This window comes from Daphnia magna, linkage group LG2 (assembly GCF_020631705.1).
Source record: "Daphnia magna isolate NIES linkage group LG2, ASM2063170v1.1, whole genome shotgun sequence".
In the NCBI taxonomy this organism is placed as follows: Eukaryota; Metazoa; Arthropoda; class Branchiopoda; order Diplostraca; family Daphniidae; genus Daphnia; species Daphnia magna.
This window is the reverse complement of record NC_059183.1, coordinates 4990410-6086656: the sequence shown is the minus strand read 5'-3', so window position 1 is coordinate 6086656 and position 1096247 is coordinate 4990410. Positions and strand designations below refer to the sequence as shown.

The 1096247-nt window shown below is 40.4% G+C and overlaps 129 protein-coding genes, 25 long non-coding RNA genes and 1 pseudogene across 300 annotated transcripts; 79 read left to right on the top strand and 76 right to left on the bottom strand.

Annotated features, from left to right (window-relative positions):
- Positions 1–212: 212 nt before the first annotated feature.
- On the bottom strand, positions 213–1315 carry LOC123469844 (60S ribosomal protein L22-like; the record flags this gene model as incomplete). Its single annotated transcript, XM_045169191.1, is given in 5 exon segments — positions 213–308; positions 365–470; positions 634–755; positions 928–1101; positions 1103–1315. Coding segments are annotated over 5 exon segments (657 nt in total), but the record flags the coding sequence as incomplete, so codon positions are not given.
- A 393-nt stretch (positions 1316–1708) lies between these two features.
- On the bottom strand, positions 1709–2246 carry LOC123469749. Its single transcript, XR_006643093.1, has 2 exons — positions 2110–2246; positions 1709–1794 (listed from the first exon to the last, which is right to left on the bottom strand). It is a non-coding gene; the product is annotated as an uncharacterized LOC123469749 (long non-coding RNA).
- A 14411-nt stretch (positions 2247–16657) lies between these two features.
- On the top strand, positions 16658–37053 carry LOC123469617 (transcription factor hamlet-like). 2 transcript variants are annotated; one of them, XM_045168707.1, is made up of 8 exons: positions 16658–16841; positions 31653–31710; positions 33272–33443; positions 33566–33866; positions 33965–34863; positions 34935–35312; positions 35396–35851; positions 36000–37053. In XM_045168707.1, the coding sequence occupies exons 2-8, from the start codon at positions 31671–31673 to the stop codon at positions 36442–36444; spliced, it is 2691 nt and encodes an 896-aa protein (XP_045024642.1). In that variant the 5' UTR covers positions 16658–16841; positions 31653–31670; the 3' UTR covers positions 36445–37053. The 2 variants fall into 2 exon arrangements, with proteins under 2 accessions (XP_045024642.1, XP_045024643.1); XM_045168708.1 differs by having other exon boundaries at positions 35967–36105.
- A 424-nt stretch (positions 37054–37477) lies between these two features.
- Positions 37478–39661, top strand: LOC116915396 (testis-expressed protein 10). Its single transcript, XM_045168709.1, has 6 exons — positions 37478–37821; positions 37881–38243; positions 38309–38708; positions 38779–39099; positions 39177–39302; positions 39492–39661. The coding sequence occupies exons 1-6, from the start codon at positions 37588–37590 to the stop codon at positions 39524–39526; spliced, it is 1479 nt and encodes a 492-aa protein (XP_045024644.1). The 5' UTR covers positions 37478–37587; the 3' UTR covers positions 39527–39661.
- A 717-nt stretch (positions 39662–40378) lies between these two features.
- On the top strand, positions 40379–44495 carry LOC116915360 (ubiquitin conjugation factor E4 B). The gene is given in 11 exon segments (XM_032920459.2): positions 40379–40538; positions 40601–41437; positions 41439–41565; positions 41568–41797; positions 41887–42426; positions 42491–42687; positions 42840–43029; positions 43093–43257; positions 43334–43742; positions 43825–44012; positions 44076–44495. Coding segments are annotated over 11 exon segments (3204 nt in total). The 5' UTR covers positions 40379–40514; the 3' UTR covers positions 44373–44495.
- A 733-nt stretch (positions 44496–45228) lies between these two features.
- Positions 45229–52222, bottom strand: LOC123469609 (calcitonin gene-related peptide type 1 receptor-like). Its single transcript, XM_045168676.1, has 13 exons — positions 51682–52222; positions 50965–51426; positions 48696–49047; positions 47367–47562; positions 47150–47294; positions 47009–47076; positions 46843–46931; positions 46733–46781; positions 46573–46651; positions 46409–46494; positions 46296–46332; positions 46050–46193; positions 45229–45467 (listed from the first exon to the last, which is right to left on the bottom strand). The coding sequence occupies exons 1-13, from the start codon at positions 51685–51687 to the stop codon at positions 45369–45371; spliced, it is 1812 nt and encodes a 603-aa protein (XP_045024611.1). The 5' UTR covers positions 51688–52222; the 3' UTR covers positions 45229–45368.
- Positions 52223–53187: 965 nt separating this feature from the next.
- Positions 53188–97490, top strand: LOC116915356 (rap1 GTPase-activating protein 1). Of its 5 annotated transcripts, XM_045169310.1 has the most exons (13): positions 53188–53343; positions 53978–54185; positions 55183–55547; positions 55886–56092; positions 75876–75978; positions 76628–76720; positions 84349–84576; positions 85184–85327; positions 90801–90983; positions 93539–93777; positions 94566–94717; positions 94871–95985; positions 96079–97490. In XM_045169310.1, the coding sequence occupies exons 2-13, from the start codon at positions 53991–53993 to the stop codon at positions 96232–96234; spliced, it is 3180 nt and encodes a 1059-aa protein (XP_045025245.1). In that variant the 5' UTR covers positions 53188–53343; positions 53978–53990; the 3' UTR covers positions 96235–97490. The 5 variants fall into 5 exon arrangements, with proteins under 5 accessions (XP_045025245.1, XP_045025246.1, XP_045025248.1 ...); XM_045169311.1 differs by lacking the exon at positions 76628–76720; XM_045169313.1 differs by lacking the exons at positions 53188–53343; positions 53978–54185; positions 55183–55547; positions 55886–56092 and adding an exon at positions 60681–60951.
- LOC123469949 lies at positions 54192–55130 on the top strand. The gene is made up of 2 exons (XR_006643235.1): positions 54192–54387; positions 54478–55130. It is a non-coding gene; the product is annotated as an uncharacterized LOC123469949 (long non-coding RNA).
- A 1786-nt stretch (positions 97491–99276) lies between the features above and the next one.
- LOC116915551 lies at positions 99277–100362 on the top strand. 2 transcript variants are annotated; one of them, XR_006643234.1, is made up of 3 exons: positions 99277–99420; positions 99869–99979; positions 100042–100362. It is a non-coding gene; the product is annotated as an uncharacterized LOC116915551 (long non-coding RNA). The 2 variants fall into 2 exon arrangements; XR_004390075.2 differs by having other exon boundaries at positions 99328–99556.
- Positions 100363–101164: 802 nt separating this feature from the next.
- On the bottom strand, positions 101165–102307 carry LOC116915548. 5 transcript variants are annotated; one of them, XR_006643230.1, is made up of 6 exons: positions 102177–102307; positions 101827–102086; positions 101629–101758; positions 101430–101554; positions 101284–101369; positions 101165–101214 (listed from the first exon to the last, which is right to left on the bottom strand). It is a non-coding gene; the product is annotated as an uncharacterized LOC116915548 (long non-coding RNA). The 5 variants fall into 5 exon arrangements; XR_006643228.1 differs by having other exon boundaries at positions 101430–101526; XR_006643232.1 differs by having other exon boundaries at positions 101850–102086.
- A 1128-nt stretch (positions 102308–103435) lies between these two features.
- Positions 103436–111101, bottom strand: LOC116915545 (annotated as a pseudogene).
- Positions 111102–116517: 5416 nt separating this feature from the next.
- On the top strand, positions 116518–118795 carry LOC116915441 (retinaldehyde-binding protein 1). Of its 3 annotated transcripts, none has more exons than XM_032920585.2 (7): positions 116518–116911; positions 117372–117499; positions 117570–117658; positions 117747–117897; positions 117962–118155; positions 118338–118448; positions 118516–118795. In XM_032920585.2, exons 1-7 carry the CDS (start codon positions 116895–116897, stop codon positions 118672–118674), a joined length of 849 nt encoding a protein of 282 aa, XP_032776476.1. In that variant the 5' UTR covers positions 116518–116894; the 3' UTR covers positions 118675–118795. The 3 variants fall into 3 exon arrangements, with proteins under 3 accessions (XP_032776476.1, XP_045025243.1, XP_032776477.1); XM_032920586.2 differs by having other exon boundaries at positions 116529–116911; positions 117404–117499; XM_045169308.1 differs by lacking the exon at positions 117372–117499 and having other exon boundaries at positions 116520–116911; positions 117547–117658.
- A 159-nt stretch (positions 118796–118954) lies between these two features.
- LOC116915445 (alpha-tocopherol transfer protein-like) lies at positions 118955–120989 on the top strand. Of its 2 annotated transcripts, none has more exons than XM_032920592.2 (7): positions 118955–119155; positions 119589–119699; positions 119773–119861; positions 119924–120074; positions 120137–120330; positions 120397–120507; positions 120595–120989. In XM_032920592.2, the coding sequence occupies exons 2-7, from the start codon at positions 119627–119629 to the stop codon at positions 120754–120756; spliced, it is 780 nt and encodes a 259-aa protein (XP_032776483.2). In that variant the 5' UTR covers positions 118955–119155; positions 119589–119626; the 3' UTR covers positions 120757–120989. The 2 variants fall into 2 exon arrangements, with proteins under 2 accessions (XP_032776483.2, XP_045025244.1); XM_045169309.1 differs by having other exon boundaries at positions 119467–119699.
- Positions 120990–121203: 214 nt separating this feature from the next.
- Positions 121204–122905, bottom strand: LOC116915469 (cdc42 homolog). The gene is made up of 6 exons (XM_032920625.2): positions 122745–122905; positions 122423–122543; positions 122286–122358; positions 122092–122201; positions 121836–122033; positions 121204–121760 (listed from the first exon to the last, which is right to left on the bottom strand). Exons 2-6 carry the CDS (start codon positions 122525–122527, stop codon positions 121671–121673), a joined length of 576 nt encoding a protein of 191 aa, XP_032776516.1. The 5' UTR covers positions 122528–122543; positions 122745–122905; the 3' UTR covers positions 121204–121670.
- A 395-nt stretch (positions 122906–123300) lies between these two features.
- LOC116917400 (histone-lysine N-methyltransferase PRDM16) lies at positions 123301–145980 on the bottom strand. 2 transcript variants are annotated; one of them, XM_045169307.1, is made up of 4 exons: positions 145860–145980; positions 129036–129471; positions 127167–128215; positions 123301–124828 (listed from the first exon to the last, which is right to left on the bottom strand). In XM_045169307.1, exons 2-4 carry the CDS (start codon positions 129378–129380, stop codon positions 124102–124104), a joined length of 2121 nt encoding a protein of 706 aa, XP_045025242.1. In that variant the 5' UTR covers positions 129381–129471; positions 145860–145980; the 3' UTR covers positions 123301–124101. The 2 variants fall into 2 exon arrangements, with proteins under 2 accessions (XP_045025242.1, XP_045025241.1); XM_045169306.1 differs by lacking the exon at positions 145860–145980 and adding an exon at positions 138101–138645.
- A 13092-nt stretch (positions 145981–159072) lies between these two features.
- On the bottom strand, positions 159073–159732 carry LOC123469948. Its single transcript, XR_006643226.1, has 2 exons — positions 159575–159732; positions 159073–159509 (listed from the first exon to the last, which is right to left on the bottom strand). It is a non-coding gene; the product is annotated as an uncharacterized LOC123469948 (long non-coding RNA).
- Positions 159733–160367: 635 nt separating this feature from the next.
- LOC116915413 (endoplasmic reticulum resident protein 44) lies at positions 160368–162500 on the top strand. Its single transcript, XM_032920537.2, has 6 exons — positions 160368–160654; positions 160721–160796; positions 160865–161017; positions 161084–161686; positions 161751–161884; positions 161956–162500. The coding sequence occupies exons 1-6, from the start codon at positions 160604–160606 to the stop codon at positions 162202–162204; spliced, it is 1266 nt and encodes a 421-aa protein (XP_032776428.1). The 5' UTR covers positions 160368–160603; the 3' UTR covers positions 162205–162500.
- Positions 162501–164099: 1599 nt separating this feature from the next.
- Positions 164100–172849, bottom strand: LOC116915341 (collagen alpha-5(IV) chain). Its single transcript, XM_032920433.2, has 25 exons — positions 172472–172849; positions 171998–172192; positions 171833–171877; positions 171399–171620; positions 170670–170957; positions 170435–170596; positions 170230–170359; positions 169991–170140; positions 169742–169918; positions 169509–169673; positions 169281–169442; positions 169013–169194; positions 168823–168953; positions 168649–168758; positions 168378–168571; positions 168083–168289; positions 167335–167976; positions 166470–167275; positions 166220–166397; positions 166072–166153; positions 165825–165995; positions 165574–165759; positions 165329–165506; positions 165149–165263; positions 164100–165065 (listed from the first exon to the last, which is right to left on the bottom strand). The coding sequence occupies exons 1-25, from the start codon at positions 172553–172555 to the stop codon at positions 164727–164729; spliced, it is 5301 nt and encodes a 1766-aa protein (XP_032776324.2). The 5' UTR covers positions 172556–172849; the 3' UTR covers positions 164100–164726.
- Positions 172850–173148: 299 nt separating this feature from the next.
- On the top strand, positions 173149–194206 carry LOC116915340 (collagen alpha-2(IV) chain). Its single transcript, XM_045169305.1, has 24 exons — positions 173149–173588; positions 173704–173755; positions 184748–184888; positions 186018–186260; positions 186350–186574; positions 186670–186852; positions 186920–187036; positions 187113–187277; positions 187358–187565; positions 187645–187739; positions 187840–188220; positions 188288–188663; positions 188728–188849; positions 188929–189091; positions 189163–189438; positions 189510–189635; positions 189733–189947; positions 190013–190703; positions 190766–191347; positions 191415–191584; positions 191683–191884; positions 191958–192129; positions 192191–192305; positions 192391–194206. Exons 1-24 carry the CDS (start codon positions 173518–173520, stop codon positions 192646–192648), a joined length of 5349 nt encoding a protein of 1782 aa, XP_045025240.1. The 5' UTR covers positions 173149–173517; the 3' UTR covers positions 192649–194206.
- On the top strand, positions 173784–179638 carry LOC116915589. The gene is made up of 2 exons (XR_004390164.2): positions 173784–176250; positions 176351–179638. It is a non-coding gene; the product is annotated as an uncharacterized LOC116915589 (long non-coding RNA).
- A 706-nt stretch (positions 194207–194912) lies between the features above and the next one.
- LOC116915394 (synaptic vesicular amine transporter) lies at positions 194913–202556 on the bottom strand. The gene is made up of 17 exons (XM_032920511.2): positions 202303–202556; positions 202116–202167; positions 199841–199995; positions 199081–199275; positions 198794–198932; positions 197492–197550; positions 197328–197411; positions 197156–197251; positions 197002–197088; positions 196831–196932; positions 196668–196756; positions 196522–196607; positions 196387–196438; positions 196222–196327; positions 196065–196142; positions 195861–195994; positions 194913–195595 (listed from the first exon to the last, which is right to left on the bottom strand). Exons 3-17 carry the CDS (start codon positions 199959–199961, stop codon positions 195524–195526), a joined length of 1500 nt encoding a protein of 499 aa, XP_032776402.2. The 5' UTR covers positions 199962–199995; positions 202116–202167; positions 202303–202556; the 3' UTR covers positions 194913–195523.
- A 5874-nt stretch (positions 202557–208430) lies between these two features.
- On the bottom strand, positions 208431–210129 carry LOC116915429 (electron transfer flavoprotein subunit alpha, mitochondrial). The gene is made up of 7 exons (XM_032920566.2): positions 209961–210129; positions 209715–209867; positions 209368–209632; positions 209069–209302; positions 208902–209005; positions 208696–208837; positions 208431–208618 (listed from the first exon to the last, which is right to left on the bottom strand). The coding sequence occupies exons 1-7, from the start codon at positions 210000–210002 to the stop codon at positions 208545–208547; spliced, it is 1014 nt and encodes a 337-aa protein (XP_032776457.2). The 5' UTR covers positions 210003–210129; the 3' UTR covers positions 208431–208544.
- Positions 210130–210185: 56 nt separating this feature from the next.
- LOC116915332 (calcineurin-binding protein cabin-1) lies at positions 210186–219212 on the top strand. Its single transcript, XM_045170164.1, has 19 exons — positions 210186–210504; positions 210615–210728; positions 210790–210939; positions 211033–211134; positions 211192–211403; positions 211480–211696; positions 211768–212204; positions 212280–212546; positions 212625–212919; positions 212978–213219; positions 213303–213933; positions 214000–214344; positions 214408–214694; positions 214754–215421; positions 215516–215618; positions 215727–216012; positions 216075–216361; positions 216434–216770; positions 216839–219212. Exons 1-19 carry the CDS (start codon positions 210418–210420, stop codon positions 219101–219103), a joined length of 7332 nt encoding a protein of 2443 aa, XP_045026099.1. The 5' UTR covers positions 210186–210417; the 3' UTR covers positions 219104–219212.
- A 3724-nt stretch (positions 219213–222936) lies between these two features.
- On the top strand, positions 222937–226927 carry LOC116915381 (putative leucine-rich repeat-containing protein DDB_G0290503). Its single transcript, XM_032920490.2, has 9 exons — positions 222937–223010; positions 223323–223469; positions 224313–224544; positions 224607–224837; positions 224903–225127; positions 225194–225538; positions 225607–225930; positions 225996–226133; positions 226194–226927. The coding sequence occupies exons 1-9, from the start codon at positions 222952–222954 to the stop codon at positions 226467–226469; spliced, it is 1977 nt and encodes a 658-aa protein (XP_032776381.2). The 5' UTR covers positions 222937–222951; the 3' UTR covers positions 226470–226927.
- A 993-nt stretch (positions 226928–227920) lies between these two features.
- On the top strand, positions 227921–228833 carry LOC116915513 (small ubiquitin-related modifier). The gene is made up of 4 exons (XM_032920672.2): positions 227921–228052; positions 228274–228414; positions 228479–228550; positions 228622–228833. Exons 1-4 carry the CDS (start codon positions 227936–227938, stop codon positions 228679–228681), a joined length of 390 nt encoding a protein of 129 aa, XP_032776563.1. The 5' UTR covers positions 227921–227935; the 3' UTR covers positions 228682–228833.
- An 11-nt stretch (positions 228834–228844) lies between these two features.
- LOC116915508 (serine protease inhibitor dipetalogastin) lies at positions 228845–229728 on the top strand. Its single transcript, XM_032920666.2, has 4 exons — positions 228845–228999; positions 229053–229181; positions 229248–229400; positions 229459–229728. The coding sequence occupies exons 1-4, from the start codon at positions 228975–228977 to the stop codon at positions 229560–229562; spliced, it is 411 nt and encodes a 136-aa protein (XP_032776557.1). The 5' UTR covers positions 228845–228974; the 3' UTR covers positions 229563–229728.
- Positions 229729–230360: 632 nt separating this feature from the next.
- On the top strand, positions 230361–232252 carry LOC116915477 (ADP-ribosylation factor 1). The gene is made up of 5 exons (XM_032920635.2): positions 230361–230522; positions 230785–230966; positions 231034–231143; positions 231200–231325; positions 231389–232252. Exons 2-5 carry the CDS (start codon positions 230819–230821, stop codon positions 231551–231553), a joined length of 549 nt encoding a protein of 182 aa, XP_032776526.1. The 5' UTR covers positions 230361–230522; positions 230785–230818; the 3' UTR covers positions 231554–232252.
- A 4174-nt stretch (positions 232253–236426) lies between these two features.
- On the bottom strand, positions 236427–236896 carry LOC116915593. Its single transcript, XR_004390168.2, has 2 exons — positions 236742–236896; positions 236427–236664 (listed from the first exon to the last, which is right to left on the bottom strand). It is a non-coding gene; the product is annotated as an uncharacterized LOC116915593 (long non-coding RNA).
- Positions 236897–237152: 256 nt separating this feature from the next.
- LOC116915369 (protein O-mannosyl-transferase Tmtc3) lies at positions 237153–281983 on the bottom strand. Of its 3 annotated transcripts, none has more exons than XM_032920475.2 (19): positions 281752–281983; positions 281426–281573; positions 271889–272043; positions 271534–271786; positions 260758–260894; positions 243232–243313; positions 241836–241935; positions 241529–241644; positions 240630–240865; positions 240297–240540; positions 240052–240209; positions 239762–239980; positions 239577–239670; positions 239255–239472; positions 239104–239176; positions 238869–239021; positions 238587–238772; positions 238319–238516; positions 237153–238255 (listed from the first exon to the last, which is right to left on the bottom strand). In XM_032920475.2, exons 4-19 carry the CDS (start codon positions 271732–271734, stop codon positions 238004–238006), a joined length of 2667 nt encoding a protein of 888 aa, XP_032776366.2. In that variant the 5' UTR covers positions 271735–271786; positions 271889–272043; positions 281426–281573; positions 281752–281983; the 3' UTR covers positions 237153–238003. The 3 variants fall into 3 exon arrangements, with proteins under 3 accessions (XP_032776366.2, XP_032776367.2, XP_032776368.2); XM_032920476.2 differs by having other exon boundaries at positions 271534–271783; XM_032920477.2 differs by lacking the exons at positions 281426–281573; positions 281752–281983 and adding an exon at positions 276643–276765.
- An 88-nt stretch (positions 281984–282071) lies between these two features.
- LOC116915348 (WD repeat-containing protein 19) lies at positions 282072–288480 on the top strand. Its single transcript, XM_045168932.1, is given in 25 exon segments — positions 282072–282242; positions 282300–282454; positions 282526–282961; positions 283027–283313; positions 283398–283516; positions 283676–283776; positions 283846–284085; positions 284149–284283; positions 284352–284501; positions 284575–284722; positions 284796–285006; positions 285074–285171; positions 285243–285373; positions 285438–285589; positions 285644–285857; positions 285909–286055; positions 286121–286287; positions 286353–286587; positions 286648–286800; positions 286864–286960; positions 287025–287231; positions 287303–287583; positions 287657–287666; positions 287669–287732; positions 287793–288480. Coding segments are annotated over 25 exon segments (4062 nt in total). The 5' UTR covers positions 282072–282221; the 3' UTR covers positions 287896–288480.
- A 685-nt stretch (positions 288481–289165) lies between these two features.
- On the top strand, positions 289166–291806 carry LOC116915398 (lysosome membrane protein 2). The gene is made up of 12 exons (XM_032920515.2): positions 289166–289406; positions 289469–289638; positions 289703–289841; positions 289924–290130; positions 290198–290233; positions 290305–290440; positions 290516–290591; positions 290682–290866; positions 290955–291073; positions 291170–291295; positions 291373–291519; positions 291634–291806. Exons 1-12 carry the CDS (start codon positions 289299–289301, stop codon positions 291637–291639), a joined length of 1455 nt encoding a protein of 484 aa, XP_032776406.2. The 5' UTR covers positions 289166–289298; the 3' UTR covers positions 291640–291806.
- A 341-nt stretch (positions 291807–292147) lies between these two features.
- On the top strand, positions 292148–294551 carry LOC116915399 (lysosome membrane protein 2). The gene is given in 12 exon segments (XM_032920516.2): positions 292148–292374; positions 292480–292643; positions 292716–292765; positions 292768–292853; positions 292944–293186; positions 293251–293386; positions 293441–293516; positions 293587–293771; positions 293835–293953; positions 294021–294146; positions 294213–294359; positions 294426–294551. Coding segments are annotated over 12 exon segments (1446 nt in total). The 5' UTR covers positions 292148–292266; the 3' UTR covers positions 294432–294551.
- Positions 294552–294763: 212 nt separating this feature from the next.
- LOC116915436 (retinol dehydrogenase 12) lies at positions 294764–297143 on the top strand. 2 transcript variants are annotated; one of them, XM_032920576.2, is made up of 9 exons: positions 294764–294929; positions 295008–295196; positions 295260–295418; positions 295490–295609; positions 295702–295909; positions 295968–296393; positions 296459–296513; positions 296585–296598; positions 296672–297143. In XM_032920576.2, exons 1-6 carry the CDS (start codon positions 294806–294808, stop codon positions 296083–296085), a joined length of 918 nt encoding a protein of 305 aa, XP_032776467.1. In that variant the 5' UTR covers positions 294764–294805; the 3' UTR covers positions 296086–296393; positions 296459–296513; positions 296585–296598; positions 296672–297143. The 2 variants fall into 2 exon arrangements, with proteins under 2 accessions (XP_032776467.1, XP_032776465.1); XM_032920574.2 differs by having other exon boundaries at positions 296585–297143.
- Positions 297144–300678: 3535 nt separating this feature from the next.
- LOC116915531 (serine protease filzig) lies at positions 300679–301445 on the bottom strand. The gene is made up of 2 exons (XM_032920692.2): positions 301285–301445; positions 300679–301165 (listed from the first exon to the last, which is right to left on the bottom strand). The coding sequence occupies exons 1-2, from the start codon at positions 301352–301354 to the stop codon at positions 300861–300863; spliced, it is 375 nt and encodes a 124-aa protein (XP_032776583.1). The 5' UTR covers positions 301355–301445; the 3' UTR covers positions 300679–300860.
- Positions 301446–302191: 746 nt separating this feature from the next.
- Positions 302192–305338, bottom strand: LOC116915423 (beta-1,3-galactosyltransferase 1). Of its 3 annotated transcripts, none has more exons than XM_032920554.2 (6): positions 305099–305338; positions 304149–304305; positions 303919–303936; positions 303447–303804; positions 303177–303383; positions 302192–303102 (listed from the first exon to the last, which is right to left on the bottom strand). In XM_032920554.2, exons 2-6 carry the CDS (start codon positions 304240–304242, stop codon positions 302682–302684), a joined length of 1098 nt encoding a protein of 365 aa, XP_032776445.2. In that variant the 5' UTR covers positions 304243–304305; positions 305099–305338; the 3' UTR covers positions 302192–302681. The 3 variants fall into 3 exon arrangements, with proteins under 3 accessions (XP_032776445.2, XP_032776444.2, XP_032776447.2); XM_032920553.2 differs by lacking the exon at positions 305099–305338 and adding an exon at positions 304479–304812; XM_032920556.2 differs by lacking the exons at positions 303919–303936; positions 305099–305338 and adding an exon at positions 304479–304813.
- Positions 305339–305570: 232 nt separating this feature from the next.
- LOC116915386 (nicotinate phosphoribosyltransferase) lies at positions 305571–309559 on the bottom strand. Its single transcript, XM_032920500.2, has 12 exons — positions 309403–309559; positions 309009–309072; positions 308630–308927; positions 308485–308568; positions 308302–308429; positions 308099–308217; positions 307816–308024; positions 307575–307631; positions 307039–307251; positions 306784–306836; positions 306570–306713; positions 305571–306478 (listed from the first exon to the last, which is right to left on the bottom strand). The coding sequence occupies exons 2-12, from the start codon at positions 309064–309066 to the stop codon at positions 306135–306137; spliced, it is 1707 nt and encodes a 568-aa protein (XP_032776391.1). The 5' UTR covers positions 309067–309072; positions 309403–309559; the 3' UTR covers positions 305571–306134.
- A 1532-nt stretch (positions 309560–311091) lies between these two features.
- On the bottom strand, positions 311092–311644 carry LOC116915543 (RNA guanine-N7 methyltransferase activating subunit-like; the record flags this gene model as incomplete). The annotated part of the gene is made up of 1 exon (XM_032920703.2): positions 311092–311644. A coding segment is annotated over one exon (531 nt), but the record flags the coding sequence as incomplete, so codon positions are not given.
- LOC116915468 lies at positions 311573–312587 on the bottom strand. The gene is made up of 4 exons (XM_032920624.2): positions 312102–312587; positions 311938–312017; positions 311772–311872; positions 311573–311691 (listed from the first exon to the last, which is right to left on the bottom strand). The coding sequence occupies exons 1-4, from the start codon at positions 312339–312341 to the stop codon at positions 311648–311650; spliced, it is 465 nt and encodes a 154-aa protein (XP_032776515.2). The 5' UTR covers positions 312342–312587; the 3' UTR covers positions 311573–311647.
- A 1494-nt stretch (positions 312588–314081) lies between these two features.
- LOC116915383 (zinc finger protein 395) lies at positions 314082–320833 on the top strand. 3 transcript variants are annotated; one of them, XM_032920495.2, is made up of 9 exons: positions 314082–314752; positions 314815–315113; positions 317033–317283; positions 318438–318589; positions 318653–318996; positions 319068–319401; positions 319478–319575; positions 319642–319882; positions 320054–320833. In XM_032920495.2, exons 1-8 carry the CDS (start codon positions 314668–314670, stop codon positions 319861–319863), a joined length of 1785 nt encoding a protein of 594 aa, XP_032776386.2. In that variant the 5' UTR covers positions 314082–314667; the 3' UTR covers positions 319864–319882; positions 320054–320833. The 3 variants fall into 3 exon arrangements, with proteins under 3 accessions (XP_032776386.2, XP_032776387.2, XP_032776385.2); XM_032920496.2 differs by having other exon boundaries at positions 319642–319886; XM_032920494.2 differs by having other exon boundaries at positions 319642–320833.
- A 72-nt stretch (positions 320834–320905) lies between these two features.
- Positions 320906–327819, top strand: LOC116915334 (U5 small nuclear ribonucleoprotein 200 kDa helicase). The gene is given in 6 exon segments (XM_032920414.2): positions 320906–322173; positions 322175–322244; positions 322310–323463; positions 323531–324020; positions 324095–326334; positions 326394–327819. Coding segments are annotated over 6 exon segments (6468 nt in total). The 5' UTR covers positions 320906–320940; the 3' UTR covers positions 327675–327819.
- On the bottom strand, positions 327815–329572 carry LOC116915425 (palmitoyltransferase ZDHHC16B). 2 transcript variants are annotated; one of them, XM_032920558.2, is made up of 8 exons: positions 329441–329572; positions 329238–329382; positions 328973–329164; positions 328794–328904; positions 328612–328728; positions 328473–328553; positions 328140–328414; positions 327815–328083 (listed from the first exon to the last, which is right to left on the bottom strand). In XM_032920558.2, exons 1-8 carry the CDS (start codon positions 329488–329490, stop codon positions 328008–328010), a joined length of 1047 nt encoding a protein of 348 aa, XP_032776449.2. In that variant the 5' UTR covers positions 329491–329572; the 3' UTR covers positions 327815–328007. The 2 variants fall into 2 exon arrangements, with proteins under 2 accessions (XP_032776449.2, XP_032776450.2); XM_032920559.2 differs by having other exon boundaries at positions 328140–328411.
- LOC116915428 (retinol dehydrogenase 12) lies at positions 329569–331845 on the top strand. Its single transcript, XM_032920563.2, has 6 exons — positions 329569–329879; positions 329993–330229; positions 330488–330733; positions 331071–331180; positions 331249–331338; positions 331426–331845. The coding sequence occupies exons 1-6, from the start codon at positions 329633–329635 to the stop codon at positions 331528–331530; spliced, it is 1035 nt and encodes a 344-aa protein (XP_032776454.2). The 5' UTR covers positions 329569–329632; the 3' UTR covers positions 331531–331845.
- Positions 331846–331925: 80 nt separating this feature from the next.
- Positions 331926–333938, top strand: LOC116933764 (retinol dehydrogenase 11). 2 transcript variants are annotated; one of them, XR_006643034.1, is made up of 7 exons: positions 331926–332201; positions 332321–332557; positions 332827–333048; positions 333183–333292; positions 333375–333464; positions 333573–333763; positions 333845–333938. XR_006643034.1 is itself a non-coding variant. In XM_045168929.1 (6 exons), exons 1-6 carry the CDS (start codon positions 331955–331957, stop codon positions 333675–333677), a joined length of 1011 nt encoding a protein of 336 aa, XP_045024864.1. In that variant the 5' UTR covers positions 331926–331954; the 3' UTR covers positions 333678–333870. The 2 variants fall into 2 exon arrangements, 1 of the variants encoding a protein (XP_045024864.1); XM_045168929.1 differs by having other exon boundaries at positions 333573–333870.
- A 5-nt stretch (positions 333939–333943) lies between these two features.
- LOC116915384 (sphingomyelin phosphodiesterase) lies at positions 333944–336885 on the bottom strand. The gene is made up of 9 exons (XM_032920497.2): positions 336490–336885; positions 336194–336402; positions 335968–336135; positions 335669–335896; positions 335428–335600; positions 335060–335345; positions 334690–334965; positions 334427–334620; positions 333944–334357 (listed from the first exon to the last, which is right to left on the bottom strand). Exons 1-9 carry the CDS (start codon positions 336545–336547, stop codon positions 334186–334188), a joined length of 1764 nt encoding a protein of 587 aa, XP_032776388.2. The 5' UTR covers positions 336548–336885; the 3' UTR covers positions 333944–334185.
- Positions 336886–338244: 1359 nt separating this feature from the next.
- LOC116915359 (structural maintenance of chromosomes protein 5) lies at positions 338245–343010 on the top strand. Its single transcript, XM_032920458.2, has 20 exons — positions 338245–338487; positions 338550–338691; positions 338771–338923; positions 338983–339112; positions 339180–339211; positions 339281–339619; positions 339708–339906; positions 339965–340096; positions 340180–340337; positions 340415–340508; positions 340572–340698; positions 340765–340940; positions 341031–341407; positions 341481–341657; positions 341719–341940; positions 342004–342101; positions 342177–342312; positions 342381–342560; positions 342630–342725; positions 342787–343010. Exons 1-20 carry the CDS (start codon positions 338399–338401, stop codon positions 342907–342909), a joined length of 3180 nt encoding a protein of 1059 aa, XP_032776349.2. The 5' UTR covers positions 338245–338398; the 3' UTR covers positions 342910–343010.
- A 3397-nt stretch (positions 343011–346407) lies between these two features.
- LOC116915380 (matrix metalloproteinase-2) lies at positions 346408–357816 on the top strand. Of its 2 annotated transcripts, XM_032920488.2 has the most exons (14): positions 346408–346541; positions 346695–347012; positions 347232–347576; positions 351935–352036; positions 352565–352674; positions 352916–353044; positions 355910–356059; positions 356139–356187; positions 356251–356338; positions 356413–356577; positions 356646–356896; positions 356969–357273; positions 357340–357443; positions 357514–357816. In XM_032920488.2, the coding sequence occupies exons 3-14, from the start codon at positions 347412–347414 to the stop codon at positions 357795–357797; spliced, it is 1902 nt and encodes a 633-aa protein (XP_032776379.2). In that variant the 5' UTR covers positions 346408–346541; positions 346695–347012; positions 347232–347411; the 3' UTR covers positions 357798–357816. The 2 variants fall into 2 exon arrangements, with proteins under 2 accessions (XP_032776379.2, XP_032776380.2); XM_032920489.2 differs by lacking the exon at positions 347232–347576.
- Positions 357817–357910: 94 nt separating this feature from the next.
- On the bottom strand, positions 357911–361307 carry LOC116915377 (peroxisomal acyl-coenzyme A oxidase 3). Its single transcript, XM_032920484.2, has 12 exons — positions 360780–361307; positions 360567–360725; positions 360354–360500; positions 360128–360275; positions 359877–360051; positions 359706–359821; positions 359462–359631; positions 359367–359390; positions 359203–359301; positions 359001–359121; positions 358703–358942; positions 357911–358644 (listed from the first exon to the last, which is right to left on the bottom strand). Exons 1-12 carry the CDS (start codon positions 360909–360911, stop codon positions 358100–358102), a joined length of 2076 nt encoding a protein of 691 aa, XP_032776375.2. The 5' UTR covers positions 360912–361307; the 3' UTR covers positions 357911–358099.
- Positions 361308–361460: 153 nt separating this feature from the next.
- On the top strand, positions 361461–378201 carry LOC116915338 (microtubule-associated serine/threonine-protein kinase 3). Of its 7 annotated transcripts, XM_045168923.1 has the most exons (19): positions 361461–361943; positions 362000–362467; positions 362613–362821; positions 363006–363146; positions 367151–367529; positions 367946–368034; positions 371064–371187; positions 371260–371326; positions 371396–371474; positions 371896–372080; positions 372161–372236; positions 372304–372723; positions 372785–373261; positions 373551–373851; positions 373922–375201; positions 375278–375556; positions 375671–375736; positions 376375–377211; positions 377283–378201. In XM_045168923.1, exons 2-19 carry the CDS (start codon positions 362446–362448, stop codon positions 377634–377636), a joined length of 5385 nt encoding a protein of 1794 aa, XP_045024858.1. In that variant the 5' UTR covers positions 361461–361943; positions 362000–362445; the 3' UTR covers positions 377637–378201. The 7 variants fall into 7 exon arrangements, with proteins under 7 accessions (XP_045024858.1, XP_032776319.2, XP_032776318.2 ...); XM_032920428.2 differs by having other exon boundaries at positions 361461–362467; positions 371902–372080; XM_032920427.2 differs by having other exon boundaries at positions 361461–362467.
- Positions 363003–365301, bottom strand: LOC116915588. The gene is made up of 2 exons (XR_006643035.1): positions 364219–365301; positions 363003–364160 (listed from the first exon to the last, which is right to left on the bottom strand). It is a non-coding gene; the product is annotated as an uncharacterized LOC116915588 (long non-coding RNA).
- LOC116915439 (RWD domain-containing protein 3) lies at positions 377919–379546 on the bottom strand. Of its 4 annotated transcripts, none has more exons than XM_032920582.2 (5): positions 379354–379546; positions 379192–379297; positions 378851–379106; positions 378446–378784; positions 377919–378385 (listed from the first exon to the last, which is right to left on the bottom strand). In XM_032920582.2, exons 3-5 carry the CDS (start codon positions 379079–379081, stop codon positions 378146–378148), a joined length of 810 nt encoding a protein of 269 aa, XP_032776473.2. In that variant the 5' UTR covers positions 379082–379106; positions 379192–379297; positions 379354–379546; the 3' UTR covers positions 377919–378145. The 4 variants fall into 4 exon arrangements, with proteins under 4 accessions (XP_032776473.2, XP_032776474.2, XP_032776471.2 ...); XM_032920583.2 differs by having other exon boundaries at positions 377919–378784; positions 378851–378884; positions 378959–379102; XM_032920580.2 differs by having other exon boundaries at positions 377919–378784.
- A 200-nt stretch (positions 379547–379746) lies between these two features.
- Positions 379747–383586, top strand: LOC116915390 (mediator of RNA polymerase II transcription subunit 26). 3 transcript variants are annotated; one of them, XM_045168927.1, is made up of 8 exons: positions 379747–379884; positions 380720–380794; positions 380861–381020; positions 381102–381577; positions 381660–381929; positions 381993–382379; positions 382447–382646; positions 382704–383586. In XM_045168927.1, the coding sequence occupies exons 1-7, from the start codon at positions 379804–379806 to the stop codon at positions 382606–382608; spliced, it is 1611 nt and encodes a 536-aa protein (XP_045024862.1). In that variant the 5' UTR covers positions 379747–379803; the 3' UTR covers positions 382609–382646; positions 382704–383586. The 3 variants fall into 3 exon arrangements, with proteins under 3 accessions (XP_045024862.1, XP_032776397.2, XP_032776398.2); XM_032920506.2 differs by having other exon boundaries at positions 382447–383586; XM_032920507.2 differs by lacking the exon at positions 379747–379884 and adding an exon at positions 380440–380577 and having other exon boundaries at positions 382447–383586.
- A 1206-nt stretch (positions 383587–384792) lies between these two features.
- Positions 384793–388265, top strand: LOC116915395 (A-kinase anchor protein 1, mitochondrial). The gene is made up of 6 exons (XM_032920512.2): positions 384793–384952; positions 385553–385931; positions 386005–386287; positions 386347–386489; positions 386551–387064; positions 387131–388265. The coding sequence occupies exons 2-6, from the start codon at positions 385593–385595 to the stop codon at positions 387340–387342; spliced, it is 1491 nt and encodes a 496-aa protein (XP_032776403.2). The 5' UTR covers positions 384793–384952; positions 385553–385592; the 3' UTR covers positions 387343–388265.
- An 18-nt stretch (positions 388266–388283) lies between these two features.
- Positions 388284–389159, bottom strand: LOC116915502 (zinc finger SWIM domain-containing protein 7). Of its 2 annotated transcripts, none has more exons than XM_045169789.1 (3): positions 388934–389159; positions 388788–388877; positions 388284–388731 (listed from the first exon to the last, which is right to left on the bottom strand). In XM_045169789.1, exons 1-3 carry the CDS (start codon positions 389070–389072, stop codon positions 388499–388501), a joined length of 462 nt encoding a protein of 153 aa, XP_045025724.1. In that variant the 5' UTR covers positions 389073–389159; the 3' UTR covers positions 388284–388498. The 2 variants fall into 2 exon arrangements, with proteins under 2 accessions (XP_045025724.1, XP_032776550.2); XM_032920659.2 differs by having other exon boundaries at positions 388788–388895; positions 388979–389148.
- Positions 389160–389199: 40 nt separating this feature from the next.
- Positions 389200–399313, top strand: LOC116915350. Of its 4 annotated transcripts, XM_045169785.1 has the most exons (12): positions 389200–389695; positions 389757–389944; positions 390028–390176; positions 393121–393301; positions 393376–393540; positions 394244–394354; positions 394520–394689; positions 394771–394906; positions 395603–395940; positions 396132–396359; positions 396427–399102; positions 399191–399313. In XM_045169785.1, exons 4-11 carry the CDS (start codon positions 393190–393192, stop codon positions 398980–398982), a joined length of 3816 nt encoding a protein of 1271 aa, XP_045025720.1. In that variant the 5' UTR covers positions 389200–389695; positions 389757–389944; positions 390028–390176; positions 393121–393189; the 3' UTR covers positions 398983–399102; positions 399191–399313. The 4 variants fall into 4 exon arrangements, with proteins under 4 accessions (XP_045025720.1, XP_045025721.1, XP_045025719.1 ...); XM_045169786.1 differs by lacking the exons at positions 389200–389695; positions 389757–389944; positions 390028–390176 and adding an exon at positions 392037–392213 and having other exon boundaries at positions 393150–393301; XM_045169784.1 differs by lacking the exons at positions 389200–389695; positions 389757–389944; positions 390028–390176 and adding an exon at positions 392038–392213.
- A 1709-nt stretch (positions 399314–401022) lies between these two features.
- On the top strand, positions 401023–407132 carry LOC116915366 (very low-density lipoprotein receptor). Of its 4 annotated transcripts, XM_032920468.2 has the most exons (15): positions 401023–401169; positions 401293–401469; positions 401548–401667; positions 402979–403045; positions 403125–403183; positions 403286–403408; positions 403770–403999; positions 404068–404156; positions 404221–404396; positions 404462–404713; positions 404809–405695; positions 405755–405950; positions 406015–406071; positions 406133–406260; positions 406331–407132. In XM_032920468.2, the coding sequence occupies exons 2-15, from the start codon at positions 401391–401393 to the stop codon at positions 406517–406519; spliced, it is 2652 nt and encodes an 883-aa protein (XP_032776359.2). In that variant the 5' UTR covers positions 401023–401169; positions 401293–401390; the 3' UTR covers positions 406520–407132. The 4 variants fall into 4 exon arrangements, with proteins under 4 accessions (XP_032776359.2, XP_032776361.2, XP_032776360.2 ...); XM_032920470.2 differs by having other exon boundaries at positions 401044–401469; positions 405761–405950; XM_032920469.2 differs by having other exon boundaries at positions 401045–401469; positions 406136–406260.
- A 544-nt stretch (positions 407133–407676) lies between these two features.
- LOC116915584 lies at positions 407677–408046 on the top strand. Its single transcript, XR_004390160.2, has 2 exons — positions 407677–407845; positions 407918–408046. It is a non-coding gene; the product is annotated as an uncharacterized LOC116915584 (long non-coding RNA).
- A 7294-nt stretch (positions 408047–415340) lies between these two features.
- On the bottom strand, positions 415341–416943 carry LOC116915447. The gene is made up of 8 exons (XM_032920595.2): positions 416783–416943; positions 416561–416664; positions 416363–416459; positions 416088–416262; positions 415906–416011; positions 415719–415804; positions 415570–415649; positions 415341–415495 (listed from the first exon to the last, which is right to left on the bottom strand). Exons 1-8 carry the CDS (start codon positions 416829–416831, stop codon positions 415464–415466), a joined length of 729 nt encoding a protein of 242 aa, XP_032776486.1. The 5' UTR covers positions 416832–416943; the 3' UTR covers positions 415341–415463.
- A 1013-nt stretch (positions 416944–417956) lies between these two features.
- LOC116915378 (merlin) lies at positions 417957–421051 on the bottom strand. Its single transcript, XM_032920486.2, has 13 exons — positions 420776–421051; positions 420583–420712; positions 420311–420516; positions 420131–420255; positions 419969–420071; positions 419698–419907; positions 419518–419624; positions 419326–419455; positions 419139–419270; positions 418825–419076; positions 418446–418762; positions 418228–418387; positions 417957–418168 (listed from the first exon to the last, which is right to left on the bottom strand). Exons 1-13 carry the CDS (start codon positions 420860–420862, stop codon positions 418118–418120), a joined length of 2010 nt encoding a protein of 669 aa, XP_032776377.1. The 5' UTR covers positions 420863–421051; the 3' UTR covers positions 417957–418117.
- Positions 421052–421232: 181 nt separating this feature from the next.
- On the bottom strand, positions 421233–423113 carry LOC116915433 (probable N-acetylglucosaminyl-phosphatidylinositol de-N-acetylase). The gene is made up of 7 exons (XM_032920571.2): positions 422850–423113; positions 422652–422761; positions 422413–422506; positions 422247–422346; positions 422087–422183; positions 421871–422001; positions 421233–421806 (listed from the first exon to the last, which is right to left on the bottom strand). Exons 1-7 carry the CDS (start codon positions 423110–423112, stop codon positions 421699–421701), a joined length of 903 nt encoding a protein of 300 aa, XP_032776462.2. The 5' UTR covers position 423113; the 3' UTR covers positions 421233–421698.
- A 247-nt stretch (positions 423114–423360) lies between these two features.
- On the top strand, positions 423361–427414 carry LOC116915352 (ATP-dependent RNA helicase DHX8). The gene is made up of 3 exons (XM_032920450.2): positions 423361–426484; positions 426567–426832; positions 426907–427414. The coding sequence occupies exons 1-3, from the start codon at positions 423479–423481 to the stop codon at positions 427310–427312; spliced, it is 3678 nt and encodes a 1225-aa protein (XP_032776341.2). The 5' UTR covers positions 423361–423478; the 3' UTR covers positions 427313–427414.
- A 49-nt stretch (positions 427415–427463) lies between these two features.
- Positions 427464–429840, top strand: LOC116915406 (dynein regulatory complex subunit 2). Its single transcript, XM_032920523.2, has 5 exons — positions 427464–427799; positions 427871–427984; positions 428055–428193; positions 428274–428497; positions 428591–429840. The coding sequence occupies exons 1-5, from the start codon at positions 427581–427583 to the stop codon at positions 429278–429280; spliced, it is 1386 nt and encodes a 461-aa protein (XP_032776414.2). The 5' UTR covers positions 427464–427580; the 3' UTR covers positions 429281–429840.
- A 1999-nt stretch (positions 429841–431839) lies between these two features.
- On the top strand, positions 431840–449809 carry LOC116915336. Its single transcript, XM_032920422.2, is given in 21 exon segments — positions 431840–432163; positions 435525–435835; positions 435931–435978; positions 436854–437112; positions 438459–439051; positions 439589–439843; positions 440239–440472; positions 441612–441670; positions 441733–441794; positions 441871–441959; positions 443535–443640; positions 444345–444499; positions 444846–444929; positions 445033–445129; positions 445213–445484; positions 446055–446307; positions 446377–447379; positions 447473–448098; positions 448100–448282; positions 448392–448625; positions 448721–449809. Coding segments are annotated over 21 exon segments (5673 nt in total). The 5' UTR covers positions 431840–432160; the 3' UTR covers positions 449468–449809.
- Positions 449810–451281: 1472 nt separating this feature from the next.
- Positions 451282–456378, top strand: LOC116915367. Of its 3 annotated transcripts, none has more exons than XM_032920471.2 (5): positions 451282–451444; positions 453324–454616; positions 454677–455549; positions 455608–455816; positions 455890–456378. In XM_032920471.2, exons 2-5 carry the CDS (start codon positions 453330–453332, stop codon positions 456212–456214), a joined length of 2694 nt encoding a protein of 897 aa, XP_032776362.2. In that variant the 5' UTR covers positions 451282–451444; positions 453324–453329; the 3' UTR covers positions 456215–456378. The 3 variants fall into 3 exon arrangements, with proteins under 3 accessions (XP_032776362.2, XP_045025717.1, XP_032776363.2); XM_045169782.1 differs by lacking the exon at positions 451282–451444 and adding an exon at positions 453077–453244; XM_032920472.2 differs by lacking the exon at positions 451282–451444 and adding an exon at positions 453078–453254.
- LOC116915440 (neuferricin) lies at positions 456312–457727 on the bottom strand. The gene is made up of 4 exons (XM_032920584.2): positions 457215–457727; positions 457008–457148; positions 456762–456948; positions 456312–456690 (listed from the first exon to the last, which is right to left on the bottom strand). Exons 1-4 carry the CDS (start codon positions 457588–457590, stop codon positions 456525–456527), a joined length of 870 nt encoding a protein of 289 aa, XP_032776475.2. The 5' UTR covers positions 457591–457727; the 3' UTR covers positions 456312–456524.
- A 245-nt stretch (positions 457728–457972) lies between these two features.
- LOC116915349 (inhibitor of Bruton tyrosine kinase) lies at positions 457973–463338 on the top strand. Its single transcript, XM_045168601.1, is given in 16 exon segments — positions 457973–458099; positions 458194–458688; positions 458753–459063; positions 459173–459205; positions 459267–459476; positions 459558–459688; positions 459752–459839; positions 459908–459972; positions 460045–460333; positions 460394–460924; positions 460999–461196; positions 461259–461575; positions 461636–461975; positions 462038–462700; positions 462766–462786; positions 462788–463338. Coding segments are annotated over 15 exon segments (3825 nt in total). The 5' UTR covers positions 457973–458099; positions 458194–458231; the 3' UTR covers positions 462959–463338.
- Positions 463339–464843: 1505 nt separating this feature from the next.
- On the top strand, positions 464844–467863 carry LOC116915403 (collagen alpha-1(I) chain). 2 transcript variants are annotated; one of them, XM_032920520.2, is made up of 5 exons: positions 465709–465760; positions 465890–465964; positions 466177–466244; positions 466305–467304; positions 467375–467863. In XM_032920520.2, the coding sequence occupies exons 1-5, from the start codon at positions 465724–465726 to the stop codon at positions 467767–467769; spliced, it is 1575 nt and encodes a 524-aa protein (XP_032776411.2). In that variant the 5' UTR covers positions 465709–465723; the 3' UTR covers positions 467770–467863. The 2 variants fall into 2 exon arrangements, with proteins under 2 accessions (XP_032776412.2, XP_032776411.2); XM_032920521.2 differs by lacking the exons at positions 465709–465760; positions 465890–465964 and adding an exon at positions 464844–464990.
- A 1107-nt stretch (positions 467864–468970) lies between these two features.
- On the top strand, positions 468971–470071 carry LOC116915564. 2 transcript variants are annotated; one of them, XR_004390125.2, is made up of 4 exons: positions 468971–469313; positions 469382–469487; positions 469567–469633; positions 469697–470071. It is a non-coding gene; the product is annotated as an uncharacterized LOC116915564 (long non-coding RNA). The 2 variants fall into 2 exon arrangements; XR_004390124.2 differs by having other exon boundaries at positions 468972–469313; positions 469567–470071.
- A 1047-nt stretch (positions 470072–471118) lies between these two features.
- On the bottom strand, positions 471119–491556 carry LOC116915329 (tetratricopeptide repeat protein 28). Its single transcript, XM_032920408.2, is given in 11 exon segments — positions 471119–472043; positions 472045–473350; positions 473422–473832; positions 473909–474656; positions 474715–477470; positions 477548–479098; positions 479200–479404; positions 479483–479749; positions 479751–479858; positions 481493–481750; positions 490911–491556. Coding segments are annotated over 11 exon segments (8067 nt in total). The 5' UTR covers positions 490935–491556; the 3' UTR covers positions 471119–471610.
- A 2489-nt stretch (positions 491557–494045) lies between these two features.
- LOC116915330 (eIF-2-alpha kinase activator GCN1) lies at positions 494046–503632 on the bottom strand. Its single transcript, XM_045170361.1, has 9 exons — positions 503565–503632; positions 503381–503489; positions 502930–503125; positions 502673–502858; positions 501598–502609; positions 498174–501538; positions 497775–498108; positions 496702–497385; positions 494046–496616 (listed from the first exon to the last, which is right to left on the bottom strand). Exons 1-9 carry the CDS (start codon positions 503577–503579, stop codon positions 494538–494540), a joined length of 7980 nt encoding a protein of 2659 aa, XP_045026296.1. The 5' UTR covers positions 503580–503632; the 3' UTR covers positions 494046–494537.
- An 82-nt stretch (positions 503633–503714) lies between these two features.
- On the bottom strand, positions 503715–506240 carry LOC116915392 (RING-type E3 ubiquitin-protein ligase PPIL2). The gene is made up of 10 exons (XM_032920509.2): positions 506014–506240; positions 505729–505948; positions 505326–505635; positions 505105–505250; positions 504856–504979; positions 504631–504779; positions 504427–504578; positions 504165–504354; positions 503962–504101; positions 503715–503894 (listed from the first exon to the last, which is right to left on the bottom strand). The coding sequence occupies exons 1-10, from the start codon at positions 506043–506045 to the stop codon at positions 503795–503797; spliced, it is 1563 nt and encodes a 520-aa protein (XP_032776400.2). The 5' UTR covers positions 506046–506240; the 3' UTR covers positions 503715–503794.
- Positions 506241–507185: 945 nt separating this feature from the next.
- Positions 507186–513404, bottom strand: LOC116915434 (somatomedin-B and thrombospondin type-1 domain-containing protein). The gene is made up of 6 exons (XM_032920572.2): positions 513055–513404; positions 510862–510972; positions 510678–510773; positions 507981–508110; positions 507773–507849; positions 507186–507683 (listed from the first exon to the last, which is right to left on the bottom strand). Exons 1-6 carry the CDS (start codon positions 513347–513349, stop codon positions 507469–507471), a joined length of 924 nt encoding a protein of 307 aa, XP_032776463.1. The 5' UTR covers positions 513350–513404; the 3' UTR covers positions 507186–507468.
- A 356-nt stretch (positions 513405–513760) lies between these two features.
- Positions 513761–514791, bottom strand: LOC116915594. The gene is made up of 3 exons (XR_006643886.1): positions 514499–514791; positions 514262–514428; positions 513761–514192 (listed from the first exon to the last, which is right to left on the bottom strand). It is a non-coding gene; the product is annotated as an uncharacterized LOC116915594 (long non-coding RNA).
- Positions 514792–517354: 2563 nt separating this feature from the next.
- LOC116915408 (lysosomal aspartic protease) lies at positions 517355–519888 on the top strand. Of its 2 annotated transcripts, XM_032920527.2 has the most exons (12): positions 517355–517424; positions 517482–517574; positions 517932–518007; positions 518138–518267; positions 518337–518460; positions 518528–518598; positions 518659–518906; positions 518969–519094; positions 519175–519229; positions 519290–519391; positions 519457–519549; positions 519629–519888. In XM_032920527.2, the coding sequence occupies exons 1-12, from the start codon at positions 517373–517375 to the stop codon at positions 519800–519802; spliced, it is 1344 nt and encodes a 447-aa protein (XP_032776418.2). In that variant the 5' UTR covers positions 517355–517372; the 3' UTR covers positions 519803–519888. The 2 variants fall into 2 exon arrangements, with proteins under 2 accessions (XP_032776418.2, XP_045026295.1); XM_045170360.1 differs by having other exon boundaries at positions 517358–517574.
- A 409-nt stretch (positions 519889–520297) lies between these two features.
- Positions 520298–522298, top strand: LOC116915419 (lysosomal aspartic protease). Its single transcript, XM_032920549.2, has 10 exons — positions 520298–520431; positions 520525–520651; positions 520710–520833; positions 520920–520990; positions 521050–521297; positions 521360–521485; positions 521554–521608; positions 521678–521779; positions 521846–521938; positions 522027–522298. Exons 1-10 carry the CDS (start codon positions 520373–520375, stop codon positions 522192–522194), a joined length of 1173 nt encoding a protein of 390 aa, XP_032776440.2. The 5' UTR covers positions 520298–520372; the 3' UTR covers positions 522195–522298.
- Positions 522299–522555: 257 nt separating this feature from the next.
- LOC116915351 (plasma membrane calcium-transporting ATPase 2) lies at positions 522556–530829 on the top strand. Its single transcript, XM_045170359.1, has 18 exons — positions 522556–522762; positions 522833–523053; positions 523945–524133; positions 524564–524793; positions 524855–524990; positions 525079–525495; positions 525555–525757; positions 525825–526067; positions 526128–526369; positions 526444–526708; positions 526793–526972; positions 527099–527293; positions 527357–527762; positions 527839–528047; positions 528130–528281; positions 529152–529293; positions 529391–529574; positions 529934–530829. Exons 2-18 carry the CDS (start codon positions 522897–522899, stop codon positions 529945–529947), a joined length of 3564 nt encoding a protein of 1187 aa, XP_045026294.1. The 5' UTR covers positions 522556–522762; positions 522833–522896; the 3' UTR covers positions 529948–530829.
- A 1671-nt stretch (positions 530830–532500) lies between these two features.
- LOC116915362 (cholinesterase) lies at positions 532501–537402 on the top strand. Its single transcript, XM_032920461.2, has 14 exons — positions 532501–533943; positions 534015–534277; positions 534360–534506; positions 534583–534733; positions 534801–534935; positions 535009–535085; positions 535149–535316; positions 535391–535592; positions 535670–535857; positions 535926–536112; positions 536172–536277; positions 536354–536549; positions 536619–536734; positions 536806–537402. Exons 1-14 carry the CDS (start codon positions 533190–533192, stop codon positions 536942–536944), a joined length of 2829 nt encoding a protein of 942 aa, XP_032776352.1. The 5' UTR covers positions 532501–533189; the 3' UTR covers positions 536945–537402.
- A 546-nt stretch (positions 537403–537948) lies between these two features.
- Positions 537949–541657, top strand: LOC116915371 (transitional endoplasmic reticulum ATPase). Its single transcript, XM_032920478.2, has 12 exons — positions 537949–538137; positions 538432–538537; positions 538605–538968; positions 539030–539112; positions 539172–539406; positions 539461–539594; positions 539679–540092; positions 540161–540431; positions 540495–540743; positions 540832–540956; positions 541021–541337; positions 541398–541657. The coding sequence occupies exons 1-12, from the start codon at positions 538121–538123 to the stop codon at positions 541489–541491; spliced, it is 2409 nt and encodes an 802-aa protein (XP_032776369.2). The 5' UTR covers positions 537949–538120; the 3' UTR covers positions 541492–541657.
- Positions 541658–543991: 2334 nt separating this feature from the next.
- LOC116915333 (activating signal cointegrator 1 complex subunit 3) lies at positions 543992–557009 on the top strand. Its single transcript, XM_032920413.2, has 19 exons — positions 543992–544494; positions 544553–544705; positions 544778–545030; positions 545091–545339; positions 545402–545545; positions 545612–545711; positions 545764–545950; positions 546020–546132; positions 546195–546544; positions 546611–546803; positions 546889–547298; positions 547357–547490; positions 547553–548560; positions 548632–550243; positions 550312–550405; positions 550471–552806; positions 553852–554152; positions 555660–556134; positions 556209–557009. The coding sequence occupies exons 2-16, from the start codon at positions 544569–544571 to the stop codon at positions 552051–552053; spliced, it is 6567 nt and encodes a 2188-aa protein (XP_032776304.2). The 5' UTR covers positions 543992–544494; positions 544553–544568; the 3' UTR covers positions 552054–552806; positions 553852–554152; positions 555660–556134; positions 556209–557009.
- On the bottom strand, positions 554333–555315 carry LOC116915590. Its single transcript, XR_004390165.2, has 2 exons — positions 554794–555315; positions 554333–554692 (listed from the first exon to the last, which is right to left on the bottom strand). It is a non-coding gene; the product is annotated as an uncharacterized LOC116915590 (long non-coding RNA).
- Positions 556914–559100, bottom strand: LOC116915411 (CAAX prenyl protease 1 homolog). The gene is made up of 5 exons (XM_032920532.2): positions 558891–559100; positions 558557–558703; positions 558287–558490; positions 557929–558223; positions 556914–557863 (listed from the first exon to the last, which is right to left on the bottom strand). Exons 1-5 carry the CDS (start codon positions 558981–558983, stop codon positions 557265–557267), a joined length of 1338 nt encoding a protein of 445 aa, XP_032776423.1. The 5' UTR covers positions 558984–559100; the 3' UTR covers positions 556914–557264.
- A 7126-nt stretch (positions 559101–566226) lies between these two features.
- Positions 566227–567907, top strand: LOC116915558. Its single transcript, XR_006643884.1, has 3 exons — positions 566227–566422; positions 566507–567122; positions 567199–567907. It is a non-coding gene; the product is annotated as an uncharacterized LOC116915558 (long non-coding RNA).
- Positions 567275–568060, bottom strand: LOC116915544. The gene is made up of 2 exons (XR_006643885.1): positions 567900–568060; positions 567275–567828 (listed from the first exon to the last, which is right to left on the bottom strand). It is a non-coding gene; the product is annotated as an uncharacterized LOC116915544 (long non-coding RNA).
- Positions 568061–568647: 587 nt separating this feature from the next.
- LOC116915644 (glycoprotein endo-alpha-1,2-mannosidase) lies at positions 568648–570743 on the top strand. The gene is made up of 8 exons (XM_032920783.2): positions 568648–569020; positions 569080–569159; positions 569233–569361; positions 569455–569556; positions 569627–569680; positions 569766–569958; positions 570027–570330; positions 570404–570743. The coding sequence occupies exons 1-8, from the start codon at positions 568710–568712 to the stop codon at positions 570539–570541; spliced, it is 1311 nt and encodes a 436-aa protein (XP_032776674.2). The 5' UTR covers positions 568648–568709; the 3' UTR covers positions 570542–570743.
- Positions 570744–571355: 612 nt separating this feature from the next.
- Positions 571356–573617, top strand: LOC116915627 (collagen alpha-1(I) chain). 2 transcript variants are annotated; one of them, XM_045170350.1, is made up of 4 exons: positions 571356–571478; positions 571541–571673; positions 571753–572845; positions 572942–573617. In XM_045170350.1, exons 2-4 carry the CDS (start codon positions 571662–571664, stop codon positions 573424–573426), a joined length of 1590 nt encoding a protein of 529 aa, XP_045026285.1. In that variant the 5' UTR covers positions 571356–571478; positions 571541–571661; the 3' UTR covers positions 573427–573617. The 2 variants fall into 2 exon arrangements, with proteins under 2 accessions (XP_045026285.1, XP_032776646.2); XM_032920755.2 differs by having other exon boundaries at positions 571394–571478; positions 571599–571673.
- Positions 573618–574664: 1047 nt separating this feature from the next.
- Positions 574665–576799, bottom strand: LOC116915703. Of its 2 annotated transcripts, XR_006643880.1 has the most exons (3): positions 576696–576799; positions 576544–576632; positions 574665–575341 (listed from the first exon to the last, which is right to left on the bottom strand). It is a non-coding gene; the product is annotated as an uncharacterized LOC116915703 (long non-coding RNA). The 2 variants fall into 2 exon arrangements; XR_004390227.2 differs by lacking the exon at positions 576696–576799 and having other exon boundaries at positions 576544–576682.
- Positions 575927–579872, top strand: LOC116915624 (suppressor protein SRP40). 4 transcript variants are annotated; one of them, XM_032920746.2, is made up of 14 exons: positions 575960–576045; positions 576176–576232; positions 576876–576916; positions 576972–577240; positions 577336–577502; positions 577560–577677; positions 577741–577827; positions 577886–577978; positions 578042–578161; positions 578228–578314; positions 578371–578790; positions 578995–579084; positions 579161–579441; positions 579509–579872. In XM_032920746.2, exons 3-14 carry the CDS (start codon positions 576906–576908, stop codon positions 579677–579679), a joined length of 1914 nt encoding a protein of 637 aa, XP_032776637.2. In that variant the 5' UTR covers positions 575960–576045; positions 576176–576232; positions 576876–576905; the 3' UTR covers positions 579680–579872. The 4 variants fall into 4 exon arrangements, with proteins under 4 accessions (XP_032776636.2, XP_032776637.2, XP_045026275.1 ...); XM_032920745.2 differs by lacking the exon at positions 576176–576232 and having other exon boundaries at positions 575927–576045; XM_045170340.1 differs by lacking the exons at positions 575960–576045; positions 576176–576232 and having other exon boundaries at positions 576774–576916; positions 579164–579441.
- Positions 579873–579906: 34 nt separating this feature from the next.
- Positions 579907–580715, top strand: LOC116915675 (protein NDUFAF4 homolog). The gene is made up of 3 exons (XM_032920826.2): positions 579907–580071; positions 580133–580438; positions 580495–580715. The coding sequence occupies exons 1-3, from the start codon at positions 579915–579917 to the stop codon at positions 580647–580649; spliced, it is 618 nt and encodes a 205-aa protein (XP_032776717.2). The 5' UTR covers positions 579907–579914; the 3' UTR covers positions 580650–580715.
- A 71-nt stretch (positions 580716–580786) lies between these two features.
- On the top strand, positions 580787–587693 carry LOC116915618 (wiskott-Aldrich syndrome protein family member 3). 5 transcript variants are annotated; one of them, XM_045170339.1, is made up of 10 exons: positions 580787–580942; positions 581241–581683; positions 584090–584204; positions 584794–584817; positions 584912–585082; positions 585164–585318; positions 585529–585780; positions 586000–586619; positions 586701–586872; positions 586943–587693. In XM_045170339.1, the coding sequence occupies exons 2-10, from the start codon at positions 581256–581258 to the stop codon at positions 586947–586949; spliced, it is 1944 nt and encodes a 647-aa protein (XP_045026274.1). In that variant the 5' UTR covers positions 580787–580942; positions 581241–581255; the 3' UTR covers positions 586950–587693. The 5 variants fall into 5 exon arrangements, with proteins under 5 accessions (XP_045026274.1, XP_032776624.2, XP_045026273.1 ...); XM_032920733.2 differs by lacking the exon at positions 584794–584817 and having other exon boundaries at positions 580788–580942; XM_045170337.1 differs by lacking the exons at positions 580787–580942; positions 581241–581683 and adding an exon at positions 582854–584001.
- A 275-nt stretch (positions 587694–587968) lies between these two features.
- On the top strand, positions 587969–591051 carry LOC116915654 (beta-1,4-N-acetylgalactosaminyltransferase bre-4). Its single transcript, XM_032920794.2, has 5 exons — positions 587969–588128; positions 588875–589560; positions 589696–589935; positions 589990–590173; positions 590247–591051. Exons 2-5 carry the CDS (start codon positions 589227–589229, stop codon positions 590593–590595), a joined length of 1107 nt encoding a protein of 368 aa, XP_032776685.2. The 5' UTR covers positions 587969–588128; positions 588875–589226; the 3' UTR covers positions 590596–591051.
- Positions 591052–591245: 194 nt separating this feature from the next.
- On the bottom strand, positions 591246–593976 carry LOC123466466 (collagen alpha-1(I) chain-like). Of its 3 annotated transcripts, none has more exons than XM_045170342.1 (4): positions 593826–593976; positions 593496–593620; positions 592428–593427; positions 591246–592366 (listed from the first exon to the last, which is right to left on the bottom strand). In XM_045170342.1, the coding sequence occupies exons 2-4, from the start codon at positions 593505–593507 to the stop codon at positions 591474–591476; spliced, it is 1905 nt and encodes a 634-aa protein (XP_045026277.1). In that variant the 5' UTR covers positions 593508–593620; positions 593826–593976; the 3' UTR covers positions 591246–591473. The 3 variants fall into 3 exon arrangements, with proteins under 3 accessions (XP_045026277.1, XP_045026279.1, XP_045026278.1); XM_045170344.1 differs by having other exon boundaries at positions 593496–593588; positions 593826–593875; XM_045170343.1 differs by lacking the exon at positions 593826–593976 and adding an exon at positions 593682–593821.
- A 1167-nt stretch (positions 593977–595143) lies between these two features.
- On the bottom strand, positions 595144–597398 carry LOC116915621 (collagen alpha-1(X) chain). The gene is made up of 4 exons (XM_045170353.1): positions 597305–597398; positions 596878–596944; positions 595798–596803; positions 595144–595733 (listed from the first exon to the last, which is right to left on the bottom strand). The coding sequence occupies exons 2-4, from the start codon at positions 596887–596889 to the stop codon at positions 595315–595317; spliced, it is 1437 nt and encodes a 478-aa protein (XP_045026288.1). The 5' UTR covers positions 596890–596944; positions 597305–597398; the 3' UTR covers positions 595144–595314.
- Positions 597399–599162: 1764 nt separating this feature from the next.
- Positions 599163–601411, bottom strand: LOC116933853 (collagen alpha-1(X) chain). Its single transcript, XM_045170352.1, has 4 exons — positions 601319–601411; positions 600901–600967; positions 599814–600819; positions 599163–599749 (listed from the first exon to the last, which is right to left on the bottom strand). The coding sequence occupies exons 2-4, from the start codon at positions 600910–600912 to the stop codon at positions 599331–599333; spliced, it is 1437 nt and encodes a 478-aa protein (XP_045026287.1). The 5' UTR covers positions 600913–600967; positions 601319–601411; the 3' UTR covers positions 599163–599330.
- Positions 601412–602842: 1431 nt separating this feature from the next.
- Positions 602843–603483, bottom strand: LOC116933854. Its single transcript, XM_032941536.2, has 2 exons — positions 603330–603483; positions 602843–603256 (listed from the first exon to the last, which is right to left on the bottom strand). Exons 1-2 carry the CDS (start codon positions 603432–603434, stop codon positions 602906–602908), a joined length of 456 nt encoding a protein of 151 aa, XP_032797427.2. The 5' UTR covers positions 603435–603483; the 3' UTR covers positions 602843–602905.
- Positions 603484–604197: 714 nt separating this feature from the next.
- On the top strand, positions 604198–605542 carry LOC123470259. Of its 3 annotated transcripts, none has more exons than XR_006643882.1 (3): positions 604221–604457; positions 604530–604917; positions 604980–605542. It is a non-coding gene; the product is annotated as an uncharacterized LOC123470259 (long non-coding RNA). The 3 variants fall into 3 exon arrangements; XR_006643883.1 differs by having other exon boundaries at positions 604232–604457; positions 604530–604739; positions 604810–605542; XR_006643881.1 differs by having other exon boundaries at positions 604198–604457; positions 604530–605542.
- LOC116915634 (collagen alpha-1(III) chain) lies at positions 605405–607810 on the bottom strand. Its single transcript, XM_045170351.1, has 4 exons — positions 607676–607810; positions 607255–607327; positions 606113–607139; positions 605405–606050 (listed from the first exon to the last, which is right to left on the bottom strand). Exons 2-4 carry the CDS (start codon positions 607264–607266, stop codon positions 605575–605577), a joined length of 1515 nt encoding a protein of 504 aa, XP_045026286.1. The 5' UTR covers positions 607267–607327; positions 607676–607810; the 3' UTR covers positions 605405–605574.
- Positions 607811–619735: 11925 nt separating this feature from the next.
- Positions 619736–622977, bottom strand: LOC116915630 (collagen alpha-1(III) chain). 4 transcript variants are annotated; one of them, XM_045170347.1, is made up of 7 exons: positions 622729–622977; positions 621969–622054; positions 621600–621882; positions 621224–621538; positions 621035–621151; positions 620571–620942; positions 619736–620511 (listed from the first exon to the last, which is right to left on the bottom strand). In XM_045170347.1, the coding sequence occupies exons 2-7, from the start codon at positions 621987–621989 to the stop codon at positions 620003–620005; spliced, it is 1617 nt and encodes a 538-aa protein (XP_045026282.1). In that variant the 5' UTR covers positions 621990–622054; positions 622729–622977; the 3' UTR covers positions 619736–620002. The 4 variants fall into 4 exon arrangements, with proteins under 4 accessions (XP_045026282.1, XP_032776648.2, XP_045026284.1 ...); XM_032920757.2 differs by having other exon boundaries at positions 621969–622050; positions 622729–622969; XM_045170349.1 differs by lacking the exon at positions 622729–622977 and adding an exon at positions 622195–622695.
- Positions 622978–627043: 4066 nt separating this feature from the next.
- Positions 627044–629408, bottom strand: LOC116935346 (collagen alpha-1(III) chain). The gene is made up of 5 exons (XM_045170345.1): positions 629310–629408; positions 629073–629134; positions 628721–628995; positions 627819–628639; positions 627044–627752 (listed from the first exon to the last, which is right to left on the bottom strand). The coding sequence occupies exons 2-5, from the start codon at positions 629082–629084 to the stop codon at positions 627229–627231; spliced, it is 1632 nt and encodes a 543-aa protein (XP_045026280.1). The 5' UTR covers positions 629085–629134; positions 629310–629408; the 3' UTR covers positions 627044–627228.
- A 2499-nt stretch (positions 629409–631907) lies between these two features.
- Positions 631908–633996, bottom strand: LOC116917149 (collagen alpha-1(I) chain). The gene is given in 6 exon segments (XM_032922519.2): positions 631908–632488; positions 632555–633239; positions 633241–633358; positions 633420–633544; positions 633620–633682; positions 633897–633996. Coding segments are annotated over 5 exon segments (1311 nt in total). The 5' UTR covers positions 633629–633682; positions 633897–633996; the 3' UTR covers positions 631908–632114.
- Positions 633997–635764: 1768 nt separating this feature from the next.
- On the bottom strand, positions 635765–638356 carry LOC116915631 (collagen alpha-1(I) chain). Of its 2 annotated transcripts, XM_045170346.1 has the most exons (6): positions 638318–638356; positions 637770–637835; positions 637497–637696; positions 636598–637427; positions 636124–636533; positions 635765–636069 (listed from the first exon to the last, which is right to left on the bottom strand). In XM_045170346.1, the coding sequence occupies exons 2-6, from the start codon at positions 637779–637781 to the stop codon at positions 635956–635958; spliced, it is 1566 nt and encodes a 521-aa protein (XP_045026281.1). In that variant the 5' UTR covers positions 637782–637835; positions 638318–638356; the 3' UTR covers positions 635765–635955. The 2 variants fall into 2 exon arrangements, with proteins under 2 accessions (XP_045026281.1, XP_032776649.2); XM_032920758.2 differs by having other exon boundaries at positions 635765–636533.
- A 980-nt stretch (positions 638357–639336) lies between these two features.
- Positions 639337–641032, bottom strand: LOC116915650 (tryptophan--tRNA ligase, mitochondrial). The gene is made up of 6 exons (XM_032920791.2): positions 640835–641032; positions 640566–640742; positions 640404–640502; positions 640163–640326; positions 639922–640043; positions 639337–639846 (listed from the first exon to the last, which is right to left on the bottom strand). Exons 1-6 carry the CDS (start codon positions 641015–641017, stop codon positions 639386–639388), a joined length of 1206 nt encoding a protein of 401 aa, XP_032776682.1. The 5' UTR covers positions 641018–641032; the 3' UTR covers positions 639337–639385.
- On the top strand, positions 640916–643546 carry LOC116915653. Of its 5 annotated transcripts, XR_004390179.2 has the most exons (5): positions 641116–641515; positions 641608–641716; positions 641808–642635; positions 642858–642971; positions 643075–643546. XR_004390179.2 is itself a non-coding variant. In XM_045170355.1 (4 exons), the coding sequence occupies exons 2-4, from the start codon at positions 641354–641356 to the stop codon at positions 642599–642601; spliced, it is 1065 nt and encodes a 354-aa protein (XP_045026290.1). In that variant the 5' UTR covers positions 640916–641052; positions 641166–641353; the 3' UTR covers positions 642602–643546. The 5 variants fall into 5 exon arrangements, 3 of the variants coding, with proteins under 3 accessions (XP_045026290.1, XP_045026293.1, XP_045026291.1); XM_045170355.1 differs by adding an exon at positions 640916–641052 and having other exon boundaries at positions 641166–641515; positions 641808–643546; XM_045170356.1 differs by having other exon boundaries at positions 642858–643546.
- Positions 642945–667609, bottom strand: LOC116915606 (glutamate receptor ionotropic, kainate 2). Its single transcript, XM_045170336.1, has 19 exons — positions 666710–667609; positions 661970–662131; positions 655164–655424; positions 653143–653318; positions 651896–651949; positions 651644–651808; positions 651370–651522; positions 650823–651026; positions 649883–649976; positions 649640–649749; positions 649429–649533; positions 648347–648604; positions 645851–646048; positions 644967–645192; positions 644713–644792; positions 644411–644495; positions 644047–644147; positions 643609–643764; positions 642945–643355 (listed from the first exon to the last, which is right to left on the bottom strand). Exons 1-19 carry the CDS (start codon positions 666951–666953, stop codon positions 643281–643283), a joined length of 2907 nt encoding a protein of 968 aa, XP_045026271.1. The 5' UTR covers positions 666954–667609; the 3' UTR covers positions 642945–643280.
- Positions 657938–658830, top strand: LOC116915726. The gene is made up of 2 exons (XR_004390252.2): positions 657938–658074; positions 658161–658830. It is a non-coding gene; the product is annotated as an uncharacterized LOC116915726 (long non-coding RNA).
- An 11356-nt stretch (positions 667610–678965) lies between the features above and the next one.
- Positions 678966–683309, top strand: LOC123469776. Of its 2 annotated transcripts, XM_045169067.1 has the most exons (7): positions 678966–679176; positions 679266–680809; positions 680873–681212; positions 681283–681390; positions 681467–681694; positions 681791–682387; positions 682449–683309. In XM_045169067.1, exons 5-7 carry the CDS (start codon positions 681625–681627, stop codon positions 683030–683032), a joined length of 1251 nt encoding a protein of 416 aa, XP_045025002.1. In that variant the 5' UTR covers positions 678966–679176; positions 679266–680809; positions 680873–681212; positions 681283–681390; positions 681467–681624; the 3' UTR covers positions 683033–683309. The 2 variants fall into 2 exon arrangements, with proteins under 2 accessions (XP_045025002.1, XP_045025001.1); XM_045169066.1 differs by having other exon boundaries at positions 678966–680809.
- Positions 683310–685183: 1874 nt separating this feature from the next.
- Positions 685184–695757, top strand: LOC116915694 (glutamate receptor ionotropic, kainate 2). 3 transcript variants are annotated; one of them, XM_045168710.1, is made up of 19 exons: positions 685184–685549; positions 688265–688426; positions 689492–689601; positions 689702–689843; positions 690988–691163; positions 691566–691619; positions 691710–691880; positions 691942–692094; positions 692504–692707; positions 693390–693593; positions 693732–693836; positions 693990–694213; positions 694280–694313; positions 694378–694575; positions 694640–694865; positions 694935–695096; positions 695178–695278; positions 695341–695521; positions 695620–695757. In XM_045168710.1, exons 1-19 carry the CDS (start codon positions 685417–685419, stop codon positions 695679–695681), a joined length of 2802 nt encoding a protein of 933 aa, XP_045024645.1. In that variant the 5' UTR covers positions 685184–685416; the 3' UTR covers positions 695682–695757. The 3 variants fall into 3 exon arrangements, with proteins under 3 accessions (XP_045024645.1, XP_045024646.1, XP_045024647.1); XM_045168711.1 differs by lacking the exon at positions 693390–693593 and adding an exon at positions 692967–693170; XM_045168712.1 differs by lacking the exons at positions 685184–685549; positions 688265–688426; positions 689492–689601; positions 689702–689843; positions 693390–693593 and adding exons at positions 689987–690117; positions 692967–693170.
- A 676-nt stretch (positions 695758–696433) lies between these two features.
- LOC116916495 lies at positions 696434–698182 on the top strand. Its single transcript, XR_006642876.1, has 4 exons — positions 696434–696645; positions 696713–696932; positions 696984–697333; positions 697397–698182. It is a non-coding gene; the product is annotated as an uncharacterized LOC116916495 (long non-coding RNA).
- Positions 698183–698801: 619 nt separating this feature from the next.
- LOC123469781 lies at positions 698802–700807 on the top strand. 9 transcript variants are annotated; one of them, XR_006643139.1, is made up of 7 exons: positions 698802–698889; positions 698950–699106; positions 699183–699354; positions 699410–699800; positions 699941–700186; positions 700251–700385; positions 700458–700807. It is a non-coding gene; the product is annotated as an uncharacterized LOC123469781 (long non-coding RNA). The 9 variants fall into 9 exon arrangements; XR_006643137.1 differs by lacking the exon at positions 698802–698889 and having other exon boundaries at positions 698896–699106; positions 699410–699514; positions 699680–699800; XR_006643140.1 differs by lacking the exon at positions 698802–698889 and having other exon boundaries at positions 698896–699106; positions 700458–700602; positions 700653–700807.
- An 8320-nt stretch (positions 700808–709127) lies between these two features.
- On the top strand, positions 709128–712417 carry LOC116921940. 8 transcript variants are annotated; one of them, XR_006643246.1, is made up of 12 exons: positions 709128–709829; positions 709894–710130; positions 710186–710303; positions 710400–710484; positions 710547–710741; positions 710804–710928; positions 711018–711149; positions 711248–711353; positions 711404–711540; positions 711610–711755; positions 711834–711927; positions 711991–712417. It is a non-coding gene; the product is annotated as an uncharacterized LOC116921940 (long non-coding RNA). The 8 variants fall into 8 exon arrangements; XR_006643241.1 differs by having other exon boundaries at positions 709547–709829; positions 711610–711927; positions 711991–712148; positions 712201–712417; XR_006643243.1 differs by having other exon boundaries at positions 710807–710928; positions 711610–711927.
- A 382-nt stretch (positions 712418–712799) lies between these two features.
- LOC116921944 lies at positions 712800–714370 on the bottom strand. The gene is made up of 5 exons (XR_004393763.2): positions 714226–714370; positions 714055–714172; positions 713693–713988; positions 713472–713634; positions 712800–713411 (listed from the first exon to the last, which is right to left on the bottom strand). It is a non-coding gene; the product is annotated as an uncharacterized LOC116921944 (long non-coding RNA).
- Positions 714371–715563: 1193 nt separating this feature from the next.
- LOC116927851 lies at positions 715564–720627 on the bottom strand. 5 transcript variants are annotated; one of them, XR_006643584.1, is made up of 16 exons: positions 719860–720399; positions 719718–719795; positions 719559–719647; positions 719386–719503; positions 719205–719289; positions 718948–719142; positions 718761–718885; positions 718540–718671; positions 718336–718441; positions 718149–718285; positions 717762–718079; positions 717492–717698; positions 717291–717409; positions 717050–717213; positions 716370–716992; positions 715564–716313 (listed from the first exon to the last, which is right to left on the bottom strand). It is a non-coding gene; the product is annotated as an uncharacterized LOC116927851 (long non-coding RNA). The 5 variants fall into 5 exon arrangements; XR_006643587.1 differs by lacking the exons at positions 719718–719795; positions 719860–720399 and adding an exon at positions 720408–720627; XR_006643586.1 differs by lacking the exon at positions 719718–719795 and having other exon boundaries at positions 719796–720399.
- A 248-nt stretch (positions 720628–720875) lies between these two features.
- LOC116917920 (transforming growth factor-beta-induced protein ig-h3) lies at positions 720876–726629 on the bottom strand. The gene is made up of 10 exons (XM_032923538.2): positions 726485–726629; positions 726102–726395; positions 724159–724588; positions 723925–724022; positions 722385–722709; positions 722074–722237; positions 721753–721976; positions 721496–721682; positions 721336–721422; positions 720876–721254 (listed from the first exon to the last, which is right to left on the bottom strand). Exons 2-10 carry the CDS (start codon positions 726202–726204, stop codon positions 721034–721036), a joined length of 1839 nt encoding a protein of 612 aa, XP_032779429.1. The 5' UTR covers positions 726205–726395; positions 726485–726629; the 3' UTR covers positions 720876–721033.
- A 4955-nt stretch (positions 726630–731584) lies between these two features.
- On the top strand, positions 731585–743588 carry LOC116917940 (actin-associated protein FAM107A). 3 transcript variants are annotated; one of them, XM_045169753.1, is made up of 4 exons: positions 731585–731908; positions 742061–742286; positions 742507–742660; positions 742923–743588. In XM_045169753.1, the coding sequence occupies exons 2-4, from the start codon at positions 742078–742080 to the stop codon at positions 743046–743048; spliced, it is 489 nt and encodes a 162-aa protein (XP_045025688.1). In that variant the 5' UTR covers positions 731585–731908; positions 742061–742077; the 3' UTR covers positions 743049–743588. The 3 variants fall into 3 exon arrangements, with proteins under 3 accessions (XP_045025688.1, XP_032779459.1, XP_045025687.1); XM_032923568.2 differs by lacking the exon at positions 731585–731908 and adding an exon at positions 739107–739354; XM_045169752.1 differs by lacking the exon at positions 731585–731908 and adding an exon at positions 740988–741877.
- On the bottom strand, positions 742651–748166 carry LOC116917932 (S-adenosylmethionine mitochondrial carrier protein). Of its 5 annotated transcripts, none has more exons than XR_004391314.2 (8): positions 748021–748166; positions 747314–747432; positions 747082–747238; positions 746903–747015; positions 746579–746846; positions 746383–746521; positions 746155–746315; positions 742651–746056 (listed from the first exon to the last, which is right to left on the bottom strand). XR_004391314.2 is itself a non-coding variant. In XM_032923553.2 (7 exons), exons 2-7 carry the CDS (start codon positions 747359–747361, stop codon positions 746216–746218), a joined length of 825 nt encoding a protein of 274 aa, XP_032779444.2. In that variant the 5' UTR covers positions 747362–747432; positions 748021–748166; the 3' UTR covers positions 746061–746215. The 5 variants fall into 5 exon arrangements, 3 of the variants coding, with proteins under 3 accessions (XP_032779444.2, XP_045025685.1, XP_045025686.1); XR_004391315.2 differs by lacking the exon at positions 742651–746056 and adding an exon at positions 746061–746096; XM_032923553.2 differs by lacking the exon at positions 742651–746056 and having other exon boundaries at positions 746061–746315.
- Positions 748167–748296: 130 nt separating this feature from the next.
- On the top strand, positions 748297–749599 carry LOC116917938. The gene is made up of 4 exons (XM_032923567.2): positions 748297–748556; positions 748618–748828; positions 748912–749054; positions 749114–749599. The coding sequence occupies exons 1-4, from the start codon at positions 748496–748498 to the stop codon at positions 749224–749226; spliced, it is 528 nt and encodes a 175-aa protein (XP_032779458.2). The 5' UTR covers positions 748297–748495; the 3' UTR covers positions 749227–749599.
- On the bottom strand, positions 749538–754048 carry LOC116917909 (telomerase reverse transcriptase). Of its 6 annotated transcripts, none has more exons than XM_032923519.2 (4): positions 753185–753499; positions 752962–753086; positions 750147–752884; positions 749538–750074 (listed from the first exon to the last, which is right to left on the bottom strand). In XM_032923519.2, the coding sequence occupies exons 3-4, from the start codon at positions 752874–752876 to the stop codon at positions 749604–749606; spliced, it is 3201 nt and encodes a 1066-aa protein (XP_032779410.2). In that variant the 5' UTR covers positions 752877–752884; positions 752962–753086; positions 753185–753499; the 3' UTR covers positions 749538–749603. The 6 variants fall into 6 exon arrangements, with proteins under 6 accessions (XP_032779410.2, XP_045025682.1, XP_032779412.2 ...); XM_045169747.1 differs by having other exon boundaries at positions 752975–753086; XM_032923521.2 differs by lacking the exons at positions 752962–753086; positions 753185–753499 and adding an exon at positions 753972–754048.
- A 238-nt stretch (positions 754049–754286) lies between these two features.
- LOC116917907 (plasma membrane calcium-transporting ATPase 3) lies at positions 754287–807315 on the top strand. Of its 17 annotated transcripts, none has more exons than XR_006643582.1 (23): positions 754290–754587; positions 756138–756369; positions 771923–772052; positions 772197–772541; positions 774522–774710; positions 775404–775412; positions 776054–776283; positions 776383–776518; positions 776624–776758; positions 778012–778041; positions 778911–779114; positions 779185–779387; positions 779503–779745; positions 779813–780054; positions 780136–780400; positions 780498–780677; positions 780821–781015; positions 781080–781485; positions 781572–781780; positions 781860–782011; positions 783092–783230; positions 806247–807064; positions 807125–807315. XR_006643582.1 is itself a non-coding variant. In XM_045169739.1 (23 exons), the coding sequence occupies exons 4-23, from the start codon at positions 772385–772387 to the stop codon at positions 793700–793702; spliced, it is 3645 nt and encodes a 1214-aa protein (XP_045025674.1). In that variant the 5' UTR covers positions 754290–754587; positions 756138–756369; positions 771923–772052; positions 772197–772384; the 3' UTR covers positions 793703–797932. The 17 variants fall into 17 exon arrangements, 16 of the variants coding, with proteins under 16 accessions (XP_045025669.1, XP_045025664.1, XP_045025670.1 ...); XM_045169739.1 differs by lacking the exons at positions 806247–807064; positions 807125–807315 and adding exons at positions 790274–790342; positions 793451–797932; XM_045169741.1 differs by lacking the exons at positions 806247–807064; positions 807125–807315 and adding exons at positions 785910–786090; positions 793451–793704.
- On the bottom strand, positions 798910–809328 carry LOC116917925 (arrestin domain-containing protein 2). 2 transcript variants are annotated; one of them, XR_004391313.2, is made up of 10 exons: positions 808999–809328; positions 803030–803213; positions 802044–802166; positions 801796–801926; positions 801115–801210; positions 800863–801042; positions 800545–800742; positions 800356–800470; positions 799869–800262; positions 798910–799807 (listed from the first exon to the last, which is right to left on the bottom strand). XR_004391313.2 is itself a non-coding variant. In XM_032923545.2 (9 exons), exons 2-9 carry the CDS (start codon positions 803139–803141, stop codon positions 799919–799921), a joined length of 1299 nt encoding a protein of 432 aa, XP_032779436.2. In that variant the 5' UTR covers positions 803142–803213; positions 808999–809328; the 3' UTR covers positions 798910–799918. The 2 variants fall into 2 exon arrangements, 1 of the variants encoding a protein (XP_032779436.2); XM_032923545.2 differs by having other exon boundaries at positions 798910–800262.
- An 18348-nt stretch (positions 809329–827676) lies between these two features.
- LOC116917929 (mediator of RNA polymerase II transcription subunit 15) lies at positions 827677–829261 on the top strand. Its single transcript, XM_032923549.2, has 3 exons — positions 827677–827820; positions 827913–828293; positions 828403–829261. Exons 1-3 carry the CDS (start codon positions 827682–827684, stop codon positions 829047–829049), a joined length of 1167 nt encoding a protein of 388 aa, XP_032779440.2. The 5' UTR covers positions 827677–827681; the 3' UTR covers positions 829050–829261.
- A 6205-nt stretch (positions 829262–835466) lies between these two features.
- Positions 835467–838185, bottom strand: LOC116917916 (mucin-2). The gene is made up of 5 exons (XM_045168824.1): positions 838021–838185; positions 836863–837825; positions 836378–836776; positions 836146–836281; positions 835467–836078 (listed from the first exon to the last, which is right to left on the bottom strand). The coding sequence occupies exons 1-5, from the start codon at positions 838181–838183 to the stop codon at positions 835808–835810; spliced, it is 1932 nt and encodes a 643-aa protein (XP_045024759.1). The 5' UTR covers positions 838184–838185; the 3' UTR covers positions 835467–835807.
- Positions 838186–843070: 4885 nt separating this feature from the next.
- LOC116917922 (pollen-specific leucine-rich repeat extensin-like protein 2) lies at positions 843071–846767 on the bottom strand. Its single transcript, XM_032923542.2, is given in 7 exon segments — positions 843071–843869; positions 843939–844431; positions 844502–844637; positions 844744–845193; positions 845196–845489; positions 845573–845737; positions 846481–846767. Coding segments are annotated over 7 exon segments (1653 nt in total). The 5' UTR covers positions 846509–846767; the 3' UTR covers positions 843071–843782.
- An 8668-nt stretch (positions 846768–855435) lies between these two features.
- Positions 855436–857279, top strand: LOC116917951. Its single transcript, XR_006643813.1, has 2 exons — positions 855436–855999; positions 856071–857279. It is a non-coding gene; the product is annotated as an uncharacterized LOC116917951 (long non-coding RNA).
- Positions 857280–874724: 17445 nt separating this feature from the next.
- LOC116917906 (3'-5' RNA helicase YTHDC2) lies at positions 874725–880778 on the bottom strand. 2 transcript variants are annotated; one of them, XM_045170159.1, is made up of 16 exons: positions 880622–880778; positions 880253–880421; positions 880105–880195; positions 879847–880034; positions 879639–879784; positions 878735–879575; positions 878320–878675; positions 878030–878248; positions 877870–877964; positions 877668–877815; positions 877290–877599; positions 876852–877203; positions 876622–876785; positions 876306–876550; positions 875373–876211; positions 874725–875283 (listed from the first exon to the last, which is right to left on the bottom strand). In XM_045170159.1, exons 2-16 carry the CDS (start codon positions 880368–880370, stop codon positions 875154–875156), a joined length of 4242 nt encoding a protein of 1413 aa, XP_045026094.1. In that variant the 5' UTR covers positions 880371–880421; positions 880622–880778; the 3' UTR covers positions 874725–875153. The 2 variants fall into 2 exon arrangements, with proteins under 2 accessions (XP_045026094.1, XP_045026095.1); XM_045170160.1 differs by lacking the exon at positions 880622–880778 and adding an exon at positions 880597–880618.
- Positions 880779–881360: 582 nt separating this feature from the next.
- On the top strand, positions 881361–883416 carry LOC116917926 (acid ceramidase). The gene is made up of 7 exons (XM_032923546.2): positions 881361–881658; positions 881740–881783; positions 881856–881940; positions 882010–882293; positions 882366–882732; positions 882824–883060; positions 883134–883416. The coding sequence occupies exons 1-7, from the start codon at positions 881524–881526 to the stop codon at positions 883221–883223; spliced, it is 1242 nt and encodes a 413-aa protein (XP_032779437.2). The 5' UTR covers positions 881361–881523; the 3' UTR covers positions 883224–883416.
- Positions 883417–883631: 215 nt separating this feature from the next.
- LOC116917931 (poly(U)-specific endoribonuclease homolog) lies at positions 883632–885064 on the top strand. The gene is made up of 5 exons (XM_032923552.2): positions 883632–883818; positions 883881–884019; positions 884102–884207; positions 884265–884591; positions 884659–885064. Exons 1-5 carry the CDS (start codon positions 883740–883742, stop codon positions 884908–884910), a joined length of 903 nt encoding a protein of 300 aa, XP_032779443.2. The 5' UTR covers positions 883632–883739; the 3' UTR covers positions 884911–885064.
- On the bottom strand, positions 885063–886122 carry LOC116933555. Its single transcript, XR_004400163.2, has 3 exons — positions 885974–886122; positions 885560–885710; positions 885063–885302 (listed from the first exon to the last, which is right to left on the bottom strand). It is a non-coding gene; the product is annotated as an uncharacterized LOC116933555 (long non-coding RNA).
- Positions 886123–886560: 438 nt separating this feature from the next.
- Positions 886561–887978, bottom strand: LOC116936747. 2 transcript variants are annotated; one of them, XM_032943912.2, is made up of 3 exons: positions 887736–887978; positions 886979–887662; positions 886561–886888 (listed from the first exon to the last, which is right to left on the bottom strand). In XM_032943912.2, the coding sequence occupies exons 1-3, from the start codon at positions 887940–887942 to the stop codon at positions 886640–886642; spliced, it is 1140 nt and encodes a 379-aa protein (XP_032799803.2). In that variant the 5' UTR covers positions 887943–887978; the 3' UTR covers positions 886561–886639. The 2 variants fall into 2 exon arrangements, with proteins under 2 accessions (XP_032799803.2, XP_045026096.1); XM_045170161.1 differs by having other exon boundaries at positions 886979–887626.
- A 2128-nt stretch (positions 887979–890106) lies between these two features.
- Positions 890107–898319, top strand: LOC116917904 (histone-lysine N-methyltransferase, H3 lysine-79 specific). The gene is made up of 19 exons (XM_032923510.2): positions 890107–890541; positions 890695–890735; positions 891065–891133; positions 891195–891258; positions 891491–891628; positions 891699–891884; positions 891958–892132; positions 892194–892286; positions 892349–892455; positions 892513–892569; positions 892635–892896; positions 892957–893285; positions 893348–893497; positions 893549–893707; positions 893770–893856; positions 893988–896973; positions 897050–897274; positions 897339–897512; positions 897581–898319. Exons 1-19 carry the CDS (start codon positions 890452–890454, stop codon positions 897604–897606), a joined length of 5418 nt encoding a protein of 1805 aa, XP_032779401.2. The 5' UTR covers positions 890107–890451; the 3' UTR covers positions 897607–898319.
- Positions 898320–900171: 1852 nt separating this feature from the next.
- Positions 900172–907836, bottom strand: LOC116917901 (vitellogenin). Its single transcript, XM_045169126.1, has 17 exons — positions 907677–907836; positions 907277–907575; positions 906764–907193; positions 906558–906703; positions 906335–906472; positions 906114–906278; positions 905815–906054; positions 905194–905720; positions 904964–905132; positions 903123–904889; positions 902813–903032; positions 902252–902733; positions 902003–902176; positions 901666–901939; positions 901446–901594; positions 900708–901364; positions 900172–900602 (listed from the first exon to the last, which is right to left on the bottom strand). Exons 1-17 carry the CDS (start codon positions 907699–907701, stop codon positions 900459–900461), a joined length of 6006 nt encoding a protein of 2001 aa, XP_045025061.1. The 5' UTR covers positions 907702–907836; the 3' UTR covers positions 900172–900458.
- Positions 907837–910256: 2420 nt separating this feature from the next.
- On the top strand, positions 910257–917897 carry LOC116917902 (vitellogenin-2). Its single transcript, XM_045169122.1, has 17 exons — positions 910257–910399; positions 910530–910819; positions 911016–911457; positions 911518–911663; positions 911749–911886; positions 911943–912107; positions 912167–912406; positions 912500–913026; positions 913087–913255; positions 913329–915095; positions 915185–915404; positions 915484–915965; positions 916038–916211; positions 916275–916548; positions 916610–916758; positions 916842–917498; positions 917612–917897. The coding sequence occupies exons 1-17, from the start codon at positions 910336–910338 to the stop codon at positions 917753–917755; spliced, it is 6048 nt and encodes a 2015-aa protein (XP_045025057.1). The 5' UTR covers positions 910257–910335; the 3' UTR covers positions 917756–917897.
- Positions 917898–919191: 1294 nt separating this feature from the next.
- Positions 919192–922059, top strand: LOC116917919 (probable serine/threonine-protein kinase nek3). 3 transcript variants are annotated; one of them, XM_032923537.2, is made up of 4 exons: positions 919192–919492; positions 919930–919987; positions 920066–921604; positions 921678–922059. In XM_032923537.2, the coding sequence occupies exons 3-4, from the start codon at positions 920069–920071 to the stop codon at positions 921915–921917; spliced, it is 1776 nt and encodes a 591-aa protein (XP_032779428.2). In that variant the 5' UTR covers positions 919192–919492; positions 919930–919987; positions 920066–920068; the 3' UTR covers positions 921918–922059. The 3 variants fall into 3 exon arrangements, with proteins under 3 accessions (XP_032779428.2, XP_032779427.2, XP_032779426.2); XM_032923536.2 differs by having other exon boundaries at positions 919930–920001; positions 920065–921604; XM_032923535.2 differs by lacking the exon at positions 919192–919492 and adding an exon at positions 919530–919604 and having other exon boundaries at positions 919930–920001.
- A 1992-nt stretch (positions 922060–924051) lies between these two features.
- LOC116917915 (nucleoporin GLE1) lies at positions 924052–926728 on the bottom strand. The gene is made up of 4 exons (XM_032923533.2): positions 926139–926728; positions 925777–926081; positions 925534–925655; positions 924052–925482 (listed from the first exon to the last, which is right to left on the bottom strand). Exons 1-4 carry the CDS (start codon positions 926655–926657, stop codon positions 924227–924229), a joined length of 2202 nt encoding a protein of 733 aa, XP_032779424.2. The 5' UTR covers positions 926658–926728; the 3' UTR covers positions 924052–924226.
- Positions 926729–927238: 510 nt separating this feature from the next.
- Positions 927239–929374, top strand: LOC123469842 (neurofilament medium polypeptide-like). The gene has a single exon (XM_045169190.1). The coding sequence runs from the start codon at positions 927239–927241 to the stop codon at positions 929372–929374; it is 2136 nt and encodes a 711-aa protein (XP_045025125.1).
- A 2021-nt stretch (positions 929375–931395) lies between these two features.
- Positions 931396–932674, top strand: LOC116916596 (rRNA N6-adenosine-methyltransferase METTL5). Its single transcript, XM_032921854.2, has 3 exons — positions 931396–931584; positions 931649–931755; positions 931818–932674. The coding sequence occupies exon 3, from the start codon at positions 931963–931965 to the stop codon at positions 932611–932613; it is 651 nt and encodes a 216-aa protein (XP_032777745.2). The 5' UTR covers positions 931396–931584; positions 931649–931755; positions 931818–931962; the 3' UTR covers positions 932614–932674.
- On the bottom strand, positions 932596–935013 carry LOC116916595 (DNA methyltransferase 1-associated protein 1). 2 transcript variants are annotated; one of them, XM_032921853.2, is made up of 8 exons: positions 934874–935013; positions 934286–934549; positions 934039–934202; positions 933770–933985; positions 933358–933708; positions 933120–933270; positions 932785–933065; positions 932596–932727 (listed from the first exon to the last, which is right to left on the bottom strand). In XM_032921853.2, exons 2-8 carry the CDS (start codon positions 934497–934499, stop codon positions 932665–932667), a joined length of 1440 nt encoding a protein of 479 aa, XP_032777744.1. In that variant the 5' UTR covers positions 934500–934549; positions 934874–935013; the 3' UTR covers positions 932596–932664. The 2 variants fall into 2 exon arrangements, with proteins under 2 accessions (XP_032777744.1, XP_045025059.1); XM_045169124.1 differs by lacking the exon at positions 934874–935013 and having other exon boundaries at positions 934286–934867.
- Positions 935014–935089: 76 nt separating this feature from the next.
- Positions 935090–940877, top strand: LOC116916593 (DDB1- and CUL4-associated factor 1). 3 transcript variants are annotated; one of them, XM_045169123.1, is made up of 12 exons: positions 935090–935238; positions 935424–935545; positions 935643–935790; positions 935855–936530; positions 936646–937574; positions 937651–937899; positions 937964–938185; positions 938243–938398; positions 938458–938771; positions 938836–939722; positions 939785–940508; positions 940596–940877. In XM_045169123.1, the coding sequence occupies exons 2-11, from the start codon at positions 935427–935429 to the stop codon at positions 940501–940503; spliced, it is 4419 nt and encodes a 1472-aa protein (XP_045025058.1). In that variant the 5' UTR covers positions 935090–935238; positions 935424–935426; the 3' UTR covers positions 940504–940508; positions 940596–940877. The 3 variants fall into 3 exon arrangements, with proteins under 3 accessions (XP_045025058.1, XP_032777740.1, XP_032777741.1); XM_032921849.2 differs by having other exon boundaries at positions 939785–940522; XM_032921850.2 differs by having other exon boundaries at positions 935103–935238; positions 935371–935545; positions 939785–940522.
- LOC116916597 lies at positions 940543–942734 on the bottom strand. The gene is made up of 4 exons (XM_032921857.2): positions 942401–942734; positions 940985–941228; positions 940772–940921; positions 940543–940712 (listed from the first exon to the last, which is right to left on the bottom strand). The coding sequence occupies exons 2-4, from the start codon at positions 941168–941170 to the stop codon at positions 940659–940661; spliced, it is 390 nt and encodes a 129-aa protein (XP_032777748.2). The 5' UTR covers positions 941171–941228; positions 942401–942734; the 3' UTR covers positions 940543–940658.
- Positions 942735–944163: 1429 nt separating this feature from the next.
- On the top strand, positions 944164–952191 carry LOC116916592 (vitellogenin). Its single transcript, XM_032921847.2, has 16 exons — positions 944164–944323; positions 944407–944708; positions 944907–945330; positions 945428–945573; positions 945648–945785; positions 945851–946015; positions 946078–946317; positions 946394–946926; positions 946988–947156; positions 947224–949461; positions 949526–949745; positions 949818–950290; positions 950364–950537; positions 950606–951034; positions 951105–951764; positions 951849–952191. The coding sequence occupies exons 1-16, from the start codon at positions 944287–944289 to the stop codon at positions 952035–952037; spliced, it is 6537 nt and encodes a 2178-aa protein (XP_032777738.2). The 5' UTR covers positions 944164–944286; the 3' UTR covers positions 952038–952191.
- A 351-nt stretch (positions 952192–952542) lies between these two features.
- LOC116916594 (vacuolar protein sorting-associated protein 33A) lies at positions 952543–955516 on the top strand. Its single transcript, XM_032921852.2, has 12 exons — positions 952543–952735; positions 952807–952845; positions 952923–953116; positions 953176–953263; positions 953351–953455; positions 953537–953831; positions 953907–954033; positions 954095–954255; positions 954318–954472; positions 954536–954920; positions 954981–955103; positions 955175–955516. The coding sequence occupies exons 1-12, from the start codon at positions 952676–952678 to the stop codon at positions 955267–955269; spliced, it is 1827 nt and encodes a 608-aa protein (XP_032777743.2). The 5' UTR covers positions 952543–952675; the 3' UTR covers positions 955270–955516.
- Positions 954909–956315, bottom strand: LOC116916599 (centromere protein V). Of its 2 annotated transcripts, none has more exons than XM_032921858.2 (5): positions 956083–956315; positions 955887–956010; positions 955597–955657; positions 955381–955512; positions 954909–955088 (listed from the first exon to the last, which is right to left on the bottom strand). In XM_032921858.2, the coding sequence occupies exons 1-5, from the start codon at positions 956178–956180 to the stop codon at positions 955057–955059; spliced, it is 447 nt and encodes a 148-aa protein (XP_032777749.1). In that variant the 5' UTR covers positions 956181–956315; the 3' UTR covers positions 954909–955056. The 2 variants fall into 2 exon arrangements, with proteins under 2 accessions (XP_032777749.1, XP_045025060.1); XM_045169125.1 differs by having other exon boundaries at positions 956121–956314.
- A 16476-nt stretch (positions 956316–972791) lies between these two features.
- LOC116917094 (exportin-4) lies at positions 972792–977233 on the bottom strand. The gene is made up of 13 exons (XM_032922461.2): positions 977019–977233; positions 976843–976948; positions 976165–976782; positions 975636–976091; positions 975094–975566; positions 974911–975037; positions 974279–974854; positions 974041–974216; positions 973761–973973; positions 973478–973708; positions 973345–973416; positions 973189–973281; positions 972792–973108 (listed from the first exon to the last, which is right to left on the bottom strand). The coding sequence occupies exons 1-13, from the start codon at positions 977064–977066 to the stop codon at positions 972914–972916; spliced, it is 3384 nt and encodes a 1127-aa protein (XP_032778352.1). The 5' UTR covers positions 977067–977233; the 3' UTR covers positions 972792–972913.
- Positions 977234–977330: 97 nt separating this feature from the next.
- Positions 977331–978630, top strand: LOC116917096 (zinc finger protein 672). The gene is made up of 3 exons (XM_032922464.2): positions 977331–977980; positions 978040–978169; positions 978245–978630. Exons 1-3 carry the CDS (start codon positions 977407–977409, stop codon positions 978375–978377), a joined length of 837 nt encoding a protein of 278 aa, XP_032778355.1. The 5' UTR covers positions 977331–977406; the 3' UTR covers positions 978378–978630.
- On the bottom strand, positions 978121–980035 carry LOC116917095 (folliculin). 2 transcript variants are annotated; one of them, XM_032922463.2, is made up of 6 exons: positions 979804–980035; positions 979579–979725; positions 979106–979507; positions 978923–979042; positions 978656–978863; positions 978121–978592 (listed from the first exon to the last, which is right to left on the bottom strand). In XM_032922463.2, exons 1-6 carry the CDS (start codon positions 979948–979950, stop codon positions 978366–978368), a joined length of 1251 nt encoding a protein of 416 aa, XP_032778354.2. In that variant the 5' UTR covers positions 979951–980035; the 3' UTR covers positions 978121–978365. The 2 variants fall into 2 exon arrangements, with proteins under 2 accessions (XP_032778354.2, XP_032778353.2); XM_032922462.2 differs by having other exon boundaries at positions 979792–980034.
- A 1775-nt stretch (positions 980036–981810) lies between these two features.
- On the top strand, positions 981811–983871 carry LOC116917097. Its single transcript, XM_032922465.2, has 3 exons — positions 981811–982561; positions 982630–982825; positions 983100–983871. The coding sequence occupies exons 2-3, from the start codon at positions 982631–982633 to the stop codon at positions 983394–983396; spliced, it is 492 nt and encodes a 163-aa protein (XP_032778356.2). The 5' UTR covers positions 981811–982561; position 982630; the 3' UTR covers positions 983397–983871.
- A 1077-nt stretch (positions 983872–984948) lies between these two features.
- On the bottom strand, positions 984949–985964 carry LOC116917098. Its single transcript, XM_032922467.2, has 3 exons — positions 985805–985964; positions 985467–985645; positions 984949–985117 (listed from the first exon to the last, which is right to left on the bottom strand). Exons 1-3 carry the CDS (start codon positions 985836–985838, stop codon positions 985058–985060), a joined length of 273 nt encoding a protein of 90 aa, XP_032778358.2. The 5' UTR covers positions 985839–985964; the 3' UTR covers positions 984949–985057.
- Positions 985965–987363: 1399 nt separating this feature from the next.
- LOC116917093 (polycomb protein Sfmbt) lies at positions 987364–991821 on the bottom strand. Of its 4 annotated transcripts, none has more exons than XM_045168672.1 (11): positions 991669–991800; positions 990951–991103; positions 990802–990888; positions 990520–990743; positions 990300–990435; positions 990112–990232; positions 989803–990033; positions 989584–989739; positions 988699–989521; positions 988001–988629; positions 987364–987907 (listed from the first exon to the last, which is right to left on the bottom strand). In XM_045168672.1, the coding sequence occupies exons 2-11, from the start codon at positions 991007–991009 to the stop codon at positions 987746–987748; spliced, it is 2628 nt and encodes an 875-aa protein (XP_045024607.1). In that variant the 5' UTR covers positions 991010–991103; positions 991669–991800; the 3' UTR covers positions 987364–987745. The 4 variants fall into 4 exon arrangements, with proteins under 4 accessions (XP_045024607.1, XP_032778350.2, XP_032778351.2 ...); XM_032922459.2 differs by lacking the exon at positions 991669–991800 and having other exon boundaries at positions 987364–987710; positions 987791–987907; positions 990951–991662; XM_032922460.2 differs by lacking the exon at positions 990951–991103 and having other exon boundaries at positions 991669–991821.
- A 1452-nt stretch (positions 991822–993273) lies between these two features.
- On the bottom strand, positions 993274–1007887 carry LOC116917092 (ecdysone-induced protein 78C). 3 transcript variants are annotated; one of them, XM_032922456.2, is made up of 9 exons: positions 1007355–1007887; positions 999794–1000624; positions 996887–997017; positions 996478–996619; positions 995746–996131; positions 995131–995278; positions 994896–995059; positions 994626–994805; positions 993274–994520 (listed from the first exon to the last, which is right to left on the bottom strand). In XM_032922456.2, the coding sequence occupies exons 2-9, from the start codon at positions 1000350–1000352 to the stop codon at positions 994326–994328; spliced, it is 1905 nt and encodes a 634-aa protein (XP_032778347.1). In that variant the 5' UTR covers positions 1000353–1000624; positions 1007355–1007887; the 3' UTR covers positions 993274–994325. The 3 variants fall into 3 exon arrangements, with proteins under 3 accessions (XP_032778347.1, XP_032778345.1, XP_032778346.1); XM_032922454.2 differs by lacking the exon at positions 1007355–1007887 and adding an exon at positions 1002235–1002912; XM_032922455.2 differs by lacking the exon at positions 1007355–1007887 and adding an exon at positions 1002656–1002912.
- Positions 1007888–1012184: 4297 nt separating this feature from the next.
- On the top strand, positions 1012185–1012990 carry LOC116934263. The gene is made up of 3 exons (XR_006643256.1): positions 1012185–1012354; positions 1012629–1012723; positions 1012787–1012990. It is a non-coding gene; the product is annotated as an uncharacterized LOC116934263 (long non-coding RNA).
- A 36569-nt stretch (positions 1012991–1049559) lies between these two features.
- On the bottom strand, positions 1049560–1059829 carry LOC116917062 (serine proteinase stubble). Of its 2 annotated transcripts, XM_032922423.2 has the most exons (11): positions 1059144–1059829; positions 1058820–1059073; positions 1057008–1057219; positions 1055669–1055953; positions 1052156–1052341; positions 1051213–1051289; positions 1051029–1051129; positions 1050853–1050952; positions 1050596–1050764; positions 1050337–1050494; positions 1049560–1050245 (listed from the first exon to the last, which is right to left on the bottom strand). In XM_032922423.2, the coding sequence occupies exons 2-11, from the start codon at positions 1058822–1058824 to the stop codon at positions 1050090–1050092; spliced, it is 1449 nt and encodes a 482-aa protein (XP_032778314.1). In that variant the 5' UTR covers positions 1058825–1059073; positions 1059144–1059829; the 3' UTR covers positions 1049560–1050089. The 2 variants fall into 2 exon arrangements, with proteins under 2 accessions (XP_032778314.1, XP_032778315.1); XM_032922424.2 differs by lacking the exon at positions 1059144–1059829 and having other exon boundaries at positions 1058820–1059114.
- A 1287-nt stretch (positions 1059830–1061116) lies between these two features.
- LOC116917063 (mitochondrial folate transporter/carrier) lies at positions 1061117–1063943 on the bottom strand. 3 transcript variants are annotated; one of them, XM_032922426.2, is made up of 7 exons: positions 1063734–1063941; positions 1062777–1062997; positions 1062568–1062721; positions 1062312–1062506; positions 1062078–1062252; positions 1061858–1062003; positions 1061117–1061472 (listed from the first exon to the last, which is right to left on the bottom strand). In XM_032922426.2, exons 2-7 carry the CDS (start codon positions 1062937–1062939, stop codon positions 1061430–1061432), a joined length of 876 nt encoding a protein of 291 aa, XP_032778317.2. In that variant the 5' UTR covers positions 1062940–1062997; positions 1063734–1063941; the 3' UTR covers positions 1061117–1061429. The 3 variants fall into 3 exon arrangements, with proteins under 3 accessions (XP_032778317.2, XP_045026156.1, XP_045026157.1); XM_045170221.1 differs by lacking the exon at positions 1061117–1061472 and having other exon boundaries at positions 1061588–1062003; positions 1063734–1063943; XM_045170222.1 differs by lacking the exons at positions 1061117–1061472; positions 1063734–1063941 and adding an exon at positions 1063441–1063693 and having other exon boundaries at positions 1061588–1062003.
- Positions 1063944–1065081: 1138 nt separating this feature from the next.
- Positions 1065082–1070410, bottom strand: LOC116917061 (polyamine-transporting ATPase 13A3). Of its 5 annotated transcripts, none has more exons than XM_032922417.2 (14): positions 1070277–1070410; positions 1069683–1069962; positions 1069317–1069615; positions 1069053–1069257; positions 1068919–1068991; positions 1068754–1068858; positions 1068656–1068682; positions 1068279–1068592; positions 1068021–1068209; positions 1067772–1067937; positions 1067518–1067696; positions 1067060–1067459; positions 1066550–1066989; positions 1065082–1066475 (listed from the first exon to the last, which is right to left on the bottom strand). In XM_032922417.2, exons 2-14 carry the CDS (start codon positions 1069932–1069934, stop codon positions 1065417–1065419), a joined length of 3708 nt encoding a protein of 1235 aa, XP_032778308.2. In that variant the 5' UTR covers positions 1069935–1069962; positions 1070277–1070410; the 3' UTR covers positions 1065082–1065416. The 5 variants fall into 5 exon arrangements, with proteins under 5 accessions (XP_032778308.2, XP_032778310.2, XP_032778309.2 ...); XM_032922419.2 differs by having other exon boundaries at positions 1070217–1070336; XM_032922418.2 differs by lacking the exon at positions 1070277–1070410 and adding an exon at positions 1070056–1070209.
- A 583-nt stretch (positions 1070411–1070993) lies between these two features.
- On the bottom strand, positions 1070994–1072153 carry LOC116917057 (invertebrate-type lysozyme 6). Its single transcript, XM_032922415.2, has 4 exons — positions 1071994–1072153; positions 1071543–1071740; positions 1071408–1071481; positions 1070994–1071339 (listed from the first exon to the last, which is right to left on the bottom strand). Exons 1-4 carry the CDS (start codon positions 1072088–1072090, stop codon positions 1071193–1071195), a joined length of 516 nt encoding a protein of 171 aa, XP_032778306.2. The 5' UTR covers positions 1072091–1072153; the 3' UTR covers positions 1070994–1071192.
- Positions 1072154–1073076: 923 nt separating this feature from the next.
- Positions 1073077–1074304, bottom strand: LOC116917058 (lysozyme). Its single transcript, XM_045170375.1, has 4 exons — positions 1074167–1074304; positions 1073597–1073785; positions 1073452–1073525; positions 1073077–1073376 (listed from the first exon to the last, which is right to left on the bottom strand). Exons 1-4 carry the CDS (start codon positions 1074231–1074233, stop codon positions 1073227–1073229), a joined length of 480 nt encoding a protein of 159 aa, XP_045026310.1. The 5' UTR covers positions 1074234–1074304; the 3' UTR covers positions 1073077–1073226.
- A 119-nt stretch (positions 1074305–1074423) lies between these two features.
- On the top strand, positions 1074424–1076071 carry LOC116917056 (protein LZIC). 4 transcript variants are annotated; one of them, XM_045170372.1, is made up of 6 exons: positions 1074424–1074564; positions 1074999–1075092; positions 1075153–1075288; positions 1075364–1075519; positions 1075590–1075710; positions 1075785–1076071. In XM_045170372.1, exons 2-6 carry the CDS (start codon positions 1075001–1075003, stop codon positions 1075835–1075837), a joined length of 558 nt encoding a protein of 185 aa, XP_045026307.1. In that variant the 5' UTR covers positions 1074424–1074564; positions 1074999–1075000; the 3' UTR covers positions 1075838–1076071. The 4 variants fall into 4 exon arrangements, with proteins under 4 accessions (XP_045026307.1, XP_045026309.1, XP_045026308.1 ...); XM_045170374.1 differs by lacking the exon at positions 1074424–1074564 and adding an exon at positions 1074658–1074676; XM_045170373.1 differs by lacking the exon at positions 1074424–1074564 and adding an exon at positions 1074700–1074942.
- A 5531-nt stretch (positions 1076072–1081602) lies between these two features.
- Positions 1081603–1087981, bottom strand: LOC116917055. Of its 3 annotated transcripts, XM_032922412.2 has the most exons (4): positions 1087810–1087981; positions 1087596–1087742; positions 1085169–1085288; positions 1081603–1082838 (listed from the first exon to the last, which is right to left on the bottom strand). In XM_032922412.2, the coding sequence occupies exon 4, from the start codon at positions 1082816–1082818 to the stop codon at positions 1082030–1082032; it is 789 nt and encodes a 262-aa protein (XP_032778303.1). In that variant the 5' UTR covers positions 1082819–1082838; positions 1085169–1085288; positions 1087596–1087742; positions 1087810–1087981; the 3' UTR covers positions 1081603–1082029. The 3 variants fall into 3 exon arrangements, with proteins under 3 accessions (XP_032778303.1, XP_032778302.1, XP_032778304.1); XM_032922411.2 differs by lacking the exon at positions 1087596–1087742; XM_032922413.2 differs by lacking the exons at positions 1085169–1085288; positions 1087596–1087742; positions 1087810–1087981 and adding an exon at positions 1082913–1083146.
- Positions 1087982–1088511: 530 nt separating this feature from the next.
- On the bottom strand, positions 1088512–1094938 carry LOC116917054. 3 transcript variants are annotated; one of them, XM_032922407.2, is made up of 4 exons: positions 1094795–1094938; positions 1090105–1090425; positions 1089052–1089732; positions 1088512–1088978 (listed from the first exon to the last, which is right to left on the bottom strand). In XM_032922407.2, exons 3-4 carry the CDS (start codon positions 1089701–1089703, stop codon positions 1088632–1088634), a joined length of 999 nt encoding a protein of 332 aa, XP_032778298.1. In that variant the 5' UTR covers positions 1089704–1089732; positions 1090105–1090425; positions 1094795–1094938; the 3' UTR covers positions 1088512–1088631. The 3 variants fall into 3 exon arrangements, with proteins under 3 accessions (XP_032778298.1, XP_032778300.1, XP_032778301.1); XM_032922409.2 differs by lacking the exon at positions 1094795–1094938 and adding an exon at positions 1090520–1090535; XM_032922410.2 differs by lacking the exon at positions 1094795–1094938 and having other exon boundaries at positions 1088512–1089732; positions 1090105–1090813.
- Positions 1094939–1096247: the final 1309 nt, after the last annotated feature.

Below are 1096247 nucleotides of genomic sequence, written 5' to 3'. Positions count from 1 at the left end.
AATGGATCCGACATCTCACTAGCAAATGCTTAGACCAAGTTCCTTCATAGCCTAGAATCTTCTTAATGCAAAATTATAACTCCCTAGAACACACCCTACTTAAGTTTCATACGAATAATCTTAATACTGAAAATTTTTAAATGTAAAAATAACCCTGAAAGTATGCGTCAAGGAATGGTGTCAAGTTTAATGCAGTAACAATTGTACAAATATAATGGTCATCGTTTATTACTTTACAGCAAAAACGAAACAACGGAGAGACGAACTTATTCCTTGTCATCATCATCATCCTCTTCCTCATTGTTGATCTAAAAGGTTCATAATTAGTAATGAAGCGAACATTAAAAACAGTATTGTTACTTACATTGAAGTATCTGAGTTCATAAGAGGTCTTTCCGTTGGCAACAACTCGCAGCCAATCGCGAAGATTGTTCTTCTTCAAGTAACGTTTCGTCAGGTACTTCAAATACCTAGCAAAAAAAAATAATTTAACACAAGGAACACATGATCTCTATCCAGAATTATTTTGAACTTCAGAGTAATCCACACATCAGTAGTCAGAGACTCTAGTTCGTTATTTTTCCGGATAGGTCATCATAGACGAAGAAATGTACTTCTAGGAAATAATAATACCTCTTGGAGAAGGGAACATCTGAAGAAACAATGATTTTGCTCTTTGCCAGCTCAGTTTGGATGTGTGTTCCCAAATTGCCAACTTTCTTATTCAGCTTGATGTGCTGCTTCAAGTATGTTTCCTGAAATAAAATCAAAGATCTTGGTTTTCACTGACTCTTCTAGGGGAAGATGACCCTAATTGATACCAATTAAGGAATCACGAGTCAAACCTGTTAGGGAAGATGACCCTAACCTGGACATCATTAGTATCTTGGAACACAAGTCCAAGAAGAAGAAGGAAAAAATACTTACAAAATCAGCTGCATTCATAATTCCATCTTCAACAGGGTGAGTGCAGTCAATGGTGAACTTGAGGTTAAGTTTCTTGCCCTTGTAACCCTTTCCTTTAATCTTGACACCCTCAAGTTTCTTTGGGGTCTCTTTCTTTGCCTTGACAGCTGCCTTCAATGGAGCAACTTTTTCTCACTAGGTTTCTTGACTGCAGCTTCTGGTTCTTAGCAGCAGCAGCAGCCTCTGGTTTCTTGGCTGCAGCTTCAGGCTTCTTAGGAGCAGCAACTACAGCAGGCTTTTTCTCAACGGCTGCTTTCTTCTCAGCAACAGGAGCTTTCTTTTCAGCAGGGGCATCAGCCTTCGCTTGGCTGGGGATGCAGCAGGAACTGCAGCTGGAGCAGCCTTTTTGTCAGCAGCACCCTTCTTTGCAGAGGAAGCAACCTCTTTCTTGGCTGCATCAGCAGGTGCAGCACCTTTCTTGGTTGTTGCAGCAGCAGGGCTAGCCACTGGTTTGGCTCCAGCTTTTGTTGTTGCGGGAGAAGCAGCAGGGGCAGCCTTAGTAGTTGCCGCAGCCTTAACTGTAGCTGCAGCAGCTTTATTAGTTGGGGTAGCAGCAGCCTTAGCTGGAGCTGGAGAAGCCTTAGCTGGTGCTGCAGCCACCTTTGGGGTTCCTTTAGTAGCAGCAGCGGCTACAGGTGCAGCTTTGGCAGCAACTGGAGTTGAGGCCTTCACATACTGGAGCTGGGGCAGGGGGCTTTAGCAGTTCCCGCAGCAGGAGCTTTACAGGGGCCTTCTCAGCTGGCTTGGCAGCAGCAGCAGCCAGTGCGGCAGCTGGAGCAGCCTTGGGGTTGCTTTCTTGGGTTCAGCAGATGCTGGAGCTTTCTTTGCCTATTACAAAAACTGAAATTTTATTTTATTCTTATAAAGAACAATTTAAACTAATAATGAACTCCAGTTAATTCATTTGTGAAATCAATCAGTTATCCCTCGTATATTTCAAAAGGATTTCTGATCAGACAAGAAGAAATGCTTCCTCCTTTAAGCGACAACGTGGTTGGTACGATAGTTATTTGATACCCACAAACGAAAAACTGTAAACTACCTATGATAGCTGCTTTTCTAGTCTGTGATTAAACACGTAATTACATAAAATGCATATGACTTAATTATCACCTAATTAGATAACTTTTGAAAAGTTCTTACCGGAGACATGATGTTCCTGATGATGAGGAAGCGTGATAAGTGAACGAGCAAAGAGGAAAAGACTAATGTCGTAAAAAAATGCTGCCAACTAAGGACGGGTGGTTTATCCCTAAAGACACATAAGTGTTGCCATTTTTCCTTTTCTTTAACACAGTGGCCACAGAGAGGGTAAAAACAAACTAAACATGGTTTTATACGAATGATTAAATAGCTACCAAACAAGGACAGCTTAGATTTTAAGAAAATCTGTACTTCGAAATGTAAATTTCTAAATTATTGGTACCTATGCAAGGCAAGTGATGTTGCCGCACAATCAAGTTGGATATTTAGGACCAAATGTGTTTGGTGAATTTTTATACAGAATTGATATAGCTCGAACACGATGGGGAAACAAACAACTATTCAGTACCATGGATAGTGTTTGCTACATCCGGAGCAATGCGTCTTTGATTTCTCGCAGCTCGCTGAAAAAGGGTTCCGACTAAGCACCAAGGCAACGGAAACAATGTTTTCCTTTTGCACGGCTAATGGCCACTGATCCCGTGAAGTATTATCACAATGTTCACTGCTTTATTTTAATTTTCATATTTTGAAGTTTACAGTAAGCTTTCCCCTAGTTTCTACCTGAATCACGTCTTGACAGAGCAGAGGCTGACCGCGGTTAATAATATGTTTATATTAGCTGCAGGCATTAGATGCACTATGCAGTAGCCATACCGTACTCGGACGCGAAATGATAAAGAGAATGGCTCATAGAGGACGTATAGCAACGAGGATAGTCTTGGGGAGTCCCGCTAGATGGTGTGGTATTGTAATGCGTAGAAATTGAAACAAGTGAAAATACTGCGCGTTTAGATGCCCACATTTTGCTCAATCGTTGAGTGTTCCACGAAATGAAAGTTTTTAGAATTCCAAGTTAAGATATCAAGAAAAATATACCAAAAAATGTGTGTGTTCTTTGGATGAAAGGCCGGAAACATTCAAAACAACTTTTACTTCTACGTCATGCATTTGGGATTTTTCTGTTTGGCGTAAAGTACAGTGACATAAAGAATTGCTTACTTAAACAGAGTCGTTCGGGAACTACATTATTAAAACCACAGTCAAATAAAAATTCAATCATTAATAGAATATATATCAACGGATTATTACATCCATTTAGATGATCCTAGTCTCACCATTGAACATGCGTTTGGATGAAGACGGTAGAACCTGCGCGATGGATCGTGCAGACAAGATACTTATCGAACTGAGAACGAGGATGCGCGCGCATCTTGGGAAACCACTGGGAGTTGTCAAATAAAAAGAAAAGTCACCATTGGTCCATCTTCGGGATTGGTTACATCAGACACGGATAGCCAACAAACAACACCCAAAAGATGGTCCATCCCAGTAGCTCTGGTCTCTAACGGTTCTTATAGATAGCGCATCTCATTGCCTCGCATTTACGGTGTTCACATTGATGTGTGCTTATCCATCAGATTAATCCCTGTATTGAAATCATTATTTCGTTTCATTATAATCATAAAGTAGGGTGGGACTCGATAGCCTGCGGATACAGTGTCAACCACCGTGCATGTATTTAGGGCAGTATGACGTACGGTGTGATAACGAAAATGCGTCTTGAAATTTGCCAAGGTGGTCAAACGGCATTTTCTTCAATGAAAACGGGCAGGAAACGGTCAATGTCTTTTTCATGACGAATCGGCGTTTCCCAATGAATTCATAATGAGCGACGTAAAGAGAAAGGGTTGGACCGGAAATGTGCGTCGGGCACCTCGTATACGTGTTGGAAACACGGTGTGGGCTGAGCCATGCGACCGTGACAAATGAGTGACAAATGGCCCGACTGGCGTCATTGCCAAAATCATTACGAGTCAGTTTCTCAAAGAAACAACCGGCCAGCAGCAGGAATTATGTTAATCAGCCGAAACGTAAAAAGAAGAAGAAGAAGAAGAAAACAAAAAAGAGAGTAACTTATACTATATACCAAAACCTATTGGAAACAGGAAGTTTAAAAAACGAGTCACGGTCCCATATATTCTCTCTAATATGCGGCGGTCTTTCTCCATATTTTTCAAGACATCATTTCCGCAGGGAAATGTGATTGACTTTGACAATTTTCCGCCGCTATATGGACAAACGCTAACAATCAATAATATGGTAGTCTAACACCATCGGGAACGACGTGTCCTCTAAATAATGCTTAACGGTTACTCTACGCCATTTCGTTTTGGTCAACTCTTTCTCTATGTATATATAACATTTGACTTTATACGAGTAGCTTATTGTTACAATTTTAGAAAGCAGCCGGGGAAAAATCAGGAACAACTTCATCGAAAGAGTCGATCATTATGATTATGATTGAACAAAAAAAAAAAAAAAGAAGTGAGATTTATAGTTGCGAGGGAGGGCGTGACTTTTCCCAATGCTTTCAAAGAGTCAATCTCGAATGAAGAAAGAAGAGATTTAACGGTTGGCGTGGCAGAATCGCTTATAACCGCAGTGGGTGGGCTATCAAGCGCCGCGCAATAGGATTGCATCATCATCCGTTGCGACAGAGGGGTCGGTAGGGTTGAGTGTGAGGCAGCACACAACCCTTTCATGATCCCCTACTTCTTCATTGCCCCCCGTTAGCCCCAATCTATGAGGGCAGGCCTATATGTGTGTACCACCTCTAAATATACGGAAACCATCTATATGTAATACAGCTGCATGGATTATCATATCTGGTCTATATGTGTGTGATTATGATACGAGAACATAAAGAGGGGGTTGAAAAATATGTATCGGTAGCAGATGGAGTGGGTAAAAAAAAAATGGACTGAACAAAACAACAAAAGAGAAGCCATCGCCACCATTGAACCATTGCATGAGTAACAAGAAGCTGCCGCAAACTGATACATGTATGTATATATAAAAGGAATACATAGAAATGTCTATATATATTGAGAGGTGGGGGGAATTTATTATTATTATTATTATATTCCAGGCGATCGTACGTTCTTTTCAGTCGAGAAATAAAAGGATCGTATGTATTGAAGTGAGGCTCTTTATTTTGAAGGGATTGTGTGGTGGGCCGGTGGCTGTGTCACTGACTAGTGAACTGATGATTTCATCACGCCCTCAAAAAACTATACCCTGTCAAGGAAATGCGTCAGAACCTCAAAAGTTTCATTTTTATGTATAGTACGTTAAAGTAAAAGAACAGACTTAAATACTTCCATCTTTTTCTTAGATGTATCACCATAATACCGGAATGGGAGACGACATTCACGGTCTCAATAATTAAATCCATTATCGTGAATCTTCATCGAGTTCGAATCTACGATTACGCAGCCATTGAGAGCAGGTTTAAATGAATACACTTCACGATCGTGAAATACAGGCCAGGTCCAAGTGTAACATTAACCAGTTCCGAGGTTCTAATGACGAACGATGCTGATGGGAAATGTATATCCAGTTTCGAATTCTATATTTTTACTTGATAATATCAAATGAAAGCAAAAGGTGCGGACAGAATATTTAAATAGGCAAATATAAATATTAGATCCCTCTATAAGAAAACGCACTGCTGTACGTGTAATACATATACTTGTGTATACGTCTATATCTGGTGGTTTCCCATATCCTAAAGAGTGACACCTGGTCAATTCTGACGGCGTGGGGAGGAGTTGAAAAAGGAGTAAGACGAGTATATAGCACGGCAAAAACGCGAGTGTAAAGGAAGACGAAGGAAGAAGAAAAATCAAGAGTTGGCGGCATGCGCATATATACTCAATGGCTATATATGTTGCATAGCGGTGTAGCCTATAACCGCGAGGCCGTGGGATAATGATGGCGTTGTTTGCGGCAGCACGTTCGTGCTTGGTCCTCACGGGTCGTTCGCTGCAACCGCGAGTCCTGAGGGGAGGAAATGCGCACTTACTCTTATATAGCTCTCTCTCTCTCTCTCTTAAATTCTCATTTTTTTCCCCCTTGTCGTTTGTAAGTGAATTTTATTTTAATGTAATGCTGCGGTCTATCAGCCATATAAAAAAACATTAGGATGCTGCAAGCGTCTTGCCAAATAGAGGACAAAGCGTTGATTATTTTCCTATCGCCCAACCGCGTGGACTTGTTTCAATAGGAAACCTGATGAACGTTGAACGACGAGAGAGGGGTAGAGGAAACGGCAGAAGCAGCAATCATGTGTGTTAAGGCTATAGTAACATATACTTATAAAGCTGTTGATAATTAACGTGCTAGGGCACTGAATAGAGAAGCCATTTCCTTTAGATTTCTTTTGGCCTTCTTCTACATCATCTTCACCGGGCTCCTCTTCCATGCCGAATCTGATCATATAGTTTGCGGTGAAAGTGTGCCGCTCTATAGAATCACCGGTTGCCAACGGTAACGAGTTTGCTGGATGCTGACGTCAACTGTGCGGGGCTTCGATCTTCTATATCCTCGTCGACCACAGAGCACGAGGCTATATGGTCGCTATTCTTATATGAAAAGTTTACACATCCGCATATCGCTTTATATTTATGAAACAGCAGGAGCTAAATGGCCAGACTCTGTAATTATGTCGTTATGTATATATATACGTATAGAAGTGAATGTATTTGACTGGACTAGTGTGTGTAGTCTTTTGTTAACGTGGCAAATCGTCAATCATTATTTGGATTTTTGATCTGTCTGTTTGGAAATGCGTTGTGGCTTTTAATGAATGGCTTTTCGTTTAATATTTGCCGTGTTGGCGCAACACGAAGAAGAGCTGCAGGCCAAATTATTAGTGCGCATTTAAGACAGAGAAAAGAGAAGACTTCCAACATTGAATCATGCTGTCATCAGCTGTCAGACGATGACTGGAATGTTGCGCGATCATCATTAGATGGAACGATCATCACTCGTTAGAAGAACATCAGCGAACATAGTCCCCGAATTTCTATGGATGATGCGATGATGAGGGCACGTCGTGTGGGATGTCGCTGACTCGACAGCGATTTCCATCAAGCGCAGCGATGATGATACGCCCGCGTGCTGGCATCGCCATCTCAACGACACACGAGCTGCCTGTCCATCCCGCCGCCGACCTCGGGATTTATCCGAACGCGCCAATCGAAACATAAAAAAGGCGGCGATATGCCACCCACGAACGTAACAGGACAGTCCATGGAACGTCGGGAGCGGCTTTTCCTCCAATCGAGGATTGGGACGCTGTTCTGTTTGAGGGAGCCACAACGACATTCGAGCATGTGAACTCGATGAGCTCTTTACCCTTTCTCGTCTTTCAAGTTCATTTTTCCATGTTTTCAGTATTCAAATAATAATCGTTGCATTATTGAAAAGGAATGTGAACGAATGGAACGTGATGAACCGCAGTCGAGACAGTGGCCGTCATTCGAAACAACTGCTCTATTCAAGCCCACATTCGACACTAGCGATGATGACGAGACATAACCGATATTTCCTATTCAATTAAATATCGCATGCAACTCTGTAAATTCGTATAACTCTGTGTATCGTTCATTTTTTTTGTGTTCAATCTCGATCGCCTTGTTTTACGACGTCTGCATTTCAATTAATGGCATCACAAATAATGTGATTGCTGTCAATAGTGAACGAGGCCCGTTGTTAAAATAAAACAAAACAAAACAAACGTTGAGCAATACGTTAGGGTATATACAGACATAGGAGAAGCAAACGTATAAAAGCCAGAGAGTACATTACAATCGGAAGTAAATTGAAACGGATGAAACTGCTGGTGTAGCGCATTATTCTTTTGCCGGGAAAGAAAGAGCGTTCGGGAAAACATTTCAAACGCTAAAGTCCTACACAATAAGGTTACGACAGCGCTCATAACCCGTTTGCAGTTGGATAGTCTAATAGTTTTTCTCGGAATATTCACAGTCGTTATGATTTTATGATTTTCCTTTGGCTTCAAACATCAACATGGGCGACCGGCTTTTCACGAACCTCTGGCTGCATTATATCAGTTCATCCGATACTCATGCATGTATACGAAGCTGGCGTGATGCGTGCAGTGACTCATCATCAACGAGTCGCTGTTGCACGGCTACGTTCTCAAATTGCCCGGCTAGTTCATTGATCCATTTCGTAACGGCGAGACGCGCCTCAAAATTAGCGACCACGCTGGTATGCAAAAATGGAGTTTTTAAAGAATAATAATAGTTACTGTTACCCTATGATTTGGCAGAATACGAATATACGAAGAAGAAAGAACAAATCTGATTTGTTTGCAATGTGAACTGCATGAACAATCACCGGCTAAAAAGGGAAGAGCACTGCACCTGATGTTTCCAAAGTTCCTCATTGCAATCGTCGCGTCCTCTTTCTTCCCCCCCTTCTTGCCATTTCTCGCTTGTATGCTGGCACATTAAACGAAGAGAAAAGGAAAGTCAGTCGAGGAAAGATCAGAAGACCCTGTGACCTCTAATTAGAACGTGTCAACAATTTTGACAGAGCGTGTTATTAGACGATGCGAGAGGGGCGTGTGTGTTGCCTGCTACGCTCGCGGTTCAAGTACCTCTAAAGCACAGACTGCATGAGAAAATGGGATGTATCCGATGAACAAGAGTACGATACCGAACTGCGTGTATAGAGAGAGGGGAACAGCATTCAATGGGGGCCTCTGAAAAGGCTATATTGAGCCGTGCACCAAGTTTCTGCAGATGTGATGCTGCTGTGAGCGTCGGCCTTTGCAATACAAGATGTGGTTCGGTTTGATGGCTGCTCACAACTGTCGCAAGAACTCATCGTCGCTTTCGTTCGGGGGTTGAAGCGTTTAACAAAAGGCCAAAAAGGTCAAAAGGTTCTCATATCATACGAGTTGGATTTTTTCATTTTTTTTTTTTTTTTTTTGTAAGGGTCAAAACACCAGCTCGTGTGGTCCGCCTCATACAGCCGCTTCTATATGCGATTCATTATCAATCATTAATTTTTTGTTGAATCTGTGTAATGAAAACAGGTTATATAGCACTTTTTTTTCAATAAATCTTGCAGTGAAATGAATGTGTATATCGGAAACTATTAAATAATATACCAATTTAGCGCATGCGCATTTCATCAACGTAATTTTTCGGAGAATTCAGTAGACGCAAACGTTGTTTCTATATCGCTTTAAACAACAACAAAAAAAACTATTACAGCATGACGTATATATATAGCGAAGAAACAGAAAATCTGTGTTCGGACATCTGCTGGTGTAACGAGGTATATATAACCAGTGTATAACGACAGGCAGTAATTGGTTGAAACTCACGGAAAGTGCGAGGCAGATAGTTAAAAAAAAAAAAAGGAACGTTTTCAATTTTTGAAATATCTATTGTATATGTTTTGCTTTTTTTTTTAGGAAGCTATAACACCATAAAGAGAATGACTTCCACCATATAGAAAAGAAGCTGATGGGCCAACCGAAAAAAAAAGGCAAAAGGAAAAGCTAATAGCCAAAGAGATAGGGCTCAAAAAAAAAAGGGGCATTAAGCTAATTTATCATTACGCCCTCCCCTCCGAAAAAGTGGTCGCTAGAAAATATACACACTATAGAGTTATATAGTATAAGTGGAGAGAGAGGAAGAAGAAATGAAAGTTGGGAGAGGGCACCAGTGAACGAAGAGAATGGGGCGGGAGGGCGGCTGTCAAACGGTAATAGGAGCTATATATGCTCAGCAGAAAGAAGGGAAACAAGAAAGAAAGAAAAAGGTTACAACATTTTCACTTGTATTTCGGAAAGAGGATGACGAAGGAAAAGAAATGTTTCTTTGACTCTCTTTTGGCCTGTTGGTGCCGCAAATTTGTCTTCAAATGGAGGGTATAGCAAATGCTAACGAGAGAGAGGGCACAGAAAAAAAAAAAGAAGAAGAGACTCCCAAAAACCGTGAAACATCACACGTTTTTCTTTTACCCACCCACTGCCATCACTGAGCCGTTTTTTGTTTTTTTTTTTAAACGCGTTTCAAATATCATATCACCACACGCAGAAATTTCTCGCGCCTCCCTCTCACTTTGTGTCCCTCTCCTATTTATTTATTTATCTTTGGTGGTTTTGACTTTTCTATTCACTACACAAAATTTACGGGGACCAGAAAAAACATTGAAAAACCCGCGCAATAACTTCTGTCCATATCAATCTTGCGCTTGTATTTGTTTTCACTTGTCGCGTGATTTTCTGATCTATTCAATTATGCAGAGTGGCTCTGGCCTATGCAACTGTTTATTGTGCTAAACGGAAAGGGCTACCCTTTCAATGACAAACTATCACAGAAACTATATATAGCTTTATACACATACATAAATGAACAGCATATATAATTTACGAGTTCATTGTTTTAGCGTTGAAGATGGCGGATGACCGCTGGCGCCGAAGAGTTTTTTTTTTTTTTTTTCGGTAAACAACATCAACGTCAAGTCTATGATTTCTATGAGAGAGTTGGTGTGTCATGTAACGATGAACGCAAAAACAATAAAAATAATAGCTCCTCTGTTAAACCGTGACTTTAAAAGAAAAGCTTGGTGGTGAGAACAACAACAAACGCCAAGTTCAATAGTAGCAAGCGCAGCAGCATCGTAAAAAAATCATGTTTTGAATAATAATCGTCAAAAATAAAAGTTTTAATGTAAACCAAACACGGTATATATATAATAGATATCCGATTGCACATGATGCCGGGCTTCCATAATAAGCCCCATTGGGAGCAAGAGTCGGGGGGAAGAAAAAAAAAAATAAAGGCCAGATATGTCCAGCACCAATGGCAAACTCCCGTTCATTGTTATTCGTGCAAATGATAATAGAATATGGCTTTATCGAATAAGGATAAAGTCATTTTACAAATAAGTGCTGGATGTTGACGGATAGATGCGTCTTACGCTCGGCCATCCGGATAAATGCGAATATTGGCAGAAGAAAAAAGAGAACAGGCAGATGCAGAATATATGCACACGTTTTGAAAGGCATTCTTCTTCTTTTTGGAAATTCGAGTCCAGAAACACGGGTCGGTTTCTTTGAAAAGTTCAACGAGGCCTGTCCGACAGTTGGAAAAATGAAGCTGTCCATCTTAATGCAGAGATACGAGGTCAAATGGCAAACTGTGTGCATATTATGCGACAGAAGGCACCTTGTGTGCACGGCCAACACAACCCTATAACTGCCACGTATTCGCATTTCGCTTACGGTCTCATAACTCATATGTGTGTGATACCCACCCGAAGCCGGCACATGATTTTGCACAGACAAAAAAAAATTTTTAAAAATCCCTTTTGATGTAGAGCGGGGCCCAATCAGCGACTAGTTAACTGGGCAGCCACAGAAAAATATAAAAAAATGGGAAGCCGGATAAACAATCAGCAACATGATCAATAAATATTATCATATTGGAACTGGACGCAGAAGAAGAAGAAAAAAATAATTTCTTATTCGTTTAAAAAGTAGAAAGTAAAGATAAAACATATAATAATATTATTTAAAAAGGAAAACGAGAGATGTAAAAAAAAAAAAAAAAGAGAGGCAAAACGAGAAATGGAGACGCGGTCGATTACCAGTTAGGAATCCGCCCACGGAGTCACGTCCGTACATTTCCTTGAAGAATAAAAAAAAAAAAAATCTGAGAGAGAACACTAGAACTTCAATCCCCCCTCAAACTAAAGAAATAGAATAGGCCAGTATAGTTGCAGTCAGTTCCTCATTTTCCCAACTGTTCTATTAACTAAACCATGCCATCCAGTAAATAGACATCACATTATGCTTTGGATTTTGTTTGTTTTGTATTTTGCATCCTGCTATACCGCCCATATTATACGTGATATGCGGAGCGCCACAACAAGTTTTTCTTTATCAACCACACGGCCTCATAATTTAAATGCTCCATTACACGTCTACCTTCGATTTTGTATCAGAAAATTTGTTTTTCGAGCCAAAATGATTTCTGAGCGTGTGTCATTTTGTTCACTCGTTGTTCAAAAAAATCAACCGACCAATGGAAATTATTATTTGGCCAAACGCGCAAACGGTAAACGATGGCTTTGCAATCGCGATCACGTGATCTTTTCTACCCTGTAGGTAAAACAATAAAAAAAAATAGGAAATTTTTATTTTGTCCACTTTCTTTATACAGCCACTGCCATGCGTGTGGGAATTCATAAAATTGTTTTATCACAGGCAACCGTCTTTCGTGCGAACGAATGCTGCTGCTGGCCAACAATGATTTCGCTTCTTTAGAGTTAACCTATCGTCTGCGGAGAAGTTGTAATCTACCCAAAAAAATCAGAGGGAAGTGAAGACATTTCAAAAGTAAAAAAGAAAGCGCGTCATTTAAACCGTTTCCTGCTTCCGTCGCGGAGTGCTGCTGCTGGAACCTAAAGATTATAACCCCACACTTTTTCGGTCAGCTGTTCGATGCCATTTTTTCCCCACAAAAGAATCAAACGGATCTGCTGATTTCTACAACAAACGGTGGTCTGTTTTTTTTTTTCTCCGTATTTTTATCAGCACATGCGACGGCTGTACATGGACATTTTGCATAAATCAAATACACCGTTTCATGATGTCTTCATCGATATACGTGGCTTTACGTGGCCTATACACATGCCCTCCCTCCTACGACAAGCGGACGAACTGATGATGATGATACAGACGAGTGTGATGGAAAGAGAGTGCGTGATGGTGCGACCCGGTGCTGCTCATGATGGATGATGGACGCTCAACGCGCGGATACGCCTCCATTGGTGCAGTGGGAGGATACGCCCGAGACTCTCCTTCCATTGCAATAGAAGCAGACGTCATAGCCTTTTTTTTCTAGATCATTGTCCTTTTTTTTTAAATGTTTTTGACGTGCAAAGATCTGATTTATACATCAAACAGCCGTAACAGCACACACGCGCATTATACGAGATATTTTTTTTTGAGGCAACAACAAAAGTATTGTATAACGCGCGTTTTTAAAAGTCTATTGGATTGCGGTAGATATAGAACGTTGCGTGGACGGTGTAGGGAAAAGGGGGACCTCGGCAGAGAGTGTAGGGGGCAGATGTTAGTTGTCCTCGGCGAGTAAAACCAATAACCCTCTGCTGTTTATGGCGATCTCTTTCTCTTTTTCCCTGCACCGTGCCCTACACTCTATCGCATATATCCGTAGAAGTGCTGCTGGTTTGGCTGATACGCAACGAGATGAATGACGTGAAATTGTAATCTGTTGGCCAAACATCAGTCATCATTCGAGGGTAGATTAGGTAACCCACTGTGACCAGAAAAAAGCCCTACATGTACGAACGTATACAGCGAACAATTACACGGGTGCTGCATATTTGCCCACCCTATATATATCGATTGTTGTGTATATATGATTCAAAAATGTATCATTGATCCGGCTCATCTGTATATGTAGATCTATGCATATACAAGCAAATACACTGATCGTCTATATATCCAAGTGTGCTGCTGTGGTTTGGTCCTATATAGACGGCAGACTAATAAATTCATATGTTTTATAGGATATACATGTATAGAGTTAAAAGGTTAAGCTGTTATAGAATAAATCCACGAAAGCGGATTGGATCTCATCGTTTTATACAAATTTCAAAGGGGTGCGGAGCGAAGAATCAAAAAATCTATAGGCAGGATGTCCACGGCGTCATGGATGTAGCTGTCGGTTGTCTATACGTTAAACAGCACAGGCTGGAAATATAGGTGGAGGATCGATAATGAAGTGTTGGGATCACTATACAGTATATAGGGAGGGCTGATACTGTTGAAACTGATGCTGCATAATGATGAGGGAAGATTAGCCCGTAAATCTTGATGATATGAAAGTGCGCCACCTTGCATCGCTAAAGCTGTCGGCTATAAATTTTCATTTTTAATTAAAAAAACTGAGGCGCCGCATAAAAGGGGGCCACGCATTGAAAAGTCTATGACACAAGCAGTTGTTCTTTCTAAATATAGATTATAGTTTGGCCTATTTAGCCGCCGCGTGTGACGTTCAAAGTGTCGGCCGATTATACGGACATTTCCCTAAATGAAATCAAAAGAGAATAAAGGGGGTGAAAACAAAAGTTTCTAATTTCATCTAATCGAATCTTTCCAACTCTTTTTTTTCTCGGTTATATTAGTTTGATATATTGTGTGTGTTTTGACACATTCTGTTGCGCCTACAGGTTCTATAATCCCCTAAAAATGTTTGATGAACAAGTGCTGAACAATCAATTTTTACGAGCCGTGAATATGTATACACGCAAAACACTTCAAATGAATCGATGTTCAACAAAGATTTACGTGATATACTATATACCTTTATAATGGAGGTTGTATATATAGTAGACTATATAGCCTATATATATATATATAAACTGCGTTGTTGCATAGTTGCTCTGGTTGTTGATATCGATAGTTATTAATGACTTGGTGATACGCTTGCTCGTCTCGATGGCCGCCCCGCTATACATCGCAGCCGTCGCTATACACACTCGTGTCCTGATGGATGTAATAGAAGGCGAAAAACTCTGACCGAGAAAGAAAGAACTAATAACAGTGGGAAGGTCAAACGATGTTACTGGCGCTAAATGATGATGAGCACGCCATGGTCTCGTCAACATATATACACACGGATCGCTTGTATATATAGGTCTACATATATGCTATATACTCTATGTATGTTATATAGCCCTTGTAGATTGGTGTATATACGATATAAACACACAGCAAGCATTTAACCCTATTTTCGGTGATCGAGTATATCGTGACCGAGAGGGAGGCGTCTTTCTCACTCTCGTTCTTCCAATGTCACCAATTAGAAACATCCCCCCTCAAACTCTTATGGGATTAAGAGTAAAAATATATTCGTGCAAGTATTACGCGGTGTGTATACGCTCATAGTGAACATGCCTATATTAGCAGTAAAAACATATTTGTACAACACAACACAATGTAGAGTTTATATTACGCACTCGACAATGCATTTGTATGTACACATAGGCCTACCGGTGATGTGTCTTTGAGAAGAAAATGCACGTAGACTGGCCAACAACGTAGAGGAATATATAAAGCAAACGAGAGTCGCCCTTCCTTTGTTATATTGTCCTTGTGCTGCCGTTCTGCTTATATATATTATAAAGCAGTGTGTATAGAACGATGACACTGTTGCCGGTCAGGCGAAGAATCCATCTAGGACATCCTATAGATGAAAGGTGAACACGGAAAGGTCGTTCGGGAAAAGAAAAACCTACCCCTTTGTTTCCCTGACGATGATGGGAATATATACACAAGGCTATATAGCGTGAGCGAGCTGTTCAAATATCGTATCTCATCGCTCTCTCCCTTTCGTTTCAGGGGTATTATAGCCTATATCTTTTTTTTTTCTCTCTCTCTCTCTTTATACATGTGTATAGACCCAACCGACACAGGGGAGGCACCTCCCATCGAAGGGTCCAGATTGACCGTCAGTCCTATTTAAGGTCTATACATGTGGTAGGTGTTTACCTTTTGCATTTTCTTGTTTTTTTTTTTTTTTGTTTTTTTTGTTCAAACATTTTTTGTTTTTTATTGTTATCGTTATTGCGGGGGGATCTCCTGCCAGTCGCAACACAGGAATCAAAAAGTGTCCTGGTATAATATAGAAACAGGACACCAGAAGGGACAACTGATTGTTAAAATATAGAGCGGGATATTTAAAAGATATTGCGTTAATTTTTTGGAATTCAGTTTCTTAATATATATCTACTCTGAAAGGGATCGATGTGGTTTTTGTGGGTTTTTTTTTCATCAGCCTGGCGCAAAATGCGATCACGGAAGTGGTGCGTGTACGCAGAAAATTTATTAGGATAGATATTTGACAATTTGCATATGGGAACGAACAAAGCCCTGTCTTTATTAGATGGTATACGGTGCTGCGCTGCATGTGACGTCTGATATTAAAAGTGACAGTATATATGTCCCAATATTTTGAGGTTTTGCTCCTTTTCACTTGGCAATCATCGTATATTTTTAAGAGAGAAAGCAGACGATTGTGTGCCGGACTTAATGAGCCAATTATAGACGAGGGAACTGTGTGGCGGGCGTAACGAAGTTATCCGCGCAAAATCCCAGCGCCAGTGATGAGATATTTTTTAATGAGATCATCTGAAAACTGTGTTTGTTTTGTTTTTTTCGGGATCGTGAAGATGATGCGAAGAGAGCCGGGACGATATGAAAGGGTGGGGTCTGTCATCATCTGTTAAGGGTCGGAGGCGTATTGGTCCTAGACGGGTAAGGAGAGGTGGAGCCTCAATCACGGCCGGCCAATGCTAGTCGGAATATCCCAGTATCCTTGTTCTCTTTCACTATCCTTCTCTCTCTCTCTCTCTCTCTATCGCCCCTCTTTTTACTCGCCCATCTTTCTGCTTGTCCCGGCCAGAAGAGGGAGGTCGAGGAAGAACCCCCCGTTCACTTTTGTGTGAACTCGTCTGCGACCATCTTCGCAGTGACACTTTGGCCAGCTGGTCGCGTCTCTCATCAGCTCTTCGCTCTCTCCTCTCTTGATCAACGTACATACATAATAAGATCCCGTTGCTACTTTTGGGCGTAAGAAAGCAGGAAGACAGAAGAAGAGTCGCAACATTTCGTCGTGTGGTCTCTCCTAGTTCAGAACAAGAAATTGTTGTTGTTCGAAACGATCCGAAAATTAACAACTGCCAACTGTGGTGATTTGAAGACAGTCGATTGTGTCGGTTCGTTATCTCGTCCATTCGTCCATCATTTGGTAAGTCGTCGACATCGTTTATCTTATGTTTTTATTGGGATCCAATTATATTTGATCTGCGCTTCTATATGCAAGCAAATTGATGTGAAAAGCAAACGCGTTGCTCTTACAGTTTGTTCATTTCAAAATGAAAAAGTGTTGGCGCATTTCTTTCTTTGCCTTCACATGAGAGCAGCAGGTTTTCCATTTTTGAGGGACGACTTTACGGTGTTCAACCCCGTTGGATTTTTTTAAATTGTTTTCGTGCGATATTCTTGTACCCTATATTACCGTATATCTTCTCGTCGGTGTATATAGTAAGCGAATAGCACCTTTTCTTTAAGACACAGCACAGCGGCGTTATAGTTTTGTTATTTCCCCTTGGTTTGCATCGACGCCGAGCCGGTTTGTCATGAGGCCATAAAAGATCGTCAAGATTAGTTTTCTTTATTCATCGTCTCCTCCTTTCTTTTTATATATATTTATATATTTTTTTTGTTTTCTTTCTTGTTTTTAAATATTTTTACTACGAAAAACGGCGGAGCCGAGCGGGAAAAGTGTTTTACGATATAGCCATTTTTATAATATGCATTTTGTCGACATATAGCAAATATGTATAGTGTGTATAGATTTATATTGCCACACGTCCCGTCTATATATGCGCCCGGCTCGGTTGTTTTTTTTTCTTCTTTCTTTTCCCTGATGTAATTTACGGAGAGGGAGGGCCACTGATGGGGCGGGTTGCGAAGAACAAACCGTCCCTCATAACACGGGAAGAAGGCGCATGTCTTCAGCCCGTTGTCATGTTTAAAAAATCGAACTCGTCGCCAACAGTTTGAGTCACGCTTAATATACCTTATATATATTCAATATTTGCGTGTTTTTCTCCCCCCTTTTTTTTTTTTCGTTTTTATGTTTTTTTATTCCTGTTGTTTCGGCGTGCCAAAGAGGGAGGAGTTGAACTATAAGTACAGGAGGCCATACCTGGTCATTTAGCACCATACTCTGCCACGCATGTTTTTTATTTTATTTATTTTTTTTACGTGCACTGCACATCTTTTATGCAGGCACTTTAGGGCTGCATGATACGGTAGGAATAAATAAAAGCAATGACGGATATATACGTATATGATTTTTACTTTGATGTAGCGTTAGCTTTCGCTAGCAGCTTCAGCGATTCGACTGGTATATACATACGATCCATCATGTCCAGTTTTAATGTATCGCGCCTACGCCCAGTTCTATTTTGCTGACTCTATATTATGTACAATAGGCTTGACTTTTTAAGGGAATTATGTAAAAATAGGATGTGTAAATATAGCATCACGATGTTGTAAGTGTTTAGCGCACATTGCGTCGATATATACCCTTTCGATGATGAATGACTTGTCCGCTTTTGTATCAAACGCTGACACCTTGATCGATCCCGATTTCCATTGAGCATTGGCGAATCGATCACGCCCCAATTCAGGATAGATTCAGAAAGATCAAAGAAAAAAAAATCTAATGTTTGTGTAGTGGCCAAAAATCAAATCAAATAACCGCGTTCACTGTTTCTCTCGACAAACGCATATTCGGCTTTCGACAAATAAATAATTTTTTTGTGTTTTCAAAAGATGTGCATACGTGATAAGATAAGCTACAAAAATATGGATGACAAAAATTTCTTATTACGCACATCCTATGCATAACATAACACGGGTAAAGCCTATAGCGCATAGCTTCTTTGAACTGCGGTTTCGTCTGGTTCCGGATGATGTTGATGATGCCGAAGGAAGACGAGGCTAAGATATAGGGAGCGATGGGAAACAAGGACTATATATCCTGAACGAGGATGAAAGCGGTCAACCACAGAGAATATTATCCTACTTGTCGAGGATGTGCCCGTTTGATTGCGCTCGTCTTCCTTAAAGGAAACAGCGCAAAGATAAAAACATCATGTCATCCGCTCGTTGGTTTTGTTTGTTTTTTTTCCGATTGCATTCCCAAAAAACGCGCAGCCCATTTGTTTGTGTCACATACAGATGTCACAATAAGGCGGCGATAGAATTAATTTGGTGGGATGTGCTGTGATTTACACGCTCCATAATGACCCCGGTAAATCGCGCTGGCACGCAAGGAAAAATACATCAGTTTATTAACTGTTTTCATTTTATTGGTGGATTGTTTTGGTGATGATTGTCCAGAAAAATGCGGTTAAAATTGAGCTCCATGTCGAATAAATGGCACTTCTAAATCATAGTGGAGCGGCTCAGTGTGTTTCGAATTCAACCTTCTTTTTTTTTCTGCTGGCAGCCCGTTAAGTTGCTGATATTCGTTCACTCTTTTTTTTTTCGTTCTGTATTCTTTTATTTATTTATTTTTTTCTATGCACTTCTTTTCCCTTGTCTTTTTGCCCTGTTATCTTATCTGCTATATAGTTTTGTGTTCCTCGCGCGCGGTGCCGTCCAGTGGTTGCACAAAGGATTCTATATAGCCGAGAAAAGCCAAGTTGAGTCCAAAAGCGTAGATGAAATAAGGCCAATAGATCTGTCAAGACCCCAGCGCTATTCCTATATGTCTCTCTCTACATATAGTCCCTTTCTTCTGGACGTATACATGCCTTTTCTCTGTCTTCCACCGTGCCTGTCCACCCATCACTTGAAAGCCCCCCATGTCGTAAAAACTTCGAACGTAGACAAGTTGAACACAAAAAAAAAAAAAAGAGATAGCTTCATCCCCAACTATGGTGCAAGGCGTTGACATTGGTGCCGTCTGCCGTTGTAATATTTGCTGCTTGTTGACGTCGCTATACTATGTCCGCGCGACTAATATACACGGCAAACTTGTTGAACCGGTGTCGCTGATAGCGCAAACAAAACAACGCGCGGCTGCCGCATCTCCACACAAAACACGGAGCGCCCCTCTCTTATCGTCCTATAATATACAATCGCATGTCTCTGTCCAGATAATAAAAAGAGATGTGTGGGCACTACATAGAGCCAGGTCGACGGATGATACTGACACGTCCGCCGCGGTTTTTATTGATGATCTTACTTACGTCCTATTTTTCTAAGCAGCAACGTATTTTTTTTTGACACCATGTTCATTTCGAAATCAAGTGAGATCATCAACGTTATGGAGGATTAGTTTATCACGAGTGCATTCCGTCACATTTTCATCGACTAAACTAATAAAAAAAGTGCAGTCTACATCAACGCACTCGTCAATTTTCAATTCCTTCAATTAAAACCGAAATTTTCGGTTAATGTTGCAAACTCGGCCGAGTGGAAAATAATCGCTATACAATGCTGATGCTATTTTCAGAAATAGGTTTTTTGCATTGGAATTTTTTTGTGTCACTCCGCCGATATGAAAGAAAACGTTCCTTTTTTTGGTGAGAGCTACTGATATAAGTCCATCGGGGCTATATATATATATATACTTCATATTACAATATGTATTTCCCATCAACTATAGCTCCCTTTCATGGACCCTCTTATGATGTACTTGGTGGAGTATCTTTGAACAGAGTCTATATATCCTCCATACAAAATAGCGAGGGGATATATGCACTGGTTGATGAGAGTCTTCAAAAATGTTTCGAGTAGATACATTGCCGGTTTTCTCAATATCCTGCTGTTACATTTCGAATTGAAACATTTTGAAAAAAAAAAAAAAAATTGTGTGACAAAAACAGAATTGAAATTTCACCAAATGAAAATGAAAATGCCGAAAGCTTTTGTGTTCATTTTTACAGCCGTATTTAGTCTTTTTTCCTGACGTGTTGATGAATAAAAAAAAAAAGGAATGAAAAAAGAAAAGCTCCTGTTTGGCGGGGCACAGGCCAATATGCAGAGATTGAGTGTAGGGGTGTTGGCAAGTAGCTATAGCACATTATTGAGCCTATTTCGGCTGATTGAACTCATCCTTTTGTGGTGGAATGCCAACGACAGGGGGTCTCCTCTGACGCTTGAACGCGGACCCAGCGCATACATGTACGAGCAGCAACAGTCGCTACTGTAGGAGATTTTGATCCTCTTATTTCCACTCCAACACCTCGTCTCCCCACACATCGCGGCCAATGTACACATCAGAGTGGACGATATTCTTTTCTGTATTCATTCCCTTGTCTATGTAGTTGGGAAAGAGTGTGGAAAAAGCACACCAGGGGGCTCAAGGGTGCGGCTAACAGAGCGCACATCAATAAATCTATATTCACAACGCCACCTGTGTTTTGGGGTCGAACCAACGATCGCAATCTATCCCTTGCTGTGTACATACTTGTAGAGGCTAGCGATTATGGTGACACGATGCATTTCTTCTTCTTCTCTCGTTCTTCTCATGGCCTGTGATAATATGCAGCAATCAGGTCAACGCGGATAAGCCGAGTAACAATGTAGAAAGAGAAAAACAGAGACCATTTCTGTTGATTTTCATTTGTTCTCCGACACATTGCCAGTTAGGTGGAAAGAGATAAAGAAAACACAACTGGTAGGCTATATAAGGTGCGACAGGATTTTGCGCTTGACTGAACGTTCAACGCACCGTCTGTTTGACAAGAGAAAAAGCGATGCTCCTGAAGAAGCGCTCAACCGCATCCCTCCTCGTTCAATGTAAACACGGGTAGCCGCATCCCAATCGGATTGATCAAGTCTCTTTTGTACCTTTGCAATTTCGGCATGAAAACAAAAGCGCATTTCATGTTTTACTTGACTATAATCAGCCGAGAGACTGACCACCTTTTTTTTTATAAAATCGAACGAAAAGGAGAAATAGATCCGTTTGATTCGAAACTGATTCAATTTTTCGGTAGACGCGTGATCAGTTGAGGACGTTGAACGATGGCAGTGCGACTGGGTTCGTTTGTATAACCGTGTCGAACACGATAAAATGAATGGCTGTCCTGCACTTTGGTCGAACGATGCTACACAGTTTGATGTCCTGTCATTGATTTTATCTTTGTAAAAACAAGACGGCTCGTCATTCCAACAAATCAATCGTCTCTTTCCACGTTAGACGCAGTAGCTCCTCTGTTTTCCTATTATATACTGTGCATATTTCAAGAGAAACCGTTGCGACAGTTTTTGACACCCGCTTCGTATACTCTGATTGTTATTGTGATCATCGCCTCCTCTTTTTTTCTTTACTCAACTGGTATGTGTACCTTTTTTGGGTATGTGACGGGTCGGCATGGGAATCTTGTCTACTGCCAATCAGATGCGCTCATGCGAGAATGAGAATCGAGCAAAGAAAGAGAGAAAAAAAAAGGTCTCTCTGCATTTATTTATTTTTCTCCTTTTTTCTTTTTTATTTCGCTATTTATTTTCATCCTATTTTTTTTTTTTTGGCGTTCCAGCAATAACCAGCAGGGAATATATATAGGGACAAGCTGCAAAACATAAAAGTCCAGCACACACAATTTTTTTTTCCCAATGTCTTTCTTCTCTTTTGCAGTGTTTGATCTGATTGTATATATACGTCCTCTGACACATTGACAGTTGCATATCAGAGGCTTTCCTCCCCTTCAGTCATAGCTCTTCACTCTCCAATTGATATCCATGCCAATCACCTTCAGAGTATATTTTTTTCTCGTCCTTTTTGCCTCCCCTTCAGTTGTTGGGCACCACTTTAGAGCAGAGCCGTTTTCTCGTTGTTGTTCCATCAGCTGCATCGCTTAAAAAAAAAAAAGTCAATCATCGATATAGAAATAAATTCAGACGAAAAATTCGCCAACTGGAACAAGATTCCAACCCACAAATTATTTGTATTTTTAAGGAGAAAGGATTCGCATCCATTTTTATTGAGCTAGTAAAGTCCTGGTTTTGCTGTTGCGGATTTGTGCTGGAGAGATTTAGGTATCAGCTGTGCAGGACAGTTGAGCAGCGCGTCCAGACTAATGGTCGACGCTGTTGAGCGTATAATGCCAATAACATTTGCACTAACCCGACACGCTGGACAGCAGCCGTTATACGTCCGCTGTGACTCCACCATCCTTCATCAAATGTCGTTGGTGATGTGAAAACGAAAAGAACATGCACGTGAGGCCACACGTTCCCTTTCAAATATTGAGTTTACAGGGCACGCGATCACCCGCCTGCGCTTTCAATACGTTCTTTATCATATATATATCAGAAATATCGAAGCTGAATTTCGTTAAAGGCCACATTCGTTAGTTGTTTTGAAGATTCGAAAATCCTTTGGTCAGAGTTTCGATTGACACGCGTGCACGGGTTCATTAACTATCGAACGTCCGTTGGACGCACGTCGTAAACTTATATGCTAAAGCGAAGAAGAATTCGGGGAGTCAAAATGAGCCAGGTGTCACATATCGATCCTATATAACACGTAGATTGGATTCATTTGAATCGGTTAACGAATCATCGTCCATGCTAAGAGAATAAGAGGAATAGTTTATCAAATGCAATTGCTATTTCAACATGTTCCAACATGGTTCTGACGAGTCAAATCCAAAGCGATTTTCGGAAGGTACACGACAGAAAATCGTTTGTGGGGAGGGGGAAAGAAGTGACAAGATTGATACAAAACCAGCTGTTTCGGCCGAGACACTGACGTCTATAGCTTCTGCAACCGACAAGTCTGTAATAATCACTAGGGCATCTGATGTTGACAAAAGATGCACGCTGATGTCTTTTGCTTGCACACGTTCATGCCAAGCTTCCTTTCCTTTTCATTTGTCCATCTCACAGACAGCCAAACAGATTGCACGCATGAATAGGCCGCTCTACTATAAGCGAATTTTCGCTATGATTTTATTTTTCATTTTTTTTTTTCTGGAATGTTGTTGCCATCCCATCAGGTGGCAAGGTGTCGGGGGCAGTCGATCAGCAGGAGAAAACGGGAAAAAAAATAAGAGGATGTCGAGTTTGTCGACTGTCAACCGAAAGTCTCTTTTTTTGTTGTTGTTTGTTTGAATTTCCAATAGAAAATGGGAGGACGAGGGGGGTAGGTGACGGGGATAGAGCAGAACTCCCCCGTTGTGAAGAAGATTGGCTATGGTCCCATGTCATCATCATCACGTATAAAAAGAACCCCGCTTGCCCTCTCTTTCTATTCCTGCGCTGTTCCATCCGTTTTCCCTTTTGATACATACGGGCCATGTCAAGTGCCCACTATACCGTATATCTCTGTGTAACCTTTTCGGCCATCTTCTTCGTTTCCAATTCGATTGGTTCGCCATCGACGTACATTTCAATAGTCATTAAAACATGGGAAAACTATATGCATTCTGTTTAGACGATGATCAGTGTTTATGCGTCTCCGCAAAGCTCGATATTAGAACTGAAAACACGCGTTACAGAGAGGAAACAAGAGGAGGGGATGATCGGGAAACACAGCACACGCAACCGATGGCTGAGGGGGGCACCAACGCACAAACATACGCATACACGGCAATATTTGTGAAACATCGAGGAACAGTAGCTATATACCCTCCCTTGTATATATATATAGTCTCTCTATTTATATATATATTAGACGATTTGATAGAGTGAACGTGCCAGCCGAGCCACTGGCGTCTGCTGTTGCGATAGTCAACGCTGCGGGATGGTCGTGTCACACTGCATGTGTCTTTTCATTCCGCGCGTGTGTGTCTATGTTTTCATTTTTTTCTTTCGTGTATCATAAAAATGAAAGAAAGAGAAAGGCCTATAAGGGGGTGGATATGAAGAGGGCGTTACATTACGGATCCATAGATCATGGCCCTTTTTGAACCCGCGCGTATACTCCACGTATATACACTGCCGGCGTGTATGGCGCCTGTTGTGTTGTACGTTGTGTTTCTCTGGCGTTCCAGCTGCACATGATGGCTGGCTAAATTGCCTCGATCTTTAGCTTTCAGTGACACATCCTTTTGGCGAGTTTCCATTAACCCCCACGTCTCCACCGAAAGTGTCTATATTCACTTTTTCTTTATGTTTCATGTCTCACATTGGCCGCCGCCTTGATGATGATGGAACATCGTGAAGCCACTCGTTCTATCCCGCACTTTCAGTCTGTTTTTTTTTTTCTGAAAGTACTCTATTCAGGTTCTTTAATGACGCACAGCTTGGCGGCTAGGCCAATGAGCCTACGATGTTAAAGCTTCAAAACAAAACAAAAGCAAAGAAGTCGTGATATTTGCGTGCGTTTTATAGACCGCCTGCGCTCTCTGGCATCTCCTTTTGATTGACGTTTAACGCCCGACTCTGTCGACACATTTGTAACACAATATCCGTAGCTGTATATATAAACTTACACGCTGATGGGCGAACAGGATAAAAACAGAATGTTTCGTTCTCGCCTTGTTTTGCCTTTTGTTTTGTTTTTCTGTAAACTTTGCACGTTACAAAAGGGCCGGGAAATGGTAACGAAAATCGAGTCGAGTCAAATGAGAACGAGATGTAAATAAAAATAATAAGGCAGCCGGTGGGAAATGTAAGTTTTCGGCTGTTATGACTGTTTTCAATTCTCATTTAGAGGCTCTCGTTTGCCTCTCTCCGTTTCGGGAGATAAATCAGGGGATAATCGACACTCAACGTCGACCGTGAATAACGCAACCTCTTGACGTTTGTTTTGGATCCCCATCGGGCCATCAGCGGTCTACTCTGTTGTGAAGACCCAGAAGAATTATGGCCCCCTTTTTTTTCTATTGCTGGCCAGCTCATTGGTTGATGGCCTTTTTTGTGTGTGTGTGTGTGTGTTTCATTTCTCATTTGTTTTTGTTCCCGACTTTCGCCAAGTTGTTCCCGCTGCCTCACACAAACTCCCACTTTTCTTTCTCACTCATTCACCCACTCACCACGTAGAAGAAAATAGTGTTAGCACAAGAAGAGAGAAAGAAGCTATTAAATTTAATTGAAGAAAGAAAAACTATATGGCTGATGTTTCTCGACCCCCTTCTTCTCAATGAACGTCAAGAAAAGAAAATGAGTTGAGTCTCTCCTTTATTTTTTTTGAAGAGAAAGAAGAACGACAGGCAAAAAAAAAAAACGGTGGTTGATGGGAAAATGACCTCATCTCTCTCAACGCGCTGATTTTTTTTTTTTTTGTCTTTTTTCGGCCCCATCATAACATCAGGAGGGGTGAAATGACGGGGGTGGCGGTTGTGAGGGGCCGGAAACGGCCGTTGTGCTGTACGTATTAATGTCTCCTCTGTTCTGTGTGTGTGTCTTTTGATTCTTTTTCTCACCAGTTTATCTTTTACTTTTAAATAAACAGAGGGTATACATTTTACTGGTATAGGGTCATCTGACTCTTGTCCAGTGTCTCGTTGTTTTTTTTTTTGCGTGACAACTCCAACTGGCCGAAAACCGGGGGAAGTCTTTGCGGTTAAGGAAAGAGGCAGCATTCAAATCACTTTGGGACAGTTGGAGTAAGTTGTTGCGTCGTGTCGACAGTTCTATTTTTCTCTCTCTCACCAATTCATCTATTGCTGCAGCCCGGAATGGGAATATTTTTTTAAAAGGCTTAATTCTAAAGATTTCACACCGAGCTTTTTAATGATATGATCGTCATCATCACACAATACGCTGGCATTGTGTACAACAACAAAATAAATTGAGCCTTAATTGAAAACTTGAGAGAGAATAATAGGCTATATAGATTGCTTTGTATTGTATATCCGGACGATCGTGGCAACGTAACAATGAAAATTAGTCAATAGAATGAGCAGGCCATCTTGTCCCCTTCTATTAAAAAATATTATCACACTAGCCCCACGGAAAAAAGAAAATATGAAAGAAGAGAATTTGAAATTGAATAGAAATGTCAGCCGGCGAGCAGCGGCTTCTGTGCGCGATTGTTTGTCTCCTCATCCACAAGGTTCTTCTTCGTTTTTACTTTATTTCATCTTCAATGAAGGGAGCAAACTGTGAAATCTATATCCCACTCTCTTCTATACATATACGCGCATTATACAGACACCTCTGGTGTAGGAAGAAGAAGAAGAAAAAGGGGATCTAGGGTTTCTATTTCCCCATGTTCACCACCAACTTTGAATGTATAGACCTTCTATATTTTTCAGCCTGACAAGGGGCATGAACAGGAGGAGCCACATCCGTGGTAAAAGCGGTCGACGGAACAATTTCGTTATCAATGAAAAAAGAAAAGAAAAAGGAAGGTCGAAAGAAAGGAATCAAACACGTCAAATGTTGAGGGGCGAAAACCGCCAAAGAGATAACACATTTCAAACTATAGACATTTTTATTGGCCATATGGGAAACGTATGGGCTATGTATAGGATGAAGATATCTTTTGTAAATAGATGTATATATAGGCGAAGAGGTCAGTTAAGTTGTTTCCTTATATACCAGCTATAAATAGAAGAGCGAGCCTCTTGTTATCAGTTTGATATTGTCGAAATCATCGTGCTGTCGCTTTTCTATTTGTGACATACAAACGTAGAGGGTTAATTTTTCACACCTGTGGTCAGAGCCATCGCTTGTTTATGTCATCAGTCTATCCTGTTATTCTTGCTAAGGTTGAGCGAGGTTAGATGAGAATCAGTTCTTTTCTAATTATATGTAGATGCGTATAGCATTTAATATTGAAGAACAAACGGAAAGATTTGAATTTTTTTGCTGAACGAGGGCGTGAAAAAGAAGGATCGTCCTACGAGAGAAATAGACATACTACGCAAATTCATAAAAATACGCCCTAAACACATCAGATGTATCGGACAAAAGGAAATAAAAAGCCTCTATTTTATTTTTTTTTTCCAATGGCCCAGCAGATTGTGTCAAGACTTATAACACGCTGGATCAAAAAGGGGAGGTGTCGGAGGTTTCTACTGTGCCATCACGGCTCTATACTACGCAGCAATGCGGCCATTTCGTCCCTCCTCCTTCGTATTCTTGTTCCCATCATTGACGTCTCTATACATACACACACAGTCGGGCATAGTGTGCTGGAAACGATCCTTTTCATCCGGTTTGCCTCTCTCCCTCCCCATTTTTTTTTCATCCCCCACGACAAACCCAAATCGAAATAAGAAGGGAATTCCTTTCGCCGTTTTTCTTTTCAATTTCTTCTTCCTCTTCTTTCTTCGGTCTCCTCCTCCAATGCATGATCCTATTGAGAATCGTGTGTTCGCTTCTAATTTCTATAGCCTGTACATGTGCCAGCAGGGGCATACACACACTGCAGCTGATAATAAAAGGTGACATCTTCTTCACCGCTGCTGCTGTTGAATGCCATCAAATAGTCTTTTATATATCATTGCTTTATAGCGTGCCTATCTAGAGCCTCGCTTGTTGCCGGTACGCTCTATTAGACCCTCTTCTCTATTTTTTTCAATTTTTTTCCCCCTTTGGCCGAGGCAATATATCCATGATGCCGAGGGTTGATGTTTCTTTCCCCTCTCGTTTTTTTTTCAAAAGAGAGTCTCGATTTTATCGATGCCCTGCCGAACACCATCAACTATATAGCGGCTTATACATTGGCCCATTCATTGACAATTGCCTATTGACGCGCGTTTTTGCGGCCTTAATGCGTAATGTGTCTATTCCGGTCGACTGATCCCGCCAAACTCCACCCATTCCGGATATCTCTACCTACAATTTGACCTCGCATAGTAATACTGTATATATATCTTTCTCTTTTTCGTGTGTGTACACAGGAGGCTAATATGTTTTTCTTAGTGGCATTGCTATATATATATATACAGGGATTTGGAAGAAGATTGCGCTAAACCATGTCAGATCTTGCCCCCATCTTATATACCTCGTTTCTATTGTTGTCATTTGAGATAAGGACATTTTCAATCGCTTGTACTTGCTGTGAGCCTATAAAGCAACTTGCGAAAGTAGTGGAGATAATCAAGGACGAGTTGATGTGTGTGTGTGTACCCTTTGAGTTATGATCCGCTCTTAATGGATTCAACATAATCAATACTTCACCCCTCTCCCTCGACGCCATTTAAACAGTAGATCGTATATATAGCGTCCTGCAACAAATGTTAATTGTTCTCTGTACGTCCTAGTCTTTATCTACCGGCGTTCGGTTTTGTTTACACTATTTAAAGGTTACCTTTGTAAAATTAAAATGAGAAAATTACAAGGGCCAGAATTCCTCACTGTCAGTGAAACACCTCCAATTTCACTATAATCTACAGACATTCGTTGAGGTCTCTGTACATACAGGATTAGAATTCAAGTTCAATTGCGAATAAGAAAATATAAGCAATAAATGAAAGCTATATTGTTAGAATACATTTTACGAAAGTATTTATTGTGATGGTGCTGCGCGTTCCATACAGCCTTTCACGGCAAGTGGCAGCTCTTTTTTGTTGTTGTTATCTCGGCCACAATCTCAATACACATCGCTAGTTGCTTTCCATCAAAGCAGCACACGCTATAGATTCTCCTTTTTCCCCGCTCATTCTATATGAGCTTGGCTGTCATTAGGAAGCACTTAGAGATCAGACGGCACTCTATATACCGTAAGTGACAATCGCTGTCGTGTACAGCGTGAATAGCTGCTGCTCTTGTGGCAGCACAACAGCATGAACACATTTTTCTTTTTATTCTTCATTCTCTCCCCACATACAGAGCGTGTGCGCCCTTTATTTCAACGTGAATAGGGCATAAGTAAAAACCACCATCGTTCCAGTTTCCCCCCTTTTTTTCACTACCCTGCGTATAGACTATATACGTAGTACGTATATAGATTATATTGATATACAGTGCACATATTTAAAGGTTGATAGTATTTCTTTCTCTGATTTTCTTTTTATGGATAACCGACATCTACACTTTCTGCTTTTTTTATCCACGATTTCATCGCGTCCTTTTTTTTTTTTCGTCTTTTATTATGTCGAGTTGTGGACGTATTTATAGACTTATAGGTAGATTGCATACATGTATTCTATACACACTGAGGTTTACTAGCTGCAGATTTAAGGATTCCAATGCGAGGGTCTACTGGCCAACGAGGCACAATCGATGGAAATTGATCCATCATAGTTATGGAGTCGTGGGGATTGTTGATTTTTCGTTTTTATTTGATATAAAAATGTCTATACTATTCGTATAGGATCTCTCTCGACTATATGCAACGCAAACTCGGATTGAATTTTCTTTATCAGCTACCGTGCAGAATTATTATTGATTGAAGTAACGATAATAAATGGCACCTTGGCTGACAGCGCCCAAAGGGACTGCATTGAAAGTCGATGGATATTTGAGTCTTGACTACCGTTTGTCTATGAAAGAAAAAACCACTGGTTTCATGTTGGAGACAAGGTCCAGCAAATTGGTTGTGCCATTAGATATCGTCAACGATCATCCTCTTCATTGTATATCGTAGCAGACAGATCTATTTGGAAAGAAGGGAACCGTCGAATGTCACATTGGGAAAAGCGTCTGAAATCTTCTATATGAGTTACAATGTATGGGGCGCAGGCATTCGACGACAATAGGGCCAATCAGTATAGCCTATATACCTTTTTTTTTCTATTGTTGACCCCCGAAGATAAATCGGAGGTGTTTGATATATATATATACCATATGGAGAAGGTGCTGTTGCGGTAGAGCGATCATGAGGAACGGACGAGCTCCCCATGTATAATTGTATGTGTGTGTGTATGGAAGGCTGTGCATCCATATCAGAGACTAGCAATTTTTCAATAGATCTACTGTTGTCACCGTGTACACACATCGGCTGTTTGTGCCCCGCTATTTATTTCTTGTCATTTGTAAGAACCTATACAGCCTTGCTTTTCTCTTGTTTATTGACATTTGCAGGGTCAGTCTTTCTCTGATTTTTAACCATTGCCATCGATGCTCTTACTTCGTCGAAGAAGTCGCCAATAGAAAAATCAAACAAGCCGCAGCCTTCAAAGTAAAATCAGCTGTTATTTGGCGATGGGTTTTAGGTGCATTTCTCAGCATTCACAGAATCATTAGCCAACGGTTTCTTTTTTTCCGTTGTAATATTCAAGTCACGTAGTTTGAATTCGAGTGAGAGCTATTAACACGGCGCGGGTGGCCGAACAGACCATCAACTTCAATTCCGCACACTCCTCGGTCTTTCATTCAATAAGGCTAATCTCTTTCTTTTATACCCTCTAGCGGTCCAGCAGTTTTCTTTTCTTTTTGTTTGTCCTATTTTTGGTTTATTCTTTTTATTTCCTTCGTGGCTTTTCCCTTTTTCTTTACTTCTTTCTAACGTTTTCTTCTCCTTTTTCTTCCCCCGTTCAAATTAGCCGATTGAATGCAGTGCTGGATGCTGGCCAAGCACACGCAGTTACTGTGTACATACAGTTTCCGACTGGACTCGTTGGTTAATGGTCGAATCGAACGAGGGGTGAATTGGAACTGGAGTGTGACGTGTAAGCGAGAAAGAGATGCCAAGTAAGAAGGAAAAAGAAAGATGGGAGGGGGGGTTCGTATATGACACGTAATAATATAGGGAACACAGAAAGAGAATCAAAGCATCTCAAATGGACTGGTAATGATCCTATAGACACATGCCCACCTCTTATTGTATTGCTCGATTCTTTTCTTCAGCCAATGAAATTGGCTTCATTTTTATGCCCACGCTCTTTTTCGCCCTCCTTCTTTTCGATGGATACATCCAGGCCACTATCGTTTTATGGACGCTATGGATTGAGCCTTCCGTTGGTTTAGTGTTCAACCGCTATCCTCCTCCCCCCTTCCGGAAAAAAGGCACTTTTGCAGTTCCTTTTGTGAAAAATTCTGTCATCGCGTCGTCAGGGCTCTTGGCACTATTTACCAATGGCGGACGAAACTATTTTTGATGCCCCTATATAAATATATGATGGTTGCTATGACGACTCTACGTAATTATGGAGTATATATATTCTTATATTGAAACCGATTTTTGGTGATGCAGGTGCTTCTGACCTCTTATATGGAGAGCTCTGCCGATCGATCAACCGACAGCGACTCCGGTAAGTCTTATTTGAATCATATCTCTATTTTTAAACAAAAGACTCTGTGTGTAAGCCTTCCGCGGTGTTTATAATTAAGATGAGGATAACTCTGGAGAGAGAGAGGCCTCATCTATATAACGAACGCTCAAAGATTTCTACGGTTTTATACTTGTAGTCGTTGTTCAGGATGACGTTAGGCTTCAAATAATGAAAAATAAAGAACAAAAGTCACGTCTTTTTTTTTCAGGAGTTGTCGTAAATCAGTGTTTTTTTTAACGGAATGGGGAGAGCGAGTGACATTTTCACGGTTGGGGCTGATAGTTAGGGCAGGTGGGAGGAAGAACAAGGAACACACGTGACTTTCTCTCTTTCTCTCATTAACTGGGGCCTCTACCACGTTCTCTCCATTTGGGTTACAATGTTTCACGGTGTTCCGGTGACTTGATTCATTTCAGGATATGTTCGTTGGCTTTAAAATGCGACTCGTATATGTACAGTTGCGATGACGGCAGCCAGGTGAAGCGCACCTGACCTTTGACATCCACCAATTCCCTTTTTTTCATCCCCCGTGCGGTCAACCGACCACTGTGACTAATTCATTATAAATATGAGTCAACAGATTGAACAGATGCACATTTTGTCTATTACATTTTATTACACTATTATTCACTTTCGCACTTGAATTGCAAACTTGATTCCTCAAAGTCCATCGTTTTACATTTTTTTTTCATGGTTCTTGCGTATATTGCTCAACATTTCATCGTTTTAGATAAACAAAATACGTGAACACAATCGTTCAGGATGTAATGCGGAAAGGTGAGGGTATGAAAGGAAGTGAATTCGAGGGCAATACGGATGGTCACTTTGATTTCAAAAGCCAAAAAAAAAAAAAGGGGGACAGATGTTTGAACGTACATAGACGTGCGGGAAGTTAACGAGACCATCACATGCTTCATACACGCATATATACAAGAGACTACAAAAACCGAACCGAATCTGACCACCCCTCCCCTACATCAGACGTTGCTTTTGCTTTGTCATTTTTTTCTCTTTTTACCCTTCGAATTTGATCAAAAAATTTCTCACGCCCCCTCTGCTGTCCGCAGTTGGGCATAGACTAATATCTTCGATGGCAAACAAACCGCATGCAGCACGGTCCCTAAGAACCGGTAGTGTTTTGTTTATGAGTGACCATAGCTCGATGAATAGATGGGGGGGAGGCCTATGTTTCCCCTTTTTCTTTTTCCGGGATAAAGCAAACTTGTTTTTTTTTTTTATATTGTGATTGTTATTATTATTATTTTTTTTTACCTGTGTCATCGCGCGTGGTTGTGATTTGTCCAAATTTGTTTCACTGGTCGCTGTTTCATCTCGCTTTATTATGCGTTTCCAGCGTAACGATTATCACGATAGTATAAGGGGAGTGAGTTACCGGTAAAACTAGAGTCAGTCGCTTCCGTTCTCAAGTTGAGATCAGTCCAGTTCTCTTGTACAGTTCAATCCCTCCTGTAATTTGAAATAAAAAAAAAAATAGCTCAATACTGATTTCGTGTGTAACTTTATTGTTGAAACGTTGAAGGGTCCGAGCGCTACTTCAATCATAGCGCTGGCGGAGTTGGTGGAGGTGGTGGTGGAGGATCTGCAGTTATCGGCAACAGTCTGAACGGAAACGGAAGACTCGCCGATTGTGACGATATCGACCTGCCCGTACGCTGTGAAGTCTGCGACAAACCTTTCCACGACGTCGACCAGTAGGTTCATTATCGAATTGATTTCAGTGTTTTAAATAGAAATGAACAAAGACCAATATCGACGCAATGAAATAAAAAACGATGTTCATTTCTTCTTTTTGAAATGAATTTACAAAAAATAGGGTCGACTCTCATTTGGTGAGCGTTCATCAATTCCCGCTTGGCCGCTATCCTTGCACGTTCTGTTCGCGTGCTTTTAGCTGTCGACCGCTTTTATCGCGTCACGCCGTCGTTCAACACGGTTTAGGCCGGCGCTACCCGTGCGAACACTGTGCCAAAGTCTTCTCCGACCCGTCAAATCTGCAGCGTCACATCCGATCGTCTCACGTCGGTGCCCGCGCTCACGCTTGTCCCGAGTGCGGCAAGACATTCGCCACGTCTTCGGGACTCAAACAGCATACTCACATTCACTCGTCTGTCAAAGTATTAATTATCAAAATTTCTGTTTTGCACTTCTGACTACTAAATGTTGCCAATGGGCCATAAACTAATGATGCAATATACGCTCTTGATTGTTACAGCCATTCCAGTGCGAGGTCTGTTTGAAAGCCTACACCCAATTCTCTAACCTGTGTCGGCACAAGCGCATGCACGCTGACTGCCGTTTGCAGATCCGTTGCCAACGGTGCGGCCAACCTTTCAGCACCGTCACTTCATTAGCCAAACATCGGCGATTCTGCGACACGGCAACGGTGGCAGTAACTGCCTCTTCTTCTACCGCTGGTACCTCCATCAATCACACGACCTACACCAGCATCCACAACAACAATAACAACAATAACAACAATAGCAACAGCAGCAGTAACGGAAGCGGTATGGTGCCTCCTCCGCCTCCTCCGCCGCTTCCCCTACAGCCGCCTCATCAATTGGCGTTGGGTCAGCAACCGATGAACTTGATGCACTTGTACAGGCCAACGCCATCCATGGGACTGTCGCAATTTAATTCGTCTCTACTGTCCACCTACGCCGCTGGATTGAGCCATCATTTCTCTCCGGCAGCAGCGGCCGCTGCCGTTGCGGCTGCGGCCAATGAGCCCTACCCCGTGATGTCGGGATGCTTGACCACGCCAGCCGCAACGTCTACGCCTCGTCATCGTCACGCGTCCGAACAAGACGGTTCGGATGAGTCGGATATCGATGTGACGGACGATCGGAGCTCAGTGGCCTCGTCCAGTTTTGCCTCAGAATTAGGGCGCAGTCGGCGTAAACGATTTCGATCATCAGGCGATGATGGAGCAGATGGAAATGAAACTGATTCTGATCGACACTCACGTCGGAGTGACAGTAGCTGCAGTACTAATGTCGGAAGCTGTCAGAGCGATAGAGAATTGAACAGTGATGAGAAGAAAACAAAAGAATCCGTTGAACAACCACTGGATTTATCTAAATCGACGAAAGAAAACGAACGAGATAACTCCAAGTGAGTGACGAGCGCTCATTCATTTGAATGGCAATCAACTAATGAATGATTCTAATTATTTATTCTTATAGGGACAGCGATCAACATTCTCCCCTTGTCGACGTCGATGAACATGACGAAGATCCAGCGCCATCACGACCGCCTTCATCGACCAAAGCGGCACAGTGTAGCAGCAATAGCAGTGCGGAAGAGGTCAAATCCGATCCGGCACCGCCTCAGATACAAGCCTATCCTCCTCCTCCATCACCATCTCTTTTAGCCTCCATCGGCAACAGCTTGAATCAACAGCAATCGGGCGTGACCCAACCTAGTGGATTAGCTTACCCGCGTCCAATACATCCGGCCTTAATGTTAGAAGCAATGAACTTTCATCACAGAATGATGCCTGATGGAAGACTACCTTACGCATCGTTTCTATCGGGCCATCATCACCATATGATGCCAACTAGGTACGTAAATCATTGCCATCAGTGAATGAATTTTTCCTGCATCTTTCCCTTATTATTAATGGCATTTATCTTTTTATTTACAGGTGCCCTCCTATTTTCACACCGTTGCTCAATGGTCTTGGTGCCCTTTCAGCTCTCAACGGCTCTCTAAGGAACAATTTGGATATGATCCGGCGCTCTGGCGGGCATCAACATCCAGTGAGTCCTCATCTCTCGTTACCGAAGCCCTTTCATCACCACGATCATCACCATCACCAACACGGTGAACATATGGCAACGGTGAACGGTAGCGGGACGTCACCCGGGTCAAGTTCATCCGTTATGGGTGTGGCAAGTACTGGGATGAGCAAATCACGTGATCGCTATTCGTGCAAATTCTGCGGCAAGGTCTTCCCTCGTTCGGCTAATCTGACCCGCCATCTGAGGACGCACACGGGCGAACAGCCTTACAAATGCAAATATTGCGATCGCTCCTTTTCCATATCGTCTAACCTGCAGAGACACGTACGCAACATCCACAACAAAGAGAAACCGTTCAGGTAGGCTTAACATCCAATATAAGACGCAACTTGATTTGAGATTTAGAATAGATTTTAGTTCAACGTTGTACTTTGTACAATCAAAACAATTAACTTTACGTTGAATTAATTGAAGTGGTTGATTGGTTGATGTGATGCGGCTGCTTAGGTGCCCGCTGTGCGAGCGCTGTTTCGGCCAGCAGACCAACCTGGACCGTCATTTGAAGAAACACGAAATGGATGGGAACGCAGGTGGAGCTGACGGTGGACCAAACTGCAGTAGCGTCCTGTCCGTTAGCCCGGAAGTGACAGTGAGCAGCCCGGAAGGCTCGGCCACAGTAGCAGATTTGATGATGATGCACCAAGTTGCATCCGGAACGCAACTTGGAAGCTCTGCAACTGGGAGGCCGGAAACGGCTGTAGCTTCATCTTACTTTGCTGACATTCGAAAATTCATGGGTCAGGTGACGGCCGATAGTCTTCTAGTGGCGCAGTTTCAACACCAACATCATCAACATGGACATTCGGATGACGAACTCAGCAGCCAGGATTCCAATGGCGGTGATCGCAATACTTCCAGCGCTGGCCCCGTCCGGTTGGAGATCGCGAGTTAAAAATATTTCAAAACAAAAAAATCAGTGGCAAAACAATCAATCAAACAGTTAGGATGACCATCTACCAGAACTGCCTGTATAGTTTTTTTTTTTTCTTTCCCTTTCAAACTTGCGTGCGATCTCATTTGTTGTTATTTCTATTTTCGCTTCGCAAAGCGCAGTGGCATCCTAAAGATTCAGCTGACGCAGCCAATTCTTTTATTTGTAACACTGTACCCTGCTTTTAAAAATTTTCTCCATTGCTAATTTGTTTTTTATGTTTAAACTTCTTTACTGATCCCCGTAATGTTTCTGTTATGAGAGGATTGTCTGGAAAAAGAAAAAAGAAAAAAAAATAATAATAATCTTTCGCACTTCTTTTAAATTTGCCCTCAACACACAAGGTTTTTTCTTAATGAAAAATGATCGCATGCTCATAAATTGTCTTTTTAATATTAAGGATCGATCCGGCGTCTTCTCTGCCAATGTGTTGCATAGATTCATAAAGAATCCTGATTTCTGTTTTGTGCAGTATCAATGTGTCTACCTCGCTACGATATGTAAATAATTTAGACTTTTCCTTATGCATGTTGTAGTTCAAATATTATAGTACACTTTTGAAACACGAAATACTTTTTAATTCGTTAGTTTATAAACGACGGCCTAGACACGAGAAAGTTTATAGTTATAATTTGTAGCAATGAAGAAAAAGGCAATATTTTTAGACCTTTGCTTTCCTCAACACTCAAATTCAATAGGTAATAGTTTGAGATAAGAGTGAAAGGTAGGCAGCAATAGAAAGGTATACTGTACGAGTGTACGACAGCTTGGAACTCCTTGGCAACTAGCCAACTACAAAACTTACACTGTTGAAAATATTAGAGAATCTGTATACGAATTAGCCCTAAAACCTTACTATTATGCCATTTTAAAATTCATAAATCATAGATAGCAATTTCATATCGCTAATTTGTAGCTTTTTGGCTATTTGCTAATTCGATTTCGATACGGGACGCGCGATGCGCAACTAACGTTATTCAACGAGGCAACGTTGTCTGGGTAGCAGAAGAACCGAAAGTCCGTAACCAACAACCAACAAACCAACGTGTTTGTAATTTAATTGAGCTACGAATTAAAAAAATCACGTGTTAACATTTTTCTAAAATGACCAAAAGCACTAAACATAAGAAAGAGTTCCGTAAGGAAAAAAATAAAATAAAATTGAAGCTCACGTTTAAAGCCGAGAAGAGTGGGAAAAGAAAAAAAGGACAGTTGCTACCCAAAGGCTTAAATGTGACAGATACAAGCTTTAAAAGTAAGAAAATAGTTTTGCCTGACCATTTACGACCCAGCGAAGATAGCGGAGTACCATTAAATCACAGAAAGCAAACATTTAAGGTAATAGATCATGTAATTTAATCAAACCTTCACATAAATAAGCACAGTTTGATTAACAGGAGCTTTTAGCCCACATGGGTCATTTCAATGCCACTGTTCAACAAGATGGTATAAAGGGGATGAAGGAGCTGCTTGTTAAGTTTCCAGCTGTACTTGATGTTTCTCTGTCATCCCTCTTGGGCAAAGTGTCAGAATTAATGTCTGTGCGTGATGCCCCAGTTCGAAAGTGCTCACTGAAATTGCTGGAGCACATTATTCAGTCTACATCAGCTGAAAATATTGCTCCTTTTTTCCCTCTTCTTAATGCCCGATTAATATGCTGCATGAATCATATTGCGTTAGATATTCAAAAGGACTCTCATTTACTTCTGGACATCCTTCTCAATCATGTTCCTGGTCTGGTTTCTACAGTCACCATGCAGGTCCAATGTTTCATATTAATAACTTTGAAACTTATCTGCTAACATAATAAGCTTTTTTGTAACAGATTCTTCCTAACTTTCTGGAACAGATCTCTTCTCGAGATGTTTCGAAAGGTGATAGACGCGTCCTGACGATTAATCCTACTCAACGGCTTACGTCATTGAAATGGAGGCAAGAAGTACTTACCCGTGTCAATCAACTTCTTATTCTACTTCTTGAGAAAAACCAAACAGAGTATCAGTGGAACACCGTAGACATTGTGTTTGATCAGGGAAAATCTTGTCCCCTGTACATGAAAAGAAACTTTGATGTTAGACTAAATATTCAGAAGCCAGGCCATTTGTCAGTTAATGATAGCAATTCACCTAGCCTCCATATTCAAGGATTCGCTTCTCAGATTCTTCCTCTCCTAATTGAAACGTGGGTTGAAGCCATGGCTAGCGAGCAGCTGAATAAAGATCAAAGTACGTCCCTAACTGCTTTTCAAGATTTGTTATTTATCGTGTTAGTAATGAGCTTCTCTTTTGATTTTAGGTTGCTCACTTATTGGAATAGAGAGTATCGCATTATTCACGTGCATCTCCAATGTGATGTTCACGTTGTTGAGTATCATAAAGCAGTCAGAAAATCATTTGGAGTTGTTGAATTGGTTCCAACTTGAATACGGGGAGTCGCTCATTCGTAATTTCATTCGTCCATTCCCATTCTCAGCTCGGTTAGAATCTAGCCGTAGCAAGAAGCAGGCAATAGATCCCCAATGCCGTGACCAGAACCTCATACTTTGTTTTCTATGGGCTCAGCTGGAAACGAAAAGCGCAGCAAAGTGTGCTGAACTTGTCTTTCAGTATCTCAGTGGTAATAGTTTTGCAACAAAATCTTGATGAGAAAAAAACATTATTAATTTCACATTATCTTTTCTCCTGAACATCCAGGTCTACTTCAAGCCCCTGATGTTCAATTCGGTACTGCGGCTATTGAGCTCGATAAGTTGAAGGAAATATTTTTTGATAAAAAAATCAAACCTGCAAAGAGGAAGCTTCAGATCAGTAGCATAATAGGTATGTTTGTTTTTCTAAATTACATGATTCACCCGTGAGAGAGTGCATTGGTTTATTTATTCATTTCCAATTCGCTCCCTCACGTGTTCAGCTCTATGTTTGCAAATGTACACAAATAGGAACATAATTGATTTTCATGCATTCTAAACGAAAACTGAGCTCATTTTATTAAATTTACTTATTTTTCAGATGCGATGAGGAAGAAGTTACCAAAAGGAAGATGAAGTACAGTATGCAACTCCCAAGACTTTTTGGCAGCGCAAACATGCAGCAAATATTACTATGTATGAACCTGCGCGTTTGGCACGTAGTTGCCGAGTAATGCAATCCTTCTGCTAATAAAGATAAATGGTTCAAGAGCTGCGGCTGAGTTCGAGGTTTTCTATTTAATACTGCAAGTTCCTTGCAGTATTCTTTTGGGACGTTCAGCTCATGTACGGAAATTCTTGCAGTTTCTCAAGCGTTCCCTGTAAACAACACTCGAAAGCGGAGCCAAGCGATCTTCTATGTATAAGTCACCCTATGATAAAGGGAAATATATTGAATTCTTTCTAGTTTTTTCTGTGGTACCATTTAACCGCAAGGAGCCAGAACACTACAAGGTACATTTTTTTCAGAAATGATTCTGTTAAAAGTTGCCTCTCTACAACTAATAAAGCATGTGAATTTTATGCTTCTATCGTAAGATGGTCGTGTCTTTTCAAAGTATAAGTGACCGTAAGACTTGCTTTGCACTCATGGTGCTCCTGTGTGTTTGTAACGTAGCAAAATGAGGCTGATGTTACACCTTTTTTATTATTTTTTTATTTTTTATTACTGTATGCGCGGAACCTCGTCCACATAGATAAAGGTGTGCAAAATCCACCTATACATGGCTCAAGGTAAAACCGTGCGGCTCATTATTTTTCCGTGGGTTCATATGCTTATTGACTTGGGCGTAATAATTTACCGATAGCATTTATGTAAATCATAAATCTTGTTTAATTCTTTGACTTTTTACTGTTTACGTATCATCGAAAAATAATGCAAACGTTTTTAAGTAATCGAAGTGCTAAGAATCGATAAGTGACGTATACCACTGTATCGGTTTATTCACCACCCCTAACAGCCAACTCTGGTGCTTTCTTTATTCTTGTTCGAATCAGCTGGTTTGGTGATACAAATGACTAGGCAAGATTGTTGATAATTTAAACATTTGGTTTGTGCGTAAACATGAGTGAACTTACTCAGGAAGAGGTAAAAATAGCCCCATTTTCCAAACATTTTCGTTTCTATTATCTTTACTTTCATTTATGCAGATACGTCAGCGTAGATTGGCCCGCCTTGCAGTCATGTCCGCTGGAGTGGGTCCACTGAGCAGTCCCAGTTTATCTCCAGCCACGACTTCAGCAGAACCGAGCAATGCTCTTTTTATGGAAAATGGGTCCATGTTGTACACTCCCTCCACACCTGTTAAAAACTATCCAATGGACATTGATGGATCTACTCCACGTAAGATCGAAGCAGTGGACATGGATACTACAACACCACGAAAAATTGAAGCCATGGACACTGATGAATGTGCAATCACTCCATCCAAAATCCAGTCTACTGCTGACAACTTTTATACAGAAAATTTCCTTTACTCAACTGTTACAAGAATTCTGCGTATTTCCTTCCAATCAGAGAAGAGCTGCATAATTTTATCTTCAATTTGGCCAACTCACCCTGTTTTGACAAGCATAAGCTACATGGATAGCAACTGTGTTACCCTAACAGTGAGCAACTTGATTATGGAAGCATTAGACCTAATAATGTATTCTGTGGACAAGCCAACCCAGTTATTTCAAGAAGGTTCTCAAATCAACTGTCTCCAGTACTTGATTGATTGCTATTCAAGAATGGAAGAACATGAGAAAAAATATTCCAAAAAATGCAGTATCTCCACAGTAAAGGAGCTACTTGTGAACATCAAAACTGAGCTCTGTTCTGCCCTTGCCCTTTTGTTGGAAGGCTTCCTCACAGAGCCTGTCAAGAAGAATTACTATAATATGCTTTATGAACATCTTAAGAGGCACACTTTACCTTCTGAATTTTTCTTTGAGCTGGTTCATCATCTGGAAGCAGATACTGTACGCTTTCAGAAAATATTCTCACCCCTTGCTCCTAGTTATAAGGAAAGAATCTCAGAAAGGCTCAGTGTCTGATAGTTCTCATACAGCTGCCCTGCAAGTCCTCTGTGATCTGTGCGAGTGCCGGACTGGCGCCAGTTCCTCTATACGACCTTTTGCAATCTCATGATAAAGCTGGGTAATTGGCTTGTGGAACCACTTACTGAAGCAACTGGTCGTGAGTTTGCAAAGTTTACTTTCCTTGGTCCGTTCTTGTGTACTTCACTTTTCGCGGAAGATGACTCTCGAATCGCCGAAAAATTACAGACTTCAACAAGTGAATCACGCCCAATGGTTTCGAGCCTTCAGCAAGAATTGGAGCTGACGCGCAACCTGCTTCACAAGGTAATTATTAGTACTAGGATCGTGTGGTCTGTGGTTGCTTTGTTTTTGTTTTTTTATTTCTTTAAAATTGACTATTTCTTATATTTCAGGTTTTTTATGCGCTCTTGGCCAACAGCGGATCTCGCGAATCTACACTGCAATGGATCGCAATTGCACTTAAACGCAACGAGAAACGCTCTATGATTAATGTTGAATCTCGGCTTGTCGCCGGTGACGGATTCTTTCTCAACCTTGCTGCCGTCATGCATCAACTATCACTCAAAATTAAACTTGACAAGGTGGATAAATTTTATCCATTTCATCCCCAGAGTCGTATTTGCAGTAGTGTGGCAAACGAAACCAAAATCAGAGTCAATTCGCAAGAGAGCCAGCAATGGGTGGAACAGCTTAACCAGCCAGAATCTGGCCACGTTTGGCAGGAATGCAAGTTTCCTACCGAGTGTTGGTTTATGACGTTACATGCCCAACATTTAGCTTATTTGCCGGCTGCTCGGCGTCATCAGCGAAGGATGCGCGCTCTTAAAGACTACCAGAAGCTGGTTGATGAGATGCAGAATACCGAAACGGAGTGGAGCCAAACACCAGCCGCCCGTCGAAACAGGGAACTTATTGCCATGTGGCAAGAACAGGTGGGTCTACGGTTAAAACTTGGTTATTCCTAACTTATTTTCGATTTCATTTTGTTTTTCTTAGGTGAAGAAACTTTTATTAAGCAAACCATGCGCTGAGGCCGGCCTGATGGACGAAAAACTCATCAGCAACTACATGCATTTTAATAGTATGGCTGCAGAATTGGAAATGCAAACCCTTTGTCCCGAGATTATCTTCGCCACAAGCAGCTCAACTCTTCCATCGAAAGCTACAGCTCTATTTGCGAACTACCCGGAATGGTAATGAATAGCTTTAATGCTGTAAGATTTAATCGAACAGTTAATGACGATGGCCCGTAGGTTCTTTGCTTAGAGAGAGCACACAAATAATTGCAATTTCGCACGAGGTATTGTACGCGGTGTCCGTTAACAAAATTTTCTTGTCCGTTTAGGTATGTGGAAGATATTGCCGAATTCCTTCTGTTGGCCCTGCAACATATGCCCCAAATTGTTGCACGAACGATGGATCAAATGGTCATGACGTGGTTGCTTACCCTGGTTTGTTCAGCCAATTGTTTCAACAACCCCTATCTGGTAGCCAAGCTGGTTGAAGTGCTCTTTATGATGAATCCCGCAGTCCAGGTATATTGCCTTTCCCCTTATTTATTGTATTAGAGTACGCTAATGTTACCACTGTTGACATAGCCTCGAACGGAGACGTTACACGAGCGATTGTTGACTCATCCAATTAGTCAATCCTCTTTGCCTCCGGCTCTGATGAAATTCTATGCAGATGTAGAATCCACTGGAGCAGCATCAGAATTTTATGACAAGTTTACAATTCGATTTCACATCAGCATCATATTGAAGGTTTTTATAAATTTCCTTAAAAGAAATAATTGTTTTTTAATGGAGTTTTTATGTCATTTTTTCAACCTGTCTCCAGAGTTTATGGCAAAGTCCAGTCCACCGGGAAACGGTTATTCAGGAACTTAAATCAGGCAAACAGTTTGTCAAATTTATCAACATGTTGATGAACGATACCACTTTCCTTCTGGACGAAAGCCTCGAGTCACTACGAAGGATTCACGAAGTTCAAGAAGCGATGGAAAACCGCGCTAGCTGGGAACAACAACCCGAGGAGCAGAAAGAGACGCGATTGCGGCAGCTTGCCACCGATGAGCGTATGTGTAAATCCTACTTAACACTTGCTCGTGAGACGGTTGACATGCTTCATTATTTGACGCAACATGTACCCGATCCATTCTTGCGTCCCGAGCTGATTGATCGGTTAGCAGCGATGCTTAACTTCAATTTGCAACAGCTCTGTGGGCCGAAATGTAAACATTTTAAAGGTATGAATTAATCACAATTTTAATTTCAAATAGATTTTGATATTTTCTACGGCGTGACTAAATCCACATTGTATGGTTGTAGTGAAAAACGCCGATAATTACGGATGGGAACCTCGGCGCGTGTTGGACCAACTAACTGATATCTATCTTCATTTGGACTCTGATGTGTTCGCTCAAGCGCTAGCAGCGGATGAGCGATCGTTCCGTTTTGAACTCTTTGAAGAAGCAGCCGTACGCTTAGAGCGAGCTCTAATCAAAGCTCCCCTCCAAGTACGTGGCGCGTTCGATACTTTTAAAAGTTAAAAACATCATTACGTAATCAATTCTCCTCAGATTGCACACTGGAGAGAACTTTCTGCGAAAGCGCAGCGGATCGTCCTTCAAAATCAAAAGCGCGAGCTTGATTTCAGTGATGCACCGGAAGAATTCCGTGATCCACTGATGGATACGCTAATGGACGACCCCGTCTTGCTCCCAAGCGGAAAGGTTATGGATAGAGCCGTTATCCTCCGTCACTTGCTCAATTCGTCCACTGATCCATTTAATCGGCAACCCCTTACTGAAGACATGCTGATGCCTGTTGAAGATTTGAAGCTCCGTATTGTGGCTTGGAAACAGAAAAAGGAATGAAAGGTAGATTCTGTTTCGAAAAATTTCGATTGTTCGGCCAATATTTAGTTAAAAGGTTTTTCATATTGTTTTCGAATGTAATAAATCTTGTTTATTGCGGGCAAAATACAAAAGTCTTAGGTTGCTGCTCGGATGAAGGTTAAAATTCTGAAAGCGTAATGCATATGCAGTAATGTGTTTCCGAACTGTACTTTTTATTTAAAAAAGTTCAGAACAAAACTTACATATTTTATTGAATATTATAGAGTGTAGTGAAAACATCAGTAATAAAGGTTAATGAGACAAACACATACATACAATTTCACTGTAACAAATTAGATAGTCAAAACTTTTGTTATAAGAGATATTTACATTGGAAAAATTGATCCGCTACAGGTTTGGTGTGTTTTGACAAGGTATTTTATTATTACTAATGCATCAATTATTATTCAACAACAAAATCTTAAAGAATGTCATTTTAATGTATTCAAAACAGTTGGAGAGAAAAAAGAATAGCAAAAAGACATTTAAAATAGCAAAATGGTTAATGTGTACAAATATTTTCTGATGAGCATACAGTATATTTAACTTAACGAAGCCATGCAACAAAATTATTATTTTAAAACTGTCGTAAATATGCGTGATTAAAATAGACATTAGTAAATGAAATTCAGTTCGTTCCGTTACCAAAGCAAGTTTCGCCGTAGCAAGTATTGTTTTCTTAACTTTAACATTTAGTATCATTCTCATTATCATTGTTGAGATGAACAGATTCTTCATTGCCGTTGCAATGGGTTTCTGGCAATATGGTTTGAAGTTTCTGCACAGTGGAATCTTTCTCTTTCGTAAATACGCTGGCTCTTTCTTCAGAAACGTGAACAGGTCTAATGTTTATTGTTATTTGCTTTTGTCGAATATTGGGAGCGCAATCCGCAAGAGAAAAATGGGTGGAAAAGGTGCTGCGACCAAGAAAAACTGAGCATCCTATACTTCGTGTGCGTCCTCTCTCGTCCACCTTCACGCGTTGACTTCGATCCGTCCTTTTTTTGTTTTACTATTTCGAAGACATCGGTTATCTTTAAAACGTCGATAGGAACGCAGCAACAGGTAGTGAACCTGCAAAACGAAAAACCTTGGTATTGCTAAACAAATACATGATTTGCATTCATTAACGAGCATATCGAAAATTAAATTTATTTTTACTTGGAAATCATAGTTTATGAGTTATTCAAATTCAAAGGGGTTGCGATAAAAGCGCTTTGATTTTGATTTATTCAAAACCACTTGATTGAAAAGAAAACGGATGTTTTATTCGGAATCAGCGGTTTATTTTGTTTATAGTAGTCTATAAATTTCGTGGAATTCCAAGTAGAAATTTAATTCCAAACTTTTGTTGGAAAAGTCGGGCTTAAAAAGTCAGGCTTAAAAATTGATTGTTTCGACTATAGCTAAAATCTAAATATTGGAAGTTTTGCATGATTTAGATTGAAAATTGTACAAGGATCACAAAAATTGACTTCGTTTTTATTGTGAGACTTATAGTTATGGAATTATTTTAATTCAAAGTGGTCACACCGAAAAAATACCGTTCCACTTTCTGGTGTTTGATCAATCCCATTTTCCTATGGGACTCAAAGTCGGTAGAATTTTCGTCGACGGTATCAATTTTTGAACGTATATATTAAAGGATGTAATTACCTCGCTATTTCCGTAGCAGAATATAATAGCGACCAAACACCCTTGGAGCCCGTCGAGTAAAGCGTTCGCGTAGTGATAAAAATCGATCCAATCGCATCCGCCCTTAGACGGTCGATAGATTGTCACGACAAAGTGCAGACCAAACTGTGTGTATGAAAATAAACCCCGTGTTAGACTATCGTTGAATTGATCTCTTATCTAATTAATGTAAGTAATTAAATGTTCAATGGATAACGCACAAATTACCAGAGGAAACAAGACGAGGGTAGCACGGACTGCTTTTCTGGATATAGAAGTAAATAGGACATATAAGGCAAGAGTAAGACGTTGTCATTAAAATATTTATTTAATAAACCGACCTGAATTGACTGGGTTCATTAATGCTCGTCGAACGCAGTTTCATTACCAGTATTCGAATAATGTTTATCAAGAAGACCAGGTTCATCTATAAATGCAAGCGAAGGCTTTAATTCTACTAAATCTGAAATGAGCGTGTTTCATAGATGCGTATAGAAAAACCTACAACTAGCGAAAGTAGACAAGGTGTATTCAACACCCACTCCCAGGCTTCAATCGGTTCTATCCAACAGCGAACGTCATACCTTACACGATGAAAAAAAAACATCATAAAGGAATATTGAAAACCCGGCCAATCCTTCAATTAATGTGTTTTCGGGACATACCGAATAAATCGAATGAATGCGTAGATTCCTGTAGGAATGAGCGGAAGCACTGAAAAATAAAGAATAATAATTGAAGTAATTGAAAATTGTGATGGTTGCTAAGTAATTACCCCAACCGATGAAATAAAATACTGAAAAACTGCTTTCCTCAGCAAAGGCAGCAGTGATTAAACGGTGCAGGTAGAAGCCCTCACAAAACCTAATGAAATCGGTATAGGGTATAATTAAAATTTGCAATGTTCTTATTTCATTTCCTAATTCCATCGGAATACTCACATCCACATGTAATTGGTCATACGCAAATACTTTAACGTGATCAAAGCCAAGCGACAGAAAAAAGCATTCTGCATGAAAAACACCAAATAAAATCAAAATTTCACTAATTCATCGCATTTCTAAAAATGAGTGCTACAATACCTCATCCACATAGGACTCTTTGACAGAGATATTCGCCAATTTTGGTAGAATAGTGAACACTTTGAAAACGATGACGAGTATCGAGTTCAGCAAAATTGACATGAACATGTTTTTGTGTAACCGGATGCGGTAAACATTTAATTGCCTGTTGTTTTTTTATGTCATAGAAATTTCTGCAATAAATGGCTATGCAATTATTTATCAATAAAACAAATACTTGTAAGAGTAGAAAACGAGAAGGGCTGGAAGAAGCATCGCAACGGAGACAGCGTAAGCGATTAAATGAACATTCGTTCGCTGCCTCAGAGTACCAACAGGACTACATGGACTGTAGTTGGTCTTTTCTGTTGCCGAACCTACATCTCCTCGGCGATACCATGTGCCATCAGAAGTACATACCTTCTCGGCATAACCTAAAAATTTTATTGTTCATTATAGGGAAAAGGCATCCACATTCCATCGAACTGCTACTGACTAACTTTTTACTTTTCGAGCTTTTGCTGATGGAGATTGCATTGGATTTCATTTCAACTTGAAATTACTATACTATAGTATAGTCTAGCTTTGAGAAGACAACTCACTTCGACAAACAAGTTAAAATACAATTTTGTCTTTTTTAAAAAATGAACACAATGGACGAAAACACTTGAAAACTTTAGGTCGGCTACTTTCTGTTGCGAAAACAAATGTATTTCCTATTTCAGTCTTGCGCAAAGCAAAGTATGGAACTATGTCTTATTAAGGGAAACTTTGTATTCAAGAAAACTCAGCTACTCTTCTTTATTGTCTCTTCACGTTTTCCACGTAACTTTTCCAGTTTGGTTGCATCATCCTTTTCCCAAGGCATATAGGGGGTCCACCCTACTTTTGCATTATTTTTGTTCTTTTTCGTATATTTGAATACAGAGAGCATGTTTAAGGCGGAAGTGCAATAGAAATATACGCGTTGCAGTGTGCCGTGTCTTTCTTTCATCGATCAACTAAGCTACTAGAAAATTACCAGGGAGTGGTGTAGACTTAATAGCTTCTAGATTAGTGAGAAAGGGACTATTACTCGAGTGCTGTTGCAACGATCGTTTTCTTTAACAAATGGTTTTATGGAGTGCCAGTTGTCCCTTCAATGACATTGCATTCGTCGAACAGCCTTGCCCAATTCATACAAGCCTCCCAATAGAATAAACGATAATCAACTTTGATTTAAACTATAGCGAATGAGAAAATCATAGCAAATGGATCGAACAAAATATATCCATTTGCTTAACCAGTGTTGATAATGACAATTTCAAAATCAGTAGACAAAATCTCTTTAAAGTAACGGTTACAATATTTTAATAATGACGACTATAAACCTAACCAAACGTTTGTCTTATCCGACAATCGTTCATTGTGACCCATCACAAATCCTCTTCCAGAGTAATCTCAGCTCAGAGCAACTTTAGTTTCATCTTACGTTTTCATGGATCAATTAAACTAAGTTTTAGATGTAATATACTACGAGACAAGTTTTCCCTTTTTTAGTAAAATCATTTTTAGTAGATTTTCTTACGTGAACAAGCGGGTGGTTCTGTCTCGAAGTAGATGTAGCTGGGACACACGGATAGAGCAATTCGATTAGGAATGGTTCTTTCCCAACACGTCCAACCGTCCCATGTAGGAGGGCAAAATTTTGAAACTGGCGTTGACTTGATGATTGGTTGCGAGTGGAAAGCCTTTTCCTCTTCGTTGCCATAATCTGAGATGTTACTTTTGTATTCATCATCGTTTGGTTGCATGGATTCGAGCATATGTTGACAGCAATCGACCGCAGCCCTACAGCAAGATCTCCATTTCTCTTGTGATTTAAAATCAACAAAAGTCAGCAAGAGTTTGCTCCCAGTGTCTGTTTCATTAGCGGCCATCTGGAAGTTGAAAATCATTTCTCAAAATATTGCAGAACATTACAACGCAATGGGGTGGCTAATATGGAATATATCATTTGTAGCCTATATTGGGATAACGGAGAAATACAAGATATATACCCTATTTTTTACCGTAGTTAATTATACATCTATTTTACCCTCGAACAGATATTCCATGGGGTTATACAGTCTCAGCAATCAGTGTACCCATTCATACATCAGAAGCTTTGTCCAGGTGAAAGATAGATGTATGAGGCGACAGATTCAGGTTGAAATCGATACATAATCTATTTCTTATAAAAAATGTTGGTACCTTACTCGACACAATATGCCCCGATATCGTCTTTGACATACAAATTTTAGGCTCTTTGCTTTTTCTTGGCCTCCATTTCTTGGATCTCTTCTTATTCCTGTATGAGATGCGATTACTTGCCGAACTTTACACAAAGAGTAAAACACTTTTTACCGCTGTTCTTCAAAAAAGGAAAAATGCAAGCAGCACTTGCTTAAACGTAGTGGAATTTCAAGAAACGAGCGGTGAAGTTTTCGAAAAACTGAAGTGATTTACGTTACATTATTTCTGAAAGAAAACGTGCACTCTATAGATGATGCTCGTTTTAGCCTTTTCCTCAAAAACCATGTGCAAAAGTACGAAAATCCCATGTAACCTACTTTGTTTAATGGATGTGCTTCTTTTTGCTACTTCTGTGTTGGAACTCTTTCATTTTCAGCAATAGTTTCGATCGTATCTTGTTGAAAATAGCAACAATGCCGTACATGGAAGTATACTATTTCTTTTGATGCTGAGACAATTATAGACGAACGTTAGAAATGGGAAGTACCGTCGTTGGATAGTTTGAATGAGATAGATCACCATCTCTCGGGATGTTGAGGTCGTCAAGAAAAGAGACCTAGAAACTGTCGGAAGCTTTGTACAAAAGCTGTCTTATTTGCGGAACGGTTCCCCAGACTATGTCACATTAAATATTTTTTTTTGAAATTTCCCCATTTTACTCTCCTTTTTTCTGATGCCCAGCTTACAATGTAATCTTATCAACAAATTCAGAAGGCAATTTTTTTTTACCTATACGTGTGCGATCAACTTTTTGCTGCCTTTTTCAAAAAAATGCATCATTCTTTGCATGACGTAATGTGTGTGGCAATACTTATTCTTATATTGTAATAGAAGTTGTTCGTGCTCATGGGCTATCAAGCATTATCTTTAACTTTTATACCTGATATCCTGCCTTTTTGACAAGCAATAACATAGACTTATTTCTTTCGATGGAAACGGTAGCGATTCAAGAAAATATTCCTCATAAATCATAGGTGAGTAGACGTTCTTGCGTGCATTTTATATATGTAACAAGACAGTGAAACGTGTGCCATTTCTTTTTTAACCATAAACTTCAGCCAATTTTGCTAAATTCCAGACTGTGACATCCCATTTTTCACGATCCCTAACCGCCATGTTTCAGTGTTCCGAATTCCCGTTAACTTCACAGCCCAGCCTGTACAACGTCTTTTAAATGAATGTCTTCTAAACTAGAAACAAGTCAAAACTTGTTGTTTTAGTTTTAGTGTCAAACATAAACGACCCTCTTTTTCGAATGTTGGAATGAGATAAATAATTCTTTTTTCTGCAAAAACTTTGTCTTGCGTAGCATAACTCTTATCCAAAATCCGATGAAGATAAAGAAAAACAAAGAAAAGTTAGCGCATATTTTTTTAAGCTAAAGGACTTCTAGCAAAACTCTATACTCTGTGATTTATTCGATTTTTTTATCTTGCCCAGATAGGAGCTTTTATAAGCTTCCTATTTTCGAATTCGTGACAGGGCAAACAAAACATTAAAGTCATGTAACGTTAGTTATTTCCCTAAAGGATGCGGGCCAAATAGAAAGAAAAAAGACTTACCGTTTCATTAAGGACATCATGAGTCAGAAACGTAACATTAAACCATATGTCAGTTTCTATTAGCAGACTCCGCATCCTGACTACCGTGTGGTTCCACTTGCTGTTTTGGCGGAAAAAAGTTGGGTTGTCCGGGATGTATTGATAGCAACGGGTGCAAGTATCCAAAGCGAAGATATCGGTGGGCAGATAGCGTCCGTCCGGAGCACGGCAATAAATGTTATCGTCCGTTGAGTTATGACGACTCTTGATGGATTGGCTTCTTCTCCCAAACAATCTTTCGTCATTTGATATACGTGGAACAATAAATTCGCCAGGCAATTTGTTTGATTCTAATGGATTTTGTATCCGTTCAGTATCGACGTGCATCAGGTTTTCGGTTCCGTTACTTGGAGGAATCATTTCAAACTCGCCAAACGTGCCGGTGCTGATGCTCGATGACATCACCAAATGGAGCAAGACCCACTGTGTCATTTCCCACAAAAAATTTACTAAAATATATTCTAACCTTCTCACGGTATATGGGAAATTGAATGATGTAAGCTACTCCTTTACGAGCTTCTTCTTAAATTAGATTTTAAAATAAATTGTCATCGAACAAATTTCAATACATACTCAGGTGTAAAAAAACATTTGGATTACAATATAGAGATGGACTATGAATGATCAACTCGACAACAATCAGAGAAAGATGCATAATGGCTTGGATATAGAACTCACCATCATAGTAACTGATATTAGCAATGGTTGTCAAATATATGCAGTTCCAGACCTCTTGAGAGACCACCATCTACCTAGGCCTAATCTAAAACGAGACTGTTCGGATTTAGACGGAACGGACTTTCTTTTCTCAGATTCTGAGATTCTCTTGTGGACATGCGCATATTACCACTAAAGTCTTCAACAGAAAATCAGTGTCTATATAAGAATCCACGATTTTCTTGTTTGCAACTATAGGAACGGATAAGAAAGACATGCAGCACAGCGAAAGCATCTGAACGAATCACTGAATGTCTCCTCTTTGAACATTTTACTGGCATTCTTTTTTAGGATTCCGTTGCTCATTTTCAAGCCACGTAAAACACAAACAGTCTCTTTGAGCTTCAGTTGAGTAATGCCTCCGAGACAAAATTGCATTACAAAAAGCAATTTTCGCAATACGGACTGATCTTTTCTTCATTTCCAGCAATTTGTTAGAGCCGTTTTTGGACCAAGATTGGTTCTTGATATTGGAAAAATTTTTATGGTGCCTGAGGATGTTGTTTCAGTCAGATTGAAAAATTACTAGCAACTCATCGTCGCTTATCACAAAGAGATCGAAATTAAATGCAAGAACCAATTTTTACAATTGAGCAATTTTTATTTTAAAGGTGTTTTCTTTCAAATTGGGCTTTGAAATCGAAAGCTGTCTAAAGCATGCGCGGGTTTAATTTGGATTGTCAGCTGAAGGGATGTATACATTGTTAACCGGCTTCTACGAGAGATGGCAATGGATTCAAATTTCATGCGCACTATCAAGAATCACTTGAATGCCATAGAAACACAATTTCTCATTTTAAACTAATGTGAGTAAATCTGAAACAAAATTCTTGAATTTCTTGATCTATTCTGTTATAAACTGTGATAAAACTAAAAATTCAATCTCGTATTATTCTTCGGGCTATTGTCAACTATATCCCGCCCCATCTCCGGCTTTTGTGATATTAAAAGATCTCTTGGATCATTTATAATTCAGAATAAATGAAAATGGTGGATCGTATGATGTTTGGCAGCTCAGCAAATTTTTCACGTATAGGCCACTGTATGATAAAATTATTTCAAACTTTGTATGGTGCAATGCGGAAATATAGACAGCAACCGTCAAATTTCAATACATTTCTTTTTGACAAAAAATTGTGCGGTTAACCCTATCGTTGGAATGTTGTAACGGAAATCAGATGTTGACACATGCAACACGGTGATGAAAATTGGAATGAAAACCGGGTCAGCTAAAAAACTAATTTTATTCAAAAATCGAAATACAAGGATATAATACGCTCTTCATTCACGGGGTCAAAATATAACTGGGACATCAACAGGATGGGTATTATAATTACTAAACAGCAGCTAGTTTCACTATATGCTGAACGTAATACTAAGAAAACATTTTCTAGTGAATAAAATGGGGAAAAAAAAGGCGACCGCAACCGCTGATAAGATCTGTACAGAAAATGGGTTCTGTAAATTAGACGAGGATTGCACGAGCGCTTTCATATCACGCTGCCTAAGTTAATAACACGTATAAATATTTCTTGTGTCCATAATGCAGTTGTTTCCAGTTTTTCTTTCCATTAGGAATTAGCTGCACACTCTCACATTGCTGGCAGGAAAGCTATATCCAAGGTAAGATTTCAAACGATTCAATTTTCATCCGAGCATTCGGGTTAGTCTATTTAACAGTGAACCTTTCCTGAACCTCCCTTCCTGAACCTCCCGCTTTCTTGAAATATTGTGCGTGTAAATAGTTTAGTGCATGCATTGTTTATGCTTGCTATTTACATGACTCTTCAATATAAATTATTCAGCGTGAGAGAAGCGTAGAACCCGCTTCACAAAATATAGCTATTTTCCCTGTTACATATTGTTGCATGAACCCTAAAATGAAAACACTAACACATGTAGAATAAAGAACAAGAACAAAATTAAGGAATTAAATGAAAGGAAAATGTCGTCTATAGAGACAGTGTGATGGACTTTTGCTTCTTGCTGGACGACGTTTCACCAGACGTTTTCTAAAACTGATAAAGACGGGTTTAAAAAATCAGAAGGTTTGACCACAGTGTAATATGCATCAACAGTACAGTAACCTATAAGCGATTAACCAGCTGCAAAAAGGATAACGTGTGCTCATATACATAGGTAAAAAAATGGGAATATAGGCTACCTGCTTCATGATGACGATGTTACACATGTGTGCCAGGCGCACAGCCATAAAGGATTTATCGAGTAACGACAAATATACGGTTACCTATTGCAGTATTTTTACCGACATGGTGGACGATGTAACGGCTGCTCTCAAGTCTCGAAAAAGCAAATTGACGTTGAAATTAAGCGATGGCTGCATCTACGACGACTGCCGATCTAGGCCTAACTCCATTTCCCGACTGAAAAACTACGAAAAATTACATGGATCTGCGTCGTTGCCCCAGACTCCTGTCTCTCCTGAAACATCCGCTATTAACAAAGTAAGCCCAAATATTCGACGTGTTTCACTTATTAACAAGAATCCCTTTTAAGCTTCAAAGCTGTATTTATTGGGAAAGCTTCAAAGCAGTTAAAGTTTCCCTTCCAACAACAGCATATTACAGAATATGTGAAATGCTTTTAAGTCGACATCACAGAAGGTCATTATCGGTGCTCATTGATGATACAAAAACGCTTTTCAAAGTATTCCTCGTGAAATAAGTTGCCAAATGCCAATCTCTATATATATGCAAAGAAATTCAAATATTTAACAATGTAATCATTGAAATCCAGGGATTCAAGCAGGGGAAGGAAACGTTAAAAGCGAAACTTACATATACAATTGATAGATGCCACCCAAAAATCTATCTTTAAATGAATGAAAACGCGGTATACATATAATTAAAGCAACAAGCCATGTCGAATTAAGTATGTAAAAATTGTTCTGGTTTCCAAAATTGCCTTTCCTTATTCTTGTCGTCAAAAACAAGATCAATGCGGGAGTGATCTCTGAAACGAAAAAACTAGATAATTTCTTATATCTTCATCATTTAAGTCCTGTCCTGGTGTAAAGTAGAGTGTTCTATATAAGAATTTGGATTCAGAACATGTACGAATGAATTATCTGTGTAATTCGGGGTAGCCCTTTAAAGATGTTCATACATCACGAGATTTTGAGGTTTGCTTGCACGTATTCTTGTTAGGTGTCTACCAACACGTTTTCATTAATGATGGATATCTTCCTATTCGTTTAACAGGGACAAACAAGTAAAATAGCACGTCTAGACTCATATTCATTTTAAACATAATTTGGAGGATAGTCGTTTGCTTACCATGGATTTTACCATAAAATTTAATGTGAACGTTCTTATTCAGATGATATCCCACAGCAGTAGAAACAAGAAGTTCGATCTTTGTTTGAAAAGAATATATATATTAGTCTACAGCTGTTTTCCTTTGTCAAATTCTAAAAGAAAAACATTGTGTTGCTATTGATAGAAAATTGATAGAAACACGTATGGGTCGGATGCAGAGCTCTACTTTAATCAGTCGCCCGTTGATCAAGCATGTAAAAGCAAGCCGAGGGTTTTATCCGAATCGTTTCGGCAGTTAAAACGATTGAGCGAATGGACGAAATCACCTGCGGCTCCGTCAACGTCTCGTTGGAATTATGGCCGGGAAACTGTTTCATCATCCGCCCAGCATCGCCGTATGCTAATGATGACAAGTGCGCGAAATAATCTATCGCTCGACAGCCAAAAAGATTCACCCGACTCTCAAGTGTCCACCCATTTCATTTACCCTCCTCCCCAAATCAGCAAAATTACGCCGTCTGTTTTCCATCAAAGTGACCCCGGTGGTCTGTAAGTATAACATCAATCATCTTTAACTGAAATAATATAGCTTCTGAAAAGATATCTATAGGCTACTCAGCATTTAACTGTTTTTGTATAGCAATATTGTATTATATTGTTTTGGAATTGTTTGGTGCTTCTGTTTAAATTTCGTGAAACGATTGAAAGAATTTAAGTAAACTTTCACGCTGTTAGATGGCGTTTCGTGCGGATCTAGCGTGAGCGTGCAGTCGGCCTCCGTAGCTAAACATAAAAAAAAAAAAAAAACTATATGCTTTTTATTCAGAAATCCTTTATTCAATTCTTGACTGTAACATCACTTTTAACAAACATTTTATTCAATCAAGGATGAACGCTACAAGTCCAAACACTGATTATGCGACAAACGAGGTTGAAACGCCTTCTGCTCGATTTATAGAAGCCAATACTCCGTCACCTTCACAGGAAGAAACGTGGAAAACTAACGAAGCTTCAGCTCGAGTCGTCGTTCACCGTTCAGCTAATTTGAATCTTCGTCGCCAGAAGCGCTTCCATTCGTCTTCGCATCTTGAATCGTAAGTCAAAAATTACTTCATCGCATCTGCCCGTTATTCAATTATAGAGCTGCAGGTCTCCAGTGATTACCAATTATTCTACCTATGGGGTCTTCTCGCATGGGGGTCTATGGGGGTTCTTTTTCGCATTCTCTTATACCAAGCCCGTGCTTATTATATTCGCACCTCATCATCTTTAATCGGCATTATAATTGTCCCGTTGAGATCGTTGAAAGAAATCGATTGATTTTTAACTTTCACTTTAAATTCCAATAATCCCTCGATCGGAGGATGGCGTGCAAAAATGTGATTTTCGATGAAGATGTATATACGCCATCTATTTATAAATTCACCGCCTATTATGCACATATACTTTGATGATGAGAACATCACGATGAAAAAAAACCACTTGCGGAGGCATCGTTACGCTGATTTCTGGCAATGTCGAAATAGTGAAAGTCTTGCTGTGAAATTACTCCGATGAGTCTTTTGATTATCCTAGGTGATCGATGCGTATCTTTTGAAATACAGGAAAACACACGAAAGCATTTAAAACAATAGAAATATAAGAGCAAAAACAAAAATTCTTACATGAGCGGGTATGGCTGTGAGATAACGATATATAACCACACGTATATAATATGCAATAAGTTAATTAACCGTCACGCACAATCATCTCTCAATGTCTCCACGATCTCAGTTTTTATTTGGGTTGATGTTTGTTTGTTTTTTAAATTTTGCGCTCATATTCACGTCTCCGTTCCCACTTTTCCCATGCTGACACTCAATACATATAGGAGCACGCTAGTGCACTTATGGTTCGTCAATCCATTAGTGGCATCATTCATAGCGACACGTAAAGGAAAATAATGCCCACGAGTGACTTAATTTAGTAAAAGCAGCGAATACATTGTTGGCAAAATGATGTTTGCGAAACGGTTGATGCGATATTCGCTTAAAGAATATACATGTAAAAATAATTTTTAAATAATTATGTCGATGGTTAAATATTTGAGCTACCGAAGAATGTGGATAACAAATGTTTGGTTCATTAAATTCTTGGTTTAAGTTTCGCTGTTTGACATCGACATCGTGAATCTAAAGCCACTCGAGTTGGGTTCTCATTAAAACTTGATGTATAACAATGTTGCATCACGCTCCACCAATGGAAAGTTGATGCCCGGCCTGTGCACGCGGCCGAGATTGATGACAAAACTAGAGAGAATGCACAGAATTTTATAGAAATAAAAGAAACAACTACACCAAAATTTTCATTTTGAGAGGGAACACAAAAAAAAATATAAATAATTCTGTGTGGATCAATATGATATACGTATATATACCCTGCGCAGCTATATCCAGACTGCCATCTACAGTAATCGATGGTAGTGCACACTTCTTCTCCGTGATCGATATGGTTTTTATACACTGGATGGCAAAGCGTTGTGATACGTGCGCAGGTCAATCATCGCACACTTTGTGAATCAATTACAGAATGAGCCTCACATTGCATATAGCGATTATCAATGCGCGACCTATAGGCTACGAGATAAGAGTTATAGACCAAGTAGGTCAACTCAGATGTGGAACGCACGTATATTTCATCACATAACAACCAGCGGCCAAAAACAACATTTTCCTTATTATGCAATCCCTTTGCAAAATAAAACATTTACTAAAAGGGAAAGGAACAACGAACATTGATTTTTAAATGTAGTTTATTTACGAAGGGCGATAAATACACGCTTTTCAGCGCCTATGGGACTTTGTTGAATAGTGTAGCTTATTTGATTTGTTGTGGCTGGCGCTTGATGTTCTTTTCTTTCTTTTCCTAGACCCCCTGGGCCTTCTCTGCGCGTTTCCCAATAAAAATAAAAATAGCACGAGCGATCTGTCGTCGCGTGAACCGCTCAGTTTTTAAGGGCCATTCACCACCTAGCGGCGGGAATACAATACTCAGCCAAGCTCACCACGGACCTACCGATTTTATCTCTTTTCGGTTCGATGCCCCTATAGAAACAAGGCGCACCGTAGAATGTAGAGGTGAAACGGGAAAAGGCACAGAAGTGAGCCGTCCGCTCGCAAGCCTGGACGTTCATTAACAATTTTGGCTTGAATTCGATTGCCCTCAGCGTTGTAGCCTATATATCGATCAGCCGAGAGAGTATAGCTGCAGTGAGTAAAGAGTTCAATCCTTAGATCGATACTAGTGCGAACGGTTGTGTTCAGTTGTAACTAGCAGCTAAACACGTGAAACAGTGAGTGGCCCGAAGTGGTTTTTTTTGCAGACAAATCCATCCCGATTTTTACGAAGCAATGGCAGTCGACCAGTTGAAATCGCCGTCGTCGCAGCTGAAACGAAAAACGAAATCAGTTGGTGACGTAACCAGCAAACCCGTCGGTGCAAATGTTCGACCTAACGGACATCTACAGCCGGAAGGCGCCATCCAACGGCGGCGGTGGTGGCGGGAGTTCTCAACGCCCTCTCGGCTCCGCCGTTTCGTTTCTACCATCGTTTAACGAACGCGTTTATACCTTCGCCGTTCGCTTGTAGTCCTGCCAAGTAGTTAGACAAATAAGTCGCCTAACATTCGATAATTGTGGCCATATCGTCTTCGTCTAAATAATATGGACGTTGACACATTTCTATAGATAAAAAGAGACATGCAGATCTCAATGTTTTTCATTACTGTTATTGTTGACCATTTTTTACAAGTTGTTATTATCTCGTTACAAAATACATCGCTATCGAAAACTGATTTTTGGTTTGGCTTTTGAGGTCACCTTTTTCAACGAGAACGATCCGAATTGCGGACTCGTTCTCGTGCGCGCTAGAAATATACCGCAAGCTCGTTTCTTGGTGTTCCTCGACGTAACGGAGTCACACTATTCAGGTATTCGGGGGTTTGTTTTTCGGGAGAAGGGGAGATAGGGATCGTTGCGTTTCCGGATCGGACTGGATTGTCACCTTCGACTCTTTTGGAAAACCAGGGCGGTCAGGAATTCAACAATTTCATTTTTTTCTCGCTTCAAGAAAAGTTCAAAAGAGAGAGCAGATCAGATGTTTCAACAAAAAATGAAAAAAAAAGAAAGGAAAGCGAAAGACTTTTATTGTTACTGTTTTTTATTTACTTTGATTGATTTCTTAGGATTTGCGAGAGAAATGACGAGCATCATGTGAGCTGGCTAGAGAAAAGTGAGAGTTAATTCATCGAAACCAAGGAGAGTTAAGCCACAATTTGGGCGTTTCTTTTGTTTTTCCCTCCCATTGCTTGTCTGTGTTTTTTTTTTGTTTTGTTATATCACAGTGAGATCTGTGAGAGAATAAAATGATAGATGAATGCAAGCTCGAGGTGAAAGACGCCATCGAAATCATTCTGGTGCTGTACGTCAATTTTTTTTTTCCGTCTTTATCGTTATATTATTCCTATATATAGTATTTTTTTTCCCCTTTCAGCTTGACCTAGTTAACAGCCGGGCTTTACATCCAAAGCAGTTTCGCTGACTAAAGCATTATTCAAACAATTTATTTCTATTATTCAATATCTGGTCAGGGCGCCGCAAAAAGCGCATCATTTTCGTCGAATTTGCCTATATGTAAATCGTTCCGACAAATTTATTCGTAATCCTCCGAATCTAACGTTCTTTTTTCTTCACTCAGCAACACGCCCTAAAGATAAAAATTTTTCTTCGCCAAGGTAAACCATAACATCGTTTCGAGCTGGTTCTTTTTTTCGTTTTGATCTCTCTTATGTTTATTTCGTTTCCATATAGCTCTGTCGTCATTATGCTTTTCGCTTAGAGATTGGGATCACGTCGATCTGTCCTAGGGACTGATAACAGTTTTGGTATTCAACGCCTGCTAGCTCCTTTTTCGTATTTTAGGCAGTGTCGTTTCTTTCCCCCTTTTTTTTTTTTTCTCCCTTTATTTTTCAAGCGTCTTCACTTCCCCAGCTCCGTATCAAATATATATATTTGACTTCCTGAGAGCTTTTGACTTTATTTTTGGGCTACAGTCTTTTAGTTGCCTGGGTGACGTGGATTGAGATGAGGCAATAAGAGAGATAGACCATCCTCCTTCCCCCCAACAAAAAAAGAAATAGAAAAGGAGACATAGGAAAGTGACAACGAGAAGTTGATTGCAATCACATTCTATACATCAGGAGGCGGCAAGACGTCCGATCACCAGAGTGTCGTGCCATTCTGGAAAGGCGAGAAGACACCCTTTTATTTATTTTGTTTTACTTTTGCATTTGTTCGTGGCAATGTTCCAGTCGTTTCGATTCTATAGGCCGCCTGATAACCATCTCAGATGGTGAAAATGTGTTCTCATCGACCTAAATAAAAGCGACAAATATCGATCCGATGGCCAAAAAAGAATGGATCGAAGAAAGGGGCCCGATTGTTCTCTGTAAACGGCCATAGCTGTAGGAGATTTTGTGATGCAACGATACGTTTCATCACGACATTTCCATGGTAATGTTTAATACGTTTTTTGAACCTTTGATATTCGAACACTTCATTGAGATAAGGAATGGCTTTATCTTAGTGATACATCGCCATGAGGTGGACCGAATTCTCGATGTCCAGCTCTAGTGATTCAACGAGCCTTGCGGTCAGTTGATAGCCCCGTAAGGTTCTTTGCGATCATGTTCCTTAAACAAGGATCAATAAATGGTTTTTGAAAGCAGTTAACGTAGTGCTTTACACAGTGATTATTACGTTAAGTGAAACGTGATCCCTAGAAGGTCAGCTCTTTTGGCCTTTTCATATTGCTTGAAGGAAAAAAAAAAAGGCGTGAAGTATATAAGAATGGCTTTGGAAAACCGGATGCCCCGATGGAGGTGGACGGAAGTGCTTTTGTCGCCCATAACTGGCAGGTACCGCCCAAACTAAAAAAAAAAAAAATACTTTCCACTAGAAGTAAATTGCAGGTTCGAGATGAATGAAACGTCGCCTTGTCATATAATGGTATACCCATTGATGGAAAAACGATTTGATTTAGTTTGAAGGCTTCGCGCGCACAACTCGGACGGAGAGATGGGGGGGGGGGGCATTTTTTTCAACCAATTTTGGCATTTTTATTTTTATACGCGAAGCTATCGATCTTTCTTCAGCCTCTTTTCAATTTCCTGCAACTGACCACCGAACGTGACCATCCTGGACCGAAGTTGTTATTTCTTTCCGTCGATCCCCTTCCAGCCTTCCCTATACATTAGCCATTCGGTTACTCCATCATTCCCCCTGTAGTTTCTAGTTGTTTTTCTGTATATTTTTTCCCTCCCATTTTTTTTTTTCGTGTTCTTTCTCCACGTCAGCTGCGTTCTCGTTTTACGACATCCCCCCTCTCTCTTTTTTTTTTTACGTTTGAATTTTTATTTCTTTTTCCATCGGAAAAAATTCGGAATAAAGAATCCGCCCCTATGTAGTAACTTTTTAGCCTGTCGTGTGGAGAAAAATTCTATGACCGTGAGAGAGACGCATTGGCATTCCAAATATTAAGGTTACGGTGCGCTATGGTTAAATAGGAAAAAAAATATTATAAATAAACCTCGAGTGTTTGGAGGACACAAATCCGCGCTAGTGTATTCAAACAACATATGGTTTGTGCTACCGAAAAAATCTAATTGAAAGGCTGATTGGGGTGGGGGGGAAGGGCAAATCGCAAGGCTGTGCTCGTTGGTAGCAAGATGATTGTCTCTCGTCATTGAAACTATTTGGAAGTGGAGCGTTTCGGTGTGTTCTAATAATAAAGCCAAAAATCGGTGGATTTGGGTTTCGGGTATGTAACACAACATCTTTATTTGCATAGGAAATCTAACAAGCCGTGCGGTTGTACTAGGCCAATTTGCGGTTTCCTTGTATACTATTGATTTTGAGCGTATCAAGGCATTCAGATCAAATGGTGAAATAACGTCAAACATCAGTCAGAAGTTGTGTAATGTGCTGTGTGAAACATGAATCTAACCCACCAGACCGAACAACCGAACTCGTTTCGCCAGAAAGAAACCTCGTGCAATATGGATCGTTCTCCATTTTTCGTTTCAAATCGAAGCTAGTATATCAAAGTAGCATTAGAATTTCAACATCATTGATCTTCGTTTAGGATTTTTTTTTTTTTTTTACGTACACGGTTTGTTTGTACAAAAGTTAATCAAATGCCCGACAGATGGCGAAGCTGTGTTTGATCTCATTTTTTGTTTTATTATCTTTTGTCGACCGTGGGTGGAGATGTAATTCGAGAGATTTGTGAGTTCTTCGTCCTGTGAAACTGTTCAAATGTAATAAGGATTCCAGTACCCCTGCTGATGTCTCCGTTCTCCTTGTCCCCCATTTTTGGCCGTCTCTTTTCCTTTTCTAAAGCTGGCTTGAAGCTCCATTTTGGACTTGTATTTATACAAACAATTTTCATCCTTTTCCCCTAGTTTTTTATTTTTAATTCTAGCCTCCCCTCCCAAGCTGGTGCTTCATTTCGCTGACAAGTTGACGATTCAATTTTCTTTAGCCTGGAATGGGAGACCTAATTTTTCCTTCCTTTTTTTTCAACTTTGCTCAGCCCTTCCTCGAAAAAATTTAAAAAAGAGTAAAGATAAACATGTCAAAAAATGCCTTTTGCTTAGTCTGAAGAGCACTTGTTCAATTCTTTCGATTAAACAAGATGCAAGACTCATCTGGACAATCTTCAAGGGGTCGTATGAAGTCAATGTTAACGACCAAAAAGCCAACAACTGTTTAAAAAAAACAAAAGCAAATGCCAGTTATGGAAAAAAAGGGGGCTTCAATATTCAACGGTTTTGTCCGATGTGACGTATACTCTCTTATTACACGATGCGAGTTCATTAAACTTTTTCTGTACTAAAGAATTTAGAAGTCAAACGATACAGCCCCGTGAAAGGCTTCCCGTCATCTTGTTCTGCCAACAAAACAAAAATGGAGACACATCATTTGTCCTCTCTCCGTCTGTTATTCTCTTTTCTTTCTTTGATTCTGACACAAGTATTGTCTATTTGCTGTGATTCTTTTCTCTTTTTTTTTTCATTTTTTGCTTCTCGTTTTAATTACATTTCGAGCGTTGAGCTGTTAACAGCTGCCGCTCTACCGTAGACTATAAGGCAGCACCTTCATTAGGAAGATGTCGGCTCTCCTCTTTCGTTTTCTCTTTTCAACAACGAGGGGAAAAAGAAAATGATGTGCAAGCTCGACGCCTGCTGCATCCAATCAAGTAGGAATCTCGACATGAGCGTCAAGAAAACACAAGAATTCTTTTGAGACGCCGGGAGAACAAAAATGATGGAATTAGCAAATGTCGGCATGAACCGCCAGTTCTAAAAACTTTGGTGTCTCTCTGATTTTGTCTTTTTTCCACTTGTATTTTAAGTTCAAGTTTAACGGCCGTTTGTATATATACGTATTTCAAGAAAGGGTTTGAAAAGCCGACCGGATGGGTTGATATACAGAGACCAACGCCTGTCTTGCACTCGTCATTCATTAGCGCGGTTGTTTCATCGCAAAAAGTCGACCTTCTATTTTATTATTTTTTTTTTTTAACACACCGCCTTTTCCCCAGAGATGACTCTTCTTTATCCTAATGTCATTCCGACTCAATTTTTCTTTTTTTATTGCTGAACCCGACTTTGACTTTTAATTTCATCACAAGTCGATGGGTTTGCTCCGAAATGGGAAAGTGCGAATTATTCAGGCTTCAATCGTTCAAGTGGAATTGACAAAATTGAATGGTGAAGGACAAGTTAACAGAAAAAGCTGGCGAGAAGATGAATGATAAGAGAGAAAGTTCGCAGCTTTACAAGTGTCATGTCAAAATCTGAGAATGTTGCATATATTGCTGCCGTTGGGATAGGTCAAAGGTGGATGCTGCTCAATGCGCCACCAATCTCTCTGCCAGCCTTGAACTCTTATTTTGAATTTTGTTTTTTCTTCTTTTATTGTTACGTTCTTATGAAACCAAAGTTTCTTGAGAAGAAAAAAAAAAAGGCAACATCTGGAATTTGTTCCTAGAGAGTAATAAAACATAGCAGTGACGAGGGAAGCTGAACAGCCTTTACAAAAATTGGCTCCTTTCACGTCTAATGATAATTATAATGGCGACTTTTCTTCTCTCTCTCTCTCTCTCTCTCGCTTTTCACTGGTAATAATATGCACAAGGCTAACCGTGCCCGATTCTTCCTTTTCTCCTGAAGATCACTACACGGAACAAATTGAAACGGCTCCTCCCCCGTTCAAGCAACGATAATGTAGACCCATTAGATTTGGGCGAGTCTTTTCCGCTTATTATTTTTGTTTAAAAGAAATTTATTTTATTTTTTTCCTTCACCACGAGGGGGAACAAAAAATGTTGGCCATTGAAAAATTGTAATTGTCGACCGAAAAAATGGTACGAATGAGATAAGAAATAATTTGTTGTTGAGTGAAAGTTGCGAAAGTGGAAACCGGTTATCTACCCTGTTTTTCCGTGGCGTGTTGTGTATATTGTTATTGTGTATACGTGTGCGGTTCACCTATTGGCAAAGATGAAATCAAAATTCAATCAGATAATCATTCCATCAAAGGAATAATTGATCACAAAAGAAGCAAAAAAAAAAAAAACTGAGACTTGTTAAAAAGCGCTGATGGGAGCTAAACGCTCAAACTAGCAATCAGATCATGGTATTAGAGGAGGAGGAGGGAGGGCTGACGTGTCCTAAACATTCACTATAGCCGTTAAAGAACGTCCAAACAGTGTGTGGTGCACTTGTCTGCATCTCACATTGCAGCCGTTTTCTTTTTTCCTTTCTTTTTATTGTGTGCCTTTCTCGTTTTACGTTTGCGCACAATGTTCACATCGACTATTGCTGCGCTAGTCTTTTTTAGATGCTGGCTCCCATATGCCGCGATCAAATGATTTAAAAACAAAAAAACAAAACATTTAGAAATGAGAGAACAGTAGGCCCGTACATCTAACTGTGTAGGGTTGATGTTTTCCTCGTTGAAATAAATCGAACAGACAAGAAAAAATGAGTGAATATGTTCGGGTCTGAGGAGTTGTGAATTCACGAGGTAGTGGCTCAATGGACTTTGGGTTCGTTGGTAGTTCATCATGATCATGACGTGAGCGGTGAAAAGCACCCAACCAATCAGTAGGGGGTGCTAGCCGAAAGGCGAAAGCGTCACAACGTAACAACATACATACAGTAACACGGGACTGTATGTCAGTTCTGGCCGGTCGGGTGAGAGTGAAACTCGCCCTCTCTATTTACTCGACCCCGTCCAATCCATCACCGTTCCGGGCACACGTAAAGATCAAGAATACATTTCAAACAAAAGCAAAAGTAAAGAAAAGCAAAAGTAATCGGGGGAAAAAAAAAATGGAGGTCATACTTTCGTCAAAAAAGAAAAAATCTAAATGATATGTAAATGGGCGGGGTCGCATTTGAAATAGTTGGTCCGCATTTATTCGCATCGACGAAAAGGTGTGAAAAATATTCCTTACTAAGAAGGTTTCAATTCTCGTTTGTCAACAGAATTCTTCGAAGCCGAATATGTCTAATCTATACAAGAAAGAAAAACGGAGCCAAATGTTATTCAAGTCCCATGTGTATTTTCCATTCACTTTGAGCGTCAAAAAAAAAAAAGATAATCGGTTCACGAGGGTCTCTTGATGGCCGACACAGTGGTGTCATTTGGTTGGACGTAAATGCGTTAAGCTCGACTGAAATGGAAAGCCGGATTCGAACGCCAACGCGGCCGCAACTTTATTTGATTTAACTCACACACTCTTAATACTTGACGGCGATAATCCACTAAATGTCTGTGTGTGTATTATGCAGAAGTGAGAGTCAGTCTTGTTTCCAGTTTTATAATCGGTCTCAACCACACGCGGGAGCAGCCGACAAAAAAAAAAGAACGAAAAAAACAAACAAAACAAAAACACACACGTACACACACAGACACGCCATATGCACCCCAGAAGCGGATGCTGGCAGATAACCCCGAACCCAACCCATTTTTTTTTTTATATTTATTTTATTTCTTTTTTTTTTAATATAAAAATGTTGAGTTATTCGTGAAAAATGAAAACAAAACCAGTCAACCAAAAATATTCGCTAGTCAAGAAAACCGACGGAGACGTGCTGGGCTCATCGGTCTTTTTTTTTTCTTTTCCCTGTCCGTCTTTCGGTTTCTATTGCCAGCGAAGGATGAGGCTCATTGTAATAATAAAAAACCGTTCATTAATTCTACGACGTTTTGGGGCAACAACAATCGAAAGTTAGGTTGTTTTTTTCGTGTCCCTCTGGTGGCCAACGAGCAAAGTCAGGGAGTATCCATTCCCTAAGCAAAGTGCGCTGTGCAGCCGCCTCAGTTGGCAACTCGCGCCCTACCAGCGTGGATGTGTCATGTTGACGGTCTCGTCTCGGAGCTATGCGCATGCCATCTAGCGGCATTTTAAGTTGCGCCCTTGTTTACGTGTCTGTGCTTGTCTGCATGTGCTTGTGTGTGGCGGTCGAATTTTTTCTGTTCTCAGTGCGCGCGCGCGCGCGCGTTGGCCCAGCCGCGTGGTTTCTCGTAATGTATCGTTTATTATGAGTTTAGTGCATCTGAGTGTTCATCCAAAAGTGGAAGGGAAAAGAAATATACAAACAAGTCTGTATCTTCCACAAAAAAACAAAACAAAAACGGAAATACATTGACTAGAGGATTTGGCAAAAAAACAAAACTTGAAAAATACGTAGACAAGTATGCGTTTGATTGTCCCGGCGCCGCCGGACGTCGGGACGATGAGGAGGCAGGCCACGTCCTCCATCTCCAACCCGGCATCTTTAATCCAGTCTGCGGCAGCGACTTCCTCATCATCCTCGTCGTCGCCCGTCAATATCGTTAATTACCGCAGATTGTACAACGAGTGTGATGGGTAAGTCTTTTTTTTTTTTAAGAATCAAAACGAGATTAAGACAAATGAGGACGAAAGCCATAACAGAAACGTGTTCAACATGGCCGCCATCGATGTTTCATCCCTAATTAGTACTAGTTGTCCCTGATCTAGTTTGGCATTTGTCTTTTTTTTTTTCCCTCCTTTTTTTTCTCTTTTGTTTGTTCAAGAAGGTCCCCCCTCCCGCCATCCGCGATGGGATCAATTAATCTTTCCACGGTGGTCAAGTAAGCGGATCTGAAAGGTGAAAATTTCACGCTAAAACTGGTTTGATATCAATGAATTGCGAATAGGATTTGTAGACCAACCAGTGGTTCAATTTTTCATGATTTGATGAACGAGTATGAAAACAAGTCAAGAAAGATACGCGAGATTTAAAAAATGGGCCCCCCTTTTTTTTTTAAAGAAAAAGATTTCCCCATTTTCTGTTGCGACTGTCCATTGCTTTTAACAAGGAAACATTTTTATGTATTTTTTCTCGTCGGAAAAGAAAGAGACAAGCACAGAGAGATAACCGAGCGTAAGAGAGAGACAAAACAGAAAGTCGGGGGTTAAAAAAAAAAGGGAGAGAAAAGGGAGAGATGCTGATTTGATCTTGTTTATTTCTTGTGTCTGTATGTATATGTACACATAAACACAAAGCTTCATCTTTCTAAGGCGACCCGTTATTCGATGCCGCTCTTCAACACCAGATGCGCTCCAGTCGTTTCCCTTTAAACGCGAGAGAAAACAAGAATTATTGAAATGTTTTTTTTTTTTTTTTTTTTGGAAAAAAAGAGAAGCCGAAGAAATGTTGATGGTGTTTACATCTGGAGCGTTTTTTTTTTTTTTTTCGGGGAGGGTCGTAGGTCGAAGAGGTCACCAATTCAAAGATGGCGAACTTTGGAGCCGTGAAGACTCGTCCCGGCTTCCAGCAATTTAGGAGATTTTCGATTGGTGTCGGGCTTGCCGGTAAAAACAAATGACGAGCTGAGCCTAACGGGGCCGATGGGTTCCTTTTTTTTTTTTAGCAATGACGTGATCTGTAGGTTCGCCTCAACTGATTAATAAGGAAATGTCATTTTCGAACCTGGTGAGAATGTCATTTTCTATGCGGATGTCATTGGCAAGCAATTTCCTCTTAATCGAAAGGAAGCGACCGAGTAAATAAATTCCGCCATCTCATCTCAAGAAATGATGGTTTTTTTTTTTTTTCAGAGAGAGAGAGAGGGGGATTTTTCAATCCTAGAGGGTGTCCGGCCGGTTCGTGACGACAATTTGTTACAGAGGCGGCCTCGGCAATAGACGCTGCGGCATTTTGTTTGAATGTGTACGTCTTGTCTGTCTCTTTTTCTTTCTTAAAAAAAAAAAAGACGGTTCGATGTTGCGATTACGAAGGATCCACGGGTTATTATGGAGCGTCGCGGGGGGCTGAGAAATAGAGGTAAAAGAGAGAGAGAGAGACTTATCACGCACGCTCTTTCAGTAGGAATAAGAGGGCGGAGGGCAGCAGCAACCAAACACCCTAGACAAAGCTAGCGCCTTGTTCTTTAAAAAAGAAAAACACGACAGATTTTTTCTCTCTCTCTTTTATTCTTAAAATACAATTTATTTACAAGCTGTTTCCTTTTTACCTTCGTCGACCCATTGGAATGCCCGGCGCGCGCGCGCGCAGTATCGGCCAAAAAAAAAAATACCATTTGAAGGGGGGAAAAGAAAAATAGTTTTCTATTGATTTACAATATTTGAAAGAGACGAAAGAAAAAGGCGGAAGATACAACGAGTGTCGTGTATAATGGAGCGGAACCACGGAATGGACGAGGTACGAAGAATGTGATGGTACGACTGGACATTTCCCCTGCGTCGAAGGCTTGTTTTGTCTCTTGTTTCCTTCAATTCATTTAATATTCTTTATTTTGCCTATTTTTCTTTTTTATTTTCCTTTGAAAAAAAAAAAATCAATCCCATTAGAGGAGACCAACTATTGATAATCAAAAGGATGAATATCTATTACGCAGGAAGACTCGCATTGGTTGTTGCTATTTTGGGAGATACAAAAGAGAGAGTCGTGATGTCTTGTTATTTGCTTGAGCCTCTATACCTTTATTTTGTCGAACGTGATGTTACTCCATCAGCTGATTTCCGCTATCCTTGTTTGTTTTTTTTTTTTAGTGCATTTTCATAAAACCCTGGTCTATACTTGATGAAGGGATACCTGACTCTTTTTTAATAGACTTTTATTTCTTTTATTTGGAGAAGCGAGCGGGGGAAAAGACTATAACTCTGGCTATTTCCGTGTTTTATGTCTTTGCGGTTTAATATGACTATCTATCTTCTTCTTTTTTTTTTTTTTTTTTTTTTTTTTATGATGATGAAATATTTTGCCGTGCAGGGGTCAACACCTTTTGGCACCGTTTATTGGCCCAAAGAGTGGGAAGACCACCAGGTAAAAAAAAAAAGAAGGAATCAATCACGACTTGGCGATTGAAATTGAAGAAGCTTTTCATGATGGATTTCCCTCCTTTAGGTAATGAGATATCGACAACACGTCCTATCCTCCCATTTTGTTGTCGGTATGTTATCATTTGAATATCGATTACTTGGCTCCTTCAGAGCCAATCGGAACTTGCGCGCGCGTCTTCCTCCCTCCGCCTTCTGATTGAAATGGCACACGGCCCATCTTCGTGAGCGCAATCGATACACGTACGGTTAGATGTAATAGAAAAATGGATACGACTGAGTTAAATGTAAAAAAAAAAAGGAGAATTTTTTGTTTCTTTTGCTAGTTGGCAGAAAAAAAAATTTTTATTGGTCCCGATCTTAGTAAATCACGATACGGACTAGTGAACCCACTAAACTAATCTGCGCGCTTCTAATCAACCCGAGACCAAAACTTTTTTGTGTGTGATTTCTCTTTTTTTCTTATTGGATCACACGCGAGTGCGACTTTTAATTGATTCTGAACCTTTTCTCGTCTGTTTTCGTGTGGTTGGAGATTGTCATCTCGAAAACGACACATTGCCGTTTGAGTGAAAACGGCTGAAAAGCCAATCGATCAGTTGTGCGTAGATTGGACTTGGATGAAGGCAGTGAAACTGTTTGTTTGTCTTCATCTCCTATTTTTTTCCGTCTTCTATCGATATAGTACTCTTGATAACATAAAAGAATCTCGCCTGTGTCATAATCTCCTTTTTTTATACAGACACACGTTTCCCTCCATCTCTCTATCCCCGCCCATCCTTAAAAGGAGTCTTCGGGATTTATATTTAAATCCTCCTTTTCTTTTTGGAGGGCCAAACACGATCGACTTGACGGAATCAAATACCAAAACGGTTTTATACGCATAGGAAAGAAGAAGAAGAAAGAGTCCAACATTCAAGAGGATGAAAGATAGGGGCATTTTCAAGAGATGATTTGTTGGCATTTCATTTCTAAACTTTGACCTTTTATAGCGTCTTTAGTGTGTGTGCCATTCGGCCGTATTTTTCAAAGCATTCAAACTGAACCTTGTTTGGTGTTTATTTTTGTTTGCCATGTTTTTTTAACGGGCGAGAGAATATGTGTGTGTGTGTGTTCAATGCTCACAATTTGCGACATTTCAAAAAGAAAAGCGAGAAAGAAAAAGAAAAAAAGAAATGGAACGAAACAAGAATTAGACCCCCGGAACTGTCGTTAAACTGTTTTGAGGTTTCCGGCCGTTTATACATGTGTTTATCGAAATCAGGTCACCTTTTCTTAGTCATGTCAAGTCGTTGCACTTTTTATTTTCTTTAACCCTTTCAACTTTGCTTTGCCAATTTTTTAATTTTCTTTAAAAATAACAAATTCGCCCACAGGTCAAATAGGTTTTGCCAGTGTTGTATGTTTACGCAAATGAGCGTTTCGAAAAGAAAAAAAAAACTTTCTAGAAAGTGGAGCCAAGTGTCCGAGAGGCGCGTCATTATATGAATCATGACACCACCTGTTGAATGGTCCTTTTCTTTTTGCGTAAAGAAATGCTGTCTGGTTATACAATCACTTGTAGCCGATCAGCTGTGGAGATCAGGAAAAAAATAAAAAATAAAGCGAGAAATGTCTTGACGGGGCGGGAAAGTTCATTGATTCGTACATTTCTCATCGTTCGTGCTTGAGCCATTTAGCAGATAAAAGATTGCGCGACCGACAGATTATGTGGGCCAGTGCCGATCCCCTGGCAGCAATGGCGGCATACACACACCCGGGCCCCCGTTTAAATACCCATTAGACGTCTTGTATAACACGAAACGATTGTAGAAAAATATTATTTACAGGAGAGAGAGAAAGACCCGCACCTTTGCATCACGCTATTACACTACAGAACAGTTCCACCGTTTTGAATGTCTTTTCGATTCATGAAAAATGAAAAGAGGCACACGTTGTATGTCAAGTCTTTTTGGATGACGTAGAGAACAACCAATGCTCCAAGCGATTAAGGACACGGGGTCGGGCGTTGGAAGAGGTCAAGTGATTACGCTCAACAACAACAGCAAAAAAAAAAAACGAATAAAAGAAGGTGGAGGAGAATAGAAGAAAAAGACCGTAGCGTAAAAAATCGCACCTTGTCCTTTATTTTCTTGTATAGTTACCGTCAATGGTGTCAAGTAGGCAACATCATCATGTTATCACTTTTGTTTTGAATTTCCTATTTTCTTCTTCTCGACAGCCTTGGTATAGCTGTATATACCTTTTGACAAGGCACTAATTGCTCGTGTTTGACATGGTTACGTCACGCGTTTCCCTCATTTTGAAGAATTTCTTTTTTTTTTTAACCAAAAGGAAAATTCTATTGAAATCTGTTTAGCGTGACTTTGATTGTTTTTTGTTTAATGTTGCGCTTCGTGGCTTAATTTGTAAATATTTCTATAGCGACAATTGAGCGTGATTCAGTTGCTCTTCAGTTTGATAAAAACAGTCCGTGAATGATTCATTCGGACAGTAGATTGACGAGCTACTAGGTAAAAAGACTTTTAGCTACTGCCAAACTTTGTGATCATTCCTGGGCTATATACAACATTCCAAGCTTCTGAATTTCTTCTTATTTACCGATTGATGAATTCCCTTCATCTCCAACCGGACGGCTTATGATCGTCGAGCAGAAGAGGATGGTCTGACACGAGTCCAAAAGCAGAGGGGAGAAAAGAAGAATTTCAAGAAAGAAAAAAAAAAAAAGGTCTATATATGCAAATGAAGCCTCGAAGCAGGAAGAGGAGGAGAGCTGTATGAATGATGAAGTTGGTCTGAGAAACTCTACAACGCGTATACCTGTTTCGATTTAAATTCCCGCCGAATACCTATAGAAAATGCTTCCCCTGTGAGAGGAACGCGTGATGGCCTTTTAATCACTATAGAACGTTTTTTCTTTCTTTTTCCTCTCGCTTTCCAGTTTTGCCCTTCGCATTTATTCCATCTACGTGCTGGCCTTTCTTTATATACATGGCATTTTATCCCTTATGTTTTTCTTGTATATACGGCGTGTGCTGCGTTCGTGAGCTCCGCGTGCGATAGACCATTCCGAACCGGCGGATGGGGGCTGTAGGCGGCGGGAGACGGGCCAAAAAAAAACCAAAAAAAAACGGGACTGTCTGGTGTATTGATAGCTTAAGCTAATTTGGGTGGTGTCCTATATAATATTTATTTTTTTTTTTAAGGAGAGGAGTAGAGAGAATCTTTTGCGGTAGGCGAACCTCCCTTTTTTTTTTTTGAAGCTTCCACCTGGACAAATCGACAGAAACAAAATTTTTGGCATGCTTTTAAATTACATTTAAGTATATAGCTGCCATCAAAGAATTGATAAAAGTAAAAAAAAAAAAAATCATCTAATTTGGCCAATCGTCCAATTCTGTGTGATTTCTTTTGTTTTTTCTTCTCGAATGTATCAATTGAACATGGCAATGGCACCAATTAGACGAATTGGCAAAATGCGGATCTTTTTGAATCGTTACCAATGGACAGGGCATGGCTTTCCATTTTTATTGATTATAGCATTTCTTTAAAAAAGCTTTTCATTTACGCCAAGCCCTGAGCTGATTTGTAATCTTTGCCACCGTTCTCCAACGAGGGGCTTCAAGAGATTGGCATTTATTTTTCCCTGTACGTAATAAAGCAACAAATCATCAGACGGCTGTGCCCGGCTTTGCTAATCATGTTCTGCACTCAATCCCAAAGGCTACGAAAAGATCAATCTTGTAACTAACTATACCTTTACAATTTCTTCCTCATAGGCCCGGTTTTTCCCAATTTTTGTGGTTGCGTATGAGGCTGGGAAAACTGCCGAGTCGTGTACAAGAAAAACAGGTTCCCTATCGCGGCGGACATACTTTGAATTCCCCCCTCAAAATATTGTGCTTTCTTTTCGGAAAAGCAGGTAGATGATATTCAGGTCATTTCTTTTTCCAGAAGAGAAGCATGGCATTGTGATGCGACAACAAAAGCATATACGACATCGCGTTTAAAATTGTTTTATTATTTTTCTTTTTACTTGGTTGATCTCACTCTGCGTGCGGCTCTGGCCCAGAATCGGATCACTTCATTCGGATCGATGTCTAAGTTTCTCTCGTCAGCGGAAACATGCCAAAAAGAAAATCACCTTAAAAAAAAAACGAGATGGAGGAAAGAAAAAACAAAATCAATAAATTCAGGAAGATTTAAAAAGAAAAAAAGGAAAACTTGTAGCCTTCCGAGTTCGTGAATAAATGGCCGATAAATGCAAAGTAAACTGGCCGCAACAGAGGGGTCTAGTGTCGGAGCCAAAATGTAGCGTCACGCTGCTCACGCTGTTAAATTACCAGAGCCCGTTTTTCTACATGCGCGCAACGAATGCTCACGTCGATCTACAGATAAATAAATGATGTATGCATATAACTAGAAATCGTATATGATTTTAGCGCATAAACAGCGCCTTTTGTCTCCCCCGGATTGTGTTTTGTACGATCCTGGAAAAAGAAACAAAAAGAAAAACAATTCATGTGAAACTGGGTTAACTCGTTGACCTTAGCCCCCCTCCCCCCCATGTTATTTCAGTTCAGCGAGTAGTAATGAAGCGAGTGATTACGAACGAACCTCCTCCTATACGATTTGTAATTTATGCATGCGGCTCTTGGGGGCCCCCCGACGTCGTGAGTCGGGTTGACTGTTGCCCGATGATGAATGAAACTAGTAAAATAGCTTGTTTTGTTTTTTTAAATCTTCCCTTATTTTCAATATCATCCGCAAGGGGGGAGGTATGCAAAACGTGTTTTTTACCAATGCCAAAAAGAGATGATGACCGATTGACGGATGCAAAGTGATCGATATCGTTTTGAAGTCATAAAGGAGAGGAGCTGAGCTTCATTTTCGCTTGTCATTAACTGTCATACCAAGCGGATGAATTTTGACAGGATGTCAACTGATAAAGCCATCACCTGTCGGGCCGTCCAATTTTTTTTTCCCCCCTCCGCAGGTCATCAACAAACAATGGCTTGTGTGACCTGTGACCTTCTTTTTTTTTTTTCTCCTATTGACGCGTTCCAAATGGCACGAGGAAGTACCGGATGGTGGCCATCATCTGGCACATTTTTCTCTCCCTTCCCAAATCCCGCTAGAACTCTCTTTCTGGCAATTTTTTTAGTCCTACCCAGTCGTAACACGTAATGATCAGCCGATGAGCGGCTGGGTGGTGGCTGGGGCGGTAGGGGAAAGTTGCGTGCACGCACATACGCGCACACGGACCCGATCATTAGGTTTCACTAATGGATTTCTTTCTTTCCCCGAGTTTTTCTTTTCCATTTTGGTACCGTACGTAGAAGATTCTCAGGTGCTGTGGATATGATTTAAAAAAGAAAGAAAAAAAAAGAGGATTGTAATATATTCCCGCCCATTTAGATCAATGACGACTCACGGCCTTTTGGTAGTTAAGTTCCTTTTGCCTTTGTTTCGTCTGTTTCATTTCGATTCTTGCGAGTTAAAAGTAGGAAAAACAACAACAAAATAAATCAATGGGAAAACTTGGCTCGCCTCGTTTTCGCGTGTCATTTGGTCATTTTTGAGTTTTACGTGCATTTTCAGCGGGTTCCGTCTTATTGCCCCCCCGTAATGTCGTTCCGGGGCGTTTTAATCGCCATATCCTGTTAGAAAAGTTTCTGGAATTTCACATGCCTTTGGTTTTGTTTGTTTTCTTTCTTTGTTTTCTCTTTATTTTTTAGAACACAACGGGGTTCAATTCAAAAGGTGAATGTCGTATATATTGTAGGCCGGATCGATCTGACACTGTGTGATTTAGTGGCGAGTCCGTCCCCAAAGTTATACACATCAATCAGCCGTTTCCTGTGATTCGATTTTCATGTTAGGTCATAGTCAAACAATGTAATGCTATTGCGTTCTCTTGAATGCCCCCCTTTTCTTTTATTTGGGGTCGTGTATTGGACCACTGGCTATTTGATTTAGTGGTTCGATCGTCGCAAATATTCGCGTTACGCTTCCCTGAAATAGCAATCAAATTAAGCTGCTTGACTGGCGGATGCCGGGACACGAGCGCCGAAGCGGAGATCACATCATATTAGTCAAAGAAATAATAATAATAATAATAAAAAAAAAAAATAGGTCCCCCCCCACCCTTCAAAAATGTGAAAATGGAGCTCTTCACCCAGCTGCGAGCAAGGGTCTAATTGTAGATACGCGCTATTTATAGAACAAACACTTGACAGGAAATATTTAAAGACAATATTGGAATGCGTGGGGCCCTGGAGTATTCCCCTAAAAAATGTTTCTTGTACAAGAAATTAAAAATTATATTAGACCATCTTTTTTTTTTTCACATTGCATACATTCATCCGTACTAAAAAAAAATGTTGATTAATAATTCGATATGAATGTTGGTTTTTTTGTTTTGTTTTTCTGCACAACTAGGCGGAGTGGCAGTACCATGGAAGATCCACTGGTGTATGGACGCAATCACGTCACGCCCGTCTCGAAAGCGGATCCGGGCTCCACTTCACGAGACAATTCAAAGGTACGTTGTTTTCTCTTTAACGTGTTAGAACTGACACACATTTTTTTTCTGTTCTTCCTTCCTCGTTTTTTTTTTTCGTTTTTTTTTTTTTTTTTTTTTGTTATCCAGCTTTAGACTTTTCCCTATGGAATGTTGACGTTTAACGCAGAACAAAAAAAAAGGTGTCTCTTTTTCTGATGTCTTTATATCTAAAATATTTGTTTTGCCTATTACGACCGGTTCGCATTGTGAGAATGAGGTCGATGCATGTGGCAAAACATTTTTGATTCAAGCGCTTCGTTTATTTCGTACGGATTGATGATCATTCTCGTTTTATGTCTCTCTTTTTTTTTTTTTTTTCTTCTTCTTACATATTCGAAACATTTTCTTTTTGCAGCCAACGGTAACGTACTGTCTATGCAGCGTGATTTAATGAGCGCCCTCTTTTTTTTTTTTTTTTTTTTGTCCGAGCGCTTTCTTTCTTATTTTTACGTGTTTTTCAACTGTTTCTATCGCGAGTCACGATTTCTTTAATTATGATTTGGTATGGTTCTATTTGTATTTATTTGTATATACATTATTATTTATTTTTTTTTCTTTATTCCGTTTTCATGATGATGACGGCATTTGCACGCCGTTTGGTTCTTTTTTTTTTTTTTCTTTCTTAAAGACTATTTCGCACGATCTACTAGAGCTTTTGGAGAAGCTGCAGACCAGTCGGCTGGACGACCAGCGCTGTGTGTTGCCCGCCTATTTCACCCAGGTAACATTTTATTTTGATTTTTATAATTTTCTATTTTACTTTCTGTCTTCCTTTATCATCTTGAATGTTGACGCTAATGTAGCATCCACCATTTTTCCTCGTTCACGTTCCTTTTTATTTTCCCCATCTTTTTCTCTGGTAAAACTTGAGAGAACAAAAAAAAAAAAAAAATGCTCGTGCCCATCTCGGCATGTTGATTTTGTTTTTTTCTCATGCTCCTGAATCTTGTCCGATGTGTATGTTTGTATGTATTTATGTCTGTTTGTAATCGAATACGTTTTTCATTTTCCTTGCTGTCGGCCGAGACGTTTCGTGTCTGGTCCTCATCTGTTCCCTCGTTCACTTTGCTATATCTTTTTTTTTTTTTTTTTTGCTTTCGTAGGCTAGTCAGGCTCAGCGCTTTTTTTTGGGGGGGGGTGGATGGAGAGAACAGGTCGTGACAAGCTTTTTGTGGACAACGTATACAAACAAATAAGATGAACAAGGAAAGGAGGAAAACTTCTTGTAAGATGTCAGAAGAGGGGGGAACGGGCAAGATGATCTCAACATTGCCTGCCAAATAGGCTTTAATGTGTTTGTTCTTTTTTCTTCGCCTTGCCCGCTCCATTCACCGCCATCTAGCGGTCGCCGTTTAAAATGTTATCGCCATCTAGCGGTCGAAATCTTTACTAGGGACAAATTGCTTAAGGTACACTAGAAAGGTGATTTTGCGCATTCTTTCGTATTTTTTTTTTTTGCCTTGAAACCATGCCAATCCATGCCATGTCAGATGGCTGATTTAGAACGAAGGGTATAAGTCTAGTTCAACAGAGTTTTTTCTAGTTATCGAAGCACTTTTTGTAAACCTCTGCCACTACTACCAAGAAAGGTTCATGTTATGCAGTTTCTAATTCTAAAGTTACCGAACCCCCAGAACCTGTCGACCAATATCTTCAAAAACTACTGGACGACTTTCTAGGTTCATCAGAAGCATTGACTGCAATTGTTTTTTGGCCCGCTGTGAAGCAAACAAAAGTTTGAATCAAACAGTATTTTAAAAATATTATTACTACGTTAATCTTACCGCCAGTTCAGAATCTTCAATGATTCCAGCCATGACGACAAACTCGCGCGTGATAACGTCTACCAGTTCTTTCATCCGCTTCCTCTTAACCCACATTTTCAAAAAAACAAAACATAGATTCCGTTTTTTCTTTCACTGTCGCATGACGCCATCTGGCGACAGTTTTTGTAAAGATAAACGTAAATTATACGCCACCTAGTGATGACCATATAAACTAAAAACCATTTTTTTTTTTTTTATATATAAAAAAAAGAAAAGTTTTTTTAACGGATATATTATGATACCATGTGGTATGTCCTTTAAGGTTTTTTCCTTCTACAAATTTTGCCCTTTTTTTTTTGTTTTTCTTGTTTTACCGTTGAAAATGCTTGGAATTCCGGTGGTCATAAAAACATGGGGAAGGCAAAGTGAAGATATGTAGTGAAGAAGGAAGGTCAAAAAGGGATGAGAACCCTCCTCGTTCCGGTTTCCTTTTTTTTTTCTTTTTCAAACGGCTCATGGATGGTACCTTACCGTATATATTTACTGTACTCTAATTTAAAAAAAAAAAAAACTCGACCGATCAGGCTACTCTCATTTTCAAAGACTCGAGGGGAACATAAAACTCAAATGGCACACACACACACACACACACACACACAAAAATATATATTAAAAGATTAAATGCTTCGTGTGTTTATAGAACGTATTTTGATGAAGTCGACTTTTGGTCGATGCTATCACTACTATAAAATACCAGCATAAAATAAAAAAAGGAAAAAAAAAATAACAACAACAACAACAACAACCATGCGATTTCAATTGAGGGCAGTCACAACAGCTCTTCTTGCAGGGGGGTATGTTTACAACCTGACCCGAAGGGTCTCGCTGTCTCTTATTCCCCGTCTATTATGTATACACGTACGCATGCGAATGCCACTTTGAGGCCAAAAGGGAGGCACACCCTCCCCTCTTCTCCCTATGTACAATGTTTTTCAAATACCGGTTGAAGAAACAAACCAGAACAAGAAAGATGTGGTCTGTTTTGTATTTTTGCGCCAGGGGTTTCTTTCAATAAGCAACAACACGCGGACTTGATTACATCGCGCAATGGTCCGAGTTTGCCTCTCTCGGTCAAAACAACCAACGAATATCTCTGTACTGTGACCTGCCTCTGTTAACTGAAGGAACCCCATTTATGCACCGAGTGCTTAAAAACAAAATCCACCTTATTTATTTTATTTTATTTTTTATTTTCGCGGTCAACCCGCTGGTCCTGGAACGCGGACGCCTATCGTAACTTGGGGGCCGAAACACCGGACGGAAAAGATGAGGGATCGATTTCGTCTGCGTTCGCCACTTGCCCACAGCTGGCCCAAACATACCCCCACGCGAGTGTGCGCGCACACACCCCTTAAATGTATCAGAATGGCCTTTTCTTTTGGTTTGATGACTCCCTCTCGTCCCTTATTCCCTTCAACCACTACCCCATGCTGTGTTGGGTATGTGTTACATATTCATCGTCGGAGATGTTTTTTTTTTCTATTTTCCCAGAAGAGCTTATAGAAAAAAAAAGCAATGGACGACTTGTTTGTGAGGTCTTTTGCGGACCCATTCCCTGGTCATAAAAAGAGAGAGAGAGAGAGAAAAAATGGGGGTGAATAGACAATACTACAAGGGTCTATACCGATCGATTCATAATCAATGGAACGACATATGAAATGTGCGTTTCACGGCCCAATCAAAAAAAGAAAATCGGAAAGAACCAAGGCCTGAATTCTTTATTTGTTTAAGTATCTGAGAGCTTGAATTTTTCAATTTGAGAACGGCGCGATCTGTTTGCCGAGAAAATGAGAGAGAAAAAAGAAAAAAAAAAAGAACAACATCGTAGTTAAGTTCCCACTGAACGGACCAACAATATCGTGATCGAACGTACAGCTAGCGCGGATCATAACTTTCTATTTCTTATGTACCATTATCTCGATCGCACTCGGCATCAAAGTCGTGTTGTTTTTGTGTTTTTTATTGTCATTATTTTATTTGTTTTAATTTTCTGAGGGGGTTGTTGTCCTTGTCCTATCATACCACATTTGTCTCGTAATTTTTTCTTCTTTTCTTTCATTTTTCTAATGGGCAATGATATGTTGAAAAACGCCGCCAACAAGACGTGGTGTAAGAAAAACAAAACAAAATCGACCTTTTTTCTTCGTAGCATACTTTTGTCTTCAATTATTTACTTATTTATCTTTCCACTGTTGTTTTGAGAGTTGATGCTATAATATGGATATGGGTTTTGTGTTTGCGTTTGGGGACGAGGCCGCTTTCGCTCATGTCCCGCACGTCGGGGCCGGGCGTTAATGATGTCGGTTGAAGTTGGTTACGCCTCGTCAGTCGCGCCCGGCTTTTTTTTTTTATCTCTCTTTTTCTTAAAAGAAAGTTGTTGTATTACCATCTTGTGTCATCTCTTTCTTCTCTTCTCAATATATATATATATTTATTTTTCGAAAAAAAGATTTTAAAAATCTGGGTTTGGCGTCGAATAGTCGGAGACGGCATCTCCATGGATTTTCGGGCGTCGTTTGCTTTGATGGTCGAAACGCACGCGTTGCCCATACGGTGCGGTTGCGTTCACTTCCTGATGCAAATGACCGCACGCAGCCCCGAGGGCTTCCATACCAACTGTGCCGCGTGAATGTCCGTTCATACGTTCCCATCATCTTTATTTTTCGTTCGTCATCTCTCGAGAATCGTCCCCAGAAATTGGCGAGACTCGAACAAACGATAATCCCCACCGTCGTGATTTAGTGAAATAGGCCGCCACGTCTTTTCTCTTTTTTTTCACGTTTTTTTTTTTTTTTTTTTTATCGGTCAAAAACTAGAACAGTTTTTTTTTTTTTTAACACTCGACTTGTTTGTGTTGATGTTGATGACGTGACTCTTGTTGTTTGTTTTCTTTCGCTTTGGCATATTTGGCAATATTGCCCGCCATCCACGACGTCTTCAGTGCTGAAACGCTGCTCACGCTTTTACCGATACTTTGATTGTTCACGGCGTTTATTTATAGCTCGAAAATGAAAAAGAAGCTTTCAACTGATGAGAGCGCTTTTGACGTCTTGATAGGGACTGACAGGAGCCGATCAAGTCGATCGGTGAGTGATCCCCTGTCTGTTACCTTACCTTTTCTTATGGCGCTATACCCGTCGATGAGCCACCTAGTACTGCCGACGCGGATGACGTGTTCCCCCCACCCGCTTATATGGCTCAACCGGAGGAAAAGGCGAATGCGCCAAGGTTGCCGTCTATGCTCTTGATTAACTTTTCTCTATTGCAATGCTTAATTCGAAATAGAAAATGAGATGGAAATTTAAAAAAAGGGGGGGGGGCACTTTTGTTTTTTTTTTCCTTAAAGAATATTCTGGATGCGGTGCCTTAAAAAGAGACAGTCGATATGTTGGGCGGGAGTAATTAACAAGGCCATTAATGTTGAATAAGAACCAGCACGTTATAGATAAAGCCTGCCATCTCATTGTTATTTTGGTTGTTGTTGATCTATTTCTCCCCCCCCCCTGTTTTTTTTTCCGTGTGTATAAGACTATGAAACCGAGTCACGCCTCTTATGGAAGAGAATAAGAACAAGACGAAAAATGCGCACCACGCTAACTTTTAAGACGAGTTATAGTAGCAACCCCTCTCTTAAAAAAAAAATCAAGGCAAACGTTATTTTTTTTTTGGCTCTCTTTTCATCCTTGTTTTTCTAGCTTTTCCTTCTTCTTCTTTTTCTTCTAGAAGAGAGAAAAAGAAAAAATGCTCCGCCCCGCTTCTCGAGGAAGAGCGTACGGCGCAACGAATCTCTTTCTTGCTAGTTTGATGCACATTGTACACAGTTGTATTCAAATAGCCCCTCAAGCTTTTTATAACGGTCACAGCATCGTAGTGCTAGATTGCCAGGTACTTGATTCTTTATCAACGAGTACGTTCGACATTTTTCTTCCTACCACCGTGTGTCTTATAAAAGCAAGACCGTTGAGTCATCGACGAGAAAGAAAAGGCTTATCATGAAAATTGGCGTCCAACTTAGCCGCTTAAGACAACGTCAAAGTTTCGGTTCTTGTACACAATTAAAAATGGAAAAGGGCTGTCGTATCTTTCAATATTTGATTTGCGCCAGCAATGCTCATTTGATGTTCGCCCGGCTGCTTTACTTGACTGCGTGATGTTAAAAATGATGATATACACAATAGAACGCGGACGACTGTGGGAGGAGTTGGTGAGGGCAGCTGTGTGTTAAGACCAACGATGGAACCAGCAAAAGGAGGGTTCTCTCTCTCCTGTCTGTTTCTCAACAGTCACTTCCCCCCACTGCGTGTGTGTAGGTCCATACTCCGCTCGCTTTTTTGCCCTGCGTTTTTCCTTTTACGGCGCACTCTGGGAAACAACGTACAAGCAAGAAAGAGAGAGAGTCTAGCGAGTGGTCGGTTGAAGCCAGTCAGTCTCGAGTCGGACCAGGTAGGAGCCAGGTGTGTCCTCGCTACAACTCTCCTCACAGCTGTCGATTTGCGCGTGTGTGTGTCTCTTGTTTTTTGTGTTTTTTTTTTTCTACTGTGTGTCTCTTGTGGGTGTGTTGTGTGTCTGCCAACTCGGGAGGCCGGTGTCTCGTATACATTTAGACACACACATTATTTTATATTTGAAACTAGTTGTTTGTGTTGGCGTATGTTTGAAATCAAAAGACAACAGACGAAGTGTGTGTTGTGTGGGTCAACCTGGAACTCGTCGAATCGCTGACGGCGTGTGTGTGTGTGTGTGTGTGACAGTTGACATTTGTTCCGTCGAAAACAAAGTTTTGGTGGTCCTGGTTTCTGGATGACTCGGTCGTTTTAGTTTTCGGGAGAAAAGAAACCTGAAACGCGGGCCAATGATCATGGGCGTGTTACGTTTGCGATCCGAATCGCGGCTCTCAACTGCCGTAAGTTTTTTTCCTTTTTTTTTTATTCCTCGTTCATCCAACACGCCACTCCCTTTTTTCTTGCGTCACTCTTTTTCTTCTTCATATTAAACACAATGGATGGATCGTTCATCTCGCGGGCGCAAGCATCGTATTGTGCCACTCATTATTTATCATCACTAACGCTTGTGGAAACGAAATGTTAGACGTATGTGTTTCGATTTTATTGAGCGTGAGTTTGCGGAATCGATTTCAGATTTTTCTTTTTTCTTTTTTTTTTTATACCCCACTGTTTGCGGCCAGTCGCAAACATTTCTGTCTTTGCGTGTGTGTGTGTTTTGTTTCTAACGTCGGAACAACCGTTGCGACTGACGAAGCCATTTTTATTCATTTACCTTGGACTGTGGTCTCGGCAACCGTATCAGAATCGCGCGTCACCTTGACTACGCTGGCGTGTGCTTGGATTGTGATTGTTGCAAGTATCGCCGTGTCCTATAACACAGACTTAACAACCAGCCAACTCTATGACCAGACAGTGTTGAATGGCGGCCATCTCAACCGGAAATTATTAAAGGCTTTATTTATTCATTTTTTTTTTTTTGTGAAATGGACAGACACACATCGATGTCAATGTTTAAAAAAGAAAGAAACACGCGTTAGAGAGAAAAATAAGAATGGGAATAATCAAATGAATAGGAAAAAGTAGGATCTATTGTCCGTTGCTTGCTCCGGATTATGTTTTTGTTCGGTGGTGAGTTTATATCTAGAAGAAAAGAGTGGAACCAAGACAGCAGGAGGGATCATCCCATCTGTACAGTCATCTGACACGTTAGATTTTATTATTTTTACCCCACTTTTTGAAGAAAAAAAAATCGATTTTGAGAAAAAGCTCAACATCTTACGTGGGAGAATCACTCCCCCCCCCCCCAAAGAAAAAAGAGAAATTATATTTGAAATGATTTTTTTTTCTTCTTTCCCCTCATACCATCAACTTTAAATGGTACATGCCTTGATTACGTAGGTTTTTTTTCTTTTTCTTTCTTTCTGACGGGGTAGTGTGACTGATCCCGGCTGACCGTGACGATGGAGAAAACCAAGAAAGCGATCTATAAGACCAATCTCCTCCTGTCCGTCTGGCAGGGAATGATCGATCAGCCGCTGATTAGCAATTCCAGCTCAGAGAGGCATTTCCCAATCGATTTCAGTTGTTATTATCATTATTTCTAGATGCGTTTTTTTTTTCCCTTTATTTTTTTGAAGTGTTATTGTATTTGTGTAAAACCATAAAAAAAAAAAAAGAGGAGGAGTGAAAGAAAACGTGGACGCGTGTCGTTTTACCTATCGGGGGTATAGTCGCATCTTAGATAGCCATTAATGACGATGGTAGGATGGTAGCACCGTCCTCAAATTGCGGTTAACATACGAGTGGACAAAAAGAAGGAAATCAATTCAAACCTTAAAAATAAAAAACAAAAACAGTCCAGGGTTTTTAGCCAATGGCGATTATTACGTCCCCGTCCAATTTGCTGTATGTGTGGTCCCCCCCCCTTTTTTTTTAAATGTATATATTTTAAACATTGGTATTTATTTTATTTATTTTCTCTTCCTGTATTTATATGTCGTCCCTCTTCCGGTGTCCAGAGCACATCGCGGGATTTGGAATTAGCCCCCAAACCGAGTGGTAGCGGCGGAAGCGGCGGAAGCAGAGGGAGCCACAACGACCTTGGAGCGTTCACCAATGGATCAGCCGGAGGTTCGGATTCACCTACGCAATCTGGCGGGGCGGCGGCGGCCATTTCGACCCCACCTGCGCATCCATCGCGTGACATTCTCGAAGAAGTTCTTTCCAAACCTGGACCGTATCCCATGGTACGAAAACAAAATGGAATAACTTTAATTTGAAAAGAAAGAGAAAAAAAAAAAGGGGGGGGATTCATTTTATTTTATTTTAAAAGACCAGTCAGGCGAAAGAAAGCCATCTACATGATAATCAGTTGCAGGCCAAAGAGAAAAAGAAAAAAGGAAAAAAAACAAAAAAAAAAAAACAACTAAAATCTAAAATAAAATAAATAGATGCAATGTAGAAAATGTTTAGTGTTTTGAAACGATACGAAACTCGTCTTTGCACGAGAAGAACACGCTGACTTACCTGCAAGCTGCCAGCCTTTTTAAAGAAAAATATATATTTTGTTTTTTAAAAAAGAAAATGGGCTCGTTGGCTGCATTCCCACATCGTTAAAACTCGACTTAATGCAAAGAAAACGGAAGAAAAACGAGAGATGCATTTAGATGACCTAGGCATATTTTTGTTGTTGGCTTTTTCGCTCATGTTTCCCGTTCGCTTTCCAGCGGACGGGTTTGTGCTAATGAAAGCACGTAAAATGGCCTCGGTTAATAACGAGCATCCCACTTCAAAATAACTTTGAAACAAAACAAAAAAGTTCTAACGCTTTTCATATATTGTTTGGAATAACAGGTGGTGCTGCCAAGATCGGGCGGTTATTGGTGCGATGACGGCAGTGACACGGCCGCAGCCCCAGCTGATTCTTCGCAAACGGCGTCGTGCAAATTGGAGCTGGACGAAACGGCCCGCTGCTACCGTCGTTTTTTCGTCGGAAAAGTAAGTCGCAATATTTTTACAAATCGCGTTAAAAAAAAAACAAACAACAAACGAGAAAGTGAATTGTCTGGCGGGTTGCGCAATCATCGGGTTACGCATTTCACGATCGCCCATCGGCAATTTGCATGGGGGTCAAAGGTGTCAGCTGTCGCACCTTTAAAACAAAAATGCGCGACTTTCCCTTTTTTTTTTTCTTCTAAAAATCCCCGATGGCATCAAACGCGTCACGCAGATTTTGGTTTTCCTGCCGACAAAACGGCTCCTTTGTATGTGTACACGTTTAAATAGGAAAGAGAGAGAGTATCCCCCCCTAGTTCCTTAATTACTCTAGAATTGCAATGCAAAGATCACGATTACCTGCTGACATTTGAAACGAGACGTGTAACCGCAAGCGACGACAGGGGATCATTCGAAATGGCAATGCCATTCAATAGCGACCCCGCTTTTCTTTTGTTTTCAAATCCTGCCTTAAAGTTCAGTCGTCTGTTCGATCTTTTGTTCTATCCGCCCATCTCTCACTTGTTTTTATGATTAGTTTCACCTTTTTGTCTTCGTCTATTGACTTTTTGCGAGAGTTAGTGACTTAGTTATCGTATCGCTTATTTTGTTGTTGTGTTTCAACTCCGCTGTTGCCAAACTTTCTCTTTGAGTGCATCGTCTCTAGCTGTTGCTCTTTTTTTCTTTTTTGTTTGTTTGAAAATCAAATTGAATAACTAAGGAAGATCAAAAAAGACTTTTAGATCAAAGTTCGAATCAATAGTTTTAAGGCCACGCCTCTATAGCAGTTGGTGTCGCCCTCCCCCTTCTTCGTCAGGTTGTGGATCGATTGCCACGCAAAGCCGCCGCGCTATCGACCCGAGCTGTCCGTTTTCTTTTTCTTGTTTGCAAAATAAAATAAATAAAAAATTCTATTCCAGTTAATGGACAGAGCGAAATGGCCCGGAGTAGCTTTGTCATGTGTTCATATAGACACTTTGATAGGCATTACAAGTACCCACAACAAAATGCAAATAAAAAATATACCGCGGGACAAGCCCTCCAAAAAAAAAGAAGCCTCTCCCGACTCTACCAAAAACAAAAGAGAGTCATCGTTGGCCTTTTCTGTCGGATTACGACACGGGGATTTTGTGTGTGTGTGTGTGTGTGTGTGTCGTGTTTTACCTGACAAGGCCTTTTATGGTGATACAAAAATCGCAAGAAGTGAGGTGTAAATCCCATATTATTTTGTTGTCTATTTGTTTGATTCGCGGGGCGTGGGAAGCGAGTGGAGGGGTTTCTTTCCCCCCCAATGTAACAAACACGTTGGCCTTTGAATTTTGTTTATTGGCAAGAACAAATCACGACCGACGTAATCCTCTACGCAAACAACCTAACCCTTTTCCTTCCTCATGCACGACTTGTAAAGAAACAGAAAATTAATGGCAAAAACCATCGGATTGCTCTCCATTGTACGTCATTCCGCTACGCCCCTCTTATCAGTCGTCCATTACGATTTCCCGATGGCCTTTGTTTTTTGTTTTTTTTTCCTCATCCTCCTCTTGAAACTGGCTATAATAATATAATCGATCTGCTCTCATCAGAAACAATGCGTGCGTAGAATGATCAAAAGACGAGTAGGGAATTCAAGGTGAAACGGATCGTTGGCGCCGATCGAAACGGCGGGGCAAACCCCGATTCCGTTTTCAAAATGTTCTTGTACGCGCATTTTTATGAACATTTATTATTTATTATTTTTACCCTCTTACGTCTTTGTTCTCAACCCCTCGTCGTTCATCATCATCATCATCATTTTTTTTGCTTCTATTCTTCTCCATATTTTCTTCCTTTTTTTATGATAGGATGGTAATAATAATTGCTGGGTGGCCCCTATATATAAGAGAGCTGTGCACCGTAAGAATTGGAAGAGTTCTACTATGGCTCTCCTTTTATCTATGGAAGACAACAGCGTTTTTCCTTTAAAAAAAAGAAGAAGTGTTGTGGTGGTTGAGGTGAAGAAGGGAGGCACACAAACAAGGGAGTACAGCATCATGGTGGTAATCACAGTGCCAAGTTGTCGGGGGGGGGGGATAGAACAACAAAAAAAACGAGGGAATTCAACAGAGGAATCAAAAAGAGCTGAATTCCCGTGTGAACACGATGCTCTTTCGTATGTAACCTCTATAACGTGTAGCATTCGGGTCTGGCTGCAATTGTTTTTAATGCCTTCTCTCTTGTCTTTCTCTGGCGCTCGTCGACCCCGACAGAGATAAAAAGCAATGAGTTCTAAAGCCCAATGACTTAAATGCGTTTTTATCATTTTCACTTGGGTGCGATTTTCGATTGACATCTTTTTACATGTAGACGCAATCCAACCAGAAAATGGATCCCCTCTTCCCCACAAAGATTTTTATCCGTATCCCTTTTTTTGTTTTACGTAACATCCATTAGAAATCGGACAGCCAAAAAAAAAAACAAACTCGTAACGATCGTTAATCGACCTTGGTCTCGCCGCCATTTTAGGTCGGTCATTTTCTTTTTTCTTTTCCCTTTGGCCATATCGGAACGAATTTGTTTTTTAGTCTGATGGGTTTTATTGTAAACCACAATCATGCGACATGGTTGACGCATTCGTTTGTTTTTCATGAAGAAATAAGAATTTTTTTTTTTTATCCTTCCAATTGCGGTCATACTTTCCATATTAGCAAACGATCGTTTCCCTATCATAAAGTTCATCAAACTTATGAAAGTATAGACAGATAACAACAAAAAAAACCGCAATTTTTTTCTTCTTTATTTTATTGTGAGGGGCGACGATGGGAATCCAGCCGAGGAGGAAACGGATGGGCCGTTAAAAAAAAATGGCTACGAGCTTGAATGGTTGGCCATATCCGCATTTACCAGAGGCGAAAAGTCCCTTTTTTTTGTTCCCCTGTCCAAAACATTTCCTTTTATTATCAAATGTTCGTCTCTCTTTTTATCTTTTTGCTTTTAAACATTCACGGTCGATGATAGGCATCAGGCCAAAAATACGTCCAAAAAGAAACTGACTTAAATCAAACGATTCGTGACGTCATGTTCGACAAAGGTAGGCAAGTTTTTTGGACGGCAAATGCATTTCATCTGTTTAATGTATGCTGATGGAATAGAGTGAGCAAGAGATGGGCCAAACTTGCTACTGCTTACATCCGGTCAAAGACCCCCCCCCTCCCTTTTTTAAAATCATTTTTTTTTCCTTCTCAGCTGGTTCCTTTTTTTTTTTTTTTTGAGAGCAAAGAACTAAAATGATGAGGAAAAAGGTCCACACCCTTTTTCGTTTGTCTAATGTCATTAAATATAAGGGGAGGAAAAGAAAAGAGAGAGAGAGGCTACTCCCATTTTCGTGTGTTGTTTCTTTTTCAAAAGGGATTGTATCAGACACTGAGAGAGAGAGGGGAACACACACAAAAAAATGACGGGAGTTTTTCAATGTGAAATAAAAGAAGTTTCAGCTGTTTCCGCCATTTTTAAATAACCCCGCGTTTCCTCTTGGTCGGTCAAAGCGTTTAAAAACAAAAAAATGCCAAGCCAATAGGGACACGAAAACGAGGTCGACTCTCAAATGACTTGGCTCGTATTCACGTTGGTTGTTACACCCCCGTCGATATACTCGTCGAAACAAAAATGGCGTAACAGTTATATATATATATACATGCCGTTCCAGATGTGTTCCAGGGCCACCGGTTGATTTTTTTCCATACTGTTGGCCCATGACGGTGACAACACTTGTTTACGAAACGCCTTAACGAACACGTACAAAAACAAAAGCAAGTCAGATCGTGGAAGAATGGCCGACTTCTTTTTTTTTTTTTATCGTATAACCAGAAAAAATAAAAATGGTAGTTCGGTGTGTCCTATTTAAAAAAAAAAAAAGTTCCGTTCCAAATACTTTGATTTGCCAACACGAAACAGCGGTTTGGTGTTATTACGCAAAACGCCGTAGACTAAAAGAAACAGGTTTGCTACCTTACTTTCGTGATTGCAATGACTCACTCGCTAAAAATATTTGAATATACCCACTTCAAAGTAGGTGAAAAAAAAAAAAAACCTGTTCCAGCCAATTCAGCGATTGCTATTGGCCGTAACAATTGCAATCAAAAGCAATATCGATAAAATTCTTTCTTTGTTTTGTTTTGTTTTTTATTTTATTTTTTTGATTCATCGAATGTGTGCAGTACCGTCTCCCACCTCCAGGTGTTTCTTTTCAATTTTTACGATGTGGAACACGGTCGTGTAGGGAAAGTTTCTGATTGCTCGAGGGAAAAAAGACACCAGGTAGACGACGACAAGTAATGAAAAAACAAACAGAAAAGTCCCTTGTCCGTGGCACAACACGCACAATACATTTACGCCGTACATTCGCACCTGCCCCCGCCACCTGATTGGCCAATTCAAACATTCTGGTTTTGCTAGCAACTGTGAAAGAGAAATAAAGAAAATAAAAAGATTACACGATAAAAGATAGGAAAGGTGCTGGAACCCGCATATGGCGATCAAAGAGGGAACTTTGATACGTACACCTTTAAAAAAAAAAATAAAATTATCTCGCACCTGAAGTGAACAGGTGCGTTGCTGGACAATAACAAGAGGGAAACATTTTCTTTTTCAAAGGGGGGAAAAAGAAAGAAATTGAACAATACATCAATGGACAATAGCGAACAGACAGTTCCAAACTATACAATAATCGGTTCCAGAATATAAAAAAAAGAAATTGAGGATCTTTGTTTTTTTTTTTTTGTAAGATGGAGGGCGTACCATATTTCATCGAGTTTTCAATGTGTCGCGGTTTAGAAGAAGAGTAATCTTTCCTGTGCCACAATGATGGAACGCTTCCGATTTACCCGGTCTACAAAAACAAAACAAAAAGGGAAGTGTAGGAAGAGGTGGTTTGTCCCCATCGTGAAGGGTTATTTGGTGGTTTCCGGTTTTCTTCTGAACACGGACCACAGAAAAGACGTGAGATTTTCGCCTGATGTGGGGACGGCTCCGTGTTAAACACGATGGGAAATCCATCCGCATATAATCAGACGCCACCCCGTGGGAAGGGATGGCCGACGTCCTTGATGCCCTTTTATTTTTATTATTATTATATCTTTTCTTTCTATATGCGTGTGTGTGAATGTTTAATAATGACGGAGAAGCGTCGTGGGAATGCCTCGCTACCTCTCATGTCCGTCGTTAAATCCCCCCCCCTTCTACTTTACTTCCGTTCAAAGCCAAAGGGAAATAGGCGTAAGTCGAGTGTGTCGTGAAGGACAGAGTCTATAATGTATTTTAGTTGTTGAGGGGATACTGAGGAGAAAGGCTTTGATGCTATTTATTTTCGCTTGACCAATTAGAGGGACAGTAATAGTCTTGGCGAGCGTGAGTAGCAGCTCTTTTTGTTTCCCTTTTCTTAGTTGAGTTTAGTTTAGAACTAACGTGTTATTGATTTTGTTTGTTTTGCTTTTATTTACAGGAACATCAGAACTTTGTGGCTCAAGACGATGCATTGGGGCCTGTCCTCCTGTCCGTTAAACATGAAATGCTGGCCGGCCAGGACTACGTCCGCCTCATTCTTCGCCTACAGACTGGAACGCTGCACGAAGTCGTTCCAGCCACTTGCCTCAGCGACCAAGCGTCACCTCACCGCATGGCAAAAGTATGAACTATTTATTTGTTACACGACATCTATCCACCTGCTCCTTTTTTTTTTTTTCTACTCAATTTTTATTTTTTATTACGTTACACAATCCCCCCACTTTCGTGTAAAATTGTGTGTACATTTTTGTTTTTCTTCCCGTAATTTTTATGGCAAACTGAAGACTTTATAGTTCGCTAATAGGCGATTGTTACCATCTAGATTCGTTGAGTGTGTGAACGTGCGAAGGTGTGGGCGACTTGTTTGCCTGTTTTATCTCGCTCGGTTTCCATGGAACCAGCGTCCGTGCCAGATGGTTTTCTCTGTATACACACCCCGTGTCGAGTGTCGTTGAGTTCCTTGCCCATTAGTGTCGTAACATCCGCCACCTTCTTTCCTTCTTCTCTTTTTCTCCTTTTTTCTACATTTTCTACACGACAAACTTTCGAAAGGAGGAGGCAACAACGAGAGCCGGTTGGCCGGGATTCCAGTTTTGCCCGCGGACGTCCCCCACCCCAATTTTTTTGATTCCTCTTTTCTTCTTGTTTCTTTTCATTCGGCTTCTTTTTTCCCTGCTGTTCTGTCATCGCAGCGAGAAAAACAAACAGAAATAGCGTTCAGTGAGCCTTGGCATTTGGCATTGCCGAGGTAACTCACCAGGTTATAACTCGGGGTCCTAACAAACCAACGGTGACGTGTAGCACAGTCATTTCCAAAGATATGATAAATATATATATAAATATTTTCGTGTGTCCTTGGAGCTCAAAGAGAGTCTTGTTTGTAATGCAATAATGCGCATTGTCCGACACTGGGGCTATTTGACTGTCTTTCGTGATGCATATCCTGCTCGTTCTTGCACCTCATCCACCATTTCTGCGCCATTCGAAATAGTTTTTTTTTTTTTTTTTGTGGTGACGTGCTCTCTGCCGTGACGACAACAAACGAGTAAAATAACCCAACAGGGAAAAAACAAAAGAAAAAAAATGAAGAAGAAAAGGCAAGATGGATAGTAGGAGGATAGATGCATTCGTTTTGGTTGGGTCATCAGCCCAGCCCATTTAACGCGCCACTAACCACCGGTGGGCTATTTACCGTTCATTTTTGTGTGTGTGTCTGTGTGTGTAGTGTGTGTGTGCATCATCTACCTCATTCTTTTCGTGTTGCGATCGTAACGAAGCAAGACGGACACACACGAAAAACAAAAAAAAACAGAATGGGGTGCGGAACTTCTGGCCAGCAACTGTCCGCACCATCTGTTGGCAAGTTGAATGGTCCTTGACTCATGCTACGCTAATGGAAATGACGGCCCTTCTTTTTTATTATTATTTCGGTATTTGTCTTTGAAACCACCCTTTTCTTTTGCTCTTGCTACTAAGATGAACAAAGCCCGTTAACGTCATCTCACCGTCCCTTAATTTTCGGTGTGTGTGTGTGTGTGTGTGGCCAAGAAAACCAGGTAAACCACCGACCTTTGCCGCCAGAGTTCCCTTTTTCTTTCTAAATAATTTATTAGTTTTGGGTGGTTTTTTCTTTTACTTTCAATGGGGCTCTTTAGAAGATGGTGGTCCCCTCTCACGACTCATACCGACAGGAATATTCAACGCGGATCTAAAGAAGAAAGAAGAAAATACATTTGAAAATATGAAAGGAATTCAAAAAGGGACGGTTACGCGCGCACGGCTTTCATGATTTTTTTTTTTTTATTTATTATTTCTGTTCGTTGGAGAGGAGGATCGTGAAGATTTCAGAATGCGATGGGCAAAGGAACAGACAGAGATAGCTCGCTTAACGGGTTTATTTCTTCTCGATTGGCCAAGGTAAATCCACCGACTTCCTCTTAGGAACGATGCGTTTAGCTACGTCTGATGCTCTTTGAATATGATGGACGCCTCTAAAACGAGGAGCTCAGACTCCGTACAAAGGAAATGCACGAAATCGTGAGCAACGTCAAAACGAATGAAGCACACTTTGAGAAAAGGCAGCCGACAAAGCGTTGCAATGTTCGAAAACTATTCCGAAAGAGGGCGGCCAAGTCCTCGAACCAAACCCAATTAAAGAAGGAAGGAAGGCGCGCGATGGTTTAAAGCGTTAAACGACGATATCACCGGCGGGAAAGTAGAAAGTTTTTTTTTTTTTTCTTCTTCTTGAAGAGGGTAGCGTGTACCCACACGAGTGCAAATAAAGGGTTAAATGCCGGTGTGATTGGTGTCAAGGAAGCTGCACGGTTCTATCTCTCTTTCTTTACTCAAAGTGTGTTTGTGTGCGCTTGAGGTTGACGAGTAAGAAGAAATCAAAAGAAAAAAAGAAAGCCAAACCGAATAACTGCGCAACGTTTGGTCCGTGACTTGGCGATAGCTGTTTGTTTTTTTTTTGTAGGCAGCCACACCCTATTGTTGTCGACCAATAGCATCATACTTCGATTATAGCCCATTCTCTTTCTCTTGGAATTTTGTTTTTTTTTTTTTCTTCTTTCTTTTCACATATTCTTCCATCGTCATGGAAGAAATGATGTCGGAGAGTTTTCTCCATTTTATAGTCACACTCATTTTGTTTTAAATGTTTGTCTTCTTCTACAGCTGCTGTGCGAAGAACTGAGCACAGAGAAATTCGTACCTGTTTCGTGGCCCAAGTCGTCGCCGCTGATCGCCGCCTACGACGAGCACGTCTTAGTCAACCACTTCAAGTTTGGCTTGTTGCATCAGCGGTTCGGCCAGACGACCGAGGAGGACATCTTCGCCAACAATGGCACGTCTCCTGCCCTCGATGAGTTCCTCGACGTCCTCGGAAAAAGGATCCACCTGCTCGATCACAAAGGGTAAAACATTTCATGAATGAACCTTGCGGTCTCAATTGGGACGAACGAGTCGTGCGTTACGCAATTTTGCATCCGATTAAAAAAAAAAGAAATTGAGATTACACATTTGTTTTGGAAATAATGACCTGAAAAAGAAAAAAAAAAAGAGTGAAGATGCAGATAAGATAGGAGAGACCAATAGATTTTAAATTCTCGCGTGGAACAGAGGGAAAACAAAAGGGGGAGGAAAAAGGAATGGATGGGCCGCGTGATGAACGATGGCGGGTGGGTACTGAATAACCAATATGTGCCAGGCTATTTACAACGCTCGGCCGATTCTTCTTTTGCCATATTTGCATTACTCTCAACAACAACAACAAAAAACTGTTTAATTTTTTGTTTTTTGTTTTCTCCTTTGACGGGGGCCTATTTGCATTTCTCGGCGGGAAGCCAGCGGGCCAATTATGCGCTGATGAGATGGCCGTAATTGATGACGCGTTGCCGCTGCAGAGCCTCTTATTTTTGCTTTTGAATAATCGGTTTTTGGGCAGTGCAAATGACGGCAGATGTTTATGAATTAAATGAACAAAAAAAGCGCAATAACGTTCAACTGTATAGCATTTGCAGTTCAAAAAAAAAAAAGACCTCAGCTCCATTTGTCTTTGAATTATTAACGGGCACTAAAATAAATACGATAGTTAACATCTATTCGAAAATTGCACTCGACCAAAGACCAACAAATGTTTTCTTTCTTGTTTTCCCGACATTTTATTGATCCATCGCTGTTTGTTTGTTACAAAATGTTGTAGGTACCGCGGAGGTTTGGACACGCAGTTTGGTCAGACGGGCGTCGACTCGTTGTACGAGACGTTTCGCGACCGCGAGATCATGTTCCACGTGGCGCCCCTCCTCCCTTATACGGAGAACGATCCGCAGCAGCTGCAAAGGAAGCGGCATATTGGTAAGACAGATGGCTTTTGAATGAACCACCTAATCATCCGATCCTGACGTTGGCCAACAGAAAAACTCATTTATTCTTTTCACCTCGGGTATTTAATTTTTTCCCTTTATTTTTTTTTTTTCTTTCTTTCTTGTTTGATGAACAACCATCTAGGAAATGATATAGTCGCCGTAGTGTTCCAGGAAGAAAATACACCCTTCGCACCTGATATGGTCGCTTCGCATTTTCTGCACGCCTTCGTCGTTGTCCAGCCCCTCGACCCGTGCACGCCCAACGTCCGCTACCGCATCACGGTGACGGCACGTGATGGCGTCAATTTCTTCGGTCCGACGCTACCCGATCCGCCCATTATGCGCAAAGGTCCCGAATTGCGTGAATTCCTGCTCACCAAGCTGTTGAACGCCGAAAACGCTTGTTACAAAGCGCAGAAATTTGCCCGGCTTGAGTTGAGGACACGCACGGCCTTGCTGTCCAATCTGGTCGATGATCTTCATAAGAAAACATGCGATTTTCTGCACCTGTCATCGCCGCTTTTAAGCGGATCGTCTCAGGCCGAAGCGCCCGCCAAGGCTGAAGTGACTCAACAGACGGCCCCCATCGGCGGAGGTGCCCGTTTCATCGACACTGTTCGTAAAGCTCTGTCGTCTGCTAGGCGATCGCAGCAAGAGCAAGGAGCTGTCGGATTGGCTGCAGCAGCCTCTAATAAAAAGGGTTCCATGAACTGGTCGAATGCGTCATCCGATTCAACTCCGGCCAGCACGTTGCGTCTGAGCAGCAAAGGCAGCAATTTTAGCGGGCCCACTAAATCGGCCGTGGCCGATAAATCGTCTTTAGCCACACAGTTGGCCGTCCAGCAGGCCGGCATGGCTTCGCCGTCTACCAGCCCATCGTTAGACACTCCGCCATCTCGGATTGCTCGTATGACTGTGCCCGATAGCGATGAATCGTCGCTCAACAGCATTGAGATGGAGAACATCCATCAATCAGTCAGCGGGTCGAGGATGGCAGGTGTAAATACCATCCACCACCAACAGCCTCCGCGGCCGCCGACGGAAGATTCAGACACGGGAATGGAAAGCTTGTCGTCAGCTGAAACGCCGGCCACGGCTAAAAGGTTGGCGGGCAAATCGTGTTCTTGTTACGGCAGTAACAGCGAAGAACAGGGTCATCATCAGCCGGAAGAGGAGCACATCCGACAGAATGAAAATCTCCAGCAGGAAGTGAACAAGCTCAAGTTTGATAAGTTGGAACTACTCAGACAAAATGTGGTAAGTCTTTTTTCTTTTTTCTTGGATTAAGAATTGGATTAAGCAAAATGTAAAATGGCATTGATTTAACTTGTTTGTTTTTTTTTCAAACAGAGTTGCCAACGTGATATCAAACGATTAAAAGAGCGTGAATTCCAGTTGCATTCGGAGCTGATCACGGCCAGCCAGGAACTACAGCGTCTGCGTTTAATTCTTCGAGATCATCAGACTACCTCATCCATGTCTGCTTACGAAGGATCGCCCGTCTAATCGGCAAAGGGGAAACCAAAGAACCTCTAAATGACGTATCACCATATCTCACCAATTAATTCAACGACGATTGTACACCTCCTCCTGATACGTGATGGATCATTCGTTTTTTTTTTGGTTTTTTTTTTTCTTTAACCTTTTTATCGGTTTTGCTCTCTCGTCCACCCCCCGTGTGTCCCACTTGCCTCTCTAACCAAAACTTGTTATCTCTCTTTGGCGTTCCTGGGCGGGAAAGAGCTTGACGGCAAAAAGATATCGATTATATCAGAGAGAGAGAGAGAGAAAGAGAGAGAGAGAGGAGTAACAATTCCTAACTGATTCCTTTTGTTTTCATTCACTGTTGATTGTGGCTTATCGTATTCCTTGTTATATATATATACATATATATATTTACCTACCAAAGAGAACCCGTTGCTTCATATTTTTTGGGCCGTATGATGCGCGTTCGGATCATCTAGAAAGATGTGTGTGTGTTGTTTTTTTTTTTTTCCTGTTTTTTTGTAACAGTCCCAGTGAGAAGAAAATATGACGGACAGAAAGCTGGGAATAGAGATGGCGAAGAAAAAAAAAAAGAACCGTTGGGAATGCAAATATTATATTGATGTTTTCTTCTTTTTTTTTTTCTTTTAAATTAGACCTTTTTTTTGCGTTTGTGCATGGCCACGGTGCACAGTTTCTTCTAAGTCAAATGCGATTTACTTACGATGTTTTCAATGGCGTCGTTTACATTGTGAATCCCATCTCTGTGTGTCTTACACTAAATAGAAAACAACTGCTGAAGTCATTCCCGAGAAAAGTGGAAATTGTTTTGTTCGATTCACAAAGAATCTTGAAAACAAAAAATCCTTCGTTCTATATGCCGTTCGTTCTCACGAAAATTAGCAATTTTTTGCCACTGATCCCTCCCCTTCGTTCCCCATTTCCCCCCAATGTAAAAGACATACACGCACGTACAAAACACGACAAACTTACACAGTTTTCTCCCTAAGCGGACAATCAGCTTTCCCTCCTTGTGTTGATCAGTTATCCCTATAAACGCGTCCTCCCTTTATTTTTTATTTTGTTGGTTTTTTTTTTTTTTTTGGCAAAAGAGTTCTCAGTTGATTTAATTTTTGTTTTATATATCCATGTCCCCTTCCCTCCCCACCTCCTCGCTGCGCTATGCGTCATTGAAGCCGCTGTTTGATAGACACCTTGTATGTACAACATGAATGTTGATATAATACACCCGCCACAAATTGTATCGAAAACACAAACTGATGAGATAATTGTGTTTAGACCTCAAGTTTGTTTTAAATAATCTTTCGTGAAAAGCACATGTTAATATTTAAATTCTTTACGGCGCAGCACAGGTAAGTTTTAGGTCGAATGGCTAATATTTACAATTTTTTATGTAGGATATGCGCGCGTTTGCCCGGAAGATATGCGTGATCACGACTGGTTTAGTGATAGCCCACGAGCTTAATTTATTACGGGACTTTGGGGTACCCTACTCCAAGTTGCGGGACGAATTCCGTTAAAAAGCCATCGTATCGGTCTGAAGATGATTTTTTTTTTTTAAACGAAACAAAAATGCTGCTATTTGTTTAGCAAACATTTCAGTGCAACCCGTTAACTTTTTAATGGCTTATTTAATGTTTCAAAACAGGTGAAACAGGATAATAAAACTCTGGCTCGGGGCTATTGCTATCCTTTATCGACTCGGCACAAAACGGAGTATAATTTTAATCAAAGGCGAATTCGAATTTGAATTGCAGTTTGAAGGTAGTTCGTTAACCAAACCGAAGTGACTTCTCTATCCAGCAGGAAATTACTTGATTGGTTATTATAGTTGATCGCTATTACAGGTAACCGAATTTTTCAGCATGCCATTGTTTTCCTACTGTTTTTTTAAATGGTAAAATGAAGAGGAACGATCAATGTAATAGTATCTACTTCTACTTGAGGTTCTTCTGGCCAATTCATGATAGTATCTATCACTCGTCACTCACACAGATATCTTATACGTGTGTGATAAGCCTCCTCATCCTGTTGAATGCATTACTAATATATTAGCTTAATGCTGCTGAGCATCCGAAGTAGAAACACAAGCTAGATGGCGCATCAGTCACGAAGATAGGGGAAATCAGTCTGCGAACTTACTTTTTAGGGCGTGGCTTGGATAGGCTGCTAGTATTCTAAAAAGCCGTGGAATTTCTTATCATAAACGCTAACGATATATAGTTGTATTGTTTCGTTTATTTCGTCTCGTCTGGAATGGAACTCCGACTTTGACGTTATACTTGGTACTCAACGGCTCTCGGTGTTCGTGAAGTTCTTGATTACGGAACGCCGTTTGACACACTTTTTTTATAGACAACCCTTGTTCGCTAGTTGATCGTTTATTTTGCAAATAAATAGTTAACTAGCATTGCCACTTAGCGGTCAAAATTGACACTCGAAGGAAGGATTTAATTTGACCACCCCTTCAAGGTAGAAGGAATCTACTACAATGTACAAGTGAGTCTACTACGATGTTCAATTTGGATTATGCCGTGTGATTTTTGTCGAAATCCAAGAGATGTCGTTTTTTGCAGATTTTGACAAAAGTGGGAAGGCCTTCCCACTTTTTCAGTTTTGGCTAAATTCGAAATTTTGCGTATAATACATGATTTGAATTTAGAATTGAATGAAATTCAAGGACATCGAGATTATTTTTCCATTGGTCTTATAGTTTTTTAACTAAACGTAAAAAATCAAATTTAGTTTTTTGGGACATAGCGTTAGTGATTGAGAGCAAATTTAAGAAAATTCATTAAAGTCTTACACGTTTTCTTGTTTTTCTTGAAGCTGCACCATTAGGATTTACATTTTGTGAGTTTCTTAAATTAAAAGTGGGTGCAATAAAAACCGCTCTGATTCCGTTTAATAAAAAACCGCTTAATTAATGGGAAAACGAAGTTCACGAAAATCAATTTCATTCTCACGCTATGCTTGTAATTTTTTAGTTAAAACTGAACTGAAATTCTAAATTTCAAAGTTTTTGTTTTGTTTTTCGAATTCGAGGCATGATTTGGCAACGTTCTTCATTTTTCCCTGCGTTGCCACTGTCATTGTGCAAGTAGCAGTTGCCACGTAATGGCGCGTGTCAAGCTGTCATAATGTCAGGTCATTAACTAGTAAAACACGCCTGTTCATCATTTTGTGGTACTATTGCGATCCGATTCTCGTACAAACAAAGAAAAAGCCTTTTTGAAAGTTGCCATTTCAATTCTTACGTATTTATACAGCTTTGGCTTGTAGGAAACGTTGTGCAATCTGCACGAATGTCTCGCTTTCATTTGTAACTGTTGACGCCGAATATTGTATTGCGTTTGTCGCTCTTTGATGTTTTAGTCAATTTCACGGATATGCTAGTAACTTATTACCACTGGATGAAGCCTTTTAGTTGAAGTTTATGATCTTGCCATTTATGAATTAGTATCATGTAGAAGCATTCTGTCTCTCGACAGCACTGTGGTACAGAAATACCATGGCTTTACTTTGAATACTTCATCTGATCTGTACCCTTCATCTCTGAAAATGTTCAACCACAACCGAAATTAACCATTATAGTGAATCTTTATAGATATATTTTTTTTTTTCTCCTCTTTAGATGTTGGTGAGAGCAATTTAATGGAGGTAAAGCGTGAATCAGGGACTTGATTTGCCAATTTCAAATCATTGGTTTGTCAACATTCTATCCATGACAACATCCCACATTCTGGTAAAAATAGAAAAAGCATCTTTAACATGTCAATTAAATTATATGTCTGTTGTCCAATATAGGATGAACATTTATTATTCTGACGCCATTTGGAATTCTGTGGTGCTCAATGTTTTCACATAGTTAGGTGACGATTGTTATAGGACCTATCTACCTCGTTCAGATATCGAGCTTTGCAAGGTTCCCGAAGGCAGCGGTAGAAATGCAAGAAACTAATTTGAAAACTTGTTAACACAAAATGCATTGTTAATTTTTTTTTTTTTTTATCGGAACATCAGACGTTCTAAATGGAAAGTTGTTGTTTTAGACATGCGCCTAGCAGTGAGATGACAAATGTGAAAAATTTATGAAATATATGAACAGGGCGATTTGCGGAACTTAGATTGAATTCGAAAGATTTTTTTGTTTTATCCCTCAGAATCTTTGCAAGAATTAGCATAAAGCCTTAGCAGAAAAAAAATTTTGTGGTAGTTATAGAACTTTCTTTAATGTTAAGGAAAAAAGTGGTACTAAAAATGTAACTGTTGAAAACTTGTAGTTCAATTTGAAGGTAAGTTACAAGTTCTTGTTCCTTATGAATCATTATTTCCCACTTAAATTTTACAATGAAAAAGACAATAATTAATTCAATTAGTTTTGTATTTTCCCTCCACCTCCCGCAATTCCACCACTATTTTACACAACAGATACAATGAATACATACAAACATATACATAGATACACACATACAATTAGTTAACCCGTTGGCTGCCACGCCATACAACCTATAGGTTGTGTTTCTACTTACTACGCATCGCGTCTGAAGGATCCACGAACAATAGGGACTTGTCCGAAGACAAGTCCGGGCTGACACAGTGACGGAAACCTTTACAGGGAATGCACACCCTCGGGAATCCGCCACTGCATCGAACAAAGAGAAATCCCTACTGGTGCATTGCCTACACGCCTTTCGGCGAAGGCCATTGCAACTGCCCCACCCCATGGGGTAGGACAGCGCGGCCGGTCCCTAAAGCTACAAAAAAAAGGGGAGCAAAATGGGTGGCAGCCAACGGGTTAACTCACAAGCACAAAACAAAACAAACAATACCACAGAAGAATGGGACGTTCCACGTTGCTTTGAAGAAAGGGATGTTCCACGTTGCTTTGCAAAATGAGCCACAGTACGCCACCACCACGAGTTTTTCAGGGATCAGGAACCTTCCATGATGTTATCTACCAGTCGGAGTGGGCGTTACCTAAATAGCAAATACATAAATTAGAATACCGATGTAAATAATTCTTGAAACGAAGCCAGTTAAACTTACGTGGTAAATTAGGTAAGGAGGCATGACTTGATGACTTGCATTAGACGGCGATTTTTCGTCAGAGATGATGGTGAACAATTTGAAATCTACGATAAGACTCTTAACCTTAAAATCAGAATACGAGATAATGCTTCAAATTAAAGTACCTCCATTAGGCGATGAAATTCAAGTATATGCGTGAGAAAGGTTATGACTGCATACGGTGGAGACAGGATCCAATCCAATAACGAAAATTTCAAAGTTCTATGAGGGCAAATCCAACGAAGTTGTTCTAATGTCAGATAAATAGAACATTCTAATCCACAGTGAAAAGAAGCTGAAGTCTACAGACAACAGCTGGCTTACTTGAGAGGTGGTAATGACTGAACGATTGAAATACTGCTGGTTGATTGTTGCCTTAGTCGAGAAGCTGTTGAAGACTGGATCAATGGAATTACAATGGTTGACGGATGGCAGTGTGAAATAAATGAAGACTCTGTGATTCAAGGATAAGAATTTATATAATTAAACTATAACATAATACAATGAGCCAATAGAAAATACTCAAATCAGATGGTGGTGTATACTTTTAAGGAATCTTGGTCATTGCTGTTCTTTCTTCAAAATCATCCCACCTTGTGCATTTATGATTATGATTTGATATGGGCATAATTTCAGTAAAATAAATCATCCCATTTGGTAAAATCGGAGGTTAAAATCAGTTGAGACACATTCAGTGGTAAACGGCATCATAGAAAACAGAAACACAGGGTAGCTCACTATTTTCTGTATCAGCAGCCTGAATAGCTGATAACAAGGGAAACCTTGTGTGATACAAAAGGCAATCTTTTTGAAGGGTTAAACTCACAATACATACACAATAATGTATATATTGAATGGTACAGATAACATACCGTTAATTTCCAGATGAAAAATCCTTTAAAAAATAACAAATTGAAGAAACATTGGAAAAACCGAATTCACTTCTTACAAGCAGTCAGCCATTATCGAGGAACAACAGCGCCATCTAGCGTTGGTTTTATAAAAAAAAAGCCTGACTAAGCAAGGGGTCCTCACCCCGTTTGCTTCCGGACATTCTTCCTTCATGCGAAGCTTTTAAGTGCTTGAACTTTACTAACCTTAGACAGTTGATTTAAATTTTTAACATAAAAACCTAGACTATCAACTACTAGTTGCAAGACGAGGCGCTAAACATTTGTAGCTAAAACTGTCGTTGCTCGTAGGGTCAGCCTGTACTGTTGATAGCAAGAAAAACACGGAATAAAAGCTGCAACACCCAATGCATCCAAGAAAAACATTTTAAATTGTAAGAATAATACAGCTTATTTTTTACTTTTAGCAAATTGTCACGACAATTTCCCGGAAGTAACCGGAAGTAGCCAATATCTACGGAAATAGTGATCCCATAACAAAACGAGTGGGATTTTCTTGATCCTTATCAAATTTGGGGTTGGAATGACCTGTTTTTAGCCAAAAGTCGGATTTGACCAAAATCGTGATTTTTCAGGTGAGTCATAGAATATATTTTCATGTTGACATGACAAAGATTATCTTATGTGACAGTTTGGATGACAGTGACTGGGGCAGGCAAGCCTGTGAGGGGGTATTTTGAGCTGATACATGGAGTCGACCCCAAATTTGACGAGGATCACGAAAATGTGAATTTTTTTCTTATAGATCAACAAATAAGGAGTTTATTTAACATTTTAAAACCGGAAGTAAAACCAGAAGTTTAAATTCCGGAAATCTAAAAAATGAGCTTTGTTCTCCTTTAAATGGTTAACAAGATTCTGATAGTTGTAAAAGTAAACTATTGTTAATAAAAGTTATGAGGTGTTTTAAAAGTTCAAAAAGTACAATTTCATTTCTGACACCGAAATAGACTTGAATCGAAAAAATCATACATTTAACACGATTGAACCCGTGACTTACTTGGTATTTAGTGAAAACCTGCAAACGAAATATGACAGTACTCGTCAAAACAAGGTTTTGGGTTCTACTACTATCTGGCTGGATGCAGCTTTTCCTACCGGCCTTTCCTCCAGCCATACTTTATGGTACCACTCTTAATAGATCTTAACCATTTGCGAATACCACATTTTCTGAATGTTCAATTCCAGGAAATGGCATAAAGCCTCGAATGGCCTTCCGCTTATTTTTGGGCGACATCCGAACGTTCCAAATGGGGATCCAAATGACGTTCCAAAAGGATTAACAATTGGCCGAAAAAGGGTAGTTCTACAAGGGAAAGAAACAACAATCCACCTAGCTGCACATTAACAATGTTTAATTTATTCGACGAAAAACAAATGCACCCATTATTTCCACTAAGTGTGCATGAATATTTAAGGAATAGTCAACAAGTCATCACGTGAACTCCGCTTAAAAAGCGGGTTTAAGAGATTTTCACGAGACGACAAAGCTGATAGATTTTTCAATTCAAAAGTCTATACTGAATCCACTGTTCAATATATTTCCCATCTAAATCTGATGATACAACTCCGTATCTGTGTCCTAAAAAAGAGTGTGGAGATAATTTGCCCAAGCAATGTTCGTAAATCAAATCATTCCCACTCCGTTGTCCCGGGTGGTTTTGACGTCAGGTCATACAAAACCCTGAAAATTCCTGGAACAACTAAGACGACTTCAACCATCTACAACCTAATAAGCGGTATCCATGTTTACACCAAGATCGGTTTTTAAAATGTACCTCTTGGGGCTGATGAGTATCAGGAATTGCAGGAAGTCCTATCATAAAATCATGTGAAAGGAATGGTCAAAAAATGACTGATCGCTTGCAGATGGAATGCGTTGACTAGAATCGCGATCAAAGGAAAGAGCGATCAAGACGATTGGCATCTGGGCTAGCTCCTTTTTCTTTCTTCTTATTCCGAATCCCGTAATATTTTATTTGCCAAATAATCCGCTTCTCTCAAAGTCGCCAAAATGTTACTCATTAAGTAGGTAGGTGTAACGTCCGTAACCGATTCACGCACAGCCTTTCCAAATATGTAGCAAACGCGGTTGACATTATGGCACACACGCTGTATTAACCGGGCGTAGGTGGCTAGATCATTCCAGTTTGGTTGTGTCTTATCAGAGCTCAGTGCTACGCAATAGCTATAAGTTCGGTAATCTCCCTGCAAGGAAGAGAACAATCTATATAAAATTCCGCTAACAAAACGTCTAAATTACGAAGCTCTTATACCTGAACACCGACAATGCGAATAGGCAGTAACGTAGCAACACACTGGTTGCTACTGGACAGTTCTTCCAGAAGAACAGGATCTTCTTCCGACGTCACGATTTCAATCCGATTGAGCAAGGCATGTTAGCATAATTCCTTTGCTGCCATGTTAGCATAATCGACCATCAAACACTTACGTCTCACCGAAATCAGCTTCCATGAACAGTTTTTCGACGTAAATGATTCGAATCGACAAACCGGGACCAGGAAACGGGTGACGTTCCAGTAATTCTACGGGCAGACCCAGCTCACGACCTAAGGTTCTTACTTCATCTTTATGGAAGTCTGTTGGGAAAAATTGCGAAAAGAGTAAAGATCTTACTGGAATGCCATAACGCAGGAAACACCTAAAAGCAATTACCTTTAAAATGTTCTACTACACGGCCGTGAAGGCGCAGCTGACGAACCATTTCGGAATCGTTATGATGAGTCTTTATGGCATCAGCGCGTGTAGAAGCCCTATGCGAAGCGTGCTCAATTATAGCGAGTCTCAAAGTACCTGTAATATTTTCATATATGATGACATTGAATATTAGGCAATATAATACATGAAAAAAAAAAAAAACAACAAAAAAACAGAAGGTTGACTTCTTGTCCGAGAAATGGATTATCCCAAGTGAGATTTAAATCGTTAGCAGTTCTATCTGCAACTTTGACAAACGTATCGCCAATAATTCGACGTTTTTCTTCCGGATTAGCAGTCCGACACAACGACAAAGTTTGGCGACCATGCACGTTGGTGGAAGCATCGTAGAAAGTCAAACTTGCTTTAACAACCTAAAACAATTCGAAACATCAAATCTGATCGCTGGTGTGAAGAAGAAATGAGAAGCCACTGTCTGTAAAAAGAACTCTTTCATAGAACAAGAATTATAAACCGTAGAATTAGAGATGTGACAGAATGACCTATCAATTAATCTCGTATCAAATTTTGGCTAATCCTCAGATTCTGAACGGTCCAGAAAAGTATCTCAAATTACCCGCAGATCGAGCCTGAGTTGGTGTGAACTAAGGACGACCAAGGCAATGTTGCGAAAGGCGCAATTTTCAAAAAGACAGGTTTTTCTAAAAATAATTAAAAGTTCCCAGTTGGTCCTATCTTAAATCTTTTAGTCCCAAAAAATCAGGAATGAAATGACGCTTCAATTCATTCACTTTCCTAACATATTTACGAATAACTAAAAATTAAACCGGATTTCTTCCTATCTCCCTGAGAGGCCATCATTTTACTATGGAAATTGATAGTAGTAATATTAATAACTTTTTCGCTCCTTCTGATATCGTTAGAAAGATGAGAGCTTCTATTTGGGTACTTGGTAGATTTCACAGGTAATTTTGGTATTGCTTCAAATTTGGGAAAGAGATACATATGCCTAAAGCTGTCGATTGCGATAAGTGGAAGGTCTTTTTTACTCTTACCTAGGTGTTGGAGTAGATGAGCAAATGTCACCCCGTCGGCCGTCAAAAAGTTGATGTTCTCTAACAAGAGATTATGAAAAAAGTTGATTTTAGATCCTAATAATTTGTTGACAATAAAACTTACGTTTCTCGTCCAACAATTCGCGGTTAATAATTTCATTATACTTCTTAATGCTTTGATTGTCATCTGGGTTGTAGAAGAGAATGAGAAACGGCAGGCCTTCCTCCGTTAGCTCTACGGCATTTTCGAAAGTAATTTCTCGTACTAATGGCACACACTTGCCTGAACTCATCGTAACTCTTCAGATCGCCTGTGAATGACTCATCCACTTCATTTGAACGTGCTTTGGCTGGCCTGAAGGCAACAATTGATTGATCTGGGGGATGCATGGCTCGTGTTACGTCGCCAAAACCGGCATGGAAAATACAGTCGTCCTTCAGCACAGCAGCCAATTTCAGAAAGTTTTTATTCTGGTAAATCCCGCGTTTCGAAGTACCCAAGAACGTGTCGTTTCTTGACATCCAATTGATGGAGTTGGACTTCTGACAGTTGCTTAAACTCTTTCACAGGATCAATCAGTTGCTCACGAACAAAATTTGAAAACGCTTCAGCTGATCTCTGCCCCCGCTACTCCTTCTTAAACAGCTGGCCATTTCTCACAGCTTTCAGGGTTGGGTACTCTGAAATATGAAATCGTGAACCAATGGCAGCTGCAAATGCAAACATGTCATTGGTTTCAAACATCTGCAAGATTAGGGATGTCTTAAGCTTTCTTACTTTCTTTGTCACAGTCAACTTTTCCTAGGACCACTCTTGAGCTTGGAAACTCAGCTGTTACTTTGTCAGCAGCTTCATCAAAAATTGGAGCCAACATATTACTAAATCGACACCAGTCTGCATAAAAGTTTATCAGCACCAGCTCTTTATTGGCTATAAAACAAAAATAAATGGAAACATGTTAGCTATTGAACCTGTCATGTTATTGAACTGTGCTTTACCAATTATACTGTCAAAATTATCAGCTGTGAGCTGAACAGCTCCACATTCTCCATGGCTAAACAATTTGAAAAGTATCTATCAAAACAGAAAAAAGCATGTGAGATTAGCAACATGCTGACTTCTTGACAGCGAAGCACCTACCAGAAATCCGACGATAAAATTACGAGGGTTGACCAGGCGGAATATCCTCATGTTGCAAATTATGCTAGGAAAGAAGGCGATATTCTGTAGTATGACGAAGGAGACGCTGAATATTTTTAAAAACTACTGTGATGTTAGTTTCCCTTCGTATGGCCACCCATACCTAGGGAAAATAGTGGTGAACACAAGTACTGAACCTTAGGCAAAAGGCGTAACAATTATGTCGCAGTCCGTAAAAGTAGCAAACCAGTAGGAGACGACTCAACGAATGCCACGACAACTAAAAGGATAGTAATACGGGCTATGAAGCAATCTAAAGCCCTTTCTTGCCCATCTGACGCATCAAAAGTTCTATTCGATAATTCGATCAATCTTCAATCTTCAAGTAGTTTGACGAAGGAGACGCAGAATATTTTTAAAAACTACTGTGATGTTAGTTTCCCTTCGTAAGGCCACCCATACGCCATACCTAGGGAAAATAGTGGTGAACACAAGTACTGAACCTTAGGCAACAAGCGTAATAATTGTATCCCCCTAGTGGCGAAATCTGCAAGTTTTTTATCGTTATGCACGAACCACAACGCAAAATCCATAGTAAGGACGGACTACGCCGTGACCGTCCCCGAGAACATTATTGGAATATCAGCGCGTGTTTTCCCTTAATGTAGAAGTAGGTGTCCCGGACCTACTTCTATGAAGAAGGGAAGTTGGCGAAAAGCAAAGGAGGCTCCGCTGGTTTTAAGTCGACGCAATAAAGGATACGTAAAAAAGCGAATACGAAAAATTTTACGAAGAAAATAATTTTCTGATCGACCATCATTTTTCTCCCTCGCCGTAAGTGTGAACTCGGGGGTTGTGTTATTCTAGGTCCGCCTGTACGACGAAAGGACGGGTAGATGTCCGCGTTTGGCTCTTTCGCCTCCGCATACAGCAAAGGGATTGCCGAAGAGAATAGCAGAAAAAAAAAAGGAATTAGGTTTGAATCCTATTTAACCATAAGAAAATTTCAAGTCCTAAGTTCGATGTAATAGTTTAAGTGGTAGTGCTTCCTGTAGAGAAAATAGAATAAGATTCGGTAAGGATTACTACGGTGCTGGGGCAATATTGAGATGTGAAATCATCACGATATGCCTGCAAACGGTGGAGAAACAAGTAAAAGGGCCTCTCTGTGCGCTGAGATTGAGCATTGAGAACCTAACCGGATTTACATTTCTTCCATAACCGTCTTGATGAATAGTAAAGCTCGTTCAAATCATCTGATGGCCTATAGACTAGGCTTCTTTAGGATGGATCATCAAATTGATAGTATCAGCTTGTTGATTCTCCTAACAGAAGAAATCTGCCCTAGTGGTGATGAATTTCATCCACCTAAACTAAGTCACAGATCCTTTGGATGCGGAGCTTTAGTAGTTACGCAAATGTAACCTATTGAAGTCAAGAAGCACCGGAATTTCCTACCACCATGAGTGCAGGGCTGCACGTAAAAAACCGTACAAGCCGAGAGACGGGATACCCTGTACTGGGTGACGAATAGCAATGAAAGGGTTAGTATCATACCAGTGATGGTATAATACCTACCTATGCTACCAGACACCTCTAGCGTTAAGACATAGATTAATGATTAGTATAAACATACGAGTTCTAAGGGATATTTGATAAAGTTTAAGGGAAGTTATTTACTTGGAATTGAGCTAAGCTACGAACGACATGAGAGTTCAATATCAATCGTTGTTTGTTTCCTTTGCACTCACGTGCCGGTGAGTGCAAAGGCTAGGTAAGTAGCAGTGCGTAGAGGACGTCTACCTGGATGATAAAGAATTCCCGTGTGGTTGGTCTCTTCCACGTGCGGAAGAGACAAATACGAGTGGAACGGAACCACATGAAGAATTCGGGCACGACAAAACAAAAGAAGATGGCCCACACCCAACCAACACGCTCTTCCATGCTGACGGATGCTTCAATTTCTCTTCCTGCGCCTATGCGAAAGAATTGCATAGATTTATCTACCTGTCCCAGCTCATTTGATATCAAAACAGCAAATCATACGGGTGCTGCAGTAAGGATGTCGAACGTCTCGGTTCTTATCCGTTATTTTAATTTGCGACGTCATGAAGAGAAGAGTTCCTTTGGCAATAACGGCTCCCGTTAGAAAAATGCAGAAAGTCACGATGTAGGCAATAACTTTGGCGATTTGAGAAAATGCTTCCACAGTAGCTGCGTTCGCCAACGAGCCAGTCGTGTCCTTCGGCGGCATCGTCCGGAGAAAATCTTTGAGCCCCATACTAGACATCCGCCGAGGCAACAGCTGAAATTGCGATGTTAAACTGTTGCTGTTGAGCTAAGAGCGGACAAGACATCAATAACTAAGTTGTCATAAATACTCACGTCAGTGAATGGTTCAGTATGTTCATACACACGTGTTTTGGTTTAGATCTCGTTGGTTGGAATCAATGGCTCGTTTGGTCTAACCACCCGCCTGTTCCAGGAGGATCTGGTAACTCACAGTAGTTGGACCGAAGTGATGGATTGTCGCATCAGCGGGAGGACGTCCATTGCTTACCAAACAACGCAACTGCGTCTTACGAATATTTATTTGCGAATGGTGTTGATTGGGCATTGCCGACTGCCCGTCCGTCACATTAAATGGAGACGTGCAATTGGTTTTCCTGAATGAGAGTCAAATTAAAATTAGGTTTTTTGGAGTAAGAAGGCTTTCATTACCAACAAGTTTTGTTCGAACTGTTGATGGACTAAGGCTATTTAATGTAAGTCAATCTGTTGCTGGGTGAACGTCGTAACCGGATCGGTCGAATGAAAGTTTAAGCGATTCTAGAAGATTATCAACATCAGACACACCTGTAATTATTTGAATAACAATAATAACTGATTCAATAAGGAAAAAAAGGTTACACGTACATATCGAGTTGAATTTTGTTCAACGAAGTGGTAGAACTTTGCCAACAAAGATCCCAGACCAAGCGTACCTAGATGTGGTACGCCCTGTCTAACATCAATTTACCTGGGACTGCTGAATAAAATTGTTCTGAAATTAATGTTAAAATGATTAGAATTCAATTATGTGAAATTGGACTGTAATCTGCAGACCGTTTGCTTATCGAAGATGCGGATAACTTTTCAACGTATATTGTTGTATTCTGTGATTAAGGAAGCAACCTCCACCGAACCACTGATGTTCCTATCCTCCCCGGTCTTATAAATGTAATAATTCTTTTCTATAATGGAAAAAATCCATTACTGGTTTTTTTTCATGAAAACGCCTTTGGTTAAATAACAATCAAAGATCCGAAACCAGTACTGTTTGTAGGACTTACGACAACAAAACGACACGCCCACGCTTTTACAAAATAACTTAAAAATGACTGGATGTTTCATCAGTAGAAAAGTGTCGGAACTATAAAGATTTCTTTAGACCATAACAGTTTTTCCGTTACGAAGTTTGTCTTCACAAGACAAATAAAACTGATGCAACACAGCATGAAATGAAAAAGTCTTTCACATTTCAACACATTAACCGAGTTACAATGAATTAGAAATTGTCTACCATTCAATTTAAAGGAAAGTTAAAAGCTAAAGCAGATTTAAAAACAAGTTATTTAAGCTATTAGAATAAAACTCATTTTTACAAGTTTGAGCAAAATATTGCATGATTTACCGTAGGGTACACAGCTTAAGATACTATCAACACCAATTATTGCATAATTATCAAACTTGTCTATGCATTACAGATTCACCTTTCAAATGGTTAGATGCATCTTATTCCATGACGTTCAACTGCTAGCAACCCACTGAACACACTGCCACATTGGACCTGTCAAAATTTGAAAAAAATTTTAAATCCAGTTACAAAATCTAATAAATGGTCAAACTACTTACTGATTTTGAGTTGTTAGACAAGAGAGTTTGGGTAGCGAGCTAGGAAGGACATGGTAGCTGTGCTTTTTTCAAGTAATAGACTTTACACATAGCTAAAGCACATGGAATCAACTATGAAGGGAAAAAAAAACAAATAAGTATAAAAATAAATTTGTAATTAGTTTATGCCACATATTACTATTGGAAGCCTTTACCATTACCACAAAGCACTTCACTTTTCCCCAATCACATTATTTGGCCAGTCCAATTCAAAAGGGCAGGGAATTTTCTAGCAATAAAACGCGCGCTATTATGCCTAAAAATATACTATGCCTAAAAATGCGAACTGATAAACGTTTTGATTTTGTCTATGTGACGCCACATCAGGCAATGGCATATAAAAACGAAAGTGAGGTTACGGTTATAACGTGAGATTTCGGATAAAGTCTATTTTACCCGACCAAATTTACTTTATTGTTACTTTACTTTTACTAAATTCAGAGAAGCAAGTATACTGAACTGATCTGTATCTACTTGTAAACTGAATAAATGTTCTGCGTAAATTCCAATGTTGCCAACTGTTGGAATCCAATGTTGCCGTCATTAATTGGTAATATAGATTAAATACGTGTATATATATTGCAAAATATTTGTAAGTAACCATTACTCTGCTAGCTCAGTGGTATAGCATTGGATTGTTAAGAAAAAGGATCTAGGTTCAAATCTAGTTGTTGGATGTAAATTTGTTATTATATGTTTAGTATTCTGTTTATTCAATTGGTTATTAAGTTGATAAAGTGATTCTAGTATTTACTTTAGTAGTATTACGACATTTTAAAAAGTATTCTTTACTATACTATACTATACTATACTATACTATACTATACTATACTATACTATACTGTACTGTACTATACTACTATACTATACTATACTATACTATACTATACTATACTATACTATACTATACTATACTATACTATACTTGAGTTGAGTTATACTATACTCTTGTAGACACAGATGAACCTAAGCTACAAAATGAGTATATTGTCACATTGTAAAAGTGTACCTCAACTTCTTTGTTGATGACTCACTGTTAAGGGGACGGGGGACTGCGTGTGCCAAAAGCTCCCGGGGGAGAGGGGAGTGTGAAAGGGGTGTTATGTTAAATACCTTAAGATTATAACTTGATGACATCATGGATTACGCGGATTATGACTGGACTTACAGAGTCTAAGTCCAACTATAATCCTTCTTCTGTTTTTCGCCGAGCAAATCATAAGCTGAAAAGATGGAACAATGATCTCCTTTTGGGATGCCGAGTGAATCCGAAAGCTTTCTTTCTGTTCGGTACATTTTAAAAATGTGACATTATACTCATATGGAAGCTCTGGGTCGTTTCTATCTCTATCTCCCCTTGTCCTCTCCACAGTCATCACGATCTTGTCGCGGTCGTGAAGATTTACCACCGATCTTCAACTTCCATCAACTACGGAATATTTTTAACAATTTCAATTTTTCAAAAAACTAAGATTTCCTAACCGACTTGATCGAGATTCGAACCTCGGACCTTTCGCATCACCAGCTAACCGGCTAACCATTACACCACCGTTAATATGCGAGGCAAAGGGAAAACATGGGGCCGTATGATGTGGCTCAGGTAAACCCCCCTTCACTCTCCCCTCTCCCATGGGTACGCGCAATCCCCCCCCTTCCGACCCTTCTTCTGGCCGGCTTGGGCAGCGCGTCAGTTCCGTAAAACTTGAAACTTTGTACGCGTTTTACGGACACTCCCGCTCATTTGCACACCCTAAAACCTATATTAAAAATGATCAGCGTAAAAAGATCTACAACCCTGTATTAATCGTTATTGGATTAGAGAAAACTTGTCTTGCTAGGGAAGTGCGTCTATGGCACTTTTTTAATCGTTATTGGATTAGAGAAAACTTGTCTTGCTAGGGAAGTGCCATAGATTCTGTTAACTCATCATAGCTAATTGAGTAGCCACCAATACTTGAAAGGTATCTAACACCTAGAAAAGAAAATAGAATATTAATAATGTAGATTACATGTCTGTAGTTGTATTTGTATTTTTGAATTTTTGAATCTGTATCAGATGACAGTAGTAGATAGTTTTTCCAGTGTTGTGACTTTATATGTATAATTATGTAATTGCTAGTTTTTATGAATTATTCTTAATTGAATTTATTTGCTTGTTATTTATTTAAATAAATTTAGTTATAATTTAGTATTTGAAAATGAAGTTATTGTGTGTAAATTTTATATATATAGATTTTAAAATATAACATGCAACAACGAATAATTTCATATAGCAGACGACATATTGTATTCTTTGTATTTCATTCATTTTTTAAAGTTTGTAGTGTATACATCTGTGTATTGGATAACTTTTTTTTAAGGTAAGTGTTCGTTGTTAATATTTTGGTAATAGAGTAGTGGTATTAGAGTAATTTTTTTTATTTATTATTTATTTGACTAATTTAATTACTTAACTTAATTATACATTACTTTATAAAGTTATTAGTAACTTAATAGATTTACTTTACCTTACTGATTAGCAGAAATGTTACTTTTTACTTAACTTAAATGTGTTAATTTTACTTAATATTTAGAGTGTTTAACTTAATTATTTTACTTTACTTTACTATTTTACTTAATATTTGGAGTGTTTAACTTAATTATTTTACTTTACTTTACTATTTTACTTTATTACTTTACTTTACTTTACTATTTTACTTTATTACTTTACTTTACTTTACTATATTACTTTATTACTTTACTTTACTTTACTATTTTACTTTATTACTTTACTATTACATTACTTTTCCCACCCAAAACCCCTATTTTGCCTCGCATAGCTCGGGCTTGGTCCCGCTTAGTTACTTAAGTATAGTTAAGTTAAGTTATTTTAGGTTACTAGTTTACTTTATTACTTTACTATTACATTACTTTACCCACCCAAAACCCCTATTTTGCCTCGCATAGCTCGGGCTTGGTCCCGTTTAGTTACTTAAGTATAGTTAAGTTAAGTTATTTTAGTTAAGTAAATTTGGTCGGGTAAAATAGACTTTTACCGAGATTTCTTTCGCGTTAATCTTACTTTGCAATAAATACACGTAACCCTAAGATCTTTAATCATATTACGCCCTAAACACGTAGTTTTAATCTACTAAATTAAGATAAATTACGACGTAGGATGAATAAGATAAATTAAGATTTACGATGTACGACGAAATTCTCACCCACGATCGACCTGTTGCTTCAGTGCTTCCACTCCGATTTTTTTCATCTGGCCTTCTACGTTGCCAGATATGGCCAATTATAGCCAAATATAATTTTCAAAATAGCCAAAAATTTAGCCAAAATTATATACATAAAAAATCGAAATCACTCATTGCAGACTTTCTTTATTAAAAACAAGTTTTTTTTTGAAACTGTTAGACATTATTTCCAAGTTTACATTTGTAAAAATACAGGAACAAACAATCAAGCAAAACAATAAACTACGATCACAGGATTCAAAGCGTGAGATATTGCTTGCTAATCAGAATCAGAACTTACAATGGCAGCATTGGTTTTCACTGTTTTAGAAAGTTGTAACAGCGAATCAGGAATTGTAACACTACCAGCATTTGCCCTATTACTTTTTAACCAAATATTTCCCTTCATTACAGCATCGACCGATTTGTCGTGAAGGCCGTTTTTCTTAGGAGGTTTGGTGTCTTTCATATGGCTGAAAAATCTTTCAGCGGCTGCGTTACTAAACAGCAAAGTGAGGAGGAGGGATATGCATACTTTAAGATTGGGTAATCGTATTTCTCCTGAAGGTGACTTAGAAGCAAACACTCGGTTCCACTAAAATTCTGCGTCCATGTTATGGAACTCAAAATCCTCCGAAATATTGAAATAATGGCAAGACAAATTAACATGCGCTCTCCACTCGTTGTCAGCGTCATCTTCATTGACATGATCGCGTAATAGAGGGTATCGCATAAAAAGACACGAGAGAGATTGAGGAGATAGTTTGCGCGTATTCTTTGGTTTTATCATTGGGAGGATTTTATATACCTGTACATCATCTTCAAAATTGAAACGAGTTTTGAACTCATAAACGGCTTTTGCGTAAAAGTTCCGCACTGAAAGAAAAAAATAATCGATTGAGTGGAAAGACCGTTCAAATTCTTGGTTGAAAGCGGTTGGTTGGAGCAGTGCTCCACTTTACTTTACAATATATTGTAGCGAGTCGCGACATTGCCAAACCCAAACGCTTGAAAAAGATGAAACTAAATAATACGAAAAGGGTATTTTTTGTTCTTTTAAATAATCTTAAGTATTTGCAAAAATTTTAGCAAAATCTTGAAAATGGCCAGGCCATGGCCACATGGCCAGACATACTGAAAATAGCCAAAATGGCCAAAAATAGCCACTTGTGGACGCACTGAGTTGCTTATAGAAATTTGTCTCAGGCGTTGCTAAAAATCTGCTGGCAACTTGAAATCTGGATTCGATATCATCGCCATCTACTGGTAAAAATATCGTGAAAATGGAATCTACGGTGTATGTATCTGTCATATACAATGAATCCCTATCTGGAAAATAATGTTTTCTAGTGAAGTGATGATAAAATATTGATGTATCATGTGTAGATGAACTCTAAGCACTAACTGTATACCCACTGATACTTTTGGTGGACAGGGTCCAGAGCTACAGTGTTTTCTCTTCATACGGTTGTAAAAAAATTATCTTTTTTATTTCAAAAAAGTGTGTACAGCTGTTAAACAGCGGGGTTGAATTGTTTCCGAGCACGCTTATAGTTTCATCATTTTCGTATAACTAGACCTAGATTTTGTAATCATTAACCAGTCGTGATGAAAGACAGCAATTGAGTAATAATGCAATAGCCGTTGACAAACGATAATAACCCTCCGTAAAGGCGTTCGGCGGCGACACCGGTTAATGAGCTATTTCGTCTTTCATTGTGAACACACCAACTGGTATCGATACACATCAAAAGAGATTCTACGTAAGCAAAAATTTCAGGGCTACTAAATACCAAGTGTCAAAGTCGTCGTGATTACGCAATTGCTCACGCGAGTCGCAAGCTGCATTGACCATCTGATTTTGATTAGACTACACGACGCGAACATCGCTATTTTCACAGCGCCTGTCTGCCCGAACACTAGACTTTTTTGTCTAACTGCGACGTGACAGTCTCAGTTTGTGGTAATATGAAACGCTCCGGTTCGTTTAAAAGATTCGCTCGATGCGAAACAAAAATAACCTAGGAGACGTTAACATAAAATGCCTCTCGATAACGTTACAAATTTACAATACGTCCATGCCTTTTATGGTATTGAACAACGAAAGTAAAATAATAAATGATACCAGTGAATCGCTGAGTCCTCTAAAGGAATTATTCATCCCCACTTCGATGCGATAATATCCTTGCATTAAAAATTTATTTACATGAAAATTTTTGGCGAAAAAAAAACATGTTATTATGTATATCATGTAAAATTTAAAATCCTGGCCTGTCACAGTGTATTCCCACTTTTCAAGAGAAGGCTTCAATTCCCTTATGTGTTCGATAAAAAAGCGAACTTCTCCAAGGACTTAGAAAGAGCGACGTGCTGTGAAATGAGTCGAATTCGAATCTGAACAGATTAGCAGAAAACTTTATTATGATGGCGACGAAATGAGAAGCTCAAAAGAGGCGGTTCTTGTTCTTCCGTGTGTATCCACGCGACCAAGGAAGACGCTTCAAGGCTACACAACACAGGGCATCTGAAAGCCTTTTCAAGGGCGTCAAACAAGTGGCAGAAGACGAAGCTATTAGTAGTTCGCACGTTCTTGTGGTTGAACACAGTTGACAACTCAGATCCGGCTGGCCAAGTCCACGTAGCAAATTTTATGAGACATTTTTTCAAGTAAGTTTTAGCACTAGATGTTCGAGTGCATGTCCATATTTGAATGACAGAAACGATGTCTATCATTCATGCTTAGTTCACGTGCTACGTATTGGACTTTGAAATCGCCCTCTTCTTGTATTGTTTTGTTTTTGTTTCGCTGGGAAAATCATGGCTTTCAACTTTGAAACTCAATCCACAGTCCGATACATTTTACAGTATTTGCGTCAAGTAACCTAAATTTGAAGGAAGATTGAATGCGTAGGAAGGCAGTTGTTAAAAAAAAAAAAAATGTTGCCAAACACAAAACAAGAACAAGAGTTAAAATCGAGGCAATGGCTTTCCTGGTATCGTTGTTCGTTCTATCATCCCGTCAACATCCCTCTTCTATAACCTCTTTTGAACCTCACGCGTTTGATTTGTGTCACAAACTGCTCGTTTCTTCAATAAAATAACGTCGTTATCTTTTTTTGGATTAAATGATTTCATCTCGTTTTTCTTACATCTGGACAGAACTAGGCTACTTTGTGATGTCTCTGCTTATATCAAGAGAGCGAATTTTGATCGACGAAGTACACGGATTGAAGCGCCTTCGTGCACTTATCGATGGTATAAAAATATTCTTTTTAAAATTCAATCCGGTTTTGTCTAACTAGACAAGGATGTTATGAACTGACAGAATCGACTTTGGAACACCCGATAAGGGAAGAACTCTTGCTATGTTTCCTACGGGCGCGAAAATTCAACGTAGAGCGAGCCTTCAAATCGGTGAATATTAAAACATTGAATTTTTTAAAATAAATAAACCCTTAAATTAAATCTATACTGTATGTCACTAAATTTTGTTGAATGATAGCTCAAGAATTATTTGAAAATGGTGAAGAACTATCCTGAGTTATTGGCTAACTTGTCAGTATCAAAATTGCGCCCTCAACTGAAAGAACAGCTACAGATTGTTTATAAATCCAAGGATAAACTAGGTCGTCGCATTTTCATTTTCCGAGCAGGTAAAAAAAATCTATATCCTTTTTTGTGTTGTTAATAGTAATGGGACTTACTATGTGAAACTAGGACGATGGAATCCGAACAAATTATCCCTCGATGACATTTTTCGCTGCAACGTCTTTTGCCTCCAGCAGCTCGCTTCGAATTTCGATGCTCAGATAAACGGAATTGTTGCCATTGTTGATCTCCAGAATTTAAGCCTCAATCAAGCAAGGCATTTTACGCCCAGCTATGCAAAGAAAATCGCCGACCTGTTGACAGTACGAACATCTTTGCCTATTTAAGGGGTTTGCCGTCAAAACTCAGTACTGGAACTTTGAATTTAATGAATTAACGAACTTACCGACCTTGTCAAAAGCCTTACAAGTCCTACTAGCTCGTAGAATGGCAAACCTTTTTCAGACTTCTTTCAGCGGACAGTAAATGTTCGTTTATATCACAGGAAGCCTTTCCGTTAAGCTTTCAAACCATCCACATCGTAAATCAAAATTGGATCGTGGACATGCTTATGTCGATTATTTGGCCTTTCCTATCAGCAAAAATCCAAAAACGAGTAAAAACAGGATTTGAAAGTTATATCCATAGCAGAGTATTGAATTTCAATATTCGTTTCTTTAAAGGTTTTGTACCATGGATCTTGCTGGGCTTCCTTACACGAATATGTCGATGCAGCAGATTTGCCGGAGGATTATGGCGGTTTTCGGGAGCAGCTGGATTGCTTTAAACTTTTCGAAGCTGTAACGAATGAAGAAACTTGCAATTTGTTCAACTTGAACTAAACTTTTCATTGAATCACATGCTTACCATTTTGTAATTTTTTTTTTCCCCTTTTTTGGGCGAATACGTCAACTGTAAACTTTACTGGTGCACATGAATAAAACGAGCGGGGCGTGAACTGGACTAAACTAGGGCAGTACTATTTCTTACAGAGCTGAAGTTTATCTTTTTAAAATAAAATAACATTTCATCTACTTCCTTCTATCACCAACATGTGCTGTACTACTGTACTATATATAAAGGTCAAATAAGCGCTTGCTCAACAGTACTGGGTCTATATTAACCCTCCCGTAAGATATATAGTGCTGGTTGATCGCATTTATTGGAGTCATCTTGTTGCTAGAGTTCTCAGATCAGTATCACTCTGTCGTGCTGTTACTGGGAAAGATCACTTCACTCCCGACCACTTCTCAATCGACAAAAGTCGCATTGTTAGGGTCATCAACTGCAGTCCCCGTGGCTATCATTGTTCTCCAAAAGACTGTAAGTGGAGGCTGAATATTTTTCTTAAGTTTACAGATAGAGCCACGATGTTTTAGACAGATTTTTCAAATGAAACTGTAAAGAAAAACGAAAGTTAGGTTAGAATTTATAATAAGTATATGTTTTCAACGTAATGCGAAACTTGTTTCCTACATAACGTTTGCATTTTTCGCTTAATCTTCTTCATATTAACGTGAGCCGCCAAGTATCTTATTTTCAGATAGCGCGAAGTCCGTGTTGTATTGACCTAGATTTTCCTCTATCCTGTTCAATCCTAGAAAAAATGGCACAATAACGTAGTTTGTTTTCAGCCGGCCGTTATAAAAGCGCCCTGTAGTTATCGCCGCGACAGTTAAGGGATCGCCTCTTAACGGCCGTTCAACAACGCAATTGCTTATTCTTACTTGTTGCGGCTGCATTCTCGTGAAAATAGGACTGCGACACGGACATCGGCAACAAACACAATCGAAAATGAGCAACAACACGGAATTCAAAATACACAACAGCAATGAGCTTGTAACGAAATTCCGTTCGCTCATCAAAGGTAAGAAGTAAATTCAAATGATTTTAAGTTACTTTTCTACGTTTCAGCAACTTGATTCGACGATTTTTGATAGAATCCAACATCAACTTCCAGTTAAGCGACGAATTGCTCATGTGCTTCATACAAGCACGCAAATGCGACTTACACCGAGCTATGAAGCTGGTAAATTCTATTGCTGATGTGCAATTGCATGAATTCTAAACCTAGTCACACATTCTTTCCAGCTCAACAATTATTTTAAAGCAATGAAGAATTATCCGGAACTGCTTACCGATTTGCGCCTTGAGCGTGTTAAACACGTTTTAGTTTCCAATCATTTTCTGTTGTCTCCACTTCGGGACCAGCATGGACATCGCCTGGCGATATTTAACTCGCGTAATTCAGAAGATTTTTTCTATAAGCTAAACAATTGATTTAGACGAGTTCTTTTTCCTCAGTTAACTGGGATATCCGCGTTTGTAGTTTGGATGACATGCTTCGCACGGCAGTATTTTGCTTTCAAAGATTGGTCTCCGAGCAAGAAACTCGGTCTAATGGAGTAGTACTCATCATGGATTTCAAGGGCTTTACGTTTCACCATTTTACACACGTCACACCATCTTTCGCGAAGAAAGTAGCAGATTTCGTGCAGGTACTGCTCCGAAAATAACCACAGCAAGATTTGGCAGCATCTATAACAGTATTTTTCCCTTCTCAGGATGTGTTACCTATTCGTCTGAAAGGTATTCACGTTATCCACGAACCGCAAGTTGTCAAATTCCTGGTGGCAATGGTTTGGCCCTTTCTAACAAACAAAATTCGCAATCGGGTTAGTTTTTCATTTTTAGCTATTATGATAAAAATTAGAATCCGAATTTTCTTATATTACCGTGTCCAATGTCTTATTCCTTTGTAGTTGGTTTTCCATGGTTCGTGCTTCAAAACATTGCATCATCACGTTAAACCTTCTTGCCTACCTAGCAATTACGATGGCTGGTTAGGAACACTGGATTCCATGAATTTTTCTCGCGTGTTGTTTGAGAAGGAACATGCAAATATTTTTGAATGCTTCAATTAAAAATAAAATCTATTTAAGTTTCTTCAAGGATGTGTGGAATTGAAAAAATCATACTTTTACTTTCAATATTACCTGTCATGGTTTCATCGTTTCTGCAAAGCCAAACGTGACATTTATCACCACCTAGGGTCCTCGCTGTATACATTGCAATCTCCGGTTATCTTTAGATCTAAATTGTATTAATATTAGACATATTCTGTGAAATATAATAAAATAAATAACAGTTAAGTTCACCTTCTCCTTCGAATGATTTAGCCACAGACCGATAAAGGGTTTACAGGGAAACTAACTGGCTGGGACAAAAAACCTCATTTTACTAATGTAACTTATCCACGCAGGTGAAGTCGACTGGAAAAGAACAGATCATTTCTGACTTGGGTCACCATGCAATTGCTCGCCAAGAAATTACTGCAAACTTGAAAAATTGGCGTTAACAACTGCAAAGTATAAGAGAAAACCTTATTGTATATTCTCTCCTATGTCATACAGACAAGTTTTGCGATGAGGATTACAATGATGAGGCCAAAGTTCTTTTGTTATGCTTACTTCTTATATGAACAAAGAAAGAGAGGGAGAAAGGAGAATGGAAGGAGAGCAACAGAACAGGGTATGTGTTATTTCCTAGATCGAGAAGGTAGAGGATGAATGAAAAGAAGATTGGAAGAGCGCGGCAAATGGCCTGCGAATCACGCGCACGCACACACAAAATGTTCGAAACGATAATGACACGTTGAAACTGGTTAATGCAAGAACTGGCAAAAAGAACGTATCATCAGTAGTTTGCTTTTCCATCTTCTCTTTGAATAATTCCATTGGTTAGTAGCAAGGTGTCATTTAAGAATTGTTTTTTAGCTCTCCTTATTTATATAAAAGGAAATTTTGTTTTGCCTGTTTTCTGTCGAATTCCATCATGCTCACAGAATATTACATCTTCTCTTTTTGATGGGCTCTGGAGGTTCCAATGCTGCCAGGATGGCTTCGTCGAAGACGTTCTTCAACCCTTTCTGTAAAAAAATACAATACCATACCAAAATGACGCAAACAATTGTAGTATAACAATATGAGATTTATAAATTTACTTGAGTGAGAGCTGAGCACTCAACATATTTGACTGCTTTCAGTTCACGAGCTAGTTTTTCTCCCTGGTCAATAGTGATCACTCTCTGCTTGTTTTTGGCCAACTTTTCCACTGTCGCCGCATCGTCTCGCAAATCAATCTGCGTTCCAACTAACAAGAAAGGTGTTTTCTGACAGTGGTGTGTAATTTCGGGAACCCACTAGAAAAAGATTGGATTAGCTAACATGTTGGCTAAAAGTTCAAATGCTAAGATAAACCTTCTCTTTGACGTTTTCAAAAGATGATGGTGAGACTACAGAGAAACACACCAAGAACACATCAGTCTGTGGATAACTCAGTGGTCTTAATCTGTCATAATCCTCTTGACCTATGATAGAAAAAAATACAATAATAAATAGTGACCACTGTTCTCAGCAATCACATATGAGATTGAAAAATGAGAAATCCACACCTGCTGTATCAAATAACCCAAGGGTGTAAGGTTCACCTCCGATCATAACTGTAACAGCATAATTGTCGAATACCTAAAGAAATATTTCTTAGGTATTTTACAAATGTTACATGCAAAAATATGTTTAGGCAGCTTACTGTTGGAACATATTCTGACGGGAACTTGTTGGTGGTGTATGAAATGAGAAGACAAGTTTTACCCACTGCACCATCCCCCACAACAACACATTTAATGGTCTGCATGCTCTTTTCTCAAGCTCTAAAGTAATATTTAAAAAGAAAAGAAAATAAAAAATGTTAACACAAATTTTGCAGTCACAAGAGATAAGCGGTCGAAACGAAACTATTCGACAGCCATTTTGATAGATAGGACGCTGGGCGAAAACACACGTATAAACAGAGCAAAAACGCCGTTGAAACCGGTAAAAGAACAGAACCATGAATCACTTTCTTCACTTACGATAATTATATTGAAATGTAGTATCAGCACAATTTGCTGAAAAGTATTTAAGTATCCCAAAAAGCGGTTGTGGAAGTGACACTTGGAATATTATAAAGGCGTGAACGTCTCCTGTGCAGCGTTGCCAGTTGGCGGAAAATATTTCACGACGCCACCGCTTCAACCGCAAGCAGCAAGCACAAGCCACAGACAAAAAAAAATATGGGAAAAAACGAAATGTGTGTGATACCATCCGAGAACAAATAAATTTTATCAAATTGAATCGCTTATCACGATTATTATTATTGCCGATGGTTTATTTTGCGAGATATCGTTTGGTTTGTACTCGTGATGGTTTAAAGTTCGTGTTTGTTCTCGCTATATGCGTAATGTTTTTACCCTTTTAATTTCCAACGTGATTATCCTGAATTCCTGAGGCTGAATCTTAGTCATGCTCAGATGTTGCAAGTGTGACTTTACCAAAGATATTTCATTTTTATTATTGTATTTATTTCAAAAAACCAGTTTTATACACACACAAAAAAAAAAAAAAAAAGAATTGAATAGCAGTAAACCGTTTCCCAGCTGCCTGTATATTTTCTATTAAAAATACACTCTGAATTATTCAACACTATTTTGTACCTCATTTTGAAAAATTATTTTTACCGGATGGTGCAGGGAAAAGTGCTGTTTGATATAGCCAACATTCGGTACAACTATTTTAGATTATTCGTATAATCAAAACACACACAAAACCTATTATTTTTTACGTTTCATCGTAAATTTTTAGGTCGTCGATATTTTTTTTTTTTTTCAAAGCCGCGAATTAAATGAACAACATTTTTTTTAAAAACAGAGATGAGGGGTAGAGGTCATCAGGTGAACACAATGAGATGGGGGATTTTTTTTTTTTTTTTTTTCCTTTACTAAAAGTTTCAATCAGATTTCGTTCAGGCTGCGGTCGTTGCGTAATTTGGGCGATGATCCGTGCACGTGTCGCCGAATGAAGAGTCCAACTAGGACGAATAGTGCTCAAAATCAAATGGTGCACCTGTGCTTGCTATCCAAATAGGAACAAATCGTGTTTCACGTGTGTTTATGGGTGATCATCATGAACATGTCAAATACATTTTTCTGGGCGTGTACGTCCGTGATGGACGCGAAAACTGGACGAAATCGTTACTAATTCACTAGAAGAAAGAAATGAGAAAGAAGCCACGCCAACAACAAAAAAAAGAGGGGGAGGGGGGAAGTGGTGTAAAAAAAAGATGAAAGAGGCGAATGATTTGTGATCACCCTATTCAAAACTATCTATCAGTATCCTGTGACTTCTACATAAGTGAGAGAACAGTCATCATCAACAACTTAATCGGGATATTCAACTGGACGGAGTGACAACAATAATAGCAGCGGGATTGGGCGATAAAGTTGGCGACTTATTGTTGTCCGTATGAATGGTCACCTCGCACGACAAGACACCGGCGTTGCCTTGGCTGCTGGGTGCGCTGGCGTTGCTCACGCCGCTACTGCTGTGGCTTCCAGCTTCGCTTGCTGCATCCGCCTCATCTTTGCTCGAATTCTCCTGTAGTTCTTCGTCAGCAATAGTTTTCGAATTAGCGAGATCGTCGTCTTCTTCAATTTCTTCTGGGCTCGATTCAATAGCGCTTTCTTCTTCTTCGTCTTCCTCGATTTCGAGATGTCGGGCTTTCTTGTTCATCGGTGCGTCATCGTGATCCGATGAACTGCTACCCGATGGCGACTGAGCTGGCGAACGGATGGGAGACTGGCCTCCTCCCATCATGCCCAAACGGCTATTGAGGATCGGTGAAATGTTGTGATGCAATTCTGGGATGGCTGCCCGACGATGTTGTTGCTGTTGATGATGATGTTGGGCAGCGACGGCGGCCAAATCAGCATAATAGAATCCGGTTGTAGGGGGTCTCAAAAGATGAACGCCAGATGGCCTAGCTGCTGCTGCCGCCATTCCGGCCGCACGACTTCGCTTACGATCTTCGTCCAGAATGGTCGGTCCGTCCGACTCATGTTTCTTCAAATGTCGGTCCAAATTGGTTTGTTGCCCGAAACAGCGGTCGCACAGCGGACACCTGCCATAAGAACAAAGACGTTGAGCCAAGGTGAATATATAGATATTACCATCTTCGATCGAGTTTGACCTTTTCGGGATCGTGTAACAGATGAAAAACACGCGTTGAATAGTAAAAGAAGATGGTGTTATGTGTTCGTGTTTGACTGTTTTGAAGTTACTGTTGACGTACGATAGGACCCGAACGTCAGCTTCATTAGACCACGAATAAACATCCAGCAAAAGGAGTTTAGAAATAATGAAATTAAGGTCTACGAGGGGGGGAGAGGTGGATTTTGTGTTTCTCTTTCATTTGCGTTCAAACAAGTGGCAAAATGTCGCGACAGACAAGGACATGACGAGGGATGTGTCTGATGACCGTGATCGCTCACGTTCGACGGTGTCGGGCCCGGCCGCAGCCAAGAATGACGGCCAGAGAGAGCGGAACGGTCGTCCAAATAGATAGAATTGCGCGCGACGAGCACTTTCCATTCACTGTTATGCGATCTATCGATTGGCTTTTTTTTTTTTCGACTCTTGAATTTTGTTTTTTCCTTGTTTTCTTTTTTTGTTTTGTTTTTTCTTTTTCCTTTGGTTTCTCGAATTTCCCTATTTTTCTCATTCTTTTCGTTGGTTTTTCTTTATCGGCCTATCTGAGCCTTCCTTCCCTTTCTTTTTATTTCTATATTCCATCTTTCGACATTCCAAAAATTGCCACCTACCACCACCTAAAGCGATGAGAACTCTGGCGGAGCATGACCGCGCCGATTTTTCCACTTGTTTTTCTCTTTTGGTTGTATTGTTATACGTTTTGTTTTTATGTTTATCTGCTAGCTGGCGCTATTCGCTTGTACGCCGAACGCGTAGAATCCCGATCAGCAATTCAAGTAGGTCACTACACCATGATCCTATTCATATATAGAAGCAGCCGACAAAAAAAGGAAAACAACAACAGCAACAAAAAAACGATGCAACTTTTGCTTTGGTCTTCAGGGCGGTTCCTATACGCAAGAACGTGTCGTGATCACACACCCTTTTGCGCCAGCAGTCTACCTTATACATATTTTTTTATTTTTTATTATTCATTTATATATGTATATGTATATATATTTATTTATTTTTTTGCTAACCAATCTAGTTCGCTCCTCTTTTGGTCACGCTTTCAAACTACATTTCTTCTTTCATCTTCTTCTTCTTTTACGGATTTTGCCTTTTGCTCGCCTTTTCTCATATTTGAATTTCAGATTCGTCTCGATATATATATAAATTTCTTTCTGGTCGATGTGTATTCGGTCATCACGCACATCAGATTGAAGGGCAATCATCTCCCAATCAAACGGATCGTAAACAATGCAGCACAGCAAACGCCTATAGACGCTCTATGTTTACAAATGCACGACATCGTCATTCACTGTCCTAACGAGGACATCCGTCAACGCTAACAGTTTTTTCTTCTCATCCGACACTTCACATCTCCATTTCTACTACCGTGGAAGAATGAATCGGCTGCAGAACGAAACGAAATTGCAGGATATTATCAAAACAATGGAGAGCTGCTGACATATAGTCAAATGAAAGCTATGAATCTTCTCATTTATGATCCATTTACCATGGTCATCGGGCATTACTTTAACTCTGATTTGTAATGAGGAGAAAAGCGCTTCCTTTCGCTTTGTTTGTTTTCAAAAAGGGGGGTGACTCGGGAAGAAGCCAAGGCAATAGAGAAACGGCGCTAATAAAGGGATGCCATCCTTAAAGAGCGTGACGAAAAGCTGGCGACAGTAGCGCGCTTTCCGCCGATGGCGTCGTCAATGCTCTTATACGCTAATAATAGAATGAGAAAAAAGAAAAGAGGATCCGTATACTATTGGCCGCTTGTTCGGTCAGCGTTAAGTTATGGGGATGTTTTCGCTAGGGACTCTTTGCTCGTTTGTCTAATCGGTAGAGAAAGTTTCCGTCGCCCCCCGGACCATTTTCAAATAGACCAAAAATGAAAAGAGAACGCAGGAAAAAAACAAAAAAAAAAAAAGGGAAAGACAAAAGAAGTTGCCATTATTTTTTTCCCTTCCATGTTCACGTTAAAATAAAAAAATTAAAAAAAAGGAAAATCTCGAATTTCTCAAGAACGTGATGACAGACTAAACGTCCATTTTGTGGCAACGTCACAAGTATCAAATTTCACGCTTGACCCAAACTGAAAGTAAAACCAATCGAAATGCTTCAGGTAGGGTAATCGGGTACGTTTACCGCATTCTATTTCGAACAATTCAGTAAAAAAAAAAAAAAAAAGTCTTGGAAGGCTTTTCAGTTTCAAACGGAAAAGCAAAACAATGGCCTAACAAAAGATAAATCAGTTGTACCTGAAAGGTTTCTCCTTGTTGTGAATATTGCGAACGTGCCTCTGCAGATTAGACGAGATGGAGAAGGAGCGATCGCAGTATTTGCACTTGTAAGGCTGTTCGCCCGTATGCGTCCTCAGATGGCGGGTCAGGTTAGCCGAACGAGGGAAGACCTTGCCGCAGAATTTGCACGAATAGCGGTCCCGTGATTTATTAACGCCGGCACTCGATGCGCTTGTTTTATTAGATAATGTCGATTCCTGCCTGCCCAGCCGTTGATAGCTGCTGCCGCCGCTGCTCGATGGCTGATGATGGTGATGATGCGACACCAATCCAGTAGCCGGATGGATGAGCGGTGGACAAGGTCTCTGGTGATGCGGCTGAGACGGTGGATAAGGACCTCCGGGGAAGACGGTGGTCAGTCGTGGCATTTTCTCCATCGAACGATACATGGCTTCCAACATGGCCGGATGAAGCGTAGACGGACAGAGCAACGGCGACGATGTGGCGCGGCCGGACGATGAACTCGGCGGAAGCGGAGAGGCTGGAGCCGAAGAGTATGAAGCGCTGGATGAAGAGGCACGAACGGGAGACGTGGCTGGGCTTCTATTTTGAATAATCAGCGGGGGACAAGGTGAATCCTGACCAGCCGGCGAGTTATCACTGGAGCGATCCTTCTTGCCATCAATTCTCAAATCAAGCGGCGCGCCGGATTCTTCAGCTGGCGAATGTGGCCGGCGGGAAGAAAGATCAAAAGGCATTTGATCTCCTTGATCCTGTTCATTGTCGTCTTCTTCTTCGTCTTCTTCGTGATGACGACCCGGTTTGATTTGAACAGTCAACTGACGCAGCAGACGCGGAACGGCCTGGCCTCCGCTCGAATCTCCACTGTGAGGACCAGGATAGACAGACGCTTGTTTCGGCGACATTTCCCCACCGCCACTCGAATTTGAATGATGTCCAGCCGCCAATTGCTGCTGTTGTTGCTGAAGCCTGCTGAAGATGGAGGCATACATGTTGGCCATCTGAAGTTGTTGGGTAGCAGTTGCCACAGCAGCGCTATCCGCCACCTGTAAACATAAAAACATCCCACAAGCCATAAGATCAACGATTCAAACAAAAATGTTTGCCGTGCCGAACGGCATGTCAAATAGGTTTTTCCCTTTTTTTTCTTCCCCTCATTTTCTCCGAAAGTAGGTCCCGTCTATATAATTTACGGTCGCGTTAAACATCGAGGAAATAACGATCTTTAAAAAAAAAAAACAACAAAAAGAACAAGAACCACACAGCAAATAATAGTAGAGAATCGGGTGCTATTTTGTCGCTAAACGAAGTCTTTAAGGTGAAGATGGAACGCCGTAAAAATCAGGCAAAAAGGTCAATATGCTTGCCGCGATTCAACCCGATGTCGACCTCATCAGTCATCATTGACCCTTGAGCGCATCCAAAGAGCTGACAGCTTCCTGTATTCACGAAATCCTTGCCAACCACCCGCTGTCCAAGTTTCTATCTATGCCTTTTGTATATATGTATCCCGCTACTACTTTTATTTATTTCATTTTTTTTTGCGTCTTAACCCCATTTTCTGATTTTTTTTTTTTTTGCTTCTTTATCCTTGTTGTGTATTTTTTTTTTATTATTTTATCGGTTTGCGTTTTATAGATTGGTCGATCCAATTATTTAGTAACACACATAGCCTTAGAACTTGTGTCGTCAATGACAATTGAAATCTTTCCCAATTCTAGTAGCTACTGACAATGGAAAGGTCTCAATTGTTTCGTGGAATTATTTTTCGAGGAGAACCTTGATGTTTAATAACGAGTTCTTGTTTTGTTTTTGTTTCTCTATTAAAGGGAAGGGTGGTAGATTTCCATGAAATTGGCACTGTACCTGCGGAATGAAAGGCCATGGAATGGTGCTGGCGGCCATCGCGGTCATCCATGACGGCGGAGGGGGCGGCGGTGGGTGTGGCAATCGATGGTGATGACGGTGGTCCATGGCTAGTGGTGATGTCGTTGGTGATCGACCGTCCGACGGGTGATGATGATGAGGATGATGATGGAGACTATCGGCCTTCATCAAGACGTCCCAACAGTTCTGGTAGTAAGCTGCGGTGGCGGCGGCGACAGATGCGGCTATGCCGGCTGGATCTTGCGATTCAGTGGAACGAACGGATTCGGTACGACTACGGTGATGATCGGCGGTTGGCGAAGGTATCAGCGGTTGCGAGTTCATTCAGAATGGGCGGACGTGTGAAACGCAATAGGATGCGATTGAATCGAAAGTAATTCAATCCGATTGACCCAAACAGATCGTTTAAGGCAATCTATTTATAGAACACAAACACATTAGACAATTAGATCAGGTTAAGGGTGGAATAATCGATAATTACGAGGACAATGTTCAGTTATTTGATTCATATTTTCTTAAATAGCTTTATCAATGCGACCTCATCTATTCACACGAGTCGTATCCCTTTATTATCGAGGTCGATTTGTTTTAAACGTCATCGATTCGGTTGTGTTACGGACGATTAGAGAGTCACCGCAATCCAGCAGAGCAGACGGAGCACGTCTTAGGATAAACGTAAGGCATCAGAGCAAACAAACGAGCCGTGGGCTTAGATAATGGATAATGGCGTTTTTTAAGTGCACTGGCGAGGTAATGTGGTATAGTAGAAAAAAGAAAAGAAAAGTATATCAAATAAGAGAACAACAACAAGAAGAAGGCGAGCATTAGTTAGAAATGGGGTGGGGCTCCTGGGGTGGTTTTAAACTTCAAATTGGCACAGCCCATTATTTTAGTTCTGTTCCGGACGATTGTGCTAGCGTTCAACCCACTTTCCCTGTTTCTTTCCTTTTTTTTTGTGTGTCTCTTCACCTTCCTTCCTTTTTTTTTCTTTCTTTTTTCATTCATCAATGCTGTTTCGTATACACAAACAGGAGAAGCAACGGCGATGACATAACAGCTTCGCTTTCAATACCTACTTTATACTATGGGCTACCAACTCTCGTTTTTCTTTTGGCGGACAAACAAAGTCTTGCGTTAGTTGTGTATATTATCCACTATATAGCTATATACTACTCTATCTGTCTATGTGTGTATATATATATATAGCTGTGCTCTTTTCTTTCTTTGCCTTGTATTCCGCGATGAAGGGGAAACAAACAAAACAAAAAATTGGAAGTGAAAACAGCAAAGAGATAACACCGTTCGAAGCCGTGACGGAAATCGAGAGACCGTATCGCCTCCCACTCGGCGCGGTTGGCTATTATAAAGATCCGCTGCTTTTTTTCCTTTTTTTCTTTCTTTCTTTGCTGTTCACGTTTTGTTGTTGGTTGTTTGAATTTCGTTATATTCTTTGATGAGAAAGTGTCACAAACGGAGTCAAAAGAAACAGAAATTTCACTCCAATTTCTCGTTAGTCTGATGACGGCGGTTTTTATCAAAAATAATAAGAAATAATAAACTGATACACATTTACGGAATTTCATCGGGTAATCGTATCAACCTCATCTAGCCGTAAATGGCAGAATGGAAACTACAAGTTTCTATTGAGCGACGTCGGAGGTAATCACGCGACCGTTTGAACCAGCGCATTAATAGCACAAGCCTTTTCAGCTGCGAGCTCAAGTTGGGCCCGAATCACAGTGCATATATGTATGTATACAATAGAGGAGCTTATACAGCGCCTTGCGGGTGTTGTGTGGCAGCCGTGAAATTGGTTAAAGGGGTTTCTCGGATCGTCATCATCGTTCGGGCCAAAGGCAAAAAAAAAAAAGGAAGAAGACGAAAGAAAAAAAAAAACAAAACAACAACACGAAATTGCCCATTTTGTGGGGCAAATTGCTACACGTCGTCGTTTCATTTTTCTTTTTTTTTTCTTTTTCATTCTTAATACCCAAATCTCTTTTCTTTTTTCTTCTTTTTTAACGATCGAGTCTCTTCTTCTTACGACGACTTGTATGACCCCATCGACTCTTGTCTAAAGCCTCAGCCAGACACTTAAAAAATTTCTTGTTGTTGTTTTTCTTTTCTTTCTATTCTCTTTTTTTTTTCGGGGGGTTCCTTGTATTCTTTGTATAATCTGTTAGATTTCTACTCACAATGTTTCCGGCCCTCATTGCTGTAGGTATAGAGAGCGTTTTCTTTGAGAAACATGAGGAAAAGCCGTTTGGCGAGCGCGCGCGCTCGCAACGGCACCTCATCACGTATGCGCAACAGTTCCGCCCCCGCCCCTCTGATTCCCTTCGAAACCAGAAAGAAAGGAGGAAAATAAAAAAGACTAAAAACACAAACAAAACTAGTGATTGAAAATAAATCTTTACTTTTGTTTTGTTTTTCCAGGAAAAACAAACGGGGCGAGTCATTTCCTCCTCACTACCAAGAATTTATTTGTTCATATAGGTGTAAGAATGCCATGGCCAGCTATAATATTTGCTCTGCCATGTGCTAATCTTGCCGCTAGTCAACCCTTTTTTTTTTAATAGTATCCAATTAAAAGAACCAACAGAAGGTCGCTAACGACGTTAATGAGGCTGTTGAAAAATGATTGATTTGTCCTATACGCACAACGATTATCGCATAATAACAAAAATGAATAATAAGTAACTATGAAACAAGATGGTTGATCAAGGCAGAGCACACATTTTAACCCAAAAAAACAAAAACTAGAAAAACAATTTGTCTGGACAGTTGGAGATGGGGAGTGTTCGCGCAAGCGAATTGACGTTGCTCCACATTCTCTTTCTCTTTTTTTCGGGTCCCCTTCTAGAAGACATGAAAATGAATAGAGGTTTCACCCATTGTCCACATTTTTTTTTTAATGCAGCTAGCGACGAATGTTTTCCCTCCGAAAAAGAAGAATGAAAATGGAACTGAAGCGCTGCGTTTATAACCAAATAGGGCAACGCAAAAGGCAGACCACCGAGTTTGGAACAGTATATGTATACGTAAGTATATAAGACGGCTGGTATAATCGACTACTACCGAAACGTGCCGTGGCCCATTGCATCACAAAGAATGGGGTTTCCCTTCTTGGCAAGACTCATCTCTATACAGACGATGGAAATTTTCGTTGGCTTAATAAGAACATCTATAAAGACCCGGGCAGGGCGCAAAAAATTGTGTATAGGACGAACAGCCATCAACCCAAAGAAGAAGAGGTCCAGTTTTTTACTCCAGGTGGCGTGCGAGCACGACAAATACGACCAACCGACCCACCCGGTAATTAGAATAAAAGTAATGGCACAGTCCTTGGAGTAATGACGGCGAAAAAAAACAAAATGATGGCCGAGACGAGACTCTGAAAAAGAAGAAAGCGAAATTCTTTTTCATTTTCTTTTAAGGTGGGGGGGGGGGATGGTTGTTTTATATTTCTACTCTAAATAATAAACGTCGACTAATTGAGTTAATGGTGTTCTCCGCTGCTGGGCGATGATGATGCGCCTCCATAGAAATCATCACGAGAATAAGACGGCCAAAAGGGACAGTGGGCTGGAACGACCGCAAGAGACGTGAAAATAATGCCGCCAAATTAGAATTGAATTTGAATATTAACAAAAGAGAAAGAAAGAAAAACGAATCTTCTGTGATGAAGAATTTTTTTCGAGCGGATAATTGAGGTTTACATCTCGATAACCTTCTTAAGAGAAAGATGGAAAAGGAAGAAAGAAGAAGCGTGAACGAATTTTCTCTGGCATCCGATTTGGACAGCACGAATCATTTTCATAATAGAAAGGGCCAAAAAAAGAAAAACATTGAAATTCCGGTTCAACTAGATCATCGCCCGTACTGGATGGAGAGTGAAAGATGGTGAACAAGAATCAAAAAGAAAAAAGGGCACGAAAATGTGGGAAGAAGGTGAAAACGGGCAAAGAAAAAGCGTCCAGGGCACACGCGAAAGGGATCCAAACAGTTGTCGTCTCGTCCAACTCACGACTGAATTCATTTTCGAAAAAAAAAAAAAAAACAACAAAAAGTTGGGCAAGCGCAAACTCTCTTATTTCTCGTTTGAAACAAGTCAGGTAAGTAAATAAGCAAATAACAGCACAGTCCAGGGTGTAGCGACTTTCTCCCCTTTGGCGTTCAAATTCAATCCGGTTAGATCATTGGCTCTCTCTGTTTTTACTAGACATGTACGTGAATGGATCAATGTGTGAATAAAAAAAAAAATAAGAACACGCCATCACTATCGCCATCACTCATTGTGGAACATGGGAAAACAAAAGAACTGGCTCTCTTCTCTCTCAAAAGTCATCAATTGTTGGGTCTGTTTCTTTGAGACGAGGCTCCTTTTTCATGTGATCCAGATGTGCTGGCACATCACGGCATCATCTTCGCTCCGCCTAATGATGGCCCTTCGCTTATAAGATGTCTATAAGCTCGCCTTTTTATTTTAATTGCCGCTCGCTGGTTTGGCCGAAAGGCCCGTATGCAAATGTCCGCATTATGGCCATTGATGCTTAAGCTTATCATCGTGGCAATATAAAATAGAAAGATATTGAGACTATATAATATACGTTTGTTGTTTTGTCTTTTTTACGTGTTACGTATAGACATATACAGCATGGGCCCATACATAGACCGTCTTCCTGTTCTCCCGATCGGCCTCTCCAGCAGAAGAAAAGAGATGACGTGTAGGTACAAATAAATAAACGTGGATGTATACGGTCAATCGTATAAATAACAGCATACATATATAATAAGAGCGAATGGTCTTCCAAGGTTTTTCGAGCGTTCACAATCGGGATATAACCACACCTTGCCTCAAGGCTGGGATGGGCTCTCTTTTCTCTTTGTTCCCCTTTTTTTTTTTCTCATTTTCGATTTTTTGTCCTTCTTTCGCTCTTCTTCTCTATTTTTTTTCGTTTTCTATTTTTTTATTTATTTAGTTTCGTACGGTTGCCCAGGTGGCTGGCCAATCGGCATTTGCCTTCTTCCCCGATAGCAGCTCTTTTCTCTAGTCTTTTTGGTTTTTTTTTTTCCTGTTCATTCTTCTTTGACCTCCTCCCCTCTCTCTCTTTTTTTCTGCTTCTCCCACCCAAAAATAACAACATGCAACAATTTCGGTGCGTCATTTGATTGCACGGCGTTATAGCACTCGACCCTGGACAAAATCAAAAAAAAATTAGATCATTTCAAATGTTACCCAAAACACAGAAAGCGCAAATGAGACAAACTCAAAAAAGAAAAAAAAAAAAAAGAAAGGAGTCCATCCAAAAAGACAACAAAGGGAGAAGGTCCCCGAACGAAAAGGGACCGGTTCGATGACGCGATCGTCAGCGAAAGTCAAACCCGTTGAGATTGATTGGCCAGTTGATGACGGGACCGACTGTCTACTCCTTGCATTTTCTATGGCCGATTGCAAAGACGGGCCACATTTTGTCAACCACCAAGGACCTTCAAACATGCCTTCATTATCCAACGCGTCGTTGCGCAAAATCGAGTATACGTTAATAACACAAACACGTCGTGTAAATCGTGTGTCAAGCGCAGGGAGGGGGAAAAACAAAAAATGTACATAAACAAACAAACACCTAGAGAAATGGAGAGCAAAAAATAAATAAATAAATAAATAGAGAGAAGGGGACATGAAAAAAAAAAAAGAACATTTTACAATGACGTCGTTACGGCCAACTGTGGCGCGCGCGTCTATAGAAAGCCAGCCGGGAGATCGCGGGCGCGCAAAATGCACGCATTCTCCCATCAAAAGATCTCCAAAATAAGAAGGCGAAGAAGAACGAACGAACGGGAAAAAAGAATGAGGTGAAGAAGATGACCATGGTAAGAGTGTGTTGCAAAGGGACTACGCCCTTATTCTTCTTCGTTCTTCTTTTCTTCCCCCCCCCCCTTTTTTAAAAAGCTGGTCTGCCCGCTTACCTCCTCGCCAAGTTATTTTTTTTTTCAGCAATACACGAATTTTTATCCTGTTACACTTTCAATACGTGATGACGAGATGGGGGGGGGGGACAAAAAATAAATGAAACCCAAGGACTTTAAAACAAAAATGAGGTGTATATACAGGTATACGTCGATGATGGAGGAAAAAGAGAATTCTAACCCTCCCCCTTTTTTTTTACTCACGTCTTCACGCAGAAAAAAATGGACCACCATCATGCGACCAGCATGAAGATGATTCCGTGGAGAAGAAGCGACCCAATCTTATAGACATGGTCGATAAACATCTGGCCATTGAAAACAGTCAGCACTGCCAAAAAAAACGAAGTTTTCCATCACACACACACACACACAGAAGGCCATTCCGGTCATGGCTGGACTTTTCTTTCTTGGTCGTCTGAACTTTTCTATACGCTGTTGTCTTCTCTTATCGTGAGTGTGTGTGTGTGTTGCGCGTCTCAAATGCATCCCAATGTATTTTTATTTTTTCTTTCTTTCTTCTTGTACATCGCCTTGTTTTCGCCTCCTCTTCTCTGTAGACCACATACCGTCTCTCTATTTTATAACCTGCTCTTCTTTCTTCCTCTTCATGCCCAGAGCTCATCACGAAATCGCCACTGACCCCACCCAAAATTGTATATTCACGGGGGCCTTGGGAGAGGAGAGCGGCCACGGACTTATATGCGATCTTTTTCTCTCTTTTTTTTTTTTTTTAATATAGAGCAGTGCCTTTCACCTGGATCTTCCCCGAACGGGCAAGCGCCACTCCTCTCTCTTTCTCGATCTACTCCTCCCATTTTTCTTCTTGTTTTCTTGTATCTCCGTCTTTCGCTGCTCTGTCCATTTTTTTTTTTTCGATATCGATGTCATCGCGAAAGAATAAGAAAGAAAAAAAAAAAAAAAGACGACAAAAAAAAAATTGTAAAGCGGTCGAGGGATAATCAGCGTCACGAACTGGCCCCACCGCGATGTCTGTGTGAGTGCTGGCCAAGCCCTGCCCAACCAACCGACCAACCCAGCTTTCTCTTTCGCTGGACTCGTTCGCCCGCGTTTTTTTGTGTGTGTGTGTATTTTTTTTTTTTTTTGATTCGCGCCATCGTCGAAATGAGCACTCTCTTCTTCTCCAAATTCCCCTACAACTATAACGGTCCGCTCTCTTTTCTTCGTGTGTGATAAAGCTTTCGTCATCCCGACTGGATGAGCTAACTACACCTTTTTCGGACAATGTGTGTAGGCCTCCATCGATTGTTTTTTGGTTTTGTTTCCCAAAAGAAATTGTTCTGCGCAGCAATTCATTTTCTCTCACAGCCAATGGAGTCATTAAGCCAACGTTATATCGCAAATGAGCGTTTAGGGCGATGAAACAGAGGATCAATTATGTGGGTAAATAATCGATAGGTTGGATTAGAAACAGCTACCAAAGTGTGCAGACCTTCTTGCCAGCGCCCACTTTCGCATCGTCTTATTACTAATCGATAAATGGGGAGGAGAGTTGGACAGAGAAAAGAAAAAAAAAAAGGGGAAAGACTTTCCAAATTCATTCGATTCCCGGCCGACTAGTTTCTTAATGAGCTCGCGGAAAGAAAAAGTCCAAGTGCAAAACAACAAAAAAAGAACAGTATAGAAAAAGAAAAATGGGGAATAAAAGAAGAAGAATAACAACAAATAAAATAAATTTTGTACGAGAGAAAAAATAAAAAAGGACATTGAGAAAGACGGGCGACTATATGTTTATAAGACGTAGACTACGCACTAACATGAGACGAAGCGGTTCGTATATGGGGTGCGGGAATGACCATGTGTAACAACAAGTTCCGGGCCGTGATAAAGAAGAATATATCTGTTCGTGCTTGCTTCTTTTTTTTTTCTTTTGCGTTCCGTTCGGGTTGTGTACGTGGACTTAACATTTTTTTTTTCTTTTTCACACGTGCGTAAAAACTGACTGTGCGCATCGTTAACTCATGAAATGCTCACAATAAAAAGAGGCGTGGATAGTGATGGGTATAGCAGGGGGGGGGGGACTCCTTTCGCTCATCCGAAAGGTAACCATAAAGAAAGTAGGCCAGGAATAGCATTTTTTTTTGTCTGTCTGTGTTCACTTGTTTGTCTTTCTCTCTCGCTCTTGTTCTTCGCAGCTCAGAAAAAAATAGCAACCGATCCAGTTAGTCCAGTTATTTTGGAATTGGAATCGTCTGTTATTAGTTTAAGAAAAAATTCACGACAGCGATGGCCCAATAGGGCGACAAAATGAACGAGAAATCCAAAAAAAAAAAAAAAGGAAAGGACTCGAAAGTGACCAATTTAATGGTGAATCAAACAGAGCAAACATTCCAGGGGTATAAACTGGACATGCAGATGGGTTTCCAATGGGTTCCAGCTCGTCGTACGGATATGGAACAAGGTCGTTAATTGTCACTTGTGATGGAAAGAGGTTTTCATTTGAAAAAACGTCGTGACTGAGACAGCTGCGAACACGTAAAATCGGTACAAGACAAACATTCCACGCGTGACAGTAAATCCGGCCCTAACAGCAGGCCATCGTTGCGCGTTCTTTGTTTTGTTTAAACGCAAATGATTGACGGAATGACCGTGATTGGTGCAAATAAACAATGCCTCGTTTTAGTAACATAGTTAGAACGACGGAAACGCAAGACGTCTCCATTCAAATTCCGTCTCTTATTTATCATACTTGACTGCCGCCGATGATGGATTGCAATCGACATGATAGTAGGCAACGGGTGGACAGGTGGACTTTCTAGTGCGCTAATGTTTTATTTCGCCAGATTGACGATGACAAACAAAGCTCCAAAATTCGAAAGAGTTCTCAGTATTTTTTCGGTCGCTAGCTATGTTGACATTGTGTCCTACTGCCGTGTGTTGATAACGAACGGTATGCAATCTGAATCTATCCAACTAAAGGTCGTCACGACATCTTATTATACACGTCTCGTTAAGTTTCTTTGATGAAAAAGTCGTCTGTTACAGCCATCGTTTAATCAATTTGTTGGTTTTTTGTTTTTGTTTATCCCTATCATTTTGTTTTTTAAAAGCTTTACCTTGCCCTTGTAGACGGTATGTATAGGAAGTGAATTGTTAACTGGATGAACAGTCGTTCGGACGATCTTGGATGATAAAAAGCGGGTTGCTCAGGCACGAACGTCGATGGAGATAATTGAATGGCCGGGCCTTGCACTGCACAAAGGGTCAGTGATTTAAACGAACCGATCGTTGAATATCCAAATCAATCACGCAGCCAATTTGAGAACCGATGAAACGTGTCAGCTGTGCACGTTGACGATAAATCGAAGAAGAAGACAGTGCACTTTGTTCAATGTTTAATAACGAGTGGCCTGCCGGAGACGTCAGGAGTGTATATATACGTCCACCGATCAATGAGGAATCACTGAAAGTGAAAACGAATTGGCTCGGCGCACTGACCAATACCAGCCAACAATTGGGGGAGGGGGATCGACAAGTAACGGGATGAAAACGAAATAAAAAAAAAACCGAACAAAACAAACAAAACAACAAAGAAATGGAGCGGTTAAGCGACGGACACGTGCGTTCAGTTCGGGACCGGGCGCCCGAATGAAGATCAGTGGCAAGTGGTCGCCATAGTCATTACAACGCAGCCACGCCGAGCCGGTGGCACGGCGGCTGCAAAAAAAAAGGAGGGAAAGGCAGGCAGAAGGAGGAAAAGAAAGGAAGGCGGCGGGAGTTGATTCGCGCCCCCATCGCTCCTTCGCTCTTCATTCGAAAAAGAAGAAAGAAAAAAAAAAACAAAACAGAAGAGGGAGATTGGGAGGTTTAAAAAGGAGAGAGAGGAGAGGAAATGTCTTGATGTATATATATACATACCTGTACACACACAGCCACTAGAAGATTTTCACGAAACTCTCCCGCACACACTGGCGTATATACAGCACACCTTTTCGAAAGGGGGGGACTTGTAACGACCGTAATACCTATACGAGAGTCTTGTACAATTCGAACGGGTTAGCCGACGCCCTATTTTGTTCCTCCTCCAAGTCCTCCTCCACCCCACCAGCCATTACCACCTCTCGACTATGTTTTTCGTTCGCTCTTAACGTTTGGGTGCCTGTACATAACAGTGAGCAGAGAACTTTTACTCTCATTTCTAGATTTGCGAACCTCCCCCCTTCTTCTATTCATCCTCCCGGTTATAAACCACCCGATCTGCCATAGGTTTTCAAATGTCCTCCCTTGTTTTGTTTTTTTTAAACTCGGTCCAGCTGTGAAACGAAAAAGAAGAAGAACCAGAATTTTCGACAGCAAAACAAAAGCGCAGCGTTTTTTTTTTAAACACAATTCTGACGGGTACAAAAAAATTGTGTGCAAAGAAGTAGAGCATTGCCTTTAGGCTACTTAAAAAATAAAACATTTTACCATGCAGGTCTACTCTATATATATACATGAACTAGCAATGGTCTGCAGTTTTCTCTGCTGGCTTCTTTAGATGGATGATTCCGTTCGATTATAATTTCGAAACGAGTCAGACAGATTTAAAAAAAAAATGTTCAAAGTGGTTTGAAGCGCGTCTAGTATATAAATGGGGCTCGTCTTGTAATGTACGTCGATGATGTAATCACGTATACATATTATTAATTTTTTTTTTTATATAGAAAACGTGTTACAAGTCTGAGACGGGTCAAAGTTTTTGACGGCGCGGCAATATTTGAATTCCGAATCGGGCCAATCTCGTATCTGATTACAGTTATACAAGAAAAAAGATATGTTTACAGTTCATATGTTTAGAACCCATTGAAATGAATGAAACTAGGCTCTTCCAGCTTTATGATGAGGCACTCCATGACTCGGGCATGTCTACAATAACATCTCAAAAAAATAAAAATAATAAAACTGACTGGAGAGAAAGTTTAATCCGTTGGGGCTTGGCAAAGGGGAGGTGCAAAAAAAAAAAAAGCCTCAACTACATAACAGATAGACGGGCTATAATTCCAGCGTTCATGGATGCAAGTTCATCGCGACAGAATCAATTTAGTTGGGATGATTAAAAGAAGAAGGCAAACAGACGTACAGAAAAGGGGGGCGATGCTCACCTGTCTCTACTTTGTAAAGCCCTGCCACCAAATTTGAAATGATGGATATTTTTCGTTCAACTTTGGCCATAAAAAGCCAACATGTTGTATATCCATCTCATCCCGAATGCGGATCAACCAAGAGGCAAAATAGAAGGGGAAAAAAAAAAAAAGAAGACAGCGCGTTTTCACTGTGAAGGGAACAGCAGGAGGGAGCCCCAGTTCATCATCTCTCTTTTTTTGTGTTGTTGTTTTGTTTGCTCGCGTATTGCAACCCGTTCTTCTTCATCTTGTTCTTCTTGTTCTTCTCTTCTAACCAAAAAAAATTGAGACAAGCTGCAAGCCAAGAAGAAACTGATAGCCAAAGCCAACGAGAAGGAGGTTTCCCCTCGACGAGATTAGTATATAGAACTTTCTACTGTACTATAACTCTAGATACACACCTTTCATCAAAGGTATGAAAACGAAATCGTTATTCGAAAGAGAAAAGAGAAAAGAGACCACGGAACGTTGCTGATTAGAACGGGTTCTTCCGCTCCTCCATTCCGATCTTCACACAGCTCAAAGGGCTCTCGCGGATCAAACACGACAAACGAAATGTATGCGATCACCTGATTTGATGTATATACATTCATCAAGTGATATTTAGTGCAACCTGTCTGGCAACTAAGTTCAGTTTCTTTTTCAACGTATTTCTGTGTTATTTCTTTTCCATTTTTCAATTCTATATTTATTCGTACAACGGGGAATTCTTGAAATGTTTTGACTTTTCGTTGTGTTGTGCAACCAAGGTTGGTTGCATCGTTTCAAACTTGTTGATATATATAGGCTATATAGCCCTGGCAAAAGGTTGGACGTTGAGGCTGCCTTTTGGAATTCAAATCGGTATGCGAATCATAAAGCGGCGGAATGGCTAGAGAGAAAGAAAAAACAAACCAGTGAACCAGAAAAAAAAAAAGGCTGGCAAAAGTATCGGATCGTGAAGATCGGTCAGAGGTCGTCGGCGTGCGTGAAAGCGAAACAAAACCATCCGAGTTGCGGGTTTGTTTGGTGTGTGTCCGTAACGGTATTGCTCTCCACCATTAGACACAAAAGAAGCGAAGAAACAAGAAGACGAAATAAAAAGGAAAATATTTCAAAGAATGAGCCGGATATATGTAAATGGACGTTATATTACCTGTCGTTTTGTTATAGAAAAATAGAACGTCGGCTAAACAAAGATAATCATCAAGCATTTCAATAAAAAGACGATTATATTTAGACGGCAAAGAGAACGCAGGAAACGGACGTCTTCAATGAATATTATGTTGTGCATTTGTAAAACTTGCTGGTATATTTTATATATGAAAGAAAAAGGTCATCACTTTGTATATCTTCTGTATATCACGTGCCACGAATGAACGCTAATCCCGAGCTATTTGTATAGAATTTATCGGTTTTCAACGGCTCTTGTTTGTTATATCCTTTCCCAGATGATTGAGGAATGTGTTCGTTATATACCAGTTGGTATACAAGTTGTTTGTTTTGTTTTTCTTCTCAGAAATAAATCCAATACATGAAAGCAAATTGCGTTTCGCACATACTTAAGGGAGAAACAGAATTTCAGTTTTCTTTTCTTTGTTTGCTTACCATGTCTAACATACGCTTGATTGGCTTGTGCGATCGGGACGACTTATAACAACCTTCAACTACTTAGAAATGACTTCACGCTCTAATTTCATTTTTACTATTTTTTTGCCTCGATCGCCATCATCCGAATAAAAATCTCGAAATTTCAATTCCACTCGTAAAACGATTCAATTAGTTTAATTAAATAAACGCTTATAAGCACGTGGTCCGGTCACATTGTGCTTGACATTGTGAACGTGTCCGTATAAGAGCAAAGGTTTCAATCACCGATGTGTTGTTTGAATTTCTACATGTCCAAGATGCGCATAATATAAAATCAATAATAGTTTTCACTGTTTGATCAAAGCCGTAACGTATATAGTCTAGCACTAAAACAATTGAACGAGCGCAACGGGAACTTGGCGGAGCATTTCGAATTTCACCTCAGATCTTCATCGAGTTTTCAACTGCGGTTTTGCGTTATCGCGATCCTTTCTATGAATTATATAGCTCTCCATTTGAATAACCGCCGACTCTACGACTGAGTGGCGGTCGGCCTCTACACGCTGGCCGCAGAAATTGATGAATTTCGCTAATGCACGACCCATCGTAACATTTTCGCCGCAAGAACTTGTACTATGCGACATAGTACTCTATATATTGATTAATTCTTCACAAGCCCAAAATGAAATAGAGTTGTAATTCAGAAAAAAACCACTGTCGCTTCTCCGTGACTGGCTGGCGGCCCAACCGCAACCAACAAGTCGAGTCCAGCACAACATTTTTTTTTGGCCAAAAATATAAAAGGGAAAAAACAAAAAGCATATCCTGTTTTGAAGGAATCTTCCGTGACACGATAAAAGATGCCCCCCTTATCTATTGTCAGTCAGCACGTGCACTTAAAGGGACATACAGTATAGAAATAGTTTTAAAAAAAGGGGGATCACGATGATATTTCCGGCCGGTAAATTAAAAATGTCCGTTGAAAAGAAGAGGTCAAGATATTCGGTAGAGCACAAACCAAACATTCGAAAAGGATATCCTCTGACCGGTCAAATCTAAATCGAGCTCAAACTGCTTATTATTCTGCCATCATTAGCTACGAAAAAATAAGAATAAAAAGTAAAACGAAATAGAAGGCTGCCTATATTTAAATGACAATAAAGACAGTCGTGCATTCAAGTTGATCTAACAGTTCAAGAGTCTTGACCACCCCCGATTTCCCGCTAACAAAAACCCGGAACGACCACAGAAGTTTGAGTTGATATACATGTCTGTCATTTATACTTTAACGCTGTACATCATATACACGACGGCCAAATGCCGGAGAGCCAATCTTTATCTACCAACAGGATTCAAAATAATCAACAACAAAAAAAACACATTTGATTAGATGCTAATGCGCGATTTCTTTCTTTTCTAACTTTACATTCACGTCTGTCATTTATACTTTAACGCTGTACATCATACACGACGGCCAAATGCCGGAGAGCCAATCTTTATCTACCAACAGGATTCGAAATAATCAACAACAAAAAACACATTTGATTATGCGCGATGTCTTTCTTTTCTAACAATTATCGGGATAAAAATAATTGTTTAAGAAGAAAAGAGAGCGCATTGCGAGAACAAGGAGCAAGAAATAAAAAACAAATCACGCGATGATGGGAGTATATGTAGTGCGGTCGAGAAGCGTGCCCGTTTACTCAAGTCTACAGGAAAAAAAAACGGGAAATCGTCAAGGCAAAGGTGTGGTCATCTGATTCCAGCGCCATCAGTCAGTCCAAGGTCTTACGCTGTGCATTGTATGCGATTCTTTTTCTTCTCAATCTCTCTCTCTTTCTCTGTATAGCTCTCTCGTTCTCAGACTTTCCAACCCTCTTTTATCCAAACCTCCCTCAGGAGATGGCGTCTCCGTTTGATTGACCAATATTTACATCGCCACGCGTCCAATGCGACCCATTTTATTAGCTCACGTCTGTGCTGTCGGGAAACTCCTCGGCGCCGGAATGGCATTTATATATATATACTGCTTGTAAATTTTATGTTACTCTTATACGTTAACGCAAAAAAAAAAAAAGGAAAAAAGAAAAACAAAAGGAACACACCAAATGCCCGTTGCGATTACTCGACCTCTTGCGCCAGCAATGGGCGAGTAGATATTTTACCCAACTGGAGGACGGACCCTTGAATCTCTTTTTGAATCGGTTCTACAGCCCTGGACACGTCGAGTGGGCTATTTGCGGGGTTTCACAACCAGAGAAGTTTCGACGGCAAAGGTCGCTTTATAAAGTACTTGGCTTTTTTGTCCGATTGCTGCAAGATCATCACGTGCATATATACGTGCCAGTTAAATGACTGAGGCGTAAGTTCGTCGCTAATTGAAATGTTTTTTTTTGGTGTGTAGATGCAAGAAATAGCGACCGCTAGCACCTTGGCCATTCAAGAAAATGGATTTTTAAAAACAAAAAAGAGAGAGAGAGAGAGAAAGAAAGTGATAAAGAGAGAGATCACATTGACTATGTGTATGGGGTTTGGCCGTAAAGTAGGCCAAGTTACAGAGACGATGCTAATCAGCATCCGCGTTGTATTTTATTTATTCAGCGAGCGTCCAAGACTCGAAGAACTTGATGGCCATGGGCGATATACATGCGAGAAACGGCTCCCCGCTATGCGTGAAACGGGCAGCACCATCGAAGCCTTTCTACTTGCTTGTACGCAAATCCTAATCACGGTAATCAACGCGCTAATAAATCAGACACTGTGAACTCTGCAACTCGATGAGGTCGATCCTCCTTTTAGCCCATAGGCTCATATTAAACTCGCCATTCAGTATAGGTCTCGGCAGGCCATTGTAGCGTAACATATCCCGCCTAATAATTACTTACTTAACGAAAATGAACCGCAAACGTGCGCTCCGCTATAAAAGTTCTTGCCCGTGAATAGTAGATATATAGTCAGACCGATATGTATGGCAGTCCTAGTTCTTCGTGAATAGTTTTTTGTTTTTTAGGGGGGGGTGGTTGAATAAATTATTTATTTAAAAAAAAAATGATACAATAAAGAACGAAATTGCAGAGCGGTAATTTCTTTATTGTTTTAAAAAAGAGACTGAAGCTGAATAGATTCGATTTGCAGCGTTGACCCTCGACGTGATTTCTAGCTGATTATTGGTATTTTGGCTGGCAATTAGACTTTTATTCGCCGTAATAATTCTTGTGGCCTTCTAACGCGCGTATTGCGATATGGATGGAATGAGGAATAACAGCCTGTTTGCCTTGAATGTTTTAGTCTTTTACTTAAACAATCGAATTCGAGTACCACTTAGACCGACTGCTGTCGCTTTTGATTAAACTATACACAACAACATTTTGATGGTAAAAACACGACTTTAGAAAAACAATTGCTGTTGAAATATGAGGCGTATCAATGTCCCGCGTGCCGCAAATTCTACATTTAACACTCGAAAACAGACGTGGAGCAAAGTTCATCATCAACGCTGATGCCGCTGTCACGGATAATGAGGCTCTATTCAGACTCTTTCATTTAAGTCAATTGTCTCACACAATTTGCTATGACACGAGGCTGCAGGGCAGATTGCACGTGAGTCGGCGTTCAGATGAACGTTGCGCACACATAGCGGACAGCTGTGTGCCGCGCAAACACAGACGTATAGTATACACGGCTACAATTTCGTGTGTGCACGGCAAACGTGACAAGTGTACAAGCGGTTACTGGCATACAAGTTCTCGTTACGTCAGGCACTCAACGAGAAACAAACCACAACACGCAGCGCGGCAATAACAGGAAGAGAAACATCTTCTCACGCTCACTGCTCAAGAGCGGTTTTTCATGGGTGTGTAGAAAGAAATGCAATGCGATACACAGTATAATATGTATATATTACGCGTATAGAGCGGCACTATATTAAGCTGCTCGTCTTGTAGCCGTCAGGTGAAAGCCGGTGCTTTTTGTTTAAACGAAGACGCGCATCACGCAAACACACAACATTTGAAACCGACACACGTCATTTACAAACGCCTTCGTTCAATTAAACATTTTGACTGATGAAGGCTATTAACGTGTGATCATCGTTACTCACGGAACACGTAAATTTAATAATGGAATCATCAAAATGTGAATTTACCTGGAATGAGGTGACGAAGAACTGATGTGAAGATGAGGTGAATCGACAACGGTGGCAAAGAGACGAATGATCCAATAGAAGTTCAGCATCGGTCTCTGTGTCTCAAGAACGTTCGTTGACAACCAGGAAACTGGAACGTTACGAACAAGAAGCTAACCCATCGACGGGAAATGCGCAATCCCGCAGCCCCGGCCGCTTTAGTTGTATCAGGAACTATAAAGAATCGAATTCTCATCTCTTGTTTTCCTCATCCCATTGGTCATTCTTCTGACTATGCCATGGCAAGAGGAAATGCATCGACTCGTAACAGATCTTACGGAACTCTACGGTAGGATAAGAGGTGGCATGTATATGATTGGGGTCGTTGATTGTTGACGGATATCCAAACGGAGATTTTAGCCGCACGTCAACATTTTCCTCCTCTGCGCGTGCCTCGCAAAGGCGGTCTTTGAATAATAATTATAATGAAATCGGCAGCAGTAATAATGTCAGAGCTTCAGAAGGAAAAATTTTCGGTATCCGTTCGAAATGCCGCCCATTTCCTGCGCAACATTGTCTATTCAATTCTTTTTTTTTTCTTTTCTTTTTCTAATCAGCCGCTGTTAGCGCGAGCCACGCAAATGGTTTCTATATACGTTTGCCGTGACTATAGGACCTTTCCCCCCTTCCCCCGCATCATGTCATCACCATCTCATTAAATGAGAAGCAGGGCTTCGTGTGTCGGCAGGTGTTTTCCTCGTTCTGTTCGAAAGAAAGAAAGAGGCAGCAAGAGGAGGAAAAGACACCGTGAAAACTGATAGATCCGGAGAGAAAGAGAGAGAGAGAGACGGGAAAAGAGGAGGGGGATATCTATACGTGATGTCGATTCTATCGGTTTATAAACGGTCTTCACGATCGGATCCGCGATTTGCTGCACAACCGCTTCCGGATGTCGTTCATTGTTTTTTTTTCCCTTGAAAATTAAAATTGTAAATTCACAATCAATTTTTCCTCGTTTTTTTGGCTTCGTTCTTTTGTTTTCTTCATTGGTGACTAATATTCAAAACGAAAACTTTCTACATATGGATATGAAATGCAATAAATCCATGACAACATAATGAACACATTTCTTGTCGAATTATGTAGTGGACTATGTTAAAATGTGGCGCTACATCGAACGCAGATGTACTTGGAAAAAGACACGTGTTTTCGTAGGAATGATAGCAGAGAGAACTTCCGTCATTCGATCGCTAAAAAGTTCGCATTCGATTGCGACTTGAAGACATTTTTAGATTACCGTAAAACGAACGGAAGTGTTGGCAGTTAAACTTAATTTATTAAACAGGTTTTTTCTATAGATATTTGAAAGACCGAAAAAACCTCGAGAAGTTTATAAGGTAACTCAAGGAAAACCTGATTTGTAGATCTGTCTGACATGTAGAATTCATCTTAAAGTAAGACATTCGACCTTAACTGTAAACTTGCGTACAGAAAGAACATTTAAGATTTTGTAACCGTTTGAAAATAATGACTCGATTTACTGCCAGCACTTAACAGCAGCTTCTTATTGTTCTCTAATGGAAAGTCGAATTCAAATTAGGGAGACAGAAAAAAAAAGAAAACCAACTCAAACCCACTAAATAGTGTTTGTAGTATTACGCTGTGGCAATCAAGGTACAAATCACGCAATTAATGCAAATGAATACATACGTAGTATTACTCAGTTATCTCTTCATGTCGTTACAATTGATTATACTGCTGTACATATTTAATCATCAGAAAGGAAACAAAATGAAAGATAGGCGCTCGTTCATTCACAGTCCTGAATCTAATTTCACCTCTGCGCATACAACCGCAAAAACTGATTTAAACTAAATAGCTTTGATAGTTACATAAGATGTGATTTGAGATGAACGAATCGCGGATCTAGTCCCTTTTTCTTTTCCGACTATGGGCAAATAAGATAATTAGGTCGGCGGTCGAACGTCTCTTTTTCAATGGCAATCGCAAGAAAGATTTCACAAACGAAAATGATTTATAGCTGATTTCCCCTTTAGGGGATGGATAAAATGGTCGTTTCTTGATTTGCATACGCCCTCCGACAACAACTATATCGTATGTCGTGCTGTATAATAATTCATGTGCTCTATCTGTTTGTTTTTTGTTTTTTTCGCGTTCCCAGTTTACTGTCACTGCAGAGAAAACAAGCGAACGACATCAGCTGCTTAACTGGAATCGCATCACGAACGGACAATCAAAAAGAGCAACACACACGCACACACACAAATTGGGCAAAAATGACCGGTTTTCAGTTGGAAAGTTGTCGTTTTTCCAGATAAAATGCCTGCCGACTTCTTTATTTGTTGTTCGCCTCTGTGAATATGGTAGACTACATGTTTGATGGTATATACTGTGCAAGATTCCGGAGGCCACCTGAAAGGGAAATACCGAGTTTTTTTTCTGATTGATATCGAGGCCAAGGTGATTCCTCATCATCGCTCGTTATTAGGCTACCGTGGTGGCGCAGTTGTAGAGTGAATTTTTACGCAGTGATTTTCGGCAACGCTACACACAACGATCATGTAGCCAATATAAACCAATTCATTCGGCCGTCCTTAAATAGGAAAAAATATATATATATATAAATAAAATAAAAGATAATTATGAATTTCCATACACGACCTTGCATATGGAAATAGAATACAGAAATCAAGCGCGCGCGCAAAAAAAGAAACACTGGGAATTTAAAAAGAACGAGAAATTTACTTGGAAAACAAAAGCGAGTTTTCGATCTCCGCACTCGTGGAAATGGCCTAAAGCGAGATATTACACAAGCGCTGAGTGATGGCTGCGCATGTAGGCGCTGACATGCGTGCATCAGCAGTATGTCATTACATCGTGAAAATAGATTAGCGCACGGGCAAGAGGGCCCGTTCAGGTGAAAGGGGAGTCCGTTCGGCGAGGTTGAGCTGACTCAGGGATAGCGGGAATCGCTTGGCCATCTCTTTGCACTCGTCCAACTCGTTTTTTCCCTTTTTTTTGTGTGTGTGTTGTTGATCGCGTGATGGCACAACACGCAAGCGAATAGACGCACAGAGAGTCTTGAGAGCCCCGTTTGAGACCACGCCCGATGCCCCAATTTCTCGGATGACGACAAAAAAAAAAAATTTGATCTGGATCATTTTGGCTCTCTCTCTCTCTCGTCGCATTCTCCGAAACCTTTCTCACCGGTCCACTCGAAAATCCAGTTTGCCAGTCTGGCCATTCTTGTTATCGCATGGAACCTTCACCGTGCCACTTAAATAAGGAAGAGTGTTCGATCTTCGGACCTTGCAAGAGTCGCGAAAGGAAATTTCGATATCTGTATGCGTCTGGCATGCTGCATAGTTTTAGCGGCCGAAAAATCCGATCAAATGCGACAATGACAATGGCATCCACGCGTTTCTAAAAATGGAATGAAAATCACGCACTTGCATAAAATATATATACTAAATACGTGTGCGCGCACGCATAAAGATGGCAAATGTGCGATAAATGATTGCTGGTGAATTTCAAACGAGTGTCACATTCTTCTTACGCCCACAACAAACGAGAAAGAAAAAATAGCCGACCACTTTGCATTTGAAACAAAGACGTCGACAGTCAAACGTGACTGTCACCTGAATAAATAATCGCTAATTTACAAACGAAAGCGTAAGCCATTTCGACATCCCCGAAATGGCCTGTTTCACACAGGTCTTTTTTTTTAGTTGTTGTTTTGCTTTGTTATCTGCATCCTTCCATCTCTGTTCTATGCCGTCGTATCAAAGCGAGTTGCACAGAAGTCCTGACCATTCCCCGAAATCTGGAAACTAGATCAGTTAAAAAAAAAAATGAATAAATGAGACTTTCGGTTCTGGCGCTCTTGGCTCAATCAGGTTCGTTTTTTTTTTTTGCTTTTGTTCGTTGTCGTGAGTAGTTGATCCGAGAAAACTGGGCGACTGCATTGCGCTTCTTTCTTTCTTTTTTTTTCCCCTATTTTTAATGGGGAAAATGATCAAGCATTGCGGCGTAGAATGTGCAATCTGATATAAGAACTGGCTAGCGCTAACAAACAAAACAAAAAAAAGAAGTTTCGCTTACGCTTTCGGGGATCTCGGGCCTTCATTTTTATTTTTTTTTGTTTTCCCGTTTTTTTTTTTTCTTTCAATAATGGCGAAGAAAAAAACAAATTCGAAACGAAAGAGAAATTGGATTTTTTTTTAAATAGAAATGAAAAGGGTCAGGAAGAGTGTTCTGCTTGTAGGAGTCGCCAAGGCGCCAGGGTATGGTAATAATTGAATGAGATACAAAAAAGGAGACAAAATAAAATGGCCGACGTGGTACAGGGGGGTGTTTATATGTAGAGCGCGACGCGTTACTCATGAGCGCGGTCAAGCGGGGCGAGGACTCCTTTTTTTAAAAGACCAGTCGTCCTGAAGCAACCCTCCTTCTTCTCCTATTAACTTGAAATAATAATAAACAAAAAAAAAGGCAAGAGAGATTAGGGCGTTTCACTGTCGATTTCTTCGATTGTACGCTCGCCATTTTTACAATAGACGCTGTCAAAATTGCGGCCGAAAAAACAAAACAAAACAGACCCCAACAGCCGAGAGGCGTTTTAACTTCGTGACGAGCGTGCTGCGTGCATTCTTGTTGTGTCTGCTGTCTTGCGGACGATTCGCCCAAGGGGCGCGGTTGAACGACGACGCCGCCACCGCAAAAAAAAAAATGATAACTAAAAACAAAAAACAAAAAAACGTACGGAGATAGAAGCAACAACAAAAAATGGACGATAAAGCTATGTATTTAGGTGAAAGTGATCGCCAATGATGAGCGGCCAACCGCACGCAATAGGCGACTAGTAGCCGCACTAGTCAAAATATTTCGCAGCAATTGGTTCGTTAGGAAGACGCTAATGCGCAGCGAAGAAAATTGGATCGAAACATAGAAGGGAAAGAACGAAAAAAAAAAAAGGCGTGGCAGATGGGCTCATTCATCATTTGCGCTTTCCTTCCCCGTATTGGCATGCAACACTCGAAACAGTCCTTGGCTTTTCGGCCACCGAATAACCCTGGACGACATAAACATTCAACTAGTTTTCTCAAAAATTATTGTCCTTAAACTGTCCGAAAATGTCAGACGTTGTTTTTATTCGTTAAAAAAAAAGGAACAGAACGTCTCGGTTTTAGTTCACAAAAAGAAACAAAAAAATCCGCTTAGCTGAATGTCAAAAGTTCTTTTTATTCGTTAAGGTCGAAATCTGTCCCGGATATGGTATGCGCGCGTCGATTCAGGATGCAACTGAATGGAGGCAAGTCATATCGATAAAAATCGTTTTTGTGTGTATATACAAGGCAGTGCATGTTAAATATAGAATTGAACCCACACTGTGAAGGGGAAGTTTCGGCAGAAAAACAGACTTTCAAAGTGGCTGCCGCGCGCGATCATTGCAAAGAACTAACAAAAAAGTGTTTACCCTGATAGTGATGGGAGGAGTCCTTGCTGCATTTCGTGTGTACATACAACGTGGACTTCGGTAAAAAAAAATTAAAAAAAAGTGTAGATATATACGCGAGGTCACCGGTGCGACTTCAACAACGACGAAAGGCGCGTGTACATATATTTTTAGTCAATGAGTCATTGTGCGGTCGACAGTCATCCATGTGATATTGATTGGTTCGATTAAAAGTTTGCCTTTAAAAATAGGTCACTATAGATAAGAAGCCCTTCGATGACATAGCTAAGCTTGGACAACCAGACTTCACTGATTTCTATTTTAGAAAACGGCCAATGAATTTTTGATTACAGTTGATCTTGACACACGTTACGTCATCGGCAGTGCGGTTCAAGTGCTGAGTCGTTGATTGACAATGAAAACGAAAATTCCCGTTGTTTCGTTTTCATTCCTCGCTTCTTTATAAATTGTCTTTTGTTGAAGCTGTTTACTTCCGATTTGATTCGCCCTGAATTGCCATGTCGTTCGTTTATCTTTCCTTTATATATATACAGGTCTACTGTGCTGGACAGGACCCCGCGGAGTCGTGCTCTGGATGGCAAATTCAATGGATGTACTATGATATTAACGGGTTACACGACGGAGTACTTAAAGAAAAAGAGAGGAGAGAGAAAAAAAAAGGGAGAGGTGAAATAACCCGTTACGGAAATTTCGCTTTCTTCTTTTCAGATCAAACTATTAGATTTGTTCTTGCCTCTTTTTGCCCTTTCATGTAAAAGGGTTCCGCTCTGGATCCTTCCGGATTCTGAAAAAACAAAAAAAAAACAAAAAAAAACAAAAAAAGCTAAACATGGTTGATATGTTCCTACCTATTCTTCACGGGTTATATACAAAACAACGACGACTTCTGCGAAGAAAGCAAAAATCAAAGGGTTTCACCTTCCTGTGTCTAGTTTTACTATATAAGCCCATACAAACATGTTTTTCTTAACAAATGAAAACACGGAAACGGGACAGGTTGAGACTTTTAAAAGATTATTTTTTTTCAAAGACAAATCGAAGGAACGTATAATGACGATGAAAGCGCGAGAGAAAAACGAGCTCTTTCAAATTTGCAACTAGGTTGAAGCTGTTAGCGACGTATATACGATGGCATCGCCATGAAGCACGACACTGTCTCAATATACAGAGCTCGTTCGAAATCAGACAACTGCTGTTACGGTTGTTGTTAGCCTGTCTTCTTCGTGAATAAAGACACCATTGTGTTGTTGTTTCTTTTCTGTCGGCGCGCGAAATGATCGTAAACTTATAAAGAGCAGCTGGCCCACCATCGTTGCGGGTGGTTCCAATGATGTTTACCTTATTCGTCTTCTTCGTGAGCGACGAAGAAGCGCACCGGGAAAATATGGAAGATAAGAATAAGGAAGGGCAACAACAAAATGAAAAAGAGTATCCGCTATCGAGAGTCTATAGTCTATATATCTATATTGGACAAGCAATCGGTGTGTCGTGATTGCACGAAAGCAAAATTAGAGTTTAGGATTCGCTTGCGTATACATACATATACAGTTGGGAATACAATGAATATTAGTTGTCATGCCATCCAAATAGAAATCATAAAAAGAATTAGATTTTTTTATTATTTTTTTTTTTTTTTGCGACCTATAAAAAAAAAAGATAGTGGCCAGTGTATATGCTGCCCTCCCTTTTCGTATCTGGAATTTTTTTTTTTTCCTTCTTTCAATTAACCGGTTTGATTCGTTTCACGAAGGCCTGTTCGAGTAATCTTGACGAGGAAATGAACGAACGCGCAGAAGAAGCAAAAAACACGAAACAAAAAGCGCCCTACTTTCACTTTCGAGGCAACCAAGCATCGTCACCGGCGCTCTGTTTTGGCATTCAAAAACTGAATTCACAAACACTTTTTTGTATTCTACCGAGAAGAAAAGAATATACAATTATTCTACCGAGAAGAAAGAGCCAGTCGGTTCTAGTCTCAGTGATGGCCTGTCGATTCGCCGTCGGATTCAGTCGGTCATGTCCGAAGCGGCACCAATTAATTGCAAACCTTTTCTCTGTCAAGAGCAGTTTCTCTCTCTATCTCCATCCTTTTGTTCAACCGACGTTGTTTTTTTATTTCAACTGTAAAAATGCAATATGCAGTGCATTTTTGTGTACTCGTTTCTTTAATCGAACTGAAACCACACACCACTGCTCCAGTTTTTGTTTTTTTTGTCCCCTCCATTTGTTATTGCCTTTTTTTGCGCTGGATTTTTTGTTTGAACTATCGCTGAAGGCTGATTTTACGTATTCAGTTTCACCCTTTTTTTTCTTGGGAGGAGTATGGCTTTATGCTGTTCCAAAAATGTGTTGGCCCTCACGGTCGAATTTAACAAGTAAGCCACCTCTGAATCCTTTCATATATGGATATACGAATTCTACGTAAACCTTCTGCCGTTAGATCCTTACTGTCTTGATAGGTGTCGACGATCACGAGAATTGATCGCTGCTGCTGAACAAGAAATTAGACAACGTTGTTCGCCTTTATTACGGATTGATCTAATCAACACAATTCTTCGTATAGTTGCTATATATTAAACGAGTTTGGGAGTTTGCATTTTAATTAATGTACTGTTCCGTATTGGTAAAGTTGGCAAACGCATATAGTCACGCAAGCAAATTCTTGAACAAGCTCCGCTAACCGAGGTTACTCGAAAACATTTAGTCGATGGATATCTGATAAGTCGTGAAATGACCAGTGAAAAACTGAGACCGGAAGCCAACTAGTTAATCTATTTAAAGGCGAAATGTTCAAAATCAAACGAAGAGATGTAGGACGCTGATTGAAAAGCGTGCGCAGTCGGGCAGATCGTTTTATTGGCGACGTGCGAGGACCGTTTGTTCTAATCGTTAGATCCAACAAAAAAAAAAATCCTGGGACAGATACGTTAGGGAGCAGTTTGTCGTGCAAAACACTTTCTAATCTTTCATCGTCGGGCAGCGAAAAACAATCAGACCCATTTTCAAGTACCAAAGGGGGGAGGGGAGCTTATATAAATCGAAAAGACGATTTTAAAATGGTTATAAAGTATGTAGTGTACTTCTCGAATGTCCTTTTTCTTGACATAACAATGGGATCTTTAATCAGCACCGCACTTTGGAAGCAACAAAATCTTAATTTCATTTGTCGTTTTCCAGATGCATCCAATCAAATAGCAATCCATCGATACATAAAATATTTTTCAAAAGTCATTTTGAATCATCATTAAAACTTTACTAGTTTCACTTGAGGTTGTCGAGAGGGCACATAAGATGACGATCGCCTACACCAAAACTAGAAGGACTAGTGCTTTCCAGGCTGAAGATTTTTAGAATGAAGATCACTTTAGATCAAATCAGGTCACCACTAAGTTTTCTTGGAGTTGCGTGTTAAAATATCACTCACGTATAGGTATATGTTGGGTTTTAATCACATTAATGCGATACTTAAATAACCAAACTTGAAGAAGACCACTTTAAAACCTCGAATGTTGTTTTCGCTCCTCACACTATTTCTTATTTTTCTTTTTTTGTTGGAATAGGGTAACTCAAGTTCATCATGATCCATAATTGTAGCATTATTTCGCAGAAAAATGAAATCAAAATTTAACATTATGGTTTTTTTCCTTTTTAAGAAATCAGTGCCATCGAGGATTTTCCTTACTCGCAGAGGAATTTTCGGGTGTCTGGGAGTTAAGTTTCTGGAAAAATTAAAAATCCAAGGTTTTCCCTATCAAAACAGACCCTTGTTTATACCCAGTCATCCCCAAAAATACACATTACTTTTCTTCCTTCTTTTCAATGCCAAATGGCGCCAGTTTTTTTCCAGACTTCTTCAGCAACGCAAACGTAATATAAAATTTTCAAATAAACAACTTAATCCCTGTGATATAATATTTCTAAACCCCTTTTTTCAATTTTAAAAAATGAAAAGAGAGTTTGGAAGCGCAACATTTTTGTATTGAGATTTGAGAATAACAGGACATTAAAATACAAATTGCCATCTACCGTTTCGCAGCAACATTAAAATGCATCGGTAGCAACACCATTTACAGGTTGTTGGTGAACGGTGCATCCAGAACAGCGACGGGGCGTGCCGTCATGTCTATGACGTGGACGTCCCTGGTAAGCGAGCTCTATCGTCCACGTATCTGGTCAACTCCTATCTCCTCAACCTTCCTTAAGAATCAAAATTAATACCTTATTTATCCTTTCTAACTTGCGCCATCCGATCTCAAATGTGCGATCCGCTTTTCCTTTCTCATAGAAGCAGGACACCAGTTCGACAGCCAGGTGACGTCCTCTACGCACTGCTACCTACCTAGCCTTTGCACTCACCGGTACGTGAGTGCCTCCTGATCAGTGTTCATACCAAGATTTAGTGATCCATCCTACTTGATTCTTCAACGCAAAAATGAATCGAGTAATCTTTGGAATCGCTGCTGCAGGAGTGTCTGCCTTAACGGTTTACCATTGGTATTCGGCTCGAAAGCGCGAAGTTATTTCTTCTACTGATGTCGACAATTTGAACTGGAGAATTTCTGTCTATCCCCATGTTTTGTCCGTCGACATCGGTGAAGAATCTTCGACTTCGGGAAACGTCAATACTGGTGACCTTAAGGATGAGATTGCCCTGCTGAAGGAGGAAGCGTCTAGACTGGAAAAGGAAAGAGGCGAATTCGCTTTGCAGACGCAGAAATTATCTGAACAACTTTGTCAAGAGACAGCCGAACGCGAGTATCTGCAAGCGAAGAGCTCATACCTTCAGGTCGAAATCGACATTAAACAAAGACTTTTCGAAAATGATCTTGATCTTCGAGCCGCAAATCGTGACGCGATTGTTGCAATGCATGGCGATTTATCCCAACAAAATTTGGCACTAGAGTTGGATAATGCTCGTCTTCGTTGCCAGAACGATTTGGTTTCGAATGATCTGATCAACGTTACAGCTGAACGAGACCGAGCTGTCGTGGAGAATGCCGCTCCCCACATAACACAAGGCAGTCCGTCGGATGTCCGACAGATGTCGGGGTCGGATGTTGAGTACATCTTTTTGATATCCTCCGGACAGCCCGTTATCCGATTTGGATGTCCTACGGATGTATTTTTTTTTGGTTTTGACCGCCCTAAACAGCGCCGTCAGACATTCTAAGGATATCCGAACGGGCTTTCATTTGGCTATAAATATGACATGTATTGGATATCTATTCATGAAAAAACATTAGGTTATACCAGGATTCGAACTCGGGTCTCCCGCATCACAGTCGAATCTTATTCCACTGTGCCAATCTACAGATATATTATGTATCATTTTCGAACAATACAATCGAATTGTTGTAAAACACTTGAGCTTTTTCGATAACAAATCACATACAGGATTTTTAAAAAGTCAAGATGATGTCGAACTTAGGTTAAACCAGAGGTGTATAAATTGAAATTAAACAATTTATGCTAAATATTTTTGAATTTTAAACTTCAGCATGATTTATTAAGTTTAAAGTAGTTTTTTATTATTTGAAATTATAATCCTATCATAAGTATACTTGCTTTTAATATTATTAGATGCCGAATAATATTTATTTTCTGTGAGTTAATTTTCAATGGCTTGGTTCCCATAAGCTAAACGGAAAGCTTGTGCAAACAAACTCACGACTTTCATATATTTTATTCATTTTTTGTAATAAATTTTAAAATAAACCATCCGGCAAATAGATCATTACTCCTTTATTTTTTAAATTTTTCATTTTAAATGCTGGACTTCAAATAAAAATACGTTCAAGGGAAAAATTTGAACACGGTTAAGTTTTCCCCCTCTCAAGAAATTTTGACAATTAATAATGAAACTTAGTGATCGGCCCCAAATTAGTTCTAATCGAGTTAACCGCCCCGCACCGATAAAGTGCATTCGGGGTTGAAACGAGGTGCCATTTTTTTCAACCGGGGCGGTGCGGGAAAAAATTTGAGGTTAACCCGTTGCCCCGAAGCAATAAAAAAAAATGCCGTTCTTTCGGTTTCAGAGTAAAAATCGGGGCAAGCGGGTAGAACGAGCTATTATCGGGGTTGTTATCGGATAGATCGGGTCAATCGATAATGTTTTTTGCATTGATGAATCGATTGATTGCAATCCAATTGATTGCAAACCCCAATTGAATTCGGGGAGAAGAATTTTCCACCCTGAGCCACGCCTCCTTGGCCCGAAATGAGAAACCCGATTTGCAAAAAAGCGCCCCGATTGGCTCGAGGCCGATCCTTAAATGAAACAATTGAAAATCTTTTTGGCTGTTGGAAGGAGGTCCGTACAATATAATTTTCGCACATCCATTGCACTTCCAAGGTGACTAGCCGACGGACATCCCTGGAACTACCCATTGAGTACATAGATATCTAACGGATGTTCGGCCATGATTCGGACATCCGACGGCTGAAATGTGCTATATGGGTCTGGCCGAAGAAGTCGGCGACGTTCAATCCAAGTGGCAAGTAGCACTGACCAACGTGCAAGACCTGCAAACGGCAGCTGATTGCCGCGAAAGCGAGTTACTGGGAACTAGGAGGAATTAGGTTTGAATCCTATTTAACCATAAGAAAATTAAAAGTCCTAAGTTTGATGTAATAGTTTAAGTGGTAGTCCTTCCTGTAGAGAAAATAGAATAAGATTCGGTAAAGATTACTACGGTGCTGGGGCAATATTGAAATGTGAAATCATCACGATATGCATGCAAACGGTGAAGAAACAAGTAAAAGGGCCTCTCTGTGCGCTGAGATTGAGCATTGAGAACCTAACCGGATTTACACTTCTTCCATAACCGTCTTGATGAATAGTAAAGCTCGTTCAAATCATCTGATGGCCTATAGACAAGGCTTCTTTAGGATGGATCATCAAATTGATAGTATCAGCTTGTTGATTCTCCTAACAGAAGAAATCTGCCCTAGTGGTGATGAATTTCATCCACCTAAACTAAGTCACAGATCCTTTGGATGCGGAGCTTTAGTAGTTACGCAAATGTAACCTATTGAAGTCAAGAAGCACCGGAATTTCCTACCACCATGAGTGCAGGGCTGCACGTAAAAAACCGTACAAGCCGAGAGACGGGATACCCTGTACTGGGTGACGAATAGCAATGAAAGGGTTAGTATTATACCAGTGATGGTATAATACCTACCTATGCTACCAGACACCCCTAGCGTCAAGACATAGGCTAATGACTTGCTCAGTTTAGTTAGTTTAGGTTTAGTTAAATACTTGGTATTAAGCAAAACTACGAACGACAGGAGAGTTTAATAGCAATCATTTTTTTTTTCCTTTGCACTCACGTACCGGTGAGTGCAAAGGCTAGGTAGGTAGCAGTGCGTAGAGGACGTCTACCTGACTGTCGAGCTGGTGTCCTGCTTCTATGAGAAAGGAAAAGCGGATCGCACATTTGAGATCGGATGGCTCAAGTTAGAAAGGATAAATAAGGTATTAATTTTGATACTCAAGGAAGTTGGAGGAGATATGAGCTGGCCAGATACGTGGACGATGATCCGCGTTACCAGTGACATCCACTATAAAGAGAGAACGGCACGCCTTCCGCTGTTACGGATGCGTCGTTCACCACCAACCTGTCAAAGGTATTGCTACTAATTCATTTTCTCGTTGCTACCATTCACTAGATGCAATCTGTATTTCAAAGCCCTGCGAATTTTATGACTCAATACAAAAAAATTTCGCCACTAAGCTCTCTTTCATATTTTTTATTGGAAGCGTGGTTCAGAAATATGATACAATGCCACAGATTGAAACTAAAAATAGCGTATCATGTCCCTGTCTAAGGGTCGATTGTATTTGTATTATACTGTGTAACTTTGTGGGCGCTCCAGGGGGGGGCAAGGATGGTATAGGGCATTACAGGCGTACCACCACCAGCTGTGCTCTTTAAGACATTTTCCGCTTTTGCTTCAGTTGAGGTACATCCTTGCCCGCAGTGCCCATATTCAATTATCTCTGCGGTAATATTTCAGTATCGCCAACATACACCAGAATTTTTTATTCTAAGTGTATAGGATTGTAGCACACGAAACTGCAAAACATTTATGATGGGCTGTCTTTGCGGTCTCATGGGTAAGCATTTAAATTCATTGCCGTTTTTAAATAACGGTTTTTGTAGTATACATTTCTGTTTTGAATTTAATTTAGGAAGATTGAATAGATATTTGTGGATTTAAAAAAAATAAAAATTACGTTTAGGTTTGGCATGTTGTGGTGCTAAGGCCGTCGGTGCTGCAATTTGTTCTGTACTTGGATCTGTTATGTCAGGTATACGCCAGTATTTACTTAGTTATTTAAGTCCTATCAGTTTTATGATTACAGTCGTATTACTTATAGGAATAGGTGTTGGCTTTGCTGTAGTCGCTGGAGGAGTGGCTGTTGTCAACGCCTTTGCAAGCGGTGCTTTAGTTACCGTAGCCACCGCAGTTATAGCCTATATCGGGATAAGATATGTAATCCGCTGCTTACGTTAACACGTTTTTATCAGTTATCGTGGGAAAACAGCTGGAAGTTTCAAAACAAACCCATAAATTTATCTTTTTAATACACGTCCGCATTTATTTTTGACAATCGTTGTTTAGGCTTCATTGTTGTCAACAGTTAAAAAGTAAGCTGAAGCCTAGTTGAAGGAAACAAATGAGCCGTTGTGAGCAGTCTACGAATGATCCTTTCACAAGAATAACGGCCTGCATTACTAATAATGGGAAACTGAAAAAATCATTAGGCTGCTATTTAATGGCTGTAAAGTGATTTCACAGAGCCATGTAATTCGTCCTCTTTTCGTCTTGACATCTGCTCTCTTCAAAGTACGCAGGCTGGTTGTCGGCTCTGTGTCTCTCTCACTTTATCTAGTTGATTTGAACATCGAACTTAGACCTCAATTTCAATTTTAAATTGAAGATTGATCGAATTATCGAATAGAACTTTTGATGCGTCAGATGGGCAAGAAAGGGCTTTAGATTGCTTCATAGCCCGTATTACTATCCTTTTAGTTGTCGTGGCATTCGTTGAGTCGTCTCCTACTGGTTTGCTACTTTTACGGACTGCGACATAATTGTTACGCCTTTTGCCTAAGGTTCAGTACTTGTGTTCACCACTATTTTCCCTAGGTATGGGTGGCCATACGAAGGGAAACTAACATCACAGTAGTTTTTAAAAATATTCAGCGTCTCCTTCGTCATACTACAGAATATCGCCTTCTTTCCTAGCATAATTTGCAACATGAGGATATTCCGCCTGGTCAACCCTCGTAATTTTATCGTCGGATTTCTGGTAGGTGCTTCGCTGTCAAGAAGTCAGCATGTTGCTAATCTCACATGCTTTTTTCTGTTTTGATAGATACTTTTCAAATTGTTTAGCCATGGAGAATGTGGAGCTGTTCAGCTCACAGCTGATAATTTTGACAGTATAATTGGTAAAGCACAGTTCAATAGCATGACAGGTTCAATAGCTAACATGTTTCTGTTTATTTTTGTTTTATAGCCAATACGGAGCTGGTGCTGATAAACTTTTATGCAGACTGGTGTCGATTTAGTAATATGTTGGCTCCAATTTTTGATGAAGCTGCTGACAAAGTAACAGCTGAGTTTCCAAGCTCAAGAGTGGTCCTAGGAAAAGTTGACTGTGACAAAGAAAGTAAGAAAGCTTAGGCATTCCTAATCTTGCAGATATTTGAAACCAATGACATGTTTGCATTTGCAGCTTCCATTGGAACACGATTTCATATTTCTAAGTACCCAACCCTGAAAGCTGTGAGAAATGGCCAGCTGTTTAAGAAGGAGTACCGGGGGCAGAGATCAGCTGAAGCGTTTGCAAATTTTGTTCGTGAGCAACTGATTGATCCTGTGAAAGAGTTTAAGCAACTGTCAGAAGTCCAGCACCATCAGTTGGATGACAAGAAACGACACGTTCTTGGGTACTTCGAAACGCGGGATTCACCAGAATACAAAAATTTCGCGAAATTGGCTGCTGTGCTGAAGGACGACTGTATTTTCCATGCCGGTTTTGGCGACGTAACACGAGCCATGCATCCCCCAGATCAATCAATTGTTGCCTTTAGGCCAGCCAAAGCACGTTCAAATGAAGTGGATGAGTCATTCACAGGCGATCTGAAGAGTTACGATGAGTTCAGCATATGGACGACAGACAAGTGTGTGCCATTAGTACGAGAAATTACTTTCGAAAACGCCGAAGAGCTAACGGAGGAAGGCCTGCCGTTTCTCATTCTCTTCTACAACCCAGATGACAATCAAAGCATTAAAAAGTACAATGAAATCATTAACCGTGAATTGTTGGACGAGAAACGTAAGTTTTATTGTCAACAAATTATTAGGATCTAAAATCAACTTTTTTCATTATCTCTTGTTAGAGAACATCAACTTTTTGACGGCCGACGGGGTGACATTTGCCCATCCACTCCAACACCTAGGAAAGAGTAAAAAAGACCTTCCACTTATCGCGATCGACAGCTTTAGGCATATGTATCTCTTCCCCAAATTTGAAGTAATACCAAAATTACCTGTGAAATCAGCTGTACATATACTCACTGATGCCTTTGTTTTTCTTTTGAAAAGGATATCAACATTCCTGGCAAACTGAAGCAGTTTCTCACCGATCTACATTCAGGAAAGCTGCACAGAGAATTCCACTACGGCCCAGATCCAGCCACAGACCCTCCTCAGCAAATTGAACACAAAGTGGGTAATGAGATCAATAAAGACGAGGACCCAAGCAAAAAGCCGACACAACCTCCTGAATCAACATTCAAGAAGTTGGCTCCTTCTAAAAACCGCTATACGCTTCTAGACAAGGATGAGTTGTAAAATTTTAGTTTTCAAATTTTCTCTTATTGAAGTTTGATGGTTATGGAGGGGCCTTTCTCTTTTCTCTTGCATCTTTTCTTTGTCATTATTCTTTAATTTGTCACTATATTTAAAATGAAAAATGTTTCAGTCTAAAAATTCCAAGGTTACTTCAGAAAACAGTTAATAATGTAAAACCTTAAAGATAGAATGTTGCCCTTTCATTTGTTCAGTTGTTACTTTCACCTTCCGCGATTGTAGCAGTTCCCTTTGTTCAGTCCTGGCCAGCAAATGTGTAAATACAACTGTTTAACCAATTCGCATATCAGTATTTCTGTACACATTTGTAAAGCTACGAACCATCGTCGAATGTTACCTCAAATTTATGTGGTTAGTTCGGGATTAGCCGATAAAATACCGCGCTCAACACAGACTCTGGCTTTAACACAGCTATACAATTTTTAGATAAACAAGTCTATGTTCGTGGGTCGTCTTCAGACTTTAATAGAAAATAAGTAACACGTTTTCCACGTTTATTTTAAAAATTTTGCGTCTCACGTAAAAATTATGTCAATATTTGTGATTTTCGTTAAATTTTGAATGTAGAGCATCCATAGTTAGTTAATTATTTTGAGTTTTTAGGAAAAAACAAAAAAAAAGTTGAAAAAAAGCGAAGGGAATTCCCCTGGGACTCCCAAAATTTTTGCCTCAAAATCTGCAAAAATGGGCACCTCTTGGAAACGGTTGGAAATCACACAGTGTACTCAAAATTGAACGCTGATTCCGAGAAAATTATTCATTTGCTCATCAAATTAGCCGTGTTTGATTTTTGCCGAATAAATGTGCTGTATCAAGCTAGCGCTGTAGTGTGCTGGCGCGCTACTTTATTAACCTGTTTTTTACGTTTGTTAAAATAAATATGAGTCCTACGTCAAAAGCAAGCTACTTTTCAGAATCACCAATCGATAGCAAGTCTACATCATGTATTTTTCATGGCATTTAGATTTTGGCGAAAAATGAAAAAGTGGGAAGGCTATACCCTTCTCATTTTTCTCAAAATCTGCAAAACAAGACATCGCTTGGATTTGATTGAAAATCACAAAATATACTCTAAATTGAATGTTAATTCCAACTTAGTAATTTGTTTTCGCCTCAAATCAGCCGTTTTGGAAATTTTTTGAAAAACTCTTCACTAGAAATCTCAAGCCAAAACACCCTTTTTTTTTCATTTCTCGTCTTTTTAATTACGCGTTTGAATTTTGATAGTAAATTAGTAGTTTTTCGTTAGGAAATAGCAATTCAAATGATGTTCACTGTTTACTTTTTCGAATTATTGGCCGTTGTTCTTTATAATTAAACATTTGTGGGCCTGGCATCCGTACAACACAAACGCGATTCCTCCCCATAATAACACAGTATAAAAGAGAAGATCAAGCACAGAATAACTGAGGAGTGCACGCTGTGGTTGGTCTAGCGAAAAAAGTGAACTTTACTATAAGTTAACGAAAGACTGGAGAAAAGGTATAAACTACTGTATAAGATACGGGATGTTCGATGTTCTTTCGTTCCCATTGCCGGGCGCTTGACCACTTCATGGTGACATGGAAAGACGTAACGGACGGTGGTCGGTCAAGTTCGAGCTAGATAGGTGGAGCTAAAAAGTATGCCAAACAAGCACAGCCGGCAATTCCTCATTATTTATTTATTATTTATAGGATTTTGGTTCAGTTTAGAATCTAAAATGTGTAATAGGTTTCTACATTTTAGATTTTATCAAAAAACGAACTAGATCCGTTTTAGGCCTGACTATTTTATTTATTTTTAAAGTCAGAATAGACACTTTGTTTTGTAATGCTACGGATTTCTCTATTCTACCGTTTGATAAAGAATCATTTGTTTCTTCATTTTCTTCTAAGGACGGTTTTAATGTCAAAGTGTATTTGCTGGCTTGAAAAAAAAAAGAGATAATTTCGTCCAAGAAATGGGTATAACGGCGTAGCTCTTTGTCGATTAACCTCAAGAGAAGCTGGAAAATCAATTTGAAAAAATCATTTATAAATTTATGAGAAGCAGTACATAAAAATGAAGGAAAAGAAAAGCCCCGATGCAAGGAAAAGAAATTCGGAAGAGGTCGCCATAATCGACTGGAAAAATAATGTGTTATTTTTTTTAACAAACGGCAGTGATAAGTTCCGAAAATTTGAGCGCACACACGCGCTCGTGAATTTATTACAGATTTTAAAAGGAAAAAAAAAAAAGGCGGTTGAAGATCTACGGATTGAGATTGACAAAGCATAGACCGGTAGGAAAGCACTCATAGTCCCCGTCTGTACATCATAAATGAGAAAGTGTCGCTATCTACTAGTTATGTGCTACATTTGCAACGTCAAGTAATTTTGGAGAGCTTAAAAAAAAAGAAACGATGGCAGGTGCACAGGTAATTCCGTACCAACGTTTCGCGGAAAAAGGTTCTGCTGACTTTGGAAGAAGACTAAACTGAATCAAGTTTCCTTCATATTCTTAACAAATTTATATTTTCGAAGCTAGGATGACGATGCGAATCTACCGGACCGCACAGATCGTGAAGAACTAAAATTAGCTGGTGGTGCTCTCGAGTTTGGTGCTTGATTAAATTTCCGTTGGCAAACAGCGCAACGAGAAATGCGTGATGTCAAATCGCCCGCTTTCAACGTTTGGGGTACAGGCTTGGCAAATTGTCTATCCTCTTCGACGGTAGACATCCAATAAGACGTCGCTGTAGCATAGTAGTTGCAACGGCCATGTCCCTGGCACTCGATAAATGGCGTCGGACGGAAGTCCTCCAAACATGATCCCGGTGACACTAAGGATTGGCCACTTCCTTGAGCTCCAGAATCGGTGTGCTAATTTTGAAAAAAAAAAAAATATGTACTTTAATCATAAGACAGAGAGGTGAGTAAAAACGATTCATCTATGAGTTCGTTACCATGAGGAAACTGAAACCGATCCACAGTTCCTGCCATCCGGCAGGGCAATCGGGAATGTCCATACTCTGACTGTGTACTGCAATGACATGCGTAGGAGTTTCACACACCGAGCATCTACGAGAAATAAATGCAATCGGATAAAGTTTGCTACAATAAACAAAACTGTAAAGCGGTAGAACCTGGAAACAAATCGAGTCAGCTCATTTCCAGTAATAGGATTCATCATCATAGGCATGGGTTCGGGCGTTGACAGCCAGTAAGAATAATCATTGCGGCTGGCGTAGTTGCAAACGTTATTCAAATTACAGAAAAGGAATGGCATGGTGCTAAATCGCGGCATACAGCTTCCTGGTGCACCTGTTGGTGGAGCAAATAACCAATTTACGATATGAAACTACGTCTTTTAAAAATATACAAGACATACCCAAGTCCTGCCCATGTGCCTTAGAGTCGCCGGTGAGATGTAGTAAAGAGTAGCCAGTCCACATTTCTTGGGAGCCAACAGGACATCCAGGTACTCTGGTGCTCTGCGAATGGCGAGTATAGAAAAATCCTCGTGATTTAGGAGGCGGTGGAGGAGGAGCAGCCTCACCGACTAAACCTTTTTGTCCTACAAGCAAGAACAAAAGAAATCAATGTCAGTGTTGAGAATAACAGGTTTTGTTCGGTAAAAACCTTGTTGTCCCGGAAGCCCAACAGCGCCCTCCAAGCCGTCATCTCCACGGAAACCAATGGGACCTCTCAAGCCGGGCAATCCAGGAAATCCTTCCATGCCAATATCTCCCGCCATTCCCTTGAGCCCCTCTAGGCCTGGAAGACCGATTTGGCCTCTCGCTCCAGACATTCCTGTTGAAAGATCAATTTTATTCATAATTTTTACATAGCTTCTTTTTTTTTTAAACGATTTTATTTATGATTTTACCTGGAAGACCGGGAGGTCCAACGTCACCTCGCTGTCCCTTTTCTGCTGGGAATCCAGGAGGTCCAGAATCTCCAATCATGCCCTAAAGTCATTAAAATCATCAAGCAAATGTTCAGCAACACAATTTGTAATGAACGAGTAAACAAACCTTGAGTCCAGGAAATCCTGGAAGTCCAGCATATCCAGCATCACCGTCAATGCCTCTTGAACCATTTCGACCCGGTTGACCGATTTGACCGTTGCGGCCAGCATCGCCTTGCATGCCCTTAAAACCCGATAGTCCTGGTAGACCATCAAATCCAGTGTCTCCACTTGCTCCTTTGATTCTGTTCACGAAACCAATAAAAGAATAAATGAAATAAAAACCCTGATAGAATGAGAATTCCAGCAAAACTTACCTGATACCGGTTTGTCCTTGGGAGCCACGTTCGCCTTTAAAGCCTTGTCTTCCTGCAAGACCGTCGATACCTGGTAGTCCAACTTGTCCGTCACGGCCTGGGGTACCTTGGAAACCCTTGGACCCTGGTAAACCTTTTTGGCCTTTGAATGTGACTCCAGGCAAACCTTCGATTCCGACGGGACCGTTCGGGCCGTAATTGCCTGGAGCACCTTTCTGACCAGATCGCCCAGCCAGACCAGGTCGTCCCGGTATACCTGGCATGCCAGGTTCGCCTTTCATAGGATTGGGGCCAGGGATACCAGGCAGGCCGACTAAACCTGGGAATCCAACATCTCCCTTTGATCCAGGAATACCTGGATTACCAGGTAAGCCCCGTTGACCTTCGTAACCCTGTGAACCTTTAATGCCAGGAGCACCAAGCAGTCCATCTTCACCAGCTGGACCAGAAAAACCAGGTAAGCCAGGAGAGCCTCTTTCGCCGCTCTGTCCTTGTGGTCCGATGATGGCGTTGAAGCCAGGCAAACCTCGGTCGCCAATTTCTCCTTTGAGACCTTGTAAGCCGGGCAAGCCTGGTCGGCCACGTAGTCCACTGTCACCTGGGAGACCAGGTCGTCCAAATCTGCCCGGCTCTCCATCCTCACCAGCCATTCCCTTTGCTCCAGGAGGCGCAGGCTCTGCTGGACTTCCTGGTGGTCCTTTAAGTCCGTCAAGACCAGGTCTTCCCGGAATGCCAACAAAACCCGGTTCGCCAACATCTCCTTTAGATCCTCTAGAGCCTTGCGCGCCCGGTAGACCAGGTTCACCCTAATGCGAACAAAAGTGAGTTTCCAAAACTGGCCAACCATGATTGAATAACACTTTACCATGAGTCCGTCTCGGCCAGGTATGCCTGGTATTCCTTGGTCTCCTCGTAATCCTTTGTCGCCGTTTTGGCCTGGGATGTTGTCGCCAGCATTACCCTTATCGCCCTTCAACCCATGGAAACCATTCGTTCCTGGTTGGCCAGGTGGGCCATAATAACCTGCCTCTCCTTCGTCTCCTTTAGGGCCACTGAAACCCGATTCGCCAGGCATGCCAGGCAGTCCTGGTTGTCCTCTGTCACCGGTGGGACCCTTTCTTCCCGGTGATCCATTAAATCCATCCAAACCAGGGTACCCGTCATCTCCAGCCATTCCCTTGTCCCCTTCCAATCCTGAAAGTCCTGGCAAGCCAGGGCTTCCCGGGAAACCGTTAGAGCCTGCTAGGCCCACATCACCGGTCATACCCTTAACTCCTGGGTATCCATCAACTCCCGGCAACCCAGGCTTTCCTCGGTCTCCTTCCACGCCTTGACGTCCAGTAATTCCCGATTCACCTCGAAGGCCTTTCAATCCTTGCGGTCCTGGGAATCCATCAATACCAGGCAGACCGGTGTCACCGAAAATGCCAGGTAAGCCAGGCGGCCCAGGAGCTCCAGGTCGACCCATGACACCCATGACGGAGCTTCCTCTGTCGCCTTTTGAACCCTACAAAACAAAAGAGCACGTATAAACCATGTGTACTTGATGAGAATAGCAAATCTTATGATTTTTGCACTGGGAAATCAGAGGAATAAAGTTTTATGCTAGTTACCTTGGTACCCGATAGCCCAGCGATACCCGGGGCTCCTTTAGGTCCTCGAAGTCCGACGAGTCCCTGATCACCTGGTCTTCCACGAGCACCAGGTATTCCTTCATATCCAGGCTCTCCTTTAGGTCCTCTTAATCCAGATAAACCTGGCGGCCCATCATAGATGTCGAGACCAGGGTCACCGCGATCGCCTTTGCGCCCAGATATTCCCTAATTAAGCGAAACGTAAAATGAATCAATTATGAAAACAAGTTTGATAAAAGTGAAATACGGCAAAGAAATATATATATCTAATTACAAAATTTCCGTCAATGCCAGGAGGACCAGGACGTCCAGGCTTGCCACGTAGGCCTTGATCACCTGGCATTCCAGGATAGCCCTTCAGACCAGGTTCACCAGCTAAGGAAATGCCTTCCAATCCGCGATCTCCTTTGCGTCCTCTTTCTCCAGCTCGACCGAAATCACCAAACATTCCTTTGTCTCCCTGGAAACCTATAAGCCGTCGTTCCACGTAGGTTGATGATCATTTGTTAATTTTTTAACACCTTATCATTTTAGCGTTACAGTACCTTGATCTCCCCATTCTCCAATTACACCTGGTTGCCCAACCAAAGTGTGATCTCCGGCGTCACCACTTTCACCCTTTAGACCAGGCATTCCAGATTCACCACGTAAGCCACTATTACGATAGTACATTATGAACAACAAAAAATGAACATTCAGGTACTATGTAGTACACTTACGCGAAACCATCACGTCCATTATCTCCGGGAATGGCATCTTCACGACGAGCATCTTCTCCTCTTCGACCCGGTAGTCCATTTCGACCCGGTTGTCCGTCTCGGCCGGGTGGTCCGCCGTCTCCATCGGCGCCCTTCGCAGAAAAATCATTGACATGATGAATCTATAAGCGTTTTCTAGGTTTACACGTACTTTCTCGCCCTTAATCCCGATCAAACCGTCCAAGCCAGGGGGACCAGATGGACCTACGGGTCCAATAGGGCCTTCGTATCCGGGAAATCCTTTGTCTCCTACACTTCCTCGGTAGCCTTTGATGTCTGGGGGGTAGACAAGCTCACCCTTGTCACCTTGCTCGCCCTGGCGTCCAGCCAAACCTAAATTCACCAAAAAGTGCAACAAAGCAAAATATGAGAATGGTGAAATTTTCAAACCATTAGCCAAAGCGGCATGAGGATATAACCTGCTGCTCCCGGTCTTCCGTCAAGACCAGGGTAACCCGGCCCTCCCGTTCGGCCACGATCACCCTTTAACCCTCTTGGACCAGGTAGTCCTTGAGGACCGATAGATCCAACCAATCCGGGTAAACCATTTTCACCGCTATCTCCTTTTGCCCCGTTTGCGCCTGTCAATTCAAAATATTTCAAGTTTAACTGCTTCCTCACTTTCGGATAACAAAATTCTGCTTTACCAGGTGGGCACGTGCCACATGCATCACCAGACAGACCCTTAAGTCCTGGCAAGCCGTCCAGTCCATCTGTACCGGGAAAACCATGATCGCCAGGCATGCCAGGCAACCCAGGAGCTCCTTTAGGTCCTTGGAAATTTACCCCCTGCCCAGGGAAGCCCTTAAGACCTATTTAACGATAGACGTGGTCATTTAGTTATGGTGCGCGATTGGCTTTTAGTAATAAGTTCTTTTACCCTCTAGGCCGGGATCTCCTCTTTCTCCGGGTAAACCATCGTGACCATCCCTGCCGAGCAGGCCATCAGGTCCTGGAGGACCAACAACGGTAGCGCCTGGTTGACCTTTGCGGCCTGCAAATCCCGGTGAACCAGGAGTTCCAGGTAATCCAGGATATCCAGGTGTTCCAGGTGCACCTATGCATTAAAAAAACAAAAACAGATGATTATAATTTTTTAATGTAGTTGATTTACGCCAATCCAAAATACCATCGTTGCCCGGCTCTCCCTTAATCGTGATTCCTTTACGGCCGACTTCTCCCGGTCGTCCATCAACACCAGGTTCTCCTGGAGATCCTCGCATTCCATAATTGCCTTGGCGACCTGGCTGTCCGTTACGACCAGGACTTCCTTGGGGGCCTATTCAGTGGAGAGAGAAAAAAAAAGAGATTCTAAATGATTAAGAAATTACTTGATTTCCAATGTATCGAAACAAACTGGAAAATTACCTGTAGGACCCTGAATTCCTTCTGCTCCCGGGCGGCCTTCTTCGTCAAGATTGGGATCATAAACTCCAGCTGGACCGGCTGGACCTTGCAGACCAGGAATGCCGGGTATTCCTGAATCTCCAGGAATTCCCTTTCGTGTCATTACAAGATACGTTTACGAACAACTGTCAAAGGGCTATAAGGGTATTTAAGGAATAATATTTACCTTAACGCCATCTAATCCAGGTCTTGCTGCATAACCTGGTGCTCCTTTGCCACCTTTCATACCAGGAGGACCCGAGTTGCCAGGTTTGCCTTGTTTGCCACGAGGACCGTCCATTCCATAGTCGCCCTTGTAACCTTTATGGCCGAAAGGACCAGGATACCCCTGTAGATGGAGCGACGAAAATAATTCAAATAAAGAAGTATTGGATGCAAATGAAAAATGTATTATCTTTTACCTGGGGTCCTTTTGGTCCATCTGGACCGGCTGGTCCTTCATCGCCTTTCATACCGGGTTCTCCTTTGGCTCCAAGGGCACCGGCTATGATTCCAGGCGTTTCGGTGAATGACAATTCACCTGGTAAACCCTTGTCTCCCTGGTCTCCCTTCATTCCTTTGCTCAGTACCTTATCGTCACCCGGTTGACCTCGTTCACCCTTAACGCCAGCAAGCCCATAGAGACCCGGATCGCCAGCGTCACCTCTCTCACCGGCGTAGCCATTAGTGCCAGGGAGTCCATCAAATCCCTGCATCAATCACGAACACAGATTTTACACAAATCGTTCCAGTAACAGTTCGTAGCAAATTTCAAATATTAAAATCCCCAAAATGTATTGTAAACAAAAAACTAAGACCAAAAATCGTTTTGATGCAGCAAACAGTTCAACTTTAACCACAATGCTTGTTGGATGCTTTTAAGTTGCTTGAAAGTTTTGTGCCTTGAACGAAATGAAGAGGATATAACATGTTGGTTTTGCATACTGTTCAGCTGACCATATTCAGCTAAATCATTAATCAAAGTTGAAATTACTAATGCAATTTGACTGCAACTCAAAAGAAAATGAACAGATGCAACTTGGTAGGCAGCAGAAAATAGCTGTTAAAACCTGCTTTTTCCCAACGCCATCTTTGGACGAAAGTTCGTACCGCTTTGAGCGGTTTATTATTATTTGTTTTTTTATACTTACTGGTAGTCCTCCTCTGCCTGGTTCGCCGCGCTCTCCTTTAGTTCCCGGTGAATTGATTCCACCTTCGCCAGCATCTCCGCGTGGGCCAAGATCACCTGGCGGACCCATAGGTCCTCGTCCACCAGGAAATCCTTTCATGCCAAGTAGACCCGGAAGTCCATCTGTTCCATTGCAACCGTTCATGCCGGGAGTGCCGACTGGGCCTTCTAAGCCGGGTAAACCCTAAGAGAACGATATTGATGATGACCTCCTCTTCAATACTACTAGCCAATTGAAAAAAAATAAACAATGTGCGTTGTATACATTACCCGTCATCCTTTCAGAAATCCATACAAAATAAAAGCATGATCAAGAAAAGGCGCATTGATGAAGCATATGTATAACAGATGTATTCTAGCAAAATCACAGATAAGCTGAATGGACTTTGAACTTACGTTGATGCCTCCAAAACCCGTAATGCCTGGAACTCCTGGATCACCCTACACAGCAAGCCATCCGGGAAATAAAAGCATATCATTGACAAAATTAAATGAGAATAATTTAAGAAAATATAATGCAGCATTTTAGGGGGGCGATAAATATTATGGTCAATTGCTTACCCTGTGGCCTTTCTCGCCCATGCCTCCATAGGAGCCTACGTCACCATTCGGTCCAAACGGTCCGGGAGGACCTTCCGGTCCGATATCACCGGGAATACCTTGAGATCCTCGCAAACCAGGTAATCCCGTTTCGCCGGGAAATCCCTTTTCCGCCACGCATTGGCACCGTGTGTTAGCAACACAACCTTTACAAGCCTGTATGTTCCAATAGTATAATAAATGTTTTTATGCGTGAGGCATAAACCACTTTTTATCTTTAAAAAAGAAAAGCAAAAGTCGGAGTAATTAGGTATATAACTTAGATAGTGCAAGGCTGTCAAATCTACTAAAGACACTTAAGAAAATAGATCGTTTTTCTCCGTCGCTGTAGGCGGAGTCTTCGGGACATGCGTGCGTGATGTCCGAGATAATTTAATTCCCGCACTAACGGAATTAAAAATGCTAATAAAAATCAAAGACAAGAAGGGTACTTACGGCCGCGTCACTGGTAGGCAAACAGACGAGCGCTAGTAGACAAGCTGCGGCCGAAATGGCCATCAGCTTCTCGTTAGGGCGCATCGTTATTGATGAAATCGACGGCAGTCGATATTTAAAAAACGCCCAAATGTCTGAGTTTTTTGTTTTTTTTTTTTTTTTTGTTCTTTAATCACAGAACACGGTCATCGGCGGCATGATCGCCGCCACTCGTCACTTAAGAAACCACTAGCGTAAACAACCAAATTTCTTTGCTTTTTAGGTTTCAATATATTTCTTTTTTTCTTTCTGCCTTTTAACTTTTTCACGGCGTAACAGATGACGGTTGGGCAAAGCTCTACCTTGCACAAGGTTCCTACTCCGTCTGACCAGAGTTCCAGACAGAAAACCAAGAACCAGCGCTGATGGCCCCGCCTAGCGGTCGGTGTTCATCCGCCACACAATCTGGTGGATCAATTCCGGATGGAATGTTTTAGCGAAACAACAATTGTAACATTTAGGAGAATTCATTTTTTGAAGCGCAAGTCATTTTTCCAATGCAATTCTTCAAATTCAATTTCAAATCGGCTAAAATGTTTGGAACTATTTAGCTGTGGGTGTAGCCTGTATGGAGCGAAGGCGGAGCCATCCTAGGTGGCCAAAGATTCTGGAGGTTTTGGAACACTCTCATCGTTTACTCAGGAGTCTTTTGGTGGGGAAGACGCGTGTCGGAGTCTCCCTGCGCGTCCAAGAGAATTACAGCCATTACCTCATTCGGAGGATACCAACAGTTCTTAGCGGTAAAGTCGAAGTTGTGTGATCGCACTACGGCCGCCTTCCACGGTGATATCACAATTCTAGTTCATAAAAGACGGTCGCATGGCCAATTGAATCGCATCGTAGACAGAAAAAAGTGACGGTTGTTGTAAGTTGTTACAGCCACAGCGGAAGAAACCCATAGTGGTTTGGGTTTCTTCAGTTTTGTGTTTCTTTATTGTTCAAAAACAAATCTGACGTTTTCATACCGCCCCAGTTGGCCACCAAGAGCGAGCCCATCCTCAGCAGTGATGGCGGGCCGGCGAGCGGCGACCCAACACCCGATGGTTCGACCCATGGTCCGATGGAAGCGCTACCAATGGTGAGTGGTCTGTCTGTTGTCTTGCGCCATTTCTAATTTTCGCTTCGAGTGCAAATTTGCTCAAAGGGCTGATTGGCTGCGTTTGATTCAAATGGTTTATTCAAACTTGTTTCAGGGTTATTGCTATCATCTTCCTTGGTGCCATCATCGTGACCAATAATGCTCAAGTAAGAATTTCTTTTCCTATATAATATCCATCCGCATTTGATCAGATTGTTGAACCCTGTGGACATTAAAACAAGGGACGGACGTAAATCATCCACAGCGAATTTTGCTTATACACGTCAAAGTCTTTGAAACTGATATGATTAAAGGGGTGCAAGTCGATCATTTTGGTCGATGATATCGGCACTAGCAGACCAAGGTAATCACCGGAAACGGCCATTTGTTGACGTGAACGACGGCACCGCGTCCACCCATTTTTACGAGGACGTGTAAACCTGACAACAATACAAAAGAAGGAAAGAAAAAGGAAGAAAAAATCGAAAAAGATGTTGAGATGACAGACGGCAAAAAGTTGTTGGCCCAAGAGCTGATGGTGTATAGGTCAATGAGATTTGATTGCAACGTGACCTTTAAGAGCCTTGTTTCTCCTATCCAACCACTTTTTTTTTTCTTCTCTCTTAATAGTTACAAGTCGTTGGACTTGTATTTAACTATTAGATATTTCTTGCGTGTTTTGCCTCTCTCGTCCGTCTCTCTCTCTGTTTCTCGTTCTTTCTTTCTTGTCAAACTGCGATGCTATCGATCCTCCGGGAACGGTTTCGATTACACGCGCGCCTTTCACGCATCGGGAGGCCAAAGTTCAAGATGAAATGTTGGGGATGGTGCGACGATACGCCCACCACCCAACTTTCAAGCTGAATTCTATCCTGTTTGTTCCAGTATATCACGTATGGTCGTCTGGTGCAAGATTATTGACTCAAAAAAAATATTCTTCTCTCTTTCTTTCCTGGATTTGTTGTTTGAGATTCGTCAAGGGCGTCCGCGCAATCGACCGTAATGTCAGACAATCACGAGTATAGTTAATTATGTCGTGCAACTTTTCATAGAAAGCCCATCGCTGTAAAGAGCTGGACTGAAACGTAAGAGGCCGCTCCTCAGCCTACGAAATCGGCGATGAAATTCGATCGTTGTGTGGCCCACCCTCAGCGACTTTCCACGAAAGCTGTGTGGACGGGCACCCGTCACATTTCCCCCCCACTTTTTTTCGTTTCTTTTTTAGATTTTTTTATTTCTCTCTTTCCCCAGAATTTGTATGAACCGAGGGAGACGACGTCTCGTCTTTCTAAGTTATTTTCTCGATTTCCCATTTTGGCCTCTCTCGTTCTCCGTTTACGAGCGTCCGAACGTGTGTGGCCCGTAGTCGCCATTCCGCCCTCTAGAATCGGAAATAATTCGAGGAAATTTCTGTTTTCACGTAATACATAGACACGGCGAAATGAATCAGACTCAAGAACATCCTTTTATTTCGGGGTTAACCCAAAATGACCCCCCATTTCATTAGCAGCCGATGACAAATTGAGTGGTTTAAATTTTGCGGCATGGGCGCGGTTTGCGCTTTTCCCTGTCATCGGACGCGTCAGTCATAAAATCAGGGTGTAGGTGAAAGGGGTTGAAAGAGGGTTTTTAAAAATTGGCGTTTCGTTTTTCGCGAAATGATGAGTTTTAAACTGACACGCCAGACGAGAATCAAATGTCTGAATGAGCTCATCTTCTCCTTTGTACTTTGTCATCCTCGGGTGTGTGTAAGTCAATCTTTTGTGGTGGATGTTGTATTTCCTCGTGCCAATATTGACATTGCGTTTGTCTTTGGTCAAAACAATCATACAGTCAAGGAAGCAGGGTCAGATAAACTGCGAGCAAAAGGGAAGAGCAAATGAAAACGTGAAAAAAAGAACCAGAAAAAGGTGGAACATTGAAACAGGAAGAAAAAGGAGAGCCGCTTGAGTAAACATCAAGCCCTTCCTTTCAATTGCTTAAAGAAGAAAAAAAAAAATGACGTCAAAACAAGCATTGACACGTGAATAATCAGAAAGACAACTACCAAACAAACACTAACCACAACGACGTTCGCACAACCGAAAATCTTTTAAGTCTTTCTATCACGTCTCAAGTTAAGTCATCCAGTGGGGAAGTCAGAAAAAAATGCTCCAGGTACTTTTAGTTATCCCCAAACTGAATTTGTGTTAATCATCCAACCGAGAGGGTGATGCATCTGAGAGCATCTGAGAGAACTTCATCTTCTCCTCTGTTCTTCTTCTTCTTTTTTTTTTGTTCCTTTCTTGTTTACGTTCTCGATTTGATGTTGAATTTCTTCACCTGATCGTTAGAAGCGATTACAAAGCTTTTTCTAGCTGACCTTTTTTTTTTTATCTTGAAAAATCAGACACATAAGGGGGTTTGTTCATTGAATCGTTCCAGCCGATTAGTAGATTTATCTCTTAGTTTTCTTCTTAGTTCAGTGAATCTCCATATCAGAATAAAAATTGTTTTCTTCTCTGTTTCATGTAATCAGCCGAAGGCGTCCCTCATTGTTGTTAGTTTTCTCGTGTTGTTCACTCGGAGCGTGACCTCTTCACCTGTTTAGAGAAACGGGAAGAAATCAACCGATTTACAGTATATATGAAACACACACACAAAAATGAACCTCAAGGAGGCGGTGGGATATTTTTCTAGGTCTATAATCTCTTCAGAATGTTCATCTTCTTTCCTTATATACTTTCTATTCCATGTTTCAACCCGTTTCACACCGCCAACAGCCAGCGGCTATACGAAAATCGTGCCTCTTCTGGGCCTAAGCTTTCTTATAAAATCGTAAAACCCTTACGTTTTTCACCTGACGTGACACAAAACGTATAACAGCAGACATCGTTGGAGCAAGCTTGGCTGTGGCGTCACTTTGACCCGACGAAATCGCAAAGAGATCTTGAACATGGGTCTCATTTTTTTTTCTGCCTCCAGTTGATTGGGCAGCATTACGATGCTGCGGATATCTCGTTACAGCATGCGCCGCGATATGTTCCCGCTTTCTCTTTCATTCACTGCGTCCGACGAAACAAACGGCGATCGACTCCCATGTTATCTTCAAGTTGGTTAAATCAGCAGTAATGTTATATTCGAGTAGCGTGCAGGGACTTATCAACACGTCCATGTGGGAAAGAAAAGGGAGAAAATTGAAATAAGGCAAAGGGGATAGAGAAATTCCATTGGAAGCGCTGGAGAGGAATCTGAAAGGTATCGGCTGTTGGGAGGTCGTGACGACAGGTGTTCCAGCCTTCCGTGACCGACCAACCGAAGGCTGGCGGTATGTAAGCCTGAGCTTGGCTAGAATAACACAAAGACTTGACAAGTTTAACGCAAACATAAACCAAACAACAACAAAAGACGTATAGTATCATCAGAGCCTATGCCGCATCGTGCGGGTGTTGATTGCATGATACGGCAACGCCGACAGATTGTTTTACCAGAAGCTTTCCTCGAAAGCAACTGACCCTTTCGATTCCTTTGATTTTGCAAGACTTTGTGATGCCATCAGCATGTTGTCCTATATCAGCCATTTTGAACCCCATCGTGTAAGTGATTATTTAATAGGTTTATTATCACTATAGGGGTTTTTTACTGATGGTAGTCAGCAGTCACGATATTTACGTAATACGACAGGTCCCAAGTAAAAGGGACTTCAGGATACGATCTCTTATTGAATTGTTAGATCTTTATGCGCTATTGGCGTTTAGCGGGGTGCCATTTTTCACGCTGTTCGGTTTCCATTAAATTTGACATGCATTGCCTGCGTCTGGATGCGATGGACGCTATTAGCATGAATCACGGCCATTCCTTAAAAAAAAAGCAAACTGTTGAACGTTGAACGAAGCGCGAGGAAATCCATTCAGTTAAATGGAAGGCGCATTATTGATGTGCACGAGCGGTTCACGAGCATTCGAAGAGGTTGGGTTGTCGCTCTTAAAAATAGCGCAGGCGGGAGCTCCAAGACCGTCGTCGGGAAATACAAAACGAAAAAATAATCATCGAAAGTGTGGAAGCCGAATATCTCCCGGAGCTTTCTTCACCCCGTTCGGGACCGTTACTTCAGGACTGGCTGAAAACAAAAAGAAAAACAATAAGCTGCCTACAGTAGTATTTAGAGCCAAGAAATGCACAACGAGGAAGCAGCTGAGAAACGGAAAAGAGCCAAACTAAGATCACCCAGATTTTTTGTTTTTTGTTGGGTTTCCCGCGAGAGATTGCGATCGTATACAGTCAGAGGAGAAATATGCAAAGAGTCTCATCACTCGGCCGTGAGTGTCTTTCTGAACGCTATATTCTCTTTTATTTTCGTTTCAGTTGTTGTTGAATAGTTTTAAAAAGGAAGCGCAATCAACAAAAAAAAGGAGGAGAGATCCGAGCAACTTGGAAAACAAACAAGTCAAACAAATTTTTCCCATTTTCTTGCCGGCTCGGATTGTTCACTTTGCTTCCCTGGAACAGCCTTTTGGCAATTGACTCGTCTAGCCATCCATTCAGCTTGCGCTTAACAAAACAAAGCCTAAAAACATTTTTGAAAGGCGTTTACATTGAGCTCATTAGTGGGTTGGTTCACTACAATTTCGGTAGCCTTCCAACAGCCGCCAGCATCCCGAACGGTTGGACATGGCGTCTGCTTATGTGTCGGGGTTGAGGTCGGATGATCGGCGCCATCGCGTGCAATCGATGCCAGGGATGTTATAGAGAACGTTCCAAAGGTTGTTTCGTGTTGTCGTTCCAGTCAGTTGGTTTCCGCAGCAGCGCCGAGCCAGGAGACCACGTTCTTATCACGTCGATATCGGGTGTTACGTAGGGCAACTAAAAAAGAAAATGACGAAACCAAAATGCAAGACGCGGAGGACGTACAGAAAATCAAAAAAAAAAAAAGAACAACAAACATAGAGACTGTTGGGCTTATAAAGATGGCTCACAAACAGCAGGGATTTTACGTCGTCATGCGATCCGACGACCCAGTTTTCTTGCAAGAACTCTTCGGCGGCCAGTTGCTGATGGCTCCAATGTTCGGAAGCTCAGCGGTGGCCCGACCTCTGACCCCGCCGACTCGAACTGTTGATGGAGTCGTTTTTCTCCCTTTTTATTTTCGCCTTTTTCCCGCAGACGTGTAAACACCGAACAGCATCGGCACCAGCTGAAAAGCTTTTTGTTTTGTTTTGACCCCTTCTCATTTTCTCTATTCAGTCAGCCTGCCTTTCGTCCAATATCCGTCCCAATGAGTTTCATTAAACTAACGTTGCAAACAAAATCTATAACTCAGTCAGCGGAGGGTGAACGCACCGAGAAGCGCTACCGGATTCTTATGCAGATGATCCAGGAAAAGAAAAGTAAATGGTCCGCTAACTCTGCTCCTCTACTATGTATGCGGCGAGGATTGCGTATAAATTACATACTAAATCCCCGACGTGAGGTTGGCTACGAAATGCGTCTAAAATACTAACAGATGTGTAACACTCTATAGATCACGAACTGCTTCTCGTTCACCTTAGCGACCGAGGAATAAACAAACATCATCGCACCCCAAATGTGTTTTACCCAAACAATGGAGGGTGAAAACGTGAAGGGTCGGGAGCGGAAGGTGCAGGCGTGAATAGAACGCCACGCATTATAACCTTTAGTAGAATTGATTTCAAAAACCCACACGCAACGATTGTGTGTAAGATAGCGGAGGCAAAATCTACCGGATTTCGAATGAATCTCTTCGGGCCAGCATTTTGTCTGGTGTCTTGATTCGAAAATGTTCCATCACAGTCAACCGAAAAGGACGAGATTGAATGTGATCTTTGAAACTGTTGTTTGTCTGTTGTCAGCGATAGAGTTATACGTATGTGATGTATAGTATAGAGGGGGGGTTTTTAATTTGAAAAAAACAAACAAACTGGGGATTGAAACTTATGGTTGAACGCAGAACAAGAATCTCCTTCTTGTGTTTGTAAATGTTTTTCTTTGTTTTTGTGGCTTTTTTTCAAAACTCAATCAAGATTCCATGATCCAACCATGAAGAAAGAAAAGAAAAAAGACAGGGCGGGTTTGGGGTTGAGAGGGGGGGTTCTGTTCCAAGACGTAACCCGGGCAGCTCCCAGCGCTGCCAACAGCTCTCTCTACGTCTCGAGACATACGCACGTAATCAGATCCTGTCACTGATTCCTTCCCATCCTTGGCGAGACTTAAAACCCCCAGAAAAAAAAAAGAGATAAATACAAAACAAACATTTTTGGAAAAAAAAAATACATTAAACATTCTCCGATTGGTTTCGTGTAAAAATGCCATCGTCGTTCGGCGTTATTGTGTCGAAATCAACGTCATTTCTCCGAGCACACTCATCGGTTTATTATTGATTCGCTGACTCGTCCATTTACTGGAAATTTCCCAAGGCGAAAGAAGCAAATAAAAAATAGTGTGTGTAGGGTCACTGGTCACATCGCTGTCTGACAGGAAGTTTATCCTACATTAATTTTTAAGAAATCGAAAATAAATAAAAGGATAATGCGTCGAAGACGATAAATCGTCGTGAAGTTTGAAAGAGACCGACCATTTGATAAGGATTCTTCTTTCATTTTTTTTTTTTTTTAAAGGGAGGAAATAAAATTAAAAAAACAACAACTTGACATTCGACATCAATTCATGCCTTACTTTTCTTTTTTCAAATTGATAAACATGACAAGCAGCCAGCGAAATGTGAACCGGTTTTCCCACTGTTTGGTCTATGACGACAACTCAACTTCATACTTTGATTTGATGTTTGGATTTCTTAGTTATTTAAACGATTTTTTTTGTTTTTTTTTTTTGCTTAGAAATTGTACAGTGTAGCCATTAGCAAAGCGGAAAACAGCTTTTTACTCGGCAATCTATCGAGGTTAAATAGGTTATCTATACACTGGATCACCAAAACCGACCATACAAGTTTTCTATTTTTCATTCTGCTCGGCCATGTCGCCATCGGCCACTGCTGCTTTCGGGAATCGGATGTTTACATACGATTGCATAGCTCGAGCGGGAATAGAGTCGGGTAAAAAAATCGGGAGCAACTGACAAACACGCGTCTATACAAAAAGAAAAATCAACTGCCAAAGGCGCACGAGGACGGGGAGGTAGGAAAGGAGCGATGACTTGAGTTCTATTTATAAATACATCCCTTCACAGTCTTTTCTATCTCTGGTTCGTCCTCTGCTGTCTCTGGGTTTCTCTCCTAACACAATCTATATACGCGTGTGTGTGTGTGTGTGTGTGTGTATATATTCTCTGTTTGCCTTCGCTTTGGGTTCTTCGAGTTTTGCGCCGCTGGTTGCCATAGAAACCCCAAAGTCTACGCGCGTATACAAGCGACTTGCTAACAAGATAGTCAGTTTGTATGTGCACACACGTTGCTGTTGGTTGCGTGCGCAATGTCAACCTCAGCTGGTGGATCTCTTCTTTTACCAGCAGCACCCTGAAGTTGAAAAGATCCATCAGCTGAGAATTGAAAGCTGACATGCCCCTCTCTTGTATAGTGATCGGGCAGATTTACCTGGGAGCCTATATATTCTAGCTAGTCATTGAAAGGCCTGTTTCTAATCTAAACAGGGAATTGTACAGACGACGGGGAAAAAAAAATCAGAACATGTAGCGACTCCTTGGGTTCTTTTGTTTATGATAACGGACACGAAGAAGATCAAGACCCGGTAGAAAGTGAAACGTCGATGTCTGTGTTCCTATTTGAGGCAGATTTCTAAAAGAATTTAGGGGGGAACAAAATTAAACAGAGGGGGAAGTTGCAAAGAGGAAGTGACTGGGTGGAAGTCGTCCGTCGTCCGGGCGCACCAAAAACTCCAAAGAGTTGAATAAATATTTGTTTCCAAAAGTTTTTCACTCATTTTGTATTTTTGTGTCTTGTTTTTATGGTGCCCAAGATGCGCCCCGTAGGCCCTTGAGAAATAAATAAAAGACAAATGTAAAAAAAAAAAAAAATAGCCAGAAGAAGAAATATTGCGGCTGTAGACGATACGTAAACATTCGTCCACAGCTAACAACGACTATATATATTTTACATAAGGCAGAGCGTCAGTGAGGGGAGTGAGTCAAGAGTCTGAAAAAAAAAATGTACGTTTTTAAGCTTTTATTTTTCGTATAAGATATTCACCGTTACTGGGGTGTTTGCCGTACGTTAGATGTGGGATGGTCTCGACCCTTGGCTGCCTGCGAAAATTGCCACCCACCCGAACCCGCGGACTCCGTTTCTCACGGGGATGCGCTACCACACTCGTTCGTTCCTCCTTTTTCTTTATGTTTCTTCTTCTTCTCTCTTTTTTTTGTTGAAATATTTTTCCACTACATTTGACTTGTCGGGCCGTTCGTTTGAATAGAAACTTAGAACGTCGGCGCAAACACGGTCAGTCGTCACACACACGGTGCGCTCAACAAGCCCAGCTCGCAATGTCCAATGTGGGCAATAAAAAAGAAATGGACTGTTACAAAGGACGAAGAGGTTCGGCTTAGTAAAAAAGTTCAGGGAAATAAATAGAACTCGGAGCATCTTAAAGTCACGATTGAGTGAAACACTACCTGGCATTCAAAATTGAAGTTCTACATTCTTCTCTATAGTTTCTTGGCTTTTCTGTGTACTCTGGCGGTCTCTTCTGATGTAAACAGTGGCTAACTCCGCTGGAAAATATAAAAATAAATTGAAAGAAGAAGGAAGAGTAACAAGCGTAGATCTGCATTGCGAGTACATGTTGAGAGACGCAACCAAAAATAGTTTATTTTTAAAAGAAGGCATCATAAAGGTGCATTAGAGTAGCCTACAACTAAAAAGAAAGAAATAAGCAGGTAATGAAAGTTCGATGGTCGTGTTCACGCAGATCTATGCAGTAGATAGAAAGAGACAAGCAGACTGGCTGGGTCATGCAATTTACATCCCTGTATACGATTAGTTAAGAAACATCGAAACCCCACGGAAGGACAACATCGTTTTCCGGCTCGTTTACTTACACACCCACGTCAAGAGTTAAACCAAAAATTACGATGCTGTATTCATTTTTTTTTCTTTCTCCATAAGCGTAAAGATTTTGGGAAATCAGAAAGAAAAACAGCCGGGGTAAATGGGTCGAAGAGGAAAATAATAAAATAACCAGGTGCGAGTGGTAAATATAGGATTTTTACGCTGTGTATATACATGTTTTCCCTTCTGTCGTTCCACGTCTCTAGAACCTTCGCTCTTTTTTTTTTTACTATGAATGGGGGTTTACATCTATTTCTGAAGAAAAAAGGGGGAAAAGACGGATCGCCATCGAGGACTGAAAAAGAGACTAGACATAGAAACTGGTAGACTGCAGTGATGAGGGGGGAGAAAGAGGAAGAAGACGGAGGAATAAGGGAAACAAGGAAAACACGCGACACTGGCACTTCATTGACGGCCATGGCATTCTCAGGAAAACTGAGAAGGTTTTTTTCAAGAAGCGAAATGCATAATGCCAAGATAAGGCCTGTTACTTCATTTTTGTCTCTCAAAAATGATTTTTTTTTTTAATTTAAAAATCAGGTCAATGCTATTCTAGCACCTGAAAGATTCTGAAAAAAAAAACATGAAATTCTTTGGCGGATAGAATGCGATTTTTTTGTCAGCATACCAAGCAATCCCGATGCTTTTTTCATTTCGACTAGTCATAAAAATTAACCAATTAACGCATTCTTTTCCAATCCCAAACGATAATACTAATCGAATGGCCGATTCGACACGAGAATGTAGTCCGACTTATCATATGATTTATGATTATATACGCCATAAGCATTGTTGTTATTCCCCCTTCTTTTTCATTGTGTTCTTTCTCATCGTTAATCGATCGTCTTTCGTGTCGCTGCCGGAAAAAAAAAAAAACATGAAATGCAAAAAAATAAAATAAAATTCTCAGATTCATTTGAAGATCATCAATTACACTGTATGGGTGCTGGAACTGCTGGGCTTTCAAATGCCGACGAAAAGTCGGCAAAATCATCCAGCCTTTTTTTTTTTTTTTTAACTAGTCCGGCACTTTCTACCCTCATACAATCATCCGGCAAACAGAGATAAATGATAATTCTGAGCGAGTGCTTTTTGTTCACACATGTTCACACTTACAAAAGCCACTGGACTCGTACCGATTCTTCTTTTTTTCTTTCTGGTTTTCCCATTTGTCCGTCAAAGAGGTGACCACTTCGTTCGTCCCTTTTTAGAGCTCTTTAATGGTTAGATAAAGAATAGAGAGAAAATAAGAAATGGAAAGAAAAAAAGAAGAGTGAAATCGATAAAAATAAAAGGAACAGATGGATTTATGACACACGGAATCCAAATTGTTTGTCACCTTCGACTCAATAGAGGCATTAGTCAAGAAATGCTGTCTCAATCGGTTCGAACGCAGATAAAACCAGAAAGGATTGGACAAGCAAAGAACATGAACGCCTGATTTTAATGTCAAACTTTAAAATAAAAAAAAGCCGAAAATGGGAATAAAGAAATCATTTCATGAGTGAGAGTTTCCATTAAAACAAACCAGTTACCGTTGTTTAAAAAACCGATGAATATATTGAGCAACTCATTTCCCTTTTTTTTTAAAAAAACGTGTCGACACAAAATCGAATTTAAATGGACTGTATACGTCTAGCGGTCTATTGCCCTTAAAACCGTTCGCCAGAGACGGTACACGACGTCATAAGGTCGCGACAGCCGCTCGTCAATAGCCATCTTGGAAGACATCGTTTCTGCTTCTTACCAGTTTCTTTACTTTCCGGTACGGCTATACCACTTGTCCCTGGATCGCAGTGAGCCAAACTTGAGAGGCCACACACCGTAAAAGAAATTAACACAGATTCGAGAAAAAATATGACTTGCATGGCCAAGTGGAGAAATAAGAGAGTGAGCGAAAAGGGACCACCGAAAAAGGGGCTTTGTCGCATCTGTTTCAGCTGCCTCCGATGGCGTCTCTTTTCTTTGCGCTCTTATTCCCAAAGAGAAATGCCATATCATAACGACAGGAAACAGGCCATATAACTGTGATGACCTCCCCCCTCTTTCCTTTTGCCTATTTGCACAGTTGACTGATTTACCTGAATTGATTGTCTTTGCTTGTCGGCTCATCAAGTAATTAATTATTTGTTTTTGTTAACAGCAATTCAATTCCAGTTCTTACGGAGGACTGTACGGACGTACGGACGATGACAGGTCCTTCCCAATGGCGCCCAAAGCCGGAGATTGCGGCGGATGCAGTTCGCCCTGCGCGCCGAAATGCGTGGCCGAAAAAGGATCGCGGGTAAGTTATACTCAAACAAAGACACCATTAGTCCATTTTTTACACGCCAATTATGTCTCGGTAAAATTGTTAGCTTTCACGAAGGGCGCTATGTGGAACGCGGTGGTCACAAGTCCCGTTACTCAAACATTACATCTTTCCCCTTCGCTCATTAAAATCCGGTTTTTGTTTTACACACCGACGACGTGTAAAAGAGAGAAATCTTTAATTTGAGTTGTTATAAATTTGCATTTTCCACCTTTTTATTTCGACAAAAAAAAAATGTAAATTGAAAAAAACTGCTGGCAAAGTTGTTTTTGAATATTCTCGTTCCAAAATCACGTTTGGTAATTGACTTCAATCAGCTTGACATGTTAATGCTTAGAACATACTGTCGGCCATGACGAGAACGGCAAACTGCTTATTCAGTATATTAAAAACAACATAAGCAAACGCAGTCAGTTCGCAAACAAAAACTTGCGCAACGTTTTTTATCCAATGAACGCGTTCCAGTAAAAGAAAAAAGAAGCCCATCAAACAAGTGCAAGAACAGACGGGATTATGTTTTCTAACGCCTTCCGTTTTTCTTAGGGGTGCTATGGAATTCACGACAGCGCACTTGTTTCCTTCTTGCCTCTGTAAACAAATAGCGATCGTTCAACACGTCCATAACCAGTGTATATAGATTGTGACGATCCCATAGCGAAAGTGCCAGACGCGTTGTCTGATAGCTCGATGAAGCGGCCAGCAAGGCCGTGTAAATATCTCCGTCGACATTCCACAACACACCCCAGTCCCCTCACTTGTGGGTGTGTTTACATTGTTCCCTGGGAACAAGGTTTGGCCCTCTTCAGGAGCTTCTAAAAGCAGCATGTATCAAACGAATTGTACAACAAAAAGAGGAAGAACATTCAATTGAACATGTACTACACACACTGTAGGGTAGTACAAGTAAATACAAGTAACGACGTTGTAAATAGAAGTAAGAACGTAAGGCTTACGTCTTCTACACCTCGTCTGGTACGTGTCGGTCGACCTCCAAACTTGTAGATCTTAGAGATAAGAGAAAGCGAAAGAATGTCTGACAGTCATAAAAAACGGTCATCGTACACAAATGACCGTAATTGCGTTTTTTGTTGCTCATATTTAGGGGCCTCCAGGAACGCCGGGTAATCCTGGCCCTACCGGCTTACCAGGATTCCAAGGTATGGAAGGTTTAGAAGGACCTAAAGGTGACAAAGGTGAGCCTGGACCACAAGGACCTCGAGGGCCGAAAGGTGACCGCGGTAAAATGGGTATGCCCGGTTTTCCTGGCATAAACGGAATCCCTGGCATCCAGGGACCGCCCGGCCCGCCAGGCATGAACGGCATGGATGGTTGCAACGGCACAGACGTAATTCACATCCATTCGTCTCCAATCATCATGATTTAAGATTTTGATTTGTTTATGGAATTTCCTACATCATCGTTGGATGATCAAAGGGAGCCCCAGGAGGTATGGGAATGGTCGGAGATCCTGGACCTCGTGGATTACCCGGTTTACCTGGTGGCAAAGGTGAGAAAGGTGAGCCAGCTCAAGCTCCATTTCCCGGCAGCAAAGGACAAAAGGGTGAACCTGGTCTTGACGGTGTTCGCGGCCCGGCCGGATTCCCCGGCCCAGCTGGACTGACAGGCATCAAAGGCACCAAAGGCGAAAGTGGTTTACCCGTAAGACCTCATTCACAAATCAATTAATTATGATTTGATTAACGGTGCTTAAGTCAGTATGTTTTGTTTTATTCAAACTATCTACGTAAACTCAGGGGTTGACAGGTTCCGCTGGAACGAAAGGAGACAAAGGTCTGATGGGCATCTGTGTTGAAAGTGAAAAAGGCGACAAAGGTGTCCCTGGACCGAAAGGAGAGTCCTGTGGACAGGGGGAATTTTCTGGACGTAATGAAACATACATAGGTCCTAAAGGAGAGAAGGGTATGATTGGTGTAAAGGTAAACTGACTAAAGATGAACTTTATCCGGAAGCAGTTCACTTTACACCCGGTTCTATTTCAAATAGGGTGACAGAGGTGACGGAGGTCCATTAGGTAACCCAGGTCCTCAAGGTGAAGCTGGCATGAAAGGGGATTTAGGTATGAAAGGTGAAAAAGGATTGCCTGGACCAGCCGGTCCTCGAGTAAGTTATTTATGCCAGAATTTTGCGTTAAGGTTTTTCAATCAACAAAAAATCTAAATACGATTTTCGTGTGTAGGGTAAAGATGGATTCCCTGGACCACCAGGACCTACCGGACAAAAAGGTGACCGAGGAAATGACGGTTTGGATGGACTTCCTGGCCGACCTGGTCCTAAAGGTGACGGCGGATTGTCCGGTATTCCTGGTCTGCCTGGTTTGAGGGGACCGCCTGGAGCACCTGGTGTAAGTCTGGCCTTCTTTGTCATCACTAATGTGAGCAGTAACATCAATAGAATTTAACGCGTCGCCGAAATTTGTAAAAGGGAGGCAAAGGTGTACCCGGACCGCCAGGTCCAGCTGGTCCACGTGGTTTTCCAGGACCTCCTGGTGGCAATGGTATCGACGGCCTTTCCGGTGATCCTGGCCCTAGAGGTAGCCCTGGTCCACCTGGTGGTGCTGGTAGTCCTGGTTTGCCCGGACCCGAAGGCCCTGCTGGTGATAAGGGAGACAAAGGAGACGCTGGACTTGCAGGTTCATCAATAATTAATGAAGAAAATGTTTATGTTTTTGGCAAGACCACAACAACCAATGGTATGACTACCTTTTTCAGGTTATCCGGGTGAGCCTGGACTCCAAGGCCCTCCAGGGTCTCCAGGTCTTCCTGGCTTGATGGGTCCTCCTGGCGAAAAAGGCGTATCGATTGTGGTAAGTTACCGACTTATTAGCTACAAAATCCTAAACTCTTTCCATCCAAATTAAAGTTTACTGACATCGACCTTATGTTTTACTGCATGACTCACAATAGGGTCCCAAAGGTCTTGACGGTCTCCCTGGACGTGATGGATTGCCTGGTCTGAAAGGCGAACGAGGCTACCAGGGAATACGTGGACCACCGGGAGATGCCATTGATGGCATCCCTGGTACGCCAGGTTATCCAGGACCTAAAGGAGATAAGGGTCGCGATGGTATTCCAGGAACTCCAGGTCTGCCTGGATTCAACGGAGAAAAAGGTGACACCGGAGTTTGCTTCGCTTGTAGCCCAGGCATTAAAGGAGAAAGAGGAGATCGTGGTTTGGACGGCGTTAACGGCCCTCCCGGTCAACGAGGATCACCTGGCGAACGTGGATATCCTGGACAACCTGGTGACGATGGTCTTCTTGGACCACCTGGTTTACCTGGTCTTGAGGTAAGTTGAATCCTGCAGTGTCACTAAAACTGTACTCAAATCAATCTGTCTCCATTGAACTCAATAGGGTCGTGCTGGGGAGCCTGGTCAGATAGGACCTAAAGGCCAAAAGGGAGAAGTCACCGTAATCCCAGACGTCTTGGCGAGAGGACCACCCGGAGACAAAGGTGATCGTGGAGAATACGGTCGTTCCGGACCATTGGGTCCCCCAGGTCTACGTGGACCTCCCGGACAGCCTGGTCTTTCTGGTTTTCCCGGCATGAAAGGCGATAAGGGACAAATAGGTTTCCCTGGTCTAGACGGCACACCTGGCACGCCTGGTCAGCCAGGCATTCCTGGCGAGAGAGGGTCATCCATCAAGGGCGAGCCAGGGCTCGATGGACGTAACGGCGCTAAGGGAGAGCCTGGCTCTTTCGGTTCTAAAGGCGAAAAAGGAGACGCAGGTGTGCTTGAATTATAATTTTACGTTTGGTGTTCTTTGTGGTCATCTATCTGATCACTTAACAGCTAAATGCCCCGAAAACCTTGAGCTCATCAAGGGATTCCAAGGACAAAAGGGCGAAAAAGGTGGTATGGGTCTCAAAGGTGAAACAGGCGAAAAAGGTGAACCAGGACTTCAAGGACTGGAGGTTAGTTGAAAACAACCCCATCTATTGAGTGTGTCGGTACTAAACGCAGCAAAAATATGGAAACCAATTTTTAAAACAGGGCTTAAAGGGAGACGTCGGTGATATTGGTCCTCCAGGGCCTGTTGGACCGAGAGGACCACCCGGGCAACGGGGTGACAAGGGAGATTTGGGACCTATGGGTTTCCCTGGTGAAGACGGACCATCCGGCCTTCCTGGAAATTCCGGCTTACCTGGCCTTAAAGGTCCCGTCATCGGATCGAATTTGGTCGATTGAAATGATGCAGTTGCAATTAAATGTAATGTCTTTTTCTAGGTGGAAAAGGTGAATCTGGCATCCCAGGCATTGGAAGACCAGGACAGCCTGGTTTGAATGGCGAACAGGGAGAGAAGGGCTTGCCAGGATTGCCGGGCAAACCTGGATCTCAAGGACCTGCTGGTCCAGGCGGTTTCCCCGGAGAGAAAGGCGATCGTGGCGTGGCAGGTTTGGACGGCTTACCTGGACCCAGAGGAGACAAGGGAGATTCGGGACCACCTGGACCGGCTGGACCACCAGGTTTTGCTGGACCACCTGGTCGTGACGGAAGCAAAGGTATTGACACATTTTTGTTTTCTTAACTTTTAGTTCGTGTAACGTTAAAACCATCAATTACCAATTTGCAGGTGAACCTGGTCTTCAAGGAGAAGCTGGACGTCCTGGTCTTCCCGGATTCCCCGGATTCAAAGGCGATCTTGGAATTGAAGGTGGCGTTGGTGCCCAAGGTTTACCTGGTCTTCCAGGACAACCAGGTAATCTAAACTTCTTAAATAACAATTTGTTTAAGACTGTAACCCTCGTCCATGATAAATAATAATAAATTATGTTTTCTTTTTCTCCGGCGGTTAGGTTTGAACGGACTGCCAGGAACTCCAGGTGTCAAAGGTGATCGAGGACCATCTGGTCTCCCAGGACTGTCTGGAGAGGCTGGTCTTCCTGGATTGGACGGTCGTAAAGGTGATACCGGCATGAAGGGCGACCGAGGTAAACCGGGTCTAGATGGCCTTCCTGGCAATCCTGGAATAACAGGCGAAAAGGGAGACATAGGACCACCGGGTCTCTTTGTAAGTTGACATGACGACCTGAATTGCGATTTTACCATAAGTCATACTAACTAAACATTGAACAGGGCTTCAAAGGTGAACCGGGATATGCTGCTGACAAAGGACAGAAAGGTGAACCGGGTATTCCTGGCATCCGGGGAGGTCCTGGTAACAACGGATTGGACGGACGTCCTGGCGAAAAGGGTGACAAGGGCGAACGCGTTATTGGTCTGCCCGGATTACCTGGTCTCAAAGGTGACGCTGGTCCACCCGGTTTGCCAGGTTTGGACGGCCTGCGTGGTCCCAAGGGTAACGACGGTTTCTCCGGTTTCGCCGGCAGCAAAGGAGACAAAGGAGATCGTGGCCTTTCTGGCCCTCCTGGTTCCCCTGGTCTAGACGGATTGCCCGGTATGCAGGGAAATGCTTGCCTCCCTGGTGGACCCGGTCTACAGGGCATGAAGGGTGACAAGGGAGCTTCTGGTTTACCTGGTATTGACGGTCTGAAGGGCGAGCAAGGTTTGAATGGTCCGGAAGGCCAACCAGGCTACAACGGCCTTCCTGGTTCCAAAGGAGATCGAGGTTTCACTGGCGAAGCGGGTCTACCAGGTCCTCAAGGTCCAAAAGGTGATGTTGGCCTGCCTGGTTTCCCTGGCATTCAAGGTCCCAAAGGTAACCCAGGATTGGATGGACTTTCTGGTCGACCGGGTGAAAAGGGAGATCGAGGTCTTCCTGGTCCGGTTGGCACTTCTGGTCTAGACGGTTTAAAGGGCATGCAAGGTAAAAGATCGTGCGGCCGTTTCATCAAATCAGGAAAGGCTTCTAACCTTTTCTTTTTCTAGGTGAATCTGGTGTCCCTGGGCTTCAGGGTCCACCCGGTTTGACAGTCAAGGGTGAAAAGGGTTTGCCGGGACTTAACGGCAAACAAGGCCGTGACGGTATTCCCGGAATTCCCGGCGAAAAGGGTGAAATTGGTTTCCCTGGTCTGCCAGGAAATCGTGGCCCTCCCGGAGCTAACGCACCGCCTGGTCAACAGGGTGACATTGGTGAACCTGGTCCACAAGGATCACCTGGCTTGCCCGGACGTGATGGACCTCCTGGTCGTCCTGGATTGGACGGCCTTCCGGGTGTTTCTGGACCAAAGGGTGACACTGGACCACAAGGACAGCCTGGATATCCTGGTGAAAAGGGTGATCGTGGTAACAACGGCCTTCCTGGTCTACCTGGGCAAGCCGGAATGAAAGGTGAACGCGGCTTTGATGGCCTTCCTGGTTTACCTGGTCAAGCCGGTTTTACCGGTGAGAAAGGATATCCTGGACCTACTGGTCCTACCGGCCCACAAGGTCTTGTTGGTCTTAAGGGTGACCGCGGCAATCCTGGTCTTACACCTCCACCAGGACAAAAAGGAGACTCTGGTCTACCCGGTACGATTAAAGCAGACAGTAACCAATGCCATTCATAACCAACAACCAATGCCATTCTTCATTCAAGGACAACCTGGACGCCCTGGTTTGTCTGGCACCCCGGGCTTGGATGGCCAACCTGGAATCCAAGGCATGAAAGGAGACAAGGGAGCAACTGGTCGCGATGGCCAACCCGGTATTACTGGACCTATTGGACCCAAAGGAGATCGAGGTTTCGACGGACGCCAGGGTCTACCTGTAATACATTTTCATTCCTTTAAATCCAATTACAGTCAAAACAGAGCCGCACTCGTTTCTAATCTTCAACTGTTTTCTGCCCATCTTCCATTGCGCAGGGTTATCCAGGAGCTATAGGTGAAAAGGGTGATATGGGACGTCCATGCGAGCAGCCACCGGCATTCCAATCAGGTTTCTTGGTAGTGAAGCACAGCCAATCGACAACAGTGCCATTCTGCGAGTCTGGACAGGTCGAATTGTGGAAGGGCTACAGTTTGCTCTACACCGAGGGCAATGAGAAGGCTCACAATCAAGATCTTGGTATGTACTTTATTGATTTATATTCACAGCATTATACGATAGACTTATATTACATTGTTACGATGGCCATCAGGTTTTGCGGGTTCATGCGTCCAGCGATTCAGTACGATGCCGTTCTTGTTCTGCGATGCTAATAACGTCTGCAATTATGCCAGCCGAAATGATAAATCATTCTGGCTCTCCACCAACGCTCCCATTCCCATGATGCCCGTTTCGGACGCCGCCATTAGGCCTTACATCTCTCGGTATGTCATCAATATAGTTTTTAAGTTAATTTACCTGACAGTTTCTCTTTTGTTTTGCCAGGTGCGTCGTTTGCGAGGCACCAACTAACGTCATCGCTGTCCACAGTCAGTCAGTAAATATTCCCGAGTGTCCAGCAGGCTGGGGCAGTTTATGGATCGGCTACAGTTTTGTCATGGTAACTGCAATTTGCGAATTCGTTTACTTTACATTTTGAAGAGGTTTATCGCTTTTATTTAATTGTATTTTTATCTTTTCATCAGCACACGGCAGCTGGAGCGGAAGGCGGTGGTCAATCACTTTCCAGCCCTGGTTCATGTCTCGAGGATTTCCGTGCCACACCTTTCATCGAGTGTAACGGTGCCCGAGGAACGTGCCACTATTTTGCAAATAAATTCAGCTTCTGGTTGGCCACTGTTGAAGAGCAAACGCAATTCGACCGACCACAGAGCGAAACTTTGAAGGCCGGCAATTTGCGTTCGCGCGTGAGCCGCTGCCAAGTTTGCGCCAAGAATTCATAAAATTTCCGTTTATTTCTTTTTTTTTTTTTTTCAGAAAATAAAACCTTAAAGAAAAGGCAAAGAAATGTGGGGGGAGGGAAGAAGGGAACCATTCATTCAACTTCACGCTGTACTTAAAAAAAAAAATACAAAAAAAAACGTGGGTCTTCCGGTGTTGTTATACAACGCCGGACAGGTAACCACAGTGCCTTTCTTAATGCCTCTTCCTATTTGGGTTACCAGTAGTTTTTCCCACCTGAAAATTGCGCTCACTTATTGTCCGCATTTGACATTTTTTTTTATTTTCAGCAATAATGAAACTCATTTTAGAACGCGACACTACGTAATTAGTGACCATCACAATCGAAAGACCGTGTTTCTTAACATCTTTCTTTCCAGTCATTCCTATCTTTTATTGTTTTTTTTTTTTCTTTCCTACTACGGACTCTTGTTCATAGTTTCACTGGGCACTGCTGATTCTTTGTCTTTTGCTCTATGCGGTCAACAATTTTCAATGACAACAACATGTTGTTTTTATTTTTCACTTGATTTTTAACGTCGAGTCCTGCACCAATCGGATTTCCCTTATTCCGCACTTTCCCACTTGTAGCGCGTGCCAAAGCTAAGTCACCGTTTCACATCCAGGGCTTGTCGCGAGAATCACGATGCTCGAGCAACTCCAGACAGGTAACAGACAAAAAAAAAAGAAATAAATGGGCCTCTTTTTTTTTCCCCATTTTTTTTTTTTAAGACTCGCGGCGACAGTGTTCTTGTTTTCTCGTTCCCGCTTTCGTTCAAATTGGTTTATTAAACTATTCAATTTGAAGCAAGAATCACGTGCAAAAAAAAAGATACGCAAGACCGAAACGTCAAAAGAAATTTTTATTTTTTAGTTGATTGATTTTTTTTTTTTATTATTTTTTTAAAAATCCAAATCCGACGATTTCCCAGTTTTATTTTCAATTCTTCTATTAAAGCTTACAGTAGTTGTGCCTATTTCCTAGACAAGTGCAATTCAGTCACGAGCTAAATTTTCTGATTTTCTTCATTCAGGGTTTCTTAAGAGAAAAAAAAAAACAAAAAAAAATTATTTGAATCTTTTTTTTGTTGTTTTTGTATCTTTAATTTTTCTTCCAGCATCGATTCTTCTTTTAAAGCTAAAATTACGACGATTCAAATTCACTTTATATTTTCCTCTCGAAGCGCTTTCTACTGACGCAACAATGCTGTGTTCATTTCATTTTTCGTGTTCAGCAGGTGTATAATACTTTTTTTTCTCGATGAAATGGAAAATTCTAACATTTTTTGACATGACCCAATCACTTCAACTCCCCGCCCCGACATCCCATCCGCACGATCCGCACAGTGCGATGGTGAGTGACGATTCTAGTGTTGCCGATTGACGACGAGCCACCAACTCTTTATGCCTTGTTGTGTCAACATTTTTAGATTGTTTTGAAAAATATCTTTTCTGGTTTGAAAATCTGAGAATTCTTCACTGCCAGTTTTTAAAAGCTTCTGTTGAAATCCTTCCCTACTCAGTACTTTACAGCAAATAAATACATATACAATTCAAAGACCTGCCTATATCTATAATTCGTGCTTTTGTATATAGATATAGTAGAACCAGTATATGACTTTTACCGAACCGCCGCCTTTTTAACTTTCTAAGATCTTCAGAGCCAAGAAAGAAAAACATCTACCATTAAAAATAATAATAATAATAATAATATTCGACGGTAATCTCGTCTGGAGCCTTTCGGTATTATGAGACCCCTTGTGAAAAAGAACAAAACGAGGGGGAAATCCTTTAGCGCATAGCTTTTAGGATGCTCTACGTAATAATAACTCAGGCTGGCCTTGTCAGAAGGAACCGTTACTTGGGATGGAAACATGTCTTCGGTTTATTCGGGTTGCTGAGAAGTTTTGTGATCGTATATTGCTGCTTTTCTTCGGGACATCGAAGCAGATCAAGTTGATACAAGTCCTTAAAAAAAATCCCCCCATTTTAGTACGTCAAATACGATGTTTTACGCCTTCGGGTGGAGAGGCATTCGTGATTGAAAGGGGGGAGGAACATATTGTTTCTCTTCGTATATTGTTGTTAATACCTTTTGATAGAGCTTATGGTTCGTTTTGATTATGACTTTTCATGGACGACTCGTTCAGTACGTTGCATCCCCTAAATGTTATAGATACCGGATAATACAGTAGAATCGCAATAATTATTCTACTACCATCGTAAAAAAAAAAATGTAATAAAAGACTGGAGACGGAAGAGACGCTAACGGTGGTGTGTGACATTCATTTGACATCAATATCTCCATCGACAAATAGAAACAGTAAAAATATTAAATGATGATCCAAGAGTATACACACAGCACACGGTACACGGAGGAAACGCAGCACGGCAAAACACTCGGCGAAAAGCAGAAACAAATTTCAGAGAACTCAAATCAAACTGAAAAATGTTGTTTTTATTATAATGTCACCCGATTGTGCAATTTTTGAACCTATGAGAAAAAGAGGGTTCTCTCTGGGTTTGATGTGAGCCCAGTTCACCGCACATGATTAAGTCGTCCCAGCGTCATCCTTTGAAATCTGCGCGCCAACGTTAGCGAAATTGCTAAAGAAAAATCAAATCGGTATGGAACGCCCTGCCGGCAGAAACCCGCTCAGCCATAGCGGATCTTATGACAGGTGTCAACCGATATGCCATCAACCTTATTGGATTTTGGCTTTTAATTAAATTGAATGAGACGCGGTTGGACGTTGGGTCGCTTGGGTGTGGTGATCATTCTTTTCATTCTTCGTTTGGCATTTACATTTCTTTGATTTTCGTTCGTCGTAGGAGGTCCATCTTCCTCGCTTTTCCTCATTATTTGGGTTCTCTTTCTTACGGATATTCTTCTTCCATTTTCTGAAAGGCCTTGTAACTGATGGTAGCTTTCTCCGCCATGGCGAGACACTGAAATAACATCAAATGTGGAAAATAAATTCCATAGAGTCGTTTATGTCACTACGGGCACAGCCAAAAGCCTGGTCAATCGTCATAAATTAAATTGTTCGTTGTAATGAAATTGTAATCCCCTTCCATCCCCAAAAGGTTAAAAAAAAAAAAAAGAAATCATAAATTAACGTTCTCAAAGACTTTTTGTGCATTCCGACTGACGTTTCAGGCCGAGGTTTTAGGTAATCGAAATAAATTCTGTTTGGACAATCGGTTTTTATACCTGGCGTTCTTCTTTTGTGGGTGGATTGCGCAAGTAGTACAATAGCGGAGCGTACATGAAGTTGATGATGGCAATGCCGAAAAGCATCCAGCCGAATCCAACGGTCTGAACAAGAGTTCCACTCAGAGCAGGGCCTGTAATGTTTCAGCATAGCAAATTGTGACACATTGCTACCATTGTTAGTTAAATGCTTTCTTAACCCACCGATAGCAAAGCCAAGACAGAAGGCCACGTCTCCGATAGCGTAGACGGAACCGTAGACGGCTGCGTGACGGATGTCGACTATAGAAAAAACGATTTAATTTAATTATCTGCAATTTAAAAAAAAAACCAAAAAAAAGCGTGAAGACATTGCTAATACCTAGGTATCCCAATTGAGGCATCATGGATGAGTCAACCATACCAATAGCGAAACCGAGGCCGGCATTCGGCAAAACGAGATCTCCGATGTCAGTCGCGAACGGAATCTATTGCAAGTTAAAATAATGAGTTATGCAAAAGACTGACAACACAAATAGATATTCACCAGCATGAGGCATATTCCTATGACCACCAAACCGACCAAAGCCGCAAGCCATCTGATTTAATCAGCCCGTATGGTAATATTCAAAAAAATAAGCTATAAACATTTGAACTGTTTGATTGACAATAACGATTTTACCTGCCCATTTTGTGGCCGAGGGGTCCGAACAGATTAGTTCCTATCAGGTAAGCGATCGATGCTGGTAGAAAAGCCACACCTAGTTGCTGTGAAATGGCGATCGTCAGAATAGTTTGAAAAGAGGTTGCAAGACCCAAAATACTGACCCATTTTTCTGCGCACATAGTGTCCATCATCCAGATCGGTAGCGATGGCTCTAGCATGGCGATGCCCATGTTAGCGAATGTGATGGCTCCTAAAATGAATGATGATTGATTTTGTTTTATTTCAGATGGATGTGGAATAGTATAAAGGAGAATGGTCGCTAACCGGATGCGATGAGGATGTAGGGATCCATCAGCAGTTCCTTGACGGACGGTGGTTCGTCCTCTTGCTGGGCGATTGCCGGTTGAAGGACAAGCAATTGTAACACTAACAACAGTGACATTTAATTTATCTATTGGTATTTAAGAGCTAATCGATTTGATGAAATAGACTTACATCCATCGCCGAGCGCTAAACAGGCCAAGATAAGAAACGGGGCCGTTTTGCCAACGAACTGGTACATAATGCCACCAAAAGGAGGCCCTTAAATCATTGAAATGCGTAAGTCTAATCACCAGTTTTCACCTGTTATTTTTTTTAAACTACACACCGATTAAGACGCCAAGAGCTAGTCCTCCAAGTGCAATGCCCATCGCGTTGCCACGTTCCTCGTCGTTTGGGTAACAAGCAGCCAACATACCCATTCCTACGGTAGCAGGTATAAAGCATTCATGATAACGATCAGCTCAATCGAATGAATTTTTTCCATTTTTAAGACTTACCAGAAACACTGGAACAAGAAGATCCAACGCCTTGAAGCGCTCGAGCAATGAATAGGACCGTGTAATTTCTCCCGAATGCGAATACTGTCAGAAATAATTTTATGAAAAGTTAATTTTTTAATGCGTGTTGTTTTGCTTGAGAATTTTAGATCAAGTGAACGTACTGATTGTTGATACGAACATGATGACAAAGCCGGCAAACATAGGGATGCTGTAGCCAATCCTGATAATGTTACGAGAAACAAATTTTACTAAGAAAGAATCTAAATTAAATAAGACTATTGCATATCATTAACGGTTTTTAAAATTATACAATTTAATTTGTATCGTGATTGATAATTCAAGTAAAAATTTGATTTAGTAGATACACGATTTTAGGAGGCAAGAGCAAAATTCATTTCCAACTAAAGTTCATGTGTGATGTGTTGCATAAATCAAAAGGGTCTCTGTTGGCGGACACTGATACATTTTCTATGGTATTAATCATGCCAAGCGTCAAATCATTCAGGGATTTTCACCTGATACATGTGACAATAATCACTCGCGGCCTATAAGGACGATGATGAAACAACGTGAGGACATAACGAAGGGCAATGGACTCTGTGCCCCACACAGTTGCATCTACATTCATGAGTCTATACCTCCTAACAAAGAAACTGTTTGACCTTTTCAGACTCTGTGGGGATAACAAAACGAATTGTGGGACCATAAGGAGTAGGAAAGAGATTTTCTTCACAGTAATTAAAATTTTTTTAAAAGAGGGAAAACTTTTTCTTTCTATTGATTATAGTCTATACTCTACTGTTATTCACTGACGTCCTTATCGATACATGCGGTATCTAGGCGAGTCAGTCAACTGCTGGCTGGAGCGATACAGCAAGATAGTTTAGAAAGAATGAGCAAATGTCGAGGTCATCGTGCCCAGCGTCGTGGGAAAATGTCTCTTAAGGATACGCAGGAGGAATCGATTGTAGTCGATATGAAATGTCGCAAGAAAGGAAACCCACAGAAACGGCCGTATGTTTATTTATACGAATGTTGTTATCCACTTTCCGTCATCTCTTGTCTCTTACACTGAGGCACGGTGGCGAGCGATGGAGGTAGCAGAAAGAGTACATGGCTGGGTGGTAAGGATAAGTTGTTCATTATCAGTTGCTGGACATCCAAATGAGAATCAGCCGTAGGGTTAGCTCTCGTGGGATACTCTTTTACACGCACACATGTTGCACGATAGTTTTGTACACACTCCATCCCAAACAACCCGTCTCCTTTTTCCTGCCAGTTTATGGACCCATTCTTCACGAAACGCAAAGCCCTTATCGGCTACCGGCTATCGAGGACACCATGAATATGAATGCAGAATATCATTATAATGCGAGACTATAGGGGGTGATTGTTTTTCAAATGGTGGCCGGCAGCCATGGCGACATTGAGTAATTGCTTGAGTGGGATGAAAATGTGCTCACCTATTGGTCAGCGGACCGACGAACGGATTCGTTAGCAGCTGGATGAAAGCTTTCGATGCGAACATGATTCCAACTTCGACATTCTCCTGGATGAGCTCGTTGTGCTTGGCCATGTATTTGTACTCGAAGTCACGATCACCTGCATGTGAAATTGTCCATTATCTACGCTACCCAAAACAACAATTAAACATCACGTTCACTTGATTTTGAAGTTGCAAACATTTAAATATTTCTATATAAGCAAACAGATTTAATGGGATGCATTTTTATTTATGGTATATACTCACGTTTAGCTTTATCAGGGAGGCAGCGAGAAGTGACATTTGTTCCAGGATCTTCGTAGGCTCCGTTCTCAAACAAGCCGGGCACCGTGCTTGTGGTGTAGATTGAAAAAGGTTCTGTTACCTCGGTGACTACGGACACGTTGTTGACGGGATCGTGACGATGGCGGATGGCGTACAAAAATTCTGGGATGATGGGAACTAAATGGAAAGGAATATATATCACAATCTAAAACGCTGAGTTTTGTTGACAACAGCAAATGAAATTGAAATGAATGCAAAGAAAATATTCGATGACGAATGCCATTAAACTATAGACATTCTTATGGACTAAAACAAATATGCAGAAACTCGGCACTACTAAAAATGACAATATGTCCCCCCTTGGCTTCTGAAATTGGGATGTTTTCAAGATGAATAAGGAGCGCTTGTTGACTCTCGGCTATGATATATGCTACGCAAATGATGCAGAGTGCTAATGGGCCTGAAATTTGCATTTGAAGGCAGCCACTTCCCTGCTTTCAGTTGAGCTATACAATATAGGCCTATCGATCCATCATCTCTACAATGGCATCTCATTTCAGCACACGACTTCTCTGAAAGGTAAGTTTCATCTGAAAAATTATTCGATGGCAAAACAAATCGACTGCAACCAATGTAATGTTTTTAGGTCTACTGCAATTATCCACTGTCCATTCGAATTCTCATATTTCAATTCCGTTTTTGTCCTGCCAAATCCTTGATTGGTAGCTCTTGAAGTTCTTACCTACAGTGGTAAGTAGCATGTTATCCAACAGGAGGGCGATGGCAACGATGATGAGCACCAAGCGGCGCGAACGGCGGCATTGTTCCAGGAATTCCATCGATTCCTCACTGAGGAGCCCCATGTTGGACGTTAGCGGCCTCCGTGAAGATGCTGGTCTGCTTAAACACACAAAAGCCGAGAAGAGAAAAAGAAAAAAAATTATGATTGGACAAGGCCAAAGCTCAACGTGCCTTGTTGTCAGATACAAGATCCGTTGTTAGTTTTAAAATTAGGTTAGTTAGATGTCTGCGTTATCTGTCGTTGTCGATCGAAGTGTATTGCTGTCGGAATTGTATGATGCCTTCCTATATTTATTTCACCATCAGCATTTAGCAGATCGTGATTGCTGTCGAACGTGTTCAACAGATTCTTACGCCCTTCTTCGTTCACTTATAGAGTGTAAGAAAGAGCCCAATCAAAAGAGGAATAAGAAAAAAAAAGGAGGCGAAAAGTAACACGAAGGAAAAGAGGATTACAAACTGCTAGAGACTATATCTATGTTATTTGTAGGTATATGTGACTATATCTATCCGTACGCCAGAACATCCATTGCCATCCTCCCGCTCTTTCGTGTACAGAATTTCGTTTTGATTGACTTCGTCCTCTTGTGAGCACGCTTGCCGACTGATATAATGTTATCCAAGCAGCCACGACTGTTGGCTTTGCTCAGCACCCATTCAGATATGATAACAGACTTGGCATAAAGAAACCCAATCAATGTTTCATCACGTCCAAGCACGTAGTGGTCCCCCTTTTGGAATCTAATGTAGTGCAAGACTGTTGTTGCTCTACTTGGAGCATGTGCACGAAATGGAAAGGGCTGCATGTATCAATAGCGGTAGCAACGACTCTGTTTTTACAGAGTGAGGGCAAAATGGGAGCACTGAATGGGTGGGGGAGACTGTGAAATTTGAAACAATGACTCGTCAGCCTTCAGGAAGAATCGGAAGATGAAGAAATGATGGACGTCCTCATAGCCAACTTGAAGAGAAAAGATCAAATGATGATGAACAAAAAAAAATCACACGCAAAAAGAAAGACTTCAATTATTAGAATCTTTTTTTTTTGGGGGGACTCTACTGCTATACATTTTTCATTTCTCCAGAGAGTAACATACTGTTCCTGGAGCTTCAACCATCCAAATTATTTTTCCAAGTTTTAATGAAGTCTATGGCTGTCTAATGCCCCGACGTGACTGATTGGAATTGATTGTCATGGACGTCTGCCAGAGCAACAACTTAAGGCCATGGCTGGGAATTTTTCTTTTCGGGACAGACCAGCATCTTTTGGTAAACCCATTTTCCTTCCTGTCTTTCCTGTTCCCATGCCCGTCTATTAGCACATTCTTCGTAGGCCTTCCGTCAGCAATTTCATTAACAAGAGAAGGGAAGATAAGAGCGGATGAGTAAATGATTTTTATCAATAAAGAATGGAGGACGGATGGAAATTTTTGATTGAGCTGGGACAGGCTAAAGGTGAATGGTGGCCTGCTTAATGTGTATTATAAAGACAGGTTGTTAATTGGCAATCTAAAGCTGAAGTATAGAGTCATTGCACTGCCATCAAATTCGCTTACGGCATTAGGTTTTGTTTAACCTTTTCCACGGATTGCCTTTTTAAACGTGCGTTGCATTACATTTACCTCGTCCACTATATCTTACGTAAACAACGAATATTCTCAGGCAAAATGGAATCTACGCATGCAGGAAATTCTTTGAATGTGAAATGAAATTCCTGCAGTAATATTAGATAAAGTTATACAGGCCAATCCATCTTTACATATACTGACTGAATGGCGGAGAGTAACGCACTGTTTCTACCGAACTATTTTTACACTATTTTCTACGAGTTTTGAAGAACGTGAAACGACCACTTCGTGCTCGAAGGTACACGACAAAACGCGAAATTAGAGAACGTACAGTTTGTCAGCTGATTCGTAGTCAACAATCATGTTAAGCGGTTGCATTCAGGACGCGTAAAAAGGAGAAGAATAGAAACAATCAATTTCAATAGCAACCGGATCATGCTCAACTGATTACATGCAACGAATGCCTTCTTTTTCTAATTCTCTTTTCTTTCATTTTTTTCCCCCCCTTTTTCTGGGCTTCGTTGGGTCATGCGTAATGCATCTGATTGTCGGAATTATGGATCATGATGGCTTCGATTAATGTTGTCAAAAGGCAACATGTTGGGGATGTACGTACACATTGCTATTACAATCAGATGTTGCTTTTACCTTGATTTTTGTTTTCAGGATAGGCGCACCTGTCAAGTCATTGCTGGACCTACTGGAATTATCCGTTAAAAAAAAAGAAATCTGTGTTAGCTTGATTTTGCATAAAACATATTTTTCGCGTGTCAACCACCGTATAACTAAGTACGAAAGAGAAATCAGTTATATAATAGAAATGTAGTTGTATTACCTTTCGATGTTGACTGACTAGATTTAGCCCACAATTAGGATAGGCAGATGTAGATCCTTGCCGGCAAGAATGGATGTGTGAAACGAAACAGATTGTCCAGCAATCGTCTGCCGAGCTCAACTGATGACTACGCCCGTCCAAGGAGTCACCACTGGATAGAATGTCGAGGAGGGAGCAAGACGAGCTAGATTGCTATAAAGCTATGGCAAGAAAGGGCGGGAAGAGAAAGACTCTTCTAAGCTATTGACTATGCGCTGACGACTGATGCGGATGCAGGAACCTACTGCGATGGTATAAGCCGCCGAAACCCGGCACGAGTATAGCAGATATAGGCGCATCCCTTTAGCGTTTGTAAAATGTTCACACATGAGCATTAACTGCATACGGGCACTATGTTGCACACCCTATTGATTCCCGTTTATGGCGAAATTATTTTCGTTATATCGACTTGTTGTAGAATTTCAATCTTCGCTCTTGGCTTTGTGTAGATAGCTGTTTTGCTAAATTGATTGAGGGAAATCGGAACGATGGAATGCAGCACTCGTTGAAATGCAACGGCTTAGCGATTCGTTGATTTCGGTAAAAATAGATATTAATGTCACCCCAAACTGGAAAGCTTATGATTTGGCCTATTGCGTGTTCATAATTGAACAGTCAAACAACGGGAATCATATCATTCCGATATTGGTGATTGCGAATTGCTTCGAAGCAGTGGAGCTAAGGAAATACATATACGGAAATGATTGTGAGGCCGCAAAAATGTCGACTTCTCTTTGATGTGCCATCGACTCAGCCTACGGTGGCCTTATTCCCTGCATATCTACAGTTTACAACACTTGAACTCTTTGGCTTCTCATCGCTCATCGTTTCGCCTTTATTTTTCCCTCCTAGTCTTCCATCTTCTTTCTTCTTATTATTTGGACCCGGGTTTTCGTTGTCACTGGCGAACACGGAATGGCAATTAAAGAGTCAACCGTCAAGCCGTAATCCACAAAAGCCGCTCGTACATTGCGCGTACGTTGAAGACAGCGGCCGCACTACCCACACAGCCGCACGCCACACCAACATCGTCATCATGGTCCTGACTTCTGACGTCCTCGTTTTTTTTTTCTTTCTCCTTCCGATACCTCAATTCGCTTAGATTCTCAAGTCAGATGATAAAGAAAGCGATCTCTTTTTTCCTCCCCCCCTGTCATCTTGTTATGATATTTTCCCCTTTGACTCGTCACGCACGATCGTGCCTCTTGCCCTGACTTCTTAAAAATCAATTCTTAAAAACCATATCCATTGTCTATTCAACAGCATCAGATTCACCAACGCATCAGCGCAAACTCTTTCAGTTTTGCGATGCGCGATCGATACATTTCTGGATGACATTTAGGAAAATCAATCAAAAAATCGTTCTCCGTGCTCTTCAACAGGTATTGGTAGCTTCTTAAACTTGGGATCCATATACATGCCGGTATGACAGACGAAAGTCCAGCGCTTATCCAACGTTCACTCTTAATGGGGAAAAAAAATGAAATATGAAGAAGTCGGACAGCAGTCGTGCGCATAATGTATATGAAAGAATGGCTTCCGATCGCCCTTGTCATGTAACTCGGAAGCGTGGGACTTTCAATCTGTGTTTGCAAACAAAAATTGGGGTTCTAGGAGAAAGGCCTTCTTCTGTGTATGTCTTTCCGCTCTGTCACGCATTTAAAAGAAATAGAATCGATGGTGAGTAGTAAAATGGGAATCCCTCTGTTGATGGATAGTGTCATGTACAGTTGATCTCTCATCACAAGTGACATAGGGGGCAGTTGGGAAGAGGACAACAGAACAGGATCAATTGAAAACGATGAGGTGACGTAAAGTGTTGATGGGCTCATTAAAGAAATACTAGAAATTAGCTATATGCAAAAAAGTTTTTAAGCCGTATCGACTACTACTCCTAGTTATATGAAAAAGCGATTTAAAATGGCTATTTGCCCTACTTCTTGCGCAATCAATAAAAGTTGAGTCGTGTAATTCAAACTGGCCAGAGAGCTGACAGAGATAATGTTATTCTTCTATAAGAAGCTTTTAAGGGTTTTCACTCGGCGACAGCTGCTTGTCTGCTTCTGTTATCACAGATATTCTACCTATCGATATAGGCCCAGCAGACCCAGATTGAATTTTATATAGGTTTTCAGATCTTATTGTTTCTGTTTTGGGTTTTTCCCTTTTCTTCGCAGCTGTGAATGGTATTCTCATACACAATTTATCACGCCTAACGCCAAGAAATTATTAAAAATCAGCCATCAGGCAAAGTGGAAATTTAAAAAAAAATAAAACAAAATCCATTCCTGTGCTCAACTTTGGGCACAGCAGTTCCAACAAATTCGCGTGGCAAGCATCGTAGTCCTTACGGTTTGAAACGTCATTGACAAAAAGAATCCTTTCGTCTTTATAACAGCATTATCGGAGATTGTATTGGATTGATTATTTTGAATAAGAAAAATGACGGATAGACGAAGCACAGATATGGATGGAAACCTGAACGAAGGAAGGACATCATCAAGCATTCGTTAAGTGCTGTGCGCTATCAATGATGTGCTGTCCAAGTCAGCTGTGCTTTTCCCATCAGGCAGCGAACATATTGTAAAGCCCGCTAGGAAAATTAAATCTAATGATTGTAATGCAACTAAATTTGCGAAGGTAAAATACCCCCCCAAAAAAACGTTGCGTATAGGGCGGGTTTCCAAACGTTAAATTCGCTTTCAGGAGAAATACAATTAGTTTGTCGTGCGGGCATGAAGAAACCAGCCGCGGAAGAATCGACGTCATGCCAGAGCTCTTAAGTGCATTGACGTTGAACGTTTTACATCTTCAATGTGATCATACCACCGCCAGTGAAGGTTTCTTATGGCTATACCGCATAGCTTGTATTGTCAATATTTCTTGTATCAACCCCAACACGAGCACTTAGCGTAAGCGGAAAAAGGGGGGACGTATTGAAAAATCATGGATTCATGAGGCAGACGCGGTGAAGGGGCCATTTAATCGACTTGATCCATGGCGATGGACAGCCATCCGGTTCATTTCTTACAAAGTGGACCAAAATAGGAGAGGGGCCGCCAACGGACGTCACTGGACAAACGATCAAGACTTCCGAGATCATGAATAAAACAGGCGTGCACGAGAAAAGTTCACTATTCATTGACCGTAAGATCATAGGTGCCAGTTGTTTTCGTTTAGAACCCCAAAGACCGCAGACGTTTTCCTGTATATTAAGTTGAAAGGATGCTATAGTCTCTTAGACTAAAGGGAAGATAAAGCCAATGTAAAACATAAAACGAAAGGCCATATTCTATTGAAAAGTGCAGTTTAACGCATTCCTATATAGTCGATAAGGCTTGCCTTGTACCCTGTTGCGTCGCGATTCTCCGGCATTTGTTCCTTTCAAAGGTAATTGGCTTATTGGAAAATGCCATGCTCGGAGTAAAGATCCATAATACTCCATTCTATTATTTCCTTTATTGGTAGGTCGACCGTCTTTTCTTTTTTTTTTTTTGTATTTATAGAAATTCCCGGTTGCCTTTTTCCTTTGACTCTTGTTGGATGCTCGTCTTTCTGACATCGATCATCGGAATGAACTCGGTGATCAGCGACTTCCTTCCTTTACAGCCCACATTGAATACCATTCCAGTTTTAAGTACAAAATTCTTCCCTATTTCTCTATGCAGTTCTTCTTCGTTCTACCACTCTTTCAGCGAGGAAGATTGCTTTTTTATGTGAAAACTCGTTTTTTGCGAGTGCCATAAGTATATTTCAGCTTTATGTCGGGTACTCGGCCACAGAGCGTGGTAACGAGATTTTCAATGGGATGATTAAATCATTAACGCCTCGAATCTTAATTATTCTCTTTACGGATAACGTTTCGTCCCAGCGATAAGTGTTATTAGAGATGAGTAGCTACGTATAGATGCTGACGATTAAGATTGTGCAACCCACGTCGACAGATGCGTTCAAGTCTTATTCGGTTTTCAGTTGGAGAGATGTACGGCGAGATTGAACTACACTTCATTTTCAATTGTTCTGCTTTATCGTTGTAGTGAATTAAAGGACCATAAAAAGTAGATGTATTAAAGAGGCTTAGACGATGGTTATTGTACGAGGCCTTTCAGGATATCTGCCCTAGTGGCGCAATTCATTCCTCCGGTCGGAGTCAATCACTTCCGGACGGATACTAATAGGGCAGAGCTATTTGATTTTTCTTTTAAATAGTGATTCGGTGTACAATACATTTCCTGTCTTGTCTTCTTGCCCTATTATATCAAGCGTGTAAACTCGTAAAGTATACCGAAACTAGAATCGATATAGTATACCGACCACTCGCAAAAACTCTCAAAGATATAAATCATCCGCGAAACCGATGGACGTAGAACACTTGGCCCTACGGCAGAACATTGTCGGATGGGCAATTTTTCACGTAGGATTGTTCAGTGAATACATAATTTACGCGAGAAAAAAAGAAAAGGAAAATGTGTTGACGAATACGAGGACTAAATCCCTTATTTCCATTTTTTCTTCTCGAGGAGCTTTTGACTCTCGTTTCAGCTTTTCGTCGCGTTGATCCGCTGTATTGGAAACTAATCTTTTGCACCTACTTTGCCTAGTACCTTGAGTACCATGGGAACATTTTTATTCCACATAATGTCTGACTATTTATTCACAAGTAAAATATGTGTTCGTCTTCCTGTTCTCTCCATGATTCATGAGCTTCTAGATTTTTGGAGCGCAACGTTGTTGCGATTCCTTCGCGGCGAAAAAGGTTTGGGGGCTTATTTTGTTTTCTTTGATTTATTTCGGCCTGTTAATATTGCAATTTCGTCTTTCATATGAATGATGGAGGCTTGCTTTAAGGCTGTGGCAGTGGATCTGGAGCGTCTAGGCGAAGCGGCAGTGCTCTACTGCGCTCTGGCGAGTGTCTCTTTTCGTTATTGATTTTCCACAGGAGAGGGCGAGTGGTGTTTGAGAGCGCTAATTCGACGGACGGAAACGAGCAAGCGACTCGCGAAGAAGTAGGAAGAACACGGCGGCTATCCCGCATGCTGAAAAGAGCTCCATTATCCGAACCAACGAGTCATTGTCATCAACAGATGAGACACGAATGGCAGGCTCTTGATACGTCTCAAATCCGCAGGAAATAAAGAATCCCAACATACTTTCAAAAATAGAATCATAAAATGCCGAGATCTATACATATTAACTTGTTAAGTTCATGCTGTTATTTTGCTTGTGAAAAGGAGTGACGTTAGAGTTTGCTTGCCATCGGTTTTTGTGCGATCCTTAGTAAAAGAAAGGAACGGCCGCGCTGTGCGACAGCTTGATGCAACTGTATTGCGTTTCGTAAATTAGCTTGAGCTCTGCATCTCGCCAAGGGTAGCCGACCCTTGCCTGTTGTCACGTTCTTCATGGAAAGATTGGGGCCCTGACTGCTGTACAACAACCTAGCAGGGACGATCCACCTCAGCTTTGCGAGCCCGCATCGTACAGTCATTGTCAAAATGAAAGTCGTGCGATCTCGACTAAGTGAGAGACACTTGGACTTTAAGGAGCAGCAGCATGTCACACATGTGCACCAAAGAAAGGATTTAACGAAATGAAGATAGAAGAAAAAAAAAACCATGAGGGCAATGAGAGAGCGCTAAATCGTTCTCCGCCTTAATGGGTTGTGATATCTGCGACTCGTCGCGGCGCGCCTCAATTGTGATAGAACCACTGAAACCCTGTACAGACCCGTATATTAGTCTGACGGCTTTCTCTTCGGGTCTAATGAATGTCATTTTGCTGTTTATTTATCGCCTTCGTTAGTCCCAGACATCCCCCCCCCCCCCACGTTCTTTATCTTCTTATTCCAGTGAACAATACACCTCATTATTCGATACGCATCATTCATTGTATACGTTTTAAAGATCGAGGAGTTCTAATCTGATTTTCTGAATGGACAAACGGCTCGCGATGCATACATGAACAATTGTACGTAACTGTCGTCGTCTGGATATGGTTTATCTAGACGAGGGAACCTGACGAACTTGGCTGATTACATAATTGATGAGATTAGAGTCTGCTTTTTGGACAATTTGTTTCTGATCTTTAAAAAATAGAAGGACACTATCTATATATTTTTTGTTTCTTTAATCCCATATTCCATACACATTTGCATTGCTTTATTGTTGGTATTCTTTCTAACCAGCAGGAACAATCTTCGAAGCTTTTTATTTTTTGCCGATTTTCTCGGTGAGTTCCGGCACGGCAGCAAACAAATCAGCCACCAGACCGATATCAGCGACTTCGGAGAACACGAATTAAAACCAGATTTGAATAGTTAAAAAAAAAAAAAAAACGAAATAACTTATTGATCAGTACCTTGGAAAATGGGGGCTTCGGCATCTTTGTTGATGGCGACGATGGTTTTCGAGTCTTTCATGCCAGCCAAATGTTGAATGGCGCCAGAAATTCCAACGGCAATGTAAAGTTCTGGAGCAAGGATCTTGCCCGTTTGGCCAACCTGCAACATTCATATTCAGGACTAAATTAATCTCGGCTAGGAAAGATGGGCTCAGCTGTTATACCTGAAGATCGTTTGATACAAAACCTGCATCAACAGCAGCACGCGAAGCACCAACTGCAGCACCCATTTTGTCAGCAAGGTTGTAAAGAAGTTGAAAATTTTCACCTGATTTGCGTAGTGGTTAAATTTGTTGTATCTTCAAGGTAGAATACAATGTCTAAGGCTAACCTGATTTCAAACCTCGGCCACCACTCACGACGACCTTAGCAGACGAGAGCTCAGGCCGATCAGACTTTGTCAGCTCTTGTCCAACAAATTCCGAGATGGTAGAAGCATCGACAGCCTGTGTAGATGCTTCCGATGGAGCGACTGAGTCCCCTATGGCAGCGGCGGGAAAACTTGTTGGTCTAATAGTGATAACTTTGATATTGTCATTGGATTTCAGAGTTAAGACAGCATTTCCTGTGTAAAAAATATGATTGATGATTGTGATGTGACATTCCATAAAGATAAAATCAATAGCCCACCAGCATAAATTGTTCTAACAAATGTGTCAGAGCTGTGGATTACGGTTACATCAGAAATGGGTGAGACATCCAACAATGCAGCTACCCTTGGAAGTAATGTCTTTCCAAAAGCAGAAGCCCCAGCAAGAATGTGAGTGAAACCAAACTGCTTTTGAGTAGCTACAATCAATGGAGCCAATGGTTCAGGTAAGAGTCCATGAAGATTTGCATTTTCAGCAACAAGGATTTTAGATATCCCAGTAGCCTTGGACAATTGTTCTACTACCTAAAATCAATAGAATAGTAATGGATTATATAATATTCCATAATATTGCACTGTGATTCATTGCATAATTTAAATCACTTACCGATCCACATTTGGCTCCAGCCACAAGGCAAGATACAGTCCCACCAACTTTTTGAGCTGCAGTTATGGCACTCAGAGTGACAGGATTAAGTTTACCATTGTTATGTTCGGCTAATACAAGTGTACTTTGAAAACGATGAGCCAAAATAAAAACCTATAAGTGTATTTGAATGGCATGATTAAACAGAAGAACAGGTACAGTACAAAAGCTGTAGAAGGTGCTGCCATGTTAACTAGCTAAACTTACATTCCTTCCTTGAAAATTGCGTAGATGTGAAATTGAAAACATTTTCAATATAATGTCACTAAACAAAACTCCAAATTTGTATCAGAGCCGTCACCCTATTACACAACGAATTTCGATTGAGTGAATCTGAATCTAATTGAAGCTAGCAGACAGCAAAACGCAAGAAGTCTGGGGAAATGAAGGATTGCGTTGCTCATTTGTTTTTCACTGGAAAATTGCAGCTGTCGTCTGCTGTTTTCGGGCTTTGAAAATATTTGTTGGCGTCTGGTGAATGGTTCCGACTTGATGTGTCTCAAAGAAAATATTTCTAAATATATTTTTTGCACCTACTTAATCTGCATAGCAAGAAGTTTGCGCAGTACTCCTGTGTAACTGAATATATAACGGATTTATTCATTATAGAACGAATGTATGGAAACTATTCAATGGCATCCTCCTAAAAATTAACAAGCAAGGAATGTTAAGGATTTCTGCATTAAACGAAGAACTTTCGGAGGAAAGTTCTGGAGTTGATGAGCCTCTGGTACCAACGAAAGAAGTAGAAGTAAGTAAAATCTAGCACTACACTATCTGGTGCTAAACTTACATGGAGAAAACCATAAGCGTTAAAGCTCCAATTGTGTTATTAAATCTGTATGTTTATTATTTTCCTAGGAGGCTGAATCTCTGAATTTGTATAAAGAAGCACTAGATCTCAGGCAGAAAAATGAACTGGATGCTGCTCTCAAGCTTTTCCATCAAACACTGGCTTTGTCTTGCATTGAAAATGTAATTTCATTTTCAAATAATTTCTGTTTGGAATTTTTTTATCAATTGTACAAAACGTTAGGCTTCCTTGGATGAAAAGGAAGATGAAGGCAATAGAGATCTAGCTACACTGTCATCATGTCTTCAAATTAAATATGCTTGTTTAAAAAACATTGGAGCCTTGTGTGCTTCAAAGGGGAATTTTGATGAAGCCCTTGAAGCATATCTTGAGGTAAAAACCATATTGCATCTAAAATAAAGAATAGTGAATCAAAATTAAAAACTAAAATTAAGACTAACTAAACATTAAAATTTGTACTCAAAGGCTGTAGAAGTGGATCCACTTGATGTTACAGTATGGCACAATATTGGAAAAATTTCAGTGACTTTAAAAAATTTTCAGCTTGCACGACATGCCTTCCTACAGGTATTAAATCGAAAAATTTTATCAAAACGCTATTTCTAAATGTTCCACGCCTCATAGGGGTTGGCGTGCAGTCCCAACCATTGGCCATGCCTTGATGGAATTATCAGCGTTCTTTTTGGTTTAGGTGATGATATTTCTTGCCTTCATTACATCAATATAGCTCTAGGGAAAGACGCCTTCTACACCAGGGGACTTATACTCAGGGATTCTATTTTTCAAGTCTCGCCATCATTAAGAGAGGATGTTGAACGAATGTTCAAGGAAAAGTGGTATAACAATTTCTTTCACTTCTGAAATAGTTGACGTCTTAAACGTTTACGACACATTGACATCGATTTTCTTCAGGGTCCACTTGTTCGAAACTTGCCCCTATAGTGAAGAAGAAAAGAAGGAATTTATGGATGAAGCTGAAAGGCTTCGTCAAGATGTTGGCGGACTTTATACCGAAGTGGTTTTACCTGGAACCCCATTGGCGAAAAAAATTGATTCGTTAACATGGATAGCTGTTGGAGAGAGCTTGCTTGCTACTTACAAAACCATGTCAGATAACAACAAACCACTGGTAAAGAGAACTTTGGTCCCTAAGTCAACTTGGGTTTGATGTTTAACCTTGTTAACCATTTTCATTAAAAGTTAATGAGCTGCCCTATAGAACTTGAACTGCCAAAAGAAAAGGAAGAAATCGGCAAAATTTCTGTTAATCCAGCCTCATTGTCAAGCAGCGTTGAAATGATGGAGTGCAGTGATATTCAAGCAGATACTGTAGCCGAAAAAAACGCCTCTCATGTTGATGATGCACCTCATTCTAAAGAGCTTCCAAGGCAAAATTCCATTTTGGAAGAGGTCGCCAAATCTGATGTCGATGGTCCATCGGATCCACCTTTAAAAGGGGAGCCAGTAACCAAGCCAGAGAGCAGGAAAAGAAAGCGATCAGTGGAGAATGGAGTATCAGTATCCGAAAAAGAGATTCAGAGGAGATCTACCCGTTCACGCGCCTATGCTCAGCAAGTAGAAGAAGATATATACAGTCTTCGAGCTGAGCTGAGAAGTTTCTTACCCACCTGTTTACTGTAAGTCTGGTAGAACCACATGCATCTTCAGTATTGGAACTGATTTCCCTTCTTTTTTGTTGTTGTTGTTTAAAGTTTGGATGAAAACTTTGATATGTCAAAGGAAGCAAAAACTGATCACACAGGAATTCCAACCCTCAAATGTTGTGATAATTTACCTGATGCAATTCCACTTTCCGAAGAACAAAAAACCGTATCAGCATTTATTCATGAGGCTCAGGAATCCAAAATGAGAATAGTGGAAATGCTCGAACGATTTTGCACGTGTGTTACACAACTAGAAGGTTTCTTGTGGCCGAAGGAGCTTAGTAACGTATTTAAAGATGCATATCAAATTGTTAGGTAACTCCTTATATCTTATTATTCTTTAGTATTATTATCAACTTATATTTAAGAATAATAACAAATATTTTATCTAAGAAATGGCCTACCGGTCTCCGACGTATTCCATCAAGAAAATAAACCGCACGATGAATTAAGTGATTTTGAAGTACTGATCTACGCTGAAATTTTGGTTTCGTGTCAGAAAAATGATCCGAATATGCCAATTCCGTCCTGGTTTATCGAGGATTTGATGTATTTGTTTCAGTGTGCCGATCCAATAGATACCCAACCAAAACATTCAAAAAAATTTCAAGCTAGGGTTTTCTGGCTTCATTGTAATTGGCATTTTCAGAATGGCAATGTTGAAGTCGCCTTAAACTATTTACAGATGGTAATTTCCCTACGCATTTCAGTTATAGTTTATTTTATTACATTTCCCTGGTTCATAGGTGAACAACTGCTTTAAGCCACAAATCCGTGGAGTCTCTCAGCCGCACACTTTGTCATCCGTTGTTACTCATTCGGTTGATAAACCTATCATTCTGAGTGTTTCTGATTGCAATGAAATGGGAGAAGTTCTTTTTAGAACCTTACAACTTAAAGATGTCGTTAAACTATACGAAAACAAGAAGTTTAAACAGCTTGTAAATATTTTGAAGGCAACCTTTATCACTTCAGAATCAGAATTCTGGTAAGCCTAATAGTTGACTTGTTGATTTTATAGGTTGTTTTATTCATTTCAATGTAAAGTATTGTTCCTTTTGGCTCGATTAGCAACCACAAGTACCGAGTTCCGGTTGATAGACCCACTCAGATTAATATGTTGCTGGAAGGGCTATCTGCGCTGGAGGATTTCGACGATTATCTGGTTTGGAGCGAAAAGTCTTTGGATGAATCAACGTCGCAATACCTAGAAGCTTACAACCGGAAGAATGTTGAAGAAGGGGCTACGGCCGATCAGCCTGTGGGAGTTATGGCTGCATCAGACTGGTCTAAAGTTATTGAGAAAATTTCAACAGAAATTGAAGAAATCTTGCGATTTAAGCGGACATCTTTAGGTGTTCTTAGTCGTCGGGCGTTAGTTCGCTTTGCAGAAAATTTAGTCCTCATTTGTTCTCATCAGCTTGAAGCTCCAGACGCATCTTGTAAAATGCCATTGAGCTCTCCAATATTTTGGGTTCTTTTACATCGAGTCATTGAGTTTGAGGAACAACGTATTGCCTTAGTGAAGAAAGAGGAAAGAGCCGCTCAAAACGTCCAGAATGCTATGCAAAATGAATCGGAAGAAGAGGTTGATGAAGCCTTACCATGCTCAATCCTTTTCCTTCTATCGGCACATGATCTTCTTGGAAAGCACTCGTGGTGTATGCTTGAAGGTGGCGTTTTTGCCCTTTATCTTCTTGAGGTGAAATAATTTCTATCCGTTAAAAAATTATACATTTTACATTTCGAATTTATTGGACTATTATAGGTATTGATGAAGAAACGTCGGGTAACGCAAGACTATGAAGATCGAGAAGAGTTAGGAAGGGCCATTGAACAAGCCTCTTTCTGCGCGCTTGGCTATCCGACAAACAAAAAATCAAAAACTAGATCTTTGGCAGATCATTCGGTTACACCAGTTTCCTTAACATGGAACCGGGTATTGCTGCTGGCAGAATTTTTCCTTCCAGTCCGCCAAGATCTCCCGGAATTTGACACAGTTAAACCCACTTCAAACGCTGAACAAGAGATGTTGCTCCAAAAAGTCTCTAGTCTAATACCTCCTGAGCTGGATCCTCGAAATAGACTGGAAGATATTCAAAGTTTTATACAAGTAATGGAATTCTTAAATGTTATAAAACGTGCTTGTATTTAAAAAAACAATTACCTGTCATAGGGGCAACGGCCGGACATACCAAAGTATTTAAACCATAGCGGTGTGCCTCAAGAAGTAGAAAATGTATTTTACCTACTTGGAGATTATTACTTCAAAAACAAAGACTGGACAAAAGCCATTGAAAATTACATTCTTGATTTGGCTTTGGTACCTGATCGTTTCGATTCATGGGCAGCTGTCGCGCTTGCAATCGCAAGTAGATTAGAAACCAAATTAAATTCATGCGAACGACTGAAGAATCTAGCAACATTTCTCGATCGAGCTGAAGCAGCGCTACGTTGCTTTCGGTAATGTTCATACACTCCTATTCGTCAGCTCACTTCACTAAAACTTTTACTCTATACAGGCGTGCTCTCGTCCTACGCCCGTTGCAAACTACGTTGTGGATAGAGCAAGGTTCTACTGCCTACATGCTGCATTCTTTCTGTTCCCAATTGCTCCGCAACGAAACAGATTCTCTCAGTATAGAGATGTTTGAGCGTCTTGAAAAAGAGAAAGACCGCATGCTCGATATTGCACATGACTGTTTCGTTGCTGCTGACAAAGCATCCTTGTATGGTATCAAAAAGGGAAATGGAGACGATCAAGACGAACGATGGCTTCATCACTATATGCTCGGCAAAGTTGCTGAAAAACGATCGAAACCATTTAGCGAACTTATCGAACATTATCAGTATGCCGCTAAGTTATTAGAAGAATCGTCAGCTTCCTATCCTCGACGTATTCCGTACAACACGCCCCCGCAACTCAGCGTAGAAGCCCTGGAAATCCATTACCGCATTCACAGCCATTGTTTAAAGACTCTGATGAGTTTTGAAGGAAGACCTCAAGATATAGCTGCCTACTTTGGAATTTCTAAGCAATTACAAATGGCCTCCAGTGGAGCATTCGCCCACGGTGGTCGAAGAGTCTCAGTTGAGCAAAAAGAAGAGATTCTAGAAAAAGAAACGAAAAAACGGAAAGCATCGAAGCATGAAGAAGAGAAGCCGACCAAGAAAACTAATGTCGACCCAGGTATTGTCTCTCGCAGCTAGGAATGACGTTCTCATTAAAGTAAATTGCTTTAACTCTATTATTCATTATTAAAGAAATCGTTATTTACTTGTAGATCCAGAAGTTAAGCTAGAAGGTCGAGCGGCTACAATTTACGACGTTTCTATTATTCTCAACGAAATCCTTGATCAAGCTATTCGAATTGCCAAACCTAAAAGGTAAACCAGTTTGATGTCATGCACGATTCCTAATCTGTTTTTTAGAATAACGGAATATCCTAATAGCCGCAAGTATCTCCTATTAATAACTCCTTATATATTCCATAGTGATGCTGTGAAAAACGATGTGTTTTTGGAACCGCCAGCCCAATCCGAGAGAGAAAAAGACACGTTATGCATACCAATAGCTTCTGGAACGTGCGGAGATGTAGAAATGGATATCGAGCCATCCAAGCCAATCAGTGAATTGCCTCCACAATCTCAAACTAATGAAAGTTCGTCTTCCTCTTCTAGCGATGATTCTAGCGATTCTGATTCGGATAGTGACTCAAGTTCGTCATCTGATTCATCCGATGGGAAAAAAGACGAAAAAGAAATTGAAAATCAGCGCGTGGTATTTTTTCTTTTTCTTTTGTTGCAAGCCGAAATGTTAATTCTTCTCCTCGTAATGCACAGGCCAACCTACATGGAGATGAACCTGTCCCAGACTTACAAGCAATGGTTGATATGTGTCTGGCAGCCATTAAAGAATGTGTTGGACGATTTCCGCATTTCTACAAAGGTCTTTACAGACTTGCCCACTATTACTACCATTCCAAAGTGAATCGCAACATCGATGCATGTCGTGAATTACTTTTTGGTCGTCCAATCTCGGCTTCGATAGCTCAGCTCCAACAGCAACAAGGAGTCGCACAAGCCAGACATCTCCCAACAGGAGTTGCAGGGTTGTTCACAGAATGGAGGTGTGTATATTCTATCGTAAGGACCACATAATCTCGATAACAATAGTGATTGTTTCTTCCTTATTTTTACAGGTCCAACAATTTCTTTCATGGAATTTGGCGTATTCCAATCAACGAAATTGATCGTCCTGGATGCTTTGCTTCTCACATGGGACGCAGTGCAGCCTTACTGTTAGATGTTTTACGTGAAACTCGCGATCATCGATTGTTAATGGAACTTGCGTTAGCCCTTCAACCTGAACCGGAGCCAGACAAGAAATATTTATTCGATTCGGAACGGGAACAGCATGCCAGCCTTGCTCTGAGTTTGATGGGGCAGGTTTTACGTAGTCGTTTACAGGAAGTCAGAGATTCCGCAAACGTCATACTTTCCGGAAGTGATGACCCGAAGCACCCTTCGCCACAGCAGGTTGTTTCATTTTTCCATGTGTTTTCTTTTGTAGTAGCACATTTCTTAATTGCATTTGTTCTTTGTAGGGGTCGCCAAGTTCTTCGAAGAAGCTATCACTGTTGATGGACACGTTTCGCGCCTATGATCGCATCGAACGCAACCTTCCTGGTCAAGAGGTTATTTTCGGAGCTTTACTGATTGAAGGTTTCAAAATCTATCGAGGTGCCCGAGATCAGAATGAGAGTGACACCAATATGATGGAGCAAGCCTTGGCTTTCTGCCGGAATAAACAGGCGCAGTCAAGAGCTAGAGTGGGTGGAGTTCGAGGAGGCATGGCATCGTCTCTGGGTGTTGTATCATCTCGAGGAAAGCGAGCGTACACAACAAACCGAAGAGGTAGACCTCCTGGTGTAAGCAGGCCCACCGTAAAAGATCTTATCAATACAAGTACCCTACCCGTCCAGACTGCGCCTAGCTCATCATCGGGGCAAAGTAATGCAAACGTCATGCAAGAGGCTATGAAACTATTGCAATCAGCAGGAGGTTCCATCAATAACTTGCCTCAACATCTAAAAAATATCCCTGGCATTTCAAATTTACTGGCTTTGTTTTCGAATCCAACTGGAGATAAAGCATCCGCCGAGACTCCTGCCCCGGCTGCTCCCCCTCCACGACCGGTGCCGAAAAAAGAATCTTCTACTCCAAAACCTGTACCGCCAGCCGTCCCTGCTGCTGTCGCAAGTGCCTCTCAACCAGTACCGCAAACGTCTAGCATGTATAATCCGCTTTTACATTCATTAGCATCAGTGGGCGGGCCTTCATCTACACCAGCAAGTTTAGCTGGACTTGGAATGATGGATCCAGCGCTTTTATCCATGTTCTCTAATCCCTATCTGAATCCAATGAGTATGTTTGGCATCGGAGGGCCTATGGGAGCTGCGGATGCATCGTCGATGTCAAAAATGCAGCAAGACTATCAACAACAGTTGGCCAACTGGATGCAGGCCTCTCTAGCGCAATCATATGTTTTGTCTAATATGACCTCTCCGTATTTTGCAAGCCAGAGGGGGCGTGGCCGTGGAAACCGCAAATCTTCGTCCAGTCGACATTCTTCGAAAACGTATTCCGGTTCAACGGAAAGTAAGACCAATTTAAGTGGCACGGGTGAGGCTTCGGGCTCTGGTATGGCCAATACCACTCGAACCTCCACGCCCGATTCAAGTTCTCGAAACAAACCTTTGGATTTCATGAGACGGAGTGATTCAACGGAAGGAAGCAAATCCATCGGAAAAAGTACGGAAAACCGGACGAGTTCCGCCGCAAAATTCCCCAATGATTTCAAGCTTCCACCGCCGCTGTTTGATAGCTCAATGATGAGACAGCCAAATCAGCAGGATCCTAACATGCAGCACAAATCTGTACACTCAGCTGAAGCCCACAAAAAGAAACCACATTCATCATCTCATAGCAGTGGAAGGCCGCATAAAAAGGCAATAACAACTCCGACAATAGATGTTAGCAAGCTGATCGCTGGGTTTTCTCCAGCATTTGATATGGGACGTATGGGAAAAATGGAAACAAAAACAAAAGATAGTTCATCGTCCAGTCGTGGCAAAACCCCCAAAGTTAGTTCAGATTTGCACCCCCCACCTTATCCATCGAAGCCTTCGTACAGCAAGCCAATGGGGCATAAGGAGGCAACAGCTCCTCCTCCATTTCCAAACATCAGTTTAGGTCGCGATATTACCGTAACGGCAACGTCAGCGTCTTCGAAGCCCATAGTCTCTCAACCGAATTTTCTTGGTTCCTCTTCGTCAACTGGTAGAGTGAAACAGTCGCACTTTTCGCAACCTTCTCCTCATAGTTATGCTGGAGTTGCATCTACTTCTCAACAGATCGCGCACGCGTCGAGCATTGGAAGATCAGATCCGCATAATATCGCATTTTCCGTTCTTCAAAATCTTCCCTCGTCGATGTCTCTGTTGGTGAAACCGAACAGCGCGAGCCATACGAAGCACACGAGTAAAACGCAAACGGGGCCAATTGATTTAGTCGTTAACAAATCGAATCAACAATCGACTAATCCGATTGCTCCTTTGCCCAAACTTACACCAGCTCCTAAATTTCAAGGGAACAAGAAAGGAATTCCGTCACAAGCACCTCCCCTTTCGTTAAAAGCTGTATCGTCAGCGTCACCAATCCCTCCGTTTCTATCCAATGTTTCGTCTTCACAGTCAACTTCCCAGATTGGCGTTCCACGCAATTTGTCCAACCAGAAACCGTTAGAAAAAACGATTAAAGCACCTGAAAAGGATTCAGGTGACGATTCAGACGTGGTAGTCCTTGATTAATTGTATACTTATGATGTGCCCACACTTTTTGTAACAAGCCTTTCCTAATACAGTTTACGTTAAATAAAAGTTATGTTGATATTACATCGTTCAAGTTGGTAGTTGAAAATGAGTATGATTTATTTATTGCTGCATAATATCTTATATCATCCTGATCTGTTTGGTCGTGTTGTAGACATATGGGACGGGTGTGTATCGATTGTATTGGAGACACAAAGATAGGTACTTAATAAGTCCAAATATGATAAAGGAAAAAACAAACATGCGGGGCAATAAACCATGTACACCCAATAACCGCCTGAAATGGGGCATTTTCCGTAATATTACTTAATTATTGAATTTAGTTCGGTTAATGGTTCCTTCCCATTACAACTTACATAGATTCACTAAACTCTACAACGTTCATAGGAACACCAAATAATAATAAATACCGAAAAAAAAACGTTAAATAAATATTTTAAGAACTAAGCCTGGTTACTATAACGTGGTAGCATAAAACAAACAGGAATCGGTTTGTTGGAGTCGCGAAGATTCGAACCTAGGTAAACGGCATAACAGCCTGCTAGCTGTGGTACTGCGCCACGCAATCGATATATTGAGTGTAGTGGCAACCGCTATTTGAACAGGTGTCGGTCAAAGAAAAATTGTATTTGGATGTGCGGTCCTGGCACAATGGTTATAGCCCTCCACTTGTAATTCATTGTCCCGTTCGATTCCCGCTTCCTCCAAATTCCCAGCCCTCCCACCACTCCCGTCCCCCCGCCCAACGCCCTCCTCACTCCATCCATGCCTATGTTTCACATATGTATGTGTTTCTAACGCTTCGCATCATTCTTCGAGGGAATGGACATCTCTACACGTCACCCAACAACGCAACGGACTACTTTCTACACCTCAACGCTCAACATTCACCAATGGATATACTTCGATTAATCAACATTGCTTCGATATGCTTCGATTAATCACCATTGAGAATGCATCAAAACTTCGCCTAAAATAAAGGCAAAATAGCTAAATATGACATGCAGGCACTAACCAAACACACAAACAATACTACACGTATGACACCTACACAACAACTTGACACGTTTACAGACCATCCTCGATCTAGTAGTACTGTCACTACAACATAAAGCTCGAGTCCGCTAACTTGGTGGAGAACTGGTAGCTTGTAGGTTGTTGGTTAGACTTCTATCTCCAACAAGGTGGGGCAGACAGCCAATTATCGAGCAATGACCCTCTTCAATACCCGCAACTCTTTTTTCTACACTCAACACATTAATGCCACAAATAATGTACATGTTTAATGCAATGGGTGTATCCAACATTCTGGTGTAGAATACTATGTTTCAAGTTCTGTACCCGTAACTATTTACCTTTTTCTTGTAGACACATAGTGATATGTAGAAGTAAAACAATACAGTGAATAACAACTATATAGCTCAACAGGGCAAACAATTATCATGTCACGCAATACGCCAATACGGCAATAACCAAATATTGTAATAAGCATTTAAAACTTACCTGATAAGTGAGGGCTTCCTTTTTGCGATGCCTGTATTGGAAGTTTGGAACTTTGAAAGAAGACCAGCGATAGTCGTTCATAATTTGCAAACGCACGTGTTGTGGGGGACGCACAAAAACCTTGTTCAGTGCGAGCCTTGTGCAGTGCTTTATCTCTTACAATTAGTAGAATTCCCTGTGTTGAACGTGTTTGCAAATTCTTTCGTGAATAAAGCCTATATATTCACTCTGAAAAGGCAAGTTCGTAAGATTCAGGCAACGTGAGCGTTCAACTGCTTTTAGACTCATTTGTTACGGTTGGTTTAGTGCAACAAGTAGTGAGAAACTGCAAAACGTCGTCAATCATCCATCACAGCATACGTTAATCCCATAATGCACTCATGAAGTATATGATGGCAATCATGTTTGTCAACTGACGAAGTCGCCTGCGATAGTGAAACAACCTGTCAATGAAAGTGAAAAATTTTGAAAGGTACTGCCAAACCAATTGAGATATCCTCATAGCTTTAGATCATCTCTCTAAAATCAGTTTGAACAATTTGTTGATATGCATCACATGTTCGGCACACACGCATCATAGATTATACGAATAGCGGAGTAAACAACCTTAGTACCCTACTTTGCGTCATTGATATTGTGATTACAGTGGAACAGAATTAAAAACTGAAATGGTACATTCAAATCTAAAACAATCACGTCTAGGTAGGAGAGGTAATTGTTTTGCCTCTACGAAAGACGACATGAACGGCTTTTCTTTTCGAATTTTCCATGCCACAACTCTTAAATTTCCACCTGAAGATTATATGCAAGGACACAGGTAAACTTGGAGGACAGGCGATCATTTTACAGAAGGTTGAGGCGTGAAAAGTCTGATGCAATGTGTAACTTGTGTGATGGCTTTGTCCAGCTTCATTCTTAAAAAACATGATATATAGCGTCCCCCCCCCCAACTCCCACCCCAAAAAACACGGGTAATTTGAAATGAGATTTAATTTTGTGCGATAGAGTGCCTTATTTTCACTGGATGTTGTATTAGAGATTACTATTCAGTATTTACTAACGTCAAAGTACAACAGATTACTAGCCAAAACACTCAGCTGAGATTGGTATCGTGTGAACTTAACATTAGACTATCTGACATTTGCAGCTGCATTGCGATTGTACTTGATCATGCAATTGCTTATCTTACGCTCTGTTTGGATTTTTGAAACTATTTAATCGGTCGACTACAGGGGAGGATCTAGGACATAAATAACCGTACGTTTACGTTGCCCTTGCTCTTCTTGTATGCGTGATATAAAGGAAAAGACACAATCGGCAAAGGTTCCGTTTAAAAAACAGTGCCGGGTTATTATTTACAAAAAAAAAAAAAAAGGAGCAAGTATGCTTTTCAGGTGTTTACTAATCACCTTGATTACGGTTTCATTTGCTCCCCGTATGCAAGCAACGCCTGTGGATGCACGAGGTATGTTGATTTTATCTGTAGGCCTACTTGACGAAGGTGCTGTGAAGCTATACCACAACAAACGCATCGATGATTTTTGGGTTGACTCGGTAACGGAAGAGCTATGGTGCATTCTGTCTGCCTGTACACATAATAGCGTTGTCTTGTTATGCGTGTACATGAAAAAAAGAAACTGAATCGGAAAAAGATTTTTTTGTTAATTCAGCATTTCTCGACATTTACATATTTTTTGCCTTTACCTAGAAATCGTAGGAGTTGCTTACTTTTGTCCGGAAGATGGAGTCTATCCCAACTACTATGACTGCACGACTTTCATCACCTGCTCCAACGGCCTTCAGTATGTGATGTCTTGTCCGGAAGGGCTTATCTGGAACATCGACACTAACGAGTGTGACTGGCCGCATAACACTGAATGTGTCAGTTACCCACGTAAAATCAACTACGGTTAGTGCAGTTTTTGAGCGAAAAAAGGGGACTTTTTTTTATCGCCGTTTTTCTTTCCAACTACTATAGGTCAATAGACTTATGGATCGAGTTCCTTTTCGTAGTCGGCTTCCACTTCTATAAAATGCGATTTGTTTCTGGGTTTAACACATATTAGATTTCTAGTCTTATATAATGGCTCCACATTTTTATTTGTTAGCCAATCGAATATGTTAGTCGGCTGCTCGCTTGGTTGTTTCTCTTCTGATTGCAGAGCTATTCCATTCAGCAAAAATTCGTTTAACTGAATTCTAATAATATAAGAAGTTAACAATCTTTGTCGGATGTCTTACAGCCACAGTTTTTATCAGTTTCAGTAAGTTAAACTTTAGAATTTGTTTTATCGATGACGCCAAAAGGTTCCGCGAAACAGGAGATGAACGTACTAATCGTTAAAACTACAAGAAATGTTTTGGAAACGCATTTCACGAATAGGTAAACTAGTAATAATAAGCTAAATAACCGAATTACTGCATTTCCTCCTCTTTCACTTAACATTAACATAAAACAAATTATATTTTAAATAATGGTTAATTATTTGCAGTTCATAACTTACCGAGAAAAGTACGCGTAAGTATTATTCGGTACGCCATTTCAGATTTGGTATGTAGTTGGTAAATGCCATTGAGCAAGCCCACTTAAAAGTGGTTCTAGAAATATCTCCCTTGACTTGGCTTGGCGCAAAGATTGTTCACTCGAGCCTTCAAGCCCACAAGTTGTTTCCGACATTCATTCCATCTTTCCCAGAAGGTCTACGTCCGCCTCTACAGTCGGACCATTTAAAGAAAGAATGAAAGCGTTCTGGCATTTGATTGCGGCGGCGGTCGTCATCCTGTTTCATCCGGTAGCCACCCAAGCTCCTCAGACAGCGGCTACTGCGGCATCTTTAATCACGTAAGTTACGCAATTTTTTTATTGGTTTACTTACGCTCGTGAAAACATTTTTTCTTATTGTTCATTGGCCGACGAGCTACTCTGTGTTGCAATATGATCGGCTTGTATAAAACGATGTCTGATAGCTATTTGGGATTGAACTTTTCGTCAACGAAGGGGGGATCGGCAAGTTTCTTCAAGTGTACTCCTTTTTTGCGCTTAAAGACGTACACACTGTCGTATCGAATTACCTCAAGCCCGCCTCATGGGGTCTATCTAGTTGCTCAAAAACAACCTTGCCCTCTTTCTTTTTTGCGGGCTCCCTGCTACCATAGAAATAATAGTTGTCGAAACGTCTGCTGAACACATGTGTGCTAAAATAACAAAAACAAAAATATGCCATTTACTTGTCAAGGCACAGAAGAAGAAACTCTAACCCGGGGTGAAGTACATACAAGAGCAGGACAGTGGGGGAGGGGTGTCTGAAATTCAAAGACAAAGAGATAACGGAGGCTCATCGGAGAAATATTTGATTCTCGGTTTAAACACGGGGATTAGGAGCCCATTGAACGAAAGAAACAACGCCCATTTCCTGTTGTGAGAAACTAGTTGCCGGCGATACGACAAAGTCTGGCAATGTGACAGAGGTCGCTGTTTCCCTTTCGATTTCAAGCAAACTGATGATGTTGCTTCGGTCATATTTGTTTCCAAGTGAATTAAAATTCGTTGTCCAGCGAGTTTTCTGGAAACAATGCTCTGACCTTGATTCAAATTAAATGACCGATTTTAAACCGCAAGTTTTTGAATTGCTATTTTTCATATTAATTCGTGCCAATCAAATTCAATCATGCTTCCTATTTTTAGGCATGCCGACATAAGGGACGCAATTTTGACGCTTGTCGGTGCAGTCAGAGAACAGACTGGTAAGCTCGAACGTCACGAATTGCGTGAGAGACAACTAGGAGATGCCCTGACACGCGCTCTCCGAGAACACGATACAAGAACACGAGGCCAGGATAAAAATCTGGAGAATCTGGCGATCTTGATGGCACGTACCGATGAAAGGCTTCGCAAAATGGAAGAGATGGTCATTCAGGTAAAATATGGAAAACAAAATGTTATCATATCCTGAAGGAATTAATTATCAATTTCTATCAGAGAGACGAGAGAGAGAGGATTCAACTACAGAAGATTACGGATAATACTGTGGCTATCCGCAATGGAATCGAATCGGGTAAAATCAGTAGCCCTGCTAGCAGTGCCCCAGCTCCAGCAACCCATTCAGTTGGAGAATTAAACGAAGTTTTGAAACAGCTGACCCGTACTCGTAAAAAAGTCGAAAGTGTCGAAGAAGCCTTGCAGAATCGTCTGTCTGTCGTGGCTAATGAAGTAAGTTTTGTCTCATGACGGTGGCATGTAAGATTGTGAAATGATATTCATTTTTATTCATCAAGGTGAAAATTGTCGGAGAGAAATATGAAACGCGTAGCGAGAGACTAGAAAGTTTGCAATTGACCACCATGGAGAACTTGGGTAAAGCTCAAGCTGGAGATGCCGAGAAACTGCGGGCAGCTTCCGTCAATCTCGTAGCGACGGAAGGCAAATGGCGACAGTTTTTCAGCGACGCCCAGAATTTGGTTAACCAATTTGGTGTCGGTGTCAACCGCATCTCAGATCACGTGAAGCTTAACTAAATTTTCGCTTGACGTAATGAAGAGGCTTTAATGAAAGTTTCATATTTCCAGGCTAGCCGGATGAAAAACGATACTTCAGCCATCTTAGTTGGGATAGAGAAACTGGAAACCTCTTTGGAGAATGCAGTCAGCTCGGCTTCCGGATCCAGCATCAATTCTGAATCACTTATTTCCGCTATTCAAATTCATCTGAAGCCAACTCTTGATGCTGTCCATTCTTTAGTCAATGAAACACACCGTTCACAGATCAAATTAGACGATAGCTTCAGAGAAGGTTGGGAATCCCTGTCACGCGGGATTGACAAGAGTGTGGTGAACGTCACTGATGTCTTCGAAACTCGTCTCGCCACGTTTGAAAACAAGATGAGCGAAAGTCAGAAGCTCATCCAAGATCAAGTACCTTATCTACTAAATTATGTTGAGATTACGTTTAAAATCCGGGCTGTTAACTTTGTTTCTTTTAGGTGGAAGAATCAGGAAATATGGCTGAAACATTGGCTGATAGAGTGGACAAGAGTTACGCTGGCCTTGCTAAAGAGATCAACGGCCTACAGAAAGTGGAACAAGTTCTTTTAGATACGGCTGATGGAGTTCTGGATACGAAACGACGTCTCGAATTTGCTGTCCAACAAATCTTGCTCGAACTTGGTGACTCAATTCGCAGACAAACGGGCGATCTGAACTCGACTCTAGCGCGCAAGGTTGACGATGTCACTTTCTCTGTCATTAAAGATCAAAGCACTGCGCTAACCAATATGACGAGTAAACTAGAAAACGAACTGGGACAGGTACGTGGTTTATGAATCTATTAGAACTCTGCCCTAATTGTGGAATGGTTGTTCCGTACATCCAGGTGTGGCGACAGATTGGTGTATTATACCAAAGTGCCAGTCAATCGCAAGAATTGTTGCAGCGTGTCGAACAACAGACGGCCCAGCATGTTGGTGGCAGTCTTCAAGCCTTGAGCAGCATGGACAAACGAGTTGGCCAGGTATGGAAATGTTTATGGCGATATTGCGAATAATCTTTAATTTACCGTTTTTCTTTGTAGGTGACTGAACGAGTCAATGAAGTTGACGATCATTTAAACTACCTGCTCGGCCGCTTGTCACTTGTTGTCCAGGAATTCAATCAAGTTAGAGGTGGATTGGGCGAGGCTCTTGAGTCACTTCGTTCAGGACTTGCAGTCACAGGTCAACAGTCGAATTCAGCGGGCGGTAAAGCTTCTTCACCTCCATATGACGTGTCTAGCGGTGCACCCAACCCAGAAGACGTTACCATTCTCACGCGTAAAGAGAATATTAATAACGACAGTGACGAGAATTGATGTTTCAAAGTCTTGGCTGAATCATAGACTTTAGTATCGATCTTCATGACAAAATCGGAATCAGTAGAAGTGCTAGAGATTTAATTTAGTTTTATTTTGATGTAGTTATAACTTACATTTCGAAACAAACACATGCAATCAATACAGTGCCTATTGGCAGAGTTAGCCACTCTGATAGCAAAGAGTGATTCTCATCGTACGCCACCGAATAAAATTACCACCCCTTTTTTAAAATTTTTATTCCTGTCATTCAAACAATCACAGAAATGCAGTCCACATCCATTTCCAAAAGCGAATGACCGGTTGTCGAATTTTGCATCTTTTAACGCATAATTAAGTTGTTCCTGCTGTGCTTGTCGACTGGATACGTAGCCCAGTCTGCCTTTTCTATTTCCCCAATCAAATGTGAAATGTACACTCGTTGTCAAAACAAAAAATACATTAGATACACATTTGTACATTGGGTTTATGTTTTACACAGTAATATACTGTACCTCTAATGAATGATGGTACATTCAGCGTTTTCAGATTTCCTTCCCTTATTCTGTTTAGTTTCCGATTGCTGAATCGCAGTTAAGAAGAGTGAAACGAAAAGCTATCGTTAGGTTAGCAAGTGATTCGTGTGAATTGTAAATACCACCCGAGTCCCAGTTTACAAGACATGCCTTTGCGCGATCGCTTTCGCAAGATTATTCGGGAACTTGATCTGGGAATCGAACGTTAATGACCGTGAACGTAGCGTCAAGTACAAAAAAAGAAGCATTACAAGCAAATATCCGAAAAAAATACAGATCGTTATGCATTATATGACACTGGAATTCCATGTAACTTAGCATGAATCCTATTTAAAGATCAAAATGGTTACTAGATTTATTCATTACAATGAAGCACATAATGTGAGTTCAGAACATATTCAAATCAGTCAACTGATTGTCTGAGGAACATAAAAGTGTGTGAAAGGAACAGTTATTATCTCAAATGCAGTTAATCCATGGATAAGAATGGTAACTGGTGGTAAGTTTACGTGCTTGCTAAGCGCAATCGTCAAGAAGAATCATAAAAATAATGCATTCAGATGATGAAAGCTGCCGTTCGTGATTAGTTAATTGCGTTCGTGGGTTATCTGCAACGAATATCTAGCTCACGAGCACTTCAAATTGGATTCGATGTTGACTCAACTGAGTATTTATCCTCAAGCTTGAAATTAAAAAATACACGTATCTATCAACAGTATACATATCAACTTAGACGGTTATTTGGTTGCTTAACTAGTCAGAAAATTTTTATGAGTCAGCTTAGAATAATAATTGATAGTCTTTTATTATTTTACTCCGTTTTAAGCTCATTACTTTGAGAGGTAGAGTCTAGAGTGAGACTGACACCGTGAGAGATGAGACGGCACACGGGGCATACGGCACACGGGGGACAAGGCACAGGGCAAACGGGTTTATGTCCAAGTATTTGATATGGCGATCTGGCAACATTTTTTCTTTTTTGCAGCCCACGCCATTTCATCTTGTTCCGTCGTCGTCTCAAACGTGCTGTTAGTTTTAGAAAAAGAACGTGTTTTAACCATGGCTGATGTAAGCACACAACTACACAAGTAGTTTAAATTTTTCCAGAAATTTTTAGGTTTTTTTTCATGTCATCTCATCATGGTTTAAAATGTTGATTTTATGTAAAATCTCCATATTTTTTTATTTCTGGTTGTATTGTCTCATTATTTTTTGGTTTTCAAATTGCATATGTTCATGTATGCTAGTAATTCGGTATTTCATAATTTTCGCCTTATTTTATTATGTAGGATCAGAAACCTGATGCAGGTGATGCCGGATCAGAGTACATTAAATTGAAAGTTGTGGGACAAGATTCAAATGAAATTCATTTTCGAGTAAAGATGACAACACAAATGGGAAAGCTCAAAAAGTCCTACAGTGAACGAGTGGTATTATCTTCATTTCAGTGTAACCTTATTCTCTTTTCCTGCATTTTTGGTTTGTGCTTTATAGGGAGTGCCAGTTACTTCTTTGAGATTCTTATTTGATGGAAGACGAATTAATGATGATGAAACCCCAAAACAGGTATGCTATTGTAACATGGAATTTGTTAATGCATCACAGGCAAATTACTGTATGAAACACTAATGTTCTAGTTGGAAATGGAGAATGATGATGTCATTGAAGTTTACCAAGAACAAACTGGTGGCAAGTAATTTAAGAACCTCGATGCATCCATGGAAAAACCTTTCCACATTTTCTGGACAAACTGTCTTTTAATTTCCAATGTTGTCATCAAAATTATCGCCCTGCTTTCTGTTCTTTTCATTTCCAATCGAATAAATAAAACCATTTTCGTAATTGAGAATGATTCTTTCGTTAGCTCGTGAGCACTCAGCCACTTGTTCCTATCATGTTAAGCTACAAATATTGACACTAGAGGTCAAGGATCCGGCTTCGATTTCTTGGTTTTTGGTCGCAAAGTGCGTAACAACTTTCTCGAGAGAGGATGCGTTGCACAACGCTGCTGCTTGGTAAAAAAGAAAAACGTCAGTCAAAACATATGTATTCTAATTTTGTTGTTCAGTTATGTTAGTGGGTACTACAACAAGTTGTCAAATTCCCAAGAATGGCAAACCAATATGTGGAACAAACGGCGTATCGTATGTCGACATAAAGGCGCTGCAGTGCTATAATAAGGCTAACCGTTCTAATAGTATTGTCTTAATCAAATCTTTGATCGAGTTTTTCTTTTCATGTGAATTTCTTTCCGTTATCATAGTGATCAGAATAGCTTACAGGGGACGCTGTCTTCGTCCCGAGATTCCTCAATGCAATTTTTCTGCAACCGCGAAAAATGTATGCGGCAACGATGGACTTACCTACCTCAATTCCGCAATGGTGGCCTGCAAAAACAAATTACAACCTAACAAACGTATTTTAAAATAATATTGCGATTAACTCTAAAACTAATATCTTCAAAACCATCTTAGAGGTGAAAATCATTGGTAAAGGACCATGCAAAAAAAATAGTCGAAGGAGAAAGGGGCCCAAAAATTTAAGTACCACATCCAATCGCAGAATGAACGCAGAGTGAACGCAAAAGTAGGATAAAAAGTGACCTGCTAATTTCATTGACCATGTTAAGAAGAACCTTTCATTGGGAAACATATTACATTATTCTAAGAGTACAAGTTGACTTTATCAATTACTCAATTCTATGGTCGATATCTGTTTGAAATACACTACTTAGTACTGACGAACATCTGCTAGCATGCAAAAAACCTATAAACTTTTCTGTCTGCCAACACCGGTTTGTCATTGAAGTTCGAAGTTAATGCAAAAGCCGGGTCGCTGTAGTTTTTATTACTATGAAACCGAAATGTATTCTACGACTCTATAAATCACAATTATTTATTCAATGTACTATTGACTTTTTCACCTAGAACTTGAAATCCTTTTACGGCATAAACATTCCTCTACCTAGTAGAAAAATTTTAAAACGACGAATTCGTCAAATGAGGGATAATCAAACCGAAAAGTCACGTGACTTGAACGTCACGCTACCGATACATTGCGATCCAGATTTTCAATTCTAAAAAATTGCGCTGCTCTAGCTACGCCTCTAGCGTATAAAGCTATGAACTATCGGCAGAACCCTTGACGTTCATTACTTTTATTTCCATATTTATACGTGTGAAAATTAGATGGTTGCTCTTCTAGCAGCTTAATAATTGCTATCCCGTTGAGAAAGATTAAAACGTAAAATTTGTAAATTGTTAAATAATAGGGTTGCGTGCTGCTTCCTCTGACAATAGTTTCTCCTGTTACCGCAGGATGCGCACAAGACAAGACCGAAAGGTGTGGGCGAGTGCTAGATTCATACGCATGCTATACATGCAGCCTACTAACATAGCATTCTGTTCCTTTTTGACGTGGCAACGTAACGTTGAATAGCTAGTTGAATAGGTCTTCGTCCGCCATTATTAACCCTCTGCTCGTAGTCTAATTCGGGCTCGTTCATTCGTTGGTATCCGTTGTGTTCGATTCAGAGTCCGTAAGTTACTTACAATTTACTATTAAAGCTTCGAATAATGCAGCCTCTCAATACGCTAACGATTAGTTTCTAGTACGACGTACTTAACTTGAAAATTGTAAATTTGTTTCTGTCGAGTCGGTTCTCTCAATGAACATCCCAAGTCGGCGTTAAGCTAGGGTTTGACAGTTGCACAATATCGTGTTAGAATTAAGATTTTAAATGCATTGAGAGGTGTCTTTTAGATTCATAGTGTTTTAATCACTTTCCTTGGGTTTCTCAGATTATATTCCTAAGTTGTTACATCAAACTTTGAAATGGGAAACGTTTTTGCCACCCTGTTCAAAGGCCTTTTTGGCAAAAAGGAAATGAGAATATTGATGGTTGGACTTGACGCAGCTGGTAAAACCACAATCCTCTACAAACTTAAGCTGGGTGAAATTGTCACAACCATTCCCACAATTGGTAACTCCATCTTACCATCCCATTTGCCTTGCAGTTTAAGCATTTGTGTTTGGATTTTCTATTCTAGGTTTCAATGTGGAGACAGTTGAATACAAAAACATATCCTTCACCGTGTGGGATGTTGGTGGCCAGGACAAAATTCGACCTTTGTGGAGGCATTACTTCCAAAACACACAGGTAAGTTTAATAAGAAATGAAGTTATGAATAAATCTGATTTTCTAATAACGTTTAGGGCCTCATCTTTGTGGTTGATTCGAACGATCGAGAACGTATTGGTGAAGCCAGAGAAGAATTGATGAGGATGTTGGCCGAAGATGAACTCCGCGAAGCTGTGTTACTTATATTTGCCAACAAACAAGTAAGAATATATTTCTAGTTAATAATAGAATCACATCTGACTAACACGCGTTCATTCTGACAGGATTTGCCGAACGCTATGAATGCTGCTGAAATCACAGATAAACTTGGGCTTCATTCTCTACGCAACCGCAACTGGTATATTCAAGCGACTTGTGCCACTAGCGGAGACGGACTTTATGAGGGACTTGACTGGCTTTCAAATCAACTGAAGAATGCATCGCGTTAAAAACAAGACGACAAAATTTTCAATTCATATTTTTTCAGCTCTAGTAATCCTTGCCTCTTGGCCTCCTTCGCCACCTTTTTCATCTTTTTTTTGGCCCCTCGCCCTTCCATCGAGAGTAAGAAAAAAAGGAAGGCAAAACACTTCTGATCCTACTTGAGGATCCTCTCGCTGCTCTTACAAGGGACATTCCTGGTTTATTCATTTCAGATAATTTCGTTTTTTCTGTTCAAAAATGGAAGCAAGCTTTTTTCTAATGTTCGTAATCGGTTTATTAGCACTTGAGGCAAGGACTTCTGTATATTGAGAACCAAAAAGGCGATTAAAAAAAAGCAGCGGTATTGAACAAGTGTTGCCACCTTTTGTTTCTGTTTTCCGTGTGCTACAGTTAGGCCCTTATCATCTCCATCTTTTCATCCCTTCTATTTTAAATCTAAATTTGTCTTGTGCAAAAAAAGGTAAAATCCTGAGTAAGCCAGCAAACAAAATCGATACCAACGATGAAACGATCCCTTTTTATTTCTTTTTCCATTTTGTTGTTTCCTTTTTATTGGTTATCTTTTTCAGTTTATCTTGGAAAAAGTCTTGGAAAAGAAACAGATGGGACGAACATCGCGAGTTTCTCTCAGTGTGCTGGGTGATTCCAGCTGGATATGTGCTGTTTGTTGCATACTAGGCAATACACATCTGCCCAGCCGTTTACATTCTATTCAGACTAATTGTCTTGCATCTGATGGTCATGTCCTTTTCCCTTTCGATAAGAGAAATACTTGATTTCTGGTCTGTCTTAAACTGTCCGATTTCAATTTGTCTTTTCAGTGGTGCGAAACACTTGTGTTTTCATTAGTAATTTTGTTTATTTATCGTCGCGCCAGTACTTTCTGGTAGTAAGCTGGGGATGCTTCATGACTACAGAATAGGAGTTACTGGAGTTATCTATAAAAAAAGTTAGTCAAATGGCATTCCGTACCTGCTGACGATAGAAATTGTATGTGTATGTACTGTATGGTATATATAGTATAATTCGTGAAGTACATAACCAATTTTTAGGGGGATTTTTAGAAAACCTGCGACGCCAGCTTAAACAAGTAAGGCACTACTCCTAAGGGAAGAGCTACGTTATATTTTAAACATTCCTTTGGTTATTAGACTTAGGTTAAAGAACGGAATTAAAGTGCTTTTGGCTCAACCCAGAGCGCAAACACTTATTTCCATTTTCCACAAACGGTTTCCATCGTTTCCATTTTTCGTTTCGGTGACAATTACCGTTGGAGCCCTTAACGTATTGTAGCGATCATTGTAGGTGTAGTAGGTATTGTTCAGAAGCATTAAGACAGAAATGAAGTTCAAGATTTTTCTTTTCATTTTAACAATATTATTTAGTCTGTGGTGGCATTGTATACATTATTTAATATGTGCATGTTAAACCTGAACTATAGTTCATGAAAAATCACGATTTTGGTCAAATCCGACTTTTGTCTAAAAACACCAAATTTGTGCTGCTTTTGGTCATTTCAACTCAAATTTGATAAGGATCACGAAAATCCTACTCGTTTTGTTATAAGATCACTATTTCCGGAGATATTTACTACTTCCGGCTACTTCCGAAAAATTTTCGTGACAATCTGCAAAAAGTAAAACATGATGAACTGTATTGTTCTAACAATTTCAAACACTTTTCTCTTCTATGATGAAGATTCCGAGTGACAAGTTAAATGGGTGTTTGTTACGTTATCCTGTTTTGTGTTTCGAAGGATTTTTTGTCTTAAGCGAAAGTTTCCAACAAATAATTTTATTTTGCATTGTCAATATTATTTCCTCGGGAATTTTGTACCAGCGGGACGAAGAAGAATTACACTTGGTTACTACAGCTGCCAGGAACGCCACTAAGACTTGAAACGAAATGATGCAACACCTAATAGCGACGACTTTCTTTAAAATAATTTCAGGAGAGTGTTAAGTCACCTCACCCCTCCAAGTGAAGAAGTAAGGGAACAAATAGATTAATAAAATAAGAGACATTTGTCACCTCGGTTTCGTCAATAATTGATCGACTATTTACTTTTTTACAATAATCTATAACTGAACTGTATCCATAAATGAAGATTCCATACAGTTGAATAAGAAAAATGATCTTTCCTTTTTAACTTCACCAACTTGCTGTATCTTTGATCAAGTTAAAAGAAATTGGATATTGATCAAACGGGAATACAATTAACTCTAAACCTAGACATTACATAAAAGCAAAAAATTTGTAACAGGAAAGAACCTCAGGTGTTCAATCTAAGTCCTACAGCAAATAATTAACAAACATTCATCTGACAGCAAAATTATTAATGAATACTAGGATCATTCTGCTATTAAAGACTTCTGGTACAATTCAATTCAAAAAAAGAGATCTGGTTCTACTAGATAGTGCTCCAGTAATGTAAAGATATTTACTAAAACTTGTTTGAGCATCCATCGAGAGACTGAACAATTTTACCAGAAACATGTTATGTATAACAAGTTGGGAGAATTTATCCAAAAATTGAATCACCAACAAACAAGTAATTTTGACGCCAATGTTCCACATGCAAGTAGAAAGACCCCTACGACAAACGGAACTGAAAGGAAATCATGATTAGCTGTTTCTGATGTTCATCCCGTTTTGAGGATTGCGTCCGTGTCGAAGTGCGCTAACAGCACTGTTTTCGTTAATTTTAAAAACGGCTAGTTTAACGAGAAAACCAATGACTAAATCGAAATCATCCTTCAATTTCGATAATACCGTATGATTTTTGGAGAATTTCAAGAGATGTCGTTTTTGGCCAATTTTGACAAAAGTGGGAAGGCTATACCCTTCCCACTTCTTCATTTTTGGCCAAATTTCAAATTTTGCTTAAAATACGTGATTTCGATTCAGAATTGAATGAAAATCAAGGAAATCAGGGTTATTTTTTTATTGGTTTTATAGTTTTTGATTTAAACGTTAAAAACCATAAATTAAGTTGGTGCGCTAACAGCACTGTTTTCGTTAATTTAAAAAACGGCTAGTTTAACGAGAAAACCAATGACTAAATCGAAATCATCCTTCAATTTCGATAATACCGTATGATTTTTGGAGAATTTCAAGAGATGTCGTTTTGGGCCAATTTTGACAAAAGTGGGAAGGCTATACCCTTCCCACTTTTTCATTTTTGGCCAAATTTCAAATTTTCCTTAAAATACATGATTTCGATTCAGAATTGAATGAAAATCAAGGAAAACAGGGTTATTTTTTATAGATTTTATAGTTTTTGATTTAAACGTTAGAAACCAGAAATTAAGTTGGTGCGCTAACAGCACTGTTTTCGTTAATTTAAAAAACGGCTAGTTTAACAAGAAAACCAACGACTAAATTGAAATCATCCTTCAATTTCGATAATGCCGTGTGATTTTTGGAGAATTTCAGGAGATGTCGTTTTTGGCCGATTTTGACAGAAGTGGGAAGGCTATACCCTTCCCACTTTTTCATTTTTGGTCAAATTTCAAATTTTGCTTAAAATACATGATTTCGATTCAGAATTAAATGAAAATCACGGAAATCAGGGTTATTTTGCTATTGGTTTTACAGTTTTTGATTTAAATTTAAAAAACTATAAAATAAGTTGGTGCGCTAACAGAAATTTTTTCGTTAATTTTAAAAACGGCTTGTTTTACGAGAAAAACAATCACTAAATCGAAATCAGCGTTCAATTTCGATAATGCCATGTGATTTTTGGTGAATTTCAAGAGATGTCGTTTTTGGCTGATTTTGACAAAAGTGGGAAGGCTATACCCTTCCCACTTTTTCATTTTTGGCCAAATTTCAAATTTTCCTTAAAATACATGATTTCGATTCAGAATTGAATGAAAATCAAGGAAAACAGGGTTATTTTTTATTGATTTTATAGTTTTTGATTTAAACGTTAAAAACCATAAATTAAGTTGGTGCGCTAACAGCACTGTTTTCGTTAATTTAAAAAACGGCTAGTTTAACAAGAAAACCAATGACTAAATTGAAATCATCCTTCAATTTCGATAATGCCGTGTGATTTTTGGAGAATTTCAAGTGATGTCGTTTTTGGCCGATTTTGACAGAAGTGGGAAGGCTATACCCTTCCCACTTTTTCATTTTTGGTCAAATTTCAAATTTTGCTTAAAATACATGATTTCGATTCAGAATTGAATGAAAATCAAGGAAATCAGGGTTATTTTTTTATTGGTTTTATAGTTTTTATTTAAACGTTAAAAACCACAAATTAAGTTGGTGCGCTAACAGCACTGTTATCGTTAATTTAAAAAACGGCTAGTTTAACGAGAAAACCAATGACTAAATCGAAATCATCCTTCAATTTCGATAATGCCGTGTAATTTTTGGAGAATTTCAAGAGATGTCGTTTTTGGCCGATTTTGACAGAAGTGGGAAGGCAATACCCTTCCCACTTTTTCATTTTTGGCCAAATTTCAAATATTGCTTAAAATACATGATTTCGATTCAGAATTGAATAAAAATCACGGAAATCAGGGTTATTTTGCTATTGGTTTTACAGTTTTTGATTTAAAATTTAAATACCATAAAATAAGTTGGTGTGTAACAGAAATTTTTTCATTAATTTAAAAAACGGCTAGTTTAACGAGAAAACCAATGACTAAATCGAACAGCGTTCAATTTCGATAATGCCATGTGATTTTTGGAGAATTTTAAGAGATGTACTTCCCACTTTTTCATTTTTGGCCAAATTTCAAATTTTGCTTAAAATACATGATTTCAATTCAGAATTGAATGATAATCACGGAAATCAAGTTTATTCTTCAATTGGCTTTATAGTTTGTTTTTTTGTAACTTACCGTAAACAAAAAAATATAAAGTTGGTATGGTAACACTACTTTATTTTCGTTTATTTTAAAATCAGCTAATTCAACGAGGAAACCATTTACTAATCGAAATTAGCAGTCAGTTTTGATTCTACTGTGTGACATGTAGTACGACATGCAGTTTCGCAAGAGTCCCTATCGGAACAATCGAATGATATTGATGTTGGCCATTTCCTTCAATGATTGACATACTTAGTTCTGTATAAGTTGATGCGGTGTGGAATTGGCTATTTGTACTAACGATTAAGATAAAAGTGAAGGATACGTTGAGGATCACTGGATCGCTAACAAAATTGTGTGTGTAAAAACTTACCATTATTTCCGTAAAAATGGGAAAACTGACCATAATTTCCGTTAAAAAAAAATTGCTCGGCAATCTGCAATCTCTCTCCGTTCAGACTAAAATTACGGGGTACCCGACATTAACTCCAGCGTTATCTACTCTACAAGACGATACCAATGTCCGCGTTCTAGCTTGAAAGGTAAGAAAACGTATAAAAGATTAATGGAGGACCCTGGACCCTTTGCGAAAATGACGGCATCTATCGGGAAAAATCTCAGAAAAAACGTGGGTCGGTTGAGATGAAATGATGAGTCATTCCGTTTTGCAAGAATCCCTATCGAGAAATTCCGTTTTGGAAGAATCCCTTTCGGGAAATTAAAATCGCAAAAGGAGTTAATCAGTGTTTCGTTAAAGAACTCCAGAACAAAGAAGTGAAATAAATCCCGGATTCAAAAATTTGTATCCCAAATCAGTTACACATAAATATACAAATAATTATATGCGAATTTTTAGGTTTAAAGGGAAAATAGACAAACAAGTATTTGAGAAAGAAAATCAAACAGGATGAATTTGATAAAAACGGAGTGGCACTTTGAACTTACGACCAAAAAGCCAATCGTGAAATCGAGGATGAAAGGATATTATTTCATAAATGAAGCTCATATCACAGTTTTGGCCTTCTTGAGAATCACGCCAAATGCGCAAGATGATGCGATTCAACAGTGGTGTATACGAGAAAGCATCCTCTCCTCCAGTAATCTATATGGCGCTGGGTATATGCGGAGCTCGCGCGGAAAAATTGGACACTGTCAAAAGATAGTAAAGCTGCGACACTTTCACGGACATACAAAAATAATGGCGATGATTGAAATTTTTTGTTCTTTCTTCGTTCATATCTCTATCGCTCACACACGAGTCAACATTAATATATATATATATCAAGGCACCTTCACACTGAACCTGAATGCTTCATCAACTGGAAATCTGCAAATACTTTTCTGGTACTCGTAACATGATTGGACTTGATTAATAGATAATGGTTTGAAAAATCAAGAGATAAAATACACGAAAAGCGATATGAAACTTGATCGGTTATTTTCCCAACGACGATCAAGACTTGAATCCTTTTCCGCGATTAGAGCTCCGGGAATGTCAGCAGGTAATCTAGCAGTCGGTACACACACGCAGAGTTACACGCACACGCACATACTGGAGGAGCTATCAGCCAAGGGAGCTTCGTCAATCATCTGCAGTGGATGGGCGGGACAGAAGTTATGGCACTGACTCAAGGATCAGAGATGCTGGTCTTTCTTATCAACTTTCTTTTGTTGCTGCTTTTTCTGTTGGGCGGCAATCAGTTTGGCAATGCGCGACTGAACGATATTCAGGTGACGGACAATATAATCTTCGTGGGGAGCCAGTCGGTGAGCTTGTTGCAGACACTTTTCCGCAGCGCTTAAATCTCCTCGTTCTACGTAGACAACGCACAGATTATGCTGTCCTTGAACATTCATCGGATCCAGCTCTAGAATTCTGATGTAACACTGAAATGAAATCAATAGACAAATTAGATAATCGCTCGAGTTTCTGAAAGGGAATTATATTACTCCTTCAGCGGCCTCGAGATCTTTCATGCTGTTGATGTAGATGTCGCCCAATAGGATCAAGCCTTTGATGTGATCCTGATGATGATGAACAAGTTGTTTGAGAAAGGGTACCGCTTCCAATGGCCGTCCGGTGTCACTTAGAAGAAGAGCCAAATTGAAAAGAGCAGATCGAAAATTTGATTTGAGTAGCACCGATGCCTAGCACAAAAGGAAAATACGTTCAATTAAATCAATCAAAGGAAAGAAACCCACAAATATGTCGACGTACTTTAAAATAATGCTCGGCCGATGGCATGTCACCGTTATCCATGGCCAGCATTCCGAGATTGAATAAAGCTCTTTCATTGCTGGGGTCCAGTTGCAGCAAATGTTTTAAACGTTTCGTGGCTTCCCGTCGACGCCATTGGGTAACCTCGGTGTTGACTTCGTTTTGGGAAGAGTCCATATCGATGTCCTGCAAAAGAATTCATATTAGCATAAAGAAATGAGAGTTGACAGCTAAAAAAAAAAAAAACACATTAACAATGAAATTTTTAAAATGGTATTTTACGTCATGATGGACTTTGTCGTTTGCAGCCATTTCCTGGAGGACGATGGCCGAATTGAGTAGTGAAGCCTGATGATCGGGTTCTAGTTCCAAAGCCCGTTCCAGGTAAGCCAATGCTTGACTTGGTTTGCCTTGTTCCAACAGAACCACTCCTAGCTGTCAACGTAATTGAAAAGCGAACAAAACTCTTTGATGATTGCTTTTGATTTCAGCAACAAAGACGATAATTAATACTCACGTTGTAATAGATATCAGGATTATTCCTGTCATAGAATAAAGCTTTCTCGTACACTTCCTGGGCTTCTTTAGTCCTGAAAGTCCCCCATGTAAAACATAGATTTTAATAAGATGTGATGGTTGGAGTTGCGTCATCTTACACGTACACGTACCTGTTCATTTTGATGAGGATGTCTCCTCTGTTAATATATGCCTGAGTATAATCTGCTCGCATGGAAATAGCCTGGCGATAAAGAGCGTCCGCTTCGCCGAGCCGGGTCTCATTGCGGGCGATGAGATTGGCCAGATTTAAGAACACGTTCAGGTGATTAGGAGCGATGCGAGCTTGGTAACTCTCCCCGGGTTTGGCTCTCGGTAGCAAGGATTTGGCCTGTTAAAAGACAACCCCAACACCAGTTGATATCAAGTTTCTCGCAGGGGATCAATTTGAGATTTGAATTGCCCTTGTAAGGTTGCAAGCGAACACAACGTTACCTTCAGATAAGCTTCTTCTGCCTCTTTGAAGCGCCCCAGGTTATTGTAGGTACGACCGACATTGATGTGAGCTCCGATGTCGTCATCTTGAACCCTGTGAATCAATCAGAGATGCAGGATTACAGGACCGAGTGAATTGCTTGGGCTCTTCCTGGTAAAGCGCGTAGTATTACAAATCGTCTTACTTGACCGCCTGCAGAAAGTATTCGAGGGCTTCGGTGTACTGAGCCTGACTCTCTAGGGCGTGTCCGACGTTGTTGAACAATTTGGCATTACGCTGATTGACTCTTAATCCGGCGCTGAAGATAGCCTGCTCCGATTCCCAGTCAAAGTTGCGAGCGTACGTCTTCAGACAATGGAACGCAAACAGTAACAGAAAGCCGAGATGGACTACTTTTGACCAGCTGAAATACGTGGAAAATAAGTTTGTCATGTTAACTGGATATTTCGTTTCATTATCGTCATTAAATCAAACCTCGGTTTGGCGTAATTTGCTAATTTCGACCATCCGTAGGCGACCAGCAGGCAGAAGCCCATGGAGGGAATGTAGAGGACGCGTTCCGCCACGACGAAACCAACGGGAAAAAACAAGTTGGACGCCGGCAAAAACGGTAATACCATCCACGAAAATGCCTGTCCAATTAAAAAGCCGTTACACTGTTATCCTCTATCATTATCTTAAAAACAAATAAACACAACCGACGCGAATTAGGAACATACCGTGATGATGATCGGGTCTCCTTGTATCAGCGCCGCCCACACGAAACGGGCAGTGATGAAAAAGAAAAGTAGAGTAGCAAGATTCCGTGGATCGGCCAGCGATTCGACGAGGGCTACTGTGCCCATTGTCCAGTCACAGCAAAGGGACGACGGGAAGGTCAACAACCAGCCGTTAAGAACGGCCAGATAACTATAAGTCAAGTGACGGCCAGGGAAAGACGAAGCTGACGCTGGATTATCGAACCTGTAGAATGTAATGCATCGAAACATATTGAAAATCGATGTATTTTTATCTAAACAATCATCGCATTTAGTTGAGAGAATAAAACTCACCGAGTGAAGACGGGCAATTGCGATCCCATGACGTACATCCTGGCACCAAGGAGGGCCAATGTTGACATGGCCAGGACAGCGGTGCGTTGGAAAATCGAACGAGTTCGACCGCAGCTGGCGGCCGCCAGATGTAACGCTTTGCTTCCAACGTGGCTGGAACTTGTCCCGGGCATTGCCAACTGTCCACCGGCACCAAGCGAAGCCTTGACGACTTTCATTAACTGATTGCCATACAGCTGTTGTTGTTTCGTTTTTTTGGTTACACGACATTGTATGGAAATAAAGTCTTAGTTAGCAAGATAATCGGATTCATTAAAGATTGATTTGCAGTTCAAATGAAAAAAATAATTGCTTTGCTTTTAGACCGAGGGCATAAAAAGAGTAGCGCGTTCGATAGGCCGCTGTAGGGAGTTGTTGTCACGGTACATCAATTCGTGATCGTGGAAAGAGGCTTTTGACTTTGCTCTTCTATCTGACTGACAGGGTTTCTCTTAGCGCCATCATGCTTGCAAGTTTTTATTCATGTTCGCCCCCCCATCTGTCTAGCGAAGCGTTACCGTTAACAAAACTCCCAGCGAGAGCAGCAAGTGAATTCTACTACGCTCTGCTGTGTGTACATAGGTAGTGTGCATAGCCTATTGTAACGCGAGCAAATTGAACGACCCCTGGCGGCGACGGAACGATCACTCCAACGTCCATAAATACTTGATTGTATCACTTCAACAAGTTCAAACGTAAGCATACATTTGACATCTCTTATTCAAACAGTTCCTAAGAACGAACGTCAAAAGCCGAAGGGAACTGGCACATTGTCAACAGAAACTTCTCGGAAAGGGGCTGAGGTACGGATTGTAAAATTAGCAGATGTATAGTATGTAAATGGAGCGTATCAACCTCACCTTGTTGATGATGCACAGATCGTAGATGAGGCAAATGCCTACGACTGTGATTCCCTGCTCTTTGCACAGCATGCCGCAGGTGACGAGCGCAATTGTTACAGCCAGGCCGCTCCATCCTAATGTCGAATTATTCAAACAAGTAAGAATCCATTTAGACATCGTAGAGGAAACGCAAACGAAATTGATTTTTAAAAATGGAAATAGGAGATGTTTCATCTTTGATGACCAGTCCTCCAAAATGTTCTATTAGGGGGGGGAGGGATAATCGAATGGGCAACCACATTCTTAGAAAAGAGAAATACGATACCTGTTTTTCCCGATCGACTGATGCTGTTGCTATAAACAAGGAAAGCTACCAACGAAAACGCAGCCGAGAGCAGCTCGGCTCGTCCCACGACCCCGGTCACCTATACAACAAAACAAGGTCGAAACGTGAATCATCCGCGTGAATTTCATCAAGCGTTACATGCCTGGTCAGACCAGTCACAACATACAACATTTAAAGGGCGTGTCAAAACGATGAGCGTAGGCTTTGCGATCTGATAAAGCCTAAAATTCCAAGATGGACTTACAGTATATGACGTCGGCGTGATAACGTGAACCCCTAGAATGTGTTCGACACACAACGCGCGGCTGCCAAACTATGCAAACCCACGACGCATAAACGGCAATGTCACGAAGGGTCCATCCCACACGACCGACGACTTATTTTTTTCTTGCATTGTTAAACCCCTCGTACGTGGCTTCTCACTACGACTCATCCGATAAAAACTTTTTCGCGCTACCTCGTAAAAAGTTAGGAACGATATTATACGTTTAATTCAGCGCTGTTTAAACAAACAATTCGTTTTTACTACACTGGAAAGTAAACCTAGTTTTCTTGCGAGCAAGGAAAAGTGGGATTTGAACAACTTATCAAGCAATCGCTTAGTTTATGAAATCGAAAAATAGACAAAACAGAGGCAGGACAGACAGAGGCGAAATAATGACGTGCGCTTGCATTTCTAAAAAGTAGGCAATCACTAAGCGAAATAGAAATAAAGCAACTCAATCAGTTGACGACGCTCAAGCTGATCACACGGACGGATTTTCAATTGAGAAACTTTTTTCTTTCACCATCACAGCTTACGAAGACGAGAGTTCAGCTATTAAATTTAGAAGAAAAGCGTGCGTGTAGGCGGCACTGTAAACACACGATCGTCGCTATGCCTGCGCGTGCCGTGTATACAGTCCACGTGAATGATTAAACTTGCGTCCCTCGATCCCCTTCGCCACACATCCCCTTTTTTTTTCTTCCTTCCAAAATCGAGTCTTTAATGTTTTTCTGTCTAGCTGTAGTCACATCACTCCCCCCCTCTCTCCCCGTAGCGCTAGTCCTCTAGCGAGTAGCGTCTGATTGGATCAGCAAACGAAGGACGCTCGGCTACTAGGAGATAGCCGGGGCGACCCTCGTCCGTTTCTTTTATCCGCTTATGTTGATGTCGACCATTTCCAATTCTTAGGGCAAAGTATAGGCAAGGCTACACATGCTGCAGGACTTTGACAATATGGTTCTAAATTTTTCATCGCGTTAGTCGGTATCGCTCTGCTGACCAAACGCACACAGCCTCGGTGTAAGTGATTCGAGAGCGGGTGTGCTAGTCGAGGATGATGGACGCAATCTTTTTTAATATACAGTCAGAAAGAGGAGGGGAGAGACCTACCGCTTCCGTGTGTATCGGATGTACAGCGAAGAGAAGCGCCGCTACAAAGGCCGTACTCGGAACTAGGAACATGACGCATAGCCTGTTAAATCGAAATGTTGAAAACATTTATTTAATTGATTGACCAATAATTAACAGTAGAACATGTACATAAGATAGAGGAAGAGAAAGCAAATACGCAGCTATGAGGAAGATTAAAGTTTTCAGAGTTTAAGCTCGTTCTTATCTTTAATTTGATTTGCTACATTAATGTTTTACGCAGCTTAGTTTTAATTAAAATTAATCTACTTCAATTTTGCAGCTGATTGAAAATAAGGAGCCAATAAAGAACGAACCAATTACAGTGGGTGTTCGTAAAATTAGCGACAGAAAAAAAATGGAATTCATAGCGTGTACGAAATTGTGCTCATTAAATAACGTGAGAATCGCCATTCCTCATCATTTCAGAAGTTCACACATCATCGTGCAGCCAATGTCATATAATACTATTAATGTCAGATCATCGCGAACCCCAGACAAGGTAATGAGGTAATGGTAGAGACGACAGTCTACTTTTGATATATTCAACAGTCCCTGATTAATATACGCGCACATTCCAGCTGAGTCATTGGATATGGCACGGGGCATCCGCCAAAAAGTTACAACGGACGACACCATTAGTCAGAGCAGCTGCGCAGCCGACAATATGCAAACGATAACTTCCATTTGGCAATTTAGTCTGATTTAATCCGTAAGAATAGACGGATTGAGCGGATGACGAGCGCCATGAAAATTGGAATGAATTTTAGTGATACGGAGGGGGAAAAAAACGAGGAAGGTTCCGGGAAAGAGGAGAAGGGGAACATGAATTTCAAACTAATTTCGATCAATAAACACGACAAACAGCGCATTCTATTACGATTCTTTATTGCTATTTGCAAACGCCCCACATAGGAAATGACGTTTGAATTGGGCTAAACTCGCAGATGAATTTTTGAAAAATAAACAAACATTGTTGGTACATGTGCAACCGTGAATTTCCTGCAGTGCCGATCCCCCTGAAATTGCGGAAACAATTTCCCGTTCATCGAATAAAAGAAGCCACAGAGAGGTAAAAACATGCAAGTTTATTGAGAACAGATTAAACAAAAAAAAGAATTTATTTTTCGTTATTCCGACTGTTATTGGAACTTATTCCGCAGAACTTGGAATTGGGACCGGTTATGGAGCGAATTGCTTTGCTTTTCTTTCTATTTTACTTGGGTGTCTCTCTATTACTGACAGGCAAAAAATAAAATTAAAACAACAAAAAAAACCCATCACTCCACATATAATGTATGCATTGACATCGAGTTAAAAATTCACGATGTCAAAAACACTTGTGCATTACGAAACAGACCTCGGTGCATCAGCAATAAGATGTCGCTTTCTGAACAACCCACGTCCCTCTAATTTTGCCATCGAGTCTTGTACGAAAGCGAGCACCAACTCACAGAAGAAAACTTTCGTCATAAACTGGGAAACGAGGCGGCCTGATCAAGATCGCAGGCCAAACATAATTCTAATCCGGGTCGATCTATATTTTCAGTTGCTTGCGAGTTTGAGAAAAGGTTTTTCTTTTTTCTTTTTCTCCCTTAAAAAAAAACTAACGTAAATGCACGACCAACCAGTTTGCTTGCTTTATACACTAAAAAGCGCACAAAGCAGAAATAGTGGACGGCTATAAATTGTGTGTAAGACGGGCGGGGGCACGGCCTTGGTCGCTTGACGGAATCGAAAAGAAGGCCTTAGTCAGGCAGTCCATCACGCGCGTGAACGATTCAACGGAGGGTAGTCCTAAATCCATATCAGGATCCACTTTTCATTTTTCTCGTGCGTACATTATTCTCTGACATTCGCCTCTCTACCGCCATTTCTCGTCTATTTATTAGACATCGTCTCTCAGCATCCAAGCTGCTATGAATCTGTCGCTTCCTCTCAACGACTCAACTTGCCGGATGCCCCTCGCTGCGGAAAAGTTATAAGGGGCGGCGGCATGCGGCGATTCGGGATGAAAACTTCCATGGCTTAACTTAGTGACGCTTTGCTGAGAAAGATATCCAACGAAAAATATGGTGGACGACAACAACGTTCAGCTGGCGGATAATGAAAGTGCGGCACCAACAATATAGGGGACAACAAAGGCAAGGCCAGTTCATCGAACAAGTTTCATTCTATCAAAATGAGAGCATGTTTTCAAAAAGTCTGGGGAAAAAAAGAGCTTTACGAGATTATTTTTGCTTCGATCCTCTTTGCTTTCTCCCTTTTTATGTGTGGATTGCGGCATAGTAAAGTTTGGATATCCGACCACAGCCGTTGATTTCACGTTCGCTTCGTCGGCTCCTAAATCCTTTTCACATAAGAAATGGCATCGTCTTCCCTTTAAAACGAACATATTTTATTGTCCATCTTCTTCTTTTATTACATCCAATCTGCGGTGATTGTACGTCACTTGGTGGGACGGACTTTTGCACGTAGAGGCTGTCCCTTGAGTTGCCTTTTCGGAGGTCATGGAAAAGTTACGCTACGCCTCGCATTAAGCGAACACAGGGCGTGACACGGTAACAACACCCTCGGCCGCACAAAGTTATGTTGCGGTCACCGAAGAAAAACGCCCATCTTCTCAAAGTTTTGCGGCATCCCATTTGCGTTCAACTTTGGCCGCCCTGATTTGCGCATACGTGCGCAACTCCAAGATGGCAGCACAGGCTTTTGTTATCTCATTGTTTTGTTTTTTTTTGTACTCTAATAATCACTAAAGTTGAAAACCATTCAAACAGTTAGCGCTAGAATGAGCACTAAATTTGAATTTGAAATGATAAAATTCATTTGTTTTTTCTTTCTTGACAATTGCGTATACTGTACGTGATGGCATGGTATGAAATGGGGATCGAGGGGCCACGAAAAATAGAAAGAAAGCTTCGTGAATTAAAAGAAGAGAAGCAAATAAATTGTGCAAAAAGGGCGGGTGAAAGTCATTCTTCATGTATTCGCCCTTTTTTTTTCTTTCCCGGAAGCTAAAGAAGACGAAGTGGATAAAGAGAATGGGGAAGAAAGGCGATCATCACCGACACCAAGAACTGGATGAAATATGGTCCTCTTTTTTTTTCCATCAGCATTCAACATCCCATATTTTTTCCCCATTATTTTATTTCATACAGCCCCAGCAGCTACATCACGCCTGTTTTCTTATTTTAATGTAATACTATCAGATAAATAAATTGTACTGTACGTTAAGCCAGCGTATATAGACTTATTCGTTTTGTTTTTATAGTTATTCCTAACGGGATTGACTTGTAAAAAAAACACACACAAGAAAACGAACGAGGCTAAAAGTTTTGCCCATTAAAAAGGCATATCACAAACAAAAGAGAGAGAAAAAAAAAAATAATAGAACGACAGAGAGAAAATCTACTGAATTATTATTATTTCTCCATCGCTCTTACATAGTCTGTGTTGCCTGTTAGTTTCACGTTGTCTACGTTTTTAAGGTGAACTATAAAGCGTAAAAAAAAAAGAAAGAAAACAAGTGAAAACTTGGTCACGTGATCTTTTGTTTGTTTACGCTGGTGTTATGTTATTAAAACTTGTCAATTAGTCTATACAGTAATTACAGTCATTTCGAAAGCAGGTTATGTCTGACGTCGTTCCCAGTGTTTGATAGTTACCGACAAAAAATCAATTTCCATATACCACAAATTATTTCTATAGACAAAACAGACCTATTTCCTACGCTACTAATTTTACTAATATCATCGAGAACTAAAACGAAAGTTTACCAACAATATCCAAGTGAGTACACACGCATATTGAGTCGATATTAAATAAGCGATGTTGCGTTGTGCCTAATACGATCGTGTGTCTATCAAACAAGTAATCTACTCCGTCAGAGGCCTAGCAACACGCAACTCTAAAGTGAACTTCTTATTTTAATTTTAAAGTATACGAGACAGACCAGAAGAAGAAAATAGAGTGAAGCGGAACTTCGTGTACTCTGAAGGGAGTGATTGACATTTTACGAAACCATGTTTTTCAAACTTGATTGTCCTTCGTAAACAATCGAATGTTTCAAACTGTACAAGTCAAACAGACGAAAACGACAACAAAATGAAATGGGAAAGGACAGAAAAATCGATATGAATATTTCCTAAAATTCTCCCTTCTATATTATTAACTTTATCAAAGAGGCTATAGCGGGCCGTTGGGAATCTATAGACAGTCTCTCTTCTCTTTCACTGATTGAAGAAGCGCGACTGATGAGCGACTCTGTTTCAGCGCCCATTCGGATAAACAAGTTTTCGCCCGCTGGAAACTGAATGAAAAAATTAAAATGCTACATAATCATAGGAAATGAGAAAGCATGCTAACGGAAACACGACTGAAATGCCTTAGACTGCTGTGGCAAGCCGCGAAAAATAAAAAAAAAAAAATACATTTTTTTAAAATGAGAAGAGTGTTGTGATGGGACATTTAGAAAAATAAACCGCTGTAGCGACGTAATTATTTTGCCACTTGGAACGCATGGAAATCCTGCACGTATGAAAAGCTTCGAAAAACCACAGCAAAGATAAAGATAGGCATTCGATTTTGTCATCGTTATCATCACCTAAGAATCTGTTCCGTCTCTTTGAAGACACTCGAAGTGCTGTCATCAGCCATGCACGTGTTTGCATCTTTTTGATGTCAGAAAATCGTGGAATTGGACCAACGCCTTTGCCGCCGTCATAGATCGTTTCATCTTCTTTGACGATCACAAACTTTTATTCCCCCCCCCCCCACCAATCATTATTAGGTAGGCGAATTAGTAGGGGCAAGTTATTATGTTTGTTGATGATTGCATGTACATATGTTAAAGTTGAAGAAATAAATTAGCAATCCATCTTGATGCATCCAGTCAATTCTTAATTAAGGAGAGATGAGATGCTCCTAGACGCTTTCCGCCAGAGGCGTTTTTCTTTCGAATCCCTGTTTAGGAGGCATCGTTTCAGAGCAAACTAACAGTGTAATAAAGCAGTCGACCAGACATGTATTACGTGTTCCGTCTCATTTTTTTTTTCCCTCAACGTTTGCATCGTCATGGGAAATAATGCCAATGCGTTTCCCACATCAATTTCTTTTCTTTCTTTAGTCCGACATTTTTTTCCACGTTTCCCGCTTTGTCTGATGAACAACAGCTGTGTCTTCCTTTGAAAGAATTAGAATTCAGCATCCTCATTATGAAAGCGAAAAAAGGACGCTTCGTGTCCCTAAACTCTGTTCGGCCTCACACGCACGATGGAAGACCTGCTAGTTAGAAAATGATTCGACTTTGATTTAGAGATGATTCCCACAGCAAAATGGACGTAGAAATACAAGACTATCAAACTTAAAGAGATCGAGTGGGACAAATATTGCGTATACTGCGTACGAGCTGATACGGATACAGTGTTTTCATCCGATGACGGATGATTTGTGTGTGGCCACAGTTTTCGGTTTGAAGCTGCTGTCCTTTTTGCCTACTGCCTTTTTTTGTTGTTGTTGTTGTTGTTTGCTTCTACCCCCCACTCGGTTGTCGTCTTGGCCAGAATGTAGACCATTTGTCAAGCGCCAAACTGTCTTCTTCGGCACGTCATCCAGCTCGCAATGGCGAGAGAGTGGGTACTCACAGTGTGTGTAACAGTCTACAAAAGAAAATAGATGGCTTTCTTACAGAGTCATCGCTCACGCAACGTATCGGAAAACAGCAACGACTTGTTGGTGCCCTCGCATGGTTCTTCTGTAAAGGACATTTCTTTTTTTTTTGTTTCCCCTCCATCTCTTTTCTTCTTTTATTTCGTGCAAACAGGAAAAAGCGGGAGATGTGTTTAGAATTTCCCCTGCAAGATCGATCGGATTGTTGACTGCGTGATGCTGTCAGTCGAGTTGCTCAGCGACATAACGTCGCATTCGGATGCGTTCCTTCCTTATCGAGCAGACTTTGTTTCAAAGCAAAAGTCGTTGTGTGTTGTATGCATCCCAATGTAACAGCCGTATAACGATCAAACCTTTTGCCAATAAAGGAGGTTATCTAAATGCGTGTTTACATTTAACGAGATCGATTAATATAGAGTATATCGTAAAGACAGTTAATAAAAAACAAAAAAAAACAAAGAAAGGGAGCAGCAAGCGATGAGATCAAGTCTATCAAAAAGCAATTGCCGAAAGGCAAAAAAAAAAGAGGATCTAGCGATGGATTGGGTGGCACGAAGCCAAATCCGCTGGGCAAAGGATATAGCAGCTGCCAGTTGCCACCGCAATGATTGCCTAATTGAATCATCAATGGCAATTCTATTGTCATTTTTTGGCTGCATTTTTTATTTGGCTCTGCACCGTGATTGCATTCTTCAAGAGTGTCCAACTTCTTCTCTTCCTTTCTTTCTCTTATTTACACATCCAGCCCCAAAAACAAAAAAAGAAACACGAACGGCAACCGCTACTTTATAGGATTATTCCTTTATATTCAAAGTTTTTGGGGCGGAAAAGCTACGCTCAACGTAAATAAATGCCGACATCCGCCCATTTGAAGTATTCCGCGCAACAATGTCCTATATGAAGACGTCGGGCAGGGGGGAAATAAAAGAAAGGAGAGCGTAAAAACCTGTGAACCAGCGCACAGTGTGTAGCAAGCCGAAGAGGAACAAGTAAGTGGAATGTCTTGACAAATTGAAAATAAAGGAAACAAGAGGTGGAAAAGAAGAAGAAGAAGAAGAAGCGATGCTGTTGGGTTCAAAGTGCGTCGGAGCGCAAAGACGGAATCCTATCCGCTATAACAAAGAAGCGGAGTATCTAAGTACTGCAATGTCGAGTTCGTCATGGAGATGTGACGATGTCGGAGGAAGAATAAAGAATGCAATAAATACAATGTCGAAAAGAGATCACAAAATAATGTAATAGTCAGAAGGAACGAAGCGAATAAAAAGGAATGACGCACGATGGGTGGCCGTTATCATCAAATACATGAGCCTAAAGCATATAAACATGCACCATTCGAAAGCAAAAGATCTGAGCTCAAATACGAAATAGAAAAAAAGGGGGGATTGAAAAAAAAAATAAAGAAATAAAATTATTTAAAAAAAAAGACGATATTCAAATAGGGCTGTAGTCTAATACATGCAAAATGTACAGAAATAAAAAGAAACTGGAAGCAGCTCGAAAGGGAATGATCAACCGAGAGGAACAGGCGTTCTCTTTATTCTATATTCTATACATAACAGAGAGAGAGAACGACGCCACAGTTGGGCGATTTTTCTTTTCATATCGAAATATAGTTTTTCATCATCCGGCAGGCGGATGAATTAGACGCGGGGATTAAAAAAAAAAAAAAAAAAATCTGAAAGGCACCGAGCAAATTGAAATTAGAATATGCAACAAAGGGAATGTTTAAGATCTGCTTATGTCGTCTTTGTATAGGCAGTTGACGCCTACCTATCGCCGTGATAAGCCTACATTAAAAGCTGGTCACGTAACGCTCTCACGGTAAATAAGTAACTCGTCACGGTGAACTACATCATCCGGTTGAAACTACCCCCCCCCATAATTGAGAGAGTCTAGTGATGCTCCGAAATCTGTTGTGTTAAGCTCCAGTGTTTGGTTCGCTTAGAAGGTCGAATGACGGCGATAAAACGTGAGACTTCATTAATGTGACATCAAAGTTGAAGTGCCACATGCAAATGAGGAATTCTCGCCCAGAGGAGTGGGCTGTTTTTGACGCACTTTCGTTAGGCGTCCTACTTAGAAGTTACGCAATCTTATAAGCCAGTTGAAAGTGATAAACTGTTAAACGCAATGTATAAATATATCAATTGATCAAGTCAGTGGGAAAAGAAATGTTGAATTATGAATCTAGCGTCGACATCTGCTGGAACCCTCTGAAAGAAACGGTGCGTTATCGATTGAACTAGCGCTTCTATATACGCAATGCGATCTATTTTGACATCAAATGGCCTTAGATTTTTTTTTCGGGGAAAAATTTGCAAGAAGCTAGAAGCTGATTTTCATTTTCTTTATTCCATTTTTCTTTTTTTTAAATCGACTTACGAACTTGTTCTCTGATTTTCGCTTCAAAGAAAATTTACAGCTGTAATTGGGACTCGATGCTCTGAAAAGTTCCATGAAAACTAGCGGGAAAAAAAAAGGAATCACGGCATTAACGAATGCACGATGCAAGTGGAACAATCAAAGAAAGCGAGAGAAATGTGAAAGGAATTCTACAATTGGCTGCATTCAATCTGCTTTACTCATTTCGATTCGCGTTTGATGGCAAACTGTGTAGGCCCCCAGTGACATTGCCAATTGAAAGGCGTAGGCGTTTCACTGCAACCCAATGGCGGAGCGCGTTTTTTTTTTTTTCTCTCTTTAAATTTAATCATATCCCTGTCAGGTCGTTGAATGCGCAATATCGTCCTCCTTCAGCGGATTGTTGCAGCCGAGACAGCGGTTGCCAATCGTTCCCTGACGCATAATTCGTTCTTGATTTGACGCTATCGATCAAACGAGTACGATGGCTCTGTCGAACCTAACCAAACAAGGTTTTTATTTTTTCAATATTTATTCCTTCTGCATCGGCCAGTTGTTGACCAAGAGATGGCCGTCATTGTCATGCCTTTGCTAATAAAGATACATTACGCCAGCAAAGTTACATGTAGAGGACTGTCGTGAAAATCTGTCGGAAAATGAACGCTAGCAAAAGTTGACCATCGTGTTTGCCCGAAGAGCGCTACTTTACCGGTCACGTGCCACCGCGTGCCACGATACAGCCATGTACGAACGCATTGATCGGCTCCCTCTCTCCCCCCCTTCCAACAAGGAAAACTTGTGAAATTAACAGCGACTGAGTTTCACTATTATCACGTTCCATCCCGATGAAATGAGCTCTTTCTTTATTCATTAAACAAGAAAAAAAAATATTCAAACTTGGGCGGTCGTTCGGTACTCGCCTTCAAACGAGTGGCATTGTTCAATCTAAACTTATAGAGGCTATTCATTTGTTGTTAGTTTGTTGCATTTATTTAAAAAAAAAGATGATTTCAAAAGACGAGATAACGAAGCAATTACCGTTCGAAACTCGCGCATCTCCACGCCAACGAAAGTGAACTAATGTAACAAGACAATCGTCGTTGTAATGAAAAAGTGGGCCCAACGTTCAACTGGGTTTCAGAGCAAACTATAGTCATGCGTGAGCTGACTGAAGAAGTCCAACGTCTACGTCCGTGTCTGTCACTCAAGACGTAATACAGTGTCATTAACCGCGACGTGTACCCCACCACATCGTGGCACAATTGAGTCTCTACTTAGCCATCAATATTCTATACGAAGCCAACCCATACATCATTGATTTAAAAAATATAAGTAAATGTTAAGACGTTCGTAGAAGGTTGCCACCCAATCTGACCTGGTGTTTTCCGACATCAAGATGAACTTGCTACAAGAAAAGCAAGATGGCAACCAATTAATTATTTACTGAGCTTATTGTACTTACAATATATATATAATAACAATGTCTTTGTGTGTACACAAACAGTGACCTTTATTATTTATTCGTGTGTACCGAGAAAACGACGGATTCAATCAAGGTGGATCTTTATCTTGTTGAGCAAACGTCCATCTACGGATTGGAGGGCAGAGAGTAGATCTTTTTCAAGTAATTGTATATAGTAAAAAACAAAACAAAAACAAGTCGAATGTCATGTAATATTTAGGTGCTTAGAAAACAGAGTTATTATATATAGAAAGACAACTTTTGTGTATATAGCTTTGTATGTGGGATTGGGGGAATCATAATAGGCCGGAGAGCGTATTAAGGGTCGTGAGTGGTCCGTCTTGATACATATTTCACGAGGGTAAGAACAATCAACGCGGCCGCATCGGAGAGTAGCGAGTTACTCCGCCCTCACTGCAAAAGCCGAGGAAAAGTCTACTCATCTCTGCACGTCGTCCACTATGATTTGTGTGCCTCTGTTTGTACATATACATCGTGAGCACGTGACGCGAATTCGTGAATCTCTTGGTCATCCTCGGGCACATGGCAACCATAATATTAAAAAAACGCAGCCACACCATCAGCTGAATCCATGATCAAACACATTCATATATATATATAAAAAAGTACACTAACAGTATGCTCTCTTCAATGTCGTACATTGAAAGGGCGCGCGCGTGGTGCCCTAGCGTTCCACATCCACAGGCCTCACCCTCTTTATTTGGACTCTCTATTTCATTGGAATGGATCGGCATCTACTTAAAGCCTAAAGATATGTGGTATGAAAAAAAAGAGAAGGCAGCTCTCAGATTTTTATATTTCTCTATATACTATGTATGAGCAGGCCAAAGTTTGTGATGATGAAAATATACGAGGACATTTTTGTTTTTCTTTCTTTTTTTTTTGTTGTCCCTGGATCGTATTAAGGCTTATATCGCTATATAAATGCAACATGACGCATATGGAAAAAAAAATGAATACTACACTACAATCTTTACTTTTTCCCACCCCCTAGTGGTACGGCAAAGTTTTGATATTGATGCTCTTCCATCTCATCCAACGCATTTTCCTTATGTCACCGGTATATGCCCGGTTCCAGCAATTTTTTTTTATTCTGTACCCTTCAAAATATTTTTTTTCTACTTCATCTCCTCTTACACTTTCACTCTCTTTCCCCCCGTCCTGCTCTATGTGTGTAGCATTGTAAAAGCGGATTTGCCAGTTTTTATTATAAATGCATTATTGCATTCCTTGGAGAGGGGGAAAAAAAAAGAGAGATTAGAATTCTGCAATATGCAACTATGAAAAGAAAGTGAAAGTGTAGGAGTTGACGACAGCCAGGAGCGTAGAAAGTTGAAATAATGCATCGCATAAATAGACTCTGTCCTCGGCGTGTACTCAAAGTCCACACGCATTTCCATCAAATGTTAAACCGGAAGCAAAAAGTTGAACAATAAATAATCAAATGATGTCGACAGAGTGCTTTTCTTCAAAAATGGTAGGCAAGTCAGAAAATTAAGCGCTGGATTCTATGCGCAAAACACACGAGAGCGCAGTTGGTTGTATATAGTTTAACGGGTTGTTGTCATTGGCTCAACCAACTGTTTCGATGCAATGAACGCCAGTTGTGCTTCAACAAGTCACAGTTGAACTTTCTCCGACAGACAGATGAAGAGCGACGCGCTATACCAGTTAGAAAAAACGTCGAGTCATTAGCAAAGTCCTCACTGACTGGCGTCGATATAATAGTATTATTTGGGGACGACGTGTCAGCGACAGAGCGGCAACATCGGACAACCTGTTTACACTCAATGAACACGACTGCATCAATTGACACTCGAGAACGGGGTGGGCGGGGGGTATTCCGAAATTAAATTGAATAATACCCACGTTCGACTCGCACGTCGAAAATCTTTTGATCCACCAACAAGTGATTACGATGAGTGGCACGCAACACAAAAGAATCCCAGTTTGTGCCGAAACGAAAGGAAGGATCGACAAGACAGGTGATAAAGAAAAAAGAAAAAAAAAAAAAACGGATGTCTCACGCAGATGATTTCACATTCTTGACGTGATCGTGTTTCGTTCGCTAACGGTTCGAGCCACACCCAACAGGTGCAATTATCTTTTTTTTTCTATTAAGGATTTAGAATCATTCTATTGCCAGGGCTTTCAATGCTTTAACGAAGTTATTTAAACAAAACGCGGCAATTTTCAAATTACACTCTAATAGGAGTAATAGCAAGTTTCTATCCCCGACGGCCCAATCCACATGTAAATTTAAAGAGCTTAAACGCCCCCACGTTAAACATTGAAAAAGGGAAATTGACTTTGACTCTTTAAAAGGAAAAAGAAAACGAGAATAAATTCAAAAGTTGAGACGACGAAAGAAAAAGAACTTTCAACAGGTCGTCCTTTTTCTCTGGTAGTCAATTCCTGGTTATTTCATCAAGACCTCCCGTTGCTTGATAAAGTTTATCGCGCCTAGCTCCTCCCTTTTTTTTTATTTTTTATTTCCACATCAGTTCTCAGTTCTTACGGCCTGGCAACGCCTTTGTTCCTTAATTAGAAGAAGTTTCGTATCGGTGGCCAACGAAGATTTCGTAGACATTCTTTATCGGTTGCATTATACAAGTCGTTTCATCTTTTACACAATCGTTGTGTATATCGATTGCATAACGTCTCCGGACACAATCATTCGATACAGCTGTATACCCTTGGTTAGAACGTCCTTTTGTTTTTTGAAATATTTAGTTCGCGAGGAAACAAACTACATGGAAATAGAACCTAAAAAAAGAACTCGTTGCTTTAAAAAGCCGGCGGACAGCATTCGTTTTTGTGAGTGGACCACTTCATTCCACTGCCCTGCAGCAAACGGAGAAGAGGGCGAGAAAAAGAAATGGCCAACGAGGGTCTCGTTGGAATAATTGTCCAGGGAAAAAATAAAATTGGGTTTGCGACTGGCAGTGGTACCCCAATGACTCAGCAATGGTTTAACTGTAGGCAATCCGTACGTTAGGACGTAATGGAACAGATTTGTTCTCTCAAATTCTTCGAACAAAAAAGGGGAAAAAAAAAATTGCATTGACGTTGAATTACGAGCGAAGAGCGGCTGTAAAAACGCAAAGTTTCGCTCGCATATGGACATTTTAATCGGCGGGTGTGCACGCGAACGATGTTGGAAGATGCGACACGTGAAATTCAATCGTTCCCAGCAACCTGGAAAACGCGCTACATACACAAGAAGCTCGTCTGGTTTCAAACGGACCCAACAGCTGCGTAATTATGGCTACTCGAAACATAACGATATACCGATATTACGTTGCATACATCAGTGGCTGCTGACACTCGACGCGCGTATCGTCTAATGACCGCCAGTTTTGAATAATGGCTCTTCAATTTCGTTTCGTTGAAGGTGAGACGATATTTTCAAAACAGAGCCCTCCAGCTGAAACGCATTTTTTTTTCAATCACGCACGACGTGAACAAAACAACAACGTTTTTCAAGAGGCGCCTCTAATAGAATAGATGTCATAAAATAAGCAATATTTTTGTTTCTGAAAAGAAAACGTGGAGCGTACGCGATTCATCAGATTTAGAAAATGGCGTCCTCGCCTTGGACTTCCGCGTGACTGGAGGGCATCGATGTGGCGTTCGCAACTAATGGATTTCCACTGGGCACACGACTGATAAACCAACTGAAAAAATCCAGCTGGACCTAAGTCTGTCCATACTTGACGGCGACGTTCGCTGTAGAGACAGGCCAAGCGCAAACATTGGCCAATACGTGTGCGTGTAACACATGACGCCATCAAGAGGCGCGTGCCACTGCGTTTACACTCCCCTACAACTTGCGGCTCCTCGTTTAATTGACAATCAACTCGCTGACTGCATTCTCCTTTGGTCTCAGACTTCATTTTCTCTCAAAAGTGTATACAATAGCTTTTATATACTATAAATAAAAAAGGATGCAGCCGAGTGGATAATTAATTCACTCAAGTTAGATTTTTTCTTCCCTCTAGGAGCTATACAGCTTTAATGCATTACCTTTTAGTGACGCAATCTAATTTAACTAAATGGATTGAGATGCTAAAAAAGTGCTTTCAGGGGAAGTCAATTTTGTTTTATAACGAAACGAAAATGGCGAAAAAAATATATTTTTTTTTAAATATATATTGCGTAGTGCGCATAATTTAGCGGGCCGCGAACACAGTAATGCAGTGCGACGCATGTTAGATGAAGCCTATGAAATATGACGATCGACACATGATTGACACGCGAGGCTTCTCGCACAAAGACGCACGTATGGAACTGATTATGAATTTTCCCTTCATTTGAGGTCTGACAATTGGTCGATAAAAATGGGGACCAATAACAAAAAAGGATTTTTTTTTTTTTTTTTTTTTAGGTATTACATACGAACTTGAAAAGAAATCACAACACGAAAACGCGTGAGAAAGTGGCAACGCTTGCCTGTTGAAAAGAAAAAAAGACATGCGGCGAATAAAATCAATAATTGGTAGGGCAGCAGGCATGTCGTTTCAATCATGGTAATAGGTTAGACATGGAGAGAGAGAGAGAGATGTGGAAGAGAGAAAGAGAAAAAGATGGGGTGGATAGAGACGAGTAGAGAAAACGCGAGAGAAAGCAGAGAAATCAATAGAACTCATTATTCCAAACTGTGCCCGCGTTCATTCCGCGAGAAGAAAACTAGTGGCTCGGCTCACTGTTGCACGAGATTGCGTTAGTATAAGTATGGCGAGCATTTCTCTTGCTGTACACACGCGCATCTCTACTATATAGCATTCGACGAGTATAGATGACCCTCTTCTTTTTTATTTTGATTTTTTATTTGATGTGACTAAAGGGGCACACTATCAAGTGCCGTGCAATGTAAATCAGTGTTTGCTAAATGGCTAAAAAATTCAAGAATAAAAGGAGCCAGAATGAACTTCAAAGGATTGTAATACCAGCATCAAGCGGTTCTCTCTCTTTTTTTTTCTAATAATCCATTCTTCTCAAAATTCCGGTGTAAATAGATTTTTTCAAACAGCCTTCCAATTTCCTAAGGATCTTCAACGTTTTAATCGCCTACATCCGATCGGACTCTCTCCTATTATTTTCGAGCTTCATGCCAATTCCGCAGAATGGGAATTGCTCACCAAGTAAATTGGTTTCGCCTTCTCTCTCTCTCAAGAGAGTGAAACGCTAAAGATATTTTACTGAGAACTCGTAGTCCTCGACGCAATTCAAAACAGAAAAAACAACACAACATTTTCCAAGAAAAAGAAACGAATAAAGAGCAAGGCAATTCTCTGCGTATAGCTACGCTGTCGAATGATTACGAGGCCCACAAGTTCGTATATATAGGCAATGTCACTTGAATAGAGAGGCCCACTATATGTAACAGCCTATCTTTTACTGTTTTCTTTCTACACACACACACACACACGAATGTTATACGCATATTGTAGTGGGTACACTATAGAGAAGGACGTAACAACAATGTGGCCGAGTGTCGGGCACGCCCTTTCCATCGTTACGAAGGGTTACGCTGCACGCGCGCCTGGCCAGCACCGTGATGGAAAGCATGAAAAAAGCGATCAATACATTTCTTTTTAGCGAGAAAGAAAAAAAACTCTTTTTTGTGTGTCTTTCTTTTCTTTCTCAGGACGGACTAGACGACCGACCTCATTTTTCATTTCTTTGTGTCTCTTTTGTATCATTTCTTAGGCTGTTGTTTCTTCCATTTTTTTTTGGGGGTGGGAGGATTTTTTCGTTTTTAACACATAGCCATTCGTCTTGAGTGGTGGTTTTTTTTTGTTTGTTTAAATATATCGTTTCGTGTGCTGCCTACGTGAGAGTCGGTGTCACATGAGCGGGAAACAAGAAATAAAAAATGGGAGTCTACGATAAGGAGCGATAATGAGAAGGCGACGAAATAAGCGTTAAAAAAAATGGTGTAGTTAATGTAGAAGTGATTAAATTTTTATTGATTACAATAAAAAAGGCTAGTAGACGATGATAACGGTGCAAGGAAAAAAAATTTTAATACCCCCCTATGGGAAAACAAATTGAAGATGAATAATCAATGAGATGCAAATGAATTGAAACTTTTCTGATTTCAAACGCACACCTGCATCTTTCAATTTAGTTTAAATCATTGGACCAGAAATAGAATTAACTTCTTAAAAAAAAAAAAAATTTGATTTGATTTGAAATTGTTGTCCATGTCCAACGAAGGACAGATAATTTTTCTTTGTTTAAACACCCTTTTCTTTAAAAAAAAAAGAAATAAAAAAAACAAAACAAGAGACTTGACATAAAAGAATGGAGAAAATAGAAAAGAAAAACAAAATCTGGCTGGAGCGGCACAAGGAAAAAGTGGAGTAAAAAACAAAAAAAACGGTTGAGTCTGAAGAAGAAGTGGCCCGGAACGTAACCCCTGGCGTCGTTGTAACGGAAATAAAAGAAATGAAAGGAATGGCTGTGTGTGTATCCTGCTAGGCCACACACACACACACACATCTCGAGGCAGGATTCGTTATATTAAAAGACTGGTCAGCCGCAATATTCTTCCAAAGAGGCGGGCAAGAGGACGGCGTTCGGTCCCCAATGGATCATTCCTCCCCACTGTTCCAGATGTTGCCCGCAAATTACATCGCTAGCCACGCACAGCTCCCAGAAGCAACTACCCTTCCTGTTCACTGGGCCACAACACCTCCTCCTCTTTCTTTTCTCTCTCTCTCTTTTAAGAGCAAACGGCCAACTCCCTCGCATCCCACCGCCTCCGCCCTAAAAAAACAAACAAAACATCCGAATTCCCCACATCACAATAAACAAAACAAAAAGGAGAAAATAAGAAAATACACACACACAATTGCGTATATCAGAGAGTGTATCGATCACATGAGGCCAGTATCCGTTTCGACGTGACATAGATCCATCCGGCAACGGCTCCAAAATAAAAGAAATGACCCCCTTGTCGCCGTTTTCGGGTCCAGCCACTTTCTTTTACGGTTCGTGGCCAATCGACGATGCCACTACTGGATACGGGCAGAGCGGAACCAATGGGGACTTCCGTATAATACCGAGTGCCTCTATATATCTTTCCATCTTCTTCGATGTTGCATCGCGCTTGGCTTTTCTTTCTCTTTCCGGCAGGACAGTTTTGCGTTCATGTATTCCGCAGGGAGGGGGGGACAGGGCATTGACAAGTACTCGAAAAGAATTTTTCTCAAAAGGTAATCAAACGACGTAGACTGACACTAAACCCTCCAACAGTTCGTATGCAAAAAAAGGCACCAAACAACAAGGGCTCGTTATTGTTATGCGATCAAGTGAAAAGCGCCAAGGACTAACTAGTGAGTGGAAAGCCTAGTTTGTCAGCAACAAGACAGACTGTTGTAAATGCAAACAAAATGGTAATCGTTCAGTGAAAAATAAAGTGGTTGTTTTCAAAGACAAGGTAGAAGAGAAGTAAACAAAACAAAAACAAAAAAATAAATACGGTTGTCATGGCAAACGTACACAACATAATAGTACCACCATCGATCGATTTGGCCATTGATCGAAAGCGAACGCACATCTCCGGGCCGGATTTTATTTGTTTTTTTGCCCGTATTATGCAGGCAAATGTCCCGTGACGCGCATAGCGGATAAAAACCTGCATCTAGTGATGTTTAATCGCATATCGTGCCGACTGCTCAAGCCCCCCTTAATGATGGGGGGTGGGATCGTAAAACTAGTAACATATTGACGAGTAATTCTGGACGGAAATGAATAATTAGCAGATTGTCTAACATCGAGTTTTGATTAGGCGACCGTCTTTGACTGTCCCTCCTAAAACTGTCAGATTCGGGATATCCGGCGTAACATTATTTCAAAATCACGAGGAAATCGATGAACATTTTCGATAATTTAATGAAATTGGCAGTGGCCGAATGTCGAAAATGAACCGACATTCAATAATCGCATGCAAAAGTTTAAAATAAGAAAAAGGTGGGACTCACCGCAAGTAGAGGAGGCAAACGACAGCGTGAAGGAGAACGTTAGTAGCGTGATAGCCCCAGGGTTCCAGCTGGTGTAGCAGATAGTTGAGACGAAAGGTCAACACGGTTAACGGCCGGTACGACTTGTGGCTCTGCTCCTGTTAAAAAGAAAGAAGAAAAACAAACAAAAAAACGGATCGATAACGAAGAGGAAAAAGAAAAAGGAGTGCGTCTTGCATTAAGAGAAGATAAAAATAAAGGAAGACTATCAGATACAGTGTGTATGTATCTCAAAGTCACGGGCGAACCAACTGTTCCATAAGACACCCAACGCAAAGTAAGGAAGGCAGCGAGATGGTTCGAGATTGAAAGAAAAGCCGGATCACAGAGAAACCCTCCCCCACCTTTTTTCCACTCAGATTAACTTCGTCGTTGTTAAGGAGACGAAGACACAGGCAGCCTGTCTAGGTTTACAAACACGAGTTTCGCTCTACAGCAAATCCGAACATTCGGGGCTGATTCGCTGCTTAGAAATGACGCGATACAATGGACCAAATATCCCATGGCAACATTTAAGAGCTCACGTTCGTCTGCGTTACATTCGTTGAGTACATATTAACACCACAACAACAACAAAAATGAGAAAGAGCAACATCGAGCTGAAGGTGGAAAAGCTTTTAGAACTGAATTGTTTCTAAGGGACGGGGGGCGGGATAAGATGAAAGTATAACGAAGACGGTTGTTTTGGTCGTCAACCTAAAGCCTTTTTGCAGCGGTCGTGGCAACATCATAATTGAAGATTGGATGTGAATTACGCGGGCATAGAATGCGATGTATGAAAGGGAGAGAGTGTGCTAAACAGAGTCTACATTACAAGGCCCGTGTTAGGGCAAAAGGATCTTCCCGTCAGCAGCTGATTGTTGCGAAGGAAGATGAGATGGATCCTCCTGATGAGGTTTCTTCCATGTCACTTTATTCGCCTCTTCTTGTCTTTCTTTTACATCTTTGAAGGCAACTGTCATTTATTGAAGCGCGACGTGCCAATCTCCGTTAGGAAAGAACCGCCACAGAAATAAACAGCAAACCATCAAAACCAGGGAAATTAACACAATCGCGTTATGAGCACATGTTTTGCGATGGCTCTTCATAAGGTCAGATCGCAAATAAAAGCGGATACGTTTGTTGATGTCCTACTACACCAAAAAGATGAATGTCAAGCATTTAACTGATATTCTTTTAATTTATGTAGAAATTTCCCAATTTTTTTGGTTGTTGAAGTTTTGCGAAAGGGCAACAAGCGCGGGACAAAATATTGAAACAGACTTTTCAAAAGTTTTGTAGCACAAATTCTACGAATAGGACGAGACAAAAGGACGACACTGTAAAATTTTATTTGGCTCGATTTGATTATCAAAAGAAAGGAGAAACGCCTTCATATTGAATTTCCCGCGCACGAAAATAATTCAATTCGCATTGGGTGTACGACATTTTTCCAATAAAAAAAACAAACAAATCAAACAAACAAAAACATGTGGGCGACATTCCAGTTTTCCAGAATGTCACGAGAAAAAATTGCAAAATCAGTCAACCGGTGGTAGGATCGTCTCACGTGTCGCACTCTACGCATTTTCGTACCAAAGAAAAACAAAAACTGATGAGAAAACGATACGTTGGTCCAACTTCCAAGGGATGGACGCAAAGAGAGGAAATGCGGAATGTTATCGTCTTCTCATTCTCAAGCTATTCTCAAGAGTGAGGCTCCCTTTTTCTTAATATAAAAAAAAACAAAAACAAAAATACTGTTGCACAGAGCGCAGCAATTCTTCTCTCCGGCGTCTTGTGCGCGGGCGGAAGGGTACGCCGTGCTGGGAAAGTACATGCGTCAATGGCCCACACGACTTGAGATAAAGAAGACGATCCCCATTTCTAAAGGGAATAGATAAACCAAGCCCAGAAAAAAAAAAAAAGGACCGACACACGAGCTGACGCCATTTTCCCTCTCAAGTCTATACAATTTTTGATGGAAGGCGAGCGCTAACGGGCTCGGATAGCGACAGCCAACTGAAATGATGATGACGAGTTCGAGTCCCAGTTGCATCATAACTTTGTCCTTCTTCTTTTAGGCTTGCATGTAACATTATAAAACAGCGGGGAGAAAATGTGTGTAATATTAGAACGTATAGAGCTTTTCTTAATCCGTAAGAGCTTTTTGTTCCATGTTACAGTTTGCGCCCAACGGATAACGATGTGAATAATAATAAGGTTTATACACACAGTCGCGGGCCCCCCATTCAAATGCCATTACGTCGACACGACTAGCAAATAAAAAAAGAAAATGGCAATTCTATTTACATTTTTTTGGCGAAACAAGTGATGGCAACGACAATAGATTAACGTATGTATGAGAAAGAGATGAAAGATGGGGTTTCAACAGTGCATGGCCGAATAAAAAGGAATAGAACGTGAGTCGTGACAAAGACTCGCAACTGATACTCTTTTGTTTCATTCTATCATCTATCTCTTATTCTCTCTCTTCTTGATGATGTATCCACTTCTTTTTTTTTATAAACACGATGGCCATCGACTGGCCAGAATTATTGACCTACGATTTTTGTCCTTCTGCTTCCGATGATGCCTTTTTGCACGCACAAAGTCTCTTGTCTATTTACATTTTTAGAAACAATACAATTTTTAAGGTCTCATCTTGTTTTCTTCGTTTGCCATTCCGGGGTCGATGGTGGAATCGACAAAACGCTGGGCTATTTCCACCCGATGGTTTCTACAAGCGGATTGGCAAATTAGGGTATCAATAGACAAGGAAGTTGTACACGTTTTTTTGGCTTGTAACGTCCACAAAAATTGCTAAGACCTTCCTATTTTTCTGGACATTGAATGGATTCAGTTGCAACGAATGCCCTCACGTGCTGCCCTTGTCCATACTCTGCGGCAAAATAAATTGGCTCTTTTCTCCCAATTTTATTTTTATTTTTTAAGAGGGGTTTGAAATACACGAAATATTGGGGCGGAAAAAAGGCTTAACATGACTTGCCCATCGAAAGATTTACGTCTGAATTCCTTTGCCTGGGGTTTTACATTATTATCGTCCATCCTATTTTCACTGGACTCCCCCCCCCCGTCTATTGGGACTAATATGGCAGCAAACTAATATAATAGGGGCAGTCGAGCGGATCACAGTCCAGATTGTACATCGTATTATGTGCAGCCTGTTTTGACTATCTGCCATTCCAACATATCCCGGCCTCCCATATTTCCCTTTCATGCTCTTATTAATAATAAAGAAAGCACGACGAAAAGGGAGACGGCAAAAAGTTTACGACAAAGACGTCCAAACTTTTTTTTTATCATCATCATCAAATACGAATGGAAAAATCAATTTGCTTCCATTATTCGCCGCATTCTCCGGTTCAGCTTTGACCTAATACTGGCAGCCGTGTCTCATTGTTATTGGATGTGAAGGGTCTAGCTCGCGTACGTGCCATTTCGATACGAGACGCGTAGCAATCGTGATTGACAATCAACATTTGTTACAAATGAAGCCAGTTCCTCTTCTTGCTGTAGACACAAGATGGCGACCAAAGAAAGAAAGACAAAATTATGGCGTTTATTAAGCCACGGTCGATGGCATTTGGGCTTGAAGAAAATGTCGCATCGAATTATGACGTCACCATAACGATGAGCGACATCAGATGTAAAAAGAATACGAAACCCACTTTACTAGACGGGTTAAAGTGCTGCACTGAAAGCAATTGAGTGAGCCGGGTGAAAAGAAAAGATCAGAAATTTAAAAACAACAATTCAAAGGATTGGTTGAGTCAGAGCTGAGCCAAAAATATAGTTGGCCGGACTGGTTTTTTTTTTTGTGCTTTGTTTTGTTTGGTTTTTTAAAAATCTGATTGCTTGAATAAAAAGCCGAGCATTGCGCGTGGCAACAGCGAGACTGAAGAACGAGCTCGAGCAACTGAAAAGAGACGCAGGTATAGAATAGACAAGGATTGGAGGACCTCTTGAGCGTGCGTGCAAAAATAGAGAAGAAAGAAGACAATAACGTGAGAGAGTCAAAGAATTGGGACAAATCGACGAATTGTCACGAAATTGATGTAACTGGCGGGAAAACAACGGAAACAAGGAGAAGAATCGACAATTGGCTAACTTTCAAAACACGGCTTTGATTAGAACAATAGTTGCTATGGTTTTGTATATTTCGTATGTTTCCTGCCCCTACGAAAATAAGACAAAAGACAAAACATTACAAAAAAAAATGAAAAAAGAAAACGAGAAAATGGGTTACGTAACACATAAGATTATTATAACCCAGCAAACGGCACAACGAAACACTTCAAGTTTGGGGGCGGATTGGCTTCCGTATCGCATTAGGTTGCATTAACATTACACGATATTATTTCTAGCGTATTCCTCCTTGAATTTCAAACAAACAAAGAGGGGGGGGGGGAATGTTGTAAAATCATTGCGAATGAGACGTTGTGATCAAGGAGGTAAAATTGGAAAAAAAAACTTCAACTGTTCTATTTACGTTATCGATACCGTCGTAAATGATATGATTGAATGGGACAGAAATGGACACACGACACCACGGTATCGTCTGCACCAACGCGCCAAAGCAGAGTGGATGCCGAATTGCTCTGATGCACCCACGATAGTACTTTTTTAAACCCGAGCTATCGTAACTGATCTCATTTCATACGATAGCATCCAATAAAAAAAAAAAGGTGGGCGGAAGGGGAGGAAGTAGAAACTGAAACGTAAGCGGACGTCTCTCAACAGCTGCCGTCTCTTCCGATCCTGACGACAATTTCACGGCCACTGGTGGCCGAAATCCAACTTCGTATGGAACTTGCGAGATTGTGTTGATGCACTACTTTCATTTGCCACGTGTGGACAATACTTTGCAACGTACTGACTCCTGCTGCGGAAACGTGATTGCTGAACCGCCACAACAAATGGCTTAACTTCCGAGTCGCTATTCTTCTTCTTCTGAATATTTCTATTCACTTGTTCTGCGAGCGCCATTTTCTATCGGCACGTCGTCTAGGACCAATACAGCAAAATGCCTTTGCCTCTTGCGCAATCATTGATCGAAGATTGCCCATCGAAGGGGACGTCTCTGCTAAAGAATTGACTCAATAACAAGACCAGGAAAATCAAAAATCCTCATTTCCTGTCGCTTGAAAAATCGATAGCAAAAGGCCATTTATGAAAAGACTGCATTGTCCATCGTACGCAATTTTGCTTTCTTTTCTTTAAATACTTCACGATAAAAGCTATGGTATAGCATTTGATGACCAACTGCTAAGGTAAGAAACAGGGGGAATGCATCGACACAAAAGAGAAACGTCTTGGGCACGGCCTGTAATTCGTTGACAAAACTTAATTGGGACCCTATTAGCAATGGAACGTCCATTCAAGTGGAGGCTGTCGTCATTCGAGTTGCACTCTAGTTCTTGACTTTGTATAGTAGTTCGCACCGGCCCCGGCTGGGTGGGCCATCACACCAATTGTCATACAACGGATAATGATGGGCCGACGAAACTATATGCAGTTAATGACATCAGAAGTTAAGAGGTTATAGAGATCAAGCGTGCGAAGAGCATAACGCTCCAAATGTTAATTGTATATTCGCCCGTGTTTGCGTATAGGCGAGGGAATTCGTTCGGAGTATACGTTAAAAATTCGTTTTTAGCTCAACACAACTGTAATGGCTTCTTTGATGCAACTTTCAATTCACTGTCGGTCGTTTGTGCAAGATCGTCACTTCGTTAACAAGCATACATGTACCCCTGTTACGACTGTTGACAAAGCAATGCTACAAAACAAAAAGAATAGGATACCGAGAAAAGACGGTCCCTTTTTTCGAACTTTGGCCAATCCAAAACGAGCCAAACCCGAAAGTAAGAAACGCAGTTTGATTGAGTCAGTGTAACGCAAACGTAAATACATTATTTTATTTAAAAAAATAAAACTAAATAAATCGCCGCAAAGCCCTAGAATTAAAACAAAAAAAATATGAACCGCTACCGCTACTTCCTAAAGGTGGACGAACGACTGACCATTGTCCCGATATTTTAAAAGGCTTCCATTTTTTTGGGGAGCTAATTCCCTTGTTTTTCTAGAAAACGAATCCGCCCCTTTGTCCAGTTGTCCTTTCACCCGAAAATGTAAACAATGTTTTAGGGATTTAAGCTTATTTACTTCTTACGAATCGTAGAAACATACATATGAATCAAATAAAAAGGAATGTGCGCCATACTACTCATTTGCTTTTGATTCCTGGAACCCAATTGAGGGAGGAGTAAATATGCAAAACTAAAACAAGACAGCGGATACTCTCTAGCGTTCTTCACACTCCAATGCGATGGCCGCCGTGCTGAAAACGTTCATTTAAGATTCAAAGCGACTGCGTGCGAAGGTTCATATCTTTTTTTTTGCATTTTCGTGAATGGAAAAACAAATCACGACGATTCTAAATTCTCTAGTTTCTATTACTAAATTCTTCGGCCTGCTGTGGTGTCTGTATTCCGATGATTATTGATCGTTACTATGTCCGCTGTGAATGTGTGAAGGCAACACAAAAGCGACCCGACGGGAAGAACAAACGAGACCCCAACGCACTTCCTCTTTCTTCGCTAGACACAAGCGGCCAACACCACAATGTTCACGGATTCCTCATTCTTTAACATTACAAAGAGCGAAGGAAAAGAAAAAAAAATATATAATAAAAAGAACCGACCGTCAGAGAAGGCCAAGTCGGTGGCAGGCAAAGGCGATTCAGCCAAGCGGAAATTGAGGTAGAACGAAATAGACAACGAATCGACAGTACATCTACCGGAGGAGCGAGAAGAAAAGAGAAACTTTTACATCCATTCTTTTCTCAACATTAACTGTTACTCTCATAAAAGAAAATTCTTCATCTGTTAGTCATAACAAATGTAAATATCCCCATCTGAAATTCGTTTCAAAATAAAAACAAACAAAATCTCGAACGTCAGAAAGCCAAAGATGCCCGCGACTCTCAAACGTCTACAACGGGCCAAGTTCGCCAGATTGAAAAAAAAAAAAAAACAGTTTTAAAAGAAAACAAAAAAACTAAATAAAAAAAACTAAACATAAAAAATGAGACACGGTAGCCGGTCGCCATATAACTCGATTCTGGGAAACACTCACAATCAGTTACTGGCATCACACAAGGCACTACGTATAATCCAATTCATGGATACACACATCTCTTAACTTCATCTCTTTATTTACAGCAATTCCCCCCCCCTCCTATTTTATTTTTTTTTTTACTATCCTACATATTGTACAATAATCAAATTCAATCTATTTCAGTGTGTTTCCTTTTTTCTTGCCTATCGTGTCTGCCCCTCCGTCTTGATCACCAAGAACATAACGCGTTCGCACTGTACGTAATATTCAAACCAGTCTTCATTATAGGATTACATCACTCCATTTGGAATAATTGAATTATTTTCAAACGTTAGAAAGAAAAAAAAAATCCATTTTCTAACACGTTCAAAAAATTCTTATTCGACCTATTATTCCCTGTCTGAAAATGTGTCGTTAGTTTCAGTATACATCTTAACCCCCCTGGTTGCCGTTTATTGTTGCGTTCCACGTCACACGAAAGGGCGAAACAAGTCCACGTTATTGATGGTAACGAACGAGTGATGAAAAGGGGCAAGGGAGGACAGACTTCCCTCACTGACGAACCTACACGAAAACAAACGACTGGCGTGTCAGACCTCCCCATATAAATATATACAGCCTACACACACACACACACACACAAAAAGACTATTGTTGTTGCCCCTCCTATTGTACGCCACTCTCTGGTTGTGAGGCGATTTTGCATCGCTCAAACAAAAGAGAGACCCACATACAACACGAAAGGTATTTTTTTTTGAAATTGTTCTTGATAGTCCCCCCCCCTTTTTTTTATTACATGGCGGTGCAGCGAAAAAGAATGGAGGTGTCGTCATTACACGTCCGGCTATAGGAGGACAAACGACACGTTTGCATTCTGTCTAATGTGATGCGGTTGGGGGGGAAAAGAGAGGGGGCCGCCAGAAAAGAAAAAGTTGGGCACGGCGAGTTCTCTTCTCACTCTTTTTTAAATACGACGTGGGAAATAAAGAATGACGGCCAGTCTGATAACAAAGGGCACTACAGAGAACCGCACAGGCTGCGTGAGAATGCCCCTTATTTTTTTCGCCATCCGTTTTCACACAGTTACACATGTCGTCACATTCTTTGCGTTACACTGTGTATAATAATAACGCAGGCACACACACACACAATGAAAGGAATCGCAGTGTGAATACGTGTGTATACAGAAGGGGTTGCGTGCCGAAATCAATCAACAAAGTGTATAGGCCTAAATGTGTCTGTCGCATTCGTTTTCCCGGACTCGGTGTAGTAAAAAAAAAAAAACCAACTACACCCTGCCTTCCATATTTTACGACGCCGGCGGCCATTTGCAATAAGCGAAAATGATGTTGTCAATGCAAACGGTGGGTAGGGGCAGCCAGCGCAAAAAATGATTGAAAGCCAGTCGGCTATTTTCAGTATTCAGATGGGGTTAGTAGAGTGCTCTCTCGACGAATAGTATATGAGCGCGTAATCCCCCCTCGCTGACGTTAAAGTACTAAAAAGCCGTCCGTTTTTACCGGGAAAAGGAAATGGGTTTGGTCATCATCATCGAGAATAATGAGAACGCTATAAAGACGTAAAATGGGAAAGAAAAAGGGGTTAGTAGTAAACGGCGGACGCCCGCGTCTCTATACGTACTCGCCATCCTAATGATAATAACAGTAATAGACCTGCCCGTCAAAGATGGACGACCATAATGGAATCAAATGTTTCATTTCGAATAAGCACTTGAATAAGAAAGGCCGTGCAGCACTATACACGCCGAGGCCAGAATGATTGCGTCGAATATAAACAAGAAGAGGACAGAAAAAAGAAAAGCGACACAAAGTTCATCGTCCATCAAAGTCGGCTAGGTGACTAGCTCCCTCTCTTCTCTTCACATTTATTACATATAGCCTCTCATTTTGCGCGCCCCGCCCTTTCCCGATCCTACACGCATACAGGTCCCAAACTGCTCGTTGTGCCCAGCAAGCAACTGGATGATTCGAAGCACGCACTAGTGGAGTGTGCAATACTACTTAACTAAAGAAAAAATAAAGGGCGAGTCCCATCATAAAACACTGAAAATGATGAAGGGTGTGATGACTTTTTTTTTTTTTTTTTTTCTTACAAGGGCCGTATATTAATGTGGGAAGTTTTTTTGGGGGGGAATGATGGCGGCAAAAAAGGGGGTGGGGGGGTTGACTGATGTTGGGTGAGATCGGAAGAGATTAGAACAAAAGGAAGGCAGGACCCGTGAAGAAAGTTGGCGATCTATGACGATGACTTGGTAATGAAGCTCTTCCTTTGGGATCGTCTCTTCTTGAGCCTACCAGCACTTTAATACTAGGCGATGGAGGCAAACTTTATATATAGATGGCTAAAGACTTTGTTGCCAGTTTGCCGGAACTCCATCCCCTTTTGTTTTCACACTTTACACAGTTCACTTTTTAAGGTCTTTGTGTTTTTCTCCGTTATCCTCCCATTTATTTTTATTTTTTTTTTTTGGCGGACGTAAAAGTGGTGCGGATAGGAAGGAAACAACTAAGGCGAAATAGAGAAATCCAAGATCAATGCCATAGACGAGTGGGATCACCGCACAGACTATAAGTTTGCTGCTGATTGGCTGGTTAACAATGCCCACCGCACCCTTTATTTTATTCTTCTTTCTACGACCCAATGTTAGTTTTCGCAGTTCTTTGTCGTCCACCACAAAACCGGGTTGAAAAGCGATGATGACATTTTATTTTTATACGAGCAGTGCGCGCGGCGCCATTTTATCACGAGGCAAACTTTTGCGCGTTTCATATCCGCTTCATCTTTGCAATCCCGCGTTGTGTTTGTGTGTAGCCGTTGGAGAGATCAACTTGTTGTCATTTGAGGCCGGTAACAGGTACGAAAATTTCTCTTGCTCTCGAGGAAATTGATCGATGTCGTCAGGATTACGATTTTCAGCCAGTCCCACAATATCGGGAAGCTCTTTGTGAAGCCGGACAAGGTTAAGGTGAATAAGTTACACCCCCAAAACACCAACAACAACAAAAAATGCGTAGTAATTTATAGAAAATGAGACGCCCCCCCCCCCTCTTTTTCTTTTGCCTCAATGGCAAATAGATTTTTAATTAACGACGAACTGGCAAACGTCGCCTCAAATTATTAGTTATCCCGTTGACGAAGTATGTACAATCCCGTATGTTTTTTGCTTTTTTTTTTCTCTGTGGGGTTTTTGATTGCCTTCGATCGATAGACATGCCCGTCGGTTACGAAAGAGGGGGAAGAAGAAAAAAAAAAAACGTGAGGCGCCCCTCTGAGGCGATCAAAATAGTTCCGGCTAACTTCCCTCTGCCACTATATACTGCAAGCAGAGCCAACTACAAGCACTTTCGAAAGCACATATAGACGTCGACCGAAAGTAAGAAAAAGTACGTACTTCACAACCTCAAATGCGTTTCCCTCGCGTCTTACTTAACAACAACAAAAAAAAACGGATCGATGATAGACGGCGAAAAAAATATACATCGTTTCGCGTTTGTGTGCCGTTAGGTAACAGGAAATTGGATCGAAAAAAATTCAGATATTTCGCATACGTCATCAAAGATAAATGCAATGTAAAATGAAAACTTTTGATCCTACCTTGGTCATGAGCGTGCCCCAAAAATCATTGTAGAAGAGGTTGGCTACGGGCGTATGCGGCCTCAAGTCCTTGTTGTCTTTGATGGCCGAAATGTCGTCGAAGACGAAACCGCATTGCAGCGCATTCCAGTAGGTCGCGGTGGCTACAACGCACACGATCACCGACGGCAACCAAAGCGCAAAGGGCGGCCGGTTGGCCATCGTTAAGCCGAAACTCGCGCAACGTCAGCCAAACAAGTTCTATTTACGCCTACTGTTCAAACATAACGAAATTGTATTTAAAATAGTGGGCAGCTGAACGACAAACGTTCCAACTTTAAGAAGAAGAAAAGTTTAAAATTCATAACTTTGTGACCTTGTTGATCAGAAACGTCGGCACGCAGACGGTCGGTGGACCAGTTGAGCTCACGCACGCCAATAAACGCAGACCGAGTTGGAACTCGTGTAGAGCTGCACGAACCACCACTTGCTCTTGGCAGAGGACAGAAAAAAGCAGCGACTACAATTCACCTAAAAATAAAGAAAAAAAAAAAGTTAAAAATAATATCCTTATTTTCCACAGAACATCGATCGTGAATTTTGAATGTCATCCATCAAATTAAACGTAAAAAATGAGATTAATGTTCAATCAGAATTCTTTGTCGATCGGTCCAAAGGCCATTGCATCGACCTTCTTTTTTTTTTTTTTTGTTGTAAGAGGCGGCACAAACGTGGTATTGGGCAAGAGGTAGGGATACGACCGTGATTGGATTGAGTCAACCAAGCGAACGATTGAGTTACAGGGCCTGTTGCCTTTCAAATCACGGAAAGAGGACATATAGAAAAAAAAAAGAGAATGAGAAGAACGCAAATAAAAAGGAGGAGACATTCCGATGCGCGACGACCGATTCAATCAGCAGAGCTCAATCACAAACAGGAAATGAAAGGAGAAATGTTTTTAACCTCCCTCGGAAGAAGGGTAGAAAAAAGATGCCCGGTTTTCGTACCATTCTTTTCTTACTCTGTACCTTCTCATTAAATAACTAACTACTAAAACCGCGCAGCTGGAGAAAACTCGTTAACCACAACGGATGTGCGCAACCCACGACATCCGAGTTCTCCCCCCCCACCATCGCAAAAAAGAATGGAAGCAACAGATGATTAATACTTGCGATCTTCCCTCATCAGACTTAATAGAATTCTTGATTTCAAAAGAAAAACAAAAATCACTGGACTTTTATTTCGCGTCATCAAAGTCGAACAAGTTGAAGGTATGCATTTCTCGCATTCTGCACATAGCGGAGCGTGATCGAATTCTTGATGTGACACACACAGGGACGTATACATGATGGGCAATCATCACTGCCTGTGGGTCTATGGCAATTCACGAAATTCTTGGAAACCTCTGGTCGTCTGCTATCATTTTTCTTTCCTGTTTCTCTCCATTTCTACGATGTGATTTGATTTTTTTTTTTTGCTGGTTACACAGAGGATCGGTTCCGACGTGACCAGAAAGAATCAACTCGAGACCCATTGCGATTCTCCTGACTTTCTCATTCTCTTTCTATATATAGTAGAAGCGATTCTGTTCTATCACCGGCGTCTAATATTTTCATTTCTCTTTTGTAAAGACATTTTCGAGTAGGCTATCTTCTTTCTTTTCCTCAGGTTTTCCCCCTCTGTTTGTACAATCGACTTCTTGATTTCACGTGACAATTCTGCGACACTCGACTTTGAATGATCGATACGTTCGCGTTAGAAATTCAAGACCCCCAATAAAAGAAAAAGAAAACTGGAACTCTTAAAAAATAAAGAAAATTGTACACTACACAAAACTAGGTGGTTATCTTGATTAGCTAAGAAAAAGAAAAAAAAAACGTAAACCGGTGAGGATAAAATAGACAATATAGTCGATACGTATGTCTGCGCGGACGTGTAATTGAAAGGAGAGCATGGACTAGTTTCTTTTGCCATTCGAGCGCAATCAATAAATCGATGGATAAGTGGAGGACTCTTTTTACTCGCTACCAATTCCACTATTTCAAAATGAACCCAACTATATATATACTGTGCAGCAGTTTCTCTTTTCGCTTCGTTTCTCGTTATCGATTCAAGCAGCTCTTTTTTTATTTTTTGGTACGAAAAGCAAGTCTCTAATCCTTGCCTCGTACGTTCCAGACTTAGATGGCATAGCCCGAAAATTCGATGTCTATCCGCTGCCATTCGATTTTTTAAAGCCCCCCCCCCTTTTTTGTAGGCCTGTTACATCGTCGCGAGCCAAATCGGCATAGTCAAATTTAATGCGTTTCGAGCATTTTTCCTTTCCTTGTTCCTTATTGATATGCCTAGTTTAGAAGGTTCACTCATTTCTTCTAGCTATACATTAATAATTAAACTGCATCTTATTCAACACAAGAGTTCAGCTCCGTGCACCCTTTCCTTATGTTCAACGAAATGCGCACGATATATATTGATGTGAACAAATCTATATATGCCAACGCGGAATTATTTGCTTGAAAAGCCAAATAGAAATGGAAAACCAATTTCACCTGCGGATCTAATCAACGTCAGCCAAGGTAGATGACGGATATATGTTTGTTTTGTTTGTTTTTTTCAACTTTTTCATTTTCTTTGATTTTTTTTTTTAAAGGAGGGGGGGAGGGGGGTTTGTTTTGACAAGTAGATGCGGTGAAGGCTTAGCTATACATTTTCTTTGCCGCCTTTTAATGCTTTTGCATGATCAATATTTGATCATATGGAGAATAGTATCCATGTGCCTTTGATGCACTACGGTTTTCTTTTTTTTTCAGTTTCTTTTCTTCATCTCTTTCTCTAACGTGGCCCAATCGTTCCTTGTCTCTTTATGTGCACTGGCAAGACCAGCTCTGCCTCAAATCAAACAATGAAAAAAGAAAAACAAGAAAGTAACTCAAACAAGGATCGATGAATCGATCCTTGCTCGAAAGAGAGGATAAGACATTTTCAACGCCAGAACATTGACACAAAACGAAAAACAAAATGTCTTTAATGCTGCCGTATAAGTCGTAAGGGGAACGGCAGATTTTTTTTCTCCAGTCAAACGTCACATACAAAAGAAGGAGACAAATTGATTCTCGTTACGTCGCCAATCAATTGTCTGTTTCGGCTAAACGAACCCCAAGTGCATTGACATCTTCAATGGATTCGTTCGGCATCGCTTCTCGATAGACTCAGTTTGATTCGTACCTCTCTCGTTTGTGCAATAGTGACAAAGTCGAGAGTTACATCAACGTGACGATGTTGCACGCATGTACCACAAGGTAATTGACACACACACACACACATCAATTTGAAAAGAAAAATGGTCCAAGAAGAGTTTGGTACTGAAACAAACAAGTCATCCTGTCGTGCGTAAGCCGATTTGCATACCATATTTAGGTCCGAAAAGATGCAAAAAAAAAATGGGGGAAACTGAAGAGGAAGCCGAAAACTTTCAGCAGAAAGAAAAAGGGTAGACGTAAAACAAATCAACCCCCTCCCTCTGAATAAAGACTAAAAAAACGGGGCCTAGTCAATAACTTGTAAGGTTTTTCCTATTATTTAAAAATACCTTTTAGTTAAGGATGACCCATGTCTATTTCGTAGACGAACGAAAACTTCATTTCAGGCCTACAAAGACTTACGTCAACAAGATCATGTTTCACGCCGATGTACTAGACCAATCCGTTCCAAAAAAAAGGGGGAGGGGGGTATAGAAAAAGCCGTGGCAAACGAACGTAAGTGCCTTTACGGGAGCCACAAGGATGGACAAATCCATCACGTCAAAACATTCTTTTTAAACCCCCCATATTGTGCACTGGAGACTCGTTTTTGTCTACAAAGAACTGACTAACGTTCTTTTTCTCCGTTCATTGTAAAGAGGCAGGCTCATGTAGAAATGGGCTGCGACATATCGGCCAATAGTTAAGTATCATTAAATATAATACAAACTAGGCAAGTACGCAAACACACAATGGCCAAGGCAAAGAAGGAGGCAGCCCGCCGGGATTGTTAAAGCGGACGGATGGACTCGCGTGGACAGCTGGATGGATGGAAAGCTACGCGTATCTATACGTATACAATATTAGCAACTCGTAGGGCTCAACTAAAGGCTTAACAATAGCTCGTTGCAATAACAAACATAGAAAAGGTTAGGGTGCATCGCTTCTCCTATTCTGGAACTCGCTTCGCTTCCCACTTGATTCTTCCAACAAAAGATTATGGGATTCAAAACTCAGTCATGTCGACAACGTTCTTTTATCTCCGTAGAAACGAAACAAATAGAACAAGAACGTCATCGTATCATTTTTATTTTTGTTTTTTTTTTTTACAGAGCAACAATCGATTCTTAACAAACCGTTTTCCACAGTTGACTGGGCTCTCAAGCTACAAAAAAACAAAAAAACAACGTGTTCATGACAAGCATCAACAAAAGCGAATCGGATGGTGGAGCCGAACGTGAGGGAGAAAAGAAAAAAATAGTTTCAACAAGTTTCCTAGATCCGTTACCCAAACCGGATATGTGTACGCTTTTATTTAACTACTCCTGCCCTCTTTTTCGTATGTCGTTCACTCTCTCCGTATCCGCTAGCGCCTTTAACTTTAAACACAAGATTGAGATAATGACGTCGGATACCATTTTTGGCTATTGGAGAACTTTGGCCGAGTTACTTGGTTATTCCGAGCTATTCAAACGCTCGTAAAACAAAAACAAAAACCAAAAAAAAAAAACAAGAAAAAGACAACGGGCGTAAAAAACAAAAGCGGGCAGTAAAAAGTTATACTACTAGACGGTCTCGTCAACAACAACAACTCTATCTCCCTTCTCCCCCCCTTTTTTTATGTTATGTTGGACCTTCTCTTCTGTCCCATCTCACAACTCCCTCCTCAATTTTCCATTCCATTTCAAGTTGCTTATTTTCCTGCTCCGACTGACGTAGAGCCGGACAAGCTCCAAGTGCTCGTGTTATGAAAATTCGATGCGACGTATCTAAGCCCCCCCTCGCAAACAACGGCATAACTTTACAAGCGATCCACAAATAACGATTGAACTTTAAAAGAAAAATAAATAAATAAAAATAGGAAAAACAATTGCAAAGATATTGCACTTACTCGTGAGTGAACGCGGATTGGATGAACCGAACGGTTTACGTCGAAAATTTTCAAAAGAAACAAAAAAAAACGATGTCGGATCGATGGGTTTAGGCCGGAGGCGAAATGTGACCTAACCTGCTCAAACAGATGTTGTCGACTGGTCAGTAAAAAGAAAGAGGAGCAACGTCTATGTCTACGAGGGACAGCGTGAACACACGCACACACACACACACTCGATCGAGCAATAGACACACACACACACAACGCCACCGACTCACACAGGCGCGTTAAGCTATTGCCGAGAATATGCGTGCTGTTCACGGAGGAGGTTTCACGACAGTGTCGGAGAGTGGCTCTTGCATCGACCGGCGTCGTCGTCATCCACAGACTGGATCTATTGCGTTTTCTGTATCCATCCAACGAGTTCGAGCCGTGCGGGGGACTTGACGGCGCATGCGCAAGATGTGTTGCATTAGAAAACAAACGTCGTGAGAACGGCGTATAGAAGATACATATTTCGGAGCTGCTGACATTTAAACATGTCTTCAAACCAACCAGAGCTATTTCCGCAGTTCAGAACTGTTATTAGAGATTTCATTTCCTGCCTTTTCGGCATCTAACGTTTTTCATGTACACAAGTTTTCTACGACATAGAAGCGTGACAGCCATCTGTATCGATGACAGGAGGCAATTAAAATCATTTCAAAAAGTATAGATCCCCTTGTGCGGGGCAGCCCTATACAACTTGAGAGAGAGTGGGACTGGTCGTATACGTAGGGAAGTGAAAGTGTTTCCTTTCGTCCAACTTCCTCGCATTTCGCATGTAAAGGAATATACGTAGTCTGGATGCAGAACGAGGAATTCACCTTCACTTTGGTCCCAAGTTGAGATCTCTCGCTCTCTCAACTTGCAACTTGCTTCCAGACATTTCCACCCGCTGTCTATTGTTGGCCTTATTTTCTCCTATGGACGATACGCGAAGACTGGCAACCAAATCTCTCTCTCTCTCTCTCCCCCAAAAGTAAATTTAACTACGGAAAAGTGAATGAATAAATGGGGCGAAAAAAGAAAGCAATCCTACAGCAACGAATGCGACGCGTATTATAACCGTCAGCTCTCCCAACATTTTTTAAGTTAGGTCCCCAAAGTGGCAACAAGTCTCCAATATCTTCCCAGTTATCGGTTTCATTGATGATAAATTATCCACTCAAAAAAGTTGGATGGCCTATAAAAGAACTAAAGTGAAAGTTTCGCCAATTCGTGGAATGAAATGTAACAATTAGATTGAAGACAATGGCGAAAGAATCAACTGCTTCTCAATTAGAGCTTTTGCTTTCACCCGGGTCGAAATGCCGGCTGTTGAACGCTCTGCGTTCATCACAGTATCAACAGATAAACCGCGTAAACGAGTACTGTTGGAAGCCGTACAGGTATGATCCTGTTCGACCCTCCCTTCGTTTGTTTTTCTTCAGCACAAGTGCAACAAGTTATTTTGCCACGCCATTTCAAATTTCACGCTATTACCGATCGTATAATCTTCACCTGAAACCAATGAAAAACAGGAAGACACAAAAACAGGCCTGACCGATGATCCTACTCGCAGTACAAGCTGGGCGTTGTCTACTCGAAAATCGATAAATCTTTTGTTGTTGTTGTTGAAATAATCCATTTGAAGCTTCGCGAAATAAAGGCAATTCCCACGCCCACCCAGCGCTTGTACTGCAATAAACAAATGGTTGTCTATAAAAAGAAATTTCACAATTGATCCAAATGCGTGCATCTATTTGCAGTGAAAGGATGTCGAGCAGAAGCCTACCCACATACCGAACGAGCACGTGCATCCATTGAACTGATTGAAAAACAATAAGATCCGTTGGCCATCCATAGAGAAAGCAACACACACAAAAAAAAGAAACGCTAGTCATAAATAACGAGAGCAATCTGTGAGTGCTGCCTGATGGATCGATGGTAACAATATGAGAACAAACCGATCAGGCTCCCCCCCACTTTTCGTTCTTGGCCTACGAACACAGTACCTGTCAGTCTGATACCCTTATATATTTCTTCGACACAACCCGTTCGGCGAGTAATGGACTCGGTTCGCTTCCTTGCTCCAACTAATTGAATCTTTTTTTTCTTTCCTCTTTCTCTTTTTCGACCCTCGCGTTTGTGTAGGCTACATCTGTATCGTAGACTTAATGTTTCGTACACGCTGAATAGAAAACGCAAGCAGCGAATACAATGTAACCCCCCTCCCCCAGATTTCAGTCTACTTTGTGTTAGGAAGAAGAGCACAGACCAACAATCCGAATCACAGCTACAGAGGCTTAATGGTCAAACCTCAAAGCTCCGGCAATATCGACGTGATCCTTTTCCTCTTCATCTATTCGTTTTTTTGTTTTTAGCGCGTATTACCTGTTGCGTTGTGGCAAAGGGATCAAATAAAATGCTAGAGCGGGCCTTGATCAATCACACCGAAATCTAAGACCACTATATGGCGATGTTGCAATTCTACGGGAAACTCGTTTTAGTTGTGCGTTTCTTTCCTCCGTTGACCTCGGCCTGGAACTCTTGACGATGCACTGCAACTGGCGTTCATTAATGACTTCATCAGAGAGCAACGTCATGAGATGTGGTGGACGCCGGGAGGTCCAATGTTATAGTCTTTTAGAACGCCCTAACATCCGATTTTTTGTAGCGCAATGTGAGACCGTCTTTTTGGTCGAGATGACGACGTCGTCAAAGAGGTTCTTCGACACACCCGGTTTTCCTGACGCCGAATCGATAAATAAAGAGAGCGGCGGCGACTCCGTAGTGTGTGTATAAGGCCACCCGAACCAAATCAACACGACATATACAGCTTCAAAAGCGGCCATACGGGGAGATCGACCAATAATAAATTTCTTTCGCCAATTTCGGCTGTGTAGGGAGGCACTTCGTGATAGATACAGTCTTGGGTGTTGCGTAATCGAAAAGCGGAAGAAGTCATTGGTCATGAGACAAATTCTTTCTCAAATTGATCGACTTGGTTGGCTGCCAATGTGGCAAACCACGTGCACAGCAGTTTGAAATGACCAATCAAACACGAATTGAAACAAAAATCAACTGGAAGAACATTTAACGAAATCTGGATTTATTAAAGTGAATGAACCTCCAGTCAATTTGGCTCCCATTTAAGATTCAAGCGGAAGAAGCTAGTTGAATCAAGCTAAATTGTCAACGTCACCCCTGCCAAGCTTACAGCGAAAATCTCAGCAGAGCCCAATCCTCGGCATAACAAAGCCTTCGCTAATCGGCTGACTCAACTTGTTCTAACATCCTCCCTCTTGTTCTCTGGTCGTACTAACAGACACGAACAATCCCTACGCCGAAAAAACCGAAAACAAAAACCACAGTATGTTCCAGGATTCAAGGCAGACCATTATGAAAGCACAGATCCCTTAGTCAACGGGCAACACACAGTAGCCTCATTATCTCGAGATTTTGGGACTGGATGCCAAGAGGAATACCAACCCTCAACATGGCAACCGGCTAAAACGCAACGAGGCATGGCGAGATCGAGCCCGATGCCCCAAGTGGGAATGGTTTTAAAGAAAAAAACCTGTGGCTTGATTTGGGCACAGTTTCCATCGATGCAGTCTGTAAATCTACGCGGATACAAGCAGTGACGATGTATGATTGAAAAGCGATAACGACTGAAGGGATTGAGGGAAGCTTTGCGCATCACCGAACATTGCCCACCACCAACCCTCACTAGGACACGTGGTAGCGTTCGATGGATGGCATTGGACTCGACCGAAAGACTTCGACAAAAGAACTCGTAATGAGGCAATAAGCCAACCAACGTGACAATACTCAATCGGGAGGGGGGAAAAAACGATTCGACGTTTTTTAAGGGTCTAATGATGGCTCATTGTAATTAGCTGTTGACTAAGTGCAATGAAGTAAACGTTGCAGAAAAAAGGGCTGCTCAACTGCGGACAAAAGAATGGGGAAAACAAGTGAAAGGAACTTTTCTCGCAGTAACGTTCTCTCTTTGCACATAACGAATTTAAGAGAGCCAGTAAGTAATCACTAAAGCTCCTTGCCTGGTCGACAACAACGCTAAAAGCTTTTACAAAACCCCATTAACGTTCGTTTAGTGACAAGATTCTAATTCGAACAATCTCCGTTCCAAGTTCTACAACACCCTGGAAAGTTGGCACTTCAGATCTTTGTTCTAGATCTCCTAATTCGTCATGCATCGGAAATCCGCACGTTTGGTTGAAGAGGGTTTTTGGTTGGACAGGGTTATGTTAGAATGGCACAAATGAAAAGTTAGTCACACTGTGGAAGTGTTGTACAACAATGATCAAGGATAAAAAAAAAAAACAAACAAGGCCTTGATTATACACCAATTACAGATATGACGCGAAGGAAAAATAGAATTTCACTTTGCATATTAAATTTAAATCTAACCCTCCCCTCAAAACATGGGGGAGTTTTTCATTAGTTGAAATCAATCAAGTACTAAGCACATGTCTCACTTGTCACAAATTACATGTTTAAACTGACAGTATGGATATACTTGTTACTATAGTCTCCCAACACTGGAAATTTGTCGACAGACATTGTGGAAAATCAACATTCAGCTCTTTACTAGGTTTTATAGACACTTTCCCCTCAAAAATGGAGTAACACACTTCTTTCTCCTCTCTTTTACGTCTCACAACAGAATATGTTCAGATGCTTATAGATAAAGTGACTGACAATTTCCAGAAACCCAATTTAGACATGTCGAATAAAAGAAAATAAATCTTACCTTAGCAGCAACAAGTTCTAGTTCCCTTAGAATCCCGATGTGATGTAAAGAAACAGTGATATCAGAGAATCACAGGGGATACCGAAGATGCCAGGAGGAGGTAAAGTTGTGGCTTGACAAACACATTCAGACAAACCAGAGTTGTATCCTAAAGAGATTCATTAAATAATTAGAACAATAGCTTCAAGATAAACAAATAGGATGAAATCAAGTATAACTTAATATTTAAACCTTCTCGATACTGCGACATTCCATTTGTAATGATATTACATGGAAGCATAGGTTGGCAAACAAGAAGAAAAAGACCACAAGTTTTAAATTCTTACTTGAAATATCTGTTTTTGTTTTGTGGGGGATTGGATGAGAAGAGTCACACTTTACAGTTAATAATTCGTTCAAATAAAATAAAAGACGGACAGGTATGAATTATGGAGCGGAGGAGTCAACAACTACTTGTCTGCTTCCTATGTAAGTGGTCTGCTTCTTGGAAGTAAGTCTAAAAAGGTTTTTAAGAACATTTACTTTTGAAATGTTAATAAATTTAAAAGACAAAACTTTTTAAAAAAATTCTGGATCAGTTTAAGGAGAGTTAAATCATTTTTTCCCGTTAACTGACACATGATTTTAGAAAATTTGCATATAGAAAATATTCCAGTAAACGACGTTACGAGGACATCTGGCGATGGTCATGTTAAACAAATGACAATTCGTTTGTTTACAAATGATTGCTGTGGTAACGGGAGCACTTTCAAAAAACAAATAATTTTACGAATGGACAAATAACGGAGAATTCACCATGCATCTTAACACTGAAAAGGTAACTTTTCCAAGATCAAATTTTGTGTGTGGGGTCAATTTCTTAATTTTCATTCAGTTAATATTGAGTTTGAAGTCTCCCGTTGGAGTCGGTGCTGTACAGTTGGAATGGCAAACACATGACGGTTCTCTTTGGGCAGCTACAGGATCAAACCGAACAGTGCATATATTTGACCATTATGGAAATCAAAAAGCTTTAATTGCCATGCCTGGGTATACATAGTTATTTTTTCTTTAAATATGAGGTTGTGACTGTCAGTTAAATTTTGTTTGACTCTCCGCAGATCCTGTACTGGGTTTGGCTGGGACTCTGAAGGCACATCTTTTGCAGCTATCAATGATAGTAGCTCATTTATATATTTGTGGAATTCAACTAGTTCTAAAACTGAAAAGATTGAAACTGGCCTAAGAGATCCTCTAAGTTTTATGGCTTGGGGCAAAAATGGTCTTTTCATAGCAATTGGTACATCAAAGGGGAATGTTCTTTTATACAATCAAAGAGCTGGGCGAAAAATACCTATTCTAGGCAAACACAGTAAGAAAATTTTATCAGGAGCATGGAGTTCAGACAATCTCCTGGCTCTAGGGTCTGAGGACAAAACCCTATCTATTAGCACGTTGGAGGGTGACACTGTTCATTCAGCCAGCCTTAGAAGTGAACCATCCCAGATACAGTTTTCTGAGATGAAGGAGGACGAGCGTTCATCATCGGAAAGCACGGTAAACTTAAGTACTAACATGTGAGAACTATGGAAAAATAGACCTAACTGAAAAATCTTACGTAGATTAGCGCCGTGGTAGGCCGTCGAACTTTGATTCTTATCAACATCAACAATGCTGAAAACCCCTTGGAGTTAGCTTTTCAGCAAAGCTATGGTAACATCACGACGTATCGCTGGTTTGGTGATGGATACATTTTAATCGGATTCTCGGGTGGATATTGCATCGCTATCTCCACCCACGTAAAGGAGATTGGCCAGGAACTCTTTCAAATACGGAACCATCGAGACATGATTTCATCTATATCTGTATGTCCGTTATTAAACCGAGCTGCGTGCGCTGGAGATAACAAGTATTAATTTTTTTATTATTGTTCTAAATTAAAGATACGGCATCAAATTATCACTTACTTATTTTTTAACTTCCTTTATAATAGCGCAAGGATCTATGATTTACTTGATTTAAAAGAAAGCGTCTCGGTAATTTCCGTGGAACAAGAAAACCGAATAGATTGCTGTGCGTGGAGCAATGACGGCCGTCTTTTGGCCATTACAGGTAATCTAAAATATGCTCATCGAGCTAAAATTCGATAAAAAACAAATACGGTAGTTAAACAGAAACGTTCCACCATATGTTTGGTAAATCCATCTAAAAATTTCAATTGTTCAAAATGCTTTCTGGAAATTACAATTTATTAAATTAAATCTATTATAGGTAGTTCCGGCAATGTCTACATTTACCTCACCCGTTTAAATATGCTAGCATCGGTTTGGCAACCGTACGGTACCATTGCAGTACTCACCAGTCTTAAAGAAGTAGCTTTTTGAATTCGATCGTTCTCTCGTGGAACAGGGCGTTCACCCTTCTTTTATTTTCCCGTTCAGGTTACTGTGTACGACGCTGCCCTGAAGGCCATCTGTAATCTGCAGTGCGAGTTGGAGCCCGTTTTCTTGGCCTGTGGTCCCAAAGCCATTGCACTTGGTTTGAACAATCACGCCTGGCTTTACTCTGCACTTGATGGTCAGCTACAGCGGAAGTTGCAGTACATTGGCTCAGTCGAAACAGTTCGGATGAATGAAACACATATCGCGGCCTTAGTAGATGGCAAAGTTCATTTACAACTAGTGAGTTTTATTTGGTTACATTCGAAACCAATAACGTTAAACAAATTTTACATCGATTACTAGATAGAAGAAACTGCTTTCCTAGATGACGGAGCAAGTGGCTTAATGGAGAGCGGCGTTTTCCCTTTCCGTGAGTCCTCTACAGCAAAGATAACGAGCCATGCATTGGCTAAAGATTGTCTTATTTACACCACAAATGTAAGATTAATGGGGAAGCGCGATTGCCTTTTCATTTCATTTTTTCTAATTCTACTTCAAAATAATAGGTGGGCGATTTGGTTTATTTCTCGTTGAGTGAGCGAAAACCTGTCAGCGAATACCGCCATGCTGTAGGTTGGAAAAAGATTTATCATGATACATCAGGAACACTTCTCGCTGCAGTAGATATAAAAAATCACGGCTACCTTTATTCTCCGGTATCGTCTACATAGCCAAATTGGCTTATCTTTTTGTCTACATGAATATTTTGTTGTTTGACACAACACCCAGGTCAAGGAAATTTTGCTACGGATTCCCGATTTCCCAGTTCATCATCGAGGTTTACTTTGGGAGTCAGCAAGCCAGATCAATCATGTATTTGTGGCGTGGAGCGACGAGAAGCTCGACGTATATGTCTATCACGCCGAAAGACTCACTGGTAATTTTTTTAAGATTTTAAAAGGGATAATATTTGACTTCATTGATCTCGGTGAATTTCGTTTTTGGTAAAGGGAGCTGCATCATTCGACTTTGTTCCACGGCTCTCGCGAGTGGCCATACCCCTCTCCTGCTTCAAGGACCAGAACTTTTGATGCTTACTGCCTCCTCAAAGCTGACAACCCTTTTCATTCCTGAACTGGGCATTAGTTCCGGCGGAAAGTTGTCCTCCATGTCACGAAATGAACTAATCAACGCGTTACAGTTTTCTTTAGCGATGGGAAAGTAGGAATTTGGAACAGGACTATTGCGTTTTCGAATTATTTGTTAACCAGTGGTTGTTAATTGTTAGGTATGACGATGCTTGGGATATTGGAATTCTTCTGTCAGATTCCGTTCAGTGGGTCAAAGCTGCTAATGCAGCCCTTAACGATTTTCGCCTAGATTTCGGTAAGATTTGAAGATTTAGTACTCTTTGGGGTTAATCGGTGAGATTATATAGAGTTTTTCCGTTGTCGTAGCAATTAGAATATACCGTCATCTCGGAGATATATCTGCTGTATGGTCACTGGAAGAGATTCAAGATATTGAAGATCTTCAGTTGCTCTCTGGCCATATATACATGATTTTAGGCAACTTGGAAAAAGCGCAAGTATGGTTGTTTTAACGTTTATGAAATCAAATTCTCGTGATGACATTGTTTTGGTTTGGAAAAGGATTGCTACTTGAAGTCATCACAACCTGAGATCGCCATCGACATGCACACTGACGTCATGGAGTGGGAACAAGCTTTGCTGTTAGCCGAAAAACTAGCTCCACAAAGGATTGGACTAATAGCCCAAGAATATGCACAGCAACTGGAACAAACGTAGGACTATCGTTAATTATATTTCAATGTACTCAACCCAAATCTCAATTTTAGGGGAGACTTTGTTCATGCTTTATCGAACTACGAACGCGCCCTGAGTTCCGGAGTTGAAAACGTAAATCAGGTTGAACACCAACGTATATGCCATTCAGGAATTGCCAGATGTGCAGTTGGATCTGGAGATGTTAACAAAGGCGTTTCACTTGCAGTCCAGTCGGGTGATCGCACGCTAATGAAACAATGCGCCGTTATATTGGAAGACAACAAGGTGCCTATTTCACAAACTTTTGTTATGAACACAGCTGACTTGCATTTGTAGTTTTACGTGGAAGCTGCCGAGCTTTATGAAACTGCTGGCATCAAGGATCAAGCTGCTATGCTTTATACTCGTTTGAAGAATTGGACTCAAGTCAGCAAACTCATTCAGTATGTGACGCAGCCTAAAGTACACATTGCTTATGCAAAGGTAAAACGTATAGCTTTCTGGCATTATCAATTCTATAAAATTTCATAATTACCTACTTATTAAAGGCCAAAGAATCTCAAGGGCAATACAAAGAAGCGCTTAACTCATATGAGCTGGCAGGTGATTTTGAAAGTGCAATATTGCTGTGTCTGAATCAACTACATAGTCCACAAGATGCTGTACGGATTGCGCGAAGATCAAAGAGCACAGAAGGAGCTAAATTGATTGGAAAGTAAGGAATCAAGACGACAGAAAATTATTAATTGACTGTGATTTAAATCCCGTAATTGGTTTTAGGTTTTTTATGGATTTGGGCGATTATACCACAGCTTTAGAGTACCTAGTTATGTCAAAGAATTATGAAACGGCATTTGAAGTTGCTCGTCAAAACGGACAGATCAAACTTTTTGCAGACATTCTGGGTGACCAGGCATCGCAAGACGACCTTACCAAAATTGCCTTATATTACGAGCAAGAACGTAATTTTCTGTTGACAGGCAAATATTATGCTTTGGCTGGTCAGAACGAGAAGGTACTTTCAATATTTCTTCTACTGAATGAGAGGAAAAGTAACACGAAGAATATCTTTCAGGCTTTCAAATACTTCATAAAAGCAGCACAGCATAGTGGTGATGATGAGAAAGCCATCAATGCTGCTATTCACATCGTATCCACTGCAAACGACAACCACTTGGCTGTCCAGCTGATTGGATTTTTAAATGGAGAACAAGATAATATCCCCAAGGTAAAAAAAAATAAATACAGTAGTAGTAATAATATTTTAAAAAAAGAACTATTGTGTTTCTAGGATGGAAAATACCTTTTCCGCCTGTATCTCGCTCGTCATCAGTATAGAGAAGCTACGAAAACTGCTATTATAATTGCGACAGAGGAACAGAACGCTGGTAATACGTGATGTGTTCTCATGTTATTTCATTTATGTTTTGCATTTAAATGTGTATTTAACAGGAAACTACAAGGATGCTCATAATCTCCTTCAACACATGTATAAGGAACTTAGTAGTCACGACATCACCATACCGTTGGAAATGGAACACAATCTACAACTTTTGCATTCGTACGTTATCGTTCGAATGCACATTCGACGCGGACAGCATCTCAATGCAGCTCGATTGCTTATTAGAGTGGCCGAATCTATCTCAAAATTCCCATCTCGTAAGCCGCCTCGTGTCAACATGTTTACCAATGACGTTCGTATTTTATCAGTTTGAAATGCTTATCCGTAGACGTGGTGCCGATTCTCACCTCAACGGTCATCGAATGCGATCGTGCGGGATTAAAAAACGCGGCATTTCAGTACGCGGCCATTTTAATGAAACCCGAATACAGAGACCAACTTGACGCAAAATATAAGAAAAAGATAGAAAGCACCGTTCGTCGCCCACCCAAAGGTTCAACGGACGCTGAGGATGACTTAACGCCATGCCCATTTTGCAACACGGCCATACCGTCAATGCTGCTTGTGTGCGTTCAGTGCAAACAGCATCTACCCATGTGCATCATTACCGTATGAATTTCCCTTTTTCATCAATCAATCAGCATAATGTAATATTTCGAATTTTGGATCGTGATGAGTATAGGGAATGCATGTAAAAAAGAAGATTTAACGCGTTGTCCTTCGTGCCTATTCATGGCCATCCGATCAGAATTCATCAAGTAAGAATCAGAATCTCAACGAATGAGTACATTTTTTTGTTAATTGTGCTGTTTTCGCAGGATTGTGGATAGTGGCGAACCCTGTCCGATGTGTAACAACAAGATCGCTGGTGAGGGGGCGCTCGTCATATGGACCGAACCCATAAAACCAAAAAGCAATTGATCTCATTTTTTTTTTTTTCCCAGTTCCCTTGTGTTCATAATGTCAGCGGCCGTCCCACTTTTCTGTGTCCCAAGAATACCTCTGTCTTGAGTTCTTACAGCATTTCACGCGTTCTTTTCAGATTTTTTTTTTCATAGCTCTCTCCTTTGGAGATGACTGTCGGCCTTAAAATCGTTACAGTCCGTCCACGCCCGTCCGTTCAAAAAAAAATAAGTTTTTTTGATTCCCCGTGTTGTCCACTTTTTGAATCTAGTCATTGCTTCACTGCCTTTTTTATTTCGATTGTTTGTTTTTTATTTTTATCGTCTTATCGCTCTCAGTGAACTTAATCCGTCTCTTTCTGATCGACGTTTAATCATATCAAACGTGTTTGTTGACGAAATGACTAGTGAATTATACTAGGTGCGTGACGTTTGATGTCGATATCTTTACACATTGGATAAAGATTTTTTTGTTTTTTTATACTTTGATTACTCGCACGTGGAATCAAGATAGCCATCCCACAAACTTGCCAACTTGTTTTCCCATTATCTAACCAACCGTGTCTCTTTCTGATGTGAAATAAACCTCATGTTATTACTCACACATCTTAAAGCCAGGCGTTTTTCCATATCTAATGTTCGTCGTTTGGATGTAATGGTATCAAAATTTTTCTTTTTAATTACACTTCATTACCGATATGCTGAAAATAGCACATCGCTGAAGACCAATCGAGCAATGTAATATCTAAGAGGTTCCCTTTCAATCATTGTTGAGCTTAGCGAATATCATTTCCACCTCATTTGTTCCTACTTAAATTTAGCTACTCCTTTCCTGTTCCGATGCCTACCGCTGAAGGATTTCTTTCGCCGTTAGGTGCGTCTAGTTAATAATCGTTCAGACAAACATAAAAAAAATTTGCCCTTGATATAGAAATGCGTTTTTATTTGGCCTTACCTCTTCCCGTCTATGTATAGGAATTATCTATCCAGACAGCTAACAGCCAGCAGTTTTTTGTTGACATCCAGAATCTAATCCTAAAATGGAAAAAAACCAACAAGGCTAAAAAAATTCCAGATAACATTATTGTCTTTTCTTTAAGATGGCGAAGGTAAAGAGATTGTCCTTTCCCCAACAACGCGTCACAGGACGTACAACAACACAAGATAACAAAAATAAATAAAAACAACAAAAAAATGGATCCGCTTCGTAATACCGTCTTCACGCTAACGCTAGCCCCATCAATACGAAATTCTTTTTCTGCTGATAATGATATTATAAAACGATGTTGTATTTGGTAGATATTAGGCAGAACTCAGCTAGTCTAACTTGCTGTCAGCAGGTCTAGTTGGCTTTTGTTTTTTTACGGAGGAAGGTCCCAGTTGTGAACGATTTCCGAGTTGCCCAAAGTGGTAGGAGAAAAAATGGTATCGAACATGGTGAAGACTGGCATCGTAGCCGCTGTGGGTGTCACTGTCATCGTGCTCTCATCAACCTTGGGCTGGATTCTCGTTCCAGATATTGTCACTTCGGTATGTATTTTTTTGTTCCGCCTATTGCGCATTGGGTAAAGACTTTTAATCAAATCTTGTAGGAGGCAATTATAACAGAAGACAATGAAGCTATTTATGGAGCTTGGAAGAGTCCTCCAGTTCCGTTCTTCATCCAATTCTTTCTATTCAACTGTACGAATTGTGAGCTTGAAGGCCCCGAAAACAGTAGCGTCGTTCTAGATTTACAACAGCTGGGACCGTTCACCTTTAGGTATAATAACTGATTGAATATAGACCAATGGTAGCATTCAACTAACATTTTTTTCTATTTTCAGCGAAAAACGAGTGAAATTCAATATTACAGAAAAAGACGGATTGCTCACTTACTTCGAAGAAGAAAGTTATTATTACGAACCAATGGGAAATGAAACATCATTAGACGAATACATCACTACAGTCAACCCAGTCTATTTCGTACGTTACTTTTTACCTAAAAAATTCGGCCAATTAATCAAACTTTTATTTAATGACGCAATCGAATTATTTCCCATCAAAGACGCTAGCTTCGCTGATAACTGATCTCGCACCACCTGAGTCAGTAGAGACTCTTTCGATAGCAATGCATCGCTTGTTGAAAGATGTTGGAGAGCATCCGTTTATGAGGCGCACAATTAGCGAAATTCTTTTCGAAGGATGGAGCCTTCAACCTTACATTAAAATCCTCGTTATGTTGAGCGATTTAGCAGGAATCCCGCTACCGGAAGTATAAGATTTATTCTGAAATATCCTTTAAGAAAAATGATAATAAAACATTTTTATTGTTTTTCAAGTTGCCCGAAGACCCTCGTTTCGGATATTTCTACGGAGTAAGAAGAAATTTTGAAATAAGAATTTAATTAATTGATTTTGCTAATTGGTTTGATTATCGTTGCATTAGGTAAACGGTACGGATGGGGGAGAGTTTAAAATTGAATCCGGTGCCAATGGACTCGACAAGTTAGGACTCATCAGATCATGGAATGGGGAAAAAAATCTAAATTACTGGAATGATGACTTCTGCGATATGATCAATGGTATACCATCATCATATTCAGAAACGCAAAAATGTGTTTTGAAACGAAATCTTTGATTCTTAAAATTCGTTTAAGGCACTGACGGGGCAATTTACCCACCCGTTGTGGATGTCAATGAAAGGATCTACATTTTCGTTACGGATCTATGTCGGTACGCTTTAATTCTTAATTATATTAATTATAAAATGTAAATATTATTACTAGACAGCTTTGCATTAAAGTAATAACGACTTTTCTATAGGTCGATATACACCACGTACGAGAGGGATGTCGAAACTATGGGAATTACTGCCAATCGATTTACAGTCCCTCCAGAAGTTTTCGATGACAAAAATCCCGATAATTTCTGTTACTGCCGTGATCATAGCACAAATCCCGAGCTTTGTTTTAGCGCTGGACTTCTCGATTTACGGTCTTGCCAATTTGGTAAGTTTAGTAAATATTATTTGCATAAATATTAATGACCCTATAAACATTCTGTACTTGGTTACTGACTGAATGTGAATTCGTACAGGCGCACCGGTAGTGCTGTCCACACCCCATTTTTATTTAGGCGACGAGAAATACTCTAATGCTTTTACTGGACTAAAGCCAGTTAAACAATGGCATGAAACCAACATAGATCTCGAGCCGGTAAGCTGATTTGATTGCCTTAGTTTTAAATACGGTCATTTTGAAGGTGTTTAAAATATTTGTTTTGTTTTTTGACATTTTTCGTTCACGATGTAGCTGACAGCTGTTCCAGTTTTTATCTCAGAGCGTATTCAAATTAATATCGACGTACGACGATATGGAATTCCCCCCAGATTATTAGATATCAACAATACGGTTTTCCCTGTTTTTTGGATTAACGAGGTATGAAATACGCAAACCACTTCACGTTTTCCTGTATTTCAATGTAAATAATGTGTGTGGATTTCGCTATTATCAAGACTGCCATACTGGACCAACCCAGCGCTGATGACGTCACTCTGGCCGTTAACGTGATTAATGGGCTCAACATAAGTCGATGGTGCTTCCTGGCTGCTGGAATTGCTTTAGTTATAGCGGGCTTCGTCATGCTCGTTATCTTCTATCCAGTACGGGTTTACCTTTAGATATAAGCTGTCGATGCGCTCGTCGCATGAATTTGTTTAATATACTCCTGTTTATGAAACCTAATTATTATTTTTTTTTTCTATTCACACCACCAGAAATAGGATCTCTAAGACGATCAGGAGGATGTAACACACTCTGTCTTGTGACAGTAACTAAAGATGGCCGTTACCAATTACGGAAATAGCAAATTTAATTTTTTGAACATCTTGTCCACTATTTTTGGTTAAAAATTTTGAAGAAATACAAATACAATTTAATTTTTTTTTTACTTTTTACAGCTTACATTTCACACTCAGGTATTTCGTTTTACGCCTATTTTCAGCCCGTGTTTTATTATTTTGACGGCGATATGTCACTATGAAGGAAAGACATTTTTATCAAGCAAAGTCTGCAAAATATCCAATATTTATATCTTACGTGTCTGTATTGACGGCCAAGGTATAAAGAGCACAAAGGCATTTAGCATTGTACAAGGTTTCAGGGACAAATTCAAACATTATCGCTTTGCTTAGTAACATAAACTTGAGACGCATTGTTCCTTATCCACTTTTCAATTCAAATCTCCAGTCTTTCAATTCATTTTTGAATTGGCTGATATAAAGCTGACTTTGTCAGGGTTTTTTTGGACACTAGTTGGCAGAACTGTCCGAGGAGCATCTGGAGCACAGTTTTCTTTTCGAATCGCAAACGGTTTTCTATTGCCCGTTTTTACATAGGCGGGAGAGAAAATGGTGTCAGGCATAGTGAAAACGGGCATTGTAGCCGCTGTGGGTGTCGTTGTCATCGTACTGTCATCAACTTTGGGCTGGATTCTTGTCCCCGATATCGCCACTTCGGTATATTTCCACCCTGAATAGTTCGTGCTGTATGAGTGTGTCTATAAAATTCAAGGTAATGTTGTTGATTTTATTCATGCGATTCCTTTTGATTGACGCCCACAGGAAGCAATCATTACGGCAGATAATGAAGCCGTTTTCGCCGCTTGGTCGAGTCCTCCTGTTCCCGTCTACATCGATTTTTTCCTGTTTAACTGCACCAACTGCGAAGACCCAACCGACCAAGATGTCGTCCTACATCTTGCTCAATTAGGACCATTTTCTTTTACGTAATTTGGCCTGAAATCAATCAATCAATCAACTTTTGAATGCCATCTACCACAAACGTTCTATTCTTTCAGTGAAGGTCGCATAAAATACGGAGTTATCGAAAAAAATGGCCTGTTGACTTACAGGAAAACATAACTTACTTTCACACTCCTGGTGTTGGCGAGCTAGGCTTAGACGTGGAAGTCGTCACAGTTAACCCTGTCTATTTTGTACGTAGTACGACTTTAATTCAACAACAAATTAGTTTCATTAATACGCACCATTCATACCTGAATCTCACTGCTTTGATGCTTTCTTAGACATTGGCTTCGTTAATTTCCGATCTAGCACCGGAAGACCTCGCTGATGGACTTTCCATTATAATGCATAATAAGTTGGATGAGGAAGGTGAGAAACCATTTATGAAACGAAAGGTGCGCGAAATGCTTTTCGATGGATGGAGCTTGCAACCTTACATAAACATACTGGAATCATTCCAAAATGAAACTGGCATTGAACTTCCACCGCTACCGGATGATCCGAAATTCGGTTTTTTCTACGGGGTATTATTATCCGAATAAATTAATACACATTTTTAGCTTCTCTAACTGTCGCTTGAAATCGAAGCGAAACGGAACCAATTTGGGTGTGTTTAAAATTGAGTCGGGAGCGAACGGACTCGACCAATTAGGGTTTATCAGAACATGGAACGGAAAAGAAAGTGTGGATTACTGGAACGACATCTATTGCAACATGATTAACGGTATACAATTGATCCGACTACATCGACCATGTCAATAACAATTATATCCTCTAGGTACCGACGGAGCCATTTATCCGCCTTTAGTGGATACGAGCGAAAAAGTTTACATTTTCACTCCAGATCTTTGCAGGTAATTTCTTTTTAATCATCCACGAACTCTCGTTCATTCGGAAAACCGCAATTTCGGTGTAACGTTACAGATCGGTGTATGCCACATACGAGAGAGATGTTGAAACTGAGGGGATCATTGGCAATCGATTCACGGTGCCTGAGATCGTGTTCAACACTTATGATCCGGAAAACCTCTGTTACTGTCCTGATCATAAAATAGATCCTGACCTTTGCTTTAGCATCGGTATCTTAGATATGCGGCCTTGCCTTTTCGGTAAGTCACTCATTTTTCTTCTTTTATGAATTCGTTTAAAATTTATTATTTATGAATGAACAGGAGCTCCAGTTTTGCTGTCAACTCCACATTTTTACATGGGCGATGAGAAATACGTCAAAGCTTTCACTGGACTAGCGCCAAATAAGGAGTGGCACGAGACCCATTTTGATTTAGAACCGGTAACCGCTGCAAGGCTATGCAAATGAAACAAATCATTTCAGTGAACTAACTTATGGGTATATGCAGTTGTTAGGCGTGCCTATTTTCGCTTCGAAAAGGCTTCAACTCAACGTGGATGTACGAAAATACAAAGTACCTCCTCGGCTATTGAATATCAAGGATACTGTTTTCCCTATCCTTTGGATTAATGAGGTAAATAAAGACATCACATTTGAATCTAAAAATGAACCGTGTATCTACTTCAATTGTGTGGTTTAGACGGCTAAACTGGACCAACCGAGCGCCCAAGACGTCAACAAGGCAGTTAACGTGATTGACGCATTAAACATAAGTCGGTGGTGCTTCCTGGCTGCTGGAATCGCTTTAGTTATAGCTGGCTTCGTTATGCTCATTATTTATTTACCGGTAAGCTCCAGGATTAATTGTAGACTTAGGTAGATAATATCGGATTTTCTTCTTTTTTATGTATAGCGATAGGACCATAAATGCGGCAATGTGCTGGGGACGCAACACGACGAGCAGTAGTTTACATTTAAATAGCTGGGAATCGTGTAACTTGTTGGAAACGATGAAATACAACGCACAACTGAAACTCTTGCCTGACTCACAAAAATTTGTCTTACTTTTCTTAATACATAAATGTGAACTGTAAAGAAACAATCACTACAAACATGACGAAGCGCAATTGGTATACCATTGTACTTTGTGCTGTTACGACTCATCTACAGCTATCAGCCTCCAAACGGCTATCTAATATTATCAGCCTACCAAAGATAATTGCAGCCTTGTGTTATTAAGTGCTGTTTGCACTTCATTTCGTTGGGGAATTCACGAACGCTTGCTGTACCAACATGCCACGCTTCTTTCAAGGCCCTCGTTGCAAAAACACTTGCCACCTCGATGGCAAGGTAGTTGTTATTACAGGTGCAAATACTGGCATTGGCAAAGAGACTGCTCGTGAACTAAGCAAAAGAGGTAAGTAGTAGTAAATTTTGATGCACGGTGATTGTTTAGATCAATAATGATTTCAATATACGAATCAAACAAACACAGGAGCTGAAGTGGTGCTCGCTTGCCGTGACTTGAACAAGGCCGCAGAAGCCGCAGAAGAGATTTCCAAGGAAACTGGGAATGTGGTGACTACCTTGAAATTGGATTTGGCTTCTATGAAATCTATTCGGTCAGCAGCGGAAGAATTGATTGAGCGTCATCCTGAAATTCACATCCTCATCAACAATGCCGGTACATCACTTATCCTTGTAAAAATCATTCCTGTCATTGCTAAATGATTTCCCTTTATTTAAGGAATTATGACGTGCCCTCAATGGAAAACGGACGATGGTTTTGAGATGCAATTTGGAGTCAATCATTTAGGATCTTTTCTATGGACTCTTTTACTATTAAACAACATCAAACGAGCTGCACCTTCTCGAATTGTCAATCTATCATCTGTCGCGCATACACGTTCGTTGGTCTCGTCCATCACCTGAATAATTAGGCCCGTTAATTCGATTCAGATTTCCCATAAATTGCAGGAGGAAAAATGTATTTCGACGATTTAATGTTGACGAAAAATTACACTCCGATACGGTCTTATTGTCAAAGCAAGTTAGCCAATGTCCTATTTACGCAAGAACTGGCAAGACGATTAGAAGGTATAATATCTCATCAATTCAATTGCACACAAAAGTAAAGGATTGTCTATGCAGAAGACAAATAATGTCATTTCGATTTCTCTTTCAAACAGGAAGTGGAGTCTCCGTCTTTGCCGTGCATCCGGGTGCAGTCCAAACGGAATTGGCACGACACATCAACGAATCGATGAACGCTTGCGTGGATGGCACTCTCCACTTTTTCGGTCGTTACTTTTTTAAAACGCCAGAAATGGGAGCCCAAACTAGTGTTTATTGCGCCACAGAGGAATCTTTAACTGAGCTCAGCGGACATTATTTTAGGTATTGAATATTTACATGTATCCGAGACAGGTGTGCAAATATAGTCTTCCTGTTGCAGTGACTGCGCCAAAACGAAACCAGCAAGTCAAGCCAACGATAAAGAAGCAGCTGAACGCCTTTGGAAAATGAGCGAAGAACTCGTTGGTTTCACTTGGGAACAGTCTAATCAAAAATAAGAAAATTTTATTTTGTTAAGTTTCAATTATTTGAATTGTAATAGTTATATAGTATACAATCAACAGTTTAAAAATCAAAAGTCTTTCCCTTTTTTTTTTCAGGGCTCTATAGTTTATTATACTAAGCCCGGCCTACATTTTTCATCTTCGCCCGTAAATGAAACCGGTGGTTAGATTACCGCATTAACTATAGGATAATAACGTTTACCAATGGTATCCGCTATAGCTCCATTCGGTACTATGGTCACCGTTTACGCTTTGATGATTCAAAATGAAATTTTCATTTTGAATTGCAATGTGTTAACATGGTAGGGCTTCTTTTCTCAAAGTCGATGATTTCTTACACGAATTTAAAACATTTTTATTCATCCAGCTGTGGTTTTCTTCGAAATGAATTCAAAACGAGGGGCATATTTATTCCTTGAAAAGTATTTTCAATTATTCATATCATTTTCTTAATGCCTTATACTATGGTCTTATTTTTACCACTGGAGTGAAGGCCATAAATTCAGAGTAAAAACGGTCGAGTTTCTGCAGCTTTCTCGCGTGCGACATTTACACAAACAATTTGTCAAACTTTCACCAGGTCTATTGCGATAACAGTTTACGTTTTGCCGCTTTTCGCTTGGTCCATTCATCGGTCGCCCGCTGAGATATCATGACGACGAGAGAGCAAAAAGAGACACGAGTTTTTTAAAATGAGTAATGAGTACTTTTATCGCATTCTACCATATCGACCTCAAAAATTTGTGAACCGTTCCGATGATTTAATTTTACGGCAATAGCAACTCTACCACATGGACTTTTTTGTTTCAATTCTCGAGATACAACGCAGGTATAGTTAACAGGTTCAAGCGTAATTGTTTTAACTAGCGTTATTTTAGGTAATCATTTATTTTATTTGAAAATGATCAGCAGCACTCACTGATTACCACATGCTTTTTTTTTCAAGCAACATCAACTGTAACTGTGTTTTATCTTATATCTTAAAGCTCATCGTATTATCATCTTAATTATAGTTTGTCCGCATTCTTGATCATACATTTTTTCTGTTAGCAGACCCAGCTTATAAAATGTTTGAATAACTAAAGAATAAAAATAAATTGAAATTGGGTCATTGTTCGGCATTCTTAATTCGACCAAAGTATATTTCGAGTTAAATTTCGTGTTTCGTTATAATGCGGGTCTACGGTTATGAGGGGTCAATGCGAAATTTACAGAACCCGAATTTATACTATCACTCATCGTTTAGCAATCTTCTCTCATTTTATAGCAGTTGTATTAAAAATTTATCTGCCATCATCGTGAAACTGCTCCCCGGTGAAAATATCATCACCTATACAACCAGCGTCCTACATTCGCGTGCACTTTCTCGAGGATCTGCCCGTTGTGTATTTTATTCGTCAATAGTGCCATTTGCCTGCAAGAGTATGTGGGACATCGTCTTTGTCAATTAAAAGTTTTAAAACCACTTCTGCTGGTCCAATTTTCCCTGGGAGAAAACGAGCTGTTCAATCTGGAACCTATAATCGTGATTGGGTCATTCCGAATTTCTTTTGGTTATCGTGATGTCTAGCACATCAGACATTTTTCCATTTATGCTCGTCTTTACCTTCGTGACTATGCGCAATCCTGGTGGAATTGTTGTTGGATGAGAAGAAACATGGTAACCTAATTCTATCAATGCGATTATTTGAATTGCGCTACATAGGCCTGTTGACCGACATGTGAGACTTGGTGATTTTACGCTCAAATCCACACGCGTTCTTTTCTCACATTTACAACTGTCACGCAGCGTGAAAGTCTTTTTCAAATACAGCGAAACAAACATCAACACACCAATAATAGACGAAGCTGAACTAAGATAACGTAGGAGTCCTTTTTTTTTTATTTGTTCATCCGAACCAAAAATGCGGGAATTCACCAGAAAAGAACTGTGGCGAAATCTCGTGAATTTTGGCATTTTTTTTTTCGTGTGTCTGAACTTGCTGTGAAAAAAAATGAATAGCCTATAAATAGGAAAAAGAGCTTTTCTTGGCAAGAGAAGGCCGGCGACAGCAGATTGACTGTGAATCCGGAATGCACGCACCCAACGCCGTGACCGTGCCGCCTAGCCATTCAAAATGCTCTGCCGTTCGGCTAGGTTTCCTCTTGTTCGCTATCTAGCGGTTTAAATTTTTTAATCGCCAATTATCGCGCCTAACGGGGAAATTCCACACGTAAATTGTTTTTTCACCGAATTCTTTAGTTTTAAAAGATGTTGTATTTTTTTTTTTTTTAGACTCGTTAGAGAACACGTCAACAGAAAATGCGAATCGCTTGCAAATATAGAGGTTGATGGCGGAGAAAGTTGGGTCTCCGAGACGTTTAGAATTATTTAGCTGTATTTTAAGAGCACCACCACCAGATGGTATTTTATAGAGCTGTTTCTTGGCCGAAAAGAATTCTTTTATTTCACTTATCTGTCACAATTTGTCCCTTTTTCCACCTGTATTTCTTGTGGGTCTTCGACCTTCGTTTTTCTTATTTTATATTTTCTAGCCGGACAAAATTTGAGAAACGGTTATTCATGCAAGACAGGATGACAAAAGAAATCTAATTCGTATCTGCTAATGCTATAGTTTTTGACAGTTTATCAATGGCTGATTTTTCTTACGGACTCAGCGTCCGCTGCACGCAACATTCCGCTATAGTTAGAACAAGCCCTTTGAGCATTTATCTTCTACTCGCCTGTGTTCCGCTTGGATGTTTTTTGTTTTTTTTAACAATCAACCACCATGGGGCTTGGCACCCTTTGACTAAAACAAAAAAGAGAAAGAAAAACAAAAAACAGTTTTCATATTAGGCGGACACAATGACCCTTTAAACCCCATCTTGGTATCAAGCCTCTCTTTGTTTTATTAGGGCCAAAGGACTAGAAATCTGGATAAATAGATGTAATTTTCGCGGAAAAGAAGCTACGCATTCCGATTAGGATTATACGCGTTCCGCTTTTCACAAGGCAAATTATTATTTATACAGGCAATCAAATTATTAGTATATATTTGTATAGACAATGAGTGCTGATTTGCAGACATACAATTAAACTCTCAGCGGGGGTTTGAACTACTTCTCTTGTCAATCATTATATAGTATAATACGAAATAAAACAGCACGAGCCGACATTAAGTTTCTTCTTTATATATTATGGGGTATGCACCGTGGAAGAATTAGGTTTACGTGATTTCCATTCTTGTGTAACGGTTCTTCTTACCTGTCTACATAATCAGTTGCGGCGACACGTTCCTGGGAGAAATCTGTGAGAAAATAGACTACCACTATTCCACGTTCAAGAACAACAAAAATTTGACATAAACTAAGGGAAATACCTGTATATACAGTCATGCATCGTAAAAATTGGCGGAACTCTGTGATTATATCATTGCATATTATATTACTGTAATTGTTTCAAGATGAAACTGCGTTAAAGATCTTTCCGGTTGTCTTGGCAATAAGTTATAATATTAGGCCTGTAAATAAAGAAAGCGAGCGCAAAGTGTTGCGATCAATCGTCCGTCAAGCGATGGCCAAACAAATTGTGGCCGCAAGCTTTCCGCCCTACATAAGATGAAAGCAAGTCGATTCATCCTACGTTCGAGAGTTTCTCGGCAAGCCACAGAATCCTTTTGTATACCTGTTTAAACATTGTGTACAACAACACTCGGCTTCCTTTGTTTTTTTATCAACACATTGTTGTGTGGCCGAGGATGTGGTGAAAAAAAAATAGCACGCAAACAACTCACAGCTCATCTGTGTGTATATGGTCCATATGGAAGCCCTGCCATGCCAAAAACGGACTGGTCCTTAATATATGAGATACAGTGGAATTCAATGCTTTTTACGGCTAGTCATTCTTCATAGAAAAACGCAATCATGACACGTCAAATCTAGCTAGTATTATTTTTTAAAAGAAATTCACACACATCTGAAAAGACGTATACCGTCTTAACGGGGCACCCACTGTTTCCCAACAATCTGCACTAATGACTTGGAGCAAAATGGAAAAAAATTGGGTGGCTCACGAAAGGGTCGAACAGGAGGGCTCTGCGTAATACGAGGTTGGCGGCGAGACAGTACACGCCTATAATGCACACGAATGAAAAAAGGTGAATCCGTTCGTACTCTGGTCGCATTGGCGCAATTTCTCTTTCCAGGTGCGGTAGATCTAGGCCTCGTAATCAACCATTAATGCGCATACGTCTAGAGTAGCATACTTGTTTACTCGCTTTGTCATCGAAAAACCAAAGAAAATGAGGCCAGGAACTTCTCAGTTCAATGTTTCAGGAAGACAACAGCTAAAGTTCAAGTGAATAGAAGCCAAATTTGAAGTATACGGCAGTCAATTGGTTGACGAGATGTGTATGCTGCCACCGTGATTCACGTTACGTGCAATATCATTGTAAGGTATTCATATTTTCTTCTTCTTAAACATCCTATTCTTGCCATTTATTTTGCCTCGTCATTCCGACCGGTGTTCACGCCAGCATCGGTTAGCGGGAATAATAATTGAAATAGTCATAACAATGAAACGTAAAAAGAATGCGTGTCGGAAAATATTAGTAACGAGAGTATATGTATTGATTGCATAACAAAATAAAAATAGACGAACAATTGACATACGTATCTATACCAGAAGCGACCAGCGCTATATTATGACACACTCGTACAAAGAGAATTGGACCAGCATAAAAATATCCAATTCATCGTCGTCGTTTTTTTCTAGAGCTTGAATTCTTCTAGAAATCCTCTATTTGAAGTTCTTCCGATGAGGAAAGTGAACGGTCTTCCTGCTCTTTCATTTCCAATAGATAAGTGCCCGGTGTTTGCCACCGCTTGGTCGACGCACCAGCCGTCCGTTCTAGGACGTTCAACTCTTCATCCAAGGCGGGCACGACGCAGCACGAGCCAAAGTAAAAACGATCGCCGCACACGCCCAACGCCGTCCCATTAATGCGATGGCAATCCATCGTGAACATGCACACGCCTGACTGGTTGGTGATCTTGTTGAGGCAAATCAATGGCCGGATAGCAAGTGGACCGACTGGCATGTACACACCGGGGTAACATAGATTCAATTACGTTTAAATTCTCATATTTACTTGCAATTAAATAATTATTAGAAAAAAGATAGATAAACACAATGATAAAAGTAAGTAATACCGAGTGGAACGGACGAGACATGGACGTAAGCACAGGCCAACACAAGGAGAAAACTTGGTCGTGACAACATCTTATCGTAGTGGAAGCTTGAGGACAACTGATCATCGAGTGGCACCGTAGCGGCCCAATATAAGCGTCTGACGACTCGATGGCTGCCGCTGCAGGGAGAGGCAATACAAGCGGAAGAATAGAGCGAATGAGGGTGACGGAAGAGAAAAGAGGAGGAGAAAGGGAGAATAGTATAAACAAAAAATTATTGTGATGAGCGGGTGCGTCTTGTTGGTGGTTAAGACGGATCCATGCGGATTTCTTTTTTTGTGGAGCTGTAGGTGAGAGGGATGATGAATAAAGAGATAATTCTCGTAAGAGAGAATACGTAAAAGAGACGATGGAAGTATTTTAAAAAAAAAAAAAAAAAACGGTGAGTAGTGAACGATTGAGACGCTTGGATGGAATGACCATATTGTAGGTCAACTGGTTTCGGACGACCAGCAAAGCGTGCGAGTCGTAGGCGAGAAGAAGAGTTAAAAACGAGACCTTAACGTAACTACCAAGGACAGAATGGGAACCGATTATTCGCTTCTTCTTTCATTTTTTTTTAAAGAAAGAATAATAGAATTTCAAAAGAAAAAAAAACGGAATGAATCGAGCATCTTGTCAGGGCTGCTGTGTAATGTGGCTGTCTGGTGGTAAGCCCTTTGTTCGCTGGAATTCGGAACATCTCTCAAGACAATAATGTTAACTTCTGGTCCGATTCACATTGTAACAAGACCCCATCACAATCACGTCATAACAAATTTCGTGAACGTTATATGCCCCGACGAATTTTGTTACACCCTTTTGTTGTGGTTGAGGAGATAAGCATAGCTTAATCGAACCGCCATCGAAAAATAAATTGAAATCTTTATTTGTTTTTAGTAGCTAAATTGTATTTGTTCGCATTCTCATAGTGGGGTGACATCAAAAACATTATGCTGCACTGCGATTGAGGCAGTTACCGGACGTATCACACACATCGATTATCTAAGACAAAACGATGCTGTAAAAAGGCCAACAAAATATAAATTTTTTTTTGTGTGTTTAACAAAGAAAGAAAATGAAAGGGAAAGAAGAAATTATGACTCGTCGTCTTAGTAATTACGGTTCTATTGGCAAATAGTAATATACACCAATATACCATTTAATTCTTCGGACTAGGGAAAATGATTAAACTAAAAAACAATAAAAGAATCTTTGATTTTCTTTTCTTTTTTTTTTTCTTGTAAAATGAATTCCTCCGGTGCGTTTTCCATTATTCATTTCTAATTTAACTAAGACCTTTCTGAGGAGAAGGGAGGCAAAGTGGGTGAATCTATTCTAAACGAGCGTAATCACTTGCCCAATCAGCAATTCAGCCACTAAAACCTCTTTCTACCCGAACGACGGACGGTCAGACGCGCCGTCTTGTGGCATTTTTTGAATTTGGGATCGCCGATTTTCGGCAAGCGGACGGAGGTGCAATTTAGAAGAGGATCGTTTATCTGCCGCCATACAGATTTTAGTTCGCTAGGATTCAGGCCATGAGATGTGATAATTTTGCGATAGAGACAAGGATTTGTGGTAGGATGCTTCACAAAACTGAACAAATGACTGTTCTCCGGAATGACGTTAGCCCGTTTCGCTACAATCCCTGTTGTGTAAACGTCCTCCAAGTGGAAAAGCGGCACGTGTAGAGCGTTTTCAAAAAGAATGGGTACTAACGGGCCACTAATGACGTAACCCGTTCCGCTTACGTAATCAGGATATACTTTGGCATCGTACATAAAGAGGGGTGAATACCTAAAGAGTAAAAAACAGAAACCAGTTAGACGAAAAATGTTCTTGGAGACTAAAGCCCATTGATTTTTGTATACCACTTGCTACCGGCATCTTTGATTGGGCTAACGCGACAAAAAAGTGAGCCTACAATCAAGTCTTTTCGCGCTTGAACGTCGGACTGCGATAGGTACTCAGTAAGCGTGCGAACATTTATAAACATGTCATCGTCCGTTTTAAGGACAAAGGTCACTTGTGGGCAGTAAGTTTTCACCCATTTCAACATCATCACACTCTTCAAGGTCCTGAGAGATAGTAAATTGAATGTGTTAGAGGCTTCAGCTGATGTTGTAATTGAACAGACTTACAGATTTAAATAAGCGTCGATGAATCCTTCTTGAATTATATCCCTATGCGTGTTGCTTTCCAACAACACGTCACTCTGTTTGGTATCATTGATTGTCTGACCGAGAAGGAAAACTGTTCGCACGTCAAATGGAGCTGTTTCGTTAGGTCCCACGGACATCCACGTCTTGCGTATGACATCGCGAGCCTTAACGTTACCAACAGCTGAACATACAACAATGAGAAGAAGAGGTTTTTGGCGATGGTCTGCTGAATTGGAGGAACAGAGGTTTTCATTGGTAATTACGGCCGTTGTGTTTTCTGGTTCAACGTATATAGCCAGGTCACGACTAGTATTGACGTTCCATGTAAAATTGGGAGCTGAAAATAGAAGTGAAATTCATACATTCATGTGTAATATCAGCTTGTGGGTTTTTATTGAAACTAACACTATTCTAATGGTCTACAAGGAATAGGCAAGGAACTATTGCTTACCTACGTCACCTCCTGATCCTAATGAAGTAAAGATTCCAACAAAAAACAGCGATGGAGCATGCCCAAAGGAATCATTTGCAGACGGGGACAAACAAAATTATAAAAACAAAATACTAGCATGAGTACAAAAGAGGTAAAGGAAACAGGTATGCAATAGCGTAGAAAACACAAGTGGAGACAAAGCAACCTACAACTAATATCTATATTAAAAAGAGTTAAAAGTTGCTCACCCTCTCTACTTTGTGTGTTATAGCTGTATGTGAGAAGAATGGGAACCCAAACAACACCACAGAGAAGAAGAAAAATTTGCAGATGTTTCATCATATCATCACCATCAATGACTTAGTTTTCCAGCTTCAGTAGTGAAAGGGCCAATATGAACATCTCCTAGCAAATAACTTTTTATTATTCCAGGATAAATCTAGGACAACTCTTTTTGCACAAATAACATGACCCAAAAATGGCACTGCTTATTATTATGACATATCCATTATTGACTTGTCATGCTATCAGAAGTGGTTATAAAAATAAAAATAATAGTGAACGGTTATTCTACTTACACGTTTTAATGAAGGAATGAGAAAGTGACTAATTTTTACACACGCCCTACTTCTGGACTCAGATTTCTACTCGATCTACTGGCCTCTGTCACCATTTGTTTACAAGTGTTTGCTTTTAAGGCTTGTTACATGCGGCCTCAAGAGTTGAGTTTTGCGGTGATATTTAACGTGATTTTACAGCCAAGAAGGAGATCTTTATTTTTTAATGTTTGAAACTGTAATACATTCTTTAGAATTGAAAATGACTCGATGATTATCCGAGTCTGACTAGCATTGAATCTTTTCAACTAAGTTGGCTGTCGTCTGCTTCTGTGGCGCGTTTCTATAGCCAGCTTAGTACTCTACTGAATGTCTTTTTTTATCATAGCCTGTTCGATAGGTGAAGCCCGGTGAAGCCTCATCACGTTTGCACCTCAAAAATAATACAACCCCTGCCCCATTATTGAGTCATTGGAATAGAGCAAATAACCATCTGCTGACAGGAAAGAAAAATATTCTTAAATTTGATCACATCTACAATTACTGGTCACACATCAAGCTCCTTCAAAAGAATTTAGTAATACAGAAAAGCGTTGCAAAAACTTTACTACACTGATGTTTGTCACATAAAAGCTACTTACTTGCTGACTATTCCATGCCGTAGCTGGAATCCACTAGACAAATGGGATTCCAAACACACGGGTTTTCAATTACATTTTTTCTTTTTCCAATTTCGGAATAAGGAGAAACTCAAAAATGTTTCACGGAAACAGAGAAACTGATTTATTATAATTATTCGGAACGACTTTTCGCCCGCAACGTCCCTTCCAGTTAAATGGGCAGTGCACTTTTCAGACAGTGGGCTAAGTGTATGAGCTTTCGAGAAATTTTTTCTCATACGCTATAGTTTATATCACATTTCCATCTTGATGAAGACTTGCATACGAAGCTTTTAATGCAACACGAGTGATTCATCATTCTCAGGAGATTGTTTACGCACGCTTAACGGTATCTACAATTTCCTTATCTTCATGAGTAAACCAGGATAAAGTCCTAGTTGATGTGTAATCCCAATACGGACGAAAATAAGACAGATATCAACAAAAATTAGTGTGTGTTTTTAGCTTGCGTGTAATCTATTTTACTCTATGCAGACAAGGTCTTCAGATTGACGAGGGGAATGGTACACGTCAACAGCCGAATATCCATCGTACGAGCAGAAGGGGATCGGCGACATAGGGACTTTTGTCTGGGAGCCACATGCATTTCTATGGCTAGACTTGAATGGTGTTAGACAAATACTATGAAATCAAAAAAATCTGTATTAAAGTAAAACAACAAATAGATCCGTAAATTGTTGAACAGAATGGCCTCATTTGATTCGAGGCAGACTGGCTCTTGTATCAGTCCCAGACTACCAGTGGATTCTCACACCAAAAAAATAGAAGTATAATGTACTGCCACGAAAAAAAAAAATGGCAGACGCTGTGCAGGTTGTGATCTTTCGACAAAGATTCATGATAAACCCCTCAAATATGAAACCCCTACAAGACTAGAAAGAAAAACAGGAGATGCGCATTTGGCGCGCTAGGGAAAACAGTTATGCCATTCTGTAATTACTTAGCTACCAACGAATACTTTTCTTTTACTGTCTTGAAATGAAGAGAAGGATTCATTTCAGGAGAGCTCCCCGATTGGTGCGTTTTGCAACCACAGCTTGTGGAGGTAAGAGTAAAGAGAATCCGAAACGCTCACTTTATACGGCGTGGGATTCAGATTTCTTTTGTGATCTTGTCGTATAGTTCCGAGCTGGTGTTGGACACGATGCCGTAGCTGCTCCATTGATGGCAGCGGTTGACAACATCGGCCATTCTGCCAGTATATGTGCAGAAGTGGCTCCACTCGAGCCGGATTGACGTAGGCTCTCTTCGATTCTAGAAACGGATGACGGCATAGCACTCGATTGCCGGCTAGTGGTGGAGGTTCACCATGTTTTTGCATTAGATCTATCAAAGCGTGACCTGCCGAGTTTGTGAAAACAGAGGAGAACATGATTAACCAGCTCTTCTGTTAACCTAAATCTGTGCATAGAAAATTTGGTTTAAATCATACCGTCTGATCCGTATAATCGGTAAATATCTTTCCGCCCTGGAATAGTCACTTTTTCTAAATCCTCGGATAATTTTATCTTGGGCTGTTTGTTGATTTCAACAAGTTTGTATACACAGCCTAGTGCAGGTTGCTTTTGGCAAGTCACTAGAGAAGGAGAAAAAAGGTTACAGGAATTGGTTAAGCGAAATACTTTTTACAGTCGTGATTTACTCACCAAGATGAGTACCAATGCCAAAACAATCAATTTGATGGTGTTGGTCATTTAAACTAAAATATGATAATAGCGAATAATATTAGTGCGATTTCATTCATCATAAGGTTTGTAGTTGATTTCGCGAGGAAAATCGTAGAAAAATTTTGGAAATTCTGCCTTATTCAAATTATTGCCATTAATAGCCTCTTTTACGATAAGGTTCCTTCCTCTTGCTTTTGTGTTATACATAATGATAGGACCATAGTTGTTATTTACCTTAAGATGGTTTCTTCGTTTATATCATTACTAGCTACGATCGATAGCTGAGCGAACCACGGGATAGTCAGCTCCTCAGCGATCTTCCGGAAAGCGTCTCGAGCCCTGTTCGAAAGATAGGCCAAATCGCCTGAATCTAGGCGGATTCCAATGGGTCTGTAGCCAAAATCACTCAGCGCCACGGCGACAGCACAAAAGTTCAGTAGTCCACTTCTGTTTAGTGCAAGTGGTAAGAAAAAAATAATAACAAATTACATAAAAAAACAAAACCAAAAATTAAATGATTCAAGCAATCGAAACTAGCTGGAAAAAAAAAGACAAGCGGTAAATCTATGTTTCAAAATTTTCACACAATCTGCTTTCACGTTTACTAAGACTAAAAAAGCTGGAATTAGAAAAAAGAAAATACCCAATTGAAAAAGATAGAAAAACATCCAAGACCAAATAGCAACGGATACGACAAGAAATCACAAATGACGCTTATCTACGTAACGTAAGGTTTCAATCAATGCGGATGAAATTTATAAGGGAGGGACCTGTAATGGAGACGTGGCTCCGATATATAGCGCTGACTAGGGGTTTCTCCGCTCCAACTGGCAAAAAGTGAAAGAGCATCACAAAAAAGGAAAGAAAAAGAAAAAAAAAGGGAGACAAGAGAGAAATAATGCCGCATAGTTTTGTGTTCTTTTTTCAGTAGTACAGATAAGTGTTTAAACATAGACGCGCTATTCTGTTCATTCCCATATGTCATCGCTGCTAGTCGCGTACTTATAATACCTGAGAACTTCATATGTGTCAACAAGCGCGGTGAAACCATCTGGGAATGCCATGGCGTAGGAAATGAAAGCTGCAAGTTCGCCGTCGTTGGCTTCCTGCAACAGAATACCGAGCAAAGTAGCCAGTTGATCTCGTCTCTTTATACAAGTTTCCACAAAGTCGCGACTTTCTATCAAGTCTGAGCCATTCTCGTCGTACACAGCCAAATCCTATTTTCCATATAATAATAAAGAAGAGTGAGCCTATTTAGCTAAGGTAAATCACAAATTTGCGGTTAGCCTACGCGAGTTTTCAAATCAGCAAGGGTGGAAAAAGAACTTATGTATGCATGAGCATGTGTTCCTTTAACTGGTATGTGGAAAAGTTTACCAGCTAACACATTGCTGGTACCATCAAAACCACCTATCGAATAGGAAAGACAAATAATGATAACAGCTTTAAATAAGGACAGTGTTTTAAATATTTCAGTCAGGTAAAAGAAATTACCAAGATAAGCATATTTGGATGCAGAAAGACCACCATCAGGTCCTTGAGCCCTACGTAAGCCAAATTCTAGTAGTTTGATCCGCTTTCCTGCTGCCATTCGAAACCTTGCAGCATTGGTCGCAATTAAACTGCAAGCAAAATAGTGTTAAATGGCAGGAAAAATATATGCTTAATTAAATTTACCTTGAATAATTAATCAAATTCAAGAATGTTGTTTCTAATAGTTGGACCACAATAAGTGGACCTTCCACCCGTAACAAGGGAACCCTGCAAGTGAATTCATTATTATTTGTGGATATTACTATAGACAGCATTCAGACGATTATACCTGGGAAATACCACTGAACCTTCAGGAATGGCAAAGAGTGTCACATCTTCCACTGTGAGGTTTTTCAGATAACGAAAGAACTCTTCCTCAACATAAGGAGGTAGGATTTGCTTAAGATAGGTTATATCACTGTCACTATAACGGAAGTTGAATAAAAACTTTATGCATTGTTCGAGACCAGCGAATATAGTGAATTCTCCAGAGAATGGGTTTTTCCTGAAAAACAGATCGAAAACGGCAGTGTCGTCGACTTTCCCTGATTTCCAGTAAGCATAGGCCATAGTTAGCTGGTACAGATCTAAAACGAATAAAGAGGTTGAAGCAAACCATGATGGTAAGAATTATAAATTTAACTGTACAAAAATAAATTAAGAAATACCGGTAAGTAATGGTTGGATAATTTCATTTTGGCGCATTTTGACCTCCGTTGCCTCCATGTTTACCTTTTAGGACATTTGAAGGTTGAATCAGTTTACGAGTTACTCGTTAGATAGAGTGTGTGTCGTTACTACGAAAAAAATTTGAATCTTAATCCCCGTCCTAGATTGAAGGACTATACTTCCACGATATTAAAACAAAGAAGGTTACCGGTGACCCGTTTTCCAGCATTCTTAGGTTAACAAAGTCTTCAGTTACGGCCATGAATCAAATGTTAAAACAACTAAAAAATAAACCAAACATCTGCGACTTCTAAAAGGGCTTTCGACACATTTTCTGATAACTTGTTGTCCACCGACAATTAAAGTAAGTTGTAGAAACTAAGCTTAAGATACCTTTGGTAAAGATGACTCGCAGTGAGAAAGTTCCAGCGTGCAGCTACAGAAACGTCAGTTTGGCTAGTGGCTACCTTATGATATCAACCGCAAGCGTATACAAGATATTAAAGGGCGTCAACAGACAAGAGTCCAACTGGCCCAGCTCGGCTATCGATCAAACATATCGTGCCTGCCACAGCTAGGCAAATCCAGGTATGCTGCCGTGTTTGCTCGAACCCAAGGAGAAAGGTAAACATCTTTCACCCAAAAAACAGAGAGAATACTCAATCACGCTAGAATCGCGTGCGAAACAATCATTGAATTTTACCAAAGTATCCAACTTTGCAACGTCTTAGCCGTTTCTGAGAATAACAGACGTCACAGCAACTTCGGGGACTTCCTTTAGTTAGAACCTAAGTTATTTTAATGAAAATTGCGCACGTTTGATACGCCAAGCCTTGTGAATTTGCGAACGTTATGAAACGAATAAAAAAAGTTTTTCGATTACCCAACCCCCGTGACCTAAGTCATTCGTTTTTGGTGGTATTATCATCGCAAAGCACCGTGGCACTGCTATGAGGATTAACAATATTTTACTCAAATAGTAGTTGTGAAGAGGAACTGCGCTAGTACGTGCCAATGGGACAAGTATATATCGTTGCGGATGACCTAGTGTGTCTATCCAGGCAAAAAAGAGTTGGACAGTGACCTTCATTCCAGCAGCGATCCCGCTACCATGACACGAAACATGATCACGACATAAATGAAATTGTCTGTCCTCACGCCATACTCTCATGAGCTTCTAACGGAATTGGAAAAATACTTTGCGATATATTTACAGGACTTGTTATTGGCATTGTCTGGTCATCGTCTGATTGAGAAACCGTTACGTGAATTTCCTCCAATGTATCAATAATACATTTTCCTCTTAAGACATTTTTAATGAGTATTATTTTGTTGACGCTGCAACAAGAAACACTATGCAACCCGATTTTCATGTACAGAATGTAAAGCTATCCTCTTAGCTGGATGACGCTTAGGATGAATTTCCGACTTGCAGGTGAAATGAAAAAAACTCCTAAGGCACTTTTGAAAGGTGGCCAGTATGTTCATGTAATAGCAAAGAGGCTATGCTAGTATGGCTCTTTGTTCCCTCTAAATAACTGACCTTGAGTCAACCAACCCGAACGAGGAAATTGCTTATAACGTTCTTCGTGACCTTTAGAACCGTTCGGCTTTCCAACTACTGGTTACTGCTCATAAACTCCACGAAGTCCAGTTTTTCACGTAGTATACATTGAATCGCGTTGTTTTTCTCGCGCTGTATAATTAGAAAGGCTTTTTTGACCACGACTAAAGAAAGGCATGCATAACAGAGTCACGGGGTTTTCTCTCGCTACAAACACAATGTTTCTTTCTAATGCCCGACTTCAAACCAACAAACTCATTTTTATAGCAAACACCAACAGCGCCAACGGAAGATGAACAATAACCAAATTCTTCTCCCAAAATTGACTGGTTGACCAATGTTCACATTGAACTGGTTTGGGTTGTTGCTATGGAGACCCTGTCCTCATTATAAGGGAAAGGGGAAAAGAAAGTTGAACTATATAGGTATAGGACAGGAGACGTTCTTTTCCTGTCTCTTCTCTATTCGATCGTTACTTAAAAGTTGATGGCCTAAAACGGAAATAAAAACAGAGAACAGACGGAATGATGCAATGTATTGTCAATACCGTGGGGTAATTGGAAAAAAAAAATTCAGTAAAGAATGGTAACGAGGTTGATGGTGTCCGTCTTCTCTATGGTGTCTTTCTTCTCGGTGCTGGCCATGATCATCAGTGAGCGACCTTTCACGTTGGGGCCCACGATCTCCTTGATATGATCTATCCCGATTGTGGGCACGGTCATCGTATGATCTATCTCTATATTGGGGTCCACGATCTTCGTATTGTCTATCTCTCATGTGTCGATTGCCGTCATGATCACGACGGGAATACGAATCTTGAGAATTTCGGTTCCACGATTGTCCACCTCTGGAATGACGATCTCGTCCATACTGACCGTAAGGTCGATGATGACCACCTCCCCTCTGCTGGTTGCGATTGAAATTATTACCCCACGGATCTACAATGGGCGGTTTAGATAATGGTTTATTCTTCAACTCCATGAAATCGACGTCTTTTTCTGTGTAGCGCTCGCTAAACTCGTTCTCGCATTCTGACAGGAAACTTTTTTGCTGATCCGTCAACTCCATATTTAACTATTTCCGAAAGATTTTTGGCACGTACGTCAAAGTCTGTGCGACTATATATTTTAAAAATATATTAAATTCGGGTTAACTTCTTCAAGACAAAATTAATTTTCTAAGGAGAACAAAATGTTACCAGACTCCGTTAGGATTGCGTCCCGAATCAACGCGTAAAAACCAGCTTGCGAAGGTTTGCTAGGTAAAGATCCTTTAGCTGATGATTCGGCTTCAAACATCCTATTATCATAAAATTTGGTTAAATGAACATTTTTGCACATTGAGTATGTAAGATAATCACTTACCAACCCAAATGACGTCCACACTGACTACAGATGCAAGGTTTCCAGCTGAATCCAGGAAACCACGTAGAATCTGACACCCACTACAAAACAGAGTAGAAATTAATAGAAATTTGTTTATATTTTCTTAAATGGAATAACAGTAAGAACAGAAACAAAGATGCAACCTTGCCCACTCCTTTGCAAGAAGATTTTCTCAAAGTTACTACATCAAACACATTGCCAGCTGGATTTCTCAATTTTTGCACTGAAACAGTTGTCACAACCTTTGTTGCATTTTTCTCCAACACAATCGTTTCATTCCTAACATTCAAACTAAACGGACTGGCAGTTTCTAAAAAAGAACCCTCATCATCCTGAGAAAGGCCACACATCCGACACAAGAATATGCTTAGGAACTGTTTCATTTAATTCTGAAATTTGGCTATTGAAAGAAAATTTTGAATTCTCGTCGCATGTTAGACAAGGACAAAAGAGAGAACAGCAACATAGGAAAATGGACAATATTTGTGACACTGTCATTACTGGGCAGTAAAAGGTTGCACTGTATGTTACTAGGTAATCTGGCTCGACAAAATAGGGCAGGAAACGACTAAATAAATCTAATTAGGAAGAAATCCTCCCACTTTTTTTTTAAAGAAGACTCATAGAAACTTTACCTGTCAAGTTGTACTAGCAAGATGAGGCTTCTAACGTAAGTTACGGTACACAAAGTTCACTTTTTGTTTACGTTCTAGACAATTTCCTTTTGGTTTTTCCCCCCAACGAAATAGGAAATCAACACAAAAGATTGAAATGTAACAATCGAGAGCGATTTGAAAATAAATTAGTCTTATAATATTTTTGACAATGCGACTAAGAGTGTCATAACGTATACGGAAGTAGGTCAATAGGGAGCGCCCAAGCAAAGTCAGGGCAAGGCCGGTTGACCACGACCACGACGCAGTTACCTACATACAAAATGTATTTCATTCGCAAAACATGAAATTCTTCTTCCAAATTCTGTTTTCAGATCAAATGAATTTTATACACGATCATAAAGTCGCCGGATCAGTTTTTTAATAAAAAAAACAAAGCCAGCTAAACTTTGTCCATCAAAAGTAATTATCGTTGAAGATATTTTACATAAGCTTGAAAAACGGAAGAGATCGAGCTGACAAGTAAAAGAAATAAAATGGATACGAAACAAGAGAAAATGTTATGCAAGCCACGTGAAAGTCACTTGGACATTTAATCTTATGAAGACGTCCGGTTGCACACTCAAACGGAAAACAAAGAATCACAACAAAGAGGCTATGGGGATTTTACGTGACCTCAATTTTATAAATAAAATATCTGCCATGTAGGGGACTTCCTCAACAAAAGAGTTAAGAAAATGGTGACTTTTAAATCAATATTTCTAGCATAATCTTGTTGATATCATTACTACACAGAGAAATTTGCAAGAAATATGATGTGTAATTAATTCTAAGGCAACCCCAGAGCAAAGAGTCTAGGGAAAAACAAGAATTTTTGGTGCCAAATCGGCCATAGAAGAAGGCGAAAGTGTGCTGAAAGTGTGCCGGCTCTGGCGGCATGCGGTGGCAACTCTCTTTCTCGTCCTTTTTGTTTGTATACACACTGACCTCGGTATAGGAATGAGTATGAAGGCGTCGAGAGAAAGAGAGGAAGAGAAGGAGAGAAAGGAGAAAGAGATAGAAGAAGAGAGAGAGAACAAAAAAATAAATAAATCCAACCTTTCCCCGTTAACCGGCCGGTCTGCTTTGTTGTTGTGTGCCAGCAGAGAACTCTGGCGGTTGAAGTAGTGAAACCTGTAAACTTTCAAAACAAAGACTTTTATCTTGTTGGATTCAGCGCTTGCCGCGGCCGATTACTCAAGTTCTTAAATTCACTTCAAAGTTAAACTGATGTGATGTTAAACAACTGGAATGAATAAATTCGCACTTTTGTTGACAATTAGTTTGTCATGAAGCTGAAAAATCGAAATATCAGCAATGAACGCGACTTTAAAGTAAGGTCGACCGTTAGGTGGCATTGCAGAACACTTGGCAACAACTACAATTGACAAGTGTTGGCCAACTGGAAAATCCCTTTTACTGTCTTTTTCCCCCTCAACTTTCCCGTGACTCTGTCCGGGTTCCAAAACAAAGACAGCTCTCAGTTGCCGTTCGACTGCCGACTCGCTAGTTGCGCTCATCAGCAAAGTACATTTTCTTCTTAAGACTCTTTTGTTTTCATTTTCTCCCCAATCACCAAACTACTGTTTTATATAAAACTGTGTGTAGCTTATTCATTTTCCCAATTCATAAACATTTCACTCTTTTTGAGTTAAAAAAAAAAAAAAAGAACTGATCGATTACCCTGGACCTTGTGCGCCATCGTATTTTCGTCCTTTGTGATTGGGACCCACTTTTTTGAGGGAAGATTCGTAGCTCGGTGTACTATTTCTGGGAGCCATTGTTTTTTTTTTGTTATCGTCACCGAAAGCAAAACATTTTGGGTCGTGAATTTTCTATGTTGAGAACCATGTTGAAGTTGCTTCCCGATTGGACTCTTAATTCGACTGAATTTAATCCCAGATGTTTATACGAAAAACTACTGAACGATAGCACAATACTTGACAATTTCCGCTAGGTTATTTTTGGTTAATTTTTTTTTTAAAGCCCGAACCTTTCGAAAGCTTCCAAAATTACGACGAAACGAATTGCATTTGTACAAAACGCCTCTGAAAGAATGTCGACAGGAAAGCGTTTGGCCAAACGTTCAATTGTTGGTACAAAAGTGGTGGTTCTTCGTGAAGACGGCTTCTATTATCCAGGTATATTTCATTTGCTCGTGCAACCAAATAGTACCTTTATTTCAATGATTTTCGTTTTAAAGGTATAATACAAGCGGTAAAGACTGCAGAAATGGATCCGTCCAGGGGGCAGTTGTTCTCGCACACGAAATACGCCGTCCGTTCCACCATGGAAACTGCGGGTCATTCTGGCCGTCAGCAACTGCTTGAATACTCTGAAGTCGATCTGATTGGCCCCGGTTTCCAGTCAACGGCCGGCTTGACGCTCCAACCCGGCCAGAAGGTTTACATTACCTTTACCGGCCGTGAAGTAGCCGGTCACGTCACCAAACACCGGCCAGATGTAGATGAAGTTCACATCACTCTACAGGTTTCCAATTCGGTAAATAAAATGTTTCACATTTTCTAATGTGTTTCTGCGTGTGTGTATGTGTGGTCCGAAAGGGGGCGTTTCCGCTTTTCTTTTGCCCCAATCAAGTAGTGTCAACAAGCTTAGCTTTTGATATTTTCGGACGGCCTTGGAGCGGCCATCTTTTCCCCAAAAGACGAAGGAGATATCTCTTTTTTTTTTTTTTCATCCGCACGCCAAAACAACCTTGGACCAACCCACGGCGATGTTTGTGAAACTTTAGATTTGAAGTGCAAATTTTTTTAACTTGGGAAGGATTACTTTTCTTCCTCGTGATATAATGACATCAGCAAATGCAATGTACGTAGCGCGTGATGTAACTGTGACGTCACGCCAGAGCAAACCCTCTCTCTTTATTCTGGGGTTTCACTGCTAGCCGAAATAGTCATTTTGTTGTTGTCGGGTAACGTGAGCTCCTCTTTCTTTTTCGAAAGAAGAATTATTGAGAAGATGACGATTTGCGAAACCCCTCCCATTATTGACGTGATGTAGGGACGGGCGGATACAGTTGATGCTTAGGGTTTTTGTTTTTTGGTTAGAGGAAATGACGGAATAGGATTATAACCGGGTCTTGGGACATACACGAAAGGCACCAGAGGTTCTGTTTGTTGTTGTTTTGGGGAAGTTCTGACGCAATCAACAGTGGAGTCAACGGCCGCTGCTGTTGAGCCAAGGCCTTTTTCTGCTGAGTGCCAAGTGCTTGGTCTCGAAAGAGATTTTCCGATTCCTTTTTTTTTCTTTTGCCTTGCGGCTGTCCAGCTCAAGGGTGAAACCTTGGCTTTGTTAGGAAAAAAAAGAAGAACGTGAAACATCCTCTTAGTAACACAGGCCAGGGTGAGGGTTGCAATAGGCAAAAGAAAAAGAGTTGAATGACCGGTGCTACTCCTGTTCATTTTGACAGGAAGAGTGGCAGGTAATTCTCCAAATGGAAATTAGATTTTTGCCCCGACCTTGAATATTTGTGGGTGCTTTACACCGTACAGATGTGATGCTACACTTCAAGCCGGGTTGCCCATCAATGTTTTGTAAACAAAGGAAAACTCTTTCGATTGGCTCTCATGGCAATGGGTTATGGCGTGCGATGTGCGCGCGCGCGCCATGTGTGACGTCAGCGAACGTCATTGCTGTAGGGCAGCCATCTTTGTTGGCACGTCGTAGTTTATTGTTGGCTTTTGTGGATAAAAACAACTGCGTACCGGCATGTTTGTGCGAATGTAAACAACTCAACTCTCTTTCTGTGTTCTTGACGCAACCGGTTTTTCCATCTTATTCAATTTTTTTTTATTTGTTGTTGTGCCTTTTTTTTTTTTTTTCATTTTTCAATGTATTTATAAAGGTCGAGGTGGAAATATATTTTCGTAAAGCGTAGTTAGTAATGGCGTCGTGTGGTTTTTCTCTGTCGAAAGACGCCACTGCGGCGTGACGATGTTGTATAATATGGGCCTCAGGTGTGTCGTTGTTTTTGTCATCAGCTGTTCGGTTGCGACGCCACAAAAGGGGGCGTTCATTGATTTGGAAGATTCCCGTTACGTCGCTGAAACTGTTAAAAAGGAATATCAACAACAACACGTCTGCTGTACCACATACTACGTCCGTTAGGGAAAACAAAAATAATGCGTCTTGATGCAGCAGCAGTATGGTTTGGTTTTGTTTTGGTTTGGCAAACGAGAAAAGAGAACCTGGTAACCTCAATAGCCGGTCGAGATAGAAAACAAGGCCGTCATATCATTTTTTCCCGTTGCTAATCCGCCCAAGTCTCTCTCTCTTTTTTTTTTTTTTATTTGTTCGTCTTTCCCGACGGTCAAAGAGCACACCTCAAATATTTGGAGTATCTAAGAGACCATTACGTTGACATAAATAATAATAATTTCACTTGTGTCCAACTATCGTAGAATTCGGTTGATATCGTTAAACGAATGGAAGAAGTCCGCCTAATGGAATCACGAAAATCACTTCGTCTCATGGACCAACACGACGTGGATTTTGCTCGATTGGCTGACGGAGTCGTTGGTCTCACCACATCGGCCAATGGACAACTGCAGGATGTTTGGCCAAACCATCAGATCAGCGTTGGTCATCCGCCTCGTAAACGTTGCTCGTCTGCTTCAACGTCTGGAATCGACGTCCCAGGCGCTTTCTTCGGGTAAACATTTTTTTTAAATCCCGGTTTGCTTTCTAATAGTCCTGCCAGCAGAGTTCACAATAGCCAGGGGATGTGGGGCATTTTTTAAAAGGACAATTAAGAAGAATGTAGGTAAGAGTCGAAACCTTCGCCGTGAGGCCGAGTGAAAGTGGGTGAATGCCGCCAGTGACGTCACGGCACGATTTCTGCACGCGGTAAAAGAAAAGAAAGAGAGGCGTCCGTGTGTCAGTGGGTCACGGGCCGGTTATCTTCATCTGGAAAGCTGCAGCACAACTAGAAAGGGAGAAATGGACAACAAAAAGTTGTTACCCAACCGAGGAAAAAAAAAAAACAGAACAGAAATTCTGGGTGGAGTTATTGTATAAATGGCTTAGCAAAAAAAAAAACTCTTTCTCTTGTGCTGTCTGTTATTGATGCAGTCGACGTTTTTCTTGATGACCCATTTCCTATTTTTCTTCGGTGATTCACTTTCTCTTGTCAATGTTGAAGGCGTTATCCATCGGAAGTTGAGATTCGATTTCTAGTCCGGATGAAGTGTTCTCAATTTATTTGTGAAAATCTATCGGGGCGAAAATGGATACCACCGGCAGTTGCAATTGACAATATCATTTCTATTTCTTTCTTGAGGAAACGAAAGGTGGCAAGAATTTCCTTCCAACTTTTGACGGCCTAAAAAAAAAAATAATAAATGGCACAATGAAAGTTTTTCGCTCTCATAATTTTTCCTCAGCCTCTACAGTAGGTTACGTAATTTAATCTGAAAAACAAAAAATGAATACTTTGACAGGAAGTCGAAACTCCTAGTGATTTGACACTTTTTTATTGGGTCCGTTGAACTTTTCCTGATAAGATTGTATTGGATTTTGCGCAAACGTGGTAGCAAACACGTTCTGGTTTGATCAAGTCTAGATCTGCGCGTTAAAAAATAAAAAAAAAAAAAAAAAAAATACTCCCTTTAAAAAACAGATGCGGCATCTCATCCCCCCCCTTTCGCTCTCATCCGGGGTCGATGTACAGGTCTCGTCTGCTGTCCGATAATAATAATAATAAAAAAAAAGGATTTGGGTATCGTGCGATTTACGTCAGAGTCCGCACCTGGAAGATAGTTGACGTCATTTAATAAGAAACTTTTTTCCATTGTTGGCATTGCATAGGTCGCGTAAACGTCGTTCCAGTCCGAGCAGTGTCAAGGGTGCAGCCGACGTCATCATGGACGAAGATGAAGACAGCGATGTTATGGATGAATGCGCAGCCGCTATGGTACTCATGCGTCTTTCCTGCAGTCCGCATTCCCCACGTTGGGAAGGTGAGTTCATTTTCAGTTTTTGGGAGGAAAGCTTTGAAAATAATACGCCGGCTACGTCCGCAGATGTCGCTGCCTGGCAGAGCAATCACAGTAGCACTAGCAGCAGTAGCGGGGCTTTCTCTTGGCGCGGAAGCGTATCCAGTAGCAGTGATTCTCCGCCGCATGCTTCGTCAACAGGAACGGCCGGCCGGGTCCTTCCGGTCGGTCAGGGGCGTAAGCTGAAATTTCGCTCGGCAACACCATCGCCACCTCTGATGAGCGGCAGCGCTCCAGCCAATTTTTCTGGAAGTCTTTACAAGTTTCATTCGGGCCCGAGGGCTACCGCCGTTGCCAAACAGGCCCAAGATGATGGAATCGTTAGTGATGAATCAATCAGTGAATGTGATGAAGGACCTTCGCCTTCACAGGTTTGTCTCGTTTCACTTTCCTTCACGTGAATCAAGGCTAAATGGTCTCTTGTTTGATTGGATTGCAACAGGTTAGGACAATTTACCAATGTACATGGCCCGGCTGTTCGACTACGACCGACAATTGTGAGGCTATCGAATCGCACGTCCGCTTAGTTCATCTCGGGCCGCGCCAAATCGACGAAGAAATAAGCGATCATGAAGAAGAGTTTTATTATACGGAAGTAGAAGAGGAAGTTGATGAAGAGATTGCGGATCAGCTACCGACCACTCTACCTCCTAAGGCCGAGGTCATCGAATCCTCGGTCGCTCAATCGCAGAGCTTTCAGGAACAACATCCCGGATGGATGGCTAGTTCACCACCCACAATGTCTCACATGGACATGGCAAGACCTCCGCACGAAGGTTAGTTCAAAGATCATCGCTTATTTGGTTGTTGTTTAGATTTTAAACAACTGGGTTGTTTGTTTTTTTCATTAAGATCCAGAATATCAACGCGCATTAATGAAGGCGAGGCCAATCGCCATCCCAGCACGTGTCCGCAGCATTTCATGGTCTTCCGGTTACGGATATAGTTCGGTGAATTGCAGACTATATATCTGCATTTATTTGATTGTTATTATGATTATTATTATTTTTTTTTAGAATCTGCTCAAGCAGGCCAAAGTGGTTGTGTCGCCCACCAATAAAACGTCTCCTACGCCAGCGCTATCTACCGGACCTTCGGTTTTTACAGTCAAAAGCAGTCCCGTTCGTCGGCCCCGCGGCGAGGCTAAAAAATGCCGCAAGGTTTACGGAATGGAACACCGTGAGCAGTGGTGCACTCAATGCAAATGGAAGAAGGCTTGCACTCGCTTCAGCGAGTAAAGGAAACCCCTTCACCCATGTAGGTATAAAGATATTTTACCCCGAAAAAACCGGTCGAGTTTCATGGCCCACCATAGAAATTTAATCCGTTTTTCATGGATGGGAATTTTTAAAATTTAAAAATGATCCTCCACCCCCCTTTTTTTTGTGTGGAAAACTTGTTCTTGATTCTTATTATGCATTGTCATAGGGAGAAGTTGTTATTGTTTGGTGCTGGATGTTATGCGGAATAGAAGCCAAGTGTTGCGGATGACGGATCTCAAAAGATTCTAAATACTTGGCTGTGTGACGGCTGATATCATTGATAAATTTGTATTTTTTCCCTTTTCCTTTCTTTTTTTTTCTGGGGGGGGGGATGATTTTCGGTTAAAGAAGAAACATTGCAATTTTTCATAGCTTCTTTAGTATATTTGTTGAGAAGAGTTGTATTCATGCTGGACCGTATCGTGTGCATACCTTCGAATGTCGTCGTGACGAGTTTTGTTGTCTCTTGCCACTGACCAGGCTGCCGTAGCTCAGTGACGTTTCTGACTGGTGTTGTTATTACCTCCTGTACAACATCCTTGAACATTGTTTTCATCTTTTTTGTCCCACCTCATATCTACGTTACTCTCAAGAAAGCTTTGTACAGCGTTAGATGGCTTTTTCTTCGTCGATTTAGAGTTATTTTTGCGATAACGCTGCGTGAAATTTTAACGTTTAGAGATTTAATTTTAGCCTTTATATGTATATTTTTTTCATCTCTTTTGTAGTTCGCATAGCGGGGTTTTGATTCTGTTTTTTCTCATTTCTTTCTCAAGACTGATGGTTTCTGAAACATTTTGGTTTTTTCTCCTTACAAATGGTGTTTTAGTTCTTAATTTGCTTTTTTCTCCTGACTTGACTATTATAATTTTTTTTTATTCAAGCGTGTCGACCCAGAGTTTTATGACGGAATTTTAAATTTTTCAATATACAAATTTCCCCTCGATTGGATTTTGTTATTCTTATTTATTTCCATCTGACAATGCTGCAATTTGCTTGTTCGTATGCTGTTCGAAAGTCAGTGCTTCACAAGACGACAAGCAACCATTAGAAATGGCGGACGCCGCAGCACGTTCGCTCCAGTACGAGTATAAAGCCAATTCAAATTTGGTTTTGCAAGCTGACGTTCGTTTAATTGATCGCCGAGCCCGAGATGAAGCCACCGGTGAGGTTATGTCCCTTACTGGGAAGTTGGATGGAACTCGCATGGGTGATAAAGCCCAACGCATGAAACCGGCAAAACGTCAGAAGCGTGATCCCAACAAAACTGATATTGGTGGAAAATCTGGTGGCAAAGGACCCCTGCAAAGCGATAATCTAGATGAAATTTCTGGCATTATCTACAGACCAAAAACTCAAGACACTAAACAGACCTATGAAGTGCTTCTCAGTTTTATCCAGGAAGCTCTTAGCGACCAGCCCAGAGATGTGTTGTGTGGTGCCGCAGATGAAGTCCTCACAGTTCTCAAAAATGACAAACTTAAGGATAAGGAGAAGAAAAAGGAAACTGAAGCTATGCTTGGCTCCCTACCTGAAGAAAGGTTTGCCCTACTTGTCAACCTCGGTAAGAAGATCACAGATTGGGGGCAAGATGAGAAAACAGGTACAGGAGAGGAGCAGATGGACGACCAATATGGCATCAATGTGCAGTTTGAAGACACAGATGAAGAAAATGAAGAAGAAAATGTTTACGGGGAAATAGGAGATGAAGAAGATGGTGAAGATGAAGCTGACGAAGCTGAAACAGACCATGCCATCCATGCAGATGCTGCTGCTACTGGTGTCGATTTGGGAGGAAAAAAGGAGAAGAAGCTCCATCCTCTTGACATTGATGCCTACTGGCTTCAAAGGAAATTGTCAAAGTTTTACAGTGACCCTATGGTGTCTCAAGCCAGAGCTGGAGAGGTGTTGAACATCCTAAAGAACATTCAGGATGAACGAGAGTGTGAAAATCAGTTGGTAGTTTTACTAGGATTTGACTGCTTTGATTTTATCAAACTGCTCAAGCAAAACAGACACATGATTCTGTATTGCTCCTTATTGGCGTCAGCACAAAGCGAGGCAGAACGCAGAAGCATTCAAGATGAGATGAAGAGCAATCCCCATCTGAACAAGATTCTCCGTCAATTAGATACCGTGAGAGACGATACCGGGGTCGAACCCATGGAAGTTGACGCAAAAAAGAGTTCTTCGCGCCAAGGAAATTACGCTGTTAAAGAAACCGGGGGTAGCGGCAGCGGAGGGCAGGAAGGTTATAGTGGCATTCCAGGTCTACGCGAACTTCTAGGATTTGGAAGATCTTGCGTTTGCCCAGGGTTCGCACTTTATGGCCAATAAAAAATGCACTTTGCCGGAAGGTATAAATCCTGATACGTTACTGTTTTGTATAGCCAAAAATTTTAATCTAATTGGCATTTTACAGGTTCCTTCCGAAAACAACGCAAAGGCTACGAGGAAGTTCACGTACCGCCTCTAAAACCCAGGCCTTTCGATGCTGATGAAATGCTTATTCCGATTGACAAACTCCCAACCTACGCTCAGCCCGCTTTTGAGGGATTCAAAACGCTGAACAGAATTCAGTCTAAAATCTACAAAACAGCCCTAGAATCCGACGAGAACATGTTGATTTGCGCTCCAACAGGTGCTGGCAAAACCAATGTTGCTCTGCTGACGATGATGAGAGAGCTAGGTAAATACATTAATCCGGACGGAACCATCCGTGTCGACGAATTCAAGATTATCTACATCGCGCCAATGCGTTCGCTCGTGCAAGAAATGGTAGGCAGTTTTGGTAAAAGACTTGCACCCTTCAACTTAAAAGTTGGAGAATTGACGGGCGATCATCAACTCAGCCGCGAGGAAATTGCCCAAACTCAAGTGATTGTCTGCACCCCAGAAAAGTGGGACATTATCACGCGTAAATCGGGAGATCGAACCTACACGCAACTCGTCAAATTGATGATTTTCGACGAGATTCACCTGTTGCACGACGATCGTGGCCCCGTTCTGGAGGCTTTGGTAGCTCGTACCATTCGCACCGTTGAATCCACTCAGGAAGATTTGCGATTGGTTGGCCTTTCAGCCACACTTCCCAATTACGAAGATGTAGCTACGTTTTTGCGTGTCCGACCCAAGACGGGCCTTTTCTTCTTCGATAACAGCTATCGCCCTGTGCCTTTGGAACAACAATATGTGGGCATCACCGAGAAGAAGGCCGTCAAGAGGTACCAGATCATGAATGAAATCGTTTACGAAAAGGTGATGGAACATGCCGGCAAGAATCAGATTCTCGTCTTTGTTCACTCGAGAAAAGAAACGGGAAAAACAGCCCGTTCGATTCGGGATCTTTGTCTAGAGAAAGACTCTCTAGGTGCCTTCTTGCGGGAGGGTTCCGCTTCAACCGAAGTTTTGCGCAACGAGGCCGAACAAGTAAAAAATCAGGAGCTGAAAGATCTTCTCCCCTACGGTTTTGCTATCCATCATGCCGGTATGAGCCGTGTCGACCGCGCATTGGTAGAAGATTTGTTTGCTGATCGTCACATTCAATTGCTCGTTTCAACAGCTACTCTAGCTTGGGTATTGTACAACAATTTGTTTGGTTTCGTATAGAGTTCCACTAATTTATATTTTATTGTTTGATTAGGGTGTCAACTTGCCAGCCCACACCGTCATTATTAAAGGCACACAAGTTTACAATCCCGAAAAAGGTCGGTGGTGCGAATTGGGTTCACTGGACGTCCTGCAAATGTTGGGTCGGGCTGGGCGACCGCAGTATGATACTAAAGGTGAAGGCATCCTGATCACCAACCACAGCGAGTTGCAATACTACCTGTCACTTCAGAACCAGCAGTTACCTGTTGAGTCGCAAATGGTTAGCAAGTTGCCTGACATGTTGAATGCTGAAATCGTTGCTGGTACAGTACAAAATGTCAAAGATGCCGTCCATTGGTTGAGTTACACGTATCTGTACATTCGGATGCTCCGTTCACCACAACTTTATGGTATATCGGTTGACAAGCTAAAAGAAGATCCAATGCTAGAACAGCACAGAGCTGATTTAATCCATACGGCTGCCGTTTCGCTGGAAAAGAGCCAGCTCTTGAAGTACGATCGCAAATCGGGCCAATTACAAGGTATATTGAAATTTATAACGTGATTATGTTGGCTTCGTCTTACAAAATAACGTATTATTGCATTTTGAACGTAGGTACCGAGTTGGGTAGAATTGCCAGTCATTATTATTGCACCAATGTAAGCATGGCTACCTACAACCAGTTGTTGAAACCAACCCTGAGTGAAATTGAACTCTTCCGTGTCTTTTCACTATCGTCCGAGTTCCGCAACATCACTGTACGTGACGAAGAAAAACTGGAACTGCAGAAACTGATGGAACGCGTACCCATTCCCATCAAAGAAAGCATTGAGGAACCAAGCGCAAAAGTCAACGTCCTCTTGCAAGCTTACATTTCACAACTCAAGTTGGAGGGATTCGCTTTAATGGCCGATATGGTTTACGTCACCCAGTCTGCTGGTCGACTCATTCGCGCCATCTTTGAGATGGTTCTTAGCCGAGGCTGGGCTCAGTTAGCCGATAAAGCTCTTTCGCTCAGCAAGATGATAAACCGCCGCATGTGGCAATCGATGTCACCCTTACGACAGTTTAAGAAAATGCCAGAAGAAATCATTCGCAAACTGGAGAAAAAAAGCTTGCCATGGGAAAGGCTGTACGACTTGGGCCCTACCGAAATGGGAGAACTTATCCGAGCACCTAAATTGGGCAAGACTATCCATAAGTATGTCCACCAGTTTCCCAAGCTGGAGCTGTCGACTCATATCCAACCCATTACTCGGTCAACGCTCAAAGTGGAACTGACCATTACACCGGATTTCCAATGGGACGATAAAATTCATGGTAAAGCAGAAGCTTTCTGGATTTTTGTTGAGGATGTAGATTCTGAGGTAATTCTCCATCACGAGTACTTCCTGTTGAAATCAATCTACGCCCAAGATGAGCATTTGGTCAAATTCTTCGTACCAGTTTTTGAACCTTTGCCTCCTCACTACTTCATTCGTGTGGTTTCGGACCATTGGATATCTTCAGAAACGCAATTACCCGTCTCGTTCCGTCATTTGATTTTGCCTGATAAATATCCGCCACCGACGGAGCTATTGGATTTGCAGCCTTTGCCTGTCACCGCTCTTCGTAATCGATCGTACGAGGCTCTCTACGCTGAATCCTTCCAACAATTTAACCCGATCCAAACGCAAGTGTTTAATGCATTATATAACACAGATGACAATGTGTTTATCGGTGCTCCTACCGGGGCAGGCAAAACGATTTGCGCCGAGTTCGCCATTTTACGTCTTTTCAGCCAGAAAGAACAAGAAGCCGCAGCCGAAGGAGTACCTGAAGTTGAAGCACGTTGTGTTTATGTCTCTCCCAGTCAAGAACTTGCAGATAATCTGTTCATCGACTGGCAAGATAAATTTGCTTCACGGCTAGGCAAAAAAGTGGCCATGCTAACAGGAGAAACGGGAACTGACCTGAAACTTTTGGCCAAGGCCAACATTTTGATCTCAATTCCAGAACACTGGGATGTCTTGTCACGTCGTTGGAAGCAAAGGAAGAATGTTCAAAATGTCCATCTGTTTATCGTCGATGAATTACAACTCTTGGGTGGTGAAGATGGACCTACGCTTGAAGTAGTCTGCTCAAGAATGCGCTATATCGGTGCCCAACTTCAGAAGCCCATCCGGTTAGTGGCACTGAGCCACTCCTTGGCTAATGCCAAGGACGTATCGCAGTGGTTGGGTTGCCCAGCAAACGGCAGCTTCAATTTCCATCCGAACGTTAGACCAGTTCCGTTGGAGGTTCATATCCAGGGATTCAATATCACCCACAACGCTTCACGCCTCATTGCCATGTCAAAACCGTTGCATAATGCCATTTGCAAACATTCTCCGAAAAAACCGGTGCTTGTCTTCGTTCCATCACGAAAACAGTCACGTGTAACAGCCTTCGATCTCCTGACATACGCCGCAGCCGAAAATGATGCTGAACGATATCTTCATGCCGAGCTGGAGGACATCAAACCTTTTATCCAGCGACTAAGTGACAAAACGCTTCACGAGACACTTAAGCAAGGTGTTGGTTACCTGCATGAAGGTTTAACAGTCCAAGATAGAAGGATCGTGGAACAGTTGTTTGAACTGGGAGCCATTCAGATCATTGTCGTTTCACGTACCCTCTGCTGGGCAGTATCTGTCCATGCCCATCTCGTCATCATTATGGATACGCAGAGCTACAACGGTCAGCAGCATATGTACGACGATTATCCCATCACCGACTTGATTCAAATGGCAGGCAGAGCTAATAGACCACGCGAAGACGACGACGCCAAGTGCGTACTTTTGTGCCAATCTTCGAAAAAAGATTTCTACAAAAAGGTAACCACAGTCTATGACAAGTTTTTATTCATTTAAAATTAATGCCAATTTTGATTTAGTTCTTGTATGAGCCATTGCCGATCGAAAGCCATCTCGATCACTGCCTTCACGATCATTTCAATGCTGAAATCGTAACAAAGACGATCGAAAACAAGCAGGACGCGGTCGACAACTTGACCTGGACTTTCTTGTACCGACGTATGACGCAAAATCCCAATTATTACAATCTCCAGGGAGTGAGTCACAGACATTTGTCTGACCACTTGTCTGAGCTAGTAGAGAGCACGCTGAATGATTTGGAGCAATCCAAGTGTATCACCATCGAGGAAGAAATCGATGTCAGCCCGCTCAATTTAGGCATGATCGCCGCATACTATTGTATCCATTACACAACAATTGAGTTGTTCAGCTTGTCGCTCAATGCCAAGACCAAGATCCGCGGCTTGTTGGAAATCATTTCGGCAGCGGCTGAGTACAAGAGCGTGCCAGTACGTCATGGCGAAGAGGCTGTTTTACGTCAGCTAGCCACCAGACTTCCGAATAAGCCTCAGGCCAATGCCAAATATAGTGATCCTCATGTTAAAACCTTCCTCTTGCTACAAGCTCATTTGTCACGTGTTCAATTGCCTGCCGAATTGCAGCAGGACACGGAGCTCATTCTAGGCAAAGCAATTAGATTGATCCAAGCCTCTGTGGACGTCCTCAGCTCGAATGGGTGGCTTTCACCAGCTGTTGCTGCTATGGAATTATCGCAGATGGTGACGCAAGCAATGTGGTCCAAAGATTCCTACCTGAAGCAGCTACCTCATTTCACTACCGAAATCGTCAAACGGTGCACTGATAAGGGACTCGAGACCATCTTCGACGTCATGGAAATGGAAGATGAAGAGCGCAACTCCTTGCTGGGGCTGAGTGAAGCACAAATGGCGGATGTTGCCCGGTTCTGTAACCGCTATCCCAACATCGAATTAGGATTTGACGTGGTAGATCGTGACCGAGTCGTATGTGGTCAGTCGGTGGTTGTGGCCGTTAATCTGGAGCGTGAAGATGAAGTAGTCGGACCCGTCATTGCTCCCTTCTTCCCCCAGAAACGCGAAGAGGGCTGGTGGGTAGTGATTGGCGATCCTAAAACGAATGCACTCGTTTCCATCAAGCGTCAAACATTGCAGCAAAAAGCAAAGGTGAAGCTGGACTTCACAGCTCCAACAACGCCTGGCCAGCACTCGTACACCATTTATTTCATGAGCGATTCCTACACGGGATGTGATCAAGAGTACAAGTTTACCATCGACGTGAAGGAACCATCAAATTCTGAAGATTCTGATTCTGGTTCCAACTAAACATGAAGTCCAAAACTTTTCTATCTTTTTTTTGTTCTTTTTTTTGTGCTGGTTTTATAACCGGTTTTGTTTTTAAAAGATTGTGAGAAATGTCACGCCACCAAGCGTATTACTCGCTATGAATAAAATGCGTCAAATCATTTCAGTTTTTCGCTCTTCTTGGTAATTTATTCTTGAGTTGATTAGATGGAATGTCGTATGCACGAATTAATTTATCTAAGAAAAGATCAACTAGATTTCGCAGCAAAATAGCCTTCTAATGAGTTTCCTTTGTTGACTTCGGACGGTTTTTAAGCTCAGTGGAGACCTCATTTAAAAGATACATGAGTCAGATCATTCTTTGAAGCACCACGAAATACCGTCACCCCTCGGTGGATGGACAGATGGAAAGAAAACACACCACCATGTCCTGACAAAGAATATTCATTACTCACAGATAATATTTGTGATGAGAAAGTCGATTACCTTCCTTCCGAAAGACCAAGAAATATCCGCCAATTTTCATACGACCCGTAATCATAAGGATTGACGAAAGTGCTTCCTTCTAGTCGTTTAGCCTCACGGTCATCTTTATTGGTCAAATTTTCGATGCTTGTTTCCCCTCTCGATATAAGTCTAGCATGCCAACCAACTAAGGCACCCAAGGCAGCTAGAATTCCTGCACAGAGTATCGCCACCGTTACCGAGACAGCCCTTCTCAACGATCTCGACCGAGGAGAGGATACCTCCTCCACTTGCTTCTGCGGCAATAGGATTGAATATCAAATTTTTCTAGGTCCTAACAAAAAATTTCTTTACCACGGGTAGTAAATGAGATCCATTGTGGAAGACAGGGTATCCGATTGGCTCTGAAGCGTCCGAAATTGATAATTCATGAACCTAGAACTTACAATAGAAACTAATGTTTGTGCATGACTTGTTCTAGTGGTAACCTTACAATAACAGGTGCTCCAAAAATGAATAAGAAGATCATTCCCAATACAACATACACCATGAAGAGAAAAAAATATCGGTGGTTGAAGTGTCCAACACAGTTATTTAGCCAAGGACAATGCTGTGATTAAATAAGAATTAATTATGACCATGTTTGTTGTGGCTGTAGGTACCAGTTTTTATTACATGGTCCATTCTAAGTATACAAGTCCGGCAAATTGAACAATGATGTGTTCGTTCTGGTTTGACTGATTGACATTTTTTGCATCGAGCTTTAATATGAGGAATCTGTTCTGCCTAAATATAAATTTGGCAAAAGTTGACTACATAAAAAAAATCTTTGTCATAAAAACAACAGCACTTACATCAGGAGGTAGACCTGGAGGTGTTATTAAAGCCATATAGTAGTGAAATACCACATTGAGAAGAATCCAATGACCAAATATCACAAGAGCTATTGTTAGCTCTGCACTGATGTCCCAGTAGAAAGAGAGCCCAATCCAGTATGCAACACCAACAACAAACTGAATTAAAAGCCAGACTAGACTGACAAATATCTGAATGGGGTAAAATGTAGAATTTTATTGTGTTACGTCTTTCAAAAAAAATATACATGTACTTGCTGATTACCTTTCCTAAAGAATCGGCAAAATGATCAACAACCCATATAACTGGTTCAATAAAGCGATCAGTCAAAACGTCCCAGTCTATGGAAAGATGGGGAATATTCCCAATCTTCTGTCGTACTTTCTTCCATACCTGTTTCCTGGTTATCCTGAATAATAAAATACGTTGACTCAATGAGACATGCCCATACATCTTAAATTACTTACTTAGATATCACGAAATTGGACACAAAAAACAATTTTGATATGATTCTCATTTTAAGAAGACAATACTGAAGGACATCTAGCGATAGCCAACCGAAGCAGGACGGAAAAAGAAGTAACCATCGCGGGGTATTGCTTCCCAGTACAAATGTTGGTTTCTGACGTTCGTCTTACGAATCATTCCGGTCACCAAAGATGTTTGTGTTTTCGTTTGATGTCCCTAATAGTCTTATTGTTGCTTTAATCTTCACGGTGGCATTCAAAATTTACTATGAAGCTACCAAGGGAGTCTATATGAGTTCGAAGAGACTTGACGGAAAAACAATTATTGTTACGGGATCCAATACTGGGATCGGCAAAGCAACAGCACTTGATCTTGCTTGCAGAGGTGGACGCATAATTCTAGCGTGCCGAAATCTTAAAAAGGCTTTGGTAGCAAAAGGTAAGTAAAGATTTTAAGACAATTTGATCAAATTGAAGAGAATATTTGATTGTTTAAAACAGGAATGCCACTCTAAAAACTATACTCATTCAACCTCATATTTCTAATTTTAGATAAAATTGTTGAAAAATCAAGGAACCCCAATGTGTTGGTCAAAGAACTTGATTTGACATCCTTCACTTCAATTAGAAGGTTTGCAGCTGATGTACAAAAAACAGAGCCTAAACTTCACATCCTCATCAACAATGCTGGATGTGGTGACATTGAACAGAAGACGACAGAGGATGGATTAGAACACCAGATGCAAACAAATTACTTTGGTCCATTTTTGCTTACAAATTTGCTGCTAGGTATGATGTCTTCATAAGGCAATGCTAAAAGCTTATTTTCATTTCTTATTGCCTATTTGTTTTTTAACGTCTCGCTCATACGAAAAATATTCTGTAAGCATTTTCCAGTTCCTCTTTTCTAACGATTTTTGTTATTTATGTTTTATAATCATCATGCTTATTGCCATATTTATACAAATTATCCTTAATTAGAATTAGAAGATGTAGTAGGCTAGTATTGTTCAGATGTATGCATATTAATCTGTGTTTGATTATAAGGTTTGATGATTGAGACCGGCGAGAAGGAAGAAGAGAATGTTCGCATTGTCAATGTTGGTTCTGATGGTCATTTTTCCGTTGGAGACTTGAACTTAGACGACCTGAATTTTTCTTACGAGCGATCCGCAAAAACGATTTGGTCGCCTGTTCAGAACAACCTATGGTTGCCCATAAAAATCTACGGAACTTCGAAGCTGTGTGTTATTCTTTCCAGCTGTGAGTTAGCAAGGAAACTCGAAATTCTTGGTAAGTCATTTATGGCGAAAACAGTAGAAACTAAAAATTCTATAGTAAAAATTTCCAAATCCAAGGCTGATACGGAACCAGGAAAGGAACAAATTAATAAAAAAAATTTGGTTTCATAATGACCAGTGCAATTGCGAAGTGAATCTCACGTTGTAATGAGTATCTTGTTCGAACCAACAGCGGACTTAGTGGACCAGAACTGAGTAATTGTGTATGAATTCCCAATTTGCGGATAGTCTGTTTGATAGCTAATTGAAACTTCACATTGAGCTTCACATTATAGTATAACAATTTAATTTATTGTACGTTTTTATTCACGAATTTGATTTGCACACAGGAAAACCGGTCACGGTTAATTCTCTTCATCCAGGAGGAGTGTACACCGAATTCAGCCGTTTTTCCAAAATATTGTCCGTGCTTATGACACTTTGTCGCCCGTTTTTGAAGGTGAGTTTCAAAATTAAAATTGAATTTCCTCAGAAAAACATATACACAGTTTTCCCCTCTAACTCTAGAGCCCAGCAGAAGGTGCACAGACCTCAATTTATTTGGCTGTGGCCGATGAAGTTTCAAATGTTAGCGGTCAATATTTCCGCGACTGCAAGGTTAACTTATAAAGATCTCAAATGAATGGAATTTATGTGTGTAGTGATTTAAACTATATTTTTAAAAAATGTTCTTATTTGAGTCAGATTGCCCAGCCTTCTAAGCTAGCTCGCGACAAGGAATTCGCAAAAAAACTGTGGGAAGTAAGCGAAAGGCTTGTTCGTTTGGAACCGAAGGAGAAGTTTTTCTAATAGGCCTCTTACGACTGTCCTCCCACTTGCCGTCGTTGGAAGTTCGCGTAGCGTTTAAGAAATTGTCGTTACTCCTTATAATTTTAAAAAGTATACTTAACGATTAGATCTAATTCCTCTAAATGTTTCTTGTATAACAATATGTCCTTTTAAACTTAATTTTGACTCCCAACGCTTTAGATTATTTTTTTAGAAACGCGATTAAATTAGTTATAAAAAATTTGAAGAGCGTATATAATGCCGTGATATGCCACGATGACAGCAGTGTGTAATTTCCGCGTTCGACAAAATTTAATAAAGAAAAATTTAATAATGGCATCTAGCGGTCGTGGTCTCCCCTATCGGTACAAATAATAAGCAGCCGATTCAACATTGAATACTAAGACCGATGTTCATTTGTTTCCCTTTAATTTTTATGTAAGAGATGTTTCCTTTTCTATTTAGTTTCCAAAACAGTGTAATTGTTATTCTGATTTTTTTGTTAACCATTAAGCTCTACCTCGAAATTACGAAGGGAGTCTGTAAAAGCACTAAACGACTTGATGGGAAAACGATTATTATCACAGGTGCCAATACTGGTATCGGTAAAGAAACCGCGCTTGATCTTGCTTCTAGAGGTGGTCGTATCATTCTAGCCTGCCGAGATTTGAAAAAGGCATCTGTAGCCAAAGGTATTGATTTGCTTTTGTAGTTCAGTTAAACTAGTTAATAATGTTACATTTATGAAATTCCATTTATATATAAATTCAAGAGTTTAAAACTATTATTTCTTATTTTGTGCTGACATCAGATGACATTGGTCAAAAATCAGGAAACTACAATGTCTTGGTCAAGAAACTTGATTTGGCATCCTTGGCATCAGTCAGACAGTTTGCTGAAGATATATTAAAAAATGAACCTAAACTTCATATCCTTATTAACAATGCTGGATGTGGTGGAATTAAACAACAGTATACACAGGATGGACTCGAAAACCAAATGCAATCAAACCACTTTGGGCATTTTTTGCTTACAAATTTGTTACTAGGTATGATTGGTTCATCTTATTAGGGCTAACTTATTCATAATTAAGTTATTTTCTCATCGAACATTGTTTAATTTGAGTTTTATTTTCATTAAACATATATAAATGCAGTTCTTTTACCACAGCCTAAAAACAAGTTTTCAGGATGTTTCTTCATTCATTATTTTTACTGTTATTTTATTAAGTTTACTTTGCAGAACAGTTAAGCTATAGCCTATAGTAATTCCTGCTCATAACATTTTACTTTATGTGATCCAATGGTTGTTTAAAAGGTTTAATGATCAGGACTGCCGAAAAAGAACAAGAAAATGCCCGCATCATCAATGTCAGCTCCGACGCAAACCACCTTTGTAGAAGTCTGAACTTTGAAGACCTGAATTTCGTTCGAGACCGTACGGCGGGAACGTTTTTGGCGCCTTATAAAATTTATGGAACGTCAAAGCTGTGCAATATTCTTTTCAGCATTGAACTAGCTAACAAGCTCGAACTCCATGGTAAACAAACAAAAACTTCCCAACAACTTCCCTTTTTATTATTTGCGCAAAAATAGAGCTGTTGAATCCACCTTTCATGACACCATTTAAGAAAACCAGTCTAACTATCAATTTTGAATACGTTTTACGAACAGGAAGAGCTGTTACGGTGAATTCTCTTCATCCAGGTGCCGTGTACACTGAATTCGGGCGCTTTTCCAGCATAGTTTCGACGATCATGACCATTTTGGTTTCTTTTTTGAAGGTATGCGCGGTACAGTTAAAAGCCTTATTTAATCCGTGATTATATATATTTAAGTTATAAAACATTATCGTGATTATTTTAGACCCCCAAGGAAGGTGCGCAGACTACCATTTACTTGGCTGTGGCAGACGAAGTTGCAAATGTGACTGCACAGTATTTTCGCGATTGCAAGGTAAGCTACTCTCACCCCACTTATTTAACCATATGACCCATTAGGATAGCATGCCGTTTCAATCGTCATAACGATTCTGTGTATTTCCTTCGTTTTGACACAATTTAGATTGCCAAACCATCAAAGCTTGCCCAAGACAGCGGAATGGCAAAAAAATTGTGGGATGTAAGCGAAACGCTCGTTCGTCTTGAATCATATGAAAAATTCTTTTGATGGTCGAATTTTTCGTCCATCTCCTTCAAATTAGCGGGGAAAATTTAATGATCTATCATCGCCGCCATAACATCTAAATTGACTTGGTAATTTACTGATAAATAACCAATTTAGACTTTAGAAAGAAAATAACCGCTCTGTTTTAATTCTTCCTGTATGCCTGACAGTAATTCATTAGACCATTTCTTCAAGATTACCGTTCTGTTAAATGTTAAAGCAAAACCTTTTCCACATCTTCATAAAAAATATTTCCGAATACGATTTCATTGACGGTCTTTTAGTTATAGTATATTTACGAAAAGAATGGATGTCAATGCATAATTTAGAATGTCGATTAGTTGCACGCTTGCGCTTCACTTTAAATACTATAGAATTAATCCCTTTAGCTTGCTCACCATAGTAAGTACAAAAGACGACGAGACGCCGACACAGGATCAGGGCGAAAAATTCCTGTTACACGTAAAATAGTTGTTCTTCGGTATTTGTAAGACGGCAGTGGTCGTACCATTTACAGGGCAACTGCATCTGACAAATCCTTTTCTTCTAATATTTTTCGATCGATTTGGTTACAGTGTTCTCGTTCGGCGATATTACTGGTGATTAATCGACACAAAATATTTGTCCGGCACATTTCATCACAGCCTTTCGAGATGATCTTGTCAGCTGCTTTATGGTAATTCCTGAATTGGATTTAAATAGTAAGCATTTGCAAGAGATAGACATTTTTTTATTGGTTCGGATTCACTTACTTAAAGTATAACTGGAAAAGTGCGTCATCATCCAGCATTCGCGAGAAAAAGCCATCCACTGTTTTTGGACTTAAATCAGTCAGAGCATATTCTTTTTTGGCTTGGTATAATTCAAACCATTCTGGTAAATGCGTAGGGCCTTTTAGATTAGCTAATGTCAAATTCATCATCCACGTGCTGTAATCCAACACCCTCTGATAACGAAAATTATGAGCATTAATTACATTTTTAATTAGTTGTAGCGGTGTAAAATGTTTCACAACCCAACTGGAATCAGGGCGTTCGCCATCGATCGTATAGACTCTGTAACTCGGGCTCAGGTCTGTGAAACTGGTCATACTTCCAGCAATGAAGGCTACATTAATAGGTCGTGTAGCGTTTGCTTGATCATAGAATACTTTGAATTCTTCATTGTGAGTGTGTCCGTAAAACTGAGCAACCACGGTCGATTCGAATCGATTTATTATTCTCTTGAATTCTCTGCTGTAGATGGCCCAGCAATCTTCGTTACCAGGAGGAATGTGGGCTATTATGTGAACCTATTAATTATTATTATTTTTTTTTTATAATTGGTTTTCTTTTTGATTTTGATTTTTTTTTTTTTTCCCATTGAATTTGTCCGTCGATTTTTACCTTTTCGTGCGCTGCTTCTGCGTCTTCGAGGGTTTTTGTAAGCCATGTTAGAATAGACGCTGGATCTTTTATGGAAGAAAGCGTCCACCAGTTAAATGTATAACAATAGTTGGTGTTCAGGGAAACCATCCGAAGTCCTGGTCGAACTAAAGCCGTGTAATAGCCCCCATGACGGACGGTAGCGGAGACTTCGTCTGGTAGCCCAAATTTAGTCCACAGACGAGCAGCATCTTGATACAGCCACTCGGCACCCAGTTCTTGATCGGTTATCTCTGGTGGTGCGAACCTTTAATTTGCGCAATTTAAAGCGTCAAGTTATCTAAAAAAATGCGCGGCTCAATTTTACATAGCAATTATTTCAGACTTACGTATTGACAGGATGAGCATCATGATTTCCCAATGTCGGATAGATTGGTGTGTCGGGAAAATATTTTTTAACCAAATTAAGTAAGCTTTCATGTATAAGCATGTTTTCTTCTCGACTTGTTGACCAGTTGTCGTGTGGAACAAGATCGCCAGTCCATATGATATAAGCGACGTCCTAGAACAGTGAAATAGAGAGACAACTAAATTCATTAGAATCCTTGTTGACCGTATGTATTGACTTACCGAGTGGTGCTTTGACATATGTTTCACTGCGTTCTCGAGAGTTCTCCAAGGCATGTCACATTTTCTATAATCACCCCAGTAGCCAGCTTCATCTTCGGTTGTAGCTACTAGACCCGAAGATGCCCGACAGCAGAGAGGCTTGCCACAGTTCGCGTTGGAACCCTCCATATATTCTGGGTCCCAATGGGGATCAGCCAAATGAAGAACTTTGATCGTTGATGCATCTGACTTAACAGGTTAAAAAGAGAAAAATGTTTGCTTGATAAACGTTAATTTTTCTTTCTTGCTTTTAGGTTTACCGAAGGTGAATCAAGTTGAACTATTTCTGGTTTGGGTATCAAACTTGGTGCAATACTCCATTCTAACTTGTCGCGGTCGGAAAACGTGCAATTGGCTTCTTGCATAAGAATACCGCAAATGTTACCTGGATCAACTAGGGAATTGCTGTGGATGTACCTTATTGTGGGCTGCAAAGAAAGGAAAATCGGTAAAAGCCAACAAATTCCGAAAAAATAACTCCCTTACAATAGCAGCAGTGGCTACACCTCGACAAATCTCTTCATCGTACAGATTTAGACTGATACATGTCAAAGCGATGTTATCAACGATATCTTCATTCGTAAGACCAATATCAAAACTCTGGAAGACGCCACGGACCGCGAGATTGCAAAGAGAGCACGTAGGTAATATGCTTTTCTTCTCGCTTGACTTCACAACTGGTTTGAAGGGCAAACCTAACAAGTATACAAAACAGGTGATATTGGTATAGCATAAGAGTTAAAATAAATTCGTATACAACTTTTGAGAGATGTTTTTCAAACCTTGAATTGTGGAAAATACGCAACACAAAGCGACGGCGGTCAACGAGAAAAAACGCATTGTCCGTTTGTTCTTACACCACTTTTCACAGATATACGTAGATGTAGACGAGAGATGGAAGGCGGCTTAAGAACGACTGATTTCGATGAACTTTGAAGAATTCACCTGGCTTTTATTCTTGGAATATAATTCCTTGGCGTACCGCCTCTACTGCTGAATGACCTGTTTTGTGTAATGTTGTTGAATTGCCCGAGGAACATTACGTCCCACTTTCTCCGAAAGGATTTCTCTTGCGTGCTAATGTTACAGGACAAAAGGGATTCTTACCAAATGATTCAGCGTAAAAAACCGCTTGGTATGATATATTGTTCACTCTACAACGCATGTTTACAACCGACCTCAACAAAATCACAGCGGTAAGCCAATCTATACTGTAGACAATACAAGTAAATAAAATTTTCAAGGCTCGTATGAAAAAAAAGACTGAAGAAAAAGAAAAAGAAAAGAATCAGTTTTCTCGTTTGAAAACGTGCCAACGGGTTTAGCTGTTAATTTGATGTGTGTCTGTTGGATTCCTCACGTTGAAGAAAAGGAAAGTGTGTAAGCGTCCCAAAGCAAAAAGGGAAATCGGTCCTTAATTGTATAATGAAAAAGCCCAGAAACATAACCTACTATGCTACACTTGACTTTTTTAAGGTATCAAGGCCATAAGAAGGAGAAGAAAGGAAACTCAAAAGGGCTTTTAAGAAAACAGGTCTCTTTGATATTCCCCATAACTTTTTAAAAGCCTGTTTCATATATTATCGTTGTATGTTACGGACATATTGCGCAAATAGCGAAGAGACGTGAGAACAGACGTGCATGTGCGTTGAATAATAAAGAAGGGAATAGAGTTTTTCATTTACAAAGCCAGCCACTGGCACGATACCTTTACGTATTCATTTGATAAAATCTGTGGTTGAAAATACCGTTGGCGACAGAGGGTATGCTTTCGAAAAACGGGAAACGAAAAAAGTTATCAAACGGACCAAATAGATAGAGGCACCGCTTACTATCACCGATAAAACTTTTAAAAATTCAGACCAGAGCTTTCTAGCATGTTTTCGTTCAGCAGCATGAAAGTTTTGGCATAATGTGGGGGACAAGAGTGACATAAGCTTCTAGATAGTAAGGTCTTCTTACTCTCTGTGTAGAACATTCTCTTGTCTTGTTGATAAGATTTTTGCATAGTTCCTTGCAATTAACAGCAATGGCTTTCACACTTAAAAATAAAAATGTTATTAGATATTGCAGAAGTTATCATTGAAATATAGGATCCTGGACATCGATTTTCCCTTTCCACTGGAATTCAAAGAATACAAATTTTCTTTCTTTAATCATGCCATCATGCCATCGATAATGACATTAATGAAATAACAAGTAATGATCCTTTAGGTCATTAGTTCTTTGCTCTTTCTCCGAAACCAAAACCATACTTAAATTTAAATCATACTATCACCACAGATAATGAGCAATATCTGTGCTATCACCATTCACCAAATCCCCGTATCGTATGATTCGTATCAGTATCACTCACTTGATCACGTCACGATTCATGCATATTCACGCTTGCTTTGCTCTTCTCGCAAGACGCAAGCATGGTCTAAGATTAGAAATGTAATCTATGACTCTGACGCAAGCACGCAACATCAAATTCAAATCAAGTCACCATCAACCGCATCAACCTAAGAAAAAGGAAGCCTGACAACGCCGTAAACTTGACTTTCATTTTCAACGAAGAATTTGGCGGCATTCTGCTTTTTATTACAGTTAAATTTGTGTAGTTTCAACAAAATTGGAAAACCTGACGTGGAAAATGTTTTCATGCTAAATAATATTTTTCTTTGTGAATAGTTCACCGTTTCTTATAAAATGCCCCCACTAAGTCAACGGACGTCTTCGTCGGGCCATCATGGTTTCACCAAAGGGGCCATCGTGAGAATTCACTTGAAAGATTTTATGTAAGAGAACCCAAACAGGGCACTATTTGTTCTGTACTTATTTCCAAACATTACTGTCATAGGACATATAATGAAGTGGAGTTTATCCCAGGGCCAAATCTCAATTTGATCCTTGGTCCGAATGGAACAGGAAAGTCTACTATCGTTTCTGCCATATGCCTTGGAATGGCTGGGAAACCAAGTACCATAGCTAGAGCTAGTAATGTAAGCATCTGTCATAGTTGTTTGTTGATTTGAAAATCACTTGTTGCACACTAGCATGCGGTTTTTTGTGAAAATGCAGCTTGCAGGCTATGTGCGTCACGGAGCCAATAAAGCCACAATTAGCATAGAACTTCATAATCCTGATGGCCCAAATTTTTCTGTTGCAAGAGAAATAACATCAGAAAACAAGTCCACATGGAAATTCCAAGATAAGGCTGTCAGTAGTGCTCAAGTAAGAAAAAAGTAAGAAATTGTTCACTAAACAATTTTTTAGAATATTTTACTATGCAGATTGAACAAATTATTCACAAACTTCATATTCAAGTTGATAACCTTTGTCAGTTCTTACCCCAAGAGCAAGTTCAGAACTTTTCGCGTATGAAAGACAAGCAACTTTTGATTGGCACGATGAAAGCAGTTGGTACGTTTTTCTGCTTCTTTTAAATTCTAAAGCTATCCGTTTTGTCAAGTTATAACTTTGTTCACAGGAAAACCTGAATTGGAAGAACAATTTGAAGAGGTTAATAGTTTTTGCTGATACCTTATAGACATTTTGTATTTTAATATTTAACACCAATTATTGACATAGTTGACGAAGATGCAATCAGCTCTTGGAAGCGAGTCGTTAAATCAAGGAAAAGACGAATTAGAATTAAAGAAACTTCAGGAGGAAAATGAAAGATGGGAAAGTGATGTTAAAAGTTTCAAAGAAAGAGAGAAATTAAAAAACAATGTTAAGACCATGGAGAAAAAAAAAGTGTGGCTTACATACAAAGAAGAAGCGCGCCATTTTATAGAACTACAAGAACAGGCAAAGGAAATAAGTGGGAGGTATGATAGAGCTGCTGCCCATTTCCAGCCTCTGGAGAAACAAATAGCAGAGAAAGAAAAAACATTGCAAAACACAGAACATGCTCTCAGACTACAGGTACCACAGTTCCAAATTACAATTATTGGCTACTGAAGGGATTTCAAACTTGAAATCCAGTTTTCTGATCTCACTACTTGGTCTACAGCGGGAAAAATTCAACCAAAAAATGGGATCATTGAATCAAGAATTTTTCCGTGTCGATGCCTACAAGCAAAAAATGGAAACTTATGCTGCTGAACTGCAAACACAACGACTTGCTGAAAGAAAGCGTATAGAAAATGAAAATAATTTTCGTCAGCAAATTTCCAACTTAGAGAATGAAATGGAAGAGTTAAACGAACAAGGTATGTTTAATAAGGATTCCGTTTAAGAATGCATTTTTTGAAAAAGATTTTATTGTAGAACACTCTGTCGGTGATCGTTTAAGAGAAGTGGATTTTAAATTGAAAGAAATCAGCCCCCAAGAAACAGCAGTTGCACAAAGAAAGCATCAAGTGACAGAAGAAATGCGCCGGATAAGAAACGAAATAGTTGGTAATATCAACATAAAACGTTTACTACATTAAACATAGATTGAACTTAAAAAACAAAAAAATTTGCGTATTGCTTTTCTGCAGAGTATCAATCCAAAATAAAAAACATCGAAGATGTAGACAGAAATCGCTTAAATATGCTCCGAGGAGAAGGGCTCACGCCGATTTATCATGCAGTCATTTGGCTACGTGAAAATAAAAACAAATTCCGAGCTCCAATCTACGAACCACCTTTAATATCGGTAAGACAACATTTTTTATATTTGTTGTTTTGAGAGGTGTTCGCTTAACTATCCTTTCAATTTACAAATATATGCAGTTGAGCGTGAAAAACAGCGCGATGGCCATGTATGTGGAAAACAGTATTGGCTTTAACGATCTGAAGGCGTTCTTCTGTGAAAATAAAGACGACAGTAATTATACTGAAACAATTAATTACTGTTATGCCCATTAATTGTCTTTAATTATTATTACAGTGAATGACTTGATGAAGATCCTCCGAGAAGAAAAGAATCTAGCAATCAATGTGGTTCACTCACCAAGAAATGACAACGAACCTTCAACATCTGAATTTCAACCGAGAATGGCTATTTCTGATTTAAAGTAAGGGAAAAAGACCATTTTATTTAACCAATAATTACTATAATTTTGGATCAAACCTCAAAACAGGAAGTTAGGGTTTTATTCGTTTCTTCGTGAATTATTCGTTGGACCCGAGCCTGTCGTTCGTTATCTTTGCAAAATGTACAAAGTTCATAACATTCCAGTTGGTGATCACACAACTTACGAAAATTTTGGTGTTATTCGAGACCAATATGGTTCGCTGTTTCCCACTTTCTTTGGAGGTATAAATAGCAGTTTCGAAAAAGTATTCGGCATGCATACTGTAAATTTTCTTCTTTCCATGTTGTCCTTTTTATATTCATGTATTCCAGATAACAAATTAATTTCAATCAGAACTTCGAGGTATCGAAGAGATGCTATAACCCAAGTGTCAGAAGTTCGCCCATCACGATTTCTTGGCCAATCCGTAGATGTGCATGCATTGCAGCAACTCCGTGCAACAATTGCAGAATTGGAACAACGAATGGCAGAAGCAAAATCGGCTCATGATGCTATTTGCGAAGAAGAGACTGTAATCAACAGAACTCGTGAAAACTTATTGCAACAAAAAAGAAGTTGCCAAGCAATTGCGGCTAATCGGCGTGTTGTAGTATCGCGACTTGAACGAATACGGAACCAGTTAAGAATTTCTGAGAAGGATGCAATCGACCTTGATGCTGAAGAACGAAATGTTAAACAAAAGTGCGGGGTAAGAACATCTCTTTCTTTTTCCGAGATCTGTCTATCTTTTCATTGCCGTTTTCCTTTTGATCAATTTATAGGTATCTGTTCGCACCTTCTGTGGAAAAATGAAAGACTTATCTGCCATCGTAGAGCAGCTTCTAGTACTGGACAGAGAAAGGGAAGCCCTTCACATATTCATCGATATCCTTCGCCTAGAAATTCGCCTTTGGCAAACCCAGTTAGCACATAAAAAGGAGCAGATTAAGGTGCTAAAGGTAAGATTTACAATTGAAGTTAAGTTAAAATAATATATTATCCATAGAAATCTACGTTCAGGATGAGAAAGACGCAGCTGATCGTTTGGCACGAGAGGCAAAACTAAAAGCAAAGCAAGCCCAAGAAGACTGTTTTCGAGTTCTAAGAATCAGACACCGAGAAGAACTGCCGCATGACTTGCGTGAAGAATTTGACACACTCCCTGCTACCATACCCGAACTCGATGATGCAATCGGTAGTGCAAATGCAAGAATTCAGTTAATGGGAAGAGCGGATGAACAGGTTCGTACAGATGAAGGTTTCTGTTCTCATAAACTATACCCTAAATAAAATTTTTCGTTTAAGATTGTACGTGACTACGAAGAAAGAGAAATCCTTATCCAACAGTTAACCCAAAAAATTTATAACCTGAACAACCGAGCTTCAACGATGAAAGAAAAGATGTAACTTTTTTGTTTCTAGTTTATTTCAATTTTTCTTTCACGTTGGTGATTTTATTACAATCATCTATTTTCTAGGGAAAAATTGAAAGGAGAATTCCTTCCTCCTTTGCTAGACTTGGTGTCTCGCATCAACAATAGTTTTGGTCGATACTATGCCAGTATGAAATGTGCAGGTGAGGTGTGCTTGTTTACCGGCGAAGGAAATAACGGGGTATAGTTTTTATTTTGAATTTTCTTCTTAATACTTTATAATAAGACATGCATTTACTCTCTATGTAGGATGATTTTAAGAACTATGGCATCAAAATTAGAGTTAAATATCGTAGTTCCGAGCCACTGCTTGATCTTTCAGCTAATCACCATTCCGGCGGAGAAAGAGCGGTTGCCACTGCCCTCTACATGTTAGCTATGCAAGAGTTAACTCAAGTGCCGTTCCGTTGTGTTGATGAAATTAATCAGGTTTGGATTTTGACGGAACAGCCATCGGGTATAAATTGTACACTGCAATAACGAAATTTGTTCCGCTAGGGTATGGATCCAATCAATGAGCGGCGTGTTTTTGATTTGCTTGTCGAAACGGCTTGTAGGGAAACAAGCGCTCAATATTTCCTCCTTACGCCAAAAGTAATATCATTAAAGATGAAAGTTTAACATCGATTTTACAATCTTTTTTTTTACTTTACAGTTACTTCCCGGTCTTGATTACAGCCCAAACATGAAAATTCATTTTGTGCAAAATGGTGAATTTGTCTGCAACGAATGGAAAATAGACAAACATCTGCAAGCTATTCGAGCCATGAACGGCTAGTGATGTAGTTCAATAATTTTTTTAAACATTTCGTAAACGTGTATCCGATTTACTTTGAGTACTTTTCGTCTGATTCAGAAATATACGTGTTATTCTGTTTACGTTTTTGTTATCCGCGTGAGATTTAAAAAAGTTGTTTCAATGATTACCCGTACATGCCATCTAGGTATAGCCAGCACAGCAAATAAAAGTGTGCAATCTAAAAAATAGTTCGTCTGCTTCGATTTTTTTATTTTTCACAACTACACGTGCGTTACCTGATTGACAATCTTATTCGGTAGAGCACAGAAAATTCGTTGTTTGTTGTAAATTTCTTTTGTAGAAAATACGATTCAATTGCAATGACTTCGTGTCAAATATGTAATGCGCAAGATTTCAAATACAAGTGTCCTACTTGCTTTATTAAATTGTAAGTACATCCCTGTATTTAATATGAAACCATCAACATGACATATTTTTTAGATAATCCTATTTATTTCCGTGTTCTCACCATGTGCAACACTTTCATTGAAATTAATGCAGCTTATTTTTATTTCTTACTTTAGCTGCACTGTCCAGTGCTTCAATGTACATAAAGAGTTACCCTGTGAAAAACCTGCTCTTGCTCCTCCGTCTGAAAATCTCCCTGTTGAACATCCACCTTTGACTTACAGATTTCCAACCGCTGACACGGTGCCAGTTGAAAAGCTACAGGCATTGGGTATTTTATTTGTATTGCAAAATCAGGAAGTATTAACTTTTTCTTTATTTTCTCCAGCCCATAGTGATGAACTGAAAGAGTGCCTGTCTAATCCACATGTAAGAAATATTCTGAAATCTTTGGTGCAGAGCCAAACACCAGAAACATCTATCACAAATGCAATGAAGGAGCCAATATTCCTTGAATTGGCTCATGCTTGCTTAAAAATTGTTGAGCCAGAAAAATTTCAGCATGAATTAGGTAAGAGATTTTGACGACAAAAGTTCCGTAAGTTGTGGGAAAAATAACTATTGGCAAACTCCTGCGTGGAGGAAACGGAAAGTGGGTTCTTTTTCGGCACCATTAATGGTGATTTCATTCGTCGTCGTTGTAGTTTGCAGCTAAAAACAAATTCTGGAACTTATTGGGAAAAGACTGGCACTTCTCCAGCCTCAGAGAGTGCCAGAATGTCACTTAAAATTTATGAGACTCGGTCACGCAATAACGAACTTGGGTAGCTCCGAAATGTTTGAAAAATCGAAAGATTCCGATCGGGGAGCAATGTCATTTTTATGACCGAAAGAGAACAACAGTTGGCTAATAGAAAAGAAGGAAACGACACTTTTCTTTACTAACCCTCTCACACGTCACGACGTGTTATTATTCCTTTTTGTTTCCGGGTCAGACGTTTGTAATCATCTCGATTTTAAAGTTAGTTTTATGACGCCTACCACAATACCAGACGGTGCGTATCGAATCCTTGGCCAGCGGTTGGGAAAGAGAAAAAAATCTTATCCTCTGGATGTCGAGGTATAATTTCTCTCGGTGTGAACAACCTCAAACTGTTAGGTGGCTGTTGGATTGTCCTTTTGTTATCCTCATCACGTTGCTTGATAAATTTATGTGTGAGTAAACCGATCACAATGGGAAAACTTTCACAACGTTTTCGTTGTTATAAAGTTGTATTTGTCTCGTACTGCTTAGGGAAAATTTTAAAAACCATAGAGTAGATCGAGTCGCTAGTATCCCTATCAAGAACTGTCGTATTTCATTTCTGCGGCTTTTTTTGTGTGAAGAATTTCATAATTGACATGGCGCTAGGAACGTACGGAAGACTTTTCCTAATCTGAACGTGTGCCAAGCTGATACACTGCGACACAGCGAAGAAACGATAAAAAAAAATAGCGTACTGTTCATAAATTCTCGTTTTGAACGAGGCCGTCTGTGGGAAGGTATTTAGAAATAGGGCGATAAGGAAGGTAAATACTGGGAGCTCTCTGGCGGAAACGAGGAAGCACTAGTTTTTTGTTTTCCTGTTCTACATGTCCGCAAAGTAAATTGTTCCTGTTTTAAACAGCCGCTTTGTTTTGGTCGTGAACTCTTGTGTAATCGATTGGGGTATACAGGATTTGCTTATCTGACGGCACATGAAGCCTTTCGACAGTTCCTGCACGAACCGCATGTAATATACTACCACGTCGGGAAGAAACAAGAGTCCGATGAAAAAATAGAAAAATAAATGTTTTAAGTATGGGGTGGGTGATTAGGTGGATAATCGACTCCCGGGAATTGTCGGGCGCCGTTATTCGAGACACCCTCAAACCGTTGATTAAATTACATGTGTTGTACTTACTTGCCCATCAAATACCTCCTCTCCACCCTTCAACTATCAGATTTCAGTGGTTTGCTTGTCGCGACGTTTTCCCCTTGAACTTCTCATTTTTTGTTGTTGTTGAATAACTTAAAAGTTACACGAGTTCCATTGTTGGCGTGAATTCCGACCGCCAGTGCCTAGACATTGATGAATGGTCAGCTATTTAGCAATGGATAAACACAAATTCTTCTATCTGAGTGTAGAAATACTAGACACCCTTTTTTCGATTAGTTATTCATCGTGTGACCTCATAGGATTACAATTATTTCAGCCTTTTTTATTTTTTGGTTGAGGCACAAGTTCTTTCTAATTGGAGAATGTCGGACTGAGGTTTTCCAGTCCCGTCAGAAAGATCCACGTGGCTTCCGGCTTTTGGAATAACAGAAATAGCCAGCAACCTAACAGAGATCGAATCTTCTTGAGCTGTTTAGTCCTGGGGTATTTTTTTTATGTTTTTGTTTATCTTATCTTATTTAGTTTGAAGGGTAGGGGGTGGCAGAGAGTCTGCTCGGGTTTCGTTTTTGTTTATGAAAAAAATATTTTCAAGGGGAGAAAACGAGAGCCTACAATTCTTAAGTGCGTGTGTATGTTATTTTCCTGGGCGACGAAGAACACACCCCTCTTTAGACATGGTGGGCTAGGCTTCTGTATGAAAGTTTTCATTTCTTCATTACCCCGCATATTCAACCGGATTCCATAGGTTTTCGTTGAAAAAGCTGAAATTCCGATTTCGTTATTGCCTTTTAGGTAACTTTTTGTTTCGATGATTGGGAAGACAGGTTTTTGCAGCAGATGAATATTTCGGTCACGTTTCAGGGTGAAAAACAACTCTGGATCTAAAATGTGATCATATAATCAATCTACGTCTGTCCAGAAATTCGTTCTTTTTTTTATTTATGGGGCTTTTACCTCTTACTTGGGTGGTGTTACCATGGTTACGCCAATATAAATACCAGACAAAGCCATTGTCTGGGGATATCCTATATGGACCTCTTTCTGTAGCTGTCAACCAAACCATAGGCCTGAAATTCTCCCCCTTTTTTTTTCTCGAAACACCCTAAGGTCGTTACAAATGGTCTAGGGTCAACCCGTCAAAGATGAGGGCCGAAAGCCAGAAGAGGGCGTCGCTTGCTATAGTAGTAGTATGGCGTCTCCCAGTATCGATCTCCTTTGTTGAAGACGCTCCTTGAAAATACAAAAGAATCTCTCTGATTTTATCAGAAAAAAACAAACAAAAACATTCTTCCTTCCGATTCGTGCGTTGGCTTTTGGCTAGATGTCCCAGAAAATTGTTATCTGGTTCGTACAATATTTAAGTTTTGTCGTCTACAAGGAAATTCGATATCTGATCAACACGAGTGATATGCGGTTGTAATATGTGGGGAACTTGTTATTGGGGGGTCTCGTATTCGGATTTGTTAAACTTCATTGCTTTTTATTTATTTTTATTAGATGCGGATGTGGATTTGGATTGACGCCGAGTGTATTTACGAAGGGAATGTTGTTCAGGCAGTTCAGTTCTACCGGCAGGCCAGTTGGATCGCGAGTGCCGATGGGAGCAGCAGCAGCGTTGCCGTACCGACGCTGTCTGGCTTGACACCACATCGACATCCTTCAAGTCTTCAACAACAAACAATAACAATCAGCCTACACATTTGGGGCGTTGAACTGTTTCTACTGCTGAAAAATTCGACTCTATTGTATGTCTCTCTGTGAATGTGTATACTTCAAGTGCTTCAAATTCTTGGTATTTCTCTGGCTAAAACACGCGTAAGTTTCTATTTCCTTTTTAGTTCATTACATGGGAAGGATAGATTTTTGAATGGCGTTTCCTCGGCATCAAGGAGATAGCGGTTGGTTGATGCCGGAAGGATTTCATCAACTCTTGAGACGATATTTGTGGTTGTCTGGTTTCAGCCATATCAATCTTCAGGTTTTTAGATTGTTACTAAACTGTTCTTTTCATTTCACACACACACAACCACGCAGGCTTTTGAAACTTCCTCAGCCGTGGAAGTTCGTTGCCTAATTTCAATGCATCCGTCCCGGAAGTGTTGTCGCCGGATGGCAAAATTTCAAAAGTGATTGTTTTTCCAGAAAAAACAACAAAAAAAGGATATACCATAAAAACATTGAAGGTTGTTGTCCCAGACGAAAGGGGAAAAGAGGATGAAACGGCCGACTTGTTTCAATGGTCTGCTGGTGATCGCGACTCTAATAATGGTGCACGCCGAGTGGGTTCAATCCCATCCGTTACACACACGATTCGATCCGGCCCCTCCAGAGTCGAACCTACGTCCGCGCAGGAGCACGCGCGACATCAACGACAATTTGGTGAGAACCTTAAACCAATTCTCTAGCACGGATTTCACTTTTTGCTTAACGTTCGTGGCCGTCTGTCCCCTCTCGCGAAAATTTTCAATTGCATAGCTCATTTTTCAATGTGGGCTGCACTACTTGATGAATTGGTATAGACATGATTAGCCATCAGCTGGTTTCTTAGTTGATTTAGAGCCAGGCGACCCCGTGAAAGGAGGACCTTGACCAATCGCCATGTCTGGTTTCTGCAACGCGTGACTCACGAGCTTTTCGTAGAATGTTCCGACGAAACACATCACAAGAAAATAAGAAAAATACGTATACTTTCAAAGGGGAAGTACGTGAGATGAGCCACGTTTCAGGATTATGCTTGGCGCCAGCATATGTAAATGATTTAGAATTTATACCTGCGGCACAATCCGTTGTTTTAACAGCCACCCTATTGGGATTCCCATTGTAGATTGTCATTGTGCATGTAAATTTTTTTCTTTCAAGCTTGTTTTTGATATTAGTTAAATCCATTTTCAACGAAAAAATGGTGAGCTCCCGCGCATCTCATATGTTATTTTTGAAAGGGGGGGATTTTTATTTATGACGTGCCACGTTCTGGATACCTTCCTATTATCTCGATCATTTTTTTTTTTTTCCTTTCGTAGTCTCGTGTCATGGCTCACATTGTCAGAAGGCCACTCTGAAATGATTTAAATGTTGGAGAATGAGAGAAACGATGAAAAAATAGAGAGAGAGAGAGAGCGTCTATGAGAATCACGGACAATGAAATTTTGGAGGCCATAGCCACTTTCACGCGTGAAACCTTCCTTTTAATGTTCTTGTTTTTTTATTGAATCGATGACGTCATTTGGAAATCTGAAGAAGTTTTAAAAAAACCCCAATCGAGGTGATCTCGTCCTACATGATTATCGAATTTTAAAAAACGCATCGGTTCGATTCCTTTTGAAATTTTCGTGACAATCTGCGTTCGTGATAGACGTCGAGCCCCAGTTATGTCTAGCAACTTGTATTCAGACCGTCTAATTGTGACGACTTAATTTGGAAAGCCCGATTCCGGCTAAAAGTTTTTGATTGTTTTTTATATGGCGATGGGTGCGGTGCGGTTCTACTTCCATATCAGCGATTTGAAAGGGGCAACGTGAATGAAACTTGACAGGTTTTCCGGGTCGTTAACTCGTACATACAAACCCATCATTCATTCCATAATAAAATTAGTCGCTTGGTCAATTTTTTTGTTTCCAGCTTTCGCTAGGTCAGCAAGAAAAAATTACATAACTTTCCTAATTAGGTTGCATAGGATAACCGCAAAACATTAGACATTTATGCTATAGAGTAAAAGTAGGGAAAGAACGATGGCCGTAATGGATTTGCGCTGGATATAGCAGAGCCGCGTGAGTCACCATTGCGTTCGATATCGACCTGCGTTAGATCTACTGACGTAGCATACAACGCCACCATAGTTGCCGCACCCTCTAAGGAACCCATAAAACTCTTTTTTCGGAATTGTGAATCACTCTCAATGGGAGAACCTTGAACGTGTTTAAGTTGAAGGTTTTGTTAGGGGCGAAAAAAGAAAACTTTGTTCCTCATTTCCGGGCATTATGTTCAATCATAAAAGACAAGCCAGCATAAAGGGTATGTTTTTTAACGGCTGTGTTCCGGAGAGGGGTTGCAGAACATCGGTTTACCAAGGTAACATCCACCACACTCTACACACAACTTGTAGCAGAACAATAGGCGAGAAAAACAGTAAAAAAAAACTATGTAACAATAGAGTATATTTATAGAGAGGGTTTTCTACCCCACGCCGATATGTGCATTTAAATGTCGGCCATTTTGGAACAACAAAAAAACGGGCGAGTTTAAAAATGGGTAAGGGTGTCCGTGTTTTCTTCGACACCCAAACCTCTCTCTCTCTCTCGATGTGTATTTTAGGCATCACGAACTTTCATTTAGTGCTCGCCGATGTATTTAGGCCGGCTAGGGACTCAGTCGTCAATGACCCAACATCATGAATCTGCTAGACCTAAAGGAAACGATCTATCAACGGTTGTTGTTGTTTTCTTTGGCAAAAGTGTTGCTACTCCAATAGATGTTTGGCACCGATACAGAACCCTGTTGTCTCGGCAACAAGACATCAGTTGTCATCAAACGAAAAAAAAAATTTTGTTTCACTATTATTTCGGGATTTCAAAGTAAATTTGGTTTTTCGACACGCTGTATTGCCCATAAAGGTGGCCAGGTATCCGTTAGAAAAGTCAGGGGAAAGCCTGATCATTAAGTACTCTGATAAAAGAGTAGGGCGTATTCCGCGCCCGATGGCAACAAATCCTCCGCCCGTCCTGCTAAACCGCCATCCGTTCCATTTGACGATGAATTTAATGTGGTAATGATGGTGACGCTGTATGTTTTTCCCTCACGAACACATTCCCTGGAGCTTATTCAGTAGTTTTAAAAGCCTCGTGTAGCGTACCGTCGTGAACGAATGACGAACGGCTGTTTGAACAACTGCCACAGACGACCAGATGTCTGTCTCGTTCGATGCCGACACGCAAAGACTCCGCCCCACACCGTTCCGCTCATCGATTTCTCTATCACATGATAGAGGATGAACTTTGCTCCTATCTCTCTAGTGTGCGCCGATTATTTTAACGAGATGGATAGTGACATACTTGACTTTCCAGGACTAAACAGACAATTTTCCAAGAATATTTCTGAAGAACGCGGAGGAATTTTTGTTCAGTCAGAACGGAAAATTACGGAAGAGACAGTGTGGGTGGATGTGATTTTGCAATGAATAGAGTCAGAAGACTGGAACCCGGATTTTGGCCATTGCTGAGCTATTCTTGTCGGCCCACCAAAGTTTTGGGAACAGCTGGGCACGGCTGTCACAATTTTCAACAATCGTAACAGACACCAGGTGGATGAAGCAACACAGAACGTTTTTTGCGAGAACGAAACTCAATGTCGGACAAGCATTTTAATTACGTTATTTTTTTTTTTGGCCCATCAACGGTTACTCAAAAAGTCTCTTTCTATGGCCAATTAGGAGACTAAATATGAGAATGGTCGGTTAACTGTATATGGTCTGGATATATGTTCCCAATAAATTCATGTCTTAAAGCCTAACCTGATGTCGGATATGGTTGGGGTGCATTGACTTGCGGTCAGCGAGTCTACTACGTTCACCCGGCATTTCCGCCTTCAAATTAGATTTTTATATGGAAAGTTTCTGCTTGTTTGGTTCTTATTTTGCACTGTGGCTTCGAATTAGTGTTTAGAATTGACTAGAAGACGGCACACAACTGAAAATAATTCTTTCAACCGAAAACAAAAATCTACTTTAGCAGGTGCATAATACGACTTTGAACAAGTGAAGCAGAAATGAAACAAAATTTGAATGACCACGACGTGATTCGAACACGCAACCTTCTGATCTGGAGTCAGACGCGCTACCGTTGCGCCACGCAATCGATGTCTTGACTCTTCTTTCAGCTTATAAATTGGAGAAGACCGTCAAATATGAAAAGCGTCTTTCAGCGATTCTGCTTTTCGTTATGAATCTAGCAATCCAGAATCAAACATCATCAGCTTTATATATAGCTGTCAACTCAGTGATGAAGCAATCTGGTCAATAAGCAGACACCAGACTTGTTTCTTCCCAAAAATGTTTATCAGGGCATAACTGTTCCTGCCCAGTTTCTATAAAGGCGTTTATTGTAATATTTATTCGACTCTTCAGAGAAATCTGAAAACAATTCGATGAAATAGCCTTTCCAAATTTTATGCATGTGTTCATTATACGTGCAGTCGCTTGGTGTCGATTCACCGTGGAAACCATTTGGTTTAATTAAAAGAAAACTTCTATTTTCTATAAGGTTAAAATAACGAGTTTTGTTTACGTTTTCAATACTATAAATGGAACGGATATTTTCTCCACTCGTTCTGGGAGGTATCGTTAAGGCTTGGCCCGGAAACACATAATAGAGTGTGACGCATTAAATGGACAGTTTTCTTTTTCTACTGCGGTAGTCTTTTCTTTCATTGTCTGTTTCTTTTCATTTTGAGTTGAATAGCTTTTTTTGGTATGACCTTATTCGGCTAAGACATACCAAAAACATGGGAACTGCCTGAAGTGGTATGATTTCGACAGCTTTATGTTTGACGTTATAAAAGTAGACATTCTTTCAACATAACTTATGTTGAAGCTTCTCGCGAATTCCAAAGTAATAACTGAAAGCAAAACAAAAGGGTTTAAATTTATAATCGAATATGATGGAACCAAATATAGTTTTGTGCATGTATGTCTGTTTAAATTAAAAAAAAAAAAATTAATCGATCTTCTTTTCTTTTAATAACAGCTGATGTTTTTGATGAGCTTCGGCTACTTGCCACAGTCGGATTTAGAAACTGGAAATTTACGGACGGAAGACCAGGTCAGGGATGCCATCAAAACCATGCAGGTATGGCCCAATGGGTGATCCACTCTGTTGAAATTCTTTTTAAAGCAACTGTGATGGTATAAACCTAAAATTTTTTATATAAGAACATTTTTTAAAAATCAAATTACCAGGGCCAACTCTTCTCGGGTTTTTCATTTATTTGGTTTTCTTTCTAAATGCGAGGATGAACACTAGAATTTAGATAGATACATTCCGAAGCTGTTAACAGGCCCATCCATCAGATGGTATTGATGTCAAGCTGCTCAGCCTTGCATCTCAAAGCTTCACATCGTTTGCATAAAAAAAAAAGAAAAAAAGAGGAATGACGATATTTCCTTCCATTCCTAACCGATTGTTAATCTCCCGTCGATTTACGTAGTCACACATCAACGAACGCATTGTTTTTCTGATTGTCAGCTTCCTTTACAAGAGAGATGGAGGGATATACCGAGAAAAATTTAGAGTTGGATTTGTTGTTGTTCCGAATTATCTTTCAGTCAGGAGATAAGAACATGCTATGAATGACATGAATATTGATACTGTATACAGGCTTTTGCCCATATTCCCGTAACGGGAATAGTCGACGAGGCGACACGTGAGCTGATGAAAAAACCACGCTGTGGACTGCCCGACATCAACTCTGACTCTTATCGAGCAAAGTATGGCTATCACTTTTCTTTCTGTGTTTTTTCTACTCTTCGCGAAACGTGAATGGCGATCAAGCGGATCCTATTTCGTTGAAATTTCCTGCACGTCGTGTAAAAAACGACCACTAGATGGAGTTTTAAATGCACGTGCTTGCTCACTTGAATAAGTTTCTCATTCGAGTCGTGTTTCGTTTCGCTCAACGTTACCACTGGTTAATACTAAAAGGAAATTTGATTCTCTTTTTGTGTGAAGACGGTCACTGGGTAGCCGAGAAGAACGCGAGACGAGACATAAGCTGCGACATCAAGCTTCGAGGACTACGCGGAATAAACGTTACACTGTCCAAGGTCAACGATGGCACTACACCAATTTGACATGGAGGTGAGACACCTTTTTTTCCCATTTTTGCCTCCATTTTTTGTGTAGTATTTTCCGGTTAAGAAGAAAGAGAAGAAAAACTTACCCTCTTGAAAAGCCCCCAAACTGTTTTTACAATCGTTCGTTTTGGCAGACCCCTTCGTTATTTTATACTAGCTCTAGGCTTTTGTAACTGCCCGGGTCATGTGTTGAATATCAGCCCATAGACGGGGAACTCATTTAAGTTTGATGACTTTCTTTCGACCTTGACGGGCAATAATCGTAAGAAATCATTTTGAATAATAGGAAACAAATAGAGTTGAGGGTGTCACGCTATTTTAACAGTTCGGTCGTTATGGAATGTTTTATAGTCTGTAGCTAAATGAGTGTTTGGCTCAATTGACCAGCGATGGCTGAAGATATCTTTGATTTGAACGCGAAATTTTTGTTTTAGTGCTTTCTGTCTGGTGTAAGATTTACAACTGGCATGACCTCGTTTTCTTGCTCAGATGTTTTTGTTCCCACACGGTCTTTTCATCACCCCCGAATCCTGTGTTAAAACCTGAAAAAACTACGTCACATTTTACCCTCTACCACCGGGTTTCAAACTTTGGACCAACAGTTCGAAGGTTCTTTCCCTTTTTGTTTTTCTGCCACTCTCGAAAGATGGTCATACTTTTCTTCCGAGGTCATCGGCCCTTTTTTCTTTTCGCCTATTTGTCCCATACTAGATGGCTTTGAGAGAAATCAGATGCAATTAGAACTAATGTTGCCATTATCGATAAGATTTACCACATGTTGGAGATGGAAATGTGTGACATGGTTCCAGATGTCACTGCTTGACCTGTCAGTCAACACGTGAGGAATGTCTTTTGTTAAGAGGGTTTGTTGAGGGTGGATGGAAGAAAAGGGGCGGGAGACGCAACGACTAGGATTCTGATTGGTCGGGCAAAGAAATAGAGACGGGCACAGAGCGCAATTCTTCCATTCTTCTTCTTGCCCTTCGTCAGTTGCGAAGTGGTCGGCCCCTGGGATGGATGCTGTTCTCCAACCTCAAAGAGTTTATTGCAGAACTTTGAACTTTTTTTCTTTTTAAAATTTTTATCTGATGGGTTCGTATTTGCAGTTTCACTTTCAGCGACTTTCCTCGTTCAATTTGGTTGTGGTGTAGTTTGTAAACAAATCTGATCAAATCGATCACTTTCTGTTTTCGTCACAACCTCCTTGAGTGAGTGAAGTAGCGAAAGAAAATCATCGCCGTTATCACGTTTTACTTTGAAAATTGTACGCTCTTGTATGTTGACGAAGAAACATGAACGCGTTTGTTATGCGATATTTAGACCCAAGGTCCCTTTAAGCATTATGTCCCTTTTATTTCTCAGTCTTTTGTGCTTTCTGACGTGGAATTGAATAGGTCAAAGAAGCGCTTATAGAAGAAAAGAAAAAAAAAACGTGTGGAAATTTGGTTTCCCATAGGGGTGATATTTCACTCCGCTGTAAATACAATTTTCTGGCTTCAAACATAATGTAAACTTGACATTTAATAAACGGAGTTAATCAACAAGTCTGTTTCGCTCAAATGTGACCAGCGGAAGTAATCTCCATAATTGTGCGGAGAAGGGAGAGAGGGGTTCAATAGCAACCGACTGTCGAAGCGGGGGGGTTAGCAATTTTTTACAATCTTCCTCTGACCCATTTTTGACCAACCAGGGTGGGGGGCTGTATATACCCAGGTCGTTGAACCTTATTTTTATTATTATTATACATCTCCCCCCTTGAAAATAGAATCCCCCCTCTTTTTTTTCCCTCGCAAAACATCTGTGTTTTCCTTGTAAGAACACAGTTCTAAATTTTGACGGTTGTTGAACCTTTTCATGCTTTTTGATGTAACTTGAAATGAAGCAGAGGCCTACAGAGAAGCCATAAAAACAGAAAAATAAGACCCGCATTCCATTAGGTCACTGGATACTTTACGTCGAGATTCTAATAACGCTTACGATGTGGCTGTGATGCGTAACATGATCTTGGCAAAAACTTGAATTCCAAAATGTGTTTTTGAATTCTTTCACGTGATCAGAAAGCGAAACCCAGTCAAACTGTTTTGTCACTCTTCGTTCTATTGATTTCGAACAAAATTTATCAAATCGTTTTAACTAAGCCAGAGATGATATCTCCGCAGATGTCGGAGATGAATTTTGAATAAATCTTCTGAACCAAACGCTTTTCTAATAAATTTGCTCCGAATATAAACGAGTACTTAATTAGTAGGTTACTCCGAAAAACATTGATGCGGGTGTACTGTCCTGATTGCCCTTTATTTAGCTCTACTTATTTGTGAGCAACTGCTGACTGACAACATAGGGGTTGAATTGTTAATACTTCAAAAAGAATATCTTTGCGCGTGATGTGTCCATCCTCTCCCTATGCACGAGGGTCTTACTGCCTCGGTATTAGAAGGGAAAAAATTGAATTTCCCGCTAGTGTTACACATCGTTGATTGGCTAGGACTTGCTGAAGTCGTATCCGGGGAAAGGGGGCCTTATCGTGGCAGCGTTCTTTAGGCGCAGAAACACAAGAAAGGAAACGTATCTACCGAACGGATGTGGGCGTATCTGCGCAAGGAAATTACCAGGACACGCCCATGTCAGGAGACCAGCGACGAATTTGACATCTGTTGCTAATTTCTAGTTAGGATTTTTTGTTTTTGCAATGGAGTCTTAGTTTCTTCATCGCCTCTCACTAGAAACATCTGGGAAACATCAACATTATTTTTATTCACGATGAATGAGACATTTGAGACTATTTTTAGTATCTCTATAAATTTATTTTGAATTCAGCATAATGAAAATAATCTTAATCCAAACATTTTCATTTTTTTTTTTTTAACAGTTTACGGAGAGGAGCAAAATCCAGTGACATGGAGAATGGTCAAATCCGCTACCAGGTGCACCGGGCCCTCAACCTGTGGCAATCGGCTTCCCGGCTCACCTTTACTGAAGTCAACCATGACGATGCAGACATCCGTGTCTCGTTTCACTCGTCAGTATCTCGTTTCTTAATTATCAGTAAACCAGTTAAGCCTATAATTTCTGAAGGAAACCTTATTCTTTTATCATAGGGGATTCCATAACGATGGTTATCCGTTTGATGGTAAAGGAACGCTGCTGGTATAAACAATTTTAAAATTAACTTTAAATCGAAAGCGTTTTTATTTCAATCATTTTCAACAGGCCCATGCCTTTTTCCCCGGTTCTGGACTTGGTGGGGATGCCCATTTCGATGACGAAGAACCATGGGTCCCAGATGAAGCCAATCAAAGTAAGTTTTAATGTATTTCGTAAAGGAAGTACACATGATAAGATTTTTTTCTTTTCTTTTTGGCATGGAACCAGATTCGGAATTGAGCTTTTTTGCCGTAGCCGCCCACGAATTTGGACATTCCTTAGGACTTTCTCACTCGTCTGTTCAAGGCGCCATTATGTTTCCGTATTATCAGTCAGTGGATGGAAATTATTCGCTTCATTCGGATGACATTACCGGAATTCAAGCCATTTATGGTACGATAAAAGACGAGATAAATATCGTTCGCTTGTACTCATCATTGGAATTTTCCGGGTTTTAACAGGCAGTCGAAATGAAGGCCGAGTGACTAATCCGGCTTTACGGCCGACTACGACAACGACAACCACTCGTACTCCTAGACTTCCAGACAAACCAGAAATTCCTACCAAACCCACTCATCCGACAAAGAAGCCCATCCATCCGCCCAAACCCCATCCTCGTCCTCCACACGCAGGGCGTAAGCCCAGCACATGCGATACCTCATACGACGCCATCTCTATCATAAGGCGTGAACTATTTATCTTCAAAGACAAAGTAGGCTTTCATGATTTTGTTTTTACCTTAAAAATGGAAACACCAATTAAAGACCTGTTGGATAAATTATAGTATTTTTGGAGAATCGGTCCTAATGGATTGGAGGCCAATTACCCGGTGGAAATTGAGCGTTTCTGGAACAATTTGTCCTCCAATATGTCTCACATTGATGCCATCTACGAGAAACCGTCTGGTCAACGAGAAATGGTCATCTTCATCGGGAAACAGTATTGGATTTATCCAAACAATGATCAAGGACGTGGACCGTTTCCGTTGACCGATTTGGGTTTACCTGCCAACCTGGAAAAATTGGATGCAGCCTTCGTGTGGGGCCATAACGGAAAAACCTATTTCTTTAGCGGGACAATGTATTGGAGGTAAGCAAAATTCAGTAAAATACGTCGTCCTACAGCGATAAACATGCAATTTTCTGGGAAACATAGATTTGATGAAGAAACGGGTAAAGTGGAGTTAGACTATCCTCGAGATATGTCCATGTGGAAAGGTGTACCCTATAATATTGATGCTGTTTTCCAGCATACAAACGGTAAAGCCTTAAATAAAAAATATGATGAGTATTTTGCCTATAACGATGAGTATCGATTGTTTTCCGTTAGGAAAAACATATTTTTTCAAAGGCAAAGTTTTTTGGGAGTTTAACGACAGGCGGATGCGGGTGGCCAACCCTACCCCGTCTTTATCGGCTCCCTATTGGATGAGTTGTCCGACCGGGATGCAAACTCTAGAAGAGGATTTGAACGCGGCGAACAGCGAAGGCCGTTATCAAGTAGTCGATATTATTGCTTCTTCGAAAACAATTTCTGCAAGCCCTGCTGCTGGGCTTCAGTGGTGCTTATTCTCTTGCCTCTTACTCTGGTGGTTCGTTGACGATTCATGGTAATAAATATAATAAAAATCTTTTTTAAGTTTTTGAGAATCCGCAATTTTCATCTGTGATAATATACCACTTGAACTAGAGCCACCTTCTCTGAGTAAACATGTTATTATCTAAGATTTATTTGCACGTGCTTGTTTATTCCTAATCCTTATTTATTACAATGCCTTTGGTTTTTTAGTAACAACTATATTTCCTCCCTATATAAAATAAATGTGTCTTTTTTTGTAACAGGATAACTATAGACTGCCACTTTGCTTGAATATATGTTGGGCATTTGCTGAAAAATATGTAAAGCCGATTCTTCTTCACAAATGAGAAGCTTTCATCGGAGGTTTAACAACCAACTGCCACCAATCAGGACGCGCACTCATACTGGACGCCATGGATTCTTCTAAATGACGATAAACTTGACCGTCGGAATGTCCTAGTGCAGAATTAAGAGCAAAGTCTGATGGGGCGATGGCGTCGACTAGGGCGACGGCTTCAGGTTTCAGTCGTTCACATAACTGCTCTATAGCCGCTTCCAGAGCTGCACTTGTGTTAGGCTGGAAATATCCTCCTTGGGTAAGGGCTGATATGTTTTTCATCAAATTTGTTGCACCGAACAAGGCAGTTAGCAACTTCAATACAGCCCGCAACGGCTCGGGGATGTTTGGATCGTTTAGCAGCCTCAACATTCTGATCAAGAATAGAGCTTCACAATAGGCGATGCTCAAAGGGCGATAGTAATATGCTTGCGCTTGATTTTTGGCAGAAAAAGCATCGAGCTTTTGCCCCATTAGCTGCTGGACTCTGGCCGCCGTTGAACGAAGTAGATGGCATACGACGAACTGGTAGGCATCCAATAAAGCTAAACAGATGGTGAGGGTCAGATCGTGCTGAAATAATTGGATTAATCTATGGAGTACCTTGGGGTTCAAACCATTGGTGCGGAGCATCTAAATTGCATTTAGATTTAAGAATTGATTCAGCAGAGTCCAGGTAGGTAGCAGAACCAAGTGGGGTGTAAGGAGCGACACTCTGACGACGCTGGACCAGTGACCAAAGGTTTAAAAGCCAATTTGCTGTCTGTTGGAGCAACACGTTATTATCACCTTCATAGGTGCAATTGGCATCGTTGTCCTCGCGTATGTTTCCCAGTCCACTAGCTGTGAAAACCAATAACTAAACGCCTCATGTAAAATTGATCAAAATGAGATTATGTACCCGCTAGGTATCCATGACCTCCGCAGGCCTCTCGACATTCTTGAACTCCATTTTGAGCAAACCAAGCTGACAGAGGTTTGGCCGATGACGATACGGCGTGAATCTCTGCCCCGACCGCAGCCTTGTAGCAAGAAAAAAAAAAAATTTTTTTTAAATATTTGAATAAGTTGATAACGCATTTTTTTTTTCTTTTTAAAAATACCAACTGGTCTGGATCTTCTTTGTTCATCATTGCTCGCTGCATGTCAGTAAAGTCTTTGCGGAACGTCCGAGTAAATTGGAGCAAGACATAGGCAGCTCCCTGATAAATTAAGGAACGATTTAGTCAGTCAACCTTCAATAACATGATTTGATTTTCACTCTTACCAAGTAGGGAAACAAGCGCCATTGCTGTCAATGGTAAAAAGAATGGATTACAAATCCCTTTTGCCGGCAAAGCACAGCGTTTTACAAAACATTACCTGCAACTGATATTCTATTACAGGTAACTCTTCGTTGCTACCGTCTTCCGGCCCAAACTGCTGCCGAACAGCGGAGTAGCGAATCCCTACCGTAATAGCTTTGATTAGGTTGGCTGCTGCCATGCTTGCGATGCCAACGCGTCCAGCTGACAACGTACCCAACGATGCCCCTTCATTTTAGAAAAAAAAACAAAGATTAGTTAGTTGATATGCTCTAGGATTTGAGATATCACGGAAAACCCACCGAGACGCTTCTTCTTATCTTTGAAGGGCGATACATACGTGCCGGATTCATTCACGTCTCCCGTTCGATTAAGCAACGCAACGCGTGGTACACGGTACTGGTTGAAGAGCATCACCCTTTGTAAATACAGCTTAAGAAAAAGAAATGGGTCTAATTAATCAAAATAATTACCCATTGTCAACGCCATTTAAGCCAAGTTTTTCCCCCATGTCACCAATTGTTACTCCAGGAAGGTTTTCGAATGTATTTGTATCACGAATCTGGATAAAAAATGCATGTAACCCATGATTTTCACCGTCGGGTGTGGACAGCGTAGCAAAGACGACAGCATGGGTTGCAGTTTCACCTGTGTGGATGGGTTGGATGGTTGACAAATAAATTATTTATTGCATATTTTATACAAAAAAAAATAAAATGATTACCCAAATTTCCAGCCCAACATTTTGCTGCTTCAAAATCAGGGGTATGCAGCACAAACTCTTGAGTTTTCACATCAAATGTAGCTGTAGTTCTCATTGCTTTGGTATTGGTGCCATGACCTATTTCTGTTAGACAGAAACAAGCTCCAATCTAAGGGTATGTATTCATCCCCCAAAAATAATATTTGTTTCAAATTTATCATTACAATTGACAAGTTGAAGTGGCTACCTCTTTATTCATTAATCTTTGGATATCATTAAAATGTCTTTCTGAGCCCATTCCATACAATGCTGACATAGCAAAATTGTAGAGCAATTGGAGTTTCACAAGGACACTCCACTCGTATTGTCCAACAGCCATAACAAAGTTGTCAAACTATTCAATAGAAAAAAAAAGTTGTAACAAAATGTTTGCATATTTTATTGGGGTATAAATTCAAACCAGTTCTGGTCTTCCCACCATATGCCTTGTTGGCATAAAATCATACTCTGCAAGTTTCCTAGCCCTTTTAAAAGCAATATGACGAGCTTCTTTTAGAGTAGGTTTGGAAGTATGGTGGGCAAAGAGAGGGTCTTTCTTGAGGGTAGACCATATCTTATGCTATTGGTAAGATCGTTAGTTGTATGAAAAAAGGGGCATAGTTAACTTGAGTACCTTCAAAATCAAAGCATCCTTGCCTTGAATCAATAGACACATTTCCTTCCAATTAAATGAAGCCTTGCTTCTGTATCTGCAAAGAGGCCCAGGAGGGAAATCTTTCAGAATTTCTTTTAATTCTGGTTCCATTGTGAATATTATGGCACTACAGTCAATGCTACTAGACTTTACTAAAATGACTTTTCCAAAGATGATGTTACTTGGCTGGTTTTTTATCAAAACTATCTACGTGTAAATCGTCTCGATAACAAGTTTCAATCAAGTTTGCATAAACACTATTCGTTATCAAAATAAACAAACAAATAGGAGACAACAGCAGACGACACTGATGTCACTACGTTTTAGCTCGATTTCGACCTTCCAACTTCCAAGTGGAGTTCTATTTTCCAGTTAGCTGCAATTTGATACTACTGGACTACTGGTGTCAGTCACGTCTGTTGATTTTGAGTCTGACTGACATGCGATTATTAACAGCATATTGTTTAGAATTATTTCAACATTATGACTTTAAACTCCCTTTTCATCCATGCTCTGCTGTACTTTTCTATAAGTAACTACCGCTGCCATCTTTTCGCCTGTTGCTGAAATGATCTGTATTTTTTATTCCTGCCGCGAGGTGGCGCTGTTCATTCCCACTTCTGGGTTGACACCGTGACAGTGAGTTTCTGGGTGTGTGGCTAAGTCTAAGCCGCCTAAAAACTCGTTATCTTTGTTTTTGTTTTTGACTACATTATCCATATCCGGTGAATGTCAATTCGGCATGAACTTTTTCCATATTATTAATAATGAAGCATTTTGGATGTGCGATAAGTGAAATTTTAGTTTAGCATCCAAAATAAAATCTGTTACCAAGTGCCCATTAAAGATGGCTCCAGCCTGCTTAATACCATGCCAAGAATAAAGAAACCAAGTACTTTGAGAACCCTTGATGCAAACTTTCTGTGCCTGCTACCCTCTTTTTCAAATGGGGAATATTGTTTATCACTATATTTGTGTTTCACTTGTTCAGCATCCACGTTTTGTTTTCCTGTGCAAACACCATGACCTGAAACAGGCAACAGTCTACAGAAAAATCTGGAATGGGGAATGTGACTTTGAGTGAAAGAACCAATATTTGTATTACTGAAGAAATTCTCGTCCACTACCTACTCAGCCAATGAGGTGTCATTAATCTCATTACTGTTATTTGATCTGCTATAGATTCAATTAAATCATAGAATGCAAATGGGTTGCCAAGCAAGGGAACACCTCCCATATGTGCTGCCAAACTCCAACTGTCCTGTGTAGCCACACGTAGTGGTTGAAAAAAACGCAGGATTCTGCTGCCGACCGCAGCTTTGAATACAATAGCACCAATCTCGGAGATGGTGTACTTAACGCTCTGTTAAAGACAGCATTGTCGGCAACAAATTTTCAGCCAACTATAAAACAACGCATGCATCGCTTCTGACACGTTGCTGTTGGAGATATCAGCTGTGTTTATTACGGGGTGCGCTGTGTTTTCTGCGCGCCAACACATTTCGTCCACCAACATTTTGCTGGTGGTGGTTTATCATCCCGCAGTCGTCTTCCACAGTCAAGCGGATACGTCTGCCAGCTTCTGATCATTAATTTTTCCTATTGTGTGTCAACTCCTTCAATGGATCATAATTAAAGAAAAACCATGTCTCAACCAGATCGCTCAGGTATTTCATTTCTTGCAACAAATTTTCCATTTTCATGTTGTAATGTCGATTACAAGCAGCATTTTTGAAACCTTAATTTTTGCTGCATTTACCAACTATTTGCGTAATAAAATAGGATGATGTAAACCGTGTGATTACTCAATAGGTGAAAGGCGTCGCCGTTTGGCCGTGTCTTCACTGACTTCACGATGCGAGGATGACTGCGAAGATCTTAGAGGAGCAGGCGGAGTGCTTGGGGGTCATTGGAGGCGTTGGCGGAGGGCTCTGCTTGGTCGCTCCTCGTCGGCATCCTCGTCGATCGTCGATTTGGGCGACTTGGTCGCCAAATTCCCGCAGATGGAAGAAGTTTTGCAGGTAAAACGGGTTTGTCCTCGTTGTGGTTGTAACGTTATCAACGCCATTCTCAGATCGCCAGGCGGTTATAGGGACCGTTGGGTAGTCTGCGGTCTGGTCCCGTAAAGTAGGGCACTAGTAGCGCATTAAAATATATATATATATATGTATTTATATACTATTGAATTTTTTGTTGTGGTTGCAGGTGTACCCGAAGGATACTCCGCTTGCCCTTTTCACCAGTTTGCTACCAGAAGATTTGGCTAACGTACCGGATCAAAGCGGATTGCGTCAACGCATATTGAACGCGGTGGAAATGGCCCGTCAATGGATCAACCAATCCGAGGTAAAAAACAATCGTTTCCATCGTGAGCATGCCTTTATTGATCTATCAGATGACTCATGCTTCGTAGTTGTGCATATTCCTTCCACGTCGTGCCACTCCCTTTGTTTCTTTTTTGGTTTAAGCATTAACAAACGCGTCTCGTCACGTTGTTACATCCCACGGATTTTTCTCTTGTCTGATGGCGCGTGCCACGCAAGCATCGGTTCATTTTTCATGCGAAGTCTCACCGGCTGAATCCGCATTCTGCCAACTGCAGCCGGATGCATTCATTCTTTTTTAAGTTGGCGGGTGGGAAGAACGGTCGATAAAATTCATCTAAAAGATTTAGTCAGGCCAAACAAAATATGGAAATGTCATGAGAAAGAAATCTAGCCAAGTTTGACCATGGAGTATAGAACAGGTTATTTTATTTTTTGTTTGTTTTGTTTTATTTTATTTGCTCGTTTTTTTTTTTTTTTTTTTTTTTATCGAGAAAAAATAAGGCCACGTTCAATTGCTATAAATGACCCAGAGTGTTGCTGGGTAAGAGGTTCTTTCAAATGGGAATAGAATTCTGCACACAGCTTTAGAAGGACAATAAATTCCTTTTGAATGAGTTTCTTTTTAGTTGGCTATAAGAATCAAAGCTCCGCGAGGCAGGCATTGAAACTTTGAAGGCGCTTCTGGTAGGCGTCAACGTTGTGCGTCAAAGAAACGGCTGAATAATTTCTGACTCGCTTCAAACGACGGATGTAGGTTGTAAAGACGCGAATCCATCGATCGACGTTCTTGGAAACGGTCCAGCTTCCGCCAAACCAGCTCTGCCAGCCTGGGTTCTTGAGCAACAATTCTTTATATGGTCAGGCTTGGTGGTACACAGACTTTTTCCTCTCTCTCTCCACTTGTGTGAAGACTTTCTATCCCGTCGTTGTTTTTGAGAAAGAGCCTAGTAGTATACACACACGCCACTACGTTGAGGGTGGATCGAAATAGAAAGGACCTTTGGCATCCGTTGCCAAGGCTCTGGAATCTTTCCTAAAGGTGCACAGTCGAAAGATTGCTAATCGTTAATAGCCGTGCCTTTTTTTTTTACCTGGCGGCCGTGAAGGTGATCCTTTTGATCTTTTGACAGTTCACGAATTCTATTTACGTCCGCTAATCATGCCATGTCATCAGCACAAACCTGATTAACATTCCCGCCGTGAAAAAAACATATTGTTTTATGAGGATGTTTGGGTTTTTTGGCGTTGTAAAATCGAGGGAAAATAATAAAAGTAAATCAAATAAAAACCAGGCATTCAGTTGATAAGAACCAGACCCTGATCCTTAAGATCTGTTGATTCCTATTGCCTTGTAGAATTTTTGTTGTGCCCTTCGGCTCGCTATTGTGTTTGTTTGTCTTATTGGTGTATGCGTTTGCCACGCTAGGATGACGTTTTTGTCGCTGTTGACGACTTATTTTCAGTTGGATATTGTTATCCGGATGTGTTCGCTTAGCCGGGTACCCATTGCGCCCGGATCAATGCGATAAATGTCTGCGTGCCGGGGGTATTAAAAAAAAACGACACAGTCTGGATCAATACTTTGGTGCTTATCTTTATGTCCTTTTTTTATTATTCCAAACGGTTTCCTTTTATGGTGGTTTAAGGCATGCTACATGTAGAACTGGGCGTTTCGGACTGCCATCGTGTGACGCCATTTCTTCGCAGTCATCTATCCCACAGAGAAAGCCTAGAAGCAATTTCAATCAAGGGCTCGTTACGATTCGGTTCAACCTTGAAGAGAAACTGAAGAATAGGCATGCTAGTGGCGATGATTTTCAATAATGTTTTTGTACAAAGTAGCCTTTTACGAGGGGGGATCTATCAGCTTCATCTGAAAAATTATTGATCTCGAGAAAAGAATAAAGATTCAAAATGGTGGGCAATTATTCGCAGCTCATTCGCCAAATATTTAGGTCAGTCTCTCTACCTTTTCGAATGGAGCACCAGAAAATGCGGTGGTCCATTGTTTGGTCAACTAATACTAGGGAAAAAAAACTAAGACGTCCTAACTCTTTCTCTCCGGCTTTCTGCCTGTTGTTGGTTTTGTCTCTGCGGTTCATCCATGTATAAATATATACTCTGTGTATTTTTTTTGTTTTTCCTTTCCGGCGAGTGAGAAAACGTGCAGCTGCCGTGGCGGTGAGCACAGGGGATATTGTGTTATTGAACGAGTTTGAAGAAAGTGGCCGCCGTGGCGCCACTAGTCAAGACGGAGAGAGAGTTTAGCAGAAGGACTGACTTGCCGTTTACTGTATTACTTGCGAGGCGGCCCTCCGGTCAGTCGTGACACAGTCGTAGTTCTAACTGCACACGTCTTCGTTCGGTTCTTCTCTTTTTACAATCTGCCATTCTTGGAGAGAAAGAAAAAAAAAAGAAACTCCCACGTGTGGGTGCAATCTTAGAGTGCGCCTATTGTCAGCCATATTTGACAGCTAGTGTGTGTAGTGCAAGTTCTGCTATGATCTCTAGGGCTAGACTCGTGACACATTAGATACATCAGCTGACTCGGCAGGGGAGACAACTCAGATTCCCCCATGGAGTTTTCTTTGGGATTTCCTCTTGATGCCGTGTCGGCAAACCAGTGACAATATTTTCGCTATGATTCGAACTACCTAGTGACAAGAAGAACCACGAAATCTGACGTTGGTCCCAACCGAAACGACCACCTTCCCCTCGCGGAAACGAAAATAAAAAAAGAGAAGAAAAAAAAAAATCACATGTCTTTTCTATGGCCCACTTAGTTTATTCAAGACTGTGTTTCAAGTCGATGGCCAACCCTCTGGCGGTCATGAATTTAAGCAGCTGACCCGCCAGGAAAAGAAAAGGGAATGAAAAAACATGTTATCGTCGAAGAGAGCAATTAAATCGTGTGAAATCGTTGAGACTAGTCGAATTCTGTAGGAGAACAAGAAAATAGGAGAAAAGAAAAAATGAATCGAAAGGACTTGAAGTTGAATTTGCCCCAAAATGGAAGCGCTGACGTGAGCGAATCGGCGGCGCAATTGTACGTATCGCGAGCGGGACAGCGCTGCCGAAAATTACCAATTCCCATCTATTCACGCTTTGCTTCCGTACTGTCACCCGTCTACGACTCGACTACCTCGAATCAAGTAATTAATGATAAATTGTTCTTTCCTTAGAATTTCGCAGAACTGATAAATTTTCAGGGTACTTGAGCACGTGATTCATAGTCCAGTAATCGGACCTTGAGTCAGCTATTTTTTTTTGCACTTTTACTACATTTAATGCTTCTGTAAGATCTGGGTGATGTCGATGTCGACATCGACATCTCACGTCCACCAGGTCGTCCTTGACACTGTCACAGCTGCCTTCTCCTTTCAAGGTGGTCATTTCTTGTCCAATTGTAGCCTCCGACTGGCCTTTTGCCCGCTTGAACGGTCCCATGGTTTTTCATGCCTCGCTATGTTTTTCGGCATTCGTCGATGCTGTAGGACTCGCCAAACGACTTGATTAATATTCGGCTCGCTGTCCAAGGTTCTTTTTGTTGAGCCAAACAGTTGGAATTATGTTGCCAACTCGCTATTTTTCATATGTTCTCTGTTTGGGCTGAAATGGCAATGTTTTCTTTCTTTTTTTTCCCCTTTCCTTGTATGATTTTTCCCTACTAAAACTGTAGAGAGAGATGATGGCCGTCCTACTTGCCATTTTTCCACAACTGACCCGATTATTAAATATATAAAAGAAAACATCGTGAAAATTTCTTAATATGCCGCCGCGTCCTAATTGTTGTTGCAAGGAACGTTGTTTAAGTTTGTTCAATTTTCCGTAAGATGGCGCGGACGTAAAAATCACCCGTATTTAATAGTAAGTTCATGTGCTCCGATCGGAGACCGTTAGAAAGTATTGGCAAACTTGCCAATTGCAAGAGCAACCACAAAAGTCAATGATCTAAATTTAGGTTGCAACTTTCAAGTAAAACAATTCACTGGTTCAATAATTAACGTTTTCTCATGATTTTAGGTGGATGGAGCGGGATGCTTGACGCCGGTTCGTCGCTCTTTGGATGTCGACTGTTTGTCACTGGGAAGCGGGAGCGGGAGTTCCTCGCCATCGTCATCGGCATCATCATCGTTGGCTGCGTCGATGTTGTTGCTACGTCCGCGTGCATTTGCCCGACAGCTTTCGGATGATTTACGCCGCCGGAGGGAAAGCTATGCAGCCGGCCAGTATGGATCGAATGGAGGGTGTTATTCACCCCTGGCCACGGGCGTGGGTGTTGTGCCAGCCCATCGCCACAGCGTCGGCGGAGTTCAGTTGGTGCCTTCCAACTTGGTTCAAACCACTCGAGTTCACTCGGCGGTGACATCGAGCACGACTTCATCCACATCTGCCGCCAATGGTATTATATGTTAAGAACGACCGATACGTCATCAAAGCCACTCGATCGTGTTTAGCTAGAATGTCAGGGAGGCAGGGGATACACGTTTCTTGCGAAGATCCATCTTGTCGAATAATTCGATTTGAGCTGCACTTACCATGCCGGCTTAGTTCGAATTTGAGTGTAAAAGCTGGAGTTATTGATCAAGAAGAAGACGAGGTTTGTGTGTTGTCGTTACTAAGGTAACACTCGAACAATAGACGCAGGTCAATTTTGATAAGTTTGAAGATGAAATGGATAGTTAGTTGTCAAGACGACGATAACATAAAATGTGCACTCGTTGAGCATTTCCGGTGGGCTTCCAAGGAACATTTACTTGTGTGGCAACTAAAAGCAATTGTGTCAACGTTGGTTAAACTTTAATGTTTCTGTTTCAGATGAAGCTGAGCCAGATAACTACAATTTGCAGCGGATTCGTGGCTCGACTTTGGGTCAGTCAGCTCCTTCGCTAACGGCTAATTCTGTGGTGAGTAATTATTTATTGATACACCAACATTATGTCGGTCCGAAGGACTCATTAGTTTCAGGATAAATTCAAAGAGATGCAGTGTTTCTAAGGAGCTTCCCCCTCCCATGTTAGTGACTTTCCTTTTGATCCCTTCTTAACAAGGTTTCAAGTTATCTAGTCTCTGCATTTTTACAGAGAATATTGAATGGAAAAGAGAGGGAATCCTAGGCAATGTTTTTAAATGATGCGCGCGCAATCCGCGCTTTGTTTGCTCCATCGTCGACTTTGACGGCCGACAGTCGTGTGGAACAGCTCGTCGTTGTCAGTTTTGTTTGCTCACATTTGGTTTGTATCCAGTAGTGTGCATCTGTCCTGACGTCAAACGCCCCAATATCAATATTACGGTTAATTAGCGACCGTATTTTTTTTTTCCTTTTCTTGTTCTTTACGATATTGTGGTTTGTATGTGTGGCTGAATTTCTTTACTTTCCGGGTCTTTTTGTTTCCTTTGAGTTTCCGTCACGGATCGATTGCCATTTTGTTGTTAAATGGGACGGGAATGGATTGAACGAGAGAAAAGAGGTCGCAGGCCTTTTGGTGTAATCTACAAAGAAACATGGGAATGATCAAAAGGCCGGCCCCCTTTTTTTTTTAGTGGGTGCCTGGAATCGTTGAAAAATTTAGAACTAGCGGGAAGGTTGCGGTTGTTGCGTCGGCCAATCGATCAGGTGACGCTACAGCGGAAACCGAGTCGCAACCAAGTTTCACTTTTGTGGCTTTTTTTTTTTTTTTGTACGCAGCTGTATTGAACCAGATGTCGAATTATGTACAACGTGAAGTGATCGTGATGCATTTACATGAATGCGTCGGTGCTTCGTCATCGATCCGCTTGGACGACCGACATCCGACTTATCCTGACAAAGATATCTGACGTCACGCGTAGGACACTGATCCTTAGGGTCTTGCAGTCGCCCACTTGCACGTTCTTGATGAGAAATAATCCTGTTAAATAGCGAGTGGAGGGGGTGGGATTTGATCACTTCCTCAGTTCGAAAATCTTTTCCCGTTTCGTCCTTATTTTCCTGGTGTTAACGCCACTGCGTTATGCCGGATCGATTTGTATCGATCCAATCAGTTTACTCCACGCCATTTGCAAGCGTTTCTTCCATTTTTTTTCCGCACGTATTCACATTCCTGCCCACGCGCCTACATTTTGAAATTGCTGGCTCAGGTCGAATTTTTTCTTGTGGAAAGACGACGATTTGTGCCCTAGACGACGGGGTCGTTAAAGTTATCAGCAAAAGTGATGAGGCAAACAACGTTATCGTTGATGCGTTTCTTTAACTAGACAAAATAGCCAGCAGATCAATAGTGAATGTCTTAAAATGCCCACATTTTGATAGGGAGTAGCCGATGTAGGCAAGTTTGTTGTGGTTTTGGACGTGATGTAGTTGAAAACGGAGACAAGGACATTCTTCGGTGTCTGTCGAATAATTTTAGATAACAGATTGTGGTATCGCGGGATCTTACGTACCTCGCGGTGCCTATTATATACTTTCGACGTAGTTAATTTTGTCCATTAACGATTCAAAATTCATCGGCAGCTTTACTTGCAAAAATGCGATTAGGGTCGACCGACACTTGGCAACGTCATCATTATTTTTTATCAATTAGAACTGGAAGTTGACGTTGTTTTTTGTGTCAGAAAAGAAATAAAGAGAAAGGCTGGCATGCGGTTAGCTTGTGTCGACACCGGAAAGAAGGCCCGAAGCTTCCCGAAAAAGAAAAAAAAAAAATGTTTACAAACGTGAAACCGCCGGATATTCGTTCGGTTTTGTTGTTATTATTGTTACTACTCGGGGATAATTACCGTTTCAGCTTTTGGGGAAATACAACACTTGTTTTTCAAGTGTTGGGTCTCGTGACTTCAGTCGCACTTTGGTCGTCAACCCGTGCGGAGCTCTGTAAATCGGTTGGTTTTTGCTAGTTGTTGTGTTGCTGTGCTGCAATGAACTGGCCATTCATGGCTTCAATAATCCGTCACGTGTAAACGGAAGTCGTACAAACGAAGTAAGATCGAAGCGAAATGAGTCTCGGGTCGTCCACGATTCACTGGATCCGGAGAAGTTTATCGTATCCGGAATCCGCCGACGTTCCTACCGCTCACCCAGGTGTCAGTGGTGGATGTGGCCGTTTCAGCGGTTTCCGTCGCATTCTGTCCGATGTAAGTGAGAAACTTTCTCTTGTTTAGGCCATTTAAAAAAATCAAACGCCGTGTAAAACGATTTAAAGTTTCTAGTCCATTGTACACGATCATCAACAAAAGAGTTTTTCGGGTTTTCTTTTTCCCCCCGTTTACTTCGGTCTTCGATCGTTTTCTGGTTTCCCAATTGGGATCGAGTCCATCTGATTCTTGCCGCTTTTTTTTCCCCGAGGAAACCTGCATCGTGAGAAATTCAGACCACACATTATTATTTACATGGCTAGTGTGTGTGATGATGACGACGGATGTCGCGTGTATCTCAGCTGCTGGGCAATGTGTGTGTGTACGTTGTCTGAGTATCTGTGTGTGTGTGTGGCTTAGATGAACGCATCAGAAGTTCGCGTGACCGTGTCCGGTGATGACAGTTTGCGTTCGATGACCGGCAACACGTTCCGCACTCGACTGCAGGAGCGTCGCTCTTCTGTTCGATCTCACCTGTCGCTGCCTTTAACTGCCCATTCGGCTAATTGGTCGGCGGTTTCAACTCCGCCCGCTCCCACTACGCCAACTCTCGTCCATCCCGCTCTTATCCTCCTCAAGGTGAGACGGGACGACCGTCTTATGTTTTGTAGTGTTGATCGTTCGCTAGACCCGGTGCTCCGTTTGGAATGTGTTGTAAAAGATTTGTTTCTATGACGACCATTTATGTTGTCAACGTCCTGCCCGCAGTGTGGATGCGCTCATTTTGATGATCGATTTCCGGTGCCGGCCATCTACCGGGAAATATCTCGTCTTTTGTTTTTGTACTAATTCTTTTCTTTTACTTTTTGTTTACGCATTTCAGAGAGATCTGATGCTGCCGAGAAGATGTTCTCGTATCCAGCATCATCATCTGCAGCATCGAAAAAGCATGATATCGGCCACTTCGCCCACTATGCCACCACGTTGTCAATCGCCGTTGTCGCAAGGTATTCGATTTGTCAAAGAATTCCAAGTAAAGGACCTTACAATTAAATTTAATTACCCAAAAATGGTACCAGGGAGCCCGATGGAAAGTCCGCGCAACATGTCGCCCAGTCAGCAATTTGCTTTCGTCCCCATAAAAAAGTAATTGGAGAGAGAGTTGATTAACGAGTGACACTATGTCAAAACTAATGGTTGTCATATTGGGTTCAGGGCTGAATGTCGACGATGGTCAGTGGCCTCATTGCCTTCATCTGGTTACGGCACTACTCCAGCCAGCTCTAATGTGTCGGTGCGTTTCTTTTTACATGTCTATCATTTCAATTCCTATCCACCTACCAAAACCTTATCCACCCTGGCACATTGTTAGTCTTTTCTTTTTCTTTTTTTTTTTTTTTTGAAGGACCTTTAGAAAGAGTAGTACGCTAATTTCATTTACCATGGCTTTCATGCCTGTTTTTGTTTTGCAATCCAATTTTAAAATTTCGTTGCGGTAGCTTTTTTTTTTAGTCCCCAAAAAGACGAAACATTGGCTGTTAAGTATGGTAGCTTATGCATGAGGTTATGTTATAACAATTATTTTTTTGTTGTTATCTCTTTGTTTTCTTAACTTTTTCGTTGCGTTTGCCCTTGCCTTGTTGCGATTCCTGCCTCTCCCCCTTTCCCTTTTGTCCGACTGGGCACCCGTGGCCTCCTTTATTGATGCGTTCCAGTCACAGTGTTCCAGTCAGGAGCGATTGAATCACTTGCCGACGGTGCCTACCGCCGAAGAGATGCGGATCCTTTCGCAACATTTTTCATCCAACGAGAGCAATCCAGTCATCGAGGAAACGGATGGAGGCGTGGCAGCTGCTGGACGTCATTCGCCCAGAATGCGTCCAAGATCCAGGAGTTTGAGGTTTGTTTAATGTTTTTTTGGTGGTTAATAATCGAAAAACGTACCATCATTACGACGATTTCTTTTGTTGGAATTTGCAGTAGTCCGATCCGTTCGCCGATCGTCGATAGCGAAGTAGTGATGATGAACATGTTGTACAAGGAGCGCTTCCCCAAGGTATTTTGGCCGAAACCCAATAAATGTGTCAAAAAATGTACGATCCGTCTTGTGATTAACGTTACAGGCCACCAGGCAGATGGAGGAGAGACTTAAGACGTTCGTCGAAGAGAACGCAAGCGTCGAGAGTTCGGAGGCGCTCGTGGCGGCTGCTGAAGGCACGTCGGAGCCTATCCCAGCAGACGCCATAGCAATCGTGCGATTCGTTCAGCACCAAGTGATCGAGCTGGGTCGTGATTGCCTGCAGAAATCGGAGCAAGGCCTCATCACAAGCCGCTACTTTTACGACATGTCGGACAATCTGGAAAAGCTCTTGACGGAGGCTAAAGACAAAGCTGTTGATGCTGTCCCTCATCTAAGCCGTCTTGTCCGCAAGCTCTTGCTCATCATTTCACGGCCGGCTAGGTTGCTCGAGTGTTTGGAATTCGATCCCGAAGAGTTTTATCACATGCTGGAAGAAGCTGAAGGACAAGTACGAACCACACAGGTAAATGACATATCAACGTTTGCCAATTTTAATTTTAGACTTAACCGCTTTTAAACGTTAGGGCGTGACGGACTTCCCGCAGTATATAGTCACCCAACTGGGTCTGAATCGTGATCCATTGGCGGAATTTCAACATGATTTAAGTCAGCTTGAAAAGACGTGCTCCACTCCGGAGCCGGCGGAGGGATCTGACTCACCGATGACGACGTCGACACCCGAAAAGAAAAAAGTGGCCGACACGTCTCACTTGCCCAAGGAAAGCGATTACGAAGTGGTGAAATTGATATCTAACGGTGCGTACGGGGCTGTGTACCTTGTGCGTCACCGCGAAACGCGCCAACGTTTCGCCATGAAAAAGATCAACAAACGCAATCTGCTGCTACGTAACCAGATCGAGCAGGCGTTTGCCGAGCGTGACATTCTCTGCTTCACGGACAATCCGTTTGTCGTTAGCCTCCAATGTAGTTTCGAGACACAGAGGCACTTGTGTATGGTGATGGAATACGTCGAAGGAGGCGATTGCGCCACTCTCCTCAAGGTACGATTAGACGATATCCATTGTCTTAAATATGGCAGATAATATTGGCACAATTTACTAGGTCAACTATATCGGTTACATGTTGGCCTTTTGCCTTTGGTTTCTTTCCTTTTTTTTTCTTTTTTGAGTTTTTTGTTTTCTTAAATAAAAAATGAATGATACCTTGAACTCTAATTTTAGCTTTTTACAGCTCATTTTAGTTTATTTTTAATTGAGCCGTAAAGATATTTTTATTTCTTTCGTTTTAGTGAAATGCTATTAAATGTTTTTTTTTTTCTCGTTTCTACAGAACATGGGTCCATTTCCTTGTGACATGGCCCGTCTGTATTTTGCTGAGATGGTGTTGGCCGTCGAGTACTTGCACAGCTACGGGATCGTCCACCGCGATCTAAAGCCGGACAACTTACTCATCACCGCCATGGGGCACATTAAGTTAACCGATTTTGGTTTGAGCAAAATGGGTCTCATGTCGCTGGCCACCAATTTATACGAAGGTTTTATTGATCGCGAGACTCGCGAGTTCTCCGACAAGCAAGTCTTTGGTACTCCAGAATATATTGCTCCGGAAGTCGTTCTCCGTCAAGGATATGGTAACTTCCAGCTGATGGTGAACTCGTTGCAGATTTCAATTTCAACGATATCGCTTTTCGTTTTTTCTAGGCAAGCCCGTGGATTGGTGGTCTTCCGGAATCATCTTGTACGAATTCCTTGTTGGCTGTGTCCCATTTTTTGGAGAGACGCCCGAAGAGCTCTTTTCTCACGTAGTCAACGACGATATCGAATGGCCAAGTGAATCTGATTGGCCCGTTCCGGTCGAAGCCAAAGATCTGATCACGGCGCTGCTACAGCAGAATCCGCGCGATCGTCTGGGCACGGCTGGTGGCGCTGAAGTCAAATCGCATCCTTTCTTTGATCGGCTCGATTGGAACTCGTTGTTGCGTCAGAAAGCCGGTTTCGTTCCTCAGTTGGATGACGATAACGATACGAGTTATTTCGACACGCGAGCCGATCGTTACTGCCACGACGATCCTTCCGGTGACCTCGAACTTGACTTGGAGACAGCAGAGGGCGGCGCCACTACTCCGCAGTTGTTTGGCTCCTTCTCCTCTTGCTCGCCGAGATACAAGAAATCACATGGCCTGTTTCTCGACGCGAAATCTAGCAACGATTCTGGGTCTTGTACTTCGGATCAGTCGGAATCGTGCGGAAGCCTCAGCGCTGGTGAAGACAAATCTTTGATTCTTCCTCCCATTCAACAGACACCAGAATCAACAGAGAACGAAGATTCCAGTCCACAACTCCAGCGGAGGCGAAGGATGCTCCATCGTGAGCTTAAATCGCTTCCACGCTTTTCCATTTCTATAGAATCCGAATCGGGAGGACGTTGTATGACACCCATATCAACTCCCGATCACGTCCGTGAGCTGTCACCAGTAGACGAAGGGGATCGCACGACAACTGATCCTACACCCCCATCGTCTGCCGGCATTCAATTATCCGCCAATGTCGGCGTCCGACCCAAAAACATATTGGCTCATTCTTCATTTTCATCCAATTTTAAGCAAAGGCGTAGTATCAAAACAGATCCAGCAACATCTGGTTTGGCATTGGTCATTTCTTTGGCGGAGGAAGGCCCATCGCCGTCACCTGGCGGAGGTTCGAGTACGGCAAGTTCACGTGACACGTCTCCATGTCGAGAACTTTCGCCCACTATCACTGGCAGTCTGAAACCGCCGATTGTGCTTCGACGGGCACCACGTGGATTTGGTTTCACTTTACGGGCCATCCGAGTCTATCTTGGCGATTCCGATTTCTATACTGTCCATCATTTAGTTATGGCTGTGGATGAAGGCAGTCCGGCCTTAGAAGCCGGGTTGCGGCCTGGAGATCTGATAACTCACATCAATGGTGAAGCTATCCAAGGACTATTTCACACGCAGGTAAATTTCGGACAGTTTATTTATTTTTTTGTTTTCTTGAGAAAAGAGACTTAATTGTTTGTTTGTTTTTCTTTAGGTTTTACAGTTGATTTTGTCTGAAGGGGACAAAGTGACGCTGCGAGCGACTCCGCTAGACCAAACGAGTATCCAGACTGGCGGCCGTCGAAGAGAATTAGCCAAAAGTCGTTTGGCTCGTCGAGGTTATTACCGCGTTTCGCACGGTGCCGGACGGCGACCCCCTGGTGGAGCAAAAGGCAAAGCCGGAGGGGGAAGCAACGAACAAGTTGAAAGACGTCGTAAATCGTCGCTATTCCGTCGTTTGAGCAGTAAACGTGCCAGTGCTGAAATTCAGCAGGTTAGTATTCGCATTGTTTTCATTATTACTAAGACTATCTGTACTAGCCTTTTCTTGTTACGTTGGGTACCAAAACAACTTCCTGGTTCATTCAAACATGGTGTATTTTTGCAGTCACTCCGATTGCAGATTCCCATGTCGGCCCCCGTGCTTCCGCGCGGCCACCCTTCTCCTTTTTTGGTAACACTTGCCTTTGGAAATGGCATCGACCAGTCCTTTGCTTTGCTGCGCTCTGCTTTTTTTTCTTGTCTTGCGTCGTGCTCTCTCAAGCCTTGATTTCTATTAACAACATCTCCCCAATGCCAGATAGAAGTGTTTTCTGTCAAAAGTCATTTCATAGATTCGTTTTTTTTCTCTCATTTCCCTTTGGGCTGTGACTTTGTGATTGGCGTCTGGAATTGGATTTTTTTTTTGTCTGTTTGTTTGCTCGAAACTTACCTTTATTTTTTTTTCTCGTCTGTCTGGAAAGTGAAGGAAGTGGGAGAGATGCTTTGAAATTTGGGACAGGTTGTAATATTAAATGTAAAAAATGTGACAGCAACATTGGACCATGAAGTATATATGCTCATGATTGTACAATTCGTTGTTGCCAAATAGGTCTAGATCGCCATCTAGTGGTAAAGGCAACAACTAGATAGTAGATTCCATAACGACCTGTTACTCGGGCATATCTTGGCATCGCATTTACTTTCTCTGAGATTATGGAATGTTCAACGGGAATGACGAGTTTGATGTTAACTGTGTGCGATTTGTAATCGTCCTAGCCAATTGAAATTGGACAATTTCAAAACATTACACTTGTATCTTTGCATGTACAGTTGGCGGCCAACTATGGCGGATCATCTTCACCTGTTCTGACGCCAAGCCGGAGTTTTCATTCATTGAATCGATCTTTGCCATCCCATGAATCGGGGTCCAATTCACCCGGAAGCCGATCATCAGCATCCGGCTACTCGCCACCAATTTTGCGCCATCATTGTCAAGTAGCTGCGGCTAGTCCCGCTTCGGAATCGCCTCGTTCAACACCGTCCAGCTCGCCAAGTTCCTCTGCACCAAACAGCCCTGCCAGTGGCCAGTTGAATCCAGCTGGACCACCGGTTCCTGCCGCGCGTCATTTCCAGCCTCACCGACCATCGTCTTTGCATGGCCTGAAGAACAAGTTGCATTCAGTGGCTAAAAACATGCACTCGCCTTCCAGACGGAAATCAGCCGGGCATATACCGCTATCACCTCTGGCTCGCACTCCGTCTCCTTCACCTTTGCCACAACAACAGCCGCTCCCAGTTTCACCAACTCGCTCGCCCAGTCCGCTGGCTTTCCCTATGCAAGTCCATCATCCTCCCGGTAGCTCTCACTCGACTCAACTTTTCAGTCCTGGGGCTTCGCTTTCTGTCTCACCGGCCGCCAAACAACGTGCGCTATCTAGGCCGAAATCGGCCGAACCTGGATCACCGCTTTTGCGTCGAGCACTTTCACCCGATCGGCTTCATCCGCGCTCTGCCGAAAAGAACTTGGTAATTTCACCACTGTGCAATGCTTGCAGTAGTACCTCAGCCGCCAGTGCCAGCAGCAACGGTTCAAATACCAATCAGCGTTGCGGACTACCGAAAGTGACAGTAATCAGCCCCCCGCGTGTCACCATTGTTTCGCAACTGGTAAATTATTTTTGTTTCTAATTGGCTGCAACAAAGTGAAACCGAAATTTTGTAAAACCTTCATTTGACAGGCCACGGAAACCGCTGAATCTGATAAAAGGACTAGAAAAATAGATGACAATCCTATCAGTCAATCAGTCACCGCTTCGGCTGCAGTTGATGGGCAAAAGACGGTCCGGTTTGAGTCGGACCCGAATACAGATAAGGAGGAAATACCATCCAATGTCCAACGCCGTCCGCGATCGAGGAGTGCATCTCCCGTCCCTCTTGCACCTACCCCGCCACCCGATATCTCGGTTGAGCCTTGTGTTCTTGCGGCCGCTGCAGCTAGCACTGAACTTCGGCGTCGTAAAAATTCTGCTATAGAAGAGCAGCAGCAGCAGCAGTCGCAACTTGATCCAGTTGAACGAACTTCTCATCTGTGATGTACAAATCATGTTCTTTTTTCTCTTGTTGCCCTCCCATTCGTTTCGAATCGATGACGTACAGATTTACAATCCAGCTCAAATAGTGGACTAAGGGAGTAAAAAAAGAAAAAAAAAATGGGTTTTTTTTATTGTTTTGGTCTAAGATGCATTTTTTCTTTTCATCTCCTGCTTATACGCTACCAAGTGGTTGATGTGATATATAGCGCACTCTTAATCACTTTTCAGTTTGATCCATCAATATTTATATACTATAGAAGGGAAACATGTTTGCAAGTTTGATTAATTTCCTAGCGTGAAAACTGCTGTATATTAAAACACAATTTGTATCATAATGAAGAAAACGCAAAAGACGAGTGTGATCTCGCCGGAGTAGGAGAAATGTGAATTGAACAGATGTTACATTGTGCGTGTCTTTTTCTTTCTTTTTTTAAAATGTTCATTCATCCTTCCGGATTACTTGAACGTCTCTTGTTGCTGCCCCCGCTGGTGTGTTGTGATTACTTTCATCATTTCTTCTGTCCAATTTGTGGCTGAATAAATTTCTGATAGATACTCACTAAAATTGACCTACTCTTCCAATATGTTGACCAGTCTTTACCGGAATCATTGAGTTCTACCTCGTCCAGTACGCCGACTGCATCAAGACGTCCTTCCACTTGACCCAGAACAGTCAGCATTCGCTCTTTACATGGCCTTCCAACGGAGTCTATGTCGACGTTCTGTGTCCTGTGTCGTTTTAGATACAACTGACTCCAGGGACAACGTATTAGCTGATCGATCAAACTTGTCTTTGCAACGGAGAATACCTGGAGGTTATTTTTTTCCCCCGAAACCATGAGGAATATCCACCTTCGATAAGAGATCAAGACTCCGTGGAGATCGAGCTCACGAAACCATTGACTCAGCGTTTTAACATAAATTATTTTACTACGGATGTGATGAAGATGAACTATAGTGGTATATTCGTGTTCGGCGTCTCCTGCCAAAGACTCCGCTGTTGGTATCGTTTTCTCTTCGTAACGGTTACAGTATCTGACCAGCCATTCAACTAAAGACAAAATAGTCACCTGTCCTTGTAACTTGTAGGCCTCTTCCTTGATTAGTGTGTCAAGGATATGCAATTCTGCTCGACTCAACCTGGAACTCTGAGTTGAAGCACCAATCAAATGACTGTGAACTTTACAGCGGTGACCATAAAAATCTCAAGGTACCTGGACCGATAACTGTGGACTAGAAACGGGGTAACTTTTGATGTCCAAAATAACAGTGAGAGTTATTAAATGATTCTTGATCTGGTGTGGGTGGATCATTAACATTACTTCTTTCTCATCGATAGATTGCACCTGGAACTCCTGATCTTCGCATAAGATGGCACTGAGAGCTTGAATTTCATCAACAATATCATCATTATGCATTCCACATATCAATCTAGTAGTTTCCATTCTGACAGGGTAAACTAGAAGCTACCTAAGTCCAAACATAGATGTTAGAAGGGTGAGATCTATGGAAAGTGTTTGTTAAAGAGAAAAAAAAAACGGTCTGAAGAGTATACCCTTGCAATGCAGTGGCATCTCCAAGTTGGTAACAAAATGTTGCTCTTTCACTGATGAGTTGTAAAAATATTTAGTCACTTTGATTTCCAGTAGCAACAACGATAACTAAGAAAAGAATTAGAACAAAACTTAACTTTCTCTTCGAACTTTATTTTCTTTACCTCGCCGAGAAAGCGTTACAAAAACACCTTTATAATTTAGATGATGAATCCATCAAAGTAACAAAATATGAAGTTAAAATCAGAAGGCAATATCGCACATTAGTCGTGAAAAAGATATCAAAATGAAATGTGTCAAATAATAGAAAATGGTGTCCTAACGGTGAGGTAGTAGGAAATATTCAACTGCAGTTTTGGCTTGATGGCGTAGTGTAGAGCATCTGACGTCACGAAGAGTATATAAAGCAGAGGGAAGGGCGGAAAACGGAGGGGAAGGGACAAGCAAAAAGCTGGCGCTGCGGAGTGGCCGGGCTCAGAGTGGTGCATGTACCCGACATCACCGGGCTGGCTGACGCACAGGCTGGCCATTTTTATCTAAATTTTTTTCTCGAATTCCAACACACAGTGCCATTAGACTAATTTTTTTTCTCCTCTCTGACGACTGTTGCCTCAATGCAGCAGCAGCCCTCGCCGCCGCACTCGCCTAGCCAAATCAAGGAGAAATTATTGCAAGCTCTCGACCGCGATTATCATGTAAGGAGTTTTCTCTGCTGAATGGTTGCCACTACTGCTCTTGCGACCACCCTTTAGCCCGACGTCTTAAAACCTCCCATTGCTACTGCTACTCTGCCCCGTCACCATCCTTTTCGACTTGCTCTCAGATAAGGGCCAGCCAACGAGAGGGAACACAAAAACGAAACTTTTGTTTAGAAAAAAACTTCCAAGGGAAAAATGCGCGTAACCTCAATGGAAATCACACGAAGACACAGTTCTTGATGCGGCCGTTCGAAAGGTGCCCAAGACAATCAAAAATGATTGAGTTTAGAGCAGTTTAAGTGCACCCAAAAGTGTCGTCGAAAACGGCGAAGAAGCCTTGGCCAGTCCATGGCGCCTCGACGCGGGCGCTACTGGGGCCGTGTACTCGTCCTCCTTCCCCAGCCCGTAGACTTCTCTGCGCAAGCGCACAAGCAGTCTCTTCTCGCTAGCTTTCCCTTGCCTTCTTTTCTCTTCCTTTCTTCTCCGCTACGAGGCCAACAATGCGATGTTGCCACCTTGTTTCAACTCATTTTTCATTCACCACAATCTTCACAATTTAATTAATTAGTAAAAATAAAACTCATTTTTACTGATTCCTATGGCTACTGATAACTTCTTATTGACGTTAAAAATGTTTGACACTACGTCTCCGTCGGATAATTATGACTATCATCTCTTCGGGCAAAATGGGTAGTGTGGCGAACAAGTTAATAATGTGTAAAATTTGTTAACATGCAAGGAACACAATTCCGTTTTCATTGTCTTGTTTCTGATGCTAAGTATTGAGAATTGTGATACAATTTCTGTAAGAATTTCATCTTGTTCTTATTAGGTTGTGGATATGGCATTGGCGTTGGAGGCAGTGTCTTTACTCGAGAAGACTCCTGTTACCAAAGAAGCTCTCGAGGTGAGGAATCACTGCATAAAGAATTACTATTTTCATATTTAACTTTAGTGAGTTGGTTTTGTGCAGACTACACGACTGGGGAGATTGGTGAATGAGATGAGGAAGAAAACCAAGAATGACAGTTTGGCCCGTAGAGCTAAAGACCTGGTCAGACGATGGAGGGATATGGTTTCAAAGCCATCAGAAAATGGCACTGGAGGAACAGGCCAGGGACCTGGCATGCAAGGTGGTCACAAAGCTTGCCAAAGACTGTCACTATCATAGAGGGCTTGTTGGCAACTTTTTTGGATTGCTTAATTTTTGGTAGGGGCCTCGTTAGTCAACCATTTGCGCGTGGTGGGCGTGAAAAACTCTGTTTCGAGTCCGGCTCTGTGCGAGATGGGACGAACAGCTAGTCCAGCTTTGCCAAGACCGGTTCACAACCTTGTAATCTCACCCACCAGCCCGGCGTTTCGCGGTGTTACCCTCAGCCCAGCTTTGCAGCGGAAACCCATTCATCCAGCGGGCAGTTTGCAGCTACAGCAACAACGTGTCATCAGCCCCAGTAACTCTGTGGCTTCCAACACCAGCACCAGTCCTGGTTTGAGCTTCTCGCTTTCTCAAACTCATTCGAACTCTTCTAGACCATCTACACCCTCCTCCCTCGTGGTCAAATCAAAAGCGATTAGTCCCGGTCCGGGTCGACCGATGATTGAAACGTCTGAGTTTCCTTCAAAAACTAATCATCACCGGGGAATCAAGCGAACAAGAGACAACGACGAAGAGACGATGACGGGCTTCGAGGTTGTCTCTCTTAATTCTTTTCCTTGATTGAGACTTTTACGTGTAGAAACAAACAAACCAAAAATTTTGTTGATTTTAACAGCTGTCAGGAAAGCGATCAAGAGGCAGTAATGGAGTAGATTGGCCTTGGGTCGATGAGTGCAGTCGGGACAGTAACCTAAGCTGGTCTGGCGACTCGCTGCGGATGACAAACCACAGCGCCTTAGGTGGTGGAGAGGATCGCTCTGTTTCTTCCTCGTCCAAAGCGTCCAGGCCTCCTCGTGCAAGAAGCAAGATAGATACAAGTATCAAACCCGAACCACCTAGTGATGTACTCAGAGAAAAATTCGCCTCAATCGCTAGGGTGTCGAAGGTAAATGGCGCATTTGCTTCCTTTACAGAGCACCCTTAATTACAATCCGGATTTAATTCGAAGGTTAAAACGACGCAGGAGCTGCTAGAAGATTTGGCACGTCGGAGTGGCTCACCGAATTTAGTAGTTAAAACCGAAGTTCAGCCTGTCCATCAGCAACAAGCTGGAGCCATTCCGGCATCTACGGAAGCTCGGCAGTGGCCCGATGCAAAGCAGGAACTCTTAGATAAATTTTTTCGGTCACATTCGACTGATCGCCGCAACGATGGTAGCACCATCACGAGTAGCATCGTTAGCAAGACCAAAGCTACCTCCGCCATGGGCGATCCAGTGGCGGAGATTTATGCGCGCCTACCTCCAATCGATCCTTCAGTGGTCGCTTCCATGTGGAAAGAAGAAATTGCTGAACCAGAAACGGAGGAAAGGGACTCCACCACACCCAAGCGTCCAGTAATAAATATTATGACTAGTGTTTGGTTCGCAACCAGGTGTGAATGCTGTTCTGTTATTTCACTAGGTGACTGATGAGGACGTGGATCTTCTGCACAACGGGCAAGTGGATAGCGTGAATGGCACGCATGACAAAAACGGCGAATTCCACAGTTGGCATGAAACTCTGACGGTCGCCTCCTATCATGGAGACCCTCTCCACTTGTTGCCTTACGTCGTGATCGAATGATTCCTCCGCCTCCATGCCATTCGATCCGAGGCTGTGAAGTAACCCATCTGTACAAAGTGTAATTTTTTTTTTTTTCATCCTGCTCCCTCCTAAAGATTGTAGAAATGACTTGGGCGCCGATTGATCGCACATTTATTGTTGGCTGATACAAAGTAACCAAATCGGAAGACAGGACACCACCGCACTTTCAAAGGAGAAAATATTGACAAGGTCCAAGCTGTTGCTGATATTTGGTAATCGTAAATACCATTGCGATTGTCGTCAGCTTCGCTTTTTTCTATTGGGTTATGGCATACATCATTTGAGCCGATACCTTCCGGAGGCCTTGCGTCTGTGATTTTCTTTTTCCCCTTTGACGATGCGATTGTGCAGCTGTTCGAAACGAACGTGACGGAGAGGAAAAAGGAGGAGGTTAAACGCCGTAGAAGTCTCGCCGCCTCTGCAGTAAACACAAATGCCACACAAAAAAATTATATTAACCTAAGGCGATTTCCAGATGCTAAGCTGAGATATCTATCTCTCGTTCATCGATAGCGGGCTGTATTTTGACATAGAAAAACTTGTTGTCTAGTCGGTGACGATGTGAACGTTCTAAAATTGTAGTATGATTACGACGATGATGTTCCTCTGGGTGGCGGAAGAAGTTGTCGTTGTCGTCCCTAAATATCTGAAAACAAAAGAAATATTTTGAGGGAGAGAAAGATTTTGTTTTCTCATTGTTTGCTTTGCTGTTGCCATGTTTCCTCGAATTTCAGTTTTTCAGTTCCCATTCTCATCTTTGATTACAATTATTTCTTTTTTTTTTCTTATTGTTCAGTCTATGATTTCTTGTCACCGTAATAATCGCCAGTCCGAAACATCCCATATTTTCAGTTCCCCTCCCCTCTTTCTCAAGTTGATCTTTGTCTCAGATTTGCAACGCCTTGGTCACTGATTGTTCTTTCGCAGAAGAAATAAATACGTTTTTGATTGTTTGTACACAAATAATTACTTTTATTGTATGGCTCATAGACTAGGATTCTAAACTGTCAATGTCATAGTAGGGGTGCTAAGCTTCTAAGCTTCTCCTGAACTAATTGCACTATCTTAATTTAGTCACTTAAGTCGATGCGAGAAGAAAAAGGGAAAATACGGGCGGAAAGAAGGGAGTATTAAATGCCAGAAGACTAATTGGACAGGTCTTTGTCCCCAACGACCTCCTACTTTGCAGGTCCTTTCTTAGACCTAATGAACTAAAAATAAAATATTTCAAGGTCTAACAAGATTGTTTTATTCGTTATTTGCCAGAAATGGTAATCCGCCTGGAATTTTTCGGACATTTGTATTTAGGGCGTTCGTTAGATGTCTCTCAAGATAAACGTAAATCACCACAGTGATCACTGATGCCAACTCTAACTATAAAATTTACCATTTATAAAGAGTTTCTTACGACGTTATAATTTATTTACAAAATTATGAAATAACCTATCTAAACGTAATTTTAAATGAAAACTCGTTTCGACGAAAGTTGGTAATTCAGAGAGAAAGGCGACCCTTTCTAAAAGTAGACTAACAACTTCGCAAACAGCAATGTTTTTTTTTTTTTTTTTTTTTTTTTTTTTTTTTTTTTTTTTTTTTTTTTTTTTTTTTTTTTTTTTTTTTTTTTTTTTTTTTTTTTTTTTTTTTTTTTTTTTTTTTTTTTTTTTTTTTTTTTTTTTTTTTTTTTTTTTTTTTTTTTTTTTTTTTTTTTTTTTTTTTTTTTTTTTTTTTTTTTTTTTTTTTTTTTTTTTTTTTTTTTTTTTTTTTTTTTTTTTTTTTTTTTTTTTTTTTTTTTTTTTTTTTTTTTTTTTTTTTTTTTTTTTTTTTTTTTTTTTTTTTTTTTTTTTTTTTTTTTTTTTTTTTTTTTTTTTTTTTTTTTTTTTTTTAAAGGTAAATAATAGAAATCGCGTCTTGTGTGGCCCTCTTTTATGGGGAATTTTGCTTGCCGTAGTAGTTTCTGTTTTGACGCTAGATGTGCTCCTATCGCCACGTGAATTTGCGGGGGTCAAATCAGAAACTAAATCCTAATATTGAATTTTATACATTCGTTTTATTAAAACTTTCATCAAATGGGAGGCAATGATAATTAATGACTCGAATTTTAATTTATTTATTTTACATATGTAATGATTTTCTGAGAAGGTAAACCTTCAGTTTCGACAACACCTAGTCAGTCTAATGGCCGACTGGTACACACGTGGCAGCGTGGTAAAACGATTCCTTACAAAGGGCTGCTCGTCTAGTTGATTATTGGAATATTCATTGGTTGTCACTTTGGTTAACTCAAGTCTTTTGAAGAAGTGACGTTTTAAATTCTGAATTCCAGGTAACCTTGCATTCATGTTTTATTTTGTATTAATTTGTTCGTAACAAACAATTGGAAAGCATGGGGTGTGAGTAAGCGTTATTCCAACTTCCATATGGACGGTGGTAAAAAGTTATGATTTTTTGTGTTAACTTATTTTGTCGTTAGCTCTTCTAACATTCCTCTAGTAAGCTCAGTTTGGAATAATAATTCTTGTGCTGAAATATAAAATTCATCTTAAACCATGCTGTCAAGGCCATGATGATTTACACTAATAACCTTTCTATAAATTAGTTAACTTTAATCTTTTTCCCAGTTATTCCTTTGCAAGTGGATGATTAATTTGGATTGTTTCATTGTTACCATTGGTGCATTGGTTAAGTTAAAGAAGCTGTATAAGTACTTGGGTTGCCATTGTGTTGGTTGTGAATGAGGTTTCATCCATCTTGAAAACAAAGTTTCGGTTTGCTTCAAAGCTTGTATGTTTTTTCGTTTGTTTTTTAATATCTTCATTGTGTAGAGTTACACCAATGTAATGTGTTTTATCTGTATGGTCAATCAGTCCATATCTCTGATAAGATTATTTGGTTTCAATTTTAACCCACTTTTGTATGTATACAGTACTGGAGCACCCCTTCCCCCTCAGCTAGTGTATCGTTGAATGGACTGGAGCTTGAAGCTCAAGTGTTGCGCTTTTGCGATCGCATCAGTGACACTTGGTCTTAGTGCAGTGTACGTCCAACAACGTGCAACTTTAAGTCGAAAGAGAAGGAAAAATATCTACAAGATTATAATGGCAGCAGCAGCAGGCGCAGAAATCGACTGTTCTGTTAATTCGGTTTCGCAGCTTGTCTCTACAATGGAACAGCTTAAAGTGGTTCAACAGCCTGCGAAATCGCCACTAACTGGTGAAGAAGCTGAGATCCCGGACCGCGATTCAGCTAATCACAGCCCTTCTGACTTCTTGACAGGAAATTTACATTCGGATTCACACAGCGAGGTATTTAAATAGTCCAGATAGGAAATGAATTAATATTTGCTTTTCAAGATTTGATAATTTCACAATTTTACAGAGTTCTAATGACAGTGGCAAAGGCGGCTCGGATTGTGCTAACACCAATGGTGTGTCGTCACGCTTCGACGTGATTACACCACCGTTGTCGCCTCATCATCCAACGGCCACGTTAGTCCACCTTCCTGAACGACTGTTTGTGTACGAATTTGAAATACCACATGCTCTGGTGGGTTTGGTGATTGGGAAATTTGGAGCTTTTGTTAATCAAATCAAGGCCAAAACGGGTGCAAGTTTGGTGATAAAAGATCGCGATCGGCGCAACAAACTTTGCGCTATTGAAGGTAAGTTTATTTCGTTATTAGAGTTATTCTAGCTTCTTCATTGTTCCCTGAAAATTTAGGCACGAAGAACGAAATTGATGCTGCCCTAGTGTTAATACGCGCAAAATTTCCAACGAAACGCTACCCTAATATTACTATGGCACAGATAAACGTAGCCCCAGAAACAGCCGCGATTCAACCCGTTTTGCCCGATTCCATCCAGGTAATATCTATTCATTGTTGTACGTTTTCTTTAATTATAGTTTTTAAAACATCGAATGTAGTTGCTGCTTCCTCCTGAAGTGAGTTGCGAAGTGATGATCAGTGCCGTCGTGTCACCAAACCATATTTTCGTTCAACAAATAACTCACCCGACTTACCCATCACTAGCGCGACTCGATTACTGCATGGCACAGTGTTACAACGATTTCGTCACACCAGGCCTTCCTCTACCTATTCAACCAAGCGTGGTTTGTGCAGCTCCTTCCATGGACGGCTGGTACAGAGCCAAAGTTGTAGCCGTTTACCCGAGGGCGTCTCGTGTAGCTGTAACTGAGAACGATGAAAAACCAGAAGTAACAGGAGAAGTTGATTACACTGCAAACACGGTAGCGGTTTTTGATCCAGAATTGGAAATCCCCGAAAGCGAAGACGAATATGAAGTAGACATTTGTTTTGTTGACTACGGTGGCTACAGCAGAGTGCCGGCTTCGTCTCTACGTCAAATACGTGCAGACTTCATGACGCTACCTTTCCAAGCCATCGAATGTCTGTTAGCAAATGTCGCCCCAGTGTCAGGTAAAATTCATTAGAAGCGTTATTTAATTAAAATTTCCTACAATATTTGTCGAAATGTTTTCACAGAAGTAGAAGGTTGGACGACGGAAGCTTACGACGAATTGGAAAGTTTGACGAGAGACAGAATGCTCCAGGTCCAGGCCATGGCTTACAGTCTGGAAGGTTTGCCGCTGGTCTACCTGTATCAGATGGATCCGGCAGAGGAAACGCTCATTAATAGACAGCTGGTCAACAGAGGAGTGGCTCAGTGGGTCGAACCTCAACTGGTCTCCAATTAGCTTAAATTGAAAAGACACGAACCGTCACGTTAAATCCCGTAACATATATTTTTTTTTTATTATTTACGTATAAGCGCACTTTCGATGCATTCAGGGTTTCGGCCGTCAGGTTTACTAATTATTATTATTACCATACTAATGTCTTGCGAGCGTTTGTTCAGGATCTTGATATTTTGGATTTTTTTCTCCCCAAATTGCATATTAATCCGGACCAAGTTGAATCATCATTTACGAACAGACTTTATTGTTGAAAAGTCCTGATTCTTAAGTATCTATATATTTTTTTTTTTTCTTTTGTTCGGGCTGCTCATTCGAACCTGTTACGTTCACCTAGTTATCAACTTCCACCACAACAGCCTCTGTCTTTTGCTGTTGGTAGATCAAACCAACAATTTGGTTCAAATCAGAAAGACTTGTGAAACATTGGGTGATTACTAGCTCTCTTGTCTCTCCACCCATTTACTTTTTTTTGCCACCTCGAAGATTTAAACCACTTTTCAATCATCGAATAGGAAACATTTTCATTTGAATCCATTTAGACATCCCCGTCCCTCACCCATGCGGCTTTTTTCTATAGTGCCTCCGAGGGCGTGAATGTTTGATGGTCCAAGAATCCGTTGGCTGTTTCGTGTAAATATAAACCGTATGCCTTAGTTTATTTACTCGGGTTTTTTTTTTTTTTTCCCCTTTGAAATTTTTCTTGATTAGTAGACAGAATAAGAAGAAACCAGAGATTAGCTGATGTGGATGTGTGAATCCAAGTCTTACGAAACATTCGAAATCCTCACTTGTAATTTCCTGCAGTTCTCTCCAAATTGATGACCCTGTGCTGCTTGCCCTATACTTTTCTCTTACCGTTCTAAATCCTGACAGTCTCGTATCCTGTGTATGTTCCTCTGCCAATGAACGGACTTTGGTTGATAGTATTTTTTTTTCTTTTCTCAAGGGATAAATGGGTATCTTAAAATTTTGTCTTAATCCCCAATCATTCATGTCCCACGTGTTATGGTAACATTAGAAGTCAGAAATAGAAGTTTATTGGTTTGCAAGTACTGCATTCTTCTTCTGGTAAGGTTTCTTAGATATTCCAACATGGTTGAATGATAATTCAAATAGATAAAAATACTAGGCAAGAAAAGAGTGGAAGACGGGAGTTTCAGTCATCAAACATAACTAGTTCGCTCAACAAAGTCTTCATAGCGTCTTCAGTGACTTGCTTCTGTTGAACAATGTCCATTGCGATACTTAATTGAACGGCCAGAAGATGTGGACACCATAAGTTTTCGCTGTTAAGATTATGCCGGTAAGAAGGACATGTACAAGTGAATCCAGTATAGGGGATGAGGTAAGGTGTACCCAAGCTTCCTAGGCAGGAATAGATTTTTCTACCTGCAATTTAAAATTGTTAAAAGAGATATGTGGCTTTTTCTTTGACGAAATATCACCTGAAGGACTCGTCAGCAGAGACACGCTTCGGTGGTCTATCAGATCCAGTGCCGTAACCGATTGCAGAGGAAATAATGTGTGAAGACTGGCTAGTAAACCTTCCGTTACTAAAAAAAAAAAAGAACACGTGGTTTGATTATCAAACCTGGTTGTGTGGTACCACCAATTGTACAGTGATTTTCCAACTCGCCTTCTTTTTTGTTGCTGCAACATTTCTCAATTTCGGTAAATATCTCCCTAACGGCAATATTTAGCCATCGAGAGTACTGAAATTCTTTAGCCATTTTATTTAACTACTTGGAATGAAGGAAAAGAAACAAAAGACAAAACACATGGAAACTTTTCAATAAAAATAGTTGTAGCTTCACTCATCAGGTGGCGCATTGTTGTTTGGTGGAACCCATGGTGCAACGTCTTATGTTTCTTTAGCCTGAAAACTATTCTTTTATTATTGACTAGTTATTGTTTGTAATGAGCTGAAAATTGGCTGTTTGAAATCAAAGAACGTCAAACAAACAGTACAATATGACGAGGGCATATGTATCTATTTTGTAGCCATAACGGGCACAACATGTTTGCAGCCCTTTGCATGTTTACAACTCTTGATTGAAAAAAAAAATGAAATTCTGGAAAGATGATGGCAAACGAAGCAATTGATTGAATGAACCATCTGTCATAGGCTCGTGAAAAGTGGTGATAGACTTAAAATTCAGACGAAGAGAAGCATGTGGCTCACGATATTCTTTGAACCGAAACGAAGGATCATTTTAACTTCTAGCCAGCATCTCATCTACCGTTAAACAGAATAACAACGCTAGATCGTCCACTCTATCTTGTTTACGATGAAATCATAAAAATGTGTTGTCAGTGTCACACGACAAAACGAAGCAAACAGAACGTGCTGTTTGTAAGTTGTCAGAAATCTCCTACCTTTAGGTTGAAAACTAACTTTATGCTTTTGGCTGCAGATCATTTTATATTCTTGGTGATTTTTGCAACGCACCTTAGAAAGCCATCTTTCTTTTATCGCCAGCAGCACGGTCATCGAAAAAATCGTTCCCAGTGGTAAAAGCAAAATCGCCATTGGGACTGAAAAAAGGCCTCATGGTTCCTGGTCAACAGCTTGGAACAACTCTTTTGTTCTTTTCCGGCAATGGTACCATAATATTATTTTACGAGCCTAAGAATGCGAGCTACCTCTGCCCCAACAAATAAGTTTCTTTTCGACAACTTTTCCAGATGGATAAATTATTGTCGTTAACATCGGGACGAACATTTTCGTGGCTGCACTCTCGCTCAGCTGTTCATAATCATCACTCTGCCAAATTTGAAGTGTTCTTACTCCAACGATGAACATCAGTTGTACCCATTCGAACTCCTGATAAGTGGTAAGTCCCACGTTTCTCCATTTTGAATTTCAAGACAGTAGTCAAGACCCTTGCCTAATCTAATTCGTCGATAAATGGTAGCACCCCGTAAGACTTCCACTGTGTTATCTTTGATGATGTATGGAAAAGGGGTTGTTAAATATTCATTACATCGGTATCCGTATTGATTTAGGCGATGATGAGAAAAAGGTCGGGCATATTTCGTCCAAACCTGAGGCAAAGGTGGCCGTATAATATCTCGATTATGCTAAGAGGTAACCTGTGTCCGAGGGTATTGTATGCACGGAATAGGAATAGATGTTACCTTCTTTTCTTTTTTCCCAAGTGTGGAAAAATAACATTCTCGCTTCTTTTGTATTTCCAAATAATTAAAATAATAGCATAGAGAGAAAAGAAAAAACTGCTTTCCGTGTTCCGGAGAATTAGCCCACATATACAATTTTCTCCCCCTTAGAAGCAGATGATTTTTTCGTTTTTACAATAACTTTAGGATATACTCCCGTAGCAAACTTAAATATTTTTTACCGAAAATTCAAATTTTTTGAGTGAAATCTATTTCGAAGGTTGGCCATTTTTCCCGTAGTCGAAACTGAAAACTTGAAAAGAAAACATGTTATTATATTCGTTTTGTTGGTGGTGGGGGGGGATCTATCTTCTGTATGGAATGAAGACGGCGACAGATGGCACGTCCTTTTGCACCGTAACGGAATGCAACATGGCGTTCACTTTTGAAAATGTCTCGCAACTTTCGTAGGCTTTCAAGATCGGAGGTAATAGGTGTGCTCATAATGACTTTTTCTCTCCTTCTAACGGATTTTGAATCAATAAAGAAAAAGCCGAGGGCGTCGCTTCCTCTTTTCCTAGTAAAAAAAATAACAAACTAGAAATTCTTCACATATGTATATAGTTTACATTATTCGAAATGGAAAAGTGACAAAAGAGAATGGGGTACCTGTTTATGCTCTGGAACTTTTCTCGATCGTTCCCAGTTCCAGACTTTGCGTTCTTGCGTCATTGCCGATAGTAACGCGTCATTAAACCCGTTCTGCACTCAATTCGAAAACAAGGCAATATTAAATTTGAGACATCCGTGATTTCCAGGTACACTTACATTTTACTATCGAGCAAAAGAAAATACAACTCGTATGTGAATCGAATTATAACTGTGTGGAAGCGAAATAGGGGTACATGTTTGATCGTCCAGGGCATAAATAGATGCAGCTTCTGCACGATTTGCCTAACGGGGGCAAAGTATTCATTCAATTCGTGTCTGAAATGTTTCGTCAAGTGGTCAGTATGGTAAGATCCCGAATTTGATTGCGAAGAGTTATCGCCGTACCGCTAACACATCCTGTAATCCTTTAGCCTTCGCATCCTGTTGGTAAATCTCCCTTTTCGAAAAAGATTGCTTGAATCCATTTGTCTTCCCATTGTATCTTTTTTTTGTAAAAGCGTTGTTTTACAAAAGAGTCAAAGGAGGTATTTGTATCTTGCCGACAGAATACTTGTATTGATGAAGAAGAATGAAGCGGAACAGTTTTGCTAAATTCTCAACAGCCGATCGTGTTTCACTGTAATAGTCGCCAGAAAGAAAAAATGGGGAAAAATGAAAAATCGGCAAGTTGTCTTATACGAAAAAAAAAAAAAAATGTTTGGTGGAAATCATCGTTGGAAAGATCGGACAGTGAACTGTTTTGTCAGAATACAGGGAGGAAAAGAATATAAAGCCCGAAGGGAGTCAAGAATCACGGAACCATCTGTCTGCCTTGCTCGTATAGCCAGTCCTTCCTTTTTCTAGCATTTCTTAGATAGCAGCAACACGTATATATCTCTTTTTCCCGCGTGCAAGCACCCGCGAAGCGAAGCTGCTCAGCCGAACGCATCGTCCGTAATCAGTCGGCCTCGAACTTGCCTACCGTTCGGTACGTTCTGTAACCAACTCTGCCTCTTAAAATTTTGTTTCCTCTAAAGAAAATCATCGACTTAGAAAATCCCAGTGAATGTGTTTTCTTCTGATGGATACTTGAAAACGACGAGGTAAACGTCCTTAAACTTCCGTGTTTTTCTGTTTTACTGACCATCCATTCAGACTTCTTTTGTTTTTAGTCTTCAGTTTGTCAGTTCTAGATGTTGGATAATGTTTTTTAAATATCTGTTGTTTTGCTAAAATTTTAGAATTTGAATTACTTTTGATCGATTATTTAAAGGTTAATTGTTCTTATGATAGCTTCCAATTTCGTGATAAAGAGCAATTTTCATGACGCTGTTTTTCGTGAGAATGGCGTTGTTTTGGTTCATGAATAAGACGGACACACCGTTCATCATGAACGACACAAAAGAGAGAATTAATTCCAATAATGTCGTCACATCTTCGGCCAGTGCACTTGTTGCTCGTGGGAAACTTGTGGTTGCCTTTTCCCACATTTAGGTCTCCGAGAACTGACACAAATCTCTTGTTTTTTTTGTTTTTGTCCTGTGTTCTAGCCAACCATAGAACACACATGGCCGTCTTGACGTTTTCTAATTTGAAGGCGTTTAGAGAGATTCAACGACCTCTTCGATATTTTTCACTGGTGTTCACTCATTCGCGAATTGGCAATTTTTAAAGAACAACTTGGCAAGTGGTGTCAGCTATTGTAATTAAAGAAAGAGTTGGCCAAACACAAGTCCATTAAAAGAAACTAAATTGCAAAGGGCCTAGATTGATCCTTTCTACTTGAAAAGAAAGCTGATAGACCATCATTGCTGGGACTTTTATTGCTAGTTATATACGTGTACTTTCATAACGATGATCGTGGAAAAAGCGTGAAGTTGTATCGTTGGTTGATAACCAACCTTAAGTGTGACAAATTTCTCCGTTGAGGAGAGTGATAGCAATCGTTATGAGGCAAGAAAGTAGTTTGAAAAGCTTGCCGTGCAATAACATGGTATTTTCGTTTTACAGGAATTTAAATGTCTCCAATTTCACATTAGTTCTGGTGGCCGAAAAAAAGATCCAGAAAACAACACGAAAATGCACTCCTTGGGGCTTGTTCTGTTAGCTGTTTTTCAAATTGCCATGGCCATGACGGGCGGACCTTCGACCATCAATCGACACTCGCAAGGAGACATCTTTTCCCATCAAGGTTTCTTATAAGTGATTCATCTCGAATTCTTTGTACAGAAAAATAATGGCTGATTAAAAAAAACATCGATACAGGTGCCTCTGGCGAATGCAATGCTTCGGCTTGTCTATCGGCCCTTGGTCAGCGCAACAATGGGAGCCTATCCGCCGCCCGGCTTGGACGCCATTGTCAGTGCCAGTGCCCCATCGACCGGCCTATCTACCGTGAAGACCTGAAGCAATGCGTCAGCACCATTGACGGTAAGTTTTTTTTTTTTTTTTACCGTCATCTAATCTGAAGATTTATGACTAGTGGGCTCGTGGAAAAAATTGGCATAAAGTTTTTTTTTTTTTTCGCTATGTCTAATGATCCCTCGTCACGATACAAGAAGATGATGCGTAGTTAATAATTGTTGAAGTGGGCCGGGGGAGGGATGGGCGTGAAAAAAAGATCCATTTTGTTGGTCAGCAACGCCATCAACAAGTTGGCTTTGTCTTGTAGATGTGCAATTTTCATATCAACGGAGCTGTAGGACCAATCATTAGACAGGCCGTTTTGACCCCCGCCCGCAAGGAATTTGGAGTCATCCTTAAGGGGAGGATCTAAAATGTTCTTCTTTTTTTAAAATATCTATTTTGATTCCCCCATCTCCCGTTACATGTCCATGAATTAACGCTCCAGCGATTTTTCCCTTCTAGCCATGTGAACCATCTGGTAAGATGAGGCATCAGTTATACCGCAACTGATCCAGAGCTACCATACTTTGCCTTCATTTCCCTATGTTGTTTTTCTTTTTATCTTTTCTTGAGGTACCTAAATTTTATACTATTATGTACGCATGTTCCCGTGAAGGAAGATAGAACATGTCCGTTAGTTCTCTGTCCAGGGTGTCATCAAACTTCTTTTTTTCCCCGTTGACGCCATTTTTTTGAAATTTTGCATGTACTTGTTGTTATATCACAGAATGCGCCTTGGCCGATTATGTCAGTGGCGTCCAATCGGAGAAAGTGCCTTTCGTCTTCTTACCCATGCAAGGTCAACTGATCAACCCTAATGCTGAAATCGCCTTATCAGGTATATTTAACACCATACCCTTGTGGATTATAATTTTTCTTAAATAAAAAATAGCAGTCAGAGAGCAACGGCCTTGTTTAAGGTTATTGATCTTGGCCCATCACTAGATAATTTATATTCTTTCTTTTTTTTTATCTATTTTTTATTGTTATGGATGCAACAAAGATGTACGAGCTGAAGGTCAAGTGGTCGTCTCACCTGTCTGCGTTGTTTCTAAATCAACTTTTCTCACTCGCTCCGGATGGATAGCCACAGATAATTCATCGTCCGGCATCCCGACAGATCGGGAACTACCGTTCGCTCTGGCTCGCGAATCCGGGCGTACACATTTACAGGTGAACTCACCGTAACAATCTCACGCACATATCATTGCGAGTGAATTATATAGCAATGGGAAATTGGTTCTTTTCATTCAGTGGTTGGGCGAACCGCGGCTTCGGTCATTGATGGAAGGCCGGATCGTCCTGGTTAAGTTGTTGTGCAAGGACACGGCCAACGCGCGCATCGGCGTCTTCTCGCCCTGCATCGCCTTCCGCGTCGCCGGCAGTCCAGGTAATTCATTTTATTCCTTCCTTAAACTTGAACTCTCGTTCTTGTCGATTCCGGGTGATGCAGTGAACCTCATCCATTATCGCCTGTCTCCCCCCAGAGATGATTTGCATAGCCAGCCACGCAATTGGCTCATCTCCTCAATCCGTAGGCTATATTTCTTGCATCAAAAGAAAATCACATACGCGCAGCCATAGCTTTTTTTTTCTGTCTAGAAAAGAAGAAAAAAAGAAAACTAGATACATAGTTTCGAACTAAAGCTCAATCTAGTTTCTCGATTTAAAAAAAAAAAAAAACCTGATTTGAGAAGGAAAAAAAAGTAAACAAAGAAAAACATGGGGAACGTTCTCGCGTGATTTGATCCATCGTCGATGGATGGCATTCAGAAATCTGGAGCCACTATTCGTTTTGTCTTCTTCGGAGAACGAGAAACTCTTGTCGCTAACTAGCATTAATTTAAGTGTTTTATGTGTTTATTGGCCGCGATTTTGATTTGCTTTTGATCTTGTAACATGGCGGATGGGATAATGTCTAGTGGGTCCATCCCCCCGCCCCGCTATTTCCCAAACGATGACGTTTATTTGGTTTTTTATTTCTCCTGGTTTATTTCCATGCCATCATTCGAATGTAGTAAAGAAATGTCTCTCTCTTTTTATTTGTTTACTTTCTCGTTTTGATAAACGTATCGGGAAAAAAAAGGTTTGGTAGAATCTATTCGACATGGAGGCCCTGGTGGCGATGAGAAGAGCGGATTGCGTCATGCTGACTATCTGGCCATTGGCATTAGTTCGGCTCTTTTGGGAATGCTCTACGTAGCTGGACTTGTGGGTTTCATCTGTTACCGTCGCCGGAAGCGACAGCTGGAGAATGTTCACATTAAATTATCCGCACAGCCATCCACTCCTGTTCAAGAATTGGGGATCATGCGGCTCAATCCGTTACTCCAATCTGCCAGAAATAGCAGTCATCCGGCCACCTCTGACCTATCAAAGAATGTCAGACCGCATCATCGATCTTCTAATATGGAACCACGATCCGTAATTCATTTTCCTTCCCAGTAGTTCGTGTATTCTAGAAAATCTCTCGTTTTTTTTTTTTAATGCTCGTAAATATTAATTATCAATTTAACTTTTCCTTCTTTGGTTAACCATTAAAAATCAGTTTTCCGTATGTATCACCCACCGAAAAGCAAAACGAAAAATATATGTCTTTTGTTTGCGGTTTGTAGGAAGGAAATCGACGGAATCGTCCGTCGAACGCGCCCGGAAACATTCATCCGACCATGAATAACTACCGTTACAATGGCAGTCAATCGGAGGATTGTTTCCGGGATTCATCGGTTGATGATGCTGGACAAGACGCCGCCTATTACTATCGCAGAGATTCTCCAATGATGACGAATGATAACCGACGCCTTTACTTTAGCCCAACGTATTTTGATTTGGAATTACTCAAAGTATGTGAATGAATAAAGTCATAGATTAACCGTCAGTGTTTATGAAATAATGCGCGATGTTCTTCAGCAGTCACCTCCTCCCGCGGCGCTTGAATTCCTGTCTCGCATTCGTGGAATGATTGACGTGGCTAAAGACAAAATGTCATCCAAACGATTCATGCCCAGCCTTATTGACATTCCGGAAGAGTTGAGCCATTATTCCGGCTATGGAAGTAATCAAGGTTTGTCGCATTACGCCGAGGAGTTCCGCCGTAATGGCTCGTTCAACAACAGGCCGCCATTCACGACCATTGACGAGCCGGAGAACGCGCGCAATTCATACGGAACCCTTAAAAGGCCAACAAAGAAAAATGACTCGCTTCAGCGCAACTCACTTAATCGGAAGACGGTGACAGGCGACAACGTCGACGGTGCTAAGTTGTCAGAAAATAAAGACGACATCTACCATCCGATGGAATTAAGGACCAATTTCCTTCAGAAGAGCCCTCTACCGGGAAGAAAATCAACTAGTTTGGCATCGGAAACGATGAATCTCGTTTCTATCTACACGAACCCTTCCATTGAAGAAATTTACCGGTCACTGGACCGTTCGCAGCCGCAGAGGTTGAATAAAGGGGCCACAGAGAGCGGAGCGGAAAGTGATGCCGTCTCGGATTTAGTTTCCGAAGCGGAATCTAAGATGCCTAAAATCACGGGCCCAGCAACGACGCGTAAAACGTATTTTGAGCCGGACAGCCTGGATCGGAAGCCGTCGAATCCCGGGGGTAATAACAGACCTCACCTGTACCAAAAGAAACCGCCTCGTTGGTCCAAACGAGCCCAACATCCGGACACCAATGACGAAATGCGTGAAGCGGATGAAAATAGTAGCAGTGCGGCTGGTTACACTTCTAGTACGTGCACTTCGATGAAATCGCTTAGCCGAGTCCTTCCAGCACAAGAGGCTATGGAAGTGGGCAATCAGCTGTTCAATATGGACACCGGAGCACCTACCCTTCCTCGATTAATCAAACCGAACGCATCCGATCGTAGCCATGTTTACGAAACGATCGGCCGCAATCACGACAAAGACGGCATTTTTGTTAATAGAGACTTCCGAAAGCCGCCAGAAGTGATTTATTCGAGCAGCAATTCGTCCAGTTCCAGTAGTAAAATTACGATAGTCGAGGATTGTCTCAAAAATAAATTGACCATCCAGGTGGATGACATCCGGAATTTAAAGGACGAATTTGAGCCGGATACGTTGGAACGCAGTAATGACCCGCAAACGGCGCCACCTTTCCGACGTCAGGAAAGCTTTATCGCCGATTCACTGGAACGGCCCATCCAGCCGGTCAAATCGACCATTAATAAACTGATGAGTTCCTGTAACAATAACGCGCCCGTTTCGCCTTCTTCTTCTTCTTCCGGATTGGGCTCTTCTGGCGAAAGCCTCGTCAACAAAGAGGATTGGATCAAAAAAGAAGAATTACCTCCACCCGGAAGTGTCGTCTCGTTGCGTCAGATTTACACGGCTCGCACACATCAAACGAAACCTGACACATGGACAGCGGCAACGCTGGAAGCCACTAAAAAACCATCCAGCCGAATCGTTTCTGCGTCCAATCCTCAAATTCTGCTCCGGTTGTCAGGAAACGATGAATCCAGGATGTACCACCAAACATCATCCGCTCCGGATGAGCCTGTTTCTCCTCCACCTTTACCAATCAAAGCAGTCGGCAGTCCAATAGCAGCGCCTGCTATTCCTAGGGATTTGAAACCTCCAATAGGAGTTCATCAACACCCACCGAAGGTGAAGCATCCACCTTGCAGTTCCAGAGGAGTCCAAACAGAATCGCCGACGCCTCCTCCACCTACTCTTCCGCCAAAAAACGGGAAAGGCGGAAGTTCCGGTAGAGCGAACTCCGACACCGCTACTTCCGCCGAAAAGGGCCTCGGAGACGACAGCAAGATCTACAGTGGCCATTTCATATTGAGCCATCCGTCACCCAGTGGCACTATTAAATTACCCAACGTCCTGGAGCGGATTGCCCAGATCGAGCGGGAAGAGAACCGTATATCCAGCGCTTCTAAAGGCATGGAAATTGCGCTGTCTTTGAAAGCGCGGATGGGTCACCTTGAAGGATCGCTGAAGGATCACAGGAAGACGCTGTCGATCAAGAAAACGTGGCGCAAGTTGCTGGACAAGGTGGAAGATTCCTTCTCGGAAACGGAGTCGGCTGGATCGACTCTCCGTCGACCGCCGTCTTCTGCTTCGAAACTCTTGAAGAAATCATTACCTCCGCCTCCGCCTAGTGACGAGGAAAACGATACGGATGACGAGTCGCAGTCCAGCTTGGGGTCAGACGGAACCGGAAGGGATCGTCATTCAGTCAACGGTGGAGTTGACCAGTCGACAGACGGAATCAAGCTTAAAAGTTTCTATACTTTTGGCGAAGATCAGCCTCAGGCCGTCCAGCCTCTTTCTACGTCGACGATCAAATCCAACATTACGGCCCATAGCCGTCGTTCGGCCGCCAGCGGTTCTGTTGGTAGCAACTTGGGCCGAAAGTTGCGCACTAATGATTCGTACGACAGTGGTCTTTACTCCAGCAACTATTCCACCTACATCGGGGACTATTGATTTTGTTGCTGTTATTATTTGTTGGACCTAGAATGCGGACTTCTTGAACACAGATGGCGTTGCCCGTCCTCATCGCCCGTCTCTCGTTTTCTGTGTATAGCACGCCTCACATACATAAACGTAAACAAAAAAATAATATATACATTTTAACTTTTTATTGTACGTGCGCTCAATTTTGTTGTTCTTTTTTCTTTCTTACCTCAATTAGAGCCTGATGACATTTACAGAGAAAAAGCAAAAAGAGAGTCAAATAAGGGTGTAGAAAGGAAGAAAGTGTTGTTAGGTTGGTTCTTTTGATGATGAAATGTCTCCTCCGGGAGTTCTGCATGGATGGATCGATGCTGCGCTCAGCCACAAAGAAACTTTACGTACATAAGCCACGGAAAATGGGAAATTTCTTTTCCCCCATTTTTTATTTTTTTTTTATTTTTGCGAGGGTCTGTTTGTGTTGTTGACTCTATTTTTTCCTTATCGGACGAACGCGTTTTGCCGGTTCGTCGAGTATTGACAGATATGAGGAGCGAAAGAAGAAACGAACACACACAAAAAGATGAACGCATAAAGACGTGCTGAAGCCTACATGGCACATCAATATTTACAGTATCGTAATGGAGGACCACGGACCGGATATATGACTCCTTTTTTCCGCAATAAGCGGATGTGTACCAAGAGTGGAATACTGTATACGCGTGTGCATGCGTCTAAGAGATATGCCACTACTATGCGTAAAGTCATAATGAAAGCTTTTTGGCTTTGTGCTTTTTGACAAGACACATGACGCCAGCGGAAGCCCCGCCTTGTCTAGTGTCAAGCTCAACTGATTCGGCTTAATGCATACGTCGAAATGAGTCCAGTTTACCTGCACAATGCCCTTCATTTGCCACATCGAAAGACAAATATGATTAAAGAGTTCGTTAAAAAAGAAAGGCAAAGGGTGTCTCAAATCCAATATCACAGCACGCGCAAATAATCAACTCAGTGAGGATGTTTTATTGGGAGCATCGGTTACGGCCGATCGGTTGGACGTGTACTTGTAAGGTTTTTTGTGCGTAACTAGAAAAAAAAAAAACATTAAAAATACACGTCCAAAAAAAGGAAAGAGCTTAAAAAGGTTCCTCAATAAAAGAACGTTAGGGCGTGTATATAGGGCTCTCAACTCAGAGAGTCAAACAGCCTGTCTTGGGAGACCATGGCGTCTGCTGGTGATTATTGCATCAGCTTCGGAGCCGGACTTTTATGCCTTGAGAGGATGAGGGTGTATCTAAAAGAAAGAAGGCAAGGCCTTGGGTTTTTGAAGTGAAATTCAACCATTTTGTCGAGAGACGAAATAGAACGATGTCGTTTCCTCTTCATTCCGAATCACTTGATCATCGTTATAATAAATGGAACGCAGTCAAACAAGCCGGCTTCTTACTCGTTTCCACGTTTCACCTCGTATGTCCGATACCCCATTTAATTGGAACAGTATTCAAATTACTTTTAGAGACATGTGAGTTTTTACTAAGGATAATAATTTAATCATTAATTGCTGTTTTGTTTTTTACCTTGGGAGAAAAGAAATGTTATGTTGATTATTAGCTACACAGAAAACTTGCATCGTTGCCTCGGGTAGTTTTAACACGTTTCGGCGTAACCTCCCCGAAAAGGGAAAATGAAATAAAAATACGTTGTTCACCTAGATCTCCGCTGAATCGAAACTCAAGAGAGGTTTCTCAAAATTCATGTTTCATTCTGGAAGTGTCAGAAGCGCGCGCACGCCAAGTTAGCATTAGCAACCAACAGAAAGGTTGTTTGATCCGGATCCGACTTTCAAACAATTCCAATACACACTGTCAAAGTCGGCCAATGCCAAGAAAACCAAGATTTAAAAGAAAAAGGGAGAAAAATAAATGAAAAACCTTTCAAAGATTTCATTTCATTCCCTTGTGGTGAACATGATGTACTCTGTTGTGTTTTGAAGTATTTTTTTATTCATCCTGCGTCGTCTGCTTTGCGCAGGGCTTCACAAATATTGCCACCACCCCCGATCTATGCGTACCTATTAGATTCTCTACTACAGAGCCTCAAGAGCTTAGGTCCCGTACCACGTCACTAGACACATACACAGCTCAGTGAGTGCTCGGTTGCCCTAGAAATCGGTCGTCTGCTAGTTCTCTTCGGCCCAACTGGCTACAGCCGTACAGAAAAGTAAATTAGTCCTTGATTAAGATCTTTATAGTTTTAGAATTCAATTACCTCGTGGGTCTGTGAGTGTTGGCGAATTAGTTGCACTAATTGGTTAAAGATTCTGAAGATTAATTGAGTGTTAAGTCCTGAGAAGGCAAAACTTTCACGTGACGTGTTTGGCACCCTGATACACCGATTTTCCCCTGTTATCGTCGGCATTCGAGACGACTTCGTGGAAAACCATGCTGTCCTACCGTGAACCTGGCTCTACCATATTATTGATCATTTTGCTGTTCATGTGTCTAAAAACAGCTGTAGCTGGTATGCATGAATATTTTAACCTGAAAGTCGTTGCTTCATTTTACATTTTCAACTTTTCTTTTTTTCTTTTTCGAACAGGTGAGGTTTGTGCTTCGCACCAGTTTGAATGCGCTTCTGGCCGGTGCATTCCTTTCTCTTGGTCTTGTGATGGCGAAAACGATTGTGATGATTCATCCGATGAAAATGAACACTGCCATGGTAAGTTTGCAGCTTACGTCACAGTCTACACTTCCGCCTATTTAACAATGACGGCATTTAATTTTGATTTTTTTTTTTTTTTTCAATTCTAATCGTGGGAAGATTAGCCGGCGTCAGGTTGCCGAAACCCAGTAGAGCGCCTAAAGGGGTTTTGATAGTCTATGGGGAAAAGTATTTAAGAGGTGGGGTCTGAGGGGCTTTAGTATTCCGTCTGTCAGTTCCTTCTTGTTAAAAAACTTGAAAAAAAAAAACGGTTTCCTTTTTTTTTTTTGGTTAGTGGCGTGGTTGTCTTTTCGACCAATGAGGATGCAGAATTTTCACAATAGGGCAGTGTCGCCGGCATTGAATTGGTCGGTTGGGGTGGTCCCATTTTTGTTCCACGCTGTTGAAACCTGTTTTCATCGTGGCGGGAAAGACTCTTGAGACCGTAACGGAAATTCAATCACACCCAAGGATAAAATAACATACCGACCACAACAATAGATCACAAGTCGTTATTTTTATTAGCTAATGTTATTTTCCATTTAAATGTTACGTCTCGTTAGCAGCAGTACCCTATAAGGAAAATCGATAATTGTCAGTCCTTTCTGCCCCATATGGCAATGAGCGTTTTTAGTCACTCGAAATGAAAGCGTTCAAATCATCTTTTTCTTTCCCGTCTCCGCAAGTCCGGAAGCTGTTTGGTAGCTAGTCGACGAGCAATATGTGGGCAATCCTCTTTTGATGAAACGGCCGTTACCGTCAGTTAGATTCGGAGAATTCTTTTGAAGGCTTGCATCAACAAAAATCTCATCATCCATGAAAAAGGGCGGTTCTTGAATGGGGAACGGAGGGGAAGAAGATCGGGAAAGGACATGTTTTACCATTGATAGCGGCTTCATGGGACGATTGAAAAGACCGCGTGAACGAACGATTGCCATCTGTCGATGACGTAGCTGCGTGTTCCTATTGGTCTGGCTTCAATGTGGGATGATTGATAGCTTCATTCCTATTGGTTCTTGACGCTAGTTACCCCTCGTCGGGATTATACCGACGCCTGAGAAGACAGGGAATTTGAATTGAATAAATAACCGTCGTATAACCGCCATCCGAGTCTGTTATCAAAGTCGGTTTTAAAAAGTTCCGGTTGAAATAGCGCTATTTGAATCGTTTTCCGGTTGTCCGATTTCATTCCGTCTTCCGGCTATCGATTGCCGAGAGAAAAAAAAATACTACCTTGCCAAAAGCAAGGCCCCGTCTTATTCCTGTGAGCAGTGAAGCTGAGCAGAACGACCTACTTTGCTAATATCCTTTTTTGTTTTTTTGCAATAGGGTCAGTCCACTGCGCCGATACCGAGTTCCAATGCTTAGTTGGAAAACGCTGCATACCGCTGCGATGGTAAGCTATAATTAAGCTACTACCTTGGAGTACCGTAAGACTTTCGACCTCGGCATTAATTATGCATTCGCGTTTTCAGGCAGTGCGATGGAGAACCGGATTGCGAAGATCTGAGCGACGAGGATCCAACAAAATGCCGTACGTATTTTCACATTTTTTTGTTATAATTCAATTGTCTTAGAAATCGATAATTGATTTATCGATCGTAAATTTTTTTTTTCTCCTATTTTTACTCTGCAGAAGAAAAAAAATGTACTGAAGACCAGTTCGCCTGTAAAAGCCGAGCCGGTGAATGTATCCCATTGCCATGGGTCTGCGATAAAAATGCCGATTGTTCAGACGCGACGGATGAGGATGGATGCAGTAAGTAGTTTACTCAATAGAGGGTATTTTGCTTTGTTTTTTTTACAGCTCCGGAAAAACGGGTAGGGTGGGGAGTGAGGTGGAACGATTTGCACTTTTCTCGCGACAGCCTTTTTGGAGAGTCATTCAAGTATGCACAAACTCGTTAAGAGCCAATCATATTTCCAGTCGAGTTGCAAGAAACTTAATACCTCCGGCTGTCGTCCGAGATAAAAAGAAAATGAGATCAACGCAACTCTTTCCGCTTCTTAATTGCAATGCATGTGAATTCCGCGAAGCGCTGATTAACTAGCGGAGTAACATTCTTGATCTCGATTTTTTTACCAACAGTTTTTTGTTGTTGTTGTATATTTTGTTGCAGATGTGAATTGCACAGCTGACGAATTCACTTGTGCCAATGGTCGCTGCATACAGAAAAGATGGTTTTGCGACGGACAAGACGATTGTGGCGACCATTCGGATGAGGGCGATCATTGCCCGGAAGACACATGTCCACCCGACAGCAATTTCAATTGCGGTGATAATGTTTGTGTTCCTAATAAAAGGAAATGCGATGGCTTCGTTGATTGCGCAAATGGAGCCGATGAAGCGGTACTGGTTTTTCCTACCCTCGGTTATTATATCGAATCATAAAAATGTTAACGTTATTGTAAAAACAGGATTGCCCGTCCTTGGCACTTAATGGAACGAATCAGTGTACCGCGCAAGAATTTCAATGCCAGAACGGAATTGATTGCATCCATTCTTCGTAATAATTCCTCATTTCAAAGTTAGTTAAAGATTATTTAAATGTATTGCATTTACAAAATCAGATGGCAATGCGATGGTGATCATGATTGTCCGGATGGATCCGATGAACAGAATTGCTCTCTTTCAACTTGCAGACCGGATCAGTTTCGATGCGACGACGGTGAATGTATTCCGGGTCATTTGCAGTGCAGTGGCGCTGCCGAATGCAACGACACGTCTGACGAAGCGTCCTGCAACAGTATTAGCCTTTTTTTTTTATATTTTCCATGGACGTTTTAATTAAAATTGTATTTCCGAAATTAGGCACCACCTCAGTGGGTTGTAGTCCCGAAACCGAATTTGACTGTGGAGACGGAATGTGCATCAGTCTTGACAAAGTCTGCGACGGAGTCAACGATTGCGGCCAATGGGAGGATGAACCTAAGGGCAAATGCAATGTCAACGAATGTGCTTTAAATAACGGCGGATGCCTACATACTTGTATAGATACGACTTGGGGATTCAGATGTGAATGCCACCCTGGTTACGCGCTTTCTAACAACTCGACTTGTGTTGGTAAACATCTTTCCATCCGATGTTTAATGATACGGAAACATCAAAATGTTAAAAAACAAGCACATCACCGATAAAAACATGTTTTTCTCTTCTAGATATTGACGAATGCCTTGATCCTGGAACATGCTCCCAGACGTGCACCAATGAAAAAGGCAGTTTCAAGTGCGAATGTATTTCGGGTTACACACGAGACCCACACGACCATACGCATTGTAAAGCTAATGAAGGACACTCTGCCTTGCTCTTCACTCACGGGACCGATATCCGTCGCTTTGCGCTCGACCGTCGGGATTTGACGTCCATTGTCAATGAGACGCGCAGTTCGACAGCTCTCGATTTTCATTTCGAAAGTGGGATGCTTTATTGGAGTGATATCAATGACAGGCGGATATACAAAGCGCCGATCGATGAAGGCGAAACAAAAACGGTGGTGGCTTCAGGCCATGTAGTCAAAGCCGATGGGCTTGCTGTTGACTGGATTTATCGTCACTTGTACTGGACTGATTCTTCCAAAGAGTCCTTGATATCTTCGATTCAAGTATCGGATTTGGACGGTGGATCCCGCAAGACGTTGCTGACAGAAGGACTACAGCAACCAAGATCCATCGCCGTTGATCCGTTGGAAGGCTGGCTTTATTGGTCCGATTGGGGTGGAGCATCACGCATTGAACGCTCTGGTCTTGACGGCTCTCATCGACAAGTATTGATTGATTCACACATCAAGTGGCCCAACGGCATCACACTGGACAGGGTAGATCGACGGCTGTTTTGGGTCGACGCCAAGATGGATATGATCGGTAGTTGCGATTACGATGGATCTAACAGACGCGTCGTGCTTTCTTCCGGGCCGGCTATTGGCCACCCTTTTGCTGTAACCGTTTTTGAAGACTGGATCTACTGGACGGATTGGGATCATCGCACCATCATGCGCGCCAACAAGTTTAATGGCAAAAACGCTACATCCGTCACACAAACCCATTCGGTAATTCTGTTAACTGTTTTATCCGGTTTAAGCAATCTTAAGAATGAATTGACTTTCAGTCACAGATGCCCATGGTAGTCCATGTTTATCATTCGTATCGGCAACCAAGTGGACCCAATCACTGTATGCCCTTCAACGGCCGTTGCTCCCATCTCTGCTTGCCAGCGCCCCAGATCAATGACCGTTCGGCCAAGATTTCCTGCGGTTGTCCAGACAACTTTCAAATGTTAGACGACGGACTTAACTGTGTCGAAAGTAAGCTACACTAATCTTTGTTTTCTTGGGTTGTCTGGTTAAATTGCATTGTTTTATCTCGCAGCACACCTTTTGTTACGGAATACTTCAACGACATCCACAACTACATCTACAACGATAGGTAAACTTAACAAACGTTAGAATTATTTTATTCAAATATATTCAACTAGTTTTATCTGCAGCAGTGAAAGTCAACGATACTCTAAAATCTAATTCAGAGGACGTTCTCCAGTCGCTAGCAAACGACTCTGGAACCATTACCGGGTTGATAATTGGCACAGTCGCTGGAATCATCATTCTTATTGCCTTGGTAATCTTCGTTACAGTATTTGGAATCCATTGGGCACCGCTAACTTTGAACTGTTTTTAAATTGTTAAAGGTGGGTTTCTTCGTATACCGGCATGTGGTGCTACGAAACGCGACGAGTATGAACTTTGATAATCCCGTGTACCGGAAAACGACCGAGGACAAGTTTTCCCTGTCGAAAAATCCACCATCCGGGCGGTCGAAAGCGTCAGCGCCTGAAGTGGAACCGCTCAACCATCCAGGCACTAATGAATACGTTTGAGATTACAGCAGATGGGCAGGTTCCTCGAGTTCGTTTGTTTAAGTTTCCCAAGATGTGTTGTATCAAACGATGCAATTAAGAAAAACATTCTAGCAGATGGCCAAAGATGATGGATTCTACAAGTAAATTAGGGAAAATATTGCTCATCACAATTTCGTTGTGCGCGAGTCGAATCGACTCGTGCTTCTTTATAAAAGCATTTTGGAAAACGCCAAGGAGAGACCCTTTGGGCACCTTCTGTTAAAAAGATTTCAGTCGACTCCGCAGATCCCTCCAAAATTTCAGTCAAGCGTTTACGTAACATTTTTTCTTGTCTGTATTTTCAACGTACATATTACTTCTCCATCTTTCTCAGTTACGTACGTGGATTTTTTTTTCTTTTTGTACACGTATTGGTCTGTGATCTGCCTACGTTGTCATTTTGGGTGTTTGGCGTCTCCGACACAGACTTGGCGTAGCCTAATCCTTTGTATCAACATTGTTTAGTTCTGGAATTGACGTTGTTGCCGTTGTCACCGTTCCTTCTAACTTTCTGCCCCTTCGTGCCCCTCTACTTTTCCCTATTATTATCATTTTCGCAGCTACTCATAATCAAATATATCCACCAACTTTGTGACATTTGTAAAATAATATATCCACTAATCTGATATGTTATCAGTTTATGTCCAAAAAAATTGTGCATTGTTTTTATTTGCTTCACCTGCTTTATGAAAAATTTTATTCATTTTTCATTCATTTATTATTATTGTTTGATTAAATCTATGCCAGGACATTTTTCGTGGCAAAAAAAAAAAATTTGTCTTCTACCACGATAGCCTGTAGGTTCTCTCTCATCGTGGCGGTAAGTTCAAATATGCCTATTCAACGGCTCTCGGTGTTCGCAAAGTTCCCGACAGCCTTGGAGAAAAAAAATCACACGGTATTTTTAAAATTGAACACTGATTTCGCTTAAGTTATTGGTTTCCCCGTCAAAACTACTGAACACCAAATTACTCCCTATATTTTCAGCACCCCAGGAAGCACCTTTAATTTTTTTGTGCTGGAAATAATCAGCAACAAACAGCGCCGGAGAAATTAGAATTACTATCGATTCTAATTTCCCTTTAAAGTTTTTTATCGATTTCCTCGTTTTCAATATACAAGCAGACAGCTGATTTATCGAGAGATTTATTGGGGAGGTGTTAAGCGGGGAGCTAATAAATGTTCAGTGCGTTTCGTTTTAAATATTCTTTTGGCTACTCGTTAATACAATGAAATTTGCCATTGTTGGCAAATTCACCAACCTGAGGGGCACTCTTTTCCACGACACACACGATTTGTTTGAAGGTTGATTTTCAATAGACGTCATTTGAATGATACAGTAGCTACAGTAGCTACAATTGTCCATGTCCGTTGTAGACATGGACAATTTTTTCCATGTCTATTTTTGCATGTTATTTCTTTCAGGTTTTAGTTGCTGTCAGACAATGTTTCCATATCTTTAGGCACAGTTCCTATCTGCAGCCCTACATGCAAAAATAGACAATGGAAAAAATCTGCTCATCATGCTGATCTGCACACTGCTGGCTTCAGTTTTTTTTTTTTTTTTTTTTTTTTTTTTTTTTTCCCTTTTTTTTTTTTAAAATTTTTTTTCCCCCTAAAAAAAAAAAAAAAAAAAAAAAAAAAATAAAAAAAAAAAAATTATAAAAAAAAAAAAAAAAAAAAAAAATTTTTTTTTTTTTTTTTTTTTATTTTTTTTCCCCCCCTAAAACCCCCCCCCCCTTCTTTTTTTTTTAATACCCCATAAACAATCTTGAAATGACCCATCAACAGTAATTTTGGTTTATATTTGGCTTTCACATGCAAATGTATGACAAATATTTATAAAAGCTTAACTGTTATTTAACATTGATTTACACAGTCTTAAAAGACTCTTAATTCCCTTAAGGAAATTTGTAGCTATGGACTTTTTTTATATGACTCTTGTATCATAAATATTGTAACGTTATGTGAGCGTCTTCGCCCTTTGGCCGACTTTCCCTCTTCGTCGACGTGACGACTTCCTACTCCCTTTGTTCTTCCCCATCTTCTCCTTTGTAATTGGGGCAGTCTTGCTCTTGGTGTGAAACCAGCCGGACTCAACAGTCTCTGGTGACATGTTTTTGTGTGCTAGTGTTAGTGTCTACTTTGCTGGTGCTGGAATGCCAACAAGCATGGCCAGGTCTGAACGATCGTGTTGTGTGAGTGTTGCTGTTTTGTGTGATTGCTGGTGCTGGAATGCCAACAAGCATGGCCAGGTCTGGACGGTCATAGTAATACGACCGTTCGTGGTGCGCTGCGGTAATGCAGGCACCGGTGTGTTGCAAAAAGACGACATCTCTTGGAATTAAATGAAATTTCCCCCGTACAATCAAAATTGAATGGCAATTTCAAATTTAAAGTGTTTTCTTATCTAAGCAATCGTTGGGGAAAAAAACGGATCAAAATTGATGGTACCGCAACAATTTTGATTAGTCGTTTTTTACGTTTTTTTCAGAAACTATGATGCCTATGTAAAAACTACGTTTATTTCTGGGAATTTCGTTCAATTTAGAATGGAAATAATGTATTTTAAGTTATGTCTAGAATTTGGCCAAAAATGAAAAAGTGGGAAGGCTATACCCTTACCACTTTTGTCAAAATCAGCAAAAAGACGACATCTCTTGGAATTCAATGAAATTTCCCCAGTACAATCAAAATTGAATGGCAATTTCAAATTTAAAGTGTTTTCTTATCTAAGCAATCGTTGGGGGAAAAAAACGGATCAAAATTGATGGTACCGCAACAATTTTGATTAGTCGTTTTTTACGTTTATTTCAGAAACTCTAATGCCCATGTAAAAACTTCGTTTATTTCTGAGAATTTCATTCAATTTAGAATCTAAATCATGTATTTTAAGTTATATCTAGAATTTTGCCAAAAATGAAAAAGTGGGAAGGCCCTTACCACTTTTGTCAAAATCAGCAAAAAGACGACATCCCTTGGAATTCAAAGAAATTTCTCAAGTACAATAAAAATTTAATGGCAATTTCATATTTAAAGTGTTTTCTTATCTAAGCAATCATTTGAAAAAAACGGATCAAAATTGATGCCTTTTAATGGTACCGCAACAATTTTGTTTAGTCGTTTTTTACGTTTATTTCAGAAACTATGATGCCTATGTAAAAACTACGTTTATTTCTGGGAATTTCGTTCAATTTAGAATAGAAATAATGTATTTTAAGTTATATCTAGAATTTGGCCAAAAATGAAAAAGTGGGAAGGCTATACCCTTACCACTTTTGTCAAATTCAGCAAAAAGACGACATCTCTTGGAATTCAATGAAATTTCCCCAGTACAATCAAAATTAAATGGCAATTTCAAATTTAAAGTGTTTTCTTATCTAAGCAATCGTTGGGGCAAAAAAACGGATCAAAATTGATGGTACCGCAACAATTTTGATTAGTCGTTTTTTACGTTTTTTTCAGAAACTATGATGCCTATGTAAAAACTACGTTTATTTCTGGGAATTTCGTTCAATTTAGAATGGAAATAATGTATTTTAAGTTATATCTAGAATTTGGCAAAAAATGAAAAAGTGGGAAGGCTATACCCTTACCACTTTTGTCAAAATCAGCAAAAAGACGACATCTCTTGGAATTCAATGAAATTTCCCCATACAATCAAAATTGAATGGCAATTTAAAATTTAAAGTGTTTTCTTATCTAAGCAATCGTTGGGGGAAAAAAACGGATCAAAATTGATGGTACCGCAACAATTTTGATTAGTCGTTTTTACGTTTCTTTCAGAAACTCTAATGCCCATGTAAAAACTACTTTTATTTCTGAGAATTTCATTCAATTTAGAATCGAAATCATGTATTTTAAGTTATATCTAGAATTTTGCCAAAAATGAAAAAGTGGGAAGGCCCTTACCACTTTTGTCAAAATCAGCAAAAAGACGACATCCCTTGGAATTCAAAGAAATTTCTCAAGTACAATAAAAATTTAATGGCAATTTCATATTTAAAGTGTTTTCTTATCTAAGCAATCATTTGAAAAAAACGGATCAAAATTGATGCCTTTTAATGGTACCGCAACAATTTTGTTTAGTCGTTTTTTACGTTTATTTCAGAAACTATGATGCCCATGTAAAAAATACGTTTATTTCTGGGAATTTCGTTCAATTTAGAATCGAAATAATGTATTTTAAGTTATATCTAGAATTTGGCCAAAAATGAAAAAGTGGGAAGGCTATACCCTTACCACTTTTGTCAAAATCAGCAAAAAGACGACATCTCTTGGAATTCAATGAAATTTCCCCAGTACAATCAAAATTGAATGGCAATTTCAAATTTAAAGTGTTTTCTTATCTAAGCAATCGTTGGGGCAAAAAAACGGATCAAAATTGATGGTACCGCAACAATTTTGATTAGTCGTTTTTTACGTTTTTTTCAGAAACTATGATGCCTATGTAAAAACTACGTTTATTTCTGGGAATTTCGTTCAATTTAGAATGGAAATAATGTATTTTAAGTTATATCTAGAATTTGGCAAAAAATGAAAAAGTGGGAAGGCCCTTACCACTTTTGTCAAAATCAGCAAAAAGACGACATCCCTTGGAATTCAAAGAAATTTCTCAAGTACAATAAAAATTTAATGGCAATTTCATATTTAAAGTGTTTTCTTATCTAAGCAATCATTTGAAAAAAACGGATCAAAATTGATGCCTTTTAATGGTACCGCAACAATTTTGTTTAGTCGTTTTTTACGTTTATTTCAGAAACTATGATGCCCATGTAAAAATACGTTTATTTCTGGGAATTTCGTTCAATTTAGAATGGAAATAATGTATTTTAAGTTATATCTAGAATTTGGCCAAAAATGAAAAAGTGGGAAGGCTATACCCTTACCACTTTTGTCAAAATCAGCAAAAAGACGACATCTCTTGGAATTAAATGAAATTTCCCCAGTACAATCAAAATTGAATGGCAATTTCAAATTTAAAGTGTTTTCTTATCTAAGCAATCGTTGGGGGAAAAAAACGGATCAAAATTGATGGTACCGCAACAATTTTGATTAGTCGTTTTTTACGTTTTTTTCAGAAACTATGATGCCTATGTAAAAACTACGTTTATTTCTGGGAATGTCGTTCAATTAAGAATGGAAATAATGTATTTTAAGTTATATCTAGAATTTGGCCAAAAATGAAAAAGTGGGAAGGCTATACCCTTACCACTTTTGTCAAAATCAGCAAAAAGACGACATCTCTTGGAATTAAATGAAATTTCCCCAGTACAATCAAAATTGAATGGCAATTTAAAATTTAAAGTGTTTTCTTATCTAAGCAATCGTTGGGGGAAAAAAACGGATCAAAATTGATGGTACCGCAACAATTTTGATTAGTCGTTTTTTACGTTTATTTCAGAAACTCTAATGCCTATGTAAAAACTACGTTTATTTCTGGGAATTTCGTTCAATTTAGAATGGAAATAAAGTATTTTAAGTTATATCTAGAATTTGGCCAAAAATGAAAAAGTGGGAAGGCTATACCCTTACCACTTTTGTCAAAATCAGCAAAAAGACGACATCTCTTGGAATTAAATGAAATTTCCCCAGTACAATCAAAATTGAATGGCAATTTCAAATTTAAAGTGTTTTCTTATCTAAGCAATCGTTGGGGGAAAAAAACGGATCAAAATTGATGGTACCGCAACAATTTTGATTAGTCGTTTTTTACGTTTATTTCAGAAACTCTAATGCCCATGTAAAAACTACGTTTATTTCTGAGAATTTCATTCAATTTAGAATCGAAATCATGTATTTTAAGTTATATCTAGAATTTTGCCAAAAATGAAAAAGTGGGAAGGCCCTTACCACTTTTGTCAAAATCAGCAAAAAGACGACATCCCTTGGAATTCAAAGAAATTTCTCAAGTACAATAAAAATTTAATGGCAATTTCATATTTAAAGTGTTTTCTTATCTAAGCAATCATTTGAAAAAAACGGATCAAAATTGATGCCTTTTAATGGTACCGCAACAATTTTGTTTAGTCGTTTTTTACGTTTATTTCAGAAACTATGATGCCCATGTAAAAAATACGTTAATTTCTGGGAATTTCGTTCAATTTAGAATGGAAATAATGTATTTTAAGTTATATCTAGAATTTGGCCAAAAATGAAAAAGTGGGAAGGCTATACCCTTACCACTTTTGTCAAAATCAGCAAAAAGACGACATCTCTTGGAATTAAATGAAATTTCCCCAGTACAATCAAAATTGAATGGCAATTTCAAATTTAAAGTGTTTTCTTATCTAAGCAATCGTTGGGGGAAAAAAACGGATCAAAATTGATGGTACCGCAACAATTTTGATTAGTCGTTTTTTACGTTTATTTCAGAAACTATGATGCCTATGTAAAAACTACGTTTATTTCTGGGAATTTCGTTCAATTTAGAATGGAAATAATGTATTTTAAGTTATATCTAGAATTTGGCCAAAAATGAAAAAGTGGGAAGGCTATACCCTTACCACTTTTGTCAAAATCAGCAAAAAGACGACATCTCTTGGAATTCAATGAAATTTCCCCAGTACAATCAAAATTGAATGGCAATTTCAAATTTAAAGTGTTTTCTTATCTAAGCAATCGTTGGGGGAAAAAAACGGATCAAAATTGATGGTACCGCAACAATTTTGATTAGTCGTTTTTTACGTTTATTTCAGAAACTATGATGCCTATGTAAAAACTACGTTTATTTCTGGGAATTTCGTTCAATTTAGAATGGAAATAAAGTATTTTAAGTTATATCTAGAATTTGGCCAAAAATGAAAAAGTGGGAAGGCTATACCCTTACCACTTTTGTCAAAAATCAACAAAAAGACGACATCTCTTGGAATTAAATGAAATTTCCCCAGTACAATCAAAATTGAATGGCAATTTAAAATTTAAAGTGTTTTCTTATCTAAGCAATCGTTGGGGGAAAAAAACGGATCAAAATTGATGGTACCGCAACAATTTGGATTAGTCGTTTTTAACGATTCTTTCAGAAACTCTAACGCCCATGTAAAAACTACGTTTATTTCTGAGAATTTCATTCAATTTAGAATCGAAATCATGTATTTTAAGTTATATCTAGAATTTGGCCAAAAATGAAAAAGTGGGAAGGCCCTTACCACTTTTGTCAAAATCAGCAAAAAGACGACATCCCTTGGAATTCAAAGAAATTTCTCAAGTACAATAAAAATTTAATGGCAATTTCATATTTAAAGTGTTTTCTTATCTAAGCAATCATTTGAAAAAAAACGGATCAAAATTTATGCCTTTTAATGGTACCGCAACAATTTTGTTTAGTCGTTTTTTACGTTTATTTCAGAAACTATGATGCCTATGTAAAAACAACGTTTATTTCTGAGAATTTCATTCAATTTAGAATCGAAATCATGTATTTTAAGTTATATCTAGAATTTGGCCAAAAATGAAAAAGTAGGAAGGCTATACCCTTACCACTTTTGTCAAAATCAGTAAAAAGACGACATCTCTTGGAATTCAATGAAATTTCCCCATACAATCAAAATTGAATGGCAATTTAAAATTTAAAGTGTTTTCTTATCTAAGCAATCGTTGGGGAAAAAAACGGATCAAAATTGATGGTACCGCAACAATTTGGATTAGTCGTTTTTAACGTTTATTTCAGAAACTCTAACGCCCATGTAAAAACTACGTTTATTTCTGAGAATTTCATTCAATTTAGAATCGAAATCATGTATTTTAAGTTAGTTAGTTTTTCAGAAACTCTAATGCCCATGTAAAAACTACGTTTATTTCGGGGAATTTCGTTCAATTTAGAATGGAAATCATGTATTTTAAGTTATATCTTGAATTTGGTCAAAAATGAAAAAGTGGGAAGGCTATACCCTTACCACTTTTGTCAAAATCAGCAAAAAGACGACATCTCTTGGAATTTAATGAAATTTCCCCAGTACAATCAAAATTACAAAAAGTACAAAACAATTCAAAATAATAAACAGTATCTCTACCACAGTGCCACCTGGCTGCCGGGGAGAAATAGACAATTTTGCCTTAGCGCCCCCCCGGCTGCCGGGGGGAAATAGATTTTACCTTTATGAGTTCCCCGCTTAACACCTCTCCAACAATCTCTCGATAAATCTACTGTCACAAATGTGTCTGTTTGTCTATTTGTAAGCTATGAAATCGATGAAATACTTAAAAAGAAAATTAGAATCGATAATAATTCTAATTGTATCGCTAGATGGCGTTGATTGTTGCTCATTATTTCCAGCAATCTGGAAATTATTTAGCATTAATTATTCCAGAATTATTCACCTGTATCTGCACTGGCACGATAAAATCGATATTAATTGTTGGAAATGGTGTTAGAGATCGATAGTGATTCAGCTCCTCCTTCAGCGGGTGGGATTTAAAAAGGTGCGAATCGTGGCCGCTAGATGGCGTTGGAGGATGGTGATTATTTTCTGCGAAAAAAAATTAATGGCCCTAGCCGAGGTGCTGAAATTTTAGGGGGTAATTTGGCGTTCCGTACATATCAAGCATCTACCAAGAACGCAATTTTTCCCTTCGCCCTCTGTTGAATGATGGATGCGAATTCGGGTCCCAAAGCCAAGAAACAAAGTTGTATAGAGTATAGACAGAATCCCTATCGGGAAACTGTTCAATTTTTTTTTTTAAGCAGGCCTATTTATCCCAGTCCTATTTCACCGCCAATCTTTTGATGTGACAAGCTTGCAATACAAAAAAGGCGATATGAAATTTTCGAAAGATAATAGGGGTAAGATAACCATACTACTAAGATTTGGGTAATTTTATTTAGATTGATTAAGTACAGCTTGCAGGATGGATAAACATAACTCGACCAGAGCGTTAGACTGGCTGATTCTACTGAGCATAATGCATGTCACTGTGGTTTCGATTAATGAGCGCAGTGCACCCAAGTTTCGTGACCTGGAGAGGAAAAAAACAAACACATTAAACGATTTACCAGAGGTATCAAAGACAAGTCTAACAGTTTTACTAACCTCCGCATGAGCTTCCAGGATAGCACAATTCTACGGGGTTTTGGTTGCGACACCATGAAACCAGAGCGGAGCAATGGTCCCTGTCAGTTGCGCAAAAACGTATTTCGGGTAAATGTTTTTGCTCGAAAGCTTAATTTAAGAACACCTACGTTGGGTAAGTGCATCCAACATCGAACGTGTTTCCTTGGTAATGCCAAGAAGTGGCAGAGTGGCTAGATCCAGCCAAAGCATTCACCTATATTAAAATATGCAACAGAATGTTCAAATAAACGTATACTGGATACACCAGAGGACGTCTACGTGCTCATAGTTTCAGGGAAAAAGACCGTGTCATACCTCAATGGCTCTTCCGTATGAGTTGTAGTAGTTGCGAGCATAATCGCGAAGGCTGGTCACCATTTTTGTTGTCAGACAAACAGTACCTCCTGGAGCATTGCCATAGCTATAAAGGCAAAAGAAACTTTGGTTACTGTTTCTACTAAAGTATTAAGACAGGTAGTTTTTATTCTAAAAAGTACCTGGATAGCTTAGCATGTTTGCCATAGCAAGTATCGCGGATGTTGGATAAGGCGCTGGCTCCATCGTATGGATTATTGCCGCTTGGGTCGAAGTGCTCTCCCTTCAAGTGAATCTGGCCCTTCTCGTGCATTCCCAGAACTTCGCAGGCTGCGCTCTGCGAAGCGCAGGCCACGGCTAAAAAAATTTTACGTATTACTTCATATTTTCTAGCTTTTAAACAATGAACTTGGACTGAAACAGAAAATGATTTTTATACAGAGGTATACATACATACCATTTGTGTTGCAGGAGTTGTACGAATAGCAGCATTTCACATTGTTCTGATAATCGGGACACAAGTTGGAAATGTAGGTCGCCCCAGCACAGCAATCCTGTACAGAAAACAAAACAAAATATTACATAACATAGAAGGGTTCTTTCGCCCCTTTAAGTATAATTTTTATCACGGACGACAATGTTTTAATGATCTTACAATTTGCAGGCAAATGCCGCCATCTTTGCCGTTTGAAGGGTTGCTGTAGCATGGCTCGTTGTTATCCCCAGTGAACCCAGCAAATGGAGATACTTCCACCGAATCTAAAATACACCATTTGGGTAGTATTAGTGGCTCTTTTTTTTAGGTATGTAATTACAGAAATAACTCCACATCCTACAAATAATTGAGATAATTTTTTTTCAGAAATTGTTTACTTACAGCTGTGGACAGCGGCCAACAAGGTAAAGGTGAGCACGAGTTTCATCATTCTGGAGTCGTTATCCGAACAGATGGAAATGCTCGTCTTTTATAGACCCCGTTCCAACGCAGTGGTAATATCGATATATGCTCTTGAATGTTCTTTGAGCATGATTAGTAATGTTCTTTGTTTGTGTTCTTTGTTCGTGTCAGTATAGGACACAGTGTGTGATCGACATACTTATCACTTTTTGTAAAAATTCTCGTGGTCGAACAAACAAAGCATAAAACTTTGTTTGTGACCACGTAATGACGTTATTTTTTCTTTTTTTTTATGTTGGAGATAATCCAGGCGCAAAAAAAGGTGAGCAAGGTGGGAATTATCCAGTCTCTTTGAATTATCAGATGTTTGCAGACGCGCGAGGTGAAAGTAGTGGCGGGCGCATCACGACTGAGTGTTGAAAAACAAATAGTACAAAACAAATAGAATTGTCCTTTAGGTCAATACATAAGCAATACAAATACAAATGTATTGACTCTTATTCTTTAAAAAATATCAGTAATTCGTAGCTACTATTTGATGTTTACATTTGTCTTTTTGTATAAAAGAAGAGTGTTGGTAGGCCTACCCGTTTTTTTTTCTTTCAATTCAGAAATCGAAGTTAAATTTATCTTTAACTTAATTAAATTGATGTATTCTTACGAGGTAAAATGGTCTACTGACGACAGATTATGGATGTTGGACTTATCTTATATTCTTCTATCATGAATGTTTAGTTTATTTTCTAGGGCTAACGCTGTTTCAACACTTGCGTAAGGGATGAGATTAAACAAGACCAGTTAAAATAAAAAATATTAAAAAATATAAAAATGCAATACTTCTCTTGTCACGATTGGGTACACCTCAACACAAAAAAAGTTGCTCCAGGAAAACAAATGTATAATTTACTTTTCTGTTTGTCACAATGAAAAATATTCCAGGGGTGCAACAAGGCATATGGGGCTAAAGACGACCTGTTTGGAAAGAAAAGTTAAAAAGCTTTCCTTAAGGACCTCCATGTTCCGTTGCTCATTGCGTGTTTGCCTTTTTTTGTAATACAGCACAGAAAGTTACCGGCTGGCTAGATGATGTACGTAACCAATTTGAAGCCACCCTAGACTTCAGTACAAGTTATGCCAAATTTACACAGTGCACTAGAATGAAAAGTCTATTTTCCTAATGTCTATTATGAGACATTTCATGAAAATGGGTAACAATGCGAGTTCAGTTTAAGACTTCGTTGCACCCATGAAAATGGTCAAGCAATCTTAAAATATATGTACAAGAATTGTCAGAAGTTAAAAATATGACTAAAGCTATAGCTCCTCGAAAAAAGCCACGCGTGCTCCAGTCGATCCAGATTTTGACTAAAAAACGGGATACGTTATTAAATAATTAAATGAACATCTGCATCAGCTTTGTGCACCTTTTTGAGAGTTGAGTATTTGTCATCCCCTGAGCGAAGCTGCTCTTCATGTAGCTGATCATAGAGGGTTTGTTTTTCACCTACTTTTAAGACTTCAATTTCTGTGCGTAATTCTCTTAGTTGCTCCTGCAGCTGCTTGGATTTCTCCAAGTATTCGACTCTGAATTACCGCAAAGATAAACGGGCTATTTAAAATTAAAATTAAATTGATCAATTACCTCTCTTTCTCAATTTCAAGCGAGAGTTGCTCCATGTCACCATGTGTCATAAGATCATAATTAGCTGAAGAGTTGACAAGTTCGGAAGCGGCTATGGCAGGTAAGTATCCGCTACTACTCAAGCCCGTCAGATTGGTCAGGCCTGTAAGCTGGTTAGCTAGCGGAATAGGAAGGCGGGCTTCATAAGCTGGTAAATTTGCATCATTAGCGACGTCATCTAGCCGCCGTAAGTGTTGTTGAAGATCAGATTGATGGTGTAAGTGGTGATCTGAGCCAGTTACCGATGAAGCCGATGACGGAAAGAGGTTGGGAACAGACTGTTAAAGAGAAAATCGGGTTATTCGTTATGTTAAAGTTGAAAACGGTGACTGTAAAGTACCAAAACAGAAGCGGAAGTAGGGATGCGTGTAATAGGTCGAGAGGCAGCGTGTAAAGCAGCAACACTAGCTTGTGTTGTTAAAAATTCCAATAGCTTTTTTTTGGCTTGAGTTTCAGCGTAACGCGCCTGTAACAGATCTCCCTTTAGCTGTTCTGCTTCAGCTGCGCAACGCTCCGAGTTCTCTAGCAACCTCGATGCGATTTGCTTCGCCTCATGCAATTGCCTCTGAGACAAAAGCTTCTCCTCTTCGGTCTACGTACAAAAAGAACATAGTATTCATCCGATTTAATGAAGTAAAATTCAAATTTATTTACTTTCATGGCAGAAAGGCGAATCCTCTGTAGTTCTTGCTCAGCGTCTGATGCTTTTTGGGTTAACAGCATTGATTCTTCTTCTGCAACTCGGGCCTTCTCGGCCAGCAATTCAGCCGACTCTTCGGAACGCCTCTAAAAGAAGATTTTGTTTATCGAATTGTTTGGTATTTTTATCAAATCGTCATACCAGCTGTTCATTAGCTACGCGGAATTCTTCTTGAAAGTGAATCAACTGCTGTTCCAAAGCTGCTTTTTCACGTTCCGCCGTCTCGCGAAGCTGCTTTTCCCGTGCAAGTTTGTTTCTTTCACCTTGTCGTCTAACAGGAAAAAGATGACCCTAAGCATGAGCTAATAAAATAACAATTTAAAAAATATTCACCTGAGTTTTTCTTCTTTAGCCTGGGCCTTCATCTGTTGCACTTCAATAGAATCCGGCTTTCTCCGACGCATGAAAAGATCATGATTTCCAATGCATAAATCTAAGATCTAGGGAATAGTAGAAACCAACGGAACTTGTTACCATTCTACCAATTTTTTTTTTTCTTAAAGCCGGGATTACCAGTTTGTTCACTCGGTGCTTATCAGAGTAGAAAATAAACGGCGGTGCCGTCTTATCGACGGGTTTAATGGCAAACTTTTTGTCGTCATAGCTTATGTTTTGGATCTCTGACCAAGGAAAGTTTATGCGTGGTACCGACTTGTTGTCTTGTTCATAGATATTGAGACCAAGCGCCGTTACGCCGAGCCATAGCTCGGAGTCCCTCTTATTCTGTTGTGTAAAAATTAAGAATAATAAGTATCCTTTTAACACAGATATTTTGTAGACCCACTTTTATAGGGAAGTAGTTGACACCATACATTTCCAAATCCTGCACTATTCTTAAGTATTCCATCTCAGCTTCATCGCGACTGAGCCCCTTGTGATCGGCGTACCTTAACATGAAATCAACCTCAGAACATGAACAAATTTAATAGAAAACCCAACTTATTACCATATTTTTATTCTTTCTTCCCACATCTCGGCTGTCATCTGATACTGATCAAGAACTCGCTTAGGCAGCAAGTCCTCTGTGCCAAGAAGACCTGGTTTCATGGCTGCCTCATCATAATCTCCATACTTATGAGAGGGATAAATAAGTGCATTATCATAAAATAAATAAACATGAATCTACCTTTGCTTGTAAAGCATATGATGCAAGTAGGACAGATATTTCAGGTGGGCAATATATATCCATATTGAGTATACTCTGCTTTACTTGTAAGAAAAATAAATGCTGAGTTATCTCTTGAACTAATTCTTCAGCCACATTCTCTGGATAAAACTTTGCCAAAAATACAAAAGGCACAGGGGTTGTTTTTGGCACATCTTGGTCCTGAACTAGATATTACATTGATAAGCATTAATCATTCAGTTAATTTCCATAGTTCCCTAGTTTTTGCATACCTTTTCTATCCATTTTCAACCATGCCAGGAATCCTTTACAGTCTTCATACTGCAATCCAAAATACCAGGTCTCCCTCAATCCAATAGTTCGGCACACAAGATCGAACAAATCTCTTCCATTTGCTTTACACTAGAGAAATGAATTTGACAGTGTGATTCATTTGCTATATATATGGCTACATTTTAGAAAAACCTCTAAGTTGAATTCGAGTTGTGCGTCCAGGGTAAGAATTTTAACTGGAAAACATTTTGACGCTTTGTGCTTTCGGCGAAAATTCATTTTTACACGCCGCTACCTAAACTTGATGAAAGGTTTCAAATCTACCAATTGTAGTGTTGAGAACACAACTTCATTTTGGTTCACTCGATTTATTGAATAAGCATGGGATGACAAATTCCTTTAGGTTTCAATGGGTACAAAACAACGGAAAATGAAGCAAAACAGGCTTGACTGCAGACGACGCAGTTATTTTCTTTTTTCGATTTAAAATATCCCTAGCGAGATTGTAAGAAACTAGCAGGAACAAGCAGGAAGAAAAATTATCATTTTATTTTACATTTACTTCTATCTTTCAACATACAACATGTAGTAAATGTCTCAATTCCTTTCCCGGGAAATTGTCTCCCAAAGAATCTTCGATGGCGACGTCTTTACTTGTTCAACTTGCAAATTGTATTACTGTTTGACATTGCCGTCGCAATATTTTACGGAAACATTCATTGCACTGTTTACCACTGCTTTGGAAATTAAGTAACATTTAAGTAAGTTTTCTGCCACAAGCAAACTTTTGTTAAGATAGGTGAACATACAGGAGATAAAGAGAATTCACTATCAAATACAAGTGTCAACAAGAGGAATAATTTGTTACTGCTATATGAGTATGGAGTTCGACATAGATTTTTACAACACACCTATTCTTATTGTGCGTGTTCCACAAACATTATTTCAGCGAAAACGACTAGGTATTTTGTTAAGGGGTACAAAATTATGAAAATAAAGGAGATACGGAGAAAATCTGGGTAGAATTTAACCGTGTCGAACCGTGCTGCAAATTGGTAGAACACGAAGCTACGGATGACAGTACCTCAATGAAATATTTGCGAAAATATCATGAACTAATAAATTTCAAGAGGAATGAACGTATTAAAGAATAAATATCTTGAAAATGTGATGTACAACCGTCGAAACCAAACATATTGACTTTTATGAGCTGCCATCGCATTCTACAGTACGATTCATACTGTGTTATTTGAATTAGTTTTCATGTAATTTTTTAAATCAGAATACCTGAATGTTTGTTCTATTAATCCAGTCACTTGTGCAGATTAATGCATTAGGTTTAATAAAGACGGAGTCGATAAACCCCAAATATTTTCGGAAGACACTTACCGTTTCCAAAATGAAAACACGAACAGCGACTGTTAGCATTACCAAAATTGGTTCAAAACGATCAGTGCCTGAAAACTTACGCATCGTTATCAGGATATATTTTTTGAATAATACCTCTTCTTTTGCTATTTTTCATCAGTTGTAACACTCCGTGATATATTGATTTATGATTGAGATGCCCACTAATTCCATCTTTATCAAAAGTAATGATCTTGAGAAAAAACAAGGTGTTAAAATGCAAAAACACTTATTATAAAAGTTTCCATGCACTCACACTGTCAATGTTCAATTTTTTAATGTAAAGATGTAGAGTGTCAGCTACTGCTTTGGAATCCCAAACAGAGTTTTGACTATCTTCAAAGAACACCGGGCCACTATTCATAACAATTTTATAACAATATGAATACAGATGAGTTAATTTGTTGGAGCAATGGTAATACTTATGAATTAATACATTTGAGTCTGCAAGTCCCAGAATTTTGCAACTCTTTTTTAACTCCTCTCTCCTGGCTTCACCCAAGCCATTGGCATTGCCTTGAGAAATAAAAACATGGCTACATTGGGACATTTTAACAAGAAAACAGATTTTTTTAGATGATGTTTGTCAATAATACTAGCAAAACCAGTCAGGTTAGCATTACAGCCAAAATTTCAAAGCAACACTTTGCACAGAAGTTACCATCACTTAGGCAAAGAATGTAAACATCCTTTGCTTGTTTTCTTCTAGATGATGAATTACTTAAAGATGGTTGGACCATTGCTGTGATGGATGGTCCAAAGAACATGCATCTATTGCAAATGTATGTGACACAGAGATAAGAGCATAACATAAGTACATAAAGGATTACTTAAATTTTATTCCTAAAAACAATCATACTCGTCATCCGGATGAGCAATGACAAACAAGACATTGCTGGGCTTCTTAAAGAAAACTTCTTTTTGAAATAAATTCTTCTTTTGTATCAAATATCTGTACGTCAAGAAGGAGACGAAGATCCAAATCCCAAATATAAGCAGTAAATACCAACACATTATTACGATCTGTGTAGCAAATCTGAGATTAGTGGGGGACCCGCGTAACGTTCTTCGGGAATTCAAAACACAAATTTTGTAGACTATCGAGCAGACGACGACATGCATTGATTTTGTCATTTTCAAAAAATATGTGCTAAAAAACATGGCGAATTGGCGAGGAAAAAAATTGTTTCCGCCGGATTTCCGTTATTCTTTGTTTGCTCCCCTAACCGCATCACCGGAAAAGAATTAACAAGAGGGACTAGCTGGCCACGGCAACTTGATAATTGGCGTGAAGAAAAATTTGAAAAAGGAGAGAAAAAAAAAAAGAGAAAAAAAAGCGGAATTATTTCATCCGGGTGGCAACCTAGCATCGGCGGACAACGAAGACAACGCAGGCATTCGTTTTTCGTCGGCTTTTTGTGTCTTCATAGTCGTTTGTTGTGGTGTAATTTTCGTAAATGATTTGATGGTAAACCCTTCAACATTACCATGGATGAATTAGAGAAACTCGAGCATCTATCCCTGGTTTCTAAGGTTTGTACGGAATTGGAAAACCACTTGGGGCTTAATGATAAGGATCTGGCCGAATTTATTATCGCCTTGGCAGAAAAACATAAAACGTTTGATGACTTCAAAACCGTGATGATTGAGAATGGTGCGGAATTCTCGGATTCACTTATTGCAAACCTTCTTCGGCTCATCAAGCATATGAAATCAGCTAATTCCAAAACAACTGATGTGAATTTGGCTGAAGTTAAAAAAACAGTCTTCAGTGCAGAGGTGGAGAAAAAACGTGAACTGTTTCCAGGTCTTGCTTTAGCAGATAATCCAAAAGCAAGGACCATGCTTGAAGAAGATATTAAGCCAACCATAAAAGATGTTGAAGAAGCAGATGATTTAATGGCTGAACTTGAAGCAATGGCTCCCAAAGAAGGAAAAGTTTCTTCTGAGACACTCAAGCCAAGCCATGATAAGGCGAAAAGGTCTCGCAGCAGAGACAGAAAAGAAAGAAGTAAGCGTTCTAGAAGCAAAGATCGCAGCAGGAGATCAAGAAGTAGAGATCGCAGCAGAAGATCCAGAAGCAGGGATCACAGCAGGAGATCCAGAAGCAGAGACCGCAGCAGAAGGTCTAGAAGTAGAAACAGAAGCCACAGATCCAGGAGCAAAGATGGAGGAGACAGGCACAGGGGAAACGACCGTTTTGAGGATAAAAGAGGCAAAGATGACCGAAGAGAAAAGAAACCTCAAAAAGATTTCCCAGAGAACGCAGAAGTGGGAAATGTCTACGCAGGAAAAGTCATGAATCTTGCTGCATTTGGATGCTTTGTACAGCTGGAAGGAATAAGGAAAAAATGTGAGGGTTTGGTACATATCTCCCAGTTGCGGCGAGAGGGTCGTGTAAATAGTGTGGCGGAGGTTGTCAATCGGGGAGATAAAGTTTATGTCAAGGTTATGAGCATTGCTGGCCAAAAAATTTCCCTTTCAATGAAAGATGTGGATCAAGATTCGGGCGAAGATTTGAACCCAGCCCCGTCGACATCAAGCCGGCCTGGGCTGACAAGCCACGAAAGTGAAACAGCTCTGAGAAATCCAGATCGACCTTTATCTTTATTGGATCTGAAAACAAATGTGGAAGAGGATGAACTGACGAACCGCAAACGTGTGCAACGGATTTCGTCACCAGAACGCTGGGAACTGAAACAAATGATGGCAGCAAATTGTATCGACAAAATGGACTTACCTGAATTCGACGAAGAAACGGGCCTGCTCCCAAAGCTTGCAGAAGATGAGGAGGACATTGAAATCGAATTGGTGGAAGAAGAAGCACCGTTTCTCAGGGGCCACGGTCGAGTGCTTAACGAGCTTAGTCCAGTCCGCATTGTCAAGAATCCTGATGGTTCTCTGGCCCAAGCTGCCATGATGCAAGGTGCACTCAGCAAAGAACGCCGTGAACAGAAAATGCTTCTCAGAGAAGAGCAAGAAGCGGCAGATGCACCGGCGCAAGGGGCAAACAAAAGTTGGATTGATCCTATGCCTGATGCCGGCGCTGCACCTTCAACGTCGTTGGGTCGCGGAACAGGGGCACCTGTCTACGATATGCCTGAATGGAAGAAGCATATTACCGGTGGTCCCAAAGGGGCCTCATTTGGTAAAAAAACTAGCCTTTCAATCGTGGAGCAGCGGCAGTCTCTACCTATCTACAAACTGAGAGACGAGCTAATCAAAGCCGTCAGTGACAACCAAATTCTGATTGTCATCGGAGAGACAGGCTCTGGCAAAACTACACAAATCACCCAGTATCTGTCCGAGTCTGGATTTACTGCTCGTGGAAAGATCGGTTGTACACAACCTCGTCGTGTGGCCGCCATGTCCGTTGCAAAACGTGTCTCTGAAGAGTTTGGTTGTCGTCTCGGTCAGGAAGTTGGGTACACGATTCGTTTCGAAGATTGTACCAGTCCCGAAACCCTGATCAAGTACATGACAGATGGTATGTTGCTTCGCGAATGCTTGATCGATCCTGATCTTCAGACGTATTCATGCATCATGTTGGACGAAGCTCACGAGAGAACTATTCATACGGACGTTCTCTTTGGTCTTCTAAAGCAAGCTGTCCAGAAGAGAGCTGAACTCAAGCTAATTGTCACATCTGCAACTTTGGACGCTGTGAAATTCTCTCAGTACTTTTTCGAGGCGCCCATCTTCACTATTCCCGGCCGAACTTTCCCTGTCGAGATCTTGTATACGCGGGAACCGGAGACCGACTATTTGGATGCTTCACTCATTACGGTTATGCAAATTCACCTTAACGAACCACCGGGTGACATTCTTCTTTTCTTGACCGGTCAAGAAGAGATCGACACCGCCTGTGAGATCCTCTATGAGCGTATGAAGTCCATGGGCCCTGACGTACCGGAGCTCATCATTCTTCCTGTCTATTCTGCCCTGCCGTCGGAAATGCAGACGCGAATTTTCGAACCGGCGCCACCAGGGTCAAGAAAAGTCGTCATTGCTACCAACATTGCTGAAACCAGTCTGACTATTGACGGCATTTACTATGTCGTCGATCCAGGTTTTGTCAAACAGAAGGTGTACAATTCGAAGACAGGCATGGACTCTTTGGTTGTGACGCCCATCTCACAAGCTCAAGCCAAACAGCGAGCAGGGCGAGCCGGTCGTACGGGACCTGGAAAAACGTATCGATTGTATACCGAGCGAGCCTACCGTGATGAAATGTTGGCAACTCCCGTACCTGAAATTCAACGTACCAATCTTGCCTCTACAGTCCTGCAGCTTAAAGCTATGGGCATCAACGACTTGCTTAATTTTGATTTCATGGATGCGCCTCCTGTTGAATCGCTCATTATGGCACTCGAACAGCTGCATTCCCTTTCTGCTTTGGACGACGAAGGATTGCTGACACGACTCGGTCGACGTATGGCGGAATTTCCTCTCGAGCCCTCACTTTCCAAGATGCTCATTATGTCTGTTCACTTGGTAATGACATTTACTCATTCGTAACCATAACTATTTTAATTGACTACTTTATAATTATATTGTTGTTGTTGTTGTTTTTTAGATGTGTTCGGATGAAATTTTGACAGTGGTGTCAATGTTGTCAGTTCAGAATGTCTTCTACCGACCCAAAGATAAGCAGCAATTAGCCGACCAGAAGAAAGCCAAGTTTAATCAAGCTGAAGGAGATCACATCACCTTACTGGCTGTGTACAATTCCTGGAAAAACAATAAGTTCAGTAGCGCCTGGTGTTACGAGAATTTCGTGCAGATGCGTACCCTAAAACGAGCGCAGGATGTACGTAAACAGCTATTGGGTATCATGGATCGGTATGTTTAACCTTCTAAATAAATAATAGTGCGATATAATCTTAAATGTATTTCATATTTATCATTTGAAACAGGCACAAATTGGATGTAGTGTCTGCCGGCAAGAATACTGCTAGAGTTCAAAAAGCCATCTGTTCCGGCTTCTTCCGTAACGCAGCAAAGAAAGACCCCCAGGAAGGCTATCGGACGCTAGTGGACGGCCAAGTGGTCTACATTCATCCGAGTAGCGCAATCTTTAACCGGCAACCCGAGTGGGTCGTCTACCACGAATTGGTTCAGACAACCAAAGAGTACATGCGTGAAGTGACTGTCATCGATGCCAAATGGCTGGTGGAGTTTGCGCCGGCTTTTTTCAGATTCTCTGATCCAACCAAACTCAGCAAAGTCAAAAGAAATCAACGACTCGAGCCACTGTATAACAAATACGAAGAACCAAACTCGTGGCGTATTTCTCGGCAGCGCCGTCTCCGCCGAAACTAACATTTTTAACAATTTACAAATGTCTACTATCATTCGGAGGGATTTTGTCATCGCTTTGTATGCATTACGGTTCGTTCCATACACAACTGATTTAATGATAAACTGGCAACGCAGTACTTCGTTATTTAGTTGTAGTCCCGGCAACGACAAACTTGCCGAATCAATGTTAGTTATGTCACATTCCCGTTTGTAGTGCTTTTATCTAAAAGCGCAGTGGCAAAAATTAAGTGTGACGTTGTGAAACTCGTTTAAAACTAGAAAGAGAGCAATGCCACCGGGAAAGAAATCAGACAAGTGGAAAGCTGGTGGCGGTAAGAAAGGAAAAGGTAGCAAAGGAGATGGCTCAAAAGGTAAGAAAAAGGGTGGAAAAAAGAAAGCCAAACCCAAGTTGAGCGAAGATGCTAAGAATAGGCAACAAGAGCAACGAGCCGCGGTGGAAGAAGAAAGAAGAAGAATGAGAGAAGAATTGATAAATTCATTCCTCAGGGTAAGATATGCTCCACGTTGATATAGCGCAGCCATCGTATTAATCAGCCTATCGTTTGTATAAAAAAATAGCATAAACTCATAAGAGAGCAGAATTTAACACGACTTAATCAAAGTAAACTGATTGAAAAATGGAGGCATGTCCTCCGCGACGCGAAAAGCCAAGAGCTTTCCAGGGAACTAGAAGTAAAGAACATTTTTATATCCTCCAAAATATTGACTCAAGTTTTTAATGCAACATTCGTTAATGTTGCAGCTAATGAAATTAGATTTCGATAAACGATACACCGAGAACATAACTGAAATCAACCGTTTGATGGAATCTTTGCTCCAGAGCGGATTGGATTTCGTTCAGATATGCGATCGCCAAAAAATGGAAAGTGAAAGAACTTACGGTTTGTTTCTCTTTTTCACTGCCGATTAAATAGAGTGACTATTTAAACTTTGCATAATGATTTATTTCGTTCTTCATCAGAGGAACATGTGGCCAGACTGAAGGCTTTCGGCAACGTTTATGAACAGGAAAGTAACTCATTTAAAGCCACCATAGCTAAGGATTACCAAAAAGCTATGGCATGTCACCAACAAGAAAAGAGTTCGCTGCTGTTTACTATTAACACTCTGCAATCGCATTATCGCGACAGCTATACAGCCCAGAAAGCCAACTTTCAAGTTCGTAAAGACGATATCATTAATCAGGTACTGCATCGTTGGAGCTAGAGCAGCAACTATTTATACAAAGAGGTAACGTGTTGTTTTAACCCTGTGCATATTTACCGTTTCTGTTTGCAGGGCCTGGAAGACGAGCAGACAATCCGCCAGAATCTGGAGCGACGCTTAGAACACAGCTGGCAGCAATTACACGAGAATTGCGTCGATAGCGGCGAGTTAGACGAACAGCGTTGGGCCTTGTACTCTCTTTTACGTAGGAGGGATCAAATCGCTTACGAGCAGCAGCATAGCGCTGAAAATCGTTTAGAAAAGCTCTCCAAGGCTGTCAACAAAATCCATGAAAAGCAGAACTGCCACGAGCACAGCACGCAAGAATTGATAGAGCGCCGCAACGAACTGCACGACAGGAGAGAACGTTGGCGACTCAAGTTACTCAAACAACAGCATCAGCATGCCGAAAGACTGAAAGCAGTGGCAGCAAGTTCGAGTGATGCGGCCGAACACCTCGAACAATTGGTTAAGCAAGGTGTGCTCATTTTGAGGTCGGCTCAGCGTTGTCGTCTTTTAAAACCGCAGCCGAGTTCCGCTTCTTCGTCGAATTCGTCCGTCACGTCGCCGTCCTCGGAACCTTTTCAATATTTTTGGACGAGATTTAACCATTCTTACCTTGAGACAGTCCTTTTACAACGACACCGGGCGGCTATTGTACGTGGACGCACGGCTGAGGCCTCTCGACTTAAAAAGGAGGTCAGCATCCCCACGTGCTGGAGTTTGAATGGCACAACTTTGGCTATTCATCCCGAGAAATAATAACGCTGAATCTTGTTTTTAAAAATGCCCTTTTTCTTTCGCGCGTCGTGTCTCTTCTTCCTGCCTCCACTTAACTGTCTGCTTTGTCGCTTTATCGTTCAAATGGCAATCATTGAAATATTTAATATCAAGCAATGGAAATGAGAGCTGAGTTAATCAGAAGATCGTAGGATGGCACGCGTGCCCTATATCTCATGTTTCTTCTTCTGATCAGAGTACCATTGAAAAGAAGCCTTATTGACAAAATTTGTGAATAGCGTTTACACAGAGTTTGCCTTTTCATTTTTTCTCCTTCCATTCAAACGTGACTCGTGATCATCGATCTAGAAATGAATAGCATTGCGTTCACAAATGAAATAAGGATCGATTTTGAATTTCCTGCCACACGGTGGGATGGTAATCTCTCGCATAGCGTTTGATACGTGTCCGAAGAATTCCGGCATAGCATGAACGCTTTTGTATTTTTAAAACATAATATAGAAGATAGCCAAAAAACAATATTGATCCTTGAACGAAAAATATGGCTGGTTCTCTCAAACTCTTTTTTTAAATTTTATTCAATGGGCAAAGCATTTGAAGGGGGGGAATTACGCGACCAAGGGAACCGCGGATCTATCGCATACATTTTTCGCGGAAGAAGACAGACGTGTTTATTGGACCGGTCTTTCTATTTGTTTGAAGATTAGTTGAACACGCAAAAGGACTTTTTGAAGGTGTAGCCAAGAAGCCAAGTTATATGGTTGTTATGTTATTCAAGAAAAGGCATTTTCCTTTTCTTTGCCAATCGCGCTGAGCTCTGGACGTCACGGCAAATCGATAGCTGTCTTCCCCGGCGTGAGAGATCGTGAACCCGTTATGACTAGTCGATTGAAAGACAAGCATTCTAGGGAAAAAGGAAAAGCACCCTCACCATTGACCGATTTGCGTGAACCTCTTTTGGTTCTGGATGAACGCCCGCGCTGAAACAAAAAAGAGCACTTGATTATGTCAGGCCTTGTATCGCAGATTTTCTGCTTCTCTCATCAACGTTGCCTATTTTGTTTTTATCTAAGAGTCTGCCCCCCTCTCAATTAATGAACCTGTCGAGTGAAAGGCAGGAGAGAAGGCCTACACAATCCGCGTAGGGGGTTAAAGTGGGAGGAAGTGAGAATTTACTTGACGACTCGGCAGCGCAGGCACTCGCCGAATAAAAGGGTCCTCCTTCCGTTACGTTTCTCTTCGTATGTCTCCTGTAATGGGATTGGGTTGCGCTTGCGAGTCTTCGACACCACGACCGCCGTACAAGAAATCGATGGCTTGTGCGTGAGAACTTCCCCGTAGCCGGCGCATATACGCCCGTAATGGTGGAGAAGAATAAGAAACGTCGTCGCGATGATATGGCATCCTGATTGTGTGTGTTCTTTATTCTATAGATTTCATTTATTCCTCTCCCCTTCGCGTTTCTACGCCATATATAATAGTATAGATTGGGAACGGAATGTTACCCAATCACTTTGAAAAATCGCATCTTTCGGATCTCCCTATCTCGGAACCGAGTGAGCAGTTGAGTGCCCCGTCTATCAAAATAATTAGACCATCAAAGCTGTCTTTCTTTATATACATTTGTCTGTCGATCGTAAATCCTCTGTCTCAATTTCGACCCCCCATCCTTTTTCGTTCTTCTTAGGTAACAAATGACTACTTAACAGAATTTCACTCGTTTTGCCTTTTCTCGCTGGAAAATCGTTTTGATAGGCAATCGAAGTTTACACACAGCTACCACAGGACAAAATAAGGTCCCTAGAAACTAGGCAATATCGACATTTTTTTTGTTTGTGTGTGTGTGTATCAGATTTGTTGCGTGTTACCGTCTCCGTGATTCCCACGCAGCCATTAGTTTCGCGTGTGCTAATAAGCCCAATTCACTAACTACAGTTCGGAGGCAGCCCATAACTACGTATACAATTACTCTCGATGCTGCGACAAATGTCAATATGTACCTTTGAGTGGTGGAATAAATATCAAGGTAAAGTGATGGTGAGTGTTTACAACGGAGATTGTCTCAAAACATACGTATAGGTTTAATCCACGCACAGCACACACACACACAAAAATCGATTCTGCTCGACTAGACTTGAAAGTAAAGTTTGTTCGTGATATTCTTCCCTGGAATTGTCTTCTGTTTTTAGACGCAATCGATGCGTTTTCAATGCACTGCGTCATCACCTGAGTGAAGGGATTCAAAAACATTGTCACAATTGTGGTTTTCTCATTCTAGTTTGATGTTGGAAAATGTGTACATTTTCTAGTGCAACGGAGTCATTGTACATCTTTTATGATTGTTTCCCCGCTGTTTGTTTTATCGAGCACCTTTCATCACTACCTGAAAATTGAACTTGTGTGCGTCGTTTGTTAGTAGATCCTCCTCTTTTCCCATGATATCGTGTTATCATTCAGTTATTTTTTTTTTTCTCTTTCGGTTGCCGTGACTTTCTTCGCCCACTCCCGTGATATCCTACCGCTGCATACCTTTCGCTTGTTACTTCTGCTACCGCATTTGGAGGGATCGTCGCAGTAGCGGTGAGTCTTTCGTGCAGACCGGACGCGGCGTTGGACGCCCTCCAGGTCTCATCCTGACGCCTTTTTCTTTTTTAATGTTGTGTCTCGACGTGTGCATGTGTGATCATTGTAAGAGTGTGGCTTTGTGTTCCTGTGATTGCGTGGCTACCGATCGTGTATGAATCGCTAGTCGCCGAGACTTTTGTGTCTGTGAATTTTGAAGTACACCAGCACGGTTTTTTCGAAGCGAAATCTCGTTAAGAGCGAAATCCATCGAATAATCGATTGCCATAGTGTTGTTATTTATACAGTACTATTTTTACGTCTATTGTCTTTTACGTCATGGTAAGTCGGATGCTGTACCTTTCACTGTAGTATTTGATTCTATATACTATTACAGTTCAGCTATTTTAGCGGTGACTGTTGTTTGCTTAAAAAATGAGTCTCGACACAATTTAACGAAACTTTTAAGTCTTCTGTGGATGACGACTAAAGTTGACATGCTTATTTATTTCTTTTTTCTTAGCCCCAGTTTTTCCTTCGTGTTAGCTTTTTGAACTAAAAATTTTTCTCCTTTTTTTCCCCCTTTAAATGTCAAAGTTTTGTCAAGTTTTTTGTTTTTGTTTTACATAATGATGTGCTAGTTATTTTTTGACATTTCAGTCTACTACTTTAAATGTATGTTTAAATAGAAACCAGCCCTCCTCCTAAAAGTATCGATCAAAATAAGATTTTATTCAATCTTAAAGCTGTAATCGATTCACTTAGACCTTATGGTCGTATTGAAACGTGTCGCTTTAACGAAATGGAGGTTGTACTTACCATTTAGCCGAGAACAAAGAAATAGTATCTGCTTTGGTTTAACAAGACGAAATGAGTCTCACCCATCTTATATGTTCAGTTAATGATCCCAATCAATGGTGGATATAAGTTGCTGGATGTTTCATTTTTTTTCTTTTATCCCGTGCTGGCCATGCACCGGCTCACGTTCTCGTGACTAGTGTATGGGTATGGATTAGCGTTGTCATAAGCAACCAAGTAGTGTTGTTGGTCAAGATTTCAGACGATACGCATCGGCCTTATAAAAATGGCATCGGCGGACACGGATAGAGTCACGATCCGTATACCGTCACGATCGCCATCCTTTTCGTTAGATGTGACATGTCTCGCTGCTTGCCTCTGCATCCACCTTAATGATGATCTGCCAACTAATTCCTTCCCACCAAGCATTTTTTTCTCTTTATTTTTAGTGTGAACACAGTTCGCCCCGCAATATAGGCTGCCAAGTTATGTCCTCTCGTTCATTTTCGTTTGTGGTTTTTCTTTTATTCTGTGAGAATAACGAAAATTGTGGTAAAATTAATGCCAATGATTTATGCCAATGATTCTGCCTTATATCGTCCTATATGACAAACTCGGAATTCCATATATTCGTGATTGTATTGGCCGAATTTTTTACGAACGAAGGGCGTATCTCTATGATAAATTTTACGATTCCAAGATTTGAACCGGCAGTTATTCACGCTGTTATTATGGGCTGAATGCCAGTAAGTTCTTTTCATGTTCTTACGCCGATTGAGCAGTGCTTATTCGTTGTAGGTAGTTTCCCTTCTTAAACGATTATTGAAAATTTTTTCGTAGTTGCTCTTTTTGTTTCCGAGGGATGGGCTTTCAGGTCTACGAAATTGATGAAAATTTGCTTAAACTAATATCTAAACACAATAGAAAGGTCGTAATTTTTACCGAGGAAAAATAGGCTTTGGTGCCCTACAGTTGGAAGAGATGATTGGTCTGCAATTTTTCATGTCTTCGAGCTCACGTTGTCTCAAAATCGATTCCCGACAAGACGGGATTGCAAAAAGCCTTTCATTTATTTACAGTAGTTTTACGTTCAACTTCCCACTGAAGAAACGATGTAAATTTTTTATGTTGACGGATAGAAACTCATGGCTTATATGCACCTGAACGATTCATATGTTATAAGGTGGAGACTTTGTAATAGCTATTGCCTCGGCGATCGTTATACTAGAGACCAAATGCGACTAAATGGACCGTCCAAAAATGCCCTTTTAATTCAATTTCAAATCGGTCGAAAAGAAATAGAATTTGAACATTAAATGAGCATACAATGAATTAAATTTAGAACAGGGAGGACGCATCACATCGTTCTCAACATCATTTCTTCTTCCGGTGGATTCCATCTGAATTTAGGATTTAATTCAATTTCAAATCGGTAGAAAAGAAATGGAATTTGAACATTAAATGAGCATACAATGAATCAAATTTTAGAACAGGGAGGACGCATCATAAAAATCATTGCTTTTTCCTGTGGATTCCATCTGAATTTAGGATTTCCGTATTTCAGATGTTGACAATTTAAAGTTGTGTTCTAACTGACGTTAAAAAAAATTGGCTATTCCGTAAATCTTGTTATACAAATTCTCATTTGTCACACTCTTCTTTTTATACACAGCCATTAGTAAAAATGAGTTTTCATTGAATAGGCCAGGGAACACCAGCTGGGATGAGAACACTTTTGTTCCCATGGTAACTTACTTTCTTGTTTCGGTTCGTTAATTCCCAAATGAATCGCGTAGGACTCTAAAGTTTCCATTAAGTCTACAAAATGATAAACGATGTAACAAGCAATTAGATGAAAAGAAGACAAATTTCAGGCCTAAAACCTGTTAGCACTAGATTTAAGTTAAAATGCTGTACATCACACAATCTAATGTAATCGAAATGCGCAACAGGGTGTCCTGTATTCGATGAAACAAGGAAATTTTGAACGATGTTCGATTTTATCAGTAGAAAAAGTGAAACACCCGAAGCAGATTTAATATTGGTGCCGGCAGGAAAACGCCTGCGTTGCCGTGGTGAAATCATAACAGCCAGTATATAGCTCGTAAAGTTTATGTATTCATTGACTGAAAAAAGAGAGTTGCATCAATTCCGGTTGGCGGCATCCTACCTATAATAAGTCTAAACCGATGTCTAAACTGATTCCGTATGCCAAAAGTCACTTTCGCTGCAAACCCCAAAAGGAAACGACTATACGATAGAACAGAGAGTCATGCATCCAGCATCCACCGTTTATTTCTAAAACTTCCATCCATAATCCAAACAGACTCTCTACCCCGAAGCTAATGCCCTCACTGCAAAGTCAGCTCTATCGGGACTGTATTTATATATCCCTCATGCAGTCGACCACCCTTTTATAGATCCATTAACCAATTTGAGCATACGTTCGTGATCAAAGCTTTCGTCGATCTCGACTATAACAAATGAGGTCAACTAAACATTGAACGATATGACAAATCACGTTTAAATACTAAGAAAATTAATTTTCGAATAGCGAATATGCAAACAACATCCGCAGGCACCGGAAAAGGCCAAGAAAAGAATAAGAAAAAGGTAGCAGGTCTCATAATGCAGAACTCGCGGATATTGAGATTTGAATGCGAGATAGAGGTTTGCCCCGCTGGTTTGGGTGCGTTGACAACAAAAGGCCCTGCAGCAATCAAAAAGATGATCAGTTTGAGCTGTGCCAGACCGTGTACGTGTATTACACCCATATGTATATACTATTTTTCTTCTCTCGTTCAAATGGCGCATTGGAGCGAGATGGAAACGTAGCTCTTGTATAGTATAAAGAAACCTATCTGTTATTGATTCCATATTGATCGTGTGGTGTTCAATGAAATAGGAAACGACCGAGATGACGTCGCCGATGATTGCTGTCTCTGTCACGGTGGCCGACAACCCGCCAGACGAAGAATTAATGAAGGGCCAGCCTAAAGATCAAGGAGATCAACAAGCTTTTTCGTCATCTCCGCCGGCTGCCGCTAGTCCGACTCGCCAGAACGATGACGATGGCATCCACCTGGCACCGGAAGGATCTAAATCAACACCAGTAGGAGCTGGAGGACTTCAAGTCGCTTCGGAAAGGAGGCTATCCTTCGTCCAGCCGGAAGGTCGCGCCCGTTCGCGTAGCGTCGGCGAGAAACAGTGGACTCGGTGCGTGTAAAATTGGTGACGTTCCTTGGAAGAAACTCACTCGACACTCGAGGGTTACATAAAACTTGTTTTTATTGTTGTTTTTACAAATGTAGTGTTCGTGCTGTCATGGCCTGGTACACCCGACTGCGCAGGATCAAAAAGTCAGTAGTATACGGTTACCCCCTTTTTTGTGTGTGTCGTGTACGCCGTGCCCTTTTGCATATAAGCAGTCTTAGACGAAAAACACTGTGTTATTGATATTTTACGTTGATGTAACGGAATACTGGGATGGGGAAAAGAAGAACGAGACGAGGGGGGTAAACTAAATCTCTTTTTTTTTTTTTTTGTCAGAGAAACTATCTTAGTCTAGTAGAGTTTCGGTTGTTTGTCGTTTGTTTTCGTCTTTCAGCGGAGAAACGTATTGAACCATTTCGCGTGCAACCGCTGCTGGGCTAGACTTTGTATAGACTTGTAGTAAATTGATGGGGATTCGTCACAGGCCTACCTGCACATACGTCACGATACAAACCAACAGAGATATTTTTTCTGAAAAATATCAGAGACGCAATGTCTCTGATCTGTCACCAAATCTTGAGGCGATTTTGGTTTGTCTTTTATGTGCTAATATTTCAATACTTCAAATATCCGTCGGCAATGTTGCTTGTGGCTGATCCGTTTCTTTCTCTTTCTCTCTTTCTTTCTCTCTATCTTTTTATGTATTGTGTGCCTTCCTCTTGACATCCACCGCCTTCCGTCTGCTCTTGCAAAACCCATGTCTGATTTTTCTCATCCTGCTCGACATCCTGTAACCACCGGTGTTTCCCATCGCTCGCCTGTTGTCGATCGGTGGACGATCTCCTTAAACGGGACCGCTACTAAAAAAAAATACTTCGATCCGCTACTACTCCGAATCTACCGCTTCTACCACTACCCACAAATAATTGGTGCATGACCGATGGCGCAACGAACCAACCTATTGTTAAAAAAAAAAAAAACCTACGCACGGTTGGGGTTTAAAAACAAAAAAAAAACTAAGAAGCATTCCCGGGATCGGCTCTAACGCCGATGGTGCCGTTCTGGCACCCGACACGGTGCCTGTCCCTTCGGCCTCACATGATCCGTCTTCGATTGGTGAGGGCAGGTCGAGGAGCGCTCAACGATGGATGAAGTTACGGACGACAGTCCAATTGACTAGTGCCATTTCGAACACGGTTGCCCAGTCGAAGAAGACGTCGCTCAAACGTGAGGATTCGTTCATCGCGCGATTCTCCACTCGACAAATCCCGGAAGCTCAGGTAAGTTTTTTTTTCTTTTTAAATTAGACGATGTAAGAGATTAGGAATTGAAGAACGAGAAACCCACAAACGTCGTCGTATTTATATGCTTTTATAAGCACCGTAAGTCTTGTCACAGTTCAGTCGGTGCTGAAACAATAACTGGAGCGGGGCGCTTGCAAGGATTCCATTGAGATGATTACAAAAAGGAGAGACAATAGTGGAACAGTCGATCGACATCAAAGCGTCAACGTAGGAAACAATTCGTTAGTTTTTGTTGGCTTTTCGATGACAAAGAGGCCTTGCTTTTTATCCAGATGCTTTACAACGAATTGACACTGCAATAAAACTCGTTTGGAGTCTCCTGAAAATCAGTTGCCATAATGACGTAGTTGCTAGAAAACGATCGATGTTTCCCATGATTGCATTTCATTTTATTATCTTCTTTTTTTTTCTTTTTTTAACAAAAAGAGCGCCAGCCAATAAAGTCTATGGCGGTTTATTACACTTCAATGTGCATACACGGCAACTATTGCAGGATAGATCGGCAGGCCTTTGGCGTTTATCTCGTATACGCACGGCTCCTCTGTGCAATATAGGCAGGTCTAAAAGCGCACACTCTATTCTATTTGGATATAATGCGATGATAAAAGTCTATATAGTCGCAGCAAATTGTCAATCGATATGAGACTTTTCTTCCCCCCTTTGTGTTACGCACCTCATAAGGAACTACGATTAGAAATCTTTTTTCATTTTCGTCCAGGAGGATAAGAACACTGTTGTATTGTAAACGAGAATGACGCCATCGGCCTTGTTGCGCGCACTGGCTTAAACAAACGAAAAAAAAAAAGCAAATCGATCGTGTCTCAAGAACCGTTGTCACCCTCCCTTACTTGGGCGGACTCAAGACATTTTTTTTTTTTCAAGTTGTAGTTCCTCACGTATGCAATAAGAAGACTCAAAAGCCAAGGCTTTTGTATATTTGATGGGACACGCCACGATGCATTCGTTGGATCATGCATGACGTTCGTGACTTTATTTTCTTTTAGCCTCAAACAGACGTGATCGTACGTGAAAAGCTATGTTTGTCTCACGAACGCAGGCAATCAGTCATCTTGAATTTCATTTGTTACGTCTAAATGTAAAGGCTTTTTTTTCCTACTTAATCAATTATGAAAAATCCCTAAGGAATATGGATAGATCTTTTAAATAATCAATTAATTAATTATGCATTGGGTAATCCGGACAAGCCTATAAGGGCCAGCGCTATAGAATGATGCCAAAATTTGAAGACCAAAAATTTGAAATGAGCTTCAAATCAATGAAAGTTGATTTGCCGATCAAAAATGTACGATTTGTTCCGGTAGGAGACATTCGACGCGACGGATGAAGGTGGGAGTAGCTCCGGTGGCAACGGTGGGAGCGGAACGTGCGGAGGAGGTTTACCTCCATTGGGCGACAACAACAAAACAGCTGGTGGAGCCGGCCATTCTGTGGCCGAGAAAGTGAAGCGCCGCCGTCGTCATCAAAAACCGCCTCGTTCTGTTCTTAATCCGGATGAAAATGGCTTATTCTATTGGCTGGCCTTTTTAGCTCTTTGGGTCCTCTATAATTTATGGACGGTAGTTGTCCGACTGGCTTTCCCCGAACTACATCAGGATGGAAACTTGTTCGCCTGGAACGTGTGTGATGCTCTTGGAGACGCCGCCTACGCCCTCGATATCGCCGTCCAGTTCCGCACTGGCTACCTGGAGCAAGGCATCATGGTCCACGATAGCCAAAAGCTTGCCGCCCACTACGTTCGCTCAAAGGCCTTTCTGATTGACATATTCAGCTTGTTGCCTATTGATTGGATGTTGCTCACAGATCAGGTTGCAAATCCTGTTCTGGCCAGGTGGCGGCCAGCTGGACGCTTCTTACGTTTGGCCAAACTCTACCGTGTCTTTGCCTTTTACTACGTGTAATATTCTCATTTTTTTATTTATTTTTATTTAAGTTTTAGATTCGTTTTGCATTGGAGGGGGATTTGCATTTTTTAGAATTTCGTGCCGTCTAATCCGGGTGGAACTAATACGAATTCCGGTGCTGGGAGATTCTTTGGAGAGGAAAAAATGGCATTTAAAAGGGCAAAGGATCGAGTTGATCAATGGCTTATTTATTTCCGCCAAAGAATCGATTGACACACAAGCTGGATTTGTTTGTTTTTTTCCGTCGGTTTTTCGGGTATTTTTTAATTGAAAGTAGAATGACAACAAAAAAGAAACTCTTGAATGTTTTCAATACTGTAAAGCAGGGTCGTTGATTGGACCACCGACTTATTGTGAATCACGAGAACTGCGTCTATTGATTTGAGCAGAAAGTATCCAAGAACGTGCCCTTTTTTTGATTAAAAATAAAAAAGGGCAATTCTTTTCATGAATTCACGGATCGATGTTTTCAAAATTCTTCGATCGAAATTCTCACAATCTTCTTTTTCCCCACCATCGACGTCGAACAGAGTGGAATCGAGAATTGTGTATCCCAACGCATGGCGAGTGGTCAATTTGGTGCACATCCTGCTGATGTTGGCCCACTGGTTTGGCTGTTTCTACTTTCTACTGTCCGAGTCGGAAGGTTTTCAGTCCGATTGGTCCTATCCGTATCCGGAAGGTGATTTCGCCACATTGACCCGCAAATATCTTGGCTCTCTCTACTGGTCCACGCTGACGCTCACCACTATCGGCGATCTGCCCACTCCGGAGACCAATGCAGAGTGAGTTTCTATTTATATCTGTCCATTTCATTGTGTTCCTATATTTTATGTATTTATTCGATGGAACCGTCTGTCGGAACCGTCTGACCATTTCATCAATAATGATTGTTCATCCTGTCACAACTGTGCGAGATGAAGTCCTCCATAAGGAGGATGACACAAAGCAAAAAAAAAAAAAAAGAAAGAAATAGTTTGGGTTTCTTGTTACTCGTCCTCTGTAAGGCAATATTGGTTAGGATGTAATCTGAAAAATTAGGTTCAAAACCAGATTAAATGAGGAAAAAGGAAGTCTATCGTATCAAAGTGAAATAAGAGATGAAAAATGGCTGTTCTTTTGGGGTCAATGGCGCATACGTTTTGTTGCTGTCGACCTGTCGCTTCTGCGTTCGTTACAGCCGGCCGAGGAAACCTCATCGGCCTCAACGGTCGGCTTCCATGTCTTCGGTGGCACCTCATTCGCCAGCTGCCCCAGGATGGGTCGGCCAATGTTCAAACACATCACGATGGAGTGTCGCTTCCGGCAGCGTGTCCAGCCAAGGATACAGTCCCGTTGACCACGGCGATGGATTGCAAGCGTTACCAAGACGCGGCCTCAAGTCCCGCATCCTCCATCATTCCACCAATCAAGGGTCCGAGCGCGCTATTATCACTTGATTGCTAAATTATTTAGTTTTGATTGTTTAGTTTTTTTAATTTTTTTCTGCTTCCTTTTTTTGTTTGTTTAGTTGTTTTTTTGTTGTTGTGAATGATCCCTCCGTTAGTCGGATATCGTACACTTGGAATTCAATTTCGGGGTTGTATTACACGTATAGAAGAGGAGAATGGCATTCGATAAGTTATACTGATGATGAGCCACTATATAATGTAATAGATCAAATAGCCTCACTTATTATTTTCAAAAAAAAATAAAATTAATTAAGAAAAACCATAACTCAGACAAATGGCATTCTAATAATATCGTTTTCAATAGACACGTTTTTCCTATATTTGAATACGAGGCTTTCTATAGACTTGTAAATGATGACTTTTACCCTCTTACTTGGCCTCTTTTCTTCTTTTTTTTTTGTTTACTAAAAGGTTTGAAGTTTCCGGTTCTTGTTTCTTTCTGATTTCCTCTCCTTCCCGTTGGATACGTAGCCTAGCAAAGTGAAAGAAAGCGTGTAAACGAGTGTTCATCCATCCGGGCCCGACTTCTTGTCACCTCCTTCTTTTTGAGTTGATTGCTTTTTGTTTGGTGGGTTCAATCAATTCGATCATTTCTTATTTCCTTTTCAGATTTTGTTGGCTTCCTTTTCTTTGTTTATTGATAATTGTGTCCGTGTATTAAACATCATCCTAAGTTCTCCTTATACTCTATGCGATAACAATGAAAACTGACGATAAGAACAGGGAAGGTCGACAGCAGCAAATTTCACGTACGCTCCGACCCCGAGAGATAATTAGTCAAATTTTAAACTGTTTCTCTCGCCCTTTGTTGTTTTGTTTTTTTGAATTATCAAAGACAAGGAAATTGCATTAATATTATTGTCGAGACCACTCGCTACATGTTCGCCTTTTTGTTTCATCGGCTTTTTTTTTAATGGAACAAATCCGATTTTCAGGCTCGTTTGAAGGCTTGCTTCTTGTTTTACATACAATCTGATCGACCTTCCCTGGCACACGTAGACATGTTTGTCCTTTTCACTGGTTGGCTGATCTATGAAATCTAAAAATATTCGGGTTTTTTTCCCCCATTTTAATTAATGCGGATTTTCCATCTCGTCTGCAGGTACATTTTTACCATCGCCAGTTACTTGATCGGTGTCTTCATTTTCGCCACCATCGTCGGTAAATGGCGAAATCCATTAAAATTATCCAACCAAAAATATTCATCGTCTCATTCTCAATAGGTCAGGTGGGCAACGTCATCACTAATCGCAATGCCAGCCGATTGGAATTCGAAAGACTTTTGGTATATACGACATCAACGTTTCTGTTTGATTGTTTTTGTTTTAACTTTGCCCTTTCTCGTCACTATCACATTTCAGGATACAGCCAAGTTATACATGAGGCATCATAAAGTCCCTCGTAGTATGCAACGACGAGTCCAGCGCTGGTACGACTACTCTTGGAGCCGGTAATGTACAATTAAGACGAACACTCTTTTTGTTGCACGCACATAAGAACGGAACGAATCACAAACCATTTAATAGTTTTCTGGTGGGGGGGATTGTTCGCATAACGAGATCGTGTCAATTCTCATTAACTGGCCGAGTTTGAATCGGTGACTGGACGAAGAGGTTCTTAATCAGGCTGGATCCGTCAGATATAAGGGGAGGGTGATATTACGGTATCATCGACCGCTTTAGAAGGAAAGAAAAAAAGGACGTCTTGCATGGCTGTTGGCCCTTCTGCTGTGGACTAGCCTTAATTTAATTTAGTGATGGATGGATCTCATGCCGACCAGATGCGGCAATTGCCTTCTTTCATTTATATAGTGTTTGGCCATTTCCATTTTTGGCTGTCTGCTGCACGAGACGTGATATTCTTCCATTGTGATGCTCGTTGAAGATCTCAGATGATCGACTCACTTTTATCATGTCACTGTTTACATTTAAACGCGTGCAAAACGAAGGTGACTTTAGTTAGCGGATGTTAGTTCATTAGGCGGAATAAACACCACAATTTCAAATGATGCAGATATTTTTTTGAATTAATCTTCTTATAAAAATCTGTTCCACATTTTTTTGTTATTTGTTCCCATTCGTGACATGATAGAAGCTCTTATTTTTTCCTTTCTTTCGGCTTTGTTTGATTGGTAAATGATACGCTAGGCTACCCCTATTCAATAATGAAATTGAATTATGGAAACGGAAAGAAATCCGGGGATTTAGTCTTCGGTCTTCACATTGGTTCCGTTGAATTTAGATCGTTTACACATTCCGTAGGTTCTATAAAAAAAAGAAGTGGTGTGGAAGAGCGATGTTCTAATACTGTCGTGCCTCTCAGCCAACAAAAGGGATGTGAATTCTTGTTGCTACTTGTACATAAGCTTAATCATCTTCTCTCCCATCCACTCCCGAGTCCTAACAAGCAAAGAAGGATGAGAATTCCTGTATTCGTGTGGTACGGTGGGGAAAAAAAAAGAATCTCGATCTGTGATGTTTTTTTGCTTTCAAATATTTACCTTCCGACGTCATCACTTTCGACTATGTTGACAAACGTGAAAGAGAGACCAGCTAAAGGTGTTCTCACGCTGTTAGGCCGCTTATCTGTCCCTGCTTCTGTCCAACGTGAGATCGTTAAACCTATAAGAATAGGTATACTGCAATCGATAGTACGAACGCCATCTATACTTCCTTCATCGGTTATCAGACGAGCTTGATTGAATCTCTTTTTAAAATTATCATACATCTCTCTGTTTTTATGGGTTTTCCTAGTGAAATTGTGAGTGCACTTTTCTGTTGGTTGCGATGATCGTGTAAAGACGATCCGCTCGTCACCGTGAGTGAGTTAGCAGAGCTTTGCCGGTTGATTGATCGCTTGATCCACTCGGGCAAACTTCAAAAGAACGGGAAGATGCGGTCGTCTTTTTTTTTTTTTTATTTCAAGTAGTTTTTATTTCCTCAACAGTAAACTATCGATATAAAGGGGTAAAATTAAAAAAAAAAAAAGAACATTCAGTTGATAATTTTTGTTAATTTTTTCACAGGGGGCGAATCCAAGGTGGAGGAGATACGAGTTCTGCATTGCGTATCTTACCGGACAAGTTGAAAACCGAATTGGCACTTCACGTCAACTTGGCTACACTGAAGAAGGTAGAATAAAGTAAACTTGTTCTTGTGTTTCGACTATAATACAGTTCTAACTGCTATGTGTAGACATGCGACACATATATACAGTTTCAATTCGTCGGTTGAACTGTTTGTGTAATACAATCGTAACTTTAGTAACGTAGAAGCAGAGACTAAAGGGCTCCGTGTAACATATTTTTTCAATGACAACCTGGATGAACTTGCAAGACAATCGGGGAACGACATTGTTCAGAAACTTCCGCCCAAGTGTCTTCATTTCCGTAATGGTCCCCTTTCGGTACGTCGACATCGTCGAGTTGAAACAAGTGAAGAGCTATTCCCTGTTCTCTCGCCGTTCGCTATTCTCCTGCTAATTTCAGTAAACGTGCATATACCGGGTGACAGCCGAAGAGGATCGATACGGCACAGAGACAGTTCTATTTAAATCTCTGTAACAGTCTGGGGTGCATCGTTCCTTTAGAAACAGAGGAATCCAATACACACACACAAAAAAGCGAACGTGAGAGTGTGTTGAATAGCTGATTGCTGTCCTTTTCATATCAAGTCTAGCATACAAACGATGGCTGCGTTGTTGCCGAGCCAAAAATGAGAATGACATAAATATCGATTTTCTTCGTCTCTGTTATTCGCTCGCCAATGTGCAGGATCTGTTTAAAACTTTACGATAGTGGCTTTAAAATGTATATATTCTTCGATTTTGAATTTAGGTGAGTATATTCAAAGAATGCCAACCGGAATTCTTGCATGATCTTGTGCTGAAAATGCGAGCCTCTATTTTCACGCCGGGTGACATGATCTGCAGACGGGGTGAAGTAGCCCGTGAAATGTTCATCATCGCCGATGGAATTCTTGAAGTCATCAGGTAAAGTGCCAGCCCTGTGTCGCTGTATATCTTTTCTATATGGCATGTCCCCGTTGCGAATGGATTCCGCGCAACGGCCGGAATGGGTTTCCCCATTTTATTGTGTTTTAGCATTTTAATTCACATTTAATGCAAACGAGCTACAATTCATACTTTGTGACTGGGCTATCCAGAAAAGCTTTAGAAGTAAAATTTAAAAAAAACATTGAATTATCTAACGGAAAACCAAATTACAGTACCAATAAAAAGAATAAAAACAATAAAAAAAAGGAAATAAAAGAAACGCTATAACGTTATACAAGCACATTTACATTTTTTTTTTTTGTGGCTATCTATTTCGGAGCAGTGAGACGGGCAAGGTATTGACCACCATGCAGGCCGGTGATTTCTTTGGAGAGATTGGGATTCTCAATTTAGACGGCCTGAACAAGTAAGAAAAGCCGCACGACATCATTGTCCTGCTGCGCACGCGATTTACTTCACGTCCTCTTCTATTTTACGACGGATCGTTTTCTTTTGTTGTCAATACGCAGACGAACGGCTGACGTCCGATCCGTCGGCTATGCCGAACTCTTCAGTTTGTCGAGGGAGGATGTCCTGTCGGCCATGAAAGATTATCCGGAAGCCGAAGTAATCGATCGACTAATTCAACAATTATCCCGACATATTAATGTTAAAATCAAATGCATTAAATTTTTCTTTTACAATTGCAGGAAATTCTGTTGAGTTTGGGCCGAAAGCGGTTAATGGAAGCGCGCAAAATGGCCAGCCAACATCGCGCCCAAATGGCGCGTAAAGGTCTTCTGGCTTTGGAACGAGCGGCCCAGCTAAGAGCTCAACAGCAGGAGGCAGTGGCGGATACAGTGACGTCCAACGCGGCTGAAGGATCGACCCAATCCGCGGCGGCAAAATTCACTGAACGGATTCGCAGTGACGTCTTTGGATTGAAAAAGGCCATCAGTAAAAGCTTCAAAGAATCGAGAAGGTGATTTGCCCAGACATTAATTCCTGCATACCAGTTTCAACCGGAACACTTGCACATTTAGAAACACATCCGCTTGTAAACTTGACCGCTAGATGTCAGTTATTGCTGCGAGCCAGAAACAAATGTTCGATCCCAAACTTTTAAGTGCCGTGAACGACATAAAGATGGAACAATTTAGATTTTGTGTTTGCTGTTAGTTGAACCTGTACGTTTACAGCTATGAAAATCGCAATGTATGGATTAGCGTGTTTGGAACGATCGGTCCAACGGTTGCCTACTGTTGCGAGACCGAGAGAATCATAAAATCTGATCTCACAAGCGACGCCTTTGTTTGGCGGTTGGAAAAAAAGCAATCAAGCGCTTCCGCTTACATCATAGTTCCCATTTTTTGTTTTTTTTTTTTTCCGTAGTTGAGTTTGTTGTTGTTGAGGTTAGTCCCCGTGCCTTTGGCATGTTCTCACGCCAACACCAAAATTATAATTACCGGACGAAGGGTTGGATTTAAAATATTTTTTTTCCGTTTTAAGCTTAACCGTGTATGAAAATGTCTGTTGTATTTTGTTCCGGCAGGCCGAAGAGCGATAGCCCCACTATTGAGATGGGCACTTACGGCGGCTTGGGTTCCACATTGGGCGGATTGTCTAAAGCCAGTTCGGTACCGCTAGGAAATTCGACGTTAATGTCGATGTCTCCTTCCGGTTCCAAGTCTCACCTACTACGGCGGATGCCACGCGTCGCTAGCGACGAAGCCCAAGCTACACACAACAGCTCGAACGAAGACTGCCGTTTGACCCAGCCTTTGCTTCAGAAGCCGGAATCGCCCGTAATTGTTTCTTTTACTTTATTGTTGCAAAGATGGATGAATTTTTATCCGATTTTCTCTTTCGAAAAGAAGATGGAAGTCATTGGTGCCGGTTTGCCTCTTTTCCAACGACTGAAGCTACTCCGCCAAAGAGAACTCGAAAGAGAAAAACAACAACAACAAGAGCAAGAGGCTTTAATGGCCAAAACGGAAGAAGCGGAAACAGTTCGCTCTTTGCAACAAGTTTCAGTCGCTCTGGAAGCGACGACGGATGGCGTTAGTGGCAAATCTACTCCGCCACCTGCTTCAACTCCTCCATCGCAAACGCGGGACGATAAACAAGCACGGCACATCAGTTTCCTCGACGAAACGTTGCCTGAGAAGAAACGCGATTATGTTCCAGTTGATCCACCGAAAGCTCGAGGAAAATCTGCTCGCTGGACGCTGCCCGGCATGGTGAGCAAAACGAGCGAAGCCGCAAAATTGGGCAAGACGAGATTGTCTCGTTTGAACACCATAAAACAAGCATCGTCGTCGTCTTCGGCCATCGATTCCCTCGAACAAGCCGAACCACCGCCGCCCATACCACCTCCACTTCCGCCCACTCCGCCATTCTGGCAATCCAGCAAGCCATGTCCATCACCCCCTCCTCGACCGCAGGCTCCTCCTCGGCCGCCAGCTCCTCATTTTCCAGGTCTGGGTATGCGCCGCAAAAAGCCACCGAGGAGGGCGCAGACGATGCGGCCGGAAGATTCTTCGTGTTCCGTTCCAGAAACGGATGTACCGTATCAGTCTGCTCAGCCGTTCCGTTCGATGATGAAACAGCCGTGGCATTGGAGCAGCGATTTGGTCCAGCAGTCAGCAACGCCGCCATTATCGTCCAAGTCGAGACCAACAGGTCCCGCTGGCGGCCCACATGCTGGTAGGCGATTTTCACGCCAAAACACAATTCAAGTTGTCTCGGATGTTCAGGGAGTCTTGAGTGATATCCTTCGCGATATCGTGCCCAATTCAAAAACGTCCAACCGTCCCGCCTCAACCAAACCATTGAAGGCCAACCCATCGGTTCAGTCACCCGCATCTGTGGATTACGGTACGCGATCCATCATCTCCATTCATTTTTGAAATTCAAAATTTTTCTTCTACGCATTTTGTTTTTTTTTTTTTATTTATGTGTGTAAATTAGGAGCCACGAGACAACCGACAACCAACTGGGAATCGGTTAGGCACGAGACGATTGTTGGTGATCGACCGCCGCAACGGCCGCACCGGTTAAATCTGCGTCAGTGTAAGAACCGCAGCTCGCGGGACTATAATTCCATCGACGATTTGTCGCCGGAATACACCGTTTTGCCGTTCGTTAAACGGCTGAAAATCCTCAACGAGCGGCAAAAAATTGTTGAACTCCAGAAAGCGCTGACGACGACGGCAACGTCGATGGCCAGCGGAACTAGCGGAGACAGAGGATCGACGACGATTGCACCAACTCAAAATTCATCGGCAAGTTCGAGTCAAATTCCGGCCACAGAGGGCGACAAGGCAGCGCTAGTGGCTGCCGAGTGCAACGAGACACCCGAACGGGTTTGTTTGAAAAAGATGCTCAAATCAGCGTCTCGCAAAGAGATGCTCCTGCCGCAGGACAAGAGCCATCGGATGAAATTGTTGCGTTCGCAAACGGTCGAAGGCTACGCAATCCGTCATTCGAATTTCACCAAACTGAACCATCAACGCGTCAAAAACAACCATAAGATCGCTCAAACTATGCCGTCGCCTCCGCCGCTGCCGTTGTATCAACAAGTCGATCCGGTTTTGGACGGATCCTACTGTCAGGCCGCCAACACCTTTACCTGCTGATCGGGATCTTGCTGAATTCAACTCAGCAGCAGTTGAACAGAAGCAGCTGTCGTTTTTCAAAAGCAGTGGACAAGATGGCGTCAAAGAGGAATGCGTAGCCGAATTGCTGACGGCTATCAAAACTGTCTTGCAAGACCGCCTGGTAAAATTGGACATTGCCGTTCTTCCTTTCTTGATATTTCCTGAGCAATAAAGTATGTATGTATGGCTATTTCCACTGAAATTAATGGCTCTTTTCCGGTTGCGGATAGGACGAAATTCAGGCCCGCTTCCAAGCTCAAATTCTTCGCTTGCAAAGTGAAGTGGAGAAGAAGGACCAACTTATTTGCCAACTAGAAATTCAATTGGAATCGCTCGGCGTCCAACCGGTTATACCTGTTCACCAGGTCAGCTCCGAAACGCATTCGGAGCGAGAAGAGCAGACGAGTTCCATCGAGAGTGACGAAGAGGATGACGACGACAGTAGAACTTTGCGCTATTTTGCGGTCAGTCTCTCACTTGAAAAACCGGATTATTTCAATACGAAAACATCAGCCAAAAAACACGAGGAATAATAATTTTCTCATTTATCCATGTGCAGAGATCCGTTTCGAAAGGTTCATTTATTCACCTGGCACCGGCAAGTCCGGCAACCTCGCAACTGCCGTCGCCCGATAGTCATCCGAAGAGTCCGTGCCTATCGGTGGATGACATGCTCGACTCGGCGGCTGAAGAACTTCCTTCGACAGCCGTTCTCAATCCGGAGCCCCTGTGGCAGCTGGAATTCGGTTCGTGCTGGCAGCGGATGCAATCTTCGACGACACCCGTAACCAGCAATCCAAGGGACATTATCCTAGATATTGAGGAGAGCAGTTTGAGCAGCGTGAGTAGTAGCAGCAGCGGCACCGAAACCGGCTCTTCAGCCAGACGGAAAAAAATGAGAGCAACGATGAGTTTGGATGTTGGCGGTTCCAGACGACAGACAGCCACAACGGCTGGAGTGTTGAAAACGATATCGGCACGGAGCGAGTCCCGCTCTCCGTCGGCTCCGTATAATCCAAACTGGGAGATCTTGATGTTAGCCGAATCGCTGGACAAGGACGAAGAAAATAACGAGGATTTTGATGGCCAATCTCCGCCAATGCGGCTGCGTCCGGAAGAACTTCCCGCGGCTTTCCCTGCGGTTGTTCGCCGACGCCGATCCTTGCGATCGTCAGCATCGGTCGATCCGCAAACGATAGGCAGTGCCAAATCGAAAAAGATGATAGAAAAATGGTACTGGAGTTATCCGCCTCCTAATCAGGACGAGCCGGCCGACTTTCCCGCAAAGTCCGACGGTGGGAAATGACGTCAGAAAACTGAGAACAGCAGTGCGCATAGGCGAAAACAGTCATTTGTATTGTTTGTTTTGTTTTGTTTTTGTTTTTGTTTTTTTTTAAATATACATTTGATGACTTTGTTCCACATCCCTCCCTTTTTGGAATTCCACATCAAGATCTTCTCACCCTTTTTTTTTTCGATTATGCAGTACATAGTATTGTGTCGTGATCTCATTTAACTCGTTTTAAAATCAAATGGCTTTTTTTGGAACAAAAAAATATTCCGTCGTCTGCCCAAAACGATTTGAACGCGTGTTGCGGTCCTGAAAGTCGTTCCCAACAAGTTACAAGTATAAATAGTTTTTTAAAAATGTCCCTGTTTTTTTTGTTTTTTTCGTTTTTTTTTTTTTTTCCTCGACGATGATGATGATAGATGCTGTTGTGGCTTTGAAATTATAATAAAAAATTCATCCAGTAAAAAAAAAAAAAAAAACATTGAAGAAATCGTGCCGTTAGTAAACATCCATCACTTTCCACAATCATCTTCCCAGTTTCAGACCTCAATTACGGTTACCTGATGATGTGAATTGAATCGCCATGGATACGGCCAAAAACTAACGCTGAAGATGGTAGATGGAGCAATACGAGGGAAAGCACGTGACCATCGTTCGATCTTAGATGACCGAAATTGAGGGCATGAAACGAAAACGACGACAATGATGATTCAAAACGGAATGGCGAAAATAAAGAGAACACGTGAACGCAGTGCAAGGCTGCTTCTGGCGTAACTAACAACATCGTCGGCATAACGGTTCCGCGTTGTGGAGGGTTTCGTTCTTTTTTCTTCTCCCCAGCGCTATTTCGGACAGACTTCACGGCCTGTTGATCGTCATATTTTTTTTTCTTTTTCATTCATAAAATAAAAAGTAAGAATAAAACAAACGAAAATTCTTGCTAACCGAGAGACGTTTGGAATAAGAAATACTGCAAAGCAAATTCTATTTCGTTTCAGTTTTCCCTTGTCTGTCATCACGATTACACGTGTCTACTTCCACTCGTCGGCTACGACAGCTCATTAAATAATGTTATGATGGTTTATTTTTAAAATCCACTCCCCCGTCCTCTAACGGCCTGTCCATGTGACAAAGTTCTTATATTTTTCCAGGCCTGGAGCAAAACAGACGTTAGAGCTCGAAAGGTAATTACCCCGCTGGTTTCATACAGCTGTTTCGAACCGTTCGGGAGCCCAAAGTCTTACGCTGACATGATTACACTCGCCGGGGAAACCGAACGAACCCAACTGTTTTCTTTAGCTGAGAGCAAATGGTCCCTTTATCACCGGTTTTCTACCCGTCTGTCTGTATATCTCATGGGTGTCTTACACCCTTTTAGATTTCTGAGAATATCAGCTCTCTAGTTTAAGCAACTAGTCAACAACAACAAAAAAAGGGATGTATAAATCGATATAACCCGAGGAGTAGCCACTGAAAGCAGCTCAAGATGGAGCTTGCGCGAACCACAAAATGTGGTCCAATTTCCCTGTCCAGCCGACACACACAAATAAAAGAACAACAGAATGGAAGTGAAAGCTTGGAAACAATCGACGGTTTATTATATTGGTACTTTCGTCAACCACTGGACGGAAATCATAATGACAACTTGCCATTGTTTGTGTAATAATAACTGGGTGAAGGAAACTTACACGAACTGACATTCTTTGTACGTTTTGTAGCAGAACAGATATGATAAAGGGTGCGAGGCACGGCAACTTTCGGGTTGCCGAACCTCATTTGTTGAGCTCCTCCCCCTGCATCAACCCTCCATACCCCCCCACCGCGTACACCGATGGCGGCCACAACAAACTCGAGAACCCAGCACTACTGACGTTTCTCCTTCGACTTCTTCGTTCGCCTCTACGATTTCTTTGGCAAAATATGTCCCTTCCTTAGATCTGGACATTGGTCGATATCAACTTTACGAAATTCACCACACACGAAGCCTAACAAGTAAGTGTCAATTTCTTTCAACTAAAAAAAGTTCTTCAATTGTTCTCGTGTGCTGAGGGTTGTGATGGGGAGGGGGGATGCAAGCGACAGATGTGGGGGGCCAGATCTTAAAACGTTATCTTGTGTCTGGCATCTCCCAGCTGCCCTCGCAGTCCTACTCGTTCGTGTTTACTTTCACATATTCTTTATCTCTTTGAGTACGTCGAACAAAGTCTACCAGAATTTTTAAAGCGCGCGTAATAAGACTAATCAAGTTTAGACAGGCTGAAGCCTTAGGTTCGAACTTCTTTCGGTCGTCAGCGAAATGCTTCGTAACACGCTAGATGGGTTAGTGTTACCGGCTTTTGCGTAAAACATCCAATTAGCTACATCGTGCACGATTCATCGACATTGCATGATGTAGGCAAATATGTTAAAGCCGTAAAAAGCGTTTCACTTTTGACTGGGTCTTCCTCTTTTTACTCCATTTTATTTTCATTCTATAGCAACAAAGAACGTCCATACAGTTCCCCTCTGTCCCTGTCCCCCCCTTTGTACGTCTGGTATCCGGTTATTTTTAATGGCGGCCCATTGGGGTTGAGTTTGTTCCCGTCGTAAGTTTGGAAAAAGAGATTTTTCAGCCGACATTATCTTTGTACAGCTGTTACGCGATTTCCCTGCAACGGGATACTCAGTGCGGAGAGCAGAAATCGGTTTTCCCGTAGCGAATTATTCTTCACGCTCTCGCACTTAAAAAAGCATTTTATCATGTAGCCGAAAAACGAATCAACTGTAACTTGATAAGCCAGCTTTATCAAAGCTGGACGAGCAGCCTTTGGTTTCAACAAAAACAACAAACAATCGACTCGTTTAACCGGAGTCAATCCGTCCAATCACCGTGAAAATAACCACCCGCACTACCTCCTCCCCATGACCTTATTTGTTTTTCATTGTTTTGTCTTTTTTATTATTATTATTATTTAATTTTACTTTTCCCTGCACCGTATTTCAAAATCGATGCCCTCTTTTGTGTGGATGTGATGCGAATACATGTGAGTTGGTTTTCCATGCCCGTGAGGTATCTCAGAACCACCGTTCTGAATCCGTGTGCAGTCACGCCATCACCTTTTACAAAACAAAAACAAATCTGAGCGTCACAGAACAAAAGACAGAGAGCATATACGCACCTTTCGTCCTTGAAAGAAGAGAGAGACAGGGTTTGATAACAAATTGAAATCGGAAAGGGGCGAAAAGGAAATCGTAACGAGGAGACCTTTTTTTTTTTGGAATAGAGAAACTATAGCGAAGAAAGAGGGTTGTTTATTTCCCACGTTCTATACGCCTCCCGGCTGCGGATGTTGCGTTATTTTTTAGCAGGAGAGAGAAAAAAAAAATTGTGCGGTCACATTCATGTACATTTAGATGCGTTGCCCTTTTCTCTTTGTGTACGCCGTACTGGTCACAAACTGAGATTTCACAGTGTGTCGTTCGGTAAACGATAAGTCTTTTCATATTGTCAAATTTTTCTATACCCTGCGGCAAGCTATTCTTGCGTGACTTGGGCGGACGGCGTCAGTGTTTTGTTTCGCTCCGCCATGCGGCCATTGTCGTATTCAAACTTGAATGATAAAACTACATATACAACGACCATGCCGCATAAACACACTAGGCAGGCACGATCGTTGAGCAGCAGAATAGATGTGTGTGGCTTTGCAACTAAATTGGACATCACGCTTTGCAGGCCCAGAACGCACGCAATTCGTTACTCACGATCTCAACCTTGCCCTCAAAAATGACTTCATGACTGTTGTTTCGGCCTGTGTGCGAATAAGCAAGCAAATTCCACAACCTTGTTTTAAAGCTTATCCTTGGTAACACTTTTTTCTTTGCTATATTGCAGGCAATAATGATGGAACCCACAATTGCAATGTCATCCCACAGAGAGCATGTTCATAGGTTACCGAGTCTGAACAATCTTTTGGAATCGGAGGTCATCTTGGGTGATGATGAAGGGACATCTTCCTGTGATGAAGAAGATAGCGAAATGCATTCGGCATTGGAAGATCTCAGTGAGACTAACACAGCTGATCTCAAGTTCCATGACTGTAGCCTGTCTTCTAGTATTGCCGATTCAGCTGTCATGACAGATCAAGAAATTCAGCAAGATATGAGCAGACTATCTCTTTCACAATCCTACTATAAACCAGAAGAAGAAATGAGCAGACTTCCACTTTCTCAGTCTTATTACAAACCAGAAGAGCCTTCCATGACAAGAAGTATGTTGCCAAGGAGTAACAGTACCCTGTCAAACCGAACATCTTCCAGCTCCAGGTCGAGAGACCAGCAACGACTAGTGGCGCCTCGTCCAAGCTATGCTGATAATAGTAGCTCAGGCAGCAAGGGTCGGTATTCTTCGCCTTCCCCTTTTGCAACACGGCGCACTATATCTGTATCAGGTCCGAGTAGCCAGCCTACTACTCCGTCTACGCTACGGAAACCTCCTACTTGTTCTCCAACTTCCACACGACCTGCAGTTCCACCTAAACCGATTGGTCTAACCCGTCAGCCATCCACACTAAAAGCGAAGACCCCAGAGAGTCCAATGACGCCAAGACGCAGTAGCAGCGTCGTTTCCACCACAACCTCTCCAACAGCAAAGTCGTTTCTAGCCTCTGGGAAACAGCCTTCTGTCATTCGGGCCAACAAACCAGTGACGCCCACTAAGCCTTTGACACCCCCTAAGCGAACGGACGAGAGATTCGCAACTCTAGGTCGTCGACCCAAACTCAGTTCGCCGGTTATATCGACTTCGATGAGTGGAGGCACGTCCATGGAGATTACGGCAGCCGCTCGTGAAACTAAAGCCGCAGCAGACAAATTTGCTACTTTGCCTCGGCGAAAAATAACAAAGGATCGGCCATGTCTTCCAAAACCACAGCGAGAGCCCGAACCGTTTTCCCGGATGGACGGTAATGCTACGCTGCCACGTCCCATGAAAAAATTAAGCAGTCCTACATTGCCTGGCCCCATTATGAAACCACGGACGGTCATATACATGGAAAAATCGGCTCAGACAGAGCTGTCCCACAAAGATGTTAGAGAGGGTCAAGAAGCTTGTCAAAAACTTCGAAGTCTATCCTGGCAACAACAAAACAATGAAGAAGCACGTCAGCTAGAGCGAATGCTCATTCAGGTATACTGCTACTTATACAATGAAATTCAGTCTCCGTACTAAACTACTGTCCCATTTCAGAGCAAAGAGGAAGCTGAAATGCTCCAACAAGAGCTGGACGAAGAACGTGAGGAGCGGCAAATAGTCCAACGAGAACTGGAAAAAACAACTCAACGTGTAGCTGCAATGCTGGATTCTATGGAGGGTGTCGAAAGAGAATTTCATACACGCGGTGATTCTCTCATTCATCTTGAGACTAATCTGCAGACGTCGTCGCAAACGATTTCCGCTCTGCAAGAGCAGTTAGAGGCTCAGGATGCGGCGCTACTTGCTCAACGTTTAGAGCTCAACAGGAGTTTGCAATCTGAGAAAGCACTGTTGCAGCAGATCCAGGAAAACGAATCAGAGAGCCGTGAGATGATGGAGTTTTTACAGGCAGAGAAACTTACCTTGCATGACACCGTTCGTGACTCTGAATCTGAAATGGGTTTGCTAAAATCGCAACTTGAGGACTCCCAACGACTCTTGTTGCTTAAAGAAGAAGAATGCCAACATTTGGTTCGATTGGCCGAGCAGAGGCGACATGAGCTGGCTGCTTTGCAAGCTGATTTGAAAGGAGCTGAAGGTCGCACTGGTTCTGTGCTTTTGGCTCAAGGAGCTCAGCTTTCGGCCGCCGCTCTGGCGTTGGTAAAACTTCATTCACGCATGGACGGTCTTCTTCAAATTATTTTGCAAAGCCACGCCCTACCTGCTGCTGAACTGGAAGCCCTTGTCTTTCCTAACGAGGCTTATAGGGACGACAAACCAAATATCCCAGCTATTGAATTTACAAAATTAATTGAATTTTCCCCAACGGCTAAAGTTGTAGAACTGGAAGGAAATGAGACTGAAACTTTAACAACGCCAGAGCAAACGCAGCCGATTCAGCGGCTAGTTGGAAGCACCAGCTTACAAGTATTACCTTTAAACAATTATATATTTTGTGAGCACCAATTGATTTGTGTTGTATTAGGATTTGAGCGATGCTATCAACCTCACACGACGTCGTCCACCCGAAGGCCGCGAAGAACCCAATCCTGTAATTGACGAAGAATTACGCTTAGCCGCTTCGTTGGTCGACCAAATTGAAGACGCTGACCATGTTCTGTCAAAAATACTACGTGTTTTGCGACGACTGATTTTGGACAAGGATTCCACCATGCAGCAATTAAGCGATGAAAAGTATGCAAATTCTCCACTTGCATCTTCCATGATGTTTACATTCGTATAGTTAAAAATTCAATTATTTGTGCAGGGAACAACTGTTGGCAAGCCTTAGCGCCCAGACTGTCGCTCTGTTAGAGGCTAAGGAGGAACTGAATAAGCTGCGAAAAGCAGGAGAAGAAGTTGAACCAATTACGATGGAAAAGGTCGTTGACTTAGGTTCTTATTATAGCCGCTGGAATGATCTCTCTGCCCGGTTGGAAGCGCAAGTATGCTGGTCGAAATCGGTCTCGAAAGTGTTGGAAACTTTACCAGTAGACATTTTGCATGCCCACCCGGCGCTGCAGCAACTCTTACAGAAGTTGGTTTCCAACGTCGATGAGGAACACGATCCTAACGCTAACGGTTCCGGCTAAAAATATCCTAAACATCATCCAAGTATTATGAAAAGAATCTCCTTTTATATTTTTTCTTATCCAACATTTCCTTTCGCCAAGCAACTGACCGTTAAGGTTCAACAAAAGACGTATCTTTTATGTTTTAGATTTAGATTTGACTTGAATACAAAAGTGTGTGGTTATTTTTGACCAATATCCCGTTTAAAATCTATACTGTAACCAATGCTATCGAATCCCATTTGATAATTGCACACAAGAAATCAAGAAGCGCAATCCAGGACGTCATTAGTGAAGAACATGATAATCGAATCTATGACAATAACGGTAATTATTTTGGAAGCATGCATGACGTCGCATCCTTTGGACAGTTGGGATATTCTTTCAACAAAGAATCGTTCAAGTCTGTTTCTTGGGTGCATGCACAGCGGATGTTTTTGGAATCGGCTGAGTAAAGGGAGCGAGGAAATCCTACCCAGTCTCTTTGGATACCACCACTATAAAGCAAATAAAAGATGCCATTTAATAACGCAAATGTTTGAGTACTTTGCAAGTCGTTAATGATTACCTCTTGGTTGAACACCATACGCGAGAGCCTTCTTCTGGTTTGTATTCTATGTTACACATTGGAAACTTTTCTTTAAATAAATCCTCATCTTCTTTATAATTGGAAGCCTCCTTAATCCACTGCTTAGCATCATGATAATATTCAGTTGTTTTTCCATCAGCATCATAAAACAGTCCTTGGAGTTTACCTACAAAAATCTTCATGTTATACAGCAAAGGCCTATCACATTTCTAAGATTTTATTTACCAATATACTGATAATCTTTCATGTAGAAATCTAGCCAGTCTCGAAGCCCTATATAGTCTTGGCTTCCAAGTCCAGTTATATCATCAATTAGCCCCTCAGGTTTAAAATCACCTGTCACAAATGCACGAGAACCATCAACTCCTATATGAACACAAAAAAGAGGTAATTCAATAATCATGTGAATTTTAATATTAAATATTTCCTTACCACTGAAAAATGCATATCCACCACCTGGACCATAATAATCTCTTCCTCTGGTGACATCAAACACTCTGCCCATTAGAGCAAGATAAATGTCACCACCATTTTCACCTTTATATTTTGCTAACTCTTCTTTTGTGAAGATTCGAGTAGGCTCTGCAAGTTCTGGAGATCCATCTTCAACTTCATTAGAGCTAGCATCTTCAACTTTTGAATTTGTTGCTTTTCCTGCATGAAACCACTTGAAAAACGACACTAATGCAGGGAACTTGGCTGCAAAATCATGGATATCTTTTGTATTATATATCAAGTTTGGCTGGTACCACGCAATCACAGATGCAAGGAGAAGTACAGCTAAAGACAACTTCACTAGCTTGTTCATCTTCCTTAGTGCTAGTCCAGACACTGCGACTCACTATCTCACTTAAATTTCGAGATAGAAACACGAGGTTAGATTATTTCGCTATCCCCTTTCACGGGCCGCAGGCGGTGTACAGATAACACCACAAGAAAACAAGAATTTTTGACGTTAGAGGAAGCCGTTGCCATGACAATGTTCGGTCTCAAAAGCCCTCCCCAGTGAAGGCTGACGGCAAGAACCCAGAAATTACAAAAATATTTTAATTTTATTCAACTACGGAGGTATATAAAAACAACTTTTTATTGACCGGATAATGAGTTAGAGCATAGGTTGTAAAAAATGAATGAACATTTTAAAACTTTTTCAAGTAATCAGCTAATCACTCAGACGACGGCAGATGGCAGTGAAAGTCAATAAACAAAGAACAAGTTTTCGTCAACACAGCAAAAATGGCTGCAAAAATTATTAATCTTCGCGAGCAAATCGGAAAGTAAATACTGTCGTTGCCAGTACACGTTTTGGGTGTCAAGGTAGAGGCTTGTTTCTTACAAATTATAAATTTTTTGTCTTTCAAATTAAATGAATAGAAGCATTCTTGTAAAAATGATCTGCTATTGGCAATAGATTGAGGTAAAACGAAGTCAGAAAAAATCGCGAATAAAATGTGGGAAGAATGTACTACGAAATGTTGTTCAAGAAAGCATGCAGATGATATATTTTCTGCCATTCTTGCTGGCAGTCAATATGAAGAAATAGCTGTAAAGCTGTTACCAACCTGCCCTAATATAGCAACCAACAAAGATTCTTTTGGAAGAACTGGCCTGCAAATTGCAGCTTCATTTGGAAGAATTAAAATTCTGCTTTGGTTTTGTTCTCATGAGGCTCACATCAATTGTAAAGATGAAGAATCTGGATACTCAGCATTACATAGATCCTTCTATTTTGGTCAGCTACAGGCTAGCAGAGCATTGTTACAGAATAATGCCAGCTTGTTCCAACCACTAGACAATGACAACATGTCCCCATTTGACCACCTAATCCAAGATAGATCAGATTTTGAAGCACATGATCCAAAGCATCCTTGTGAAGTATATGTATGGGGATCAAACTGTAATTTTGGTATGAGGACTTAGAGTACTGTATTTGTGCATTTGTATACAACATTGACCTTGTGTTTGTATAGGACTTGGTAAGCAACAAAGTCCAGAAGCCCCAGAACTGCTGGATGCATTTCCAAAAGGAAGTGGTGGTATTAAGCAAGTCATGATGAACAAATTTCATTCAGTTTTTGTGACCTCATCAGGACAAGCTTTCTCTTGTGGCATTGGTCAAGGAGGCAAGTTAGGGCTTGGATCAGAAGCCACTGTGATAATTCCACAAAAAATTAGCTTAGAAGCTGATAACTGTTTAAATAGTAAAACTAAAAAGTCAACAGTTATACTGGAAGCTGCATTGGGGACACACCATACAATCCTTTTGACTGAGACTGGGAATGTAAGTCAGATTTTGTTTTCTTTCTTTTCTTTTTTAAACTTTAGTTACATTGTTGGTTAGAATCATAAATTAAATTTATGTAATATTTTGTTTAATCTCTACTTTGTAGGTTTTGTCGTTTGGTGTTAATACATATCACCAAGTAAGTATTGAAATTATTTTCTGGTAAAATATGTTAAATTGATTTTTAAAATTGTAAACAGCTGGGCCACAATCCACCCCCATCTCAGTTGGTGGCTCCTAAAGTTCTTAGCCGTTTTGAGGATAAATTCAATGGAGTCACGATTAAGGGTATCGGCACCAGTCGATATCATTCGGTTTTTTGGTGTTCAAACAATGTGTACACTTGTGGTCTTAATGCCGGAGCACTCGGGCATAACAAAGGCGAAAAAACAATTACAACACCTAAACGAGTAAAAGATATTTTTGAATACTTATTGCGTAGACGTCGTTCATGAAGATAATGATCTAAGGCAACCTCCTTCTTGTTCCAGGTTCCTCTGTTATCAGAACAGCTGCCCACTATCACACATGTGGCGGTGTCTGATGGCGCAAGTGCAATCGCCACAGGAAGCGGACACGTGTATGTTTTACACGAATATCAATGTCGTAAAATCGCTTCAAAGTAATTTTTTTTTAAAACAATTTTAATGCGTTTTTTCTTAACATGGATTTAATATTTTACTAGGCAGTATGATTTAGCGAAAATAGTCATGGCTGGGGGTAAATTGGATTTTTCAGAAGAAGATTTGGTAGTTGAAAATATTGCGTTTCAGGTAGAGTTCCCCAACTATTACTATTACTTTTTTTAAATGCTATAACGGGCCATTATAAATCCATTCAGGTACTTCTTCTAACAAAGAGTGGGAAGGTTTTTGTCTGGTCTCAAACAAATCCTGTGCTTACAAGGTATTTTAAAAATCTTTCTGTAGTAACTGTTGCTTTTACAGTGTTTGATGCTCCTCCACAATACTCCTTTAGGTGCACTTTCCGTGGAAGCCCTTTTTGTGTTATGAAAGATATTGCGCTGTTCAAAAATTCCTTGGCGTTTGTTAATCGAGAAGGGGAAGCTTTTGTGGGTACTATAGGAAACACGTCACCTGGCAAACGGAAAGTAGAATCGCAGTCTACGATTGAGCAAATAAGCACGCGGATAGAATTTCCCAAGCGAGAACAATTTGTTCAAATTCATATCCAGAGGATACCTGGAATTTATCGGGCTACCAGCATCGCGTGTGATCCAACTGGCAAAAATTTCGCCGTGACTCAGGTATGTCCATCAGTGCATTAGATGGTTATTTTCGCTAACTAAATTCCATTGCTTTCGTAGATTAAGCCTACCGCCCCCATGCAAAATATTGCTCAAGTTCACGTACTCTCTTCTCAATTAAAAGAAGACTTGAAGCAGCTTTTTCTTGACGCTGATTCATTTGATCTCATCCACGATATTGTTTTTATTGTGGGGTCAAGGAAATTTGCGGCGCATCGTTTTATTTTGGCAGTGAATTGCAACGCTTTCTATCAGAAAGTATGTGCCTCGTCAAGGTCTTTGGAAAGTGATAACAAAACTTTCCACATAACCGAAGTTCCGGCGGAGGTTTTTGAATTCATTTTGGAATTCATTTATACTGGGACTTGCGCCATCTTCGAAAAGGAAGTTGCTGCATGGAACTTATCTTTTTTACATTCGGAAGCATGTATGCATCAGCACATTTCTGCTGGAAATGGCCCAAGCATTGCCGATCAAATCAGTGACGGACAGAACTCAGATGATCGGGGAGGCCCTTGGCGTCTTCTCCGCATGGTACAATTCCATGCGAAAAATCTTGGCGTCCGTAAATTGGCGGAAATATTGGAGAAGGTATCAATTCTAGCAAGAAATAAAAAATGCTCACTGGCTGGATGACTAAATGATCGTTGGCAATATGTTTTTAGGCTCATATAGCAAACAGCGGGGTAGTTCGCAATGACCATTTTTTGCTTCAACCGAAACAGTGGAATCGATTAGCTGGAGAAACTTTCTACGATGTTAAGCTACTCAGTGTCGACGGGAAACCATTTAATGCCCACCGAGTTGTTTTGACTGCTCGATCAGATTATTTCCGGAGCATGTTCAGTTATGTCTGGGTTGAGGTAACCATATCTTTATCCAAATTGTTTTTATCAATGGCTGAATTAATTTACTTCAATTTTAGAGCATGATTTCCAAAGAGATTCGTCTTCCTATTCATTCGGTTGTTCTTGAAGTTATTCTAGAGTATCTCTACGAGGATAAAGCCTCCAAGATAGAAAAATCAGAAGATGTGGATTGGATAGGCAATTGTTTAGTATCAGCCGATCTCCTGCTGGTTCCTCGTCTTGTTTCTATATGCGAGTCCGCGCTTGCCGGATTACTTGCAATCAAGAACGTTGCAAAAATACTCGAGTTTGCCACAATGTATAATGCTGTTCAGCTCAAAGTTTCATGCATGTATTTCATGTGCTACAACCTACCAGCTGTCGTGGAGTTGAGGTATTTCGTCGTCGTCAAGTAAAAATGCAATGTTGCTATTTTAGCTTTTAATATTAATAGGATATGGAATTGCCTTGATGAAGAAGTGATGAAAAGTCTGACAGATTTCTACCATCAGTTCAATCCTAGAATTCGTTCCCGTGTTCCAGCCGCGACAATGCACAAAAATCTCACTGAAGACAATTTAAATATTCATTCGATCACGGAGTCCTTCACAGATGTTACACTATCTTCTTTTAAACGGGAACAAGAAGCCAAAAAGAAAAAATTGCGTAAAAAATCGGGAAAAAAGGGGGGTGAAGTGAAAGACCACAATCAGCCACCTGTGGAATCGATAACGAGTAATGTAAAACCGGTTATTGACCATCCTGCATGCCTGAAAAAAGAAGGCTGGTTCAAGGTAAGCGACACAGATGAAGCCAGTTTTGAAAATAAAAAAACTTTTTCACACGTTTGAAATAGGTGGACAAACCAAAAAAACGGAACAAGTCTCTAAATCACGAAACTCCGCCACTAGAACCGATCCCGAGTTCATCTCCTCCCAAAAGCCAAATTCAAGAGAAGAGTAATACGTTGCTTGGTGTACGATCCAAGGAGTCTGCAGGCAATATCAAAGGATCCCCAAATTCGATGGAAAGGACACGGGCCTTTTCTTCGAGTGAACCTGGGATAACTCCTGAAAAGCAAAATAACTTGACCCTATTCGAAATGGCGACGACCGTGTTTCAGACAGCGACCAATTCACCGGAAAATGAGAAAAACAAAAAATTTCGGAAACTATCACAGAAGCAAAGAAAACTACAAGAAACCCATGTTGTTGCAGCTACTGCGAATGATTCTTCACCTTGGAAATCCTTGGATTCTTTTGTCGGTACTAACGGTAAAGAAATTGGCTGTAGTTCAGCAGACAACGAAAAAGCCGCTGTACATTCTGAAGATCCTGTTAAGACTCCTATCAAAATCCAGAGTGTTTGGGGCAGTCCAGAGAAAACTAATAATATTTCGAAAAGCCAAGTTCCAGAAGGCGAGGGAGGTTCCCTGCCGTTACAACATATAATTGCTAAAGAGAAACTTCAAAGGAAAAATCTGATTAAAATTAGTACAAAACCTTTAAGATTAACTCTGGTAAGCTAATTCTTATCGTGGATATTGTGGAAACGAGCGAACATAATACGATGCTTTTTTCCCAGATTGAAGAGAAGGCCATTGAAGGAATTGGCAAAATTTTACGGCGCTGACCAAATTGACGATGAATTCATCGTGGTGGAGAGAATCTTACCCTTAACTCCAGCTGTTCCTATCTGGTCTAGTGGAAAAGACAATAAGTCAACCAAACCGAAACCCAAATTCCGAAGTTTTTCTCTGTCAGAAAGTGGAATCTGAACAAGGTACTCGGTTATAACAACAATTTTCTTACTTGTATGTATAAATGAACCGGTTTCATTATGTTTAAATGACACAGTTTGGCTATTATTTGTTGATTGTGATAAGTTAACATGGCTGTGAGGATAAAAAATCCCACCATGAATATGAATTTTAATGATTTGGTTTTGAAACTAGTGTAAATTTTGACAGTTGTTGCAAACGCAAGGGTTTGCTTATTGTTAAACAATGCAAGCAGAATGTGATTTTTATGACATTTCTCGTTCATGTTATTCGCAAATGTCACCCGATATTGCAATTTGAAATGGAGCCAACTATTGCAACAACCATTATCAACGCCCTAGATCTTTTTAGTGAAAAATAAAAATTCATGGATTAAAGTGGTACCGGTATGGCATTTCGAAATTGAAAGTTGTTTCGTAGGTGTGTTCTTTGTTGACCTCTGTTGGAATTATTTACAACGTTTGCTCAAGACGTGTGGCTCAAGACGCGAGAAAGTTGCAAAAAAAATGTGTAGCAGAGATAACGAAAAACAAATATTCACTTGAATTTTTGTGTACCAAAGAAACTTTAGTTATTTTAGTAATACGGTAATGTTCGATAAATCTTAAGTCACGAGAACATAACTGGAAAATCCCTTTCTAATTGTTCACATACTGACAGCTATAGACGTGTTGCTACGTTTATATGAAACATGTAACAGCAAAATTCGACTAATTTGCATTCGTGGACGCAATCCACGCAATTCAGTTAAGAAAATACTTTTACTACCTTAACGCTAGAAAAAAAGGGAACGGACACAAGCTTAGACAACCACATCAGCAAAATTCATGCCGATGATTATAATTTAATAAACATACATTTCCTGAGTTACTGGTGTGGGCCTTCGTTGAGCTGGACAAAATATACTTGACCACAACTGCCATTTAGTTGGGATACCTTTTCCTATTACCGATTGAAAATGAAACTTGATGTTTTGTGATCTAACGCAAAACTACAGACAGCTGTTCACGTTCGCGTTCTCCTTTCGATTTGTTTTTCGTAACCTTCTCTTCACCGTTAACTTCGAGTCTTTATTCAAATTTTTTCTTTGCAATGAAAAATCTAGTTAATCGTAGCATTTGTCCATCGCTTTGAGGTGAACCAATATTTTATATCAGTCTTTGAGTATTTCTTTCCGGAAGTGTTAATGAGAGAAATCGCAACCTTAAAAATTCCGTAGATTACTCAAATGACGGATGACATAATTCGTGTGGGACAAGGCACAAGGTTTGTTGCACTTTCCAACGATCTAGTTTCCATAACAATTTCCATGTAAAAAAGTAAATCTTGTCACACTGGAATATTTTTTTGGGATTTTAAGATCTGTATTTATGAACTTTGAGGTAGTTGGATGAAGTTTATTCTTTTTACAAAAGCTTCGTGGAGGCAACTTTGCATCTTTAGCTGATTGTTACCTTGGTGATGTGCAATTCGAATAATGTCCTAGGAGGCTATCAACTAGGTTTTTAGAAGTATGTACGTACGTATATAAATGTTGTGTTCCTGATTCGCTTGTCGAGTCCACGAATCGTTTGTTGAAAATCTATACTTCTACCGTGATTTGGCATCTCTGTATCCCGTTTCCGTTTACCCCCTTTTACCCTCTTTATTATTGTTTTTCACTTACCTAGCGTTCTTCTTTTGTTTCTTCACTAAGTCTAAGTGAGTCAGTCACTTTTAGTGCGGGTCACATGGCGGTCAGTGCATACATTTCGCCCTAGCTGTACACCCATTTGTTAGAATACAATACAATAATGGCGGTCAGTGCATCTTCACTGTACAATGTTCTATTCGATCTGTGCTTTCAGTTACCCAATAATAATTAGTGACGACAACTTGGTGGTAGTTTTCTTTACATTGTTCAAAGCTCTACTTGTGTAACCTTTTAGTTTGTGTTTATTCTAAACTGTTCTCCAATTGAAAAGTTTGATTTGGCATTAGGACTATCTTCGTACTCGCCATATCCTGGTCTTATTTCTTTGAAATGAAGGTAATGATCTGATTCATGCAAAGAGCATATGCTGAGTTCTGATTTTGCTTGCACCATCCGAATGTAAATTGGTCTTCAAAACAAACGAGAAAACGTGTAATTTCGAACCTATCTTTCTACATGGTTCCAAATCGCATAGTTCTTATGTATACATAAAGGATAATTCAAAAACAAACAACATTTCATTGCATGCTACCTGGAAACCTAGACAACAATTACAAATTGATTGGAATATTCAAAAGCTCTATTAAAATATGGTGCTTGCGTAATTCGTATCAAATTAAACAAAAAGCGTTTTTGTTTAAGAGATTACAACATTCACCGGAAATGCCACTAGCGGTATTTGAAGCAAATAATGTATTCGCATACCTGTTCATTAGGGCCTGTCTACCATTATACACTTTCTATTTCTTAAATATCCGCCAAAACTGGATTTTAAAAAACTGTCAAATTCCTTCGCAGTATATTCAACCAACGGTCGGTAAATACGTTATCCGTTGTAGTATCACCGTACATAGCGTCTCGGGTAAAACAGGTCACGTTTTTCTAATAAAACAAGTGAAAATCACGATCGGATTATGTGTTTCAGATTGGCTGTAGAATTGACAGGGAAGGAAAAACGAGGTTCTCCCCCGAAAAACCAGTTTTTAAATAATAATATTTGGTTTGTCAACTGCAAGTAGGTTATATGTCTGGAACAGCAGTAACTCGTTCAGCATGCAACTTTACTTCGATGACCAAATTTTACTTTCTTCATCATCACACGAAAAGTACCTGTTTTCATTAAAAAAAAAAAAAATGCAACTGAAAGATAAAAAAACATAAAACACTTCGCGCTCTGAATGGCTACTCAACGGGCTACTTTCCTTTATTTTCGATTCTTGTTCTTACATTGCCAGTACTTAAAGACACAACTTCCTCGAGACAATTCAGTTTGAGTTCATCAGAATTGGTGGAGGTGACGTTGGAAAAAGGTAAGCTTGTAAGGAGCCATATTTGCACGGGAACTTATGATAACATAGTAAAACAGCTAGTTGAGGACGTTTAAGGGAAGCTTTAATTGCATTTTTCTGCATTAAAAAAAAAGTGGTCTACTTATCTAAAAATACGCCGAAACTTCATCTTGTTTTTCCCAGTTGATCAACGTGTTTTTCATGATGTTTTATTCGATACTTTTTTGCAACAGATTACTTGGTCTACGATTATTGCATCGTCAACTTTAACATAGCCATTGGAAACAATATGCGAGTTTTGGTAAGTTACAAAACAAGATTCAATTATGTTATTTTATTGATACTATGTTACTCCACAAAGGTACTACTTCCACTTTTAGTGGCCGCTGCTTTGTCGGCCCCACAGTATGGCGGTCAACAAGTGCCGATCACCAGAGATCAATGGGCCTCTCTAAATCCATATGGCTCAGTTGCTTCATATCCAGCAAATGAATATTCGGCAATTAAAGAGTTGGAGATGCAATGGGCACGTTTTTACGATTATCTTCCATGGTTGAGAGGACCTGCAGGACCTTCCGGGCCTGTGGGACCAGCAGGATCACCTGGTGCCCCTGGAACCAGTGGATCTTATGGTTATCAACCTGAGCTCATTCCTGGTCCTCCTGGAGCACCTGGAGCACCAGGGCCGGCAGGACCTAAGGGGGATACAGGTGCATCAGGATCTCCTGGCTATTCTGGAGCACCTGGACCACAAGGAGTTGCCGGTAAACCAGGAGCACCTGGCTATCCTGGAGAGAAAGGAACCCCAGGATACAATGGTGCGCCTGGAGCTCCTGGTAAACCAGGCTCCAATGGAGAGAAGGGAGCATCTGGCTACAATGGCGCACCTGGTCTGTCTGGTAGTCCCGGTCTCCCTGGCAAAGACGGCTACCCAGGAGGACCTGGACCTCAAGGACCAAAGGGTGATGCTGGTTCCCAAGGTTATACTATCCCTTCTCAGATTCCTGGTCCCCCTGGCGCTCCTGGAATTCCTGGAAAAGACGGAGCTCCAGGATACCGTGGTGGTCCTGGACCCGCTGGCCCGGTTGGTCCTTCTGGCCCACAGGGACCTAATGGAAAACCCGGTGCAAACGGCTATTCCGGAGGACCTGGTCCTAAGGGTGAAGCCGGACTGAACGGTTTTCCTGGCGCCCCTGGTAAGGACGGATATCCTGGTGCACCAAGCAAAGTACCTGGTCCCCCCGGGCCGGTGGGGCCAGCTGGACCTCCTGGTTATAATGGCTCACCTGGCAAAGATGGTTTTCCAGGCGGCCCTGGTGCCCCTGGCAAAGATGGTTTAGCTGGAACTCCTGGATATACAGGTAAATTCGCATTAAAAATTATATACATAATTTTTAAATGCCGGAATGGAATACGATTGTTATAATACAGGTGCACCAGGTGCGCAAGGCAAACCAGGTAAAGATGGTCTCCCTGGCCCTGCTGGAACTCCTGGCTATCCTGGTGGACCAGGGCCAGCTGGACCACAAGGTAAAACAGGCCCTACTGGTTACCCTGGTGGCCCAGGTCCAGTTGGACCTGTCGGACCTCAAGGCCCAGCTGGTTCGCAAGGCAAACCGGGTGCTAATGGTTTTCCCGGTGGTCCTGGACCTGTTGGGCCAGTTGGTCCCGTTGGACCAGTTGGTCCTCAAGGCAAACCAGGCTCTCCTGGTTACCCAGGTCCCATTGGACCTCAAGGACCAGCTGGCGGCTCTGGAAAATCTTATCAAGCTTTCGCCTACAATACGCAAGTGCCGATCTATGGACCTCCTCGTCATGGCTATTAATGTCAGGGACATAAACAATTGAATATCTATAATTTTATATCTATTTTGCTATAAAGACATATACGTAAGTAAATACAGGAAACCATTTGACGCACTTTTGTTTCATCATAGTTTGTTCTCTGGTTTGTCATTAATTTCGATAATTTTATGGAAATTATACACCGCCATCAGTCCACCTACACGTAATTAGCGCACAATTCACTTAAAAAAAAAAAAAAAGGTATTTATAATTTAAAAAAATTATTGGTTTTTTGGAAAACCCCAAATTTTTAAAAAAAAAAAAGTTTTGTGCCCCCCTTTTGGGAAAATAAATCCAAAACTCTGAGATTCATGTAAAACAAAGTCAATATTCGTGATCTATATCGTTCAATATCGTTCAGTTTCAAATCTAAATCGTGTATTTAGTAAAATCTCTGGAACCTGGATGTCTTGGAAGAAAAGGAGAAATAAGCACAACCCGTAGAGTTGGGCTTAATATTTTGACTTGACATTCAATAAAAATTAACCTTATAAAATAAAAATTAAACGCTGATTTCGAATTAAATATTAGTTTCACCGTCAATTGAATTGTTTTTTTAATAAAACGGAGTCAAAGCAGACCTACTTTAAGCGCACCAAACTTTGTCCTTCCGTTTTCTGCGTTTATTTCAAAAATTATAAGTCAGACGCAAAAACAAACTTGATTTTCGTGATTTTAATTCAATTTTGAATCGAAATGATGTATTTTTGGCTATATTTAAAATTTTTCAAAAAATGAAAAAGTGAGAAGGCAATACCCTTCCCACTTTTGTCAAAATCTGCAAAAAATCACATCTCTTGGAATTCGATAAAAATCACACGATATATTCGAAATTGGATGCTGATTTCAGAAAACATATCAGTTTTGCCCAATAATTATATAGTTTTTTAATAAGACGCAGTCAAAGTGGTTCCGGTACAACCGTTTTTAACTCTAATTTAACTCAAAAACTGCAAGTCACGGGTAAAAACAAAATTGGTTTTCGTGATTTTCTTTGAATTTGAAATCTAAATCGTGTATTTAAATATATATATATAAATGAAATTGAATTTTTAAAAAAACTTTGAAAAAGTCAATTTTCTCAAGCTTCAATTTTGAAAACACGACTTTTTCCCTTTTTTGTGTGTGTTTGTAAACATGAACTCTTGCGGCAGAATTGGAACCCCTTTGTGCATACTAAGTCAGCTGATTTTTATTATCTATTCCACGCTGGGTGAATGTGGAAGCTGAAAGAGGTCAAGATTTTAACCACGTTTGGACTACCAAATAATTCCATTTGATGTTAACAGAAGAGACTGAGCTTCAACATTGATATTATGGAATGTTTAATCATCTAACTCACTTGCCACCACACAGCTTCAAGAATCATTTGAGAAGCAACTAGGCAAGTGAATCAGTAATCATTTTAAGTGTTTGATGTTTACAGCTCAGACTGGGCTTCAGTGTTGATCTTCTGGTGTCCTGTCAATTGGCTTAGATCACACTGTACATCTTTAAGAACCATTTGATTTCTCCAAATGGACAGGTATATCAGTAAAAATTTTTGTCACCAATTTATCTCTCTTTGAGTTTCTTGACTGTCATAATTTACAGGTGGAAATCCTCTCAACAACCATTTTTCCTAAGAGTGGCTAATCATACACTGCATGATGCAAAAAGAAAAAAAATGCAATAAACTTGTTCAGATTGTTTTGCGAAGGTGAAATTTCAAGAGTTTAAAATCATTCATTCAGCATGAGGCAATACAAGAGTTGCAATTAATTTTTTGTTTGTACCAGATACTGAGACAGATGCTGCATAACTTATTTATGGAAAACCTGAAGGAATATTTCAATTTCATTGTTGGTTGTGTCTGGTTTATTATGATATTTTTGCAAGAAATTTCACTTAATCCTCATTTGTTTGCAGCCCATATGGTTATCCCGGCTTGTGGGGCTAGTCCCTATATTTTTGCTGTGCTTTCTTCAGAGCATTTAGGAATGAATATTGTTTGAGACTGCTGTTGTGACCTGCTGAAACAAATTGACAAGCTATTTTACTATCCTAGATAAGTTTATCAGCAAGAATGTTTTACTCATTCATGTTTATTTCTTTAATGCAGATTACTTAATCATAATGAAGAAGAAGATATTGGTGGAAGTTTGGTGTAAAAGAAATTATATTCGTTGAAAGGGTGACCGAAGATTTTCTTTTCTCACATGTTATGGTATTTTTAAAAAACATTGAAGTGTATATCTGGGCTCCCTTATTTTCTGTGGCCCCGTTTCCCCTTGACTTGTGATAAGCCCGTAGGGGGTCATGCCCCTACTGTGATCAGCAGCAAAGGTTGTGAGTGCGCTGTCCGGAAAGGGGACGTGGGGGTCCTCAAGTTCTATGATATCATTGGAGGGCGAAGAGGCTACCCACAAATCCGAATTAACGGTTAATCGCTCACGTAAAAACTTGTCCGAAACCTTCCATCCTCTTCCGGCTTCTCTTAGCCACGCCCCGGGTAATCTCCCCGGGGATTCAATTGAGTATTTGAGGCAGTGTCTTGCACTGCCTTGATTGTCGCAAATCATTGTATTGTTTGGAGAAATGTCAATACAAAATCTTTCTAAAACATTGTTTAAATTTTTCGTTCATTGTCTTGGTACTAAGCACCAACTGAACTCTTTTCCTTCAATCATTGAACTTTTCATCAATGTTTTGTTGAACTACGTACTGCTCGAAAGTATTGTAAGTAATCTGAGATTATTAATTAGCAGAAGCTTTTGCCCGATTGCACTTCTATATCGTTTTATGGATATTTGTATGCGGTTACATATTTTGATATATATTTCTATGACGAGTCTTTCGGGAATCGAACCCTGATTCTTCAGCACAACAAGCCGATGCTCAACCATTGAGCTATGAGTCATGTATAATGTTTTTCTGTTTCTAATTGTTATTTTAGGGCGAACTTTGTGGACTTTACACGACAATTTTGTAAAACGACGTAAGGTTAATTGGTGAAGTATAGTTTAACTCCGCAATTTAATCAATAGTTTTTTATAATACCAATATTTAAAGAGCAATTACTTTCTTTATTGGATTTGAAACCAAGACCTTTGGAATGCTATTCCAACGCTCTCACCATTGAGCTACACACAACTGAATAAAATTACTTCGGCAACAGTTCGAATCTTTAACGAACTCGATTCCCACAATTAATCAATCCATATTGGGAGTTTTTCCTCTGCCTCCGTGATGCCTGGTGGTAACTTTTAGAACAAGTAAACAACCTGTTAAACGGGTATCGGCCAACAGGAACTCATTAAATAAAGGGAAACTCATTAAATAAGGCATTCATTAAATAAACAATTTTCTATTGTAGCAAGCATTTGTTCTCTACATTAAAAAAACCATATACGTAAAACACTTGTATGTAAATGTCGAGAAAATTCACAAATCATGGGGGTACGGTAATATGAAGAGCACTTGCTGAACAAAATATTAAAGGGAATAATAGAAAAGAGATTTTACTTAAAATAACACCTCAATACTCCACATGACATTTCCCATCGTGAATAGAATACATAATTTATTAGCGTCTTCCAAGAAATGTACGATTTCCGGAGCAACTTCGATGCCGATATGGAACCCGCGCCCAACGAATTGCGTAGCAAATAAATGAGTTAATGGTTGGAACTGTACAATTTAAATCGAACTGAAAGCTGTCTTGGACGGTAACAATTTAAAACGAAAAAAAACGACAAGGAATGGATTTATTTGGCAAAGTAAGGCACCAGCTTTGATTCTAAATTAAGTTTGAGTGATTATGGAAACCAACGAATATCGCATTCAAGCGATGTCATTGGCTCTTGCGTCAGATTCGATGATGGCAACAGCGTGAATCGTGTTACTCTTGTTCTCTTTGCTGATGACGGACGAGTCTGTGACACGACCGACATTGGCGTGCTGCTGATGCGGCATTGCGGTCGATAATTTCAAGTTACGATGCGGCGAATAGCCGCTGTAGTTCGAGTCAGTCATGGAACGACCATCCGCTTCATCCCGTCTCGTCATATCCAAAATACCTTGACGGAGGGTCATAGTGGCCGAAGAAGTTGATATTTCCGCTTCGGGGGATGACGTATCGAAAACACTAATACGATGTTGAAGGCGTGAACCCGTGGCATGGAACGCTCCACTCGACGCGCCCCACGATGACCCGAACTGTTGCAGTTTGGTGGGGCGAGGAGGTGGTCGTTTTGCGTAGCCAAGATTCTTTATTCAAAGCAGATGGTTCTGTTTTATCACCGAGTTCCGTCACCGTGTCAGCCAATGAGATTTGATCAAACGAATTGAAAACGTCCTCGGACGAAGTCACGCTGCTCGACCCTGTTGCCGCTGCTGCCACCAAGTTGCCGTTAGGGCCATTCGTGTTGACTAGCAGCTCGGAGAGGGGCGGAGCCAGGCCAAGACCCATATTTCGTTCGTGATAGACATCGGAAATTGGCATTTCGCGGTTGAGTCGATTCATTTGCGTTGCGATGATGTGATCCTGGATGCTACGTGAACCGGCATTGTGTGACAACTGAACTCCGCTGGACAATTCCGACTCTCCTGGACGTAAGGAATAGATGACGCTGGACGCTTCCATTTCGTGATCCGATGGACAATTGTCTAACGGCCGTTGGTTCGTCATAGACGGCCGAGTTGTTCCTCCTTTATGGAGCGTCCTCGTAGCCGCAGCGGCCGCTTTGGCCATTACTAACTTGCCCGGTTTCGAGTGATGGAACACGGCGGCCGAGAAACGTTCATTGACGTGAGAAACAGCTTCACGGTCGGGTGTGACATTGGTCTCGCAAATGACTGAGTCGGTGTCATCATCCAGTTGACGCTCCACAGATCGATGGCGACGACGTTGTTGCATAGCCGGCCCAGCCGCTGGGAAAGCAGACGGAGCTTTGGCCAGCTCGCTGCGGACGCTTAGACGATCGAGTGTGTCCAGTGAGCCAGAACGAGCCGATCCTGTTTTGCCATTATTACCATTTTCGTTATCATCGGCCACGGCTTGATGAAGAGCCATTTGTCTTTTAAGTCCAGCAGCGAAACCGCCAGATGGCTTGAAACGGGACCGTGAACGAGCGTCGGCCATTGTGTTGTTCTGCAGGCCGAAGCTTTTAGCGTCTAGCCTCAAACGCGATTCGTTAAATGCGCTAATGTCCTCCACTTTGCGCGGATTGGATGTTTGGCCTTTGCCCAGTGAGGTGGAGATGGGCGGCTGGCGACGGACGGTTGACAATCCGCTTTCCCAGTCCGCCGAGCTGGTAGTGCTGGAAGAAGAATCCGGACGCGACGGATTGTTGCTGCCACTGTTTTGCATGGGAGTGCCCATCTCGCTGGCCGGCGAGCTGTTTTCTTGAGAAGCCAAACTTTGACGTGAGCAGTACATGGAACGGATTTTAGATTGATGGGCCAACGTCAACGACATGCGTAGGCTCGGTACTGGAACTCCTCGATCGCTTCCGGCACTGCTGGACATACCGGCCAGCAGGCCAGCGATTCCACCACTTTGTCCTCCTCTATGACCCAAGCCTTTATGAAACAAAACGGAAAGGAATTAATTTGGAACAAGAATCGCATTTTTCCAATGCAAAATAAATTACTTGTGCGGTGTACAGGATCGACGGGACTAGGAGTAAAAGCAGCGTCACTCTCCCGGCCACGTGAATCACCTCCTACGGCCGTCCTGCCATCTGGTTCACCCCGACAGCCACTGCGAACGTAACTGCTGAATGCCGACTTGACACTGGCGGACAGGGGCATCCGGCGGGACACCAAACTGGAATAGGTTTGATGAGTTCCTGTTCCAACTCTTCCAGTTCCGTTGGCTCCCCCAGATCCTCCGCCGCTGTTGACAACAGATGGCGCAGAACGGCCGGATCGATTAGATACAACGTTCCGTTGGTTGTTGGACGTTCCGTCCTGTTCCTGCTCTTCTTCTTCCTCGTCGGATGTCAGGCTCTCTACAGAGCTGGACGAGTCCAGTGATAGGCTGGTGGGGGTGTCTAAAGTTTCTAACCAAAAAGGCCAAATGAATAAAGTCTCGATACAAAAAAGGAAACACCGAAACGTTCCAGGAACCAGACCTACCGAACAGAGCCAAAAGAGCTTGAAGGGCGAATTGGATATTGCGCTTATTGGCCAGTTTTCCCGTCCTGAGTGTCACTTCGTTGCGTCCAACTTCCATCAGGTCGAAACCGAGCGATGCCAACAATTCGTGGCAGCCGGGCAAACGCCATAATTTGACTGGAACGGGGATATCGACGCTCTCGCTTTCCAGGTCCCGTAAGCCCAGCTGGACAGTGGCGTTGCGCAAAACGGCCGTTATATCGTCAGTCGAAGCTTCGGAACTGGCCAGCAATTTAGAAATGGCCAGCAAAGAGGGTGTAGTCAATCCCAGCAAAGCCTGGAGACTGGCCGAGCATTGAGTCAGTCGTTCGCCCGGATCGCTTTGCGGGAAGAAGACGGACGCTGGGATGTTATTAGCCGCCGGTTCGAAACGGAACCCGACCGATATGAGGAGCTCTTTCCATCCGGTGACTGGGCCGACCTTATTCTCGATACTTCGCTGCGTCGTGTACATAGCGTTGCGGTATCCTCGATGGATCCGCTGGAGGGACTTCTCCACCAAATGGAGCGTCACTCTCAACGCGTCGCGGCATTTTTCCGGCGTCTTGAGCAATTCCGTCAACGCCTGGCCCATCAACGCCACTTTATTAGACAGCCTGACGTCCGCTCCTACAAGAACGAAACCCGCCCAATTGGCTGGATGGGCAAAGTGTTTCGTGTGTTGAACAGTTTGCTGGGCTTCAGACAATGCCCGGCTTGCTCTCGCTCCCTACAAAGAACAATTAAATCGTGAATTCATGTTGCGTTGAGTGGTATTGACTGTTTACCTGTAACAGCGAAGAATAGAAGGTACGCATGAAGATTTTGACGGCCGTGTCGGGGACGGGCCATAGGGAAACGAGGACGGATTGAGCTCCAGCAGCTAACAAAGCTCGAGTCAGGCCAACTACTCCATCCGAATCAGCCACACCGTGATGGTCGCGAGTGTGAACTGAACTGACCACAACGAGACGGGCACACAGACGCAGATTAAGGATATCAGCGGCCGTCAGCAAGAATTCGGATAAGGCTGGTAAGTCAGTCGTAGCGGCCGATGAAGACGGAGCTATTCCGGAAGCCACAGATTTGATATCATCATCTTGTTGGTGAAGTGATGGACGAGCGCTGCCCGTCGTGCTGGCTCCATCACCGTCGCTAGCAGCCAGTCCGTCCATGGACGGTGCCAAAACAATGGCCGACATCTTCCACGAGACATGAGTGGCGAAATGGATGCATTCGACTTGTGATAAATGGCGGAGGACAGCATCTTTTGTGGCTGCAGCTCCGGCCAGCAGCGAAGGTGTTTGCAGCATTTCAGCTATGACAACGGCCTCCTGTTCGGCGTAAGGAATGTCCGTCCATCCCCATTGTTCCACGACGGATTGGCTCATTTTGGGGTTACCAATGACCAATGCCGATGTGGCCGGCTGTTGTTCCAGTGAATCGCCACCTACCATACCGGACGAGTAGCTCGAAAGCGAGACGGCCGTCAGTGGGCCAGCTGAACGTGTTTGATGCATTTGCAGCAATTTATTATTGCGACTTGCGCTCTTTTGGCCCGTCCTAAGTGACGTCAAAGACGGACTGACAATCAAACTGAATCGTTCGCAAAGGTAATCGTTGCTGCTCTGAGGTTTGAGGAGGGCAAACGGAACAAGGTAGAGGTCACCGTCCAGTACGAGGACCAGTTCTCTGGAGGTCGAGCTGGCCGATAGGGGTGATTGGCCGTATTGCGTCAGACGATCTTCGACGGGCGCCAATAGCAAATCGTAGAGCGAACGGAGACAGGCGGGTCCTTGCCAAAGGCTTCTACGTGAATGGCGTAAACTGCCCGGTCTGGAGACGGACGACAATTGACTGGAAGACTGTCCGCTATTGATGGACACACTACCCAGGCTGAACAGGCTGGACAAACTGTAATTACTGCTGTTGAAAGCGTGAGAACGATTGACCATCCGCAAGAAACCGGAACGATCTCCTTCCTGATTCATTTTATCTCCGAGTTCGCCCAAATGTTGAGACCAAAGATCTTCCAGGTCGCCGTTATCTTCGCGGCCGTTGCCACCGCTCGATTGCCACTCGACTCCAAGAGCTTCGCGGATTCCCTGGATGTACTGATCCAGCAAAGATCCTTCCCCTTTTGGTAATTCAGTTTCATTATCTTGTCCACCGTTGCCGCAATCGGAAGAATCAGCTCGAACTCCGTCGACTCCTTCCGCATTGATGGCGGCTTGATGGAAGGCAACCACGCCTTTAGCTGGAACTATGAGCCAACAGTAAAGGTATCCGGCTGCCAAACTGTAGTAGAGCACGGAGGCTTTTTGCTTGTTCACAATTTCCATAATCTGTTCGACGCTGACGGGCAGCGAGTCGTCAAAAAGAGCCACCCGGCCGTGACTTCCGCGGGTTTCGGCGTCACTGGTCGCCGCCCCCTGACGTTCGAGTAGCAAATCGACAAAGGCTCTGGTCCGTCCACGTTCAGCTACGAGGAGGGCCTCGCTGGAACGGCCCAAATCGACCAAAACTCGTTGTAGAATTTGATAACAGGCCGTCTGGAGGTCGAAGAGGGAGAGTCGATAATCGGCACTACCGCGGGCTTCCCGTCTGACGGCTTCCAGAAGTCCGGCTGCCCGTTCCATGTGGCCTTGCGTGCCTTCCAGGTCGCCCGATCCCCACAGAGCCAGTCCCAACCGGTGGCGAATGCGGGCTTCTTCTTCTCGTAGACTGAGGGCCTCCGAAATCTGCAGACCTTGCTGGAGGTAGGCAACGGCCTGGCTGGGATTCCCCAAACCATGATGAAGACGGCCCAAGCTAGCGAAAGCTTTTGTTTTGGCCACCTTGTCATTGATTTGTGCCGCCATGCTCAAGTGCTGCTCATGGCAATGAACTGCTTCGTCTAAATGTCCCAGTGATTCCTGGGTGGCTCCGAGATTGCCGTACGCCCGGCACTGTCCGCCGGACGAGCCCGTTTCTTCGGCCAGCCGAAGATCGAGTTGATGGTATTGCAGTGCTTTGGAATGGTCTCCCATTTGCTGGTAGACGCACCCCAGTCCGCTGGCCGCTTCGGCCTCTACTTGACGATCACTCAGTTTGCGAGCGATGGAAATCTGATGTTCCAGGCACGAAACGGCCTGCTCAAAATTGCCCAGGACACTGTGCAGTTGACCAAGCTCTCCGTAAGCCTGCGCTTTGGCCGCAGTGTTGCCCAGCTCGTGGGCCACGACCAGTCGCTTCTCGAAGCAGACGAGCGCCTGCTGGAGATTGCCCAGGCAGCGATGCGATTGGCCCAGGCCACGGTACGCGTGTTCTTGATCTCGAAGGCTCTTAGTCTTCAGCGCAATGGCCAGACATTGTTCGTGGCACTTGATTGCTTCGTCGTAATCGCCTAGAGCGTCGTAACAGTCGCCTAGGTTACCGAACGCCCTGCCCTTGTCCAGCATGGCAGTGGCCGTCGAAAGTTGGGCTAAAGTGGCCAATTGCTGTTCAAAATAGCCGATGGCTTCCTCGTAATGACCCATATTTAACCGTGCGATGCCCAGGTTGCCTGTAATGAACCGGTCGAAACAATCTTTAAATTAGTACTGGAATTCTTTGTTGAAATTGAGGAAAGAGCCGATTTACCGTGAGCTTGGGCTTCCATCGTCGAGTCCCTGAGCTCCTTGGCTCGGTCCAGTTGCTCTTCGTAGCACTTGATGGCGTGCGTGTAATTACCGAGGGCCATGTGAACGCTAGCCAAGTGGCCGTGAGCTCGACATTCTCCTCGCACGTCGCCCGTCTCTTGCCTGAGCGTCAGCTCTTGCGTGTAGCAGCCGAGCGCCTTGTCCTGGTAGCCCATGTGCCGATGAGCGACGGCCAGGGCGGCGTAGGACGAGGCTTCCATGTTCTTTTCGCGCATTTGTTTGGCCAGCTGCAGCTGCTTCTGGTAAATGCTAACGGCCTCTTCCGACTGGTTCATCTTCAGCATCAAATCGCCGATGTTGCCCAGCGCGCGGAACTTGCCCACCGCGTGTTTGGTGATGTGCGTTATGGTCAGGAAGTAGCGTTGGCATTCCAGGGCCGTCTCCATGTTGCCCAGGGCCAAATGGGAAAGACCCAGGTTGCAATAGGCTCGGCCCATGTTCATCTTGTCCTGCAAATCCTTGGCCAGGGCTAGATCCTGATCGTAATAGCGGATGGCTTCTTTGAAATTGCCCAGGCAATAATGGGCGTAGCCGAGGAAGTGACACGCTTTAGCCTCACCCTCGACATCCTGCAGCTCTTGAGACAGCATCAAGTACTGCTCGTAAAACGTGACGGCGGCGCCGAATTCCGCCCGCGAACTGTGGCAATTGCCCAGGTTGAGGAGGGCGCAGGCCTCGCCGGCCGTGTCTTTCAGCTCGCGGGCGATATTCAAATGGCTGTGGTAATGCAGGACGGCCATGTCGTGCATGTGCAGCGCCTGATAGGCGACGGCCAGGTTGCCGTGCGTCGACGCTTCTGAGCTCCTGTCGTTCACCTCCTTGGAGATGGTCAGCTCTTGTTTGTGATACTTAATGGCCTGCTCGTAATAGCCCATGGCGCTGTAAGCGTTCCCAATGTTGCCATAAGCGCGGCCCATTCCCGCCCGATCTTGCAAGACGCGGGCGATATTCAAATGAGCCTGGTGAAGTTTCAGCGCTGCGTCGTGGTCGCCCAGCAACTGATACACGATGCCCAGGTTGGAACAGGCCCGTCCTTCGGCCACTTTGTCTCTCGTGTTCAACGCCATGTCCAGTTGGCGTTCGTGCCACCTCTTGGCCTGGCCGTAGTCTGACATGCAGCGGGCAGCGTGACCCAGTCCCGCATAGGCCCTGGCTTCGATGTTCCTGTCGCTGAGCTCCTGGGCGATGTGCAGCACGTGATTGTGGAAGGTGATGGCCCGTTCGAAATTGCGCCGAAAATGATGCGACGAGCCGAGATTCGAATAGGCCCTGGCCTCCTCTACCCGATTGCCTAATTGCTTGGCTATCCTCAAGTGTTCCATGTGACACTCTACGGCCGCATCGAAATCGCCCATTGCCAGATAGACGGCCCCGACGTTGCCCACTTCGCGGGCTTCGGGCAACCTTTCGCCCAGTTGTTTGACCAATTGGAGGCATTGCTTGTGGCTGGCCAGGGCGTTCGGATAATCGCCGATCGCTGTGTAAACGTGGCCTATCGAAAAAAAAACAGAAATAGCTCGTTAGTCTCCCTCTCTCTCTCTCAATTGTGCGCGTCCAGCATGGATACGATTGCGAATGGCCATGACTGATTACCTAGACTAGTCAAGGCCAATGCGGCCGCTTGGTTATCTTTGCACTTCATGGCCAGAACGAGCTGGTAGCGATGGGACGTCAACGCCTCTTTAAAATTGCCTTTGCTGAAATAGGCCGAGCCCAGGTTGCCGTGGGCTCGACATTCGCCCACCGTGTCGCCCAGCGATTTGGCAACCGACAAATCCTGTTGCATGTAGCTGATTGCCTGTTGATCGAGATCGAAATGGGTTACGTGTCTTGATCTTAACATCGGCTAGGTAAGGGGCCAGGGTTTTGTTTTTACCTGGTCCAGCATGGAAAGCGCCCAATAGGCGGACGACAGTGCGGAAAAAACGGATCCGCGTAATTTGAGGGAACATGTGCCGATGCGGAGCGCCGCCTCCAGGACGACAACGGCCGCCTTGTAATGGCCAGCGGCCAGCAGTTCTTGACCGATGACTGAAATGACGACGAAAGGAGACTTGTCCAGTCGCATGGCCTGCAGTTGTCTGTAGGTCGGTTCCAAGGTGGACCGCAACGGCGACTTCATGGCCGCTTCCACCAAACCGGCCGAGTAGCTGCAGGGATTTCGGGTCCTGCGCCAGGCCAGAACTGAAGGCCGCCAAAGCGTCCGAATGCCGGCCGAGACATTGCAGCGCCACCCCTTGACGGTAATAACCCTAATTCAATTTAAAGAAACACATTTTTGAAAAATCACATTTTTACACGCAGATTCTATGCTGGCCATCAGGATAAAAATAGGAATATAATATACAACAAGGTGTACATATTTTTAATGACCCGGAAAAAATCTGGCCCAGGCAAGACGATAACGACAAATGTTAATATAACGTGCTGGCGAATAGGGCGCCATCCGTTTGCGTGACTGGCCAATGCAGTCGACACTTTAGACTCTTATATAAACAGGTAAGCAAAACACACACAAAAAAAGGGGGCGAGGTTAAGTAGACAAGAAAGTGAGGGACAAGTGACTAACGAAAGAAACAGGAAAAGTAAAGGAGAGTTAACACACACACACACACAAAACAAGGAAAAATGTTAATGGAAAGAACAAATGGAAGCGAGTTTTAACCGGACGGGTCGTAATCAGTCAGGCATGGTCAACATCACTCGGCAATTAGACGAATGACGAAAGTTTACCCACCACAGCAGAAATAAGGAGAAACCTTGAAAACTGCATTTCAAAACGGCCAACAATTCCAACTGAAATCAACGCGCTAAATTGTGCGTTTATTTATTTTTTTTTTTTAAGATAAATAAATAAATAATAGGAGAGAGGAAGTCATTTTTTTTTTCCCCGCTAGCCAACCAGTTCATCTTTGATACTAGGAGCCGCTAATAGATCCGGGACGTTTATTTACTTGCTCTTTTTTATTATGAATGTCTGCGTGGCTTTGTTGTGTGTCTCTCTGTGTACATGTGATTGTGTGTTACAAATTATAATTTATTTACTCTGCTGGCTGGTTGTAGTAGTTGAGTGGCCGGGAAAAATCGCAATCAGCCGCTTTGCCAAAGGGGGCTGCGGGCAGCAAAAGAATGAAACAACGTCTGAAAAGAAACGAAAACGCCGCTATCGAAATATGCAAATCAGTGGCACGTCACAAAAGACGCGGGTTCTCTTTTTTTTTTTGTTGTTTTTCCCGAAGCACAACAGAAAGTTTCACCGAAAAAAAAAAAATCTATACACACACACACACACACACATTGAAGATTCAAAGAGTGTGTGTGTGTGTGTGTGTGTGTATAAGAGATAGCGAACAAAAAAAAAAAGGATTTAGAGGAAAAGGTGCTGGAGAGATCACCTGGTGAGCAGCGCTCCGGTCTTAATCGGACCGCCCGCTGTGATCGGCTCACACACACACATACATACACACACACGGGGGGATACAACATGGAGAGAAATATAGAATAAAAAAAAAAGGAAAGAACAAGACAAAGAATTGTGTCTGAGAAAAAAGAAAAATGTTTTTTTTTTTTTTTTTGTTTGCCCCGTCGGTTTTATCCAAATATAGTGATCGCCTATAATAATGATCGAAATTGAAAAAGAGAGAGAGAGAGGCTGTACAAGATGAATAGTTATTGATTCAAAGAGCCGGCGTGCGGCGATAGATTTCACACACGCTGGCTCCGACAAGACACGACACCCCTCCTGCGTTGTTCGCTGTATTAGCCATTAGGCAATGAGCTACGGTTGAATACATCAATGACGTCAAAAGAAGGTATTCTTTTTCTTTTCTCTTTTTTTCTTTTTGTGGGGGGATGGGGCGGAGAAAATATGAATTTTCCGACTTACTTTTGGCCATTTGGCGTTGAGTTCAACGGCTCGCGAGGCATCCTGAAGAGCGCGGGCAAAGTGTCCGAGTTTGACAAGAGCGGCCGATCGGTTGGAAAAGAGGATGTGATTGCACGGATCGAGTGCAATGGCTTCGCCGTAAAGGCCGACGGCTGTCTCGAAGTCGCCATTCTGGCAGGCCTGATTTGATTGGCGTACCTTGTCCAGGAAACTGGCCTTGCTGGCCGCCGACAGTTCAGAGTCCGCATCCACCTCCACCTTTTTTTTTGTGTGTGTGAATAGCAATCAAATTTCAAAGTTAGAACAGGATATTATTTTCAAAAAAAAAAATATAGGCAGCGTTGTGGTATGATTGCGTGGCGGGAATTCCAATAACATGTACACGTCGGAGAAGAAGAAATGAATATCCAGCAAACACACACACACACACACAGAGAGATAATAATACAGCAAGTCAAGATAGCGGCAGCTCGGGAAAAAAAAAACTTGACTAACACACCCCTTCCATGTCATTCTTCCTTCTTGACTCGTTTTTTTTTTTTCCTTTTTCTTTGTTTTCTTTCACCTCGTAACCCGACGAGAAATGATTTCAGCTGATCGTTCGAAAAATCCCCACCACTGACATCTGACGATGAGAGAATCCAATGATTCTTGCCATCGGCGTCGATTCAATCATGCAAATGTAAGCAGTTTCACACACGAATGAGGAGGAGAAACAATTCAAAAGAAAACAAAAATAATTTTTGAGCGAAAGTTGTTTTTTTTTTTTTTTCGGGGGTTTCGATGTTTTGCAGTTTGCCCTTTTTTGAATTCACAAACCGTGTTGCCACGTCTTTGGTATATCCCCCCCTCCAAAAAAAAAAAGAGAAATTTTTCGTTTAAATCACCACGAAAAGACCTGCTAACTCTCTGATAGGTTTAAATAAGAAGGTAAAAAATAAAAAAAAAGAGGGGGGACTTTACGGGAGAGAGTTCTATATTTTACATAGATAATGATGTCATTCATCATGTGGAAACGAGAGAGAGCGCGCGAGTTAACACTCACGTTAAAAAGAGGCTCAAAAAAATCGATGTGAAGAGTTTTGAAAAGAATCACAGACCGGTTCGATACGACAGGGAAAGAAAAGAAAAAGAAATAAATAGGAGTTGAGAATAAGATTTCCGTGAAAGACAACACAAGGACGAACACGGTTTCAAGTCTGAGATTAAGGCACGAACAAAAGGACAACAGCGGAGAATAAAAAAAAAAAAAGAGATAAAATGAAATCAGAAAAGAAAGGGCCATGTGTGATCCGTTGCGATAGGATGTCAATTAATCAATCGGTTTGACCATTTTTTTTTTTTTTTTAAGGGCAGGCTACGGCCAGACACGTATAACACGCTCGCTATAAGGTTCTTTTTAAAAATAAATAAAACGTGTGGCCAAAGAGTATGTTTCCTTTATGGCAACGTTGGACAACCTCCAGTTTCTTTTTTTTTGGGGGGGGGACCCTGGACTATAGAGGCGACTGATAGGAAAAAGGTCATTAAAAGAAAAGAGCCAACGAACAGCAAAATAGCCCAACGAGGAACTACTTTGCGCTAACTCGGGGCCTAATTGGCTCGTAGATACTTCTTAGAGTGTCTGCTGTATCTAAATATAATCTGTGCGTCTATATGCTGTCATTCTTTCATGTTCTTTCTCGATTTCAGCCAGCAGCAAAATAAATACCAGTAGAAATGGGCCATCGAGTCAAACATCTTTTCAAGAGAAAGGAAGACAAAAAACTGTAATTAGAGTTACAAGCGCTGCTCGTTGTGCCACCAAATCACCTTCATCAGCCGGGGTTGTGTGGTGAATACATCAATTAATGAGTTTTTTGTGTACACACACACACAAAGTCGCCTTTTTTTGTTGTTGTTGAAAACTGCTGACAACAAACTAAACACTATTGACTGCACTTATTATTTTCGTTCGTAAAACAATAAGAAACCTCCTCTTTTAAAAAAAAATCGTCCGGCTCAGACAAGTTGAGATGTTTTGCGTTAGGTGGCCGATTAAATTCACCGGTGCGTCAGATCAAGACGCATTCCATTGGAACGTTGATGTCGTTTGACACCAATCTTCTTCTTTGTTTCGTTCATGTTCTTATCTGTTTTGTTTTCAATTTCTTTCGTTATACCCTTGTCTATATATAGGTGGGAATCTGTCGTCATTCTCCATCTGTGTGTTTTCTTTCTATTTGATTTCCACAGACTATACATCTCTGGCCCATTTTCATTCCGTCTTAATTTTTCATTGAGAGAAAAACAAAAAAACCAACCGCTTCGTGTTGTTTTCAGGCCCTCTTGGCCATCAACAGATACAAGAGCGGCATATTATAGATACCAAGGTATATATACACTCTGTTGTGTTGGCTGTGCAGGTGAAAAAGGTCGACAATAGATACAGAAATAGAATTTTCTTATTTTTTTTTTGTGAAAGAGGGGGGGGATATCAAAACACGGAGGGGAAAGAAAAAAAAGACAATTTGAAAACGATGGAAATTCCCCCATCAACTGGCTGTTGTGTCTCGGGGTTGTCAGTAATCACCCGTCGTCGACTAATAATAGAGCAGCCCGAACAACTGTGCAGCCATCAACTTGCGGCCAGCAACAGTCACCAGCGGATTCAAATCCATCTACTCACAAGTTCTTGTTTTTTTTTTTTCCTTGTTGGCCGAGGTCACGCGACCTCTGCAATCTGAAATCGGCGGCGCGCAATTCAAATGACATTTCTAGAGTCTACACAAGAACGCCGTCCTTCTAAGTAGACGGTTGGCTTCCGGCCAAACAAACGATTCTTCTTTCCGTTCCTTTCTGTTCGTCACTGCTGCAGTCTTAGCCAGTTATATACCTGAATGTATAGAGTGAATAACACATTCCATTGAAGACTATAACGCCGCAAAGGCGGATGAGGAGCTTGCGTGCGTCTACCAACGCTAGAATTCCTTCTTTTTTTTCTTACTCGCACAGCCCAAGAGGAAATAATCATCTGCTAGGGAAGACTGCAACACAACAAACAGAGAGAGGGGGGACGCTAACGTAAAAGAGAATCACGGTTTGTGTGTACATGCGCGCATTCAATGTTTCTATAGGTAGCGAAAGAAGACGCGAAGATAATAGAGCCACCAGCAGCACCACACAAGAAGAAAGAGAAATGGAGAAGTGGGAGGGGTCGAGCCGAGGTCAGACAACATCGACGACGGCGACAACCGCTCCGCGAGACAGAACGAATTAGAAGGAAAAATAAGCGGGTCGTGAGAAATGAAAAAGGAAAAATTTTTTTTTTTTTCGGGGTTATTCACATAGACGCACATTGACTGACACAAGTCACTCAAGTCACACCGGATTTTCAAACGCAATTTTCAACAGAAGGGACAAAAGAGGTTGATGCTGGAACGCCGCTTTTCCTTTCGGCAGATTGAAAAATTGTAAACAAAAAAAAATGGACATCTTTTCCGATAGAAATTCTTTGTTTGTTGATTGACTTTCAAGAAACCCTGGCGCAATCGGTGGGTTCGGACGATCCCTCCTATAGCCATAAGAGTACTTCCATTTTTGTTTTGAAAGAGAGGGGGAGCCATTCCCGCGCCATCCCAACTTCTGGCATAGACACCTAATTACAGGTGAAGAAATAGGAGACGGATTTAAAAAAAAAAGGTACGTAGGGAGGAAAAGCCGGTAGAAAAGTTAAAACAAGAGAGGACTTGCACTTGTCTATCATTTGACAAGAAAAAGCCGAAAAAAACGGGGGAATTATAGACGAGAAAGAAGAGCCTTCCACGTTATTTATTTGGCTTTCTCTTTGAATTCTAAAATGTTGTGCCTCGGCTCTCTTCTAATGCAGATAAGAACCGATGTCGGCAGATGCGACAAGCGACGTCGTTTTCAAAGAAAAACATAAATGGGTAAAAAAAAGGGAAGAAATAATATTAAAAAAAAAAAAAGACGATCGCGCTGTGTGTGGTTGTCTAGAATATCCTGGGTATATATGGGGAATAATAGTAGCACTGTGTGTAGTAAGTAGTAGCCCCATATTCTATACGTTTCTTATGTTTGCCTCTTTTACCTCTTCAGGGGGGATTGGTTTTTTCTTTTATTTGAGGGTCCCATTTTGTTTTGTGTGTGTCGCCCTTTCTTGCGAGGGCCTATCAAAGTCGGCGGCGGCAAACGAGCAGGCAAAACGGTCAACCTGGAACAAGCGACAGGGACACACCAACGACCGTAAAGGCATAAAAAAAAAAAAGAAGAAAAACAACACGACAGTGATAATCATTTGGTTGGTGGTTGAAACCTTCATTTCCTTTGTAGACCAAGTATATACCCTTCCCCATTTGTTTTTCTATTTTTTTTTATTCCCCCCTACCCTTTCTCGTATCGCCGCCGTCGTCGCCGTCGTCTTGTCGGTGTTTGTCGCTTTCTCACCTGCCCTCAGAAAAAAATCGACTACACCCCATCAATAAACTTGAAAGAAAAAAATTTTTTATTTTCCTTGAAATGAGGGGGGAACATGAGTTCACAGAGTACAATGGTCATTTTTCGCATTGAGATGAGGCGCTGAAAAAAAAATCTATTTTTGTAGTCTGTTTTCGGTTGACACGCATATCAATGATTACAAACGTGGGGGTACGTCTATCCCTTTTCAAACACAGAAAAAAAAATTTTTTTTACCTACAACAACAACGGTGTGTCATATACCGTTTTTTTTTAAAGACACTTTGCAAACACAAGAAACGTGTTCGTTTTATTAGTTAAATAATTTCGTGTTAGTCGTTGGCTACGGCAGTTCCCCCCCTTTAAAAGGGTGAAAAAAAAAAAAGAGAAATAAAAGTAGTATGAAAATGGCAGTCATAATTCCATCCACACGCTCGACCCATTAAGACGATTCGACAAGCCAAAAAAAGAATTAAAAAAAAAAAAAAAGGGAAAGACGTTATATAGAAAAAATAGTTTCCTTCGTTTCTTGTTTTGGAAGTTGTTTTTTTGTTTCTAAAATAAATAATATAGGTGTATATAATAATACGTGATGCAGACCTCCGGTAGACGCGCAAAATTGCAGTTCTCTATTACAGCCGACGGCCTTTGTTTAAGCTCCAAACTTAGTTTTTTTCTTCTTCTTCTTCTTCCAATTCAACATTTTTATTGGCGTTTTCCAGCCGTTCTTTGAAAAAAAGAAAATTCCTCACGTCTGTAGCGTGTCTGACGAGCTGCGTAATAATGGATGCAACCAAGCGCAATGGAATGCGCTAACTAGTGCGAGTCTCTAGTTCAAACGACATTTGCATTCATTGGCAAATGTTTCTTCGGTTTTACCGTTGCTCGCACGTCGCCATCAGACAAACGGATAGAGATCAATAGGAAAATGCTGGAGAGTAACAAGAGCTGTCAGATGGCATTTGTCAATCAAGCGAGGCGATTTTTCAAATCCTTCCATTTCAACAGCTTAACGCATAAATCATCGGCCAGGAAAGGAAGACTTAACCCTAGAAGAATGTTCGCATTTTCCAAGGAAAAACCAAAAACAAAGGAGCGAGAGAGAGAGCGAGGCAAATATTTTTCTTTTGTTTCTCGTTTATTTCCAGCAGCCGAGTGAGAAATGATGGCGTGTCCCATTCGTCTCGTGTGAAATAGCAACAAGTACCGCCGCACGCTCGGCCACGTTCGAGTCGCCCGTCATCAGTAGGTATTTACGACATTCAAAAGTTTGAACGAATGAAATGAGATAGCTTCAAGCTACCGTGAATGATTCACGAGACGTGACAACTACGGCCAAGTACCGCTAGGGTTGGATTCCAACCTCTTTATTTTTTATTTTTAGCGCATTCGGCCAATATTCAAAATCTCTTTGCCTCATTCAACACCAAGCGAATGAGAAAAATCGCTGGAAAAGAGGCAAAACAAAAGGTGTGTTTTTTTTTGTTTTGGAACACGCATTCAGGTGAACAAATCTCAATGGCTGATGGAAAAAAAGGAGGGGGGGGGCAGAAGTAGAACACACAACAAGTCGTAATATCCGTGCCCTGAAGAGCTTGCGGAGGCACACACACACAAAAAGGAATGTGGCAACGTTGCATTCCTCAAGCTCCCGAAGAAGAACCTGACAAAGCCCCTTCTTCAACAAGATATTAAACAAGCACTTGTTTTCTTTATTTTTAGAAATAAAAAGAGAAGCTGCTCTTGGTGGGGTTTCCTACTATCGAAATTTACTCGACACACAGTGCACCATACGTGTACTGTCTAAATGTATTCACACACACACACACACACACGTAGACAAGGATAGAATGGAGGAAAATGAAGAAAGAATAGGGGGCAAATAAAAAGAAAAAAGAGAGCCCTGCGGCTGGACGGGGAATAAAAAGTGAGGCGCTGGGCCAGTCCGTCCATTTAGATGTATGTGTTGTTATAAATATAAATACGTATATTGATGCGCGTTTGTTTTCGTGTGACTTTTTGTTGTTCTTCACGCAGCTGCACGCCCTGCTCGTTTTTTGATTGGCGGGGAAAGCGAAGGTTATAAGACGAATTCAAGCCAAATAAAAATGGCATTTAAAACGAACTTTTTTTGCAACTGGACGAGAAAGAAAATTGTGAATTTCGGAATTTTTTTTCGAAATAAAACATCAGACTAATAATAATGAACGACCAAGAGGCACAAAAAAAAACACATTTTTCGTTTCTTGGGTTTTAATTTTGTTTTCCTTTTTTATTTGAAAAGAACGGAATAAATGAGAAAGAGGAAGAAACTTAAAGTTTGGCGGAGATGGAGAGAGAGGCGGTGGCACTATCTATCCTCCTCTTATATATTTCTTTGTAGTTTATTTTATTTTACCTTCTTTATCCCTCAAGAGTTCCCTCCTACCCAAGTTGGAGGACCCGATCACTCCCACCTTGCGGGGATATGTCATTACCTACGGACCGACTTGAAAGAGGAAAAAAAAAAAAATGCGCGCCCCTCTCTTTTCCAGTTCTTTTATCTTTGGGATAGAACCAGTGGATGTTATTCTCTAAAAAGAAGGAAAAAAACAAGACCATTTTCCCCTCATCTTTTATTTTAAAAGTCTGGTAGCGACGGGCTAAGGGGGGTGGGAGTTCGGTGTTTTTCCCTTCACCTTTTTTCCCGCCTACCTTCCCACAGCCGATGCGTGTAAGGCCTACGTTCGTTTGAGGTAATGAAATGTGTACAAAGACGAGACGTACAAACACGTGAAAGAGAACGCGAGGGTAGAGAATTTAAGTAGTTCTACAGAAAGAAAAGAAGAAGAAACTTCCAGGAATTACAAACTCTCTGGTTATTTTATTCGTTACGAAAGAGACTCGTTGAGAAGCGGGAAGATGAGATACGATTACACGCACAAGACATTTCGTTCAGGCCAAAAGGGGGTTATCTTTTTTTCTCCTTCGCTGTTCCGCCCTCTGCAACAGAGGGAGGAAATGAAAGGGAGGACAACATCAAAAAAAAAAAAAAGAACACGACAAGCGTTTATTTCACAATCCACTTTGGTGTTATTATTATTTCTTCTTTGCCTTGGTTCGTTTTTTTTTAAATTGTTATTTCTTTGCCCCACTCTTTCTCTGATTTTTCGCTGTCAAATGAATTCCGTCTGCTCTTCTACCGCCAGATTTCCGCGTACTGTCCTATCATTCTCCCCGAATAGATTTTGAATTTAGATAGGCGGGGGACACCAACTAATGCGGTTCATTGCAAGAATCAAAATTGGGTTGACAATCATCTAATATGCAAAGCAGTTTGAAACGGCCATTCAACTGTCACGCCGGATTGTTTGTTTTCATCACATTCGTGTGATTTTTTTTGTTGTTTGTTTCTAAGAAAATCAGAAGATGAAACCCCCGAAAAAAAAAAGAAAATTATTTTTTTCAAATCTTTGGTCTCCATCTTTGGAATATTTGGGCCATTGTGTAGAGAGAGACGGTCCGAACTGATCTTTTCCTCAAACGTTGTCGCCCAGGCCTGTTTGGTTCTCTACGTATTTTCCAATCACACAAAACTGAATAAATGAGAACGTCATTAGTTCTAGTTCGACCGGTTTTATTGCTTCCTGGCCAACGTCTATCTCTCCCCTAACTTGCGTGTGCACCTTCGTATACGCCTATATACCTGTCGTATCCTGGAAATAATTCGGCAGAAAAAGAAAAAAAAAGTTCCACGCCACCCGCGCATCGCATCATCTTTTCTCCGTATAATAAACGAATATATATATAGAATAGAATGAAGGTGTGTCGACAGGTACACCGTTGCTGGACAGGTGGTAGACGGTGTCAACGGCTGCGATTGGTTTCAACCCGCGTTGGAAACGACTTCACCATCACCGAAAGTCTGGGCAAATTCAATTCGGCCAATTGAAATTTTCTGTTTTTTTTTTTTTTAACGCGCACACGCCATATTTACTGGACATAGTAATACATCAAGAATGTCTGCCCAGGGAATTAAAAAAAATAAGAAATAAAAAAGCTGCTCATTTTTCTTTCTGTTCTTCTCCTTTTTAAGTGAAGTGAGAAGTTGAAGCATTCGAGCAAAAGCGTCGACGATTCCTTTGCTGTCTGAACACATTTTCGAGATGCCAAGATAATCATCGCCGGCTAAAGGCAATTTTTTTTATCAAACTGCGGACTTGTTTCGAGCTTCCAACAGTTCAAACAGAGAAACTTGACAGGAATAAAACATGAGAATCACAAAATGATGATGAAGAAGCAGAACAACAGGAAAAAAAAAAAAAGCTAAAGGAAAAAAAATGTGTGTCTAGGTATAGCTATCTATATGAGGAGGAATTTGCAACCGATCGACTGATTACGCGCCTTGCTTTGGAATGCAACGGGCGCGCGGCTGGGGCTCGACCCACAGGTGTTTTCTTCTTCTCCTTCCTTTTTCGTTTTCTTATATATTTTTTTCCTTCTTGTATTCGTTTTGGTGGTTTGGTGTGTGGGGCGGGAGCTCAATTCATATCCCGGACACCGATTTTTGTTTTTACTGTTTTTTTGTTTTTTTCTTCTTAATTTTTTGTTTTTAAAACACAACCACCAAAATAATCATAATCGTAATCATAAAGACATCCTCTTTCCACTCCTTATTTTATTATTATACATTTTGTTTTTTTTTTTGGTCGAAAATAACGCAAAGGACGAATAAAAAAAAATATATATGCTATAAAAAAAGTGGGAGATGAAACAAAAATGCGAGAAAACAAGTCTTCCCGGCTTCTGGCGCAATCGGAGCAAATAGTTGAACTTCTTCTTTGTTGTTGTTTGGTTTTCTTTTCAAAAACAGTTACGATTGTTTATACACAATATTTTGTGTTTTCCATCCACACCGAAAAAAAACAAAAAAAAAACATTTCCGCCGAGAAAATAGATTAAAAAAAAAAAAAAAAGGGCTTACCTCGGAAGAATCACGCAGCGACATGACAACAGGTAGATCGGCTGAAGGTAAAATGATGTCAGCTTCCAGCAGCGAAAAAAAAAAAATGGCAGCAGAAGAGCAAGTTGAAAAAAAATAACGACCAAGTCACTAGCACTGACTTTCGTTTAAAGGAAAAAGAAAAACTCCAAAGTGTTAGTTGGCCATGACGCAACGATGACGAGAGAATGTGCACAACACCATAACGAAAAAGCTGCTGGTTTTCTGTGTTGGCAGCAAAAACAGTGAAAAATGACTTTTAGCCAACACGTTGCCAAAGCGTCGTAATGTTTCGAGAACTCGGCGATTCGACTCAAACGAAATCACTGATCAACATCACCTGTAAATTTGCCAATCGGCCTTTCCAAGTGGCTATCACGCACGCACACACACTTTGGCAGCACAAAATGGTGTGTGACAATGCCAGACCGACACAGCGAAACACGAAAAGATGCAAACACTTCGCCGATGTAAAATGTAAAACACTTGGAAAACACACAACAAAAAAAAACCAAAAAAAAAATGCGCCTCTTTTACGTGAGAACGAAAGGGCGGCAGCTGCTGGACATGAACGCAGTTGGATTTCGACTGACTCTGCAAAGTCTGCCTCTCGCCAGTGTCTTGCCTGCTGTTCTGGATTGCCGTGGCCTTGGCCAGCTCTTTCGACGCCATGTTGGTTCAAAGACGAAAGGTAAGACGAAAAGGAATGAGAGAAGAGGAGGAGGGAAAACAGTTTCGCCTCTGGGAGAAGCACGACTGTAGCTTGGAAAAAAAAACCTTTTTCGGGGGAGATTTCGAGTCTCTGTTGAATCAAAACGTGGAACGAGAAAGAAAACCCAAAACTAGAAGGTATACGAGATAGCAAAAGGTAAAAAGCAGGTAAGGAAAAAAAAGAAAATAGGCGAGTGTGGAGAGGGGGCCAAGGAGGCGGAGTAGGGTGGTGTTTTCTTCTTCTTCTTATTTGCTTCCTGGCTTCTTATATCCCAACGGGCTGATAGACGCACATGTGAGACGACTGGCGATGGCAGTCCCACCTGGCGCCCATTTTCTTTTTCTCTCATTCTCATTCGCTTCGTTACCTCTTGCATTTTGTTGTCCATTCTCTTTTTCTTTCGTGTAGGCCTACGCAGTGCAAGCGGGGCGTTATTTACCTACCCAAAGTTCAAACGGGGCGATCTGTGCAACCTTGCCAAGTCGACTCGACAAGTAGTGCAGACAGTGGAGCCGCTAAGATCACGCGGTGTACGGCGGCGACTCTATTCAGTGCACAGCCGCACTTCTTCTTTCTTTTCCCTCTTCGTTTCTTGAATAATTTTCTTTTAATCGGACCACACACTTTGGGCGCAAAGAGACTTACTATGTCTTTTATGTTATCCCTTCTTCTTCTTAGTCGGGCGAAGGCAAAAGAAATAGAGAGGAAGCAAAAGTTGCGTGAGCTGTTGGGACAATGAGCGGTTACCGGTTATGATTATACGTCTTTTTATCGGCAATCCGACAGCATCTCTTTGGCCTCTCTTGCGGGGAGACTCTGTTGCGAGAGGACCTCTCTCTCCCCCACCGACACGGAATTCTTTTTTCTTTCTCCTAGACATTCTTTTAACCGTTTCTTTTCTTGGTTTTAAATATGAACAGAGAAAGAGCTCCGACCGCTTTTATTTTATGTAAGAGGGGCTTTTAGTGCTGAGAGAGTCGGTCTATATTGACGATTACATCTACGAGCAGGGTGTGTGTATAGGTGTTTTTCAGAGTCAATAATCGCCCAGTTGGAGGAAGCGAAAAGAAGAAGAAACAAAATTATGTCTAGGCTAGAAGAAACACACACACACACACACAAAAAGGGGCAACATAATACCCAGACCTTGGAATAGTTTGCATACTACTATGTCGATTTTTTTTTTCTTTTTCCCTCCTCTCATTTCACTTCTCTCGGTTAACAAACTACCTGGAATTATGTTGAAAAAAAAAATGTGTCTATTCTTCTTTTACCAAACACGAGAGCATCGGAGCCGCGCGCGCTCATGCGAGAGGCGGACTCGGGCGGCTCTAAAAAACCTAAAAATATATTTAAAAAATAAAAAAAAAGCAAAAGAAATGAAAGGGAACAGCAGAGAAAGACAGAAAAAAAAAAACGCACGCCGGCTGTGTGTATGTGTGTGCGCGCTGCGTCGTAAAAATGTAAACGAGTTGTAATCTAATGTAATGATACTCTGTAATCAAGGGGGTCTTCGCGGTACGCGGTCAACTGTGATTAGCTTCATCCTGTGTTTTGCGTCTCTTGTGTGTCTGGGCCAAACAAGAAAAAAAAGGCAACATATCCCCCTCGCAGTCTCGAGCTCTTAACTCTCTTCGACAACCGCCGCGCCTCCTACCAAATTTCTACACAGCGTGGCATGTTAAACCGAATCCAATGCAATGTTTGCTTTTTCTTTTTTCTTTCGTTGTACACGTATGTGTATTCTCTTTTTCTCGTCTCTCTTTTGGTGTGTGTGTGTGTGTGTACCACCTGGCGAGAACGACGCGTCCTTACTGGGAAGCTTCAACTCGATGTCGACTTGGAAATAAAAGGCCCATTGCTTATCTTTCTCTTTGCACTGCTACACTCTTTTAGATAGACGTATCTCTTCCTATTTAGACTCTCTCGAACGCTAAAACTCGATTAGTCTCGGTGGATCGTCGTGGACGAGAGAAGAACGCTGAAAAAAAAACAAAAAAAGGGACGATATAATAAAAGAACGGAAAAATTGTTAATATAAAATCATCTGGGCTTCGATGTGGGAAAAGAATGAAACAAAAAAAAAGCGTACCCAATACGACGACATCATCGTTCCCCCTTTAAAAAAATATTTTCTTCTTAGTGAAACAAAAGAGGAACATGTATATATATATAAGAGAAAAGAAATACGACATTGTTTTGATTCCCCATTCGATATGATCAAATTACACACCTTTACCTTTTGGAAAAGAGAGCCGCAAGGCTTCTTCGTGGGAGAACAAAACGGTTCGCCATATATATCCGGACACTTTTTTTAAAAACTCCTGTTACAAAGTCCATCATCATCGAACTCGGCTATGCAGTAGAAAAAAAAAAAAAAAATTAAGGTAACACGATCCAGCAAACAGGGAATTTCAATCCTCACCGGAAAAAAAAAAAAAATGTAATCATCAAACAAAAACAATTGCTTAACACGATCAACATACTTTGCTCACGTCATTTCTTTTTGCCGGGTTTCTTAACCACCATCGTCATCATCCAGGTAGAAAAAAAAATAATAAGAATAAAAACAAGCAACAAAAATTGCATGTTTCTTTCTTTTTCTCGTGACGATGACGATGACTATCGCATTATTAGCCAAAGTGCTTGTAACACAAAAGACTTTGAACAAGAAAAAAGATGGAGGAGCGAGGATAATGCAATCGGTTACAGAGTCAGGGATCAAGGAGAGAGAGGAGAGCACGCCTTGATAACCGACAAACCCCCCCCAAAAAAAACAAAAAAAAATGGACCCGGATTGGAGGTTGGTGATGAAAAAGAAAAAAGAAAAAAAGAGGAAAGATGTGCATGTTGTTTAAGCTGAAATGCGGATGCGTGTCGCGAAAAAAGATTTTTTTTTACGACACGAGCGTAGCGTCCAGCTCCTCTTCTTTCGTTTCGGGTTGACTGGCCATCTTGCGCAACACTTTGGAAATGACCTCAGACAAGGAATCGCGAGCTCCGGGATCGAGCAAGTTGACGCAGTGCTGCTGCGTCTCGTCGTTGTGACGCAGACGCAACAGAGTGACCAAGGCCGCCTCGCAGGCCGACCGCACGGCCGTGTTCTTCTCCTTGGTTCCGTTCACCAGCTGAGGCAAGAGCACTTTCAGGAAGTCCGATGGCAGGGCAGCGTCGGCGTGACGGCCCAGATAGTGGCTCGTCTGAGCCACCAGCTGTTTCACCTCGTTGCTGGCGTGATTCAGCGTTTTGGCGAACGGCTGGCTCAGCTGGGCGGGGAACGACACCGGGCTGGTGCTCGTCATCAAATGCCTAAAGAGGAATCCGATTGCGCGGATGCTGTTGGAGACGATGGGGATCCGATCGGCGGCCAGGTAACTCAAGAGGACGCGATGCAACTTGTCCCGCCATTGGGGCGTGTAAACCTGTTCGGCCGCTTCCTTCATCGCCACAGATAGAACGGCGCTTTTACCGTGACGCAACGTCCAGTCGAGCGAAGGATCGTCGTGAATGAGGCACTCGTTGACGATCGACTCCAACTCGTCGGCGGGCAGGCGTCGCAAGAGGGCGCCCAGGCATCCGGCGGCAGCCGAACGGGTCGTATCTTCCGGGTGGGACAGCATCGTCTGCAGGGTGGCCAAGATGGATTTGCGGATGGGCTCGCTCATCTTGTCACCGGCCGGCGTGATAACGCCCCTCAGGGCTTGCAGCGACGTCTCCCTGATGGACGAGTCGTCCGTCGTCTTGATGGTCGTGTACAGCTCATTAAAGAGAGGATCGGCTCGAGTGTGGATCACAATCAAATGGCTGAGAGCCGTGGCCGCCTTGAGCCGCACCTGGCGGTTGGGATCGCTCAACGATTTGACAAACGTCGTCTGCAACTGCGGTAAGAACGGCTTCAGTAGGGCGCCCACTTTGGCCAGCAAGAGCGCCAGCGTTTCCAAAACGGCCACCTTGACACCGAAGGCGAACCGATCGCCAAGGATGCGGATAAGCGGGCCCGTGATGGCCACAACCGACGGCTTGAGAGCTTCGGGTGAAGTCAACTTGATCAGTTCGCCCAATCCTTGAGCGGCTTGTTCCTTCATTTCGGGAGGTCCGTTCAAAATGGCCTCGCGATACACGGGCAGGAGAGGGGCGATACCTTTGGCCAGGCAACAACCGGGCAAGAACGGTTGACCTTTCAGGTCACTCATGGCAAAGCGAACGGCTTGACGAAGGTCGCCGACGTGCGCCATCTGTTGGGTCGCGTCAAGAGTCTTGATGACGGAATTCAGGGCCTCGAGGGCCGGATTCAAAACGCCCGGATCGGTGTCGGTCAGCAAATGGATGAGGCCGCGAAGAAGCTGCGCCACGTACTGGCTGTAATCCGCTTTCGTGTGGGTACAAAAGCCGGCCAAAAGCGAGACGGCCGCCCGGCGCATCACCTTCTTATCCGACTTGGTCGAAGTCAAGAGCTCGTCCATGATGGCCCGGATGCCTTGCTCGTCCTGAACCGACAGCAACACCACCTGACAGTACTCCACTTCCTGAGCCTCGGTGGGCGTTCCGGCTGCAGACGTGACTGCGGAGAGAAGGGCCGGCAACAGACGGTTAAAGTGGCGAGCTAAGGCATCGCCGGCCACCGAAGCGAGAACCGACAGGGCTTTGGTGTTGACCGGTGGGGCCGTCAGATGCGGAATCAAGTAGGGCAGAACGACGCGCGGCTTGATAGCCATCACTTGACGAAGGCCGTCTAGGGCGTTCTCTCCCTGGTCCGGATCGTTGAGCGCTTCCAACATAAAGGGTAAAATGTCGTCCAGGGCTCGGCCGCCTACCGTGCTGTGAAGGCTGTCAAACGTCTTGGCAGCGGCCTGACGCACCTCGGATAGCGGGTCGCAAAGAGCCTTGCGTACGGTGGGCACTAGACTGTCGACAAAGGTCATCACCATGTCGCGGGACGTTGACGCCATAATCTCCGACAGTCCAATACAAACTCCCTTTAGAGAGTGAAAAAAAAAAAAAAGAAAGAAAAACAATTGAAATACGCCTCGCTAGTCAAAGGAAAATTTGCATTTGTTTTACCTGTCGAGTGTCGGGTTCGTCCGAATTAAGCCCGTCTTCGAGGATGGGGATGATCTCGGGCAAGACACGTTCGCCTAACTTGCGGACAAGGTCACCCAGAGTTCGAGCCGCCACCTGCCTCTTATCGTAGACGGGGCTGGCCAGGCAGCTCAACAATAAATTGAACAGGGTGGACAGGATTTCGCGCAGTGTTCTGGGCGTGTTGGTGACAACCACCTTCCACACGTGAAGCGCTGCCTGCCTGACAAGTAGAGCCACGTCAGAGCGACCCATGTAAAGGCCGGCCAAGACGCGGTTACGTCTCTCCGAACCCAACGTGGCCATGATGGCCTTGTGGGACTGCTCCGTTCCGAAATTGTCATCCTCGCTGGCCGTCTCTGTAGACATTTTGCCCGACACACCGGAAATCTTGTACAGCAAATCGCCCAGCAGCTGGATCGAGCTGTAGCGAATACGCCAATTGTCGTCGAAGAGACCCAACTCCAGCTCGGGCAATAGCAGCATGATGGCCGTATCGGCGTACATGTTGACGATGCGCTGTCCGGCGCGCAGGGCCGTGTCCCTAACAAACTCATTCTCGTCGGCGAGGGCCTTCAGTATAGACGGAATAATCTGGCTAATGTAGGGCGTAAATTCGTTCTGGAACACTCCGGGCAAGTAGATGAACATGGTTATATAGCCATCCTGTAAAAAGTATTAATTTTAGTTAATACATAGTCATCTCCCATTGTTGTTGTGCAGGGGGGTTCACAGAAACGATAAAAAAATTGTTATCCAATTAACCCCGTATTTTACTAGTTTTCCAACCAAAACACGTCTGAAATAACGGTTCGATTTTTATAGAGCTAACGTAATAAAAACAAGAAAAAAAAAATAAGACCGGGTAGCTCCCCCCCCCCTCTTTCTTTTGTTTTCCAGTCTTTTTTCAAGTTAATAGCTCGTGGGTCATTTAAACAGATTTTTAATTACCGGCCCAGCCGCGTTGGCCATCTGACCCTGTGAAGAATTCGGAACAAAAGAAGAAGAAGAAGAAAAAAAAAAAGATTCGACTCTTGCATCGAATCGAACCTCACCTTGACATGAGGGGCAATATCCTGGCGTTCGGCAGTGGCGATAATCTCGGGCATTAGTTTGTGAAGTTTGTCGACGCCCAGGCCACCCACAACTTCCGACAATCCCTGGGCGGCACCCGAGCGATCCACCGACGATGATTCGGACGTGAGTGTTTGCATCAGCCAAGGAAGCAGATCGTCAAACGAAGCTTCACCCATTCCGCGCACCATGGCGCCCAGGGCACGAGCCGACACGCTGCGCACATCCGGAACGGGGTCCAACAGCGAGGCTTTCAGACCAGGTATAATAGTTGACAGGTAGGGGCTCAAATCCTTTTGATCCGTCAGCGAATACCTATAAATCATTTAATATGTAATTCATTTACATCTTAATAATTTAGTAGACTTGCGATAACTTACATGTTGCCAATAATTTGCGCTGCCATTTTGCGCGTTTCGGTGGAACGGTCTTGGAAGGCTCGTTGTACGACGGGCATGATCAGGGCCAAAGATGGCGCGTCGATAAAGTGGACGAATTTCGTTTCCAAAAGAGTGGCCAAGCAAGAAGATGTTTTTTTGGCTGGGTCTTGAAGTGCCTCCAATAGAACGGGCACAATAGCCTGAATTTCGGGATTGCGGATGACTGAGCCGATGATCTGAAGCGCTTGAGCTCCGGCGGCCTGGACTTTGACGTGACTGTCGCCCAAAACTTCAATTAGTTTCGGGACGATTCCAGGAAGGCAGGAGGAGAGTTGTCGAGGAGCGCAATAGGCCATTGCACCTAAGAGCTCTACAGAGCCCGTCTTGGTCCTCCAAGAGTCCTGTTCCAGCGCTGCGAGTAAAGAAGGCAACACTAATTTGACACCGTGAGCGCTCAATTTGCTCATGACGGCCTTGGCCGTGTCGTCGGCTGCTTCACGGACGAATTTGTCACCGTCGCCGAAACAAAGTAGCAAATGAGGCAGAACGTGGACAACGTAGGGTTCGAAAAGACGGCCAAGCATCGAACACAGTTGCTCGAAGGCGAAGAGAGCTCCTTCGCGATGGCGGACATTCTTCTTGTTTTGAATGGCATCCGTCAAACTCGTCATGATGTCCAGTTGCTTCAACGACAAGATACCCAGGCCCTTGACGATACCAGCGATACCGTAGGCGGCACCTTTGCGATCGCCGTAGTTGTTGGAAGAGAGCAGCTTCTGAAGAAGACGCTGGACCAGAGGAGCAACTTCATCTTTGATGGCCGGAACCAAAGGCGGCAGACAATTGGCCACGGCTTCCTGGACAGGCTGCGAAGGCGTCGACAAGGCATCAACGAGTTTGTAAATAATGGGCTTGACACGAGGGTCTTCCTTTTCCAAATGGCGGGCCAGTGAGCCCATCAGAATAACGACTGACTGGCGGACCGAATCAAAGCTGCCGGACTTGGGTGCCACATCCATGAATTTCTCGAAGACGGGCAGCAATTTAGTGATGGTTTCTTTGCCGTGCTGGTCCACCATAGCAACGGCTGCGCTCAACATGTTCTTCTTGACGCTGTCCTCGCGATCGCCGAGTCCTTTAGGTACGAAGAACGACGCCAGACGGACAACAGTGACTTCGTCCATCAACGGGACCAGTCGGTAGAGGGCCAGACCAATGCCCGCTCGGGGTTGCCAAATGTCCATCGGTGGCTGCAATTCCCGACCAAAGTTATCCTTGACGGCCGGTGTCAACTCCAATCTTTCGCCATACAATTTGATGAGGCGTTTGGCTGTAGGATCCACTTCAGCCGTATTGAGCTGCAATGCGGACGCAAGGGCCTCGGCTCCAGCTGCCCTGATTGGCTCCACCATGTGGGTGACATCTTCAAGCACAAGCTCGAACATATTTTTGACGGGCTGAAGTTGGGCGGCAGCCCATAGCTGTTCGCCCTTTTCGCGGATCTCGGGAACAACATCAAACTTCGCCACCCAGAGCCTGTGATTCAGATGAGTAGTAAACGTCTTGACACGATTGCGTGTCAGGATGGGCAAAAGGACGCTCAAACTGTGCAGGCAAGCGTCACGAACAGAGTCGACGCTACTCTCGAGACCCTGGAGCAAGCAATTGATTTCCTCGTCGGTGGCCACAGCGCAACCAGGTTTCCCTGTAGCAGCGGCTGCTACCTCCAGCAAAGCCGAGTAGGCCGTTTGTTGTTCTCTGCCAGAAGCTGTACCAATCAAGTTAATGAGCAACTCCATCATCTCTTTCAATGGAAGCAAACGGGGGTTGTTCTGTGGATAAGTTTGGCCGGACTGACCGACCGATCTCAGGCCAGCGTGACGCTCAATTAGCTGGATACCCTGTGCAGCCAATGCTTCTTCTTTAGAGCTGAGCAGTTTTAAAGTACCCCGGATAAAAGGAAAGGAGTACGTGAAAGTCGGAGCGCTCAGCGGAGTGGCAGTAGCGCCAATGAGCTGCTTGAGAACACGTCGTGAGGCGTCATCTAGCGATTCAGTTTCCCACGACGGGTCCAGATCGCACATGGGCTTAACAAGACGAAGCGTGACGTGAGCAATGCTCTTAGCCAAAAGTTCCATGTCAGGTTCAAAAACTGATTTCCTCAGGTCGATCCAGAGTGGTTGGAGTAACGGAGCTGCCACTGGAGAGCCCATAGCTCGCATCATCCAGGGAATCAACTGAGTCAGCTGATTCGACAGCACGCCCGGAACGTTGTCAATGGCAGATTTCAGCATGGAACATACCTGACGGACAACGACATCCAACGCAGCGACTTTGCTTCTAACGGCACTTTCTTTCTCCAGTTGGACACGGATGGCCTCTTTTTGTTTAGGAGACATTTCGGGAGCTTTCTTCTTGCCCTCTCGTATACGTTTTTCTTCCAGTTCTCGGATGAGTTGGAGTTCTTCCATCTGCTCCTTGTACGAATAGGCTTTCGATTCGCGTTTGATATTTCGAGCAGCTTCTTCTTTCGTATTTTCCAAGACGCTTCTGTCGTAAAGTTCACCTTCTGGCGTCAAGAAAGTGAAGTAATCGTCGCGAGTGACCCTCAGCAACTCTTCTTGGCTTAACGTAGCGCTTATGGCATCCAGCACGTCTTTGATGGTTTCTTCAGGAGCTAATTTCATGAGTCCAGACAAAGATGCTTCTGGCCAAAGACCCGGTTGGTGATTCTTGATCAAGTCCTCCTTCAACTGGGCGTAGCATCGACTCACGAGGGTTTTGGGGACCTGTCCAAAGTGTTTGACGATGTAATACCAGCAAAGAGGCTGAATGGCAGCGATGGCCGGATGATGAGCGGCTTTGAAACACGCTACAGCCAATCGATTGTAATTGTCCTGAGACCGTCCCTTTAAAGAAGTGATTGTCTGCAAGCAGAATATCAGCGAATTGGCGTCCGTCTCATTCAGAGTTGCAGAAAGCACTCCAGATGTATCGCCCTCTTCGCGATTTCGGATGCCACTAACGACTTTGGCCGTGTGCAGGAAATTGGTGAACTCGGCAATCAAGGCTAGCGAACGATCGAGACTTGTTTTGATGGTAGGTGGAAGAATCTTCTTCACCGCTGAAGCTGCTCGTGTACGAAGAGTGAAATTCGGTCTGGTGAGAGCGAGAACGATCGCACGGAAGTATGGCGCCGTTTTGTCACCAATCCGTTGTTCGTGGGTGACAAAAAGCGATTCGCAAAGCAAAACCACTTCGAGCCAAGTCTCTTCGCTGTATGAAGACAACATCTTCTCGTTGACAAATAACAGTTTATCTGTATCTGAAATGATGGTCCACAAAGGACCACACTGACTTGCCGCCTGAAAATAAATTACATTTTAAAAAGAGCTCTAATGTCACAAAGGAAATTGGTGATTACCTTCTCATCTAAACTAGCGCATCGCAACAACAGCGTAGCGGCTGATAAGCCTTCCGAGACGATAGCCGCTTGTGTGGGCTGTGCAGCTGCTCGTTCCAGGGATTTCAACAAGACAGGGATCAATTCAATTCCTTGAGGCAAGCTTTCTCCGTGTAACGAGGCGGTCATGCATCGAATATACCCAGTTCTTACTGCAGGTGTGGATGTTTTCAACGCCATGCCTTTCTTAAACATTTCCATGATCGATTTTGGAATTGCAGCAGTGAACCGATTAGCCCATAAAAGCAACGAAGAAAGAGCTCGGGTAAGGGTTCCCTCGTGGACTTCTGTTTCCAGAATTTTGACAAAGTGTTCTGCGGCGTCGCAGCTTAACTGATGCGCGCCTTTCCCAGTCACACAATGCTTGCTCAAGTGACCGATACCTTCGAGAATGGAGATCTTATGCGAGGAAAGAGTCAGCTTTCCTTCTGATCCTTGCAGAACACCAAACAACAGGTTGAGCAGACTGCGAACTGCAGTTGCCTCACTGCATTGCTTGGCCAAGGCCTCTGTGGCAAAGGCTGCCTCCTCACGTGTAAGATCCTCTTTCGAGTGAAGGCATGTGGCTATTGGTTTGGCCAAATCAGCGGCATAAGCACTCAGATCGATGGATACAGAGGCAAGCACTTGACCAACACACCCAAGAATGATTTCCGGGCTTCTGAGCATAGCTTTAAGCAAAGCTGGAAGGAGCAGGCCTTTGAAATCTTCGTGCGTCAGGAGCTTCAGAAACGGCTTACACTGCTCCACGAAGTAAGCATCTGGCTTGACTTTCGTAGTGATTGCTACTTTAATGAAGGAGTCTAACAATGACCGTCTCATCGACGATAACAGCTCGGCATTCTTATTGGCTTGAACAAAACTCAAGACTGCGCAGCTCAGTACCAAAGACTGGAAAGATGTTTCAAGCTCACACAGGGCTTCCCAGTATTTCACTTCTGATCCTGGAATTTGTTTCCACCCTTGAACCAATCTTGAAAAAGTGATACAAAAATTAATATTTCAAAATCTTAAATTGAAATATTTGATTTTATACTTGTGATATGCTTTTGCAGACATCTTTTTGGATTTGGAAGCCAAAATACTGGTGTACAGACAGGATTGGGCTTCTACCAACTTCTGGAAAGGAACACCTGTACAATTTGAGGCATCTTTGAATCCCTGAACCAGTAATTTATAGGACCAATCAAAGGCAGCAAGCAGTTCCTTTGCCAAGGTTTCCCTTTATAGATAGTAGTGAAAAGCTGAAATAATAACTGTAATTTTTTAAACTTTAAAGTAAAATTTGCTTACGATGATGCAAGATTTTTATAGGCTGTAGAATACACAGCCAATGTGTTGGAAAGATGTTGAACTGTTGGTACATTGTGGTGTTTGAGTAGAATGAGTATGAAATCTTGTACCAATTTTCTTGAAGAACTCTTATGGTACCTCGGTAGAGTAAAGATTAAAACTCTACACACTCCTTTAATAACACCTTCACTAACATCTTCAGAAAAAAAAATGAGAAAAAACATACTCGTTATTTTTTTATATATCTTATACCCAAATAGCCAAAAATATAACGAGAAACTTTGAAAGATATTCTAAGCCATTTCATGGATTATTGTAAATGCTGACACTTTGAGTAAAATATGTTAATAAGGCATTCAAGGTGTTCTTGAATACTTAATATTGACTTGACATACTTCAAGATGTACAAAGGTTCTATTAATCTATAAAAATATTTTATTTTTATTTTTACCAGAAGACGTGTCGGAGAAGGCATCGTTTAGAGCTTTAAATACTTGGAAACGTTCGAGATAGCTAGCTGACTGTATCCTCAGCGGTAAATCTTTCAACGCTTTTGCTAACTAGAAAGAAAATAATTCAAGAATTGTCATGAAATGTAATTAAAAAGAAAAATCATTGATCATGTGGAGACTTACCGGTTTGTCATCCATCGTGCTACAGACAATCTATTGATAATTACAATCGATATCTAACCTTCTCTTACTGATCGATTTTCCAGGTTATGTTGATCGATTAATTGGAAACAAAATTGTGCGTGTAGAATTTTCAAAAATATTTCTTGTGAATGTGTTTGAAACAGCGTTTATTTGAAAAAAAGAAAAATACATGTGCAGTCAGCAATAGAACTATCAAGCTCCCCTGAAGATTACCAACTGCTGAAATTTCCGAATGAATAGCTAGCGGATGTTTTAGCTTTTTTCGGTTGAGAACTGTTACTGGATTCTGTTCCAGCCGCATCGCCGGGCCTGCAAAATAAAGCAAAATGTAAAATATAACAATGTTCCCGGTAAAGACAAGTGTAAACAAACATACTTGTTGAACACTTTAGGATTTATATATTTTCCAACACCAGATTGTTTGAAAGCCTTTAATTCGGCTTTAGGAATAGAAGCCTTAGCTTCCTTTAACTGCTTTTCAGCTGCTTCTAGTGCTGCTGCCCTTTCAACTACCAACTAAATAAACGCACGAAATTAGCTCATTGCTAGAATTTAATTAAGCTTACTTCATTTGTTAACCTGTTCGTCTATTTCAACGTATGGATCTGTAAATATCTGGGCAGATTCTATTAAAATTTCTTCTACGGGGCGGTCTTTGTTGTCCGTGCCAATTCGTTCCATAGCAGCTAATGTTTCCATTCCACCTACAACACGGCCGAATATGGTGTGCTTACCGTCCAGATGTTTGCACGAGCGATACGTGATAAAACTGCCGATAGAAGAGTCAATTTTATTTGCAATTTAAGCACAAAAATGTTGTAAGACAACCATTCGTACTTACAACTGAGATTTATTGGTGTTGGTTCCTGAATTGGCCATGGATAAAATACCTCGACCGGTATGAGACAGGTTCGGCTTGAATTCGTCTTCAAATGATCCTCCCCAACAAGACTCGCCACCAGTACCGGTACCAGTGGGATCACCACCTTGAATCTGTGTAACAGTTTATAAACCTCTGAAAAACATGCCACTTTATATTCATTACCATAAAATGTTTGATCGATCTATGGAACTTGGTATTATTGTAGTAGCCTTTTTTGCACAAGTTGATGAAATTTTCACAGGTTTTTGGAACCATGTCACAATGCAATTCCAGGTTAACGGGTCCAAGATTGGTGACCAACCTAACATAACCTAAAGAGAATCATTATTAAATACGTAAATACAAGATACGACGTTAATGAAGGAAAAAATAACAAGGATCTATAACCTTTTTTCTTAATGCGTTGATATCGAACAATATTTTCATCAAGAATTGCTGGTTCGTGAGTCGTTTCTGGCATCATGACCGTAGATGTAAAACCGGCAGCCACGGCACCAGTGGAATAGTGTGCCTGATACACACAAATATTTGAAAACAAAAAATAAAAAAACAAACAAATAAAGGTAAACAGACAAGGAGAGTGAAACGAGTGACCACGATTTCACACATTCATTAAAATGCTGATGAATTAATTACCGCATTAATGGAATCAGCCTTTTTTTTTACGACTACTGTCTCTTCCGGGGCTATATAGTCTTTTTCTAGTTGCTCTAGAACTCCCTTCGTTTCAGCGTTAATGTATTTGAGGCGGGCAGCAGGGTCGGTTTTTGCCCGTATTAGTTCTTAGAAATGGATGCCAAAATCATAATTGATTAAACTCATATGCTTCAATGGTAGATAAAGAAAAGGGAGATTACCTTCATTTTCTATCTTCTGATCATTTTTTACATGATGGAAATTTGCAATGTTGAATTTTTCCAGATGGGATGGATCTTGAAGTGTAATAATATCTTGACGAGTAAAAGGCTCATCAGTTAGCAATTCCTTCCAGTTCTTTGGTTTTAAATTCAGTTGCTCTACTGCTTCATAGGAGAAGACATTTCCTGTCGTTCTAATGGCCACAATGTGTGATTTGTCTGTAAATTGCTTGAACAGCACTGGGCAATGATAAACACCTTCAGCATTTTTGTAGAAATTCAGTTTGAGAAGGTGCTTGCTTTCCAATGGCTAAATGAAAAAAAAACAATAGAATCTACTGCTGTCTCACTGAGGATGATTTTAAGTAAAAAGAAATGTTATCAGTATGTAATAGAAACTCACTTTTCCTGTTACTGGATTTGTTTTGTATTTCTTCAGGTAAGGAACTATGGCAAGAAGATCAAAAACATGACCTTCAGTGTCACATAGGGGATTCTCAAAAAGTTGGAGTGACAAAGCACAATGGTCGAATGGAAGGCGACGAAAAGATGCACTGGCACTATTAGGATTGACAGGTTTCTTTCCACCATACAATGTGCTCCATTCTGTACTTGTCAAGTACCTATAAGTTTAATGAATCTATATTATTTTATATCAAGTACACCATGCAAATGTATTAAGTCCTACATTTTATCTTTTTGATGTTGTCTTTTTCCCATTTTTAGTTTAGTGTTTTGTTTTGACGGAGAAAAACGTACGGAAAAGCTTCAGCGTTAAAGAAAGTTTGTGATCAAATTATTGTGTTTGGTTGAATTTTTCTTTACTTTTCACTTTAATCGCTTTATTCACTAAACAATAAACCAAAGTAACCAGTAATCGCGAAACGAAAATCAAACGATGACATCTTCTGCTAGAATACATAGTTGCCTGATCATATGTTATTTTGCGTATTGCCAAATTTTTTTTTACATTTGAAAATCGAAAATTCTCAAATCGCAAAATTCGTAATGAATCATGGAAAAAAACTCTGAATCTTTATCTCTGATTGACTCAAAGAAATCACAAATAAGAAATATTGACAATGCACACGACATGCGTATAAAGATTTTGTTGAACGCTGCGTGCATGCTGCATGCGTTTAATCCAACAAAAATAATTTCCTAACATTTATTTTGATGAAATTCTTTTAGATGAATAAAATAAATGTGTTTTAGACTTAAAGCAAACGAGCGTGTTACCTTCATGAAGAAGCAAGAAAAACACTGTTTCCGTTATTTATAACTTAAAAACAAAGCAGCCTAAGATGTAGGATAGCAGAATCTCCACCCATGCTGATAAAAGGTTAGAAAACGTCGAGTTATGTAGATGCGAGCAGTATATGTAGTTAGAAAATGCATTATACATCAAGAAATCGGATGGCTACAAGAAAAGTCCGGGCGTATAAAGAAAACATGCAGGCCTTTAAGGAAGATAAGCGTGTCTTCTATGGTCTCATGCCTTGCATCCATTAATTATGCAGTCAGAGGTGTGCAGAATGCATATTTAAGCGACCAGGGTTCGCTGCGCTAGAAACGGAGGATATCGTAGATCCTGTCGTCTTATCGAAGGTAACGAATCAGACAGAAACTTAGTTAACCTCAGCAACATTTTTTTACGATGCCAACACAATCTGATGCCATCTGCTTTAGCTATCGGATCGTATACTTGATGGCTGACTTGGATGAACTCTTGACAAATATTAATACAAGTTATTCGATGGCTATCGACGTGTTTCGGGAGGTTCAGGTATAGAGGCCTACAAATCGTTTCGACCAGTTCCACTATGTATAGACAGACTAGTAAAACGATGAAGTGGCATAGCCGTTTCTATGGAAATGTTTCCCTTCCTGTGTATTTTCACACTCACATTTAACTCGGATGGGTGGGTCGACAGTAACTTATTTTCCTTTCTTCCTTCCTTTAAGCCACTCTTACAGTCAAACATCGTTAGTAAAAACAAAAAGACGGAGATTGAACGTTCGAAAAAAATTAGAAATAATTAATGTGGTAGCGTAACAAATTTAAGAAAATTTTGTTTAAAAAAAAATTATTAAAATCTTTTCGTTTTTATGCGATGACCCCTTTCTTTTTCATGTTTTTGAGCTAAACGAAAATTAAAAGGGCGTCTTCTGTGCACGAACAAGTCGAACTGGAAACCTCCTGCGATTCATCCGGACGTCTGAGCCATTTGCCATGGCATTCAACGTTAGTTAATGAAGTCCATCGGGTAATTCTACCTGGCACACCGTGACCACCGCAACGACCGCCCAGGTAGTCACGGGTAGCCCTGTGTTCGCATCGGACGCAAACGACGCCACCTGCACAGCATCAAAATCAATAACAATCCAGACGAAAACGAGATTCTGATTTTCATGATCTTAGAGGATAGCAACAATAATTGAATTACCGTCAAGCAAAGAGTTGAAGACTTTCTCTTTATGGCAGGCCTTGGATACTTTGGTTAGCTCGAAAGTCACGCAGTAACTGAATAATGCAGCAAAAACCGTTGGATTTTATGGATATTTAGCATGTCGTAAATATGCATAGGTTGTAGGCTATAGCTAATCGTAATGTTTTGCATAGAAAAGAGTTCTCTTAACACATTGGTTCCTCACTCGTTGGTGGAGTCTTCCGAATGCTCCTGGGCTAGCTCGGCGTTGCGGAAGCGGAGATTCTTGCGGATGTCGTGGCTATCGTTCATCCGACGACTGGCACCAAACGAAGCTGGCAGCAGCATGGCCATCTCTGTTCGTGACGAGAATGCAAGTTAGTGAACAGTATACAAAGACATTGAGCGAAATGGGTCGAGAAATACATCCGCAGAGCGTAAATGATTAACTGATGTGCTGACCCAAAATTTCCTTTCTTTTCCGACCCCACCATTTGTCCATATTCTAAGGTGTACAGTGTGTTTGGTAAAATGAACCGGAACACGTTTCTTTCTCGCGTTTTCTTCTGGCCCAACGTTGACGCATTGTTTTCAACTATGACAGTGCATCCGTCACAGTCGAATATATTAACTTACCAAAACAGAAAATAGCCAAACACAAAAGAGTAGGCCAGTTGAATGGCGGAGAAATGTAATATACACATATTATATGGACAGTATCCCGTTCCAACGTTTGTGGAATGAAATCGCGTGTTTATACAAGCTAAGAATATGAAGGAAAAATACGGGCATAATCCCGTTAACTGTATAGGCCTATATAATAGTAACACACACCTGCAGCGAGGGCTGATGCTCATCTCCGTGCGTGTTGCACTTCAATTAAATTACCTGTAGGATAACACTCGCACGAGTGTGTCATTTTGTGTAGGTATTAACGTCTGTTTTCTCTCCGTATTACATATAAAATCCATACGAGCAAAGAGTAAATACACATTCATGTATATGTACGCAATAAGTTGATGGAACGCGGAAATGCGTTGAAAAGATGTGATGGATCGAGTTGCCCCACTGCGCAACCCTTTCTAAACGGTTACGTGTGGATGTTATCCGACAAGTTAAGAGAAGCGACTCGTCAAAGACGGCGGGAGATCGCTAGAAGAACAACAAAAAAAGTTGGGAGTTCACCTGCTGGGTTTCTTTGCTGTAAACAACAGAGACAACAAGAATCCGGCTGAAGAGAAAACGGAAAACTTTTGGACGTTGTTTACAGAAGATCTAAAGTCGTATAATACATTCCAATTGGAATTTATTATTCTGAGCATAATTTGATAAGAAAAGGAGATAGAGACGACAAAAGACGGGAATTCTCTTTTTCTTGTTTACTTCCTTGATCGAATGATAATTTCTTAAATATCAATCGGGCGCTATGAGCTTTTCATTGTTAAATACAATGGACGGGATTCTTTTATCTTTGATCAAATGCAAAGGAACAATCTAACAAAAGACGTAGACAATGAAATTGAGAATTGGAAAGGATCTTTCTGTTTTTGGGATTTCTTATCAAATTTAAATTTTATATCATCGCACCCAAATAACCCTCCTGTACAATAGCCCCTCTCCTTATTCGGCACTCATTGCCAGAAAAGAAAAAGAAAAAAAAGGCTTGTAAATATTGTATAGACAAAAGGCATATTCATTTTTGAATGGGCAATAAAAAAAAATTGTATTGGAGGCCTCGAGGGCCGTACGGTTTTGGGCTACTTTCGTGATATATTCTAACTGGAATTTTTTTATTTTTACGATGCCCTTTGCGACCCAGGGTGTGTATATAGGGGCATTCCGAGTTTGTGTCAGTAGGTCATTGCTTCGTCATTTCTGAGCTATGCAACTGCTGTTATTTTCCATTTTATCCTATGTATAGGTGACCATGACCCCCATCATTAGCTTTCATCTCCATTTTATGCCAATAGACGGTAGACTTAACGCATGCACATTTCTATGGACTTCTGCGGACCAGCAGCTCCGTATACACGGTCAAAAAATAATGACTCTTCCGGCGAGTATATAAATGTCGATGAGAAAATGACGAATTCTTTTTGCATCATACGCTAGATAATAGGCTCTATGCGCTGTGCTCATAGATCATCAGACCATCCTTCTTGCTCAAGCCAGCCCGGAACGAAGAGGGCAGTAGAGCGTTGACACGAAGAGCGACATCAGCAACGCTGCGCATCCGATTGTTCCCAGTCCAATTACTATCGTCCTAAAGTAGAATGTTAGAAAGCGCAGCGGATCCCACGCCCCTATCTATATAGTCAAGCTAATACTGTTTTATACTTCAGACTGCAAAGTAAAAAGAGATCAGCTTCTAGGTGGTGCTAGTGTTACAACGATTACAAAGACATGTTCCGGTTTGTTTGGATCATAGTTTTCAAGAAACACCGACGTCTGCTGCGCGGTAGATTGTCAGACGTTGTTCTATGTCTGGAACACACACGGTTTACGTCATCATTGTTCTCTTGAACGCCAGCGCATCATTCCGCCCAATTATCTCGTCGGGATAAGAGAGAGCGCCCTGTTAGCTGTATCGATCAACTGCTTTTCTCTAGCAATCGTGAAAATCGTGATTCAACCCCTCGTTTTGTCCGAAATAGTCCCCCACAACCTTACTCTAGAGTATTTTGAAAAAAAAAAAAATACAAATTGAAGTATATCAGTGAAACTCCAAAATAGGCTCAGTATACTCGACATGGCAGGCGGATGAGAGCGGAAGCAAATAACGAGGACCGAGAAATGATGCCGAGCTTCGCTTAGCAACTATCACGTTCTCGCTAGTGATCTAATGTTATATAGACCCTATATTTAGACGTTCTTTTACCCGTACTATCAACTAGCAATTGATTCGTTTGTTTTTTTTGTTTACCTTTCAAAGCGGCTTTGTGGTGGGTCGATTTGTTAGTCCCGCATTGCGACGTTCCTTGGCAGCCTCTTTTCTGAAGGGTCGGCGGGCAACTCTTACCTGTTTTTATTACCGTTAAAAATCGAAAAAAAAAAAAAATTGATGATCATCAATTAGAATATTTTAAATTGGCTTAAGAATCGATTACCGCCACGACTGGGTTCCATCGCGATAACTCGCGTACGTTCTTGGCTGCCGGAACCGCATTGGTTGTCGCATTCTGACCACGGTCCCCATTCTGATACTTGGCAGTCTTGCACTATAGGTTTAAAACAAATGAATATCATTATTCGGTTACATAGTGATGAAGTCTGACCTATTTCACGAAATGGGAGGGAAATGATAATTTTTGGGAAACTTTGGATTTTGTTTTTATTTATTAGAGTCTTGTTGAAGGAAAGAAAGAAAACAAGTGGCAAGAGGGATGGAATCAAATTAAGACCCAAAATACGCCAGTGGCGACGGAGATGTTGAAAACACCGCAGTTCCAGGGGCGAACGTGTGAGCAAAGGCGGCCAGCAAGAAAAGCAAAGTTGTGTTGGGTGTTTATCAATGCCCCAAGTTGTAAGATCAGCCCCTCCTATACATCCGTTGGTTTTTTTTCCTTGTAGTTTGGCCATACCCCAAACCCCTCTAATTTTCTCTTACTTTCTACTGACGAAAATAAAGAGCAACTTCCCCAAATTACTACAGCAAGACATTTCGTCTAAATACGAATCCCCCCCCCCCACGAAAAAGATAAAAACAGTAGAAGAAAAAAATGTGAATCGCTTATTATTCGAAAAGCCCGAATTGTACGATGTTGAAGGGAGGATACGGTCCAGTGTTGACGTGAGAACGATATAGGGAAACACATAGCATCAGAGGGGAGAAGAAATAAATTCAAGTTGACGAGACGGAGAAAAGCTTGTAAAATATAAGATACTATACAAGAAAATGTAAGGAAAAAAAAAAAAAACAAATCACAAGAACAAGGAAAAAAAAAAAAAGTCTTCTCGGTGGGGGTTGATTTCAACGGACCCGACCCCCCTTGTACCGTGGCCGTTCTTCTTCCGCATCTTTATCTTTCGCTCTATCCGAAAAGGGCCCCAAACCAGCAACCGGTTTCTTTTTTAGTGATACACACACGCGAGGGATGCGGACACACATCGAATATATATATATGTAAAATGCCATTGATACTCTGTATAACCCTCGAAAGGGACGAACAGCCAATAGATCACTAGACGGAATCGAACAACAACTCTCCGTTATTGGATGATGTTACGTACACCGGTAACCGTAACAACGATGAAAACATGGCTGCTGTATATGCAACTGCTTTATACAAATGCAATTTCACCATGAACGATGAAAATGCCAATATATGTACATAGTTTTGAGGGGGCAATCCTGGAGAAAGGCAACCGAGAGGGGAGGTCAAAAACGAGGATGCAGCGAACATTCCGTTGCGACAACATTCCCCCTTTCCATTGCCTCGGAAAAAGAGAGAAAACAATTGAAAAAGATACGCGTACTAAAAAGAAAAAAGAGCCGGCAAAATGCAAAAGACAAAAGGAGAAAAAGAATTCAGGTCGGTCAAGTGAAATAAAAATGTCAGGTGATTTATGGATATGAAACAAAAGCTATGCAGGTCCTCGAGGACAACCGTTTAAACGACGGTATACAGAGAAAAAGAAAACGATTGTTTGTGAAGAGTAGAACGCATATTTCTGCATGAGAACTGCCGAACCCATCAGTTAAACGGATTTTTACAATTTCTCATCCACTTTAACTGGTGGAAATAGCCTTTTTACGAGACTTCGTTTTAATCTGTTTGATGTATCGGCATTTCCTAATCGTAGCGTTGAATGAATTTTCAATACTGAGCGTTCGAAATTGATATGGAAATATGTCGAAAAAGACCTTCAAGTTATCAAGTCGTTTGAATTTTCCTCTTTCCCGCATTTAGCGACCAATTATCGACCAGAAGTTGATTGTCTCCGCTCCGTTGATTACGATGATTCGTCGTCCTCGATATATACAGCAGCGCCACTAAAAAGTCATAAAGCTATTTGCTAGCGTGTCGTGTTTCTTTGGCCGTGGCCGGAAGACCGTGACGATCAAATCGATGTTATTAGATCCACCCAATTACACACCTAGCCACACAACTCGCCGTGTGATTTTGTATTTCCCACCGACCGCATTTCGTCCTTCAATTGTTCTACCGACATTTCCGTTCTCTCTTTGCCATTTTTCTTGCTACTGTCGTTGGCCTCGATTTCAATGTCCGTGAAATTGAACAATAAAAACAAATAGCTGGAAAACAAAACAAAATGAATGATGGAACGGGGATGTTTACCTCCACACGTCTGGCGATAATCGGGACAGCAGTCGTTCAACTTGAGACACGCGTGATCGCAATAACACGGCGTGTCACGCAGATCTTCGATGATGGCGTTTTGGGGTGTTTTCTGGACGACGCAACTGGCGTCGCGTCCCGTGCAACACAATCCAGCTTCCTTGCAACTGCCCAGGCTGTGAGCTGGACGAACGAGAAACAAGAGCAAAATAACTTTGCCCACTCGGGCGGCGTTGGCCATCGACGACATCATCCTCCAACTTGTTTTCCGGTTCAAATGGATGTCTGTGTACATCTGCCCACCGTCTCGGCGCTAGTGCGACTGGAGCATAGAAGCTTACACTGACGGACTGGGCCACACGGTCCAGTCATATACCCAACCCCTCCTTTTTATTTTATTTGGCTTGCCTCCTCCCTTCGTCTCCTTGACTCTCTTTTTTTTTTTTTTTCTTCGAGCTTCTTCAGCCCACAAAAATAAGAACCATCCCCCCTCCGTCAATCCATCAGCTCTTTTCGTTTTTCTTTCTCATTTCTAGTCACCTTTCTAACCACCCCTCTTCGAAAAACACACACACAAGAGACGGTTTTTTTTTGTTTTGTTTTTTGGTTTATTTGCCCGCCCTCTAAAAAGTCCAAACGGAATACGTGATGAACCTGGACCGCACTTCATTTCCTCTGCGCGCGCGCGCGCGCAGGCATTCACATATTTCCTCCGTGCATCTCTTTCGTTTCGGTGATGGCTGGTGTTTTTTGATCTATCGATAGGGTTGAAAAAAAATTTTCCGATGTGGGTTGAATACAAACAAAAAGGACATTCATATTTTTTTTTTGTTCCATGGCGTTCGAGAGTATCATCTTCTGTTTATGACTGTCAATGTTTCTATTTATTTTTCATTCCTCGAGCTGGGATTTGCTTTTTATCATCGAAATATATCGTATAAACACACTTTACATTTATATGTTGTTTAGGTGCCTGTGAGCATATCGCCGGGCATCCCATTTAGACAGGATACAAGAAAAAAAAATAAATGGGGAGGCTGAGTTTCGAACTCGAAGCCCATCACACATTCCAATCAAACCTGAGCCAACGGAGCCGGGGTAGAGGATATTTCAATGTCCAAATAATTTTTTTTTTTCTCTGAGAAAAAAGAGCGTTTGATCACCTGCTTTGATTGCGTCTCATACAACAAGGATAGGCACATGTTACCTATTTGTTAACAGCTGCACTACTGATGCTACTGATCTGGTTGCCGGAATACATCGGGGCTTTGCGGTCGGGTCAACTGAGAACCTAACACACGACAGAATCTTTTTTCTTTCTTTTTTTTTTACACTGTCGGCTCTTTCCATGTAGAGAAGATGCGAAGGCCGTCTCTGCTTACAAAAAATAAATCAATTCATTCGTGTGATGGCATTTACAAGTTGAATCAAACGGAATTGATACCCCTGAAAAGGGAGATGGATGCCGGCCAGCTTGTCTGCAATCAGGCATACACGATGCCGTCAATGTGCTAAAGAATATTTGGCTGAGAAGAGAGAGACCAATGTGTTATCAAGATGAAATCCTCTTGCATGTACACCAAAGCTCTTCCTATGGTGATGCCTTTTTACATTGAATCGTTCCGTCTATCTACTGAATTAGACAGCGTTGCTGAATAGAGTGTAAATAGAGCCGATGTTAGCTATCAACATGTTTTCCCTTTTTTGGGGTGTAGTTTAATGAGGGCGTTTCGGGCGGTAGAGAAAATTGAACTTAAACGGAATGGGATAGGCGACTAGCGTCCTAAAACGAGAAAGCGAAAACGAAGGAAATGGGACGTGGAAAGAGAAATGATAAGTATATATTAAAAGAAGAGAGGACAAATAAAGGAGAATTTCATTACCACGTGTGCTGGCTTGGTGTCGTCGGACGCTTGATGATAATCCGGCTTGTGAGAGTCTCCCAAGTCTTTTACGTATCGATCGCAGTGCATATAGAACGAAAAGAACTGTACAGCATCCGATAGGTTTTTCACGTAGCCTGTTCTATAGATTGGCTGTATCTTTGAAAAATTGCGTTAGAATCCCCTTAGGTTTTTTGATTCTCTAGTCTTCACGTTTTGTTTGATTTCATTAGCCAAACTCGAATTGATTTTTTCCCACGTCTACAAATGGCAACGAGTGATAATAAAAAGAAAATTTCGTTTCTATTTGCCCGCAATTTTCATTTTTTAAAAACTTGATTATCGTCTTTTCAAATTTTAAATTTGGTGACGTGATCCTGCCTCGTTTGCAAATTTTCGGTTGGATACATCACACACGTATTTGAGACGCTCCACTGGCAGCCAAGGATTTCAAATCATTGATCTTTTTGTTAATTCCTGATAAGACTTGCAACGCAGAATCTCGAGGATTTAATGGATGCATATTGTCCACGGCAAACTTGCAAGAGCGGATTGAGAACCAAATAAAGTCGAACTATTAAATGAACGAAATAAGTTGGAGATTTGAAATCCGTTACTTCGTCATTCGTTCTCTGTTTTATATAATCTTTCTTGATTTCTTAGTTTCTTTTTTAGGCCTTTCTCTGCGGCTTAAGGCTCGTTTAATACACAGCTCTGGATGGGAGTATTTAAATTCGGCATGATCGCGCGCTTTTTTTTTTTCAATTATTTTTTTATGCTTGTCTCGTGAAGCGCAACATTCATTTGGAGGTCTCTGTCAGTTCCATTCACATTTCATCGTCAGAGACGGCGACCGAAGCGAAATCGTAAAAAGAAATCTCACAAAAATAGGACTTGGATTGAATTATAGAGAGAAGGTCGGCATCTCCTCGACGACCATTTCTGTTAAATTCAAATTTACTTGGACCAAAAATAGAAAGAGATTATTCAAAATCTCGCAATAATTAGCGACGGTAGGTAATAATTCGGAGAAATCGGCAATGCATAAATGCAACGTTTTCAAGGCGATCCTCGAGACGTTGTAAAATGTCGAGGAAAATGTTTGCTCTTGACACCGTCTGTATATTAGAAGGTAACGTATATTCTATGGAATTGTATCTAGAGTCTCTCATCGATGGCCATGAATCCGTCGGTGCACCTGAGGGATAGTCTGATGACTCGTCCGTGATGGGCGTCGCGTTCACAGAAAGATTTTTAAAAAGCCTTTCTTTAGTATTGAATTTACTTTTACTTTTATGAGCTCCATGTTTTTTTTTTGGACGTTACCTTGTCTTCTACTTTAGTACTCGCCGCAGGTGCGTTTATTATAGTCGAACGAAACTGCACGTACATGACGACGGACTGAAATGGGGTCGTCGTGGACGAGTGTATAGTTGAAATCAAAGTAGATTCGGGGCAGCATTTAAACAACGATACGTTGGGGGGAAACCAAGTGATGTTTTCTATCAGTATTAGACTTGTAATCTGGATTACGTGGTAACAAAACAAACACGTGAGAGGACGTTAAGTATACGCAACCTGAAGACCTATGAACCCATAGCTGTTAGTCAACGTAAATAGACCTAGATATATGGCAGATTAGAGGACGAAGTTTGCAATGATACGCATAGAAATAATTGATCAGTCTATCAAGAAATTTATAATTCATTTCTAGGCTAGCTATTATTTAATTTCTGCAATCCATAGTTTGTTTCCTTCCCAATTTGTTTTGTAACACATGATGGGATGAATATGTAGCCGAGGTATGAACGCCCTGCTGTTGAACGAAAGATTCGTTTATTTCCTCTGTTTATTAGGTGGACAGCTGGAACTAAAATAAAACAAGCAGCCCTGATAAACGTGTTTTTAATCTATAGATCTACATCAGGTAATCCTAACGTAACAGCTGAGCACCGTAAAAGTGAATGACTTAACACTGGTGCATCCTTCGTAAATCGGGAACTTGATGGCTGTTAATCTATTTTAGACTTACAGTTCATTGTCTACTATCCATCAGTCCTTTTATAGCTTCCGCCACGTTAAATCTTGATTCATTTACAGAATCGTGAAACATTTAGAAATGTAATGTAAGTTTTTTAGGCCACTCCCAAAATGAGGAACATTACAGTTAGTCTGTGCAATTTCTGGATCTAATGTTTCCAGCTCGATTTTTATTTGAAAACAACCAAGCTGTAAAAAATAGAAACAGGATGGAGACAAAAATCGTGACGCAAGTAGAATGCAAGATTTATTTTTATTATCGCTTTTGACGCGCGGTTTGACAGACCGAAAATCAACAAAAAGGCATAGTCAAAAATGTGTTGATAAACGCATTTGTGAAACACGGCAGATAAAAATATGGACTGACAGTCGAGTCTCGAATATGAAAACCTACAATGCTGCGACTCACGATGAACTTTGTGCACCGCTATTATCGTATTGCATCGGGTAAAAAAAAAAAAACGTTGCATCTCCTGTACATTATTGAAAAATGGATATCTATAGCGTCGCTGTGTCTCGTCTTATCATCTTGCGGCCGAAATAATAAAGCTCTGAGGACGTATTCAGTCCTATCTATCCTCTTTTGGCTATCGACAGGTAAATAAGCTTCTTTTTTATTCTCTGCGTTCACTATACAAATGCAAATGATCAGAAATTATTAGAAATTTTTAATACCGTAATTCCGCTAGCTTTTGGCAAGTGAGTGCGGAATGTTAAGCGCTGTATATCGTAATTGATTAAATACGGTGAAATGTAAAAACTTTCAAAGGTGAAATTGACAACAAAAAATGAATCTTTCCTAATGCTTTCTCAGTAAACCTATATAGCACTTATGATGAAAAATTCAAGTAATTCATAAATCCATTAAAGAATGTCTTTTACCTCAATTTCAAAGTAATCTTAATGGATGTCGTTTTTAGTAAAACATTTTTTAAAATTGTTGGCTCGACTTAGAGAAAAGGATGAAGGTCACTATCGTTTTATCGCTACTAGCTCTGGTCGGATTCGCCGCGGCCGGCAAAGGGCTTACGTATGTATTTAATACTCAACGATTTAAAAAAATAATTGTATAAAAAATTAAATTCGAACAATTTTGAAACTTTCTCTTCCACCTGTAAATAACGTACTTACTGAATATTTTTTTAAATTATTATTAAAAGTGTGCCATTGAAGCAGATGACCAGTGCCCGTAGAACATTGAAGGGTCATGGTCTTGCCATTGAGAAAATGCAACGCCGATATGGCAGCGGAAAAGCGGTCGGACAGGAGCCACTCACCAATTATCAAGATGTATGTTATACTATGCAAAAATCTGCATAGGTGAAGAAAATACTAAGCCATTTTTCTTTGAACTTACAGGCTCAGTATTACGGACCGATAACTCTTGGTACACCACCTCAAAATTTCGATATCATCTTCGACACTGGATCTGCCAATTTGTGGGTGCCATCAAGCGAATGCGCGGATAGCAATTTGGCATGCAGTAAGACACACGTCTTTAACATTTAGAACTCCAATTAAATTAAATATGATCTTGTAAAACAAAATAGAGAACCACAATCAGTACAACTCTTCGCTGTCGACCACTTACAAACCGAACGGTACCGATTTCAGCATCCAGGTATAATTCCTTGTATTCAAATTTGAGGAAGAACGTGATGATTCCAACACAATTTCATAGTATGGAACAGGTGCCATGACTGGATTCCTGTCGACCGATATTTTGGGCATCGCAGGAGCTGAGGTAATTGATCAAACATTTGCTGAAGCTGTCGAAGAGCCTGGACTTGTCTTTGTCGCCGGAAGATTCGACGGCATTTTGGGCATGGCCTATCCAAGAATTTCTGTTGAAGGTGTCGTCCCCATGTTCCAGAACATGATCGCTCAGGGTTTGGTCGATGAACCCGTCTTCTCTTTCTGGCTCAACAGGTGGGAATTAATTCTTTGTTTTACATTGACCAATCGAATTCTTATATCTAAATCGTTAACAGGAACCTCAGCAACCCAGAGCTCGGCGGTGAAATCTTTTTCGGTGGAACCAACCCGGAACATTACGTCGGAGAAGTTACGTACATCCCTGTAACTCGCCAAGCCTACTGGCAATTCGCCGTTGATAGGTAGGAAAGTTCTCCGACAGTATTATAGACCGTACTGTATATGGGCTTATCCAATTATTAATTCCTCGTTTAAATTGCAGTGTGTTACTTGACGGGTTTGATGAATATCCCTTCTGCGTTGGAGGATGTGAAATGGTAAGTTTCGAATGTTGTACACTCGTCTTATTCGTTAAACGTTTGCTAATTGAATTTTAGATCTCCGACACTGGAACTTCCCTGATTGCTGGACCCTCTGAAGAGATTGCTCTATTCCACAAGTTGATTGGTGCTCAAGTCAACATCGTAGGAGAAGGAATTGTATGCAAATATTCTTGTGATATTCTCGTTGATGAAATGAACTTATCCATTGCGAATTTGTTCAGGTTGATTGCGCCACCGTCCCCAACTTGCCCCCATTGACTTTCACTATCGGAGGAACTCCTTTCGTCTTGGAAGGCGTTGATTACATTATCCCGGTAAGTTCAATTTCACGAGATTTTGCTAGGTAACACGTACAATTTTAAAATTATTTTCATTTTCCTTTTGTATCTATAGGTCATCGATCCTGACACCAACGAAACTTTCTGCCTGTCCGGATTCATCGGATTGGATATCCCTCCACCAACTGGACCCCTATGGATTTTGGGCGATGTTTTTATTGGAAAGTTTTACTCAATTTACGATTTTGGGGAGAACCGTGTCGGTCTCGCTACTTCCGTCATTGCCTAATCAGTTGAAATTTATGTCTTTGCCTGTTTACCTGTTCAGCTTACATTCCAGTGCAATAATGGAATAATAAACTAAAAATCAGCCCATTTTGTGCCATTTTTCTTGCAATTCTTATTGCTGTCACCTTCATCATTTGCAATCTTTTGCAACCGCCTCAGAGTTAAAACTACGTGATTCTGATATTAGGTACTACCACCCACCTCCTTGTTTACAAAAGAAATGTTCGCTCCCGAATGATCCATTGCAGTCATCCCGAATTTGGGTTTTTCGAGGACGACATCAACACTTTCACAACACAAATGATGTTTAGGCCTACTTTCAGCTGTTTAAATAAAACGCGCGTATTTGAAAAGCTATCGCAAATACAAACATGGTCGATGAAATGAAATCATTGTGACTATAATGCGCATTTACAGCAAACAAAAACAACTATAAATCAAACATTAAAGTCTAACTGATAAAGAGATATTCCAATGTTAAAATAAAATGATTGCAGGGATTGAGCGTCAGACGAGTAACGCCCTTGTTTAGACGCGGAATACCGCAACATTTTCTTTATTTCTAACAAGAATGAGGATTTTTGTTTTATTCGCTTTAATCGGACTCGGCGCCGCAGCGAAGCTCATTAGGTAAGAGTTAATTATAGCGAATGCAGCACATTCAATTCCCTATAGCCTATTTTGTCTTGATCATCGCGTTCATTTGGGTTGTCCGCCAAAAAGCATTCCGCTAGAACGGAACCCTTCCGCACGCAGTTCGATGGATGCCGTGGAACGGTCGATAGAACGCACGAGAAAACGGTACAGCGGCAAAATCCTCACAACTGAAGATTTAGGAAATTACTTAGACGTAGGAACATCCGAATTATTCCCAACAAACAGTTTGACTCACATTATTGTTGTAATAGGCCCAATACTTTGGTCCCATTACTTTGGGAACGCCACCTCAAAGTTTCAGCGTCATTTTCGACACAGGATCCGCAAATTTATGGGTTCCTTCAAGCCAGTGCGTCGAAGAAAATCTTGCTTGCAGTAGGGCGATTGCGATCAATCGAAACCGCGCCTTATAATTAATAAAATTTCTTTAAATAAATAATTATTGTGGCTTTTTTTTTCAGAGGTTCACAATCAATACAATTCTTCGCTGTCCTCCACCTACACGCCGAATGGAACAGAGTTTAGCATCCAGGTAAAGGTCTTTCTTCCATTCAAGACATCAGATGTAAACAAAGTATTGGATATTGACAGTATGGAACTGGAGCCATGGATGGTTTCCTATCGACGGATATCCTTGGGGTGGCCGGAGTTCAGGTCATCGATCAAACTTTTGCAGAGGCAGTTCACGAGCCAGGAGCAGTTTTTATCGCTGGCCATTTCGATGGTATATTGGGCATGGCGTATCCAAGTATTGCCGTCCAGGGTGTTGTTCCAATGTTCCAGAACATGTTGGCTCAGGGTTTAGTAGAGGAGCCTGTCTTTTCGTTTTGGATTAACAGGTAAACGGGAATCTTGACGTAATTTCAAAAATTGGTTCGTAACGGGCAAACGAATTTGGTAGAAATGCTAGCGATCCTGAGCACGGCGGTGAGATCGTATTCGGTGGATCAAATCCCGAACATTATGAAGGGGAAATTAACTACCTTCCTGTGACACGTAAAGCTTATTGGCAATTCCACGCCGACGGGTAAATTAATTTCTCGAAATATGATCTGAATTTCGTGTGGTAAAGCAACTTGTTTGCCAATTCCACAGTCTCGATATTGACGGAATGCCCGAATATTCTTTTTGCACCGGCGGATGTGAAATGGTACATATCTAAACAGGAAATAGGAAAATGTGTCATTTATTTTTACATGTAATTTACGATAAAATCTAGATTTCTGATACGGGCACTTCTGTTATTGCCGGCCCATCGGAGGAAGTAAGACTTCTGAATTTGCTGATTGGTGCAGTTCCCATCATCAACGGAGAGGCTGCCGTATGTGTTCCTCCATATTGAAAACAATAGATATTTTTTGTAAAATAATTTGATTTTACATTGCAGATAAGTTGCCTTCGTATTCCATATCTACCTGTCATTACAATTACCATTTCTGGGCTGCCTTACACCCTGGAGGGAAAAGATTACATTCTTAAGGTACGTAAAGAATGCCCTGGTTTAACGGTTAACTGTTAACGTCATGAAACGAGACGGAAAATTCTTAAGTTCATAATTTTAAACAAAGGTTGATGATCCGGCTACCAACTCCAGTACCTGTATTTCCGGTTTTATTGAGCTGGACATCCCACCACCGTCCGGACCTTTGTGGATACTCGGTGATATGTTCATCGGCAAATATTATTCAATTTATGATTTCGGTTTAGATCGAATTGGCCTCGCCACTTCTCGTTAGTGGTGTTCCTTGTTTGTTTTTTTTAACACTGTAATAGTAAAAACAGATACAAATAGCAAAAGTGGGATTACTTTGGCAAACAAATAAATCATACATAGCACGTGTTGGCAATCGTTCTTTGTTGAATCATAATTGGTTAAAACACCGAAATTCAACAAGATACACGAAATTACAAATCTGCAGTAGCTTGCATGTAAAGTAGCCTAAGTATCATTACCAACATCTTTTTAAAGCTAATCATTTAAGATTTTGTCAACGTCCACTAACGTTTTTCATAAAATTCGAAAACCACCAGCAGGTGATAGATTCATCAAGGTTGTTTGATCGAGACACAACAAAACGATGGAGTGCAACACCCTACTGCCAATCTGCCATATATGCTCTATGATTTTCTGATTTTCTGTTTTGCTGCTTCGAATTAGGCAACATTCCATTATATTTGGCAACGTCATTATTTTCATACATTCGCGATCGCCCTCAGCCAAGGCCTACCCATTTTTTGTCAGTTTGGCTCTGAATCTTGTGATGTGAAAGTGTTGTTGAAAGGAATACAGCATTTATTTTGCAGGTTTAGCCTAGATCAAATAGTTAGTTAAGTAAAAATTAGTGTTGGTAACACACATTTTCTCTGGGAACAGGTCGACAACGCATGCAAACCTTTAACCTGAGAAGACGAATCTCGGGCAAGTCCCACGTATCAAAATGGCGTCTGTGGATGGAAGGCCAGCTCAGTATGGGATATCCCTAAAACAGCTACGCGAGGTGATGGAACTGCGAGGTCAAGAGGCCGTTGATCAGTTACGTCATTATGGCGGAGTGCAGCAGATGTGTAAAAAACTCTACACTTCACCCACAGAAGGTAAATATTGGTTTTGATAGTCAGTATTTCTTTTATTGCTCTCATTTTGTGTGCTGAGAATCACCTGTAAATGGATAGAATAATATCGAATCTGGTGAAAGTGGCCTAGTTTACCTTAATAAGCTGATGTTGGGAATAAATATCGCGAAAGAAATGTGGGGTCCAACAAACAAATTTTTTTTTCGCGCCCTTATTTCATTTTGTTTCTGCTTGGATTAATTCTCGTTTTTGTGAAACGTCATTTGTTTCAAGGTAAGGTTTTCCCTCGAGAAATGTTAGTTCTTATCGCACAAGCCTTCAGGTTGGCATCAGCTGTACAATGACAACAGTTCCCCTGACTCCTAAAGTCCCCCAAGCAAGCATCTTGTTTTCAATGGCACTTTAACGGCACCCTCGAAAAAAAAGCTAAAAATTTTTGTATTAGTCTTGCTCATTCGCTTGCTGCTTCTTTTGAAATTCCTGAGATATCTTAACACTAACATCCTCCAAGAAAAACAAACGTCGAAAGCCCATATTTGATGTGTGTTTTCGGTAGCGTATATAGACTTTGGCTATCTCTAGTCTTGTTTACCCATTTAAGTTCTGTCCGTGTCTTTGATTGTTCTTACATCCGAAATAACCAACTGAACGCGTAGCTTTCATTTCACTTGTAATGGCTGTAATAGTCTTCTTTTGCTCATCTCCTCTCGTTGGGTGGGTGTTGCATCGCAATCTGCGCGATTTACACCAATCTAAATTTCGTATGCATTAAAAAGAAAGTTAAAAGTCTGATTGGAATAGTGGACTGTACGTTTGCATGATGACTGGCGTTGCCTCTTCGTTTCCTTTTTCTGCGCGTACATATTGCGCAGTTTGTTGATGAATTTGTTGTCTTCCATTTGTTGTTAACAGGATTATCCGGTTCGCCGAAGGACATCGAACATAGGCGGGACACATTCGGATCGAACACGATCCCACCTAAGTCGCCAAAGACCTTCTGGAGATTGGTGTGGGAAGCGTTGCAAGATGCCACCCTCATCATCCTTGAAGTCGCAGCTATCGTCTCGTTACTATTATCATTCGTACCTTCCACTAGTGGCGGTAATTTTGTTTAAAATAAATATTTCGATAGGTCTGTAGTAGGAAAGCAAACTCAATGCTTATCAAATCGACTGAAGAGGCAAGCTTGGCAGTAAATTTGAGCTTGGCGATTGGATTTTGTCGAGCATTAAATTCGATTTGAGTAACGATTCTTGTACTTTAATGGTTGAAGTCGAGCTTAGTTTCAATTGTTCTGAAATTCTCACTTCATCTTCCGTAGCCTGACAGACGAGATGAAATCTGTATGCGTAGATTCACTCGTTTACAAATCCTTGCTGCGCTGGAGACGGATTTGAAATAATCATTGTCCAGTTCATGTATTGCTAGAAGAACGTTGAAATCCTTGGTAGTTGGAAGGAATATGCCTGCCTTCTCCCGTCAGTTGGGTTTATGTCTGTTTTAATTTTCTTGCCTTCTCACTGATTTGCAGATGAACTCGGCCATGAGGAGAGCAAATATCACGAGTGGATCGAAGGCGTGGCTATTCTTATTTCCGTCATAGTCGTCGTCTTGGTTACTGCCTTTAATGATTATACCAAAGAGCGCCAATTCCGTGGGTTGCAGAACCGGATCGAAGGCGAGCACAAATTCGCCGTTTTGCGCGGAGGCGAGTGCAGCCAAATATTTGTCGGCGACATAGTCGTCGGTGACATCTGCCAAGTAAAAATATTCAAATTTTATAAAAGTCCTTTTCCATTAATAGCATCGGTGAATTTCGCAGGTGAAATATGGAGATTTGCTGCCGGCTGATGGCATTTTGATTCAGAGCAACGATTTGAAGGTGGACGAGTCATCGCTAACGGGCGAATCGGATCATGTCAAGAAAAGCGAATTGACGGATCCAATGCTTCTTTCCGGTAACATTAGGGTGTCCATTTTGTTGTGAACGGTGACAATGACATTCCAGCTGTCTAATTTAGTATTTTGTGTTTACTGTTATTTTAGGTACTCACGTCATGGAAGGTAGTGGCCGGATGCTGATAACGGCCGTAGGCATCAACTCCCAGGCTGGCATCATTTTTACCTTGTTAGGGGCTGCCGCTGACGACCAGAAAGCTGACGCAAAAAAACGGAAGAAAGGTGACAATCTAAGGCTAAACTTCTCTGCCTTGGCATGTGACCGTACCGTATCAATGTACCGATTTTTTACACGTCCAGGAGTTAGTAAGGAGGGGAATGTCAGCAGCAGCAGCCACCATACGGAGGATGGAGGAAACAACATGGCGAGCAAACAGGAAGCAATGGATGCATCCGTTGGTCCAACTAGTGATGCTCCAGTAGAGGAAAAAAGGTCGAGTCATAAAAACAAATCTGTTCTACAAGCCAAACTGACAAAGCTGGCCATTCAAATTGGTTATGCTGGTAAGAGGACAATTTTTGTATTGATAATTGTTATTTTTCACGATTGTTTCATTTTAAAGGTTCAGCGGTTGCCATATTAACGGTTATCATATTGATAACGACCTTTTGTATAAAGACTTTTATCTACCAACACGAGCCATGGAAAAACGAGTATTTCAATAACTTTGTCAAGTTTTTTATCATCGGTGTCACCGTTTTGGTCGTCGCCGTCCCTGAGGGTCTTCCCCTAGCCGTAACTCTATCTCTGGCGTACTCTGTTAAAGTATGACACAGTTATCCATGTTCACTGTAGAGCTCCACGACAACTATTACTTTTGTCTCTTTTCCAGAAAATGATGTTAGACAACAACTTGGTGCGGCATTTGGCTGCCTGCGAGACGATGGGCAATGCAACTACAATCTGTTCAGATAAAACGGGAACTCTGACAACAAACAGGATGACGGTTGTTGCCTGCTATGTCGGAGGACAACACTACAAATCCATCCCGGACTATGACTCGCTTCCACCACAAGTGGCCAACCTTGCCCTTCAAGCCATCTCGATCAATAGTGCTTACACCTCATGCATTTTGGTAAAATTGATGTTTTTGAAAATTGAATGTCACTAACTTACTTGTTGCATTGCGTTTCAGAATGGGGAGTTACCTAATGAACCCATTAAGCAGGTGGGCAATAAAACGGAATGCGCTTTGCTCGGTTTTGTGCTGGATTTGAAAAGATCCTATCAGGCCATTCGTGACGAGCATCCAGAAGAATCTTTCCATCGCGTCTACACCTTCAATTCGAGCCGCAAGTCGATGAGTACCGTCATTGCTCGTGAAGGAGGCGGATACCGCGTCTTTACCAAAGGTGCATCTGAGATGGTGCTGAAAAAGTTAGATAAGATTGTGTTGGCGTCCGTACATTCCATAACGCTGATTTTGTATCCTTTCCATTATATTTTAAAAGGTGCGCCTTCATCTATGGCGCCAATGGGAAATTAGAGGAGTTTTCTCATGAAAATCAGGAAGAACTCGTACGAAACGTCATTGAGCCGATGGCGTGCGATGGTCTGCGTACAATCGCCGTTGCATACCGGGATTTTGTACCAGGCGAAGCCGAAATCAACCAAGTCCATTACGACAACGAACCCAACTGGGATGATGAGGATGCAATCATTAATAATCTAACCTGCATACTCATTGTCGGCATTGAAGATCCTATTCGACCTGAGGTAGGCAATCCAATTCAAAGAAACGATTGACATGTTGTTTTTTTTTTTATTGTTTTTTATTTTTTCTGATACGTTACTAAATAGGTTCCAGAGGCCATTCGACAGTGCCAACATGCGGGCATAACTGTGCGCATGGTGACAGGTGACAACGTGAACACGGCTCGATCCATCGCCATCAAGTGCGGTATCGTCACACCCGGAATGGACTACGTTATTATCGATGGCAAAGAATTTAATCAACGCATTCGGGACTCTAATGGCGAGGTTTGTTTTACGTTAGTTACAAATTCAACTCCAGGTCTTAATGATTCTTCGTTCTTAAACCGTTGTTCATTTGCGTCTTTATTTATTTTCGGGTTATTTTTTGTGATGTGGATGGAAAACGTCAAGGTCCAACAACACTTGCTTGATCAAGTGTGGCCCAAACTACGAGTGTTGGCCCGCTCATCACCCACGGACAAATACAATCTAGTCAAGGGAATTATTGACAGCAAGATATCCGGTAACCGAGAAGTAGTGGCAGTGACAGGAGACGGTACTAACGATGGCCCGGCTCTCAAGAAAGCTGATGTCGGATTTGCAATGGTATGGTAGCTGAAGAAACTTAAAGCTTAAATCCATTTTATTCTAAAAATATGATATTTTTAGGGTATTGCTGGAACGGATGTGGCCAAAGAAGCGTCCGACATTATCTTGACGGATGACAACTTTAGTAGTATCGTTAAGGCCGTTATGTGGGGTCGCAACGTTTACGACTCTATCGCCAAGTTCTTGCAGTTTCAGTTGACCGTCAATATTGTAGCCGTCATTGTTGCTTTCCTCGGTGCTTGCTTTATTCAAGATTCTCCGTTGAAAGCTGTCCAGATGTTATGGGTCAACCTCATCATGGACACGTTAGCCTCTCTAGCTCTTGCCACTGAAATGCCCACCACCGACCTGCTTATGCGCAAACCTTATGGTCGCACCAAACCGCTCGTCTCTCGTACTATGATAAAAAATATTATTGGACAAGGCATATACCAGTTGACAGTCATTTTCACTCTCTTATTCGTCGGTAATGATTTGTCTTTTGAAATTACTGGATGTCGATATTTTTCAATTTACGAATCGAATTCTTTTGTGTCTTTTAGGCGAGAAATTTTTGGACATTGATTCGGGTCGATACAGAACCGATTCCGAGCCCACACAGCATTTTACCATCATCTTCAACACTTTCGTGATGATGACATTGTTTAACGAAATCAACGCCAGAAAGATTCACGGCCAGCGTAACGTCTTCGAAGGCATTTTCACAAACCCCATTTTTTATTGCATCTGGATAGCTACCGCGGGTGCACAGGTGAGAAAACAATCAAGCTCAGTTTTTATTACTTATTTAGTGGTTTTGTGGTATTGGATTGGACATTTTTTGTTGTGTCTAGGTGCTTATTGTGCAATTTGGTGGTCATGCGTTTTCAACAGTCCCACTTACGATCGCCCAATGGGCTTGGTGCATCTTTTTCGGCGTAGGAACTCTTGTGTGGTGCCAAGTGGTGACGACGGTTCCCACCAAGAAGATACCCAAGTGCTTCTCGTATGGCTACTTTCTTTTTCAATCCAAAAGTGCATTGAATCACCCTTGATTCTTTTCAATCTTTCAATTTTTCAACTATTATCCCTTACACACAAACACATCCTGGTCTTTGCCGGCCGAAATTGCACATCACGAAAGGTTCTCCCAAGTCGACTTGCCTTAGTTTGCATCAGTACCGTAGCTACCCTTTCCCACTGCCCTCCCTTTTCCCGGGGTTTATTGACTTTAATAATGTTTTTTAGTGCATTCTTCTTACAAAATAACTGCCCGATGACGAAGTGGTTCCATGTATTTGACTGACGGCATGGACTCAGCTGCCAATCTTTAGTTATTTATTAACTACCTTTTTATATTTAGTTTTTCCCCTCCTCTAAGCAGAGAACTTAAACCATTACCAGTGTCCCCGGTAATATATTTTTGTAAACAAAAGGTAGCGTGAATTTTTATTAATTTCACGCTAGGCAAACTGATTGTACGTACTTGACAGCCCAATTGACTATCCGACATCTCGAAAACCTCAGTTTTGGTCAATTTTAAATGCACTGAATCACACGTGGGGATCACATCTTGGCACGCGTTTTTACTCCAGTTTGTCAGCAATTTTGGGAGTGGTTTACAGATTCACGCTTATTTGGGAACTGTTGAAGGTGTCGACTCAAGTAGAAAAAAACGTAATCTTTCCAAATGTCCAACTCCAGGCCGGCAAGAAACAGTTGAAAGATGTGGGGTGTGCCATGGTCCTCGTTTAGTATTGAAACTCATAGGGTTTGCGCGTTAATCAACATTTTAAAAACTAATCAAGTTTTTTCTTATGTTGTTTGTTTCAACCTTTTCCTGTGCATGTCTTTATTTCACTGACTGGAACATCAGGAGTTGGAGTCGTGGAGAGCCTGGCGACATTTCAATTGCAATGGTCGCTCACACCGAAGATAAAATAGAGGCCGATGATGAGAAGGTGCGGACTCCAGGCCGGATCCTTTGGATCCGTGGTCTTACACGACTTCAGGCACAGGTAATGCGTTGTTAAGCCAATGTTGATTCGCATAGAATCTTAAATTTTTCACTCATTCTGTATTGTTCTTTTCGTTGTTCGTTGTTGCCGTTTGCAGCTGCGAGTAATCAGAGCCTTCAAGTCTGCAGAAGAGGACCTGGAGGAGAGGCGGTCCATACACAGTATGCACAGTTTGCGGCGTTCAAGGGTTCAATTAGGTGTGCGTCCGCTTTCGGATATCTCGTCTGTTGATGGTGAGCCATTGTTGAGGGTAACCTCGCCGCAACTTCAAACGGAGACAGGTGAGCGTGCGTTTAATGGTTGAAGCCGCCCACAAATTCTTTGGTTGGGGTTGCTTTTGGTTTTGGAGCGGGGTAGTGCGAAGACTGGAACAATTTTTCAAGTCACCGCTGATGATCTTTCATCCATTTGCACTTTGTTTTTTGTTATATGCAGTTATATCATACAACATAGAGTAAAGCGAATCCAAATGAAATTTCATGTGGTGCTGTGTTTTGGGATTTATGTAATTTTGTTTTTCCCAAAGCGACTCTAATGTTTGTTTTTTTCTTTTATCTTGTGCCTTGCTGTTTTTTCTACTCTCACCAAACAAACAATCGACCCGAACCACAAAATGCATGTTACGGAAATCACGATGTAGATGTGCATCATTGACGCCTCCTGACAGAGTGTTGATCCGCCATTATTGGAGCGGTACCAACCTACTACTGGCAGCGGTGTTACAGCGACAGCCGTTCATTTCTACGGCCATAATTTTGTCGCAAGCCTCTTTAACTGACTTTGCTAAACGCTCGGGGAGCAACGGACATTGGCAACAGTGAGCGGGATTACTTGTGCACATATGGACATTAAGCGTCTTTCCACCCGGAAGCAGATGGAAACTGCCGTTTGGGCAAAGAAAAATGGCGAGGGCACCATAACAGGTGGTTTGTGATTTAATACTCTTCAAGCGAAAAGAAAAAAAAAAGGACTTACGAAATAAGTAGCTAAATAATTCATTCGTGCAAGTACTCACTCTCTACCACTTGCATATCGTTTTATTTCGTTCGTATAGGGAATCCCTTTAAGTACTTCCGTGTGTATGCAAGTACCTTTCTCACTTCCTAGTCCCTTCCGACCCTTGTACCTTATTCATTATTTTAGTTTTACATCTTTCGCTTCGCCGTAATATCCTGTTCCGTTCTGCTCTAATTTCCATCTAGAACCTTCACTTAAAGTTTGCTTTTTTGTTCCTTATGTAAATGTGCCATTGAAATCTCTGCTTCATTTTGTTTACGTCCTTGCTTCTTGTGTTTTAAATTTTTTTTGCTTCGACGAGATTTGTTTCCATTGCTTTTTCAAATCCAATCTTCATAAAGTGTGTCCCAGAATTCGCCTTTCTCCTTATTTTATTACTCTTTCTATAATTTTGTTTTTCTCGCTGGAAAAGAGTGGATCGAAATGCGAGGTTCGTGTATACGTAGTATACAAAAGAACAAAGCGGAAGCCTTACGTTGTCAACTCCGTTCTACTTTATACAAATCGGCTCTCATTATAGTTTCTTGTTATTCGTCTCCTTTGTTTTGTTTTCTTCTAGATCAGATCTTCGGACGACGGATGAAAGATAGAAATCAAAGAAATCGATGGGGACGACGTCTCTGATTTTATTTTTTTATTTTTTGTCAACTACAGGATTTGCATTAATTGCCTAACTGCTATTTCTTTTTTCAATCTTTTTCAAGAATCCGCTTAATTATGAACTATTGTTGGCTGCTGCACGCCCATCTGGTCGCTTCAACTACAGCATTCTATTGGGCGACCGACTATCCGCAAAAGCCTAAATGGATTCATTCACCATCTACCGCCTCGGACAGGTAGATCAATGCAGATTTCCTTTTTTTTTACAACTCGTGAGATTAAAAATTGGCTCATATTCATCTGTTGTTCAGGCCGTGGATCCGCAATGCCGTTGGATGGTACGTGAGCATTTTTACTTTACTGTTTATCATCCGTCATTGAGGACTTCATAGTTTTTGGCACTCCGAAATCTAGGATGGCACAATATTGCATTACGCATACTCAATCGGAAATTCGGTAAGTATACGTTCATTTTTGTGTTGTAAGATGTGAAAGTCATGTCTACGTTTCGCCGACAAATTTTTCAAAAATAGCCTTTTGGGAGACAGCAATTGGCGACATCGGATAGGGTGGTAGTACCAGCGACTGTCAGGAATCGAATTTTAGCGTTGCTCAAGTGTCATGGCTGCATTTCAACACAAGGAACACCTCTGGGGATAATAGTAAGCATTAGATTGTATATTCTATTAATAGCAAAGAACAAGTGAAAACGTGATGTCCATCCATTTCGTTCAGTCGGTTATCTGAAATGGGTTGCAGTGTTACATGTGGGCCAGTTTCCATTTCGACCGACCTTCCTTTCGATGATACCTTCAGTCATTTGCTGTGTTAGCATAGTCATGAAAAATGCAAACGTCTCATGCGCCTCGCTTAAGGTTACATTTCCGGATCTCCTCCCCACTCCCTCCCCCTGAAGTAGGCAGATCCATCGATTTGAAAGCCAAGAGATAACAAACTTTTTGTTTAGCATAGACACACAATTTATTGGTACATTGAACTGAGCGGCTTGCATTAAAACAATCCGTTCGTAACTCGAATCAATAAATGAGTAAACGGTAAAACCATTCCTCAGTGCAGTCGACCCGGGGTCCGTTAACGGTGAAAATCTTCGCGATTTGTGGTCAAGAGGCATTTGCATATATCTAGGAGGCCTAGAAAAATGCAGCTAAAATGAAATAGTTGTTAGAAAAACCAATTTTGTAGGGTCCACATTCCTTTCACCGAGACAAGCGTCCGGGTGTCATCGAGTTAGGCGCATATTGTCGATAGTAATTGCGAAAATTTTTAAAATCAAAAGCTTAATTCAAAATACCGTAGGCGGACAAACATGCGTCTTGCCAATGTGATGTGTCAGATCGACATAATCAGATATGTTGTTGCTTACATCACTGCAGATAAGCTATATGATAATTAAGGAGGATGTTGCCTTAAGCATTACATGGGATCATAGGCTTCGTGACCGCTATCTCTATCTTTAAAAACATTGCAATTTTAGCGGTGTCACGGTGCGTGTTGCGTACGAAAGAATAGACTAATTACGGTTAAAGACGTTTAACGGTTTAGTTTTTCATGAAAAAGTCATGTCTAATATCTGTGAATTTCTAAATAATCTCGGTGGAATATTTCTATGTGGTAACTGGAAATCACTTTACGATATTGAACTTTTTACGTATGCAGAGCGCAATTGTTATCGCTCGAAAACCCGAAGCAGGTAGTACACAGAGAGCGGAAATCCGAAACTACACAACAGGTTAAACGAGAGGGAGGGGGGGGGGATAAAACTGGCTGTGACGAAGGGAAAGCTGATAAAGGGACCATCGGTAGAAATGGGCGGTCTAGTAGCCTACAGGTATAAAAGAGTATGAAGTTGGGAGTCGGAATGGGCTGGGTTGGTCGGTCAAAATAGCTGACAATCGTCGTTTCGTGAACACCTGAGGGCGGTTGTGAAAAGTTCCAGTGCGGTTTCGGATTGGAATCCGCAGTCACATTGTAGCGTGAGGATTGCCTTTTAGAACAAGTATAGAGACGCTTGGGGAGTGTACACATAGTAGGGCCACTGGCTTTCTTAGCTCAAGTTTTGTTCGACTATTGTTGTGTTTTGGTTAGTTTTTTTTTTTTTTAATAGTTTTTCTGGCCCAGGAAATTGCCAATCAGTTGCTAATTCCGCGTTCTTAAATGCGTGAAATCTTCACCGAAGTCCAATGAGTTCTTTCTATGGTTAGTGAAATATGTGAGTGTGATCTTTTCTCCAGTTGGCCTGACAACTAAGACGAAGAAAAATGAGGGTGCCCGAGCTAAGCGTATTCATCTGGTTAATGGCCTCTTTTTGTAGTCCAGTGAACACCCAAACTACTGAACATACTCGCCTTTACGGAACCTTGAATATCAACCGTCAACCTTATAACGCTGCTTACGATGATCCACGTAATCGTTATTCCAGTAGCAGTTCTTACGCTTCAGCGAGTGTCAACAGTTCAAGTGCAGCAAATAAAGACACCATCTATTGGGAAAGGACCCGAGAACAATTAAGAAATCAACACGCAATCAACACTGACCGATACAGTCCCAGTTGGGGTGCTAATGATCGGGTTTACGAAACGCGATACGATTCTCGAAATTTGAACTCAGATCCTAATCGTCAGACATCTGGTGGTTATGACTCCAGAAATCCAACTTACATTCGTTACCCGAGTTCCGATTCGCAAGGCGCTGGATACGTTGACGGGCGGAATCAAAACTACGACTCAAAAGACTTGTTTAATTCCAAAGTTCCGAATTTTCAAACGGGATCGTATCAAGGAGGTGCAATACCTGCGTTGTCGAGCATCAACAGCCAAGATAGCGGATCGCAGTCCAATTGGGAGCGTGAGAAAGAGCGAGAGCGTGAGAGAGAACGAGAACGCGAGCGTGAACGGGAACGAGAAAGAGGAATAGATCGTGAGAGATCCTACTACCTTAATAGCAGAACTCGAGTAAATACAAATCCCGTCAATTCCAACTATGGACAGAATAATCCTCGTACAAAGCTGCCAGGTAATTACATAAAATTTAAATATTGTGACTCAGGAATAGCCGACTGAATTGTGTTTTGTTTTGTACTTCAGGTTGTGGAGTTTTTGATGAATGGCGGCCAGACCTTATGGGAACATGTCGTCCAGATTACGCGTCAAACGTACAGGAAAGAGATATTTCCGTAACGACTCCATATGGGAGAATTCGGGGATTCTATGTTCATCTGTTTGACGGACCGGGAGTTCCGATTGGAGATCGGCCAGGAGTATATCATAACGGAAAACTGTGGCGAAAAATCAGCACTTTTCTAGGCATTCCTTACGCAACGCCACCTGTGAATGAAGGTCGATTTAAGGTATCAACACAAAACAAGAAACTATGTAATATTAAAAGTTATAAATTAATAATTATTTCGTATTTCCATAACACGATATTAGCCACCGCGGCCGAAAAGAGCGTGGAGTATATGGGATGCCATCGATTTTGGGCCAGCATGTCCCCAACCAGTTCAATTTGTTGGTGCTTCTAAAGGCGTACGCTACATGAACGAGGATTGCCTTTATCTGAATGTTTACACCCCAACGGTAAGTGTGTCTGATTAAAACAGAACGATTAATTTCAATGTGAAGATTGAAGCGACGATTCCCAAATTTCATGTAGACCGGTGCTGTGCCAGAAAAATATCCAGTTATCTTTTATATCCATGGTGGGGATTTCGAACGCGGAGCTTCTAATATTTTTCCGGGCCACATGCTGGCAGCTGTTGGTGACGTTGTTGTTGTAACAGTCAACTATCGTTTGGGAGCTCTGGGTACGTTTATTACATGGATGCAATGATGCATATCCGTGTTTATTGACCATTTTATATGCACTTAAAGGATTCCTCAGTACTGCTAACGAGTACTCACCTGGTAACTATGGAATGTTGGATCTGACCATGGCACTCCAGTGGGTGTATGACAACATTTATGCCTTCAACGGCAATAAGGATTTAATAACCGTATATGGACCAGGTACGGTTGCCCTTATTTTATTTTGTATTTGTTTTTTGCTTGAAATTAAATTGTAATTGGTATTTTGTGTTAGGCGCCGGTGCTGCTGCCGCAGGTCTACTTGCAATAACGCCCGGTAGTAGCCATATGGTGCGACAAGTTTTTGGCCAAGTAAGTTTCGAAAATGTGTTCCTCTACCGTATTATTTCAAATATAATTGTTGTACCATCGTAGAGCGGATCCCCGTTAGCTGATTGGGCTGCTGTTCAAGATCTCTTACGAGTGCAAAACACAAGCCGTGTTTATGGCGAACGTTTAGGCTGCCTAGTTGATAAACCACACAAACTTATCGAATGCTTACGATCCCGTAGCTTTGAAGAGTTAGGCAACGTCCGCCTTAGTGTAAGAAGTTAACTTGTTAGTCAAAACGTGTAATTTGTTCATCATGTTTTCCCCGTTTTTTTTTAATGCAACAGCCAGATGTTGGTACTTGGCCCTGGAGTCCGGTTGTAGATCGAGAAATTCGTAAACCAGCCAATAATTGGTATGAAGGATGGGAATCAAAAGATTGGACTTTCCTCCCCGACATTCCCGAGGAATTGATCAGAATGCGGAAGTTTAATCCTAACATACGCTACCTTTCGGGGGTAACTGCGGATGAGGCAGCTTACGTAGTTTGTAAGTTCCATTTTCATTCAACATAACCTGCGTGTCCGTGTACTAACGCAACTTTGTACTTTTCTTTTTCTTATCAGATAACAACAAAAGCCTATTGCCAAATTTCGAAATAACGGAGCAATTTTTCGACATGAAAATTCGTGAATATATCCATCGCTATAATTATACATATAATCCAGATGGGATATACAGAGCTATTAAATATATGTATACCTATTGGCCTGACCCAAAAAACACAACACACATAAGGGAGGAGTACATCAATGTAAGCCACCTTTATCGCTTTGGTTACGTTTCTTCAACCTTGTTTTTAACTTATTTTTAAAATACTAGTTTATGTCTGACGCGCTCTACAAATCTCCAAGTGACAGCATGATCAAGATGATGGTCGACAATGGAGTACCAACGTATTCGTACGTTTTGAACACTTCCATCAACGCACTAAACTATCCATTTTGGTCAAGAGTGCCACACAATATCGAATATTTTTTCCTCACGGGTGCCCCTTTTATGGACCCAGGTAACCATAAAATATTTCTGAAATCAGTAGATTTCTTACGATAATAACTTGCGTTTTAGATTTTTTCCCTGAAGATCTCAGAGTAGAACGTAAACAGTGGAATGAAGATGATCGTCGTATGTCTGAATTTTTTATGAAAGCGTTGTCTAATTTCGCTCGTTATGGGTAATTTACATCTTTTATAATAGTTGCGTTCGCCTGCTGATCCAAATTTCTAATTTTAAAAAAATTTTATGTATAGGAGACCAACGCCTGTTGCAATTTATAATATTAACTGGCCCGAGATGCGTCATGGTTGGCTACAATATCTGAACCTAAATAGAACGGATAATTCAACTTTGGAGTTTAATTACCGCCAGCAGGAATGCGCATTTTGGTCGGAATACATGCCTTCCGTTGTCGGTGTTTTGCTGCCTACCTACCGACCCTTCACTGAGGTGATTTGCACTACTACACATTTCTTAGAATAATCAATATAGTATAACTGCGACATTTTTCGTTTGTAGTATTGGTGGGAACCCAACACCCCTATATCAGTTGCATTTTGGTCTGTTGTCGGTGTGTGCATCATTCTTTTGATAGTTGCTATTCTCTGCTGTTGCCTGTGGCGTGGAGCTAAAAAGTGAAATAATTTTCAAATTTTTAGAAGTGATTGCAGATTGTTAGATTTTTGTTTTTTTTTCTTCTTTGCAGGGCAAATGACAAATTGCTAGCAGAAAACTATATGGGAGACATGGTTTTGACGGAAAACATGCATACCGAATCTAAAGATTTTAATGGGGATTTCCGATCTGACAAGCAAAAGCTGGACCTTCCCTCAACTTTAGTTTAAAATAGATCGCTTGTTTACTACTTTAAGAGCCTAGTTTTATTGTTTTGTTTTTTTTTTTCATTTTTTTTTTCATTCTTCTCTACCTCTGAAGTGTTACTTTTTTATACAAAATACGAACAAGGACCAAATTTTTAGTGAAACATAGTTGACCAATTAAACGGAATTATTATTCCGGTAGCAAACAGCTGATTAGCGAAGCTAAATCACTGCCCTGATTCACACATACAACGCCATTCAACGCCATCCGTGAAATGCGATTTATAGTAACTTGTTGTCCCATTAAACGAAATCTGATTTCTGCGTAAACGAAAAATGGAGTATTTTTGCTGATAAAATGACATGGGTTGATCGGAGATATAAGTTAAGTTTTAGCAAATGAGTTTTGTCATCACATTCATGTGTAGACGTCAGTTTCACATCCTCAATAAATGCCCATTGCGGCCGAGCCGTCATTAAAATGCTGCGATTATTGTGTTCTCTAAAACCTAAAGTTCACACTTTCATACTATCCGAAAATTCGTTGTGTTTTAAGTACTCTTAAAATCAATATCTCCTGGGGAGATTATTTGCGCGGCAAAATTTTCCACAAGGGAAATTGCTTGAACGCCGATAATAGAGTTTCAGAATGAAACGGCGAACGAAATTTCGCTTAAATGAGCACTGTCGAATACGAATGCAAATTGTAACTTGTTGAAAAATGATACTTACATTTTTAGAAATGTGTTTCTTGCATATTTCTGTGGACATTCATGAACAATTTTAGGCGGTGATCCATGGGTTACCCAGAGGTTACCCGGTTGTTAACAAACCGGGGCCGAGCTCTGGTATGTGTGCTGTGTAGCGATCCGACCCGATTGGCTGTAATCAGGGTCCCCGCCCCGGTCTGTGTCTGTCTTCTTTCTCTCGAAGTTGGTTTCGAGAAGTGTGGCAACCTCTGTGAATCAGCGGTTTAAAAGCTAGCTTCGGCCCCATAACGTAGGGATTTTCCCTGTGTGTGGCCTGTTGTTGAGGGAAATTTTCCTTCTGCATCGCCGTGACGAGGGGTAAATTCATTCGGCGGTTTCAACTCACACCAGTCGTAGGTGAACACGTCGAGGGCTCATCGTATTGATAGATTCGTAACCAAACAAAAAGCTGTTATTTTCTTAAAAAGAGAAGTAGCGATAATTCGTCATCATGGCAGAGTCAAAAGGGTAAAATATCTTTGTTTTTTAACCTTCGTTATGAATGCTGGAAACGTTTCATTCGGCCACGGAGCATTCGAAATCTAGAATCTTCTTTGTGATTTAATTTTCATGGATGTAGCAATGTCATTGTACTTAGTAATGGCACTGAAATGTAGTACTTCATAATTTTTCTTGATTCCTGTGTTCAATTGTCCCAGTTGTCTACTGTTTTCACATATGGAAATAGTACACTGCTCTTTATCATATAAATAGTGTTTCATGAATTTGTAGATTCTTCAAATAAATGTTTTTTTGTTACAGGAATGAAGACTTGGCGACAGCAATTTTGAAGAACAAAGTAAAACCAAATAGGCTCCTGGTTGAAGAGGCTGTGAATGATGACAACTCTGTTGTTGCTATGTCTCAGGTAGGATTCGTTTTGGTTCTGTTAAGTGAATAATTTTTGACCACTTGATTTCCAACTCCAATTGAAGGAGAAAATGGATGAGCTTCAGCTCTTTAAAGGTGACACAGTACTACTTAAAGGAAAGAAAAGGAAAGAAACTGTGTGCATTGTTTTGTCTGATGACACAGTCTCTAATGAAAAGATCAGAATGAACCGTGTTGTCAGAAACAATCTTAGAGTCAGATTGGGTGATGTAGTGTCTGTGTCCCCATGCCCTGATGTGAAATATGGTAAAAGGATCCATGTTCTGCCAATTGATGATACAGTGGAAGGACTCACAGGAAGTCTCTTTGATGTGTATCTAAAACCATACTTCTTGGAAGCCTATCGCCCAATCCACAAAGGAGACATATTCATCGTTCGCGGAGGGATGCGTGCTGTAGAGTTTAAAGGTGAATTGAAATATCGATTTTCCTTGAATTCTATCTAATGTTGGTCTCTACCATTTTGTAGTGGTTGAAACCGATCCTGTTCCCTACTGCATTGTTGCTCCGGACACGGTCATTCATTGCGAGGGTGAACCAATCAAACGAGAGGTAAGTGTTTTAAAACTTCTATTATGTTAAAATCGTAAAATACAATCTGCTCGTCCCAGGAAGAAGAAGAGGCTTTAAATGCCGTGGGTTATGACGATATCAGAGGTGTTCGTAAGCAGTTGGCGTTGATCAAGGAGATGGTAGAATTGCCGTTGCGTCATCCTCAGCTTTTTAAAGCTATTGGTGTAAAACCACCCCGTGGTATTCTGCTTTTCGGACCACCCGGTACTGGCAAAACCCTGATCGCGCGTGCTGTGGCCAATGAAACTGGCGCATTCTTTTACTTGATCAATGGTATGGATTTCCCATTACCCTATTAGGTTCAATTATATTGATTTATGTTTTTAGGTCCTGAGATTATGAGTAAGTTGGCCGGTGAATCAGAAAGTAATTTGCGCAAAGCTTTCGAAGAAGCCGAGAAAAACTCCCCAGCGATTATCTTTATCGACGAATTGGATGCCATCGCACCCAAGCGTGAAAAGGTAAACAGCCTCCTCTGTCCTTCTAGCACTCCCCAATGGATTGGTATTTTTGCAAGAATTACTAAAGCATTGTCCTTATTATAGACCCACGGTGAAGTTGAGCGCCGTATCGTCTCACAACTGTTGACACTTATGGATGGTTTGAAGCAGCGATCTCACGTAATTGTCATGGCGGCTACTAATCGTCCGAATTCAATTGATGCTGCGCTTCGTCGGTTTGGTCGATTTGATCGTGAGGTTGACATTGGCATTCCGGATGCGACTGGACGGCTTGAAGTTTTACGCATTCACACCAAGAACATGAAACTAGCTGATGATGTGGATTTGGAACAAGTTGCCGCAGAGACCCACGGCCATGTTGGTGCTGATATTGCCGCCCTTTGCTCAGAAGCCGCTCTCCAACAGATCCGTGAAAAAATGGATCTGATTGACTTGGAAGAAGATCAAATTGACGCCGAAGTCCTTAATTCTCTTGCCGTCACGATGGAGAACTTCCGGGTCAGATAGCATGATGCGATTAATTATAAGTAGCCAAACTCATTTAAGTTTTCCTTCTCACTGTGCAGTTCGCTATGGGCAAATCAACACCGAGTGCCTTGCGTGAAACCATTGTAGAAGTCCCCAATGTTTCGTGGGAAGATATTGGTGGACTTGAGGGAGTTAAACGGGAGCTTCAAGAATTGGTACAGTATCCAGTCGAACATCCAGAGAAATTCCTTAAGTTTGGTATGACCCCGTCTCGTGGTGTTCTCTTCTACGGCCCACCTGGTTGTGGTAAAACTTTGCTGGCTAAGGCTATTGCAAACGAATGCCAGGCCAACTTCATTTCAATTAAAGGTATCGCCGTAGCATATGTCATTATCTAGTTTGATTTAAAATTACTTATTATTTTGTATGCAGGCCCTGAGTTATTGACAATGTGGTTCGGTGAGTCTGAAGCAAATGTTCGAGATGTTTTCGATAAGGCACGTGCTGCTGCTCCCTGTGTCCTCTTCTTCGACGAACTCGATTCGATCGCCAAAGCCCGTGGTGGAAGTTCCGGTGACGCCGGAGGAGCTGCAGATCGCGTTATTAACCAGGTGTTGACAGAAATGGATGGTATGGGAGCTAAGAAGAACGTGTTTATTATTGGAGCCACGAATCGTCCAGGTAATTATAATTTGATTTAGTTTCCATAGGGGTCTTTGCGATACTTCAAAACAAATTTAAATTATTAAATTTTTTTCTTGAAATGTAGATATCATTGATCCCGCCGTTCTGCGTCCTGGCCGTTTGGACCAACTGATTTACATCCCTCTACCCGACGAGAAATCAAGAGAGGCTATTTTGAAGTCAAATCTACGAAAATCTCCTCTTGCTCCGGTATGTCGTACACGTTGAATCGACGAACGCAAATCATCAATCTAAATATTATGTTAACACGTAGGATGTGGATTTGGTTTACCTGGCAAAAGTGACACATGGTTTTTCTGGTGCTGATTTGACTGAGATTTGTCAACGTGCGTGCAAGTTGGCCATTCGCCAGTCGATTGAAGCTGAAATTAGGAGAGAAAAAGAGCGTGCTGCCAACCCGGACATGGATATGGAAATGGAAGAAGAAGACCCAGTTCCGCAAATTCTTCGTTCGCACTTTGAAGACGCAATGAAATTTGCTCGTCGTTCTGTTTCAGACAACGATATCCGCAAATATGAGATGTTCTCCCAAACTTTGCAGCAATCACGGGGCTTTGGTACCAATTTCAGGTAGAATTTATTTAATTGCCAGGTTTAGGAAAGGAAATCATAAAAAGTGATCATTTTCAGGTTCCCGAATGCTCCGGCTGCGGGTGGCAGTCAACCCAGTGGAGGAACTGGTGGAAATTTCCAGGATGACGCCGATGATGATCTTTATAGTTAAGAAAAAGCTTTAGGCTTGGTTGACCAGAAACAGCGGGTGAGCGGGAAAACAGAGCCTGTTGGATGTTAACGTCTACGCAAATCTTTGCCCCACCTTGTTTTTCCGTACGTTTAACTTCTTCGTTCAGTCGATTATTTGAAAATCGAATAAATTTGTTTTGATCGAGTCACGCTGTGGTTTCGTATAAAAAATTTTCCTTTTTTTTTTAACATCGAATTTTGCCAACGTACATTCGTCTGTCATGCAAAACCTCAATATAATTCATTCGATATCTTGAACATTTGAGTTTATTTGATAGCCTTGTCTTTTGCATCGGCATTATTAACTGCAATTTCATAAGAAACGTACCTTGAACTCATAAGATAATAATTTATTGTCAGATAATCTGGAGGGTTAAAATGCTGGTGTGCGCATCATCCATTCACGATGTGGCATAAGTAAAATGATGGTAATTGTACTTTTTACAATAAAGACGCCAACGGTTTTAGTTCGTCGCTTGAATGAAATGAATTGTACAAATATGACATTTTTGAAGTTAACATTTATCCACCACGTGGCTTACTTTGTTAAATCGAAGGCTAGAGGCCGTTGTTGGTGGTCCAAGGGCCCCTCTTTACCATGAAGCACAGGTATAGAGGTTTTTCCATTTGGTTCGTGTAAGTAGAGGGAAAAGTCCGTGCGGCTAGTCGACTAGTGCGCACCATGGCGGGGGATAGCCGAAACTTGCTGCAGAAAAAAAATTCTAAACGAATAAAATTTTTTTCATTTAATCGATCAAGCGCAGTATTGGACCCAAGCGACAAAACGCAAAAAAATTTGATTCATTTAGAATTTTTTTCCTTTTAAATATTTTTTGATGAAATTCACCAAATAGATAGCGCTTTTGAATACCTATCGATTGCCGTAAAACTTACGAAAATTCGCTGAAAACTTAGAACGTAATTAATTATTTTATTTTATGATATTTTAGGGGAGGGGGGGGGGCCAAAAACAGACATTTTTGGGTACGTTGTTTGGTTACTAATATACACCAAAATAAACAGAAAATATATTATTAAGATTCTTTATTATCTCTAGCATGTTTTGATGTTATATTTTACTTCGATTTTTATAGTTTAAGAACCACAAATTCCAATAAAATGTAAACCCCCTTGGCCCCTTCCCGGCATCCATTGCGGCGGCCATTTTGATGACGCGCGTAATTCAAATTTGAATTCTAACTTCTCATTATTATTATTCCAACGTTTTAAATTACCAAGAATGCATGTAAACACAAGTAAATTTTAAATAAAAACTCAATGTGTTTTAAAGAGTAAGCAGCAAGTGTTTTATTCATAAACAACATAAAGCAAATTCAATGAGTGAAGAGTGACACGAACAAATTGTTTGATTATTTGATTATTTAATTACATTTTTACATTGAAAAATACCTAATTAGCTTTAATGGTTTATTCTTAGTTATTGATTCTAGGCTTAGAAGGTTGCTTTTTAATTGACTATTCAATTGTTGGTTGTTGCCCCGGTCAACCTAGTGGGATTCCGATACCTGGAAAAGGGAAAATAAAAGAGTGATGTCAGGGCTATAACATTAAAATTTTGTGAGATAAGTTACCTGTTTGATAATTGTGTTAATTTTTTTACAATGCCACAATAGATTACCTTCTTAATAAAAAAGTGTACTTCCCAACGTGGATGGAAAACACAGCCAACACACTGAATGCAAATTTAAAGCTTTGGCTGAGTAACACTGTAAAAATTTTATGCATTTCACTAATCCTAAATAAAATTCGTTAAATGGTAAGAAATTCATTAATATTACCTATCAAATAATAATATATTCTTACTTCTGTTCTAATGTAAAATTTGTTTCGTGGTTCAAAAAAAAAATGAAATACAGCAATTTTTTTGGTAGCCGGAGAAAAAGGACCCAGACAAATAGGACCCGGAGAAATAGGACCCAAAAAAAAGGCCATGGAGAAATAGGACCCGGTGAAATAGGACCCCTTTTTCTGACTTTTTTTTTAGGGTCCTATTTCTCCGCTAGATGGGTCCTATTTCTCCCTCCTATCATTAATGGCTGCCTATGTTTCTACAACAGCGTTGCTAAACAAATTTTTTTAAATATAAAGGTATCGCGGGGTAGGTTAGGTTAGGTTAGGTTAGGTTAGGTTAGGTTAGGTTAGGTTAGGTTAGGTAAGGTTAGGATAGGGTAATTCAGTTAATTATATTTTAAAAAATTTGTTTAGCAACGCTGTGAAACATAGGCAGCCATTAATGACAGGAGGGAGAAATAGGACCCATCTAGCGGAGAAATAGGACCCTAAAAAAAAGTCAGAAAAAGGGGTCCTATTTCACCGGGTCCTATTTCTCCATGGCCTTTTTTTGGGTCCTATTTCTCCGGGTCCTATTTGTCTGGGTCCTATTTCTCCGGCAATCATTTTTTTTCATTAAAAAAGTTTATTCTTTTTAAACATATATATAGATTTTAAAAATACAAACACAAATACAACTAACTTTAAAACCAAATCAAAAGAAAAAAACAAAAACAATAAACGTAAATAATGACAACATAGCTAAACAATCAAACAAAATTGGAACGCCCGCCACGGAGACTATGTTGAACGGAAACAAATCGGAATAAGCCGTACGCATAGTGATCGGAAACAATTCCGTTCCCCACCACTTGGAGGATCCGTTTTTGACCGACAATCTAAACGGATCTGTTTCCGTGAACAGATGAAGACTGTGTTGTGCTTGAACATTCAAAACAACACACAGTCAAGATCCAACAATAGCAGACGACTTAGACTGTCGTCATTTTTCGCGACTGTCGATAGACCCGGTTAGTTTGCATAATTACCGGTGCTTGTTATTCTCTTGCTTTGCTTTTATCCTATCCAAATTTCGTAACAATAATTCATAGATATTTTTATAAATAGTGTATGTACCTAGCGGGACCCAAATCCCGAATTGCGACCCCTGAGACAACGCAACTAATACCAGGTCAGATTTTCAAGGTTCTTACTGACTTCATTAGACTGATTTAATATTAGTGCTTTAGATTGATTCGACAGAAAATGAAACCGAATCCTCGGCTATCAAGGGCTCTAAGAGCTTTCACAAATCTCAGTTCCCCTATTTGTGGAAAATTGACTGACACGTCATCCCATTATTTAAGTGAGCTTAGGATAAAACAGCAAGAGCAAGACAACAAGTAAGTTTTGTATTTGTTTTACATTTGCATACATTTGTAGGCAGACATTGAATTATTTTTATTTTTACATAGGATCACATGGACAAAGTTAGCTAGTGAATTGGAAAAATCAGGGAAAAGTTCAACAGAAATTAGAGGATTGTTAAGTCCTCTTCGACAGGTGGCCCAAAAAATAATGGGTGATGATTGTGGAACAAAGGTGATAGAGGACTGTGCAATCAGCCTCCTATTATTCTTCTTCGAGATGGAGAATGTCACCCCAAAAAGTTTGTCCTCTTTTGGTTTTGGAGTAATTGACCTTTCACTTGGGAAGGAGACACTGAAAGTACTAAATAAAATATTATTCTTTCTCACATCTGTGAATTATAAAATTTGTTTTCAACAGATTGTTAGAAACTTAATAAGCAAGTTACCGGAAACTGTGCTGAAATACCTGAAGAGTGAAAACTCTGAAGAACCTGTAACAGAGTTTGGTAAAGATGTAAAAGTTTATCCAATCGACGAGCTCTCCGAAAATGGTGTAGACATGCTTATGGACTGGGGAAATACTGCTAGCAATTTTGATGGACTTACAAAAAAAGATATTAGCTTCAAATGGGAAGATTCGAAAACAAACGACAGCAGGATATTTGAGGTACGCTTACCACAATTTACAATGTTAAATTTTAATTTCTTTAAGCATTTGTTGTGCGATAGCGAAAAGTACATGGTCGTGGTTGGCTTGAACAACAGCTAGCTCTTTCTGGTGGCAATTCTCTCAATATTCCAATCACCGATCTCGTGGATTCTATTATGAGCGTTATATGTTCTAATAAGTCGGACGACGAATTACAAACGGAGGTATATGTCCGCGATGTTCTCAGTTTCACAGAAAAGCGATTAGTTGATACCATGTTTTGGCATTAGTTCTTTGATTTACTGGGATTCGATCGATTTGAGCTAATACAAGACCTCCTAGAAAACAGAAAGGAAATGAAAAAGGCAGAAAAGTCAATTGCCACTCAAGGTAACTATCATGATTCATTCTCCGAATACATCATTAATAAAATTTTTTGCAGTTGCCATAGCTTCGTCGAAAGTAAAACCTTATTCTGCGGGTCCCGTCATCAGTGGGCAAGTGCTTGTTCAATCGGCGCAGGAAAAAGATTTGATGAAACAGATACGAAGAGAAGAAAAGCGATTTCAGAAGCTACGTCAAGGATATGAAAATGACGTCGAAGAGGCTGCCTCCATGAAGATGTTCCAGTAAGCTCAGCTTGGCTATCTGCTCTATACTTACGTTGTGTTTTTAATGATACAATTTTTTCCGTTCAGAGAACAACAGCTGGTGGTAGCTTCCACACTTCCCATAATGAAACATTCCGCTAGTAGAACAGTCAAATATCCTAACGTTTATGATTCAATAGCCGAGGCAAAGCAATCTTCTGGTACATCGTTTGAATTTTTAATATTTCGATGAAGGTGGTGTTTCATACAACTTTTTCTGCAGCTTTTGTTGGTGGCAAGAAAATGGCCTTACCAGAATCTGCGACACGCACTAACACTTCGAGATATGAAGAAATCAATATTCCTCTTACAGAACCAGCTCCAACTGAAGTTGGAAACCAATTGATTCCTATCGCTTCATTAGATGACATTAGCCGAAAGGCATTCGCCAATTGTAAAAATCTTAACAAGATCCAAACAGTGGTATTTGAAACCGCTTACCGAACTAACGAAAATATGTTAATTTGCGCCCCAACCGGAGCTGGTAAAACTAATATTGCTATGTTAACCATCTTGCAACAAGTCAAGCAGTACATCACTAACGGAGTCCTTGAAAGAAAAGATCAGTTTAAGGTAAAAGCATCTCTTCACAATCAGCCATGTACCCAATATTCCTAAAATAATTATTCCCGTTGACAGATAGTTTATGTGGCGCCAATGAAAGCTCTTGCAGCTGAGATGGCAGAGAATTTCGGAAAACGTTTGGCCCCATTAGGTCTAGTGGTTCGTGAATTGACGGGTGACATGCAGTTGACAAAGTCCGAAATCATGGCAACGCAGATGCTCATCACTACGCCCGAGAAGTGGGACGTGATTACTAGGAAAAGCACGGGTATTTTAAGGACCAGTTATTTTTTTCCTCTCCTATTGCCTTGCTTTACTAATTTTGTGAAAATTTTTCATTTTGTTGGTCGCAGGAGATATTGCGTTGACGCAGTTAGTAAAGTTACTAATTATTGACGAAGTTCACCTCCTCCACGGTGATCGTGGCCCAGTAGTCGAAGCTCTTGTGGCACGGACACTGCGCCAAGTGGAATCTTCGCAGATGATGATTCGAATCTTAGGGCTTTCAGCTACTCTGCCCAACTACGTTGACGTGGCACAATTTCTACATGTCAATCCGTACAAGGGCCTTTTTTACTTCGATTCCCGTTTTCGACCCGTGCCTTTATCCCAAACATTCATCGGCGTCAAAGAGGTTAATCCGATGAGACAGATGCAACAGATGGATTTCGTTTGTTACGATAAAGTCGTTGCCATGGTGCAACAGGGGCACCAAGTGATGGTGTTTGTTCATGCCCGTAACGCCACGCTCAAAACTGCCCAGGTATAGCAACTGTTTAGCATTACCGAATTCACAGTATGAGATTTAACCTGTATTTTAGACTTTAAGGATGCAAGCGCAGGAGAAAAACCAATTACACTTGTTTCAACCGGAGAACAATAGTGGTTTCAATACAGCCATGAAGAATGCCGGAAAATCAAGGAATAGGCATCTGGTCGACTTATTGAAAGATGGGTCAGTTGAATGAAACTATATTCCACCGTTTATCTTTTCCTGATGTCTCGATTTGCCCACAGATTCGCTATACATCACGCTGGAATGTTACGAAGTGACCGAAACCTTGTCGAAAAAATGTTCAGCGATGGAATGGCACGAGTTTTAGTATGCACAGCTACTTTGGCGTGGGGTGTAAATTTACCCGCTCACGCAGTCATCATCAAAGGCACTGAGATCTACGACGCCAAACATGGATCGTTTGTCGATATTGGCATCTTAGATGTTCTACAGATTTTTGGCCGTGCCGGGCGTCCCCAATTTGACAAATCTGGGCACGGAACAATCATTACTTCGCACGACAAGCTAGCCCACTACCTTTCGTTGCTAACGTGCCAGTATCCTATCGAAAGCAGTTTCGAAAAATCCATGACCGACAACCTTAACGCCGAGATTACGCTTGGAACAGTTGCCAATGTCGACGAAGCCGTCCAGTGGCTAAGTTACACCTATCTCTTCATTCGGATGAGAAAAAACCCCATCGCTTACGGAATCAACCTTGAACAAATCTTTGACGATCCGCAATTGGGAGGAAAACGCCGAGAATTAATTGTCCTAGCTGCCCGTGCATTGGACAAAGCCCGAATGATCCGTTTCGAGGAAAAGACGGGTATGTTGCACGCTACCGACTTGGGTCGAACAGCCAGCCATTTTTACATCAAGTATGATACCGTCGAAATATTTAACGAGCTAATGCATCCTGCTATGAATGACGCCGAAATCTTCGGACTGATCTCTATGGCGACAGAATTTGATCAGCTCAAAGTGCGCGATGACGAACTAGATGAACTTGATGATTATCTGCATACGTACTGTGAATTGCCTGTCAGTGGCGGCAGTGAAAATATTCACGGTAAAGTGAACATTTTGATGCAAACTTACATCTCGCGTGGCCCCGTCAACTCATTTAGTTTAATATCCGATCAATCGTTTATTGTTCAAAATGCGTCTCGTATCGCTCGCGCGCTCTTTGAGATTGTATTACGCAAGAACTGGCCTCTGATGTCCGGAAGAGTACTGCGTGTTTCCAAGTAAGGCATACAAATGTATTGTTTATTTTTTCTTCGCCATTAACACAAATCCTTTATTTGTTTTTAACCAGCATGATCGAACAACGAGTGTGGGACTCGCAGCATCCGTTACGGCAGTTTGCCACTCTTGGTCAAGACATTCTCATTAAGTTGGAAGAGAAGAAATTATCACTTGAGCGACTGCGTGAAATGGACAGCAAAGAAATTGGATTTATGATTCAAAATCAGCGATCGGGACCGATCGTGAAACGGAACGCGTCAGAATTCCCTTATTTAGAGGTGGATGCCACTGTTCAACCAATCACACGAACGGTATTACGTATCCGGCTTTGCATCCGGCCTGATTTCCGCTGGAACGACAGAATCCACGGCCTCTCGTCTGAACCCTTTTGGATGTGGGTAGAGGATCCTGAAAACAATACGACATATCATTACGAGTCTATTTCGCTAAGCAAGAAGCAAGTAACTCGCAGAGAAGAGCAAGTGATTGTGTTCACCATCCCCATTTTCGAACCACTACCATCGCAGTACTACATCCGCATAGTCAGCGATCGTTGGCTTCGCTGCGAAACTACTTTCCCAATCTCGTTCCAACAACTCATCCTTCCCGAACGCCATCCTCCACATACGGGATTGCTAGACCTGAAACCGTTGCCTGTCACTGCGCTAAAGAATCCAGAGTGGCAAAGCCTCTACTCGTTTCCATATTTCAATCCCATTCAGACCCAGCTATTCCATGTTTTGTATCACACTGACCATAACGTCTTGTTAGGCGCACCAACTGGTTCGGGAAAAACCATTGTGGCTGAGATTGCAATGTTCCGTGTCTTTCGGGAATACCCTAAAAGCAAAGTGGTTTACATTGCCCCCATGAAAGCGCTGGTTCGCGAGCGAATGGAAGATTGGCGAGAACGTTTAGGCCGTCGACTGGGCAAGAATGTCGTAGAATTGACTGGAGACGTCACACCTGACGTCAGGGCCATAAGTCGGGCGGACGTGATTGTTACTACGCCGGAAAAATGGGACGGTGTGAGTCGATCTTGGCAAACGCGTGATTATGTTCGCGCTGTTGCGCTCATCATCATCGACGAAATCCATTTGCTGGGTGAAGATCGTGGCCCGGTTCTAGAAGTCATCGTGTCCCGTACCAATTTCATTGCGTCGCACACTGGCCGTTCTCTACGCCTTATCGGTCTGTCTACTGCCGTGGCGAATGCTCGTGATTTGGCTGATTGGCTCAACATTGGACAAGTGGGACTCTTTAATTTCCGACCATCCGTCCGTCCTGTCCCATTAGAAGTTCACATCTCCGGGTTCCCAGGCAAGCATTATTGCCCTCGTATGGCTACGATGAATAAACCAACGTTCCAGGCCATCAAGCAACATTCTCCAGATAAGCCGGTGTTAGTGTTTGTCTCGTCTCGACGTCAGACAAGGTTGACAGCCTTGGATTTGATTGGTTATCTAGCGGCAGAAGATAGTCCTCGACAGTTTGTTCGTATGCCAGAAAGAGACATGGAACAACTAACCATTTCCATCAAGGATCCAAATCTCAAGTTGACTCTTTCGTTTGGTGTCGGCATCCATCACGCTGGTCTGACAGAGAAAGATCGTCGTTTGGTGGAAGAGTTGTTTGTCAACCAAAAAATTCAAGTGCTGATTGCCACGGCAACGTTAGCCTGGGTAAGGACTATTTTTTCACTGAAAATGAACAAACGTATTTAGATAAAAATTACTCTTTTAATTAATAGGGTGTCAACTTTCCTGCCCATCTTGTCGTCATCAAGGGCACCGAATACTACGATGGAAAATCGCGTCGCTACGTTGATATGCCCATCACTGATGGTAAAACTAGCTTGTCCTTCATTTCTTGAAATGTTTGAAAGAAAACAGGTTTTTCTTATCCATAGTCTTGCAGATGATGGGTCGAGCAGGACGACCACAATACGACGATCATGGAGTTGCTTGTGTTTTTGTGCACGACATCAAAAAAGATTTTTACAAAAAGTTTTTGTATGAACCGTTTCCAGTTGAATCTAGTTTGCTGGACGTGCTACCGGAACATCTTAATGCTGAAATTGTCGCGGGAACGATTTGTTCCAAACAGGATTCTATTGACTATCTAACGTGGACGTATTTCTTCAGACGATTGCTCCAAAATCCCGCTTATTATGGTCTGGAACAACTGGAACCTACCGATGTCAATCGCTATTTGACATCGTTGATTCAGCGCTCACTCTCGGTTCTCGAAGCTGCTTCATGTACCGAAATCGAAGAAGATGGTCGTGTGGCGCCCACTTCACTCGGCCGGATTGCTTCCTATTATTACCTGAGCTACCACACGTTGCAATTGTTCCGCGATCGGCTGAATCAAGATACAACATTGGAAGATCTGTTGTCCATTTTGAGTGATGCGCACGAGTATAGCGAACTCCCTGTTCGCCACAATGAGGACCTGCTCAACACCGAACTGGCCAAGAAATGCGTTCTGCCCGTCAATCCTTACACCTATGATTCGCCGCACACCAAAGCTCATTTGCTCTTCCAGGCTCATTTTTCGCGGCTGAGTTTACCTTGTGCCGATTATGCCACTGATACCAAGTCAGTGCTGGATCAAGCCATCCGTATTTTGCAAGCCATGATGGATGTGTCGGCTGAAGGTGGTTGGCTGGCCACTACGTTGCGTATCCAGCAACTACTCCAGATGGTCATTCAGGCTTTATGGATAGATGATCCAGCTGTTCTGATGCTTCCGCATTTCAACACGTTCATTTTACCTGTCCTTCGAACCCGCCAAGAGCAGCTAATGCATTTGCCCGTTTTGCAAAAAGCCTTTGCCGTGGACTTTGCAAAACTGTCTAATTTACTGAGCATGGACTTGAGCCCAGATCAAATCCAGGAAGTGCGTCAAGTTATTTCCAATTTACCCGTCATCGACATTTCAATGTCCGTTTTATGGGGAACAACATCAACGCCTCTGTCCATCATCCCCAACTGCGGGCTTCATGATGCGAAATGGATTGATGTACCCGCAGATCAAGAGTGCCTTTTGGACATAACTTTCGCTCGTCAGAGCCTGTTGGAGGCCACTCCTGTTGTCACGGGAGGGGCTCGTCCTAAAAAATCTGCCAGTGTGCAATCTGTGGCTGCTGACAACGGGACCAACCAAACGGGCCGCAGCCGATCTGTTTATGCTCCTAAATTTCCAAAATCGAAAGACGAAGGATGGTTTTTAACTCTTGGCTCGGTTGAGAAACAAGAATTGTTAGCACTGAAACGTGTAACTTTACCGAGAATCAAATGCTCCCATCAGTTGAGTTTCACAACTCCTAAGAAACTCGGTCGACTGATGTTGACATTTTATTTCATGTCAGACAGCTATGTCGGTCTGGACCAGCAATATACCGTCTACCTAAACGTTTGCAAAGCCAAACGCACCGAATTCGATGATTACGAGGCGGATAACGATATCTACGGCAACAAGATTGAATGAAACTGTGATGACTCTTTTTTCCCGACCGTCCCTAGGATGAATTAATTCCCTTTATTATTTGTTGAAACTGTGATGGCTGTTGTTGAAAATTCCTTTGCAACCGGAAAAGTGGACACGTTGTGCAAGAACCAATATTTTATGTTGTTCATTTGCATAAACAGGGAATAAAGAAACGGCTGCAAGAAAAATTCCGAAAAAATATTGAATCTCCTCAATGATTTCGTAGCCGGAATCGGCTTATCAAAAGTACAACCAATAAGAAAAAGTCGAGAGCGATGGACGGAAGAAAACAAAAAGAAAAGAAAAACTAGTCTTCGAACATAATTGACGGAACGAGAAAAACGTGTCGCGACTGCTTAAACGAAATTCGCACGATGTGTTACGTACGAGACCGCATCTCAGGATCGTGACTGCAGTTGATGGTCAACAACCGGCGTTGTTGAATGGAGGCTGGCGATCAATAAAAACCACGATTTTCTTTTTCTCCCATAAAGGTAGTTTTTAAAAGAACGATTAGATATTCGTTTTTCTTTTCTTTAAATAGATACCCGGATCACTGGATTCCCAAACGGACCGAAAATGCTGTGGGTACGTACATCCGCGTGGAAACTAACAAACATCTCAACCTGGGGCCACCATAGGTTGAGATAACAATCACCTGACTCGAGCGCTTGTGCATTCCTTTGAGACAGCAGCCACGATAGTAGAATAAATCAACTGTCAGACCAATCGGTACAGCTGTCTGTTCATCCGGTTTGTATTATATTATTATTTCCTTGTTGTTGCCTTGGTTTGTTTATAAAAGGAAAAACCCGCAAGTTTTTTTCAAGAATCACAATTTTTTCAAAGAAGAAAAAAAATATGATAGTAAAACTGGCCACTAAGTTACTAAAATGACACGAAGCTGTCTTTTCAATGGCCAAGGTTACGATCACTTACTATACCGGTATATAAAGTCTAATACGTTTGTCTGTTTGGAAGATAAAGATGTACATGTGGGTATCCCATAAATGCATGGCGCTTTTCAGAAGATGTTTGCTACAAAAGACGGAGAAAAACTCGATATCCCTCATACTCTGGCCCGTTCGCCTTGAGCGCCCCCGGGAGTGCATCCAACATGCCGGTTTCGGTCATTTTTACTCCGTCTCTTGTATTTAGCCAAATTATCAACGGCCCGTGGCCGCGTAACTTTTTCCCAATGACTAATTGGCATCCTGACGCCTTTTGCGTGGGGACCGTTGATCTTTTTGCGCACATAATGTGTTCATATCTGGGTGTGGTCAGAATATTTATATTTCTCCCGTTTGTCACTTGCGCTGCTGGCCACTTACAAACTTGCAGATTGCATGATCATAATCACGTTTGAGCGTTTGATCGCATGACTCAGCAATCGTGTTGTTGAAATGCGTTGTAACTTGTAAACTATTCGCCAGTTGAACGCACTCTTACAAGGTACAACCATCTTCATATTTTAGAAATTCTTAATCGTTAAAGCATGACCATTCCCTCAACCTTAACAAGTGTCGATTGTGAATCAGTAGAACTATACCCTCAAACCAATTTGACCGGTGGTTAAAGCACCACAGTCTTCAAGGTCTCACTGCGTGAGATTTATCAAGGTCGCCTAAGCAGAGTGTGTTTCACGTAGCAATATTCACACATCGCAAAATTAATCACGTATGGTAGCTTTTGTTCATTTTCCACATGTCCTATTCATCATTAAATATTATTATTATTATTATTATTATTTTATTTTATTTTTTTTTATTTATTTTTTTTTTATAATTTTTTTTCCCAGAAGGATCTTTCTATAGCTGTCGGATTATCAGCCGGACAAAAAGACTACGAAGTTCTTTTTGCTGCTACAACATGCCGCGTTCATCGCCCGTCTGCTGGAAGCTGCTGCAGCTTTACGTGGTGTCTCAGCTGTACCTCAGCTGTGACGCAGCTGTAAACATGTGCTTCGCCCCATGTTTCACTCATGGATAAATTGAGGCTGCAGGTGTCTTGAACCGTCAGTCTCGGTTTAGTCGCGCTCCACCTCCTTTACAGCAAGCACATAGCATTCCGCGGTTGCATATCCAGCCATGAAGATCTTTGTAAGTTTATCTTATCTTATTGTAGTCAATCTTCTAGAGTAATTAATGGATAAGAAACTACTTGTTGCACTTAGGCGGGCGATTTAAAAAGCGACGTAATTGATATATTTTGAATTTCGGGCTCTTAATGTCGTTGACATTTTGATTGAAGTCCAGTGAATGACCGTACGACTGTTCGTGTAGATTTTCAGTTTGGCCGTGGGACCAAAACTTAATGCAAAGTGTATAAATCGTTAAATGGGTTTTTTTGCCAGTGGCAGGCCATAAATTTCACGCGTGCCCGCTATCGCTGACCGGAGACACTTTTTAAGGGGAAAAAAGATGCCGAAAGTGATAGACAATGAAAGGATTGAAATTGTAAAGAGCAACGAAAAAGAAGGATTTTTTTTTCATTTGTAATCTTGAGTGATAGCTTCGTTGATCGAATTGCATTGTGAATGAATCTCCATCTTTCCTGCTGCTTCGGAGCTTGGAACTTTTACTTCGAAAAGCTTTTCTTGTCATATCAGTGACGGTACGAAACGTAGGTCTAAGTGGGGCCTTTGACATATCCCAATTACGGTACCAAACATATGAACAAAGCAATTCATTTATTCATAATGTTTATACGAGAATTTTAGATAAAGTCATCTGATGCTTACTTTATTTAAATAGCGATTGTTATATTCACTGGTTGGTGGGTAGTTCGTAAAGATTGAAAAGCATAATTTGAGTTAAGAGAGAAAAAAAAAAGGACTAGTATATAAATGTCGTAGCCACTGCATAGTACGTTAGCGCTTTAATTCCGAAAAAAAAATCGAGGGTCATACAAGGAGAGAAGTCAGTAAGAGATCTCGTTTGGCTCTTCGCGCTAACTCGCCTCTGGGCTCGTGGAGGTCGATTGGGCGAGGTTTAGGTAGTTTTTGCAGTTGAGTGCAGTTTGCATTCCGCCCGGTTTCCATCTGCGCCCTCCTCGATGTACGCTTCTGACCTTCAATTGTCGAATATTCATCATCCTCGTCCAACGGCCGTTGCTGTTTGTTTTGGTTGTCTCTTCTTTGGGTTTTGTCCTTTTTCGTTCCCTTGAACCTCAACTTACCCTCTGTCTAAGCAAAAGGGGATACAATCCCATAGCTAAAGGGTTAACTTCAAGGCGGATATTCATGAAAAGTTAAACCCACCGTCACGAGCCAATGAATCTCCATGATTTTTTTTAATTATTTTACAAAGAGAAAAACCTTTCTTGCTTTGCCACACGCGGCTCAAGGACACAGTGAAGCTCTTTTGTGTTTTTTTTTCTCTCTCTCTCGTTCTTTCAAATCAAAATCGAAATGAAAAAGATCACCTTTTTTGGGAACAGGAGGCAGGTGAATAACCTGTTTTACAATGTAACTCAATAGCTTCATTATTTCTTTCTCGTTTGGTTTTGCGGGACAAAGAACCCGAGCGAAACAACATGAAACAAATTTTTTGTGCTGAAAGTTAGATGTTGAAAACTGATTTTATTCTCTATACTTGGTCGATTCAGATTATGACAATTTTTCTGGCCGCCGCGTCAGCTGGGCCCGTTCCAAAAGCATTTGGTATCGGTGGCATGAGGGTGGGACAAACGCATTACGTTCCTTATCCAGGGTTCTTTGCGGATGTTAACAATCCCGTCCAACCACAACAGCAGCTCGTGCCGCTACCTGGTGATTTCATCGTGGAACAGCTGCCGGTCTCGAATTTTGGCGGTCCAGTCTCGAATTTTGGCGGTCCAGTCGCAATGAACGGTGAACGTAACGGCGAACAACAGGGAATTCAACTGATGTTAACTGTCCCTTCTGCCATTCCTCCTGGCACGTCTGTCTCCGTCACTGTCAATGTCAATTCGGAGGCAAACGGTGGCACAGTGGTTTCCGTATCCAATCCAGTGATTTCTACTCCTGCTGCTGCTTCTCGTCCCCCAGTAACACCGCAACAAGCAGAAGCCATCATCGTGGACGCAAACGGAACAAATAAAGGTATTTGATATAGTTAGATGTCAAATAATTGCCAATAAATAAATGGAATTGTATGTTTATAAAAAAATATCTAGAGCCACCAACCGCCGGCTTGTTGCCCGACGAATTCGATCAACGTGAACCCCCAATGATGTTCTTACCACCGTTTGAAAATTCAAAAGACTCACCAGTGTTGGTCGCAATGCAAGGTGAAGCCCAGCAGCAACAATTGGCAGCGCTGCTGAAGACGAAAACCATCTAATGAGGTTGAATTGCGTGCCTGACGTCGCTCATCACAATCAATTCGGAATATCATCTCGGCTCTCCGGCAGCTTTAATCACAACTCTACCATTTTACTATTCCATTTTTTCTAGCTATCTTGCGTGTGCGTGAACAAAACAGTTGATGAATTAATTAATGTGGAAACCATAACAAAAAGCGCTCGGGCTGAAAAATTCCGGACGCGTAGCTATAGAAGATCAACGACGCATTAAACTTTAAAAGTTTCTTCTTGCATGGATTTGCGACACCCGACTGACGATTTTCCCTTCTTAACTAAATTCGTTTCATTTTACTAAAACAATCTGAAAACAGAGGCACAAAAAAAAAAGGAAAAACAAAAAAAAATAAGAAAAACAAAAAAACAAAAAAAGAGGAAAAAGAAGGCAAGTACGAATTTTGGACAATGTTAGCGTATTTTACCGTGCCATTATGCGCTACATTCTACGGCTGTATTGACTACAGATAATTTTTAGCTAAAGTTTAACCAATTGATGTTACAACCATTTGCGATAAAAAAAACTTCTGACAATTTGTATTGAGTCCCATTGGCTTACATTCATTGCAAATTTGTGTGCTGGACTAGAATCGGAATGATACAACACTTGCCAGCAAATAACGGTCTTCCAGCAAGATTATGACAACACACAACATACCTTTACTTCTTTGCTACGTTTAGTGGTCCGTTATCTTTTAACTGCCGTTTCCGTCACATATTATCAGAAATACTTATTCAATCACAAAGAAAATGCTGTAAGCCGCTCGGACAAGAAGTAAAATGACGACGAAGTTTGTTGGGAACTTTGCAGAATGCAATTGTGCAAAGGCAAAGTTGAAACTGAATGGTTAGTAGGCGAATCCGTTCTACTGTTTACTCCGTTTTGTCGAGAGCATTCAATCGCTGGAGAAGTGTCGGATGAGAGTGATGCCAGCTCGAATATAACCAATCGTAGTTGGGGAAACCCAGGTTGTCCAGATTGAGCTTAATGAGTGAAGACTTGAGGTTGACGGCATGACCAAGCTTTTTCGCAAAGCGATCTGCTTCGAACTCGAAATGACGGCTGAGTAATGTTGTCAAGAACGAGAGAATGGCGTTATAGGGGGAGAAGATGTACGATGTCACGATATAAAGACCTATGAAGATCGGTTGGCTATCGTGAAAACCAAAAGCTTCGTAGAGAGGTCGATATTGAAAGAGCGCATTGAAAACTGTGAACATAAAGAGAATGTTCACTTCGGAGATGACAATATTCTTGGTGACATGGTTCAGTTTCCAATGGCCCAACTCGTGACCGAGTACGGCTAAGATTTCAGCATTGTTGCATCCTTTCTTCAGAACTTTCTCGGATTTCTCCGTGGTCTCCGGCTCTTCCTTGACGTATCCTTCTATGAGAGTATCGAACAAGACTATCCTTTTGTTGTTAAAGAAGCCATAGAAATACGCGTTGCTGTGCGACGAACGTTTGGAACCTGTATAAGGAAAAGCGGCATCTTAGAACTTGCTAAGGTAGCCAAATTTACATTAATCAATGTACCTTCTACCACATAAAGTTTCTTCAGCGGGAATTCAATTGAAGCTGCTAATTTCTCAATGTCCGACTTCAATTCTCCTTCTGGCAGTGGGCTGTATTTGTCGAACAAGGGTGCAATGTAGTCCGGATATACTGTCATCAAAAGTACAATCACCAGCGTAACAAAGCTCCATAAATACAGGAAAAAGTAGTCTCCGCCGCTTTGCACTATAAAAATTACGGCAGCCACCAGTGGTAGAGATATCAGCATGCCGACGATATATTTTTTAATCGTGTCTTTAATGAAAAACCCTGGTGTCTGCGGAATGAGTATAATTAGGCCATAATTCCTTGATACTTCATGGTTTTGTTAAAATCATACTTGTTTGTTGAATCCATGTCTTTCTTCAAGCCAGAAGGTATAATATATGGTGAAAGGCATATCAACAAGGGTACTGAAAGAGCTCAAAATGACAGTAAACACCATACTCCTTACAATTTCATTATCAGGAGGTAGATTTAATGCTAACAGCACTGAATGTGAGAGGTTCCAGAAATAAGCATGCCCATTCAGCAAAATAAGGACCTAGGAATAGTAATAGGAATTTAAGCCTCTTTTAATGAGGAAGATTTATTTTTACTTGAAGCTTACCGTGGAGAATATTTGATTGAACAAGCCATGTACTATACCATAGCCACTCTTATCGAGCCCATATAGCCTTGCTTTCTGAAACATTTCGCTGCTGAAATGTTTTTCCAGTTCTGGAGGTGGTTTATTGCTTTTCTTGTATACTTGGTGCTAACAAATGATTCAAATAGATCATAATTAATAATAATAACCTGTGTGTATATCATTAACAGCTAAACAAAAACATGTAAAAGTTTGAATTGTTTACTCTTCTTGGATCTACCACAATAGTATCCACAAATGAAACACGTCAACAGTGTTAGAAGGCTATTTTCAACGAGGCCTACAAGGATCTTACCTGACGATATGACAGATACAGCTCCCACGTGAACTCTAACCAAAGAAACGCAAACACGCTTCTAAAAATAAAATCACTGTTAATTTCCAACATTCTTGCGAATTGTGCTTTTTTCCCCCGGTGATCGGTTCAGGCCGTTCAGAAGCGTACAGATTTTACAAACCGCCAGTAGGTATCGGTATAGCTCTTCGCAAGCAGACGACACGAAGACTCTTCACTACAGTCGGGTCAGTCATTCGCTCATTCCACGAACAGTCCAGAAATGTTCTCAAATGTTGTATATTGACTACTGAGTTGATTGCACTAGGCCCAACCAAACTAAAATTAAAATTTGGTAATTCAAATTTAATTGTATGTTTAATTTATTTAACAGCTTTCCTGATTTTTTAAGTTTTTAAAACAAATTCAGACATTTTGATCATGGGAAAAATGTAACAAACTGTTCAGAAGTGTCTTGTTATTTAGGAAGCAACCTAACAACTTTTCAAAAGCGTTCCACACAATTCCACAAGGAGTTTTAATTTTCCAATTTTCAAAATGGACTGTTGTAAATATACTGGTGTAGGCCATAAAAGAGATTTAAGGTTTGCTGTATATTTTTCTGCCACTAGATGGCAGCATGCTGGAAGCCATTCATTCGAAGGCCGCGAGCTATTTTCTTCAAGTGTGGTATTACTGGCAACTCAGGGCTCGGTCGGTCCCGGGTTACCCGAGACCGGCTTTCTACCGGAAGCTACTGGCGCGATAATTGAAAGAATTAACAATGAAAACGAATGAAAACACATGTTATGTGTTTCGGGTTAGTACTTCTGGCAGTAAACCGGGTATTTTACCTTTAGTCGCTGATTCATCTCGAAGATAAAATAAGTTATTTTTATAAATTGAAGGGCATATCTGGGCTCCCTTCTTTTCTGCGGCCCCGTTTCCCCTTGACTTATGATAAGCCTGTAGGGGGTCATGCCCCTACTGTGATCAGCAGCAATAAGGTTGTGAGTGCGCTGTCCGGAAAGGGGACGTGGTCTCAAGTTCTATGATATCATTGGAGGGCGAAGAGGCTACCCACAAATCCGAATTAACGGTTAATCGCTCACGTAAAAACTTGTCCGAATCCTTCCATCCTCTTCCGGCTTCTCTTAGCCACGCAACGGGTAATCATTAGCCGATTTTAAAACAAACGAAAATAAAGTATTGTTACCTATTTCCCGATAGGGATTCTATCAAAACTCGCGTTTCCCAACCCCCTGATACAGACACCCCTACCCTTCTACAACGACCGGTGGATCGACCGACACTTTTTCTGAGACTTTACCCCAGAGATGGCGCTGATGGCGCGGCGATTTCAGGGGTGTCCGCACTAATCTTTTGATCGTTTTTTTTTTTTAGATGCTGTGCCGCTGAGATTGGTCTCCATTTGTAGAGGAAATAACTCAGCAGCTCCCGGTCGAGTCCCCGTTTTTATCGGCTGAACGACGAAGGAGTGTGGAGCAGTTTAGTCAGCCAACTCGAGTCGATTTCAGGGTCTCGTACGTATCCTTTATACGTTTTCTTATTTTAGATGCTGCGTCGCAAAACTTGACGTCGTGTTGTAGAGGAGATAACGCGGAGATTAACGAAGGGGTCCTGTCAATTATCGGCTCAACAATAAAGGAATGCGGACTTTGCGGAGCAATCTAAGAGCGACTCGACATTTCTGGAGATTTTTTTTCAGAGAGATGGCGCGTCGGTCATGAAGATAGGGAAAAATCAGGCCGCGAAGTTATTTTTCAAGGCGAGGCTTTGTGCGTCGCCCGGCAACGGACAGGTTATTTCACAGGCCGTGTGAGCTCCATTGTTTCGATCATGGTCGTCTACATAAAAAGGGGCAACTACGGAACGCCGTTTGATCCACTTTTTACTAGGGGACCTCACACCGTTCAGGAAGTTCCCGATAGGGTACGGCCTGGTCGCCAATTCGCCATAATATCTCGGAAACCGTTTGCTAAAAAAGGCAAAACAGACTCCGTATACATGTCCTATGAGGCGTGCGCTGATCTGGTTAAAAACCATAAATGAAGTTGGTGCACTAACAGAACTGTTTTCGTTAATTTTTTAAACGGCTAGTCTAAAGAGAAAACCAATGACTAAATCGAAATCAGCGTTCAAGTTCGATTATACCGTCAGATTTTTGGAGAATTTCAAGAGATGTCATTTTAGGCCGATTTTGACAAAAGTGGAAAGGCTTTACCCTTCCCACTTTTTCATTTTTGGCCAAATTTCAAATTTGGCTTAAAATACATGATTTAGATTCAGAATGGAATGAAAATCACGGAAATCAGGTTTATTTTTCTATTGGTCTTATAGTTTTTCATTTACATGTTAAAAACCATAAAGGAAGTTGGTGCGCTTACAGAACTGTTTTGGTTAATTTTTTTAACGGCTAGTCTATATAGAAAACCAATGACTAAATCGAAATCAGCGTTCAAGTTCGATTATACCGTCTGATTTTTGGAGAATTTCAAGAGATGTCATTTTTGGCCGATTTTGACAAAAGTGGAAAGGCTATACCCTTCCCACTTTTTCATTTTTGGCCAAATTTCAAATTTGGCTTAAAAACATGATTTAGATTCAGAATGGAATGAAAATCACGGAAATCAGGTTTATTTTTCTATTGGTCTTATAGTTTTTCATTTTCATGTTAAAAACCATAAAGGAAGTTGGTGCGCTTACAGAACTGTTTTCGTTAATTTTTTTAACGGCTAGTCTAAAGAGAAAACCAATGACTAAATTGAAATCAGCGTTCAATTTCGATTATGTCGTCTGATTTTTGGAGAATTTCAAGAGATGTCATTTTTGAAATGTCATTACATCTTATATTACATTTTAACATACATATTACATTTTAAAAACCATAAATGAAGTTGGTGCGCTAACAGAACTGTTTTCGTTAATTTTTTTAACGGCTAGTCTAAAGAGAAAACCAATGACTAAATTGAAATCAGCGTTCAATTTCGATTATGTCGTCTGATTTTTGGAGAATTTCAAGAGATGTCATTTTTGGCCGATTTTGACAAAAGTGGAAAGGCTATACCCTTCCCACTTTTTCATTTTTGGCCAAATTTCAAATTTGGCTTAAAATACATGATTTAGATTCATAATTGAATGAAAATCACGGAAATCAGGTTTATTTTTCTATTGGTCTTATAGTTTTTCATTTACATGTTAAAAACCATAAATGAAGTTGGTGCGCTAACAGAACTGTTTTCGTTAATTTTTTAAACGGCTAGTCTAAAGAGAAAACCAATGACTAAATCGAAATCAGCGTTCAAGTTCGATTATACCGTCTGATTTTTGGAGAATTTCAAGAGATGTCATTTTTGGCCGATTTTGACAAAAGTGGAAAGGCTATACCCTTCCCACTTTTTCATTTTTGGCCAAATTTCAAATTTGGCTTAAAATACATGATTTAGATTCAGAATGGAATGAAAATCACGGAAATCAGGTTTATTTTTCTATTGGTCTTATAGTTTTTCATTTACATGTTAAAAACCATAAAGGTAGTTGGTGCGCTTACAGAACTGTTTTCGTTAATTTTTTTAACGGCTAGTCTAAAGAGAAAACCAATGACTAAATCGAAATCAGCGTTCAATTTCGATTATGTCGTCTGATTTTTGGAGAATTTCAAGAGATGTCATTTTTGACATGTCATTACATATTATATTACATTTTAACATACATATTACATTTTAAAAACCATAAATGAAGTTAGTGCGCTAACAGAACTGTTTTCGTTAATTTTTTTAACGGCTAGTCTAAAGAGAAAACCAATGACTAAATTGAAATCAGCGTTCAATTTCGATTATGTCGTCTGATTTTTGGAGAATTTCAAGAGATGTCATTTTTGGCCGATTTTGACAAAAATGGAAAGGCTATACCCTTCCCACTTTTTCATTTTTGGCCAAATTTCAAATTTGGCTTAAAATACATGATTTAGATTCATAACTGAATGAAAATCATGGAAATCAGGTTTATTTTTCTATTGGTCTTATAGTTTTTCATTTACATGTTAAAAACCATAAATGAAGTTGGTGCGCTAACAGAACTGTTTTCGTTAATTTTTTAAACGGCTAGTCTAAAGAGAAAACCAATGACTAAATCGAAATCAGCGTTCAAGTTCGATTATACCGTCTGATTTTTGGAGAATTTCAAGAGATGTCATTTTTGGCCGATTTTGACAAAAGTGGAAAGGCTATACCCTTCCCACTTTTTCATTTTTGGCCAAATTTCAAATTTGGCTTAAAATACATGATTTAGATTCAGAATGGAATGAAAATCACGGAAATCAGGTTTATTTTTCTATTGGTCTTATAGTTTTTCATTTACATGTTAAAAACCATAAAGGAAGTTGGTGCGCTTACAGAACTGTTTTCGTTAATTTTTTTAACGGCTAGTCTAAAGAGAAAACCAATGACTAAATTGAAATCAGCGTTCAATTTCGATTATGTCGTCTGATTTTTGGAGAATTTCAAGAGATGTCATTTTTGGCCGATTTTGACAAAAGTGGAAAGGCTATACCCTTCCCACTTTTTCATTTTTGGCCAAATTTCAAATTTGGCTTAAAATACATGATTTTGATTCAGAATTGAATGAAAATAACGGAAATCAGGTTTATTTTTCTATTGGTCTTATAGTTTTTCATTTACATGTTAAAAACCATTAAAAAAGTTGGTGCGCTAACAGAACTGTTTTCGTTAATTTTTTAAACGGCTAGTCTAAAGAGAAAACCAATGACTAAATCGAAATCAGCGTTCAAGTTCGATTATACCGTCAGATTTTTGGAGAATTTCAAGAGATGTCATTTTTGGCCGATTTCGACAAAAGTGGAAAGGCTATACCCTTCCCACTTTTTCATTTTTGGCCAAATTTCAAATTTGGCTTAAAATACATGATTTGGATTCAGAATGGAATGAAAATCACGGAAATCAGGTTTATTTTTCTATTGGTCTTATAGTTTTTCATTTACATGTTAAAAACCATAAATGAAGTTGGTGCGCTAACAGAACTGTTTTCGTTAATTTTTTTAACGACAAGTCTAAAGAGAAAACCAATGACTAAATCGAAATTGGCGTTCCATTTTCGATTATGCCGTCCGATTTTTGGAGAATTTCAAGAGATGTCATTTTTGGCCGATTTTGACAAAAGTGGGAAGGCGGGATGAAGGCGTTGATGATCAGCGCACGCCTCATAGGACATGTATACGGAGTCTGTTTTGCCGGAAGAGCAAACGGTTTCCGAGATACTATGGCGAATTGGCGACCAGGCCGTACCCTATCGGGAACTTCCTGAACGGAGTGAGGGCCCCTAGTGTTACCACCCCAACTTTATATTTTGTTGTTTATGTTAAGTTTCCCGATAGGGATTCTATCAAAACTCGCATTTCCCAACCCCCTGATACAGGCACCCCTACCCTTCTACAACGACCGGTGGATCGACCGACACTTTTTCTGAGACTTTACCCCAGAGATGGCGCGGATGGCGCGGCGATTTCAGGGGTGTCTACACTAATCTTTCGTTCGTTTTTTTATTTTAGATGCTGTGCCGCTGAGATTGGTCTCCTTTTGTAGAGGAAATAACGCAGCAACTCCCGGTCGAGTCCCCGTTTTTATCGGCTGAATGGCAAAGGAGTGCGGAGCAGTTTAGTCGGCCCATTCGAGTCGATTTCAGGGTCTCGTACGTATCTTTTATACGTTTTCTTATTTTAGATGCTGTGGCGCAAAACTTGACGTCATGTTGTAGAGGAGATAACGCGGAGATTATCGAAGGGGTCGTGTCAATTATCGGCTCAACGATAAAGGAACACGGAGCAATCTAAGAGCGACTCGAAGTTTTGGGAGATTTTTTTTCAGAGAGATGGCGCGTCGGTCATGAAGATAGGGAAAAATCAGGCCGCGAAGTTGTTTTCAAGGCGGGGCTTTGTGCGTCGCCTGGCAACGGACAGGTTTTTCCACAGGCCGTGTGAGCTCCATTATTTCGATCATGGTCGTCTACATAAAAAGGGGCAACTACGGAACGCCGTTTGATCCACTTTTTAATAGACAACTCTTTTTCGATAGTTGTCCGTTTATTAAGCAAATAAATAGATAACTTGTACTGCCATGTAGTGATTTCGATAGACGACGCCTTCAAGGGAGGAGGAGTCTACAACATATTGAATTTATCGAACGATTGTTAGGTCGATTTCGATCAGCGTTGTATAGTTAATGAATGACAACTTGAGTACTTGACGAGTTCTCGACACGCACGTTGGAAGTGTGCGTAATTTTTGAAACGGCTGGTATAATGAGAAAACCAATCACTAAATCAAAATCAACGTTTAATTTCGCTTATGCCGTGTGATTTTTGGATAATTTCAAGAGATGTCGTTTTTGGCCGATTTTGACAAAAGTGGGAAGGCTATACCCTTCCCACTTTTTCATTTTTGGCCAAATTTCAAATTTTGCTTAAAATACATGATTTCGATTCAGAATTGAATGAAAATCACGAAAATCAGGTTTATTTTTCTATTGGTCTTATAGTTTTTGATTTAAACGTTAAAAACCCTAAATTAAGTTGTTGCGCTAACAGCATTGTTTTCGTTAATTTTTGAAACGGCTGGTATAGTGAGAAAACCAATCACTAAATCGAAATCAACGTTTAATTTCGATTATGGAGTGTGATTTTTGGATAATTTCAAGAGATGTCGTTTTTGGCCGATTTTGACAAAAGTGGGAAGGTACACCCTTCCCACTTTTTCATTTTTGGCCAAATTTCTAATTTTGCTTAAAGTACATGAATTCGATTCAGAATTGAACGAAAATCACGAAAATCAGGTTTATTTTTCTATTGTTCTTATAGTTTTTTATTTAAACGTTAAAAAGCCTAAATTAAGTTGTTGCGCTAACAGCACTGTTTTCGTAAATTTTTGAATTGGCTGGTATAATGAGAAAACCAATCACTAAATCGAAATTAGCGTTTAATTTCGATTATGCCGTATGATTTTTGGATAATTTCAAGAGATGTCGTTTTTGGCCGATTTTGACAAAAGTCGGAAGGGCATACCCTTCCCACTTTTTCATTTTTGGCCAAATTTCAAATTTTGCTTAAAATACATGAATTCGATTCAGAATTGAATAAAAATCACGAAAATCAGGTTTATTTTTCTATTGGTTTTATAGTTTTGATTTAAACGTTAAAAAGCCTAAATTAAGTTGTTGCGCTAACAGCACTGTTTTCGTTAATTTTTGAAACGGCTGGTATAATGAGAAAACCAAAGACTAATTCGAAATCAGCGTTCAATTTCGATTATGCCGTGTGATTTTGGATAATTTCAAGAGATGTCGTTTTTGGCCGATTTTGACAAAAATGGGAAGGCGGGGTGAAGCGGGGATGATTACTTCACACTTCGTCTTCATCCTACATGGATACGTTGTCAGTTTTGCCGTAAGGACAAACGGTTTCCGAGATTCTATGGCGAATTGGCGACCAGGCCGGACCCTATCGGGAACTTCCTGAACGGAGTGAGGGCCCCTAGTTCTAAACCGATTTTTTATACAATAAGTCGGGCTTAATTAATAAAGTAAAACTATATGTATTATCAATAGATGGCTACACAGTTTGGTGGATTGTCTGCACAAGATGGTGTACTTCTCTTCCCACTCTGCAGTAGAAATTCATTGTTTGGTGAACCATAACTTCTCATCAGTTGACAGTTGTAGCCACTAGCCAGTTGCCTAGTTGTTATGGAAGGAACGAAGGAGATTGAAGTTCTCCAGTTTTACTGTTGTAGACTATGAAATGCTGACCAGTTATCTGCAGTCAGAAATCCACCTGCCCAAGACTTAGATTCACAGACTGAGAAAACACGAGCTGAAGAAGTTTAGAAATAAACATTCTATGTAAAATGACTGAAGATATTCTAAAATCAGTTAAGTAAATAGTAAAAAACTTGTTGTGTCACAAACTGTTGAAAAAATCTTCCTGACACAAAACTCATGGAAATAGAAATTCATTTGTGGTTGAAACCAGGCAATCAAGCTTATGGGAAATTATCTCTGATAATTTAATGGTCACCCCTATTTCCCCCCCGGCAACCGGAGGGGCGCTAACGTCAAAAATTGCTATTTTCCGCCGGCTGCCGGGGGGCGCTAAAGTCAAATTGTCTATTGACCTGATTGACATGGAAATGGTGTAATCCCACTGAGCTTGCACGATGCCTAGGTAAATCTAGGACCTTTGATTTGTACCTAAATAGGTTCAATCACCCGAAACTGCATATTCTTCTGTTCGGAACTAGGCGTGCAAGATACGATAAAACTGGCCTTATCTTCTTGACTGTACGTTGGCAGAAGTCGAGTCAAAGGAAAACGATATTTAGTTCCATCCTGGATAAGCCAAGGTGTATTTCTACATCACATAGAAGAGGTATAGAATAAGATACCTCTATAATTAGTGTTTCTTTTCCCTCTTTAGTTTAAAACAGATGTCATCACTTTGGATAAAGCAGGGCAAACCATAAACAGTCCACAGTGCCCCATGGCTGCCAGGGGGAAATACTGATCAGGTTAAATTTTCAGCCAAGGAGCACGTTTCACGCGAATCAAACGGTAAATCCAGTTGTCACACCATAAAATATAGTTTCTTTTTGGAAAAGTCTATTGGCTTCAAGACCGTCTCGCCGAGACCAGGCAGGTTGTGTTAAGAACAAGAAGTGATACTGTCCCGTGGATACCAGGTGGCGCTGGTGTGATGATTGTGTCGTTGAGTTTTGTGGAATTTCAAGAGATGTCGTTTTTTGCAGATATTGATTTACTTTAATTTAGTGTTCGTTTGTTACATTACACGTACGTCGTTACGTTACAAACAAATTGCAAAAAATTAACACAACCTACAAACAATAGTAGCAGCAAGATTCGATATTCCAAAACTAGAAATAAAAAAAATCATAAAATTAGCTCACAAATGGCTAAAATAACAACGTTCAAATAAATCACTGACAAGGGGACTGGTGTCGACTGCCACTGCGACAGCCCCTTCGGCTGTCGGCCCCCTTTCCCCCGCTTCTATTGCCAGGGGGGGCTGGTGTCGCGTTCTTCGCCGACTGTAGCCCCCCTGCAAAAACGGGGGGGCTGGTGTCGGGGTACCCTCGGGGGCCACTGTTGGGGGTCCACTGTCGAATTCCCAAGTGGGCGGGAAGGCTATACGGCAAAATTTAAAATTTTGACCATCGACAAAAATATCCCGCCATAATAAAAATTTAACTTATATTTCGATTAAGTTATTGGTTTTCTCATTGAACCAGCCGTTTAAAAAATAAACGAAGACAAAGTGCTGTTAGCGCACCGACGTTATTTTTTGTTTTTTACGTTTAGTTAAAAAAATATAAGACCAATGAAAATATAAACTTGATTTCCATGATTTTAATTCAATTCTGAATCTAAATCATGAATTTTAAGCAAGATTTAAAGTTCATAATCAATAACTCTCAATTTATTCTTGTAAAAAAGAAGATGCAAATTTATTTGTGAAGATTCCTTTTGCAAAAGCACATTTTTTCTCTATTTTTGTCACCCAGCTGTATAATCCAAATAACTGGGAAATAAATCAATGATAGTGCATTACTTTCCGAATTTTTTTTCCTATTCAAATGTTTACTAGCGACAGAGAAGAAACTTCAAACTAGATAGTTCTCTGGTAAATAATAGTGGGTTAATGCATGAAATTCCTTCTGCTCTAATTGTGACAGAACGGTGTCGTCTGCATCGAACAAAACCATGATGAAAAAATGTTAGTGAGCATGTTATAAAAATGATTCCTAAAAGGAATTGCTATTTATTGTGTAAAAATGTAATGATTGCCGTATTTTTCTATGCTTTTTTGTTTATGTTTATTCGTCTTTACTTCAGTCAATCCTCCGGTAAATCAGCCAACGACCAACACCTACAACAAATCTTATTAGAACGAAAAAATGTGACAGTTTTACCAGACATTTGGCCGAAAGACAAAGTAGCATACAGGGACACGACAAACAATATATCGGTTTTATCCGATAATGTGCATATTTTCTATTATCCATGGTTTGGAAACCCAGAAGATGATTCAGTGTACCTGCATTGGAAGTAAATATAAATTTTATAGATAGTTTTAATGGTTATTGTTAACTATTGTGTAAATGAAGTCATGAATATCTGCCGAACTGGGACGAGAAAGACAAAAATGTGTATCCTACTGGAAAACATGTACCACCAGGGGACATTGGTTTGCAATCTATATTATAATGCTCATGATGTCCTTTTAGCTAAATTTCATTTTATTTATTTTTGTTTTCCAGGTGCAAATTTTTATCCACTGTTAGGTTGTTATAGTTCAAAAAATCCTGTCACTGTAGGCCAACATATGAAGTGGATAAGACAGGCAGGAATAGGGGTGCTTGTTATTTCCTGGTATCCACCTGACTTGAGTATACATGCATAAATTGTTTGAATTGTCAAACAAAAAATAAAGGAAAATTAAACAGAAAACAGGTTCTAATGCTCCAAATATTTTTCTATAGGTGACAAAGAAGGGAAGCCATTTGACCAACTTTTTCCAATGTTCCTGGAAACTGCCAGTGTGTATAACCTAAAGATATCATTTCACATTGAGCCATATGAAGGTAAGGTTATATTTAATGCTAATTACTGACCAGTGTGCAATAGTCTGACTATGTTTGAACTTTATAAAAGGAAGAAATCCTGAAAACCTCAGAAAAAACATCAAGTACATAATAGAGAAATATGGTACGTATATATATACCCATTCATGAATTGCGGTTGATTCCATTGATAATTTTACGTCCTGCAACTTGCACCCTTTTGGCCATAGGCAATCACACGTCAGTGTACAAACTCCAAAAGTCTCCGTCAAAAAAACCTCTTCCCGTTTTCTACATCTACGATTCGTATCTCAACTCACCAAATAGCTGGAGTTCCGTGTTAAGCGTTAGTGGTAAACAATCCATCAGAAATACGGACATCGATGGAATTTTCCTCGGACTTGTCGTCGAATTTCGCCACAAGTAATGTCAAAGGCTATTGTCTTAATATTATTGTTAACCGAATTTTCTCCCTCGTTATCACATGGTAGGCAAGATATTGTATCCGGAGGATTTGACGGTTTTTATACGTATTTCGCTGCTAATGGATTCTCCTATGGAAGTTCATGGAAAAACTGGAAATCTTTATCCTCGTTTGCCAGAAAAAATGGACTCCTTTTTGCACCATCAGTTGGACCAGGTTACATTGATACGCGTGTTCGCCCGTGGAATGTGAAGACCACCAGAGAACGCAAAAACGGGAAGTACTACAAGATAGCTTGGACGACGGCGCTCCAGACGAATCCTCCGTTAATTTCTATCACCTCCTTTAACGAGTGGCACGAAGGGACACAGGTTTCTACATTTCTTTTATGTATACATTTTTTCTTGTTTTTCTCTCATTATAGTATTCTTTCCGTATTCTTAGATAGAACCGGCTATTTCAAAATCGAATAAAGGTTACGTTTACAATGACTACTTGCCCGGTGAACCAGATTTCTACCTAAACTTGACTAGACAGTTTGTGTCTCAGTACAGTGAAATCCTGTTTAAAATGAAAACGTGATGGAAGCAACTGGGATTTGTTATGCAAAGCCACAATCAGATTTTTTTTAAGGCTAAATAACTAGTGCAATCGTGACATTCTTCAGAAATGGCATTTTCCTTGTCTGTAGTGTCGTTTATCTTAAAAAGTAAATGACATGGCGTCGAATAGTTTTCTTATTACAAAATAAACTTTTATTGGCTGGTCTGGCTAGTAAACCAAATATGGCGCTCCCCCCTTTATTGACCCCCATATTCTTCATCGATTTTAGTAACATTGGAAACTACATTTGTTATTTTAAAATGTTTTTCCCAATCTACAAAATGAAAGATAGATACAAAACTTATACTTTTGAACGTTTAAAATTATTTACTTGGAATACATCTGTAACGTACGGTAAGTCCATTCGATATAGGACGTGACATAATTGTCTAATCTATGTTAAGCCGTCTCTTTTTCTAAAAGAAACAAACAAAACACGTATGATAATTTACCTGCTTATGCTAGTTTTCGTCTGAAAAAAAAAAAAAAACGCTTTGCATCTTCCAGTATCTAGTGAGGGAGAGCGGCTTGACTTGTTCCTTCTGGGACAGTTCGATAAAGTGGGTCGTCATTCAGCGGGCTCTTCCTGCTCAAAAGTCACAAGAATTTTTTCTAGCAGAGAAATTGACGCAAAAATTTATCACAGTTTTCATCCTTTCACCTCGCTTCTTTTCTCTTTCCCTTCTTAGTTCTGCTGTCAAAGCTTTCCCTTTTTAAAAACGAGTTTTAAAAGAGGTGCGTCTTGTAGGTACGAGCTGACTGACCAACTATTTCGTACCGTGGATCGACAAGATAGGTTTCTTCCTCTTTTTCTTCTTAATCTTCTATGCGGAGCTCGAGCATAAAAAGCCAGCGTTCTTCTGTTTAGTGTCAGTGCTGTGCCGAAGTCGGCGATCACAAGTCATTCTTTAGATTGGTAAGTTAAAAGAGAATCTTTTCCAAAGCTCACAGTTTTTTTTTTCAATCACATTGTCTTAGCTTATAGAATTAACAGTGGAAGTTCGGCACATTTACTCATACCTTCACTGTCTTTTAGTTTGATTGGCAGTATTTGTGAACCAAGATTTTTGGACAATTTTGATCATCATCAAACGCCGCAATGAAGGCAACCGTAAGTGGTGGTTAATTAGTTTTAATCTAGATGCAAATTCCAATATAATGTTATTATTTTGATTTTTTTACCTCATTAGGCTTTAATACCGCTATTGGTGGCGGCCGCTCTTGCTGCCCCCCAGTACGGCCAACCCCCTCAGGTAGGCCAAACTGTTAAAATTACGAAGCAACAGTGGAACTCCTTGAATCCATACGGACCGTCAAGCGCTTATCCTGCAAACGAACGTCCGCAAATTGATGCCATTCAGAAGCAATGGGAACGCTTTTACGAATATCTCCCATGGCTGAAAGGAGCCCCTGGAGCACCAGGAGAACAGGGAGCTCCTGGAAATGACGGAAGGGATGGCAGAGATGGTGTCGACGGCAAAGATGGCGTAGACGGCAAAGATGGAAGGGATGGCATAGATGGAAAAGATGCCATCTACACTGACGATTACGGCACAAAAATCGTTGTTGGTCCTCCCGGAGCTCCTGGTGAGCCAGGACCTGCTGGACCTCCCGGAGAAAAGGGAGACACTGGAGAATCTGGTGCTCCTGGCGAAGACGGTAAACCTGGTCTAGACGGAAGTCCTGGATATGATGGCGCTCCTGGTCCCAAAGGTCCTCCTGGCTCACCTGGCTTCAATGGATTACCTGGTTCCGACGGCAAACAAGGCGAACGCGGAGAAAAGGGAGACACTGGCTCAAGTGGATCTCCTGGTCTCAACGGTGCCCCTGGAGCTCCTGGCAAACCTGGCTACCCCGGAGGACCTGGGCCTGTAGGACCTAAGGGTGAAACTGGACCACCTGGTCTCGCCATTGCATCCAATATCGCTGGACCTCCTGGTACACCTGGCTTCCCCGGCAAAGACGGTAAACCGGGCTACAACGGCGCACCTGGTGCTGCTGGTCCACCAGGACCTGTCGGACCTCAAGGCCTTCCCGGAAAACCAGGTGGTACTGGCTTTCCAGGATACTCTGGTGCTAAAGGTGAACCCGGTAAACCTGGTTATCCCGGACCCCCTGGCAAGGATGGATATCCTGGTGCACCCAGCAAGATTCCTGGTCCTCCTGGACCCATCGGACCTGCTGGCCCCCCTGGCTACAATGGCGCTTCTGGCAAAGATGGTCTTCCCGGCGGCCCTGGATATCCAGGCAAAGAGGGAAAACCCGGACCCCCAGGATACACAGGTAAAATTTGACGCTGAAAATTTGATCAAAACATGCATTGTAGTTACATTTGTTAGACGTTTAACATTGGTGAATTAATTTTTACTTAAATCATAGGCGCACCAGGCCTGCAGGGTAAGCCCGGTAAGGATGGTCTTCCCGGTCCCGTCGGAGCTCCCGGCTATCCAGGTGGCCCAGGACCAGTTGGACCACAAGGCAAACCTGGTCCTCCTGGCTACCCTGGTGGACCTGGACCAATTGGACCTATAGGCCCTCTTGGCCCTGTTGGACCCCAAGGCAAACCAGGTGCACCGGGTTATCCAGGCGGCCCTGGTCCCATCGGACCTATTGGACCCGTTGGCCCTGTAGGATTCCCAGGTAAAGATGGCTATCCTGGAAAGCCGGGACCCGTTGGCGCACCCGGACCAGTTGGCGCTCCTGGACCGGTGACCACCTACACTCAAGTCCAAGAATATGCTCCAGCTTCCTCCTACAGTCCACCAGCTTACGAAGCCGCAACGGTTTACACGCAGACAGCGCCACAACAAGTTTACCAACAACCTCAAATTTATCAGGAAGTGTCCCAACCCGTTTACGGTTAATACCGATGCATCAACAAGTCTCATTTCCTAGTTATGGCTGAGCCACAATGCAGTTTGCAAATGAACTTAATTAGGCATTACTTACCAACCCTATTTTCTTTTTCCTGTAATGCCTAAACATAACTGTTTTTTTCTGTTTTTGTTGTTGTTATGCCTTTCACAAGGCTGTGAATACAATACTCCCGAACTAATTATTTTTTACAATGTCAACCTATTGAATAACTCATATGAAAATCATGTTAGATGAGACGGCATTAACGCAATGGCAAAAGAAATTGATCACATATTATAGAAAAAAATAATTAGTTAAATGACAATGATAATCAAGTGTCAACGTTCCACTTGTGAAAAATGCATAGAAAATACGGTGACGATCTACATTTTTTCGGGTCACCTAGGCCACGGAACAGGTTCATGTCAGATGAAATCACTGACCTCAAAAGCGGACAATCGAAAAAAAAAAAGAGGAATGCGCATTTTCTTGACTTCGTTTAGCGAGTGTATCGAAATACCGTTGATGTCTTTTTTGTGTACACTATCCCTTATAATTGAACGAAATTGATAGCAATTGCGATTTTGGAAATCGACTTGTTCATCGCTAACGTTCCTAATTTGAATGATGGATAAATGAGTTTTCGTCGCTGTTCCGTTTGTGCGTTAAATAAAAAAAAGGTTCAAACAGTTATAATTTAAGCTATTTTTAGTGCTAGCCAATTATTACACTGCCTGAACGGGAACAGAGACTCATTTTAAAAAGCGTTATTGAACATACTGTAGATGAGTGTGTTTCGTGATTTAAGCAGATATGTCATCGCGATGGTTTGTTCATCAGAGAAATAATGACGGTTTATCGAAATTATTTTTGCGGTAAATCATCTTCATCCTTTTTCAAAACGTTTGAAAACTATGGGGATAAACGCATGGGGAAATGATTAGTGGAAATATTTTCTCTTTGGATTTAACAAAGTAGGGAAAATACCGAGTGATTAAAATTCACTGTGGATTCGAGCTATGTGTCCAAGAAATGATGCCAGGAATATTTTGCTTGCTGATTTCAGTCGAAGAATTAAAAAAAAAAAACGTCTTTCTTTGACGATTTTATCAACAAACAAAGTGGGACATGAAAAAGCAAAACCAGTTCCACTACCCGATCCAAACCCATTTACGTCGCTTTCTATTCTGTTTATCCGGGTTCCGTTACCCCGTTAACCCTCATTTTTACTCGAAATTTTATATCGTTTAAGTTTTTCATAATGCAGTTTTGTTTATTTTCTTTCTTTTTAAAATTAGCGCCATTTAATATGCAGTTTGAAAAAATTGTGGTGGGGTGACTTGGTTTACCCATAAAAACCATCCCAACCCACCCAGCTAGAGAAGTAGTCTACTGGTAACTATAGCTCAGCCCCGATCGACTATAATCGGGCTGCCCTGCCCACAAAATGGCAGATCGGGGCGGTATTTCTCCATGGGTGGATTGTGTCCAGGGACTAAAAACCAAAATGACCCGCACGATCAGTAAAAAACCGACCCAATCAACGCGAGGCCGAGTCCAACTGGTAACACAAGCGTCCCTACTGGTGCATCAATAATAAAAGAAGCGTGAGGAATAGTGCAGTGAATATGAGTTGTTAGTGCAAGATAAATGCACCATGAGCTTATCATAACTTCATAAGCCATAAAGCTAGAAGGGAGAAAAGCAGTAAGGAACAATTGTAGGACACGCAAATCACAAAATGAAGGAAGTAAGCGAATGCCGATGTGGCAATACTCAACTGCACCATCTTCATTTTTGTTTGTCTTAACTCGTGTAAATCTCGGGGCTTGGTGGCGATCCTCAATGTAGGGAGACGGTTCTTGATGTACCGCAGCGATCCACTATGTCAGTTGGTCCTCTTCATTGGTGATCTGGGCCCTCCTAGATAAAAAATAAATAAATAAAAAATTCAAATGATTGCAAAAGCAACCGGTGAGGCAGACTACGCCTTACTCAAATTAGCCTTGTAGCCTTAGTCTTACCTCATACTTAACTTAATAATGGACGTTTTTCACTCTATCTTGGCCTAACTTGGCATGTGCGACTAGACTAAACTAAACCAATACTGAGGCAAGTCCAAGTGCTGATAAAAGGCTTTTCTGGTGTGTGAATGACGTGTCAAAGACTTACGAAATTTATGCAGCTTGTGAACGAAAAATTTTATCCACGTGTAAAAACGAAAAACACGATAAAGACATCAAAAGCGACAGATTTACTCTAATGCATATTGTGAAGGTAAGTGAGCTACTGAGCTGGAAAGGGCCAAACGGGTTTTGATTCTTAATTATTGAATTGCCTAAGGTTATTCACCTATTCTAGGTCACTGCAAAAGGTTGTGTCAATCGAGGGGGCAGGGTCATTTCCCCGAGCTACAGTCGAAATAAAAAATAATTTTTCAACAGCTATCGGCTTTCAGATTTATGTTCCCTCCACCCTAAACTTTTTTTTCTGGGAAAGCCAAAGTGTGGAACGTGGTTGCGTTTATATAAGACAGTGGCCAACACTAGGGTTCACAGTCATGCAAATACTTTCCTTTGCAACTGTAGCCTACTTATGCCAAAAGTCATCACAAGACGATAAACCAGGTATGTATAGATTATTGGCATTTGCTTGCTTTCGCATATATTTTACAAACTGATGGCAAGAAACCTTCGTTCAATTACGCAGTTCAACTTTTCAGGTTTTAGATGATGTAATATTTTCCTTATTGACTAGGTACTCGACGTGGGTTTTCGCGTAGGAGTTTGGCATTCGTTATTCACAGGATTACTTGTAAAGCTATTTATTTATAGTTTCTTTTTTTTTTTTTTTTTGCTTTTTGTTTACTCTTTCCGCCATTTTTATTGACTGGTTGGTAATCCCTTGTCCCCCCAGCACTTTCGCTCACCAGCATCGTAAAATATCATAAAATTAAATTAACCATAATTATTGGCGATTGGGGTTTTTGTTTAGTTTTCCATTTCAACCTCAGTAGGCGGAAAAGTTCTTTAGATTTGACTGCTTATGTAAAATAAAACGAGGTTCGTTTTTCACGGTTGAAGTGTTTCAGATAAAGAATAGGCACTTGGCTGTTGGCTCATTACCTGTTGGGAACGTTAAGATTAAGTTCTGGTAAAGACGAGTTGACTATACGCTTGGTCGTCCTCTTCAGCGTTTCCATTGGTATGGCAGACTTCCAGAAAAAACATTCAAATAACAATTAATGACCTGAAGAACTGGTAATTACTCCGATTACTCTGTCAAAGCTGGGTAGGACGGTAGCAGTCTTTCAACTTTTGTCGGGAAATTTTGCAACGTTGCCGAAAAAGCTAGAATAGTTATTTTTTTCTGAAGTTTGAAGTTCTCCCTGGTTCTCCCTAAGCATGGTATATGCCCTAAGTCCCTAACTAAAAACCCTATTGTGTTTCTACCATAGACTACGAAGTGGTTCTACCAACAGAGCAAAATGAACGCAAAGTAAGGTTTATTTTTATTTCTTTATGGTTTGGTCTTGAATAATGGCTTTTTGTAGAGATCTAAATCCATCTCTTCCTGTTTTTGATGATGCTGACCAAGAAAATGGTAACCACAGATTAAAGACTCCTGTAGCTACAAGAACCAAAGCATTGCAAAGAAAGAAATATGAAATAGAAGGGGAAATCAAATATGTAAAACCTCTCCAAGCTGCTGCTGCATCACACAAGAAATTATCAGAAAATGTACAGATGAACACTTCAAGTCACCACTTACAAGTTGCTCCAGAGCAACTTCATCGTGAACCTAATGGGTCCAAGAAGAAAGGTAATTGAAGGATATATAAAATTACAGAGGGAGAATTATGTACATTTAATTGAAAGTGAAATATCTAAGGATGAAATATTTGTTCTAAATCCTAGGAAGTGCAAAGATAAAAAGAGTGAGGAGAGAGTTTTCCCTCCTTCAAAATGCTAGTGAAACTGAAATAAATGAGATTGAGAAAGTGAAAGTTGGCAAGAAACAGCATTCCACAAAGAGATCCAAACAAGATTCAAAAAAACAGTCAGCAGAAAACATTGAGGAACTGGTAATGACCCCTTTAAAATTTTTAGATTCACGAATAACGAATCCATCGACGCAAAAGGTATACGAACCAACCCCTAAACGACTGAGGATTGTTTCAAATGTACAAAACTTTGATAGAAACATGGAATCTATCATTGAGGCTTGCGCAAAAAATGTGAGCACAAGTGATAAATCGAGTAAGATTTCACTCATCATTCTTTTCTATTGGTAACTTGTTATAGTTCTTTTTTCGTCTGTAGATCAAACGTTAGAGAAGCATCTTGATGGAAAGACTATATTTGTATCTCCTGCAAAACAGCTGGCTATTAAACCTGCAGTGACCATAGGCAAGTACATTTCCAAAATAGTTGAAATTCTTGCATATGCAAAACTATATTGTTATAGGTACCAAAATACCTGGAAGTAATCGATCAGGAAAAAAGTTGACGGTTTCAACAAACAATTGCACCGACTTAGAGGAATTCTCGTCTATTGATGGTTTCTGACAATATCTATTTTACTATGAAAAACTTTTTGGTTGAAACAAACTGGAAATCTCAGGTGTGAAATCTGCCAAAAGCGGCCGAACAAAAAGAGGAGTTCTATCAGGCTATGCTGACGGTGGAACAGAACTATCAACGTCTTTACCCAACCGCCCAATGTCTACCAAGCAGGGTTTAGGTAAGACAGCTCGCTACAAATCAGTGTTAACTGTTGCGATATTATACCATTCTATAATCTTTGTAGAGAAAAACGCGGGGACATCAGGACCAATAAAATCAGGGTTTGACTATGAATCGATCTCAGACAAGGAGGCTGACACCGATACAACGGGTAAGTAAACATCTTCTCGTGAATGAAATTTCACTAACGGTAATCTTTGAGCGTAGAAAGTGAAGATGATACATGCTCCTCCTATACTGATACAGAAGTTGACGTAATTTTCTCCAAAAGTGGAAACACCCTCGAGAACAGAAGCCGGATAAGTTCCCTTTCCCCTGACAACTTTGAAACGTCAAAACAGAAAAATGAAGCTTCGGAGTCTTCACTTTCTCCAGAGTTTGATCAAAGGCAGAATTTGTCGAAATCCCTGCCAGGTTTAGTATTCCATTTACCCAGGAAACAACTCTCACTCTCCGACGACTCTTTAGCGGCTGATCGCGATCTGAGCACTAAAAAAGCCGATAAGCATGAAAATACCGAAGAAAAGGTCTTGAAGTCGGCTCGGAGCAGAAATTTATTGAAAAACTCGTCCTCTTCGAAATTGGAATCATCCCGTATTTCTGCAAATGCCAGCACACTCATAGAAGGTATAAATAAGAAACTAGTAGCGAATGCAGAATTCACGATTGTGAGAACTCATCTTTCAGAGAATAGTAATAGCCGTAGTGATTTTATCAATCAGTATTGCGTTTTCCTGTTCACGCATTCACCCTTCTTATTTATAACTGCTGCATCTAATAAAACAAAGTAACGGAAGCCCTTCGTTAAAGAGAAAACTATTGGCTTTACAGAGACGCGTTTGCCAAATAAACAAATCCCATCTTTCCTGAATGCATCGCCATACCATCAACCACCGGGAGACGCGGACAGGGATTTGGATGGTATATCTTAAATTTCCGATATTTTACGAGTGCTTTGGTGTTCTGTTCTTCACGCTCAAATCTAACCTTTTTAAAGCAGTACAGGAAAGAAGTCCCACTCAACGTGCCAAAATGCTCTATACTGAAGAAAGTATGGTTGAGTTGACCAACTGCAGGGTGACACCTAGTTCTATATCAGATCCATGCAACGCAGTTCCCATGCCTACCCGACATCCAACTACATTTAATCTTTACATGGCTCCTAGTAGTTACCCTGTACGAGCACGTCAAATTGACTCGACGGAAGATTTCGTGGTTTCGTGGCTATACATGCAACCTACAGTTATTTTCCCCTTACAAACTTCCTTCCGTACCATGGTAAATTTTGTATATGTCAAATCAAATTGAGGTTTTCTAGAATAACGATGGTTTCTTTTTCATGCAGATCGTCCGTATGAAGGGCACTGTAGAGTTCAGAAGCAATCCGTGTGTTTCAAGTCGCACGTTGCTGGACTCAGTAACCAAATTAGTGGAACTTGAGGCCGGCCGTCTTTTTCATATTGCAAATACAGGAAAAGAAGTTGCATTGATCCAGATGACCGAAATTTTGCGATAATCAATTATGATTGCAAGTCTTTTGCATTATATTGCAAAATTGGTTTTTTAAACGTTTTCAACCAAGAATTCATTTAATGTCCCTTTATAAATGTTTTTCAAGTAAAATTCCGTACAGCGTTTTTCGACTGTTTTGTACACAGATGGCGTGTGCTCAGAAGTAAACCAAGTCCCGTCGACTGCTATACTTTAAATTCTTTGAAATTCATTTCTGTTGCTAAAACATCAAAATTACAATGGGGAACATTGCTATAAAAGCTTCGAGGAAACTCATGAGGCCATTAAAGAATTTTGCTGTTGAAGCACGAGCCGAGAGAGTGTTAGCAAAGGAAAAGCCAACGCCAGCTCCGTGGCATCCGACAACGCAGAAAAGAATTGATGAATTAATTAAAAGTAATCTAATTATTGACATTTACTACTGTTTTTATCTTGTCTGTGAACCAAATTTTTTCAGGTAATCCAGATCTAATAGATGGGCAACTGGCTAAAAAAGATGAACTTTTAGGCAACCGCCTCAAACAAATTTATGTAACGTCCAGAGACAAACCAATAATACCTAAGAATATAGAAAAGACACTGCCTGCAGAAAGAAACAATGTTGAATCACCAGAATTTGGCTATCAAGAGCCAGCCCGAATAACAAAAGGGAAATTGAGTATTCGCCAGGCCTTACTGCTTATAGGCAAACATCACCAGGATCCTGTAATCCACAATGCTGTGTCATTAGCAAATGAATACACCATTCATCCCAGAGTATCAGGTACAGAAAGCAATGGTTTGACTGATAATCACCAAACTGAATTTTTATTTTTACAGAGAATATTCTAAAGTACTTCAAAACCTTTGAATATTATCAGCCCCCAAAAGTCAAAACTCATATTCAAGCTAAAGATTATATAACGTTCAAATCTTTACCCACAGCACAAGATAAAGATAAGCCTCTATTAGGAGAAAATAGCCTTAAAAGCTGAATTTAATCTTCAGTCTCTATAGTGTTGTAGAAAACGTTCGAATAAACCATTTGTTATTTGCTTGAATGCGTGAAATGAACAGTTTTTTTTAAACGATGCGCCTGAGTTCGTTACAATTTCTAGAGGTTTGGCAACGCCATTCAAGCGCCATTGCTACCAAAGTTACAGAGATTAAGCCTCTACGGTGACGGCTGGAGCATTTTTGTGGGCGTGTATGTTGTTTTTGATGTTTTCTATTCATTTCAGTGATTAAAACGATGAAATATTGCACTTCCGTCGGGATAGATCGATAGGTATGCCAAACTCTTATATCCTTTCAACATAGTGCGATTTGACATTGCCTTAAATTCTTTGTTTTGGAAGAAAATGCGTCATTCTGGGTGTCAAACGCTAGTTGATATTTACGATTAATAGTAGTTGTAAAGTAGTAAAAATTTTGTCGTGGTTATAATTGCAGGTGTTGGCTGTTTCGAAATGTTTTGTCATATAGAATGTATACCTTGTTTTTTATTCCTTAGTTTTTTGTGTGTGATATGTGTTGGGTGTATGTGACAGGATATGAAGACTGATAGTACTTTATGGTTTCTTTAGGAAGTGATATTTAAAATGCCTCTACCAAAAAGAGTCATTTCTCCTGTTTATGTGTCAAGAGACACATTACCTGAACATCTCCAACTTCCAAATGATTTGGAAGGAGTCACCAATGGAACATTGGCAAATATTATCAGGCAGCTCTCAAGCCTTAGCCATCATGCAGAAGACATGTTTGGTGAGCTTTATAAGGAGACAGAAGCTCTTTACATTCGTTCTTCCAGTTTACAGGCCAGGATAGATAGACTTGCAGTCAAAGTCACTCAACTGGATAGTACTGTGGAGGAAGTCTCGTTGCAAGACATCCACCTTCGCAAAGCCTTCAAAAGCAATGTGGTTTTTGATCAGCAGGTTGTCTCTAAGCTGACTATTCCAACAGCAATGGCAGATACCTACCATCACTGTGACAAACCCCCGCCACTGGACAAGCTCAATGTATACAGGTAAGCATAATTCTAGCTCAGTGTTTAGCATGTTGAGTCCTGCCGGGTTCGGATCTCAGCAGGGGGTCACGCGAACCAAGATCATAAGGGAGCGCGTGATCATATTGGCTACGCCAGTATCAAAATAGAGAAGGAAAATGCTAATTAACATTCTCCTAAGCGTTCACTACGTTGGATTGAGATTGCTACGCGCACAGTACTTTCACGATCCGGAAGTTGGTTACGCATATGCTGGAAAATTGTCCGTGTGAACGAGGCGAGTGATAAACCGAAAAGACGAGTATCAGCGTAGTGTTATCTTGCGGGAGAGGTACCCCGGCCAGTTGGTGAGATTTCCAAGCGGACCTTGCCAGTTGACTGGAATCGCTGTTTCCCCTGCAGCTTTGCCGTAATAAAGGCACTTGTGGCCAAGTCTCTTTCTTGGTGTTTTAGAGATGGTGAGAAAGTTGTATTTTAAGAGAACACGAAAACAAAATAAAAAAAAAAAAATATATATAAAATAAAATACGGCGGGGGGGATAGAGGTTGATTCGGTTATGACGACTTGTTAGTGGGCAGGGCGCGGTAGCTCAGGCCTTAGGCCCTTTTTCTATTAACGCCCGTGTAGGGAATCTCTTATCGACCAGGGCGTTTGCCAGCGTCAATGTGATACACAGGAGACGCCTCATTGCCGCCGGCTTGCAAGCCAGATTATATTGCTGGTCAGCCTGGTGTTGGTTTCGACGTCTTCTCCTGAGCAACGTGCTATTGTTATTATTGAAAGGATTTTTTGTTTCTTTTTTTCTCTCGAAACTGTCGACTTGTACAAGTCTTATAAATTGACGAAATGGTTGCCAGATGGAACGGGTTTTGCGTATGACCAGTCCCTGGACACTAGAGGAAAATAGTCTTGTCCTCATTCCCAAAGCGCAAAATTATATGTTCGCCTGCCGCATCCTCCCGTTTGTCGTCCACTCTGGACTCGATGGCTAAGGCTAAAATTTCACGGACCGGTCCGGCGTGCCTGCAGGAGACTAGTTGAACCGGAGCAACCTACAAACCTAATACACCACCCAATTCGTCGGGAAAGAATGCATTGCTACGAGCACAGGTGGTATGTGCGTTTGGTCTCCTCCCATCTTCGTTTCTTTTTCCGTTCTTCTAGTCGTCGATCGGTTGCATTGTTACGGTGCTTCAGTCTATCGTCTTCGGCCGACTCGAGCGGACTGGTTCCATCTCAGACAGTTGCGACAGCTACAATTTCCTTTTACACAGTGGGTGCGTAGACAAGCAATCAGTGTTTTATGTTCCCGAAATTGAGAGACTCGAAGCGAAGTCGAGCGAATAGACATTACGACAACGGATATTAAGCAAAAAGCTAGCGGGTGGGGGGGAATCGCCAGCTTTTTATTTATGAAGCGGTTGTGTCCTCTGTACTAAGACGTTTTATAGTGCGATTTACGCGTAAGTTCTGTTACGAATAGGCTCGCGTGAGACCGTGCGTGCGTAGTTCGCGCCACCTGTTTAATGTTTTTTTCGGTCAATTGAACTGGACCAGCGACGAAGTTGGTGACCCATATACGCATTTGATACTGAGATATGTGAGTTGAAGAAATGGAATCACGTCCTTATCTAGTTTGACGCGAGCGAGTGATGTCTTGCAGTTTGTGCCCGTCGACCCAGATCTGTCCGGACGATAACAAGCGAAACGCCGGAAGCGCCAATTGTTGTTGGTTTGGAGAAGAGGGTCTATATCATTGGCAAGCTATTCAGCCACACCGAGAGCAACAGGACGACTCGTGGGTTTTTGGTCTGGAGGACCAATTCTTTCCGCTCTCTCCGCCGGAAGCAGAGCCGGCGGAAGCAGAGCCGGTAAAGGATGCAAGTGCCATTGAAGGGTTGACGGATGAATTTTTGCAGTTTCTGGAAAAGCGGTTAGCCGAAGTTGGTGAGGAGAAGGAAGACGACACAGTTATTCCAGATTTGCCCGTTATCGAAACCCCTCCGAAACCGTCCATTGAAGCCGCAAAACCTGTTCCACCTATCCGGCGCAGGCGGCTTCAGCGTTCCGTTTCTCTCCAGGCGGTTAAAGTTACCCCTCCGCCGTTATTCCATGGCCGGCAAGTCGTAGAATTTCCGGGTGTCCGTCAAGATGTCGAGAATGGACAGGAGTTCAACAAAACCCGTACGATTAGTCGTGGCGGCAGTATCGCCAGTGATTTAATTCAACGGGTGAAAAGGTGGGCCGCCGTCACTTCGACATTCCGGCGAGCCTTTCGGAAAGGTAGCCCACATCGGGCTCCCGTTCAAACGTCCTTTACCTCCGTCCCGACAACCTGGTCTATATTATTTGAATGAAAATTTTTAGTTGTTCAGTCCAAACTGGTCTTTGAAATATTCTGACTATATATTTTTCTTCCTTTTTAGGGATGACGGAAAAGACGGGCTCAAATTCTACACGGACCCGGATTACTTCTTTGACTTGTGGCGGCAGGAGATGCTCAAAGACACGGAGCGCATCCTCAACGACAAGGGACGCAAGGTAGACATTTTTTTCCGCGTATATATTTTTAATAGCAATTGACCTCGAGAGAAAGCGGGTCTGATGCCAATTAGATTCAGCCGCCACTCAACCTCTAACCGGTTGATGCATCTGTCCCTGCGAATAACAAGAGTCGTATAAACCGTGGATTTCTTGTTTATTTGATATTTTTGTGGAATGAGGGAAGAGGGCTCTTTGATGGCGTAGAATCGATAAACGATCTAGGTCGGTGACGTTCGTGATTCCCGGTGCGTTCAGGAACGCATTCTCAAAAAGGGGGAGGATTGCCAAAGATTTTTGTTGCATTCGGGCCGCGATGAGAAAAGAATGATAGAATTTCAGCAATAGTTAGTCCCTGAACAACAACAACAACAAAAAAATGCTTGGTTTTCCTGCTATGGGTTTATTGAAGCTTGAATTAGGTTAATGGGCTATTTCATACTTTCCCTCGTTTATTTTCACAACCGCTAAAATCTAAATGCTTGGCCATTACCATTAGTATCGAATAGAAATCGGTGTTCCTAGTGTTATGGGTTTAAATTATGAAATAAAAAAAACAATCATTTTGGTTTTGGTTCATGCTTCTCAGTATGCGGATGGCACTCCGTCCGAGGCAAGTGTTCTTTTCCAGTCAACTCTCTGTTCGACATTCGCGTAGAGAATGTTACGTTGTGAGATAAACAGTCTGATGTTGTACCGTTTTACAGCCGCATCGAGGCAGAAACGATGGCGGTGGTGGCGGAGGCGGAAGCAGCGGAGGCGGTCGCCACAAGAAACGGGTTCGGCAACCACATAACACCAGAGAAAAACACCGTGAACTGGCAATCAACAAGGGCGAGTATATCAGTCCACAGAACGTGTTGTACCAATCGCCTCAGGTATTCAAACGCTTTGCGCATTGGCAAATGACTATAATGGCCAATACGGTTTTTTTTTTTTCGTACCATTCAATTGCGCAGGCATTGTATTTGGAGGATGGAACCATGCTACCGGATCCGAGTTCAACGTCACGGCCACCGCGTCCGAACAGTATTGAGGTGAAACGTAATTACCCCAGCGAAGAGGCCATCTACGCATCCAGGAACTCGCGCAACCCGCAAGACAATGTGTACAGGTCGGTCAAATTTGTTTCACTTATTTTGTGTGCCTATCCACGGCAAAGGATTGATGTGATGAACGTGAGGTGATGGCGTCAGTTCGGTTCGTCCTGAAATGTTGTCGGGCTCGCTGTCTCTCTTTATCTGTAATGTGCTTTTCATTCTCATTGAAAATGTTGTCGCTTTTGGCTTATCTCCACCTGTTGCTGGCGCTCGACGCTTTACAGACCTGGCGGAATTTCTCTGCCACCTCCGCCTTACGACGATGGCTATCCGCAGTACCCGCCTCCGCCTTACACTGCCGACTCGTTGCTGCAGCTTCAGCAGCAACAGCAAATGCATCATCAGGCACAATATCATCAGCACGCAGCTGCCGCTGCATCCAGTCATTACGGCCCTGGGATGATGAATCACCACAACCGGACGTTACAGCGGACCACATCAGGGCGGCCTACGCAGCCTCCACCAGCCCCGCCCGGGTAAAAACTAACAAGATATTTAAAAAAAAAAAAGAAATAGAAATCACATTCTGCACAGTTAATCACAACACAGATTATTAATTTTTGTCCACGTCCTGTCCAGCTTTGCTTAGCTACGCATTAAGTGGAGAGAAAAAAGAACGTGCAGTTGTCCTTTATGTCGTTTGCCTTTTTCGAGGTCGGCGTTGTTGTTCATTCTAATGATTTTATTTTCATTAGGCAAGTGAATCATTCGCCCAACACTCAACATAGTGGATCGAACACCACCAGAAATCGTATAAGTCATCAGACGTCGATGATTGGAACTATGGGTAGGGAATCACTTCCACCGCCGCCTCCACCACCGTCGGAGACCTACACCAGCACGGAAAGAATATCTCAACTGCCCAATCCACCGTACATCTCGTCCGTCGTGGTCAATTCGGGCCCATCGTCAAGCATGCCTCCTCCGCCACCTCCATTACCACCTTCCACTATGTTAATGCCACCGCGCGAAAGCCGCGAAAGTTCTTCCGAGTCAGATTTGCCGCTCCCACCGCCTCCACCACTTCCTGAAACGGCCCCGCCCGATATGCGAATGGCGCCACCACCTCCACCGCCACCTCCACCAATGCCACTTAGCAGTCCGCCGCGTGACAATGGTCACGTAATGGCTAATGGCGATGTTGGCAAGTTGTTGAGCAATTCGCCGCCGAAAGTTTCACCTGGAAGAGGAGTGGATGAAGCGATTCAGTCATCGCCCGTGTTGTTACAACCGGCTAAGTTGACCCCACGCGGTCCACCTATTCCTCTTCCAGCGCTCGATGGACGCAGTGACCTTCTTAAGGCCATAAGAGATGGTAGTTTAAATGATTACATAATTAGTAAATCTAGAGCATTTGTTTGGTTTTTTTACTGACAGAGAATTGTGTTTTTTGTAGGTATATCATTACGTAAAGTAGAGAAAGGTCAACAACGTGAAGGAGAAAAGGGCCGAATGGATGCACTTCACGATGTCGCCTCCATTCTAGCTCGTCGAGTGGCTATGGAGATTTCGGATTCTGAATCGGGTTCTGATTCGGGTTCTGGATCAGATTGGGACGATGAAACGAGGTATGTTTTTTTTTCTTCTTCTCTGAGTTGTTTAATCTAATTTTGATTTTTTTTTTCTTCACAAATGAAGTGCTTGATTTCATACCTACGGTGCTCCATGTTGGTGCAGTAAACCTCCATTTGCGTCTTAATGGATAATTGGGTGGAACGTAAATTTCCACAACGGATAAGTAATAATAATAAAAAAGACCGCCAGGGAGCAGGTGATCTTTAGATTCACCAGTTGTACCAAACCAGCAAATTTAGACGATGATTTGTCAGTTTCGTTGTCGAACCCAAGTCCCATTGCCTCCCAGCATAAATTCCAAATCTCCTAAATGGCACAAAAACAATCGCATTTCCTTGATGAATACACACACACTTTCAGCAGTGTTAGTCACTTGTTTTCCCTACCTTCTCGCCTATTTCCTCCTAATAAAGTAAACAAAACACACACAAAAAAAAAAAAAAAAAAGACAATACCCATTTAAAACATATTTGTACAGTTGAAAAAATGTTTTTTTCTTTCGTCAGCCAGGAGCTGGGCTTTCGTCTGTTTCTGCTTTCATTTCATACCTTTCATGTACTTCCTGTCGGCGTGCAAGTTCACTCTTCTTTTATTACCTGATTGAACCTGTTCGCATCGAATCTTGCCCTCTTCCCATTAATAATTAGCATATGTAGCTTCGATACCCCCTGTTGTTTTGCCGCTCTTCTTTTCCATGTCTGTTCAATTTACTCATATCTAAACCTTTAAACTAATTTAGATGCGAAAACTCGCCCCACAAATGAGTGTATAGCAGTGATGATTTAGGAATAAACTACAAGACCATTTTCGGTTATGTTGGTTCACTCGTTAAATTTAATATTTCACGTCGTCTTGTTTGTTGGTAGATTAATCTTGCACAACTAGTTAAAAGAATATATCGGATACTGTACTGGCATCTTTGAGGCTTGGAGAACTTAGTTCCATGGTTGGATTTACTTTAATATTTCTTTAACATGATTAATACAAGACTTCTAAGTTCAACGTTCTTTCTCGTCTGCGTATGACGACGTTCCCAACACCGAAGTGTGACCTTCAGCCGCTAGGTGGCTGAACAGTCAGCTGTTTGCGTCCAGAGAAACTCACGAGAAGGTGGTAAAAGTGACACAATACAGTTGTACTGGAGCTGTTGTTAAGAGTGAAAGCAGGTGAACAAGATACCTGTCATACTGAGTGCTTCTTGCTCCCGTCCATGTGTTTATGGATTGGTTAAGTTTTCGTGAACATTAAGGTAATTTTTCAATACTTTTTCTAACAGTCGTCGAGCTCATGAGATGCAGACCATAGGTGTTTGCTGTTTGTTCTTTCTCGAATTAACTGAATGTATTCAGCCAAAACCAGTCGAGGTGAAAGGGGCGGATTTTCCTATAAGGACGTTAGTGGGTTAGCTGTGTGTTTGACAGTGAAAGTGCCGGATGCGTGTACTAGGATTTACATCACTCGGCATAGTGCAAAGAAAATGCCTGGTGCACAGCGTCATTTTTGTTGAGCAAAACTCGGCATTTTCTAGATCATGCTGGCTTTGCCGGCTTTATTAATTTAAAGTTCTTGAAACCTTGGTTGTGCGTAATCAAACGGGCTATCGATTTGTGAAAGTAGTTCAGATGCGTCCAAAAACTTTCATGCAGCAAAGTGACGAAACCAGATTGTGGATAATACAAATAAAAATACAAAAAAAAGCCTTTTTAAAGCAACTGTCTTATCATCTAACAGCAAACATCGTCAAATCTCTATACCTGTGATAATAAATGTTCATGTTTACAATAGATTAAGTACTTTTGGTTTACAATAGACGGAGGCTTACCGTCTCTCGGTCCGTTGTCATAGTTACCATCAAATTCTGTACTGGTGCAGCCTTGCCAGTGCTACATGATTACATGTTATGAACACTGACCAACGATATCGCCACGTTTTATATAGTTTCGTTGGATTGTTCTTGTTTTTTCTTTCTTATTTTTTTTTTTAATTGTGCCACAGATGATCTGATAGTTCGTGACTTGCCATGACTATGTCAGTTAGCTGCCATCAGCATTCGACCAGCTGTAAGAAACGAACGTGTTCTTTCAACATCGGCACCCGTAACTCGGTAGCTGCATTTATAGATTTCATCGATCTCTAGCTCTATTGATTTGCAAATTGCGCTGAAGTTGTCGAAAATCCTGTTTTTCTACTTGATAACGTCGACAGTCAGATAAAGAACGAACGTTAGCATCCAGTGTGGTGCCAAGTGATTCAGGAAGTCGGCGGCGATATTGGCCATGTTTCTATTTTCCTAGCTTTTTATACGGTTTGGAGGCTTGGCTCCACCACATGTAAATAAATCTCCGCCATGTTTTGCGGCTTTATCCGGACGCATTGCTACAAAGTAGCGATTACAGCTTTGGCCGCACTAGTGTTTTTGGAGTACGGTTTCGGCGTTTTCTATGAAGAACGTGGAAGAATCAACGAAGCCTATTTCACCTTCAATCTTACAGCACCGCGGTTATGGGTACCGTCAACATTGCAAAATAGCTCCGACGTCAGCTACGCTGCCACGTCCAATATGACATTGATCGCTCTTCAGAGTAGTAACAGTAGCGATCCCTATCAACTCGACCTGTTAGTCGACTCGCTCAATTTCACGGGAAAGCCTTTAGTGTGTCCTCTAGTTTCACCGTTACTTGGTAAGTTTTTATTTTCATCATTCCCAAGTCGTAGTTGATTAGAAACTGTTTCAATCCAGTTTCTTCTTTCCGATATCGTCATTTAAAAAGTGAAGTCACAGTGCAAAACAATTATAGTGTGCATTCAATTTCAAGTGGGACGTACGAACGTGTCTAAAATTGCGATGCCCATGGAGGCATTTCAAGAAAAGTATGGCCCATTATTAGGGCCCGGCGGAAGGTATCGTCCACCCGATTGTCAAGCCCATTACAAAGTGGCTATAATCATCCCTTATCGCAAGCGCGAGGAGCATCTCCAATTATTTATTCAACATATGCATCCGTTCCTTCATCGACAACAAATCGATTATGGTATTTTTGTTGTCGAACAGTCAGGTACAAACTTCACATTTCTATAAATAGGGCCGTTATCTAAAATTGAATTCTTAGGCGACACGCCCTTTAATCGGGCCATGTTGATGAATATCGGAGCTGCCGAAGCATTGCGTCAAGACGGATTCCAGTGTTTTGTGTTCCATGATGTCGATCTCTTACCAGAAGATGACCGTAATACCTACTCTTGTCCGGAACAACCACGTCACATGTCCGTCGCGATTGATGTCTTCAAATACCGGTATAAGTAAATAGTCCAATTCAAATTAATTCTTCGTCTTCAACATTTTCTTGCTGCCATCGCTTTTTGATAGGTTACCTTACGAGGGCTTATTCGGTGGAGTTAGCTCCATGACGACGGAACATTTTATTAAAGTGAACGGATTCTCCAATCTGTTTTGGGGCTGGGGTGGTGAGGATGACGACATGTCCAGCCGGATTAAATATCACAAGCTGATCATTTCCCGATATCCACCCAGTATTGCACGTTACACGATGCTATCGCACAAGAAAGCACGTCCGAATCCGAATCGCTATCGAGTCATGCGTAACGGAGCTAAGCGTTCTAAAGTCGATGGGCTAAGTAACTTAAAGTACAAGCGCCTTGAACTGGAGATGAAACCGCTTTACATCCACATCGTGGTGGATATCAAACCGTCTTAACACTCTCCGTTGGAAAACATTTCAAGGCCCAAAAACAACAACTAAACGTCTTTCTCGCATATTTTGATTTACCTAATCTGGATTAGTATTCCTACAGTGACTGAAGGTATCCTTTTTTTTTTGCAATCTATAGCATTCACAAGCTGTAAAGTTGATCCGAAGTGTGCCCTACACATTATTCGAAATTCCTCCGTGTTAACTTTTGAACTAGATGAAACTTGTACAGTTTTTCTCTACGCCATTGACACGATTAGATTTTTTTATATACCGTGTTCGGGATATGTAAAGAAGATGCCAGTTATAGATCTAGTCGTTCTCAAGTCTTTTTTTGGTTTGTACCCAGTCTCCATCTTTTCCCTCACCGGTTCAACCTCTTGTCTGTATACTATTGGTAATGTAGTGTGATGAGACAGTCATGTTACTACTTAAATTATACATTGATAAATGATAAAATAATTATGGTGGTCTTGAAAAGTCATTATCAATGTAAGATAGCATACGATGTTGGACGATAGTGCTTTACGCCGCAAAAGACCTAGGGGACAAATAGAGTTTAGTTACGTAAGAGTAGTTTTCGTCAACATTTCTCGTGAAAACGTCACAGGGAAATTGCAGTAAGAATTTAGGCGAATAAATAATAAGGTAGATTCTAAAATATAGAATATGTATTTGTCCTTCACCATACATTCGCACTCGCATATAAATTCTTTATGGACCAAGGTTACTTTCATTGTTCAGGGAATCCGGACAGACTTGCGCATATGGCTTTGGCAATTAATTAGGAATGAGAAAAAGTGGACAAAGAACTGTAATTAAATAATGAACATAACCAACAAACCAGTTTTAAAAGAAAAATGTCTTCTAAAACGACAGTAGATCTAATAGCGATGACTGATTCCTGGTCTAGAGAACAGGACTCGCTTTTCGTACACTGGGGCCGGTGCCTCAGTCACTGGTACGGAAACTTTGTACACGGGAGGAAGAGGTTCATACTCAACTGCAGGTGCTTTGTAAACGGGGGCACGAGGCTTGTAGACCAGAGCAGGGGGCTGGTAGACCGGAGCAGGGGGCTGGTAGACCGGAGCAGGGGGCTGGTAGGCTGGGGCAGGGGCTTCGTAGACTGGGGCAGGGGCTTCGTAGACTGGGGCAGGAGCTTCATAGACTGGGGCAGGGGCTTCATAGACTGGGACAGGGGCTTCGTAGACTGGGGCAGGAGCTTCATAGACTTGGGAAGGAGCTTCATAGACTGGGGCAGGAGCTTCATAGACTGGGGCAGGGGCTTCATAGACTGGAGTAGGGGCTTCGTAGACTGGGGCTACGTAGACTGGGGTCGTGATTTCGTAAACTGGGGCAAGTGTTTTGTAGACTGGGGCAACAGTTGTGTAAACGGAAGATGGGGCTTCATAAACAGGAGGCGTTTTGTACTCAGGCTGGGGGGCTTCGTAACTCTTTCCAGAAGCACCAATGGGTCCTTGAGGCCCTTGAGGTCCCTGGTAGCCAGGAGCACCGGGTTTACCTTGTAGGCCTTGTGGCCCAACGGGTCCAGCTGGCCCTGGACCGCCAGGATAGCCTGGAGCTCCTACTTTACCTTGGGGTCCAGCTGGACCTACAGGGCCTACAGCACCAGCTGATCCTGGAGCACCAGGGTATCCAGGAGCGCCACGTTTACCTTCCGGTCCGACGGGGCCTGGGCCACCCGGATAACCAGGAGTTCCTGCTGGGCCAGCATATCCATCTTTGCCTGGTCTTCCCTGTTCTCCAGGTGGGCCAGCTGAAAGATGTTGCATTACATTTTTGTCCAGGTGATCAGGAAAAATCAAATTGCAAGCTACCTGTGTATGAAGGAGTGCCGGGAAGTCCGTCTTTACCAGGGGCACCAGGAGCGCCAGGCAGACCATCTTTGCCTGGAGCACCGTTGTAACCAGGGCGGCCAGCAGGTCCTTGAGGTCCAGGAGGGCCGGGCACTTTACTGTTTGCTCCGGGATATCCATCTTTGCCGGGAGCACCTGGGGCGCCATTAGCTCCGGCTTCGCCTTTAGGACCAGGACCACCAGGATAGCCATTCGCGCCAGGTTTGCCAGCAGGTCCTTCCAAACCAGCTGGTCCAACTGGGCCTGCGGGTCCGGGGCCACCAGGATAGCCTGAAGCTCCATCTTTGCCAGGGTAGCCAGGTGGGCCGGGTGGACCAGGGATTTTGGATGGAAGTGCGTAGCCTGGTGGGCCAGCTTCACCCTTAGGACCAGCGGGCCCAGGAGCTCCGGGATAGCCATCTTTTCCAGGAGCTCCTGGAGCACCAGGAAGTCCATCTGCGCCATTGTAACCAGAGTCTCCCCTTTCACCTTTAGCTCCTGATTTACCAGGAGCTCCAGGACCTCCATTGTATCCTGGTGTTCCCTTTTCTCCGGGATAGCCAGCTGATCCAGGTTTTCCAGCTGAACCTTGTGGTCCAGGTGCACCAGTGTAACCGGGAGCTCCAGGAGCTCCAGTGTCTCCTTTAGCCCCAGCTGGTCCTGGCACGCCAGGTGCTCCAGGAGGGCCAGGAATAGCCTTTGGTTGGGCATAGTCGCTGGATCCATACGATACAGCTCCAGGTGGACCTGGAGGTCCCTGTGGTCCAACTGGTCCAGCAGGTCCCTTAAGCCAGGGAAGGTAGTCATAAAAACGTGCCCATTGCCTTTCCAACTCTTCAATCGTTGAATATTCTTCAGCAGGGTACCCCTTTGGAGTTCCGTACGGGTTCAAGGTGGCCCATTGCTCCCTGGTGATCGAATCTTGTTGTTGACGATATTGCGGTGCGGCATAAACTGCAGCCACCAAGAGTGGCAATAAGATCTATATGCCCAAATAGAAATGAATTACTAGGTAAGTATTTTTGTGACAACACACCAATCTCAACATACCAAAAAACGCATTGCTGTGCTCGGATGTGCTACTACGGTAGCCGAGGACGACAAACGCTACCGATTGCTACGTTCGAAAGCTCGGCGAATAACCTATTAATCGAATCAATGTAGACAAATGAGACCTAAATTGAAAAAGAAAAACATCTGAGATTACAAAAATGATTCAACCACTGATTTTAAGACCTTAAGCTGTATCGAATCTTGTCCCAAGATGTGAATACATTAATGACAAATCAATTTGTAGCACTAAAATATAGTCTACTTTCAAGATGGACAGTGATCTAGTTACGTATATATCTGTATTCTTCCATTAAAATGAAAAATTACCTTAGTCAATTGATCTCGGGCTCAACACTGACTAAGACAGAGAGAGCAGAGCCTTTAAATATCGAAGAAGGGGAGATTATAGAGCAAAAGGAAAGTCTCTTTGGCGTAAGACGTTGCTCTTGATTCGAATAAAATTCGTTACTGTTTAAGACCCTCAATCACACCCTTTTCAAACAATGTGCTCTTCCATTGGCTAGCAATAAACACGGCCAAATGAAAGGGATCCCGCCTCTACAGGTCGCATTTTTTTTTGCCTGATCATCTGGTAATAAGAGTGAAAGTCCTGGAAGGTAGAATGCGTGGACGCGAAAGAAAGTAAACTTTGATCTACGTGCTGCAAAACAGGTTACTTATTCTTTCTATATTGAGTATTTGGAGTAGATTGGCGTAACATAGCCGTGCCCCTTTGCCCATATTTTGTTTATTGTGCATAACATTTCAAGATACCATTTATAACCATACTCATACCATAAAAGTCTATTGCCTCAATTTTTTCTTCGTCGAATGCCTTAAACGAAAACGACGTTTACAAAGCAAATCCTTATGTTAAGTGCACATGCACTTAATTCAAACAAACATGAATCCAACGTCCAGTAATAACTTTATCCGAAAATCAACTGTATAAATTTGATGGTCAGAATTTTGTTTCGTTTTACCAAAGTTAAATATTTGATTGCATAACCTTTATTGTGCTGGCCTCCATTACCATTTACACAACATGGACTATTCACAATATCACTTAAGAAACTGACCTGTCGACATTTTGCAACTCCATATGATTCCCCTAGAGCAACCAATTTGTCCTTACTTACATTGCCCCTCCCAAGATGAAAGGATTGACGAAATAGAAAGTAGATGGGTTGCAGTGAATTGTACATTTACGGCAATTGTGCTACTTTTCTGCTCTTAATATGGGACATCTTTGATTTATATCACTAGAACCGGTTCTATAGTGAATTTCTCATCCGCAAAAAAAAATATTTTGTGTTTACTTTCCATTAAGACAGCTGCATAACTTTCAAATTTGAAATCTTAAAAATTAATTGCAAATTGCAATGAGATTCGGGATGCGGAGAGGGTGGCATTCCCATCATCAGCTAAATGTTTTCTGGAGCAATTGGGTTTCGGGAATTCGAAAATCTTACGCTATTCTGAAATTCTCATTTGGATCTTCCATGCTTTGATCTCTTCGACTTGTAGAAACAAATCATAGGCAAAACTAGTAGCACTTTCTACATAGTTGTGGAGGTTCAGTAAGCCGGAAGATAGGAGCTTAGTTACAATTAACATTTCGCTTCAAGTACACGAAAACAAACAATTCCTTTTTGCGGTTTGGTTTATTTACAAATGGAGAAAACGTGACACCAACATATCATGATATATAAGGTAAATGCACATGTCGTCATTGAATTAAAGTTATAAATCCAAGCATCGTATTTAAAGATAACATTTTTTAACACTGTATCTAGGAAAAAACGAGGTAGGACATTTAACCATAACTTGGTGCTGGGGGATCATATGTCTGTTGAGATACTGTTGGCGTGTAAGCAGGAGGCTGATAGGCTGGTGCTTCATAGGACTGTCCGGGGGAACCAGCCGGGCCAGCCGGGCCAGTCGGGCCAGCGGGTCCTGGGTAACCGGGAGAACCTGGCTTACCTTGAGGGCCAACAGGGCCAAGAGGGCCAACTGGTCCTGGACCACCAGGGTAGCCAGGGCTTCCAGGTTTGCCTTGAGGTCCAACTGGGCCAAGTAGACCTACGGGTCCAACAGGTCCTGGGCCACCAGGGTATCCAGGAGCTCCGGGTTTACCCTGAGGTCCAACAGGGCCTGGGCCACCGGGATAACCAGGAGTTCCTGCTGGGCCAGCATATCCATCTTTGCCTGGTTTTCCGGGTAGACCGGGGGCTCCTAAAGCATTATGAAACTTCCATTAGATGCTGAAATGTAACGAGCTTTAGACTCTCAAAAGTACCTGTGTATCCAGAAGCGCCGGGAAGTCCGTCTTTGCCTGGATAACCAGTTCCGCCTGGAAGACCATCTTTTCCTGGGGCGCCATTGTAACCAGGAGGTCCAGCAGGTCCTTGGGATCCAGGAGGGCCAGGGATCTTGCTAGGTGCACCAGGATATCCGTCCTTACCAGGTGCTCCAGCGTAGCCAGGTGTTCCAGCGTCCCCTTTAGGTCCAGGTCCACCAGGATAGCCATTTGTACCAGGTTTACCAGGAGGTCCTTGTAGTCCAGCAGGGCCAACAGGGCCAACAGGGCCAGGACCACCAGGATAACCTGGAGCTCCATCTTTGCCAGGGTATCCAGGTGTTCCAGGAGGACCAGGAATCTTGGATGGGATGGTGTATCCTGGTGGACCGGCTTCACCTTTAGGGCCAGCAGGTCCTGGAGCACCAGAATAACCATCTTTACCAGGCAGGCCTGGCCCACCAGGAAGACCAGGTGCACCATTGTAGCCAGGTGTTCCCTTCTCTCCGTTATAGCCTGGTTTACCAGGAGCTCCGGGGGCGCCGTTGTAGCCTGGTGCTCCCTTTTCTCCAGGGTAGCCTGGTGTTCCTGGTTTTCCTGGGGGTCCTTGTGGCCCAGGTCCGCCAGGATAGCCCGGAGTTCCTGGAAGACCAGCATCTCCCTTGTATCCAGCAGGCCCTGGAGGTCCCGGAGGACCTGGTGGGCCAGGAATGACTTGAGGTTGTGTGTAAGAAGAACTAGCTCCGTAGCCACCACCGGAAGATCCAGAAGATCCAGAAGACCCAGGTGCACCTGGTGGCCCTGGTGGTCCAGGAGGTCCCTTCAGCCAAGGAAGGTATTCATAGAAATTTTCCCATTGCTTCTGAATGTCATAAGTTGCTCCTGTTCCGTAGGGGTTAAGTGAAGACCACTGATCCTTGGTAATGGAAACAGTTTCTCCGGCTGCTGGAGGTTGTCCGTATTGGGGTGCAGCCAATACGGTTGCCAACAAGAGGGAAATGAATACCTGTTAGATATTAAATGAAATTCACCAATTTAGTAAACAGTGCCAAAGAAGGCTCAACCAATTCGACTACTTACCAATGCCCTCATAGCTAGTTTTTTGTTATGTACGTCGAGATGTTGATTAAAACGTGTGTACTGGGTCCTATATAACGAAAACATATTTAGGTTTTAAAGTAAAAAGTGAAATGCATTACAGCAAGGACACGTTTGTGGAAGCTTAACGGAGTTTCATGAAACAACCGTCAAACTAAACAAACATGCTCACCATTTTTTCATATTTATATCGTTCAAAACAATTTGACGGAGGATGTCTGTATAAAAGAGATCAACGAAAACGAAATGGATTTAGCGCTATACAATATTCAAAAATGGTTTAATTTGGGCTTCCATTTTAAACTTTGAATGTTGTTAATGTAGGAAATGTAAAATGAGTTTCTTTTTGGTGCTCAAGAACATTTTTCTCCATCAGTCCGTTACTAACTGCTTTCCGATAAACTCTTACCTCTTTCTGGAATTGCTCTTTCCTGATGAGGCTTCAGCTCCACACTGACTTTGAACAAGAAAGCGTGTTCTTTAAATAGTGGACAGAAGAGTAGCCCATGTAGTTGAAAACTGAGATCGTAGGTGGCTTTTCTAAATGACGTAAAAGTGGTACCTGCTACAAGGCGTCGGATTGGCTGGTATTTCATTGGACCAGCCGGACGAACGAAAGGTTTTCACGCTGGAATATTCACCTAAAAGGGAAACGTCTCTTTGCCTTTGGGGAGAAAAAGTGAAAGACATTGCTGGTTTTCTTTTTTTACCTTCATCCAAGTTGAAACATTCTAAGATCAAATAGATTATTATACTTTAATTGCTACAAAGTTAAAACTTAGAAAACGAAGGCGCCAATTTATTGTATTTCAATGGGGTCAAGTACAAATTGACAAAGACGACGATGATTCAAGGGGAAAAAATGTATTGGCTGTTGAATTCTTTTGAGGAACCTTTGACATTGTAGACACAAAAATTAAGTCAGGCCACGTCTTTATATATTTCCAGAAATAATAAATTCTTGTGCATATTGCGGCTGACATAATCGATTCTCAAACTGAATATTTACAGCTCGTTTGACTTCGTCGCCTCACCTCTCCAAAGACCATACAAGTCGAGGGGTATATATGAGGCACACCAAAGAGCAGTTTAATTCCACTTCCTATACGCTGTTATTCGCTTTCTGCTTAATAATATACGTGGTCTGATTGATTTAAATGTATCAACTTCCTACCAAAAACCTTGCTTTTATTGACAAAAAAGAGAAACTAGTCTGAAATCTTGCTTTATAAAAATGCGACATTTGACGGACGTGTGCGGGTTTACCTGTACAACAACGCAAAATCAATATCTAAGTTTTGGTCTTTTTTTAAATCTTGAAATGACGAGTGCCATTCCAAATCGCAACAAGTCAAAGCTTGTAATATCTAGTGGTGGAACTAAAGCACCGGATCAAAGAGTTCACAAGGAATTATGGGAAGAAAGTCATTCGGCACACACAGCGACACATTTTAAAATTTTTGACTTGTTGAGAATGAGGCTTTCAGGTCAATCTCACCTCTTTGCATTTGGTGCTATTATCAAAAGGGTTGTCCATAGCACTCTTTTCTTGTCTCGATTTTCGTTCCAAAATTCCTTTAAATGGTGTCGGATGACAAAGGTTTGCTTAAGAGTCACTAGTTTGCTGCTGGGCTCATTACTGTAGCACCAAAGTCTCAAATTTGACTTAAAGATGAAACAAACATTCTTTTTTTTTTTTTTTTTTTTTTTTTTTTTTTTAAAATAATTTTTTTTTTTTAAATTTAAAAAAAAAAAAATTTTTTTTTTTAATAAATTTTTTTAAATTTAAAAAAAAAAAAAAAAAAAAAAAAAAAAAAAAATTTTTTTTTTTTTTTTTTTTTTTTTTTTTTTTTAAAAAAAAAAAAAAAAAAAAAAATTTTTAAAAAAAAAAAAAAAAATTCCACCCCCCCCCAATTTTTTTTTGGGAGGGGGGGAATCCTTTTATTTAATTTTGTTTTTTTTTTTTTTTTTTTTTTTTTTTTTTTTTTTTAAATAAAAAAAAATTTTTTTTATAAAAAAAAAAAAAAAAAATTTTTTTTTTTTTTTTTTTTTTAATTAAAAAAAATTCTTTTTTTTTTTTTTTTTTTTTTTTTTTTTTTTTTTTTTTTTCCAAATCCAATGAACTGTTCTTGGTAGATGTACCGACAGAATTTATATTGTTTTGTGTACAACCTTACTGCTTTAGCAGATCCCTTTTTTTTCTTTGTCCCTTAGTTCGATTGCTTTGATTTCGTTTTAAATTTCTTTCATAGTACGAAAACGGACTATTTCTTTTTACGCTATAGTTTATTTACAAATCGAGAACACGTGACACCAACATAGTATGATATACAAATCAATGCGGACTACATAAATTGATCAGAATTATTTAATCCAAGCATAGAATTTGTTTTTATATTATTTTTCTTGTTAGCTTAGAGCGAAGTAAGATATAACTAACCATAGCTTGGTGCTGGGGGATCGTATGTTTGTTGAGATACTGTTGGGGTGTAAGCAGGAGGCTGATAGGCTGGTGCTTCATAGGACTGTCCAGGGGAACCAGCCGGGCCAGCCGGGCCAGCGGGTCCTGGGTAACCGGGAGAGCCTGGCTTACCTTGAGGGCCAAGAGGGCCGACAGGGCCAAGAGGGCCAACTGGTCCTGGACCACCAGGGTAGCCAGGGCTTCCTGGTTTGCCTTGAGGTCCAACTGGGCCAAGTGGACCTACGGGTCCAACAGGTCCTGGGCCACCAGGGTATCCAGGAGCTCCGGGTTTACCCTGAGGTCCAACAGGGCCTGGGCCGCCGGGAAAACCAGGAGTACCTGCTGGGCCAGCATATCCATCTTTGCCTGGTTTTCCGGGTAGACCGGGGGCTCCTAAAGCATTGTGAAACTTCCATTAGATGCTGAAATGTAACGAGCTTTAGACTCTCAAATGTACCGGTGTATCCAGGAGCGCCGGGAAGTCCGTCTTTGCCTGGATAACCAGGTCCGCCGGGAAGACCATCTTTTCCTGGGGCGCCATTGTAACCAGGAGGGCCAGCAGGTCCTTGGGATCCAGGAGGGCCAGGGATCTTGCTCGGTGCACCAGGATATCCGTCCTTACCAGGTGCTCCAGCGTAGCCAGGTGTTCCAGCGTCACCTTTAGGTCCAGGTCCACCAGGATAGCCATTTGTACCAGGTTTACCAGGAGGCCCTTGTAGTCCAGCAGGGCCAACAGGGCCAACAGGGCCAGGACCACCAGGATAACCTGGAGCTCCATCTTTGCCAGGGTATCCAGGTGTTCCAGGAGGACCAGGAATCTTGGATGGGATGGTGTATCCTGGTGGACCGGCTTCACCTTTAGGGCCAGCAGGTCCTGGAGCTCCAGAATAACCATCTTTACCAGGCAGGCCTGGCCCACCAGGAAGACCAGGTGCACCATTGTAGCCAGGTGTTCCCTTCTCTCCGTTATAGCCTGGTTTACCAGGAGCTCCGGGGGCGCCGTTGTAGCCTGGTGCTCCCTTTTCTCCAGGGTAGCCTGGTGTTCCTGGTTTTCCTGGGGGTCCTTGTGGCCCAGGTCCGCCAGGATAGCCCGGAGTTCCTGGAAGACCAGCATCTCCCTTGTATCCAGCAGGCCCTGGAGGTCCCGGAGGACCTGGTGGGCCAGGAATGACTTGAGGTTGTGTGTAAGAAGAACTAGCTCCGTAGCCACCACCGGAAGATCCAGAAGATCCAGAAGACCCAGGTGCACCTGGTGGCCCTGGTGGTCCAGGAGGTCCCTTCAGCCAAGGAAGGTATTCATAGAAATTTTCCCATTGCTTCTGAATGTCATAAGTTGCTCCTGTTCCGTAGGGGTTAAGTGAAGACCACTGATCCTTGGTAATGGAAACAGTTTCTCCGGCTGCTGGAGGTTGTCCGTATTGGGGTGCAGCCAATACGGTTGCCAACAAGAGTGAAATGAATACCTGTTAGATATCAAAAGAAATCCAACAGTTTAGTAAATGGTGGTCCCTTCAAGAAAAGGTCAATAAAATTTGGATACTAACCAATGCCCTCATGGCTAGTTTTTTGTTAGGCTCGTCGAGATGTTGAATGAAACGTGGTTACTGTATCCTATATACGGAAAAAACATTTAGCTTTTAAAATGGAAAGTTAATTGCATTTAAATGGCACGTCCACTAGGTCTTTACATACTCTCTCGTGACAAATGTTTAACGTAACAAATGTGCTCACCATTCTTTTCACATTGATAGCGTTCAAAACAATTTGCGACGGACGTCTGCACGATAAAATAAATGAAAAGTTCTTGAGCGGTAAGCTACATTTAAAAAATGTTGACTCTTTTCAACCATATTTTCAACTTTAAAGTTTACTAATGTAGGAAGTGGAAAATCAATTTTGTTTTTCTTGCTTCAAGACATTTTTCCCCACCATTCCGATATTTAAGGGCTGATAAATTCTTACCTCTTTCTGGAATTGCTCTTTCCCGAGGAGGCTTCAGCTCAACACTGACTTTGAACAAGAAAGCGTGTTCTTTAAATAGGGCTCAGAAGAGTAGCACACGTAGTTGAAAACAGAGATCGTAGGTGGCTTGTCGAAATGACGTAGATGTGGTATCTGCTACAAAGCGCTGGATTGGTTAGTTTTTTTCGTGTTAGACCAACCGGGCGAAAAGAGCCTCTTCACGCTGGAATATTCACGTAAAAGGGAAACTTCCCTTTTGCCTTTGGGGAGAAAAAGAGAAAGACATTGCTGTTTTTCTTGTTAGTCTACCTTCGTCCAACTTGGAACATTATAAGATTGACTAGATTTCTTCGACGTCAACGACATCATCTTAAAATTGGACGACATTTGCGCTATCTTTGATGCCACTGCTATAAATTTATGAACTTCCGAAATCCTTTCTTCAATTCAAATTTCAAAAACTCATTTTCAAAAATCATGGCGTATTTTTGCACCACAATCCTCATGTCAATTAGCAAATAAAATGACATATTGTTGTATTCTGCATCAGTACGTGTTTAACGACGTAAATTCATTATTTAAGTTGTTTCAATTTAACCTAGAAATCGGGAGAGCGTTACCAAAAAAGCGTATTGGGTCCAAGCTTGTCATCTCTACGTAGCATGGAATTTTATCGCTGGATAGTAGAGTGCACTAAACGTTACGAGAAGAAAGTCAATTGGCACCACAGCGACACATGTTGAAAAGTGCAGAGTACTTTCAAAATGGGCTTGCAGGCCAAAGCAATCTTTTCGCGGACACAAACAGCACAAAGCTTGGGTTTCCATTTAATCATTCCCACGTTCCCTTTTTCAGAAAAAAAAATGAATCTACTGTATGGAAACAGATACCATCATGTGAGATTTAAAAGCAGTATAAAACAAAACCCAAATCTTTACTTTTGGTCGAAAAAGACTTGTTGAACAATGCATTGCATAAAAGTGAATCCATCTCTGTTTGCATTGCAATGAATTGGACTATAAATGCCACATGCCTTTTAAATAGGTTGTGCTAAAACCACTTTAAATGCATTTTATTCAAAAACTACGTAGTTAAGGCAAAAACTAATATTTTATTCGCAATCAGTGTTTAATTTTGATTAATTTTGATAATAGGTGAATTTCATCGACTTTCAAGTCAACATTTTAAGCCCGACATTTTTTGTGTAAATAAGTCGGGCTTAAAAAATCAGCCCGACTTTTTCTTTTTTTTTAAATTCAGGATCCTAGACATAGCAACAAATATACGCGATTTAGATTTGAAATTAAACGGTGATCATAAAAATAGTGTTTGAGTTATTCGAATTCAAAGTGGTTTTTGGCCCACACACAAAATTGCATCATAAAACACCAGATGAAATACCTCGATTTAACAGCATGCGAAATTAACTTTAACTATACTCTATAGTAGCCTATGTCTTGTGGAAAGATACAAAATTCGATAAAATTAAATAATTAATGTGTTTAAAAAAAACAGGACGTAAAATTCATTTAATATTTGTTTTTATTACGATTTTAGTAGCAACAATTGAACCAGATTTTAAACTCACTAATATTTACTATGCCGGTTAGCAATAAGAGGAGTAGCACGAAAACTGAGAGGCAGACCCCTGTGCTCTTTGGGTAGCGTTGCCGATTCCAAAGCATATGCAGACGTGGGGTCGTTGTTGGAAATCATCGGAGCGGCCATAGCGTCCGTCGGTGTCGCAGTATGTTGCAAGATTGGTGCCACGGCAACGTAAGCATGCCCTTCAATGGTGGAGTAGGCAAAATTTCCACCTAAGCGATCAGATCTGATAACAGCACTGTCCCGACTTGGGACTCTGACCGCGTGAGTGAAAGCGCTCAAATAAGGAGTCCCAGCACTAATGACGGCCACGCAAAATGCCAAAACTATCAGCTGTTAAAAATAAGAAATTAGATTTTTGATAATTTTTTGGATAGTTTCACATCAACGTTTGACGTAGACTTACGATTTTCATGTTGTGCACAACGAGTGATGTTGAGAGAAGAGCTAAACTCGGAGTAACATTGCCGAGCTTGCCGAACGAGGCTTTTATATACGAATATACCTTCATTCAGCTTCCGGGAACTACCTTACATGAAACAATGGTTCAATTAACGAAATGCAGAGCTCTGCGTGCTGGAAGACCTTCAGTACACAGGGCGCGGTCGTTTTCCATGTAGTACGCAGATAGCACCGATCGTCCTTTTCGTTCTAAACGAATTCTATTCTGCACTTTCTTTGTCTTTTTAACAACAATGCTTGCGGTCAAGGTTGGATCTCATTTTAATGACTACATGGAATCCTACAGTCATCCGCCTTCATGTGCTCTTGTATTTTGGTGCCCTGAAGTTAAGGTGACAATGGCCAGCAGCATTAATAACTGAGCGCAGCATTTTATTTTTTATTGTTATCGCTCTTCGATGAAATTTGCAGACCTGCCCTTCTTTAAACAACTTACTGTTCGGCCTTGAAGATGTGAAAGGAACTAAAATTACACCAGGAATAATAAGATGGGCATGGAAATTGATGCACGCAAAAGAAGGTTGGCATCGCTGGCTACACTATTTCAAAATATCTCCAAAAAAAAAAGGGAGCAGAGAGTGGCAGAATTTGTTTAATTGTCTAATATTTCGGCTGACGTGATTAAACGATTTAGCTGTGGGTTTCCTTAATTTGGCCGTTCTGGTTTGCGGTATGCGCACGCCTCTAATCAAATTTGCTTAAACAGGTGAGACATTGAGAGTCTGGTGGTTTTTTCGCACCTTTAGACGATGCGCCATGAAATTCCGCTGGTCAAGGCAATTTCTCTCTTAGCCGAGTCATCGAAGATAACAACGGCGCAAGTATCATGTGACACTTTCGTTGCTCAGCTGTGTGTCGTGAGTGATGAAAAAGTGAAAGTTTATGTAATACTCTCATCCAGCAGCCGTGTGTCTCGTCTGACGAAGTGAAATTCTTTTCTCTATTTTCTATTAACTTGTCTAAACAGATATGGACATCTTAAACTATTGTGTGCTAGTTCACAGAAAGCTAACGGTGCGGAATGTTGTCTCGATTTTTGTGATGTCAATTAATACACACGTCATCCAATATGGTATTACAACTAGAACCAGTTTTCACAGATTTGAACTTACATCAACTCACTTAATTTTGTACAACCTTCTAGTATAGAACATCGGTTGTTGCTGGATACCAATCAGCCATGTTTCCTTTGGGCAGTAACAGAAACTTTAATTAAAGAACATTTTCTACGTCAATCCTAGAACTCCATCAAACGTCAGAAATCAGAAAGGAGTTCAAATGACGCCCTAAAACATTTCCAAATTCAAATTGCCTATACGTGGGACATGACGAAAATTATAATTCGACAGTATATGTAGTTATCTCTTGACATACCTTTGTTGTCTCGTGTTATCAATACAAATTGTCGGGTTTTTTCGCATCAGAGGGTAGCGGATTTCAAACGGGGGCAGTGTCACGCTGAATATACATGTGGTATTCATCACGCCGTGCGGTTGCGGACTTTGCTCGGTCAACCAGGAAAACAAGGCAATGTTGTTTCGACAAAAGTAAGGCAAGTTGGCTGCTTTCTAATATTTCCTTTTATCGTATATAGAGACATAAGTTAACACGGATCTCACAAGCTGGCCTACAAATCGTTGGTTAGGAATTCATTTCCACGATGTCTTCAATTAACCCCATAGTTCGTGATATCGCCGCATCTAACCCCGTTGTGTGAATCAAGAGGATTTCTCTTGATTACAGTGAAAGTGAAGCATCCATATTTTAATGGGAAAACACCTGAGTACTCTGCATGCTATCGACATCTCACGCTAGAAAAAAAAAGCCAACTTTCTAATTTCTGATTGTTGTACGTGTATACAGTATATCTTTATTGCCTAGTGTTTACGTAATCTTAGATTTCTCGTGGGAAAAAACTCCGTGAGTCAAATACAAGAGGCTCAGCCCTGTTGATGATCGGCCGATTCTTCTTAAGATAAGACCACGTACTTTGTTGCGAAAGAAATAAAACACCATTCGTATTATTATTATGATTTATTTACACCTTGTACGAAATCACGGCGGTAGCCAATATTCAAATAGAGGTTGCAACCAAGACTTCTTAAAGTGAATTGGGAATGAAATATGAGTCAAAGAGGTAATAAAACTTTTGAATAAACTTTTCTCAGCGAATGATGGGGGGTGATTTCTTAACCGTAGCTAGGTGCGGGGGGGTCGTAAGTGGGCTGAGAAATGGATGGGGTCTGGTAGACCGGAGCGGGCGCTTGGTAAACGGGCGCTGGTTGCTGATAGACTGGGGCTGGTGGTTGGTAAACCTGAGCCGGAGCTTCGTAGCTCTGTCCGGGAGAACCAGCTGGTCCAGCAGGTCCGGCAGGTCCTGGATAACCAGGAGTACCTGGCTTTCCTTGGGGTCCTACTGGGCCAACAGGTCCAAGAGGTCCAACTGGTCCTGGGCCACCAGGGTAACCAGGAGCACCGGGTTTACCTTGAGGTCCAACTGGGCCAAGTGGGCCTACGGGTCCAACAGGTCCTGGGCCACCAGGGTATCCAGGAGCGCCGGGTTTACCTTGAGGTCCAACGGGGCCTGGGCCGCCAGGGTATCCAGGAGTTCCAGCTGGGCCGGGGAGACCATCTTTACCGGGTTTCCCTGGTTGACCTGGTGCACCTGTAAAATATAAAAAAATCAGTTAATAATTGAAAAGAACTTAAGTATAGCTTCAAATGTACCAGTGTATCCAGGAGCTCCGGGTTTGCCGTCTTTGCCTGGATAACCAGGGCCGCCGGGGAGACCATCTTTGCCAGGAGCGCCATTGTAGCCAGGGGGGCCAGCAGGTCCGAGGGGTCCAGGAGGACCAGGAATCTTGCTAGGTGCACCAGGATATCCGTCCTTGCCAGGGGCTCCAGCGTAGCCAGGTGTTCCAGCGTCACCTTTAGGTCCGGGTCCACCAGGGTAGCCATTTGTACCAGGTTTGCCAGGAGGTCCTTGAAGTCCAGCAGGGCCAACGGGACCAACAGGGCCAGGACCGCCAGGGTAGCCTGGAGCACCGTCTTTACCAGGGTAGCCAGGTGGGCCGGGAGGGCCGGGGATCTTGGATGGGATAGTGTAGCCTGGTGGGCCAGCTTCACCTTTAGGTCCAGCAGGTCCTGGAGCTCCATTGTATCCGTCTTTGCCAGGGAGACCGGGACCACCGGGTAGACCAGGTGCGCCATTGTAACCAGGAGCTCCCTTTTCGCCGTTGTAACCTGGTTTACCAGGAGCTCCGGGTGCGCCGTTGTAGCCTGGTGCTCCCTTTTCTCCGGGGTAGCCTGGTGCTCCGGGCTTTCCAGCTGGTCCTTGTGGTCCGGGTCCTCCTGCGTAGCCAGGGGTTCCTGGAGCACCAGCATCTCCCTTGTATCCAGGGGGTCCTGGTGGACCAGGTGGGCCTGGTGGGCCTGGAATGACCTGAGGTTGAGCGTAGCTAGAACTGCCGTAGCCACCACCACCACCAGACGATCCATCGGATCCTGGAGCTCCTGGTGGGCCTGGTGGGCCAGCAGGTCCTCTCAACCATGGAAGGTATTCATAGAAACGTTCCCATTGCTTTTGGATTTCTTCAATCTGCGGGCGTTCGGCAGCCGGATAAGAAGAAGCAGATCCATATGGGTTCAGAGAGGCCCACTGTTCCTTGGTGATGGAGACAGTCTCACCTGCTGCTGGTGGTTGCCCGTATTGTGGCGCCGCCAAAACGGTGGCAACCAAAAGTGGAACGATAGCCTGTCACGTTGTGAGAGAGTTGTATTACATTTACGTTGCGATTGGCTTGTTTGGCTTCTGTTTGATCCGCCTGCTTCAATAGCAGTATTTTACGAAAATAATGATTGTTACTTACCAAAGCCCTCATGGCTGTTTGTCTGGAATTAGCAACCTTTTGCGTCGTTTGAGTCGATTTGCTCGACAAGGTTCTACAATTCAATTTTTGAAAAAATAATAATTCAATCAGCAATGTTTCCGCTAATAGAGTTAGTGTGAAAGAAGTCAACGGAAATTTTAGAACAACCGATATTGGACAATAAAAACAAATACAAAATCATATTTGAAAGAACAACGCAGCTGTTATTGCTGTGTTCATCGCTTTTGCTTCTTGTTTTTATTGTCCAAAACGATTCAAGATTGAAAACGGAATTGAAGCTCAAATCGATTGAGCCGTTTAGAAAATGGACTCAAAGATTTATCGAAACTGATGGCTTGTCGTAGTCAACGTTTTTCACTACGAGAATTCACAATGAAATTGACATCAAAGTGAATCTTACCTCTTCTTAGGCTTGCTGTTTCCTAAACTGTTGTCGGCAAGACACTGACTTGAAATGTGAGAGTAGGGCCTTTAAATAGTCAGTCAAGTCGCTGGGTGTAGGTGGAAACAGGATAGAAAGGATGGGAGGGCTAGTTTTTGTGTTTTTGAAGAAAGCATTGGAAAACTGTATGAAATAGGCGATATACAGTGCTGGCTACGAAGAAGTCCGATTGGCCGGCAGACAGTGGGAAGTGCCAGTCGGCTAGGACATTCAACAAAACCTTCTCCACCATGGTATAGAATGCTTGGCGTAAAAGGGAAAGCTCCACCGTAGCAGAAAAAAGGGCGGGGAGAAGTGAAGATCGTCTCAAAAAAAAAAAAAAAAGGCGCTTCTTCTTTGCTGCTCTTCATATTGCCGGCTGTGATAGAAGACGGAGGAGCCCGAGGAGGCCAAGTGACCCAGTTTGTCCATCCCATGCATACGAGGATGGCTCGTTCAAAACTCTCCTTTTCCCAGAAAAATGTCATCTTCTCTTTTGCGGGGAAAATACAATTCTTATTTCTGTCTCTTTCTTCTCCTTCGACACCTGATACACTTCACAGTTGGGTTTGCTGAAGAAGTACCTTTTTTTTTTTGCCCATCTGCATGGCCATCACTCATCTATATTACCTTCCTTTCACTCCTTATTGTGTGAATAAATTCACTGACACCTGAATAATATTAAAAGTGAAACCCATACATGTTCGTCGTCCTCCTTTCCTTCTACCTTATTTCGGAATGTATCATCATCACGATATTTGATAATGTGGGTTATTTCTGAGCGGACGGAAACGGAAATTCAAATCCCACCGTCACAGTTTTCATTTTCGCATTTGAAAATCAGTCGGACAGCGTAGGTTGCGTTTCAGAATGCCATCCGGCACGCCGTGTTTATTTATTTTTTTTTTCAAATATCGTTGTGCATTTCTCTTGGCAGAGACACGCTCAACACGCGTTGAAGAAGAGTATACCGGTTTACCGGAAAAGTGAACGATGTCGATAGCTGGGCCTAATTCGCATGGGCGACTTGATGCCATTCACATGGGCATTCCACATTTCATGCGTGGCACATTGTCCACGTGTGAGCAAAAGGCTAGGGCGCCTCTTTTAGAAATCAGGTTCGTGTTTTCAATTTTCGAAAAACAGAAATGCGGATCTGAGGAGAGTCACGGACCCAGTGTAGGTCACGCATCAAGAAATATCTACGTAAATCACACTAGATTTCGATTGGTAATAGTTGCGTCGCCAATCGTTAACCTTAATACCTTAATAAGCAACTCTAACCACTTGTTTGTCTCCTTTCAATCTTGCCAAAAAAATTGTATAAGGAAACGGATTCTAGTTGAACGCGTGTTTTACAATTTCGGACGATGTTCAACTCTCAAAGTTTGTAGGTCACTCCACCCCAAAACACAAAAAAAAAAAATGAAATACACAAGGAAGGACAGAGAGAGAGAGAGAGAAAATGAAGAGAAACGATGGATTGCTGGTTTGAACGAAAACGAGGACGCGGCCAAGTTGGACTCATCTGGACGAGAAAGTGCGTGAGCTTTAAGCAGATGGGGTATATACTCTCACTCCATCCATTTGATGGACCAAAGAAAACAAATGAAGTGGAAAATGCGGTGGAAAAACAACAAAATAAAACATGCGGGAGCGCGTTGGTATGAGACCTACTTTTTACATGTATGCATTCGATTCGCTTTTGCCCGATGGCGAGAACTGAAGAACAAAAATGAGAATATAAGAAGTATGGGTGTCAGCGGTTTTGAGCGTTGATGGTTATCTTTTGATTATCGGCCAGATATTCTTATTGTTTCTTTTTTGTTGTTGTCGTTGTTGTATATCGGTGCTACGAAAGAACACTCTTTCTCCGCTTCAGGGTTTAGAAATCTTTTTGGCCGCAAGCCGGGACTATGGAACGTTGATCCGTTATTCCATCTTCATCCATTAAACGTCAAATAGACTCAAGTTTGGGATTGTTTCGTTCCCAACAAACTGCTGTGTGTTACTCCATTTCAATAGGACTCACATGACCGATTATTATTTCCATTTCTCTTTGTGGAACATGGCAACGAAAGGAACGAACAAGAAAACAAAAGGTGGAACAGTTATTTGTCTTCCACGTTTGGTAGCAGTTCTCCAATGACCAACTACAAATGAAAGTTATAGAAAGCCAAAGCTGCGTGTACTATTTTTTGCGTCCCAATCTTAAATCATGATATGAACGATATTATAACCGTTTTTATTTAATGCAGGTAAACAGGTAAAGATTTCAGATTCCAGCAACCCTCACGCTTGTTTCGTGTGTGTTTAGGGAAGTCTATATATATATTGCCGGTGTAAATTTTTTTTTATTTTAATCGATATACGAGCTGTCGTTAAGTTCAATCACGATATGACTGTACTTGCTGGAAAATAACAATATGGTCAGAAAAAACGGTGGGCCATGAGCGGACACAATAGTCCGGGATTGCACGCACCTTCGAGGAATGGTCAAGAGCTATCGATGAGCAAATCTTCAGATTTTGGTCCCATGCCCAATTTTTTTTTTTTACCATACAAAACCGTGAGCCCACAGCAGACATTCTTGACGTGCAAAACGAGAGAACGATGTTGCCAAACAATGTCGAAATGGAATAGACCCGTTGGCGAAGCCTCGTGTGTTCCATTTCTCGCGTATACACAAAAATTCAGGAAATAATACGACTTGTTTGCCTTCATTTTCTCCAGTTGAATCGGTGCCAACGTTGTATATTCTTTTAACCATTTACTTCGTCTGCGAACCTACATGATATCCTGCGTGATTACAGTGAGCAAGAGCCGGAAGACGCCCAAGGCGGAGATAGTGAACCAGCCGTTCGATGCTCTCATTGTCTCTCCCGGAGCAAAGAAAGCTTTCTAATTGAAGCAAGCAACATCCTTGTTCATTGAATGGCCGCAGAGGTTAGCAACAGCGTCTGCATATCAGTAAAAAGTGAAAGGGTGCACGAATTTACCATGACGGACGAGGAGGATTTTTTTCTCCGCAGGGTTTCATCACTTTCCAGGGCCGTTTCCTGGCTGCAAGGGGTGAAAGTATTATGTCTATGTACAGTTTTACTCCATTTTATAATGCGCTCGATTAGATGAGCGTTAACACTTGCTCACAACAAAAAAAAAAAAAAGGATAACTGAGAGCTAAATGTATGCTGCGGACTTGGCTTAAACAAAGGAGGACGATTGCAAATATATGCGGAATTGATTTACAAAGGAGGACGCGCGATGCAAGTAAAAAGGGACTTTTGCGGATGCCTATTTTTGGAAGCAATGGGCATCCGCAAGAAAAATCGCAAATATAATTTTATTTTTAAAAAAATTAACATGTCGGGTTTCCGACAAAGAAAGTAGTCCTCGTCTTTCTTCCACCAATGCGCTCACCACTCGGCGAATGTTGATGTTCTCCAATTCGTGAACAAAGAGTGAAAGAAATCGATTTGGTAATCACGAATTTCGTCGAACTTTCAGGCCAGTGATCTTTTCCGAGATCGTTCGGTTTGATAGATGTAAAGAGTACTTCGCAAAATTTATGAATGAATCATATCATGGTTACGTAATTTCTCAAACGAAAGTGATTGTAAGTGGATTATTTTATGATTTTGTCATGAGTGTGCGTATATGACAACAACTGGCTCTTTTCGGCATTCACAATCATGTTGAGGAAAACGTGACTTCGTACTTGACAAACAACTTATGAAACAAACTTAAAAACCGACTTCAAGTTAGGAAAAAAATAAATAAAAAATGAAAGACGAAAATAACAAGGTCGACCACAATATAGAAGAATACTTATAGTCGCCATACTGGTTTTTTAATACTTGATTTCAACGCTTGAAAAGACTCGCCCATCTTTTGTTTATATATTCTGATGGTTCTTCCATCTTAAGATTATCCTCGTTCACAAAGAAAGTGAAAGCTTACGGCTCAGGGTTAAGGCTTTGCTGCTTCACTGGAGATTTCTTATCTATTAAAAAAAAATTATATTTATCTCGTAAATGCGTTTATTTAGCTTATATTCCATGTGTTTGTTCTTTCTTGTTGGGGGTTTCCCTCGTGTTGTTAAATTGGCCAACCGCATCTATTCACGCAAGTCCGTTCAATTCATAAAATGCCATTACAACACACATGTACTCTTTTCTGCTTGATGCAACTGTAGCGTACATTATTCGTGTATAACTACCTGACCTTTCCTGTTCCCTTTTTATGGTCTTCGGGCGGTATATACGTGTACGTTTGTATGATAATGGAATGGCTTTCACGGCAAGCGTGATAACCATCCGTCAGATGAGATGGACACATCAAACATTTTTTCCGAGTGCTTACGCTTGTAAATATCGTTTCTTTCTCCACACAGCTGGCACGTTCGTTCATTTCCCTATCGTGAGTGTTCATAAAAGAATTCAAGAAAAAGGAAAAAAGCTGGTGGGCTCGGGATCAGATTACATTCACAGAGAGCTATCAAGTTAAAGCGAAAGTATTCCACCGTGTTATTTTTCTATTAGTGATACGACACCATAAAAATGCTGGCACGAATAATAAACGAATCATTTTTCTACAAAATTTTCATGTGTATTTTTAAAAAGAGAAAAAAGGTACATGAGGTGTATAGTTAAATGCATCCAAATAACGTTCATTCTATTTGTCCTTCTTGCTTCCGTTCCGTTTCATCGTGCAAGCGTGGAAAGTGAAAGCTGAAAAGCAAAGATAACTATAGGGATATAGACGCACAATTACCGAAGGACGTCAAGCTCTTTCACTTGAAAAGCTTTTCATCGCGTCGCAAAACAGGCCATTTTTTAATTCTTTCTTCCGTCTAGCGAAGCGTGCAGACTTTTTGCAAGTAAGGTATTTTCCCATTGAAATTCGCTAGCTTTCTCCCCATAAATATTTATGTGTATTCCTTTTTTTTTCTTCTTTTTTTTTTTTGACCTGCGTGCTTTGCAGGTTGCCAGAGGGACAGCACGGTTAGCTTGGTGTTAGTGGTGGTCGCTCGAAAGAATTTTAATGTTAAATTCTGCTAACTTTCTCCATAATTAAAATGGGTTTTTTAAAAATCCAGTTAGCGCTATATAGAAAGAAAAGTGACCTTTCTCATTCCCACACCGTACTATGTTTACATCTTACAACTTGATATTTTATTCAGAAAGGGCTTTCATCGCTCACGGGCATGTGTCCAACACGTTGGCGGTACAACTTTAACGGGTGCGTTCCCAAACGAAAATGTCACAGTTTAATCTGCACGAGTGCTCATCAAGCTGTCGTCTGTATATCGTGCAAAGAAAACATTGTTGCATTATTTTTCAGACCGAAACAGAATAATCGCTTCACGCAAAACAGACGAATATGGAACTTTATATACAGACGACCAAAATAGTCATCTGGAGTAGAACAACAAGAAATACTTGAAAACGAACGCTTTCCAGGCTCACGTATATGATCGATGGTGTGCGTAACAACCTGCTGTTTTATGACATAGTATTTTGCCTAGTTGCTTTTTAAGAAGCCATGTATGCTAAATGAGACGTTATGGAACAACAACCGTAACAAAAAAACATACATATTAGCTATACATGAATCTGCAAAAAGAAGGTGTACTTTCGTTAGTCAACAACGGGAGCAGCAATAAAAGAAATTCTGGGCTGTTCAGTCAAGCGTGATGTAGTCAAGCGAGAGTCACTTGTCTTCTATAAAGGACGTTCTAACACTTTCACTTCTTTCGACCCAAAAACTACGATTACGGTGAGCACGCTCGGTAGACTCACGATGGTCACACTTGCCGATTAGTCTGATGACGAAGCTTTAAGAGAATCACGCATGATGTCATTGAAGTCGCGGACGTTTCGCTTGTTAACACCTATCATGTTGGATGTTCGTAATAAATAGGCTAGAATCTAAAAATGTTATTTGACAAAAACCGAAATGTTAAAAAAGAACAAATTAAAGAAGAAAATGTATTACAAACATCAAGGCTCACGTACACAGCGCGGAAAGGCCCAATGAAAAACGCGAAGGAATTAAGACCGATGGTATTTAACGAGCCAGGATTTTTAAAAAGAGGTTGACTCGAATATAAAGAAAGTTAGAATTCCAGATCAGTTGTCACGAATGTAACATTCCCGCGTCCCAAGGTGATGACAAGTTTATTTCTCAAGCAAGGGTTAACGTGACTGGTGTTTTATATCAAACCTTTTGTTGTTTATTTGAGAAACATAAAGGTAAGTTGATCAGACTTGGCTGAGTATTACGACTTTTAGTTCAGCTAGGCTGTTATAAGTGGGCATATTTAGGCTACATTTGAATTGAAAATTGCTTAATAGAATTGCAACACAAACAAAATAAACCAACCTGTAATTAACAAATAAGGCTGTCAACATTGCGGTTACGGTTTGCCAGGACGTGAAGGTGGTTTGAAGAGCTTCTTTGTTTCATTCTTTCGTTTGATGGTAGTGTTGGGAGGCATAGTGAAGGCCAACTATTTTAAAACTATGGAAATTGTAGATCGCCGAAAGACTTCATTTTCAAGGTCTTCCAGTAAAATCCCCTAAAGTAAGCCTACCTTTCTTTTCCTAGGTGACTTTCTCTCGATACAGGTGCACTTTGGGTTTGTTTGCAAACAGACAGTTTTTTTTAAGGGCTATATCGTTTGTAGGGATTCGGCGAAAAGTCATTAAGTTTGTTATGATATTAATTTAGCTAAACCACAATCTGTTGTGGTGTTGTAGTCAATTGCTTTCCAATTGAACATTTTACCGCTAAAATAATGAAATGAATCATCATCTTTCTCAGAATCTAGAGCATTTTATGTGAAATGAAATTCACTGTTTACAATGTTTGGTTAGCTTTTCAGACGAGGAATAATCACAATATCAACACCAATACTCTTTGCCATAATAAGCGACTTTAGGACCATATACAGTCAAGCTCTAACTTCATTTTCAAACTAAATAAGGAGAAATAAACACCCCACAGTATTTCTGGAAAAGTATTAGAAAGGAAAAAACAAGTTTTTTTCTTCTCGTTTTTTTTTCATACAAATAATTTCAAGTGAAAGCTTGTACACCAGTAGAGCTTGCGGCTATTTTATACCTGTAAACTTAAGGTACCTGAATTTTGCACGCCCCATCTGCTATGCATTCTTTCACATGAAATAAAAGAAGGGGAAAACCCTGTATACTAAGACCGAAAGTAGGTACTTTTAAAGGGATAACTTTTGCTGGAGACTGTATAGCGTTGAATCTATCGACAAATAAGAACATGTTTGATTTAACGCCATTAGTCCACGGTGATTTAAAAAATAAATTTGTTTTATTTACAAGTAAAATATCCGGCTCTTTTCAGTGGGGTCGAACGTTTTGTTATTCTGTTAGCACATCAAGGCCACTGTACTACTTTCGGACAAGTTTTCTTACTAAACAAAACGGAGAAATACAGTTTCAATTGTGCCCTATTCATCCGCGTTGTCTACGAATAAGAGCGTCATTTAACCAGAAAATTGATAATTTGGCTCTAGCGACGTGCTGGTCGATGACCGAAGCAATTGACGCTTTGTACAAGTTGGCCTTCAGCGTTTATTGCACACATGTTTCAACCCAAATATAATAAGTTATTATATGTAGTGTACCAATCACGCTTCTTAGAAATAACAAGCGAACATTAGGGGAAAAAATGAAACTTCGAGAGTCCAGACGCTGCGACATCAGGATTGATTGTTTTACATGCCTACTGGAACAGCGGACAGGTAATCAGCCCCAAATGGTACCTTTCACTTTAACCTGGTTTCCACTTTATTACTTTAACCTCTCTGGTGGAAGGTACATTTCTTTTATCTCACTGAAAAATCCCCCTTCTTCAACTGTGTATTTTTCATGACCTATTTTGAACCATGACCTGTTTGCCCTTCATCCGTTTTTTGTAAGCTCAAAACAATCGTCTATTACCTTGCCAGTTGACAAATCTTATATTCTTTGTCACATACCCTGACCTTACTTGACAAACCCACGCTTCAACTAGTAGACACGTTGACGAGGTTTATGTTACTAAAGGTATATAGTTTAACTGTCTAGAATTTCCCTCACTAGTTTCAGTCCCTTCAAGTTAATTTCAAAAGTTATAATCTATTCATAATCACTGCTGCATCACGAGAGCCAGCAGGAAGCTATTGTCTCTTATATAGTATATAGTCGTCTTTATTGTATATCGTTGTTTTCCTACTGTAGTTCCACCAGCATGTTTTGAATATTGAACTGGCTTGTAAACAGAGTGTGGCTTTTCGATGGAAAATAAGATATCGAGTGCTAAAACGTGAAGATTGCATCAAGATATAGCTTTCTAATATATTCATGAATACGTTTCTAGTGTAGGTCACATCAGTTTTGAATGTAATCGAAATTTCATGCGTAATCCGACAAACTTATTTATGCCTTTGGCGGCTAAAGATATATACCTTAGGCGAACTATATACGTTAACTTATACCGTATTTGAAATCTAATGCCACCGTCGTATACTATACAACGCTTTAAATAAAACTTATTAGTGATGGGAAAAACGTGTAATGTCACAATAGCGTTTACCGATTCATGAAAAGGCAGTTGGAATTTAGAGGATCAATAATTAGAGCGTATCAATAGCCGCAAAGTTAAGAATTTAATTTTAACGGCATACCGCAAACACCGCAGACACCGCAATGAGGTAGGCAGTCAAAAGCGTGTAATCTCACATTCCTATATACGTTTATACCCATATGTCTGCAAGGATGTTCTGTATTTCTTCTATATGTATATATCCAGGAAGAACAAAAAGATGTCTGGATTCGGCTGTTATTTGATTAATTATACACTACGGTCGAGCGCAATTCCTCGAAAATGTAATTTTATATTCATATAGAAAGAGTTGAAATATTCCTGGGGGAATAGGTTAGTGCAGAGGCCAGCTTTCTATAACGTTTATTGTTTAGAAGCTGGATTTTCTCGACTTTTTGTTACAGAAAACACAATTATTTTGTTGCTTGGACTATGACAAGTTAAAAACTACGCCAGCGACAGATTGCTAAAAATGTCGACGTTTGCGAAAGAAATCTGGTTTGATAAGCGGAAAAAAACGCGTAGAATTCAGACAACAATGGCCCGTGTGCGAACAAAACAAAAAGTTGGAGAACAGCCCTAAAGGTGTGTGTCCTTTAAGTACGAAAGTTCTCACTCACGAGCGCAAAAAAAAACGAGCCAGACGATCCGAGTTTTTTTCCCGGTAAACGGCCAACCTTAACGCAACTTGAAGTGCATGTAACATATCAGCAACATTTGGTGATGTAAGGAATGTTTTCATTCTTTCTTTTTTGCTCGCTATATTAAGTCCAGTACATTATAGACGCCTCCAATGTTGGGCCTTTCTCTGTTTTTATACTTCAAACGTCATTAGCTTCTCTAACGCTTCCTCGGGCGTGACGGAAGATAAAAAGCGCATCACGCCAAACGAAACAAGAGCGTATAGAAAAGAAATATAACAACACAAATCGATAATAGGTCAAGAATGTAACGCCCTAACCCAGTAAAAAAAAAAATGAATTTTTCGGATAATCGTTTCAATCGTTGCGACATCATTTATAAATATTGTTATGGAAGCGGGTCGGGAAGGCACGCGTCTAACGGGAAAAAAAGGGGGACGTGCTGGACTAGACCAAAATGAAAAAGAAAGATGGCGATAGAAAGTGCCGTTTTCTCAACTATTGACGTAGCATACGGTTATATACATTTCTAGCAAAAATGTGTGTGAATACTGTATATAGTATGGAAAAAGTTCCGGGGAAAACATGGCGCGGCTATAAGGATTGCGTGCTGGGCGACTTCATCCGCGGATGACTTGTTCCACTTTCCCTACACCCCCCTCCTTTTTTTTTTATGTATAGCATTCCCATTGATGAAAAACAAAATTTTCTGTAATTTCCAACATAATGAACTTCGTTTTCGTCTAAATCGGCTTTAAAAGTGTCGCTTTGTTGTTATTGATGTGTCATGCTACTTTGCATACACATCCCACCTTCCTTCTCGTTCTTTTTTTTTTCATTTTCCGTTTTGTTCTTTTGTGTTTCTTTGTTCTCGATTACGACAGTGATGACAGCTCAGCGTCGATCGTCAACAATCTTCCGAGCAGAACGCCATAGCGGTATATTTGCTTACAATGTTTGTTTTCATTCAACGAACGTGTTGAAGAAGTTGCCATAATTCACTGAATTGAGGACACGACAAAATCCTTATGATAAAAATTAAACTTAAATGCTTGCTGGGTTTTTTTAGGAGGTCACACTGACTATATACATCAATTTTACACGATTTTAATTCTGATGTGACGACCGTGAGGTGGCCGAAGCGCGGCTTTCTTTTTCCCATGGATTAATTTTATCCCGGCGATGAAGGTCAAATTAAATGTACAGGAAAGGGAAAAAATATCAACCAATAAATTATGTTTTTCTTTTTCCCGTCGGTACTGATTACATTTTTCAACGTGTATAGAATATAGCAAGTTGAAAAACATGCACAATGGATGGGGCCAGACTAAAGTAATATCCGGAGGTGTAACATATTTCCATAATGATATCAGGGCTGATGTGAAAGCGAATCCCAGGGTGAAAAAAAGTGAATGACAATGTCCCTGAAGCTGTTTCATAAATGAAAATGAAATTTGGGATCAAGAGCGGGCATCTTTTCATTGGTGGAAATTATGTGAATCGAGCCGCAATCTGTCTGGAACACACAGCACAAAAAAGTGGTGAGATATCTACGGTATTTAATAGATGCACTGGTGAAAGTCGGTGGTTTTTCCAGGGAAATACCCGCCAGAAGAACAAAGGAAGAATTTAATTTCTACATTTGGTTTCTTTTATCGTGAATTATAGTGCTCGACGTGCTGTCTCAAGTAACGCTCTATTTTCTTGTATGATCAAATCAGCCCTTAAGGTAATATTAACTTTCCTTTTCATCTAAATACTGTTAGGCTACCTGTGTAATGCGTCAGCGTTGCCTCTGATACGCAGTCACATAATAAAACAAAAACAGTGCTGTCGGACACACCCACTTGGGGTCACTCAACCGGAAATATGTCATCAAAAATGGAGTGGTAGTAGAGAAACTACACATGGTCAAGCCGGCTAGCGTTAGCCTCATTTCTCACGATCCTTTTTGGCACACTTTATTGTACTAACGCATTGTAAATTCACGCAGCCACACACGCGTACGGGGCGTTTACATTCGAAAATAGCTCTGACTAACGTGCGCGCTAGATTGCCTTAAATTGAAACGCTTTTTTGCGTCACTGTTGATTTTTGTTTAAAGTGAGGTCGGCAGTATTACAGTAGCCCGTAAAATGCATTTTCGATAAGGATCAGTAGTGAATACGCAATGACAGCTTAAAACAAGGAAGATTGAGGTAAAGAGGACACAGGGTCGATTTCTCAGTTAGAAGCTTGATGAAACTAAAATAAAGCTGTTTTAAAAACAAACCCTGTTTTTTTTATGTTTTGGGAAGCAGCAACGTCAGCTGATATTTTATAGGCTCATAAAGTATACCAATATACAGCCATCGAGGGAAATACTATTGAAAGGCATAACATGTTTCAAAGCTCTCACGTCATCTGAATTCAAGTGAAAATGTCTTTCTTCAGCGGACGTTTTATGGGTCTATATGTATATTCCTATTGCGGACAGCTTTCCCAACAGCTTTGCCAATTTTTTTGCATCAAACATGGTATAGCAAAGGTAACTGAACCCTAAAGTCTCTGTTTACTAAGAAAAACAAAAACAGCAGTTTTGGGGATGGGTTTTATAGAAAGAAAGTTTCTCCTAGTTAATTGGCAAGTGGAAAATGGAAAATACAGTTTATCAGCTGTTCTGTATAGCGCTAAAGTTAATGTGATTTTCTTATATATATACTTTCTCGACAATGGAATAGTCTTGTAAGGGAGAGTACATGACATCTTCTACGAAAGAGAAAACAAGATAATCAATCAATTTGGCAGGATCAATAAATTATATTTAACGTTCGCAACGATAACGACAATAACGAAAACTTGAACAATAGGGTTTTTGACAAAATGGGTTTGCTTCTAAAAAAAAGCACTATAACTTTGATGTCTTTCTCTTAAATAGAATACTCATTAAAACTGACTTATTAAACACGTACTGGAAACCATTCGGATACAGATCGCAGAGTATTTTTGTGTTTGCCTTTGGATGGGTTCATAAAGTGTGGAACGCAGGGCCACACATGTCCGTCGTTCAATTCCAATAGCTGCTGGGCAGTGTTGGAGATAGGAAACCTAAATCAACAGCAGATGCTGTGCTACCCGATTTGACATCGGGAACATCCTTAACTGTCGATTCTTTTGATTGCAATCTGTAATTTTGCGAAGAATATCCTGATCCTCCTCCACTGTAGCTCACTGTATCGTAAGAAGGTTTCTCGTATTTAGGTGGAGAATATGAAGGTCCTGGCGATCCTGGCGGTCCTGGATATCCATCGACACCTGGCTTACCACGAGGTCCAGTTTGTCCCTCTGGACCTGGAACTCCTGGATAACCCGGTGGGCCTGGTTTTCCTTGAGTACCCATTGGCCCAGATGGTCCGATAGGTCCTATTGGGCCTTGACGTCCTGGCGTTCCATTGAAACCTGGTGGACCAGATTTACCTTGCGGGCCGACTGGGCCAGGTTCTCCTGGATAACCTGGAGTGCCAGTTGGGCCTGGTGGGCCTTCTTTTCCTGGTTTCCCAGGAAAGCCTGGCGCTCCTGATCACCAAATGCAAAACATTAGTGAGGGATCAATAATTGGATTCTTTATTATTTACCGGTGTATCCCGGAGGTCCAACAGGACCTACTGGTCCTACAGGCCCGGGGAACCCATCTTTTCCTGGAGCTCCATTGTATCCAGGATCTCCTTTAGGCCCTCTCGGTCCAGGAACTTTGCTCGGTGCTCCGGGGTATCCATCTTTTCCAGGAGCACCTGGTAGTCCATTGTATCCTGCATCTCCTTTAGGTCCCGCTTTTCCAGGGTATCCTGGAAGTCCATCTTTGCCAGGATAACCAGCTGGCCCGACGGGACCTATTGGCCCTAACGATCCTTTTGGACCCGGCCCACCAGGCAATCCTGGAAAGCCATCTTTACCGGGATATCCTGTAGGACCCACAGGGCCCGGACGTCCTTCTTTACCAGGTCGACCTTTTTTGAAATTAAAAGTACATGTGTTAAACGTAATCATATTTCTATCGATTATTTGTAAAGATAATCGACGTATAGCGGCAAAAACGGACCTGGGTATCCAAGATCTCCTTTGGCTCCAACCGGTCCTGGCCCTCCGGGTAAGCCATCCTTTCCGTTATAACCAGGAGGTCCAATCAATCCAGGTGGTCCAGCTTTGCCCGGATAACCTGCGGAGTTTAAAAGATCAGCATTTTTTTAGTTAAAAGACTTTACTGTTCCAAAAAAGGGAGGTTTAATACCTCTTTCTCCAGGGATGCCTTGTTTTCCAGGAATTCCATCGTAACCTGGTAGTCCTCTTTCGCCCGCTGGTCCCCTCGGGCCGGGAGATCCGTTTTTACCTGGATAACCCGGTGCACCAATAGCACCAGGATAGCCTGGAGCACCTGTGTCTCCTTTATAGCCCGCTGGACCGGGTGGACCTGGAGGGCCGGGTGGCCCGGCAATGTACTTCGGTTTCTCGTAGCCCCCACCTCCGTAGCCTCCTCCTCCTCCTCGGTATCCACCTCCGCCATGGCCACCTCCTCCATATCTTCCTTCTTCAGCGTATTCTCCATCTTTTGTAAATGCACTTATCTCATCAAAGAACTTAAACATGTCATCTTTTAATTTGCATACCTCGTCCAACTTCTATACCGAAAGAAGGTCCTGGTGGCCCTGGAGGGCCAGGTGGTCCAGGTGGACCTTTCAGCCATGGTAGATAATCAAAAAAGCGTTCCCATTGTTCTTGTATTTTCTTAATGTTGGCTCTCTCTGCAACCGGATAAGCATCCGGATCTGAACCGTAAGGATTCAAGGATGCCCATTCTTCTCTTGATATTGGAATTTTATCAACAGGCTTTCGTCGAGGAGTGGCCGTTGCAAGTGAAAGAAACGTCATCCCCAAAAGCGTTGCCTTAATCTATTAAGAACATTACAGTCAATGGTTACACATGCGAAACACGTAAATTGTTAGTCACGGTATAAGGTGCTATAAGCTAAACTAACCAGCACGTTAATGGCAGACATTTTGACACAGTTCGGCTGGCTTGGTGGTCAATGCTTGAATAGCACAGCACTTGGTTACGTCCTGCCTTTTGAAAAAAAAAAAAAAAACGTGTAAAAGGAATAAAGCTTGTGCTATTACAGCGCAATTTAGTACGATCGGTGAGTGGAACACATAACGTTTTGTATGCCTTGCGGTGCGTAGGAGCTATACATATACGTACTGTACGTGCGTATGAGGCTGAATTTTACGTATAGTGTCCGCGGAGCATAACTCCGACCTGTTTCTTATTTTGCCAGTGTAAATCCCAAAACCTCGATGTTAAATAGAACAGATTGATGAGCTTGTAGTACGAGGTCGATAAGAAACGTTTAGTTTAAGGTTTAAAAAATTGTGATTACAAAAATCCCATTGATCGTTGGTTCAGAATATTTCCTAGGCACACGCGTGAACGTTAAGAATTGCACAACAGGTCATTTCCTTGAATCTGGCATTTAACACGAAGAGGATGCATTCAATACCAAACAAATAATTATTTTTGAATTTGCTAACTGAATGAAAGAACATTTCCCTAAACACTTTGTCACAAATGGATTAATTAAAAGTTTGAAAATTCTATACGATGTGGATGATCTACATCAGGTATACGAAAATGATGAAGCAGATATCCATAAGTGATGCGAAGGTTAACGTGTTTCAAAAACGAAAATCTCTTCTGTACTTGAGAGGTATTCTGATGAAAAACTGATCTCTAGTACGTACCTCACTGGGAAAAGAATCTGATGGTTGTACCGCGAACTGCTTCAGTTGGGCACTGACTAAGGCTGAGAGACCATCGGTCGTTTAAGTAGGTGACGCCATCCCGATGAAGAGACGAACAAATTCCCGCGATGCTCACGTAGCTTTTGGTCCACCTCGTATAATAAACACCGATTGTTCCAAAAGAATAGGAGCGATCTGCTGGACGTTAGAGGACCTCACCTGGAGCAATAGGCTTTAAACAGCGTCTATCTAGCGGAATAGAGAGCAGGTGACTATCAGGAAGACATCGTTCACCGGCTTTTTATTCTTAGCCTAATCGACAATAAAATTCTCTCATGGACTGCGACCACTTCCTCAAATACCGTAGACCTTGACAAAAGTAGTCTAGTGTGCGTGTTAGTAAATGATTTTCTGATTTATCGTTTGTTTCATTTTGTTTGGTTTTTTGAAACGTCTAACAGATTTTGTTGAACATCTGATGATGTTAGAAATGACGGTTAGTATATGCTGTACCTTTCGTACGGAATAAGCGAAAAATAAATGTATGTTAAATACTGTTAAATTTGAGTATACAAAAGGGTTAGAAAATCAAAGGAACTCAACGAAGCATTTAAATGCTTACCCATTGACTTCTATACATAGTATATCAACTGATATTATGCCAACATGCCGCTGGTCAAGAACATTTCGCGTGACCGCGTACGTGCTAAAATCTTATGTAAATTTCATCAGCTCATGGCGTTTGTTTCCTCACATTAACTTGATTCTCAAGTTGTCCTGCAGAGTTTTTATTACCGAAAAAGATTGTTAAAGATTGTACACAATGATAAGTGACTTACAGCGATTAAATGTGGATTTCCCCAAATTATAAGAGGTGTGCAGAGACTGCTGAGATGCGACAAATACATTACCGTACGTTGTGGAACAGGCTACACAACAGGAATCCTCTTATGAATAGCCAGTCTGCCGTATAGAGTTTGTAGGTATGTAACCCAGTGTTCTACCGTTATACCCGCCGGTGAGAATACAATACCCTGCTCCAGAAATAGAATTTTATATCTACAATGCTCAACAAGAATTAGAAAAAATGGGGGAAAACAAGATTAATAATTTGCGGAACACGGAATCATGGGGTGAAAATCAGAGAGATAATTTCAAGTCATATCAAAGAAAGGAAATTGAGGTGGAAATAGCTGTGCGGTTTGTATGCACCAGTTAAATCCGGTGTTCCATTTTGAACGGCGCGAATTTCGAACATCCATTTATGCTTATCATTTTGCTGTCCTCATATGGGAGCAGGCGGATAAAAGTGGTTTAACACGCAGTAAATATAGGTTACGCCATGATGGTTACGCCTATTAGTCCATCGGGTGTACAACTGTACATCTCTCTCTCCTTTTTTTTTTTACAACGTTGCATGCAATGATTCTTTTAAAACGTAATTGAGAGAAATCTAGGTGAGTCAGCAATCTAAATGTGACGACAGAGAAATCTTGTCCTTCCTAATTCATGCGACTATTTTCAGTTTGTCAATCTAGATGAAAATCATAATAACTTGTTTCTTCTGCCATATAAGAGAAGAACCCGATGAAACTGCACCAGCTCCGGTTCGTAATTGCAGCACATTTTATATAGAATAAATTCCTATTAACTTAAAAAAAAATAATAATAATAACACGCGATCCGCTATGCTATTTCGTCTTCTGGTTATACCTAATGCAACTGGTCACGAATTCATAACAGTTACGTGCCTGGCCAACCGGTATCAGCAATAGAAGGTACGTGAAGCGTACGACCGTCAGCAAGTCCGCCATATGTTGTACACCATTCATGGCTTATTGACAACAAAAGAGATAGGGGAAATTTATATTGAAGCTACCTTTGGGATGACTTGGCCCTGTTGGACAGACAGCAACACCAGGTATATAGCAAAAATGGTTCCAGAAAAGCGAAAAATAAAACAACAACCAGATTTGAAGAGAAAGCTTAAAAGAGCAAGTTAAAAACTTTTAAAAAAAAAGCGTTAATGGAAATAACAGACCGAGAAAAAGGTAAAAGGAAAGGGTTACTCGCTTTAAATGAACTATACGGTACAGACGGATATAAAACTTCGACTCAAAAATGTAAATTGTATGAAAATTGGCGCACCAGCACTGTGCTTCGTTTTCTACGATTATTTAATAAAGTAAAAGCCAGGCGTTAAAAAGAACTGGCGTATCATGATTGAGGTTTAATTACGAATCGAAATCATGTATTTTTTACGAAATCTTAAAATTAAGAAAAAAAAATGACAAAGTGGGAAAGTTTAATTAAAAGCAGAAATAACTTAATTCTGAATTAACAGTAAAACTAATATTCCAGCCGAAATCAGCGTTTAATTTTGAGTTTAACGTGTGTGTTTTTATTGAATTCTAAGAGATGTCGATTTTTTGCAGATTTTGACGAAAATAGGAAGGCTATAGCCTTCCCACTTTTTCATTTTTGGCTAAATTTTAGATTTAGCTAAAAATACATGATTTCGATTCGTAATTAAACCACAATCACGATACGCCAGTTCTTTTTAACGTGAGGCTTATAGTTATTAATTTAAACGTAGAAAACGGAGCGGCATATAGTGCTGGCGCGCCATCAACTCATTGGTTCCATTTATTTCTTTTAAAATACTCAATAATATAGAAAACTATACACGTTTTAGATTCAAAATTCAACGAGGATCCCAAAAATAGGTTTTGTTTTCATGTCGGACGTTTAGTTTTTGAGTAATTACAATTAAAAAGGCATTTGCGCTAGAACAGCTATACGATTGCGTTTTATTGAAAAACGACATAGCTAATGGGAAAACTAATATTCTAGCTGAAATCAGCGTTCAATTTTGAGTATAGTGTGTGTGTTTTTATTGAATTCTAAGAGATGTCGATTTTTGCAGATTTTGACGAAAATAAGAAGGCTATTCCCATTTATATCCCTATTGCCCTTCCCACTTTTTCATTTTTGGCTAAATTTCAGATTTAGCAAAAAATACATGATTTCGATTCGTAATTAAACCAGAATCACGAAACGCAAGTTTTTTTTTACTTGAGGCTTATAGTTATTAAAATAAACGGCAAAAACGGAGAAAACGGAGCGGCAGTGCTGGCGCGCCATCAACGCATTGGTCCCATTTATTTCTTTTAAAATACTCTAAAATATAATTAAGTTTTTTTTCCCTTTTAATTATGATTTTTAAATAAAACGGAATCAAAGTGCTTTTAGCGCAACCACCTTGAATTTGAATAACTCATAAACATATCATGGTACTTCACATGCAAGAACAGTGCCTAAAGAATTGGTTCACCAGCATTCCTGTATACGTACGAATGATTGAGTAGTTAGGTACGCCCCGTGTCATATGTAGAACAATACATGGCTGCTTTCTATAGCCATCAATAACTAAAGTTATCGACGTCTTCTATATTATATTGCGATTGGAAAACAAAAACAAGTCTCTACATACTTGGGCTATTGATCTCCACTGAGATTATGGGCTCTGTCGGTTTATCGATTCAATTCTTGTTTTAATGGGCAAAAACCATTGGCTGTGCTGTGGGAAATCTGGCCTTCAGTTAACTGAGAATTCTCTACAAACAGATTTTTCTGAAATACATTTTTTTTCTTTTAGTTAACGCGTTCACGCTGAAGAATTCTCAAGTATTAAAGACTATATGTGGACCAGCATCAAGATTAGCGTCTTGTTTAGCGCACTATTCCCTTTTTATACGCCGGAGTGTCCAATTCTAAAGATGGTGGACAGAGGACACTATTGTACTAGTATAGCTTTCCTGTTATGTCGTTCACACATTCACACTAAAAATCAAGAGAGCGAAACAAATTGATCAAACTTTGTTGCTTTACTATAGGCCAGGGAAAAATTTCCCTCTACGACCATATGAATCTTATAACATAACAATTGAAAGAATGCATAAAAGTTTCTCTTCTGAAAAACGAAAGCATACGCTATAATTTTCCGGTATTGTCTTTCCCTGACTTTTGAAGCTTAGATTTAACGACTTTAACTTTCGATCGGGCAAGTTTCTAGTGCTGGAATTTCCGTACTGTTGATGTATAGCCTATAAGTAATCGGTGCAGACCTTTCTCTATATGTCCTCCACTTTATCCATAAGTAAAAATGAAAAGTCTAAATCAGAATCCCATGACTCGTGTGAATATTGTGTTACGCAATCACCTTTCTCTCACTTGCACATTGCATGACTGAGTTGTAAAAACTTAATGATATAGACTTACTGATGTATAAGGAAATTTCAGACTAGAGAGGACACGCTGTACATATACTGTGTATTTAAAGCAATATAAATCTTTGTGTTAACATCAATCAGCTTGATAATATCGCAAAATGTGATTGTAATCCTATGACGATGAGGAACGTAAATTTAGTCATAGGGTTCGGTGTAAAATGATCTTCGTTTTGAAACGCTCATAGGATGGCGTTCGCTCTTTACTTCTTTATCGGCCGTAGGCAGATTGCAACGGCTGGAAGGTGGATTGTACTGAATCCGACCACGACGATTGGATCGGAGTGGACCAAGACTGCTGTTGGGCTGGTGCTTGATAAGCGGGTTGCTCAACTGGGGCTTGGAAAGCTGGCTGCTGAGCAGGAGCCTCATAGGCTGGGGCTTGAATTGTGGTCACGGCACCAGCTGCTCCGGCAGGGCCAGCTGGGCCAGCAGGTCCTGGACCACCGGGTGTACCAGATGGTCCCTGAGGTCCAGGTCCTCCTTGGGGTCCGGGTCCTCCCTGAGGTCCAGCAGGGCCAGGTCCGCCGGGGAAGCCTGATGAACCTGGTTTACCTTGTGGTCCGGGTCCTCCTTGAGGTCCAGCTGGTCCTGGGCCACCAGGGCCGCCAGGGAAGCCAGGAGCACCGGGTTTACCTTGAGGTCCTACAGGTCCTGGGCCACCAGGGAAGCCAGGTGCTCCTGGAGCTCCATTGAAACCATCCTTGCCAGGTTTACCTGGTTGTCCGGGACCACCTGAAATTCAACGTAAAAATGATAAATAATGAACATAATATCGAACAGATACAAGAATCGAAATACCTGGGAAACCAGGGCCGCCTGGAAGTCCGTCTTTGCCTGGAGCTCCTGGTCCGCCAGGGAAGCCGTCTTTGCCAGGTGCGCCGTTGAAGCCTGGGGTTCCAACTGGTCCTTGAGGTCCGACTGGGCCGGGTTGAGTGCTTGGGGCACCAGGGCGTCCATCTCTACCAGGGCCGCCGGGGAAACCAGGTGTTCCAGCTTCGCCTTTAGCACCGGGGCCTCCGGGGAATCCGTTGTTACCAGGTCGGCCAACAGGTCCGACTGGGCCGACAGGTCCGACAGGGCCAACGGGTCCTGGACCACCGGGGAAACCAGGAGCTCCATCTTTACCAGGGGCACCAGGAGCTCCAGCAGGTCCGGGTTGGTTTGAGGGCAAAGTTATGCCAGGTGCACCAGGTTGACCTTTAGCTCCTGGGAATCCAGGTGATCCGTTGAATCCGTCTCTGCCAGGGGCTCCTGGACCTCCATTAAGGCCAGGTGCTCCATTAAATCCAGCTTCTCCCTTAGCTCCGGGGAATCCAGGGCCTCCAGGGGCACCAGGAGCTCCGTTGGATCCACGTTCGCCAGCTGGTCCAGGTCCACCAGGAGCGCCATTAAGGCCAGGTGGGCCTTGTGGTCCGGGGTTACCAGGAGTTCCGGGATTTCCAGCATTTCCAGTTTCTCCCTTAGGTCCAGCAGGTCCTGGTGCTCCGGGTGGGCCAGGGGGTCCAACTACTGTTCCTTGTTGAGATTGGCTAAAGCCACCATTGAAAGCACCTCCTTCGGCACCGGATGGTCCTGGTGGGCCTGGTGGACCAGCAGGTCCCTTAAGCCATGGCAGATATCTATAAGAAAAATGAAGTGTGAATATCCTTTCGTTCTGCGATGACACTGTCGTGAAGCCATGCAAATGAATCGATCATTACTCGATGAATTTTTCCCATTGGCGCTGAATTTCTTCGATTTGAGGCCGTTCTGCAGTTTGCGCAGCTCCGCTCGATGTTGCCCATTGGCCAGACGAGATCTGAGGTGTTGCTTCAACATGTTGGTGAGAAGAGTCAAAGTGGGTATTGGTAAATTCAACTGGACTCAATGATGCCCATTGTGAAAACGATACGTCTTGAGGGATTTCAACAGCTTGGGGAGCAGGGCCATACTGCGGAGCAGCAAAGGCCGTTAAAGCCAAAACGGGAAGAATGAACTGCAACGTCAAAAAGGAAATGTCCATCAGAATATGGTTTTGCGGTTTGCGGGTATGATGACTCAAATCAAACTTACTGCGGCCTTCATGGCTTCTTAATTGTTGGTGTTGTGTTGGCTGATTTGATACGGCTATACGTCTATTGTCATGAAATCAAACATGCAATTTAAATTTTTTAAAGGATCATTTTCAAATGAAAGCATGTTCTTTTTTCTTTTAAAATTTAATCAATGATTTTTTTATCCCATTGCATTGCAAATTTTAAATCAATACAAATGAAGACTTTGAAGAAGTCGATGTTGTTCAATTGTTACCTCAGGTAGATGCTTCTCAATTCACCACCGACTCAACACTGATCCTAGACAGCAGAGCTGCTGCCTTTTAAATGCCCGGCTAGTGCCTAGCGAATGCGAGAGAAAAGTGACGTAACCCAAAGGTGAAGACGATAGCTAGAGGAATAGGACATACTACATATACACATAGGTAAAAGTAGAAATCTTAACTATACAGAGAAAGAAAAGAAAGTGCAAGAATAGCGCATTACGAAGAGACCAGGCAGCCTATCAGATGCCTTTTTTTTCCCCACCGTGTTGACACCATTTCCCCTTCTCTTCGTGAGCTATACTTCTCGACTCCAGCGAGTTCCAGTAAAAAAAAAAAAAAATGCATCACGGTATACAAGATTGATAATGAAAAAAGCTTTCACCTTTTGATGCACTACAACACCTGGTGGAATTGTCTTTTTTAAACGAGAATAGTGCTGTGGGTTCACAAAAACAATGGAAAGAAGATGATTCTTTTTGGTTATGGAGTATTATAATAAATTTTCAACTTTACATTATTCAAATTTTATGCAAATCTTGGTTAATTTGAATACGTGTCTAGTTCCCAATTACTTCCGATGTAGAAGCATTTCACCTAATTTTTAATTTTAATGGCATTTTCTGAATAGTTTACATCTAAAAGAGGTTTATGACCTGGCAATCGCAAAAATGGTTTATGACGTTAAGGAAGAGTTGGAACATTTTACCCAGTCAGGTTTTTCTCTCATTTCCTTTACTGGCCAATGACCGAGTGAATCAGCACGAAATATATGAAAATGCTGTATACAATGTTACGAAAGCCTCAACTTACTGAGGCAGCAAAATGTATAATCCCGGGGGGGGTGATGTGATCTAGAGTAATACCTGAGGTCTTGAGAGCTATATATAAAAGTGAAATCCAAGTTAATAGGAAAAAAAGGAAAGAAGGTAGATGTACAAGTGACGAAAGGACCAACAGCCCCAGAGAATTTATTTCCCGCATATGTCGGACAGCTTGACTCTCTCTTTTTGCTTTGGAATTTTATTTTTTAAATCTTTTTAATTCAATTATAAGTTAACTGTCGGAATTCACCGAATGCTATACTCTCTAAAAACATCACTGTTCTTAGACACATATAACGCAGCGCTAAAAGATCTAGTGGCTATACTTTCCCCACATTTTTGTTGTCTTTCAAATGTTTGTTGTTTCTGGAAGGAAGTTGTGGTGAACATTTGGTTCTAAGATTCTTTATCTTGAAATCATTTTACTTGTTTAACATTAGAGCTGCGCTACATTTTAGGGGGAAATATTCTGATCAAGTTTTCATTCCATGTCGTTTCCACTCTAGGCGTTCCGAACTCAAATGTTTCGCGGCCTACTATAGAGAAAATTGGGGGCGGAACGATTCTCGTTAACTCGGCCATTCCGACGAAACTAAAATTTCGCAACGGAGCCAGAAAGTTTGGCCCCAGGAATCGGGATTGACTGTAAGTTTACCGACAGACAGGTGCGAGAGCTCTGCAAGCCAATGGCATAAAGCTATATAGACTGTGGCACATAAGCGATAAAATTAGAATTGCCTAATATAAAGACCATAATTCTGCCATTTCTTTTGGGGCGGAAAGAGGAACGCTCGTTTCTCACAAACAGAGCTGACAGCTATTTTCTAAATGTCATCAGTTTTGCGCTACTTATCGAATGTCGGCGAAATGGATTTTCATACCTTGGGAGATTCGCAACTCCATTCATCTCTCCACACCGCATTTCTTGCGAATCCTGGAGAAAAACCGCGCATAGTGAAACGCTTCAGCAAACAGCTCAACATCTTAGCAATTGCGGTCACAATTTCAATATCGTTTCTGCATCGCAGACCATACAAAAGAGGTGATGACCATCATCTGATGAAGTAATCTTTTCTTTTAAGGTATAGTCTAAGCCAGAATGGGAAAATGTTTTTTTTTTTTTCAAAATTTGGTGATGGTAGGAAATTGGAACAAGGTAAACAAAACAAAATATTTGAATGAAGTGAAACCAGACATTTTTGACAACAACATTCCACGTCATACCTAACTGAGATTGCTTGGCATAGCAACGATGTTATGATACATTCATAAACTATGTAAGTTGACGAGCGTTTCTCTCCCGTTTGATGTCTCTCATTATGAATCCGTCTTTTTAAACAAGCAAAACAATGTCGTATTTAAAAAAATTTGTTTAACTCTTTTCTGATTTCTTGGACTAAATTTACTGCGATTTTAAAATCCTGCATTTCCAAAGCTATCCTATATACAGATGTGGCTGTAAATACCTTTCACTTCATTCTTTTTCTTTACCAAGGAGTTGCCCACCACCAAACCCGGTTTGAGGTTTGCTATAAAAAAAGGAAAGGAGAGATTCTTTTTTCAAGATGACAAAAGAGATTTTTGAAGCGCAAAGAAAAAAGAGGACACATCAGTTTAGCGTATCTTGTCTAACGATGCATTTTTCATTTCTCTTATTTGCTTGTTGATTAAAACCGAATCTGTTTGTTTGACACTTGCAATTCGTTGTTAGGAATTGTCTATAGTAGTGGTCCTTTGAGTCTGCGGTAAAAATGACGTATGATTCTCTCAAATGAAATATGGTTCTTTATATTTGCAAAGGCTCGCAAAGTTTTCTTTGTTCAATTTACACAAGCACTTTGCAGTAAATAAAATTTAAAAAATATATATGTGTATGTGTTGATGAATCTTTCGTCAATGAATCTGCCGAACAGATCTCGGGCATTAAAGCTGGTTTCGGTGGCACGTCAGCTCTGGGTAGCTAAAACTTGCCGTTTAGTAGTAGGGTTGTTTGTAGACTGGGGCGTTGTATGGGACTACATGTCCGGGGGCTCCAGGGCGACCAACGGGTCCAACAGGTCCAGGAGCTCCATTATCGCCGGGTTTACCTACTGGTCCAACTGGGCCAACTGGGCCAACGGGGCCAACAGGGCCAGTTCCTCCAGGGTAGCCAGCAGGGCCAGGTTTACCTTCTGGTCCAGCAGGGCCAACAGGGCCAACTGGTCCTACTGGTCCAGGGCCGCCAGGGTATCCAGCAGGTCCTTGTTTGCCTTGAGGGCCTTGAGGTCCAGGACCTCCAGGTGCTCCGGAAGCACCAGGGCCGCCTGGATATCCATCCTTACCTGGTTTACCTTGTTCTCCTTGAGGGCCTGAAATGATGCAGTAAAACGTTAAGGTACTTGATTGTTGCAAATTAATTTTAAAAAAACCCATACCTGGAGCACCTGGAGCGCCATTAAGTCCTTCTTTGCCTGAGGCACCGGGCAAGCCATTGGCACCGTCTTTTCCAGGAGCGCCGTTGTAACCTGGTGGACCAGCGGGTCCTCGAGGTCCAACAGGGCCATTGCTACCAGGGGCACCGTTCAGTCCGTCTTTGCCTGGGGCTCCGTTGTAGCCAGGATTTCCAGGCTCTCCCTTAGGGCCAGGTCCACCAGGATAACCAGGAGCACCATCTTTGCCAGCAGGTCCTTGAGGTCCACGGGGTCCAGCAGGTCCAACAGATCCAGGTCCACCGGGGGCACCAGGAGCTCCATCTTTACCAGGGTATCCAGGTGCGCCAGCGGGTCCAGCGATCTTGGATTGGACAGTGACACCAGGTGCACCAGTTTCTCCTTTAGGTCCAGCAGGGCCAGGCGCTCCATTGTATCCGTCTTTGCCAGGGGCTCCAGGGGCTCCGTTAAGGCCTGGGGCTCCGTTGAATCCAGCTTCTCCCTTAGCTCCGGGGTAGCCTGGAGCACCTGGAGCTCCTGGAGAACCATTATCACCACGGGCACCTGGCAATCCTTGAGCTCCTGGGGCTCCATCAGCACCAGGTTTTCCTTGAGCTCCAGGAGCGCCATTGGCTCCCGGGGCACCAGTATTTCCTTTTTCACCTTGAGGTCCAGCATAACCTCCGTGGGCCAGGTGGGCCAGGAGGTCCAGCGACGTATTTAGCATCGCCGTAGCTAGCTGCTCCGGGAGCTCCAGCTGGTCCTTGAGGTCCTTGAGGTCCAGCAGGTCCTCTCAGCCATGGAAGGTACCTTAATTATTAGACCCAATTTTAACTGATGTTGTAATGGAACTCTTTTGATTGCAACTCACTCGAGAAAGCGTTCCCATTGCTTTTGAATCTCTTGAAGTTCATAGTTGTCAACTGATTTAACCTGTGCCCGTTGATATTGGGGAGCAGCTAATGCTGCGGCGAAGAGGCAAGTTAGAACAATAGCCTAGAAAACACGAAAGGAGAGACGACATTCAGCAAATTGTGTCTCGTGTTCCTGACATCCATTCGATCAACTTACTGCCTTCATGGTTGTTTGAATGAAGATACTTCCAGGTAAAAAGTTTGCTGTAAAGGGCACCTTCTGAAAGCGAGAAGAGCAAAGAATATCATCAAAAATTGTGTAGAAGGTACGAGCATTTAAATGGCAGCAATGGATCGAACTGAAGAAACTGAATGTCGGAAATAGGATGACGAACATAAACAAATCACTTGTCTGGATTCCTCAAAGTTTATCTTCTTTAAGTTTGAGTCGATCAAATTACGGCTGTTAATAAAGATGAAAAAAACTGTCCTACCTTTAGAACTGCTGTTTCTTTTTTCGCTGCTGAACCAACGCTGATTAGAAATAGACTGATCGCGTGCCTTTTAAACCATTGAGTGCTCCAATTGAAAGCGATAGAAAATTGAACCAGTCACGAAAACACACCCGCTAAACTTGTAGATGCAAGGCCATAAACAGGTTGACCGGGCTAAAGCAAAAATCTGTTCTGCAGTCACTCACAGAAAGTGAAAGGTTAACATTATAAATATGTACTGTATCAACGAATACAATAGTTTATAGGAATCAGAGTGAAAGGCCCTATACTGATGGTGGAAATTATACAAGAGCGTTATCTGATGTTTTATACAGTTGATCTTGATAACACAAACCTGCTTCCAAACGACAAGAAGATTGCTTTCTTTCTTTGGCAATTCTCATCTGTCTAGATTGGGGTTTAAAGATACATGCCATTAAGGGGAATTTCAAAAGATTTTGCAATTTAAATATATTCATTGACGTAACATATTTACGCGTGTTGACTGACCGTTGCCCCTGGTCCGTAAGAAGGTAAAAAAGAAATGAGTGTTTGTTTACATGCGCGTATAGAAAGTAAATTCCCGAACAAAAAAGGTGTATGCTTGGCTAATAATGATAGGTGTGATTGCCGGTGGTCCGATTTTCTTTTAATGAGATGGCGTAAAATAGCAATGTGTGTATATCGTTGGAGAAAGTGCATTGTTATTGTAGATAAAAACCAAAAAGCTGCCCAACCTTCTTTCACCCGTTGGAAGAGCTACTCGTTAGGCCACTACGTTTCTGCTGATTAATCTTCCGAAATAGGACGTGTTTGTAATATAGTCATCTTTAAAAATCTCGTACAAAGTAAACGTCTTTGAACCCGTTTAGTATTGCAGCGCGTAGTTGTCTTTAAACATGGCGAGAAGCTACCAATAATTAATGGAAAACGTTTGGAAGTTGGGGAATTTGAATATGCATTGATTTGAAATTATATCGCTATGTACACGACTATCCACCTTCCATTAAGGCATTTGTTGTGATCAAACTATTTTGATTCCATTTATTCAAAAACCACTTGATTGGCGGGGAAACTAATATTTTATTCGTTATCAGCGTTTCATTTTGATTGCAGTATAGGTAAGGTTTCATCGAAGTCCCATTTTTTTCACAAACAGTCGGGCTTAAATTTGGGCTCATTTCGATTTTTGCTAAAATTAAAATATAGCAACCTATGCACGATTTCAATTCAAAATTAAACGACGATTATGAAAATCTACTTTGTTTTTACGTGTGACTTATAGTTTTTTAGTTATTCGGGCTGCTTGTTCAAAAGAAGTGGGTCAACTGGTGTTCCATACGTTTCAATTTACCCTCGTCCTACAAGCTCTTGTATGCAAATTCCTCGTGTCTCCAATTTTTTTGTTGCTACTTCAAATTAAGGGCTCCTTTAAGAGCTGGTATGAATTCCCAAGTAACCAGTTAGCCCATATTGCGAAAGACAAACACGGGACGGACAACAATCACTGTGAAGCAAAAAGGCTTCTTTTAATTCACATGCGTGTTTCTGTTTCCCACGTAAAGGCATAACGAAGAACAAGCTAGTCTATGGTCGTTAAGAATGATAGGGTATCTTTCTGGCCTCTCAAAATTGGGCACTCAAAATTCTAAGTGTCAGCGAAGAAGCAAGAAAAAATCTTGGTTTCCCTTTCTCATGTGATGAAATTCATATCAGAGCCAACTAACAATACAGTTTTAACCATGTTTGGCGTTTGCTACTTTTTCATGTGATTTCTGGTTCAGCTTTCATGTTTGACTTTTTTTTTTTGTATTACTTTCTCTACTTTAACAGATTTTTTTCCGGAAAGTAAAAGTTGCATAGCACCATTATGTTGTACATATTGTATATTAAAAAGCACTTCACATTTTTCGGTTTACATCAATTAACTTTGAAAATAGAAGTGATCATTTCGCGACGGTGAGGAATGTAGAATATTAGCAATATAGTTTTTTCTTAAGAGATGTTCGTTTGAATGTACAAACGCTGACGTTCAGCCGTTAGTTCAGTAAGAGAGTTTTTATCGTCCGTAGGCGGATTGCAACGGCTGGAATGAGGACTGAGCGGGGGCCGACCACGACGATTGAACTGGAGCCGACCAAGATTGCTGTTGGGCCGGTGCTTGGTAAGCGGGCTGTTGGGCCGGTGCTTGGTAAGCGGGTTGCTCAACTGGTGCTTGGTAAGCGGGTTGCTCAACTGGTGCTTGATAAGCAGGTTGCTGAGCAGGAGCCTCATAGGCTGGGGCTTGAATTGTGGTCACGGCACCAGCTGCTCCGGCAGGGCCAGCTGGGCCAGCAGGTCCTGGACCACCGGGTGTGCCAGATGGTCCCTGAGGTCCAGGTCCTCCTTGGGGTCCGGGTCCTCCCTGAGGTCCAGCAGGGCCAGGTCCGCCGGGGAAGCCTGGTGAACCTGGTTTACCTTGTGGTCCGGGTCCTCCTTGAGGTCCAGCTGGTCCTGGGCCACCGGGGCCGCCAGGGAAGCCAGGAGCACCTGGTTTACCTTGAGGTCCTGCAGGTCCTGGTCCACCAGGGAATCCAGGTGCTCCTGGAGCTCCGTTGAGACCGTCCTTTCCAGGTTTGCCTGGTTGTCCGGGTCCACCTGAAATTAAAGATGGAAGTATTTAGTAAGTCAAATATTGGAGAAGCTGAACGAGTTCGAATACCTGGGAAACCAGGTCCGCCTGGAAGTCCATCTTTGCCTGGGGCACCTGGTCCACCGGGGAGACCGTCTTTGCCAGGAGCACCGTTAAAGCCAGGGGGTCCGGCGGGTCCTTGAGGGCCAACTGGGCCAGGTTGAGTGCTTGGTGCACCGGGACGGCCATCTTTACCAGGGCCTCCGGGAAAACCAGGAGTTCCAGCTTCGCCTTTAGGACCAGGGCCTCCAGGGAATCCGTTTGTACCAGGTCGGCCAGCAGGTCCAACTGGGCCAGCAGGTCCGACAGGGCCGGCGGGTCCAGGACCACCAGGGAAGCCAGGAGCTCCATTTTTACCAGGGGCACCTGGGGCTCCAGCAGGTCCGGGTTGGTTTGAGGGCAAAGTTATGCCAGGTGCACCTGGTTCACCTTTAGGTCCTGCAAATCCAGGTAATCCGTTGAAACCGTCTTTGCCAGGGGCTCCAGGAGCTCCGTTGAGGCCAGGTGCTCCGTTGAGACCAGCAGCGCCCTTAGCTCCGGGGAAACCAGGTCCTCCAGGGGCACCAGGGGCTCCGTTTGAACCACGTTCGCCAGCCGGTCCAGGTCCACCAGGAGCTCCATTAAGGCCAGATGGTCCTTGTGGTCCAGGATTGCCGGGAGTTCCGGGATTGCCAGCATTTCCAGTTTCTCCCTTAGGTCCAGCAGGTCCTGGTGGGCCTGGTGGGCCAGGGGGCCCAACTACTGTAGCTTGTTGAGATTGGCTAAAGCTACCACCATAACCACCACCAGAGCTTCCGCCAGCACCAGGAGCACCAGGTGGGCCTGGTGGACCAGCAGGTCCCTTAAGCCAAGGCAGGTACCTGTAATCAAAGAACACGTTAGTTATTTGCAAATTGCTATGGTATAAACTATAGTCATTAAAAACTTACTCGATGAACTTGGCCCATTGTCGCTGGATTTCTTCGATTTGCGGTCTCTCTTCGGCAGGGTAAGCGTTGACATTGTTACCATAAGGGTTAAGTGATGCCCACTGTTCAGCCGAAACTTGAGGAGCTGGCTCTACAGCCTGTGGAGCAGGGCCATACTGCGGAGCAGCGACCGCTATCGCAACCAGAACCGGAAGAATTGCCTGATAATTTGAATGAATTTTGTTAAATTGTTCTTAGCGATCCAGTCTGACTTCTGAAAATCTGTCTACTCACTACTGCCTTCATGGCGAACTTTTTTATCAGCAGCTTTGCCTTGACTGATTAATGAAACAGCAACGTCTAGAAGCAAAACAAGTATGAAATAATATTTACTCGTTCATTTTCTTATTACAATCATTTTAATTCATTTGTTGCGCCAATTGCTTATAACTGACTCAGAGGATGTGGGCAGAAGCTGCACGAATCTGCCGATGGCAAGCCCAACATTAACCTAATACTTTCGCTTTCTCCCGAATTTTCATTCGAGGTCTATGAACCTCAGAGAGACGAATGAGAAAGTAATGGAAATGAGATCATGACATGACTCTTAAGAGCAAGGCCAAATTCATTTCGATTTCAATATTGTTGATTCAATAATCAATGTTTTTTTATACTAATGGGTAGCAAGCAAAAAATATGCGCATTGAGACCAATGTGCATTTAATGAATAATTTGCGTGATATGCATCTACGGCTAACGAGAAGCCAACCAAAATAAATCGTACAGTTAAAATTGAATACTTTTAAGAAGTAAAATGTGATATTTGGAAATGAAGCTCCTACCTTTCCAAAGATGTTTCTCAGTGCACAGAACGGCTGAATACTGACCATTGACGGCAGGACTTGGGCCTTTTAAACACGCGCGTGGTCTAGTGAAGGTGAAAGAAGAAAACGAAATTCACCGGTAACATCCCGATGCGCCTGTTAGACAGACAGGCCTTGGGGGCGGATGAGAGTTGGGCGAATCACAATATCTTCCGTATAGTGGTGCTGTAGCGTGGTTTAACATAAAAGTGAAAGGTTGAGGAATTGGGAGAAAGGAAAGAAAAGGGGTGTAGACATCATCAACAAAACGAACGAATAGAATTAGGAAACCTCGTACCTAACTGAACAGCAACCGAGGGATACGTGACCCAAATCTCTTCTTTCTTTGAAATTTCCTCTTTCAGTCGGCTGTCGGAACTCACGGGGAAACAGGATCTCTTTCGTTGCGAACCAAATAAAGAATTTTATGATTCAATTTTGGTTTCTCGTCTTCCTTTTAGCAGACGTACTCCGTTACCGCCGTTTGGGTTCTTGATAGTAGCATAAAATGCAACCGAAATTTGGGGGCAAATTATAAGAATGCGGACAGCCTGCAAATAACTCAATGGTTGCATCAAGAAATGATGGGATAAAAGTATTTGAATTTTCTTTCAAATGTTGCTGATTTTTCCCAAAGGAAATTCTTTCGTTATTTTACTTCCACCCACCCTAGAAAGAGTTTCCTCTTAAAAAAGAAACTTGTCGTGCATTTATTTCACTAATCTCGCTTTCTAACGTCATTTTCCGACAAGCGAATTCTTTTGTACCAAAGTACAAAATATGGCCCGGGGTTCTTAAATGATGGATATGCAACCCTCCCAGTCCTATGTCGGCGTATAACATCACGCAATCAACTAAACTGGGTATGTGAACCAGACGGTGAAAGCGATGGTCGGGGTTCGTTTAGTCTTGAAACTACCAGGCGGTTCGTAGCCAGCGGCGCCCCGAGATCTCTTAACGGAAAGCCAAGACGTGGAAATAAGAGTTCATCAGGTCTGTTGATGCTAGTAGGACTCTATTGCGATTTCTCTGTTATTACAGCTGAGCTCAGGAAGAAACAGTCAAACCCACAGCATTCTTAACTTCCCGCCACGTTTCTTGGGCAATGTCAGTAGCTCTCTCGCCACCCTTATCAAGTATGCTGATCAAGTATCCCGGGTCCTTCAGAAGCTCCATGTATCGACGTCGGATAGGTTGGAGGAATTCATTAACTGCTTCTGCCACAACTAGTTTGTACTGGGCAGTGTCAATATGTTGGTTCTCGTGACAAATGCGTTTTGCATCTAGGCCAGTGCAAAGCGAGTGAAGAATGATCAAATTGGACACTGCTGGTCGTGTCACTAGGTCGTATGTGACGGCTGACGTGAAATCCGTCATGGCTTTCTTGCATTTTTCGACGACGACATCAGGATCGTCAGTGATTTCGATCCGGCTTTTCGCGTCAGGGTCAGATTTGGACATCTTTTTATCTGGATTCCGCAAGCTCTTCAATCTGCTGGCTGATTCATCTATCTCATTTCATAAAGATTAGATTTCATTCGTTTGAACTTGCTCCATTATAAAATTAGTTGTATTGTTGTTACCGTAAACTACAGCACTAGGCCTTGGAAATATAGGTCCGTATTTGTTATTGAATACTCTAGCAAGATGCTGAGCTAGCTGTATGTGCTGCAACTGGTCTTCGCCTACAGGTACATGGGTGGATCTGGAATTTAAAGAAAAAAAACATAACAAAACAAAAACAAAACATTATTTAAAAAGAAACCTCCAACATTCAGCTACCTTTCAGATAAACTGGGAGTAGAGTTATGTTAATAATCTTACTTGTATAACAAGATATCAGCAGACTGAAGAACAGGATAAATATAAAGGCCTAAGGGGATGTCTGTCATTTTCGATGACTTCTCTTTAAATTGAGGCAAGTGTCCTAATCGTGGAAGTGTTGTTAGGCAGCTTAATACCCAAGAAAGTTCAGCATGTTGGGGGACCTAATAAAGAGAGATCTAAGTCATGAAATAAAAATGATTTCACAGACTGAAAGCCTTAATGACACAAGCCAAATAACCTTGGATTGTTGGAATAGTATACATTTCTCATGATCGATTCCACAGGCAAGAAGTGATGCAGACATTTTTAAAATGTTCTCTTTCAGTGCTTTTGGGTCCTAGGAAATACAGTTTAGTGAGTGATGTAAAACCTCAATAGAAAATAGTTTTTCTGCAATAACCTGGGGAAGCGTAATTGAATGAAGGTCTACGATACTGAAGAGTGAGTTTTCATCCTGAGACAGCACCCATTGTCGAACTGCTCCAAAATAATTGCCCAAATGTAAAACTCCTGTGGGTTGGATCCCAGAAAATATGCGTCTGGGAGTTACATTTTTTTTGTTTCCTTGTTGGAAATTCTGTGAATCGCGAATAACATGAGATAAGTGTTTGTTTCATGAAAGAGTGCACTAAGCGTGCTTTTCTACGTTTTTCCGGTCTATATGATTACGTTATTATCATTACAAGCTAGAGGCCTGTCAGAAGAAAACTTTCTAATCAGAAAAGATGGTCCGTTTTTACTTTCTAACACTGTGAAACGAATAAGATGGTGTAACGTTTTCGACACCGGCAGACCTGACATTTTTTCATACAATAATACCACATGAACAACGGGACGGACGGCGTTGGTCATTTGTTCTGCTATTGAAACTTTCGAATTTGATTCGAGTAATTCACGTTAAAGTTTTTTTATTACTTAGACAGTTGTTTTTATTTGTTACATGAAATCTGAAGTAAAATCTAAAAAAAGAATCGATTAAAATAAATGTCCATGTTTCTAGGCCAAGACACCAGCAAAAATAGTTGATTCGCTGGCGTTCCGCCGAATGTTCCATGGCCATAGAACACTCGAGCCCTTGTTTACAGGCTAATGCATTCTCATCAAACAACAATTCTCGTATGGCTGGCATCCTTCAAAGCTAGAATTTCATGGTGATCTTGTGTAACTGTGCAATTTTGTGGTGAAACCATGACCAACGTTTGCAAAGTGCATGGGAATACCTCAGAATGTGTATCATCTGAACTAGCGAAACTCAAGATTGCCGTCGCCTTGGTAGTCATACGGAGCAAGCCAGCCGACCAAAATGTCAAGGATTTCGTTCACAACTTAGTGTTTTTTCAACAAGATAAAGTAAGTGTCTTTGGACAACCATTATACATTGTATTATTTCATTGTTTGTTGTGGCCTCAGGGATGACTAAGTAATTAAAATAATATTTACAGGAGCAGAGATGGAAAGCCGAATATCACCGACTCAAACAAGAAGTTCTACAGTTAAGACAGCAACAACTTTTATTTTCAATTAACACCAGGCTCAGTTCACATTCGAGTGGTAAAACCCGAACAATAATGTTTGACAATATTTATTTTCAAGTATCAATGGCAGTTTCTTTTTTTTTTAAATTCTTTCATGGAAATGACAGAAGATTTTCGCATTAGACCAAACCCTCATGATTCTCAACCAGTGTTAACTCCACCCGATTCGCAATCAGATAGTCAGCCAAATACAACATTGGCGTTACCGACATTGGCACCCAACATCCCTGAAAATGACAAAGCCGACGCAGATCACATGACATTTCTGCGGGCTTACTTCTATCTAGATCATCAATTGCGTTTAAATCGGCCACCACCACCACCACTAATCGGCCTTAATAACGAAATCTTGGAGAAGGACGTGGTGCGACAAAGCGTGCTGTCTGTGTTGCAACATGTCGATTCCAACACACCCAAGGAACAATCAGATTTTTCGAGATGTTTGGACAGCTTTCGCGTCTGCGTTCGATTACTCGACTCTCATGGCAAATGGAGTCAATCCATGCTGGACAAGTTCATCGAACTGTCCTCATGTTGGTTGAAACGGGTGATGCAGGGTGACAACGTGCTTAGGTACAACGCCCTGCTTGACATTCTAGCCGATTCGAACGGGATGGCTGTACTGCTGGCTGAAACTGTTGTCAAGGCGATAGCCGAGTCGCACGAGCGGATGAATGAGTGGGAGTGGGACGGCGTAGAGCTCATCCCTCGGCCTGTGTTGACCCACTTCTCCGCTAGTTCCTATTACTTCCTCTTGTTGGAGAAAACCATTCCTCGAATGGGTTCGTCCGATAGAAGTCGATTCCAGACCGTTTTATCCCACGTCGGACAGCGGGTTCACATCAACTTTCCCCTCTTTGCTGCTTCGATGATGCGTCTGGCCTATCAGCTTGGCAACTGAATCGAAAAGACGTGCCTGCTCATTTATGCCCTCCGTGCGCTACAATCAATTTTCCATTGTTTTTTGTTTGTTTTTTTATGCTTTTTTGTAATAATTGCAGCTTCATTTACCCACTGATTCGCAATCTGTCTTTGTTTGTGTATGTGTGTGTGTGTGTGTGTCATGGGTTTATTGCATCTGTTCAATTTGTTTTTTGTTTGTTTTTTTTTGTTATTATTTTTTCTTTTCCTTGTTTCTTTTCTTTCGTCATCAAAAGGAGGCCCTTGAGCTTCACTGGATCACCATGGAGTAGGAGGATTGCTTGGGGAACAAGATGAACGAGGAAAACGGATAGAGAGCCGAAGAAGATGCAAGGAATTTTAATAAAAATGTACATAGCAAGTTTAAATATAAATGATAAACAAAAGAAGCTTTCTCTTTCTTATCCATCACAATTTTTTTTCCTTTTTTTTTTTTTTTTTGCATTTTTTTAGACTTCTGTCATCATGTTTCGTACACGTTATCCCGCCCTCTATTCCACTGGAGTTGCCCGGACCACCATCTCTTCTTCGGGAACGAGATGTTTTTCGATTTCACGTTTCTTCCATTTGACTCCTTGACAATGTTGCTTCGCATAGATTTCGTTGTTGTCCAACGAAGAGGTCCTCTCTTGCAGTTTATCTCATTATTTTTTACTATTTTAGTTGTCTAGGTCGTAGCTGTGAACGATAGACGCTTTGCGCAATTCGATCATTGGCATGACACCATTTTCCTGCTAGGATGAAACAAGAAGAGAAACATCGGGTGAATAACAAAAGCACAGGAACACGCACGTCAAAGAAAAGGGAAAGTGAAGGAGCCTTTTTTTTTTTTTCGACGGTTATTGAACTTTTCTTCACAGGGCATGGACCAGTTTCTTTTACCAAAAGATTTATGTTTTGCTCCATAAAAAAAACACGAAATCTTTCTTTTTCTTTTCCGTCTTTAAGGATATATAAAAATATAGCATAGATAAGTGTAATACGAACCCCGTGAAGAGGTGGAACGTCGTGATTGGTCGGAACATAAGTGTGACTCGGGGGCGTGCATCGAAGACAACTGCGTCTCAATGTAGGCCGCTGGCGGGATCCTTGGCACCGCAATGCGAAGCGAAGTTCCTCGCCCATCTCCGAACAGAGCGATTGCTATGCGCAGAGAAAAAGAATGGGAGAGTATTATACAGACGAAATGAGAAATCAGCAATTGAAAGACAAGTGAGCAAAGTCAAGATGGCCATCTTTTTGGATTTCGCGGAATTTCGCGTTTGGGTTGGGGGGGCGACGAAAATAAATTAATTGCATGCAGGGGAAAGTGACTGCGCCAAAAGGATGTGAAAGCGAAACGACCAACTTGTTTGGTTTTACCTGTTTATCTTCAATAATTGAAATGGAACTTAAATTATTATTATGGCTACTCATCGGTTGTACCTTCTCCTGCTGGGCGTTGCGTTTCGAATTCCAGCAGAACTCCAAAATGGCAACGACGATGGCCATTGCCAAACCGCACAGTAGGACAACAAACACTCCACCTGTTACGTGGTTGCGAGTTTCCCAAATGACAAATCGTTCGTATCGTCAGAGGAATGCGGGCACGAAATTCGGTTGAAACGGAAACGGACGAACGATCGGACGTCCGGGAGATAGATGGATAGAAAACAAGGAACCAGACAATCGATTGTTAGTTTAAAAAAACAAACAAAACAAAACAAAGGGGAAATGGTAATTGGCAAAAGGAAAAAGTGTTGAAAGAGAAGGGATGTTCTTTTATTTTCAAATAGAAGAAGAGACTGACCGATATTTTCAACGCCCAAGGCACTTGCTTTTGACTCTTTATTCTTATCGTCTCGGTTGCAAACGTCTCCAGTGTCTTTCCACCACTAATTGTTGGTTTCATTGAAAAATTAAAAAAACAGACAAACAAAGGATTAATTTACGTATTAATTAAGGTAATGAGCGAGTTGTGAATAAACGTGGGGATTCACGGCACTTATTCGTATCATAAAAAGAAATCGTTTTATTGCCAACTTATGGCAATTTAAAAACAAATTGAAAAATAAAGAAATCGTGAAAAGCCGCATCGCTCCTTAATAATACCTTGTTGTAAAGCAGGTGAATGGAACCTTTCTCTTGCAGTTCCAAAATGGCCAATGATATTCTATCCCGCCAAGGGGAGCCTGTTAGTTGCCCAAAACAAGAGAAAACGTAAAACGTTTTGAATGAAAATGACTTTAGTGACATGCCAAACAATCGAGTCGGCTTCATTTTTTTGTTTAAAGCCATCAAATCAATCAATGACAAAAACATAACAATTAAGATAAAAATGAGGCGTATATAGATTAGGGACAGACCTTTCGGTGTCCCAATGCCGTAGCCTTTCGAGTCGAGAAGACCGCCAATCTGGGTCAAGTTGCAATTGCGTTGGACGACGTAGTCGAGCGTGGTGGACTCCATCAGGAAAGCGAAATTGCCTTCCATGACGCGTTTGGTGCCTTCCTCGTAAGTCGAGACGAAGACGGACGGTTTTTTGCTCTCCATGTAGCGCCACATTTTCTGATACGTCTCGATACGAGAATCCTGATTACAAATTCGACATCATCAAAACACCGATTGGTACAGCATTCTTCTTCTTTTTTTTTAATCTTAAAAGCTATACACACAAAAAAACATCCAACATTCCCGGACGTTCAAGGTCCACGTCTGTCGTTTAGAAGGCCATTGGGGGTGAAAACAAGAAATAAGAAAAGGGAAAACGATTCAAAAGAGTCTCACTCTGGCCGTCGTTTCATTTCTTTTTTCTTTTGTCGACTTGCGAAGAAGAAAAAATGAAATGACTCGGCAAAGAAGTGATGCGTCAGTGAAAACTGGGTTATCCCTTAAAAGGTCATCATTTTCAACAAACATTTTATAGCTTTTGATGTAACAAAAGAAGAAGGAAAGCAGTTGGACGGGCTTGAGTGCTCATCCGTTCGGATGAGACCGGTCCTGCCCTTGAGATCAGGTGATATTTACACACACAAAGAGAGAAAACAAATTAAAAAAATAAGCAGTAAAAGTTTCCCATACAGCGTGATGCCCATTTTAATGAAGCCTACCACCATAGAAAGACGAGCAAAGTCGTGAAAAAACCCAAAACAAAACATAAAAAAACCCAAAGAGAAAGTGAAAGGGTTGTGAAAAAACAAAACAAAATGGAATGGTATAATTAATGGAAATATTAAGTTAAAACACATACTCGAAAGAAAGTCATGGTGGATCCTGCGTCGAGCGTGCCGTAAGAAATTTCGCTCTGGTCGGCCAAATCCTCGACCGAGTCGATAGGCGCAATCATTCGTTCAACGGTGAGGAAGGCCGCCAGATTGGCCGTGTACGATGAGATAATGATCAGCGTGAAGAACCACCAAATACCGCCGACAATCCTCGTTGATGCCGCCTGTTTAGTCACGCACGACACGCGACCGAGGCCAACGAAGAATCAAAGTAACACGACTATTAGCGTCATTTTTTGTGAGCTTATACGATTATGAGATATTATTTAGTTTTGCGTCAGCATGGTTTGTCCGGTTTGTTGTGGATGGTTAGGGGGGATGATGGATGAGGAATTCTTCTTTTGCCATTTCTTAACGCATTCATTTTTTATTTTTTTTTTGATTTCTGGTTTTTGTCGGAATCTTTAAAAATTCGAAAATTGCGCAAATCGTTTCAAAGCTGCCACCGAGAAAGACACGCACTGCGTTTCACCGCTAAACACAAACATACAGAGAGAAAGAAAATGAAGGAGGAGAGAGGGACTAGACGGGGAGTGAAAGTTTTAGTTTAAAAAAAAATATATATATTTAAATAAATACAAAGAAGAAGAGGCTGAAAGAATCCCCACGCTTCCTGACTTTCATGCGTCGCTCCCAGTTTAGGGACCGAAATAAAGAAACATCACGTATAAGCAACACAACGCACGACACAAAACACGAACGCAAACAAACGGGAGAACACGAGAAAATGGTCGATGTATTAAGAAATTCGAAAGTTAAGAAAAAGAAATGAAAAAAAAGGAATAAAAAAAAAATTATTGATTCACAACGATCACCAACAAAGGCCACTATTGATATTCAACAAGCCAATGGAATTCGTCAGAAATATGCATTATTTAAATGAGGCAGTGGGCATCAAAGATAGGGGATGGATTAAGCGGGTTACCAAGTCAATCCCGACGGCTCGTATTGCAAATTGAAAACATTTGCGGTTAAAGCGGAACTGCCAGTGTATATGAAAATGTGGTGGGAAATTCAAGCAAATGGACATAATCTACAGCTGCACATACTCGCCTAGACAGGTGACTTTTGTTAGGTACTTTTTTTTTTGTGGTTTAAAAAAAAAATGGCTTTTTGGTCTTTCTTGGTGACAGGTGGAACGACTTGGGCCAATTTGCGTACTGGCCACTAAAGCATACAAGTCTATTGGCTCAAAAAAAACAACAGAAGAAGAACGCGATGGGGTTCGAACAGCAGTTGGGGTCAATTTTGGGATTGAAAGTAGATATCAATTAAGAATAACGAAATGTTAAGAAAAGGTAAGTAGATATAGGGTAGGTCTAGCTTGGAATTTGTACGCACTAACTCAAACGAATTACTGCCAAGATGGTTTCGCGTGAAACAATCTTGTCTTGATGAATGAACAGGACAATTTCTCATATCCACTCAGTTTGTTACAGACTATAGCAATGGATTACATCTCTTTAAATGAATGAAGTTTGTTTGGTGTAAATCGTACGAGAACTAGGTATAGGTGAGGTTTGATCAACTCAACGCAAATATAAAAAAAAAGAAGGAAATGAAAAGAAAGAAAATGAAATGATTGAAAACAGAATTTGAAAAAGAAAGAAAACTGATGGAAATGCCCGTGAAGAAAAGAAAAACAATCATGAACGGAGCGGCCAATGAACATATGAGCCAGCGAGAATTGGGTCCTTTGCAGATTCAAAAGAATACCTTGGGATTGAGATCGGATCCTTGTTGCATCAAGGTGCCAATGGTAAACCAGAAGCTGTTGGCCAGCGAGAAATCGTTACTACTGGCCAAGGCGGCATGCTCGCTATCGAACAATGCATCTGTATTGTGTGGCTGTTGCAGAGTCTGGTCGATACAGCCAATGCTGCCGGACGCGTAATGATGGCCGTGATGGCACCGGCTGCCTAACCCGCTGCCGTTCACGTTATCGTGCCATTCGTAAGGCGTGAAACGCGCTACCACCCACATGGAGAGCGAGACGAGGACGTAGGCCAGCAACAAGAAGAGCCAAATTTCCACAGCCAGCGGATTCATAAAGGAAAACAACCGCGTCGGAGTCGGCGTCGGAACCTGATCACATTTGCATACAACTTGTTTTTTGTTTTTTGTTTGTCTCATTTAAAATTTCAGTTTGGTTTTAACCGTGTGGATTCTGATTAAACGCATTTTGCATCCCCCCTCCCCCTTAAAAAAAAAAATATTAGGATGGATGCATATAAACCTTATGTTTAGCTATAAAAGAAAAGTGAGGACCAGTCGTCGTCTTGGGGGCAGCTTTTGAAACGTTCCATTTCGGATATTAGAAGCAATGGCAATATTTCTATTTTCGCAGACTGATGTTGCGATGGTTGGAGAGATTGGCATTTAAAAGGACAAAAAAAGAAAGGGACAGGAATTGAAGCGGTAGGCTGCGTGAAAGAGGGTGGTGTGGTTTGTCGTTTGTAGACCTTCGGATTGAGTCCCGATCCTTGACGAAGAAACGTTCCCGTAATGAACCAGAAGCTGTTGGAGATGGAGAACTGATTCTCGACGACGTCGCTGTCGCTGTTGCACGGGTGAGGATTGTTCCACTCGTAGGGCGAGAAGCGCGCCATAACAAACAGAGTGAAACTGACCAGGATGTAGGCGGCCATGACGTACAACCAAATCTCCACCGCCAGTGGATTCATAAAGGAAAAGAGACGAGTCGGCTGACTGGTCGGGATCTATTCACGGCACCCATTCATTATGTTTTAATTGCTCTTCATTGTTTTGTTTTCTAAGGCTCTACTGTGTTTGGTCTCTTCTTGAATGGGGGACATAACAAAAGGGAATTAGTAGAAACATACAAATTAGAATTTTCGTTCTTCTTCGAGATGGAGTTTGTGTTTCGAATGAAAAGACCCGTAATGAGCCACATGGAAGACTATCCCCGCTGTGGTCCCACCCGTGTTCGTCTTTATTCGTTCAACCAGCTTTTTTTTTTTTGAAAAGAAACTTTCACTTTTGCGTTTTGTTGACTTGTTTGAAGACATCCAGAAAAAGTTCGGTGAAGGCGAACCGGAGAAGATAAAAAAAAGATTTTTTTGTTTTCATGTTTACGAGCTCTACAGTGCGAAGGCCATCCAGCAATCAAAAGACAGGCCGAAATATTCAAATGTCACTATGAAAACGGATGACATCAGCGGCAGGTTTTCTTGTTTCTCCTTTCCCTATTGATTGTCTTCGGACCGTTCACGAAGCAAATACTCTGCCCTATTCGTTTTATTGACGTATATTACTCAGACGACTAGCTACTAAGATTTTTTGTGTCGATAGCTAGACGCTGAAATGTCGATAGGTTTGCTAAACCGTTTTTTTTTTATGATTGCTAGTAAAAAAATTGAGAAATAGAGACGAGTGATGGCTCGCAAACCCTGGGAAACGACGCTACTTTCTTAGTTGTGAAATCGAAAATGATGTCGTCAAAGTATCAATTGACGGGGCTTTAAAAATGAAAAAAAAAAAAACGTATTTTGATCGTAAAAGAAAAATGGAAGGATAAACCGACCTTAAACAAGATGCTTATGCCAAGGTTCATAAACGGCTTGGTAAAGTCAATCACCATCTCTCGAGCGTAGTTGATTGTCATCGATCCGACGGCCAAATCAGCTTTCTGCAATTGGAATTTGCGTCATTACTTTTGAAAATTCGAACGTGGCCGCAATTATTGGCAGCGTCAAAACAATTGAACGTGGAATGCATTCAAACGAGTGGGGCACCTTCTCGAGAATCTGACGGACAACGCCGTTCCATTCTCCCGTTTCGGGATCGGGAGCTCCATACTTTTTGTCGGGGGCCATTTCGATGACGTAATTGAAACCGACCATTCCTGGAAAATAATAATAATTCAAAAAATACAGGAATTTTCCTTGTGATGAAATCTGTTTGTTGTTCGGATCAAGTCGTGTGTAAATCATTGCGAATTGGGATGGCAATCAAAATAGATACGCAAAACTCATTACCCGCGATGGCTTTAAGTAGGTCAATGCTGAATCCTTCATAGCGGTCGTTACCGGTCAAATTACGTTCCGATCGGCGCATCACGTACGGCATTTCCTGATGTAACGCATCAATCCGGCAAACACAAAGAGTTTCAAAAGAAAAAAAAAAGAAAAGAAGAAAGCATTAGATCAACCGAGACGCTATTCCGCAACACAGGCCGAGCCTTAAAAAAGATTAAAAAAAATATATATCAATCGTTTGCTGATGACGGTTTCAACTCCATCGGAGCGAACGACCATTAAAGAGTGCACAATGGGAGCATTGAAACTTTATTTTTTCTTTGTTAGACACATGATCGAGCAAAACAAACAAGAACATTTTCCCCCTTTATTCCCTTTTTTTTTTGTTGCGTTGATCGATTTAAACCCCAAGGATCTTAATCGCATCAAATTCAAGTTCCCTCCAATAGGCATGTGAGAAGAGAAACCTACGTATATCTACACAAAGTGAGAGTTAAGGAAAGAAAGGGGAACGCAAAACGATCTGTAATTAAGATTTCTCTTCGCGTGATTCTCTTTGTTCCTGACGCAGCTGAGCTTTCTCCCTTTACTCCCTAAAGGAAATGAAGAGCAACTTAACTCCCTAAGAGAAAAGGGACATGATCCGTTCGTCATATACAAACAAAGATCAACGTCATTCCCATTTGTTTCGCTCGGCCGAATTGGAACGCGTCTACAGGTGATTCAAAGACATCGGGCCAATTATAGAAAAAGGCCTTTCCTAATGGATGTAATCCATTCGTCGATGCTCTTTTAACATGTTTTTCTTAATGAATAAAACCAGCCAATTGTCTATAAGGATGATAAGCTAACACCCTTTATGGGGGCGAATGAAATGTGCGTGAACGTATTAGGGCGAAAACGGATCAACGCGTTCAAACGATGTGTATAGTCTACATACCTCGTTAGTCATGACGATAAGAGTGATGTTGGGTGTGCTGCCTTCGTAAAAGGCCACCGGGTCTGTAATGTTGAGTCCCATCTCGGCGTTCCACTCGCCAACTTTGGTAAGGTTCTCACGCTTCAACTTGAGCAGGTCCAGCGTGACATTAGAGCGACGTCCTTCTTTGAAACGGACGGGGCCCGTCAGCCCGACGAATTCCACCTATTATTTCCGGTGAAGCGTTGATTGTCGTTCAATACATCAGGGAGCAATTAATTACCAAACAAAATATAAGGAGGGACAAGACTAATGCTAAGCTATTCATTGCCTGCCCCCCCCAATAGAAACCTATAGCCATAAATAAGAAATGTTCCAGCTACCTTATCAGTAAGCACTACACAGACACGAGCACACGCTGATGTATAGATCAAACGGTATAAATCAAAGGCTATACTATAGCAATCTGCGTTGCAACAATCCATCTATTTTCCCTGTATTTGTATACCGTGTGCCCGTGTTTATGTCTCAAAAAGGAATAGCGACATGTTTTCATATTAGCTGCTACCGTGTTGATGTAATTGAAGAGCGACGATCCGTCATTCCACGGCTGCTCGATATCGCACGAGAGGTTGGCCAGCCGAAGAGCTGTGCCTCGATCCAGGGCGGCCAGGCCGTGAGCTAGCGCCATCACGCTGTCGTAGACCAGAGCTGGTTCTGCCTGTTCATGTACATCGACCAGGAGTGTGACCAAAAGGCACAAAAACAAAACGAAAAGAATGGCGACAAGTAAAAGTTAGCTGTGAAATGATTTAAGTGGAAGAATATAAAGAATGGCACACCTGAATGATGTTTGATTTATTGAGAATACTCTGGCCGACTGGCTGGAATTTCTCCATGTCTCTCAGCTGATTACGTGTGAAATTGCTGTCGGCATCGACGATGCGAAACGCCGAAATGTTGACAAAATTGTATTTGAAATCTTCCAAATCGAACGTTTCCAAATCCTTTGAAAAGAAAGTCACACGAAGAAAAAACGAAATTGATGGCAATTGAAAATAAAACAAACAATGACGTTAACATTGTTCGATTACCGGTGAGGCGAAGAGGTAGTGATACTGATAATCGTTCATTTGTAGTTGTAAGATCTGGCGTGAACAAGTTGGGCCACAAATTGTGTGTTTCAATGTCCAAGCGCACACGTAGTCATCATTATGAAAATCGAAAAAAAAACAAAAACAAAAGAAAGAAAGAAACAGAAGAACAACGATGAATCGCAATGGTGTGTCATTTACATATTTATGCAGCATATATCACTGTCGGGTTCTTTTATTAACATATTTGGCGAGGAGGAAGGTCTTTTTGTCGTGCAAAATTGAGAGTCAAGCCGTTGGAGCACAGCGTCTATGCGCAGATTTATTCATTTATTATGAAGTTGTTGATGGCCGTGTTCCCCCTTTCCCAGTTTAGGTGGATGGTGAAGCGCATGTGTGTATATATATATACGGCGTGGAAAGAAAAGACCGTACAAATCTACGTTGGGCTATTAGCGCCGTCGTAAAGTCAAGAATGTGCACGTTGACGGTCTCTAGTCGTTTTTCATATTTCCCGCTTTCTCTCTCTCTCCTTTCTTTTTCTCACGCAAGGAAAGAAATAGGCGTCAAGGAGATACTCGACATCTCCCCCAAAACTTTATAACAAAAAAGAACACGTCCCCTTTCCTTTGATAATTTGGCTCGCGTTCACGTGATTCGGGTCTTGGCCGAGGGCGTCGTAAAAAAACAACAAAAAAACAAAAAAATCGTCGGTGTGGCGGTCGTGTGGCCGTCACTTGTGCCGGAAACCTCCCCCCAAACTGGAGAAAAAAACAGTCGTGGAACAAAGGGCGTTGGTAACATCCATAACTGCTGGTGTTCTTCGACCTCCCCCTGCCCCCACACACACACGCACACAGCAAAGATGTGAAAGATGCCTCTAGCAAGCCGAGAGAGGGTGGACAAATGTCGTTACAAACAGATTTATGTCGCCGCTTTTTTTTTTGTTTCTTTCTTGTGAGGTTCGCCGGAGAGCAGAAGAATAAACGCACATTGGTATTACAATCATCTGCTATATATAGTCCCCCCCCATCTTATGGTGTCGCCACAATCGAATAGGGAACTTTACTGATTTGTGGGTCTTCGATCTCCATCGGCTTGTATAATAGTCGAAGATGTAGTGTTCCATGAACGGATTCCCCCCTTCTTTTTTTTTTTATGTTTAGGCGACGAAAGGACGTCGTGAGTATAACAAATGAACGGACTTTCTCGGCGGAGCGTTTTGTTTGGTGTGTGGAACAACTTACGGCTCGGAAGAAAGTGTGGACGTGCTCTGTCCGCGTGTCGACGATAATGTTGTTGATGTCTCGTTGCTTGATCTCGCGTAGCACTTGGCGATAAGTGTTCACCGTGCCTTGTCGAATGTGCACCTCCATTTTGCTGGTGGGCGGCGACCGAACCAAGTCCTGCAGTCGTAACAAACCTGACGCAAGACACAACAAAAGGAGAATGCCAAACAAATGTTGCAGTTTGAGTTATTCTTTTCAAATAGGCAATGGCTGACGACGTCTATATGAATAAGAAACACTTGGGGAACGAAACAATTGAGTTCAATGCAGACAGTTTCGCCAAGAAAAAAAAAAGGAGTTGGAGGCAACTGTTGATCCATCGTGAAAAAAAAATTGGATCAACATATTTTCGTTTCATTTTTGGCCGCGCGCTTCTCTATTTGCTTGTTGTATTATATTAAGCGACGGCTACACACTTCACGTATGTGAATGGCGGTGGAGTGATGCCGCAACACATTCCCCCCGTCGATCCAGGCCCAGAGTAAATAAAATAAAACTGCCTTTTCCTTTTTCTATTTCCCTTTTGGATTCTATCGGAAAGAAATGGATTGAGAAACAAAGTGAAGCAAACGTATGTGAAGATATATACTGTGCCTAGACAGTATAAGTAAAAAAGAAAAAGGGAGTAAATAGACCCACATGAAAGATGATGATAGCCGTTCTTTCTGTATATCCAATAAAGGAAACAGGGTTGGGAGCGAGTATATATAGCAAAGAGCACACCGAGCACAGAGAAATCTCATATCGCTTTTGCTGTTATACATAAATCTAAATATATACTCTATATAGTAACATCAGCTAGAAAGAAAATGATTTTTTTTTTGTCTTCCTTCCCGTTTAGCCGGAAGCTCGCCAAAGCATGAAAGGATCTGGATGAGAGAGAGAGAGAGAAAACAGCACAATTCGATCGGAATTATATATAGAGAGAGAGATATGCCTATAGTAATATTATATCGCCTGCGGCACCGGATATTTCACGGCTCTCCGGCCCTCCCTTTTTTTTTTTTTTCATCGGATTTATGCGATATCGGTAGCCACCTCATTCTATCGTACGCCTTCGATATATAAGGAAGTCACGAAAAAAAAAAAAGCTAGACGAAAAACACGTAATAAACGTAACGCAACAAAGTGCATTACGAGCAGACGAGCAGCCCTTAAAAAAAAAAAATCCCAACCAAAAAAAATATATATTTAAGAAAATAAATAAATAAAATAAAAAAAATGATTAGCTGGAGATCCGACTCTTTTTTTCTTGGCGCCATGCCAGATGTGTTATTGTATAGCCCTATTATTATTGGTAGGCAATGAATCGGGACTTTGAGTTAAGTGCTGGCGAACATTTGGCAAATTTCACATCGAACTCTCTCCATCATAACAGCTACTATATTTTATTTATTTTTACTTTTGAAAGGCAATATCTGCAGTGACTATTATTTATCCCCCACCACCAGATTTTCGGACCGCATTTGTCCGACTTTTCTGTCGCATATGGTCTTTTGACAACGACAAAAAAAAATGGCGCAATGTCGGCCAGTTGTCGCCGATTGCGACTATGGAAACTTGTTCGTCATCTCGGGCTGCCCCCCCCCCTTTTTTTTTCATCAAAAGAACTGAAAGGGCACCTTTTCGTACGAACAAAAGCCGGAAAAAAACAAATAAAGCGGGGCAAAACAATATGGCGCAAGTTGACGTGACTCTCTTTTTTATTTTTTTTTTATTGAATTAAAAAAAAAAGGAGAGAGTACACGTCAAATAGGATTTTCTTGAAACTCGTACCGATGTGTATAGACAGAGGCTTGAGTCGCAGGGTGCTGTGCGCAAATCAATACTTATTATCGGCTATATGTTGCCTGGACGTTAGTGATGGAAGAGACCCAGCATATCGTGTGACTATTTTTACTGGAATAAAAGTTATCTAGTCTAAATGTATAGGGACGCTTTATACTTTGCACACAGTCATCAGACAGCGGGCTTTTTACCTCCTTCGTCTTCATAAATGATGGCGACTTTGGTCCAGTTGAGGAAGCGCATCAAGTCCTTGTAGGCTGCGTTGAGCACCTCTTGCGACGGATGCAAATTAATGGAGAGTTCGCTCCGCGCGCTAGTCCGTGACGCCAGGTCCAGTCGAGTCTCTAGGTGCGGAATGTCAAGCGCGTCGCAAATTGACTGGACGTGAGGTCCCAAAACTGGGTCCGATGGCCCGAAAATGGCCTGCACTCCAAAATCAATCTGCTTGCACGCTATCATCAATTTAAAAAAAATATATGTATATATTTATGTTAATATATGAAATTAAATTATTCATCAGTATAAAAAATCAGGGACTTAATAGCCATATTTATTTATCGATGAAACATGAAAATTGGGTTTCACCTTGATCTAGTGAAACAGTTCATTAACATCGCCATGAAAACATGCGGGTATATGATATGTAGAGCGGAACGTGTAATACCTGAGGTGTGTATTATTATCATGAAATCAAGATCTACTCCACGTGCGTTCAAGGTTTTCACGCCCTTTTTGAACGCATCAATAATCATATAGCGTTTCGATCTTGTTACATAGACAATTTGGGCCATCCATTCGACCGAAATCTACACAACTATTTCTCAATTTCTTTTTTTTGTTGTTAAAAACAAGGTTGATGATGCTTGAAAATAAAAGAGAAATCAAGTGGCCATCCTCAAGGTTGTCGACGCAATTAAAATGTTTGGAAGCACCGTCAAAAAGAAAGAACTTCTGAATGTTCTGGGGGCTGACCATCAGCCGGCCTTGGCTCGTGAAAGTGACGAATAGTTTGGAGGTCACCAAGTTTAAACTAGACGCTATGTGATGAGAGAGTTTCTTCTTCAATAATGAGCTTAGAAAATTCGTATTGCCATCATTAGAAACAAGGCCACCAGTTCTTTAATTTTTCTACCTCATCTTTTCTTGTCCTTCTTGAGCTGAACTTATCGTACAACTGTGGCCTTTAAAAAAAAACGGGCCATTGTCAAAGTTCACGATCGTATCCGTTTCTTTTTATGATCGATGACGAGTAAACGTATATCAGATCTTTGTGTCCCTCCGTTCATTCTCCGTTTTTATTCTTCGTTACGTGCCCGTGCTTTCCTCTTCATTTCCTTCCTTTCGATGTCCTATCGTATACAGAGAACCCTTGCATAGAAAGGAGTTTCTTGATCCTTATTGACGTCTCACAATGGAACACCGATCATCTTTTTTCTCTTCTCACAAAACTGAGATTTGTCATTGCAAAGTGTCCAGGGTCGATAGGCAAAAGTTACTATCGAAAAGTTCTTTTTATCTTCATTAACTGCAGAATTGCGCGCTATTTCTCTGTTATATACATCATCTTTCCGGCTGGATGTTGAATCAAAGAAACTTGTCTGACTGGCATGCGGCGAATAACTATATTTATATAGGCGATTTATGGCGTTCAAGGTGCTTTATACACGGCCATTGTTGTGCCACGCTTCCGTTTTATTCGGTCAAAAAGAGGGTCATCACATCTTCTATGAAAACAGCGTGGCACATCATTTTCGCCGATATTGCACAAGGATTCGTTCACTTGGTCGCATCCATTCACGCCCTCCTCAATTGTTACACGGACTGTACGAGCCATTGCATGTCAATGGAAAGTGATCTCTGCCGGTCGCAATGCGTCAGATCAATCATCTCTCATATATACGAATTAGCCTTTCGCTTTTATTGGCTTTTCGACCTTATGTACTAGCTCTTATGTAAAATCGATCTGTTTCAATGAATTTTGTTCTTATATTATAAGCATATCAAATAAAATGCATGCGATTATTTATTTGGTGGCGTTGTTAGATGAATAGCACCAAAAATATTGGGTCAAACAAAAGCTCTGTTGCCAGTCTGCCTTTCATATATTTTTATTCGTCTCCCCTCCTCCCTTTTTAATATTAAAATCGCGTATTTATAGCATCGCCTGGTGCATATCGCCATCAAGTCTGGCTTTGTTACAGCTTAGACATCTTCATTAAGAATTCCAAGAAAGAAAACAAAAAAGCGGAAATAGAATAAAGAATGAATGACGTAATAGCTCTCATTAAAGCGACAGGCACCAAAGCCTGCACACAAAAAAAGGCCGTTAATCAACTTTGTCACTTCGTTCATCTTTGAAAAAAAAACAACAAAAAAACAACAAATTTTGTGTATAATTAATGCTTTCTTATAATTTGTAGCTTCTCAGCCGTGGAAATAAATGACGAAATGGGGTGCGGACTTTATACTATCCCCCCCCACCTGATTCTATACAACCCCCAACGAACGAGTTTTGCGTGATGGGTGGGCGTGCGTGCTCAAGCGTAGACAATTTTTGGGGATCCACTGCGCAACGATACATTTGATTGTCTCTGGAACGCAGAGTGTGGCGCCGCTTTCAAGGATCCAATCTGATCTCCACACACACACACACATTTTAAGACACTAGCGTTAAAAAAAAAAAAAAAATGCGAACGAACGATGGATGTAAAAAAAAATCAAGTGGTCGTGTAACGGAAAAGAATATCACGTTAAAAAAAATAATAAAAAGAAGGAAGAAACGGATCAAAATATCTGAAAAAGAAAAGAGAAAGTTGTTGCCCTATAATATCATTAAATAAGATTTTTTTTTTTTTTATTTAAGGTGAATGTGGCTACGTGCAGGCGTGTTCGTGAGAGTCCCTCAATCGAAAAAAACAAAACAAAGAAGAGAATTGACTCGGACTTGTGTCCAGTTTCCCCGATAAAAGGTCCCATCGTCTCTCAGGGCCGATGAATCCGGGACCTGATCTGTTTTCCCTTTATTTTTTTTAATTTTTTTTTATGATTCCGGGATTTTGTTGAGGACTACGTGCGTCTATGGACCTTTCGTTGTGTGACAGGGTAGAAACATTTTTTTATTTTAAACAGAAAAACAAAATGTTATATACACTGCCTCTTTCTATTCTGTTTCTTGACACGTTTTATAGATACAGGCCGAGAAGAATAAGAACATCTACGACGCGGCTATCGGAATCGGAGTGGACAAAGAACATCGAGACGTAACAAAAAAAAAAAAAAAAGGGATTTAATGCGAAAGAAAGAAATGTCTTTGTTTCTGTGTTTGTCGACACATCTCTTTCTCGTTTGTTTACAGAGTCTTATGGCCGATTGACAATTTCGTTTTTCGATTATCCGACATGTCCTGATGTCTTGCACTCTCGTTCGCTATCAAGGACATACTGGATTTACTTGTTTCCAATATCGTCCGGATAAAAAGAAAAAAAAAAGAACGCACTAAAGAAATATCGTGCGTGACAGCGTTCAGTTAAGTGTGGAGTGAGATGTTTGCAGTATTAGCGTATATTAAACATATGGCTATATACCGTTTTGGCCGACATCATCGACATTTTGAGTTCACTTCAGCTCTTTAGAAACGTGTGATAATGATTTTTAAAAAACGCTGGATGAATATTTGGCTAGATCCTTTATCTTCTTAGCCCCTTCTTCTTTTCATCCTCACATTGAGATGCGTCTATTGATTAATCAAAGGAATTATAAGAAGCCCAACACGCCGAGAAAGTATATAGACGAAGGAATGACGATTATTATATAGATATGTACGTTATAGAATGAATAAACATTTATTTATTTTTCTTATTGCCGTCTGATGATTTACTTCTTAAAGATCCTAGAAAATGTGGAGGAAAAAAAAAGGCTGCGAGCGGAGAGCGTGAGAATGATGACATACGTGCGTTGTGTATGTGCTGCCTCTCACTTTTCTACTTCGTGATGATTGGAGAAAGTGGTGGCTCTCTCGACAGATGACTATTTTTACTGCTGTATACTCTCCAGACACACACCATTTGGTATTCGAGTGAAAGGCCGCAAAAAGAGGAAAAGGAGAGCCGAAATGGTTTAAGTATAAAATTGTGCATCAATGGGATATTCATTTTTGTTTGTCGCTTTGAGGCTGGCCCTAGGGTGGAACACGGCCAGTCGATAAAAGATTTCTTTCTTTTTTTTTGAAATCTGGAGTATTATTATTATTTTTTTAACGCGAAGTGATTTGTGGCCTTTTGGCGAGAGAAAGAAAAATTAAAATTAAACATGGACTTCCACAAACGATTCCGTATAGTGCGGTCCTTTCAGTCACAGTGTCTATAGTGCTACATATATACAAACTGTAAAGAAACAGTTTGTGAAAGCGTCTTTCTTTTCCGATGCTGTTAACACAACACCAGGACATATAAACGTAGGCATCACACGGACTGGAGGCAAACTGATGCCAATAAATACAAACGGGAAACACCTGGGCTATATATGCAAATGCAATGCTGTAATTTACGGATAGTATGTTTAAGGATCGATTTAGCCCTTTGATCATTTTGCAGAAGAATAGATGATACAAAAAAAAACGTAATAAAAATTTAGAAATATAAACGAATGTTGTAGCATAACAGCCATTTAATATGCAAAACAGAAAATGAACAACTTTTTTTTTTCATTTTTACGGATGGGCATTCAAAAGGGTATGGATCGTCATGACCTAAAAAAAAAAAAGGGAAGCCAACTAACTTTGATCCCTTGTATAGGTAGAGACACCCACATGGTTCTCCGTATTATTCGAATAGCGAACGAGACTTTTGCTGGTTGCCTAATTTATGGCACACACCTTTCTCTGTTTTCTCCTCGTCGTTCGGATTCTAATTTTTTTTTTTTCGGGCATGATGCCGTTGGCGTTCCATCACTCACATTCAATGTACGGAGTAGTTTGGACAGCAGAGAAAGAAGAGAGTGTCATATATAGCTAGTTTCTCTATAGACTCTCTTTTAGCCCTCCGTTCGGGCAATCATCATTATATTTCTTGCTTAAATATCGTGACTATACTTTCACGCTACAGGATCGCACCCGTGTCTATATATAAGGATTAAATATTCATTTATTATCATTTCTTTTTCTTTTGCCTCTTCCTGTTTCATGAATTTGTGCAGTCATTAACCACGTTCACATGACTGGACGGGAGGGTCGTGAGATTCGTTTAATTAATTATGTATATCCCGCTGCTGTAAAGTCCCTGGCTATATTCAGTTTGAATCTTGTAACAATTTTTTTCGCTGATGAATCGTTGACTATACGCAAACACGTGAGGAATTGAATGATGGACAATCTATATATGAGAGCTTATATATATCACGTATATATAGCTGTCATTAGCGATGCCGGACGAAAGGTGACTGTTGATAGTAAATAAATGGGAGTCTATTATAATAGCTATTTGAAGGATTTCAAAGAATTCAGACGATCCGTGTCGCATATTGTTGAGGAAAATGTTTTATTTTCACTACTGGATATGATGGCGCTGCGTTTCAAGGAGACCATATATAAGAAGGAAATGAAATGTTATTCAGATTTCATGTATTTATTTATTTTTTTGGCAATCATGCATTTCCGGTCCGATTCAACAGGGCCTTCTCGGTATGCAAATCTCCCTTCAAAAAATTTCTTTTTTCGAGATACTGTACAAAAAAAAGGAAAATTTCTATTTTGATTGATTGTGACGGATATATACGTTACAGTACATAACGGTATAGCTCTAAACTTAATAACTTATTGCAAAAAAAAAAAAAAAATATGCAGTGTCCCCCTTTTTTTATTTGGCATTTTTTTTCTCAATATTGTGATCACCGTGAACGAACCTTTTGTTTGACCGAAAGAGAAGGGAAACAAACGGTTTGACATGTCCCGCGCTTTCGATTGTGTCTCTTTAGTGTGTCTGTGTAGGCCTTGTTTTCTATTGGCTACCTGGAGAAGATAAAGCCAAACACGACACAGACATGGCAAAACTCAAAGAGAGAGAGAGAGAGAGCGACAATCAACGCATTCATTAAAAAAAAAATCGTAAGAGAATCGTTCATGGCTACACATGTGCTTTTAAGCAATGGTCAAGCAATGGCCGTTGAAAGAACATTTTTTCGAGGTAAATCCCCGACTGCTTTTTTTTTATGTCAATAGAGAAAATAGGTGTGGAGACGAAGACTGAACGTGACTATAGTATTTATGCAAATTAGTTCTTGGCCACTGGTGTAACAAAGAAAGACAATTTCCTTTTTCCAGACATTTATATTTGTTCCTTTCTCTTTCGTTTTTGTCAGACGGCGTTTTAAACGAGCCACGATAGGACAGTAGAGATGAATGGCCGGAGAAATTTAATTTTTTTTTTACGTTGCCGCTTTACGTAATATGCTTTAAAAAAGCAAAAATGGCTATATACAAAAATTTGAATGAAATGATCGCAAAGAGAAATTTGCCGGGCACGCACACGTCATTGGCTTATCCTTTTTTTTTTTTAATTCCTGCTTTTTAACCCACACGATTTCACCGAGCGTAAAGTGCATTATTTTCGCCAAATGGAACAGCATAAGTTATTATAATATAGGCACAGAAACGAAGAAAGAGAACTCGGGGAAATGTCATTCGTCATGGGATCGACGAGCTGTGGAGTTTGTATTTCAATGTTTCCCCCACATTTCGCCAATAATTGCGTGCGAGTTCCGCTCTCTCTCTTTGACAAGCGCACTTCATAAGCCGTATCTGATGTCAAAATTTGGCGTAATGTAGGACCGAAGAGGATCGTATATACGTTATAGTTTGATGTTTTCCATCTATGCTTATTAACGTCACTCTCTGTTGTTAGCTTTTATTTGTTTACATCGCTGTTGTTTTGTATGGAACAGTGGCGTGGATTGTGGAGCGATGCGGATTGAAATTGGGGTTGATATTACGGAGAAATTGTACCTTTTTTGGACGTTCGAAAGCTGTCGTCTCTCGGCACGTACTGGATGTCGTACACCAGCGTCGTGTTGGGTAAAATGGTGCGTTCACGATTCAACCGGTAGACGGCGTACTTGAAGGCCAATTCAGCGCTGCCATCCTTCTGGTCCTCTCGGAAAATACCACCTGTCATTCCATTTTTTTGTTTGTTGTATTGACATTTACACGTGTAAAAAGGGTGGAGAAAAAGAAAGCACATCATTAGCATTTTGCTGCGAAAAAAAAAAAAAAATCAAATAAAATAGACACACAGAAATGTCTAAAAACAGATGGTGAAAATGTGATATGGCTTCGGTTACAACCACCCGCTGTCGATAGTTTTTGTGTTGTCTTGTAATGAAGCTTCTATTCCGTACATGGATCAAATGAATAATTTATGAATCGATTGACTTGAGCAGTTGTATCAATCTGTGTGTCCTCTTTTTTTTTTTTTTTTTTTCTAGCTGTTTTTGAGCCTCGTTTTGTTTTAGTTAGCTTTTCCCTTTTTGAAAAAAAATGAGCTATGGAAAGTTTTTGAGATAACAGGCAGATGGCCAACGAAGTTTTGAATATCAAATTTTTTTCGTTTTAAAACCAGTGGGTTTAATACGCCAATTGGATTTTTACAACAACTTCTTCAGAAATTGACGTATAAAAAAAAACTTGGTCGTTACAAAACGCTAAAGTTAAGAAATCGCCAGTTTTTAAAAGGGCGTCATATAAAAAAAAAATGTTGAATGCGATCCGCTTCGTTTAGTTGGCCGACAACGCGTCGTTAACCTATTACTAAAAAGAAAATACGTTGCCAGGGTAACATTATGTAGTCCAACCTGAACGACCAATGCGGAATCGTATACCCTACGTCTTTTAAAGAAATCAAATGGGGATCATCAAAGTAAAATGGAGTGATATAAAAGCCTATGTATACAGTTGAACAGAATCGGTTGCGTCATCCGAGCGTGGGTTAACCTACAATTCCAGTTAAGTTAAAAGTCTCGTTTAGCCTCGTACTCAATTCGAGTGTGACTGTCTGCTGTTTTCTTAAATGACCAAGGATATTAGCGAAAAAGAACTTGTCTCATCGGCCCATTTTAAACGTAAATATACTCGTTTCCCTTCAAGGTGAAGAGTTCGGGTATTTTCTTGCTCCAATTTTGATGGGCATTAAAATTTTAGCAGCGTGTGCCCTACTATCTCAGATTTTTACTTTCATTCACCGCTTTATGTTGCTACATGAAGAAGAGAAGTTTGTTCTTGTGTGTACACGTGATTTCGCATAATTTTCCTTGTAAAGTTTCTGCTGATAGAACTTCTGCTCTTTTGTTTACGCATGCGGCGCGATAAGTTTTATTTGAATATCTACTTAAAAAGACGGTGCTCAATCAAATGCAAAAAGAGCCTGAAAACAGAAAGTTGCTGAATTCTATATGTGCACAAGAAGTTTTGCATGAATTCGTCGAGGGCTATTGTGTGTATATACTTTTACGATTCTTTTGTTTGTTTCGTGTTTATTATTGTTGAACGGAATGATGAGTTCTGATATAAAATTATTTATTGCAGCTTCATTACTTTTTTTTTGGGGGGGGGGGATTAAGGAGGTTTATTCCTGAGATAACTTCAATCTTTTGCTGACAATTCAAAATTTAGCTGAGGTGGCAAAAACCTCTTGATTCTGAGATAACAAAGGCAAACGCTGCTGCCAAGTGGAGTAGGTCTAAATAGTTATGACGTAACACGGTTACACGAACAAGCCAAATCAAAGTTTACTGTTTCTTTTCTACGAAATCCATTATATATGGTGTCATTTGACACAATTCCCTTTCTGAGAATAGTTTTTATTTAAAAACAAAACAAAAAAAAAAAAAAATGGCGTAAATCGAAAACAAGTACAACGGGCAGATCGGTGACCTGCTCAGCTATTAGCGAGGTCTTTGCTCCTTACAGAAAAAAAAAAGGAAAGAGATTGGATTAAAGTCGAAGGTGTGCCAAGTGAATGTCTGGCTTTCACTCAAAATAGACCCATTACTACAGTTTCATTTTTTTTGTTTCTAATGCGGTACACTCTGTAACCGCTGAATTGCTTTAAACACGACGAGCCCATTTATATATATCACATCACACTGGGCGATTCGCAGTTCTTTCTCTGGATTTGAAAGATGTCTTTCAAAATGTAGTGACTTTTAATATAACGATGAAGTCATTTGGTCGTATTAGAATTCTCACATTTTAACTAGTTACAGTTAGGCAGGTATCAGACAAGTAGAACTGAACATGTCTGTTTGAACCTGTATAGCTGGAACTGAAGACTGGACTTTCCTTATCGAATACAACGATCACATCAGGCGGGTCTTATAAAACAAGGCAATTCAACTTAAAAAAAATACGAATAAAATCAAGATTAACGAAAAGCTGAAAACGTAACAAATTTAGAGGAAAAGAACGACATCAGCAGTGCAGGCCAAAACTATACATTTTACATTTAAGGGAGGAGTGGGAATCCCCAGATTTTTCAGTGCTGTTGTACCGCCACGTCAGTTCTTCGATCGGTCGTTGTGGCGCATAGTGCAGACAAAAATCGAAAAACGACATATTTTTTAAAAAATTTTATTAAACCCACACCCAGTAACTAGCGAGAGAGTTTGTCCCCCCAAAAAATATGTGTTCTCATTGTTTTTCCATGGCTTCTCGCTAATAAGATGATGTATATAACGTAACCTTACAACTGAACGTACACAACGTTTCAATGGCTTGGGTCGCCACAGTATATAGAGAGGCATATATATATACATATCTGCTCTAAACATGTAACTATTGACAGCAAGTCGCCTTGTACAAGCGAGCCTACGTACATGTAGACCGAATTGGGCCAATGAGCCTTTACGTTGGGGGGAACATGGACGTCCATATCTGCTGACATAGACTTTTAATAATCCTTTTCTGATTTTTTTTTTTTTATTGCGTTTGATTCTTTTTGGGATGGCAGCACACTATGCTCCTCATACATATATGGTCTCTATATAAATCTAGCCTTTCCTTTGAAGACTGTAGCTATAATAATGCAGATGCTTGATGAAATCAATGGTTGGCTATAACAAAACTGAGGTGATGAATAGATTATTTTCTATCGATCCCAATTTTTTCTTTCCGCATTGGAGGCCCGGCGGGTCGAAGATCGACACGTTTCAATCTCGATGAACCACAACTCTTGTGCGTGGGTACACGATGTGAATAGCTCGCAAATGATGTGCGGCCGACTGCTATCGATGATAGCGTCCGCGTCTTCCATTGAACGTGTATGCCTAATAATATTCTATAGCTCCATCCGCTTCTGGTGTTTCTAAAATCTCCTTGGTTACAACCTTTACCGCCATCTATAGTCGCATTTTTCTTATACTTTCTCTCACGATTTTTCCTCGTTGAATCATCACAGCAAACTCAAAGTTATACTTATAGTCTTCTTAAAGGCTGATTTTCCCAGCGCGTCTTACGTACTACATCATTTTATAAAACTAAACATCAAGTTCCTTTTATGCGCCGAGCGATGGTTACAACTATGTTTCAGGAATGGCATACAACATTATAATAATCCTTAACGATACAGCATAAAGGAACATACACGGTAGCCTGTCAGCAGCGTTAAGGTTTCCTACAAGCTGAGGAGGATTGAGTACATTACGGCACAACCTAGCCTATGTGTGCGTTATAGATCGTATGTCTATACACTCTCAGTTGTCTGTAACCAGCCAACGCATTATTTTTATTGCTTTTTATGCACAAAAGGTCAAAATACATTTCAAGTCGATCACTTTGGTGCCATCTTCTTCGATTTTACACGTTCGTATTCGTAAATTGAGATGTTGGACAGCTGGAAGAGGTCTACCACACTCACCTGAACTGTATATGTACAATTGTACATGTATATACTCTCTCCTTATTGGATGAAAAGTATTTCTTTTGGCTATTCTCTGTGTAGCTCTTGATGGTAGTCTTTTGAGGGGGGGAGAGCACTAATCGGATTGGTCCCGTATTCCTCCTATACATACAGTCTTTTTTCTTCTTTAAAAAAAATATATATTCCTTGAAATCGTGAATCTATTTCACTTCATCGTCGTTCAAGTCAAAATGGACATAGATTGAAAGTAGTTCCATTCGTAACAAAACGATGCCTTCTGTTGCCCTTAAATATATGGATAACACAGCCTTATAACCTTTATAACTGGGCAAAAGATTGTTTAATGTTATAACGTAATATGAAACGGATATAAGAGATCGCTGTTCTTCACGCTATTACCTTGGGTAGAATGTAAACTTATCTACCAGGATGCCTTACTAAATCAAAGGATGTTGCGCAACACGAAAGGAGGATTAAAACAAAGACACACAAAAATGAATGATATGTCCAATAAAGAAATAATGAAGCTATAAGTAATGGAAGCAATGTAGAATGCACATAAAAGAAGGCAAACCACAACAACAAAATGCCTCCAGCCATGAAGGAACTCCCGAAAGAAAAAGAATCATTTTCCTGTCCCTTAATGTTTATGCCACTTAAATCCATCGTATAACAACGAAATTCCCCCGGCCAATTGTTAATAACCGTTTCTATACTGATTAATCGAAATGCTTCTTTTGCTTCTACCTATCGATTTTGAAAGCACAAGAAAACGAAAAAAAAAAAGAAATTGCGTTGGCTGTTGAATCGTTTTGAATTCCCGTTTTTCGTACCTATTCGAATGACGGGCGGAAGCGCCGAGACGCACTGGATGAGGAAGGCGATGGCTAAGAGGCAGGTGAAAGAGCGGCTGTTCCATCTCGGCGGCCGAGCAGACGAGGCCAAATAGGGCGACAAGCGGATATCACCTGCCCGGAAGGTTTCTTTTAGAGTTCCGCTAGTTGTCGTTTGAGCGGACGACGTCGACGGAAGGAGCCATTTCCACTTTTCTCGCTTCCTCACTGCTGCCGCGGCCATGGCGCTCAATGCATCGAGTTCGCTCGTCCCGGCCTCGCACTCCGATCGTTTTTTTACCTGGCTCGTTTTGATCGCCGTGTCTTAGACAGTGCGATAAAAACTTGCCCTGATGGCACAAAGATTTAAAAAAAAAAAGGTCGTCAACGACCGGCTTTTCCCGAACGTCCCGAACAACAACGCCCCCGCACACGGACGTGAAAATGCAGCAAATTGGAGATCAAATAGTAGACAAACTATTTTTTGTTTAGTGGCCGTCAGCAAATCGATGAATGACAATGAACAGGAACATCAATTGTCTTTTTTTTGTTTGTTTTTTAAGAGTTCAGTGACGCGGATCGAATGGAACGGCCGCTGTGCAACACAATCCAGACTTTGTTCAACTTTTTGCGCAAAGGGAAATATGTACAGTCCAAATTTTGATCTAATTTTATATGGGGGTGGGGTGTGGAAAAAGAAGAGGAACTACCTTGTAGATCAACACATTTGGAAATGTTAAGGGTAAATGTTAAGAGCTACTACCCCCCAAACAAAACAAAAAAAGATCGGGAGTTGAAACAGCACTGCTCCTATCGATGAGGCAGCCCGTAAGCGACTGGCTTCCGATGGCTACGATTCCTAGCGATCCCACCCATCCGGCAGTGGGATACACATAAGGGAGGCAAAGACACCCCCTAGACAATCCCGTCCTTGTGTCTTATACATTCCGCTCTCTGGTGCAGTACTCCACCAACCACCAGGACCCCCTTACATACGCACACACACAAACCTATATACTCATAGGCTCCTTGTAATATCCTCCTCCCCATTGCTCTCTGATGCACAGGCACACACGTAGAACTCGGTGGGATCCCCTTTGTTTTTCTTCTTTCTCCATTTCATCCTTCTCTTTCTTTTCGTTGTTCGCCGGAGCTCCAGCAGGAGGCCGACGATGGCGACGGCGCATTGCGTTCGGTCCTTTTTTTTAGGGGGGAGGGATTCTCAATTCAACGTACAGGGAGGCCTATATACAAAAAGAAATGATTATTCAAGCCAAAATAGGTGCAGAAGGTAACTCGGCCGTTCCGAAGAAATATAGAAACTATATAAACATAAATGCTGGTTTCACGTGAATCAGATGAAATACGATCGTTCAATTGATTAGAGTTCGAGGTGGGTATAAAACGTTTTTGCTCCCGCGTGTAACCCTATATTAGTTTTTGCTAAACGAATTATGAGCACATTTACACGGTCGGCTGTACTGGCATCGTCTCCGATGACAAAGCAAAGTCCATTCGTGTTATGTTTAATGTCCCCCTCTCTCCCCCCTCCGGCTGTCAAGGAACAAGCGAATATGTTCAACTAGAAAACCAATAGAAAAGATGTTGATGTAAGAACATATATATATAGTAAACCTACTGTATATAGATTGCTATAGTGGTGATGCTTGCCAAGCTTGTTGTAATACGATCCGACATGCATTACTATATATATACTATATACCTTCGTACAACAGCGTGTGTACGTGTGTGGAGAATTTCTTTTGTTTGTTTTTTTTTCTTTCCATTTTTCATCGTAATGTCGTAAAGTTATAACGATAAACATCCGCGTGTTGGTGTGTGAGGACGAATTATTTGGGCGGATGATTGATATCCACTGGTTTTCATGCCAGATGCCGGCCACCGGAAGCCCGGAAGTTGAATTTCTTTTCTTACCGATCCAGTGTTCCATGTAGTATACATTCTCCGAGTAATATAGAAAGAACCAATCGGAAGAAAAATGAATCAGTTCTACTTTTTTATATTTTCCTTTTTTTTTTTCCTGTTTAGTTTTTTGTCTTCAATATTGTACACTTCGCGAGTCCATATCTCTACATCGTAGTGCAATCTAAATGCAACCCACACGGCCGCTCGTCCTTGTTTTTGTACAGTCTAGTACACTCGGCCAATTTTTATCGATTATGGAAACGTAGCGGCAACCCAAAACAAGAATAAACGGTTTAAAAAATCAATCACTACGAGCGCGAAGCTTAAAAATGCGTTCATGGTCTAAATTAATTTCAGATTTGTTTATAACGACTTCTATCAAGCGATTGTCTGTCAGATAAAAGATTCACTTTTGATTGGTTCATTGGCAACACGCCCACATGTTGAAGAACAAACGAGTGGCTAATATCCACGTCTTCCAATGTCCTTTATTTTTTTGCGCTCTGCTTGTTTCTGCACTCGATTGTCTATAGGAACGAAGCCTCAGCCAGGGAATGTGCGAAAGAAGATATTGATCAATATTTGCAAATCCATAACGCAGTACAAAAACGTCCCTCACTAAAGCCCCAAAGTCGCTTTCCACCTCATTGAACATGACTCATATTTAACGCATTAGACGAGCGATGCAAAACAATAGTCACACATGAAATCAACCGCATATATACTGTATATAGGAATGAAGAGCATTAACTGAATGGCCATCGTCTGTATTAATATCGTTAACAGCCTCGTCTAGTCGGCTATAAAAATTGATTGTGAAGATGGCCTGGCTCTGGCTGCTGCGATATATCAAATCAGGAGCTATATGCAACTAAAACGAATAGATGATGGATACACTGGCTTCCCCTCTTGCTTCTTGGCGGGATCGTGACCAAGTTAACAGTTAAAGAATAGAAAGAAGTCGGTTAACGACCGGAGAAAGTGGGGGTTGGTTTGATGGAGGATGATATCGAGCAACACATTAACGGCTCATTCAAACTGCCCGCCACGTAACAGTTGCTTAAGTGGCTCGTAAATAGCATCGACGTCAGCGTGGATGTTCTTGCTCACTAGTGCTGCATTATACAGTGCTGTTAGATATACACACAGGAAAGAAAGAAAAAGAAAAACCGTTTGACTTAAAGCTCTGCAATGGCTCGATAATACGGGAACTTGGTGTATTCCGTTTAAAAGAGCATCGATTCTTAATGTTTGGGGAACGAATGAGACCGGAAAGACACCCACGCACGCGTTCTTGCCGCTAAATTGGTATACCCTTTTCATCTCACTTTTTATTCGCTATTCGATCATTTATATATATATATATACGTATATATATAGATATCCTTCCCGTTTCCCCCCTCTCGAAGTGTTGCAAACGCCAAGAAAAGATGCCCACCCCCGTATCGTCCTACGCTCACCCACGTTCCTCAGTGCTGCAAATAAAGATAAGTGTTGCTTCCAATGTGGTTATGAGACAGCCAACAAGATCAGTCGCCCTTGCACCGAAGGATGATATAACTTCCTATATTACGGAAGCCTTATATTTATTCATGCAGCAAATAGGGGAAAAAACACCTATTTAAAAAGTTTGCGCTCTCGCGTATCATTGCGTTTAATATACGAGAGATTGGGGATGCTGGAACGCGTTACAGCTAATCGCTCAGTTGCAATATTCAATTATTGAAAGTATTTTTTCTTTTTCTTCTCTGCCTTTGATATCGAAATTTAATCAGAGATGCCTATAACGCCTCGTGAGAAGCAAAAGATTGAAGATCCACATCGTTCCACGTTATTGGCTTCAAATCCGTTTGCCATCATCATCGTAGTCTAATTTATTAGCAGTTTCATATTGTTTTTGTTTTGTTTTTTTTTCGTGCCTTTTATGTTGGCTTTTAGCTTTGATTTTCTTTATTTAACGTAAGTTATACTTTCTGGATTGCTTTGCCAAAGAGGAAAAGAAAAACGGATGGGCCATTTGAAGCTTTTTTTCTTTTTTATACGTCGGGGTTTTGACCTTTAACGAAAGTGAAACAAACAAACGGACAAGAGGACAGCAGCTAAGTGAAAATGGATCAGAAATGAGCAGAGGGTTTGGATAAAGAGAAGGTGTAAACAACACAGTATTACACACACATACGTTGTCCTGACTTGAATGCCCAGCCGAGGTGATTGTGTATAGCCTTATATATGGCAAATGGAACACGGTCGTAACCATGCGTCGTAAACTGCTAAGATGCCATGGGGAAATACATGGGGCTACTTTACTTTGGGTTAGGACATGTTAGGCGAACATATTTTTTCGTCCTTACGATACCGTCAGTTTCATCAGCGTTGGATTGGTCGTAATAGCACAGCGGGTTGCGTCTTGTCCTTCTTGAAATGTCGGTCGGATTGTCAATATAGAAGGATTTGTTGAGCTATTCATTTAGGATGTCGCTTGACTAATTGGAAAGAAAAATGCAACCTATAAAATAAAAATAAAAAAACACGTCCCGAACTCATCACTGCGTGGGGAATCTCTGGTCTTCTAATATAGCAAACGTCTTCCAGTTACGTGGATTCATTTCAGTTTGATTGTTTAATGAAACGTGCTGGTGTTGTTGGTTATGCGGCCAATCTATACGGATTCTGTTTGGAATTCATTGGCAAATTTTGTATTCTTCTGCTCGAGTTCTAATTAAAATTATTTTCCTATAGCTATCGTATGTGGCACATCAAATGGGTTCGTTAACATTCGTATATTGTATTTTGAAGGTGGTTATGACCAATCGCCACTTATATAAGCCACTTTCTGTAGAATTCATATTGAAAGACGACCCAAGAATTCAGATGTTCATATCGCATACAATCATCAACCCTACCGTGCCAACAATCATAAGTGACGTTAAGGTGCTGACAGATCGATTTTTTGTATTTTTCAAGAACGAACTTCTTTTCTGTGCTATACATGCCTAGCATGTTTGATAGCTGGAACACGCCCGTTCCACACTTAATGCTCAATTTGTGTTCTATATATGCAAGGCACTGCTTCGTCTATAGTTGAGCATTTCTATATATTTATTCAGTCTTTGCCTCCCCAATCTTTTAGAATCTTTTATCCAATAACCACAGTTTTTTTTTTCTCTCTCTATTCATCTGAGGTGATTTTGTGTATTCAAATTTTTTTAAATGAACAAAATGGGTTGGACGAATTCCCGGATTTCTGCATATGAATCAGCTGCGCTTCTATAAACCAAAACACATTTTTATTCTTCTATCTAATCATTATGCATAAAGCAATTCGTTTTCTCTCAAAGCAATCTCAGTCGATCAGAGTCGAACTCGCACTATGACAACCAATAGTCGAACGATGGAACCCCTCCCCTCCCCCCCCAGAAAAAAAAAATTCATAAATAAAAAGAGGAATTGCAATAAAATGATTGCGCAAGGCTTGAAGTAACAAAGAAATAAATGTCAGCTGCTGTAAACTCCAGGATTTTCCAGTATGCATAATCTATTACAGCCTAAATCGATGTATATTTAAAAAGATCAAGGGCAGCAAGATGCGCGTATTTAACAAGATTAAATATACCGTCATCAGCAGACACACCATGTCCGTCCTTATGGTTCACTTAACTGACAATTCTATTCCGCCATGAAATTTCGTTTCTATATATACCGAAAAGAAGCGGAATGTTTACATCCGATAGAAATCTCTACATCACCACAATAGGGAACAACAATAATTACATGCCACACGCACACACGTCCCGCGAGATTGTTGCTCATCGCCGTAATAGCGAAAGGGGGCGGAGGCTTACGAGTTGTCTCCCAGTCGCGTATATTTCAAATCAAAATGATGCTGCGGCAGGATTTCGATGCAACTCTCAAGTTCTTGTGTGTAATCCTGTCTACTTTCTCAGTTGCCGCTTCTTCGCCCGACCCACTTCGTTACACTCCCTTGACGGTTGAAATCCCGAGTAAGACAAACTTCTCCTGCGCGTCCTATTATATAAGTGTCTTTGATGCCACGTCGCTGCCATCTGACAAGAAGGATTTTCCATTTTCTGCCAGTCAAATGGAAAAAATTATGTTCCATCGTCTGTTTGATTGTATGAAAGTCAGTGGAATTGTTTATCGTACATACATCCGACATTTTCCTCTTATAGCGGTAAGTCTATAACCAGCGCGATCCACTTGGATTCGTACTCTGAGGTACAATAATTGCGATTTATTGTGCCCATAAAATACATAACTACTGTACAAAACATCACTACTAGTCTACTAGAGACCTACAACTCTGCAAATCAATTAAATGTCTTCGGTTGAATTACGTAAGCCAAGCGGTGCTGGGAATTTTAAAATGGTAAAAATGATGGAGACTATACCGATCAATCATCTGTTACACGAGCGTTCATCTTTAATTGGGTGGAGTGCTCGTAGTACGCAGTTTAATCCTTGTAGTATATATCCGAATCAGCAACTAAAGGATGGATAGATTTATTTTTGGCTTTGGGCCTTCTATTCATTTCCATTTCGTTTTATTCATTTGATCTTTTTGAAGAAAAGAAAAAAATATTGAAAACTGAGCGTTTGATGTCTGCGACGGAAATGAAGATGAATAGAAAGTCGTGTCATTTATTGGCCCTGATTCGATTGCGTTTCTTTTGTGCCGGCAGGTCGAGGTTCTGGAATCACATTAGAATATTCATGACATTTGGCATAAGGGCCGACAAACTTCCCATTTGCAACATTTAACCCTTTTACTTCGTCACCAGTTTTTGACATGAAATGAACGGGAAAAACGGCTTTCACTTCTCAAACTTCTAATGGAATGACACATTTTCCCTTTTTCTATGAAATTTTAAATCCGGAAATAAATAATAGCTGGTTCTAACACTTGATAACTTTCCTTTTTTTCTACCCCACAAACTCGTGCATCGTCTAGTACCAAGAGGAATTGAATTCAAATTTCATGAAATTGGCGGGCTAAGTGACACTGTGTATCAACAGTGACGGGGATGGCGCTCCCGTTTGGCTTCTGTTTGGTTATCCAAGTGTGAAATCGAAATGCCATCATCCTTTGAGCTTCTAGGCCGATACGTCCTGCCGACTCTTGAATAGTTGCAACGACATTTACGCAATTCAATCCCGTTAATCTTCGGCAGGATTTGGTGGCCCACAAGAGAGTTGCGAAGAACAAAAAAAAACAAAAAATTGTGATCCAATCTTAATAGGAAACAAATCTTTCTCCTCTTTCTTTGTCTTGTTATTCCACAGTAAACAAAAAAAAAGGGGAACTTGACCGACAGCAAGGCATGTAGTGAATGGTTGGGATGCGGGATGGAAAAAAAAAATAATAATAGAAAATGAAAGTCGATGCAACAGGAATTGAGGAATAAGCGATCCAACGAGATAATGAAGAGTTGGAACAACGATGGTGAGGCACAAGCGCGAGCAACGACGTGTGTCTTTTTCATCCGATTGACTTTTGATTATCACGATTATTATATTTGTTGTTTTGTCTGTGTGTTTGATAGGAGAGGCTTTTTGGTTTTTTCTGTCTTTGATTTGGCGATCGTGCCGAGAGGCCCCTGCGTCGTGACGTGAAATCCAGATCGGGAGACTGATGAGGGCAGAAGAGGGAATCAGGGCGGAGCTCGGAACCAAAGAGCCACAGCAATTAGTGGATGAAATTGGCTCCCGAGGGTGAAAAAGGCAGTTTGGTGTGTGAGTGGTGAGGAATTCTCTGATTCAATTGCAACAACCGAGCGTGAAAAAAACTAGGAAAATAAAAGATTGGATATAAAAAAGGGAAAAGTCAAGACAAAAGAGAGACATAGACAGAACGCCTCGCTACTATATAGACGAGAAAAAACAAGAAGAGCGAGAACAATAATCGTTTTGCTTCAACTGGGAAAAGAGTTTTCGTTTTTATTTTTTTTACTTACTAGACTATCTACTATATGTTAACAGAGCGTCAGCTGAGGCCCTTCCCGTTCAGTCATCAGCCTGTGCCGCAACGACACTTTTGTCGACCCCAATTTTTAGTCACGACCCTTTTACGTTGTTATGTCAGAAATTCGGTTTCCCGGATTTTTCTTTTAGAAATTTTGGGTACGCAATTATCGATTTTGCATAAGAGATCGTGTGTATACTGCGTCAGTTTGATGATATTGATGACGAAAAAAGAACCCGCAAGCCAAACAAGTCCATCATCGATAAAGATCCGTTTTTTTTTTTTTTTTAGGGCTATATAGGAGAAATGGTTAGACGGTAAACGAATGTTTCACGAAGCAAATAGGCAACTAATAACGTGAAAACAAGCGATAGATTGATAGATCTCGGAGACGGCCGATAAAGGAAAACTGAAGTCTGTTTAGGGCGAGATTTCGTATTTTGAATGTGAAAATTTGGGAATAGACAAAAGGAAATGATGTAGAAGCCATTGAACCACATCTTGTAAGCCTCTCGACATCCTCTCGTCGCTGAGGGATGCCTTTAAACAATGGGAGATCGAAGAGCGATCGGTTCGTCCATGGCTACGAGGCGAACGCAAACAAGACGAAACGGAAGAAAAACGTCAAGGAACAAGTCGAGCGCGCCAGCGGCCTATTGCTCTTCTCCGAACATCGTCAAAGAAACCAACAAACCAACAAAACAAATAGAATCGGACACAAACAAAAAGTTGTGTCGAGCAACTCGGGTGCCCATCCGATGTCTTGCGCAAGAGGGAGGAACCAGGAACCCTTCAGCTTTTTGCCATTGCTTTTTATTATTATTATTTTTGTGTTTTTTTTTCGTTGCACTCGGAAGTTGGTCGTAAAACTCGCGTGTCTTTAAAGAGAACCAACTTTGCAGCGCTCTCTGCCTTAACACTATTATATCGGTGCTGGTCTTGTTTTCTTCCTGGTAAAGTCGAAACACTTTGTCGGATGATGGCAAACGAAAAGAACACGCTGTCTAGGAAGACGGTCTGTTCTTTTTTTTTTCAAAAGCTTCGGCCCTATGCTTAAACTGTCGGCAGGAAAACGAGGGATAAAGAAGAGGAAGAATAAGGAGATGGCAATAGTATATGGCCAGCAGACGATATCGAATGTTACTAAGTTGATGGTGGTCGAACTGTTGAAGGGACCGATAGCAATCCGAATGGATTGGCGATGATAAAGACAAAAGCAAAGACCATTGAACTAAAGGCGGAAACCTTTCGGCAGACGTGCGTCCGCTCCATTGCGCCAAGTTTGTAGGCCATTCTTCGGCGGCTGTGTATATGTACTACTAGTGGGAGGCGTCTCCCGCTAGCCGCGGCCAAGTGAAATTCGATTCGTGATTATATGGCGCGGGAAAAGAAAAAGAAACGTGACACAAGGCGTTTTCAGTCGTCTAAAGATATAGAGATTATGATGACCTGTAATGTCGATCATAAACGTCTGGTTGATCAAGTCCATTCCTGTTTATCGATGCCACGAAATTTTCTTCGATGTGATCAAAATTCTACTTCAGGTTCATGATAAAAAATTGAATCCTGATCCACAATAAAATAGTAGTTTTCCCATTAATTGTGTAGTTTTTGAATTAATCGGAATCAAAGATCAAGGCAAGAATCATAAGGCCAACCCAACAATGTCGCTGAAATAAGCCAAACGTTTTGACAAGAAAGTATATATAAAACACACTATTTAACTATCTACCAAAGCAAAACATGTTTCTAGTCTTTTCTCGTCGTTTTCTTTTTCAGGCAATGACGTCCCATTTCTATTTGTAGCCAAAACACGAATCCCATGAATGCAAGCGAAATTTCACGGTATTACAGTTTCAAACGGAACTGTTTGATGGAACAGCTTTCTTTTGAACACTGGCTAATGCTATATGCTGCAGTTTGTTTAACGTTGCCCTCCATTGCAAATATCTATACGAATGAAAGAAGAGTAAGGCCTTAGGTAGTGAAATTTAAGGCCCTGTGTCAATATTTGTTCATTCAATGGTCTCGGTCAGAATATCAAGCCGACTCTTCCCAACTGTTGTCTGTGTCCTCTTTTTTTTAAATCCTGTTTTCATTTCATTTCATGTCAGACAGCGCCTACTTGTACAGAATGTGTGTCTCTCACAACAAGTATTACAACATAAGCTGCAAGGACAGTGAGTCGGCGTCTTATCATTTTCAGCTTCATCATTATCGTCTATATGATAATAATAAAGCGTGAGCCATCGACCACCACCTGACGTTTAGCATAATTTTTCTGCACGCCCGCGTGATTTGTTAACTCTTCTCGTGATGACACGAGACCATCAGTGGGCGAACTTTCACTTTCACCGCCACCATTTCGTATCCTTTTCATGTGACATTGATCTTAGTTACACAACGGTAGCGCAAACAAAGACGCCACGTTTGATAAACCACATGAGAAGCGTGAAAATCCTGCGAATGAAAAGCAGTTTTCTTTCTTCGAATCAATGTGATCGTGTCCTTAGGTGATCAAGTATCAGATGCCCACCGCTTTAAGTTACGCAACGTTCCGTGTGTAATGCATTAACAGAATTCTTTGAAATTTCTATGTCATTTTGCGATCAGAAAGAAATTATTGTGACCTTAATTTCGACAGTAAATTCAGTAAATCCTCCTCTGCCTCAAGCCTTTGTTGGTAGTTTTTATTTTATTTTCTTGCGGAATTGACTCTCTTTGCCATCTAACGAGAAAGTAAAAAAGCACATTCACGTTTCCCGAAAAGAAGCTAGCGTGAGTGAACCGACCGAACGATATGGCGGAAGAAAGCGTGAAAGAGCATTACCGACTGTCCGGTGTAAAAAATTATAATGAAACTGATAAATTGATGATCAAGTCCTTATCGAAACAAGAGGTTTTTCAATTTACTTCTAACTGCAATACCAGTCAAGTTTACTCAAGAATAATGCCTCTGAGCAGGCGTGAAAGGGCGTTCGCGTATCGCACTAACGAACCTAATAACAGAGTTCCTTTCGTGTTAAACGACCATAAAGCGCCGGCATCCATATGAAGCAGAAATGAACTTTTTTGTCGTGGAATTATGGCGACAGAAAGATTGAGGAGAAAAAAAGGTCAAATGAGACATAGATAAACGAGCATATAAGGGTCGCAAAGTTATCCTCTTGGCCATTTTGAGTTTAAAGCTCGTTAACGGCGATGAATTTATCTCTAACTCTTGCCAGGGACGTTAATGTGCATGACGCAATTTTGGTTTCATTCCCAATAGCGTCACTGAACGCGGGACAAACTGATTGTTTCTGATTGTCGAACAAATGGGGCGGTTGACTCCATTCTTCGACTCATTATCATTTTGAATTCAAATAGGAAACGTGTCCACTCTCAAGGCTTAGCGCCATCCTTGTTCTAGCTCCAAATTTTATTTACTGTTTAAATAAGGACAGGATAATGGTGAACTGAATCAAGTGGGTCAGTTTATAATGTCGTGCGTTACGAATCACGTCACGAAGCGCAAACTTCGCTGTCATTTCTGGATGCTATAAAGTATGGTGGTGGAGAGGAAATCAATCAAGCCGCTGGGGGTATGTGAAAGGGAGGAAATATTAAACCTGACGTGTTCATAGTCAAAACAGTATGAAAACGAGATACGGGCAAGCAAAAGACAAAGCAAAAAAAGTGAAACTGTCGTCTCGCCTGATTTTTATCGCAATCATCAAACCCGTCGACTAGATCACATGAACTGACATGTCCCTCTCGATGAAGCATAGATCCACTGCACGGTTTTGTCAGCGCAAAAAACCCCAACCATTTTTCACTGTCTCTATACTCCCCTATCTGGTGTTGATGTTTGGAAAATCGAGACAGGAGAAACCGAAACAAAAACTGAATAAATATAAAAGAATAACCAAATTTTGTGTACCCGCATAGATGATATAGGTAACGCTATATCGCCGGCATTTACATTTTTCGTGCCGGGAACGCGTTGGCGAAGAGAGAATTGGATATTGTAACCACAATATTATTTTCCTTCCTTTTCTTGGAGGTGAGCCTAAAATCTTGTTAGGAAGTCAAGTAGACCTATTTGATCTTTTATTCCCCATTTTATGTGTGTGTGTGTGTGTGTGTGTGTGTGTGTGTCATCTAATATACCTACTGGTGCTGTCGTTCTCTATTGACTTTCTTCACCCTTTTATGTTTGTTTATCCATTACAACCGCGGATGAGTATTATTTGGCTAGTCGCCCGACTCTTTTTTTCTGATTCTCTTCCGCCCCAACGGGCTACCGTATATTTAGACCTTAGAATCAATTGCCACGGAATCACAACAATCAGCCAGCATTGAATCTTTTTTATTTCCTATTTTTGTGAGGAGACAACCAAGGGGTTCGACACTCAAAAAAGGACTAGAAAATGAAAAAATTTGATGCGCGGGAATCAGTTCTACAAATAAAAGAGAAGAAAAAGATGCTTGAAACGCCCCAATATGATATAGTCCAAATGAGAAAAAAAGGGGAAGTGGCGACTAAAAATTTATTTTTCGTCACTTTGAGAAGTAAGAGGTAAAAAAGTGAAAAAAAATTGAAAAAAGTGAAAAAAATGAATCTTTTCGGAAAAAAAGTAGAATTTTCGCATATTTGGTTTGTTTCAGTTGAATGTAGACTACTTTGTCGTGCGGTTCTGAACACCTGTATCTGCGATCTAGTGCCAAGAGTGACGAAAATGGGGGAAAACTGTGTTTTTTCTATTCTGCATACAGAATTTGACATAAATGTTACCCCAAAAATCAAGTGCATATTATTAAAGCTCGGTTATAGTTCTTTTCGTACTTTGGCTCGAATAAATCCCGATTGTGCTGAATTAGAACATTTTGTAAGAACAATCCTTGCTGATGTAGATTACGTTGCTGACTTACCCGAAGCTGAGAAAGTCAGCATTTTTGGAGAAATGTTTGCAAAAATTCCTTCGAAGTTTAGTTTTATGCCAGGAGAAAAAGCTTTAATTGCTGATGTTGTTGACACTGCTCAAAAAATAACAGCGCGAAGTCAAGAAAACTTTTCCTATGACATTTTACCGTCATCAGGACGCAAAAGAAAGAGAGTGTCTACCTTCAGTTCATCAGAGTCAGGGAGAAAAAAAATAACAGTGCTGATGGCTTGGCTGATATGCCTGTGAATGGAGGATTACAAGAAGTTAGCCCTACTAATGTTCTTCCCATAGATTCTGTGATGCGAGTCGTAAGTCGTGCTGCAAATGTTTCAGAAGGCCAAAGTGATATGACAAACGTTACGTTAGAAGGAACACTTGAAGAAACACAAAATACTACACGCGTGATAAGACGAAAGGGAAAATCGTTACAGGAATACTTATTCAATTGGATTTCAAAAAGCAAACTTCGTGATACGTGGGATTTACCGTCTATTAAATGGACGATTGACAATCATGAAAGCGAACAGCCTAAAATTACTTGTTCTACGTGTAAAATAGCGCCGTTTAACGTAAATGGTGACAAACATGTCGGCTGGAAATTTTCTGCTTATGTGAATCACATCAATAATTTCCACAAAAGGAAGCACGGTCATGATGCTACAAGTCATGGGGCAACCCCAGGAACCAGTGGTCAAAGTAATCAAGCCCAAATTTCACAATCACAACCTAATAGACTTTGCTCCGGAGCATCTTCATCAGAAACTGTCGGGTCGGAACCTTCTAACTTGCCTTCTAATGAGAGCCAGGTTTTCAGTAACGGACAGCAGTAGTGAGTCGTACTCTGTCCAGAAAACGCAATCAAAAGACTCAAGCTCAAGAAGAACATTGCTTCAACGCTTGAACATTCAAGCTAGCGTTCAAATTAAAAAAAACCTGGTGGATATCGTTACGACAAGGATATTGGACTATTACATTTTGCCATGTACAGTTATATTCAGGGTGGTCGTAAATTTTATGAAGTGTTAAGTGCTAATTTTGAAGGAATATTTCCTAGTTGCAGAACTATTGAGAGAAAATTATCCTCGTTTCACAAATCAGTACCCGAAGGAGAAGTAAATGTTGCGTTACTTAAAGAAATTTTGGATAAACATAGACTGCCACCAGTCGTTTCCATTGCGGAAGACGGAACAGCCATCGTCGGACAGAGAGAATACGATAAAAGGACAAACAGAGTCATTGGATTTAGTCTTCCGCTGCGATGCAATGGTATTAATTTTCTGTTCTTTTCTATGTATTATGAATGTTTTCATTAAAACTAAATATTCGCAGGATTTCCCGATTCGCTAGCTTCTTCTGTCAGGACCGCCGAGGATATTGTTAATTTATTCGAAAAATATGAACGTGCAGCTGTGGTTATCACTGTTATGGCGCAAACCATGGATGAGCAAATCCCGGCTATCCGGATTGCTTCTTTCTGTTCAAACAACAGATTTACGGCAGACGATGTTAAGCACAGGGCTAATTATATTGAAGCCGAACTAAACAAGTTGGGAATCCGAATGCTTACATATTCCGCAGACGGAGACAGTAGAGAAATGAAAATGATGCGCCAAGTTTTGAATTTAGGTGCGCTTCCCCCCGTCTCTCACGACAAAAAAAGGCAGAAGCGGTACGGTATATAAGTAGTTATTTTAAGAAAAGTAAAATAATGTGATGGCAAGTATTTTCTCTTTATGCAGCACAACAAATAGCTGACGAAACGGGTTGGCTACTGAAACGACAATGGGATTTTTTCGCCGCCGATGTAATAAACAGTGCAGTGCCAGTACAAGACACAGTTCACATAGGTACAATTCCGAACGCCGAACATTTTCTTAGTATTTATAATGCAGACGGAGCTTATTTTCAATTGTTCGCATACAGGCGCAAAATTTCGAACGCGGTTACTGAAAAGAGACCGAGCTACATTTCTCACAATAGGTAAAGGGATTGCTTCGGTGTCTGACCTTGAACAACTCTTAACAGAAGTTACCAAAGGGCAGCACCACTTAAAAAATGGTGATCTAAATTTGCACGACAAAATGAATTACGATGCTGTAAGAAGACTGTGTGACCCTTGTGTCACTGATATTCTGTGCGACAAAGTAGCAGGTATAACTTTTTTATAAAATCATAGTTAGAAAATAGAAAATTGTGAATGGTCTGACGTCAACTATATATCTTGTTGTATGTATATTATTTCATCAGGTTCAGAAGTAACGTGCTTCTATCTTAAGCTAATGAGACTAATAACAGCAAGTTATTTGGATAAAAGCTTATCACCACTAGACAGAATATATGGAATATGGTATTCTTGTCTCGCTTTACGGTATTGGCGACATTGGCTTCAAGAAAACGGATACAAACTAGATATTAATTTCATCACCCTCAACGCGTACATGTGTGTTGAGATAAATGCCCACTCCTTAGTCCTCATATCAAGGAGACTAAGAGAGAATGGAACTCCTCATCTGTTTCGGCCGTGGCATTTTGGGAGTCAGAGCTGCGAATCTTTTTTTCGACTTGTCCGGTCGTTGACTTCAACAGAATCGACCCAAGTAAATTTAAGTGGAAAAGGTTTTTTCAGTCGTAGCGAGAGAGCGGATGCCGCAAACCAACTTCTGGGAGAAGGAGAAAACGATGGAGTTTATTTCCCGAGGTTTACTCATGCTTTTGAAGACCAGAGCCAAGACGATGGCAAAAATATTTCTTTCAATCTTCCTTCTCATTTACCCTCCGATGAGGAAATCGAACGTATAATTCGCAAGGCCATGGTAGATGTTGACCATCAGTTTCAATTATTAGGTAAAAAAATTCTCGAGACAATAAAACATTTTGTAATATTCTTATATGATTGGATTTTTAGGTGTGAAAATGAGAGGAAAAAAGAAATTTATGTTCAATCAAGAACTAGTTCAACGAATCAATGTGTCTCGAAAAGATAAGGAACACCCTGCAGCATTGATTGATAGCAACTTGCTGTTGGAGTTGGATGACTCCGGTGCAGAAGAAACAGCGGTCGAGGAAAACGTCCAGCCATGTCCTGACGCGGGTGATGAATATGACATAGATGTACTGAAGTCTCTTGGAATGGCCCAGCTAAGAGATTTTTCTCATTTGGTTTCTCGCCAGCTTGAGTCTAGCGCTTTTGCTAGTATCATTTGTAATAATGGATCGCAAATTGTCGTTAAAAAAAGCGCGGTCGTGTGGTTTTGTGAAAATTCAGTTCGGCGATTAAGCAATGATCGCACTTTACGAGTCATGCAGTTGGCAAATTTTTCCGAAAGAAGAAAATTAAAAATAACTTCTGTTTCAACTCGAAAAGTTGTACAAATTGGAGACTGGTGTCTTTTTCGGAATTTGGAAGGGAATGGTTTTTTTTGGGGCGAGTTCTCTCTTTTGCATACTTTAACAGCACTAAAAAATCTATTTCCATGTTTGAATGGATAGTTGATCAAAAAGACCATGAGGTTGGGGTACTCTGCATATGGTATAAACTAGATATAAATCAATCTATATTTTCGGGAAAATTAATCGAAGTACATGTCCATCATGGTTTTCACCCTTGTGTTTCGTATATTTGTAGTTGTCCTTCTCCAACATTTACGTTTGATGCCCAAGGTTCAAAACAATTGTTTTTTACCAATGCAACAGTTAACCAACTATCAAATTTTCTCAAGGACATGACATTATCAAGGGACTAAATAAACTATTCCGACTCACTACACTTCAGCTGGTCTCTTATTTTAAAACAAAAAAATTAGAAAAGTGAAAAATAGGGGGAAAAGCGAAAAAAAGTAAAAATGGAGAATAAAAAGTTATTTTCCACTTTTTGGGGAAGAAGCTGGGAATTTGGAAGACAAAAAGTGGTTATGGAAATTTTTGGAGGCAAGAAAACAATAAGAAAATCTGGTAAAAGAGGGAGGAAAAAACCGTTTCGCGCGTTTTTATATTTTTTTTAGGGACATGCGTGTGGGTATTTTTTGAGTGTCGAACCCCTTGGAGACAACCCACGAAACGGAGACACATTAATACCATTTACTTTCTTTTGATGACGCACTAGCGAGGCGTATAACTTTGGGCACCGGAATGGGTGTGGTTTTGTGTGACATCAATGAATGCAACTGCGTGTGCCATTCTTCAAATGCAAATGAATTTTATTTCCCTATTCAATGAGCAATAACTTTTGAAGACCGATGTCGATTCAGCGTAATTTCCTTAGCCCCTTGTGTTACTGCGAAATTTCCAACTGTGTTTTCTTGGTAAATTGTTCGGCCCATCCACCAGGAATATTTAAAGCAAAAATTGCATCAAAGAGGTCGTAGTGTGAAGAATAGTCGCAGTGAGTTGTATAGAACGTTGCCTTCACTAATGATTATGGTTTGTGAATGAACTGAAGAACCCAACATCTAGAAATTACAGATTTACCTGACAATAGCATGAAACAATGATGTAGATTTTAAAAAATTAGACGTAGATTCAGAAATGTCTGGTTGAAACATTCGATCCTGATTTTTCTGAGTCGGTTTAAAACTCATAAATGACATGAAATGGATGTGCAAGACTACGTAGGAAAGGGAATAGGTCCCCAAGTCCACAGAAAATGGCGTTTCAGCCCACTTTGTCAAACTACTCGACTCATTGGCGACGACGATCGAATCAAACCGCGAGTTTCCTCGATTCTTAATAAATCAATTAACCTTAGACGAAGTCAGTCATGGAACTGATTACGCGTCGGGGCAAGACATAATTATCCTACGGCACTTTCCATTATGCTGAGGGGTGACCAACTGTCAACGGACAAATCTTTTTTTTTGGTGGGGAGGCATCTACTTGTATTGGATTTGCAAATGCCTTTGGACAAACGCCAAGAACCGACAAGGGAAACCTGAAATCATAAATTCTTCTAGGTCATTTCCATTTAACGAGGGTGAAGATGTCCACGTAGTGCGCTAATAAAGACAAGGCAAATCTAACCCATAAAAAAAAACGAAATGGATCCTTACAACGAAATGCGGTCGTCAATCCTTTGGATGTACAACAGTATATCGTCTCCCCTGGAATTAAATGTACATATAAATGCTCAATAAAAGAACTCTAGTATACTTTGGGGCTAGATATATTAAGGTAGTTTCCTTTCAGAATTTTATGACCAGCTATTCCCCAACAATTTTGGTCTGGTCTTGCTATTAGATAACCAACTCGGTCACCACAGACCCACTTTCTATTTTGCAAGGTGAATCACGCACTGTTAAACGTCCGCTTGCTTGGCCTATAGCTAAATCAATTAAAAGACAATATGTATCCGCTCTTGCGAAGGCGTGTAACTGTACCGACATCCAAAATTCCCGGTAAATTCGAAAGACGGGAGTCGGTTTTGCTATTTGGATGGCTGTGCGACGTGATGGAAAGCAGCGGTTAATGATGACAGTCATTTCGTTTCTGACGTATGGGACAAATAATGAAGATTAATGTTCACGGGAAAACATCAGCACTTTGTACGACCGACTTTGCTCATGCGCCACAAGCCCTTGACTAGTACTCAATGAGAACAGCCGGACTGTCGTGGGCTCGAACGAGTGTGGGAAATCCTCGACTTGGCCAGTTGCACGTGACTGTTGATCCGTAGCGGAGGTGGTTTCTCTTCGTCTGAGGCCCTGTATTTTCACAGGAAGTGAGACAACATAAAAAACGATAAAAAAAAAGAAAGGCAAAAGAAAACATTTTTTTTTAAATCTTTTTTAATTTCGTCCAAGGGGAAAAAGGGAGTATAATCGTGTGTTAACTTGTCGTTGATCTCTTGCTATCTTGGATGGTTCAATGTTGAGAAAAAAATGTCGGAAGAGCGCTACCATTCTCCGCTCGGCTGCCGGACAAAATCCGCAGCCATCACTGCCTTCTTCGTCAGTTATCTTCTATTCGCCACCGTCCAGCCTTCTGGTGGATTGCCTCCAGTCATCAAAATCGGCAAGTTTGGCTTTCAACGATATTGCGAACGCATCACACATTTCATATTTGCAATTAATATTTCGTTGTGTGGTATATATGCTTGGGATTCCCTAATACCGAGTAGAACTGAAATTTGTTTGAGATGACTTTCGATTTTGGTCGATTATTAATCAATTCACAGTCTATTACTGGTTGGGTACGATAAAAGAAATGCTGATTGTCTTTTTGTCACCATGTTCGACCATGCCTAACGCTGGCCAGAAACCAAATAAGTATGTTTCCGAATGCATCGGTTGACATCCTCGCCAAAGAGAGCGAAGGGTGCGCGTAATGTGATCTTTTCATCTCTTCTATGCGTATATCCAGCGAACGGAAGTTGCCCAATAGAATGATGTCCGCCTCTCATCCGAAACTATATCTTCTTTTATTTCTTTTGGTTATTTTTATTCGTGGGTTCCCTACTGCTATGTGAGTGTTTTCGTTGAATCTTTTCCCCCTGTCTGATTCATTCAATCTTCATCCGCTTGCTTCAATACGTCTCGACAGAAATCAACTGGAAGTTGGATCCTTTAGCTTCATATCAATATGTGATACATCAGAGAGAACAAGCTGCATCATAAAACGTGGACTACAAACCCAGACTAAAAATCCTGCGTCGAACGAGAGTGTTAAATCTCCATCAATAGGTTTCCAATAAGCGAACGGGGAATCAGGAAGTCAAGTAAGATGGATAGATATAGGAAGCAGCCATGAAGAAGCCATGCACAAAATCCGCCTTTGCCTATAGCGCGAGGAAATTGGATGGCGCGAGTTGCGTTTGCCCTTTCTATTTGAAGGCAATGCATCAAATACAGGCAAACTTTACACCTTTTTTCTATCAACCACTTTTCAGTTAGAAATACGTGTTTTGCACTATCATTTTTTTACTATCTGTAATTCGCGAGGAGTTAGTTAGTGCTGGGCTTAATCGTATGATAATTTGTTACGATGTCAAAGGCTTTTTGATGTGCTTTTCTCTTAACTTCATTCATCGTTTTCATTCACCGTTCTTCGCCTAGGATTTATTTCGTTACTTGTACAAAGTTTATTCTGCAGACATACTGGAACGAACATGATGTTTGTGTTACCACGGCACGGATTAAAGTTTGTTCAACTCAATCTGAACTAGCCCGTTTCACAAAAATAAGATGGGCTATACTATTGTGAATCATGATTATTCAAATGTCTTATGCTTTCCGGTGGCATTACTGGAATCAACTACTGAAAATCTGTTCTACTGCAGTAAATTTCGATAAGAATCGGATAGCATTTAGCTTCTTTTTGCGCTTTAGTATTTTCCGAAAATGTGATTAAGACACCGCCAGTAATTAAGCAATACAATGTAAATGGCGTCATTACGAGGTTGCTTTATGAGACAATCCGAAAATGTAATGCAAACTTGGCAGTATGTAGTCGACAATGCTTTGGCAAATGTATGAAAGGGCACGTCCTAACTGATGACGATCTCACGAGGACAAAACCAACACATACTGATTGCGCCGGCCTCATTAATTCATACAAGCTCTTCCTTTTTTCTCGCTTATTCTCTGTTCTCTTTTCATTCTTCCTGCTACGGCTAAACACACAAATTGTGTCCCTCTTTTTCGGGTAGCAATCACCCCAAATTCTTATCGTCATGATTGAAAGGTCAACACGTCTGTATATTCTCCACATCGCAACAACGTATCCCGTTTATGGAATTTGTTTCGTTTGCGCAATCGTTCACTACACGCCCTTCTACTCTATAATTTTCTTTTGCGCTACAATCCTCGCAGTGTTTTAGGACTGACTATATTTTCTGTCCCTCCTTAACCCGCATTACCTTTCAATCGTTTTCAATTTCCCGTTCGTTTGGCGATCGATCAACAAGCAATAAGTACAAGATTTAAGGCATTTATGCTACTGAGCAAATGCACGTAGAATCGTCCATGGATGCACGAAGAAAGCTGAATGGTACATCTAGTTGGCTTCTTTACTAAGAATGTTAATTTGGTATTATTCAGCTCCGTAATCGAATTTACTAAACGAAGACATTCGTGTTAATGTCGCCGTTTCATCTTTGCCTCCCGCTCACCGAATGTCAACACATTCATCGGTGATCTTTGATCATTTTTGTGTGGAAAATTTGTTGTTTTGTTTCCAGTTCTTTTATTCTCATCGTTGTGGATAGAAATAGCTCTGATTGCTGCTAGCGTTTTTGCTATGTCAATAACGGCTCGTTAGTTTGGGCGAGAAAATGCTGATGAAATTCAGTAACCCAATTCTTCGTGCATTTCACCAAAGTGTAACTTGAAACGGCTGGACGATCCCCCCAACCTAAAAACTACACGCAACTGTCGTGAACGAGATAACGTTACTTATTTTTCCGATAAATCTATGTGCCAATAACATGTTTACGATTTTCAGATGAAAAAAGCCTTTAGATTTTCGGGACTTGGAAACAAAAAACTAAGGAAGAAACAGAGAGAAATTCATGTCGTAAAGAATAGAGAAAGAGGCCAGCTATAATGCTGCTGTTGGAATGGAGATATCGGCCGTGTTTTACGTCTAGCCTTAATAGCTCGCAGAGATGGAAAGCCTCGGCGTGTAAACGGAGCTATTGATTTACTCGTTACATCTACTAGTCTATACACCAAGTGATTTTCTTCACGGACCTGGTTGACACTTGAATAGCAACATCTTTTGTATTTACAGGAGCCATTATGACCGAAGAGCAGCGTGGCAGCCCAACAGAGCAGCTTTTCAAATACGCCGTAGAGAGAATAAATCGTGATCCGGAGCTTTTACCGAACACGACCCTGATCTACGACATCCACTACGTCGACCGCGAAGACAGCTGGCATACATCGAAGAAAGGTACAGTGTGCATTTCAATTGAGTTTGTGTTTTTAAAAATCCTCAAACGCTGGAGAGAAAACGTGCCGCAATGAAAGCTGATAGTCAAATTCTTCTCTTTTAGTCGAGGAAAATCTCTTAAATTTTTTTTTTTTGCGGACTTTGAGCATTAATACCATACAAGATCTGAATAATCTCTTCCAACTGGTATATGATCTGGAACTTGGAACGTCAATCCTTGACGTGGGTATATTGCTTGTGTGCTATACCAGTACAGACTTTACTATTCAAATAAGATCGGATGAGTTGTCAACTAAGGGCTTCGCTGGCGTACCCAGGCTTTGTTTCTCTAATGAGATTTGACAGTATTATTTTATGGTGCTGACCTTTTAAGGCATCTCTTTTTATTAAAATCAATCAATGGCGAAGGTAAAAACGTACGTATCAGTTTGCTGGTGGAAAAGGCCGATGTGTTGTTATGCATGCCTCATGCGAGATCCTATCGTTGGCATATCGTTGTCATTTACGTGAAAATGGAGACAGCTGGGCAAACGCACACACGAGTGTGTAATACTCAATTGGAAATCATTTCGTGCATTCGATTAATTTTGTTCAAAATACAGTAAAAAGAGCTGCGTCGCTCTATCTCGATGAAATTTCCGGATCCACTTCGTTTTCACTTAGCCTGGAGGTTCCGTTTCGCATCCGTCAATAACGTAATTCGCACATTATCCGAGCAAACACTTCAGTCAGAGACTACGTTAGAGAATTTTGCGTTTGTTCGGTACCAGTTATTTATATTGCTGCGTCTTATCGACAATGAACGAAAGGATGGAGTGCTTTCCTTTCTTTGTCTATTTTTTTTCTTTCTTTCTTATCTATCTCCAACCGACCGTGTACTCCTCTTTCGATTCTTCATAGTCTCACACTCCATATATGATTTAGGTCCGCAACTAATCCAATATGCCACTTCAGCATAATTAATGACGAATCAATGAATTGGAGGGTCACAGACATTGAATTGCTCTGATTATTGACAAGAGTTCACAGCAAGTAGAACTTTAAAAAGATGTTTGCTTCTTTTAGCGTGCTTACAAGTCCAACAAGGAGCGCATGCTATCTTTGGTCCATCCGATCCTCATCTTGGAGCTCACGTCCAGTCTATCTGCGATGCGTTGGAGATTCCTCATCTCGAGGTAAAGCCTTATATTTACGACCATCTTTTTTCCTTATGTACTTCTAAGAAATGCATTTCAAGCAATTGTCTGTTGTTTTTACTTGGTGTGATTCAAAAAGGCTCGATTAGATATGGACAGCGAATACAAACCCTATTCAATCAACGTGTACCCACCGATAGATGTCATCAACAAAGCCTTTATGGACGTCATGTTCTTCCTCAATTGGACCAAAGCCGCCATTATTTATGAAGAAGATCAAGGTAAGCTATATAACTCGTCCTCTTCCATTGAATATTTTAGTGAGCCTATTCAGTATGTGGTAAAGCAATTAGATTCTAGCGCTCCCTCCTAACAAACAAGAGTAATGGTTGCGTAAACCTATGTCAGTGCTTAGGTGATTCCTTTGTTTTTCTCGTGGGTTGCTGTTTGACCTCTTTTATGACAGCTGATGTCATGACGTAAAAGAATTAGTTTGTCCTTCTTGTGTTTGACACGTAAACATACAGCACTGGGCCTTCCTCTTACATTTGTGAGGTAACTAATATATCATTGGATAGATACACGTAATATTTAGCACTAGTTATGATTTATATTTATCATGACATTTTATGCACAGTTTTCCTTCAGTTTGGCATTGATCATGATGCCATGGTAATTGACTGCAATTTCTCGCCATCCATTTGATCTTGTATCTTGTATTGAAAGCTTCATTGATTGTTTACTGTTTGGGGGGCAGTGCAACGTCTCACAGATTTTATTACAGAAAATTTTGAAGGGGAATAACGGCCAATAGTTTTCGTGAAATTGGATTGCGATATTATGCACGTACCACAACCCACGACTTATACAGACCTTAATGTCGAATGCGAAAAGTTCTGTCTTCTCAGAATTTGTTTAAACTATTATTTTCTTAATACCTGCTAATATTGTCAATAAAGAAAAAGTTTAAGACGTTGTTGTAAAGACTACAGAACGAAAACGAGAAATACTTTAGAGCTCCCCCATACTGTACCAACAAAGGGCACGCATCACCATCGATTTTGACGAACGATCGATCGGATTATGTCTCTTTAAATGCGTTATCGAACTACAAAATACGATGCTAGAAAAAAAATTGTAGACGTAGAAAATAAAAAGTAGTCAACAATCTTAGATTGATTTTACAACCATTCCTCTCGTTGATAATTGAATGCCTAACGCGTTTTTGCATAATACGTGACATTTTTTTTTTGTGTGATGAAAGGTAGGAATCGAATTATCGACCCACTCCCGAAAAGCCCATTTAGCGAAGGCCCTTTCTCGTGTATTTGACGCCCCTTTTTTTTTCTTTAAAAAATCTCAAGTGACCTAGAGGTTTTGACGTTTCACCATCTCTTTTTTGTTGCTTTTGGCACAAACCAAAAGGATTGGTGATGCTTCAAGATATGATACGCGCACCAACTGCCAAGCCAATGGAAATACTTTTACGGCAGGCGTCCCCCGACACCTATAAGGACGTGCTCAGAGAGGTGAAAGCCAAAGAATACTACAATCTTGTAATCGACACCAAACCGGAGAACATGAATTTCTTCCTCAAAGGGGTGAGTGTGTGGTACGCCATCACAGTCAAGTCTTTTTCTATGCCCGATTTCAATATAGTGGGGAGTCGGGAACAAACGAGTGGCATTCCTGACGACAGAAGCCATAACCCAAAATATTTTCAGCATTCATTCCTGGGTCCTTTTAAGGCGTAAGTTAGTCGTATCCGAGTCAATGGGGTTCGTGTGGATGTGGGCGGTAGCGCTGTTCATTCATATTATGCATTCATGTCTTGTTTGATCGATCAAAGCAATTGAGTCTAAGCAACCAATCAACTCCTTTTTGGTGCATTCAGCTAATTCAAGATACGAACAAAAAAATGGGATTTATCACATTATATAAGCGTGCTATTGATGAAATGTCTTTTGAATTTTAGTCTTAAAAAGTTATTCATACCCAAACAGGTCCTTCAGCTTCAGATGAACGATTACAAGTACCATTACTTGTTCACCACTTTCGTAAGTGTTTTTACATCAAATTTTGCCTGATCTGTGAATTCATTTTAAGACATTTGTTTAGTTTTTTTTTACTTTTTTGTTTGTTAACAGGATGTAGAAATTTTTGATTTAGAGGCCTTTAAATACAACTACGTCAACATAACGGCATTCCGAGCTGTTGACAGTGAATACTTCCGCGTTATGCAGACGCTCAAAGAGATGGAAAAGGTTCAAATGCCTGGCTACAATCAAACAGTAATCAACCGAACTCGCATCCTCCAGGTATAACGCATTAACACGCTCGTTCACGTCGCTTTGGAAAATAATGTACATCATCCTACAGGTCGAGCCGGCCTTGTTTTACGACTCGGTCCATGTTTTCGCCCATGGGCTACAGGCGCTGGACCGCAGTTCTTCACTTCGATTGGCTAACATGTCGTGCGAAGATGAAGTTCCATGGAGTGACGGATCGTCGCTCTTCAATTACATCAACGCCGTAAGTTTGTCTTGTTTAAGTGCATTAAATATTACGCATTCCTCAAAAGAGTGAATGGAACTTCATTTTAAAAGACGACACACAAGCGGCACACCAAACTTTCTGGATTTGGTAATACGACCAACAACTGTGGGAAAAAGTTGATGGGCTTTTTATTATCATACATGTCCACCCCACGTAAGTTTGTGGTCTGAACCATGCCCGAAACTACTGAAGATTGTGCTAGCTTAGACTATAAGGGAACGTGATGTGAATCAGCAGGACGTAGAACCCATGTCTGGAAAGTTGTATGAGGATCAGTCATTTGTACAGTTTTGGCCGTGTTAAGGGGGGATGATATCAAATGATATTTTGTTATGTATTACAAGGCTTTATCATTGCATGAATAAAAATGCTTCTGATTGTATAGGTTGAATATAGAGGATTGACCGGTCCGGTGCAGTTCCGTGAGGGCCGTCGTACCAACTTTAAGTTTGATCTACTGAAACTGAAATCGCACGCTCTCCTCAAAGTTGGCGAATGGACACCGCGAACTGGTGTGAATCTTACTGACCCAGTTGCATTCTTCGACGCTGGCACGATGAACGTCACGCTGGTGGTTACCACCAACTTGGTCAGTGGAACTAATAATCGTATTTAGCCCAACTATTCTATGGTTTTTTACTCATTTTTTTTCTTCTTTGAAATTACCATTCGATGTGCAACATTTCCGCTTCACCAATCACCTGACTAATTATGTTGCCAAGATTCTTATTGACGTCCAATTATGTGTTGTTGTTTTTTTTTTCTCTCTCTCTCGATGTTGGCATGATTCCTAATGGCATGAAACAACTCCCCACAAAATTGATGTTTCGTTCACGGGACGTGCACAGGAGCGGCCGTACGTCATGCTGAACCACGGTAAGAACTACACGGGCAATAACCGGTTCTATGGCTTCTCCATGGAATTGTTAGAAGAGATCGCTCGTCTCTCCAAGTTCAGCTACATTGTTGACATCAATCCGGACGGAGCTTACGGCGTCAAGAATCCAGTCACTGGCGAATGGAATGGAGTCGTTAAACAACTCATGTCACACGTTAGTCTCGACTCACCGGTTTTTTGAATGAATTTTTCGTTGTTACACTTTTTTATTGTTGTTGCTGTAGTAATGAAAGCTCGAGGGCCATGGCAACAACAAAAGAGAAGGTAATGGTTTCATTTTATTTTCTTCCTTGTATTTGGTTTTATGCTCCACATGTGCCGCCCGCCTATAGCGCAGTTTTGCAGTCGTTGACTTAGACGCGTTCATTTGTAGGAAGTGCCGTACGTATTGCTTGCAGATGGCTACAATTTGACTGACAATGAACGCTATGAAGGCTTCTGCGTTGAACTGATCAAGGAAATCTCTCGCTTGGTCGGATTCAACTATACCATACGGCTAGCACCTGAAGCAAAGTATGGCATCTCTGATCCCAAGACTGGAGAATGGAACGGTATTGTGCGCGAACTGATGGATCGGGTACAGTTTTTCTGTTTCATATAGTGATTTAAAAAAAAAGAAATTCTTTATACGAATGACAAATATTCCTGTTTTTACAATTTAAAAAATGCATATAATCACCTTGCGGTTATGTTATTTCTCTTCCCCGGAGTGCAGAAAGCGGACTTGGCGATTGGCAGCATGACGATCAATTACGCCCGAGAAAGCGTCATCGATTTCACGAAACCTTTCATGAATCTTGGCCTCAGCATTATGTTCAAGGTTCGCAACGTCATTGTATCCATTCACTTAAAAATCGCTGATGATTGATGACAATTGATTGGCGTGGCTTTTAGCAGTGAAATAAAAAATCTTGAATCTCGTACTATCACGAGGATCTCAAGAGTCTGATTGATTTTTTTTTTTTCCTATTAGGTTCCATCAAAACCGCCAGCTCGTATTTTCTCGTTCATGAAGCCGCTGACGTTAGACATTTGGCTTTACGTTTTACTTGCCTACGCGCTGGTTTCGATTACAATGTTCCTGGTCAGTCGATTCTCCCCCTACGAATGGCATAATCCATATCCGTGCGTTGCCGATCCGACAGTCATCCGCAACCAATTTAGCCTGGGCAACAGCTTCTGGTTTACTGTGGGCACGTAAGTACTAAGGATTTCTCATTCAATACGTTTTCGAGCAGCTAAGTATTTTCTTACAAATTTTAGATTGATGCAACAAGGCTCCGACCTCAATCCTAAAGTATGACACTCCCCTGAGTTATGATTTGCTTATGTTTTAATTTGGCGAATTTTCTTGCATGCAGGCCGCTTCTACTAGGATTGTCGGCAGCATCTGGTGGTTTTTCACGCTGATTATAATCTCTTCGTACACGGCTAATTTGGCAGCATTCCTGACCGTTGAGCGGATGGCTTCGCCTATCGAGTCAGCGCAAGATTTAGCCGAGCAAAGAGAAATCTCTTACGGTATATTGGAAAGCGGGTCCACCATGACATTTTTTCGAGTAAACTCTACATCATTTCTCAAAAATTTTTGAATTCTTATAAAGCTATTTTACATTCAATTAGGACTCGAAAATTGAAACCTACCAGAAGATGTGGCGATTTATGGAGAACAAGAAACCGTCCGTATTTGTTTCGACTTACGAAGAAGGTATCCGTAGAGTCCTCGAAGGCAACTACGCATTTCTGATGGAGTCGACGACACTCGATTACTTTGTACATCGAAATTGTAACCTTACTCAGATAGGAGGCCTGCTCGATTCTAAATACTACGGCATTGCGACGCCCATCGGTATGATAAATTGATCACGATTTCCTGCGCTATTACCTCATGCGCGTGTTGCTATTGTCGTTGTACAAGGATCCCCATGGAGAGACAGGATTTCCTTGGCTATTCTCGAACTCCAAGAGAAGGGTGTGATATATCAATTGTACAGCAAATGGTGGAAGAATAAAGAAGAAGTCTGCAACAAATTCCCGCAAGGCAAAGAAACCAAAACGACTTTGGGCGTCGACAGCATTGGTACAATCTAAAGAATCTTTAGTTGTTACCAAACAATTGCTGAATTTAAGTTTTTTATTTAATTAATTTTGTGTCGTACAGGTGGTGTTTTTGTTGTCCTTTTGTGTGGACTAGCCGTAGCCGTCCTTATCGCCATCATCGAATTTTGTTGGAATTCGAAAAAAAGTGCAGCTTACGAGAACGTAAGATTCACTTAAACTTTGTCAAACAAATGTTGGTTTGATTTGTCATTTCTCAAAAACAGCAATCTCTGTGCTCTGAGATGGCAGAAGAATTTTGTTTTGCCGTCCGCTGTCGTGGATCCGTCCAGCGTCCAGCTTTCAAGCGAAAATGCTCACAGTGCGTAACCCACTGTTCTTACTTGCGAGAAATGGACTTGGCATCGCATCATGTACCCGTGCCCTCAAACGGACTTTTAGTCGAAAGTACGTACTTTCTTTCCAAATAATTTAGACTGGACGAAAATATAAAAGAAGCCAAAATTTATTTGTTAATTTTTTTTTTTTATTCTCTTCTTTGGCAGATTTCAGAGAAGATTTCAATTCCAGCTATCAAAACGAAGAACCTAATAATACGGTTGTGTGAGGAAAATCTCATTGTCGATACCTTAAAAATGATCTCTATCACTTGGTTTGAATAAACTCTTAACTGTTTTCCCTTATGGTGTGGAGTGTACCCTTTTGATTGATCAAACATCGAGCTAAATATTGACAAGAACGATTGAATTAGACATGGTGAAATGAACAGTTCTACTGACAACAGTTTCTGTCATTATAGTTTTTTTTTCTGTTCATGATGGACGACTTTTCATGTAAGAATAGAAGACAGTAGAGGGCAATCCGCATTTTCGTTCAAGCCTTTAGGGTTTCCAGCATCATATTACATTACGAAAAGTTTGACAAAAGAAGCATGCCAAGTGATTGAATGTGACAAAAGCCTCTTATCTATCCTGGCTTTGACAGTCTAAGTGGTCTTTTACTTTTGTTACTCTAATAGAGACATTTTTTATCGATTACTTGGGATTCTATGGAAGCCAGGTACGGCAATTATTTAGTGTCATTTTTCGTCCTCTCACCCGCATGCTATCAGTAACTGTATTCTGTAAACTCAGCTATATAATCAATCCCCCAGCTATTGCTATTTGCTATTTTCCAAAGCTTTTTTTTAAATCAAAAGCTATTTGCTAAAGCTATATGCTAAAGCTATCGAATATTTTCTTGCGCCATTTCCCTGCGCTATTCCGTCAAGCGGTAGAAGCGGGTTTTCCCTGTTACCAAAAGCATGGTGTAAAAGGGAGGTGTACCAACTCTTCAGTTAAGAAGGGTATCTCTTGTGAAGCCTCTTTGTGGTACCAGTAGGCATTGTTTGGTTCTCTATAGTAAACGCCATCTCTTGAGCTTGTGAGAAAATGTTACCTTCGGATCAGTCGTCAACGGTTTTCCATTAGTCGTACTGAAAGTTTGAACACATTAATGGCGTCGTTTGGTTGACGCCTTGATAGCGTCTTTCCAAAAATGGTGAATAAATTGTGCTTCAAAAAATTGCTCAGGTTGTAAATGTGCTTAAAGTATACTTAAGCAAATGGAGACTAATACTTTCCTTTTTATGTTTCTCAGTTTGCCGGGCACACTGTTTACCACATGTTCTATCAGAGAGTATTTGAGCATCAAAGGTTGCTTGGTTTGAAATTGGTTCCCAAGTTAAAACTTGCTCACATTTGGCCATCAACCTGGCAGAGAATGACGGTAAGCTTGGCCACACAGCTGTACTCCAAACATATGGCCATGGCTTTAAAATTTTTAAGAGAAGACAAAAAAACAGCGCATTTATTCAATGGTACCTTATTAAATCTTCCAAATTTCTAAATCTAACTCATTATTTTATTAGGATCGGAAGCTACAGAAAAGCTTACAAAGCTTATTAATGACACATTTGACATTATGAATGGACGACACAAGGGTGAGTCAATTAATGGGAACAACTGGAATAATTTAGTCGAAATGGAGGGAAAGGTAACAAAGGGGAAAAAATCTGTACTCGAAGACATGCTAAAAATAATAGAGTTAACTGAGGAGTGCCATCGCAATCCTGGAAAACGTCCAGGATACGACTCTAGATGGCTGGCGCTTGTCTATCCGTAGCACCATTGACTTGACAGAAGAGTTATTGAATCCAAAAACCCTTTAGAGAAATACGATTTCGTACTGACAGCAAAATGGAACCAAGACGCCTTAGAGGTATATATTTGTAAAAAAAAAAATGAAATAATCGTTTAATAAACTATCCTTTTTTGCCTATAGATGACTTTTGGGCGCATACGTTCAGTCGATACACATCCAACGGCTACAAGTTTTCTACATATTATCAGGATGATGTCATTGTACACACCCGCGAAGATACTATTGCGGAACGCAAATGTAGAAAATGATGACCATATTAGGGTGCTCGTCGATTTTAAGGAGTGTCTCATTAAAAAATTCCGCGACAATGCTAAGGCTGCTGCTGATTTAAGGGTAGCAATGAAAGATGATTTAATGGAAGAGCTGGGAAAGCGTTACGTGAACGAGTTGCCCTTGTCCAAAGAAGATAGAATCGGTAACTTTCTCATATACGATGTAGCAGGTTACATGGTGAAAACGAGAGAAAACCTTTTCGAGTGTGAGGCATGCAGACAGACCGTAATTACCAAAGAAGCAGATCTACCAAGTGATTTTGACGCAGATGCATACACGAGAGCTCGAACCAAAGGTGGACTGGTGTTTGTCACCCTGTCAATGTACCAAACTTTGTGCGCAATTGAAAAAGTTGTCTCAAACCACTTTAAGTCACTTAATCATATTTATATCACTGATACATTCCAAGAGTGTATAGCAAAAGTTAAATTAACCAATGTACTGCACCTTTTTTGTGATACTCATCGCCATTGTAATATGGGAACTTTAATAATGGAGTATGTAAAAGTGAGATATTATTTTGAATCTAAACGTTTGAAAATGTTTATTGTCCAAAGAACAAACAACAGTCCAGGCGAGTTTCAAACTGGCCAAAAATGCCCATACAAGAAATTTAATACAAAGTAATACTTATACTATCTTTTAATTTCTTTTTAAATATTGAGTGTGATCATACAGTACTTGAAATATTTTTTTTTCCAAACAAGAAAGATAATAACATTAATTTTGAAATGCCATCTTATTGCCATGGGCCGTAGCGAATGCCGATAGGGATGGATCCACTGTTTTGGACTTAGAATATTTTTCAAGTGGGTTTTTCATTTAGTTCAAGATCGGCCACCAGGCGTCTCTGACGATAGATTACCTTGTACCACGAAGAGGCTTCAGCTGAGATACCCTTCTTAACTGAAGAGTTGGTACACCTCCCTTTTACACCATGCCAAAAGTGATGACACACCAAGAAACAGGGAAAACGTAATGCTGGAGTCCTTTTTATGCCGATTTCTGCAATTCCTAGGCAACGCCGCAAACGGCGCAATTTTTCAAAATAGGGTGAATTTAAAACATAAATAAAAAATTCCCAAATAACACCGTCATTTTGATTTTGGTACCAAGAAATCAGGAATGAAAAGAAGCCCTAGTAGATTTACTTTTCTAGCACACGAACTGATAATAAAAATTTCTAAAAATAAAAAAAGGTGTTTTGCCCTATCTCCCCTGTAGACAACCGGCCTCCTAGACTAGCGAACCTAGCGGGGAATCCTGGAACCACTTGGTAAACACCCGCCGTTTTCCCCTACAGAGAGTGATACGGCGATCGTGTACCTTGCTATTATATCGTGATTGGACATTCTGTTGTTATCTAAGTTCAAATCTAATGTTGTGAAACATTTTTTTAGGACATGAAGAGTATTGTGCATCCTTGTATTACATGAGCTAGATCAGATTCCAGAATAAGAAGTGGAGTCTTTACACAGTAATATGTCCCTGCTTCTTGGAACAAGGAACATAGGATGTCTTCTGTCTTGATGCCAACCAAGTGTCATTGGAAAGATTGTAAAAAGATTTTTAAGATATTTGACGAATTTGTAATTATATTAGTAAAGTGACTTTTTTGGTATTCTTAAATAAGCAGGAAAAACCTAAAGGTGGAGGAAGATACATTTGTTTCTCGTTTCTAGTTTGGTACATTGGTAAAAGGAAACGACATATGACCTATTACTTCAGATCAATTATTTTCACAAGTGGAGATTGATTCCGCAATCTTCCACTTCTCAGGCAGACTCCCATCCAGAAAGCCAGGGGTGATAGATGATAGGAAAAATCAATTAATTAAAAAATTTATATTTTAGTTTATAGATTGCAGAGTCAGAGAACAATGTGTGGAATCTGATATTCAAGCCCTTGAAACCCCAGCTGCCCTTCTGCTTCAACAAGGATATAAAGCAATTCTAATTTCAGGAGGTAAACATTGAAACCAAAAACAAATCGGGAATTTTTTTGTTGGATTTTTTGTTTAATGTTATTGTTAAACCTAACGTGTGAAAACATGGAAGTGTTTACATATGTTTAGGGTCAAGTTTCTGAAATGGTTGAGTCAAATATAAATTTTACATTACTTTTGAACAGGTCCCAGTGGGGCATCCCAGTTTACGCAGCGGATGCCCCACTATACTTCCCAGCAATCTTTACTGGCCGTCTTCCAGTGCCGGGAATTTGTTATGCATGCAATTAATCAACAATGCATTAGGTAACCAATTCTGTTTTATAAAATTTGTATTATTCGAGTTATTTCACAGCAGCATTTAACATGTCAGAAATAACAATTATGTCATAAAATAAGTAATGCTTATTGTATTTTTGTTTGTTTGTTTGTTTTGTTCTGTTAAGGTGGAACGGTGGAGAGAAAAGATGTTAGCGAAGATGGGTAATTCAAGAACCAAGTAGAAACGGAGTGCCCATTGTTTAAAGGCTTAGAGACTCTGCAAATGGTATTGCTGATCCATGATGACAGCGTAGACAAGATTGCAGAAGGGTTGCGTTGCGTCGCAAAATGTTCGCGTCATATTATTTCCGCTATTGCTGATACTGAACGCCGTCTTTACGGAGTCAAGTTCCATGATTTGATTGAAAACGGTATGTTGGTTTCCTTTCCATTGATTGGGAAACAATGATCTTAATGGCTGGTGTAAGATTACAGGACGAAAAATGTTGCATAACTTCTTGTTCGACATCTGTGGATTGCAAGAAGGTTTCACATCGATCTTCAAAGGTAAATCAGAAGAGGGTATTCTTTTCCTTGACAAGAATTGTGGAATCTGATGGAAATCAAATAGTCAGTATAAACGTTATGTAATCTTGATCTTAGGATTTCTGAGATAGGAGAATGATTTTTTTTTTTTTATAGTCGAAGATGGATGAGGTGAAGGAAATACCGGTTGCTTCTGTGTCTTAAAATTCTGCTCCCATTTGTGCTTCTGGTTGCTATAACATTGAACGTTTTTGCTCTGCCCAGTTGCCGTGAAATGCCCAAAGTTTCATCGTGGATGAACGTAATCTCTAAACTTAAGAAAGTAGTATTTTTTTTATTGTGTCTCTTCAGATTTCGTTCTAGTTTGCATATTGTCACGGTTATTTGAGGCCCCATGGACTAGTTGTCACGTCCGGCGCTTCTGTATCGGCTATTGACCGCAACTCTACCCGAGATGTCCGGCAGTCTTGTCAGCAGATATTTCTCCCGGTAGCTGCTGTCTACGTTAGTGCATAAATACTTGTGTGTGTCCCTTGCTGTCGCCCCAGTCTAGTTGTAACTGTTTGTTAGTACTGTGTGTGTGTGCGTATCGACAGTGAATACAATCTTAATCGCTACTTGAGTCTCAGCGTTATTCCTCCGTGCTACATGGTGGAGATGCAGAACTTGTGGTAAGTCTTTGCGCTGTTTCATTCTATTGTGCTCTAGTTGTGCGGAGGCGGGAGCTGTTAGGGGCTTCCGAGAGTCGTCGACCCAACCGGCCTACGTGCCTTAAACTGTTGGGGTACGAAGCCACAGCACCGGCCGTGTGACGGGCGATTAGGGTGCGATAGCGCGGGGACGGCCATAAGAATTTCTGGGGAGGTAGGTGTGACCTAGTGGTGATTAAGGGGGCGTAGAGGCGGACAGTGGTGCGCTGCAAGGCGGTAGATCACCGCCGGTAACGATTGAAAAAAATCGGGAGTTTGGACGACGAGGGGTTCGTCGGGAAGCGGCAGGTTGTCGTGGGCGACGATCTAGGGATCGTGGGTAGACGGTGTGTCATCCGTCAGGTAACGACGGTCGATCGTTGGCGGGGGAGTAGGAGTTTCGTGCAGAAGGCGGTAGATGAGTGGGGGTGCTGGAAGAGGCAGGGGAAGACAGCGCCCTCGAGACGAATTTGGGCGATTTATGCCAAGGAGTGATCAGGCAATCGTAGGCAGTGCCAGCGGAACCCTCAGTCGTTTGGACGACGTTGTAGGGGAGCCGGGAGGATTATCCGAGAGAGAAGACCCATCAGGGGTTATAGCAAGGGAAAGTAATTTGGGACAACACCAGGCTAGTATTAGCGAGGAAGAAACTGTAGCGTGGGCTGACGGCGAGGACAGCTCCAATTCGGAAAGCAGTGAAGGTGGGTTAGAGTGGGATTTTGAGGCTTTTCGGCGCAGATCCTCGGTGCTAAGCGCTCGATTGCTACGCAGCAGGGCCGCCAGAAATTCTGTTGTAGCTGGGGTAGTCGCACCCCTTAATCCCGTAGGGATGGCGGCCCAGATTAAATTCCAGACTCCCCCCACATTCACCGGGCGGGATGGGGAAGACGTAGTAAGTTGGATCCATCGCTACGAGAAGGTGGGTAGATACAACCGGTGGGGAGAAAACGAGCTCAGGGACCACATCGAGCTGTCGTTAGAAGGGGCTGCGGGTAAATGGTATGCATGCATGGAGGCATCAGGCAACCTTCCCGCTGCGTGGTCAGACGCACAAGGGCCCCCGGTGGTGGCAGGAGTAAAATCAGCGCTGTTGACACAGTTTACGCCCGTAAACTATGCGCAACATAACGAGGTTAAACTGCGCGGGAGGAAGCAGGGAATTGAAGAATCGACCCTAGAATACTACTACGATGTGCTCGATCTATGCCGTAGGGTAGATCCGCATATGGCTGAGGCCACGAAGCTAGCACATCTCTGGCAGGGTTTGCGTCCTAGTGTCCTAGAAAAACTATGGAGTTTAAAGCCCACCAACTGCAATGAGTTTCTCCAAGAAGTAAAACGCTTCCAGGAGATGACCGATCGAGGGAAGCAAGACGATTGGGCGATGGGAGTGATGGGAAGGGAGGAAAGAACCCAGCGTAGCCCAGCGGGGCAGCAAGATGCGTCCGTAGCTACGAGGTTGGAGAAAATCGAAAAGATGTTCGAAGACTTAATGCAGAAAAGAGATAATTTGAACCAAGGGAGAAATATTAATAGAGGGAGAGATCCAAAGGCCACGCCTAATTGGACACCCGATGGTAAGCCCATTTGTTTCAGGTGCAGGCAGCCGGGGCACCTAAAACAAAATTGCCAGATTCCCATGGAAAATCGGCAAGGAAACGGGAATGGGGGGAACCATCGTGCTACGGGAGATACTCAAAAGACTAACCCAACGTTCCTCGGCCTCCTAAGGGAAGAGAGCGGATTAAGTTTTCCGTTACTTCGCATTGACGTAACGAAACTTGTCGTCCAGGATGTTATGTGTAATGGGAGAAAGATACCCGCTGTCATTGACACGGGGGCAGCCGTATCCGTTTGTTCACCCGGGGTAGCCACGTTATTACGCCTTGAGATAAAACCCTGGCTAGCGAACAGGCTCGTGTCAATTAACGGCCAGGAAATACGTCCCGGAGGAGCGGTAGAGTTGGAAATATCGGATGGTGAGTCAAAAGTAGTCGGCAGAGTTCTGGTGTTAGAAATGGGGGGAATTGACCTCTTGCTCGGTAAAGACTTCCTGGAGAGATTTGGAACGAGAATGAAAATAGGGGCTCTGCCTGAATTCATCATTGGGGACATTCCAATGGGGATGATGGCAGAAAAAGAGATTGAAACACCCGAGTTGGTGTCCCGAGTGGGGCGCATGATACCCGCACGTTCATCGGTGGTGGTCGAAATAGAGTTGACAGCAGGAATCCCGGGGAATAACGGGGCAATGATTGAGCCCTCGACTAGCGTACTGGAGCGGAAGGGCGTCTCAACGGGGCGATTGTTAGTAGCGGATTGCGAGACGTTCAACCAAGTGCTGGTAACCAATTTCTCAGATCGCAATCAGTGGGTACCGAGAAACATGGTCCTGGGGACGCTAGAAGAGATCACCTTAGCTGAAGAGGGTACAGATAGCGAGAAGGAGGTGGTGGCGTTGGCCGCCCTGGGAGCACCCAAATGGTCACGAGAAGTGTTCGGAAAGTATGTCTCGAAGGAAATTGGGGTGGATAGTCACGACAAGATTGTTGGGGTACTTCAAGATTTTGAGGACTGTTTCGCCGGGGAAAATGACAGACTCGGGGTGTGCAACGTAGCGGAGCATGCGATCGAGACAGGGGACTGTCGTCCCATCCGACAAAGCCCTTACTCGAGCGCATGGAAAGAACGGGAGCTAATGCAGACGCTTGTTCAAGAGATGGAAGACGCTGGAGTAATAGAGAAGTGCAATGGACCCTGGAGTTCACCAGTGGTACTTGTGCGGAAGAAGGACGGGGCCTGGCGGTTTTGTGTGGATTACAGAATGTTAAACGCGGTGACACTGAAAGATGTGTACCCCTTGCCCAGAATTGAAGAAACCCTAGCCAGATTGGAGGGTTCGGCTTTTTTTTCAATCATGGATCTGCAATCGGGTTATTGGCAGGTCCCCATAAAGGAGAGTGATCGCCCTAAGTCAGCTTTTATAACGGCGGATGGCCTTTATCAGTTTAAGGTGATGGCTTTTGGGTTGTGTGCGGCGCCTGGTACGTTCCAGAGAATGATGGACCTGGTTCTCAGTGGGTTGAGATGGTCCGCGTGTCTAGTGTATTTGGACGACATTATTGTTTATTCCCAAACGGTGGAAGAACATGTGAAGAGACTCCGAAGTGTATTTGAGTGTCTTAAGTTCGCGAATCTAAAGGTGAAGCTCAAGAAATGCTTATTTGCACAAACCAGACTGCAAGCTCTAGGTCACGTCGTGGATAAGGATGGAATCGCCCCGGATCCTGAGAAGATTTGTGCGGTTCGAGAATTCCCTAGACCGCCGGCTAACGCGACTAATGCCCAGAAAATTAAACATGTGAGGAGCTTTATCGGGCTATGTTCGTATTACCGGCGATTTATCAGCAACTTTGCAAAAATTGCAAAGCCGTTACACGACCTCACGAAACAGGGAAAATCCTTTTGTTGGGGAGCAGAACAAGAAGGAAGCTTTAATGCTCTGAAGGAGCGTTTGATTGAGGCGACACAATTAGCATATCCCGATTATGGGAAGCCGTTTGACATTCATCCCGATGCCTGTGAATACGGTATAGGCGCGGCGCTAGTACAGAAAACGGGAGATGGAGAGAGACCGGTAGCCTTCGCAAGTCGTTTGCTATCAGCTACTGAACGTAACTACTCAATAACCGAGAAGGAGTGCCTTGCGCTTGTCTGGGCAATGAAAAAATTTCACTGCTACATTTGGGGGATGACGGTGAGAGTTGTGACGGACCACCATGCTCTGTGCTGGTTAACTACGAAGAAGGATCTGGCTGGAAGACTAGCCCGTTGGGCACTGCTGGTACAGGGTTATGAACCCCAGGTGTTGTACAAAAGTGGGAAATTACACGAGGATGCAGACGCGTTGTCGCGGTACCCAGTAGGCCCCGCAGAAGAAGAAGAAGAGAGCGAGTCCCTGCTACCTGTGCTGCTAGTCACGCTCAACGGGGACTTGGAGGGAATTCGCGTGGGACAAGAATCTGTCCCACAATGGAAAAAAGCATTAATGGTACTAGAACAACGGCCTGACGCCCCATTTAAAAATTTTGTATTGCAACAAGAATTGCTTTATGTGCGTACAATTGGGCAACAGGGGAGCAGGCTTCGACTATGTGTCCCACCGAACTACAGACAGGTTGTCTTGAAAGCGTGCCACGATGACATTACCGCTGGGCACCTCGGGGTGCGTCGGACAGCAGATCGGATCAAAGCTCGCTACTACTGGCAAAAATTAGAGAAACATGTGTTGGGATACGTGCAGGCCTGTGTGCTGTGTCAGGCACGAAAATCACCTCCCATGAAACCACAGGGCTACATGGAAGTAATAAGAGTAGAACGACCCTTTGAGAAGGTGGGAATTGATGTTTTAGGACCATTTCCGGTGACGGGTGGGGGCAATCGGAACATCATTGTAGCGGTAGACTATCTCTCTAAATGGGCGGAGACGCGGGCCCTACCCACCGCTACGGCTAAAGATGCAGCAGAATTTTTTGTTAAGGATGTGGTACTCCGCCATGGGGCACCGGAAAGCATTGTGACCGACTGTGGGAAGTGTTTCATTGCAGAATTTACTAAGTCCATAATGGCCGCTCTGGCGGTAAACCACCGAGCTACTACTCCATACCATCCGCAGTCAAATGGTTTAGTGGAGAGGTTAAACCATACTTTGGCAGACATGTTGTCAATGTATGTGAATAAGGCACATACAGACTGGGATACCATACTACCCTATGTCACTTTTGCTTATAATTCAAGCCGCCAGGAATCAACTCGCAGAACGCCTTTTTTTCTTTTGTATGGTAGGGAGGCAATACTACCCATAGATGTCATGATGAATGGGAACCCGAATCCGGTGAAACATGACGGGCAAGACGAGGTGGTAAAAAAACTGGGGGAAGCTCAGCAAGTGGTGGCCCAATGGCTACATAGAGTGCAAGAAAAACAAAAGGACGCTTATGATGCAGGACGAAGAGTGGCAACAGATTTCAAGGTCGGGGATGAAGTCCTGGTGTATAAACCGTTTCGCAAAATAGGGCGGTCTGAATAGTTGCTACATCGATGGCGAGGACCCTACGTGGTTGTCCGTGAAACTTCGTCGTTAAATTACGAGGTAAAGTTGCCACGGGCGCGTAAATCAGAAATTGTTCACGTGGTCAGCATGAAAAAATTTGCTAGAGGTTCGCCAGAGGTGACAGATAGGCCTAACGAAGAAAACTTCCTAGGAGATACTTTACCAGTAACTCCGCCACTGGAGGGGAGTCAACGGCCAGTAACAACTGAACCCCGACGTGGAAAAGGCCCAATCGGCGAGCTGCGTCAGCAGAGAGAGGAGAAAGGGGAAAGAACTGCACGGCTAGAAGCAATCCAGGAGGAGCCAGAGGAGGAGGAGGGTGTCGATCTCGAAATATCCCGCCCGGAACCACAAGCACCTGAGCAAAGTAGGGGAGGGAGAGGAGATCGGAGAGAAGTCGAAAACAACCCAAGCGCTATGGCAACCCAATAACCTTCAGCCCCTTGATGCTACTCTTGACACTACTATGTGGGGCAATGCCATGTGGGGCATCTCCTCGGGAGAGATTCGTAATGAGTGGGGTAGTTTTTCAAAATCTTGGGGAAGTCAACTTCAGCGACTCGGAATGGGTAGTCGTGACTGAGGTGTCTTTTCGACAAGTTGAGGCTACCCTGGGCCATCTTGGACAATGGCTGGCGGAGAAACTAACACAGCACGAAGGTGGGCCACTGAACGAGGATTTTAAGATTGGTAATCGAATCAAAGAACAGTTGACGGAACGAGCGACAGGCTGCCTAGAGGAACTAGGGGTAGTCAAGAGTAGATTCAATCACCTGAAGGAAGCAATATCCGGGAAACAGCAGAGGGCCAAGAGAGGTTTAATTGATGCCGGTGGGAGTGCCCTGAAATGGCTTTTCGGCGTAGCGACGGATCGAGAACTGGAGGAGCTTAGTAAACATCTCGACTCTCTGTCAAAAGAGACATCCGGTATTGTGAGCACTCTGGCTGAGCAGGCGACCCTGGTCAATGAAAGCTTGGGGGAACTACACGAGCACACTGTAGTCTTGAGTCAATTGGAGCGAGCCCATCAGACGCTGGAAAAGGAATTAAATAGAGCCAAAATAAATTTCGTAAACGCAATGAATGTATTGGAACGACAGTCAATAGTCACGGCAAGAGTGGATGAGGCTTTCCGAGCGGCACACCGGTTATTGGAATGGACCAAGATGACAGTAGACGACATAAGCATTGGGTTAGCTCTACTGGCGTCTGGCCGATTACCTCCTGAAATGTTTCCTCCCGCCCAATTAAGAACAGTTCTGTCAGAAATCCGTTCCTCTCTAGCCTCAGGGTGGGCCCTAACTCCCGCACTTCAAAGAGGAGATCTTTGGCGGGCTTATCAGGAAGCGAATGTTGTGACAGCATCCACAGAGAATGGTCTCAAGTTATTCATTCATTTCCCTATAGTAGAATTTGAAAAGACTTTTGAGTTATATGAAATTTTTGTGTTACCCGTGTATGACGCAGAAGGTGGGGTAGGACTTCGTCATTCTTCTTTACCCCAATTTTTGGCAGTAGCAGGAGATCAACAAACGTTCATCGAACTAACCGAGGAAGAGGTAAGATCCTGCAAAGATAACTCGGGTTCGGTATGCCCCCTCGCAAGGGCCATCGAGCGGAAAAATGCAAAGAAAACGTGTTCCATGGCGTTGTTTTTACAAGATACAGAAAAGCAAAAACTTGAGTGTCAACAAGTGTTTGTGAAATGGAAAGGACCTGAAGCTTTGTATCTTGGACAGCGTCAGTGGGCGTTGTCAATAGGGAGAACCCAAACGTTGGTAATCACGTGCCCGGCGCGAGCTGGAAGTCGGAAACAGTATAAACGAGAATTGGCGACCGTCGAAATTGTGGAAATTCCAAAAGGGTGTTCGGGTCAGACAGATGACTGGATCCTTCAGGCCAGCTATCAGAGGGAGTCATCTACTTCCTGGGAGGAATCCCCGCCATCCCAACTGAAGGGCATCAACTGGACACTCCCAACAGGATCGATAGACAAGCCCCAAGAATCGACGTCGACGTCACTACAGGCTATGATCGCCTCGACCCTTGGAAAAAACAAGGCAGCCAGAACAATGGCCGATATAGTTGGGAAATCTATACGTCAGCTGAAAGAAGAGGATGAAACCCGAATACGTCTACAGTCAACCCCGCCGTCTTACCCATACGAGTTGTTGATGGGTACGATACTCACGGTTATGGCAAATCTCACTTTGTGGTTTCTATTTTACAGGGAAAAGCAACAACATGACCGAGAAAGAATCGAGGTGAGAAAGCGACTCGAGGTGTTGGAGACAACAGGCCGCGTTGAAGGTGCAGGTGACGGAGAGCAGGCTGCACAATGGAGCACTCAACTGGCTAAATTGGAGGTTCGAATAATAGAACATGAGCAGCACTGTTTGGAGACGCTTCGAAGTCTGGAGCAGTTAACTAAATAGAAGCGGCAAATCCCCCTACTGATGTTATTCCGTGTTCTAATGACTGTTTTATTTTTTCTTGATGCATCGCATAGTGTTGACCTTGTAATGGGTAGATCAGATCAAATGACTTCCATAGTTTAGTCAAGAGAGGCTATAGCACTCTTACAGTAAAGAAAGCTTTGAACCGTAGGCCTTAGTGGGAAACAGTAGTATAGCGAATTGTAGAAATTTTAGCTAAAGGGAGAAGTCTCAAAATTTAGATTCGTTTTTCTGGTTTAAAAAAAAATAATAGCGGTCGGGACGACTCGCTATCTAGGGAGGGAGATGTCACGGTTATTTGAGGCCCCATGGACTAGTTGTCACGTCCGGCGCTTCTGTATCGGCTATTGACCGCAACTCTACCCGAGATGTCCGGCAGTCTTGTCAGCAGATATTTCTCCCGGTAGCTGCTGTCTACGTTAGTGCATAAATACTTGTGTGTGTCCCTTGCTGTCGCCCCAGTCTAGTTGTAACTGTTTGTTAGTACCGTGTGTGTGTGCGTATCGACAGTGAATACAATCTTAATCGCTACTTGAGTCTCAGCGTTATTCCTCGTGCTACAATATCCACCAAGAGAATGGCCAACGGGAGAAGTGCCGCGCGCTATGCGGATTGGTTGGCCAGCCAAACAATATCGTGAATCGCGAAATTTTCATCAGCGCGGTGTCTTCCGGTTTTTCAAATAGAGACTAAAAATATAAAATTTCTTTAAGAAATGCCCGGTAAGAGATTTATACTGACGAAGTATAAATTTTGAGCTAAATAGGGTTATGGTTCCGTGAAATCTGCAATAACTTGGCTATACGCAGTACATGATCAAACTTTGCATTCATACTTATCTAAGTTATGAAAAAAAAGAAAGGATACGACAGTTATCTAGTGCCATTTTTCGTCCATTCACCCGCATGCTATCAGTAGCTGTATTCTGTAACCTACGGAACGCCGTTTGATCCATTTTTTTATAGACAGCTTTTGTCGCTAGCTGGTCGTTTATGTAGCAAATAAATAGCTAACTAGCATTGCCATCTAACGGTAAAAAATGACACTAATAGAAGGGATTTGAATAGACCACGCCTTCAACGAAGGAGGAGTCCACTACATACTGAATTTATCGATCGATTGTTAGGCCCATTTCGATCGCTACTGTACAGTCAATGGCGGCGAAGCGCATTGTAAGTTTGTAACTTGGAAGTGTATGCATGTGCGACTTGATGTGGCGTTGCATGTGGGGGGCCTCGTTGCCAGTACTCTTGAGTGATGGTGACATATGGTAAAAAGATAGAGCAGTATAAATATTTGCTTCATCATTTACTTCTATTATTTATTTCTTCAAGGTATCTTACTGACTTCTATTGGTTTTATTTGTGGAAAGAATATCTTGAGTGGAAAAATTGGATCACAATTGACTACATGTTTTACTATTTTAAATGAGTTTATCACAAAGAATTTTTTACTCATTCATGTTCTGTTTCTGTAATGTAGGTAGAATAATCGCAATGTCGTGGTAGTAATTCATGAGAGATATGCCAATAGGGTTTCCCTATTGACATACGGATACAGGCCTGTTTTCAGTAAGTGTATCAGCAAGAATATTATACTGAAGCATATTTAATTTCTTTAATGTAGATTCACAATCATAATGGATTCAAAGAGGATATTGATGGAGTTTTGGTATAAAAAAGTACATGCTCGTTGGAAGGGCAACCAAAGAGTTCCGGATCCTTTTACTATTGCACATATTATGGTATTTTTACAAAATCATTGAAGTGCTTATCTGGATCCCCTTGTTTTCTGTGGCCCCATTTCTCCTTGACTTGTATTATTTTCTTTGACCCTTCAGTGTGTGTAAAACTAAAGGCTAAAAGAAGAAGAAGAATGATTCAAAAATTCTGGGAGAGAATTATCAAAGAATTATACTCGTTTAGGTAATCCAAGGAAATAACAGAGTATTAACTCGACTCAGTCTTTGATTCCATCTTTTTAAAAGCTCTTTTTACTGTGCATGGAACTTTTTTGGTCGAGACCTTATGGGTGTCTTAAAGGCACTGAAGGTTGCGTTAGATGTCATAATCCACAACAAAAAGGAAACGCTGAAAATCCCAGGTGACGATGGGAGTTAGTGGCAATGTTACGGTGTAGATAACTTCAGAAAGTGTTACGCTAGCTGATGTACACCGCCTAGGTATCTTTTCTAACAAAATTTGTCTTATCAAATTTTCCTTTTGTTAAATGATTCTCATTTAGCAGGAAAAGGTTGTGAGAGTAGCAGAAGAAGAGGAAATTGCAGTAAACCTGCTTTTGAAAGAAGCCAAACATTCCGATGATATGGGAGCCCAGCCTGTGGAAACAAAAACCCTATGTTTCAGATAGTAAGCTATCTCGACATTCGACAAACTCAAAGTTTCACAGATAGATCTGCTTAAACATTTTTAGTTTCTTAAATTTATATCGACATCAGGAAAGACCAAAGGAACACGTCGTTCCTCAGCTACTTCTGAGGGCCACTGTCACCGAAAGAAAATCACCTCGCTTATAGACTCGGAAGGTGAAAGCGAGATCCAAAAATTTGCGACAACGAAGCAAGTAAAAAGTATTTTGGCAGATTATCGTGCACGCAAAGCTAAACAGCCAATTAAATAAAATTTCCTTAACACATTTTACATGACCATTCGCTTAAAACGATTTTAGGTCCTCCACCGTCACAGACCACAATGTGTAAATGCGTCACATCCGGGAAATTAATACTGCAGTAACCAGAGCGATAAAAAAATTGGCACCAACTCGTACATATCAGGTAGACTTATCCCATTCGGAAAAACAGATTTGTAGAAAAGTTCTGTGTAGATTTTGTCGCAACGCATTCAAGAATGGAGCTTAACAGCTTGCAGGACTGAAGAAAATGATAAAAAAGAATTAGAACAAATTTGTTGGAACAAAACAAACCACGGGAAGCTCAGGAAGAGCTGGATCTTAAACAAAAGGTTTTACTTAGTGTTGAAGTTTCTTCATTTTTATGTTTTTTACTTATGATGATGTGTTACTTGTTCTAGTGCTCAAAAGGAACTAGATAACAACAGCAAAGGCTAAAAAATTTGTGGTTGACATAAACTTTCGCGAAGAAGCAGTTAAAGTAGGCGAAAGGGAATCGAGTGCGCTACTGTCCCGTGCGTCACTTGCGGCATCAGTATTGCGGCCAGTAAGGCATCCGACACATGGGGGGATGTTTCAACAAATCTAACAAACGGGGTTCGATTCAATCTTTTAAACCAAGCAGTAATAAGTTACGCGGCGGTTACAATCCCAGTAACCAAATACACTGGAGGCGACTTCGTGCATTAAGTCCGTTGCATTGCAAAAATCTTGATAAGGTAATCCTACGAATTAGTTTCTGGAACTACAAGATGTAATCCATTGTTGTCCATTTATGTCAGAAAACTGATGTAGGCTATCGGTATCCTGTAGTACGAGAAGTTTACCGGTAGGCATCCAGCGGCTTCTTCGCGCGCGTATGCCACAAAGAATCATCACAACAATTTCGAAATGGTTCATCAGTTGCGCGTTTACGGCCTTGTTGTAGAGGTGTCCTAAGGTGATGTTTGAATTTATTGTTAATAGTTGAAGTTTTAAAATCATACTTTTAGGTCTTTGGGATCTACTTGATGTACTGTGGTGGCTGCAAAATCATTTAATGACTTGGTTCAATCCAGGACTTGTTTTTTTTTATAGTGGTTTACAGTTTTAATTTACAGAGATCCTGGAGGCACCTGATGTGTTTCATTGGCGTTGGAGTCAATCGGTTACAGAAGAGAATGACACTAATGTTATGTTGTCAGTGTAATTAAAACATTTCCAGTATCACTCTTGTGTTTGTTGAATTATTTCCTCATTCAACGGAAACAAAGGAGTTAAAGAAGGTAATGGTTAATTCCTTTTGTGATACCACCATGTGAAGTTAGTTTATTTCAGTCATTTTTTCAAGTGATTGCACTTGAACTCAAATGGAACAAAGAAAACAATTTTTTCATTGATGTTTCACCGACTGAAATGTATTGAAATAAGTACTAGTGAGATGACTGGCTTTGGAGTGAAATAGCTTGGGAAAACAAATAATCTTAGTTTATCTTTGATTCGCATTAATTCGAATATGATGAAATGTAATAAACACGAAGAATAAATTCAAATTGAAATAGTTTTTATTGTCCCACCTCCTCCCAACAATTCCACCACTATTTTACATGACAATAAATATACACACACATATTTATATAAACATACACACACATATTTACATAAACATACATACATTTAACTTAAGTTAACCCGTTGGCTGCCAGGCCACGCAACCCGTTGGTTGCTTAAACTACAGTAACTAAGCATCGCGTCTTAAGGATCGCGAACAAGGTGGGACTTGTCCGAAGACAAGTCCGGGCTGACACGGTGACGGAATCCTTTACAGGGAATGCACACCCTCAGGAATCCGCCACCGCATCGACAAAGAGAAGTCCCTACTGGTGCATTGCCTAAGGCGCCTTGCGGCGAAGGCCATTGCGGCCGGTCCCTACAAGCTAAAAAAAAAATGGGACGCAAACGGGGTGGCAGCCAACGGGTTAACTTAAACAAAACAATGCAATATAAAACAATACCAGGACGACGATCCACGGTGAACTCCCTACGTGAAGGGCGAAGGAGAAGCCGGTGACGAAGTGATGGCGTAGAAAAAGACGGCGATGAAACAAAGGCGAAGACGGCCAAGACGACGAGACGGAGATGAAGGCGAAGACGGCCAAGAAGACGAGACGGAGACGAAGGCGAAGACGGCCAAGACGACGAAGGAAGATGAATATTTGCAGTCCTGTCACAGAAGTTTTTCTTACAACACAACAATGCTCCATAACGTAGAAACTTAAAATACCAAAAAATGGAGATGTTAAAGCCTATCCATGTGAGCTGGCTAAGTAATGGTGAGAAGAACAGCAGCTAGATAATCCACCAAATTAAAATACCATGGAAAGGCAATGACGATAAACCTTATTCAATGTTGGCATTCAGCAGACTAAGAAGAGAGGAAGAGAAGCCTGTAGAGAAAATTTTTACAGATGTGTGTAGTGGAAGATAAGTAATGTTCTGAAATACCACAATGAAGAGCTGAAGGGTATGGATGATGGTTGGCTAATCAGATAAACTTGGAAATCTGGATACCTGGGATGCTGAAGGCTGATGGTTAGCAACACAAAGTGGATGAAGACTTTGTTGTTGACTGACGAAAGAACACATCACTAAGCTTAAACAAAAGGCTTGAGGTCCATTAACAGTACTTGAACTGGATGGTGATCTTCATGTAAGGAATAGTGGCCTTCTTAAAGTGTCAGGATCCCTTGTGGTACATTGATAGCTGACAAGGTGAGACACCACCACATACAAAAAGCAATCTATCTCAAGGGTTTCCTTTTCAATACATACCCAACGATAGCAATACTAAATAGATAACAACATACCGTAAATTTTTTGACGAAAAATCCTTTGAAACACATAACAGGGTAACGTAACAAACACGTAACTTGTCACTCATGATCTTCATTACAGACGCACATCAACGCCATCTAGAGTTTCCACCTAGAACCAAAAATTCTATTTTACATTGAAGTTCAATACTTGCTTTTAAGTACTTGAATTTTTCTAATCTCTGATAGCTGAATTCAAATTTTAGGCATAACATCCTAAAATATCAACTACTAGTTGCAGCAGGAAACGCTAACATTTGTAGGTAAAACTGTCGTAGCTCGTAGGATCAGCCTGTAGTGTTGAAAGCAAGAAAAAAACGAAATAATAACTACCACACCCTAACGCATGCGAGAAAAGTATTTTAAATTGTTAGAACAATACAGCTAATTTTTTACTTTTTGCAGATTGTCACGAAAATTGTCCGGAAGTAACCGGAAGTAGCATATATCTCCGGAAATAGTGATCCTATAAAAAAACAAAGAGGATTTTCGTGATCGTTATTAAATTTGGGATGGGAATGATTTTTTTTAGGCAAAAGTCGGATTTGACCAAAATCGCGATCGCGATCTCCACAAAAAAAAACCAAAACAAACACCAAAACACATATCAAAGGTCCAAAGATAGTGTGTACCATGAATACCTCATACGTCTTTACCCCGTCAGTGGGGAGCCAATACAATTTAAAATTTACGATTTTTGACGATTTTGGGGTACTTTGAGTTGATATATGGAGTCGACCCCAAATTTGACGAGGATCACGAAATTATGAATCTTTTTTCTGACAGACCAACAAATAAGGAGTTATTTGGCATTTTGAAACCGGAAGTCGAAATTCCAGAAATCTAAAAAATGAACTTTGTTCTCCTTTAAATGGTTAACAAGATTATGATAGTTGTTAAAGTAAACTATTGTTAACAAAGGCTATGCGGTGTTTGAAAAGTTATAAAAGTACAATTTCAGTTCTGACACCTAAATAGACTTGAATCGAAAAATCCTACATTTAACACGATTAAACCACTTACTTACTTGGTATTTAGTGAAAAACTGCAACCGAAATATGACAGTACTTGTCAAAACAATGTTTTTGGTTCTACTAGTATCTGGCTGGATGCAGCTGGACTGCGCAAGGCCCTTTCAATGGTTCGTCTGCTCACGAACAGCCGCGTATGCGTGAATGAAAATGCCATGAGGAATTACAGTTTTATACTTTAATTACCCGCCACTTACCCATGTATTGGTATTTTTCATGGATTAATCAACAAGTATCATCAATAAATACCCCTGAAAAGTAAAAGTGAACACCTCTGGGTTTTAAGAATAAAGATTGGGTGCCACTGCTAAACGCCACCTGTCAGTTCCAAGCACAGATTCATTGGGCAAAGCAAAGGATCCATTATTAAAACCGTCATCTGACGCTTCAATCAGCAGTACCTTTTCCGCTTACCAAAGACGTCATGGCTGTTCTTCACTTTTAGAAGCCAACGTACCCTTTCCTACAGTCATGCTTTATGGTACCACCCTGATTAGATCTTAACAATTTGCGAACATGTACCATATTTTCTGAACGTTCAATTTCAGGAAATGGCATAACGCCTCGAATAGCCTTCGGAGAGCAACAACAACCCACCTAGCTGCACTTTAAGAATGTTTAATTTGTTCGACGAAAACCAAATGCAACCATTATTTCCGACAAGTGTGCATGTATATTAAGGAATACTCAACAAGTCATCACGTGAAATTTTCCTAAGAGGTGAGTTTAAGAGATTTTCACGAGATGACAAAGCTGACTAATTTTTCAATTTCAAAAGTCTATACTGAATCCACTATTCTAATATATCCCATCTAAATCTGGTCAGTGATACAATTCCGCTTCCGTGTCCTGTAAAGAGTGGCGGAGATAATTTGCATACGCAACGTTCTTAAATCAGAAAAGTATCTCAAATTAGCCGAAGGTTGAGCCCGACTTGCTGTAAACTAGTGACGACTTGCTCGGATTCGTCTTTACGCAGGAAACCGTTATCGATATGGATGTCATGCACTCGCGACGAGTCGCCACTCTGTAGAAGTGCTTTATGGAGAAGGGCAGCACAAACGGCGGAATCGAATCCGCCGCTTACCAGTATAAGCCCGATCTTACTACGTCCGACCGGACGTATGGATACACTGCTGGTCGCATTTCTCCAATGTGAAAAACTCCTTGCAATCCACAGATGTCGAACAAGAAATTATGCAACATTTTTCGTCCTGTAATTCTACACCAACCATTAAGATCAATGTTTCGCACTCAATGGAAAGGAAACCAACATACTGTTTTCAGTAAAATCAACTTCAGGATGGAACTGGACTCCATAAAGATGGCGTTCAGTATCATCAGTAGGGGGGCAGCGGATGCCCCATCCGCTGCGTAAACTGAGTTGGGATCTGTTCAAAAGTAATGTAAAATTCATTTTCGGCTGAACCATTTCATTAACTTGACCCTGAATATATGTATACACTTCCATGTTTTCTAAAGTAAAGTGTAACAATATCATTAAACAAAAAAGCCAACTAAAAAATTCCCGATTTGTTTTTGGTTTCAATGTTTAACTCGTGAAATTATAATAGCTTTATACCCTTGTTGAAGCATAAGGGCAGCTGGGGTTTCAAGGGCTTGAATATCAGGTTTTACACATTGTTCTCTGACTCTGCAATCAATAACCTAAAATGTAAATTTTTTTTTAAATTTTTTTATATCATCTATCACCCATGGCCTTGTGGATGGGTGTCTGTCTGGGAAGCTGAAGATTGTGGAATCAATCTCCACTTGTGAAAACAATTGATCTAAAGTAATATGTCATGTGTTGTTTCATTTCACCAATTTACCATTTGTTTTTACAAAACTAGTAATGGGAAACAAAAAATGTGCCATCCTCCAACTTAAGATATTTCCTGCTAATTTAAGAATACCAAAGGTCACTTTATTAACATGATTACAAATTTGTCAAATACCTTAAACATCTTTTTCCAATCTTTCCAGGGACACTTGGTTGTCATCAAGACATCTTATGTTCCTTGTTCCAAGAAGCATGCAAATATTTCATACAAGAGTCTTCTAAAGAGAGTCCACGGCTACAAATTTCTTTAAGGGAAGAGTCTTTTAATACTGTGTAGTCCTATGTACAAAAACAGTTTAGCTATTATAAATATTTCACAGATTTGGAAGTGAAAACCAAATATAAACCAAAATTACTGTTCATAGGTCATTTCAAGATTGCTTAATGAAGCTGGCATTGTGCAGATCAGCATGATGAGCAGATTTTTTCCACCATCTATTTTTGCACACTGCAGGGCTGCAGATAGGAACTGCACCTAAAGATATGGAAACATTGTCTGACAGCAGATAAAAACTGAAAGAAATAGCATGCAAATTAGCAAATATACTGAACCGTACCATTCAAATGATGTCTAGTTGCAAAACGTGTTAAACGTTTCTGAACCACCTCAAAACCTATGTTAAATACCTATTACAGCTAACGCCGTCTGTTGAGAGGAATACCGTTAAAAACGGAGTCGGTGGTGACTATATCATCTCATCTACACATGATCTCTATCGGTAAACTTCTCGTACTACAGGATACCGATAGCCTACATCAGTTTTCTGACATAAATGGACAACAATGGATTACATCTTGTAGTTCCAGAAACTAATTCGTAGGATTACCTTATCAAGATTTTTGCAATGCAACGGACTTAATGCACGAAGTCGCCTCCAGTGTATTTGGTTACTGGGATTGTAACCGCCGCGTAACTTATTACTGCTTGGTTTAAAAGATTGAATCGAACCCCGTTTGTTAGATTTGTTGAAACATCCCCCCATGTGTCGGATGCCTTACTGGCCGCAATACTGATGCCGCAAGTGACGCACGGGACAGTAGCGCACTCGATTCCCTTTCGCCTACTTTAACTGCTTCTTCGCGAAAGTTTATGTCAACCACAAATTTTTTAGCCTTTGCTGTTGTTATCTAGTTCCTTTTGAGCACTAGAACAAGTAACACATCATCATAAGTAAAAAACATAAAAATGAAGAAACTTCAACACTAAGTAAAACCTTTTGTTTAAGATCCAGCTCTTCCTGAGCTTCCCGTGGTTTGTTTTGTTCCAACAAATTTGTTCTAATTCTTTTTTATCATTTTCTTCAGTCCTGCAAGCTGTTAAGCTCCATTCTTGAATGCGTTGCGACAAAATCTACACAGAACTTTTCTACAAATCTGTTTTTCCGAATGGGATAAGTCTACCTGATATGTACGAGTTGGTGCCAATTTTTTTATCGCTCTGGTTACTGCAGTATTAATTTCCCGGATGTGACGCATTTACACATTGTGGTCTGTGACGGTGGAGGACCTAAAATCGTTTTAAGCGAATGGTCATGTAAAATGTGTTAAGGAAATTTTATTTAATTGGCTGTTTAGCTTTGCGTGCACGATAATCTGCCAAAATACTTTTTACTTGCTTCGTTGTCGCAAATTTTTGGATCTCGCTTTCACCTTCCGAGTCTATAAGCGAGGTGATTTTCTTTCGGTGACAGTGGCCCTCAGAAGTAGCTGAGGAACGACGTGTTCCTTTGGTCTTTCCTGATGTCGATATAAATTTAAGAAACTAAAAATGTTTAAGCAGATCTATCTGTGAAACTTTGAGTTTGTCGAATGTCGAGATAGCTTACTATCTGAAACATAGGGTTTTTGTTTCCACAGGCTGGGCTCCCATATCATCGGAATGTTTGGCTTCTTTCAAAAGCAGGTTTACTGCAATTTCCTCTTCTTCTGCTACTCTCACAACCTTTTCCTGCTAAATGAGAATCATTTAACAAAAGGAAAATTTGATAAGACAAATTTTGTTAGAAAAGATACCTAGGCGGTGTACATCAGCTAGCGTAACACTTTCTGAAGTTATCTACACCGTAACATTGCCACTAACTCCCATCGTCACCTGGGATTTTCAGCGTTTCCTTTTTGTTGTGGATTATGACATCTAACGCAACCTTCAGTGCCTTTAAGACACCCATAAGGTCTCGACCAAAAAAGTTCCATGCACAGTAAAAAGAGCTTTTAAAAAGATGGAATCAAAGACTGAGTCGAGTTAATACTCTGTTATTTCCTTGGATTACCTAAACGAGTATAATTCTTTGATAATTCTCTCCCAGAATTTTTGAATCATTCTTCTTCTTCTTTTAGCCTTTAGTTTTACACACACTGAAGGGTCAAAGAAAATAATACAAGTCAAGGAGAAATGGGGCCACAGAAAACAAGGGGATCCAGATAAGCACTTCAATGATTTTGTAAAAATACCATAATATGTGCAATAGTAAAAGGATCCGGAACTCTTTGGTTGCCCTTCCAACGAGCATGTACTTTTTTATACCAAAACTCCATCAATATCCTCTTTGAATCCATTATGATTGTGAATCTACATTAAAGAAATTAAATATGCTTCAGTATAATATTCTTGCTGATACACTTACTGAAAACAGGCCTGTATCCGTATGTCAATAGGGAAACCCTATTGGCATATCTCTCGCGAATTACTACCACGACATTGCGATTATTCTACCTACATTACAGAAACAGAACATGAATGAGTAAAAAATTCTTTGTGATAAACTCATTTAAAATAGTAAAACATGTAGTCAATTGTGATCCAATTTTTCCACTCAAGATATTCTTTCCACAAATAAAACCAATAGAAGTCAGTAAGATACCTTGAAGAAATAAATAATAGAAGTAAATGATGAAGCAAATATTTATACTGCTCTATCTTTTTACCATATGTCACCATCACTCAAGAGTACTGGCAACGAGGCCCCCCACATGCAACGCCACATCAAGTCGCACATGCATACACTTCCAAGTTACAAACTTACAATGCGCTTCGCCGCCATTGACTGTACAGTAGCGATCGAAATGGGCCTAACAATCGATCGATAAATTCAGTATGTAGTGGACTCCTCCTTCGTTGAAGGCGTGGTCTATTCAAATCCCTTCTATTAGTGTCATTTTTTACCGTTAGATGGCAATGCTAGTTAGCTATTTATTTGCTACATAAACGATCAGCTAGCGATAAAAGCTGTCTATAAAAAAATGGATCAAACGGCGTTCCGTAGGTTACAGAATACAGCTACTGATAGCATGCGGGTGAATGGACGAAAAATGGCACTAGATAACTGTCGTATCCTTTCTTTTTTTTCATAACTTAGATAAGTATGAATGCAAAGTTTGATCATGTACTGCGTATAGCCAAGTTATTGCAGATTTCACGGAACCATAACCCTATTTAGCTCAAAATTTATACTTCGTCAGTATAAATCTCTTACCAGGCATTTCTTAAAGAAATTTTATATTTTTAGTCTCTATTTGAAAAACCGGAAGACACCGCGCTGATGAAAATTTCACGATTCACGATATTGTTTGGCTGGCCAACCAATCCGCATAGCGCGCGGCACTTCTCCCGTTGGCCCTTCTCTTGCTGGATATGCAAACTAGAACGAAATCTGAAGAGACACGATAAAAAAATACTACTTTCTTAAGTTTAGAGATTACGTTCATCCACGATGAAACTTTGGGCATTTCACGGCAACTGGGCAGAGCAAGAACGTTCAATGTTATAGCAACCAGAAGCACAAATGGGAGCAGAATTTTAAGACACAGGAGCAACCGGTATTTCATTCACCTCATCCATCTTCGACTATAAAAAAAAATCATTCTCCTATCTCAGAAATCCTAAGATCAAGATTACAGAACGTTTATACTAACTATTTGATTTCCATCAGATTCCACAAAAATCAAATGGGCAGAAAACTGTATTGGACAAATAATAATCAATTTTATTCAAACGTATCGTGTCGAAAAACCTGCATGAGCGACACGGAAAGCGCAAGGTGGCATCATGCCACGGTATAGTTAACGTGGCCTACTATCGAAAAGGCGATCACGCTATCGATCAGTTTAATACAAGATTATCGATGACATGGAGAACGCCATTGGTCAAGGTGATATCACGCACGGCAATACACGGCGTGTTGATTCCTGAATGGCTGATTCCTACGCAATTCGCGTCGCGGCGGACTGTCAAGACCTGGTTGTCGAAGGTTAACAGGTGATCGCCATCAATCAAGCCAGCAGTAAACCATGTACCTCGAACAACATGGCGTCTCAATATTTCTGATAGGTGAAGTTTTGATCAAACAGAACGTTACAAAAAAAAACTATTCTGGGTCAAAAAAGAAGGGGAAGCTTTATTACCTGTCAATTTAGACGGACTGGAACCGACAAGTAATGCGTCCAGCACTGGGCCATCGGCTGGTAGAAATGCAGTCAACGATACAGATTCTAAAGAAAAACATTTATGGTTACTTGTTGGCATTTTGTTTTTTGGCAGAAGGCTATTGCAAAACAAAATTACTGTTCGTAAAAGCTGGATCTGCTACACTTTGCAGCATGGAAAAGGTAGTTTGTAAAGCAGGTGTCCATTTGACAACCGAATAAAAGTCTCCCAAAGGTGGAAGAAGTACGGAACGAACGACGTGGACCACCCCGTTAGACGCTAGTTCATCCAAATTCGATATCTGGCTGCCAGATGCAGTGTACCACTATTTAGAAAGAGAAAAAGAATAACTTGTTTATGCATCCTTGGGGCTAGTTAACAAATGGATCACTTACGCTGGCCCAACCGTCCGTGTAAAAATTGATGTGAATTGGACGATTTTCGTACAGTGACGGGAGTTTCTCATCGTTGATCAAGTGACGCCTGGTTGCGTTGGCCTGAACGATGTGGTAGGAAAGGATTTGCCTTAGCAGAACTGGGTCGTCGATGATATGGTCGAAGATCTCCTTAGGTAGGGCCTGCCACGCCTCGTTATCAGGTGCAAACACCGTCCACGGGCCTTGAACGAAAATGTGGTCGTTGTGAACGCGGATAGGAGGGACACACAAACGGAATAAAAGAGAAACTTGACGCTGTCTAACGTCTAACTCGATCACCTTGACGGGTGAGCGTATCCATCAAATCACTGCGTTCCAGCAGCGCTAGAAATGTCGACGCTCCCAAACTCTGTAGAATGGCCATTACATTGTCCTCGGTTTGCCAAGTTAGTTTCACAGCGTGAGCAAAGTTGTCGATATTGACCAACAGTTCCAATGGAATGCTACACACGCAGCGGGGGTTCGGTTTAGTCCGCATAGAGGAAAACAAATAAAAAAAAAGATGATTATTCCGCCATTATTTTTATGTGTGTTACATGGTGAATTGGTGTTGAAGTCTAATAAAAAAAAAACCTGTTTTCTTTCCATACTTGGCTTCGGTTAGCGATTGGTCCGACTGTTCGACGAACGGCACGATCACAACATCGGTGTCGAAAGTGTTTTGGTCAATTTCATTGGTTCTGATCGATGGGTCGTACTCGAAACTGGCCAAAAGATCTTCTTCCGAAACTCTCCGAATGCTAATACTATGATTGGATTTTATGTTTTCGGCTTGCTGGCCTTCACCGGACGACAGCCGTTGCTTAAGAGTGGGGCAAGAATCCATCAAGCGAGGACGATCCATCAGTCCGTCGATGATATGCACAGTTCCGTAATCGGTCTCAATGTTGGCTCGCAACACTTCCACTCCGTTGGCTGTTTTATTGCAGATGTTTTTGTGTTTAGCGTAAAGAATGAAAAGCAAAACAATGGCACGTAAAGTACAGAAATTATACAAGGCTGCATCATCAATCATGCAAGTATTACACAACGAAACAAAAGAAGACGCAGCGAAAGTATGTTGGCCGACAAGTGCTCCTTTAGGCCATTTGAGAACAAAGCGAAAAATGGTGTCTTTTGTTTTAAATAAACAAGGGAAAACCTTTCTTTTGCGCCCTGATCACAAATGGATATGTCCCCACTGAACCGGCATTCACGGCCCTTTTGTCTCCGCATTCTTCCATTCTAACTATTTCGCATAATTTGATGAGACTTTACTGTGAACTGCAACGTGGAGACTCGGAGAACGGACGCCCGCTAATACTTGTCACCTATCAAGTCTGTGCAATCTCGACTTATTGAGCAGCTCTACAGCAACGTCACCTTGAAGTCTTCCACGAACTGATTAAGGATAGAATCACGCGTGTAAAGAACACTCTTGGTATACGTTTCTCTTTGCCCTTTTTCTTCTCCTCTTTTGTAGAGCCTATGGTAGTAATGTCTGCTTTTTGATGGTCGCCATTACAAATAGGAAAGAAGATGCAAAAAGGAGCGCTACAGCAAGGAGGTCGACTCCTTGAAACTTGGAGGGATTATTTATAAATTTATTTATTTTTTTTGCATGTCTGTGTGCGCGCACGCCGGGTTCAAACTGGGCACGACGTCGTCTTTTTTTTTCTCACATTGAATAATAGACGGACCTTGGAAATCAGCCAGGAAAAAAAAAATCTCTTTCACGTCGACTATCTCATCGTAGGACTGTAGACGATAAGCGAGGCTACGCAAAGCTATATAAACTGTATGCCATATTTCGGTATAGAATAAAAAACGAAGTAGCATTTCACGATATTAAAAGAAAAGGCTGGCTGCATGCAGATTGAAGCTTTTCATGTCTGGGTCAAAGAAGACGTGTGTTTTTTTTTTTTGCTAATTCAGTCCATTGTAGCCCATCATCGTTTTATGGTTAGATGCATAGAATAGACGTTCAAAATTCCTCACTTTCGCGCGCGCGCACGAGACTTCGTTCAAAAAAGGGACTATATATAAATGCTATAACGGACTCTATCGATATAGAAAGCATTTTATCACAGCGATAGACCAAAGAAGCTAGGGCCATTTCGGCGCTGTATAAAGTCATAGCCATAATATTACCTTCTTTGGCGCAGATGAACACTGGCGAGTCTTCCAGTGACATGGCCACATCTTCCATCCTGTCGGAGAGCATCAACCGGCCGAGGACAGTGTGAGATCTATTGACATAAACAATGCCATCAAAATAATTCACTCTAGGCAAAAATACGGCCGATAGCCACATAACAAGAGAGCCAACTTGACACATGAAAATAGAGTTAACCAAATTTAGCCGAAAGTGGCCCGACCACTTACCGCACGATTTGCCGGATACATTCAGGGTCTCTGAGAGCTGTTGCTGATAGCGAAATGTTGAGACTGTTTAGGTAAGCGTCGGATGGTGCGAACATGCTGTAGATTGAACGCTGAAGATCCAAACCGATCACAACAGCTGCTGTTACAAATTGATCGTAGGTAATCGTCCTTTGTTTAACTGCTCGTCCGTCTCTTCCATTAGCCTGTTGTTCTTGTTCCTGTTGCCACTGAGCGTAAGCGGCAGGAAAATTCTCTGGGCTTTTTTCGAATAATTCCAATATATGCGGATCTGGCGGAGCTGGTGGTTGCGGTCCTTCTCCGGGTGGCGGCGGAGCAGGCGCTTTCAGCTGGATGCCTATCGTCGAAGGTGGCCGCGGTTCTGATGTTCTCTTCAAGCTCTGACTGTGTGGTACTGGTGGTCCTTCAGGTTCTTTTAAGACACGTAATTGAAACGTTAAACCGTGAACCGTAACGACCGTTTAACGAATAGAGAAAAGAAACTAGCAATTATCGAGAAATCTGTCTTCCGGACGGTACCGCTTAATGGTCGGTTGGCGATGAAAAGAAGTTGTAGAGAATCGAGCGAATAAAGAACAGAAGAAAAAAATCATGCGGCAATTTAACAGCCCATTGAATCGGCTACTTACCTTGGATATCAAAGTCACGGTATATCCATCTAACTGTTAATGCCAATAAATCAAACGCGCTTAGCTGCAAACGGAGCTGACCTCATTAGAACTCTAGTCCTTGGATAAGTTATGGTTGTGTAGGGTTTCTTTTTTCTTTTTTTTCTTCTTCTCCAAGAGATCATAAATATTGATCAAGTGGACAAGGCGGCAGAGAATGTAGCTTCAAATTGTTGTCGATTTTTTTTTTTCTGTCTGCCAGAAAGTTAAAACGGCAATGGGCGGCGAGAAAATAATAAAAAAAAAGGGAAACGGATTAGGCGCCAGGCGTCTGCACGATGCCGCACGCAATCTGCTGCGCCCGTGAAAATTGACGAACCTATAATCAAGGACGTGTTGAAAAGCGAATACAACCCAAACCAAAGGCCGAATAAACATTTTTTAAAAAGAAGAAAAAAACAAAAAATAAATAAAAAAAATAAAGTAAATCAATTTGTGATAGACGGCGACTGGGAAGAGCCATTTGAAACGTGATGTCGTCATTGGCGGCGACGTTTAACTCTTGACGCTATCAGATTCTGGAGAATGTTTACGACAAAATATTCTGACAATAAGCGAGAAAGGAAAGGAGTTGCGCTTAGATTTCGTGCTAGTCCTCCGGTTGCCCACCCTGACATCGTCGAGTCCTGACGGGTCTGTTATTGCGCATTTATTCACGCAACACGCGTGCAACGAGTGAGGAGTGAGGGCCCGCTCGAATGGTGGAATGCCAAAGAGGACAGGCCAACGAAGAACGTATGGCCACGATGCTGACATTATGCACACGTACGACTCACATTTCGATTGCTTGCTTGCCTCACGGACTCACGTTGCGGAACCGCGACCGTCCCGCGGGCAAGGTCCTTCATTTTCGCTGACGTCACGCAAAGACGATCGTCGATTTTTTTTTTTTTTACAAACAACAACAGAAAAAAAAAGGGAAACCAGAAAACCAAAATGTATAAGTCTAGAAGCCCAAACCGAAATTTCCCTGGAAAAAAATACCACAACAAAAGTAGAGGGAAGAAGGTATTTTTCACTTATCAGTTGGTGGGCATCTAAAAGGGCGTGGAAGACTCAGGTATTTCGGCTGGGCCTCCCTTTCCGCATGAACGAAATTGAATTACAAGAAATTGAAGTGAATTCTTTTAGTTTGAATATTTTTGAAGGTAATTTTGTAGGTCTGGCTATTCGGAAAAGGAAAGTTGCGTAACTCAAAATCAATTCACGATAAAGCGGATAAAGACAGGTAACTGATTACAACATAATTGTGCTTACCTCCAAGTTTCTCGCGTAGAATTCCTCCATCGCTGGGTTTGTTCAACAACGTAAGGGTGAAGCAGCAGAACCAGAAGAGCTTCATCTTGTTTACGAGCCACATGACGTTGAAATTATTTTCCTTCCAAAAAAATTACGAGTGGAATCCGGAATCGAAGAGGAATTGTACTGATCGTGTAAACTGGCTGATGGTGACTGCGCTGTTTCCCTGTCACTGATTTTGCAGTCGAGGTTTTTATTGACCAAACGAGGAAACGAGCCCAGAGGGTAGATAAAAATCAGTTTGAGCAGGCCCTTGAAAACAAAAATCTGCGGTACGATGCTGTTTCTTTTTTAAAAAAATTGTAAAAACAAGACAACAAAAAAGAGGGGTGCAGCAATACCAGAATTTTTATGTTCGTCGATGACAACCTTCCTCTGTTCGTGCGAGCTGAGAGAGATGCTGGAGCCTAAGCCGAGCCCACGAAGTACACTGACGCGATTTGTTTGTTTGCCTCTGGTCAAAAACCTGTTGCTTTGCTGCTGCTGCTGCTCTTGGCGGACGGTACCAGCTGCAAGGGGAATTAACGGCACATGTATTGCTCCGAGTCGCGATGATGGTTATACACGGCCAAACTCGTTGGAATCCTTCCAGCAAGACATGAAAAAGAAACAATTAGGCACTGGTTACACAAAAATACACGTGTCTTGTTGCTGTAGGTCGGTGGTGTTTTCTTTCATTTATTCAAAGTAGCTATACACGCAAATGACTGGATTGCGGGCCCATGACCCCAGTGAATCTCTTGGCTCTTGAACTTGTCTCTTTCGGCTATTTCGAAAGTAATTATGAATGCAGCACGACGGAGTAGTAGAGTCTATACAATTTCACAACTTAAAGTTCTGAGTTGCTACATCAGAGGTTAGTTGCACTATTGTTTAATCGTCATTCATTTTGACATTGCTCGTAGAGCGATTATGCATACGTTCGCGAAATGTTTTGTTCCTTTTAATAATCTTGTTACATGCTTTTTTTTTTTAAAGTAGAGAATGCTGAGGCTCGTCTTTTTGTTTGTTTAACGTTTTCACGGCCAACTCCGTGACGAGGGAAAGTCAAACGCTTTGTCTTTGGAATTTCACGCCCATGTGGGCAGCGCCGCTGCAGCCCTCGAAAAAATCATGATCTGACGATTCAAGTTTGTTCCGCTTTTGTTAAGAGCACAGATTTGAAAAATAAACAAAGAAAAAGTGAAAAATCGGCTTTAAAACTACAAAATAATATTCCGCATGCCTGTCTTTCTTTCTTTTTTTTTTCGTGACGATTCAAAATGACCGCCGGCGCGGAACTATTCTGGTTGGAATGGTCGATCGTGCGGTGATCATTTCGACTATGTAATTCTTTTTTTTTTTTTTATCATTCGTCTTTCTTTTTTTACCTTCGAGTCTTCTATGATTCATAGCTCCTTTAGAAGAATCGTGGACGAAGGTCGTAAACCTCTTCTTCGATGTGCAGTTCTAATGTAACACATCCATCACTTGCATATATTTTATTGTCTGGAAGTTGAATATAATATTATGTTATCAAACGTTACGTAAGGATTGATGGAGTTGTCTAGCCATCTACTGAGTAGGTGTTGAAGTTGGCTTTGCTGTTACTCTCTTTGACTGTTTTATTGAACGTTTATGTATTTTTTTTTGTGCACCTCTTGTCAATCAGCGCAGACAATTTGGAAGGGGCTTTGGTAGAAGTTATTCCTTTTGAAAAAAAAAAAACATCTTAAAGTCGATGGCTTGAGATGATTGGAGCGTGATTGGATCGGGATTTTGAAGAAAAGTCGGAGTCCATCAGTTGGGAAACTTCAAGAAGGCTGCGGAAAAAGTGAATCGGCTTTTAATATGTTTTGGGAATTTCAAATCTTATTGTGAGCGTGATTCACTGAACACACGCTATAGAACCAGCCTGGCTGACAAGTCGATTTCGTTCGGGATGTTATAGTCTGATTACCGGTCGGTGGCGACATGGCCAAGACGGACAATTCTACCAACAACGGACTGTAAATAATTGGCTGGTCTTACCGAGATAGATGAAATTTTCGGGCTGTGTCCAATTAGAGTGTGACGATTGAAGTGACGAGTTTGGCTGTCCGCAGATCAAGTAAAATGAAACGAAAAGCGCAATGAAGTTATACACTGTCCCGCACTTGACAGACCCACCCATTCAATTGATCAACTGCGTCCTTTAAGTTTTTTTCTTTCGATTCGCATTTTTTCTTGCAACGTATTTAAGCCATTCTACTTTGTCAGCTCCAATTTCAAACGTGATTGAAATGGGTCTGCGTTGTGAGGAAAAGAGAAAGAATTCTTTGAGGCTAGAATTAAAGGTTAGCTGACTAACTACGAGCAATTAAGTGCAGCACTACGGCTTTTCCTGTTCTTACACTTTCACTCAGAGAGACAGAGATTTAAAAAAAGTCGAACTGTTCAGCCGCACTGCACGTGTCAATTAGCTCATTTTTCTAGGTAACTTTTAAAGGTAGAGGCTGAGTGATGAAAAAATGTAACTGAAAGAAAAAAAGGAAGCGTCCATCATGGATTTTTGGTCTCCCTCCCCACAATTGCAGATGCGCCGACGAATTTTGGGCCTAATGAACTTGCAATTGTCGGAATGCCGAACCAAAGAGGTTCGATGAAAACCAACACACAAAAAGAGAACAAAAAGAAAGAAAACAGAAAAATCAGTGCAGATAAGATAAAGGAGAAAACAATCACTCGGGGCAATAAAATAAGAAAAGCATTAACCTAATAACCGCCTGAAATGGGGCATTTGCCGTGATATTATTTACTTATTAAATCTAGTTCGGTTAATGGCCCCTTCCCTTTACAACTTACTTCCTTTCACTAAACTGTACAACGTTCGTAGGAACAAAAAATAATAACAAAAGTGAAACAAATAAATTTTAAGAACAAAGCCATGTTATTAACGCAGTTGCTTAAAACATATAAGAACCACATCGAACGCGGAGTGAAGAAGAATCGAACCTGGGTAAACTGGATAGCAGCCTACAAGCTCTAGCACTGCGCCATATATATCATACCTTTGTATAGTGCAGTAGCGACCCCTATTTGAGCAGGTGTTGATCAAAGAAAAGTTTGATTTGAATGTGCGGTCCTGGCACAATGGTTATAGCCCTCCACTTGTAATTCGTTGTCCCGTGTTCGATTCCCGCTCCCTCCAAATTCCCGAGGCCTCTATTCCTCCTCCCCCTTTCCACCTATATGTATAATATGCTCTCATGTCAACGCTTCGCATCACTCTTCGTGGGAACGAACACCTCAACTCCACACATCGCTCAACATCTTCAACATCGCATCGGCATCTACATCTCAACGCTCATCAACGGATATGCTTCAATTCTTCAATACTTCGCCTAATATGAAGGCCAAATAGCTAAAATGACACGCAGGCACTATCACACTCAAAAAACAATACTATACGTATGACACCTACACAACAACTCGACACGTTTACAGACGATCCTCGATCTCGTAGTACCGCCCACTACATCATAAAGATCGAGCTCGCTAACTTGGTGGAGAACTGGTAGCTTGTAGGTTGTTGGTTAGACTTCTACCTCCAACAAGGTGGGGCAGACAGCTAATTATCGAGCAATGACCCTCTTCAATACCCGCAATCCTTTTTATCTATATATCATCGGAGTATCCATCGACACAGGTAATCATCACTAGCGAAGAAGATGATGGAAGTCACAGAGGGTTCATCAAATTATGCAAGTATGTCTAGCTTGCCCATGTTATTTAACCTTACCTTGCCAATCTGTATGACTTTGACGTCACAGTCTGATTACTTGTTATATGGCAGGTTTGGTGTTGACCGCGTGCAACATCACGATTCGTCCTTGCGGTGACGTGCGTGTCAGCTGATCAACCTTACGTTTGTGGTCAGCATAAATGGCAGCAGGTTTCTTGGAATTTGCGTTAAAACAAAATTGGCACGCATATATAATAACCAGAGAGATCTATTTCTAGCAGCGTTATCTTTTTTCAACAGCGTTTATCATGTAACATTACCTTAGATCCATGAATAGCCCTATTGATTGCAACAAATTTTTCATTTTTCATTAAGGCTAGCCTCTGATGCTATGTAATAAAGTATTAAAGATAGATTGTTAATTAACAGACCAATGGTTTTGCTGACCTTGGTTTTATTAAACTACTTTATTGTTTATTAGAAAATTTCATTCTCGTAGTCGTGATCGCATCTTCATGCCCGTTTCAAGTGGCGGTACTTTTTGTCCCGAGGATAATTGGTAATGCCGTTATGAATCTTTAAAAAAAATGAAAATGGATACAAGCACATTAAAAACTACTTTGCAGTTGCTGTGTTAATAAAGATGCTAATTACAAATTTAAATGCTCAATTAAAACAGTAAATATTGATCAAAATGCAAACAACACTGCAGCTGCATTAGCCGTCCCTTTTCTACTTGTCGATACCTCGAAGCTGTTTAAAATCTCACTGTTGACTGCCCTCAATCTAACACAACATAAGTGGCTCATTTTTATTGGAATGTTTCCCATTTCAGGTAAGAAACTAGCAGCTAAACACAGTAGTAGTGAATAATGAACCACCAAACAATGGAACTTTATAGCATGCGCAGTTTCACTCGGAATAGAAGCGCTGTAGGCGGTGGCCAATTCGCACTTTTCATCGTTTTTCTTTTACTGTCAACCTACAACCAGAAGGCGATTATAGCCTCCTCCGTGATCACGTAACAGAAAATGGGACCATATTCTTATCCGTTGAAAACAATCCAAAAGAAAAATGGTACACTTAGCCGTTAGATGGCCCTAGTTCCACATTTGGAAATTCAATAAATAGGTGAAAATGCACCGGCGGCCAGCAAAAAGACGTAACTACGATCGAGTATCGTGATTGAATTACGAGAGAGAAAGAAAAGGGACGAAAAAAAAAAAATAAATTAACTTCCGTTCGACTTATCAATCCAGTTAGACTGCTTGGCGTTATTGGATACAAGCAACCAGTATCCTTATAACTCTTTATTAGACTCTTTGCTACTTTTCCCTTGTCTCAATCGCCAAGTTTTCTCGTTCTTGATTTTTGTTTGATGTTTCCTTTTCATACTCTCTCTCTCTCTCTCTCTTAAAAATCTGTTTTCGTCTTTGACTTGCTGACGGCGACAGAAGAAACGAAATTACAGATAGCGCCTCGCAGCTATTAAACGATCCTCTCTCTTTTTTCCTAACGGAAATTTTATTTCTTTTTTCGCATCGCCCGGGAAAAAAAAACAAGAACGTCGTTCGGCTCAGGTAAATACAACAGGTAGTTGGCAACGTTGCCTTTTGAATGATTTTTTTCCCCCTCAGTTTGGCGGTTGGTTACCTGCAAAAGAATAGACTTTGCAGCCGCAGGTAGGAAGCCAGGTACAAATTGGTTTCTACGTTGCGTTCCGATGAGGTTCAGTCACCCCTTGGCATTGGTCAGAAGAAGAAGACGCTTTGAAACGGGCAGTTTCTGAGTACTATCCAGCTCGCGTTCATTTATCTCGCCTTCTTATCATCCATCGTCGTGTTTTCAAGACATTCCGCGTTCATTCGGTTCGTGACTTGTTGTAACAGCCATTCGTCAGTTGCTGCAGTGTCAACTGGAATAACCACAAACTCGACAAGAACAGCAACACACACACACAAAACCTGCCGGACATTTATCATTTGTTTTTTTGGTTTGTTATCGGTTGCCGGACGTTGGGTGTTACCTCGTCAAGTTTCCGTGCTGATATTTCCATCGAGAGGTGAGAGTGACCACTTTTAAAAAATCGTGTTTTTGCCCTACCCCCTGTTTCAGCCTGTTCGCGGATGGAAACCCCCAGTCACGATCTGCGTGTAATATGAGAGAGAGCGACCGGTTTCTCGTTTCTATTTGTTTGCAATTTGAATAAAGACAAAGAAGGGCGTTTTCCTCATCGATTTATCGGTTTGGATGTCTTTTCGAATTTCTTTTCCCGTTTTTTTTTTTTTTTGCAATCCTTGTCATACAAGGAATCGATCAACGGCGTGAAACCTTAATCACGCACGTCCCGACGCACAAGGAAAAAACAAAAATGTCTTTTCCTTTTAAATTATTTCTTGCAATTTTGAGAGTTCTGTAATTTCACTCTCTCCTTTCAAAACGATATCCTTCCGGCTATTATGCAGCTGCCATTTTCTTTCGGGCATGACGAGGCTGTGCAATTGAAACGCTTCAACTATAGCCCCCTGTTTTTGTCTCTCAGCTGCAACGTTCTTGTTTGGCTGGAATAGCCCATTTGATTTCAAAGACGTAAAGTAGTATGGATAGAAGCAAGCTGTTATCTAAAGAGGGTATCCTGACTCAGCCGAAACAACTACATATAAAAATGTCGCTCCAGTGGCAAGATGTTACTCTTGCGTGACCAGCTTCTCTGACCAATTCTCAGTGCTTGCTGTTAAAAGCCAGATGAATAAGATTTCTCTTTATCGTTACTTTACCCCCTCTACCGATTAAAACCGTACCTTTTTTTTTTTTTGAAGTTGTACAGCATCTGGTTGCATCCATTTAGTCGTGTACGTAGTCATTTGTTTGTTTTTTTTTCTGCTCTTTACATTCAGTATTTTGATCGAGAGTTCAACTGCCTCGAGTATTGCCAGACACTAAAAGGGGGGCGGATCTGGCGATCTATTTTTCGCGGAACTATTAACCTTTCTTGTTCGAAATTGCATTTAAGGGAAAGTTTTCTCTAAGGCAAATTCGACTAAAATAGAAAATGTTTTTTTTTTTTCGTTTACTTCTCTACCTTTGCCAAGCTTACCCAACCTTCCAGGGGGGGGGACTGCTCCTCAGACAGGTATTCCTCAAAATCGTGTGCACAAAAAGGAAAGGGATGGTCAACGTATATCGACCTAAAGATCAAACTGTCTGGGATGTCAGTTGCGTCAAATGGACAAGGAAAAAAAATTATAAAATAAAAAATTTGAAAACCGCTGGCTTAAAATAGAAAAAGACGCACAAAACTTGAATCAAATTTTTTATTACTTGCGTTCGTCTGTTACCAACCGCATTTTTATTTTTTCGTGCGTTTATTTCCACCTTTTTACTGCTATTTCAGCCTTATAAACAACAGATGCAACAAAAGGCATTGCAACAATCGACGGGAAATGGTTTTTTCTTTCCAACTTTTTTTTGTGTGTGTACGTCTTTCAACAACAAACGACGAAAAAAACTCCGATGATAACGATCACATTTTCGGTTTTTGTTCTCTACTTCCTCGTCGTTTATTTTTGAAATGAACGAATTGAGAATCGTGGAGATATTTCGAGCCAGTTTGTCCTTGCAGCGATTAAGACAATGTCGAAACTAAACGACCGTAACGACCGCCGAATTCTTTGTTTTATTATTCTTTCAAAAAAAAATTCGTCATTTCCTTCCTGTTGTTGTCGTATACGTGGCTGGATGGGGAAAGACATTTAAAGGACACACACAGCGACCGAATGACCTGACCTACCCTGAACGCTATGATTTCTCCAAATGCAAACTGTGACGTCTATTTCATCCCCCTGTAACTTGTATATTTCAGAACCGCTATGTAATTACCATTGCGCACCAGACGGTTTTTCTCAAATCAAGTTGAACTACAGGCAAAGTTCTCTATGATATTCGTCGACGCTCTGATCGACGTGTATACGTCAGAGTTCTTTCCCAAGCAGTAAACATGTGCAATAACAAACCATGGCATTTTCTGAATGCTGACGTCTTTGAAAAACAAAACAAAAAACATCTAGAAACCAACACATGCCATTTGGTCTTGTGTCTTAAAAGAACCGCAGGCAGAGCAGCAGGTCAGTTAGCGGTTGGCTTTCACGGAGGGTAACATGTTCTTTTTGAAAACCCACCGACGAATTCTTGGGAGTTGGAAGGACAACAAGATGAACCGGTATATCGTAGCCTTTTCTTCAGAAGATGAAATCAACATAACACAGTCAATATGATAGGCGAAAAAAACCACTTGATAACCCTGAGGGTCTACAGACAAGTTGAGCTAACCGACATTTGTTATCTTTCTCTTGTATCTTCTTCTTTTTTTCGTGTGTGTGTGTGTGACAAACTTGACGCCCTGAGTAACGGGAGCGTGTTCAGAAGCAATTGCTAGTAGCTACACGTTCTTGAAAGATAGCAGAGAACCACATGCGGTACAAACTCGCATTGCTGTCTTCTTCTTTTTCTTCGCCAATGATTTAGCACGTCGTCTTTCTCCACTTACTGGATCGCACGGTCAGTCACTGCTTTCAGAGTTCTTTCTACGCATGATCGGCCGTGTTCTGTACACACTGACCGACCGTTGCACTCGCCAGTTGTTCTTACATAAACAAGTATAGCGGACATCACTGCGTTGAAGGCCTAAATACTCAAAGCTTGGCAAAATGTTAAACAGCCTAGATTTAGATTTCACGTGTCATTAACATACGAGAGTCTTTGGCGATGGGGGGAAGGAAACAGAAGAGACGAGGAAATTAATCTTTCCGAACTGTCGGCATCGTGAGTACGCCACCTGCCATGACACGCAGACGGGCTTGTCACGAATAACCGGATCGCATAGAAAAAGATTGAGAAATCATCCTTGTCAAAAGTCTCGTGCGTGATCTTGCCTGTTGAAGGTTACCTTCCCACGACATTGTTTATCTTTTTGGTTTATGTGCGTTTTTAGTTTGCTTAATTCCAGCGTACAGAAACTCACGTCTTCCATGACATTTTTTCGCCATCTGACGGTTATTAAACATTTGATTGTTTTTTTTTTAAATCTCTCTCTCTCTCTAAGAATAACTATGCGTATAATCGGTTACCGGCGGATGTGCGGAGTTATTTAGGCACACCAAAATAAAACGCAGTCCTGTGAATCTGATCTTTTTCGCAAGGTTTTTTTTTTTTTTAAACACAATCTTTTGAACTGGAAATATTTCCCACCTTGTATTGCGCCGTGAAGTTGTTGTTCCGTCTAGCGCATCTGTTTCCACACACACAAAAATGCGTCTGCAACGACCGGACGAATAATTTGTCCGTGTTCAAACATTTTTCCCGTTTTACCTTAGTTTGTTGCTGACGCTAAAATCATCTCTACTTGCTCGAGAACTAACGTAAAAAAACAAAAAAAAACACAAGAAGACGGTAAATTAAACGTTGCCCTTTTGTTGTTCGAGCACCACGAGGAACTCTATATTACTGTTATTTCTGTGTTTTCTTTATGGCACCTGTTAAGCGTGACTCGCATTCCGGCATTTGGTTCGCTACATTTAACACAACAGATAAAGTCGGCGAATTACGGGGATGTTATGTCGTTACTTTCCTCTTTTCGGGTGAAACCAATTGGACATTATTTTTCTTTTTTATTGGATCCGTTGGTTTGCTAAATCTAACGCATTTCGATAATTGTCCGAGTATACGAATCTCCCACGTTGGCGCGCGCCCCGATTGAGATGCGTATGTAGGTAGATGCTTTAACGTGAAATCAAAGTTCGTTCCAGAATTTCCAATGCCAACCCAAACTTATTTTGTCTTACGTAGGCGCCTGTTACACAGCCACGCACACCCAAAATATAGCGATGACGTAGGAACGGGTGCGGAACTTAAAAAAAAAAAGATTGAACGAATCTGGCACGCACGTCCGGTACCAGCGTGACGGTCGTGGTGCCGGTCAATATCGTACGGCCGCATCCTCATTTTTTATTTTTTTGTTTAGAAGATATTGAATACACTCTACATTTACACACCGACACGCATACGATACAGAAAGATTGGGGATTTAAAATTAAGCTGCGCCACGGTTGGCTGTTACGACCTGTTTATTTTGAACGCGTTTATAGGTGCCAGAAAAGTGGGGAAAAAAAAACAAAAACAAATGAATTCATTCATGCCAACTGGAGGAAAAATTTGAAAAACAATCGTGAAGTTTTTCCTGGTGCTTCATGTATGGATTTGGCCCCGAAAACAACTAGAGTCTACTGATTATTTTGTAGGCTTGTTTCTGTACAATTTTAGAAACATCTTGTTTGGACATCCTGTATATTTCTTGGTCTATTTCAGTGATAAGTGAACCGCCCTGGAACCCAGATAAGATCTGTTTATCCTCGCTTGTTAAAAGTTCTTTTGTGTCTAATTAGAAACTCGAGTTTACACTAGTTTTTAAGTTGACAATTATCAACAGACCCTTATCTGTTGATGGCTTTCATTTAAAGTACCGAGTCATCACCATTTACAAGCTGCTATGGTCTGTTTCTTGGTCAAAGAAAGATGGAAACTAAAGAGATAGATAAGAGCCTTAAACGACAGAGTTGAAGAAAAACCTTGATGACAAGACAAAAGAGAATTTATTTCCGGTAAATGCCTTTAGAAAGTGTCGTGAAGACAGAAAAAAAAAGAAAGATCCATAGTCGGCACGCTTCTCGTGTTTCTGCGCACCAGGTGTAAACGATACCTGAAAAAAAAAATGTTGCGAGAAGAAAAAGGAGAAAGTTTTCTTTGAGGTTCCTGTTCACTCTCTTAAATTATTTGAATCGTTTTCTATTAAATAGGTGCTCAGAAAAGAAGTAGGATGCGGCCGCGTGAAGAGAAAACAATTTCTAGTTATCAGTCGGCCATCATCAGACCTCAAAATGGCAAATAAAACACACGAAAAACGAAAAAAAAACAAAACAAAAGAGGAAAGAGTTTTGTGGACGTTCATCTTTTTTCAGCTCTCACGAGATCAGGGAAAAGCAGGACGTGCGAAATACAAACACGAGTCGCACACGGCGTGTGGCTCCAATTTGAGTGTATCTCGTTAAAAGAATAAAAAAACGTAGTGCACCTACTTATGTTTTATGATTATGGAATCTGAATTTTTTCTTTTAAAGAGCTGCTTTATGTATACATTGTTTTCCCTTTTTTTCTCTTTGGTTTCGCAACTCTATGGAAAATAGAGAAAGAGATGAATGCAGCAATTGAGAAAACGAGAGTTTCGGTGGGCGGTTTCGATTTCTCCCCGCATCGGTCGCACGTAATTCACCAGCGTTTTCCGTCACGGAATGTTTCGTGCGGTTTGCTGATGAATCGATGACGTTGTCTTATGCGGTGGCCGAGGTAACGTTGCATTAGCCGGATGTTTCGCTAGCCCACACTATTTAAACCCCCATGTCGAAGATAAATCTCATACTTTTTTTTTTTTTAAGATTTTCTTTCACCGACACCCGGGTTCCGATCACTTGGCAAGGATGTGTTGAAATCTGATGGGCGTGAGCCTTTTTTCTTACAATGCCTGTGGAAAAAAAAAAAAACCCTCCTCTCGTAGGAGGATAAAAGAGATTTATTTACATCTTATCCATCGCTGTTATCATCTTCTATATGGCACTTATTTTTCAAAGATTTTGTGTGACGCATCATCTTCCCAACACAACCCGCCGTGGGATGCGTTAATTAGCGGGTTCTTTGGGCGTCGTCGGTCAACACTTTCACGGGGATTCGGTAGCTGAGCGTCACGGGTTTTGTTTTGTTTTTTCTGTAATTTTTGTTTTGTTCCATTCGGACTTCCGTCAGAACGTATACACGTCAACTGCTCTGCCCTCTGCCCATTAGCAGAGGGGTGAGACTGGAACTAAACGTATACATAACAGCACTTTTCCGAGTCTTTATATATAAATATATTTTGCATGTGGGAACAGACTGTTTATTTGACTTGAAGCGAAACCAGGACTCGTCCTCCCGCTGTTACACCTCCAGAAAAAAAAAAAACCTCGGCAATCATCGCTTTTTACCATTTCCGGTGTGACACACATATCAGGCCGATCGAATATCCGAACGTGTTTTCTTATCTCTTTCCTTCCTCTTTGCGTCAGACTAAATATCGCTGCCAGCAATACGACGGTCGATTATATAGAACGTTCCCGAAATGTCGATACAGTGATTGTATGCTCCGTTGATGACGGTGGCGTTCAATGGTGCGCACGAACGCATCCCGGTCCGTTTCGGGCACCGGGTGTACGACTCTTGAACGTCATTCGCTTCAATGGGAAATAACGTATTAGCAGAATAAATGATGACTTGTACCAGCAGAGTTTTTCGCATCAATTTCCGTCACCGTGACAAGTAATTGTCACGCAACACCAGATAAGAATGGCGACATTGTTTCACTCCTATTGTCTTTGTCTATGTATTCGAAGGAGGGGCTCTTATTCTTCTTTCTCAGCGTTTTGTTTTGAAATTACCGTTTCGGGACTGCTCGTTCGTGACACGCGGACAATCTGTCGATCTGAACTTAAATTGAAATTTTCGTTTTAAAACTTCATTCTCGCTTTTCTCTTTCGTTCATAAAACAGCAAGTGGTCAAACAAAAAAGAGGGGGAAGGCTCACCAGAAAATGTCTAAGAAATGATGCTGAGAATCACTTTTGAAGGGGGAAAAATAACGAGTCTTTAACCTCCCCCGCTGTGTTTTTAGCCTGACCTCCTCTTCCTTGCCCTCTTCTGTTCCCATCCGTTGGATAATGACCGACTGTAAAAGAAAACCCTCTCCTGCTACACTCATAAGAAAAGGAAAAATCTCTTCTATTACAAGGAAATGATAGTTTTCTTCCATCGCAGTTATATCTCAAACTCATTAAAGTCTTTTGAGTGAGGGTTACATTCCAACTTTGACATGGAGAAAACAGCGCCAGGTATATATATACTTTTGAATTTTATATACTTTTTAGAAATAAAAAAAAAAAAAAAAGACAAGAAACGATTTTCTTATTCTCGCTTTCATCGTTGCCTTTGTTTTCTCTATGGCGTTCACGTGAGAGGGAGAAATCTGTTGGGTCTTTTTAGAGAGGGGTCTGTTTAGATTCTTACGTTGGTGGGCGGGGCTCTTGAGCTTGGGTGTCTATGTGGGGGCCATATACTTCTCCTTGGCTGGCCAAAAGCCCGCCTAACACACAAACACACAACTCACAAATACGAGTACGGATATACAGACTCCAGTCATTCGGTTCACAGGTCTCTAGCCGGAGAGTCGTCGTTGACTTTCACTCTCGACTTGATCGCAAAACAATTCCAGTTAAATTGTTTTGACTCTTTAATTGGCCTTTTGTTTGTCCTACGTGTGTGTGTGCGCGCTTTTTGTGTTTCCCGAAGCCACCTTGATTGTTTGTTAACGCAAGCGAGAACAACAATCTGTTGCATTGAAGGGATAAAAACGTGCAACATGGAGAATCGAGGTATAGGATCCGCTCAGTGGATCATAAAATATTTTTCTTCTCCAAAAACTTTTTTTTTTTTTTGTGTTTTTGGTGGCATTCCTTTTTGGTTTGTCGAACCATTTTAGTTTAGAGTCGACACAATCTATCTCTTTGTGTTATTCGTTCCGGTGTCTGCAAGCCTTCCAAAATGTTCTAACAATATACCGTGAATGGCATTCGAAATGTCTTTTGCCCTCGGCTCAGATTATCGCTGCGCATTTACATTGGCGGCAATTTTGAAATTAAAAAGAGATTCACATTGTTTTTAAGTGTTTGTTGAGCTTCGCAATGGCGAGCGTTTTTATAGAATTTTTATTTGTACGCGAAATCAAATGATTTGCTAAAAATTTCTATGCGATTTTGTTTCCTTCGCAACAGTTGGTTATTACAGAGAAAGTTTGTTTGCAACTACCTTTTTTTAAAAACAAAAATCTGAGAGAAAATTCCTTTCGTTTTTTGTTTTGGGTGGGGACAAAAAGGCTTGTAGACTTCACTTGTTGGAAACATGTGCGAGTTTCTTTATTCTGCTGAGCGACACCGCAGCAATACACTCGGGTTCCTTAATTTCTGTAGCATAGCTTGCTTTCACTCGTTGTGGTCAAGAAGGAATCGAACCGAAAAAAAAACTAAATCCAGTTCGATAAGCATCTGACTGGAAACCCCAAAGAAAGTTGTGCAGAATGGAAAGCAAAAGTAAAGAAATTGTTCTACAAAAAAAAAACAAAAAAACAGAGTTTTAAAATCACGTTAATCGTCTGTTTTATTCGTTGATCCCACCCCCTGATGAATCGGTAGTTTGATCAAGTTCCATATAAGTATCTAAAAAAGAAAGGAACACGTAGAAACAAGACGGCCATCGTCCAGCGCTCGCTCCATATCTGATCAGCCATATCGGGTCACTTCAAGGCTAGTCTCTCCATCTAGTTTTTCTTTAGCCTGCCCAAATGACAGCTGCTAACAATAAATCAAGGAGAGAAATTGAAGTGATTTCACACTTTAATGCCGATGCAGAGCTATATACGAACGGATATTTTTAATCATCAACTCTACTTCTTTGGTTATGCAGCATCTCCTCGAGAAGGCCATCTTTTTCATGTCGAGAAACTAGTCAAAGACTTGGCCGAATCGAACGCACTCGAACGATTCGACCGCTCAATCACGCATCCTGCCAGAAACGGATGATAAGAGACACGGAGAATATGTTGTTGACGACCGACTGTGAAATGTCGAATCAAAAGAGGCTCTGAACGAAACGGAATCTCAGAGTTCGATGGACTTGTGATGCGACTTGAATATGCAATGTTCTTCAACGTTGTCGCTTGTATGTGTCGGGATTATTATAATTTTTTTTTTTTCCGACCGATGTTTCGGTTGTTGTTCCGTCAGTTTCACTGGTGGCGGGAAGCTGCAACAGATCCTTCACGCAAATGAGCTTTTTCTTTTAAGGGGGGGGATAGGGTTGCTCGATTTGAAATTTTCTCTCGGGAAAGAAAATCCGGAATTTGATGATTCGAAATTGGGGAGAATGTCTCGAATGACAGCGTCTATCAGACAGTAAGCTGCTTTTTTTATATATATTTTTAACTCGGTGATTCAGAGGGTAAGATTGACATACTGTATAAACAAAGGAGAAAGTCTGGGTACAAGAATCTCTATTTTTCTCATTGCATCTGTCTTCTTCTTTTGCCGTTCTTGGTCATGATTGCGAAGAATTCCGTTTCAACAGTGGTTTGTCAGGTCGTGAAATGATGCTACGAGTAGGAGCAAAAAGCGTGCGGCGATCTGTTCGGCCAACCGACTAATCTCGTCCAAAGAAAAACATGATGCATTAACCATAACGAGGACGTTTTACATTCTTATGATTTCTTAAATCAAAGAATAGGATGTCAGTTCTTTAACACGCCATAGAAATATCAAAGAGGCAAAATTTTAATCGATCAACGTATGGATTCAATATGCACGCTCAGCATGGCTCACATAAGCCATGCATATTTTACTCGGCCCGAATAGATTTCAAAAGCGAACAATTAAAGGGCACAGGTAACTTTTAAAATCTGAATACAATTCGTCATCGAGTGTGCAGCCGTGATTTACAGGAATAAGTACAATGCCTTCTGTTTACGTAAGGGCATTTGAATAATCCATTATTCGATCGCATGTGGAAGCTTTTGACTGTCACGAAGCCACACCACTGAGAGAGAAATGGGATGTTTTGGGGCTCGCTCTCCAAATGCCTTTCTCTGCGCACGAACGCATCAATGCGATGCGCTCTTGCTTTGCATTGTCTCCGTGCGTAGATTTGGCAGGTAAAAGCGCTCGTCAGCCTGTTAGTAGTTCCTAGTTTTCCTAGTTGGAAAACTTGCCGTGACCGGTCATTTTGGTCATTTCAAAGTGAACCGCAACAGAGTACAGACATGTGGAATATGCAGGGGAAGCGAGATCAAGACAAACGTCGAAATTCCATATGGCAAATAGTGGCTTTTTTTGAATGTCGAAAAGATGGTAGGCCTATATATATATTTTGTTAATGGCATTATTGTTATTTTTGCTTCCTAGTGTGGCGTTTAGCTTTGAAGCAGATTTTATTTTGATACATTCTTCTTGACCCAAATAACCCATTATGTTTTAATTTTTGCTCTACTCTTGCGTGTGTCTCTATATCCGTGTGTGTGTGTGTGTGTGCAGACAAAAAAAGCGGACGAATGATTCCCGAACCGGACTACAATGAGGACGACCGACCGAATTACCGGCGCAACTATAAAAATTTCAACAACAACAACATCAACGACACCATGAAAGGTGTCGTTATGGATAAAGAGGGGCTCGTCGTTCCACGAAAACCTCCCAATCCGTGCATCACATCCATGGAACGCCGTGATCTTCATCGTGAACTCGCGTTCCATCAGAAAACGTGAGTGTTTGACAGAGGGCAGAGAAATGTGCAAAATTAAATTAACGACGTCATGACAACAGTCGTATTGATTTGAACGCGCAGAAGACCTTGCTAGTCGAGCCTAGCGATGTGTACTCTGCTCAGTCAGCTAATGCGATTACTAACATGACGTGTATTGTTTTGTTTTGTTTTTCTTAAATGTCATGGTTACGTTTGCTATTTCATGACGGATGCTTAGTGGAAAGGCGGTGCTGAATCAAAAAAGTGAACTGCAAAAAGCTTTGCAGAAACAGCGAGAAGTCCAGAGCCGAAAAGAGGTTGAAAAGGAACGTCAGTCTACGCGTTCAGCCCTAGAAATCACCCTGGAAAAACGTGCCCAACGCCTAGAAGAGGTTTGTTTATTAACATAATCAAATGTACACCATTGATTACATTTTAAAAATTCAACCATGCAAAGAAGAGCAACGCCACTTGTCAATTTCTGTGACATCTAAACGTCAGGACGCTTCAATGACTGACGCAATTTTTCATTCCAGTTTGATTTCTAATAGAAAAGAAGTTGCTATACATTCGAGATTAAGAAGTTCTCTATTCGCTGCTTCGAAAACTTTTTCTTTCCTGTTATTGACGTGTCGTTTTTTTTAAATAATTTAGTTGGAGCGCGGTTTCTCCACCAACGAGTCCAAGCAGCAGCCAAAGTCACCAGAATCCACCAACGAGTTTCTTCGGATGCACGCCAAACTACGCGGACGAGTGGAACGTACCGCAGCTATGCCTTAAGCAATGCGTGTGAATCACGAAAAAAGACAAACTGGATTATTATTATTTTTTGGTTAAACCCGATATGTTTACCTGGATTGGATAAATTATAAGAGAAAAAAAAAAAAACAGTTTCATTTAAACGATAAGGCTTAATCGTGTAAATCTAAAAGTCATTCGTGAACATGTTGCATTCGTATTTCATTAAAAACAACCCCATTCTTTCAAATTCTCCAGTTTGTTTCTTTAAATTTCCACCGTTCGGTGTCAATCTCGTTCGTGTAATATCCACAAGTTCCGTTGCGTGAGTGATCTTGCATTTAGTGTGAAGTTGTTCACCCTTTGAATTCTCTTCTAGCTTTACACCGTTATCAGCTAGCAAACAGAATGATGACTTGACTGTGACTATATATCCTTTCTTGTCGTTCTTTTCGTTACGCTTTTCGTTTCAATGTCGACGCAGTCTGCTTCACGCATGACTACGGAATACCGATCATACCTTGTACATGATTTTCATTTCATTTCAGTTTTTTATGTATAATACACAATCGCAATGAAAAACAGGTGCATTTCGACGTTGTTCCTTTTAAAATTCAAGGGAAAGTGCGGGCAACTTTTGCACCTTTAGAAATTTGGGCATTTTGTTTTAAATAGAACTGAACCCCGAAATAACCCTGAAATATAAAGAATTGGGTCACTGCCTATGAGAGTTACGTTAAAGTGGTTGAACATGATTGTTCTGAAATAGATGCGGGCACCATGGAAAAGACCTGGGCTTTGTGAATAATTCCCACATAGTGCGATTACGTCAAAACACACCGCAAAAACAGTTTCAAATGACTATCATAATAAATACTCTTTTGCCAAGTAGAACATGGCGAAATCAAGTGCAATTGGGGTTGTTTAGCTTTAAGCGCAATTCTATTTTAACCTAAATTTAGATGCCTTCTCTCTCTCTCTCCCGACCGATGCGCTGTAATGACTTGTTGCTTTAAAGCGAATGAAATTTTCCATGTTCAACGATATATGCCGTCTGGAGAAGGACGAAACAATAGGCTTCACAAGACATAAACCAAAATCCTAGACTGCCGTTTGAAGTAAAATGATCGCTATCGTTTTTCAGCTTACCAAGGTTGTCTCATTGCTCGTAAACAGCGTCCTCGAAAATGCCGAGTCTGCCATAATCGTCGGAAACATAGTGAAAAAGGAGAAAGAGGCTGTTCAACTTCAAGGCACAAGTAATGCCAAAAGTTCTCTCAGTAGCTATTACTCATGAGGCAATGGATGAAACCATCTTTCTTTTAATATCTGAAAAGAATACTTTCTTGTTAATAGACAAAAACGATAGGCATCCACATCAGCATTGTCCCGAAGTATGCAATTATTTAATAGTAAACCGCGGGAATGCCATCAATGCAGCGTTTTTGATTGATAGCATCACACGTTTTGAGCGCATGCTGAATTTTAACGCAACATGCAGCGACATTCGACGAAGGAATTATCGAATAAACAAACTGCTCATCAAGCGTCGCATTAAAGCGCCCCTATTACCACGACCTGATTTAGTAATCGGTTAAATTAGAAAATAATTCGAAAATATTGGAATGGCTTTATGTGGGCTCTGAAAATCCAATTTAAGACTCTCTTAAGAAAAGAAACTCTTACGTGTTTGCTATTGTGAACTTTCTAGTTGGTTAGTATTTGCGTACCAAATTTAAAATTAGCGTATGTGCGCGTGTTTCATCCGTCTTTAGTAAGGTGTCGAATGGAGAGCGCTTTCAAAAAACGAGTTAAAGATGAAAACTTAGAAATAAATTAGATAACGAATTTCTATCTTGAAAAGTCCACGAGCGTAATATCAAATTGCCAAAATATCGTCCGCATTCAATCACGTGATCTTGTAGTTTTCTGGTGCCACCCCACTTTTCCTACCATTGTTTGTATGGATTCAGAGATAATGCTTTTTGGACGGATATCGTAATTCAAGAGCTGACATGCTAAATTTAGTCCATTTTCTGATGACTGCCCAAGAAGTAATCGGTTGTTAGCTGAGATGCCAACATCGAACCAACCAAAATTCTTATATTGCTGGTGTATACACATTTGGACAGGAAACCCTGCGAACGATTGCCTCTAGCTAACCGATCAAGTGGTGATTAAGGTTTGTGGTTCGTCTCGGAATTGGTCCACTATTAAAAGGGGGAAGTTTTAGTCTCTCAAAGAGGGATGGAACCCAATTAGACCTCAGGAGAGTTAGTTACAAACTGGAATTTCCCCGAGCTTTATGTTTGCCTCAATTATTTTTTTAATGTAAAGTATTTACGATTGTGTACCTCTCTCTTTATGGAGAACACATACAAACACGTTAATTTTGGGTTAGAAATAGAATGTTTCGATACTGCACGGTACAATTGGATTTCGAACAATTTGGATGACGCAGGTTTCCATTCCTATTTGTTTTGTTGAAACATGTTCATTGCGATGGCATTCAACAGGAACCCTTTGTTAATCAAATAAATTTCTATAGGATTTTCCTCGTTTAATCTGGTTCGGTTTCATTGCAACTTTCAGGATATGGGATAGTTTTTTTTTTAGAAAAACGAACACTGCGGATTCTCCCCGGGAAATCCAAGTCAACGTGTAAAGGGAGATAACGCAATTTTCCTTGGCCAATAATATCTAAGGTCAAAAATTTGTAACTGCGTAGTTACATTTGTCGATACGATAGGATTTTTTGCATTGGACGTTTGTAACCTAGAAGCTACGAAAAATAATGTTTACTCAAAAATATCACAGTTCATCGAAAATGCGCTGTAATGTAATAGCAAATTCTAGATCTGCGTAAATGCAAACTTCCTGATACCATGTGTACTTTGAGAAGTGGTCTGAAAGTCGTACGATTTTCGGAGAACGTTCTCCAGACCCCTCAGTAAGTTTATTGAACAGACAGTTGTGCGGGTTCTAATGTAACTGTCCCTTACCCTAAACTAGATTGGCTCAACGAGATATTTCCTGTGCTTTGGTGGAACCTAGTAAATTGAGCAATACTTGTAATTTTCGATCTTCTTACTAAAAGGGCAGATTCTTTTTATAAATATCTCAGCCGACTAAACATTTTGCAAATTACCACATTTTGATGAGAATTTGGTTGTTGGCATTCACGAACTGCTATCGAAACAGGCACGTGGTCACGAGTTCAACGTAGTCAACGCTTTGTCATATACTCCGAGAAAGATAGCTCCTCCAATGGATATCCAAAGAACTCGCGGAACAATGCCTGCAAAGAGTCTACCAACGGAAAAAGGATGTCAATCAAAGCCATGCTGTTGCCAAAATAGAGTTAGAGTTGCATTACCCTTTGATTCCCTGTGCAAAATAAATGCTTCTCAAAACTATCATGAGTTTTCCACCTGCCTCGATACTAGCAGAATCAGCCAGCATGATTCTAGTTTTGGCTACGTCAAGAGGTGTTGTGACCGCGGCAGCTAATCCTCCTAAGAAACACAATTTAGCGGAAAGAGTTATGGGTACATATTTATGGTTATCGCTACCTGAGAGAGCGCCACAAATTGATGACTGCCATGGGCTGACAGGTCGGCCTTGCTTTTCTGACCAAAAAGATTTCATTCCTTCCCACAGAGGAAACTGAATGAATGAAAATGGAATTTCTCGGAGAACGGTTGTGGTGTAACCCCTATACAGCCCGGCGATTCCTTCGCTGCGTAGGATTGATCGAAATATATGTACACTGGACGAATGGAATCCAGCTTGCCGTCTTTGTTTGACGACCTCGACGGGAACGCGTACCATGCACGCTGCCTAGATAGAAAACCAGTCTCTTAGAAGGAGTCTCGGTAAGGCGCATTATAACTTACGACTTCACCAAATGCTGCACTGGTCATGTGAACAACTGGCTCCCAAACAGTGAAGACGCCATTATGTTTCAATAAGCGTTTGGTATTCTCGTAAGTGCAAAAAAACAGAGCCGCTGCAAAAAAAGTTTGAGCTATATGAAAAATTTCATTTAGAAATCGGAAAATTTAACACACTTTACCGGTGGGAGCTGAGCCCAAAACAGCCGTTCCGAGTCCCGAATATACTCCACGAAACCCTCCTGACTTGACAAACCCATCAGGACTTTGAAGTCTTGTTTTCAAAGTATCAAGTGGAAATAGCCCAGCATCCACAGCCATTCCTGCGATTCCACCGGCCTGTGAGATTTAGACGAACAAAAATGAAATTTTACGCAAGAAACAATAAACATGAACCAATGAAATGCACATTACCGCTAGGAAGTTCCGGATTGACACATTTGAATCAATTTCAATGCTCATGTTAGTGGCAGTTCTTCAGGCTTTCCAGAAAATTACCTTTACTTAGGGAGTGATGCTTAGACAGCTCTTAGCTAAAAAGTTTAAAAATCCAAATATTAATATTCTTAATATAATTTCTCCTTTGGGTAAAACTCTAGGTTGGCAAAGGTCATTTTTATTTGTTGACCAATGAAGGAAAAAAAAAAGTACAAAAGTGTTGACAGAATTTCTTAAACTACCAGTATAAAGCAAAATTTAAGGCCTAAAAAAATTGGCAATTTAATTCCACATATTACATAACTTTGATTTCCAAAATCACCCCCCCTCCCTTTGATTTAGTTTTTTCTTCTTAAAACACGTTATTGCTTTCTAAGGCAAATTACCCTATTACGATAAGTAAAGGAATAGGAAAAACAGACAACAAATTCCTTATAATGTCGAAATTGCTAGCACTTGCATAAAAATACGATTTGTGTGTGTGGGTGTGTGTGTGTGGTGCAGGCAGCCCGACACCGGTAACTGATAAAAACACATTTTAAGGACGGAAATATTTCTGAAAATGCAATACTGAAATTCATAACTCAGATAAATCAATGAACCCAACTATGCCATATACATTTAAATAACAAGTAATAATTCAGTAAAATATCAGGCTGAAAATTGCGGAATTCTTTTTGTACTTTGACATATTTCACCGGTTCCCGTCGTCTGGTTGAATATATGCACGCGCAGCGTTGCCACATGGGCAATACTCATAAAGCATTGAGAATCATTGTTCATTGAGAATCATAAATTCATAATCATAAAATATATGTTACTATTAATGCTTCGCTTTTAATAAAATTTTTGAATAAACTGAAAAACATACATCTAGCTGCAAATAAACATACAACTTGAAAATAAAATTATGAAATGCTGAGGCAGATGCAGATGACGTCACTCACTGACTAGCCTAGCTGACTAAGTGACTAGCTCTGTAGCTCAATCGGTTGTGACATTTGGGCGTGGTAAACATTCTTGTATGCCCTGTAGGCAAGACTTACCTCCCGTGTTGTGATGAATCTTGGTTTAGCACGTTGCTCTCTGCGATTTATTAATCGCTGTTAAAACCGGTCATATTTATTAATAAGCCAAGTTACGATAAATTGCCTGAACATGCTACGTTTAGAAGTTATAGCTTCCATAACAGTTCTTGTTACATTCTCATTTTTACCATGTAAGCTGTTAATCATTACTTTTTATATTTACATCATATTTACTATAATTCCTTTTTATAGGTATCTGTGGAAGACTTTGCCAGAGAGAAAGCCAAGGACTGCCAAACAATGCCACTGCATCTCAATCCTACTCTGATAATCAAGATCTCTATCACTGCCCCCAGCCAAGAGATCCTTCTCACTTCACCGATTGCTGCTATTCTGGTAGTAAAATCTCTGGTGAGTGTTGTGAAAGAAAGCACCATGATTTTGTCTCTGGATTTGATGATAGGTAACTACAGTGTTTGCTGAACAAAATTTATGTTTTATGGGGCAATTCTTTTTACTGATGTCCTTTATGTATTATTTGCACAGTTTGCTGATAGCTATATCAGTTGGAGTCATCATTGTCTGTCTTTTGACTTCTGTGTTGGTGCTCATTTGCTGTTTTTGCAGTCGATGCCCCCTTTACACAGTTTGTCACAACAAGTATCATCACAATGATACTATTGCTTTTAGTAAGTTCTTGTAAAGTTTCTGACTACCTTATATTTAATGTGATTTTTGTTTTATTTAGCTACCAAAGAAGAATTAATGAAACTAAATGGTATGCCAAATGAAGATTACAAGATACAACATGGTTATGAACCTAATGCAGTTCAGGTTCGGCCAGTCCACTATGACGCGTGATGATACTACAACGCTCATCTCTCACCAGAGTACTCTTAGCACACTTAATTATAATACTTAATGAATCTCAACGAATTCTATACGAAGATATCACGCTGCGTTTCTGATAAAACTCAATTTCATACTGTCCAAGAATGCTTTTGTGCGTCACACAAAAATATTTTGCGCTATTATTATGCCTAATATGGCGATTTCGTCCATGACGCTTTAGACGTAATTGACCCTAGAAGAATTGTGAAACTAGTCACAGGTGCAGCTATAATTATAATTTTTTTTTGCCAATCTTGTACCGACTCATAACAACGGAAACCAAAAATGCAATTTCATTTACTGAAGCCATCCATTGCTTGAAAAAATACAAGCTTTCATATAACGGTTTATCTAACATGATCTTTCATTCGTCTGAAGGAAAGTGGAATACGTTTCCCAATCCACGATCGCAAATTTTTGAGCTTCTCATTTGGGATCTTCTTCTCGTGCTCTGTCTGCAGGACTCTGACAGCCAACAAAACATTAGAGTACAGCTTTCCATGCCGGCTGAGTTTTCGATGGAATGCCTCGTAGCATAGCCAAGCCGTCTCCGTATTGCTGAGGATAATCTTGACATCTTTCCTGCGTCGGCGGACACTGCTGACGTGGCCGACCATTTTAGAGCAACACTCTTTTATAACGGTGTGGGCGAGGTACCGAGCGTTGTTGGCAGCTTTGTCACGCAAATGACGTGGGACAGTACGCATTAAGATTTGTTTCACAATAGCATGAAACCGGAAAGCGGCCATGAGGCAGGCATTAAACATGGATCGGACAATAGTCGGTTTCCTGTTCACTCTTGCATCAAGGTAAACGGTCTAAAATTATAAAACAAACACTTGATAACAATTTTTAAAAACCCAGCACAAAAATGCCGTAAACAAAATCACCTCGATTTTCAATGTAGAAATGCCTTGAATACGTTTGAGTAACAATTTGCCTGGCTCTCCAGTGGACGGTGTGATGCAATGGATAATATCCGTTCCTTCGTACTTGGTATAGTCACCGCGTATTTCCAATGTTTTCGTGTGGAATTGAAGCCCACAGAACGAGAACCAAACCGGTTTCCGGACAGGTGGAGCCTGGGCTTGATCACTGGGTATGCTGAGATCCAAGTTGGTTGCCGACTTGTCGATATTGACGTAAGCATTATAGTCCGTAAAGCCCTGATGAATCCGATGATGGAAAGCTCTAGCACGTTCACCACTGGCAGTCAAATAAAGAAAGTCGTCAACCACTCGAATCAGCAAGTCATCGGGACTTGAGAGAAATTCAGACAAATGTTCTCGCACCATATGGCCGTAGTAGATGTGACATAGAGCGCTAGATAGACGAGATCCCTGTGGTATTCCTCGCTTCAATTGATAATGCGCCTTGTCATGGTGGACAACGTGGACCTCACGGACGGACCTGATGGCAAATTCTAGGATTTTGACCGTGTTCAGTTTCTCGACTCGCGTTCCCGTATGAAAAACGACACTGCCGGGCGCCATTTGTTGGACCCATCCTTCCGGATCATCTCTATGAAAATGCGGGATGATCTGGAAGGGTTTACTCCGTCGGCCATCGGGAGTGACATTGCAAAACGTACGCACCTGCAGTTCTCTAGGAAGGTTTTGGGCGTACCACAGTAGAAGGTCCACCATCTTGTCGTGATCTATGGATCCGAAAGCGTCCTCGATGTCAGCATGAACAAAATAAACCGGATTTTCTGTATCTCGACATTCGACGTAGTCAACCCATTTTCGGTGTAAACTGTGGGTCGACTTGGCATCCATCCCTTCCACATAAAGACTAGTAATGGTATGAAGGAGTAAACGGGCAGTGTTGACTTGTTTACGATTAGTATTGCGGAACTTGGTGGACATGATGGGTCGCGCGCCATTCTTTTTTGGAACAAAACGCAGCCGAGCGAAAAGTAAGAGATTCTGCAATTCCGAAGTCGAATTGGGAGCCGTCCATTTCTCCAGGACGGGCAAAGGTTGGCGGAGACTGACAGAGCAGATCGAGCGTAACATTCGATGATGGATCTTTTGCCACACATCTTTCGAATAGAAAAATATCCGATTGCGGCCGTAAGACGTTTCGGTGGCGTAAAAATGCTGCCGGATCAAAGGTTTAACGAAACCCATGAAAAGCCAAACGATCAATCTCGCCAGCAATGAAATCTTGACGGCTAAGCTGGGCAAGTGAGAAAACCAGCGGCATTTACTGGTGCGCATCGACTGAATGAGATCATTGAGCGTAAAAGATGTGCCTCTCCCAGCTTCAATGAATCGTCGGACGTTCGACAGAAATACTTGCTGGTTGGTTTGGTCGCCAAGCAACTCAATTGGCACGACTTTCTTCACAATACATCTGATAAACTGGTAGACACGACTGGCGTCCACGAAAGACTTTTGCGAGTCGCCGTTTGAATCGGCCAACATCCGGCGAACAATTGGGTTGTACCGACATCGGCGATGATTCTTCATCATGGCCTCAATCAACTCGCCCAAAAGCGGCAAATCGGATCGAAGCTGATCTTCTGATTCGCTACATTCGCCACCTACTGACGTTCTCAAAATAGCCAGCACGGTCGGAATCGGGGAGGCATGGGAAACGGGATGGGTAATCGGAAAGTGGGTCCAGCCAGAACTACTGTACAGGATTTCATCGTGCGGAATTTTCATCGACCCATTTATAGCAGTTCGTTTGTCAACTATTTGCTTGGTTATCAACTTGTTGCGCCCGCGTCTAGTCTTTTTCTTTCCAATTTCTTCCCTTCGAATAGAAGCATGTGCACAATCCTTTTGCGGCTCGACTACTAAAGTTAAATGGATAGGTGGCGAAAGACTGTCACCTTGCTTTAGGCGGACTTTTTTCAAAATCGGTACCAAAGATGTCGACAAGGGTTTCATGTCAGGAATGTTATCGATCGTCGATACGACACTCTTGGTAGTATGTTGAAGAAACTCCACGCTATGGGACTGCCCATCGCTGGATGTGAGTCGAATTTTCTTTAATGGCCGCTGGACAGACGGGCAGTCACGAAATGGAAGATTGGATGTTTTCGGGGCTTTCGCTATTGCGTGTTCTTCTTTCTTGCGTTTGACGGCCTTTGGTATGGCTCGATATTGAAAAATGGGAGGAAACATTCTTTCCAGGTCTCCTTTATCCAGCGGGCCACTGATTTGCAGCCAGGCTCTGCGTCCGACAAGGACAAAAATGCTGCAATGAATAAGGAGGCATTTCATCTTTTTCGCACCGAATTCCGAGTGCAGCTTCGCCCAATCGCTCCTGGCCGCATGCGGAATAAAGGGACATTCACAGGTCTTCATTGGTTGCCCGGTCGTTGCTACACATGGTAGGTACCATTTGTCCTTAAGGCCTCTCATGAACAAGTTGGAATCGCATGACTCGGTTAATTCGTACCAGTCCAGCTGTTGTTCGGGTTCAACCTGCGGCGCTGCCTGTGGCTTGCATTCAGGCGTCTGAACATGGACGACTGCAGCATTTCGAAATATTTGTGGCAAACGGCTCTTGCTGCTTGTTCCGTCGTCCTTCAAAAAGTCGGCTAAGCTGACAACCTGCCTATCGGCAAAGACTTTCTCCAGGACACTGAATCCGCTTTCCGTCATCAGGAATTCTGTTGAAAAATAAGAAAAAAATAAAATAAACTGAGACATTGAATCAATCAGGCAGGACTGAAAATTTCAAAATTGCCTTTCCAATTCACCCTGTTTTCTTTTATTATAGATCAATCAATGGTCGGTTGAGTCACTGTGGTTGCATATTTAAATCGGTTCTGCTTTCCATGGCTCATTCAACTTTGCATACTAATTGGAGCGCTGGATGTGCGATGGGAGTAACGACCAACAGTTTTTTTTTTAAAGAGACACATGGAATCAAAAAGGGAAAGTGGGGCATTCGTTCACATATGAGTTACCTCGTGAAAATCTTTTACCGCAAACAGCAGAAATTACCATCACCTCCCACTCGATATACCCCGAAGCAATAAGTAGTTATCAGAACCTCTAGTTCTACCGCCCGTTTCTTGCCGCAAAGTCATCTGTGTCTCATAAGAGCATTGGGCGAACGGTATAATTTCAAAAGGTGAACAAAATACATTCATTTCATATAATGCATAAGACGTGAATGATTATGCAAAATATGGCCTAAATGAAAGCTTTGTTTGACTGAATTTCTCACAAAGAAATGCCTTCAAGGCCTCCATTATTTATGAAGTAACCTATGTAATGAAATAGAGCGTTACCATACAGTCAAGTTATTTGTTAATCTCAGTAACTTGATAAGTAGATGACACGCAGCTGTACACAATACTCTCTTTGGTGATTTCAAAACCTATACTAACTGAGCTAAATGTAATCTATAGACAAGTTAAGTAAACAGGCCAAGTTCTGACGTCAATAATAGTTCACTAAAAATGTAAAGAGCTACAGGCACATACATCATGTTGATTATCAAACAAAGATAACCAACTCAAATACGAAGGCAGACGTGACGTAAATGAACGGACAGAAATAAGTCTTGGACGCCAATTTCCCGAACACCCAATTTCTCAACCACTCATTTGACTAAATTAAGCCGATTGTATAAAGAAATAAAAAATTAAATCTTCGCTTAAAGCGAATAAATTATATAACTGATGAATAAAAGATAGGCAGAGTTATGGATATTGATGAGGCTAGCCTATCATGAATGACGATACCTACATTAGATTCTTTTCATGACGGCTATGAGCGTGAGATCCCGCGACAAAAACAAATGAGCGTCGTCTGCAATCGGTGAGTCATCCTCATTTGGAACCAGTGTTGACAATATCTTTTATGAAGCAATAACAATAATAAAGTATCTAGACTAATAAAGGAATATTATATGCTATATTCTAATTGTTTAAAAATATTTATGTCTTTATTTAAAACAAAAATAACACAGAAGAGGTTCGTGCAAACGCGCGCCTTTCCTACCGAAGGAGTGTACTTCTCCTCCCCTATGGGAAAGAAATAAAGATGGCGCTACTGCCGGCTTACGGGAGGAACCTTGTGCATGTTTAGTGAGTTTCTCCCGACAGTCTGTTACGGACGTGTCTGTGTTTTTGGGGATTGTGATTCGTTTGACTCTTTTTTTTTTCACTGCTGATGTCCACTTGCAGTGTTTGTATGTGTGTTTTGTGAGGCCATATTTAGTTTTGCAGCCGCTAGTGGACTTATTTCGACGTGTGTTGGAATTTTCCTTTTTTTTTGGGCTGGACACGTTGTTAGTCGAAATAACTCCTGGTTAGCACTTGTGTGTGTGGTGGCCATCGGTATTTGCAGCGGATGTTTCTGTGTGAGTATAAAAAACGAGATATTTCTATCGGTTTTTTATCGTAATTATTTCTCTGACAACATGGCGAACGTAGTTTTCTTTTTCTTCTACACCGGCAAGATCCCGAGCAAAGCAGCTGGCTAGAAATAATTCATTCTCGATTCGTGTCCCACAAAACGTGACCTTGTTTTTTTTTAACTTCACTAGACTCGAAATCGTTGCCAAAATGGAAAGGGGTATTTTCTTTTTTATTCGTTTGTTAAAGAATTCATACACGCACACATTCAATGAAGGAAAAGGGGAGGACGAATAACTCGAGGGTGTATTTTTCAAAATATGCCTTGAAATTTTTTGCTCGTTTGCTGCTGCTGAAAAAAACAATTCGTTTATTTTTTGTCGAATTTTACTAATTAAAATAGACTGTGCGTCATCCAACTAAGATATCTTCACATTTTCATGATGGATGAGTTGTGAAAAAAGTCCTCAAAAGATACGAGACACAGAGGCTGCTATTTTCGTCAATAAAAATGTCGGGTTCCCTAGTCTCCGCGCTTGCGCCTCGTTTCCTCCCTGAAATTGGGGATTTCTAATCAGGTCGTTGCCATTTCTTTTTTCGTTCGTCTTTTATTATATTTTTTTATTTTTCAAAATGTGTGCTCTCCGTGTGTGTACACATAACCGCAGTGGTTTTTTCGTTAACCTCAGAGCTGAAATATCAACCCTATAGCTACAGTGAGATTGTCTGGATTATGTAGGTCATGTCTTCCTATCTCAGGTTGGCGTCGTGCTGCTGCTGCTGCTGCCGTCGTTTTTCGGCTTTGTAAATACAATAGCCTTTCTCTTCTTTACGAAAAGAAAGAAAAAGAGAAATTAATACGTAATGATAGCCTGCGTTCGCAAGACTAACATCATTTGCCACGCCATTGAATCATTATTTTCCCGGCTGCACTAATATCCGTGAACGATTCTGTCCCATCGCTGTCCTTAATAGCGCTGAATTAAATCACTGAACAAGGTGTCTTCGTCTTTTTCCTACGTGAGAAATGGTCAGTCACGTGGTAGACGAGAACAATGGCTAATTCAAAAGTGTTGATCTATCGACAATTTTCAGCTGTTTTCCTCAATTTTTTTTATTTGCAGAAATATCAGGAAAGCGTAGAGGAACATTTTATTCCAATCACGATGTTCTAGTTGGACATCGTTTGAAAATGTCAACTCAATTTTCTTATGCAACTCTACGTCTGCCGGGGTTTTTTTGTTCGCCGAAACGATGACATCCTTCATCGTTTTTGTTTTCTGTAATTAATACCTGACGCAATCCTTCCCTCTATCGTCACTTTTGGGAGGCTAGATTGTTGTCGTCCTTTTTAAGTGATCAGGATCGATGTTAGCCAGTTTTGTCTGTCACCGAAGCCAAAAGAGACAACATGTTATCTACAGTTAGCCACAGTTGGGATACTTGTCAGTTTTTTCGTCTTGTTCTAAATATCAAATTCAATGCAACTGCGATATTTAATTGTAAACAATAAATTGGTTTATCTATATATATTTTTTAAATTGTCCTATTTCAGATTTCTCTACAACGGATAATGGAGGGTCGCAATACTAACTGATTGATCAATAGAATTTTGTGATCGAGTGACACACATAGACACGAGTGGGCACCGGCAAGCAGACGACAACTGGCCGATAGACTTATTTTTTTTTAAATAAGGATCGACGAATACTTTTCAGTCCTCCTGGAGGCATGGAACGCCACTCCGGGAAGGTTTCTTCTACCGCATCTATCACATCCTATTTCAGGTACCTATTGATTCTTTTCTTTCCTTGGATTTCTTTTTTTTTTTTTTTTTTTCACGTTTCACGGTGTGTGTGTGTGTGTGTGTGTGGCAGCCCCTAGAAAAAGAAGAAAAAAAAAGGAGTATTTGTTGAAAATGAAGCCCGTTGAGTTGCCTATTTCCCAACGATTGGTTGGATCGATTATGTATGTATGTGCCCCTTCTATAGATGAAGCTTTATCATCTATCATTACTTGTACACACACACACACACACACACACACGGGAGAAAGAGAAACAAGTATAGCGAAAAGCGGGTTCTCCCCAATGTCGTATTGATTTCGACTTTTTTCTGGGCGGCACAATGCATTGTGCCTCGCCGCTGGTGCTCCTCAATTATTTTCATTAGAGTTAGTAATAGTCGCCATTTGTCAGTCATCTTCGATTGCATCGTCGCCACCCGCTACTATTGTTTTCGCTGCTACCTTCTATTTATATTACTTTCTTCTTTATGACCGGCATGGGAATTCGAGAGTAGTATGGCGAGTACCGGTAAATGTTCAATAAATGCCTAGCGTGGGGCGTCGGTATTGCATTTTTTTTTTATTGTTATCATCATCCGACCCTACCCCGACTTTTTTTTTTTTTTTCAATTGGCCCAATGGAAGGCATTAGTCCGATTAGTGATTTAACCCCCAACCGCCCATTCCTTTTAGTCATTCGCTCGTCTGTTCACGCACTCCCACACACTCCCGTGCTGGCATCGAAGCACGGGACATGGAAAAGAGCTGGAACGTGTTGTTCTGCTTCTTCTTTCTGCACTCTACTCTTCGGCTGGGCTTTTCTTTTTTGAACACCCTTTCTCGCTTTAGCTTATTAACTGTTTACCGGGGGTTCTGAGAGTGTGCCTTAACAGAAGAAAACCTAGACTGCAGTGCTCTGCAGGGGGGACTGCCATTGTTGTGTCGTACCTTTTTGGCTCAATGATTAGACCGTACATGAATTCTCCATTTTTTATTCTTCACTTGATGAAGTTCCATTTGCCTAAGAACGGTGAACTCTTTTTTCTGGGGAGGGAAGGTTTCGCATCTCTTTTCCGATTGATATATTTCGTTACACAATAGGGGGGTTAAAACGTATGGATTGTGGGTACTCTTTTTTAAGTTGGGTTCAACAATGCCTCGCCAACCTTTCGTTGTTTTTTCTAATATTTTTTTTTATTTATTATTATTTTTTTTTTTTGTTTTGAGAAACGATGTGGAGAAGGATGGCAGATGGGGTTACTGTATTGTCACGCCACTGTATCCTTTTCGTGTGTGTGTGTAGGTATCGATCAGATGCCACTCTTGTATTTGTTTGTATGGTCCTATGTCCACCTTTTATTTTTTCTTATTCAATCTAACCACCGAACCCCCCCCCCCCAGACATTTTTTTTCTTTCTTCAGAGTAAAAATTCTTTTCAAAGTGACAAGCCTTGTTACGTCACGATCTCTTCGACCTTTATTGATTGGGAAAGAAAAAAAAAAGACATGAAAAGGACGAAACAAGTTGACATTCTATTTATTTTCGCCCCTCTCTTGGTCCCATGTTTTTGTTTTCTGAATCGAAAAGCCAGTCGAGCTAGCCCATGACTAAGCGCTGTAGTAAAACCGGCTATTACTTGAAAACAGAACAGGATTTGCTGGACTTGGATGGCTCTTGTTGTTTTTATATCCAGCGGGCCACAGGGAACTATGGCTCGTAAAAAGGGTGGAAAAAGAAAAATAGGAAGAAGGAAAAGCAAGATGGAAGCGAATAGCATGAGGCCCTCTTTACTCGTCTTCCTTTTCCTTCCTCTTCTCTTTCTTTCTCTCTCTCTCTCTCCTCGCGCTCTCTCTCTCTTTCGAGAAACGAGAGCTTTATTGATCGTGGCTACCCTTCTAGCAATGATGGACCCTGGTGGCTCCTTGTCTTTTCGATCCCGATTCCACGACGAACCTTTTGAAACTCGACATTGGCCACTGTTCCGACGGCCAACCACATATTTTTTATTTTTTATTTCTTCTTTGATGATTTTCTTCTAATGAATCGCTCCAGAGAGGGGCGAAAAGGATCTCGTCGTTTGCAGTTTGCAAATTGTGTCAAATTTCACGTGTGGGAATGATGCGCTCCTGTTCCATCCATCTATTAAAAGTGAAATTAGAAGAAAAAGATGATACGAAAGAGAGAGAAAAGATTTGGATACTGTCGTGTGTAAGTGATGAGGTTTGATTGAATGCCATCCATCGAGGGCTTCCAGTCTTGTCGTATTTCGTATTTCTTTTTGTACCCTCTTGATTGCTCAGCTCGATGGGCGTGCAGGGAAAGACAAGAGGGAAAGAACTAAAGTTATCAAGAGAAACACCAACGAAAGCAAAAAAAAACAAAAACAAAAACAAAAAAACAGTTACAATACAATACAACAAAAATGAAGAGATACAAAGAAATATATATCAGTTTGAACTTCCCGGGGGGGGGGGGCTTCTAGATTGGGTTGGAGGGTGGATAGATGTTATCGTTTTCTTGGAGGGATTCCATGTAGACTTCTGGACTACGGATTTTCATCATATCCTTTTTGAATTTTTTTTTCTTTTGCCCATTTTTCTCCTCACTTGGTTTCAATCCGTCCCAGCCCAGTGAACCGGGATTTGCAAGAATCCTCTAAAATAGACGAGGAAAACTGGCCCGAATGAATCGTTTTTCTTTTTTTTTCTTTCCGGATGCTTAAACATTTTGTTATTAAAACTACCGGTCGCGTTTTGTTTTTGAAAGCAGGAAGTGCAGACAACTCTTTAACATTCAAATCCCCACAGTAAAAAATAGACGTAAAAAGTAGACATGAATCCGTTGCCGTCGGACGTCGTGAATGAGGCCGTGTAGGGGAACGTTATAGGGAATGAATAGTTGGATGGCAAGGCAGTTTTGTGAAGATTTTAGGTGACGAGACAATCGATTGGACTGAGAAGGGGAGGGAAGAAGAAGCCGGAGCAGGGCCACCGGGAGCGGAATGTTGACAATCCCCAAACACAAGGAATATGGACTCTGGCGTGTTTTTTTTGTGTGAGAGAGAGAGAGTGAGATAGGACTGAGAACCCATAACCGTATAATCTGTTTGGAATGTTGTTTTCCTTGTTTACTTATTCTATTTCCATGTGGGGAATATAGAAGACAAAAAAATTTTAAAAAATGGGTTGTCACATCCGTATGCTTGTCACGGACCCAGTTCTTAAATAAGAGGCATAGCCCCCCCGCTTTTGGGAGGCAGATTGGATTCGAATTTGGCAAGAAACTGACGAAGGAGTTTCTATTTCCCTTCTCTTTTTTTTTTTTCTTCCCTTTTTTCTTGTTTTTGAAGATCCAAATGCTGGAGCCAAGTTTCTTTCTCAAATGGTAGGTGGGATATCATTGGAGCGTGATCTGTGATATGGCCATCGTTGTTTCTCATGCGATGGCCTCTCAACGTGTCGGTTGGATTCTCAACGTTTGGCGCAATAAAAAGAAAATAAAGAAAGAAAATTGTATAGAAGATGAAGTAGAAGCAAAAGAAATGGTTTGGTTGCTGGTTGCCAGGACTGGCGTCATCCATCACTCTGTCGTCCGGATCTCTAGGACCCTAAGCTTTAAGCAGTGAGAGCTAGAGAGTAGATGAAGTAGGGGGCAAATAAAAAAAAAAAAAAAAACAAGACAAAAGTAGGAAAGCGAAGGAAGAAGAACACAACTCCCTCCGTCTTTTTTTTTTTTTTTTTTGGCAAAACTGCAAACAACGAACGGGATTCGAGGCCGACATGGCCGGCCAGGAAGAAGAGGGAGGCGAATGATGAACGATGCACTCGCGCTAGCTCCTTGTACAACGGTCTTATTAACTATCAACGCGATCACGTTCCCTTCTCTTGCTCCATGTCCCTTTTTTTTTTTCTTATTTGATTTATTTATTTTTCTTCCGTTTATTCGGCCGTTGATTTTGGCTTTCTCTCGTCGTTTCCAACGTCTAGTTGAACTGACTACCACTAGAGAGCTCTGCCTGTGTCTCTGCCTTACTTTAAAAAATGAACAAATAAATGAAAGTTGTGTAAGCTGGACGGTTACTCGAAACCTTAACGTGAACTTAGACGACATCGATTTCCTTTTTCCCGGGGGGGTTTCCGATTCAACCGAGTTTTAAGGATTTTGCTTTCGCGTGAATTTGGAATTATCGATTGCGATGGCGTATGTAATTAAAACGTATGTGAGTCGAAGACTCGCGAAGAAACGAGGAAGACGCGCAATGACAAAAAAAAGAAAATGAAATCAAATGAAAAAAAATAAATGGGGGGTGGTATCCGTATTCTATTTATAGAGGCTCGTTGTTCTGCGGAAATTCCCATTGTTTTGGAGGGTCTGTCTGTCTCTCTCCCTCTCTCATTTCTCCTTTCCTTCCTTACTTTCGTCCTTTCGCTCTGCCGGTTGAGCAAGCCGGATCGTTATTCTCGCTGTTCGCGCGACGGATTCTGTCCCCCCCCCCCACCCAACCCCCTCCCTTTCATAGCAAAAGAAGCCTCCCCCCCACTCCGCTCCTCACCTTACCCCGCAAAAGAATCGACCGTCCAGTCAGTTTGGTTCTCGAATCGACTGGCGGCTGCTTCTGCGAATCCACCAATCAGCCTGCACGGATCCGTCCCGTCCGCCCACCGCCACCAACACCCGAGGACTTCACTTTCACGCCCGTCCTGTCGATTTCGGGGGAGTCGGCTGAGCTTTGAGCGGGAAGACTTATTGTTCCGCCTACGTAAGCTGCGTTATTCAATTTTTTCTTTTCGCCCCGTCTTCCGTTCGCTCGTTTCCTTTTTATTATGCCAACTGCTAAACTGCGGTCACCGATTTGAGATCCGTCCTTTGTCGGTCTCGTTTATCTTTGCCGTCTTTTTTTTTTTTTTTTTGTACTCATTTCTGTGACTCTTTTTGTTGTTTTATCTGGAATCATAATAATAGTGAAGTAGTCGTGAAGGGTTGCGCTATTTGATATGATGGATCTGTTTCAGCACTTAAACCATATGGCATGGAGAGGGGGGGGGGGGTTCTTGGTTTTCTTTTTGATTTGCTGTGCAATGTGTTGTCCTGTTTGTGTGTGTGTGTCTGCGTGCGCTCGTGCTCTCTCTCTCTCTATTCGACATGTCAAATATCCGTCGAGAGATGAAGGAGAAGGACTGAAAGGACCCTGAACTCATCGCCATTCCTCCTTTTTCCTTACAACCTCGTCAGAACACCCACCCCACCCTACGTTCCGTTCATTTTTTTTTTTTTTTTTTGAGGAGAGGTTTTTATCGATCGTGAAAAGCTAGGCCACCCACCGCCACTCCCGAGACCTATAGAGAAAAAACGGATGGACGGGGAAGGGGGGGGGGGCGGAAACGAAGCATTTTGTATTTTCCCCTCTTGCGTTTTTGTTTTAATGGGACAATAGACGACAGGGGAATGCGTTTGATGAGATTTGATAGAATTGTGATTTTTTTTTGTTAAATGCTCGGTTAGATCGATGTGCGATTGTTTTTGATCACCTGTCGCAATGGGGCATCAATATGGAGGAATAGTTGTCACACACCTGTCCATACACAGATGGGGCCGCACTGACCTGACTGACAATATGCATTTGGGTGAGGACATTTGGTGCAAGTTTATTTATTTTTATTCTTATGGCTGGTTTAGTCGGGTCGTGAGGGGGGGGTAGGCGTGTATGGTCGTATCCGGTTTAAGGTTCGAGTCCACCTCTCTCTCTTTTTTTTTTTTTTTGAGGGAGAAGGTTGGCTATCAATCACGTTTTCTTTTTACGTGGAATTTAGAAGAAAAAAAATGAAGAAAACAAATTTCATTTGTTATGAATCGGATAAAAACAAGCTCTTCGATTGGCAGCCATTTTGTGGCGGGGAAATGGAAACAGGATTGAGTCGTGTCGTGTGTTGGCCGCCCGTTCTTACGTCCTGAATGAAACAAGAAAGAAAACGGTTGCCAACAACAACAACAAAAAATGAAATGAGAAATTCCAAAAAGAAGAAGAAGAAGAAGAAGAAGAAGAAAAGCGAACGAGCAAAAGAAAAGAACAAGAGAATCAAGCAAGCGAAGAAATCAGAAAAAATCCGCCGAGCAGAAGAAGAAAGAAAGGAAGAAAACCGGTCAAACGCAAAAACAAACAACAAAACGAGAGGAACAACATGGAAAAGCACAACGACATCGGAGGGAGGGAACTGGACGATTAGCATTTATATTGATCCCGCGAGAGATGCCTCTGTGTGTGTGTATGTCTCTCTCTCTCTCATTGGCAGCGAATATGTGTGTGTGTGCGCGAGCGAGCGTCCTGCCAGACATTGTGTAGTGGGAGGCAAGCGGAAAACTCGTGAACGGCCGATCCTCGTGAGTGCACCATCTGTCCTCGTTACGCATGCATGAAAAAACGGACCAGCCCAGTTCGCACCGTTTTGCACGGAGTCTGAAGAAAGACTATAGATCCTTGACCGTTTACACAAATTGTAGGTCGACTCTGTTCACATCAACATTCTGAACGACCGTCTAAGAATTTTTTGGTTTAAAAAAAACACAAAGAAAACAAGGAAAAGTGGCAATGACGCAAAGGAGATTGAGATTGTTTTTTTTTTTGTTTTTTTAATAAGCCCATTGGTATTCAAAGAAGGGCGGGCAGGCTTGTAATGTGATGAAAGTAGACCGCGTATATGGTTGGACTGGCCCGGTGGCCCCGTCTTGTTTTGTTTTTTTAAGAACAACTTTTAAGATTGAACTTGAACTCGCGGTATTTCCTTATGCTGCTGTTGTGACGTTGTCATTGAAAAGAGTCTACACTTTTATGCAGGTGTTTAGGGAATAATAGGGGGGAAAAAAGGGGAAGGGACGAGATAAAAGTATTTGAAAAAAAAAAGAAATCACAGGGAGTAGAGTCGCTGACGTCATCCAACTGGCCAGTTGGTGCGATAGTAGCGCTTACTGGTGGCGGGTAACGGCGGCTTTATCGACCCGTCCGGATGAAAAATGTTGGAAACTTTTTTCTTCTCTTCTCTTTATTCTTTTTTTTTTTTTTTATGTGTGTGTGCATGTGTGTGTGTGTGTGTCTCTGTGTATTTTCGTTTTCTTTTTTGTTTCTTTTTATTCGGGTTCGTCTTTTATATTTTGAGTGCGCGCACAGCTCTTTGATACACAGGCGGATACGACGAGCCGAGCGTAATAGTTGCAGCGCTTGTGTACGAGCAACTGCTGTTGGTAATAGTGGCAACACACCCTATACACCCGTACAGGCCACACTGTAGCATACACACACACACAGAGGCTAGCGGGATTTGGGTGACTTGTCGCCAGTGCAAGTATACCCTTTGCAAGAAGAAGAAGCGCAAAAGAGCGGGGGGGACGAGCAAGAGCCGTAGCTCCGTTGTAGCTATAGCCGCCGGAAAGAGAGGGTGGTGGAGGAGTAGGTGAAAGTGTAGGAGCCGGAGAAGACGTCGAGGCACCGCTCCCCGCTAGTGCACGGTCGAGGCGTTGCGCACCACCCCGGTGTCCCCCGGCAGCGGCTCGTGCTTGTGGTGCGTGTGTGTCAGAGTGCTTGTGTGTCTGGTGTGTTTACGCGTGTGGAGAACTCCCCCCCTTTTTCCCTCCTATCTTTATATCCCCTTGTATTTTCTCTACCCTTATCTACTACACAGCCATCCAGTTGTTCTCCTTCAAGAAGAAAGAAGGAGCACATACCGAAAGAAAAGAAGAAGAAAAAGAAAAAAAGGAGGGGGAAAGTGTTTGTGTTGAGTGCGTGTGTGTCGTGTCGGTGAGTCAGTCAATCATCTCACTGATTACACACCGAGTTAGCCGCAGAATTTGATCCCACCTTGCCCTATCCATCTCGTTCGTCGAGGACAAATCACACACACACACACACACACACACTAAAAATAAAAGCAAATAAATAAACATTAAAGCGGTTTTTCTTCCCCCCCTTCTTTTCAACGGTCGCAGCGTGTTGCGTGTTTGTGGTGGTACCGCGTAATGTGTACATGTGCGAGTGCCCATCTTTTGCGGCCGTGGTCATAAACAGGATTGCCGACAAGGGAGCCGTAGAAAGAAAAAGAGAAGAAATTTTCTTTCAAAATTTTGATGTAATAATTCGTTGATTTGAATTTGTTGTTATTATTATTTTGTTTTATTTTTTTTTTTCGCTTCTTGTTTCGGCCATTTTGTCTCCACCCTTTCTGTCTGGTTAACTTTGATGATGTCACGTGCGGACAGCGGATTGGTAGCGACGCGCGTGCGCTACCCGCCGGACTGTCCCCTCGAGACGCAAGCGCGCACTCTCTTCCCCGCACTTTCTTTTTTTTCTTAATCTTTGCGTTTTATGCCCGACTTTTCATTAGGACAGTCATCCACTTTCTCTTTTTTATTCTTTTCGTTTAATTCAAGAGTCGTTTCTTGCCATTTCCCCTCAATTCATTTACGTTCGAAATCTTTTTTTATTTTATTTTTTTTTTGTTTGAAGAATGGAGCCGCCCAGCAAGTAAAGAAATACCGGAAGTAGAGAATGTATTTCAGTTCATCACAACTGGGACGCCCTTTGTATTTTTGCCGCCGCTTGGCAGTCTATCTTTATTTGAGCGAGGGTAAATTCTCGTTTAAAAAAGAAAAGAAAAACTCTTGGAAACTCGTGTCGGTTCCCGTTCAAAAAGAGTCTGTCCTATCCTCTGTGTCTTTAGTATTTTTAGCCATTCAGCTCTTTCTCGTTGCCGTTAAGCCCATGTCCCCCCTGTTTTTTTCTTCTTCTTCTTCTCGGTAAATAAAAAGTGTGCGTGAAACTAGCGAGTTACACACACACACACACACTGCCTCCGAAAACCGAAAATAGCGAAGGCCTGTGTGCGAGCCGTTTTTCTTTTTTTTTTTTATTTCGCGCACATGTAAAACAATTGAATCCGGAGCCAGATGGGACGCGAATAGTGAACTCACTACGTCCTTTTCTTTTCTTTTTTTCTCGTTATCTTTGTCATAACAGTTTAAGAGAACTGGGTTGGTTCAGAGTAGGAAAAAATAAAAAAAAAGGCTGTGCGAAGTCGAAGAAAAGCTTTTCTTTCGTCAAACAAATTGAAAGTTATGCTCGTGTTTTCGCTACTTCACTTGCCCTGCCATATTGCCTCCTTCCAAATTGAACTGCTGTAACGCGTGTTTTGACCATGGCAACAAGCAGAGCAACGTTTTTTTTTGTTCCTGTGAAAAGATGATAACAAAAGTTTTTTTTTTTTTTAAAGGGCAGTTATTACTCGGAGGGTGAACAAGGACTTGAATGTAACACGAAACTCTTTGTCTTTGGTTACAGATTGATTCCTAGTAAGAGTAGTGCTTTTACTTTGCAATTATTACTAGACCCCCCTCCCCGTTCTTGTAGGTTATATAGCTATTGAGCCACTGTTTGTATGGGAGATCCCGATTGTTTGGCTCAATTGGCCTGGAATTTGGTTCGGTGCGTTTCTCTGCGTCGGGACGGTCTTTTCACGCGTGAAATTGTTCTGCCTGCATTTGTTTGTTTGCGCGTTTTAACACTTGCCTCGCGTTCTCGTGAACCCTAGTCCCACGCAAACACTCGCACACTTTTTTTTTTTTTTTTTTACATCGTCCAACTGCGTGCAACGATGAAAGTGTATATTTACACAAGGTAAATTTGTAGCTAGGGCGCTGTAACATTTAGAGCCGTCCTACTCTTCAGCCTGGTCTTTGATTGGCCGCTCCATCCCATACTCAGCTGGGTTTACTTTTGGACCGAACGCCGTAGCGCTCGTTTTTTGTTTTTGTTTTTTACTGTTAAGTTTAGTTGTAAGACGTCGTGTTTATTTGATTTGACCGAATTGACATGTGCCCGTAGAGAACCCCATGCGCAATCGAAATAGAGACACGATAATGGTGGTAGCAGTGGTGGTGCAAGTTATGCGTATAGCTGCTGGCGCCTTGTGTTCTATTGTTAGATCGGAAGTTATGCCCTCGTTCGCCAATATCCTCCCCCTCGTTCATTTGCCTTCCTCTCCATCTGTGTGTATATACCACCTACTGGACAAGTGGGCCATCCCCGCGTTTTGTGCGGAAGACGCCAGCTGCTGCTGCTGATCCTCGGGTCGTGGATCCGAACTAATGAAATTATTTCATTTAATTTTTATTAATTTTTTTTTTCTTCTTCGGTTCTTGTTGGATAGAGAGGCTGAAGGGGAAGGGTAGAGCTATTTTTGAAAGACAACAAAAGTCATCTGGTCTGAAATTTCGACTGGAGCTGTTGCTTGCCGTATCCCCGGTCTCTCCCTTGCACCGCTACCAGTTTTAGATGTGCTGGATGTAAATACAACCTGTCTCTCTAAATATTTCCCTCATCTGCCCCCTTTTTTTTAAGCGCTGGAACGTTCCAGTTACGCAGCGGTCCTAAATTTACCGTTTTGTCGTGATTTTTTGACGCGCATGCCATGACGCCATGTTTTCTTGTATGACGAATTTGACATGCAGAACGTGAGGCCGACTCTTCCGTATACCTCCCGCAGACGTTTTTTTTGTTTTAAATCGCAGTCACACACCCAAAAAAGGAAAAGACCCCCCCCTACACTTTCAAAACTATTGGCCAGGTGTTTATGTGTGAAGGTGTGCCACAAAAAGAGGAATGCATGTATAATTCATGAGCATATTATGCAAATACCGGTGGTCGTTGTCGTCACCGATGTTGACGTCACGGGATTTAGACGTTCGGGTCTGTCTGTTTGGGTCCGTTCGGCTCCGACGAGAGGTGTTTGGTCCTAATAGGAGGCCATACAGGGAGCCGTGTTATGTCAAGAAGTAAGACAGAAAAAGATTTCCGATATTGATTTGAATTGACAGGGGGGGGGGCTCTTGAATCAATCGAAGTGAAGTGAAAACTGTCAGATTTAAACAAAAAAAAATGAAAAACAGAACTCGTTATAATAAAAATTATGAAAATAGGTCGGTGGTAATCTTCCGTTGGGAGTGGAGGGAGCTGTAATCGATCAAAAGGTTTGCGGACTTGGTTTTGAAGGAAAAAAAGACGGAAAAGAAAAAAAAAAACGTCTAAGTTGACGAGGCGATTGTGTGTCTTTTTTTTTGCCGAAAGTATAAAGTCGAGCAGTTTGAATGGAGGGGCTGCAGTTCTGCGTGACCTTCTGTTTGGCTTCTATTTAACCATTGACAGGAGCTAATAGAAAAGTAATCTGCGATTTTCTGTCTTCCTCACGAGGACAAAAAAGAAAAAAAGAGCGAGTCTATCTTGAAGTGGTGTATCCCAGTCGGTTGCCATAGAAACTGCCATGTCGACTTAAAATTGACCATTTCAATTGAGTGACATTGAGTCGGATCAACGGCAGATTGAATCCAAATGCAGCAGCAGGTTCTTTTGATCAAAACCCAATCTTTTTATCGTTTGGCTTTCTCTTGTTCACATTGTCACTTTTTTTCAAAGAGATTTTCAATAGACAAGAACAAGCTAAAATAATTTGATTTAAAAAAAAAAATAGTGTACTTTGCTTGGCTTGAAGGGGGTGGGGGGAATAAAGAATTTTGATGGCCCATCCAACAATGTCGTCGATGATTCGAGTCCTAAACACATACGTACACACACGTAATGTACAGTATCGATTCGATGCCCTTCCATATAGAGCCGGTCTTGTCGTACGCGCGCGCTCTCGTTCGCTTCCTTTTTTATTTATTTATTTTTATTTCCACTACCACCACCAACGAATAGGAAATGGCTTCTTACGATCAGGCGTGGTGAGGAGTTGAAAAGAAAGGAAACGATGATAACCGAAGAGAGAGAAAGAGAGAGAGAGAGAGATAACTCAAGTGATTGTGGGAGACATTTTCATGTTGTTTTTGGTTGTTCTTACTGTTACAGAATAAGAAAGACGTTGGGAGGTCTGACAGTTTGATCGAGTTTCTCTCCTATTTTTGTTGTTTATTCACTCCCGTCATTCGCTCTTTCTATTCTCAATGTAAACGCACAAGAGCAAGGGTGGAGTCGGGCAGATGCCTTAAACTCGTGACGCTGCCTCCCTTATCCATTATGGTGCTTGTGGCTCTCTCTCTCTCTCTCTCGACGGCCACGTCAAAGAACGTTTTTCATTCTTTCCCCTATTTTATTATTTATTTCCCCTTTTGTGCTTTGCGTTGAATTTTGGGTCGAAGATGTTGTCTCTCCTCGACGGTTGCCTCCTCAAGGGCAAAGCATCTGACGCGTCGGGGATGTTGCCTTTTTCTTGTTTGTATCGACAGAAAGAAGCGACGTTGCTTCTCTTTTGCTACCATCGCAGCTACTCCAGACTTGTTTGGTTATAGTGGTGGCACTAGTCATTGTGGGAGGTTCGTGACACGATGGCGTTAGTTCGGGCTTCGATGTATGCTTGCTGCTGCTGCTGCTTCTGCTTCACGTTCAAAATGGCCGCCGTCTTGCCGTTCCAATTCCCTCCCATCGTCTCCACCCGATTCTCGGGCTGTTTAATATTACACACACAGTTGCTATGCTCTCTTGTGTGCCTCATGCCTCGCCTCTTGTCCCTTTAACTTTTTTTTTTTCTCCCCACTCTTTGAATCATTTGTTCTCTACGCTCTGTCATCCTAAAAGTGGGGGGGTATGCTGGCAAGAGTATCGATACATCGTCTTTTCTTTTTTTTTTTCTTCCTGTTCGGATGAAATGAGGGGACAGACTTTTTTTTTTTTTTTCCTTCGCTAGCGATTGTTTTGCAGCTCCCTGATTTAACGATGAAGATCAGTAAAAAAGGAAAGAAGAGTAGAAGGAGGAGCGTTGTGTGTGATGGATGATCCAAGGTTTCTTTACTTTTTTTCTTTTTTCTTTTTTTTTCTGGTCGAGTTGTTCGCGCCGACTCGGCTATCTCTTCGTCATCGATTACCATGTCTTTCTTAACTCTGTAACAGGAAAGAAAAAAAGAAAAAAAAGTTGGAAGTCGCTGCAGCTCTTTTGTTGCTGCCTTTTCCTTCTTTCGGTGAAATCTCTTTTATCCCAGAGAATAATAAGCAAAAAGAAAAGAAAGAAAGAAAAAAAAAAAAAAGTGGGAACTTGTTATGATTATGTCTCTGGCTGCCTCTTCGGCCGAAAAGAGAGCGACCAGAGATGAGGCAAAAAAGGAGAGGGACGAATCCAAAACGCAAAGTTGTATAAATACATTCACAATTTACGATCACGGGCTACGACTGGCGAGTTTTCCTCAAGGCACATCCTGAAAGCTTATTCGCAAAGAATGCAAAGGAAGGAAGGCAGTCATCATTTCCTTCTGGCCACCGGACCCGGCCATGCAACATCGTCGACGAGGCAAAAAAATAAAAAGGGAATAGAAGAGATCGGGGGTTTCTTGGTTAGGTTCCAGGCTTCTGACTCGGGAGGTCGTCGAATTTCGTTTTTATTTGTTTTTTGAACGCAAAAAAAAAAAAAAAAGTGAGGTACGAAGAAGAGTAGAGATGACGCTCATGGTGGTATCCCTCGTCATCGGTGGTGAATGTACAGCCGCGCCCGTAGGTCGTGCGGGGGTCGCGTTGGAGTAGTCAAAGTACTGCCACTAATACGAACAGCTAGACAAAAGCGAAAGAGTTTTCTAAAAGGGCAAAGACTTGCTTTTTTTTTTTTTTTACTAGGCAGCCGGCCAACAACCGTCTCTATGCCAGTCTCTCCATTCCTAACCTTTTCATCTTCTTTTGACGATGACGACGGTTCCCTTTTTCAATTTGAAAGAGGATTTCCCCCTTTTCTCGCTTTTCTTTTCTATCTTTTTCTTTCGTTCTCTCTTCCTTCTGTCTTTGCCTTTGGCAAGATGCAATTGTCTACATTTGTCATCGATCGTCTCGTCGTGTCCCGTGCACCCCCCGCGTATCTTGTCAAGCAAGAAAAGGGACGAGAGAAGAGACAACTCCCCCCCCGCCGCTTTGGCTCTTGCGTCGCTAAAGAAAATGAGCCAAGCGCTCGAGGTGTTACGACATTATGACGAGACAGCAAACGCACACGAAGCTTACTCTTCCCTCATCACGTTCCCTGTGTCCTCCTTCAAATTTTGTAGAAGAAGGGCAACAACAGCAACAACAAAATTCGTGTCCGTCTCATTTCGTCGTTTGATTTAATGTCATACCGCGACCCCTACGGGTCAGTTAAAACAGGGCGTTGCCAAGAGCTGCTCCGTATCTCGTTATCGCTCTTAGTGCACGTGTACCGTGAGATGTGAAAAAGAAAAAGGAAAAAAAAAGTAGTCAGAAGGATCGTAGATGTTGGTTTCTTCGTAAAAATAACGAGCACTTAAAGTCACTTTGAACCCGATTTTCACCGTCTTCTAATCTGCTGGTTATTGTTGCATGTCGTCGACATCGTCGTCGTTTGTGGGCGTGATGTGTAAAAAACCTTTTTACCGTGATCGAATTAAAGCCCCTTCGCTCTCTTTCCTCTTTCCTTTTCGTCCCCTATTTTTGTTTTTTAAATTTCTCTTGTGGGTCTTGTTACCGGGAAAAAAGAAAAAGGAGACGTGAGTGAAACTGAATAGAGGAAAGAAAGTGTAGAAGGCAATGGATTTCGGGTACAACATCAATTGGTCGTTTCATCCACATCTTAAAACCTCCTCGTTCTCGATCCTCTTCTTTCTTTTTTCTTCAAAAAAAAAAGAAAAAAAGGAAAAGAAAAGAAAACAGATTTTGATTTTCTGGCATCGGCTTTTGTGTTGTGCCGCCCGCCTTCTTTGGCCGGGATATTGCGCGCTCCTATCTCATTTTTGGCAACGAGATGGAGTTGCGCAAGTGATCCCAACGAGCCCAACCGAAAGCTTCAAAAAGCCAAATTCGAGCCAAGCCAAGCCAATCGAGTCTGACGTCATTTAAAACCGCACATACACGTACACATTTCCCGGCGAAAGCTTTTTGCTTCCGTTTCCCCCTCACTTTTAATTTATTATTATTTTTTTAACACAGAGTTTGTACTCACACAAATTCTCTGTTGTTGTAGTAGTAGTAGTAAGTCTTTGCGTGCGCGTGCCTGTGCGTTCTGTGCTCGGCCATTTATACGAAATGGAATGAAACGGTACGGCCAAAGTAATCCAAAAACTAAAGTCAGCTGCGAGCGGTTTAGCTATACTCTTTAGCTTTCGTACTGTTTACGATACACTATACACCAATTATTACCATAATTACGGCCATTATTACAGCTATTACTAGCATGCCTCTAAAAAAAACACAAAAATACATTTTAAAATTAGACGGCATGAACGAAGGGAGTCCCGATGGTGTTGTCTATGGAAATGACCCAATTTGACGTCATTCACGTTCTCGCCCCTTTTTGTCTTTCTATTTATTTATTTTATTTTTATTTTTTTTTAAGTTTTTGTTTTGTCTTTGAATTTCTAGCTGTGTGCGCGTCATTTGCACTCGTCATTCGATTTGCTTTATTTCCTGTTTCCCACCGTTCCCAACCACTCAATTTTTTTGTTACACCATAAAAGAAAAGAAAGACAAATGCTTAGTAATTTCATCATTTTTATCTTTCTTTTTTCTTTCTTTCCTCTGACGTACGTAGGTTGTGATGTGATACGCCAACGCCCGGCGTATGCATGTGTGAGTGTGCGTGAGTGAACGCGTGTCATCTATGTACTTCAGTCCCTGGCTGGAGACGCTGGCTGACAATTGAAAACAATTGAAAAATAAAGGTACGAAAAAAACAAAACAAAAAAGTTTAATTTTTAAATGAAAATGAATCATTTTTTTTTCTGCAACATTCAATTTAAAAAAATTAAAATGTAAATTTTGGTTGTTGTTGATTGTGTATGTGGTTTTTTTTTATTGGTGAAAAGGACGTTGCTGTCATCGGTGAAAGTCGTTGAAATTGGCCCTGGATTTGTTGGAACTTTTCTTTCCCACCCTTGCTCTCGTTGTTGTTGTTGTTGATTCGAGCATCACAAAGTCTGGGACGACGCACAAAAACTTTTAAAACTCAAACGAAGAAGCATCCGGAGGGGTGCTCAACCCATCCAGCATCAAGATGGCGATGGTGGACGGAAGGCCGGCCCAGTATGGGGTATCCCTGAAACAGCTCCGCGAGGTGATGGAGCTGCGAGGTCGGGAGGCTGTCGAACAATTGCGTCACTACGGCGGCGTCCAGGAGTTGTGTAAAAAACTCTACACGTCGCCGACGGAAGGTAAAACTTATTTTTATTTATTGTTTGTTCTTTGTGATGCTTGAGAAATCGTTGGATGAAACACGAATCGATGAGCATTAAATGTATCCGAATCGGCGAAAAAAAAAAAATAAATAATAATAATAAAAAGAAAACGCTATCCCAATCAGCTGACTATGGCGGGGGAGGGGAGTCACGAAAGACGCAACGATAGGGCCATGTCGACATGTTTTTCGCATGTCTCTTAATTCGTTTCTTTCCCACCCAAGTTTTTTTTTTCGCATTTTCATCATCCCCCTCTTCTTTTCTGCCCGCCATCCAGGAAAAATGTCGTCCGGATCGATTTTCAATTGGTGTGAAACTTTAAATTTTTTTTTTTTTTTTTTATTTTTGTCGAGCGTTCCTCTCCCCCTCTTTTTTTTTTTAAAGGGTGTCCTACTTCTCTGTCGCAGTTTAACACCCGCCATTCAGCGTCAATAGTCACCCTGACTTCTCTTAAATATATTTTATTTTATTTTTATTGGGCGGGTAGTTTAACGGTACGTTTCGCTAAAAATAAAAATGTTGGCTAACCCTGTCTCTCCCATTCGTTGGTAGTCTTTATTTTTATTTTATTATTTTTAAATATTTTCCCTGGAAGAATGCCGGATAGAACTGGGGCCGGATCGATAGTGCGAAGACTCCGTAACTCTGTTTCTGCCTTATCTATCTCATGTGTGTCTTGTATAGCTCTTTTGCTCGCGATACTTGAAAGGGCGGGTGAAACGCACGTCACGGTGGCCAACCCAAATAGGATCGTATAATGCGGTCTAGTGTGTACGGTACAACAGTGTAGCAAGACGATAAAATAAAACAGAGGGGGGGGGATAGTAAAAGAACTTGAGAGTGCGCCATCGACCCCGACGGATATGAAGCCGAAATTTGAAGTGGTCAAAAAAGAAAAAGAAAATGCTCTCCAACTTTTAAAAAAAAAATATATATATATTTTTTTTAATGGCATGTTTGTTGGGAACGAGTTAAACAACTGCCAAAAAGTCCTTTTGTGAAACGTGATCTGAATTCTTCCACTCCGTTATGCCCTGAACTCGGCACCTATTACGAACGTCTGACGTAAAGGAAATCAGTCTGGATGATGGTTTTTAAAACAAAAATTTCTTTCAATTATCAACGATTCCAAAACTGGGTTGGCATTTCACACGTGTTTTTTTTTTAAATAATTACATAACTTCCGTTTAGGGGGGGGGGGTCTCTTATTCTTAAGCCCCTCCTACCACGTCATTGACGTCATTGTGGCGTCACTTATCGGCGCTGAAGAAGAGCCTCTTGCATAAAATCTTTTTAAACGTGCACCCGACAAGAAAGGAATAAAGAATTTGAAATCGAATTGAAATGGAATTTGATTTCGAAATTGCGACTTGGTTTGGAAAAGCAAAAAAAGTCACGTTGTACCAAACGAGTTGTTTGCCTCTCCTTACTTTGATTTGTTTTCATCAACGGGAGTTAATCCATTTAGCTTTTTGTCTACAATTTGTTTGTGTTGTCATCGCGGCCAGACTAGGAATTACTTGCGCTGACACAACGAGAATACGTGAACTACGAATCCCCTCCCGCAACAACAGCAAAAAATCCTCAACTTTTACCCTCGTTTTCCTTCTGTTTCTTGTGTTTGTCTTTTACGCCTCAACGTGTTCGAAAACTTGATCAACTAATCAAGCTCGTGCGGACTGAATCGATAATGAAACAAAACAAAATAAAAATAAAAAGAAAGAAAGAAAAGGAAGGCCCCGACCGGAATAATCGATGTGTTTGCACGCGTGCCAGGCTTCTTCTTATTGTTGTAATCGAATTGGATTATTCATGTTTTCTCGCCATCTTTATCCTGGGATTTGTCTCTCCCATTTTCTTTCTGCTCCCGTCCTATTTCATGCTCATGCATAAGGCCTGCGTATTGCTGAAAGATGGCTCTGTGTGTATGTTGATCTGTTTGTTTGTTGTTAACAGGATTATCCGGTTCGCCGAAGGACATCGAACATCGGCGGGAGACATTCGGATCGAACACGATCCCACCTAAGCCGCCAAAGACCTTCTGGAGATTGGTGTGGGAAGCGTTGCAAGATGTCACCCTCATCATTCTGGAAGTCGCAGCCATCGTCTCACTACTTTTATCTTTCATACCTTCCAGTGGCGAAGGTAAATTACTTCTATCTATATTCCATTTGATAGGACTATATATTTAAAACAAATGAAAGACATGAAACACCACGCCCTTGCTCCCGCTGGGTACTCGTGAGTGACTGGCCTCCTTAAACAAAACAAAAATGGGAATGTGTGTGTGTGTGTTACGAAAGAGATCGTGAAAATAAAAGCGTGAGGCTAGGAGAAAGAGTAGCGGGATTGGATGAGTCACTGCAAATAGATGTCGAGATCTAAACGAATCGATAAGAAAATGGCACCGCGAAATAAATCAAATCACAAAATCGAGTCGCTAGAAAAAAATAAAAAATAAAAATAAAAATAGAAATAAATAGCGTTACGTAGCCGAACGTTCTTCAACCATCTTGTTTCGATTGCTGCTCGTTATCCTTTACCCGGCTTCCTGTGGGAAATGTCGGGATTATTGCTGATTGTACGAGAATTTCGTGAGTGGGGAAAAAAAAAATGGCTGCGGTTTTTTTTTGGGGGGGAGGGGCTGGATTGAATGATTTTATTTATTTTTTTCCACCCGTGGATTGTGAGGGTGTTGCAAGGATTGGGGATTTAGCACGCACGCGAATCAGATCTTCAATCATCGTAACACATCTAACTGCCTCTCGTTTGATCGCTCATTCTCTATCTGAATCATTTCTTTTCTTAACATGCTGTACGTCGTCATGGTGATTGTAGCCGCCGAAGGTAAGGGGACAACCCATTAACTCGCATGGATGATGATTTCACCTTCTCTCAATTTTTATTTGTTGTTATTCTCGTTGTTGTACACCACTTTTACTAAGCCCCTCACTTTTTTTCTTGTGCTGTGTATTAAAAAAAATATCAAAATTGGGGTTAAATCTCGGTGTTGACGTCAGATGATGGGCAAACGTCAATTGAAATTTCTAGTAGAGTTAAACGGCAAGCAAGTAAGCAGCAGCGCAAGCCCAAAAGTTTTGGTGGGACTTCGTCGAGCATCAAATTCGACTTGATTAGCGACTCTTGTACGTTGACGACTTGGGTTTTCCTCTTAATTGGGAAGGGGGGGGGGGGGCCATCCTTAAATGTTCGTTTCATCTTCTGCGAGAGAGAGAGGCAGGCGAACGAGCCACTCGATGCACAGGGATTTACTGGTTTTAAAATGCGTCCTTTTTTTTCGCGCTCGATTTAGTTTTCAAATCGTTTCATTTCATCCATTTGATGTATCGCTAGAACCTTGTATTAACCGAAGGACTTGTCAATCGAGTTTTGAAGGCATACCGGCCAATCGGTTTCGTTTCATTTTTCTTTTTCTTCTTTCTACATTCGTTTTTTTTGTGTTTTTGTTTAAAAATAAATCTCCGCAGATGAGCTCGGTCACGAGGAGGACAAGTCTCACGAATGGATCGAAGGCCTGGCTATTCTTATTTCCGTTATAGTCGTCGTCTTGGTTACTGCCTTTAATGATTACACCAAAGAGCGACAGTTCCGCGGGCTGCAGAGCCGCATCGAAGGCGAGCACAAATTCGCCGTTTTGCGCGGAGGCGAATGCAGCCAAATCTTCGTCGGCGAGATAGTCGTCGGCGACATCTGCCAAGTAAAAAACATATTCTCATTTTTATTATTATTATTTTTGTTTTTTTTTTTGTTTTGTTTTTTAAAAAAAGATCATTTTGCCATTGAATATTTTCTATAGGTGAAATATGGAGATTTGCTGCCGGCTGATGGCATTTTGATTCAGAGCAACGATTTGAAAGTGGACGAGTCATCGCTAACGGGCGAATCGGATCATGTCAAGAAAAGCGAATTAACGGATCCGATGCTTCTTTCCGGTAATATTAGGGTGTCCATCCTGTCTACGAATGATGACCATGACATTCGTGTGGGTTCTCACGTTACTTGTTTTTTTTCCTTTTTTGCATTCACAACAAAATTAGGCACTCACGTCATGGAAGGCAGCGGTCGGATGTTGGTGGCGGCCGTCGGCATCAATTCGCAAGCTGGCATCATCTTTACCCTGCTAGGTGCTGCTGCTGACCAGCAAGAAGCGGATGCTAAACAACGGAAGAAAGGTGACACTCGGTCTAACCTACCTTTGCTCCCCGTTCATTCCCCCCTTATTATTTCTACTTGTTCTTTTTTATTATTATTATTATTTTTTTTTTTGGTTGAATTTCGATGCGTTCCCCTTTATTTATTTATTTTTTTTTACGCTCCCTGCCTATTGGCGATTGGGAGTTTCGATCGATATCGGTGATCCTTGTCTAGTTGAGAATTATCGATTCTCAACTATCTGACTAGTGGGGGGGGACGGTGTGGGCGGATATTTGGGCAAAGTCGGTTCGTTAAAAGTAACTTATTTTAAAATATTCGAGGAAATGGGATGGTGATTTGGGTTTAATTTGATAGAGATTTATTTGATTTAAATTTTTTTACATTTTTGGGCTTTCATCTTTCATTTATTTCAACCATTTTTCTTATTGCTTTTTTTTTTTTTGGTTCGTAGTTTGCGAATTGAAACGTTCATTTTTTTCTTTTATCTCTCGTCTCTGTGTTTGCCAGTTATGCGCGTGAGAGTGTGTGCGTGTGTGAGAGTGATACGTTCTTCATCACGTGTTCTAAGACTCATAATGATTGAGAGGACACGTGTAGCATAGAGTGACGTTTAAGTTTTGAATGCTTTTTTCAGGTTCCTAATTCCTGGCTCTAGATTTTAATATTGAACATTTTAAATCCATAGTTTTACTAGATCAAAGAAAAGGTGGTACATTCCTTTTGAAATGGAATTGTTAAAGCCATTTAAAGGTTCAGCTTGCTGCATTCTTTTATTGATTTTTTTGTATTATTATTTTTTTTTTTTACCAATCATTTCTCTGGTAACGAAATGATTTTTTGTGAGTCTTAATTTCAACCCTTTTGGTTGATATTTAAGTTTGATTGGAACAGCTATCCTTTTGATGACATTTTTCTTTTTCGAGCTGTTTCATCTCTTCTTTTCATTTCTCCTTTCTTTTTTTTTTTTTTTTTTTCATCGAACATTTCTCTTGATACGTGTACATTTACGCATGACCCTAATTATTATGATTCCCCTTTTTACCACCCATTACCTAAACACCACGACCAAATAACTACCGTCACGCGACCATTCGACACGACCCGACCCGTACAACTTGCTCTATACAACAACTGCAACAACAACGTCTACTACATCTACTTGCCCGATGCCAAAAAAAAAAAAAAAACAAAATAAAAACTTAAAACATTATACAAAAATCCACGACATGCCGCCCTCTGTATCCTCATACACTATGGGGGCGTGGTTCAGAAGCCAAAAAGCAACGGAAGAAGAAGAAAGGTACGCAACAACAACAACACCAACAAAAATACAAAACACCATCAACACACGCTGCAGCTTCTCTCTCTCTCTTTCTATGACTCTATCAATCTATCATCTCTGTCTGTCTGGCAATCAAATCAGTCTTAACTTTGGTGCCCTCTGACTTTCTTTCCTCTTGACTCTCCGTGACTCTCTTTCTTTTTCTTCCACAAATCTCCTTTTTCCTACACACTTTCTTCTTGCTTTTTGGATTGCGATTGAATTTGCTATTTTTTTTTAATTTAAATTATTTTTTTTTTTTATTCTTTTGCTTGGCTTTTGGAACGAATTGCTTGAATTGTAGTTGCATGGTTTGGTAAGAGATTGTCGAATTTAAAAAAAAAAAACTCTTTTCTGCAAGTCAATTTCAATTTTGTTATAGAAGAAAAAGAAAAAATTCTGCTGCCGTTCTGTTTGAATTTTTTTCGGGGTAGGAAAAGACATTTCACCGCTTTATCTTTGATGTCGTGATGTTGACAAGAAAAGAAAAAAGAAAAAGACAGAATTGTAGTGTCACATAAAAGTGGGGGAGGGCAAAGGAATTTTGGCATTCCTATCGTCTCATCACATTCTTCTATTGTATCAAAAACAATAACCGTCACTAGTACATATTTTTCTCGCTGTCTCTTCCTTCTCCTTCTGCTTCTCTATTCTGTCCGCTGCCTTCGCTGTTTTTGTCCCATTTCACCAGACCCTTCAGCTTCTCGATTTATGTTTTCTTTCCTACTCCTGTGGGCGGCAGCGGTGTAGGAGAAGAGCGGGGGTCAGCATTACCTCGTGCGTGTCTTCATTAAACATCTAACGTGCTTTTTATTTTGCTGTTGGGATCCGCTTTTTGACGTGTCCAGGAGATGTCGAAGAAGGCGCTGTCGGTAACAACAGCCATCCGATGGATCACGGAGGGAACAACATGGCGAGCAAACAAGAGACGAGGGAAGGATCCAGCTGTCCAGCTGAGGACGCCCCTATCAAAGAAGAGAAATCGGGTCACAAGGATAAATCTGTTCTGCAAGCCAAACTGACGAAACTGGCCATCCAAATCGGTTACGCTGGTTAGCGCGCAATCTTTCAAACTGTCGGCGAATGAACAACTTGAGAGAAATTTGGCATTTTCTTTCCTAGGTTCGACCATCGCCATTTTGACGGTCATCATTCTGATAACGACGTTTTGCATCAAGACTTTCGTCTACGAAAACCAACCGTGGAAAAACGAATATTTCAATCACTTCGTCAAGTTCCTCATTATCGGTGTCACCGTCTTGGTCGTCGCCGTCCCGGAGGGTTTGCCCTTGGCTGTGACCCTCTCGTTGGCCTACTCCGTCAAAGTGAGAAAATCGTTTGTCTTTGTTCAACTCAGCCCACAACTTCTAACTTGACAGGACAAATTAATGATTCGCTCGTGTCTCTCTCTTCTTCTTCTTCTTCTTCTTCGTCGTCCAGAAAATGATGTTAGACAACAACTTGGTTCGACATTTGGACGCTTGCGAGACGATGGGCAATGCGACTGCCATCTGTTCGGATAAAACGGGAACGCTGACAACGAACAGGATGACGGTTGTTGCCTGCTATATCGGAGGACAGCACTACAAATCCATTCCGAAGTACGACTCGCTTCCGCCGCAAGTGGCCAACCTTGCCCTTCATGCCATCTCGATCAATAGTGCTTACACGTCCCGTATTTTGGTAAAACAAAACAAAATGCTCGCTTGGAATCTGAAGCCAAATAATCTATTTTTGTGTTCAATTTCAGGATGGAGATTTGCCCAATGAACCCATCAAGCAGGTGGGCAATAAAACGGAATGCGCCATGCTCGGTTTCGTGCTGGATTTGAAGAAATCCTATCAGGCCATTCGTGACGAGCATCCAGAAGAATCATTTCATCGTGTCTACACCTTCAATTCGAGCCGCAAGTCGATGAGTACCGTCATTGCTCGTGAGGGAGGCGGATACCGCGTCTTCACCAAAGGTGCATCTGAAATGGTGCTGAAAAAGTGAGTCACGATTCGTTCATTCGACGTTTTCTTTTGTCTAAGTACTTACTAATTATTATTATCTGAATTGCTTATGAAAAGGTGCGCCTTCATTTACGGTGTGGATGGAAAACTGGAGAAATTTACTCGCGAGAATCAAGAAGGGCTTGTGCGAAACGTCATCGAGCCAATGGCGTGCGATGGTCTGCGCACTATCGCCGTTGCCTACCGCGATTTTGTGCCAGGCAAGGCCGAAATCAACCAAGTCCATTACGACAACGAACCCAACTGGGACGATGAGGATGGAATCATCAATAACTTAACTTGCATGCTTATCGTCGGAATTGAAGATCCTGTCCGGCCCGAGGTAAATGGCAAACTCGGGCGAAACGAAATCATTGCCTTTTCATTTGTTTGTTTACCTATGGCTCTTTACCAATGGCTCTTTTGTTCTTCGATAATAGGTTCCGGATGCTATTCGACAGTGCCAAAAGGCGGGTATTACAGTGCGCATGGTGACGGGCGACAACGTGAACACGGCTCGATCCATCGCCATCAAGTGCGGCATCGTCACACCCGGCTTGGACTACCTTATTATCGACGGCAAAGAATTTAATCGACGTATTCGCGACTCTAATGGCGAGGTTTGTTTGACCTTTCTATTAATAACTCATACTGGCGTTGCTATGGTTACGATTCTTGTTTATATTATTTGTTGATTCGACTTATTACTTATTTTTTTATTATTTTCCCCTCCGTTTCACTTGGCTGCATTGGATACGCCCAGGTCCAGCAACACTTGCTCGATCAAGTTTGGCCGAAACTTCGAGTATTGGCTCGTTCTTCACCCACCGACAAGTACACGCTGGTCAAGGGAATTATCGACAGCAAGATATCCGATAACCGAGAAGTAGTGGCGGTGACAGGAGACGGTACTAACGATGGCCCGGCTCTCAAGAAAGCTGACGTCGGATTCGCTATGGTATGGCTGTTGAAGAAACTTCAAGTTTCAATCCCTTTTGCGCTAAAAATGTGATATTTCCTAGGGCATTGCTGGAACGGATGTGGCCAAAGAAGCGTCCGACATTATCTTGACGGATGACAACTTTAGTAGCATCGTTAAGGCCGTTATGTGGGGCCGCAACGTTTACGATTCTATCGCCAAGTTCTTGCAGTTTCAATTGACCGTCAACATTGTGGCCGTCATCGTCGCTTTCTTCGGCGCTTGCTTCATTCAAGATTCGCCGTTGAAAGCCGTCCAGATGTTGTGGGTCAACCTCATCATGGACACGTTAGCCTCTCTAGCTCTTGCCACTGAAATGCCCACGCCCGACTTGCTTACGCGCAAGCCTTATGGCCGCACTAAGCCCCTCATCTCCCGCACCATGATGAAAAATATCACTGGCCAAGGCATCTACCAGCTGGCGGTCATCTTCACTCTCGTGTTCGTCGGTAATGATTGGTCTTTGGAAATTGCTGGATATCAATATTTTTTTCAATTTTTCAATTTACGAATCGAATTCTATTGTGTTTTTTAGGCGAGAAATTTTTGGACATTGATTCGGGTCGATACAGAACCGATTCCGATCCTACACAGCATTTTACCATCATCTTCAACACTTTTGTGATGATGACGTTGTTTAACGAGATCAACGCCAGGAAGATCCACGGCCAGCGCAACGTCTTCGAAGGCATTTTCACCAACCCCATCTATTATTGCATCTGGATAGCCACTGCGGCTTCGCAGGTGAGAAGGAGCCCTTGTTGTTTCTAATCAATTTTTGCGCGCCACCCATAATCGAATTGGCGGTGATGTTCTTCTCTAGGTGCTCATTGTGCAATTTGGCGGTCACGCGTTTTCCACTGCCCCTCTCACGATAGCCCAGTGGGCGTGGTGCATCTTTTTCGGCGTGGGAACTCTAGTGTGGGGCCAGGTGGTCACCACGGTTCCCACTAGCAAGATTCCCAAAATCTTCTCGTATGGCTGCTTCCTTTTTCCATCCAATAGTGTATCGAGTCAGCCTTGACTCTTTCATCTTTTGTATAGAAACAACATTTCGACTGTTTTTGTCTCGCACTCTCAAACACACCTGGTCTTTGCCGGCCAAGATTGCACACGATGAAAGGTGTTCCCAAGTCACAAACTTTGGTTTAGTCGCCTTTAGCACCGTAGCTCTTTTTTTTTTTATTTTTCCCCTCCTTCTCACTGCCCTCCCTTTCTTCGGCGTTTCATTTACCATCGAGATTAGTAGGGAATTATTAATTAATTAATTAATTTTTTTTTTAAACATACCTTACCATTCGTTGACGACATGGTCTAAGGATCGAAACATCTTGGACATGGAATCAGTCACCAATTTTTTTTTTTACTTTTTATTTATTTAGATTCATTCCCCCTACCCCCCTATTTATTTTTTGGCCATTTCAAAGCAGAATTGAACTAATTAACTAGGACCCCAGATTTAAACAATTTTGCACCTGAGCACACACGAATCACGCACTTGAAACATTCAGATAATGAATTTTTTTTTTATATATATAAAAGAAATTGTCGTTGAAAAAAAAACACCTTTTAAAAATTGATTGAAGTGAATTCTTTATTCATTTCCCATGACAGAAAATCTGTAGGTTTTTTAACGGCCCTCGTTTTGCCATCTGTTTACTCGCATATCATAATGTCTGGTCCATCGAATCGGACATGACATTCACATCTAGGAACACTAAAAATATGTTTTTGTTTTTTACTTCGTCCTATTAGCACAGTTGGGGGTCTCTGTCAGTGGGTTACACACACGTACACGCATATCTGTGAAATGGGCTATAGAAGGGATGGTTTACTTGGAAGAGGACGTCTTTCTGAATGTTCACTCTAGGCCGGCAAGAAACAGACAAAAGGTGTTGGTTGTTCTATTGTCCGAGCTCAGTGATGAAGTTCCAAAAGGACTGGAGCATTTCTATCATTGTTCCAGAAGCAACAACTTTTTTTTGTTTTTTGTTTGTTTTGTGGTTCGATTTTTATGACATTGTTTTTTGGTTTCGCCGATTGGACAACTTTTAGTTGGGGTCGAGGACATCCTGAAGACATTTCAGCTGCAATGGGCGCCCTAACCGAAGACAGATTCGATGCCGATGGTGAAAAGAAGCGAACTACAGGCCAGATCCTTTGGATCCGCGGTCTCACACGACTCCAGACACAGGTAGGACGCAGTTAAGCCGATGTTGATTCGCATTGGATCTTCATTTGTCTCTCTCTCTCTCTCACTCTATCTATCTCTCTTTTTTTTTTATCTTAACGTTCCCCGAGTTTATTTTCCTTCGTTTTTTTTTTTTTTACTCTTTATTAGAGAATCATAACTGTTTCTACACTGATTGGTTTTTTTATCATTGGTTTTCTTATCTGATTTTTTTTTTTTAATTTTTTTGATCGAGTTTGTTTCCAACCCCCAACACCGCCCATTGACAACGACAATGCTATTTATAGTATTTATGTATCTACACACACGAAAACGCAATTCCATCCGAACTGGCGTGATTCTTCCGAACCTTTGTTGGTTCTCTCTCTCTCTCTTTTTTTTTTTTTTTTTTAAATTAATCTTTAGCGAATATTTATTGGGTCGCTCGGACCTTTTTTTTTACTTTTTTCACCACCTTAAGCGACGCATTTATTCACTACGCTGCAAACCCACTTGTGATTTTAAAAAATATTTCTTATTCGATTTTGACGTGCTATTTATTGATTTAGTTTCGGCCATATTTATTTGTTTCAAAATCCTTTTCGTTTTGTATTTTTAAGTCATAGGTTTTCTTTTACCTTAATGTCGATCTAGCCTTAAGTGTATCGCTCGGCGTAAGGTAATCCCCCGAGCGAGTGTGCAACGAACCGGCAACGCCAGAAAGCTGGCCACGATCTATAATTTCTTTGCGTTTTGTTTTTCTTTTTTTTTGTTTTTTTCTACCAATCGATATTAATGCGAAAGCGAGTTTTCACAATCATTTCGATCGCATAAACAATAGCCGTCCACGAAGGGGAGCGAAAAATCTGATTCCACATTAGTTCTTTGTTTTGTTTTTTTCCAACTTTTTTTTTTCTTACGAAATCATGTGGCCTCTTTGTTTGGCCATCATTTGGGTTGAACAATTTTTTTTTTTTTAATTTTTACTTCGATGTTTCCATTGTACCCCCCACGATGTTCCTATCTTTAGGCTCACAGTTCCATGTTTATGTACAATTTTCTTCGCCGCATAAAGCGACTCTGTGTGCCTGTGTTCCCAGTCGGAAATAGTATCGATTGATTGGCAAGAGGGTTCGAAAAAAAGGATCCCATGTTGCCATGCCAACTCACTGGACTTAAAGGAGAAAAAAAAAATAATATTATCCCTACTACTTGGTTTGTTTTCCCAACATTTTTTTTTTCTCGGTTCTGATTGTGTTCCAAATACCTTCGCCGCCCCGTTACGAAATCTCGTCATTTCCTTGTTCTATCCAGCGGTTCTATTGCTGAACTCATTTGACTCTTCTTTCTCTCTTTCTGATTCTTCGCTCAGTTATCCCGTTTCGTTATCCACAATCATTACCCTCCTCCCCTCCCCCTATTTTCTATACAGCTAATGCCATCCTTACCTAATCCAGATCCATCATGTCTTCCCATTCTATGTCGTACCTATAATATTCTTCTCTTTCTTTTTTACGTTCACCGAACCAGGGGGACAAGAAAACAATCCTTGATGATTCCAACATTAGCTGTCACCTGTTTCCGTTCTATTTCCTGCTCGGCTAATTCCTTAAAAAAACAAAACAAAAGCAACCATTTATTTTTGGGTTTTTTTATTTTTTTTTAAGCTTTAAGTTGCTAACAACATTGCATGCGCTGTGTTTTTGTTTTTCATTTGGCCCGTTTCGTTTTTTCTTTAACAATTTCGGCGGATTTCAGCTTTTTTTTTACCGCCGAATTTTCAAAAGTAGTTTGGGGTGGGCGGGGTTAAATATGCATATATGCAAATGATTTGATTATTTTTTTTTTTTTTTTTTCAAGTTGAAAGATGTGTGATACCAAAATCCCGGGCATTCCGGAAGAGAACAAGGAATTCCCTAAATCGCTTGATGGTTAATCACATGTTGCATACAACTTGGGAAATCATTTCATTTAGCGGTTTCAACCAGTGAAAGGCGGCCGGGGGGAAAATGTTTTCGTTCTCAGACATTTCGTTCTAGTAAAAAAAAAAATAATTCTAAACGATGTGATGAATTGTTTCGTTTGCGGTTCGTAATCGTCGTGTCGATTAATCAGCATGGATGTAATGTGTCGATTTTTTTTAAATTTTTTGTTAAAGATTCCGTCGTAAATCATCAACTGTTTTTAACGATCAATGAAAACCTACAAAGAACTAACGATTAGCAGTGCGGTGTTCAGTAAGAGAATGCATTTTCCTGTTTGCGTGTCGTGAATGAACACGCGCGAATTGTGTCACTTCCGTCTTCCTAAAGCGATTTTCCGTCCTAGTTTTTAACATTTACGCACGTAAGAAAATGATCCTTGCAACCAAAATGATTTAAGCTCGAACTGTTGACGATGTTTCTTTTTGATTTTTCTGTCTGTCTTTTTTTTTATTATTATTATTATTTATTTTTATTTATTAATTATCAAAGTAAGTAGTGCTGCTCTAACAAAACGATGAATGACACGATGAATAACGAACACATTTGCCTTCCTCCTCTTTTGTCCCCCCCTCCCCCTCATCCTGCCCACATCGAGGATAACTGATGGCCAAATGTATTCATTTCTTTTTGGTGTTTTTACTGTCGCGACGTGCGTCTCTGGCGATACCAACGAACATAACCGCGACGCGCCCCTTCCACGTGATTGTCTGGTTTGCAGCTGCGAGTAATCAGAGCGTTCAAGTCTACGCTGGAGGACCTGGAGGAGAAGCGGTCCGAACACAGTATGCACAGTTTGCGGAGTTCAAGAAGTCAGTCGGGTCTGCGCCCGCTCTCGGACATCACGTACATTGACGACGACCCGTTGCATCGGGCAACGGCGTCGCAGCATCACATGGCTGGTGAGCGTGAGCTCCACGACAGGAGCCGTCCACCTATCGCTTTGACTTCCGACGGTTTGCTGGCGGTCGCTGGCGGGTTCGGGGGCGCAGGTAGTGGCGCTGGAGCGGGTGGACATCATCATCACCATCACAGACAGCAACGGCATTCGTCGTCTGCCGAACACACCAACAACAATAACAGGGCGACTGAGCGTAAGAGCGCCAGCGCTGGTTGCAGTGCGGTCCCGTCCGCCCTGACCATTAACGGCCATCACGTCAGTCAGCCGACTTCTCGTTCCCATTCCAACACCCATCCGCAATTCCAAACGTCATCCACACTTGTGAATGAATCCCATTCTTCTTACCTGACCAGCATGTCCCCTCCTCAATTGCTCACCCCGTACCAGGCGAGCGGCTCCCCTCATTATCAGCTGCCGCCTCAGATGCCACCCTCTAACCTGCTACCTGTTCGCTACGACGTTCTCGATTACGACCCGCTCCCGAATCTGCCGGCCGACCTGCCACGCCTCGTTCACGAGACAAGCATCTAAACCCCCCCCCCCCCAAAAAAAAAAAATGAAAAACAACAAAAAATGAGACACATATTTATATATTTCCCTCCCAAAATTTAAAAAAAAAAAACCGCACGATGTGAGATTTCACATCTCTTATGACACACCATCACCTTCTTATCCTCTGCGACCACTTGGACGGCTCCTTAATCCCCTCCCTCCTCAACAACATATCTTCTTCTCGCCTCTCTCCCTGTCGCTCTTCGGCGCTGTTTTTGTTTTTGTTTTTTTTTCTTTTTTCGCTCTGCATTTCTCTCACGCCAAACCTCAACGTCGCCGTCTTTTTCATTAACAAACCACATAGTACACACGTACACACGGGGCTTACCTCTCTGTCCATCTTTTATTTGTCTCTTTCTCTCTTTCTCTTTCTCAATTTCATCGCTGTTTTTTTTTCTCTTTATTTCAAACTAAATGACTAGTTTGCTGATTTGGGGGGTCGCTTGGTGATGTCTGTTGAGGGTTTTGTGGGGCCCAGTTGATTCCGTGCGGTTGGGAACGGTAGAACTTGGGGAGGAAGGTGTGTGTGGCGCAATTTGTGAATGTCGGCTTTCCTCTTATTTTTTTTTATTTTGAAATCTTTTTTCGGTGGTTTGATGTGCTCCTCGAGTCGACTTGACAACGTCGGTCATAGTGATAAAAGTTCTAGTTTTGACAATAATTTTGTAGCTTCCAAAGCGAGCCTCTTTCGATTCGTTTTATCACTCCGCCCTAACCGCCATCTTTTGCGATTCCTTTTATTTTATCTTATTTTTTCGAATCCAAATCGAAGTAAGGAGGAAATCTTGTTTGATGGACGTTCTCTTTCATTTCGAATTGATCGTCCCCATTTTTTTTTTTACGAACCTTGGCCCCAATTCTTCTTTGATAACGGCAACGATGTTTCGCTGAGAGAGAGAGCGATTGGTGTGTCGCCTTGCGTCTCGGTACGCAGTTGGAAAATAACAAGAGAAGCAAGAAGAAGAAGGAGAAGAAATGGAAACAACAACAAAAAAATGAATGGAACAAAATAAAAAGAGACACGCGAAGAAGACAATAAAGATGAGCGATCTGCCAGTTGTGCCTGCCACGCAAAATGGAGCTGTCATTGTCTTCAACATCAGACGAAAACAAATCATTCTGTCGCCCGCCTATTTAAAACAAAAAACCAAAATCACAAACGAGTAGGCCATCTTACTAACTCACGACTGCTAGTTTTCCTTTTTTTTTTATTATTATTAATTAATTTATTATTATTTAAATTTGTTTTATGAATTGGTGAATAAGATTGATTTCTTTTTTTGCTATTCTCCCTCTCTGCGCTGTATTCATAGTAGCGGTTGGACGATTATTTTTTTTCTGTCTTTTCACGTATTCGTCGTCAACCAACTTTTTTCGATTTTGGATTGTTTGTTCTTTTCGGTTGTTGAATGAAATTCCATTTTTAGCTTCCGTTTTCTTTTTACAATTTTTGTATTTTATTTTGTATATTTGAATATGTTCGGTTCCGTTCGATGCGGTGAGAGGCAAAGGCCGGAATGAGTGGTTCGGGGGAGTTTCTTCCGTCTATATTAGCAATTTCAGATGATGTCTGCCGAATCTTGGACAGTTCCAAGGGATTTGGCGGCCAACGCAAGGCACTGCATGTCTTCGATAAGGAGGGAGATATTTGATGTTGGTTGTCATAAATCGATTGGAGGCTCTTAATTTTTTCGTATAGTAGATCTCTTCCACGTGTGGTTTATTCGATCTTTTTATCATTATGAAATTACGGCCAGATCTCGGGATCTCTTCTTCATTGGATACGCTTCTTTTGATTCTTTTGGTAGATTGGCCTTTTATTTAAATTTGTTTTTTCGTTTTTCCTTTCCCTTTTTCTATTCACTTTGATATTGTTACCTTGTGATTTCCTTTCCTCGATGTGTCATTGACACCCTTTCGGCTCTCCTCCTTTACCCGACGTCTGTGTGAGGCAACAACCGATTACGAATTCATCACCTGTGTCACCCGTATGATTTTGTGTTGGCCCTTCTGTCTCTCTTTCTTGCTTTCTCTCCCTTACCACCCATTGTATTGAATATTCATCTCTTCTGAAATCTGACACCTGAATTTATTTTTATTTTTATTTTTTTTTTCCCCAACATTCGCCGAACCCCCAAAAGAAAAGAAAACAAACCGCACCTTTGCATTTTTGATTTCACCCTTCGATTTCGAATCCCGGCTTCTACAGGACGGTTGTATGAATTAGTTACTTTTGGGCACACCAAAACGGAGGCAACGCACTTGACTATCGCTATATCTCGTCTTTTCTTTGAAAACAGTTACTTGCCATCTTCTTCTCTTTCCTGTCGGATACGAACATTTTATTTCTTATTTTTTTGATTGATTTACCTTTCTTTATGACGTAGAACAATGTTGCTCTTTTCGGACATTGTTCTCCAGGAGAAGTAGATGAGATTTAGCCTTCCGCACTCAATCGGGGATTTTTCTTTTCGATGTTTATTGCAGTTGTCTCTTGATCGAGGGCGATGTGATCCCGACAGCTGCGATTCTATCGTGTGTTTTGGGCTTTTTTTCATGTGGTATTGACCCTTTAAATAGAGTAGGAACTTCTATAGCTGTTGACCACACCGAGTCTACACGTAATTTTTTTTTTTTTAATGGTTGTGGCAATCAATTAGTCCGTCAGCTTAAGATTAAACCAATCCCACTGAACACATTTCGTTACATTTACCCTCATTTGGGATTTGGTGTTGTAGTCAATTTGGATCCCCCCCTATGACCTTTTTCTTTTAAAGAGATATGCCGTATTCCATCACCTTCGGTTTATGAAACCACTGCCTTTTAAGGAAATGGTGAAAATCGACTTTATTTGGTTGTTGTACTACACCCATCTCAGCCCTAATTTTGACCATCGTTTTATTTTGATTTGTATTATTATTATTTTGACATGTGAACACTGGACTCTCTCATCCATTTGTTTTGTTAGGGTATAATGCGGGACAAGTGGCCGTCTTGCTATACTCGTTTTGATTCTCTCCGCTTTTTGTCCTTTTTCAGTTGTAGGAAAAACCAAACGATCCTAAACTTTGCGTTACAAAAAAAATCTATTCTTCCCGAATTGTCGGTCTATTTTCAATTGCCAATCAGTCTTAATAATATGGATTGATAAACATTTGACGAAACCATCACTCCTGGTTCTTGTCAGCATGTTTTATTTTTTATTAATTTAAATTTTTTCGTTTTTATTTCCCATAAAATTAAGTGAACCAAAGAATCTCTAGTTTCGTTGAACTCCATCACACCTTTCCATTTTCTATTTTTATGTTCGTTACATGTTTTGTTTAGTGGTTGAAGTTCGACTTCAACGTACCCCCCGCACACAATGAGATTTGATGGTCGGGGCAATCTCAAATCTCACTTTCTTTCCCCCCCTTTTTTTTTTTTTTTTGATTATATATTCTGTTTTAATTTCAAATATTCTAATTCATATTATTTTGTCGTGCATTTCATCCTGAAATCTTTTTGTCTTGAAAATTTAAAAACTACAAACAATCAAATCACACCGCAAAAAATGATCCCTGTATTCTTTGCTTTTCTCTCTCTCTTTTTTTTTTTTTTATTCTTACATCTACATTCCTCTCTCCGTCAAGGTGATTGGTGGTGAATTGCAGGAACGTTTGATTCCGGTTCCCTACAGCAAGAATACCACAGACCAAGCTGTAAGCTCTTCCTGTTTTCATTTCCGTTTCTACTTGAAAGAATTTTTGAAAAAAAAAGCAAGAGTTAGCGAACGAAAAACAGAAAGAAAGATGCATCAGCTTGTGGCATTTAAATAGTCATTTTTTATTTATTTATTATTTGATTGAACTCGAAATTCTTGATCTAAAAAAAAAAAAAAAACTCTTTAGATTTCCCTGGTTTTATTTTTATTTTTTTCTCCGCGTAGCATGAAGCTCATTTCGTTGGCATGATTATCAAGGCTGGAAGAATAGCATAGTCGTTAATGTATCGATTCTCTTCACCGCCTGTTGCCTCTTGATTCTCACCTTAGAAAGCCAACAACCGACAAAACAAAGAAAGTACCGTTTGATTTGCTTGGCCTGTCATTATTATTTTTTTCAGTTTCTTTATCAGTCACGTCGGAGAGCGTGCTCCAATGTTGTTCGTTCATGTTCGCATTTCCAGGTCGATTTTCATTTCCTTTAATTTTTTTTTTTTTTTTTACGTGTACCATATTAGCTTATTTTAGCTATAGTCTGTGGACACCTGCATTGATCCTTCTATCCTATCCCACGTTCTATGTACTATATTTATGCTCATTTCCCAATTTATATATAATTTTTTTTCCTCCTTCTCTTCTTATTTTTCTCGTATCCGTTTTGATATATATTAGTTTATGGATATTCGTAATTATGGTAGGAGATTTCACGCGTCCAGGACACCGTTATTTTCCCCTTTTTTTCTGAAGCACTCGCAGACAAGGCTTCATCTACCCTAATTGGCACTGGCTGTTTATTATTTATTTCCTATATCATTTCTTGTCGTTGGAATTCATATTAGTTTGACAGGTGCTATTTTTAGCTGGGCCTTTTTTTCTGCCTCCCGAACTCGATGCATGCATTTCAATTTGTTTGGTTAGTGAACCCTGGCAAACAAGCAAGACAACCCACCCTCTCTCCGTGTGTTCTCCCCTTGTACACAAATGTTTAATTCAAAGCCTTTCTCCTTGTCAATCTAATTTTCTTGGCGGGAAGTTTGGAACGTCATTTCCGGGAGGGTGTAGAATAGGATCAAAGAGGAAGAAGATGACAAGATAATTTTTTTTTTTTTTTTTATATAATAATAATAAATAAACCCTGCCTGTTTCACATATGCTGTTATACACAGCCATGACCGGAGACTGCGTGATGAAAGGTGCCAGGCACAAACTGGCATTGTTAATCATCAGTCAGATAGCATGCTGCGTATCATCCAAACGCGCACTATTTATTTCCCCTTTCTTTCTTTAAAAAAAAAACAATTGCCCTTAAAAAATTCAATTCCTTTTCAACCCCGGTCATGCCAAACCCACAAAGTCCTTTATTCTTTAACAAATTATTTTTACGCCAATTCCTCCGTTTCTCTTTTGAAACGTTAAAATTGTTTGACATTTAGCTTCCTGTTTAACATATACGCAGTTACTTCACCCGATTTCGTAACTTATCTCTTCTTAGTATATATTTTAATTGGTTTACTTGATTGGGCCAGGATCGAAACAAATGATAAGTGAAGGGCGGGCGGCGCATTTTTAAGAGAACACATTCAAACAGAGACATGCAGTGCATTCGAAACTTTAAATTCTCGGTCGGTTCTTGCGCTCCATCTACTTGTTCCAATTTCTCCAGAAGCGTGAAAACGAAAAATGCCACCAAATGAAACGTTCCATCCAGCCTTTGCCAGCTGCGCGTCGTATTACTATCTTCAATCGATTTTCGTTTATTTCGAACTCAGTTCAAAGCTATTTCTGTCGACTCGGTCTGATTTATTTTTTTTTTTTTTTAAGTTTCCTCTTCTTTTTATCGTGTGAGAAATCGTGTCTTCGTCGTTCGGTTATCGATGTTGCCGTTGTCAGTTTGTTGGAAGCGTTAGATGTTTGTTGTATACAAAGTTGTTCGATATATGCGTATCGATGTGCCAAATCTGGAAATCTAATGTTTATAGCACGTGGCCGTCGTACGACGATTGTGTGCGTCTCTTGTGGGAATCTATTTCCTTGTTATTTCACTGCCGATTGAAACATTGTCGGCACTATATTCATTCGATGTCCAGGTTCATTTTGTCGATATTCTTTTCATTTTCATGTATTTGTAGTAATGGTTTTTGTTTGTAGTTTTTTTCGTTCGTAGCTGTCGGAGCAAGCTTCTATGAGATTTGCATTCTGACTTGTTTATAGTCATCTGTCGTTGCTTTATTTTCGGTTTAGCAGACATTCGGAAATCGATCCTGTCTGGGGTCGATTTTTTTTTAATATTTTGTTTATTCAAACGGTTTAACGAAAAAATCGATTCTTTATATATATTTTTTTTTTATCTCTTCTCTTTGATCTCAAACGAGTCAATAGTCAAATGTGTTCCTTGTGTTTGACGCGCTTCTTGGTGTCTCAATAAGAACATACGTGTTGTTTTGGTTTTTTGCTCTATGGTTTTGCTGAGTTGTGCACGACGTATCGGAACACTGCTTTATTTTGGTTTACTAGTGTGGAATGCTGGTTGAATTAATTACTAATTACTAACCATGTACGTATATAGCTTTTTTTGGGGGAAAATTTGGTCAATTTATTTCATATAGTCGTTTATTTTTTGGGGGGGAAGAAAAACTCTACGGAGAAAGAAAAAAAAAACTTCCATGCACACGTTTCAAGTAGCTTTTCATTTCTGACTGATTTCCTGATTATTTACGTGCACTTTGCCATAATTTTCCGATAACGTCCGTGTGATTTTGTTTGACGATTTTCCATCTTTATTGCAGTACTATTTTTATGGATTGGTCCGATTCAACATTTACGATCGATTTTCCTTCAATTCTTAAGCAATTTAGTAGAAATGGAAATCCACTTGAAACTTTCAAATGGAGCTTTTGTGCATTACATTGACGTACATACGTGTCATTCCGCAGGTCTAGTATCAATTCTAATAATTTTTTTTCTCTCTCTCTCTCTCTTTCTTTTCTTGCCCTTTCGCGTTTGATTTGGTATTCGCCGTTACAACAAACAAACAAACAAAATCCAAACAAAACCAAACAAAAAAAAAAACCTCCAAAAATGCATTTGACGGAAAATGGCGATGCAGATCCGCGTCGTTAACGCCTTCCGCCAGGGGGTTGATCCGCGCCTAATGGAGCGTACCAACCCGGCTCTGGCCGCGGTGCTACAGCGGCAGGCATCCGCGTCTTTGGCGAAACGTTTGTCGCAAGCCTCTTCTATTGACTACGCTGACGCGCCTGGAGCGACGAGCATCGGCGACCGCGAGCGTGACTACTTGGCACCCGAAGTGGATATGGAGCGTCTTTCTTCACGGAGCCACACGGAAACAGCCGTTTGAAAAGACAATTACAAACAGCAAACAGCAAACAGCAACATAATTAATGAATTGGTAATAAAATAAATTGATGATTTAATGCTCTTCGAGGCGGAGGGGAAAAAAAAAGAAATTAAAACAAAAAAATTAAAGAATCTTATACGAAATAGGAATCAAAGAAATCCATCCATCAAAATACTGACTTTTCCTGACTTCCCAGTTTCTTATTTCCTCGTTTTTTTTTTGTTTTTTTTTTTCTTTTGAATTCTCCGCCCCCCCCCCCTCCCCCAGTTGTGTATTCATCTGTTTTACTCTCTTCCAACTGCCGAAAAATATGTTTTGACGATGACTTTGATTAGCCCATACCACTCTCGAAAACAATTTCTTCAATTCTCTGTATGTTTTGTTTGTTTTTTTTTAATTCTAATACGTTTTTCCCTCCGATGAGGGTTATGTGCTATGGAACGCTTCATTTCTACCCATGCTAATATCCGCCCTCTCCCTATATTCTTAGACGTGAAAAGGAAGAGAAACAAATGCAATGAGGAGCAGAAAAACATCCGACATTAACTTTGAAATATCTTTATCATTTTTAATTATTCAACGTCAGTTGTTGTCCATGCAAATTATCGTTTTCTTTCGTTTGTTCTTTATTATGATTTTCTGGTTTGATTATTATCATTATTTTTTTTTGTGTGAACATTTTTAAAAAATTTTGCCGTTGACGATGAAAGACTGGAACACGGGGGGAGCGATGTCGTAATCTACTGGGGAGGGGAGAGATATTACTTAACGGATGAGAAACCCAGTTGCCGTTTCTATTAGATTTCTACGGTCCTTTTTAAGTAAAAAAAAAGAAGCAAAAAAAAAAACCAAGAATTTTGCCATGTTTTTCACCTGTGTCCTATTTAGTAAACAATTTTGACAACAAAACATCTTGGATGTTCTTCTTTTAGGATTTCATTTCCCTCGTTCGCCTTTTTTTTTTCTGTTGTCTTTTGTTTTCTTTTCGTTGTGCAGAGTGCAGACTCTTTTTTTTTTTCCTTATTCTTTCACTTGTATCATATGGATCCCCTTTTTTTGAAATATTGCCGTGTGTTTGCGTGTGCGTTTCTCTACACTTCCCATTCCTCTCCGACCCTCTTGTCTTTTGATTTTTCTCATTTCGGACACCTTTTCGTTTCACTGTATCATCTCTTGACTTTCCTCTCTTTTTCTGTCTTTCTTCTTCCTTTACAGTGTGCTATTTGTCGTGTACGTAAGTGTGCTCCACCTTCTTCCTTTTTACATTTCGTTTCAATTTATTATTATTATTATTATTATTTTATCCTTGAAAAAGTTCTTGTGTTTTTAGGCGGACGGGAAGGACTCGTTTTTTTCTTCTCGCTATTTCAGATTCAAAATTGATAAAAGTGTGTTTTATCCCCCGATTTTTCTCTTAGTTTGTTACCCTCCTTTTTTTAAATTCACCTTTTCCTACTTTCTGCGTGTTCTTTTCTTCCTTTTTGAGGGATGTTTCGAATGGTTTCCAGACGCGAGGTCCTTATATACATAGTAAACGAGAGAACAAAGCCATAGTCTTATACGTTATTGTCAACTCTGTTCTACTTGATACGAATCGGTCCTCGTTAGTTCCTTGTTCATTCGTTTCTTTTTTCTTTTTTTCGACTTCTTTCTTGCTTTTCTCGAAAAACGCAAAGAAAGAAATTCTTAAAACAAAAAAAAAAAAAGGTAAAAACGATGGCAACACTGTTCCCAACTGTTTTTCTTTTAACAACAATTTGATTCTTCTTATGTTCACTGCCAATTATCCACGAAAAAAATTGCCGAATGCCAGTGTGCGTGTCTCTTTCTCTAAACAAAAGGTGTTTAAATGCGTTTTAAAAAGAATGAACGGGACGAATATGGAGAGTATAAATGCTGTGAGATTGTGCAGGTGGTGCCTTGTTTTCAGCAATCACCCTGTTTTCTGCGACAATTTCTTCCTGCGTTTTCCACACTAACTATTTGATATCGCACTTTATCGAATATCCGACCTCTTTTTGTTCATTGATTTCCTCACTGCCTCTCGTTCTGTTTGTTTGTCTGTTCTTTTCCGAATGCATTTTATCCCCATTTACGTGGGCAGAAATCAAGCTTTTTTAAAAACGCGTGTATTGGCCAGTTAAAAAACAAAACATAGAAGCAATAGCTGGGCTTGAGGTTTGAGCAGTTTAAAAAAAAAAAGCGAATTCTTTTAAAATATCGTTTTGATCTTTATCCAGCGTAGTCGTGTTGTTGCTGCCGCCGTTCTGTTAAAATATTTCACTAGCAGTGTGTTTTCTTCTTCTTTATTTGATTTCATTCTTAACTCTTGAGTTATTGAAATGGCGTCAAATGTCAGTTGGGCCTCCCGTTATTTATTGCTTTTAATGAGCTAGGAAAAAAAAAAAAAAAAGACACACACTCTGGGACTTGTCGAGAAATCGATGTTAAAGCGGCGTCGAATTTTGTGTTTTCTTTCTTTCTTGTAGCGTATGATTTGTAAGTAAATCGAGGTAACAGCCCACTCTTGAATCCATGATAGGAAGAATTGCTTTTCAATTTCAGTAGATTAGTATGGAGAAAAAAAAAAAAGGTGGACATCCACATTGAACATTATGTGTTATATACCTGTTCGAATGGCCCAAATTGAACAAATGTTGCGCCAAGTAGAGCGTTCGTGAATTTCTAAACTAGCAGGACGTGTGCGTGCGTGTTTTTTTCTTTTTCTTCTTTTCCCCATCTTGGTTATTCATTTGTTTTCCTCTTTTTTTTTTCATTGTGGCGAAGAAAATCGAGAAGAGTGATGTGCATTGTAATTGCTGTCGAATAGCCAAGTTTTTTAAATTTTTTCTTTTCTGTTTTTTTTTTTTCTCGTTATTCTTTTCTTGTTGGTGCAAAGAATATTTGCGAAGCAAAAATGTGTTTCTGCTCCTCCCTGTCTCTCTCTCTCTCTTTCCCTCTTTTGTCCTACTTCGCTCTGAAAGTGTTATGATTAATGATCATTATAATTATGGGATTAAACCAAAAGAGGAGAGCCTGTTGTTTTTGTTTTTTCACCCTTCTTTTTCATTACAAGAAGTTAAAAAAAAAATATTAAAACCAACAAAAAAAAAATTGATTGTTTGTTATAAGCGAAGAAATTTTTACAAGTGTTGTTGAACGTAGCATTTATCTTATGGTTATTATCTTTATATAGTCGCGCTCCAAAGGGTTCATCGTTTCATAACACACACAAAAGGAAGACCTTTTTTTAAAAAATCCTCTTAACTCACGTCGTCCTCTCTTGTATTTGCTCTCTCGTTCTCTCCATCTATTTACCTATCTCTTTCTCTATCTTGAAAACTTATCTTTCTCTCTGTAGCTTATTGGTAGCCAAACGTTTGTTTGTTTTCTTATCAATCCCCACTCCGGATTTTTATGACTGATCCCTCTGAAATCCCCTTTCCCAAACATACACACACACACAAAAAAAAAAATAAATAAATAATAACAATGAGCAATTTCTCCATTGCGAGACACAACCACATTATTCTTGTTCTTAATTCCACACAACTCCATTCGTTCCATTGAAGTGTGCCAGTCATCATGTCATAAAGGCGGTGACGTTTGTTCTTGGAGGGGAACAAGAGGGGTAAAAAAAACAAAACAACAACAACAAAAACGAGTCTATATGTCTCCTTTTTCTTCACATCATTCACGTGCTCTGTTGGTTTTCTCTTCTTCAGGTTCAGAGTTCTGGATTTTGTTTTCCATCCCTCTCCCTTCTCTCTTAATGAGTGTCTTATTATCCTCCCTTTTTTTTTTTTTTAAATCGAATGTTGCTAATTTTTGTTTTGTCTTGGGTTTCTTTAATAATTGATTTTGTTTGACGTGGCTAATCTTAAAATCAAAGATTTTTGTTTTCCAAAAGCTCCCTTCCGTTTCTCATTGATGACGACTGTTTGACAATAACAACTCACGATGTTCCCTAACCCTTGTATGTATTATGCAGCGGCGCATAATTTGCAAGACTAACGGAGAGAAGATAGCAGCGTGATTTCGAATGTTTTCTCAGTTCCAAATGGTCTTTGATTTCCTTCGTTTTCCGCCCACCCCTTCAATCTTTTTTCATCTCTCTCTCACACACACACACACACATCTTTTTTTTTTTTTTAATTCTTTTCTTTATCTATTTTAAATTTCTTATCTTCGTATATTCCTTGTACAAATAAAACTTTGAGCTCTTGGTTACCAGTGTTTTCTCATACTGTTTCCCCGGCACTCGTCTTCTTTCTTTTTAAATTCTCTTGTATCTACTGTTAACAGTGTGGTGTCTCTATAATGTCACTCACCGTGTCTTGTAGTCCAATTAACCTGCTCCTCCCCACACGAAAAAGACAACACTTTTACTTCCTTTTTGATACATTCAACAACAACAACAAATCTGTCGAACGTGATGCCATTTTTCTGTTGGGATTGAAGTCCCACTTAGTAAGGCTAACGAATAACATTTGCGAGAGATAAAATTGAAAAAAAAAACGAAGCAGCAAGTGCTGGAGTGTGCGAAATCTTGGTATATCGTTCAACTTGATGTTGTATACGATGAACTCATTAGCATGGAGCTGCCGCTTCGTGATTCAAGAATTTTAAGACTATATATATCTACAGTCGGGATGTTTTACCTCTTACCATTGTCGTATAATCCACATGAATGAGATAATGACTTTAGGTTTGCTGGATGTCAGCGTTGATCGCGTTTCTTTTTGAAACCATTCTTCTCCGAACAGGATTCATTTTGTTATTTGGATTTAAAAAGAAAACTTTTTGAAAACGAAATAAACTAGCCGAAAATAAAGCGAAGTGGCGGCTATTTTACGCGAAAGCAATAAACTAAATCACATATTAAGCTACATAATTTCCTATTAAATACCTTTAGAAATTTGAATGAACCGCGGCACCCAGACGGTGAAAAACAACAAGCGGGTCTCTGTGCATGTTGGCTACAGTGGAATTTCTATCGCTACAATACTATACGCAAAAGCTAAAAAAACTATGAAGCTTCAGCTGTGAAGCTGAAAATTGTTAGAAGCTTTACGAGACCTTACGAATTGCAGTGCCTCCAGAGAACATTTCGCTGATGCGTTTCCAGGATTTTAACTTAATAAAATCGGTCTACCATATTATGTGTACCGCATTCACGAATAAATATTAACATTCCATTTCACTGCTTAAATATTAAATCGTCCGATTGTATTCACGACTGAAATGCAAATGTAAAACGGAAAACTTGGGAACTCATATTAAAACGAAGGTATATGTGCAACATTCGAATAGTGAAAAGATAAAAGTAAAAAGAGTTTTGAAGAAAAGAATGAGAGTCTGGCCTGTAAAGAACCGACTTACATGGGTAATATATCTAAGACGATTAACGATTCAAATCGCGGCCGTGAAGGCTCATAGCGTCCATATACATTCATAACAGCGTTTCATCATTAATAGTACGCTTTAAAAAAAAAAATGGTAAAAAATAGGAAATTTTTTTGGTTTTTTTTGTTTAGTTGTTTGCAAAGTGAGTGCAAAACTGCTCAATTCGGTGATAGCCGATGAACTGGATTTTTTTTTTTTTTTCGAAACGAGGGCCGGCCCAGGTCCGATATCCTTTTTTGTTGGGTGCTAGTAGAGTAGTATTAGTTCTGTCGCTCGTACTCACTGACTTACCACTCCCGTGAAGCAAGGCTGTCTAAAATGTAACTGTTATGGAAATGAGAGACATATGCCATTTGTGTACAAAACAAAACGATAATAACGAACAACTAATTCACATATTTGCACGCTGCTGGTTATGCAACAGTTGAAAACTGCAATCAGGACAACAGATTTGCAATCACCTTGGGTCCTTCATCTATTTGTATATGCATATGTTACTTTTGTTTGTGTGGTAGGGCCTTTAAGCTTTAAGGATAAAAGCGGATGTGCCGTCCAACCGACTTGGCCATTACGCGATAATAATTAGTTTTTCTTTTGTTGTTACGTCAGTTGCGGCTTTTAGCAGGGCATTCATTTGAATTGCAAATGCATTCGTCTTTGTGCGGGATTGACAGATGGCGAGTTTTCTTCTTTACTTAACTGCCAAAGCGCCAATTAAAAATAAAGTACGTGATCTTTCTTGTGACAGAATTCGGCTTACTGGAACCGATGATTAGCTGTCGTGAAACCGTTCATTATGTCATCGGAGCGTCAGGAATCGTGAGAAATTGCTGGTGCTGCGTCATTCGCTGAGTGGCCCGCGTTGGCTGTTTCAGTAATAGCTGCTTTTGTGACAGGAGAACTGGAAACGATCGATGCAGTGGCAGCTAATAGCGTGTTGCGATCTTTGCTGTTCTGTTGCGTCAGCTTTGCACAACTGGCGGCAAAATTGTTTCCCGTTTTCAGGTGACTCCGCAACGAGCTGACGCAAACATAAACGGGACGATAAAGAACCACGTCAGCTTCACAATTGGCTGGTCCACCATCGTAAACTTGGCCGAGCTGGAACTCTGGTCCGACATATCGTCCTCCTTCTACATGTTCACACGCTGGTTCTGCATTTCACAATTTAAAACATAAAAGAAATAAACACACTTTCTTTATGAAGTTTCTTCCAACTATATTAACTTTGAAATTCATCAACGTACCGTAATAAACTACTGGCTGGTTAGGCGAGTTAGGAATCCGAAATGGTACGGTGGCTATTGTTACAGGGAATTCCATTGTTAAATCCTCCGCCTCCGATTCCAGGAGCAAGCTGACCTGTAACATTTCCGAAATGAACGTGTCTTTCGTGTCAAATTCGCCACCGATTACACGAACTCTAATTGACTCACGTGAAGGGCGTAATAGACGTTGATCATTCGACAGACGCCAACTAGCGTCGTTGGTAAGGCTGGCAACACCAGTGACTGTGATGAATCAAATTTAGAACGTCTTCCAGGCTGCACTGGATCACCCCGATACTCCAGCACGACGTGTTGCAACTCTTTGTTAGCACCGAGAACTCCTCTATGAATAGTATACTCGACGTACTGCACACAATAAGCGGATGATAAGAATGAACGTCAATTGGATTTGGTTCGAACGAAAGGCCAATCAAAAATCTTCATTTTTTTTTGTGTCCTAAATTTAGGAGAAAATCAGACACTGACCTGAATGAGGCGTAGCCGAAGTCGCACTTCTTCAGAGCTGCGGTTGTGGATGTCAGCTTTTAAGCGTAAGCTTTCACCGCTGACGTAAGCAGATCTGTCGAGTTGAACACTGAGCGATAGCGGACCTTTCTTACAGCAAAGACAACAAGAAATTCGCTTTCTCCGTCGACTCAGTGGTTTCTACCAAATCAATTGTTTTCTGATCAATAACTGGCATCGAATAATTGAATCAACGGCTTGACTGATATGTACCAGGTATTGTTCTTCCATACAGTCGATGTGTGGTCCGATAATGGTGAAATACTTCATGCCTTGCGGCGGAGACGCGTACGGAATATCAACCGTAGCCTAGCAAAATGCGGTACAAAGTATTAGACAAATGATACTTGAAAGAAAACAGCGACTGTTATATAACGTGGTTTGAGTTTCCTATACATAGAACTTTTCAAATATTGATTTGGATTTTCGCTTCAGTAAGTCGCTAACATTGAGCAGGGATTTCTTTTGCCAGCTGTTTGACTTCAGATTAAAGGTAAAAGTCAAATACGTTTGAGTCAAAAAGAACGTGCCGAAAAAAAGTAGAGAGATATAAACTTGACTAAAAGGCAGATCCCCAATATGCATTACATGCTCCATCTACCGTACATAAAGAGCTTTTGGCACTCACGGGAGCTCTAGTCAAAGTTGGCATTAAAGATCAACCCGGTGGATTGCAACATTGAAATCCAACGGCAGCTCGCAATCAATAAAATAGCTTTTAAGCTCCCTCTCTTTCCTTTGTTCCCTTCACATTGCAAGTCCTACATATACGCCATTTCAAATCATTAATAGATGTAATTCTGCGTCACGGATCTTGCGGTAATAATCACGTAAGAAGGTGGAAACTTGTCCGCAAAGGCAATGAAATTGAACCATATTTTTTTTTTTACTTACCTTGATGTAATATCGCACGGTGCCTATCTTGCTCTCGAAGGAGCAGGGCAGACAGCTCTCCGGCAACAAAAAGTGGAAGGGAAACTGATGATAACCTCGCGGTAATACTGGGATGGATCCGTCGGCTTTCTCTGCAACAAGTCATGCGTTAAGTTATACGAAACACAAGTTTTTATTTCTCTGTATTGGTATCACTGTTAATTCAGCATCATGCAACTCATTAATGATACGTAGAATATAGCGTTTACCTTTTCCCCAGATAGTTGATCGTTCGTCGATAAAATACTGATCGTCGCTAATGGACTGTTGATCGCCGGAAACCACCACCTTCCATTCCAGATGAGCTCTTCCTCGCAGCACTACACGGACAGCTGTTCCGAACAATTTAAAAAGTAAAAGACGTCCATCAATTATAGTCTTTTTGTTTCTCTTAGGTGGACTTTTCGCAGACATTTTTAATCATAAAATTATACTGTAAACGGTTACGTGGAACAAATATCCCAATTTCTGTTCTTAACTTATCGAACTGCTCGGATACGAAATGAAATATGGAATTGATTTGGACTATCGAGGGTCACTCTAATATTCAAAACTTCAACTCGAGACAAGCGTGGCCGAACGTAGCCACGGGCTTGTTATTGATCTGAACATCAATAAAGAAACAGCATAGTTACGATTATGGGACTCTGTGTAGAGGACATTTCTTCCCTCTGGTTACATTTACCTGAATTTCTGCCTTCATAGGAAAACAATTTGTTTTCCTTCGAAAAGGAATAACGGCCGGAATATGTCGCATACATTACGCACACCCTCGCAAAAGGCCTCTAGCAACCACAAACATCGAACTCGCGGTTATGAATAAAACATGGGAATAGTTCGCTACTGTTCTATAATACATTTCCAGCACTTGATTTAGTGGTTTCCCGAATCTTGCATGCATTACATGACCTTATGGCTGATGGAACAATTTCCGAAATGCCGTTCTATTCCACAATCGTTTTATTCATTTTTGGCGTTCTTTTTTCCTCCATCAATGGACATTTCCACCTACAACCTGTCATTTCCGCCACAACTCTGAACACATTGGGTAATAACCTATTTATTAAATCTACCTGGAAAGCGCGTGTGTCTCTCTACCAGCCCTCTCCTGACAATCACTAAGCGATGCCGTGCGTAGATAATGTTATGGTATTGTACTGTCAAAATCTAACATATGTTACATGGCAACACGTACCTCTTAGTTTGAAATTTTCTGAGGTGTCAAGGATGACAACGCCATAGACTGTTTCGCCTGCGTAGTACATTTCCTTCTCCAAACGGATGTCGAATTCTCTGATGTAATCCATGTCGGTGGCTGGATGGTTACGCTGGCCGACAGTTGGGACTCCAAAACAATTGATCTATCTAGTCATGTCTGCCTGCATTTGGGAAAACGTTACAAAAGTAAAACAAACAAAAATGATGTGAATCAGTTTAACTTTTAACTCTTTTTTCTTTCATAATTTAGTACAGCACATGTCAGCTGTTAAAACTAGATGCAAATAAAAGTCGGATTTGTCTGACTTGTTTTTACGTGGAACTTGTAGTTTTTGTGTTAGGCTATTTGGATTTAAAGCGGTTGAGTTTAAACCCTTTTGATTCCGTTTAATAAAAAAATTACGTGATTAAAAAAAAAATATTAGGGTCTATTTAATACGTGATCAGCATTTCAATTTGTTTATAATAGATCAGATTTTATTGAATTTCAAGAACTAATTTTAAGCCCGAAATTTTTTGGTGAAAAAAGTCGGGTTTAAAAAAATAAGTCCGGCAAAATTTAAGCCCGGAAAAATAAGCCCGACTTTTTCTTTCTTTTTTTTTTATACCAATTTTGTTTTAGAATTGAACGAGGATCAGGAAAATCAACTTTGTTTTTATGTAATGCTTATAGTTTTTCAGTTATTTGAATTCAAAGTAGATAAACTTTCAATTCAAAGTAGATAAACTTTGAATTCAATGGGGCACTTGCAGCCAAAAGTCTCACATTCACATCACTCAACTCAAACCGCAATTTGTCTCATTATTCCACAGATGGCATATTCTGCTATAAAATAATTTCTTAAAAAAGGGACGTTTTTTCCTTTAATATTCAATGATTTTTGTCATAAATTATATCCGGTTCATCTTCATTTTTCTTAAATATTGGGAGCATGCCATATTATTATTGAGTTCCAGTTTATTTTTTTTTTATCTTTGACAGCGGACATAAAACTGTGTGGTTCAGGTATGTCGTAAATCGTAACATATGAGACAAGAATTGCTTATGCAGCTTCGTGTGCCCGTGCTCAATTTGATCGTTTCCGCCTTCGTTCTATCTCAGCCAGCTCTACAAGCGGAAATAATGGCTGACAGGGACTTGCCAAAAGGGAACCTGCATCGCAACGCAACCTTTGTAGCACAAGTGTTTAGATTGCATCGATAAATAAAAGACAGTATCAATAAATAAACAGCCAAAGAAACCATAAAAAAAAAAGCAAATCAGTATTTTTCTTGATACCACAAAACGCTTTTTCTTGTTTGTTTTTTGTAAACAACGACGTGATACCTCAGATAAATACGATAGTGACGTACGAGACACCAGGACACAGTTAGATTCTTGTTAGCCACATGTATAGACTACAAGGACCTAGTGACAAGTGGACTGAAATCAAATAACGTTATGTGGTTTTTTTCAGATCGTTGTCCGCAAAGTGGACAGAATATTTGGCCCCAAAATGAATTGCTTCTTTACTCTGTGAGCTTATAGCTAAAAGAGTGCGGCAAAATCCTTGAGTTCTATACCTTTAGCATTGTACAAAAATAGGCATCACTGAGCTCCCGCTGCTCGGCGTTATGTTGAAAAGGATTTAACACGCGCTATTGTTGTAATGTAGTTTATGGAACTCTCAACATTGTGTCTCGGACTACATTCACGAGGAACTATGTAACGGTTAAGGACAACGAACTGAAGGTTTCCCAATTTGTCGGCGGTGAAATATTGTTTAGTTGGGGGAAAGAAGGGCTTGATACACGACGAAGGATTTGTTTTTTTAACCGAGAAAAGGGAATACGTCATTTCAGGCTGTTGCCCTTGTCAGGTTATCTAACAGACAGATAGTCTACCCGCCAACGGCTGCCCACGTATCAGGCACATCTGTTCAATTTATCAAAAAGAAGTGCACGAAAAAGAGGAGATGAAGTGCAGTAAAACAAAATCTTAACAGCTTGTCTGCGTTGTTGGATGTGTTTCGCTGTGCTTGCAAAAGATGGATTTGATTAAATGTTATTATGCGCATATAATAGCGCATATACATTTGACATGTACTGTATAAATATTACCTGACCTTTGTGCTAACTCCAACCGCCTCTTGTTTAACAATTTAGAGATCGGGATGCCCCCCATCCAAAGTCTGCATTCACTTTTTAAATTATTCTGCTATAGTCCACTCCAAGTTAAGCCAACGATCTGACGCTTGGGAAAGAATAATATGTAGCCAGATGTAGCACAAATATTGCTTTAAATGAGTATACATAGAATGTATAAAGCTTCCTTTGGAATAAATATTTAATTTCATGAATTATCCTCAGTATGCCTTGCGTGCTACATTCCAAGTCTCCTATACGAGGAGGGGTGCGAACGGCAGCATGCACGTCGTTGTTTTCATCTGCCTTAATGGCAACCCCAGTATAAATAATTGATTTGGGACCATCCGAAATTCATCAGCAGTAATTCTAAAATATATAGGCTCATCGAATGTCTTTGCTTGCAAAACAAATTGACGGATAGAAGGTAGTTCTTTTAGGACATAAACTTTCTTCAGACGCATTGATGAAAATGAATTATGCTGACAAGTGCGCCCGATTGGTTCATCAACTGTTATCACGAAATCATTTTGATTGTATTCACTGCCCCACCCTTTTGGTCTATCAACGTAAAGGATCGTTGCTCTAAAGTATTTGCAACCACTTTAAACCTTATTCCATATCAAATAGGTTTTTATCGAGATAATTGTTAATAACGCTAGTTGGAACACCGGCAAAGATGAAGCACAACTTCCCTAAAGTTTGTACGATGAGAAGTTCTGGCAAAACTTTTGAAACCGACGTCTACTGCGGGAAGGCAGATCTTTCCCTAGTTTAATCATAAACTTTCTCTCCCGTGAACAATGAAGGTCGTTCAACTTTTGATCACAAAAGCGCGTTGTACCTTGTATATAGTCTTCGTTTTCTGAGGGAATAAGGATTCAGGAACGACGTGCATGGTCCTCACTTTTACATCACCTGATGATAGTCAAATAAATGTAGACCTACGTATACCCTCCAAAAAGAAATATATAGCCTAGGTTATTTCTATAGACTGCTATTCGATATAGACCGATGTGATTTCTCTCTTTATATCTCATGAACTATAATGTTTTTTTTTTTTTTTTCAGTTACTCCCACGCTGTTGTCAACTTAACGATGCATTATTATTGATACACGAAGCCAAGAAATAAAAGTTTTGTTTCTATTGTATCATGGGCAAAAAGTCCCAAAGTTCTCGGCATTACTAGTAAATGTCAAGCAATTAAGACGACCTTCTCACAAGTGCAGTGAAAATATGAGCGCTATCAAAAAAGAAGAACGTGCCTTCCCGCCATCGAATTACATTTCATTTTCCAACAAAACAAGCTCCATTTGTTCCCTAGTTGTTACACGTCTGTAATCATTTGAAAATCGTTGATATCGGCACGCTCGTTGCAAAGGTGTCCTTATACTATAACAGCAATTTAACCGCTCTATTTTTAAACGAGTGTTTGATAAATGTTAAAATTCTTCATTGACGTGCTATATAATGGATCATTTGTGATGACCTAGACTATAGATGTTCATCAATGCCCAGTAAGTTTCTGCTTCATCAGCTGGAATTCGAAGGAAGCTCAGCTTTGCGGCCTTGGTTGTTCTCCTTCATGCACTCCGCATAGATGCCCAGGGCGTCCCTATCAGCATTGAGGGTGTTGATGATTAACTGATTCTGCAGCAAACACGATCCGCAATGATAACGTATCACGTCACGATTTCGTATCTACATAAAAACGAGCGCAGCTCTATGGCAAAACTTTTGTACTTCATCCTTAGTTAGTGATGCAACCAGAAGATCTCTGCGGTGGGTACGAGATTACCGAACATAATGAGTATTTGCATCATACTTCCAAGAAAACAACATCCGCAACATTTTTTTCCCCTTCACTAATAACGACATCAAATCCCGGTATATACTTTCGTTACGTGTTTGTTTTCCTTGTTTTTATATGGTTCATATTTTTCTTAGGGGAGCATGAAATATTTTCCTGGCAAAATTCTATCGTGTCAGTTGGATTGCTCGCTGTTTGTGAACCCTTTCGTTTGTAGGTTGTTGTCTTCGGCAAGTCTTCCTATTCCTTTCGCTACCAGCAGTCTATTGTCGTGGCTAAATCAATATTTATCTCTGTATCCATACAACTGGCAATAGTCTGCACACTTGCATGCGTACGTCTACCTTGTCACGAAGTGATATGTATACCTTTTCATAGCAAGTATACGCGTACAGATCGCACTTTTTCACGTAAATATAAAAGGCCACAATAAAGGGCAAATATCAAAATGTTTTTCTCCTTTGGAGACAGGATATGTGGTCTTTTGAGTAGGGTACATTGGAATAGGAAAAAAAACATGGGGAGGGATAGCCACTGATGTAACGTTTCGTTCTAGGCTACATATACGAATCGACGTAGTTTCTACTGGTCTGATATCAAGGAATAAGAAAATAAGAAAAAATAGCCAAGGATTCGAGGAGATGATTGAAAGTGAACGGGTGTGGGATTCGAACCTATTCTACAGACATGCAAATCGAAAATCCCACCCCCCAAAAAATAAGATGGGGAGGAATAACGTCCATGTTGAATGAAGTACGAAGAAGATAAAAGGAGAACGTCCATGTTGTACATGGGATCATTTATATTCGGATATGACAGTGCAGTTTTCATTTTAAAAAGTATCACCTTCGAGCGCAGTTTGCCTTTTCTTTGCATTCGACACACATTTATACATTAAAGAGAAATTGGGGGCTCAACTCTACGTCGCCGACGATTCCGCTCTTCCGCCACTGACACATGAAAGGAAGTAATCAACGTAGAGCTGATGCGGTCACGTGCCCTTTAATGCTCGTCGTCTCTTTCCTCATTTAGAATTCGAATAAGACGAATCCTTTAACTGAACAACTGGCGAAGACGCACAGTTTTGTCGGAGAGAGACAGCCGCGGTGAATAACATCCACCGAACTGCGGGCGAATAAGAAATCTTCATAATGTCGTTTCTCTTTTCAGGTGATCGAACCAATTTTATTGATCGAAGAGACTTTTCAATCTATTGTGGATGGAACGTTCCTTTGTAACAGCTGAATTTCTTCACAACATCAAAGCAAACGGAAATATGTAAGAAATTCCCGCTGTCTTGTATATATGGTGTTTCATCTCTTGCGGCGACATAAACCAAATCTCTCCAGGCCTTTTAAATGTATTCGATCTCTACTTATTTTTTTATTGCTTATCTCTGAAACTGTAATCTAATTCTCGTATATTGGTATATCTTGGTTCGTTCCTGCAATCTTTTAAAGAGAGCCACTATCGTGTTGGGCAAACACTGGCAATCCCCGGTCATCATTTAAAACAAAACAAACAAACAAAAAACAGTTTAATTTAAACAAACATTATTTTTTTACTATCCGTATATAAGTCTCTAAAAGAGGCACATAAAAGGGTAAGATGAAAGTTGTTCCTAGGTAGGGCAATCTCGTTTATCTGAGTGGTAGAAGGAAATTGTGGCTAATCAAAAAACCAACCCAACATGTTCACTATTTGGATCACGTTCCGCTATATTCCTGATGGGACAACACAAACCTCTATCGATCCGTTCAAGTCTCTTCGATTTGTTATAGAGGTCCTCAAGCCAATTTATTTTTCTTAAAGCGTTTCATTGACGCTAGGCTTTTCCAATTTACAAAGGAAAGTTTTAAATAACACGTCAAGAAGGACTTGTTGAACCCACTTGTCACCAAAGAACGATTTTGCCCAATGCGATCAAGCCGAGATAGGCACATGAACCAACTAAACCCTTAGAGCAACAACACAAAAATGAATAAAACCTTCTGATATTCAAATTTGTTACCGTTCCAATCAAGGCCGAGCGTTCCAATGATGTAAGACGTGAGACTCGATCGGTCAGAATTAGACAAACTATCTCGTATATTTGATTGGATCACTTAATTTCCTCACTTCTGGTAGAAAAAGGAATAATGTTGCACTTTTTGCGCACTTAATTAAACGACTAGATTGAATTTGAAAAACTATAGACCACTGGATTTTCGAATATTGAACAAGGGGGTCTTTCACTGGTCAAACAAAAAAGGAAGCAGAAAGGGAGAGACGGATCGAAACGATTGTTGACGGAGCGGAATCACTTGCCCAACTGGATGGATAGTAGGGCAAACGGAGAACGAGGCAGAGAAAGAGGAGGGTTCCAAAGAGTTTCCCACAGGGTCTATAAGGGACAAAGAGAGAGGGGGGAAAAAAAAAAAGTCCCTGAGCCGCCGCACTCGCTCATCAGCTGGAACGGTCATCTTCATTGCGCAGGCTGCTTCGACATCATTGTTCCAAACGGATGGATACGCACAAACGTTTTGCTATTCCTATAGCTACATAGTTTTACGCAGTTGCTCTTTAAAAAAGAAAATGTTAAACTAAAAAAGAAAAAAAAAGGGGGAAACGAATAAAAGGAAATGATATAGAGACTCGGATGTCAGTTTTTTTTTCCCCATTCGTTTCCGTTATGGTGTCTAATTGGACAAAAAAATGAGGAGGTAACGTTGTATATAGTCAAACTGAGAAAATGATTTTACAAGTTTTTTTTTTTTTTCTTTTAAAACAATTCTAGCGAGTGAGTGGGGGGGAATCGATTTAGTTGCTAACCTCCCGTATTCTTCGTATCGCCCACTTCCTCTATTGTCTTCTATGTATTTTGCAAGCTCATTTTTATTGTGTGTGTGTGTATCCCACTGCGTTGGTAAGTTTAGTTTCGATCGGCAGTCGTCTTGCAACACCAGCAGTGGACTGCATAACTTTATCCCCACTCCAGCGGTTTAACGCATCAGCCTTTGGCTTTCTCTACATGCACAGTATATGGAGTGTGTTTGTGTATATGCATAATACATCAATAGATGTATCTTATTCGTCTTCTGCTCCGCAACTATAGTTAGAAAAGAAAAGGGGGGAAGCTAACATCAAACAATGCAACTGGAATATAAACCGCGCATTTTGTGAATGCGATGGCTGCTGACCATTTGAGTCTTTCATGACTGCACTGGTCGTTTTGCTCCGTTACCCCGTCCGGCCGAAAAGCTAAAATGACGATTATTGAGCGTGAGCTGGTCTCATGCTATATGGCATGTACATTTTTTTCTCTTCTAATGTCAAAAGAAGAGTGTGGCACACAATGACACTGGCTGACATACGATCACATGGGGAAATCCATCAAAAGCGACACACGGTCCGAAAGGCATTTGAAACCATCGGCCTTTAAAAAAGAGTTACGTTTAGCAAATAAACGTTTTTCTGTATAGGCACAAGTTTGTTAGTTTATCAGATGTGGTGGGGTACGTGACCGCAACATCCTCGGCATCGATGGTGGCTGCATATTTTGTGCTTGCACGATTAGCGGGATGATGGAGCAGCAAATGATGTCGATGCTATAGAGAGAGACTTCCGTTGATCGAATGTTTTGATCTTCCTACAAGTTCGATTCTCTCACTCGCCAATTCTCTTTTCTATTTTTTCGTTGGCGTTTCGCCCACGCACGCCCAACACAGATACCGACATGATCGATAAAGCCGAGCCAAGGGGAATAACTTGTTCTTTCCCGTCTTTCTCTCCTTCCTGTTTTGTTGTATTCTTCTCTTTTTATTCTTCTTTTATCCCAAATAGTCTACTACTATACACCAAAATGGGAAAATAAATGTTTTCCCTTCGCTTTAATGGACTAGAGCAAAAAGACAAGCAATGGCCACGATAGCCGACTGACAGGTTTGATTGACAAGAGCCATCGTGGAAAGGCTGCCGTATAGAGTCTGAACTATTTTCAAAATAATGTATATTCATCTTCTATTTTCCTTTATTTTTATTCATGAAGCTCTGCTGCAGAGTCTCTTTTTATATCGTATGATGGGCCAGCGAAGATCAGTCAGGAGAAAGAGTATATAAGGGTATTATATAGCCCCGGAGAAGAATGCGAAAAAATGGGTTTAACGGACATGTGACAGGATCGTGGTATTGCAACTTGTTTATGCAGAAAGCGCATACAAAACGAGGTGATAGAAAAAAGATGTATAGAAGGTGACCCAGAAAAGATCACGGCCACGATCTTCGTTCATCCGCAGCAGAGTCGTGGACGTGGTGTCGTGTAAAAAGCCTTAGCTGTTAGTGACACAACGCCTACAACGCGATGTTGTTTGCTTTTGATTTTTTGCCAGCCTAATCTATTAGTATACGTCTATATACATTCGACGGGGTTCTCTGTTGGTTTTTCTTGATTTTCATTCCGGGTTTTTTTTCATCGTTCCCTTCCTTCTTAGTCCTTCACTCCTTTTTACCCGTTCTGTCGCTAGGCGGATTGATCGGTGCGAAAAGTAAACAACATCAGTGCGCGTTTACTGGTGCGCATGGAAGTTGGCGTGAATCAGCACAACAACAAAAAAACGTCCACCCCAAGGAAGGCGATCTTTTCAATTGTCGATGAAAACTAAAAGAGAACGATCGTCGTTCAAGGTTCAAGAAGGTCAACAAAAATGAAGAGGAAGGAAACGGCAGAATAAACAACTTGGCTCTAATTTGCATGATGTTTATACTATAGGGCCTTTTATTTCCGCATACATATATGCAAAAAGTATATCGTTTCTTTGTGCCCATTTTCATTGCTTATCTATTCCAACGGGCCAGTGCCCCACATTTCTTTTTTAATTTATAATCGATGAGACCTGCCAGAAACATGAACGTTTCAAATCAATTTCAGTCTGCCTATACCTGCACGAACGAGACGATTCCATAAAAGAATCACACGCATAAGGAAAACTGTATACCGTGAACTGGCTGCAATTTCACAACACGGAGTTGGGATGGAGGGTATAGAAGACAAATCGAATAGTATCCAGGATCGTGCGTCTTGTTAGCTTCTATTGTTATATAGCATCAATAGAAATCCTTCTAAGCTGGAAAGTATAGATCCGGATTAAGAAGCGACAACTCAGCCACAACAGACGCATCGTATCGGGGGAGACGAGAATGTGAATGGGCACCCAGTAAAAAGAGGAGGGAGCCGGTGGAAAGGGAAAGGATCTATAAAAAAAATAAAAATAGGATGGATATATGATGGCCCACTTTATAGGGACTTGCGGCGACCGGTCGATGGCACGAGAGCGAAACACCAACATCACGAACAGTTGAGTAGTCCCCGGCTAGTAGCAAAAAAAAAAAAAGTAGATTTGTAACCACTGTCCGTGATGTCTAACGTGACGATGGGGTGATGGAACCGAAAGCGAAACGATCGGAAGCCCAGAGCACTATGTCCTGATCACGCGTCAGTCTCGTTTTTCTATAAATCTATAGCCAAAGGGCCGATATTATATGTACAGCCGTCTTTTTCATGGTCTCTCTGCATTTGTCCGCGTGTTTTTCCCTCTCATTCGTTATCGATTTTTGCCCTACTGCTGTGCTCATGACCAATGCCGCACATCATCAATCCCGCTTCCGGCTCAATTCATACATTCTTGAATACTGCATCCGGGTCCCATTCAGCGATCGATATTGCCTCGAGAATTCCAGGTTGTTTTTTGTTTGTTTTCAAATTCACATATTCTTCCCCATTTATTGTTTTATTTATTCATTTTGCCAGTCCTGAACTTCAATTAGTTTCTGAAAATGCGCTCAAGGTGTATATCAACGCAACTTTACAGCTTACTGTCATTACGGAATTGGCAAATCAGAGCACTCCGGGTCATTAAAGAATGAAAAAGGAATGGGACTTTTGAATTGCGATATTTGTACGCAATTCACTAGGGTGCAGAATTTTTGTACACGAGTTGACAATGACGACGTCAATGAAAATTCCCATCCGTTTTTGTTTTGTTTTTGTTTTGTTTTTATTGGCGTCAAATATAATTAGTTCCCGGTGGTGTTGTTTCTCGGAACGCTAAGTAACAAATTGCATATTCTGCGACGCTAACGTAATTGTTTGCTGCCTTTCGGTCGGGTAAATGCAATCAACTAAGCCACACGCCGTCATTACTAATGGCATTGGCTCGAGACTTCGAGATGTTTACCTTGCACCCTAACCTAATTAAAGCGTTGGCCGAGAGTAGACCTCTTGTATGGAGGCTGTTAAATAACGTCCTCAACCAGTGCAAGTCGTGTTGACATGTGAGTAGAGAATTTCACCATTTTCCCGATATCCACTTGACGCTCAACTGATTTTTGTATTGCGCCGAAACACCAGCGCTTTTAATGGATTGAAACATTAAAGAGGGCACGCGCACAATTGCGCAATACCCTGACATCAACGCTGCATCTAAAAAAAACGTCTAATCAGATGTAAATGGTTACCATTACCATTTTCTACTTCAAATATTTAAGTCACCATATACATCAACCTTTTTGTGTTGGTCTGTTTGACCGACGGACAACAATGGACACGGACATGAAAACAGCCTCTGGTGGCTTGCCTCCTTTCTCATTCTAGATTGTATCATATTGCAGGAAAGGTACTTGAATGTGAACGATAGCTTGTGGAAGGAGGACTCGTTGTAGATCCATACAAAGGTATCCAACGCCAATGAGGCTTATAGGTCTATAGAGCACCGCATGGATGAAGAATGCAGGAAACCGAACAGATATAAGCAAGTCAAGTATGGTGCAAAAAAAGACAAACGAGTTCTATACACGGCCCCTACAAATAGAATAGGTCCTATATTAATAGTCTAGTTTTTACCTTCCAGTGTAGTGGTAGTCCCTTGAGCATCTTGTGTTCTTAGATGAATGGTCTTTGCCTTCTAGGCGAAACTGTTGCACAATCAAGCTGGAAAATTCTTTAAAATGGCTGTGTTACTTTCCTTATAATTTTTCAACAGAAGACACCGTTCTATTACCTTCACGCGTTCAATGTGCTGTATATACCAAATAGCAGAAGCGGAAACTGTCGCTTATTAGAGAAACGAAAAGGCGTGTGTCTTCAATATGGAAAATGGACATATTGGGTCTTTAAGCGAAGGACGAATCAATTCTTCTTCGTAACGGAGAAGAAAAACAAAATCAGACATACCGGGAGATGGCCTCCAGATGGAGGTTGCATGTGTGGAGCAACGAACTCCAATCACGAACGGGATCGATAGCAGATGGACAAGCGGGAAGGGTCGATAATAATGAAAGGGAAGGGACACGACCCATCGGAAGAAAGAAGAGACACACCAGGACGTCATTAGTGTGTCGGACTTGGATAGATCGGTATGGTGGCTTATGTGGGACATGTCATTAACTGCCTGCACCGCCATGGCAGTGAGAAGCCTGGTCAAGGCACAGCAAATTATAATGAGATTCTCTAATCGATCGTGTTGTGCGAATCCCGACATAGTGGGAACTGGACCAGTATGGCCAACGGTTGTAAAATGGAGAAAACTGTGCAAGAATTACAAGCCAAAGTTGAGCCCGTCTTATTCGTGATGCAACGTCGCTGACAAAAGATTGAAGAACCAATGACGCAAGTGCGTATTCTACTTAGTCAAAGGTACGTTCCGGTAAATGCAAAAAAGATTACACGCATAATAATGATGGCCGTGGTCTAAAATTGAAAAGAATGTCTTGGTAATTAAACTGTGTAGTTTAAATGCGAATTCAATGGAAAATTCCATTTTTGGCATATGGTAATGAGCGTATAATCATCGAAAAATTAAGTTGTACCGTAAGTAATAGCGGATTAATGGGTTCAACGAAAATCGGGAGATAGCAAATTCACATATACAAGATGATGTGTCTATCATCGTATTATATATATACCCATCCGTTATAGCTGTTTTAAAGTTTCTCTGAATTATGGCCTTAAACTTCTTTTTTTCCCATTGTTTTTCTTTGTTTTTCTCTCCTTGTAGAATTGAAATTTTCTCAGCTCAGCGGGTTCTGCCATTTCGTTACACGGAAACGACACGGCGTGCCTCCTATGACAGAGCCCGTCTATTGCGTATTCTCTTAAAGTCTTGCATCAGAAACTTTGAAAGACACCGCGGTGCTGCGGCAGCGACAGCAAGAATAAGAGCTGACAGCGAGCGGCAAAATGCGGTGGAACAGGAGTGACAAAGAACGATGCTGGAGAAGAACAGCCGAGAGGGAACGAAGAGCAGAGCAAATGGAATGAAAGACAGGAAGAAGCACGGGGCGGGGCAGGCAAAAAACAGGAGCCCACCAAGGCTAGAATCGATCCCGGGATCCCTCGAAAGAGAAAGAAAAAGAGAGATAGAAAGGAAGATAGAACTGGCGAGACAGAGAGAAAACGATCGATTCGAAATTGAAATCTTGCCAAACCTCACACTATCTGGTAGCGCTGGTAGAGATGCACATCACAGCTGAAAGACGCAAAAAGAGCCGCAGTGCATTCCCGTGTGATATAGAAACGAACGCTGCAATGGATAGCCGGTATAGGATGTACACCACTATAAACGTGATGGGCCTCTTCACTTTTGTTCAAGGTCCATTTGGGTATCAATGTATACGTCTTCCGGCTTATGGCCGGTGGCTTTCGACCTTTCTTTCCGAGCGTTCATTTGTTTTCTTTTACATCCTTTCAATTACGATGTCTCCACAGACTTTTGGGGTGTGTCCCCCTTCTAGGCCTAAGGTTGACACGATTGATGGCCATGTGGGGAAGTGATTGATTGATCGTTGGGACTTATACGACATTTGGGCTTTACACACCGTTCTACCGATCGAGATTTGAATTTGGATTGATTCGGAATTGATTCAACGTAGAAAAATAGAACCGCATTCTAAATATACACGTATATGGTTTAAATTTGAATACACTCTGCAACTATTTCATGTCAAAAACGGGTCGTCGTTTGAACATGAAGTCACGTCTTCGTGTATATAGTTAACGAGCCTTATTATTCTATATTCTAGCGTCCACACTGTAACGGCGACAAAAACTGTTCTACCGGCAAACCACAGCACAAGGAGCTGCATGTTGTCTAAATACATATGATTGTGATTGTCACACATGTTAATGTCTCTCTTTAGTCTCCCATATGTGAATAAAAAGAATCCCTGGAAGCGTTTGAGTTTGAAATATGCGCGTTGGATAGTCGTCCGTCTTCTCATTCGACACATCTATATTCTGCTAAAGTCTGCGGATGTTAGTCTTATCATCATACGGCCGCTTCTCTCATTTATTATTCCATCGTGTTCGTTATTTCAAATAAAACGTCTTCTAATTGCTGCGCAATCCTACAGCAGCGCCGACCAACGATGTCGTTTAATGCTAATATGGCCATTAAAGCTAAATAAAAACACATACCCTTAAAGTCAGTCTTATTTTGTTTTTGGACGGAAACTCATTACATAAAACTGTTGTATTATTTAGATTTGAAACTGAACGAAAGCTTATTTCACATTGAGATCACAGTTTTTGAGCAAAATGTAGAAAATAGATGAACACCTTTTTTGTGTAAACAGGTCCGTTTATTTCCAAAACGACTGCCCTGACGAGAAAATAAATGCTTTCCTTGAAATCAAGACTTAATTTTGAGTATAGCGTGTGATTTTTATCGAATTCCAAGAGATATCATTTTTTGCGGATTTTGACAAAAGTGAGAAGGCTATACCCTTCCCACTTTTTCATTTTTGGCTAAATCCTAGGTGTAGTAAAAAATACATGATTTCGATTCGAAATTGAACGAAAATCACGAAAATCAAATTCATTTTCGCGTTGAACTTATAACTGTTGAAATGAACTCAGAAAACGGAAGAACAAAGTAGGTGCGCTATTATATAGACTATATCTCATAATAGCACTTTTGTTCCTCATATTTAAAAAAACGGCTGATCTTCACTAAATCAGTATTCAATTGTCAGTGTACTGTATGAGTTTTGTCGAATCCATGTCAACATTTTAAAGCCCAATTTTTTTTTCTTTAAAAATAAGCCGGACTTTTGCACTTATTTTTTTTCTTCAAAAACCTATAATTATGGCTATATAACTACACTCATGATTCTAAATACAGAGTAATTAAGGAGCATTACGAATACCGACTTTATTTATTATTATTTTTTTAAAGTGAAAAATGCAAAGTAAAAGATGTGGAATTGTAAAAGATTTTCTTCCATATGAGCTCGCTTATTAAATTCCGGATAAATCATTCAGGAACTCCTTAAACATTCTGCTTATCCTGTACACGTGCGTGAATCCTTGTGTCATTGAACTGAGTCATCGTCGGTAAACTAGTTCCTGTTGAGTATATAAGTTCTGGGCCTTGTATTCGCTATAGTCCATTCCCAGAGTAAAAGACTTTTGCTCACCCCCGCTTTTTTCTTGATTGCTCCCCTTTTTTTTTTCTCGTTAATTTGTTTTCCTTTTTTTTTTTTGTTTCGTCTCTGCGTCCTCCATTTCCAGGTCTCTTGTTCCCCACGTTTCCTTACGACAAGTGATGATTGTCTCGGAAGCAAACAGTTACGCCAGACGGCGGACGCCAAGCATTTTCTTTTTTCTTTTCTTTTCTTCTCCGCAGAAGTCCGCGTATTATCTTTTATTCTGTTGTCCAGTCGACGAGCTCATGTCTCATGGTTGCCTTATTCTTTTGTACAAAGAATGAAAGGGCAAGCGCAAATATTGGATCGATTTATTATCTAATAAAGAAAAAGAAAAACTAGTGAATCAAAATAGGAAATAAGCGCTATATTCGGAAGTTGTAGATGGAGCCGAAATATATCTAACAAACCATATAAGGATTTTAGCTTTTCCTTAAAAAAAAAGGCAACTGCCTTCGTCTGTTGTTTATATATAGCCGTCAATGCTTGAGAGCCATCTTGATTCGATCAAATAACATTGTTTTGTGTTTTTTTTTTTTTTTTTTGCTGGATTTTCTTTTCAACTGTCTTGCTAGATCCCTATATACTTCAGCCATGTGCCTGGAGAATCTAATTGAAGGCTGTCTGCTATTATAGCCCTATTCTGGCGACAAGCATAAAAGTTTTACGTCATCCCCTATAGCTTTTCCAGCATCCTTTGATCCCTCTTCAATTACAGTTTCAACCTTTTTTCGTATGGTTCTATGATATGAAAGTATACTGGAATGAAAATATACTGTAAATATAAATATGATTTGAAAACAAATGTTAAAGAAAGGAATCATCTGTCTCGGCGCCTGACCTATAATATTGTTATTATTATTATTTTTTTCTTCCCATATACGTGCGCTTTCTTCAATCATTCTTAAGGATTCTATTTGGAAAATTGAAGGCTTTTCACTGATTGGACATCACGATATTATTAGAAAACTCGAAATTTCTTAAAAATCAATAATATCGAATCTAATGCTGAAGAAAAGGCAATAGGCAAACGCATCACCCTCTTATTCCCTTGCTAAGACGAACCTGATTTAATCAAACGTTTACCAACCAAGAATTATCCATTTATTCGCGTTTGGAGAACATATACAATAAGGGATTGTTAGAAAACAAGAGCAAATTTCATAAATGAATGCGGTTTCTATATGATTTCTCAACGAGTCAAACAAATGATAAATAAAATGATGAATAAATAAAAATAAGCAAAAGCAACATTCGTTAGCATTATGAATATCGGATAGCCAGACGTTGTTTACTGATTGTCTAGCACATTTCCCAACGTTCTACTGCTCGTCGGCTGCATATATTTTTGCGTGTATAAGCCGCCGAAGCTTATGCGTGGCTGCTTCGATATAGCGGGGTCTTATTATGCGACGTGAAAGTTTAATATGTTTAAGCTTCTAACAATTCCTTTATTCATCTTTCAGCTCTTGCTTTATTGGGCTGTTTATCACCATTATACCATGCCCAGTGTCCGCACTTCTTGCTTTACAGTGCCAATTCTACCGTTTGCCAGCCGGGCAGAATCTATATAGAGCTCATGGCTCATGGCCAACAGACCCTTGCGATCCCATTGGGTTGCGCATAATGGAATGGACTGATGGAGGTGAAGGATTTGAAAGGATATAAGTTAAAGCCTCACTAAATCATTGACGGCGGGCAGCAAGGAGGACAGAAGATGTGTGATGAAATGCAAAGGTTGTCGGAAGCGCTACGTCGCTCATTTAAAATTCATCTTTTATGCTAGACGAATAATAGGTAACGAATATAGGCTTTGATTATTTCCGGTATGAATGATAAGTGACTTGTAAAGCGGACAGTTCCTGCTTAGGCAAATGAGCAGCAAAGAGCAGCTCGGCATAGGAACGACACCCACCCACCACGCATTCATCTGCTAAATCCGACAACCAACTATTAACATTTAATTGCAATAAAAATAATAGTAGCCTAAATAAACTGTCTTCCCTATCCTACCAATGGGGATTGAATCCAATGCGGTGTAATATGCAGAACTCAAAGCGCAAATCGAATGAGGTGTAATATTAGAACAAGTTTCTAATAATCTTTTAATCCCGATCAATTCAGCATATGTGAACGTCATTTAATACACACGGAGTTTGACCTTACAACATTCTCAGAAAGCGACTTCTGAGGGTTACAATGTTACCAACTTATCTGGTTTCGCGATCGGCGATCCGTTTTGAAATGGCGAAACATCAAACCCCAATGAATCATCGCGTCTATATACGATGACGCCTATTTTGTTATGGCATCTCTGTGGACGTGTAATACAACTCTCCGTGCGTCGTACAGTTTCTGTAATTTGATTTCGTCGAGCTCAAACAGCAGCAACAAAGTTACAGAGATCAACAGCACAAAACAACAAATAATAATTGGGGCATAACCTGAAAAGCAAAAAGAAAACATATAGCTTTAAAAGAAACGAACCAAAATATGACCACACGCTGCAATCCTGGACTTCTTTGCGCTAATGTTGCGCCCTGTCATTTGGTACATGGTGTAAGGCCATTGATTAAAAACAACGACTTGAGAATCCGTATCTAGTACTATAATATTTTCTGGACGGAGTAGCAAAGCCAATGTTATTGGACTGAAACAACCAGACCGTTTAGCTATACGTAATTGAAGGCTACATAGAAACTGCTGTTCTTGTTTCTCACGAACAAGTAAATACATATACTGATAGCGCGAAGACCTATAGAAAATCGATCAATATCTCGGTGCTATCGAAGTCTCGTTAGTGGTCCACGTAACCCCACAGGAGCCAAATCATCTTTAGACTTTAGACCTTAAAAGAAATCGGGGTGATACATAACACACTGGCCATCAACTATAGCTATATCTATATTAAATCTGAGTCGTACGGTGTTATACAATCGGATACCTATAGGCCATTGTTTTATGTATAGGTAAGCCTCTAACAAACGTCCGCATGCATTAGCAGTCTGGTACCGCACGAGTTCCAAGGACTATAAAGCCGCTTTTCTTTTGTTTTTCGTTCTTTTTCTGTACATGTGGTTTGTTGCGGAGTTCATGGGCGGACGACAATAGTGTTGCACAAGAAAGCACCAAGCAAATGGCGGTGAATACGAATGCAAGAGGAAGACTATTGAACGTGTTAGGGGCAGTTATACGGACACATAAATGGCCGTCGCAGTCGTTGACGGGCGGAGACGAGAGTTATATAAGAACGAAGGGAAACTTGGCACTTCTTCCATATCACGTACATTGCGGCTCAATGACGATTCAATATCGTAACCCTCACTTTGTCACGACCAGCAAAAAAATTGCGTGGCATGACTGTCAATCTCCTATATACGACACATCAGCTCGACTTCTTTTGTTCCCTTTTCTCGCACATCTCAATGCAAATTTAAATCGATTGATGCCTTGCATTGTTTTGTTTAATTAGTATACGCGTTTTTTTTAATTTCGTGATGAAAAAAAAAATCCGTTCTTTAAACTGGTGTATTTCATTCAAGCGCGAAAGGATTTGGTGACATTCACGATTAATCGTGAAATGACCGGTCAACTGTCCTCCTTTCATCTCTTGATAATTTATTTCTAAGTATAGTCTTAAGATGAACAAACATCCGTCATCGGGCCAGCGGGTCTTTAACGCTGTCTAATCAGAGTTGTGATTGAACGTCCCGAGCGCAAATGAACCTACTGGCCTCTGCCTGGTTCCGCTGACTGTTAGTCTAGCGCATATAGACTTTTATCTCTTTTATTCACGCCCTTCATCCACCGTCGAGATCCCAAGGGCTCGTCAAGTGCTCTGCTTCAACATATATATCATATACTGAATGAGCCAACAGAAAAATGAGGAGGCCTCTATTTCGAGCTGGGTGTTGGATGGCTCTGCATTATACACAAGGCACAGCATTTTTGTGTAGCCCTGGCAACGAATCCACTCGTCTGCTTGCTTAGTTCGTTGTCACGTCCGATTTTCCGCCCTTTTTCCAACACATCACACTCTATCTCCGCGCTGGTCGCTATAGTTGAATGGAAATAGGTCCGACAAGCTCTTTTTATTCTTCTTTCATGTAGACTAGTTGTTCTATATCCTCGAATCCGAATTCTCCTTTTCTCACTTCTTTTTGTTGTTGTGTACAGTAAGTCCGTTCGGGTAAGCGCTTGGCACTTTTCATAAGTTGCCTCCTTTTCTTTTTGTTTTTAAAGCGCTTTTTCTGTCTTCATTTTGGCAAACTGTAGTGGCATAGTCTTTTGTATATTCTCCGAGCTATATATCGAAAAGATAAAAAAAAAAAGGCAACATAAGCAGAGTCTAAGAAGATGAGCAAATGCACCGAGTCGGATAGTGCGGGGGCGTGACTTGATGTAGAAAGTGCACGACTAACAAAAGTCTCTTTCTCGTTCGCCGTGTTCCGATCAATAAGGTGCAGTTTCGTTGAACATAATATTTTAAAAAAGAAAAAGAAATGGGGGAGTGAAGAAAAGAAGAGCTACCAAAGAAAAAGAACGGAGTAAAAAAGAAAAGAAGTGGGATGTAAAAAGGAGATAGTATAAACTGTTTTCACACGATACGGCTTTCCCATTCGAAGAGAAAAATTGAAAATGAACTGAAAAAGTAGGAGGGTATTTTCAAGTTCAAAAAACTTCTTCGATTCCTTTTTATAGGAAAAACCGGAAATACCAACAGGGGGTGGGAGAACAAGCAGACCGAAGTTTCTATATGTAATATCCTTGCGAATGTCTCGAACGAAAAGGCCAAAACGATTCAATGTTTTATTGGGTCGCTCAAAAACGTACGCCAAGTTGCTATAGAAGAACATGGGAAGTTGAACAGCTTCTTTGACAGAATCGGAAAACCTTGATATCTATATCGTGCTTGGGGTTCAACGAGGAAATCCTGTTCGATCCGGCAGAGACGCAGGGAGAGACACGAGTCGGGCGAAAAGCCAAAAAGACACAACAAAAATGTTTTTGTTTATGTTATTTTCATCCCTGTTAAACATAACTATGTGTATTCTTTCCATTTTTATTCGCCCCTTTTTCTTCTTTAAATATACCACTTGGCGAAAAAGGTTTCAGCAATCAATACGTATAGGATCTCTCAGCACAATCATTTTGCTTTTGTCTCCACTGAACAAACGATACGCGCCACCGATTGGCAAGTTCTCTTGCCCGATAACCACATCGACTGTGCATAATGTATGTACGTCTTATTGTCACGATGTTGAAAGGGAGTTTGGCTAGACACATTCATTTTCAAATCGTTGCCAAAAAAAAAAAGGGAAACAAACGGCTAAATCTCATCGAAGAAATGCAACGTTTTCCCCCCAATCGATAAGTTCTTGGCAAGAATGCCAGTGACGATAAATGAGGCTCATTCATCGGAGGCCACTTTGTGCCAAGAATATCATTGCTTAACTGTCGTTCTGTCTTGGCTGACGTCAATCGACTGCTTTACTCGTTTTCCGCCGAATCTAATGCATTCTTCGTTTGCCAAAACCTCTTCGTCCTCGCACTGGCCGCTTTCGGATAATCGGGCCTGTATTGCAGTAGTTGAAAAAGCTTTTATATGCCATACAATCGTCCTAGAACCGGTCAAACGGATAAAAATAAAAAGATCCTTGACCAATATGCGTAAGAAAGCAACGCCCAGCTAATTTAAAAAGAAAATATACTTTGTTTTGAAGAAGAAAAAAGTACGGGACTCTTCGCTGATCATTGTGCAAACTGTAGCTGGAATTGTGGGGAACATAAATCCTTGTGCGTGGGTCACCTTCAGTCGAATATACGTCAGTTGTTGTGAACATCGTTCAATTTCCATATAGCTATACATCTAGCTTTGTTATTGCAACAAAACCAAAATCAAGCGCTGATTCTGAAAAACATATTAGGTTTCCCGCTAATTATTCCGGTGCGTTGCCTATGGAACGTCTTATCTGACCAATAAATATACTGTATTATAGATACTCTCCACGACACAACATCACATAATAACGACCCGTATAGAACTCCAATAAGACTGAAATGATTAAAATGCTCTTACATCTTTTCCTCGATGCAACGAAGCTCGTCAGATTCCTTGCTATTCGTGACTTAAAACACCGCGTATATAGTGTCGTATATATAGGCTTTACCGAAGCAATTGTGGCCCGATTTAATCTGGCAGCCCTTAGCGAAATAAGCCAATCTTGGGTGTCCCCATGGCAAATTCTATTCTGTTCTAGGCTTTATACGTATATACTGATGGAAAGTTTTTAGGTGGGGTCCCGTAGGAGCTTCCAAGAAAGCAGTCAAAAGAAAAGGAAAGTACATTACGTCGGACTACGTCTTCGTCGCACCCGAAGAGACGAGAAGAAAAAATAAGAAAAAGAAACGATAACACTGGAAATCAATAAGAGGAACTTTGGCGGAAGAAGATGAAAGGAAATTCCTGAATGTGGCGGATAGTTATTTGTAATGGGAAAATGCTCACCAGGTGATGTTTTGTTGCCCGTTCCGCTTACACAAAGTCCAAATTGGTTCTTCGCGCTCTTATATTGATTCGTGCATTGAACTGGAGAACAGAAAGGGTCAGACAAATATGCAAAGCATGCGAAGAAGACGCAGTCAGAACGTAGTAAACAGAAAACTTTGACTAAGTTGTTGGCATTCGTTGTTTTTGTTATTTTATCCTCGTGTTTTTTAAAATCACAAGTTTCACTTTTACTCAAGAGTGTGAAACTCACTTGTAACAGTTAAGCATAATTATAATTTCATGCTTTGTTACGTATACCAGTTTTGATTCGTTTTAAAAGCGTGAAAGTGATAAATATTTATCCTTTTATGTACAGCAAGTACATTGGCCGTATAGAAGAACTATAGTTAATTTTATGCAAAAATATCACTCATATCGGAGTAAGAAGAATTACACGCGTTAAATACGCACGAGATTGTATGTCAAACATGACAAATGCCGGGATCTGAACAAACTCGCCTTTTCACACTAATGAAGTCAATTTACAGGTTTTAGATACATATTCTGATTCTCACCGACAAACATGCAAACTTAATAACCACATCAGAATCACTGAAGAAAAGAAAAATTGATTATTTTAGCAGAACAATCAAAGCTGAAATCAAACGTTCTCCTTATTTGTTGTCGTATAGTGTCTCCTTCCATGTACTTGGACTCGATTGGCTGGCCCGTCATCGCTTTGCTTTTACGAGCTATATATCGTGCTCGGATGCTGCTGAAAGGAAACAAGCAAGTAAACACAAAAACCGAAGCAAAGAAAAGAACAGAAAATAAAATAAACATTGTTTTTTAAGCTTTTAAAAAAAACCAACAGTCTATCACGATCAATCTCTCGTCGCCCCATGGCAAGTCAGACCATCAACTTCATTCTGGTTTCCTATCTCTTTCATCTCCGTCTATCTCTCATATAGGACTCTATCATTTATATGCAACAACACAATATACTGAAGAAGATTTCAATACTGTGCCAGAAAGATAGAGTGCATTACTAGATAGATATGCAAGAAACGTTTCGTTCATCAAGTCCCGAAAAATATACATTAGTCAATTCTTTGAAGAAAGAAACTCAACTATATATTGAAAAGACCAGAATGAAAACTTTGGCATGTGATTGACTTAAAGAGTTGTTTTTCCAGCCGTAGTTGACCATTCAATTTGTTTTGAAGGTGTGTTCCATGACGCGTGAAATAAATCTTTGATCTTACCACACGTACTGCGTGCTTTTATTGCAAAAGCCAAAGATGCAGAGAGGGAACGTGCCTGTCCCCACGTTCGTCATTCCGTTGCAATGGTTGGACTGTATATTGTCTGTAAAGACTGGCCCTATGAGCTGATGACAGGGTTCCTATTCATTTGCTGCTGGCATCTCAACACTAGATAGGATTGGTATACTGGAAGATTGAGCGCTTGCAGCGACAAATCAAAAGAGCTTAGGAAAAATTTAAAAAAAAGTATAAGAAATAAAAAGCGCTAAAAAAACATCAAACCTTAGGGTTACTAAACACCCAGCAAATAAAGAACATCCAAGATCGTCAAACTGCACAACCCGTGTTTCAATTATTCATTTTTGTTAAAAATATTCTATTCATTCATCGATTTTAAAAAGCCGTAGAAAAATGCAGACGGAAAATGTAACAAGAACGAATGAACGTTGCGCTTAATAGATATGGACATTTGTGTATAAGATGTATATATATACCCGAATGCTGCATCGCGATCGATTCCGGGCCACAACAAAATTCGTGTGTGTATACCTCTTTTGTCGTACACCCACTGGGGCCTGTGGGGTAGGTGAGATGGCGAGTGATATGTATTTGGGTCTCTATGTGAATATAACTCCCCCGTGTCTCTTGAATCAAGGATGTCGAGTTTCCCCTAATTTATATCCTGCTGACAAGTTGCATCATTTAGTTCTATATAGCCTTATAGAAACTGGGGCGTTGTCGAGCGGCTGGGAACGAACGACCCGAACAAAAAGCGGGGAAATAGTTTGGGCAATAAGAGGAAGGGGTTAATGAGAATCAGCCCACCTCCCTAGTGTATGCACGATTATAACGTATACCGACCAACTCATTACTCGGCACGCCCACGCTCTTCTTATTATACGAAAGGCAAACAAATTGTACTTTATCGATTTCGTTGGAAACACATCTCACTCACACGCTTTTTGATAGCTTCAATTTTTACATGATCGCAGATTTTTTTCTTTTCTTTTCTGGGGAAGGATGCAGGATGAAGTATAACAAACAAAATTTTTATCGCCAATAATTGAGCTCCACTTCAAACTGCACGTTCAATAAATCAGAGTGTTATGTTTACACGAAAGCGGCAATGTCAACATATAAGGTCTTTGACTTGTTAGACATCGCAAGTTCTTTTTTTTTTTTAAGAATAAGTTACACGACAGATCGATTGGTATTTTCATTCTTTTTTTCGAACAATGGGTCAGCCTCCCTTCAGAAAAAAAAGAATTGACACAAAGACGTTATTGGAAACACGAACGGAAAGTATATCGAACCATCGAGTTATCGATTTCTCCGTGTCGTTCTCTCCCGGTGCTGTGTGCATTGCCATAAACGACAATTCTCGAGGAAATGGAATTCCTATCTTATCAAGATTTTATATAGACGTCTGCCGCCGGCAGCACCGTCATATTGATGATGTCGACTAAAGTTTGATTTATGACTGGATAAAGTACATTCATTCCCCCTAATTCAAGTAAACTATTTTTTATTTGTGAGTAAAAACAAAAACAAAACAAAACAAAAATAAAAAGGCGTGAATATTATTATTTTTTCATTGAGCTGGGATGCTTGGCCAATATTTTTTTATTTCCTAAAGCCGTTAGTATAGAACTGGCACATTTCCGGGTAACGTGATCTCCCTATTGTAACTGAACGGGATTCTGAAAAAAAAAAAAAGGACGCGGATCTCGTTAAAATGAAAATCACGTTTTCTTTAACATTTACCAGCCCTACCTGATGCGAACACTACCTTTTCGTAGCCTAATTCAACATACACACAAAAATGATGTACTTTTTCCAACAAGATGGGGCGAAAACTGATTGCAGCATCTAATGTTTTCGGTGACATTCAAACTTGCAACTCAACCCGAAATCCTACACCAGTAAACTTCTTTCATGATAAATTATTCGTTGGAAAACTATACGTAACGTTGCAGAAAAAAGTGCACGTTGGTATTAGCGTTTGAATTATTACTTACTTCCTAGAAGTTTTAGGTCTAAATCGATAGTGGGGGTATTGAGCGCTACATCTTACTATATAGTCGTCCATTGCGAGGTTTATTATTTCCTTCTGGAACAATTTGGGCTCAATTCAGTCTGCCAAGGATACAAGGAGAACAACAAAACGATCTGCAACCGGATTCAGAAAGCACCGTACTCTTTGGCGATTAGAAATCGCCAAAGAAATGACCGTCCACATTTAAAATGGGTTAGTGGAGCAAAACTTGTTTCTTCTTACAATAGACCCAATTTTAGTTCGAAAAGAAAAAAACAAAAACGATACAGAAAGAGAATTTTTCAAACGGATTATTAAAAGAAAAACTGCCGGAACTGAAAGCGATACGTTATGGAAATAGGTGTGGCCTGGCCACATTACCTTTTTCTTTCCTCGTTTTCACTTCTTGTGAGTTGGATTAAGTCCTGTCAGTTGTAGTATAAAATATGCGGTCCATGACGTTTAATTCGTCAGTCGAAGTTGTAAGATCGAACGCAACGTTTCATTCCAACTTTATCTTTAAAGTTGTCCACATCTTCTTAAGTTTAACGTCCACCATGATAGCATCTCACTTCCTTTTGCCAGGTATTTAAAGCCAACGGCTTGAACGAGTGACATTGGTCTCCGGCCATCAGCCTTTTCTATAATCATAATGGATGTATTATATACATTTACAGTGATTGCCATGTTGCTTTCGATTGGATCTATCGAAGCTGGTCCATCAACTCCTCGGACAAACATCCAGAACACTACGACAGAAGCTTCTTCCGAAAAGGTGTCCAACATCAAAAGCCGGCAATTCAATACGAACGTGCCAACAGGAGCCACCGGTTTGAGCGCTGGAAACTCGGCCAGTCTTCTGCAAAGTCCACTCCAACAATTAGCCCTTTTACAGCAAGTGACCAGTTCGAACAACAGCCCCATGTCCATAGCATCGGAACTGGAAGCTCAGAAACAGGAAGCCCTTCAGTTGGAAAATCAAAAACAACAGCAGGGTCTATTGGCTTCAGTTCAAATTCAACAGGACCAAGTGGCAACAGCTCAGGCGGCCATAACGAGTATGTTGTCATTTAACCCAATTATTAAAAGTCATTCACTTGTACCCTACAGTTCGTTGACCGTTCAAAACTGACGTTTTTCCTCGTCTTCGGCCGATTTGATATTCAGATCAGAGTCAAATGGTGAACGGCCAGTTTCAGCCCGGAGCCAACGTGCAGGCGGCACTCAATCCGCAGTTGCAACAACTTCAGCAGACGTTGGAGGCCCAGAAGCAACAGCTTTTGATCCAGCAGCAATTGCTCCAGCAGCAAGTGAAACCTGAAGCCCAACAAATGAACAAACAACAAATTTTGATTGCCCAGCTTTTGAACGAGCCTCCAGCGAAGAGGCCTCAACTTTGGGAGCAGATTAAGCAGACGATAACGAAACAAGAAGCCGCGATGATGGTCAATCCATTTGCTAATCAGATGGGACAGACGAGTTCGACACCGGCTATTTTTTCGCAATCAAACATATCACAGCCGAGCAGAAGTCAACAGGAGATGCAGCGATATCAGGCCTTGCTTCAACTGCTCAGCTTGGCCAGCCTGTCCTCGAATAATCCCAATCGGTTGGGACACTACGCCGAACCGAACAGATCGACCATGTCGTCCATTGGTTCTGGATTGCCTTATTCATTTGGTAGCAATGCAATCAATGCTCAGCTGCTCCAACAGCAGCAAATGCAGCAGCATCAAATGCTTTTGCTTCAACGACAGCAACAAATGATGATGTTCCAGCATCAAATGGCCATGATGAATCCTTTTATGTTTTAAAAATGTTTTTTTTTTCTTTTCTTTTATTATTCTTTATTATTTATTCTCGCACGTTTTTATTTCACTTAAATTAAAGAACCTCACTTTGTTACGTTTGACGTGTCGAGACGTCCATTAAATTTCCTTCGGCCCTCCCACTCGTTAAATGCTTCCCTGTTTCTGGCAAGTCAAGGAAAGAAATTGACAGAATACATTGCTTATAGACTTTGTTATATCAAAATGTTATAAACTCCGATCGTGACGGTAGATTTCTTTTTCACGTGCCACCAACGTGAGTAACCGTGCAAACTTTTCCGCGTTCCGGCAACTCAAAAGAAGGCGAACTTGACGGAAAGCCATATAGAACGACGCCATTAATAACGGCCTTCCTGCCTCTTTATGAACTGCAGAATCCTATACTACACATTCGACCCACTACTACACACTTCCGTTCCGTCAAGGCTTCGCTAACGAACGGCAATCGACACGTGAGCAAAACAACATTGGGAGTGACAGGCATCCATTCATCGACGTCCACGACAAAATCCCATCGATCGATCAATCATTAAAAGAAACCTTTTGTTTTCTGAGCGTGAATGCGAATCGGCCTTAATAAACGCCCCCACGCAGATTGTTGCAAAAACGTTTCTTTTCTTTTGTTAAATACATACACGTTTAGGCGTTACGAATACGTCAACTGAAATCCAGTCATTTCATTAGAGGCGTCATTGTTCTACCATACTTTACAGTGCCTGAATCTTTTATGTTATAGCGTGCTGGAAGCGTAACAGCAGCCATCATATCGCTTTACGAACTGCGATCAATGTCTTTTCTTAAAGTTGCGAGCTACTGTGAATATACAGCAGTAATTTGTAAGCTACTGCTGCTCGGAATGCCGGCTGTAAAACTGCACGTACAAAGCGTGGCGTGAATTGCTCGTCACGATAAGCAATCTCACCACCCTGCCAGTTTGACACGGTTTCGGCCCGACATAGATTTCATTCAAAATGGGTAAGTATATACGAACCAATGGATTCCCTTTTTTCTTCGTAAACTTGAATAGACGTTCCTTTATAATTAAGGTGATGTTGATCGAAAAAGTCAGTCTGGAACACAGGCGCAACCACATGAAATGTTAGGTCGTAATCAAGCTTGTCATTGTGTCTCTCTTGGCCTCCACTAAAGCGTGGCCCTTTTCGTGAAAAGTTGACATAGGTGGCAAACTTTTCGGCCGACTTTTGATAGTTATAGGGTGACGTATGTATAGTATTCATAAGCGTTGACAACAGCCGTTTCCATCTACTCAACTTGACGTCTACCGAAACTGACGCCTACAATGGCGATAATAATCAAACAGAACGCGAACGCGTGAGCCGTACACGCACGGCATACAGTGGCGATCGATATGACGTCCACGGGAACGACGTGACGTTATCAGCAACGGCCAGTCAAAAGTGAAATGAATAAAAAGAAAAGGGGCAGGCTTTATATAGAGCAGTCTTATATATACGCTTGGTTTCACGCTTTGAAAGTGTCACGTGAAATTGCGACGTAAGGGATTGTTTGATGGGTTTAGAAGCTGTAGTAGCATGAACTATTCTTATTAGAACGGGCCGGAGGGGACTGTGAAGGAAACAAAAACGATTAGTTCTTCAGCTGTTTTGTATTCATAAAAAAGAAGAAAACCAAATGCCAAACTGAGTTGAGAGAGGAATGGATTGTTCGAAGAATCAAAGAGGAAAGTTAGCCGCCAGGTGATCCTGGTATATTGTTACTTACATCGTCTTGCACTTATAGAACGTGATGAGGAATTTAGACGGGGACAACAAAAAACAACTATAGTTTCAGGGGAAAACCAATTTCACTTGTACGCCATGAGTTGTGGCATTTTTAATTTAGGGGATGAGCTGCACGAGTTACGTGAATGAACTTGAACGTTTCGCACAGTTTGCCAGGGAAATCATTCATATTTCAAACTTCATTGTTATCCTCTTCTGTTGGCTAGCCCTCAAGAGACATGCACGCGTCGTTCATTGCGGCAGGATCAGTTCACGTTGGCAACCAGTAGACCATCTGTTTTATTTTGTCTCTATAACTGCTTCCTCGAATGCAATTTTTGTTAACCGCGGTCCTGCTTGCTGTCTTTGGTGGTAGATTCTGGCACGCATAGATGGAAAGAGACGCGGTGGAGAACAATTAGTTCAGAAAAATGCGAACGTTTGAAGGGAAACTAACTTAGTTTCTTCATCCCTAGGATACCGAAGTGAAATCCTCCAAGCAGAACCAAGTTAACAGACTTGCACGTTACAATGGCACCGTATACGTTATCTTTTGATGTGGGGAAGGTTAACGTGTCAGCAGCCAAGTAGAAGTTTTGCACACAACAGCGTGTATTCTCAGAATCTAACTTACGAATAAGTGGGAGTGAAACTAGATTAGGTTTTAATGAAAATGTAACATTTTCGAAGAAGGGGGAAGTCAAACTTCTATTTAAAAAAAAATACTCTTCAAGATTTTGTTTTTATTATTCCATTTAAGTTAATTATGCTGGAATGGTCTGCCATAGTCTATACAGATCCTTTCGCAGACTGACAACCACGAACAACAACTTACGATCGTTCTCCAATGCTCTAGCAACTTATAATTTTTTTTAAATTCACGAACCGCAGTCGGTCATTGTGTATAAAAATGACGTTTCAACCCCACTTCATCAAAATGTGCAACTTTTGCAGGTCTGGCTTCCATTACTTTCAGTTCAACGTCACTGCCCAGGGTTAACGTATACACCACACGAACACGGATCTCGTTCCACTTGTTCTGCTTTTCTGGGACTGTGCTGACGTATGTTTACATTGCTGCAATGACCATATGTTGGCACCACTTGAGCATTGTTTTCAGATCCTGTTTACGAACAAAGCTAAAACGGTTCAAAATGAAACAGACAAAGTTTGGAATAAACCAAGGGTTAACGAGAACGATAAGAGATGCTTAGATATAGTATGCACCTTTTTTGTGGTACGTCTAACTCATCACCAAAGAGAAAAACAAAGTAGAACGCAGCTGGTCCTGAAGTTGTCCGGCTTTTTATTTTTATTTTTATGCACGAACGTAACTCCGATAGAATTTGAATAAAAGACGGGGAGAAGCTCACACTATAACCGGCATTGCTTGTTCAACATTCGTCGTATTTCTTGTCAGAGAACGAGAGCTATTTGCACCATAATTGAGCCATCTTAACCATCAGCATGAACGTTATAGTAACATGATTTCTTTTAGGTTTCTCGCACTGATGAAATCATTCAATTTGTCTTTTCGTTTAATGACTAACTAGATTGCAGTGGTCTGTTTGTTGGCGGTCATCAACGCTCATCCTCTTAACACATCAGGTAATTAAAATTCATTAATTTTATTAGTTGTTGTTTCTCTAGTTATTTTCTTTTTTCCTGCCTCTTCGTGTTACGTAGAAAAGGGCGGTAAGGGAAATTTATAAAATATGTACAACAGATAATGCAAAACCTTACACCAAATCAATCTTTTACAACGAATTTTGATTCTTTTTTACTTTAGACAAAGGTAATCACTTGGAGGGATGGTATACAGACGATCAGATCGTTTTCTATTTACCAAATTCCTTTACAAGAAGGACGCGTCCTGACCGAGTCGCAAGAAAACAACCGCTTGTATAGATTTTTGTTTGATGTTGAAGGGGTCATGCCTAACTGGTTGATTAATCCAAGCTTAACCTTTGAAGTACCTCTAAAAAGTGGCAACATCGTCAGCGTAGGCGAGGTTGAAGGTATGGTACCATGTTATAATTTAAAAAATTTGCACAGCAGAAACCTCGGAATTTATCGTTCCACACTCTGATCATTCGACTGTAACGATCGGGGAATTACAGGACTCGCTTCCGCCGATTTGCTTGCGCATGAAGCTGGCAAAAAGTAGGCCAACATCAAGGATGGTTCCCCTACCGGACAATCCATTTGGTCCTTATCCATTATTCAACTTTTTTCTTTGCTTCCTGTTTTTGAATTTTAAAATATTTTCTGCAGTTATGGGGTGTTTCGTTGGACGAGGGAATTGTTTGAATACACATTATAATCCTTCTCGTTATTTCTCGTCTGTTGGGGTATGGATTTCGGTTTAATCGTTATGAGAAGGAAGCCTTCTTAAAACGCAAAAAGTAATCGCCTAGAAGCCATTTATGAAAATTCAACTGGTTTTACGACCAAATGTTGTTCATGATGATTCATTGAAGAGGCTGCCATCTCGCCGAAATTCTTTGATTGAACTAATCTGTGCCCATTCATAAATACCATTAAACACACTACATCGTCCTTACATCGTATAAGTGTCTTTGCCCGATAACAACACGTAAAGCGATAGCCTGACTTTTTCGTTCATTTCTTTTATTTTTTTTAAACACACATATATGGCTATAAACATGCATGATTTAGATACAAATGTAACGAGGATTTTTAGTTATTGTGAACCAAAAAAAACAAAATTCCGTTTTTGTGATGAAATTCGTGTCTCCGTTACGAGACTCAAAAAGCAGCGGTGTCGATTTAAATATTACATCACACGCTATTCAGCTTTTTTGGAAATGTCAGAGGTGTTAAGCGAATCCAAAGAAGAAAATAATTGATTTGGTTGTGATTCGCTAACGATCATTCATTGAATCGCGCTTGTTCCAAACTTGGAAGTCTACCAACGAGACTGTTCTTGAGTCTCGTTTACACAAACGTGACTAATGAACAGCGAATTTTGTCTGTTGATATTTGGCACGTTGTAATACAAGTACGTGTTGTTTTCCTCACGTAGCGATTCGCTAAAAAGCACAGCGTGATATCTCTCCTTTTCATTCGAAATCACTCTCTCTAATCCCTCTTTGTTGGTGGTATAGGAAACCCTTTCTACAAACACGCTACATGGATTGTATTTTTAATAGCCAGTCACACGAGAAGACTTGAACTTTAATTCCTCATTCTACTTTTAGGGGGCTCTTCAAAGCACAAGATATCCTTGGTCTACATCGATGAATTGTAAGTAGTGGAAAGGAGAAAGGTACGGTCATTTCACAGGGTTTCGTAAGAGCCTCAAGGCGGATGAAGACCCAGACAGAGCAAGTCAAAAGGCAGAAGAAGAAAAAAAAACAGAAAAGAAAGGAGAGGATGAAACAAATTAGAAAACAGAATCATAAACTCATCTCCCCCCCCCAGGACGATTGTGTATGCAGGTGAATGTAAAAAAACTCATTTCCAAACACAAGCGAACCTACTTCTTGGCGTTTCTTTATAGGTTTTATCTAAAGAAGAAAATGGCAATTGTTTTGTTATTTTTGAAAGGTCCAATGGAGAAGAACCTTCTTTACGTTGAGCTTGAACGTTTTCTGCGGGTCGAATTTCGTATATTACAGAACCTCGTTATCGTGTTGGTGTCACCTGAACTTAAATACCTGACAGATGGTGATGGGAAAGTTTGGCAAGGCCTTGAGTTCTTTGGCTGTCCATATAGTGAAAAGAGTTCATTACATTTCTTGCCGATGGGTATCACATTTTTCCACCTGTAAACTGTAAAGACGCGACAGCCATAATTGCTGATTTGTTTTTACGACCATTTCAAAACAAAAACGTATAGACTACCAGATATTTCTAGCTTTGAAAATGTGCCACCAAGATGGCGGAGAAAACAGCAGCTCCTCCGTGTGTTTTTTGTTTTGTTTTGTTTTTAAACAGAAAGTTACATCATCAGGCTTGTGGTCCGTCTAAAAATGACGAAGGCGTTTGTGAATTTCAGGGTGTGTATTTTATGGAAAATATTTTTTAGAAAGGTTAGACCTTGAATGCAAAACTACTACCTAGAAGTAGATGTAGCAAATGCGAGTAATCGGATGATTCATGGGTGTACATCTTCAACAATGACGGTGAGTAAAAAAAAAGGGTGGGAAAAGTCCTTGTGCTTTATTTATCCAACGTCTTTCGCCTGCCGTTCTGCGTGCAAATACCACCACTCTTCAGTCGTCGCCTTCATCATAATGTAGCCAACTGCTCATCCAACATCCTCATTTGCATTGTACTGGCTCTGTTCCCCTGTAGTTTTGTGTGTGTGTGTGCTGTACATGTAATTTTAGACATGCTCATGGTGAAAGGAAATGATACACTATATACGTTCTCTTTTCGCTGTATGGCAATGAAGCGTTACAACTTCCGAAAGGCTTGTCATCTCATAGACGCACGCATCAGTTGAGTAGATGAAACAAACGACGGTTAAACTTGCCATTTCGAAATGAAGTTTAAATGTTTTTTTTTTTTCTTAATAAAAATCAGTCCTTGTATTAGATGCATGATTCAATCACCTTTTAATAGCCGGTTATCGGCTATAGATATATTGAAACAAAAAGAAAATTGTTATAGGATATAGAAAAGGGGGATACAATAAACCTTTAGATTGATTTATTTTCAGATTGACGTATATAAGTAATGGCGCCAGTGGGGAATCCGATCGGGTTGGTGGAACCGATACATCTACAACATCATTGCAATTTGTAGTTGCAAACCGACACATGGAAATTTTGAAGATCTTCAAATCAAAACAAAAACAAAAACAAATTGTTCTAAACGTCAATTGCGAGATTTTACAGCATAGCGGATGATGACCGAATGGATTGTCGGGTATACAAACGGAACATGGTAGGCCAAAAAACGGCAGGATTTCTAATTTACAAAAAACCACTTGTGTCTTTTCTTCGTTTTTCCAGGTCGCTCGTTTTCATTCGTTTAGTAACTGTTTGCGCTGTGGGAGGAACCACCTTTGATCTGGGCTTGCTTGTTGCCAGCGGCAAACGTGGCCGAACTGGCAGAAGCGGCCGCCGAAACGCCTCGTCCGCCCGATGATGAGGATGACGCTCCAGCGCTGGCAGAAATTTGGATACCTGAAGCGGAAGATGCAGCACCGGTTGTTACTTTACCAGCCGATTCGGGGACGATGCCGATATTGGCGTTCAAGTTGAAGAACTGCTGACTGGTAGCACACTCAACGTCGTGCCACCTGTGTTTACCGGAGTAAAAGGGCTAAAGTAATCCATCTCATTTTGATTAGGGAAATGATACTGTACCACAAGCAGGCGAAGCTTTCCTGGCTGAAAATGGTTCCGTTAGGACACAGGAAGGAGTTCTGGAAGGCACCACCTTCGGCTCCAACCGAACAGATGTGGAACACCTGACAACGAGCTTCAACGTCGGCGTAATATCCTGTGGTTTCGCGATTATTTGTAACCAGATCATGAAAAGGAAATCATTTTAGATGTTTGTGTGTCGTGCAATTCTGCTACTATATGGAAATCATACCGTTAAGTTTGCCTTCACACGTGAAAGCCGTTTCAGGGATCTTGAAGAAAATTGGGTAGTCCAATTCCGGTTCGCCAGCGATAGACTCACGGAAGTCCCAGAAGAGGATTTCCTCTTGCGATTCGGTAAGGACGGGCTCCACGTTGGGTCTCCTAGGGGTCGTCGTGGTAGGTCGTCGTGTGGTGGTAGTGGTGGTGGTAGGGAATTTCACTCCAGTGCCTTGGTTGTTGCTCGGTCCGAAATCAAGTGGGTTTTCCGGGGTCGGATAATCGTAGCCGGTGGTAGTCACGGGCTTAACCACGGGAGCCTTGGTAGGAGCTGGTGGAAGATAATCCAAAGGAGGCGAAGTGGTCGTTCTAACAGTAACAACTACTGGCCGTGCAGTGGTTGTAGTGGTAGTGAGCAGGTAGGGAGCAGTGGTAGGCGGGTGGAGGGTAGGGAGCAGTGGAGGCGAGAGGTGGTAGTGGTAGTACGGGAGGTGGTAGCACGGGTGGTGGTCGTCGTACGGGCAGTGGTAGCGCGAGTGGTGGTGGTGGTACGAGCAGTGGTGTAAGGAGTCGTAGCTACTGGGCGAGGGGTAGTCCTAATGGGAACAGTAGGAGCCGGTCCACAGTTGGGGCCGAGAGGACGACAGTTGGCACCCACACAGTTGGGATCTACTTGACAAGGACCCAAAGTGACCGTGGGCCTGCGTGTCGTGGTAGTCGGGGCTCTAGTGGTGACGGCTACGACCGGTGGGAGATAATCCAAAGGTAGCGCAGTGGTGGTTGGACGAGTCGTGGTCCTCACTGGAACTGTCGTCGTTTTGCAGTTGGGGCCAACAGGTCCACAGTTAGGGCCAAAACAGAAGGGGTCCACTTGGCAAGGCCCAAGAGTTGGGCGGGTCGTGGTGTAGGCAACTGTAGGAACTGGGCGGCTAGTTGTGGTTGTACGAGCTGTGGTGACGGCAACAACAGGAGCTGGGCGAGTGGTGGTCCTCACCGGAACTGTGGTCGTTTTGCAGTTAGGGCCAACAGGTCCACAATTAGGTCCAAAGCAGAAAGGATCCACTTGGCAAGGGCCAAGAGTTGGCCGGGCCGTAGTGTAGGCAACGGTAGGGGCTGGGCGAGTAGTTGTACGAGCAGTAGTGTAAGCAGTCGTAGCAACTGGACGAGCAGTGGTCCTAATGGGAACGGTGGGAGCAGGTCCGCAGTTGGGACCAACTGGACGACAATTGGCACCCACGCAGTTTGGATCTACCTGGCAAGGGCCGACAGTTGGAAAGGTGGGAAAGGCAACTGGACGGGCAGTGGTAACTGGTCGAACAGTAGCAGCAACTTCGGGTGATGGCAGCGAAAATGGTGGATTGGGCACCGGGTAAAAGTATCCATTGCTCTGTCCGATGCGACCGACACGTTTGCCGATGCGCGCACCGAATTCCTGGGCCGCGCTGCTAGCTACCAAACCAACTGCAAAAACCAATGCCAATTAAACTCACCATCATCTCAATGAATTTTAATCAACAGTTTTTTAATCAAATATAAAAATTGAGATGGTCTTGGTTAACCGGAGACAAATGTTTTCACAAAAGGATGGACAGAAAAAACAAAAATGGCGGACAAGAGACGTCCGCACATTGTAAAGATGGCGACAACACTACTTACCGATGCACAACAATAAGATATTCCTCAACATGTTGATTTTTACTGGATGGCACTGTTTTTGTTTCTTTACTGTTGTGGGGATCGCTATCAAATTTCCACTGCGAAGAGAAGACGGTTGATGTTGTTCGATATACGAGCAACTGAATGTGATGCGGTTTGCCATCGACGTGACGAGCTTTTATACAGCACACAGGAAGGGAGAAGGGAGTTTGTGAAGAAGCCCTATGCTGGAAAAAAGACCGCCGTTCACCACGGTCGAGAGAGAGAGGCATCTTCTTCCCTTTCGCTTTCTAGCTGAGAACTCGCTAGCTGGTGGGCGTTCCTTTGATGGAATGGGTCAGAGATGAGTTTCAAGTCAGCACATACACAAACACACGCGGTCGCGCACACATAAGAAAAGTGACGGGAGAATTGAGGAGGAACCCACGAGAACCCCAAAAATTGTGTGTACAATAAAAGGAAAGAAAAAAAAGAATAATAATAAAACAAAACCCCAAAGAAATGAAAGGAAAGAGATCGACGGGGTTGCATATACTGTCTACAAAAACCTTACAACACACAGAAAAAAGAGGTGGTTTGGGAAGGTTGTTTTGATGATAATGATGATGGTCCTCTTGGCGATGATGATGATGATGGGAAAAATTTTGAAAGAGGGGAGGGAAAAGAGAAGCTGAAAATTCTGAAAGAGAAAAGACATGGGTCTACCGGAGTGTAGACCTATAGGGGGCATTAAAAATAAATGGAGAAAAATATTCAAACCTAAAAATAAATAAGGGGGTAGGGGGGGTCGATCGGCTGTAGGAAAAAAACAAAACAACACCTGCAATGACCTGGAACGAAGCTGGGTCTGGAACACGCGCATTCATTAACGTCTTCGTTCCATTAATGCTGACCCTACTAGACAGTGGAACTCTAGAAATCATCTTCCATCAAATTTGATGGCGCCATCATTTTCCAATCTATATAGTCCCCCTTTTCTCTTTCCATTTATGGACGTGAAGCCGCTGGTTTGCGCTTTTTTTAAAAAAAGCAACTCGTGAAAGTGAATTCGAGAGTTTAAAAAAATAAATTCAAAAAGAAGGAAGATCTTTAAAGATGCATACATTCCGTGTGGCACTGCCACTATTCTGCTGGACAACATCGATGTAGTCGCATGTACTCCGATGCTACACGGAGCATCAGTTAGGTCAGCTAAAATGAAAGTGGAAGGAGAAAAAAAAAAAAAAAGAGAATGTTGCATGGCAGGATTTGGCTATCGTGGGTTTTACTATGGCGCATCTTCAAGCCAATCACAGCAACAACAAACAAAAAATAAAACTTCCAAGTGAAATTTAAAAAAAAAAGAAGAGTGAAGAGAGGGGACCAAGAAAGATGTGAGTGCGGTCGGAGATGAAGGAAGAAAAAAAAAAAAACGATATACTTAAAAATACGTAGACGATAGGTGAAAGAGGAGATGTTAACAGAGAAAAGAGAGAACTGTGCAGGTATATGCGATTCACACGTGGCCGAAAGTGAACACGAAATAAGAGAAGGAGAAAACATGGACGCACAGTCCCATTTCCCCCCATCTCATCGTACAAAAAAATGAGAAAGAAAACGAATCGTCGTTTTTTTTTTGGTTTTTTTTTTCACTTTCACTTCGCTTGTCTTGTATTGTACGGGGAGGAGACTCGTGTAACTCTTCCAATCTATGCATATACAGATGAAAATGAATAGAGCCGAACCCGTTTGAATTTTGTTTTGCCATACCGCGCATCTCTCGCCAACAATCGTCTTGACACGGTGGTGCGTAATTGCATATCCAAGAAAGAATAAAAAAAAAAAGGGAAACAAGAATTCGAAATCTACTCGCACATGCTTCGGCAGTGATCATTAGCATGACATCCATTTCCCCAACTTCCCACCGCCTGCCAAACCACCTCCAAAGAGTTCCGAGGAGGTCCCAACAGGTCCCGCAGCTCTCACCTCAGCTGAACAAAAATAAAAGAAAGAAAACGATTTTTCCTTATTTTGTGGAGTCAAACGTATTTCGATGGTGGTGTCATTTACGTCGATTGAAATAATTTGCCGGCAGAATTCAAGCAAAGAGGTGCACGATATTCGAATGATTGCAATGTCACGATTGGATGCCATCCGGCCGTGAATCCGCTTCCACTTTTATTATTTCATTCCCACCGATCATCAAGAGAATGAAGGTGTGTTTCTAAGATTCTCATGTAATTCTTTCATAACCCAATCATTGGATTCCAAGGATTCGCGTGAGTGATGGACAAGTCACCCCTTTTTTTTTCCTTCTTGCCTCTCACTCAAAACTTTTGTATACTATTCAGAAATGAAAGAAAAAAATGGAGGCCATGCGCTGGCGTTCTGACTTGCCTCTTGGCGGTGGCCAAACGTGTAATTGCTGTTTTCTTGTTGCACAGTCACACAAAATCATTTGAAAAAGGCACTTGCCGAAATCAAAAGAAAGACGTCGCCTCTTTCACCAAGTCGGAGTAGGAGGGAATCGTGAATCAATTAAAATTGAAGAAGAAGAAGAAAAAAATATATATACAAGTTCTGAGAAATAAACATTTTGTGATTGTCGCAAAGTACTTGCCTTCCTTTCGCTCATCTTTGCAACTAGACCAAGGATTTCAGTCCTCTTTTCCAAGGCTCTACGTGCTCACACATGTGGTGACGATCTTAACGGGAACTTTCAAAGCACGTACGCATCTCTAAGAATTAAAAATAGACTAGTTTTGTAATACATTTTCAATCATAATTCTCGTCCAACTGAAAGACTAAACTTCTGGTGTTGATCCGTTCTGTTTATTCGGTGCGCTTTCATCCACAGCGCTATAGATGCATCTCTTAAAAAGGTCATATCGCTATGTGAAATCGACGCAGTTTAATCGATTTTCTTTTTTTTTTTTCTTTTTTAATTAAATAAACAAACAGGAATAAGAATCGAACAAAGCAAACGGATGTGAGGAACACAACGTTCGATGTTGAATGGCTTTCCTCAGTTCAAAGAAGATGCCAAGTTCTTGAAAACGCAACGGGTGTCGGGAGTGTCGGGAGCTGACGAAAGGTCATAAGTTCCCTCCGCAACAACCGCCAATGATTCATCAGATGGATCCCCTTCTCTTTTTCACGCCGTCATCCTTTTTTTTTTTCCCCTTCTTGGCAATGGGAAGAATTCTTTGTTTTATGGCACGATACATAAAAATGGCAGCAGTCAATCTCACCAGTTGGTTGGCAGCCGTCGAAATAGTGAAAACTCATTGAAAATGCAAGAAGAAGAAGAAGAAAAAAAAACGACAGCTTTGAATATACCGAAAGAAAGAAAATTAAAAATATACCAAAGCTCCCGAACAGACCTGGCGAATTGCTCGAAGTTTATTCTTTCCATGCAAATATACACTCAGATGCTGTCAATGTCAAGGTAGGTTTTCTCTCAAGTTTTATTAAAAAAAACGCCGGGTGGAGCATTAAAAAAAAACGATAAAAAAATTTGATTGCAGTTTTGATATCCAGCAACTTCGGTAACATGCTAAAGTATATATTTACTTTTTGCAACGCTGTTTGTGCATTTGATATACAATGGGCTATTTTCGGTTGTCAGCCTTGGATTTCTTACTCGTCGTTTTCGAACCATAGCGCTAAAATTCGTATTTAGGCACAACGGCGACATTGCGTAATGTCAATCACTGCTCAACCTGGAATTCATTCCTGAATTGGCAACGTTGCCTTTAAAAAAAAACAAACACTGGCGCATTTTTGAACGAAATCATTTTCATGTACGCTGACGCGGAATTGAGGAAGCGATCATATCTGGAACGCGCGACACACTGATATGCAAATTCGCTGCCCTCATCATTTTGAAAAACTGGCCTCGGTTAGATAATGACTGCCAACGGCGGGGGGAAAAATCCCCCAATTTGGGGTTCATCGTGAGCGGGTGATGCTCACGGCCAAAGATTTTGTCTCCTACAAATTCCACCTACACGATCATCTTTGTTCCAAGTAATTTTCGTTTTCAAGGCCGGTCTCTTCCGCATTACAAGGTCGCCCACCTTTCCCTTTATGTGTTCGTGAATATTAAAAAAAAAAAAAACACGATTGCGGATGGCACAAGGAGTTCAGATAGAGAAAGGATGTTTTCGGAAGAGTCAATTTTCCAAACCGCAACGGCCGTGAAATTCCGTAACCCCAACGTCGTTCGCAACACGATAAATGAATATCGAATGAAAAATATAAGATCGTCAGCCGAGATTGAACCAAGTCGAACGAAACGGAAAGTCATCTTCAAAAGAACGAACGAAATATTTAGGTCGGTCGTCGGAGGGCGCAACGTGAGCATCTTGACGACAAAAAAAAATAAATAAAAGGGTCAAAAAAGAACGAAAAGACATTTCACTTTTGTCACCTTTTAAGGTAAAGTCGCAATACAGCGGCTGTTTTGCCCGCCTTTTTACGTTCTGAATGGACGGATTTTCGGAAAGCGTCCGGTGAATGGGAGCTGGCCTTTCTAAATCTTCTTTGAATAGGCAGAATTTCGTTCAAAGCCAAATTACACTAACAATCGATAGCGAGATAATTCGGATTTTCTTTCAATATTTTGATACCTTCTCTTTTTGGCTTCGTGAACATTGTCGCCATCTTTTGTCACGTGTTTCTTCCTTTTTGTTTTTGTGTGTCCCACTTTGACATGCCCAACATGTTCGACGTCGCCAAAGGTGAATATCGTGTCGTGAGACAGTCGTGGATTTCGACTAAACGATGTCTTTCACTGGGCGTCTATAGAGAGATCCATATCGATGTCCTTTTGCGTTCTCGATGGAAATCCTTGAGTGACACAGAAAGGAGACGGTCGTAAAAAAAAGATGCGACCACCGGCCGTGTTTCCTCCGCGCGCCACAAAAGGGAGACACATAAAAAATGACGACAGCCATGCATTTTTCGCATGTTTTTATGGCTTCATTCAAAAGCAGTTGAAGAGGTAAAAATAATAATGATACACACACAAAAAACGACGAAATAACAAATGAATGAAATCAAATTACGATTGATAGTTTGACACTCATTGTATTCGTTTCGTGAATGAAAAAGTCATAATAAGACGGCTACTGCTGGACGGTGTAAAAAAATAGGATTCTTTTCAGTCAGAATCTTTGGGGAAGTTATGGGGGGGGGAGAGAAAAAAATTAGTCCATCTCTTCCGAGTTTATCGTCCGTGTCTGACTTGACAGGTGTTGGAGCCCAAAAAAAAAAAAATGAAAAACGAAATCCTACGTTTTGAACGGTTGGCTGATGTTGAAAGCATTCGTCTTTTTCTTTTTTTTTTTTTGCCATAGTATTATGTTACATGCGTCTGGCGTTTCGGGGTAAGTTGGATGAGGATGGAAAGAGAAAAAAAAAAAGGGGGGGAGAAAGGCCATTTCAAAAGACGGCTTTCTTTCCGTACAAAATATACACGTTAGCGCTCTAAAATTGATGGAAAGCTTCGTATGTATAATAGGTGTTTAAAAAAAATACCGGATATTCTGATTTTTTCGATTTTCTGTTTTGTTGGTTTTTTTTTTTTTAAAGGGCCGGAGAAGAGGGGGGAGTATTTTGCATATCCTAATCATGTCTGATGATCGGTTTTGGTAGCTTTCTCCACCACGAACGCGCCTACTTGGATATCGCAATTTCGAATCATTTTCATTTTTATTATTATTATTTTTTTTTTTTGGGTTGAAGGTGGGGAGAAGGCTCTGTCCGATTGCATCCGCATCTTAGTACTTGTATTGAGCACCAGAGGAGCTGGCATCCGGAGTTTCATAGAGGCTGCTGGGAGCCTGGGGCAGAGCGACTTGAACCACCTGGACATTCGCAAAATGCTGATAAACACAATCAATTCATAAATCAAATCAAGGCCTTAATCAATTTACCTGTTGAACCGGTTCGTCGCGGATGGAAATGACCTCTGGTGCCGGAATCTCGACTGGAGCGATAAGCTCGGGAATAATAACAGCCTGAACCTCAGGCGAAGCTGCAGCTGCGGATTCATAAGCGATTTCAGCAGCCGGAACAGCAACGGCTTCTGATGGAGCTGGAACAGCTACGGCGGCAACTGAATCCAGTTGAGCGGGGATGACGACCGCAGCGGCGGAGGCAGTAGCTACGGCAGGTTCAACCACCGATTGCGAAACGGCAATAGCCTGGGCCTGAACGGCCGGTTGGATAACTGCCGGAAGTGGAACGGCTACCGCAATGGGCTCAGCGGCCTTGGCTGGCTCCGGTGCTGGAGCTACTACGGCAATGGGAGAAGCAGCAGCGATAACAACTTGCTGTTCATCGCCAAGTAAGCGTTCAGGGATTTTGCCAATATTTTCATTCAAAGAGAAAAAATCGGAACTTGAAGCGCACTCGACGTCAGGCCACCTAATCAATTCAGGTATTTTTCAGGTTAAAAAATAAAAAGTTATTGTAAATGGCTGCAAATGAAATGTACCATTGGCAAGCGAAATTTTCCTGGTTGAAAATGGTTCCGTTAGGGCAGAGGAAGGAATTCTTGATAGACGTTCCATCCGGAATGGCTGTGCAGACGTGGAACACTTGGCAACGCGCTTCAACATCAGCGTAATAACCTGCGGGATAAATGATCGCTCATCGATTACATCATCTCTTCGTGGTTGTGGAGACAACATGGAAAGTGAAAACCGCCACGGCCATTGTTTTACGTTACAAACTTACCGTCGATCTTGTCATCGCAAGTGAAAGCTGTGACCGGAATCTTATCGAAAATTGGGTAGTCCAATTCCGGTTCGCCGGGAATCGATTCACGGAAGTCCCAGAAGGCGATCTCCTCTTGCGATTCGGTAAGGACGGGTTGCACTGGTGGAGGTGGTGGAGGTGCTGGACGCTGTGTCGTTACAACGACAACTGGAGCGGGTGTGGTGGTCGTTGTCGTTGTCGTCGGTGCGGCTGTTGGGAATAAGATGCTCACCTGTTGATTCTCGTTGGCATCGGGGAAAAGAGGATTCTCAGTTGGCACGGGCACTGGCCGAGATGTCACTGGTGGTAGATACTCCAGAGGTGGGGGAGCGTAGGTGGTAGTTGGTGGAGGTGGAGGTGGTAGGGTCGTGGTTGGTGGAGGTGGAGGTGGTAGGGTAGTGGTTGGGGGTGGTGGAGGGGGTAGGAGTGGTTGTTGGGGGGTGGTGGAGGGGGTACAGTGGTGGTTGGTGGTGGTGGAGGGGGTAGGGTAGTGGTTGGGGGTGGTGGTGGTGGAGGTGGTAGGGTAGTGCTTGGTGGTGGTGGAAGATACTCTACGGCCGGTGTAGGCGCTGGTGTAGGTGCTGGTGTAGGTGCCGCTGTAGTGGGAGGTGGAGGTGGAGGAACGTAAACGGTCGTTGGAGCCGCGGTAGTTGTCGGCGGTGGCGGAGGGAGCGTCGTTGGGGCCGCTGTCGTCGGGGGAGGAGGACTAGGCGTCGTGTATTCTTCTAAAAATGACCAGAAAATCATTGAAATTGAAATTCAAATCTCATCGATTCAGTTAGCCCAAAACTGCTGGTCGTCCACTTACCGACAACCGGTGCGACTGTAGGTGGCGGTGGGGGAGGCTGAGTCGTCGGTGCAAGTGTAGGAGCTTGGGTAGACGGTGCAGGGCTGGGATCCACAGGTGTTGGAATTTCGAACGGCGGAGACGGTTGTGGGTAATAGTATTGCGCTTGAACGCTGGCCAAAGCGACTGATCATCGTAACGATCACCAGAATCCAGGCCGCCATAAAAGAATAAATGGAACATCAAAGAAACGTGTTACTAAAAAAACATTACAAGTAGAACGTGCCACAATGTTTGTGCAAATGTTGCCTTTCTTCGACAATGACGAGACTAAAATTTACTTTGATCCGACTAGTGGGTTGTAAAACAGTTGCGGTGTAACGCGCCGCTCTTTAAATCCACAGACCACCCACGTTCGGTCGTAAGAATAATCCCACGCCAATGTTGGGTGTCTATTTCTAAGTTCTCATAAGCCACAAAGGATATGGACAGCAGGAACCCGATCCATCACGGAGCAATCGATCATCAATCGTTGCCTGATTGATTTTGGTGGCTGACAAAAATGACGTTGAATTCACGCACTAAAAAACCGAAAAAGGAATCTCTTTGTTCTTCCCTTTTTTTTTAATTTAAATTCAACCTTGAATCCGATTTTTGACTTGATTATAAACTAATCCTTCAAATCAAAAATAAATCTAATCTCTCTGTTAGATAAACCGCGCAAAATTCATCACATCTGGCTGGATGAACTCATTGGCCGGCCCCAACAAAAATCGATCGCCAAACAATAGACGATGAGGAAGGTCGTGATGAATGGGCGTTCAACTCTTGTCAGCGCTGCCCTCGCATAGGGAATTGTATACACAGAAGGGTATAGACCAATATAGAAAAAAGAAAGAAAGCTCTGCGAACAGGTCGGTAATTGTTACCTAGTAGCAACCAGATGTAATCCCTCATTCTTGACGTGTATGCGTACGTTACTGTGTAGGCGTTGGGGCTATATGACCGGCACTGGTTCCTACGGAATCTCGAACTCTATGAGCCGGGCAAAAAGACAACTGAATTGATTTGAACCGGTCGATGTGACGGTGTCCTCGTGGGCTTTGTTGACTCTTTGGTCGCTTCAAATGTTTCGATTTCTCGGAGAGAGACGAGAGAATGAAAACCGAACGAAAAGCTTACTTTCACGACGACGGAGTTACTGTGAATTCTGAAGCTGCTTCGCTCTTCTTTTATAGTTGGTGGCTGCTATTGCCAGTCAGGCCCAGTTGAAAGAGAAAAAAAAAAAGACACACGTACACACAGCCGAAACGGCTGCGGTCGGGAAGACCGTTGCAGCGGGAGGCGGAGGGAGAGATTCCCGTCGAGAAAAGACCAAAAGAAAAAAAAAAACGAAGGAGGTGGTCACGGCGTGGTGGGGCACTGGTTCACTAGCACAAGAAGAAGGTGGGGAGTGGGAGGGAACTGATAGAAGCTAGAACTAGGGTACTGGTGAAAAGAGGGGGGGAGAAAAGGACAGGGTAGCGCCACACGTACCTGAACGGGGAGGTTCCCTCCCGCTGAAAAAAAAACAAAAAATTTTCATTTTCTTTTCAGATTTTTTTTTTTTTTTTGTTCTTTCATTTTCTCCGCATTCGTTCTTTCATCATTTCGTTTTCATCTTCTTTCTCATGTTCGAAAACGCTTTCCGTTTCTTCTCTTCCCTTTTCATTTCTTTTTCATTCACGTTCGGTTGGCCAGACATACCGGATGGCATCTGATTCTTCGCTGCTGCAGGCCAACAGATAACCGGTTAATCATTTTTTTTGTTTTTAAACCATCATCTAGCATTCTTCTTCATCAACATGACCCGCAGCCTTACCAGAATATCAACGTAGATTACGTGAACCTGCTGCCAAAAAAAACAATTCACGATTTAAACGTCTCTTTGTATTTGCTTTCGCTCTCTCTGTCGCACCTGCTGTATATCCCTGTGTGGGATCATGCGTCTATTATACGACGGGGAGGCAAAGAGCAAACATCGCGGTTCAACAGACATCAAACGCAAGACGGGAACGCGCACAACAACAGCAAAAAAGAAAGGGGGAAAGCTCAACAAGAGAAGCAGAGAGAAAATATATAAGGGAAGAATAGATTTTCATAATTGAAGCTACAAGTGATGCCAGCACGTCACGATTTCGCTGCTTTTGCTTTGCCTCATTTGCACATCGGCGCAACAGCAAACATATTGCCTTTGCCGTTTTTAATGTTTTTTGTTTTTTTTCTTGTAAAGTTGTTGTTATTTTGTGGGTTAGAAGCACACACAGGTTGAAAGCCTTGAACTGACAGACCAAATAGGGCCGACCATTGAAGTTTTTGCATTGGCCAAAACCACTCTAGTGAAGCAGTCTCGACAGGTGCATTTACGGAAAAATTAGTAGCGTTCCTCACAGCGTTTCCGCCGTCTTCTAATTTGAAACCCGTTTTCAAAATCAAATTAAGCGCCCTTTTAAAAAAAAAAAATGGAGAACGCTGATACCTTTGAGTGAAAGAAATTAACCTGATTACATTGATGAGTCCCGCAACGGTGGAGCGGCGCTTTATCTTTTCTGTTTGTGTGCATTTCGGTTCTCTCTGTTTTTTTTTCTAGGTTGAGGGCAAGAAGAGCCATGGCCACTTTCACTCTTTTAAATTTCTTCTTCTTCTATTTCTTAATCGTTTAGTCGAATCTTCTTCTTCTTATTTCCCCGAATTTCGTTTCATATTCCATTTCATGTCTAATGCTTTTAAACATTCGACCGTTTCGGCGTCCGTTTACTACACCAACTATACCATTGAGGTGTGTAAATCGATGGGCATATCCATTCCGTGTTGTATAACATCCTTTTTCCGGATAACATATGGTGCATGGATCAGCACATAGATCTATATGAAATTCATCGGAATGCTGGATTACGATGAGTTACGATCCTATCGGCTATACGACAAAAAGTCGACCGGATCTTTTGGGTTTTAATCGCCTGACCGATTTTATTCACGTGATTGTCGGGTTTCAACCCCTTATATTGCAGTGCGTGCTGGTTCCCGATTTGCATGTCTCCGTTTGCTACTTTCTTCTTATCTCTTCCATTATTATGATTATTTTGACAAGCAATTGTCTTGTTCGTCTTCTCTTTTGACGTCTTGTTTTCATCGTGAAATTCGTCCTTCTTTTTCCAGGACTTAATTAGGTCACGCTGCGCTGCTTACGCGGTAATGATCGCAATCAACATGTCCCATCGGTGTATGTAGACTTGCAACCGCTTCGCATTCTTCTTTCTGTGACTACAAGAACGCCAAGGCAAAATGTCTTTTCGCTCGTTATTCACGGACATCGTTAATCGTGTGTTACGATAGTCTACCGCATTTCAGGTAGATAAAAAAAAAAGGGCAGTCAGTTTCCTTGAACAGAAAGCCGTCTGGCTTGAATATTTTGTTATTCATCAGTTTAAAGGGGACAATTCTTTTTCGACATTTGTATTGGTGACTTCGACAGCTCGCATTCGCCTCCCACATACAGACAGTCGGATGGGAATGAAAAGATGTTTTAATCTTTGACAATCTATATCCAGTCACATCTTTAATTAAAAGTATGTAGACGGCCACTTTCCTTTTCTTTAGCTCTCGAAGATTGTTGGTGTTTAATAGTTTGATATTGTCTCTCTCTCTACGATTTTCTTGGACATCTTCTCGTTCGTGGCGAGGTTCTTTAAACAGACCGTGATTCATTCAGCTTCGAAGAAACGAAAGGTCACAGTCGTGTAATGCCCAACAAATCTTAGGGCGTTTTGCATCAACCGGACGTGAGGAAACTGATCTTGCACCACAATATAATGGTGTCTTTCGATACGAAAAGAAAAACGTGCCTAATTTAAGGACGCAAACAAATAGCTACAGCCTGTATTACGATTAAATATCGATCGATAAATCAACGTCAGGATACAGTCGTGATTCACACAAAATGTGTGCCGGAAAACGAACGTTGTTCCCCAAAAATATTCAGAGCAAAACTTGTATTTTATTGGGCAACACATTCCTGGTTTGTTAATACAAGACAATGTCACGATCAAAACAATATCATTTCAAATGTCGGACGGAAAACGAACATTCCGGTGATATCCCGAACGGGTACGACTTTGCTTGAAAATCGTCTCGTTCACCTTTGAACGAAAACTTTTGTTTGTTTTTTAAGGATTTTTCCTAAAGTGGAGGAATAGATGTTCTAAGCTCAATATATGCATATAGAGCCAGAAGGGTAAGAAGAAGAACTGTAACCATATATATATATATATGTGTGTGTGTATATAGTAGACCATTCAACTCAAGGTTACGTAAAAATCAGACGTGCCGGTGGCTGACTTCTCCTCATTTGCCTTTCACTCGGTCCCGGGTTTTATTTTACGGGGTCATCAATCAGCCGAGTGACGGGCGTCGTTGCTGGTCAATCCCCGATAGAAGACAAGAGGAAAAAAAAAAAGGGCAAGAGAGTATAGAAGAAGAAGTCCGAGCAACACCCTTTTCCGATTTGGTTGTCTATTGTTTTGTACCCAATTCTTGTTCCATTATCATTCCTCCCTTTCTTCTCTTTCTACGGACTTTATTTTTTTTTAAAGCCAAAACACCAAAACAATCTGAAATTGAAAAAAGAAAAACAAAACAGACTGAAACCTCCGTTGTAATTTCTTTTAAAAAAAACCCTCAGAGCATTTTTGGGTGTATATATACAGCCATGCACTATATAGGTGTGCTCGTGATCGTACCTCACTTTTGCTGGACACTCTTTTCTTGTTTGGTCTTTCGTATAGATTATGTCCCGGCTTTAATAGCGTTTTTGAACGCAACTTTTCGAAGCTCATTACTGTATGGTGTCATCTGATTTTGGCCTTATAATAGCTGATGTAATACTCGAGAAAGATTAGTCTTTTTATTCGACCTTCCAAGGAAAGTCGCTTGAAAAAGGGGGGAAAAAAAAAACGACGAATGTAATGACGGAATGAAGAGAAACAAAGGTCAAGGGTTCATCGCAGAATAATATTCAGATAGTTAAAATGAGCGGTGTAATTCGAACTTTGGAGTCACGATAGCGTCTGCAGGCAATTGTCCGGAATCGGGATGTAAAAAAAAAAAAAAATACCCGAGAAATTAAGAGGTGTTGTCTGGTACATGATCTCAAAATGGCCGAATATCATTATACATTTTTTCAAGAAAAAGGGAAGAAAAAAAATAATATTTATAGTTATGGAACTTGCCGCCGCTTACGGCTTTTAGCCGTCAGAATCACCTGCTCTACTTGTATATGAAGAGTAAACGGAATGAAATAAAAGGAGAAAAAAAATTAATTGTATGAGAGGCACACTGAAATTCAAGCAATCTTGAAAAGATTACTGTCGAGACAGAAGCGGGAGAAAACTGGTTTTTCTTTTTTTTACGTTTCGTGTGAGGACCTAAAGTTTTTTTTTCTTTTTTCAGTTAAAAGACTTTCTCCTGCCGTTTCCAAATGTTAAGAATCACGTTTTGGAGAGATCCCTGCTCATGTTTATTTGATTTTATATACCAAAAAAAAAAAAAAAAAAAAAACTATTTTTTTATTTCATCGTCTTTTTTTCGGGTAGTTGTCAGTTTTCATTTTCGTTGCGGGTCATCGTCTTCCTTTCATATAAAATAAAAATATATTTTTTTCGTGTCGTGTTTTCCTGGTTGTTGTTGACTGCTGCTGAGTTCGTGGTGTTTGACCCTGTTATATGTTTCATGGCCAGCTGAATCTTTTGCCTTTTGTTTTGTTTCTTCCTTCTTCTATTTAATCCCTCAGACTCGATGGTATCGTCTTACTACCCGGAACCAGCGAGTGGTAGGAGAAACGAAAAGAACACACAAAAAAAAGAGAAAACATCACATGATCGACGCAGCAATAAAAAAAGGGCAAAGAAGACGGGCAGCCATCTTTCGCTATAGGCGGCGGAAAGGTTGAGATCAGACAATGAGGAAAAGAAAGAAAACCAAAAGAAAAATTCCCCGACTCACCGGAATGGAATGGGAAAGCAGATAAGCGTTTTTTTTTCCAGCTAGCGATGGGTCATTGTTTTGTTCTTTTTCGTCGCCTTCTTTATTGTCTTTAACTATAAATATTCGATACCCGCACGGATCTCTTGTGATGTAACGGATCGGACACGCCAAGTTTATAGTTTCCAGCTTGCCCACCTGTTCACGACGGACTCGGTCGTCTGCTATAGCCATCCAATTCGATTGTTCGTAAATCATCATTTATAAAAATGGGGAAAGAAAATAGAAAAGATAAAGTAAAAAAGAAAGAAAAAGAGAAAATGCGACGGTCCCAGTTACCTCGCCAGGTAATCCATTGTATTCAAGTCCCGAATTCCAGGAGACGATATGCCGTGATTTATTTTGACTCGTTATCTTTGCAAAAGATAAGCCACAGGAGCAAAAGAAAACGTGTAACACATAAACTGGTAGGAGATTCACAAGTGATAAGATCTCATAAAACAGTTACTGAACACAGAAAGCTGTTTGTGGGCACATACTTCCAAGTTTAGAAGCCGAAGAAGATGAGGACGGCGTGAAAAATTCAAGATGACGTCACGTCACAGAGTCGCATAGCTCAATCCATTAAAACAAAAATCCAGTGAAATGGAACCAAACGAGGATGGAGCCAAATGTTTGCTCAGCCTCGCCTACGCCTCATACATAAGCGCACAGTACGCATGGATAAATAACTAAACAAATATCGGCAATATTTGAGTATCCCTTTTCTTGAAAATCTTTGCATAATGCAAGTTCCCTTTGTTCCTTGGTGACATTCAGGTTTGACATGACTACATTGGAAATCATTGAAATAAAAAAGGAGAAAAAGACGAGCGGCATAATGCGACAGGGGAACACATGAGCGAGTATAACATTGACGCAAAAAAAATCATTGCCATTTCGCAATCCTTTTGGCAAAAAAAAAAAAAGCAAAACTCTCCAAAGAGTGGGCCATATCTCTTTTGTCTGCTGTCAAGGAGAAACGAAGAAAGTCGAAGAAAATTCAAACTTTCCATTTTTGGGCTGGGATGGGTTTTGGGGGGCTCGACAATGTTCAGCTCCGGTTCATCGAAGAGGAAGAACAATGACACTATTGGGCACAAAAAATCCATGCAAAATTCAAAGCGGCAAGACGATCCCTTTCTCAACATCCACGTTGAGACAACATTATCGCCCTGCGGATTGCAGAGGTCCTTTTAACTGAATATTCTGTTTTAAAATGTGTTTCATTTGTGTTGCATCTCATGTATAAGTCGCGTTTTTGTGACCCCCCTGGTGTCAATGCCGTTCGTCTTCCGTTTTTATTGGAACTCTGAGGTACAAGCGAGAGCGCAAGGGTCAACGGGGCCGCACCGGCGATCCGATTATCAAAAAAACGAATAAGCCGGATAGCACTCACACGAACCAGTCACGCCGAAGCTGAGCCATTCACGCTAGTCGCTCGCGCTCCAAGCAAAATGTGAAAATATTTCGATATTCGAAAGTTGGGATTTAACAAGGTTAACGACGGACTGATCAAACGAAACGAATTGGCCTATTGTCGTGTTGCTTCTTTTTGACGTCGACAGTTCAATAAATTGAGGCTTGACACGCATCTAAAAATCGATGACATTTGCATCGCATTCAAAGTGGCCGGTGGATGATTGCGAAAGGCTCGAGGGTAATTTAAATACCCAACATCGAGCCGTTGCTATAATCAAATGCAGCCCGATGGTGGGCATTGATGCAAAAATCGGGCAATATGCAGATTTGACAATCACGACATCCTCCCCGAATTGAGGCCAGGGAATTATTTAAGAGCGCGTACAGGTGGCGTGATGCCATAATAAGGAATGCGAAGAAGTGAGGAATATGAATTTACGATGGTACAAAAAAAAAAGAAATAAAAAAGAAAAGACATTTTTTGCAACTCTGCGATATTATTAATGTTATATATTCTCGTGATTTACAATTGTTATAAAGAGCCGATTGGTGAGAATGTTCATGCAGTCCCTTTCGGAGAAAAGGTACATCTATGATGACGATGACGTTAGAGCCACGTCTCACACGGAGGAGGCAACGATGACCAGAAAGTACTTTCCATTTCAAAATAAGTGACAATATCTAACCCATGGCCCAAGTGGTGTAGCAATAAGAATATAGCGAAGGTGCACAAGTCACGATTCCTGCATTATTTTTTGGCTCTCCCCAAGGTAGGTCACCTGCCCGTCAGACGTTCGTGTCTTGATATACCAACTTTTTCTTCACGTTCTTCGCAACTATGATTTCTTTCTCATCACAACCGTTTTTAGCGTTTGCCACTCGAATTGTTGCGTATAAGTATTCAAACTTCTAGAATATGCCCGTTTTATTTGTTTTTGAACCGATGGTTCTGTTTTTCATCAAACATCTTTCGATGTAGACATCGGAGAGATGCTGTTCGTTCAGTTCCAGTGTTTTGGTTCAATTTTCTGCATTTGACGTTATATTTGAGAGAAACAAAAGAAACGTGAAATGCGGCACGATACAACCTCGTCGGTACAATGTCTTTTATGTTTTGTTGACTTGCTTCTATCTTTGCTTTCTTCGTTGGAATAATCGCAAAGGCATTGTGTCTTTTAATTTTCCCTTATTCTGCATTGTTTGCAATTCAAAAGGGCCATTGTTTTCCCTTTTTTTGTGTTTCTATTCATCCGACAATGAAGATATGCCATTTTGTCGCCTTTACACTGTCATCCATTACGTCCCTGTCAGACCTTCTGAAGGTCGACGTTTGCTATAACGGTCAACGAGTGTGTGTCGCTACGCAGTGAGACGTCGTCTACTGAAAAAGCATATAGAAAAACAAAAGAAACGCGATGAAGCTCGATGATCCCATCACGCGTGACAGTTCTAGACATCGTGCGTATAATTACGGCACATATACGTGAAGGCGAATGAACAACAGGCGAGACCATTCAGTTCGTCCGGAACGATCCCGACTTCCGTGTCGAGAAAGAGAGAGGATCTCACCAGCTCGGCTTGTTGGTTATGAATAACCTTCTCATCTTTTATATATATATTTTGTTTTAAAGCAACAGCCAGCCATTTATCTGATCGTTTGACGCACGAAAATGAAAAATCATTCCCTTTTTCTTTTACCTTTTAAAAATGTATTTTCTCTCGTTCATCAATTGTTTTGGTTTTCATCGGGACGGAGTGCACAGTTGGTCACTTATACGAGACAAGCAATTCGTTTTGTTTCAAACAAGGATTTTTACAAGCTTGCTGATTGCTATGATAAAAGAGGGTCCTTTTCGCTCAGCTGCCTATTGGCAACGAAAGGCACATCCTTGTCCTTGTGTTTTATACATTTTCGCATGTTTTTATTTGTTTCGTAATTCTAGAGAAATCTCGTAAGTGTTTATAGAGAGATCGCCCACACAAAACAAGAACCTTGCCACGTCAAATGGGTTTGCATGTTGCCATTCTTGTTAGTCACAGTGGTGCCTTTTTCGTTCGAAACGGACGTAACGATGAAGCCCTTTGGAAAAGAGAAGAAACAACAATAGAGAACATTTTAAAAAAAGATGAACATTTTCGACAACTTGCTCATGGCCGGCGATGGCGTTTGCTGCTCTTGGCAAGGTAAAAGTCACCATTCCTGCCCTTCTCTCCATAACTGGAGATGCTGGTTACAGTCAGACAGCAGAAGAGGAGGAACAAGAAGGAGCACGCGTATTACTTGGTATAAGTGACCTTGCTGATGAAAACCTAGACGAAAAGGGAAGGCTTATGATTTAAAACGTATTTATCAGACCATAAGTCAACCCTGCCATCTAAACTGACCAAAGACGTGGAAGGTCTGGAAAACCCACATCACCCAAGAGCAATCAGAATGCCAAAGTACATTTTCCACTGACTGATGTAACGTTCCAGGGAAAACCCAGGCACGTTGAAAATTCCTTGAATTTATTCGTGCCCCTAGTCTTCTGATCTTTAAATCCCCGCCTTAACAGAGTCCCTCCGCTTACTCAATGGTTGAATGGGCAACGCAAGGCCTCGTCAAATTTTAAAAATGTATAGTAACATCACAGGATGGTGATTTCCATGTTTGTTTGTTTTTTTACAGCAGCTGCTTCACTCTCTGATAATTCCGCTATTTCATGTGTATTGCGTATACATTTTTATATTGAAGTCTTTTCCCTTTAACCAATTGCGTTTTGGTTGTGTGACCTCCCGAAAGAAGCGACAACCGTGCACTGAACGCAGCTTTACAATGGGATCGTAAATCACAAGACCAACGCTGTTTTTTTTTCTCTTTTTCTAGGGCTCTCTTTGCATGTGTGTACGTGCCTCTTAATGTTTTATGCCGTCGCGTGTCTCGAGCGGATTCTTCATCAAACCGTCGTGACGGAACAACTGAAAATTTGGTTTCCAACAATTTGTTTTTTTCTTTTTTGATTATTTTTCTAAGAGAATTTATTTTTTCCGCTTGTCGCAGGACGAGCCATCCAGTGCGGATGGTACATGCTGCGCCAAATCTCGTTAATTTTGCCTTTCTTTTTATATATCCCTTTCCGACTAATTTGTACGATTTATTGCTGCAATGCTTTAATGTGAAGAAATTCATTCTCTTTGCCTTAATGTTTGCCCCATAAAATTGTTAAATATCTAGCGTGTTTTTTGTTCATTGTTCGACGTCTAGTCGTAAGAGCGCGCACTGCCACTCCCACGCGCAACAGAACTCATTTGCTTGTGTTCTTTTAAATGGTTTTCTCTAGTCTCCTCCTCATTTTGAAATATTCCATCCACTTTCCACTATTTTGCGTGTCTCGTCGTGTACATGTTGTAGACGTAAATATTGTTGGAATAATGCGCGGTTATGGAAAACAGGTGCGGTGCCGGTCGTTGCCGGCCTTGGTCTCGAAAAGAGTCGTCCGTTGCACGGCAACTTATTTTTTTTTCCCATTTTTTTTAGGGGAGAAGAAGAAAAGAAAAAGAAAAATCCAAATTCAGCCAGTTGAAACGTTGAATCAGCTCAGCGTCGACTTGTAAAACGAGTTGACGCGCGTCGGAAGACGAGTTTCGACATCCAACACGGCTGACTTATTTGCCCGTGTTGGCTCTATGCAATGGCCCTGACGCCGAACGGATCCGTGAGAGTATTAGCACGGCACGCACGGCCGCTTCTTATTGGCGTTCATTCCGACTATACACAAGCGCAATACACATAAAAATGCTGCGGATACGCGCCTACTCCGCCGACTGTTCCGCCAAGACAGGCATATAGAAGATGGACCAGTTCTCTCCCGACACCTGCTCGCTTGAAGGAAAGGGAAATCAACGTGTTGGACACACACACACACAAGCGTTACTCATTTTTGGTGAATCATGATCTTTTTTTTTTTTTTGCGGCTGGAGAAAACGGTAAACGTCATGGATACAGCGACCGTCCTTGCCTAATGTGTTTCGACCTAGAAATGGCTAAAAAAACAAGAAATTCCACGCAATTGATGAGCCTTTACGAGCTTGAATGTTTACGATGGTAAGGGCTGATGATATTCAACAGCAGCAAACGAACCGTTGTGAAAATGTGGATCTTTTAAACATCGCGATTTCCCTTGGCCTTCGCTTCCATCGCTTAATGCATTCGTTTAGATTTTACATGATGATACATCTTCTTCAGATATACACGTTTATTTGAAATTGATTACATACGCACGATGTAATCGATGTGTGTAAAGATGTTTGTTTCTTCGGTTTGACGATCAAGTCACGTACTCGTCAAAATGACGAGTTGGTCGACTTGATAATCGCTACCGCCATAATTAAACGAAAATTTAAGAATAAAAAATTTAGACGATAGATCAAACAAAGTGGTGGAAGACCTTCTTGTATTTGGTCGTATTGTTTACCCTCACGGTCAACAAGGAGAGCTAAACAGAGGCATCAGTTTTTTGGACCGGTTGCCAAACGGCTTCGGGGGGCGGCCCTCTTCTCTCCGAGTAAATACCGAGGCCATGAAAAAGCCCATCCGACGTGCGAGGAGGACCGGTAGGCGTTGGGAGGAAGAAGGGGGAACTATACTAGGGGTCGGGAGTGGGATGGATCTTCGTTCAAAAGTGAAAGTAGTCCGCAGGGGAAGAGATGCATCGCCGATGCTCATCTCCCAGCCGCAACTGCGATGCGCTTCGGTTGCAACTTCACATCGTCGGAGCAGGAACCTTGAAACTTTAATTTTATTTCTTCTTGGGATTCTTCTTCTTCTTTGTTAGCCTCACTTTATTCACCTCATTTTACAGTTTTACATACTAAATAATGACAACATGTCCTTCTTCATTTTTTTTTTTTATCTTTAAAATTCCTTTCGTGAAGTCTTTGGCTTGGAAATGCTCCAACAACATAGGCCATAGGGAAAAGCGTGAAAATTAACGAAGCAGCGAGTCCATCTGTTGCTATTTTCATTTCGCCAAAAATGTTAGTCTTTTGGTTGCAATTTTATCTTCATTTCTTTTTTTATTGTTACTGGCTTCTCGTTCCTTCCCCACTTGGCCGACCTTTTTAACAATGGACTTAATTGGGCACGTGGAACAATCTTTCAGGCTGCAACGGTCGTCTATTTTCTTACGTTCCTTCAATTACAGCTTTTATCGCGTTCTTGTATTCCCTTCAAAATGAGTTCACATATTAATATACTATAGACAATAAAACAACAAACAAACAGACAAACAACGATCAAAAATGAATGAAAATGGCTCCTTTTGGGTCCTATAGCTTAGATGGAAAAGCCACACCGATATAAACGCAACATGTTGCACAACAGTTCTTGTAAAATATCAGTCACGGCTATTTTGCCACTTGGCGTGTTGTTAAAACTGTGATACTACAAACGGAGGGAACAAAAATGATGTAACACACTTGGACGGGATTACAAGATGTCGACATCCAAATTTCTCTCATGTCAATTGCCAAATATCAGCGTTCTTTGGCGGGCTCTTTGGCCATTTAGTTCTGCGTTTTTGCTATCGCCGAGCCCATCCACCACGACAAACGGCCATCCGCAATTCGTCATTGGCTTTTTGGCTTGATGCGATATATAATCTTCCAGTCTAAAAAAATGACCCGTTTTGTAAGATCCCGTTCTGCCTGTCAGCCTATCACTCGAGCCGGCGAGTCGGCCATCCGTATCGTCGTAAAACGAAATTGAAAAAAAAGAAGAAACGGCGTTTAAAAAGAAAGTAATCGACGATGGCAAGGGATCGTCTCTCTTTTTGCGTGCCGCAATGCATAATTTAATAGTGATAGAATTGCAAGCCATTGGGAGGCAAGGCCTGTCGTGTTGAATTTGTGCATTGAGTGAAATTCGCCGAAAGGAAAACAAGCCAAACTAGCAATGACTATAGAAGAATAGAGAAAAAGAAGCCGCAATGAATTGTCATGGGCAAATGAATGGTGAAAAATATACACTAAATGTACTATGCATAAATGCTATAGAGTGTATACACACAAGTTGTGTGGTGCGTTTAATAGTTCGTTGTGTACACCGCCACTATTAACACGGGGGTTGTACGCTATTGTTCTGCCAGCTTTTTTTTTGAAAATTCTCTGCTATTGCGATTTCGCTTGCAGCGTTGAGTCGTTTACCCTTTTTACCAGGTTTGACGTGTTAAAAGCTTTTGGAGAGGAGAAAAGAAACAGACGTAATAAGCACTCTCTCCTTCCTTTTTGAGTCGAGTTCGGGCACGTGCGATGCTGTGAAAATGACGCCCAAGTGACCGAGCGTCGTGTTGCTCACGCCAAACCACGGGCTGCATGAATTAAATGTCTAGCAAACCCAGTCGAGCGATGATAAGTTTTTCCGCAAAACAAAAGGGAAAGAGAAGAAAGTTTGTTTTTTTTTATCATCTCCTCTTTTGTGTCTGTGTTTTTGTTTGATTTCTTTCGTTCATTCACGCGCGTCAGTTTCTTCATTTGACTTGATGATTCACACCTGAGAACTTTCCCTCCTTTGAAACGAGTGTTGATATAAAACACAAGAATAAAAGAAGGCATCGACAAAGTAATCGAAAGGAAAAGATGCATGGAATCAAATGGCAGTGAGGGATGGCTATTTTACACATAACGTATACCTGCGAATTTGAAAATCTTGTGCCAGAGGCAGCAAATATTTGAGATTCGGGAGGATATCGTTCGGAGAAGAAAACAAACAGAGATGGACGCCAAAAGGCTTTTCAAACCGACCTTGTATCGTTGACGATTTTCTTGTCAAATCATTCTTGATCGATGTTGATTAGCAAATGCAATAAAACGGACGTCTTGTTATAGTTTGATTGGATCTCGACCACGATCTGCATACCGAAATCCACCTGGTGATCATGAATGTTATTAGATTGATCGATTGTTCCGCTACGTCGATTGTCTGTAAATATTTCAAATTCCAAGAAAAATTCCTATAAAACATAGAAACTCATATTAAATTTTTGGGAATGAAAATTTTCAGTTTTATTAAAACTCTGTTGTTTTAGCGCTGTTCGGTAGCAGGTGGTTAAACCGGAAAAGCCATAGAACTCGTTTATGCTTTCCCACGCTTAACTTGATTGTAATTATCATGTCGAATATCGTATATACGCCGCACAATTCATTCCATTCATTTTATTCTAATTATAGCACATTCTATGTCAATAATTGCAGCCCCTATGCGTAACACCAACTTGTTTTAGTTGCATCGTCACATATAACTCCCCGCACGAGCGCAAAATATTATCGTGCTCCTTCGAAACCGTAAAAGAACAAACTTGCAATGCACACCACCACGTGCTGTTTATACGTTTTCGTGGATGTCATATTCTTTGTTTTTCTATTTTTTCACGGACTCTTCTTCGATTGTGAAATGAACTGATCAAGGACTCGATGGCGGCCAGCGGGCGCTCACGTTTTTCCGTTTCGTCCATTATCCTTTTCCGATACCGTGTGGCGGTATGCATATTTTGACACAGTCGGCAGCATTGTCTGTGACAAGAAAAAGAAAAAGGAAAAGTTTGAAAAAAAAAAAATGGAGGCAAAGTGCCATGTCACGGACGACACTACCGGTGAAGTTAAGCCACCGACATTTTTTTCGGGAAGGTATTTTTTTTTTTTTTTTTTCCTTTTCCAAACAAAACTCTAGAAATATTCCATAAAAGATAAATACATACTGCTTCGTCCTGTGTGCGACTTTCTCGTCGTCAAAAGCCAACAGCTAAAAAAGAAAAAAGAAATGTGTATTCATCAGAAGGGATGGGTGCTTTAAATACACATTTTCTTCTTCCATTCATCGCCCGATTTTTTATTTCTTTTCAAGACACGATTGAATTATCGTCCTTTGGCCGATTCACGCCAAATCAAAGCCGAATACCGTCTTCTTAACGAATGACCAAGCGACCATTATTATTTTTTCCTTTTTTTTTTGACTGAATTCCAGTTTCATTTCTATTGATGATAAATCGGTTTTCTTTCTCTGCTGTCATTATTTTTAATTTAAGGTAATTTATAGTTATGCTAATTTTTATGATATAATTTTTTTGCATGCCCTTTCAAAGTGGCCGCGCCGAGTCATCAGTTCACGTTAGTAGACTATATAGCTTTATTTAAAACGATTTATTTTTGGACTTAATTTGAATGGACTATGACGCCAAGAATATCACGACACGACGGAAATTCGTTTTTTTTCTTTTCTCTCTTGTTTTTGTTTTTTTAGCTAAAGGCAGTTCTTTAAGATGGGGGAGGGTATGTTCTATTATCCCGTAATAATTCTGTATTTCTCACGGTTTAAGAAGCCGTTTTGCCGCCACCTCTATACCTACTTGTGGCTTTACTCTTCGTATAGTCTAAAAATATACTAGAAGAAAGTTCACGCCGTGACGGATGATTACCGTGATTCAACCTTGCATTCAGCCGCGTCGAGTGTATAGGTTATAGACCACGCATGAGAACCACCACCGAAAGTTCGTCTAATTAATGTATGCGGATGCATAATGTTATATCAAACGTTTCTTTTCTCTCCCTCATGTGGAACTCATAGTTTTGTCCTTTTATTTAATTATTTGTATCTATAATTTTCTTTTCCCCCTTATTCTCTGTATTTTTTTTTTTTATGCATCGTGATGACGATGAAAATCATAGAAGGGAAAAGGCCGGCAGACTGGCCAGCGGGGGGAAGCGTGCTTCCACGCGGACGCCTCATCACGGCACGTACATACAAAAAGAAAAAAAAATCAAATGGATGCAACAAGAACAAAGAAATGTGGGTCATCATGACACTTCCAAGTTATGTAGATGCAACACATTTCCACACTTCGTGTAGGAAAATTTCGTTGTCGAATCGTGATTTTCTTTTCCGGATCTACTGTTGTTTTTCTATATCATTTCAGAAATGTAAAAGGAAAACGATTGTATTATGGGTTAGTTACCCTTTTTGAAGACCAAGGACAATCTGTACACAGATCGCAATCAACAAAATATGAAAGAAAAACTCGACGAGCTCTGAATTAAAATAAAATATGTAGCGTGGAGTAAAGATGGCGAAACACGCAAGTGTGTACACGGAGTACGTTTTCCTTTTGTATTTTTCATTTAAGAAACGTGAGAGACAAACTTTAACAAAATATTGTTACGAATTGCATTGTATTCGGAGGCTTGTTACAACCGCCCCTCGACGAGAAAAAACATGTCAGATCGGACATGATTTAGAAACTTTGCCAATTGTACAGCATTCAGACTGTCGTCTGGATAGGATGAAAATAGAGAAACAACTCATTTCTTTTTTTTTTTTTCATTCGTAAGAAAAAGATGTCAGAAAAAGACGAAAGTAATGACGACAATCAACTGGGGGACTGTTGAAGAAAGGACGACATAAGAACGTGAAGGTGGACTTGAAGTACCGCTTGTTGACATGGTCGACATGTTCCCAAAAATAGTCTAAGCTTTTATCATTTTTCTGTTGACGTCCTTGGTCCGAATCCAGCGCTCCGTAACAGACCGTTTGTTGATTCCGTTTTTCGTTATCCCTTTTTGTTATGGACTCTTGTGTACTTCGTTTTGTTGTTTGTTGCGTAGCTGACGCGCAACAACGGCGTTGTTAGCGCATCAAGACAGCGCGGCTTAAACCGAAAAAAATAACAACGTTATGTCAGAAAAGAGTTCGTTTCCCTTGAGCATCGCTTCACTACTTTTTGCAACTGAACAAAACACGAAAATGATGGGCCCGAAATGTCTAACAATAAACCAAGACGAGACGGTGTTGATCAAAGAAAAATTGTCAGCCATTATGTATTTTAAGCAGGACTGTCTGCATCGTTTTATTTACTCTTCAGTTTATCTGATTTTGAGTAGGGAAAGTATTGGCAATTGGTTTTCTACACGTTTTGCTTCGTCCGTTCAAACTGTAAAAATACCGGACATGGAGGCTTTTCTATTTTTGCTTTTGCATTTCGTTTCATTTCGAGTATACATGATTAGTTAACTATGTATAGATTTTTAAACAACACGGAATTAAAGTGGTTTTATTTGAATTTGAATAAACTATAGAAATAAACTATAGAAATCCCATGTGGGTGGTGCCTTGATTACTTGGAGGTGGATTGTCAAAGATAACGATATACAAAGGATCTCTATATAAATGATGGAAATGAATGGTAAACCAGAGAACACGAATTGTCTACAACAACAAAATGAGTCAATTATAGCGTTGCATGGAAGCTATATCTATACGCAACCCCTATTTCAGAAATGCATTCACACTCAGTGATATCATGTGCATTTAGAGTGAAAATTGTCCCACGATGGATTACCACCCGCTGACCAACAGAGCTAAACCAACAGAATATGGTAGCCAATTTCACTTTCATTTCCTGACAACCTTTCTTCTCCGATGGCTTTGTTTCACACACGTCGGAACTTAAAGATATGGGCTACTTTTACCGTGTTCCTTTTCAGTAATCTGTAGGAATGTTTAACATGCGTTAGAAATAGGTTACACTCATATTCATCACGCAACATGGAAGGATCTAAAACAACAAACAATTTGGCGTTGTAAATCAACAGAAACTTTAGTTTGATCAAAACCGACTTTATTTTCTAATACAAATTGCCATTCTGTAAGGTGAGCGTTCGCCCTTGCCATATTTCCAGCATTGCGGTCATTTTTTAGCCTCAGTCTTCCTTGTACCAAACTAAGTGACACGAATAAGCGGATAATCCCTTGACAAGAAAAAATTTTTTTTGACACTACGTCCATCTTCTTATGTACGACGCTGGCATTGCATGGAATGTTATAGAATCCAACACGATGAATTGTAAGAAACGACGATGAATTGCGCATTGAAAATGGAAATCAGCATTTGCTCGCCTCTCAACACGAGACTTTCATGGGAAATAAAAGTGGGATAAAAAAGTTAACTGGACATAATGAAGACCATAATGAGCACAATAAAATTGCGACTAATTCAAACTGGCCACAATACGGCCCTGCACACTGAAACACCGTGACGAGCAAAAAGTATTGCTTACGTGCGCGTTACCTGCTACATTTATGCACCGAAATAGACGGTAGTGAAAAGGAGGATTTATCACATTCCAAAAGCAAGGACGAAAGAAATGGAAAGTTTTCTGCTAACTAGTCCATCCAGGGCCCACCAAAATTTAAATCATCGGTTATGATGATTCCTTAAAAAAGGGAAGGATAGCGGAATGACGTCTTTATTTGCTTCTGTTAATCAGCACAATTTCACTTTAGAAGAAAAAGAAAATACGCAACTTCTTTCAACTCTGTCATTGACGAGCGCAATGGCCGCGGAGCTTTTTATTTTCAATCCTTGGAATTTGAAATGAAGAAAAGAAAGATCGAGGGCCTCTTATGTCTCATCACGAATAACGCTTAATGCGTATATTTCTGATATCGGATTTAGTCATTGTGTCTAAAAGAACTGCTGCAGAACTTTCTTTCAAAATTAAGATTATTTCAAAAGGATCAAACACGGGCATAATCGAAAAGAGCTCTTTCCACGAAATCTGCGAATGAGAAAAACGAACGTAATGAATCTTTTATCACACTATTCTTTTGCCATTGATTGTGTTCTTTTGCTATATACGCATTGTGCACATCGATCCCTATACTTTGCGAGAATAAACACAGAGAGAAGATTCGGCAAAAAGAAAATAACAAGGGAAGAAAAGAGAAATCCAGTGCTCACAAAGTGAACGTTTCCGATAAGAAACTTTGCCTACAGCAAATAGTCAAATGGCTCGCCATTCGTTACGCAGTCAGTAAGACGGAAAGCGAATATTTGCGCACACATGAAGACGCGGAACTGTTTTCACGACCAATATGTGCTTTCTTATTTGTTGAACATTATAGTTCGTTTTATTTTTATTTCAATTGGCTCACAGTAAACAATTTTCTTCACGCAAGCAGAAATGCTAATTTTTGCGCGGACTAATGTATAACTACATCCGCGTTGAGACTGGACACGACAACACACGACATGAAAGTCGGTGGAGTTTGGCGGAATGGCAGGTAATAATAGCGCGAACTAAAGACGGAGAAAAGATTGTTATTGGATGGGCGGAATATAGGAGGGAGAACAAAACAGCATCTCTAAAGAAAAAGCAAAGCTATATAATTTTCACTGAGAGAAAATTCGCTTGTAAGAAAAGAAAATGAAAAATGACATTGCCGTTCGCTCACGCACCGAACACGCTCGAGCCACTTTAGCATGCTTAGCGCCAGTTCATTAAATGATTTCGCACGTTCGTCGTAAAAGAAAGACAAATAAAGATAATAACACGCACGCAAAACTGTGGCCAATAACAAGATATTTTGAAAATGTTGAAGTTAGAAAAGAAAAGTATACGAAAATGTGACAAATCAATCGCACTTTGCCTTCATATTAGGCAAAGTATTGAAGTATATCCAATGGCGAAGAATTGAAGCATACATGAGTTGGAGAAGCATTTGGTAGTTGATGAGCGTTGAGGTATATGCGATGTTGAAGTAAGTTTTTATTTGTTTTAAGCAATCGTGATAACAAGCGGGATAAGATTTTCTAGTTGTATCGAATATTGTGCTAAAGCATAAAGTAGCGTTTAATGTGAGAGTGCAGCATTTCAAAATTCTCTCCCATAAAGCATTTTGTTCGTTGATCCTCAATTAACATGTAATAACACCGTTTTTGCACAACGTGTCTTCTATACCCTGGTGATGTGCTCTCACACTGGAATACAATGAGGTAATTTAAATAGCATGTCTCGTTATGTATCACTCTTTCCTTTCCCGTTGGCAAAGAATGGCGCAACGCACAAAGACGAGGATCGAAACAAAAAGAAAAGAACTCGTCGGAACTCGCTAAACAGCTGCTGGATAATGTGTGCGTGCCCGGTCATGCGAAGCTCTGGATTTTGTCGTCCCCCTTCCTTTTTTGCTATGTCGTAAACAAGAGTCTTTATACAGCTGGAGAAGCCTATATAGTAAAAAGAAAAAAATGTTTAAGATCTTGAGAAAGGGAACAAAACTAAAGAAAAATGAGATTGGGTCCCGTAAATCCCTCATCCGCATCGTCGTATATGTACCACACAAGTAACGACTTGTTTTGCTTTTTTATTCTTCTGAATGTTAACTTTATTTTGTTTCTATAAGAACATTTATTGTTGTCGACAGCCAACATAGAGAGTCCCGCATTTGCGGCGGAATCCAACAGCGCTAATTGGTCGTTTGGTCGCTTCGCTTCTGTGATTGGAACGGCGGCCTTTTCTTTCTTTCGATCTCTACCGTGTTGTTTTGCCTTAAGCGCTCCAACAAACGGTGTTATTTAAATAGCATAACAACAACCCAAAAGAGGGGGAAACAACAGTGAAAACATTGAAAGTCATAAAAAGGGAAAACTAACGATAGCAACGCGTTCAACTCACGATGGATACGGTCTAACTATACCCGTCCGCTCCCTCTAAAAAAAAATGTGTTATATAAAAAAGAAACAAAATGTAGGCGACATCGGGATTACATAATAAGGAGAACCGGCAGAAAAAGATGCGGAGAGAGATTTGCCATTTCACGCAACGGTGCAAAAGATATTAAAATAAAAATGTCCTGGGAAAAACCAGTGAGAATTTTCTTGTGTTGTTTTATAAGATCTTCTTTTTCACCTTGCCGAGCAACAAGACGAATAGGAATATGAAGGTGTAACAGTCATCGCAAAAAAAAAAAGAAGAGACGATTTATTATGGACAGTAGCAGCTTAAACTCATCAATTCACATCAGACCTTTTTCGGTTTCATTGTCCAAATCAAAACTGTTTGTTTTTTTTCTCTCCTTTTCTTAATGGCTTCTCAAAAGGGAACCAATGAAAATGGTTAAAAAAACAAACAAACAACGGCAACCGTTTTTCATATCTAAAAAGTGTGTCTGTATATCCCAATAGGACGACGTTTTTGTTTTCTCTCTGTGTGGCTGAAACACCGCACGATATTTCTGTGATAACCCAAAAGGTTCGTTTCCCGACGTCTACTCACAAAAGAGATGCGGCCATCCCTTTTGTGATTTCTTTTTCATATTCCCTCTTTTTTTTTTGGAAGCGACATCGACTATTTCGGATAGAACGCCCGCAAAAAGAACTTTCATTCATGTCACAATCGTGTGCATCAAAGAAAACAAATGGATATAAAGGGGGGAGAAAAATATTTGTCTCTCCTTTGTTTCCTTTCTCTCTTCTTTTTGTTCTCGGGTAAATGGTCTTCGTCGCAATCATTCGCTTGGCCAACAACTCCGAAAAAAGACAAAAAGATATTATTGTTCGATTTGACGTGGACAGACGTCGGTTTGATATCGGACGCCGCTTCGCCTATCGCGTGAGTTCTACCAAATGAGCCATGCCAAAATCTATTGTACTCACTATTCACCTGTCTCTTTCCGCACTTAATGAGTCAATCGTAAAGAACTTCCTTTAAGAGATTATATCCACGGCCATATGTTTTGAGAGAAGGTTTGAACAATTTTAAGGATTTTCAGTTTCTAATTTAAACGGCTCTGTAACTAAAATCCTAATGATTTTCTTTGACAAGAGAAAGGCAAGAAAAAACTGTAGATTCATGACGTAATTACGAATGCTTTTTGCATCTGGCTCAGTGTGCCAGTTTCCAAAAGGCAAAATTCAAATTCAACTCTACTCGTCTTTTCATTTTTCCAAAAGATAAAATTAAGGCAACGTAACAGCCTTGACCCAACATTTCTTTTGTGGTTTTGCGTATTTTTCTGCCATCCCCTTTTATACGCCAACACGTTCGGTTGCCTAGTTACAAATGAAATTCGACATTACGTGACGCACTACGCCGATAAACGCTTCAAGTTGGACGACGGCTAAATAACATGGATGTCACCGAATGAATATAGATTAAAAGAATCTCGCTCATTTTCTATCGATATTACCTAATTATACTAAATTAAAAAAAATTAAAGGAGGTCTAGCAGCTTGTAAAAGAAACTCTGTCACAGCCTTGAATGCATCCTGCTGCAATTTCTATGTGTGGCATGTATCACACCTTCAGGTGGAAATCGCTCCAAGTATCTAGCGCACCCAAACCTTCCTTTAAAACGATCTTATACGATGGATATTTATGCATGCAATATTGGTTAGCGCTTCGTGAGAAAATCTCCAAACTACCGATAACTGCGGCACCTTTCGATTTTTTTTATAATGATACTAAAAATCTGGTTTTATTACACGCATATTGCTCAGCTTGCTTGACTGCTTTTTGATGTCCTATTTTTTGTTACCATAGGTAACGGCCGCACCTGTAAAACATTGTGAAATTCTTAATTTCCGACTCAGTGGGATAACTGTATTATACGGTATAGATCGCATATTCTAATATTATGAATCTATTATATATGCACTGAACATACAAAGTGAACCGCGTAGATGACGCTATGCAATTTTTACGTGCATTTCTTTTGAGGCATAAAATTTATACTCCACCAAAACACAAAGCAATCGCCAGCCTGTAATAAGTGAAAGTTTTTTTTGAACAGGAAAGCCCCTCTTTAATCTTGCACAATCTCCCAATCCTTTAATGCTCCTCTTATTCACCCCCTTGTCGGCCTCACCGTCTATTGGCTCTTTCCTTCGTTGTTCCAGAACCTCATCGATAAGTCTTATCACCCACATCTATCCTTAAAACGCCTTAAATATCATCATCGCATTACACAACAGTACTTTAACTTAAGTGAAAACACAAAGCCGTTGGAAATCTCTTTCGTTTTGTTATTTTCTTTCTCCTTAGGGCCTTTGTTTTCTTTTTCAACTGCATCACCTTCTTTGTGTCCACACGTACAACCTGGTAATGTATTTTCTTTTTACCTGGACCACCAGAAGCAAAGAGGCCGAGTCATAACCTGCCAACGACTCACGTCATTAAATCACACCCTTAAGCAATGCTAGCTGCTACTTTACCTCTAGTACCCGATGGCATTTTTTCAAACGTTGAAATGTTATCAACACTTGTTACGTATGACAGCAGCACTCACGCACCTACACGCGGAGTCATCCGCGTCTTTCGGCGTGAGTCAGTTCGTGTCACATCGACCAACGTATGACAGATCGCCAAGCAGAGCAAGGATCCGAGTTGTCACGTAAGCGACGAGCCTTAAACAACCGAATACGTAAAATTGAATGCAGACGTATGATAGATGAAATAAAAAGATGGAGAAACGAATTGCACGGTGCGTTAACCTCGACACAGCAAGGAGAGATTTCCAGTTGATTTACAATCTAGAAAGTGGGCGATAATTATTAGCGACATGCGAAAAGATTGCTTAGTATCCATCAAAGCTTTGCGTCTCCGCTAGGGGAAAGGATGCCCGCCGGCGATATTAGCGCTCTTCGGTACCATAGCAAGCAAAACTATCGATCGTATAAATCAAGAAAAGACATTAATCAAATCAAATACATCGAGACAGTTTTGAAGACTCTCTGCAATCACGCACTCATCATCCATGACAATTAGTCGATAACTGGAGTCTTACGGATGGACGTCAATCAGTCACGCAATGCGTCCAACAGTATATGGAGCCCCTCCCTATGTTTCAGTAATGACTGATCTGTTTATTTGGTTCGTGGCCATATTCGGAACTAACGTTTTGAGTATAGACAATGGTATGCGCAATAGGCTGTTTAAAATCGGGCGTTGAAAAAACCATAATTGTGAATAAATCCTTTAGTCATTGCCCTGCAAATAAAGATAACAGGACATGCATTTGTTACATGCGATTGCATCAGGCCCTCTTTTCCGTTATTTATGCAAATTGCTTATTCGAGTGGCGATCGCGTTGAAACAAACCAAGACACAGCGTAGGTCGGCTTGCTATTTATTTCTTCGTGAGTCGGCAGCAAAGATGGACCTTGCCAATGCCACTTTCTAATCGGATCGTCGCAACCATGTCATCAAAAAATAAGAGCCGGGAGCTGTAGCCTTCTTGTATTAGATAACCGTACAGACGTTTACCCTTATCCGGGCCTTGTATATATTCGTAACCGAACAAACAAGGCGATACGCAATGTCCAACGATGGCCAACGGTCGATGATAGCCAAGAGGTAGCCTACGAACGCTCCTCAAAAGAGCCAAACAATAAAAAACCAATGGCATATAGAATCAAGTCGATGGGGTCTACGGCTTTTCATCGTTATTCAAGACAGAAAAGAATTAATTGGTCAGTTTTTTCGTTCTTGGCGCATATTACCCTTATCTTTTTTACTTCTTCCAAAGTTTCTCGTTCTGTCTTGTTCGCTAATTTTAGCAGACAGGACGTTTTCCGCTTAAGTATATGTTTCCATTACTTCGAACTATTCGAATGATACGCCCGAAAGAAAAAAATGCAACTTGTACTACGATTATATAGCAACTGCACAGCTAATAGCAATACGCTTGTCTACCTAATTAAGCGGCCTTCACGATAAGCCTCGTCGATACGATAAATAATTGCCAAAAACATAATGGAGAGAAAGACGTGGAAGATTAACGAATGACTATCATTATACAATCTCCAGGCCGCACCTGTTTTATTTTAGTTGCTGTTTTATTTATAGCTTATATCTTTTCATGGACATTTCTTTTTTTCGGATGGCCACTGTGTATAATAAATACAACGTGAATATCGAAGAGGGGGTTATTAAAAGAGTAGCTTCAATGTTTTCTTGTAAAACCAACCACATATAAGAAGGTGAAAACTTTTCCTTTTCCTTACGTATAGCCCATCATTTTTGGAAACTTTAGTCTGTTGGTCAACTTTTCTTACTGCCAAGTGTATGACATCACCGTGAAATACACATAAAACAAAAGGTAGATGGGTGCGACAGCAGTCAAATATATGGTATTGACTTTTCCAGCCAAAAGCAATTTCCGTGCGCGAGTTTATCCATGATTACAGATCCCCCGACCGAGGCCCCAACAACGAGCGTGAGTTAACTGGATGGCGTCAAATGACACGAGTAAACGGCTTTATTTGAAAAGAGAAAAGAGAGCTACCGGAGAAAAGGAGACAGAAGAATATTTGCGTAGAATGAAACTGATGATGGCGCAAAATAAGATAATAGAGTCAACATCACTTTCACTCGCCCGTTAGGCGATATTTAAGTTTGCTTCTTCATCCGCCAAGAAAATTGCGCTACACGGTGGTCATTTTAATGAAGCCACAACGTAAAAGTTTTTCATTAAAATACTTGCCCCACTCAAGTGAATTATTTCACTTTTCCCTATTATTATTATTTTCATTATTTTTCTTTTGTTTCCGGAGAGACTTTGTGCATGCTACGTGCAATAATACGCACCGTTAGTCAGCTGTCGTCTCATGTTGCGCATGTGCGTATCCGAACGCTCTATTTGCATTCTTCTCTTCATAAAGGAATGGCCTTCTTTTAGAAGGGTGCTATACTACTGCACACTAGTTTCACCAAAGTGTTGTCTAATGACACTGATACATCTGCTAATATTGCCATCTTTTTTTCCCCCTCTTCGGTTGATGTATTGAACACTTAAGAATCTTTCGCTTTCTTTTGCCCTCATTTCCAGTTGTATGAATTCCCTTTCTTCTCCGTCTGGAACAATATTATATGGCAAAATTTAAATGGGCAGTAGCCGTAATCGACAGAAAACAACAAACAGAGTTCAGTCGTGGCTTTCGTCATAACATCTACACGGAGGCACAGATTGAGAGCCGCGTTGTCGCAATCCCGACGGGATTTTCCCAATAACTAAGCGTTCGTTTGTCCCTTTGATAGTGTTGTGTCTAGCGGACAATTTTCGTAGATCCAACTTATCGCTGACAAAGACGGATCAAGTCATTACAGCAAATGCTGTATGTTCAGAAAACAAAAGCGATTAAAAAGCAACAAGAAAAATGGAGAAAATGGCGAAAGGCTTGGACTTCAATTAACCCTAGCCAACCTGATCATTTTTGCCCACTGTGAGTGAGCAATCAGACTCAACGAAAAGAAAATGCGTTGTGGAATGCAAGGGGAGGCGAAAACGTGATGAACAATGTGCAACGCATATTTTGAAATGTCGTAAAAACAAAAAGGGCGTGTTTTTAGGCTGTCATCCATCAGAACTTCGAAGGCCGACCGCACCGACGAAGATGACGTCAAAGCCCTCATACATCAGTAGCACGCATCATGAACAGGAGCTCCCCAAAATGTCGAGCTGGCGTGTTTGCTAGTCTCTGAAACGCACCCAGTCTCAACGACAGTTTTCCCTTTCCTTTTTTGTTTTCGTGACAACAACGTCTTAAAAAGTCGACGTCAGCAAACTCGAATGAGTTCTAATGGCGTTTTCGCTCACAAACTTAACCGGCGTTTCATGTTCATGCAAAATGCGTGAATATACACTGGATGGGAGCTAGCATGCGGGAGTATCGAATTGCAAATGCTTACTAGCGCTCTGGGAGGCTATTAAGGACGACTAATTGGATACCCCATGAAAAGAGCATTTGATGTTGACCCTTTGTAACCTGTGCGCACTTTTCTCCCTTCCCCTTTTTGTGCGCAATTGCGTACCTCTCGAGATTTTTTGATTGCTGTACCCGACGGCTGCCTATAGAAATAAAAACGACACGACATACCACAAGAACCTAGTTATGTGCTTCCGCTTATTGATATTTTGATAAACTTACAAATTTAGTTAGTTCTTCACCAAAGATTTGGGAAGCTGTAAGAAACCGCGATCAAATTTTGCCACGCAAAATCATTTTCTTACTGCGCAAGTTTTAAGTCCGACTATTCGTACAAAAATGTCAGGCTTAAATTATTCAGTTTTTTTTTTTTTTTGCTAAAATCTAAATACACCGACATTGTTTCAATTCAAAATTGTTGTTTTTCTTCCCGGTGCAAGTCAGCAAAGACCAGACGAAATGAATGTAAACGCAAAACGAAGATGCAACTAGTAAAAAAAAAAACTGTGCTCCGGGATTGACGTGCTGAGTCATTAGAAAATATCGGAAATTCCATCTTTTCTCGTTCTTCTTTTCCACGTCCCCTCAATGGCCTTAATGGTGAATGTAATTTGGATGGCAATGTTCCGACTCCTATAGTGAGTCACTGCCCCAATCAGCTAGGACCACACAATTAGATTGAAACGATGCTGGTTCTTTATGCATATTTCTCTCGACATCCGTTTAAGAGCCTTTTGAATACAAAGCGAATTCTCGCCCTCGTCTGCCTTTCTCTTTCCCGCGTTCGTGCATCCACACAATCTCGACATTCTTGCTGCTCTGCTTCTCATTCAACTCGACTTCGTCATCTTCGTTAGAGGTTTCAAAGGCTTTCCATATATCCTGCATTTATAAAGCCGACTCATTCACTAGCGGTTCCTCCGGACGACCCAACGTGTCAAGAGAGAAAGTTGTTTTCATTCCTCTAGATCACTTGTGATACGCAAATTTCCTCGTAGCCATACAACGTCCTTCCATTGACTGGTTGACTCTCTCCTCCAGTTTTCACAGACGACTGCCTTTTTCCATACGTGATTTCTGTCTTCCCCGTGCGGATCTCCATATGATGCTCGAAGGAATCATTAAAAATGACTTTAAATATTTACAAAAGTGTAACAGGAAAAAAAAGTTAAAAACCAGGAAGAATGTGACGGAATAAAGCCTATGGCATAATTTTTTCAATATCTTGAAACTAGTTGCCATCAGTTTTGCAAATAGATGCCTCATTTTCCTTATTGAAATGAAGACCAAAGGTCAAACAACCGTTGTGTCGGTATTCATTAAAGGGCGTTTTCTCTCTCGGAGATTGATTAAGGAAAACTCGTGAAGATAACAAAATTTATGAGAAGTTTATTCAGTGTATTCGAACAATTTAGATAACATGGAAAACTTCTTAAAGAAATCAGACCTTCTTAGCAACGACGGGATTGCATGATTTTGTGAAAGCCGTGTCATGGTGGTGTTGGCGAACCGAAATGTATGGCGCCGTGTTACGCAATTTAGGAAACCACGGTAACGCGGACGTTTAAATTTCGGTTATCTGTCTGTCGACGGATTACAGAATGCTTAATAAGAAGCGGAGAAATGATGGGGACGACCTGAAAAGTGACTAGGCCAAGGCGAAAATGAAGAAAACAAGATGGAACTGTATTTGGGATGATACAATCAGTATTGCGCTCACGTTACACGAAATGCCAGTTCTTTTCTTTTAATACCGCAGGACGCGCGGTGGCGTTTGCTAACGACAACTATTTGAAATGTTTCCTTTTGTCGGTTCTTTTTGCGTTTTCCTTCTGCTGTGTGACCCTATGACCGTTGGCTACCTCCTTTTTTCTGTGAAACTAATTGTGAAATAAGGCGGAGGCGGCAAAGAAGATGATGATAGACTTTCGTAGGGAATGTCGTCTTCCTCTGAAGGTTACAAATGACGACTACTGGCGCCTGTATGTACAAATCGAAAATGTACAACTAGTTGCTTTGCGGTCGATCAATTAGCTTAGAAAGTAAACGTCGTATGTCAGTTGAACGATTCATTAGATTTAAAAATTGCTATGGATGATTGAAGTCTATCAGTGACGCAAAATTGACAAGTTTAATTTGCTTATTAGGTTGTCATTAAGCGGAATTGTTCGCAAAGAAAAATGTTCATAAAGGAATTTAATCTGTATTACGTCTAGATTAGTGACAACACACACGTCAGACAAGTCGGAACCAGTACAGAACCAGGAATATACTGGAGAGGGAACAAACGCTGATGACTTCTGAATTACACATCCAAAATTTCATAAAAACCAGGCCCAAGGCGATATCAAGAAACATTACAAGTCGAAGAATGCAAGAACGACAGACATAAAAGATGGGACCACAACAGTATGGACCATAACCTTTAAATTTATCATAGAGACCCATGGGGGATGCTGAAAGTTACAAATTTTATTGGACATTTTTCCTTTTCGAAAAATCTTCTCAATTTCGATTTTTTTTTCTTTTTTAATCTATCGGCCCGTTCGTGCCCACTTTCTTTCCTCTCAATTTTCTCCACATGATAAAATGACGATTAACCAATTTAAAATTTAAAATGGGGTGGGCGGGAGGGCAACGTTTGTTTCTTTCCGTTTCTGTGGCCTTTTTCTCCTTTTCGACAACTGAATGTTCGCGTTTGGTTCCTGGTTCAGTACATCGGTACCTCTTTCTTTGGCTTGCCTAAAACATAGAAAGCCATTAGCATCCACGAAACACAAGACAAATGGATTTGTAATTCCGGCTTACACAAAAACGAGCTCGGTACTTACCGCTGGAAATAACCTTGAGCATTCTCCTTTGGAACGATCCTTTTGCTCTGATCGGGCTGATGTTTGTTCGTTTGACTTTCTGATGGAATTTTGCCAGCACGTCGTTCCAGCCTCGGCGGTAGTCGATCTCTAGGAAAATTGGGCGTTTGATTTGCGTTGCCATATCCGGCTGTAAACTGATTTTTCGGCTTGGCTTTCGAGTTGAAACCATTCTTGTTTCCCACATCAACTTCGTTCCTCCATTCTTTATTAGAAGCTGATGCGCCGTTGTCATGTATATGGGTGGCTCGATTTGTGCCGTTTCTCGACCACTGCCCACGCTCTTGGTTAGCGAGGTTGCCTCCACTTTGCGGTACTGATGAACGCGTCATGAAATTCATATCTGCATTGCCAGTTTTGTATCTCAGATTTCCAAGATCCTTGCCTTTAAAGCCTTTAGGAAACGGGTCAATTCGATTCATGTGGTAGGGCCCGTTAGCGTTGCGGGCCGAATTAGGACGTGAATTTTGATCGAAATTGTCATCTGAAACAATTGTGGAACGCTGGTTGCTCCGCCATGAGTTTGGCATTGAATGGAGCCTAGGGTTGGGCATATAATTGTTTTTAGATTCCAACACCGGGTTGATATTATTAGGTCGGGAATTAGGTTGGCGATAGATGCCGAAGTCATCGGATTTGTGTAGACGTCGCATTTCGGCGATGCCTAGGAATTCGGGAGAAGGTGGTAGACCAGATGCCTCTTCTTCTTTTGAAAGGATGCTTAGGAGTGCGTCTAATACTTGTTTGTCACCTTCCAATTCAGCGCCAATAGGATCTCGCATTCGACGAGCAAATAGGGCCTGGAAGATCAAACATTATCGGTACAACGCTCAAGTGTCTGTGATTGATACACAAATATAAAAAAAAAAAAAAAAAAAAAAGAAATAAACGCACCTGCCATTTTTGGCGTATTGCAAACAAATGGTGAGCAGCGTTAGTTTCCATCTTCAAACAAATCCATTCATCAAGATGAAATTCACTTTTTGCCTTTGAGATGTTTTTCTTTTTTTGTTTGAAATTTCTTTCATCCGGCAGAGGTGAATGACTGAACTTTTCCGCTAGCTCCAAGTCGTGTAAGCCCTCACTCAATTCTTTCAAGAGGGCGTCGTCAATGTCCTCCGATTCCTCAGAAGCGTCGTCTGTACACAAAAAAAATACGAACAAATGCGGATAAATTTGACAGTTAATTTAAAGGCAATAGAATGACTACCAGTCGTCCAGTCATCATCGTCGTCATCCCCATTTTCGCTTTCGGACGAAAGAACAGGGTCTTTCAGACTCTCGCTAGACAAGCGACAATGTCCGCCAAATATAGCCAATGCTACCGTATTAACCAAAGTAACACAACGAAGAGAAGCCACAAGTCCACCATATCTAAAGACGGAACGATTGTTGAAGATCAAACCTCTACATTGACGCAGTAGTTATTCAAGCTGTTACCTTGATATTTCTTCGTAGACCATCCACTTGCTTGGAAGTTGGCTGATGGCCTTTTTTTGAGATGCGTTGCCATTTTCGCCCAAGAGAGCCGATGTCATATGCAAGCGCACCGAGGGTTCACGACGGGTTGTCAACTTACCAGACCCACAAGCCCGAGCCACTTGAGGGTAGAGACCAGAGAGAATGCATGCTTTAATTGCAACCCAGCTAGAAGCGTTTCTGTTCAGTTCTTGCAAACTGCGAACGAAACCCGATTTTCGTAACTGGTCTAAGATCTGGATGCGTAACTGGTGGATAATTTCCATTGTTGCCGATGACAAAAAGTAACGATGACAAAAGTCTCGTTCTTTCCCTGTGATTGCAAAAGTAATTAAATGAACAAATAAACGAAAAGAAAAACAAAATGGTAAAAAAAAATGGTTAGGAAAACAAGATTACGGGGGAAACCGCGGGCACCCAACCACAAATTAAAAGCCCGAAGCATGGCCATGTGGTCGCTGAGAGTTCCAGCAGCTAGTTCAAGCTTACGAGCTGCAGCTACTTTTTTCTCGTTGGGATCAGCTGGCAAGAGAAAAGGATCTCGGTGGCTGAGGCAGCAGACGATCGTCAGAACAGGATCCAAACAATGAAGCACCGTAGCAGTAAGCAGCATTTTGCCAGCTCTAGGTTCAACTGGTAACTCCAGCAATAATCGTCCGAGGTCGGTTACATTCTCCCAAGGATCCAAAGCATCCATCCATTGTAACATCTAATTTTTATGTATGTACGTACGCATTTTTAAATTTCTTATTTCAAGCTGGGAATAATTTACTTTACCTTGACGGCTCGCTGAATTACGTGCAATTTGGGAGCTTCTGGAACTTGGCCAATAAACTCAGCAATGGAAAAACCGGTAGGTGCCAAATTTTTAGATTGGAGACATAGTTCTTCGAGTGGAACTCGAAAAATTTCGGGTATCTGGTATCTAATAGACTACATTAGCTGACACTCGCAATTGATACAAAATTTATAAGCACACTTCTCAAATAATTCATAGCGTTGACGGGAGTAGAGATGATAGCAAATTCCTTCTCTGCAACGACCTGCCCTTCCTTTGCGTTGGATGGCCGAAGCCTTTAGCAAAAGAAAAACATTTTTTAAGGGTATCTCCAAACGTAAGTGAAATGCTGTGTACTTACCTGTGGAACCCATTCGGCTTTTAATGCCGACACACCAGTAACCGCATCAAAAGATTTGACTTTGACTTTGCCGGTATCGATAACAAATACAATATCATCAATTGTGATGCTCGTTTCAGCGAGGTTCGTAGATAGAACAATTTTGCGTTTTCCACTGGGTGGGCGAAAGAAGACTCTTCGTTGATCGCCAGATTGCATACTCGAATGCAGAGTATAAACCTAAAAAATGTATAAATCATAAGTTATTCGATTTCACATCACCCTTCATGAAAAATTGTGTGGGATTTCACCTCGAACTTTCCCGATGCAGCGAACCGAGAATCATTGTACATGATACGATCACGAATATTCATGATCTCCTCATATCCGGGAAGAAAGATTAGTACTGCCCCTTCGGAGCTCTGCTGTTCTATCAGATGGAGCACATCCAACACTAGATCGACATTGACAGCTTCCTCATCATGGCGATCCTTGTAGATTCGTAGCAAACTTTCCGCTTTTTCTGATTGGTATTTTTCCAAAAAATCGGCCACGGTATGATGGTGCATCGAACGCGCTAATTTGGCTGCTGTCCATTGCCCAGCTGTTTGGGCTGGATCAGCGCCAAACTGTAAAAAGCTGTTCACCAAATCTAGACGTCCTCGGGCTATTGAAAGACGAAAAGTGTAAGAGCTCGTAAAATAAACTAGCTTTAAGAAACGTTACCGGCGGCAACCATGAGTGGAGAAAGCCGCGTTTGAGAATGGCGATAATTCACAGGCAAATGTGTACGCATCACTGCCTTGCAGAGCTTTTCCATTGCATCGGCATTTTCTATTATAAAAGCTTCCTGTATCCAGCAGTCAAATGTCAATCGGGCACCCGAATCCAGAACACATGGATTGTTCTTCTCCAGCTTGGAAGTTCGCGGCGCTTGCCCTTCACGGGATATTCCAACTATTTTTGTTTCTGTACTTTTTATTTCGCTTTCTTCCCACACTCCGATTTCCAATGGCGACGAATGGCCGAGATGATCAGTCAGCTCTAAAACATCTTCCAGAAAGTACTCGGTAACAGGAAAACATTTCCCTTGTACATGCATAACTGGACAACTGCTAAAGTAGTTGGAGAAGACGCTTATGTCTAAAGCCGCCGACATTAGAATAAGCCGTAAATTTGGCAGCCTGGGGAGCCGCGATTTTAGTACTCCAAGCAGGAAATCGACGAAGCGATCTCTTTCATGCACTTCATCAATAATCAAATGGGTAACTCTTTCCAGATTGCCTTCTTGGTACATCAGTGTCCGGAGGAGAATTCCGGTGGTGCAAAACATCAGTGCAGTTTTAGATGACATCCGACTTTCAAGCCGGATCTGGTAGCCCACTGTCCCTCCCAACTGCTCTCCACGTTCGTTGGCAACTCGCTCAGCGACCGAGATTGCAGCAATTCGTCGTGGCTGTGTGCATATTATACGAACCGGCTCGTTTCTTTCCGAAAAGAGCTCCAACAGATACTGAGGAACTTGTGTCGTTTTTCCTGATCCCGTGTCACCAGTAATCATAACCACCTATGATGAAGTATATGGAACCAAAATTAGCGACAAACTGAAGGCATATCGAAAACAACTTGCCTTATTTTTCGATATCATATTCAGGATTTCTTCACGGTGACTCCAAGTAGGAAGGGATTTTCGCTCAGCGATCAAAGCAGAGGCTTTCAAAGGTTGTGGAATGATCGGCATATGATATTTTATGCAATCTGCATGGGTTTGTTTATCTGAAAAAGATTTTTAGAACTAGAAAAAAACCTGTGATGGGATAGCAAATGAGCTGTCTTACCAGTGGTGCACCTAGTGGCTTGGTTTTCGAGTGGCAGTACATCTAGCAGTTCTTCTGCAGTCAAGGGAAACTCTTGGAGTAGTTGGGTTGCCCTTGCAACTGTATTGGGATGAATGTTCAATTTGGAAATTTGGTTTTTTGCAAAAATTGCTATTTTTTTTACAGTTAATTTCCTCTCACTTCCTTTCCTGAAAAGCAAATTTAGCAGTATATTAACACTAAGGCAGGGGAACTATGGTAATCAGTAGTTTGAATTACCCTTGACTTCTCGATATCATTCCCATTGTAGGTGCACAAGCATGGATATATGCTCGTTCTTCAGTGGAAAGAGTAGATGAAAATGTATACTCTAAAACAATAAGAATGTTGGCACTGGTTATAGATTTATTTACCCATTAGACAGTACCTGTAGAAGAGTCATCATCACGAAATGACTTCAGCAGAGTATCAAGTCCTTTTTTTACTGATTCATAAATATGATGCTTTGAATTACCCCTGCCATTTTTATTCCTGGCAAAAGCCATAGCAGACAGAAAAAGATGTCAACTGGACGGCGTGAATGATTCTTTCACAATCTAGTCATAAATCAATTTAAAAATTTAACAATCATGAAGAAGCTATTGTCGTGAAACAGAACGCAAGATGCAAGGAATGTAGAAGTTATTCAGAGTTCTGTCAATTTTAAAGAAACGACAAAAGAATTTGCAAATTAAGCAACATAAGTTACTGTTATACAAATCAAATTGTTACACGTAATTGGAATCACCGACATCACCTTGTGTTGCAGATTCAAGTTGTAGTCATTAGTAGTTAGTCTGCACTTTTGTTTTCACCGTCTCGATGTTGCCAAGTGTAGTCCATCAACCGTGTAGCTCAGCCCCGGATCTACCCAGTACCCACTGGCGACTTGAAGGGCTCCAAGCCTAAAAAGGGGACTATATACAACCTACAAAAAAATCTTTTATTACGTGATTGGTGATTTATTTCTGTCATCAAAAACTACAACAGTGGTGTAAACCAAGTTTGGAACCAGGTATTTCGATGTTACATTACCCACAAGAAACCCGGGTAGGTCGTGGGCACAAAAACAGAATAACAATTACCCATTGAATCCAAATCTTAAGACAAGAAGATACGGTCCAAATACCTACCCGTTGGAACCACTAAAATATTGTAAATCCGCTAAATCTAATTCTAATCACTTGCCTGCTGGCGCAAAGAGGGGATGGCATAATAGAGCATCCGAAATTCAGATACAGTTAAATAGAAATACGATGTTTCCGGTCGTATCGATAAGAAAACAGAAAAGAAACGGTTCTCTGATCTATGAGTAATGTAAACTAATTGAATTACAAGGATTGCTTAGTTTTAGGGAATATAGAGAATTGACGAACAAGGAAGGAACAACGGAGTAGGATGGATATTTAAATACATATGAAATGAAACGTAAACATGTAAGACCGGCAAGTTCTGAGCGACTTCACAACGTAGCCCAACGTTGCGCAGTTTTTGAGAGGTAGTTTTGTTACCATGTTAAAAATGTTATGATAACATAGTCTTCATCGTAGCAGTACCAGTAACTCAGTACTAGTGACGTTGTCTGACCGTTTTGAGTTTTGACATCGTCATTAAAATTAACTGAGATCACTTGCAGATTTTAAGTTTTGTTCTGCCACAATGAAGTCATTTGGCTGGCTGCACATGTTCAAATTGTATTCCATGTTACTTGCTTTCATTTTCGTTATGCCTTCTGTTTTTACACAAGTTTGGAATGAAGATTTTGACAATGAACATTTTCTGTATAAAATACCGGTAAGTTAGATTTACTGCCGTCTGTATTTATGGTTGGGGATATTTCATTATAAATTTGCTGAATCCCACATTTTATTGCAGGAAAATGTTTCTTGTGCAGATAATCAATACCCACCACTTGCCAGGTATACATTTCTCAAATCTGTTTTACTCTGAATCTGAGAGTATTCATCTCAATCTTGTTGTTTGTATTAAAGTGACAGAGTTCCAACATATGTCATCAATCTTGATTTGCCACCAAAGCTACGTTGGGCTCAACTTATGATTGATAAGAAAGAAAGTGTAAGTTACCTCTTACTATTCCAAAGAATAGCTGTAATATTTCCAAGTAATTCACATCTTTTGCTTTAGGCTTTGCATCTACTGCAAGACATAAAAACTTATACTGATTCATTCTTTCATGGGAAACTCTTTCCTTTGCTTGACAAATATCTCCCATTAATGGCAAAGACTCTTCCTGAACCATACCTTAGTGAACTGGAGGGAATTGCAGAGGTCACTGGAATTGAATTGGGAGAAATCACCCTATACAACATTTTCTATGAAGTGTTCACCTTGTGTACATCTGTGATATCACAGGGAGCAAATGGGAAAATTTATCATGGCAGAAACCTGGATTTTGGTCTATTTTTAGGGCAAGCACCTTCCTTGTGAACATTAGGTTAAGTTTGTGTGACCCTTTATAAAATTTATTTATCATTGTGTAGTTGGGACGTCAAAAATCACACCTGGCAAACCACAGAAGCTCTTCGACCTTTAGTTGTTGAGCTCGACTTCCAGCGCGAAGGACACACCGTCTACAAAACTGTCAATTTTGCCGGATACGTAGGAGTGTTAACTGGCATGAAGCCCCAACGCTTTACGCTAACCTTAGATGAACGCTTTAGCATGGAAGGTGGGTTTGTAGGCATCATCCGTTGGCTTTTAGGTGACCACTCGGCAAACTGGGCCGGATTTCTGATGAGAGACGTTATGGAAAAGGCTGACAGTTATCAACAGGCACTCACTACGCTGACTACAAGCAAACTGTTGGCGCCTGTTTACTTTATTCTAGGAGGGAACACTACTGATCAGGTATTGTGTTTGATAATTTTAAAACTAAGCTGCTCTTAGTTTCTTCACAAACATTTATTTGATTGCCTGACTGTTGCGAGATTTTATGCAGGGTGCTATAATCACAAGAGGAAGGAATGAAGCGGACGTCTGGTTTATGGGCAGAGGTAGCGTCAGTCAGGTTTCAACGTGGTATCTCGTGGAGACAAACTACGATCACTGGAACAAGCCACCGTTCTTCGATGATCGAAGGACACCAGCTGTTCACTGCTTGGACAAAATGGGACGAGAAGCAGCTTCCCTTTCGGGACTCTTTAATGTCCTTGCTACCAAACCAATCTTCAACAAGGTTCGTGTAATGTCTTGTTGGTTTTCCAAACAAAATTAAGTTATTAATGAAATTCCTACTCTTACTCCTGCAGTTAACTGCTTACACTTGCCTTATGGATGTCTCGACTGGTCGGTTCGAATCTTGGATTCGGAATTGTCCAGATCCCTGTAAACCCTGGTGATTACAGCTATAGTATTCAGTTTTCAATCGCATTCCTTGCCTTCCGGCACTATCCCTAATTAAAACTACATACCAAAGTTTTCGTTTATACGGTGTTACTTTATGTTTATTTGGGTTATGCTTAAAAAGTATTAGTTTACATTCTTGTCATTTCTGTGTTAAATGAGCGATCAATACAAATGAGCTGTCCTCCAGGGAAAAGTATTTTCATGTGGCCCACAGGAGAAGGTTAGGAGCGGCGTGAAGTGGGAAATAAATTATTTAAATTTATATTTTTTTATTTTTTCTTTCTTCTCAACAATTTCTAATCGCTCTCCCCACAATAACCTTGGGCTTCAAAAAGAAAAAGTTATAACTGCTTGTTTAAAACCTTGATGTGCTGGAGGAAGAAGGCAAATCTGTAGCCCTGCTGTTTCTGATTTAGTCGTTGTTTAACCACAAAGCCGAACGTAGTGGAGCTACCAACTTGTACGCAACCTAAATCTCGTTCGTCGGAAACACCCACATCCATTCCAGAATGAGCCATTTTGTTTTTATTATTTCGTTATTAACAGTATGTGCTATTATCTCCTTTTCATCCGGCCAGCAGCGGAGTGGTAACGCTTTTACATGGTTTGTGTGATATCTCGTTAAAACTTGCTTTAACTTTCCTCCTTAGTTAACATAACGGATGATGCCTTGTTGGAGATTAGTAGTCGCTTATACGCTTTAGATGTGAATGGAGCCTACGATCAACTGGAACTCAATCTCCAAAGCAGAACGTCTTCCGGCAACCGAGTCGACAAAGCGCCACTACCGTCAGTCCCTTCCCATTTCTAATTATTTTGAGAAGATCTTAATAAAAAATTGTGTTTCTTTACGTAACCGTTCTCAATGAAGATTATTTAAAAACGGCATACCGAAGAATGTATTTTCTCGACCGACGTACGAAAAAATGTTGTCGCTGTTCGACAACTATCTAGCATCCGTAAATGAAACCGAACAGGTAATAGTATGGTAGCTATTTTGGATTTGCACTAAGCACATATTCTCCTTGTAACAGGTAACTCCTCAGGAGAAGGCTGAAGAGGCTGCTTTCTTCGACGCAGTATTTGCAACAGAAGTCATTAAAGCAACTCATAAATTCCTAGTTGCCCAGCGTCTGGCTGAATCCAATGTTGAACGCTTCAAAGAACAACTGAGGAACATTTGGTTCGGTCTTTATCAGCGGGCACCAGGCAAACAAGGATCATCTGGTTTTGAACATGTTTTCCTCGGCGAATTCAAAAATGGCATTTCAGGTCTGCATTCTTGGGTGCGATTTGTGACTGAAGAAGCTAAGGGAGATATTAACTATCTTGGTTACACAAGGACAATGTCTATTGGCAAGGTATTAATGATTAATTTAAAAGATAAAATTATTTAGGTGTTGACTATATACAATTCTTCTTTCTCAGGGTGCTGTAGGGCTCATAGAAATGCCAATGAAATTTCTAGGTGTATACAAACCCCACTCAACACTCATGATTGGAAGTAGCCCAGAACTTGAAATTGCACTGTATAGCATTTGTTTCTTGACAAGACCGGATTCGCTTTGTCCAATCAAAGGCAATGCCACTAGTGGGATTTCTACTCGTTATCAAATCCAAACATTTGTATCGAAGTTTCAAGGTCGGCGATTTTTGGGATCAGCGTTCCCTACATTTTAGCTGTTAACCTGAACTAAGTGATTTCTGGATTGTCGGCACAGTGCATACTTTTTCCGCTTTCATTTATTAGCATTTAGCAACTACGCGTTTAACTGATTTCGCATGGTCGCCATATAATCGTAGGATTGAGTTAATACAAAATCATCTATAGGTATATTTAACTGAATTTATTTTTGTTAAAGTCACAATACTCAAGAAAAAAAAAAGTCAAAACTGATGCTTCAAAATGTTGTGATTCACCAAGACCTTCCACACTACATTAGTATAGCTCTTCATGCAAACTACTTTATACATCACAACATGTAAACTAATCAAAATTTTACTTACCTAAATAGTATTTTTGCTACAGTTAAAATGATAGTTGATCTGGTAAGCTTTGGCCTCCAAACCACCTGTAGCACCCAAAAACAGAAAATCATTAAAGCATCAATATTTCCATTAGGCAGGACACTAACTACATCAGAAAAATAAATGTGAGTGAGGTGAAATGACTTGCATCCAATGCACAAAGATGCTTATCTTGGAATTCATTCAATTAGTTTAGCAGTTGCCGAGATCATACACAGCACGGGTTAACTGTTCTGATATTTTATGGGTCCTACTGCAATTCATACACAATAATAATATTTCAAAAATCACTGTTTAATACCTTAAACGGTTTCAATCAGTTGTCAGATGGTTGTCTTTCATCTCATTCAATGAATTTAATGTCCAGTTTTCACTTCAACCTATAAAATATAAGGTTGATCCAAATTAACTCATTTTTTAGCTCGTCCTCATCTTCATTGCTGTACATCATTCTAAAAAATGGTAAAAAGCATCAGATTAAACAATTTTTTCTACTAAAACTTGTCCCCAAGAAGCTGACTACTTACAACTAACTATTAATGATAGTTAAGTACATACATTAAGTGTAACACCATTGCATAAAAATAATGTTCCATTCTAGAGCAATGGTAATTTAGATATTTAAACAAAATGTCTCTGTCCAGCCATTCTACACGTTTTTACTTGTAACCCAAACCAAACCTTGTAACTGTAAAATAAAACCCGAGATATTTACCAGAGTTTTTATGTACAGATGCCACGCCATGCCATCCAGCTAGCATGATGAACAGGGAACCGGAACCCGTACAGGAAAACACGATCTTTTATAAACTAGGTACAGGACAGGACTACGTTTGTGATGTTGTCAGGTAAAACTCAAAATGTACATAAAATTATTATCATAAAACAAGAGTATACTTAAGTATATAAAATTAACAAAAATCAACGAATTAATAAAGAATTTTTTTTTTCATATTTCGTTTTCGTGGCGTGTCTCAGCACTCAGCAGTCAGCACGATATGGAATCGCTGGAAACCAGAACACTTCGAAGTGGATGAAGAATTCAAGACAATGGCCGTAACTTGAAAATCCATACAGTTTTTTTTTAACCTTGCGAAGTAAACAACTTTCTGTTAGAGGGTAGGAATTTGAATTTCTAGTCAGTATGATTAACGCGAATAGACAGTAAACGTGAATTTATTGTATGAAGCAAATAGTTTGGAAGTGTTATCTGTCATGCCAGCATGAAAAAGTTGAAAAATCCAATTCTTTGTGAGACCAGTAATTGAAAACCATAGATGATATTCAAATAAGAACATTGTCTTCAGTTATGAATTTTTTATTGTGGCACAAGATGAAGCCTCTTTGTCAGAGAAGCAAAGTCAGATTTTTTAAATTGTTTTTAGAAGTATACTCGATGTCTTGCTTCGATTACCTCTCGGCAAAAACCACATGTTTTAATTTTTGGGGCACAATTTTCACAGAAAAAGTGGCGACACGGGAATACTATGGTTGACACTAATTGGTCCAGACAAATCGAGCATGTAGGGATACGTGGAGCCGGCGATAGGGAACCTGCCGAAGGTGCTAGAGGCAAGACAGCTTTCATCTGCGTTTGCCCGCGTAAAATGGACGGGCAGTGTGCGTTCATCTGAAGAACAAGGTAAAAAGAATAAGATATATTTTGTTTCTTCCAGTTTTTGAGTCAAACATTAGTCAAACAGACGAAAAACCTTATTACCACATGATCAAGGCTGTGAGTCTGATCTTTTAGTTTCTGGCCAAAGCTTGTTGCTCCAGCCGCAGCAGCAGAAGCTGCAGCCTGCACAATTAGTTGCCGAGCAGCAGCAAGTTGCAGTGCAGCGCTAAATGCCGGTTCACTTGCGGGCGGATTGGCGGTATCCGAAATCTCTGGTAGTGATTGTGCCACAATTGTCACAGTACCTCCGGTCATCATATTTTGTTGCGTTACTGAACAAAAGTTCTCCTTTCTTGCTTGATGTTGGGTCTGGTAGGTAGGAATCTGCGTTATAAAATTTCCGTGATTTGCTCCAACTTGCTGCTGTGGAGTTGTTGCCATATTAGAAGGATTTGGTTTATTGCCATTATGCGCCGCTCGTAGCCGAATACAAGCCGCCATCAATTGGGGATTGTTACGAAGCAGTGCTATCACTTCATGTGCCTTTTGAGATTCATCTTTTGATGACCTAAGCGTTTGCGATAGCTGTCGGAGAGCTAATGGCTCAGAGAGTGTTCCCCTGCCAGTGTCATCAGATCCTCTAGTCACAGTTGCCTGTGCAGCATTCGCAGGTTGGATCTGCGTTGAATTCGTTAACTCAGATGTTTCGTTCACCGTTAGAGCTGATGGCAATTGCACTGGCTCCTCACGCTGCGAAAGGGAGATAGGTCTAAAGTTTTCGGGGTGCTGGCCATAGAATACAATCAAGTTTGATGTACTCTTAAAAACACGTTTGACTGCGAGGTAGGGTTTGGTTTACCATGATGGATTCCTCTGCTCTGAGTGTCAGACAGCCTATCGAAGTATGCTCCGACGGCGTTATAATTTGACTTCCGCGAAAATAAGGATGGGCCAACTGGTCACGTGGGCGAGTTACTCGTAAAGGAAAAGACGTTGGAACCATTCCACCGCTATCAAGAGGTCCTGACGACCATGTTAAATTGTTAAAATATTTTGATGACCGCATCTCCTGGCTACCTGTGGGATACCACACGGCCTCTTCCTGAAAATGAAGATGTTGCAAAGAATGACTATCCCAGCTGCGGGAGTTGAGGGACGCCGAATAGTTCGCCGGTATTTGTTGATGATGGGCAGCCGAGCTAGCCGAAACGTCTCGAGCGGAGTTGGTCGAATTAGATGACGTCACCGGTAAAACTAAGCGTGGTAGGTCTATTGTGGGCTGTACATGTTCGTGAGCTGCCATTATGGACCTAAAAAGATTCTTTTAAAAAAAAGATGACAGGTTTTTTAATGTTTTAGACTACTTATTTGTTTTACTTGATTTTGCTTGAAATGAAATCCAATTATAGAATAAAGACGGACACATTTTACTGGTTGTAGGAGATAGCTGAAAAATTGCCAAAACGGCATTGTCAATTCCGTTGAGTCTTCAATAATTCTTTACTTACGCTGCTATCAATCGTATCCCAGACTTCCCTTAATTCTTCTTCTGGCATCCCACTATTTGGCAAAGGGAAAAGAACATCATTAGCGAATTCAAAAGATTCCATGTTGCGTTAGCTGTTGCTTCGCAGTACTGACACTGACCTGCCCAAAACAAGGAAATATATGGTTACTGTCGTCGGGGAAAAACTGCAACTCGCATTTTTAATCTTGGAAATTAGAGATAAGCGATGGTACCGGGATTGTTGGTAGGTCTACACTCACCGAGTGTATTGTCTCGAAGCTGTCGTTTCGGTGCTTATTTAAAGTGTGCTTTGTGAAGTATTGAACAACATTTTCTTATCGTCGCCCTCGTCGACCTATTATTGTTAAGAAGACGCAACTCGATTCGACTTTAAACCCCCCCTTTTTTTTTTCGGTGATGATTTGGATGCTTGCAGCATTGACATTCGTAGCTGCCATTTTTGTGCAAGTATCTATTTACCTCAAACTGCGGTAAGTAGCCTTGAAGAAATCCAGCTAATGCGTTGTTATGTAGGCCTAATTGACCTTTGGCTTGCATTATATACACAATCTAAAAGTGTTTGAGTGCCGGGACAAATATAATACGTTCTAGATTTGATCATTTTGCTTATCTTTGTTTGCCGCTGATACTGGAAAATCTCCTAGAAAATTTATGAAAAAAGTCTTAGCCTTATTTACTCTACAACGTAATGATTTTTCCTATAGTTATACTTGCCCCGGTGTTATTGTCACGCCCCACCGTATCAACTAGAGTTAAAAGATAAAACTGTCAATGTTTAAATCTGCCCATCACCCGAGCAGCTTTGGAGACATAAATTTTAGCCTGTTATGCTATAAGTGCAACTACAAGCATCAGTTGTCATTACAGTTTATATGTGGATATAACAAAATAAAGCCAGTTTTATGTGTGTATTTTTGTTTATCTTTTGTTTGTTTTGTTTTTTTTTTATTATTTTTTCTTTATTTTTTTTTTTGTGCTGTAGACTTAAGCTAAAGTCATAAATGCCGAAGTCCAAAGTAAAGGAAAAAATAGTGAACTGAGCCATCTAGTAGGATTTAAACGAACAAGAAAAACCCTCATTCCAAGCCCTAGATGGCTTTCGGCTGTTTTAACGCACTTCCATTTATGTCGCAGGCGCCTGTTTGGAAGTGAAATCGTACTAGGCGTTGTGTAATCTTTTGACCGACTCTCACCTTTGTTTCTCAATAGGGGGAAAAATTCCGTAAAGCTTTCGGGCAAGAGTCATCGACCGAGGAAGTGCTCTCTCTGTCTAAGTACCTCTTTCGTGGTAAAAAAAAAAAAAAAATAAATAAAAAGGATGTTGCAATTTTCCTTATTCTTTCCTTAAAATCTTAAAATTAAGAACAAATACTCTATGGTATTGCCTTTAGTGCTTGTACATAAATCAATCGGATAAAATAAATAAGTGTAACGTCTATTACTTGAGTTTTAAAGTAAAGAGCAAATACTCCATTTTCTGATATGAATCGTATACATCTACTCAATCATTAATTATTGCCTTGTAAAATGTAAAGGCTTCAAAGCAGCTTTGAATTTTTCCGCATATGAATTGCATAGTGAAAGGATGGAGCTATGAGGGAAGACTTCCCTTCAATGGAATAAATTACGCTCACGTTGGGTTCGGTCATTCCCTCTTGGGGGTCAATGTCGAGGCTGGCTTGAGAGGCAACGCTGCCCTTGGTTGCCCGCTTTTTATACTCTGTCTGTAAACCTACCGTGTAAAAGATGGCGCTGTTGTAACGCTTACCGTATCATCCTTTGAGTTTTTTCTGTGAGATGTGGTTGTTTTGATCGGAAATGTTGTCTTGATATAGACGAGATAAAGTAAAATTACAACATAACCAGCAATTTGAGGGATCGGTTAGATCCCAGCCCAGTCTGGAACCTCACAATTGGCCTAAATTTTCAAAATCAAATCCACCCGGGAGGATTTTTGTTTATACAAACGTTGGAGCGATCCCTTTTTACCTTGCTTGTTTGTGAAGAGAGTTATACCGACTCGGTTGCTTAACTGAAGAATTACATTATGGTCATGGCATTGGAATTAAGGTTACATAGCCCTGCTGGTACAGAGCCCAATATCTACAAGTGGCCATTAACTTCTGGACGAGGAGCAGTAAGTCTGGACTTGTTTCACTATTGTTTCTTATGTCTTCCTTTGATTTACTCAACCCAGCGTTCAATAGTAAAACACTAGATACTGCTGATTTGAGTTCTTCAAATTGGTATTTCTTGTCAACTGTTATATTTATATTATCTCCATTTACAGGACAAAATTGATGGTGCTATAGAGCTAGTGGAAACGATACGGTAACATTTGTTATTATAACATTGCTTATTCATGTTCTGTTCTTCGTGTAAATTCTTTAAAGCCATTTTTTCAATGGGGATACCAAAAACCTTTGCCATGTAGTGAAAGTCTACAAAATCACTCACAAATTCATCCCTTCATTTTTATTTTTTCCTTAATTATCTGATAATTCAAGGTACAAGCCAAATATTGAGACACATTTGCAGCATTTTTGTTGGGGTTGGATGGTTATTTTTTCAAGATTCACTTACATTTCAACTCACTACCAAGTTTAAATTTTGCTGATGCTGTTTTGTTTGTTCTTTATGTCTGCATTGTAAACGTACAGATGGGTTTGCGAGGATTTCCCCGAAATGGCCATGGAAAATAACATCCTTAATAGTTACGATACGAAAAGGTATCTTCTATAAACTTTAACCCGATTCGTAAAAATTCAGTTGTGTATATTAACGTTATAGTTATGAGAGTATGAAGAGCTTGGTGGACACGTACAACAGGGGTATCGACGCCATCCTCCAAATGGTAATTCATCGTTCTTCTTTCTCATAAAATTTTTAGTATTAGTGTAGAATGCAGAAAAAATATTTTAGCCATGCACATCATGCGCAAGAAAAATTAAGAATATTTTGGCATAATTTATTTACAAATAAATAATCTTCTAGTCTTGTGCAGGACGACGATTTTGAATTTTACCCGTTAAAAGTTTTTGGTTGTCTGTTTAATTATTAACATCGTGTTAAACTGTTGGTAACAGGAGGAAGAAGGGGCACGACCGGAAAGATTAAGCCGTCGTCCTTCGCGAGGCCTCTTGCGTCACATCCTTCAACAAGTCTACAATCAGGCAGTGACAGATCCTGATAAACTTAACCAGTATGAGCCGTTTTCACCCGAGGTTTGACATCAGTTTTCTTTTTACTTTTAATAAACGAGTTTCAAAATTCATATCCATATTGTCTCTGCAGGTGTATGGTGAAACTTCTTATGATTTAGTCTGTCAGATGATAGACCACGTAAATGTGACGGAGGATGATACTTTCATCGACCTTGGTTCGGGGGTGGGTCAGGTAGTTCTACAAGTGGCAGCTTCTACCCCCTGCAAAATGGCCTGGGGTATTGAAAGATCTGAATGGCCCAATCGCTACGCGGAGGTAGCAATTAACTTTTACAACTTCTTAGCCAGAAATGGTGTATCATTTTCTTATGTTTATTGGTACCATACAGAATATGGATTTCCACTTTAAACGGTTGATGCGCTGGTGGGGAAAGCGCTACGGAGAATACAAACTGATCAAAGGGGACTTTCTGGACAAATGCCATACCGAGAAGGTCAATTCAGCCAACATAATTTTCGTCAACAACTTTGCTTTTGGTCCCAATCTTGACCACCAGCTCAAAGGTCAGTACTGCTCTAGAAACCATCTATGTAAGCTGTTGCTGACAGTTGTGTATCCGTACAGAGCGCTTTGCTGATCTCAGAGATGGTGCGCGTATCGTCTCATCTAAAGCATTCTGTCCTCTTAACTTTAGAATAACCGATCGCAATTTAACTGGTAAGATTAAATTGAATACTTTTTAAATTTTATTACCGTTAAAACTTTTTCTCGTTTTACAGACATAGGCACCATCATTCATGTTTCAGAGTTATCTCCTCTTAGAGGTTCTGTTTCTTGGACTGGGAAACCTGTATCGTACTATCTCCATATAATTGATCGAACTAAAGTAATCATATATGACATTATATTATTCAAGTAATCTCATAGTGATTGTCTAATTTAGTTGGAACGTTATTTTAACCAACTGAACCACCATCAGGTGAAAAAACCAAAAATCAAGGTAAAAGTAATAGGTGGGCAAATTTTATTGCAATGGGTTACACTTATTTCTCTCTCCAATTCCAGGAAGATGAGAATTCTGCAATAGTAGGGGTTGGCCGCAACAAAAAAGATATTAACCGAATGTTACAGAGCGATACCTCGTCAAACGATTCCGTCTCACAAACGCAACCAGCACTACGTGTTGATTTGGAGGACGGCCTCAACATGCCCATGACGGAAACTGGTGTGAATTCAGCTGGAGGTCCAACAACACGAAGAGCTTGGCAGGACTGGTGTAAGAGTAGCAATAATAGTAATCATGACAGTCAGAGCGAGGCCGATGAAGGTATGAAGTTGACATCGTATTTAGCAAATTAAAAAACCCTAATCGTTTTGGATTAAACAGTCAAAAAAACTGTCAAGACGAAGCCAGGCAAACCTAGTGTTGCAGCTAAGGGTGGGCCAGGCCGCAAACCCCGCGGCCGAATCGGCAAAAGAGGAGGAGGTCCACGGAACAAAAGAAAAATACAGATCACGGGTTTGGACTTGCTCCATACTCAAACATTGCTCAGCACGACTTCACCTCAGGGTCAAAAGCTCCCGCCTGCACCAGGATGTATTGACCAACAACTACCGTGGAACGTTTTACCGGGTGTAATTCCTGTTCACGAGGAAATTCCGCCTACGCAACCCCTAATTGCTGATGATACAAGGAATATTCCCCGTGCACTTCAGGTATTTTCTATTTGAATTCGTGTTATAGCACACAATTTCTAGGTTTGGATCTATGGATTCAGGTGTATCTGGATACGGTCCGTAATCAGATGATGGCGGCAATATCAAAATTCAAGGATCCTGAATATCGTAAAACTATACTACGTGAAATAGAATTCGAACGCGAAAGGAAGAACGCATTGAGCTCACAGGCAGCACAATTAGATAAACAGGTATATTTACTTTGTTTAAGTGATTTCTATTATTAAAGCAATGTCTTCTAGGTCCAGAAATTAATTGATGACAGCGTAGCCTTATTGCGTTCACGGTTTGCTGAACTCGGAATAGAATTTGAGAACCCTACTGACATTTTAAACAAAGCCAATGAAATTGCCATGCGGCACAAAGAATTGCGAGCTCAAAGCAATAATTTACAGCATCAAGTAAAAAATGATATCTTGTTGTGTGAAAGCCAAGATAAAATAACAGCGTTTCTCCCTCTTAGATTTCGTACTTGATGCAAAACGAGAAAGAACTTCGACAGCAACAAGAAATAATAAACCGTGGCAGAAAGTTGAGTCGGCTGAATGGGGTAAGGCACGAGGAAGCTGCGCTTTTTGTTTTGTTCTTTTGTTAGTTTTTCATATATTTTTATTTTTAACGATTAGTAATATTTTTTGTTTTGTTTTCTTTTCTTTTCTTTTCTATCCTTTTCTTCAATAGGATATTTCTGACCATTCTACTCTCAATCAAGAATCAATTCTCAAGGAGATTTCGCTAGCCTTGCATCAGCGCAAAAGGTTAAGCTGCCAAGCGAACAAGTTAACTTCGGAAGTTACAACTTTGGAACGAATTACCAGCGTAGCTCCTGCGTTCATTTCGCGCCAGGCTGTGTCTACCAGTAGCTTATCGCTCCCGATTAGTGTCTCCTCTCCAGTTCCATCGCAAAATGGTTTCACTGTCTGCGGTACACACGCTCATGTCCAGCAAACGCCAATTGTTGCCAAGCCCTCGGCGGCTTTCCAGCCACCACCACGTAAGCCTAACTCAGCAGGAAACATTCGTCGGAATCAAGAGTGGCCAGATATACCTGAGATCGGCAAGATTGACGAAAAAAATCCAGAAATACTTGCCAAGAAGATACTTGAAACGGGCAGGCAAATTGAAGCGGGCAAGTATGGCACCGAACTAACATCTCGTGGACAGCAGACAGTCACCGAAAAGAAAATTCAGCCACCCGAGAAGAACCGAAATTCCACCAGAATGCCTCGCCCGTCAAGTGCCACCAAATTACCGAATACAACGATAGGGCATTCGCAGACACCCACCCCGCCACCATCACTGCCGATCGTTAACAAAACCGCGTCAGTATCACATGCCGATAGCACACCTCGTGGGTATGATTTTGAGGATCGCTTAAAAAATCTCATCACCAGTGTATTAAACGACAAGACAAATCCGCCTACCACGAGCTCTGCTACACATGATCCACCCCTTTCAGCAACGCTATTCAAGCAGTGTACTACTTCCAAGTTTGCGGAACCGGAACGTGAAGGACTTTTTGCCCGTGCTCCGCCCAAGTCGTCGCTAACATCCCATCATCAACAGCCAACACCACAGCAACCTGATTATACCCAGTTTTCACCAGCAAAATTGGCCCTTCGTCGCCATCTATCCCAAGAAAGATCCTACCCACCTCATTATCAACAAGGAACAGAGTCTGACTTAAGCTACATTCGGAGCATTGGAGATCTGGTTACTGGGGAAATTGAGCGTAGCTTGGAATCTTCTTCAGCAAACCTTACAGTTCCTAATCAGCATTCGATGGCACGGCAAATTTACTCTCCGATTTCTCGTCCAAACAGTACTGATTGCCACACAACTACAGCGACAAATTCGTCCAACCATGCTAATGTGCATGTCGTTTCACTTCTTCCTTCAGTTGCCACTTCGTCGTCAGAATGCGTTGAAGGATTGGCTGCGTCGCTCCGCGATTGCTTAAGAGCTCCTGCCGAGGAAATGCCGGAACCTGTCGATTCTTCTTCCTCTGTTATCGCGAGTGCTGACCAAGGAAAGCAAGCCGTAGAAAGCGGAACGGATGATCCACCGGGAAAAAGGAAGCGCCTTAGTGTCGACTCTAATCCTGATGTTTCTAAAGACAAGAAACACATTGGCGAAACGCACACGCAGAAGTGGCAAGACAAATTTGACAGCCGATTTGACCGGATTTTTACATTTGCATCAACTGAAATGGACAAGCGTCGTCAAAGCACAGAGAGTTGTTCGCCGCGTACCGAACCATTTTCATCACCTCGTGGTAAAGAGGCGATGGCAATGATGCCGAATGAGAATTTTGTTAACGAAAGAACACCGGACAGAAAATCTGACTCGAAATCGAGTCACTCTTCCCGAAGTAACAAGCCCAAGGAACAAAAGAATTCGAAGACGTCCGAGAAGAGACAAGACAAGTCAAAAGATCGTGACAAGAGGAGCCGGAGCAAGTCGAGCCGGGAAAAAGATCGAGAGAAAGACAGAGACAAGGAGCATCGCAAGCACAGCAGTAGTAGTAGCAAGCATAGTCAAATTCATGAAAAGAAAAAGACAGAAACCAGCACCGTAGATAAAGAGAGAGAAAAGGAAAAAGACAAAGAGAAGGTCAAAGAAAGAGACAAGGACAGGGACAAAGATAAATATAAGGACAAGGACAAAAAGGAAAGCAGTGAAAAGAGATCAGACGAGCGTGCGGAAAAGCACAAGCACCGCGATAGAGGAAAAGAAAGAGAAAAGCATCGAGATAAACATCGAGATAAGCATCGCGACAAAGAGTCCAGGAGTTCCAAAGAAACGAAGTTACCCAAGTTGAAAGAAGAAAGAAAAGATGAGAGCAGCTCGACAGTCGAGTCGATCGAAGATGTTGGAAATGTTCCTAATCAAAAGGTGGTTTCAAAAGAGGAGCGAATCGGCAACGAGGCACATGGTAACCAACTATTACATTTGGAGCCAAAACAAAATGTTACAAACGAGGAACCGGCCAATGGCAAAGTGAAAATGGAAGCAGAACTGATAGATGAAAGATCGCAGGAACACAACAGTGAAGGACATCACCATTTCAAAAAGCGCATGGTCCAAAGTCAAATGGACTGGCAAGGTGCAGATGCTGAACCGCGTAAAGATTTGAAGCAATATCAATCATTAGTGGACGTGAAACCGGATGCAAGCCGTGCCTTGTTGTCCGCATCCTGTGATGCTACAACTCCAATTGAATACAACAAAGGTGTGTCTGGTCCTGCCTACAGTGATGGTCAATCCAAAAAACAAAATTCTAGGAGTAAACATAGCGACTGGACTTCGCAGATAACCCCGATAGCTCCACAGTTAGATACGCTAGATCAAAGTAGCATTTCTTCTAGAACGGGTATGACTGTAAAAGCCAGTCTGTCATCTACACATCATCAGTATCAAACCAATTGCAATTCATCACATGGAATTTCAAACTATACTACGGGAGCTCCGGTTCTGCATCCATCATCAACGAAACCCCAATTGCATCCCCAGCCACCTATTCCTTCTGTTTCAATGAGTTCATATTCGTCGTCTGCCTATGATCGTCTGCCGTCGGCTGAAATGAATTCGCAACCTTACTCACAGTACCAACAGCAGTCCAGCAGTAGAAGCGGACCTCAATACAGTGAACCAAATTACTTAACAGGTTGGTTGATTGCTCGTTCTACCACGAGGAAAGCTCGAAACTAATGTACTTAAAATTAACTTTTTTTTTTTTCTAGTTTCAAAACCTGGCTATTACCCACAACAACAGCAGCACGGATACGCTGCTGGGTCACAGCCATTTTCCGGTACAGGAAACGTGCCACATGGAGGGTCCCCAGTTTTTTGCAATAGTTCGATCAACGGTAATCCTTCGAGCCAATTCTACAACCCTCCGAACCAGTCCGCAGCTTACTCCGGCCACCAGCCACATTATCTGCAACATTCACGAGGAAACTCGACGGGTAACGGAATGAACAATAATGTGTGATGAAAATCATTCGCTATGTCTCGTTGCTGTTTTTTTAGGCGGGTACACTGGTACCTCCAATTTTTCGCGCTCCGTGTCGGCAGCGCCTGTACAAATTCCTCAGTTCCATGAGTCGTCCAGTCAGGCAATTTACGGAACTGCCCCGTATCACAGCCGGGAATCCCCTAGCCAACCGCCTGGTCCCCATCACGCTGGATCATCTCACACTTCAGGTAAATTATTCTTTAAATATTCCTTGTTATTTTACTCATTTCATTTTGTGTATGTCTTTTACCAATAGGCCGTCTTCCATTCATGCATCAATGAGTGCCAGCCTGCCCTCAAACGGGTTTAATCAATGAAGTTTCTTCACTTGACCCCCTCCCTCAAAATGTACCGTTTGTGTTCCGATTGCTCAGAGTTGTATCGCGTAAGTACAGTGCTCATCACTGCCCATTCTGCCGTTAAAATAGAATTGATTCCCAGTTTTGAAGGCTAAACATGAAAATGGAAACAAAGCCTTATAAAAAGATGAGAACGGTTTCTTTGAAAGATGTAACTTGATTCATCTCTACGCCATTTTGCTCCCTAGGCATTTTTCTTTAGCATATACTATCACGTTAAAATTTCCCTGTATCCCACAGTTTTCTGTCTCATCCATAATCATTTTTTATTTTTTTTTTTACACTTGATGCAAGGCACTCCTTCCGCTCGTCTTAAGTGTCACCTCAGGCCGTGTATTATTACGCGAATCATTGCGATCTTGTATGAGCTGTCGAACAAGTCAGCACAGGCTTATTTCTGTGGGCCTATCTTTCTCGACAGTTACCTAATTCTTTGCTAACACTGACTAATTTGTTTCCTTATCACCGTGTTTCTTAATTGAACCATTAATAATAATTTATTCAAGACCAATTTTTTTCATGAATCTGTTAAATTTTGTTCTGTTTTGATCCACCATCGAATAATGACGATCTGTGCTACCCAGGGATGCAAATTTTGCATACCAAATAAGAATGAATACAAAATATTGTTACTTACCTTTAGTAAGTTAAGAAAATATACCTCTCTCTTTGTCACCAATCTAACGTTTCCAATAAACTAAGGTGTTGACAATGCAAGCGTAGCAAAGTTCAAGAAATAGAAACGCAAACCACTTGAAAGTCAACAAGTCAAATAAAAATTAGAGGTCCTCACTCCGTCGCAAAGTTCCCGATAGGGTTCGATCCTGGTTGCTATTGAATCGCGGCAACCGTATGCTCCCGATTAGACTCGACGGCTCCCGGTGTTCGCGTTCGCGAAGTTTTCGATAGCCTTGGAGAAAAAAGAATCAAACAGTATAATCAAAATTGACCACTAATTTCAATAAAATTGTTGGTCTTTATTAAATTTTGAATCTAATCCTTTATAGTTTTCTATATTTTATAGTCATTTAAAAGAAAAAAAGTCGGAATTATTTTATTGGGCTTAATTTTTAAGTATAAAATTTTACTACAAAAAAATAACCTCTTGGAATTCGCTAAAAATTGCATGTTATGATCAAAATTTAACGCTGAATGTGGGGAAAATTTACCGATAGGTATTCTTGCGAAACTGCATGTCTCACTAATTTCTCGATAGGGATTCTTGCAAAACTGCATCCTCACTAGTACGAATTCAATAAAACTTAACCTATTGCAACCAAAATGAGAAGCTAATTCCGAATAAAATATTAGTTTTCCACTCAATTAATCGATTTTTGGATGAAACGGAACCAGAGAGAGTAGCAAACACTTGGAATCAGAAAAACCCCAAAACTAAGTTTCAAAAAGTGCAGCACTTTTTTTTACAGGTGGTTTAACGAGAAAACCAACAACTTAATCGAAATCAACGTTCAATTTGGATTATTCCGTGTGATTTTTGTCGAATTCTATGAGATGTCGTTTTTTGCAGATTTTGACAAAAGTGGGAAGGCTATACCCTTCCCACTTTTCCATTTTTGGCCAAATTTTAACTTTCGCTTAAAATACATTATTTCAATTCAGAATTGAATGCTAATCACGGAAATCAAGTTTATGTTTCAATTGGCCTTATTCTTTTTTTAAACTTAACGTAAACAACAAAATATAAAGTTGGCGTGGTAACAATACTTTATTTTCGTTTATTTTAAAATCGGCTAATTTAACGAGAAAACCATTTACTGAATCGAAATTAGCAGTCAGTTTTGATTGTACTGTGTGATTCTTTTTTCTCCAACGCTATCAAAAACTTCGCAAACAGCGGGAGCCGTCGAGTGTAATCAGAGCATATACGGTTGCCGCGATTCTAGAGCAACTACAGCCCAAACCTATCAGGAACTTCCCGAACGGAGTGAGGGCCCCTTGTTAAGTAGTTGTTTTCATGTGGAACTTCTACTTTTTGAGTAATTAATTAATGGTTTTCGCCAATAGCTTTGCCCAACATTACGGGAACATGACAGTGCACTGCAGCGTTATCTGCTTTACAAAACAATACTAATGTCTGCGTTCTAACTTGGAAGATGCTTCCCCGATTATGAATATGAATATCTCATAAGCTATAAATCCCAAGGGATTGATGCCTTAATTACTGGAAGGTGAATTGTCACTAGATTCCGATGTCTATTAAAAAAAAAAAAAAACGAAAGAAACTGTGGGTTCTTTATTATTCAAAGGTGGAATGCAACTGAATGGCGGTGCAGGTTCTCTATAAGTTTCCCCGAATAAATGGTTAATTAGAGAACAGGAATTATATATAAAAAAAGGAAACAAATGGCGTTTCGTCTGAAATTCGGACAAACAGACTGATCTTGGTTTTTTCAGCTTTAAGAAAAAGGTGGTCGTGTGCATGTGTGTTTCAACCATAGTGGTGAATATCAAAAGGAATGCAAAGCAATTTTTGATTTTGTGATGCTGCTTGTTTATTTATTGTCTTGGAATATGTTTTTTTCATATAGATTACATCACCCTGGCGTAGTCTCAACAGAAACTGGGCGCCTTCAAAACAATTCCATACCTTGAGTACTCTCGATATAATGAGAGTCTATCCAACTTCTAAATTAATATATCTTAGCATTTTCATAGGTCATTACTTGACGTGGGGTAGCGGGGTCGTTAGGGGAACACGGAAGAATGTAAAAACAATTTCCTTGCTCGTACAAAAAAGATTTTAGATTTGTTGATTTAGAAGGGAAGGCAAGCGGTAGGCACCGAGTAGACGCGTACCATGTCGACTTGCTTGCCCATCAGCTCATCAAGAGGACGGGAAGACATCTCCTCGTTCAACTTCTCGGACAAGATGTTCTTGGGAAGACAGTGGAATCCCAGCTATTGCACACAAACAGATAAATACATTAGAACATTGTAAGTGGAACTAACGGCTGTTGAACGAATTGAAATCCTAATTCCAAATTTGCTTCAAGTGGGGTTTACCTTCTTCTCAACGGTCTCCTGGGCGCGAGCACCCTCAGCGCACTTGGGCACTGACTCGGTGGAGAAGCAACGTTTGTTGTCTTGGACGACCATCTTGTTGCGGTAGACGGTCCACTGCGAAGGGCGGCGGAAAGTCTGGCTGGAATAGATGTTCTGTTGGAACTTGGGCAACAAGGGAGAGACATCAGAAATGCCGAAAACAGTCTCGGATTTCTCCTTCAGGCATTCTTCCTGGATGCGACGAAGCTCAGCAACATCTCTGGAAGAGATATCACTTTTGCATCCGGCGGGTTGTCTCAGTTCGTAGGCAACATCCATCAGATCACGGGGAATGGCGCACTGGCGGGGGCCAGTCAGATCGGTAACCTTGTCGCCATTCTGGGAGCCGCACAGACCACAGAGACGGCCACGGTGGATGGGAGAAGCCATAACAACGACTTCCTTAGCGTCGGTCAAAACACGGATCATGTGGGAGATGGGAGAGTCGACTTCAATGAAGTTATCAGCGGTTTTCTTGATAACAGCCAAAACTTCATTTTCGGCGTTCTTGACGGTGTAGGATTCGCTGGTTACGGAGATTTCCATACCGTTGACGTTGACCTTCTGTTGAGCGGGGAAAATTTCAATTTTCTCCTTGTTCAACAGGACAGTGACGATCTGTTGGAATGCCAATCGATCAGTAAGATAGATTAGTCAAAAGTAATTGTGTGATAGTAAAATCTAATTCATTGCTTTTACCTTCTTGTCTCCTTCCACGCGGGACAGCACGGCAAACTTGTAACGGCCAGAGCAATCTTTGGTCAAGACCTGATCGCATCCAGAGAAGGAAGCGTTGTAGAAAAGGCCATCGAAGGTGGTGACAGTCTCGGAGCCAATCAAACAAACGCCTTTATTGTGTGAAAAAAAAAATAGACAAATGGTTATGGTGTTTGCCAGATGCATTTCAACCAAAACATACCGGGGGCAGCCAAGACAGAGCGAGGAACAGCCATGCGCTTGGGCAAGATGACTTCAGCGACGGGGTGAATTTCAATTCCGCGGAAGAAAACATTGGAGTAAGGCTTGAAAACCTTAACATCCATCGATCCAGCCAATGGGTAGTAGACACTCTCGACAGTGATCTGGTTCTCAGTGTTCATAACTTCGACTTGGTTGTCAGACATGTAGGGACCCAACCAGTGGCGGACGAGGTTGGAGGCCTTGATGGTGGCATTGCGAACAACAGCGGGCATCTAGCAAATGCAATGTGGATACATAGATACATAGATCGTCAAAATGTCATTGCTTATTACTACCTCGTTGTACTTGATGGTCATGACGGCCTTGTTCAGGATCGAGGACAGACGGCGAGCAGCAATGCATTCATCGCTCATACCGCGGCCCAAAGTTTCCTGTTTCTGGCACTGGGTCTTTTCCCACTGGTTGCGCAGGGAAGGAGAGATGTCTTCCTCGCTGCGAGTCCAGGTGGTCTAGAAAAAAAGAACAAACAAATTATATTTTTGAATTTCTGAATTTTCTGAATACACCCAAAAAGTATAACATACAGCAACAGTAATCTTGCGGTCATCAGTGCAAGACTTTCCGAAGCCAATCTTGATGGTAGAACGACGTTCAGCTTCATCCTTGATCAGTTCTTTGCGTTTGAAAACCAAGTTGTCGGGGAATTGAGCGTCAACCTCGGCGCAAAGCACGAAGTTGTTCTGGCCTTCAACTTCATCGCGTTTCTCCACCATAAGACTTCCACGGTGAGACTTTCCGTCCATACCGTAGACGATAGAGGATCCGATGCGGCGAGCCTTAATGGATGAAGACTTGGGGACAAGTTCGGCGGTGAAATCCAAAGAATATCCGGTGGGGTTGGTCAGGGTCTGGAAGATGTGTTGGAACTTCTGCGATTCCCATTGGCTGTCCTGCTGTCTAACGTACTCCTGGCTCATGATCTGCTCTCCGTAAATGGTGTCGAAGAGGGATTTGGCATGAAGATGGCCGGTCAGAGGTTTTTCGAACTTGGAGTCCGACTTGGAAGCTAATGAATGGGGGGAATTATTTAGTATTAGCTATGCAAAATACAAGTCATATTCATTCCTCATGTTATGTCTACTTACAGATAGAGATGATGGTCTTGATAGCCTTGGTCTCAGATGAGGCATTGTCGAGGTACAAGCTCCATTCACGCTGGCGGATGGTGGATGGCATAGCGGCGAAAGCCAAGGTACCGAACCAATCCTTGCTATAAACTGATGGCTGAACAACGGCCAAGCGTTCACCACGCTCAACAAAAACGAAGTCCATGCCGAGGTGTTTCTCACCGAAGGTGACCTTATTCTATAAAACCCCATTAAATATATTGAAATTTAACTGTAAACTTTTCTGTTGTGAAATAATTTAAAGGAATAATTGAATTTTGAACCCTACCTCCTTGGGTTCCTCAACGTAAGAGATGCGCTTGGTCTCCGAGAGGAGAATGGCAGGGGTGAAATCGCTGATCTTGCGGACCGTAGTGAAAGGAACAACGGAGTGCTTGACGATGCGGAGTTTGTCACCCAAAGTTTCCCAGGTGGTTTGGATCTTGCCAGTCTTCATGTCACCTTCAATGGCGAAGCGACCGGGCAGAGCAGCAGCCCATTCCATGTCAACACCAGTAGTAGGGTAAGCGCGAGAAAATGGAGTCTCGACCATCAGACGAGTGCTCATCTTTGAAACGACAACGGGCTTCAAAGCACCTTCAATCTTGGCGCTCCAGGAAGACATGGAAAAGCCACCTTCAACATTGGACTTGAGTGAAACGAAAACGCTGTGGTGGCTGGCCCAGGTGTAAGCCAAACCCATGGCAGAAGGAATGCGGGCAAACGAGTCCAAAAGAGGCCAGTATTTGTGGAAGTTGATTTCCCATTTGCCAGCGTTCTCACGGAATCCGGATTGCAAAATCTGCTTCTCAATCATTCTGAAGATGGTGTTGGGGTTAATGGTGAAGAAACGTTGGTAGTTGTCCAAGAAGTTCAGGTAAATGTACAATTCGGGTTGACCAGTGGCGCGAGCCTCAATTTTCAACTCTTCGTGGATTTTCTCCAATTCAGGGCTGATAATGGAAGATTCGTCCTTGTTGGACTTGAAACGGAGACCGGGCTTTCCGACCAGACGATCGATGAACTTCTCGGCGTGCTTGCTATCAATGCTGATTTCCATCAACTTGGTGAACCAGGGTCCCATAGCGACGGACAAGCTGCTGTAGTGGTGAGAGGGGACGAAAGATTCGAATCCGGGGAAGTTGACGGTCTCAGTCACGTAACCCAGACGGGTCTTTTCAGAGAAACCGGCCTTCTGGTAGTTGAGGGCAGCGTGGGAAGTCCAGAACATGGGCTTCATCAAAGCAATGACGGCTTCGGCGCGGACAGTCTCCTCGCGGTTGAGCGGGTTCTTGTTAGCGACGCGGCTGGCGATGGTAGTGTAGATGAAGTGGGAGATCTGATCGTTGGGCTCGTACCAGGTGCTCAAAGCAACACGGGACCAGAAAGCTTGGGGAGGGTTGCTGACGAAGAGCAGAGTAAGAGCGGCCAAACGGACCTCAGTTTCCTCAGCCTTGTTGAAGAAGATGGGCATCAACAAAGTGCCAACGATTTCCTTCTTCTGAACGGCCAATGTGCTCAAGGCGAAGATAGCCTTGGCGCGGACGAGGTTGCAAAGAGCCTCATCTTCCCAGTCCTCGGATTCGGCGCGAGAGAGAACGACATCTTCCTGCTCCTGTTCGTACTTTTTCAAGTTAAGGGTCTTCTTGGCTTCGATCCACTTCTTTCTCATTTCCTTCTTTGACAAGGAGACCAAATCGCGTTGGTTGCGCTCGTACCATTCGCTTTCGTAGTGAGAGCTGGGCTCGCAGGAGGTGATGAAAGGCTTGACGAAGGGAACAATAATCTCGTGACCAATGTTACCCAAAGCGGTCAAGAAAGCCATGCGTTCACCGGCATCTTTGGCAATCTTAGCCTGCTCGGCCAAGTAGGGGACCAACTGGCTGGCAACGATCGAGTCGCTGGGATTGCAGAATTCTCCCATAACCAACTTGGGGAACATGTTCAAGCTGTGGGTGGTGTTGACACAGGCCTGGTACACTAAGCGAGACAAAGACAAGGCAGTGGTGATCTTGAGTTGGCGGTGGCTCTGGACGACTTCAGATTTCAAGAATTCCTTTGATAACGAGGTGTATGTGATGATAATGTAACGATGTAAAATGTTTGGGCCCTATCTATTCTATCACTTACCATCAAGCTGGTCAAAAGCTCCTTCGTGGGAGTTTCAACAGTTGGGACGAGGGCTGAGATAGCCTGGACGGCTTGCTCACCAGCGATCTTACCCTGGAGGATGTATTCGCGGACCAACATCAAAGACGGGTTGGTGCCAGAAAGCATCAAAGCGTCAACAACAATTTGGCTGCAAACGAAAACTTACTAATGAAACAAAACCTTGCTTTTAAAAAAATTAGTAAACTCACTTGGATGTGCTCCATTCCTTGGATTCCCACACCTGGGCAACGAAACCCATGAGCTCATTGTAGTCGAGTGAAGCCAAAGCTCTGCGGAGCATGTTGATCTTCTCAGAAGTATGTTTGGTAGAGGGGTCGACGTAGTAAGCCTCAGATTCAACATCGCTGATGATTTCAGAGAGCAGACGGAGAGCTTCCTTCTTGAGGATCTCAGGCTCGACCTCCATGATCATCGGAGAATTGACGTTGCGAAGAGTAGGCTTTCCCATCAAGGGTCCGTGGGTCTTGTAATCGTCATCGTAGGAGTAGGCCAGGGTCTGGTAGATGTGAACATCAGAAGAGATGCGAGAAACGAGCTTGGAGTAGCCAGTTGGGGTGGCAGATCTCAGAGTCAAATGCTGGACGGTCAAACCTTCGGTGGCTTCTGTTTCGTAGCTGAAGGGCTTGACGACCAACTTGTCAATTGACTTGATGCGTTGGACGATGAAGTGGCCCTCATTGGAAGTACAACCGATGATTCTAACAGTGTCAGAGTGCTAGATGGATAAATTGTAGGAACAACAATTTCAAGTTAGAAATAAGATGAAAAACGAATACGATTGCTCAATTGATTGTGAAAATCCAACAAACCGAAATTTTGTTCTCGCAACCGGCACCATTGACCAAGTTGCAGCGAAGTCCCTGGTTGCTGTTGTAGTTGAAAACGGGGAGAATGCGGCAGTTGTCCAAATCACGGTTCTTCACGATTTCGTAGACTGGGAAGTTCTGGCAAAGCTCAGGGGCGGGCAGAAGTTTAGGCTCGGCCTCAACAACTTCGACGGGCAGACGGCTGATGTGGTACCAGGTTTGGCACTCACCAGTAACGGATCCCTATTGGATTTACTTAATCATTGTTTCATGTTAAATGAATATAATTGACAGTATCACACCTCCATGGCGTGGTAGACGGTGTTCTCAGCATAGTAGTTGTCGTATTCAGCCTGTTGGAAGACGCCAGAGACTCCATCAAGTTGGAGTTGGATCTGGGCAGCCAAAGCACGCTTGAAGTTGACGATCCACAAGGGCTCTTCTTTGCCAATAGCGACAGTTTCAACCTATAGAAGTAAATGTTTGAAACGTCCGTAACTCATTTTATTTAAAGGAGGTATACCTTGCCGGAAACAAATTTGACTTGGAAGGGTTTCTCAAGGTGTTCTTGGTCAATGATGCGGACTTCCTGTCCAGGATCGACTTCAGAGTATTTCTCCATCACGTCTTCGTTGAATTGCTTACCTTTGGTGGCAAGCAGCTAAATTTTGGAAAATAACATTAATCGAATCTCATTAATCTGTTTCTTAAGTAAAAACCATAAATTTGAATAACTATTCACTTACAGCAACAACGGCGGTGCTTTCATCGACGGGCTCAATGGTCAGACGACCCTTGATGGAGCCTCCAGACACTTTGGTGCTGATGCCCATGATACCAGTTGAAGTCCAGCCAGCGTAGTCGTATTCGTAAGTGTAACCGGCCATCCAGACTGTAAATTGAAAATATATTTGTGAATTGAATCCTGTTGGTGATAAAATTGTATTCTTACCTTTGCGGGTCGGGGCAGCAGTTTCGAGGGTCAGGCTATCGACGTTGGTGGGGCGTTCGACACCTTCCAAGTTCAAGTTGGAGGGCACCTTCTGGCCTTCGATGGCTCCGTAATGTGGATGACGGACATTTTCCCATGACTGTTCTCCGTTCAAGATTCCTTGTTCAATTTTCTTGAAAGCTCTTTCAGATCCGTAGGTGGTTGATTCCCTATCGATGGTGATCGGTTCCTCAACTTGAGACAGAGTGAGCAGGCCACAAGCGATCAGACGGTTCTCGAGGTCAACGTTCTTGGTGGCACGAGCCCTGTCGTCGGGGAGCTGGTGGATAACAATGGCATGACCCAAAATGCTGCGTGGGCTTTCTTCGAACAGGGACACCAGCGAGGAGATCAAGCTGACGTCAGTGCGAGAAGGCACACCAGTGAAGGTCTAAATAAAATGTTAAGTTTCCTTATGTTGTTAAACACTAAAAGTTTCAGCGTCTTTGTTACATTTCTCCCAAATATTTTTACCTTGATGTTGCCGAGGTAGCCGACAGAGCGTTCGCTTTCGTACTTTTCAGCAGGAACGAACTGACCGCCAACGCTATCACACTGGTCACCCAGAGTTGTTCCAGCGTGGACGTGGAGACCATGACGACCGGGCTCCAAACCGTAAATGACACCACGGATCTTGACAGGGCTAGAAATCGAAGCTTGTTCCATCATCAATTTGCCACTGATGTCCATACCCTCGATGGTAACAAGGGCACGACGGGGACCCTCAGTGGGCTTGTGAGGAGATCGGGCAGCGACACATCCGAGAGCGAAGACTATGCACAAAATATTTGGTAAAGTAAATTATGTAAATTTAGTTATAATTGGTAAACATAAATTACAATATGTATCTTAATCAAGTGAATCTGAAAATTACCGAGGAAGACTGTGTGAAGACGCATCTTGTTGTGCCCGAACCGCTGGGTAGGGTACTTGACACGAAAATGGCTTGAACACAAAAACCTCTCTGTTCTTCTTGGGCTTTTATATCACTGGAAATTGTTCTTACTCGGCAATTTATTTCCGTTTGTGTAAATGAAAATATAGAGCGGATGGCCTCCACTCCTGCCCTCTGCGCTATATTTTCGCCACCCACAATCACCCGATCAAAGCAGCTGATGTAGCATTTTAGGGAGATTTTTACTTGCGAACTTCGCAAAATATTATGATGGTTAAGGTCCGAAAAATTGCCAGGTCAGACAAAATGACTTGGTCCCGTTAGCAACTGAAATGTATGCACCATTATGGCACTGAAGAAGATTTGGTTTCATTTAGTGCCACAATCGTTAATCAGTACCGTACTTAGTTACTGTACAAGGGAACCCTATATTCTTCAAGCGTTTTTTCTCAAACTGTTACAAATTACGGAGATTAAAACTGTTCGAAATATTGTTTGCTCCGTAAATTCTTAAATTGGCAAAATCATTTTGCGGACCAATACTTTGGAATATTCAAATTCATATTCAAATTTGAAAAATAATCAAATTAACAATGGTATTTGGAAACAACTGCCTACTCATTCATTCCAACATTTTGAAAAAAAGGCATAGACATTGGCAAATGATTTGCGAATTAGAACGACATTCATGCATACAACCATTTTCTTTTACAGCTATTTAATAATTTTTTTTAAAATCAAGTGATGCGAATAAACTCTGAAGTGATAAGAAGATGGATTTTCAAAACATGCAATGCAATGCGTAATGACATCCGGTGTTGATCGTGGAGATTTGACAGTGTAAATGCTGACGCGTTTTATTTTCCTGCTGAAACATGACTCCCGCTATTTGGAACAGAGCAACGCGTCCATTGCCCGTGCTTGCGATAAACATGTAGTCATCTGATACAGTTACTGTGTGCTTATACAATCACAAAGGTCAAGTATATAACGAAAATGATTGAAAAAACTGCAAAGGTTCCTATTAGTGTACCAAAAAACTTAATGTTTTTGTAGATAAATCCCTATACCAACTATTGTTAGGTCTAGATGTTTATCACCAATTCTATGGTATCTAATGGCTTAAATATTCACAAACATTTCACTCACTTACATGTTGGAACCAGATCACTTGAGACTTTGCAATAAGACTACAAGAAAGTCAGATAATGGCTTTAGATTATTGAACTGATTACCGCTACACAGTAGCAATAAAAAAAAAGGTTTTCCCACTTAAGCGCACTCCAACAAGGATTAAATGAAAGTTCCCAACTACAAATATTGATTTTATCGAATTAGTGTAAAGCTACACCTGTAGTTGCATGTATCTCAAACTGCGATTGCCAGCCTAGTCTTTTTTTTTGCAAAAAATGACTGTGGCAGGATTAGAACTTACACTTCCCGCATCACAGATCTTTCCGGATCTTTCAATACACAGAATACCAAACTATTAACTTGGAAATATCTTATTAACCTAAGATCTGGTCTACTATTGATGAATTTTTTCGATTTATGCTGGTCTCAGTGTAAAAATTGGTGGACTGTGTATACATCTACAAAAGAATCTGGTCAAAGCCCACCAAACGTACACCTGTAAGTTAGGTACGTACATTTAAAATCGAATGTTACCTGGAAAATAATTTTTCTATGAGTTTGTCTTTTTTAAAGCAAAAAACTCATCTATTCTGTTGTATTTAGTGTTCCAATTTACAACTTTCCACACAAATTCTAATGTTATGGTGCGTAGAATATGAGCACCTCTCTTTCATCCCGAAATTTATTAGTGGTAAAAAATTATAGAGACGATTGAAAATAAGAAAGTTGTTGTCTATGGTTACTTTTCGTCCCATGGTATATAGCGATGAAACGGGGATTCAGACACAGTTTGCATGTCTGTTTTTCATGGAAGAATCAAAGAAGGTCCGGTGCGGTATGTTTAAATTTTGTGTTACATTCCAATGCCGCAGTGAGGCATGGACACATGAAAACCCGGTCTATAGCCTACTGCACATGAAATTACTGTCTAGAGTTTTAATTAGGCTAGTAATCTTTATTGACTTGGCTTTTTTTGTCAGACCAATGGTTTGCTACGTCACGCTACACCGCTATGGGCAGAATAAATTCGATAGTACCTCCCAATTCATATACCGGGTATCCTATCCTGCAAATACAATATTCCCTTATAGCCTTCTTCTTTGTCGATGAATTTGATAAAGCTCATTAGTTCATGTATAATAATGGCCTGAAGTAACATGGGAAAGTGCTTTGGCAGCAACTGACAGACCCTATAGAGCCACTAACTGTTTAGCAACGCAAAAACGGTCGATTATAATAAAACTTTAAAATTTGCGTCGCATAATTTTATCAAGACCTTGTACGGCTAGGAAATTTGATATGATAACAAAATTTTCGTACGCAAATTGAATAAGCTGTTCATAAGTGATAAGATTTAGATGACCTCACCTTCTTTTACCGTGAAACGCATACGCCACTCCTTGGTGACTCTTATGCATAGAAATGGGGTACTGCTGAATAAGACGTTTGATTAGACTATATATTGGCAGTCAGTTTAGACTGAAAATTGTAGTTCATTGAATTCATGCCAAGTACCAACACCGAGTGGTTCGGGCTGATAAAAATGAAACTCCTTGCACTCTTTCTCGGTATGTTAAACGACAGCATTTTCAACCTTGAACGTTCTTGTTTTTAGAACGTGTATTTAATTGAAAATTAGAATTTTGATTTAGAAGATTAAATTCTTCTATTGCTATTTCCTTTATTCTCATTAATTAGTTATTGCTATCGGATGTTGCGCTGGAAAATCTGTTGAGGGCCCTCGTCGTGCTTTGGTTACCATCCAGGGAACTGGTGATGTTAACGGAAAGCTGATGTTGGAACAAGCCTCAATCAATAGCCCAGTCAAGATCCGTGGTGTCATTTATGGATTGGAGCCTGGTCTCCATGGCATCCATGCCCACACTGGAAAATCATTGGGCATCCAGTGCGAAAATGTTGGTGAACGACTTTTCGATGCTGACAAGCGTGAACACGAGAAATTGGCTGGCCACCTAGGCAACGTCAAGGTAATCAATAAATTTCAAAAATTTTTACGTGGTCCAAGTAGTAAACTTAAATGTAGAAAAGATTTCCTTTGTAATTCTTCACTTTGATCGGAATACTTTTGTAAGTATTAGGAGTAAATATGATAATAAGAGACCACATAAAATATTTTTCTAAATTAAGAAATTTGTCTAATTCGAACGTGATTTGAATCTTTAGACATTCTCGGGTGTGCCTTCTCGCACCGACATCAGCCTGATTTCCTCGTTGGTGTCCCTGTTTGAAGACCATTCTCGCAGTGTTTTGAACCAAGTTCTCGTCGTCCATGCTCTTCCCGATGATTTGTCCCTCGTCAACAAAAAAGTCAAGGATTTGCCTGAAAGCCACATTTTGGCTTGCGGTCTGATCCTCTCGGACAAAGTTGACGCTTTCCAGTCCATCGAGAAGGAGACTATCCTTTTGGGTTTGGAGACTCCATTCAAAATCGGAAAGATCGAACAACGTATCTTGAGCGGAGAACAATCATGGGAAAATGTCCGCCATCCTCATTACGGAGCCGTCGAAGGTCAGAAGGTGCCCTCCAACTTGAACTTGGAAGGTGTCGAACGCCCCTCCAACGTCGATAGACTGACCCTCGAAACTGCTGCCCCGACCCGCAAAGGTAAGAATACAATTTTATCACCAACAGGATTCAATTCACAAATATATTTTCAATTTACAGTCTGGATGGCCGGTTACACTTACGAATACGACTACGCTGGCTGGACTTCAACTGGTATCATGGGCATCAGCACCAAAGTGTCTGGAGGCTCCATCAAGGGTCGTCTGACCATTGAGCCCGTCGATGAAAGCACCGCCGTTGTTGCTGTAAGTGAATAGTTATTCAAATTTATGGTTTTTACTTAAGAAACAGATTAATGAAATTCGATTAATGTTATTTTCCAAAATTTAGCTGCTTGCCACCAAAGGTAAGCAATTCAACGAAGACGTGATGGAGAAATACTCTGAAGTCGATCCCGGACAGGAAGTCCGCATCATTGACCAAGAACACCTTGAGAAACCCTTCCAAGTCAAATTTGTTTCCGGCAAGGTATACCTCCTTTAAATAAAATGAGTTACGGACGTTTCAAACATTTACTTCTATAGGTTGAAACTGTCGCTATTGGCAAAGAAGAGCCCTTGTGGATCGTCAACTTCAAGCGTGCTTTGGCTGCCCAGATCCAACTCCAACTTGATGGAGTATCTGGCGTCTTCCAACAGGCTGAATACGACAACTACTATGCTGAGAACACCGTCTACCACGCCATGGAGGTACGATACTGCCAACTAAGTTCATTTAACGAAAGGTGCTGATTTATTGTACCCAATAGGGATGTGCTACTGGTGAGTGCCAAACCTGGTACCACATCAGCCGTCTGCCCGTCGAAGTTGTTGAGGCTGAGCCTAAACTTCTACCCGCCCCTGAGCTTTGCCAGAACTTCCCAGTCTACGAGATCGTGAAGAACCGCGACTTGGACAACTGCCGCATTCTGCCCATTTTCAACTACAACAGCAACCAGGGACTCCGTTGCAACTTGGTCAATGGCGCCGGTTGCGAGAACAAAATTTCGGTTTGTTTGATTTTCACAATCGGTTTAGCATTAGCTTTTATTTTCGTCTTATGTAGAAGTTTGAATTTTTGCTTTTCTATTGGGATTATCTAGCACTCTGACACTGTTAGAATCATCGGTTGTACTTCCAATGAGGGTCACTTCATCGTCCAACGCATCAAGTCCATCGACAAATTGATCGTGAAGCCCTTCAGCTATGAAACTGAAGCCATCGAAGGTTTGACCGTCCAGCATTTGACTCTGAGATCTGCCACCCCAACTGGCTACTCCAAGCTCGTTTCTCGCATCTCGTCTGATGTTCACATCTACCAGACTTTGGCCTACTCCTACGATGACGACTACAAGACCCACGGACCCTTGATGGGCAAGCCTACCCTTCGCAACATCAATTCTCCAATGGTCCTTGAAGTCAAGCCTGATATCCTCAAAAAGGAGGCCCTCCGCCTGCTTTCTGAAATTATCAGCGATGTTGAGTCTGAGGCTTACTACGTCGACCCTTCCAGCAAATATACTTCTGACAAGATCAACATGCTTCGCAGAGCTTTGGCTTCACTCGAATACAATGAGCTCATGGGTTTCGTTGCCCAGGTTTGGGAGAACAAGGAATGGAGCACCTCCAAGTAAGTTTTATTAGTTTATAACACAATGGTTCGATTTAATGAAACGTTTACCGCTTGCAGCCAAATTGTTGTCGACGCTTTGATGCTTTCTGGTACCAACCCTTCGTTGATGTTGGTCCGCGAATACATCCTCAAGGGTAAGATCGCCGGTGAGCAAGCCGTTCAGGCTATCGCTGCCCTCGTTCCAATTGTTCAAACTCCCACCAAGGAACTCTTGACCAGCTTGATGGTAAGAAACAGATAAAGCAAATTTTTTTTTAATAGTTCGCATAAATGAACACAATTTTTCACCCAACTACTAGGAATTCTTGAAATCCGAAGTCGTCCAGAGCCACCGCCAACTCAAGATCACCACTGCCTTGTCTTTGTCTCGTTTGGTCTACCAGGCCTGCGTCAACACCACCCATGGCTTGAACATGTTCCCCAAGTTGGTTATGGGAGAATTCTGCAATCCCAGCGACTCGATCGTTGCCAGTCAGTTGGTCCCCTACTTGGCCGAGCAGGCTAAGATTGCCAAAGATGCCGGTGAACGCATGGCTTTCTTGACCGCTTTGGGTAACATTGGTCACGAAATGATCGTTCCCTTCGTCAAGCCTTTCATCACCTCCTGCGAGCCCAGCTCTCACTACGAAAGCGAATGGTACGAGCGCAACCAACGCGATTTGGTCTCCTTGTCAAAGAAGGAAATGAGAAAGAAGTGGTTGGAAGCCAAGAAGACCCTCAACTTGAAAAAGTACGAACAGGAGCAGGAAGATATCGTTCTCTCCCGTGCCGAATCCGAGGACTGGGAAGATCAGGCTCTTTGCAACCTCGTCCGCGCCAAGGCTATCTTCGCCTTGAGCAATTTGGCCGTTGAGAAGAAGGAAATCGTTGGCACTTTGTTGATGCCCATCTTTTTCAACAAGGCTGAGGAAACTGAGGTCCGTTTGGCCGCTCTTACTCTGCTCTTCGTCAGCAACCCTCCCCAAGCTTTCTGGTCCCGTGTTGCTTTGAGCACCTGGTACGAGCCCAACGATCAGATCTCCCACTTCATCTACACGACCATCGCCAGCCGCGTCGCTAACAAGAACCCGCTCAACCGCGAGGAGACTGTCCGCGCCGAAGCCGTCATTGCTTTGATGAAGCCCATGTTCTGGACTTCCCACGCTGCCCTCAACTACCAGAAGGCCGGTTTCTCTGAAAAGACCCGTCTGGGCTACGTGACTGAGACCGTCAACTTCCCCGGATTCGAATCTTTCGTTCCCTCTCACCACTACAGCAGCTTGTCCGTCGCTATGGGACCCTGGTTCACCAAGTTGATGGAAATCAGCATTGATAGCAAGCACGCCGAGAAGTTCATCGATCGTCTGGTCGGAAAGCCCGGTCTCCGTTTCAAGTCCAACAAGGACGAATCTTCCATCATCAGCCCTGAATTGGAGAAAATCCACGAAGAGTTGAAAATTGAGGCTCGCGCCACTGGTCAACCTGAATTGTACATTTACCTGAACTTCTTGGACAACTACCAGCGTTTCTTCACCATTAACCCCAACACCATCTTCAGAATGATTGAGAAGCAGATCTTGCAATCTGGATTCCGCGAAAACGCCGGTAAATTGGATATCAACTTCCATAAATTCTTCCCTCTTTTGGACTCGTTTGTCCGCGTTCCATCTGCCATGGGTTTGGCTTACACCTGGACCAGCTATCACACCGTCTTCGTTTCACTCAAGTCCAAGATTGAGGGAGGCTTCTCTATGTCTTCCCTGAGCGCAAAATTGGAAGGTGCTTTGAAACCCGTTGTCGTTTCTAAGATGAGCACTCGTCTGATGGCTGAGACTCCTTTCACCCGCTCTTACCCCACCACTGGTGTTGACAGGCAATGGGCTGCTGCTCTGCCCGGTCGCTTCGCCATTGAAGGTGACATGAAGACTGGCAAGATCCAAACCACCTGGGAAACTTTGGGTGACAAACTCCGCATCGTCAAGCACTCCGTTGTTCCTTTCACTACCATCCACAAGTACACCGATTTCACCCCCGCCATTCTCCTCTCTGAGACCAAGCGCATCTCTTACGTTGAGGAGCCCAAGGAGGTATGATTGACATTTTAATTATTCGTTTAATTTATTTCGCAAAAGAAATACTTACAACTCAATTTTTAAACGATTTATGGATTGAACAGAACAAGATCCCCTTCGGTGACAAACACCTCGGCATGAACTTCGTTTTTGTTGAACGTGGTGAATCCTTGGCTCTTGCTCAACCATCTGTTTACAGCAAGGATTGGTTCGGTACTCTGTTTTTCGCTGCTTCGCCATCCACCATCCGCCAGCGCGAATGGAGCTTGTACCTCGACAATGCCTCGTCTGAGACCAAGGCTATCAAGACCATCATCTCTATCTGTAAGTAGAAAGAAAATGTGAAGTGAATATGATTTTTATTTTGCATAGCTAATACTAAACAATTTCCCTCATTTATTAGCTTCTAAGTCTGATTCCAAGTTCGAAACTCCTCTGTCCGGCCATCTCCATGCCAAATCTCTTTTCGACACCGTTTACGGTGAGCAGATCATGAACAAACAGTACGTTAGACAGCAGGACAGCCAATGGGAATCACAGAAGTTCCAACACATCTTCCAGACCCTGACCAACCCCACCGGATATTCTTTGGATTTCACCGCCGAACTTGTCCCCAAGTCTTCATCCATTAAGGCTCGCCGCATCGGATCCTCTGTCGTTTACGGCATGGACGGAAAGTCTCACCGTGGAAGTCTTATGGTCGAGAGACGCGATGAAGTTGAAGGCCAGAACAACTTCGTGCTTTGCGCCGAGGTTGACGCTCAATTCCCCGACAACTTGGTTTTCAAACGCAAAGAACTGATCAAGGATGAAACTGAACGTCGTTCTACCATCAAGATTGGCTTCGGAAAGTCTTGCACTGATGACCGCAAGATTACTGTTGCTGTATGTTATACTTTTTGGGTGTATTCAGAAAATTCAATTCAAGAATATAATTTGTTTGTTCTTTTTTTCTAGACCACCTGGACTCGCAGCGAGGAAGACATCTCTCCTTCCCTGCGCAACCAGTGGGAAAAGACCCAGTGCCAGAAACAGGAAACTTTGGGCCGCGGTATGAGCGATGAATGCATTGCTGCTCGCCGTCTGTCCTCGATCCTGAACAAGGCCGTCATGACCATCAAGTACAACGAGGTAGTAATAAGCAATGACATTTTGACGATCTATGTATCTATGTATCCACATTGCATTTGCTAGATGCCCGCTGTTGTTCGCAATGCCACCATCAAGGCCTCCAACCTCGTCCGCCACTGGTTGGGTCCCTACATGTCTGACAACCAAGTCGAAGTTATGAACACTGAGAACCAGATCACCGTCGAGAGTGTCTACTACCCGTTGGCTGGATCGATGGATGTCAAGGTTTTCAAACCTTACTCCAATGTTTTCTTCCGCGGAATCGAAATTCATCCCGTCGCTGAAGTTATCTTGCCCAAACGCATGGCTGTTCCTCGTTCTGTCTTGGCTGCCCCCGGTAAGTTTTGTTGGAAACTTATCTAACAAACAGTATTACCACATTATTTCACACAATGAAGGTGTTTGCTTAATTGGTTCCGAGACTGTCACCACCTATGATGGCCTTTTCTACAACGCCTCCTTCTCTGGATGCGATCAGGTTTTGACCAAGGATTGCTCTGGCCGTTACAAGCTTGCCGTCCTGTCCCGCGTTGAAGGAAACAAGAAGGTTAAAGCTATCAATCATTTTTCGCTATTGCAAAATTACATTTTTTACTAACCATTCTTTCTGGTCAATTTGCGTCCAAACAGATCGTTACCGTCCTGTTGAACAAGGAGAAAATTGAAATTTTCCCCGCTCAACAGAAGGTCAACGTCAACGGTATGGAAATCTCCGTAACCAGCGAATCCTACACCGTCAAGAACGCCGAAAATGAAGTTTTGGCTGTTATTAAGAAAACCGCTGATAACTTCATTGAAGTCGACTCTCCCATCTCCCACATGATCCGTGTTTTGACCGACGCTAAGGAAGTCGTTGTTTTGGCTTCTCCCATCCACCGTGGCCGTCTCTGTGGTCTGTGCGGCTCCCAGAATGGCGACAAGGTTACCGATCTGACTGGCCCCCGCCAGTGCGCTATTCCCCGTGATCTGATGGATGTTGCCTACGAGCTGAGACAACCCGCCGGATGCAAGAGCGAAATCTCTTCCAGAGATGTTGCTGAGCTTCGTCGCATCCAGGAAGAATGCCTGAAGGAGAAATCCGAGACTGTTTTCGGCATTTCTGATGTCTCTCCCTTGTTGCCCAAGTTCCAACAGAACATCTATTCCAGCCAGACTTTCCGCCGCCCTTCGCAGTGGACCGTCTACCGCAACAAGATGGTCGTCCAAGACAACAAACGTTGCTTCTCCACCGAGTCAGTACCCAAGTGCGCTGAGGGTGCTCGCGCCCAGGAGACTGTTGAGAAGAAGGTAAACTATATTTGCAATAAACTTGTTTGCATGGGAAAAAGACCTGAATGCATTCAAAAGCCGTTAATTTCACTGTCAATGTTCTAATTATTATTTTTCTTTGCGTTTAACAGTTGGGATTCCACTGCCTTCCCAAGAACATTCTGTCCGAGAAGTTGAACGAGGACCTCTTCGTCCGTCCTCTTGATGAACTGATGGGCAAGCAAGTGGACACTACCCGTGTCTTCAATGTTCCCACCTTGTGCGTTCCTTTCTAGACTACAAAACTAGGCAAAAAAAAAAGAAAATAATGTAGTGGTAGCAGACCTTTAGATAGCATAGAAAATATTATTTACTTAATTTCAGAATTGTCTTAGAGCTGTTGAGAACGCAAAATAAAAGAATATCAAGTATAACAAACAGAAAATGTCAATGGTGTTACTTGAGATTAGTGCTCTCATTCATATGGAAAACTAAAAATTGAAGACATTCCAGCAAAGATCGTGATCTTCTATTTTGAACAAGATGCAAAAAAATTTTCAGGAAGAAACAAAACAAAAAAAAAACAAGCCTTTGATTAACAGTTGTATCTTTAGAAATAGTCGGAACTGCCCAACAGCTGGAAAGGACAATATCTACTGAAATGGAAGATCAATAGGGCACACTGATTTTAAAATCCGTTTCTCATCCAATGCATTTCTAGCAAAGTGTGACGTTCCAATGAATGCGGCTATTTGTTTAAAAGAAATGGGAACAAAAACAAACGTAAAAGAAGTCCTTAAACTCGTTTTACATTCAACAAAAGCTGTGAGCTATACAATACTAAACAGTTTATCGGTATGGTAGATTGGCAAATTATTTTTAAGCACCAGTTTGTGTGTTAGTCATCAGCAAATATACCTGGACCTAAATGAGTCTGAAATAACCTACATGGAAAACAATAGTTTTAAACCACTGTATTTATGGAAATGAAAGTATCTACGCCAACAATCAACAACGTTGGGGAGGGAGAAGGGAAAGATAAAAGACATCCGTAGCAACCATTTAAAATACTTTTGTATGCCTTCCTCCGGGGCTACCGGAAGAACGATTTCTCTTCTTTCGTTTGTTTACTGTTACCGTGTACGTACTTCTTAGGACCTAAAACAGGGAAGGGAGGGAGAATGTAGGTCAGTAAGGCGCGCTCGTTCATCCACGCGTAACATACCTGTGCCAGCGAACCGAGTGTAATATATTTGACTACATTTTCATCTACTTTATTAGACGCCATTTAGCATACATCAATGCCTTCATCTCCGTGGCACTCTGGAAAACCTAGTGTACGAGAAATGAAACGATTGTACATTAACCTCATTGCCAACCTAATTGTAAAAATCCGAAATGTTGTGGAAATGCCATTAATTTTGGTCATATCCGTTAAGTTCCAATTTTCAAAATCCGGCCAAGTCACGCGCACAGTGGACGGCTCTTTTCGAAGTGATGTCATGTTGGATAGCGTTTTTTATTTCCAGTTGTGTGTACACCCAGTGTCCATCGAAAGATGTCAAAATTGGGTCACTGCGCTGAAAGTGAGTCAGACAGCTAGTACCGCCTGCTGTTGCTGCTTTTTGAGATTGAGGCAACTGCTGTGAGTTTCTCTTTAGACTTCCTGGCGCTTGAAATTTTCACGGAAGAGTGCTAGTCTTGTACATTCACAATAACAATTTTACGGTTTTCGGTTTGCTGTTGGTGATTAGTTGCTTCTTTCCACACACACCCCTCAAGTTCAAGGCTTATTTTGTACCAAACTTACAACTGAGTTAGTCGTTGATTACACCCCGGCCAGTTTGGACGCAGCTTAAAACTAGTGGTAGAAATTGCTAGACCATGTCGAAGATTAGCAACTGCTGAAAAAGGATCAAACTTTTCGAAAACCAAAAAGTGTCTGTGCGGTTCCATCCGGAATATTGATCAATGGTGACAAATAGAACGAAAAAACAAAGAGAAAAACCGATAGAGAACTAAGTTGACCAACGGTAAATTATCGCAAGTTCTCGTCTACTTTTTTTTTTTCTTTTTTTTTTTACTAACAGTATTCGAAACGGCTACGGTATGAAGCCGATCAGACCGATCGCAGAGCACAAAACGGTAACATGAATAACTTGACTGTTCTTTTTTCTTTCCTTCCTTTGTTGACACAGCTGCAAATCTTATTGAAAAACTGACTTCTTATTGGTTCCGATCGGAAACTCCGAGTGTGTTTAACCTCAGTGACAGTGTGAACATGAAGCCAGTATAACGCAGTAGTTTGGAGCTAGCTCACGTCGCTAAACTATAAGAACATCTTTGTGGTTGCTTGATGATTTTTATATGTGTCTAACGTCATTTCACTTGTATCCTGTCACCAAAGTGGCAAATTCGCTTAACCACAGCCGTTTATTTTAAAAAATAATTTCAATTTCCATCCCCATAGATTGAATTTCACTGCAGAAAAACCATTTGTACAAACAAACACCGACTGCATTCAACGTGTAAGATATCAAAGGTATTTTTAAAGTTTGTGTTATTATTACCGCTTCTCGTTCTTATTTTAAAATACCGTTACAAGGAAAATGGGCCGCCTTTTCGCAGTGTTCTTGCTGTATGCCATTTTCAATGTGCCGACGTTGACTGCTCACCAGCTTGACATACAGGTTGGCATTGATCCAAACCGACCATTAGCCTTGTATGAGGGTCCAAAAACATATCGCCGTGATGCGCGTGGTCGACCTTTCAAATCTATCATCCTGACTTCGTCCAAGTTATTCGGTATTGGTAGCAATTTGCTGCGGGATAGCTCAACATCTTCTTCGACTACCTCGACGACAACAACGATTCCACCACTACCTCCACGAAGTCCACTAAATGTTGACCAACGGCTTAAACCATTCATCGTTACGTCGAGACCTTTCGGTTTTGCCAACCCTGCTAGCAACTTATTGCGTGAAAGCACGACAACTTCCACAACGACTCCTTCGCCACTAGTTGATAAAGCCACACCAACAATTCCGTTTTTCAGCATATCGTGTACTGTGGGCAGTTCTTGCTCGCAGATCATTTCAGCACGCCAGACCCAAACGGCAAAGCCAACTTTCAAACCTTATACAAAAGAAGAAATAGATAAATTCAGAGGCGGTTTAGGCTCTCGCTTCCCACCCAAGCTGGGATCTTCTTCCGTGAATTTTCAAAGACCAAACGTCAGCACAACTGAAAAACCATCAACTGAAAAGTTAAACAGTTTGTGGAGAATTAGAACAACATTGCCACCAATCCCTACCATCACATCTTCCACAACAACGACTAGGCCAAATCCAGTCAAAAGTAAACCGGTCGATAATTGGAGCAGTGGATGGAAATGGCCAACCCAGATCGAAAGCGCTGCATCCGAGGGTCATAAACAAGATGAAATCGAATCGAGCAACCAACGGGTGGAATCAGGGACGTCGAAGTGGGCTGTGGTTAAGCCATCCCCTCAAGGTTTCCAAAAAAATCAGACAGTCTTCTCTGGACATCCTGTTCGAACGAATATTTTTAGCGCAAATCCATATTCTGCGAAAGAAAAACATGACAATGTTAAAGGCAGTTCTGTTATTCATAGGCCAGAAGGAAACATGAAAATACCAGACACAGCTGGAAGTAATCATGCAAGCTGGCTTTCGTTGCTGGCTGCGTCGCTAAGTGTCTTGCATAACCAGAATCATTCGAAACGACCAAACTCGCATCTCCAAGAAACCAGGACTCCTCCTCCTCCTCTTCCTCATTCAGCACCTTTTCCAATGAAAACTACTAGTAGACCGTTCAAACTACGACCGGGTTCATCTGTTGCCCCAGTTGAACAAGATAGGTGGCATTCATTAGCTTTGACCAATAAAGAAGAGGAAAATTCCTTGATTGAGTCAAAAAATCCATCAGCAGTGGTAGGATATTCCATCTCGTTGCCGGAGAATGAGGAGAATTATCGCCATCATGAAGTCATTTCCAGCAAAGGAAATAAGATTTCACTAATCACAGGAGCACTGAATCGTAATAAGCAAACACAGAATTCTGTGAAGGCAGTACAAAGCAACCAACACAAAGTTAACAGCGCTAATCTTCCACCTGAGGTTTCGGTACGGTTGAGTTGTGGCACACCTGTGTATGATTTGAAAAATTTCGTGTTTAATTAAAATTTTGCATATATAGGTATCGAGCCACGTAATAGGATTGCGAATCAAACCCAAATCACTTGGAGGAAACGCTTTTATCGAACACGTACAAGGGACGGCTTTGGAAACCGATGGAGAGAATGTTAACCTGAGCGATCTAATAATGAAACATGATCTTCCCCAACGTCCAGCTCGGTTTTTACCGCACAGACAACGCAGCTTCGTTACGTTTGATGAAAAATCTGGATGGCGGCCGGTACGCTTTCCTAACGCTTAAGTATTACACGTTGAAATTAATCATTTGGAATTTTCTTTTTAAACGATGCGATAATTTTATATGGGCTATATGTGGTTTTATCCGTTTACTATGTCTACCTGCCGGTCAGAAAATATACAATTGGTCGAGAACCAACAATATAGAGTGATGTTGTCATTCATTCTAAGCTCAATTTCACATTTCCGTTTTTCACTATTGCCATTCTATTGGTATATAGTCGTTGGGGGGTCTGGGGTATAATGGGTACAATATACAGTAATTAGAATACGGTACTTTTACGTACAATGCATCCAAAAAATGACTAACATTTCGAACATGAAACATCTGTAACGAAGTCATAAGAAGATGGAAGGGGGGGGGGAGGGAGCCAATCAGAGGGCCGAGATAGTCCCACTGAGATGTAACGGTATCGGTCACGACCCTTTGAGCCCGTCTGGCGGAGACCAAGTTGGAGTTTTTCACTTTCGTTTCTTCTCTGTAGCATTTCATCCACACAAAACGAGAAAATATTCTCGGTGCCTCTATTGCCGGAGGTCAAGTAACAGATTTTCCCCTCCGTATGTTTTTATCAGTTTTTTCTTATTTTTCTAGCCAAATGCGCAAATATTTTATATCTTTTCCTATTCTATAAAAATGATTACTTTCTACTTTTTCTGACAATACTAATTAATATCAAGAATATTGTGTTTTTCTATCCTCAAAGTGATGTTTTTCGCTACACCTATATATGAACTGTCCTTAGCCGGAAAAGGCGACGGGAAACCGTTGACCTTTCAAAAAGCCGTCGGAGAAACTTTTACTTTTTCTCTTTTCCATTTTGTTTTATTAAGTTTTAAGAAACCCGCATATTGACGTAAATAATTTTTGGCCATTGTATTTTTTATCTTATATGTACTGTTTTTCTATATATTTCGCCAATGTTTATAATATATAATTCCAAATGTCACCATTTCCAATACTTCTACTGATAGGCCTTAACGGGTTAATCCTGCAAGCCTTTGACACTACCTTGTGCGATTCCTCAGAGCCATTGAAAATTTGAATTGTTCAGTTTTCTGATGCTAGTCTTCACCCGGAAATAAATAGTAAACATTCCGTTGCAGTGAAGAATGTGCTGCAGTTAATTTCAAGTTATATTAGTACGAAAAAGAAACAAATACGATATGTTACAACGCATTTTTTTTTTTTTTGACAATTAGTGATGGGGCCGGACAAAATTTCACTTGACACGACGCCAAATAAGTGCTACAATATGATTAATAGTGAAAGGTGCACCGGTTATCAAATGACTCTTCAAGAAAATAAATATGTATTCGACTGTGAACCCAAAATTTGTGGATGCTGGTTACAAATGATCGATACAGAAATCATTAATTGTGTACTAGAGAGAATTCAACTTAATCAACAAATTGAAGACAGTGATTTTTCGACACCGATTGGCACGTCTTCCACAACGTTAGGGTACTTGTCACAAAATCACTTAAAACTGATTTGGGACAAAGCTACAATCAACATTCTGAACTAAACGCCTGCCTTTTTAAATTTGGAATCGGCATGTTAGCAAGAAAAGAAGGTGAACAAATTTTTCGATTTCAAGACGACAGTAAACAACTAGACTTTCAAACTTCTTCAACCGCACTGTATTCTCCTTCAACAAACTTGTGAAAAAAAGAGGATGCATACAATATCGTTGGCCAATCAAAATTGTTTCTCACAACGGCGGCCATCATGGAAACCGTATCAACAATAATATTGGCAGATATTTCTTCCAGATCCAGCACCACCTAGCGTTCTAAAATTGGACAACTCACTGATCATGAAAACGATTTTTTTTAATGTTTCCAATATTTGTTGCGATTGTAAGTGGCACTAGGCTTTCCTGTGTAATGTTCCGCGAGATTTGTTGGTACTTTGTAACAGGTAAAAGTGTGTCTCCATTTCTAAAAATGTGCCAGAAAGACCGTTAGAGAATAATACAAGGCTGTTTGTTCTCATCGCCTAATGTTACGTGACCACGGCGATTTCATTGAGGCCGTAGAAATAGTTATAGGCATTAACATATAAACAGGCCAACAACAGTATCCCTCTGGTTACGATTGCTTTTGCAATATGATTTTTCCGATCTACTTAACACGTTTATAGTAACATCATACACAAAGACTAAGGTGGTTGAGTAGCAGCTCAAAAACACGTGAATAGCTGTTTTTTTTTTTCCTTTTTGATATGTGTAAACAGCACAGCAATGGAATTACACAGAAACACTATGGCATTCAGAAAAAATTTACATACAGAATATAAGTTAATTTATTCTACCAAAATCGGGGGGAAAGTTGTCCGGCGGGCGGTGAAATGCCTCCTTTTGTGATAGATTCATGTAGAAATTCTTCAAGTCGAGTAACTGGACCTCCTCCTGAACCTTTGGGGGTAACGTTTCGGATCATGGTAAAATATTCGGTGCAGATCAGATGAAGCAATTTCTGGAACTGTTTACCGTACTCTTTTGACATTGCATAACCGGCTACAGTTAAGAATTCAACCAAAATAGCGGCAGTAATATCGTTGCGCGGTGATAAATTGAGAAGAGCGGCTAGGTATCTCCAGGCATGTTCTAACCCATGAGGATGAGGTTGATTGCGTCTTGGTAAACTAATTAAAACGGCCGCATACAGACGTACAACCCCCGACATTCTTTTCAGATACGTCGGTTGTTGCTCCACTTTTCCACTACTGTACCTGTACCCTAAAGACTTATAGTAGTCTTCATTGCTTTGACCTTCTTGCTGGGGTAAATAATATGGGACAAGGTACGGACATTGGCGATAAAAATGGGCAAGTACCAAGCGACCAAAAACAGGAAATTCTAACCAAAGTTCGGTAATTATGGCAGCAATTGGAAAAGCTGCCTTTGGATTAACATTCACTTGATCCTCTCCTTGAGCCACCAATCTTCTCGCCAGCAAGTTAGTACAATATTCTAATCCTCCAGGATGCTCAGTAGCCCTTACCATTCTTGAACCAACATGCACAGCGTTACCTTGCAAGAGGCTTCTGAGTCTGTCGAGCTTATCCTGAAGGTGCTGTCCAGACTGGTCTGATATTTCGTTGACAGGATGAAGAACGGCTTTTTGTAATTCGAATCTCAATGTCTTCAGTGACAAATCACCGGAAAAGGCCACAGTGTTGGCTTCATACTGGCGAAGTTCAGCTTGCAGTTGTGAATACACTACCAAATCTTCCCTTCTAACGAAATCAAGGTCCTCATCTCCTCCGTTCGAGTCACAGGTCTTCTTCTCAAGACAGCCTAGTTGATCATTTCGATGTTCTTGCTTTACCGCAGAAGAGGTAATTGGCATTACTGCTGAAGAAGGTAAGGCGGACTGTGGCTGCTGACGCTTAGACAAAACATTTTTCTCTTCAACGATGGCATTATTTTTCGCAATATCATCTCTGATGACTTCAACAAGATCTTCAATCTGTTTAACGATATTTTCACTGCGTATCGCGCTGTTCAGGGGATCTTCATGGTTTACATTGTTCACAACAACCTGAAACTGAGTTTTTAAAGCTAAAAAGAAATTTTAGTTCAAGAAACCACTAGGAAGATCAAATGACGAACCAGTTACGCGGTCGAGTTTCATTTGAACAGTCTGAAGAAAAGAATCCCTTTCCTGGCATGAGGTTACGGACTCATCAAGAAATTTCAGTAGCGATTCCAATTTACTAGAACTTATTCCTTTCCTAAGAAAAACAAAAAGACATACCTCAATATATATACTTGTGTAGATAAAAGCCACATTCAAATCTAAATATGACACATCAGCAAACATCAATCAATATGGTAAATGCTAAATGACAGTACCGTCGTTTTGCTTCCGCTATGTGCAACTCTAACGTCTTCTTCTTCATATCTTCCTGCAACTCTTTTTCTTGAATCGACGTTATTTCTTTTAGTTTTTGATCAATTTGATCTTCTTCTTGTTGAAATCGTTTCCTTGCTTCAACTTGAAGGCGTTGGATGATCATTTCAACATCTACCTGTGACTCTCGTTTTGGCACTAGTCTTTCTTCAAGTTCTTGCTTCATCCGTAGACATTCCTCTTCATCACTTCTCCGAGAAACTTCTTTGAAATCCTCTATTTTTTTCATGAAGCTAGTTGCTGTTGACTAAAAATCAAACAAATATATGAACTCACTTATTAACAGGAATCTTAGCAAGCTTACCAAACGCTGTTGCTCTCTTAGCTCAAACAGTTGCATAATCCCATGATTGCTCAAGTTATAGACTGGTGTTGTTTCATCTAGCTGATTAGTATTGCGCATCATTAAGAGTTCTTGTTGCCATTTAAACTGATTGATGCTTTTTTCAGTATGCTGTACTGGAATATCCATTAACAAGTTAGGTCTGTTATTCAAACCAGGATGTGGATGATGTACAGAGTACTGATGCTGAAAGTATTGACTATCAATTGACTTTTCTGGTGAATGAGCAGGGTTTCGGCCAAAAATATTCTCTGACAAAAGGACACCGGATTTACTATTGGACGTTGATTGTTTGATAGGTTCCAAAGGATCACGGTCATATACTATTTGTCCCTTTGGCGTTCTACTTAATAAAGTCATGGTTTCCTTTAAAGGAGATTCTACCATTTCGTGCTCATTATTGTCACTCATTTCTGAACAAGTTTCACAAACGAAGATAGACCTTAAAAAATGTAAAATAATTTGTAAACCTGCTCGCATTTGACAACTTCCTATCGGATAACCCAGTACACATCGACTTTCACTACAGACTACGGTAAACAAAAATGTTTCAAAATTATTATCGTCTGTTTTGCTAACGTTGCCTGATATTTGTTTTTTTTTTTGGTTTTGTTTTAGGCCAGTTTGGGGAATTTGGAAAGAAAAACGCAAAGGCATAAATTTTAAAAAATCTTCTCTACTAAAACCTTCTCTAGCATTGTTTTAGCTAATAAGATACATCATGTATGTTATCGCATGTCGTGATGTCGATTGAACAGGCTCCAGTGGAGCCTCTATCTATCTATGATCTCTATCTATCTGCGCAGTGAAAACAAGATCATCTTTTAAATTCAAAATAAAATATTTCCCTCAACTTATAGTAATTTCAAATCATTTGAAAAATGTTTGTTAAAACATCAACTTTAATTAAAACCAATTACAAAAGGATTTAACTCGAAAATATTTTTCAAACTTGAAGTTAACGAGGAATTTGAAGGGCCGCTACCAGCCGTCAACGTGCTTCAATAAATAAAGCCCAAACCGATATTCCCAATTAATCCGAAAATTCCCAATTAATCCTGATGAAAGAGATTTCTGATTTAAAAGACCAACTTCAAACGACGCACCGCGTTAGCGGTGTATCGAGACGAAAGGCCGACAAACTCGCGTGGGATCTTGGCATCTTTGAATCAAAATACCATCTGGACATTGCGGAGCTAACGAGGAAAAGGTCAGATGAAATCATCCGCAAGGAGATTGAAACCATGAAATTTCAAGACGAATACGACAATCGAATCGTTGACTTGGAACTGACCAACACCCAACAGATGCAACGTATTCTAAAATTGGAGATGGAACAAACTAGTCGTCGACAGCAGCGCGATCCTGTGTGTGACAAGCGATCTGGCGAGCTCGAAGCTTCTGTTGCGAAAATCGAGAGCGTTCAACAACATCTTTCTTCAATAGACGTTGTCACAGAGCACGCAAAATGGACTATAAACTACGTCCTGGAACAGGTTAAGGTAGAAATCGCTTCTGCGGCTAGCGAGAGTTCACAACCCGACGATGAGAAGGAACGAATGATCGAAGACACGCAAACCATCAAGTGCGAAATGGAAACAGTCAAGTTAGAACTGGAGGACGCGAAGGAGCGACTGATCAAAGAAACGCAAACCTTCAAGTGCGAAATGGAGTCTGTCAAGGTAGAACTCGAGGACGCGAAGGAGCGACTGATCAAAGACACTCAAACCATCAAGTGCGAAGTGGAGTCTGTCAAGGTAGAACTCGTGAATGCGAAGGAAACCATTGCCGAGTTGGAACAATGTCAGAACCGTTTGATCGCTGCTGAGTCGCAAATGAAGACGATCACTGAAGGCAAAGACGCCCTTTTGGCTTTGAAAGACGCGGAATTGAAACAATTGCGAAAATCGGCCAAACAGGTTCAGCGTAAATCTGAAGTGAAGACCCGAGATGTTGGATGTGACACGGAGGACCTTCCTCAGCCCGTGAAGGCCAAAGGAATAGATGTTGGATGCTGCACGGACGATTTCCCTCAACTTGTGAAGCCTAAAAGTCGAGACGTTTCGTGCGACACTGATGATCTTCCATCACTTCCTGAGGCTGGAAAAAAAGACGTTGGATGTGGCATCGATGACCTTGCACCCCTTGCCGCTGCCAAAGAAATCCAAGGAGCGTCTGCCGATGAAGGGAAACAATCAGTCGATGAAAGTGAGAGACTTACAGAATTTCGGGAGGTTTCGTCTAGAAAGAAAAAGGCCAAACTTCAGGCTGAAGCAGCAGCTAAAAAGGAGGAACATGCACCCGAAAAGGACAAGACTCCAGCGGAGTTGGTATCGATTTATGAAACTGTGATGGACGTTATTTCTCCATCACAATTTCCTCCGCTGTCCGGCAAAAGGCCCCCAGGTCAACCTGCCGCTGATGTCAGACCTGCCCGACAACCTGCCGCTGATGTCAGACCTGCACGACAACCTGCCACTGATGTCAGACCTGCACGACAACCTGCCGCTGATGTCAGACCTGCACGACAACCTGCTGCTGATGTACAACCACCAGTTGTTTTCCAGTCAGCTGATTACAGATATAAACAAAAGCCGATCGAAGGTTACACAGTCAACCTGTCCGAAGGCCAAACATCGGTTCATCCGCCAGCTCGACCCCAAGCGAAGGCTGCGCCAACTGCTGCGCCAACTGTCGCTCCTGAGAAGGAGAAGGCTGCCACAGCTAAACCAGCTGCCAGTTTCGCCATTGTTTCTGGAGAAATTCCACAATTGCAAAGTGCGGATAAATTGGTACTCTTGGACATTCATTACAGAAACTACGGTCGTATTGTGGGACGAGGAGGTGAAAATGTCAGACGCCTGGAGGAGACTCACGGAGTCATGATGACCTTAGTCCAAAACCAAAATGCTCTCCAATTTTACAACTTGAAAATATCAGGAGGGAGTCCCGCAAAACGTCGAGCTGCCGCACAAGAAGTTATCGAAGGTCTGCCGGTGACGATCGAGTGTTCTAACGTCGACTTAAGGCAACTCCGTCATCTAAAAATGCGAAGTTCCGAGACTGAATTCTTCGTCTCCGTCAGACGCCCGATATCACGTGATGAGAAACTACAACTCTCAGGCCGAATAAACGACTGCCGAAAAGCTTTCGACCTTCTCGTTAACGGGAGAGATCCGCGGCCATCCCCCAAATAAATCCCGCATATCTCACATTTTTGACCCTCCACATGCAGTTAATGTATGACTTTCAAAAACAAAACAAATGTGTTCATTTTTTTTTTTAACTACCCGTTTGAAGTGCAAATCTACCTGAGCTGATCGTATGGAATGGATGAAAAGTCGTTTAACGTTTGGGCTTGAAGCTTTGGGAGTATCTTGTTTCGATGTGATGATGGAAGCGTTCATGGAGTTGCAGTTTTATGTATTCCATGAATGCCTAAATCATCACTGAGTTACGAGGTGATTCCTGGACTGGGCTCTTACGTAAACGACATGACATCCACGACATTCGGTCAGTTTCAGTATGAATTTGTTCTTCAAACGGTAGTTGGGGTGACTCATTTGGATTTATTCTCTGACTTTTTCTTGTTTTATGAGATCAAAAAATAAAAATTTTCTTTGAACTAATTCAGATAGATGGCGGCAAAAGTCGTTTACGTGCTGAGGTTGAAGCTTGGGAGTATCTTGTGTATTTATCACTGAATAGACAAGATGACTTCTGGTTAAGCCTCCATGTGAACGTCTAATGTCCTTGATATTTGGTTAGTTTGGGGATGCTGAACAAAAACAAAAACTGTTGTCTGTTTTTATTATTATTACTATATTGATTCTCGGTGTTTTCTATTTCATCAATGGTGAAGAACATAGAGCACGTACAGGAAATTAGGGACAATCTGGCCGTCTCTCAATTCCATGTGAGGAATATGGGGGAGGAGTTTGACTCTTACACAACACTAACGTTCAGTTGAAAACCGCTAGATGTCGCAAGCAGCTAGACACATCCAGTAAATCTTTACCTCCTTTGATTTTCAATAACAAATATACAAACCAAGTCTCTTACGCAATTATTGATTGAGAAAAGTCCTAAACGGAAGCTTTTCAATAGCTTTTCAATTTCAAGTTAGAATATAGAGATTGGAAATATTTTACATTGATCTACCATCACTTTGACTTTAAAACATTTTATTTCGTCCATGGCCGAATTGAAAACATTATCCCCGGCCTTTGATAAAACATAAACGAATGCCTAGATGAGGAAGAAGCACATACTTAATGTGCAGGGGGAAATTTCATTACAGCTTTTAGACGGGCGCTGCACGTTGCAAATCTGGCGAGAAAAAAAAATACGAGAGAAAGCATTAAGAACATGGAAATCGGTGCTGTGCCCAGCTTTCTACGAGGAAATGAACCAATCGTATACGCACGAAACGTAAAAAAAAAAAAAAAGAAACCGTAACAACTCGCCAGTGTTTATATTACAGCAGTCGCACTCTTTAATCCCATTTTTCTACGTCATATCCAAGTGGGTATTTATTTAGCCAAGCGGCTCGATACATTTAAAAAACTGTGCCACGGAGTCGAAAAGACTTTGAATTATTTAAACTGTTGGCTGTTACAGACGTGCTATAACGAAGTGACGTCATGTGCCAGACTGCGTCTATGATTCATTGATATGCGAACAGCGAAATGGCGATCAAATCTCCACACAAGGACAAGGCATTTGCACATAAATGAGGCCTTTTGATTTATATTTGCAGTGACTTGTTTCTGTTGCGAACACAACCAACTATACGTCGTATAGGGAAACAACTGGCTGTTAATTTCATGCGCGTAGAACTACATTCGTTCTCTGTATTTACGAAGGCAAAAGGCCAATGGAAAATCAAACGAGGCTATAATATAAAAGATCGATTTAAATAAACAAATGAAAATAAATGCGTATCATATCAAAAGCCGGAACGATGTGTTACACAGAGACGCCGTACATATACATTTACCATGATAGATGCGTCATACAGCGCCATGCCGCTGGAGCGTGAGCCGTTTGGCCCAGCTGTCATTCCAGCTTTTGTCCCCCTTTTTTTTATAAACATGGTTGCCATTTTGAGGTGAGTAGCCTAAGCGATCCTATTGATACTATACGGAACTGAACAAAGCACAGGCTGCACAGGAGCACAGCACCAAATATGAAATCTTTTAATGTTTTACGACAGTTGGTAGGTGGTAGCACCGTCGCAAACTTGCAAACGGACAAACCGACAAAGGGTCCATGCACAATTGCACATTGTCCAAATAGATAGCCATGAAGAGGGATTTTGATTTTATTTTGTTCTAATTGGCAATTGCGGTGTATTCTTCGGCCTGCGAAGAGAATATGACTTTTCAACCTCCAGTTACCCGTCAAGGTATTCTTTTATCTTAAAATGGCGTGTAATCCAAAAAATCATAACTCCTTAAAACGTATTCAAGATCAAAGTCGTAAAGTACTTGAGGAAGTCCAGCTGCAAAAAAAAATTTTGTTGAAACAGGGTGCTGCAGTTACCCTGAATCCCACACCAGTCTCTACTGCTATACCTGTGAGTTAAATTACCCAGCACACTTTCAGTATATTCAACTGTTTGTTATACACTATTGGCAGAGTACATCTGATTCACTGAATCCAGCAATACGCCATGCCTTGACCCAGGCACAGACTTCCTCCTTTGGATATTTTGTGGCTCAAGATTCATCGTTTGGAAACTTCATCTTGCCAGTAATTCCCAGGCTTGAATCATCGAAGTAGAATGGTGAAGCTAATGAAAAGAAAAGAGCTGGAGCAGCATCTGCAAGAACTTGATGGGTTTTCAAAACCAAAGATTCTTCTTGAACAGTATGAAACAAGAGCCCATATTGCTGCTTGTATGCTGCACACCATTGAAAGTGCCTATGGAGACTTGTGCCAAAAAACTGTTCTAGATCTAGGGTGTGGGTGCAGTGTCTTGGGAGTTGGATCAGTGTTATTAGGAGCATCCTATGTTTTAGGGGTGGATATTGATGAAGAAGCATTGCAAATCTCAAATTCAAACATAAATCAGTTTGAGTTAAATGAAGTTGATTTGCTACATGCAGATGTGAAAATTTTACCTCTGCTTTTGGGAGGCAACACAAAATTTGATACTGTTGTCATGAATCCTCCTTTTGGAACAAAGCACAACAAGGGATTAGATTCATTGTTTTTAGAGATTGGACTTCAGTGCTTGAGTGACAAAGGAGTATTGTATTCCTTACACAAGTCCTCGACACGCGACTATTTTCATCGGAAAGCGCCTAGTTGGAAAGTGGAGGCCCGCGTCTTGGCAGAACTGCGCTACGATTTACCAGCAACGTATAAATTCCACAACAAGACGTCTGTTGACATTGAAGTGGACTTTTGGAGGTTTGAAAAGAAAAATTAAGTGTATTCCAGCTCACACAAAAAAAAACACAATAATAATAAATGACGGCAATCACATGCGATTTTTAATCTTCTTTAACATGTTGTTCTGTTCTAGGGCTGCTTTTCTTTTGCGCTACACATAAAAAAACGTAATTTCCTCATCCTCTAATCATAATTCGTTTAAAGTTACCATAGGTGTGGCAGCAGATCCAACAATGTCAATGACTTCAGACAAAGTTTTCGGTCTGGTCGGAATCTCTTCAGGCTGGATCGTTGGGTCATTATTTGAAAGCAAGGAGGGTGGAATCTCCAAGGTTTTTCCAGGAGCTAAAGCCTCATACTGATGTCTTAGAGCTTGCAATTCGTATTCACATGTTGAGAGACCCAGCTTCAATTCGTAGAGAAGAACTAAGTCACTACGAAGTTCGTTGAAATTTTGGCATATATCCTCGGTAGGCATAGGATTCAATTCTAAGTTCAATAGAATAGTAAAATGCAAATAAGTTGAAAAATTATTTTTCTTACCCAATCCAAGTTCTGTCAACATTTGTTCGATAGCTTTGGATTTTTTCTGGCCAACACTAGGAGGTAATTTCATGCGTTGTGAGCGCAGAAACACACCACTGGCTTTAAACTCAGGGAACTTAATTCCGGTATTGGGAGTTTCCACTGAAGGCTAATCTCCATCAAATTTTACGATTACCATGGAAAGAAAGAAAATTAGCTTTATGCACGTTGTAGAAAGAGAAAATTGATCAAGTACCAGAAGCTCAAGTTTGGCTTTTGGTGTAACAAACGGGGTATTTTTCTTTCTTATTTGTTGTTTTTTGTCTGGAGGGGTTCCTCGATGTGTGGAAGGGGAATGATCTGCCGCAGTACCCGTGACGGAACCTCCACTGTCGGCGGCCGTAATTAATTTTTGAAGATCCTGGGTTTTTCGCTCTCGGTCTTTCTTCCTGGCTTCAATCTTTCTCAATTCCTGGAGAAGGTTGGCTTCTTCCTCAACTTGTTCCGAGGTTCGTTCAAATAGCCTTTTCAGTTGTTCCTTACGACGTTTTTCATTGTCGGCGTCATAAGCAATATTCTTAGGCTCTGGGCCAGTAGTATGCCTTGCCTTCAAAACATGAAGTTTACATTATTACAAAATGACAATGTTGAAAAGAAAGGACACGTACTTTGTTTAATATATTGCAGATGTCGTAGTATCTCTCTTTCAATTCTTCAATCGATCTCTTCGAATAACGAACACTGTCCCAGCGGTCTTGGATAACCGTGAAACGTAAATCAAATTGCCGACAGAGATCGAACAAATGATCTGTTTCTTGTCTTGTCCAATTATCTAGTTGGAGTAAATTATACTCTTGATCCGTGTAAGAACAGACATGAACTTGCTAAACATAAAATATTGTTGTACTCAGAATTATTTTGAACAATATAAGCCCACCTTATTAAATTTGGCAAAAGGATATTCTTTTCCTTCATCTGCTGCTCTACGCCAATGATGAAAAATTGCACCATCTTTCCGGGCTGGATTGGTGAATGGCATCCATTTCCATGGTCTCACTTTACGAACTCCTAATTGAGCCTTTGTTTGCTTGTAACCTTTACCTGTGCAGAACATTTAATATAATTAACCTCTAGTAAATTCTTTCTGTTAAAACTGATAATCACACATCATAATAAAAACTTACCTGTGTCAGTTGGAAATAGAGGTGCAGCATCTTTACTATCATTGACCAAGAGGTTAAAAAGTTCTCTTGCCATTCCTTCAGGCTTGCGTAGTACTTCATTCTTGGGTTTATATTTCGGTTTCGGTTTCTGTGAGCCTGTGCCCATGATACTTTCTTTCGTCACCTCTGGAGTTCCCGGTCTGCCCAGTTCCAAGATATCCAAAACATCAGCCATTTCGTCCCCGTTTTTCCACAATCAGTTCTTTCGTATAACGACTAGCCACACTTAGATAAACACAAAAACAAACTTTTAATGCAGAAAATGCTTTAAAAAAGTTATCACAGCAAAAAAAACTCCAGGAAAGTTCAAAAAGCTTTTACAATACAGGGAACAAAAAATAATCATTCAATACGCCATGCGAAAACCAACAGTGCTGTCAAATCATGAAATCAACTCCTAAATATGTCTTGTTTTTTTTCTTGAATAAGACATAAATAAACAAATGAAAATTTGAAAAACACAAATGAGTTGAGTTCGTCAGAAAATCTTCGACGGATGTTAAATTCAATTTTCGTTCACAAAATAAATTATGCCAAATGACGACATACGTTGTGCCTGGGTTTGGTTGTGTTATGTGCTCCTGATTCCTTATTCTAACAAAACAGACATAACAGCATACACCACAGAGAAAAGAGAAGCAGGGAATAGTAGGAGCAGAACCAGAACACAAAAGAAATTGGGTACTGGCACTGGGCTACTGCAACTGCAAGCCAGTAGGGTACTGGGAACTGGCTTTTGTCTGGCTAGTGGGATGGGAAATGGGAATCAACAGAAGCCCTTAAACGATAGTCTGGCAATGCTGTTGGAAGTCTAGTAACAAGAAGAACGTGGTTGAAAATTGGTTCTTTCCTAAAGTTAAAAAGTTTATTTAATAAAATAAGTTGTGATTTCAAGTAGACACTACGGTTTGAAGGTGAGTTCTTTATAGTTCAACAAGGAAACTAACTTTTACTTTTGAACTCCTACAAATATCGACAGAAATTTTTTTACTGTTGTTGTAAGTTTGCGGTTCGTTTCGAACGAACGTTTTCATTTCTGATTTCAGAATATTCATGATCATAGTCTACTTAAAATTGATTTCTCTAATCTACTCATTAGAAAATGAGTATGGCGAACGACACAGTAAATCTGACGGAAATGTCAGATGTCAGTGCCATTTTGAGGTTATTTGAGGAACACCATGTAGCACCAACGTTTGATCCTGTTCCATATCTTTCCAGGTATGTTGTTTTTTTTGTTTTTTAAATGTTGTAGTTATTTAATTCCATCTCTGGTTTTGTGTTTGTTTTTCATTTTTTAAACATTTTATGGTGCCAGACTGGCTGAACTTTTGGAGGTTGAAACAGAAAATTACTTAAAGATGGATCCAGATCCGTTTGATGATCGTAATCCTTCTAGAAATCCAAATTGCAGTTTTGGACACATGCTTAAAATAATATTCAAGAAGGAGATTTTCATGCAAAAAGTATTGTCTTCACTTTTTCTAATCCTGAATAGAATTTTAATGAAAAATCTTTTTGATGGAATAGTTAGTTGGAGACTATTTGCGTGACACATATTGGACAAGGCTTGGCATTTCAACGCGGGATTCACGGGAATTAAATACAGCTGCAGCCCGCCTCGTCCTGGATCTTATGCCAGGATTAGAAGTGTCAGTGGTTTTTCAGGACACAGAAGGACTAATAAACAGACTTTTTAGTTGGGCAGAAAAGGGCCCTGAACCACTGCAGAGCTATGCCACTGGATTGCTAGCAGCAGCAATGGAACTCCAAGACTTGGCTGCAAACTTTCGCGAGTTAAATGCTCACCTGGCACCTCTCATGTTAAAAAGGTTGTGGGAAATCCAAAAAAAGTGTCTCGAAGAGAGGAAAAAAGACGATCTTCCAAACGTGAAAAGGTGTTCTAAATTCGTGTGCGACCAACCAAGTACTTCGAGCAAAATTCCTAAAAGTACAGGCAGTAAAGGGAAAGCAGCTTCTAGCTCAAAGATCCTGAAGGATGAAGATGCTGAACTCATGCCTGGGCCAGCCACTGATGATTCGGTCAGTGATAAAGGGAAGCTACAAAAGAGTAATAAAGGAAAGAAATTTCAGGGAAGGATTAAAGCAGCCAAGGAGAGAAAAAATGGAAATGCCTCTTTAAATGGATCTGCGTTGAATGACTCTAGTAATTCATCGTGGGCTGAAATGGAATCGTATGTCATAGGTAAAAAAAAAAAATTTTATCCTGTAGATTTTTTTCGTGCATGTTATATTATTATATTGCATTGTTATCGCATATAATATTATTGCCAGGTTCAATACGTTTTCTTTCTATACAGGAACATATCAAATGCACCCGTTGACGGATTCTACTAGGCAAATTTTAATCTTACGGTATTTAACACCCATGGGCGAATATCAAGAGTTATTAGTTCACATGTTCGAGCAAAAGGCTCTTGATCTTATTCTCAATTACATCGACTTTGACGCAACGCAAGATTCACGTTTGTCGTTTGAAGCCCTTAAATATCTCGGAGCGTTACTTTGCCATAAGAAGTTTGCCATCGAATTCATTCATCATCAGGGACTCCACCGCCTTCTTGAAATTCCACGGCCGAGCATAGCTGCAACTGGAGTGGCAATGTGCCTCTACTACATTGCATATTGTGAAGATGCCATGGAGCGAGTCTGTCTCTTACCAGATCACGTGATTCAAGAGCTAGTCCGATATGCCTTATGGCTACTGGAGTGTTCACATGAGTCGGGCCGGTGCCATGCCACTATGTTCTTTGGAACATCATTCCAGTTTCGTATTATTCTGGAGCAGTTTGACGCCCAAGATGGTTTACGCCGACTGTACAACATGATAAGCACCTTATCAATACTGTCAATGGACGATGCAAGCGATTTGTTGGATGATGATGAATCTCACGCCGCCCGCCAAACCGTTCGGCACGTGTGCTCAGCATTGAAGCGGTATTTCGAAATCCATCTTGCTCTAAAAGTTGAACACCTTCAACGTATCAGGGTTCGTGAAATGGGTGGCTCTCCCCATCCATCGACGCCGCCCTACAAAGCAATTAAACTGAACCCGGATCAAATTATTGATTTGATAACAACGGCGCAAGAACTGCTTCCGTTTCGGGCGAGTTGGTCGCCCGTTAATGAATTCGTTAGCCTCGGTGGTATCCCTCTGCTTCTACAAGTTATCGCCATATCTTATCTATGGAATTTCACGGGACGCGCTGAAACTGTTCGTAGCGCCTTGGTAAATAATAATATATATATATATAAAGTTGCGGTACAGATAGTTTACAATGAAACTTTTGATTAATATTTTGCAGGATGTTTTAGCGGTTTGTTCGGTCTCATTCAGAGTTCAGATGCTATTTTGTGAGCATATTCAAATACCCGATGACGCCAATGCTGTAGGCATTAATATTCTGCTTGGAGCAGCCGAAGGAGACATAGTGGCTGATCCAGAAGTCCAGCGTGCCGCCCTTTGCGTGCTTATTCATTGCGTCTGCGCGCCCGTCCATCGGGTTGGGGGTTCTGTTGGCAGATTTAATGGCAGTGCCAAAAGGCGCAGTGTGGTAATGTACTCCTTTATTCATAGCAAAGGCATTCAATATTTACGGTTATCTTTGATTTGTCTAGGCTAGCCGAACGAGCGAGGAAGTTCTCAACCAAGTTTGGGAATGTGTACGTTCCCATAACGGAATTATGGTGTTAATGGATCTTTTGTCTGTTAAAACACCCATAACGGATGCCGATTCAATCCGCGCTCTAGCATGTAAGGCCTTGCTGGGTCTTGCCCGTAGCGAAAATGCCCGACAGATCATGGGTAAACTACCTTTATTTACCAGCGGCCAGTTACAGGTAAATTACGTTAGTGTATCTTTATTTGAGTTGTGACTGATCATTTACCAAATACAGGTTCTTATGAGGGAACCAGTGTTGCAAGATAAACGTCAGGAGCACGTAAAGTTTCAAAAGTATGGACTTGAATTACTGGAGCAAGTTTCGGGTCGAATCAAGTCCAATGTTAACGAGTTTGAGTTGTCACTAGCCAAGATTCACAAGGCGGACGTGGTACGAGAATATTTCGAATATTGTACTGTTCTTTTTATGAGACTGAATTGTCGTATTAGGTGGCTCAAACGCGAATCCAGTTTAATGAAAAGCAGTTGCTTCAGCTAATCCATCAGCATCTACTAAGCAAAAACATGGTTGAATCGGCCACGATATTAATGAAAGAAGCTGGACTCCCTCCTCTTCCCCTAAAACAGGCCAGTTCTAGTTTCCCACCCTATCGCGCTACAGGAAGCACACCAGCTACACCAAGTAGATCAGGCCGTGTTAACTCGCAGGGGGCTGTCACTCTCCCGACAACTCCTGTTGCAGTTCCATCGACTTCCACCCCAACCCAACAAGCCGGAATGATTAAAGTGAATTTGGCCAGCAGGTATAGCAGCATTTATTATGGCAATGTATCAATGACGTTCATATTCCTAACCTTCTTCTAACAGTCGACGGTTGCGGCCAGGAATGCCATCTCCTAGCACCCAGCCAAGTAGCAGTACGCAACACAGAGCTTTACAAAAGGTCACAAACTGGGATTCTCCCACAACAATGAATAAATCAATCGGTGGAGCCAATGGTGGAAATGGTGAAACTTCTCGTGGCGTCTCGTTAGATGCCATTGTCACCGAGTACTTGATGAATCAGCATGCTCTTTGCAAAACACCAATGGTAACTTGTCCACAATTCGACCTTTTCCAACCGCACAAGTGTCCTGATGCTAAGTCAAAGAACACCGCGCCAACAAACTTTGCGTTGAGAGTACAAAAACGAGCCATCTATCCAAGATTCGGTGGTCTTGATGGAGCCCGAATGGATCGCAAATTAATTTACTCTCGCTTCCGACCAGTCCGAACGTTCCGCAACGACTCAGAAACGTTTACTTGTTGCGCCTTTTCACCTTGTGAACAATTTCTAATGATCGGTAACCAAACCGGTGAATTGAAGCTCTACAATGTCAATACGGCAGCAGAAGAGGCAACCTACCAATGCCATGAAAACTACCTTTTTAACATTGAGCCAAACTGGACTGGTGATCTTTTGCTGACGTCAGGGATGTATCGTCCACCGTTCTCCTGTCTCTGGGCCGTTGGTGACTTTTTTGACATGAAATATTCTTTTGAAGAGGAAGAATATGTCGAGTTTAGCAAGACTGTCCAAGATAAAATTGTTGGCACCAAAGGCGAAACTGCAACAGTGTATGACGTAGCTACCGGTAAAAAACTGTTAAGCCTGACGCCAACAACATCCAACAATTATTCGAAGAATCGGGCCACTTTCCATCCCAGCGATGAGTTGATTCTTTCCGATGGTGTTTTGTGGGATGCAGTGTCGGGTAACTTTCTAAAGCAAATCACTTTATTAAGAAAAATTACTGATTTAATTTCTGCTTTTCAGGAACACAAATTCACAAATTTGATAAGCTGAATCAATCATTAAGTGGAACTTTCCATCCCAACGGCTTGGAAATCATTTCAAGTTCGGAAGTTTGGGATATAAGAACTTACCATTTATTACGAACAGTTCCGGCACTTGATCAGTGTCAGGTCACATTTTCAGCGTCTGGTGACGTAATCTACGCTGTTCACTTGGAAGAAGAGAGTAGAGAAGAACCGATGTACGATTCCTCTTTCAAGACATTAGATTCTGGCGACTACTCCTCCATTGCTACGATCGACGTCAAACGTTGTATATATGGATTATGTTCCAACAAATATGACACTCAAATAGCTGTGGTGGAGAATTCGAGAGAGTTCAATACCCCTAGCGAGTCTATAGTGCGACTATATGATGTGGGGAGACTACGGGATGACGAGGACATCGGATCAGAAGTGGAGGATGAGGAAGGAGATGACGATGGAGGCGCATCAGAAAATTCCGATGATGATTTGGAAATGTTAGATGAGTTGGTCAACGGTGGTGGTGATGAAGATGGCATCGATGTGGAAATCGGTTCTAGCGATTCCTCCGACGGTGAACAGTTTGATGACGGTGATTCTGATGATGATGACGATGACACCAATTCATATTTTGGTTCCTCGGATGACTCTGAGTTCGACGAGGAGCTGTTTTCATTGAACGCTGACAGTAACAGCAGCGGCAGTAGTTCAACGTGAACAAAGTCAGTAACGGATTGTAAGCTTCTAACTAATACATTTTCTATTTTCAATCACAATTGTATTTTGGCTTCTTAAAAATTTTATTTCAGAAGGCTGAATCACAATACTTGTTCTAGTTCTATTCATCACACCAGACAGTGACTTAGCTAGGTCTATTTAGTGCCACCCTTCTCAAACTGGAGTCTGGCTTGGTTTCCACGATTTGGCTGCAAAAATAAAAAATACGGTCAGGATAATTTGTATAATTCATTTGTATGGTCCCTACCTTAACAATATTTGCATGTCTGGCCAATTCTTCATCCATGAGCTGAGATTCCCATTCATTACCACTTTCTTCATGTTCCACAGAGTAATATACTGGGGCAAATTGACGTCTTGCTTGTTTGGTAGTTCTTCTCCTGATTACAATGAAGATCTGTGTAAAATTATAGGTGGTTATGTAAATCATTAAAGAAATAATTTTTAAAATGTCACTTACTATAGCTGCAAGTCCGAGGAGGAGCCCGATAATTACCAATGGTATTAGGACTACGCTAACAGTGTCGTCGTGTGCAGGTGAGCCTGAAGTTTGATCGAAAGGCGTATCTGTGCTGTTTCCAACATCAGTGGTTGTAGAAGTTTCGTTACTAGTTGAAACAAAGCTGCCATTGTTCACGTGTTCCATAGTACACTTAATAATACTTTGTTCACCAAGTCCCTTCTTCGAAAATGTGAGAAATGAACAGTGCTGCCACGCCAAAAAACCCTGAACCAGAAAAACCAATTCCCACATTAAAAACCCAAGGAATCCCCCTTTTTCTTTATAAAACCAGCCCGTTTTTGAAATCCACCTATTTCCCAAAATTTTATTTCAAAATATAAGTCTCGACAGGTTAAATGTATTTATTATCGAGCGTTAAACTGTCTGGTGAAACAAATGGCATAGGGATATAAGGACATGGCACATGGGAGGAAATTCCACATATAAAACTAGTAAAAGTTTATGCACAAAACTAAAAACTAGAATCTGGAAGGTGGCATTGGATTTTACTTAATAACGGCCTGGACTAATTCGTCGTGATATGACTTCATCAGCACTCTATCAGAGCTTTTAACCAAGACTTTATTCTCATTAGACTAACTACGGTACATCATCTAACTAGTTCTTTTGTCCGTTTTAGTATTGTTAAGTTCACTGAATTTTCTTTTTGCTATTACGTTACTAACGATTAAACTAAAAAGCATTGAAACGCAAACGCACAAGTTAGCGAAAGTGGCCTCGTGATTTGCAAAAACTTTTTGCCAATATTCTTCCCCAAGCAAAGGAAAAACTGCGGACTCAGTTAGAACCCCGAAAGCAGACGTAGGGAGTAGGGCATGAGCATTCCATTCTTTTTCGGTTTTTAAACGATCACAGAACTTATTTAAAACCGTAAATCTTTCAAATAATGCACTCAGTGTTCGAGGTTTCAGATTTCGCGCATTTTCCGGATGTAGCATAGTAACAACCTCATAAACTGGATCCGTAAAATCAAAACGAGATTTCATATCAGAGATCGCAGTAATATAGAAATCCCTACAATGAATGTAAAATGAGTTGATTCTCATATCTTGAGATACGCCCAATTCCGATGAGAGACAGCGATGGCACTGATTAAAAAAAAAAAACTGTCGTCTGCAAGCCCTTCCCAAAGTGAAAGGTTTCCTAAAAACCAAAAATATTTTTATTACTATTACCCAATAAGACAATAACACTTTACACTAACTGGCCATTTGGCCCCCCCCAAAAAATTTATTTTTTTTTTTTTTTTTTTTTTTCTTCCCCTTTTTTTAAAATCCCAATCCCACCCATCCCACATTCCACTTTTGGAAATCAAAAAGGGACCCCCACCAAAGTGGCAGCACTGGAAATGAAAGTGCACCCAACAGGTCCAAAATATCTAAGTCGTGGATAATGGTGTTGTTATGTTTATAAAACTAAGGCGCCATCTCGTACTCAGTTTTGGTATCGTTTTTAATCAAATTTCTTCATTTTTGCCGTCTTATCAATGCTTGAATGTAGTTCTAACACGTTTACCTCTAATAGGTTGTCATAACAAGAGAAAGGACAGGAAAATGTAAGCAATAAATTGCAGGCATAGAATACTACATGGGTATTAAATGAGCAGCCAGCATGTCAGTGGGCGCTGCGTAGTCCTAGGTGCCTAATGAATTGGGCGTTGGAGAAACCGGAATTACCTATGATGAAAATGCCAACATCTCCATTTCGCATTCCTGCACCCAAACGATAATCTTCAGTTACTCATGGTAATAATCTTACTTTTTTGGATAAATACAGTAAGGTAGACAGTTAGTAGACGTTAGAAGTAAAAGATGTATTGCCTTTTACGATGTTTTCTATCCAAAAGGATACAAAATATCGCCATGGGATTGCGATAGGCTCAGTGTAAGTTGACATTGAGAAGTGATAAAATAAGTTGTGATGGTGAAGAATTATATTCTGTTAAACATATTACTAATTACTAGAACGAAAATGAAAAATTTGGAACCCGAAACAGAATGATTTTATAAAAACGAAACTATACGCCCCTCCCCCCTTCTTCATTTTAAAATATGGTGCCATACATACATTAAATACTTACGTTAAATAATTAACCCCTGTTAAAATAGGTGGCATAGTTTCCAACTGTTGACGTAAACGTGGGGGGAAGGTTGCTTTTTTCAAATTCCAATTGGTTGTACAATTTTGGACGATTAATTTTTTTTTTCTCCTTTTGCTCACAATATGTTCACTCTTCCTCCTGCTTCTAAAAATTCCTGTCTACCTCCCTTGTCTCGTAAGTTTTTTTAGTAGAAAATGGTTGCAGTTATACCGATAAAGTTTGTTTTTGACAATGTATCTCTTTTGACTTGACTACAAGTAACTAAATTAAAGCCATTGGCCGATAAAAAGTCGTTTAGTCATCCAAACTACTTTGTCAAAAACTTTAGTTCAATAATCGAACATTGTCAGGAAAACGTTGTGTTATTTGATGTGTCAAAGTGCGCCATTCGATCTTTGACGATTGCATGATTGCAAAAAATAAAAAATAAAAAAATTAAAAAAAAATGAAAATAAATCCCTTGAAAGTGAGAAGCAATGTAATGGGACAGACGTCTCGATTGGAAAGAAGTTGGTGTGGAGCACAGCACGCAGTTGGAAAGCGAAATGAGATCCGAGATAATATGGACCGGAAATTAGCTGTTTTTACCAAGATGATTCGCCATCAGCGATGCAAGTACACAGATGAAACTGAGACTCGGTTGCTTTTTCAGGTCATGTGGTTTTGATGCTCAAACCCACGCTGCGTACAGCGCAATTGGAGCTTGATAAACACGAAAAAATAAGTACAAATTAAATTGGAAACTTATTTAGTTATTGCGGTTCCCCGCGCTTGTTTGCACTCGTCCTTGCGCATTCACTTTACAATGATCCCATAATTGGTAAAAGGATCTCCAAAGAAAGCAATGGTGGTGTGATTTTGTACTCGATGAGCTGAGCACACACAGCTAAGCAGATTTTGCATGTGTAAAGATGTGGAAATTTTAAATCGAAGAGATAGATGTCGAGCCGTCTCAGCAGCTCACGATGCGTTTTTTTCGCATGACCTCGTTGTATTAGAGGTTATCTGTGCAGAGCATACGAGACTAGCTGAAATCCGCTGATGGGCCATCTTTAGGAAAGGCTACATAAGCCGAACTTTCTCACGGGCCACAACTGTGTTTCGTCTCTTTACCCATTGCCGCAAATTCTTGAGGCACATGGTTACCAAGATGCGATTCTTCGCTCTCTTTATTGGTATTATACAAATTCATTCTTAAAATTGTTACTTTTTAATTTGTCTTCTTTAACAAACCTGAACATTGCGCTACCAATTCTAGTGATTGCGGTCAGTGGCTGCGCTGGCAAGTCCGTCGAAGGACCCCGCCGTGCCATCGTATCGATTTTGAATGATGGAATCAATGGCAAAATCATCTTTGAGCAGGCTTCCCCTAAAAGCCCGGTGAAGATCCGCGGCACTGTCTACGGCTTGGAGCCCGGCATGCATGGCATGCACGTGCACGAAGGCCAACAGCTGGGAGCTGATTGTCACCAGGTTGGCCCTCACTTTAATCCGACCGGTAAACAACACGGAGGACCCCGCGATGCTAACCGTCACGTTGGTGACTTGGGCAACATCAGGGTAAGCTCACGCTCGTTAAGTAACCAAATACTTCCAGTGTTCGGTGCTCAATCCTTACTACACACTCATAGTTTTGCAGCTTTTTAAATGATTGGCTGGTTACGCTGTTTAAATACTGAACGCTAGCAATGATTTTATTTTATCTAGTGATGATTTACTGAATTACTAAGGAATTATTAAAATCACAAACCATTTCAGGCCATGCCATCCGGCCAGGTTTCCCGGGCAGAAATCAGTATCCTGTCCCAGGTGATGTCCTTGTACGAAGACCAGCAAAACAGCGTTCTCAACCGTGCTCTGGTAATTCATGCCAATGCCGATGATTTGGGTCGTGGTAACGGCCCCGAAAGCCTTAAAACTGGCAATTCGGGTGCTCACATCGCCTGTGGTCTGATCTCTTCTGTCGATGTCGATGAACAAAATATCGAAATTGATGAACAACTAGTCAGTGGTCATCCCCAACATGGAAACCACGGACATAACCGTAGTCAGAATGGTAACACACACTCTGCTGAGAGCAAGCCATTGAGAAGTTTGGAGGATTGGTCTTCGTTTGAAACCATCAAACCCGCTAAACCCCACGATGGTTTCGAACTGAAAACTGCTGTTCCTACCCACAACGGTAATAAATTTATTTTCCACGCCCTTTTTTTTTTCTTTAACATTTTTGTATAAAATTTTAACTGAACTTTTTCTATCAACAATGTTGCCACAATTAGTTTGGAAAGTTGGTCGCGTCTACGAGTATGACTACTCTGGTTTCCTTTCAACCGGTATGATGGGAATCAGCCCCATTATCTCTGGAGGATCAATTTCAGGCCGTCTGATCGTTGAACCCGTGGATCACAGCACCATCAACATTGCCGTAAGTCTTACTAATATGAAGTAACGCTAAAGACAATTCATTTTTAATTTGACAAATAAAATCACTTCAAACAGTTCACCAATCTGAGTGGAAAAATGTTCAATGAAGCTGTTCTGGAAGAATTCGTTAAGGCTGATCCCGGCATCAACGTCCCCTTAATGGATAAGGAACACCTTGTTAAACCCATTCAGATGAAGATTGTCAATGGCAGGGTAAAAAAAAATAAAAAATACTTGCAGTTTAAATTTGAAGATGATAAATTCTTCTGCCTTTGCAGATCGAAAATGTCGCCATCAGCAAGTCGGAACCTCTGTGGACTGTCAACTTCAAGCGCGCCGTTGCCGCCCAACTGCAACTACAGCTCGATGGAGCTTCTGGTGTCTTCCACAAAGAAGAGCACAGCGCCTATTACGCCGAGAACACCGTCTACTACACCATGGAGGTAATTTTGAATGGCTTTTAGTGATTTGAACTCAGCAGTTAACCACGAAAATTCGATTTCAGGGTTGTACCAGTGGTGAATGTCAGACCTGGTATCACATTAGCCGCATCCCCAAGCAGCAGTTGGTTTCCAACCCACAATTGCTGGCTGTACCTGAGCTCTGCGAGGGTTTCCCCGTTTATGAAATCGTCAAGAACCGTGATTTTGACAAATGCAAAAACCTGCCCGTCTTTAACTATATCAGCACCCCCGGTATGCAGTGCGACGTCACTAGCGGCGCAAGCTGTCAGAACGAGTGGGCGGTAGGCGTTAATTTTGCTTCTGTTGTACTCTAAATGTGTATTGTTCCATGATTTTCAATGTTTGATTGGTTTTTAGCATGTGGATCTTGTCAGGATTCTCGGTTGTAAAATCAACGAGGAGACTTTCATCGTTCAACGCATCAAGACCATGGATCGTTTGGTTACCAAGCCTCTTGCTTATGAAACTGAGGCCCTTGAAGGCTTGACCATTCAGAAAATAGAGTTGGTGGACATCAAGAACCAGAAAAGCGATCATACCATGATGAAGATGCCCGCTGATGTCCAACATTACAAATCCTTGACTTACGCTTACGATGAAGAACACGCCACCGAAGGTTCTCGTATGAGTCAGCCTGGTCTTCGCGATATCAACACACCGTTGGTGATGAATGTTGAAAAAGAAAAAGCTATCAAGGAAGCTGATCGTTTGTTGTCGGAGATCCTTCGTGATATTGAAGGCACTGAATACTACACCGATCCCAGTGGCAAGTTTGTCGCTGACAAAATCGAAATGATGCGTAAAGCCATCTCCAACTTGGAGTTCCCTGAGCTTTCCGCTTTTGTTTCCAAACATTTGAGCAAGGAAAGTGATGAATGGAGCCCCGTCAGGTAGGGTTGCTTCAAAAAGGAAAATCAATTTCATCAAGTAAACTTTACTTCACTTATCCAGCCAAGTGATCTTGGATGCTTTGGTCATTTCTGGAACCAACCCTTCGGTGATGATCGTTCGCGACTGGATCCTTAAGGGACGTCTTCAAGGAGAACAGGCTGTCATTGCTATTTCCACGCTTCCGGCTACCATCAAGACCCCCACGAAGCAGCTTTTGATCAACTTGATTGTAACAGAAATTCCCACATTTTCGATTCACTCATGTTACACAATCTGTTTGTTTTTTCTCTCGATAGGAACTGATGAAATCCGAAGTGGTGACAAGCAACAGAGACTTGAAATTCGCCACAGCCTTGTCCGTTTCACGTCTCGTCTACCAGGCTTGTGTCAACAGCACCACGAGTACCAATTTGTTCCCCAAGATGGTTATGGGCGAATTTTGCTCTGTCCGCGACCCATTGGTGACTCGCCAGTTGGTTCCTTGGCTAAACGAACAGCTGAAGAAGGCCACCGATGACGTTGAGCGCATTGCCATGATGGCTGCTTTGGGTAACATCGGTCACGAGGTTATCATCCCTTCGATTCTGCCGCACATCAGCAGCTGCGAACCCAGCAGCCATTTCGAAGCCCAGTGGTACGAACGCCATCGACGCTCAATGCGCGACGACGAAGAACCGATGATCAAGAAAGAATGGAGAAAGAAGTGGCTGACTTACAAGAAAAAGCACCACAACAAGGAAGCTTCCGTCGAAGAATTGTTGGACCAATTTGAAGAAGAACTCCGCAGTGAGATGGAGGAGGAAAAAACTGGTAAAAGCCAGAAGAAGACTCACAGGCCAGAACATAAAAAAGAGAACAAGAAAGATAACAAGAAATCGGCCAAGTTGAGCAAGAAGGATGAAAAGAAAGAACGCAAAGCTGCCAAGAAAGATGGGAAAGAGTATGAAGAATTGGAGGAAGATATCAAGATGGACGAGAAGGAAGACAAGGAAGCCTTCAAATCCGCCAAAAAGGAAGAAAAAGATGAATTCAAGTCAGGCAAAAAAGAGGAAAAGAAGGAAATCAAATCAATGGTGAAAGAAGAGAAACAGGAAATTAAAAAAATGAAATCCGAAATCAAGACTGAAAAATCCAATGAAAAGGAATTCGAACTGTTTAACGAATTCACCGACGAGGAAGACGTTGTTACCGATTTCGAAGAAGATGTAGAAGAAGAAGAGGATTCGCTATCGATGGAGGATGTCGAAGACATGGCTGCCTGCAACATTTTGCGCACCAAAGCCATCTACGCCTTGTCCACCATGGCCGTCAATAAGCACGAAATCGTCTCCAAAATTCTGATGCCCGTCTATTTCAACAAGGCCGAAGAAACTGAGATCCGTTTGGCCGCTTTGTCTCTGCTCTTCATCAGCAACCCACCTGTGGCTTTCTGGGAACGCGTCGCTCTCAGCACCTGGGTCGAATCTAACGATCAAGTTTCTCACTACATTTACACCACCATTGCCAGCTTGGTGAGCAACAAAGATCCTAAACGCCGCGACATTACTCAGCGTGCTGAATCGGTCTTGCCCATGATGAAGCCGATGCGCTGGACTTCTTTCGTTTCGTCTAACTACCTTAAGGCCGGTTACGAGGAGAAGACCCGTCTCGGTTACTTGACCAAGACGGTCAATTTCCCTGGATACGAATCCTTCATCCCATCAAACCACTACAATAGTTTGTACCTCACTTTTGGCCCTTGGTTCACTCGTCTGTTTGACGTTTCCATCAACAGCAAGCAGCCAGAAAAGTTCCTCGACAAATTGCTGGGCAAAACTTTCCTCCGTGGAAAATCCAACAAGGACGAGTCGTTGCACACTCATCCCGATCTAGAGAAGATCCAAAAAGAACTCAAAATTGAGGCTCGTGCCACCGGTCAACCCGAGATTTTCATCTACGTCAACTTCATGGACAATTACCAACGGTTCTTGGCCATCACTCCTTTGAGCATTGAGAAAATGGTGGAGAAATTGATCCGCAATAGCGTTGAACGTAGCGCTAGGAGCGAATCCTCCTTCAGCGTACACAAAGTATTGCCCATGATCGATATTTTCGTTCGCGTTCCGTCAGCCATGGGTCTCGCTTATTCAGGCATCGGTCAAGTCCGTCTCTTTGCCTCTGTCAAGACCGATACTCGCACCAATGTAGACTTTAAATCGATGAAATCCTTGAGGGCTCAAACCGAAGGCACCATCATGCCCGTCTTCAATTTGGATATCTGCAACAAAATCACTCTTGAGATGCCCTTCAGCCGCTCTTATCCGACTGCCGGAGTTCATGTTGAAATGATCGTTGCTATGCCTGGCCGTTTCTCCATCATTGCCGATATGGACAAGGCCAATATTGAGACCAGCTGGGAATTTTTGGGTGGCAAATTGCGTCTAGCTCGCCACGCCGTTATCCCATACACCACCATCCGCAAACTGGGTGATTACACTCCGTCCTTGCTCCTACCTGAAACAAAACCCATCATGCTTCTAAACAAACCTCTGCAGGTATTTTATTATTTGTTCCTATGAATGTTAAATCGCCATAAGCCAACGATTTTTCCCCGTTAAGACTGAAACTCCTTTCGGTGGACAAGCATTGGGTTTGAACATGTTGTTGACTGAACGCGGTGACGTTCAGGCTTTGCGAGCCCCCAACGCTTACAACCAAGATTGGTTCGGTTACTTGCTCTTCAGCGCTCTGCCATCCACTCTTCGCTATCACGAGACCAACCTCTTTTTGGATCAGGCAAAATCTGAGACCAAGATCATCAAGAGCTCTTTCTCCATCGGTAAATCCCCGAAAAACATTTATGAGAAATAACTTTATTCATTTTGACATGAAATTCGTTCTCCTGCTCTAGTTGTCAAACAGGGTGAAGAGGTCAATTCTGAGCTGCTAGAAGAGGAAGAACGTGAAAACAAGGGTCTAATGAAGAAGATGAAGAAGGTTGATGAAAGAGACATTTTCGAGCAATTCGGTAGAAAAGAGCGCAAATTCCAGGAACTTTTCCATCAGATGGCAGAACCTGTTGGCTATTCTTTGGAAATGGCCATTGAGTTAGTTGGCAGTGCCAAACCTCGTGTGTTCGGTACCTCTCTTTCTTACGGAGTTGGAGATTACGGTCGGTCTCACCGCGGTAGTCTCAAGGTGGAGAAACGTTTCGAATCGGAGATGGGAGAAAACTTTGTTTTGTGTGTCGATGTTGACGCTAAACTGCCCAGACCATCTGTAGTCCGCCGCGAAGAATTCTTGCGCGATGACATTTCACGCACCTCCTCCATCAAGATTGGATTCGGCAAATCTTGCACTGACGATCGCAAGATCATCATCAACGTAATTCACTTACATAAGCTAAAGAATACTCGTAAAAAAGGTATGGCGGTTGAACTCTTGTACACATTTTTAGGCACAAATGGCCCGCAGTGAGGACGAGATCCCTTCAACCATCCAATCCCAGATGCAGGAGCGTCAGTGCGCCAAACAGGAATTGTTCGGTCGTGGAGTTAGCGAAGAATGCCTGTCCACTCGTCGCTTGGCTGCCATCCTCAACAAGGGTGTGGTGACCATCGACTACAACGAGGTTGTTAAGAGAATTTCGTTTCATTATAATTTTCCGTGCGAAGAATTTGAACCGATTTTCAAATGTAGATGCCCGGAGTTGTACGCAACGTGACTACCAAGGTGAGCAACCTTTTCCGTCGCTGGATGGGCGAACACATGTCGGACAACCAGGTGGACGTTAAGAATACGGCCAGCCAAATCCGCATTGAAACCGTTTACTATCCTATCATTGGTTCCATGGATCTGCGTGTCTACAAACCTGAATCGAATACATTCTACCATGGCATCAATATCCATCCTTTGGCCGAAGCCGTTCTGCCCTTCAATCCTCGTCTTACCGCTTTCCGTGCTGTTTATGGTGGCCCAGGTCTCTGCATGGTCGATCGCGATTCCGTTACTACCTACGATGGACTCACCTACAATACCTCCATCGAAGGATGCGACCAGCTCATCACTAAGGACTGTTCCGGTCGTTATAAAATGGCCGTTTTGGCTCGTGAAGAAAAGAACGCAAAGGTAAGCGTATCTTCAAATGCCGAAGGTTGAATTTTTATTTTTAAGGATGGATTTTTTGTTATTTTCTTAGGTTGTGACCGTGTACCTGAACCGTGAAAAGATTGAGATCAATCCCGCTCAAAAGAAGGCCAAGGTCAATGAAGTGGAACACGTCTTTAACGACGTTTCCCGCGTTTACCAGGTCAGGGATGTGGATCAGGACATTATTGCCCTTATCCGCATGACCAGTGATGGATTCATGGAAGTGGACTCACCGAGCCATTTGATCCGCGTAACTGCAAGTGCCGAAGAGGTTATTCTCTTGAACTCCCCCATTCATCGTGGACGCTTGTGTGGCCTCTGTGGTTCCCAGACTGGCGATAAGATCACTGACCTTGCTGGACCCAAAAAATGTCCTCTGCCTGAAAACCTGATGAGTGTTGCTTACGAACTGAGGCAACCGGCTGGGTGCAAGAGCGTTCAAACACCTGGAGAAAAAGAGGTTCTACGTCGTATTCAGGACAAATGCATCAAAGAAGAATCGCATGCTGTCTTTGGACTGACCGATAGACGTCCCATGGCACCCATGTTCCAGCAGCATGTCCTGTCAATGGGCATCCGCAGCGCCGAAACTGACTGTGATCTCTCCCGCAACCGCATGATTCATCGTGGACGTAAGCGCTGTTTCTCAGTCGAGCCGGCCCTGAAGTGCTCAGCTGGCTGCCAGCCAGCTGAATTTGAAACTGTCAAGGTATTTGGAAACCTTTAAAAAAGTTATTACCATATCCCTTTTAAACTTGAGTGTGTATTGATGCGTATGAATTCGTATCAATAGATGGGATTCCATTGCCTTCCAAGCGGACCGCTATCCGATCAGCTGAAGGAGGCCCTACCCATCCGTCCATTGGACGAGTTGGCCGGAATGGAGGTGACCAATATGGCTGTCTTGCGCGTGCCTTCTTCCTGCACTCCTTCTAGTGTCCGTGTGGAAGACAAAGAGCCTAAATCGCATCGTCATCACTAAAATACTACAGTGAACTGTTTGAACTGACTTGGACTAGGGAATAATGGCTGGTTCACCCCATTTATTCATTTATTTCGAGAAAAATAGTAATTATTTTAACGTGTATTGTAATTGGGGAAAAACATCAATGGAAATATAAAGATATACAATGAAACGGTTTAATATGTGAATTTTTTTTTACCTAGAAAATTACAGTAGGTAAGCTTTTCTTAAAATATTTCTCCAGAACGGTAAAAAAGACAATATTAATAAAAATGTTTTCATGTAAAATCTAAGATAACCTCTTTTTGGGAACCTTCCTACTATTTTACATCGATTTTTCAATAAGATCATTAAACCCAACCACAGGATATCTACTATCGGCAGACAGTTAGTCATCAACTCAAAAAATCTTTGTCTATGTCTATCTAAGTTGGTCTGTTGGTCTCTGACAGACCTAGGTCCCGCAACTAAACCCCACACTTTCGCCACCATCTTCCGTACTCCGCCTTCCCACTATTTAATATAAACTACACATTGGTTAGTGTTTGTTGATTGTTGTTCACTTGTTCACTTCTGTCAGTCTGCAAATGTTTATAGCAATTTACTAATTTATCCGTAAAATCACTACCTTAAATATATAGCTTCACGTAGAAGCGATGGCACACTTATCCGCCGGTAAAGTAAACTTTGGCACGCTGAGAGAACTAGCCAGAAAGGTATTATTATTCTTATAAACGTACAACTATGGAAATACTATTGATGTTCCTTGTAATTGTTTGATTCATAGGATCTGGTTACTCTTTTGGAGAAATTTAGCGGAACAAAGGTAATATTTCTGCTTGATCATGGTTCTATGACAGTATACAAAATTATTTGTGTGTGCATTCTTTGCCATTTTACTAGGCCATTTTTTGGGATGAAGAGCTGACTGGACCCATTGGGTTGGTGGCTGAATACAGTTTTCTCAAAGAACTTGATGTTGTCAAAATGTTTCAACTAAAACGGGGGCGCATACCCTCTGTCTCTGTTAAAAATATATTGTTCATCACAAGACCTGAAATTGAACTTATGGATTGTATTGCAGATAATCTACATTGGTAAGATTAAAAATATCAATTTTTTTTGAAAGAAGCCCAACATGTTTTTTTTAATGCAGTGAAGAAAACCAAGGTCACTCTGCCAACAAGGAGTACCAACTGATTTTTGTCTCTAGAAGATGTGCAGTGTGTGAACAAAGACTCAAGGTTGGTGACCATCTATAACTTAAAAAAGAAAAGGAAAAAGAAAACATAGTTTCAAACTAAAAATATTGTGTGCATAACGGTCATTAGGACAAAGGAGTCTATGGCACTCTTACTTCTATAGATGAACTGCCCATTGACTTTTATACATTAGACAGTGATGTTATTTCAATGGAACTTGATAGTATTTTCAAGGTAAATAACAATATGGTATACAAATCAAATTTAGAAGGAATGCCATTTGTGATTTTGTTGACTCTCCTTCTACACCCCAAGGATTTGTATATTGATAACGAAACCAGCTCTTTGCACCAAATTGCTCGTGGGCTGATGACCGTCCAAAGTCTTTATGGCATTTTTCCTAATATCGTCGGTAAAGGCCGCCATGTCCGCAACATATTTGAATTGATGACGCGAATGCGACGTGATATCGGAGTTGACTGTGATCCTCCCATGTCTCCATTGTTCGACACCCTGATGATCATTGATCGGACAGTTGATTTGGTCACACCTGTTGTGACGCAGCTGACATACGAGGGTTTAATTGATGAATTTTATGGAATAAAACATAGTAAGCCTGTTTGTTTGTATTAATTGGAATGTAAAATACTTAATTGTATTTCTGTCTTCTGTTATTTACATTCAGATACCGTCAAACTCCCAGGTGAAAAGTTTCAAGCAGCAACTTCTGGAGGTCAGTCACCTCGCTCAGATGACAGCGCAGTTAAATCCATTGTTCTAAACTCAGCTGAAGAGCTTTACGCTGACCTAAGGTGACAACCCTGAGAGTTTTCCGCGAGTTTTATCCCTAATCACTGGTTATTATTTTGACAGAGACAAAAACTTTTCCGCAGTGGGCACCACCCTCAGTCGGAAAGCCAAAGCTATTTCAGCTCAGTATGAAGAACGGCACGAAGCAAAAACGGTTAGCGAGTTGAAACAATTTGTAGCAAAACTGCCACAGATGCAAGCTACTAAACAGTCACTTGCTTTACGTAATTGTTTAAAGAAATATTCCAAGCCATTAATCAAGTTAAATCGCTTGAATTTCTTTTAGATACATCAATCGCCGAATTGGTTAAGGAAATCACAATTTCGGAGGCTTTTCAGGAAGCGCTTCAGGTCGAGCAAGACCTTTTGAATGGAATCGATACCGACAAAGTATGCCCTTACATTGAAGATTTCATTTGTAAGCAGGAACCTTTGACAAAGGTACGGAATGCTTTTGTTGTTGACTAATGTGCAACGTATTATTTCATTTGTTTTCTACAAAAGGTTCTTCGCCTAATTTGCCTGCAATCGGCCTCCAACAGTGGCCTGAAACCGCGTGTCCTAGAACACTATAAAAGAGAAATCATCCATGCCTACGGATTCCAGCATATGGTCACCCTTCATAATCTGGAGACGTGTGGTCTCCTTCGGTTGCAACAAAGCAGTCGTCCTTTTACTGTAATAAGGAGAGCGCTGAATCTCACCGTGGACGATGTCAATGAAATAACACCGACTGATATCTCATATGTGCACTCCATTTACGCGCCACTGAGCGTACGTTTGGTTCAATGGGCAGCCAAGCCTGGATGGAAGCAGATTTCCGATGTCCTTAATTTGATTCCAGGACCTTTAGTTCAAGAAACTCAACCTATCTCCATGGATTTAAGAAGTTAGTTGTATTACATTCTAGATTAGATTAGCGTTGACTTTCATATGTGTTTGGTTTTAGGAAATTCCAAGAATAGTATTCATAGTTCGATTGAAGAAACAAAGGTCACGCTAGTCTTTTTCCTCGGTGGGTGTACCTATGCAGAGATTTCTGCTCTACGGTTCCTGTCTAAAAGAGATGATGGTCAGTATTCTTCGTCGATCGCGTGTACTATTGATATACTGGTATTGCTAATTGGTTTTTTCTTTTTACAGCTCCCACAGACTATCTTATTGCCACCACGAATATCGCAAATGGGGAGAACTTTCTAAATAGCTTGTCAGAAACTCTAAACAATTCTCTAGTCTGATACTGTTAAACTTGCACCGTTATTTCGTATTTCGATAACCAAACATCTAGTAAAATGCGCGTTATATAGTTTTTTGCAGAAATAGTACATTCTGCATTTATTCCATATTACTTGTTGATGGGTGTTGAGAAAATTTTTTGATCTCTGGAAATTTTCCCATACTCTCCTCCCATTGTTGACCATTAAACGTTTTAGTGATGACTTCTTGAACTGTGCCTTGATCAATACAGTGAGGCATCACCCCTAATTACAAGCAAACACAGTTTCTTTTGAACTATCAGTAAGGTTGGTATAGAAGCATCGTTATGTTTGAATTTAAATAATTACCTATTCCGTCCGGGTTAGATCTCGGTATATAAAAACTTTGGACACCACATGTCTTGCAAAACTGAAATCGAATGAAACAAAAGCTCGAGTCATGACGAGATACTCTGAAGTAACGTAGCCCGTGAAATAGGACTGGAGAAAAAGAATTCGTAGAAATGGAACTGACATTTGAAACATTCTGAGCAGTCCTATTTTTCCCACAGAAATCGGATTGAAAATACCTGTCCATTTCTCTAGCACAATTTAAGTCCTATTTCACCGCCGATCTGAAAACGGTCTCAAAGAATCACCTGGTGTTTAGCTTGATTTGTGCCAAAAGTGTATGTCGTCAGATGATTCTTTCCTTGGAGCAAAGTGAAGTCGGTTGATGGGACGATGAAATGCCTGTTTTGCTTTTTCGTGCATATGCTACAGCTATTAACCAGACACACCCATATGCATCAAAGTTTACAAAATGTAAGGAGGAAATAAGTAAAATAACAATACTTGCAGTCAAAGACAATTACGGCCGAAGGGGCTATTACTTTGAAACGAATTTGACCACAGTGACAGCCCCCATAATGAATTATGTTGGTTGAACTCATTATGCAGCAAAAAACATGTAATTTTTCTGTTAAACCGTAATTTTTGCTAAAGATTTATGGAACGCAATTGACCCACTTTTTTTTAAAGACAACCCTTCTTCGCTAGTTGATCTTTTATTGTAAATAAATAGTTAACTAGCATTGTCATCTAGCGGTCAAAATTGACGCTCGAAGGAAGGATTTTAAGTAAACCACGCCCTCGAGGAGGAGGAGTCTACTACGTTCTGAATTTATCGATCGATTGTTAGACAGATTTTGATCGCCACCACCCCAACTCTATATTTTGTTGTTAACGTTAAGTTTAAAAAAAACTATAAGGCCAATTGAAGAATAAACTTGATTTCCGTGATTACCATTCAATTCTGAATTGAAATCATGTTTCTTAAACAAAAGTTGAAAATTCGGCCAAAAATGGAAAAGTGGGAAGGGTATAGCCTTCCCACTTTTGTCAAAATCTTCAAAAAATAGAATTAGACAAAAATCACAAAGCATAATCAAAATTGAACGCTAATTAAGAATCTGATATTGGTTTCTCGTTAAACCAAACGGGTTTTAAAAAAAAACAAAGCAAATTCATATTAACGCACCAACTTTGTTGATGTTTTTTACGATTGTTTCATAAACTATGTAACTTAATGAAAAATAAACCTGATTTTCGTTATTTTCAGTCAATTTTCAATCTAAATCATGTATTTTAAGCAAAATTTGAAATTTAGTCAAAAATGAAAAGTGGGAAGGGTATAGCCTTCCCACTTTTGTCAAAATCTTCAAAAAATAGAATTAGACAAAAATCACACAGCATAATCAAAATTGAACGCTAATTAAAAATCTGATATTGGTTTCTCGTTAAACCAAACGGTTTCAAAATAAAACAAAGCAAATTGCTATTAACGCACCAACTTTGTTGATGTTTTTTACGATTGTTTCATAAACTATGTAACTTAATGAAAAATAAACCTGATTTTCGTTATTTTCCGTCAATTTTAAATCTAAATCATGTATTTCAAGCAAAATTTGAAATTAAGTCAAAAATGAAAAAGTGGGAAGGGTATAGCCTTCCCACTTTTGTCAAAATCTTCAAAAAATAGAATTAGACAAAAATCACACAGCATAATCAAAATTGAACGCTAATTAAAAATCTGATATTGGTTTCTCGTTAAACCAAACGGTTTCAAAATAAAACAAAGCAAATTGCTATTAACGCACCAACTTTGTTGATGTTTTTAACGATTGTTTCATAAACTATGTAACTTAATGAAAAATAAACCTGATTTTCGTTATTTTCAGTCAATTTTAAATCTAAATCATGTATTTTAAGAAAAATTTGAAATTTAGTCAAAAATGAAAAAGTGGGAAGGGTATAGCCTTCCCACTTTTGTCAAAATCTTCAAAAAATAGAATTAGACAAAAATCACACAGCATAATCAAAATTGAACGCTAATTAAAAATCTGATATTGGTTTCTCGTTAAACCAAACGGTTTCAAAATAAAACAAAGCAAATTGCTATTAACGCACCAACTTTGTTGATGTTTTTTACGATTGTTTCATAAACTATGTAACTTAATGAAAAATAAACCTGATTTTCGTTATTTTCAGTCAATTTTAAATCTAAATCATGTATTTTAAGCAAAATTTGAAATTTGGTCAAAAATGAAAAAGTGGGAAGGGTATAGCCTTCCCACTTTTGTCAAAATCTTCAAAAAATAGAATTAGACAAAAATCACACAGCATAATCAAAATTGAACGCTAATTAAAAATCTGATATTGGTTTCTCGTTAAACCAAACGGTTTCAAAATAAAACAAAGCAAATTGCTATTAACGCACCAACTTTGTTGATGTTTTTTACGATTGTTTCATAAACTATGTAACTTAATGAAAAATAAACCTGATTTTCGTTATTTTCAGTCAATTTTAAATCTAAATCATGTATTTTAAGAAAAATTTGAAATTTAGTCAAAAATGAAAAAGTGGGAAGGGTATAGCCTTCCCACTTTTGTCAAAATCTTCAAAAAATAGAATTAGACAAAAATCACACAGCATAATCAAAATTGAACGCTAATTAAAAATCTGATATTGGTTTCTCGTTAAACCAAACGGTTTCAAAATAAAACAAAGCAAATTGCTATTAACGCACCAACTTTGTTGATGTTTTTTACGATTGTTTCATAAACTATGTAACTTAATGAAAAATAAACCTGATTTTCGTTATTTTCCGTCAATTTTAAATCTAAATCATGTATTTTAAGCAAAATTTGAAATTTAGTCAAAAATGAAAAAGTGGGAAGGGTATAGCCTTCCCACTTTTGTCAAAATCTTCAAAAAATAGAATTAGACAAAAATCACACAGCATAATCAAAATTGAACGCTAATTAAAAATCTGATATTGGTTTCTCGTTAAACCAAACGGTTTCAAAATAAAACAAAGCAAATTGCTATTAACGCACCAACTTTGTTGATGTTTTTTACGATTGTTTCATAAACTATGTAACTTAATGAAAAATAAACCTGATTTTCGTTATTTTCCGTCAATTTAAAATCTAAATCATGTATTTTAAGCAAAATTTGAAATTTAGTCAAAAATGAAAAAGTGGGAAGGGTATAGCCTTCCCACTTTTGTCAAAATCTTCAAAAAATAGAATTAGACAAAAATCAAACAGCATAATCAAAATTGAACGCTAATTAAAAATCTGATATTGGTTTCTCGTTAAACCAAACGGTTTCAAAATAAAACAAAGCAAATTGCTATTAACGCACCAACTTTGTTGATGTTTTTTACGATTGTTTCATAAACTATGTAACTTAATGAAAAATAAACCTGATTTTCGTTATTTTCAGTCAATTTTAAATCTAAATCATGTATTTTAAGCAAAATTTGAAATTTGGTAAAAAATGAAAAAGTGGGAAGGGTATAGCCTTCCCACTTTTGTCAAAATCTTCAAAAAATAGAATTAGACAAAAATCACACAGCATAATCAAAATTGAACGCTAATTAAAAATCTGATATTGGTTTCTCGTTAAACCAAACGGTTTCAAAATAAAACAAAGCAAATTGCTATTAACGCACCAACTTTGTTGATGTTTTTTACGATTGTTTCATAAACTATGTAACTTAATGAAAAATAAACCTGATTTTCGTTATTTTCAGTCAATTTTAAATCTAAATCATGTATTTTAAGCAAAATTTGAAATTTAGTCAAAAAAAAAAGGGAGGGTATATCCTTCCCCCTTTTGAAAAAAAAAGGGGGCTTCCCCCTTTTATCAAAATCTTCAAAAAATAGAATTAGACAAAAATCACACAGCATAATCAAAATTGAACGCTAATTAAAAATCTGATATTGGTTTCTCGTTAAACCAACGGTTTCAAAATAAAACAAAGCAAATTGCTATTAACGCACCAACTTTTTTTTTTTTTTTTTACGTTTGTTTCATAAACTATGTAACTTAATGAAAAATAAACCTGATTTTCGTTATTTTCAGTCAATTTTAAATCTAAATCATGTATTTTAAGAAAAATTTGAAATTTAGTCAAAAATGAAAAAGTGGGAAGGGTATAGCCTTCCCACTTTTGTCAAAATCTTCAAAAAATAGAATTAGACAAAAATCACACAGCATAATCAAAATTGAACGCTAATTAAAAATCTGATATTGGTTTCTCGTTAAACCAAACGGTTTCAAAATAAAACAAAGCAAATTGCTATTAACGCACCAACTTTGTTGATGTTTTTTACGATTGTTTCATAAACTATGTAACTTAATGAAAAATAAACCTGATTTTCGTTATTTTCAGTCAATTTTAAATCTAAATCATGTATTTTAAGCAAAATTTGAAATTTAGTCAAAAATGAAAAAGTGGGAAGGGTATAGCCTTCCCACTTTTGTCAAAATCTTCAAAAAATAGAATTAGACAAAAATCACACAGCATAATCAAAATTGAACGCTAATTAAAAATCTGATATTGGTTTCTCGTTAAACCAACGGTTTCAAAATGAAACAAAGCAAATTGCTATTAACGCACCAACTTTGTTGATGTTTTTTACGATTGTTTCATAAACTATGTAACTTAATGAAAAATAAACCTGATTTTCGTTATTTTCAGTCAATTTTAAATCTAAATCATGTATTTTAAGAAAAATTTGAAATTTAGTCAAAAATGAAAAAGTGGGAAGGGTATAGCCTTCCCACTTTTGTCAAAATCTTCGAAAAATAGAATTAGACAAAAATCACACAGCATAATCAAAATTGAACGCTAATTAAAAATCTGATATTGGTTTCTCGTTAAACCAAACGGTTTCAAAATAAAACAAAGCAAATTGCTATTAACGCACCAACTTTGTTGATGTTTTTTACGATTGTTTCATAAACTATGTAACTTAATGAAAAATAAACCTGATTTTCGTTATTTTCCGTCAATTTTAAATCTAAATCATGTATTTTAAGCAAAATTTGAAATTTAGTCAAAAAGAAAAAGTGGGAAGGGTATAGCCTTCCCACTTTTGTCAAAATCTTCAAAAAATAGAATTAGACAAAAATCACACAGCATAATCAAAATTGAACGCTAATTAAAAATCTGATATTGGTTTCTCGTTAAACCAAACGGTTTCAAAATAAAACAAAGCAAATTGCTATTAACGCACCAACTTTGTTGATGTTTTTTACGATTGTTTCATAAACTATGTAACTTTATGAAAAATAAACCTGATTTTCGTTATTTTCAGTCAATTTTAAATCTAAATCATGTATTTTAAGCAAAATTTGAAATTTAGTCAAAAATGAAAAAGTGGGAAGGGTATAGCCTTCCCACTTTTGTCAAAATCTTCAAAAAATAGAATTAGACAAAAATCAAACAGCATAATCAAAATTGAACGCTAATTAAAAATCTGATATTGGTTTCTCGTTAAACCAAACGGTTTCAAAATAAAACAAAGCAAATTGCTATTAACGCACCAACTTTGTTGATGTTTTTTACGATTGTTTCATAAACTATGTAACTTAATGAAAAATAAACCTGATTTTCGTTATTTTCAGTCAATTTAAAATCTAAATCATGTATTTTAAGCAAAATTTGAAATTTGGTAAAAAATGAAAAAGTGGGAAGGGTATAGCCTTCCCACTTTTGTCAAAATCTTCAAAAAATAGAATTAGACAAAAATCACACAGCATAATCAAAATTGAACGCTAATTAAAAATCTGATATTGGTTTCTCGTTAAACCAAACGGTTTCAAAATAAAACAAAGCAAATTGCTATTAACGCACCAACTTTGTTGATGTTTTTTACGATTGTTTCATAAACTATGTAACTTAATGAAAAATAAACCTGATTTTCGTTATTTTCAGTCAATTTTAAATCTAAATCATGTATTTTAAGCAAAATTTGAAATTTGGTAAAAAATGAAAAAGTGGGAAGGGTATAGCCTTCCCACTTTTGTCAAAATCTTCAAAAAATAGAATTAGACAAAAATCACACAGCATAATCAAAATTGAACGCTAATTAAAAATCTGATATTGGTTTCTCGTTAAACCAACGGTTTCAAAATAAAACAAAGCAAATTGCTATTAACGCACCAACTTTGTTGATGTTTTTTACGATTGTTTCATAAACTATGTAACTTAATGAAAAATAAACCTGATTTTCGTTATTTTCAGTCAATTTTAAATCTAAATCATGTATTTTAAGAAAAATTTGAAATTTAGTCAAAAATGAAAAAGTGGGAAGGGTATAGCCTTCCCACTTTTGTCAAAATCTTCGAAAAATAGAATTAGACAAAAATCACACAGCATAATCAAAATTGAACGCTAATTAAAAATCTGATATTGGTTTCTCGTTAAACCAAACGGTTTCAAAATAAAACAAAGCAAATTGCTATTAACGCACCAACTTTGTTGATGTTTTTACGATTGTTTCATAAACTATGTAACTTAATGAAAAATAAACCTGATTTTCGTTATTTTCAGTCAATTTTAAATCTAAATCATGTATTTTAAGAAAAATTTGAAATTTAGTCAAAAATGAAAAAGTGGGAAGGGTATAGCCTTCCCACTTTTGTCAAAATCTTCAAAAAATAGAATTAGACAAAAATCACACAGCATAATCAAAATTGAACGCTAATTAAAAATCTGATATTGGTTTCTCGTTAAACCAAACGGTTTCAAAATAAAACAAAGCAAATTGCTATTAACGCACCAACTTTGTTGATGTTTTTTACGATTGTTTCATAAACTATGTAACTTAATGAAAAATAAACCTGATTTTCGTTATTTTCAGTCAATTTTAAATCTAAATCATGTATTTTAAGCAAAATTTGAAATTTGGTCAAAAATGAAAAAGTGGGAAGGGTATAGCCTTCCCACTTTTGTCAAAATCTTCAAAAAATAGAATTAGACAAAAATCACACAGCATAATCAAAATTGAACGCTAATTAAAAATCTGATATTGGTTTCTCGTTAAACCAAACGGTTTCAAAATAAAACAAAGCAAATTGCTATTAACGCACCAACTTTGTTGATGTTTTTTACGATTGTTTCATAAACTATGTAACTTAATGAAAAATAAACCTGATTTTCGTTATTTTCAGTCAATTTTAAATCTAAATCATGTATTTTAAGAAAAATTTGAAATTTAGTCAAAAATGAAAAAGTGGGAAGGGTATAGCCTTCCCACTTTTGTCAAAATCTTCAAAAAATAGAATTAGACAAAAATCACACAGCATAATCAAAATTGAACGCTAATTAAAAATCTGATATTGGTTTCTCGTTAAACCAAACGGTTTCAAAATAAAACAAAGCAAATTGCTATTAACGCACCAACTTTGTTGATGTTTTTTACGATTGTTTCATAAACTATGTAACTTAATGAAAAATAAACCTGATTTTCGTTATTTTCCGTCAATTTTAAATCTAAATCATGTATTTTAAGCAAAATTTGAAATTTAGTCAAAAATGAAAAAGTGGGAAGGGTATAGCCTTCCCACTTTTGTCAAAATCTTCAAAAAATAGAATTAGACAAAAATCACACAGCATAATCAAAATTGAACGCTAATTAAAAATCTGATATTGGTTTCTCGTTAAACCAAACGGTTTCAAAATAAAACAAAGCAAATTGCTATTAACGCACCAACTTTGTTGATGTTTTTTACGATTGTTTCATAAACTATGTAACTTAATGAAAAATAAACCTGATTTTCGTTATTTTCCAGTCAATTTAAAATCTAAATCATGTATTTTAAGCAAAATTTGAAATTTAGTCAAAAATGAAAAAGTGGGAAGGGTATAGCCTTCCCACTTTTGTCAAAATCTTCAAAAAATAGAATTAGACAAAAATCAAACAGCATAATCAAAATTGAACGCTAATTAAAAATCTGATATTGGTTTCTCGTTAAACCAAACGGTTTCAAAATAAAACAAAGCAAATTGCTATTAACGCACCAACTTTGTTGATGTTTTTTACGATTGTTTCATAAACTATGTAACTTAATGAAAAATAAACCTGATTTTCGTTATTTTCAGTCAATTTTAAATCTAAATCATGTATTTTAAGCAAAATTTGAAATTTGGTCAAAAATGAAAAAGTGGGAAGGGTATAGCCTTCCCACTTTTGTCAAAATCTTCAAAAAATAGAATTAGACAAAAATCACACAGCATAATCAAAATTGAACGCTAATTAAAAATCTGATATTGGTTTCTCGTTAAACCAAACGGTTTCAAAATAAAACAAAGCAAATTGCTATTAACGCACCAACTTTGTTGATGTTTTTTACGATTGTTTCATAAACTATGTAACTTAATGAAAAATAAACCTGATTTTCGTTATTTTCAGTCAATTTTAAATCTAAATCATGTATTTTAAGCAAAATTTGAAATTTAGTCAAAAATGAAAAAGTGGGAAGGGTATAGCCTTCCCACTTTTGTCAAAATCTTCAAAAAATAGAATTAGACAAAAATCAAACAGCATAATCAAAATTGAACGCTAATTAAAAATCTGATATTGGTTTCTCGTTAAACCAAACGGTTTCAAAATAAAACAAAGCAAATTGCTATTAACGCACCAACTTTGTTGATGTTTTTTACGATTGTTTCATAAACTATGTAACTTAATGAAAAATAAACCTGATTTTCGTTATTTTCAGTCAATTTTAAATCTAAATCATGTATTTTAAGCAAAATTTGAAATTTGGTAAAAAATGAAAAAGTGGGAAGGGTATAGCCTTCCCACTTTTGTCAAAATCTTCAAAAAATAGAATTAGACAAAAATCACACAGCATAATCAAAATTGAACGCTAATTAAAAATCTGATATTGGTTTCTCGTTAAACCAAACGGTTTCAAAATAAAACAAAGCAAATTGCTATTAACGCACCAACTTTGTTGATGTTTTTTACGATTGTTTCATAAACTATGTAACTTAATGAAAAATAAACCTGATTTTCGTTATTTTCAGTCAATTTTAAATCTAAATCATGTATTTTAAGCAAAATTTGAAATTTGGTCAAAAATGAAAAAGTGGGAAGGGTATAGCCTTCCCACTTTTGTCAAAATCTTCAAAAAATAGAATTAGACAAAAATCACACAGCATAATCAAAATTGAACGCTAATTAAAAATCTGATATTGGTTTCTCGTTAAACCAAACGGTTTCAAAATAAAACAAAGCAAATTGCTATTAACGCACCAACTTTGTTGATGTTTTTTACGATTGTTTCATAAACTATGTAACTTAATGAAAAATAAACCTGATTTTCGTTATTTTCAGTCAATTTTAAATCTAAATCATGTATTTTAAGCAAAATTTGAAATTTAGTCAAAAATGAAAAAGTGGGAAGGGTATAGCCTTCCCACTTTTGTCAAAATCTTCAAAAAATAGAATTAGACAAAAATCACACAGCATAATCAAAATTGAACGCTAATTAAAAATCTGATATTGGTTTCTCGTTAAACCAAACGGTTTCAAAATAAAACAAAGCAAATTGCTATTAACGCACCAACTTTGTTGATGTTTTTTACGATTGTTTCATAAACTATGTAACTTAATGAAAAATAAACCTGATTTTCGTTATTTTCAGTCAATTTTAAATCTAAATCATGTATTTTAAGAAAAATTTGAAATTTAGTGAAAAATGAAAAAGTGGGAAGGGTATAGCCTTCCCACTTTTGTCAAAATCTTCAAAAAATAGAATTAGACAAAAATCACACAGCATAATCAAAATTGAACGCTAATTAAAAATCTGATATTGGTTTCTCGTTAAACCAAACGGTTTCAAAATAAAACAAAGCAAATTGCTATTAACGCACCAACTTTGTTGATGTTTTTTACGATTGTTTCATAAACTATGTAACTTAATGAAAAATAAACCTGATTTTCGTTATTTTCAGTCAATTTTAAATCTAAATCATGTATTTTAAGAAAAATTTGAAATTTAGTCAAAAATGAAAAAGTGGGAAGGGTATAGCCTTCCCACTTTTGTCAAAATCTTCAAAAAATAGAATTAGACAAAAATCACACAGCATAATCAAAATTGAACGCTAATTAAAAATCTGATATTGGTTTCTCGTTAAACCAAACGGTTTCAAAATAAAACAAAGCAAATTGCTATTAACGCACCAACTTTGTTGATGTTTTTTACGATTGTTTCATAAACTATGTAACTTAATGAAAAATAAACCTGATTTTCGTTATTTTCAGTCAATTTTAAATCTAAATCATGTATTTTAAGCAAAATTTGAAATTTAGTCAAAAATGAAAAAGTGGGAAGGGTATAGCCTTCCCACTTTTGTCAAAATCTTCAAAAAATAGAATTAGACAAAAATCACACAGCATAATCAAAATTGAACGCTAATTAAAAATCTGATATTGGTTTCTCGTTAAACCAAACGGTTTCAAAATAAAACAAAGCAAATTGCTATTAACGCACCAACTTTGTTGATGTTTTTTACGATTGTTTCATAAACTATGTAACTTAATGAAAAATAAACCTGATTTTCGTTATTTTCAGTCAATTTTAAATCTAAATCATGTATTTTAAGCAAAATTTGAAATTTAGTCAAAAATGAAAAAGTGGGAAGGGTATAGCCTTCCCACTTTTGTCAAAATCTTCAAAAAATAGAATTAGACAAAAATCAAACAGCATAATCAAAATTGAACGCTAATTAAAAATCTGATATTGGTTTCTCGTTAAACCAAACGGTTTCAAAATAAAACAAAGCAAATTGCTATTAACGCACCAACTTTGTTGATGTTTTTTACGATTGTTTCATAAACTATGTAACTTAATGAAAAATAAACCTGATTTTCGTTATTTTCAGTCAATTTAAAATCTAAATCATGTATTTTAAGCAAAATTTGAAATTTGGTAAAAAATGAAAAAGTGGGAAGGGTATAGCCTTCCCACTTTTGTCAAAATCTTCAAAAAATAGAATTAGACAAAAATCACACAGCATAATCAAAATTGAACGCTAATTAAAAATCTGATATTGGTTTCTCGTTAAACCAAACGGTTTCAAAATAAAACAAAGCAAATTGCTATTAACGCACCAACTTTGTTGATGTTTTTTACGATTGTTTCATAAACTATGTAACTTAATGAAAAATAAACCTGATTTTCGTTATTTTCAGTCAATTTTAAATCTAAATCATGTATTTTAAGCAAAATTTGAAATTTGGTAAAAAATGAAAAAGTGGGAAGGGTATAGCCTTCCCACTTTTGTCAAAATCTTCAAAAAATAGAATTAGACAAAAATCACACAGCATAATCAAAATTGAACGCTAATTAAAAATCTGATATTGGTTTCTCGTTAAACCAAACGGTTTCAAAATAAAACAAAGCAAATTGCTATTAACGCACCAACTTTGTTGATGTTTTTTACGATTGTTTCATAAACTATGTAACTTAATGAAAAATAAACCTGATTTTCGTTATTTTCAGTCAATTTTAAATCTAAATCATGTATTTTAAGAAAAATTTGAAATTTAGTGAAAAATGAAAAAGTGGGAAGGGTATAGCCTTCCCACTTTTGTCAAAATCTTCAAAAAATAGAATTAGACAAAAATCACACAGCATAATCAAAATTGAACGCTAATTAAAAATCTGATATTGGTTTCTCGTTAAACCAAACGGTTTCAAAATAAAACAAAGCAAATTGCTATTAACGCACCAACTTTGTTGATGTTTTTTACGATTGTTTCATAAACTATGTAACTTAATGAAAAATAAACCTGATTTTCGTTATTTTCAGTCAATTTTAAATCTAAATCATGTATTTTAAGAAAAATTTGAAATTTAGTCAAAAATGAAAAAGTGGGAAGGGTATAGCCTTCCCACTTTTGTCAAAATCTTCAAAAAATAGAATTAGACAAAAATCACACAGCATAATCAAAATTGAACGCTAATTAAAAATCTGATATTGGTTTCTCGTTAAACCAAACGGTTTCAAAATAAAACAAAGCAAATTGCTATTAACGCACCAACTTTGTTGATGTTTTTTACGATTGTTTCATAAACTATGTAACTTAATGAAAAATAAACCTGATTTTCGTTATTTTCCGTCAATTTTAAATCTAAATCATGTATTTTAAGCAAAATTTGAAATTTAGTCAAAAATGAAAAAGTGGGAAGGGTATAGCCTTCCCACTTTTGTCAAAATCTTCAAAAAATAGAATTAGACAAAAATCACACAGCATAATCAAAATTGAACGCTAATTAAAAATCTGATATTGGTTTCTCGTTAAACCAAACGGTTTCAAAATAAAACAAAGCAAATTGCTATTAACGCACCAACTTTGTTGATGTTTTTTACGATTGTTTCATAAACTATGTAACTTAATGAAAAATAAACCTGATTTTCGTTATTTTCAGTCAATTTAAAATCTAAATCATGTATTTTAAGCAAAATTTGAAATTTGGTAAAAAAAATGAAAAAGTGGGAAGGGTATAGCCTTCCCACTTTTGTCAAAATCTTCAAAAAATAGAATTAGACAAAAATCACACAGCATAATCAAAATTGAACGCTAATTAAAAATCTGATATTGGTTTCTCGTTAAACCAAACGGTTTCAAAATAAAACAAAGCAAATTGCTATTAACGCACCAACTTTGTTGATGTTTTTTACGATTGTTTCATAAACTATGTAACTTAATGAAAAATAAACCTGATTTTCGTTATTTTCAGTCAATTTTAAATCTAAATCATGTATTTTAAGCAAAATTTGAAATTTGGTAAAAAAAAATGAAAAAGTGGGAAGGGTATAGCCTTCCCACTTTTGTCAAAATCTTCAAAAAATAGAATTAGACAAAAATCACACAGCATAATCAAAATTGAACGCTTATTAAAAATCTGATATTGGTTTCTCGTTAAACCAAACGGTTTCAAAATAAAACAAAGCAAATTGCTATTAACGCACCAACTTTGTTGATGTTTTTTACGATTGTTTCATAAACTATGTAACTTAATGAAAAATAAACCTGATTTTCGTTATTTTCAGTCAATTTTGAATCGAAATCATGTATTTTAAGAAAAATTTGAAATTTAGTAAAAATTTGAAAAAGTGGGAAGGGTATAGCCTTCCCACTTTTGTCAAAATCTTCAAAAAATAGAATTAGACAAAAATCACACAGCATAATCAAAATTGAACGCTGATTAAAAATCTGATATTGGTTTCTCGTTAAACCAAACGGTTTCAAAATAAAACAAAGCAAATTGCTATTAACGCACCAACTTTGTTGATGTTTTTTACGATTGTTTCATAAACTATGTAACTTAATGAAAAATAAACCTGATTTTCGTTATTTTCAGTCAATTTTAAATCTAAATCATGTATTTTAAGAAAAATTTGAAATTTAGTCAAAAATGAAAAAGTGGGAAGGGTATAGCCTTCCCACTTTTGTCAAAATCTTCAAAAAATAGAATTAGACAAAAATCACACAGCATAATCAAAATTGAACGCTAATTAAAAATCTGATATTGGTTTCTCGTTAAACCAAACGGTTTCAAAATAAAACAAAGCAAATTGCTATTAACGCACCAACTTTGTTGATGTTTTTTACGATTGTTTCATAAACTATGTAACTTAATGAAAAATAAACCTGATTTTCGTTATTTTCAGTCAATTTTAAATCTAAATCATGTATTTTAAGAAAAATTTGAAATTTAGTCAAAAATGAAAAAGTGGGAAGGGTATAGCCTTCCCACTTTTGTCAAAATCTTCAAAAAATAGAATTAGACAAAAATCACACAGCATAATCAAAATTGAACGCTGATTAAAAATCTGATATTGGTTTCTCGTTAAACCAAACGGTTTCAAAATAAAACAAAGCAAATTGCTATTAACGCACCAACTTTGTTGATGTTTTTTACGATTGTTTCATAAACTATGTAACTTAATGAAAAATAAACCTGATTTTCGTTATTTTCAGTCAATTTTAAATCTAAATCATGTATTTTAAGAAAAATTTGAAATTTAGTCAAAAATGAAAAAGTGGGAAGGGTATAGCCTTCCCACTTTTGTCAAAATCTTCAAAAAATAGAATTAGACAAAAATCACACAGCATAATCAAAATTGAACGCTAATTAAAAATCTGATATTGGTTTCTCGTTAAACCAAACGGTTTCAAAATAAAACAAAGCAAATTGCTATTAACGCACCAACTTTGTTGATGTTTTTTACGATTGTTTCATAAACTATGTAACTTAATGAAAAATAAACCTGATTTTCGTTATTTTCAGTCAATTTTGAATCGAAATCATGTATTTTAAGAAAAATTTGAAATTTAGTCAATTTGAAAAAGTGGGAAGGGTATAGCCTTCCCACTTTTGTCAAAATCTTCAAAAAATAGAATTAGACAAAAATCACACAGCATAATCAAAATTGAACGCTGATTAAAAATCTGATATTGGTTTCTCGTTAAACCAAACGGTTTCAAAATAAAACAAAGCAAATTGCTATTAACGCACCAACTTTGTTGATGTTTTTTACGATTGTTTCATAAACTATGTAACTTAATGAAAAATAAACCTGATTTTCGTTATTTTCAGTCAATTTTAAATCTAAATCATGTATTTTAAGAAAAATTTGAAATTTAGTCAAAAATGAAAAAGTGGGAAGGGTATAGCCTTCCCACTTTTGTCAAAATCTTCAAAAAATAGAATTAGACAAAAATCACACAGCATAATCAAAATTGAACGCTAATTAAAAATCTGATATTGGTTTCTCGTTAAACCAAACGGTTTCAAAATAAAACAAAGCAAATTGCTATTAACGCACCAACTTTGTTGATGTTTTTTACGATTGTTTCATAAACTATGTAACTTAATGAAAAATAAACCTGATTTTCATTATTTTCAGTCAATTTTAAATCTAAATCATGTATTTTAAGAAAAATTTGAAATTTAGTCAAAAATGAAAAAGTGGGAAGGGTATAGCCTTCCCACTTTTGTCAAAATCTTCAAAAAATAGAATTAGACAAAAATCACACAGCATAATCAAAATTGAACGCTAATTAAAAATCTGATATTGGTTTCTCGTTAAACCAAACGGTTTCAAAATAAAACAAAGCAAATTGCTATTAACGCACCAACTTTGTTGATGTTTTTTACGATTGTTTCATAAACTATGTAACTTAATGAAAAATAAACCTGATTTTCGTTATTTTCAGTCAATTTTAAATCTAAATCATGTATTTTAAGAAAAATTTGAAATTTAGTCAAAAATGAAAAAGTGGGAAGGGTATAGCCTTCCCACTTTTGTCAAAATCTTCAAAAAATAGAATTAGACAAAAATCACACAGCATAATCAAAATTGAACGCTAATTAAAAATCTGATATTGGTTTCTCGTTAAACCAAACGGTTTCAAAATAAAACAAAGCAAATTGCTATTAACGCACCAACTTTGTTGATGTTTTTTACGATTGTTTCATAAACTATGTAACTTAATGAAAAATAAACCTGATTTTCATTATTTTCCGTCAATTTTAAATCTAAATCATGTATTTTAAGCAAAATTTGAAATTTAGTCAAAAATGAAAAAGTGGGAAGGGTATAGCCTTCCCACTTTTGTCAAAATCTTCAAAAAATAGAATTAGACAAAAATCACACAGCATAATCAAAATTGAACGCTAATTAAAAATCTGATATTGGTTTCTCGTTAAACCAAACGGTTTCAAAATAAAACAAAGCAAATTGCTATTAACGCACCAACTTTGTTGATGTTTTTTACGATTGTTTCATAAACTATGTAACTTAATGAAAAATAAACCTGATTTTCGTTATTTTCAGTCAATTTTAAATCTAAATCATGTATTTTAAGAAAAATTTGAAATTTAGTCAAAAATGAAAAAGTGGGAAGGGTATAGCCTTCCTTAATTAGCGTTCAATTTTGATTATGCTGTGTGATTTTTGTCTAATTCTATTTTTTGAAGATTTTGACAAAAGTGGGAAGGCTATACCCTTCCCACTTTTTCAAATCAACTCAAAAAACATTATGGTATGACTTATTCGATAATGCCTTAAATACCTTTATTAATCAATACGCTTACCAACGGAGCTTTGTTATTGTGCAACGCTCATCAAGGTGCAAACACGCGTACACAACGTGCGTGTCGATAACTCGTCAAGTTGTCATTCATTAGCTATACAATGCCGATCGAAATCGACCTAACAATCGATCAATAAATTCAATATGTTGTAGACTCCTCCTCCCTTGAAGGCGTCGTCTATCGAAATCCCTCCTTCAAGTGATGTTTTTGACCTCCACATGGCAGTACAAGTTATCTATTTATTTGCTAAATAAACGGAAAACTATCGAAAAAGAGTTGTCTATTAAAAAGTGGGTCAAACGGCGTTCCGTAAAAACCCCAAAACTAAGTTTTAAAAGGGGAGCACTTTTTTTTTTTTTTTTTTTACAGATGGTTTAACGAGAAAACCAACAACTTAATCGAAATAAACGTTCAATTTGGATTATTCCGTGTGGTTTTCGTCGAATTCTATGAGATGTGGTTTTTCGCAGATTTTGACAAAAGTGGGAAGGCTATACCCTTCCCACTTTTCCATTTTTGGCCAAATTTCAACTTTCGCTTAAAATACATGATTTCAATTCAGAATTAAATGCTAATCACGGAAAACTATTGGGGTGGTAAACTAATTCATGAAATTCATCCTTCTTAACTAAACTAATTAGAAAATGCCAGCTCTGTCATTGGACTGCTCAAATGGTCTATCCATGGTCTATTGTTGCTGAATGTGATCCTTTTCGGAGCAAAAACTTAGCACTGGCGAATGGCACTAGTGTTGGGTCAAACAAATGAAGAGTATTGGGAACAGGGATCTGCGTCGGCGATAGCAAACTTTCATTTTCTGGTTTTCAAATTCTCAACTTAATAAGCATAAAACAGATGGAATTGGGTCGTAAAGTATACCTGTTTGGTTTGAGCTGACTATGACGTGGATGGTCGGCTGGTGCTAGAGGCAGAACCGGCTAGACGATTCCGAACGCACCGAAGGAGGTTGAGAGAGGGTAATTTTTCTTTGCGTTGATTGATGCGTCGGCGACAAAGTGGGTAACGTCGAACGCTCCGATCTTCCCGCTGCTATTCAGCGGTGCATACTTTTGCGTCTACGGCAGTCCAATAAAATTAACCAGCAGTGTATTTGCAAAGTTTACTTTGAAAAGTAGGAATTTTTAAACTGAAACACAAACAAGCAAATCAACTGGCTTTCTTCCACAAAAAAGGCACAATAATTACAGGCAATCATTTGACTATCAAAAGACTGCGGACTTCCATAATAAAGGCATCAAAATTATCGCGGAACTTTATCCGGCCTAGTCGATCGGCATTCAAGGGCACTCCAACCGTCAAATTGTTAAAGGCGTTCACTAAGCGGTTCCGGCAAGCTTCATCTTCTTGTTGAGACAAGAGTTCCTCAACTAAAAGCTGATATTCAGTCTATACAAATTTCAAGGTTATTCCGGTGTCAAAATATTGCTGAACAGGCGTGTGTTATCAAAGCTATTTATTCATATTACCTGGTAAGCACAAATCAATGCGTAAAACGTTCCACTAGCAACATTAAGAAGATCCGAGCTTATTTGTTGATAGAGTATCATCTCCAGTACAATCTATTAGACATCAAACATACTTTTGATTTCTAACTACTAAAAAAGAAAACCCTAATATGGTACCTTTAGAAATGGCTTCATAGCTTCATAGGCTGAACATGTCCTGTCATTCTTTGCTAAATGAGTAGACAAAACCTGAAAAACAAAAACTTGATTACACATTACGATAGAGCTTGACCTACTTATTTTTTCTTACCTGGATGAACTCGAAACAAAAGGCAGCGACGTCAGAGCCAAAGGAGTTCATACCCAACTGCAATGATGCAAAAAGGTTTGATAACATGTCGGATGGCAAAGACACTATTTTCGCAGGACATATTTCACAGGCGAAAGTAATGAGCTTGTAATAATGCCAACATAACTGCGGGAAACGAAGTAGCTCGGCGTTCATCAATGGCATCAGTAAGTTCAATCCATGGAGACAAACCTAGAATTGATCCATATCAATAGGAATCACAAGCACATTAACTAAGTTGTACCTCTGATGCAGATATGGGCGTCCCTTCTGAGGCAAATGGGCTAAGGTCAATAATATCTTTGGACAACAAGTTCATCAGCAATTCCATAAACAGGAGCAGATCACGGTGGGCATCTTCTTCGGCTGACGTTTCACGCGTGATTCGTCCACTAGTACGTGTGGCATACGCTTGCGTTGCGGACAGAGCTAAACGATAGAGTTTTTCACTGTCAGACTGAAAATAGAAATTCATGTTACGGAGGTAAAATTATGCATACTAATTTGAAATGTTTCAACCATACTTGAGATAAGAAAATGAGCATTACACGAGCACAGGTGCTCAAAAGCTCTAGAACCAACTCTACTATGAGATTGTAATTATGTGCCGCATGGATAAGTTTAGGTAGTTCTCGAAGAACAAGTTGTAGCGAGGCAAACAGCATTTGGACGGTTGCCACCTGACTTCCCATTGCGACACCTTGAATTGCAGATCGATAAACAGGTTAATTTTAGCTTTATTTTTTTGTCACATAAGCTTACCTATAAGTGATTCCAATCCTGTGGTAATAGCGAATCGAACATCGTCTTGGTGAATCAGACGATTTAGGCTCTCTGACTGTATGACAGTAATTAAACGATCTTCCAATGGCTTCAGCACTTGATTCCAAAAATAATTCTGATCACCTAACCCAACACACGTGGGGCTATTAGCGCCAGCACCAGCAATCGTCAATGCTTGAAAGAATTTTCGTCTAGCGATCCCCCCAAGCTGGAGAAGCTCGTTATTATTGTGCATCCGAACTAAGGTCCAGAACGGCCCACTGTTAATAACGACGTTGCGTTTTTCTCTAGTGTCGACCAGCGCCATTAGAAGCTTCAGTGTCTCGTTCATTAATGCCTGTTCGGCCGTCTGGGTTCGTAGGTTGGATTCGACTTTATTCAGGAGAAATCCAATTATCCAACTAGCTCCTTCAGAATCTCGCCCAAAGGCTGCCGAAAACGAGGGACTCAATTCAATATATAAATTTTCGTTTGGCAGCATATAAGTCAGTGCAAAACGACGCAACCACCATACAATAGTCGAACCCATTTCGGGGCTTAGAAGATGAGCCAATCCTGTTGGAAAAAGAAATAGGTATCAAGTTAAGCTAGCACTTGACCGATTTGTATACCAGCATCCGAAGCGCGTCGTTCTACTTCACACAAGCGCAATACCGCCGCAATCAGACGGGCCACGTGGTCACAGGTCTCTTCCATCCCAGCAATGTCAGTAGCACGGTTGCCCGGGGAAGCAATAACCTTCGCAAAAAGTTTTCTAGTTCGAGTGAAATTGTATGCCACTGAGAGAGGAATACCTTGAGCGTTGTTTCAACGCTGACGGTCGGAGCCTGAGCAATACTGTGCTGCAGAATTTCTTGTGGTATAACAGCAGTTTCTCCATCAGAATCTAGTGTGAGAGTGTGACCCGAGATGAGTAAAAGCCAATGGAGATCTTCGAACAGAGATCCTAGCTGGTGCTGATCGCTTTGACTAAGCGATTGGCCATGCATTCGTTGGAGTTGTGTGCTAAATCGCGTAATCCGGTCCTCCAGCAAACGGGCTAGTAACACTAAACTATGGGATGCTACGGAGCGACTAAAGGCTCCTATACTACTTAACTGGTCTCGAAACTTGGTTTTATCGTCTTCCTCTGTTTCTTCAATAACTTCTTCTGCTTCTTCGTTGGCCCCCTCACCTCGAATTCCTTCGGGCGCTCCTAAATGACATTTGATGAAAGTGTTTAGTATTTCAATACGCCATTCTTCTTTGATAAACGACGAGTCCACTCCTGAAAATTTCATCAATGGAATGAATCACTGTCACTCCAGTATCTACAATGTAGGAATATGTTAAATACCTAACGAATCCCATCCTATAATCATGTTATCAAAAGCTTCCATATAAAGGTTATCATCAGACGACAAAGTCGATTCTCTTTCTGCTTGCTCTGCAAACTTGCATGTCAATCGCGTGCAATGCAGAAACACTGTATGGAGAAGATCGGGGTTCATAGCTGCCAAAGTGTCAGGTGGGAAAAAGAGAACAAGCTTTCGGAAGATGGAGGAGACGCCTAGAGATTCTTGAGGACGTAGTTCGGTTCCACCAACAAGGTGAACGAACTGAGTCAGGAAATGGGAGACGTACGAGACACGTACATCTTTGTTAGCCAGCACTGGTCCATTTAATGAGGCCAATTGAGTGAGACAGTTCAGGGTGTGATGGCATAAATCCGGCAAATGGCGAACTTTATAGTGAAGTCGATAAAAAAGTTCTACCACATTCGGCTCCAAAAATACATCTGACCACTGCGGCCCTAAGGTTAGTTAAGAAACATACAAAAATATGTTTACTTCGTTTCTGTCTCAGTAAATTGAAACTGTAATTACCTGGTCTCAGGGAAGGGTTCTGATCAGCCTCAAATACGCCAATTAATCTTTTCGGTAGCATGGTGGACGGTACGAAAAACCAGCTAAGGACGGATTCAGCTATGGCAAGTAATCGGCTCAGCAAAAGGCAAGATTCTCTGTCCATTTGACTATCGTCACTTCCAAAGGTGCGAAGAGCTTGGACAACGAAATGGAAGATCCTTTTCAAATCAGTGCCTTCAAATTGGCGCTTGACCCTGAAGTGAATTTCCCAACGCAAACCCACATCCGATGATTTCACGGAACTCGAATATTCTTGCATTATAGCCGCCAAAACACTGCATGCAATCATTTGTTGGTTACTATCTCCACTTATGACCAGTTGTTCCACATCATTTAAAATTTGGCCTCGATTGGCACCTAAGTCTTCCACACTTCCTCTTTTTACCATAATTGCAACAACCTGTAAGATTCTTTCACGCACATAGGCAGAGAGAGTTGTTTTCTGAACTACATAGTTAAGTAAGTATGTTTTTAGACTTTTTAGATCCTGCTCTGACACTGAATTCCATTCTCTTATCAATGAGTCCTTTAGCAGGCCTGCTGCCTCAAAAAGTACCAGATCAGAGGTGCTTGCATCTACACATGACTTTTGAAAGTTAAGTTATTCAATTTTTAATATTGAAAGCTGTAATATACCAAGAATGCATTTGCACAGACCAAGTGGTGATTTAACTTTCCGAAAATTCATGAAAACTTCTTCTGCTGCATGCCTCTGATCATTAGTCACACAATTTGGAGGTGCCTAGAAGAAAAGGGAAATACAGTTTTCAGTAAAAATTTATAAATATATAATTCTATCTTTTATAGCCAACCAGTAGCACTTCGGCGGCAGCTTCCAGTTCGCGTAGGCCCTGCTCCATTTTCCCCTCGACGATCGATTGTGTTAATGTCTCCAAATTACGGGAAATCTTTTGATTCGTACATTAGTAAATCGTTTGAAAAGATAGCTGCTAGTAATCCATATTCTTTTAATAACTAATAATTTGTGTACAGGAAGAAGAAATTCAGAACAAACGACACAGGAGAAAAAGCACGTTTGCCAAGTCTTTCATTCTTTCTTAAATTTCTGTGAAATAGACTCGTTGGATGATAGAGTCAGCTTCGGATTTGTGCCAATAGATGGAGAAATTCCTAGCAGACAGAAGAGAAAAAAAGTAAAGAATAAGAATACCAGTGAAATTTGTTGTGACATTTCGTATTATGAAAATGGAGGAGTTTGGAGAGATTCCGGTTGAAGTTCAATTAAATATTGATTCGCCTGCTATACCTGATGAACCTGACAATGTGGAACCACCGAGTGATGAAAAACCATCGTTTCAACCAGCCAGAAAACAAAGACGAAGCAGGAGGAGCAAACCGTCGCAGAAATCAGAATTAGTAAAAATGGAATGCAACTTGTGCTCATTTGAAACTATAGAAGGTCGCGGTGCCCTACAGAGTCATTTTCTTGATGATCATTCCAAAGAGGACCTGGCTTCTACATTGATTTCAATCACTTACCCAGATGCACTAGAAGATAGTGCCAATGAATCACCTGATTCTATTAGAAGTAGTGCCACAAAGCGCAGTGCCTCTCTTCATGCCTGTCCTGTTTGTCAGAAGAACATAGCAGGAAAAAATAACTTAGAAAAACACCTTATTAGGCACAGTTCTCAAAAGCCATTTAAGTGTGATGAATGCAAAAAAATGTTCAGCGCCAAAAGAGATCTTCAGCTCCATGAAATGCGACATCACTCCAAGGAAAGACCACATGTATGCCCTACCTGCAATAAAGGTATGCATTGTTCAGTTTTAGATCTAATAATCAAAAATGAAACTATTTACCATTACCAGGATTTGTTGACAAGGCATATTTAAAAAAACATATGACTTTTCATGATCAGTCAAAATTCTATGTGTGTGAAACATGTGGAAAATCATTCAACAATGTATTGGGATTGGCAAAGCACTGCAAGACACACAGGTATTGCACTGGAATTCTTTATAAGGCAATATTATGTTCTAAGAAACTATACTATATATATATATTTCTTTTAAGTCAAGAGAGGCCTTACATGTGCGAGAAGTGCTCCAAATGCTTCCGGGTCAAATACGATCTGACTGTTCACAAAAGAAACGTACACAAGGAAGCTCAAATCCAACAAAATGAGCCAGATTCATCAACAATATAAGCTCCAGTGGTGGAGAATGTCAAGGTCTCCAGTATCATATCCGAAAGACTGAAAAAACTGTAGCACCTTATGCTGATCCACACTTTTCAGTTCTTGCATTTTCTTGGCTGCAAAAAGCAACTGTTCTCGAATATTTGTTATCTGCTTGTGGATGAATGAAGGCGTGACGTCCTCCGCCAACAAAATATTCTCCAAACGAGTTACAATACAAGACGCTATAGAAGAAAAAAAAATAAATTAATTTTTAAATTCATATATGTCCCATAAAATCGACCTACCTTTATTGCTCTCCTCGCAGCTGTTAAGTATACAGGTGATTTTTCGACCTCTATTAGAAATCAAAAGACAAGGCTGAGATGTGGTCTGTAGTGTATGCTGTGAAATAATGAAGCTCTTGGTAGTTTGCACAGGGACTAGGTACTGGAGGGCATTAAAACAACTTTCTTTAAAGAACAGTTCATCTGAAGATATGGATGTACATCCCCCCTATTTAATAAACATTATGTATGGAATTTCATACGTATAATTGTGTTCCGTTGCTTCACCTTAAGAATGTGCTTGGCGAAGGTCTTGAAATGAGGTCCGATTTCCTGACAGATTCTGACCAATGCTGCAATGCTACTTTCTCTTGTACTGGTCGCAGATTCAGTTACTTTGGGTTTTACCTTTGTACAAAAATAATTTTAAATGTAAGATTTTTGGTTCATCAACGTCACATGAAATCGTACTAGATGTTGGGAACAATTGGCGAGTAGGACTAGTCGTGAAAATTGAATGTGTAACTTGAGCAAAATCGCTGGATTTCCTGAGATGTCTTGCATTGATCTTGCTGCCCCAACATTAGCTATGTGGAAATTACTTCTCAGCATTCTGTGTGAGCACTGTTCTTCTTCTCTCTTGTAAACTTCAGCTGCCATCTTCTGAAGCTCTTCTATGATATCTTTCATCTCAGGCACAAGGGTGTTCCACAACTTCAATAAGACAGTACTTTCAGAGGTTAAAGCAATGACACTAAACCATCTTTGAAATCCTCTTGCTGAGGAGTCTTTGAGGAAGAAAGTGTGAGAAATGACATGGATTTCTATGCCTGAATCACTGAAAAAGATTGGCCCTTCTTTGGAAGGGCTAACCTGGATAATCATTGATGTAAACATTTTTCATGAGCAGATTGATTTTATGATAGAGGCAAAATGAAGCATACCTCAGAACTTAAACTTCGAAAACATGCCTGCTGCAGTTGACTTTTTACAATTTCAGAAGTGTACCTGTTTGAGCTTACCGTACATTTACCACTTGTGGGTTCTTTGCTAGTAAATCCTGGATGTTCATTTCCAAATGGATTGCATGCCTTTAATAAGAAAAAAAGAAATGTTACCAACATATGTAGATGGTTATGCTTTGGTATATTGAGCACCCCGCAACTAACAGATGTTGATGGCGATGATGACAGTTTGTTAGTAGGACTTTCAGACTCGGTTCCCAGTCGGGTGTGAAAAATAACATTTGGTCCGTGATGTTCGCAAAAATGACAAATGGCTATCACACATTGACTCGCATAATGGTTCACTTCCATGTCTAGAATCTACTACTGCAGTACACCATGGAAAAGGTAAACAACACCAAAAGAACACTAAAAACACCCCAATAACAAATGCAGACTAACTATTTTGGATATCAATCCGTTGTTGCCATATTGATGGTAAATTTAATTGCGGTAAAATTTTTGTAATTTGTAAATTTATTTTGTAAAAGTAAAAGGCCAAACTCCTAAAGTAAAGTAGTAAGTAGGAGCTAGTAACTGTCATGATCAAACCTTAATTTATGGTCTTTTACCCAAAGGATGAAACCTAGCACGATGCGCAACAGCAATTTGCTGGTATTGTAACAGGTTGTGGATACCATGATTTTTCACAGAACGGTTCAAAATAAGCAACACGATATTATAAGAATAATCACGTATATGGCTTTTGTGCTTAATCCGATATTCTACCAAAAAAGGACAAGGACATATATCAGATAATCTGGTTCTTTTAAAGACACAACATGTATTTTTAGCTTTCGCGATCAAATGTTCAGTGTTCTTTTGGCACGGCTCACAACTGTATGATTATATATGATATCAGAATCTATTAGTTATAAAGCCTATCACGTACTGTCATCTGTTTACAATTCCCTGGCGTACAACGGGAACGTGGCCTACACAGTACACGCGCATAAAGAATAGTCTCTTTACATGTCTGCTCAGGTAGGAGGATTACAGCGATTTTAACTTGGAATCCGAAAACGACTTCAGATAGGGATCACGACTCCACTGCTTTCTATTAGTATTAGATATCTTACGTTTATGTTATCCTTATATTATTGTTATTACATACATATATTTTTTTAAATTGGTTTTCTAGCGTTGATTAGCTAACTATATTAATGTTTAAGCTCAAATAAAAGACAATTTTTTTGAGCTGTCATTCCATGCATTCTGTGCAACAGCCTACCTCTGGCCAACTCTCTTTCGACAAGGCAATAATTGTTTGACTGACAATCAAATGTACTTCACATCCCCATTTGCCGAACCATCTAATACAACAATTCCCTTGGTAAAAGAACTTTGTCTTGCCATGCACGTATGTCAGTAGCGTAGGAAGATTACTTTAGGCGATAATATAGCTTCTTGGCTGCCTTTTCCGGTTCGCTGCCCATCCATTACTGTATTATGTCAATATGTCATCTATCGGCCGACTTGGATGTGATGACAAGAATCGACGAGCTGACAAGTGGTGCATGGGCGCTCATCAGCCTGTTGACTACTCACGTCTCCTCTTTATCAAATTACATTCGACGAACAATTTGGACATCCTCCCTTAATACACTTCGCTAATTTCATTTAGACCGCTTCAAGTTACAATTATTTTACTAATAAGGGATAGTTCAGTCAAAACGCTGAAGTTAGATATTATTAGTAGAATAACGTACCGTCGACATCTGTATCCCTGGGAGGCAATATGATAAAAGGCAACAGCAAATATTTTTATAATTCATATCGTACCATGTAATTATGCTAGGGCGATTGATCAAGATGCAAGCCTACGTCAGCACCTATAATAGCCTAAGTTAGATTATGTTTCACGTGCATTGTATATGTAAGAACCTGTTTGAGCCGACACACGCGAGGAAAGCCCAATATTAAGCCGAAGAAATGTATGGCTTCTTTTGATTGGAAGCTCAGCGCTGGTGCCATGTTGCTCCAAGCTGCTTTATATTACCATCGTTTTATCTTCATCCGCTAATGACCAATTGGGTTCGCTTGGATTAGTATATCACACGGTACTCAGCCACCGACTTTTATAAGAGTAACGTAGGGTGTCCCAGTGGGCTCCGAGCGGTGTTCATCCAATCTAGATCTGAATTGGGTTGTCGATTACTAGTCTCGTCGACAAGTATTTTTTAAAAGGCCCATTACCCCAATTATCTTGCACTATAGTCTGGTGGGTATACTAATCTTCAAATGACTCCGTAATGCATTGATGCAATACCGAACGTAAACTACCGATATAAACTAAAGCCGAAGGATTCAATTCCAAACTTTAATGACAACCCACGCAGACATTATGTGACAATGAGTGCCTTGAGACATATCGTCCCAGGGCAAGGTTACCACCATCCAATCCAGGGAGCGTGACACCATCTATACTTTATGCTGCATTCCCAAACTCCCGACCCTCCTTGTCCCTAGTCGGATAGGAAAACAAGAGCTAGACCAAATTGTTTTGTGCTCTTATGTTGATGCTGCACTGACTGTCAAAGGACCGTAAGGCAGTGTCAACTAACATGTGGTAAAAATATATATAAAAAAAGGAGAAAGTGGAGGAACGAATGTCAGAAGAAAAAAAAAAAGAGATGGGAGAGATGATGTCTCGGAGGATTTCAGGATCAGCCAGTCCTTCGATGACGTCCGATGCGCAGCTAACTGCCGCCGTCGTACCAAACCAGCCTATATCCTGCTTGCAGACAATGCAACAGCAAGCACAAAGTACCCGAACGTTGGGGTATAAAAGGAGAGAGCATCATCCATCTAGCAGTCATCTCTCTTCTGTGACGAGACGATCTGTGAATAAACTCTTCAGTCCAGCTAGTCCACTTCTGGCCGCCTGTGGAGTTCTTTAAAAAAAAAGAGATATCGATATCAGGTATGTTTTCTATCAATTTACCTAGGGCTAGGGAAAGCAAATTCACTTGATTTTGCCATCGTCTTCAGTATGAAATTGGCTTTGTTGACGGCGATGTTAGCAGCGGTGCTTGTGCTGGGAGTTGAGCAGGCCGCTGCGGCTCCTGCCGATTCTTCAATAGCAACGGGTCGCCGTCTACTGCATTCGTCGAATCCGACCTCACACACTAAATCAATGGATTCATGGCTACGTTGGCTTCTATTTCATTCACGAATTGGAGAAAAGGTAAGCCATTACTTATTTAAACAACGGTGAAGGATATACAGGTAGGTAACCTTAATAGAAAATGGAGGTTAACCTTAATTTACTTTAGTAGTTTGGCTAATTAGTTAAGCTACTAAAGTTTTCAGCGAGATTAAATGGGTTGTATCGAGAAATTTACTCTGTACGCAACTACAGCCCCTTTCTCTGCTGAAAACTAGATACCACCGTGCAGGGGGGAGGGGTCCAACCTGTTCGCAATGAACGTTTTTCGTTTGATTAAACTTTTCTCTAAAAGGAGAAAACCAAGAATGCTGTACCTATGGCCAATTCCTTCCAGTTGGCGAGAACTCAAATCGACCTCAGCAATCCAAAACAGCAAAAAATACCGATGAGCATGCAGGGCAATAACAGCAACGACGACGATGACACAACAGCATTCGGTGACGAAGACTTCGCAGACGAAGAAGTCCAACTTCTTTTACCGGAAGGACGTCAAGCGGCCAGCAAACGACAGCCGGACGACTACGGTCACATGCGCTATGGCAAACGTGATTTTGATGATTATGGGCATATGCGATTTGGACGTCGTTGAAAGAACATAAATAAAACAAGACAAACGAAAAAGAGTTACTCACGCGTCAGATACAGCACAGCGCTCGCTTCCATGTTAATTTGTTGTCTTCCCCAAACTATATTTATCGGCAGTCCCGTGCTTAACCGCTACTAAAAAAAGAAACCTGTCTTATTAATATCTCCGAATTATTGTGGTCTTTTATGACCTGCTGTTACCCGTCTTCTCCTTGAATCATAATGTTCCATACGCATTACTTCTTCGATACTGGCTAGAGCCCATTCAGCCGCATACAAAAATACGTATTCACCAATGTATTTCAATTATGCATGACTCGGGCCTGCATGTGAAAACTAGCACACAAACGACCATGAAACGCTTTCCGTGATGTTGCTAATTCAAAGTTATGGTGAATATATCGAGCTAAATACCAAGTGTATCTTGAAGGATGAATACCTATTCTGGCCAACTGGAATACACACTTTGCCATCCTTAAGTTCATCTTTTATTCGATGATGAGACATTTTCGACTACGTCCTAAACTCTAAACAACGCTTTTTTGCCTTCCAAGTTTCATGTAGACCATGCCCGCATAATGATCTTTGAAACAAACATTAATGAATCCAGTACTAGTAAGAAAACTGGTTCTTAAATGATCGATAATGATCGAAAGACGGAGTATCTAAGAACATTCGCTTTAGATACTCAAGGGTATAAATTACAAGAGAATTTTTAAAAAGCTTCAAACACTCTAGAGATATGACGTCGACCGCTGACGAAAACACGGTTTCTTCACAAAACTTGATATGACGGAATTTTTGCTACGAACTTGATATTTAGTGGGTCATTTTAGGAACAAATAGAATGTCACTCACCTCATTGTTTTCATTTCGAAGCTACTTCACATTCTGCCAACTCATCCAGCCATTCAACATAGAATCGCCCAGCCTTCACAAGTCAAATTGATATGACAACCGGTTACGACAACCTTAGTAACTTAGCAGAAACTTAAATGGTACAGGACACAGGGAGTGACAATGGCAAGCTCACGAGTCACGATCTCCTATTTCATGCAGAAGACACTACACACATGTATCGATTGTATCGTAGCGTAATCGATACGGCGCTTACAATTCACAATGGTGTACAGTATGGCACTCATCGTGATCAGGGTTAGAATCGATTCGTAGTTTTTTTTTCTTTATTAAAGTAAGATCAGACCCAGATTACATTCCCTAAGCGGCACCTGAGCAAGGAAGTTATCAAGCTTCTACATTGGTAACCCGAAGAGAAAGCTTTTCGTTGTCGGCAGACTGCTGACATCAGTTCATGTAATTTCTTTTAAACAAAGGCCATCGAAGTGGATAAATAAAAAAGACAGATCCCGGAATAGCAGTGCAGCATCTCTTTTGCGTGGGAAGCGTAAGCATCAAAACAGCTTCGAATCAAAGAGCTGAAACTAGTTCCGCTCGAAAGATTTGCAACTTTTGGAACATGAACAGCTTACGAACATTTCTTTTCATTTTTTGACCCGTGGGTTATTATTTAAGCTTCGATACAAATAAAAAATAGCTGAGTATGACACATACTTTATTAGTTTAGCTCTTTATTTGAGACACTGAGGAACAACTTTTTTCTACGTAGTCTTATGGTCATTTACAGGATACTTCAACTGGCTTGGTTCACTTTTTGTTCTTCAACTCAGGACCCCAGTTCAGATAAAACGCGTCAGTTTGAATGCCCTGTAAGAAATAACATAGTAGTGACCTTTTGTTCTGCCATAATCCCAATACATCTATACAATTGTGTAACAACTGGTCCACTTTCCGGTGTCTTGCAAATTACAAACAGTAAAAATTTATGTTTAGTATTTCAACACTATCATAACTTACATTTGTGTTTTCAAATATTCTTGAGAAATAAGCAAATAAAGAACTTCTAATAAATATGCTCATGATTTAATAAATGACAATAAGAATTATGAGCTAGTTTAGCTAAATTGTTCACATCTTGCAACCAGTACTATTGTAACTTCAAGTTTCTTCAGCACATAGCAAAGTAAAATTAAATCCTATTAAATAAATAACTTACAGCAAAAATGGTGACAATGGTAATTGCTACTCCAGCCACTAGATGTAAATTATAGGATTTCTGCTTTGCAGCATTATGCTCAGCCCATGATCCACTAGGTACTGGCATCTCATTTAAAGTTGCGGTTTTAATCGATGAAACATATGAGCCATTACGGGTTTGCTGAGTCGTCAATCGGCCTAAAAATATGTTAATTCACAAAAAGTAATATAGATTAACATTGCTTTCATATAAAACCACAGTTAAGTCAACAATGTAGTCAAAGCTAACTAAATACACCCTCCATTTCCCAGATATACGTCTTTAAAAGCTAATAATGTAACAATATCTCTTCTTACCGGTTTGGGTGATAAGTTTGGCGAATTGGCGCATTTTGGGACAAGATAGACGGACGAGACAATCAAGTCACGTAGCGAAATCTAAGAATTCTTGGTCGCGACTACTGCTTTTTGGCAACGGGCCAAATTCCAACAACGTTGCCGGATCGACGAATTTTAAATTCACATCGCTTGAAAACAGAGTAATAGAATACTATTATTCTATTACTGTATTCTATTACTCTGCTTGAAAATCTGAGGATTTTGAATTTTTGGGTTTTTTCCTTTTTGAGCCGGTACTGGCGGTAAAGCAGAGAATCCCGAGATCCTGCTACGAATTACAGTACGACAGAAGTATGGTTTACTTGCTTGGCTATAAAAATACAACTTACAAATTTCGTCTCGTACATCGTACCTTCGTACGTACACAACAGATATATATTACGACAAACGACCGAGTAGAAGTCAGTCACCACCGTAAATAAAGGGGATTAACTATATTTTCTTTCTATATCAGCGTGTTACAGTGCGATCACGGCTAGTAACAAAGTAGCAGCATGTACAAAAGAAAAATGTGGTCACATAATTTAGTTAGAAGGGACTACAACTGACAGCAGTTCCCAAAAAAACACACCCAATCGCATTTTGTCTGCATTTTGTATTAGTTGCATCGATTTTATGTCCCACAGAGACAAAAAGAGACTGCGTTTCAAGCAATTATTATGCAGCCGCATGACATGCGTATGAGAAATCGAAAGATTGTGTTTTGAATAGTTAATTTCCAAATTTATGCGGTTCCCAAGACGTAGCAATTACAAGCAGGTTTTATGTCAACTGCACATCATTCTTAACGAAACGGAATGGATTGCTATTTGTTATGTCCGTGAGTTCTTGTCAAATGAGTAGTTCCACAACCCACAGCTTGTTATAAATTGCCAACAGCTTATATTTGGCACGAGGAGGTTCCCACAGGGGATAAACAGAAAGAATAAAGAAAAACAATCCTCGCTTTAAGAAAGATTATCGTTCGGTATTGTTACTTAAAAGGGCCTCTTCTCTCAATTTTCTTAAATGGTGCTGTATGTCATTGTCATCGCCTTTCTTAGTGACGAACTAAAATGCAATGACGTCAATGCATACTTTACTTTGAAGGGTTATTCATGAAAAACTACCAATACAAGTGTCAATTCAAATCGCATTAAAAAACATTTCTAGTTTCATACGAGCTGTCTGACAAAACCCGCTAAAACCGTAACATCTTCGTTTATTGTGGCATCATATACGTGCAAGTCTTCTTATATATCAGACAACACGTGATTAATTTTGTACAAAATCATTTTCGTATTTAAGGGTGACCTAACCGCAAAAGATTTAAACATAACTAAGAAATCTTTTGTTGGATTTTGAAGTATCCATTGATAATGCTGTTGTATGAAGATTAATCATTTACCAATAACTTTTGGGACTGAACTCAAATTTGTTTTTTCCTGTCAATAATGCTTTACAAAATTAAGTAAAAGAAAAGATTAAGTCCAACGTATTCGACATGTTCACAAATGAGAGGATCATTTAAACAGAGATTGATCACAAAAGGAACACTTTTATTCAATTTCAAGTGTGTCACCAAATATGATTCTTTTTCAATAAAAAAAGATCTTTTTGGTTGTTAGTAAGAAAATTTTTGTGTTGCCGGGACCAAGGAAAAAGACCGATTAAACGGTTCTGACCATTCGTCACGGAGATGTGCAGGTGTTAGTCAAATTGGATGTATCATGTCTTATAAAGGACACGTTGCTACATGTACAGCTAAGAAACAAAAATTCCATCTTGTTTTTGCATTATACGAAGCTGGCAGGGAAGTAGGAGAGTCTTCGGTGAACCGATAAGGAGGCGAGACAAGAGGAATAACATCTTTCTGCAGTCATTTCTAGGTAAACAAACAGAGAAGAAAAGTCCTGGTGACTAATTGGTAATATTTTGTTGACGAGAATGGGGAACGGAGCCAACTTTTGATTTCAGTTGGCTGACAAGATCGAAGATCTTGACCGACGGTCCCAATTTCATGTTTGTCAGTTTTAACACCTGGTCTTTGCTCAGTGATAGAAGTCCGGGGCCGTCCACCGACTGTGAAAAAAAAAAAAAAAACGAACGAAATAGGTTAAGCTTGCACAAGTACAGCATGTTCAATCCTATCTGTGGAAATGAAAGAATAATCACCGCTTTGGTAAATGTATCGCAGTAAGCAGTGCAGTCGTTGACTCGTAAAAATTGAGCCACGTCTTCAGACGTCCATTCAAGAGGAGCGACACCGGAAAGAGCTTCTCGTCGATTAGCTGCGGAAACATCAATAAGTCTAGGAATCCGTTTCCCATTGCCATCTTTGGATTCTCCTGTTGAGCCATTTTCCAGGACTTTTTGGACGATTGCTGAGGTTGACGGCACGGAACGAGACGTCCAAGACTCATTCATGGGACTACCGAAACTCGAATTGCTAATGTCTGCATCTTCGGTATCTGTTTTCCTTCTGCTGGACCGTTGGTACTGGTTTTGAATGGCAGTAGGGGCTTCATCAGCCGGCGAGGGACAATTTTGATTTTGGCCACCACGAGAGCGTAGACTTCTTGGACTTTCCTGAGTTTTTTTTATCGACACGGGAACAAGTTTTGCGGCTTTTCCTCGAATGGCTGGCTTGGAAGAATCCGCAGATGGTGACCTATCTCTTTTGGTGACGACGAGGGAAGGTGTAGTCGAATTTGGAGGTCTGCCACTGTGCCGGCCACCTCCTCTGGATTTCCCTCTTCCACCTCTCCCCGGTTTTCTACCTTTCTTGACGACTGGTGCCACAACTGTATCGTATTATGTACAAATTAGATTGGAAGAAAAAAAAATGCAACAGAAATGTTTAAAATTTGTACCAGGTGCAATGGGTGTTTCAAGGCGATAGCCAGCCAATTCGCACCAACCGACTGGATAGATTTCAGGTGAGGAAACATCCATCCACTGATCAAAGTCGTCACTCCAGCCGTCAAAGTGGATTCGAACTAGTCGACCAGCAATTTGCGCAATCGTGGCAACACAAACTAAACGAGGATCCATCAAATCGGCCGCTTCGACTCGCATGCCGACACGGAACTGTGGCAAATTTTCTTCCCGACCACCAAACAGAGATTCCGGCGCAGCGATAGCTTTGTTCTGGCGTAGGTAATCACCCCATCGAAAGCGACCTTCGTAATTCTCTGGTGGCTTCAAGGCGATGGCATTGGTTTCGCAGAATCCAGGTGGTGCGATACAAGCGGAACTCGAATGATAACAGAATACGCCGGGGTCATCAATCTGGTCACCATTGGCATCAACCTCTTGTCGATCAATGCGAACCATCAAGTATCCATGCCGCAAAACTCTGACCACAGTTGCCACACAAATGTTATCCAAGTTGAGTGGATCGACCGCCTCCAACTTCATTCCTTCTTTAAATTTATGAGTTCCATTGCCAGATGACTGTTTCATCTCGTTGAATAATTCGGATGTGGCATCATTGGGCAAATATGCTTTTCTGGCACATCGTTCAAGGTAACTTGGCAAGGCATCGATGTGATGTCCGACTGTATAGGCCCAACCAACCGGATGGATCAGACTTGACTCTTCATGACAGCAAAAACCCATTTCATCCGGAACCGAGCCTTCGTAACGGAGGAACAGCCGACGGCCAACAATCATATCAATGACGGCTACTTTGATCTACGTGGAAAAGTTCGTTAGTTAAGGAGTTGACATGACCATAGGATTCATAATTTATTTACGCTAGACAGGCGATTTCGATCTATGAGCTCGACAGTCATTCCTACTCGGAAACGCGATCTACAAGCCTCAAGCACTCGAACGTGAAACTGGTTAGGCAATGAACGGGCCCCAGTCAATCGTTTAACCAAGAATTCTCGCCATTCGGTGTATTTGTCCTATAGAAATGACAATCTTTCAGTCCAACTGAATAGTAGGAAAAACTAAATGTGCTTAACTACCTGGATGGTACGTGGTGGAATGAGTGGCTTGCCTTTAGAAGCACACCAGCCAACTGGATGCACATCTTCGGCTGCAAGATTGACCCAAAAATCTTTCGAATCATCGGTGCCAAAACCTTCATAGCGAAGTAAGGCTTTGTAACCCATCAAACTAATGACAGATGCCACCCAATATGATTGTGGATCACTACTGCCCGCAGACTGTCGGGTATCTGTGTTTTCAACCTCAACCTGGAAATTGCGTTGCAATTCTCCAGCATTGTTAATCACCCTTGTTTGGTTATTTTTTTTCCAGTTTATATGGATTACCTTCATGCCAATGCTGACATCTGAAGCCCAAGTATCACATAAAGGAGTATGACGGAAACAGGAAATGGGTGGAGTCACAAAGCCGGGCTCAGTCAGCATTTCCACCCAATCGAATCCATATCTAAGAGAAACGCATTAAATACCCATTACTTTTTGTCTAATCCAAAGCAGAACGTGATCTGACTGACTTGTCTTTGTCCGGTCCAGCTATTTCTTTGGCCAGCAATAATCGCTTTTTATTTGAATATACATGAACATCTTCAGTTGGTTGCCCCAACTTTCTGTTGGTCGGTTGCTGGCCGGGTAGCAAATTGAAACGTTTTTCTAAACAAGGGAAAGATTTGAGTTGTTTAGGAAGTTCATAATAAATTTCTAAATCTATCCACGAGAAGAGCCAAAAAACGTTACCTGAATTGCTGGAACTCATATGCGGGCCTTCGTTAAAACTTTTGGCACACGCTTGACTGCAGAACCTTCGCTCCTTCGTGTAGAATGAATGTTTAACGCCGATTGCTCCACACTTTTCACAAACAGCCATCCCTTCCTTACGAATGGGAATCATGTCCAGGTCTGAGTCCTTTTGAAAGGCTATGGGTGTTTTGAGGATTAGGCCATCGACAGGCTTGATTTTTCTATTAAAATAAAATTTGTTAATAGATGTCTCAATTACGAATGAAAGTTCAAATTTACTTAGACCCAGGATGATTGGCATCTTCCCCGTCAGAATCTTCATAATGGGAATGGGAGACCAGAAGAAACTCAGCCGATTTGGTTGACCTAAAAAGTTTGGTTATTAACAGTGCCACATAAGACAGACATGGACAAACAGGCCTACTCACTCGTCTATACCAGGTGTTTGCTTGTCAACTGTACTGACACCATTAGACGCAAGGCCCATTCCCACTTAGCAATGACAGAAAGCTTATCTCAAGAACTTGGTTGAATGTGTGTATAGTTTTCTTGTTGAATAAGACTTGTATTTGTTTTCTTTTCTTTTTTCAAATTCAAAGATGTGAGTAAAGAGTCAAAAGGTAGATGTCCAAATAGTAAAATAAACTTAATTGCAGAGTTAAGGCTCTGTAAAATTCTTGTCAGATGACTAGCAGTTACTACAAAACGTAATTTTTTGGCGGGTTCCCAGGGCCGCTAAACGAAACGGACAATTTTGAATTACTAATCACCAACCGCCAACGGTCAAATACTAGGAAGTAGATACAGCCACCGACTTTCCAATATACTAAATACTCTTTCTACTGAAAATGGCGACAAACCAAGACGCTTTCTTTAGGATAGAGCACAACTGAAACAGGCAAAGAAGCTGGTCACAATTTAGTAGCTCAAATCGCAAATAAAGTTTTTTGTTTGTTTCTTGTCTTTTTTTTTTTTGGTGACGGCCCAAAATTGGAATCACAACAAACGAGTCAAATTGGCCAATGCAATGCGTTGGCGTCCATAGGGAGGCACTAGTCGTATCTTAATTTCGATATGTCAAACGGCCAATTCTTAAAGACCACGGGGCGTGACAAGTGGCTGTGACTGAGCAACGAATTTATTTACCTGTCCAACTAAGGATTGCTGACGCAGATGGCTTGATCCCTCGAGAAAAACAAACGAAAACCACCCCTTCAATTAAATATCTCTACAGAAAAAAGACCGGAAACCCAACACAACAAGAGAGGGGAGGTCGATAATCAATTCCCCCCTACAAAAAAAATACCAGGGTTGCCACTATTTTTTAATTTAAGTAATTTCCAATTGAAATCTTCTAGAGTTCTAGTTGATCTACAAGTTGTTGAAAGAGAAGCATTCATTTTTGGTTTTATTTTTGCCGTCAGAAGTGAGGAAACGTTAGAGGGAAGCAATTCGAAACCTTTGGTTTCGAGAGGTTGAAGTTGCTCTTTGAATAATTACTTTTCTGTGTCGAAGAAAGAGGGAAACAAAGGTTTAAATCGTCGACCGCAGAAACGGAGAACGTTCTTTTTTCTCTCCTTAATAACCAAGAAAGTACTAAGAATATTAGCTACAACAGTTTCTTATATTTTACGGAGCTTTTTTTCTTCGATACATGTCGGGCTTTTGTCATCAACGAGTCACCCCGTTGGAAGGAATAAAAAATGAACTACTGCAACTATAACGGGGCATCTCGTGAACGACGCGATTGAATGGATTGCGGTTTTTTACGTTATTATTTGCCGTTCTGTTGCTACTACGTCAACCTTGCAACGCGACTGACAAATCCACAATACTTTTGTACGGTTGTCATTCGTTAATGCCACAGAAGAAACTTGGCAGAATTGACGTGAACACATCGAATCTTTTGCAACTTGAAATGCCCTTGTTCTTATATCCGTTTGACGTTCGCGATTGTCGCAAGAGATTTGCAAACGGTCCGTAACAAATTTCTCTGTCTGAATGGAACAATTGATTATGTGAATGGCAGCGTCTTGATTGATAAAAGTTTACTAGAGTGTAACATTCTGTTTATATCTTTGGGTCAAACGTACAAGTGTACAGTATAGCCTATAGACAACGCCTTTTACTCTCACGAGGGAAAGCCCTTTGTTTCAAGAAAAAAAAAAACAATTCAATAAGCTTGTTCACACAGTATTTTTTTTTTTTGGGGGGGGGGGGGAAGAACGTGATTTTTATTATTGCAAACGGCAACGGGATTTTGACTTTAGGGTGTTCATTTTGTAATGAGGATCCGCGGTCACGATTCACCCGAAGCTCTCGTCTTTCATTCGGTTCCCCCGGCTCTCTCTTACGAAATATGCCTGTGTGAGAATGTCGTGAATGCCGACGAGAAAGGAAGAAAAAAAACCGCGTGTTATTATCTCTCATAATATAGCAGAACCGAGCAGAACTCTATAGCTGTACAAGAAATATAACCTTGCGACTCAACAGCAGTTTTGAATAGGCTTGCAAAAGCTTGTTGGGTTTATTTTTGATGTCTCCTATTATTTTCCTTAAGGACGAAAAGATTGGACGCCGCTAGGGTGTAGTTACATATGGCTAGACCCGTTATAAGTGATTCGAGAACCGCTCGCCGGTCATCTAGTGAAATATATAAGTATACATCCGTAACTAAAAAATATATATATGTTTTTGACGTCGACCAATTGAAAAGGAAGAAATGTTACAAGTATGAATATACGTGCGAAGCTGGAGAAAATTCAGGTTTTATAATTTCAGACATGCAGATGAACAACAATGATGAATAAAATGCATGAATTACCGTACATAATTAGTGACGTGACACGTTATTTAAAAAAAAAATATCGTCACTTCTCTTCGGGTCTTGTCTTCTCGTTCGTTCATTTGTTTTGCTTATGTTTTATCGAATTGAATACAATATAAACGAAATATAGGCAGACAAATGAGAAAACGAAACACTTTCAAAAAAAATTGTATATAGAGAATTAAATAGAAAACAAGCATAATTGTTTTGTTTTTCACCGTCGTACATCAAACTGGGTTGTGAGTGCGTGTGTTGTTTATATACGTGAATGTATGGGGGACATGGTATCAGTATTACAGCACTATTTATAATATTCTGAAATATATATTTATGTATAGGTGTGTGTATATATATAAAGATTATGAAAGTAGCATCGATTCATTGTTCGTGATTTTTTTTTTTTCTCCCTTTTTTTTCTTCTTCTAACGTTCGAGTTGGTTGAACAAATCTTTGGGACATTTGGGGGTTGGATAAAAATGCAAACAGATTGTTGAGAATAACGTCACGTTGTTCCCAAATAAAAAGTGAGGAAACCAAGAAGGACACAAATGCAACACGAAAAACACATATGAAAATAATGCAATCACCTGTTGAGAGAAACGAGAAAAAAAGGCACTTTCCACAAATATTTCTTTTTCAAAAAAATTTGATAGAAACACGGAACGGAAGGTTTGAACTCGATGAGAATCATGCAAAAAGAAATAGCAAACAAGACGATCTTGATCATTTAAAAATAGTATATGGTATAGTATGTACACACAGAGCTATAAAAAGTAAAGCAATCAATGTCATTAAATGTGTCTTACAAAACGACCCACGTTAAATATCTTTAAAAAAATTGTGTGTGAGCGCAGAAACTTGATTCGCTTAAATAATCCTAATGAGGACCGTCCAAGTCCTATAAACTACACGAAACAAAGAATTTTCTTTTTAAAAATGGAAGATGAAAAGCGATAAACGTGGGCCGTCCATCATTTCAGGCCAAATCTTCTTCGCTTCGGGGAATGTCAAACATTTCGGCGAAAAGTGGGGGCAGATGGACGAGCAAACTCCAGCGACGACGATACCAATCGAGTTGCGATTGGTGGCGGTGGCCAATGGCCCTCAGTTCGACAATCTTTTGAAGAACGGCGTTGATCAGACCCGGATCGCTGGCGTGATTCCTCAATAACTTTTCAAGAAAATAAAAGGAAAGAAACGTAGATGAAAAAAAAAAAATAGATCGAAATAGTCTAATGTATAAAGTTATGTGAAAAAAGAACAGAGAGTTGTGCACCTGTAATCGAAGAGCGTCAGTAATGCGTTCCTGATGCTGGCCAATCCCTTTAGCATCGTTAATGACGGGTCTGTCCGGCGATAGGAGAACAGCAGCTGAAAAAAGAGCCATTTCGCTATCGTTCATCGCTATTTGGTTCAAGCCTTCGGCGAATCCCAGGACCGTCTGGATAAAATCCACCTGTTGTAACAAAAGAAAAACGCGCGCATTTTAAAATCATGTTTATCTGTGAACAGGTTTTATTGTAATGACGAATTCAAAATGTATTACGTCAAAAATGGTGTCCATCTGTTGTTTGGACAGAGTTACACCATCGGCCAACGTTAATGTTCCTTCTTGGCTATTGATCAGTCGACTGACGTGGCCCAGCCAAACTTCAAAAAATCCAATTTTGATGAGAATCAGCTGATCGTCCTGACTTAATTCCGGGAAGCCTACATTTATAAAAACCAATATTTTATGAAAGCCATCACTTGCTGTAGATTCAAACGAACAGAAATTTTACCTGGAACACGTTTAGCGAATTCAACTACACGTTGAATGGACGGTGTCATATGCGTGGCCAACGCCGACCAGGTGGCTATTCGTCGGGCTTCGTCCGCGTTGCCGCTGTTGCCTCCCGGAGGATCGTTATTCCCACCATCGTCCATCACCTGTCGTGTTATCCATGGGAAACATTTAGCAATTCTCTCCACAACGAAAGAATTTATGACTGCTGAAGATAATTATTTGAAAAAAAAATAAGCCGGCGCGTTCACAACCCGATCATAAATAAACCGAACGTGCGTTTGAACTAAAGTCTGAATAAGAAAAAAACAAACGGCGATTGCAGCGCTGACGTTACGACTAAAAACATTGCCGAGAATTCCAACGAAACTTGTTAGATTATTCCGTATGTACAGTTATGAGTAGTCTACGGTAACACATTGCTCTCCACGACGGGACGATTAGCACCGGTTTGTCGGTTGTTTGCCTTCAAAAAAATTAAAACAGCGACAAGGAAAAAAACAAAAAACAACGACGTAGCAGACACAATAGGAACTACGGACATGGATGAGGCGGGACGACACTTACGGTATACACTATATAATATAATAAGGAACGGAAAATGATGTCTTACGATTGGTATGGGAGTGCGGACAATGTTGCGGGTCTTTTCTTCGGTGTAGGCGCAGTGGGCGTGATGGGCTTGCGATACAGTCAGGATCGTGTCGTAAATAGCCAACTGGCGGCTCTCAGGGTCTCTTTGTTGTTGAAGTTGTTGTTGTTGATGTTGATGGAGTTGTTGTTGCGACTGACTGATAGCGCCGTTACTGTTGCTGTTGCTCGTAGTGCTAATTTGCATTGGCTGTTGGCCTTGCAAACCGCAACTATCGGAACTGTCGGGCGTTGACGGATCGGCAAATCCGCCGGGACTGCGGATGCCCGCACCGTTGCTGCAATCGTCCCCGTTGGTCGATCCGCCACGGTCTCTCGATCGTTTCGGAACTCGGCCGTAACGTACCGCTAAGCCATTCAAATAGGGAAAAAAGAACAAACATTTCTGTTTTTACTTTGACTGCATTCATTTGGCGACGTTAGATGTCGATCGAGCTGTACGTAAACGGCTCGAAAACAAAAAATGAAATGAATCAAAATCAATGAAATTGTTTTGTGGAGGTATTTTTTTTCGGTAGGTTTAGGAGGAGCGATGATTTTCACGAAATGAATAAAAACCGATCATTTCTGGGAAAACAAGAATTTGTCAGTGGTTTAGGCTACTCTAGATATTCAAAGAACCGAATTTCTTAAGAACTATAATAAAGACAAGCAAAAAAACAAAACAAAACAATTAAATAAAGGAGAAACTTACAGTCGCGCGACATGCCAACGGCCAGGCATTTTTTGAAACGGCAGTACTGACAACGATTGCGGTTGAGACGGATGACCAGACATTTACCGTCGCGCAAGCACCGGTACTCGATCTGCTTCTGAATACTCCGCCGGAAGAAACCCTATCCAACAGATAACATTAATTTTTGTGTTGTTTTTTACCGCTATGTTTTCACGTAGCAGCAAATCAAGCAGCGTGTGTTCCTAACAATTACATATAGATGCAGTATACGTATATAGTTCATATTTTTGTGGAAAACAAATATTTTCAAGGTGTATACGTATAAAGTTTGGTTTATGTAGCCTATAGTAAATTGGACTAGTGTGTTATTATGATCAATAATAATTATGCCAATTGTAATTGTGTGTGTCTGTTGTTGGACACTCACTTTACAGCCTTCGCACGATGTTACACCGTAATGATAGCCGGAGGCTTTATCTCCGCAAACTTTACACGGAACGAAAGATTTACTGCTTCCGGCGCCGTTAGACTCTGCCGACGACCCCAGCAAACCGGGTTCTGCAATAAACACAAAACAAAAGGTAAATAAAAGAACGAGAAATGTGTACGTGTAAAATTAAGACAACATGGGGTACATCATCGTGAAAAAATAAATCAAATAAATCTAAACGTTATTAAACACAACTATCATTTCTAAAAGCTTTCCTTGTATTCCTAACTGGATTTCTTTAAAGTAGATGGTTCGAAAAAAAAAAAAAGTGAAAAGTACATCGAAGCCATCTGGTTATTGGTGTCTTAAAGCGAGACACTAGCAAATGTCCGTCATTCTGACGTCATCCGATGGATTTTGTTAAGAATCTTCTTCTTTTTTCTGTAGTAGACTTTAACGGAATCCTTTCTATTTTTTGTTTCCCCCCTCAGAAAGTATATAGCGAAGAGGGAAGGAAAAAAAAATAAAACAACGGGATGACGATTGCCACCGGTGATATGCACGTCCCGTTGGAGCCAAGAAGAAAACAAAAAAACCCACCTGTTACGCTCTAGCAATCGTCCTAGAGAAACGGCCAAGAACTCTTAGCCACTTAGAGGAAGCAACCGAATGGAAACCGGTTAACTGTACCAATAACCGTATCAACATAGAAAAGAAACAAAAAGTACACGACCCACGCAATCTCGATTCGCTCTCTCTCTATCCAACAACAACTGAAAACTGTTCATTAATTAGAGGGAGAAGGGGGGGAGGGGCGGATGAATTTTCCATTTGAAAGAATGAACCGAACCAACGAACAAAAAAAAAAAAAAAATGGAAATGACAAATGTTCATTAATAGCCTCTTTCATTTAATTGCTTTTTCTTATATTTATTCGGAAAAAAAGGGGGAACTGTCTGCACTTCCTGAGATCGTAAAAATATTCTTTTCCAAAAGTCTTTTTAAAAAACCTGGAATTTGAAAGGAAAAAAAAAAATGTTGGTCGTTATAATTTTCATCACCAGGTAGATGGGGCGGGGGGGGGGGGTTGTTTTAAAAGGGGAAAAAAAAAACAAGCCTCAATTAAAGTGACCGACTGCTACCCCCGTTATCCAGCCAACGGTGTCTGATGAACAGTATTTTCTCCATTGAGCTCATCCCTTTTTTGTTTTTTGTTTCTAGCCCTTTCCAAATGGGAAACCACACAAACTCGTCTATTTACTTTTCAATGTTTTGCGGTTGAAGCTCCGTGTATATATTCGCCTTCCAAAAAAAAAAAAAAAAAACTACTCTTACTGGAAACACCTCGAAAGAAAAGCAGGAAGAAGAATCGAAAGAGCTGGAGGGAAGACCTTGGGCTGGTTTTCCTAACGGTACACCTTTATAACAAGAGAACTCCGCGTCACTCTCTCGGCATCGCAAAGTTCGTCGACCTTCTCTTTCGATCATTTTCTTCTTTTTTTTCCCCCGAATTTATTCATACACAAATGTCGTGTGATGACGGACCTTGACATTCGTACACGTACGTCTTGTCATCGCCGATTACATCAGAAAAGAAGGACGAATACAAAGTGAATCTCAATTGTTCGTTTCCACCAGAAAAAAAGAAGACATTTTTGTTGTTGTTGTCATTCAAAACGACTGTATGGAATGCTAATTTCATCTGCATATGATTTCACGTCGATTGCACATCATCATCGGTGGTGAGGCCATGACGCTGTGTCACGAGCTCAATCGAATGGTTGCAGGAGACCCTGGGACAGGTAGACGCAGTTATGCAGCCAAAAAGGGGGCGCCGTTGTTCCATAGCAACTATATACTACGTTTTACTACACGCAAGGCATTCTTATACACACACGTAGGTGAGGTCGATGAACTTTCCCTCTTTTCTTCTACCTTTTTTCTTTCCCATTCGTCTCCTTTAATTTTCTTTCTTTTTTTTTTTTTTTACCTGCGACGGTGTGAGCGAAGCTTGTTCACTTTTTGTTTCCTTTCTTCGTCTAGATTTTTCACCTGCCCACCATCATTTCTGGAACATTTTAATAAGAAAACGGCCGATGGAAAGAGAAAAACAAAATGGCTCCTATTTCAGAAATGCGGCTGAAGACAAGGCGTGGTCAAGGTGTCTCTTGGTCGATCTTCATCTCGTTAAGAATTGGTGCGATTGTTTCGTTTCTCAGAAAGAAGAGAACGCGGCCACAAGCCTCAATGTATAGGTGTTGCTCAGTGCCACCGAGAAAAAGGTAGACATTCCTACGAATCGAACAGGAGAAAGAAGAGAATGATGGTCCATCACGATCCCCCCCAAAAAAAAAAAGAAAAAAGAAAAAAAAAAACTTGCTTCCGTGAGGTCGATGAACTTTCCCTTCTTCTTTCCCTTTTTATTTTTATTTTTTCGCTTTGTCTTTTCTCTCTTCTCTTCTTTTTTGTTTTTTCTTTCTTCCCAAATGTCTACAGATACTGCATTGGATTCTCTTAACTTTTGCCTGACTGAAAACACGTGCCTAGATTGCACCCAACCAATCGAACATGGCCAGCATGGTCGTTCGTGTGGAGCCTTGACAAAATGGCGGAAAACACAGGAGAAATAGAGACGCACGGTCCAACATTTTCAATCAGTCTCTTAGCAAGTCAACCTTGGGTCGGCTTTCCTGGCAAATGTTGGGGCGGAGAGACACTGAAGGTCACTGCGCAACTCCTGTTTTATTACACGCACACACACGTTGATTTATCCTTTTTTCTTTTCTTCTACCAATCTTTTACGGATCTCGGTCAGCGTTCGTTCATTGAACTTATCGCCGTTCGGCTAGCGTGTAGGCTCTAAAGGTAACTCCGATTGTGAATGGAACAACGAGAGGGACTTACCATTTTTGAGCGTGATCGGGGTGGAGGGCGGTGTAGGTGGAGGATTATTTCCAGCCTTTGGGGGAGGGAAGAGGTTGAGCGACGGCCTAGGTGGTGCAAGTTGGCGATGTTGCTGCTGGCCACCGTTGAAACTGTTGGTCACGTCAAATTCACTTTTGATTTTGACGCCGGAATCGTTCAGACTCGATCCGGAATCGATGCCGGCCGGTGATGGCGGTGTTGTCGGCGGAGGACTGTTGAACATGCCATCAGGACCGAGGGCATCAAACACTCCGCCATCCTGTTGTTGCTGTGGCGGAGGCGAAGGTTCGTCGTACTCCTCTTTAAGAACAACTCCGGACGAGGATGTAGACGAAGACGAAGCTCCTCCGCCGGAAGCGGACACTGTGGTCGGCGGAGGCGTAGGTGGCGTCGACGATGAATCGAAGAAGCTCAAATTGAAGTCGGACGTCGTGTCGAAACTGACTTCCGTCGTCACCTGATGATGGCGGCTGGATTCCGTCACTCGAGAACCCGATCCCAATCCGCCCATCGACTGATCAATTTTGAACACATCCATTTTTGTTTTGTTTTGTTTTTGTTTTTTTAACTCAACGAGTTTTTATGGATTGCAAGGTTTTATTTCGCAACTTTTCCTAGAACTTTTTGCCTTCTTGATTTATTCGGCTATCAGCTGTTTTTTTGGGTAATGTTCGTCCAAGTTGGAGAAGTGAGGTGCAATACGTGAGCAAACAAAACGAGGAGCCTGGCCAGCAAGTTCCTAATTGTTCAAGAACATGCAGATAGTGTGTCAGCTTCTTTTCCAGCGTCTTCTAGTCTTCAACATCCTTCCTGTGACGAAATTGCAAGGAGAAAAATGATAAGGTTAGATCGAGTCTAGCATATTCGTCATTGCAGACGCAACACGATGTTGTAATGAAGGGGAAAAAAAAGGGTGGGCTGGGTACGGAACAAAAAAAAAGGAAAACACGCAACAGAAAACCGGGATGAAAATGAAACGTATAGAACGACGTCCATTTTTATTGTAATTTTCTTATTTTTCCGCAAAAAAAAAAATCACATTTTTATTATTTTGGCAGAGAGCAAAGACAGCAAGGTCACGACCAGCGTTATATCCAACGAAGATGGCGAAGAGCGGTGGTGCAACCTATCCGTTTTGTTTAGTTCTTTCCTCTTTCTCTCTACCTTTTGGGCAGCACCAGCAACTGGAAGGTCATCGACCTCTAGCGTCACTCTCCGGCCCAGCCTTTTTTCTCTCTCTCTCTCCCTCTTTTTTTTTTTTTTAAACGTCCACTTTCTATTCTTCTTCAGTGACCAAATCAACGAGAAGGATATTCTCCCTACTCTTTTGTTCAAGTTCAAGTTGATGGTGAAAGTATTAGGGAATTTGACTTTGACTTGGTTCTCTTTTTTTTCCCTCGTTGGCTTTTCGATGTCAATGTCGATCGCACGCAAAAAAAGAGAAAGTTACGCTGAAAATGAGCTAATCTGATGGACGCGTCGCGACGAGATGAATAACGCTGGTGGAGCTCACGTTAAAATCACGGCCATTTTTAGACATGCGACGACTAGAGCGCCATCCTGCTAACGTTCTTTTTTTTCACGATGAGAGGAGGACAAAAAAGACGTGCGCACTCAATCTCCAAGAATATAAAAAGACATGTTTAAAGGGGGAGGGATATCAATTCACCTGCTCCAATGTGCAGTCTTTTTGTTTCTTTAAGAAGAAGAAGAAGAAGATGAAAAAAAACAAAGTCTAAAACTAACTTTGCTTCTTGATTCGACTGTCACGAGAATGTCAGTGGCCACTATTCTCTACACCAGATTATACTACACATATAAGCAGCACCTAATATGGGAGGGGGGCGAACAAAAAGAATAAAAAATTGCTGCTGTCCCGACAGCTATGTGACAAGACTGGATTTTCTTCTTTCTTCTTAATACAAATGGTGAAGGAAAAAAACAAAAAATCGATTCAAACAAAATAATCTCGTTTGACTTGATTCTTATTCTTGTGTTTGTTTCCTATACCGTAAAGTTGAATAACACTATCAGTATTTGTGTTGTGTGTGTGTGTGTGTAAATGCCAGATATTAAATGTAGTAAGGACCTAATTTCTATAGGGGAAAATTCAATGCAAAGCGAAAATTCGCATAAGTTAGAGATAACGAATTGTTTTACCTTTTTCGCCTTTTTTTTTAAATATTGTGCGCTGTCAAGAAAGAAAAAAAAAAAGAAAGAAAAAGACATTGGAATATTTTTTGGGCCGATTGCCAAAAGGCCTTGGTCAGGTTCGACGACCTCTGCTATATTCGCTACCAACTTCGACTAACCGGTAAGAAAGAAAATACTTACGATGAAAGAAATGATAATGAGAAACATGTGACACCTCATCTAACTAACACTGGTTTTTAAAAGGTAGATTAAAAAGATGCACCAACCTTGAAATAACAAACAAAACAAATCGAATCCTCGTCGATCGGGGGAAATGCGACGTTTGTTGCCTTCGATGGCAGTTGAATGACAAATGGTATAGAGGGCAGGATATAGGGGAAACGTCAGTCTCTATGTTTAAGATATTTATATCCGGAGGTGTAGCAGTATCGGGAATTTCAGTGACGGATGAACGTCAGAAAGGGACAACAAAAAAACCCAAAAAAATGGGAAATAGAATCAAAGAAAAATCGAAAGGTGAATGCCACTGTCGACGCAAGCGAGCGTGTTTTGTTTTTTGTTTTTGGTTTTTTTTTTTCTAACAGAAAGAAAAGGAAAATTGTTATGCTGTCAATGTCACTGTTGATTTTCGGAATAGAATTTTTTTCGGGTGGTAGATTGATGGGGAAAAGCTTTTTATTTTCTTACTTTTTTTATGCTCTTTCCCAAATGTCAACGACTTTTCCCGTTAACCTTTTTGGAATTAAAAAAACAAACTTTTTTGCGCACTGGATGATGGAAATTCAACGTGTTTTTTCGATGCGGCTGCCTAAATGTGACAACACGGTACGCACAAGTGGAGACACTAAGACGGACTGAGAGCTGCGATGTAGACGGCCGCTATGAAAATAATGAAGCGTCTCGGAAGACGATCGCAACGGGACTGAAGAGGAAGAAGCGCTAGCCGGCCGAAGACTATACACACACACACACACACACAGAGAGTGGAGACTTGAAGAGGAGGGCTCTGCCTACCTGCCTTCTCCCTATTCACCTGGGTGTTGTGCGTGCGTACGTATTTCTCAGCGCGGCTCCTCATATCCTTGCCATCGAACAGAAAAAAAAATTATACATCCCGTCTAGCTGTTCTTTGAGGCTTGCTTTCTTTCCTATTTATTTATATATGTATACATATATAGCTTCCTATGAGAGAGTCAATGCTTGCTCTTTAGGGAGACCTTCGCACAACTTCCCCCTTCTATGAACTTGTCTTGTATATATTTTTTTATTTATAATATATACTTTATATATTATTTAAATAGATATCTGTGTCTGATGTACCTTTTGCTAAAAAAGAATTTTCTTCCCCCCCTCCTTTAACACTGCCCCCCCTCCCCTTCTCCATATCCCACCTATTCTTTTTCCTTTCTTTACCTGTGTGTGTGTGTGTGTGTGTGTGTGTGTTGATGTTATTCAAACACGTTATCCCTCCTCCGCCTCCTAAAATCCCTCCTTCTACACACACAGAACGTTGCGAGTGTGTGAAGACGTCCACCCCATCAAGAACATGCCTAGAGGCTTGAAATCCCGTTCGATGGTGGATGGCACTTTCTTTTTGTTGGGAGGTGGATGAGTTTTGCTCTTCCACAGGGTGAAGAACATGTTTCTTTCTTTTTATCTATTTATTTATTTATTTTTTTTCAATTGACACGCCTGGGAAGGAGGGGTGAAATACGTGTGTGTGCATCACGATCACACAGAGCGACGACAACTCACGCCACGTATCCAACAATACGTAACAGCGTTAAACGAGGCGATAAGAAACAATCTAATTCTCACACAATGTTCAATTGTGATCTAAAACGCGCGCACACAAAGAATGTATGCTAACCTTTGCAATAGACGTTTAGTTGAACCAAGTAAGAAATTGAGGATGCTCAAAAATGGCCGTAAAAGACTAATGAAAAGAGACTTGAACGAACGGTTCGGAAGTCGGATCGTATAGTTTCCGCTTATTAATTGTTTCGATGTTTCCCATCGTTCTTTACAGCGATGTTATGGGTTAGGGTACAGTTGTGTGATTCAACTAGTGAATTGGGCGTGGGATCAAGACGTAGGTTTCATTTTTTTTTTTTACTTCAATATCCCAAAAAAAAGAATGGGAATAGTTTATTCTCTTCCCGTCTCATTGAGGCATAGCTACGTGAAATTACAACTCACGAAAAAAGAAACAGGACATGGAAAACGTGAAAGATTTTGGATCTTGAATTTCCTCAATTTTCTAAATCGGTCGGATTTTCTTTGTGCAAATCGAATCGATTAAATCGTTACGTATACGTTGATTACAAACTGATGACGCGAAAGAAAAAGAATCGGGATGAGACAGCATATAACGAGTTAAAAACGAAAAAGAAAATGGTAAAAACAAAAGGTTTCTTAATATTTCTTGTTCGTTCCGTATAATATCGCCATTTGGACGACCACGCCCAGTGCGTGACGTCAGTTCCATGGCCAGGGTCATTGTCCTGCCACCACATCAGCTGACGGCAGAAAGGAAAAACACAATTCAATGAAAGAAAGGCAGAAAGAAAAAAATATTATCGAATCACGTTGTCCATCATTTTCGACTTGTTTGATTTTTTTCTAATTTTTTGAACCAGTTTTTGTTTTTTTGTTTTGAATGGGTGGCGGGTTTCTCTTTGTTCAGTTTTGATGTGCTTACATTGTCCACTGTCGTATTCGACGATGATTTGGTCTGATTTAAAACACTTGCGGGGATCATTTATAAATGATAAACGAGGTACAAAAAAAAAAAGAAACCAAATTGCGATATGCAAATGACAAGATAAAAGGACGAAAAAGTGTAGAAATAAAAATTGTAGAGCTGATTTTTGTTTCTTTTTTAAGGACAGACGGTACATGGTCCGATAGTTGCGGATGACTGGTGCCGAGATGGCCGTGACTTTCTCCCGTTTTCGGGAGGGTAAATATAAGAATCGCTTTCCATTTACGTGACTCTCGTATGTGTGTTATTTTGCACGCATTCCTTATAATATAGTCAATAGGACAGAATTCACGGTCGATGGAGCGAGAGAAGGAAAAACTAACGGCACACCCGAGCTCACAAACACACACGCTGGCCACCCGCACGGCGCTCCCGCCGCCCTCCCCTTTATTGGCGCGAGACGTTTTTCAGATGACACGATGCGATACACGAAATCGTTCGGTTCTTGTTGTTGCTGCTACTAGACTACACAAGACAATTTCCCAAACCTTATTATTATAAAACAAAGAAATAAAATGGAAAAAATGAAAATGAGAAATGCGGTTATCCAATCTCCAATGTCAGGGCTAGAAAATACCGCAATTTCTGCAATGCCGTTTCTTATAGTTTTTTTTTTTCCCAAAAAAACTCTTCCGCGGGATTATTTCACGAATTTTCATTTACCGGTTTTCTTCTCCCCGCCGCTCTTTTTTTTCTTTAAAGTTTTTTTGCGGTTTGCTAACGGCCCGTGTAAATGTTGGTTTATAGACAAAGACACACACACACACACACACACACACACACACACACACAAAAATCACGAAAAAAAGAGAGCCATAAAGAAGAACTGTGCAAGTATTTTAATTGTGGCCGCGGGTAAGGAAGGAAGGAAGAAAACGCGCAATCCCAGCACTCGAAGCAAATAATGACAAAATTCCCAGTAAACCCCAGCAGAGTGCACACACCTGCGGGACATGACGAACGGTGAATCCATGTTTCCATCTATTCTATTATATCAATTTTTCTTTCTCATAATAATCATGTATATACGCTCTGTAATACTGCATGCCGCGGTACACCCAATTATATCCGTCGCGCAAAGTACCGCGCTGCACGACGTGTTAAATACGTGTCTATTGCGCGTTCAGCGTGTGGATAGTCTATATAGTAAATGTAATATATATATATTTTTTTTATCATTCATATATGCCTGAAAAAATCGTGCTGTTATTCGGTGGGGTACCCACACAAGCAATTGGAGAGAAACAATATGTAAACGCGGGAAGGAAACCAGTGAACGGAAGTGGTGCCGAACGGGATCCTTTATTTCTATGTAGCTTCTTCTTATTGTATGGTTTATTGGACGGTATATTATACATAAAGCTTTATCTGTTGTATATACTGCTACATTGTAAAGAGATTCATCGATAAATAATCACCCGCCATAGGTTTAAATTTGACGATTCACGCGAGGGTGTGCTCGGGGACATGGGGCACAAGCCGCAATATAACTGCAAATAATATATGATCGATAAAAGAAAAACTGAAATACATTGTGTCAAAGACGGTAAAAGAAAGTATAGTAGATTTCAGGTGGCTATTTATATATAAATATACCGCTATATTTGTTTAGTGAAGAAAGAATGGGGCGAAAACGGGACGTAACAGTAGTTGAAACGTTTGGTGACATGTAGAGCAATGAAAGACCCGCTTCATTATGAGCAATACGCAAACTGCTTGACAAAAAGGAGATTTAAAAATAATGGGAAAAACGATGCGAGACAAATTAAATCAGTTGACAAAAAAATAGCCGTTTTTCTTTTTTTGTTAAAGACCAGAATGTCTACATAACAAAAGGAATGTCTTTAAACTCATTTTCAATGCGATCCCGTCATCCGAAAATTCAACCCCAAAGTGGGTGATTGAGAAGATGGGAGGTACCCTGCTGTTATTATACATTCAACGCTTCTTCCTCAACAGTTTTAAGGTCTTTTAAATTTCTTATAGTGCTAATTCATTTCACTGTGTGTAGAGCCAAAAGCGGCCACACATTTCTAAAGACCAGTTCATATTTCCTATAGTGAATCCAGACTGAGTGATCAGTGCTAGAAAGGAATGTCTGTATATAGGCGGTCATTTGCATACACACACTCGCCGATGAGCAGCGGCACCTTCGTTTTTTTTATTCGTCCTTTCTCCTTTTATAGTCTATGTCTGCTGTCTACGTATTTATAATGGGATTAAATATAAGCTGCGCTCGCGTGCGATCAACAACTTTGATAAACCATTAAAAATAAAACAGGGTTCTCTAGTCTGGTTGGTATGTTATTCATCACATCAGTCAGCGCCATACACAAACGTCCTTTTCTTTTGTCATTTTCTTCTCACATAACAATTTAAGAATGAGACCTTAAATAAAAAAAAGAACAAACAAAAAAAATTGCCCGCGTGCTTCCCCATTAAATCAAGACATAAAGACGACGCATGTCCACTTGCATATATAATTACACACAAAAAAGGGGGGAAAGAAAAGGAACAAAACCATTATTTTAAAAAAAAAAGAAGAGTATCGAGAAGAAAAGGGATATAAGCAACAGGCGCGAGGACGAACAACGGAAAAAAAAGAACACGAACGATTCCTACCGTCGTTTCGGTTCGTTGACTCTTCAACATAACATAGGCAGCAGTGGTATATAGAAGTCGGTGGCTACAAGTGGTATAGACTGCCGTGTATATACGGTGCGCGTGAGTCTTCAACTCCGTGTAGCGTTGCGATGCACGAAAAGTCGCACAGCAAACACAAACGCCAAGCCACACAGACGAGTTAATACGCTGTACGCAGTACACGCATATGTGAAGTGCGTGAATTCACGATGATCGAAGCGTGAGAACAATCCTGACGACCAGTTATGTCCTCATATTAAGAAAATATGTACACAAAATACGTGAACGGTTTTTCACGGTCGTCTTAATAACATGTAAAACTAACGTGTTTCTATTTTTGTTCTGGTTATAGAGTTCGAGTCGATAAAAATAAAAACGGCACATTTTGTAACGTACCTCCCTCCCGATAAACTTAAAACGGCGTGATGGGACTTGATGGCCACTAATAATGCGATAGAACAGTTGAAACTTTGAAGACACTTTATCCGTTTTAAAGAGGAGAATAACACAGAATGAGGTTTCGAAGTTTATTGAAACGAGTGTTGACAAACAAATGCGGGAGACGGGTGCGTCGTTGTTTTTATTGCGCACCTGATTTGATTGTTTGGGTCAATGGGGACCGACAGGACTACAGGAGACATTGATATGTCGCGGGAGATAAATATATTCTTATCGAGATGTGAATGCGCAACACGGTCGCGTATACTGCAACCATTCCATATGACGCAATGAAATAAGGAAAACATGTTTTTTTTTCCTATCGTGCAGTAATAGGGGAATCACTGTAATCAGGCGGGAATTTATTACGTGCAGACTACATGTAGCCGATATGACGTCATTTCACGCCTGGATCAACGACCTCATAAACATCTGCCGCATTAATTCACGTGCTTTGTTTTCCCACATGCGGCAACATTTAAACCAATGAAGCAAATAAATCTGTCTGTGATAAATATATCAAAATCATATTGGCACCGATGCGTGAAATCATTCGTATATTGAAACAAAAAGAAACGCTATACGTGCAATCGTCCAGACGTGGCAGTTGCAAAATCATTAAATGGGTTACATGCACGAAAGATATACGAGGAACGATTCTTTGGATATAAAGAGATAAAAACTTTCCTCAATTTGGATGTACCGCCGTTTCTTTTGAAAGAGATATGGGAGGTTTGAAAGACGTCTTTGTAAGTGCACGTACAGCCATTCCAAAATGCAAATACATTTTTGATGCACGTAATAGCATTTGGGTCGCCTTAGGATGCGACTCTGCAATTGTTGAAACAAATCGAGACATTTGTTACGGACTGCCAGTTGCCCAGTTCACTGCTCTACGTCTATTTTAATTCGACAAAATGTTACAAACTTTTGTGACAGGACAGCAAGAAACAAAAGAGAAAAATAAGAAATACTTTAACGGAAACCAGTCTTGTGATTATTTTCTCCCTTGTATATTTCAGTCACACCATTGGTGACAAATATATAGCTATTCGCGATTCGCATTGTTCGTTGAAACCAACGCTGCTGTTTTCTAGTGTAAAAAAACAATACCATTAGCGTTGCGTTGTTCTTGAGTAACGGACTCTCATCGTCCTAGATGCTACCGAGAAACCATACACAACACGCATCAAGCAATAGGAGAGGAAAAGACCGTGAAATTCGAACGGTGTCTAAATAATAGGCTAATACAGTGAGCGATCTACACAAAAATCTCCAGTTGCTGTACAAGAAGCTATAGCGTTTACACATACTGAAGATTGTGATAGCTAGCCAACTATAGTGGTGGCCGATGGATATATTTGCGTGTAAAGGGAAGAAGACGAGCATGATTTTAAAGTGTTGGCGGAAACATAACGGAAAAGAAAAAAAAAAAAGGGAGTCATCGAGGAAGATCTATAGTTGAAGAAACTAGCCTATTACTGTGGAGGGGTTGGCTCATGCCGTCAAATTTATAGTCAACAGCCTTAGGTTAGTTACGTAGTATATTTAGGTAGACGCAAAGATTATTATTAAATGTACAGTAATCGAAAAAGTGTACGGAACTGCACGTCAATGTATCATAAACTATATATCTCAAGTCAAAATGAACTTGATTTTCGACCTCTTCTTTCAATTTTGGATGCAAATTATGTATTCGTATAGCAATATATACGTTTTTGAGAGAACAGAAATAAATAAACCAAAGTTGGCCTTAATTTTGTTGGGCTTAAACAATCAATCCGCCTGATCAGTCCCGAAGATTCGGTATTTTCCCATCTTTTATCGTAAAGAAATGCAAGGCATCGCCATCTATTGCAAAGGACCGTGAATGAAGTTTCCCTTATTTGTAACGCATACGCCAGACTTAAAGTTTTTGAATTTCATATGTATATTGAACAGAGAAACAACGAGTTATCAAATGAATGCAAGACCGATTAAGTCACACACATTTCTGTCAGTTTGTCAAACGAGAGAATCACGTGATTCGTCGAGTTTCTCTTCGAATCAGCACACATAGATTTTACCGATTAAGTTTTGGAAATTTTACTTGAGAGAATAGCGGTATAAGACTTGAGAAGATGTTTAGCAGCTACCTTTTACAAGCAGTGTTTTACACGCAATACATACTTCTCTTGTCATTTTGTCCAGTTGAATACTTTGAATCTCGACAGATATTCTTCCAAAAAAGTTTTGTGATCAAACAGTTTTTCCTGAAAAATTTGGACGGTGTCACAGGCTTTCTCATCGTCGAATGGATGGGCGATTGATCGGCAAAACTCAAACCATACTAATGATAAAACATAGGCAAAAAAGTTTTGTGATGGGAAGTGGAAAGGTGAGTTACCGATTTCTCCCTTGTATCCGAGCACCGACAACCAGCCATAAACGTGGACCGCAAAGTATGACAAGCGCAAGAAACCATTTGGAATAATGCGACCACTGGCGAACTTTGCCGCGTTTTCGCAGTTTCTCCTAAATGCGAGCACGTCCTGTTTCATGGCCTTTGCATCTGCTGGACTTCTGAAATGGTTGTTGAATTCGGCTTCTGTGATAGTGGCCAGCAGCCACCTGAAAATGAATAAACCCCCAGCAGGTTGATCTTCCAGGTCCTTTAGTTCGTCAACAGTGAGATCCAGTTCTTGTTGAATGGTTTTGTTATCCGGGTACATTTCCTGCATCCGTTGACTAAACTGTCTGATGGACAAGAGCCACATTAAAAGAACGTGCTTTGAAAATAGTTTAACTTTTTCATGTCGGTTGGGTTCATGGAGTGCGAGCGCTCCTTCGAAGTTGACCACCATGTGAATCGTTTCGGGAATTACATTCGTTATCGGGTTTTTTCTCGATAAATACTGGCCAATCCAAATGCTAAAAAACCAAAACTGGTTCAAGTTTGACGCAGTCTTATAAAGATATTCGGCCAGTAATTCAAAAATGTCTTTTCCTTGTTTACCGAGAACGAAATGATAGATTAATTGGCTGATGACAAATGTGACAAGATTAGCAACAAGTATCGGTAAAACGAATCGGAGAAAATGTTTCATTATTGGGTTTTCCAGAGTGTTATAGGCCATTGGATTCTTTGAAGGAGTTTCTGTTGATTTGTACGAGCAAGTTGTCTCGATTGACGCAATGATTTCCGGGTCTATCATCTGACGTGATTCCGGTATCAATAGGTGCTCGTCTGTCTCGTAAAAAGGTGAGTGGTAACACGTCTGGGTTCTGCTGGGCTCTATCATTCGCTGGGTCTCATATTCTTCTGGTAAAGTAGCTTGTGCTGGTTGTAAATTATTTGCTATCGGATCCGACAACAGTCGCACTCTGGTCAGTTTGACTTCCTCATTCCGGGTGGTCTTCTTACTATTCTTGGAGATGGACGAAAGAACTTTTTCAGAATCCATGTTGGCTTATTAGTAGGATATTCCAAAACATGTATCGACAAATATGCTGCGAAATTGAACTCCTTTAACTTCACGTATTGTGAAATGAAATGGGCAATCCTTAGGACACCATCGTTTCTTAGTTTTATTAAATTTGTTGTGAGAGAAATACTTCCCGAATACTGAAATACTAATTCCGACTTTATAAAAAATATTGTTCAGTTGTCTGAAACCATATTTTCTCCAATCAAGTTCATTAATATGGTTTGAATTACAGGCTATCATATTGATTTTCATTACATTTTATTATAGGCCATCCTTATGCACTTGTTACTGCTTGTTACACCATAGGCAGAGTCATAGAGAGCTCTCCATGACTCATCGACGTCATAGGTCCTTTCTATCCTCTATGACTGCTATAGGTAGAGTCTAGGATTACATGGTTTGAGAACTCCACGTAAAACGCCTGTAAATAAGCCATGCACGTCACTTTTCGCGAACCTCGCTCCATCCGAAAGTGCTGCACCAAGCGGATTTTTACTGGGAAAGGATACCCTTTTGCGTGGTAGTTTATGCATGGTTGCAGAATGATTCTCGTTAAAGACTTAAAGTTTGAATGTAAACGATATATAGTTAAGTAAATTTTTCTGATTTTTTAGGGAAAGCAGCAAAAAAGTTGGAAAAATCGAAGGGAATCCCCTTTGGGACTCCCCTAATTTTTGCCTAAAAATTTGCCAAAAAAGACACCTCTTGGAATTGTTGAAAATCTCACTAAATAACCAAGTAGAAGAATGACAACATGTTACGTCGTGTGAAAACAGCGATTTTTTTGGTGAAAAGTCGGGCCTTGTGCTACGTGACATTTTATTACTATGGCGCCAACTATGCCAGCAATCAGCAAAGGCTATTCACAAAATAGCTTTAGCTCCTACGAGATGGCGGTTATTAGTAAACTATTGGTGTATTGCATAACAGATTTTTCCTTTTTTTCTAGAGGGATTGCAGTCAAACGCTGGTTGGTGGTAACACAGAAGTTACTTCGTAGGCTGTGGTGGTAAACTGGTCTCTCGCATACAGACATCACCACATAACAATTCTGACATTGCGTTATTTTTAAAGGTTGTGATTGGATATTGATCGCCCAGCTGTGTATAGGAAACGATTAGACTCTAGATTTCTGACCGAAAATCAATGCTTTGAATCGGTCTCCGAATGCATGTCGGAGCCCAATCATTTTAAAGTTGTTGACACTGTTCCTTTTTGTTTAAATGTTTGTTTACTTACCATTTGTCCTTAAAAAAAAAAAAAAAGGATTACTACAATTTCATTGACCCACAGCCCTAGAATAGCTAACATCTTAAAAATGTTAAGGTTATTACCTTTTTTTTTACAGACATGGCCCAAAAAACTACTGCTGGAGCATTGACGGATAGTACCAGAGAATACAGTCAGATCAGAGAATTGATTAATAGACTTCAAAGTGACTTGGTGAAAGAAGAGAGCAGTATGTGTCTTTGCAATGTAGTTTATTTTCTTGTTTAATTCTTTCAGGGATCTCATACACCTCCATTGCCTCAAATTGTAGAAAAAGTATGCTGGGTGGGATGAATGACATGCTAACAAGGTGGGAGATACCTCGTGTTATCAGCACACATTGATAGAGCAGGTTTCCTAAAAATTTATTAACAGATTGTTTTGTGAATATTGTCGGTTTATTGGAGTATTAATAATTTTTGAATAGAGAATACCATGGAATTTGTTTTTAGTGGAGGAAACATGAGCTTTGGTTGTTTGTTTGTAACCCCTGAATCTGGCTTTCAGTGCTAGTCTCTTTACTCGTGCTGTACTTTATGTAGAGTGTTTGGGAACCAAGTTTATTATGCTGATTTCTCAATTGATAGGCTTTTTTACTTTTAGCATTCATTTTTAGAAAATGTTTGTTATAAAACAGCATGTTGTAGGCTACTTGTGTGTTACACATTCACTTCCAATTTTCCTTTTCTGCAGGAGAGTGTTTTGACTAAACTAGACTGTAGTTTTCTTTTAAACTCACAATGCCCTAATAGAATTCCGCAAAAGTAATATGCTAAGAGGACTTCACTGTATTGAATAAGTTTACCAACAAGAATTTTATAGTGATTCGTGTTTTGTTTCCTTAATGTAGATTCATAATCATATTGAATTGGAAGAGGATTTTGATTTAAGCTTGGTGCTAAAACAATTGAAAATAGTTTAAAGCGCGACTGGGAATTTCCATGAATCTTTTACGATCTCTCACGTTATGGTATTTTTATTGAAAAAAAAAATTGAAGTGCATATCTGGGCTCCCTTCTTTTCTGTGGCCCCGTTTCCACTTGACTTATGTAAGACAAAAATGTGTTAAGTTAAGTGTGACAAAAATAACACAGCATAATCAAAATTGAACGCTCATTAAGAATCTGATATTGGTTTCTCGTTAAACCAAATGGTTTCAAAATAAAACAAAGCAAGTTGCTATTAGCGCACCAACTTTGTTGATGTTTTTTACGATTATTTCATAAACTATGCAGCTAAATGAAACATAAACCTGATTTTCGTTACCTTCCTACTTTTGTCAAAATCTAAAAAAAAAATAGAATTAGACAAAAATCACACAGCATAATCAAAATTGAACGCTCATTAAGAATCTGATATTGGTTTCTCGTTAAACCAAATGGATTCAAAATAAAACAAAGAAAATTGCTATTAGCGCACCAACTTTGTTGATGTTTTTACGATTATTTCATAAACTATGCAGCTAAATGAAACATAAACCTGATTTTCGTTATTTTCAGTCAATTTTGAATCGAAATCATGTATTTTAAGCAAAATTTGAAATTTGGTCAAAAATGAAAAAGTGGGAAGGGTATATAGCCTTCCTACTTTTGTCAAAATCTTAAAAAAATAGAATTAGACAAAAATCACACAGCATAATCAAAATTGAACGCTCATTAAGAATCTGATATTGGTTTCTCGTTAAACCAAAAGGATTCAAAATAAAACAAAGAAAATTGCTATTAGCGCACCAACTTTGTTGATGTTTTTTACGATTATTTCATAAACTATGCAGCTAAATGAAACATAAACCTGATTTTCGTTATTTTCAGTCAATTTTGAATCGAAATCATGTTATTTCAGCAAAATTTGAAATTTGGTCAAAAATGAAAAAGTGGGAAGGGTATAGCCTTCCTACTTTTGTCAAAATCTTAAAAAAATAGAATTAGACAAAAATCACACAGCATAATCAAAATTGAACGCTCATTAAGAATCTGATATTGGTTTCTCGTTAAACCAAATGGATTCAAAATAAAACAAAGAAAATTGCTATTAGCGCACCAACTTTGTTGATGTTTTTACGATTATTTCATAAACTATGCAGCTAAATGAAACATAAACCTGATTTTCGTTATTTTCAGTCAATTTTGAATCGAAATCATGTATTTTAAGCAAAATTTGAAATTTGGTCAAAAATGAAAAAGTGGGAAGGGTATAAAGCCTTCCTACTTTTGTCAAAATCTTAAAAAAATAGAATTAGACAAAAATCACACAGCATAATCAAAATTGAACGCTCATTAAGAATCTGATATTGGTTTCTCGTTAAACCAAATGGATTCAAAATAAAACAAAGAAAATTGCTATTAGCGCACCAACTTTGTTGATGTTTTTTACGATTATTTCATAAACTATGCAGCTAAATGAAACATAAACCTGATTTTCGTTATTTTCAGTCAATTTTGAATCGAAATCATGTATTTTAAGCAAAATTTGAAATTTGGTCAAAAATGAAAAAGTGGGAAGGGTATAGCCTTCCTACTTTTGTCAAAATCTTAAAAAAATAGAATTAGACAAAAATCACACAGCATAATCAAAATTGAACGCTCATTAAGAATCTGATATTGGTTTCTCGTTAAACCAAATGGATTCAAAATAAAACAAAGAAAATTGCTATTAGCGCACCAACTTTGTTGATGTTTCTTACGATTATTTCATAAACTATGCAGCTAAATGAAACATAAACCTGATTTTCGTTATTTTCAGTCAATTTTGAATCGAAATCATGTATTTTAAGCAAAATTTGAAATTTGGTCAAAAATGAAAAAGTGGGAAGGGTATAGCCTTCCTACTTTTGTCAAAATCTTAAAAAAATAGAATTAGACAAAAATCACACAGCATAATCAAAATTGAACGCTCATTAAGAATCTGATATTGGTTTCTCGTTAAACCAAATGGATTCAAAATAAAACAAAGAAAATTGCTATTAGCGCACCAACTTTGTTGATGTTTTTTACGATTATTTCATAAACTATGCAGCTAAATGAAACATAAACCTGATTTTCGTTATTTTCAGTCAATTTTGAATCGAAATCATGTATTTTAAGCAAAATTTGAAATTTGGTCAAAAATGAAAAAGTGGGAAGGGTATAGCCTTCCTACTTTTGTCAAAATCTTAAAAAAATAGAATTAGACAAAAATCACACAGCATAATCAAAATTGAACGCTCATTAAGAATCTGATATTGGTTTCTCGTTAAACCAAATGGATTCAAAATAAAACAAAGAAAATTGCTATTAGCGCACCAACTTTGTTGATGTTTTTACGATTATTTCATAAACTATGCAGCTAAATGAAACATAAACCTGATTTTCGTTATTTTCAGTCAATTTTGAATCGAAATCATGTATTTTAAGCAAAATTTGAAATTTGGTCAAAAATGAAAAAGTGGGAAGGGTATAGCCTTCCTACTTTTGTCAAAATCTTAAAAAAATAGAATTAGACAAAAATCACACAGCATAATCAAAATTGAACGCTCATTAAGAATCTGATATTGGTTTCTCGTTAAACCAAATGGATTCAAAATAAAACAAAGAAAATTGCTATTAGCGCACCAACTTTGTTGATGTTTTTTACGATTATTTCATAAACTATGCAGCTAAATGAAACATAAACCTGATTTTCGTTATTTTCAGTCAATTTTGAATCGAAATCATGTATTTTAAGCAAAATTTGAAATTTGGTCAAAAATGAAAAAGTGGGAAGGGTATAGCCTTCCTACTTTTGTCAAAATCTTAAAAAAATAAAATTAGACAAAAATCACACAGCATAATCAAAATTGAACGCTCATTAAGAATCTGATATTGGTTTCTCGTTAAACCAAATGGATTCAAAATAAAACAAAGAAAATTGCTATTAGCGCACCAACTTTGTTGATGTTTTTTACGATTATTTCATAAACTATGCAGCTAAATGAAACATAAACCTGATTTTCGTTATTTTCAGTCAATTTTGAATCGAAATCATGTATTTTAAGCAAAATTTGAAATTTGGTCAAAAATGAAAAAGTGGGAAGGGTATAGCCTTCCTACTTTTGTCAAAATCTTAAAAAAATAGAATTAGACAAAAATCACACAGCATAATCAAAATTGAACGCTCATTAAGAATCTGATATTGGTTTCTCGTTAAACCAAATGGATTCAAAATAAAACAAAGAAAATTGCTATTAGCGCACCAACTTTGTTGATGTTTTTTACGATTATTTCATAAACTATGCAGCTAAATGAAACATAAACCTGATTTTCGTTATTTTCAGTCAATTTTGAATCGAAATCATGTATTTTAAGCAAAATTTGAAATTTGGTCAAAAATGAAAAAGTGGGAAGGGTATAGCCTTCCTACTTTTGTCAAAATCTTAAAAAAATAGAATTAGACAAAAATCACACAGCATAATCAAAATTGAACGCTCATTAAGAATCTGATATTGGTTTCTCGTTAAACCAAATGGATTCAAAATAAAACAAAGAAAATTGCTATTAGCGCACCAACTTTGTTGATGTTTTTTACGATTATTTCATAAACTATGCAGCTAAATGAAACATAAACCTGATTTTCGTTATTTTCAGTCAATTTTGAATCGAAATCATGTATTTTAAGCAAAATTTGAAATTTGGTCAAAAATGAAAAAGTGGGAAGGGTATAGCCTTCCTACTTTTGTCAAAATCTTAAAAAAATAGAATTAGACAAAAATCACACAGCATAATCAAAATTGAACGCTCATTAAGAATCTGATATTGGTTTCTCGTTAAACCAAATGGATTCAAAATAAAACAAAGAAAATTGCTATTAGCGCACCAACTTTGTTGATGTTTTTTACGATTATTTCATAAACTATGCAGCTAAATGAAACATAAACCTGATTTTCGTTATTTTCAGTCAATTTTGAATCGAAATCATGTATTTTAAGCAAAATTTGAAATTTGGTCAAAAATGAAAAAGTGGGAAGGGTATAGCCTTCCTACTTTTGTCAAAATCTTAAAAAAATAGAATTAGACAAAAATCACACAGCATAATCAAAATTGAACGCTCATTAAGAATCTGATATTGGTTTCTCGTTAAACCAAATGGATTCAAAATAAAACAAAGAAAATTGCTATTAGCGCACCAACTTTGTTGATGTTTTTACGATTATTTCATAAACTATGCAGCTAAATGAAACATAAACCTGATTTTCGTTATTTTCAGTCAATTTTGAATCGAAATCATGTATTTTAAGCAAAATTTGAAATTTGGTCAAAAATGAAAAAGTGGGAAGGGTATAGCCTTCCTACTTTTGTCAAAATCTTAAAAAAATAGAATTAGACAAAAATCACACAGCATAATCAAAATTGAACGCTCATTAAGAATCTGATATTGGTTTCTCGTTAAACCAAATGGATTCAAAATAAAACAAAGAAAATTGCTATTAGCGCACCAACTTTGTTGATGTTTTTTACGATTATTTCATAAACTATGCAGCTAAATGAAACATAAACCTGATTTTCGTTATTTTCAGTCAATTTTGAATCGAAATCATGTATTTTAAGCAAAATTTGAAATTTGGTCAAAAATGAAAAAGTGGGAAGGGTATAGCCTTCCTACTTTTGTCAAAATCTTAAAAAAATAGAATTAGACAAAAATCACACAGCATAATCAAAATTGAACGCTCATTAAGAATCTGATATTGGTTTCTCGTTAAACCAAATGGATTCAAAATAAAACAAAGAAAATTGCTATTAGCGCACCAACTTTGTTGATGTTTTTTACGATTATTTCATAAACTATGCAGCTAAATGAAACATAAACCTGATTTTCGTTATTTTCAGTCAATTTTGAATCGAAATCATGTATTTTAAGCAAAATTTGAAATTTGGTCAAAAATGAAAAAGTGGGAAGGGTATAGCCTTCCTACTTTTGTCAAAATCTTAAAAAAATAGAATTAGACAAAAATCACACAGCATAATCAAAATTGAACGCTCATTAAGAATCTGATATTGGTTTCTCGTTAAACCAAATGGATTCAAAATAAAACAAAGAAAATTGCTATTAGCGCACCAACTTTGTTGATGTTTTTACGATTATTTCATAAACTATGCAGCTAAATGAAACATAAACCTGATTTTCGTTATTTTCAGTCAATTTTGAATCGAAATCATGTATTTTAAGCAAAATTTGAAATTTGGTCAAAAATGAAAAAGTGGGAAGGGTATAGCCTTCCTACTTTTGTCAAAATCTTAAAAAAATAGAATTAGACAAAAATCACACAGCATAATCAAAATTGAACGCTCATTAAGAATCTGATATTGGTTTCTCGTTAAACCAAATGGATTCAAAATAAAACAAAGAAAATTGCTATTAGCGCACCAACTTTGTTGATGTTTTTTACGATTATTTCATAAACTATGCAGCTAAATGAAACATAAACCTGATTTTCGTTATTTTCAGTCAATTTTGAATCGAAATCATGTATTTTAAGCAAAATTTGAAATTTGGTCAAAAATGAAAAAGTGGGAAGGGTATAATAGCCTTCCTACTTTTGTCAAAATCTTAAAAAAATAGAATTAGACAAAAATCACACAGCATAATCAAAATTGAACGCTCATTAAGAATCTGATATTGGTTTCTCGTTAAACCAAATGGATTCAAAATAAAACAAAGAAAATTGCTATTAGCGCACCAACTTTGTTGATGTTTTTTACGATTATTTCATAAACTATGCAGCTAAATGAAACATAAACCTGATTTTCGTTATTTTCAGTCAATTTTGAATCGAAATCATGTATTTTAAGCAAAATTTGAAATTTGGTCAAAAATGAAAAAGTGGGAAGGGTATAGCCTTCCTACTTTTGTCAAAATCTTAAAAAAATAGAATTAGACAAAAATCACACAGCATAATCAAAATTGAACGCTCATTAAGAATCTGATATTGGTTTCTCGTTAAACCAAATGGATTCAAAATAAAACAAAGAAAATTGCTATTAGCGCACCAACTTTGTTGATGTTTTTTACGATTATTTCATAAACTATGCAGCTAAATGAAACATAAACCTGATTTTCGTTATTTTCAGTCAATTTTGAATCGAAATCATGTATTTTAAGCAAAATTTGAAATTTGGTCAAAAATGAAAAAGTGGGAAGGGTATAGCCTTCCTACTTTTGTCAAAATCTTAAAAAAATAGAATTAGACAAAAATCACACAGCATAATCAAAATTGAACGCTCATTAAGAATCTGATATTGGTTTCTCGTTAAACCAAATGGATTCAAAATAAAACAAAGAAAATTGCTATTAGCGCACCAACTTTGTTGATGTTTTTTACGATTATTTCATAAACTATGCAGCTAAATGAAACATAAACCTGATTTTCGTTATTTTCAGTCAATTTTGAATCGAAATCATGTATTTTAAGCAAAATTTGAAATTTGGTCAAAAATGAAAAAGTGGGAAGGGTATAGCCTTCCTACTTTTGTCAAAATCTTAAAAAAATAGAATTAGACAAAAATCACACAGCATAATCAAAATTGAACGCTCATTAAGAATCTGATATTGGTTTCTCGTTAAACCAAATGGATTCAAAATAAAACAAAGAAAATTGCTATTAGCGCACCAACTTTGTTGATGTTTCTTACGATTATTTCATAAACTATGCAGCTAAATGAAACATAAACCTGATTTTCGTTATTTTCAGTCAATTTTGAATCGAAATCATGTATTTTAAGCAAAATTTGAAATTTGGTCAAAAATGAAAAAGTGGGAAGGGTATAGCCTTCCTACTTTTGTCAAAATCTTAAAAAAATAGAATTAGACAAAAATCACACAGCATAATCAAAATTGAACGCTCATTAAGAATCTGATATTGGTTTCTCGTTAAACCAAATGGATTCAAAATAAAACAAAGAAAATTGCTATTAGCGCACCAACTTTGTTGATGTTTTTTACGATTATTTCATAAACTATGCAGCTAAATGAAACATAAACCTGATTTTCGTTATTTTCAGTCAATTTTGAATCGAAATCATGTATTTTAAGCAAAATTTGAAATTTGGGTCAAAAATGAAAAAGTGGGAAGGGTATAGCCTTCCTACTTTTGTCAAAATCTTAAAAAAATAGAATTAGACAAAAATCACACAGCATAATCAAAATTGAACGCTCATTAAGAATCTGATATTGGTTTCTCGTTAAACCAAATGGATTCAAAATAAAACAAAGAAAATTGCTATTAGCGCACCAACTTTGTTGATGTTTTTTACGATTATTTCATAAACTATGCAGCTAAATGAAACATAAACCTGATTTTCGTTATTTTCAGTCAATTTTGAATCGAAATCATGTATTTTAAGCAAAATTTGAAATTTGGTCAAAAATGAAAAAGTGGGAAGGGTATAGCCTTCCTACTTTTGTCAAAATCTTAAAAAAATAGAATTAGACAAAAATCACACAGCATAATCAAAATTGAACGCTCATTAAGAATCTGATATTGGTTTCTCGTTAAACCAAATGGATTCAAAATAAAACAAAGAAAATTGCTATTAGCGCACCAACTTTGTTGATGTTTCTTACGATTATTTCATAAACTATGCAGCTAAATGAAACATAAACCTGATTTTCGTTATTTCAGTCAATTTTGAATCGAAATCATGTATTTTAAGCAAAATTTGAAATTTGGTCAAAATAAAAAGTGGGAAGGGTATAGCCTTCCTACTTTTATCAAAATCTTAAAAAATAGAATTAGACAAAATCACACAGCATAATCAAAATTGAACGCTCATTAAGAATCGATATTGGTTTCTCGTTAAACCAAATGGATTCAAAATAAAACAAAGAAAATTGCTATTAGCGCACCAACTTTGTTGATGTTTTTAATTATTTCATAAACTATGCAGCTAAATGAAACATAAACCTGATTTTCGTTATTTTCAGTCAATTTTGAATCGAAATCATGTATTTTAAGCAAAATTTGAAATTTGGTCAAAAATGAAAAAGGGGGAAGGGTATAGCCTTCCTACTTTTGTCAAAATCTCAAAAAAATAGAATTAGACAAAAATCACACAGCATAATCAAAAATTGAACGCTCATTAAGAATCTGATATTGGTTTCTCGTTAAACCAAATGGATTCAAAATAAAACAAAGAAAATTGCTATTAGCGCACCAACTTTGTTGATGTTTCTTACGATTATTTCATAAACTATGCAGCTAAATGAAACATAAACCTGATTTTCGTTATTTTCAGTCAATTTTGAATCGAAATCATGTATTTTAAGCAAAATTTGAAATTTGGTCAAAAATGAAAAAGTGGGAAGGGTATAGCCTTCCTACTTTTTCAAAATCTTAAAAAAATAGAATTAGACAAAAATCAACAGCATAATCAAAATTAAACGCTCATTAAGAATCATATTGGTTTCTCGTTAAACCAAATGGATTCAAAATAAAACAAAAAATTACTATTAGCGCACCAACTTTGTTGATGTTTTACGATTATTATAAACTATCACAAATGAAACATAAACCTGATTTTCGTTATTTTCAGTCAATTTTGAATCGAAATCATGTATTTCAAGCAAAATTTGAAATTTGGTCAAAAAAAAGTGGGAAGGGTATAGCCTTCCTACTTTTGTCAAAATCTTAAAAAAATAGAATTAGACAAAAATCACACAGCATAATCAAAATTGAACGCTCATTAAGAATCTGATATTGGTTTCTCGTTAAACCAAATGGATTCAAAATAAAACAAAGAAAATTGCTATTAGCGCACCAACTTTGTTGATGTTTTTTACGATTATTTCATAAACTATGCAGCTAAATGAAACATAAACCTGATTTTCGTTATTTTCAGTCAATTTTGAATCGAAATCATGTATTTTAAGCAAAATTTGAAATTTGGTCAAAAATGAAAAAGTGGGAAGGGTATAGCCTTCCTACTTTTGTCAAAATCTTAAAAAAATAGAATTAGACAAAAATCACACAGCATAATCAAAATTGAACGCTCATTAAGAATCTGATATTGGTTTCTCGTTAAACCAAATGGATTCAAAATAAAACAAAGAAAATTACTATTAGCGCACCAACTTTGTTGATGTTTTTTACGATTATTTCATAAACTATGCAGCTAAATGAAACATAAACCTGATTTTCGTTATTTTCAGTCAATTTTGAATCGAAATCATGTATTTTAAGCAAAATTTGAAAATTTGGTCAAAAATGAAAAAGTGGGAAGGGTATAAATAGCCTTCCTACTTTTGTCAAAATCTTAAAAAAATAGAATTAGACAAAAATCACACAGCATAATCAAAATTGAACGCTCATTAAGAATCTGATATTGGTTTCTCGTTAAACCAAATGGATTCAAAATAAAAACAAAGAAAATTGCTATTAGCGCACCAACTTTGTTGATGTTTTTTACGATTATTTCATAAACTATGCAGCTAAATGAAACATAAACCTGATTTTCGTTATTTTCAGTCAATTTTGAATCGAAATCATGTATTTTAAGCAAAATTTGAAATTTGGTCAAAAATGAAAAAGTGGGAAGGGTATAGCCTTCCTACTTTTGTCAAAATCTTAAAAAAATAGAATTAGACAAAAATCACACAGCATAATCAAAATTGAACGCTCATTAAGAATCTGATATTGGTTTCTCGTTAAACCAAATGGATTCAAAATAAAACAAAGAAAATTGCTATTAGCGCACCAACTTTGTTGATGTTTTTTACGATTATTTCATAAACTATGCAGCTAAATGAAACATAAACCTGATTTTCGTTATTTTCAGTCAATTTTGAATCGAAATCATGTATTTTAAGCAAAATTTGAAATTTGGGAGAAAAAGTGGGAAGGGTATAGCCTTCCTACTTTTGTCAAAATCTTAAAAAAATAGAATTAGACAAAAATCACACAGCATAATCAAAATTGAACGCTCATTAAGAATCTGATATTGGTTTCTCGTTAAACCAAATGGATTCAAAATAAAACAAAGAAAATTGCTATTAGCGCACCAACTTTGTTGATGTTTTTTACGATTATTTCATAAACTATGCAGCTAAATGAAACATAAACCTGATTTTCGTTATTTTCAGTCAATTTTGAATCGAAATCATGTATTTTAAGCAAAATTTGAAATTTGGTCAAAAATGAAAAAGTGGGAAGGGTATAGCCTTCCTACTTTTGTCAAAATCTTAAAAAAATAGAATTAGACAAAAATCACACAGCATAATCAAAATTGAACGCTCATTAAGAATCTGATATTGGTTTCTCGTTAAACCAAATGGATTCAAAATAAAACAAAGAAAATTGCTATTAGCGCACCAACTTTGTTGATGTTTTTTACGATTATTTCATAAACTATGCAGCTAAATGAAACATAAACCTGATTTTCGTTATTTTCAGTCAATTTTGAATCGAAATCATGTATTTTAAGCAAAATTTGAAATTTGGTCAAAAATGAAAAAGTGGGAAGGGTATAGCCTTCCTACTTTTGTCAAAATCTTAAAAAAATAGAATTAGACAAAAATCACACAGCATAATCAAAATTGAACGCTCATTAAGAATCTGATATTGGTTTCTCGTTAAACCAAATGGATTCAAAATAAAACAAAGAAAATTGCTATTAGCGCACCAACTTTGTTGATGTTTTTTACGATTATTTCATAAACTATGCAGCTAAATGAAACATAAACCTGATTTTCGTTATTTTCAGTCAATTTTGAATCGAAATCATGTATTTTAAGCAAAATTTGAAATTTGGTCAAAAATGAAAAAGTGGGAAGGGTATAAAGCCTTCCTACTTTTGTCAAAATCTTAAAAAAATAGAATTAGACAAAAATCACACAGCATAATCAAAATTGAACGCTCATTAAGAATCTGATATTGGTTTCTCGTTAAACCAAATGGATTCAAAATAAAACAAAGAAAATTGCTATTAGCGCACCAACTTTGTTGATGTTTTTACGATTATTTCATAAACTATGCAGCTAAATGAAACATAAACCTGATTTTCGTTATTTTCAGTCAATTTTGAATCGAAATCATGTATTTTAAGCAAAATTTGAAATTTGGTCAAAAATGAAAAAGGGGAAGGGTATAGCCTTCCACTTTTGTCAAAATCTTAAAAAAATAGAATTAGACAAAAATCACACAGCATAATCAAAATTGAACGCTCATTAAGAATCTGATATTGGTTTCTCGTTAAACCAAATGGATTCAAAATAAAACAAAGAAAATTGCTATTAGCGCACCAACTTTGTTGATGTTTTTTACGATTATTTCATAAACTATGCAGCTAAATGAAACATAAACCTGATTTTCGTTATTTCCAGTCAATTTTGAATCGAAATCATGTATTTTAAGCAAAATTTGAAATTTGGTCAAAAATGAAAAAGTGGAGAAGGGTATAGCCTTCCTACTTTTGTCAAAATCTTAAAAAATAGAATTAGACAAAAATCACACAGCATAATCAAAATTGAACGCTCATTAAGAATCTGATATTGGTTTCTCGTTAAACCAAATGGATTCAAAATAAAACAAAGAAAATTTATTAGCGCACCAACTTTGTTGATGTTTTTTACGATTATTTCATAAACTATGCAGCTAAATGAAACATAAACCTGATTTTCGTTATTTTCAGTCAATTTTGAATCGAAATCATGTATTTTAAGCAAAATTTGAAATTTGGTCAAAAATGAAAAAGTGGGAAGGGTATAGAACCTTCCTACTTTTGTCAAAATCTTAAAAAAATAGAATTAGACAAAAATCACACAGCATAATCAAAATTGAACGCTCATTAAGAATCTGATATTGGTTTCTCGTTAAACCAAATGGATTCAAAATAAAACAAAGAAAATTGCTATTAGGCACCAACTTTGTTGATGTTTTTTACGATTATTTCATAAACTATGCAGCTAAATGAAACATAAACCTGATTTTCGTTATTTTCAGTCAATTTTGAATCGAAATCATGTATTTTAAGCAAAATTTGAAATTTGGTCAAAAATGAAAAAGGGAAGGGTATAGCCTTCCTACTTTTGTCAAAATCTAAAAAATAGAATTAGACAAAATCACACAGCATAATCAAAATTGAACGCTCATTAAGAATCTGATATTGGTTTCTCGTTAAACCAAATGGATTCAAAATAAAACAAAGAAAATTGCTATTAGCGCACCAACTTTATTGATGTTTCTTACGATTATTTCATAAACTATGCAGCTAAATGAAACATAAACCTGATTTTCGTTATTTTCAGTCAATTTTGAATCGAAATCATGTATTTTAAGCAAAATTTGAAATTTGGTCAAAAAGAAAAAGTGGGAAGGGTATAGCCTTCCTACTTTTGTTCAAAATCTTAAAAAAATAGAATTAGACAAAAATCACACAGCATAATCAAAATTGAACGCCTCATTAAGAATCTGATATTGGTTTCTCGTTAAACCAAATGGATTCAAAATAAAACAAAGAAAATTGCTATTAGCGCACCAACTTTGTTGATGTTTTTTACGATTATTTCATAAACTATGCAGCTAAATGAAACATAAACCTGATTTTCGTTATTTCCAGTCAATTTTGAATCGAAATCATGTATTTTAAGCAAAATTTGAAATTTGGTCAAAAATGAAAAAGTGGGAAGGGTATAGCCTTCCTACTTTTGTCAAAATCTTAAAAAAAATAGAATTAGACAAAAATCACACAGCATAATCAAAATTGAATGCTCATTAAGAATCTGATATTGGTTTCTCGTTAAACCAAAAGGATTCAAAATAAAACAAAGAAAATTGCTATTAGCGCACCAACTTTGTTGATGTTTTTTACGATTATTTCATAAATTATGCAACTAAATGAAACATAAACCTGATTTTCGTTATTTTCAGTCAATTTTGAATCGAAATCATGTATTTTAAGCAAAATTTGAAATTTGGTCAAAAATGAAAAAGTGGGAAGGGCCTTCCTACTTTTGTCAAAATCTTAAAAAAATAAAATTAGACAAAAATCACACAGCATAATCAAAATTGAACGCTCATTAAGAATCTGATATTGGTTTCTCGTTAAACCAAATGGATTCAAAATAAAACAAAGAAAATTGCTATTAGCGCACCAACTTTGTTGATGTTTTTTACGATTGTTTCATAAACTATGCAGCTAAATGAAACATAAACCTGATTTTCGTTATTTTCAGTCAATTTTGAATCGAAATCATGTATTTTAAGCAAAATTTGAAATTTGGTCAAAAATGAAAAAGGGGAAGGGTTAAATTAGCCTTCCTACTTTTGTCAAAATCTTAAAAAAAAGAATTAGAAAAAATCACACAGCATAAAAAATTGAACGCTCATTAAGAATCTGATATTAGTTTCTCGTTAAACCAAATGGATTCAAAAAAAAACAAAGAAAATTGCTATTAGCGCACCAACTTTGTTGATGTTTTTTACGATTATTTCATAAACTATGCAGCTAAATGAAACATAAACCTGATTTTCGTTATTTTCAGTCAATTTTGAATCGAAATCATGTATTTTAAGCAAAATTTGAAATTTGGTCAAAAATGAAAAAGGGGGAAGGGTATAGCCTTCCTACTTTTGTCAAAATCTTAAAAAAATAGAATTAGACAAAAATCACACAGCATAATCAAAATTGAACGCTCATTAAGAATCTGATATTGGTTTCTCGTTAAACCAAATGGATTCAAAATAAAACAAAGAAAATTGCTATTAGCGCACCAACTTTGTTGATGTTTTTACGATTATTTCATAAACTATGCAGCTAAATGAAACATAAACCTGATTTTCGTTATTTTCAGTCAATTTTGAATCGAAATCATGTATTTTAAGCAAAATTTGAAATTTGGTCAAAAATGAAAAAGTGGGAAGGGTATAGCCTTCCTACTTTTGTCAAAATCTTAAAAAAATAGAATTAGACAAAAATCACACAGCATAATCAAAATTGAACGCTCATTAAGAATCTGATATTGGTTTCTCGTTAAACCAAATGGATTCAAAATAAAACAAAGAAAATTGCTATTAGCGCACCAACTTTGTTGATGTTTTTTACGATTATTTCATAAACTATGCAGCTAAATGAAACATAAACCTGATTTTCGTTATTTTCAGTCAATTTTGAATCGAAATCATGTATTTTAAGCAAAATTTGAAATTTGGTCAAAAATGAAAAAGTGGGAAGGGTATATATAGCCTTCCTACTTTTGTCAAAATCTTAAAAAAATAGAATTAGACAAAAGTCACACAGCATAATCAAAATTGAACGCTCATTAAGAATCTGATATTGGTTTCTCGTTAAACCAAATGGATTCAAAATAAAACAAAGAAAATTGCTATTAGCGCACCAACTTTGTTGATGTTTTTTACGATTATTTCATAAACTATGCAGCTAAATGAAACATAAACCTGATTTTCGTTATTTTCAGTCAATTTTGAATCGAAATCATGTATTTTAAGCAAAATTTGAAATTTGGTCAAAATGAAAAAGTGGGAAGGGTATAGCCTTCCTACTTTTGTCAAAATCTTTAAAAAATAGAATTAGACAAAAATCACACAGCATAATCAAAATTGAACGCTCATTAAGAATCTGATATTGGTTTCTCGTTAAACCAAATGGATTCAAAATAAAACAAAGAAAATTGCTATTAGCGCACCAACTTTATTGATGTTTCTTACGATTATTTCATAAACTATGCAGCTAAATGAAACATAAACCTGATTTTCGTTATTTTCAGTCAATTTTGAATCGAAATCATGTATTTTAAGCAAAATTTGAAATTTGGTCAAAAATGAAAAAGTGGGAAGGGTATAGCCTTCCTACTTTTGTCAAAATCTTAAAAAAATAGAATTAGACAAAAATCACACAGCATAATCAAAATTGAACCCTCATTAAGAATCTGATATTGGTTTCTCGTTAAACCAAATGGATTCAAAATAAAACAAAGAAAATTGCTATTAGCGCACCAACTTTGTTGATGTTTTTTACGATTATTTCATAAACTATGCAGCTAAATGAAACATAAACCTGATTTTCGTTATTTTCAGTCAATTTTGAATCGAAATCATGTATTTTAAGCAAAATTTGAAATTTGGTCAAAAAGGAAAAAGTGGGAAGGTGTAGCCTTCCTACTTTTGTCAAAATCTTAAAAAAATAGAATTAGACAAAAATCACACAGCATAATCAAAATTGAATGCTCATTAAGAATCTGATATTGGTTTCTCGTTAAACCAAAAGGATTCAAAATAAAACAAAGAAAATTGCTATTAGCGCACCAACTTTGTTGATGTTTTTTACGATTATTTCATAAATTATGCAACTAAATGAAACATAAACCTGATTTTCGTTATTTTCAGTCAATTTTGAATCGAAATCATGTATTTTAAGCAAAATTTGAAATTTGGTCAAAAATGAAAAAGTGGGAAGGGCCTTCCCTACTTTTGTCAAAATCTTTAAAAAAATAAAATTAGACAAAAATCACACAGCATAATCACAATTGAACGCTCATTAAGAATCTGATATTGGTTTCTCGTTAAACCAAATGGATTCAAAATTAAAAAAAGAAAATTGCTATTAGCGCACCAACTTTGTTGATGTTTTTTACGATTATTTCATAAACTATGCAGCTAAATGAAACATAAACCTGATTTTCGTTATTTTCAGTCAATTTTGAATCGAAATCATGTATTTTAAGCAAAATTTGAAATTTGGTCAAAAATGAAAAAGTGGGAAGGGTATAGCCTTCCTACTTTTGTCAAAATCTTAAAAAAATAGAATTAGACAAAAATCACACAGCATAATCAAAATTGAATGCTCATTAAGAATCTGATATTGGTTTCTCGTTAAACCAAAAGGATTCAAAATAAAACAAAGAAAATTGCTATTAGCGCACCAACTTTGTTGATGTTTTTTACGATTATTTCATAAATTATGCAACTAAATGAAACATAAACCTGATTTTCGTTTATTTTCAGTCAATTTTGAATCGAAATCATGTATTTTAAGCAAAATTTGAAATTTGGTCAAAAATGAAAAAGTGGGAAGGGTATAGCCTTCCTACTTTTGTCAAAATCCTTAAAAAATAAAATTAGACAAAAATCACACAGCATAATCACAATTGAACGCTCATTAAGAATCTGATATTGGTTTCTCGTTAAACCAAATGGATTCAAAATAAAACAAAGAAAATTGCTATTAGCGCACCAACTTTGTTGATGTTTCTTACGATTATTTCATAAACTATGCAGCTAAATGAAACATAAACCTGATTTTCGTTATTTTCAGTCAATTTTGAATCGAAATCATGTATTTTAAGCAAAATTTGAAATTTGGTCAGTAAAATGAAAAAGTGGGAAGGGTATAGCCTTCCTACTTTTGTCAAAATCTTAAAAAAATAGAATTAGACAAAAATCACACAGCATAATCAAAATTGAATGCTCATTAAGAATCTGATATTGGTTTCTCGTTAAACCAAAAGGATTCAAAATAAAACAAAGAAAATTGCTATTAGCGCACCAACTTTGTTGATGTTTTTTACGATTATTTCATAAATTATGCAACTAAATGAAACATAAACCTGATTTTCGTTATTTTCAGTCAATTTTGAATCGAAATCATGTATTTTAAGCAAAATTTGAAATTTGGTCAAAAATGAAAAAGTGGGAAGGGGCCTTCCTACTTTTGTCAAAATCTTAAAAAAATAAAATTAGACAAAAATCACACAGCATAATCACAATTGAACGCTCATTAAGAATCTGATATTGGTTTCTCGTTAAACCAAATGGATTCAAAATAAAACAAAGAAAATTGCTATTAGCGCACCAACTTTGTTGATGTTTTTTACGATTATTTCATAAACTATGCAGCTAAATGAAACATAAACCTGATTTTCGTTATTTTCAGTCAATTTTGAATCGAAATCATGTATTTTAAGCAAAATTTGAAATTTGGTCAAAAATGAAAAAGTGGGAAGGGTATAGCCTTCCTACTTTTGTCAAAATCTTAAAAAAATAGAATTAGACAAAAATCACACAGCATAATCAAAATTGAATGCTCATTAAGAATCTGATATTGGTTTCTCGTTAAACCAAAAGGATTCAAAATAAAAACAAAGAAAATTGCTATTAGCGCACCAACTTTGTTGATGTTTTTTACGATTATTTCATAAATTATGCAACTAAATGAAACATAAACCTGATTTTCGTTATTTTCAGTCAATTTTGAATCGAAATCATGTATTTTAAGCAAAATTTGAAATTTGGTCAAAAATGAAAAAGTGGGAAGGGTATAGCCTTCCTACTTTTGTCAAAATCTTAAAAAAATAGAATTAGACAAAAATCACACAGCATAATCAAAATTGAACGCTCATTAAGAATCTGATATTGGTTTCTCGTTAAACCAAATGGATTCAAAATAAAACAAAGAAAATTGCTATTAGCGCACCAACTTTATTGATGTTTCTTACGATTATTTCATAAACTATGCAGCTAAATGAAACATAAACCTGATTTTCGTTATTTTCAGTCAATTTTGAATCGAAATCATGTATTTTAAGCAAAATTTGAAATTTGGTCAAAAATGAAAAAGTGGGAAGGGTATAGCCTTCCTACTTTTGTCAAAATCTTAAAAAAATAGAATTAGACAAAAATCACACAGCATAATCAAAATTGAACCCTCATTAAGAATCTGATATTGGTTTCTCGTTAAACCAAATGGATTCAAAATAAAACAAAGAAAATTGCTATTAGCGCACCAACTTTGTTGATGTTTTTTACGATTATTTCATAAACTATGCAGCTAAATGAAACATAAACCTGATTTTCGTTATTTTCAGTCAATTTTGAATCGAAATCATGTATTTTAAGCAAAATTTGAAATTTGGTCAAAAATGAAAAAGTGGGAAGGGTATAGCCTTCCTACTTTTGTCAAAATCTTAAAAAAATAGAATTAGACAAAAATCACACAGCATAATCAAAATTGAATGCTCATTAAGAATCTGATATTGGTTTCTCGTTAAACCAAAAGGATTCAAAATAAAACAAAGAAAATTGCTATTAGCGCACCAACTTTGTTGATGTTTTTTACGATTATTTCATAAATTATGCAACTAAATGAAACATAAACCTGATTTTCGTTATTTTCAGTCAATTTTGAATCGAAATCATGTATTTTAAGCAAAATTTGAAATTTGGTCAAAAATGAAAAAGTGGGAAGGGCCTTCCTACTTTTGTCAAAATCTTAAAAAAATAAAATTAGACAAAAATCACACAGCATAATCACAATTGAACGCTCATTAAGAATCTGATATTGGTTTCTCGTTAAACCAAATGGATTCAAAATTAAAAAAGAAAATTGCTATTAGCGCACCAACTTTGTTGATGTTTTTTACGATTATTTCATAAACTATGCAGCTAAATGAAACATAAACCTGATTTTCGTTATTTTCAGTCAATTTTGAATCGAAATCATGTATTTTAAGCAAAATTTGAAATTTGGTCAAAAATGAAAAAGTGGGAAGGGTATAGCCTTCCTACTTTTGTCAAAATCTTAAAAAAATAGAATTAGACAAAAATCACACAGCATAATCAAAATTGAATGCTCATTAAGAATCTGATATTGGTTTCTCGTTAAACCAAAAGGATTCAAAATAAAACAAAGAAAATTGCTATTAGCGCACCAACTTTGTTGATGTTTTTTACGATTATTTCATAAATTATGCAACTAAATGAAACATAAACCTGATTTTCGTTATTTTCAGTCAATTTTGAATCGAAATCATGTATTTTAAGCAAAATTTGAAATTTGGTCAAAAATGAAAAAGTGGGAAGGGCCTTCCTACTTTTGTCAAAATCTTAAAAAAATAAAATTAGACAAAAATCACACAGCATAATCACAATTGAACGCTCATTAAGAATCTGATATTGGTTTCTCGTTAAACCAAATGGATTCAAAATAAAACAAAGAAAATTGCTATTAGCGCACCAACTTTGTTGATGTTTTTTACGATTATTTCATAAACTATGCAGCTAAATGAAACATAAACCTGATTTTCGTTATTTTCAGTCAATTTTGAATCGAAATCATGTATTTTAAGCAAAATTTGAAATTTGGTCAAAAATGAAAAAGTGGGAAGGGTATAGCCTTCCTACTTTTGTCAAAATCTTAAAAAAATAGAATTAGACAAAAATCACACAGCATAATCAAAATTGAATGCTCATTAAGAATCTGATATTGGTTTCTCGTTAAACCAAAAGGATTCAAAATAAAACAAAGAAAATTGCTATTAGCGCACCAACTTTGTTGATGTTTTTTACGATTATTTCATAAATTATGCAACTAAATGAAACATAAACCTGATTTTCGTTATTTTCAGTCAATTTTGAATCGAAATCATGTATTTTAAGCAAAATTTGAAATTTGGTCAAAAATGAAAAAGTGGGAAGGGCCTTTCCCCTACTTTTGTCAAAATCTTAAAAAAATAAAATTAGACAAAAATCACACAGCATAATCACAATTGAACGCTCATTAAGAATCTGATATTGGTTTCTCGTTTAACCAAATGGATTCAAAATTAAACAAAGAAAATTGCTATTAGCGCACCAACTTTATTGATGTTTCTTACGATTATTTCATAAACTATGCAGCTAAATGAAACATAAACCTGATTTTCGTTATTTTCAGTCAATTTTGAATCGAAATCATGTATTTTAAGCAAAATTTGAAATTTGGTCAAAAATGAAAAAGTGGGAAGGGTATAGCCTTCCTACTTTTGTCAAAATCTTAAAAAAATAGAATTAGACAAAAATCACACAGCATAATCAAAATTGAACCCTCATTAAGAATCTGATATTGGTTTCTCGTTAAACCAAATGGATTCAAAATAAAACAAAGAAAATTGCTATTAGCGCACCAACTTTGTTGATGTTTTTTACGATTATTTCATAAACTATGCAGCTAAATGAAACATAAACCTGATTTTCGTTATTTTCAGTCAATTTTGAATCGAAATCATGTATTTTAAGCAAAATTTGAAATTTGGTCAAAAATGAAAAAGTGGGAAGGGTATAGCCTTCCTACTTTTGTCAAAATCTTAAAAAAATAGAATTAGACAAAAATCACACAGCATAATCAAAATTGAATGCTCATTAAGAATCTGATATTGGTTTCTCGTTAAACCAAAAGGATTCAAAATAAAACAAAGAAAATTGCTATTAGCGCACCAACTTTGTTGATGTTTTTTACGATTATTTCATAAATTATGCAACTAAATGAAACATAAACCTGATTTTCGTTATTTTCAGTCAATTTTGAATCGAAATCATGTATTTTAAGCAAAATTTGAAATTTGGTCAAAAATGAAAAAGTGGGAAGGGCCTTCCCCTACTTTTGTCAAAATCTTAAAAAAATAAAATTAGACAAAAATCACACAGCATAATCACAATTGAACGCTCATTAAGAATCTGATATTGGTTTCTCGTTAAACCAAATGGATTCAAAATTAAAAAAAGAAAATTGCTATTAGCGCACCAACTTTGTTGATGTTTTTTACGGATTATTTCATAAACTATGCAGCTAAATGAAACATAAACCTGATTTTCGTTATTTTCAGTCAATTTTGAATCGAAATCATGTATTTTAAGCAAAATTTGAAATTTGGTCAAAAATGAAAAAGTGGGAAGGGTATAGCCTTCCTACTTTTGTCAAAATCTTAAAAAAATAGAATTAGACAAAAATCACACAGCATAATCAAAATTGAATGCTCATTAAGAATCTGATATTGGTTTCTCGTTAAACCAAAAGGATTCAAAAAAAACAAAGAAAATTGCTATTAGCGCACCAACTTTGTTGATGTTTTTTACGATTATTTCATAAATTATGCAACTAAATGAAACATAAACCTGATTTTCGTTATTTTCAGTCAATTTTGAATCGAAATCATGTATTTTAAGCAAAATTTGAAATTTGGTCAAAAATGAAAAAGGTGGGAAGGGCCTTCCTACTTTTGTCAAAATCTTAAAAAAATAAAATTAGACAAAAATCACACAGCATAATCACAATTGAACGCTCATTAAGAATCTGATATTGGTTTCTCGTTAAACCAAATGGATTCAAAATTAAAAAAGAAAATTGCTATTAGCGCACCAACTTTGTTGATGTTTTTTACGATTATTTCATAAACTATGCAGCTAAATGAAACATAAACCTGATTTTCGTTATTTTCAGTCAATTTTGAATCGAAATCATGTATTTTAAGCAAAATTTGAAATTTGGTCAAAAATGAAAAAGTGGGAAGGGTATAGCCTTCCTACTTTTGTCAAAATCTTAAAAAAATAGAATTAGACAAAAATCACACAGCATAATCAAAATTGAATGCTCATTAAGAATCTGATATTGGTTTCTCGTTAAACCAAAAGGATTCAAAATAAAACAAAGAAAATTGCTATTAGCGCACCAACTTTGTTGATGTTTTTTACGATTATTTCATAAATTATGCAACTAAATGAAACATAAACCTGATTTTCGTTATTTTCAGTCAATTTTGAATCGAAATCATGTATTTTAAGCAAAATTTGAAATTTGGTCAAAAATGAAAAAGTGGGAAGGGCTTTCCTACTTTTGTCAAAATCTTAAAAAAATAAAATTAGACAAAAATCACACAGCATAATCACAATTGAACGCTCATTAAGAATCTGATATTGGTTTCTCGTTAAACCAAATGGATTCAAAATTAAAAAAAGAAAATTCTATTAGCGCACCAACTTTGTTGATGTTTTTTACGATTATTTCATAAACTATGCAGCTAAATGAAACATAAACCTGATTTTCGTTATTTTCAGTCAATTTTGAATCGAAATCATGTATTTTAAGCAAAATTTGAAATTTGGTCAAAAATGAAAAAGTGGGAAGGGTATAGCCTTCCTACTTTTGTCAAAATCTTAAAAAAATAGAATTAGACAAAAATCACACAGCATAATCAAAATTGAATGCTCATTAAGAATCTGATATTGGTTTCTCGTTAAACCAAAAGGATTCAAAATAAAACAAAGAAAATTGCTATTAGCGCACCAACTTTGTTGATGTTTTTTACGATTATTTCATAAATTATGCAACTAACTGAAACATAAACCTGATTTTCGTTATTTTCAGTCAATTTTGAATCGAAATCATGTATTTTAAGCAAAATTTGAAATTTGGTCAAAAATGAAAAAGTGGGAAGGGTATAGCCTTCCTACTTTTGTCAAAATCTTAAAAAAATAGAATTAGACAAAAATCACACAGCATAATCAAAATTGAACGCCTCATTAAGAATCTGATATTGGTTTCTCGTTAAACCAAATGGATTCAAAATAAAACAAAGAAAATTGCTATTAGCGCACCAACTTTGTTGATGTTTCTTATGATTATTTCATAAACTATGCAGCTAAATGAAACATAAACCTGATTTTCGTTATTTTCAGTCAATTTTGAATCGAAATCATGTATTTTAAGCAAAATTTGAAATTTGGTCAAAAATGAAAAAGGGGGAAGGGTATAGCCTTCCTACTTTTGTCAAAATCTTAAAAAAAATAGAATTAGACAAAAATCACACAGCATAATCAAAATTGAACGCTCATTAAGAATCTGATATTGGTTTCTCGTTAAACCAAATGGATTCAAAATAAAACAAAGAAAATTGCTATTAGCGCACCAACTTTGTTGATGTTTTTTACGATTATTTCATAAACTATGCAGCTAAATGAAATATAAACCTGATTTTCGTCATTTTCAGTCAATTTTGAATCGAAATCATGTATTTTAAGCAAAATTTGAAATTTGGTCAAAAGAAAAAGTGGGAAGGGTATAGCCTTCCTACTTTTGTCAAAATCTTAAAAAAATAAAATTAGACAAAAATCACACAGCATAATCAAAATTGAACGCTCATTAAGAATCTGATATTGGTTTCTCGTTAAACCAAATGGATTCAAAATAAAACAAAGAAAATTGCTATTAGCGCACCAACTTTGTTGATGTTTTTTACGATTATTTCATAAACTATGCAGCTAAATGAAACATAAACCTGATTTTCGTTATTTTCAGTCAATTTTGAATCGAAATCATGTATTTTAAGCAAAATTTGAAATTTGGTCAAAACTGAAAAAGTGGGAAGGGTATAGCCTTCCTACTTTTGTCAAAATCTTAAAAAAATAGAATTAGACAAAAATCACACAGCATAATCAAAATTGAACGCTCATTAAGAATCTGATATTGGTTTCTCGTTAAACCAAATAAATTCAAAATAAAACAAAGAAAATTGCTATTAGCGCACCAATTTTGTTGATGTTTTTTACGATTATTTCATAAACTATGCAGCTAAATGAAACATAAACCTGATTTTCGTTATTTTCAGTCAATTTTGAATCGTAATCATGTATTTCAAGCAAAATTTGAAATTTGGTCAAAAATGAAAAAGTGGGAAGGGTATAGCCTTCCTACTTTTGTCAAAATCTTAAAAAAATAGAATTAGACAAAAATCACACAGCATAATCAAAATTGAACGCTCATTAAGAATCTGATATTGGTTTCTCGTTAAACCAAATGGATTCAAAATAAAACAAAGAAAATTGCTATTAGCGCACCAACTTTGTTGATGTTTCTTACGATTATTTCATAAACTATGCAGCTAAATGAAACATAAACCTGATTTTCGTTATTTTCAGTCAATTTTGAATCGAAATCATGTGTTTTAAGCAAAATTTGAAATTTGGTCAAAAATGAAAAAGTGGGAAGGGTATAGCCTTCCTACTTTTGTCAAAATCTTAAAAAAATAGAATTAGACAAAAATCACACAGCATAATCAAAATTGAACGCTCATTAAGAATCTGATATTGGTTTCTCGTTAAACCAAATGGATTCAAAATAAAAACAAAGAAAATTGCTATTAGCGCACCAACTTTATTGATGTTTTTATACGATTATTTCATAAACTATGCAGCTAAATGAAACATAAACCTGATTTTCGTTATTTTCAGTCAATTTTGAATCGAAATCATGTATTTTAAGCAAAATTTGAAATTTGGTCAAAAATGAAAAAGTGGGAAGGGTATAGCCTTCCTACTTTTGTCAAAATCTTAAAAAAATAGAATTAGACAAAAATCACACAGCATAATCAAAATTGAATGCTCATTAAGAATCTGATATTGGTTTCTCGTTAAACCAAAAGGATTCAAAATAAAACAAAGAAAATTGCTATTAGCGCACCAACTTTGTTGATGTTTTTTACGATTATTTCATAAATTATGCAACTAAATGAAACATAAACCTGATTTTCGTTATTTTCAGTCAATTTTGAATCGAAATCATGTATTTTAAGCAAAATTTAAAATTTGGTCAAAAATGAAAAAGTGGGAATTGTATAGCCTTCCTACTTTTGTCAAAATCTTAAAAAAATAGAATTAGACAAAAATACACAGCATAATCAAAATTGAACGCTCATTAAGAATCTGATATTGGTTTCTCGTTAAACCAAATGGATTCAAAATAAAACAAAGAAAATTGCTATTAGCGCACCAACTTTGTTGATATTTTTACGATTATTTCATAAACTATGCAGCTAAATGAAACATAAACCTGATTTTCGTTATTTTCAGTCAATTTTGAATCGAAATCATGTATTTTAAGCAAAATTTGAAATTTGGTCAAAAATGAAAAAGTGGGAAGGGTATAGCCTTCCTACTTTTGTAAAATCTTAAAAAAATAGAATTAGACAAAAATCACACAGCATAATCAAAATTGAACGCTCATTAAGAATCTGATATTGGTTTCTCGTTAAACCAAATGGATTCAAAATAAAACAAAATAAATTGCTATTAGCGCACAAACTTTGTTGATGTTTCTTACGATTATTTCATAAACTATGCAGCTAAATGAAACATAAACCTGATTTTCGTTATTTTCAGTCAATTTTGAATCGAAATCATGTATTTTAAGCAAAATTTGAAATTTGGTCAAAAATGAAAAAGTGGGAAGGGTATAGCCTTCCTACTTTTGTCAAAATCTTAAAAAAATAAAATTAGACAAAAATCACACAGCATAATCAAAATTGAACGTTCATTTTGAATCTGATATTGGTTTCTCGTTAAACCAAATGGATTCAAAATAAAACAAAGAAAATTGCTATTAGCGCACCAACTTTGTTGATGTTTTTTACGATTATTTCATAAACTATGCAGCTAAATGAAACATAAACCTGATTTTCGTTATTTTCAGTCAATTTTGAATCGAAATCATGTATTTTAAGCAAAATTTGAAATTTGGTCAAAAATGAAAAAGTGGGAAGGGTATAGCCTTCCTCACTTTTGTCAAAATCTTAAAAAAATAGAATTAGACAAAAATCACACAGCATAATCAAAATTGAACGCTCATTAAGAATCTGATATTGGTTTCTCGTTAAACCAAATGGATTCAAAATAAAACAAAGAAAATTGCTATTAGCGCACCAACTTTATTGATGTTTTTTACGATTATTGCATAAACTATGCAGCTAAATGAAACATAAACCTGATTTTCGTTATTTTCAGTCAATTTTGAATCGAAATCATGTATTTTAAGCAAAATTTGAAATTTGGTCAAAAATGAAAAAGTGGGAAGGGTATAGCCTTCCTACTTTTGTCAAAATCTTAAAAAAATAGAATTAGACAAAAATCACACAGCATAATCAAAATTGAACCCTCATTAAGAATCTGATATTGGTTTCTCGTTAAACCAAATGGATTCAAAATAAAACAAAGAAAATTGCTATTAGCGCACCAACTTTGTTGATGTTTTTTATGATTATTTCATAAACTATGCAGCTAAATGAAACATAAACCTGATTTTCGTTATTTTCAGTCAATTTTGAATCGAAATCATGTATTTTAAGCAAAATTTGAAATTTGGTCACAAAATGAAAAAGTGGGAAGGGTATAGCCTTCCTACTTTTGTCAAAATCTTAAAAAAATAAAATTAGACAAAAATCACACAGCATAATCAAAATTGAACGCTCATTAAGAATCTGATATTGGTTTCTCGTTAAACCAAATGGATTCAAAATCAAAAAAAGAAAATTGCTATTAGCGCACCAACTTTGTTGATGTTTTTTACGATTATTTCATAAACTATGCAGCTAAATGAAACATAAACCTGATTTTCGTTATTTTCAGTCAATTTTGAATCGAAATCATGTATTTTAAGCAAAATTTGAAAATTTGGTCAAAAATGAAAAAGTGGGAAGGGTATAGCCTTCCTACTTTTGTCAAAATCTTAAAAAAATAGAATTAGACAAAAATCACACAGCATAATCAAAATTGAATGCTCATTAAGAATCTGATATTGGTTTCTCGTTAAACCAAAAGGATTCAAAATAAAACAAAGAAAATTGCTATTAGCGCACCAACTTTGTTGATGTTTTTTATGATTATTTCATAAACTATGCAGCTAAATGAAACATAAACCTGATTTTCGTTATTTTCAGTCAATTTTGAATCGAAATCATGTATTTTAAGCAAAATTTGAAATTTGGTCAAAACTGAAAAAGTGGGAAGGGTATAGCCTTCCTACTTTTGTCAAAATCTTAAAAAAATAAAATTAGACAAAAATCACACAGCATAATCAAAATTGAACGTCCCATTTTGAATCTGATATTGGTTTCTCGTTAAACCAAATGGATTCAAAATAAAACAAAGAAAATTGCTATTAGCGCACCAACTTTGTTGATGTTTTTTACGATTATTTCATAAACTATGCAGCTAAATGAAACATAAACCTGATTTTCGTTATTTTCAGTCAATTTTGAATCGAAATCATGTATTTTAAGCAAAATTTGAAATTTGGTCAAAAATGAAAAAGTGGGAAGGGTATAGCCTTCCTACTTTTGTCAAAATCTTAAAAAAATAGAATTAGACAAAAATCACACAGCATAATCAAAATTGAACGCTCATTAAGAATCTGATATTGGTTTCTCGTTAAACCAAATGGATTCAAAATAAAACAAAGAAAATTGCTATTAGCGCACCAACTTTATTGATGTTTTTTACGATTATTTCATAAACTATGCAGCTAAATGAAACATAAACCTGATTTTCGTTATTTTCAGTCAATTTTGAATCGAAATCATGTATTTTAAGCAAAATTTGAAATTTGGTCAAAAATGAAAAAGTGGGAAGGGTATAGCCTTCCTACTTTTGTCAAAATCTTAAAAAAATAGAATTAGACAAAAATCACACAGCATAATCAAAATTGAACCCTCATTAAGAATCTGATATTGGTTTCTCGTTAAACCAAATGGATTCAAAATAAAACAAAGAAAATTGCTATTAGCGCACCAACTTTGTTGATGTTTTTTATGATTATTTCATAAACTATGCAGCTAAATGAAACATAAACCTGATTTTCGTTATTTTCAGTCAATTTTGAATCGAAATCATGTATTTTAAGCAAAATTTGAAATTTGGTCAAAAATGAAAAAGTGGGAAGGGTATAGCCTTCCTACTTTTGTCAAAATCTTAAAAAAATAAAATTAGACAAAAATCACACAGCATAATCAAAATTGAACGCTCATTAAGAATCTGATATTGGTTTCTCGTTAAACCAAATGGATTCAAAATCAAAAAAGAAAATTGCTATTAGCGCACCAACTTTGTTGATGTTTTTTACGATTATTTCATAAACTATGCAGCTAAATGAAACATAAACCTGATTTTCGTTATTTTCAGTCAATTTTGAATCGAAATCATGTATTTTAAGCAAAATTTGAAATTTGGTCAAAAATGAAAAAGTGGGAAGGGTATAGCCTTCCTACTTTTGTCAAAATCTTTAAAAAATAGAATTAGACAAAAATCACACAGCATAATCAAAATTGAATGCTCATTAAGAATCTGATATTGGTTTCTCGTTAAACCAAAAGGATTCAAAATAAAACAAAGAAAATTGCCTATTAGCGCACCAACTTTGTTGATGTTTTTTATGATTATTTCATAAACTATGCAGCTAAATGAAACATAAACCTGATTTTCGTTATTTTCAGTCAATTTTGAATCGAAATCATGTATTTTAAGCAAAATTTGAAATTTGGTCAAAAAATGAAAAAGTGGGAAGGGTATAGCCTTCCTACTTTTGTCAAAATCTTAAAAAAATAGAATTAGACAAAAATCACACAGCATAATCAAAATTGAACGCTCATTAAGAATCTGATATTGGTTTCTCGTTAAACCAAATAAATTCAAAATAAAACAAAGAAAATTGCTATTAGCGCACCAATTTTGTTGATGTTTTTTACGATTATTTCATAAACTATGCAGCTAAATGAAACATAAACCTGATTTCTCGTTATTTTCAGTCAATTTTGAATCGTAATCATGTATTTTAAGCAAAATTTGAAATTTGGTCAATCAAAATGAAAAAGTGGGAAGGGTATAGCCTTCCTACTTTTGTCAAAATCTTAAAAAAATAGAATTAGACAAAAATCACACAGCATAATCAAAATTGAACGCTCATTAAGAATCTGATATTGGTTTCTCGTTAAACCAAATGGATTCAAAATAAAACAAAGAAAATTGCTATTAGCGCACCAACTTTGTTGATGTTTCTTACGATTATTTCATAAACTATGCAGCTAAATGAAACATAAACCTGATTTTCGTTATTTTCAGTCAATTTTGAATCGAAATCATGTGTTTTAAGCAAAATTTGAAATTTGGTCAAAAATGAAAAAGTGGGAAGGGTATAGCCTTCCTACTTTTGTCAAAATCTTAAAAAAATAGAATTAGACAAAAATCACACAGCATAATCAAAATTGAACGCTCATTAAGAATCTGATATTGGTTTCTCGTTAAACCAAATGGATTCAAAATAAAACAAAGAAAATTGCTATTAGCGCACCAACTTTATTGATGTTTTTTACGATTATTTCATAAACTATGCAGCTAAATGAAACATAAACCTGATTTTCGTTATTTTCAGTCAATTTTGAATCGAAATCATGTATTTTAAGCAAAATTTGAAATTTGGTCAAAAATGAAAAAGTGGGAAGGGTATAGCCTTCCTACTTTTGTCAAAATCTTAAAAAAATAGAATTAGACAAAAATCACACAGCATAATCAAAATTGAACGCTCATTAAGAATCTGATATTGGTTTCTCGTTAAACCAAAAGGATTCAAAATAAAACAAAGAAAATTGCTATTAGCGCACCAACTTTGTTGATGTTTTTTACGATTATTTCATAAATTATGCAACTAAATGAAACATAAACCTGATTTTCGTTATTTTCAGTCAATTTTGAATCGAAATCATGTATTTTAAGCAAAATTTAAAATTTGGTCAAAAATGAAAAAGTGGGAATTGTATAGCCTTCCTACTTTTGTCAAAATCTTAAAAAAATAGAATTAGACAAAAATCACACAGCATAATCAAAATTGAACGCTCATTAAGAATCTGATATTGGTTTCTCGTTAAACCAAATGGATTCAAAATAAAACAAAGAAAATTGCTATTAGCGCACCAACTTTGTTGATATTTTTACGATTATTTCATAAACTATGCAGCTAAATGAAACATAAACCTGATTTTCGTTATTTTCAGTCAATTTTGAATCGAAATCATGTATTTTAAGCAAAATTTGAAATTTGGTCAAAAATGAAAAAGTGGGAAGGGTATAGCCTTCCTACTTTTGTCAAAATCCTTTTAAAAAAATAGAATTAGACAAAAATCACACAGCATAATCAAAATTGAACGCTCATTAAGAATCTGATATTGGTTTCTCGTTAAACCAAATGGATTCAAAATAAAACAAAATAAATTGCTATTAGCGCACAAACTTTGTTGATGTTTCTTTACGATTATTTCATAAACTATGCAGCTAAATGAAACATAAACCTGATTTTCGTTATTTTCAGTCAATTTTGAATCGAAATCATGTATTTTAAGCAAAATTTGAAATTTGGTCAAAAATGAAAAAGTGGGAAGGGTATAGCCTTCCTACTTTTGTCAAAATCTTAAAAAAATAAAATTAGACAAAAATCACACAGCATAATCAAAATTAAACGCTAATTAAGAATCTGATATTGGTTTCTCGTTAAACCAAATGGATTCAAAAAAAAAGAAAATTGCATTAGCGCACCAACTTTGTTGATGTTTTTACGATTATTCAAAACTATGCAGCTAAATGAAACATAAACCTGATTTTCGTTATTTTCAGTCAATTTTGAATCGAAATCATGTATTTTAAGCAAAATTTGAAATTTGGTCAAAAATGAAAAAGTGGGAAGGTATAGCCTTCCTACTTTTGTCAAAATCTTAAAAAAAGAATTAGACAAAAATCACACAGCATAATCAAAATTGAACGCTCATTAAGAATCTGATATTGGTTTCTCGTTAAACCAAATGGATTCAAAATAAAACAAAGAAAATTGCTATTAGCGCACCAACTTTGTTGATGTTTCTTACGATTATTTCATAAACTATGCAGCTAAATGAAACATAAACCTGATTTTCGTTATTTTCAGTCAATTTTGAATCGAAATCATGTATTTTAAGCAAAATTTGAAATTTGGTCAAAAATGAAAAAGTGGGAAGGGTATAGCCTTCCTACTTTTGTCAAAATCTTAAAAAAATAGAATTAGACAAAAATCACACAGCATAATCAAAATTGAACGCTCATTAAGAATCTGATATTGGTTTCTCGTTAAACCAAATGGATTCAAAATAAAACAAAGAAAATTGCTATTAGCGCACCAACTTTGTTGATGTTTTTTACGATTATTTCATAAACTATGCAGCTAAATGAAACATAAACCTGATTTTCGTTATTTTCAGTCAATTTTGAATCGAAATCATGTATTTTAAGCAAAATTTGAAATTTGGTCAAAAATGAAAAAGTGGGAAGGGTATAGCCTTCCTACTTTTGTCAAAATCTTAAAAAAATAGAATTAGACAAAAATCACACAGCATAATCAAAATTGAACGCTCATTAAGAATCTGATATTGGTTTCTCGTTAAACCAAATGGATTCAAAATAAAACAAAGAAAATTGCTATTAGCGCACCAACTTTGTTGATGTTTTTTACGATTATTTCATAAACTATGCAGCTAAATGAAACATAAACCTGATTTTCGTTATTTTCAGTCAATTTTGAATCGAAATCATGTATTTTAAGCAAAATTTGAAATTTGGTCAAAAATGAAAAAGTGGGAAGGGTATAGCCTTCCTACTTTTGTCAAAATCTTAAAAAAATAGAATTAGACAAAAATCACACAGCATAATCAAAATTGAACGCTCATTAAGAATCTGATATTGGTTTCTCGTTAAACCAAATGGATTCAAAATAAAACAAAGAAAATTGCTATTAGCGCACCAACTTTGTTGATGTTTTTTACGATTATTTCATAAACTATGCAGCTAAATGAAACATAAACCTGATTTTCGTTATTTTCAGTCAATTTTGAATCGAAATCATGTATTTTAAGCAAAATTTGAAATTTGGTCAAAAATGAAAAAGTGGGAAGGTATAGCCTTCCTACTTTTGTCAAAATCTTAAAAAAATAGAATTAGACAAAAATCACACAGCATAATCAAAATTGAACGCTCATTAAGAATCTGATATTGGTTTCTCGTTAAACCAAATGGATTCAAAATAAAACAAAGAAAATTGCTATTAGCGCACCAACTTTGTTGATGTTTTTACGATTATTTCATAAACTATGCAGCTAAATGAAACATAAACCTGATTTTCGTTATTTTCAGTCAATTTTGAATCGAAATCATGTATTTTAAGCAAAATTTGAAATTTGGTCAAAAATGAAAAAGTGGGAAGGGTATAGCCTTCCTACTTTTGTCAAAATCTTAAAAAAATAGAATTAGACAAAAATCACACAGCATAATCAAAATTGAACGCTCATTAAGAATCTGATATTGGTTTCTCGTTAAACCAAATGGATTCAAAATAAAACAAAGAAAATTGCTATTAGCGCACCAACTTTGTTGATGTTTCTTACGATTATTTCATAAACTATGCAGCTAAATGAAACATAAACCTGATTTTCGTTATTTTCAGTCAATTTTGAATCGAAATCATGTATTTTAAGCAAAATTTGAAATTTGGTCAAAAATGAAAAAGTGGGAAGGGTATAGCCTTCCTACTTTTGTCAAAATCTTAAAAAAATAGAATTAGACAAAAATCACACAGCATAATCAAAATTGAACGCTCATTAAGAATCTGATATTGGTTTCTCGTTAAACCAAATGGATTCAAAATAAAACAAAGAAAATTGCTATTAGCGCACCAACTTTGTTGATGTTTTTTACGATTATTTCATAAACTATGCAGCTAAATGAAACATAAACCTGATTTTCGTTATTTTCAGTCAATTTTGAATCGAAATCATGTATTTTAAGCAAAATTTGAAATTTGGTCAAAAATGAAAAAGTGGGAAGGGTATAGCCTTCCTACTTTTGTCAAAATCTTAAAAAAATAGAATTAGACAAAAATCACACAGCATAATCAAAATTGAACGCTCATTAAGAATCTGATATTGGTTTCTCGTTAAACCAAATGGATTCAAAATAAAACAAAGAAAATTGCTATTAGCGCACCAACTTTGTTGATGTTTTTTACGATTATTTCATAAACTATGCAGCTAAATGAAACATAAACCTGATTTTCGTTATTTTCAGTCAATTTTGAATCGAAATCATGTATTTTAAGCAAAATTTGAAATTTGGTCAAAAATGAAAAAGTGGGAAGGGTATAGCCTTCCTACTTTTGTCAAAATCTTAAAAAAATAGAATTAGACAAAAATCACACAGCATAATCAAAATTGAACGCTCATTAAGAATCTGATATTGGTTTCTCGTTAAACCAAATGGATTCAAAATAAAACAAAGAAAATTGCTATTAGCGCACCAACTTTGTTGATGTTTTTTACGATTATTTCATAAACTATGCAGCTAAATGAAACATAAACCTGATTTTCGTTATTTTCAGTCAATTTTGAATCGAAATCATGTATTTTAAGCAAAATTTGAAATTTGGTCAAAAATGAAAAAGTGGGAAGGGTATAGCCTTCCTACTTTTGTCAAAATCTTAAAAAAATAGAATTAGACAAAAATCACACAGCATAATCAAAATTGAACGCTCATTAAGAATCTGATATTGGTTTCTCGTTAAACCAAATGGATTCAAAATAAAACAAAGAAAATTGCTATTAGCGCACCAACTTTGTTGATGTTTTTTACGATTATTTCATAAACTATGCAGCTAAATGAAACATAAACCTGATTTTCGTTATTTTCAGTCAATTTTGAATCGAAATCATGTATTTTAAGCAAAATTTGAAATTTGGTCAAAAATGAAAAAGTGGGAAGGGTATAGCCTTCCTACTTTTGTCAAAATCTTAAAAAAATAGAATTAGACAAAAATCACACAGCATAATCAAAATTGAACGCTCATTAAGAATCTGATATTGGTTTCTCGTTAAACCAAATGGATTCAAAATAAAACAAAGAAAATTGCTATTAGCGCACCAACTTTGTTGATGTTTCTTACGATTATTTCATAAACTATGCAGCTAAATGAAACATAAACCTGATTTTCGTTATTTTCAGTCAATTTTGAATCGAAATCATGTATTTTAAGCAAAAGTTGAAATTTGGTCAAAAATGAAAAAGTGGGAAGGGTATAGCCTTCCTACTTTTGTCAAAATCTTAAAAAAATAGAATTAGACAAAAATCACACAGCATAATCAAAATTGAACGCTCATTAAGAATCTGATATTGGTTTCTCGTTAAACCAAATGGATTCAAAATAAAACCAAGAAAATTGCTATTAGCGCACCAACTTTGTTGATGTTTTTTACGATTATTTCATAAACTATGTAGCTAAATGAAACATCAACCTGATTTTCGTTATTTTCAGTCAATTTTGAATCGAAATCATGTATTTTAAGCAAAATTTGAAATTTGGTCAAAAATGAAAAAGTGGGAAGGGTATAGCCTTCCTACTTTTGTCAAAATCTTAAAAAAATAAAATTAGACAAAAATCACACAGCATAATCAAAATTGAACGCTCATTAAGAATCTGATATTGGTTTCTCGTTAAACCAAATGGATTCAAAATAAAACAAAGAAAATTGCTATTAGCGCACCAACTTTGTTGATGTTTCTTTACGATTATTTCATAAACTATGCAGCTAAATGAAACATAAACCTGATTTTCGTTATTTTCAGTCAATTTTGAATCGAAATCATGTATTTTAAGCAAAATTTGAAATTTGGTCAAAAATGAAAAAGTGGGAAGGGTATAGCCTTCCTACTTTTGTCAAAATCTTAAAAAAATAGAATTAGACAAAAATCACACAGCATAATCAAAATTGAACGCTCATTAAGAATCTGATATTGGTTTCTCGTTAAACCAAATGGATTCAAAATAAAACAAAGAAAATTGCTATTAGCGCACCAACTTTGTTGATGTTTCTTACGATTATTTCATAAACTATGCAGCTAAATGAAACATAAACCTGATTTTCGTTATTTTCAGTCAATTTTGAATCGAAATCATGTATTTTAAGCAAAATTTGAAATTTGGTCAAAAATGAAAAAGTGGGAAGGGTATAGCCTTCCTACTTTTGTCAAAATCTTAAAAAAATAGAATTAGACAAAAATCACACAGCATAATCAAAATTGAACGCTCATTAAGAATCTGATATTGGTTTCTCGTTAAACCAAATGGATTCAAAATAAAACAAAGAAAATTGCTATTAGCGCACCAACTTTGTTGATGTTTTTACGATTATTTCATAAACTATGCAGCTAAATGAAACATAAACCTGATTTTCGTTATTTTCAGTCAATTTTGAATCGAAATCATGTATTTTAAGCAAAATTTGAAATTTGGTCAAAAATGAAAAAGTGGGAAGGGTATAGCCTTCCTACTTTTGTCAAAATCTTAAAAAAATAGAATTAGACAAAAATCACACAGCATAATCAAAATTGAACGCTCATTAAGAATCTGATATTGGTTTCTCGTTAAACCAAATGGATTCAAAATAAAACAAAGAAAATTGCTATTAGCGCACCAACTTTGTTGATGTTTCTTACGATTATTTCATAAACTATGCAGCTAAATGAAACATAAACCTGATTTTCGTTATTTTCAGTCAATTTTGAATCGAAATCATGTATTTTAAGCAAAATTTGAAATTTGGTCAAAAATGAAAAAGTGGGAAGGGTATAGCCTTCCTACTTTTGTCAAAATCTTAAAAAAATAGAATTAGACAAAAATCACACAGCATAATCAAAATTGAACGCTCATTAAGAATCTGATATTGGTTTCTCGTTAAACCAAATGGATTCAAAATAAAACAAAGCAAGTTGCTATTAGCGCACCAACTTTGTTGATGTTTCTTACGATTATTTCATAAACTATGCAGCTAAATGAAACATAAACCTGATTTTCGTTATTTTCAGTCAATTTTGAATCGAAATCATGCATTTTAAGCAAAATTTGAAATTTGGTCAAAAATGAAAAAGTGGGAAGGGTATAGCCTTCCTACTTTTGTCAAAATCTTAAAAAAATAGAATTAGACAAAAATCACACAGCATAATCAAAATTGAACGCTCATTAAGAATCTGATATTGGTTTCTCGTTAAACCAAATGGATTCAAAATAAAAAAAAGAAAATTGCTATTAGCGCACCAACTTTGTTGATGTTTTTTACGATTATTTCATAAACTATGCAGCTAAATGAAACATAAACCTGATTTTCGTTATTTTCAGTCAATTTTGAATCGAAATCATGTATTTTAAGCAAAATTTGAAATTTGGTCAAAAATGAAAAAGTGGGAAGGGTATAGCCTTCCTACTTTTGTCAAAATCTTAAAAAAATAGAATTAGACAAAAATCACACAGCATAATCAAAATTGCATTACGCATCAAATGAAAAATTACTGGGCGTTAGAATAAAGAAGGTAACAAGGTTGACTATGCTAGCAAAGACTGTTTGAAAGCCAATTGGTGCTATGAAATGTGTATTTGCTAAAAAAGTCTTTTTCCTCTCCATTTATTCGTTTGCTTTTTAGCAGCACTCAAAATATGGTATATAATTCTGGAAACGATTTGCCTCTTATGCACACAGGCACACAACACATTCAGATATACCTCTAAATTATATGAATGCACAACATGAAGGATTTGTTTCGGCAATGCACGATATTTCGGTAAAAAGGGATAGGGAACAAAGAAGGCACGACTGCGCTGCGGCGAAAGGCAGCCCTAGAGGGATCGGGAGGTTCACAATCATTGGGGAAAGAATGCACTGAATCATTTGCACGTGTGATCGACCTATTTACAGTGTGTCATGGAATCCTGTCCGTGAACTGTCGCCGAGAGCGTAAATAACGGAAAATAAACAAGAATAAAATAATCAAGGCAAGACTAAATAATAAATGGTAGTAATTTTGAAACATTAGACGGAATAATTTCTGGATCTGTCTTGGGCGAACGTTATCCGATTAATTTTGTGCTTCTGGTGATGAAATTGACTAGCGAATGTTTTGCTGTATCCAGTCAACGAAATGGGGGATATTGGTATAAACTCCTGGCAGCGACTCCCTAGCGCACCCAATACCCCACGAGACAAGGCCAATGAGGGTGGAACGACCATCCTTATCGATAGTCAACGGTCCTCCGGAATCACCCTTTTTTCCCACGTGAAAAAAACCAAAAATCAATGTCAGCGTGATATCTAATGTAAAAAAAGGAAAAAAAATATATCAATTATGTCCATACCTGACAAGAATCACGGCCTCCCTCCTTGTATCCCGCACACGTAAAAACATTATAGATAGTCTCCCTCCTGCCTGCATCTTTGTACCATTTCTGACAGTCGCTGTTGTCGATGACACGGACGTCAACTGCCTGCAAAACGTCCGGAACTGTCGCTCCACCTTTAACGTAAATATCATTAAGAAAGAAAAAATAAATAATAATGATTTCAAAAATTCCAATGAAAACAACAAGAAGAAAAACTGAGGAATGAATAAACAACCGTGAGCTGTGCGGCCCCATCCGGTGACGGTTCCTGTTTGACCGACATAATTGGCTTTGGCTGGTGGTAGACAAACCGGGATGATGTGCTCCTTGTACACTACATCGCGTTTGAGCTTTAATAAGGCGATGTCATTCTGGAAGTCAGCCGGATTGTAGCTAGGATGCACCTATTGGTGAATCAAAAACATTTATTTATAAATTTTTTTTCAATTCGCGTTGGCTGAATCATATCATTTAATTGATTTAATACCGCACCTCTTTGCGTTCAATGTCGTAGTCCTCGTGAGGTTGAGGTTCGTTGGTGTCTTTCATATTCCATTCACCTAGTCGAACTCGAATTCCCGATGTTGCCGTGCTTTATTTAAACAGAACCAAACAAAAAAACGAATAAAATTCCTTTCAAAACCGTTTCAGAAGTTCCAAAGTGATACCTGTGCACGCAGTGAGCGGCCGTGATTACCCAGCGGTTGTTGATTAGCGCACCACCACACGACACTCTCCTTGAGAGGTAACTTGTCTTGACGATCGACGCCTATCATAAAAAATCACAATTAAAAATTGGAAACAATTTCAGTTTAGAAGTTAATTTCACAAAATATGAAATAGAATAATTACCTGCCACGGAACTTTCCCAAAGCTTGTATCGTGACCACCGACAATCCGATTCATACGGGTATAGGTCAATCCGCATTCTGCAACCATCAAATATTTTGTTTAGGGGGGATTTTTGGTTTAAAATTAAAACGAGGACAATCATGAACAGTTAAGCGAAATACAAGCGTGATTCTTTTCATCTTCGACGCGTTGAAATTAAAATAATTGCGGTGAAGACGATTGGAGCTAATGGTGTGATAAGTCTACAGTTCGACAGTGATTACGCTAACTACGTGCTGTTCCATAATCCGGGTTCCGACGGAGGCTTGTGCTTTGAAATTCCCTTCGGTGCACCATCTCTGTAGATGTCAGTCTACTATTTTTCTCGAACCGACGGATGTGCGAGGCAACCGTAAGCACTAATCGTACGTGCTTCCAATGTTTTGATTCAGTCCTACCACTGGGTCTCTCATATTGTGAGGGGCCACTTGAACTGGGACGAGTGGGCCTTAACAACAGGTTGAAAGCCGGTGGTCGAAAAAAGACCAAAGACGGACCAGTCAACAGAGTCGGTCGTCGTGTTGTCGTCATCACAGATGTCGTCGTCGTCGTCGCTGATTATTTCATATGTTCGATTTGTTATGTGTCAGTTATTATATATACGTCACAACCCAAACAAAAAATGAATAGTTTTAAAAGCAAATAAAAAAAAATCTAAAATAAAATCTAAATTTTTAAGAAAAGAAAACTGCATGAGGCCAAGGCCGGTGCCCAATGCATTGTGAAAAGTTATTATAGTTGACAATGATGATTGACATGCGATATGCTATTCAACTACTTAGTCTATAAAGGCCAAGGGCAGAATAATTTGGTTTTGACGGTTGGTCCGAAAGTCAAGTCAATTGTTTCGTCGATTCGTTTTCTTCTTCGTCCAAACGGAAGGGAAGGGTGGAGGACAACTTACTTGCGTCATTCAGTGAAAACACTGGAGTCTGGACAGTATTCTCATTGTCGGCGGATTTCGGCACGCAACACTGCCAGAGAGGACCACCGTTGCAAAGATCCTTAGTTACACCGCCTGCTAGGGTGCAGGCCAAACTCAGGCCGCAATTGTACTTGACACCCTTATACTCGCAGTTTGGTTGTATCACTAGATTTGGTAAGTAATACCATACAGACGTGAAAATCAACCAAAATGAAGGCATGCATTAAAAACACAAAAAAAAATTAAAACACCCTATAAGACAAAGCACAAAATGCGCTTCATTGTTAACGATATTGAAGAGAGCGAGGGAAACCATCGGCACGCCAAAAAATGAAAGAGCGGAAAACCATGGCAAGATGGTTGAAGAAAACGCACAGACGCACCTAACCGACTTTCTCCTAAGCGCATATCGTTCTCAGCCATCAGCCTTTTACACGCTGACATGTATATGTAGAAAGAAAGTCACGCGATACGGGAAGTCTATGGCAGCGTATATAGTTGACCAGTAAAGTTCTCGCGGCGAGCATCGTGATGTAATCTTTTCGCTTTCCCCTACTCAAAGCCGGGCAGAGAAAACGGGAGCAGCGGAACAGATCAGAAATCCGCACCCGTGATCACCGCCAAACAATAACATCGAGCTAATAAATGAATGCAGAGACAGGCGGAATCTCATCCATTTAACCAACAAATGCTTAGAACAACACGGGACACACGACGACAAACAAAGCGTCCAAAGTGATGATTGAAAAACATTGGCAAAAAAACCTTTAAATTGTCGATTCACTGTTGGTTTCGTCTTCGGACGTTTGCTGGTGTTCTGCGTAGGCCGCTGGTCATGAGAAAAATGATTGCCAGGAGGTAAATCAGAAGGGAATTTGATCGAATTCTTGTGTGGAGGCCTCTTGACGGGTGGCCCAGGGAAGCTGAGATGCGAAGGGATCTGCTGTGGCGGAGGAAGCGGTGAAGGAGGACCCTTGCAAATGAAAATTGCCTCCATGCTGGTTGTAATGATGGTGAATGTTGAAATTGGGTTCCGGATTATTGAAAAAGTTGGGCACAACACCGTTGAATAGTGGCTCAAACGGCTTCAGGAAGCTATTAACAGGATGGGGAAAGCGGCTGTTTGATTGTGCATTGGAAGGCTCTCGACGGCCATTTGGCGGATGGCGAAATGCCAGTGGAGGAGAGGATTCATCAACGATTTCATCGTCGTCCTCCGGAAAGAAAACTGTTCCGCTGGAGACCTCCGATTCAGACAAGCTCGTCAGCTGAGCTCTAGTCGTATCCAGGTCAGCGAGGAGTAGGACACAAACGAGGGCCACGGCCGCCAAAGGAGAGATCCACAGGATGTTCATTATTGTTTACTGCCAAAACGTACAAGTGCACTCAATAGGATCTCGAAGGGATTTGTCAAAAACGAACCACAAAATCAGAGGTCACTGTTGTTGGATTTTACGCCGAATCATTCGCAATACACAAGAGAAGGCAGTCTGGGGTTGACGAGAGCGGATATGATTCGATCCTCCCCGTAGCCGCAACTAAGCTCAACTGATCTCAACGCAGATCGGTACACCCCCTTTATAAAGAAGTGCCGCAGACAGAGAAAGAGAGAAGGCGAACGAAGAGGAGAAGGAAGAATAATAAAAACACCACCTTAGTTCTTCCCAACCTGCCTTAACTCAAGGCTTTGCTATTGGGTGTGTGTTTTATTTTTAGGGGTTTCACTTCAAACATGGAGGAGGAGGAGGTCGGCAGAGTTGATTTCTTTTTCATGCCTTCAAGAGGGAAAACGAACGGGTAGGTAGCAAGGAGAGGAGAAACTTTCACCTTCCGAACGTTGGACGCACAACTTGGGAAATTCGTTGTCTACTATCAACAGCGCAAGACGCAGAGTGGAGGGGAAAAAAACACGATCATCAGATATGCAAGCAGGTAAATAAATACGGGCAGCGGGCGAACGATTTTTGGGTCAACTTTAAAATTGATTTTTAAATAAAACTCGAGGCCTCTGTTACCCCAAATTTTGTTATCATTATATGTAAATTAGGCATAATCAGATACAATTTCAATTTGCCTACTATCGTGTACGAGCAGCTTTGAAGAGAGAAAGAAAATGATCGGGTGGAACTAATAGTAAAGCTACAAGCTCTCACCAATAGGCTGGGGAAACAGAATTTCCCCTCGCTTTTACTTTTCCCAAAACCTAACGTAAATGGTTCGCCATTTATGAAACACAACACGATTCATTAACATTTAATTGTTTCTATGCCTTCATTTACCACATTTGAAAAAAACAAAAAGGAAAGGAAAAAAAGGGAAAGGTAATCTGACTCTGGTGTTGCGGGCAGTTGTAAAATCAAATGAATTGCAAAAGTTATGTAACCGATTGAAAAATGTTATCACACCTACTAATTGCATTCCGAAATAGATTGCATAGAGTAAGTCGGAAACAAGGAAACAAAAAAAATCTAGTCCATATATCTTATCGATTTCTAGACTTTCATCTTCTAGATCGTTTCATTTTCCCTTCAGGATAACAATGGCACATGGCGGTATATTAGCGATGAGGTCTGTCGTCCAAGAAAAAGCTTTCTTTCTCCAACTTTCTGCCTTCATTAATACTAGGACAAACCACCTTAGTGGATGGGAACAAACATATTTACCGCTCGCAATTCGGGATCGACCTAGCTTTCTATTCTCCTCCATCTGTCTTTTTCTCGGAAACTATGGGGCTCCCTTTCTGACTTTAGAACGCTTTAGAGTAATATATCACCGAAAAATGAAAAAAATCGACGAAACTAATAGTAACGCACTCTTCGTTCCTGTCGTGACCTTCACTGTCAGCTGGCAAATATCAGAATAACCCGCGTCCGCTTTTTGTACCAATAAACATTGATAGTACAATGTCATGTCGTGTAGCTAGGGTGTACATGGTCAGTCACCGGATGGTCTTGTATTTAGGTTAGAGCTAGTAACTTTCCTTTTCTCTCTCTATACATGTGCATTTGCGTTCCTCTTTGCCCACCCATTTTCTCTCTCTACGTTTCGAAAGCAAATTTTTTCTTCTCATTCTTACTTTTATCAAGCGAAAAATACCGATAGAAGCCCGGCTTTAGGATACTAGTCTAAGATTCAATCAAGGGTAGATTATTAAGACGGACATTTTTTTTTTTCTGGGCGCTACGTAGTCGTTCCAAACCACTGGTCAGCAGCTGTTATGAGCTTTTATTTTCAGAAATGTTTCTCCAGACAACACGGAGGATGGATGGGAAAAAAAGGCTTGGTACCAAAATAAAGAAAAAATTGCCGTTAACTCAAAATAATTGCCTATTTGTTTTGATGCTTTCCCCTTCTCGTTTTCTCCTTAATCTAGATGTGGCTGCCACCAATGGTTTTCGTTTCTCTCTCTTTGTATCGTTAACAACAGTTCTACTGATACTTCTTTTTGATGCCCACAAAATTGAAAAGAATGAGATCAAAAGGAGGACTTACATTTGTTGAGTGTTTTGACCATGTTGCTGAAAATACCCCGAGCATCACTCGTATTGCGAATGGTAGTCTGCTGGGACGGGGAAGATTCCGCCTCATTAGTCAAAGTGTCTTCTTTCCAGAGGTTTTCAGACGTTGTCACCAAATCCTCGTCGTTTGGCTCTATAATTGCCAAAGAGGTAGTCGGAGTAGCGATCGTCGTGGTAGCAATAGCCGTCGCTTGCTCCTTCTCTTCTCGGCCGCCTTTAGTTGGCATCTCCTTAAGCGTGTTTGCATTATCTCCACTCACTAGGCAAAACGACAAGCCACATTATTAAATAAAATACGGCGATGACAAAAATTCAATGAAGTTATGGATATCATTAAGTTTCTTTGGCGCCCCAGCTGACGCTAAATCATAAACAGAAGAGAACCGAGAGAGAAAGTCACGCGTTTCATCCATAAAGATGAAATATGCTTGTATCGGACGAATCACACGCTCAAGTAGAAAGTACAGTATGTTCCCTAAAAGTATGCTAATAGGCTGTGTGCATGAGACTACCGAATTCTATGGCTTAGCAGGGTACAAAACAATTTTGTACAGCATTTACTGGCAAGAGGGATCGCCTAAAAACGGAAATGCACCATCGGAAATATCATAAGCCCTAAACTTTCGCTTTCTTTCTTATCGCTTCAATCGAGAGTGAAAGTCCCCCGTAAACGAACGCCTTACCATGAAAAATACATATAGTAGCTTTTGTGTTAGACAGATAAAGAGGTAGAAGGAAAAGTGAGATAAAAAAAAAGATTAGCGTGTCGTAGAGCTGGTCATCCATCGTATTGGAACATAAAGTGGTTGCGCAACAAATAAACAGTGTGAAAAAAAGCGAAAGGGAAAGCCAGTGGCGTTATTACCAACGTCCCATTGGATACCTGTAATATTGCACTAATATGTCCCAAACTTGGACAAACACACGCAGACACATACACGCCTACAAAGATTCAAAACCAGAAGTTGTCGTCATGTTGGCGGTAGAGAAATCTTTCGATGTTTAATATTTAAAATTTACTTTCTATCTCTACGATTTTTCTGCTAAGTACTGGACACAATCTCCACCGCAAAATTTCGTTTTTATTACGACTCATGCAAGATTTATCTTTGCCATTGGCTGGTAATGGCTGCTCGGGAAACCATTACATTTTATGACGCTGCTCTAAACAAAAAAGTGAGAAAGATTTCGATTCGTTCGAGGCAAAGATTCTTGCATCTTTACTGGGACGCTAATGAAACCTGGTGCAAAATTATTTGCCTTGGCCAATGATTGGCAGGATGTAGTATAAGCAAATTAAAGGTCTAATTTACCTTGAATGGCTCGTGAGGTATCGTCGTGACCATGGGATGTCGTACCATGAGCATCGTTGGCAGCTGCAGTGGCGGCGATCCAGGATGATCGGCGGAAACCCGACCGAAAACCTGTTCGAAGGGCCGGATGTTGGTGCTTGAGCCCCGAAGTCGCGGACGTTGCCAGCGCGATCAGCTCCAATGTTAGGAGCAATAGAAAGTACCCGGATATCCTATAAAGTAAAGAGTGAAGAAATTAAAAGTGTGCTAGCATGTACAGAATCCATTGCATCAGCAAGAACAATAAATTGACTTTTCTTGGTCAAAGTCTAGACTTCCGTTTGATTTCTCTCTTGCTTAAGCCTAAATTAATTTGCGATAAACGCCCCTATGTCGAAATGGGCAGTAACGTCTTGTAAAACAAAACCAAAAAAAATGTGGCGAGAGCAATATGAAAGCCCCCCACATTTTCATCATCCCCTGAAGTAAATCCATTCAAGACACGAAGGAATGACGCCATTTGCGTGAATCGAAGTATGTGCGTGAAAACTTTTCAGCAAAGCTTTCGAAAAAAACAGCAAAACATTTTTCTTCGCAAACAACTGGTGCCATCTAGCGAAGAGAATAAAACTCTGACAGAATCTCTGGGTAGAAAGTTGTTCCAACCGCGCCTGGTACATACACACACACACAATCGAACACAATTCAACGGTGGAGGTTCGGAGCGAAGGAAACAAAACACCTCGAATTCGGTCGGATATTACCTGTTGGTACAAAGAACCCAGTAAACGAAACACAAAAGCGACAACAGAGAAGAAGAGCATATTTAGAATAGATATGTAGGCACACAAAGAGAAAAAGAGAAAGAGAAAGCAAACAAAATACCACATGACCTAAATACTACCTTGTCAATGGCTGTCGCTAAATATCCATTTACAGTTGCAAACGAGGTCGTAAATTATTTTTAATGCCATATATCTTTAAAATGAAAAAAACAAAAACAAAAACACAAAGCACAAAAAAACGAGCATCTTCCAGGTGTCTGTTTCCTCCACCCAAAATATTGCAGTAATGCAAATATTTGACGCCATTCGCGTGGAACGTCACTCGTTCAAAGATCAGTGGCCGACTTCAATAAGTTCTAGGATGGAGTAAAGTAAGTCAAACCAGCGACCTGATTGCTGCTAACCAAGCTGCACGCCGTCACTTGCAAAAAAAAAGGTGTGGAAAGGTAAATGAATACTAGACTCGCTTCCCGATGTCGGTCTGATTATTTAATGGGCGTAAAAACAGGAGGATAATACGACACACGATCGAATTTTCACTTCCAGGATGACTGATGATTGTGTTTCTTTTTCCATTGTGGAAGCTAGGCGTTTCCGGACGAATCTGACAACTGTTAATCCGTCAATTATGTGCTTGCCGATCCAGTTTACTCAGCGCTTAACTTCGCATGGTAGCGTGGGCGGATAAAAGCCAACGGCATCCGGTGAAAGTCTGATGGAACGTTTAGAAATATTTTGGCAAAAAAGATGAATAATAAGAAAATAATAAGGAAGAAAGAAAGAGAAAAATAAAACTAGAAGATGGTCATGAGCTTTCCCCAAGAGTGGGAAAAAGCTCGACGCACGCAAGAAGTGGACTGAATTTCCCATGTGGACTGAATTCTTCGTCATGCTTTTAAACACGCGACACAGTTCCTTTTTCACGCGCTCAACAAACGACCGAAATAAACTTCACGTTTTTGCGCAATGTAGTTGGCGCTCGATATCTCACGTCATGACAGTTGCGAAATGATTTTAATATACAATAAACTTATACAAAGTGACTTACCGCATGATCGAAACGGGTAAAGTTGTCAACTTCAAACTGTAGAATTCGTGGTTGCAATTCACTTAGCCGAAGATCCTGAAGTTGATTAGATTTAACAGAAGTGATGACACACTCGTCTCGGCAACAGACTTGGACGAAATGGATGGTTTCGACGTAGCGTATCGGAGAGCAGACCTAGAAGAACTATCGAGTTGGATCGGTCGGCTCAACTGTTGAACTTGGCTGCAGGTCGAGCCATTGAAGAGTGAGATCGTCTGAAAAGAAGAACCAGAGAGCCCGGTATTCAATTGGAGAAAGCACCGTAGATAAAGTATACACTCCCACCGGTGCTGAATGCAATGCGCGCGGATAGTAGGAAAAGTATACTATGCGCTGGAGTCTTCTTTATTCTCCACCGACAAGCCAACCCTCTCACTGGAGGAGCGCGCTCCCAGCAGGAGAGATTTTCGCCTCGCAGGCAATGGAGAAAGTCTTCGTCCTCAATTTTCTCCACAAAACTCCCCATTTTTTTAGTTGGTTACTGCTGCCTCTCTTCTCAAACGCTGTTTTTTTTTTCTTTACAGTATTTTCTCCTTCCGTTGGTAAGAGACGGAAAAATCTATTACAAGAATACCACAGCCGCTGCTCACCGCGAAAATAACCAAACGCGATGATGCTACTAATCAGACGAATCGGCATAAAAAAAGCATAATACGTCGGTTGAAAATAATTACACTCCACAGGTACCTGAACAACAAGAGAAAGCTATAAAATTAAAAACGGAGAATGAAATTGATGACAATCAAGGTTTTTTTTCTCTCTTTTCTATTCGGGTGAATAGTAGGCGGTCACGGAGGCCGAGCTCCGACTTTGCTTGTCTGAAACAAGTTAGAGATTTGACCTAAAAACAAATGGCAGAGAGAATACGAAATGAAACGTGTCCAGGTAGGTACGATAAGCGGAAGTGGCCCATCCGTATAGAAATCGAGAGCATAGCCTACGGAAGAAGAATAACAAATGACGTCGTGCCGGTGACAGAAATGTAAAACCAATATTACAGGTTTGCGACAGATTGACTGCGGAAATATAGGTTAATAAAACATTTTGTTATTTTAACATGATGGAACTTACTGTCAAACATGTTAAGCAGGATTTTCTAGCCTCGCATATAAGGGAAGCATTCCAGTATTTCTTGGGAGTGGTTTCGTCCGTATAGTAAACACACGGCAAAAGGGAAACTTTTTATGTTTTTACGATTTCTGGGTTACCAGGACAAACGAAATGCAGTTGGTTATACTTTTGTGTGTCCGTCCAAAAAAGAAGTAGGTTGATCTTCTTTTCTTCTTCTTTCCCGTCTTTTTTTTTTTTCCAGGCTGCTCATCCTTCCCCCTCCGCCTCCCCCGTTTTCCTACTCTCTTGCCCCCTTCATTTGGCTCCTCCTTGTCTTCCCATATACAAACCATTTTCTCCTTCCGCCCCCTTTGGCCCATCTTAAGACACCTGTTTGCAATACCCATGGCTAACCACCACAATTTTTTAAAGAATAGAAAAGCAGTCCATTTGAACACGCAAAACGTCCATTTAACACCCTCCCTTTCGCAGTTCAGCCGTAGGGACTGTATGTTGATTTGCGACAACCGAGTTTTTTTCTACCATCATGACAGCGGGATTATGGAAACAAGGATGTTGCATGATTCACTTTCCTTTCCTGATTGGAATGGTCCGCCTCCATGCTCCGGCAGGTCAACCCTCACTTCCAGATTCTTTTTTAACCTTGATACTTGACCCATATATTCCCTAAAAAAAAGAAAAAAAAGAAACAAAAGAAAAAAAAAAGAAAGAAAAAACCGAAGCTTGCGCCGAATGACCTCATTCAACGCCAGACTCTCGTTCTTTTCTCCACTCCGGCATCGTAATATTAATAATAATGGCGCGTGTATACACTTTTCCAAGTCCAACTGTTTAAGCTTAATACAACGACTTTTGTTGTCTGGAATGACCCGGAAAAAAACAACAAAAACGATTAGGGTGTGTAAGAAAGGACAATGGAAGAGAGTGATGCGATTTCCCCTTTTTCTTGTTACACAAAGAAAAGCGGGAGAAAGTCATCCTTGACTAAGATTGTAAACCTTAGAGGAACCGCATGCCGCAACATCCAACCTTTCTGACGCAATGCTACGTTCTGCGAATAGAACCCACCTTAGCCCCCCTCAATAAAAATGGCTGTCTCCATTTCTATCTGCTACATCTCTCTGCTAAATACGCCATCTGCATATCCTGCAAGAAAAGGTTTTTAACATGAAAATAGAGACTCGGACTTGAACGTTATGACTCGATGACATGGAAACTTACAGTATCATGTCCGTTTCCATTTGGATCGTTATCATTTTATTAAAGAAAACAATAACAAATGTATTCGACTTACTGGTAAAAGGGAAAGAAAACAAATGACCCAAACTTTAAATTTTGGTCGTTACTGACGAAGATTGTGTTTCATTTGGTTTGGAAAGAGTTCGATCCTCGCCTTCGGCTGAATGATTCTTTTGCCCGCTGGATAGCGATTTCAACGCGTAAGAAACATTCTCGTAGACGACGAACGTCAAGGCTGTAGCCGGAGTGACCCTCAACAAGTTAGGGAGCAATCCCTTGTAATAAGCCTCTCACCCCCTCACGCCTGAAATTAACAGAAGAAAAAGCTGTAGGTCACTCCATGCCACTTTCGGAATCTACACTACCTCACAATAGATACAAGGTGATCGTTTCCTCTCGAAAATGACAAAACTAAGTCATAAGAGGGTAATGCGAGATTCGTTATTGATCTTAATATGTACAAGAATTTCCAACTAAAATTAGCCAGCCTAATGGGCCGTACACAAACAAAGGGGGATTCGGATGTACTCGATTCTGCGCAATTTTTTTTTTGTTTTGTTCCTAAGGTATATGGAGATCACCGTTCTCCGGTGCACATTTCATAAATAAGGAAGACCAGACAAATATTAGGCGTGACATGGACCATGTAGGGCGATAGGCCTTTATAAAACCCGCGGACACCCTCGTACCTCCACGTCTGTGATATCACATCCATGACGCCCTTGTAGTCGCGATATTGGTCCTGTAATCGTGCTCGCACTACTTGGTAGGGATAAGTAGCAGTTGCTGCAAATAGTTTCGACAGGGCAGCAAAGGACAGGTACTCGCTTGTGGCCTAGATACAGATCATGAAATTGATTTTATACGAAACCTAGATAACGGGGATTGACTAAATGGTAGTTGACTCACCAGTTTAGTGTCGATAGGTAAATTTCGGTAACTATTATAACTATTTTTCATTTCTTCGTAAGCCATGAATTGGAGGGCACCATGTGAGACGCCAAAGATGCCAGGTACGAATCCTTTGTACAGACCTCGAATACCTTCGTAGCGGTACATCTTGACTAGAGCATCCACCATTCCCCTGAAAAAGACAATTATTAGTATTCCAACATGCAAGTAAGTGGAGGATATAAATCTTACTTGTATCTCTTTTCCTCTGAGAGGTGAACTGTTTCTGGACCATATTGCAGACAAAGACGAGTTTTCACGACCCATATAGGATTTGTCAAGATTTGGGTGGCTACACCTGCTTCAGCGGCCGCTAACATATGTTTAGCGGGACTCAGTGCTATGGTTGAATCTCCACTTTGCATTTCTACTTTGATGGCATTGTAACTGTTCAAATACGACGAATAGACAACAAGGAAGCCTCGGTAATGAACAGTAAGACACCTACAAAAAGAAGTAGGATCCCCAAGCACATCCGGCGCCACAAACGTTGGGTGCAACACCTCTGTACAGACCACGAACGCCTTCAGAACGTGTTATGCTGCATATCGCGTCATACAGTCCAGAATACTGAGGCCTTATACTCAGCTGACCGTCACTAACTGAAATGATGAAATTTGTTATAATATCGCCATCCCCGAATTCATATAGACATACCTGCAAATCTGATTTTGATCAAGTCCAAAGGATGAAGAATCAATGTGGATGCAACTCCGCCTGATATTCCTGCTATAAGATGTTCATACCTCATGTTTGATAAAAAAATGGCCACTCTTGTGCTGGCATTGGACATGCCAAGGCTAGAATTTGTCTTTGCCATTTTAGTGTGTTGCACGTATAATGAATAAAAGTGAGGAAAGTATCAGAGACAGACCATCCTAGAAATGGAAGGAAAAATTGGTTAGTAATTTAGTAAAATAATGAGATACCGTTCACAAAAAGATTTTGCACATTTGGGCTTCTTTACATGACAATTGCATTTCCCCTCCCTCTATACTTGGTGAATTAATCTTTAACATTAAGCTTCCAAACCAAAATATAACAATAAACCCCAAAACCACGATTAGCTTAAGATAATACAGAAACACCATCAAGCTTTTGAGCCAGAATATTACATTAAATCCACAAACAACTGACCACAATAAATTTAAGACAGAAACGTAGATCAAAATTGCATATTTCTGTAAAGGAACAATTTCTTGTCCCTTAACAAGATGATTTCTTAAACACTCTTAGCAAACATGTACACAAATACCTGACTGAACAAGTTAATAGAAAATACAGGCTGCTAGAATAATTACTAATATGAAAAACTACATACATCTTTCTAGATCACCTTTCACCACGAAATCAAAGAAAGTTCTACAAGAAATGCTTCCTTTCCAATTCCGGCTTTGAAACAAACTCCCTCCTTCAAGTATGGCTCAAGCTTATGAGACCCAAAAATTTATAAAGTTCACGAATACTTTTATAAAACGCAAACAGGTTACGCAATGATGCAATTTGCATCACGTTACGAAATAAAACGTGACTGGCGATTATATGATCTTATACTGCATAGAAGACAAAAAGCTATCAAATACATGCAGCTAGGACTAAGACTATGGCTAATACCTGAGAAAAATTTGCGCCAGGGACACTGACACCTTGAAGGAAGGCTGTGGAGAGATTAAAATGTTACAGCCTCGTTATCTAATAGTAACGGCCTTGGGTAGGTTCCCCTGTACAGTACAATGCGTAACGTTTCGCTGGAAATACGCTTAGCCTGTGGGTCAAGGACTTGCGTTCAGCCAGCAAACATGCAAAGGAATAAGTGCTAAAAAAACCATCGTCTGCTTATTGCCTTATCCGCTGTTGCCAATTTATTGAGTCAGGCAGCTGGCACTCGCATGCGGGATCGGCCCAGATCAGCTGTGATCGGGCAGCTTCTCAGCCACGCCACAAACAGAGTAATAATAGAATACTGGTGTAGCCACGGCCATGTTAACTCCCCCTCTCGGATTTTTTCCCAAAAGTTGTTGCCAATTTCGCGTATCGATTGTGAGAAAATGGGGCAAGATATCGATTTAAGTGTCCCATAACCGTAACTGCCACCTATGAATTGAGTTTTAAGGGTTGTTATTGTTATAACAACCCATATGTTATACATACATTTTTCACACTAATTAATTAAGCCACTTTTTGTTTACTTTCAAAGTACAGACGACGAAAATGAGCGAAAACATAGCGAAAACGTAATACATCACAAGTTCACAATACAGCCGCTGTGGCGCTTTCGTTATGGGACAGAAAGACTTTCAGGCCAAAAAGGCAATGGGAGGGCCCGCCATAAGCGTGGCTACACCAGTATTCTATTACTCTGCCACAAACAACTACTGATCGGGTCCGATCAAGTTGGCATACTTCCCACGGCTCGGGTCGAGTTCAACCTGAAAAACCCAGGTGTAATATTGTAAAATGGCGGCTTAAAGGTTTTCAAAAGTTTTGAGTGGCTCACTGAAAACCACTTGTAATATTAATAATAAATAATCGATTGATGGGCTTGAATTGACAATTAATTTCTTGTCATTGGGTTGCAAAGCCCGATTAGGCAACCCACTCAAAACCTGGCGGGTTACGGCAACTCGGACGATCCGCCCTGAAAGCCAGAATGACCCGCCCGATCAGCAAAATATCGAACCGATCAAAGCGAGATCGAGCCCTATCGTAGGCTCGCAGCACTGGGAAATTTCAAAAATAGGAATTGTTTGTTTCGTAAAGTCTCCCGTTGACGTTATGCATATTGCAGCTATAGTTTGATGCCACACGTTAAAAAATGCACTGATAAATCGTTATGTCACCGAGGTCTGTATGTTATGTAAGTAGGACATCGCCTGGCATTTATAAATCAAAAAGATGAAGGAAGGTAAACAAGTGTTTAAACAAAACACCAGTTTGGGAAGATAAGTAGATAACACAAGAATCCCGAAAAATATTTTTTTATTGACTAATAACACGTGAGACATACTTCAAAATGGTTGCTTGCCGATTTTGACACAATATAAGGAATGAATCGCTAGACGTACATGCCAAAAAAAAGGAGAGAAAAACCACTCTTTCTGTTCATGCCTTATGTAACATGCTTATTGTATAAGCAAAATTTACTAGAACAATTGGTTAGAATAGAAAAATATCATATTAAACGCTAGTCAAACACTTTTTTTGGAAGTAAGCACTCTTAAGATGAAGAACACAACTAAAATGGTGGATTTGAACCTATTTCCGAAACTCACTACGCGATCTATGTTTTCTAAAGATTTAAAGTGACAAAATTTCACTAGTGCTAGCTTGACCTAACGGAGGCCAGTCTTTTTCCAGAGCTAATTCCTGCTCTACCTTCTTGTACTTGTTCTTTGGTTCTGAATTTCGAGGATGATTTGCAGGGCGCTGACTGGACTCATATTCTGCTACCAAATTTTCAATGAAAAGTGCCACAGTTGTGTGCAATATTACCAGAAGTATGAGGCAACTGCGAAATAGGTACATATTGTCATCCTCATCAGATCTTGTGGTACCAATAGGAATCCCACCGTCATCCTCTGAGTACCAGTGAAAAGGATTCACGTTGATCCCCATCACTTGAAAAAAATTGGCCAGCGGCCCGATCGGCAACAACGTCAGGACTAGAGAGAATGCCGTCAGGACAATCAGGGCGAAGAGGAAAAGTTTGTTGGTATAAAATGGCTGACGGTAGGGAGGTCCGTAGGAAAATGCAAGCGCAAGAATAAGGTATTGAAATGAACCTATCGAGAAGATGACGGTTACTTCCCAACACGGAATAATGACTTCATCACCGTCGGGATGTATAGGGTGGTACCAAGGCTGCAGCATTAAAAGCAATAGGGCACCTAGTTGTATTGCCGCCGTCAAAGCTATTTGCATAACTAATGACAGCATATTCGAGCTGGTAAGAAGCGATCCTCTAGGTCGGTGAACCACGAGGTTTGGATAGGGATCAGTGTGTCCCATTAGGACGGCAACAGTTGTCGTGATGAACAAGTCATGATAGAGGAACATATAGTCGCCAAGGGTTGTGCGTAGCGAGTATAGGATCAGTACTGATATAAATTGAATCAAGCTGTAGAGCGCCATATACTTAAACACCCCAAAACTGGTGACTAAGGCACAGCGACCTTCACGGACGATAGTCGGGACACAAGAAATATTTCCAGCTTTGGCAGTGAAGGGAGCGGCCACGGATGCCTCAGCATCCGACAAGGAAATGCCTACATGAGCTGCTTTAAGCGCTCCACAGTCATTGGCTCCATCCCCGCAAAATCCAACAGCGTAGCCAAGTTCCTGAAACTCTTCCACCACCTTTTGTGGCATGAAAAAGGAATTAGTAAACGTACATGCCACTAGAAAATTTGGAAAACCAGTACAAGGATTACCTTTGTTTTCTGATCAGGTGTCATCCGAGCTAGAATGGTTGCTCGCACAAGGATTCTTTGAAGCAAATGAGGGAAATGTTTACGAATGACGTCTAGGGTTTTCCCCCCAAGAGCCAAATGCAATCGCGGAGTTAGATGGTTACTGTCCAACCCTCTCTCCGCATCAGAAACAAGAGCTTGTCTGCGCCACATGCGCGATATGTTTTCCATTGGTTGGAATACCGAGTCTGGCCAGCTCTCAGTAAACATGGCATCTGACTCAGACGACGACAAGACGCCACTCTCTTCTACATCCCTTTCGTACATTTCCGCCAATGAATAGGTAATGGATGCACGAGTGGTGCCCTTCGGTGCAGTAGCTGTAACAAGTATCACTTTCTCCCCTACAGGAAGCATGTCACAATCTCTCCCCACGTTGATTGCAGTTAGCAGGTTGTCACCTGGATGAAAAAATTAGATAATTAATGACAAATACCAGAAGTATAGGATTCGTAGTTGAATGAAGCATACCGGTGACCATAACGCAACGAATGTTGGCGTTTCGTAGTTGTCGGATAACAGGGGTAGTTTCTGGCTTAAGGGTATTGTGCATTACCAGAAGGCCAAGGAATTTCAGATTACATTCCATGTTTTCCCGTTTCATGCGGTGCATTTGATGCCACGTCAAGCGACGGTCTAGAATACGATGAGCCAATGCAAGAACACGAAAACCCCGCATCGTGTACGATCTTAAAACTTTGGCGAAATCGTCAGGCACGGATGTACTCAAACAGAGGGTACGAATCATTTCGGGAGACCCCTTACACAAAAGTTCCATGTGGGCACTACCTAAAGTTCGGACAACTACTGACATCCGTTGCAGGCTAGAACTAAACGGAAACTGCCGCACAATGCCTACCGCATAAGGGATCTTCAAGAAAATATGTATTATTAACCTTAAATGTTTACCCAATATCTTCCTATTTTACCTCGAATCCTGTTTCGGCGAAATCAAAACCATGAACACCAAGAAATGTGTCTCGAGTTACGGGTTTAACAACCAAAGGGGTCATAACATCGTAACGAGTAACATCTGCTCCTGGCTCTTCAAGAATCCATTGAGTTGACTTAAACATTTCCAACTCTAAAGGATCACCAATCAGTTGACCTAAGACAATGATTTTTTTTTTCAAGCGACTTTCATAGACAATATCTGAAGAAAACAAAAAGGATAGGCAAAAACCTTCGATTCGGGTAAGAGTATGGCACGCCGCAAGGGTTACTAAAACTGGGTCATCTTGTTTCAGTTGAAGCGCTGGATCACGAACAAGATCAGCAAAAACATTTTCCTCTTTTGATCGCGGTGCCACGCCACAAAATTCGAGACCACCTTCAGTAAGGGTTCCTGTCTTAAAATGAGTGGAAATTGACAAAAATTAACAACTGATACGAAAGAATGTTTTAAGTATTTTTGCTTTTTCAGCCTTCCTACTTTATCAAAGCACATGAGCTTTAATTTGCCGCACACGTTGATGCGTGGCGGCGAAATGCAAAAGATGCCATTACGGCGCAAACGTGACTGAGCGTACACTGTTCCAACGGTCATTGCGGCGGGCATGGCGGGCGGAACGACGATAGTTAGCATATCACAAGCCCGTATGATAATTTCCCAAAGCGTTGCCTAGAATAAATGTTATACAATCAGAAGGTAAAAATTATACTTATAAGGAAAAATATATATATTCCTTACCCCTTTTGTTATATAAACGTATACGCAATACGTAATGCCGCAAAGTGCCACGCCAAATAGCAGCAGCACGAATTTTAGCGAGTCAATATAGAATTTGAAGCCAATTGGCTTTGGATATAGAATCGAGCGGACTAATTCACCCTTTGCCGTAGTGAATCCTGTTCTTATGACGACAGCCAAGACTTTATCTTGGCCATAGTAGCGGGTCTGCAGAATTTGAGTACCACAGAAGAGAGTGTGCCTTTTGTGAATGTCGGTGCAATATGGCTCATCCAGATCTGGTACAGGTGTTTTTGTTTCAGGGGCACTTTCACCTAACGAGAGAAAGAGAATACAGTAATTTTCTTTTCAAAGGCAACATCAGGTTAATAACCAACCTGTTAATACACTTTCATTCACAATACCTGTATTTGATTAAACAACAATATTTAATTTAGTAATAAAAATTTATAATTTATTAATGATATTTAATTACAAGTGCCCGCTACGAGAACGGCATCGCATGGCACCAAGAACCCCGTTGGAGGTATAACAATAACGTCTCCAGGTACCAATCGGCTGGCATAAATATTTTCATAAACTTGGGATAAATTACCATGAGTCCCGATGAAAGAATATTAAATTTGACACAAAAGATTACCTTCTCCGCCACGAGAAACGGTAACCATGGAAGATATGTGGGCGGCCGTCATGTTTTTCAATGTTGAACTTTGCTGTAGAAAATATTAAATATTGTATTGCTGGTTATCAGTCATGTACGAAAAGGTGACTTACTCTGCGGATTTCGTAGAGGGCAATGCCAACCGACACAATCGATACTACGAAAATACACGCGGCGTAGTAAATGTAATCATCCACTGTCCAAACCACGCAACTAAAGATCTCAAAAAGATAGAACGGGTTGAGCACTTCATCTATAAGCAAACGCCAGTAGGACTTGACGTCGACAGACATCGTATTGAAGCCGTGTAATTGTAGTCTGTGATCAATGAAATCAACGTTATTATTTGCATTAAGAATTGAAGGTAGTATTCATACTTTGCTTCCTGAACTTGCACTGATTGCCCTTCGAATGTGTGAAAATCGCAAAGCTGAATGCCTTGTTCGATTCCCGTAAGCATTTGAAACCGCTGGTACCTTTTGCTCCACAGATACTTGACATGTTGATGGACAAAATACCGCAAGTAGGGCACAGAGTCCTCTTCAAACAATTTACTGGTTTCAGATTCCTCCTCTTTCTCTGAATCATCCTTTGATAGCAGAGAGTATTCATCAGGAAAGTAGTCCCCAACAATTTCTTGGTGCACTTTTGCAATGTAAGTTTGCCCATGAACATCCTTCATGAGGAAAAACCTTGTCAACAACTTTATACAAAAGATCAACATTGTAAACACTACATAATACCTCTAACACCAAGACTTGAGATTCATCTATAGGGCAGCAAACATACTGCCAACGAATTCCAAAAACATTGTGCCAGTAGACAAGAACATATGGCAGGCCTATGCATAGTAATGCTATACAGTGGAAGATGAATGTTTTGATGTAGCTTCTGGTGTAACCAACTGCAATGAGTTGCTCTTTACTGCCATCACCTATCACAGTTGAACTTGGCTTGACATTTAATTTCATGTAGCCTTTTGTATCACCAATCATCTCAATGTAGGCGCCATACAAAGAAAATCTAAACAACAAAAGGATGTGTAAGGAAGGGTTACAAACTCTACTACTCTGAGACAAATGCAAAATCTACAGGAATGCTTCATATGTTATTCACCAACAAACATCAGGATCCTAATATGTCAGGAAAGTTTTGCTTTGTTGGTGAAACAACTTCCACCCTTGTTCTATACCCTGCCATCTAGACTTTCACTCGTGGCAAATAATTCAAATTCTACAATTCAAAATACATTCTGAAACCATGACTAAATAACACACCAGAAATAGTTTAAACACTGAACTAATACAATCAGAGCAACCTAATAACAATATTTTCACCTCCTAAACAAAATTCTAGAGTAGGGCAGATTTTCAAGATTTCACTTTTTTTCTTTTGTGTTTTCTGTTTACTATTGACTTCCAATCACTTCATGTGAAATGCATTGCGTTGCCAGATAGCTATATTTAGCATAATGCGATTTCTAGCGGAAAATTCTTTTTAACTTCAGAGCCCCGGTTCTCGAAAACCCGGGTTACCCGTGGATCGTTGCCAAAAATAGTCACCCATGGGCGATCCGGGTAGCTTATTTGCCAAAATGGGTAGGTTGGGCGGATTTGATGGGAAAACCGGGTATACCCACCGCCATCTTGGAAAATGGCGGCTTGCAAAGCGCCAAGTTAAATTAAAAGGGAGATTAGCAAAAAAAAAAGTTTTTGTGGCGGAAATTCAAAGCGCGTGACTTGATTTCAGGGAAATACCCAGGTAATCGGGTAGGAAATTGGGGCTGATCGGGTTTTGAAACCGGGTAATGGAAACGGTTTTCGAGTTTGTGTTACCCACATGAAAACCGGATAGGTAGTGGGCAGCAAAGTCTCAAGAACCGTTACCCACCGGATCAAATTTTTTCGCCGAGAAGACCTACCCATTCGCCCAAATACCTACCCATTGGACACGGGGCCGAGCCCTATTCAGACGTTCAGAGTTCACACTTCAGAGACAGTTTCGATAAATGACGGTTTATAAATAAAACATTGACATTCAACAAATAGCTGAAATTGTTTTCTTTGTTAAGCATTTATTGGTATCATGAAATTTAACAAATCACACAAACTCTACCGGTTCATGTTGTGAATTCTAAATTGAGCGAATAGTTTGCAATCACGTGTTGCACTGGGAGAATGGTTGCAGCCGAACTTTATGTTATATGTAATTGTGTGTGTTGTTTTCTGATTTTTAATGGTTTTACTAAATAGATTAGACAGAAACAGGTTTATCTCTGCATTCGCGGAAGACCCTATAGAAGGGCAAACCTTCCATTTTCGCAAAACATGAGTCCGATTTTCCTAATACGTGAATACGTGCAAAGTCTTCGCAATCAATGATACCATCTTCGGTACAATCCTAATATTAAAACATATCATTATACAAAAGCTTATTGTATCTGTCATAACACAGTCGGTCAGTATTACCTGTGCAAATTCTGTCATGTACAAACGAACAGTCTTTTTGGCACATTCCAGGTCTTGCGCGCATGTCTCGAACGCTATTAAATTTAATATTCAAAAATGTAGTTACTGTCCTTTGCTAGGTATAATATCACCAACCTCCATTGGGATCTTCGTCGGGCGTAAGCGTAGGTTGCCCTGCATCTGCCCAATAGTTAACGCCGATTAGAAAAGGACCACATAGATACTGTGAACCAGTAGTGCAAGGAGCAGTCAAATTGCAGTAGGAGCTTGCTTCACACAAGCATTGCATGCAGTCATCTGGTATTACAATTTCAGCAAGTTCTTCCTCTTGACCTGAAACAGCGTCAATTCAACCTTAGCAAGATAAACTGATAATTTAGATATAAAAATTAAAAATCCGGCATGTCCTTGATGGAACCTTGCAACACCCACAATGAACAGTGCAAGGCGATCGTTTAAATATTTCAGGATTTAAACATAGAAACGACTCTGTTTTAAGTTTCATTAAGATATTTAACTAACGCGGTATTACTCAGGGTTATAGAAACGGTATGACTGTGCTGTCACTTTTAGCAAAATTTTTTACCTTTAATCATAGGAGAAAATACGAATGCAGCGACCAAAATGTAAGCAGCAGCGAGGCTATTGAACATTCTCTTATCTTGGGGGCAGAAGAACAACATTGTCTTTCTTCTAGCTGGAACAGGGAGTTTCTGAATCAGAGGACCCACGCTGTAGCTTATATAGACGCAGAAACCAATCGCCAAGTGGCATTGAGGTAACCTCAAATGAATTCGTGATATAGCCTTTTATGGGAAAGAAGGGCGACTGTTTCTAGCGAGTGTTTTCCTTCCTGTTGTCTCCTCCTCGAAGCCTTAGGAAGTAACTGAACAACAAATCAGAACGTTTTGTACGGCAAGGTTACTTGACAGAATATTAAAAAAAAAAAAACTTATTTTACCTCTATCCATGAATTGGGATGCATTTGTCTGCAGATACATTTAGTGGGACATCTAAAGTTTCTTCTTTCCCCCTGTAAATGGCAATTATTGTCCAGCAAGCAAACAAGAGTATGTTCTATGTTGTTTTGAACTTATACTTGTACAAGGAGAAAACTAAATTACATCTTAATTCAACGATTTACAGGCAATAACAGGAGTTTAACGAATAAAAATTGTTGATCGAGGTAGTCTTGGGAATTTATCAAACCATCGACAAGTTATTTGAAATTCAGAAAACTATCTGCCAGACCATAACAAGCAAAAAATATTCAGCTTAATTAAATAGTGCCTAACAACATATAAAAATAAATAAATAAGGAGAGAGAAGCTATACTGACCCATTTGGCACCCCTTAATTGGGACATTAAATGTGTTGACTCGTGCAAGAGGGAAATTTCCCGTGACATGAGCTGCAAACATGTGTCACCTTTACACAATGGCTTGTTTTGTAGTTACAAGAAGTTGGATTCCCTGACGAGAATTTAATGGCGAAGTTTCTTTTTAAGACATCGTCATTTGTGGCTAACCTCGTTTATTTTTGTGTTGACAACTTTCACGTTTTCGCTAAGCTTTCACCACCACATTTCTCTCGGGTAGTTGGCTCTTTAGGTTCAAGACATGCCTACCATCAAAAAAGCTTGATTACTATCGTAGATGACACAATATCATTTCATGACCAAGCGTGTATTTAATAATACGTCGATATAAACACATCAGCAATGCAAATTTTTTCGTTTAAATTACTAAATCCCAAAAGACTTTTAACACAACGTAAGAAAATTTTCGGCTAGCAACGGCGATAAGTTACGATAAAAAAATCAACCCGACAAAGACTGAACTGTGTTTCTGCATGCAAGATAACCTTGGTAGAAAGGTGTCTGAGCAATTGGTGCGTTGCAGCCGAATCCACCTAAAATGTGGAGGTGGGCGTAGTCATCACAGTTAATGGCGCCATCTCCATTGCAATCCTAGAGACATAAATTACGTGACAGTAAATCATTGTATCAACGATGCCAAAGTAATATAAAAATTTTTAAAAATACCTGAGCAAACTTTGCCATGTATCCACGAACAGTTTCTCCAGCGCACACAGCATCTTGGACACACGCCTCGAAAGCTATTTTTACAATTCATTATAATGTGCTTAGACGTTGCCACAATTGAGGTAGGAATAAATATTGAACGAACCTCCTTTCCGTTCAGGGTCATCGTTCGCTAGAACGAATTTGCCTGCGTCTGCCCAATAAGCCCAAGAAATAAGGAAGGGGCCGCAAAGGTATTGGTGACCAGATGTGCAAGGAATCGTCATGTTACAACCTGTACTGGCCTGGCACAAACATCCCAGGCAATCCTCTGGGACCACAGATGCTACCTGACCTGAAGACATAATTATTGGGTAGACAAAAAATTATAAGAAAATCATTCGCATCCACATTTGATCATGTTAAGTTGTAATACTAAAAGTTGTGTTTCAAGTCTTATTGGCAAACTTTATTGACATTTTTAGCTTATTTGATATTTTGATTTTTGTTAACGCAATGTCAATTTTAACTGAAACTGTGCGAAGTCTACGTCAGAATACAAAGAATTGGTATTTGCCCTGGAGGCTATCACAAGATACCATTGACCTAGGCATTTTACAGTCGCAAAAGTTTAGACGTTTTTCGATCTCATTATTAAAAAATAACTCGTGGTTTCGAAAAACTTTTAAATTTGCGTATTAACATTTTGTGACAGAAAATATAAAGATAATATTACCTTGGACGACAGGGGGACAAAGAGCCAAAATGGCAAAAAGGCAAACAGCAGCGATCTTGAGTAGCATCTTGTAACACTGGCGCCAGGAGAACGACTCAAAGTGGGCAATGGTACCTAACCCGTGTTGTGTTGAGTAACCACTTCTACGTGTCAGCTGTTGACTATCTCCAGTTGGAAGTTGGATGTCGACTCAAAAAACAAATATCCACGAGTCTTATATAAGCTCACTGGATTGGCGAATGACGTTCTAACCACAAAACAATTCGTAATAAGCAATTCCGGACTGAAGATTGCACAAGTCGTAATCAATGTCACCGGAAGACCCAAAAGAATTTTGAGACACAAACCGTGACCTTCAGCACAGCAGCAATCTTAAGTGTATACACACCAGGTTCCAGGTAGTGTCCTAAGGGTTCTCGTCGTCATGGTCAATGTAAAAGTATTCTTGCGGAATATCATTTAACCACACCCAAACGAAAAGTTCCGGATCCTTTTGTTATTACTTCTAAAGTTAGCATAGCGCCATTGTGGATATCTTTTTTTAGTGTAACACCTGTAAAAATTGAATGAAAACCGGAAAAAAAAATCTGTATCAAATAAATTGTTAGTTGCTTTCCAGCCTTGAGAGAAATACCTGTCAATCAAAGCCTTCAAAATTAGAAAATGAGCAAAAAACTGAATAAACAATAAAAAAAAAAACTTGGCCAAGCTATTGGGACAGGCAACATTGCATGAATTCGTAGTCTGCTACTTGTATTTGGAAATTGAAACCCTGAAGTACTGCGATTTTGACGTAAAACTCAATTCCTCTTTATATCTGCATTATCCTTAGAAATGGCATTGAAACAAACCGAAAAGCTAAAAAGCAATGTGGAAGAACAGCTGGAAAGATTAGTGAAACAGTTGGAGGATTTAGAAAAATACAGGTAATTGGATAAAAAGTGTAAGGTATACTGTACAGATATGTAACTATTTTAGGAGAATAGGGAAGATTTCGAACCTGAAGAGTACCAGGAGACCAAGGCAGAAACCCTGGAACAGATGAGAGAATTTCAGTCGTCACTCGCAAAATTAGCAGCTGGGGATTTATCTCTGACCGATTACTTTGCAGCCATTCAGTTGGTAAAGTTATTTATACTACAGCATATAATTGACAAACAATCCAAACAATTCTATTTTATGATTTGGTAAAACTAGGGCATACAAGCAGCCCTCAGTGAGGTTTTCAGAACACCAGAAGTTATTCTCATGTTTGCAAAAAAACAGCCAGAACAATTACGGCTCAAACTGGCCCAAATTCAGCGGGATCTAAAACTTGGAAAGCTTTCCAGCCAAGCCGCTCAAGCACAACAGGCATGATTAGACTTTTTAAAATTGCTTAAATGTTCCTTATTCAATTTTTGACTTTCAACTTTTTTGTCAGATTGAAGTCCTTGGAGCACTGAAAGGTCTTGGAGAAATTTTAAATACAGAAGAGGCCAACCTTCTTGAAAAAACAAACTCTGTTTCTTTACAGCAATTCATCAAAGTGTCAACTGATCCAAGTAAATGTTCTTATTTTCTCCCTTCTTGATACCTGTCTTACTTTAAACATGTTTTTACTACAATGATTTTATAGATTCAAAAAGTAAATTGCTGACATTAGCTGAAAATTCTCTTAGCCTAGAATAAGGAGGAAAAACGAGAAACTAACTTGACGGAGCATCATGGAATCTGTATCCTGTTGCCAAAAACGTAAGCTGCAGCATGGTTCCCATCAATATGTAAATAGTAACATTGGCTAATACTGGGAAATTTTATGTTATTGCCCAATTTCCTTTTCCCCTACAAGGACAATGTATTTCATGCGAATATTAATCTCGTGAGTAAGGGAATTATACAAGACAACTTTTGTTTCTTTTAAAATTTCTCGTTCTTAACAAATCTGAAAAAATCTAATCGCGCAAACAATATTTACGTAATGCCGCTAGATGCCTCTTAGGGTTTTCATAGGCGTAGTAAGTACATAATTTCAAACAACTTATAACATTTTATAATTTTTTTTATACAAAACAAAATTGGTTACATTTAATGATTTCACTTTCAATTCAGACTTTAAGAACAACTGAATTTTGGATTCACCCACCAGTTATCACTTGGAGAAGAGGTTTCCAAAGAGATTATTATAAGCTCGACGGACAAAACTGGCGAGAACATACTGTTTCAATATCGTAAAACCAAAACAAATAGATTAATTCCAGCATATCGTGTTATATGGAAGAAGAACCTAATTCACATCGAATCAAACAAATACCCGCTGTACATGAAAGAAGGAGTCAGCACCGTCAATGAGAGTACTAGTTATCTTCTATCCATCCGCACAGATAGTTGATATAGCGCAACAGCTTCAACCAACCAGGTTTCGACGCGGCTGCTTTTTACTCATTTGCAATTGGTTCATGAAAGCTTATCCGCGATGTGCACTTTCACACACACAAACACTTTACACACCCTTTTTTTTTTTTTTTTTTTTTAAGTTTTAGTTGGAGGAGGGAGATCCGCCTCCAGCACACAGGATGTACGATTCATCCATATTTCGATCCGCTTGATGAGCTTTGCACGCGAATACCACAGCGACTCCCGCGCGCATGTAATAATAAAAGAAATAATGATGAATATCCTAGAATGATGCTCTATTTCCTAACATTAGTGTAATTCTTAGTAATTTTAGTCTTTTTCCTGAAACCGAGTTTCATTTTGAATCTGTGTCGGGTACATAAAGCAGTTGAGGAACTTTTAAGAGGCACGCCACTGTTTCATTCAAAAGACGTGACTCAGATTGATATCGCAAATTATCGACAGAAAGATTGATGGGTTGGTGTTCTGCCCTGGAAGAAGCAATCGTAAGCTATGCTAAGCTACAAGAGACGGTCTTCTGCTTTCAGTCCGCCGATGCATGGGCATTTGCAATATATCAAGTCGCAGGCTGCCGGGCAAACTAAGTTGTATATCACTCTATTACTAGTGTGCGTTTAACCGACTCTGTATAACTGTGCAGCGAATAAACATCAGGCAAGTTTCTCTCAACGTCTGGATTTCTCGATAAGCAAGCAGACCCTGGCTATACTGCTCCAACTTGGACTTGATTCGCTCGGAAAGTTGAAGCGAGGCAGGCGCCATTGATCCTTCTTACACTAGCGGGTTCATTCCAAAGTCCAAAGTAGACAACTAAGTATTTTATTTATTTGTTAAATTACGAGAATTGAAAAATTTCAACTGGAGGTAACCCGCTCGCAACCCGTTCGATTTGTTGGACATTCTTTGACGAAAGACGATGAATTCATAGTAGCGATGACCGACAATATTTACTCATCGTGTGTCCTCAAATAGATGTATTTACACGTCAAAAAAACGGAGAGCTACGAAGGAAAACAGTTTGTCTTACTTAGTTCTTGTTTTGTATGGATTAATGGTATCGCTGGATTCCTTTATGATGAAAAACGAGAAGATTTTTGACACCGTGTGTGGCGTGTTAGTAAGTTGTTGATTTATGCGACGCTCGGTTGAAGGGAACTGGGCAAACCGGACTTTTTCTATTGCGCGCGAGTTAAAACGAAGCAATGGAACTCGAGTCATAAATAGAAGGGAATCAAATCCAATCTCTTATTGCTTATTGAGTCAATATTGACTTGTTATCGAACACGACGATTTAGTTAATACAGCATGAAAGATGACGACTCCTGTAACGGGTCAGACTACACACCATTGGCAGAAACGCATTCGATGCCGTTAGATTTGCCACTCTCGATGGTGATGGATCAGTGCGTTTGACTCCATCCACAATTCCAAATGTACACGTCTCAAACAGCACGAGTCGCAGCTGCTTTTTCCTGTTTTGTCTCAAAGGCGAACGCCATTTTTTGTGTGCATCGCACGGCGATATACATACGGTCGTTTCTAAAGGGTAAATCGTCCCAAGCAAAATTGCTATCGACCCCGATTTAGACTTTTGAACACCTGACACGCTCGCCACTTGATCCGATTCCTTTGTGGCATATCAGAACGCAAGACGCCAATACATAAGCGTGTGCGTCCCATCGCCAAAAGATATACCAATACATAAGACGGAGTACGGTGTAATGATGGCAATAGTAATCAACTAGATGAGTATTCAAGACTTACAATCTATCACATGCAGGGACAACCTTGAATCGAGCAAAGCAACCCATTAAGATATAATGAGCACCTTTCTAAAGCTGTTGGAGAATTTATGAAATTGGCTCGACCGATATGAACAGCTTTAATTATTTATTGCTATAGAAAAAGGGAAGAGCAAACGAACTCGCTGGGAGGGAATGGTGGGCGGATACGAACATGTTAAGTTATCGATGAATGTGCCCATTGTGTCGGGCGGCCCGAGGTCGCAATTTTTTTTTTTTTTTTTTTTGCAAAGCTCGCAAAATGTTTTTTGCCATTCGAGGCCAAAAGATTCATTGCATATTCTTGCCGTGACACACTAAAGAGCAGCGCGACGACCGAGTGCAAAAAATAATTCGATTCAGTCGTCATTGTCATCCGACTTTGGCTGATAATATTACGGTTTGGGGCGGCGAGTGCTACAGTATCTGAGGGTGCAAACAAGGGAGAAATCACAACACGTTTCTCATACATTTGCACAACTCGTCAACCAACTGCTGCGAATACGTAAACTGCCAGTCATGTATGTCGTGTTCAAACATAATAACACAACAACAACACCGACGACTCCGCCCACTTCTTATATCAAACCTCAAACTTCATTCGATTACGCAGGATGAAGCAGCTGCTGTAGCAGCAGGAAACGGACGCGGAAAAAACGGGATACGCGCAATTTACAGCGTAGTCGACGTTATTCAAAAACGAAAAAAAAAAAAAAAATGAAACTTTTTCTGTTGTTCCTTGTGTTCCACGCGCATATTTGTATATATACGAAGGGGGTTTGGTAGCTCTCGCCGGAACAATTGGCAATTTAACAAATGCAGCAGGGCTGGCCAAACAAAAATAAATCAACTTGAGGGACTGTGCAACGTTGGGAATAAATTGTCCGTGCACCCACCCGCGCCGCCGTTACAGTCAGGGCAATATAAGTGATGAGATCACCATGTGTGCACCATGAAAAATCATAATTTCAATAACCAAAAAAAGGAAAAGAAGAATAAGACGAAACAAATGAAATACGTTGCATAAATTTCTCTTTCGCAAAAAAAAAAAAAAAAAATTTATAAAAAGGAGATAGAGAAACCAACATGATGCACAATGAAGCGTCTATCAAGGTTCGCTCTCAACTCTGTGCTGAATTATGGATAAAGGATCACGATTGATTTCCCAAAGGCATCAAGGCAAACTGTAGGTTTGTCACCTAATACGTTCGGCTGAGCAAGGAGAGATACTAGGAGGCTTCAAGGGTTCCGCAACAGCTGTTGTGGTTAGGAAGACTAGGCCAGCAGCCACTGCAGCAACATAAATGTGAGCCAGCTTTCAGTGGCAATTTTAAACTGATGGAGGGGGGGAGGGGACGATCACACAAGGAAATGGGTCTTTTGTATCACAGGCGCCAACCATGATTGATACTTGTTTCTAGGACTCCATATATAAACTGAAGGAGGTTGTCATGCAAATAAGAAACAAACGAGGGTCGGTCCCGATACAACAAGGTACCGCATAAGCAACTACGTCTCACATGTGATTGAAATAAACAATAGAGACAAATAAAAAAAAAATAAAATAAAAAAAAAAAACGAAAGAAAATGATTTGATGACTGCAAGTGGTATGGGTCTCTTTTTGGCTACGAATCTTTCCGCTTTTTATTGGCTGACATCCAATAAGTCGTAAGGACGGATCTTCGTTGAAAGGGCGAAAATAGAGAAAAGACAGCCCGCATGACGGGCACAATGTTTGCAACAGACATGGAGGAAACCATCCGTCTTGCAGCTTCCTAAAAGCAGAGGAAAGCAGCTCGGTCGAATAGATATAACCGGTGGCCCGGACATTATTCTCTTTTGATGTGACGGACGCGCATCGCATACGACCATGTCAACCTGACAATCCTTTGCGGGGCCTCCTAGTTGTAGTGTGTGTATATATATAGTATACAAGAATGTCACCCTTTCCTACATTTTTTTGTTTTCTTTTCTTTTTCTATTTCTGGTTTGTCTCTAGAAACGCAGCTGTAATTTATACGAGAAACTGCATTCAACCAGAACACGTTTTTCTTGCTCACATTCAATTGATTGTCTACTAAAACAAAATCGCCTTTTAAAAGATTTAGACAAAAACGATCATCATCCCTTTTCGTGATTGTACTGTTAAAGACCTCTAACGCTGTCAACACATAATGCTGCCAGACATGACTGTTTTTAATATATATATATAGTCAACGATCAAAGGGTGCTAGTGCTCGATTCCCACTGTTGCTGTACATGTCCTGACGGTTATATTGTCTGGAGGAAGCGAACACACTGTGGCCCGCGTCAAGAAGACCACGCCGGCTATTGTCAGATGAATGGACAGGGACTTGTTATCGTAAGAGGCGGAAGCGGATGGGAGGTTGAATAGTGGGGTTGGTGAGAGTGGAAGAGAAAAAATACAAAAATAAAAAATAAGTTGGTGACTCGCAATGGGTAGTTGCCCTCCCTCATTCGAACTAGCCACATCCAGCTCGTACTCTATCATTTTTACTTATACATTACTCGCGCCGCCTTTGTTGGCGTCACTGGCTCACGTATATGCACGCTGCCTTTTTCTTCTTTCCTACTAGTCCACCAGAGACAATCATATACGCGATCTGTTATTAGCTTTCACGAGACTACAGTGGGCAAAGTCCAGAAAATCGCGGGACTGGCGCCAAAATCACAATGGGAGCGAAAGAGGGGGTTATGAGTGTACCAGCTTTGCTGATAGGTTTGTATGCCGTTTCACCAATTAAAAATATATCCATGGTGCTGAAATGAGTATGCGTGCCTAGAAGCAATAAATTGCGTCGCTCTCTCTCCCTACCCCGTGCGAGTCCGTTCCAGCGTCAAAGCTATTCATACGTGAAAGATGCAAACGTGTGCCTTTGCGTAGCAACCAGAGGCATTTTTCAGTCGACTGTCTAACTTTTAGCGAAACAAGAAATATGTCCAGCAATAGAAGAAAGGAGCTTTGGCTTTCGCCAAATGGGAACTTAATATTACGATTGACGATGGCGCAATGGCCATCAAACTTGGATAGCCTCTAAAAATTGAGAAAGGTGGCGGTGATATTTTGACAATTACACAGTTTCAACATCACACAGTTCTGAGGATTTTCCGTGTGAAAATCGCACCCATTCTATTATTGCATGTTACAGAAAATCTAGCGGTCAAAGACGTTGCGTAGCTTGAATGACGCCTCATCTGATAATTCCATATTAACTTATCTTCTACGACCTGGAAAATCATTTTTAACGTGCATTTTATTTGAAAAACAAGAAAAAGTACAGACAACCTGCTACAACGTGTAAGTTAATAATGAAGAGAACACAAAATACAATTGAACACTTTTGAAAAAAGAAATAAAAGCCTTAAAAAAGTGATAAAAAGAAAAAGAAAAAAATTTTTAGAACTCGTTATGTGGTTCCAGTTTTCAAGTCATAGAATACACCTCGCAAAAAATTTTTTCCCGAAATGTTTTAACATCCCGTTTTTATTTTTAGGGTTATCCCTCCTCCCACACACAAAAAGACTCAGCTAACTATACGTTCCAATAGAGCGGTAACTTAAAGAGAAATAAAAAAAGTCGACTACATGTAATCGCTTAAAATGGAGCAGTATGGCAGTGAGACGTGAAACGAAGGTACTGTAATTTCAAAATTCAAAAACAATTTAATGCGCAGGTTGCGCATTGTATGGAACGCAACTCTGATCGGTAATACCTACAGGGTTCCTCCTGTCAGTTAACTGCTCCGGATAGGGATAGACATACAGATGGGAAGGATATGGATACGTAGCCGTGGGAGTTAGCGGAAGTAGCAAACTATTTCTCAACTCGTGAAACGAATGAACAGGAGGACCTGCTGAATTCACCGAATGAAAGGGAGGGCCTGAATTTGACGAATGAAAAGCTAAGTGTTCATGTGGAATTTGCTCTTGCAATTCCCTCTGAAAATCATTCAGAGGCACTGCAACCTTTTCCATCAAGACTTCTCTCGCCTTTTTGACATCGTGAGTAAGAGTTTGTAATTCGACAACAGACAAGTCGGGCTTTGACAAAGCATCTTTCAGTAATAACAGGTATCTCTTCAAAAGCGAACACTCAACGAGAATATTCTCTCCCAAAAGAATAGAATAGGGTTTACAATCGGCCAAATTGGGGCTGAACGAGGTCGGAGGGCCATTCAAACTCAACATCGCAGACGTCAAAGAAGAACTGCTTTCCCGTTTGGCCGCCGACTGGCGTGACGGCCGAGCCACGGCATGCGAAACTGACGGCCCAGGATTGCCCACTGATTGCGCCATTATCGAACTCGAAGACGCTCCATCCGCGATCGGGGTCTTTTTGGAGGCAACCAGCTTTTCGTACACTTCCCTTTTCTTGTAACTGCTCTCGCGATGCAGTTGGAAAGCGGAAACAGGGTGCCCATCATCCACAGTCAATTCTTCGCTCTCCGACATTGTCGCTCGTTCAAACAATTCTGCGTAAACAAACAATAGTAGTAAGTCAAAATCAATTTCGAAAATGCTTTAGAAAAAAAAAACTATTTTTGACCTATTAAGAAATAGGAAAGCGTAATCACTGCAGAGAAAGGCAACAATAGAAAGCTGATTGAAATTCTGTACGAGTGTCACATGCGATTCTTCGAGCGAGCGCAGAGTTAATCTACTAGTTCCAAGAGCCAAACGTTCGAAAAAGTATTTCAAAAGCAACTTGAAAGTGGTCTCGCAAGCGAGCGCAACTTCTTCGACTTACTTTGTCACACACCAGGGGGAAACTAGTCAGTGTTACGACTTTGAACCTTGCCGAGAACCTTCTGTTACCATGTTGCAAGTCCGTCGTGCACACAACCGAGCGCTGACGGCAACAGCACGCGGCGCTAACAGCAAATATCTCACTCGCTCGACTTTACGCTTGGCTACGAGTATCCTGAACGTGCAGCAGCAGCAGCAGCAAAAAAAAATCGTGTCGGCATTTTGAATACGAAACGAGATGGATTCCAATATGAGCTAAAATTGCACATCTTCAAGTGAAACAAGAAAAGTACTGAAAATCGAAGGGTAACAGGGTAGAAATGAAAAAGTAGCCACGTTTCAAGCACTGACAGATATTGCATTTTTGGCGAACCCACGCTGCAAAAGTTATAAAGAGTGTTGCAAAACAAAACGCACAGAATCCCTACCCATCTCTGGCTGGAATACAAGTCCTGCATATTCAAATTCCATTTCAGGTCCGTAAAATATAAAATGCAATCTCCTTAAGGAAAAAAGCAGCCTTCTATATCATTACGAGCACCACAGTTTGATTACAAAGCATCAAAGTCAAATCTACGCTGACAAAGCTATCGTCTGAACTGGCCCGCCTTTTGTGAACTCGTTGACGTTGTGTAGCCGTGGGCCCAATCGGGCCACGCACAAAGTAGTTGGGCCGCAGTCACGCAGTCATGTGAGATTAACGCCAGTCAACGATTGCCTTAATCGAGTGTTTTTAATCTTATACGTAGCCGCCAGCGACAAAATCAACTTCAACCGCATTACATTCATGTCATTTTAAAGACGGGCCCGTTCTCTAGATCTCAAGGCATTCGGAAACTGACACGAGTTCGGCTCGGCCTCTAAACTACCTGAAGGAAAACGAACCATGGCATATTTAACTCCGGTAATTAAAACAATTATTCGCCGTTTTTTTTTTTCAACCTTCGTCTCTTCGTTCTGTCTTTCGGACTCATCAAGGTCGTTTGAATAGTTTCTTTCACCGTACAACATTCACTGGCGGCAAAGATGAGTTGGAGCGAGAAAAAGAAAACGCGCGTGCTGAAGAGGTTTCTACCGTGACAATCGTTATGGCAAAAAAAGAGATTGTAGTTTAAGTCGGACGAAAGATTGTTTACCAGAGGAGGGAGGGGGAAAGTAACATACAGTATATCCCATGTTATTGCTCTGACAGAGTAACTTGAAGCAAAGCTTCGGCAGAGAGTCACGAGCTCGTTGCGTCGGGCATGAAACTCTGTTGCCAAGGTCCGGGGGCTCGCAAAAAGCACCACACACACACACACACACACACACCAATCGAAAAGGTTTGCTTTAAAATATTTTTCTTTTTTCACCAAGATTTTTCTATTCCAAGATGGCAATACTCTGAACGTTTTGACAATCGAAAGATCAGTCACACCCCACAATCGATGATGTTGCCAGCGTATAAACAGACGAAGTCAACGAGTAAATATTGTGATTCTATCGACGAATTTTTTAAATGTCGTTCGCAGGAAGTCAACTGGACCGAAAAGAAACTTTTAAAAAAATCGCCAATGAATAATTTATGGATTGAAAAATAATAGATGGTATCATCGCGGCAAAGCGCCGCATTTCAATCGAGCATAATTTTCACAATAGCTCTCGACTTCCAATTAGGAGTCCACGAGACGGATCGAGGTTGGCGAGAATTCGTTGTCTAAAACGACAGCATTGCGATGAAAAGAGTTCTGACTTTCAAAGAGAAAGGAAGAAACGCGTCACTCACTGGTTCCCACTCCATCGCCATCTCAATCACAAGCTCGACAAGACGGAACAACGGATGAAGGAGACGAGACCCAGAAACTCCAACCTCCCCCCACTCCCCCCTCAAATAGAAAAAAAAGAAAGAAAAGAAAACACTCTCCAAGCCTCGAACTCTCCTACGCTCGACAAGAATGATCAGATTGAATTCGGTAAGGAATCTTACGTTTCGAATGGAAAAAGCCAATACATAAATTCTGCTACAGAAGCCGTTGGTAGGTGAAAGCCCATTACAAATTGACTGACAGGGACTTACCTTGAAATGAATATTAAAATGACTGCATCTATCCATTTGGCATGGCGAGTTCGGAATGAGAATGTTGCTTCCGACTGGTCAAACTCCTCGCAGCTTTTTCCGGTTTATCCAAGGAATAATCTAATCAAAGAATACCAGTTATTATTAGTGGTGTTAAAAAAAGAGCTAAACATCAACTAGCAGTTGTAAAGCATTAGGGACATAAAATTGGTAACACCAGTTCTAGCAGAAACAAGTGATCATTAGTTATGTCATTAGAAATTGTATTGGGCGGCATAAGATGTAATGGGCTTTCATTCAGTAGACATAACGAAGCGACCGATGCATTCAACGTAGCATAACTGTGAGACCCATTCGCAAAATGCGGTTCTCAAACTCTCCCATGAAATATTCAAGTACTCGGCTAGGGGAAAAGAGGGGAGGGCGACCAACCGCAAATTTCTATCAGAATGACAGTAATCAGCGTTTCATGACGAACTGCACCCGTGTAGAGTTCCGGCCCGGTTAAAGTTTGTTTATTTTTTATTAAAAAAAAAAAAAAAGGGAAGCCGTTCAAAATGGGGTGGGAAGGCTTTGGAGGAAGTTTTGCAAAACCTAGACGTTCATTATAAATCCTTCATTCTCATTGGTCAAACTAGAGTTTCGTCCTAAATTTCACCCGTTACATTTTGACGTCTTTTCTTACACCCCTTCCACCATTCCATTTCATGCTCTTGACATTGTAGACACACATACACGTTACCAGGCGGCATCTTTTTTTTTTTTTTTAAGCTTAAAAAAAGAGAGATACTTGTCAAGGCTCATAATTTCAATTCAAACATAAAGTAGTCTGATTTACTGTAGACATATCAATACATCTTGTCAGCGACGACATCAAGTATTATGGTATGAGTTTGTTACCAGACACAACTAACTCTATAAACCGTAGAAACATACAGTTCAAAGTTTAAAATATAGCCACTTAAACAAAAACATCGCATTCGAAGATAAAAGAGCGCAAAAAAATAAATAATAAACATAAAATCATATACTTAATTTTCCAAACAAAAACACAGTGTTGCACAATACGCGTCTTCCAACATAACATTGGTTATCAAATTCTCTCCACGACCATTACCAACATGCTCGTCTTGTGGCAACTTGAGAGAAATGTATCAATAGTTGGTGCAGCCTTAAAATGGGAAGGCGGCTTCACATGAGGGAAGATTTATGACCCATACCGCTGCTTTAGGCCGTCGAACATAATCGCTGTATTCAGCTGCCGCTGCTCTAAATGAAGAATCAGGCCGAATCCACCGAATCGGATGAACTCACCGTCATGCTTGCATGAGCAATGACTTCGAGTCATCTCTCTTTCTTTGACTTTCTCAAAAGGAACCGTTGTCTGGAAATCGAACAACTGGGCAACAGTCATGACATCGGAACCTTTCTTTATACACAAAATGTACCCTGCCCACGATAGGTTGGTAATTTCCGTTTGTTTTATTCCCCCAACCCCCACATTTCGACATGACCAACTACTCTTTACCAAAAGTCTCACATTTCTCCAAACGACGTCGACTCAAAACACGCTCCATTCCCTTAAGACATTCGCATCTATGGGATCTATGGCGACACGACGCCTAAAGTTTTCTTCCCCGAACCGAGTTTGACCAATACCTAGATCATACTGTCATCCTTAGTGTTCGGGGGAAAAAAAGCGGATGGAGGTTAAAAAGAATGACGGGAATAATAACATACATATGTATAAACAAGGTTGAACTTTACACTTCAATATTGTAGAGCAAATCTCTGATGCTTCTTCTTATTTAATATTTACATACTTGTGACTGAAAGCTGTACCATGGGTATGGCATACTTCATTGAAACGACCTTTATCTCTACCATTTTACAAAACCCTCTGTAAAATGGGGATTTGGCATCACAATGTCATACAGTTTGGTATTGATAATATTCAAAAAGAAAATATTCATGAAGTCTTTCAATGTGAAGTTATGACATGAATATTGACTTTCAAGGACAAAAACTATACTTTTACAACATTTCAACTACCATGAAAAATTGGTGGGTGTGTAGACCAAGTAATCGGCTTAGTTGTATGGAGACAAACCAAACCACAGAGCCAATTTGGAAAAAGTAACTGCCTGAACTGACTGACAAAGCCATGAAAAACTGAAATTAACCACCTTAGAGCTATTTTAAAGCTGTGAAAAATAATATTTGTGTGTACTTCGGCAAATAATGCAGTAACGAAACTTCCCACATTTGAACCTGGCATTCCCGAATGATAAATTGTCAGTTTGGCCTTTTTGGATTTTAAATCCTTCTATTATTAATTAAAACAAGATGTGAAAAATTTCATTAAAGTAAAATATTTCCCATGAATATTGAATACCAGATTGGTAGAAATCGGGAAAAACTTCTTACTCTGACGGCAAGATAGACAGTGTGCAGTGTTTGCCTGTACTTCAAAACATTATCAGAAGTTCAAAAGCCTAGGATATCTTCTCGAAGCCACACATTTGCTATGCATAGTGACACTATTCCTACAATTTTGTTCCCTTATTTCAATTCCTGTTACATAACATCAGGACGCGTTACTAGTTTGCTAAGTTCCATAAGCTATATATGACTTATTTACCTTGAATAGACGTGGATACGGTGATTACACTTTTGCCTTCGCAAGATGCTGGAGCGGATAATTTCATAGCATTTTCCAATCAAGAGACATCGATAATTCACATGCTTTCAGCACACAATAAGTCAGCCATCTTTTAACGAGGTTTTGATGACAAGGTCGACTGCTCGTAAATTTCTGCTGAGCTAGAATCGGCTGACGGTTGCCAAGTTTCTATTATCGAGCGAATCGCTACTTTTTTGGGGTAATTTTCAATTAAATAAATTGCAGGTAATTTTATTTGCACAAAATAATGTATCATTCCTGCTTTTTTCCAAAGTTGTGGCGACGTAAATATTTAATTTGTTTTTAAAGATTTTGACTTTGCCGAGAGGGGACAAGTTTGGGATGAAAGAACTTAATAAATCCGCCTCAGAAGTTGGGTAAAATAACTCTTGTGACGCTCAAACTAAATTGTTAAAAATGTAAACTAATGTTAAAACAATTTGAGTGTAACCTAGGCCCCCTCCCCTTCCAGTCGTTTGGGTGGAACTAATCGGTCACAGTTTTCCCAATAATTAATGGTACTTTAAATAGGCGTGACATTGTCCAATTGTCTGTTTGAATGGCCAATAACCAACCTTAACGACGTTGTATGGAACTATTCAGTTATCAGTTTGAGCAATAATCCGCCACGCTCTAAAAATAAAAAAATACGTCAGCACATTTGTTGTTGGGGTTTAGTGTATTCAGTCAATATATTCGATTTTTCTTTTCAATCGACATCCAGATTACAGAATGGGCCGCATAAAGATATTGTACATTCATCACAGATAACTGCAAAAATTAAAACCAGGAAGAAAACAAAAACGCCAAGCCAATGGAATTAATTAGAGAGGGGGAAAACGTACAGGTAAATAAGATTTTTCTTGTTTTTATTAAACTTTCGTTTGCAAATAACCTAAGGACCCAATCATTGATTAACATAGGGATACATAGGAAGAGAAAGATGACGTGGTGGACAAATGACGGTGTTTCGGCTGGCGTGACCGTACAGTTGAGCGGCGCTAAACGCATCTTCCGTCGTCGCTCGATTGGACTGTTCCGAAAGAATTGCAAATTGGTTGGCAATGTATGGTGGAACAGCCACTGTGGATTTCGCACTGGCATTAGAAATCTGTTCCCGCTGCAATCTATCGATAAGATATTGATAGATATCGTTCAATTGAGTAGAGACCTCGTCTCGAATGATACAAATCGCCGTACAAACGTCATTATCAAGATAAGCCAAGTGCTCGACGGAAAGTTTCGAATCACGCAAAGAATTTACTAGTAGAGAAGCTCTCCTGCCTAGCAGAAAGCATTCTAGAGCCATGTTTTTCCCGAATTCTTGAGGTCCACTGCCGGGAGCGTAATGAGATGGCACGTATTGAGTCGTATTAGGCTCTGATAACGGACGATCCACGTCTAAAGCTGATCTAGTCGAGTTTCTTCCCAAGTCGGATGGCGAAATAGACGAAGCGAAAGTCCTTGGCGTTGTCGAACCGGAAGAAGTATTAGGCTGCATTGTGGGCCTATCAATTCCCAGTTCTCTGTCTTGTTGCTGGGCCCGTCTACTGGCTACCTGAGATGCGTTGATTTTCTGTTTCTTGCGAGTGACTCGACACAGGTCGCAACTGCAACGTCCAAATGGACAGTAACGCTTATGACCTTTTAAAGGACTATTGATGCCATGATTCTTGCACAGGGCGCAAGTTGGATTGCGACAGGATGCTCCTTTTCCTGTGCCGAATGAAGTTGGACTACTTTTTAACTCGTCATCATCATCCATGTGCTCTACATCGATCGTCTCTTGATCAAACTGAGTTTGGGAGGACGGAGATGGCATTTCAGAGGATTCTTCATCGCTGAAGGGCATCTATTTCGGCCAAGGAGATCGTCGTATGGCTGAAAACAAAATCAAAACTTTAAAATTCAACTAGGACGTTTGGTGCAGAAACGCTGGCCGAATTCTGCACAACTACGGAATGTTTAAACTGGAAATCAACAAAATGCGCAAAAAACAGACATTTTTAGAAAGTTTATGATGGCTAAAATGGCAAAAAGACTTTTAACTCTATGAGTTACATTCCCTCAATACGACAGAAGGGAAAAAAATAAGTACTTAAATGCATAGTTTCTACTTTTGATGAAAACTGAAAAACAGAACGTATCTAACCAGATTAAGCCACTAACCAATAAAAGTCAGACACTGGAGTGCAATCTTGGATATAAAAAAAACTTGAAATAAGACGTAGAATCTAAAAGCCATAGACTTACTTGGGAAAGGATATACGACCAAACTGTCCGCCACTAGCTCGACTTAGTCACTGCTTCTGTGTTGCCATGTGAGACCAGGAACTACACACATACCACCACTACGGGGCCAACGAAAAAGCCTTGGGATTAGGGCAGCCATGTTTTCCATTGCTGCAAGTCTTGCCTGAGTTGTAGTATAGGACACACGCACAAGCCACTCAGATTCGGTTGAAGTAGTATGGATGGGAAACCCACAACTCCCAGGGTTCGTGAAGTCCAACTATTAACATTTCTGAAGAACTTATTGACATGTCTCCCCCTGCATCGCCTAAAAAGCTGAACCTGGACAAGATCAATGGAAAACATAGAGTGCTGTTGATTAAAAAATACTGTTAGACAATTTATTCAAAAAAAGGGGGAACGAAGCTGTAGATACTGTTTCTCTCTTTCCGTACTTGTGCCACAATCGCACAATCAGCATGACGAACCAAAAGTTCGCATGTAGACCATTCGCCCTATTTGTTCACGGCAATCTAGGGCTATTAGAAAAGTTTCTTCTCTCCCTCGCTAAATGCAGTTTGATCGATTTATCTCGGCGAAAAAAAAATGACGAACTAGACTATGGAGCTTCACAAACCACACGCATTCACTACGAGATTAGCAGTTTTTATAGTGTCATGTCAAAATCAACTGCAAGTCAGCATCTGTGTGCCCGGTGAACCGGTCCGATATGCTTGTGATAAACGTCTTTCGTCCTTCGATGCCCTTGCCTTCCCCCCTAGCTCCACTGTTGTCAAGGTCTTGGAAATCCAAGAAATCCAATTAAATCATCATTCCTAAAAATTTAAATAGAATGAAAACAAAAATGAAATCCTGGTAAAAATATTTTTTCCCCCCTCCAACGTTTAAAAGAAGCCCACGTCAAAAGCATTGGAACGTTACACAAGGACTTCGTACCGCTCCGTCCAAATGAGACTGGCATCTGACTTGACAAGTCACCCGCCATGTGACAAGCGTTTCCACCGCAGATGGGCATGGCATCAACTGCGCAACAAAACAAAAACAAAAAAAACAAAAAAAGTGACTAAAAATGGAAAATAAAAATGGTGGAGATACACCTTAGGTCAAAGGCAGCCCAGTTGGAATTCAATTCCTGTGTATCTTTCAAAAGAAGAAGAACAGAGTCAAACGTTCACCTCGAAAGAAAACGAGGCAACGGTGCACGATAATTTATAGCCTGAAATGATGGAGGAGCGATAAGGGGAGGGGTAAAAAGTAGAAAAAAGAGTTTGCTCTTTTCCGAAAGTTGGAGCGAAACGGGCGAAAGTCCGTGTGTGAGCACGTAGAATACCGCCTTCTAATTTAGGAGCTAGGAAGAGGGATTGCCGCATGAATCGGAATAACTTTTGTCCAGCTTCTTCTTCATTATACACAAGATAACCTTCTTTGACTCTGTGCGCGTTGATTGTTACCGAGTTCACATACACACAAAGCAATAATCTATTACAGACAGAACGTCGGCCGCCAGAGACTTTGAACAACACGGCAAATAGAACGAAACAGAAAAAAAAAAGTGAAGCCGAAAAACAAAGAATGGTTGCATTTTTTAAGACACACGGTCAATCAACACAAAGTTAGATGCATAGCCTTCAGTAAACATCGCCAGTGCCTCTTAGTTTGCAAAGTCAAGAGTAAACCACCACATCTCTGCTGCTCACCTAATTAACAAATTGGATGTTGGTTAGGTACAGCCACGCTTAACCTAGATTTTCGTGGGCGAAAATTTCCGACAACCAGGTCACGTAACATCTGATTGCTTGTCAAGCCAAAGGATCGCGAGGGATCAATGATGTACAACAGTACACACACACACACACACAAGTTCATGTTAGATTTCATGACTTGGGGGCAAATGGCTTGTCACTTTGGTGTAACCCAACAGGATCACACATGAAAAAAGGAAAAAGCGTGTTCTTCTACGCCAGTAGAAGAGATTTAAATGCACGTCGTACCATTAGTTTTAAGATGGTATCACAATGATGTAAAAGTCAACACAAAATAAGTTATGCAATAAATATGTTCCCATTTCATAGTGTGATTTATTCATGCTTTCAACCCATACGTTGAAAAGTTACGAGAACTATAACACCGCTATAACGGGTTCCAGATTGTCTATGGATGTGGTCGATAGCGCAGTCACTGTCGGCTAACATTGCCATTCGAAACCATCATCAGCGGGTTGGATGGGACAATGACCTGCCATTTTTTTTATCGGTTTCCGCACGCGCCTCTGGTCCCTGGACTGAAGCCAACTTTATGTACACACGCAGGCACAAACACACACACACACACAAAGGTGGCAAAAATGCACGCTACGAAAAAAAAAAAATGTAAATAAATAAACGGCAACTTTTTGCGTCCAGAAACTTGGTATTGCAATCTCGAAGGGACCCAAAAAGGGGGAGAACCGTGACGGAAAAAAATCAACATGGAAGAAAAAAAAGGGGTACGAAGAAGAGGCGGGCTAGTTGCCGATTTTCTCTAGCGTTTCGCGTGCTGCTAAGACATTAGACTGCGGCAATTTTCGCTTTCCTATATCACGTCAAGGGCGCGCCAGATCAAACAACAGAGATCAATATAGGCGGCTATCGTCAAGTGATGTAAGCTGTAATATCTGATCGCACGTCGTAAAACAGCCGCCACCAATATATATAGTCTAGTGTAGGGAAGTAACGCAAGGTGAGAATCGAACCAACGCAAACAACCGTCATAAAAAAAAACGAAGGTGCAAATCGGGCTTACAGGAACCCATTTGGGAAAAAGAATAAAACATAAGATGGTGGACTTGGAGGTTGCCAGTTTCAAATTGGATAGGGCGGCGAGTTGATGGGTAAAAAGAGTAACTTGCCATGACCGCCAAACCTTACCCTCCCCTCGCTGGTAACCTACCCCACTTTCTGTCGTTTGCCATAAATCACGAAACTGGTCTTTTTAACAGAGAAAGTTTTTTTTTTTCCTTCCTTTGTTCCTTTCTTAAATAACCAAAATAAGAAAGTTTTTTGTGCTCTCAAACTGGGGTAGTTCATTCTACAAATGTAATTAGTGCCAAATGGCTGGGATTCAAGCAAAAAAAAAAAAAAAAAACCCAGCATATTAGATGATGCAAAGTTTTCAACATACTGTAAATCGATTGTCAAAGCTATTATTTAACTGCTGAGCTAACCACAAAATAAGGAAGAAAACCGAGAAAAAATTGATAGTGAGATAGTCCTTGCTTATATTGTATTTAAAAAATAAATAAATAAATAATAATCGTGTCAGGGACAACAAGCATATTTGTATGGTCTCCAGGAAATCCAGTAAAATGATAAAAGAATTGTTGGACAATAAAACAAAAAATTCTTCGGAGACAGCCCGATGTCCATGAGGTATCAATTTTAATTTAAACTTGAAACTAAAGATATCAAACATGGTGTATGTAGTAAACACTAACCTTTTTTCATTGTAAGGACGACTACTATATACTCAAACAAGGGCCATAAAAAACTACCGAATTCTTCTTTTTCCATCACATTTTACGGCTTTTCCATCACGAGCATTGGTGCAATATTTTCCCGTACCCAGATAAGAATCAAACCCTCGCGAAGTTGTCGCGGTATCCCCTTTGTTAAAAATTTGAATTCCTTTGAAATATTTTAAACTCGGCTTGGAAGCAATCTCGACCACCAAGATATGAATCTCTGGGTGCAGTATATGGGAATGCTTTAAAATGCGTACATAAAGCAGACTGCAATCTCTCCGGTAGTCATGTCAAGAAAAGGGCCATCGACATTTCGACATCAGTCTTTTTCTTTGACACATGCAAACGCTACAGTACATCGTACTAATATTTTCACTGTACATCACTTCCCACAAAATCTTTAAACCATAACCAACTGCAATTTTAAAATCGTAAATTTGCGCTATGGTTTGGGTTCAAGTGCGTATGAAGCTCAAAACAAGTATACTAGACATTCTCTTATCAATAAAACCTTAAACCAATAACAAAATATCAGTCGCAATGGCAAAGAATGATAAAGAACCAGCAGATTAAGAACTTTATACTGGGGTCGAGGATTGACAAACATGCACCAAGAAATGTGATATCTAGACAAATAGTTTACAGTATGTCTGAATGCTCACAATCTGTCTAATCAAAATTTAGGTCAGACGCTTATCAAAAGAAACTGTTCGAATCTGCAACAAACCCTGCCGCCATGAACTGCTGATGTTGACATCTTCTTACCCAATATTACTATCCTAACCTCCATTAGACATCTTCTTTGGTTACAATTTATGCAGACTAAAGTTTCAGAAATAGCTCAATTATATTTTCTGTAATAATAAAACTAAGAGCAGTAAGGCAGCTTAAGAGCAGAGCAGCTCTTAGCGTAAACATGGTTTTTAAGGTACATACCTTGTGATCTCTGATAGGTGAGACTTTAAGGTAATAAACCGGCCTTACTGAACCCAAATCTAGTAATCGAATAGTAAGGGTTTTTCACGAAAATATCTAGAAAAACTATTATAGGATTACTTCACAGGATTCAATGCTATTCAAAACTGGAGTGTTTTCTGGCACATTACTAACCAAAGTAGAATTGAACTATAGAGTAAGAATCAAGCAATGTCAACTTTTTACAGCTTTAAAAGTGGTTTAGAGATGAATTACCTGAATTGCTCCAATAGAGATCACTAAGCACAAGCAAAATAAAGTAAATACTTTGTTTAGGCGGCGGCCATTTTCATATGTCAAAGTACACGGTTGCCAGCAGCGCACGGAAAAACACGAAAGAAATATTAAGAAGTTAAGCTCGCCGTAGTCGCCATAACGCTTTTTAAAAGTCAGCATGTATCGCAAAAACTGTGTCGTTATTTCTCACATTTCTGTTTAGTGTATTCCTTTGGTAATTATTCTGTCGGCCTAAACACTCTTGCGTGAAAGTAGCCTAGCGTGAAACGTGTTATTTAAGGCCGACATCGTCTCTAACTAAACAAACTTGCAACCGCAAAAGAAATAAATGCAAGTGCAATAAACGCTTTGGAAAAAAAACGAGCGCGTGATCAATCGGAAAGACCTCGTGTTGAAAATAAATATACAAACGTCTGAACATACTACCCCTGAGGCAAGACTATTAACAGTCTACAATGTTGGACGCTTTAAGAATTACCAAGATAAATGGAGTAAAAGTCCAGAAGGTGTTGACGAAACCGTTTCATCAGTCGTAAAATCCACGATATAGGGTTGCGTTGAATAGTTTAGCATTTTCTTTTTCCTTCAAGTTGTCGTTGTTGTATGAGGCGGTTAGCCTATAACAATCGCCCAGTATGGCCCCCCCTCCCCCATTTCAAAGTAGGCTGGACGCGGTGGGAAACCCGGCTTAGGATAAACAAGCGGCAATTTCTCAGTTCACAATGGGCCCATTGATCCTCCCATTGAGCGATGCCTATGCAAACCTAGAGGATGGTTCAACAGCTTAAGTTAATGCTCTTGCTCGCTCACTTTACCATAGTCCCACACACATAGTGAATTAAACAAAACCTTACAAAGACTTACCAATAGAATCTTAGGGTTTACCTATTCACTTTTCTTAATTGCCAAACACTAAGACGAGCTCGTAGCTTCTCCATGTATGAAAATGTGAAACAAAATTATTCAACTTTTATTATGTGTATGGAAAATTGCGGTCCATGAACGTTAGCGACTGTGACGTAGCTTCAAGCTTGTCTTAGAGCCAGCAACCCTCCGGGATTGCACATTATGAAACGGAACTCAACCCATGTAGGCGGAGGTCATATATCTGTCCGAAATGGGTAATTGAGCTTTCACAAGAGTTCTGTTGCTAAGGGAAACTGTAAGATGACGGAATTGCTAGCCAACAGTAACAAAAATTCGGCTATAGTTACAAAGAAGCCTAATAAATAAAATATGGGCCTATAAAGTAGATGTGTACACAACCAATCAGAAACATTTCGTTTTTAGACAAAATTTATTAATTTAATTTCAAAAAATCCAAATTTCAATGGGCTGTCGTAATGACTATGCTCCTTGGAGAAATGAGAGGTGAACAGCCATTTGTTATTACGTGCTGCACGACGGTATTTACGATTACATTTATTCAACT

Coding starts and splice junctions, on each gene's coding strand:
- LOC123469617 (XM_045168707.1), top strand. CDS start 31,671: ATGGAGAGCTCTGCCGATCGATCAACCGACAGCGACTCCG. Junction 31,711..33,271: donor ATCAACCGACAGCGACTCCG/GTAAGTCTTATT, acceptor GAAACGTTGAAG/GGTCCGAGCGCTACTTCAAT. Junction 35,852..35,999: donor AACAAAGAGAAACCGTTCAG/GTAGGCTTAACA, acceptor GCGGCTGCTTAG/GTGCCCGCTGTGCGAGCGCT.
- LOC116915396 (XM_045168709.1), top strand. CDS start 37,588: ATGACCAAAAGCACTAAACATAAGAAAGAGTTCCGTAAGGAAAAAAAT. Junction 37,822..37,880: donor ACAGAAAGCAAACATTTAAG/GTAATAGATCAT, acceptor TTTGATTAACAG/GAGCTTTTAGCCCACATGGG. Junction 38,709..38,778: donor GCAGCTGAATAAAGATCAAA/GTACGTCCCTAA, acceptor TTTTGATTTTAG/GTTGCTCACTTATTGGAATA.
- LOC123469609 (XM_045168676.1), bottom strand. Junction 47,563..48,695: donor AGAACCACCCGCTTGTTCAC/GTAAGAAAATCT, acceptor TAAAATTTTTAG/GTTATGCCGAGAAGGTATGT. Junction 46,782..46,842: donor ATTTTATTTCATCGGTTGGG/GTAATTACTTAG, acceptor TTTATTTTTCAG/TGCTTCCGCTCATTCCTACA.
- LOC116915356 (XM_045169310.1), top strand. CDS start 53,991: ATGGTGGACGATGTAACGGCTGCTCTCAAGTCTCGAAAAAGCAAATTG. Junction 85,328..90,800: donor GTCGTTTTTTCGTCGGAAAA/GTAAGTCGCAAT, acceptor TTTTATTTACAG/GAACATCAGAACTTTGTGGC. Junction 95,986..96,078: donor AACTACTCAGACAAAATGTG/GTAAGTCTTTTT, acceptor TTTTTCAAACAG/AGTTGCCAACGTGATATCAA.
- LOC116915441 (XM_032920585.2), top strand. Junction 117,898..117,961: donor CATTTTCATTTTCCGAGCAG/GTAAAAAAAATC, acceptor ATGTGAAACTAG/GACGATGGAATCCGAACAAA. Junction 118,156..118,337: donor AAATCGCCGACCTGTTGACA/GTACGAACATCT, acceptor TTTATATCACAG/GAAGCCTTTCCGTTAAGCTT.
- LOC116915445 (XM_032920592.2), top strand. CDS start 119,627: ATGAGCAACAACACGGAATTCAAAATACACAACAGCAATGAGCTTGTA. Junction 120,075..120,136: donor CCTGGCGATATTTAACTCGC/GTAATTCAGAAG, acceptor CTTTTTCCTCAG/TTAACTGGGATATCCGCGTT. Junction 120,331..120,396: donor AAGTAGCAGATTTCGTGCAG/GTACTGCTCCGA, acceptor TTCCCTTCTCAG/GATGTGTTACCTATTCGTCT.
- LOC116915469 (XM_032920625.2), bottom strand. CDS start 122,527: ATGCAGACCATTAAATGTGTTGTTGTGGGGGATGGTGCAGTGGGTAAA. Junction 122,359..122,422: donor CGTCAGAATATGTTCCAACA/GTAAGCTGCCTA, acceptor ATATTTCTTTAG/GTATTCGACAATTATGCTGT. Junction 122,034..122,091: donor TTGAAAACGTCAAAGAGAAG/GTTTATCTTAGC, acceptor ATCTTTTTCTAG/TGGGTTCCCGAAATTACACA.
- LOC116917400 (XM_045169307.1), bottom strand. CDS start 129,380: ATGAACTCGCAACCGCTGATACCTTCGCCAACCGCCGATCATCACCGT. Junction 128,216..129,035: donor CATGGCCTTTCATTCCGCAG/GTACAGTGCCAA, acceptor TTATGTTTACAG/GTGGCGGATAGCGCTGCTGT. Junction 124,829..127,166: donor AACAAGGAGAAACCTTTCAG/GTACAACTGATT, acceptor TTCTTATGGCAG/GTGTCCGCTGTGCGACCGCT.
- LOC116915413 (XM_032920537.2), top strand. CDS start 160,604: ATGAGGATATTCCGCCTGGTCAACCCTCGTAATTTTATCGTCGGATTT. Junction 161,018..161,083: donor AGTTGACTGTGACAAAGAAA/GTAAGAAAGCTT, acceptor TTGCATTTGCAG/CTTCCATTGGAACACGATTT. Junction 161,885..161,955: donor ATCTCTTCCCCAAATTTGAA/GTAATACCAAAA, acceptor TCTTTTGAAAAG/GATATCAACATTCCTGGCAA.
- LOC116915341 (XM_032920433.2), bottom strand. CDS start 172,555: ATGCGCCCTAACGAGAAGCTGATGGCCATTTCGGCCGCAGCTTGTCTA. Junction 171,878..171,997: donor TGGGCGAGAAAGGCCACAGG/GTAAGCAATTGA, acceptor CTTGCTGTGTAG/GGTGATCCAGGAGTTCCAGG. Junction 171,621..171,832: donor CGGGTTTTGGAGGCATCAAC/GTAAGTTCAAAG, acceptor TCGTTCTCTTAG/GGTTTACCCGGCTTAGAAGG.
- LOC116915340 (XM_045169305.1), top strand. CDS start 173,518: ATGGCGGGCCGGCGAGCGGCGACCCAACACCCGATGGTTCGACCCATG. Junction 191,585..191,682: donor ACGGACGCCAGGGTCTACCT/GTAATACATTTT, acceptor TCCATTGCGCAG/GGTTATCCAGGAGCTATAGG. Junction 192,130..192,190: donor ATTAGGCCTTACATCTCTCG/GTATGTCATCAA, acceptor TTGTTTTGCCAG/GTGCGTCGTTTGCGAGGCAC.
- LOC116915394 (XM_032920511.2), bottom strand. CDS start 199,961: ATGGGGCTCCTCAGTGAGGAATCGATGGAATTCCTGGAACAATGCCGC. Junction 197,551..198,793: donor GTCGGTCCGCTGACCAATAG/GTGAGCACATTT, acceptor TAACATTATCAG/GATTGGCTACAGCATCCCTA. Junction 196,143..196,221: donor GCCTCAATTGGGATACCTAG/GTATTAGCAATG, acceptor TTTTTTCTATAG/TCGACATCCGTCACGCAGCC.
- LOC116915429 (XM_032920566.2), bottom strand. CDS start 210,002: ATGTTTTCAATTTCACATCTACGCAATTTTCAAGGAAGGAAT. Junction 209,303..209,367: donor TGTTAGAACAATTTATGCTG/GTGGGCTATTGA, acceptor TTTTTTACACAG/GAAATGCTGTCTTAACTCTG. Junction 208,619..208,695: donor CGAAGCCCCCATTTTCCAAG/GTACTGATCAAT, acceptor TGTTCTCCGAAG/TCGCTGATATCGGTCTGGTG.
- LOC116915332 (XM_045170164.1), top strand. CDS start 210,418: ATGTTAAGGATTTCTGCATTAAACGAAGAACTTTCGGAGGAAAGTTCT. Junction 214,345..214,407: donor ATATTCAAAGTTTTATACAA/GTAATGGAATTC, acceptor TACCTGTCATAG/GGGCAACGGCCGGACATACC. Junction 216,013..216,074: donor AAATTGAAAATCAGCGCGTG/GTATTTTTTCTT, acceptor CGTAATGCACAG/GCCAACCTACATGGAGATGA.
- LOC116915381 (XM_032920490.2), top strand. CDS start 222,952: ATGAACGTACTAATCGTTAAAACTACAAGAAATGTTTTGGAAACGCAT. Junction 225,931..225,995: donor TAGAAAACGAACTGGGACAG/GTACGTGGTTTA, acceptor CCGTACATCCAG/GTGTGGCGACAGATTGGTGT. Junction 226,134..226,193: donor TGGACAAACGAGTTGGCCAG/GTATGGAAATGT, acceptor TTTTCTTTGTAG/GTGACTGAACGAGTCAATGA.
- LOC116915513 (XM_032920672.2), top strand. CDS start 227,936: ATGGCGATCTGGCAACATTTTTTCTTTTTTGCAGCCCACGCCATTTCA. Junction 228,053..228,273: donor GTGTTTTAACCATGGCTGAT/GTAAGCACACAA, acceptor TTTATTATGTAG/GATCAGAAACCTGATGCAGG. Junction 228,551..228,621: donor ATGATGAAACCCCAAAACAG/GTATGCTATTGT, acceptor CTAATGTTCTAG/TTGGAAATGGAGAATGATGA.
- LOC116915508 (XM_032920666.2), top strand. CDS start 228,975: ATGCGTTGCACAACGCTGCTGCTTG. Junction 229,000..229,052: donor TTGCACAACGCTGCTGCTTG/GTAAAAAAGAAA, acceptor TTTGTTGTTCAG/TTATGTTAGTGGGTACTACA. Junction 229,182..229,247: donor TAAGGCTAACCGTTCTAATA/GTATTGTCTTAA, acceptor CCGTTATCATAG/TGATCAGAATAGCTTACAGG.
- LOC116915477 (XM_032920635.2), top strand. CDS start 230,819: ATGGGAAACGTTTTTGCCACCCTGTTCAAAGGCCTTTTTGGCAAAAAG. Junction 230,967..231,033: donor CACAACCATTCCCACAATTG/GTAACTCCATCT, acceptor TTTCTATTCTAG/GTTTCAATGTGGAGACAGTT. Junction 231,144..231,199: donor ATTACTTCCAAAACACACAG/GTAAGTTTAATA, acceptor AATAACGTTTAG/GGCCTCATCTTTGTGGTTGA.
- LOC116915369 (XM_032920475.2), bottom strand. CDS start 271,734: ATGGCCAACCGGCCGCCCTTTGCGCTTTGGTTGCCGTCGGTGATCGTG. Junction 239,981..240,051: donor GCAAATTACGCCAAACCGAG/GTTTGATTTAAT, acceptor CACGTATTTCAG/CTGGTCAAAAGTAGTCCATC. Junction 239,022..239,103: donor ATCCTGATATCTATTACAAC/GTGAGTATTAAT, acceptor TTACGTTGACAG/CTAGGAGTGGTTCTGTTGGA.
- LOC116915398 (XM_032920515.2), top strand. CDS start 289,299: ATGGTATCGAACATGGTGAAGACTGGCATCGTAGCCGCTGTGGGTGTC. Junction 289,407..289,468: donor TTCCAGATATTGTCACTTCG/GTATGTATTTTT, acceptor CAAATCTTGTAG/GAGGCAATTATAACAGAAGA. Junction 290,441..290,515: donor CTTCTGCGATATGATCAATG/GTATACCATCAT, acceptor AATTCGTTTAAG/GCACTGACGGGGCAATTTAC.
- LOC116915436 (XM_032920576.2), top strand. CDS start 294,806: ATGCCACGCTTCTTTCAAGGCCCTCGTTGCAAAAACACTTGCCACCTC. Junction 294,930..295,007: donor TCGTGAACTAAGCAAAAGAG/GTAAGTAGTAGT, acceptor AAACAAACACAG/GAGCTGAAGTGGTGCTCGCT. Junction 295,419..295,489: donor ATCATCTGTCGCGCATACAC/GTTCGTTGGTCT, acceptor CATAAATTGCAG/GAGGAAAAATGTATTTCGAC.
- LOC116915531 (XM_032920692.2), bottom strand. CDS start 301,354: ATGTTGTCACGACCAAGTTTTCTCCTTGTGTTGGCCTGTGCTTACGTC. Junction 301,166..301,284: donor TGTCTCGTCCGTTCCACTCG/GTATTACTTACT, acceptor TGTACATGCCAG/TCGGTCCACTTGCTATCCGG.
- LOC116915423 (XM_032920554.2), bottom strand. CDS start 304,242: ATGATGAAACATCTGCAAATTTTTCTTCTTCTCTGTGGTGTTGTTTGG. Junction 303,384..303,446: donor ATCGACGCTTATTTAAATCT/GTAAGTCTGTTC, acceptor ACTATCTCTCAG/GACCTTGAAGAGTGTGATGA. Junction 303,103..303,176: donor AAAGATGCCGGTAGCAAGTG/GTATACAAAAAT, acceptor TTTACTCTTTAG/GTATTCACCCCTCTTTATGT.
- LOC116915386 (XM_032920500.2), bottom strand. CDS start 309,066: ATGGAGGCAACGGAGGTCAAAATGCGCCAAAATGAAATTATCCAACCA. Junction 308,430..308,484: donor AATTTGATTAATTATTCAAG/GTAAATTTAATT, acceptor TTTTGCTTGCAG/TTTAATTGCGACCAATGCTG. Junction 306,714..306,783: donor TGGCATTGGTACTCATCTTG/GTGAGTAAATCA, acceptor CTCCTTCTCTAG/TGACTTGCCAAAAGCAACCT.
- LOC116915468 (XM_032920624.2), bottom strand. CDS start 312,341: ATGAAACAGTTCCTAAGCATATTCTTGTGTCGGATGTGTGGCCTTTCT. Junction 312,018..312,101: donor CTTGCAAAGGAGTGGGCAAG/GTTGCATCTTTG, acceptor TCTGTTTTGTAG/TGGGTGTCAGATTCTACGTG. Junction 311,692..311,771: donor CGCAATCCTAACGGAGTCTG/GTAACATTTTGT, acceptor TAAAATATATAG/TCGCACAGACTTTGACGTAC.
- LOC116915383 (XM_032920495.2), top strand. CDS start 314,668: ATGTCGACAGGAAAGCGTTTGGCCAAACGTTCAATTGTTGGTACAAAA. Junction 317,284..318,437: donor GTCCCAGGCGCTTTCTTCGG/GTAAACATTTTT, acceptor GGCATTGCATAG/GTCGCGTAAACGTCGTTCCA. Junction 319,402..319,477: donor GGCAAGACCTCCGCACGAAG/GTTAGTTCAAAG, acceptor TTTTTCATTAAG/ATCCAGAATATCAACGCGCA.
- LOC116915425 (XM_032920558.2), bottom strand. CDS start 329,490: ATGAGAATCATATCAAAATTGTTTTTTGTGTCCAATTTCGTGATATCT. Junction 328,554..328,611: donor TTTTTGGAGCACCTGTTATT/GTAAGGTTACCA, acceptor TGTAAGTTCTAG/GTTCATGAATTATCAATTTC. Junction 328,084..328,139: donor CTTGGTCTTTCGGAAGGAAG/GTAATCGACTTT, acceptor ATTCTTTGTCAG/GACATGGTGGTGTGTTTTCT.
- LOC116915428 (XM_032920563.2), top strand. CDS start 329,633: ATGTTTGTGTTTTCGTTTGATGTCCCTAATAGTCTTATTGTTGCTTTA. Junction 330,734..331,070: donor AAGGAAACTCGAAATTCTTG/GTAAGTCATTTA, acceptor ATTTGCACACAG/GAAAACCGGTCACGGTTAAT. Junction 331,339..331,425: donor AATATTTCCGCGACTGCAAG/GTTAACTTATAA, acceptor TATTTGAGTCAG/ATTGCCCAGCCTTCTAAGCT.
- LOC116933764 (XM_045168929.1), top strand. CDS start 331,955: ATGTTTCCTTTTCTATTTAGTTTCCAAAACAGTGTAATTGTTATTCTG. Junction 332,558..332,826: donor GCTTACAAATTTGTTACTAG/GTATGATTGGTT, acceptor GTTGTTTAAAAG/GTTTAATGATCAGGACTGCC. Junction 333,465..333,572: donor AGTATTTTCGCGATTGCAAG/GTAAGCTACTCT, acceptor GACACAATTTAG/ATTGCCAAACCATCAAAGCT.
- LOC116915384 (XM_032920497.2), bottom strand. CDS start 336,547: ATGCGTTTTTTCTCGTTGACCGCCGTCGCTTTGTGTTGCGTATTTTCC. Junction 334,966..335,059: donor CAGAAGCAGCGCACGAAAAG/GTAAAAATCGAC, acceptor AATAATTAATAG/GTTCACATAATAGCCCACAT. Junction 334,621..334,689: donor AACGCCCTGATTCCAGTTGG/GTTGTGAAACAT, acceptor TTTCGTTATCAG/AGGGTGTTGGATTACAGCAC.
- LOC116915359 (XM_032920458.2), top strand. CDS start 338,399: ATGCCCCCACTAAGTCAACGGACGTCTTCGTCGGGCCATCATGGTTTC. Junction 338,924..338,982: donor AGGCTGTCAGTAGTGCTCAA/GTAAGAAAAAAG, acceptor TTTACTATGCAG/ATTGAACAAATTATTCACAA. Junction 341,941..342,003: donor TGGGAAGAGCGGATGAACAG/GTTCGTACAGAT, acceptor TTTTCGTTTAAG/ATTGTACGTGACTACGAAGA.
- LOC116915380 (XM_032920488.2), top strand. CDS start 347,412: ATGAAACGGCCGACTTGTTTCAATGGTCTGCTGGTGATCGCGACTCTA. Junction 356,060..356,138: donor ATCCGTGTCTCGTTTCACTC/GTCAGTATCTCG, acceptor CTTTTATCATAG/GGGATTCCATAACGATGGTT. Junction 357,444..357,513: donor TGTTTTCCAGCATACAAACG/GTAAAGCCTTAA, acceptor GTTTTCCGTTAG/GAAAAACATATTTTTTCAAA.
- LOC116915377 (XM_032920484.2), bottom strand. CDS start 360,911: ATGGAACCAGAATTAAAAGAAATTCTGAAAGATTTCCCTCCTGGGCCT. Junction 359,302..359,366: donor GGCGCTTGTTTCCCTACTTG/GTAAGAGTGAAA, acceptor TTAATTTATCAG/GGAGCTGCCTATGTCTTGCT. Junction 358,943..359,000: donor AGGTCATGGATACCTAGCGG/GTACATAATCTC, acceptor TGGTTTTCACAG/CTAGTGGACTGGGAAACATA.
- LOC116915338 (XM_045168923.1), top strand. CDS start 362,446: ATGTCTCAACCAGATCGCTCAG. Junction 372,081..372,160: donor CCAAGATCCAGGAGTTTGAG/GTTTGTTTAATG, acceptor TGGAATTTGCAG/TAGTCCGATCCGTTCGCCGA. Junction 373,852..373,921: donor CGTTCTCCGTCAAGGATATG/GTAACTTCCAGC, acceptor CGTTTTTTCTAG/GCAAGCCCGTGGATTGGTGG.
- LOC116915439 (XM_032920580.2), bottom strand. CDS start 379,081: ATGGAAACTACTAGATTGATATGTGGAATGCATAATGATGATATTGTT. Junction 378,785..378,850: donor GTCCACAGTTATCGGTCCAG/GTACCTTGAGAT, acceptor GCTTCAACTCAG/AGTTCCAGGTTGAGTCGAGC.
- LOC116915390 (XM_045168927.1), top strand. CDS start 379,804: ATGCAGCAGCAGCCCTCGCCGCCGCACTCGCCTAGCCAAATCAAGGAG. Junction 380,795..380,860: donor TTACCAAAGAAGCTCTCGAG/GTGAGGAATCAC, acceptor GGTTTTGTGCAG/ACTACACGACTGGGGAGATT. Junction 381,578..381,659: donor AGACGATGACGGGCTTCGAG/GTTGTCTCTCTT, acceptor TGATTTTAACAG/CTGTCAGGAAAGCGATCAAG.
- LOC116915395 (XM_032920512.2), top strand. CDS start 385,593: ATGGACTGGAGCTTGAAGCTCAAGTGTTGCGCTTTTGCGATCGCATCA. Junction 385,932..386,004: donor ATTCGGATTCACACAGCGAG/GTATTTAAATAG, acceptor ACAATTTTACAG/AGTTCTAATGACAGTGGCAA. Junction 386,288..386,346: donor CAAACTTTGCGCTATTGAAG/GTAAGTTTATTT, acceptor CTGAAAATTTAG/GCACGAAGAACGAAATTGAT.
- LOC116915502 (XM_045169789.1), bottom strand. CDS start 389,072: ATGGCTAAAGAATTTCAGTACTCTCGATGGCTAAATATTGCCGTTAGG. Junction 388,878..388,933: donor TGGTGGTACCACACAACCAG/GTTTGATAATCA, acceptor AAGGTTTACTAG/CCAGTCTTCACACATTATTT. Junction 388,732..388,787: donor TCTGCTGACGAGTCCTTCAG/GTGATATTTCGT, acceptor TTTAAATTGCAG/GTAGAAAAATCTATTCCTGC.
- LOC116915350 (XM_045169785.1), top strand. CDS start 393,190: ATGCACTCCTTGGGGCTTGTTCTGTTAGCTGTTTTTCAAATTGCCATG. Junction 393,302..393,375: donor AGACATCTTTTCCCATCAAG/GTTTCTTATAAG, acceptor ACATCGATACAG/GTGCCTCTGGCGAATGCAAT. Junction 394,690..394,770: donor CCGGGCGTACACATTTACAG/GTGAACTCACCG, acceptor CTTTTCATTCAG/TGGTTGGGCGAACCGCGGCT.
- LOC116915366 (XM_032920468.2), top strand. CDS start 401,391: ATGCTGTCCTACCGTGAACCTGGCTCTACCATATTATTGATCATTTTG. Junction 403,184..403,285: donor CGAGGATCCAACAAAATGCC/GTACGTATTTTC, acceptor TTTACTCTGCAG/AAGAAAAAAAATGTACTGAA. Junction 404,000..404,067: donor CAAATGGAGCCGATGAAGCG/GTACTGGTTTTT, acceptor TTGTAAAAACAG/GATTGCCCGTCCTTGGCACT.
- LOC116915447 (XM_032920595.2), bottom strand. CDS start 416,831: ATGATGAAACTCGTGCTCACCTTTACCTTGTTGGCCGCTGTCCACAGC. Junction 416,665..416,782: donor GTTGGCCGCTGTCCACAGCT/GTAAGTAAACAA, acceptor GGTGTATTTTAG/ATTCGGTGGAAGTATCTCCA. Junction 415,496..415,569: donor TCCTGGAAGCTCATGCGGAG/GTTAGTAAAACT, acceptor TTTCCTCTCCAG/GTCACGAAACTTGGGTGCAC.
- LOC116915378 (XM_032920486.2), bottom strand. CDS start 420,862: ATGAATTTTCGCCGAAAGCACAAAGCGTCAAAATGTTTTCCAGTTAAA. Junction 420,256..420,310: donor CATATGCTTTACAAGCAAAG/GTAGATTCATGT, acceptor CCCTCTCATAAG/TATGGAGATTATGATGAGGC. Junction 419,908..419,968: donor TCAACTACTTCCCTATAAAA/GTGGGTCTACAA, acceptor TTTACACAACAG/AATAAGAGGGACTCCGAGCT.
- LOC116915433 (XM_032920571.2), bottom strand. CDS start 423,112: ATGCATGTCGTCGTCTGCTCGATAGTCTACAAAATTTGTGTTTTGAAT. Junction 422,184..422,246: donor AAAAATTGAACATTGACAGT/GTGAGTGCATGG, acceptor TTTTTTCTCAAG/ATCATTACTTTTGATAAAGA. Junction 422,002..422,086: donor GAAAAATAGCAAAAGAAGAG/GTATTATTCAAA, acceptor TAATGCTAACAG/TCGCTGTTCGTGTTTTCATT.
- LOC116915352 (XM_032920450.2), top strand. CDS start 423,479: ATGGATGAATTAGAGAAACTCGAGCATCTATCCCTGGTTTCTAAGGTT. Junction 426,485..426,566: donor TCATTATGTCTGTTCACTTG/GTAATGACATTT, acceptor GTTGTTTTTTAG/ATGTGTTCGGATGAAATTTT. Junction 426,833..426,906: donor CTATTGGGTATCATGGATCG/GTATGTTTAACC, acceptor CATTTGAAACAG/GCACAAATTGGATGTAGTGT.
- LOC116915406 (XM_032920523.2), top strand. CDS start 427,581: ATGCCACCGGGAAAGAAATCAGACAAGTGGAAAGCTGGTGGCGGTAAG. Junction 428,194..428,273: donor GGAAAGTGAAAGAACTTACG/GTTTGTTTCTCT, acceptor GTTCTTCATCAG/AGGAACATGTGGCCAGACTG. Junction 428,498..428,590: donor AAGACGATATCATTAATCAG/GTACTGCATCGT, acceptor TTCTGTTTGCAG/GGCCTGGAAGACGAGCAGAC.
- LOC116915367 (XM_045169782.1), top strand. CDS start 453,122: ATGTGTGTGGCTTTGCAACTAAATTGGACATCACGCTTTGCAGGCCCA. Junction 453,245..453,323: donor TGACTGTTGTTTCGGCCTGT/GTGCGAATAAGC, acceptor GCTATATTGCAG/GCAATAATGATGGAACCCAC. Junction 455,817..455,889: donor CAGCAATTAAGCGATGAAAA/GTATGCAAATTC, acceptor TTATTTGTGCAG/GGAACAACTGTTGGCAAGCC.
- LOC116915440 (XM_032920584.2), bottom strand. CDS start 457,590: ATGAACAAGCTAGTGAAGTTGTCTTTAGCTGTACTTCTCCTTGCATCT. Junction 457,149..457,214: donor TGGATATGCATTTTTCAGTG/GTAAGGAAATAT, acceptor GTGTTCATATAG/GAGTTGATGGTTCTCGTGCA. Junction 456,691..456,761: donor GTATGGTGTTCAACCAAGAG/GTAATCATTAAC, acceptor TTTGCTTTATAG/TGGTGGTATCCAAAGAGACT.
- LOC116915403 (XM_032920520.2), top strand. CDS start 465,724: ATGACCAAATTTTACTTTCTTCATCATCACACGAAAA. Junction 465,761..465,889: donor TCTTCATCATCACACGAAAA/GTACCTGTTTTC, acceptor TTACATTGCCAG/TACTTAAAGACACAACTTCC. Junction 467,305..467,374: donor TGGAACTCCTGGATATACAG/GTAAATTCGCAT, acceptor GTTATAATACAG/GTGCACCAGGTGCGCAAGGC.
- LOC116915330 (XM_045170361.1), bottom strand. Junction 503,126..503,380: donor CTTCTCCGACACGTCTTCTG/GTAAAAATAAAA, acceptor TTTTTTCTGAAG/ATGTTAGTGAAGGTGTTATT. Junction 497,386..497,774: donor ATATTGCCCCTCATGTCAAG/GTGAGGTTCGAT, acceptor TACTTTTTACAG/GATGGCTATATAACCATGTT.
- LOC116915392 (XM_032920509.2), bottom strand. CDS start 506,045: ATGGGAAAAAGACAACATCAAAAAGATAAAAT. Junction 504,980..505,104: donor AGGCTGATTCCATTAATGCG/GTAATTAATTCA, acceptor TGTGTGTATCAG/GCACACTATTCCACTGGTGC. Junction 503,895..503,961: donor AATCCTAAAGTGTTCAACAA/GTATGTTTGTTT, acceptor TTTATTTTGCAG/GCCCGGCGATGCGGCTGGAA.
- LOC116915434 (XM_032920572.2), bottom strand. CDS start 513,349: ATGTACACAGACATCCATTTGAACCGGAAAACAAGTTGGAGGATGATG. Junction 510,973..513,054: donor TTATCGCCAGACGTGTGGAG/GTAAACATCCCC, acceptor TTAAACCTATAG/TGCAAGACTGCCAAGTATCA. Junction 510,774..510,861: donor GATGGAACCCAGTCGTGGCG/GTAATCGATTCT, acceptor TAATAAAAACAG/GTAAGAGTTGCCCGCCGACC.
- LOC116915408 (XM_045170360.1), top strand. CDS start 517,373: ATGCTGCGACTCACGATGAACTTTGTGCACCGCTATTATCGTATTGCA. Junction 518,461..518,527: donor GGATAGCAATTTGGCATGCA/GTAAGACACACG, acceptor AAAACAAAATAG/AGAACCACAATCAGTACAAC. Junction 518,599..518,658: donor GTACCGATTTCAGCATCCAG/GTATAATTCCTT, acceptor ACAATTTCATAG/TATGGAACAGGTGCCATGAC.
- LOC116915419 (XM_032920549.2), top strand. CDS start 520,373: ATGAGGATTTTTGTTTTATTCGCTTTAATCGGACTCGGCGCCGCAGCG. Junction 520,432..520,524: donor GCCGCAGCGAAGCTCATTAG/GTAAGAGTTAAT, acceptor TCCGCCAAAAAG/CATTCCGCTAGAACGGAACC. Junction 521,939..522,026: donor GAAAAGATTACATTCTTAAG/GTACGTAAAGAA, acceptor TTTTAAACAAAG/GTTGATGATCCGGCTACCAA.
- LOC116915351 (XM_045170359.1), top strand. CDS start 522,897: ATGGCGTCTGTGGATGGAAGGCCAGCTCAGTATGGGATATCCCTAAAA. Junction 523,054..523,944: donor CTACACTTCACCCACAGAAG/GTAAATATTGGT, acceptor TGTTGTTAACAG/GATTATCCGGTTCGCCGAAG. Junction 524,134..524,563: donor CGTACCTTCCACTAGTGGCG/GTAATTTTGTTT, acceptor ACTGATTTGCAG/ATGAACTCGGCCATGAGGAG.
- LOC116915362 (XM_032920461.2), top strand. CDS start 533,190: ATGAGGGTGCCCGAGCTAAGCGTATTCATCTGGTTAATGGCCTCTTTT. Junction 534,278..534,359: donor TGAATGAAGGTCGATTTAAG/GTATCAACACAA, acceptor ACACGATATTAG/CCACCGCGGCCGAAAAGAGC. Junction 535,593..535,669: donor TGAGGCAGCTTACGTAGTTT/GTAAGTTCCATT, acceptor TTTTCTTATCAG/ATAACAACAAAAGCCTATTG.
- LOC116915371 (XM_032920478.2), top strand. Junction 538,538..538,604: donor CTGTTGTTGCTATGTCTCAG/GTAGGATTCGTT, acceptor CTCCAATTGAAG/GAGAAAATGGATGAGCTTCA. Junction 541,338..541,397: donor GGCTTTGGTACCAATTTCAG/GTAGAATTTATT, acceptor GATCATTTTCAG/GTTCCCGAATGCTCCGGCTG.
- LOC116915333 (XM_032920413.2), top strand. CDS start 544,569: ATGAAACCGAATCCTCGGCTATCAAGGGCTCTAAGAGCTTTCACAAAT. Junction 545,546..545,611: donor ACGACGAATTACAAACGGAG/GTATATGTCCGC, acceptor TTTTGGCATTAG/TTCTTTGATTTACTGGGATT. Junction 546,545..546,610: donor AAAGAAAAGATCAGTTTAAG/GTAAAAGCATCT, acceptor TCCCGTTGACAG/ATAGTTTATGTGGCGCCAAT.
- LOC116915411 (XM_032920532.2), bottom strand. CDS start 558,983: ATGTTGGAAATTAACAGTGATTTTATTTTTAGAAGCGTGTTTGCGTTT. Junction 558,704..558,890: donor TGTATCTGTCATATCGTCAG/GTAAGATCCTTG, acceptor ATCATTTGTTAG/CACCAAGTATACAAGAAAAG. Junction 558,224..558,286: donor GACATGGATTCAACAAACAA/GTATGATTTTAA, acceptor CTCATTCCGCAG/ACACCAGGGTTTTTCATTAA.
- LOC116915644 (XM_032920783.2), top strand. CDS start 568,710: ATGATTCCTAAAAGGAATTGCTATTTATTGTGTAAAAATGTAATGATT. Junction 569,021..569,079: donor TCAGTGTACCTGCATTGGAA/GTAAATATAAAT, acceptor GTGTAAATGAAG/TCATGAATATCTGCCGAACT. Junction 570,331..570,403: donor AGTGGCACGAAGGGACACAG/GTTTCTACATTT, acceptor CCGTATTCTTAG/ATAGAACCGGCTATTTCAAA.
- LOC116915627 (XM_045170350.1), top strand. Junction 572,846..572,941: donor CGGACCCCCAGGATACACAG/GTAAAATTTGAC, acceptor CTTAAATCATAG/GCGCACCAGGCCTGCAGGGT.
- LOC116915624 (XM_032920745.2), top strand. Junction 577,678..577,740: donor GAGCACAAGTGATAAATCGA/GTAAGATTTCAC, acceptor TTTCGTCTGTAG/ATCAAACGTTAGAGAAGCAT. Junction 577,828..577,885: donor TAAACCTGCAGTGACCATAG/GCAAGTACATTT, acceptor ATATTGTTATAG/GTACCAAAATACCTGGAAGT.
- LOC116915675 (XM_032920826.2), top strand. CDS start 579,915: ATGGGGAACATTGCTATAAAAGCTTCGAGGAAACTCATGAGGCCATTA. Junction 580,072..580,132: donor AATTGATGAATTAATTAAAA/GTAATCTAATTA, acceptor AAATTTTTTCAG/GTAATCCAGATCTAATAGAT. Junction 580,439..580,494: donor CATTCATCCCAGAGTATCAG/GTACAGAAAGCA, acceptor TTATTTTTACAG/AGAATATTCTAAAGTACTTC.
- LOC116915618 (XM_045170337.1), top strand. CDS start 583,316: ATGTCTTGCAGTTTGTGCCCGTCGACCCAGATCTGTCCGGACGATAAC. Junction 585,781..585,999: donor CCTCCACCAGCCCCGCCCGG/GTAAAAACTAAC, acceptor TATTTTCATTAG/GCAAGTGAATCATTCGCCCA. Junction 586,620..586,700: donor TCTTAAGGCCATAAGAGATG/GTAGTTTAAATG, acceptor TGTTTTTTGTAG/GTATATCATTACGTAAAGTA.
- LOC116915654 (XM_032920794.2), top strand. CDS start 589,227: ATGTTTTGCGGCTTTATCCGGACGCATTGCTACAAAGTAGCGATTACA. Junction 589,936..589,989: donor TTTTGTTGTCGAACAGTCAG/GTACAAACTTCA, acceptor TTGAATTCTTAG/GCGACACGCCCTTTAATCGG. Junction 590,174..590,246: donor ATTGATGTCTTCAAATACCG/GTATAAGTAAAT, acceptor GCTTTTTGATAG/GTTACCTTACGAGGGCTTAT.
- LOC123466466 (XM_045170342.1), bottom strand. Junction 592,367..592,427: donor CGGCACTCCTTCATACACAG/GTAGCTTGCAAT, acceptor AACATCTTTCAG/CTGGCCCACCTGGAGAACAG.
- LOC116915621 (XM_045170353.1), bottom strand. Junction 595,734..595,797: donor CGGCGCTTCTGGATACACAG/GTACTTTTGAGA, acceptor ATAATGCTTTAG/GAGCCCCCGGTCTACCCGGA.
- LOC116933853 (XM_045170352.1), bottom strand. Junction 599,750..599,813: donor CGGCGCTCCTGGATACACCG/GTACATTTGAGA, acceptor ACAATGCTTTAG/GAGCCCCCGGTCTACCCGGA.
- LOC116933854 (XM_032941536.2), bottom strand. CDS start 603,434: ATGAAGGTATATTCGTATATAAAAGCCTCGTTCGGCAAGCTCGGCAAT. Junction 603,257..603,329: donor TTGTGCACAACATGAAAATC/GTAAGTCTACGT, acceptor TATTTTTAACAG/CTGATAGTTTTGGCATTTTG.
- LOC116915634 (XM_045170351.1), bottom strand. Junction 606,051..606,112: donor CGGAGCTCCTGGATACACTG/GTACATTTGAAG, acceptor TATATTTTACAG/GTGCACCAGGTCAACCAGGG.
- LOC116915630 (XM_045170347.1), bottom strand. CDS start 621,989: ATGTCTGCCATTAACGTGCTG. Junction 621,883..621,968: donor TGTCTGCCATTAACGTGCTG/GTTAGTTTAGCT, acceptor TGTTCTTAATAG/ATTAAGGCAACGCTTTTGGG. Junction 620,512..620,570: donor TGGACCTCCGGGATACACCG/GTAAATAATAAA, acceptor TTTGGTGATCAG/GAGCGCCAGGCTTTCCTGGG.
- LOC116935346 (XM_045170345.1), bottom strand. Junction 628,640..628,720: donor CAATGGGAAAAATTCATCGA/GTAATGATCGAT, acceptor TTTTTCTTATAG/ATATCTGCCATGGCTTAAGG. Junction 627,753..627,818: donor AGGCGGCCCTGGTTTCCCAG/GTATTTCGATTC, acceptor GTTGAATTTCAG/GTGGTCCCGGACAACCAGGT.
- LOC116915631 (XM_032920758.2), bottom strand. Junction 637,428..637,496: donor CAATGGGCCAAGTTCATCGA/GTAAGTTTTTAA, acceptor CTTTGATTACAG/GTACCTGCCTTGGCTTAAGG. Junction 636,534..636,597: donor AGGCGGACCTGGTTTCCCAG/GTATTCGAACTC, acceptor CTTTAATTTCAG/GTGGACCCGGACAACCAGGC.
- LOC116915650 (XM_032920791.2), bottom strand. CDS start 641,017: ATGACCAACGCCGTCCGTCCCGTTGTTCATGTGGTATTATTGTATGAA. Junction 640,327..640,403: donor TACTATTCCAACAATCCAAG/GTTATTTGGCTT, acceptor TCTCTTTATTAG/GTCCCCCAACATGCTGAACT. Junction 640,044..640,162: donor GCTGATATCTTGTTATACAA/GTAAGATTATTA, acceptor TTTAAATTCCAG/ATCCACCCATGTACCTGTAG.
- LOC116915653 (XM_045170355.1), top strand. CDS start 641,354: ATGACCAACGTTTGCAAAGTGCATGGGAATACCTCAGAATGTGTATCA. Junction 641,516..641,607: donor TGTTTTTTCAACAAGATAAA/GTAAGTGTCTTT, acceptor TAATATTTACAG/GAGCAGAGATGGAAAGCCGA. Junction 641,717..641,807: donor GCTCAGTTCACATTCGAGTG/GTAAAACCCGAA, acceptor TGGAAATGACAG/AAGATTTTCGCATTAGACCA.
- LOC116915606 (XM_045170336.1), bottom strand. CDS start 666,953: ATGGCCGCGGCAGCAGTGAGGAAGCGAGAAAAGTGGAAATGGCTCCTT. Junction 651,809..651,895: donor ACTACCTCTTCGCCTCACCG/GTAATCGAACAA, acceptor TTCTTTTCAAAG/GATTTGGAAACGTTCGATTT. Junction 644,496..644,712: donor TTCACCTGCTTTACAACAAG/GTATTATTAAGG, acceptor ACCAACAATTAG/TGGTGGAAAGACACTGGAGA.
- LOC123469776 (XM_045169067.1), top strand. CDS start 681,625: ATGAATTACGATGCTGTAAGAAGACTGTGTGACCCTTGTGTCACTGAT. Junction 681,695..681,790: donor TCTGTGCGACAAAGTAGCAG/GTATAACTTTTT, acceptor TTATTTCATCAG/GTTCAGAAGTAACGTGCTTC. Junction 682,388..682,448: donor CCATCAGTTTCAATTATTAG/GTAAAAAAATTC, acceptor TTGGATTTTTAG/GTGTGAAAATGAGAGGAAAA.
- LOC116915694 (XM_045168710.1), top strand. CDS start 685,417: ATGTCGGAAGAGCGCTACCATTCTCCGCTCGGCTGCCGGACAAAATCC. Junction 689,602..689,701: donor TGGAGATTCCTCATCTCGAG/GTAAAGCCTTAT, acceptor TGATTCAAAAAG/GCTCGATTAGATATGGACAG. Junction 691,164..691,565: donor TGAATTTCTTCCTCAAAGGG/GTGAGTGTGTGG, acceptor ATACCCAAACAG/GTCCTTCAGCTTCAGATGAA.
- LOC116917920 (XM_032923538.2), bottom strand. CDS start 726,204: ATGTGGCTCGTAAACAAGATGAAGCTCTTCTGGTTCTGCTGCTTCACC. Junction 722,238..722,384: donor CAATCGCTAACCGAAGCCAA/GTATGGAAAGAA, acceptor CTGCGTGTGTAG/CATTCCATTGGAACTGTTGG. Junction 721,683..721,752: donor ACACGGACGGTTGGGCCAGC/GTAAGTGATCCA, acceptor CTTTCTAAATAG/TGGTACACTGCATCTGGCAG.
- LOC116917940 (XM_045169752.1), top strand. CDS start 741,790: ATGTGGAATATGCAGGGGAAGCGAGATCAAGACAAACGTCGAAATTCC. Junction 741,878..742,060: donor TTTTGAATGTCGAAAAGATG/GTAGGCCTATAT, acceptor GTGTGTGTGCAG/ACAAAAAAAGCGGACGAATG. Junction 742,661..742,922: donor GTGCCCAACGCCTAGAAGAG/GTTTGTTTATTA, acceptor TAAATAATTTAG/TTGGAGCGCGGTTTCTCCAC.
- LOC116917932 (XM_032923553.2), bottom strand. CDS start 747,361: ATGAGCATTGAAATTGATTCAAATGTGTCAATCCGGAACTTCCTAGCG. Junction 747,239..747,313: donor CAATCCGGAACTTCCTAGCG/GTAATGTGCATT, acceptor TAAATCTCACAG/GCCGGTGGAATCGCAGGAAT. Junction 746,847..746,902: donor GTGCAGCATTTGGTGAAGTC/GTAAGTTATAAT, acceptor TTTTCTATCTAG/GCAGCGTGCATGGTACGCGT.
- LOC116917938 (XM_032923567.2), top strand. CDS start 748,496: ATGCTACGTTTAGAAGTTATAGCTTCCATAACAGTTCTTGTTACATTC. Junction 748,557..748,617: donor TACATTCTCATTTTTACCAT/GTAAGCTGTTAA, acceptor TCCTTTTTATAG/GTATCTGTGGAAGACTTTGC. Junction 749,055..749,113: donor CAATGATACTATTGCTTTTA/GTAAGTTCTTGT, acceptor TGTTTTATTTAG/CTACCAAAGAAGAATTAATG.
- LOC116917909 (XM_032923521.2), bottom strand. CDS start 752,876: ATGACGGAAAGCGGATTCAGTGTCCTGGAGAAAGTCTTTGCCGATAGG. Junction 750,075..750,146: donor TTTCTACATTGAAAATCGAG/GTGATTTTGTTT, acceptor TTATAATTTTAG/ACCGTTTACCTTGATGCAAG.
- LOC116917907 (XM_045169729.1), top strand. CDS start 772,385: ATGGCGATGGTGGACGGAAGGCCGGCCCAGTATGGGGTATCCCTGAAA. Junction 781,016..781,079: donor CTGACGTCGGATTCGCTATG/GTATGGCTGTTG, acceptor GATATTTCCTAG/GGCATTGCTGGAACGGATGT. Junction 782,012..783,091: donor AAGATTCCCAAAATCTTCTC/GTATGGCTGCTT, acceptor GACAACTTTTAG/TTGGGGTCGAGGACATCCTG.
- LOC116917925 (XM_032923545.2), bottom strand. CDS start 803,141: ATGGATTACATCAGAGAATTCGACATCCGTTTGGAGAAGGAAATGTAC. Junction 802,167..803,029: donor AGAAAATTTCAAACTAAGAG/GTACGTGTTGCC, acceptor TGTTCGGAACAG/CTGTCCGTGTAGTGCTGCGA. Junction 800,743..800,862: donor TTCGGCTACGCCTCATTCAG/GTCAGTGTCTGA, acceptor TATTGTGTGCAG/TACGTCGAGTATACTATTCA.
- LOC116917929 (XM_032923549.2), top strand. CDS start 827,682: ATGCGGTCCATGACGTTTAATTCGTCAGTCGAAGTTGTAAGATCGAAC. Junction 827,821..827,912: donor ATCTCACTTCCTTTTGCCAG/GTATTTAAAGCC, acceptor ATACATTTACAG/TGATTGCCATGTTGCTTTCG. Junction 828,294..828,402: donor AGCTCAGGCGGCCATAACGA/GTATGTTGTCAT, acceptor TTTGATATTCAG/ATCAGAGTCAAATGGTGAAC.
- LOC116917916 (XM_045168824.1), bottom strand. CDS start 838,183: ATGGCAAACCGCATCACATTCAGTTGCTCGTATATCGAACAACATCAA. Junction 836,777..836,862: donor TACGACGACCACCACCCGTG/CTACCACCTCCC, acceptor CCTACCTGCTCA/CTACCACTACAACCACTGCA. Junction 836,282..836,377: donor GTGTGAAGGCAAACTTAACG/GTATGATTTCCA, acceptor GCGAAACCACAG/GATATTACGCCGACGTTGAA.
- LOC116917906 (XM_045170159.1), bottom strand. CDS start 880,370: ATGGCTTTTGCCAGGAATAAAAATGGCAGGGGTAATTCAAAGCATCAT. Junction 878,249..878,319: donor CTGCATCGGGAAAGTTCGAG/GTGAAATCCCAC, acceptor TACATTTTTTAG/GTTTATACTCTGCATTCGAG. Junction 876,786..876,851: donor GTCTACGAAGAAATATCAAG/GTAACAGCTTGA, acceptor TTCCGTCTTTAG/ATATGGTGGACTTGTGGCTT.
- LOC116917926 (XM_032923546.2), top strand. CDS start 881,524: ATGAAGTCATTTGGCTGGCTGCACATGTTCAAATTGTATTCCATGTTA. Junction 881,941..882,009: donor TGATTGATAAGAAAGAAAGT/GTAAGTTACCTC, acceptor CTTTTGCTTTAG/GCTTTGCATCTACTGCAAGA. Junction 882,733..882,823: donor GAGGGAACACTACTGATCAG/GTATTGTGTTTG, acceptor GATTTTATGCAG/GGTGCTATAATCACAAGAGG.
- LOC116917931 (XM_032923552.2), top strand. CDS start 883,740: ATGAGCCATTTTGTTTTTATTATTTCGTTATTAACAGTATGTGCTATT. Junction 884,020..884,101: donor GTCGACAAAGCGCCACTACC/GTCAGTCCCTTC, acceptor TTCTCAATGAAG/ATTATTTAAAAACGGCATAC. Junction 884,208..884,264: donor CCGTAAATGAAACCGAACAG/GTAATAGTATGG, acceptor TCCTTGTAACAG/GTAACTCCTCAGGAGAAGGC.
- LOC116936747 (XM_032943912.2), bottom strand. CDS start 887,942: ATGCGGTCATCAAAATATTTTAACAATTTAACATGGTCGTCAGGACCT. Junction 887,663..887,735: donor GAGCAGAGGAATCCATCATG/GTAAACCAAACC, acceptor TTCTATGGCCAG/CACCCCGAAAACTTTAGACC. Junction 886,889..886,978: donor CTCACAGCCTTGATCATGTG/GTAATAAGGTTT, acceptor CTTGTTCTTCAG/ATGAACGCACACTGCCCGTC.
- LOC116917904 (XM_032923510.2), top strand. CDS start 890,452: ATGGTCATGGCATTGGAATTAAGGTTACATAGCCCTGCTGGTACAGAG. Junction 891,259..891,490: donor TCGACGCCATCCTCCAAATG/GTAATTCATCGT, acceptor TGTTGGTAACAG/GAGGAAGAAGGGGCACGACC. Junction 892,133..892,193: donor TCTTGACCACCAGCTCAAAG/GTCAGTACTGCT, acceptor GTATCCGTACAG/AGCGCTTTGCTGATCTCAGA.
- LOC116917901 (XM_045169126.1), bottom strand. CDS start 907,701: ATGCGTCTTCACACAGTCTTCCTCG. Junction 901,940..902,002: donor TGACCATCAAGTACAACGAG/GTAGTAATAAGC, acceptor TGCATTTGCTAG/ATGCCCGCTGTTGTTCGCAA. Junction 901,595..901,665: donor CTCTGTCTTGGCTGCCCCCG/GTATGTTTTGGT, acceptor CACACAATAAAG/GCGTTTGTTTGATTGGCTCC.
- LOC116917902 (XM_045169122.1), top strand. CDS start 910,336: ATGCCAAGTACCAACACCGAGTGGTTCGGGCTGATAAAAATGAAACTC. Junction 910,820..911,015: donor GCCACCTAGGCAACGTCAAG/GTAATCAATAAA, acceptor TTGAATCTTTAG/ACATTCTCGGGTGTGCCTTC. Junction 916,212..916,274: donor TGACCATCAAGTACAACGAG/GTAGTAATAAGC, acceptor TGCATTTGCTAG/ATGCCCGCTGTTGTTCGCAA.
- LOC116917919 (XM_032923535.2), top strand. CDS start 919,569: ATGAAGCCGATCAGACCGATCGCAGAGCACAAAACG. Junction 920,002..920,065: donor CAACGTGTAAGATATCAAAG/GTATTTTTAAAG, acceptor ACCGTTACAAGG/AAAATGGGCCGCCTTTTCGC. Junction 921,605..921,677: donor ATCTTCCACCTGAGGTTTCG/GTACGGTTGAGT, acceptor TTGCATATATAG/GTATCGAGCCACGTAATAGG.
- LOC116917915 (XM_032923533.2), bottom strand. CDS start 926,657: ATGCGAGCAGGTTTACAAATTATTTTACATTTTTTAAGGTCTATCTTC. Junction 926,082..926,138: donor TAAGAGAGCAACAGCGTTTG/GTAAGCTTGCTA, acceptor TTTGATTTTTAG/TCAACAGCAACTAGCTTCAT. Junction 925,656..925,776: donor ATAGCGGAAGCAAAACGACG/GTACTGTCATTT, acceptor TGTTTTTCTTAG/GAAAGGAATAAGTTCTAGTA.
- LOC123469842 (XM_045169190.1), top strand. CDS start 927,239: ATGAAAGAGATTTCTGATTTAAAAGACCAACTTCAAACGACGCACCGC.
- LOC116916596 (XM_032921854.2), top strand. CDS start 931,963: ATGGTGAAGCTAATGAAAAGAAAAGAGCTGGAGCAGCATCTGCAAGAA.
- LOC116916595 (XM_032921853.2), bottom strand. CDS start 934,499: ATGGCTGATGTTTTGGATATCTTGGAACTGGGCAGACCGGGAACTCCA. Junction 933,986..934,038: donor CTTTTGCCAAATTTAATAAG/GTGGGCTTATAT, acceptor TTTTATGTTTAG/CAAGTTCATGTCTGTTCTTA. Junction 933,709..933,769: donor TCTGCAATATATTAAACAAA/GTACGTGTCCTT, acceptor CATGTTTTGAAG/GCAAGGCATACTACTGGCCC.
- LOC116916593 (XM_045169123.1), top strand. CDS start 935,427: ATGAGTATGGCGAACGACACAGTAAATCTGACGGAAATGTCAGATGTC. Junction 938,399..938,457: donor AGATTCACAAGGCGGACGTG/GTACGAGAATAT, acceptor TTGTCGTATTAG/GTGGCTCAAACGCGAATCCA. Junction 938,772..938,835: donor AAAGTGAATTTGGCCAGCAG/GTATAGCAGCAT, acceptor TTCTTCTAACAG/TCGACGGTTGCGGCCAGGAA.
- LOC116916597 (XM_032921857.2), bottom strand. CDS start 941,170: ATGGAACACGTGAACAATGGCAGCTTTGTTTCAACTAGTAACGAAACT. Junction 940,922..940,984: donor TCCTCGGACTTGCAGCTATA/GTAAGTGACATT, acceptor AATTTTACACAG/ATCTTCATTGTAATCAGGAG. Junction 940,713..940,771: donor GACATGCAAATATTGTTAAG/GTAGGGACCATA, acceptor TTATTTTTGCAG/CCAAATCGTGGAAACCAAGC.
- LOC116916592 (XM_032921847.2), top strand. CDS start 944,287: ATGGTTACCAAGATGCGATTCTTCGCTCTCTTTATTG. Junction 944,709..944,906: donor GTGACTTGGGCAACATCAGG/GTAAGCTCACGC, acceptor AAACCATTTCAG/GCCATGCCATCCGGCCAGGT. Junction 946,318..946,393: donor GCTGTCAGAACGAGTGGGCG/GTAGGCGTTAAT, acceptor ATTGGTTTTTAG/CATGTGGATCTTGTCAGGAT.
- LOC116916594 (XM_032921852.2), top strand. CDS start 952,676: ATGGCACACTTATCCGCCGGTAAAGTAAACTTTGGCACGCTGAGAGAA. Junction 954,256..954,317: donor TAAACAGTCACTTGCTTTAC/GTAATTGTTTAA, acceptor AATTTCTTTTAG/ATACATCAATCGCCGAATTG. Junction 955,104..955,174: donor CCTGTCTAAAAGAGATGATG/GTCAGTATTCTT, acceptor TTCTTTTTACAG/CTCCCACAGACTATCTTATT.
- LOC116916599 (XM_032921858.2), bottom strand. CDS start 956,180: ATGAGTTCAACCAACATAATTCATTATGGGGGCTGTCACTGTGGTCAA. Junction 955,513..955,596: donor ATCTAACCCGGACGGAATAG/GTAATTATTTAA, acceptor GCTTGTAATTAG/GGGTGATGCCTCACTGTATT. Junction 955,089..955,380: donor TTCTCAACACCCATCAACAA/GTAATATGGAAT, acceptor CATCTCTTTTAG/ACAGGAACCGTAGAGCAGAA.
- LOC116917094 (XM_032922461.2), bottom strand. CDS start 977,066: ATGGAGCAGGGCCTACGCGAACTGGAAGCTGCCGCCGAAGTGCTACTG. Junction 976,783..976,842: donor TCTGTGCAAATGCATTCTTG/GTATATTACAGC, acceptor AGTCATGTGTAG/ATGCAAGCACCTCTGATCTG. Junction 975,567..975,635: donor TATAGGATGGGATTCGTTAG/GTATTTAACATA, acceptor TGAAATTTTCAG/GAGTGGACTCGTCGTTTATC.
- LOC116917096 (XM_032922464.2), top strand. CDS start 977,407: ATGAAAATGGAGGAGTTTGGAGAGATTCCGGTTGAAGTTCAATTAAAT. Junction 977,981..978,039: donor ATGCCCTACCTGCAATAAAG/GTATGCATTGTT, acceptor TACCATTACCAG/GATTTGTTGACAAGGCATAT. Junction 978,170..978,244: donor AAGCACTGCAAGACACACAG/GTATTGCACTGG, acceptor ATTTCTTTTAAG/TCAAGAGAGGCCTTACATGT.
- LOC116917095 (XM_032922462.2), bottom strand. CDS start 979,950: ATGGAAGTGAACCATTATGCGAGTCAATGTGTGATAGCCATTTGTCAT. Junction 979,043..979,105: donor CCAATTGTTCCCAACATCTA/GTACGATTTCAT, acceptor TTTTGTACAAAG/GTAAAACCCAAAGTAACTGA. Junction 978,593..978,655: donor CTGCGAGGAGAGCAATAAAG/GTAGGTCGATTT, acceptor TTTCTTCTATAG/CGTCTTGTATTGTAACTCGT.
- LOC116917097 (XM_032922465.2), top strand. CDS start 982,631: ATGAAATTGGCTTTGTTGACGGCGATGTTAGCAGCGGTGCTTGTGCTG. Junction 982,826..983,099: donor ATTCACGAATTGGAGAAAAG/GTAAGCCATTAC, acceptor TTTCTCTAAAAG/GAGAAAACCAAGAATGCTGT.
- LOC116917098 (XM_032922467.2), bottom strand. CDS start 985,838: ATGCGCCAATTCGCCAAACTTATCACCCAAACCG. Junction 985,646..985,804: donor CAAACTTATCACCCAAACCG/GTAAGAAGAGAT, acceptor ACATATTTTTAG/GCCGATTGACGACTCAGCAA. Junction 985,118..985,466: donor CCATTGTCACCATTTTTGCT/GTAAGTTATTTA, acceptor TATTTCTTACAG/GGCATTCAAACTGACGCGTT.
- LOC116917093 (XM_045168672.1), bottom strand. CDS start 991,009: ATGGGCCTTGCGTCTAATGGTGTCAGTACAGTTGACAAGCAAACACCT. Junction 989,522..989,583: donor ATCGAAATCGCCTGTCTAGC/GTAAATAAATTA, acceptor TTTTCCACGTAG/ATCAAAGTAGCCGTCATTGA. Junction 987,908..988,000: donor GCGATACATTTACCAAAGCG/GTGATTATTCTT, acceptor TTTTTTTCACAG/TCGGTGGACGGCCCCGGACT.
- LOC116917092 (XM_032922456.2), bottom strand. CDS start 1,000,352: ATGGATGTGTTCAAAATTGATCAGTCGATGGGCGGATTGGGATCGGGT. Junction 995,279..995,745: donor TCCGCACTCCCATACCAATC/GTAAGACATCAT, acceptor ATAACACGACAG/GTGATGGACGATGGTGGGAA. Junction 994,521..994,625: donor CTGACGCTCTTCGATTACAG/GTGCACAACTCT, acceptor TTTCTTGAAAAG/TTATTGAGGAATCACGCCAG.
- LOC116917062 (XM_032922423.2), bottom strand. Junction 1,055,954..1,057,007: donor TACCTCACGAGCCATTCAAG/GTAAATTAGACC, acceptor CGTTTTGCCTAG/TGAGTGGAGATAATGCAAAC. Junction 1,051,290..1,052,155: donor GTTTTCACTGAATGACGCAA/GTAAGTTGTCCT, acceptor TGATGGTTGCAG/AATGCGGATTGACCTATACC.
- LOC116917063 (XM_045170221.1), bottom strand. CDS start 1,062,939: ATGGCAAAGACAAATTCTAGCCTTGGCATGTCCAATGCCAGCACAAGA. Junction 1,062,722..1,062,776: donor GATCAAAATCAGATTTGCAG/GTATGTCTATAT, acceptor TCATCATTTCAG/TTAGTGACGGTCAGCTGAGT. Junction 1,062,253..1,062,311: donor TCAGAGGAAAAGAGATACAA/GTAAGATTTATA, acceptor TGTCTTTTTCAG/GGGAATGGTGGATGCTCTAG.
- LOC116917061 (XM_032922417.2), bottom strand. CDS start 1,069,934: ATGATTGGTGATACAAAAGGCTACATGAAATTAAATGTCAAGCCAAGT. Junction 1,069,258..1,069,316: donor GTGCAAGTTCAGGAAGCAAA/GTATGAATACTA, acceptor CATTGATCACAG/ACTACAATTACACGGCTTCA. Junction 1,068,683..1,068,753: donor CGTTCTCGTAGCGGGCACTT/GTAATTAAATAT, acceptor AATCAAATACAG/GTATTGTGAATGAAAGTGTA.
- LOC116917057 (XM_032922415.2), bottom strand. CDS start 1,072,090: ATGTTGTTCTTCTGCCCCCAAGATAAGAGAATGTTCAATAGCCTCGCT. Junction 1,071,482..1,071,542: donor CGACGAAGATCCCAATGGAG/GTTGGTGATATT, acceptor TAAATTTAATAG/CGTTCGAGACATGCGCGCAA. Junction 1,071,340..1,071,407: donor ACATGACAGAATTTGCACAG/GTAATACTGACC, acceptor TTTTAATATTAG/GATTGTACCGAAGATGGTAT.
- LOC116917058 (XM_045170375.1), bottom strand. CDS start 1,074,233: ATGCTACTCAAGATCGCTGCTGTTTGCCTTTTTGCCATTTTGGCTCTT. Junction 1,073,786..1,074,166: donor TTGTCCCCCTGTCGTCCAAG/GTAATATTATCT, acceptor TTATGTCTTCAG/GTCAGGTAGCATCTGTGGTC. Junction 1,073,377..1,073,451: donor ACATGGCAAAGTTTGCTCAG/GTATTTTTAAAA, acceptor TTATGTCTCTAG/GATTGCAATGGAGATGGCGC.
- LOC116917056 (XM_045170372.1), top strand. CDS start 1,075,001: ATGGCATTGAAACAAACCGAAAAGCTAAAAAGCAATGTGGAAGAACAG. Junction 1,075,093..1,075,152: donor GAGGATTTAGAAAAATACAG/GTAATTGGATAA, acceptor TTAGGAGAATAG/GGAAGATTTCGAACCTGAAG. Junction 1,075,289..1,075,363: donor ACTTTGCAGCCATTCAGTTG/GTAAAGTTATTT, acceptor TGGTAAAACTAG/GGCATACAAGCAGCCCTCAG.
- LOC116917055 (XM_032922412.2), bottom strand. CDS start 1,082,818: ATGTCGGAGAGCGAAGAATTGACTGTGGATGATGGGCACCCTGTTTCC.
- LOC116917054 (XM_032922407.2), bottom strand. CDS start 1,089,703: ATGCCCTTCAGCGATGAAGAATCCTCTGAAATGCCATCTCCGTCCTCC. Junction 1,088,979..1,089,051: donor TTATCTTGATAATGACGTTT/GTACGGCGATTT, acceptor TCTTATCGATAG/ATTGCAGCGGGAACAGATTT.